This window comes from Crinia signifera, chromosome 5 (genome assembly GCF_055691185.1).
Source record: "Crinia signifera chromosome 5, ASM5569118v1, whole genome shotgun sequence".
NCBI classification, from domain to species: domain Eukaryota; kingdom Metazoa; phylum Chordata; class Amphibia; order Anura; family Myobatrachidae; genus Crinia; species Crinia signifera.
The window spans coordinates 170017206-171054490 of NC_139221.1; the positions used below are offsets into that span (position 1 = coordinate 170017206).

General features: G+C 44.1%; 3 protein-coding genes, 1 long non-coding RNA gene and 1 pseudogene across 10 annotated transcripts in view; 4 read left to right on the forward strand and 1 right to left on the reverse strand.

The window, feature by feature from the left end:
* MOCOS (molybdenum cofactor sulfurase) overlaps positions 1-257404 on the forward strand; it is a 571628-nt gene extending 314224 nt beyond the window's left edge. The window contains exons 7-15 of one of the 3 annotated variants that reach the window (XM_083188287.1): positions 98172-98288; positions 115793-116197; positions 139603-139765; positions 187732-187807; positions 212560-212681; positions 226681-226786; positions 241671-241809; positions 249589-249693; positions 256005-257404. In XM_083188287.1, the coding sequence (XP_083044413.1) occupies positions 98172-98288; positions 115793-116197; positions 139603-139765; positions 187732-187807; positions 212560-212681; positions 226681-226786; positions 241671-241809; positions 249589-249693; positions 256005-256145 (1374 nt within the window). In that variant the 3' untranslated portion in view covers positions 256146-257404. The remainder of the gene's footprint in view (positions 1-98171; positions 98289-115792; positions 116198-139602; positions 139766-187731; positions 187808-212559; positions 212682-226680; positions 226787-241670; positions 241810-249588; positions 249694-256004) is intronic. The other 2 variants (XM_083188289.1, XM_083188288.1) reach the window with 2 other exon arrangements.
* A 25561-nt stretch (positions 257405-282965) lies between these two features.
* LOC146079599 (uncharacterized) lies at positions 282966-300109 on the forward strand. Its single transcript, XR_014474636.1, has 4 exons — positions 282966-283245; positions 296777-296970; positions 298152-298323; positions 299528-300109. It is a non-coding gene; the product is annotated as an uncharacterized LOC146079599 (long non-coding RNA).
* Positions 300110-447726: 147617 nt separating this feature from the next.
* On the forward strand, positions 447727-972262 carry PTPN3 (protein tyrosine phosphatase non-receptor type 3). 5 transcript variants are annotated; one of them, XM_083188290.1, is made up of 27 exons: positions 447728-448329; positions 536668-536819; positions 598912-599019; positions 599531-599573; positions 638354-638429; positions 646712-646756; positions 648494-648546; positions 678653-678773; positions 681349-681436; positions 685779-685867; positions 705483-705546; positions 734568-734737; positions 742272-742406; positions 754596-754772; positions 764347-764370; positions 778187-778382; positions 833386-833463; positions 833597-833653; positions 851650-851806; positions 863589-863746; positions 894647-894737; positions 901705-901766; positions 908780-908926; positions 923657-923785; positions 938993-939138; positions 964931-965066; positions 971511-972262. In XM_083188290.1, exons 2-27 carry the CDS (start codon positions 536682-536684, stop codon positions 971586-971588), a joined length of 2766 nt encoding a protein of 921 aa, XP_083044416.1. In that variant the 5' UTR covers positions 447728-448329; positions 536668-536681; the 3' UTR covers positions 971589-972262. The 5 variants fall into 5 exon arrangements, with proteins under 5 accessions (XP_083044418.1, XP_083044416.1, XP_083044417.1 ...); XM_083188291.1 differs by having other exon boundaries at positions 734667-734737; XM_083188292.1 differs by lacking the exon at positions 964931-965066 and having other exon boundaries at positions 447727-448329.
* On the forward strand, positions 577732-577850 carry LOC146005983 (5S ribosomal RNA; annotated as a pseudogene).
* Positions 972263-1013079: 40817 nt separating the features above from the next.
* Positions 1013080-1017934, reverse strand: LOC146080717 (uncharacterized). The gene is made up of 8 exons (XM_083188295.1): positions 1017514-1017934; positions 1015876-1015942; positions 1015697-1015796; positions 1015372-1015497; positions 1015020-1015127; positions 1014617-1014835; positions 1014381-1014419; positions 1013080-1014163 (listed from the first exon to the last, which is right to left on the reverse strand). The coding sequence occupies exons 2-8, from the start codon at positions 1015879-1015881 to the stop codon at positions 1013109-1013111; spliced, it is 1653 nt and encodes a 550-aa protein (XP_083044421.1). The 5' UTR covers positions 1015882-1015942; positions 1017514-1017934; the 3' UTR covers positions 1013080-1013108.
* Positions 1017935-1037285: the final 19351 nt, after the last annotated feature.

Here is a 1037285-nt window from a genome sequence, read left to right on the forward strand (position 1 = left end):
TATGGCTGAAGCAGTTCAAACTGTGTGCAATTCAATACTGGTCTAAATCATGGACAGGTGTTTTTATGCTACTTATACTTAGTAGCGACTTATCTTTTACAAGAAAATCATATACATATTATCAAAATTAGGGCCATTTGAATAACTTCTTAGATATAAACTTATATTACTATGATGCTTAAAATAATTAGCTTAGTCAAACTTGTACATACTGTATAAAAGTTCTAATGATCTGGCAGACAGAACCAGATGCCCCTGAGTATAAAGCACACTCCAAGGCATTTTATCATTCAAATCAGGCGGGTGTACTGTTTTTAGTTTGAAAAATCCACCAGTCCTCCAGCTGCAATAATTTGTTGGATCTGTCTCCTCCTCTGAGTTTTAAAACAGGTGTATAATCAATGACTTGCTGACGTAGCTCGCCTACTGTATGTTTACACTCAGCAAAATGTCTTGCAACTGGTTGATCCAGCAGAATGGTACAGTGACTCTTGCAGAGATTATAGGTCTGCCTGGCGGTTTAATGCTGTTTTTATGCAATTTAGGAAATATTGGACACATGAGGTAGTCCGGTATAAGGGATGTTATCAATTTATTCTATAGATTGATGTCTGATAAACATTTTGATGGCTGGATTGGACGACTGAGGATTATATTTGGATGTACTTTGTGATATAAGAAATGCTTGTTGTTTATCAGGAATAGGATCTGGAGGGGAGTTCTGAAAATGCTCGCATAATCTCCATTTACGGGATAATTTATGGAGATCTATATCCCATTGGAGCTTGTTGAAATTTGTGGTCGTATATAAGAAAGTCCTTTCTTTTCAGGCTATCCACCCCTTTGCTGCAAAATTCGGGGTGTATCGCCCGATGGTGAAAATATTACGTATCCTGAACCCTTGTGGTATCATCTTCTCTCTGAAATAATCAGAGAGAGCGATACCATGTAATTGGAAGTCAGATTGCCTCTTTTTTAGGCTGAGAAGCTGGTGGTTAAGTCTTCCGCTCCCTCATTTTCTTCTTGGGGAGACAATTGGCCATTATTCTCACTCGCAAAGGCAAATTCCTTCTCAAATGTACAAAACCATGTGCACTGCAGGGGGGAGGCAGATCTAACATGTGCAGAGAGGAATTTGCCTGCGAGAGAACCAATATAGGGGCCAATTGCTCGCTGAATAGGACTCTGGCTGTGTCAGTTTCTGACAAGCTAAAACATTGAAATCGCCCATTTTTTGTAATTTCTTTTAGGGTAATCTATTCCAATCAGTGTAATCCTACGCAGAGCGCCTAAAAGGGCGCCTAAAAGGGCTGCCGCACCTGGTACTTTGTCAGAGTAGAGTACACAACCATGGAAGTTATTATCCAAAATGCTGCAACAATCCATCATTATGCTTACTGTGTGCTCATGGGTTTCTTTCGTCTGTGCTTGTCTGTTACTGTACCACCAACATCCTCTGTATTATGTGCATTGTTTTTTAATGTCTGTAAAGTGCGCTATATAAATTAAACTTACTTATTTTCTTACTAAAAGTGTGGCCCCTTGTTAACTGGACATTTACAAAGCCCTTGGTTTCATTGTCTTCGCTTCGATCCATGTTATTAATAATCAAGCTAGTTTGAACAATGCAGTAGTTGAAAAACTGGTGCAGTGGAGAAAGTGCTATAGCCAAAAAGTGCTTCAGTTTTTCATGTGCACAGATTTGTGCAGTGAAATAGTGACTAGTGCTTCAATGAATATATTTGAATAAAGTTCAAACACAATAAGAGGCATAAAAGTGAAAAAAGAAAACAGCATATGAAGTGCTGTAGTGTCCTTGAGTAAAGTGCTGATACTCTGTTCTTTTATGACTATCTTGTGTGTCTGTGTGTGTGTGTGTGGGGGGGGGGGGGGGGGGGGTGCCTTACCCCAGGCAGAATCCACATAGTGAGTTCCTGTAGATAGATTTTAAGTATAACTAGCATAAAAATTCCTGTCCATGATTTAGACCAGAAACAGTATTGAATTGTGAAGAGTTTAATCAGTTTCAGCCATACCAAGGTAACCAGTGTCATCACACTCCTGTGGGCAAGCCGGTGATAAAGCTGTGTGAAGTTTCAGTAATCGCTCCGACAGGATGCACACGGTGGAGGGTAAGTCACTTACTTTCTCTTACCCTGTTTAAGGTAGGAGTCCTATTGTATTTATTATGCATCTGCACCTTGGTAAAGGGGTTCTGTTGGCAGCGCCATCTTAACAGCAGAGTGGGCCCCTGGGCAAAGCAATGCACTGGGGCCCTTACCCATTCTCCACTCCTAGGGGTCGGGGGTGCTATCAGCAGCAGCTTTGATGTCCCACGGGTGGCAGGGGGTGCTCTATCTTCCGTTCAACATGTAGAACCTGGAGCAGTAACTTCTGCTAATTACTCCTTTACTGCACAGGTGGTGGGAGGGTGAACACCAACGTGTGGAAGGGGGCACTGAGCTGAATGAAGGGTCCCTTGTAAATGACTTCCAGGGAGGAAGGGGGTGTTTTATACGCAGGGGAGGGTTGAACAATGGAGTGGACTTAATATTCATAATTTTCTGGTGGAAGGGCAGCTTGTTTGACTGCAGATATCGCCATTATCTGGAAATAGATTTCTTAGCCTTCAATAGTATAAAAACCTAGAGTCCCAAATTTCACGAGGTGCTGGGAACTTGGGGATCAGAGATCAGGAGCCAGAGCAATCCATAGACAAAAACATAAAACTGTACACCAGACATTTGGAGCTGGAGCAGGGACTGGCTGCTGGAAGGCTGATATCTCTGGCTCTCGGCATGATAGAGACAAGCCGCTAGTGTCGACAGAAAGGGGAGAGTCCCAGCTATTGAAAAAATCTAAGTCGGAGAAAACCTGAGAAATATGACTGGGAATTACAATTAACAGTTCGGATGTGGACTGCTGCTTTGAAGTTGGATATCTCCAGTTCCCTATTGCCGATTTTCAAAATTCTGGAATCCCTGTAAAAAGGGGATCCTCAGCTATCAGAATAGTGCCATTATACAGCTGGGACCCATCTCTGGTCGCTGATGAAAATGGAAAACACTGAGCAATATGATTGCTGTGCAATATATTGCTAGCAATATATTGCCAGCGATCATATTGCTCAGTGTGTACACAGCTTATGACCCAGTCTGACCTTGGACCCCATTTGCCTTATCCTTTGGTACCTGCTTTGCCCGTTCTGATCTTGACCCGACTATCTGACCACGCTTCCATATTCACCCTTGTTAGTACTTATACCAACTCACAAGGGAAACCTGACCAGGGGGCTGCGACTGACGTGTTGGGCGCCGCAAAAGCCCATATCCGATTGGTGGGGTCACTGGCAGAAAACCGCTGGCACAGTTAGACTCCACGCCATTGCGTCAGGTCACACCAATTCCCGAGTTGTTAATCAGTACTACAGTTTGTGACAGGAACTAACTGTGCATTCAGATATCAGAAAACCCCAAGCAGAGTCCAAGTGTTTTTGCGGTTTCCAATGTCTAGGCCTTACCCTACCAATACTGCACGTTAACTACACTTGGCTTGTGGTAAAACAATTAATTCTGTTTTGGAAATGTTGAGTTTGAGGTAGCAAGGTGACATCCAAGATGAAATCGCAGAAAGGCATTCAGAGACACGGAGCAATGCTGATGGTGACAATTCAGGGGAGGATAGATAGATTTTGAATATCCTTTGTAAGTGTTTGGGAGGATCAACTCCAGTCAACGTGCTGACATTGAGATTAAGGATGTCACTGTAGAAGTACACCGGGATGAGTAGGATATTGGTATAACTGGCGCTAATGAGAATGTTGACTATGAGGATTGTGATAATGGGTATGTAAGTTGGTTTCATTTATTAGCACATTTTCTCCAACAGGACTCAGGGCCTTATTATGGTCGATGCGTAAATTTCCGAATTCTTTCGGATGGCGTTTTTTAGCCGCCTGCGCATGCGTGGGCAACGCTATGCGCATGTGCCACACACAGTCTCCATACTCGTTCTCACTAATACCGTACAGAAATGTGCACCGCATTCACTCGGGAAATATGGGCATAATATGGGCGTCATTCGGAACTACACAGGGGCGTAGTTTCAAAGTGGGCTAAATTGGGCGTAAACATGGGCGTACACGAGGGAGTGTACTAATTCTGGTAGGCGTGCATTCGGACAGAACACCGACTGCAAACGAACCAAAAGGCAGAAAATATGCAGTCTCCATAAGCAAGTATTGCTTTGCGGACACCACTCGGTCATGCGCTAGGCATTCGTATCGCCCAATTAGTACTGCCGCACCTGAACCAATGTAAATAGTTTAAAATATTTATCACTTGCAAAAGGTAAATACTGTATATAGATGTATGTTATTGTTGTGTGCACATCCTTGCAAGACACAAATGTAATATTATTGTACAGCAAATAACATTATCCAAAAATCAAAATACACACACACACACACTGTGTTTATAACTGTTGGTAAGTGAACTTTAGTATGTGTTAGTAATAGTTTTGCGGAAATGCACCGCATCGGTGCGTACGGCCAGCTTCCCGTCCGTTCTGATGCTGTAAGACCGTGCAGAATCTGTGTGTGACCACCGCACACGCAAGGTTTGGATGTAGTCCGTAAACACGCCCTCTTCTTAAAGAGTGAGTCCGTCCGAATGCGGAGGACCTGTGGGCGTTTCTTCTTACAATGTCCGCACAGCGTGGCGTGCGGTCCGCTCCGAAAGAATTCGGAAATTTACGCACCAACCAGAATAACCTCCTCAATGCTCTTTACAGACATGAAAACAATGCACATAATACATAGGATTTTGTTAGTACAGCAATAGGTAGGTTGCATAGACATAAGAGAAAACATTGGGGTTTATTCTAGTTCATTCTTTCTGACAAAATCCTTCTTAGATGGACAAAACCATGTGCACTGCAGGGGGGCAGATGTAACATGTGCAGAGAGAATTAGATTTGGGTGAGTTTTTTTGTTTCTGTGCAGGGAAAATACTGACTGCATGAATTTACACTGCAATATAGATCTCACTTTGAAGAAAAACCCCACCCAAATCTAATTCTCTCTGCACAAGTTACATCTGCCCCACCCGCAGTGCACATGGTTTTGTCCATCTAAGAAGGATTTTGGCAGAAAGAATGAACTAGAATAACCCCCATTGAGAGTAAGCAAAATGCAGGATTGGTGCAGGCAAATTTTGTAATAACTTCCACCAGTTGTGTATTTCACACTAACAAGGTAACAGGTGAGGCAGTAATCATGGGCGCACTTCGTAGGATTACCTTGGGTAGAATAGATTACTCCTAGAAGACACAACATTGGCGATTGCAGTGTAGAGTAAAGTAGATAGTAGTCAGTGGCATAACTAGAAATTTTGCTCCCCCCAGCCAGAAAAAATTATTACGCTCCCCCTCCACTCTTGGTAAAACAGGACTGTTTATTGGCAATTCGCCGCTCCAGTGCGAACAGTAAAATTATGCCCCCTCCAAATTAAAGAAAAACATACGAATTTATGAAGGACCTATAGCGTGCCCATTCCAAAAAGTCAATGCTTATTAGACAATATGCCACATGCTGTAATGCACATAACAGAATATGCCATACACTGTAATGTCTGTTACATATTATACCACAAACCATAATGACCATTACACATTATGCCCCATACCATAATGCCCATTACACATTATGCCTCATACTGTAATATCCATAACCCATTATGCCACACACAGTTATGCCAAATACACATTATGCAACAATGTAATGCCAATTACACATTATGCCACACACCGTAATACCCAGGGGCGGACCCAGAACAAAGTGACAGGGGGGGCACCATGACAGTGGGAGAGGTTATTTGTATGAGCTCCTGGAACAGTGGCCATGGCCTCACAATGGTGTTGTCTCAAATGGAATGATGTAGAGAGGTAGTGGACAGGGAAAAGGTAACAGGGAGAGGTAAAGAGTGATGTCTGAAAGAGGCAGAGTCCAACAGGAGAGAGAGGCAATTGGGGAGATAGTGACAGTCACACCGGGGAGAGGTAGAGGGTGATGTAATGGATAAAGGGGAGGGATAGTGGGAGATAGAGGGGCAGTGATTAACAGGGAGAGACAAACGGTGACAGTAAGAAGCAGTGGGTGACCTCCGGGTGAGAGTAAAAGAGGTAGTAAGTGGGTGATGCCAGGGGAAGGCAATGTGTGACAGGGTGGCAGGTAGAGGCATTGGATGACAGAAAAGAGAGGTGACAGAAAGAGATAGTGGGGAAGGAGTGGGGAGGGGAAGGAGTGGGGAAGAGGGGAAGGCGGGGAGGGAGAGAGGCGGAGATAAAGGAAGGGGACAGAGAGAGTGGGGTAGAGGGAAATGAAGAGGGAGAGACAAAGGAAGAGAGGATGGGAGGGAGAGATAGAGACTAAGGAGGGAGAGAGAGGAGGTGAGTGAGAAGGGGGAGAAAGAGAAGGGTGGAGGAATTGGTGGAGGAATTGGAGAGAGAGGAAGAGAGAGACGAAGAAGAGGGAGATAGGAGGAGAGAGTAATGAAGAGGAGGGAGAGATCAGGGGTAAAGGAAAGAAAGAAAAAGGAAAAGAGAGATGGAGCGGTGGATAGATAGAGAGAAGGAGCGATGGAGAGAGAAAGATGGAGTGATGTAACATTGCTGCAAGTGTGGTGTGAAGCAGCTTGTGAGGTAGAGGGCCATACTGCCACATCCTAAGCTGAGCTAGACCTCCCGACTTACCTCCAGCTGTCAGTTCCAGGCTGCTGCACAGCTGTGAGGGTCAGACCCCATCTCCCGGCTCCTGCTTCTAGATGTCAGCTTCCGGCTAGCGCAAGGTTCAAACCCCAGCTTCTGGCTCTTGCTTCTGGTTTCAGCTCCAGGCAGCTTTGAGGGTCAGGCTCCCGCCACTACCTGTCTGATCCTGGCTCCCACGAGTTTCAGACTCCAGCTCCCGGCTCTTGTTTCTGGTGTGAATCTCATAGTTGGCCTTTTCAAACTTTCAGGCTGTCTCATCTCCTGTTGTTCCTTCAGAGGGGTTTGGACGCAGGCTTGCATTTGGGTTCTCTCAAGGTACAGGTCTTGGCCCTGTTATTTTTTCTTCCAAAAATGGTTGGTGCTTCTTCCTGAAGTTCAGACCTTTTTCCAGGGGGTTCTCAGAGTCCAGCCGCCCTTTGTCCCTCCAACTCCTCCTTGGGATTTAGACTTGGTGTTGTCATTTCTACAATCCGATACGTTTGAGCCACTTGAAGAGGTGGACCTCAAGTTCCTGTGTTGGAAGACTGTTCTTCTTTTAGCATTGGCTTCGGCTCGCAGAGTGTCTGAGCTCAGTGCGTTGTCTTGTAAGCCTCCGAACCTCATTTTCCACGAGGACAGGGCTGAGTTGTGTACGCAATCTTCCTTCTTGGGTCGCCAGGTGGGGTGCCTCAGCCTCACAGCTGTGCAGGGTGGCCACTTGGTCATCATTGAACACGTTTGTTCGCTTCTACCAATTCAATACTTTTGCTTCTTCATCAGCGACAGTTGGTCGCTTAGTGTTACAGGATCCCCAGTGCTCTCCCTCCCGTGGCCTGGTCTTTGGAATCTCCCCGATGTGAACTCCAGTGGCCCCTGCTGCATGTCAGAGAAAAGAGGATTTTGGTACTTACCGGTAAATCCATTTCTCTGAGATAGGCAGGGGCCACTGGACACCCACCCAGCTTGTGGATCCAGCCCGTTGTGGTTGCTGTTTAGGTCTGACTTTGTTTTTAACTGACTGTGTTGTGGTTGTGTTATGCTTGTTCTTTTCTGTTACCTTCTCATCTAGTGGGCCAATTTCCTCACTGGGGGCTGATGGGTCTTAGAGGGGAGGAGCCGGACTCCCCTAAACAAATTAGGTAGTGCCTAGATCCCAGCATTCACAGCTCTAATACCCGATGTGAACTCCAGTGGCCCCTGCTGATCTCAGAGAAATGGATTTACCAGTAAGTACCAAAATCCTCTTATTAAACCTAGATAAACATATTGCACAGACTATATTAGTCCAAACAAAGCTTTTCTGAACCAATGGAACATCAGCACAATAAGTACAGTAGGTCTGAATCCAGAAGTATAGCCTGAATGCATGATGTCTATCTGGATGAGTTTTGACTGACAACCTTTTGACCATGTCAACCTTTTGATTGTTGACTCTTTGTGCATGTTCACCATTAGTTGTCGACCTTTTGATTGTAGACCTAGACACTGTAGATCTCAAAAACAAAAATATAACAGGAACCTTTTGATTATTTTCACAACCAGTAGGAGAGGATCCCAAGCATTATGTTCACATGCCCTCTATATTCGTAAATAACACTGTTATATTTTACAGTATTTCGTTAGCTGGCAAATAGTTAAGTCATTTAAATTGTGCTCAAAACGGAAAATTGGGACATTTGCAGGGGCAGCAATTTCCTTTGACAATTCTTTAAATCTTTTGACAGTTCCCAGAAATTAAGCCAAATGCTAGCTCTTGAATTTATCCCATTTAATCTCTTCTTAAAGCTCAATTTTCCAACATGTGCAAGTCACATAAGGGTATTAATATATGAAGATCTAAACGTTTTAAATCTTTAGAGGGACAGACTCTTCAAATTCTAAATCACAGAAGTATCATAACCATTCTGTGAAACCTGTCTTATGCAGGTACAGAAATTCTTTTAATATTGTATTCATGCCAATAACTTTACAAAATATTCTCTTACATACTGTACAGTAAGCCTACAATGATTTTAGAGCATTTTAAATAATTGGTACTTGTTTAGTTTCACGGCGGCCGATATATCGGATGCGATATCGGCCGATATATTGGCTGATCCGATGCAATGTTTTACCTGTTCATAACCCCACTATCCACTACGCATGGTGTTGATTTTATATAGTGCCCGAAGCGTGGTGAGCGGTCGCGGATAACGGCCGCCGTGAAAATAAACAAGTACCAAATAGTTTAAAAATTGAATATACAGTTTGAATATCCCTTATCCAGATACCTTTTATCTAATTTATTCTGAAAACCATAATTTCTAGAATGTACTTTTTTTTGCTAAAAGGGGACATCTGTGACAGCTCTACAAGGGACATGATATGTACCTGGCATTACATATGTGCAACAAAATTATTGCTGAGCATTTAAATTCAGTGGCTGAGATAGTACACATTCTTTGTTTCATGTTTTGAAACCTTGGACCTTATTCTGGGCCACACGGTGCCCTGCACATTTGCACGGGGACTGATGTTTTCTTAATGCACATGTGCATATGCTGGGTGCGAATGGGCATGGCAAACTGCAAGGGTGGGGGCCGTGGTGCGGCAGCGAGGCGACGCACCCATGGGATCGCCCACTATATGATGGATGTTCCCATGAAAACACTGGGCATTCCCATGGTAAGTCAGTAGTGACACAGCTGCTGGGGGTGGGCAGCTGACATCACTGGATGTTCCCAACACTGGGTGTTGCCCTGCTAATTCCGACATGTCGATACCTACATGGGGCAGGCAGCTGACATCACAGGACTTCAGCCCACCCCATTTTCGGCCATCTAGTCCAGGATAAAAGTAGGTATAGACTTTTATGCACGAATGGAGGAAAAATCATTTGATGGTCAATGAACATTGAATGCGTTTTCGTCCTGGTGGCCCAATCAAGGGGATTTATTACCATAAACATCCCCTTGCATGCTATTGAGGGGATTCGGGTGGGAGGGTAGTGGTGGGTGGTGTCAACCTGATCGCTTGGCTGAGAACATGCGCAGACTAGTCTGAATCAGGCCCTTTGTTTCATTTTGGAAAACTTGTTTCATGCACAAATAAAAAATATTTGTATGTTTTCCATGTGTTTGATGTGTTTGTACAATATTAATATGAGATACCTCAAAATACATCTTTGAACTATAAAAGTATTCCTGTTCCAAAGCATTTTCGATAATGGATAGTCAACATGTACTTCCAGCCTTAAATGGAAAATCTTAATAAATCATACTGCAGTTTGATAAATATATTATAATATAATATATTAATAATATTAATTTGCAACTAAACTTACTTGCATTATTTTATAGCTGTATGGTTTACACAATTTTCGACTTATATTTGCAGAAAATTATATTAAATTAGACAATTATATGTAAGTGAAATAGGGATGCATACGATTCTAACATGATATCAGAACAATGTGATTTTGAAGTTGTGCAACAGATTTTTTTAAATAGATGTTTTATTTTAATAACTTTAAAAATGTCACAAGGAAATACAATCACACAGCAATGTCACATATAAATGCAGTAAAATAATGTAATTTAGGTGAAAGGGCTATGTACCATATAAAAGATTCAAGATATGCACAATAATTCTTACATGAGTGGTTCTCATGAGCTGTATGAATTACTGTATATTGTCCATGTCAGTGGCGGATTTTGTTGGTTGTGGGCCCAGGTGCAAAAATATAACTTGGGCCCCCATCCTCCACCTCAACCCAAGTTCACAACATGCAACATGGCAGTGGGTGACAAGGAGAGGCAGAGGGTGACTGGAGAGGCAAAATGTGAGTGTGACAGGAAAAAACAGTGAGTGACAGGGGCTGCAATAGGCTGCACCTGCTGCACCAATGGTGGTTCCGCCTGTGATCCATGTTCATAGAGAAGTCCATTTGTTGACCTAATCTAATTCTGAAGGGGCTGTAACAGAACCTCGGCAAAACAGGACAGAATAGCTTCATTATTAATATGGTTAAGGAGTGATATCTGATTAACAGAGTATTTTATTTATTTATTAACAGTTTCTTATATAGCGCAGCATATTCTGTTGCACTTTACAAAAGGAGACAAACAGGGTATTTACAGACAGTCAAAAGGTAGGAGGGCCCTGCTCGCAAGCTTACAATCTATAGGGAAATAGGCATTGATACATAAGGATAGATACTGTATTCTTTAATACATCAATTCCACCAGAATGCAAGGTTCTGTGTCTGGTTCTGGAATTTGATAAGCTTGCCTGAAGAGATGAGTTTTCAGGGAACACTTATAGGCTTGGAGGAGTCTTATTGTGCTTAGGAGGGCATGCCACAGAGTGGGTGAAGCCCGAAGAAAGTCCTGCAATCGGGAATGGGAGCAAGTAATGAGTGTAGATGAGAGACACAGATCTTGGGAGGAGCGTAGAGGTCGGGTTGGAAGATAATTGGTACTTATTTCCTAGCACGGCACCCGTGATTTTGATTGTATTGATCGGGTCGGAAAAATCGCGTTGATTGCCCGCGATTTTGATTGTATTGATCGGGTCGGAAAAATCACGTCGATCGCATCGCATGCCAACCAAATCGCATGCTATGTGATTGACGCGTTCGACCCGATTTTTACATTGGAATCAATGTAAAATGGTACCTGAGACCTGATTTTACATTGATTTCAATGTAAAAAGCCCCAAAACCCCCTATTTTAATAGAAACCCCCCTCATGTTTTAAATGCCCCCCCAATGTTAACGTCACCCCACTATTGACGCCAACCCGAAGCGTGGCGAGCGCAGCGAGCCCGCGAAGGGCAGCGGTACGCGTCCTCCGACCTTTTCATACCCCCACTATCCACGTCGGCGTGGAGTTGATTTTATAAAGTGTGGCGAGCGGACGCGCATAACTTCACAGGTATACGCGTCCTCTCGCGGGGCTCGCTACGTTCGCCACGCTTCGGGCTCGGTGGCTCCCTGCGCTCGCCACACTTTATAAAATCAACTCCACGCCGACGTGGATAGTGGGGGTATGAAAAGGTCGGTGGATGTGTACCGCCGCCGCTCGCGGGCTCGCTGCGCGGGCTTGCTGCGCTCACCACGCTTCGGGTTCACGTCAATAGTGGGGTGGCATTAACCATACTTTACAACCATACTCAATGAGAAATGGGCCATATTGGCCCATTTCCCATTGTCCCCTATGTAAAATCGCGTTGATCGCATCGCGGCCCGCTGCCCATTATAATGGGCCGCGACCGACGCAATCAACCCAATTTTGACGTGAAAAATAATTTAACATTATTCTCTATGGGAAAATCGCGTTGATCGCGTCGGTCGCATCGCGGCCCATTATAATGGGCCGCGATCAACGCGATTTTCTCTTTCACCGGCAAATTAGCAGGTGATTGACAGAAAATTGGGTCCATCGCGTTGATTGTATGCCTTAAGTACCTTACACTTAAGGCATACAATCAATGAGACGGGCGCCGTGCTAGGAAATAAGTACCGATAATTTGAGATAAGAGACGATATGTATGTTGGTGTAGTTTGGTTTATGGCTTTGTAAGTAAAATAATTTTGTATTGAATACGGTAGAATACAGGTAACCAATGAAGTGACTGACAGAGTAGCTTTGCAGAAGATGAACATCTGGCTAGGGATATTAGCCTCGCAGCTGCATTCATGATGGACTGTAGTTGTGAGAGTTTGTATTGGGGAAGGCCAATAAGGAGACTATAGCAATAATCAATGTGTGAGATCATGAGAGCATGGATTAGAGATTTTGCAGTGTCTTGTGTAAGGTAAGGGCGAATTTTGAATATGTTTTTTAGGTGCATGTGGCATGATTTTAAAACAGATTGAATGTGGGGTACAAAGGAAAGTTCAGAGTCAAGGATAACACCTAGGCAGCGAGCTTGAGAGGTAGGAGTGATTGTCATATTCTCAACAGCAATAGAGATATCAGGTTGGCAACTACTATTTATTGGTGAAAATATAATTTATTCTGTTTTTGAAATATTAAGTTTGAGGTCGCGAGATGACATCCAGAATGAAACAGCAGAAAGGCATTCAGAGACACGGCTCAATACATATGGGGACAGGTCCGGGGAGGGTAGGTAGAGCTGAGCATCATCCGCATACAGATGATACTAAAATCCAAAAGAGCTGATTATTTTGCCAAGAGATGAGGAATAGATTGAGAAAAGCAGAGGACCTAAAACTGAACCCTGAGATACTCCAACTGAGAGAGGTAGCGAAGAAGAAGTAGAATCAGAGAAATTAACACTAAAGGAGTGGTTAGATAGGTAGGATGAGAACCAAGAGAGGGCTGTGTCTTTAAGACCTAGGGATTGTAGTGTTTGTATGAGAAGTGTGTGGTCAAAAGTGTCAAAAGCAGCAGTGCTGTCTCTGTGGAGTGTTGGGCATGAAAGCCTGACTGAAGCGGGTCCAGTAAATTGTGAGAGTTAAGAAAGTGTGTGAGGCGAGTTTAGGCAAGTCTTTCAAGTTTAGCCAAGAGTAGCCAAAAGTCCAGTCTGGTTGGGACTTGGTAACCCAAGATTTCGATCCTACAATTCAATAATATGATTCCTGAGCCCCACCTATGTAAATCAGAGTATATCTTTACTTGCCACATCTTTAACACAGAGGTGACTCAGTAGGATAAAACTTATGCAGTGTAATTGGGCATCTGTACCACCTACTCATTTGCTTTGCATTTCAAGAACCTCCAGGCTAGAAGAGCACACAGATGTAATTCAGAAAGATTTATCCCAATTGACACGTTCACTGCAGTGTGCAAGGTCACTATCCCAAGCTTCACAGAATGCCAGGCTCTGTGGAAGTGACCATGTTGCAGGATCTGATAAATACCAGAGATAACAAGCTAGGGCTATGTGGTGTGTGAACATATAGGGTGAGATTTAATGCCGCCCGAGTTCAGCGGCATTGCGAGATGTCCGCCGAACGCTGACATTTTTTTGAAGGGGAATTAACTTACAAGGCATGGTTTTGCCTTGTAAGTTAATTCCCCTTTTAAAAAAAGCATCCGAGTTCAGCAGACCGCTCGCACTGCCACTGAACTCGGGCGGCATTAAATCTTGCACACTGTTTTAAATGGGGTTAGTGGTTGCCTCCAGAGTCTGCCATGTACACACCAGGCAATTTTCCAATTTTGTGTATCCACAATATGTTGGTAATTTTATTTTCCAAATGCCTTTTGGAGTGCAGCTGCCAGGGGGAGTGATAAAGGGCTAGACAGGGGCTGAGGGACCTGCCATCCGCAGGTAACTGTACCTCAGCCGATGTTTTCAAGGCTACAGCTCCGTTGAATGTGAATCAGCCCCTGTCTAGCCCTTTATCACTCCCCCTGGCAGCTGCACCCCAAAAGGCATTTGGAATATAAAATACGACTCATATTCGTATTCTTAGTTAATTTCCCCCAATGTTGCATGCCTGGAAGTAAAACCAGTAATATTGGTCAGGAATTCCAGTAGATGTTTCAGTTCTGAGATGGGCCTGAACACCCCATTGTCCTAATTATATTTATTCTTATCACAGATGTCCTATATTGATAATAGCTGCCTCCCATAATGAGACCACCACCTGGCCAGATATAGCTAGAAGAAATAGACAATTAAAAAAAAAAATGTGGGTTAGTGGAATATCTCAGAAGAGATCCCTGCTTAAGTTGCAGTTTTCCATAGAAGTAGAGTGGGGCCTACTACTTGGCATACTGAACATTTCTGGCAGACTTATTATTCCTTTATCATCTCTAACAGACCTATATTGGGGAAAACAAATATTAGGTGCCCATACTATGCTAGATTTTGGAACTATACAGCCCACATGACTGTCTTAGCCTCATCCCATGCCATTACTCATGCTCATATCCTGTATCTTCTGATATGCGCTAGACACTGAAGATGGCTTTAGCTGACATGCATTGGAGAAATCACCTACTGATAACAAAAGCCTAGGTCTCTCACTGCATCTGCAAGTCTCCTCCCCCACAGGGAGTCGAGCGCATGGCACCCGACAGAGGACTTGTGATACTGCACGCTTTATGGCCACGCTGAAGTCCAAAGGCACTTTGGTTTCCTGGAAGCAAGAATAGTACACTGAGGGACACAGAAGGACAGGTAAGAGTGTACCGTGGCAAGGATGGGATGCTAGCCTCACACAACCCTGACCTATGCTTCTACCCAGCAACCCATAAACTATTTGCCACCGTTCCCAGCCTTTCACCTTCATCCACAGACTTTTCCCAGCCCCTGCTTGTGGAACTGTTGCACACAGGTGCTTCCCCATCCCCCTGGAATCACTGTGCACCAGTGCTTCCCCCATACCCAATCCCATTGGCAATGTGACCTACAGTATAAAACCCATTTCACTCCCACATATGTCTGTTTATTACATTATACTGTACATCCACATAGAGCACCACCCACCCAAATAGCACAGGTCTCAACCCCTTGTTTATATTGGATGAGGCAGTTGAACATAAGAACATATAAGTATATTATGTATGTCTGCGCATAGAAGATGGATAGGTATGTAACAAAAATAAAACAAATCTATACAATAACATGCACAGGAAAAGGGATACATCAGAAATAACCGTGATTGATACATAAGGTTGATTTGAGTAGGCTGAAAAATATAGAAACATTGTAATATAAGGGAGACAAATTAGTGCAGTCAATCTATGTGCATAACAGAGGCAGGCAAGACATGTTCGATGATAAAAAGATATATAGATACAGTAAATATGCATATAAACACATACATGGACACAAACAAACAAAGGGAAGAACATTAGGGCAAAAAGGGTAAAAGAAAGGGGGGAGAAAGTAGCAATATAAATTATTACAGAGATCAACAAGTCATCAGGAACTATGGGGCAGAAATTGACAATAGCAATCTATGAAGGAACCATTTGTATATGTAAAAGCACCCTTTTTTGGAACATGATGACTCCATTTTCTGTATTGATGAAACCAGTTTTATTAAGTTTTATATTAAGTTTATTCTACAAGCAACGAACAATAATCATACAATAGTAAATACTCAACTTTTGCACATGTAAGGGATATATAATTCCACACAGCTTATATGCTCATGTACTTGTCTCTTCCATCCTTCGTTCTATTGATATTTTATTTTCAATTTTGTAATTTTGATTTTGATTGAGGGAGGTGCACCCAGGAATATGTATACGACTAAAGAAAGCAAAGAAAAAGTATTCCTACAAGAGGCACTCTTTATAACATTTGACAATATTTTTCTTGGTGGTATTATTGTACTTGAAGCACTGTTTGGCAACAGTGTTGCCCCATATTTATAACAGTATCTCAAGTAAGTTAGTACATCCACTTTAATGTTTCACCAGTAAACATTTGGTTCTTTCTATGTTAGTACACCCAATTGTATTGATGTACTGTACCTTATAAGTCTGTTAGAATAATATCAAGTGGCTAAATGTATTAATTCACATTAATAGGTAGGTAACCTTGCGCTCAACCTCTATATGTGACACTGATGCATGTGGTTGGATATAATGAGAGAAGTGACACGTGATGTTCCTTTTGAAGGATTTATTGTGCTATACAAACATTAAACTAAAAAGCAATATGAGTCCGTTTGCACACACCCAGTGCTGCAAGGTGGTGTTGATGCACAGTGGTGGGTACAGGCTGAGATATTGCAGTGGTGGTGGTGGATGGGGGTATAAGGGTGACTCTGTGATATAGTCTCACAGAGTGAATGTTCCGGTCTGTAAAGTAAATGACAGTGTATCACCGGGAGGTTAGGGACACCAGCCCCCGGTGACATTTACACTCTCACCTTGACCTCATTCCACAGACTGTCATTTACTTTACCCACCGGAACAGTCACTCTGTGAGACTATATCACAGAGTCACCCCCATACCCCCATCCACCACCACCACTGCAATATCTCAGCCCGTACCCACCACTGTGCATCAACACCACCTTGCAGCACTGAGTGTGTGCAAACGGACTCATATTGCTTTTTAGTTTAATGTTTGTATAGCACAATAAATCCTTCAAAAGGAACATCACGTGTCACTTCTCTCATTATATCCAACCACATGCATCAGTGTCACATATAGAGGTTGAGCGCAAGGTTACCTACCTATTAATATTACCATTTAGGAGCCTGGACCACTCCAGCCTGGCAGCCCCCTCGCAACCATTGGTATCTAGCGAGAGCACTCCCTATTGGTTTAACTATTAATTCTCATTGCCACTATTAGATGTAATTGTCAGTCAAGATATAAAGACAGGCAGGAGGATTTGAATAGCCATATCTGACGGCTATAACAGGAACCTACATTAGCATGGAGAATACAAGCCACATTTAGCGGATATAAATGTGGCAATCATGTCTAACAGCTGTTACAGAGACCCGCAGTTCTAGGGAGACAATAGTGGTAAGGAGTTTGTTGCTTGCGCTCACTGGTGGGGGGGGGGGGGGGGTATACTTGATTCTGGTGCTGCAGGTTACGAGTGAGGAGACCTGCCTCACAGAAGAATAATATGTATAAGGTTTTTGAACCTGCGCTCTCAGGGTAAAAGTTGTATGGGGTAGATGCTCATATGTATGTATGAACCTATCTGGTTTTGGTGCCCCAAAAGAAGAGAAGGTTGGACTGTGGTCAGTGCAAAAAGGGGTCTTTATTGAAGGTTAAAAGTACAAGGTTGCTTCGGGTAGGCGTGAGGTGGGGGCTGATTCTGGGAGTCAGGCTTCCGTCAGCCTGTATCTCTGGGGTGGATGGGGCAAAGGGGTGAATGGGGATGGATAGAAAGCCAGTAACAGAATAAGTCACAGTCTGGGTCTGGTTGCGGCAGGTAGGTTTGCGCGGGAGGCTGGCGTCCCGTCCAACCCACGGTGCACACTTATCTGCTTCCTGGTCCCCCCGCTGTCCTCTTCGTTGGTAGTGTTCTGCAGAAGCTGGATCCTGCTTCTGTGTATCAACGGCACCTCTGGGCTTAGGTACTGTCGTGAGTGAGCGGTGTCGTGAAACCCTGCACACCTGCAAGCAAATACTTCCGCCGGGCACCGTGCGCTCAACTCTCCCTGTTGGGGAGGAGACTTGGGTAGGAGTTCTGTGTCTTTAATGCTCCAACGCGTGTCGGCCTCTTTAGCCTTCTTCAGGAAGTCCTGGGTCACTGTAGTGAAGGCTATTTATTGTAATAGTGGGCGTGTTGGTGTGAATCCTTTTCGGCCATTTTAGTTGCTGGTAACGGTTCTATATAGAGTGGTGCGGTGGCCATCTTTGATAAGGTATGGGCATACGGTCAGGTTCCCTTGATAATGGGTACATGCAACTTATTCTATCTGTGTGAAAACTTATGCAGCTTAAATAAACTGTTTCCGGGGGATGGTGACAGTATCAGGAAATGTTCTTTATTGGGTTTGGCTGGTGCTTAAGGTGGTTTTGTGTTTCGACTGCCTTTGGCACAGAACGAGGCTGAGTCGGCCATATTGGTTGTGGGCTATAATGGAAAGGTGCCCATAAATGTTTTTGGGATATGATTGTCTGGTTGTATGTGGGTTATTATGGGTTATTGTCTCTCTTGCTTATCTCTCTCTATGTCAATTGCAAAAAGTCTGCAGACAGTAGGTCATAGTAGTGAAGGTTGACTGGATCAGTCTCTTTAATTTAATGGGTGAATGCTAACCAATTAACCTCTTTCATGGTGAGTTTGTCATTATAGCAGGTTCTGTCTGTAGAAATAATTTCTTTTAAGCTGGTTATGATGGATTTTATTTCATTGCCAATGTTTAAACCATTTGGGTGCAGTGTCTTCATAGAAAACATCCATTTTAATTCTTCTTTATTTATCTTCCTGATGTAATTCCCTCCTCTCCAGTTTTTATCGACTAATTTTATTCCTAAAACCGTCAGATCTTTTGGATTTTTGCTGTGTGCGGCTCGAAAGTGTTTCGACAGATTGTGCATGTCTAAGCTTTTTTTTTTGATATTTCTGATATGCTCTCCTGTTCTAGTTTTTGGTGTTCTTATATATTGCAGGTTTCATGTACAGGTGGCTAGATATATTACTCCTGCGCTATTGCAGGATATGTGTTCTTTGATTTTAAATAACTCCTGCGTGACGTTTGACTGAAAATTATTGGCCTTTTTGGTTGTGGTTTTATGCATTTTACAATATACGTATGCTCCACAATGGAAGAAGCCTGCTGTTTGTGAGGTTAGGGTATTTGTCATTATATGATTGTGTGTAAGCTGTTGCTTCAAATCTGGTGCCTTTCTGTATATGATTCTGGGTCTGAGTGGAAGGATGTCTTTAAGGGCTTCGTCTTCTAGCAGTATATGCCAGTGTCTGTTTAGCAGGGCTATTTTTGTGCAGGCTCCAGCAGGAACTGAGGCCCTTATTCTAGTTCACTCTTTCTGACAAAATATTCCTCAGATGGACAAACCCATGTGCACTGCAGGTGAGGCAGGTGTTACTTGTGCAGAGATAATTAGATTTGGGTGGGGTTTTACACCTGCCACACCTGCAGTGCACATGGTTTTGTCCATCTGAGGAATATTTTGTCAGAAAGATGAACTAGAATAAGGGCCACAGTTCCTGCTGGAGCCTGCACAAAAATAGCCCTGCTGTTTAGGATTTTCTGAAATTTAGATGTGTCTTGGCTGTATTGTGTAATGAATGCTGTTTTGAACTGTTCACCGTTGGTTTGGTCTTTATTTCTGTATGTGAGTAAGGATTCTCTGTCTAAATTTGCGACCTCTTTATATGCCACTATGATGTTATCCTCTTTGTATCCTTTATCCTGAAACTGTGTACATAATTTGAGCCCCTGTGTTTCGAAATCTTTCAAGTTTGAGCAGTTCCTACGGATGCGTTTGAATTGGTTGAGTGGAATATTGTTAAGCCAATTGGGATGGTGGCCACTTGTTGACAGAATATAACTATCTACTGGTTTGTTACAAGTCTTGGTGCATATGGTGTTATTGTCAATAAAAATATTAAGGTCTAAGAAATTCACTTCTTGTTTGCTGTATTCTGTGTTAAAAATAAGATTGTTGATTGTTGTTGAGTTGATGAATGAATGTCTGTAGGCTATGCTCGTCTCCCTTCCAAATGAATAGAATATCGTCTATGTATCATCGACATAGGACTAGATTCTCCCCCAGCTCTTGCCTCCCCCAAATGTGATCATACTCCCACTTGCTCATAAGCAGGTTAGCATAGCTGGGGGCGAATCTGGTCCCCATGGCGGTCCCTTGAATCTGTCTGTAGTATGAGTTTCTGAACCAGAACTAGTTGTGTTTTAGAATGTAGTGTATGCATTTGATGATGAATACTGACTGTGATTGTGGCATGTCTGGGTCTGTGAAAAGAAAGTGTTCAACCGCTTCTATTCCTTGATCTTGTTGGATAACTGAGTATAGTGAAGTGATATCACTGGTGCATAGCCATAAGCCCTCTTCCCATTTAACTGTTTGTAGAACTTGGATAGTGGCCGTTGTATCCTTCAGATGAGATTTTTTTGAAGCTGACATGTGGCTGCAGGAAGATCTCGATGTATTGTGCCATATTGGATGTTAATGAGTTGATACCGAATATGATTGTGTTGTGCTTTTGTGAACCTTTGGAAGGTAGTATATTACAGGTATTACTGGGTTGAGGTTATCTAAGTGGTTGTGTTCTTTCTCTTTGAGGATTACTGCGTCTTTGCCTTCTTGTAGTAATTACCTTAATTTCTTCTGGTATATGTCTGTAGGGTTGTGTGTTAAGCGTTCATATGTGTCTGTATCTCTCAGAATTCTCATGGTTTCTTTAACATACTGTAGTCTTGTTTGTTAAGTAGCACTATGCCCCCCCCCCCCCCCCCCTTTATCTGCCGGTTTGGTCACTAGATCCCTGTTGTCTCTGAGTTCTATTGGAGTCAGTGATTCTAACTTTGTGAGATTGGGTCATGGTTTGTGTTTGTCTGGTTTGAGTTGTTCTAATTCATGAGTTACTAAAGTTTCAAAGGTGTCAATCAGGTGGTCTTTTATGTATTGAGGATAGAATTGTGATTTGGGACGGTATTGTGTGTGTTTGTAGGGGTCTGGTTAGGGTTCTTTTTCTTGGTACAGCTTTGTGATTATATTTCTGTAATGAAAGTTTCCTGATAAATTTACGAAAATCTATATATGTCTCAAACTTGATCAAACTTGCTGTGGGTGCGAATTTTAGCCCTTTGTTTAGTAAGGTTATGTGTCTGTTTTCTAGTGTTAAGTCGCTAAGGTTGAAGATTCCATTCTGGCTCGGTTCCTGTGTCCGTGCATTGTCCCTGTTTTGTTTCTGCTTTTGTTTACATGAACCACCTCCTCTAAACCCTCTTCTAGTGTTTCTAGGGAGACAATAGTAGCTGCATTCAGCGGTAGTCAGACAGCAATTAATATGCAATTTTTTATTACAGTGTCTGACAGTCCCCACAGGGACCTGCATTAGCAGGGAGAAGGTTTAAACCACAGTTAGCATCAGCTATATAGGAAATTATCTGTTTCTAAAAAAACTTGCCAAAATCTGCAGCACTAGCAGACTAACCACGTGTGTTGGCACTAGAAACCGGTCTGTAATAGAGACAGAACATCAGCCGCATAGCAGTGATACTGTAACACAGATATACTAAGAAACTATCTGTTACACCCTATAATTAATCTGGTGGCTGCAGTTGTAGAAAAAAACATTAATAATTTGTGTATACTACTGATAATACAGCTGGGTCTATTCGACAGTTGCACCTAATGGCGTAAATAGGGATTTGAACAACCTCTGTAATTTATTTTGAATACAGCAACTGTAATAGTATCAATCACTCTTTCTTATAATTACTATAAAAGCACCTCATGAGTAGATAGGCAATATATATAAAATACTGCCAATATTTGTAAATACACAATCCAACTTAATAAAATACCTTTTTTCCCCATATGTCTTAATATCTTGACTGACAATTACAGTACATCTAATAAAGGCAATGTGAAGTCCAGTAATGCTGTTAAGTCCAGTGGTACTGCCATTGAGTCTAGTACTGCAGTTGAGTCCAGTGGTACAGCCGACAGCCATATAAATCCAGTGACAGTCCAGTGGTACTGCCGTATAAGTACAGTACTGCCGTTAAGTCCAGTGGTTCAGCCGGTACCCATATAAGTCTAGTGACAGTCCTTTGGTACTGCTGTTAACTCCAGTGGTACTGCCATTAAGTCAAGTATGTGCCGATAAGTCCAGTGGTACTGCTGACATCCATATAAGTCCAGTGAAAGTCAGTGGTACTGCCGTATAAGTCCAATACTGCCATTGAGTCCATTAATGCCGTTTAGTCCAGTGGTACAGCTGACAGATGTATAAGTTCAGTGACAGTCCAGTGGTACTGCCGTTAAGACCAGTGGTACAGTCAATAGCCGTATAATTTCAGTGAAAGTCCAGTGCTATGGCTACTGCTGCCACTGCTGCTGTTGCTGCTGGGAGTTGTTTATCATCCCAGGGAGGAAGAAGTCAGAACCACTACTACTTTCACTAAGCAATTGACCGCCAACAGCCATATAAGTCCAGTGACAGTCCAGTGGTACTGCTGTTAAGCCCAGTGGTACTTGCATTGAGTCCAGTGCTGCCATTGAGTACAGTACTGCTGTTGAGTCCACTACTGCCATTGAGTCCAGTGGTACAGCCGACAGCCATAGAAGTCCAGTGACAGTCCAGTGGTACTGCTGTATAAGTATGGTACTGCCATTGAGTCCAGTACTACCGTTAAGGCCAGTGGTACAGCTGACAGCTGTATAAGTCCAGTGGTAATGTCGTCAAGTCCAGTGGCACAGTTGATAGCTGTATAAGTCCAGTGAAAGTCCAGTGGTACTGCCATTAAGTCCAGTACTGCCGTTAAGTCCTTTGGTACTGCTGTTAAATCCAGTGGTACAGCCAACAGACATATAAGTCCAGTGTTACTGCTGCTATGTCCAGTGCTGCCATTGAGCCCAGTACTGCTGTTGAGTCCACTACTGCCATTGAGTCAAGTGGTACAGTCGACAGCCATAAAAGTCTAGTGACAGTCCAGTGGTACTGCTGTATAAGTCCAGTACTGCCATTAAGCCCAATACTGCTGTTAAGTCCAGTAATACAGCTGACAGCTGTATAAGTTCAGTGACAGTCCAGTGGTACTGCCATTAAGACCAGTGGTACTGCCTTTAAGTCCAGTGCTTCCATTGAGTCCAGTACTGCCGTTAAGTCCAGTGGTACAGTCGATAGCCGTATAAGTACAGCAAAAGTCTAGTTGTACTGCCGTTAAGTCCAGCGGTACAGCTGACAGCCGTATAAGTCCAGTGGTACAGTTGATAGCCAAATAAGTCCAGTGAAAGTCCAGTGGTACTGCCATTAAGTCCAGTACTGCTGTTAAATCTTTTGGTACTTAATTCCAGTGGTACAGTCGACAGCCATATAAGTCCAGTGGTACTGTTGTTAAATCCAGTGGTACTGATGTTAAGTCCTGTGGTACTGATGACAGCTGTATAAGTCCAGTGGCACTGCCGTTAAGGCCATTGGTACTACCGTTAAGTAAAGTGTTAAAGCCGACAGCCATATAAGTCCAGTGACAGTTTAGGGATACAGCCATTAAGGGGTGCCGGACGGGTTCCCGTCAGTCGGGATCCCTACAGTCATTTACCCGATGTCGGGATCCCGACTGTCAAAACACCGACAGCTGGGTGCCCGATGGCCACCCGCTATTTTTCCACGTGGGGGTTCACGACTCCCATAGAGGGAGAATAGAATAGGTGTCTCGCGTAGCGAGCCACCGTGCCCGCAGCGTGGCGAGCGCAGCGAGCCCGCAAGGGGCTTTTTTGCGCTCGCCATGCGGTCTGACTCCGGGCAGTCGGGATCCCGACTGTCGGAGTCACATACCACACCCCCATTAAGTCCAGTGTTACTGCCATTAAGTCCTGGGGTATTGCCGTTAAGTCCAGTGGTAAAGCCGACAGTTGTATAAGTCCAGTGACAGTCCAGCGGTACTGCCGTTAAGTCCAGTGGTACTACTGTTAAGTCCAGTGGTACAGACATATAAATCCACTGACAGTCCAGTTTTGCTGCCATTAAGTCCAGTGGTACAGCCGTTAAGTCTAGTAGTATAGCCATATAAAACCAGTGACAGTCCAGTGGTACTGCTGGTTATTTAAGCCGTATAATTTTGTCAGGCTTTGCTGTGTGTGTGTGGTTCACTCCCCTGTGCCACATATAATAAATGATGCCAAAAAAAGTATTATTTTATTCCGTATAATTTTTTCAGGTTTTGCCCTATGTGTGTGGTTTAGGGGTAAACACTCCTGTGCCACATATAATTATAACTCCAGAAAGATAGTGGAGAACAAAAATTTGGGGATAAAATATTGAAAGAACAAGAACCACTTCTTCCTAGTGCTGAAGCTGCTGCCACTAGTCATGACATAGAACATGAAAAGCAATCAATGTTGTCTGCCAAGGACAATACCCAATATCATCGTAGAGGTCATGTAAAATCCAAAATGCCAATGTTCAGTAACGAAGAAAAATAAATAAATGTAAATCATTTGACGAGAAACGTAAGCTTGCCAATATGCCATTTTTACGATATGTAGTGACAAGGAACAGGCTCTGGCCTATGTTCATGATTAGTAGTTCAGCTTCACATGATGATCTAAGCCCCCCTCCTCCCCCTACTAGAAAATTTAAGAGAATTAAGCTGTCATCAAAAACACAGCAAACAACTGTGCCTTCTAAAAACATGGTATCACAAATTCCCAAGGAGAGTCCAAGGGTGTTGGTGGTTGTGATGACTGACCTTCCCATCACTGTAAGGGAAGCAGTGGCTCCTTCCACCATTTGCACACCTTCTTCAAGTGCTGGAAGTAGCACCTACAGTATGGTTCACTTTCTGATGATATTGGAATGAAAGATGTGACTGTTGAAGTATACCAGGATGAGGTAGAAATGGGTGTAGCTGGCGCTGAGGAGGAAGTTGATGAGGATTATTCTGATAGTGGTGTGGTTTGTTTAAATCAGCCACTGGGGAGTGGGGGTAGACAGGTGTTGTCCATGGGATGAAAAAGCCCATCTTCTTGCCTGGGCAGAAGACCTTTATATCCACCTCTTTGATCTGGAATTATTTTTATCTAAATTTGGACAACAATTGTATTGCCATATGTAGCTTATGTACTGCAATAAGCAGGGGTAAGGACGTTGGCCACCAATGGATATCCTCCCTTATACTGTACGTCACCTGATGAGCATTCATAATTCACTGTTTAGTTCAGAAACTGCGGCTAGGACCGTAAGTAGTCCAGTGACACCTAAATCCCTTTGTCCTTTTGTATCCAAGCACCTGAAAACCATGCCAGCAACTCTCTCCTTGTCAATTGCATCCAGATCAAAAGTAGTCCTGCAAGCCATGTCACCGGCATGACTGACTCCTCCTCTCCTATCCAGGATTCCTCTGAAGGATCCTGCAGTGCTATGCCTACTGCTGCTGATGCTGCTGGGAGTTGTTCATCATCCCAGGGAGGAAGAAGTCAGAACCACTACTACTTTCACTAAGCAATTGACTGCCAACAGTCCTTTGCAATGAAGATGCAATATGACAGAGGTCATCCTATGGCAAAGTGACTAACTGAGGCCTTGACAGCAATGTTGATGTTAGACGTGCATCCAGTATCCGCAATTAGTGTAGTGGGATTTTCACAATTGATGGAGGTATTGTGTCCCCGGTAGCAATTCCCATCTAGATTCCCATTCACTAGACAGATGATACCAAAAATGTAAAGAGACATCAGAAAAAGTGTCCTGAAAAATTCAGTTGTACCCACTGTCCACCTAACTACAGACATGTGGACGAGTGGAACAGGGCAGACTAATGACTATATGACTTTGACAGCCCACTGGTTAAATGGATAACCTTACAACAGCAGTGTCATTAGCAGCTAGGCTGTGTATCACCAGTTTCAGTAAGAGCCACACCTGCAAGAGCCTCCTAGAGAAACTGAATGAAATCATTGCCCAATGGCTTACCCCACTTAGACTCTCGTGGGGATTTGTTCTATCAGAAAAAGCTATGAATATTGTAAACGCATTAAGTCTGGGTGACATCCAGCACATCCCATGTTTTCCTCACACAATACTGTACATTTGTTGGTGCAGAATTCCTTAAAAACAACAGGGCCATGCAGGAGATGCTTTAGAGGGTCCGAAAAATTGAGGGCCATTTTCACTATTCAGCGACTGCGTGCTGAAGACTGGAACACCAGCAAAAACTCTTGAGCCTGCCCTGCTATCAGCTGAAGCAAGAGGTTGTAATGTGGTGGAACTCAACCCTCTATATGCTTCAGAGTATGGAGGAACCGTTCAAGCCTATACATCCACCTATGACAAAGGTGGGAGTATGCACCTGACTCAAGCACAGTGGAGAAGGATTTCTGTGTTGTGCAAGGTTCTCCAGCCCTTCCAACTTGCCACACATGAAGTCACTTCAGACAATGCCAGCATGAGTCATTATCCTCATCAGGCTTTTGCAGAAGCAGCTGGAGAAATTGAAGGAGGAGCTAAGATGGAGAGAGCCAGTGTGATTTGTGGATGAAGCCCTTCATTCGCTTTGTCAAGATCTTAGGGTGGTAAAAGTGTTGAAATAACAGAAGTACATTTTGGCCACTGTGCTCGACCCTCAGTTTAAAGCCTACGTAGTATCACTCTTTCCGTCAGACGCAAGCCTGCAGAAGTGCAAAGAACTGCTGGTGAAAAACATGTGAAGTGGAAAGTGACTTAGCAGCAGCTTCTCCTTAATTTTCTCCCACAACTGGGGCTGTTAGGGACCCCCAGTGACAGAGATGCCTTGACGTACGGCCTGGGGGCTTAGCCCTATATCTGCAGATATATGCAACCAAGATCTCTGTATTATCTGATTATTATATGTATATTTCTCATTCAGTGTGCAATTGGGATACAAACTGTTTTTTTCCTAACCAGATTTTCCCCTCCCTGTTGGCACCTGAATGATATTACCTCTGATTGAGCAGCTTGCCAATAAAAGTGTTGTGCTGTCAGGAAACGACCAAGATATCCTAAACAGCCCACTGGGCATGTCCAACATGGTGAATAAATGCTGAACTGAGTATTACAACTATTTGAGGTCTCACACACTGTGAAGTTTATTTGCAAGGAATATCTAATCACACACTATATATATAAGGGCATAAATAATGGCAAAAATAATAACCAATCCTTTTGCATTAACGCTGCCTGAAACCAACATAGGAGGTCAGCAAAAAATGCAATCATTTTGCAACATAGTGGATGGTAGCTAGTATATCGATACATTGTATGAAATTGAATACCATGTATTAAATAAACAATACAATGCATGTAACATAAGACACATGACAATGCATTGCAAATACTAATAAAACTAGCCTTAGTAACAATCTTAAAAAGCCCAGGGATTACAGCAATCAATCCCACAGAACGAAATAGGGGTTCTACAGACATTAAAGTACGAAAATTGTTAAAATACCAGTATCGGCATCCTGGTTTTAACCACAGTTTCTTTTTCTTTTTTGCACATCTTCACTATCGTCTTATTTGAGAGGATGTAAATTATACACCTCATTTTAATTCAAAGGATAAAAGTTAAATTTTAGAGATTGTGATATTATTCAGTTGGACATCTCCTATAATATACTCCAGAGTGCACCCCAAGAATCTCCAATCTTTCCTCTCTTTTCATAATTGTCTACTACTATTAGGAGAGGGGTTGCACCATATTCTTAAAAAATATATGAATCAGAGAAAGTATTCTCTTAAAAACTGAAAGTAATAAACAAGAAAATAGAAGTATATAAAAATAGGAAGACGAAAGTAAGAGCACCCTGTGTGGAATTAAAACCCTTTTCCCCAATTCACTTGAGATTGAGGGTTGTGTAGATTTGGGATTAGGTGGGAGGACAGAAATATCAGTGTGTAATGCCCGAAGTTTTCTGTTGCTGGCCCTGAGAATATCTACTAATAATATATCAGTCAAGTGTGGACTATAAGAACCAAAATGGAGAAAAAGGTGAAAAAGCAAAAGAGGTCCTCATTCTGATTGAGTCGGATGGCTGCGTGTTCGGTCGGACTGCCGATGTATTGTGTTTGCGCATGTGCAGAGGTGTTTCTGCGCATGTGCGAACGCCGCGCACATCCAAATACGGCATCAATTCCGTACAGAAATGATCGTTCAGAATAATCCGAGCAGGGGGTGGAGAGGGGCATGAAGGGCTGTTTGGGCTCATTACCATATGCGTTCCCATGAAAACGCTGGGCGTACGTATGGTAATCCGACCGTGACACACGTGTAGGGGGTGGACAACTGACATAGCCGGATGCCCGCCCATATCCCTTCTTTTGCATGGAGAAATGTCCAAGTGGTCTGGAGCAATCGGAGCTGTCTGACCACTCGGTCCATCATTCGATGGTCAGCGACCATCGGAGGATGGCGAAGGTTCCCACAGATGGTGGAGTTGTTCACATGAAACATCCACTTGCAGTCCATTCGCTTTGCGTCTTACCTCATTCAGACGGTGTGAGCGACCCCTATGCTAAAACAGGGTTAAGAACACCTGGTGGCCATCCAAAAATACGCATCTGTCTGAGTCAGTTAGAATAAGGACCAGAATGTTACTATAACCCCATATCCATTTTGGACTGTAGCATTAACGTAAAATGAAGAAATAGACCATACATAGAGCAGGGAGGTACGGTGAGGTAAATGGATGAGGTGTCGCTGGCAAGCACTAGAGTCAGATTTGCGCATAATATATGAGCACAGGTGTACATAATGGCATTATACACAAGTGCTGCAGTATATACTGCTGGAGATTCGCTGAATTTTATTAAGAGATAGCAGAAAAGGTAGCCAGGTGAGACACTGCCTTGCATCTCCTGTCCTTGCAGTTCCTGTTTTGCCTCTCCGTCCTCTGGCTCACACAAGGGGCAGGAAAACATACAGAGAAGGGAGGGGACAGGCAGGGGGACATACAGTCATTGCGGACAGAATGGTGGACATACTGTGAAGGAGGGTCAGGATGCGGGACATACAGTGAATGGAGGCAGTGATGGACATTCAAAGAAGGGGGGGCAGACTGTGGGACATAGAGTGAATGGGGCAGAGTAGGGGACATTATGAATGCGAGTGAATGGGGGCAAATTGGGGGACATACAGTGAAGGAGGGTCAGGCTTTGGACATACAGTGAATGGAGGGTCAGGCTTTGGGACATACAGTGAATGGAGGCAGTGATGGACATTCAGAGAAGGGGGGGACAGGGTTGGGAACATACAGTGAATGGTGGACATACAGTGAAGGAGGAGCAGGCTGGGCAACTTACATAGATAGATGGTCAGGCAGGGGAATATACAGTGCAGGGGGCAGAGTGGGGGACATACAGTGAATGGGGGCAGGCTGGAGGAAATACAGAGAAGGGGGGGCAGTCTAGGGAATATAGAGTGTAGGGGCAGGCTGGAGGACATAAAGTGAATAGGGGTAGAGTGGGGGACCATTCTGATGTGATTAATGATTCAAAGAATGTCAGGCATATATATAGACAGTGCAATTTGCACTAGACACTATGGCCATACAACATGTAACATAAGTCCTATATACTGTAGTATTAATAGTAGATGGTAGGTGGATTAGTAAAACTGTTGGAATCTTTCACATTAGTAGTCCATCTGTTAGTGGTCTTTAGTATAACTATTAGGATCGTTTTTTCAGTCCATAGGTTGATGGTCTTATTTCTCTACGAGGTTCATTTTAGAAGGTCATTGTTTTAGTTGATATTACAGTCCTCTTAAAACAACTTCATAAGGCATAACTTACTGTCTGACCAGACTTTGTAAGAGGTACCTGCACTTGTATATTGGACCGTCCTCTCCCAGCTGCTGGTGCTTATCCAACAAGGGTTCAGCTATCTCTGGAGTCCCTCTGACAGTGAATAGCTGTGTATTTCAGACAAGGTGTTCAAACAGGATGGTGCAGTTGTCCTGCCTGTGGTCGATTTCAGCAGCTTCCTCAGAACCAGTGGAGACCGCTTCTGTCCATGTAGCATCCATGTAAGATGAGAGAAAAAAAAAAAAGAAACAACCCTGGTCCATTCCAAACAGTGTGCACATTGTGCGGCTCCTCCTCCTGAATGCTGTTATTGGCCGCCTAGCAACTCCTGATTGGCCGCTAGGTGACCAATAGCGGCATTTGTAGGGAGGAGCCGCATTATGTAAACACAGACAGCTTGCGGCTTCTCCTCAGTTCGGAATGGATTGGGGTTCATTTTTATTTTTTCAATCTTACCTGGATGCTACATGGACAGAAGCGGACCAATCTACGCTGGAGGACCGTTGTAAGTATAATTTATTCCCATAGGTACCCTATGGATTTCTTCAGGACCACCAGCTGACAGATGGATGGATGGTGACTTACCTACGGGTTCAAGTTCAGTAAGTATCTGTATGAATGGGCACCGTGTGTATTAAAGTTTTATTTTTCAGGTGTGTCGGTGTGTTTGTTTTACTATTTGTATTGCTGTGGAGCTACTAATTATTTTTCTATTTTTTTTTTACACTGCAGCCTGCATGGATGTGACTGATCTGTGCAGGCTGCCTATACGAATTCGTATTTAGCGGCTGTATATACAGGCGCTAAACACAAATTTATACGCCATTGGAAAATACAAAGCAGTCGTATTTGACTGCAATGTAAATTCCCCTCCGAAATACGAATTTGCTTACGGCTATAACAGTCGTATTCATTCGTATTAAGAATACAAATAGGAAAAATCGTATTCGTATTCTTAGTAAATTTCCACCATATAGAGCTGAGCACAGTCTAGAATAATTAAATATACAAATTTCTGTCAAATAGTTCACTCACCTCCAGAGAGATTCTGCAAAAACAAATAATGATTTGTTGGAGGAAAGTGAACAAAAACTTTGCTAAAAAGGTATGTTACCTATTGAAATAAAAATGAATATGCGCCAGATGCATACCCTGCAACATCTGAAGAGCGAAAACCAGACAAATTCGGAAAGTTTCCTATACAAACAATGGGCAGTTAGAGACCCCAAAAAAGGAACAGACCATACAAAAATAGAACTGTACAGTAGCTTACAAAAAGATACAGTTGGAGGGTAAACAGATGTATCAAGCTTCAAAAGGTGATAAAACAAAGAGTTATAAACAACCATTCAATCAGTTCCTGTCATGTTACAGGCTGGGTTTGCAAATGACAGGTAGGAACTGATTGGCTGGTTGCAGGGCCGCCACCAGAAACAATTAGGCCCGGGACTGACAGAAATAGTGGGGCATGGGGAGTGGTGCGTGGGGAGTGGGGCCCGTCCCCCCCTTTGAAAAACCTAACATAACATAACATATATATATATATATATATGTGCCGATTCTGTGGGTGTTTGAGGGCCCGAGCACCCACGGAAATTGATGAGCACCCACCCGCCCGTGTCCCACTGCACTCCCCCTCCCTTGTCGCTGGCACAGGTACTGTGTGGGCATTTATGTACCTGCACTGTGGGGGCATTTATGTATTTGGCACTGTGGGGGCATTTAAGTATGTGGAACTCTGTTGCCATAATTTGAATATTGGAGACAACTGTGCTGCATAATATAAATCAGTATTATTCTGTGGCCACGCCCCTTTCCCATGAAGCCACTCCCCTATATTTTTGACTTGAGCACCCACCAGCAAAATCATAAATCGGCACATATATATATTTATATATAGAGAGAGAGAGAGAAGCGATATGCGTCCCGGCACTCTGCGGTCCCCACGGACTTGCGTGCTCCGGTGCCTTCCAGCAGGATTGGGTAACCTATCGATAGCGGCAGAAGTCAGGCGGCACTCGGAGGCTTGTTAGGTGTTATCAAGCGTGTTTATTGAACGACATCTACGTTTCGGGGCTCTTGTCCCCTTCGTCAGGATGAAAATTGTGAAACAAGTGCAAATAATTTATAAGAGAACTTATAAATTATTTGCACTTGTTTCACAATTTTCATCCTGACGAAGGGGACAAGAGCCCCGAAACGTAGATGTCGTTCAATAAACACGCTTGATTACACCTAACAAGCCTCCGAGTGCCGCCTGACTTCTGCCACTATATATATATATATATATATATATATATATATATATAGAAAAATTGGGATACCCCTTCAATGGGATTCAGTACTGAATCCCGGCGGTCGGGATCCCGGCGTTCAGAATCCCGACGCGGGAATCCCGACAGCCAAAATCCCGACAAGGGGGGGACGTGGATCGCCCCCCCTTGCGGGCTCGCTGCGCTTGCCACGCAGCGGGCCCGGTGCCTCGCTACGCTCGGCACACTAATTTATTCTCCCTCCAGGGGTGTCGTGGACACCCACGGAGGGAGAATGTGTCGGGATTTCGGTGGTCGGGATTCTGAATGACGGGATCCCGACCGCCGGATTTTAACTGCATCCCCTTCAATGCGCTAATACCGATATGTTTAGGCAGCAACTCAATTTGTCCCCCCTGTTAGTGGAGGAAAGAAAGAGAAATGGAAAAAGCGGAAAGAGAGTGCGCCACTAATATGAATCAACACCACCACAATCGCTGTAGTAATTACAGAGTCATATTATAATTTGGTAATTTTAACACAAAATCACATAAAAACAACTGATAAAAGATTTTGTCTTGTAATTCATCGAAATTTCACAAAAGACAGAAAACACCCTTGTGAAATCTTTTATCAGTTGTTTTTATGTGATTTTGTATTAAAATTACCAAATTATAATATGACTCTGTAATTACTACAGCGATTGTGGTGGTGTTGATTCATATTAGTGGGGCACTCTCTCTCCGCTTTTTCCATATATATATATATATATATATATATATATAGGGATGTGTGGACGCGGCACTCCAGTGTTGACTTGATGTGAAGAAATCACCCGGTGCCCTCCAAAGAGCAGACAGTGACACTGTCTGAATGTACGTACGGGATGTGGTGTGGCGGCACTCGGAATAAACAGGCTGAGACAACGATGTCACCAACGTTTCTGAGCTGTTGCAGCTCTTTTATCAAGGTGCAGAAGACAATTGCTTACAACAAAACATGTGAATAAATACCTTTCCTTGTCCCACGCCGTCCACGCCGGCTACCAGGCACGCTGTCGCCACTCAATGACGTCATCCCGCTCTAGCAGCCGGGTCTGGGAGGGGGAGAGGGCGGGCATACATAAATCTGTGCAATATTCTGTAATGATAAAAACATCAAATATCATAATAGTGCAATTAGCATCATCTAAAAAACATACACATACCTTGCCAAATACAATAGTAAAGTGCTCGTGCAAAAAATATATAGGAGCGTGTGCCGCATAAAAACAGTGTTAAAAATACGTGTGTCACTTCTAACATGTATATATGGTGTGTATAACTTGAACCCACAAGTAGACAGACTTACATACATCTATTCTATCTTATACTTTCCCACTTTTAGTTAATGGAATTTAATTTATAGGTGTGGGTTACACCATAGCAAAAAATGTAAAAAAGAATTATTTAAAACATTCATTCTGCTAATTGGTTACTGTTGCCGTGACATAAGGGCTCTTATGTATGTCACTAGTTAAAACTAATTTATTTGCTGCCACCCCTACTATCTGGGTGGTAAGTGTTTGACCAGTGATAAGTTATGCTGAATGGAGCTATCACAGTGGACACTTTTTATGGTGAGTCGACACACTTATAAACTTGAAACCCTGGCCCCAAGGGGACTTAATGAGCATGCAGGGTACTCATATTTCTTATGAAATCTGGGATATCCTAAATTGCAAAGTACGACTCATCCATTAAATTGACCGCCGACATGGAAGTGTGTCGACTCACCATAAAAAGTGTCCACTGTGATAGCTCCATTCAGCATAACTTATCACTGGTCAAACACTTACCACCCAGATAGTAGGGGTGGCAGCAAATAAATTAGTTTTAACTAGTGACATACATAAGAGCCCTTATGTCACGGCAACAGTAACCAATTAGCAGAATGAATGTTTTAAATAATTCTTTTTTACATTTTTTGCTATGGTGTAACCCACACCTATAAATTAAATTCCATTAACTAAAAGTGGGAAAGTATAAGATAGAATAGATGTATGTAAGTCTGTCTACTTGTGGGTTCAAGTTATACACACCATATATACATGTTAGAAGTGACACACGTATTTTTAACACTGTTTTTATGCGGCACACGCTCCTATATATTTTTTGCACGAGCACTTTACTATTGTATTTGGCAAGGTATGTGTATGTTTTTTAGATGATGCTAATTGCACTATTATGATATTTGATGTTTTTATCATTACAGAATATTGCACAGATTTATGTATGCCCGCCCTCTCCCCCGCCCAGACCCGGCTGCTAGAGCGGGATGACGTCATTGAGTGGCGACAGCGTGCCTGGTAGCCGGCGTGGACGGCGTGGGACAAGGAAAGGTATTTATTCACATGTTTTGTTGTAAGCAATTGTCTTCTGCACCTTGATAAAAGAGCTGCAACAGCTCAGAAACGTTGGTGACATCGTTGTCTCAGCCTGTTTATTCCGAGTGCCGCCACACCACATCCCGTATATATATATATATATATATATATATATAGACAGTTGGGTTCTCAGGTTGGCACTCTGGTTAAAGATAAAACTGTTCCGGTGCCAGGCACATAATGTGGTTAATAGAAAGCACTTACCCCCTCGCAGAAAGGATTGGAGCCGGCACACGGTAGTAGGTGAAGAAAAAAAGGGTTTATTGCAATTACATCATTGCACAAAGAGACAGCTGCCGACCTGACAGCCGTTTCAACTGCATGTGAGCAGTTTTCATCAGAGGTGAAGCACACTGCAGCAGAGCAAACATATATACCATAAAATTGCGCCAAAAAACATGTAAATGAGGTCAACCAGACCTCCACTGACCTGGCTCGTCATCTCCAATGAGTGACAGCTGGGAAGGCGGGGGAGGGGCTCTGTGATGCAACTGAATGGGAAACTCCAGAGCATAATCAGCCTAGATGCGGCTGTCTCTGGGGTTCCATGCGCATCATGTGTGCGATGCGGCTGCTGTCACTACTTGTACAGCTGAGCCGCTGGGCACTCATTGTTGCTGAAGGAGAGGGGAAGGGTGATGCTGCGGGCTAAGGGGAAGATCATAGATGCTGCGCTGGCGTTGTCATATCAAGTGGATAGTAGCGTATCATGTTGTGTCCATGTGTCAGGCTGGTTGACCCCAGGGTATAGCATAATACAGGGAAGCATGGATGTACAGTGTCAAACAAACGGCAGGGTCGTTAATTGTGCACATAGCCATGTGTTAAAGCAAAAAACACATATTGAAATAAACTGACGACACACAGCGGTGTCAACACCTCTATTGTATATAATGCCTCAAAACTGACGACATTGATGCACATAGCCATGTGTTAAAGCAAAAAACACATGTTGAAATAAACTGACGACACATAGCGGTGTCAACACCTCTATTGTATATATTGCCTCAAAACTGACGACACGCGGCGGTGTCAACACCTGTACCATAAATTGGGGAAAAAAGTACCGCAAATAACACATCAGCACAACATAGTAGGTAGAAAGGCGCACGGCAGCGCATACATCTGATCCCTGAGCACTCAGCGGTGCCCAGAGTTAGCAAGAACCATCACAGCAATACAGGAAAGACATATAAAATAAAATAAAGGGAATCATAAGTCACAGGAAACAACCCATTTTAAAGTCTTCATTGAGACCCAAGGGTGCAAGGCAGTTCAGTCTGAAAATCCACGAGAGCTCCCGCTGGAGTAACATCCTTTCCCTGTCCCCGCCATATTTGAGGGGAGGGATGTGGTCTAGTATAGTACATTTCAGATCCGTGACTTTATGGGATTTATTGAGAAAGTGTCTCGCAACAGGTAAGTTCTTCAAATCACTGTGTATCACATCTGGACTGGTACTCTTCTTTATGGACGATCTATGTTGGTTCAGCCTCTCTTTAAGCATGCGGGTGGTCTTGCCCACATAGACCAATTTGCAGGGACACTGCAGAGCATATATAACAAATTTGCTATTACAGTCCAGGCGGTATTTAATATTGAAGGTCTCCCCATCTGAGGGATTGGTGAATTTTGTCCCAGTAAGCAGGAACTGACAGTTCACACAGCTGCCACACTTGAACGTACCCTTCTTTAGTTTAAGCCAATTAAATTTGGACTATACGGTGGGGTTTGTGGCAGTCTTGACCAGCATATCCCTGAGGTTAGGGCCTCTACGATATGCAAATCTCGGGGGCAGGCTGAGCTCTTTTGATAATATGGGGTCACTGGCTACCAAGTGCCAGTGTTCATTAATTTTCTCTCGGATGTGTTTCGATGCCACTGTATATGTGCTGACAAAATTCAATCTGGGGGATTTATCTGTGGAAGCCGTGGCAGTATTGCAAAGCAAGTCCTCTCTGTTGAGTAGGGATACCCTCTCCATTGCTTCTTTGACCTCAGCGGCATGATAGCCCCTCTCCAGAAACTTGTTCTTCATAGTTTCCAAGGCTTGCTTCATAGTATCAGGGTCAGATGTGATGCGCACCACCCGTAGGAGTTGCGAGTAAGGCAGACCTCGCTTGAGTGGCTCAGGATGGAAGCTGGAGGCTAGTAGCAATGTGTTTTTGTCTGATTCTTTGGAATAAATCTTTGTACTGAGGTGTCCTTCATGCAGCATCACAGTGACATCTAGATAGTTGATGAGCTTTTGGCTGAGACTGGTGGTGAACCTAATGGTCCCGGGTATAGAATTCAGGTATTGGATGAAACTCAAGAGCTTCTCTTCACCCCCTGTCCAGATCAGGAACAGGTCGTCAATGTATCTCACATACATGACAATGTCTCCACTGTAGGCTGGGTTTCCGATTATGTGGTCCTCCTCATAGGCCGCCATGACCAGGTTGGCATAACTTGGTGCCATATTAGACCCCATGGCGGTCCCTTGGTGCGCATGGAACCCCAGAGACAGCCGCATCTAGGCTGATTATGCTCTGGAGTTTCCCATTCAGTTGCATCACAGAGCCCCTCCCCCGCCTTCCCAGCTGTCACTCATTGGAGATGACGAGCCAGGTCAGTGGAGGTCTGGTTGACCTCATTTACATGTTTTTTGGCGCAATTTTATGGTATATATGTTTGCTCTGCTGCAGTGTGCTTCACCTCTGATGAAAACTGCTCACATGCAGTTGAAACGGCTGTCAGGTCGGCAGCTGTCTCTTTGTGCAATGATGTAATTGCAATAAACCCTTTTTTTCTTCACCTACTACCGTGTGCCGGCTCCAATCCTTTCTGCGAGGGGGTAAGTGCTTTCTATTAACCACATTATGTGCCTGGCACCGGAACAGTTTTATCTTTAACCAGAGTGCCAACCTGAGAACCCAACTGTCTACATATCCACTTTAACGGGAGTGTGCACCTGTCTTATTTTCCTTTCTAAACCTATACAAGTGGACCAGAGGTTCTTCACACATTGCACTTGCTTGCGCAGATACTGTGTATCTGCTGGAACTCGTTGTTCTATCTTCAACACTGTCCTTTTACAAATGTCGCAAGCCGGTAATTGTGACACTGCGGGATTCTTACAATTCAGCACCACTGATGCTGCCAGGATACTCTTCACGGACACAGACGACCTGGCCTTTCACAAGGACACTCCAGAGGAAGTATATGGAGATTTGCTCAAACTAAGGAAACGTGAAGTGGAACTGTTGCTGCATGGACAGACTCTATCCCAGTATTATAAGGAGGCACTTATCCCCCGTGGTTTCAGGCTCTACAACCAGCCAACTTTGGGAAGGCACAATAATGATTTTTGTACCAAATGGTGCAATATACTAAATAAATGCTCCCAGGACCTGATGCTGCTTGTCATCGAACAGACTGGAATTGACCTGAACACTATCAAGACAGAGATTGCTGAAGTACTGAGTTCGGAGCCATATAGCATGCTCAAACGACCTGAGTGTGACCTGCTGCAGAAATTGGACAAAGAGATCGAATCCTTCAAAGATAACTTGCTGAAATTTAAGAAGCACAAGTACAAACAAGTCAAGCAAGACTACAAAGAGAGCAGAGTTTACCCCTGGTTTTCCAGGATTGAACCACGAAGGTTCCGACAGCAGCAACGCAGAGGCACAGGGCGAAGAGCCCCTACACACTATACAGATATTGACACGCAATCACAAACTTCGGCCAGTGATTCAGAAACAGCTGCTCCAGATCAACAGCCCCCTAACTACCTATCCCGAGGGGAAAGAAACAGAAGACCGCCAAAAAACCTCTATTACCCACCCGCAGAGGTGGGAGAAAGAGGCGGAAGAAGAAAACCCCCCAAATAGAGTGTGGCACAGTCGTCTTCAATTTGTCCAGCCATAACCTGTCCACAGCTGAATCCACGCTGCTTAACCGTGGTCTTTCCTTTGTCCCCACCCTCACGCAGGACTTATTCAAGTGGCAAGTCGACATGTTCCGCTTGGGCAGACAATTGCGCCTAAGGGATCATTTCTTAAAACACCCATCTCCCACTGAAGTGACTGACACGTCTGCACAGCGCAGACCAGCCCTCAAATGCAGGAGCTCTTTTGACCCACCTTCTCTCAACCCCACTATAAGCACATTTTCCAGGGTATTGAAAAGAGATACCAACTCATTTATTGGTAGGCAGAAAATCTCCTACCACAATATATCTAAAGAAGAGAAAATGGCCATCAAAACCCTGTCGGCTGATGCGGATCTAATAATCAGGCCAGCCGATAAAGGGGGAGGCATTGTACTGCTTAATCGAAGCTACTATGTTGCAGAAGCCACATCACAACTGTCAGACACAACCTGTTATGAACAGTTGGACTCTGACCCGACCTGGAAATTCAAGAAGCTCATTGATGGGATCATTCAGCTTGGCAAAGTGAATCTATTCATCAATGAAGAAACTGCCAGATTCCTGACTCAATCGCATCCTCGGATACCCTTCCTCTACACTCTCCCAAAGGTGCATAAGTCCCTCTCTACCCCACCGGGAAGGCCGATAATATCGGCGAGAGGGTCCTTATGCCAGCCTCTGTCCCAATTAGTGGACTTCTATTTACAACCAGTCGTGAAGGCCACCACAAGCTTCATTGCTGATACCAGTGACTTTCTCCGCAAGGTACAAGCACTCAACCATGTCCCTGAGGGGTCCTTGCTCGTGACACTAGATGTCACGAGCCTCTATACTAATATCCCCCATGCATTGGGGTTAGCAGCATGCCGACAAGCCATACTTAACAATGACAGATATGATGGGCCACCGGCTGAGTTTTTACTGCTCCTGATTGAAACTATCTTGACCAAGAACTATTTCCTTTTTGAGGGGCGTTTCTTCCTCCAGCGCCAAGGGACCGCCATGGGGTCTAATATGGCACCAAGTTATGCCAACCTGGTCATGGCGGCCTATGAGGAGGACCACATAATCGGAAACCCAGCCTACAGTGGAGACATTGTCATGTATGTGAGATACATTGACGACCTGTTCCTGATCTGGACAGGGGGTGAAGAGAAGCTCTTGAGTTTCATCCAATACCTGAATTCTATACCCGGGACCATTAGGTTCACCACCAGTCTCAGCCAAAAGCTCATCAACTATCTAGATGTCACTGTGATGCTGCATGAAGGACACCTCAGTACAAAGATTTATTCCAAAGAATCAGACAAAAACACATTGCTACTAGCCTCCAGCTTCCATCCTGAGCCACTCAAGCGAGGTCTGCCTTACTCGCAACTCCTACGGGTGGTGCGCATCACATCTGACCCTGATACTATGAAGCAAGCCTTGGAAACTATGAAGAACAAGTTTCTGGAGAGGGGCTATCATGCCGCTGAGGTCAAAGAAGCAATGGAGAGGGTATCCCTACTCAACAGAGAGGACTTGCTTTGCAATACTGCCACGGCTTCCACAGATAAATCCCCCAGATTGAATTTTGTCAGCACATATACAGTGGCATCGAAACACATCCGAGAGAAAATTAATGAACACTGGCACTTGGTAGCCAGTGACCCCATATTATCAAAAGAGCTCAGCCTGCCCCCGAGATTTGCATATCGTAGAGGCCCTAACCTCAGGGATATGCTGGTCAAGACTGCCACAAACCCCACCGTATATTCCAAATTTAATTGGCTTAAACTAAAGAAGGGTACGTTCAAGTGTGGCAGCTGTGTGAACTGTCAGTTCCTGCTTACTGGGACAAAATTCACCAATCCCTCAGATGGGGAGACCTTCAATATTAAATACCGCCTGGACTGTAATAGCAAATTTGTTATATATGCTCTGCAGTGTCCCTGCAAATTGGTCTATGTGGGCAAGACCACCCGCATGCTTAAAGAGAGGCTGAACCAACATAGATCGTCCATAAAGAAGAGTACCAGTCCAGATGTGATACACAGTGATTTGAAGAACTTACCTGTTGCGAGACACTTTCTCAATAAATCCCATAAAGTCACGGATCTGAAATGTACTATACTAGACCACATCCCTCCCCTCAAATATGGCGGGGACAGGGAAAGGATGTTACTCCAGCGGGAGCTCTCGTGGATTTTCAGACTGAACTGCCTTGCACCCTTGGGTCTCAATGAAGACTTTAAAATGGGTTGTTTCCTGTGACTTATGATTCCCTTTATTTTATTTTATATGTCTTTCCTGTATTGCTGTGATGGTTCTTGCTAACTCTGGGCACCGCTGAGTGCTCAGGGATCAGATGTATGCGCTGCCGTGCGCCTTTCTACCTACTATGTTGTGCTGATGTGTTATTTGCGGTACTTTTTTCCCCAATTTATGGTACAGGTGTTGACACCGCCGCGTGTCGTCAGTTTTGAGGCAATATATACAATAGAGGTGTTGACACCGCTATGTGTCGTCAGTTTATTTCAACATGTGTTTTTTGCTTTAACACATGGCTATGTGCATCAATGTCGTCAGTTTTGAGGCATTATATACAATAGAGGTGTTGACACCGCTGTGTGTCGTCAGTTTATTTCAATATGTGTTTTTTGCTTTAACACATGGCTATGTGCACAATTAACGACCCTGCCGTTTGTTTGACACTGTACATCCATGCTTCCCTGTATTATGCTATACCCTGGGGTCAACCAGCCTGACACATGGACACAACATGATACGCTACTATCCACTTGATATGACAACGCCAGCGCAGCATCTATGATCTTCCCCTTAGCCCGCAGCATCACCCTTCCCCTCTCCTTCAGCAACAATGAGTGCCCAGCGGCTCAGCTGTACAAGTAGTGACAGCAGCCGCATCGCACACATGATGCGCATGGAACCCCAGAGACAGCCGCATCTAGGCTGATTATGCTCTGGAGTTTCCCATTCAGTTGCATCACAGAGCCCCTCCCCCGCCTTCCCAGCTGTCACTCATTGGAGATGACGAGCCAGGTCAGTGGAGGTCTGGTTGACCTCATTTACATGTTTTTTGGCGCAATTTTATGGTATATATGTTTGCTCTGCTGCAGTGTGCTTCACCTCTGATGAAAACTGCTCACATGCAGTTGAAACGGCTGTCAGGTCGGCAGCTGTCTCTTTGTGCAATGATGTAATTGCAATAAACCCTTTTTTTCTTCACCTACTACCGTGTGCCGGCTCCAATCCTTTCTGCGAGGGGGTAAGTGCTTTCTATATATATATATATATACACACACACACACACAGGGCTTAAAGTGGTCATGCAGAGGTGGAGGAACTCATTTCTCTATGCCACCTAATTAACCCCCCTCCCCCCATTAGGCAGACAAAGGGTCAGTGGTAGGGTTTTTGGGATCCCCCTGCAAACTAGAATGCTTTTCTGTGAGAACTACTGTACAGTGCTAGGCCAATGTGGAGGTTAAAATGTTACACCTCAACATTAGAGGTGATGGAACTCAGTTCCACCCCGTTCCCCCTCACGTTAACCCCTGCACACACATATACACACATCCACACATATACCAGTTTACTTGCTATATATGAAATAAATACTGACATTACAAGCTGGTAATTAATTAAATTTTTTTACATAGAAAAAAAATCATTAACCTATCTGTGTTATTGCACGTCTTTGTGCACGGATGAAGAAGAGGGGGAGACCTGGAAAGCTGTCTCTCTCCTAAACATAAACAGCCTTATTACAACTGTAAAGTATAAACATTCTACCAAGGGTTGCACGTGGGAGACATCCTGTGACCTTCAGTGCTGTCACTCTTACTCCTAGCCTGTCGGGCTGAATTGCATCATGGGATTTGTAGTTTATATTTAACTGCTCATCATCTCAGCAATAAAATATGAACTACAATCCCCATATTACACTGTCCCTGCTTCTCTGCCTGCCTGGACAGGTTCCTCAGTCTTCTGACAACTGAATACCTTCCAACTTGTGGTGTAACAGTCAGGTCAGCCCTGCATGTGATACATGCTGCCACTCGGCCTCAGGGCCTATTTATGTCCGGGGCCCAGGACTTAAGTACCCCCAGACCCCCCCCCCCCCTCTTGGCGGCCCTGGCTGGTTGTTTGCCACTCTACATTGTATCACTTTTTGAAGTTTGAGACATCTGCCCTATATTTTTTTTAAGATAACAGATAATTGATAACCTGTTTACTCAGTTTGCTATAACCAACAACACTTAACTTTTTTGTTCAGACAAATAACCCAAAGTACAATCGTAAGTAAACTGCTCAAAAATGTAAAAAAATTTGCAAGTGCAAGTGAAATGCTGCCCAGTGCAAGGCTACGAATAGGTTAGCTTTATCAGCGATTAGCTCCAAATCTATTTGCAAGCCGCTAGCCATCAAATGATTTTTCCAATGTGTGCAATCTGTGCATAGGAAAGAATTACTCAGTGGCTGAGATAGAAACAGTCTGAGCTGTCACACGCCTTCCCGTAATCACCTGGGCATGCCTGCATTTTCCCTGACACTCACAGAAAACATCCATGACCCACAAACACTGGCTTCTTATCAATCAACTTGCATACAAGCACCGGAAAAAAAATGGTACTTCTTTACTTTCACGGCGCCAGCATGGCCATGGAAAGTAAAGAAGTACCAAAAAAAATTAGCAGGATTTTATCGCAGGATGGCCTCGCGCACGCATCTATTGACTGGCCTGTGATTTCACAGCCGTGCAATCATGTCCGAATTAGGCCCTCTGGGAAGAACCCCTGCATTTATTGAACAGTTTGCTGTATGCCTTCCCTTTACAATATGAGTGGTAAATAATGTCAATGTAACTTTACAATCTCACATATTTTATAATATTATCTGAATACGGTATGTTAAAAGTGTGTACATGGGGCATGCATTATGATCGTCAAAGCATTTGTCCCTTTACCTCAAAATTATGTTTTCCTTGGTAAACAAAATCAAATTTGATTCCACAAAGCTTTTACCGAGAATCTTGTGAGTAGAAAGAAATATTCTTGATATTGACCTGTCTTGCATTGAAACAGTTATACTAACCAGAATGCATTTCACTAATGTTCAGAGGAGAATATCCATTAATTGCATTAAATGTGATGACTCAGTGGAAGAAAATTTATAACAGCATATTTAATGGAAGCTCTGGCCAAATTCCCAACAGTTACCTTAAATTACAGTGGTGATTGCTTGCAATTGATTTAATATATTGACTTGGTAGTTAGGATTCAGGAAGCTTGGGTCAGCTGGTGAACATACAGCAAAGAATGCAAACATAATATCAAGAACAAAATCAAGAGGATTTGTCAAAATCTCCTCTATTATTTTCTTAGCAAAAATAAAAAACAGCACATTTGCTGGACTTCTGCTTCTGGCTGCCTATGTTGTGGTAGCAGGAGAAAGTAGCTCTGCTACCATGGCAGCCCAGACACCTGCTGACATGGCACCAAGCCTCTCCACGGCCCGCCCACCCCACGCTCCTTGAAGCGCTACTATAATGCCATGCCCAGCACAGCCGCAACAAGAAGGACAAGGAGTGCCAGACTCCAGGTCCCAAGATGGCATCGGATGCCAGCCCCCGTCGCGATGCTCCAGCCTCCCTAACTCCTGACTGACATGGCTCTTCTCCTCCTCAAGCCAGGTACCCAGGCCAGATGGCTCCCCAGACACCTCTCTCTCACTGCAACAGCTCCTGCCCCCATTGGATTCCCCTGTAACATATGGGGATATGGTACAGTAGCTGCTATAAGGGCTGCTATCAGTCCGCTGCTCAAAGAACAAACGGCTGACATTAATAGACAGATTGCCAATTTGCAGCAACTGGGAATTTGTTACTGAACAGACTGGGTGCCACCTTTGCTGATATAGTTGACCTCAAAATGTCTCTCCTTTCTGCTAATAAGGAAATTGACTCCCTGCATAACAAAGTTCAAGACCTTGAAAATAGGTCCATACGATGCAACCTTCATTTGATAGGATTGCCAGAATCCCTCGAAGGCCAGGAATGCTTCATGTATAGATGCAATGACCTTATAATAGAAAGAGCTCATCACCTAGGTTCCATTAGACCACAGGAGGGCGCCAGGCCACGGGCTGTGATTTTTAAGACACTAAGCTTTTTACATAAGGAACTCATATGGTCGGCCTCTCCGAAAAACCAAGAACTCGACTGGCAAGGTCACAAGATCCTGGTATTCCAGGATTACTCTGTGGAACTCTCAAAGGCCCACAAAAAATTTTCCCCATATGTTCCAAACTGATTCAGGAAGGTATCAAATTCGCTATGTTGTATCCTGCAGAACTCCAAATATATGAGGGTAACTCCTTTAAAGACTTCCTCTCCCACCGCGATGCGGAAGCCTACCTTAATGAGTCTACTTCCTCTCCGAAATTGATTCTAACCCCTGATCATTATTACTTCTGATGTCACCGTGGGTTCTATCTGTGACTGCTAAGTATCCTTCTTAGAAAGAAATCCAACTCTAGCTACTAAAAGATTACCTTTCAGTATTTTTTATTTTTAGTTGTTTCTGCTCTTCTATATTTGATTATCTATTGGTAATTTTCCTTTTCTGTATGTTTTATTATGTATGTTCCCTGTTTTACATGCATTTTCCAATTACTCTCTATGGGCCATGCTCTCCTAGTTGACCACAACTGTTATGGTCAATAATCCTTGCTTTATTTTCCCCTCCAGCTAACTCCACTGCCTTAGGCGGACTAGCTGTGAAATTTATGTATTGTATTTCATCTGTTTTGGCTCCCTGGTTTAGGAGCACCTCCTTTGTCTGATTTGTCACCATGAAAAAAACCTGTTTTCATCATGTGATAGGAAGTCCATGTTTCAATTGGAATATGGGTGGGATAAATTCCCCACAAAAACGCAAATGAATTTTCATGTATTTTAATAAACTTCATGTTGATATCATCTGTTTACAGGAAACTCACCTTACTCCAGCAGAAACTGCTAAACTAACATTCCCCAATGGCAGGTTTTGTCTTTGGCCTCCTTTAATTCAAAAGCCAGAGGGGTCACAGTTCTGAGCAGAAGAGGTGTCTCGGTATCAGCTGAAACACTACTTTCAGACCCAGTAGGTAGATATGTTCCCTGCCGCGTTACAATCACATAAACCCAATACTTAACATCTATGACCCCAACCTATACTCTAAAGCGTTTTTACTTAACATCATAAAATTACTTACACCATATTTACACTTACCCATCATTCTTTGTGTAGACTTTAATCTAATTTCTGACTCTAAGCTAGAAAGGCAATTTGACAAAATTCAAGGCCATTACCTACCTTGGTACCTGCCTTGGCATCTAAACTCCACTTACTTGATAGTAGGCGTGTTTTTCACCCTACGGAACGTGACTATACTTCCCTTTTGGCGACCACAGGAACCCTATCAAGAATAGACTATATTCTTGTATCCAATGACCTTTTTACCAAAATATCTTCCGATATTGAACCCATAACACTTTCTGATCATTCAGTTACAGATGGAGCTGGTCTCTTCATTGCTGGCTCTGCGCCAGCATCGGGTGAAGAGACGCCCCATCTGACTGAGACGCGCGTGCGTGTGAGACGTCAGGCGTCTCAGTTTCCCGTTGGTGGGGGACGGGAACCCTGTCCGTCTCCTCTTCAGGGAGATGGACAGGGTTAGGGGAGGGCGGTGAGGCGGCGGGGACCCGGGGCGACCCTCGGCGAGGCGAGCCCCGTTGTAAGGCGACGCGCGCGCATCTCATGTGCTCGTCCCCTTGAGGTGGCTGGCGGGGGATGGCGGATGGTGAATCTTCCGCCATCCCCTGCAAGAGCGAGGCCCGCTCCATCTGTATCTGCATATCTTTACACCTCACCCCTGAACAATACACCTTCATATCTTGGCATTGCCCATCATCCTTTACTACATCAGAATCCCTCAAAATGGCCATATTACAAGCTCCGTTGCCACGGTGTGCATGAGCATCTCGTGTACGCCAGCCCCTGCAATGAAGAGGCCGGCTCCATCTGTAGCCCAGTAATTTGCCCTAGATTAATCTGACCTGGCATTTAATTCCTGAAATACAAGAAGTCACCTTCCCCTGATACCAAATCAGCCTATCAACATGCAAAATCTACTTTCGAGGGTATATTTGTTAAATATGAATTATTATATACTTTCGTTTCAAATGCCAAATTTCACAACAAATCTAGCAGACTCTTATCTGACCTACTAAAAGGACATCAACCTCCCACCACGACCCCCCCCCCCCTTCGTCAACCTGATGACCCCTAATACTCAATTTGCCCACACTCAATATTTATGGCTCCCTGTACTCAGAACCCTCCTCAAATGAATCTATAGCCACACAATTTTGGAATGGTCTACCAATACCCCAGCTTATACCCTCCTCATCTACAGCTTTAGGTGAGGACATCTCCATTGGAGAAGTAATGTCCGCAATTGCTAACCTAGACAGGAAAAGCCCCAGTCCCTGACTGATTGACTCCAGAGTACTTTAAGTTGTTAGCACCCAAAATTGCCCAGACACTAGTGGCAGTTTACAATTCTATTTTAAATTATAATTCCCCCCTTTTCAATATGGCCACAATCAAGGTGCTCCCCAAGCACCTTTCAGATCCAGGCTCCTACCGCCCCATATCTTTGTTAGACATAGACTACAAGGTCCTCACAAAGATAATGGTTTAAAATTATTCCTGCCCTCCTTAATCCATGTTGACCAAATGGGTTTTGTTATGGGCAGAAACCCAGTCATCAACATCAGGAAGGTTTTGTCAGTGATACACCAATCCCAGGGTAGCACGTTGGGTGTCCCGGTAGCTTGATGCTGAAAAGGCGTTCCACATGGTCCACTGGGATAATTTGTCTTATGAGCTTCACTGATTCTCCTTTCCCCTCAAATTTATCTCTCTACTATGCACCCTTTATACAAATTGCACATCTAGAATATGTTGTAACAGCATAATGTCAGACCCATTCCCTATACTACGTGGCACTAGGTAGGGATGCCCTTTATCTCCCCTACTCTTTGCCTTGGCCCTCAAACCTCTTGCAATTGCCCTTTGACAATCCCCGGCTCACCAGGGTATCCTGACAGGCTCTATAGATTTATGTGTATCCCTATTTGCAGATGATATGTTACTGTTTCTAACTGCACCAGAACATTCACTACCAGCAGCATATCGTATTATACAACAATTCAGCACCTTCTGTGGATACAAGATAAATATTAACAAATCAGAACAAATGATGCTGAGGGGTCCACCTCCGCTCTTCCTTGGCAGGGACAATCTGAGCTCAATTAAATTACAAACTAACCAAATTAAATATTCCGGAGTGCAGATCCTACTACTATGGATAAGTTGTACTCTTGTAACTATGATGCCATCATAACCTCTTCAATCAAATCCATGGAAACATGTTAGGATTTTCCCTTGTCGATGTTGGGAAATAATTAAATCTATAATACTTCCCAGATTACTCTATATTATGCAGATGCTTCCCATCAAACTCTCCAATCGTGATATCCAGAGGTTGAACTCCCACATAACCAAATTTTAATGGAATGAAAAGAAAGCTAAAATAGCTTTCCACAAATTGCAACTCCCCAAAACTTTAGCACCCCTGACCTTTGCAGATTTTCCCTTGGTTGACTTTTGGAACTTGACACATATTCCACCTTTGAGATAGATTGTGCTAACTTTACCCCGTATTCCCCTGGAGCTTTACTCCATCGCCCCCAAATCCCACATCCCTACACATGTACTCCAGAGCAGATTATTTAGGGACACCTACACAGCTTGGTGGTCTGTTTCTTCTGCTCTCGCCGAGACCCCTGTATCTCTCTATGGCTCTCAATTACCTCATGTTCACCCCAGGCATGGAAAAACTAATCTTCCACCAACTTCTCAACAAAGGCCTCAAGTCCATCTCCCAGGTCTTTGACCCGGGAGGTCAACTCCGATCTATTTTTGATTTACATACCCAATTTGGCCTTCCCAATAACAGCTATTGGTACTTGTGTACTTTCACGGCTCTCATCGCATGCCATCGCATGCCATATGTAGTGGCATGCGATGCGATTTTACCGAGTTTTCATGCATTTTTGGTAAATGGTATCCGTGTCCCCTCGCGGGCTTCACAGGTGTCCGTGTCCCCTTGCGGGGCTCGCTGCGCTCGCCACGCTTCGGGCTCGGTGGCTCGCTGCGCTCGCCACACTTTCTATTCTCAACTCCACGCCGACGTGGATAGTGGGGGTATGAAAAGGTTGTAAGACGAGTACCGCCGCCCCTCGCGGGCTCGCTGCGATCACCACGCTTCATGTTGGCGTTAATAGGGGGGTGGTACAGTGTGAAAAATTACAAAGTTAGCTTAGATCCCATCCCTCTCCTTTTTGCAAATTTTGATACATGGTCCCTACCTTTCACCTGCTCTCATTTGATTCCTATCCTGACTTTAGTTGTCACTGTAACCAAAAAAGCTATCCTGAATGCATGGATAACAGCACACATCCCTACTATAACGCAGGGACGTGCAGTCAGGGGAGGCAGGGGAGGCAGTGCCTCCCCTGTCATTAATGATTAAAATAATACAAAGAAGATACTTATGACACATATTCTGTGTCATAAGTATTTTCTTTATATTAATTTAATCCTTGTCATTGTGGCATAATGTGTGGAAATGATTTTGGAGGCACCGAAAGCAGTGCCTCCAGCTGCCCCTTATAAAAAGCTGGAAGCCGGAGGTGGGCAGTGGGCGGGGAAAAGCAGAGGGCTGTAAAAGCCCATTTAAAAAACTAGTAAAAGCGGCACCTTTCCAATTGCCTCAGTGACAGGGTGCGCTTTCAGCCAATATGAAGACATGCCCCTGTCACTGAGGCCATCGAACAGCCCCCCGCCCCCTTCGCCGTCAGTGCCCACCCTGCACGGCACCCTCACACACCTTTAGCAGCCGGCGGCGGCAGCAGAAGCCTTGACCCATGTTGGAAGAGGGAACCCACCGGTAACAGCAGCCCGGGAGGGTCGGGGCGCGGGAGTCTTGTGCCCCGGAGGTGCCGGTCCAATAAACCTCTTTGCGGGCTGGTCCGGGCTGGCTTACAGGCAGGGGGCTGCTGCTCCGCGGCCGCTCGTGGAAACCGGAAGCTGCTCCGGCTAGCCGGGACTCTGGAGCAGCATTACAGCAGCAGAGCAGGGGAGAGCGGATCGGTGGACGGGCAAGCAGGGTAAGTAACTTCCGTCACAGTAACCCTGCTGACGCCCGGTCCCATCCGCTGTGGAACCGCTGTGGGGGGGGGGGGGGGGGGGGGGGGGGGGTTGCGGGTGCTGCAGCGAGAATGATCTCTGTGAGAGAGGTGGGTCGCCGGGTGCTGCAGTGAAAAGAGAGCCGCTGTAGATGGGAGGGAGTTGCTTCATGGATAAAGAAGCCACTCTTGGGGGTCAGAGTGTCAGTGTATGTATGTATGAATACGAGTGTCAGTGTATGTATGTATGTATGCATGTATGTATGAATACGAGTGTCAGTGTATGTATGAATGAGAGTGTCAGTATATGTATGTATGTATGTATGTATGTATGTATGAATATGAGTGTCAGTGTATGTATGTATGTATGTATGTATGAATGAGAGTGTCAGTATATGTATGTATGTATGAATGAGAGTGTCAGTGTATGTGTGTATGAATAAGAGCGTCAGTGTATGTGTGAATGAGAGCGTCAGTGTATGTATGTATGTATGAATGAGAGCGTCAGTGTATGTATGTATGAATGAGAGCATCAGTGTATGTATGTATGAATGAGAGCGTCAGTGTATGTATGTATGAATGAGAGCGTCAGTGTATGTATGTATGAATGAGAGCGTCAGTGTATGTATGTATGAATGAGAGCGTCAGTGTATGTCTGTATGAATGAGAGCGTCAGTGTATGTCTGTATGAATAAGAGCGTCAGTGTATGTCTGTATGAATAAGAGCGTCAGTGTATGTCTGTATGAATGAGAGCGTCAGTGTATGTATGTATGAATAAGAGCGTCAGTGTATGTATGCATGAATGAAAGCGTCAGTGTATGTATGAATGAGAGCGTCAGTGTATGTATGTATGAATGAGAGCGTCAGTGTATGTATGTATGTATGTATGAATGAGAGCGTCAGTGTATGTATGTATGTATGTATGTATGTATGAATGAGAGCGTCAGTGTATGTATGTATGTATGTATGTATGAATGAGAGCGTCAGTGTATGTATGAATAAGAGTGTCAGTCAGTGTATGTATGTATGTATGAATGAGCGTCAGTGTATGTATGTATGAATGAGAGCGTCAGTGTATGTATGTATGAATGAGTGTCAGTGTATGTATGAATGAGAGCGTCAGTGTATGTATGTATGAATGAGAGCGTCAGTGTATGTATGTATGAATGAGAGCGTCAGTGTATGTATGTATGAATGAGAGCGTCAGTGTATGTCTGTATGAATGAGAGCGTCAGTGTATGTCTGTATGAATAAGAGCGTCAGTGTATGTCTGTATGAATGAGAGCGTCAGTGTATGTATGTATGAATAAGAGCGTCAGTGTATGTATGCATGAATGAAAGTGTCAGTGTATGTATGAATGAGAGCGTCAGTGTATGTATGTATGAATGAGAGCGTCAGTGTATGTATGTATGAATGAGAGCGTCAGTGTATGTATGTATGTATGTATGTATGAATGAGAGCGTCAGTGTATGTATGTATGTATGTATGTATGTATGTATGAATGAGAGCGTCAGTGTATGTATGAATAAGAGTGTCAGTCAGTGTATGTATGTATGTATGAATGAGCGTCAGTGTATGCATGTATGAATGAGAGTGTCAGTGTATGTATGAATGAGAGCGTCAGTGTATGTATGTATGAATGAGAGCGTCAGTGTATGTATGTATGAATGAGAGCGTCAGTGTATGTATGTATGAATGTATGAATAAGAGCGTCAGTGTATGTATGTATGTATGAATGAGAGCGTCAGTGTATGTATGTATGAATGAGAGCGTCAGTGTATGTATGAATGAGAGCGTCAGTGTATGTATGAATAAGAGCGTCAGTGTATGTATGTATGAATAAGAGCGTCAGTGTATGTATGTATGAATGAGAGCGTCAGTGTATGTATGTATGAATGAGAGCGTCAGTGTATGTATGTATGTATGTATGAATAAGAGCGTCAGTGTATGTATGAATGAGTGTGTTTTTTTATGTAATGGGCATCACCATGTGTGGCATAATGTGTCATGGGTATTATGGTACAGTATGTGGCATATTGTGTCATGGGCATTACGGTGTGTCATAATGTTTAAGGGACATGCCTCTATTGTTATGTAGCCGGTCCATCAGCTGTGTGTAACCACACACCCTCATGACACTTGACTACGACCATTTTTGGTACCATGTAAGAAAAAATGTCTTCTTGCACCACTGCTTACAAACTAGTGCCTCACTAGCCACTGACCTCACCGCACGTCACTGCTATAACGGATGTGGAAGCTTTGCTCCTAAAGTACAGTATATGTATTATGACAGATATGACACATTCCATCACTCCAATGTCCCTTCCTCCCGTTTCTATTATATATGGGGTCCATTTATGAAAAGCCCCCTTGAAAGATGAAATATGCAAACTGTTTGAAGTACATATTGATGAATATTTACATTGTGTCTAAGTATTTCCTCCAGTATAATTGCTGCTTCCTCCCCCCCCCCCCCCCTTATCTTTTATATCCTTTTCCTCTACTATTTTTGGTTTGCAAAATTACTTAGAAACATAGAAACACAGGGTGAGATTTAATAGGATAAGAGATTCAGAAAGTGAGAGATTTGGTAAGAAATCTCCAGTTTTCTTAAAGCAGCAATCATTTACACTGCAAAATCACACTGGTTTTGCAGTGTAAATGATTGCCGCTTTAAAAAAACTGGAGATTTCTTACCAAATCTCTCACTTTCTGAATCTCTCATCCTATTAAATCTCACCCATAGAATTTGACGGCAGATAAGACCCATTTGGCCCATCTAGTCTGCCCCTTTTTTTATCTTTCAGGTAATCGTATCCCTTTTTAAAATGTATTTCTTTGTAAGTATATTCATATGCCTATCCCAAACATGTTTAAATTGTTCTACTGTCTTAGCCTCTACCACCTCTGATGGGAGGCTATTCCACTTATCCACTACCCGTTCTGTGAAGTAATTTTTTCTAACATTTCCCCTGAACCTACCTCCCTCCAGTCTCAGTGCATGTCCTTGTGTTCTATTACAGATGGAGCTGGCCTTAACTTTGCAGTGCTGGCATTTCTATTGCCAACCCCACCAGCGGACAGCTCCCTTCAGGGTCGCACGCATGAACGAGATGCTTGTGCGCCCCGTGGCAACGGACCTTGTCCCGGGTCCCCGCCGCCTCCCCCGGTGTCCCTCGCCACCCCCCTAACCCTGCCCGTCTCCCTGAAGTGAGAGATGCACAAGCTCGCCAGCGCAAGGGATCTGGCGAGCGCCGGCCAAAGATGAAACATGCTCAATCTGTACTTCTTTTCCTTTGAAGAAAATTTCCCTCCTGTACTATGTTAAAACCCTTGATATATTTGAAGATTTTTATCATGTCCACCCTTTTCCCTTCTCTGCTCCAAACTATACATGTTAAGATATTTTAGTCTTTCCAGGTAAGTTTTGTGATGTAGGCCATGCACCATTTTAGTTGCCCTTCTTTGTACAGTCTCTAATGTATTTAAATCCTTCTGAAGATATGGTCTCCAGAACTGGACACAGTATTACAGATGAGGCCGTACCAATGACCTATAAAGTGGCATTATTACTTCTTTTTTTCTGCTACTGATTCCTCTCCCTATGCAACCAAGCATCTGACTAGCCTTCCTCATTGCTTTGCTACATTGCTTTCCTGCCTTTATGTCACTTGAAATAGTGACTCCTAGATCCCTTTCCCCCTCAGTAGTTTACATTATAGTACCCTTGATACTATATTGAGCTTTTGGGTTTTTGAGTCCCAAGTGTACAATTTTGCATTTTTTAGCATTAAACTGTAGTTGCCATGCTCTTGACCAATTCTCAAGTTTACCTAGATCATCAGTCATTTGATTTACCCCTCATGGTGTGTCTACTCTGTTGCATATCTTTGTGTCATGTGCAAAAAGGCATACTTTCCCTTCAATACCATTTGCAATGTCACTAACAAAGATATTAAAGAGCACTGGTCCAAGTACAGATCCCTGGGGTACTCCACTGGTAACATGTCTCTCCATAGAATGCACTCCATTTACTACAACTGTCTGTTTCCTATCCTGCAACCAAGTTCTTATCCATTTAATTGTTTTATAATCCAATCCCACACTTTCAAGTTTATTTAGCAGTCTGCAATGTGGGACAGTGTCAAGAGTGCCTTACTAAAGTCTAGATATGCCATATCTACAGCCCCCCTTCATCAATTATTTTGGTCACGGAGTCAAAAAAGTCAATAAGATTTGTTTGGCATGATCTCCCTGCAGTAAAACCATGCTGTTTTGGATCCAGTAAATTGTTTAATTTAAGATATTCCACTATTCTTTCTTTTAATAGTGTTTCCATTAATTTCCCTACTACTGATGTAAGGATAACTGGTCTGTAGTTACTTGCTTCCGGTTTTGTGCAGTGGAACTACATTTGCTCTTTTCCAGTCCTCTGGAACTGCACCCGTATCTAGTGACTGGTTGAATAAATCTGTTAATGGCGCTACCAGCACATCTTTTAGTTCTTTTAATATCCTTGGATGCATTCCGTCTGGCCGCATTGATTTATCCACTTTCAGTCTTGAATGTTCTGTTAGAACTTTCTCCTTAGTAAATGTACTTCCATCTACCTTATTTTTATGAATGTCCTTGCAACTTAACTGTGGTCCCTTCCCTTCTTCTATAGTGAATACGGAGTAGATGATCTGCAATTGCCTTGTCTCCCTCCACCAAATTCTCAGTGTCTGTCCGAAGTCTTATTATTCCTCCATTTGATTTTCTCCTTTCACTTATATACTTAAAAAAGTTTTGCTTTCTTTATCTACTGACTGAGCCATTTTCTCCTCAGCTTGTGCCTTGGCATGCCTGATCACTTTCATAGCCTCTTTACATCTGGCAAGATACTCCTCTTTGTCGTTATTATTTGGAGTCTGCTTGTATGTCTTAACAGCCATCTTTTTTTCTTTTACACTAGTTGATACCTCTTTTGTAAACCACACTGGCTTCCTTTTCCTGGTGCTTTTCTTAACCGTTTTGATACATAGTCTGTTGCCTCTAGTATTGCACTTTTTATTTTTTTCCACCTCTCCTATGAATCGGTTAAACATCTCCCCATTTTTGCAGAGTCAGCCTTCCTAAAATCCAACACCTTAGTTTTTGTGTGACTGGAGTTGGATCCTGCCTTGATCCTAAATCATACTGATTGATGATCACTGGATCCTAGGTTCTCACCCGCATATATGTCTGATATCCTGTCACCATTTGTGAGTATTAAATCTAATACTGAGTCTTTGCAAGTAGGCTCCCTCACCAATTGCTTGAGAGATGCTCCCTGTAGGGAATTAAGAAAATTGCCAATTGTAGTTGATCTTGCAAAAGACTCCTCCCAATTCACATCAGGTAGATTAAAGTCTCCCATTATTATAACCTCTCCTTTTAAAGTGTCCTTTTCCACCATTTCTATGGTCACCCAAAGGGCCTTTATCTTCAATGTTTTGTATTAAAATAGCATTTATGCTTTTCTTTGCATACATTGCAACCCCTCCTCCGATTCTTCCCATTCTGTCCTTCCTAAATAAATTGTATTCTGGTATAGCTATGTCCCAGTCATGATTCTCATTACACCATGTCTCTGTAATAGCCACAATGTCTAGGTCATCCCTTGTCAGTATTGCAATTAGCTCAGGAATTTTGTCTCCTACGCTTCTAGCGTTTTCACACATAGCTTTAAAAATTTTGCCTGTGCATCTGTTATTCCTAGCCATGTTCAGAGAGTACAAAAATTCAAGTCTAAAGTTGAAATTACCTGTTTGATGATGTTGTTCAATGTCTGTTTTTTTGATTTGTTACTGAAAAGAAATCACTTTATCAGTTACAACACAGCAGCACGTCACTAATTCTAAAGATATAGTGAGTCTGTTCAGGTCAGGCTATACCTCAACACTAATGGCCAAATGGTCAAAGGAGATAATTTGCACTGTGTTTGAGTAGACACCAGGCAGCATGCAACACTAAACTATGCTTCACTGAACAACTTCCCCAAACAAGTTATAACAATTACAATCAATTCATGACATCAAAACTTTTAAAATCATACAAGAGTTTGCATAACACAGAAATGTAGAGAGCATACATTTGTCAAAGTTGGTCTGTAGGGTAAAGAGTGTTGATAGAGTGGTGTCCTTCAGTTTCACTTTGGTGTAACGCTGGTATAACGCTGCAGTTATGATTCAGTTTTTCCACTTTAAAATGGCCCACTTCAATACAGGGCCTCAGCCGTATGCAATGAGAATTAAAATACTCTAACAATGCATGGTACCCATTTCCCAAATATTGGAATCTACTCACTCAGTCCCCACCCCCTGCAATACATAGCAATAAAAATGGCTTACAGAAACAGTTCTGGCATTCCAGGATACTACAGTATATATCATTTAGAATAAAAAATAAATGCCTCACTACACACAGGCAAGGCACTGTTGTGAGTTACACAGATCAGATATTTGGTTGCTTTTTTACCTAGTCAGTTATATAAGATAATCCCACACAAAAAGTGTAATGCTCTGCAGTGAAGATATTTGCCACTCATTGGAATTGTCAGTATGCCGTTATTCTTCTGACGATGTTTATATTGTTTGGATATTCTTTACTACCCTTTTATCACTGCGTTTCATGAACATTGTTTGGTTTGCAAGAACTACTTTATACAATGTTGAACAACTGTACCTTGTGTTTGTTGAACCTGAATAAACATAAGCACATTGCTTAGGTTCAGTGGTTCATAAATCATTATGCTTGATGCTCACTTCAAATCTGATGGCAATGGAAAACCCCTCCAAAGAGAAGCACTGCAAAAATCATTATTTTCAGGCTTCTTTAGTGTAAAACGGAAGAAATGTTTAAGATGTTATAAAAAAATAGTTTGGGGGTCCCTCTGCAAAATATTAACCATTCTGTTACTGGAAAATAGAGGGACCCCTGGATTTCCAGTGACCAACACTGATCTCAACCAGTTGGAAGGTAATGTCATAGCAGGTAGACACACATAATGGGGTTCCCTCTGTTATAACATTAGGCTGTACCAAATTGTTTACCCCAGGCCTGGAATTCCTCAAGAAGGTGGGTTCTCTTCAAATAAGGTTTGGAGAGATCTCAACCACCTGGGCAATGCATAGGTGCTTTCGCTCACCTATGGGGAATTCCTCAGGCCTGGGATAAACCCTGTGGCAATCCCCTGCACCCTTTCTGGAAGTAGGTGCATGGTTTATGGTGTAAAGTAAGTAATATTGTTCTTTACAGTGAGACTACAAATCCCAGCAATCCTTTCTTGGCATGTCAGTACTTGGCAAACCACAATTGCCAGAACGCCCAGACAGTTTGGGCCCTCTGGACTTGTATCCCCACTGTAAGGAAATACACTACATACTCGTCTACTCCATGTAGATAGTACTGTAGGTCCCCTTTTTCATTAGTAATCCGGAATTATTATTTTTTTAAAAAGCACAGCCATCATAAACACACTGTACTTTAGGTACATTAAAGCATCCCAAGTGCCCTGCCATAGAAACCACCCATTGATTGGATGAGAGCACTCGGGCGCTAATCAGGCATAGGAAGCCACGTGGGAAATGAGATTTACTAAAGCCAAATGAAATGCAAAACTGACCACAAAACTATAACCAACCACTGTAGAATTCTGGAAAAACATTGGCACCAGTGGCATAAGTTTGAGAAAGTCATCCGGAGGCAAGATAAATGTTGGTGCCCCCTATAGAGATACACACACGTGGCCACTATAACCTATAAGATATACCATTTTACCATAGTCTCATACAAACTTACGGGTTAGAGTCAGGCTTGGAGGGGGTTCTAGGTTTAGACACCTGTTGAGGAACTTGGGGGGTAAAGTTAGGGATAGACTGCAGGGGGAGGTTAGGGTTATGCTGTGGGAAGGCCAGTTAGGGTTAGGCACCAAAAGGGGGGTTATGGTTAGGTTGTGGGGCAGGGGCTATATTTAGGCGGCAGGGATAGGGTCAGGCTGTGGGGTGGGAGAGTAAGCATATCAGAGAGGGATTATGGATAGGCTGTGGGGCAGGGGGCTAGATTTATGTGGCAGAGTATGGAGGTTAGGGTTAGGCTGTGGGGTGAGGAGGGTTAGGCTGCTAGAGGGGAGGGGTAAGGGTAGGTGGGTAGGGGAAGAGAATTATGCTACTTACAGAGGCCCTGTCAGTAATGGGATTGGTCCCTGAATAAATGCTCTAGCGTTCAGGGTCACTTGTGAGTGTGTCCACACACACTTCCCCTCCCCTCCCCCTGCAGGCTGCAGCAGCATCAGTAAACTTAAGAAGTGAGTGACTACTCACTATTGTTAGTGACAAGCAGCAGGGCTGACAGCTGCTGCTGCCTGGGTCAATGCTGTCATCTGTCAGAAACGTCCTCCTAAGAGAAGCGCCATAATGCTTCTCTTCATTGATGGCCTGTAACAAGTGGGAGACCTGGTGGCTGTAGTGTTGTAATCACGCTATGTAGAGCATGCAGACACCCTTGATTAGCAGGTCAAATAATTATTGACATGGCGCTGCGAGAGGGGAGTCAGATCGGCGGGCGCTGGGGTGTACCGAGCCCCCCTCCCCACCTGCACTTGATTGTATCAGGGGTGGAGTGAGAAATGCCTGCGGTTCAATTAGGAGGGAAGGAAAAGCACGGATACAGCTGCTGCTCCCTGCCTGTTGGGACCAGCGCTCCATGTAAACCCCGCAGATGCCATTGCACAGCCGCTGAAAGTCCAGAACTGCTCTGCGGTGCCTTTGTTCCAGTCAACTGCGCTGTGGATCGAAAATAAAGATCCGATCCACGGCGGGTGATGGGGGACCTTTCTCCTCTTAGCTTAACCCAGCCAGCTTCAGACAAAGGAGCAGAGCAGAAATACCCCCTTTAAGGCTTGGCACCCGGCGGCAGGAGCCTCCTTTGTCTCCCAGAGTTCCGCCACTGATGGACACGCCTGCATTCACATGTATTTGCCCAGCGCCAGAGCCGGCGCTACCCGCTCAGCGCAGCCTGCAAAGCAGGTAGGCGCCGGCCCTTAGAGGCGCTTCCTCCCCTCCTGCCGCACTGTAGCTGCCGATGCCTGCGCCTGTCAAAATATATGACAGGCAGCGGCACGTTTCACAAGCAGCCGGGCGTTGTGAGCACTCTTGGCTGCCCGCCCAGACCCGCACTCACCGCCCGATGTATCGATGGCCCGGTTCCGATGATTTTTCCCCCGCCGGGTGCCGGCAAATCAGCTGAGCTGTGCTCCCCTCTGCCCCTCTGACTCTCTACTCCCTGCTGCTGCTGCCGTGAGCTGAAGATACAGCTGCTGGCAGGCAGGGGGAGCACCTCTCAGACAGATGACGTCAGCCTGAGAGGGGAGAGAGACACCGAGGAGCAGCAGCGCTGTGGCCAAGAAGAAGCTTTCTAGAAGTAAGTGGGCTACTGTGGCTCTGGGGTGACCAGCACTAGTCTGTCACTACTGTGGGGATGATTCAGTATGATTCGGGGGGGGGGGGGGGGTGTTAGGGGTTTCTCTGGCTGCATTAGGACAGAGTCTGTAGACTCTGTGAGATACAGTGGGGAATACATTAAACTGCATGTGCCAGTACTACTGTAGGCTGTGCTGGAGGGGATTCTGTAAATATGTGAAATGCCTGTGACAACTCAGATCCCCCTCCAGCTCAAACCCCCATAGGCAGATTCTGTATATGTCTGACATGTCTGCCTATCGGAGGGGGGGGGGGGGGGAGGCTGTGCTGGAGGGGGGTGTGAATATGTGACATGTCTTGTCTGCCTTTGGGGTGGGGTACCATTTGGAAGCCCCCCTTTTAAAATCCTGCATTCTTCACTGCCGCTGCCTTACTCCTCTCGCCGCCCGCGCTGCTGAGTGACTCCTCTCCGGGTCATGGTGCCTGAAGGACCTTGCGATTGCCTTCCCTCTGTGAAGCTGGGCAGGGGAGGTCATGACCCCGTCGCTGTGCCCACACATGCGTGCAAGGGGAAGAACCGGTTATGGTTTTGAGAGCCTCTCACAGTCTAACAAAGGTGTGTGTCATTGTAAATAAAGGGGGCAATTATTCAGGGCCAGAACGGTGGGCCACTATAATGTTCACTGTGGCCTCCCCCCTACATGAGGAGAGAGGCACCATCTGTATTAACACAGACTTGGCAATGGCACTCACAGAAATAATTAGTATTAGGTGAGATAGAGAATTGTCTCTGAGTGTTTATTCATATGCTTAATTCTGTGAGTGCCACTGCCACCTCTGTGTTAATACAGTACATGTACAGTACAGTACAGTGCGCATGTGCAGGGCTTCTGTGCAGGTGCCTTCACCACCTACACAGTCAGCGTGATTCTCGCACAGGGGCGGTGGGCCATGGGTATGCCCAGCGTTTCATGGGCATCCCCATGCAAATGCTGGGCGTTCCCATGTAAATGCAGCCATGACGGAGTGTGACGCAAATATGTCAGTCTCCATTGATTTCTCCTGCTGCGGGACATGTGAAGGGATGTGTTTTCATAACACATCCCCTCGCATGGTTGCGAGGGGTTATGGCAGTGGGCGGGGGCATGTATTTGTCGGGGCGGTATGGGGCACTACTCTGGTCATTATGTGTAAGCTTCATTATATGTAAGCAGCATTATTGTGGCCATTATTTGCATTCCTCTGGTCTGGGCATAATGTGTAAGCAGTATTATTGTGGGCATTATGTGTAAGCAGTATTATTGTGGGCATTATGTGTAAGCAGTATTATTGTGGGCATTATGTGTACTTCATTACTCTGGGCATTATGTGTAAGCGGTATTATTGTGGGCATTATATGTAAGCAGTATTATTGTGGGCATTATGTGTAAGCAGTATTATTGTGGGCATTATGTGTAAGCAGTATTATTGTGGGCATTATGTGTAAGCAGTATTATTGTGGGCATTATGTGTAAGCAGTATTATTGTGGGCATTATGTGTACTTTATTACTCTGGGCATTATGTGTAAGCATTATTATTGTGGGCATTATATGTAAGCAGTATTATTGTGGGCATTATGTGTAAGCAGTATTATTGTGGGCATTATGTGTAAGCAGTATCATTATGGGCATTATGTGTAAGCAGTATTATTGTGGGCATTATGTGTACTTTATTACTCTGGGCATTATGTGTAAGCAGTATTATTGTGGGCATTATGTGTAAATAGTATTACTGAACTGACTTTTATTTCCACCGGTGTCTGCCTAAAAGGGCGGATGGGTGCTAAAGTCATGTGTTCCTATGGTCCAGAGCCGTTTCCACCCCTTCCCTCCCCACAATGAACGGCCTAGACAGTGTGTAACGCACTGCCAGGATCTGCACATGCACAAATATGCCCATACGCAGACCCCCAACCATTGGAATGGGGATGAATTCGGACCCCTCCAATCGTTAGAGAATCACCCCCTTTGTGTAGGCAGCACTACTATGAGCATTAGGTGTAACTTGTCTTACTCCGGAAATTAAGAATAGGCATTATGTGTAAGACCTATTACTGTGGGCATTATGTGTAAAAGGCACTACTACTATTACAATTTTATATAAAGGACACTACTGTGTGGCATAATGTGTATAAACGGTACAAATGCCTGAAGTAACATGAATAATGGACTCTACGGTATTTTGTAACGGGAATAAGGGAAACAGATGTGTGGTAGAATGTGAATCAGTGGCACTACATGTGAATAACATTGTGCTACTGTGTGGTGTAATTTTAGAACACATTCCTTGTGAAAACACAACTCCTTTTTTTGTGGCATGTACCTCTAGCATGTACTCTTTTATTAGGTATGGGAAGGCGCAAATTTAGAGTTTGCAGGGAGGCGCCGAACACCCTAGAACCGGCCCTGCCCAGCGCTTTCATGGATATGCCCAACATTTTTGTGGGCATGCCCATAAAGCGCTGGGTGGACCCCAGTGACCGCCCCCTTCATGCCCGTCATTTAGTGACGGGATCGACAAGTGAAAAACTCGCTGGAGGTGCTTGCTCCAGGGTTTGTAATTGCACTGACCCAACCATGTGGGAACAGGTCTGAATTGGCTCCATAGTCGAATCTGAACTGTGCACTTCCAAAGCACAAAAGGAATGCTTTTTCCATATAAAGTACAAGTACCGCCAATTTACATTCACCTGCACACAGATAGCACTACCCAAAGCTTCAACACTGAAATGTCCTTCCGAGTGAGAGTTTATATAATTTATAAAATAGCATTCAAATAGTAAAGAATAAAGTCATTGGTTACAGGCATGGATCTTTGTATACTCGACGTCAGACAGGACAGCAACTGTTCCTTTTGAGTGGCTGGATCTTGATAAACATCTGGGGGTCCCACCGTAGAGTATCTTGTCTTCAGTGTCCTTTGTTTCCTAGTATCATGGATTAGGCTGAAAAGTGAGTTTTAGGTAGAGGATTTTGTAAACATTTCATTTTAATTAAGAATTAATTAAGAATTCAATTCCTAGTAAATGGATGAGAAAATATTACATATACAACATTATGTATATGTAATATTCTCGCCAGATTCGGATCCATGAATCCCATATAAATTGCCAGGTCTGTGTTTCGGAACCATTTTATGGGATTTTTTTAAATACTGGAACCCACTGTGCATACTGTGACTTCTGGGCATACCCATAAACCAATGTGCATACTGTGACTGCTGGTCATATCCCCACTGTGACTGCTGTCCATAATCCACTATGTTTTAATGGTGCTGTGACTGTTGATCATTCTCCACTGCTTGTGAACGGTGCTGTAACTGCTGTCCATACCCCACCATTTGTAAAAAAAAAATAGTGTCTATCTCTGGCCGAGCTCTGGATCTGTTCCAAAACATCACCCTTTTCATGTTTTGTGTTTTAGATCTGGATATTTAAAAAACAATCAAACACAAAAACCGCTAAAATCGCAGAATTACGTTTTTTATTGCTCCTATGCTATTAACTTCAGTAACAGTGGAATAACTATAGAGGGTGCATGGGATACAACTTCTATGGGGCCCAGCTGCTTGGGGGGACCAAGGCTCCAGCAGTCTATCCCCTGCACCCTTTTGAATTATTATTATTTTCTGCAGTAATAGCATGCACCGCCAGCCACTGTAACGCCGAGTTTTCCTTCCTTGTAGTAAAGGCAGGGACCAGGTACAGATAAGCCCATTCGCGTAGACCACCACATTATAGAGGGCACTGCAGCAACTGGTGGTGCAGACTGGCAGCCTTTTCCTCCCCTGGCCTGGATGATGTGGAGCCCTTGGTGTAGATCCTGGCAGTGGAAACCGGGTGCATCGTACCCCTGCTGCTCGTTCTCCATTGCCGCTCCTCCTCATACACAGACCTGAACAAGTACTGGCTGGCCGGGGGAGGGGGTTGCGTGTGGTGGCTAAACAGTAGGGAGGGGTACAAAAGGATGTGCATAGCCCATGGACAGGTGCACGCACAGCAGCTAAGGCTCAAAAGGTCACTGGCTCTCTGCATTGCCAATTATGGCCAGCGCAGGAATGTGTGGATTTAAAGTGGAATGGGGGATATTGTACTGACCCCAAACATCCTGTTTATGTGTCTAATGTGTGTGTGGGGGAGGGGTGTCATTGGCACTGGATCTAGAGATGCAAGATTTTGCTATGGGGCCCGCAAGGGGATCAGCAGGTTTAATGATTTGTTAGACAAATTTGATGGTGATACTGTGGGGACCCCTAAAAGGTCTTATTCAGTGCCATTGCTTGTTGCTGAAGAGGAGGGAGAGTTCACAGACATCCCCTGGGATCAGGGTGGTGACTCTGAGGATTCCTCGGCCTCAGGGGTGGAGGATTTGATTACTGCTGTTAAACAGGCTTTGAACTTGTCTGTGGAGGATAAAACTCCTGCAAAAGGTGTTTTTAAAAGGCAGTGTAAGGAAACTGTTACCTTCCCGGCGGATAAAGGTTTACAGGATTTATTGAAAGGGGCTTGGAAAACCCCCGATAAAAGGCTGCAGATGCCTAAGAGATTTTTAAGTCTATACCCCATGCCTGAGGCTCATGCAGACCTCTGGGAAAAAGTTCTGGTGGTAGATGCTTCTGTGGCATGGCTTTCTAAAGCCACGGTGCTACCTGTCCAGGGGGGGGGGCAGCATTTAAGGACCCCGTAGACAAGAAGCTGGAAGGTAACCTCAAGGCAATATTTGAGGGGGTAGGCTACACTTTACGCCCTCTTATAGCATCAGCCTGGGTCTCTAAGGCCATGATTGTGTGGGCCAATGACCTGTGTACAATTTTACATGCTGATCCATGTGTGTTGCTGCTTGCTAAGAAGCTTAAAGCAGCTGCGGAATATGTGCTTGAGGCTGAGGAGGAAGCTCTTAAAATGGCTTCCAGGGTTTCCACAGTGTCCGTCAATGCCAGGAGAGTGCTTTGGCTTAAAGCCTGGGAGGCGGATAATGAATCAAAAAAGGCCTTAGAGGCATTAGCTTTTAAAGGAAAGCTGTTGTTTGGTTCAGAGCTGGAAGAAATTATTAAGCAGGCCACGGGAGGCAAAAGTACCTTCCTGCCGGCTCCTGCAGCTAAGCAGGCCTCAAGGTTTTCTGCATTTAGGCTGTCCTTTCGGCCCTCCCCTAGAGGGGGTGCGGCCTTTCGAGGACAGTCTTTTAGGGAAAGTTTCAGTCCTCCAGGGGCAAGACCCCAAAGTCAAAGTTCGGTTCCTTTCATAAGAAACCAAGCACCAAAGGAGAGGACAAGCCCTCTACATGACTACCTGGGGAATACCCCAGCGGTGGTCAAGGTGGGGGGGGGGGCATCTGAGATGGTTCAGGGCTGCGTGGGCATTGTTGGGCCGGGATTCCTGGGTGCTAAACATTGTATCCCAGGGTTACAGAATTCCCTTCAAAGGTCTTCCTCCGAGAAGATTCATTCCTACACCACTGCCAAAGGAGTCGCGGCTCCGTGTTGCTCTTTTGGCGTCGGCTCAATCTCTCTTAGAGAAAGGTGTGGTTATCCCGGTCCCTCAAGCGGAGTGGAAGAAAGGCTTTTATTCCACTCTCTTTTTGGTGCCCAAGCCAGACGAGTCTTTCAGACCAAACTTAAATCTAAAGTCCTTGAATCTCCATCTGTGGGTAGACCATTTCAAGATGGAATCTATACGGTCTGTGCTGCTAAGCCTGGACCAGGGAGAATTTTTGGCATCCATGGATGTCCAGGATGCATATCTTCATGTGCCAATCCATCCGGAACATCAGGCTCTCTTGAGGTTTGTGATAGGAGACCTGCATTTGCAATTCCAGGCGTTGCCTTTTGGTCTGGCCACAGCACCAAGGGTATTCACCAAAATAATGTCAGTAATGGCGGCGGCCCTCCGACTGAGGGGAATCACTGTGATTCCGTATTTGGACGACCTGCTGTTCAAAGCAGAGTCGGCGGAAAAGTTGCAGAGTCACTTGGCAGAAGCCATCAGGTTTTTGCAGGCTCCCGGTTGGTTTTTAAATTTTACAAAAGTCTCAGTTGGTGCTGTCACAGAGACTCCAGTTCCTGGGAGTTGTCCTGGATACCCATCTACATCGGGTATTCCTACCAGAGACAAAGGCCAGGGACCTGGCCTCCTTGGTGCGGGAGATCCTGGCGTCTCAGAGCCCATAGGTTTGGAGGTGTCTCAAACTGTTGGGGAAAATGGTGGCGACTTTCGAGACGCTACAGTTCGCCAGGTTCCACTCTCGAGTGTTCCAGTGGAACATCCTGACAGCTTGGTCAGGGAATACTCAGACCATGAAGTCAGAGCACATAGTGTTGTCTCCAGAAACACGGTCTTCCCTGCATTGGTGGATGGAGGTGGATTCCCTTCAGTGGGGTCAGTCTCTGCAGTCCTGGGACTGGCTGGTAGTCACTACCGACGCCAGTCTCAGGGGCTGGGGGGCAGTGGTTTTGGACCTGCGCCTCCAGGGCTTATGGACCTCGGAGGAGTCTGCCTTGCCGATCAATATCCTGGAACTGCGGGCTGTGTGCAAAGTGATATCTCGGGCAGGAGAAAGATTGCAGGGTCTTCCTTTAAGGATTCAGACGGACAACGCCACGGCTGTGGCGTACCTGAATCATCAGGCCATGTGGGAGGTTTCCCGGATCTTCTTGTGGGCGGAACAGAATGTTCCAGCGTTTTCAGCGATATTCATCCCGGGGGGTGGAGAATATCGAGGCCGATTTCCTGAGCAGGGAGGAGCTGCTAGAAGGGGAATGGAGCCTGAACCCACAGGTGTTTCATCAGATTACACTGAAGTGGGGAACTCCGAAGGTGTACCTGATGGCATTGAGGTTAAATCATCAGGTGCCCAGGTTCTATGCCAGGACAAGAGATCCACGAGCCGAAGCAATGGATGCAATGACTATTCCCTGGGAGTGGAATCTGTTTTATGCCTTTCCACCGTTTCCAATGCTGGCGAGAGTATTGAAAAGAATCCAGTCCCAAGGAATTCCGGTGATTCTAGTAGCCCCCGATTGGCCAAGGAGGTCCTGGTACTCGAGGCTTCAGAGATTGTCTGTGGACTCGTGGCGTCTACCTCTGAGGTCAGATCTGTTAAATCAAGGGCCGTTCTTACACATGGATTCAGCTCGGCTAAATTTGACGGCTTGGCTATTGAAACCGCCATCTTGAAGAACAAGGGTTTCTCGGAGGCTGTGGTTAACACCATGGTAAAAGCTAGGAAGTCAGTGTCTTCAGCAAACTATTATAGGGTCTGGAAGACCTATATTAGGTGGTGTGAAAGGCAGAAGTCGCATACATCGCGGTTTCGACTTTCAAAATTGTTGGAGTTTTTGCAGGATGGTTTTTCATCTGGGTTAAGCCTTCAATCACTCAAGGTACAGATATCGGCCTTGTCGATTTATTTCCAGAAAAGGATAGCTTTGCTACCGGAGGTGCAAACTTTCCTGCAAGGGGTTTCACGATTGAAACCTCCCTACAAGCAACCAGTGGCTCCATGGGATTTATTGCTGGTACTGGAGTGTCTTCAAAAGGCGCCCTTTGAGCCGCTGAGGTCGGCTGACCTTAAGTTCCTTACATGGAAGCTTGTATTTTTTTTGGCTGTTGCGTTAGCAAAGAGAGTATCAGAGTTGGGAGCGATGTCATGCAAGCCTCCTTTTTTTATTTTTCATGATGACAGGGCTGTTCTTCAAACAGTAACCCAATTTTTGCCAAAAGTAGTCTCTGCTTTTCATCTGAATCAGGAGATAGTTCTGTCTGTGTTTCCACCCCCCAGAGGGTTCAAGAAAAAGGGACAAATTGAGGAATTTGGATGTTGTGCGCGCCTTGCGCATTTATGTGGACAGAGTGAAGGGTGTCCTGACACTTTGCTAGTCTTGTATGATGTGCACAAGATTGGTTGGCCTGCCTCTAAGCAGACCATTGCTAGGTGGTTGCGTTCTGTCATTGCCTTTGCATATACTAAGGTTGGTAGGCCTGTGCCGGCCAGGATTAATGCGCATACCACCAGGTCGGTCGCCACCTCTTGGGCGGTTCGACATGGGACCACAGCTGAGCAGGTTTGCAGGGCCGCCACTTGGTCATCTGTTCACACTTTTGCCAAATTCTATAGGTTCCATGAGTTCGCGTCAGAGGACGCATCATTTGGGCGAGCAGTGATGAGAGCTGCAGACCTGAGCGTACCCACCCAAAGGACCGGCTCTGGAACGTCCCAATGTTGAGCTGTGTCACCAGGACCATTGAAAGAGAAAAAGTTTTTTTTGTAAGAACTTACCGTTCAAATCCCTTTCTCTGATATGGTCCTGGTGACACAGCGATCCCTCCCTTACGCTCAGTAAGTATGCCAATGTTCATGATGTTTCATGTTATATATGGTTGAAAAGTTATTTTTGAAATTGTGCATATAATATGTGCAGGAGTTTGCACTGAGTTAATGTATTCCAGTGGCTTTGAAAGATTGAACTGAGGAGTCTGGGATGCAGAAGGGAGGAGCCTACCCTCCAAAAGCTTTAGGATAGGTGCCTGGCTCCTACGGACCCTCCTACATCCCAATGTTGAGCTGTGTCACCAGGACCATATCAGAGAAAGGGATTTGAACGGTAAGATTGCCTCTTTGTGTAGGAAATTCAGGCATTTGAATATGATGGCTCTAGGTCTGCTCTTAGAGTCACCTTGCATCGGGTCCAATTTGTGAGCTCTCTATAGATTGTCATGTCAGAGCATGCTTCCTGGATGTGAAGCAATTCAGGGAGTGAGGTATTCAGGAAGGTATGCAGGGATGGCCCTTTGAGAGTTTCAGGGATGCCGAGTAGGCGTATATTATTTCAGATCTATTGATTTTCCAAATCGTCAAGTTTGTTTAATAATTGATATGTAGTTTTCTGGAGTGAATCAGATGTGGAATTTAATAAATGAGTATCCTGGAAGGCTTCTCCAAAATGCTGCTCATGGGTATTAACATTTTTAGTAATCTTCTTAATTTGGGATTTTATATCTTGTACAGCTTGTTGCATCTTTGCTGCGTGGGCATCCAATATAGGTTGTGTCTTGTATTTATTATTTATTTAGGTACTTGTTTAGTTTCACGGCGGTAGCACGAGACACTCTAGCTTGAATATTGGCAGCTTGCCAAACTGCCTTAAGCTGCGCTATCAGCATAGCGACTGTTTGAATTCTGCCAGCTGCTTACTTGTTTAGTTTCAGGGCGGCAGCGTGTGGACGCTCCAGCTATGAATTCTGGCAGCTTCCTAGCTGCTTAGTTCTTTAGTTTCAGGGCGGCAGCCCTTACCGCCTTACTTCTGTAATGTACAGTACATTATCAGCATGCAACGCTGACTCCTGTAAGGCAGCCCAGCACTGCTACTCCTAAGCTCTTGTGAAGCCTAGTGAGGGCCTTTCACACAGCACTTGTGCCCGCATGATATCCTCTCTCCTGTGGAGAGGGGATCATGAGGGCGCTGGCGGAGAGGAGCTCCATCTTTGATACGTAGGAGCGTCTCAGACGCTCCAGCAGGAATGCAATGATACACTATCATCTGTGTGCTGACAGGTCATTGTGGTGCCACAGTGACCTGTCAGCGTAGTGACTGACAGTGCGTCTGAATTTTGTGTCGACTGCTTAGACGCAAAATCGGCTACTGCTTGGACGCTGTATCGTCCAAGTAGTAGATGCAAAATTCAGTCGGGTATAGGGGTACATAGGGGTGCAGTGTGCAGAACACTATTAAACCTGTACACAATGACCGTAGTCGACGTAACAGCCGTCGACCTTGTTTATTCCACCATCCCCACCATCCTGAAGTGTGGCGCTCATTACACATGCGCATAGTGGGAACTACTAGTTCCCATCAGCCGCAGGGACTGCCCGGACGGCGGATGGACCCCACTGAACCACCAGCCTCGTGCCATGCATGATGGACCCCGCTGCCTCCCCCCTGCCCAGCATCCATCAGCCGCAGGGAGAGACCCGAAGTACCGTGCCCATGCCTGACTCCGCTGCCTCCCCAGCAATGCTGGAACCCCGCTGCCCGGATCCCCCATGTAGGTAAGTACCAGGGGAGGGGGGGCACAAGGCAGGTACCAGGGGAGGGGGGGTGTATATTACTGGTTAATTACCGTTTTGTACCTTTCACAACGGGTTCAATGTGAAAGGTCCAAAAACGGTAATTAACCAGTAATATACCGTTTACTACATGCATCTCATGGCATTGCAAAAACTATGCATGAGCAGGGCCGGTGCAAGGCACCTGAGCGCCCCAGGTGAGGGGTGTTGGGGGCGCCCCAGTGCCCTCCAGGGGGTGGGGGGCTGAGGGGTACCTGCTGCGCAACACTTTTATTGGCAAGCTGCTCAATCAGAGGTAATGTCATTCAGGTGCCAACAGGGAGGGGTAACTCTGGTTAGGAAAAAAACAGTTTGTATCCCAATTGCACACTGAATGAGAAATATACATATAATAATCAGATAATACAGAGATCTTGGTTGCATATATCTGCAGATATAGGGCTAAGCCCCCAGGCCGTACGTCAAGGCATCTCTGTCACTGGGGGTCCCTAACACTGGGTATGGGTCTGGGGTGTGGGCCATCTGGGTCATGGGCCATAGTCAGGGTACCTGCTGCGCCATCTGCCAGGAGCGGGCAGGGGTGTCCGTGCTGCGGGGTACCTGCGGTGCTGTGTATTAAGCTGTTGGCGGCGGCGGGGTCCCTGCAAATAACTAGCACTATCCGGCGGGCGTGCGGAAGCGCTTCTGATTTTGAAAACACTTGCCGCACTCTGATCAGCGTGCGGCAAGTGTTTTTTTAAACCCAGCAGCGCTTCCCGCACCGCCGCCCGATAGCGCTAGTTATTTGCTAATCACTGCAGGGACCCAGCCGCCGCCAGCTTAATACACAGCGCCGCAGGTACCCCTGCAGCACAGACACCTCTACCCGCTCCTGCGAGATGGCAGCACGGACACAGCGCCGCAGGTAGTGGTACCCCCCCGCAGCACAGACACCCCTGCCCGCTCCTGCCAGCACCTCCGCTCACCTCCATGCGGAGGGGGGCGAGGGGCGAACTGTCGTTTATGGGAACCTTAACTAGTGCCCCCATATCCTGTCACCTAAACCCTCGTCATGCAGCCTACCCTCCTCCTAAGTGCCTAAATCTAACTCAAATCCCCCCAGCCTAACCTTACCTTACCCTCCCCAGAGCCTAACTTTCAGTCCAGCGACTAGTGCCATCCTGGGCTGCACACTAGCCGGCCCCAGTTACTTACCAATTGGGATGTCAGTTGTCAGTTTTCTGGCTTCAGAATCCTGATCCTATTAGAGACCTGGCACTAGTCTTCTGAAGGCAGTGGGGAAGCTGGCATCAGTATAGTGAACACCAGTATGCTGTCTTAATTATTGCTGAGCAAGCATGTGGGTAGAGAAAGTGTTGAGTACAGCTTGGAATACCTGAATAAAGCAATGTGCCTTACCTTAATGCAGGGGTCTCCAACATCAGTCCTTTCCAGGTCACCTGGCAGATTATTCACTGACACATTTAAGAAGATCCTCATATGGAGCTAATTATTTCACTTGCAATTATGTGTGGAGACCTGTAAAATGTGAACTGATGAGAGTATTTGAGGACCAAGGTTGGGAAGCCTTAATGCACACCCCAAAATCCCAGAATGTCCTGTGATTGAATAAGCTACAGTATGCTCTTAACATGTGCTGCATATAATAAATGTATTTTTTTATTTTTATATTTGTATGTTCAGTATAAATTGAATGTATAAAATAATGTCAGTTTAAAATTAATTTGAAAGTAAATGATACTTATCACAGTGAATATATTTAATTAATAATGGAATTTTACAAACTCTAAACAATTCAAATTAGACAACCAGAACCTTTACTGACAAGTGAATACATGTTATCTAAAGTGTGGTGTGTTTCATTTGTTCTAAAGCTGTGTAATATAATTTTTCCTTATATATGTAAAAAGGGGTGTGGTATAGGGTTCCGACAGTCGGGATTTCGACTGTCATTATCCCGACGTCGGGATCCCGACTGGCCGGACTCAGACAGCATGGCGAGCGCAACAAAGCCCCTTGCGGGCACGGTGGTTTGCTATGCTCGCCACCTATTCTATTCTCCCTTTTTAGGAGTCATGGACCCCCACAAGGGAGAAAAGCCGGTGGCTGTCGGGAACCCGTCTGTCGTGTTTTAACAGTCGGGATCCCGACTGTCGGGACCCCGTCCGGCACCCTTCCTAAGATGACCAACTTTTTTAAAATGAAAAGGAGGACACAAATAAATTGAAGAAAAAAATATTGTAAATAAAAGAAACAAGGAGCAAACCTAAGTAGACTAGCAAGGTGGTCAGCGGCAGAATTAGACACTCGTAGGACCAGGTGCAAGGCTATGCTTTGGGCCCCCAGCAACCCATACCTCCCAGCTTCTAATCCATGGCAAGAGGGGACATCAACATGCGGCGCAGGCGCGTGCACGGAATTTGTGGGCTACATACCCAGTCAGTGAAAAATAAAAGCCAACCCCATTTTGTACCTCCCCATTTACTGTAAATCATTTTTACATATATCAGCACTGATATCTCTGCCCACCCCCAACCTTTCCCATTCTCTGCTTCTCCCATCTCTAATATGTTAACTGTGCCCTAAGCTGTCTCTTACCTCCTCCTTCGAGACAGGGCCTAAGCTTGTGTCTGGACTCAGAGCTGCAGGGTGCTGCTGCGAGCAGGCGGGTGTGCGCAGCAGCTCCCATGTGGCTATTATATATTATGGCCATGTTCAGTTCTTCTGCGCATGTGCAGAAACTACTGTTTGAGCCTGAGAAATGAACAGCACTGTGCGATCAGACAGGTCTGACCGTGGAAGCTGCCGCTGAAGCAATGTTATTAAGGGAAATAAAGGAAGACATACAGAAGGACACTTTTCTAAGGAGGACAAATCTTACAAAAGAAGTACTGTCCTCCCTAAAGGAGGATGGTTGGTCACATTAACCCCTTCCCGACATTTGACATATATATACGTCATGGCCGGGATGTACTTCCCGACACATGACGTATATATACGTCATGACTTTAAACTGTCCCCGCGTCTATAGACGCGGTGACAGTTTAAACATGTCTGCTGTCCCTGACAGCAGACATGTCCCTGCATGCCCAGGGGGGGGCGGCGATGCCTCCCCCCCGTCGGCGATCGCTGTGATTGGCTGTTCAATGTGAACAGCCAATCGCAGCGTTTTCCTGTGTTACCGGCGAATATGACGCTCGGTAACACAGGTGTCAATCACCGCCGGGTGTGAGGGGGCGTGAGGGGGTCACCGGTGATGACCACACCTCACCCCACCTCACCCCACCAATCACAGCCATGGCGCGTGATTTAAACTAACGGTGACTGCGCTGCAGACGCCATTCCGGTCTGGAATTGCGTGCAGAGCGGTCACCGTGCCAATCTGTTGTTATATACTGACCTGATCCTTGCCTGATACTTACCTGATCACCGCTGGTAGCGTGCTGCCAGCAGCTGGATGCTTCCTCGATCTTGTCACTTCCTGTGTGCTGCTGCTGCAGTGTCATAGAGTGACAGATAGTGAGATAGTGAGAGATAGTCAGAGATAGTCAGAGATAGTCAGAGATAGTGAGAGATAGTGACAGAGAGTGATAGAGAGTGCTATATTTTGTGTCTGCTGCCCCCCCTTTTGTGCTGATCAGTATATCTGTGCTGATCAGCAACTTTTTGGGGGTGCAGGGTTTTTTTTTTTACATATATACCTGTCAGTTGCACCAAAGCTTGTGCTGCCTGTGCAACTGACTGCTGCCCCCCCTTTTGTGCTGATCAGTATAAATTAACTGATCAGCAACTTTTTGGGGGTCCAGGGTTTTTTTTTTATATATACCCTGTCAGGTTGCACCCACAGTTGTGTGCCTGCTGCCCCTCACTGCTAATCAGTGTTGCATCACTGCATCACTGATCTGCAGTTTTTTTTTTTTGGAGAGTGCAGTGGGGTTTTGTTTTTACACCCACGTTGCTTTTGTGGGTGTCCTGTGGCCGCTGAGCGCTGATCAGTGACATACATCACTGAACAGCATTTTTGGCACAGGGTAGATATAATTTTTTTTCTGCAGTTTTTTTTAATTGTTTTTTTTTTTGGAGAGTGCTGTGGTTTATTTTTTTTAAATTGTTTTTACACCCACGTTGCTTTTGTGGGTGTCCTGTGGCCGCTGAGCGCTGATCAGTGACGTACATCACTGAACAGCATTTTTGGCACAGGGTAGATATAATTTTTTTTCTGCAGTTTTTTTAAATTGTTTTTTTTTTGGAGAGTGCTGTGGTTTATTTTTTTTAAATTGTTTTTACACCCACGTTGCTTTTGTGGGTGTCCTGTGGCCGCTGAATACTGATCAGTGACGTACATCACTGATCATCATTTTCGGCACAGGGTTGATATATTTTTTTTTTTTTTTTTTTGGATCAAATTCCTGTTGCCTTTGAGCGCTGTTCAGTGACGGACGTTACTGACCAACATCTGTGCTCAATTTTTGGCGCAGGACCTTTTTTTTTTTTTTTTAACCCCTTCAATTTTTTTTTTTTTTATTGGGATCAAATTCCTGTATAAAGTATTTTTTTTTCTGCACTACATACACACTACACACTACATACCCCCCGTGTTGAAATAAAGTTTGTACCCCCCTACACTATACACGTGTTGAAACATTACACTTACAGAAACACAAAAATAAAAATGGCATCCCAAATGTCATCCCAAATGTCATCCCAGTCATCCAGAAGAATGTATTCAGCGGAGGAGGCATATGCCATGCTTGCCTCTGACTCTGACACAGCCAGTGATGCAAGCGGGGAATTTGAAGGATTCGTCTTAACCTCATCTTCCTCCTCCAGTGATGAGGGACCCCCTCAAAGACGCCCCCGTAGAGCAGCTGAGACCCCCCCCCAAATGATTGATCCCGTATGAACCCCACCACCAGACAATTTTGAGCTCCAGGTTCCTGAGTTTTTGGCCACCCCAGGAATCCAATTTGATTCAACAGGTCTCAGAGAAATTGACTTTTTCAAATTATTTTTCTCTGATGATTTTATAAATTTAATGGTGGACCAAAGTAATTTATATGCCCAGCAGTTTATTGCTCAAAACCCCACGTCATCATTTGCTAGGTGGACCCCTGTAGATGCAGTAGAGATGATGACGTTTTGGGGTCTGGTGTTACATATGGGCATAGTAAAAAAGCCAGAAATTAGGCAATATTGGAGTACAGATGTTCTGTACAGCACCCCACTTTACCGTATGGCCATGACTCGGACTCGTTTTGGGACAATCCTTAAATTTTTGCATTACAACGATAATGCACAGTGCCAACCCAGAGATGATCCCACCTTTGACCGGCTATTCAAAGTCAGGCCGGTCATTGATCATTTCAGTGCCAAATTTGCAGAGATGTACATCCCTGAAAAATTTATTTGTATCGACGAGTCCCTTATACATTTTAAAGGAAGGGTTAAATTCCGCCAGTACCTTCCCAGTAAGAGTGCAAGGTATGGCATAAAAATGCATAAACTGTGTGAAAGCACCTCAGGGTACACCCACAGGTTTAGGGTATATGAAGGGAAGGATTCAAGAATTGAACCGCCAGAATGCCCCCCCTCCCTCGTAGGTGTTAGTGGAAAAATTGTCTGGGATTTAGTGCACCCCTTCCTGGATAAAGGTTATCACCTCTATGTGGATAACTTTTACACTAGCATCCCCCTGTTTAAGGCCCTTGGTTCAAGAGGTACAGCAGCTTGCGGTACTGTGCACAAGAACCAAAGAGGCCTCCCAAAAACGCACATTGCCCAAGTACTGAGAAGGGGTGAAAGCAGGGCACAATCCACCGAAAATATGTTGTTGATCAAATATAAGGACAAGAGGGATGTCCTTATACTGACAACAATTCACGGAGACAGTACCACCTCCGTCCCTGTACGAGGTACCAGTACCCACACCTCAAAACCTAATTGTATCCTAGATTACAATAAGTACATGGGCGGAGTGGATCTTTCAGATCAGGTACTGAAGCCGTACAGTCCCCTGCGGAAAACAAAAATCTGGTACAAGAAGCTGGCCGTGTATATCATCCAGATGGCACTGTATAACGCTTACGTGCTATTCCGTTCTACCACCCAGAGGGGGACATTTATGCACTTTCAAGAGGAAGTCATAAAGGGCCTAATATTTGGGAACCAGCAGGCAGAGGGCCCCAGTACTTCTAGTACTGGCCCCCGTATTGTACCAGGGCAGCATTTTCCCAACGAAATCCCCTCCACTGCAAAAAAGGGCAGGACACAAAAAAGGTGCAAAGTTTGCTATAAAAAGGGAATAAGAAAGGATACTATTTTCCACTGTGAAACTTGCCCCGACAAACCCGGCCTATGTATAAAGGAGTGTTTTAAAATATACCACACATCTATGGATTATTAGGTTCATCATTTCACTGTGCTTCGGGGGTCTTGCTAATGCCACATAGCACCCACCATTCATTCCACCACAATCTGAGCTGCAAAATCCAAAAATCACTCCTTCCCTTCTGAGTCCTGCCATGCACCCAACTGGTATTTTTTGGTCACATATGAGGCATTGCCATACTCGGGAGAAATTGGGGCATAGATTTTGGGGTGCTTTTTCTCCTTCATACCTTATGAAAATGAAACATTTTGAGCCAGAACTGCATTTTTGTGTAAAAAAATGTAATTTTTCATTTTCACAGCCCAGTTGTACCAAAATTGGTGAAACCCCTGGGGGTTTGAAATGTACACTATACCCCTAGATGAATTCCCTGAGGGGTGTAGTTTGCAAAATGGGGTCACTTGTGGGGGGGTTCCACTGTATTGGTGCTTCGGGGGTCTTGCTAATGCGACATAGCACCCACCAACATTCCACCAGAATCTGTGCTGCAAAATCCAAATATCACTCCTTCCCTTCTGAGTCCTGCCATGCACCCAAATGGTATTTTTTGGTCACATGTGAGGCATTGCCGTATTCGGGAGAAATTGGGGCACAGATTTTGGGGTGCTTTGTCTCCTTCATTCCTTGTGAAAATGAAAAATTTTGAGCCAGAACTGCATTTTTGTGTAAAAAATTTAATTTTTCATTTTCACTGCCCAGTTGTACCACAATTGGTGAAACCCCTGGGGGTTTGAAATGTACACTATACCCCTAGATGAATTCCCTGAGGGGTGTAGTTTGCAAAATGGGGTCACTTGTGGGGGGGTTCCACTGTATTGGTGCTTCGGGGGTCTTGCTAATGCGACATAGCACCCACCAACATTCCACCAGAATCTGTGCTGCAAAATCCAAATATCACTCCTTCACTTCTGAGTCCTGCCATGCACCCAAATGGTATTTTTTGGTCACATGTGAGGCATTGCCGTACTCTGGAGAAATTGGGGCACAGATTTTGGGGTGCTTTGTCTCCTTCATTCCTTGTGAAAATGAAAAATGTTGAGCCAGAACTGCATTTTTGTGTAAAAAAAATTATTTTTCATTTTCACTGCCCAGTTGTACCACAATTGGTGAAACCCCTGGGGGTTTGAAATGTACACTATACCCCTAGATGAATTCCCTGAGGGGTGTAGTTTGCAAAATGGGGTCACTTGTGGGGGGGTTCCTAACTTTTAGCATCTTATGGTGCCTAGAAACCTACATGGTGCCTAAAAAATAATCTCATAAAAAGGAGGCTCCAAAATCAAGTAGGTGCTCCTTCTATTATGAAGCCTGTGGTTTGGTCAACGTGCACACTAGGGCCACAAATAGGATATTTATAAAAACAAAAGAATTGGGATTTTTAGTCACATTTCTCTAGTAAAATCTACTGTGTTCCTTAGAAAAATGTATTAAAATTGCAAATCTGCAAAAAAAATGAAATTTTGAAATTTCACCTACACTTTGTTTTAATTCCTGTGAAACACCTAAAGGGTTAACAAACTTCCAAAATGCTGTTTTGAATACTGTGAGGGGTGCAGTTTTTGAAATGGCATCATTTATGGGGGTGTCTCACATACAAGTCCCTCAAAGTCACATCAGAACTGAACTGGTCCCTAAAAAAATCAGTGTTTGAAATTTTCTTGAAAATTTGAGAATTTGCTATTCATATTTTAAGCCTCCTAGTGTCCCAAAAAATTAAAAGGATGTTGAAATAATGATGGAAACATAAAGTAGACATATGGTCTATGTTAGTTATTAACTATTTTGAGTGGTATGATTATTTGTCTCACAAGCAGAAAATTTAACATTTTGAAAATTGCTAAATTTTCCATTTTTTTACGACATTTTGGTATTTTTCACAAAAAAACACAGACTGTATCGACCCAAATTTACCCCTAACTTGAAGTACAATGTGTCACGAGAAAACAATCTCAAAATCACTGGGATAAGTAAAAGCAAAAAAAAGTTATCCCCACTTAAGTGATACCTGTCAGATTTGAAAAAAAGGGCTCTGTCAGGAAGGCAAAAACAGGCTGCGGCAGGAAGGGGTTAATATTCCATAACTGCAATGAGATATTTACAGTAGTTGGTGATTTTGTTTTAATTAGACATGTATGCACTTTTCATATATGCTAACTACAGTAATTAATCACACATTTTGTTGTGATAAGAACAGATTTTAGTTAAAGTAAGGATTAGTGATGGCCCTTTTCAAAATATCTCTTTAAAAACACATTTGATCCATTTTTTTGGTCACTAGAAAGTGTTTTAGATTGATTTATGTGCTAACTTTCTGACATGCACATAACATTGTAAAAAAACAATGTACCTGACAAGACATTATACTGAATTTCATTTATTTGAGGTCTATTTTTTTTTTATTTTCACTCTTCCAATCATGGACAAAATAAGTCAACTTGGAGAGTGACAGATTCATCAAGTTCATTACTGTTTACTGAATCTCAAATGCAGGAAACAACACAGTTTTATTTGTGATGCCAAAAACTGTATTTAGATTCTGAGCAGAGACTTCATAACCAGATTAGAAAAAAACACACTGTAGCTGTGCAGAATATAATGGTACATTTTGGCAGTTTTTACTCGACACGGCAAGGAATTCGCAATTCTTTGCTGTGCCACTTCCCATTAGTTTTATGACAAGCTTGTTAAATATATCCACATCTTGACAAGTCTTTGAAAAAAGTTTTCAGACCTCAATATGTTTGTGTCCATCAAACAAATGATTTGCTTTTGATGCCTTTGTCATACTCTGAAATAATTTCTAAATACTGAGATGATATAATCTGTTGTGTGAAAACAAGTATCCATTGGTCTCCACTGTAGTCAGAAGTGGATTGGTCTTATACTTAACAAGGATGATTCTTGGCAGGCTGATGCACCCGTGAGCCAATTCTTTTTTTAAAAAGATGTGGCCCTGGCCAGAGTAGTGACCACACCCCCTCTTGTCTCCCACACAAACAACCTTTGCAGTTTAAGAAGCAGATTACCCAATTCTGCAAATACTCATCTAAGGTGGGCAACCAACTATTTCCATTGTGACATCTGTTAAAGGGTCAGGAGTAGGTTCTATCTGGGATGTAATAATTTCTGAGTTGTTTACAGGCTCCACTATATTTGTTATATTTGGGGAATTATGGTAATGAGTTGTTTGTTTGCTTGGAGGTTTTGCAGCCTGTGTTCAGTCTAAATTGGGGGGAGGTAGGGTATTATTTGAAATGTGGAAGTTTGTGGTTTTTCACAGCAGCTTAAGTCTGGGAGCTACTACAGTACAAAGCTTATTGAAATTACTTACATATAGATGTATTGATATATTAAGCATATTTTGGTGTTGGTTCTCCCTACATTTGAGGCCACTTCTAGAATTTTTTTCCAGGGCCACTTTTAGTTCTCAATCCACACCTGATTGTATCATTACACAACACCCCTCTAGTGTCTTTAGAGTCAATAGCATTGCAGGTCTTTATTATCAGTCCCCATTATAAGACATTATGGAATGATGGTGTGTGCATTAAGGCAGTGGCTCCATTGTAAGATAACCCCTCACTCCACAGAAACCATATTTCCCCATACCTTCAATACAAATAGAGTTCTCAGTGGCATTTTTGGAGCACAAAATGGGCATTTAACATACTGCTTTTTATTGCCTTGGGAAGATATAAATAAATAAGGGGTCTATTCACTAATGGGCCCCATACATCAGCAATCACAATTAATGGATTTCCAGATGCAGGGATTTTTTGGCCAGATAAATGGATTCTACAATCTATTTGACTTGCCCACACATTACAGATTTATTTCAGTGATCGGCAGATTTTTCCATCTTCATATCTGGAAATTGCCCCAATCGATTGTCATTTCAGCTGTTCATAATGTAAATAGATGAAGAAGACAAATTGGGAATGCCCACGCAGATAATACCAGATTATTAAGCATGTTTAAAAATCTGATTAGGCAATCGATTGGCGATACCTATTAATTTTTGATTGGGATTGCCAAAAGGAGAAGCCCACTCATCTAAAATTAATTGTGGCAATCATCTCCAGATCTCAGGATTGTCACAATTAATTGCTGATGTATGGGGCTTATAACCCTTGGACAGAGATAAAGTACCAGCCAATCAGTTCCTAACTGTCACAGCCTGTGTTTGAAAACTGACAGTTTGTCTCCTGCCAAGTTATCTGACTGAGGCTTAGTAAATAGACCCATAGGCATACTTGCCTACATTTGAAAACAATTTTCAGGGAGATTTTCGCTTATGTAGAATGAGAGGTGTGTCATGCTCCTCCCAAAGTGTGTGTCTATCTCCACCCATGGGCCTTTCACCACTAAGGGGCATGTCCTGCAGTGGCAGGTGAAAATTCTGGACCTGATTCAAAGGTGGATGTTGCTGCATTCCCTCTAACTCCTGCTGCTGGAATCACAGGAACGCTAATTTGCAAATGCTAGTTTCAGCCTTCCCCTCATGTACCAGTGTTCCCCACAATGTACAGTCCCTGAGATGCCCACTTTCTGTGCCCCTACATGCCGAAACCCCCATATGTAAAAGACAGAGAAAGGGAGTGTGTGTGAGTGGGCGGAATTCTCTAATAACCCCCGCCGCACATCGCAGGCATTTGCATTGTTAATTATTGCATATGCAGTAACATATGCGATTATTAACTCAAGGCTATGGCCGGCGATGTGTAGCGGGTTTCCCCCTCCCTCCCTGCACCCTTACTGGCTGTGAGGGCTCTGTTTCCTACCCCCTGCACCCGGAAGCTGTGCAGGGAGGAGAAGGTGACTGGTCCAGGCAGCACAGCAGGAGAGTGCCCGCACGCAGTTGAGGGGGATACAGTGCGGATCGGCGGGTTGTGCAGGGAGGCGTGGGATGTGAAGGGAAGCACATAGGCTGCCATTGGGTTATGCCATCTAGAACTGGCGTAACCCCACACAGTGAATCCCCAGCGGTGGGGCTTTGCTGCATATGAAAATGCGGTAAAAACCCCAAAAACTGCGTTTTTAAGGCATTTTTGTTTGAAGCATCTCGCCCTGTGTTTGAGAGAGATACAAAAAGAGATTGTAAAGTGTCAGGGAGAGAAATGTTTTGAGAGAGAAAGATTGTTTGGAAGAACAAGGGGGTGAGAGACCATGTGTGTGTGTGTGTGGGGGGGGGGGGGGGTTCAGGAGGAGAGACAGTTAAGGACAGAGTTTCAGGGAGAGAGTGTCAGAGGGAGAGGGAATGAGAGAGAGAGACCCCTTGCCAGAGAGACCATATCAGGGAGAATTTATCTGAGAGGGAGGAGAGAGAGAGTGTCGGGTAGAGAAAGAGGGAACGGATATGCGTAGGTGAGATACTACTAGATTACAGAACAGGGAGGGGTAGACAAACAGGGAAAGACATGGAGGGATGGGCACAGGACCGACAGAGCACCATGGGCATTATTCTGATCGGAGCGGCCAAACGTGCGTACGTTCACAATTACCGCACGCTAGCCGTACGCGGCCGTCAGGGTTAAGTCCACCCACAAATCAGCCGCTTGCGTACGGGCAGAAATACCGTAGAAGGGGAGTGGTGTACAAATGAGCGTACGGCAACGTACGCGGCCGGCCCAGCCCTTACACTCCGACAACTGGCGTACGACTGAGCGTACGGCGCCGTCTACGGCCGTCTCTCCTCCGTCTCCCCACCGACTTCTTGCGGAGATCTGAGCGTACGCCAGTTTGCACGGACGGGTCCCTATTGTTTTCAATGGAAAACTCAGCTTATGTCACCGCTCGTGAGAGTGAGCGTACGTCCGTGCACGCTGGCATACCCTTCACATATATGGACCTGCAAATCTTGCCTCTCAACTACTAATCTGACAATTGATTAATTAATCTATTTGTTATTCACTTATTGTTTTCTATTAACTCAATTGTCTACCTTAATAAAGACCTAATAAAACTACATTTTAACCCACATTACATGTATATTTGTTATGTTCTAATGTGGCATTTTAATCACTATCTATGTGTCCCCATATTGCTGTTACTTTTAAATCAAGTTATGTTGGTGTTTCTGTATATGTATTAAATTATGTACGTAATTACTTTTTCCAAAATGTGTAACATGTATACCTACCCTGATGTTATGTGTGATGTTTTAATCGAACAACATTAAACATTCATGCATTTTCACTATGTGTTATTTTACTCCAAAACACACACATTCACACATCAATCATTACCCCTCACCTCAAATTACAAGTATAACTTACAGTACACATCTGTATGTACCTACCCTTACACGCCCTCTAACATATTTATTATTAAAAACACAGGCAATTTCGAACTGTCATCAAACTTTTATTGGATACAAAAATAAAAAGGGGGGGGGATAAATAAAAAATTAAAGGCGGGCCTCCAGAAGGCCAAAAAGTAGCTGCAGGTAGACCAGGGTGACCATTATTTCCCGCATGAGGGCTGCCACCTCCTCCTGCTGCTGTTGAGTGTCTGTAATGAAGGGATAAAACAAAAAATTAATATACACAAATGTTTGTTGTATTTGTACATAATAAAAAGTTCAGAGTTATGTGTGAAGGCCACATACATTTAGAAACTACATTGAAGATGGGTCTGCTGTAAACACAGTACTAAAAAATAATATGTTAACACGCACATACTGTACATAGTAAATAACATTAATTCAATTACTCCTTCATCAATGAATGTATGCTGTATCCCAATTGGTACTTTGGTTTTGGGGGACTCTCCTCTAACCTCACAATTAGCCTGTGCTATTTAAGGGTTATGACATTGTTGTGGCTTAAGCACTCCTTACTATTTTAAATTTAGGACATTGCTGTACAAATTATAGGCCTACAGCTATGTTTGTAAAGCATGCATCCGCATGGCCTCACACACTATTACCAAAACAATCTCTACATTTAAGTTGTATAGAAAAAGGTTTTTAACACTGCGCTCTGCCTATGTGGTGTTTTAAGCTAAATTCAGGTGCTGCTTATCCCTAAGGGTATCCCTGTCCCTTATAGTTTGTAGTAGAAAAGATTGGAAAATGGGAAAGCGCTATCCTGTTGGTGTTTGAAAAAGAGCTGGGTGTTATGCAGGGAAGAATACAGTCAGGTAAATGAAGAGTGAATAAAATAAAATATTTATTGGTTAATTAATTAATGCTGTAATGAATTAGGATATTATGTGTGAGCCAGACTCAGTATATCCGACAGGGGGGGGGGGGCGGGGGGGGTTTTTGCTGCAGAGGATACTGGTCGACAGTACTGGGCAGTGTTGCAGTCTTGTTACCCTAGGGGTAATGGGTACCCTTGGTGGGTGTACGTGGTGTTTCTATACACCTATTAGGGGTCCCCAATTGTTGGGAATTTTCCTGCACAGGTGTCGCCCGGGGAGAGTTCCCAAATGGGTTTTCAGTAAGTCTGTGCTAGACCATTTTAGCTACCGTGGGTCCTGAGCCCAGGACCTACGGCCTCCCCTGACGATCTGTGTGGGAAGTGGGTGATATGAGTGTGGCAGTCTGGCTGGATGTAGTATGCAGAGAGGTGCCTCAAAGGCTTCAGGCGATTCCAGATGGAACCCCCTTACAATCACATAGGCAGATGACCTATGACCTCACTGCTTCTACGCTTGAAGCAAAATGTCCGTGGTGTGTCCTTACTGTGTACCGCTGGCGGCGTCCCGCATGTCAGCGTGTGTGCGCAGTAACTCACGGTTTTGCTGAACGTCTGTGGAGGATGGCTGCCTGGGTGCTTCTCCGTCCGGAGCGGGTCCCAGGGCTTTCCTCACTGTCTCTGTGTCTTCCGGGTCTCGAATATCGCGAGACTGCGGGTTTTCACTGCTGGTGCAGCGTCTGGTGTAACGGATGCTGCTGGATCTGTGGGGTAATGGTTAGAAAAGTTTGTGGTTGCTGTGCGGAAGTCCTGGTCCTATGCAAGCGACGCGTTTCAGCCTCTGAGGCTTTTTTCAGCATTAATTAATTAACCAATAAATATTTTATTTTATTCACTCTTCATTTACCTGACTGTATTCTTCCCTACATTTAAGTTGCACCAGTGGCAGATTAAGCCTTTGGGGGGCCCGGGGTACTTTAGAGCGGGGGGCCCCCTTGCACTTGTCATTACTGGCCGCACACTGCATGGGCGAATATTATACTGTCAAAACATAGAGTAAAGGCAGAATAAACTTGGTCAATGGTTACCTGCAGGGGATATATATATATATAGACAGGGGGTTGGCGGCACTCAGAATAATAATAGACACCATATATATATATATACACACACCACATGAAAAGCCTGTGTTTGTCCCTCTGCCCCTTACTCTGGAGGAGACCTCACAGTCCTAGTGCTGCCTCTGATTAAAAACCCTCCTATGACTAAGCTGCTGCTGCTGTTCTCCATGGACCTGAGAAGTATGTAATGAGCTCCACCAATCAGAGCTCAGCACAAACTTCTCAGCCTCTGTCCTCTGGTGCAAAGTGTCATGGGACTTAGTCAACTCCCAGAAATGCACTGCACACTTGTGCAATCAGTGTGCCTTGCCTCCCGATGCTCAGCACCATAAATCATTGTCACATTGGCAGATAGGTGAAGCTGCAGCACTACCCCACCCATGCACAAAACATTTAGCTAAAAAAAAAAAAACATAACTTAAACATTTTCTTTTTAAAAAAAAAAATGACAACCACAGGGGGCCCCTAGCTAGAGGGGGTCCCAGGGGCACTGACCCCTTGCGCCTCCATTATAATCTGGCCCTGTGTTGCACATCATGCTGGGAACTGGAGTTACCCAACACCTGGAGCCACATAACTACCACACCACTAATGTCGGATATCTCATTGGATGTACTGTTATGTCAATTATTCAAGGGGTGAGGCATGGCCACACTCAAAAAAACCACCAAGGGGAGCCTTGTTCCTGGAGAAGGACAGGACACACCTCATGGTCGGCCTGCAGTGATATGTTGCAACTAATGTTGATGTTGGATACACATATGTGGTTGTTGTGATTGTTTATGTGTAGAAATGTGTAGGTCAACATTAGACACATTATTTACTTACGGCTACTTGAGCCATCCTGGGCGCCGCTGGTTGGCTGTGGAGTGGTTGGGGGGGGCAGGAGCAAGGAGGATGGTCCTGGTGTTTGGACCGAGGTAGTGGGTGTGACTGGGGAGTGGAGAGGTTTGGGGGTGGGTGGTGGAGAGGTGTAGGGGGGTTGGAAATGGGGTGGGGAGGGGGGGGGGGTGGGGGTTGTGGAGGGGGTGGGGGTTGTGGAGGGGGTGGGGGTTGTGGAGGGGGGGGGTTGTGGAGGTTGGGGAGGGGGGGGGGTTGGGGAGGGGGGGGGTTGTGGAGGGGGTGGGGGTTGTGGAGGGGGAAGGGGATGGGGAAATGGTGTGGGTCCAAACTGCACCCTGGGTCTCCTCTTGTTCCTCCTCCTCTTCTTCCTCCTCCTCCTCTTCCTCCTCCTCCTCCTCCTCCTCTTCCTCCTCCTCCTCTTCCTCTTCCTCTTCTTCCTCCTCCTCCTCCTCGGCTGCCTGGTCCCGGGCTTGAATGCGTGCCCTTGCCCGTGCTGAAATGTTCATGTTGATGGCATAGAAATCGAAGATTGGGTTTCATAAAAAAGGGGGAAAGAAAAATTCACATTAGTCATGCTCATAACCTTCAAAATTATCATTGCTGTGAAATTTCAGACATTTATCATGCAAACTATTTGATATCCTACACCCAAAAACTGATCAACTACTTAAACCCCCCCTATACACCCCCTATACACCCATATACCCCCCATATACCCCCCCTATACACCCATATACCCCCCATATACACCCATATACACCCCATATACACCCCATATACCCCCCATATACACCCATATACACCCCATATACACCCATATACCCCCCATATACCCCCCATATACCCCCCATATACCCCCCATATACACCCCATATACACCCATATACCCCCCATATACCCCCCATATACACCCATATACCCCCCATATACACCCATATACCCCCCATATACCCCCCATATACCCCCCATATACACCCATATACACCCATATACACCCCCTATACACCCATATACACCCCCATACTCAGGAACATATTTATAAAAAGTACACAAAACATTGCTAAAAAACGCTGACATACTAGTAATCAAAACTTACATCGGGCAATATGGCGGCGAAGGCTGCTGAGTAAAACCGGCTGCCGCCGGCGCAGGTCGGACCAGCGCCGCTCAACCTGCCCCAGGCTTCTGCGGACGCCGGTTGTGGAAAATATCAGGCGGCGGGCAGCATTATACGCCCGCCGCTTGTCCGCATTAGAAACATATGGGCCCCTGGGCCCCAGGTGATGATCCATCACTTCCACCAGGGCCAAAAGCTCTGATGTCGAAAAGGGCCTAGCTCTTGTACAAGTCATATTGGCAATGGCGCAGTTATTAATTGCAGGTACATATATCACTTTTGGTGCTTGCTGATTGGTCGAAAACATTGTTTGTTTGGTATTAACTTTATTAATCCCTCTTACATTAACAAACTGGATGCGAATAGAAACTTACGCGGACCGTTCCGATATACACACACCACAACCAACAGCATGCATTCAATGAAGAGAGAAGTACTGTATTTACAGTGTGCGGAAAATAATAAACGCAACCCTCTACTTATAACTACGCTGCTTAAAGGGGGCACGATACACCGATATGCATGGGGAGGAGTACTGTATATACAGTAGGCGGAAAATAATACACGCAACCCTCTACTTATAACTAAACTGCCTAAAGGGACACAATGCAACATGTTGCTGTATGACAATTTCATACACATTACATATGTAAGGAAAGCATTATAACGTGATGTTTTGAAATGTGACTCACAAAGCATACACGAACTCCAACAGATACCAGCTGACAACACTCATCATTGGAATGACAGGTGCACACATTTCACGATGTAGCCCACAATGCTCCACAACCTGTGTATATACATATACGGGTGATTGATCAGGTGCATTGAGACCTGCGTAATTTAAGCGGCAATTATCGGCGGGAAATATCGGCGTAAATTTGCATCTACCTTGCGGGGAAAAATATACGCCCCCTTGTTCATGGCGGGAAATTAACATGTGCACCTGCAGTGCACATGGTTTTGTCCATCTAAGAAATATTTGGCCAGAAAGAGTGAACTAGAATAAGGGCCTCAGTTCCTGCTGGAGACTGCTGAAAAATTGCCCTGGTCTTTGTCCCCCTGATAATGTCATATGTGTGTACATATGTTACATGTATGTTTGGAGACTAATAGAAAGGTGTGTTTGTAGATAGTGCTACACTTCAATGTCACATGTGAACACAACCATGTCTAATAACCCACATTGATATATGAAACATGCACCATTGGTGTGATGTGAGGTTATGGGCACAGTTCTGCTCATGTGAAGTATGTGATGGGACAAGAGAAAGTGTGTTTTTGAAAGAGTTGTTGTAACATGTTCCATATGATGCTACTGAAACAAGAATGAGCAAACTGTGCACATGTAGCTGGTGAAAAACTACACATCCCAGTATGCCATTCCATAGTTAAATTACTCCATAATAACCACATTGTCAAGCTATGGTGAAATGTGTAGTTTCACACCAGGTGGAGGTGCCTAATTTGGCCATGGATGATGTCATTTCTGCATAGTGATGTATGTATGTGCATTTAGTGGCCTAATGAATGAGATGAGACACTGAAATGCCTCCTAATTGAGACATGAATGTGTGTGTGGGACACATATGGCAAAAAAACATAAGATCACCCACACTAGCAAATGTCACGTAGCTAGGGGTACCACCTAGTCCCTTTAATTCCGGACACATATTAATTACACAGGTTCTGTGGCTGGCTGACTTCAAGACTCCACTTCACCTAATTTTAAACTGCCACAGAACCTGTGTAAGTAACATGTGTCCGGAATTAAAGGGACTAGGTGGTAACCCTACACGTAGCACAGTGGTGCACATATCTCATGGTGATATTTGTATTTTTAAACTTGTAGGTGGACTGACTTCAAAAGTGCACTGAAGAAGAAGATGACTGACCGGTACAACCACAGCATGTCCACCGGGAGAGGTCCTATGCCTGACCATTTGGAGTATACCCCCCTGGAGCTGGACTCCTGTGACGTGATCGATGTGGCCGAGGTCAGGGGGATCTCCAATATGGACAGTGAGCTCCCGGCGGAGGTCTTTGCTGCTGCTTTTGATGGTAAGTCACAGTAATGCATTGTATTTAGAAAGATATTTTTGATTGCGTATGTGATGGTGACATTGTTTTCAATTCTTATCCTAGAAGAAGCAGAAACACAGTATGTACCGGCAGCATCTTCCTCTGCAGAGCCACAGGTGGAGCAAGTGGTCCAGCCTCCACCAACACGTCGCCCCCAGCCCCAGCCACAGGAAACATGGACTGAGAGCCTGTTGGTGACGCTGGACAGGATCGAGCAGCAAGGGGTGGATGCTGCGATCCGTCAGCAGCAGGTGGCGGATTTTCTGGCGGAGTGGAAGGCCACAAACCAGGTGCAGGTTGAGGCCTTGAACCGCATTAATGAAACTCTGGCGGCTGGCATGCTAAGCATTGGCCAACACCTCAGCCGCCAGAATGAACTTCTTGCGGAGCAGCTGTCCACCGCCAGGTCCCTAAGGGACAATCCCCCATCTGCTGCCCCACCCCAAGCTGCTCCCCAACCTTCCACCTCGGCTGACCCTCCTGTGTCGACTAGTGGAAGACGCCGCAAGGCAGCTGAGCCAAAGGCCCCTGTCCCCAAGGCCCCATCTAAAAGGGGCAAAAAAGGGCCCAAATGAGACCTGGTTCACTTCCTCTGTGGTTGGAGGCCAAAGGTTTAAATTGCACTGGACATCCGCTTCCTGAGTTGGCCATCGATCCATTTGCGTGCCATGGGCATGAAAGTTCGTATTTTGACCTCTACAAATGCAGGCTTTTTTTTTTGGGTGGTGTGTATCTTGCTTAGTATTCACCCTGGTTGTTGCAGTACGTATTCTGGTGTCCCCATTTCTTTCACCATTGCATTTGCAGGGTAACACATGTTTGGAGATATGCAACCTCTTGTTCTGGCTGTTTTATTATTTGTGTGTCTATTTTATTTGGTTATTTGATTTCTCACATTAAAGTGTCAAGCTGTGATGCTGAACAGCAAATAAATTTATTTTACAAATTAAATCTAAATTGTGGTATGTGTAATTTCTTGTGTGAAACAAATACTAGATTTATGTGTACTTACTGACCAGGGTATTTTTGAACATTTGTTGAAGTGTGGTCGAAGTTTCCCATGTGTAACCCTCTCCATGGCCATTCCCATGTTCCTATCCAACTTTTCCCTGCTAATTAGTTTGTGTCAGCACATGTGCAGAGCAACTTAATAGGTGAGAAAGCAGTTTGTGTGCAGGTGAGGTAGCTCCTACAGTAGTAGGTAAAAGCAGGTCCAGAACAATGCTTTCCTCATGGAGTGGGTGAGGCAGACAAACAAGGGTGAAAAGGTAAATTTGTGTAGGAATGCATATGTGTCCTCCCTAAAAAAAGATGTGTGAATGGGCCAAACATGATAAATTAGCTTGTGAACAAACATGCCTAACTTTTTAAATATATATGATTTGACAGTGTCATAAGCAGATGTAGGAATCCTTTGTTAGAGAAATGAGAGTGCAATAATGTGAATGGTGGCATCTTACATCCAGAGTGTAGTCAAATCCAAATCATAGCAGATGAGATAGTGGTACAGGTCATTATTTTGGGTACTATACAAAGATTGTGTGGAAAATAGTGGTCATGGGCTTCAAACATTGCTGAAACATCCTTTGTAGGTGTTAGATGTGGTTTATGTTATTGTATCCTAAATACAAAACCTATGTTAGTATTAGAGTGAACACGTTGACACATGTCGACTTGTGTAGATTGAGTGTGCTACTGCGTAAAGTCTATGAAAGCACGTAGTGGATGTGTCTGTTTAGCAAATACCTACCTTAGCGTATAAAAAGATTCTTACCTTAAATTAAACAAACCTTTAAATGTGGAGAAGTATAAAAACATAAGCTTCCAATGTGTTTGCGTGCTGTGTGTGTGGCTTGCAGGTAGTGAAATCATGCTTTGGACTTAATAGACTGCAGCATTGCTTATTACATTCAGGTGTATGTGTTTGAGTAGTAATCAGCGTAAATTAGCCAATTCAGGCGCACGCTGGCATGCGGTATCTGTAGGGGTGGTTTGAGCTGGCGGTTGGCGGCCGCCTGTTTGGTGTCCGAAATGAACGGTGCCTTAGTCGATCGTGCGGTAGTAGCACCGCTCATTTTTGGTGCACACCCCCGTGTACGCCCATATTTACGCCCATTTTCCCTCATTATTTCGGCCGCTCCCATCAACACGCCCCTATGCCGCCCCATTACCCGTACGCTCGCGTACAGGTTTTTTCGCACGTTGAGAGCCCGGCCGTAAGCGTTGTGGAGTGTTCGCGCCGGCGCATTAGCGTATCTGCACATGCGCAGATCATGAAAAACCCCGGGACGTACGCGTACGGCCCGGCCGCTCCAACCAGAATAAGGCCCCATGTGGGGGGCATAGATGGGCAGATAGACAAACATTACACAGAAAAACGTTATGACTTCCACGGCCTTTTACCTCTACAGCTGACAGTCACCCACAGACAGTTTCAATCTCCTGTCAAAAGAGCTACAAATTCTTCATACACAATTATGTGAAATTATTTACTGCTGAGACAAAAGTAACAGTTATCATTTGAAACTTCCAACTCTGTATACAATATATTAAATTGGTATTCCTCTTCAGAAGGTAAAATCTCCCAGCTTCCAAATAGTAGTCTTAATAAGATACATTCCAATCATGAATTGTCACAAATGTAAACTAGTGTTACTACAGAGGAGCTATTTAAAAAAAATTATAAACATGTGAAAAAATAAACATAAAAGAAGCAGTGTTACCATGAAATTAAAGTATTCTTTGCAGCCCAGCTCGGCCAGCATGCATCCCCGTGGTGACATTTGTATTGCTTTACTTACATTTACGCACCATCACTGCAGCTGTGGGTGGCCTCTGCTGATGACACTACCGCCAGGCTGCCCATCTCCCTGACGGTGATGGCAATGCTGCTTCCTGGCCGCCTGCCAACATACAGCACTGTACTTACAAATATCCCACTGAAAACCAGTGGCAGTCAGGATGCTGGTGATTAGAATTCCAGTACAGACATCCGATTGGAGGGAAGAACGTGGCACCTAGAAGCGTGGGTATGTACTGCTACATCTGAGAGGAATCTTTTAAAATTACTTCTATCCAAATGTAGATGAGCCCCAAAGCAGTTAGTAAGAGATACTATACTTGCTCAAGTGCTGGGAAATGGTGCTGATGATTTAATGTAAATGTATCTATCTCTCATTCCTTTTGCCCCCAAAATTGTAACAGTATTATGTGGGCTAGGTGAAATTAGGGAGATTGCTAGACTAATGAGGGAGAGAGGGAGATTGCTTTTATTTCAGGGAGTCTCCTGCAGAATGCAGGAGAGTAGGCAACTATGCTGTTAAGTAACCCTTGTTGTGCTGCTAATTATATAAGCTCAGTTCTGTGCAACTCCAGTAGTACTTTTTAATACACAGTCATGCGGCACCTGTAGTACCACAGTGACTTTATGCCTGCAGTCCTTTACAGTGTTTCCATTACATTATGCTGCTGGCATTTTATAGTGCCCCAGCTTGTGGGGTGCCACATTCATTCCCGCTGAAAGTTTGCTCGTCGGCGAGCATTCGGAACGGCAGTACTAAAGTCGCTTAATGCAAAAACTCATTTTTCTAACAAAATGGAAGTGACATTTCAATGAACGTTGCTAAAAACAACATATTAGCTTCATACTATTTTACAGGTTTACTAAGAGAGGCAACCATTTTTAAACAATTTTGTTAACATCTAATAAGCAGAAAGCCCTTTGTGCCTCCTTCCTTGTCTTCTTGATGCCTGCTGCAGCAGTAAGGTGGCATCCTCACCGCTTATCCTGTCATATTCAGTCAGTCCGGTGCCATTCTGGGAAGAGCCATATCATGGTATCAGCTACACTATTGGATGGTGGAGAGACACCAGACTCCAATGTAACTGAATCTAAGTCAGCAGGTTTAGGGTGTCCCAATCCTTCCACTGGGACCTTGTGGGTCACTCCTTCAGTGTCTCCTTCTTGGTCGGTGTCTGTAAATCAACCTGATTAAGTGGGCTGAATTGGAATTAGCGTCATCCATGCTAAGTCTACCCTGAGATTGGAACTCTTGAGGAAGTTGCTCTTCAACAGTTTCTTGCAGGTTCTCTTGCATATATCTACTCGATTCCCCCAAATTAGCTGTTATTTCCAGTAATGCATTCTGCTTTTGGGTATCAGGATACTGCTGTTTATGTTCATATGGTCTCTTATTGGCACTCTCTGCTAAATTTTCTGCTTGTGTGTGCTCCTCTCTACCTACACTGTATTGATAGTTTTGCTGGTAGTCACGTGGAGGACCTTTAGTATGTGCATAGTTCCAAACACTTGCGATTTGCTGCATACCTGCTGCCTTTGACCAGAGCACCGTCTGGATCTGTGAATTTTGTTACATAGAAACATAGAATTTGACGGCAGATAAGAACCATTTGGCCCATCTAGTCTGCCCCTTTTTTATCCTTCAGGTAATCTCAGCCCTTTTTGATCCTTATTTCTTTGTAAGGATATTCATATGCCTACGGCCTTGTTGCCTGTAAACCCTTTTCTCCATTGACGACATCGAATTCCACAATTTCTCCTTCTCCTAAACTACGATGGTATTTTTCTGGGGTTGTTTCTCTGGATGGCCGTATAATGAACAAAAAGATCTTGTTCGGTGTCCTCACAACTTTAGGATCGGTAACCACATTGTACGTGAAACCATATGACCTTTCCTGAAACTTTTCCTATGCAGACTGGAGCTTTCATGTCTAATAGGGGGTAAACTCATCTTCACCTATAGGGCCTTGCCTGCCACAGCAAGGCCACCATTCTTCCAAAATTGACCTTGCTCTTGCCTTCTCCGATGCTCAGCCTCTGTCCTCAGGGCACTGGAATTTAAATGATCTCCTCTGTTCTGGTTTCCATCTGGATTTTCCCGTGGCAAGTGCTGGTCAACTGAACATATTTTGCCTGCTAGTCCTGCGATCATTTCCTCCATTTGCCTCTTTAATGTCTTTAGCAAGTCAGTGGATGGAGTCTGACTGCTTTGGATCACCGTGCCTTTATTCCTCATTGATGTTTCCGGGCTGGGTGCCATGGCTCCCTGTGACTGAGGGTGTTCGTGAAATTTGGTCAATTCTGGGAACCCTTCCTCCCAATTTGCATTGGTGCCCATTACCATTATGGCAGCCTCTTTAAAACTCAGAAATGGCTGGCCCATTATTTGTCTTCTTAGTAGTTGTAGATGGGCTCAGACTTTCGCTCCTAAGGCTCCCTCAATGAGTTGGGTGACCAATGCTTCATCTGGATTCTTGACTTCTTCTTTGTCAACAGCCTGTATTGATTTTAGGGCTTCCGGTAGGCTTAGTGCATAATCCCGGAGAGTCTCGCCAGGCTGCTGTTTGCAGGCATAAAACTTTATTTTTAGTTCTGGGAGTGTTTGTGTTCCAAATGTGGTAGACAATTTTTTGAATACCTGTTCCACATCCTTTTTTGGTCAATTGGCCATGAGTTTACTTCCCTGAGAGCTGTCCCTTTTAGAAATAGAGGGGAGCCCCATTTTATTTTTCCCCTGTATTTCTGAAACTAGGACCAGCTCAATGAACCTGGGGCTGGTTATGCTGGGGAGGGGGGAACTTATGCTTTATTGACCAATGTAAAATGCACGCTGTGTTTACACTAAAGTCTTGATCTCCCGCCCTGTGTCCATCCCCCCTATATTATATATGTGATGTAATGCTGTATATACAGTACTCTTTTGAGCTGATTCCCCTCTCCCTCCTTGCTTTTCCAGCATTAGCATTGATTAGAGTCCCACTTTCAGTTGGAGGAACAGTCAATCTCCATTGCCCTCTTTCCCATCTACTAGAGTGGGCATACTGTTTGGGTCAATTTACCAAACAACAGAAAAAGGATAACTGACACTAGACAGCTATAGTAAAATGTGATTTTGCTTGTTATTTTTATATGTAGGTTTCTTCAATGTTTAAAATGCCTAATTTTTCTGTCAGTTATTGGGCTTCTGAATTAGCCCTAGTGTGTTTTATGACAGTAGGACTGCAGTTTCTAGTCAGACAGGAAATGGACTAGCATGTTTAAAATTTTATTTGCATGAAAAAAGTATTGACTCTAATATGCTTAGCAAGTATGCAGTAAACTGCAATAACATCTTCTAAATGTAATTTTGAAAACATAAACCCTAAACCTGAATACTAGCAGAAGTAATAAAGCGGTCTATTTACTAAGCCTTGGGGAGAGGTAAAATGAACTGAGCCAATCAGCTCGTATGTGTGTTTGAAAAATGACAATAAGGAGCTGATTGGCTATGCCTACTTTATTTCTCTCCAATGGTTAGTAAAAATATTCCACAGCCCTTTAACTAAGAAGTTTTAATAGAAAAGGTTATATGCCCCCCTGATATGGCTAGGTACAGGATTATACTTTTAAATGATCACATTCGTCATGAGTGGGTGTTCTGGGCCCCCAAAATATTTGCTGGGCCCTAGTACTAAGGGAGCATGTGTAACCGTTTAAGGACAAAGCTACACCATACTGTGATTACCAGGAACACTCTGAAGAAGTTTTAACAGTGTCGTAGATATGCCTCCTTGATGTACATTGTACTTGTTATTTCCTTCTTTTTGTTGCAACCATGAGAGAAAGCGAAACAATGGTCAAATAGAAGCAAATTGTGTACAGCAGATATTTCACAAATGCGGTACTCAAGGCACCCTAACAGTCCATGCTTTAAGTATATCCATGCTTGGTAACAGGTAACTTAATTGGTACCTCAGTCAATTTCATTAAAACATTTGAGCTGAGACATGGATACTGTATACTTAAAACCTGGACCATAAGGATGCCTTGAGGATTGTATTTGAGAAGATCTGGTGCACAATATACCATCATACAATAAAAATAACAATAACAATCATAATAATGATGAAGTTTAGTAGTAGTAGTAGTTTGTTTATTTATAAGGTGCCGCAAAGTGTCTGCAGCGCTGTACATAACAAACATAAAAACAAATTACAAGGTAACGTACAGGGTGTGTTGATAAAATACAGCATAAATAGGGGTATAGCTGGTAGAACTGAAATCAGCATCAATTCTGAAGTAGGTGTCGAAAATGTTGAGGAGACTGAAGATGAAGTAGAGGAAGGGAAGAGCAGGAGTGCTGGTGAGGTAAAGAGGTAGGGTGAGTACGTGAGGAAGGAGGACCCTACTCATAAGAGCTAACAGACTAAAAGGAGGTAGGTGGACGAACGAAAAACAATAAGATAAGTAGGAACGGATGGAGCAAATCTTGACCATCATAATTGCAAAATTGGCTCAGCTACCTATTTTTTTGGCAGCTGAGCTCATTACTTTTGAAACTTTACAGTAGGGATAAGCAGGTTTGGGTCCTAGAGATGGCTCTGACGAAGTACGTGACTACGAAATGCGTTGGCGCTTGGCCTGGCATTGCAGTCTGCCCACCTGATGTATCAGATGCACCAGCATTTTTGAGTGTAACCGCTCCAACCTAAAGTGTGTCTGAGACACAAATACTGTACCTTTGCTGTTTCCGTGCGGTTTTTGAACCGCCTATTGTGGTACGTCACCTTGAACTTGCTTTTACTTGGAAAAATTTGAAATAAAATCGTTTTATCTGTTATATATTGCACTATGGAGCGCTCTTATTCTTTCCTTTGGAATATATATATATATATATTACTGCAGGGCTGCCATGTGTGCCATATCAGTCCAGGGGTTCTGGCCAGTGTATAATAGAGTTTTGATTGATTCACATTAATCCCAATTGATAGTATTCATATATTATTTATTTCTATAGTTATCCCTTTTTGAATGTTTATTGGGGATGGTGCTCCCTGTCTCTAGTTGTATATCAACTTATCAAAACAAGAAAAGTGCACTCTAGAATTATTTTATAAGGCTCCACTGAATAATTTGACTATTTTTATGATTAAAAAATAACTTTTATTATATCTCCCATTAAACATATTTAATGTGAGACAATAATATATGAAAAGTCTGAAATAATTAAAAGAATGGGTACTTGTTTAGTTTCACGGTGGCAGCATGGCCGCACGCTATTTCCGGTGCGGGGCACCCTCTCGCTCAACACACTTTCTAAAATAAACTGTATGCCAACGTGGATAGTTCATACCCCCACTATCCACGTTGGCACGAAGTAGATTTTAGGTAGTGTGGCGAGCGTTGTGAGCCACCGAGCCCGCAGCATGGGCGAGCGCAGACCCGGAAGACACAGACCCGGAAGTAGTGCGTGGCCATGCTGTGAAACTAAACAAGTACCAAAGAATGAAATAAAGATATCAGGAATGTGTGAAAAAAAAGTTTTGAAACACATTCCTTATATCTTTATTTCTTTTAATTATTTAAAACTGCATATTGTATATGAAAAATGGCTGGGTGCACACCCCTACTTTATAGCTGTGGTTACTAAACGTGGTCCTCAAGAAAACCCCAATCATCCAGTTTTTTTTTATCCATGCTTAGATACAAGTGACTTAAGTAATACCTCGGTCAGTTTGGGAAATCACCAAAACCTGGATTGTTAGGATGCCCTGAGGACTGTGTTTGGGAGCCACTGCCCTATTGCTTAAAAATCCCCAGCATCTAAACCAGAGGTTATTTTGACCACATGTGATTCAGTCAATTTGATTTACCAATTTGTGCTGAGCCATGTATATACTTAAAATCTTGACTGTTCGGGTACCTTCAGGACCGCGTTTGAAAACGTTTGATCTAAACTGTCAGCCAATGTAGTCAATAAATCTGTATTTCTTCACTGGTAAAAGTCCGTGGACTGAAACATTATTTATTATTCATTATAGCTTGTGTCAACTATTCTCCTAGGTGCTTTACAACAGGTGTGTTGGTAACTAACTCGCTTTTAAAAGCAAAGTTGCTGTGAGCTTTAGATCAGATAGAGTACTGTACTTGGAGTCTATAATAATGTTATAGCTATGTACAGCTATGTACATGGTAAATATTTTGAGAAACAGAGTAAGTAACCTGCAGTAAAGTGGGGTCTCTTCCTTGGTGCTGCAGTCAGTTAATATGTATTGACCAATACATAAACTTAATCTCCCTGTGATTGATATATAAATATATACGATAAGGACGTGCAGCACTCCAAAGACGATAATCTGTTCAAAGTTTTCTTTATTAGCATACAAGGTTTCAATATCCAATCGATATTTTCATCAGGTATATATATATATATACACGTATAATAAACAGTGGAAGCCACTTGGGTATCAAAGGCATATAGACAGCAACATTGTTTGTTCAACATTTTGTTTTAAGCAACCCTTTTCAAGCACATACAGTACAAGCCAAAGAAAGTGACATGCCTTATATACTCAAAACAATGCTCTTTCAACTTTGGTATTCGGTCAGCCCTTTTGCTGTGACATCAGCTACAATGACACTGACCAGTCATAAGCCACTGGGGAGCAGCTGACTTCAGAGCAATAAAAAGAATGATATCAAAATATCAGTTGGGGCATTTGGTCGAGAGCTGGTTTGTCAAGGAGCAACTACAGAGAATGGGTAGCCACTCCCAATAACATGAAAAACAGCAGTAGGGTTGAGTACCTGTGCTAAATATATTCACAGAGTGCAGCAGGTCACATTAATAACCAATTTAAACCTTTGACTGCCAAAAGTCAAGTTTGAGATGCTCAAAATATCTGGTAAAAATGCCAGTGTTGCTCACATTTGTTATGTAAATTCAAATAAAAAAAGTTTGGAAACAATTCTCACACCTATTTTGACAATTTTAAAGGGTTCATACAACAATTATAAAAACATACAGTACATAATTTAGTATAGAAATAATATACGAATAAAATTAACTGTTGGTGTACTTAATAGCCCAAATGTATATTTTATGGTCACCCAATTGATCCAGTATTAGTAATCAAATGCTGTGTCCATTCCTATTAGGCCCCAGTATTGGGTATCCACTAAATCTGCAGCTCGTTGTTAAGCATTCCGATCCATCTTAGTATCTTGAATTGGCTTGTGGAGGTGGTGTTCCTCCCAGCAGGTTGCGGCATATAGTAGGAAGAGGGTCCTCTGGTGAAGATAAACCAGTTTTGAGGATGGCAGTGTCTGCTTGATGTAAAGTTCATAATGTATGGACAATCCCAAGGCTGGTTCGGTCACTGGCAAACGTAGAAGTAGTAGTCTTGGGTGATATGGGCTATGTGGCAACACCAGGAACACTTGCAATGAAGCTGACTAGAGACTGTAGGGGTTTGAGCAATGTTTTGGATATATAAGGTACAGTACAGTATGTCACTTGTTTTGGTTGTATGTTCCTGAAAACGTTGCATAAACTGATGTGTTTTTTATGCATGTTTTTAATAAACTTTTTTTGAATTTACAGGTTGAAAAAATGGCTAGTCTATATAATATTCACATTCGCACTGGCTGTTTTTGTAATTCCGGAGCCTGCCAGAAGCACTTGGGAATTAGCAGTACTGAAGTGAAAAATAACTTACAGGTTAGACAATTATCTTTGCATATATATCAATGTGTATGTTTGATGGTACAGTACTACTTTCTTTTTTACCTCTTTTTTGCTTAACTTGTCTTTCATGAAATGTTTACCATGGTAATATAAAGAGCAATTCATATCCAGTAAAATTAAATTTCAAAAATAATTTCCTAAATTTATCTAGTAATATTGACCAGTGTGATCTGTGCATTGTTCTGTCCAAAAAAAAGTGTAATTTTAAAGAAAGAAAACAAAACAGCTTGGGGTCCCCCCTGCTGAGCATAACCTCAAAAAGCCTTAGTTTCATAAAATCAGGGGACGAAATTACTAGGGGTCCCCCGGATTTTACAAAACCAGCACCAGGTTCAAGGGCCGGTCCTGGTTCCTAAAATACGGGGGACAAAATGAGTAGGGGTCCCCTGTATTTTAAGAACCAGCACCAGGCCCAGCAAGCCAGCAGGGTAATGCCACAGCCGGGGGGGGGGGGGAGCAAAGCCATAACCCCCTGCCCAGTCAGCATGGGCAGGGATCCTGGGGAAGTGCAGACCCCCCAATGAAGGGGACCCCCCTCCATAATTTACCTACCTATGCTGAAGCCCAGGGCTGTCCCTGGTGGCCCTGGGTGGTGACCACCGGGATGATAAATGTGTAAAAATAGAATAAACTATTGTGTATTGTTGTGGAACTACAAGTCCCAGCAAGCCTGCACTGCATGCAGGAACTTGGAGAACCACAACAATCTAAATAGTGAAATAAAACACAAACGCACAATAAATGTATAACTTTATTACATACATAGCCCATTAATACAGATACTTACCTACCTTGACATGTTGGTGGGTCTCCTCTGTCCGATGGTCCTGAAGAAAATCCAATATGTGTACCTGTGCAAGGAAACCATACTTACCAGGGTCCTCCGGTGTATATCGTGTCCTCTTCGGTCCAAGTAGCAACCAGGGATTTGGCAGAATAACAAATTGAACAGAGTGAATCCACGGACTAAGGGCATTATTCTGGTTGGTGCGTACATTTCCGTATACTTTCGGATGGCGTTTTTTAGCCGTCTGCGCATGCGTGGGGAATGCTATGCGCATGTGCCACGCATGGTCTACGTACTTGTACTCACTAATACCGTACAGAAATGTGCACCGCAATCACTCGGGAAATATGGGCGTATTATGGGCGTCATTCGGAATGACACAGGGGCGTACTTTCAAAGTGGGCTAAACTGGGTGGAAACATGGGCGGACATGGGGGAGTGCACTTATTTTGGTGGGCGTGCATTCGGACAGCACACCGAATGCACGCGAACAAAAAGGCAAGAAATATGCGGTGTCCATAAGCAAGTATTGCTTTGCGGACACCACTCAGTCATGCACTAGGCAATCGGAACGCCTTATCAGGACGGACGCACCTCAACCAATGTCAGCTGAACACAATACAATCACCTACTTTACTCATTACTTGTTAATTACACGCTTGTCACTGCTTCAATTGGAACCATTGCAGCTTAAATGGAACATTACTAAACACACACATATCGGCCTATACTTGCATGCTTTTTTTAATTTTGTATTTGTGAAGTATACTGCCTATATTAATGTATTTTACTGTGTTCTAAATACACTGCTCTTTTCGGAATCTTCCAAGGAGTAAACATACTTTGATTAATCAGTGCTATTTTACTTATTTACACATAGACCGTATGATACTCTGAACCCCATTTTCAACCAACTTAGACAGAGTGCAGCACCACTATCGAGATTACACTACACCGGCAACTGCCTATACAACTGTCAGCGCTCCGCGGCAGTAGCAGGGAAGCTCGGCTATTGCAGGGACAAATATGTCTCTGAAAAAAGATGTCAGGGGGGTTTCTGGGTACTTTGAACACCCCTGCGTGCACTAGTGACCCCCATTAACCTTAAACCAGCCTAATCAATACTGATTTTAAATGGGAGACACACTGCTGCATCCTCTCAAAGTACCCCCTCCCCCACCCAGCAACGCTCCCCTGGTCTCCCCCCTCCCCATCCGCCAACAGCAGCCTCCTAACTGCAGCCTGGCATATCTTCCCAAACCCAACCAAATAGAAAATTACCTTGCTTTCTCGTATGCGGAACACTGGCTGCCTGGGGGCTCACTGTGAGGAGGTGCTGAGTGACGGTGCTGTGGTGTGCCTCTAGCTCTGAGAGGCCACAGCACTGCAGCAGGAGAATGGGGGTGCGGGCAGGAGGACTGGTGCGCGCTGTGACGTTACAGCATTGTGCGCTCTGACACCTATAGGGGCAGGGTCGGGGGCTGACTTCAATGTAGCCCAGCCAGCACCTCTGCAGTGGCAACACCCGGCCACCGTGATCTCTTTGGCGCACGGGCTGGAGTTCGGCTGCAGCAGGCAAGTAATGCAGTCCTGACCGCCGCCGGCGAATCAATTTTCTGTGCAATCGTGCGCACACCTATGTGTATTTGTGATGCTGTAGCGCTGCCAGTCTCTTCAGCGCAGCACAGTGCAGTAGCGGGAGGAGGCAGGGTCACATGGTGACATAGGCTGAGTTGTGTCTCTGACCAGTGGTGTCCCTGGTTAATTTTTGTGGGTGGAGCTAAGTGTGCAACTTTCGGCCTCACGTTCCGCCGGCCTCCCGATAAACCTCTTTAATGGCCAATCCGCCCCTGCTGGTGCCCCCAGATAATCCATCCCAGGGAATGGATTTTGTGCGGAGAGGGAATGTTCAAGTTCTGACACAGTATGAAAATGAAGCTCTGGTAAAGCCTATCACAGAACAAGATCTTCAGTTAGCCATTGGTGGTCTTTCAAAGGGCAAAGCCCCCGGTCCTGACGGACTGAATGCAGACTATTATAAACTTCTGTCTCCACATTTGATAACTTACCTTCAAACGCTGTTTAACTCCATATTGTCTGGGGAATGTCCTTTTTTAGATTTTAATCAATCCATGATTATTATTCCTACCTAAACCTGGTGAAGATCCCACCTTAGTAATGTCATACAATCCAATCTCCCTGTTAAATCAAGATCTTAAATTGTTAACCACTATTATAGCACAACATTTACAGGCAGGGCTGCCAACAGAGGGGTGCTGTGGGTACAGCTGTCCCGGGCCCCGGTCTCTGGAAGGGCCCGGGCAGCTCATTTTGCCACCCCGACTGCCTCTGCTGTGCTGCCTGCTTCTTTAATGCTAGACACCGGTGGCCAATTAAAATGCTGCACCAGCTTTTGAGCCAATCAGATCTTGAGCCAATCAGAGCAGCTGCCGGTACACGAGCTCTGATTGTGAAGGGAGGGGGGGAGATGGGTGGGGGCCCAGACTGGAAATCAGTCCCAGGCCCCAAAATTCATAGTGGCAGCCCTGTTTACAGGTAACAAATATGTTGCACCCCTCCCAAACAGGTTTTGTAAAAGGGCACTCTCTGTACACAATATGCACCAGGTAAGTGGGTAAGATGTAATAGGATGAGATATTCAGAAAGTGAGAGATTTGGTAAGAAATCTCCATTTTTTTTTAAAAAGCGGCAATCATTTACACTGCAAATCAAAACTGGGGTTTCAGTGTAAATGATTTCTTACCAAATCTCTCACTTTCAGAATCTCTCATCCTATTATAGCTCACCCAGCCTGCCTTAACTCCCGGAGTAAAAATGGTCCTCATTAGCTGTGATGCAGATAAAGCCTTTGACCGCGTCTCCTGGTGTTGTACATGCAAAACTTTGGGGTAGGTTTTATTACATTATTTCACATGCTATTTTCCTCTAGGCTTTCCTAACGGTTAATGGTTTGAAAACCTCCTGCTTCTCCCTAGGTAGAGATACTGTACCTGGCAAGTGTGTCCCTTGTCCAGTTTATTGTTTGATTTGGCAATAGACCAGGGTTGCCGACCCTCCCGGAATTTCCGGGAGTCTCCCGAAAATCGGGTACCCCCTCCCGGCCCCCGGAAGGGTGGGCAACCCTCCCGGATTCAGGGGGGACCCCCGTATCGTGGCATTAAAATGCTGCAATCCTCGGGTCTCAGAGGAGGGGGCGGAGCTAAAACAGCACAATTGTGTCATTTTAGCTTAGTGCTTAGTGATGTCATGCATAAGCCCCACCCCCTGAGCGGCTGCTGAAACTCTCCTCTCCGGGCTTCTCCCGGAGAGGAGAATCTTAAAGTCGGCAACCCTGCAATAGACCCCTTAATAAGACTTTTTTGCTTCTGTGATTCCTGGCAGGGTATTGGTGTCAGCCCGACTGAATTGAAGGTGTCCACTTATGCTGATGACCTTCTTTTATCATTTTAAAATCCCCGCAAAGCCCTCCCGGACATTTTGAAATTGTTATCTGATGTTGAAAAGGTCTCCTAATTTATCACTCCAAGACTAAAGCACAAAAATGCTTTTCTTGGATGGGGCGATGACTTTTTTGTGGATGACCTCATCATTAATGTATTTGGGGCTTACCTTCCAAAACATCCAACGGCCCTGTATGAGGCCAATTTTCCCCCTATAATTAATCGTATAATGTAAAATATTGTACAAAATAATGTAAAAATGTATCTCTTTCCCCAGACAATTATATGCCATACAAATGTTATACAATATGTGAGGAACAAAAATAGCAGTGCTTGCAAATAAATAATTGGGATTGTCTGTTTTCTATAAAGAATAATAAAATATGTAATTAGCATATAAAACAGTAAATAAAAAAATATACTCTATAAATGAAAACAACATTAATAAATGTGGCTGTTTTTGAGGTACAGTATAAGGGGCAACCATAAGAGTGTGGCCAGTTCTTTAATTGATAGGAGGAGTATAAGATTTTTGGGGTCCAATGTCCAGTGTACTCATGATTGCATGGTGTTGAAATGGAGCAACCAATACCGCTGGAGGAAGATCTGTGGACTGGATGAAGTGGCCCCTTTGTTTAGGGTCCTCACAATGACACGGCCACTCTGAAGGTTTGATAGAGTATAGTAGCTGCTGGAGGATGACCTGTGGGCTTAATTGTGGGGTCCAAATGGAATTAATCACTGGTAGGTTGCCCTCCTGCACCTGACATACAATTGTTGGCCATTATGTTGAAAGAGTCAGATTTAAGCATCTTAAACAAGGCAATTAGTAAGTTTATATGGGCGGGGGATGTGTATTTCTCTGTTGAGATTATGTCAATCAAAAGATCTGGGCTTCTGGGCGGTGTTAATTTACTGTGCGCACGTAGTTTTTCTTTCGGCTAACTACCGATATGTGGTAGACTCGATCAATAACACCAATAATTATACTACGGTGGCGTTTGAGCAGGATTTTTGCCCTAACATTCCCCTTCCAATCATCCAATCTTCATCCAACCATCCAATTATTATTCCAATCATCCAATCTTCATTCAACCATCCAATTATTATTACAATCATCCAATCCTCATCCAATCATTCAAGCCTTCATCCAATCATCCAATTCTTCATCCAATCATCCAACCTTAAACCCGATCATCCAATTATTCAAAAAATCCTTCAATACTTCTTTCAATTGCCAAGCATCTTCGACTTCTTCAATAAAGTATTGTATATTATTGACTTTTATCACACCAGAAACTACAGTATTATTATTGTGCCATTATTTACAACCTGTACCGCAGTATCTTCATTACATAAGGTTTTACTTCATGCTTCACTCCCTTCTGTCGTTAATGCAACAACCTTATATTAAAGCACTCAGCCTCCGTTACACTCCAGCTGGTGCTTCACGAAATGTGACACTATCTATCTATCTGTCTGTCTATCCTACATTTACAGAATATATATGTCAGTGTGGCATATAAGGGGGAAATTTACTAAATTGGGGGTTCTATTTCAGAAGGGATGTTACTATGGGCAACTAATCAGATACTATCTATTATCTGCAAGAAGATGCTAAATAAATAAGAAGTAGATTCTGATGTGTAGACTATAGGCGGAATTCGGGGTACATAGAGAGGACCGGCGGTTGGGATGCCGTCAGAATACCGACGCCAGCATCCCAAAGGAGGAAATCCTGACAGGGGTCTGGTAAGCATATTACTCTCCTCATGCCCCCCCATATCCCTCCCTCCCCACAGCCTAAACCTAACCCTCCCCAACAGGCCATTATTAACTCACTTGGCACTCAAAGGGTTACGCAGCCAAATGTAATCTTAAGCTGTGTACACACGGGGCGATATTAAGCACATATCGCTGGCAATATGGTCGCTGAGCGACTATATTGTCATTGATTTGTATGTGCTGTGTGCGATATATCGCCAGGTGTGCACTCCCGTGTTTAACCCCTAATGGTCACTGGTCACAGGAGCATTCTTCTTCAACCAGCTATTTCCTCATACGGCTCCCCCAGCAGAGTCTCCTTTTCATCAGCGACCATATGTGGTCACTGATTAAAACAGGACAGGGAGCAATATATTGCACTGTGTGTACATAGCTTGATGTACATGTGAGCTACCCGGCAGTGGGGCAGGCTGGCCGCTGGCAGTAAGGCGGGGATGTGCCTCTGGCCATGAAGCAAGGATGTACCACTGGCAGTGAGGCGGGGATTTGTCGCTGGCAGTGAGGCGGGGATGTGCTGCTGACAGTGAGGTGGTAATGTGCCACTGGTAATGAGGCAGGGATGTGGCAGCACATAATAGGCTCTTCATAAATTTCAGCTCCAGACCCATGTGGACCTTAATCTGGCACTGGCACTACCCACTTAAGGAAGAGGGAGCCCGGCCAGCTACTGTACATTTCCTTATTAGCCATACTACTGCTGAATATTGCATGAAGTTATTGCAGGACTCCCGGACTGGTAGGATTATTGGGTGTGGTATGACTGCCCAACAATTGGGATCCTGACTGCCATTGACTCGACAGGTGGGTGAGCACAAAGAAGCCCCTTGCAGGCTCAGTGGCTTGCATCGCTCGCCACAGGTTCTGTTCTCCCTCTATGGAGGTCGTGGACCCCCAGAAGAGAGAATATCCCCTGTAAGTCGGGATCCCCCCTGTCGGAGCACCAGCAGTTGGTATGCCGATGTCGGTATACGACTGTCGGGATCCCAATTATTTGGCAATCATCTGACATTTAAAGATGATCATACAGTATGTATATTCTGCTGCATATAAAGCTGGCTACTAATGGGAATGTTGCTACAATCACATGTGGAAAGATAAAGGAATTTGATTTAAGTCATATTTATAGAATTTGACGGCAGATGAGAACCACTTGGCCCATCTAGTCTGCCCCTTTTTAAACTTGTTACCTCAAACCATATTTGATCCTGATTTTTTTATAAGGATATCAAGGTACTTATGTAATATCTGGACTCCCGTTTTTCTTATGAGACCGCGTCCCCTCGCGGGGCTCGCTGCGCTCACCACGCTTCGGGCACGGTGGCTCGCTGCGCTCGCCACACTATATAAAATCATCTCCATGCGTAGTTGGATAGTAGGGGTATGAAAAAATGGGGTGCATTTAACATGGGAGTCCAGATAATACATAAGTACCGATATGAATATGCCTATCCCAAGCATATTTAAATTGTTCTACTATATTTGCCTCTATCACCTCTGAAGGGAGGCTATTCCACTTATCTACTACTCTTTCTGTGAAGTAATTCTTCCTCAAATTTTCCCTGAATCTTCCTCCCTCTAGTTTCAGTGCATGTCCTCGTGTTCTGTTGCTCCTCTTCCTGTGAAGAATGTCTCCCACCTGTACCTTGTTAAAACCATTGATCAGTGGTTAAAGTGGGGGGAACGGGGTGCAACTGAGTTCCACCCAGTGGCAAACGCAGGATTTTCAGAAGGGGGTTTCCAGAGGGGCGGAGCAAAGCACGGAGATGGACACTTAGGTGACGCAGCATATGCCGGGTCAGTTAGAGTATTATAGATTTATAGATGGACCAAATGTATATAAATAATAATAATAAATATATACATATACAGGGGCGTCAACAGCAGTGTAGACCCCTGCGCATAGCAATGTATTGGGGCACCTACCGATCCTCCAACGGTAGGGGTGGGGGAAGCTTTGATGTCCCCCAGGTGGTAGGGGGTATTATATCAACCGCTCAGCATGTAGGGCTTGGATCAGTGATTTCCACTAATTACACCTTTACTGCACAGATGGGGGGTGATGGGGTGAGAGAAGGGGGCATTGGGATGAATGAAGGGGCCCTGATACATAATTTCCAGGGTGGTAGAGGATGTTTAATATGCAGAGGAGGGGTGTATAATGGAGTGGGCTTATTATTCATCATTTTCTGGTGGGAGGACAGCTTGCTTGACTGCAGATATCTCCAGTTCTCGGAAATAGATTTCTTAGATTTTAATGGAATTAAAAACAAGAGAATCCCACCTACCACATGGTATTGGGGACTAGGGGATCAGATTTCAGGAGGCAGAGCAATCTGCCAACGAGTATATAAAACTACATACCAGGTGTGTGGAGCTGGAGCAGTAACCAGCTACTTGAAGTCTGATATCTCTGGTTCGGGGCTCAGTAGAGACAAGCTGCTAGTGTCCATCAAAAAAGAAGAGTCCCAGCTTTTGGAATATATCCTCAGCAAAACTCTAAGTCAGACAGAACCTGAAATATCTGACTGGGAATGCAATTAACAGGCTTGGATGGGGACCACTGATTTGAAGTCAGATATCTTCGGTTTCCAAGGTCCGATTTTTAAAATTCTTATACCCATGGAAAGAGGAGACCCTCAGCTTTCAGCCTAGGGCCCTTGGACTCCTGGGGGGGTTTCTGGGTACTCAGAAACCCCCCCTGCGTGCGCTACTGCCACCACCTGAAATAGTAGGGTGAAGTCAGTTCCACCTCCATCCCAGCTCTGCATAGTAATTTCCACAGAAAAGCCTGTCCCAGATGCTTATTGCATGGTGTATGTGACATCCTCACCGCTGAAGTGAAGAATAAAGGAGAGGAAGTTACTGGAGGGACAGAGATCAATATGTGCAAGGTAAAAGGGTATGTGAAATTCTTATTGCGCAAAGAGAGAAAGCAGCAGTTCAAGGTGAGAGCTCAGAGGAAACACCAGACCTCCAATAGAGACTGAATATAAGAAAATAGGGATGCCCTCCACCTCAGAACAGCGCTACAAAATGAGTATTACTCCCCTGTTCATAAACACGTATATGGGTTGGATCTCTTATGTTTTTTGTCGCTGGATATGAAAGACAAAAAACTAGAAAGAGCTCCGCTCTCATGTAATACTGATATGTAAATCAATACTATACAAGCATACAGGTGATAAACATCGGATATAAGTTGATGCTGTGATCGGGGGGGGGGGGGGGGGGTACCCCCACTCAGAACACTTACAGTATTTGGAAATAATAAAGCACATCAATATCAAACCAATGGAAATCCTTATTCTAAAGAGGTATTCAAATAAAATCGGGGGTTCCCCCTTTCCAAGTACTCACTCTTTTGTAATTTGAATGAAGCATATCATATGGGGTGCTCAACCTTCTTATTCTGTATAATGACACCAGAACTCCGCCAGAATAAAAGTAGAGTGGATCCTTTATTCAAAATAAATTATATAAAAACATACAGGAGCTAGGTAACTCATCTCAGGTTAACCGGCACTCCAGAGGTCCAGATGGCAAGTGTACAACGGGGCCCCGTTTGTGGTCCCTCTGGTTGTTGTCAGGTCGTCCAGATGAGGTTAGCTGCTCCTATAGAGGTCACTACCAACGTGTTTCAATCTATGGATAAGATCTTTTTCAAGGTACCTGTGACCTCTATCTATCAGGTTTAAATAGCCCTCCTAATGTCTGAATTCCCGACACCTGCGGGATAATTGGGCTTTTGTATACTATATACATTTTCCTATTGTTCCCCTTAACTTCTTATTAGAATGCAGCCTCTGTTTCTCCCGGAGATGCTGTGTCCCACCAGACGCTTCCTCCCCCTCCCGGAGGTGGCGTGTGTGACATCAAAGTTCCATTTCTTCTATTCAGCGGCCATCTTGGTATACCTTATCTCCATTCATTAGTATGTGGCGCAGCCATCTTACTCCTCCATATTAGTCTCTCCTTATGTATATATGTCTTCTTCTCTGTATTTTCTCAGCGTGTATATCCTAAAATGAAAATAACTATATAGCAGCACCAATAGCAGCAAATCAGATGTCAATAAAAGGTACTAATAAAATTTTACTAATAAAATTTAAAATTAAAACCCAGTGAGAAGTTAAAAACAGAAAAGTGCAATGTGCAATGAAGAGTGGATCTTAAGATTATAGGAACCATTTGATTTTCGAAATCCTGATTCAATCCTTTTGGTTCTAATGTATTAAGTTTGAAGATAAGTTACATTTCTTTCTTCGCCAACTGTTTCTGTATATAGCATACAGAAACCAACCGACTCTTCTTCGTTGTACACTTGCCATCTGGACCTCTGGAGTGCCGGTTAGCCTGAGATGAGTTACCTAGCTCATGTATGTTTTTTTAAATAATTTATTTTGAATAAAGGATCCACTCTACTTTTATTCTGGCGGAGTTCTGGTGTCATTATACAGAATAAGAAGGTTGAGCACCCCATATGATATGTTTCATTCAAATCACAAAAGAGTGAGTACTTGGAAAGGGGGAACACCCAATTTTATTTAAATACCTCTTCAATTTCCATTGTTTTGATATCGATGTGCTTTATTTTTTCCAAATAGTGTGAGTGTTCTGAGAGGGGGACACAGCATCAACTTATATCCGATGTTTATCACCTGTATGGTTGTATAGTATTGATTTACATATCAGTATTACACGAGGGCGGAGCTCTTTCTTGTTTTTTGTCTTTCATATCCATCGACAATAACCATGAGATTAAACCCAGATACGTGTTTATGAACAGGGGAGTAATACTCTTTTTGTAGTGCTGTTCTGAGGTGGAGGGCATCCCTATTTACTTATATAGAGATCAATATGTGTATAAAGGGCATTTACTGTGGACATTTTGTGGAAGAGTACTACTGCTGTGGGCATTATGTGTATAAGCAATACTACTGTGGGTATTATGTATAAGCGACACTACTGTGTGGCATACATGTACAATGAGTAGGGTAACTTGAATAAGATGCACAACTGTGTGTCATAATGTGAATAAGAGGCACTTATTTATGGTGTAATGTGAATCAGGGTCACTACATTCAGTGTAATGTGAATATGATTGTTCTTCTGTATGGCATCATTTGAATTTCATAGTTTGCATGTGGTTCCAAAAACTACAGTATATAGATTTTAAGCTTGTGAGCAGGACCCTCCTACCTCTATGTTAGTTTGTTACTACCCAGTTTGTTGTAGCACTATTTCCAATTGTAAAGCACAATGGAATATGCTGTGCTATATAGTAAACTGTAAATAAATAACTAAAACTCTGGCACTGGCTTGGGCTCCGCATAATTCGGGGAGATTGGGAGGGGAGGGGGTTCGGTGGCAGGAAAATTAATTCCACCATCTCTCCAGGACCACTTAAAGCCCTGCCCTTGATATATTTGAAAGTTTATATCATGCCCCCCCTTTCCCTTCTCTGCTCTAAAGTATACATATTAACATAATTTCGTCTTTCCTGGTACGTTTTGTGATGTAGGCCATGCACCTATTCACTGTTATACTGTACCTTATTACTAAGAGTGCTAAAGTACTGACTTTATTCAGGGTCCTAAAATTATCAACACACCCCACGATATCAGTTTATTCGCAGATAAAATTTTAGTCTGTTTGCTAAGGCCTAATGTCTCCCTCAATTGCACTAAGTAGTAGATATTTTCTCTGAGACTTTTCTATAAACTGAACACTATTAAAGTGGAGGCCCTTCCATTTAATATTCCAGAGGCCCTCTTTGGCAGGTTTAGAGCTTCCTATATATATGCCTAGCCATATTGCTCACTTTACTATTTGAAAATGTAGCTCACCAGAGAGAAAAATATTATTGATTATAAGGATTGCATGCTGTATGAAGTATTTTGGTTGGGAAGTAGGGTTACCACCCGTCCGGGATTACTCTGGACAGTCCGGTAATCAAGCCCGGTGTCCGGAGTCTGGACGGGTGGTGTTCCCGGACTATACAATGTCCGGTAAACGAACAACAGGAGGGAGATGCGCTGTTGCCAGGAGGGAGAGGCGGTGCTTGTGTAACATGTGATTGGAGGAGCTCGGCACATGCTGATTAGAAGAGCCCCGATTGGAGGAGTATACTACAACACTCTCCTTTGATCACTAAAATACCACAGAGGATTTCATAGCATGGCGTTCTCTGTGAGTATACCATCTGACTCCTCTGTCTCTTTGGCTCCTGCCTCTCCCTGCATTCTCTCTCTCTCTCTCTCTGCACATCATCTGTCCCACCCCCTCTCTGCCCAGTATCTGCCTCCCTCTCCCTGCCCAGCATCTGTCCTATCCCCCCTCCTGCCCACCATCTATCCCCCTTTCCCTGCCTAGTATCTGCCTCATCTAGCTGACCCTCATCTGTGCTACCCCTCCCTGTCCAGTATCTGCCTTCCTCTCCCTGCCAAGCATCTGTCCCCCTTCTCACTGCCCAGCACCTCTCCCCCTCTCTCTGACCAGCATCTTAACCCCTCCCTGCCCATCATCTGTCCCCCTCTCTCTGCCCATCATGTGTCCTCAGTTACAATCCCGGCAGTCAGAATCCCGACGATCATAATCCCGACCGCCGAAATCCCGACACTTTCTTCCTCTATAGGTGTCCACGACACCCACAGAGGGAGAATAAATTAGTGTGCCGAGCGTAGCGCGACACCAGGCCCGCTGCATGGTGAGAGCAGCGACAGCGACCGCCGGGATTCAGTACCAATCCTGCTGGGACTGTGGTTCCGATGTCTTAGCCCCCAAATACGAAGGGCTACAACATTGGATAATATGAATCTAGAGAATATGGCAGTAGGGGGATCAGTAGTATATGGATGATATTCGTCAATTTCCCCTTATAATTTTATAAACACTTTGGTGTTAATTGAACAATGTCCATCCATTTACCCTGAATTCCTATAAAAGTTCTCTTGCACCACCTGAGCCCAGATTTTTCAAGGCAGTTTAATCTACATTGTTACCCTGTATAAACTGTTTTCCCTTTCATTTGAGGTAGCATTGCCTTCCCTAGTATTATCATTGAAGTAGATCGCTAGCCTAGTTATGAATTTGAAGTTATGCTGTGTACACACGGGGGCGATAGGGGCTATAATCGCTGGGAATATGGTCGCAGTGATAAATCGCCGGGGGCGCGCTCCCTTTTTCTGCCCCATTGTAATCGCTGGTCGCAGGAGCTTGCTCCTGCGACCAGCTAATTACCTCTGCGGCTCCCCCAGCAGAGGTTCCTTTTCATCAGCGACCATTTCTGGTCGCTGATGAAAAGGAGACACTGAGCAATATATTGCTCAGCAATATATATCCCCCCGTGTGTACACACCTTTAAATTCATGATTTAGGGTTATTTTTTTTTCAGTGGCCGATTTTTTTCTGATTAAGGTTTTGTCTCTTTTGCTAATCTTTAAGTAAATTTTGTGGTGCCCTCACAAGACTTTTAAAAGTATTGGCAATTATGACTTAACTTAAATAGGAATGCCTAGAAGGTTATATTCAGCACATGCTTTTATATCTCCTGTTGCATCAATTACTCAGATGTTCATAAAATGTATTCATAGAATGTATTTTATTCTGGACAGGGATCATTGAGTTCCTCTTCTAATATTTTTGGAGGAAATGCAGGAGTGTGGGTGTATTCTTTCATATATTATGGTCATGCCCATGTATCCAGACACTCTGGTCAACAGTGCATAGGTCTACGGTTCATGAGGGGAAATTTTTCATTGTGTAGGTGTAGGGTGTTCTTTTTTCAACAAATTGATGATTTCTAAAAAATAAAATATAATTGCAAAAAAAAACTTTGTTAGTGTCTTTTATTGATACGTGAAAATGTAAACGGTGCAGATGTGTAGAAAGATGTTGGGAGTACCCCTACTTATGGTAGGTTAAGACATCTTCAAGCTTATAAAGGTTTCTTTTAAATTAAGGAAGCCAACCAATCCTCAAGTGTGGGGTTCAGTTGGCAGGGTCGGTGCTCCCAATATGAAAAAGTGGAAAATGAAGAGAAAAAATCCAATGTGTAAATATAGTCCTATATTAAGCAACGTGTGGTAAATCGTGATCTGAGGAAGGTAAGTGAATACTGCAATCCACGGCATACCTCACTCACCAAGTTAGGTATGGTAAAAAAAACACATCAAGGTATCTTTACATAACAAGTGACACAATAGTGATTGTACCCCAACTCACAGACCTATCTGCCTTTGAAAAATATTCTCTTTTTCCATTTTTACTTTTCTGTTTTGAAGATGTAACACCTTTTGGAGATATATATTTTGGGCGGCATCTTACACCAGCTGCAATCACTGTATAAATGTTGTTGTATAACTCTGGTCAACAGTATTCACCATAGTTAGTAAGATGATTGAGGTGTCCATAACCATAGACCCATTCACAGCTCTTTTCCACTTCTATCAGGGGAAACGTTCCAAGGTGGGGGAGGGATGGGCACAATATCTTTAATAAAATTCTAGTTGCTACTAAGGCTGCCATTGCCCAACTTTGTTGCACAAGAGAAAAGTTAGGCACTCTATTTTAATCGTAATGTCAAGATATCTCCCTTGGGGTCAGCGATAACATTAACAACGTTTCATGGGGATGACTACTCCACATGTTTTAGCCATGCCCACTCCACATGCTTTTTTGAAGGAATGCCAAGCGTATATCTTGTTTATAGAGATACATGCAAAATTTCCTCTGTTTAGCTGGTGAATTAAATTCACTAATCTTACATGAGTCTAATTTTAGATTAAAAAGATCATCTGATACGAGTGTGTACCATTGCTCACCTGCATGAGAGATAATGGGGGAACACAAAGGGAGAGAGACATACCTTAGGGAGACATAAACCATATATACAAAATAACACCACACTTATTTGAGCATCGCCATTATACATGATGCAGTGCAGAATTAAGACAGTGGCAAGAAAGGCAATGTTCAACTGTCGGTATAGTAGGAAGAAAAGGAAAAAGAGAATAGGCATGGACATACTGTAGGTTAGAAAGATAGAAGAACAAGAGTATGAAGAAAGTGTAGAAAACCAGAAAACAATGGAACAGGGCATGCAGACAGGGCATGCCAGACTGTTTAAACAGTGAAGGAAAAAATCACAATACTAAAACATTATTAGTGGAAGTTTAAATTAAACTATATGGAATTACGTTAGCACGTGTAGGAATACAGATCAGTAAGTAAATCAACATATGAATCCAAATAAAGAAAATAGAAGACACTGACTAAAGTCATGGGAAAGTGACAAAGTCATGGGGGAGCAATCATCACATTGCTGAGTGGGGGTACATTAGGAGAGTTGTTTATATTAGGGGCATAAAGAAGATACAATAGTCCCATGTAGGTAGTAATATAGGATAATACTTGTAAAGAGTTAAAAGCCACTTCACGCATTAGAGAGCAAAAGAGGGTATGGTGCCAGTTGCACTTGACATTAATTATATTTATATGGACCCCCCAAATACTGATATATTCTTGGATTATGCTATTGTGATGTGATGCACCTAATGTAGTTAAAAAATAACTTTTAATGAGATTTGAATAAAAACTGCAAAATATATCTAAAACACAGAACATATAGTAATAGTTTGGAATAGGACAATTAAGATGTTTAAAAGTAAGGTGGCAAGCAAGCAGCACACTGTATATTACTTATATGTATAAATAAAGATTTGACAATTACCAGCGTCTTTATTTAAATAAATAACATTTGTTTGCGTTTTTCTTGTGCATATATTTAGTGTTTTTGACATTATTCACTTAATTTCATATGACTATTGTATTGGAGTCCCACTCTCTGGATCCTTTCTATAACTAAGAGCCTTATTCTAGTTCACTCTTTCTGACAAAATACTTCTTAGATGGACAAAACCATGTGCACTTCAGGTGGGGCAGATGTAAAATGTGAAGAGAGAATTAGATTTGGTTGAGTTATTTTGTTTCTGTGCAGGGAAAATACTGGCTGCTTTATTTTTACACTGCAATATAGATCTCACTTTGAAGTTAAACCCCACCCATATCTAATTCTCTCTGCACAAGTAACATCTGCCTCACCTGCTGCAGTGCACATGTTTTTGTCCATCTAGGAAGGATTTTGTCAGAAAGAGTGAACTAGAATAAGGCCCTAAATCACAGCAGTCTTGTTTAATTTCCAATATGGATGGAAGTGTGTTTAAAAAAAAATTTTTTAATGGGAGTCCCTTCTGGGACTCAGGAAGTTCCACCACATATATATTATTCCATCTGGACCTGTTCTTGATATCATTTAAGTTTGCTCCATATCTGATAGTCATCAGTTTGTAGGCCTTTGACGTGTCTTCAATTTCAAGTGTGGCATAGCCCACAGAGTTATATACTTGATTCACCCTCTGTGTGAGCTCTTTCATCTGAAATGTGATGTCAGCCACCATCTGAGAGAGCAGGGGCGCCATAGTGGACTTAATAGCATGAACTACCTCTCCATAGGAGTCCGCAGTGTCCGGGGCATGGTGTATTGAACCCTTTTGTCTTGGCAACGGCCTTCTTGGAGGCAGGGGTGAATGGGTCTGCATCTTGGTCAGATGCCATGTTGGACCCTGGGTGGTGTTTTCCTGGTGAAACGCGGGTATGCTAGGAGATGCTGCCGGGGTGAGGAAGTGATCCATCACAGACAGGAGGCAGGTGAGCGGTGGGGAGTGCTAATGTGGAGTCTGTAAGCTGGTTCAGCTGGGCACTGTCTGGTGGATCTCCGGAGTCTACTTCTTCACTTCATGCAGCCGAAACAACATTTAATACATTATTGAATATTGCCCCCATTTGGTCCCAGCTTAAACATTTTCTGTCCCACTTTAATTAATAAGAGCTAATCATTTTATATTTATCATCTGATTATTCTTGTGTGGGAAACTGTTATCCTATTTTTCAAACATTGATATAATGCAAGCTGTTTGATCTTTATTGCAAGATATGTTCTCTGTACCTTCCTTGTGATATGCTTGTTCATATGTATGCACTGTTTAAAGGAAAATAATAATACCCTTTCTGCAACAACAAAAAAGGTACTTATGTTAACTCTTTGAGTGCCAATGTCTCTGTGAGAGATGCGCAAAAATATTCCCTAAATATGCCAACATCTCTGTGAGAGATGTGCAAAATATTGTCTAAAAATGCCAGCGCCACTCACATTTGTTATATTAATTCAAATAAAAATGGAGTGTAAAAATAGATGATATTTCGTATATACAGTAAGGTAAACATGACAGGTCATTATGATGAATAAAATGTTTGCTTGGCAAATTCACACCAATTTTGACAAATTCACTTGGCACTCAAAGGGTTAATTAAACTTAATTATGTATATCTATCCAACAGACTATAACAATAAATTAACAAATATTTTCTTTCTTTTCATTACACAGGCTGGACACATCTGTGGAGACAATATGGATATGATTAATGGGCGTCCTACTGGCTCTGTGAGAATATCATTTGGCTTTATGTCTACTTTTGAAGATGCTCAAGTATTTTTACAGTTTATAGTAGACACTTTCATAAAAAGGTCATCACAGAGCAATGTGCACATTGATATCGATAATTTTTCAAGAATCAGTGTCTCACCTAGAAACAATGAGGAGAAAACCAATGTTTTGAATCGGAAAATTACAGCCGATACACCTGTCACACAGAACCATGTATTTTCTAGTTTTTCTACCATGGAAAGTTCTTGTTCATGCAAAGGGAGAGGCACTATGACAACTCATGACAAGTCAATCACACTCAGTCATATCTACCTTTATCCCATTAAATCATGCGCAGCCTTCCAGGTGAGACATTTTTATTACAACTTTAAGGTCCTAATTTTCAATATTTATAATTAAAAGCTTGTAATTTCTAACTATATTCCACAAGCTTTGTAATTTATACTGTTTTATAAGTGTGTGTTGATATTGCTATTGACAGTCCACAATCTCTGCAGGCTTCCAAACTCCTCTCTCTAACCTCCTCTTTCGGCCTCTCCCAGTGGACCGACTCCTCTACTCATGAGGAAGGCCACTGCCTTGACCTTGTTTTCACCAGGTTGTGCTCAGTCTCTGATTTTACTAACACTCCCTTCCCTTTCTCTGATCACAATCTCATTACCCTCTCACTCTCCTCCATTACCCCAAGCTCACTGACACAGAAATCATGCAAGCCTACTTTAACCCGTAGAAATACTAATGCTATTCATTTACCACAACCCTCCACCTCTCTACAATAACAGCTCTCTCTAATTCCTACACTTAGATCTCCTGACTCTGGCCCTTATTCTGATTGGTGCGGTAATATCCGCGTGCGTTCGTGCCGCCGATGTTTTGTGTCTGCGCATGTGCAGAGGCGTCTTTGCGCATGTGCGAACGGAACGCACGGCAACATTCCGCATGAAATGTGTACACTACGAACAGGGGGTGGAGAGGGGTGTGAAGGGCTGTTTGGGCTCATTACCATATGTTTACACCCTGCGTTTCATGGGTGTTCCCATGCAAACGCTGGGCGTACGTATGGTAATGCGGCCGTGACGCACGTGTAGGGGGTGGACATATGACATTGCCGGATGTCAGCTGCCCGCCCAGATCCCTGTTTTTGCATGGAGAAATGCCCGTGTGGTCTGAGGTTGCAGGAGCTGGCAGACCACTCGGCCCTGCATTCGATGTTCTGCGACCATTGAATGATGGGGAAGGTTCCCTGAGATGGAGGAGGTGTATTCATGAGAAATACACGTGCGGTCCGTTCGGACAGCTTCTTACCGCGTACGGACGGAGTTGGCGATCCGTATGGAGGGCGGGTTTAGGACGCACGGGGCTGGCCGCATATTCGGATCCGGCCGCACCGATCAGAATAAGGGCCTCTGTTGTTTCCCACCTGTACCAGACTCTTGAAACAGCCCTTGATGAAGTGGCTCCAGCTACCCATTACACCCCCCACAGGCTTAGATGCTAGCCGTGGCACACCAAAATAATAAAACAACTACGAACTCAGTCATGTAAAATAGAACACCAATGGCGTAAATCTCGTAATTTGACTGATTTCCTACCACTCCTACTGCAATGCTTGGGACACTGTCAAACAAACATACTTCCAATCGCTCATCTGTTCTCATGCCACCAACCCTAAGCAGCTTTTTAACACATTTAAGTCTCCTCTGTACCCTCCCTCCTCTGTACCCTACCTCAAGTGCACAAGAACTTGCTTTCAATTTTGAGGACAAGATTGATAACATCCAAGGTGAAATGGTATGCTCTTCCACAACCTTGGTCATGCCCTTTGGGTTGAGTAATGCACCTGGAGTGTTCCAATTTAAATATTTTGAGATGTGCTGTATAAGTACTTAGTCGTATAAGTACATCCTCATCTTCTCCCAAGACCTCCAGTCCCACTGACAGCAAGTTCGAGAAGTTCTGCAATGTCTTCGCCAGAACCATTTGTATGGGGAACTTTCGAAATGTGTCTTTGAGGTTCCATCCATGCCCTTCATAGGGTACATCATTTTGGGTACAGATATTTGTATGGATCCAGAGAAGCTTAAAGCCATTGAGTCCTGGTCAGTACTGAATACCCTGAAAGCCATCCAGCAGTTCCTCGGATTTGCCAATTATTACCGGAAATTCATAAAGGGCTTTTCCACCTTGATTACTCCCATCTCCAATCTCACTCACAAGATGGCAGACCCTACCAACTGGTCAGAAGAGGCCCTGGCTTTCCAGAAGATGAAAGACACCTTCATTACTACTCCTTTTTTTCTCTCATTTCAATTTCAAGCATCAGTTCTGACCAGGCTCACAAAATGTTAAAGCTGATGCTCTATCTTGTTAAATGGGTCCAGATGAAGAATCTTCCAATTCAGCCCCACATCCCATCCTCAATCCGATTGTCTTTACCTCTACTCAAGTCTCTCCAGTTCCACCTCCTGGGAAAATGTTTGTAACTCCCGATCTCCGTTCCAGTCTCCTCTCTTGGGCGCATACATCCAAGTTCAATGGACATCCTGGTGTCCAAAACACTTATAACTTCCGGTCTCAAAATTACTGGTGGCCTAATATGAAGGCAGCTGTACAATAATTTATTGCTGCCTGCAGCATAAAACATCACATCAGGCTCCCACTGGGCAGTTAAGACCTTTGTCCATTCCTAATTGCCCATGGTCTCATTTATCTTCTTTATTTCTGAGCTACCACCATCCGATGGTTACAATACCATTTGGGTAGTGGTAGATAGATTCACGAAGAAGGCCAATTTCATCCCTCTCTGAGGTCTACCGTCAGTTCCTCAGTTGGCTCAAGTCTTCCTTAAAGATATTTTGTGTCTCCATGGTCTACCCAGAGAAATTATATCTGACTGCAGAGACCAATTTGTGGCAAGGTTCTGAAAAGCTCTCTGTTCTGCACTACAGGTTAAGCTGAAATTCTCATCTGCATTTCTTCCTTATTGCTACTACATTACCTATGCGCCAGTCCCTTGGTACCATCTCTGAGATTATTGATTCCTCGAATATCAGATATAATGGTAGTTCTATGACAGAACTCAATTCTTTTAGTATCCTAGGCTGTATTTCATCCGGGCCAGGAGATTTGTTACTATTTCGGTTCTGTAATCTATTATTGACTATTTCCTCACTCAAACATAAAGTTTGGGAGCAATCAAGAGCCGAGCATTTAATCTGTGGGAAATCTTCTGAAGATTCTTCCATTGTAAATACCAAAGAAAAAAAATTGATTGAATAATTCCACTTTTCCTTCTATTACCTTCTATTACCCTGCTTATTTTTTAGTGGGCCAATATTTTCCTTCCTTAACCATTTCCTGTTTATATAACTGTAGAATTTTGGGGGATTAGATTTGCTATCTGTGGCTATTTTACGTTCAATCTCTAATTTAGCCATCTTGATTGTATTGTTCTTTTATGTACCCAAGGAATACATTTATTAGTGCCCTCCAGCAGTTTTTTTTAAGTTTGCCACATTTCAGTAGTATCCATACCTCTAAATAACTCCTTCCAGTTTGTACAGTATATTTATTTTTATTTATTTATTTACAGTTTTGTATATAGCACAGCAGATTCCGTTGCACTTTACAATAGTAGACAAACTGGGTAACAACAGATAGACTTGGAAGTAGGAGGGCCCTGCTGCAAGCTTACAATCTATAGGGCTATAGGAGGGAAACACAAGGGCAGGCACCAGTAATAGAATAGCAGTCCAACCAAGTTGCAAGTCCAGAAGAAAAGCTATATAATACATAAGTGCTTCAGAGGGTTGTGCGTGCACAACTTAACTTTGATATATTTTAAGGACTACTCAAACTTACCGTTTGCTTTTCTGAAATGTAAGGACCTAGTTGCTCCAATATAATAATAATTATCTTTGTTAAAGTTTCAATCAAATGTGATCATACTGTGATCACTGTTCCCCTTATGGTTATGTTTGTAAGAATGCCCCCATCACTGTTGGATTGCTGGTAGGTTCATTTGATAGGTGATGGCCTATTATTGATGTTATCAATAAGATTGGATAGGGCTTTTTATTTTCCCGTCCAAATCATAAACAGGTCATCTATATATCTACTGAACACGAGAATCTTACTGGAGATCTTATGCTGATTGAAAAACATTTCTTGCACTGTTTATCTATCTCCCTGGCAACGGACAGGGCTGAGAAAAGGGCATGCTGGGACATATACAAAGTTGGTCACATGATCCGGGATAAAATTGGATAGCCCATGATACAGGGCATCACTTCCGGAAGGTATTCCAGCCAACCCGAGATCCAGCGTGTAGAATGCAGGACGGACTTCCGGGCTGGCAGATTCATATGAATAGGCCGTCATACCAACCCAGAACTTCCGGGTGACACGATCAGACCGCAGGCCGCAAAATACGATCAAGGAAGTAGTAACACACTATTAAGTGAGTCTATGAATGTGGTGCCCTGGGGAGAAAATAGCCCCAGACTATGCTAAGAAATAAACACCACATAAAGAGGTATTTTGTTCCTATGCAGTGTCATGTGATGAAAACATAGAAGTCATGTGACTGGGAGTGTAATAAAAAAGAAGTACATCATGTATTTATTTTATGAATTTTAAGTCTGCTTTCCATTATATGTCACATATAAGTGTATAATAAATAAAAGTAATGTTATTTTTTAAAATATGGTGTATATTCACACAGCGTGCATAGTAATAGTCAACAGCTGACTATTGGTATCTGGTATAAATAGATGGACCAAACTAAGGGGACAACACCTTTGCAAAAGCTGGGAACCCCAGGGGCAAATGCAGGATTTTCAGAAGGGGGTTCCAGAGAGTGGCGGAACAAAGCACGGAGATGGACACTTAGATGACCCAGTATATGCCGGGTCAGTTAAAGTATTATAGATATATACAGTAGGAGCACATCTCATCTATCTTGCTTAGGCCATGGTTTAGGATGGCTAGCCATGGCTATCCTATTGTTCTCAGCTGCAATAGAATACATAGAACAATAGAGTAGGGGATTAGCAGAGTAATCCAATTACTCGCTTAATCCTATTATAGAGAAAGATGGCAGTGGCTCCCACTGTATATGTATATATATATATATATATATATATATATTAATAATAATGAATATGAATATATATATATATATATATATATATATATATATATATATATATATATATATATATATATATATATATATATATATATATATATATATATATATATATATATATATATATATATATATATATGCACATTTTGGCTATCTTGATCCAGAGAAAACGTGTGACTAAAACCTGCTCATTCTTCTGACCAGGGGTCCATCAAACAGTGGAAGTCCCCGGCCAAATACCTGTCAATTTGGATACAAAGTGCCACGAAGTTGGAGGTAGGCTCACAACAACAGCCACTCCCTCGGTGGGCACACAGGAGATCACATTGCCGTATCACAAGGACTCCAAATTTACTGGGACCATCGCATTGTGCACAGTGCAGGACATACTCATATCCCCAATTGGGGTTCATCTATCCACGTGAGATCTGATAATTCAGCCATTGATTTATCCTATAATTTTAAACCCACACAATGACACATGTGTTATAATTCATGCTCAAGTGTTTACCTTTGCAATGTCCTATATGTAATATTTTTTTTAAATATTACATTGTCTACTTTTTATCACATTGATTCACTCATTAATTAGAGCGCTGCTAAACTCTTGTGTGTTTTTTGTTTGATATTCTCTGTGGGACCTGACCAGCCCACCTAGCAGCCACTCCCAATTAAGCAAACCGCTCTAATTAAGCGCTCCTAGGGGACAGCAATTATTGCTGACCCCTTAGTGTTTTCCACGTCTAAGAGCAACAATGATGTTTTTGGACTCAATTTCTACTTGCAATGGTGGAGCAATGTCCTAAGGCCATGGCCACTATTTTGCACACAATCTGTTTTTTTTTCCCAAGAACATACATTATGCACTTTCATATCTGCTATGAACTGTATGTAGCACACTCTGTATGTAATATGCCACCAAGCACATTATTGCAATCACATATCTCTAACAAAAGATCCCAACATCTGCCTATTACACTCTAAAGTCTTATTTTGAACAATATTAGAACATGTTTGCATGTGGCGTACGCTTAGATATATGGAAGGTGTCGGTGGGAAAACGGACGAGATCCATCCGTGCACTGTGGCGTACGCTCTGATATACACCAGGTATCGGTGGCTAAGAGGGAGATCAGTCCGTACACGGTGGCGTACGCTCAAGTGAACGCCACTCCCCATTGTCGGTGTTTGTGACCATCCGTGGGCGGCTGTTCTGTGGGCTGACTTATGCTCACCGTGAGCGTACGGGAAACGTACGGTGTGACGGACCATACGTACGTTTCACCATACCAAACAGATAACCCCCTAAGTGTGACTTCAATGGGTACCTGACATTCTGGAACCTTTTAGCTACCAAAGGACTGTCTGGCACTTTCCTTCAAAGGTTTTTGCAGGTTTTCATGGTAGACTTGGACCTCTCTCCTACCCTCCTGTCAAACTTGTAATTGACTGGTCCCACTTCCTCTATGATCTCATAAGGGCCTCACCATTGATCATACATCTTATTATCTGTAGTAGGCACAAGTACTAGCACCTTGCCTCCCAGTTTAAAGGACCAATTGACTGTCATAACTCTGCTTCTGATGCTGCTTAGCCCTTTCCATGTTTGTTCAGGAGTTGCTTAATCTGCCTTATATGGCCATACAAGCTGATCGAGCTCAAAGGGACTAAACCTGGTAGAGGGTCGGGGAACCTCTCTGACTGCAAACATTAAATAGTGTAATAGCCAATACCAGTCTTGTTTTTCTTGATACACTGCTCTCTTTATCATTTGTTTAAGGGTCTGGTTAAACTTTCTACCAGGCCATCTGTTTGCGGGTGGTAGACTAAGGTGGTAATCCTATCTGCTTTTAACAATCAGCATACATTTTTCATAAGCTTGGAAACTAACAAAGTACTTTGGTCTGTTAAGACCCCTTTTGGTGGGGATGTAGTCATTTGGTCTACAGCATGATGGTCGATAGTCATTATGTCGACACCATTAGGTCGACATGGGTCTAGGTCGACATGGGAAAGGTTTACGTGGTTCTAGGTCAACAGGTCATTAGTTCGACAGGTCATTAGTTCGACCTGAAGTTCAGCTTGAACTGCAAGCTGCACATAGCCGGAAGGAAGCCACAGAAGGGAGGGGACTTTCTGAACAAAACAGTTAGTGATAGGCTAGATGAATTCATTGTCTAATAAGAAATCCTCAGATTGGGCATCTGAGGTACAAAAGCCAGTTCCAGAGCATCATTCTTTACACTCCTTGACAAAGACCTCAGCAGAGGTTGAAACGCATTGGAGGAAGCCGGGCCACATGCTGGTTACAGGGTGGACATCTGGTATCATCTGGAAATCGAGGGAGGTTGGCCTGGGACCTGCCGAGATTACCCATTGGACCATAAGAGAGTAAAGAGAGCTGCCTAAAGCAAAGTTCTCTACCACTAAGGGTAATTGCCCACCTTATACCCTGTATGGTACCCGGTGTTTTATGTTTTATGTATATTGCGTGTTTTTGAATAAATTACTACACTATATTGGAATTCTACTGTGCTCTATCCCCAGTTGCAACCCCGGGTAAAATACCTCGGAGAGCATGCCAACATACAGTAGGACGAGCAACCAAAGGAAATATGACGGGGAGAGGATTGATTTCAGAATCCTGTCCATTCTCCTTTCTGACCGTATACCCTAGAGGTGGAGAAGAGGAGACATTACCTTCAAATAGGGATGTATTATCATAATTACTCACTATTTGTTGTCGCTTGGTGGAGGGATCACACCCGTTTTGTGTATTTTTTACACATGGGGCCTTATTCTAGTTCACTCTTAGAGGCAAATTCCTTCTTAGCTGGACAAAACCATGTGCACTGCAGGTGGGGCAGATGTAACATGTGCAGAGAGAATGAGATTTGGGTGGGGTCTTACTTCAAAGTGAGATCTATATTACAGTGTAAAAATAAAGCAGTCAGTATTTAACCTGCACAGAAACAAAATAACTCACCCAAATCTAATTCTCTCTGCACATGTTACATCAGCCCCCCTGCAGTGCACATGGTTTTGTCCAGCTAAGAAGGAATTTGCCTCTAAGAGTGAACTAGAATAAGGCCCATAATCTTTTCCATTAGTTCGATAGTGTCTAGGTCGACAGTCAAAAGTTCAATATGGGGTTTTTCACTGTTTTTTGAGCCGATATATGTCAACAGGCAGTTGCTAAAAGTAGAAAGGATTACCACTTCAGTGTTCCACACACAAACAGATGGCATGTGTCACAAACCGTGATGCCTGGTCACGTCTACGTCCCTTACCTTCGCGCTGGTCTGCCCTGCACCGCAGACCCACTGCCTGTGTCACCTCTGGCCATGGATCATGGCGCAATGTCCCCTGTGCCCCCTTGGGGCTTGCACGTTGACCCTTGCCGGTTCCATGCCAGGTCCATGCTGCATCAGTGCCACGAAACTTGTGGTCAGCTGATAGATTGGGCCAACCATGCTGTCTGCTAGCCTGAACTCTGACCTGTACCAGAATCAAAGTACAGTATTCTCAGGTCCTTCCTGGTTCTGATTGATGCGGCTTGCAGTTAATCATGGACAGGCAAGGGGGGTATAAGTCAGAGTTCTGGCCTTGTCTCCCTAGGCTCCAGGCTACCCAGTGCTCCAGAGTTACCAACTTCAGTGTCCTGCTGCTGATCTGGCTAACCTTTTACCTGACAGTCACTCCTGCTTATCCATTTCTGTGGTAGAGTGTGCCCAGCCATCCTCAGAAGAGTTACGATGGCCCTGGCTAGCTATCCCTACTAGCTCCCAGGCTAGTCACCCATATTGGCTCACAGGTCAACCTACTGTTATTTGCTCCATGTCAGAGACTATTTCCATCATTGTCCTGGCCGTTAGCAGCCACTGTCGACATCCAAGTCGACCACCAACTACTGTGCTTATCAGAGACTTATACCACGTGTCTTTAACTGCCAACAACTACTAACGACTCCGAGGCCTTCAACAGTCATCTCCATCTCCCAGGTTGTTGACAACTCCTAATGGCTCCCAGGCCATCAACAGTCATCTCTGACTCCCAGGCCTTCTACTGTCACCCCCAGCTTCCAGGCTATTGCTACTTATCCATCATCTCAAGGCTACCTGTTCCTTAGTCCTGTCTCCAAGTCCCGTATCCTTAGTACCAGCCAGCTCAATACCAGAGTACCAGGACAGGGTGCCACGACCTGTTCCTGGTCTCTGCCAACACTCTGGACCATTTGTTCCATGGTATCCCAGTGCATGATGACTACACCATACATCAAGCCACCCTCCTTCTAGGTCCCTGTGCCCTCCACTGGTCTGTCACAGTTGAGAACACAACAGACCCTGGTGCTGACCGTTTGTTCAAGGCGGATGGACTTGGCTCACAATCCAGGTGTGGGACCACCAGTTCTCCAAGAGGTCACTGCCCAAATGGAGACCTAAGAAGCCACTCAGCAATGGGTTATAAAGTATATCCAGGAGGTATCCACCCGATTGGATACTCTACAACATTCACTGACATCCCCTGTGTCGATGGCTCATAATGTTCCTGCATCACCTGCTGTCACTTCCTGTTCCCATCTCCAGCTCCCAGTACAGCACAACAAGTTATGTCTTTATTATGCAGCATTTCATTGATTCCTGTCCGGAGCGTTTGGTTAGGTCAACTTGCAAAATCTACTCCAACTACCTACCTTGTCCTTCCAATGTTTTTCATGCCCAAGCTGGCCTCCGGTGAGTAAATTCCCTAGCAGTCAGGGTCAGCTGGGAACTTTATGTCCCAAGATCTCGTCACCAATTACCCTGGTTCCCATGTCTCCACATTTGTATCTTACAGCAGTGGATGGCAGCAAGATTCCTGGCAGTGAGGTTCACTTCCGCACTGAACATGTCTCTTTTAAAGTGGGTACATTACACCAGGACTAGATGGAGTTCCTTGTGATTCCCAAGGCATCCTATGACATTGTGTCAGGCCTGTTCGGGCTCTGGCTCCATAACCCCCATATTAACTGGTCAACTCTACAGTTGGAGCAATGGAGTCCATATTGTCATCAGCACTGCATCACTCCTGTGGTCTCAGTGCGCTCAGCTACAGCCAAGTCACTGCCTCGCTTACCTGAAGTCTACAGTGAATTTAGGGATGTGTTCAGAGCTGCCAACACTCTGCCACCACACCATGAGTGAAATTGTCCCATTGATTTACTACCTGGGAAGGTTCCTCCAAAAGGTTGAATGTATTCTCTCTTTGTCCCAGAGACATTAGCATATATCCAAGAAAATCTTCAAAAAGGATTCATCTGGCTTTCAACTTCCCATGCTGGCACAGGATTCTTTTTGAGAAGAAAAAGGATGGCGGTCGCAGACATTGTATTGATTACAGAGGTCTGAACATGACAGTCAAAAACAGTTATCCACACCCGCTAATCAAGGAGCTGTTTCACCAAGTTAAAGGTGCCAAGGTCCTCTCCAAGTTAGACCTTTGTGGGCCCTATAACCTCATAAGAATTCATAAAGTGGAAGACTGTGTTCAATACAAGAGATGGTCACTATAAATACTTAGTGATGCCGTTTGGCCTCTGCAATGCTTCTGCAGTATTACAGCAATTCATTACCGAGATCTTATTATTATTATACAAATTCCTGGACAACATCCTGATTTTTTCCAGTGACATAGAAACCCATTGCTCCCAAGTGAAGGAAGTTCTTTCTCGGCTCAGACAGAACAAGCTCTATGGCAAACTCTACAAATACATCTTTGAAGTTTCTTCAGTTTCCTTCCTGTGGTACATAATTTCTGGGTCTGAGCTCTGCATGGATCCTGAGAAGCTAGAAGCAATTACTGGGTGGTCACAACCCACTACTCTTAAAGCAGTTTAATGCTTCATTGGCTTTGCCAATTACTATTGGAAATTCATCCGAGGTTTTCCACACTGATTGCTCCTATTATTGCTCTTACCTGTAAAGGAGCTAACCTGGCCGTGTGGTCAGACGAAGCTGCACCCACATTCCAGCTTCTTGAACAATCTTTATTCTCAGCCCCCATTCTCCTATAACCAGACATCAATCAGCCATTATTTCTGGAGGTAGATGCCTCAAGTATAGGTGTGGGAGCTGTGCTGTCTCAACTCTCCAGAGATGAGAAACTACGCCCTTGCGAATTCTTCTCTCATAGATTCCTCTCAGCAGAAAGGAATTATTCCATTGGGGACCAAGAGCTGCTGTCCATAAAATTGGCACTCGAAGAATGGAGGTACCTCCTAGAAGGTGCAAAGTTTCCTGTAACAACCTTCACAGACCATAAATATTTGCTGTATCTCCAGTCTCCTCAGTGCCTAAATCCTCACCAGGCTTGGTGGTCTCTTTTCTTTTCAAGTTTCTCTTTCAAAATCATGTACCATCCAGGCTCCCAAAATGTGAAAGATGATGCTTGATCACGTTCCATGGAGGAAGATCAAGTCCCTCAGGAGAGTCATCCTGTCATTAGTCCAACAGCATTTGCAACTACCAATGTGACTCCAGCACCTCTTCCTGGCAAAACCTTTGTACATCCCAAGCTTCACCAGGGATTGCTGTCTAGGGCTCATAAGTTCTTGTTCTCCGGGCATACTGGTTCCCAAAATACCCTTGAAATCTTGAAGAGGTCCTATTGGTGGCCGCAAATTAGAAAAGTTTCAATGAATTTGTCTCATGTCAGTCTCCTGCTGGGCCACTCTAACCCTTGTCAGTTCCCAAGCGTCAGTGGATGCACATCTCTATGGACTTCATTTTTGAGTTGCCTAAGTCTCAAGATTACAACACAATCTGGGTAGTAGTGGACTGATTCTCAAAAATGCCCCACTTCATACCACTCTCTGGGTTCCCGTCTGCTCCCAGATTGGCCAAAATCTTTGTGCAGAACATCTTCAAAAGCCATGGTTTGCCTACAGAAATCTTTCCCGAGTACAGTTTGTGGCACATTTCTGGAGGGCTTTATGTTCTGATCTTCAAGTAAAACTAAAGTTTTCTTCAGCTTATCACCTGCAATCCAATGGCCAGACCATAAGGGTAAACCAGGATCTAGAGCAGTGGTTCCGAAACTGTATGTCGTGGCACCCTGGGGTTCCTTGCTGGAGTGTCCTGAGTTTGTGGTCCTGGACCAATTAAAAATTGTTATGGTCACTGTTATAGACACAACTAGTGCTTGTGGCTACCAATCATAAAATATGTGTGCAAATAGAAGCACAGCCATCTACACCTCTACAAAACTAACTTAATTTTATATTTATTTTATAATTTTTGTTTTACTTAGGGGGGCTGCAAAATAATTCTGATACTCTAGGTTGCCATGATTTAAAAAAGTTTGGAAACCACTGATCTAGAGACATTAATTCGAATGTACAGTATGTTTCATCCTTCCAAGATGACTGGGCTCGACCCCTCACTTGGGTGGAATACAGTACGCAGACAACTTCAGGTACCATTCCTCCACAGGGTGCTCTCCCATCGACATCATTTATGGTCACCATCCACATCCTCCCAGCTTTGAGGCATTACCTGCAACTGAAGTTCCCTCAGCCACTGCAGTTCTGAGTCATTTTTCCCAGGTTTGGAGAAAAGTTAATCTTGCCTTAAAAAAGGCCTCTGAACAGTATAAATTCTCTGCAGACCGTAGAAGATGTGCTGTTCCTGTTCTCAACCCATGAGATAGAATATGGCTGTCCACACATAACCTCCGTTGACGTGTTCCATCAATGAAGTTTGTTCCTAGATTAATAGGGCCAAATCCTGTGGAATAAAGAATTAATCCTGTTGCATACAAACTTAAATTTCCAACCTATTTGAGAATTTCCAACTCTTTCCATGTCTCTCTTTTTTTACGGCCTTTGATACTTAATCAGTTGCAGACATCTTCTATTGTACTTCCCAAGATTCATACTCACTGTTAAATTGAATTTGAAGTCAGTTGGATTCTCGTCATAAATGTGGTCGTTTTCATTACATAGAAAAGATACGGTCCTGAGGAGAGAAGTTGGAGGGATAATGCGGAAGAAGTCCATGCCCCTTACCTGATAGATAAATTACATCAGGAAAATCCTTCCAAACCCAAAGGGTGTTCTGTGCCCACCCTAAAAGGGGGGGTATTGCCACAAACCGCAGTGTGTGGTCACACCTGTGCCAGAACCAAGGTATTCTCAGGTCCTTCCTGGTTCTGATTGATGCTGTGGCTTGCAGCCAATCACTGACAGGCAAGGGGGATATAAGTTAGGGTTCTGTCCTTGCCTCCCTGCCTTGAACAATTGCTCATTCTTTTCCCTGAGTTCTTGCTCCAGGGTTAGAAGTTCCTAGGCTCCAGACTACCCATTGCCTCCAGCATTACCAACTCCAGTGTCCTGCTGCTGATGGTTATCTGGCTAACCCTGTACCTGCCAGTCACTCCTGCTTATCTATCTCTGTGGTAGAGTGTGCCCAGCCATCCCCAGAAGTTATCCGCTGGCCCTGGCTAGCTATCCCTGCTAGCTCCCAGGCTAGTCACCCATATTGGCTCCCATGCCAACCTCCTGTTATTTGCTTCATGTCAGAGACTATTTCCATCATTGTGCTTCAACATCCAAGTTGACCACCAAATACTGTGCTTATCAGAGACTTATACCACTAGTGTCCTGAACGGTCGACAACTTCTAATGGCTCCCAGGCTGTTAACATTGATCTCCGGCTCCCAGTCCTTTGACAATTATTAATGGCTCCCAGGCCATCAACAATCATCTCTGGCTCCCAGGCCATCAACAACTCCTAATGGCTCCCAGGCCATCAACAGTCATCCATGGCTTCCAGGTCATTGCTACTTATCCATCATCTCAAAACTGCCTTTTCCTTAGTCCTGTCTCCAAGTCCCGTATCCTCAGTACCAGCCAGCTCAGTACCAGCCTGCCAAAGGACCAGGGCAGGGGACCACAACCAGGTGTTGCTAAGTTCCTTGTGGGGCTCCCTGGTGAACATCACCGGTGAGTTAGACTCTGCGCCCCTGTTCCTGGTCTACGCCAAAACTCTGGTCTGGCTGTTCCCTGGTAACCTAGAGCATGACTACACCAAACATCAAACCACCTTCCTTTCAGTTGCCTGAACCCTCCTTTGGTCCACCACAGTCACAGCCAGGAACACAACAGACCACGGTGCTGACAGCCTGGTAGAAAGGTTTAATCAATCCCTTAAGCAAATGATTAAGAGGGCAGTGTCACAAGAAAAATAAGATTGGGATCTGCTCATTCCTTACTTGAATTTTGCAGTCAAGAGGTACCCTAATCCTCTACAGGGCTGAGGACCTTTGAGCTCCTCTATGGGAGACAGCTCAGAGGAACTCTTGCTCTCTTAAAAGAAGGGTTGTAGGAATATCTGTGCCAGTACTCTAACGTCATTCAGTTTTTGGTGCAGTTATACGCTATCTAATACATGTGAACGAACACGTGGAAAGGGCCCAACATTGCTCTCATGTGCAGAGGTGTTGTCGCTGCCATAAAATACTAGTATGCCCATTCGATGCAGAAGCTTTTAAAGCTAGTGTACCTTCTGTGTTTGTGCATGTGTAAGAAAGATGTAGTTTCACTCTCTGACAGCAGATGGCAGTGTTTTGGAACATTGATTCCTCTTTGGCCTCTATTTATGTTGTTGCATCTAGTTTTCCACCATAGTGAGTGTGTGTGTGCACAGTGCCAGATTAAGGTTCACATGGGAATTGCGCTGAAATTTAGGAAGGGTCTATTTGTTGTAGTAGTATTATTTAGATAGGTCACTACATAGACACTATGAAGGTAGACATACATTAAGTTGACCACTAAAGGTTGATAGGGATTAGATCGACACATGAAATTGGTTGACATGGTTAGGTCGGCAGGGTTTAAAGGTCGACACAAGCATGAGGTCGACAATGGGAAGGTCAACAGTGAAAACATCGACATGAGTTTTTCACGTTTATTTTCCCAAAACATGCAGTATTCCATACCCTACCATCCATTAGATCTTAGAGAGAATATAATAGTGTGCCGGAAGCGTGGTGTACACTGATACAGTATCCATGTTGACTTATATTGAAATTTGAGACAAAAAACGTTAAAGACTCATGTCGACACTTGGACTGTTGACCTAATGCTTGTGTTGACCTTCCAACCCTGTCAACCTATTTCATGTGTTGACCTAAGCCATGTTGACCTTTAGAGGCTGACCTAATGTATGTTGACCTTCATAGTGTCGACCCTATGCCTCATACCTGTGTGATCAGTACCGTAGTGGTGACATACTATGAATATCACAGCACTAAAGATTGCACATACACTTATAAAATTTGGGCTGATTTTGCCTGATCCTATCGGATTGGACAGAGTAATCCACTCAAATAGGATGTTTGACTTCCCCTCAGACCCGTGCACATTTGATCGCTAGTAGTGGCATTTGCCGTATTAAGAAATATTTTTAAAAGACTGGCCCGGACGCTGATTGGCTGAGAGAATTCTCTCAACCAATCAGATGGGAGCCAGCTGATTGGCTGAGAGTATTCTCTCAGCCAATAACTAACTGTCTAGCTCTGACCCCGCTGCCTGGACCCCTGCCAAGTGAACCCTGCTGGTGCCTGGACTCCATTGACTGAACCCCGCCACTGCCATTTACCTGAGAATTTTTTACATGTAATAAATCACTTACGATTTATTGCATATGAAAATGGCACATCAAGTGCCAAATCGTATGCAAGCCTATAGGGGGGCTGCTGGGGGATCTCAAGGGCATATTGGTCCTTAGTCTAACTAATGTATGGAAGTCTTAACACCCCACACTGCATCACTATCCTACCTTCCAACACTATATTTTTGCATTATATCCTTGCACTACCTTCCCACACTACAGATGGAGCGCCTCTCATTGTTTCCACCAACTCGCCATGGCAAAGGTTTTGGTGATCCACTTTTCTTCTTGGGCTCCTGTGCGCCAAGGTGCATGGATGCTCGCCATGCAACACAAATTGCCACTGCTGGGTGGTTAATGCTCCACCAATCTAGTGGCGGATTGATATACCAATGGAATCCTGCCATTCGCCAAGTGGACTGTACTTACATGTACAGTACGACAGTATACAGTACATATGAGATGCTCGTGCATCTCATCTCCGTGAACATAGCTGTGGCTCCAAAAAACAAAAATAAATATACACTTCGGCGCTACTCCATAAGGTTTTAACCATGTGTCTTGGTTCACTGTCAAAATTTTCCTGGTTTTGCAACGTCTTAAGGGCACCTACTGACCTTAAAAAAGGTCCCTATGTGCCCGTAGAGGTTTCTTTTATCCTTGCCAGGAAAGCTGGTACTCGCAGCAGGTAGCAAAATAGGTGGATTACTGACCTTATAGAAAGGCCCTATGTTCACATAAAGGTATCTCTGTCCTATTGGTCGCACAACAGGTCTGTATCAGCTTCACTCCACATGTAATCACTGGGAAACACACTCACCTCAAAATGAGGCCCTATGTTCATGGAAAGGTATCTTTAGTATATCCACATCCGAAAATCCCCTTGTAATAATGCTCGGATATCGCCGTAGCAGGGAAAGAGTTTTATTCCAGGACGTATACAATAAAACATACAAAAAAATCCAATTAAAAATACACACAGTCTCAGGTGAGCCCAAAGTCACTCACTCCCTGTATCCGGATACTAGGAGGAGTCAGACCAGATGTAAAAATGGTAAAGGGTCTCACCTATGCTGTGGGTTCAGTCCTCTCACCAACGCGTTTCGGGCTTTAAGGTTAGCCCTTTTTCAAGGTGTGAGGAGTGTTGTAGTACCAGGGTATTTATACCCTCTAGGCAGTAAAATACAATGAGACATCTAAAAAACCCGGCCTGAAGTAGTGATTCCCCTTTCCGGTATTCACCTACATACCTCTCTAATACAACTTCATAACCTCTCTATCTACCTAAACATATACACCGCTACAGTCATATATGATGGTGACACACATCAGGAGAAAATTACAGTATATTACAGAGAAATGCATAATGTCCGTATGTATAGCAGTCCGGTGGTACCGGTTTTCTATGTCACTTCATATCTTGTTCAGTCGATCAGCTGATCTGGGAGGCTCGTTCTTGCGGAAGTGCGTCATTGCGCTTCCGTTTTAGACATCCTCCGTCGTTGCCTGCTTACTTGGAACGCGTATTTCCTGGTTTGCGTTCCAAAGTAGCGGGCGCCATTTTGTGTGTGGCTTTAACTCCAGCGTTTGGTGTATATTCTTGTCTTTATTCTCCACGCCATATTGGAGATTTGCTCAGCGGGATCAGCGCACCATACAAACAACATATAAAACAGAATATTAGTATTATGCATTTATTATCCTATTTTCAAACGAAAGGATTATTTAGACTTGGACATAGTCAATATATATGTCTGTATCGTTAATATACATACGTTTTAAAAAGGTGAATATCAAAAATATATATAAATATATACGAAAATGGGGTCTTAAAAAATTCATTTATATAATAAAAGTAGAAATGAATGAAAATATTTAAAAATGTTTAAAAATACTTAAAAAATTCATTGGAGTAAGAAAAATAATAAGAACACCCATACAAAGCTCATAGAAAAGTACATAAAAATACACATGTACCTATAAAAGCATGTACAAAATCTATAAGAAACACTTCAGTTCGAACCCGATATTTAAACCACGGGGCTCAATGGTTTTGTGTGAGAATATCTTTTTCATTTCCAAACATGCTAATCTCTTTTCTTTGTCATTGGCCCTCCAATTATCTTTAACAACGTTAATGCCACAAAAAGATATTAGATGTTTGATTTCCATATTATGTGTTCGTTTGAAGTGGGCCGAGACATTATGTGTCTCCATCCCCTGCAGCTTTTCTGAACAGTAAAAAGAAAAAACAGACATTGAACAACATCATCAAACAGGTACTTTCAACTTTAGACTTCGATTTTGTACTGTCTGAACATGGCTAGGAATAACAGATGCACAGGCAAATTTTTTAAAACTATGTATGCAAACGCTAGAAGCATAAGAGACAAAATTCCTGATCTAATTGCAATAATGACAAGGGATGACCTAGACATATCACAGAGACATGGTGTAATGAGAACCATGGCTGGGACATAGCTATACCAGGATACAATTTATTTAGGAAGGACAGAATGGGAAGAATCGGAGGAGGGGTAGCAATGTATGTAAAGAAAAGCATAAATGCTACTTTAATACAAAACATTGAAGAAAAAACTGAGGCCCTTTGGGTGACCATAGAAATAGGGGAGAAGGGTAATCTATAGGCCACCAGGCCAGGGGCAGGATTTGGACAGGAGCCTATTGCTTGATGTCACTAAAATGGCTTTAAAGGGAGAAGTCATAATCATGGGAGTCTTTAATCTACCTGATGTGAATTGAGAGGAGTCTTTTGCAAGATCATCTACAAGTGGCAAATTTCTAAATTCCATACAGGGAGCATCTCTCAAGCAATTGGTGAGGGAGCCTACTCGCAAAGACTCAATATTAGATTTAATACTCACAAATGGTGACAGGATATCAGACATATATGTGGGTGAGAACCTGGAATCCAGTGATCATCAAGCAGTATGGTTTAGTATCAAGGCAGGGTCCAACTCCAGTCACACAAAAACGAAGGTGTTGGATTTTAGGAAGGCTGACTAGGCAAATATGGGGAGATGTTTAAGTGATTCATTAGCGGTTTGGAGGAACTTGAAAGGAGTGCAGGAGAGGTGGAAAAAACTAAAAAGTGCAATACTAAAGGCAACGGACCTTTGTATCAAAAGGGTTAAGAAAAGTACCAGGAAAGGAAGCCAGTGTGGTTTACTAAAGAGGTATCAACTAGTGTAAAAGCAAAAAAGATAGCTTTTAGGACATACAAGCAGACTCAAAATAATAACGACAATGAAGTGTATCTTGCGAGTCGCAAAGAGGCGAAGACAGTGATCAGGCATGCCAAGGCACAAGCTGAGGAGAAAATGGCTCAGTCAGTAGATAAAGGTAACAAAACTTTTTTAAGTATATAAGTGAAAGGAGAAAATCAAATGGAGGAATAATAAGCGGACAGACACTGAGAATTTGGTGGAGGGAGACAAGGCAATTGTAGATCATCTAAATAATTACTTTTGCTACATATTCACTATAGAAGGAGAAGGGAAGGGACCACAGTTAAGTTGCAAGGACATTCATAAAAATAAGATAGATGGAAGTACTGTACATTTACTAAGGAGAAAGTCCTAACAGAACTTTCAAGACTTAAAGTGGATAAATCAATGGGGCCAGACGGAGTGCATCCAAGGATACTAAAATATCTAAAAGATGTGTTGGTAACGCCATTAACAGATTTATTCAACCAGTCACTAGATACAGGTGCAGTTCCAGAAGACTGGAGAAGAGTAAATGTAGTTCCACTGCACAAAAGCGGAAGCAAAGAAGAAGCAAGTAACTACAGACCAGTGAGTCTTACATCAGTAGTAGGGAAATGAATGGAAACACTATTAAAAGAAAGAATAGTGGAATATATTAAATTAAACAACTTACAGGATCCAAAACAGCATGGTTTTCCTGCAGGTAGATCATGCCAAACAAGTCTCATGGACTTTTTTGACTCCGTGACCAAAATACTAGATGAAGGGGGGCTGTAGATGTGGCATATCTAGACTTTAGTAAGGCATTTGGGATTGGATTGAAAAACAATTAAATGGATAAGAACCTGGTTGCAGGATAGGAAACAGGCAGTTGTAGTAAATGTAGTGCATTCTATGGATGGACATGTTACCAGTGGAGTACCCCAGGGATCTGTACTTGGACCAGTGCTCTTTATTATCTTTGTTAGTGACATTGCAAATGGTATTGAAGGGAAAGTATGCCTTTTTGCAGATGACACAAAGATATGCAACAGAGTAGACACACCAGGAGGGGTAAATCAAATGACTGACGATCTAAGTAAACTTGAGAACTGGTCAAGAGCATGGCAGTTTAATGCTGAAAAATGCAAAATGATGCACTTGGGACTCAAAAACCCAAAGGCTCAATATAGTATCAAGGGTACTATAATGGAATCTACTGAGGAGGAAAGAGATCTAGGAGTCACTATTTCAAGTGACTTAAAGGCAGGAAAGCAATGTAGCAAAGTAATGAGGAAGGCTAGTCAGATACTTGGTTGCATAGGGAGAGGAATCAGTAGCAGAAAAAAAGACATAATAATGCCACTTTATAGGTCACTGGTACGGCCTCATCTGGAATACTGTGTCCAGTTCTGGAGACCATATTTTCAGAAGGATATAAATACATTGGAGAGTGTACAAAGAAGGGCAACTAAAATGGTGCATGGCCTACATCACAAAACTTACCTGGATAGACTAAAAGATCTTAACATGTATAGTTTGGAGCAGAGAAGGGAAAGGGGGGACATGATAGATATCTTCAAATATATCAAGGGTTTTAACATAGTACAGGAGGGAAATTTTCTTCAAAGGAAAAGAAGTAATAAAACACGAGGACATGCACTGAAACATAGAATGGGAGGTAGGTTCAGGGGAAATGTTAGAAAGAATTACTTCACAGAAAGGGTAGTGGATAAGTGGAATAGCCTCCCATCAGAAGTGGTAGAGGCTAAGACAGTAGAACAATTTAAACATGCTTGGGATAGGCATATGAATATCCTTACAAAGAAATAAGGATTAAAAAGGGTTGAGATTACTTGAAGCGTAAAAAAAGGGGCAGACTAAATGGGCCAAATGGTTCTTATCTGCCGTCAAATTCTATGTTTCTATGTTTCACTTCAAGTACACGCAATACAGTTTCTTCCGCTAAAGCTGGCAAGCACACATTTCACCCATGCGCAGTGATTATATTAAAAAGTGACAACTGGTGGATGATCACTGTTATTGCATTCATCCGGTAACACCACTGCCAATTGCCAAGCTTTGAAATGTATTGTGACGCCTTGCACTGTGGTCCGCAATGGCATGCTGGCAGTACAATTACCATAGGTGGGCTGAATGAGAGGCGCTACATCTGTATATCACTTCAATACACTGCATTTCCCTCATATCTACCTCCCTTAAGTACTACCTTACATTACATCTCCACACAATACCTCCCCAACTGCCTACCGACACATTATATAACTGAACTACATATTGCACTCCAAACTCCCCAAACTGCATGCAGCTAACAAGCCCCTGCACAGGTTGAGGGGCAGGACAGAAGTTCAGTGCTGCACAGGAGACATTAAATGTCAGCAAGTATGATCAGTGGAGTGAGGTGGCAGCACACAGGATGAGGGGGCAAGCACCCAGAGGTAAGGGTAAAAAGGCAGCTCGTGTGTCTCCGGTAGGCACACTGTCTTCCAGCCTGTGCCAGCTCTACATAGAATTATACATACCCTCCAACATTTTAGGGCAGAAATCAGTACACATACTGAAAGGGTGCGTGGCCGTGGATAAAGGGGGCGTGGTCATGCCCCCTTTCCAAATGTATACTGCTCATTTTTTCAGAAATATGTATTCAAAATGCAGGAGAAGAGGGAGGAGCCAAGCCATGTTGGAGGGTATACAGGTAACAGAGCCCTGGGGGGCCCCCGGTCCAGCACCTGATGCAGCTCATGTCTCATGGTGGCTCGGTGGGCTGCTGGCATATTAAATAAGTATATTTAATATACGGTACTTATGTAGTAGCCGGGTGCAAATAGCTTAGCGGGTGATTCTGCGTAAGAAAATCGCATTGCATCGTATCGCATGCGATCGCATTGCACCGCAGTGTGAGGCCATTGACTTTGATATACATTTGTATGAGATGCAATGAGATTTAGGCACCCCCCCCACTATCCACGCCACCCCAAAGCGTGGCGAGCGCAGTGAGCCCCGCGCAGGGTGGCGGAATGTGTCCTCCCGACCTTTTGATACCCCCACTATACACGTCGGCGTGGAGTTGATTTTATATAGTGTGGCGAGCGCATCGAGCAACTAAGCCCGAAGCGTGGCGAGAGGATGTGGATTACCTTACACGTATTTCGCGTCCACTCGCCACGGTTCGGGCTCGGTGGGTTGCTGCACTCACCACACTATATATAATCAACTCCACGCCGACGTTGTCTCAAAGCATGCCCTTAAAAAAAACTACCCTTGATCCTAACACACTCTAACACTACCATTCTATATATCCTACATTTTGCCTCTAGACTCCTTGAGCACAATGTATAAAACCACCTTACTGCCTTTCTTCCCTCCCACTCCTTGCTTTATCCAGTCCAGTCTGGCTTCTGTTATCTCCACTCCATGCAATGATCTTCATGCTGCCAAATCTAAGGGCTCTACTCTGTTGACCACTCTCTGTTGACACTGTTGACCACTCTCTCCTTCTCCAAATCCTTTGCTCCATTTGTCTGCTTGATACTGCTATCTTCTGGCTATCTTCCTACTGTACCTTTGACAGCTCCTTCTCTGTCTCGTCTTATGACTCCACCTCTCCTGCGCTGATAGTACATGTCCCCTAAGTTCTGTTGTTGATCTTCTACTTTACTCACTCTATACATCCTCTCTGGGTGAGCTAATTTGCTCGTTTGACTTCCAATATCACCTCTATGCTGATGATACTCAAAGCTATCTCTCCTCTCCTGTTCTCTCTCCCTCTCTCCACACTCATATTTCCAACTGTCTCTCTGCTATCTCTTCTTGGATGTCCCAGTGCTTTCCTAAACTTAACATATCTAAGACTGAGATGATTATCTTCCCACCCTCCCGCATAACCTCACCTCCCACATTTCACTATCTATTGATAGAACAAATATATCCTCTAGCACAGTGTTTTTCAACCACTGTGCCGTGGCACACTAGTGTGCCTTCAGCTGTTCTCAAGTGTGTCCCCAGATCTAGAGATGCTCAAACCATTTTACACCCACCACCAGTTCAACTGTTATTTACTGGTCTCTTCTTTTCATGTAAAGGGCCAATGTATATTATTTTTGTTACCTGTGGGGACCAGTGTGATTGTTTTTTATATGGGGGCCAATAGGTTTTTTTTTTCCTGTGGGGTCCAATTTGTTTTGCCCTGTGGGGATCTAATGGTGTGCCTTGGCAATTTTAGAATCTTATTTAGTGTGCTGCAAGGTGAAAAGGTTGAAAATCACTGCTCTAGCATCCAAGTACGCTGCCTTGGCATTTTTCATGACTCCTCCCTCTCCTTTAAAACACACATCAACACCTCTCACAGACCTGTCATTTCTACCTCAAAAATATTTCCAGTATCAGACCCTTCCTCACCCAGGAAGCTGTGAAGACCCTCATCCACTCGCTAGGCATCTCCAGATTGGAGTACTGTAATCTTCTCCTTTCAGGCCTTCCTGGCTAACTCCTCTCTCCACTCCAATAGTTAATACTTTGATATTCTCAGTTCGACTCAATAATGAAGCCTATGGGTGCAAGTAAAGTAGTCCACAAGAAATCTAAAAGGGAGATTCACTTCAATCTGGAAAGGATTTGTGCCCTATGATACTATGCTACTATTCTATTTTTTATCCACTACTGTTTTTATTTAATTGAATCATACTACATTTTAGTTTTCAATATTCCATTATCTCTTTTCAGGTCACCCAGTGGCCTGTGGCAGAACAAGGACTACTTTTTGATCGTAATTGGATGATCGTGAATGAAAATGGAGTTTGCCTGAGTCAAAAGCAAGAACCCCGATTGTGTCTTATTCATCCTTCAATAGATCTGACATATAACATTCTGATAATTCAAGCTAAAGGTATTAATATAAACTACAGCTTACATTAACTTGCATTTTATCATAACAGTTCCTAAAAATACATGCTGAGCCAGGTCACTGCTTTCGATTACAGACATTCCTCACTTAACGACCAGGTTCCGTTCCTATGACCCGGTCGTTAAGCGAATTGGTTGTTAAACGAACCTATATAAAACCCCTTAAGCAGTGGAGGTTTTTACCTATGGGCTGCAGGGCTGCAGCCCCCCAGGTAAAATCCGCCACTGTCTCTGCCTAAAGTGAAGCCAGATGCAGTCTGCGAGACTGCACTGGCTTCACTGTGACTGGCAGTGATTTCCTACTCAAGGCATCCCATCAGGAGGTGTTCCCTCCCTCCGGGATGCCTCTTTCTGTGCAAATGCTCGGCAGCCCCCAAAAAAGGTTCTGCGCATGTGCAGTATCGCGGACAATACTGCGCATGAGCTGGAACACAAGAACCTGATCAATTATTCGGGGGCTGCTGCAAAGGCAGCCCCCGGAGGCTTGGGTCAGCGCATGCGCAGTATGTATGACGTTACTGTGCATACGCTAGCCCTGTGCAGGGACAGCGGTGCGCACAGTGTCCGGGGATGGCGGCAGTGACCAGGGACGGCAGAGGGGGGGGGGGGGCGCATTGCGGCATCCCTCCCCCTCCATAATGGTAAGAACCGCCACTGCTTTTAAAACTTCTGAGACGCGGGTCGCTAAACAGGCAGGGCAGGTAGTAACTGCGAGAGGGTAAGTGGGCAGGTCGTAAATCAGAGCAGGCGGGGTCATACGTCCAAGGAGTCACAGCACGGACGCTAAACGAAGGCCCAGGTCATAAGTCCGGGTGGTCGGTAAACAGGTAAGTGAGGAATGTCTGTATAACAAAACAGATCATATTTCTTGGGGTAAAGCCACAATTAAAGTGCCAATATAAAGGCAGATTAAGTAGCAGTAGGCTGTTCAGTTTCCAATACTGTAAATAGGCCATCCAATCAGAAGTTAGCACATGAATCTCTGATACCTTGTGCTTAGCATCATATGGGATTGACTCAGTAGTGTTTGAGACCTACAGTGACATCCCTTGCTGTTCTTTACGGCTTTTCGGCACCCTAAGCAAAACTTTAATGTACTGAACCCCTCTCCAACCCTACACTGCCACCAATACCCACTTTACAGCCCCTTAAGTGACAGTGTGGTAGTGGCATGCATGGCTGACAGGCAGGTGACATAAGTAAAAGTCAATTTCCACTTACTTTTATTTGCAAAGCCAGGAGCAACTGTTAAATTTCTCCGGCAGAAGCGGCATGCAAGGGGATGTGTGTTTGTTATATGGTAGCAAGGGGACTCGGCGGGAAGGGCTCTCTGGAACTCGGTAAGCTGTGATCATTGCAGCTTGCAAAGTCAACCAGAATCAGACCCTATGGGTGACATTTATTAGAGATCGATGTTGGGTTTTTGGCGATTTTTCTCGAGTTCGCATAATTAATGAGAAGTGAAAATCAGCAAAAAATGCGGTATTTGACGCGAAATCGCACTTTCTGAAAGTGTGAATTTTTTTTATCTCCGGAACTCGCATCCAGATTTTTTCCCATTGAAAAATATACAATTCGCATATCTAATGAGATGCAAATTTGGAAATTGCCCAAAAAAATGGTAAAAAAAAAAAAACATGCACAGATCATTGAGATGTACGGCGAAATACGGGGGACCCCTATGCTGTTTTTTTTCCCCCGTATTTTTGGAACCAGGTCCGGCTCAATGAGCCCGGGGCTGGTTATGTACAGGAGGGGGGACCTCACGCCATTTTTTTTTTTTAATCACAAAATCGCACATTTTACCAAAATCGCACCTTTTCATGACTAAAAAAAAAAATCGCACTTTTTCATGTCTAAAATTGCCCTATATCGCACTTTTCATGCCGGAATACTCACCTTATTAAATATGCGAATTCGCTGCAAAAATGTGATATAAAAAACGGCGATATAGGGCGATTTGAGAAAAAAATCGCATTTTCTCAAAAACGGTAAACCCACTAAATCTCACCCTATATCTTTTGTGTGTCAATAAAAAAATTCCATTTTAAAAATGACAATTTATTTTTTATTTTTATAAACACTTAAAACAAGGGGCAAGATAAAATTTTATAAAGTGTGACTTTTCTAAATCGCTGCAAATCGCACCATATCGCACTTTTTTAAATTGCATTTTTCCCGAGAATTCGCATATTTAATAAAATGTGAATTCTCTGGTAAAAAATGTGATATGGTGCCCCATGGATTGTACTGGACATGGGGACCGATCTTCAATCAAGTCAGGTGAGTTTGAATGTATGGGCTCTGTATGTAATAAAGTTTTACTGTAAGTGTGTGTGTGTTTTTTTTTTAACTATTTTTACTGCTGAGGGACTACTAGTCCCAGTGGCCCTTTATTGCCCCGCATGCTGGAACTTGTCCCTGCATGCGGTGCTGGCTTGCTGGGATTTGTAGTGACAAAGCAATACACAATAGTTTTTCCTTTTTTTACACTTTAATTAGCATTGAGGACAGCCCCAGGCTTTAGCATGGGCAGGTATGTTCTGGAGGGGTGGGACCCCATTTATTGGGGGGTCCCCACTTCCCCAGGACCCCTGCCTATCCTGAAGAGTCACAGGGAGAATGCTTCGGCTGAAGGGACTTGTATGAAAAGTCTCCCCCCCAGCTGTGACATTACCCTGCTGCCTGTCTGCTGCCTGTTGCTGGTTCTTGAAATATGGGGGGCCATATTTTGGGAACCAAGACCAGCCCTTGAGCCTGGTGCTGGTTTTATAAAATCAAGGGAAACAGAACTTGTTTATCACTGTGTTTTTATAAAACCAGGGCCGTTGTTTTTTTTATATTAGAACCATACACAGATCACAATGAACCTGGTCTATATAACACAGTTGCTTGTATTACTCTTGAAACACTCCTTTTCTTTGTTTCATATCTGAACATCGGGTTCTATCTAACAGGACCCTTCAGAGGTGCTGCTCTTAATACATTGAGCTCAGACTGGGGACCTCTTTTCTATTAGAGATCACAATGAACATGGTCTATATGTTTTGCGATTTGAAGTAACCTTTACTAAAAATCACATCCCATTAAATTACCGATTTGTATACTTTTTAATGGGAAAACATCTGGATTTGATTTTTAGTGTTACTAAAAATCACACCTTTAAAATGTGCAAATTCACTGCAAAAAGTGCAATATTTTCCCGCAAATCACACCCTGTAAAATGTGCGATTTGCGGGAAAAGTGCAATATCGGACGATTTTGGCGATATTTTTGCCAAATTTGGTAAATCACACCCTATTAAATCTCACCCATGGTGTCTAAATGATTTTCCACATAATGGCTCACAGTAGTATTATATTTGGTACTTGTGTATTAGCACGGCACCCACTTTCCCTATGTACGTTAACTTAGTGAAATCACATCGCATGCCATTATTGTATGGCATGTGATGCAATGCGATTTTACCCTTCGCGCCCTGTGATATTCCAGCCCCTTGGCACATCTGTCAGAATTTCACTCTAAGGTGATTTTGTGAGGAGATTAGACATGTATTATAGAGCTAGAGAGAGTTATAGTAGATTAAGAGCATTTTTCAGAGAATTTTGGTTCATTTATACTGATTCCTGAGCAATGGCAGCATCTGCATCTGTGAGCCTGTTCACCCTGCCGCAGAATGAGGAGGACGCCATCCGTTTCTTACAGGAGCGTCACCTGCTGCCAGGGACGGCGACGTGTAGTAATGGGCACCCGATGAGGATGTCTGTGAAGGAGTGCATGTGGAGGTGCCACATCAAGACATGTCGCCAAAAGGTGAGCCTGAGAGCGGCCCATTTCTTTCCAGGGTGCCGCTTGCCTTTTGTCAAGCTGGTGAGATTCATCTACGCATGGTCAGAGGAGATGACCTCTATTGACTTTTGACAGTGTGAGCTAAACCTGTCTAATAAGACAGTGGTCCACTACAATAACTGGATGCTGGAGGCATGTACAGTGGACTTGCTGGCACAGCGGCAGCGCCGTATTCAGGGCCCTGGACAGATCGTCGAGGTAGATGAAAGTCTCTTTGTCAAAAGGAAGAGTAATGTGGGCAGAGTGTTACCTCAGCAATGGGTGTTTGGGGGGATATCCCGCGAAACTGGACAGTGTTTTATAACTGCAGTACCACAACGGGATGCCAGCACCCTCATGTCCGCTATAAACACCGACATAGAGCCGGGGACCACCATATACAGTGATTGCTGGCGTGCTTACAGCATGGACGAATTGGAACGGGCAGGGTACCACCATGCCCGTGTTAATCACAAGTTTAATTTTGTGGAACCGGAAAGTGGGGTCCACACCCAAACAATTGAAAGACTTTGGGGTTCAGCTAAATGGAGGAACAAGCGGCAATGTGGGACAGCTCGCCACCATTTAGACTCATATCTAGAGTTTATTTGGAGAAAATGTTTGGCAGGAGATCACCCATTTGACAGAATCATGCATGCGCTGACTTTGCTCCCAAAAGCTGATTGACTTTTTAATTTATCTTATTGTTCCTATAATTGTTATTGAATCATATTTTTTTTTTTGCTATGAATTGTTATATGTTCTTGAATCATTATTTATTAACTAAATTTGACCAGTTACTCGTTAACACACATTGTACTGTGTCAGATGAATGATATTGCTTGTGTGAATGTGTCCATAACACACCACCATTATCCACGTTAGCCTAAAGCGTGGTGAGCGGCGGTGGAACGCGTCCTACGACCTTTTCATACCCCCACTATCCACGTCGGTGTGGAGTTGATTTTATATAGTGTGGCGAGCGCAGCAAGCCACCGAGCCCGAAGCGAGGGGACGCGTAATACATGTAACATAATACACGTCCCTTCGTGGGCCCGCGAGGGGACGCGTAATATATGGAACATAATTATGTTACATTTATTAACCATCCCCTCTTGGGGCCCGCTGCGCTCGCCACGCTTTGGGCTCGGTGGCTCGCTGCACTCGCCACACTATATAAAATCAACTGCGTGCCGACGTGGATAGTGGGGGTATGAAAAGGTCGAAGACCGCGTTCCGCCGCCGCTCGCCATGCTTCGGGATTACATGGATAGTGGGGTTGGGGGGGCCCCAAAAAATGACATTATGGGTGAGATTTAATAGGATGAGAGATTCAGAAAGTGAGAGATTTGGTAAGAAATCTCCAGGTTTTTTTAAAGCGGCAATCATTTGCATCAAAACTGGTTTTGCAGTGTAAATGATTTCCACTTTAAAAAACTGGAGATTTCTCACAAAATCTCTCACTTTCTGAATTACTCATCCTATTACATCTCACCCTATATGTAATTTAATGGTATAGCACATTAATTGAAATGATTGTATGTGCTATCACAACATTAAAAAGATAGGGTGCGATAAAAAAATCGCATCCCATCGCATCACATGCCATACGATTTTTAATCGCACACCATCGCATCGCATGCCATAAAAATGGCATGCAATGCGATGGGATGCGATTTTTTATTGCACCCTATCTTTTTAATGGATTCACTGACACAGAGCAGTGAATACATTATATAGGAAAATCGCATCGCATCCCATCGCATCGCTTGCCATACAATTATGGCATGCGATGCGATTTCACTACCGTAGTGGGCGCCATGCTAATACACAAGTTCCTTATATTTTTGTATAATTCTTCCATAATTGGATTGCAACAATAACGAAAGGGAAATGAAAGTAAACCAAATGTAATACCACTGTGAACTATTCTGTGGAATCATCTAGACAACCATGTTTTAGGTGTTTATAAAAAAAAATAATTTTTTTAGTGTGACACTCCTCGCACCTTTGATTTTTCACCAAATCCTGCTGTTTCTCCGCCGTTCTCTACATTCTCTATCCAGAAGGCACCCAGGTACTAATTTACCATTTGTGGAAGATTGCCAGGCTGTACAGGAACTTTCCCTCCTCACTTGGGAAACTAATCAACTCTTTTGGATTTCAGTATCATCTGTACGCTGATGATACTAAAATCTATGTTTCCTCCTCGTAATTGTCACCATCATTATTGCTACGTGCCTCTGAATGTCATCTTGGATGTCATCTCGCCACCTCAAACTCAACATTTCCAAACCAGAATTAATTATATTCCCACCAGCCAAGAGTAGTTACCTGATATCTCTATCACTGTTGAGAACACAACAATTAATCCTACTCCACAAGCTTGTTGCCTAGCTGCCTCGATTCTGAACTGTCCTTCATTCCTCACATTAAATCTGTCTCTAAATCATGTTACATGCATCTAAAAAATGTATCTAAGACACAAGACACTGCAAAAACTCTAATCCATGCACTCATTATATCACGCATTTACTATTACAATAGCCTCCTTACCGGTCTTCCTAAGAAAAGACTCTCACCACTACAATCCATTTTGAATGCAGCTGCGAGGCTGATCTTCCTGGCTAGACGTTCATCGTCTGCTGATCCGCTCTGCCAGTCCCATTGGTTGCCTGTATATTGCCGCATTCAATATACAATACTTCTACTTACATACAAAGCCATTACTCTGACTACACCGACATATCTCTTCACTTATCTCAAAATATATCCCCACCCAACCTCTCCGCTCTGCACAAGATCTGCATCTCTCATCCACACTCATTACTTGCTCCCACTTGCACTTGCAGGATTTTTGTCAGGCAGCACACACTTTATGGAATGCCCTTCCACTAGGGTGGCCAATCCTGGGATCGGCGGGATTTCCAATTACGATTTCCAATTACGGGATTTCGGGATTAGACTGCGCATGCGCGCAGTCTAATGCCGGGCAGCATCTGAACATCGCTCAGATGCTGCCCGACTTCTCCCGGCAGCACTGCGCAGCGTGACGAGTTCTAAAAGTTCTCCAAAAGTCCGGCACTCCACGCTTTGTGAAGTAATGGCCCAGGTGCCTTCCTTAGTGGTATAAGCCACTATACACTGAAGCAAATGAGAGGCGTCACTCCGGGACTTGGTGAAAGAAAAAACAAACTTTACTGGTGCATATGGCCAACGCCGTTTCGGGCTATCGCCCTTCGTCAGATACAACACTTAACAACTTGTGCAATCAAATAACAGTGTATTTATAAAAAAAAACTTACAGTGAGATGACCCATGCTGCCGCTCCATCCCCCGTCCGACTGCCGGTGACTGCTGCTGACAGCTTCCGGGTAACCCTGGAAGTGACCTCCTCAGACTCTGGGCTGTAGAGGATGCAGGGCTATGGGAAAATAGTGCAAAACAATTAGAAAGTGCATAATTATATAAACAGTGCAAAATCGTATGGCTTATTTCCTATAAAAACAAGCAGCATGTGTTGAGTATTAAAAAATGAGCATGTTACAACGTGTTTAAAAATCACTTGCACTATTTTCATTATTACTATTTCTAACCGACCACTAGATGGCATTGTGGTCTGGTTTTGCTGAACAGAGCTGTTACTGTATACCTCTTTACTTTAAAGAGTTAATATATTGCGGTGCAGTGTGAATCTGCTACATTATATTGTTGCTTTTTATATATAGGTCACTTTTTATACCGGATTGCTTTTACTGAACCTTTTTTTTTTTTTTTCACCAAGTCCCAGAGTGACGCCTCTCATTTGCTTATATATATATATATATATATATATATATATATATATATATATATATATATATATATATATATATATATATATATATATATATATATATATATATATATATATATATATATATACACACACATACAGAGTACCACAACACTCGCCATCCCTGCGAATGGGGTGCAAACAGCACTCGCCATTCCCAGGTTGGGGTGAAAGTGGCCTGTGACCACATGCTTTAATAAATACAAATACAGGGACTCAACACTCTCCATAATGAACTAACTCACCTTAGTATACAATTAATCAAATAAATAATGGGGTTTTAGTTCATGAATTGATCAATGCATTTAAGCTTGCAGCCCATCGCCAAGGGACCCCATTTCACTGCAAGTCCTACACTAGCATTTGTTTCTCAAGAGCCTGCCAACTGCTGACACATCATAGCTAAAGTGGACATGTGTTTTTTCCTGGTTTAAAGCTCACCTGCCAAGTGCCTTATGGCTTTTAAAGATGAGGCAGTCACCTAACACAACACCTGACTTAGAATTAAAGGGGCAGCTGTAACAGGTTACAGATAAATTAGCTCATCTGGGGTGAAAGAGAAAGCTATGATCACAGTAACAAGGGTTAATAAAAATTAACCCACAAATATACACACATACAGAGTACCACAACACTCGCCATCCCTGCGAATGGGGTGCAAACAGCACTCGCCATTCCCAGGTTGGGGTGAAAGTGGCCTGTGACCACATGCTTTAATAAATACAAATACAGGGACTCAACACTCTCCATAATGAACTAACTCACCTTAGTATACAATTAATCAAATAAATAATGGGGTTTTAGTTCATGAATTGATCAATGCATTTAAGCTTGCAGCCCATCGCCAAGGGACCCCATTTCACTGCAAGTCCTACACTAGCATTTGTTTCTCAAGAGCCTGCCAACTGCTGACACATCATAGCTAAAGTGGACATGTGTTTTTTCCTGGTTTAAAGCTCACCTGCCAAGTGCCTTATGGCTTTTAAAGATGAGGCAGTCACCTAACACAACACCTGACTTAGAATTAAAGGGGCAGCTGTAACAGGTTACAGATAAATTAGCTCATCTGGGGTGAAAGAGAAAGCTATGATCACAGTAACAAGGGTTAATAAAAATTAACCCACAAATATACACACATACAGAGTACCACAACACTCGCCATCCCTGCGAATGGGGTGCAAACAGCACTCGCCATTCCCAGGTTGGGGTGAAAGTGGCCTGTGACCACATGCTTTAATAAATACAATTACAGGGACTCAACACTCTCCATAATGAACTAACTCACCTTAGTATACAATTAATCAAATAAATAATGGGGTTTTAGTTCATGAATTGATCAATGCATTTAAGCTTGCAGCCCATCGCCAAGGGACCCCATTTCACTGCAAGTCCTACACTAGCATTTGTTTCTCAAGAGCCTGCCAACTGCTGACACATCATAGCTAAAGTGGACATGTGTTTTTTCCTGGTTTAAAGCTCACCTGCCAAGTGCCTTATGGCTTTTAAAGATGAGGCAGTCACCTAACACAACACCTGACTTAGAATAAAAGGGGCAGCTGTAACAGGTTACAGATAAATTAGCTCATCTGGGGTGAAAGAGAAAGCTATGATCACAGTAACAAGGGTTAATAAAAATTAACCCACAAATATACACACATACAGAGTACCACAACACTCGCCATCCCTGCGAATGGGGTGCAAACAGCACTCGCCATTCCCAGGTTGGGGTGAAAGTGGCCTGTGACCACATGCTTTAATAAATACAAATACAGGGACTCAACACTCTCCATAATGAACTAACTCACCTTAGTATACAATTAATCAAATAAATAATGGGGTTTTAGTTCATGAATTGATCAATGCATTTAAGCTTGCAGCCCATCGCCAAGGGACCCCATTTCACTGCAAGTCCTACACTAGCATTTGTTTCTCAAGAGCCTGCCAACTGCTGACACATCATAGCTAAAGTGGACATGTGTTTTTTCCTGGTTTAAAGCTCACCTGCCAAGTGCCTTATGGCTTTTAAAGATGAGGCAGTCACCTAACACAACACCTGACTTAGAATTAAAGGGGCAGCTGTAACAGGTTACAGATAAATTAGCTCATCTGGGGTGAAAGAGAAAGCTATGATCACAGTAACAAGGGTTAATAAAAATTAACCCACAAATATACACACATACAGAGTACCACAACACTCGCCATCCCTGCGAATGGGGTGCAAACAGCACTCGCCATTCCCAGGTTGGGGTGAAAGTGGCCTGTGACCACATGCTTTAATAAATACAAATACAGGGACTCAACACTCTCCATAATGAACTAACTCACCTTAGTATACAATTAATCAAATAAATAATGGGGTTTTAGTTCATGAATTGATCAATGCATTTAAGCTTGCAGCCCATCGCCAAGGGACCCCATTTCACTGCAAGTCCTACACTAGCATTTGTTTCTCAAGAGCCTGCCAACTGCTGACACATCATAGCTAAAGTGGACATGTGTTTTTTCCTGGTTTAAAGCTCACCTGCCAAGTGCCTTATGGCTTTTAAAGATGAGGCAGTCACCTAACACAACACCTGACTTAGAATTAAAGGGGCAGCTGTAACAGGTTACAGATAAATTAGCTCATCTGGGGTGAAAGAGAAAGCTATGATCACAGTAACAAGGGTTAATAAAAATTAACCCACAAATATACACACATACAGAGTACCACAACACTCGCCATCCCTGCGAATGGGGTGCAAACAGCACTCGCCATTCCCAGGTTGGGGTGAAAGTGGCCTGTGACCACATGCTTTAATAAATACAAATACAGGGACTCAACACTCTCCATAATGAACTAACTCACCTTAGTATACAATTAATCAAATAAATAATGGGGTTTTAGTTCATGAATTGATCAATGCATTTAAGCTTGCAGCCCATCGCCAAGGGACCCCATTTCACTGCAAGTCCTACACTAGCATTTGTTTCTCAAGAGCCTGCCAACTGCTGACACATCATAGCTAAAGTGGACATGTGTTTTTTCCTGGTTTAAAGCTCACCTGCCAAGTGCCTTATGGCTTTTAAAGATGAGGCAGTCACCTAACACAACACCTGACTTAGAATTAAAGGGGCAGCTGTAACAGGTTACAGATAAATTAGCTCATCTGGGGTGAAAGAGAAAGCTATGATCACAGTAACAAGGGTTAATAAAAATTAACCCACAAATATACACACATACAGAGTACCACAACACTCGCCATCCCTGCGAATGGGGTGCAAACAGCACTCGCCATTCCCAGGTTGGGGTGAAAGTGGCCTGTGACCACATGCTTTAATAAATACAAATACAGGGACTCAACACTCTCCATAATGAACTAACTCACCTTAGTATACAATTAATCAAATAAATAATGGGGTTTTAGTTCATGAATTGATCAATGCATTTAAGCTTGCAGCCCATCGCCAAGGGACCCCATTTCACTGCAAGTCCTACACTAGCATTTGTTTCTCAAGAGCCTGCCAACTGCTGACACATCATAGCTAAAGTGGACATGTGTTTTTTCCTGGTTTAAAGCTCACCTGCCAAGTGCCTTATGGCTTTTAAAGATGAGGCAGTCACCTAACACAACACCTGACTTAGAATTAAAGGGGCAGCTGTAACAGGTTACAGATAAATTAGCTCATCTGGGGTGAAAGAGAAAGCTATGATCACAGTAACAAGGGTTAATAAAAATTAACCCACAAATATACACACATACAGAGTACCACAACACTCGCCATCCCTGCGAATGGGGTGCAAACAGCACTCGCCATTCCCAGGTTGGGGTGAAAGTGGCCTGTGACCACATGCTTTAATAAATACAAATACAGGGACTCAACACTCTCCATAATGAACTAACTCACCTTAGTATACAATTAATCAAATAAATAATGGGGTTTTAGTTCATGAATTGATCAATGCATTTAAGCTTGCAGCCCATCGCCAAGGGACCCCATTTCACTGCAAGTCCTACACTAGCATTTGTTTCTCAAGAGCCTGCCAACTGCTGACACATCATAGCTAAAGTGGACATGTGTTTTTTCCTGGTTTAAAGCTCACCTGCCAAGTGCCTTATGGCTTTTAAAGATGAGGCAGTCACCTAACACAACACCTGACTTAGAATTAAAGGGGCAGCTGTAACAGGTTACAGATAAATTAGCTCATCTGGGGTGAAAGAGAAAGCTATGATCACAGTAACAAGGGTTAATAAAAATTAACCCACAAATATACACACATACAGAGTACCACAACACTCGCCATCCCTGCGAATGGGGTGCAAACAGCACTCGCCATTCCCAGGTTGGGGTGAAAGTGGCCTGTGACCACATGCTTTAATAAATACAAATACAGGGACTCAACACTCTCCATAATGAACTAACTCACCTTAGTATACAATTAATCAAATAAATAATGTGGTTTTAGTTCATGAATTGATCAATGCATTTAAGCTTGCAGCCCATCGCCAAGGGATCCCATTTCACTGCAAGTCCTACACTAGCATTTGTTTCTCAAGAGCCTGCCAACTGCTGACACATCATAGCTAAAGTGGACATGTGTTTTTTCCTGGTTTAAAGCTCACCTGCCAAGTGCCTTATGGCTTTTAAAGATGAGGCAGTCACCTAACACAACACCTGACTTAGAATTAAAGGGGCAGCTGTAACAGGTTACAGATAAATTAGCTCATCTGGGGTGAAAGAGAAAGCTATGATCACAGTAACAAGGGTTAATAAAAATTAACCCACAAATATACACACATACAGAGTACCACAACACTCGCCATTCCCTGCGAATGGGGTGCAAACAGCACTCGCCATTCCCAGGTTGGGGTGAAAGTGGCCTGTGACCACATGCTTTAATAAATACAAATACAGGGACTCAACACTCTCCATAATGAACTAACTCACCTTAGTATACAATTAATCAAATAAATAATGGGGTTTTAGTTCATGAATTGATCAATGCATTTAAGCTTGCAGCCCATCGCCAAGGGACCCCATTTCACTGCAAGTCCTACACTAGCATTTGTTTCTCAAGAGCCTGCCAACTGCTGACACATCATAGCTAAAGTGGACATGTGTTTTTTCCTGGTTTAAAGCTCACCTGCCAAGTGCCTTATGGCTTTTAAAGATGAGGCAGTCACCTAACACAACACCTGACTTAGAATTAAAGGGGCAGCTGTAACAGGTTACAGATAAATTAGCTCATCTGGGGTGAAAGAGAAAGCTATGATCACAGTAACAAGGGTTAATAAAAATTAACCCACAAATATACACACATACAGAGTACCACAACACTCGCCATCCCTGCGAATGGGGTGCAAACAGCACTCGCCATTCCCAGGTTGGGGTGAAAGTGGCCTGTGACCACATGCTTTAATAAATACAAATACAGGGACTCAACACTCTCCATAATGAACTAACTCACCTTAGTATACAATTAATCAAATAAATAATGGGGTTTTAGTTCATGAATTGATCAATGCATTTAAGCTTGCAGCCCATCGCCAAGGGACCCCATTTCACTGCAAGTCCTACACTAGCATTTGTTTCTCAAGAGCCTGCCAACTGCTGACACATCATAGCTAAAGTGGACATGTGTTTTTTTCCTGGTTTAAAGCTCACCTGCCAAGTGCCTTATGGCTTTTAAAGATGAGGCAGTCACCTAACACAACACCTGACTTAGAATTAAAGGGGCAGCTGTAACAGGTTACAGATAAATTAGCTCATCTGGGGTGAAAGAGAAAGCTATGATCACAGTAACAAGGGTTAATAAAAATTAACCCACAAATATACACACATACAGAGTACCACAACACTCGCCATCCCTGCGAATGGGGTGCAAACAGCACTCGCCATTCCCAGGTTGGGGTGAAAGTGGCCTGTGACCACATGCTTTAATAAATACAAATACAGGGACTCAACACTCTCCATAATGAACTAACTCACCTTAGTATACAATTAATCAAATAAATAATGGGGTTTTAGTTCATGAATTGATCAATGCATTTAAGCTTGCAGCCCATCGCCAAGGGACCCCATTTCACTGCAAGTCCTACACTAGCATTTGTTTCTCAAGAGCCTGCCAACTGCTGACACATCATAGCTAAAGTGGACATGTGTTTTTTCCTGGTTTAAAGCTCACCTGCCAAGTGCCTTATGGCTTTTAAAGATGAGGCAGTCACCTAACACAACACCTGACTTAGAATTAAAGGGGCAGCTGTAACAGGTTACAGATAAATTAGCTCATCTGGGGTGAAAGAGAAAGCTATGATCACAGTAACAAGGGTTAATAAAAATTAACCCACAAATATACACACATACAGAGTACCACAACACTCGCCATCCCTGCGAATGGGGTGCAAACAGCACTCGCCATTCCCAGGTTGGGGTGAAAGTGGCCTGTGACCACATGCTTTAATAAATACAAATACAGGGACTCAACACTCTCCATAATGAACTAACTCACCTTAGTATACAATTAATCAAATAAATAATGGGGTTTTAGTTCATGAATTGATCAATGCATTTAAGCTTGCAGCCCATCGCCAAGGGACCCCATTTCACTGCAAGTCCTACACTAGCATTTGTTTCTCAAGAGCCTGCCAACTGCTGACACATCATAGCTAAAGTGGACATGTGTTTTTTCCTGGTTTAAAGCTCACCTGCCAAGTGCCTTATGGCTTTTAAAGATGAGGCAGTCACCTAACACAACACCTGACTTAGAATTAAAGGGGCAGCTGTAACAGGTTACAGATAAATTAGCTCATCTGGGGTGAAAGAGAAAGCTATGATCACAGTAACAAGGGTTAATAAAAATTAACCCACAAATATACACACATACAGAGTACCACAACACTCGCCATCCCTGCGAATGGGGTGCAAACAGCACTCGCCATTCCCAGGTTGGGGTGAAAGTGGCCTGTGACCACATGCTTTAATAAATACAAATACAGGGACTCAACACTCTCCATAATGAACTAACTCACCTTAGTATACAATTAATCAAATAAATAATGGGGTTTTAGTTCATGAATTGATCAATGCATTTAAGCTTGCAGCCCATCGCCAAGGGACCCCATTTCACTGCAAGTCCTACACTAGCATTTGTTTCTCAAGAGCCTGCCAACTGCTGACACATCATAGCTAAAGTGGACATGTGTTTTTTCCTGGTTTAAAGCTCACCTGCCAAGTGCCTTATGGCTTTTAAAGATGAGGCAGTCACCTAACACAACACCTGACTTAGAATTAAAGGGGCAGCTGTAACAGGTTACAGATAAATTAGCTCATCTGGGGTGAAAGAGAAAGCTATGATCACAGTAACAAGGGTTAATAAAAATTAACCCACAAATATACACACATACAGAGTACCACAACACTCGCCATCCCTGCGAATGGGGTGCAAACAGCACTCGCCATTCCCAGGTTGGGGTGAAAGTGGCCTGTGACCACATGCTTTAATAAATACAAATACAGGGACTCAACACTCTCCATAATGAACTAACTCACCTTAGTATACAATTAATCAAATAAATAATGGGGTTTTAGTTCATGAATTGATCAATGCATTTAAGCTTGCAGCCCATCGCCAAGGGACCCCATTTCACTGCAAGTCCTACACTAGCATTTGTTTCTCAAGAGCCTGCCAACTGCTGACACATCATAGCTAAAGTGGACATGTGTTTTTTCCTGGTTTAAAGCTCACCTGCCAAGTGCCTTATGGCTTTTAAAGATGAGGCAGTCACCTAACACAACACCTGACTTAGAATTAAAGGGGCAGCTGTAACAGGTTACAGATAAATTAGCTCATCTGGGGTGAAAGAGAAAGCTATGATCACAGTAACAAGGGTTAATAAAAATTAACCCACAAATATACACACATACAGAGTACCACAACACTCGCCATCCCTGCGAATGGGGTGCAAACAGCACTCGCCATTCCCAGGTTGGGGTGAAAGTGGCCTGTGACCACATGCTTTAATAAATACAAATACAGGGACTCAACACTCTCCATAATGAACTAACTCACCTTAGTATACAATTAATCAAATAAATAATGGGGTTTTAGTTCATGAATTGATCAATGCATTTAAGCTTGCAGCCCATCGCCAAGGGACCCCATTTCACTGCAAGTCCTACACTAGCATTTGTTTCTCAAGAGCCTGCCAACTGCTGACACATCATAGCTAAAGTGGACATGTGTTTTTTCCTGGTTTAAAGCTCACCTGCCAAGTGCCTTATGGCTTTTAAAGATGAGGCAGTCACCTAACACAACACCTGACTTAGAATTAAAGGGGCAGCTGTAACAGGTTACAGATAAATTAGCTCATCTGGGGTGAAAGAGAAAGCTATGATCACAGTAACAAGGGTTAATAAAAATTAACCCACAAATATACACACATACAGAGTACCACAACACTCGCCATCCCTGCGAATGGGGTGCAAACAGCACTCGCCATTCCCAGGTTGGGGTGAAAGTGGCCTGTGACCACATGCTTTAATAAATACAAATACAGGGACTCAACACTCTCCATAATGAACTAACTCACCTTAGTATACAATTAATCAAATAAATAATGGGGTTTTAGTTCATGAATTGATCAATGCATTTAAGCTTGCAGCCCATCGCCAAGGGACCCCATTTCACTGCAAGTCCTACACTAGCATTTGTTTCTCAAGAGCCTGCCAACTGCTGACACATCATAGCTAAAGTGGACATGTGTTTTTTCCTGGTTTAAAGCTCACCTGCCAAGTGCCTTATGGCTTTTAAAGATGAGGCAGTCACCTAACACAACACCTGACTTAGAATTAAAGGGGCAGCTGTAACAGGTTACAGATAAATTAGCTCATCTGGGGTGAAAGAGAAAGCTATGATCACAGTAACAAGGGTTAATAAAAATTAACCCACAAATATACACACATACAGAGTACCACAACACTCGCCATCCCTGCGAATGGGGTGCAAACAGCACTCGCCATTCCCAGGTTGGGGTGAAAGTGGCCTGTGACCACATGCTTTAATAAATACAAATACAGGGACTCAACACTCTCCATAATGAACTAACTCACCTTAGTATACAATTAATCAAATAAATAATGGGGTTTTAGTTCATGAATTGATCAATGCATTTAAGCTTGCAGCCCATCGCCAAGGGACCCCATTTCACTGCAAGTCCTACACTAGCATTTGTTTCTCAAGAGCCTGCCAACTGCTGACACATCATAGCTAAAGTGGACATGTGTTTTTTCCTGGTTTAAAGCTCACCTGCCAAGTGCCTTATGGCTTTTAAAGATGAGGCAGTCACCTAACACAACACCTGACTTAGAATTAAAGGGGCAGCTGTAACAGGTTACAGATAAATTTGCTCATCTGGGGTGAAAGAGAAAGCTATGATCACAGTAACAAGGGTTAATAAAAATTAACCCACAAATATACACACATACAGAGTACCACAACACTCGCCATCCCTGCGAATGGGGTGCAAACAGCACTCGCCATTCCCAGGTTGGGGTGAAAGTGGCCTGTGACCACATGCTTTAATAAATACAAATACAGGGACTCAACACTCTCCATAATGAACTAACTCACCTTAGTATACAATTAATCAAATAAATAATGGGGTTTTAGTTCATGAATTGATCAATGCATTTAAGCTTGCAGCCCATCGCCAAGGGACCCCATTTCACTGCAAGTCCTACACTAGCATTTGTTTCTCAAGAGCCTGCCAACTGCTGACACATCATAGCTAAAGTGGACATGTGTTTTTTCCTGGTTTAAAGCTCACCTGCCAAGTGCCTTATGGCTTTTAAAGATGAGGCAGTCACCTAACACAACACCTGACTTAGAATTAAAGGGGCAGCTGTAACAGGTTACAGATAAATTAGCTCATCTGGGGTGAAAGAGAAAGCTATGATCACAGTAACAAGGGTTAATAAAAATTAACCCACAAATATACACACATACAGAGTACCACAACACTCGCCATCCCTGCGAATGGGGTGCAAACAGCACTCGCCATTCCCAGGTTGGGGTGAAAGTGGCCTGTGACCACATGCTTTAATAAATACAAATACAGGGACTCAACACTCTCCATAATGAACTAACTCACCTTAGTATACAATTAATCAAATAAATAATGGGGTTTTAGTTCATGAATTGATCAATGCATTTAAGCTTGCAGCCCATCGCCAAGGGACCCCATTTCACTGCAAGTCCTACACTAGCATTTGTTTCTCAAGAGCCTGCCAACTGCTGACACATCATAGCTAAAGTGGACATGTGTTTTTTCCTGGTTTAAAGCTCACCTGCCAAGTGCCTTATGGCTTTTAAAGATGAGGCAGTCACCTAACACAACACCTGACTTAGAATTAAAGGGGCAGCTGTAACAGGTTACAGATAAATTAGCTCATCTGGGGTGAAAGAGAAAGCTATGATCACAGTAACAAGGGTTAATAAAAATTAACCCACAAATATACACACATACAGAGTACCACAACACTCGCCATCCCTGCGAATGGGGTGCAAACAGCACTCGCCATTCCCAGGTTGGGGTGAAAGTGGCCTGTGACCACATGCTTTAATAAATACAAATACAGGGACTCAACACTCTCCATAATGAACTAACTCACCTTAGTATACAATTAATCAAATAAATAATGGGGTTTTAGTTCATGAATTGATCAATGCATTTAAGCTTGCAGCCCATCGCCAAGGGACCCCATTTCACTGCAAGTCCTACACTAGCATTTGTTTCTCAAGAGCCTGCCAACTGCTGACACATCATAGCTAAAGTGGACATGTGTTTTTTCCTGGTTTAAAGCTCACCTGCCAAGTGCCTTATGGCTTTTAAAGATGAGGCAGTCACCTAACACAACACCTGACTTAGAATTAAAGGGGCAGCTGTAACAGGTTACAGATAAATTAGCTCATCTGGGGTGAAAGAGAAAGCTATGATCACAGTAACAAGGGTTAATAAAAATTAACCCACAAATATACATACATACAGAGTACCACAACACTCGCCATCCCTGCGAATGGGGTGCAAACAGCACTCGCCATTCCCAGGTTGGGGTGAAAGTGGCCTGTGACCACATGCTTTAATAAATACAAATACAGGGACTCAACACTCTCCATAATGAACTAACTCACCTTAGTATACAATTAATCAAATAAATAATGGGGTTTTAGTTCATGAATTGATCAATGCATTTAAGCTTGCAGCCCATCGCCAAGGGACCCCATTTCACTGCAAGTCCTACACTAGCATTTGTTTCTCAAGAGCCTGCCAACTGCTGACACATCATAGCTAAAGTGGACATGTGTTTTTTCCTGGTTTAAAGCTCACCTGCCAAGTGCCTTATGGCTTTTAAAGATGAGGCAGTCACCTAACACAACACCTGACTTAGAATTAAAGGGGCAGCTGTAACAGGTTACAGATAAATTAGCTCATCTGGGGTGAAAGAGAAAGCTATGATCACAGTAACAAGGGTTAATAAAAATGAACCCACAAATATACACACATACAGAGTACCACAACACTCGCCATCCCTGCGAATGGGGTGCAAACAGCACTCGCCATTCCCAGGTTGGGGTGAAAGTGGCCTGTGACCACATGCTTTAATAAATACAAATACAGGGACTCAACACTCTCCATAATGAACTAACTCACCTTAGTATACAATTAATCAAATAAATAATGGGGTTTTAGTTCATGAATTGATCAATGCATTTAAGCTTGCAGCCCATCGCCAAGGGACCCCATTTCACTGCAAGTCCTACACTAGCATTTGTTTCTCAAGAGCCTGCCAACTGCTGACACATCATAGCTAAAGTGGACATGTGTTTTTTCCTGGTTTAAAGCTCACCTGCCAAGTGCCTTATGGCTTTTAAAGATGAGGCAGTCACCTAACACAACACCTGACTTAGAATTAAAGGGGCAGCTGTAACAGGTTACAGATAAATTAGCTCATCTGGGGTGAAAGAGAAAGCTATGATCACAGTAACAAGGGTTAATAAAAATTAACCCACAAATATACACACATACAGAGTACCACAACACTCGCCATCCCTGCGAATGGGGTGCAAACAGCACTCGCCATTCCCAGGTTGGGGTGAAAGTGGCCTGTGACCACATGCTTTAATAAATACAAATACAGGGACTCAACACTCTCCATAATGAACTAACTCACCTTAGTATACAATTAATCAAATAAATAATGGGGTTTTAGTTCATGAATTGATCAATGCATTTAAGCTTGCAGCCCATCGCCAAGGGATCCCATTTCACTGCAAGTCCTACACTAGCATTTGTGTCTCAAGAGCCTGCCAACTGCTGACACATCATAGCTAAAGTGGACATGTGTTTTTTCCTGGTTTAAAGCTCACCTGCCAAGTGCCTTATGGCTTTTAAAGATGAGGCAGTCACCTAACACAACACCTGACTTAGAATTAAAGGGGCAGCTGTAACAGGTTACAGATAAATTAGCTCATCTGGGGTGAAAGAGAAAGCTATGATCACAGTAACAAGGGTTAATAAAAATTAACCCACAAATATACACACATACAGAGTACCACAACACTCGCCATCCCTGCGAATGGGGTGCAAACAGCACTCGCCATTCCCAGGTTGGGGTGAAAGTGGCCTGTGACCACATGCTTTAATAAATACAAATACAGGGACTCAACACTCTCCATAATGAACTAACTCACCTTAGTATACAATTAATCAAATAAATAATGGGGTTTTAGTTCATGAATTGATCAATGCATTTAAGCTTGCAGCCCATCGCCAAGGGACCCCATTTCACTGCAAGTCCTACACTAGCATTTGTTTCTCAAGAGCCTGCCAACTGCTGACACATCATAGCTAAAGTGGACATGTGTTTTTTCCTGGTTTAAAGCTCACCTGCCAAGTGCCTTATGGCTTTTAAAGATGAGGCAGTCACCTAACACAACACCTGACTTAGAATTAAAGGGGCAGCTGTAACAGGTTACAGATAAATTAGCTCATCTGGGGTGAAAGAGAAAGCTATGATCACAGTAACAAGGGTTAATAAAAATTAACCCACAAATATACACACATACAGAGTACCACAACACTCGCCATCCCTGCGAATGGGGTGCAAACAGCACTCGCCATTCCCAGGTTGGGGTGAAAGTGGCCTGTGACCACATGCTTTAATAAATACAAATACAGGGACTCAACACTCTCCATAATGAACTAACTCACCTTAGTATACAATTAATCAAATAAATAATGGGGTTTTAGTTCATGAATTGATCAATGCATTTAAGCTTGCAGCCCATCGCCAAGGGACCCCATTTCACTGCAAGTCCTACACTAGCATTTGTTTCTCAAGAGCCTGCCAACTGCTGACACATCATAGCTAAAGTGGACATGTGTTTTTTCCTGGTTTAAAGCTCACCTGCCAAGTGCCTTATGGCTTTTAAAGATGAGGCAGTCACCTAACACAACACCTGACTTAGAATTAAAGGGGCAGCTGTAACAGGTTACAGATAAATTAGCTCATCTGGGGTGAAAGAGAAAGCTATGATCACAGTAACAAGGGTTAATAAAAATTAACCCACAAATATACACACATACAGAGTACCACAACACTCGCCATCCCTGCGAATGGGGTGCAAACAGCACTCGCCATTCCCAGGTTGGGGTGAAAGTGGCCTGTGACCACATGCTTTAATAAATACAAATACAGGGACTCAACACTCTCCATAATGAACTAACTCACCTTAGTATACAATTAATCAAATAAATAATGGGGTTTTAGTTCATGAATTGATCAATGCATTTAAGCTTGCAGCCCATCGCCAAGGGACCCCATTTCACTGCAAGTCCTACACTAGCATTTGTTTCTCAAGAGCCTGCCAACTGCTGACACATCATAGCTAAAGTGGACATGTGTTTTTTCCTGGTTTAAAGCTCACCTGCCAAGTGCCTTATGGCTTTTAAAGATGAGGCAGTCACCTAACACAACACCTGACTTAGAATTAAAGGGGCAGCTGTAACAGGTTACAGATAAATTAGCTCATCTGGGGTGAAAGAGAAAGCTATGATCACAGTAACAAGGGTTAATAAAAATTAACCCACAAATATACACACATACAGAGTACCACAACACTCGCCATCCCTGCGAATGGGGTGCAAACAGCACTCGCCATTCCCAGGTTGGGGTGAAAGTGGCCTGTGACCACATGCTTTAATAAATACAAATACAGGGACTCAACACTCTCCATAATGAACTAACTCACCTTAGTATACAATTAATCAAATAAATAATGGGGTTTTAGTTCATGAATTGATCAATGCATTTAAGCTTGCAGCCCATCGCCAAGGGACCCCATTTCACTGCAAGTCCTACACTAGCATTTGTTTCTCAAGAGCCTGCCAACTGCTGACACATCATAGCTAAAGTGGACATGTGTTTTTTTCCTGGTTTAAAGCTCACCTGCCAAGTGCCTTATGGCTTTTAAAGATGAGGCAGTCACCTAACACAACACCTGACTTAGAATTAAAGGGGCAGCTGTAACAGGTTACAGATAAATTAGCTCATCTGGGGTGAAAGAGAAAGCTATGATCACAGTAACAAGGGTTAATAAAAATTAACCCACAAATATACACACATACAGAGTACCACAACACTCGCCATCCCTGCGAATGGGGTGCAAACAGCACTCGCCATTCCCAGGTTGGGGTGAAAGTGGCCTGTGACCACATGCTTTAATAAATACAAATACAGGGACTCAACACTCTCCATAATGAACTAACTCACCTTAGTATACAATTAATCAAATAAATAATGGGGTTTTAGTTCATGAATTGATCAATGCATTTAAGCTTGCAGCCCATCGCCAAGGGACCCCATTTCACTGCAAGTCCTACACTAGCATTTGTTTCTCAAGAGCCTGCCAACTGCTGACACATCATAGCTAAAGTGGACATGTGTTTTTTCCTGGTTTAAAGCTCACCTGCCAAGTGCCTTATGGCTTTTAAAGATGAGGCAGTCACCTAACACAACACCTGACTTAGAATTAAAGGGGCAGCTGTAACAGGTTACAGATAAATTAGCTCATCTGGGGTGAAAGAGAAAGCTATGATCACAGTAACAAGGGTTAATAAAAATTAACCCACAAATATACACACATACAGAGTACCACAACACTCGCCATCCCTGCGAATGGGGTGCAAACAGCACTCGCCATTCCCAGGTTGGGGTGAAAGTGGCCTGTGACCACATGCTTTAATAAATACAAATACAGGGACTCAACACTCTCCATAATGAACTAACTCACCTTAGTATACAATTAATCAAATAAATAATGGGGTTTTAGTTCATGAATTGATCAATGCATTTAAGCTTGCAGCCCATCGCCAAGGGACCCCATTTCACTGCAAGTCCTACACTAGCATTTGTTTCTCAAGAGCCTGCCAACTGCTGACACATCATAGCTAAAGTGGACATGTGTTTTTTCCTGGTTTAAAGCTCACCTGCCAAGTGCCTTATGGCTTTTAAAGATGAGGCAGTCACCTAACACAACACCTGACTTAGAATTAAAGGGGCAGCTGTAACAGGTTACAGATAAATTAGCTCATCTGGGGTGAAAGAGAAAGCTATGATCACAGTAACAAGGGTTAATAAAAATTAACCCACAAATATACACACATACAGAGTACCACAACACTCGCCATCCCTGCGAATGGGGTGCAAACAGCACTCGCCATTCCCAGGTTGGGGTGAAAGTGGCCTGTGACCACATGCTTTAATAAATACAAATACAGGGACTCAACACTCTCCATAATGAACTAACTCACCTTAGTATACAATTAATCAAATAAATAATGGGGTTTTAGTTCATGAATTGATCAATGCATTTAAGCTTGCAGCCCATCGCCAAGGGACCCCATTTCACTGCAAGTCCTACACTAGCATTTGTTTCTCAAGAGCCTGCCAACTGCTGACACATCATAGCTAAAGTGGACATGTGTTTTTTCCTGGTTTAAAGCTCACCTGCCAAGTGCCTTATGGCTTTTAAAGATGAGGCAGTCACCTAACACAACACCTGACTTAGAATTAAAGGGGCAGCTGTAACAGGTTACAGATAAATTAGCTCATCTGGGGTGAAAGAGAAAGCTATGATCACAGTAACAAGGGTTAATAAAAATTAACCCACAAATATACACACATACAGAGTACCACAACACTCGCCATCCCTGCGAATGGGGTGCAAACAGCACTCGCCATTCCCAGGTTGGGGTGAAAGTGGCCTGTGACCACATGCTTTAATAAATACAAATACAGGGACTCAACACTCTCCATAATGAACTAACTCACCTTAGTATACAATTAATCAAATAAATAATGGGGTTTTAGTTCATGAATTGATCAATGCATTTAAGCTTGCAGCCCATCGCCAAGGGACCCCATTTCACTGCAAGTCCTACACTAGCATTTGTTTCTCAAGAGCCTGCCAACTGCTGACACATCATAGCTAAAGTGGACATGTGTTTTTTCCTGGTTTAAAGCTCACCTGCCAAGTGCCTTATGGCTTTTAAAGATGAGGCAGTCACCTAACACAACACCTGACTTAGAATTAAAGGGGCAGCTGTAACAGGTTACAGATAAATTAGCTCATCTGGGGTGAAAGAGAAAGCTATGATCACAGTAACAAGGGTTAATAAAAATTAACCCACAAATATACACACATACAGAGTACCACAACACTCGCCATCCCTGCGAATGGGGTGCAAACAGCACTCGCCATTCCCAGGTTGGGGTGAAAGTGGCCTGTGACCACATGCTTTAATAAATACAAATACAGGGACTCAACACTCTCCATAATGAACTAACTCACCTTAGTATACAATTAATCAAATAAATAATGGGGTTTTAGTTCATGAATTGATCAATGCATTTAAGCTTGCAGCCCATCGCCAAGGGACCCCATTTCACTGCAAGTCCTACACTAGCATTTGTTTCTCAAGAGCCTGCCAACTGCTGACACATCATAGCTAAAGTGGACATGTGTTTTTTCCTGGTTTAAAGCTCACCTGCCAAGTGCCTTATGGCTTTTAAAGATGAGGCAGTCACCTAACACAACACCTGACTTAGAATTAAAGGGGCAGCTGTAACAGGTTACAGATAAATTAGCTCATCTGGGGTGAAAGAGAAAGCTATGATCACAGTAACAAGGGTTAATAAAAATTAACCCACAAATATACACACATACAGAGTACCACAACACTCGCCATCCCTGCGAATGGGGTGCAAACAGCACTCGCCATTCCCAGGTTGGGGTGAAAGTGGCCTGTGACCACATGCTTTAATAAATACAAATACAGGGACTCAACACTCTCCATAATGAACTAACTCACCTTAGTATACAATTAATCAAATAAATAATGGGGTTTTAGTTCATGAATTGATCAAAGCATTTAAGCTTGCAGCCCATCGCCAAGGGACCCCATTTCACTGCAAGTCCTACACTAGCATTTGTTTCTCAAGAGCCTGCCAACTGCTGACACATCATAGCTAAAGTGGACATGTGTTTTTTCCTGGTTTAAAGCTCACCTGCCAAGTGCCTTATGGCTTTTAAAGATGAGGCAGTCACCTAACACAACACCTGACTTAGAATTAAAGGGGCAGCTGTAACAGGTTACAGATAAATTAGCTCATCTGGGGTGAAAGAGAAAGCTATGATCACAGTAACAAGGGTTAATAAAAATTAACCCACAAATATACACACATACAGAGTACCACAACACTCGCCATCCCTGCGAATGGGGTGCAAACAGCACTCGCCATTCCCAGGTTGGGGTGAAAGTGGCCTGTGACCACATGCTTTAATAAATACAAATACAGGGACTCAACACTCTCCATAATGAACTAACTCACCTTAGTATACAATTAATCAAATAAATAATGGGGTTTTAGTTCATGAATTGATCAATGCATTTAAGCTTGCAGCCCATCGCCAAGGGACCCCATTTCACTGCAAGTCCTACACTAGCATTTGTTTCTCAAGAGCCTGCCAACTGCTGACACATCATAGCTAAAGTGAAAGAAGGTGAAAGAAAAAACAAACTTTACTGGTGCATATGGCCAACGCCGTTTCGGGCTATCGCCCTTCGTCAGATACAACACTTAACAACTTGTGCAATCAAATAACAGTGTATTTATAATAAAACTTACAGTGAGATGACCCATGCTGCCGCTCCATCCCCCGTCCGACTGCCGGTGACTGCTGCTGACAGCTTCCGGGTAACCCTGGAAGTGACCTCCTCAGACTCTGGGCTGTAGAGGATGCAGGGCTATGGGAAAATAGTGCAAAACAATTAGAAAGTGCATAATTATATAAACAGTGCAAAATCGTATGGCTTATTTCCTATAAAAACAAGCAGCATGTGTTGAGTATTAAAAAATGAGCATGTTACAACGTGTTTAAAAATCACTTGCACTATTTTCATTATTACTATTTCTAACCGACCACTAGATGGCATTGTGGTCTGGTTTTGCTGAACAGAGCTGTTACTGTATACCTCTTTACTTTAAAGATTTAATATATTGCGGTGCAGTGTGAATCTGCTACATTATATTGTTGCTTTTTATATATAGGTCACTTTTTATACCGGATTGCTTTTACTGAACCTTTTTTTTTTTCTTTCACCAAGTCCCAGAGTGACGCCTCTCATTTGCTTCACTATATATATATATATATATATATATATATATATATATATATAGATAGATATGGTACTTGTTTCCTAGCACGGCGCCCACGATTTTCATCTTATACCATTGTTTTGATCGCATCGCTTCGCATGCGATGCGATCAGACCCAATTTTTACATTGTACAGGCACCCTGATGGGGGATTACTATATTAAATGCACCCCCATTTTTAACGCCACCCCCACAATGAACACCAACCCGAAGCGTGGCGAGCGGCGGCGGTACGCGTCCTCTGACCTTTTCATACCCCCACTATCCACGTCGACGTGGAGTTGCTTTTATATTGTGTGGCGAGCGCAGCGAGCCACCGAGCCTGAAGCGTGGCGAGCGGACGCGGATTACTTCACATGTATTCCGCGTCCGCTCGCCACGCTTCGGGCTTGCCACACTATATAAAATCAACTCCACGCGACGTGGATGGTGGGGGTATGAAAAGGTCAGAAGACGCGTACCGCCGCCCTCACGGGCTCGGGGAGGTCAGGACCTGGGGAGTGGGGACCCGCCAAAAAAGGGGTCCCTCCCTCCAGGCTATTCCCTGCCCAGACTGAAACCCAGGGTTGTACCCAGTGCCCCTGGACAGTGGGCACTGGGATGATATTATTGTGTAAAAAATAGAAGTATAAAGGGTCCACTGGGTCTTGTAGTTCTACAACTTAACCAATAGTGAAATAAATAACACATACACCGTAGACAATAAAAGTTTAATACACCTATAATAGGCACATTTGAAGGGGAAAATTAGATCCGCACCAACTCCAGTGCCACCAGGCTTTTCAGGGAGACAAGGAGCCCAACACCTCCAGAACAGACTAACAAGTGACCCCTAGCCGGGTCTATACAGGAAGGTAGTGAAGTAGGAAGTAGTGATGCAGTATCCTACCAAACTACCGTAAATGCAGCAATGCATAAAGGTGTTAACCCCTTCATGACAGAGCCAGTTTGTGCCTTCATGACAGAGCCCTTTTTTTCAAATCTGACATGTCTCACTTAAGTGGGGATAACTTTTTTTTGCTTTTACTTATCCCAGTGATTTTGAGATTGTTTTCTCGTGACACATTGTACTTCAAGTTAGTGGTAAATTTGGGTCGATACAGTCTGTGTTTTGTTGTGAAAAATACCAAAATATCGTGAAAAAATGGAAAATTTAGCAATTTGCAAAATGTTAAATTTTCTGCTTGTGAGACAAATAATCATACCACTCAAAATAGTTAATAACTAACATAGACCATATGTATACTTGGTACTTATGTAGTAACTGGGCTGCCGATTTTGAAATCGGGTCCATCGCATCGCATCGCACCCGACCATATCGCATGCGATGCGATGCGATGCGATGCGATGGACCCGATTTTTCCATAGGATTCAATGTTAAAATGGACTGAGTCCATTTTAACATAGAATTCAATGGGAAAAGGGGTCCTTTTCATACCCCTACTATCCAAGTGGGCATGGAGTTGGACATAAACCTGTGGCGAGCGTAGCGAGCCACCGAGCCCGAAGCGTGGCGAGCGTAGCGAGCCCCGCGAGGGGACACAGAATACCCTCCACTCGCGGGGCTCGCTTCGCTCGCCACGCTTCGGGCTCGGTGGCTCGCTACGCTCGCCACAGGTTTATATCCAACTCCATGCCCACTTGGAAAGTAGGGGTATGAAAAGGACCCCTTTTTCCCATTGAATTCCATGTTAAAATGGACTCAGTCCATTTTAACATTGAATCCTATGGAAAAATCGGGTCATCGCATCGCATCGCATCGCATGGTCGTATGCGATGCGATGCGATATCGCATCGCATCGCATCTGATTGTATGCCTTAACTTAAGGCATACAATCAAAAAATCGGCAGCCCAGATACTACATAAGTACCGTATACTTTATGTTTCCATCATTATTTCAACTTCCTTTTAATTTTTTTGGACACTAGGAGGCTTACAATATGAATAGCAAATTCTCAAATTTTCAAGAAAATTTCAAACACTGATTTTTTTAGGGACCAGTTCAGTTCTGATGTGACTTTGAGGGACTTGTATGTGAGACACCCCCATAAATGATGCCATTTCAAAAACTGCACCCCTCACAGTATTCAAAACAGCATTTTGGAAGTTTGTTAACCCTTTAGGTGTTTCACAGGAATTAAAACAAAGTGTAGGTGAAATTTCAAAATTTCTTTTTTTTTGCAGAGTTTCAATTTTAATACATTTTTCTAACGAATACAGTATATTTTACTAGAGAAATGTGACTAAAAATTGATTCCCCCAATTCTTTTGTTTTCAAAAATATCCTATATGTGGCCCTAGTGTGCACGTTGACCAAACCACAGGCTTCATAATAGAAGGAGCACCTACTTGATTTTGGAGCCTCCTTTTTATGAGATTTTTTTTTAGGCACCATGTAGGTTTCTAGGCACCATAAGTGCTAAAAGTTAGGAACCTCCCCCACAAGTCACCCCATTTTGCAATCTACACCCCTCAGGGAATTCATCTAGGGGTATAGTGTACATTTCAAACCCCCAGGGGTTTCACCAATTTTGGTACAACTGGGATGTGAAAATGGAAAATTACATTTTTTTACACAAACATGCAGTTCTGGCTCAAAATTTTTCATTTTCACAAGGAATGAAGGAGACAAAGCACCCCAAAATCTGTGCCCCAATTTCTCCCGAGTACGGCAATGCCTCACATGTGACCAAAAAATACCAGTTGGGTGCATGGCAGGACTCAGAAGGGAAGGAGTGTTTTTGGGATTTTGCAGCACAGATTTTGGTGGAATGAATGGTGGGTGCTATGTTGCACCAATACAGTGGAACCCCACCACAAGTCACCCCATTTTGCAAAGTACACCCCTCAGGGAATTCATCTAGGGGTATAGTGTACATTTCAAACCCCCAGGGGTTTCACCAATTTTGATACAACTGGGCAGTGAAAATGAAAAATTAAATTTTTTTACACAAAAATGCAGTTCTGGCTCAAAATTTTTCATTTTCACAAGGAATGAAGGAGACAAAGCACCCCAAAGTCTGTGCCCCAATTTCTCCCGAGTACGGCAATGCCTCACATGTGACCAAAAAATACCAGTTGGGCGCATGGCAGGACTCAGAAGGGAAGGAGTGATTTTTGGATTTTGCAGCACAGATTTTGGTGGAATGAATGGTGGGTGCTATGTTGCATTAGCAAGACTCCCAAAGCACCAATACAGTGGAACCCCCCCACAAGTCACCCCATTTTGCAAAGTACACCCCTCAGGGAATTCATCTAGGGGTATAGTGTACATTTCAAACCCCCAGGGGTTTCACCAATTGTGGTACAACTGGGCTGTGAAAATGAAAAATTACATTTTTTTACACAAACATGCACTTCTGGCTCAAAATATTTCATTTTCACAAGGAATGAAGGAGACAAAGCACCCCAAAATCTGTGCCCCCATTTCTCCCGAGTACGGCAATGCCTCACATGTGACCAAAAAATACCAGTTGGGCGCATGGCAGGACTCAGAAGGGAAGGAGTGATTTTTGGATTTTGCAGCACAGATTTTGGTGGAATGAATGGTGGGTGCTATGTTGCATTAGCAAGACTCCCAAAGCACCAATACAGTGGAACCCCCCCACAAGTCACCCCATTTTGCAAAGTACACCCCTCAGGGAATTCATCTAGGGGTATAGTGTACATTTCAAACCCCCAGGGGTTTCACCAATTGTGGTACAACTGGGCTGTGAAAATGAAAAATTACATTTTTTTACACAAACATGCACTTCTGGCTCAAAATTTTTCATTTTCACAAGGAATGAAGGAGACAAAGCACCCCAAAGTCTGTGCCCCAATTTCTCCCGAGTACGGCAATGCCTCACATGTGACCAAAAAATACCAGTTGGGCGCATGGCAGGACTCAGAAGGGAAGGAGTGATTTTTGGATTTTGCAGCACAGATTTTGGTGGAATGAATGGTGGGTGCTATGTTGCATTAGCAAGACTCCCAAAGCACCAATACAGTGGAACCCCCCCCCACAAGTCACCCCATTTTGCAAAGTACACCCCTCAGGGAATTCATCTAGGGGTATAGTGTACATTTCAAACCCCCAGGGGTTTCACCAATTGTGGTACAACTGGGCTGTGAAAATGAAAAATTACATTTTTTTACACAAACATGTACTTCTGGCTCAAAATATTTCATTTTCACAAGGAATGAAGGAGACAAAGCACCCCAAAATCTGTGCCCCCATTTCTCCCGAGTACGGCAATGCCTCACATGTGACCAAAAAATACCAGTTGGGCGCATGGCAGGACTCAGAAGGGAAGGAGTGATTTTTGGATTTTGCAGCACAGATTTTGGTGGAATGAATGGTGGGTGCTATGTTGCATTAGCAAGACTCCCAAAGCACCAATACAGTGGAACCCCCCCACAAGTCACCCCATTTTGCAAAGTACACCCCTCAGGGAATTCATCTAGGGGTATAGTGTACATTTCAAACCCCCAGGGGTTTCACCAATTGTGGTACAACTGGGCTGTGAAAATGAAAAATTACATTTTTTTACACAAACATGCACTTCTGGCTCAAAATTTTTCATTTTCACAAGGAATGAAGGAGACAAAGCACCCCAAAATCTGTGCCCCAATTTCTCCCGAGTACGGCAATGCCTCACATGTGACCAAAAAATACCAGTTGGGTGCATGGCAGGACTCAGAAGGGAAGGAGTGATTTTTGGATTTTGCAGCACAGATTTTGGTGGAATGAATGGTGGGTGCTATGTTGCATTAGCAAGACTCCCAAAGCACCAATACAGTGGAACCCCCCCCACAAGTCACCCCATTTTGCAAAGTACACCCCTCAGGGAATTCATCTAGGGGTATAGTGTACATTTCAAACCCCCAGGGGTTTCACCAATTGTGGTACAACTGGGCTGTGAAAATGAAAAATTAAATTTTTTTACACAAACATGCACTTCTGGCTCAAAATTTTTCATTTTCACAAGGAATGAAGGAGACAAAGCACCCCAAAGTCTGTGCCCCAATTTCTCCCGAGTACGGCAATGCCTCACATGTGACCAAAAAATACCAGTTGGGTGCATGGCAGGACTCAGAAGGGAAGGAGTTATTTTTGGATTTTGCAGCACAGATTTTGGTGGAATGAATGGTGGGTGCTATGTTGCATTACCAATACAGTGGAAACCCCCCACAAGTGACCCCATTTTGCAAACTACACCCCTCAGGGAATTCATCTAGGGGTATAGTGTACATTTCAAACCCCCAGGGGTTTCACCAATTTTGATACAACTGGGCAGTGCAAATGAAAAATTACATTTTTTTACACAAAAATGCAGTTCTGGCTCAAAATTTTTCATTTTCACAAGGAATGAAGGAGACAAAGCACCCCAAAATCTGTGCCCCCATTTCTCCAGAGTACGGCAATGCCTCACATGTGACCAAAAAATACCAGTTGGGTGCATGGCAGGACTCAGAAGGGAAGGAGTGATTTTTGGATTTTGCAGCACAGATTCTGGTGGAATGAATGGTGGGTGCTATGTGGCATTAGCAAGACCCCCGAAGCACGGTGAAATGATGAACCTAATAATCCATAGATGTGTGGTATATTTTGAAACACTCCTTTATACATAGGCCGGGTTTGTCGGGGCAAGTTTCACAGTGGAAAATAGTTTCCTTTCTTATTCCCTTTTTATAGCAAACTTTGCACCTTTTTTGTGTCCTGCCCTTTCTTGCAGTGGAGGGGATTTCGTTGGGAAAATGCTGCCCTGGTACAATACTGGGGCCAGTACTAGAAGTACTGGGGCCCTCTGCCTGCTGGTTCCCAAATATTAGGCCCTTTATGACTTCCTCTTGAAAGTGTATAAATGTCCCCCTCTGGCCGGTAGAACGGAATAGCACGTAAGCGTTATACAGTGCCATCTGGATGATATACACGGCCAGCTTCTTGTACCAGATATTTGTTTTCCGCAGGGCACTGTACGGCTTCAGTACCTGATCTGAAAGATCCACTCCGCCCATGTACTTATTGTAATCAAGGATACAATTTGGTTTTGAGGTGTGGGTACTGGTACCTCGTACAGGGATGGAGGTGGTACTGCCTCCATGAATTGTTGTCAGTATAAGGACATCCCTCTTGTCCTTATATTTGACCAACAACATATTTTCGGTGCATATTCCCCTGCTTTCACCCCTTCTTAGTACTTGGGCAATGTGCGTTTTGGGGAGGCCTCTTTGGTTCTTGCGCACAGTACCGCAAGCTGCTGTACCTCTTGAACCAAGGGCCTTAAACAGGGGGATGCTGGTGTAAAAGTTATCCACATAGAGGTGATAACCCTTATCCAGGAAGGGGTGCATTAAATCCCAGAAAATTTTTCCACTAACACCTACGAGGGAGGGGGGGCATTCTGGCGGTTCAATTCTTGAATCCTTCCCTTCATATACCCTAAACTTGTGGGTGTACCCTGTGGTGCTTTCACACAGCTTATACATTTTTATGCCATACCTTGCCCTCTTACTGGGAAGGTACTGGCGGAATTTAACCCTTCCTTTAAAATGTATAAGGGACTCGTCGATACTAATACATTTATCAGGGATGTATAGCTCTGCAAATTTGGCACTGAAATGATCAATGACCGGCCTGACTTTGAATAGCCTGTCAAAGGTGGGATCATCTCTGGGTGGGCACTGTGCATTATCGGTGTAATGTATAAATTTATGGATCGTCTCAAATCGAGCCCGGGGCATGGCCATACGGTAAAATGGGGTGCTGTACAGAACATCTGTACTCCAATATTGCCTAATTTGTGGCTTTTTTACTATGCCCATATGAAACACCAGACCCCAAAACGTCATCATCTCTACTGCATCTACAGGGGTCCACCTAGCAAATGATGACGTGGGGTTTTGAGCAATAAACTGCTGGGCATATAAATTAGTTTGGTCCACCATTAAATTTATAAAATCATCAGAGAAAAATAATTTGAAAAAGTCAATTTCTCTGAGACCTGTGGAATCAAATTGGATTCCTGGCATGGCCAAAAACTCAGGAACTTGGGGCTCAAAATTGTCTGGTGGTGGGGTCCATACGAGATCAATTATTGGGGGGGGGGTCTCAGCTGATCTACAGGGGCGTCTTTGAGGGGGTCCCTCATCACCAGAGGAGGAAGAGGAGCTTAAACGAATCCTTCAAATTCCCCGCTTGCCTCACTGGCTGTGTCAGAGTCAGAGGCAAGCATGGCATATGCCTCCTCCACTGAATACATTCTTCTGGATGACTGGGATGACCTTTGGGATGACATTTGGGATGACATTTGGGATGACATTTTTATTTTTGTGTCACTGGTAGTGAAATGTTTCAACACGTGTATAGTGTAGGGGGGGGTACAAACTTTATTTCAACCCGGGGGGTATGTAGTGTGTAGTGTGTATGTAGTGCAGAAAAAAAAAATACTTTATACAAAAAAAAAAAAAAATTGAAGGGGTTAAAAAAAAAAAAAATAGATCAACCCTGTGCCGAAAAAGCTGATCAGTGATGTACGTCACTGATCAGCGCACAGTGGCCACAGGACACCCACAAAATCACAGTGTGTGTAAAAAAAAAATTAAAAAAAGACCCCACAGCACCCACAAAAAAAAAAGGTGATCAGTGATGCGACACTGATTACCAGTGAGGGGCAGCAGGTGCACAACCTTTGGTGCAACTGACAGTGCAACTGGCAGCAACTGACAGGTATATATAAAAAAAAAAAACCTCTGCACCCCCAAAAAGTTGCTGATCACCTCAGATATAGTGATCAGCACAAAAGGCGGGGGCAGCAGACACAAAATTTAGCACTCTCTATCACTCTCTGTCACTATCTCTCTCTATCTCTCTATCTCTCACTATCTATCACTCTATGACACTGCAGCAGCAGCACTGACAGTTATTTATGTGAAAAATAACCCCTGCACCCCCAAAAAGTTGCTGGGGGTGCACAAAAGGGGGGCAGCAGACACAAAATATAGCAGTCTCTATCACTCTCTGTCACTATCTCTCTCTATCTCTCTATCTCTCTATCTCTCACTATCTATCACTATGACACTGCAGCAGCAGCACTGACAGGTATATATATATATAAAAAAACCTGCGCCCCCAAAAAGTTGCTGATCAGTTAATTTATACTGATCAGCACAAAAGGGGGGGCAGCAGTCAGTTATATAAAAAATATATAGCACAATCTGTCACTATCTCTCTCTCTCTATCTCTCTCTATCTCTCTCTATCTCTCTCTATCTCTCTATCTATAACTCTATTACACTGCAGCAGCACAAAATATAGCACTCTCTGTCACTAGGCCTCTCTATCTCTCTCTCTCTATCTCTCTCTCTCTAACTCGATGACACTGCAGCAGCACAACACAGCACAACACAGCACAGGATGTCACAATATGAAGCAAGATCCCAAGCAGTGATCAGGTAAGTATTGAGCAAGGTTCTGGTCAGTATATGGCGGCAGCTGGGCACGGTGACCGCACTGCACGCTATTCCAGACCGGAATGGCGTCTGCAGTGCAGTCACCGTTAGTTTAAACCCCCCTCCATGGCTGTGATTGGTCCGTCGGTCCGACGAACCAATCACGGCCTTTGGGGGCGGGCGGGGTGAGGTGGGGTGACACCAGTGTCACCCTTACACCCCGCGGTGATTGGTGCTGTACTTTACAGCACCAATCACCTCCGATCGCGTGTCACCGGCGAACGTTATTCGCCGGTGACACAGAAAACGCTGTGAATGGCTGTTCACACTGAACAGCCAATCACAGCGATCGCCGATGGGGGGCGGCATCGCAGCCCCCCCTCTGTCACTGCGTCTCTAGACGCAGTGACAGTTTGAAGTCATGACGTATATATACGTCATGTGTCGGGAAGTACTTCCCGGCCATGACGTATATATACGTCAAATGTCGTGAAGGGGTTAAATATGTACTCAATACTTTTAGAGCTAGATCCATTGATGCAGCAATGCAAACATATGTTAATAATAATCAGAGAAAACTAACTATGTTGTGCTAATGATAACTTGGAAGTGTGAAAGAGGGACCATATAACTACACAGATATACACTGCATACAGTAAAAGACAACAGAGAAAATGCCTAAGATGGTAAAGAGCACTTATCTCTGTTCTGGCAGGGTCTGGGGGGAGCCAGGACCAAGAAGCAGGACTTGAACTGGACCCTCACCATCAGGGCCAGCTGTGGACACTGCCCATTCCTGCAGCCTTCGGCCATCCCCACAACATGTCCCTGAAGATATAATTTATGAACTGCTGGAACACAGCAGGTGCATTGCACAGCCCAAATGACATCAACAGATATTTGTAATGGGTATTAAATGCTGTCTACCATTCGTCCCTGTGACGGATGCGGATCAGATTGTATTGTCCTTGCAAGTCAAATTTGGTGAATACTGTGGCTCCCTTGACTTTGTCAAAACGTTCTGTGATGAGTGGAATAGGATTTCTTAAGGTGATGTCATTCAATCCCTGGTAGTTGATACAAGGTCTGAATGAACCATCTTTCTTTTTCACAAAGAAGAATCCGGCTCCAGCTGGGGATGTTGAAGGTCTACTGAACCCCTTTTGTAAACATTCTTGGATGTACCTAGACATAGCCTTAGTCTCTGGAAGAGAGAGGGGATAGATACGACCTCTGGGAGGAGTCTTCCTGGGAATGAGCTTGATGGGACAGTCCCAATGCCGATGAGGAGGCAGAGTGTCAACACCTCCTTTACTGAAGACATCTGAAAAAGAAAGATAATGAGGTAGCAAAGAGAACCATCTTGAGGACGAGTTACTTGCGGCAAACAAGAAGACTAAGAAATAGTTCAAAGTTGGCTTTCCTAAAATTTTATATTAGGTGGTCCTGTACAGTACAGAAGTTGATGTCTAGTAAGAACATGTGGTCACTGTTTCCTAGAAATTCTATTACTTTGGTATTTGAAACTAAATGTATATTATTTGTTAACACTAAATCCAAAGGCATTACGAGTCGGTGCTTTAACTGATTCTGTGATAAACTAAACCTTGAGTAAGTTTAGGAACCCTCTGCTTTTAGCTGATGTACTGGTTTCATTAGTCCAGTTAATGTCTGGAAAATTTAAATCCCCAATAATTAATACTTGTCCTATATCTGCTGAAATTTTAAATATGGTCTAAAAGTAGTGCCTCATCCCTTTCATTAAAGTTAGCTGTAACATACTCCCATTAAAAGTTTATTTGGTACTTGTGTATTATCACGGCTCCCATCTCATCCCATCTCATTGCATACCATAAGGCTTAAGATGGTATGCAATGAGATGAGATGTGCTGCGATGGGACCCGATCTTATACAATTTAAAATTGTATACCATTGTATATGGCATACAATGAGATGAGATGAGATGAGATTTTAAATTGTATAAGCACACTAATGGGTGCTTTCAAAGTCAATTGGCCCCCCTATAAGATTTTTAATTGTATAAGCACCCTAATGGGTCCGACGAACCAATCACGGCCTTTGGGGGCGGGCGGGGTGAGGTGGGGTGACACCAGTGTCACCCTTACACCCCGCGGTGATTGGTGCTGTACTTTACAGCACCAATCACCTCCGATCGCGTGTCACCGGCGAACGTTATTCGCCGGTGACACAGAAAACGCTGTGAATGGCTGTTCACACTGAACAGCCAATCACAGCGATCGCCGACGGGGGGGCGGCATCGCAGCCCCCCCTGGGCATGCAGGGACATGTCTGCTGTCAGGGACAGCAGACATCGTCCCTCTGTCACTGCGTCTCTAGACGCAGTGACAGTTTGAAGTCATGACGTATATATACGTCATGTGTCGGGAAGTACTTCCCGGCCATGACGTATATATACGTCAAATGTCGTGAAGGGGTTAAATATGTACTCAATACTTTTAGAGCTAGATCCATTGATGCAGCAATGCAAACATATGTTAATAATAATCAGAGAAAACTAACTATGTTGTGCTAATGATAACTTGGAAGTGTGAAAGAGGGACCATATAACTACACAGATATACACTGCATACAGTAAAAGACAACAGAGAAAATGCCTAAGATGGTAAAGAGCACTTATCTCTGTTCTGGCAGGGTCTGGGGGGAGCCAGGACCAAGAAGCAGGACTTGAACTGGACCCTCACCATCAGGGCCAGCTGTGGACACTGCCCATTCCTGCAGCCTTCGGCCATCCCCACAACATGTCCCTGAAGATATAATTTATGAACTGCTGGAACACAGCAGGTGCATTGCACAGCCCAAATGACATCAACAGATATTTGTAATGGGTATTAAATGCTGTCTACCATTCGTCCCTGTGACGGATGCGGATCAGATTGTATTGTCCTTGCAAGTCAAATTTGGTGAATACTGTGGCTCCCTTGACTTTGTCAAAACGTTCTGTGATGAGTGGAATAGGATTTCTTAAGGTGATGTCATTCAATCCCTGGTAGTTGATACAAGGTCTGAATGAACCATCTTTCTTTTTCACAAAGAAGAATCCGGCTCCAGCTGGGGATGTTGAAGGTCTACTGAACCCCTTTTGTAAACATTCTTGGATGTACCTAGACATAGCCTTAGTCTCTGGAAGAGAGAGGGGATAGATACGACCTCTGGGAGGAGTCTTCCTGGGAATGAGCTTGATGGGACAGTCCCAATGCCGATGAGGAGGCAGAGTGTCAACACCTCCTTTACTGAAGACATCTGAAAAAGAAAGATAATGAGGTAGCAAAGAGAACCATCTTGAGGACGAGTTACTTGCGGCAAACAAGAAGACTAAGAAATAGTTCAAAGTTGGCTTTCCTAAAATTTTATTTTAGGTGGTCCTGTACAGTACAGAAGTTGATGTCTAGTAAGAACATGTGGTCACTGTTTCCTAGAAATTCTATTACTTTGGTATTTGAAACTAAATGTATATTATTTGTTAACACTAAATCCAAAGGCATTACGAGTCGGTGCTTTAACTGATTCTGTGATAAACTAAACCTTGAGTAAGTTTAGGAACCCTCTGCTTTTAGCTGATGTACTGGTTTCATTAGTCCAGTTAATGTCTGGAAAATTTAAATCCCCAATAATTAATACTTGTCCTATATCTGCTGAAATTTTAAATATGGTCTAAAAGTAGTGCCTCATCCCTTTCATTAAAGTTAGCTGTAACATACTCCCATTAAAAGTTTATTTGGTACTTGTGTATTATCACGGCTCCCATCTCATCCCATCTCATTGCATACCATAAAGGTGCCCACAGACGCTACAATTGTACGGTGCTATGCGTTTTTGTCTGTACAATGGTTCTATACAATTTTTCTTCCAGCTTGCTATGAGATGTGCACTTGGTAGCATGCGATGCGATGTGATGAACCCATGTTTGTAATGTTAAATTTCAGATGTAGTCTAAAAAGTACGTGCAGCACGTACTTTTTTAGACATACAATTTTAGACATACAGCATCGCACAAGCCCATAATCACCATCCAATAATTGTACATAAGATGCAATTTGTGCTTAAAAAGTACAAAACGCATTCGATAATTGTAGCGTCTGTGGGCACCTTAAGGCTTAAGATGGTATGCAATGAGATGAGATGTGCTGCGATGGGACCCGATCTTATACAATTTAAAATTGTATACCATTGTATATGGCATACAATGAGATGAGATGAGATGAGATTTTAAATTGTATAAGCACACTAATGGGTGCTTTCAAAGTCAATTGGCCCCCCTATAAGATTTTTAATTGTATAAGCACCCTAATGGGTGCTTACAATGTTAAATGCACCCCCACGCCACCCCCACTATCAATGCCATCCCGAAGCGTGGCAAGCGCAGCGAGCCCGCGAGGGGCGGCGGTACGCGTCCTCCGACCTTTTCATACCCCCACTATCCATGTCGGTGTGGAGTTGATTTTATATAGTGTGGCGAGCCCGAAGCGTGGCGAGCGGACACGTAATACATGTAAAGTATTTCAATTGTATAAGATCCCATAAGATGGAAATCGTGGGAGCCGTGATAATACACAAGTACCGTTTATTTATATTCAGTTATCACTGCCCACACTGCCTCTGTATTATCTTCAGTTATCCCTGAGCTAATTTCCTTCCCACATGGTTTTAGGTTTGTTCTTACATAAAGGCACAAACCTCCACCCCTTCTATTTTCCCTGTCTTTTCTGAAAAGGGTGTATCCTTCCATGTTTGTAGCCCAATCATGTTACTCGTTGCACTATGTTTCTGTTATATCATAATCATACCTTGCGTTCACGGTTTCTAGTTCCCCAATTTTGCCTGCCAAGCTTCTTGCATTGGCCAGTAAGCATTTCAGTTTACTTTGTTTCTTTTCCACTTTCAAAGTTTGTTTATGTTCTGATGTTCTACTGATTTCTTACTATATATAGTTTTTCTCCCTGACCCCCCTTCTCCAACCTCTATTCTCTTGCTTTCCTGCTCCTCACTACTCTGTCTTTCAAGCCCATAGTTTCTTTCTGTATCCCCCCCATGTCTAGTTTAAAGACTCCTCCAACCTTCTAACCATCCTGCCTCCCAGCACTGCCGCTGCATTTCCATTTAGGTGCAATCAGTCATTGCTGTATAGATGGCCCCTGTTTGAAAAGTCCGACCAGTGCTCTAGGAACCCGAACCCCTCTTTCCTACTCCATCCCTTTAGCCATGCATTAAGCTCCATAAGTTCCCTCTGTCTCCCTTGACTAGCGCGACACAGGTAATATTTCTAAGAAAATTAGCTTGAATATCCTTGACATTAACTTATGTCCTAGATCCCTGAAATAATTTTTAAGGACACCCCACCTGCCACTAACTCTGTCATTTGTGCCAACATGCACCATGACCGCAGAATCTTTCCCAGCCCCACTCAGTATTCTGTCCACCTGGTCAGCGATTTGCCATACCCGAGCACCCATAAGACAACTGACCGTACAGTGATCATGGTCCTGGTAGAAGATTGCCCTGTCTGTTTTACAGATTAGAGAATCCCCTACCGCCACAATCCGTCTTGTTGTCTCGGATTTCCTTGCCCCTACTAAGCCTGATGTGCCAGTCCTCTGGTTGCTAGAGGAGTCCACAGTAGTTTTGTCCCATCTGGGGAATCTACTGGGATTAGTTAACTCAGCACTGGCCTGCCTCTTCCTCCCCTATTACCCCTCCTGACCCAGCTGCTGGCTCACCCACCTCATCTACTGCTAATACCCCCTGATCCTACAAAGTTTCCACTGTGCGGCAAAAGCTTTTGTCTAATTTGGCAATGTCCCTCAGGTTTGCTTTAGATCAGACATCTGGGCTTCCAAAGCAACCATCTCTACGCACACTTCACACAGTTGTATTCATCCCGAATCTTCTGATCCAAGTGCGCATACATCTGGCAAGAAAGGATTGAGATCGCTGAGGGTCAGCAATCTCACTCATAGTCATTTTAGGGTGAAAACCTCTAAAGTTCTAAAAACAATCTATTTAGATATTTAAAGGTAAATTAAGGGGCAGAGAATCTGCCTGAGCTGCTATATTCTATACAAGCAACTACACCAAAATAAATAAAAAAAAAGATAAGACACAAGGAAGAAGGAAGAAGGTACCTGGGCCACTAGCAAAGATAAAAGAGCAGAAAACAAAAACAGAACAAAAACAGAAACAGCAGGGACTGACATCACTTGCAACCTGGATTGACCCCTTCCTGGATTTAACTCCCTCTTTGATGTAACTCCACACTTTACTATGACACTTTAACCAATGGAGGTTGAATTTGCAAGCTTACTGTACCTCCTTCAGTAATATACTGCTCTGCCCTCCTTTAGCTGCACATATGAGTAATGAACCAGACCCACTCTCCCTCCTGCTGTGATATATTGCTCAGGCTACTAACTACACACCATACGTTAGAAACAAGCAAGCAATGTGTAAAAAATATTTAATTTCTCAAAAAAACAACAACAATGTTATACAGTACAAACTCAAAATGGACAGAGAAAAAGGGGGAATAGAGGATTTCTAAATGAAGTAATAAATGAAGTACACACATCATGATGTTAGGTCTGGAGAAAATTGGGATAATTACCCGGGATGCAGTATTACCAATACTCTGACCTGGGATGTGTGTACAGTATATCAGATATTCAGAGGCCCTCCCACCACACCAACATTTTCTGACTCCTAAAGGGCCAGATGCTGTAAGCTTGAAAAGTGATAAAACAGAGAGTGATAAAGGACCAGCCAATCACCTCCTAACTGCCATTTAACATGCTGTATTTGAAAAAGGACAGGTAGGAGCTGATACTGGGGTAGATTTATGAAGCAGTGATAAGGGAGGAGAAGTGATACAGTGCCTGGTAATTCATGACCGGCCAATCAGCTCCTATTTAAACCCAGCCTGTAACGTAACAGTCAGAAGCTGATTGGCCAGTGATAAAGTACAAGGCACTTTATAACTTCTCCTCCCTTATCACTGCTTCATAAATCTACCCCTAAATGGTGGTTTGTCAGTCTCCTTTTTATCACTTTTCAAGGCTTAGTGCATCTTGCCCAAAGCCTTTTGCAAGGAAGTGCTGTGACAGCCCAGCTGACCATATTTATGCTTGAGGAGAACCCTCTGATTTTTGCAGTGGTAAAATATTTGAGTGATTGTAGTGTGTATTACAGTTTTATTTTCTACAGAGTGTGTGTCATTTATTTTACTATTGAACCCAGTGGGCCCTTTAATGCCCTGCATGCTGGGGCTTGTGGTTCTCCATGTGCCGGGCTGCCATCAGAAATTGTGGGGCCTGGAACTGTCAAAATAGGCAGCCTCTCCACTCCGCACACACCACCTACTGTTACACAAATATTTTAGTCAGATATTTTGCCTGACCCCGCTAGTAGGCGCCTTTCGGACAGTGCCATCAATTTAACAAACATTAACAAAAAATGATTAACAAACAAACTAAATGAGGGGAGAGGTGTAAGAAAGTCTGGTTATTTATTTATCGAAAAGTATACGTTATTTTGCGAACTGGCTGCGCCATTGTTTGACGCTACTCAATGGTTAATAAGTAAATATGTCCAGAAATATGATCAATGAATAATATTTATGTAAGTACAGTAGATGAATAAAACAGCATTAAAGATTACACATTATATGGTAAACAATATAACAGTCATTACCATTGAATACCAGCATCCTTAATACAGATGTTTACGTTACAATGTGGTTTTGTATGTACTTTATGTGTTTGTACAGGGCTGGAGGTGTGGCTAGTCCGCAACATGTAAGAACCTGGTGTTGGCCATCTTAGATTAGACAATACACAGCCCACTTTGTCTTCCATCAAGGCCTACCCTCATGGTTACAGGAAAGAATCCCTATCATACTGACCTTCCATACAATGCTATTTCCTCCCACAATACAACACTCCATGATAACATTGAACTGGCTACACATTCAATCATTTGTCCACAACATTACATTAACTTACCACTAACCGGCATCATGCTTTACATCACAACCCTATTACAATACTGCATTCAACCCTCATGTTCAGCAACCCTGTTAAACTTACAATATATATATATATATATATATATATATATATATATATATATATATATTATATATATATATATATATATATATATATATATATATATATATATATAATTTGAATCTTTGGGCTATGCTGTATTCTCAAAATAATGCACCTAAATGGTAGTATACACTTCAAGGCCTTGCTATACCAAAATCCATCACATGGCTAGAGGGCCTTGCTAAATCTAGGCTCAAACACATGGCCGTACACAAAGGAATCCATTTATATTATAGTTTTAACCACACGGCACATCACAGATTTAGTCACATGGAATAAAAGAAAGATACTATTCCTAGAATCACCATGCTTTCCTAATAACCATTTTAAGATCATGCTGGGTTCAATCTATCACTAAAACAGCATGTAACCATCACCAAGACTTATCATGCTAAACATTCTGCCATAATTTAGAAACTGCTGCTGCATATAACTAAACTATATTGGAGTAATACAGTTATCGTTCATGACACAGATCTTGCTAACTCATTGGAACAAAAAAGATTATGCCTCAGGCCAAGCACATGGCACTGTGCTAGATAAAAGCTATATCTATAGAATCACTGGACAATTCATTCACAGACTAGTTCATGCAATGCACCAAGCTGCATTTCCTCTCACTATCCGGCCACCGCTATTAAAACATACCATGCTAACAATCCGAGGAATACCATATTCCTGACAATCTGGAGTCTTAAGGATCACAATTCACTACAGATACAGTATCATTTAAGTACATTCCAATCACAGACACAAACCTTCACCCTTGCTGCAATATCTGCTTAACTAAACATTAATATGTGATGTTAACTATGCTCCTTCCGTTTATCTATTTTCCAAGCCATGAGTCCTGTTTACCAAATTATAGTATAAAACCTAGTATAGATACTTAACACACCCATCCTGAAGAGTCCATCCATATTGGGTGTTCAGTGTTGTCATTCCAACAGCTGGGCTAGCAAGAGCTGAGCAACTACCTTGTGTTTTTAAGCGCGCCGCTATAACACTCCCTGGTTCGCCTCATTAGCGAGGCGAAGTAGAAGGGGACACAGACAAGATCTACTAAGATCTTGCCGCCGAAGCAGGGGAGCGCTAACTCCCCCCTCCGGCGATGTCCCCTCCAGATGACAGCGCGTCAGTTAACATTGACGCGCTGTCTCCTTCCCCCCGGCTGGCTGGACTGCGCATGCGCAGGATCTCGCTACTCACGCGAGATCCCAGCGCAGCTCAGCGCCAGCAGCAGGGACAGTGCTGTCCCTGCTGTAGGTATAGGGCATCGCCGCCTGCAGCTGTCGAAGTCGACAGCTGCAGGCGGCGGAACGGTCAGCGATGCTGACCGTTCATAAATCAGGCAGGAGGCTGGGGCGCAGCACGAAATATCGTAGCTGCGCTATGCCTCCTGCCCCACAGCGCCGCACGTTAGACACCCGCTCGGCGGGTGTCATAGATCAGGGGAAGCGCTATCCCCTGCCATAACGCACGGGGATAGCGCATATTCCCCTGATCGCGGGGTCATAAATCTACCCCTTTGTGTGTTGTAGAAGTGGGAGGGAAAGTTACATACTGTCCAATTGTCTTTGTAGCACCATTCTCCTAAAACAGGTTTCTATAGCCACACCCCTTTCCACTATATCTGAGGTCCTGTGGTTAATTTGCTAATAACTAATAATCATTATAAAATGTGTCTGCAATGTGATATGAAATTCTAATAACTGTCATCTGATAGCTAATCATAAGCAGATCGTTTAGAGACTAAACATCGATGGTATGAGAAATATTTTTATCGGAAACTTATATAAGGAATCCTACTTTAAGTCCCTCATCCTTTCCCAATCATCCTATCCCCGCAGGCTCTTTGCCACCTTCAACTCCTTGCTCTCCCCCACTCCTCCAGCTCTTCCGTCCTCCATCGTAGCGGCTGATTTTGCTACCTACTTTTCAACCAAAATCTCCTCTCTCAGGACTGCCATCACTGCTGCCATGACCTCACCCTCTCCCTGCTCTCCTCCTACATCTCCACTCCCCTCCTTCCAACCCCTGTCCTCATTTTACCCCACCACTGCCGCTGAAGTCCACTCTATCCTTCAATCCGCTTCTCCCTCCACCTGCCCGCTCGATCCTATCCATTCCAATATTATCCGTCGTCTCAGTCCGTCAGTCTGCTCTCACCTGGCTCACCTCTTTAGTCTTTCCCTATCCTCTGGGATCTTCCCTTCCTCCTTCAAACACGCTCTTGTCTCCCCAATTCTCAAAAAAACTAATCTGGACCCCAACTCTCCATCCAACTACAGGCCCATCTCCCTCCTCCCTTTTGCCTCCAAGCTCCTAGAACGCCTGACCTATAATCGTCTCCTAAGCCACCTTACTGCCAACTCCATTCTAGACCCCCTCCAATCTGGGTTCCGCCCTTTACATTCCACTGAAACTGCCCTGACCAAAGTCACTAACGATCTACTATCGGCTAAATCCAAAGGCCTCTTCTCTATCCTCATCCAGCTTGATCTGTCGGCTGCCTTTGACACTGTTGACCACCCTCTCCTGCTCAACACCCTCCGCTCCTTTGGCATGACTGGCACGGTCTTCTCCTGGTTCACCTCATACCTCTCCGATCGCTCCTTCTCCGTCTCCACTCCGAGCTCCTCCTACCCCGCAGCCAGTCGGTGTTCCCCAAGGGTCAGTCCTTGGCCCTCTCCTCTTCTCCCTCTACACCACCTCTCTGGGCACCCTCATCAGCTCCTATGGTTTTCATTACCACCTTTATGCTGATGATACCCTAATCTATCTCTGCTCCCCCGACCTATCCCCATCACTCCTGTCCAAGGTCTCCGAATGCCTCACGGCCATCTCAGCCTGGATGACCCAACGCTTCCTGAAACTAAACATGGCTAAAACTGAACTTCTAATCTTCCATCCCCCGAACATCCCCTCTTCTCCCACTATCTCCATCAGCATTGGTGAAACAGAGATCACCTCCACCGACCAAACGCGCTGCCTCGGTGTCATCATTGACTCCTCCCTCTCTTTCACCCTTCACATTCGTGCTCTCTCACAGTCTTGCCGCTTTCACCTACGCAACATCTCACGCATCAGACCATTCCTCTCCATTGACGCAACCAAAATTCTCATTCACTCTCTTGTCATCTCCCGCCTTGACTACTGCAACATCCTTCTCTCTGGGATACCTCTCACCCGCCTCGCACCTCTCCAATCCATTCTTAACGCTGCTGCTAGGCTCATCTTCCTCTAACTCCGCCTCCCCCTCTGTCTATCTCTTCACTGGCTCCCCATTCCCTTCCGAGTTCTCTTTAAACTCCTCACCACCACCTACAAGGCTCTCTCCTCCTCCTCCACCGCTCCTTACCTCTCTTCACTGATCTCTATCCACACTCCCTCCCGTCCTCTTCGCTCCATCGCTGACCACCGACTGACCTCTCACCTAATCACCTCCTTCCACTCCCATGTCCAAGTCTTCTCTCGCGCTGCCCCCCTGCACTGGAAGAACCTCCCACCACCCATCAGGCTTTCTGATTCCCTTACCTCCTTCAAGCGCTCCCTCAAAACCCACTTTTTTCGACTAGCCTATCCCGCCTCCTAACCTCTTTTGATCCTCCTATCCTGCCTCCGTTTCCATCTGTTCCTACTTTCCTATTGTTTTTCGTTCGTCCACACACCTCCTTTTAGTATGTTAACTCTTATGAGTAGGGTCCTCCATCCTCACGTACTCACTGTACCTCTTTACCTCACCTGTGCTCCTGTCCTGTTCTTCCCTTCCTCTACTTCATCCTCAGTCAATTTTGACACCTACTTCTGAACTGATGCTGATTTTAGTTCTATCAGCTATACCCCTATTTATACTGTATTTTTCAACACACCCTGTATGTTACCTTATAATTTGTTTTTTTGTTTGCTATGTACGGCGCTGCGTACACTTTGTGGCGCCTTATAAATAAACGTACTACTACTACTATATAGTGTTCAGAGGATTCTAAAAATATGGAATTAATAAGATACATGCTTCCTGTGTGTATCTGAATTTGACAGGTGGTATGGCGTACCTGCAACATATACATTAAAGGTACGTCATACCACACCTGCACTGTCACACAAAATCAGCAGTCAATATTATTACAGCCTGCTCAGAGAACCAGCCCCGGACCCCTTCTGCCAATCTTTCACTGCTGTTATACAAGTACCTTTCAACATTGGCCTTCTTGTCAGTGTTGCAGTCTAACGCTGCTCACTGCACCTCAGGCTGGCAGGTCTTCTGCTATCTTCATTGATGCGGTGAACTTTATAATACAGCAAGGATAAGGAACCTTCGGCCCTCCATTACATATTAAGCTGCACACCATAATGCCCATTACATATTACGCTGCACACCATAATGCCCATTACATATTACGCCGCACTGTAATGCCCATTACATATAATACCACACATGATAATGCCCATTACATATTATAAAGCACACCAGAATGCCCCTTACATATTATACAGCACACCGTAATGCCCATTACATATTATGCAACACAACATAATGGTTGCCAGTGGTTTCATGCTTGTTGCCATGGGGCAAGGGGAGTAAATGCTCATTGCCATGGGGGAGTTACATGATCATTGCCATGGGGGAGTAAATGCAATTACACAAAAGGTGGAGGTACTTAGCGCAGTCATTTGATGTTAGTCAATCTACCCCTATACAGTATGTTTTAAAAATGTTAAACTCTTTTTAATTCTGATCTTAAAACATATTTTCAAATACACAAAAATATTACGGGACATTGTCAAACCAAATTTAAAGATTTATGTGCAATCTAAAACTAGAAAATCCAATTCCAATTCCTGAAAAGTACTCCAAATGTTTTTATAAACTTACTTTTGTTAAACATTAGCCTTTTTCCTACAAATGTGCATACTGTATACAGTACAGTGTATTTATGTCTCTTTCTGTTTATAGGCATGTCTCCTATAGAAATACCATTGAATGATGAGAGCAACGTCACAGTTTGTCTAAACAAAGTCTGTGGAGATAGGTAAGTGTACTGGTGAATCTGAATATGTAACGTATGGAACAGTGACAAAACTCCATCTGCTGTAGTCTATCATTTTACCTGATGAAGTGTTGCATACTACTGATTGAACATCTGATGTTCCTATCCAATAGATCTTTTAAGAAATGGGACTTTTAAAGAATTTTTCTAGAAACATAATAGGAACAAATGGGTTTTAATTAATAAGATGGGAGTTCTATTGAAGATGAGATGTTGTAGTCAGGGCTGCCATTGGTGGGGTGCTATGGGGACAACTGTCTAGGGCCCATCGTCCGTACGGCCACCCCACCCCCCTCACTAACAGCTGTGGGTCATCCCATAACCCTAGGTAAAATGTCATACTGAGCCCTTCAGGTGAAAAGGTGTGAACACAGCATCTTGCAAGTTCCACAGCCACCAAATTTAACAATTTGGGTAGGGTATTAGAGTTAAGCTAGGATGTCTTTCTACCAAAGTGAAAGGAATTAGGCGCCAAATATAAGGTGCTTCTGGCAACTATTATTAAGCAGCAGCTTGAGGTGAGGGTATAGTCAAGCCCTTTAGACTAATCAACACATATACAAAATCTAATGCAGCGCTATAATAAGAATTGTAAATGAGTGGGACTGTAGATATTAATAAAATGTATAACAATTTAATAACAATTGCAATACTGGATATAAAACATTATATATATATATATATATATATATATATATATATATATATATATATATATATATATATATGTCCAGGAGAGATCCGGCACTCCCACTGTAGACCAATACTTGCTCCGGTGCCTTCCCAGGGGGGATACCCCAAATATACAGCACAGCAGCTCACCAAGACGCAGGGGCGTCACTCGGAGACTTCAGAAGTGATTTCTTTATTCAGCAAAGCATGAACAATCCAACAATTGTTTCAAGCCTACAATCCCTGAGGACGAGCTTGTAGGCTCGAAACAATTGTTGGATTGTTCATGCTTTGCTGAATAAAGAAATCACTTCTGAAGTCTCCGAGTGACGCCCCTGCTTCTTGGTGAGCTGCTGTGCTGTGTGTGTATATATATATATATATATATATATATATATATATATATATATATATATATACATATATATTAAAAGTACATTACATAAATCCTTTATAGTCCATTATGAAGAATCACTTTGTAATTGGGGAGTATTGCACCTTAGGGAAAAAAAATCTTGTCCTCAATATTGAGGAGTCCTCATAAACTGGTACTTATTTCTGCCAAATGTATAGTATGAGTCTCACCAATGGGAGTGTATGAAGTCCAATGAAGGCAATGAGTCCAAGTGTCCTCACAATTATACGTTTTCCAGTGCTTTATGGAGAATTTCTTCTTGGTATTTTGCAGTTTGATGCCTTATGGTATCCACTCCATGTGGATTTGAAATGAATGCCAGTTGTTAGCTTTAATCAATTAGCTTTAATTTATTGCTTTTGAATTGTGCAAACCAATTTCTTCCCAGCATCGTTGTATGCATAAGGACTGAGTTATCTATGTCTTTAATATGTCTTTAATATATCTATGCTGCTGTTGTGTTATTTGTATTGTATATGTATCTGGTCATGGAATTATCACTGACAGCATCGTGGTCTCCCTGGTAATGGGAGCTTCATGATGACATCATGTGAGAGCGTTCTGGCCGGGAGCGTGGTCCCGCATCCGGAAGTGCTCCCTGCACAGAGGGTGAGGTGTCCTATTTAAGGTCTGTTTGTTTTATATTTGTTGTAAGCCTGTTCGTTTTCAAATAGAGAAAAACAAGCTAATGTAGGGGTCCTGACACAGACAAAATGAGCAAAGAGCAAGTGGGCGCAGATAATAATTTGTACATACATATAATAATAGAATAGAATAGGATGAGGGAAAAAGTACGGACTCCTTTCGCCTATATTAATCAAATATAATTGCCTAAAGGTGCCATCCAGGCAACTAAGACAACAGGGGGTATAGGAGCACAGTAGTACAGTAATAGTATTTAAAAATGTAGTGCAACCCCATAGTTTAGTAGAAATAAACAATAAATTGCCGTCTGCCAGGAACTCTATACTAAAACACAAAATAAACCTACTTAATACTAACAAAGTAAATTCCCCAAAAGCCCCAAAACAAACCTCCCCATAGCCCCCACCCTGTATAACCTACCCCCAATTTAGGCATACCTGGAGCCCATACCCACTAATCCCTATCCCACTAACTACACTTACTAAGTCTAAATCTACCCATACCTACCCTTATATAAACTAACCCTCCCCCCCCCACCCCAAATGATGAAAGACAGGATATTTAAAAAAAGTATATAGCGAGGGCTATAAACATACTGTATGACAATAGTATCAGCTATACTAGGTCAGCGCATCCCCTTAAATATGGTAGTATACCACATTTGGCAATGAGTATATATAAAGACAGGAAGGATAACTCAAATTGTAATTCTGTACATAGTATTTATGCAGGGTATAGAAACCTAAAATAAAAAGGAAAACAATAAAAGATATAGACAATATCTTACATAGTTACATAGTAGGTAAGGCTGAAAAAAGACTTGCGTCCATCTAGTTCAACCTGGTATAGATATCCATTGCTGATTTGGTTGGTTCTGGTATTTTACAGACAAATTATATTTCTTATTTGTACCCATGGATGTTTTTCTCCAGTAAATGTTTGTCCAACTTTGCCTTGAACGCATTTAATGAGCCAGCCGTTACCACCTCTCTGGGAAGAGAGTTCCAGAGTTTGACTGTTCTGACCGTAAAGAAATTCTTTCTACTAGCTGAATGAAATCTTTTTTCTTCTAATCTATACTCATGCCCTCGCGTCCTAGATTCCTTTCTAGTAGAAAATAGGGTGTGTGACAGTTCCTTATATTGGCCCTTGATATACTTGTACATGTTGAGCATGTCCCCCCTTAAACGTCTCTTTTCTAATGTAAATAGTCCCAAATTGCTTAATCTCTCCCCGTAGCTTAAATTCTCCATTCCCCTAATAAGCTTTGTTGCTCGCCTTTGGACTTTTTCTAATTCTATGATGTCCTTTTTATAGTGTGGGGCCCAGAACTGTACTCCGTACTCTAGGTGAGGTCTCACCAATGCTTTATATAGTGGCATAATTACCCTTGAGTCCCTAGTTTCCATTCCCCTCTTAATACATGCCAGAATTTTGTTGGCCTTTTTTGTAGCTACATTACAATGGGCACTACATCCTAGATTGCTGTCTATTTGGACTCCTAGATCCTTTTCAAGTATGGAATTACCCAGTTCCTCTCCGCTAAGGTTGTAACTTGCACACTGGTTGTGTCTCCCAAGGTGCATAACCTTACATTTATCTACATTGAACCTCATCTTCCATTTTTTTGCCCACTCATCTAGAATTGCAAGATCATTTTGAAGCATGGTGACATCTTCTGGTGATTTGATGACTTTGCTAAGTTTTGTATCGTCCGCAAAGATGGATACATTGCTGAGTAACCCTATCCCAATATCGTTAATAAAAATGTTAAACAAAATGGGCCCCAAAACCGAACCCTGGGGCACGCCACTTAGTACCGGTATTATATCTGATACGGCACCATTCACAACCACTCTTTGTTCTCTATTACATAGCCAATTCCCTACCCATCTGCAGATATTTTCACCCAATCCTAGGTTCTCCATTTTATTAATCAATCTCTTGTGTGGGACAGTATCAAATGCTTTAGCAAAATCTAGGAAAATCACATCTACAGCATTTCCATTATCGAGGTTTTTGCTAACCTCTTCATAGAACCCTAGTAGATTAGTTTGGCATGAACGATTTTTCACGAACCCATGTTGGTTAGTACTGAGTAGAAGGTGATGATCTAAATATTCCTGGATACCATCCCTTAAAAATCCTTCAAATAGTTTACCCACAATTGATGTTAAACTAACGGGTCTGTAATTAGCGGGATCTTCCTTTTTTCCTTTTTTGAATATTGGCACTACCTCTGCTATTCTCCAATCTTTTGGTACTATACCTGACGATAGTGACTTGCTAAAGATATAATGTAGGGGGGTAGCTAGTTCATCCCTTAATTCCATTAATACCCTCGGATGAATCCCATCTGGCCCTGGTGACTTATTTGTTTTGAGTTTGCTTAGCCTCAGTATTAATTCTTTCGGCGTGAAATCCACAATGAGATCTGGCTTATTTGTCCCGTTTGTGGTAAATGTTCGTTCCACAGTCTGCTCTCCCTTAGTAAATACTGATGAGAAGAACTCATTTAACAGTTTTGCTTTTCCCTTGTCCTCAGTAACACTTTTTCCACTAGTATCAGTTAATGGGCCTATGTTTTCCTTAATTAAACGTTTACTATTTATGTATTTAAAAAATTTCTTTGGGTTGTTTTTGCTTTCAGTGGCTATGCACTCTTCATATAATATTTTAGCTGCTTTGATTACCCCTTTACAAGTTTTGTTTGATTCTTTGTATTTTGCGAATGCCTCCTCATTCAAGTTATTTTTATAGAATTTAAAGGCTCTGGTTTTATTGTTGATAGCTGACCTTACTTCTTTGTCCAACCATGGTGGCTTTTTTTTGTTGAATTTACCTTTAGTTACTTTAGGAATGTATTCAATAGTTAGTGAATCAAGCACCTTTTTTAGAGTATCCCACATTTCCTCTGCATTTTTTCCCTCCATAACCGTTTCCCACCCAATTCCTGTTAGGGCTTCCCTAAATAATTCAAAGTTCGCTTTTCTGAAGTTTAGTATTTTTGCAGTTCCTTTTTGATGTAATTTACTGAAGTTGATTTCCAGTGAAACCATATTGTGATCACTATTCCCTAATTGTTCAATTACTTTTGTGTTTGAAACTAAGTCTGTGTTATTTGTTAATACTAAGTCCAAGAGCGCCTCATCACGAGTTGGAGTTTCTACCGTTTGTGTAATAAACTGGTCTTTAAGTAAGCTTAAGAACCCATTGCTTCTTGCTGATTTACCTGTTTCGTTTTCCCAATCAATGTCGGGTAAATTAAAATCCCCCATAATTAATACCTGACCCTGATTTGATGCTTGTTTGATTTGGTTTAAAAGAAGAGACTCTTCCCTTTCATTTATATTTGGTGGTCTATAGCATACCCCTATTATAAATTTGTTTTTTGGTTTCTTATTATTGTCGGTTATCTCTGCCCACACTGTCTCCGAGTTGTCGTCTTCCAGGTCTGTGCTCATATTTTTCTCACATGATGTTAAGTTATTATTTACATATAGGCACACACCCCCGCCCCTTCTATTTTCCCTGTCTTTCCTGTAGAGTGTATATCCCTCCATGTTTAATGCCCAGTCATGCGACTCATTACACCATGTTTCTGTAATACCAATGATGTCGTAGTCATCCCTACTGATCACCGTTTCAAGCTCCCCGATTTTACTCACTAAGCTTCTTGCATTAGCCAGTAAGCATTTTAATTTATGTTTATTTTTAGATATGGCTCTAATATTGTGATTAGTTTCACCCCAGGACCCATTTGAATTCTTTACTAGCTTCCTCTTTCCCCTCTCCCCTTCAATAGACTCTCTACAGGCCTCCCCACCATGCACACTGCCTGCCCTCTCCATAGTTCCGGGAATTCTTCCTCTGTCATTCCCTCCTTCCCGTATACTAAGATCATCTGTACCTAAGAACTGTAATGGGGTAACGTGACTGTTACAACATAACATTTTATTACATGACATTCCTGATGCACCCTGAGAGTTACCCCCGATTATACCCTTGTTATGTCCCAGGACTTTATCTATGTCTCCGTCCCCCCCCCCATCTCCTTCCCCCATATGATTCCTGATCCCAGTCCGGCTTCTCTCCCTGATGGTCCCATAATGTCTTGCTGCCCCCACCCCCCCGTCGCCTAGTTTAAAATCTCCTCCAACCCTCTAACCATCCTTCCCCCCAGCACCGCAGCCCCCTCCTCGTTCAGGTGCAATCCATCACGGCAAAAAAGATGGCGCCTGACCGAGAAGTCCGCCCAGTGTTCCATGAACACGAATCCCTCTTTCCTACACCAATCCTTAAGCCACACATTTACCTCCCTGATCTCCCTCTGCCTCCCTGAGCTAGCGCGTGGCACTGGTAATATTTCCGAGAAAATTACCCTAGATGTCCTCGCCTTTAATTTCTTACCTAATTCCCTATACTCTTTCTTGAGGACATCCCACCTACCATTGACTTTGTCGTTGGTGCCGATGTGCACCAAGACCGCCGGGTTGCTCCCAGCCCCTCCCAACAATCTGTCGACTCGGTCCGCGATGTGCCGTACCCGAGCACCCGGAAAGGAAACAGACCGTGCGGCGATCGCGGTCCCGATAGCAGATTGCCCTGTCTGTTCTCCTAATGATGGAATCCCCTACCACCACTATCTGCCTTGGTACCTCACTAACTGTCATCCCGTTTGAGCTAGAGGGACCTCTCCTCTGGTTGCTAGAGGGAGCCGTCTCCTCCAGCTCCGTCATTTCGTCTCTATCCTCCCCCGAAACTTCGTCCAACCGGGCAAATTTGTTCGGGTGTGATAGATCCGAGATGTCGTTCCTGTCCCTCCTGTCCCTCTTGCTTCCCCTTCTAACCGTGACCCAGCTGGCTACCTGATCCTCCTCTTCTACCAGTGACCCCATCTGCAACTCCTCCACCGTTCTATTAAGGCTTTGCTCAAGATTGGAAATATCCCTCAGTCGCTGAACGGTCCGCTCTAGATCAGTGACCTGGGCTTCCAGGGCGGACGTTCGCTCACATCTCGTGCAGATGTATTCGCACTGGGACTCTTGCTCCAGGTGCGCATACATCTTGCACAACATGCACTGAGTGAGATTCTCAATCAGGGCCCCACCCATTTTATCTACCTCCCTGCGACTAACCCCCTAGTATACAGTAGAGAGTTAAATTACAATGCAATTACACACTACAAGTTAATTTTTATCAAAATATAAGAAAGTTGATACTTATCTGTTCCTGCAGCTGTGTCACTCTCCTGGTGTCCTCACACCTGTATCTGTCCGCTTCCTCTGTAATTTCTTCCAGTTGCACGTTTTCCTCAGTGGCCCACTCTCAGATCATGCAGCACACTATCTGCACTTTGTGGATCCTTTAACAGGTCAGGCACCTGGGCTTCAAGCAAGAAGAAAGAAGAAAAAAACAAAACAAACAGAAGGGACCGAAGCCTCTTGCAACCTGGTTTAACCCCTTCCTGGATGTAACTCCTTCTTGGATATAACTCTGCACTTATTTAAAAATGGCACTTAGAATAAAAATGGCAGTTCAAAATTCACAAGTTCATTACATTCACTTGCCCCCTGCTGTTCTTATACTGCTGCTACTAATCAGCTACCCACCTGAGCAGATAACCACTCCCACCTTCAGCAAAAGTCTGAGCAAAAAATAAAATAAAAAAAAACACAGTTTAAACACACAAAATATACAATCCCCTCAGGTTAATCCCACAAATCACCTACTAAACACACCACTCCTTCTTGGATATAACTCTGCACTTATTTAAAAATGGCACTTAGAATAAAAATGGCAGTTCAAAATTCACAAGTTCATTACATTCACTTGCCCCCTGCTGTTCTTATACTGCTGCTACTAATCAGCTACCCACCTGAGCAGATAACCACTCCCACCTTCAGCAAAAGTCTGAGCAGATAACCACTCCCACCTTCAGCAAAAGTCACTCCTTCTTGGATATAACTCTGCACTTATTTAAAAATGGCACTTAGAATAAAAATGGCAGTTCAAAATTCACAAGTTCATTACATTCACTTGCCCCCTGCTGTTCTTATACTGCTGCTACTAATCAGCTACCCACCTGAGCAGATAACCACTCCCACCTTCAGCAAAAGTCTGAGCAAAAAATAAAATAAAAAAAAACACAGTTTAAACACACAAAATATACAATCCCCTCAGGTTAATCCCACAAATCACCTACTAAACACACCACTCCTTCTTGGATATAACTCTGCACTTATTTAAAAATGGCACTTAGAATAAAAATGGCAGTTCAAAATTCACAAGTTCATTACATTCACTTGCCCCCTGCTGTTCTTATACTGCTGCTACTAATCAGCTACCCACCTGAGCAGATAACCACTCCCACCTTCAGCAAAAGTCTGAGCAGATAACCACTCCCACCTTCAGCAAAAGTCACTCCTTCTTGGATATAACTCTGCACTTATTTAAAAATGGCACTTAGAATAAAAATGGCAGTTCAAAATTCACAAGTTCATTCTTCAAAATTCACATTTAGGAATTTAGGATTAAAGTACCATTTTAGCCATTAATCCGGCCAGCTCTCTGCTCCCTGAAGAAGCATGAGGAGCCTAATAAACTTATCCCCAGACAAAAGAAGAGAACAACTGAAATAAGCAAGTGACATTATATGAATATAAGTAAACAAGTTCCAGGCTCTCATCACGCTTATTTGTAGCAAAAATGGAGATTGAGGAGAAGCAGCGACACAATCAATGTTTGCGGGTGTATTGCAGCAAATATTCTGGATTTGGGATAAGTCCACATCCAAATCAGAATCTGGCTCAAAAACAGACACTAGGCACGGATATATCTCCCTTATCACATTATCACATTAATCAGGATTAATGGAAGAGGATGGGATACCCTCCTGAATCTCATCCAAATGAAGAAGTAGTCTGGTAGATGAAGCATATATGCAGGATAAGATGTGCAGAAGAGTCCATAGTCATATATGGGAGACTAAGCGAAGCAAGTGGTAGCAGTATAATTAGCACAAAGTAGGTTGGTGGCAGCTAGCACACCACCAACAGCATAAGGAACAGCAGTAGATCAGCATGGAATCCAGAATATCATTATATGGTAGAAGCTAGTATTCACAGCGGGTCCCAGCTAGATAATGACAGATGAGCATGAACACCACAGCCCAGGGCACACGTAGGCAAGATGGCGACAGCACTCTCTGTGCAGATCGCGGTAGCACGCCCCGAGAGAGACTGCTTTCCGCTCTCACCATCACTTATCACCTCAACCCACTGAGGCACCCATTAGAGAGGCATCAGAGCAGCATACCAGCAGTACAGCAGGAGACCAGCAGTATCCGGGTCCCAGTACACACCAGGAGTCACCAGACAGCCATGGCACGAAGCTTCGGAAGATCTGGGATGTCAGCAGAGGATTGCAGGGGAAGCAGCTGCTGATCCTAGGCAAGGAGCCGCACTCACCACCGTAGCCGGGAATAGAGCACTGCAGGAGGAAGGTGGCAGCGTCAGAGGCGTCTCTGGTGCTTATTATGCCGACGCAGCAGAGTAGGACCAGGTCAGAGCTTTAGAGTGGGGAGAAGCAGAAGATGGCGCCCGTGATCGGATGGAGAGGGAGCACGGAGCTCAGCAGGCACAAACAGCCATCCAAGCTCCCACAGGCTGTCTGCGGGAGCCGCGGCCAGCACAGGAGAATCTGAGAGACTCTGGAAGGTGGCAAGTTAAGGATGGTGCCCCAATGGACCCTGGGGCAGGATAATAAATCAGGATTTAAGCAGAGCTCTCACCCCCCAGCGGCCGCTCGCTTGCCAGGTCAAGCCAGACCCCATTTAAAATAATTTTACTTAATAAATCTGCACATGTATATTGGGTTTTAAAATGAACAGCTTGCCATAGCACAATCCCAGCAAAACATCAGAAGCGTGGAGTTGACATACGGACCACCGCTCAGTCAGCAGCAGTGTGTGATCAGTGTCTGGAATGCTGGCCGCCACTCTCCGGGGGACACTGATGGGTGAACAGGACCATGGAGGGATGTCAACACGTCACAATGAAAAGGCACACCCAACGTGTTTTGTCACAGAATAGGACTTCATCGCGGGGTCCTATTCTGGTATGAAACGCGTTGGGAATACGTCTTCAACCTGATGTTTTGACCTCCATCCATGGTCCAGTTCACCCATCAGCATCTTGAGGCAAGTGGCTGCCAGTGAGCTGCTCACACACCGTGGCTGAGCTGTGGTCCGTATGTCCATGTTTCTGATGTTTTGCTGTGATTGTGCTATGGCAAGCTTTTAATTTTAAACCCCAATGTATGTGTGCTGAAATAATTTTACATTTGTATGCTCACTGGTGCAATTCTCTCCATTTCATTTTTGCAAGCATACTATTTGGATTTGTGGTTGGATCCGTAAGAGAATAAAATATTATTTTAGCCTGTGTTACATTTAGGCACATAAAATTACCTTGCACTGTTACATAGTTAACTTGCATCCATCGAGTTAAACCTAGGTTTTAATAGCTTATCCCTTGTTGTATATTATGTTCTGAAAGTTTTTAAAGACAGATTATGATTCTTATTTGTACCCTTGGATGTTTTAACCAATAAATGTTTGTCCAACCTTATTTTAAACATATTTATGTGTCTGCCGACACCACTCCAGGAAGAGAGTTCCACAGTTTGATTGCTCTGACCGTAAAGAATTTTTTTCTTCTAAGGGAACGAGATATTATTTCTTCTAATCTAAACTCATGCCCTCATGTCCTAGATTCCTTTCTTGCAGTAAAAAGGGTACTTGACAGTTCCTTATATTGGCCCCTGATATATTTGTACTAGAGATGTGTGGGCTCGGATTCCCCAGATCCAAGCCCGCACGGACGTCATCAATCAGAGCCCGGATCCGAGCTGCTGGGGCTTGTCGCTGGGGCTGTATGTTGGGGCCTTTCTCCCTCAGTGCTGCTGTTGTGTACTCTGTCCTCTCTGCTTAGGGTGGGATCACCCTAGCAAGGACAGCTCTGTTAAAAACTGAAGTTATATTCTGCTGTGTGTACTACTGTCTCCTCTGTGCTGGGGCTTACCTCTGGTGCTATACATATATATAGTCCACTGGTGCTGCTAGTGCCTGCACTGCATAGAGGCTGCCAGTAACACTACCTCCCTACCTACCTACGTACCTACTGAGTATATTTTTTGTACTCAGTCCACTGGTGCCACTGCTAGTGATACTGCCTACCTAGGCTATTATATTTAATTAATAATACCTGCAGTGCTGTAATAAATTCCAGGCTGCTGGTGCCCTGCCAACCAGTACCTACTGCAATATAATATCATTCTGCTGGTGCCTAGTATTGCCGTATCTACCTGTCTGGTGCCTAGTACTGTTGTATCTACCTGTCTGGTGCCTAGTACTGCCATATCTACCTGTCTGGTGCCTAGTACTGCCGTATCTACCTGTCTGGTGCCTAGTACTGCCGTAAAGTATACCTGCATGTAAAGTATTACGCGTCCCCTCGCGGGGCTCGCTGCGCTCACCACGCTTCGGGCTCGGTGGTTAGCTGCGCTCGCCACACTATATAGAATCAACTCCACGCAGACATGGATAGTGGGGGTATGAAAAGGTCGGAGGACGCGTACCGCCGCCCCTCGCGGGCTCGCTGCGCTCGCTACGCTTCGGGTTGGCGTTGATAGTGGGGGTGGGGTGGGGGTGCATTTAACATTGTAAGCACCCATTAGGGTGCTTATACAATTAAAAATCTTATAGGGGGGCCAATTGACCTTGAAAGCACCCATTAGTGTGCTTATACAATTTAAAATCTCATCTCATCGTATGCCATTGTATGCCATATACAATGGTATACAATTTTAAATTGTATAAGATCCCATAAGATGGAAATCATGATAATACACAAGTACCATATATTAAACAAGGTGGGTCCCAATATTTAACCTTGTGGGACTCCACTTTGGACTTACCCCAGCTCGAATGTATGCCATTTACCACCACTCTCTGTCCGCGATTGTGCAACCAGTTTTTAATCCTATAACAAGTTTTATCTCCTAACCCTACATTACCTAGTTTTTTCTTTTTAAATCAAATATTTTTATTGGGCTTTTCTTTCAAGTTAAATGTAAAACATCTACATGATTAACCGTACAATAAAGAAAATAAACATAAAATGAAAACCTAAGAAAATAAAAAAAATAAAACTTCAACATTATTTGTGTGTTGCATTTTTCCACCTGAAAGATATATATTAGCATATGTGTACATATGTATTGACCGCTTAGTATTAGTCTTCAGTGCTCCCAAGTGGTTCGCAGAGTGTTATCAAAGAGAGAAATAGGTGAGGTCTAGATGAACAGTCGGGCAGATTCTGGGCGCAAACATTAATCAAACATTACTAGATGCATAATCGCTTCCAGTGGGTTATGAGCATGGGTCTTGTATGTACAGCGCAGATGTTTGCCATAGACTCCAGACTTTATTAAATTTCCCCAAACAGTTTCTTTTTTCTTTTTGTGTACATAAAGCGTTCATGGGATACAGTGGTGTTAACCAGCGCCACCCACATGCCATGAGATGGAGGGGAAGAGCCCATCCAAGCTTTAGCAATACAAACACGGGCCAGGGTAAAGAGGGTATTAACATAACTCCTGTGGTACTTAGGGAGCAGTTCCTCCAGTTCCAAACCAAAGACACAGATGCGAGGGCCAGCAAGTGGGACCTGCACACCCGTGTCCCGGACACTAGCCAACACAGTTTCCCAAAAAGAATGTACCCGTGGGTACTGCCACAGCAGATGCCAGAAGTCAGCATCCTGGCTCCGACACTTAGGACAAGCGTCAGATCCGGCGCCACCCATCCGCACCAGCCTATAAACAGTCCAATAAACTCGGTGCAGGATATACAGCTGAATCTGTTGGAACCTAGCAAATGCCGTGGCCCCCCTAGGGGAGCTCAGCATATGAGACCAGTCCTCGTCCTCAATGGGCCCTATATCCACCACCCACCGAGCTCGCAGAGCATTCAGCTGGTCCACACCAGAAAAGGTGAGGAGAGGAGAGTACAGAGCAGAAACCCTTCTCCGATCCGGGAGTCCACAGGCATGTTCCCCCTCCATTGTGCACCTATTGCATCTACATTACCTAGTTTTATTAATAACCTTTTATGAGGCACCGTGTCAAAAGCTTTAACGAAATCAAGAAGTATTACATCAACAGATTTTCTTAAGTCCAGCCCCCTAATGACTTTCTCATAGAAGCTAATAAAATTAGTTTGACATGATCTATTTTTGACAAACCCATGCTTAGCCTTACTTTTCTCTTATTATTCCTTCTAATATTTTCCCAACCATGGATGTAAGGCTATACTGTAATTTTCAGGGTTAGTTTTTACCTCTAAATAATTCCTTCCAGTTTATATCCTTTAAGGAGTTACCAAAGTTTGCTTTGGGTAAATAAAAGAACACATGTCAAAAGGAAACTCATTTGTGGCTTAACGACAAATTTGAAATAACTAAAAAAAGGAAGGCATTCAAAGCTTTTAAACAAGATGGGACACCCAAATCATTTGCTGCATATAAAGAATGTAATAAGAAATGTAAAAATACAATCAAGATGGCTAAATTAGAGACTGAAAGTAAAGCTATCAAATCTAATCCCAAAAAAATCTACAGTTATATAAACGGGAAATGGTTAAGTAAGGAAAATATTGGCCCACTAAAAAATAAGCAGTGTACCCTGATAATAGAAGGAAAAGAGAAAGCGGAATTATTCTATTAATTTGTTGCTTCAGTATTTACAAGGGAAGGATCAAAATATCTCCCACAGATTATTTGCTTGGCTCCCAAACTGTATGTTTGAGGGTCAAAAATAGATTACAGAAACTAAATAGTATCAAATCTCCTGGCCTGGATGAAATACTCCCTAGGATGCTAAAAAAATCGAGTTCTATTATAGCACTACCATTATATCTGATATTCCAATAATCAATAAACTCAGGAACAGTACTAAGGAACTGGCGCATAGCTAAAGTAGTACCAATATGGATGAAAGGTGGCAAAGCTAACCCTGAAAATTATAGACTGGTCAGCCTTACACTTCTGATGAAGGTTTTATACCGATACGAGTTAAGTGTGGTTTTCACCTGAACTGGATTTCCTCTGGGCGAACCGGCCCTCCATACGGGGCTCACAGTAGTGACTGGTCCGGACCCTGTGCTGCTGTGGTTACCCTGCATCTCCATCATTGGTTGCTGCTTTGCCAAAGAAATCCTATTCATGTCTATTTTTTCGTCCAAATTGTAAGTGCAACTTTTATATTAAAATACTTTGTTTACCACCATTTTGTGCTCCAATTGTATTTCATATACACCGTGGAGAGTGTGAGGACGTCATCTGAAACCATCACCACCCCCGATCCACCTACTACAAAGACGGACTGATTGATGGTGACTGTATAATTTTACCTTTCACATTTGGTGTGAAAAGTGTATGGGAACAGCATAGGCGCTGGACACACAAACATCTTTTCTTCCACTTCTACTGTATTTGAGTGTATTTGGATGTCACTCATTGTAATGTGTGTTAAGCTGCATTTGTTTTATTAAGCGCACAGAACCCAGAAACACCACTCCACTCTGTTACATCCATTGTGAGGAAAATATTAGAAAGAATAATAAGACATAGTATCCAAAATTTCTTAGAACAGGAGAAGGTGATAAGTAAGGCTCAGCATGAGTTCGCCAAAAATAGATCATGTCAGACTATTTTAATTAGCTTCTATGAGGAAGTCAGTAGGGGGATGGATTTGGGGAATTCTGTTCATGACACGGTGCCTCATAAAACGTTATTAATGAAACTAGGTAATTTAGGGTTAGGAGATACAATTTGTAATTGGATTAAAAACTGGTTGCACAATCAGTGACAGAGAGTAATGGTAAACGGCATACATTCCAGCTGGGGTAAGTTCCAAAATGGAGTCCCGCAAGTTTGAATAATGGGACCCACCTTGTTTAATATATTTACAAATGATATAGGAAGTGACATAGGCCCTTATTCTGATTCGGTCGGTACGGCCCGCGTGCGGCCGTACCGCCGATGTTTGGACTCTGCACATGCGCAGAGGTCAATCTGCGCATGTGCAGCCCCCTTCGCCGCAGACGTATTTCGTCCGCCGCAAAGGGGGCGTATAGGGGCGTGAGAGGCTTCATGCCCTCATTTCCCTATGTGTACGCCCCGCGTTTCATGGGCGTTCCCATGCAAACGCGGGGCGTATGCATGGTAATGAGGGCATGACGCCCTCATTACCATGACATGGGGGCGGAAAGCTGACGTCGCCGGATGTCAGCTTTCAGCCCCCATACAAGCTACCACACGGACGATTGTCCGTGTGGTCTCAGCTTGCGGGAGCTGCCGCGGCGTGCGGCCCTGCCTTCGATGGTCGACGACCATCGAATGCAGGGGGCAGCTCCCACCATGGTGGAGGCGTACGCCTCCACCATTTTTGTGCGGATCGCCAGCCGTCCGTGTACGGATGGCCGTGGCGATCCGTCTGGTGGGCGGCCCTTGGTTTGTGCGGCCGGAGCCCCGTGTGCGGCTCTGACCGCACCAACCAGAATAAGGGCCTAAGTGAGTAATTGCAATATTTGCGGATGACACAAATTTGAGTAAGGAAATTAACTCAGGAAAGGATGTGGATACACTACAAAATGATGTAATTAAACTAGAAAGGTGGGCTGAAAGGGGGAAATGCAATTTAACGTTGATAAAAGTAATTTATTATGATAACAAAAAACGAACAAGCTACTTATAGGCTAAATGGAGTTATTATATGGAATTCTACTGTAGAGAAGGACGTGTAGATCATCATAGATGAAAAATTGGGTAATAGGGCACACTGCTTAAGTGCAGCAGCAAAAGCAAACTGGACCTTGGCATGCATTAAATGGGGAATGGATTTGATGGAAACCAATGTGATAGTGCCTTTTTACATGGCATTGGTGAGACCACACTTGGAATACTGTGTTCAGTTCTGGGCACCACATCTTAAAAAGGACATAAATAAATTGGTTTCAAGGGGAAAGGGGGGAAGTGGGATGAATCCGCACAGGCAAGTGCTATAGCACCTGTTTGAACCCCAACTGAGACAGTCTGGCTGTAAAACTCAAAGGGGGTGCAGCCAAAGACAATATACGTTACAATAAAGAAAAGGACAGGGAAGAATGTCTTTTTTTTTTTGGCGCACAGAGATAAGTTAAGAAAAGTATATGTGTATTTAAAACTTCAATATTTTTAATAAGTAATATTTAAAACTGTCCAATAGGTGAAGTATCTGTTTATTTGAAATAAAGTTTTTTAAGAAAAATTCTTTCAATAGTTGTCACTGTCCTTTGTATCTTTTGTTGGGAGAATTTTGTTGTAGTTGGCCTTAATTATCTGCCAACTGTTAGAATTCAGTTCTATATGATAATGTAAACCTACTTTGTACTTTATTCATGATGCAATCACATTTGCAGATTTAATTCTGTATTGCTTAATGAGTATAGTTTGCTACTGTTTATAATTGATCATTTAACTTGATGATCTGTAGCTTAACTTTATTTGTGCAATATATCCCCTAATTGCCACTTTTTATATTATTAGGCTCGATTATCGGGCCAGCAGCTAAAGTGGGGTTCTATGTATCTGCATGGTGAGGTTTACATAATATATCAGTAATTCTGCTACTATTTATATGTAATAGACTTCTTCAATTCCTCAGCCTGTTGCCGGAATTCTGTATGATAAAGGAATACCACCAAATACCATACAATCTGCGTGCTCCCAATAGGATGCTAGGAAAAGAGCATATTTTCGTTTTTACCTCCTTAGTAAATTAAATAGATGGTGATGTGATACGCCGGTTTAAATTCCGTCAATCTCATTTATCATGTATCACAGTATTTATCACACAGTAGATGTTTACTCCTAGCAGGTGATTGTAATGGGGTAACCAATGTGTAGTATGGTATAATGATTCCACTGCGTACTGACACTTATTCAGTATTAAATGGTACGCAGGGATTTATAGGTTCATCTTGCAGTTGATATTACCGATTATTACACAGTAGCAGACAATCAAGGTGGGCTTAATATATGTTACAATATTGGCTCCACTGACACCAGTATTGCCAGCTTTTATTATTGCCAATATTACACAGAAAGCCACATACACATTGAACTTTATGTACAACTGAATCCTTTGTGGGTAGTTTAATAGTTCTGCTGCCTATCTATGGGATTCTTTATCCAACAGTATGTATAGGCTTTATGTACGTATTTTATGACTGTAGCTTGCGGCTGGTATTGCCGATAGTGTGGTATGGTGGTTCCACTGCGCACCGCCAATTATTATTGCTGCCAATATTATTCGGTACTTGTGTAGTTTCACAGCGCCGGAAGTGCAGAGGCTCGCGTGCCGCTCTAGCTATGAAACTTGGCAGCCTGCCAGGTAGCGTAGCGCTGCACGTGCCAAATGTAATGAAGTGTATCGTGTAAAAAAACAGACAAACGGGGCTTATAAATCGCACACCCCGGCACATCGCACACCCCGGCACACCGCTGGTGTTCCCAATGTAGACGCTAACTTATTTAGCGTCTCAATTCACACTCCCGGCACTTCGGCTTAGACGCGCGCGGACAGCGTTACGTAGTCAATCAGGGAGCTACGCAGTTTGCGTAGTCAGTCAGTCAGTCAGCAGTAGCCCTGTATGAGACAGAGGTGAATGTGTTCCTGAATCAGCCTCACTATCCACGCCCACCCGAAGCGTGGCGAGCGCCGGCGGTACGCATCCTACGACCTTTTCATACCCCCACTATCCACGTCGGCGTGGAGTTGAGAATAGATTAGCGTGACGAGTGGACGCGGATACCTTCACAGCTATCCGCGTCCCCTCGCGGGCTTCACAGGAGTCCGCTCGCCACGCACCGAGCCCGAAGCGTGGCGAGCGGACGCTGACACCTGTGAAGCCCGCGAGGGGACGCGGATAGCTGTGAAGGTATCCGCGTGCGCTCGCCACGCTTCGGTCTCGCCACACTAATCTATTCTCAACTCCACGCCGACGTGGATAGTGGGGGTATGAAAAGGTCGTAGGACGCGTACCGCTGTGCTCGCCACGCTTCGGGTGGGTGTGGATAGTGGGATTTACACGGTCCACAGCTGTGGCGTCCACTAGTGGCACTGAGGGTGGGTTTCAATAGTGTTCACCTAGGGCCACCTAAATTTAGATGCTTTTGCATCTAAATTTAGATGTACCCCTTCACCTAAGTAAATCCAGACGCATTTGCGTCTGGGTTTACAAGCCCCAACACCTTTGCGGCTTGCAAGGCGCCTGTATTCTAACGCTTCAGCGTCTGAATCCAGGCTTTCCGGCTTCTTAGCGGCTATCTATGCGACTCGAGATTCAGACGCGTACAGTTTAGAAGCCCCGGCATCGCTGTGCCGGGGTGTCCACTTTAACATACCCCCGTTGTCAGCGCTGCCCAGGCGCTGCCTATTTCACTGTGGAACTACAAGTGCCACAGTGACAGTGACCTCTCAGCGCCTGGGCAGCGCGCTGCTGCTGCCCGGCGCTACGCTGTCAATACAGCTATACGCTGTTTACGTAGCTGTCAATACAGCTAGAGCGGCGCGAGCACACTCTGTCTGACCTAGAGTGGCACGCGCACGGTTAATCAGAGCCTCTGGTAGGCTGCCAAGTTTCATAGCTAGAGCGGCACGCGAGCCTCTGCACCGTGAAACTACACAAGTACCTATTATTCTATAGCAGTCAATCAAGTTAGACTTTGTATGTATCAAAGCACTGGCTCCACTGTGTATTGCTGCTATGGATTATTAGTGGGCACGTGGGGGCTTATAACTGTAGTTTGACATCTGTGTTGCCGGCTTTTATTATTGCCGATATTACACAGAAAGCCACAAATACATCAGGCTTTATGTACAATTGAATCCTTTGTGGGTAGTTTGATAGTTCTGCTGCATACCCATAGGGTTCTGTACCACCAACTATTGCCAGAATTTTTCTTAAAAAACTTTAGGTACTTGTGTACTAGCACGGAATCCATCGCATCACAGACCATAAGGCATGTGATGGTATGCGATGCGATTTTGCGAGATGGCAGCCGATGTTATACAATTTTAAATTGTATACAATCGAATTGTATGGCATTGTATGCCATTCTTTCGCATATACAATGGTATGCGATTTAAAATTGTATAAGCACCCTAATGGGTTTTTCCATGTTAAAAGTGGCCCACATAAGTTAATTAAATGTGTCGGGTGCTTACTATGTTAAAAGCACCCCCAACGGCACCCCCACTATCAACGCCAACCCGAAGCGTGGCGAGCGCAGCGAGCACACGAGGGGCGGCTGTATGCGTCCTATGACATTTTCATACCCCCACTATCCACGTCGGCGTGGAGTTGATTTTATAATGCGTTTGCCACCGAGCCCGAAGCGTGGCGAGCACAGCGAGCCCCGTGAGGGGACGCGGAGTACACGTAAAGTAATACGCGTCCCCTCGCGGGGCTCGCTGTGCTCGCCACACTTTGGGCTCGGTGGCTCGCTGCACTCGCCACACTATATAGAATCAACTCCACGCTGACGTGGATAGTGGGGGTATGAAAAGGTCGTAGTACGCCTACCGCCGCCCCTCGCGGGCTCGCTGTGCTCGCCACGCTTTGGGTTGGCATTTATAGTGGGGGTGGCGTGGGGGTCCATTTAACATTGTAAGCCCCCATTAGGGTGCTTATACAATTAAACATCGCAATGCGATTTTAAATTGTATAAGCCCCCTAATACAATTTAAAATCGCATTGCAGTGCATCGGGTGTATGCCATTCGGTGGCATGCAATGCGATTATATGTCGTGCGACCTAATATCATGGGCGCCGTGCTAGTACACAAGTACCAAACTTTATTTCAAATAAACATAGATACTTCACTTATTGGACAGTTTTAAATATTACTTATTAAAAATATGGAAGTTTTAAATACACATATACTTTTCTTAACTTATCTCTGTGCGCCAAAAAAAGACATTCTTCCCTGTCCTTTTCTTCATAAATAAATTGGAACAGATACAGAGAAGGGCGACTAAGCTAGTAAAAGGACACGAATCACTAGAATACAAATATAGGTTAACCAGGCTGAATAGGTTTTCACTAGAGAAACAGAGGTTGAGAGGTGATATGATTAGTATGTTCAAATACAGGATTAGGAATCATATGGAACTGGGAGATTATTTGTTCACTAACAGGCCTATACTTAGGACACGTGGGCATGTACTGAGGCTAGATGAAAAAAAATTCCATAGTGAATGTAATGCTAACTGTATATCCAAACCCGAGCAATGCCGTGTACCCCAGCTAATTAATATCTATGTATCTATATATATTTATATATATATCTATATATATATCTATATAGATATATATAGATATATATATAGATATATATCACTCTCAGTAGCATGGCACTAATCAAGCTACTGGGTCAATATTTCCTGGCACGGGTGCACGCTCTTGGAACACAGAAAGACACATTGTGAAAAAAGTGTAACTCTAGGATTTTTAAGGTGAGAAAAAACTTTATGTAGTCTACGTTGTTTCGGGTCCTAGACCCGACTTCTGGACACACAAAGATATAATACAATAAGTGCGCAATATATACTTACAAACTCTGTGCTCCGGATCTGGAATTGATGCGCCCATTCAGTAGTCCGGATGGGCGTGCAGGGAACATAGCAACATACAAATAAAAAAGTGAAATATAAAAATAAATCAAGTGATATACAAATAGTCTAACATGTGGATAGTGCCTGCAAATATATATAACAATCTTATATAGTAAAGTGCTATCCCCACCATGGCCCTAACTGTGCGGAGTTTGTATATTCTCCCCGTACTTGCGTGGGTTTCCTCCGGGTACTCCGGTTTCCTCCCACAATCCAAAAATATACTGGTAGGCTAATTGGATCCAAACAAAATTAACCCTAGAATGAATGCGTGTACATGTGGTAGGGAATATAGATTGTAAGCTCCACTGGGGCAGGGACTGATGTGAATGTTCAAATATTCTCTCTGTAAAGCGCTGCGGAATCTGTGTGCGCTATATAAGAAACTGCTAATAAATAAATAAATAAGTGCATAAAAAAAATCAAAAAGTGCACATACTGTATATGACCACAAGATGTCACTATTACGCTATCTTGTGGAAAGTGTAAAAGTAAAAATGTTTTAAAAAGTTCTAAAAAAATATACATATCTAGGAACTGTTACTTGATCAAGTGTTTACTGTATATTAAATATTGTTTTTACATAATGAGTATTCTTCAATAAATATTTTTTAAACTTAAGTGTGTTTTCTGAATTATTTTCTAGTTTTATTCCTTGATGTTAGAACTGAATCAGGACCATGACATTAACCAGCCAAATCAAAATATGCCATTCTCTGCTATTAGAGATACAGTATCATAAAAAACAATTCAGGTTGAGTGACTTATTGTGATCTCCTGGGTTCACTCTGTTTAATGTAAAAATCCATTTGCTTTCAGCTCGCAACAATTGTTTGTCTCAATCTCATCTGTGGATCCAAGGCAGAATGAAATCAATCATTTGGTACCTCATTTTGGACATGTCATGGCCATTGCCTGTTCACTGGTACCCACCACCAATGCAGCTCGAATGCCCACTCTACAGATGGAGCCGGCCTTGTCCTTGCTGTGGATGGCATTTCTAACGACATCCGCGCCGGCGGCCGGCTCCCGCCAGGGAGACGCACGCGTGTCCCAGTCTCTATCGCCGGCGCCGCCAGCGCAAGGGATCTGGCGAGTGCCGGGGATAGAAGAGGCCAGCTCCATCTGTATGCTGTACCATTCTCTCCTTTTATACTCTTTCTCTCCCCCCTCTCCCTACCTCACAATGTCTATCTTTTCCAGTATCTCCCCCTTTCTCTTCCTGACACTTTCTTTCACTTTATCTCTTTTTCTCTCTCCCTGACATGCTCTCTCACTCCCTGCCTCTCCCTGTTTCTCTTCCTGCACCCTCTCTCTCTCTCATTTTCTCTCTCCCTGACACACCCTCACTCTCCTTCTCTCTTTCACTCTATTTCTCTCCCTGACACCATCTATCTCTCTCATTCTCTCTCATTCTCTCCGCTGTGGTGGGGAGGCGCTGAGAGACTGTGGGCGCTGATCTGCGGGGCTATGGTTACAACTTGCGTCTGTGGCCGGGAGTGGGGCATATCGGCAGCACCGCTCCCCCTAGCCCTCCCACCCAAGTAAACTAACACACCCCCCTTACCCCTCTGCATGTCGCCGCCCCCATTCAGGGTCCCGCATCGCAGATCTTGTCCTGGCTCCGTCTCCTCCTGCAGTTCTAATGAAAAATAACTATCAGAAAATGGCTGCCCCCATACAGTAGACAGGTTTTTGGGATGCGCTGCTGTTAGGGGGCAGCCATTTTGTGATGGTCATTATAGAACTGCAGGAGGAGACGGAGCTGGGAGAAGATCTGCGCTGCGGGACCCTGAATGCGGCGGCATGCGGAGGGGTAAGGGGGGTGTTTAACTTCACTTGGGAAGGTGGGTGGAACGGTTAGGGGGAGGGGGGCAGCGCTGCCGATATCGGCGGGGGGGGGGGGGGGCGGGGCGCACAAATCCTAGTTACGCCACTGGACAGATGACATGAGGTGCAGGTAGGGAGACCTGAAGGCAAGAATTGAGCATGGCAGGGATGGTAAGGACATGAGGCAGCCGGTAGAGACAGTGGACAAACAGAGTAGTTAGTTAACTTAAATGTGTACCTAGCATAAGAGGCATTTTAGTCCACAATGGTGGGAGAGGGAGCCATTTCAAGAGTGTCCTATGGGGCCAACAAAGTACTAGTTACCCCCCTAGGTATACATGAAAGTATTTGCTCTTAAAATAGATGGCATATTTGTCACTAGAAGCTTTCTTTCTGTTAGTTTAACTATATTACAAAAGCAGATAAAAAGTAAAACTGTTAAAAAAGTTTTTAACACTAATTCTAAATATGTATTAATTCCACTGATTTTCTTCACTACCTTAATGTAAAACTTACACTACACTAGAGAACTATCGCAGCTAGGCCGGAGGATGAAAGTAAAAATGAAAATGACCAGTATTACCTATTATGGGTATGGGTCATAGTTTCCACTGTCATTAGGTTGACAGTCACTAGGTTGACACGTGAAGTAAGTTGACATGCATTTGGTCGACATGAAAAAGGTTGTCATGAGTTTTTCATGTTTTTTGTGTCTATGTCGACTTAAGTCATAGTTGGCTACCCTTCTGCAGTGCATTCTGCAAAAAACTCCCAGATATAGCAGCAATCTCCCTCTCTCCTTGATTAGTTTAGCAATCTCCCTTATTTACCCTAGCCCGCATTATGTAGCTGTTACAAAAGTAGGCAAGTATGACTTAAGTTGACATGAACTTCATATAAGTGTACAGTGTTCCTCACTCTGGCCCTTATTCTGGTTGGTGCGGTCGAGCCGCATATGCGGCTCCGACCGCACCAGACGAATCCCCGCCCACCATACGGTTCGCCACGGCCGTCCGTACACGGACGGCTGGCGAACCGCACGAAAATGGTGGAGGCGTACGCCTCCACCATGCTGGGAGCTGCCCCCTGCATTCGATGGTCGACGACCATCGAAGGCAGGACCGCACGCCGCGGCAGCTCCCGCAAGCTGAGACCACACGGACAATCGTCCGTGTGGTAGCTTGTATGGGGGCTGAAAGCTGACATCCGGCGACGTCAGCTTTCCGCCCCCATGAGTGGCGTCATGCCCTCATTACCATGCGTACGCCCCGCGTTTGCATGGGAACGCCCATGAAACGCGGGGCGTACACATAGGGAAATGAGGGGATGAAGCCCCTCACGCCCCTATACGCCCCCTTTGCGGCGTCTAAATTTTTAACACGGAGAATTCCCCTGCACATGCGCAGAGTGACCTCTGCGCATGTGCAGAGAGAAAACATCGGCGGTACGGCCGCACGCGGGCCGTACCGAGCCGATTAGAATAAGGGCCTCTATGCCCACTTGGATAGTAAAGTTTGAAAAACCACCTTTAAAAAAAAACCATGAGAAATCTATGTCAACCTTTTCTATGTTGACCTAATGAACATGTCGACCTTATGCATGTCAACCTTATGACTGTCAACCTATAGTGGCCGACCTAATGACTGTCGACATAATGCTTGTAGACCTTATGACCGCATCCAACCTATTATATAGCTAGCAGACCAAATCGTTGTATTGTTCTTTAAGAAATGTGCTAAAACAATCTTAGTTAAAATCTAAATATTTATGAATTGTATAATGAGAATTATATTCCGGTATTATAAAATGTCTCATAAAAAATGGGTGTGTATTATTAGGTCAACAGTTAATAGGTCAATCGTTATTATTGACACTTGAAAAAGGTTGACATACTGTAGTCTAGGTCAACATTTCCAAAAGGGCAAAACAAGAAAAAGTTTGACACACGCAATTTACCGAAACACAAGTTTTTTGCGTTTCTGTGTCTGTCAACATCTGTCGATATAGACAACCGTATTAGTGTACCACATCTCCTCGCATAGTTCGCTGCATATGCCATGCTGCACTTGACTCACTATTATATTCTCCCTCTATGCCTAATTGAATTGTGAAGAAAGAACACGGTTTAAAAGAAAAATCATGAAAAACTTATGTCAACCTTTTCATGTGTCAACCATTAGTGTGCTCTTGGTGACATTTTGTCAATGTTGACCATTTTCATGTGTCGACCTATTTCCTGCTGACCAATAGTCAACCAAGACTGTTGAACTAGACACTGTTGACCTATCAACTGGAAACAAAGAAAAATATACCAAGTGTATCTGAAAAAGCTATTAAAAATATTCAATACAGTAAATTGTTCTGTTTTTAAAAGTGTTGTTATTCTCTATAGAGTTCACACATATGATTGTGGGGAAGATATAGCAGAATGGATGTCTCATTTTCTTGCTCGCAAATGTCGATTAATAAGGCAGTCATCAAGTTTAAATCGATATGCAAGTCCAAAGAAAAAAGGTACGTCATCATCATGTGCTCAGTGATAAAAAAATATAATCCTTAACAAAAGTGCTTGCTATGCTACAGCGGGATGCAGTTAAAATCCCGGCGGTCGGGATCCCGGCGTTCAGAATCCCGACGCCGGAATCCCGACCGCCGAAATCCCGACACTTTCTCCCTCAGTGGGTGTCCACGACACCCCTGGAGGGAGAATAAATTAGCGTGGCGAGCGCAGCGAGCCCGCAAGGGGGGGGGGCGATCCACGTCCCCCCCCTTGTCGGGATTCCGGCGTCGGGATTTTGAACGCCGGGATCCCGAACGCCGGGATTTCATACTGAATCCGCTACAGCTATTGGGTGAAACGTAATAGCATGAGAGATTCAGAAAGTGAGAGATTTGGTAAGAAATCTCCAGGTTTTTTTAAAGCGGCAATCACTTATACTACAAAATCAAACTGTTTTTGCAGTGTAAATGATTGCCACTTTAAAAAAACTGGAAATTTCTTACCAAATCTCTCACTTTCTGAATCTCTCCTCCTATTAAATTGCACCCATTATGTTTACTTCTGTTTTCAAATGACATGAGAGTAATGTTTTATCTTTTCAGCATTGTTTACCAATTCACTCAGTATTGATGTGTAAAGAATTACATTTGTTTCTGGGTTTCACTAGAGAATATCAGCAGACAATAAAAGTGTGCCTGATGCATTTTGTAAGTGGCTCTAGAAATGGATAATTAAAAAATGTTTTAGCAAAACAAAAATATCTGCACGTCAGACATTACATGGTATAAAAGTGTCTAGCTGTTTTGGTTTTTTAATAGAAGAAAACCTCAGCTACATTCTACTGTAAACTGTATCTAACAAACTACAGCAGCAAAGCATGGGATTTATTAGTTGGTAGAGAAATTCTGTGAGGGGAAGGGGCTGCACCAATAGTCCAATCAGCAAATCAAATCAGCAAATACAATTAGTGTATTCAAACAAACGTTTACACACACAGCGACTTTCTGAGTGATTTCAATAAATATAAATAATAATAATGAATAATTAATAATAATAAATCGCTCAGAAAATGGGTGTATATCGCTGTGTGTGTGTAGAACACACAGTGACTGAAAAGCATGTCCCCGCTGGTCTGTATCTGCCCACGATTCAGAACTGCCGGGTCAGATAATTTCAGTGCAGTTGCTCAGAAGGTCCTGCACATCTCCTGCATGTGTGGCGCAGGCAGATGAGCATGGCCTTCTGAGCGATTAGTAGCCCCCTAAAGCCGCCGGAGATGCTCCCCCTGTAGCCACCGTAGATGTCCCCCCCCCCCCCCCCCTGTAGCTGCCGGATATGTCCCCCCTGTAGCCACGGAGATATCCTCCCTGTAGCCGCCAGAGATGTTCCCCCTTGTAGCCACCGGAGATGTTCCCCCCTGTAGCCACCGGAGATGTTCCCCCCTGTAGCCACCGGAGATGTTCCCCCCTGTAGCCACCGGAGATGTTCCCCCCTGTAGCCGCCGGAGATGTTCCCCCCTGTAGCTGCCGGAGATGTTCCCCCCTGTAGCCACCGGAGATTCCCACCTGAAGCAGCCGAGATGTTCTCCCTGAGGCCGCCGGAGATCTGTCCCCTGAGGCCACTGGAGATCTGTCCCTTGAGGCTGACAGAGATCTGTCCCCTGAGGCCGCCAGAGATCTGTCACTCTGCAGCCGCCGAAGATCTGTCCCCTGAAGATGCTAGAGATGCTGCTCTGCCGGAGATCTGTCACTCTGCAGCCACTACAGATCTGTTCCCTGAAGCCGCCGGAGATGCTGTGCTGAAGCTTCCAGAGATCAGTCAGTGAAAGCTGCGGGAGTCAGTGGCAAACGCAGGATTTTCAGAAGGGGGTTTCCAGAGGGGCGGAGCAAAGCACGGAGATGGACACTTAGGTGACCCAGTATATGCCGGGTCAGTTAAAGTATTATAGATAGACCAAATGTATATAAATAATAATAATAATAAAAAAAATATATATATATATATATATACATACATACATACATATACATACATACAGGTGGCGTCAACAGCAGTGTAGACCCCTGGGCATAGCAATGTATTGGGGCCCCTACCGATCCTCCAGCGGTAGGGGTGGGGGAAACTTTGATGTCCCGCGGGTGATAGGGGGTATTATATCAACCGCTCAGCATGTAGGGCCTGGATCAGTAATTTCCACTAATTACCCCTTTACTGCACAGATGGTGGGAAATGGGGTGGGAGAAGGGGGCATTGGGCTGAATGAAGGGGCCCTGATACATAACTTCTAGGGGGGTAGAGGATGTTTAATATGCAGAGGAGGGGTGTATATTGGGCTTATTATTCATAATTTTCTGGTGGGAGGACAGCTTGCTTGACTGCAGATATCTCCAGTTCCCGGAAATAGATTTCTTAGATTTTAAAGGAATTAAAAACTACAGAATCCCACCTACCAAATGGTATTGGGGACTAGGGGATCAGAGATCAGGAGGCAGAGCTATCTGCCAACGAGTATATAAAACTACATACCAGGTGTGTGTAGCTGGAGCAGTAACCAGCTGCTGGAAGGCTGATATCTCTGGTTTTGGGAATAGTAAAGACAAGCTACTAGTGTCCCTCAAAGGGGAAGAGTCCCAGCTTTTGGAATATACCCTCAGCCAAACTCCAAGTCTGACAGAACCTGAAATATCTGACTGGGAAGAGCAATTAACAGGCTTGGATGGGGACCACTGCTTTGAAGTCAGATATCTCCGGTTCCCAAGGGCCGATTTTTAAAATTCTTGTACCCATGGAAAGAGGGGAGCCTCAGCTTTCAGCCTAGGGCCCATAGACTCCTGGGGGGGTTTCTGGGTACTCAGAAACCCCCCCTGCGTGCGCTACTGGGAGTGACGGGACATGCTGTCGAAGACTCCGGACTTGGTAAGTATATAATTTTACACTATGGCCCCAACGTTCAATAGGGTTTTTTTTTTTTGGGGGGGGACACGCTTTATAATACTGTATATATGTTTTTTGGGGGGAGACACGCTGTATCACCAATGTTTATAGATCTCACATTGAAGTAAAACCGCACCCAAATCTAATTATCTCTGCGCACATCATCCTCTCCGCTGAGCTCCGACCTCAGGCTGACAGGTACCCCCCTCCCCTCAGCAGCCGCAGGGACCCCCCTCCTCCCAGCACCCGAGGACAGCACTCCCCATCTACCCCCTATATATATATAATATTTTTATAAATATAATATATATATTTATATAAATATAATATATATATATTTATATAAATATAATATATATAGATAATATTTAAGGCAGGGCTGACCCAGGTTCAATGTAAATGGTGCAGACCCAGGTCCGACCCAGGTCAAAGTGCTGTGTAAATGGGGTATAAAGCAGGGTCAGACCCTGGATACTCCAGCGTTCAAAGACCAGGGTCCGACCAGGGTTTTGGGTGTAAAGGGGTATAGGAAGGAATTTGTCAGAAAGAGTGAACTAGAATAAGGCCCTATATCACTAATGTTTATTTGTTTTAGGGGGGGGGGGGACTCGCTGTATCACCAACGTTTATATGTTTTTTTGGAAGGGTGGGGAGATACACTATATCACTAACGTATTTTTTTAGGGGGGGAGGGGTGACACGCTATATCACCGTTTATATGTTTTTTGGGGAGAGGCATGCTGAATAACCAACGTTTGTTTGTTTTTTGGGAGGGTGGGGAGATACACTATATCACTAACGTTTATTTGTTATGGGGGGGGAAGACACACCGTATCAACAAAGTTTATATGTTTTTTGGAATGTTGCGGAGATATTGGTGATATAGTGTATCTCCCCACCCCGCATAAAAACAAATAAATGTTAGTGATACAGCATGTCTCCCCCCAAAAAAACACTGGTGATATAGTGTATTTGTTTTTTTGGGGGGGGGAGACACGCTGTATCACCAACGTTTATATATTTTTTTGGGGGGGGGAAGGAACCTATTTTACACTGACTGCCAATGTTAATTTATGTAAAACCACTGGTCACCAATGATTTTACTATCCACCATCAGCCTGGCACCCACTATCTACCATCAGCCTGGTGCCAGGGACAGCCTCAGGCTTCAGCCCGGACCAGTGGTGCCCTGGAGGGGGGGACCCCGGTACTTATGTAGTATCTGGGCGCCCAATTTAGAAATCGGGTCGGATCGGGCACATCGCATCGCATGCGACCATCGGATGCGATGACCCGATTTTTCCATAGGAATCAATGTTAAAATGGACTGAGTCCATTTTAACATGGAATTCAATGGGAAAAAGGGGTCCTTTTCATACCCCTACTATCCAAGTGGGCATGGAGTTGGATATAAACCTGTGGCGAGCCACCGAGCCCGAAGCGTGGCGAGCGGACTCAGAATACCGTCCCCTCGCGGGGCTCGCTTCGCTCGCCACGCTTCGGGCTCGGTGGCTCGCTACGCTCGCCACAGGTTTATATCCAACTCCATGCCCACTTGGATAGTAGGGGTATGAAAAGGACCCTTTTTTCCCATTGAATTCCATGTTAAAATGGACTCAGTCCATTTTAACTTTGATTCCTATGGAAAAATCGGGTCATCGCATCCGATGGTCGCATGCGATGCGATGCGATATCGCATCGCATCTGATTGTATGCCTTAACTTAAGGCATACAATCAAAAAATCGGGCGCCCAGATACTACATAAGTACCGGGACCCCTTTATTGGGCCGGACCCCACTCCCCCAGGGACCCAGGCTGGGCTGACCTGCCACCGAGGTAACGCTTTGGCCGCAATTTACTCAACGTCAGGATCCCGACTGTCAAAACACTGACACCCGGGTTCCCGAAGGCCACCTGCTATTTTCCCTTGTGGGGGTCCACGACTCCCATAGAGGGAGAATAGAATAGGTGGCGAGCGCAGCGAGCCCGCAAGGGGCTTTGGTGTGCTCACCACGCCAGTCGGGATCCCGATGTCGGGCTAATGACTGCCAGGATCCCGACTGTTGGACCCCTATTCCACACCCCTTATATAATAAGTGTCCCTGATGACTGTTTGAGCCTGGTGCTGGTTTCCAAATTACAGGGGACCCCTATTTCTTTTGTCCCCCATATGTTGGAAACCAGGACTGGTCCAAGAAAATATTCCCCTAATATCACCTAAACACTTTCTGTGATAGATTTGAAATCTCTCATTTTGAATCTCTGGCACAAGTCTCTCTGTGTGCTCATTATGGGCCAGATGTATCAAGCTTCAAAAAGTGATAAAATGGAAAGTGATAAACAGCCAGCCAATCAACTCTTACCTGCCATGTTACGGCCTGGGTTTGAAGAATGACATGTACAGATGGAGCTGGTCCCAGCTTTGCAGGGGATGGCGGAAGAATCACCAGCCGCCATCCCCCACCAGCCGCCATCTGATCTGCGAAAGGGGACATGAGATGCGCGCACGTCCCCTTCCGACGGCACTTCCCCCGGGTGACTGCTGTCAAGCCGGCGGGGACCCGGGGGAAGTGCCGTCGGAAGGGGACGTGCGCGCATCTCATGTCCCCTTTCGCAGATCAGATGGCGGCTGGCGGGGGATGGCGGCTGGTGGGGGATGGCGCCCGGAAACTGAGACGCGCGTGCGTGTGAGACGCACGCACGTCTCAGTCAGATGGAGCGCCTTGCCACTGGCGGATTGCCAGCGGAGACAATCTGACGATTTGTCAGCAAGAGGGAGGCTGGCTCCATCTGTAGGAGCTGATTGGCTGGTTATTTATCATTCTTCACGTTATCACTTTTTGAAGCTTGATACATCTGGCCCATCTGAGAGATACAGTTTAAGGGAAATCTCTCATACTGAATATTCCGTTTCTCTGGCACAAATCTCTCCATGTGTAGGGCCCTTTATGGGTGCGCCCAAGCCCCATTGCAAAAATTGCGTTCAGTATGCACACACAAACAAACATTTTAAAGTATTAACAGACTTGTGTGTGCATTTGAGTCCCCTAGGCAAATCTTTTGGTACTTGTGTATTAGCAGGGCACCCAATTAACATAGAAAAGCAGGCATAGTGAAATCGCATCACATGGCACGTTTTCGTGCCGTGCGATGCAGTGCGATGCAGTGCAGTGCGATGTGATCTCAGTAGTTAATATGGTACTTGTATATTAGCACGGCACCCGTTACGCAGTTAGCGAAGCAGCGCTGTCAGAATCAGCGTAGTGCTGCGTAGATAGCGTAGTCAGTCAGAAGTAAAATAGTGTTCCCGCTCCCTGTCAGATTCAGTCAGAGTTGGAGGAGAAGTGACTGCGTAATGGCTGCAGAACCTGTCACAATGTTCACCTTGCCGCAGACAGAGGAGGAGGCAGTGGTGTTCTTCCAGCAGCACCATTTGCTGCCAGTGACACAAACTTGTGTTAATGGCCACCCAATGCGCTTAAGTATTAAGGAGTGCAAGTAGCGCTGCCATATCAAAACGTGTCAGAAGAAGGTGAGCCTCCATGGGGCACATTGGTTCCCGGGTTGCCGTTTACCTTTCCTGACACTGATATGGTTGATTTATTCATGGACGGAGGAGCTCACAAGTATCAGTTTCTGTGAGCGACAACTGAAGTTGTCAAATAAAACAATGGTGCTATACAACAACCTGATGCGGGAGGCCTGCACCATGGACCTTTCGCAACACTTTGAGCTTGGTGGCTCGCTGCGCTCGCCACACTTTATAAAATCATCTCCACGCCGACGTGGATAGTGGGGCTATGATAAGGTCGGGAGGATGCGTTATGCGTCCGCTCGCCACACTTCGGGGTGACATGGATAGTGGGGGTATCTAAATCCCTTTGCATCACATAGACATGTACACTGGGGGTGTTGTGCTAAATCGCATTGCGTGCAAAATTGCATGCGATTTTGCGTGTGATGCGATGCGATCGGCGGTCAGGGTGCAGTGAATAAATTAACTAGTGAGATTGCATTGCATCACATCGCACAGCACAAAAACGTGCCATGCGATGCGATGCTATTTCACTACGCAGAATAGCCCACTAAGTACTAAGCTTAGTGGGCGTCCTGGAAATACACAAGTACCAATCTTATAATAAAAATAGTAACCAACATGTTACAGCAATTATCCCATAGCCAATCCAGCATAGGCATAATTGATAGCAAGGGATCACTCCTAGCATTGACATACAGGGGGAAATTTACTAAAGGAAATTTGTAAAAAAAATAGGTGTATTTGTATCCAGAAATACACTTATTTTTGACATTTACTATCCTGAAAATACGGCAATTCGTATTCGTATTGATGTGCTATTAATACCAATACGAATTGACGTATTATCGGCATAGTAAATGTAAAAAATAACGGTATTTCTGGATACAAATACACCTATTTATTACAAATTTCCTTTAGTAAATTTCCTCCACAGTATGAGCAAGGGTAGCTATCACCAGTTGTCATAGGCCAGTGGATATGTGTTCTTCTCTCCATGTTTGGAGACCTGGGTTGATTCTCTAAGTGGGAATGTTTTTAGTCTAGCATTCATACATTTATACATACTACTTTACTGTGTACAGTACTGTATGTTAAATAGACATTTTCTCAGAAAATGCTCTTGCATAGGTTATGCATGTACAGTGTAAGGCCACTTCTGTACGTGAGTCTCATTTTGTTATTTAAAACACATAGGGGCTATGCGTAGGGTAGAGCGAGCATACAGTCACCATACTGTCCGTATCAGGCCAGACTTGAGCAACGAGCGGGTTAAAAATATGGTTTCACGTCTATGGCGTGAGCAACAGCATGGGTTTTACATGTCAGGGGAATGCTGAAGGTGCATCTCATTACGCTAGTTAAAACACTTATGGGGGGGGCGGGATCTTAGCATGCACACCCGATTTACATGAGGTGCTATCATGCTAGGACTTGTAATTCTGCAAAGAAAACCACATGGTGCAGATGCACACTCCATATAATTAATCAAATCAATCAATAATAGAGGTTCTAACCTGCTCCTCCCCCAGCCTCTCTTCCGAGCTGCTTCCTTCCTGTGCTAGCAGTGAAGTAGCTCCCCGTCTGTCCTCCTCCTCCTCTGTGTCTCCAAACTGCAGCGTTCACCATGAGGGGTATTCATTGGCCAAGAAATATTTGCCCACCAACCAGCTTCACGGTGACCTCATTTCTGGTGGGTCCTTAATACTAGGTTTGAATCTGGGGCGTGGAACCCCAAAAAGGCCAGCATAAGCCAGTCACCCCACGGCAGCACACAAGTGACAAACTAAGCTATAAAAGTGTGTTACTAAGAAAGAAGCAGGAGCTAGATGTTAAAAAGTGTAGTGATAGACATACTTGCCTACTTTTGGAAACTGGTTTCAGGGAGATTCCATCCCTCACAACTTGTGCATGGTGAAAATCAGGACCTGCCGCACCTGAGGATGGTGGTGGGGCTACAAAGAAGAAGGGTGTGGTCTTCCTTAAAGTGGGCATTGCCCAGTGTAGCAACACCCATTTTCATCATTTTTCCATGGTTGCTGGTCACTAACAGGCTTTGCTGGCTGGTGGCTCTTGTGCTGACCACAGTCAGCGGTGCTTGGCAGGTCTATTAGTATTCTGGGGGTATTAGGAGGGCTATGTGGGGCATTAGGGTGACTGGTGGCTAAAAGAGGAGCCTCCTGAAAAATCGGGGAGTGTCGGCAAGCCTACTAATAAACCACATACACACACAGAGGGGTCACTACCAGCCTAAACACACATAGGGATCACTACCAGCCTACACACACATAGGGGTCACTAGCAGCCTACACACACACAGGTCACTACCAGCCTAAACACACACACAGGGGTTACTACCAGCCCACACACACACAAGTCACTACCAGCCTAAACACACACACATATACACACACACACACACACACATATAGGGTTCACTACCAGCCTACACACACACACAGGTCACTACCAGCCTAAACACACACACAGTGGTCACTACCAGCCTAAACACACACAGGTCACTACCAGCCTACACACACACACATAGGGTTCACTACCAGCCTACACACACACAGCTCACTACCAGCCTAAACACACACACAGGGGTCACTACCAGCCTACACACACACAGGTCACTACCAGCCTACACACACACATATGGGTCACTACCAGCCCACACACACACACACACACAAGGGTCACTACCAGTCTACACAGACACATGTCACTACCAGCCTAAACACACACACACATAGGGGTCATTACCAGCCTACACACACACACAGTTCACTACCAGCCTAAACACACACACAGGGGTGACTACCAGCCTACACACACATAGGTCACTACCAGCCTAAACACACACACACATAGGGGTCACTACCAGCCTACACACACACACAGGTCACTACCAGCCTACACACACAGGGGTCACTATCAGCCTACACACACACACAGGTCACTACCAGCCTACACACACACACACACACACACACAGGGGTCACTACCACATACCTCCCAACATGACCCTCTCCAGGAGGGACACACTGCTCTGTTCCTGGACTTTCCTCTTAATGTATGATTGCCTTTCTTATTAGTAAACCTGTTCAACATGATGGCAATCATACATTAAAAGAAAGGTCCAGAAGCAGAGTAGTTTGTCCCTCCTGGCATGGGTCATGTTGGGAGGTATGCTACCAGCATACACATACACAGGGGTCACTACCAGCCTACACACACACAGGGGTCACTACAAGCCTACACACACAGGGGTCAATACCAGCCCACACACACACCGGGGTCACTATCAGCCTACACACACATACACAGGGGTCACTACCAACCTACATACATACACATACACACAGGGGTCACTACCAGCCTACACACACAGGGGTCACTACCAGCCTACACACACACACACAGGGGTCACTACCAGCCTACATACACATACATACACACACACAAACACAACTGGGGCAGTGCCAGCTCTAATAGATACACCCAGGTGGTCACCTACAAACACTACCAGCCGACACACACACACACACGGGTCACTAGCAGCCTACACACACATACACAGAGGTCACTAGCAGCCTACACATGCACACACACAGGGGTCACTACCAGCCTACATACACATACATACACACACAAACACAAAGGGACCAGCTCTAATAGATACACCCAGGGGGTCACCTACAAACATACATTGGTTGGAGTCAGTGTCACGCTACATACTGTATGCACACACACAAAAAAACATCACACTGCTGCCTACACACACAGTACCAGCCAGGAGCTGCTGAGGCAGCCAGAAATACATGCACTAACCTGCTCCTCCCCAAGCCTCTCCTCCAAGCTGCTTCCTTCCTGTGCTAGCAGTGTAGTAGCTCCCCGTCACTCCTCCTCCTCCTCTGTGTCTCCAAACTGCAGCGTTCACCATGAGGGGTGTCCTGAAGACTTCACAGCTGCTGCTGCTGCTGGAAAGTCTCCCTGGTGGAGGCTCTTCTTGGCGGCAGGCAGCTCTCACAAACTATGCAAGTATGCATGCTAGGCCAAGCTCCGCCCCCCATCGCGCTGTGCAGTCCGGATTATCAGACTGGGTTTTGAAATTCTGGGGAATTGGGGGGGCATCGGGGGACTGGGAGCATCGGCAAGCATGGTGCTAGAAAGTATAATATTAGTGAAAATAAATAGTGCTAAATAAATGTTAGGGTGTGACCTCTTTTCTGGTGGGTCCCTTATACTAAGTTTGAATCTGGGGTGCGGAACCCCAAAAAGGCCAGCATAAGCCAGTCACCCCAGGGCAGCACACAAATGAAAAACTAAGATATGAAAGTGTGTTAATAAGAAAGAAGCAGGAGCTAGAGGTTAAAAAGTGTAGTGCTAGGAAGTATAATATTAGTGAAAATAAATAGTGCTAAATAAATGTTAGGGTGTGCCACCCCGAAAGCAACTCGGTTACACCAACCCAAGGGGAGCGGCGCCCCAAATCCATGGAGATGGATTTTACAGTATTTCCTATTTGCATATTAAGTAGCACAAACACCTTTTTATTGTACTGTGCTGTAATGGCCACAGCTTTGTTATCTTTATAAGTATAACGGGAAGAGATAAAAGAGATGAAAGCTCCTCTCTAAATTCCTGGATGCCAAAACACTGTGCTTAAGTTAGAATCTCCATAAAGTTTTTCCTATTTAAGTACTACAGTAAGTAGGTCCTCCCTAAGCTGCTGGATGCCAAAACACTGTGCTTAGCATCTCCATACAGTTTTTCCTATCTGAGTATTAAGTAGCACTTTGGGGCCGATTCTGGTTCAAATGGAGTGAACCGAATTTAGCCCCTACCCTGATGGTTTGGGTTTGCAGTCCCTTATGCACATGTGCAAACCCCCACTATGAACAGCCTCTGTGATTTACACTGTCGCCAGACCATTCACAGAGGGGAGGGAGGGATGGGGGTGGTGGTGGTGCAGGGACATGGGAACGTACAGCTGGGTGTTTCCATGAGTACATGGGCAGGCCTATGCCTGCTGGAGGCGGGCAGTTGATGTCACATGATATCAGCCGCCCGCCCTGTCTTTGTCCCAGGCGCCTTCAAATACAAGTCAGTCTTAACTGACTTATATTTGTGAAGGAAGAAGAAATCATTTGATGGTCATTCGATACTATCGGCTCCCAGGCCACACCATACGTTCCCAGACTTATCATACCATAGGCTTTCAGACCACGCCATGGTTCCCAGACCGTCTCTACTACCAGCTCTCAGGCCACACCATCAAGTTCCAGACCAAAATCCTACCATCTGCTCCCTCGCCGATAGTTCTACCATCGGATCTGATTCATTGTATAATCTCTCCCGGCTCCCAGGCCGAAGGACTCCTTTATAGATTCCCAGACCGAGAGACATAAACATTGGTACCTTAAGAGAGTGCTTTTCATTGGGTTCCAGATCAACATACCTCTCTGGCTCCAGACCCATCCCTCGGTATTCAAGCTACCAGTCCCCATCAATTCTCAGACCAATAGTCTCACCATCAATTGTCAAGACCTCCAGTGTATCCAGTATCTTAGTCCCCAGTCAGCTGTGTTCAGACCAGGGCATGTGCCCCATGCCCTGGTCTGAAAACAGCTGACTGTGAGTGCATGTGGGGTCCCCTACAATTGTCTGTCCAGCTTGAAGGGGATTCTGGCTTCCTCTGGAGCCAGGCTGCCATCACCGAACTGTGGGTAGGTGACTGTAAGTAATCCTGTGCTCAGGTGGATCAGCCAGGTGCTCATATCCCTGTTGCACAGCTGGTGCACCCAAACCTGGACAGTGGTGAGTGTAGAGGACTGTACCTGTGTTTCAATCATTGCAGCATCCGTGCCTTTGTCAGCAGTCCCTGTGTTTTTTAACTAGTGCAATGAGATGCACCTTCAGCATTCCCCTCAGACATGTAAAACCTATGCCTTTGCTCGCTCCATAGATGTGGACTTCCACAAAACCTGTGCCCTATTATAGAGTGGGAAAGATTCCATTTTGGCTCCTACTGTAGTTTGGATACCCCTTTTTATACATGACAGTATTCTAGTTATACTTCCTGAGATGCATAACCTTACTAAATATATATCAAACCTCATTTTGCATTTATTTGCCCACTAATCTAATTTATTTAAATCCATCTGTAGCATGGAGACATCCTCAACCGTTCTAATCACCCTACACAGTTTTGTGTTGTTCACAAAGATGGGTATTCTGCTTAAAATTCCATCCTCTATGTCAGTGTTTTTCAACCACTGTGCCGTGGCACACTAGTGTGCCTTGAGTTGTACTCAAGTGAGCCCAAACCAGTTTACAGCCACCACCAGTTCAACTGTTATTTACTGGTCTCTTCATTTAAAGGGCCAATGTATTTTATTTTTGTTATTGTACATATTTTGTTATTTTTGTTTTGTACAAGCTGCTGGCACTTGTAGTTCTCCTGTATAAAGCAATGTTAGGTATGTCAGATTTAACCCTATCAGGCCGGCGTCCACTGGCCACGGACAACGGTGACAGCCCTGGGCTTCAGCCCTGGACGGGTGAAGCCTGGGGGGGGGGACCCCTTTATTGGGGTGGTCCCCACTCCTCCAGGTACCCCGTTTAAGGCTGACCAGCCACGGTGCTCATGTTTCGGCAGGGGGACCTTATATAAAAAGTGTCCCCCGGCTGTGGCATGACACCGCGGGCTGTTGGAGCCCGGTGCTGGTTTCAAAATACGGGGGACCCCCAGATTTTTTGTCCCCCGTATTTTTGGAACCAGGACCGGTCCAAGAGTCCGGGGCTGGTTTCAGAAATACGGAGGACCCCTATGCTTTTTGTCCCCCGTATTTTTGGAACCAGGTCCGGCTCAATGAGTCAATGGTTATGCTCAGGAGGGGGGACCTCACGCCGTTTTTTTTTTTATGAACACAAAATCGCACATTTACTCAAATTCGCACATTTTCATGCGTAAAATTCGCACATTATCGCACTTTTCATTCCAGAATACGCACCTCATTAAATATGAAAATTCGCTGCAAAAATGCTATATTAAAAAAGTGCGATAATGGGCGATTTGGAAAGTGCGATAAAATCGCATCCTATTAAATGTCACCCATAATCGCATGAATTCTTCACTGAATGAACGCAGACTTACTTGCATAGCAGTCACCACTATACAGTATTTATCAGAATCACCCACACTAGCTGATTGTTGGCACACTTGACACGTGAAAGGGTCTCACCAGATTCAGTCAAGGTATGCAAAGGTATTTGTGTGTCCCATAAAGCCTTTACACACTAGCAAAGGGGGTACCAAGAGATCCATTGTTTCTTGGAATATGCATTAATGTCTGGACCATACCTTGCAATATGATAAGATAACTCTGACAACACAGTATCTCACTGTGAGCTTTTGCAAGACATGTACTGTATAATTTCTAACTTGAGCAACAATTGCATTAAGCATTTAGGAAAAGATAACCATTCTTCTCTTCATGTAACATTTTCCCTTTCAATAATGTATATTTCTTCTCAGAATTTGCAGATGCATCTTCGTCCTCACTCTCTCTAGTCAATGAAGCCCAGTATCTTCTTGTAAACACAGCGAGTATTTATGAACTAAGTCAACAAATTCCATTAAGGTGAGATGGTTATACAGTATATATATATATATATATATATATATATATACACAGTATGTTTTCATAAATGTAGTGGTTGTGTACTGTGACTGAACACCTACAGTACTCTAGGACACAACCATAGTTCTGATATCATGACTGGGATTTAAGAAAGCTGAGTTATGTCCGATTGTGTGAAATGTTTGAATTTTACACAAAAATCAGCCATTTTACAAAGTCAGGCATTGCAAAAGTATCTGAGTTCACTAAAAGTCGAAGTTTTCAGATACGAATACAAGTGGCCAGTAAAAAGTCAGATCAAGATGTTTTGCTCATGTTAAACATACAACTCGGCCAATGTAATGGGAGCTGAATTTGAAAGTCAGACACAAAACAGCTCTATAAAGTCGGACATATTTTGTTTGGGTGAGTTTTAATCACTTATACTGTAACTACGCAATGACACCACATTTGTAACCATGGGTTAAAGTGGGACGGAACGGGGTGGAACTGAGTTCCACCTCCACCACAGTCATGCACAATAATTTCCAACAGAAAATCCTGTCCCAGTGGCTCCCTTTTCTCCCATGTCATATGTGATGTCATTCCATCCTCACTGCTGAAGTGAAGAAAAGAGTAAATAAAGCTGCTGGAGGGACAGGGACAGATATGAGTAACTGGTACTACTGCTGATTGGAAATGTGTATAATCAATACTACTGTGGGTATTATGTGTAAGCAACACTACTGTGTGGCATACATGTATAAGGAGTACTACTGTTTAGCGTAACATGAATATGTAGCGCTAGTGTGTGTCATAAAATGTGAATAAGGGGCACTACTATGTGGTGTAATATGAATCCGGGCCACTACATTAGGGGCCTTATTCTGATCGGAGCGGCCAAACGTGCGTACGTTCACAATTACCGCACGCTAGCCGTACGCGGCCGTTAGGGTTAAGTCCACCCACAAATCGGCCGCTTGCGTACGGGCAGAAATAACGTAGAAGGGGAGTGGTGTACAAATGAGCGTACGGCAACGTACGCGGCCGGCCCAGCCCTTCGGCCCAGCCCTTACACTCCGTCGACTAGCGTACGACTGAGCGTACGGCGCCGTCTACGGCCGTCTTTCCTCCGTCTCCCCACCGCCTTCTTGCGGCGATCTGAGCGTACGCCAGCTTGCACGGACGGGTCCCTATTGTTTTCAATGGAAAACTCAGCTTATGTCACCGCTCGTGAGAGTGAGCGTACGTCCGTGCACGCTGGCATACCCTTCACATATATGGACCTGCAAATCTTGCCTCTCAACTACTAATCTGACAATTGATTAATTAATCTATTTGTTATTCACTTATTGTTTTCTATTAACTCAATTGTCTACCTTAATAAAGACCTAATAAAACTACATTTTAAACCACATTACATGTATATTTGTTATGTTCTAATGTGGCATTTTAATCACTATCTATGTGTCCCCATATTGCTGTTACTTTTAAATCAAGTTATGTTGGTGTTTCTGTATATGTACTAAATTATGTCCATAATTAGTTTGTCCAAAATGTGTAACATGTATACCTACCCTGATGTTATGTGTGATGTTTTAATCGAAAAACATTAAACATTCATGCATTTTCACTATGTGTTATTTTACTCCAAAACACACACATTTACACATCAATCATTACCCCTCACCTCAAATTACTAATATAACTTACATTACACATCTGTATGTACCTACCCTTACAAGCCCTCTAACATATTTATTATTAAAAACACAGGCAATTTATAATACAATATCAACTTTTATTTATTACAAACATAATAAGGGGGGGGGGGATAAAAAAAAATTAAATGCGGGCCTCCAGTAGGCCAAAAAGAAGTTTAAAATAAAAAAGGGTCAGGAAGATCTCCCGAATAAGGGCTGCCACCTCCTCCTGCTGCTGTTCAGTGTCTGTAGTGAAGGGATAAAAAAAAAAATTAATATATAACATAAACAAATGTTTGTTGTATTTGTACATAATAAAAAGTTGTGAGTTATGTGTGAAGGGCACATACATTTTTAAACTACATTGAAGATGGGTCTGCTGTAAACACAGTACTAAAAAAAAATATGTTAACACACACATACTGTCCATAGTAAATAACATTAATTCAATTACTCCTTCATCAATGAATGTATGCTGTATCCCAATTGGTACTTTGTTTTTGGGGGACTGTCCTCTAACCTCACAATTAGCCTGTGCTATTTAAGGGTTATGACATTGTTGTGGCTTAAGCACTCCTTACTATTTTAAATTTAGGACATTGCTGTACAAATTATAGGCCTACAGCTATGTTTGTAAAGCATGCATCCGCATGGCCTCACACACTATTACCAAAACAATCTCGACATTTAAGTTGCACCAGTGGCAGATTAAGCCTTTGGGGGGCCCGGGGTACTTTAGAGCGGGGGGCCCCCTTGCACTTGTCATTACTGGCCGCACACTGCATGGCCGAATATTATACTGTCAAAACATAGAGTAAAGGCAGAATAAACTTGGTCAATGGTTACCTGCAGGGGATATATATATATATATATATATATATATATATATATATATATATATATATATATATATATATATATATATATATATAGACAGGGGGTTGGCGGCACTCGGAATAATAATAGACACCATATATATATATATATATACACACACCACATGAAAAGCCTGTGTTTGTCCCTCTGCCCCTTACTCTGGAGGAGACCTCACAGTCCTAGTGCTGCCTCTGATTAAAAACCCTCCTATGACTAAGCTGCTGCTGCTGTTCTCCATGGACCTGAGAAGTATGTAATGAGCTCCACCAATCAGAGCTCAGCACAAACTTCTCAGCCTCTGTCCTCTGGTGCAAAGTGTCATGGGACTTAGTCAACTCCCAGAAAAGCACTGCACACTTGTGCAATCAGTGTGCCTTGCCTCCCGATGCTCAGCACCATAAATCATTGTCACATTGGCAGATAGGTGAAGCTGCAGCACTACCCCACCCATGCACAAAACATTTAGCAAAAAAAAAAAACATAACTTAAACATTGTCTTTTTTTTAAAAAAAAATGACAACTACAGGGGGCCCATAGCTAGAGGGGGTCCCAGGGGCACTGACCCCTTGCGCCTCCATTATAATCTGGCCCTGTGTTGCACATCATGCTGGGAACTGGAGTTACCCAACACCTGGAGCCACATAACTACCACACCACTAATGTCGGATATCTCATTGGATGTACTGTTATGTCAATTATTCAAGGGGTGAGGCATGGCCACACTCAAAAAAACCACCAAGGGGACCCTTGTTCCTGGAGAAGGACAGGACACACCTCATGGTCGCCCTGCAGTGATATGTTGCAACTAATGTTGATGTTGGATACACATATGTGGTTGTTGTGATTGTTTATGTGTAGAAATGTGTAGGTCAACATTAGACACATTATTTACTTACGGCTACTTGAGCCATCCTGGGCGCCGCTGGTTGGCTGTGGAGTGGTTGGGGAAGGCAGGAGCAAGGAGGATGGTCCTGGTCTTTGGCCCGAGGTACTGGGTGTTACTGGGGAGTGGAGAGGTTTGGGGGTGGGTGGTGGAGAGGTGTAGGGGGGTTGGAAATGGGGTGGGGAGGGGGGGGGGGGGTGGGGGTTGTGGAGGGGGGGGGGGGTTGTGGAGGGGGGGGGTTGTGGAGGGGGTGGGGGTTGTGGAGGGGGTGGGGGATGGGGAAATTGTGTGGGTGAAAACTGCACCCTGGGTCTCCTCTTCTTCCTCCTCCTCTTCTTCCTCCTCCTCCTCTTCCTCCTCCTCCTCTTCCTCCTCCTCTTTCTTCTCCTCCTCCTCCTCCTCTTCCTCTTCTTCCTCCTCCTCTTCCTCCTCCTCCTCTTCCTCTTCTTCCTCCTCCTCTTCCTCCTCCTCCTCTTCCTCCTCCTCCTCGGCTGCCTGGTCCCGGGCTGCCTGGTCCCGGGCTGCCTGCTCCCGGGCTTCAATGCGTGCCCTTGCCCGTGCTGAAATGTTCATGTTGATGGCATAGAAATCGAAGATTGGGTTTCATAAAAAAGGGGGAAAGAAAAATTCACATTAGTCATGCTCATAACCTTCAAAATTATCATTGCTGTGAAATTTCAGACATTTATCATGCAAACTATTTGATATCCTACACCCAAAAACTGATCAACTACTTAAACCCCCCCTATACACCCCCATATACACCCCATATACACCCATATACACCCCCATATACACCCCCTATACACCCATATACACCCCCATATACACCCCCTATACACCCATATACACCCCCATATACACCCATATACACCCCCATATACACCCCCATATACACCCCCTATACACCCATATACACCCCCATATACACCCCCTATACACCCATATACACCCCCATATACACCCATATACACCCCCTATACACCCATATACACCCCCATATACACCCATATACACCCCCATATACACCCCCTATACACCCATATACACCCCCATATACACCCATATACACCCCCTATACACCCATATACACCCCCATATACACCCATATACACCCCCTATACACCCCATATACACCCCATATACACCCCCATACTCAGGAACATATTTATAAAAAGTACACCAAACATTGCTAAAAAACGCTGACATACTAGTAATCAAAACTTACATCGGGCAATATGGCGGCGAAGGCTGCTGAGTAGAACCGGCTGCCGCCGGCGCAGGTCGGACCAGCGCCGCTCAACCTGGCCCAGGCTTCTGCGGACGCCGGTTGTTGAAAATATCAGGCGGCGGGCAGCATTATACGCCCGCCGCTTGTCCGCATTAGATACATATGGGCCCCTGGGCCCCAGGTGACGATCCATCACTTCCACCAGGGCCAAAAGCTCACATGTAGAAAAGGGCCTGGCTCTTGTAGAAGTCATATTGGCAATGGCGCAGTTATTAATTGCAGGTACATATATCACTTTTGGTGCTTGCTGATTGGTCGAAAAAATTGTTTGTTTGGTATTAACTTTATTAATCCCTCTTATATTAACAAACTGGATGCGAATAGAAACTTACGCGGACCGTTCCGATATACACACCACAACCAACAGCATGCATTCAATGAAGAGAGAAGTACTGTATTTACAGTGTGCGGAAAATAATACACGCACCCCGTCTACTCCTAACTACGCTGCTTAAAGGGGGCTCAATACACCAATTGCCATGAAGAGAAGTACTGTATATATATAGTAAGCGGAAATTAATACACGCAACCGTCTACTTATAACTACGCTGCTTAAAGGGGGCACGATACAGCGATATGCATGGGGAGGAGTACTGTATATACAGTAGGCGGAAAATGATACACGCAACACTCTACTTATAACTACGCTGCCTAAAGGGCCACAATGCAACATGTTGCTGTATGACAATTTCATACACATTACATATGTAAGGAAAGCATTATAACGTGATGTTTTGAAATGTGACTCACAAAGCATACACGAACTCCAACAGATACCAGCTGACAACACTCATCATTGGAATGACAGGTGCACACATTTCACGATGTAGCCCACAATGCTCCACAACCTGTGTAGATACATATACGGGTGATTGATCAGGTGCATTGAGACCTGCGTAATTTAAGCGGCAATTATCGGCGGGAAATATCGGCGTAAATTTGCATCTACCTTGCGGGGAAAAATATACGCCCCCTTGTTCGTGGCGGGAGATTAACATATAAATATTCAGTCAGATGCAGGCCACAATTGCTGCAAACATGTCTGACTCTGACGATTCAGCAGCAGAGGACGCTCTGCAGAGAGCACAAGCCGAATCCATGCTTCAAGCATTACAGAAGAGGGAAGAGGAGCGGAGAAGGAGGGCCCAAGAGAGGAGTCGCCTGCAAGATCAAGCGGGCCCCTCAGTAACAGGCCCTGGTGAACCTCCACCAGCTCCACAAGGGCCAAGCAGCCAGCCAGAACAAGAGGTTGCATCTCTCCAAACAGGTGTGACCCAGCAGGTGCATGGTGAGAGAGCTGGGGCCACCAGAAAACGTGCTGCAACATCTAGGGTGATGACTGAGCAGGATACCACCACCAGAAGGAGAAACCCTGCATTTGTAGAGGCCGAAATGCGAATTCTCGTGCCCAGGGCACGCGAATGGATTGAATTGGCAACCAGGAAGCCAGGTGCCAGTGCAAGGAGAAACCTTTGGGACAAGATCACAGAGGAAGTGAACCAGGTGTCACCAGTGGTCAGAACTTGGGACGCGGTGAAGAAAAGGTTAGTGTGTTTGTCAGGGCAATTTGTTCAGCAGTCTCCAGCAGGAACTGAGGCCCTTATTCTAGTTCACTCTTTCTGGCCAAATATTTCTTAGATGGACAAAACCATGTGCACTGCAGGTGAGGCAGGTGTTACTTGTGCAGAGATAATCAGATTTGGGTGGGGTTTTACACCTGCCTCACCTGCAGTGCACATGGTTTGGTCCATCAAAGAAATATTTGGCCACACATGGCACAAAAGATCACCCACACTAGGAAATGTCACGTAGCTAGGGGTACCACCTAGTCCCTTTAATTCCGGACACATATTAATTACACAGGTTCTGTGGCTGGCTGACTTCAAGACTCCACTTCACCTAATTTTAAACTGCCACAGAACCTGTGTAAGTAACATGTGTCCAGAATTAAAGGGACTAGGTGGTAACCCTACACGTAGCACAGTGGTGCACATATCTCATGGTGATATTTGTATTTTTAAACTTGTAGGTGGACTGACTTCAAAAGTGCCCTGAAGAGGAAGATGACTGACCGGTACAACCACAGCATGTCCACCGGGAGCGGTCCTATGCCTGACCATTTGGAGTTTACCCCCCTGGAGCTGGACTCCTGTGACGTGATCGATGTGGGGGAGATCAGGGGGATCTCCAATATGGACAGTGAGCTCCCGGTGGAGGTCTTTGCTGCTGCTTTTGATGGTAAGTCACAGTAATGCATTGTATTTAGAAAGATATTTTTTATTGCGTATGTGATGGTGACATTGTTTTCAATTCTTATCCTAGCAGAAGCAGAAAGTCAGGATGTACCGGCAGCATCGGCCTCTGCAGAGCCACAGGTGGAGCAGGTGGTCCAGCCTCCACCAAGACGTCGCCCCCAGCCCCAGCCTCAGGAGACATTGAGTGAGAGCCTGTTGGTGACGCTGGAGAGGATCGAGCAGCAAGGGGTGGATGCTGCGATCCGTCAGCAGCAGGTGGCGGATTTTCTGGCGGAGTGGAAGGCCACAAACCAGCTGCAGGTTGAGGCGTTGAACCGCATTAATGAAACTCTGGCGGCTGGCATGCTAAGCATTGGCCAACACCTCAGCCGCCAGAATGAACTTATTGCGGAGCAGCTGTCCACCGCCAGGTCCCTAAGGGACAATCCCCCATCTGCTGCCCCACCCCAAGCTGCTCCCCAACCTTCCACCTCGGCTGACCCTCCTGTGGCGACTAGGGGAAGACGCCGAAAGCCAGCTGACCCAAAGGCCCCTGTCCCCAAGGCCCCATCTAAAAGGGGCAAAAAAGGGCCCAAATGAGACCTGGGTCACTTCCTCTGTGGTTGGAGGCCAAAGGTTTAAATTGCACTGGACATCCGCTTCCTGAGTTGCCCATCGATCCATTTGCGTGCCATGGGCATGAAAGTTCGTATTTTGACCTCTACAAATGCAGGTTTTTTTTTTTGGTGGTGTGTATCTTGCTTAGTAGTCACCCTGGTTGTTGCAGTACGTATTCTGGTGTCCCCATTTCTTTCACCATTGCATTTGCAGGGTAACACATGTTTGGAGATATGCAACCTCTTGTTCTGGCTGTTTTATTATTTGTGTGTATATATTTTTTTTTTTTTTTGATTTCTCACATTAAAGTGTCAAGCTGTGATGCTGAACAGCAAATAAATTAATTTTACAAATTAAATCTAAATGGTGGTATGTGTCATTTCTTGTGTGAAACAAATACTAGATTTATGTGTACTTACTGACCAGGGTATTTTTGAACATTTGTTGAAGTGTGGTGGAAGTTTCCCATGTGTAACCCTCTCCATGGCCATTCCCATGTTCCTATCCAACTTTTCCCTGCTAATTAGTTTGTGTCAGCACATGTGCAGAGCAACTTAATAGGTGAGAAAGCAGTTTGTGTGCAGGTGAGGTAGCTCCTACAGTAGTAGGTAAAAGCAGGTCCAGAACAATGCTTTCCTCATGGAGTGGGTGAGGCAGACAAACAAGGGTGAAAAGGTACATTTGTGTAGGAATTCATATGTGTCCTCCCTAAAAAAAGATGTGTGAATGGGCCAAACATGATAAATTAGCTTGTGAACAAACATGCATAACTTTTAAAATATATATGATTTGACAGTGTCATAAGCAGATGTAGGAATCCTTTGTTAGAGAGATGAGAGTGCAATAATGTGATTGGTGGCATCTTACATCCAGAGTGTAGTGAAATCCAAATCATAGCAGATGAGATAGTGGTACAGGTCATAATTTGGGGTACTATACAAAGATTGTGTTGAAAATAGTGGTCATGTGCTTCAAACATTGCAGAAACATCGTTTGTAGGTGTTAGATGTGGTTTATGTTATTGTATCCTAAATACAAAACCTATGTTAGTATTAGAGTGAACACGTTGACACATGTCGACTTGTGTAGATTGAGTGTGCTACTGCGTAAAGTCTATGAAAGCAGGTAGTGAATGTGTCTGTTTATCAAATACCTACCTTAGCGTATAAAAAGATTCTTACCTTAAATTAAACAAACCTTTAAATGTGGAGAAGTATAGAAACATAAGCTTCCAATGTGTTTGCGTGCTGCATGTGTGGCTTGCAGGCAGTGAAATCATGGTTGGGAGTTAATAGACTGCAGCATTGCTTATTACATTCAGGTGTATGTGTTTGAGTACTAATCAGCGTTAATTAGCCAACTCAGGCGCACGCTGGCAAGCGGTATCTGTAGGAGTGGTTTTAGCTGTCGGTTGGCGGCCGCCTGTTTGGTGTCCGAAACGAACGGTGCCTTAGTCGATCGTGCGGTAGTAGCACCGCTCATTTCTGGTGCACACCCCCGTGTACGCCCATATTTACGCCCATTTTCCCTCATTATTTCGGCCGCTCCCATCAACACGCCCCTATGCCGCCCCATTACCCGTACGCTCGCGTACAGGTTTTTTCGCACGTTGAGACACCGGCCGTAAGCGTTGTGGAGTGCTCGCGCCGGCGCATTAGCGTATCTGCACATGCGCAGATCGTAAAAAAAACCGGGACGTACGCGTACGGCCCGGACGCTCCAACCAGAATAAGGCCCATGGTGTAATGTGGATATAATTGTGCTACTGTTTGGCATAATTTTAATTGGATGTACTATTGTGAGACCTCAGAATCTTTATAAAGTATGGTAGGTAGCGCACAAATTTTGTAGTTTGCAGGGGTGCCAAAAACCCTGGCACTGGCCCCGGCTCCACCTAATGGGGGATGGGGGGCAGTAGCAGGAGAAATGAGTTCTACCACCTCTCCAGGACCACTTTACGCCCTGTTTGTAATCAATAAACTATTGTAAAAATTATTTCTAACCTTAAAAATGAAAAAGATTTATTTTATATTGTATATGTAATTTTTTTCCCTGTTAAATTAATTGTATGTTGTATCATAATCATTAATCATTATTGTTATTATTATTATTATGCTTTATATAAAATGTAAAATTAGATTAAACTATGTTTAACAAGCATTTTTAATACAGGTTGAGTATCCCTTATCCGAAATGCTCGGGACCACGAGCATTCCGGATAGGGGATTTTTTCGGTTTTTAGAATAATTTTTTTTAGGCTTACTTACCTGTCCCCTGATGGTGTCCGGTGGTCCCTCGGCGTCCACGCAGTCCCCGGGCGTCCACAGCAAGACTGCGGCATCTTCTCTGGGTCTCCAGCGGTCCCAGGAATGCATTGCGCGGGTGTGCGCGCGCACCGGTGACGTCACCGGCGCGCGTGCACACTCGCGCAATGCATTCCTGGGACCGCTGGAGGCCCTGGAGAAGATGCCGGAGGCCTGCTGTGGACGCCCTGGGACTTGGTAAGTATGAAAAGAGGGTTAGGGGGGTAAAAAAAAAAATTTGAATTATTCCAAAAACCACGGTTTTTGGAATAATTCGGATAATGGATACACGGATACGGGATACTCAACCTGTACTAACATTTTGTTATAGACTTTTCCTAGTTTATCTATTGCTTAGTTTTGTTTTTTTTTTACAAATTTGGCTGGAACTTTCAATAGGTCAATTTGCAAATGCCTCTCATCTTACTAATAAAATTACTTTAAAATTAAACAAATAATTACAGGGAAAACAGCAATATTTTGGAGCAGTTATCTGCTGTTCCACTCTAATGGCCTGGTTCAGACCTGATTGCTATTGTGCAAGGTTGCAAATGAGTGTGAGAAGATAGCATTCACCCAGACAGAAAGAAACCCACACCATATAAATAAATAAATAAGAGAATAGCAAGACTATTGAAAATTACTATCCACTCATACACAATTCAAGAAACATCAAATGGTATTTCCAGTCTCTTTAAATGTGAGTAGCGCTGACAAAAATCCACAAATCCACAACTGAGACAGGCTGGTCAAGGCCGGTGCTAGTGCTACAGACTGTCCTTTAAACCACATGGGCACGTCTGCTTTTTTCTGACACTCTCATTAAACAGCAGTTTACCATTGCCAAATGCCAGCTTCGGGCGAAATGTAATAGGGTGCGATTTTTAGACATGTGCGATTTTTGGTCAAAAACGGCCGAAATCGCACATTTTCCGAAAATCGCACATTTAATAGGTTGAAAATCGCGGTAAAAAAATCGCACTTTTTACCGCGAAATCGCACTTTTAGAAGTGCGATTTTTAGTCACATTTCAAATCGCATCCAGATGTTTTCCCATTATAAAGTATACAACTCGCAAATGTAATAGGGTGCGATTTTTGGTAAATGTTACCAAAAATCGCAAAAAAAATAGACCAGGTTCTGACAGGCGAATTTCACAGAACCATGCACAGATCATTGAGATCTGTGCATGGTCCTGTTAATAAAAATGTGTAAAAGTGTTTTTATTTAAAAAAAACGGCGTGGGGTCCCCCCTCCTAAGCATAACCAGCCCCGGGCTCATTGAGCCGGACCTGGTTCCAAAAATACGGGGGGACAAAAAGCATAGGGGTCCCCCGTATTTCTGAAACCAGCCCCGGACTCTTGGACCGGTCCTGGTTCCAAAAATACGGGGGACAAAAAATCTGGGGGTCCCCCGTATTTTGAAACCAGCACCGGGCTCCAACAGCCCACGGTGTCATGCCACAGCCGGGGGACACTTTTTCTACAAGGTCCCCCGGCCAAAACATGAGCACCGTGGCTGGTCAGCCTTGGACGGGGTACCTGGAGGAGTGGGGACCCCCCCAATAAAGGGGTCCCCCCCCCCCAGGCTTCACCCGTCCAGGGCTGAAGCCCGGGGCTGTCACTGGCGTCCGTGGCCAGTGGACACCGGCCTGATAGGGTTAAATCGATCATACGTTACATTGCTTTATACCGGAGAACTACAAGTGCTAGCAGACCTCCCCCGCATGCTGGGACTTGGAGAACCACAAGTCCCAGCATGCGGGGCATTAATGGGCCCGCTGGGACTTGTAGTCCACCTGTAAAAAGAATGTTTATAAAAAACACACACAGAGAGAAGTAAAAGTTTATTACACACACACACCTCACTTTTACACCAGCGTTACTTACCATTCCTGGATCCAGCGCTGGTCTGGCTGCTTCACAGCCGGCTCCCCCCCCGCACTGACAGGCAGCGGGGAGAACCGGCTTTCTCCGTTGCCTCTAACAGCTTCTGTAGCGCTGTTCCAGCGCTACAGAGGCTGAGAGCGCGATTGGCCGATACATCTCCATGGAGACGCATAGCTCAGTCCTGATTGGCTGAGCTATGCGTCTCCATGGAGACGCATAGCTCAGCCAAACGCGCTCTCAGCCTCTGTAGCACTGAGTCCCCCAGACCGGGACTTAGCCCCGCCTACCAGCCAATGATGGTCCAGCATGGGGGTTTTCCCGGACCATCATTGGCTGGTAGGCGGGGCTAAGTCCCGGTCTGGGGGCGGAGCCCCAGATGTAAACAGAACACCGGAGGACGGTGATCGTGGGGAAAATGCTGCAGGGCTCCCGGGGAAGCGCTGAAGACGTCTGTGGTGAGTATGATTTCTCTCCACAGCCTCCCCTCTGGATTCTACTGGACAAGGGGACCGAAGCTTCGTGTCAACATAGGTGAGTATTGATGAATGGGCTTGGTGTGTATTAAAGTTGTACTGTCAGTGTGTGTGTGTTTTTATTTAACTATTTGTAGTACTGTGGGACTACTAGTCCCAGCGGGCCCTTTATTGCCCCACATGCTGGGACTTGTGGTTCTCCAAGTCCCTGCATGTGGTGCAGGCTTGCTGGGACTCATAGTTCCACAGCAATACACAATAGGATTGTATCTATTTTTTACACCATTAATCAGCTCGATGCCCACAGCCCAGGGACATCGAGGACAGCCCCGGGCTTCAGCATGGGCAGGTAAGTTCTGGAGGGGGGGGACCCCTTCTTTGGGGGGGTCCCCACTCCCCCAGGGCCCCTGCCCATGCTGACCAGTCAGAGGGCTGAATGCTTTGGCCGGGGGGACTTGTATAAAAAGTCTCCCCCCGGCTGTGGCATTACCCTGCTGGCTGGTTGGGCCCGGTGCTGGTTCTTGAAATACGGGGGACCCCCAGTCATTTTGTCCCCCGTATTTTGGGAACCAGGACCGGCCCTTGAGCCTGGTGCTGGTTTTATAAAATCATGGAAACCCCAACTTGATTGTTCCTTTGATTTTATGAAACCAGGACCGGCTCTTTCAGCCCGGGGCTGGTTATGCTCAGGAGGGGGGACCCCACGCCGTTTTTTTTTTAAAAAAAATTTTTTTTTTTTTTTTACCCAAACTCGCATATATGAAAATGCGCACATTTTCATGACTGAAAATGCGCACATTTTCATGACTGAAAATCGTCCGAAATCGCGGCAAATCACATTTTTTGCCGCTAATTCGCATCTCATTACATATGCGAATTCGCGGCAATAAACGCGATTTTTAAAGGTGCGATTTCTGGCGAGTTTGGAACTCGTCCAAAAATCGCACCCTATTACATTTCGCCCTTCCTGTCTGTTGAGCTCCAATCACATTACGTTTACTTTCCATCCACATTTTCTGTCACTATGCTGAGTCATTCAATCAGTGATCACCTCTGAATCATGTACTGTAATTTACTCATTATTTAATTAGTCTGCATACTCTATCTTCACCTTTATATTCATATACATATTCAGACATCCTACATCAGCATTATCTTTGGAATACCTACTTTGCAAAAGATTGCACTATGGTGATTATAATTTGACCACTGAGTGTATGTATTAATACATATATTTTTGAATATCAACATACATGAACCCTTTTAGTGCCAGAATCTCTGTGAAAGATGTGCAAAATATCCACGTCGCTCACATTTGTTATATAACTTCAAATAAAAAATGTTGTGTAAAGAAAGATTATGGGTAACATTTAATGGTTTACTATTTTTAGGCACTTTACAAAATCGCACCATATGGCACTTTTTAAATTCGCATTTATTGCCTGAATTCTAATATTTAATGAGATGTGAATTTGCAGCAAAAAGGTGCGATATGGTACAATTTTTAGTCATAAAAATCTGTGATTTTTAGTAATGTAAATGTGCAATTTTGAGGACATGTGCAATTTTGTGTAAAAAAAATGGCTTCGGGTCCCCCCTACTGAGCATATCCAGCCCAGGCTAAAAGAGCTGGTCCTGGTTTCATGAAATCATGGGCCAAAACAAATAGGGGTCCCCTTGATTTCATAAAAAGAGCACCAGGCTCATGGGCTGGTCCTGGATTCCAAAATATGGGGGACAAATTGAGTATGGGTCCCCCATATTTCAAGAACCACCATCGGGCCCAACCAGCCAGCAGGGTAATGCCACAGCCAGGGAGAGACTTTTTATACAAGTCTCCCTGGTCAGCATGGGCATGGATCCTGGGGAAGTGGGGACCCCCCAAATTAAGATACTTAAGATAAGTTGATAGTAGTATTTTGGTCCACTTGTCCAGAAGAATCCATTTGGGGTACCTGTTGAAAGAAAACACTCACCAGCTACCTTCTGTACTTCTCCAGGACCCCTGCAATGCTGTACCCACAAGTCGTTCTTCGGTTTACATCTCGGGCTCTGCCCCCAGACCTGGAGTTAGGCACACCCACCAGCCATTTCCCCGATCATGATTGGCTGGTGGGCGGGCCTAACTCCCGGGAATGGGAAAACATCTGGATGCGAATTGAAATGTTACAAAAAAATCTCCAGGTTAGAATGTGCGAATTCCAAGCAAAAAGTGTGATTTTTTTTTCCCTACAAATCGCAACCTATACTATGTGCGATTTTTGGAAAAAGTGCGAAAATTGATTTTTTTTTTTTGCAATAAAATCGAAAAAAAGTGATTGGAGTGTGCACCAGCGATAAATCGCCGGGTGCGCACTCATGTTTTCAGCCCCTGAATGGTAGCTGGCCAGAGGAGCATGCTCCTCCGACCAGCGACTTCCACTGCCTCTTCTCCCGGCCGTGTGACATTTTCATCTGCGACCATCACTGGTCGCAGATAAAAATGGGACACTGAGCAATATGATTTCTGAGCAATATATTGCTAGCAATATATTGCCAGCGATCATATTGCCCTGTGTGTACGCACCTTAACTTTGATGAAAAATTGTATATATTTTTTATATTTATTACTGTTGTATATTACCCTTGTTATAGAGAGGAGACAGACCAGACTGAAGGATTGCATATTGATCAGCTGACCCAAAGCTTTCGAGCCAACCTGGTCATTGACGGCAAAATACCTTTTCAAGAAGAGGAGTGGGCTGAACTTTTCATCGGATGTTTGCACTTTAAGGTACATCATTCATAATTTTCTATCTTTTTTTCCTTTACTATTTGGTATTTATAGGACTCAATCCTGTCCAAAACAGTTACTGTATCAGTAAACTTGTTGTAAGAGACAACTACATATAATTTTCTAATATTCATGTACAGTAATTCTCTGTATGCATAAAAGTGGCATAATGGTAACCATTATGGTAACCCCCCCTCCATACATTAGGTCCAGTAGCACCTCTCTCAAACAAGGAAGCAGCCATATTTAAAGGGCCATTTTGGCTGCTTACATGTGGATGGACAGACCTCAAGGAACCTTGCTAGCGCCACAGGGTCTCCGGCCCAGTGGCGCTAGCAACCCACCACCACTGCTTTGACTGCGCTGATATAGTTGCACCATCATATGCATATTATGCATATGAAGCTGTATCATAATATGATTCTAGTGCTATACACGCAGAAAGTTTCCAGTTTAATGTTGTATACTAATCATGTAAGGATTGTGTGGACTTTCATTAGCAAATCTTCACATTATGTCATTCAACAGGATGTTCTAGAGTTGATAGACTATGCTGATCTTTTAAATTGTAATACCATTAAGATACGTCTAATCACCTACCACCTTTGTTTCCATAAGACTTTTTCTCCTACAGTATGTGCTTCTTCTGGTCATGAAGTATAAAGTTATAGAACAGTTATATCGCATGACAAACGACAATGGTTTATTAGTACAAGCCACCCTATTGGTGTGAGCTATGGTTGCTGCAGACAAAAAAAAATTATTGAACACCTTAAGAAAGCTTTAATTAAACAGCATTACCCCCTCAGAATTGTGGAGCAAGTAATTACTGATATGCCAAATAATTAGATATCCACATCCCTGGATGCCAAATGTAAATTTTGGCAGACTACACTACGGGCGGCGTACACACAGCCAGTATATATGTGAGGAGGCATATACACAGGATATTGTTGAGGGGGATATAGTGTATACACAAGATATTGTGAGGGGGTATACAGAATATTGGGGAGGTAGTATATACAGTGTATTGGGATATATATTAATTGGAACATTCATTACTGCTATAAAATGTACATACTAACTTTAAAAGTTGCATCTCTGGTAGAAGCCTGGAGAGGAGATTCAATGCTGCATGTCAGGTGGCGGGAACAAGGCTGCCATCACAAAGCAGCACCCTCAATCCACACAAACACCACGATTCGCGGGTCCGCAGAGTGTTTACAGGGCTAAAATACCGCAAAATTATGTGGTTCGTGTCAATTTAGTCCAGCCCCCTCCCCTTTGGGGTGCTTGCAGGAGACTTGCCACCTTCCCAAGGGAGCTGGGAGGGGGATCTGATTTTCCAGAGCCTCCCGGCCATTCCAGGTATGTAGGCAAGTCTGTATAAATATTCCTTTTAACATTTAATAAAGAGGTCGTTCGTATATGTATGGCCAACGATATGAACATGCCCACCAACTTTGTGGTCACCTCAGTCGTACTGGTCCTTAACACTCTGGTGTTCACATCTGGGGTGCAGGACACCCCCAAAACAGTCCAGCCAAACCCTCCCCCAGGATATCACATAAATAAAGTATAACCGTGAAGTGTAAGAGTGTAAGGTATCATAGAATGTAGGTAGAAGAAATCAACTAGTAGTGTTAAGGGGTGTCCCAAAAGTAAAAAAAAAAATGTGACAAATACATAGATAAAAGGTATAAAAAAGAGAAAAATGTGTAAATCTGTGTGTGAGACCACAGCATCCAAACATCCACCCCAAGAAAAATTGACATTAAGTATAATAGGACTTAGGGCCTTATTTTGGCTCATTCTTTCTGACAAAATCCTTCTTAGATGGGCAAAACCATGTGCACTGCAGGTGGGGCAGATGTAACATGTGCAGAGAGAATTAGATTTGGGTGGGGTTTTACTTCAAAGTGAGATCTATATTGCAGTGTAAAAATAAAGCAGTCAGTATTTTCCCTGCACAGAAACAAAATTACTCACCCAAATCTAATAAGGCCCTTAGTTAAGATTATGTATTATTCAGTACTGTGCAATAAGGGCTTCCTCCCTGCTTAAAAACCATTTGAGTGTGGTGGGGTAGGGGTGACAGTCTAGAAAGAAGCAATTTCAGACTTGTAAATATACACTAGCTATATAGGAAACAGGGTTTTAGACTGCCCACCCTGACTGTAATGAGAGGTGCTACAGTACCTTGCTGAACTTTATATTTGCAAAACAGGGGTGGTTTAGGGTGCACTATGCACTCATTACCACTATCATAAATATTAGAGATGTGTATGTCCGCATTGCCCAGATCCGGGCGCCCCGAATCTTTTATTGTCGATATATCAATGATCTCCTAATACTGTGGAAAGGAGACAAGGAGGAACTCAGTAACATCATTGATGAGCATAACAAAAATAGCCACCCAGTTAAATTAACCTACAACATCAGTGACACCACCATCCAATATCTGGATGTCCAAATCACTTTGGATCAAGGCGCAATCAAGACATCATTATACTCTAAACCATCGGATCGGAACAACTTGTTGCATTACCAGAGCTGCCACCCTATACCACTCAAAAGTGGTTTACCGTTCTCCCAATTCATCCGAGTTAGGAGAATAACATCTGATACTTCACTTGCTGAGCAACAAATGGTAGAAATGACGCTCAAATTCCTTGAGAGGGGCTACTCCTTGGATTCACTCTTAAAAGCTTGCTCCAAGGCCAATAGTTGCAGTAGAGTGGACCTGCTGATGAAAAAGAAAGATACCCAGAACCAAGCCATGATTCCATGGGTCAACCGGTACAGCACAGCCAGTAAAGGCATTAATGACATTTCCAAACGGCTCTGGCCCATAGTCCAAACTCACCCAGATCTGAAACTCAGAGATACCAAACTCATGTCAAGCTGCCAACGAGGACAAAATCTCTGGGACATTCTTGTGAAAACTAACATAACTAGCTTGGGCCAGAGTAGTGTGATCACTACCACCAACAGGGGCTGTATTAAATGCCTATGCACAACCTGTCAGTTCCTACTTCCCGGTAATCATTTTTCACACCCACTTTCTGTAAAAAAATTTTTATCCATCATACATTCACATGCAACTCCAAATACGTTATTTACCAACTTATATGCCCCTGTGGCAAATCATATGTCTGAAAAACCGAACGTATGTTTAAGGAGCGAATGGCAGCCCACCAATCGGTTATTCGAGCAGATACAGAAAGGAGACAGCGAACAACCGGTCGCACTGAACTTTTTCCAAAATAAACACAGCCTGAACTCTCTCCGGTACAATATAGGTGGGGGTGACAGATCCACCAAACTTATGCAATTGGAATATAATGTGTGTGTGTAATGGCCAAAAAGCTTCTTTTAGATTTTAGGTATTAGAGACCACGCCCATTCGTAAATTGGCCATGCCCATGTATGTGACCACACCCACTTTTCCGGGAGCGAGCGCGCATTATGATTGTGGAGGGGGATATCTCCATGAATCGATAATGAGTCAGGTGGCAACCCTAGCCATACTGTAGGTCATGTTCTCCTTTGAAAGACTGCATTACTACAAATCAGAGGGTTCCACTCAGTGGCAAAACTAGGGCACAGCAGCCCTAGCAGTGGCAGGGGAAGAGCAGGCACCACCAGGGCGCAGGGTCACGGCGCTCTCAGAGGCTGTGCTTGGCAGCAGCCAGTAAGTAAGGTTTATTATTAGCAGACATCTCTCTCCTGCTGTCTGTGTAAGGATGCTCAGTGACCCGCTCCATGAACCATCCCATGGGGCACGTCACTGAGTGTCCTCACAAAGACAGCGGGAGAGCTCCCCATCCACCCTGCCTACCACTCCCCCTTCCACCCTGGCTGCCGATTCCCCTAATGCCATGGCCGCCTCTCCCCCTTCCGCCGTCCTCACACCCGGGATGCTCTCCACCCGGGCCCTGACAGATCAAAACAGTGCAGGTACTGTTCAGGATGTACCTGTGCTGTCAGCACGTGGGGGCTGTTTGTCGGCACCCAGGGGAGGCAGAATTTTTGGTTCTTGTGTAATATCTGGGCGCCCGATTTTTGATCGGGTCGGAAAAATCACGTCGATCGCATCGCATCGTGACCAAATCGCATGCGATGTGATCCACGCGATTTTCCATAGGATTCAATGTTATAATGGTCCTGTTCATTTCCCCACTATCCAAGTGGGCATAGAGTCGATTTTATATAGCGTGGCGAGCACAGCGAGTCACCAAGCCTGAAGCATTGCGAGCGAACAGGGAATACATTTTAAGTAATCCGCATCCCCACTCTTCGGGCTCGGTGGCTCAGTGCGCTCGCCACACTATATAAAATCAACTCTATGCCCACTTGGATAGTGGGGAAATGAACAGGACCATTTTAAAATTGAATCCTATGGCAAATCGCGTCCATGCGATTTTGTCATGATGCAATGCGATCGACACAATTTTACCGGAAAATCGCATCCATCGCATCTGATTGTATGCCTTAAGTTAAGGCATACAATCAATCGCATCAGGCGCCCAGATATTACACAAGTACCGAATTTTTTAGGACGGGGGGAGCTGCTTTTCTCGTTACGATGCTGGTCTTACTGGAGATTTCTCAGACTCCCCTGCAACCAACTCAAAGTCTGAGTATAGGGATAACGGAGCCCAATTCACCATGAATCATAGAAGTGCAAAACAAATTGCTATTAGCCATAATGTAATTGCAGTTTGAATAAAAGGAGGGGCAGTGGTTGGGCAGCAATATGGTGTTAGGAGGGCTCGTTCAAGACAATTATGGCTTTCCAGGTAATTTTCGATGGTGGTTCAGAGTAGCTGCTCGATGTCACATGCAGCTACTACCAGCCAAAAAAATGGTGGTGCTGTGTCTGGCTGTGGAGGCAGGGTGTTACCCTAGAAATACCATTTCTGTGATGTGATCACATTACAGGGAGGGACTCTGCATGCTGTGCAGCCTTGCCCAGTACTGAGCAGTACCAGCATGCAGAGACACCAGTTGTGCTTTATTAGCAAAACTGCAAATTAGCAAAACTGAATTAAGCCCAATGTTTGGTTTTTGACACCTCTGATAACCAGAGGTCATGGGTTTGATTCCTATCTGTGCAAAGTTTGTGCATTCTACTTGCTATATAAATAACTGGAAATAAATAAAATAAAACAACTCACCTACTGTACACAGATTTCAAAATGAAATATTTTGCTGCCATCTTGGTGCGCAAATCCATGTGCAAATGTAAACTTGTGGTATCATAAAAATATCTTTGATCTTTTGTTGGGGCGTAAATGACCTTTCATGAGTTTAACCCCTTCAGTGGCGGGGTTTTTATTTCCATGTCACCTCTCCCAGTGCGGGTTTTTAAATGATGAGTCGATCATGAAAATTCATCTTACAATAATTTATTTAACAATACAATAAGTAGTTTTCAGAATATTTTGCCATGAAAGCAGACTATTTAAGCAAAATCACAAAAACACATTCTAATACTTTCTTTTGGTATGATAGTTTTCAAAGCAGCCTTCTGGATGTAAAGAGATGTTCCCACACAGCTTACATTCCCATCTCGTTTCTTTTCTTCAGGGACAAACTCTGCACACATTTTATTTTCTTTTGGCCATAATTCAGCTGGATGCTTTGTATTGCACACACTGCAGGCTGTGGTAATCAGTGGTGTAGCTAGGTGCCGCGGTGCCCGAACCAAGGGCATGTTTTGCGGCACATTGATTCTAACCCCCGGTGCGCGGTGCATGCAGTGGTGAGTTTTGTGCGGCATCTAGTGCCCTGCTCCCACTCCCAATGGAGGGGGACCCACAACCCATGCTATATTATTTAAAAAAAAAACCGAAAACAACACCGGGCACAGCATTAAGCAGGCGAGCAGGGCGGGAGAGCCGGCAGCAGAGAGCACAGCTCCGGCGCCAGGAGACATTCTGGCGTCTGGAGCTTGTGCTCCACCGGCTCCACCCTAGCTACGCCTCTGTTGGTAATGATACAATTTAGCTACAGTGCTCTATAATTTCAGCTGTAGTAAAGGTGCACATGGAGCAATACTGTTAAAAGCCACAAGATGGCATAATAAGCTCATTTATGAAGTCTCCTGACAATGAACTCAGTAAGGAGTTCAGTGAAAAATACAGCACTGAGAACTTCCGGGTTTGCCAAGATCAGCTTATCTACACAGCCCGGAAATTTAACGTGAGTACCACTGAAGTGGTTAAAGGAATCACATGGTTAGTAAAAGGGCACACAAAATAATAAGTGTAAACCATGGTTATCAAGGGCAGAACTACCGCCGGTGCAGACAGTGCAGTGCAGCTGGGCCCAAGGGGTGAAAGGGGCCTGGTGCCGCCGTATGCCCAGCATGCCAAAGTTATATATTTTTTAAAATTTTTAAATGTGCGACCCTATGCACGTCTGCGGATGGCAGGGGGTATGCGGCCGGGCAGGAGAGAGGAGGCAGGAGGGGCCGGCAGGGTGGCAGGTGCATGTCTGACAGACATGGATGCAGAGGCAGCGGCAGCAGCGCCCTGTACCTCTGCATCCATTCCGTCCGGGTGGTGATTGCTGGTCTCATTCGTTAGCCACAGCAACAGGCAGCCAATAGCAAGGCTGCCTTTTGCTGCCCTCAGTCTAAATGGGTGTACACATGGAGAACTTTTAACAGGAGATTTTGACTAGATAGACAAAATCTCCTAGAAGGTTAGACAAAATCTCCCTATTTTTCTCCTGCTTAGTTTTGAAAATTTTGAGTAGATCAAAATCGCTTAGTCAAAATCTCCAGTAGATCTAGCCAAAATCTCTCCCAAAATTGCTTAGTCAAAATTGTCCATTAGTCAAAATCTCCCCGTGTGTACACCCCTTCAGAGTCAGACAGGAAGTGAATTCCTGTCTGCTCTGAGGCTGAGTGAGCATGGAGGACTCGAGGAGGAGCTATAAGAAAAGTAGCAATGGCAGCCGCTGCCAGAGGTAAGTTACTTTAATGGGGGGCCTCTGCTGACACACCTCAAATTATAGGGGTCAGGGGGCACAAAAACAAATTCAAATATAACGGGGGGTGCATACATTTCCTAAAAATATGATGGGACCAATACATACACTTGAGATGAAAATTGCACAAAAAACAAAAAAAATAAATTATATAACGGGGCACCAACCCTAATCCCCCTATGCCCAGCCAAACTCTAACCATACACCCCCTCCCCTGCAGCTCAGCTCTAACTACACACCCCCACCCCTGAAGCCAAACCTTAATTATACACCCTACCCCTATCTATACACTCCCCCACAGCCCAACCATTCACTACCCACCTGCCGCCTAACTCTACCTATCCCTACAGCCTAAACCTAACCATATACTCCCCTCCACAGCCTAACCATACACCCCGCAGCCTATAACACTAACCATACACACACCCTGCAGCCTATAACACTAACCATACACACAAACACACACATAACGCAGAATATAACCCTAACCATAGACACACACACCCAGCAGCCTATAACCCTAATCACACACACCCTGCAGCCTGTAACCCTAGCCATACACCTGTAACCCTAACCACACACTGCAGCCCATATTTGGCGCACACTGTTCCAATTTTGAGTGGTGGGAGGCAAAGCAAATTTTTGCACCTGGGCCCACAACATGCTAGTTCTTCATGTGATGGTTATCCTCTGATTTTTATTAAAAACATTTCTAATCTTACTTATTTTGCATATTATTTATTAAATTGTTCTTTAATTAGGATATATTATTCTTTTTAGATGTCACACAAATGCACCAGATGTCAAATAATATGTATTAATCAAAAAACGGGTGAAAAAAGGAGAGAAATACTTCAAACCCTGGCCTCCAGCAGAGAAGGAAAGGTTAGTATAGAATTACAAACAATATAACAAATCATATTCACATAAAACTTTTAGGCATATTCAGTACACAGCTTGTTTACAGGGCCGGCGCCACCACTAGGCAGCTTTAGGCAATCGCCTATGGGCCAATCGCCTATGAGTCCATCTCCAATGGCTTAGTAGCGGGTCAGGTCAGCGAGCCTGAAGTGTGGCTAACGGACGCGGAATACATGTAAAGTAATCCATGTCCCCTCGCCAAGCTTCGGGCTCGTATTCCGCGTCTGCTCGCCACACTATGGGCTCGGTGGCTCGCTGCGCTTGCTAAACTATCTAAAATCAACTCCACGCCAACGTGGATAGTGGTGGTATGAAAAGGTCGGTATGGCGTGGAGGTTACATCTCATTGTAAGCACCCATCAGTGGCGTAACTACTATAAGGCAGCCCCAGCTGCCACTTGGGGGAACAAGCGGCAGCAGTGTCTGTGTGGGCGCCGGCACCCGCTGGACGCACTGACATGCTGCTGCCTGCCGCTGCCCACTGACTGAGCACCGGAGGCGAGTAAGCAGCAGCGCAGGTGTGGCCATGGCAGAGACGACAAATCCCCCCCACTGCCTCAATTGACTGTACACAGATCCGGCTATTGGCTACTGTGTACAGGATGGGAGGGCGGATGGGCATGCTAGGGCGGCCTGGGATGCATCAGAGCTAAGGGAAGCAGCATTGTCTGCTGGTCTCTCTTCGTCTCTCCTGCTTCAGCTTCTCCGTTATGCGTGTGACAGACGGGGGGGGGGGGGGGGAGCACCACAAACTTTTTTGCAGGGGGGAGCAAAATTTATAGTTACGCCACTGGCACCCATCACATCTCATGGCATGCATCGCATGCCGCAATATTCCAGGGGGATGCGATGCAATGAGATTTTTAGGAGCCCATACAATGGAAATTGTGGGCGCCGTTCTAGGAAACAAGTACCACAGCCTGGCCCGCGCAGTCTGAATCTGATGTTAGTGGGAGATACAAATGATCTATTCCAGAGGAAATGCAAGTATATTAACTGAACCTCTGCCGGAATTCCCTCTATCGGGCTGGCACCTCACTTGCTGTTCATCCATTTGTAACATACCGTATTTGCCGGCGTATAAGATGACTTTTTTCCCCTGAAAAACATGCCTCCAAGGGGGGGGGGGGGGGGGGGTCATCTTATACAACGGGTGCAATTCGTTGGGATAGACATAGCTGCCCCATGGGTACACTTTTATACATTTTGCGACTCTCTCCTCACCCCCCCCCCCTTATTATGCATACCTTGATACTCCCTATCCAAATCTCTTACCAGGTCATATAAGAGACCTGGCAGTGCTGCAGTTGACCCCCCTGCCTAAGCCGCCTGTCACATTCAGCAGTGACGTCGGCGGCAGGCTGGGGGATGTTCACGGCGGCTCGGGGGGACTCGGGAGTGCTCAGGCACCCGAGTCCTCTCGAGCCGCCGTGAACATCCCCCAGCCTGCCGCTGACGTCACTGCTGAATGTGACAGGCGGCTTAGGCAGCGGGGACAGCGGCAGCAGGGAAACTCTGGCGTACTAACGCCGGAGCGGAAGTGAGGGGGGCTTACAACTTTATGTGGTGGGTTTCGCTGGGGCAGGACAAACCTGCCCTGATAGGTTTTCCTGCCCCAGCAAAACCCACCACTCAAGGGGTATAAGAAGGGGGGGGGGGGGGCGAGGAGAGAGTCGCAAAATGTATAAAAGTATACCCCTGGGGCAGCTAATGTCTATAATACTGGTACTATCCATAATATGGATTCAAGGGCGGACCAGACTGCTGCTAGTGACATGGATACAGGGAGGGCAGACAGGGAGCAGGGACCAATCCAGTCAAAACCCTATCAACCCTACCAACCAGTAAAAAGTAAGACATATGATGCAAGTTTTAAACTTAAAGTTGTAAACTTTGCCATGGAACATAATAATTGTGCTGCTGCAAGACAATATGGAGTAACAGAAAAGATGGTTCGGGACTGGAAATCAAATGAAAAAGCATTAAAGAGCAGAGGCGTAGCGAGGGCGGTGCCGGTGGAGCACAAGCTCCAGGCGCAGGAAGCTATCTTGGCGCCGGAGCCGTGCCGGCACCGCCATCTCGCCCGCCCGCTGAAGTACTGCCACTACTAACCCGCCCGCCGGCTCTCCCGCAAGCTCCCCCGCCGTGTTCGTCGAGATGTGCACGGTGGCGCTGCTATTTAAAAGTCACATCTCCCGCTGGACCACGCTAGCCAATAGGCGCTTGCGGTCCAGCAACCAAACAACTGGTGGCTGCTGGACCGCGAGCGCCTATTGGCTAGCGCGGTCCAGCGGGAGATGTGACTTTTAAATAGCAGAACCGTGCACATCTCGACGAACACGGGGGGAGCTTGCGGGAGAGCCGGCGGGGGGGAGACTTGAGCGGGCACATCTCGCCGAACACAGAGGGGAGGAGCCGGGACTCGGGATCGGGCAGGCGGATTGCACCGCTGCTTTGCCGGGTGGGGTGGGGGCGCACACTGTACACTACTCCCTGCTCTGCGCGATCACGTTCCCATCCCTGCTCTGCACGATCACACCGACCCACCCACCCTGCTCTGCACTATCCCACCCACCCTGCTCTGCACTGCCCTATCCCACCCTGCTCTGCGCTATCAGACCCACCCACCCACCCTGCTCTGCGCTATCAGACCCACCCACCCACCCTGCTCTGCGCTATCAGACCCACCCACCCACCCACCCTGCTCTGCGCTATCAGACACACCCACCCACCCTGCTCTGCGCTATCAGACCCACCCACCCACCCTGCTCTGCGCTATCAGAACCACCCACCCACCCTGCTCTGCGCTATCAGACCCACCCACCCACCCTGCTCTGCGCTATCAGACCCACCCACCCACCCACCCTGCTCTGCGCTATCAGACCCACCCACCCTGCTCTGCGCTATCAGACCCACCCACCCACCCACCCTGCTCTGCGCTATCAGACCCACCCACCCACCCTGCTCTGCGCTATCAGACCCACCCACCCACCCTGCTCTGCGCTATCAGACCCACCCACCCACCCACCCTGCTCTGCACTATCAGACCCCCCACCCACCCACCCTGCTCTGCGCTATCAGACCCGATCCACCCACCCACCCTGCTCTGCGCTATCAGACCCACCCACCCACCCTGCTCTGCGCTATCAGACCCACCCACCCACCCTGCTCTGCGCTATCAGACCCACCCACCCTGCTCTGCGCTATCAGACCCACCCACCCTGCTCTGCGCTATCAGACCCACCCACCCTGCTCTGCGCTATCAGAAACCAACCAACCCACCCTGCTCTGCGCTATCACACCCACCCACCCACCCTGCTCTGCACTATCACACCCACCCACCCACCCTGCTCTGCACTATCACTCCCACCCTCCCTGCTCTGCACTATCACTCCCACCCTCCTTCCTCTGCACTATCACTCCCACCCTCCCCTCCACTATCAATTACTCACACCTACCCTCCCTGCGAGCAATTTCAGTCCCCCTTGGCATTGAGCATGAAGCCCCTGGCATTGAGCATGTAGGTAAGTGCCACTTATGTGTTAAATTTGTAATGGGCATTACAGTTTGTTAAATAGTATGCGATGGGCATTGCGGTGTGTTAGTATGCGATGGGCATTGCAGTGTGTTAGTATGCGATGGGCATTGCAGTGTGTTAGTATGCGATGGGCATTACGGTGTGTTAGAATGTGACAAGCATTATGGTGTGTTCTATAGTATGCAATGGGCATCATGTGTGGCCTTATGTGTAATTGGCATTATGGCATTTGGCTTTATGTGTAATTGGTATTACAAAGTTTGCTAAAATGTGCAATGAGCATTACGGTGTGTGGTATAATGTTGGGCCATGCCCACTTTTCACTGCGCAGGAGCCTCACCTACTACAAATTGGGGGGCGCGAAACATGCCCTTGCTCCGGGCGCCATGGCACCTAGCTACACCACTGTTAAAAAGTATGCCAAGGGGTTAAGTGTGCATTAAGGGTGTGCGGAAGAGGGGGTAGTCTTATACGGCGAGTATATAACAAACTCTATATTTTGAGTGGAAAGGTTGGGGGTCATCTTATACGCCCAGTAGTCTTATACGTCGGCAAATATGGTATATATATATATATATGTGTGTGTGTGTGTGTGTAATGTGTGTCTATAATATACAGTATATACAGTGGAGTAGCACATCCAAAACTGCTGTAATACATATACAGCAGTGTTTTTCAACCACTGTGCCGTGGCACACTAGTGTGCCTTGAGCTGCTCCCAAGTGTGCCCCCAGATCTAGAGATGCCCAAACCCATTTACAGCCACCACCAGTTCAACTGTTATTTACTGGTCTCTTCTTTTCATGTAAAGGGCCAATGTATTTTATTTTTTTTACCTGTGGGGATCAGTGTGCTTGTTTTAATGTGGGGGCCAATAGGTTTGTTTTTTTCCTGTGGGGGCCAATAGGTTTTGACCTGTGGGATTACATGGTGTGCCTTGGAATTTTAAAATGTTATTTAGTGTGCCGCAAGGTAAAAAGGTTGAAAATCACTGATATACAGTATACACCAATTAGTCCTGGCACTAATTGAAGCAGTATGAAAGGGGTATGACAGGAAGACAGCCTTTGGGGGTGGAAACCTGCACTTTTCTGGTTGTATGGTGTATGTGCACAAACAGCGCTGCCACTCACTGAGTGTTAACCAGTAATTTAAAAGGAAAAAGTGCACAGTGCAGTATATTATGATTACAAAAAGTTTTTTTGTAAAACGAAATTATTAAAAACACTCCAGAGTTCAAACTGTGTCGTCAGATGTCATCAAATTGGCCTATTTTCCATAGGACAGAAAGTACAAATGGGAACGTGGTATGACTTCTGCGCCTTCAGTGTATTAATAATCCATCTTAGTAAAATATATGCGCGTACCCTCAAATGAGCGGTGAATTCTCATATAGTGATATCCTTTATTCAGACGATCTCCTTCCCTCGCCTTCTCTCCTGTAGGTGTGTTTCAAAGGAGCGTTCCAAACATAGAGAGAGTCGAAGGAGGAGTGTATTATTACAGGTGATGAATATGTGATTTAATTTAAGTAAAATTTATAGGTGCTTGTGCATAGGGAATATTAATTGGTGAACAACGCCACCTTGTGGTATGTATAAATCAATGCACGTGAAGTCACCTCGTGAAAAAAAGGAAAAATTAAAAGAAACAAGGTTTAGAAAGGTATATTCAGGCCAGAGGCGGAACTACCATTGGTGCAGCAGGTGCATTGCACCAGGGCCCTGAAGACTAAGGGGCCCACTGCTACCACCCACTGCTGTGCTCCATATTGTTAACTTGGATTGGAGTTGAGGAGCTGGGCCCAAATTATATTTTTGCACCTGGGCCAAATAACCACAAGTTCCGACACTGATTCAGGCGACTTACACTTGGAGCATATATATCCAGGTATTGTTTCAACGAGTGGCGTCCAGAACCCTTAAAACCAAAAAAATCTCCCGGAACGGGAAGAATTCATATCGTGATATTGTTTATATAAACAATAAAACATTTATTCAGAACAACAATGTACATCAATTAAAAAGGTATGCATACAAAAAAAAACAATGTAAAAATTGGACCCATACATTGGCAAAAAGATATAGCTCTTATCTGATTTATGATGCCAGTGGGGGATGGAGAGGTATTCTACCCAACCGGTTTCGTCCCTTTTGATCCTTATAGTGGGACTTCCTCAGGGGTTAGAGACTCTAAGGGTCTCTAAGGGTTCTGGACTCCACTCGTTAAATCAACACCTGGATATATATGCTCCAAGTGTGAGTCGCCTGAATATACCTTTCTAAACCTTGTTTCTTTTAATTTTTCCTTTTTTTCACGAGGTGACTTCCACGTGCATTGATTTATACATACCACAAGGTGGCGTTGTTCACCAATTAATATTCCCTATGCACAAGCACCTATAAATTTTACTTAAATTAAGTCACATATTCATCACCTGTACACTCCTCCTTCGACTCTCTCTATGTTTGGAACGCTCCTTTGAGACACACCTACAGGAGAGAAGGCGAGGGAAGGAGATCGTCTGAATAAAGGATATCACTTTTCTGGTTGTGTTTAAAAAAGTACAGGCATGCCCAGGGAGGGAGCAGTAGGCAGATTTTTTGCCCAGAGTGCCAACAAACCTTGCACCGGCCCTGCTTGTTTATGTTGTCGAGAGTACAGAGCACATTTCCTGTATATCTGTAGATACCTCATGTTTCAATGTTGCCATAATTTATTTTACTTTTATTTCCAGACTACTTTTGGGATGTACCTCCAGAATTCACAATGTTCATCATACCCATCTTTGCTTACAGTGGGCAATGAAGTGTCCTTTACATTTAAAGAGACCATACAGAGCACTGCACTGAAGGAGGGAGAAATCTTGAAGAACTAATGATACACAGTTCACACCAATTCAGTACAATAATATATATATATATCCTGATGAAAATGGTAGAACCCCATTGAAACACTGGCTACCAAGAGGCTGGTTTCTGTGTCTAATTTTACCTGAGTGTCGCCGCATATTGTTGGTTTGCATGAACTTTATTCTTCTTTAAATCGGATGGCAACGGGGACAGTTATATGCTTTTAGTGAGTGCCTGCACACGCATTGGTTTATATATATATATATATATATATATATATATATATATATATATATATATATATATATATATACACACAGTATATATTAAGTTATGCTGAATGGAAAATAAAATAATCACAGTAATGCATTTTTAACAAAGAGAAATTATGTGTTTTTGCAGATTGTTAATTTGGGTTTACTGATAATTTTGTGTAAAGTATGTAAGAAAATGTCAACAGATCATTCATACACACATAATGCCTTGTTTAAATTGTCAGTTCTCTGTGCTGCATTTAATGTTCCCTCTTTCCTATTAAACCACATTTCTTAACCAATTTTTCAGAGAGCTTGATTGCTCTATATAATGTACTATCGGTGTAAAAGTATTAATACTTGCAGCGGGGAAAATATGGAAATGCCAATATAAATTAACTCCTTGGGGTGGTGGACTACTATATGTAAAAGAAGTAGCTTTTTCTGTTGTTGTTTTTTTGTTTGTTTTTTTTGCATTATGTGGATGAATGTAAGCCCTCACAAGCAAGGCCCTCTTCCCTCAAATGCTTTTCCTTCTCTAACTTTAAACATCCCCAATGGCACCAAGCCTGGTGGTTTTCTACCACCCTGATACTTATCTTAGTGTTGTCTGATGATGCAGCACTGTTTATGTGACCTGTACTTGTCTTTTATTGTCTTCACCTGTAGGTCATTGTTTCCTGTTTTGATAACGTGTTTATTTACTCTGTAAATGGGTGCTGTGGATCCCTTGTGGTACCATTTAAATAAAGCATAATAATAATGTGTCCTCATACAGCTTGCGTCTACATGCCTTATAGTATAAAATGCTCGGCACAACTGAGAAGCGCATATCATTTTCTTTAAATTCTTTACATTTTGTGTCTTATATAATTTACAGAATAAGCATAAAGCCACACAAAGTATACTAGAGATGCCATTCTGTGACATTAATCACTGAGGAAATCATGACAGTGATCTGTTGTCGACCCTTTACCTATAGGACAATTGTGAAATATATGTTGCTTATTTATTATTAAACAATAAATAAATATATGTGCTTCAACCAATCTGTGCTGCTTCTGTGTGTCCATCACATATTTCTCTTATGCAACTTCCCCAGTGACATTATTTTCCTTACTAAAACATTTTGTCATCTTACATTCGTACATTCTCTTCCAACAAAAGAAAAAAAATAAGTGTCAATATTTAGTGTTGTATTAATATTATAATTTCATGGGGAGCGTGGCCTGGCAGCCATAATGGATAGTAGGGTGGAGTGAAAAAATTGAAATTGAGAAATTCAAAATCGTCTAGTGTGGAAAAGTTGTGACATGACCTGAATAAGAAACATGCAAAAGAATTTTGATCTGAGTCAACATCTTCTGTTCTGGCAAGAGACCTAAAGTTTCACTTTTTAGGTGAAAATAAGGAAACCTATGAAGATGCTCCGTTCTAGTTTGCTTAGTTTTCCGCATCCCCTCACGAGGCTCGCTACGCTCGCAACGCTTCGGGCTTGTAACTATAGTGGGCACCCAACTAACATATAAGTACCAAATTATGTCAGGAAGTCTTAGGGCAGTATTCAATTAGGCTGATTCGCCATGTTTTAAGGCGATTTTGTACTATTTTCGTGCTGTAAGGCGATTTTTTTTTACTAAAACGGTGAATCACCCTATTCAATGACCAGATGGCAATACATTTCAAGGTTTTTATCGCCATGATTCACCGAGTAGCAATCGCTATCTTTTTATGGTGAACTTTACATTTGGTGTAAAAAAATCTGGAATTTTATTCTGAGGAGGGGCATGCTATTTTTATTCATGTGCTGTAAGCACATGAATATATATTTAATTAAAAAAATGTATATATATATATTTTTTTTTACACAGAGCAGCCAGCAGGGGGCCGGGAGGCGAGCCGCTCATTAGATATTCATATATTCACTGCACCCGATCATTACATATGCACGATCGGATGTAGTGAATAACCGGTCCCCTGTTGGCTATCCCGGGGGGCAGCCTGTGCTGCCTTGCTCCCGGGGAGCCCACCTCCCCCCCCACAAACGTTCTGGGTCAGGCAGGGAGACTTCCATCTCCCTGCCTGCCGCCGTCCTCAGGCTCCCTGCGGCATTGCCGCAGGAGTTAAAATTTGCCGGTCAGGGGCAGTGAGCCCCTGACTCGTTGAATACTGGAGCCGGTGAGGCTCTGGAACGCGGCAGGCAGTGGCGAATGTGCAGCGAATCCTAAACAGGATTCACTGCACATCGTCAAAATTCTCATCGAATACTGCCCTTAGAGTGGTTCATTAATATACTTTAGTAAAAAACAGTACGAGCTTGTCCTAGTGCAAAGTGACTGACTTTGGCGGTAGAAAAAATCCCTGATAATTGACCCATTTTTATGGTCACAATAGTGAATATTGTGTGTTTTCTCCTGAACTTTTTTTTTTTTTTGTAGAGGATGCTTTGTAATTGAAGTGACCAAGTAAAAAAATTGGAGCAAAAAATCAGGGTAAATCCCTTTTGTTTGCCCTTAATAGAATAATGCACACCTGTGTCTTCTAATGTTCCACAAACTCTTTACTGAATGCTAAAAACAGTGCATTACAGTAAACAGTGCATTACACTCTGTTCTTTAGGTGCAGTAGTTAAAACACTTCTGTTTATTGTCTTTACTTGTGGCAGTTTATTTTAAACATGAATTGGTCTGAAAAACAGTTCTGCATCTCCTATGCTGGAAACATGATTGGGCTGCATTACAGAATATAATTATGTCAAAGATAAGCCAATATATTAACAGTTAAATATGTTAAAGTGTATTATGATGTAATAAACAAATACATCTAATGTATTACTTTTTACTATGCTAAAGTATATTAATGAACCACTCTAAGACATCCTGACATAATTCTAACTAGATCAGAGCATCTTCATAGGTTTCGTTATTTTCACCTAAAAAGTGAAACTTTAGGCCTCTTGCCAGAACAGAAGATGTTGACTCAGATCAAAATGCTTTTGCACGTTCTTATTCAGGTCAAGTCACAACTTTTCCACACTAGCCGATTTTGACTCTCCGCCCTAATGGATAGACATGCCCCGAGTGTGCTCCCCCGAGTGCAGGGTTTTCAGTGCCCAATTTTTGCTACTAGCTATACCACACTCCATCTACATCTGTTTAGGTAGGGGACCTTACCGCTTCCCTGGGACAGTGACCAGTGACAGTTTCCGATTGGGGCCCACCTGCCACCCTGAAGCCGTGACCTCTGTTTCAGAACCCATCCGCAGCTGACTTCCGGAGAACCATATTGGATCCCGGCCTCGGCAATATCCTGCAGGCTGCACAGTGACAGTAAGACAACAGGTAGCTCTCCACTACACTATACAACTCTGTACAGTTTTCCAAAACTACCAACAGGTCTCAACCGTTCATGCTTTTCCACTCGGTGAGATCCCAACCCCTTCCACCTTGCCCAATCTTGTATCTAGAAATACACCTATTTTTCCACATTAGTATTTTTGGGATTTACTATCCCCAAAATACGGCAATTTGTATTTGTATTGATGGGACATTCGTATTTGTATTTACAAATATGAATGAATACACCATCAAAAGAATACGACAGGAATCACCATTCAAAAGAATGGTGAATTCTAATTTACTAATTAGCGGTAAATGTCCGCAATTGCCGGTCAAATACGCCAGGAAAATACACTTCATTTTCCTGGCGTATTTGGCTTTAGCCTGCAAGGATCAGTGAGATCCGTGCAGGCTTCAGTGTGTAAAAAAGAGATAAATATATATATTTTTTAAATGGTGTGGGGTCCCCCCCATGGCCGTAACCAGCACCAGGCTCAAAGAACCGGGCCTGGTTTTAAAAAATCAGGGAAACACTCGCGTAGGGCTTCGCTGATTTTTTAAAACCAGCCCCAGGATCAGGCCTGGTTCCCAAATTACGGGGGACAAAATGAATAGGGATCCCCCATATTTTAAAAACAGCCCCAGGCCCAACCGGCCAGCAGGGTAATCCCACAGCTGGGGGACACTTATTATATAAGGTCCTGCATCCAAAACAATAACCCTACCAACCATTCAGTATGGGCAGGTTTTCTGGGGGAGTAGGGACCCCCAACGAAGGGGTCCCCTCCCTCTAGAACTTACCTACCCAGGCAGAACCCTGGTGCTGTCCCCGGTACCCATTTTGCTGTGGAACTATGAGTCCCAGCAAGCCTGGAATGCATACTGGGACTTGGAGAACCAGAAGTCCTGCGCCCAAACATCTGCGCACTCATACAGTTACTAGGCAGATTCATATCTAGAGTGGGGTCGGGCTGCCGCCGCTGGATCGTCTGAGATGCTCCCACGTAACACTAAGATGGAGCGCCTCTCCACCGGCGCTATCATGATGCCCTCTCGGGCACAAGTGCTGTGTGAGAGGCGTTCACTTGACAGGAGGTTAGGGGTAGCAGCGCTGGCCTGCCACGGAGAACTCAGCGAACTAAATAAGTAGCTGGCGCCCTGAAACTAAATAAGTAGTCCAAGTAACCTGATAATGTAAGGCGGCTAGGCAGCTGGCAAGCTGCCAGAATTCAAACAGTCGCTACACTAGTAGCGCAGCTTAAGCCAGTCTGGCGGTTTGGCAAGCTGCCAATATTCAAGCTAGAGCGTCTCGCGCTGCCGCCGTGAAACTAAACAAGTACCATACTTTCAATTAATTATATATGCCTGGAAAAGGCAGGGCGCTGGCATAGAATAAATGAAGGGAGGGTACTTGTTTCCTAGCAGGGTGCCCAGTAAGCAAATATCTTAGTGTGCTATTCTGCATAGGAAAATCGCGTACCGTCTATAGTGCTGTGCAATGCGTGTGATGTGATGCGATGTCCATGTTAACTGCACAGGAGTGCTTATACAATGAAATATCGCACCAAATGCGATACGATACAATATTTCATTGTACAAGCACCCATGCCATGAGATGTGATGGGTGCTTACAATGAGATGTGATGGGTGCTTACAATTGTAAGCACCTGCACCTACACCATTGTTTAGCGTCAACCCCAGTATCCAGGTCTGGCTGGCAACTTTTAGCCCAGGGGGCAAGTCCAGAGCACTGGCCCATAAACCCCCCCCCCCCCCAGGAAAAATAAAATATTGCCGCAAGTGGGCAGAGAATAAGAGGGCGGGGGCTGAGTTACGATCGCAATGCGTGATCAGCCAAAAAAAAAATCAAACATTTGCTCCATCAGAGGTGAGGTGGGTGGCGGCTGCTAAGGGCTGGGAACCCCCCCCCCCTCCCCCTGTATAATAATAATAATAACAAGACACCACAGGGTGCTCCCTTTGCATAATACCAAGACACCGCAGGCTGCTCCTCCTGCATAATAACAGGACACCACAGGCTGCTCCCCCTGCATAACATCAGGACACCACAGGCTGCTCCCCCTGCATATTAACAAGAGGACACCACAGGATGTATATGGCAGACATATTATATAACCACTCTCAGCAACACACAGGATGGAGCCGCACTCTTCCTCTGCGGAGTGTTACACAGCACCCAGACTCAAAGCAACAGCAACCCCCCAACCACTCCTGGGCCTGCCTCCCCAGCACAGTCCCCGCTCTCCACCAGTCCCCGCTCTCCTGTCCACAGCCTTACCTATCGCTATCAGCCTCCTCCGCATCCAGCACTGGCTAGGGACAGCCCCTTTGCGGTGGCTGTCCGGCTGCTTCATTCCACCCCAGTCACCTCCTCCTCGCCGGCTCCCGCTTCTCTGCCTTTTCCTGCGCCCGCCCCGACTCTTCCCTAAACCCCACTCGTCAGACACAGGGGTGGACAGAGTCAATGTCATGTGCACTGAGGACATGTCCTCAGTGCCGGGGGCCGGCGGCCATTTTCTTATAGCCGCGGCCATGTTGTGGCAGCCGTGGCCAGCGCAGGACGGCTGGAGGAGGAGGTAAACAATGTGCAGGATCACCAGATGGTGATCCAGCACGTCGGCCCGCAGCTAGTAATTGGTAAAGCGGCCCGGGGGGCACATGGCACCCTGCCCCCCGGCCCAGCCCGCCTCTGCCAGTATCCATGCCACCCCGAAGCATGGCGAGCGGCTGCGGAACGCGTCCTCCGACCTTTTTTATACCCCCACTATCCATGTCGGCGTGGAGTTGATCTTAGGTAGTGTGGCGAGCAGAGCAAACCACCAAGCCGAAGCGTGGAGAGCGCAGCGACCCCCATGAGGGGACATGGAATACATGTAAAGTAATCTGCGTCCCATCGCGGGGCGCACTACACTCGGCACGCTTCGGGCTCGGTGGCTCGCTGCGCTCGCCACACCATCTTAAATCAACTCTACGCCGACAAGGATTGTGGGGGTATGAAAAGGTCGGAGGACTCGTTCTGCCGCCGCCGCTCACCACACTTCGGGATGGCGTGGATACTGGGGTTGACGCTAAACAATGGCGTAGGTGCAGGTGCTTACAATTGTAAGCACCCATCACATCACATACTATGCACACATCACATAGCATCACATCTCATTGTAAGCATCCATCAAATCTCATGGCATGGGTGCTTGTACAGTGAAATATCGCATCGCATCTCACACATCGCAAGGTAAAAACGTACCATGTGATGCGATGCGATTTCACGTTTGCGTACGTAAGAAATCTGAGCGCCCTGCTAGGAAACAAGTACCGGAGGGAGATATATTGGCGGGTGCCCTCCAAAGGTGCACCAGCAGGATGCCGATGTCCTAAGATACTTTCAGGGTGAGGTGGCACTCGAGTCATAAAAAAAATACTGAAAGCCGAAACTTAATATACAACATTTCAGCACCTTTTATGTGGTCACCTAAGTTTACCACACCATATACCCCTTTTACAAATCATGCAACACAATATTAACCCCCTTATACTGTACTTGCCTCTTACACATTATGCCACATGGAATGAGCCAAAATTCACACCAACTGAGCCAAAATTCACACTATGGCACACGGATTAAGGCAAAATTCACATTTTGCCACATGGATTGAGCCAAAAAATACACACTATACCAAACAGATTGAGCAATAATGCACAATATGCTTCATAAACAGGGGCTTTGCACATCAAAGGCACACATTAAAAATTTACACCATAATACCCATTATTTATTTATTTATGTATTTACAGTTTCTTATATAGCGCAGCAGATTCCATTGTGCTTTACAATAGTAGACAGTGATAAAACAAACTGGGTAACAACAGACAGACTTGGAGGTAGGAGAGCCCTGCTGCAAGCTTACAATCTATACCCATTACATGTTAAGCCACACACCATAATGTCTATTAAAAATGTTGCTACATAAGTGCTGCTTACCTACATGCTCATTGCCAGGGGTTCCATGCTCGTTGCCATGTGGGGGTTACATGCTCATTGCCAAGGGGGAATACATGCTCGTGGTAACTGGGGGACAGCTGCTTCCGGGCACAAATGACAGCCATTGACAGCTGGGCAGAGAGCAGGGGGTTGCCCGGCTGTATTCAGAGCACTGCAGGTCCCAGCTATTTGAAATAATAACCCTTTCACACCAGAAAATGCAGGGACTTACCTAGGAATATGGTCCCATGATCATGCTGGGACATTCTGAGGCTGGCCCCTTTTACGCCAGCCTAGTCCCTGCATTTTCTGGTGTGAGGGGGAGAGAAAACAACCCCCTCCTTTAACAGCCAGCTATATCTTTGGAACCAATTGACCCATTTACATGTGGGTTTCAAATTATTTTGGTCCCGTGAAACTGTGCCATTTGGTTCCAGAGAAATCTGTCCTCAAACAACATGAACAGCCATGAAATTACATTTTTTAAGAAATTAAAAAATTGGTTTACCCGCAATATCTTGAGAACCAATAAATCCATATAGACCAGATTGAAGGCCCAGCGATTTGGGTTCGACTGAGATTAATCTCGAGCTTCTGTGATGCTCAGGCCCGCCACTAGAAATGTTGGGGCCCGGGACTGACCTTAAGTCAGGGTCCCCAGCAGCACAGCACCACCCCTTGCCCGCACCCACGTGAATCCAGCCCCCATTACTAACCAGCATCCAGCAGCAGCGGCGGCGGCATCGCCGTCTCCCTCCTTCACAGTTTGGAGCACACACTGCACAGTGCAGCCTGCAGAGCGCCAAACCCCTCTGTGTCCTAGGCTCGATGCTCTGCAGGCTGCTATTGTGTGTGTCTGGCTGGGTTTTGCCGGGTGGGGGAGGCCCGGAGGAAGGGTGCGGGGATGGGGGGGGGGGGGGGGGGCGATCAATTATTTATGGACAAAACCAGTGCTGGTGGCTGCCAATCATAAAATATGTGTACAATCAGAAGCAAATCCTGCCCTTTAACACATAACTGAACCTAAGAAGCACATATAAACACAATCTACTTAATTTAAAATATATTTTTCTGGGCCTAGGGGTGCCGTGGAAAAATTCTGATATTCTAGGGTGCCGTGATTCGAAAAAGATTGGGAACCCCTGGTCTAATCAATGTATCCTCGTTTTTAGCCTGGAGTAGTTGCTTGTATATCCTTGAAACCCTTTTGACCTTACCACATACATAACATACCACAAACTTTGGTGATTCAACATTAAATTGTGATTCTAATGCACTTCTCAATTGCAAATATATAAAGAGGTACATTAGCGGGAGAAAGAATACTACCAGTAGTTGATTCAATGATTTTATTATATTGTTTGAATATAGCTGACTCAATGCAATAATACTATATGGAGCCCATGCCTTGGCTACTTGGAGACTTTTTATTGCTTAGAAATTGTGTGTGTCATCTAATTGGTAGTCTACTTCTAACTCATGGAATAGCATAAGTTTATTCTCTTCTTTCCAAATTTGGACTGCTTGAGCTGTCAGGGGGAGATCCTTTCTAATAATATGACCCTTCAATATTTCCGGTAATGGGGTAATCCCAGTTTCACCATATGCAACCAATTCCCTTCATTATTATTATTATTGGCACTACTCACCCAATCATATGATGGAGCTGGAGGAAACACTGGGCGAATGGCATGTGCCAGCTGGCTGGCTGGGCATAGGGGCAGTGGTTACCTGGCTGATGATGGCGGTTGCTGTTCAGGCTCTGCTCCGGCCTGTGCAGGGCATTGAGGTGGTTGTGGCAGGCAGGAAGCGTGGGCTGCGCCGGCTGCTGCTGGGGGTAAGGCTGCAGCAGAGGGAATGAGTGCCCGTGTTGGACCACCAGCCAGGTGATGCCAAAGCCTGGCTGGCAACAAAGGGAGTCTGGAGAGGAGCTGGACATCTGGGCTCTGGCTGCTGCTAGGAAGCTTCGGGGATGCGAGGAAGGCCGCAGGCCTGACAGGCGCGGCCCGCAGCTCTGACAGGCGCACGCTGTCTCAGGCTGCCTGGCTGAAATGGCGCAGAGGAGGAAGGACCCTGGTGAGTCGCCGTGACACGCTGTCACACGGCACACCTGAGGACTGGCCACGGCACACTGGTTGAAAAACGGTGCACTAGGGTGTCGAGAGATTCATACACCCAGATACTTAAAAGTATCCACCCATTTAAGTGGTGTATCCACTTTGAGGATCCCTGGATCTCCGGATCTTATTGAGAAGATATCTGTTTTGTTTTGATTAACCCTAAATCCACAGTAGTTGGAGAGTGATAAACAGACCGCCAATCAGCTCCTACCTGCCATGTTACAGGCTGGGTTTGAAGAATAACAGGTAGGAGCTGATTGGCTGGCTCTTCATCATTCTCCATTTTATCACTTTTGAAGCTTGATACATCTGGCCCTATTTCTTTTTTTATACCATAGGGGCAGCCTTGATACCATTAGATAAAAACATTAGAACATCTTCAGCATATAAAGCCACTACATCTGAGCCAGTACCTACCATAAGTCCACTTATAGTCCACCTGGATGGTTGCGTAGAATACATGCCAATGGCTCTATTGCTATTGCAAATAAATTAGGTTAGAAGGGGCATCCCTGCCTTGTTCCCCTAAAAAGGAGGCTGGGAGGCCCTCCCATATTTGGCCATTCTAGTGATAGGAGCATCATATAGCAATTGGACCGACTTGATGAATCTTGGTCCTATTCCAAACTGTCTCATCACTTCCCAGAGGTAAGGCCACTTAACAGCGATTTTTTTAAATTCAATCTTTAATTTTATTTTTCCAGTTTTAATATAGCATATCAAAAATTAATGGTGTGGCAGCATCTTCTCAAGACTTCTTTACACAGTAACATATCATATCAGGGTTGTCCACAGCTATATTTTCTATGCTGTGGGCGTTTTTTTACATACATACATCTTTATTTTTTTATTTATTGAGGTGCTGCGCCCCCTGCTATGCCCTCCTTGTTGAAAAGGGTGATATCCAAATAGAAGAAACGCATGCTATTTGTGACTAGTCCCCTCATATCTTAAATACCTTAAATTTCTAAAGTATTAATGTGTTAGTTTATTAAACTCACCATCGGGTATCCCCAGGCCAACACTTTATAATTAACACACTGAACCGTAACTTAAACCTTAACTTAACTATCTTAACCTAAAATAAAGACATGGACACAAAGTGCTGGCGTTTCAAAAGAATGTCAAATTTATTTTGACAATTAAACTATGTGACTATAAAAGTTGGTGGCACTAAAGAACGGTCACTAGAGGAAAAGTGGGATTACAGATCACTACACATACACACCATCGCTGGTGATCACTCTCCCTGGTCATCCACCCAGGCGGGCGGCGTGGCCATCCCCCGTGCAGAAGCATGGCCCATGACAATCAATGTCAAGGGAGAGCGCACCCCACTATCTACACACACACACAGAGTTCTTAAAGGATTACCGTTCTTTACCGCCACAGCTTGGCCCTAAGCCGCAGCACCGCCACCACCTAACAAAACGCTCAGCACTGTGTACCCAACCAAGCAAAAACATCGCCCAAAAACAGAGCCACGCACTCCGGGCTCAGATGAACGCCATCACTCCTATACAGCTAGGGTCGCTGAAAGCTGATGGCTTCATGGCGAATGACGCCCCCGCCATTGGTCAGCAGGTACCTCTCAACTGCAGTGTTCACTTTCTTCCGCGAACGCTCCAGGCAGGGGCAAGATCTAGCGTTCCTCCATACAATCCTAGATATCATGGAGGACCACACCAACCTACACGTCGGCAAACTTTTGGCAATGATGTCTAGGTCCCAGATCATCACAGAGTGTAGCTCCAGGGCTGATCCCCATCCTAGGTTATTCCCACCTAAGTGGAATATAATGACCTCCGGAACCCCAAACATCCGCTAGGCTCGAAGCAGCTGAGCCTGCAGTCCACTCCACAACATTCCCCTCACACCCAGCCACCTAACCTCCCCAGCCTGTGGAAACACGCATATATCAGAGGCGAGGTTCGCCTGCGAGGCCCAATAAATAAAGGAATGGCCCATCATCCACACAGACTTTACATCCTGTCGACCTGAAATATGCATATAGGAGGTTAGTTAGCTGTCGACATCATTACACACTTCAATTAGACACTAACGAAGTTAGCAAGAGAGATGAGAGGAAAAACCGTGACCGACCAGCTCTTGAGGCACAAAACAAAAACGCCTGGAGTAAACTAACAGGTACGCCATGCCAGATTGTGATTGAAACCAAATTGTGCCCCCGGGCGAATGTGAAAAAACACCTCAAGGCCCCCACTGGAAGTTGGCGAGTTCTTATGCTCCAGTCGGCCATGGTGAAAAGTGACAGATAAAGTCGGCCAAATGTTCCTGCGGAATGCTGCCGAGCGCCATCGACCCAGAGCCTGAATCTTTGCATCGGAGCGGCATTCCGCAGCCGGCGACGTAGCAGCCCCAATCCGAAAGGAATGCAACCCAAATTCCTTCAGATTGAGAGCCGTGGCCTCCAGTGCCCATCCCAAAATGTGGAAAACTGATACTTGGTGAGCGGTGACCCATCCTCATGCATCAGCCATGCACCAGGTAGATCCGGGCGTACCTGAGCGAAGGCCGTAACCAGCGCCACTGGACACACCCCGTCCACCGCGCACGGGAGCAATGACAGCCACCGCCCCCTATCAGCCTGGTCTGTCTTGGAGCGACGCAGGTGACATAGCACCGAGTCCACTTGGACCACCAGAACATCCACGGCCAGCGGTGAGGGCGTCCATTTTGACAGCGCCACCAGCTCCCCTATCCTGAAGGCACTATGATAAGCCATCGCATACGCCGTCCGGAACAAAAGGATGGCATAGAGAGGCCAGCAAATGTCCCCCAGGCTGCCCAGCAGTGCTGGAAGCAACGACAAATCAATCGGACGCCTGCAGTCTGGGAGCACCGGTGAGGCCCTCCGCCACCCACGCAATGCCCTGGACACCAAGAATGACCGGGACGGGTCCACCCTACCCTGCAAGGAGGAGAAAAAAGACACCCCTGCAAGCGTTCTACGCACTGAGGCGACAGAACGACCTAAGGAGTACAAACTCCAAACAAAGGCCACCATGACCGCATCAGGTGTCTTACCTGCTTGAGGGGCGGACAGCCGAAACTGTTCCCACTCATGCTATCCTGCTTGATAGCAATGCAGCGTCCTGGGCGATAGCCCACATGGCTAGCCCCGTCATTCCGGCCTGATCATCTGCCAAATATAAGAGGGACAAAGCTCACCAACAAGGGAACCCTCGGGCGCCAAGGCTCGGAACTTAGTCCAATCGGCCCTGGACAATGCGTCTGCCACGGAGTTCTCCACTCCGGGAACATGTTTTACCACAAACTGCACATTGAGCAGCAGGCATTTCAAAACCAGTCGAACCACTGGGAGGGAGGCTGAACCCTGCCGGTTGACCGCGTGCACTACCCCCAGGTTGTCGCACCAGAAAATAATGCTAGAATCGCGTAGCCTGTCCCCCCAAAGCTCCAGAGCCACGACGATGGGGAACAACTCGAGGAGCAACACATTTTTGGTGAGGCCCTCCGTCACCCACTCCATGGGCCACGGTGCGGTGCACCATGACCCATGCAAGAAGGCTCCGAACCCCCCCCCCCCCCGCGCGCAGCATCGGTAAATAGTTGCAACTGCGCATTGCTGCAGGGAGGCGCTGGTCATATAAGGACCCCATTAAATTGCTCTAAAAAGTAGAGCCATATGCGCAGGTCCCTCTTCAGTTCAGCGGAGAGCCGGACATAATGAAGGGGGTGTCTGATGCCCGCCATGGACCTCTCGAGTTTTCTGCAGAACACTCGCCCTATGGGTAAAACCCTGCAAGCAAAATGCAGCAAACCTAGCAGTGACTGGAGCTGGCGCAATTGGAGTTTTCCTGTGGTGAGTGCCAGCGAGACAGCCCCCCTTAGCCGTGACAGCTTGTCGAGGGGCAGCCGGCAGCATCCCGCCACTGTATCTATCTCAATGCCTAAGAAGGATAGGCACGATACCGGCCCCTCCGTCCACCGCCATGGGAACTCCCAAATGCAGAAACAGGTCCTGCATGTATGACAGCACGGACCCGCAGCGCTGGGAATCCGCGGGACACACGCACATCCAAATAGTGGGCCACCCCGTCTTCCCCAGAGCCCGTCACCACGCACCAATGCAGAAAGCTGCTAAAGCATTCAAAATAGTCACACGAAATCGAGCAGCCCATAGGCAAGCACCTGTCCACATAGAAGCCAGTGGGAAGGTGAAAGCCCATGAACCGTAACAATTTTAGGTGGAGGGGAAGCAAGCGAAATGCCGACTTGATGTCGACCTTCGCCAGCAGCGCTCCATGGCCGTGCCCGCGCACTATCGCCAAAGCCTGTTCAAAAGACTGGTACTGCACGCGACACAATTCTTCTGGAATAGCGTCGTTAACCGAGCTACCTGGAGGGTGGGACAAGTGTTTGATAAGCCTAAACTTGCCCGTGGCTTTTTTGGGAACCACCCCTACTGGTGAAAGCACCAGGTCTTCTATAGGAGGGGACGGAAAAGGGCCCGCCATCCTACCCATGCTCACCTCCTTGGAGACTTTTTCTAAAACAACACTGGGCAACTGAAGGGCAGATTTTAAATTATGGGGGGCCACTGTGGACATCTCACCGCCTATGGGGAGGGGGAAACCCACGTGAGATCCTGCCTCCAAAAATTCCGCCTCCCCCCTACTCGAGTACTTGCTCAGCCCTCCGGCCAAGCGATCGACCCGAACAGAAGAAGGGGAATTACTGAGGGTTCCCCCCGGCTGCTTGCACCTGGGGGCACCTCCTTGCTTCCCTTTTCTGCATTCCTTAAATCAATGGTTGCCCCAGCATTTTTAGCATGCATGCTTAAATTTACAACTAGCCCCCAGGGAGCAGCCGGCTCCGTTGAAAGCGAAGCAATACCCGGCAGGGTGCCCTCCCGCGAAAGGGGCCTGTGGACTTGCGCGAGCAGGGGCAATGGCTGGTGTAACGACCGGAGCAGCGGAGGGCTTTTGTCCCATCCATATTTCCACGTCCTTACACCCGAAATCCATGATGGCGGAACCCAACTGCTTATGTCTCATCATAGGATCGCCAGGAGGAGTCGCCCTCCAAGAGGAACATCCCATGAATCATCTGCATGTAGCGCACCATGTTCATGTGTTCCTGTGGTCTTTTTTCTAAGTAACAAGTCGCAAACATAAACATACCCTTCTGCCACCAGTGGTAGGTGCAGTAGGCCTCCTCCCCAATACCCCCTCGCCGCTTGGCTTCACAATACTCTTTCTCAGCCTGAGCAGTCATAGCGAAGATGTTGACGTACTTCCCCTCCTTAATCCTGTCCTGAACGCTGCGCCTTAAACCCCTAAGAACCGCCGTGTTTTCCCAGTGAACCACCTGCCCCTTGGGGAATAAAGGGGACCCCGAACTACCGCTGGAGCTGGAGTGCCGATGCCGTCTATGGGATCTCCTCCCGCCTCCCTCCCCGGACGTCCTAGAATTGGTCCAGCTGGAAGAGTAGGAAGTGTGCGCAGCCCTACGCCTGCACCGCTTGCGCTTAGCCAGTGACCCACCTGAAGTGCCTTCCACCGGCACGAGGCTCATCTCCGCAAGTGCAACCACTGTCCCCACCGGGGGATTTCCGGATGAGGTGACATCCAATGATGTGGGAGGAGGGGCACCACCGGGAGGGGCGGAAGCTCCGACCGGCCCCGTGCGTGGCCCGGCCGTCCACACGCTTGCCGGGGGCACACTAGAGGAAGTCACCTGGGAAGAGGCTGGTGTCCCGGGCGGGGCAGAGGGAGTAAGACTGGGGGTGATCAGATATGGGAGTCCCTGATGCCCCACTACCAACCCTGCGCTGTGGTACCAGTCTAGATCATCTAAGCCACTGGCGTCTGGCCTGGCGCCGAGGGGACATGGCCACAGAGGACTGTGGACTAAAGGGGGTGGCTAGGGGCCCAGCCAAGCCTGGGCTCCCGCTTGTGGCCTGAGAAACTCTAGGTCCTACCCCTCTGCCCCTAAGTCGACCGCTAGGCGGCCTGGCAACATTAGAGGGGAGTGTCACAGCAGTTTGAACCCCCAGCCCATCACCCCTCCCCCGGAGTACCCTAGTAGCTAAGACAGGTATGCCAGAAGGCCGCCCCAGCCCAGGAGGGTGATAGGCCCGGCCTGTGCCCCCAACAACCTGGCTATACAGCAGAGGGTGGCCAGTGCGGAGGGGCCTGCAGCATCTTACAGCAAAGTCCGCAATCCGGGCCTACACGGCGGGGCCGCGTCACTGAGCTGGCTGGGATGCGGGTCGCGGCCGGGTATGACGAGTCCAGCAACCGGGCGGGCAAGAAATTCTGGCTGGGCGCGGCATAGTTAGAAACAGAGAGAGAGAGAGCTAAAAGAAGAGGGAGAGAAGTAGGTTAAAGATAGAATAGGAAAATACAAATATGATTTGCACTACGTTGCTGCACAGCAGCACTTGCCTGTTCAGAGGCTTCGCAGGACAGAGGAAGCTCACTAGTAGCGTGTGACCTTTCCTATCCTGCCTAAATCCCTCCCCCTGCACTGAAAGGCCTTGTGCCCATCCTCATTATCATGTCACCTGACTTAGCTACAAAGCGCAGCCTGCAGGAAACCCTAGGTGGTTTATGTTCCCTCTTATGCTTAGTCAGTATTCGTGCTTCTTTATCTTATTCGAACAATGTTTTTTGTGCAATTGCTCCTTAGAGCTGTGAGCTTAACATATTCTTTTACTGTGCTAATATATTTTTCTTTTTAATTACAAGAAATAAATAAATTTTTAGTTTATATTTGAGGAGTGTCCATTTATGCATATTATACTTATTTACTTATATAAATCTAAGAAGACTCAGTGACCTTATATTAATAAATGTGTACATGAGTGCTATTGTCCTAAATTAGTGATGCGTGTTTGACCCCTCATTCTTATTGCTTACACAGGGGCTCACAGTCCTGGGCCCAGCACCCCAATTACATGTTTGCATACAAAGACAGAATGCTAGTGCCATGCATACCACCGCCACTCCCTAAGGTTACCCTGGTCCACACTCTTTTTGACAATTTAACGTTATGCCCGTGAACAGTACTTTTTTTTACTGCTATGTTCCTTACTAGGAACTAATCGATTGGTTTCCATATTTATCATCCATCTTTCCCAGATCTTGTGGAATTTCTGAACCGTTCCCCTGGCCAAGTGCACATATTTCTCATGTTTCTTGGTTGTATTTACCAGGCTTTTCCATGTAGCTAGCTTTGGGCCTTCCTTTGCCATCCATTTTCATGCAATACATATCTTTGCCAAGGAGCATATTCTAATAAGGAATAGTCTAGCAGTGCTATCTAAGGGTAAATCATTTACTATAGCTAAAATGCATGTAACCCTTTTTTTACCCCACAACAAAGACGAAATCAGACCCTCTCTTACGCAAAATATTCTCTGGGGCAAATAAAGAGGAGAATGCTGTATTATATATAGGATTTTAGGTTGGATAATCATTTTTACAAGGTTAACTCAGCCTGTCAAGGATAAAGGTAACCTGATTTTAGACTTAATATATTCAATCTGGGGTGTTAAGTTAAGGGCTTCAAATTTCAATGTGTCCCTGGATACCCATATTCCCAGGTATTTAACTTTATCTTCCCATTTCATAGTGCATTCGGTGCCACCGGGCAGGCGCCCCTTAAGGGAAATATATACGATTTACTCCAATTGATCCTGAGGCCGATCCTGAGGCTGAACTCCATTAGCATATCTAGCATGGCCGTGAAGAGTTCCCTGTACATCTCCTTGTCTTTTAGGCATTTACGCCAGCTTTCCTGGACTACAAGCCATGCAGTTTTATTATCTACAGTCCTGTCACTCAATATTTTTGTTCTAATTCACTACATCTTATCTACAGTTCCTGTTCCTCTCATCTGTGGGACGTTTTCAGCCCCACTATTTCTTTTATCAATGATCCTCTCAAATAGGCTTTAAATACCCCCCATATATTTTCCACCGACTCTGTACCTCTATTGATCTCAAAAAAGTATTGGCATGAGGATTCTAATTTGTCCCCTGGGCCCAAAAGAGTAAAACAAAAAGCATTCAGTTTGCATAAGGTAAAGCCCTTTTTTCCCCAGCATCCACTATAAATTCTAGAGGCGAGTGATCAGAGATACCCCTAGCCCTATAGTTTATGCTCTGAATTCTAGGGAGCCAGTCCTCTGTTACTAGTGCTAGATCGATTCTTGAGAATGAATCGTGAGAGCTCGAGAAGCATGAAAATTTTGGTCTCCAGGGTACCGTTCTCTCAACTATTTTGTTTACACCAAAGACACAACCCTAATCATCCCCAATATAATCAATCAGCCTCCACCCTTAAAAAGATTCTCCACAGACATTGGCACATTTTACAGCAGGACCCTGATCTAAACACCCACATTCAGGACAAGCCCAAAATAGTAACTTTGTTTCCCACCTACCCACCCTGCCAACCCCCCCCCCCCCCCACATATTCACCGCTGCACAGAACACCTAGACCGGTAGACTGGACTCAGTGCAAGCCCACCCCTACTTGATACCTGGAGACCCCATCATCCCCCACCTGTCTCCCAGTATCACACTGGAGGGAGAGTCATATCAGACCATAGACACACAGTGCAGCGGTACTCTCCCCTCTCTCCCCCCACAGCACCAGCACTGTCAGAATATTTTGGTTGCAGAACAGTTTATACCTATACACTGTGTCCAATACCAATAAATTCTTTGTGCTTCACCCACTCATATCTGCATTTTTCTTACCGCCGACATAACACACCATCCCACTTATTTGGGGACACATTTATAGAGCTAGTGCGCTGGTCATTATCTATCTATTTATCCTGATTAGGGGGTTACCAAACCCTTATTACTTCCTCAAGTACAGGAAGCGACAATTACAATTACAAAACCATGAAAGAAGAAAGGAAAAAAAAACCCACAATACATATGTTAATACTGGTACTGTACTTTAAACCATTTCTTGGCTTCTGGGCCAATTTTAAGGGTTATCCGGCCCTTATTTCTGCCTAGAGCTCATTGTTTGCCCTGCCGGTAAGTTATAGTCTAGCCACTCTGCCACCTCTTTTGGGGTGAGGAAGAACTTTGCATTGCCCTAATGTATGATGCGCAATTTGGACGGGAAGAGCACAGTGTATTGTAGCGTCTCTTGATGTATCAAGCTTCTCTTGATGGGAAAAACTTGTGCTCTTTCCCTCTGCACTCCGATTGCATAGTCGGGAAATATAGATACCCGTACATTGGGCCTTATTCAGGTCTGAGCTCAGTACAGATTTGTTTGGAAAATAGGCAAAACCATGTGCACTGCAGGTGGGGCAAATGTAACATGTAGATTTAGATTTGTTTCAGTTATTTTGTTTCTGTTCAGGGTAAATACTGGCTGCATTATTTTGACACTGCAATTTAGATTTCATTTTCAGCACACCCCACCCAAATTTAACCCTCTCTGCACAGGTTTCATCTGCTCCACCTGCAGTGCACATGGTTTTGAGAAATTTTCCAAAAATGTTGTACTGAGCTCAGATATGAATAAGGCCCATTGTTCCACTGCAGTGGTCCTTTAAGTCTAGTCAGTTTAAGAATGTTATTCCGATCCAGGTAGTGTAACAATTTCGCAATGCATGTATGGGGCAGTGCGCCTAGAGGGGATGGCCTCAAAGGCACTCGATGTGCCCTTTCTACGGTGAAATATTTAGAGAATGACTCTTGGCCGTATACTTCAATTAGTCATTTTTGAAGAAGTAATTCTGGGTCAGATCCTTCTACCTTTTTCCGGCTGCCCCACAAATCTAAATTATTTCTCCATATCAGTCATTTTATCATTAATTGATTTACATTGGATAGCCATGTCCTTCACTTTCCCTGCCGAAGGGGTGATAGTATCTTCTAATTTTGGGGTGCACTTCTCCACCTCATTCACACTTTCCTTCACCCGTTGCACAGACTGACGTATCACATCTAAGTCCTCCTGTACCTTTTCGATTTTACTGCGAGGGCATCAAGGACTTTTTGTATGGATAAGTTAATCTGCTCAGTAGGTTCTGCCTCTGGAGGGGTATTAGAGGGAGTTTTCTCCTCTCTGGGGGTGGATGTCAGTGTAACTGGTGCTCTGGCGAATTTTGCAAGGCGGTTTGCGGCCACTGCATTTCGTGTTTTACCCATTGTTATTTTGATAGACAACTGCACTTAGTTAACAGAAGGGGAGGAGAAAAGGCACAAGGAGGAAAAAAACAAGGTGGTGAGGGCGAGAGGGGCAAGAACGAGAAAGGGGGTAAAATTTCCCTTACCCTTATACTACTCTATTCCCCTATAACTCCAAGTTTTAACTCAGGGCTGGAGTAGCTGAAATCAGCAACAAGTCTCGTACAATGTTTATTCCCCCCTCTTTTTCTCCTTTTTTTCCTTTTCTTTCTCTTCCACCTTTTAAATTACTCCTTCTCTCCTCCAACTCTACTGTTGTCAGATCTGGCCCAGTTCCCAGTGAAGTATATTAATGTTTTTATTAAATGCCTCTATTTCCACCTTGTCCCAGCCAGTCCAGCAAGAATCACCTGCAGTTTTTAGAAGTAAAAGTCACTAGGGACAGGGTACTCACTCTGGATAAAAGGTCCCGTTTGTACCCCACTGCCCCTGCATGCCTGAACTTCTACCTCAAGATGCTTCCCTGAGTAGTACTCAGGGTACTCCCCTTTCCAGACTGGGGGCTTTATGCCGCTGTGCCCAGTCAGCTCCCGCCTCCGACACTATGGGGACAGAACTCTTGCAGTCTGCCTGGTCTGGGCAAAGGTGGGGATTCCTCTCCTGAAGACACGCCACTAGAAGACTTCACTGCGGCATCAACTGCGGCAGTTTCCCCGGCTTTCTCTCTACTGCCACAGCTCTCTCCAGGCCTCTGGTCCTCATCTGTGTGCCACGCCGCCTGCGTGTCCCGGCTTGCTGAAGTCCACACCCAGGGGTCACAAAGGCGCCGCTCTCGACAGCTTCACCCCTGCACACCGGCGTTCACCCGCAGGGGGCACTGAATCACCACAACGCTCTGTCCCTGCACGCCGGCTCCCACTTCAGAAAGACCTCAGAGACGCTTCTCCACTCAATTCGGCTACTGGCTGGTAAGGCTTCACTTCCACTGGGGGGGATTTTTAAGGATCATCCAGTCCCATGAGATGGAGCAGGAGAGACGCCAACACATGACCTACTCCTTGCTCTTCGTAGCCACACCCCTTGGGAAAGTATTTTTTTATCAATATTGATACACCTCTTGATGTTGAAGTGAATGGGGCATGTTATATCCATTCCATACATGTTTTTTTCAAGGAAATAAGCTTATTGCCCGCTAAATGCATTTCAACCAAACATATTACATCAGCTTTATGTTGTTTTAGTTGTTGCATCACCATTGATCTCTTAGTTCTATAATTTATGCCCATGTTATTCCAAGTCATAACTACCACTATTTCACATACCTATTTTTTTTCTATACAGCCATCATTTTACAGATGTAGTGCCGCTCATTCATCCTACTTATGGCGGTTGTACCACCAGCCTGCCATATTGGACTATGGCGCAAGGCGTCGCAATACATTTTAAAAGCTTGGTAAATCACAGTGGCATGGTGCATGGCTTACATCACAAAACATAAGTACCAAGAAAGACTAAAAGATCTTAACATGTAGAGTTTGGAGCAGAGAAGGGAAAGGGGGGACATGATAGAAATCTTCAAATACTGTATATCAAGGGTTTTAACATAGTACAGGAGGGAAAAAATTTTCAAAGGAAAAGAAGTAATAGAACACGAGGGCATGCACTGAAACTGGAGGGAAGTAGGTTCAGGGGAAATGTTAGAAAGTATTACTTCACAGAAAGGGTAATGGATAAGTGGAATAGCCTCCCATCAGAGGTGGTAGAGGCAAATACAGTAGAACAATTTAAACATGCTTGGGATAGGCATATGAATATCCTTACAAAGAAATAAGGATTCAAAAGGGTTGAGATTACCTGAAGGGTAAAAAAAGGGGCAGACAAGTGGTTCTTATCTGCTGTCAAATTCTATGTTTCTATGAATCTGGGCGGAAACTTTGGCTGCTTCTAGGTGTGTAGGCAAGTCGATAAGTTTGCCACTCTGCATGTTGTACATTCAAGTGCAGTATGCCTTAGTTTCATTATTAAAGGGTACAGTACTTGTTTTTTTTTTCAACACTTTTACAGTAGGTTAGTTCAAATTTCTTTTTTTTCAGAACACCCAGTGGTGCCCATCTACTACCATCTCCCAAAAGTACACAAATCACTTTTAGCACCCCCTGATAGACCTATTATTTCGGGCATTAATTCTTTGACTTCCAATCTTTCTTTTTTTGTTGATTCCTTTCTCCAGCCTAGTGTTTCCACCCTCAGGTCACACATTAAGGACACCACCTCCTTCCTAAAACTAATAAGGGAGGTTGTGTGGAAAGACTCCTACAACTTCCTTACCCTCGACGTCACAGGCCTGTATTCCAACATCCCACATGGCCTGGGATGTCGAGCCATTGAAAAACGATTAGAAAATGATGGTGATCTGGGGGTGGAGCTCAGACTGTTTCTTCTCAACTGCATCACTTTCATCCTAGAGCACAATTCTTTTTTGTTCCAGAACACTCACTATTTACAGGTGAAGGGTACCGCCATGGGGACCAGATTCACGCCCAGCTATGCCAACCTCTATATGGGAGAGGTGGAAGACCACCACATATGGGGTGGCGGCTGTGGCGCAAGTCTGGTACTCTATGGGTGGTACATTGATGATCTTTTTATGATTTGGGATGGGGATGCACAATCAGCACTTGATTTTGTTCAGACACTCAACAATAATTCATATAATTTACAGTTCACACACACCTTTCACCCCACTGAGATCTCTTTCCTGGATGTGGCCCTCTCCATAAAAGATAACAAAATTGTAACAAAAAACTATATAAAAGATGTGGGTGGCCAAGCCTATCTCCACTTTCAAAGCGGACACCATCTCCCTTGGAAGAAGAGTATTCCCAAGGGTCAATTAATCCACATCAGAAGAAACTGCTCCTCACTTTCTGACTTTGAGTCCCAAGCGGACAAGATGATGACCTCTTTTAAGAATAGAGGTTATCCAGATGCCCTAGTTACTAAAGCATTCCAGTAGGTCGTTAGCTTAGATCGGGACTCCCTTTAGGTCTTGAAAAAACATCAAAAGAGAAAAATCCAGATCTAAATACTGAGAATAGGAAAATGGCCTACATAGGCACATTCAACAGCCATCATTCCGAAGTTAAGAACATAATTCGAAAAAACTACAACATATTACTTCTAGATCCATTGTTAACAGGTGTGCTACCTAATAAACCCAACTTTGTTTTCAAGAAAAAACGTTCTCTCAAAAATATTTTGGCCCCCAGTTTTTTGGCCACCGACACCACCCCCTCACCTCTAACTTACTGGTTACCCCCAAAATTGGCAGGATTCTATAGATGTGGAGGTTCGAGATGCATAACATGCACACGTATAAAAAAAAAATCAAAAACTACACAAATAATGGTAGAAAACAAATTGCATTCGATTAGAAATGTTATCAATTGCAACACCACTTACATTATTTATGTTCTGTCCTGGGAGTGCGGACTCAAGTACGTGGGCCGCACGACCAGGAAACTTCGCATCAGATTCTTAGAGCATCGCCGCAATATTGAGAACTGCTTAACATCACACAGTGTTTCCAGACATTTTTTTGAGAAGCACAATGCGGATCCCCGGAGTTTGGAAATAATTGGAGTAGAACACATTAAAAACACCAACAGAGGGGGAGATAGGTTTAGCAGGTTGTGCAAACAAGAGGATTTTTGGATGCACCTGCTGAATACTATTCACCCAGAGAGCCTCAATGAAATGGTGGAATTGAACTCTGTTATTTAAAATAGCATAATTCAAATATATCAATTCCACCAACGGACCATCATCCTATTCTCTACTCTTAGATAACAAATCGTTTATGCATGTATGCTTATCTATCATCTATTTTGCCCCATATTAGTTAACCTTCCAGATCCTCAATTTTTGTTTACAACTTTTTCTATATATACATATATATATATATATATATATATATTATAAGGGCACGGTCGTGCCCTTATATTAAGGCTGAATCCAACGAACGGATTTTTCCCATAGGGAACTTTTCGGATGGGGGCATGGTGTTTGAGGGACTGCACCTCAAAAATGACTGGACGTACTGAGCTGAAATTTGGCACGTACGCGTAGAATCGTCAACCGGTGCTGCGTGCCAAATTTCAGGGCGAAATATTAAAAAATGACCAATTGGGAGCGATCTAAACTTCCAACTGTCAGTTTTTTTCTGACACTCCAGAAATGACAACTTGTCACCCATGTTAGTCTATGAGTGTTTTTTTGGGAAGGCATAACTCAGGGTAGAGGAACAATTGAGACTTGGGGTTTGTTTTATTAGGTAGATATTGTCCCAGTGGAGTGCCTTTTGGGGTTGAGGATTTTCAGATAGGTACAGTTTTTTTATAATTTAGTGAAACATGCCCCATTATAGAGATAGGAGCTCCAACTTGTTGCGCATGCGCAGTACATAGTTGCCAGCAGCAGGGGGAGTACACAGACAGGCAATCAATACGTTGTGCGCTCGAGACAGGAGCAGTAAAGTTTTCCCGCCCAATAGGACTTGATATAAGGGGCGCAGAGGAGGTCGTGCAGAGTGCAGACAGAGCAAGGTCTGCTGAGGAGAGAAGTGGGCGCAGGAGCGGCGCTGCGCTGCGTAAGTAAGTACCTCAGGCTCACACAGCGTGGGTTACCGGTGCCTGTGTGTGGGGGCAGTGGCGTCCCTACCCAGGTGCGGGGGGTGCGGGCCGCACCGGGTGTCACCAGTCTCTAGGGTGACACCCAGTGCTCTGAGTCTCGGGCCCCGGCTTAGTCAGTCACTCTCAGTGACAGACAGCCAGGGCAGCGAGCGGCGCATAGACCGGGAGGGGGGAGGGAGCCGGGACTACAAGTCCCAGCACTCTAGCAGCAGCACCTGACCCGGGCCGCACAGCGCAGTGCACACACACAGTGGGGGGAGAGGGGGGCGGGTCGGCATAGCATGATGCGCACTGCGCATCATGCTATGCCGACCCGCCCCGCTCTCCCCCTGTTGTGTGTGCGGTGCGGTGCGCCGGGCGAATTGCGAGGGGCGGCTGGCGGCGGCGTAGAGCGGGTGCCTCACTCCTACTGTGTGGGGATTGCCACCCCAGGGGACGGAGGGAGGCACCTTGTTTGGGCGCGCACAGCGCAGCAGGACCACTGACACTGAAGGGGGGAGAGGGCGGGCGCGAGCGGCGCATAGACCGGGAGGGGGGAGGGAGCCGGGACTACAAGTCCCAGCATTCTCAGCACCAGCACGTCTATCTAGCAGCAGCACCTGACCCGGGCCGCGTGTGTGTGTCCTCACTGTCCCCGTGTGTGTGTCCTCACTGTCCCTGTGTGTGTATCCATGTGTGTGCGTGCCCCTCACTGTCCCCATGTGTGTGCGTGCCCCTCACTGTCCCCATGTGTGTGCGTGCCCCTCACTGTCCCCATGTGTGTGCGTGCCCCTCACTGTCCCCATGTGTGTGCGTGCCCCTCACTGTCCCCATGTGTGTGCGTGCCCCTCACTGTCCCCATGTGTGTGCGTGCCCCTCACCGTCCCCATGTGTGTGCGTGCCCCTCACTGTCCCCATGTGTGTGCGTGCCCCTCACTGTCCCCATGTGTGTGCGTGCCCCTCACTGTCCCGTGTGCGTGCCCCTCACTGTCCCGTGTGCGTGCCCCTCACTGTCCCGTGTGCGTGCCCCTCACTGTCCCGTGTGCGTGCCCCTCACTGTCCCGTGTGCGTGCCCCTCACTGTCCCGTGTGCGTGCCCCTCACTGTCCCGTGTGTGTGCCCCTCACTGTCCCGTGTGCGTGCCCCTCACTGTCCCGTGTGCGTGCCCCTCACTGTCCCGTGTGCGTGCCCCTCACTGTCCGGTGTGTGTGTGCCCCTCACTGTCCGGTGTGTGTGCGTGTCCCCCTCACTGTCCCGATGTGTGTGCGTGTCCCCCTCACTGTCCCGATGTGTGTGCGTGTCCCCCTCACTGTCCCGATGTGTGTGCGTGTCCCCCTCACTGTCCCGATGTGTGTGCGTGTCCCCCTCACTGTCCCGATGTGTGTGCGTGTCCCCCTCACTGTCCCGATGTGTGTGCGTGTCCCCCTCACTGTCCCGATGTGTGTGCGTGTCCCCCTCACTGTCCCGATGTGTGTGTGTGTGTCCGTCCCCTCACTGTCCCTGTGTGTGTGTGTGTGTGTGTGTGTGTGTGTCCCAGTGCACCCATGTGTACGTTGTCCCCCCCCCAGTGCACCCGTGTGTACGTTGTCCCCCCCCCCCAGTGCACCCGTGTGTACGTTGTCCCCCCCCAGTGCACCCGTGTGTACGTTGTCCCCCCCCCAGTGCACCCGTGTGTACGTTGTCCCCCCCCCCAGTGCACCCGTGTGTACGTTGTCCCTCCTCCCAGTGCACCCGTGTGTACGTTGTCCCTCCCCCCAGTGCACCCGTGTGTACGTTGTCCCCCCCCCAGTGCCCCCGTGTGTACGTTGTGCCCCCGTGTGTACGCTTATGAGTAATGTGCAGGTACTCTCCGTGCGGGACAGAAAGGGTTACACAGTATGTCTGCGTCCCAGAGCTCCTGGTATATGTATAATATATATGTTTGTCAGTGTACCCCTTGTATATGTACAATATATATATGTTTGTGTCATTGTGTCCCTGCTATGTATGAGTGCATGGGTTTGTCTGTGTACCCCTGGCATGTATGTGGGTGTCTGTGTACCCCTGGCATGTATGTGGGTGTGTCTGTGTACCCCTGGCATGTATGTGGGTGTGTCTGTGTGCCCCTGGTGTGTATATGTGCGTGGGTGTCCCCCCCCCCGTTTGTACCCTGTGTCCCCCCCCCCCGTGTACGCTGTGTGTCCCCCCGTGTGTACGCTGTGCCCCCCTCCTATGTGTGCGCTGTGCCCCCCTCCTATGTGTGCGCTGTGCCCCCTCCTATGTGTACGCTGTACGCCCCCCCCCCCTTGTGTGTATGCTGTGTCCCCCTTTCTTCATTGTCTCTACTTCTGCACAGGACACGTGTGCTGCTCTGTGCCGTTCCAGTCCCGGCGCTGGCTGCTGGAGGAGAGCAGAAGAGGAGAACCGTGCGGTGTCAGCAGCAGAAGGTTATGAAGCTCAGGAGAGTGCACTGAAGAGCGGAGGAGGGGAAAGAAGACTGACTGCAGGGAACCTGGAAGCAGAGGTCCGGACAGGATGAATGAAGAGTTGCGGAGAGGTGAATCATCCAGAGTGTCCCCCAAAAGCAGCCTCCTTTGAAGCACAGTGGGCCAGGTTAGTAGCTACTACATACACCCTAACCATACACCTCCCCCCGCTGTGCCCCTCCCCGTGTGTACGATTTGCCCCCACCCCCCCTGTGTGTATGCTGTGCCCCCCCTGTGTGTATGCTGTGCCCCCCCTGTGTGTATGCTGTGCCCCCCCTGTGTGTATGCTGTCCCCCCCCCAGTGCACCCGTGTGTAGTACGTTGTCCCCCCCCCCAGTGCACCCGTGTGTAGTACGTTGCCCCCCCCCAGTGCACCCGTGTGTACGTTTCCCCCCCCAGTGCACCCGTGTGTACGTTGTCTCCCCCCCCCAGTGCACCCATGTGTACGTTGTCCCCCCCCCCCCGTGCACCCGTGTGTACGTTGTCCCCCCCCCAGTGCACCCGTGTGTACGTTGTCCCCCCCCCCCAGTGCACCCGTGTGTACGTTGTCCCCCCCCCCCAGTGCACCCGTGTGTACGTTGTCCCCCCCCCCCCAGTGCACCCATGTGTACGTCGTCCCCCCCCCAGTTCACCCGTGTGTACGTTGTCCACCCCCCCAGTTCACCCGTGTGTACGTTGTCCACCCCCCCAGTTCACCCGTGTGTACGTTGTCCCCCCCCCAGTGCACCCGTGTGTACGTTGTCCCCCCCCAGTGCACCCGTGTGTACGTTGTCCCCCCCCCAGTGCACCCGTGTGTACGTTGTCCCCCCCCCAGTGCACCCGTGTGTACGTTGTCCCCCCCCCAGTGCACCCGTGTGTACGTTGTCCCCCCCCCAGTGCACCCGTGTGTACGTTGTCCCCCCCCAGTGCACCCGTGTGTACGTTGTCCCCCCCCAGTGCACCCGTGTGTACGTTGTCCCCCCCCAGTGCACCCGTGTGTACGTTGTCCCCCCCCAGTGCACCCGTGTGTACGTTGTCCCCCCCCAGTGCACCCGTGTGTACGTTGTCCCCCCCAGTGCACCCGTGTGTACGTTGTCCCCCCCCCCAGTGCACCCGTGTGTACGTTGTCCCCCCCCCAGTGCACCCGTGTGTACGTTGTCCCCCCCCCCAGTGCACCCGTGTGTACGTTGTCCCCCCCCCCCCAGTGCACCCGTGTGTACGTTGTCCCCCCCCCCCAGTGCACCCGTGTGTACGTTGTCCCCCCCCCCAGTGCACCCGTGTGTACGTTGTCCCCCCCCAGTGCACCCGTGTGTACGTTGTCCCCCCCCAGTGCACCCGTGTGTACGTTGTCCCCCCCCAGTGCACCCGTGTGTACGTTGTCCCCCCCCCCCCCCAGTGCACCCGTGTGTACGTTGTCCCCCCCCCCAGTGCACCCGTGTGTACGTTGTCCCCCCCCCCAGTGCACCCGTGTGTACGTTGCCCCCCCCCCGCACCCGTGTGTACGTTGTCCCCCCCCAGTGCACCCGTGTGTACGTTGTCCACCCCCCCAGTGCACCCGTGTGTACGTTGTCCACCCCCCCAGTGCACCCGTGTGTACGTTGTCCCCCCCCAGTGCACCCGTGTGTACGTTGTCCCCCCCCAGTGCACCCGTGTGTACGTTGTCCCCCCCCCCAGTGCACCCGTGTGTACGTTGTCCCCCCCCCCCAGTGCACCCGTGTGTACGTTGTCCCCCGCCCCAGTGCACCCGTGTGTACGTTGTCCCCCGCCCCAGTGCACCCGTGTGTACGTTGTCCCCCCCCCCCAGTGCACCCGTGTGTACGTTGTCCCCCCCCCCGTGCACCCGTGTACGTTGTCCCCCCCCCCCCGTGCACCCGTGTGAACGTTGTCCCCGTCCCCCCAGTGCACCCGTGTGCACGTTGTCCCCGTCCCCCCAGTGCACCCGTGTGCACGTTGTCCCCGTCCCCCCAGTGCACCCGTGTGCACGTTGTCCCCGTCCCCCCAGTGCACCCGTGTGCACGTTGTCCCCGTCCCCCCAGTGCACCCGTGTGCACGTTGTCCCCGTCCCCCCAGTGCACCCGTGTGCACGTTGTCCCCGTCCCCCAGTGCACCCGTGTGCACGTTGTCCCCGTCCCCCCAGTGCACCCGTGTGCACGTTGTCCCCGTCCCCCCAGGGCACCCGTGTGCACGTTGTCCCCGTCCCCCCAGGGCACCCGTGTGCACGTTGTCCCCGTCCCCCCAGGGCACCCGTGTGCACGTTGTCCCCGTCCCCCCAGGGCACCCGTGTGCACGTTGTCCCCGTCCCCCCAGGGCACCCGTGTGCACGTTGTCCCCGTCCCCCCAGGGCACCCGTGTGCACGTTGTCCCCGTCCCCCCAGGGCACCCGTGTGCACGTTGTCCCCGTCCCCCCAGTGCACCCGTGTGCACGTTGTCCCCGTCCCCCCAGTGCACCCGTGTGCACGTTGTCCCCGTCCCCCCAGTGCACCCGTGTGCACGTTGTCCCCGTCCCCCCAGTGCACCCGTGTGCACGTTGTCCCCGTCCCCCCAGTGCACCCGTGTGCACGTTGTCCCCGTCCCCCCAGTGCACCCGTGTGCACGTTGTCCCCGTCCCCCCAGTGCACCCGTGTGCACGTTGTCCCCGTCCCCCCAGTGCACCCGTGTGCACGTTGTCCCCGTCCCCCCAGTGCACCCGTGTGTACGTTGTCCCCCCCCCTCCAGTGCACCCGTGTGTACGTTGTCCCCCCCCCCCAGTGCACCCGTGTGTATGTTGTCCCCCCCCAGTGCACCCGTGTGTACGTTGTCCCCCCCCAGTGCACCCGTGTGTACGTTGTCCCCCCCAGTGCACCCGTGTGTACGTTGTCCCCCCCCAGTGCACCCGTGTGTACGTTGTCCCCCCCCAGTGCACCCGTGTGTACGTTGTCCCCCCCCAGTGCACCCGTGTGTACGTTGTCCCCCCCCAGTGCACCCGTGTGTACGTTGTCCCCCCCCAGTGCACCCGTGTGTACGTTGTCCCCCCCCAGTGCACCCGTGTGTACGTTGTCCCCCCCCAGTGCACCCGTGTGTACGTTGTCCCTCCCCAGTGCACCCGTGTGTACGTTGTCCCCCCCCAGTGCACCCGTGTGTACGTTGTCCCCCCCCAGTGCACCCGTGTGTACGTTGTCCCCCCCCCAGTGCACCCGTGTGTACGTTGTCCCCCCCCAGTGCACCCGTGTGTACGTTGTCCCCCCCCAGTGCACCCGTGTGTACGTTGTCCCCCCCCAGTGCACCCGTGTGTACGTTGTCCCCCCCCAGTGCACCCGTGTGTACGTTGTCCCCCCCCAGTGCACCCGTGTGTACGTTGTCCCCCCCCCAGTGCACCCGTGTGTACGTTGTCCCCCCCCAGTGCACCCGTGTGTACGTTGTCCCCCCCCAGTGCACCCGTGTGTACGTTGTCCCCCCCCCCCAGTGCACCCGTGTGTACGTTGTCCCCCCCCAGTGCACCCGTGTGTACGTTGTCCCCCCCCAGTGCACCCGTGTGTACGTTGTCCCCCCCCCCCAGTGCACCCGTGTGTACGTTGTCCCCCCCCCCCAGTGCACCCGTGTGTACGTTGTCCCCCCCCCCAGTGCACCCGTGTGTACGTTGTCTCCCCCCCCCAGTGCACCCGTGTGTACGTTGTCTCCCCCCCCAGTGCACCCGTGTGTACGTTGTCCCCCCCCCCAGTGCACCCGTGTGTACGTTGTCCCCCCCCAGTGCACCCGTGTGTACGTTGTCCCCCCCCCCAGTGCACCCGTGTGTACGTTGTCCCCCCCCCCAGTGCACCCGTGTGTACGTTGTCCCCCCCCCAGTGCACCCGTGTGTACGTTGTCCCCCCCCCAGTGCACCCGTGTGTACGTTGTCCCCCCCCCCAGTGCACCCGTGTGTACGTTGTCCCCCCCCAGTGCACCCGTGTGTACGTTGTCCCCCCCCCAGTGCACCCGTGTGAATGATGTCCCCCCCCCCAGTGCACCCGTGTGAATGATGTCCCCCCCCCCCAGTGCACCCGTGTGTACGTTGTCCCCCCCCCAGTGCACCCGTGTGTACGTTGTCCCCCCCCCAGTGCACCCGTGTGAATGATGTCCCCCCCCCCCAGTGCACCCGTGTGTACGTTGTCCCCCCCCCAGTGCACCCGTGTGTACGTTGTCCCCCCCCCAGTGCACCCGTGTGTACGTTGTCCCCCCCCCAGTGCACCCGTGTGAATGATGTCCCCCCCCCCCAGTGCACCCGTGTGTACGTTGTCCCCCCCCCAGTGCACCCGTGTGTACGTTGTCCCCCCCCCAGTGCACCCGTGTGAATGATGTCCCCCCCCCAGTGCACCCGTGTGAATGATGTCCCCCCCCCCAGTGCACCCGTGTGTACGTTGTCCCCCCCCCAGTGCACCCGTGTGTACGTTGTCCCCCCCCAGTGCACCCGTGTGTACGTTGTCCCCCCCCCCCAGTGCACCCGTGTGTACGTTGTCCCCCCCCAGTGCACCCGTGTGTACGTTGTCCCCCCCCCAGTGCACCCGTGTGTACGTTGTCCCCCCCCCAGTGCACCCGTGTGTACGTTGTCCCCCCCCCCAGTGCACCCGTGTGTACGTTGTCCCCCCCCCCAGTGCACCCGTGTGTACGTTGTCCCCCCCCCAGTGCACCCGTGTGTACGTTGTCCCCCCCCCCAGTGCACCCGTGTGTACGTTGTCCCCCCCCCCCAGTGCACCCGTGTGAATGATGTCCCCCCCCCCCCCAGTGCACCCGTGTGTACGTTGTCCCCCCCACCCCCAGTGCACCCGTGTGTACGTTGTCCCCCCACCCCCAGTGCACCCGTGTGTACGTTGTCCCCCCCACCCCCAGTGCACCCGTGTGTACGTTGTCCCCCCACCCCCAGTGCACCCGTGTGTACGTTGTCCCCCCCACCCCCAGTGCACCCGTGTGTACGTTGTCCCCCCCCAGTGCACCCGTGTGTACGTTGTCCCCCCCCAGTGCACCCGTGTGTACGTTGTCCCCCCCCAGTGCACCCGTGTGTACGTTGTCCCCCCCCAGTGCACCCGTGTGTACTGTTGTCCCCCCCCAGTGCACCCGTGTGTACGTTGTCCCCCCCCAGTGCACCCGTGTGTACGTTGTCCCCCCCCAGTGCACCCGTGTGTACGTTGTCCCCCCCCCAGTGCACCCGTGTGTACGTTGTCCCCCCCCCCAGTGCACCCGTGTGTACGTTGTCCCCCCCCCAGTGCACCCGTGTGTACGTTGTCCCCCCCCCAGTGCACCCGTGTGTACGTTGTCCCCCCCCCCCAGTGCACCCGTGTGTACGTTGTCCCCCCCCCCAGTGCACCCGTGTGTACGTTGTCCCCCCCCCCCCCCCAGTGCACCCGTGTGTACGTTGTCCCCCCCCCCCAGTGCACCCGTGTGTACGTTGTCCCCCCCCCCCCCAGTGCACCCGTGTGTACGTTGTCCCCCCCCCAGTGCACCCGTGTGTACGTTGTCCCCCCCCCCAGTGCACCCGTGTGTACGTTGTCCCCCCCCCCCCAGTGCACCCGTGTGTACGTTGTCCCCCCCCCCCCCCCCAGTGCACCCGTGTGTACGTTGTCCCCCCCCCAGTGCACCCGTGTGTACGTTGTCCCCCCCCCCCCCCCAGTGCACCCGTGTGTACGTTGTCCCCCCCCAGTGCACCCGTGTGTACGTTGCTCCCCCCCCCCAGTGCACCCGTGTGTACGTTGCCCCCCCCACCCCCAGTGCACCCGTGTGTACGTTGTCCCCCCCACCCCCAGTGCACCCGTGTGTACGTTGTCCCCCCCACCCCCAGTGCACCCGTGTGTACGTTGTCCCCCCCACCCCCAGTGCACCCGTGTGTACGTTGTCCCCCCCACCCCCAGTGCACCCGTGTGTACGTTGTCCCCCCCACCCCCAGTGCACCCGTGTGTACGTTGTCCCCCCCACCCCCAGTGCACCCGTGTGTACGTTGTCCCCCCCACCCCCAGTGCACCCGTGTGTACGTTGTCCCCCCCACCCCCAGTGCACCCGTGTGTACGTTGTCCCCCCCACCCCCAGTGCACCCGTGTGTACGTTGTCCCCCCCACCCCCAGTGCACCCGTGTGTACGTTGTCCCCCCCACCCCCAGTGCACCCGTGTGTACGTTGTCCCCCCACCCCCAGTGCACCCGTGTGTACGTTGTCCCCCCCACCCCCAGTGCACCCGTGTGTACGTTGTCCCCCCCACCCCCAGTGCACCCGTGTGTACGTTGTCCCCCCACCCCCAGTGCACCCGTGTGTACGTTGTCCCCCCCACCCCCAGTGCACCCGTGTGTACGTTGTCCCCCCCACCCCCAGTGCACCCGTGTGTACGTTGTCCCCCCCACCCCCAGTGCACCCGTGTGTACGTTGTCCCCCCCACCCCCAGTGCACCCGTGTGTACGTTGTCCCCCCCACCCCCAGTGCACCCGTGTGTACGTTGTTCGTCCCCCCCCGTGCACCCGTGTGCACGTTGTCTGTCCCCCCCCAGTGCACCCGTGTGTACGTAGTGCACCCGTGTGTACGTTGTCCCCCCCCCCAGTGCATGTTGTCCCCCCCCCCCCGTGCACCCGTGTGTACGTAGTGCACCCGTGTGTACGTTGTCCCCCCCCCAGTGCACCCGTGTGTACGTTGTCCCCCCCCCCCCAGTGCACCCGTGTGTACGTTGTCCCCCCCCCCAGTGCACCCGTGTGTACGTGTGCACCCGTGTGTACGTTGTCCCCCCCCCCAGTGCACCCGTGTGTACGTTCCGTGCACCCGTGTGTACGTAGTGCACCCGTGTGTACGTTGTCCCCCCCCAGTGCACCCGTGTGTACGTTGTCCCCCCCCCCCCGTGCACCCGTGTGTACGTTGTCCCCCCCCCAGTGCACCCGTGTGTACGTAGTGCACCCGTGTGTACGTTGTCCCCCCCCCCCAGTGCACCCGTGTGTACGTTGTCCCCCCCCCCCCGTGCACCCGTGTGTACGTAGTGCACCCGTGTGTACGTTGTCCCCCCCCAGTGCACCCGTGTGTACGTTGTCCCCCCCCCCCCAGTGCACCCGTGTGTACGTTGTCCCCCCCAGTGCACCCGTGTGTACGTTGTCCCCCCCCCCCAGTGCACCCGTGTGTACGTTGTCCCCCCCCCCCCAGTGCACCCGTGTGTACGTTGTCGTCCCCCCCCAGTGCACCCGTGTGTACGTTGTCCCCCCCCCCAGTGCACCCGTGTGTACGTTGTCCCCCCCCCAGTGCACCCGTGTGTACGTAGTGCACCCGTGTGTACGTTGTCCCCCCCCAGTGCACCCGTGTGTACGTTGTCCCCCCCCCCCCGTGCACCCGTGTGTACGTAGTGCACCCGTGTGTACGTTGTCCCCCCCCAGTGCACCCGTGTGTACGTTGTCCCCCCCCCCCAGTGCACCCGTGTGTACGTTGTCCCCCCCCCCAGTGCACCCGTGTGTACGTTGTCCCCCCCCCCAGTGCACCCGTGTGTACGTTGTCCCCCCCCCCCCCAGTGCACCCGTGTGTACGTTGTCCCCCCCCCCCAGTGCACCCGTGTGTACGTTGTCGTCCCCCCCCAGTGCACCCGTGTGTACGTTGTCCCCCCCCCAGTGCACCCGTGTGTACGTTGTCCCCCCCCCCCAGTGCACCCGTGTGTACGTTGTCCCCCCCCCAGTGCACCCGTGTGTACGTTGTCCCCCCCCCCAGTGCACCCGTGTGTACGTTGTCCCCCCCCAGTGCACCCGTGTGTACGTTGTCCCCCCCCCCCAGTGCACCCGTGTGTACGTTGTCCCCCCCCCCCAGTGCACCCGTGTGTACGTTGCCCCCCCCAGTGCACCCGTGTGTACGTTGCCCCCCCACCCCCAGTGCACCCGTGTGTACGTTGTCCCCCCCACCCCCAGTGCACCCGTGTGTACGTTGTCCCCCCCACCCCCAGTGCACCCGTGTGTACGTTGTCCCCCCCACCCCCAGTGCACCCGTGTGTACGTTGTCCCCCCCACCCCCCAGTGCACCCGTGTGTACGTTGTCCCCCCCCCCAGTGCACCCGTGTGTATGTTGTCCCCCCCCCCCAGTGCACCCGTGTGTACGTTGTCCCCCCCCAGTGCACCCGTGTGTACGTTGTCCCCCCCCAGTGCACCCGTGTGTACGTTGCCCCCCCCCCAGTGCACCCGTGTGTACTTTCCCCCCCCCACCCCCAGTGCACCCGTGTGTACGTTGTCCCCCCCACCCCCAGTGCACCCGTGTGTACGTTGTCCCCCCCACCCCCAGTGCACCCGTGTGTACGTTGTCCCCCCCACCCCCAGTGCACCCGTGTGTACGTTGTCCCCCCACCCCCAGTGCACCCGTGTGTACGTTGTCCCCCCCACCCCCAGTGCACCCGTGTGTACGTTGTCCCCCCCACCCCCAGTGCACCCGTGTGTACGTTGTCCCCCCACCCCCAGTGCACCCGTGTGTACGTTGTCCCCCCCACCCCCAGTGCACCCGTGTGTACGTTGTCCCCCCCACCCCCAGTGCACCCGTGTGTACGTTGTCCCCCCCACCCCCAGTGCACCCGTGTGTACGTTGTCCCCCCCACCCCCAGTGCACCCGTGTGTATGTTGTCCCCCCCACCCCCAGTGCACCCGTGTGTACGTTGTCCCCCCCACCCCCAGTGCACCCGTGTGTACGTTGTCCCCCCCACCCCCAGTGCACCCGTGTGTACGTTGTCCCCCCCACCCCCAGTGCACCCGTGTGTACGTTGTCCCCCCCCCCCCAGTGCACCCGTGTGTACGTTGTCCCCCCCCCCCCAGTGCACCCGTGTGTACGTTGTTCGTCCCCCCCCGTGCACCCGTGTGCACGTTGTCTGTCCCCCCCAGTGCACCCGTGTGTACGTAGTGCACCCGTGTGTACGTTGTCCCCCCCCCAGTGCACCCGTGTGTACGTTGTCCCCCCCCCCCGTGCACCCGTGTGTACGTAGTGCACCCGTGTGTACGTTGTCCCCCCCCAGTGCACCCGTGTGTACGTTGTCCCCCCCCCAGTGCACCCGTGTGTACGTTGTCCCCCCCCCCAGTGCACCCGTGTGTACGTTGTCCCCCCCCCCAGTGCACCCGTGTGTACGTTGTCCCCCCCCCCCCCAGTGCACCCATGTGTACGTTGTCGTCCCCCCCCAGTGCACCCGTGTGTACGTTGTCCCCCCCCCAGTGCACCCGTGTGTACGTTGTCCCCCCCCCCAGTGTACCCGTGTGTACGTTGTCCCCCCCCCCCCAGTGTACCCGTGTGTACGTTGTCCCCCCCCCCCAGTGCACCCGTGTGTACGTTGTCCCCCCCCCAGTGCACCCGTGTGTACGTTGTCCCCCCCCAGTGCACCCGTGTGTACGTTGTCCCCCCCCCCCAGTGCACCCGTGTGTACGTTGTCCCCCCCCCCCCCAGTGCACCCGTGTGTACGTTGCCCCCCCCCCCCAGTGCACCCGTGTGTACTTTCCCCCCCCCACCCCCAGTGCACCCGTGTGTACGTTGTCCCCCCACCCCCAGTGCACCCGTGTGTACGTTGTCCCCCCCACCCCCAGTGCACCCGTGTGTACGTTGTCCCCCCACCCCCAGTGCACCCGTGTGTACGTTGTCCCCCCCACCCCCAGTGCACCCGTGTGTACGTTGTCCCCCCCACCCCCAGTGCACCCGTGTGTACGTTGTCCCCCCCACCCCCAGTGCACCCGTGTGTACGTTGTCCCCCCCACCCCCAGTGCACCCGTGTGTACGTTGTCCCCCCCACCCCCAGTGCACCCGTGTGTACGTTGTCCCCCCCACCCCCAGTGCACCCGTGTGTACGTTGTCCCCCCCACCCCCAGTGCACCCGTGTGTACGTTGTCCCCCCCACCCCCAGTGCACCCGTGTGTACGTTGTCCCCCCCCCCCAGTGCACCCGTGTGTACGTTGTTAGTCCCCCCCCGTGCACCCGTGTGCACGTTGTCTGTCCCCCCCCAGTGCACCCGTGTGTACGTAGTGCACCCGTGTGTACGTTGTTCCCCCCCCCCCCAGTGCACCCGTGTGTACGTTGTTCCCCCCCCCCCAGTGCACCCGTGTGTACGTAGTGCACCCGTGTGTACGTTGTCCCCCCCCAGTGCACCCGTGTGCACGTTGTCCCCCCCCCCCCCCCAGTGCACCCGTGTGCACGTTGTCCCCGTCCCCCCAGTGCACCCGTGTGCACGTTGTCCCCGTCCCCCCAGTGCACCCGTGTGCACGTTGTCCCCGTCCCCCCAGTGCACCCGTGTGCACGTTGTCCCCCCCCCCCCAGTGCACCCGTGTGCACGTTGTCCCCGTCCCCCCAGTGCACCCGTGTGCACGTTGTCCCCGTCCCCCCAGTGCACCCGTGTGCACGTTGTCCCGTCCCCCCAGTGCACCCGTGTGCACGTTGTCCCCGTCCCCCCAGTGCACCCGTGTGCACGTTGTCCCCGTCCCCCCAGTGCACCCGTGTGTACGTTGTCCCCCCCCTCCAGTGCACCCGTGTGTACGTTGTCCCCCCCCTCCAGTGCACCCGTGTGTACGTTGTCCCCCCCCCAGTGCACCCGTGTGTACGTTGTCCCCCCCCCCAGTGCACCCGTGTGTACGTTGTCCCCCCCCAGTGCACCCGTGTGTACGTTGCCCCCCCCCCCCAGTGCACCCGTGTGTACGTTGCCCCCCCCCCCCCAGTGCACCCGTGTGTACGTTGTCACCCCCAGTGCATCCGTGTGTACGTTGTCCCCCCCCAGTGCACTAGTGTGTACGTTGTCCCCCCCCCAGTGCACTAGTGTGTACGTTGTCCCCCCCCAGTGCACCCGTGTGTACGTTGTCCCCCCCAGTGCACCCGTGTGTACGTTGTCCCCCCCAGTGCACCCGTGTGTACGTTGTCCCCCCCCAGTGCACCCGTGTGTACGTTGTCCCCCCCCAGTGCACCCGTGTGTACGTTGTCCCCCCCCAGTGCACCCGTGTGTACGTTGTCCCCCCCCAGTGCACCCGTGTGTACGTTGTCCCCCCCCAGTGCACCCGTGTGTACGTTGTCCCCCCCCAGTGCACCCGTGTGTACGTTGTCCCCCCCCCAGTGCACCCGTGTGTACGTTGTCCCCCCCCCAGTGCACCCGTGTGTACGTTGTCCCCCCCCCAGTGCACCCGTGTGTACGTTGTCCCCCCCCCCAGTGCACCCGTGTGTACGTTGTCCCCCCCCCCAGTGCACCCGTGTGTACGTTGTCCCCCCCCAGTGCACCCGTGTGTACGTTGTCCCCCCCCCCAGTGCACCCGTGTGTACGTTGTCCCCCCCCAGTGCACCCGTGTGTACGTTGTCCCCCCCCCAGTGCACCCGTGTGTACGTTGTCCCCCCCCCAGTGCACCCGTGTGTACGTTGTCCCCCCCCCCAGTGCACCCGTGTGTACGTTGTCCCCCCCCCAGTGCACCCGTGTGTACGTTGTCCCCCCCCCAGTGCACCCGTGTGTACGTTGTCCCCCCCCCAGTGCACCCGTGTGTACGTTGTCCCCCCCCAGTGCACCCGTGTGAATGATGTCCCCCCCCCCAGTGCACCCGTGTGAATGATGTCCCCCCCCCCAGTGCACCCGTGTGTACGTTGTCCCCCCCCAGTGCACCCGTGTGTACGTTGTCCCCCCTCCAGTGCACCCGTGTGTACGTTGTCCCCCCCCTCCAGTGCACCCGTGTGTACGTTGTCCCCCCCCCCCCCAGTGCACCCGTGTGTACGTTGTCCCCCCCCCCCAGTGCACCCGTGTGTACGTTGTCCCCCCCCAGTGCACCCGTGTGTACGTTGTCCCCCCCCCAGTGCACCCGTGTGTACGTTGTCCCCCCCCCCAGTGCACCCGTGTGTACGTTGTCCCCCCCCCAGTGCACCCGTGTGTACGTTGTCCCCCCCCCAGTGCACCCGTGTGTACGTGTCCCCCCCCAGTGCACCCGTGTGTACGTTGTCCCCCACCCAGTGCACCCGTGTGTACGTTGTCCCCCCACCCCCAGTGCACCCGTGTGTACGTTGTCCCCCCCACCCCCAGTGCACCCGTGTGTACGTTGTCCCCCCCACCCCCAGTGCACCCGTGTGTACGTTGTCCCCCCCACCCCCAGTGCACCCGTGTGTACGTTGTCCCCCCCACCCCCAGTGCACCCGTGTGTACGTTGTCCCCCCCACCCCCAGTGCACCCGTGTGTACGTTGTCCCCCCCACCCCCAGTGCACCCGTGTGTACGTTGTCCCCCCACCCCCAGTGCACCCGTGTGTACGTTGTCCCCCCCACCCCCAGTGCACCCGTGTGTACGTTGTCCCCCCACCCCCAGTGCACCCGTGTGTACGTTGTCCCCCCCCAGTGCACCCGTGTGTTTGTTGTCCCCCCCCAGTGCACCCGTGTGTTTGTTGTCCCCCCCCAGTGCACCTGTGTGTTTGTTGTCCCCCCCCAGTGCACCCGTGTGTACGTTGTCCCCCCCCAGTGCACCCGTGTGTACGTTGTCCCCCCCAGTGCACCCGTGTGTACGTTGTCCCCCCCAGTGCACCCGTGTGTACGTTGTCCCCCCCAGTGCACCCGTGTGTACGTTGTCCCCCCCAGTGCACCCGTGTGTACGTTGTCCCCCCCAGTGCACCCGTGTGTACGTTGTCCCCCCCCCCAGTGTACCAGTGTGTACGTTGTCCCCCCCCCCCCCAGTGTACCCGTGTGTACGTTGTCCCCCCCCCCCAGTGCACCCGTGTGTACGTTGTCCCCCCCCCCAGTGCACCCGTGTGTACGTTGTCCCCCCCCAGTGCACCCGTGTGTACGTTGTCCCCGTCCCCCCCAGTGCACCCGTGTGTACGTTGTCCCCGTCCCCCCCCCAGTGCACCCGTGTGTATGTTGTTCCCCCCCCCCAGTGCACCCGTGTGTATGTTGTCCCCCCCCCCCCAGTGCACCCGTGTGTATGTTGTCCCCCCCCCCCAGTGCACCCGTGTGTACGTTGTCCCCCCCCCCCCAGTGCACCCGTGTGTACGTTGTCCCCCCCCCCCAGTGCACCCGTGTGTACGTTGTCCCCCCCCCCCCCCAGTGCACCCGTGTGTACGTTGTGCCCCCGTGTGTACGTTGTGCCCCCGTGTGTACGCTTATGAGTAATGCGCAGGTACTCTCCGTGCGGGAGGTGAGGGACAGAAAGGGTTACACAGTATGTCTGCGTCCCTGAGCTCCTGGTATATGTATAATATACATGTTTGTCAGTGTACCCCTTGTATATGTACAATATATATATGATTGTGTCCCTGCTATGTATGAGTGCATGGGTTTGTCTGGGTACCCCTGGCATGTATGTGGGTGTCTGGGTACCCCTGGCATGTATGTGGGTGTCTGTGTACCCCTGGCATGTATGTGGGTGTGTCTGTGTACCCCTGGCATGTATGTGGGTGTGTCTGTGTACCCCTGGCATGTATGTGGGTGTGTCTGTGTGCCCCTGGTACGTATATGTGCGTGGGTTTCCCCCCTACCACCGTTTGTACCCTGTGTCCCCCCCCATGTGTATGCTGTGTGCCCCCCGTCTGTACGCTGTGCCCCCCTCCTATGTGTACGCTGTGCCCCCCTCCTATGTGTACGCTGTGCCCCCCTCCTATGTGTACGCTGTGCCCCCCTCCTATGTGTACGCTGTGCCTCACCCCCTTGTGTGTGTACGCTGTGCCCCCCCCCTGCGTGTACGCTGTACGCCCCCCCCCCCCTTGTGTGTACGCTGTGTCCCCCTTTCTTCATTGTCTCTACTTCTGCACAGGACACGTGTGCTGCTCTGTGCCGTTCCAGTCCCGGCGCTGGCTGCTGGAGGAGAGCAGAAGAGGAGAACCGTGCGGTGCCTGCAGCAGAAGGTTATGAAGCTCAGAGTGCACTGAAGAGCGAAGGAGGGGAAAGAAGACTGCAGGGAACCTGGAAGCAGAGGTCCGGACAGAATGAATGAGGAGTTGCAGAGAGGTGAATCATCCAGAGTGTCCCCCAAAAGCCCCCCCTGTGTGTATGCTGTGCCCCCCCTGTGTGTATGCTGTGCCCCCCCTGTGTGTATGCTGTGCCCCCCCTGTGTGTATGCTGTGCCCCCCCCTGTGTGTATGCTGTGCCCCCCCTGTGTGTATGTGCACTGAAGAGCGAAGGAGGGGAAAGAAGGCTGCAGGGAACCTGGAAGCAGAGGTCCGGACAGGATGAATGAAGAGTTGCAGAGAGGTGAATCATCCAGAGTGTCCCCCAAAAGCAGCCTCCTTTGAAGCACAGTGGGCCAGGTTAGTAGCTACTACATACACCCTAACCGTACACCTCCCTCCCCCCACTGTGCCCCTCCCCGTGTGTATGATTTGCCCCCCCCAGTGTGTATGCTGTGCCCCCACCCCCCCTGTGTGTATGCTGTGCCCCCACCCCCCTGTGTGTATGCTGTGCCCCCACCCCCCCTGTGTGTATGCTGTGCCCCCCCTGTGTGTATGCTGTGCCCCCCCTGTGTGTATGCTGTGCCCCCCCTGTGTGTACGCTGTGCCTCCCCCCCTGTGTGTACGCTGTGCCTCCCCCCCTGTGTGTACGCTGTGCCTCCCCCCCCTGTGTGTACGCTGTGCCTCCCCCCCTGTGTGTACGCTGTGCCTCCCCCCCTGTGTGTACGCTGTGCTCCCCCCCTGTGTGTACGCTGTGCCCCCCCCTGTGTGTACGCTGTGCCTCCCCCCCTGTGTGTACGCTGTGCCTACCCCCCCTGTGTGTATGCTGTGCCTCTCCCCCTGTGTGTATGCTGTGCCTCCCCCCCTGTGTGTACGCTGTGCCTCCCCCCCCCTGTGTGTACGCTGTGCCTCCCCCCCCCCTGTGTGTACGCTGTGCCTCCCCCCCCCCTGTGTGTACGCTGTGCCTCCCCCCCCTGTGTGTACGCTGTGCCTCCCCCCCTGTGTGTATGCTGTGCCTCCCCCCCTGTGTGTATGCTGTGCCTCCCCCCCCCTGTGTGTACGCTGTGCCTCCCCCCCCCCCCTGTGTGTACGCTGTGCCTCCCCCCCCCCTGTGTGTACGCTGTGCCTCCCCCCCCCCCTGTGTGTACGCTGTGCCTCCCCCCCCTGTGTGTACGCCGTGCCTCCCCCCCCCTGTGTGTACGCTGTGCCCCACCTTTCTTCATTGTCTCTACTTCTGCACAGGACATGTCAGCCTGCTCTGTGCCGTTCCGGTGCTGGAGGGGAGCCGCGTGATGCCAGCAGCAGAAGGTTAGGAAGCTCAGGAGAGTGCACTGAAGAGCGGAGGAGGGGGAAGAAGGCTGCAGGGAACCTGGAACCAGAGGTCCGGACAGGATGAATGAAGAGTTGCAGAGAGGTGAGTGTCTCCCAAAAGCAGCCTTCTTTGAAGCACAGTGGGCAAGGTTAGCAGCTACTACATACACTCCCCCCCCCCCCCTGTGTGCAAACTGTGCCCTCCCCCCCCCCCGTGTGCACACTCCCCCCCCCCCCTTTGTGCATGCTGTGCCCTCTTCCCCATCCCCGTGTGCCCGCTGTGCCCTCTCCCCCATTCCCGTGTGCCCGCTGTGCACTCTCCCCCATCCCCGTGTGCCCGCTGTGCCCTCTTCCCCATCCCCGTGTGCACGCTGTGCCCTCTCCCCCATCCCCGTGTGTACGCTGTGCCCTCTCCCCCATCCCCGTGTGTACGCTGTGCCCTCTCCCCCATCCCCGTGTGTACGCTGTGCCCTCTCCCCCATCCCCGTGTGTACGCTGTGCCCTCTCCCCCATCCCCGTGTGTACGCTGTGCCTCCCCCCGTGTGTACGCTGTGGCCCCCCGCCCCCCTGTGTGTCAGGAGCCGCAAGCTGGCCAATAGCGTCTTTCGGGGGAGGAGCAGCACGGTGTCAACACAGGCACCGTGCAGCTCCTCTGACAGTACGGCTTGTTCGGAACATTTTTGGGTACTTGTGTATTTTGGCATCGCATACCATAACGCATGCGATGGTATGCGATGTGATTTCGTGCGATAGCATACAATTTTCAAATTGTATGCCATTGTACATGGCATACAATGCCATACGATGCGATGCGATTAAACATTGTATAAGCACCCTAATGGGTGCTTATACAATGTTAAGCACCCTAATGGGTGCTTACAATGTTAAATGCACCCCCACGCCACCCTCCCACTCTAAACGTGAACCCGAAGCGTGGCGAGCGCAGCGGTACTCATCCTACGACCTTTTCATACCCCCATATTCCACGTCGGCGTGGAGTTGAGAATAGAAAGCCGCGCGAGGGACGCGGACACCTGTGAAGCCCGCCAGGGGACACAGATACCTGTGAAGGTATCCCGTCCGCTCGCCACGCTTCGGGTTCACGTTTATAGTGGGGGGGTGGCGTGGGGGGTGCATTTAACATTGTAAGCACCCTTTAGGGTGCTTATATGATTTTTCATCGCATAGGGGGTCAAAATCGCATCACATGCCATCGGGTACATGGCATGCGATGCGTTCATCGCATGATGCTGAAATCGGGCGCCGCCAAAATACACAAGTACCCATTTTTGTTTTTGTTTTGCCAGGTTCCCCATGACTACTGCAGGAAAGAAGAGGACCAAATGTACACCGGTTTAGACCCGTGAGTATAATTTCCTTCCACAGGTCCCCTATGGATTGCTTCGGACCAGGACACCGGACCAGGACCGAGGGCTACCTACATGCTCAAGATAGGTAAGTATCAGTATGTATGGGCTCCATGTGTATTAAAGTTTTATTTTTCTTATGTGTCAGTGTGCTTTTATTTAACTATTGGTTTTGTTGTGGAACTAAGAACTAAGAGTTCCAGCAAGCCCATTAATGGGCCGCATGCTGGGACTTGTGGTTCTCCAAGTCCCAGTATGTAGTGCATTCTTGCTGGGACTCATAGTTCCACAGCAGAACCCAATGGTTTTGTCTATCTTTTACAAAAATATCAGCCAGGATGCCGGACCAGGACAACGGACCAGGACCGAGGGCTACCTACGGGCTCAAGATAGGTAAGTATCAGTATGAATGGGCTCCATGTGTATTAAAATTTTATTTTTCTTATGTGTCAGTGTGCTTTTATTTAACTATTGGTTTTGTTGTGGAACTAAGAGTTCCAGCAAGCCCATTAATGGGCCGCATGCTCGGACTTGTGGTTCTCCAAGTCCCAGTATGCAGTCCAGGCTTGCAGGGACTCATAGTTCCACAGCAAACCCAATGGTTTAATCTATTTCTTTACACTTTATCAGCCCGGTACCCACAGCCCAGGGGTACCGGGGACAGCCCCAGGCTTCAGCCTGACCAGGTATGTCCTGGAGGGGGGGGACCCTTTTATTGGGGGGGGTCCCCACTTCCCCAGGACCCCTGCCCAGGCTGACCGATCAGAGGGATGAATGCTTTGGCCGGGGGGACTTGTATAAAAAGTCCCCCCCTGGCTGTGGCATTACCCTGCTGGCTGGTTGGGCCTGGGGCTTGTTCTTAAAATACGGGGGACCCCTATTCATTTTGTCCCCCGTATTTTGGGAACCTGACCTGGCCCTGGAGCCTGAGGCTGGTTTTAAAAAATACAGCGGAGCTCTGTGCAAATTGTTCCAATTTTTTTTAGAACCAGCCCTGGCTCTTTGAGTCTCGTGCTGGTTACGGCTGTGGGGGGACCCCATGCCATTTTTTTTATTTATTTAAAAAAAAAATTGTACACACTGCAGCCTGCGAGGGGACGCGGATTACTTTACGTGTATTGCGAGCACAGCGATTGCTGCAAGGGGACGCGGAATACATGTAAAGTAATCAGCGTCCCCTAGCAGGGCTCGCTACACTCGCCACGCTTCGGGCTTTGGCACTTGCTGTGCTCGCCACACTATATAAAATCAACTCCATGCTTAGTGGATAGTGGAGTAATGAACAGGTCAGAAATTGCATCAAATAGGATGCAATATCTCATGCAATATCTCCCGCCATGAAACTAAACAAGTACCAAAAACATTTTCAATATATTAAGCCACAAACAGTAATGTCCCCTGCACCATATGCCCCACACTGCAATGCCCGTGATACACTCTGCCCTACAGTAAAGCTTTTACACACTGGGTGTCATGTTCATTGCCAGGGGTTTCATGCTCTTGGACAGGTGTCATACTCATTGCCAGGGGTTTGTAATACTTGTATCCAGGGGTAATGCTCGTTGCCAGGGGTGTGTTATTGTTAAACATTTAAATAAATCCAATGTTCTTACAGGGAAATTTTAGATTTCTGAATTTAAAAAATAAATTGAAAAAAAGCTATGAAATTCCATAGACAAAAAACCTTACGGTTTCACATGTCCCATTAAGGCTTCTTACACATGATCTGGCATTTCTGAAACCTGTTGTAACTCTTCCACTCAAACGCCAAAAAGCAATGAAATTACGATCATTAAGGCTGGCGCCTTAATGGACGTGTTCCTTGCGCAATACAGATATGGTACGCCATCACAGCCTGTGGGTAAGTGCAGATTCAGCACTCTCACAGAGTGAGATTGCTGTCACTCACACAATGGTGGAGCTGCTAATTCACAGATTTGTGTGCTCATTGGAATACACACATGCAGTCTATGCAACTGAAGGTCTGAGCAGTAAACAGAGCCGAGAGGATGGGGTAAAAGTGGTGTTGATTGGGGGAGGAGACAGTGTGGTGCGGATGGTAAGCAATAGAAATGCGTAGATGGTAGGAAGGCTAAGCAGCACTGATGGGGGGACTAACAAAGCAGATGGGTGGAAAAGAGTGGCACAGATTGGGGAAGGTAAGACAGAGTGATTTGATTGGGTGGGAAACAGAGAAGCAGTTGGAGGAAAGACAGCACTGATGGGGGAGGGGGTTCGGAGCAAAGGGGATAAAGGGAAAATAGAGCAGCACAGATGGAGGGAAACTGTGTCATGGATGAGGCGGGCAGAGCAGCATGGATGGAGGGGGAGACAGAGTATCACTAATAGAGGGGAAGCCAGTGGCACAGATAGAAGAAAACAATGGCATATTTGTGGAAAGACAGGGCAGCACAGATGGGGAAAGACACATTGATGCAGATGAGGCAATACACACAGCAGTAGGTATCGGGGAAGACAGAACAGCATGAAGGTGTATAGGAGAAGAAAGTGTAGATGCATAGTAGTTGGGAGTATTATAGTTTTTGCAATTATGAAAGATGTTTTTGGTAACTGCATGTGAATGCTAAATTAAATGGATATATGTAGTGGGTGTGAAAGATGTTGGACCCTCAGTGGGATAGTTCTAGTAATTGTGTTTATTCTAGCACCCGTTATCTTTTAAAACCTATGCAGTTCCTCTACCCTGTCTGGGGTGTTGCTGTCTGCTGTAGTGTTTCTAGCAAAGGTCTGGTTTGCAGGGCTGATATACAGACCACACTGTGCTAGAAGCACTACAGCAGACAGCTACACCCCAGGCAGGGAAGAGGAACTGCATGGGTTTTCAAAGATGGCGGGTGCTAGAATGAACACTATAGTAACTCGGAGGTACAGTATAGACAGTTTTAGATGATTGCGGATAATTACAGTATTAGGATGAGTGCGCCACATAACTGATCAGACCTTCAGTTGCATAGACTGCATGTGTGTATTCCAATGAGCACACAAATCTGTGAATTAGCAGCTCCACCATTGTGTGAGTGACAGCAATCTCACTCTGTGAGAGTGCTGAATCTGCACTTACCCACAGGCTGTGATGGCGTACCATATCTGTATTGCGCAAGGAACACGTCCATTAAGGCGCCAGCCTTAATGATCGTAATTTCATTGCTTTTTGGCGTTTGAGTGGAAGAGTTACAACAGGTTTCAGAAATGCCAGATCATGTGTAAGAAGCCTTAATGGGACATGTGAAACCGTAAGGTTTTTTGTCTATGGAATATATATATATATATATATATATATATATATATATATATATACAATGCATCTGATTCCCCGGTAAAATTAACTTATGTACTGAGCAAAGAGTCGGTACAGTATCTTGATGTTGACATCAGCATCCAAGCCGGGACCATTGTGACTACCCTATACACCAAACCAACAGACAGGAATAACACCCTTTTGGCCAACAGCTTCCACCCCACCCCCCTTAAAAAAGGACTCCCTTTTTCACAGATGCTGCGGGCTCGCCGCATCTGTAGCAAACAAGAAGATCTCACAGATTCTCTCACTAAAATGTGTAGCAAATTTGCGGAGAGGGGTTACTTAATCAGTGAATTAGAAGCCACCAAAAAGAGGGTCCTTAACATGACCAGGGAGGAGGCCTTGGCCCCCAGAACCAAAGAACGCCAAATGGATGATAAAATCATTTGGGTTAACAAATTTAATCCAGCCAGCCAACAAATCAAAAAGGTGGTGAATTCCCACTGGCCCATTTTGACATCAGACACCAGCCTTCCAGTGCTGTCCAATAAAAGGGTCATGAATTCATACACACGAGGGAAGAATTTGAAGGACTATTTGGTGCGCAATGATGTTACATTCCCCCTTCCCAAAGCCCCCACCTTTTTGGGTACCCCCAAATTAGGGTGCTACAGGTGCTGTGGTTGCATCACCTGTGGCCACATGATTCCTGGGGACTCGTTCCATCACCCCTATTCAGGGAAAAAGTTTAAAATTAAACACAGAGTGGGATGCAGCACCAAATTTGTCACCTATTTAATCAGTTGTCCCTGTGGTCTTCACTATGTGGGGAAGACTGACCGCACGTTTAAGGAGAGGGCCACAGCCCACCGTTCGGCCACTAAAGCCGCCATTGCATCGGGCCATAGCGATCAACCGGTCGCTAGGCACTTTGCAGAAGCCCGGCACAATTTGAATACCCTAAGGTACCGCATTATTGATCATGTCCCCCCACTATCCAGAGGGGGGGACAGATCTTTGCGGCTCCTGCAGCTGGAAAGCCGCTGGATACATAGGCTGGACACCCTGGCACCCAGGGGTCTAAACGAACAGGCTGGCTTATCCCATTTTTTGTAAAGGTTATTCTATTTTCACACAGGTAGCATTCCATATTAGCCATCTCTATTCCCATGGCATTCCCCATGGTGACATGTCAGGTTTCAGTAGGCATCTAGATAGTTTCTCTAGAGAGAATGATGCCCTACAGTCACAGGTTTCATATAATGGTTCCGTTTCCACTCCCGTGGATAGAATTGTTCAGACTTGTCAGTTGATTTTTAATTGCTTGTTTCATGTAATGTTTGTACTGTGTCACTGTGCAGTTTTTCATGTTTTTTATGTCGTATTATCAGAAGCACTGTCACTTTAAATGCGCCGCCATATTGGCTACGCTAGTAGCAAGTTGGCCACGCTCTTTCATCACTAGATTGTGTTTATAGAACACTCTTATTACAGCACAGCACTAGTACAATTAATAGACTGTTTACTGTCTATATATTTTATGCATTTTTCTTTGTTTTCTTTTTCAATAGATGTGGTATCCGCCCCTCGGGCTCCCGGCCGGGACGCAACTCGCGTGACGTCATCGTTAGACGCCGGAGACGCTGGACCGTGCCGTGAGCTCCGACAGGACCGGATCAGGTATTTAAACTGTTGATTTTGCACTTGTACACTTGTTTGAAGTTTTTGTGAACACCTTGATAAAGAGGCAACCAGCCTCGAAACGTTGGTGAAGTTATCCGCCTGGTGTGGTTTCTTTTTTCTTGCGAGTGCCGCCGCAACCCCTCCCTGTGCATATATATGTATATAGATGCCTGTATCCATTCTTGGTCGAGATACCTCCAGTTATGGAAAGGTATCAGTACCATTGATACCATTTAATTAGGGTATGTCTTTTCTCGCATACTTTATTATATTTCACATTGATTAGGTAGATGTATGCAGTTCATCATAGTTCCATGTTTACCTGTATGAATTCCGCACTGTACTATTACACCACTAGGGGTCAGTCTAAATGAGCCAGTCATACTAAAGCTAAGCGTTATGATTGATTAGCAACACGAAGCCAGTGGAGCAAAACACACATTCACTTTTTATTTATGCATCAAAATAATGATCGCCATTGCTCCCCCTCTATAGAACCAATAACAGATGCAGACCTAAACAGTATGGACTTGTTAATACGCCGATTATAGTATCTCTTATATCCTTGTTAACTGACATTATTTGTAAACAGAGAGCCGGTCCATGTCTGCGCTGGTGACGCTAATCCGGAAGTACCTGCCCCCCACACGCCAGAATACTCTGGCGAGCTCTAGACGCCAGCCAGACTCAGGACCCAGAAGTGCCGATGACGTTACTGTTGCTCCGCTTGGACTCTCTGGACTCTCCTGGTCAAATCCACCCCTATGGTTTGGTGAGAAATATTGATTTTATTTGTAAATTTGATTTTAACACCAATACATTTCTGGCCATACAGTATGTTCTTTTAGAATACATAATAATAAAAATTTGTGATAGATCTAACCAATCTGATTTTTATTATATATTTAGCCCTGCTCAAAACCTTGTTCTTCCTTCATGAACACTAGTACGTCTACACGGCTCTACATGGGAGTGGCACGGATGCTAATGCGTCTCATTGTTTTGTTCAAAAGGTGCTTGGATGCATCTGTGTGTGGTACAGTATGCCTGAGTTCGATGTTCGATGCAGTACACACTGTAAAAGGAGCTATTTTTTTTTTCAAGACATTATGGGGAAATTTACTAAGATGAATTCGTAAAAAAAGTCATATTCGTACATGAAAACCCGTGTTTTTTTTGTCTTATTCATATTTTTATAATTTAATAAGTTGTAAAAACGTATATTCGTATAAGGCGTAATGCCGTATTAATGACGTAATAATGTTGTATTCGTATTTATAAATACGAATACGAATGTCTACAATGGGACACATGTTTTAAGTTTCAAATTAGTTCACAGACAATTATAATAACAAATGTGTGCCTTATAAAAAAGGAAATAAGCACCTAAACACACTTCCCAGCTTCTAACATGGCAGACTTTGTAATGTATGACAGTCTATCAGTGTGGGCTTTCAGACAGCTGATGTCCTGTCAGTGGCAACAAAGAAGACTCCGCTGTCATGAAACTGAGCATGATCAGCAGGTACAGCAGGTATCCCAGAGGCTGCATAGGCCTCGTTTATTTAGAAAGCGTTTGTGCTTAGATGCATTGCCGGATGATGTGATTATACATATGTTCAGGGGAGCCGAGAGAGGGGGGGAGCAGGTACTAATTACCCGGGCCCAGGCTTGCTGAAGGGGCCCCGCAGGGGCCCTGGTTCGACCCCTTCCTTCCCCCTCCGTCCCTCCCGGGTATCAACAGTAGCACACACTTCTACAGCCTGTGCTGTGCTGACAGCAGGCTCAGCATGAGTGTCTCACTGACAGCGTGAGAGGTCATGCTGAGCCTGCTGTCAGCACAGCACATGCTGTAGGTGTGTGCTGCGTCTGAGATTACAGTTTTTAGAGTTTTCTTTTACCCACCTCTAAACATTTTGGGGGTGTGGCCTAAGTGTGGGAGGTTCCCACACTTAGGCCACACCCCCAAAATTTTACCGGGGCCCGGCATTCCTCTCGGCTGCCCTGCATATGTTCCGGTTTAATCGTAACAACATTCTCCATCTGTATGATCTCATGAGACTGGAGCTCGATCCTGTGACAGGACCAGAGGCGTAGGGAGGGCGGAGCCACCGGAGCTCATGCTGCGGGCGCAGATTGGCTGAATGGCGCCGCCGGCCCGCCCCCCCTCCGCAAATGATGCCTGCCCTGCACTACAAGTGTCATGCCGCCGGGCAGTGTGCGCAGCGCCGGCTGCTGCCCTGCCCGGCTCCTACTCTGCCCTGCTCGCCCGGTCCCTGCCGCCAAGCGTCACAGGCGGTAGGGCCAGGGGCGGGCTGACAGTGACACTCCGACCTATGACCTCCTCTCTGTCTGAATTGCTGCTGCTGCTCTGTCCGGCTTCCGAGCAGCGCAGCGTAGCTGCACACTACAGACTCCTCCCACTCACCGAGTCACCTGTCTCTGACTGCCTCCCTCCTCCCAGGCTACAGCAGCGCCATCAGCCATCCCAAGCGCTGGCTGTAGCCTGGAGGATTAGAAGAAGGTGTGTTGCTGCCGCCCGCCCGTGCCTCTTTAACAAACATCCCATTATTCAAGGTACCTTTTTTTTGTGGTGGATTCGTGTGTGGGGGGGGGGGGGGGTTTGGGTTGTTTGTAGGGGCTGGGGGGGGGGGGGTTGGGTTGTTTGTAGGGGCTTGGGGGGGGGTTGGGTTGTTTGTAGGGGCTGGGGGAGAGTGAATCTCTCTGGCTTCTGTTGCTGCCCTGGCCTACTGTGCTGTATATATCTTTATATGTATATTTATTTACAGCTGTCAGCATGTTATATAGCGCAGCAGATTCCGTTACAGTGTTTTATATAGCGCAGCAGATTCCGTTACAGTGTCTTATATAGCGCAGCAGATTCCGTTACAGTGTCTTATATAGCGCAGCAGATTCCGTTACAGTGTCTTATATAGCGCAGCAGATTCCATTACAGTGTCTTATATAGCGCAGCAGATTCCGTCACCGTGTCTTATATAGCGCAGCAGATTCCATCACAGTGTCTTATATAGCGCAGCAGATTCCGTTACAGTGTCTTATATAGCGTAGCAGATTCCGTTACAGTGTCTTATATAGCGCAGCAGATTCCGTTACAGCGTCTTATATAGCGCAGCAGATTCCGTTACAGCGTCTTATATAGCGCAGCAGATTCCGTCACAGCGTCTTATATAGCGCAGCAGATTCATTCACAGTGTCTTATATAGCGCAGCAAATTCCGTTACAGCGTATTATATAGCGCAGCAGATTCCGTTACAGCGTATTATATAGCGCAGCAGATTCCGTTACAGTGTTTTATATAGCGCAGCAGATTCCGTTACAGTGTCTTATATAGCGCAGCAGATTCCGTTACAGTGTCTTATATAGCGCAGCAGATTCCGTCACAGCATCTTATATAGCGCAGCAGATTCCTTCACAGTGTCTTATATAGCGCAGCAGATTCCGTTACAGCGTATTATATAGCGCAGCAGATTCCGTTACAGCGTATTATATAGTGCAGCAGATTCCGTTACAGTGTTTTTTAAGTTTTTTCTTTTCAAATGTGACATGCCAACACATGTTAGCCACGCCCCCAATTCATTACCGGGGGGGGCGCGAAATATGCCATTGCTCCGGGCACCATGGCGCCTAGCTACACCGCTGGACAGGACGCTCATGCGCTGTCTCAGGCTTGCACAAACTGTTGGCTGTGTTGTACTTTCTGGCATCCGTCAGTTTTCAACACATAACTGGCAGAGGCAGAGCCGGCCTTAGGCATAGGCAAACTAGGCAATTGCCTAGGGCATTTGGAACGCCTAGGGGCATCAGCAGCTTCTGCTGATTAAAATGATATGCAGCATGCCTATATTCTGTGTGTGAGTGAGGCTGTATCTGCATATGAAATAGTGTATTCATGGAAATCACTGTAACATAGCATTCCGTATGCAGGTACAGCCACAGTTGCACACAGACTATATTCATGCCACATACTGTATCATTTTAATCATCAGAAGCTCCGTGTGTGTCCTGGTCACATAACAATGCAAATAAGACAAATTTTCAGCAAAAAAATGTACCCAACTTTAGCAGAACTGGCCAGGAGCTTCATGGCTTATTGAGGCAAGATGTATGATGAAATATCTGTATCCAAGCCTAGGCAGAGGTCACAGTGTTAGCGGCTGTGCGAGTGCTGTCTGTGGGTGGGTTGGTTGTGCAATAGTGTTTGGCATATGTGTAAGGGGCATTATGTGTGTCCTGTATAAATTCATTAATAATGTGCGACATATGTGTAACAGGCATTATGTGTATCATGTGTATAAGGGCATTAATAATGTGCAACATATGTGTAATGGGCATTATGTGTGTCATGTGTATAAGGGCATTAATAATGTGCAACATATGTGTAAGGGGTATTATGTGTGTCATGTGTATGAAGGGCATTAATAAAGGTTGGCATAATGTGTAAGGGGCATTATGGTTATAAGGACATTAATAATGTGTGTCATGTGTAAGGGGCATTACTGTGTGGTATTATCAGGGGTGTCGAGAGAAAGGGGTAGGGGGTACAAATTACCCAGGGCAAAGTCTGATGGAAGGGCCCAGTGGGGGCCCCTGGGCCCCCTCCCCTTAAGTGTCAGCAGCAGCTGCAGCTCTTCTCCTCTGCCCAGCACATACTGCTTTGTGCTGGGTTGCAGTGTAGCCATGGAGGTGCTTAAAATACAATATTTTCTCAGGATTCTTTTCTAAGGGTATAATGTGAATAATGTGAGGAGTAATGTACATAAGGTAAAGTGGTAGTACTGTGTGATGTAACGTGAATAAGGGACACCATTGCATGATATAATGTGAATAAAGTTGCACTACTGTGTGGCATAATTTGAATTGGGGTACTATTGTGTGGCCATGCCCATTCCCAGCAAGAACACACCCCTGTTTCGGCTGCGCACCGAATGTTTGCACTGTTTTATTTAAAATATTGCGGGTAGGAGCACCAAAATAATGACTGCTATGATGAGGGTTGATGGTGCTGGGAAAGGGGAGCAGGGTCGGAGGCGGAACTAGTGGCAGTGCTAGGGGGCACCAGCCAAAATCTTACCTAGGGCGTCATTTAGGCTAAGGCCGGCTCTGGGCAGAGGCATTGGCATATCTCAGGCCACACTGTCCAGGTACCTGATCCAGGTGCTTCAAGCCCTTGAGCCACATATAGATGCCTCAATCTGCTTCCCAAGCCAGGAGACAGAGTGGCATGATGTTAGGGTAGCATTCCATCGCATTGCAAGCATTCCCAATGTGCTTGGTGCAATTGACTGCACCCACATTCCGCTGAAACCACCTCGAGATACTGCCCATTCCTATTATAACCATCATGGAAGCACAAGTACCAACGTGCAGGTGGTCTGTGATGCCAATCTTAAGATCATGAGTGTGTTTGCAGGCTACCCTGGCTCATGTCATGACTCCTACATCCGCAGCCAGTCAGTCCTCTTTGATGAGTTTCAAGACGGATTAATGCCAGAGGGCTGGCTACTGGGTAAGTGTATAATGGTGTGTAGAGTTCAATCTGTGATACTTAGGGAAATTATTGCAGCCATGTCTCTCTTTCTCTCTCTCTATTTGTGTGTGTATGTATATATTGATATATATTATGTGATGGATGGCTGTATCTACAGTACATTTCTCTCTGTTTTTGTTCAATCCTGCATGTTTACATTACTTATATATGCTTAAGAAGATGCAAATCCAAAATAATTGTATATAATGTAATGCATATGTGTCTAAATGTGTGTCCTTTTTAAAACATGTATTGAAATGTTTTTGGGCGGGATGTATTAAAATACATTGCCAGCCTTCGCCACCGCAATGCCAGTGCATATATACTAACATATGCGGCTGGCATCGCGGTGCGGTGACAGAGGGCCCCCCCCCGCGCTACCTGTACTGTGGTGTGCGGGGGGGGGGGTCTCTGTCACCTCCCTGCCGCCTGCTTCTCCCCTCATGCCGGGGACAGCTAAGCAGGCTGTCGCTGGTGCCTCCTTCTCCCACATGCAGCCGGAAGGACATCCGGCTGCATTGCTAGGGGGAGGAGGGGTTTACCTTCCAGGGTCCAGGAGGACCTTTCAGGAAGGTAAGGCCAAGGGAGGGGGAGAGGGGGGTTTGCAAGGTGGCCGGCAGCGAAAAGAAGGCCATAGGCTTCTATAGTGTATCACCACCTAAAGGTGGCGATACCCTGCCCAGCGATCGGTGCGGCCAGGTTTTAGTAAATATGAAAATGTGGTAAAACGGGTGGTTTTCCGCATTTTCATTTTAATACATCTCGCCCTTCATGTTTGGCCCTTTAATGTTTTACAGGTGATAAGGGGTTCCCCTGTTTATCCTGGCTCCTGACTCCACTGTCTGCCCCCATTTCTGATGCAGATAATAGTTTTCAGCGTGTGCATAAGGCCACCAGATGTCTGATAGAAAGATGCTTTGGCGTATTAAAATCTCGCTTTCGGTGCCTAGATAAGTCTGGTGGCTTGTTGTTGTACAGCCCCGAAAAGGTGTCAAAAATTGTGATGGCTTGCTGTTGTCTTCACAACCTCTGTCTGGATCAACAACTACCAGACATTGAGGATGGAGAAGACAGCGAGGCTGCATTGGAGAATGAAACATCTGGCGATAGATGGAGTTCAGCGTTTTGGCGGCAAATTCGCAATGAACTCATACAGGCATCCTTTAGTGGTGAGTAACTACGTCATATGGGCAACATTTACTCCATGCTATATGCACATTGTAGTGCTAAATGTGATTGTACCTCCTACTCTTACAAAGTGCCTTCACATGTCTACCATTATGATTATCCTGAACAAGTTGTTTATAGATTCTGTGAAATAACAATTGTCTAATTGATAAAATGTATTTTAGGATGGTTTTAATGTAACTAACATATGTTTTTTAACCTCACACCCACATACCAATAAATGTTATTGTGGTAAATCCAGTATAATTATGATAATCTCTGTATGTAGGCTGATTGTGTGCGTATACAACACACAAATGTGGATGGTGCTTGTGTTCCTGGATTGGTACCTGGATTACACCTGCTGTGTTGTATTTTGCCAGTAAGTATTGGTTTGAAATAATGCTGTTATTTGAGATGTCTAAATGCTGTTGTTATGTGTTGGTTTCGTAAGCAAACTTGTGTTTTGTAGGTTTAACACAGGAAAAAAAACATCATATGGTAGTACAGGTTGAGTATTCCTTATACAAAATGCTCGGGACCAGGAGAATTTTGGATAACGGATTATTCTGTATTTCGGAATATTTTAATATTTCAATGATGTATCTTGAGGTATCTTGCATTTATGTTGTACATATACATCAAACACATGAAATAAACACAAATATATTTTATTTGTGCATAAAACAAGGTTTCAAAACATGAAACAAAGTTTGTGTACAATCTCAGGCACTGAATTTAAATGCCAAGCAATCATTGTCTTGCACATATATAGTGCCAGTTACATATCATGTCCTCAGTAGTGCTGTTACAGGTGTCCCCAGTAGTGGCAGTTACATATCATGTCCTCAGTAGTGCTGTTACAGATGTCCCCAGTAGTGGCAGTTACATATCATTCCCTCAGTAGTGCTGTTACAGATGTCCCCAGTAAGTTTTTAGCAAAAAAATATTTTTTGGTTCACTTTCTGGAATGTATGGTTTTTTGGAATAATTCGGATAATGGATATTCGGATACGGGATACTCAACCTGTATTGGGATTTACACCTACATCTCTTTCTCCCCTGCAACCTGATGGGGTGCTTGGAACACAGCTATGTGGATGTGTTCTGTGCTGTTGCTGCCATGCCCGATGTGTGTCTCACACCTCCTTTCCTTCATTTTTACTGTGTGTCTAAAATCATCTGTGTTAATTCTGGCCTTACTATATGTGAAAGGGTGAACTAATGTGGTACAGGATTGTTCCTTACAATGTTGGCATGCTATGCTAATTGATGTTGTTGTAAACCCTCACAGGCATACTTACTATTGTATTGTTTGTGATTAACACCTACCTCTCTTTCTCCCCTGCAGCCTGATGGGGTGATTGGAACACAGCTATGGAGCTTGCTTCTGAAGTCCTGGTTTGGCTGGATTGCGCCTCCTGTGGCTTCATTGTGAACTAAGTGATTACAGTTACAGTATGTTTTGCAATATGTGGTCAGGGCCAGCGGAACCCGCTCAGCGAGGGATGCAAAGCAGGGAGGCGCCCTGCTCCCTTCTCCTATCGGCTGCCTCTGAGACACTGTTGCGGCGTCAGCAACATGAAACACCCACCTGCACGCGGGGAAGGGTGAGCTGAGCTGAACGTCGGAGGAGGCAGAGGAAAGCTCCGGAGTTACTGCTAACTGCAGTACTTGCAGGAGCCACTAGATGCCCCCATCTCAGTGTGGAGCTCTGCACAAGAGAGATGGCCCGGGAGCCTACAGAGGAGCTGGCTGTGTGAGTTTGTTTTTATTTGTCTGTGCCTGTCTATATCTCTCTCTCTCTGTTTTTATCTATCTATCAATTTATTAATCTATCTATTAATCTGTTACCTGTGTCTCTATCTGCTATCTATCTATCTATCTATCTATCTATCTATCTATCTATATATCATCTTTCTCTCTCTCTCTCTGTCTAAAATCTATCTCTGAAGAGGGTTCTGGGTTGCTGGAGCCGCACAGGATGTGTCACCCCTGAGTTAAGCTGGAGAGCTAAAGTTTGGGGTGGATTTTTTCAGGTAAACCAAACTACCAATTTTATTTCACAGGTTGGTGTAAAGACACCTAACAGAGTTATTATTTAATGGTGCTTGGTGGTGCTCCCAGAGCTAGAGATAAACATAAATTTACACAAAGGGGACAGAAAGCTTTTTTTTTGGGGCACTCTTAGGTGGTTATTGGTGGGGTTCTTTAGTGAAATATATTTTTTGTAATGAGTTTAATTTAAATCGTAATTTTTAATTTTTTTAGAGTTAAAATAAGGTCTCAAAGTACAAACAAACAGTTATAGACTAAAGTACACACAGATTTTTTTTTACAGACAATACCATTTGCAATAGAGTCACATATATAGAAAAAAGTTCCTTAGTGAGCTAGATTGCTTGGAGAACCTACAAACAATTCCAAAAAATATATATATATATATATATATATATATATATATATATATATACAAAAAAGATTTTTGTATAGGAGAGGATCAAACAGCCCCCACAAAAAGTGGGCGGTCTTACAGAATCTCTTCTAAAATTCAAATATCCTTGTTGTTATAGTCACATATATATGTATGTATCAATAAAAAAGGTTCCCTAGTGGGCTGAGTTGCTTTGAGAACCTAGGAAGATATTATTCAAAGAGAAATATATCATTTATAATAGAATTTTTCTCAACTAAAAAATAAAAATTTACGTTTTAAATTAAACTCATATTACCCAAAAAATTATTTCACTAAAGAACCCCACCAAAGGGCGTGTACGTGAGGGGAGGAGAGCGTCAGCTTCCCAGCGTCTGTACCCTTCCCGCTGCTCTCTGACCCCCGCCTCGCCGCACAGAATGAGCGCTGAACGCTGAGCGTTGAATGCTGACAAGCCGCAAGTTGATCCAGCGAGACGGCAGGTTACCTGTGTGTGACAGCCTGCAGATACCCTCCGGACCTCCAGATAGCAGTCCGCAGTCGGAGTGCCGCGAAATCTCTATAGCGGCAGCATCATCCTACTCCTGCACGCGGGTGCCGGCAGACGAGTGTGCCAGATTGACAGCTGGACCTCAGGTGACACCCGGCAGCCAGCAGTCTGCAGCCGCCAACCCCTGAGAACGGTGCAGCGGCTGGATAGAGGAGAAGGCGCCTTCCTGCTCCACGCCGACGCTGGGTGCCAGTTGGACCGGAGTGATATCTTGACTCCATGCGGGAAGACACGGTGCAAGCAGCAATCTGGGTGGAAGTCCTAGAGACCAGCCGGGTTATCTAGGAACAGAAACGTGTGCTGAACCCCGCTGAGACAGGATCAAACACAGACGGAGGAAATAATACAGCTAATAATCTCACCCCCTCTCCCTCATTTGGAGGTAGTAGAGGTGCCGCTCCCCGAAAGAAAGCTGTGGTGGTTTGGAGGGCTCGGCCACCCTGGGGTAAGACTGTTCTGATTTTCTTTGTGTTTGCTGAATACAAAAAAAAAAAAAAAAGAGGATACAGTATATGACACTTGCAGTAGTGAAGAGCTGATATTTTTGGAGCCTATACTGTTGTGAAAAACACTATATTATTGGGAAAGCTTGTTCCGATAATTGATCAGTAGTACCGCAATCTTTACCCAGGGGCAGTGCCGGATATAACTGGCAAGCCGGCAGTTAAGGAGCATGGGGAAAACGGGGGCAACAGCGGCGGCAAAGCTGGAAAAATTTGCCCGCACACAGCCACAGAATGTAGGCAATTCAAATCCTAATACCCCACAAACTACCCCAGTAAAAGCAGGGGGAGCGCCTATACAGAGTGAAGTGACTTTACAGCAAGTACTGAATGCGGTCAGCACATGTGAAGCACGGCTGTCCGGTCAAAGTGATAAATTACAGTCAGACATTACCCTGTTAAGAGACGATGCCCAAAAAATACGTGACAGGGTACTGGAGGTAGAAAACCGTATCTCAAGTTTAGAGGACACTATGGTCCCTATGCAAAAGCAGTTACAGAGTGCCTCGGGTCAAATCAGTGATTTGCAAAGTAAGGTCACTGATATGGAAGGGAGGCTACGCAGAAGTAATCTGCGAATTATAGGCCTTGAGGAACGAGTGGAAGGGAAAGAACCTGAAAAGTTTATTGAAGGCTGGCTTATTCAAGTATTTGGGAAAGAGTCTCTCACTCCATTTTTTACAGTAGAGCGTGCCCATCGAGTTCCATCTAAACCCCCTATCCCGGGAGGCCCACCACGTACTATGCTGGTTAAACTTCTTCATTATCAAGACCGGGACATTCTGTTAAAACTGGCGAGATACAGTGAGAAGATGAGTTTTAATGGACAGAAAGTATCGTTCTTCCCTGATCTCCCGTATATAATTCAGAAGGAAAGGTCGAGATTCAAGGAGGTCAAGGAGAGGCTAAGAGAACTGAATATAAAATATGCCATGATGTATCCGGTTAAACTCCGTGTTCTTTATGAAAACGAGACTAAGGTTTTCCTTTCACCAGAAGACGTAGCAGACTGGCTGAATAGGGCTCACCCGGGCCGCACGCAGTTACTTGCTAGATGAGTGGCAAAGTTAAAATATGCGACTGCTAAAAAATAAGAGTTGGGATGTGCGGTGGGGGGGGGGGGGGAATGTTTATTCTGTCAATGAGCATGCCTGAAAAAAAAAAAAAAAAAAGAAGGATAATTTTAGTGGTAGAGTGTAAGGGCCCCAAGACTGGGTAGAGAGATAATGGGTTAAAGTTTGGTAAGGGATAATTCAGGTATGCCTAAGGGGATAGGTTATACAGGGAGGGGGGAGGAGGGATGGGTTGATGTATTAATTGTTTGTTATGTGATGTTAGTTGTATATAAACACTGCAATGCTTGGCCTGTATGGATACTAAAAAGGGAGGTTGATCACCACTATATTGAGGTAGAAAAAGAGAAAACTGGTAATGGTTAACATATTGACCTGGAATGTGAGAGGAATAAATGAGAAAATAAAGAGGGCGCTGGTGTTAAACCAATGTAGACACTTGGCCGCAGACATAATATGTCTGCAAGAAACTCATCTATATGGGGATAAGATTATGGCAATTAAGAGGCCTTGGATTGAAAAATCCTACCATTCCCAGTTTTCTCCATCTTCCAGGGGGGTATCGATAATAATTAAGAAAGGTATTGGTTTTGAGTGTATTTCGTCAAAAATTGACACCCAGGGGAGATTTGTATTCTTGGATATGTATATAGCGACAAATAGATTCTGTATAATGGCAGTATATGTACCTCCTCCTTTCTCTTTCGAAGTCCTTAGAAAGGCTGTGGAATTCGCAGCAGAAAGGCCTACAGCTCATGTAATATGTTTGGGGGATTTCAATACAGTTATAGACCCTAGGCAAGATAGATTACAGATGAACTTAAGTAAGGGCAGACAGAGTGGGGGAATAGCGGATTTTGTGAGACAGATGGGATGGTGTGACATTTGGAGAGAAAGACATCCTAATGTTCAGCAGTTTACCTGTTATTCGGTCCCATATAATTCCTTTTCAAGGATCGACATGATCTTGGTATCACCTGAATTAACAAACCAGGTAAAAAAAATAGAACATGCTGCAAGGGGTATATCAGATCACTCCCCAGTACTTATGCAAATGGAGTCGGACCTTGAAAAGGGATTTACATATTGGAGGTTTGATCCAAGCTGGCTACCCAGATTTAAAAACAGCCAGGCACTGGGAGGGGAAATAGAAGGATTTTTTGCACAAAATAATAACTCAGCTAGTGACATCATAGTGTGGGAAACATTCAAAGCCTTTTTTAGGGGAATTCTTATGAAAGAGATTGCCGGGGAAAAAAAAGAATGTCGAGTAATTGCAAATGCACTGGAATCCGGAATGATTAGGGCTGAACAGAGGTATCTGACGGATAGAGGAGAGACAGCAAAAGAAATATGGTTAAAAGAGCAGCAAAAATGGTTAGAGCATCTACAGATTATGGCCAGTTATAGAGTTTTAAAAAGTTCCCATCAGTTATATATGAATGGTGATAAGTCAGGCAAATTTCTATCATATTTAGCCAAGGCAGATAACTCTTCAGGGATTATTACTAGAATCTACACTGAAAATGGGCAGATAGTAACATCTAATTCTGATATAACTGAAACATTTGTGAAGCACTATAAGGAGGTATATAGATCTAAAATAGAAGTACAGACACAGGCCTTAAAAAATTTCCTAAAACAGCCCCAATTACCACAGCTACCGGCTGAAAGCAGAAAACTCTTAGATGAAACTTTTACCCAGGAAGAAGTAGATGAGGCCCTCCGGAGCTTGCCCCAGGGATTGACGGAATTCCAAGGGAAGCGTATACCTTCTTTGGGAAGGATATGGCTGGACATATGCTCCAGTCATTTAGGGGGATGGAATTAGAAGGTAGGTTGGCCCACTCAATGACTGAGGCAGTTATAAACGTCATTCCTAAGGAGGGAAAGGATCCCCTGAAGGTTGATTCATATAGACCCATTTCTTTAATTTCAGTAGATGCCAAAGTATATGCCAAAGTAATGGCAAATAGGTTGAGTAAAGTAATACACCATGTTGTGCATCCGGACCAAACTGGTTTTATGGGGGGTAAATCTACGTCAATTAATATCCAAAGAGTTTTTGCATATCTACAATGGGCGGGGGTAGTCAAGAGAAAAGTTGGAGTGGCAGCCTTTGATGCCAACAAGGCATTTGACTCAGTGGAGTGGCCATTCTTGAGGCAGCTGCTGGAAATGTTTGGATTTGGATCTAACTTTATAAAAAGAGTATTTCTGTTATATCAGTCACCCACAGCAAGGATAAAAATAAATGGATATATATCCGAGCCCTTTAGTCTCTCCCGGGGAACCAGGCAGGGGTGTCCACTGTCACCGCAATTATTTGCGCTGGCAGTGGAGCCCCTTGCCTGTAAATTAAGGGAGATTTTGGATCATGGGAGGAGACCAGAGGCCTTCAACCTGGTAGCGCTTTATGCAGATGATCTGTTGGTGGGGTTGTCAGATTACCAAAATGACCTAGATATGGTTCTTGAAGTTATAAACACATATGGTCAGTATTCTGGATTAACAACTAACCTTAATAAATCCCAACTCCTGATTACCGGAGAAGGGATTAACCTATTAAATATGCCTCCCCAATATCCACCTAGGGTTGAGAAGTTTAAATACCTAGGTATATATGTGACCGAAGATCCAGAGAAATATGTGGATAATAACTTGGAACCAATAATAAAAGAGGTTAAAATAAAATGTAAAAATTGGTCAAGGCTGCCACTAACGGTGATGGGGAGGGTCAATATGGTCAAGATGGTCATCCTGCCCAAGTTACTGTATGTGCTTCGCCACGCTCCATGTTATATTAAGCAAGGGGTATTTAATAAGATTCACAGTATCATATCAACATTTGTGTGGAATAATAGAATGCCACGGGTAAAGATGGCCACCTTGACCAGACCAAGAGAGAAAGGGGGAATGGCCCTGCCTGACTTCAGGATCTATTATGGCGCAGCACAACTAGCCCAATTAAAGGGATGGATAAATCAACAAGAATGCTCCCCGGAACTCCTTAGACTCCTTGAATGTGTTGCCCCTGGGCATACACCTCTACAAGTTTTGTTGACGAGGGATGGATCCAGAAGTCGGGTACCAATTGTAAAACAGGCAAAAAAAATATGGCAATGGGCCAGTAAGATAATGGGAGTGGAGGGTATAGATCCAGACACATATATATTTTCGGGGAAACATTGTGAAAACATTAAAAAACATCAAGGGGTACGACTCTGGAGTCAATATGGTGTGGACTCAATTGGACAACTATATGTAAATAATCATCTTAAAACCTATGCACAGATGCAGGGAGAATATAATCTTCAGAAAAATATGTTCTTCAGATTCCTTCAATTGAGGAGTGTACTCTCATTATATGAAAAAGAGCAGGGGTTTCACATAACAGATTCACGGGTTAAGATTTTTCTGAAAGAATTAAAAAATGAAAAAGTGGCCTCAAGATGCTATAAGTACCTCTTAGAGGGGATACAAGAGGAGGGGTTGGAGGTGCTTAGGAATAAATGGGAAAAGGAGGTACCAGGTATAGATGCAGAAACATGGAGAATTGCGTTGAAATCCCCGGTGGTAGCAACAAACTCAGCCAGAATACAGCAAATTCAGTACAATATACTGCATAGAACATATATGACTCCTGAAAGAATTAGTAAATTCTCACCAAATGACACAAAAAAATGCCCAAAATGTAAGGTTGCTGTAGGAAGTTTTTTTCATTTAATATGGGAATGTGAACATATTCGTAAATACTGGCAAGAAGTTGAACAAATAATGGAGGCAAGTGGGATTCCGGTCCAAAATGCATCTCCACATGCATATTTATTAGGGGTATGGAATAAGGATCAGATGACATACGGGCAAAGACAATTGGCAATTTATATGAGCTCAATTGCAAAAGTAATCATAGCACGCACATGGATGGCTAAGACAAGACCTGAAGTTAGAAATTGGATTAATTTAGTAAATGTCACTTATGAGCATGAAAGATATGTTAGTATTACACGGAAAACTACAAAAAAGTTCTTTGAGATATGGGAAGGGTGGTACAAGACAAAGCACTATAAAAAAGAAAAACATAACACATATGTAAATGTATATTGATTGTTTGATTGATAAAAATAATATATATGACAAATGGATCACGTTTATAATTAATATATAATTGTTTGATTGACACAAAAAAAAAAATCTATATGACAAATGGATCACGTTTATAATAAAAAAAAAAAAAAAAAGTAAGAAGATATGAGATTTATCGATAGAGGTGTATAATCACTGTAAAAAATAGTCACGATAAGTAACAAGTAATTATTGTATTCACTATTGAAAGTACTCGGTTTCTAACTCTGGTGTAATGATTGAAATAAGGATACTGATAATTAAGAATAACAGATAGTGTGGAAAGCCCGTGCAATCTCCTTCTAGCCCTGGTGATATAAATTAAGATTATATGTGGTTATGCCAAAGTGGCAGTAATACACTTCAGAAAGGTTAGAGCAATGCACTGAAATATGAATCTGGAATGTTGTTGATTAAAATGGTGGTGGTGATCAAGGATCCTAATGGTATAAGAGCTGATAGAGTATAAAAAAAACAGAGGGGCCAAGTATTGCAGGTGTTAATGTATGTATTTGTAAATGTATTTGTATTGTAAAGTATCATTATGTAAGGCAATGTACAAAGTTGTCTATGTTGTGAAATTTTTATGGGGGGGGGGGGGGGGGGGGATTGAATAAAGATTATTTAAAAAAAAAACAAAAAAAAACCCACCAATAACCACCTTAGAGTGCCCCAAAAAAGAGCTTTCTGTCCCCTTCGTATAAAATCTATCTCTGTCTGTCTGTCTGTTTATTTATCTAGCTATCTTATGAACCCCCTCATATGCCGCCCATACACAATGCGATGTGCACCACATACCTCCCAACATGACCCTCTCCAGGAGGGACACAATGCTCTGCTCCAGGACTTCCCTCTTAATGTATGATTGCCATCACCAGTGTTGAACAGATTAATTGATGAGAAAGGTGTTTCAGCACAGGTGATGATCATACATTACCAGGGAAGTCCAGGAGAAGAGTAATGTGTCCCTCCTGGAGAGGGTCATGTTGGGAGGTATGGCACCATGCATTTTAAACTAGATTGCATTGCATCTATTTCAAAACACATACGATGGGCTCAGAGCCGGCCCTAGCCTAAATTATGCCCTAGGCAAGATTTTGACTGTTGCCCCCTAGCACCGCCACTAGTTCCGTCTCTGACCCTGCTCCCCTTTCCCAGCATCATCAACCCTCATCATTGCAGTCATCATTTTGGTGCTCCTACCCGCAATATTTTAAATAGAACAAGCGCACCCATTCGGTGCGGAGCCCAAACAGGGGTGTGTTCTTGCTGGGAAGGGGCATGGCCACACAATAGTACCCCCAATTCAAATTATGCCACACAGTAGTGCAAATTTATTCACATTATATCATGCGATGGTGTCCCTTAATCACGTTACATCACACAGTAGTACCACTTTACCTTATGTACATTACTCCTCATATTATTCACATTATACCCTTCGAAAAAAATCCTGAGAAAATATTGTATTTTAAGCACCTCCATGGCCACACTGCAACCCAGCATAAAACAGTGTGTGCTGGATAGAGGAGAAGAGCTGCAGCTGCTGCTGTCACTTAAGGGGACGGGGCCCGGGGCCCCCACTGGGCCCTTTCATCAGACTTTGGCCTGGGTAATTTGTACCCCCTATCCCATTCTCTAGGCACCCCTGATAATACCACACAGTAATGCCCCTTACACATGACACACATTATTAATGTCCTTATAACCATAATGCCCCTTACACATTATGCCAACCTTTATTAATGCCCTTCATACACATAATGACACAAATAATGGCCCTTACACATGTCACACATTATTAATGCCCTTATACACATGACACACATTATGCCCCTTACACATGTCACACATTATTAATGCATTTATACATGACACACATAATGCCCCTTACACATACGCCGAACACTATTGCACAACCCACCCACCCACCAGCAGACAGGACTCGCACAGCTGCTAACAGCCTCACTCACACACATAAAAAAGGCATGCTGCATATCATTTTAATCAGCAGAAGCTGCTGATGCCCCTAGGCATTCCAAATGCCCTAGGCAATTGCCTAGTTGGCCTATGCCTAAGGCCGGCTCTGGATGGGCTCTTGCATTTTGAACTAGATGTGATGCAATCTAGTTCAAAAAGTATCTGCAGCACATACTTCATGTGCTGTGCCATGTGATGTATGCGGGAACACGCATCTCATCGCACCACCCCGTCGCACCGCGTATGGGTGGCAATAGTGCTCAGTTATTTATAAAAAGGGGAAAACAGCAAGGTTATGTAAACAATGATATTGGTGGTGATAAGACCTGTGCTGCACTGCTGCCTGGATGCTTAAAATATACTCACATACATGTACAGTATATCTTAAGTAACTGAAATAAAACAGAAATATACAGTATAGTGCAATACAGTAAAGTAAAAAAGTGGAATGGTGAATACTATTCCAATCACCCCTAGCTGGGTGATTACAAAAGTATTGCAGGAGGGCGCAAATTTTTTGTTTGTAGGAAGGTGCCAGACACCCTAGCACCGGCCCTGTATGTGGTGCCATACTGTATTCCTTTTAGAAGTATGTGTTTGTTATATGTATATGTGGATATTTGTGGTGATAGTATGCACTAATGTATTTTTCCTTTGTGTAGGATTTCTATTGTCTGAATACAGTGTTGATGTTTCCTTTTCATGCTCAGGACTGGACATGCTGATAATTTCTATTCTCCATAATTTTTTGTATTTTGTGTGTGTGTGTGTGTAGGTAAACACATACATTGAAGAATTAAGGGCGGGATGTTGTAAAATTCGCCGCCCCCCTTCACTGGACATCGCATTATTAATAACGGCATATGTTGTAACATATGCTGTTATTAACGCAAGGGACAGCTCTTGCGATAAGAGCTGTCCCTTGTGATGCGGTGCCGGCACTGGACTTCCGGGTCTGTGACCCGGGAGTCCATCTGCGCATGTGCAGACCCCGGCGCCGGCCGCAGGGCACGCTGGGAGGGATCCGTGACGGATCCCTCAAACAGCGCTGCGGTAAGAAGCCCATAGGCTTCTGCAGGGAATCGACAGCTTTTGCTGGCAATTCCCTCCGCAGCGCTGTCTCTGCGGAGGGACAGTACAGCATACAGAAATGCGGTAAAAACCCCGATAACTGGGTTTTTACCGCATTTCTGTGATAGAGAATCTCCCCCTATATGTGTTGTGGAAACAAAATGTGTATCTCTTTAAGTGTAATAAACTAGTTGTGCTAATGTTTCGTGGTGTGATCTCTTAAATTTTTGGTTAATAACAAGACAGAAGTTTGGTCACCAAAATGTTTTACTGGTGGCAACAAAATGCAAATAACATTATTATGTTTAAACACATAGGCATTATGATTTTTTTCCACATTTAGTAGGCGTGGACCCCTTCACATTGCTGTTATCTTTTGATTTTTGTAGGGTAGACCAGCGTGGTGGTGAAGGGATTGGTGTTGATTGAGGTGTAGCACTACTTTCTTGTGATGCTGTGCTGTCTCTGGCCGCCATTATATTCCGCTCCCTGAAGGAGACTGAAATGTCTTCTAAAAAGCAGCTCTGTGTTGCGTGCTGTTGGCACAACGACTCCATTAGTGACACCATTCAATTCTGAAATTGAAGCTGCTCCACGCAACTTTCTGCCAAACACTTATTCAGTGTCCTGCTTTCTTTATACAGCAGGGACACTGTTTCAGATATGCGGAATGTTTGTTTCTTTGCATGTAACCTTTGGCCCTCCAGCTGATGTAAAACTACACATTGCAGCATGCCTTCCCATTATTTCAAGATTTGAACAATGTAAACATATGACCATTCTGGATGGGCAATGCAGTTACAGGGTTATTTAATCCAAATCCATGTTTTCTATGATGCTTCATTATACATAATTGAGTTAAGTGTGGTTGCCCATAGTAAAATCCCCTGCAAAATGTTTACCCCTACTTACTAAACACACCACACAGTCTATTTCGTAAAAAAAAATAATAATGTAAAAGCACACAAACTTATTGATTGGGCAACCAGCACTTTGACACTCATGTTGGGAACCATGCTGTGCTGCAGGGGTTGTTGATGTGACATGGTTTATTTGCATTTTGTTTTTGGTTAGAATTGCAGTATGTGCACTAAACATTTTTTACTTTAATGATTGCAAAACTAAATTAGTAATCTCATAGAAGCACAAGGAAAACAGCACATGCTGCACAAATGCCGGAGCATCTATCCCTCCTGCAATATACCACTCAAGCCATGAGCCAAAAAAGGGCTAAAACAGCACTCACACAGTTGCATCTAAATTTATGTGGTTTCACATGTTCAATTTCCAATAAGAATTTATGAACACTAATTTTGCAAATAAAAGTTGTTTACATGTAAACAATAACTACACTAAATGGCAATAATGTTTTATGCAGTCTCCAACGAATGGCTCTATCCTGGAGGAATAGCATGCTGTTTCTGGACTTTCCGATTAATGTTTGATTGCTGACATCTGAATCACAGAGGAGGTTTGAGAACAACGGTGTATAGAAACAGGTGACAAACATTAATTTGGAGGGAAGGTTAGGAGCAGATCAATGGGTATATGCTGGAGAGTGAGATATTGTGAGGTTATTATCTGGAACATGCCCTGCGTACAATAAACATTCCTCCCAACATTGCACACTACGCAAGGAACATAATGGTCTGATCCTGCACTTCCCTATTAATGTTTGATTTCCATCACCTTTGCTGAAGCTCCAAGATCAGCAATTAATCTGTTGCAAACAGGTGATGGGAATCATACATAAGATGGAGTAGAGCATTGTGTCCCTCCTGGAGAGCGCAATGTTGGGAGGTATGCAATAAATAGCACCATTATTTATATTGTTACCTTTGTGGGGTTGTGTTTGATGTGTCATTTGGCGTGCTGGGGTCAGAACAGGTGGCCGGATATTCATGGGCCCAAGTGGTGCTGGAGAATGTGGTGCACATGCGGGTGCTAAATATAAAAAAATGTATAAAACATTAAAGATAGACACATAAATTTTAGGGACACATTTCACACTTTACCAGCCAGATTTTAAAATTAGCAATTTACCTGTGTGAAGGTCACCAACATCACTCTCACGAGGGGCCACCGATACAGTTGCCGATGGTAGGGTTACCACCTTGCCCCTTTAATTCTGGACACATATTAATTACACAGGTTCTGTGGCTGGCTGACTTCAAGACTCCATTTCACCTGGTTTTAAACTTCCACAGAACCTGTGTAATTAATATGTGTCCGGAATTAAAGGGAAAAGGTGGCAACCCTAGCCGATGGTCTGGATTTCTCGCTACGCTCGCCACGCTTCGGGCATGGTGGATCGCTGCGCTCGCCACACTATATAAAATCAACTCCATGCGTAGTTGGATAGTAGGGGTATGAAAAAATGGGGTGCATTTAACATGGGAGCCCAGATAATACATAAGTACCCTGATTTTTTTTTAAAAAAAAGCATAAAAACGGCTAAAATCGAATAATTATTTTTTTTTGCTCCTACGCTATATTAACCTCAATAACATTAATTTCCACTCATTTCCAGTCTATTCTGAACACCTCACACCTCACAATATTGTTTTTAAGGAAAAAGGTTGCACCGAGGTAGCTGGATAACTATGCTAAGCCACACAAGTGTGCAGCACAAACACGTGGCTCATGTTAAGCCCCGTACACATGGGGGCGTTAGGGGCTGAAATCGCTGGGAATATGGTCGCAGGCGACCATATTGCCAGTGATGGGAGTGTGCCCCGGTGATAAATCGCTGGGTGCGCGCTCCCGTTTTCAGCCCCATTCTAATCGCTGGTCGCAGGAGCCTGCTTCTGCGACCAGCTGATTACCTCTGTGACACCGCCAGCAGAGGTTCCCTTTCATCAGCGACCATCTCTGCTCGCTGATGAAAAGGAGACACTGGGCAATATATTGCTCAGCAATGTATTGCGAGCATTATATTGCTGAGCAATATATCTCCCCCGTGTGTACGGGGCGTAAGAGTGACACTGCAGTGGCAGACAGGATGGCAGTTTAAAAAACTAGGCCCCAAAAAGACCCCTATCTGCTTGATCGTGCACTGTTTACCATGTGCAGCCAAGGAGCAGTGGGCATTTCGTGCAGCACAGAGTTTGTCTGCAAGTGTGTAACTGTTTTGATCAGTTTAACATCCAACAAGACCCCTATCTGGCTTGATTGTGTGATTATGATTATTATTAATTAATGTAATCTGATTGTTTCATTTTTTGATTATTATTCATTTATTAGCAGTCGTCTGTTAAATCATTGCCTAATGGGTGGAGGGGAGGGGGCTAATCAATTTTAAGGTGGTAGATGGAAGAGTTCCTCCACCTCTCTAGGACCCCTGGGTTGTATCGCTTTTCAGCAACCGGTGTCTTACATGTACGGGTAAGCAGCCAACAAGACCCCTATCTGGTATGTGAGGGCTATCTGGCTGCTACTTCTCTCACTCAATTGATTGCTAGGGTGGATTCAGCTATCTGGCTCGCTAGGCGGGTGTTTCCTTTCCTCCCTCACCGCTTCACATGCGTCAGGTGCAGCCCCGCTCCTCTGCCTATGTCATAGGTGGCCGTGTAGGCTTCAATGGCCTTTTGCTGCTCCTCCATCCTCTGCAGCATATAGAGTGTGGAGTTCCAGCGCGTCACCACCTCTGGTTTAAGCTGATGGCAGGGCAGGTTGAGGAGTTTTTGCTGTTGCTCCAGCCTTCAGCAGGCAGTGGCACACGTCAGTGCACCAGCAGCATGGAATTATTTTTTACAGTTCCACGCAGCACTGCAGGACAGGTATTATTTTTTAATTAAATTATATATAGCAGCTTAGTATGTACTAGGTAGGTACACTTAGGCAGTAGTACTGCCAGTGGCAACAGTGGACTGAGTAAATAATACTTGCAGCCTCTATTCAGTGCAGGCAGCACCAGTGGACTATATATAATTAAATTAATTAAATATTAATATAGCAGCCTAGTAGGTAGATAAACTACTAGGTAGGTAGGCAGTAGCACTGCCTGTGGCCACCACAAAAGGTAGTTACAGCAGTAGCAGACTACTAAATGCACCAGCAGAATTTATAATAATTAATTTTATTATTAGGTACTGCTTGGCACTCAGTGGCACACGTCAATGCACCAGCAGCATGGAATTATTTTTTACAGTTCCACGCAGCACTGCAGGACAGGTATTATTTTTTAATTAAATTATATATAGAAGCCTAGTATGGAAGGTAGTAGTAGGTAGGTACACTTAGGCAGTAGCACTGCCAGTGGCCTGAGTAAATAATACTGACAGCCTCTATTCAGTGCAGGTGTGGTGCACCGGAAAGATCGGCCAGTATCCCTCTGTATTACCTTGATACTGGAGCTGGACAGACGTCTTCTTTCTTCTTGGCGGCTGAGACAATAAACAGGCTGAGGGTATGCTTCAAGGGTGTTTATTAACCGGAATACCTGTAGTCTGAGGTAGGTAACCAACTTACTTGTCACAGGTAAAACACTCACAACAATGTAACAGCATATATTTGGCAAACATAAACAATGTCAGTATCGCCCCAAATAAAGTGCGTATGCAACCGGGCACTTGCTAACAGTTAGGTAAACCCGTACAATTATACTCCAATACTTCGGGTAGACTCCGTTACTTCATAAAAGGTCCTCTCGCCGTGACTGATTCACATTAGCGCTGTTATGTTACGTGCAAGCGGCACAGATGCTATTTCATGTGGGCAAACCCAAACCTACGCTCGGATGGGAATCAGCCAGACAACTTGAGGAATATTCTAACACTTCTCTCGCTAAAAGTCACGAGAATACGCAGCGCAATTGCACTTCAAGATACCTTGCAATCTAAATCACGTTAACATTAACACCACATAAATAGTGCAGACAATATAAATCACTTCAACATTAAACCCACAACAGTGTCACGTGACTGGGTACCCAATGTGTGTGTCCTTAACCACTGCCTCTAAGGCAGACCCGTGCACGGGGTTTGGCAATGAGATACGTTGGAGGCCTCTAGTGGTCCGGTACAATAAGAGGGGCGTGCAGCAACGGTCCTTTATGGTGGCCAAGGGTATAGCTTGAAGGAATATTATTTAGATCAAAGGAATTAAATAATCTGGCGTCCTTTATTAGAATAGTGAAGCAGTCTCTAGTTACGACACAAGGTGGCGCTGTAGGCTTAATAGTCTCCTGAGCTGGAACCACAATCAACTTTTCAGCAAGTTTACTCCACAGTGCAGGAGCTGTCAACAAGGGTGCGTTGGGGTCTCACTGCGGGGTCGGCTTGTCCATAAATTTTGGACAATGCTATAAAAAACAAGTTAACACTGCCAGATGTGAAGAAAAGCTTGCTGAGACCGTACCCCATTACTCCAGTATTCTATATAATACCTAAACTGCACAAGAACTCACTGAGGCCCCCTGGTAGGCCATTCATCTCTGCCAGGGGGTCACTGTGCGAACCAGTGGCGAGATATGTAGATGCATTCATGCAAAAATGTGTGCAGAATACCAGCACATATCTCAAAGACACCACTGCACTGCTGATCAAGCTACAGGCATTGGGGGAAATTCCCAATGACACGTTCTTAGTGGGAATTGATGTAACAAGTTTATATATTTGTATCCCGTATGAACAGGGGCTTCAGGCGGCGGGAGAACTCATGGCACACAATACACACTATGATGGCCCGGATCCAGATTTCCTCATACAATTGTTGAAATTTACATTAACACACAATATTTTCTTGTATGATGGGAAATACTATAACCAACTGTCTGGGTGTGCCATGGGCACTCCTTCTGCTCCGGTATACGCAAATGCATATATGTATCAGATCGAGAGTAGAGTGTTTTTGCAGAACCCAATATTTGTACAGTATGCATTATTCTACTATAGGTACATTGATGACCTGATACCATTCTGGACCAGACCAAGGGAGGCTCTTGTAGAGCTATTGGAGCAACATAATCAGTCCTCAAGTCCTGTAAAGCTGACCTACACTATCAGCATGACCCAGCTGGACTTCCTTGATGTCCGTATAACAAAAGATGGTCAAAAGATCAGCACCCAACTCTTCACCAAACCCATTGATCGCAACATGATGTTGCAATTCTGAAGTTTTCATCCTAGAGCTACAACAGCAAGTCTCCCCTACTCGCAATTTATACGGGGTTGTAGGGTGAATAGTAACCCAAAGAGCAGGGATGCACAACTGGAAAGCATGGTAGGCAAATTCCTTGAAAGGGGATACCCTTATAAACTGCTAAAGGAGGCCAAACAAAAAGCTATTAACATAGCCAGGCAGGAATTGTTAAAGAACAAACAAAAAATGCCAACAGCTCCAGTAATACTTTTACCTGGGTTAAACACTTCTCTGACAAAAGTCCTGCAATAGTCAAGAAAGAGAGGGGATTGGTTAGAGATCTGCACACAAACAAAGGGGGGGGGAATTTTACCCTATTGAATCAGGGTATTTGCCGCTATATTAAATTAAGCTAGCGGGGGTGCTATCCTACCGACTCAATACAATAGTTGCAAAAACGAAGAGAGAGAGAGAAAAGTAGTCGTAGCGGATGCACACCATATTCCTTTTTAGGTTAGTTATTGTCTTATTGAATTATTATTCAGGTTTTTATGTCTTAAGTGGGGAATCCTTTAAATCTTTATTATTGTTGGTATTCAGGATACACCCACTGTGGTTTGCGAAATACAAGAAGTTAAAATTGACATACAACATACAGTATACATACATTTAGTGACAAAAGATGAGAATGGGTGCCAAATAGGTTTTTTAAAATATAGGTAGACCAGGTTGTAGAGTATGGTGCCTGTTATGGGCTTGGGATTTATATCACCGGGATATACACAGTGTGGTATGTTTCAGTCCCTTATAGGTATGTGTGACTCACGTAGTGCCTGTTATTGGCTTTTAAATCTCACATCATACTCAAGTGCTGTGTATATCTCTGCTAGACCCCTATTAACCACTTGTTATTGGATATTACTCTGAGTTATATGGAGATCTATGAGATGCACAGATGACCTCATGCATTCATATAGTTCCTGATGTGTCACCGTGGTGGAATAGTGTTTATGTTGATTTTGTTACACATATATGTTGTGCTAGTGTGGTTATTTGGGATGGGCAATAGCCTCTATCCCAGTTTCAACACTAAGCCTGTATTTTAATTTTTATTCAGGTTTGGCTTTCCACATGTGTTGGCAGTGCACATTCCTATATTACATGCACTGTATTCATTAAATAGTGTGTTGTTTGTCATTTACTCAGAGATATTAAGTATTACAATGTTGCCAGAGCGGGTGGACTGCTGCTATAATCTTAGCATCCACTGGTTGTTTTCTGGCTATAATGTGCAGTATAGTACTGACACCTACTGGTGTGATAGCAGACTGCCTCACTATGCACACTGAGTACTTGGTAATACTTATAACAAGGTGGGGTCATGAGGCACAAGCTTCAAAGTATTAACAGCATATCGAGGACATATTTCCTACTCCATACATTTACAGCCCTATGTCTAGCTCTATAAACACAGGTTAGGACACGTGTTTCGTACTAGCAGCTTCTTCAAGCTAACCAGAGGGTGATCTTCCCCATTCCATATTTATTTATTCAGCCCGCCAATCAGTGCGGGCAATTCGGGTCATGATTGGGATTTGGCCAATAGGTATCGGGATGGTGTAGCAGTGATTCAGGCTTGTTTCCACCCTTTCTCTGACGTCATCACGGTGGTCACGTGATCTGCGTCGCGTGTCACGTGACATGTTCTGAGCCAATGAGATCTCATCGGCATCGTGGATCCGGAAGTTTGCTTCCCGGAGTTAAGCCCTGCATTGAGCATATAGTATAACAGTCAGATTTCTTATGTTAAGAAATACATTTTATTCTGATTGGAGTTGCCCGTGCTTGCTTCGAGGGGCTAATCGGTCACTTGGTCATACATCTACTAAGTGTTGGGATCTTAGGTATCCAATATTTTGTGCTCCTCATATTTGTGTTATAAATTATGGTGGTTCTGGGTTGAAACCCCGTTATCTGCATGGTTTATAACCCTGATCCAAATTGGGATCATTATGTAATATGGGTATACATTCTCCCGGGATGTCTTGGTTATATTGCAATAAAAGTGTATCTGCTCTGTATAATTGTTTGTTGCAAATAAATGATTAACAATACTATGTGTCTTGTCCTTGATTTGAATATTAAGTGGTGATGAGTGTACAAATAACACACAAACGTGGCAAAACAAAATAAAAAGGTGAGTAAGAATAATTGTTCAAGGTGAATGAGTGTAGGCACAATGTGATTTGAAAATTGTTGGGGTGGATGATTTATTAGAAAATATCATTAATGGGGTGTAGATGGTGATGTGAGATTGAATTAAATAAAATTCGATACTGCTGGTGGTGTGGTGTGTGTCATCACTTTGTTGATAAAGAGGTGTAAGAGGTGAATGGATTTACTGTATATTAGGGGTGGCCAATGTGAGAAGAGGGAGATGTAAGATAGAATCGTTGTTCTTTACAAATATGGATTATATGGAGCCATGTTAGATATTGGATATATTCAATATGACATCTGCATGGGATTGTTACAGTTACCATAGTGGGTTTATTAGTTTCTCATACTGGTGAGATGGTTGGTATGGGTAGTCGTATATGAGATTTTCATTCATTTTTTTTTTTAAATGATTTTTATTAAGTTTTTAAAACTTTGCACATCGCATGACAGAAAAGAAGACACGAACAGAAAAAATAAAATATACATAAAAGACAACATATAGCATGTACTAACATTTCATTACATTATTATTGTCTAACATTACAGATATTACAGATTAGACAATATAGGTGGTCAGGTCAGGTGGAGTTGTTATACCTTGGGACACGGTCAAGTTCCCTGTGTGGTGTTAGGTTTAGGGTGAGGTAGATCAATGCCTTTATCATAGGTATTTATACTAAATTAACATACCAGGCCTCAATGGCTTGATAAGATATGGGGTTATAATATCGCAGTATACTGTTGTCTCAATTGCCTTACCTATTAGGTAGTTACTTAACTAATTAAGTGTATATTGTGTGTGAACTATTTATCTTACTTGTGTAGTGTATATCAACCTAATGTATATTTATTGTTGAGAGTAATACTGATCCTGTTACATTATGTGAATAAAAAAAAAATAAAGAGTTAAGAGTTTATGGTGTGTGTTGATCATTAAGTCAACTTATTATTATATGTTACTTTGTGTAAAATACGGTGTTTATAGTGTAATGTTGTTCATAAAAAATCATTTGTTTACTGTGTTCCTAGTGTGCCAATAAGGTGAAACTTTCCATCTATTCCATATTGTGTCATGTTTACTAAGTGTGTTTCTACCAATAGATAAGTACTTTTCTTGCTCAGCTGTGTAGTTAGCCAATGCTATCCATTCTTCGATCACTGGACCGGTTTTCGCCATCCAGTATCTAGAGATGAGTACCTTGGCCAATGAGCATAGACATATTACATACATTTTTAAACCCCATTCAATTACGCTTGTGTCAAATATATTTAACAGACAGCAATTCCGTGTCAGTAATTCTCTCTTTACCCCCGTATTAACCATTATACATATCACTTTATCCCAGAATTCGGACACGGGTTTACATTCCCAGAGCAGATGGAAAAATGTTCCTGGGAATTCCTTGCACCTCCTACAGTTTATAGAGGACACTGCCCCACACTTGATCATTCTCGAAGGAGACATGTACGCTCTATGCAGTATGAATAGTTGTATTTGTTGCACTCTCAGTGCGTTTGTAGCTTTGGTAACCATTGATAGGGCGGATTGCCAATCCTCCTCTGTTAACGAACCCATGTTTTCCTCCCACTTGACCCTCAGTTCTGTTAAGTAATCACATGGGGCCTCTCTTTATTGTTTTATATATCCTAGATACCTTTTTCCTATTTCCTGATTTGATTATTTTCTTAATCGGGGATTCTTCAAAATTTGGGGGTGAATTAACAAAGTGATGGTTGTATACACTTCTTAATTGCAAATAGCGGAAGAAGTAGGCCTTTGGAAGACCAAATTCAATCTGCAATTGTATAAATGACTTAAACTGGGCATCCAGATAAAGCTGACTGATACAATTAACCTGGAATGGACCCCATATCTCGCTAAGTTGTAGCTCTTTTAGATCTCCTAGCATCCAGTTATCCTCAATAGGGTGTTGTGGATCTATCTTTTTAAAGCCAATTGCTTTATTCGCTTCATTTCATACCTTAATTGCCTGGATTACCAAAGGAGGGTCTTTCCAAACCATATGGCCCTGTAGTAGTCTACTAATTGGGCTAACACCAGGAGTGGATATATTTACGAGCTCTTTTACCATTTTACTTCCTTGATCGTCTTACATCCAGTCTCTCATTTGAGACAGTTGGGCAGCCAGGTAGTAAGTTCTAAATTCAGGTAAGCCCATCCCTCCTTGATCTCTATCTTTCACAAGTACGTTAAAACGAATCTTAGATCTGGAGTTGTTCCAGATAAATGATGTTATAATACTGTTGATCTTCCTAAAAAGAGAGCGCGGGAGGTATATTGGGGATTGCTGCCTTACGTATAGCATTTTTGGAAGTATAATCATTTTTACAAGGTTGACCCGCCCCATCGTTGTCAGGGGGAGTCTACTCCATGTCTTACATTTTGTCTCTAAATATTTAATTAAGGGTTGTATATTTAAGGAGATAAATTCTTTTGGATCGTTAGAAATCCAGATGCCCAAGTATTTAAATTTCGTTACCCATTTTAAAAACATAGGATTGGGGAGAGGAGAGGTACCAACTTGGTTTACCAAGAGGATATGCGACTTATTCCAGTTTATCTTAACGCCCGAAACATCACCAAATTGATCTATCAAGTCCAAGGCCCTTGGTAAACCAAGCTGGTAGTCAGATAGATATATAAGAAGATCGTCTGCATAGAGGGAGATTACATCAGTATCTACTCCTACTTTGAAACCCTGGGTGCTTAGTTGTTTTCTTAAATGGCAGGTCAATCGCTCTATTGCCTGAGCGAATAGTGCAGGGGATAATGGACACCCCTGCCTAGTTCCCCTATTCAAGGAGACGGGAGGGGATATCCATCCATTGACCGAGACCCGGGCAGTTGGTTCAGTGTACAGTAATTGTATCCACTTGATGTATTTCGGGCCAAAGCCCATTGTCTCAAGAACTATCCATAGATATGACCATTCGACTACGTCAAAAGCTTTTGTTGCGTCTAAAGAGACTACAGCTGGTCTAGTTTTTAGATCTTTAGGGGTCTGCAAGTGGCTTTGTAATTTACGAAGATTTAATGAAGCGGTTTTTCCCGGCATAAACCCGCTTTGGTCCAGGTGGACAATTTTTGATATATATTTATTTAAACGGGTTGCAAGAATTTTCGCCAATATCTTGGCCTTAACATTTATTACGGATATAGGCCTATATGAATTAACTTTACTGTCTTCCTTGTCCTGCTTCAGGATAAGACTTATTCTTGCCTCTACCATAGATGGAGGGAGTTTGTTCTCCTCAAAGCAGGAGAGGAATGTCTCTACCAGTAATGGGGCAAAAAGATCTATATACTTTTTGTAGATTTCAACTGGAATTCCATCGAGCCCAGAGGATTTTCCACTTGGCAGATCCATGATTGCCCTCCTCACCTCCTCAAGACTCAATGGAGCTTCCAAATCTTGTACATCCTGATTATTGAGGACTGGGATTGTAATTTTGGAAATATATTCCCTTATATCGGTCAGGCTCATATTTAATCTAGAGGTATATAGGGAGGCAAAATTATGTGCAAATTCTTGCCCTATCTCTGATGTCATGTATATCCGTGTTCCATCCTCTCTTTCAATACTTTTAATATTGCTAGAAGGGGATTCAACCTGGGCAAGGTATGCAAGATATTTGCCTGATCTATCAGAATATTGATAGTTCCTTTGTGTGTTGAAGGCCATTGCTTTTATATTCTGCAGCCGTAGTGCCTCCAACCATTCCCCCTGAGCCTCGAGCCATTTAAGTCTAGAGGGTTCACTACCATCTGTTAAGTATTTTATCTCTTGCATTGTACTTTCCTTTTCTAGATCCTGTATAACTTTCCTATTTTCCTTTTTTATTTCATCCGTACTCTTTTTTAGGGCTCCCCTAACAAAGGACTTAAATGCATCCCACATGTTTGCCCATGATGTTGAGCCCCTATTTATGCTCCAAAATTCCTCCCACTGAGAAGAGATCTTCTCCTCCTGCCCCAATGATTGTAGCCAGTTAATATTAAATTTCCAGAACCCGTGGCCCTTATCTCTTGTTTCTATTAGTTCCAATTCCATAGGCGAATGGTCAGAAATTCCCCTCGATTTATATTCGATAGTTTTTACCTGGGGGACCATATCTCTGGATACAAAGGTTAAATCAATTCAGGAGAAAACCTGATAGCTAGGCGAGTAACAGGAATATTGGCAATTGGTTGGGTTTCGATCTCTCCAAATATCTACCCATCCCATATCTGTTATAAAGTTGGGAAAACTACTATTGCCCTTCTTTTTATCTAGTGGTGCAGATCTCCATCTGTCTAGTTGCGGGTCAATTATATTGTTAAAATCACCCATACAAATTGTGGGGATTTGTGGGTGCGTCGATACCAATTCGGCCGCTTTTACCAAAATTTCAAAACTAAAGGGTGGGGGGATATATATAAACATCAATAGCATATGACTGTTATTTATCATACAATCAAGAAAAATGTAGCGCCCTCCGGGGTCCAAATATGCCCTATTACAAGCAAATAACAAGGATTTCCTAATCAAAACTGAGATTCCCCGGGAGGACGAGGTAAATGGTGCATGGTAGGTCTTCGCTATCCATGATTTTTTTAGCGCTAATAATTTACCACCAATCAGGTGTGTTTCAAGCATACACATAATATCAGCTTAAGATTTCCTTAATTGATCCATAACCAAGGAACGTTTGATTTTATTGTTTATGCCACGGACGTTCCATGTTATAATTTTCACCATATATTCATGGATGCGTCTGTATATACCATGCACCTATATAACCTCTACCTAGGTTCACACCCTGATTTATCACTGGACCTTCCCACTTTCCCCTTACCCTTGCCTGTACCTGTACTTGACTGACCATACATACAATACATAAAACAAATAGTACAAATAGTACAAAAAGCACAATACCCACACATAACCTTCCCTCCCCCCTCCCTGTATACCATCTACATATTGGCATACTTAAGGTTGTCCCCCACCCCGGGAATATAAAAAAAAAAAAGAAGAGAAAAAAGAAGAAGAAAAAAAAAAACTCCGTCTCCTCGGGGCTATAAAAAAGAACCCTTGACCACCATTGTGTGGGGGAGCTCTCCGGTTTCATTGATATTTTTTTCTTTTTTCTTTTTATTTTCTTTATTTTTATTAGCTGCTGGTAGCCAGCTGTTGATGGGCAGGTTTCAGTTTATCCAGCCATTTTGCTGCGTCCTCCGGAGTGGCAAAAAACTGAGTCTCTCCATTGTCTACAACTCTAAGCTTTGATGGAAAAATCATTGAGTATTTCATACTGCAGTCCCGCAATCTTCTTTTTACTTCTGTAAATTTTGCTCGGTCTTGTTGTACCTCAAGAGCTAGATCTGGAAATACTGAGATTTTATGTCCATTCATTTCCAGATGGCCTTTTGTTCGCGTTAATCTGAGTATTGAATCTCTATCTTGGAAGTTCAAGAACTTAACTATGAGAGTACGGGGGGGGGGGGGGGCACCAGGTGGTAGCGGTCTAAAGGGAATACGGTGCGCCCTCTCCACGGCAAATTGTGATGAAAAGGATGTTTTTCCAAAAACATCTACCATCCATTTTTCAACAAATTTAGTTGCTTCTGCCCCCTCCTCGCGTTCAGGTAGTCCAATAAATCGCAAATTATTTCTGCGTAGCCTTCCTTCGACGTCGATCATTTTGGCCCTCATTTCGGATACCTGTTGGGAAAGTTTATTTATTTTGGTAGAACAATTAGTGTTTGCGTCCTCCAACAAGGAGATGCGATTTTCTGTTTCTTGAATTCTCTCATTAGTATGTTTAAGATCCGTTTGTATTGATGTTATCTGTATTTGTACTCCATCGATTTTATCAGTAAGGCGCTGTTCGCTACTGGTTATTGCCTCAAGGACTTGCTGCAGTGTTATTTCCGAGGAGCCTTGGGAGCTGACAGCTTTCGATGGTGTGGTATGTGGCGTCGTGTTTGGCGTCTGCGGTAGATTGGCTTGTGCTCGTACAAAGCGCTCCAATTTAGCAGCTGCTGCGGCATTAGTTGTTTTGCCCATTTTTAGCTAGTGTATTTACTGTCGATTGACAATAATATATTCCTCTGTATTAGATTGGACGTATTTGCCTCACATCGGTCGTTAGGTGTTGACTATAATGTCCTGTGAGTCCCCTGCACCTGAACCAACACTCCTCTAAGTTTACTGTCTCAGCATAAATCAGGAAGTGTTACACCTATTTGCAGCCAGTAGCAGCCAATGATTTATATGGTGATTTCCCTGTGCATGAGCGGTGTTCCTATGAGGTCCACAATAGCTGTGTTTTATTTATTTATTTTTTCTTTATTATTATCCCCCCCTCCTTTTTTTTTCTTTATTATTATTCCCCCCCCCCTTTTTTTTTTCCCTTTAGGGCAATAAAGAGAGGATAAGGGATAGTAAAAATCACCTCAAGTGTCCAAGCAGCAAGAAGAATACCAATGTCCTCAGATAATATCCTCAGAGGAGAGCATTGCAGTGCCTTTTACTGGTTATACATTGCCATTGCAAACATTTTTATTCCAGTCTATTAAATAAGGCTCTCACCTTCTCTGAACGCTGCCGTATGTGCCACTCACCAATCTCCCCGGCTGTCAGTACTCCCAGGCTGTAGGGTTGCGCGACGCTGGAGTCCACAGTGCACCGCTGCTATAGCAGGTCCCACTCCAGCCTCTTAGGTTGTTCGGGGCTAACATCAATGGGGGTGTGTGGAAATCACCGGCTGGCCGCTCTCCTCGAGGTCTGCTTGTGCCGCTATCTTTACGGGTAAGGTAATTTTTCAGGCAGCAGACTGCTGTCGCTGTTGCTGGTAACCTTGATGGAGACTTGATAACCTCCCGCTGTGCGATGCCAGCTGCCGCTGGGTTACTGCCGGGCGACAGATAATGCTGCGGCTCCCAGAGCACGGAGGTAGCGCTGCGGCTTCTGGTCAGTCTATCTTCTCTGCTGCCTCGACGCCACTATTCCCCCGAGCCGGGCAAACGGGACTCGCGTCACTCCCGACCCCGGAAGAAATCAGCAATTCCGGGTCAAAAACCCCCTCTACCGCTGGCTAATATTGAACGGATGTTTAGCCGGAGAGCTCTCACTCACTCCTCACTCCTTCACCACCGTGGTCACGCCCCCAGGCCTTTCTCTGACGTCATCACGGTGGTCACGTGATCTGCGTCGCGTGTCACGTGACATGTTCTGAGCCAATGAGATCTCATCGGCATCGTGGATCCGGAAGTTTGCTTCCCGGAGTTAAGCCCTGCATTGAGCATATAGTATAACAGTCAGATTTCTTATGTTAAGAAATACATTTTATTCTGATTGGAGTTGCCCGTGCTTGCTTCGAGGGGCTAATCGGTCACTTGGTCATACATCTACTAAGTGTTGGGATCTTAGGTATCCAATATTTTGTGCTCCTCATATTTGTGTTATAAATTATGGTGGTTCTGGGTTGAAACCCCGTTATCTGCATGGTTTATAACCCTGATCCAAATTGGGATCATTATGTAATATGGGTATACATTCTCCCGGGATATCTTGGTTATATTGCAATAAAAGTGTATCTGCTCTGTATAATTGTTTGTTGCAAATAAATGATTAACAATACTATGTGTCTTGTCCTTGATTTGAATATTAAGTGGTGATGAGTGTACAAATAACACACAAACGTGGCAAAACAAAATAAAAAGGTGAGTAAGAATAATTGTTCAAGGTGAATGAGTGTAGGCACAATGTGATTTGAAAATTGTTGGGGTGGATGATTTATTAGAAAATATCATTAATGGGGTGTAGATGGTGATGTGAGATTGAATTAAATAAGATTCGATACTGCTGGTGGTATGTGGTGTGTGTCATCACTTTGTTGATAAAGAGGTGTAAGAGGTGAATGGATTTACTGTATATTAGGGGTGGCCAATGTGAGAAGAGGGAGATGTAAGATAGAATCGTTGTTCTTTACAAATATGGATTATATGGAGCCATGTTAGATATTGGATATATTCAATATGACATCTGCATGGGATTGTTACAGTTACCATAGTGGATTTATTAGTTTCTCATACTGGTGAGATGGTTGGTATGGGTAGTCGTATATGAGATTTTCATTCATACAGTAATTTTAGTAGGTTTAGTAATTTCCCATTCTGATAATTCGTACATATATTCATGTCTCATATAGACTAGGTTTGGATGTCTCTAAGGTCCAGGTAAATTTAGGTAAGTATTTGCGACTTGAGTTTTTAAATAAACCTTCAACTGGAATGGGAAAAGATTGATGTTTTTGATTCATGTCCCTATGCCAGGGTCTAGGATATCGTGTGTTGTTTGCTGGTCCTTAGTATTGGTTATTGTATAAGGTAGATATTCAATATGTATCCCAAGCAGTTGTTGTGAATGTGCTTTTTGTGTCTCACAGCCTTCCTTTCTTGTTATGAAAGGGTATATGGGCCTGGCATATGGGTACATGAATCCCTCCGGTTGAGGGGGTTTATTAATTATTTTCGCTATGAAGGTGTAGGTGTTCCTATCTTAGGAAAATGAAAAAGAGAAAAAGAGGGGGACGGAAAGTAAGAAAGGAGAGGGATATTGGGGACTGCTCTATTCTACAGAAAGGGTGTGTAACTGTTGTATTCATTTAAACCCTGAGGTTGTAAGCAGGCCATAAGGAAGATTACTTTTGTTTCAGCTTTAAGTAATTCCTTATCCAAGTCACCTCCCCTAATCCCCATCCAGATATGTCTCATGCCGAAAACTTTGAGGCCCATGGGATCATTTCCATGATATTCCCAGAAATGTCTGACTACCAGCGTTAGCCTCTTGAATTTGGCCATGTCCTTTACTGCATTCCGGATTGAGCAGATATGCTCTAGTATCCGTACCTTTAATGGTCATTTGGTCTTACCCACGTATATCTTGTCACATGGACATTGTAAGAGGTAAATTACCCCTATGATGGTACATGTGATCAGTTAATTGATTTTCCATATTCTTCCGAATTTATCGGTGTAGGATTGCTTGGGTATCATGTAGTTACAGGCCTTGCATCGTCCGCATTTCATGGATCCTTGTTTGGTGGTATACTTCTGCGGTGGTTCAGTTAGGAGGCTGTGTACCAATCGATCTCCAATGTTTTTGGCCCGTCGCCAGCTGACTTGGACTGTGGGGGGAACGATTTCTTTCAGATCATTATCTGTTTGTAGAATAGCCCCGTGTTTTTGTAGTATCTGCCGTACCTCTCTCCAATGGTTATTGTAGGTCACAATAAAGCGTATGGGCTCCTCTTTGGTCTCTCGTCTTTTGGGGGTGAGTAGGGATTCACGGGATATTTTTTCAATGGATTTCCGTGACTTTCTGATAAGGTTTCTACTGTACCCTCTTTCTGTGAGGCGTTGAGACAGTTCTTGTTCTCTCTTTTTAAAGGTATTGGAGTCAGAGCAGTGTTGCATTTAGTTCTTATCATCTCCCCTTTGGGGATGGCTCTGATGGTGCTAGGCAGATGTGCACTATTGGCATGTAAAACACTGTTGGTTGCTGTTACTTTTCTGTACATGTCGGTATAGATCCTACCCCTTGTGTCAATTTCGATTGTTAGGTCAAGAAAATGGATCTGTTGCTGGCTGGCCTCATATGTTAGTTTCAAGTTGAGTTTGTTATTGTTTAATAACGAAATAAACTTGTCCAATTCTCTTCTATCTCCCTCCCATAAAAACAGGATATCATCAATATATCGTAGGAATAATGGAATCCTGTCGGTATATGTGGCAAGGGATTCGTGGAAGACCATCTCTCTTTCCCACCACCCCAGGTACAGGTTGGCAAATGTCGGGGCACATGCCATCCCCATAGCGGTGCCCCACACCTGAAGGTAGTGGGAGTTGTTACAAACGAAGTCATTTTTAGTTAAAATGAATGTGATAGAGTCAATCAGGAAGTCGGTGAAGTCATGGTTAGCTTCCATATTCAGAAAGTATTTTGTGGCGTTGATGCCATTTTGGTGGCTGATGCTGGTATATAAGCTTTCGACATTACACGACACTAGCCAGGTGTCTTTATTGGCTGTTAGATGTTCCAGTTTATTTAATACGTCCATCGTGTCGCGTAAGTAAGATGGTAATGCTGTCACATGATTTCTGAGATGCTGATCAACAAAGATACTTAGTTTTTCGGTCAGACCGTCCTTTCCCGATACTATTGGTCTACCCGGGGGGACCTTGGGGTTTTTGTGTATCTTAGGGAGTAGGCAGATGGTTGGAGTTTTGGGATTTTCCACTTGTAAGAATTGGAAATCATTTGTGGATATGATTTTGTTGTTACAGTATGTGCGGATCCAATTAGTTTGTTATATTGCCGTAGGTAATCTGTACTCGGACTGAAGATAAGTTTTCTGTAACAGGTAGTGTCACCTAGTTGTTTTTCTAATTCCTGAATGTACAGATTGCGTGGCCATAATAATACATTCCCTCCTTTATCTGAAGGTTTTACTATAGTATCATGCCATGTGGCGATATCCTTCAGAGCTTTGTGTTCTTCTGCATTGATATTATTTGCAGTTTTATGTTTTTGTATGAGGAGTTTGTTGAATTCCTGTGATACCAAGGTTTGGAAAACCATTACTTGTGGGCAGATCTTCGGATCTGGGGAGAAGGCAGATTTCTTTTTTATTTTTGATTTGTCAAATGGTTCTGGTTTCTGGGGGAAGAGGTTTGGTGGTGTTGGTTCGGGAGGGTCATCTTGGTCATCTAACGCCAGCTCCATTACCATCTGAATGGCTGTTTGTTCTTCCACATCGAAGACCTCGACTCCATCCTGGTTAGGTGGGTTTGCTACTATATTGCCAGAATTGGGGGGTTGATTTGAATTGGCCTCTTTCTGTAGCTTTTGTTGTGCGAAGAACTTCTTCAGCAAGATCTTGCGGGTAAAGAGGTTTAAATCCTTCTCAATGTCAAACCTGTCTATTGAGGGGGAGGGTGAGAAGGAGAGACCACGTTTTAAGATTGATTCCTCACTGGTGGTTAGAATTCTCTCCGTTAGGTTGATTATTTTGAGGGAGGTTGGTGAGTCTGGGTCGGAGTTCGGGTTGTAAGGGATTATTCCCTGAATCTCCTCCGCTCCCTTGTTTCTTCTCTCCATTCTGGAGCTGCTCTCTTTCTCCTTCCTCCGCCCCTGGCCCCTCCTGATCTTTCTCCAGGGTCTCTGCCTGGATGGCGGCCTGCCCCTAAAAAATTAAGGCGTGAAATTCTATCATTGATGGTGTCATTATCTGAGGAGTCAGGTTCGGATGTCGTGTAACTGGAGGTGTTACCTTTTCTATTTGGAGGATGTTGTGGTCTGCTCATTCTGTTATTCCATTTGAAAAAAATTTTGGTTTGAAAATCAGCTTTGTCTCGCTGAAATTTTCTCTTTTTCCTCTCTATAATTTCTAGTTCGTAGTTTTCAATTTCCTTTTTATACTTTTCATAGCGAGTTTGAAATTGATCTAATGTTTCAAAGGGTCTAAATTTTTCTCCTAATTCTGAGATTTCTTCTGACAGTTTAGTGAGTATGATTTCATCATGTCTTATAAGAATTTTTATGAGATCTTTTGAACATTGTAGGAGTGTCATTTCCCATTCATTTTTCAGTGTGTCATTTGCCAGGTCAAAGGCCGGAAAGACTTTGGGCCTTAGGCCTCTTGGGACCAAATTACTTTTCAAAAAATTGTCAAAGGTCGTTGTATTCCAAATCATCTTACTTTGCTTCATCCGACCAATTGGGAGATGAGCCCCCCATCTTTTCGGACGTATCAGAGAAGATGGAGTCCATGTCACTCCTAATTTTCTCTCTCCTGCTTTCAAGATCTTTGGCCAAGCTGAAGGTGGTCATGGTGAGAGATTTTTACTGGTTTGTCTTTATTAAGGTAATAGTTTGAGGTGTCTCATTCATTGAGTTTTGGTGCTAGATATCAAGAGTCTGCGTCAGCAGTAAACGATAGGTTTAGGGAGGGGATTGGTTAGAGATCTGCACACAAACAAAGGGGGGGAAATTTTACCCTATTGAATCAGGGTATTTGCCGCTATATTAAATTCAGCTAGCGGGGGTGCTATCCTACCGACTTAATACAATAGTTGCAAAAAAGTCAAGAAAGCAAGGGATATGTGGTCAATAGTTGCCACAGACCCCCAGATACCAAGCTTGCAGAACACCAGACTACAAAATTTGTCAGAGGTAGAAGTATAGGTGATAGAGTGGTGAAGACAGATATTTCCAAGCTGCAGTCCAAACCCACACATTTTATGTCTCGCAAAGGAGGATGTCACAGGTGTACCGGTTGTGTCACCTGTAGCTACATGACAACAGGGGCAGTCTTCCGACATCCCCACACGGGAAAGGCTTTTGATATCAAACCAGTGTTAACATGCATGTCAAAATATGTCATCTATTTATTGACATGCCCTTGCGGGCTGAATTATGTCGGGAAGACAGTATGCACTATAAAAGAACGAATGGCAAACCACAGGACTGCCATTCGTGCAGGTTTAGAGAAAGGCCACAGTGAGCAAACTGTGGCCAGACACTTTTTGGAAGCCAGGCATGGGGTGGCGAATTTACGCTTCCAATTGATTGATCAAGCTCCCGACTCATTGCGAAGGGGAGATAGAGGCAAGCGCCTTTTACAGATAGAGAGTCGGTGGATCCACACACTGGGTACATTGAAACCAGGCGGGCTAAATGAGACCATGAACTTGGGCAGTTTTTTATAGAATCCTCTATTTAGTGGAAAACACAATATACGCATATAAAACTCTATAAGTAAGTTGTTATTGATATTACACACTGTTGTTGCACTTTTTGGACTGTATTTTATATATATATATATATATATATATATATATATATATATATATATAGTGCTCGAAGTGGAAATTTGAAAGTGGGGGTATGGAAAAATAAAGGACTTATATATGCACGCGCCGAAGGCGCACGCGCACTCCGGGAAAGGGGATGTGGCCACTAAAAAAGGGGGTGTGTCTTTAAGTGTAGCGTACCACACCACATACCCCTTATACACCACACTACTAGGACCCCTTATACTATCTAATACTAGTGCCCTTAACACAGTGGTTCCCAACCCTGGTCCTCAAGTACCCCCAACAGTGCACGTATTCCAGATCATCCAGCAGGTGCACTCATTATTCAGACACATTTTAAAATATCCACAGGTGGAGCTATTTATTTTGCCTGTGATTCTGTGTGGAGACCTGGAACACGTGCACTGTTGGGGGTACTTGAGGACCAGGGTTGGGAACCACTGCCTTAACACATTGTGCCACACGGTATGAGCCAAAACTCAAGGACAGCAAGGACAAAGGGACAGATAGAGTGACAGCAGACAGAGAGTGACAGCAGGGACACAGTAAGAGCCACATATGTATGTTGAGCGTCACTGTGTGTGGCAAATGTATAATGGGCATCAGTAGTGTGCTTCCCACAATGCACAAAATAGTGCCCCTTACACAATTCCATTTACAAATAATGCCCCCAAAAGTGCCACTTCCATTATCTCCACTGCTGCTGTGGGGAGCTGATGCTGCTGATGAAGATGGAAGAGCACAGCACAAAGCATGCACCTGCTCCCCTCTTGGCGGACATTTCAAATGTGCTCCCACCCTCAGCCAATCAGAACTTGTGGTCTGACAGCCGCAGTTAGCAATTGACTGCCTGACTGTTCACTCCGATTGGCTCATGAGCCGGTGCAATAATTTAAATGTCAGCCGAGAGGGGAGCATGAGTGTGTTCTGCGCTGCGCTCTCCTCCTCTCCCTGTCTCTCAGCTCATCATCAGTAGTTCAGCTGCTAGCAGCCAGTGGTGGGTAAGCTGGCTGCCAGATATTGTGCCCACAGTGCAAATGCACTGTGGGCAAGGCACCACTGGCACACCGATAGTTACGTCCCTGTGTGGGACACAGATCAGGCTGCTTCTGCCTCCACCCATACACATTATTATGTTTTTCACTAGTGTTTAATGACAGGGGGCATGTGTTGGTGTTGGTGCACTGCCCTCCCCCTAAAACAACCACTGTCTGCCAAGATAATGATCTTTCTTTTACTTACCATGTACTTGGTCTTCTTTCTTCTACTTCTGTCTTTCTTCTCTTTTCTTCTCCTTCTGGGCGAGATGTATTAAACTGAAAATGTGGTAAAACCCCGGTTTTACCGCATTTTCCGATGTATCAAAACCCGGCCGCACCGATACCGCATTGTAGGGTATTGCCACTTTTGGGTGGCGATATCCTATAGAAGCCTATGGGCTTTTCGCTGCCCTCCACCTCCGACGCAAACCCGCCGCCTCGCCGACCCCCACTCTGGCTTACCTTCCTGAAGGGTCCTCCTGGACCCCGGAAGGTAAACCCCTCCTCCCCCTAGTGAAGCAGCCGGACATCCTTCCGGCTGCAGGGGGGAGGAGGAGGCGCCGGGGACAGCCTGCTTAGCTGTCCCCGGCGTGAGGAGCACACCAGAGTACAGGTATCGCGGGGAGGCCTCCGTCACCGCACCGCAATGCCAGCCGTATATGTTAGTGCATATGCGCTGGCATCGCGGCGGGGGGTCCGCGAAGGGCGGCGATGTATTTTAATACATCTCACCCTCTGTCTTTTGCCCTGTATGCTCCTCACTGAATGAAGATGTCATGCCCGTCATTAAATTAGAAAGGAGCAGGCAGGACTGACTGGACTGGCCCTTTGGCGCTTCTCTGGCTTGGCACATCTCCTCCTCACACCCCCCTCCCTACCCGGCAGAGGGGAGTGCTTCTCTGGCCTCCCCCTCTCCTGTCCCCGTGCTTACTGCGTCCTGTCAGCTCATGCCCATGTTTTCCACCGCTGCGATGCTCCTGGCCACAGTAATCAGACAACCTATCTGATCACTGTGGCCAGGAGCAGGGCGGCAGGCGGAATTCCAGTCGGCACAATAACTTCCCTCCCAGTCCTCCTGGCAGTACACTGCTCTCCCCGTCTGTCAGCATGCCCCACATAGCCAGGCAACTCTTAATGACCGGCAGTGGTGTACCTATAAATTTTGCTCCCCCAAGCCAAAATTGTTTCAGGCGCCCCTGCCCTATAATGCCCTTTACACCACACACCATAATGCCACTTGCACTATACGCCACATGCCGTATTGCCATTTACACTCAGTAGGTGCCATTTGTTAGAAAGCAGCGCTCCGCGTCTGTCTCCATGCCCCTGGTTAGTGAGCAGCCTACAGACTGCTTTGTCCCTCTGCAGCCACTGTAGTTAGAGTGTCACCCTGAGTGACAGCTTGCATAGCGAATTGCAGGGCAGAGTCCCCTGACCCTGCAGGCAGCGTTTTCCTCTCCTAGTCAGGAAGTGACAGTGAGTGCCATAGCGTGTGTGTCCCGATCTCCATGCTGGTTTGCAGCTCCACGTGCACCGGAGCGTGTAATATCCATCCAGCGCAGCGGAAGCGTTACTGGGAGAGATACCGCCAGCGTAAACCAGTCATTGCCATTAACCCTGCATAAGCTGAACGGATCAGATAAGTAACACCTGTGACTGTGATTCCTGCATCAGTTATATTGCATGTGAAGTTAACCACTGAAGTACCGTTGTACACTGCAAGCTTATCACTTGAATAAATCTTAAGCTGGTTCCATCTTCTAAGTGTGTCGTCTAACAACCACACAGCACGATCATACAAGATACTCTGCCAATAGGTTATGGGCCCAGCACGTCACGTGCGCGAAGATTAAACCCCTAAAGACCAAGTGCTAGCGCAGAACATAAAAGAACACAAAGGAATTATTTCTGAATTGACATTTGTGAAAGAGTTGACGAGAATGCACAGCACAGGGCATAGCATGAACTTTCCTAAACTCAAAGGCTCAGAGAATTACACTACATGGAAGTTCGCTATGGAAATGCAGCTTAAAAGGGAGAAACTATGGAAGGTCACAAAAGCCCCAGGAGATAGTCCAAACCCAGAAGAGGTAGACAGGGCCATCGGCACGATAGGCCTGGCTGTGGAGCAGCATGTTTATTCTACAATCTGTGGAAAAGAGTCCGCTAAGGACATGTGGACAACCCTGCAAGGTGCTTATGAGAATAAAGGCCTGATGAGAAGGATAAGCTTGAGACGCACACTATATGGAACAAAATGTAATGCATGCAAGGACATGAATGATTACATCGATAAAATATTATCGATAGCTCAGCAATTGGCATGTGTAGGAGCAAAAGTGGATGAGGAAGAAGTGGCGATGGTAATGCTGCAGAACTTGACAGAAGAATTTGACTTCCTAGTTGTCGCACTAGAGTCGAATGAAACCAAGCTTACAACAGAAGTTGTGAGGGCTAAGCTACTTCAGTTCCAAGAAAGAATCCACAAGGACGCCATAGCTGAGGGTTCTGCCTTAGTAGCAAAGGGTGCAAAACCCAAGAAATGCACATTAAAATGTTATGTGTGCCACAAAGTAGGGCACAAGGCTTCAGAATGCAGGATAAGGAACACTAGTGGTACACACAAGCGATATGACAAGAAGAACGAGTCAGCACTGAATGTAGCAGACAAGCCAAGAAGGGATTGCTGGTACATGGACTCGGGAGCCTCTAGACACTTCAGCTGCAACAAGAACTGGTTAAATTCTTTAACACAGTGTACACCCACAACAGTTACAGGGATTGGTGAAAAGGTCCTTACTGCATCAAGTGTTGGGACAATCACAGTGAGACTAAGAATTGAGGGACAGACAGTAGTCACAGATATCCAAGATGTCCTGTACGTGCCAGAATTGGGAAGTAACCTCATCGCTATCAGCGTACTCAAGGCAAAAGGCTACAGAGTCCAGTTTGCAAAGGGCAGGTGTATGGTGCAAAATGAAAGAGGGACTGTAATTGCTTCAGCAACCCGATGCAACCAACTATAGACACAGATGAATGCGTAGCTTTGGCAGCCTCTAGTGAAAGCGAGTCAATGGAACTCTGGCACAGACGTTTGGGACACTTAGGATTTGACAATGTCCAGAAATTAGCTGATGGGATGGCAACAGGGATAACAGTGAAAGACACCAAAAGACCTGTGTGCGAGAGTTGCATAAAAGGCAAGCAAACCTGCAACCCATTTCCCAAGTCAGCAGGTAGAGCAGAATCACAGTTAGCTCTGGTGCACACAGATGTGTGCGGACCAATGGAAGAGGAGTCAACCAGTGGTTACAAGTACTTCATGACTCTCATCGATGATGCCACAAGGATGACACATGTATACTTCATAAAGAAGAAAAGTGAAGTGGTCAAGAAAATTGTGGAGTACAAGAACCTAGTGGAAACTCAGACGGGCCTAAAGCTAAAAGCCCTGAGATCCGACAATGGGGGAGAGTACGAAAATGAAGAACTAACTGACTTTCTCAGAAAACATTTCAAAGGAAAAAAGTGTTGTGGTTGGTAGAGCGCAATAAATCAGGTTTTAGTGCAGCCCACTTCAATATAATGTGGGGGTACACCACCCCCAAAGATGAGATTCTGAACAAATGGGTTATATGGAGTATGGCGCACTACACCTGAAAGATGTTACTACACACAAATCCAATTTTTTAACAGGATTTATTAAAATACAATGTACACATAAAAGCAAAAAATATGGGGGAAAAGAAAAGAAAAATACAACACTGATGCAATGCTCCTATGGAAACGTGAATTCACTCTGGTCTCAGATGTAATATAACAGTCTGGCAATGAATGGATATCTCACCATATGGATGCACTGCGGTGGGCTATACTTAAGATGGAACCAGTCTGCGGCATCACCGCAGTGAGCTTACGTCCAAATGCCTCCAGAGTCCAAATAAAGTGCTTTGTGCGTCTAAAATAAAGTGCAATTGCAGTAAAGTGTCTGGTGCCAAGGTGCTTCAATCAAAAAGTGCAGTGGCTTGTAGTCATCAGCAACGCGTTTCGAGGACTTCAGTAATGTCCTCTTTCTCAAGCTGGGTATGATTGGTATGAGCCCAGGAGCTGTTTTTATACCTACTTTCTGGGCTAAAACTGGCTCAGTAGCCAGTGGCGGATTCAGGGGGGGGGCACCTGGGCACGTGCCCCCCCCTGTCATTTCATTTTGTAGCTGAGGACCTGGGCTTTCCAACGAGCCCAGCCCCGTGTCTCTAGCCCCCCGGGAACCAAAGATATCGCCTGGCAAAGCTGTAACGTTTTTTCCCCATAGGATAATATGGGACCCGGCAATTCCAACCCCCACCTAGTTCCGAAGGCTGCCAGTTCCCTCCCTGGCATCACAGAAGCTTTTGGTTGATCTTATTCAATTCCAAATTGCGGGGCCTTCAATATGATATCAGGCTGGTTCATATCGGTCAATCGGTTCTAGAGATATTGCATGTAAACCGATTTTTTTATTTTTGAAATGTAATTTCATGGCTGTTCGTGTTCTTTGATGGCAGATTACTCTGGAACCAAACGTTTCAGTTTCACTGGACCAAAATCATTCAAAGCCCACTCAAATCAATATGATACTTGTCTCATGTAAATGGGTCAGTTGGTTCCGAAGATATAGCCGGTTAAATGAGATAACTGGTTAAAGAGGGGGAGGGGTGGTTTTCTCTCCCCCTCACACCAGAAAATGCAGAGACAAGGCTGGTGTAAAGGGGGCCAACCTGGGAATGCATTTTCTGGTATGAAAGGGGTATTATTTCAACGAACCGGGACCTGCAGTGCTCTGAATACAGCCAGGCTCTGCCACTATTAGTAGCTATCACTTCTGCCTGGCGGCGGCTGTCCCCCATTTACCGCGAGCATGTATTCTCCCTTGGCAATGAGCATGTAATCCCACATGGCAACGAGCATGGAACCTCTGGCAATGAGCATGGAACCCTTGGCAATGAGCATGTAGATAAGCAGCACTTATGTAGCAATTTTTAATAGGCATTATGGTGTTTGGCATAATACATAATGGACATAATGGCATGTAACTTAACGTGTAATGGACATTATGGTGTAAATGTTTAATGCGCGCCTTTGATGGACAATGTCCCTGTTTATGAAGCGTATTGGGAATTTTGGCTTAATCTGTGTGGCATTATGTGAATTCTGGCTCAATGCATGTGGCATTATGTGAATTTTGGCTCAATCCATGTGGCATTATGTGAATTTTGGCTCAATCCATGTGGCATTATGTGAATTTTGGCTCAATCCGTGTGGCATTTTTTAAATTTGGCTCAATCTGTGTGGCATTATGTGAATTTTGACACAATCCATGTGGCATTATGTGAATTTTGGCTCAATCCATTTGGCATTATGTGAATTTTTGCTCAATCCATGTGTTATTATGTGAATTTTAGCTCAATCCATGTGGCATTATGTGAATTTTGTCTCAATCCATGTGGCATTATGTGAATTTTGGCTCATTCCATTTGGCATCATGTGTAGGGGCAAGTATAGTGGGGTCTAGTATTTTGTTGCATAATGTGTAGAAGTTGTATATAGTGTTGTACACTACACTCAAGGACATGCCCCTTGTTGAGTGGCCACACCCCCTTTTCCAGAGCTGCATCCTTCACTTTTGTCGCCATGGTGGGCCTGCATACTTTAAATGCCAGGGCCTATTTTTAATCCCATTCCCACCCTCTCTCTGCCGCTCTCTTAGCATGTACACTGGCATTACTAACACCGCCCCTCCCCCACCTAAACCCTCTTTTATCATGGTGCCCCCCCTGTCATTTTATCCTGGATCCGCCCCTGTCAGTAGCCAATCATTGTTCTGCGATTTTCGCGGGCCGGAAGTGCCGTGCATTCCACACGGCACTTCCTGTTTGCGTTCCAAATCGCGTCATGTCACTTCCGCTTCCGGTTTTAGTTATTTGAGCAGCGATCTTGAATGCTCGTTTTTTTCCTTAGAAAGCTCATTGAATACATGAAAACATCTTGACTATTTCTCAGGGACACCATGGTTATTCATTTGTAGCCGGGACTTGCTCAGCTTTCACTCTGGGATTCCGATGTAATTTTTTCGGCCAACTTTAGTCAGGGCAAACTTGCTGGCAAATTTTCTCTTTTATTCTCAGCCCAATTCTTTATATGGATATTCATTTCAGGGGGGACTGACATTCCTCTTACCGTCTATACCGTACTTTGTATTCCGGTAATGTCCATCCCTAATTCCCGGGACTGCCAGCCCCCCTGATTTCATACAAAAGTATAGATGATCCATGGATATAGAAAAAGGGAGAAAAAAGGCAAGATATAAATTAAATTGGTACATATAATGTTTAAAAAGCAGTATTTTAAAAGACAATATGTTAAAAGAAGTAATTCATAGACAATGATAAAAATTAATCTTCTAAAAACCATTTTAACTCAAAGTCTGCATTGTGACCAATGGGAGCAAGGGTATTTAAAAGAAAAATCCATTTCATTTCGTTCTGGGCCAATTTGATTTCTAGGTCTCTATTTTTCCAATTGTTTACAACTTGTTGTATACCTAGAAATCTTTTTATGGCCCCTTCACATTTTTAAAGTTTTTTTGCAAAATGTTCCGAAAGTGGATCGCTCCTTCTCCGTCTCCACTCCGAGCTCCTCCTCTCCTACTACCCCGCAGCCAGTCAGTGTTCCCCAAGGGTCAGTCCTTGGCCCTCTCCTCTTCTCCCTCTACACCACCTCTCTGGGCACCCTCATCAGCTCCTATGGTTTTCATTACCACCTTTATGCTGATGTTACCCTAATCTATCTCTCCTCCCCCGACTTATCCCCATCACTCCTGTCCAAGGTCTCCGAATGCCTCACGGCCATCTCAGCCTGGATGACCCAACGCTTCCTGAAACTAAACATGGCTAAAACTGAACTTCTAATCTTCCATCCCCCGAACATCCCCTCTTCTCCCACTATCTTCATCAGCATTGGTGAAACCGAGATCACCTCCACCGACCAAACGCGCTGCCTCGGTGTCATTATTGACTCCTCCCTCTCTTTCACCCCCCACATTCGTGCTCTCTCACAGTCTTGCCGCTTTCACCTACGCAACATCTCATGCATCAGACCATTCCTCTCCACTTACGCGACCAAAATTCTCATTCACTCTCTTGTCATCTCCCGCCTTGACTACTGCAACATCCTTCTTTCTGGGCTACCTCTCACCCGCCTCGCACCTCTCCAATCCATTCTTAACGCTGCTGCTAGGCTCATCTTCCTCTCCCGCCGCTCTATCTCCGCCTTCCCCCTCTGTCTATCTCTTTACTGGCTCCCCATTCCTTTCCGAGTTCTCTTTAAACTCCTCACCACCACCTACAAGGCTCTTTCCTCCTCCACAGCTCCCTACCTCTCTTCACTGATCTCTATCCACACTCCCTCCCGTCCTCTTCGCTCCATCACTGACCGCCGACTGACCTCTCACCTAATCACCTCCTCCCACTCCCGTGTCCAAGACTTCTCTCGCGCTGCCCCCCTGCACTGGAACAACCTCCCGCCACCCATCAGGCTATCTGATTCCCTTACCTCCTTCAAGCGCTCCCTCAAAACCCACTTTTTTTGACTAGCCTATCCCTACTCCTAACCTCTTTTGATCCTCCTATCCTGCCTCCGTTCCCCTCCGTTCCTACTTATCCTATTGTATTTCGTTCGTTCGTCCACCCACCTATTTTTAGTATGTTAACTCTTATGAGTAGGGTCCTCCTTCCTCATGTACTCACCCTACCTCATTACCTCACCTGTGCTCCTGTCCTGTTCTTCCCTTCCTCTACTTCATCTTCAGTCTCCTCGACAATTTCCACACCTACTTCTGAACTGATGCTGATTTTAGTTCTACCAGCTATACCCCTATTTATACTGTATTTTTCAAAACACCCTGTACGTTACCTTGTAATTTGTTTTTTTTTTGTTTGCTATGTACGGCGCTGAGGACACTTTGCGGCGCCTTATAAATAAACGTACTACTACTACTTTTCGTACATTATATACGCGCTCCGCTGACCTGAGTTTAAGGTTTCTAGTCGTTTTTCCAATGTAAATGAGATTACATTCACACTCTAAAAGGTATATGACGTTGCGTGAGTGGCAAGTTATAAATTGATTGATTTTGTGTTGGGCTTCATTAACTTCAAAGGATGTAGTTTTTCTTTCGTACGGATTTTTACTAGTAATTTTGCACATAAGGCATGATCCACACCTATGATATCCTTTATTCCTCTCACTGCCCCCTTGTTTATCTGGTAGGGCACTTTTTACAAGAAGATTTTTCAGGGAAGGTGCCCTTCTATATATGAACCTTGGTTTTTGGGGCATTACTGTCCCCAAAATTGGATCATCTAGAAGAATTCGCCAGTTTTTTTTTTAAATGGTTTCAACTTGTCTATGGTGAGAACCGTATTGGGAAAAAAATGCCCATTCAGTCATTTTAGGTTCTCCTTCAATTTTTTCTTTGGGTTTGAGTAGATCTGTTCTATTCATATTTTGTACTTTTGTTTTGGATACTTCCAAAATTTCTTTTGTGTACCATTTTTGTAAAAATCTTTGGTCTATTTCTGAATATTGTTCCCCCAAAACTTCTTGTTGGGTACAATTTCTCTTTAGACGCATGTATTGGCCCAAGGGAATATTCTCAAGCCACCTCTGGTGATGTTCACTGTTCATTTGTAAAAATGAATTGGAATCGGTGTCTTTTCTGTGGGTTTTAGTCTGTATACTCCCCATTTGGACATATATATTTAAGTCCAAAAAGACCAACAAATTTTTATTGATATTGAAGGTTAAATTAATATTAAAATCATTTGTATTTAATACCTCACAGAACTCATTTAAAATCTCGCCCTCACCTCGCCATATAAAAAAGATATCATCTATGAACCGCCACCATGATACCAGGTCCGCCCCTGAGGCCAGTCTACCGTCAACTGCACCAGCCTCCCAGAATGCCATAAAAAGATTGGCATAACTTGGGGCAAACCTGGTACCCATGGCGGTTCCTTTGATCTGTAGATAATAACTACCGTTAAAATAGAAATAATTATTTTTTTAAATGAATAAAATAGATTCAATTAAAAAATCCTGAAGGTCTTTAGTGTATTCGCTTAGGTTTAAAAAGTACTGTACCGCCTCCTGACCTTTATTACAATCTATAATAGTGTACAGTGTACTCACATCAGAACTAATTAAAAAACAATCCTCATCCCAAGTAACTGTTTCCAATTTTCGTAGAACATCTCCGGTGTCTTTCAAGTGCGACCGAGTTTTTGCAACTAGCGGTTGGAGATAGAAATCAACCAGGGCGGACAGATTTGGTGTAATACTGCCTGTTCCTGTAATTATGGGTTGCCCCGGGGGTTTAGTGAGGTGTTTATGTATTTTTGGGAGTACATATATTGTAGGGGTGGAGGGGTTAGTTAAATTTATAAAATCAAATTCCTCCTTTGATAGGAGACCTTTTTCCAAAGCTCTTGTGCTTAGGTCTTTAAGACCTTTTACCACTGTGGACGTTGGATAATTTCCAAACTTTTTATATGTCATGGTGTCACTTAGTTGCCTGTTTATTTCTGCAATGTAATCACCTTTGTTTAAAATCACCACTCCACCCCCTTTATCAGCAGGCTTTATAACAATTTGATCATTCTTTTTTAAAGTTTCTATAGCTTGCCATTCTTTTTTGCTTATATTTTTCTTTTTGAGGTTTCTACCTTCCTTAGTTCTTTTGAGACTATCGAGTTAAAACAATCAATACTTCCTCCTTTTACATGTTTGGGGTAAAATTTGGACTTTCGTCTTAAAGTAGTTGTGTTTTTGGTTCTTTCTTCTTCTGGACTCTGATCATCATTTGTGTCCTCTTTGGATAGGAAGAATTTTTTCAAACTTACTTTTCTCACAAATTTTTGGAGGTCCACGAATAACTCAAACTGATTAGCTTTTGCTGTTGGTGCAAACTTAAGACCCTTTTTAAGGATTTTTGTTTCTTCCTCTGTGAGAACCGTATCAATGAGGTTGAATATTTTTCCTGTCTCATTGTCTGTATTAACTGGAGCGATAGTGGATTCTGTTGTTTGTTTTTTTACTCTGTTTGGGATGGGGTTTCCCCCCTCTCTTGCCTCTTTTAGTTTTTCTATTGTGAACTATTCTCTCCTTGGGGTTTGGTGGTCCCTCCACAAAAAAGATCTATTAGCAGGTCTGGGATTTTGCATCTGAGTTTCATTTCTTAAAACGTCAAATCTATTTCTTACTGGTAAGTATTCTCTCCTGTTTTCAGATTGATTACTTCTTTGGGGTGTTATTATTGTAATAAGAGGCCGGTTCCACCTCTGGGGTGTATGGGGTGGACCAATTTTGAACGGTCTCTTATTTTGAGTCCAAACTGGATCTCTTTCTGCCCTCTCGAGTTTTTCTTCCATTTTTTGTTCTGGTTTCTGGGAGTTTTTGGTATGGGAGTGGAAATGGGCAGGGGTTCATTAATGGTCTCTCCTTTGTTTTTCATTTGTTCTAGATCCCTTTGGAATTTTTTATTTTTTCTAACCTGTAACTCTCTGGTGTTTTTTTCTAATTTGGACAGAATTTCTTTTTCCCTTTTTATACTTCTTCAGTATTTGCATGGGGTTCTAGTATTCTTTTTAGACGGTCTATCTCTTTGTTAGTGTCAATAAGGTCTTTTTGACGTTCTTTTATTATTAATTCAGTAAGGGCCTTGGAGCAACTATGAATGATTTTGTCCCATTCACCAAGGAAATCTTCCCTGGTTGATTTGAAGGATGGTGTTTTTTTCCAATTTCAAACCCTTTGGGACCAAATCATTACTTATATATTGCTCCAAAGCCGTGACCTCCCACCAAAGACGATTTTCTTTTAGGAATATTTTTTCCAAATTTTTCAATATTGTGAAGGTATCACCCTCATTAGTGACGGTATTGCTACTGCCATCTATAGTAAATATATCTCTCAAGTTACCTCTATTTTCTCTAAAGGAGAACATCTTTGCTTCTCAAATAACCACAACTTGGTGTAAAACAAAATGTTTCAAAGGAAAAAAGTGTTGTGGTTGGTAGAGCGTAATAAATCAGGTTTTAGTGCAGCCCACTCCAATATAATGTGGGGGTACACCACCCTCAAAGATGAGATTCTCAGAAAACATGGCATAAAGCATCAGCTGACAATGGCCTACACGCCTGAGCAGAATGGCGTAAGTGAAAGGGCGAACCGAACAATTGTCGAAAGAGTACGAGCAATGGTAAACGATTCTGGCCTGGAGAAGAGTTTTTGGGCAGAAGCTGTATCCACTGCAGTATACCTGAAAAACAGAACACCTACAGTGGCCGTGAAGGGAAAGACCCCCTTAGAGGCCTGGTCTGGGAAGAAGCCAGACATCAGTCATCTCCGTGTCTTTGGAAGCAGAGCTTATGCGCATATACCAAAGGAGAAGAGGAAGAAACTTGATCCAAAATCAAGACAGTGCATACTGCTAGGCTATTGTTAAGAGAGCAAAGGGAACAGGCTCTGGGATGCAGAGAACAGACGTCTTCTGAAATCAAGAGATGTGATATTTCAAGAGACAGCATCACCCACAAAAGCAAAAGAGCAGGAAAAGCAAGTACTAGTAGAGGTGTACGAAATAGAAAGCGTGCCTGAAACGGAGCATACAGAGGAGGGAAGCGAACCAACAAACAGGGCTTCCGTAAGAAGCAACAAGGGCGTACCAGCCAGAAGGTATGATGAAGAGTATGCGAACATTGCTTTCAGTGAACCTCAGAGTATTCGAGAAGCGAAAATGTGCAGTGATTGGGCGAAATGGAAATCTGCAATAGACACAGAGCTATCAGCACTGAAAGAGAACAAAACTTGGACCATAGTAGATAGGCCAAGCAAGAAGTTAAATTCGGACGGAGAAGTCGCCCGTTATAAAGCCCGCCTTGTTGCTAAGGGATACACTCAGAGATCCGGAATTGACTATGGAGAGATATACTCAACAGTTGCAAGGTATAACACTCTTAGATTAGTAATTGCAGTCGCCACATTACATAACTTACTGCTATACCAACTGGATTTCGACTCAGCGTTCCTAAATGGAGAACTGGCTGAAGAAATCTACATGGAATCGCCAGATCATTACAATGAGGATGAGCTTCAGACAGAGAAGGTGTGTCTTCTGAAGAAATCGATATACGGCCTAAAACAGAGTGGTCGTTGCTGGTACATAAAATTGGATGCAGCACTACTTGAAATGAATTTTGTTAGATCAGAGACTGACCACTGCCTCTATCACAAAACTCTGGGAGAAAAGTTGTTCATCATAGCAGTCTATGTGGATGATATACTTATAGCAGGTCACGAAGATCACATTGCAGGTGTGAGGGATCAACTAAAACAAAGGTTTAAGTTGAAAGACCTAGGCCTAGCCAATCATTTGTTGGGAATGATAATTGTTCAAGACTTGCAAAAGGGAACAGTCACAGTCGACCAACAAATGTACATCAAGGCAACAATTTCGAAGTATGGGATGGCAGACTCCAAGTCAGTAAATACACCAATTGACAAAAGTATCAAGATGACAAAAGGTATGTCACCAACCACACAAGAAGAGGTAGAGGAAATGCAAGATGTTCCTTACAAGAACGAAGTCTTATGTATGCAAGTATTGGAACCCGCCCAGACATCACTCATGCAGTCAGTCGGGTGAGCCAATTTGCAGTGAATCCTGGAAGGCAACACTGGATCGCAGTGAAGAGGATTCTAAGATACCTAAAAGGGACAAGTTCCTTGAAACTAAAATTCACAAAGACAAGCAACTCAAACTTAAAAGTCTTCTGTGATGCTGACTGGGGAGACTATCAGCATCGCATGTGATAACAGGGGAGCAATAGATCTTTCCTGTAGCACCAAGCACCATGGACGGTCAAAACACATCTCGATTAGACACCACTTCATCAGAGAACAAGTGGAGAGCAAGTCCATCCATGTCGAATACATTGCAAGCGAAGAGAATGTCGCTGACATGCTTACAAAAGGACTGTTGACAAACTTGCTTATTAAGTTTGTGAAGGACTGTGGACTTGTTTAAACCCAAAATGTTGATTTGAAGTTTTTGATGTTTTGAGTGTCTTTCTCTCTAACCATATTTTTCGGTTACAGGTATAACAAAGGACAAAGTATTGTATTATGTTCTTTTATGTAGCCGAAGACAGCCTTGAGTGAGGGGGGGTGTTAGAAAGCAGCGCTCCGCGTCTGTCTCCATGCCCCTGGTTAGTGAGCAGCCTACAGACTGCTTTGTCCCTCTGCAGCCACTGTAGTTAGAGTGTCACCCTGAGTGACAGCTTGCATAGCGAATTGCAGGGCAGAGTCCCCTGACCCTGCAGGCAGCGTTTTCCTCTCCTAGTCAGGAAGTGACAGTGAGTGCCATAGCATGTTTGTCCCGATCTCCATGCTGGTTTGCAGCTCCACGTGCACCGGAGCGTGTAATAGCAAGTCCTGCTGTATTCCCCGTTACCAGCGCATGTCTTACAGAGAGAGATCCATCCAGCGCAGCGGAAGCGTTACTGGGAGAGATACCGCCAGCGTAAATCAGTCATTGCCATTAACCCTGCATAAGCTGAACGGATCAGATAAGTAACACCTGTGACTGTGATTCCTGCATCAGTTATATTGCATGTGAAGTTAACCACTGAAGTACCATTGTACACTGCAAGCTTATCACTTGAATAAATCTTAAGCTGGTTCCATCTTCTAAGTGTGTCGTCTAACAACCACACAGCACGATCATACAAGATACTCTGCCATTACCATTTACATACAGAATGCCCCCCAATAGGGCCATTTACATAGAAAATATCGCCCAGTAGAGAAGGGGTGAGAGACGGTGTCAGAATTAAAGAGAGGAGGAAAGAGGGAAGAGATAAGGGGGTGAGAGAGAGAGTGTCAGGGAAGAGAGAAATAGAGGGTAAGAGAGGGTGCATAAGGAGAGAGTAATCAGGAGAGGAGTGCAGTAGATAGATGTGAAGAGAGAGTGAGCAGCAATGGGGAACCTGTGTAGGAGGGGAGTGCAGCAGATAAGGAGAGGAGAGAGATACCAAGACATTGAAATAAAGAAGTCACTGCAAACAGAGCCTACCTGATATGTGACTGCTGTGGCTCTGCTGGTCTGTGGTGCTGGACATACAACTGCAACAGGGAGAGGAAGCCAGGAGGGAGGAATGCAGATGTCAGGCTGTCTGCAGGGTAGAGATCCAGTGTGCACCTCTCTATACTGTGGGGGCCAAGTGCCGGTAATTGGATCGGGAGTGGTGTCACCCGTGGTCGGCCGGGCAGATCTGGAGCGGAGATCCGGCCGAGCTCGTCAGCGCACGCTTGTTACCTGGAGTGCTCTTGGGCGTGGTGTAGTGCTCCCGCAGATCTTCTGGAGCTCCGGCGCTGGTATGGATGGAGTGCAGCACACCAACAGAAGTTGGCGGTGACTCAGTGCGCCCTCCGCATGTCTCCCACTGGCGAGGTGGACCTTGTGGCAGGGTACTGACCAGAGGCGTAACTATGATTTTTGCGCCCCCCCGCCGGACATTTTGGGCGCCCCCCCCTCTGAAATATTAACCCCCTCCTTACCCGTCCCCATTGCCACCGGCGCTTCTGCCTCTAACCCGACACGCAGATCTGTGTCGGGTGACGGGTGGTCCCCGGCTGCAGTGCTAATATAATAACAGACACTCAGAAAATGGCTGCCCCCATACAGCATTATGGGGGCAGCCATTTTCCGAGTGTCTCTTATTGTATTAGCACTGCAGCCGGAGCCGGGGACCGCCCGTCACCCGACACAGATCTGCGTGTCGGGTTAGAGGCAGCGGCGCCGGCGGCAATGGGGTAAGGAGGGGGAGGGCAGGAGTCGGGAGCCGGGACCAGGTGGTAACTATAGTCCCGCAGACCCCCCAGGCGCCCACACCTGCCTAGCGCCTCCCCGCCACCGCTGGGGCTGCGGGACTATAGTTACGCCACTGGTACTGGCGGCACAGAAGGTAGTAGGCCGTAACCTGCAGGGTCAGGGAGTACCTGACCCCCGGCTCCGCAGCACTATCTAACCCAGTGCGTCATTATAGTTACGCCACTGATGGCCGGGTGTTTGAGCGGGGATTGAGAGGAGCCAGAAGGGGGATGACGGGAGTGACGGAGGAAGTTCCCATGAGCGGAGAGAGACAGCTCCCCTGAGCCGCAGCGCTGAGTAGACAGGGGAGCCAAGAAAAAAAAATCAGTACTAAAAGAAAGTGCCGTTATCCCATACCGGCATATACCGGGCCACTTCGAGCACTGTATAGATATATATATAATGTATATACACACACACATATACATTTAAAGGTTGGTTGGAACCGGCACTCAATCCCTTATTACTTGTAGTTGCCCTGGTGCCTTCCTCAATTACTCCAATCCAGGAGGAGGGTAGATAGTGATGTGAAGAGGCGGCACTCTTAGGTCTTTGAAGAAATGTTTCAGGTGAGAAACACCATAACTTATATCAACGTTTCAGTTTTATAATAAACTTTCGTCAGGATACAAAGAATACAATGTGCTGTACAGACTTATATACCAAGCAGGGCCGTCTTTTCGTATGGGCTTAATGGGCACTTGCTCAGGGGCCCCAGGTGTATAAGGAACATATGCTGATAGCTGAGGGTCCCCTTTTTCCAGGGATACCAGAATTTTGAAAATCGGCCTTGGGGAACTGGAGATATCCAACTTCAAAACAGCAGTCCATATCGGACCTGTTAATTGTAATTCCCAGTCATATTTCTCAGGTTCTCTCTGACTTAGAGTTTTTCTGAGAATATGGGGGACATTTACCAAAATGGATTCGTATAATAAAAGTGTAAAAATTCGTATTCGTAGGCGTATTGTCGTGAAATTCTGGCGTATTCTTGAATTCGTAATTTATGAAGTAAAAAAATCGTAGTATCGTGGAAATTATCTTGGCGTGAACTTGTGATATTGAGGTCGTATTTGTATATCAAAATACGACTACGCATGTGTACGAAAAGTCTACACCATCGATAGAATACGAATGATTTTTGCATGGGCTAGGCGTGTTTTCATCATGTACTAAAAATTCGTATTCGTGAAGTTGTAGAATCGGATTCGTACAAAAATTCGTGAAATAAAATACACACCCTCCTTGACAAGGTCTATTTTAAAGTGTATTTCACCGGCTTCAATGGAACACATGTGTTATCATTTGAAAAACACATCACACACCTTAGAAATCACACGTGTGCCTTATGAAAGCCAAACATCCACACACAAAAAAAAATTAAACACAAACAACACAAAACACACTCCTACTCCTTCCCTCAAACAAACACACACACACAAACACACACAAATATCGACTATAGGACAAAAAAAAACCTAATGGGACAAACTTTGAAAAGGACAAGACAAACAATAGCACAAGACAACTTTCAGAACAATACACACTCAGAAATCACTTTTAACAAACTCACCAAAAATCACCAAACAACTCACCACTGCACCTCTCTCCTACACACTCCAAACTACACCCACAACAAGTTTTGGCGCCTCCACGACTTATATATGGGTGTGAGAGCCCTCACCAGTGTAAAAGAGATACACCAATCACACTTGTAGTTTCATTTTCGTAGTGAGCCATGTGGTTGAATATACGAAAATTCGTATTTCATTTCACGACAAATTCGTGAAATAACGGGCTTTTCAGACAAAAATCTCTACGACATTCGTATTTCACCTACGAATCTACGACACTACGAAAACATGCGTAAACCAACATACGAATGCCTACACCATCGGAAAATACGAATTTTAAAAATACGACTTTGTAGTAACTTACACTCCGGAACACGACTTTTTCAAGATCACTACCATTCGTACACATTCGTATTTCCTTCTAATACAAATACGAATACGAATTTTTAGGGAATCCATTTTGGTAAATTTCCCCCTATATTCCAAAAGCTGGGACTCTTCCCTTTCTGTCGACACTAGCGGCTTGTCTCTATTGGCTGACAGCCGCAAAGGCGACCTCCTCTAGACATTTGTAAATAATACTCTCAATATTCAATATCAGTCAGAGTTATTGTATATAGGCATTAGGAACAATTTAGATTAGATAGGAACTCTAACAATTTGAATTGAATTACAGCTTTATTCCAATTAAGCCACCACAGGAAGTGATGTCATAACTAGTCCCTATATATACCTGGGCCAGCAGATAGAGCCTAACATTCCCACTGAACCTTTTCACTGGCACACATCTCCAAAAGTGTAAGTCATCTTGCTATGGTTTTTTGAAAATGTGCTGAACTTTGCATTTGTTAGAACACGCTCTGAAGGAATAATGACCTAGATGGTATATGTTTATAGTGGTGAAATTGATATGGGAGTTGGGATAAAATGATAAAAGTATAACATCTTGCAACCCTGAACATAATATTAGCCTGAATGGAACCTACATCTATAATCTATATGCAAAGATCTAAGAATATATTTGTATATCTATTTTTTACCAGACAGTGATAACCACATTCCGATCAATATAAGACTGTGTACTGGCTGCACCTTTCCTCGAGTATATATTGGTATGTATACCAATTTAATCATTGTTTCTTTGTTGTTTTGTTGGAGTAGGAGCTAGTATGGGAAACACTTCCTTAATGGGTCATCTTATACTGGAAAACAAACTTTAATTGAATAGCAGTAATTTGATCATTGAGTTCAACCAATTGTGGGGAAGACTCAGCACATAAGGTCAAAGACCATGAATCTAGAACCTATTTAAAGTAAACTATTAAGCAGATTCAGATGTTCTGACACAGAGTTAAATATTGCTAGCTGATTAAAAATAATTAATTCCCAACAGATCCAGGGTGGCCTCTGCATGAGGGTGTCCACCAGATGAGTTAATCGGACCAGTCCGAAACAACATACCGAGTGTATATACAACTGACCCTATACCAGTAGGTATATATTTTTGTGAATTGATATACAAAATAGTTTTCCACACCTCTGGCCTGAACTAAGAAATTTAATTTAAATATCACCTAACAGAACCATCACTATAAGGGGAACATTTTTTGGATGGATTAGCAGGGATAATACCCTAGAACCCTTAAACCTTAAGGTAAAAGTTCAAGTTCAAAAATAAACCTCAGCCCCAGAAGGGGGTCCGATTGCAATATCATGCTCACTATATTTTTATTTGTATATATGCCCACAGCTATCCAATCATATATATGCGGACTAAAAAGTTATCTGTACTGATTGAAACATTGTGAAAAAGCCCTAAAGCTACAATGTAAGTGTCTTTCTGGTGTAATCACCCCAATGAGAATGATAAAACTTGTAAAGAGTCCTTCCCATAAGGAATTCTCTACCCTAGAGCCAATTATATTGAGTGATCTCTAAAAAATGGCACATCTTTTCCACCAGGCACCTCTGAACGTTAAAGGACTTAGTGCTTAACGTCTTGCCGGAGTTATCCTATTCAAGAAAACTGTGGAAATTGTATCTATGCTTCTTGGTATGTCAATGGTTCAAATTATCTTCAAACCTCATGGAAACCTGAATTTTTCCTTTTTTCCTTTTTTCTTTCGTTCTTCTTCTTATCACCTGTTCTTCCATCTTCCCGTAATGTAACAAATTGTCAATCGATATATTTTGACAATTTTGGCCAATTAAATGTTAATTTAATAATATCTTTAAAAGTAAAGTCCTTTTTATGTTGTTATAGAAGTAATAGATGTATGAATTGTTATGTATATTTTTAAAATAAGAATATATGTATGTTTATGTTTATAGCGAACCCCTGATGAAGTCCCGTGTAGGGACGAAACGCGTTGGAATCGTCTATTTGCTGTTATGAATTATACCACTGAACTTTTTATGGTCTGAAACAACCACTACTGTTGTGTGGAACAAGAGACATTTTAATAAATTTGTATGAATTTTGGACTTTTATTGTTTTGAAATCTGAGTAAAGGCTATACAGACCCAATTACTAAAGGTCTCAATAAGGGGCGCCAACTTACAACTGCCATCCATATATATATATATATATATATATATATATATATATATATATATATATATATAAGAAAATAGCCAGCACTCCTTTGCTTGAATGGATGCATGGTGCACCAGGTGCCCTCCTCAGCTCAACTTCACATCAGGGGTGGCATACATACACTTCCTTTAGGCGGCACTCTGATGTCTTTTAGAAGAATTTAAGACCACACAGGTTTCATCATCAAGATCTTTGGAGATTTATTCTCGTCATCCTGATGTGGTCTTAAATTCTTCTAAAAGACATCAGAGTGCCGCCTAAAAGAAGTGTGTGTGTATATATATATATATATATATATATATATATCTATATATATATATATATATATATATATATATATATATAGAGCAACAGTCTGGCCCGGAACACCTCCTACTAAAGCAGCTGTCTGGGTGCTTTCACACAAGTTAGATACAATGTACGGTTTCCAGTGCGGCACTCCAAGAATACTCCAGTTCAGTTAGTAAGCTTCAACCATTTATTGGAAGCTTTCAACGGCAACGTTTCAATGCCACGACGGGCATTGTCATCGGGCCTGATTATTCTTGGAGTGCCGCACTGGAAACCGTACATTATATATATATATATATCCCAATGTAAGTTTCACACTCTCCTCTGAATAGATGTCAACTGCCGGGGTGTCAGCTCAAGTGTTCCAGAGATGTCCCACTATCATGCACATTGCACTTTATGTTGAATTGCTGAAGATGGATTTAAAAGGTTGTTATCCATTCATAAGAAGACCAGTGAGCAGGGGTTAAAGTGAGGGGGAATGAGGTGGGACTGAGTTCCACCACCTCTAATGGTAGATGGAACTGAGTTCCACCTATACCACAGCCCTGAACAGTAATTCCAACAGAAAAGCCTGTCCCAGCGGTTTCTTCTTCTGGCACGGCGTATATAATGTAAAGTGAAGGTGAACAACTGTGGACATTATGGGCGAAATTTAATAGGGGTCGTTTTTTTTTGTTTTGTTTTTTAAAATGACCGTTGAATTTTTCCCGCTATTTCGCACATTATAAAGGTGCGATTTTTAGTTAAACTAAAAATCACATCCAGATGTTTTCCCATTAAAAAGTATACAAATCGTCTATTTAATGGGTTGCGAGTTTTAGTAAAGGTTACTAAAACTCGCAAAATAAATAGACCAGGTTCTGACTGGCGAATTTGTCAGAAACATGCACAGATCATTGAGATCTGTGCATGGTTCTGGTGTAAAAAAAGAGTTATAACCAAAAAGTGAAAAAAAAACTGCGTGGGGTCCCCCCTCCAGAGCATAACCAGCCCCGGGCTCAAAGAGCCAGTCCTGGTTTCATAAAATCACGGGGCAGAACAAATAGAGTTCCCCAGGATTCTACAAAACCAGCACCAGGCTTAAGGGCCGGTCCTGGTTCCCAAAATACGGGTGACAAAATGAGTAGGGGTCCCCCGTATTTCAAGAACCAGCACCGGGCCCAACCAGCCAGCAGGGTAATGTCACAGCCGGGGGAGACTTTTTTATACATGGCATCTGGCGGCGGCCATCTTCTTGGTTGCTACAGCCTATGCTACACGGCTCCAAAGTGTGAGGTCACACGCGCAGCCAATCACCGCTCAGCTCTACCCTTAAAGTCTGACTAGCCGGGCCAGACCGGCAGTCAGTGCAATGATGTCTACCCGCTGACATCATTGGTCACTCCTGGCTATCCCTGTAGTATCCACTACAGCTCTCCTTCGCATCCTGGTGAAAGTCTTCGCTGATATCCCTGCTGATCATCCACTGCTCCACCATATCATCACAGAACCCTCTGCCGTCTATTAGGATAGGACAAGGTTAACCCCCCAAAGGGTGTCATCTTCTTCCTTTATTCCTGACGGTTATTATCCGTGGTCGCATCCCTGGTCCTGCAGCTACGATCTCACTCAGCACATATTCAACTGGACTTCATCTTCTTCTCTTTCATCCAATCATCCAATCCTTCATCCAATCATCCAATCCTTCATCCAATCATTCAACCATCCAATTCTTCATCCAATCATCCAATCTTTCTTCAATCATCCAATCATTCAACTTCCCAATCATCTTCAAGCTCTCCAATAAGTACTGTTTATTATTGCCTTCTTTCAGTTTATCAATATCACAACACTTTTGTTGGTAAGCTGCTCAATCAGAGGTGTGTCACTCAGGTGCCAAAAGGGAGGGGTAATTCTGTCTAGGAAAAAAAACATGTTGTATTGTTTAACCCTTACTGATTTTCATTTGTGTGCTGCCCTGGAGTACTCAGCCTGGGTCGGCATGCTGGGGGCCCACACACCAGACCCATACCCAGTATTAGGGACCCCCAGTGACAGAGATGCCTTGATGTACAGCCTGGGGGCTTAGCCCTATATCTGCAGTTATATGCAACCAAGATCTATGTATTATATGATTAATATGTAGTTATTTTCTCACTCAGTGTGCAATTGGGATACAACATGTTTTTTTTTTCCTAGACAGAATTACTTCTCCCTTTTGGCACCTGAGTGGCACACCTCTGATTGAGCAGCTTACCAACAAAAGTGTTGTGCAGTTGAGAGAGGCATAGATGGGTCAGCATTAGGAGGGATTACTGACTCCTGATTGCCATTGGAGAAGCCAGGGGTATCTCCAGGTAAGCTGGCTCTCAGATGTTATATGCCATTATCATGTGGCCTTACACTGGGCTATTAAGCCCAGACATATGTTTCTGCTTATGGGGTGGGTTTGGGAGTGTGGTGCCCCCTGTGTTGGTAGGGCTAGTCTGCTCCAGGTTGGCACACCCTAACACTTTATTAACTCTTATTTTTCCTATCACATTGCATATATTTTGATTTTAATCACACCTTCACTTCCCTATATAGCACTTATGTGCTTCTTATTAACCCTTACTAATTTTCATTTGTGTGCTGCCCTGGAGTACTCAGCCTGTGTCGGCATGCTGGGGGCCCACACACCAGACCCATACCCAGTATTAGGGTCTCCCAGTGACAGAGATGCCTTGACGTACGGCCTGTGGGCTTAGCCCTATATCTGCAGATATATGCAACCAAGATCTCTGTATCATCTGATTAATATGTAGTTATTTTCTCACTCAGTGTGCAATTGGGATACAACATTTTTTTTTTCCTAGACAGAATTACCCCTCCCTTTTGGCACCTGAGCGACACACCTCTGATTGAGCAGCTTACCAACAAAAGTGTTGTGCAGTTGAGAGAGGCATAGATGGGTCAGCATTAGGAGGGATTGCTGACTCCTGAGTGCCATTGGAGAAGCCAGGGGTATCTCCAGGTAAGCTGGCTCTCAGATGTTATACAGATGGGGCAGGTCCCATCTTGGCAGGGGATGGCGCTGGCGTCGCCAGCCGCCATCCCCCGCCAGCGCTATGGCGATGGTGAGAAGGGGAAGCGCGCGCACGAGAGGCGCGTGCGTCCCCTTCCGACGGCGCTTCCATCCATTCCCCCGGGTCCCCGCCGGCTTGCCGGCGGTAACCCGGGGTCCCCGCCGCCTGCCCCCATTTATTTATATATGCAAAGTCTATCTAATTTATTCATGTCGCACGCAACCAATAAGCGAATGTCCAGATTTATAATCAATGAATATTATTTATGAATGTAAGCAGATGAAACTGTATCATGGATTACAAAATATAACAATACAGGTATTATAATTAATAACGATTATTTACTCCAGCATCCTTAAATAAAGCTAACCTCAGTGATGTATATATATGAATGTGAATACAGAGCTGGGGGGGGCGTGGCTATGAGGCAGCCGCCATTTTATAATAACTAATTGTCGGCCATCTTAGCCAGAGCACATGTTGGTCTGCCGCATGGCATTCCGCCATCTTAGATTCCTCCACATGGCACACAAAGGAACCTTAACAATCTACAGGCTCAAACAGCTGCCTGGCAATCACACATAAACTGCCTGTACTTTCATAATTTCTATCCACAACATTTACTCCAAATTACCTCTAACCTGCATCATGCGATACTCACAATCCTGAATATAACTTGCACATTCATCAAACACACTATCCCTGCAGCATACACTATTTGAATATCATTAAGCTACAATGTACTTCTCTGTACAGAACACCTAACTGGCACTATACACTTCCAGGCCTAGCTATGCCATAATCACATTACATGCCATTACACACACACCATCCGAGCATCATGCTAACAACACTTGTTACATATAAGTTGGTTTTATCCGCTTGTTTATCTAGATATTCTCACTGGATATTACACAAAGCATTCACACTTTTCAATAGAAACAGCTCAGGGTTACTCCATTCTGGGACGCAGACACACACACTATTAAGCACAAATGCTGGAATCCATACATGCTCACTTTAGCCTTACACATGCGTTCAAATACATGCGTCCCTTTGAGCAAACACACACACTTTAATACAAAGAATCCAGACAATAGTGGACTACTCTCACAGCACATGTTTCTTACAGTTACATCCGATTATCTAGATACTCTAGCCAGTCAATATACTTTAAAAGCCTTTCCGCAACCACACTTGGACACACAGTGGCTAGTTTAAATATCCAGACACATAGCAGACAAAAGGAATCTATTTACACTCCTTGCATACAAAAGATCCAGGAACTAGGCCCTTGCTTTGCCACATGGCAGCAGCAGGCTTAGGCCTCACTTTGTCCACATGTAAACGTACACGGCTATATCTACCAATTTAAGCATGTCTATCCTTATTCTACCAACCGCTGCTATACGTAGCCACCGTGAAACACATCATACTACTCATACAATGAAATACAACATTCCTGGCTATGTATTATTGAAGCTAGAATACATCTTTCCTATATCTCACATGTAGCTCTCTGCATCATATTTCTCCTAAACATCCAGTCCATTAATCATATCCTAGTCCTGGCGCACAATTCAGTTTGATGATACATATTTACTTATCACGTCCAAATCCATATGTAATGGAAGGAACCTCCCGGCGAGGCCAGACCCATCCTCTCTGCATCGAGTTCGGACCACAACTAACTGTGTGGTTTTCTCTTTCTTTCCAAGAGAACTCTCAGGGGAGGGGAGAATCCATTCATTCACCTGGTATCACTAGCCTATAGACACGCCCCTTTGTTTGCTGTATCCTGTATGGTTCACTGGTGTTTGGGAATGTTAATGACTTCATCTCTAATGCTGGTTTTTCTGTGACTACTCTACTGTGAACTTATAACTTGTTATAACATATGAGTGCAACATGATATGAAATTCTAATAACTGTGATCTGACAGCCAATATAATTCTACACATTTAGAGACTAAACATGACAGTATGGGATGAAATGTGTAAGTTGATATGCAATATTTCCTGGCTTATGGGATAAAATGATTATGTATCCCTGACTATATTAATGTTATGGGCATGGTTATAATTATAATTATGGAAATTATATGCTGGGAAAAATTAGGCATTGACAGTCGTCCCTTTGACAGTATATAAAACTGTCACATTAAAATTAATAATGCATAATTTCCGCATTAATTTTCATAATTCATAAATTTCAACATTTTTTATAAAAATATTTTTCATTGATAAAAAAAAGGAATTTTGAAGGGTGGAACTTATGTGTATATGTAGAAAGAAGGGGATGTATCATTTTTGCACAATGGCTTAATCCTAGATTAATAATAAATGGGGGAGTGCATTTACTTAACGCCGGCATGTCCAGACCATGACCTCACAATAGTTGTAGGGCCACAGCCCTGACATACACGACTGAATGATACATTTGGGGAATGTATGTGTGGGTGTAGTGTTCCTGCATAGGTGTTGTGTTACCTACCGCAGGATGTACAGGGGTGAACACTTTCATATGTCCTACAAAGGATGCTGGGAAAACATGGATGAACAACATAACAAAAAAAAAACAATTTAACAGAGTATTATAAAGATTTCCTGAAAGAGTGGAGAACAGTCATTTCTCCTAGTGCAGTTAGTGGACTAAAAACCTGGCTAGACCTCCCAGGATAAAAACCGTCTAACGCACTTTTGGGTCATTCCTAGTGTCTCTTGACATTAAAACTAAGGGCTAAAAAGTCTCTAGTGGGTCTTCTGCTCATCACGACGTGGGTCGTCTAGGGGTCATCATTCTCTTGGTCGGCTTGTGTATTTCGTCGGCTCTTGGGGCTTTCTAGCTGGGTTCCTGTCCAGTCATCTGTCGGTATCCAAGTCGTCATCTCGAGGACCATCATCTGTCTACGGCTGGGCTTGTCTTTTCTTATCCATTGCATCTGTAGGAAAAAGAAGTATCAATATCTTTGCATTTCCACCTATTTTCCCAACCATTCTTGGCTTCTTGTATTCCATCCGATCCACTTGTAGACTTCCGATAGTTCTGTTGTCGACTTGTTTCCCTGCAGAGACATAAACAGAAAGAACTTCCCAAGCGTTAAAAGTATCCCGCCTCCCACATCTGCGAAGCTTCTACACTCTAGAGTGCTACAGTTTAACCCTCGCCTTACTGTCTCTTGACACTAGGTGGCGCTCTAATTTATTTAAGGGTATTTCTACCCTGTACTACCAAACCTCTTTCAATTTAACCTCTATACCACTCCATATATTACAAATACAGTTGTCTGAGCCAAATAATCTGTGTTCTTCTTCGGAAAAATGTGACTAGAGGAAGTCTGAGATATTCAGCTTCAATATTCGATATTTAATTTCTCATTTTTCCTCTTCTCTGTCCAATCACTAGGGACTATCAGTTACTTGACGTCTGGACCTAACACTATCAATATCTTGAGATTTTTAAATCTCATTAAAAAACACTGTAATATATCTCGTTGTCTAGGGGATGAAACTTTTCAAAGTGTTAGGTCCATACGCTCTCCATGCAATTAGGAGCAATAGAGGTTTCCAAATCCAATGCGTCACATTTGACCGGGTCCAATCACAGCTCTTTCCGGCTTAACTAAACAACAAACAGAAAAACAAATCTTTAGACACCTTACACGACATATGTCTGATTCTGCGAACCATCAAAACAAACAATGACAATCAAACAAACAAAAGAGAGTACGTATAGACTAACTTCCATTTCTCCTTACTTGATTCCTAAGAACCTGGACTGACAATTACATCACATACAAGTCACCACTAGGTGGCTATTAACTTTTAACCACTTCCCGATATCTTATGTGTTTTACATACATATGTGTCATGGGAACTATATGTCATGTAATGAACAAGCATGTTTCAAAAACAAATTTCCCAATACGTCATCCCTGGTACCTAGGGCGGATCGTATGCAGTACTCCTTTGAATAGAACATGTTATCTTGTTCTCTACCTTTCCTCGTGTTCTATACCTGTATGTCTTACCATAGTCTAAACCTTCATGTGTTCGCTGTAATATTGTGTTCTACTCTTAAGTCTTTAATCTACTTGTTAAAAAGGGGAGAAAGAAAGTTTAGGAGTTTTGCTAGTTACCGTTCTTCATTTGTGCGACATCTCTGCTTCTCTATACCTACAGCAGTTATTAACCTGGGGATGTAATTAACTTCGAATACAATTTGGCATTCTCAATTTATCTTGTTACCTTAATACTTATTACCTGAGTCAGTGTGAAACCAGTATACCTACTTCTCCAGCTGTGTCAATTTGGCATCGACCGTACTGTCTCTTACCACTTGGGAAAAACAGCATCCTCTCTGGCTGTTTGACTCCGCCTTACATTCAACTTATCTTGTCTCGGAGACGACAGCTGTCTGGAATATTACGTCAACACTTACTAATCCTTAACAAGGAGTTGACACAGGGTATAGGTTAGTTAGTTTCACAATTACATCAGACACTTTAGAATAACTGGTCTCATTATATACGAATGGGGGGGTATTGCTATTCTGCATTAACAGTCCAATTGCATCTGTACCATCACTTTCCTATTGCCATTTTCCTATACTACAGTTTTAAACAATCACTATGCCTCTTCTTACCTCGCGTTGATGAGAGCAGACATATTTTCAATTCTTATTGTGTAATTCATCCGGTTCGAAGCTGCCAGTACCTGGAAATTCTAACTTGCTGCCTTGTGTATTCTTTTCCATTTCTTTTGGTAAACAACTGCTCGTTCACTGTGCTCCAACACATTATGGAAGCCGCCGACCCTTTGGGTCGACTAGATTCCTCCCTAACTGACTCGGTATCACAGCGTGACCCGTTATTACCCATAATTACAGGAATAAACGTTCACAGCTAGTAGATACCGGTGGGTTATTACTTGTCTGAGAGCTCCCCAACCACTCACTTCTCCACACAATGGCACTATTCCGCAATCAAGCGTGAAGCCCACTATGCGAGGTAATGTTACTCAATCACCAAGCTCTCAACTAGCCACGCACGTCTAGTTGACCTACAAGGTGCAGCCTAATTTTTCCAGGGTACAACAAACTTGTTTTCCTGTACCCCCAAAAACTGGATTTTCTAAATCAGCTAATCGGATCGCTGGGTTCCGATGTAGCTTCTTGTACCCTCCTAGTGGATCAAAATAGGTAGTTCCACTGAAGGGGCAGTTCCTATAGGCACGTCGCCACGTGCACCCTTGTCCTACACTGGACTGTCCTACACTGGACTACACTGCGCTTGAGTCGTGCCGTCACACACCCGTTCGCCTCAGTTTTGTTTCACACTGGGCGCTATACACCTTGGTCTTATGCTTAAACTTGAAATATTTCTGTACAGAAAATCTTCCTAGGCTGGTAGCTCTTCTACTGGATGTCACACGAGTGTTCCCTTGACTATCAATGGGAATTTAATCAATACTATTTGAATTTCTTGAATTTTAAACAATAATAAAAGAATCCTGTTTGTAACTCAACAGGAGTCTTACTCAATTTATGAATTGTAATTATCACTCAATTAAGTATCACTACCCATCCTTGGGCATTTACCTGTACAGCGTACCTAGGCAATCACACGCGCCAGCACATGTGTCCATCACGCAAACAGTGTCTCACTGAGCGGCAGACGTTGACACCCATGTGCCCGAGTCCCGCCTTCTTTTGCATACTTCGCAAACATATTTGTACTTCTACTTAACTTAACTATTCAAGAAATCCAAACAGCACACTCTTTCTATAACATTTGTGGTTAGCAAGAATATGGCACTATGAATTTAACACCTCTTACAATACTGTAGATATCTCACATTCACAGGGGAAAACCAATGCAATTTTACTCTTAACAGGTACAAATTCCACACAGTACAATACCTCTTACCAATTTTCATGCACTTATGCATTTGGGGTAACAGATCACAACAGAGAAAAAAAAGAAATATTCTGTCTATTGAGCCTATTCAAAACTACAGTTGCTGCTGAGAGAGTATAAATGAGCCATCCCTATTCAAATTCTACCTTTGGCTATGGTTGTAAGTCTATTGTCTCAACACCTTAATTTACATCTAAATACCCTCTGGCTGGTACTTTTAAAGTTAACAAATCTTTCTTTGCTGTGTTATATGCTTAGGGGAAATCTGTCTTTTAGCCTGGAATAAAAAAAAAAAAATGTTATATATCATATTTGGTAACAATTAGTTTCAGTTTCAAATTTAATACTTTAGAGTAACATTCAAATTTCATACTGCTTGGAATTTGTTGATTTTAACTGTACCTGATTTTTTTCTATTGACTGGTATTTTATCTCTCTCTACTTTTATCTCTCTAAAGTTAAAATACTTATGACTCAATCCTATCAATTATGGGAATGAAAGTTTACCATTAAACACTCTTAGCACTGTACACTTTAACACTGGCAATGCTTTCCACCTTGCCTACTATTCTCATTACCATATGTTGAAAGGTATACTAAAATAAAATAAATTTATTTAGTAGAAATAGCATTTTTACCCAGAGTTCTTTGCAACATACAACTATACAATGGCTTTCTCAGGTTGAGATGGTCTGCAGTAAAATACCTGCAATTTATGGCTATACATTATTCCTTTATAATCCGCTTCTGCGGCAATTATAAAAGATGTGCATTTATTTAAAATTTGCACTGCTTATAAAACAATTCAAATTTAAAAAAAACAATTCAACCTGACTCAGCCCTTGTTAATCATATATGACTATTATTTAAAAGATAAACATCAAAAAGGGATAACATCGCATGTGAGAAACCAAATTATTATGACATATATACTTATAGAATCGCATCTTGGTATTTAAATATAAATAAATGTTTTTCCCTTTGTCCCAAAGTTCAAATTAGTATCTTACAGATTATGCATATGCAGGCCTGGACTATCAGCATTAGAAAAAAAACAAAACAAAACCGAAAAATTTAAAATAATTATTTCTATTCTATATGTGATCCCTCCCTTGCTGATTGGCTCAAATCTGCATAATATTGCATATCTTTAAGTATATAATATCCCGGACGAGCCCCCATCTATGGAAGTCCATTTATTTATATATGCAAAGTCTATCTAATTTATTCATGTCGCACGCAACCAATAAGCGAATGTCCAGATTTATAATCAATGAATATTATTTATGAATGTAAGCAGATGAAACTGTATCATGGATTACAAAATATAACAATTCAGGTATTATAATTAATAACGATTATTTACTCCAGCATCCTTAAATAAAGCTAACCTCAGTGATGTATATATATGAATGTGAATACAGAGCTGGGGGGGGCGTGGCTATGAGGCAGCCGCCATTTTATAATAACTAATTGTCGGCCATCTTAGCCAGAGCACATGTTGGTCTGCCGCATGGCATTCCGCCATCTTAGATTCCTCCACATGGCACACAAAGGAACCTTAACAATCTACAGGCTCAAACAGCTGCCTGTCAATCACACATAAACTGCCTGTACTTTCATAATTTCTATCCACAACATTTACTCCAAATTACCTCTAACCTGCATCATGCGATACTCACAATCCTGAATATAACTTGCACATTCATCAAACACACTATCCCTGCAGCATACACTATTTGAATATCATTAAGCTACAATGTACTTCTCTGTACAGAACACCTAACTGGCACTATACACTTCCAGGCCTAGCTATGCCATAATCACATTACATGCCATTACACACACACCATCCGAGCATCATGCTAACAACACTTGTTACATATAAGTTGGTTTTATCCGCTTGTTTATCTAGATATTCTCACTGGATATTACACAAAGCATTCACACTTTTCAATAGAAACAGCTCAGGGTTACTCCATTCTGGGACGCAGACACACACACTATTAAGCACAAATGCTGGAATCCATACATGCTCACTTTAGCCTTACACATGCGTTCAAATACATGCGTCCCGTTGAGCAAACACACACACTTTAATACAAAGAATCCAGACAATAGTGGACTACTCTCACAGCACATGTTTCTTACAGTTACATCCGATTATCTAGATACTCTAGCCAGTCAATATACTTTAAAAGCCTTTCCGCAACCACACTTGGACACACAGTGGCTAGTTTAAATATCCAGACACATAGCAGACAAAAGGAATCTATTTACACTCCTTGCATACAAAAGATCCAGGAACTAGGCCCTTGCTTTGCCACATGGCAGCAGCAGGCTTAGGCCTCACTTTGTCCACATGTAAACGTACACGGCTATATCTACCAATTTAAGCATGTCTATCCTTATTCTACCAACCGCTGCTATACGTAGCCACCGTGAAACACATCATACTACTCATACAATGAAATACAACATTCCTGGCTATGTATTATTGAAGCTAGAATACATCTTTCCTATATCTCACACGTAGCTCTCTGCATCATATTTCTCCTAAACATCCAGTCCATTAATCATATCCTAGTCCTGGCGCACAATTCAGTTTGATGATACATATTTACTTATCACGTCCAAATCCATATGTAATGGAAGGAACCTCCCGGCGAGGCCAGACCCATCCTTTCTGCGTCGAGTTCGGACCACAACTAACTGTGTGGTTTTCTCTTTCTTTCCAAGAGAACTCTCAGGGGAGGGGAGAATCCATTCATTCACCTGGTATCACTAGCCTATAGACACGCCCCTCTGTTTGCTGTATCCTGTATGGTTCACTGGTGTTTGGGAATGTTAATGACTTCATCTCTAATGCTGGTTTTTCTGTGACTACTCTACTGTGAACTTATAACTTGTTATAACATATGAGTGCAACATGATATGAAATTCTAATAACTGTCATCTGACAGCTATTATAATTCTACTCATTTAGAGACTAAACATGGCATTATGGGATGAAATGTGTAACTTGATATGCAATATCTCCTGGTTTATGGGATAAAAGATTATTTATCCCTGACTATATTAATGTTATGGGCATGGTTATAATTATAATTATGGAAATTATATGCTGGGAAAAATTAGGCATTGACAAGACGGACAGGGTTTCCGTCGCGCTGGCGACGGAGACTGAGACGCGCGTGCGCATGAGACGCACGCGCGTCTCAGTGTATTCGCTGGCGCGGCTGCTGCGGGTCGCCAGCGCGGACGTTCTGGCGACCCGCCAGCCAGGATGGGACCTGACCCATCTGTATGCCATTATCATGTGGCCTTACACTGAGCTATTAAGCCCAGACATATGTTACTGCTTATGGGATGGGTTTGGGAGTGTGGTGCCCCCTGTGTTGGTAGGGCTGGTCTGCTCCAGGTTGGCACACCCTAACACTTTATTAACTCTTATTTTTCCTATCACATTGTATATATTTTGATTTTTATCACACCTTCACTTCCCTATATAGCATTTATGTGCTTCTTATTAACCCTTACTAATTTTCATTTGTGTGCTGCCCTGGAGTACTCAGCCTGTGTCGGCATGCTGGGGGCCCACACCCCAGACCCATACCCAGTATTAGGGACCCCCAGGCCTGGGGGCTTAGCCCTATATCTGCAGATATATGCAACAAAGATCTCTGTATTATCTGTTTATCAATATCTACAGTTATTCTTTATGCCATCATTCATTCAGGTTTAATTTTATCCAATTGCTTCACTCCAATCTGTCGTTCATGCAACAGCCATACATTAAAGCACCCAGCCTCCGTTACACTCCAGCTGGTGCTTCACGAAACGTGACAGTTTGTACTGACTCCATGGATCCAGCATCGGGACAGGAGCGAGGAGCTGCTCCAGTTCAACAACTGGCGGCCTGCCTGGATCAACAGGAGGCCCCTCAGGAGCAAGTCATTCATGCCCTCCAAGGTCTGTCCAAAAGACTGGATACAATTCATGCTACACTGCAAAAGGGCCAAGGGTCAACAACCACACTGGCGCAACCGCCTAGACCCATATCTCCAACGACAGGAATCACAGCTCATCTTCAGCTTCCTACTCCAACTAAATTTGATGGCAATCCAAAAAATTGTAGAGGCTTTATTAATCAATGTGAAATTCACTTCGAACTTCAATCCTCATATTTCTCTACTGACCGTACCAAAGTGGCTTACGTAATATCTCTCCTCTCCAGTTCTGCTCTCAATTGGGCATCTCCCCTGTGGGGAAAAAGCAGATCCACTCCTAGCTGACCTCTCGTTTCATTTCCACCTTCAAAATCATCTTCGATGAACCAGGCCTACTCAGCTCAGCTGCAACTGAGATCCTTCACTTACGTCAAGGTTCTAGAACAGTAGGACAGTATCTAATACAATTCAAGATATTGGCAGCTGAATTGGCCTGGAATGAGGAAGCCTTTCGGTACTTTCGGTATTATCACGGCGCCCATTGCATCACATACCATAAGGCATACGATGGTATGCAATTTTAAAATTGTACGACATTGTATATGGCATACAATGCCATACAATGTGATGGGATGCGCTTAAAAATTGTATAAGCACGCTAATGGGTGCTTACAATGTTAAATGCACCCTAATGTGTGCTTACAATGTTAAATGCACCCCCACGCCACCCCCCACTGTAAACGTGAACCGGAAGCGTGGGGAGCGCAGCGAGCCCGCGAGGGGCGGCGGTATGCGTCCTACGACCTTTTCATACCTCCACTATCCACGTCGGCATGGAGTTGATTTTATAAAGTGTGGCGAGCGCAATGAGCCACCGAGCCCGAAGCGTGGCGAGCGCAGCAAGTCCTGCAAGGAGACGCGCATAACTTCACAGATATACGCCTTCCCTCGCTGCGCTCGCCACGCTTCGGTCTCGGAGGCACACTGCGCTCGCCACACTATATAAAATCAACTCCACGCCAACGTGGATAATGGGGGTATGAAAAGGTCGTAGGACGCGTACCGCTGCCCCTCGCGGGCTCGCTGCGCACGCCACGCTTCGGGTTCACGTTTACAGCACCCATTAGGGTGCTTATACAATTTTTAATCGAATAGGGGTCTAAAATCGCATCGCATGCCATCGGGTGTATGGCATGCGATGCGATCAAAAATCGGGCGACTAATTATCGTGGGCGCCGTGCTAGTACACAAGTACCAGCCTTTCTTGCGGCCTTTATGAATGGGCTCTCTGACAAAATCAAGGATGAGATTTGCCTTCCAGATTAGAGGACCTGATCTCTCTTTGCACAAAAATTGATCTAAGACTCAGAGAGAGAACTCAAGAAAGGAATCGAACGACTCCCAGTTCATCTTTTCATGTTTCTAAACCTCCACCACCACCAGCGGAGGAACCTATGCAGGTTAACCGCTTCAAATTGACCCCAGATGAACGCAAACGTCGTCACAATGAACGTCTCTGTCTCTACTGTGCCGATCCCCAGCACTCTGTAGATTCTTGTCCAAAGAAACCAGGAAACGTCAGAACCTAACATGTAAGAGAGAGGGCAGGTTAGGGGTTGTTATCACCTCTCCAAAAAATAAAAACTGTATTCTTCAAGTATCGTTGCAAGTCAAACATCAGTTCAGACAATTGCCGGCTCTCCTAGATTCTGGAGCAGCAGAAAGTTTCAGCACCACTGATGTTGTCAAGCGTTAGCATCTACCTACCACCCCTCTCCAGCGTCTTGTTTATCTTACCGCTGTAGACAGAAGCCGTATACTAGGTGAGACTGTTACTCTGCAAACTCAACCACTAACTTTACAAGTCTGACTGCTACTGTCACGACCACCATGTCTGCCACTCACGCCTCCCATGCAATGGCTGCCCCTGGGGTTCCTAACAGGGTAGTTCAGACTCTGGCACTCACCTCCGCTATCAGTCCCCTTGTTCCTGGGTTGCGTGATGTCACGCTGTCATCTCATGGTGACAGTGGTAGCGTGCGCTCCGGTGACATGCTGGGCCTGGACAGCGTGGGGCCTGAGTTGCCATAGTGTTCTGTGTCCTGTCTGGGCCTGGCTGGACACACTGGCTGGTACATGCTGCACACTTCCTGCTTCAGAAACCTGTCGCCCCCCCCCCCCCCTGGCGGCGGCCATCTTGTTGGTTTCTCCAATCAGGCTGCACTGCCAATTTCCATACAACCAATCACAGTGCAGCTCTCCCTTCAAATACTGACTTGCTGGGCCAAACCAGCAGTCAGTACAATGATGTCCTTATGCTAGGCATCTGACTCTCCTTGCTGCTGGTAGCGCTGCTACTTCTAGTTCCAAAGACTCTATCCGGTATCCTGCTACACCCGGTATCCTGCTTCAACCATCACATCGCAGACCCCCGCTGCCGCCTTAATGGACCGGACAAGGTTAGCCCCCCAAAGGGGTCATCCTTTCTCCAGCCTGACGGTTATTACTCTGCGATCCCTCCTGGTTACAGCTATTAGGGTTGTCAGCACACCCTTCCCGGATTCTTCCAATCATCCAACCATCCAACCATCCAATCATCCAATCTTTCATTCAATCATCCATATCGGCAATCCAATCATCCAATTCTTCAAGTTTTCATTTATTTCTTCAAACCTTCAAGTCAAGTCATCTCTTCATCCCAATCACCTGCAAGCTCTACAATAAGTATTGCATATCATTGACTTTGTTTACTCATTATCTACAGTATTATCCTGTGCCATTCCTCATCTTCTGTATCATCGTATCTTTATTAAAACTGGTTTTTCTTTTATCCAATTGCTGTCCTCCCTTTTGTTGCCTATGCAAAAACCATATATCAAAGCACCTAGCCTCCGTTTCACTCCCACTGGTGCTACCGGAAACGTGACAGTTTGTACTGACTCCATGGACCCAGCATCAGTTAAGGAGCGAGGCGCTCCCATTCAACAGCTAGTGGCTCGTCTGGATCAACAGGAAGCCGCACAGGAGAACATTTTCCATGCCCTCCAAGACCTGTCAAAAAGACTGGACAATATCCAAACCACCTTGAATCAAGGGTCAACTCCTACATTGGCGCCATCGCCTAGACCCGTAGCTTCAACGACAGGAGTCACTGCTCATCTACAGCTTCCTACCCCAACCAAATTTGATGGCAATTCAAAAAACTGTAGAGGCTTCATAAATCAGTGTGAAATTCACTTCGAACTACAATCTTCTACTTCCCTACAGACCGCACCAAAGTTGCTTATGTGATATCACTACTTACCGGCTCTGCCCTCAATTGGGCATCTCCCTTATGGGAGAAGGCAGATCCACTGCTGTCGGACTATGCTCGGTTCATTAGCACCTTCAAAATCATCTTCGATGAGCCAGGTCGAATTAGTTTGGCTGCCACTGAAATATTACACCTACGTCAAGGTTCCAGGACAGTGGGTCAATACTTAATCCAATTTAAAATCCTGGCTGCTGAGCTAGCATGGAACAAGGAGGCCTTCCTTGTGGCTTTCCTAAATGGTCTCGCCAATAAAATTAAAGACAAACTGGCGGCTAGAGACTTGCCTTCCAAATTGGAAGATCTAATCTCCTTGTGCACTAAGATCGATCTAAGACTCAGAGAGAGGCATCAAGAGAGGAGCCGAGTATCTCCCAGTCTGTCTACCCGTATCCAAATCTCCATAATTTGCGACGGAGGAACCCATGCAAGTCAACCGTTTCAAGTTGTCCTCAGCCGAACGAAGACGTCGGCATGAAGAACACCTCTGTCTCTATTGTGCTAATCCTCAGCATTCTGTGGATTCTTGTCCAAAGAGGCCAGGAAATGCCAGCACCTAACCTGTAAGGGAGAGGGCAGGTTAGGGGTTTTATTACTTTTCCAAATACTAAAGACTGTATTCTCCAAGTGTCACTACAAGTCAAACATCAGTTCCGACAGTTATCAGCACTCCTCGATTCAGGAGCAGCAGAAAGTTTCATCACTGCTGAAGTTGTTAAACGTTGGCAACTACCTACTGTTCCCCTTCAGCGTCCAGTATATCTAACTGCTTTAAATGGGAGTCGTATATTAGGAGAGACTGTTACCCTTCAAACCCAACCTTTAACTCTGCAAGTCGGCCTGTTGCATGTAGGGAAAATACAGTTCTTTGTCATACCCGAGTCCTCCTACCCAATTGTTTTGGGTCTCCCCTGGTTGCGTGCCCATAATCCCAGTATCAATTGGGTCACATCCCAGGTCCTAGCGTGGGGTGCATCCTGCACCAAGTCCTGTCTCAAATCGGTGACGCCCTCACGTCAAGTCTCCCTTCAAATTCCAAAAGGGTTACCTACCTCATATCAAGACTTCGCTGATGTATTCTCCAAAAAAGCTAGGATTGTCCCATTGAGTTACTGCCAGGCAAGAATCCTCCACGAGGCCGTATGTATCCCTAGTCCTTACTAGAAGCACAGGCAATGTCTGAATACATAAAGGAAAACCTAGCCAAAGGGTTTATTCGTCCTTCATCTTCTCCTGCTGGAGCTGGGCTTTTCTTTGTTAAAAAGAAAGATGGAGGGTTACGGCCTTGTATTGACTACCGTGGCCTAAATGAAATCACCACTGAAATCCACTACCACTCATTACAGAACTTTTCGATCGAATTAAGGGAGTGACCATCTTCACTAAATTAGATCTGCGTGGAGCCTACAACTTAATCCGCATTCGTGAGGGAGATGAATGGAAAACTGATTTTAATACCAGAGATGGACACTATGAGTATCTTGTTATGCCTTTTGAATTGAGTAATGCCCCAGCAGTTTTTCAGTCCTACATGAATGAACTTTTCCGAGATCTTCTGTATAAGCATGTTGTGGTCTACCTCGACGATATTCTCATATTTGCCAGTAATCGTCAGGAGCATCAGGAACTTGTTCGAGAGGTACTGTCACGCCTTAGAAAAAATCTTATTTTTTGTAAATTGGAGAAATGTATTTTCGAGACATCGTCCATACCCTTTCTCGGGTATATTGTGTCAGGCTCCGGTCTAGAAATGGATCCAGCCAAAGTAGAGGCCATTCAGTCATGGCCTCAACCTCACACTCTCAGAGGGGTCCAAAGGTTACTCGGATTCGCTAATTACTATAGAAAATTCATCAAAGGATTTTCTATAATTGTTGCTTCCATCACTGCGCTCACTCATAAAAGGTGCCAAACCCTCCAACTGGGATCCTGAAGCTTCCAAAGCCTTTACCATCCTCAAGAGAAAATTCATCACAGCGCCAGTTCTGGCTCAACCAGACGCCACATTACCCTTTACATTAGAGGTCGTCGCCTCTGCCATCGGTGTAGGAGCTGTACTCTCCCAGGCAAAAGGTGACGGACAATTACATCCCTGTGGGTTTTTCTCTAAAAGGTTCTCCCCGGCTGAACAGAATTATGCCATAGGAGATCAGGAACTGTTGGCCATCAAGATGGCACTAGAAGAGTGGCGTTATTTACTAGAGGGGGCAGCTCATGTCATTAATGTTATTACTGATCACAAAAATTTGCTTTATTTAAAAAAATGCGCAATTTCTCAACCCTCGGCAGGCCAGATGGGCATTGTTTTTTGCCAGATTTAACTACAAATTATCTTTTTCTCCAGGAGCAAAGAACCGTAAAGCACCGTAAAGCAGATGCTCATTCTAGGTCATGGGAGACAGACGAGGAGTCCAGATCCTTTGAGGGAAGTCCAATTCTGGATCCTCGTGCCTTCGCTACAACCACAGTGCAAGTATCTGTGCCTCCAGGTAAAACCTTTGTTAGACCTAATTCAAGGAGTCAAGTTCTGCGGTGGGCCCACGACTCTAAATTCTCCGGGCATCCAGGGGTTCAAAAGACCTATGAATTCTTGTCGCGGAAGTATTGGTGGCCTGCTTTGAAAAAAAATGTACAAGACTATATTGCGTCCTGTCCTCATTGTGCTCAACATAAATCTTCAAATCTAGTGCCAGTAGGTCCATTGAGGCCACTCCCAATTCCACGGGGACTCATTTGTCAATGGACTTTATCATGGATCTGATGGTTATAACACCATATGGGTTGTTATTGATCGATTTTCAAAGATGGCGCATTTCATACCTCAGAAGGGATTACCTTCAGCCCCAAAACTAGCAAAGTCCATGGACTACCCGAGGAGATCGTGTCTGATCGAGGGGTACAGTTTGTTGCTAAATTCTGGCGAGCATTGTATAAAGTCCTTAAAATTCAGCTCAACTTTAGTACAGCCTACCATCCACAATCTAATGGCCAAACAGAGAGAGTCAATCAGGATGTAGAGACATTCTTACACTTACATGTGTCCTCTTCCCAGGATGACTGGGTCGAGGTTTTGCCATGGGCTGAATTTGGCCATAATAATAAGTATCATTCATCTGCTGCTTTCACTCCTTTCTTTATTAACTATGGCTTCCATCCCAAGGTTCCTGATTTCCAGCGGCTCCCGTCGACATCTGTGCCAGCTGTAAACTTAACTCTTCAGCAACTTTGTCATCACTGGAGGAAAGTCAGGAAATCCTTGGTCAGTGCCTCACAAAGGTACAAGAGATTTGCCGATAGAAAGTGAAGAGCAGTTCCTATCCTGAAAGTAGGTGATAAGGTATGGCTGTACACACTAAATCTTCGCCTTCGGGTCCCTTCAATGCACCTCGGTTTATCGGTCCTTTCCCGATCACACAGATCATCAACCCGGTTGCCTACAAATTAAAACAGCCTCATTATTTAAGGGTTCCCAATTTGTTTCATATCTCTCTCTCTCTCAAACCATTAATTCTAAATAAATATCATGCTGGTCTTCCCAAATCTCCCAAAGTCTTTACTCACAGGGGCGTGGAATACGAAGTGGCTCGCATCCTGGACTCTCGTATAAGGTACAAAAGACTACAGTACCTGGTGGACTGGAAAGGCTATGGCCCAGAAGAGAGGTCTTGGACCAATGCCACAGAGGTATTGTACATGCACACAGATTAATCAAAATCTTTAACAAGAAATGTCCAGCTAAGCCTAAGGAGTGTCCTGGGGAGGGATGCTGTCACGACCACCATGTCTGCCACTCACGCCTCCCATGCCATGGCTGCCCCTGGGGTTCCTAACAGGGTAGTTCAGACTCTGGCACTCACCTCCGCTATTAGTCCCCTTGTTGCTGGGTTGCGTGATGTCACGCTGTCATCTCATGGTGACAGTGGTAGCATGCGCACCGGTGACATGCGGGGCCTGGACGGCGTGGGGCCTAAGTTGCCATAGTGTTCTGTGTCCTGTCTGGGCTTGGCTGGACACGCTGGCTGGTGCATGCTGCACACTTCCTGCTTCATGTCTGCGTATATACAGGAAAACCTAGCCAAAGGGTTTATCGGCCCCTCTTCCTCTCCTGCTGGAGCCGGCTTCTTTTTTGTCAGGAAAAAGGATGGAGGGTTATGACCGTGCATCGATTATTGAGGGTTAAAACGGAATTACCATCAAAAACCGTTACCCATTGCCACTCATCACAGAACTTTTTGACAGGATCAAAGGGGCTACCATCTTCTCAAAATTTGTTCTCTGAGGAGCTTACAACCTTATTCGCATTCGTGAAGGAGACGAATAGAAGACCGCTTTTAATACCAGAGATGGACATTATGAATACCTTACAAAGGATGTATTAGTGGCCACCTGCGCCCACCAGGAATTGCCGTTAGAAGAACCACAAAATTGGGCTACCAAACCCAAGACGTATATGTAACACAGCAGACGTGGATCTCCACAGCGCTATTCACAGGATAAATTCACAAATGAAGAGTATCGTCTGCACAGGTATGCAGGACACCAGGAAAAAAGGGGAAAATCTCTATGTTAGAGGATCTCTCAAGATTTTCTTCAAATTCACAGGGTGACTCCCCAACACAACTCACCTAGTCAGACAAGGAGATTTTCTCATAAAGGTATCTTTAACTTCTCAAATCTGTAACATTCATATGGACATAAACTCACCCAGGGGAAAATCCCTATGGTCATCAAAAGGTTTCTTTATTATAAACTTCACTGGAACACGTACAGTTTATCAAACAAGGTCCAATTTATTGTTAAAAATGGCGGCACCACAACTTTCACAACCGCAAAGCCAGTCTTCTCACCCAGAATGAGACACTAGAATGACGGTAGGTCCAAATGATGGTATCCAGGACAGGAAAGATGTGGGTCCCCAAGTAGCAAGTCTTCTCAACACCTATGTTAGGGTATCTGTTAGTTGCCTAGTAATCTCTTCCTGATACTTAGTGGTGTCCATAACCACTATGCTGCCCCCCTTGTCAGCCGGCTTTATAGTGATTAGCTTATTCTCCTTCAAGCTTTTAACCGCCTCCCTCTCTTTTTTCGAGAAATTGGAGTTCTTAATGGACTTCAGCTTAAGTTTGTCCAGATCCTCTTTTACTAAGCATACAAAGGCCTCTACAAAGCAGCCCTTCTTGTGTTGGGGGAAAAATGTGGATTTTTTCTTAAACACAGATCCCACTGGATTAATCTCTATCAGTTCTGTGGTGTTATCCTTCTCAAAAAATCTTTTTAGGGAAAGTTTCCTCACCAGTTTCTGTAGGTCAATATATACCTCGAAAGCATCCACATTATTTGTTGGTGAGAATTTTAATCCTTTCTCCAGGACACTCTGTTCATATTGGTTCAATTGATATGAGCTTAAATTAAATATAGTGGTCCGTCATTCCAGTGTCTCATTCCGGGTGAGAAGACTGGCTTTGCGGTTGTGAAAGTTGTGGTGCCGCCATTTTTAACAATAAATTGGACCTTGTTTGATGAACTGTACGTGTTCCAGTGAAGTTTATAATAAAGAAACCTTTTGATGACCCTAGGGATTTTCCCCTGGGTGAGTTTATGTCCATATGAATGTTACAGATTTGAGAAGTTAAAGATACCTTTATGAGAAAATCTCCTAGTCTGACTAGGTGAGTTGTGTTGGGGAGTCACCCTGTGAATTTGAAGAAAATCTTGAGAGGTCCTCTAACATAGAGATTTTCCCCTTTTTTCCTGGTGTCCTGGATACCTGTGCGGACGATACTCTTCATTTGTGAATTTATTCTGTGAATAGCGCTGTGGAGATCCACGCCTACTGTGTTACATTATGAATACCTTGTTATGCCTTTCGGCCTGAGTAATGCACCAGCGGTTTTTCAATCTTACATGAATTAACTTTTTTGTGATCTTCTGTACAAACATGTTGTGGTCTACCTCGACGATATCCTGATATTTGCCAAAAAAGTTGTCAGAGAAGTGCTCTCTCACCTCAGAAAGAATCTCCTTTTCTGCAAATTAGAAAAGTGCGTTTTTGAGGTCTCATCCATACCCTTCTTAGGGTACATTGTATCTGGCTCCGGTCTGGAAATGGATCCAACTAAATTTGAAGCAATCCAGACGTGGCCTCGTCCTCTCACCCTCCGAGGGGTCCAAAGATTCCTCAGATTTACAAATTACTACAGAAAGTTCATCAAAGGCTTTTCTACTATTGTAGCTCCAATAACCGCCCTTACTCGCAAAGGTGCCAAGCCCTCCAAATGGGATCTCGAGGCTTCTAATGCCTTTACACTGCTCAAAGAAAAGTTCATTTCAGCACCAGTTCTGGCTCAACCAGATGTTAGCTTACCCTTTACCCTAGAAGTCGACGCCTCTGCTATTGGCGTGGGGGCTGTGCTTTCCCAGACTAATACTGACGGACAGTTGCATCCATGTGGTTTCTTCTCTAAGAAACTTTCCCAGGCTGAACAGAACTACGCTATAGGGGACCAAGAACTGTTAGCTATCAAAATGGCCTTGGAGGAGTGGTGGTATCTACTCGAGGGGGCAGTCCATGTTATTAATATCATTACTGATCATAAAAATTTGCTTTATTTGAAAAATGCTCAGTGTCTAAATCCTCGACAAGCCAGATGGGCGTTGTTCTTTTCTAGATTTAATTTTAAATTGTCTTTTTCTCCTGGAGAAAAAAAATCGAAAGGCAGATGCTCTGTCTAGGTCATGGGAGACTGAGGAGGAGTCTAAATCCTATGAAGGAAGTCCAATTATTGATCCTCTCGCTTTTGCTGCAACAACTGTCAGTTCCTCCAGGTAAAACCTTTGATAAACCTAGTGCAAGGAAACAAATTCTGTGGTAAATGTATTGTATATGTTATTTTATATTGCAAATTAAATTGAATAAAAAGAATTAAGAAAAAAAAAGGAAGCAAATTCTGCATTGGGCCCATGATTCCAAATTCTCGGTCATCCAGGGATTCAGAAGACCTATGAATTCCTTTCTCGAAGATACTGGTGGTCTGCTCTGAAGAAAGATGTTCAGGAATATATTGCTTCCTGTACTCATTGTGCTCAACATAAGTCCTCCAATTTAGCACCAGTAGGTCCATTGATGCCACTTTCTATTCCACAGGGTCCTTGGACACACTTATCGATGGACTTTATTACCGACCTTCCATCATCTGATGGATATACCACCATATGGGTCGTCATAGACCGATTTTCTAAAATGGCTCATTTCATTCCGCTTCGGGGGTTACCTTCAGCTCCGAAGTTAGCAAACCTGTTTATCAAAGAGATCTTCAGAACCCACGGGCTACCTGAGGAAATCGTCTCAGATCGAGGGGTACAGTTCGTCGCAAAATTCTGGCGAGCATTATGCAAAGTACTCAAAGTTCAACTCAACTTCAGTACAGCCTACCATCCGCAATCTAACGGCGAAACGGAGAGAGTCAATCAGGATGTAGAGACTTTTTTTTACGTTAGCATGTTTATTCCTCCCAGGATGACTGGGTCGAGGTGTTGCCATGGGCCGAATTTGGTCATAACAACCAGTGCCATTCATCTTCTTCTTCTACACCTTTCTTTATTAATTATGGCTTCCATCCTAGGGTTCCTGACTTCCAGCGGCTACCTTCAACATCTGTACCAGCGGTAGCATTAACTCTCCAGCAGCTTCGTCAACATTGGAGGAAAGTCAGGAAATCATTGGCCAAAGCTTCACAGAAATATAAGAAATTTGCTGATAGAAGGAAAAGAGCTGTTCCCACATTGAGAGTGGGTGACAAGGTATGGCTGTCCACTCGTAACCTTCGTCTTCGTGTACCATCGATGAAATTTGCACCTCGTTTTATCGATCCTTTCCCAATAATACAGATCATCAATCCAGTTGCCTATAAGTTAAAATTACCACATTACTTAAGGATTCCAAATTAATTTCATATCTCATTGCTTAAACCTTTAGTGCTAAACAAGTTTCAGGCTGCTCTTCCTAAATCTCCCAAAGTTTTTACTCACAGGGGCGTTGAATATGAAGTGGCCTGAATTCTGGACTCTCGTATTAGGTACAAGCGCCTACAGTACTTGATCGACTAGAAAGGCTATGGGCCTGAAGAGAAGTCCTGGACCAATGCTTCTGAGGTACACGCTCCTAAAATGAAGCGAGATTTTCATAGGAAATTTCCTACCAAGCCCAAAGAGTGTCCTGGGGCCACTCGTAAAGGAGGGGGTGCTGTCACGACCACCAGGTCAGCTACCCTAGCTCTCTGTGTTGTCCCAAGTCCCAAGCCCACAGACCTCTGACAGGTTAACTCCTGCCCTGGCGCTCACCTCCAGTGCTGATTCCCATGCTGGGTCCCGTCGCCTTGTCACCACCAGGTGACAGTGGTGGCGTGCAGTCTCAGGTCTGGGCGGCGTGAGGCATGAGCCGCCATGATGGGTCAGCGTCAGGTCAGGCCTCTGGCTGGACACGCTGGCTGCAGCGCCTCCGTGCACAAACACCACCGGCTGGTTTCTGTCACCGCATCTGGCGGCGGCCATCTTTTGGGATCCTTCAGCCTATGCTGCACGGCTCTTTCAGTGAGGTCATATACTCGGCCAATCATCATGCAGCTCACCCTTCAAATACTGACTTGCCGGGCAAGACCGGCAGTCAGTACAATGATGTCCAACCGCACACATCATTGATCACTCCTGGCTATCTGTAGTTCCCACTACAGTCCTTGCGCTTCTGGTGAAGTCTTCTCCAATCTCCTGCTGATCGTTTTACTGCTACCATATCATCACGGAACCCGCTGCCGCCTATACGGATAGGACAAGGTTAACCCCCCAAAGGGGTAATATCTTTTTCTTCATTCCTGACGGTTATTCTCTGTGGTCATCCCTGGTCCTGCAGCTACGATCCTACTCAGCACAGATTCATCTGGACTTCATCTTTCCAATCCTTCATCCAATCATCCAATCCTTCAATCCAATTATCCAATCCTTCATCCAATCGTCCAATCCTTCAACCAATCATCCAATCCTTCATCCAATCATCCAATCCTTCTATTCTTCATCCAATCCTTCTTTCAATCACCCAATCATCCAATCTTGCAGCCTTTCAATTATTCAATTTATCAATCATCTCCAAAGCTCTTCAATAAGCATTGTATATTATTGACTTTACTATTTATCAGAATCTACAGTTTATCATTGTGTCATAATTCATTTCCTGTACCGCAGTATCTTTATTAAATAAGGTTTTCTTTTATCCGATTGCTTCACTCCCTTCTGTCGTTCATGCAACAGCCCTACATCAAAGCATCCAGCCTCCGTTACACTCCAGCTGGTGCTTCACGAAACGTGACAGTATGACATCCGATCTGATCCGATGCGCGGTCCTGTGTGCATCGGATTGGAGTCGAAGGTCGAACGGACTGCATGTAATATAAATCTTATGCAGCCATCAAGCATAGTTTTGGGCCATGTCTGCTTGTCCCTGAAGACAGGGAAGCACATACAAAACCGTTTTGTTTGTTTGCTGCAATATCTGCACATTATCATTATGTCTTTGCTACATGACCTGAAGAAAAGACCATAGGAGTCTTGACCAACGTTGTCAGCCACTACGAGTGTTTAGTTAATACTATGCACTAAATACAAATGATCTTCTAAACAAGTCAGACGAGTGCCGCCTATCAATCTCACTGTTTCATCAAATAACAGTGGGAGCCATATTTTGAGAGTGCGGCTTACTGTTTTCATTTATTTGAAAATCGTTCATATATATATTATTGGTTATTCTCCTGACGAAAATCGGATTGATTGAAATGTTGAGAACAGTTTGCTGTCTCTGTGTCGTTTTTTGGAAGTGCTGAGAGTGCCACTTTACGCATCTACTATATATATATATATATATATATATATATATATATATATATATATATATATATATATATATATATATATATATATATATATATATATATATATATATATATATATATATATATATATATATATATATATCATACCTCCCAACATGACCCATGCCAGGAGGGACAAATTACTCTGCTTCTGGACTTTTTTTCTTAATGTATGATTGCCATCACCACAGGTTTATTAATAAGAAAGGTGTTTCTCCACAGGTGATGGCAATAATTAATTAAGAGGAAAGTGCAGGAGCAGAGCATTGTGTCCCTCCTGGAGAGGGTCATGTTGGGAGGTATATATATATATATATATATATATATATATATATATATATATATATATATATGGTTTGGAGGGCAGCACGTCCCAAAAGTCAAAGTATAACTTGCCCCGGTGCCAAGCCACAACGTTACCGCAGTAACCTGAATACAGTGCAAGACAGGCGGCACCCAGAGTCTGTTCAAAATGAAGTATGACAACGCTGTTGTTTGCAGTGATCAAACGTTTTCGATGCTATTTATTGCATCTTCATCAGGATCCTGATGAAGATGCAATAAATAGCATCGAAAACGTTTGATCACTGCAAACAACAGCGTTGTCATACTTCATTTTGAACAGACTCTGGGTGCCGCCTGTCTTGCACTATATATATATATATATATATAGACATTGGATGGGCTCTGCACACACTAAATTAACTGATAATAAATAGTGGAGATTTGGTTCATGAATTGATCAATGCATTTAAGCCTGCAGCCCCCGTCAAGGGACCCCACTGTTCTGCAGGTCCTACCACTATCGCTGAAAATGGCTGCAATACACATAGCTATCACATCAATGTTTGATACCAGGCATGCTATCAGGTCTGAAGCTCACAGCAGACTTTGCTTTTATAGGTGAGCAGCTACCAACACACCTGTCACTAATCATCTAGGGAAATGGCTAACACAAGCTATGGAATCTTAGTTAAAAACAGGGTGCATGAGAGAATGTGACCACAATAAGACTAATTAAAAAATTAATCTAATAAACAATATATACACTTAACATCGGCACTCACCTTTCCTAGTTTTGGGGTGCCCTATGGCTTGTGACCACATTGTTTAAACAGACATTGGATGGGCTCTGCACACACTAAATTAACTGATAATAAATAGTGGAGATTTGGTTCATGAATTGATCAATGCATTTAAGCCTGCAGCCCCCGTCAAGGGACCCCACTGTTCTGCAGGTCCTACCACTATCGCTGAAAATGGCTGCAATACACATAGCTATCACATCAATGTTTGATACCAGGCATGCTATCAGGTCTGAAGCTCACAGCAGACTTTGCTTTTATAGGTGAGCAGCTACCAACACACCTGTCACTAATCATCTAGGGAAATGGCTAACACAAGCTATAGAATCTTAGTTAAAAACAGGGTGCATGAGAGAATGTGACCACAATAAGACTAATTAAAAAATTAATCTAATAAACAATATATACACTTAACATCGGCACTCACCTTTCCTAGTTTTGGGGTGCCCTATGGCTTGTGACCACATTGTTTAAACAGACATTGGATGGGCTCTGCACACACTAAATTAACTGATAATAAATAGTGGAGATTTGGTTCATGAATTGATCAATGCATTTAAGCCTGCAGCCCCCGTCAAGGGACCCCACTGTTCTGCAGGTCCTACCACTATCGCTGAAAATGGCTGCAATACACATAGCTATCACATCAATGTTTGATACCAGGCATGCTATCAGGTCTGAAGCTCACAGCAGACTTTGCTTTTATAGGTGAGCAGCTACCAACACACCTGTCACTAATCATCTAGGGAAATGGCTAACACAAGCTATGGAATCTTAGTTAAAAACAGGGTGCATGAGAGAATGTGACCACAATAAGACTAATTAAAAAATTAATCTAATAAACAATATATACACTTAACATCGGCACTCACCTTTCCTAGTTTTGGGGTGCCCTATGGCTTGTGACCACATTGTTTAAACAGACATTGGATGGGCTCTGCACACACTAAATTAACTGATAATAAATAGTGGAGATTTGGTTCATGAATTGATCAATGCATTTAAGCCTGCAGCCCCCTGCAGCCATTTTCAGCGATAGTGGTAGGACCTGCAGAACAGTGGGGTCCCTTGACGGGGGCTGCAGGCTTAAATGCATTGATCAATTCATGAACCAAATCTCCACTATTTATTATCAGTTAATTTAGTGTGTGCAGAGCCCATCCAATGTCTGTTTAAACAATGTGGTCACAAGCCATAGGGCACCCCAAAACTAGGAAAGGTGAGTGCCGATGTTAAGTGTATATATTGTTTATTAGATTAATTTTTTAATTAGTCTTATTGTGGTCACATTCTCTCATGCACCCTGTTTTTAACTAAGATTCCATAGCTTGTGTTAGCCATTTCCCTAGATGATTAGTGACAGGTGTGTTGGTAGCTGCTCACCTATAAAAGCAAAGTCTGCTGTGAGCTTCAGACCTGATAGCATGCCTGGTATCAAACATTGATGTGATAGCTACAGTATGTGTATTGCAGCCATTTTCAGCGATAGTGGTAGGACCTGCAGAACAGTGGGGTCCCTTGACGGGGGCTGCAGGCTTAAATGCATTGATCAATTCATGAACCAAATCTCCACTATTTATTATCAGTTAATTTAGTGTGTGCAGAGCCCATCCAATGTCTGTTTAAACAATGTGGTCACAAGCCATAGGGCACCCCAAAACTAGGAAAGGTGAGTGCCGATGTTAAGTGTATATATTGTTTATTAGATTAATTTTTTAATTAGTCTTATTGTGGTCACATTCTCTCATGCACCCTGTTTTTAACTAAGATTCCATAGCTTGTGTTAGCCATTTCCCTAGATGATTAGTGACAGGTGTGTTGGTAGCTGCTCACCTATAAAAGCAAAGTCTGCTGTGAGCTTCAGACCTGATAGCATGCCTGGTATCAAACATTGATGTGATAGCTATGTGTATTGCAGCCATTTTCAGCGATAGTGGTAGGACCTGCAGAACAGTGGGGTCCCTTGACGGGGGCTGCAGGCTTAAATGCATTGATCAATTCATGAACCAAATCTCCACTATTTATTATCAGTTAATTTAGTGTGTGCAGAGCCCATCCAATGTCTGTTTAAACAATGTGGTCACAAGCCATAGGGCACCCCAAAACTAGGAAAGGTGAGTGCCGATGTTAAGTGTATATATTGTTTATTAGATTAATTTTTTAATTAGTCTTATTGTGGTCACATTCTCTCATGCACCCTGTTTTTAACTAAGATTCCATAGCTTGTGTTAGCCATTTCCCTAGATGATTAGTGACAGGTGTGTTGGTAGCTGCTCACCTATAAAAGCAAAGTCTGCTGTGAGCTTCAGACCTGATAGCATGCCTGGTATCAAACATTGATGTGATAGCTATGTGTATTGCAGCCATTTTCAGCGATAGTGGTAGGACCTGCAGAACAGTGGGGTCCCTTGACGGGGGCTGCAGGCTTAAATGCATTGATCAATTCATGAACCAAATCTCCACTATTTATTATCAGTTAATTTAGTGTGTGCAGAGCCCATCCAATGTCTGTTTAAACAATGTGGTCACAAGCCATAGGGCACCCCAAAACTAGGAAAGGTGAGTGCCGATGTTAAGTGTATATATTGTTTATTAGATTAATTTTTTAATTAGTCTTATTGTGGTCACATTCTCTCATGCACCCTGTTTTTAACTAAGATTCCATAGCTTGTGTTAGCCATTTCCCTAGATGATTAGTGACAGGTGTGTTGGTAGCTGCTCACCTATAAAAGCAAAGTCTGCTGTGAGCTTCAGACCTGATAGCATGCCTGGTATCAAACATTGATGTGATAGCTATGTGTATTGCAGCCATTTTCAGCGATAGTGGTAGGACCTGCAGAACAGTGGGGTCCCTTGACGGGGGCTGCAGGCTTAAATGCATTGATCAATTCATGAACCAAATCTCCACTATTTATTATCAGTTAATTTAGTGTGTGCAGAGCCCATCCAATGTCTGTTTAAACAATGTGGTCACAAGCCATAGGGCACCCCAAAACTAGGAAAGGTGAGTGCCGATGTTAAGTGTATATATTGTTTATTAGATTAATTTTTTAATTAGTCTTATTGTGGTCACATTCTCTCATGCACCCTGTTTTAAACTAAGATTCCATAGCTTGTGTTAGCCATTTCCCTAGATGATTAGTGACAGGTGTGTTGGTAGCTGCTCACCTATAAAAGCAAAGTCTGCTGTGAGCTTCAGACCTGATAGCATGCCTGGTATCAAACATTGATGTGATAGCTATGTGTATTGCAGCCATTTTCAGCGATAGTGGTAGGACCTGCAGAACAGTGGGGTCCCTTGACGGGGGCTGCAGGCTTAAATGCATTGATCAATTCATGAACCAAATCTCCACTATTTATTATCAGTTAATTTAGTGTGTGCAGAGCCCATCCAATGTCTGTTTAAACAATGTGGTCACAAGCCATAGGGCACCCCAAAACTAGGAAAGGTGAGTGTCGATGTTAAGTGTATATATTGTTTATTAGATTAATTTTTTAATTAGTCTTATTGTGGTCACATTCTCTCATGCACCCTGTTTTTAACTAAGATTCCATAGCTTGTGTTAGCCATTTCCCTAGATGATTAGTGACAGGTGTGTTGGTAGCTGCTCACCTATAAAAGCAAAGTCTGCTGTGAGCTTCAGACCTGATAGCATGCCTGGTATCAAACATTGATGTGATAGCTATGTGTATTGCAGCCATTTTCAGCGATAGTGGTAGGACCTGCAGAACAGTGGGGTCCCTTGACGGGGGCTGCAGGCTTAAATGCATTGATCAATTCATGAACCAAATCTCCACTATTTATTATCAGTTAATTTAGTGTGTGCAGAGCCCATCCAATGTCTGTTTAAACAATGTGGTCACAAGCCATAGGGCACCCCAAAACTAGGAAAGGTGAGTGCCGATGTTAAGTGTATATATTGTTTATTAGATTAATTTTTTAATTAGTCTTATTGTGGTCACATTCTCTCATGCACCCTGTTTTTAACTAAGATTCCATAGCTTGTGTTAGCCATTTCCCTAGATGATTAGTGACAGGTGTGTTGGTAGCTGCTCACCTATAAAAGCAAAGTCTGCTGTGAGCTTCAGACCTGATAGCATGCCTGGTATCAAACATTGATGTGATAGCTATGTGTATTGCAGCCATTTTCAGCGATAGTGGTAGGACCTGCAGAACAGTGGGGTCCCTTGACGGGGGCTGCAGGCTTAAATGCATTGATCAATTCATGAACCAAATCTCCACTATTTATTATCAGTTAATTTAGTGTGTGCAGAGCCCATCCAATGTCTGTTTAAACAATGTGGTCACAAGCCATAGGGCACCCCAAAACTAGGAAAGGTGAGTGCCGATGTTAAGTGTAGTATATATATACACAGGTATATATATATATATATATATATATATATATATATATATATATATATATATATATATATACATACACACAAAATGCTGGCACTCACATTCACTCACATTCCCATATTCTCACATATTTAAAAATGCTTTTAGTAATCCACTCCTACATTTCGGGTTTCACCGTATAATCAGATCAACAGAGTTTATGTGCACAAACAATTTATATGCAAGCAGGGCCCTCCTACCTTTTGACTGTCTGTAAATGTCTTGTTTGTTGTATCGCTGTCTCCTTTTGTAAAGCGCAACAGGATATGCTGCGCTATATAAGAAACTGTTAATAAATAAATAAAATAATGAGACCAACAATATATATTGATTAATTACCTGATTAGATTACGCTAGTGGTGTGCGTTGGATGACACCCACCACTGGTTGATTACCTGATGACAGGTAAAATCCAAAACATAGTGGTGGATTAATAAAAGCATTTTTAATTTTTTTACAAGAAGGGGTAGATTTATTAAACTCGGTGAAGTGATAAAGTGTCTGGTTTTTCTTACCGGCCAATCACTTCACCGAGCTTAATAAATTTACAGTGTATTTCCATGTAATGTACACTGAATTTGTATATTTTCTGCATTTTGCACGTGTTACTTTAACTATAAAAACTAAGCCATAAACCCATGCAACTTTTTTTAGTCTTCATGCATAAACACTAAAGCTTGGTGGTGGGATTATCTGCTAGGGGGGCACCAACAAAAATCTTGCCTAGGGCATCAAATTGATTAGGGCCAGCTCTGCCTGCGGCAGATGGGAACTAGTAGCTCTAGTTCCCATGTTCTCTAGATGACTTCCTATTCGCCGAATGGACCCCACAGCACACTGCATGATCCCCACTGCCTGGACCTCTGTGAGCTGACAAGTACCAGGGGAGGGGAAGTGGGCATACAAGTACAAGGGGAGGGGGGGGGGGCAGGCATACAAGTACCAGGGGAGGGTGGAGCGAGCATACAAGCTTACAAGTATCAGGGGAGGGGGGGAGGGGTCATACAAGCTGGCAAGTACCAGGGGAGGGGGGGTATATTACTGGATTACCGTTTTGTACCTTTCACAATGGGATAAATGTGAAAGGTACAGAAAAAAACGGTAATTAACCAGTAATATACCATTTACAACATGCAGTGTGAAAGGGTCTTTATGGCTCAGACCCGTTTTAAATCCTGCTTTACAAATACCAGGTCTTTACCCATTTCTGCAGTGTGAAAGCAGCTTTCGTTAGGTGGATCCACCAATAATCAGCTTTCAGTATTGTTAGTAAATGACCTTCTTTAGTATGGGGGGGGGGGGGTGTCAGCATTGTACAGTAGGCTGTAAAGAATGGATTCCAATGGTGTAGTGGAGCAGTCTGGTTGGTTCACTTGCCAGAGATGGTGATGGCAATATAGGGTGTCACAGCAACAGCAATTCTGACTGAGCACTGGTTATGGGTATATATACCCTACATAATTTAAATATCATGCACACCTGAATAACTAAATCAGCTTTACTAATTGTATTCTATATTCCAAAATATCCATGAAAACACAGGTTTAATAGCTTACCTGCATATCCGATCGCACCATCTTATTCTGCGAACGTGTCCCGTCTAATCCTATACCTAGAAGTGTCCACTTCACCGGAAGCAACTTATCCACTTACATTGCTATGGAATGCACCGCTATACAAAGATATACACTAATCTAGGTACAGGGGCCAAATACTAATAGTAAAGAACAAAAGGTACTTGTGTAGTTTCACGGCGCCACCTTACTCTACGGTGTCAGCGTAGGCCAATGGCAGCCTAGTGTAACCAGCTTAGTGTCAACCTTGCGATGGAATGTGCATGTTGAACAAAAATGGTGTGCCACTGGTTTATCTGAAGTTTTCTTGTCGAAAGCTTCTTGAATGGAGTATCTGTTTGGCCATTCTTTCACATAACATCCTCTTTGTCAACCAGATATAATACAGGCCACAAGGGCAGACAAATACATTTTGATTTTTGATTGGCAAGTTAGCCTAAAGCAAATCGGTATCCCCTGGATAGTGTGTGGGTGTGCGAAGGTGGAACCCACAATCATTGAACGACAGGTCATACAATCAGTGCAACGGAAGGACCCCTTACGTGCTGTAGACATCCAATTGTCACCGGGTTTTACAGGCTTTCATTGTGGGCCTCATTAGGAGTTGCTTCAAATTTGGACCTCTTTTAAAAGAAACCAGAGGGGGGACTTTACTAACAGAATTTAGTGCAGGGTCCCTTGTAATTATTGGCCAATGCCGTTTGACCGATCCCTGCAACCTATGAGAGGCTGTATTGAAGGTTGTAGTGTAGAATAAAATGGAGCCCATGTGGTATTATCACTAAATCAAAGTCTCGCTTTGGCCATACATCAGTCCACCACTGATTTGTCATAGCCACAATCAATAAATCTCTGGTTCATCTCCACTATTTGTGTTTCAGCAGATTCTCCACTGGAATTATTCCGGAGGACCCGTAAAAATTGAGAAATGGGCAAGCCCTCCTTCAACTTCTCAGAATGATGGCTGGTAGCGAAAAGAAGAGTATTTCTGTCAGTGTCCTTCCGATATAATTTGTAGCCTAATCCACAGTTAGCTCTAAGGACTGTAATGTCCAGAAAGTTCATTTCATTGTGATCAACATGTGAAGTGAATCTTATTGGAGTGAGTGGACGCGTCGCTTCCGGTGACGTGGACACTTCCGGGTATAGGAATAGACGCACGGGTTTGCAGCACAAGATGGTGCGAACGGGTATGCAGGTGAGCCTATGTGTGATGCCGCAAGCCTTACATGCCATGCCTTATATGTAGGGGTGCTCTATGTTCGGTTTTTTTTGGTTGGCACGGTGATTACCTGAGGGGAGCTAATATGGCAGTGCATTCCACAGTGGTGGAATGCACACTGGCTAGGTACTTATAGCTGATTTAGAGTTTAAGCCATAGTCGTATTTGTCACATTAGTCAGTTTGATCTATCTGAGCACTTTTGTACTCTATAATTGACATTATAAATATTTTTTTAGTGAATTTTGTGTTTTATTAACCTGATAAATAACACTATTCTTTGATTGGCTATACCATTTGACTTCCTGCGCCTGCTGGTATATATATAGCAGCCCTTGGGCCAGTATGAGTTATGTCTCTGTTGGAGTAGGATCTCATTTGCTTATGGCCTGATGTCCTGATAAAGGTCTGAGATGCAGAACGAAATGTTGACAAATATCTACTGTCATGATGTTATAATACATTTGTAATTTTTTTCTATAGAAAATGGTGAGTGCCCTTCCTCAGTTTCTATTTTTTTAATTTTTATTAACTTGGAGTAGAACACAATCCGGATGTATACCTGTGAATTGTGTGCAGATTATATATATATATATATATATATATATATATATATATATATATATATATATATTCGTGCAGGGAGACGCACACACTTCAATTTGAATAGTGGGAGTGCCCGGTCTATATAATATAAAGACTTATACCAGTGGTCAGAGACCAATGATAAGACCAGCACATCCAGTAACAACCAGTTCAAATAGGAATGCAACACATATTTAATGTGAAATAACAAAAGTATATAAGGCCAATATACTCATCACGGGCAGCAGTGGATCTGACATGGATATTTAGGCAGCATGGATCACACAAGTAACAGCAGCGTCCGTGAATCAACCACCAATAACCCTGACGGGCCGTTTCGGCGCTAGGGCGCCTTTCTCAAAGGGTATCAATTGATGTAGACTCAATAAGACCTTAAATAGGGAGTAAATTAGTGCATACTCACATCCAGACGCGCGCCTTGGACGCCATCCCCGCTGGCGCGTCCCCCCCCCCGCATCATCCACTTCCGTCCGGTTCCCTATGCTAGCCGGAACTTCCTATCGGGCATAGGAACCAAAAGACAGGTTACAGGAGTGCGGGGAACCGGAAGACGTCCGCACAGCACCGGATGTTGTCATCCCGGCGTCAGCGTTGGCATGGAGACGCGTTGTTTCCATCCCTGTCACACAGAAAGATACATCAAATTCAAATAATATCAACAACATAAATAAACAAAAACGGATGGTTGCTGTATGCGTAGTGTGTACGTGTGGGGGATAAATTTGTAACAGGAGTATGCGATAATGACACTGAAGGTGTCAATCCCCAGTCATCACGTCATCATCAACACATACAGGTTCCATCAATAACTAAACAAGGACATTTCAAAAATCTTGTTTAAGGATACTACAGCGTTGGCCTTTGATCAAGATAGCCCGGGGGAAGTGTATTCGGACTTATTGAAGTTGCGAAAACGACTTGTTGAGCTTGAGCTCCATGGACTCACGTTGTCCCAGTATTACAAAGAAAATTTAATCCCCAGGGGGTTCAGGGTTAGGAACCAGCCAACGCTGGGTCGATCAAATAAGGATTTTTGCACCCAATGGTGCCAAATCCTTAACCAGTGCAGTAGAGATCTTATGGTCCTTGTGATACAACAGGTTAATCAAGATATAATTGCTGTGCAACAAGAAATTAACCTGTGTGAACAAAATGGTGATGCATGTTTAAGAGCATATACTGGAGGGGAGTGGCTTACTAAACTTGAGGATGCAGTGTTAAAATTCAAAACTGAATTATTGGTTTTCAAGAAAACCAAATATAAGAGAGTCAAAGATGACTACAAGGAGTTGAGGGTGTACCCCTGGACAACGGGCCAAACCGCCAGACGTACCTGGAGGGGTGACTCTGGTGGTAGGAGACGTGGGGAAGTAGAATTTACGGATGTAGACTCTTCCCAAAGTGAGGCGGAACAGTCATCTAGAGGTGCAGCGGCTTCTTTTTTAGGAGAGGGCACCTCCACACGGAACAGGCGAAGGGGAAAAAACTTTGCAGGCGGGGCGGGATCAAGCACAGAAAGGCAGAAAAATCGGAGGGGGGCAAGGAATTAATGGTGTTTAATTTGTCTCAGTATCAACTCACACAGGCCGAATTGAGTGTGTTGAACAGAGGTCTCACCTTTGTTCCCACATTCAAACAGAGGGCCTTTGACTGTGAGACTGAGCTGTATAGGTTTCATAGACAGCTGAGGCTTAAAGATCATTTTTCGAGACAGACTAATAGTTGTGATCCCATTCCTATTGTCAACCCCTTCAAGGTACGGTCATCTTTTGACCCCCCATGTAACAATCCATCTATTGATACCTTCATGAGGTTGGTGCGCAATGATGTAATACCATTCATGAAAAAAACACATATTCAGCGATCCAATCTCACGAGGGAAGAATCAGAGGCGTTGCGCTCTCTGCGTGAGAATAAAGATATCATTATCCGCCCCGCCGACAAAGGCGGGGGGATAGTGGTATTGGATTACACTGAATATGTGGGTGAAGTCATGCGCCAACTCATGGATAGTACCTGCTATAAAAAGTTGCGATTTGACCCCACAGCCAATTACAAGGTAGAGATTGACTCCATCATTGGTTTGGGGCTTACCAATGGGTGGATAGATGAGGGGACCGCGGATTTCCTTACTCAGGAGTTTCCGCGGATACCCCTCATCTATGTTTTGCCCAAAATACATAAGAGTATGGTGTCTCCACCTGGGAGACCCATAATCTCTTCAATTGGGTCTTTATGTCAACCCATCTCCCAGTATGTAGATTTTTATCTGCAATCCGTTGTCCAGAATACCCCGTACTGGTTACGGGACACAACTCACTTCCTAAATAAGCTCTCTGAGTTTGGTGAGCCGCTCCCTAACAGCATGCTGGTGACCATGGATGTCACCAGCTTATATACCAACATTGGCCATGTGGAGGGGGTTGAGGCGATACGTAGGACCATCTGTGCAAGTCCTCACTACTCGGGTCCAGTTATTGAATTTTTGATTTTGCTGATTGAAGTTATTTTACATAAGAATTACTTTTTGTTTGACAATAGCTTTTATTTACAACTTAAAGGGACTGCGATGGGGTCAAACATGGCCCCATCGTATGCTAACCTATTTATGTATGATTTCGAAAGCAAATTCATTATGTCTGATGTTAAGTTTTCTCAGTTCATTTCTATGTACGTTAGATATATAGACGATTTGTTTTTTGTTTGGACGGGTAGTGGGGACTTGCTGGATGAGTTTGTGTCATTACTCAATTCCCTCCCAGGCTCCATCCGCTTCACCCACACATATAGTCGAGAATCTATTGATTTTCTCGACGTATCAGTGTCGATTGTGGATGGACATTTTTGCACGAGACTTTTCAAAAAATCCACTGATAAGAATAGCCTATTATTGGCGTCTAGTTTCCACCCCCAACCACTTAAGACTGGACTCCCGTATGCCCAGCTTTTGCGAGCTGTGCGAATCACCTCGGAGAGAGAGGAACTCATAGGGGTACTGGAAAATATGGGCAAGTGCTTTCTCGATAGAGGTTATGGCCTTAAAGAGGTAAATGAGGCTAAAACTAAGTGTCTCACACTAAACAGGTCTGACCTTTTGAAACCAGCGACCAGAAAGGAAGATAAAATGGAAAGGATGGTTTTTTGCAATACATATTCCGTTGCATCATGGAAAGTAAGAGCTTCCATATTGACACACTGGCACATCCTTAGTACAGATCCGGTATTGGGAGAAGTATGTAGAAGACCACCCCTGTTTTGCTATAAACGGAGCCAAAATATCAAACAAAAAATCGTTTACTCAGACATTAGTCCCAGAGTGGACAGAGCAAACACTTGGCTGAGCAGCAGGAAAGGATCGTACAAATGTTCCGGATGCGTCAACTGCAAATTTATAATCACAGGCAGTAGCTGGCATGATAAAATAACAGGCCAAACATATGAGTTAAAACATCGTATGGACTGTGATACGAACTATGTTGTGTACATAGTGGTTTGTCCTTGCCACAAAGTATATGTGGGGAAAACCGTCCGATCCTTGAAAGAGAGGATTGGAGTTCACCGTTCTTCAGTGAAAAAAGCTCTGACTAAAATCGAGAGTACTACTCCTCCGGTCGCTAGGCATTATGCCACTTGTGGTCACCGAATGAATGAGTTCAGATTTATGCCACTGGACCATATCCCACCACTGCGGAGAGGTGGGGACCGGCATAAGAGATTGCTCCAGCGCGAGAGCCAGTGGATCTATAGTTTGAAATCGCTCGCTCCCTCAGGCCTTAATGAGGAATTTAACATGTCCATGTTCATTTAATCATTTGTGGGTGAGATCAGGATGGAGCCTGTACTCGGTCTTGTTGACCGACTGGCCAGTTACATGCATCAACTAGATGTAGTGAATCACCTGGTGTGAATATAGGTCTTTTGTAAGTTTCCTTTCTGTATATTTAGTTATTGATGGAACCTGTATGTGTTGATGATGACGTGATGACTGGGGATTGACACCTTCAGTGTCATTATCGCATACTCCTGTTACAAATTTATCCCCCACACGTACACACTACGCATACAGCAACCATCCGTTTTTGTTTATTTATGTTGTTGATATTATTTGAATTTGATGTATCTTTCTGTGTGACAGGGATGGAAACAACGCGTCTCCATGCCAACGCTGACGCCGGGATGACAACATCCGGTGCTGTGCGGACGTCTTCTGGTTCCCCGCACTCCTGTAACCTGTCTTTTGGTTCCTATGCCCGATAGGAAGTTCCGGCTAGCATAGGGAACCGGACGGAAGTGGATGATGCGGGGGGGGGACGCGCCAGCGGGGATGGCGTCCAAGGCGCGCGTCTGGATGTGAGTATGCACTAATTTACTCCCTATTTAAGGTCTTATTGAGTCTACATCAATTGATACCCTTTGAGAAAGGCGCCCTAGCGCCGAAACGGCCCGTCAGGGTTATTGGTGGTTGATTCACGGACGCTGCTGTTACTTGTGTGATCCATGCTGCCTAAATATCCATGTCAGATCCACTGCTGCCCGTGATGAGTATATTGGCCTTATATACTTTTGTTATTTCACATTAAATATGTGTTGCATTCCTATTTGAACTGGTTGTTACTGGATGTGCTGGTCTTATCATTGGTCTCTGACCACTGGTATAAGTCTATATATATATATATATATATATATATATATATATATATATATATATATATATATATATATATATATATATATATATATATATATATATATATATATATATATATATAGGAGTAGGCAAAGAAGCAGACAGCGGCACTCTGGGAATTTTCAAAAACGTATATTAGTTCAAAAATAGCATACCTGCTTTTTTTGCACTAATATACGTTTTTGAAAATTCCCAGAGTGCCGCTGTCTGCTTCTTTGCCTACTCCTGCACAAATGTTCCAGAAGGCACCTGGGTCCCTGACCAGCTGGGGGAGTGCCAGGTCAACACACACCTTGCTATATATATATATATATATATATATATATAAAACCCACTTGTGGTATGGCGCCTAAATTATATTTATATAAAGTCCATAAAATATGATGATCCAATATAGAATGAAGTGAAACTCTTGTTATCTTCCAGAAATTGTTTTATTGTTCCTCAAATAATCACAGAAAACAGGTAAAGCACTCCCAACGCATTTCGTCTAGCAAGACTTCATCAGGGGAACATAGTATAAGTCTAAAAATACATAAGTACTGAGTTTTAATACAATGCAATAAAAAATATACAAAAACTTTTCATAAAAATATATTTCACATACAAAGGCTTCACTTATAAGGTTAAAAGGTTTTCCAGAAAAACCTTTACCGAGAAGAAGTAAAAAAAAGAGAACAAAAGATGGTGATGATGAAAAAGACAAGAAAAGTGTGTATAATGGAAGTGAAAAATTTATTTTAATTGAGGTAAGTGTACCTTCAGGAAATCTAAAAAGTGCCTTCAAACATATATGTGTGGTCTATATATATATATATATATATATATATATTTTTTTTTTTATATATATATATATATATATTATAATACATACCGTTCTTAGTGTGTTTTATTTATTAACACAGAGATTTAAAGATATTTGAAAGGTGTTTTGATCACCCAAGTGCATGGAACCTAAAAATATGTACATATATGAATTAGAAAATGTGTTAATAATATAAGTTTTAGAACAAAGGGAAGTGTAATAAGTATCCTACCATTAAAATATTTGAAGACTACTTGTCTTCCCCAGTGGTATGATATCCAACAATATCCTAAAATGAGGTATTCACATGAGTAAATATTTGTACTTTTTTACACATAGTTGTGACTTCATATAAACACATTAACACATACCCAAGAAAAGGTGTAGTGATCTCTTCTCGGAAATTAAGCTGGAATTACTGTCTACAATTATAATATCACAGTATTAATTAAAAGTATATACAAAATATATATATATATATATATATATATATATATATATAAAAAAGAAACATTTGTACTTTTTCTTTAAGAACAAACCTATAGCATTTAGTCCTACAGGTACAAAATCCTGGAGCATCATTATCAATTATCTCTCTCTGGAAAGTCCTACTTCAACTGGGGAAGGTGGCTGAATGAAGGATTGACCTGGAGGGATATATACAGTGGGTGGTTGATGACCTCACTTCCTCTAAAAATTGATTGGCTAGCTGCTTAAAAAGCAAATTAATAAAAAATTTAAAATTATACGGTCCAAGACAATTGTTAATTCTCGATACATCCTTATTATTATTCAGTATCAGAGATCTAAGCTGTTCCTAACTAACTATATAACTCTGTGAACCATGTTAATGACCAATGTACCCATAATCCATCAGGTTTACCCATGATTCAATGTGCGAGGTGGGTATACATTTACGCTATGAAATCACCACGGCAGAAACTAATGAAGTTATACAAATGAGCTCCGTGGATGTAGGGGAGGCCGGGGAACCTCCTCCTATGTTCCGATTTTCCGCCTAACTTCCCCGATCGTAGATCTCAGGGGCGTGCGGTGTATGTATCATCCCGCCGTGGAGACGGCCGCTGGCTTCCGGCTTGAGTTCCAGGCAAGCCGGATGTGAAGTCCATCTAGTGGCCATTTTGCAGACCACTTCGTGTGACTGTTCTTTCTGGTCCGGATGGGTGCTATCTTTCGGCTTGCGTTCCACCCAAGCCGGAAATGCGGTTCAATCTGCCGCCATTTTAGATTGAGGAACGGAATTAGCATTCTATGGGTGCTGAGGTGCGTTCCACCTGGTCTTTTTAGCTACAATATTGGCTTTATTTATGGTATAATGTGTGATAAAGGCTTTAAAAGGCCTAATCAGGGGCATCTCCCCGGATAATGAGGAGTATTCAAAAATAATAATAATAACTCTCATTCGTACCTGTAGTACTTTACAAGTTATTACTATTACATAACTTCATACAAAATTACATATATAATATAGCATCCAATTATTAAACAATAATGATTCAATCTAAATTAGCACAACATCCATTTATTTAACACTAATAATTCTAAATTAGCACAGAAAAAATATTTTAACGTGGACGAAATATTAGGAAACAAGAGGGTCTACTTAAAGGTCATGAATGGGCTATTGTTATTCTAATCTGAATTTATAAGAAGGCTGTCATTTCTATGGTCTCATTCAGACCATTTGGAATCAAGGAGTTTAATGAATAGATCCAAAATGATTCTCTCCTAGTGAGCCTTAAATCCCTATCGCCTCCTCTCAGTTCTTGTTTTACAAGGTATAAGGCAACAAAAGTTAGGCCTTTTACATCGGAATTATGTACTTTTTGAAAATGGCGGGGAACACTATGATTTTGTACTTTGTTTTTAATGTTTCGCATGTGTTCCTGAATCCTCAATTTGAGATTCCTCTTGGTTTTTCCTATATAAATCAGGTTACAGCTACACCTCAGCAAATACACTATATGTGTGGACTCACAAGTGACTACATCTGTACAACTTGGAAGTTACTTGAAGTTAGATTTGACCCAATTGTCAATGTGTTTACAGCATATACATTTGTTACAGGGGTAAATCCCATTGCGTTTTCCAAGGAACTGTTGCTTAGATGGCACAGTAGGTCCTGGTAGGGATTTAAGTTTGCTGGGTGCCAACATATTTTTCAAATTGTTGGCCCTTTTGAAGATCACTGGTGGTTTCCCGGGTAAATGAGGACCCAGAATAGGGTCCTTAAGCAAGAGATGCCAATGTGCATCTAAGCATTTTCTTATTTTGACATGCTCTTGATTGTATGTTGTTATAAATGGTTTATGTTCCGAGAAGATTGTTGATGAAGTTCTTACTTTATCAGCTAACAAAGATTCCCTTTGCCGGGTCGATGCCCTGAGTCGGTCCTTTTCAATTTGAGCCTTGTCATAGCCTTTTTCTAGAAATTTGGTTAGTAATAAGTGGGATTGTTCCCAATACGAGTCTAATGTGCTACAATTTTTTCTTAAGCGTAGAAATTGGGAATATGGCACTGACATCTTCCATTGATTGAGGTGACAGCTATCCACCGGGATGTAGCTGTTGGCATCCGTTGGTTTAGAGAATGTTTTCGTGATGATGTTACCTTCATTGTTTGCTGTTAGGATCAAATCAAGGTAGTCAATTTCAATTTCATTCTGTTTATAGGTGAATTTAAGATTAAACTCGTTGTCCTGGATTTCTTCCATGAATCGATCTGCGCTGGTTTTATCCCCATTCCAGATTAGAATGAGGTCGTCTATGTATCGTTTGTAATAGACAATTTCTAGACGTTTGAAGCCCCTGTCTTGATATAAGAACTCTTCCTTCCAACTGTTCATATATATATTAGCGTAGGAAGGTGCGACTTTGGTCCCCATTGCAGTTCTGCAGCGCTGCAGATAATGGTGACCTTCAAATTCGAAATAATTGTGGTCAAGTATAAATTCTATTCCGTCCAGGATAAACTTACTCTCCACCTCTGTTATTTGATCGTCTTTCTTTAAGACATCGTTGACTGCTCTTAAGCCATTCTTATGTGGAATGCAGGTATATAAGGCTTGAACGTCAATAGTCAACCATCTGAAAGAATCTTGCCAATGTAGATCTTTTAACTCCCTCAAGAGTTGGGTAGAATCTTTCAAGTGGGAACGTTGACTCTTGATGTATCCTTGTAGCTTCAGGTCCAAGTAGTGTGACAAATAGGAAGAAAGGGTATTGACCCCCGCCACAATAGGTCTTCCCGGGGGTTCTTCTTTGTTTTTGTGGACTTTAGGGAGGTGGTAAAACACCGGAATTTTAGGGTTTGCTATATAGATGTATAAGAATTCTTCCTTACAAATTGCCTTATTAGAGTTAGCATTTTTCAGTAAATTCAGTAATTGGTTGTTGTAATTCGACGTGGGGTCACCTTCTAATCTTACATACGTCACCTCATCTCCGATCAATTTTTGAGCTTCGTTAATGTATTTGGTTTTGTCCTGTAAGACCACTGCGCTCCCTTTGTTGGCCATCTTAATAATGATATTGTCATTGTTTTTATTTTATTTATTTATTTTTTATATAATTTTTATTGAAATTTTTTTTATACATATAAAAAACTACAAACATCATTTCACACATATAAAAAGAGAATCACGTTTCTATGAGAAATAGCAAATTCATTTACAGGGGTTTTCAGAGCCTATCCCCATCACCCGAGGATGGATTTATTCATCTATTTCCAATATTCAGTATAACAATTCACATACTGTAACATCAAATTCTCACAACATTTAACACTTAAGGCACCAAGACACCCGGTCTATTTTAACTCTCAACAACCCTCTCTCTAGTTTGCACTTGTACTTCACCCGTATTAGATCGATATCCCGCCATGGAAAGGTATAGAAATTGCTTAGTTTTCCCAGACCCTGTTATTTGCAGATGTTATTTCCCGACCCTGTTATTTGCACAATTATAAGCTTTTACATCCTATTATACGTCTTTCCTTGTTCTTATAACATAGGGAACCACGAGCACTTATCTCAATAAAGTTACATTGTCATACATTATCTATGTTATTATCCATCTTCTCTTCTTTCCTTTTCCCACCCCCCCCCCAACATCTACTACCCTACTTTTCTTCCTTTCTATCACCCTTGCTTACTATGTACAATGTTCTTTCTCTTTCTCAGAAGGGGCTTGTTCCATTGACCTCCACCTCCATACTATACCATGATGTCATTGATACCGTCTCTCTAATTAAATCTCTTGTCAGAGGGGATAATTTTTTTACATGACGTAACCAGATATCGAAAAAGGTCTTAGTCTTTTTATCTTTATCTGTGACCATCTCTATCCAATCCATTTGGTAAAGATATGAAATTCTCGGTTTTAGTAAAGTAATTGTGAGTGTGTTGGCAGCTGTCCATTGTGAGAGGATCGTCTTGCGTGTCGCTGCTGCTATTTTAGTTATAAGCTTCCGTTGCCCTTGCGACAGTCTATTCTGTGTGTTAGTTGAGTTTATATCCCATATGGCCCATTCTGGTGTGAGCTCTATTTTAATATTATAACTGTTTTGTATATATGCGACTACTGTCCTCCAGTATCTTTGCACTTCTGGACAGTCATACATGCAGTGATACAAATCTGCCCTCGGAGATGAACATTTGAAACAATTTGAGTCTATTGATGTTCCAATTTTTTGGATGTGTAATAAGCCCTATGCAATAACTTGTATTGCATTTCCATATATGATGCCGTCGCTAGATTTTTGTTTATTCTGACAAACGCTGTTAATATCGTTTGAAGAGTGAGCCCGGGGAGGTCTATGCTCCATTTTGCCATCCCTGTCTGTATGTCATCCACCTGAGCCTGTCTTTTAATTTGCGTGTACAATAAGGAGGTAGTAATTCCCTTACTTATCGCCTGGCGTGTCGCCATTTCCAAGCCCCCTCGTCATTGTTCTTTAATTGTTTAAGAGCTTGCTTCTCTTGTGGATCCAAGTTGCTAAAATTTTGTTTGTTGGGTTTGATTTTTCTGAAATCGTCCTTCACAGACTCAAAGAAGATGTCTATGTGGCTACCTCTCGACTCTATTGGGTAATACTTGGAGGGTGGCTTAAGAGCAGTCAACGATGTCTTAAAGAAAGACGATCAAATAACAGAGGTGGAGAGTAACTTTATCCTGGATGGAATAGCATTTATACTTGACCACAATTATTTCGAATTTGAAGGTCACTATTATCTGCAGCGCTGCGGAACTGCAATGGGGACCAAAGTCGCACCTTCCTACGCTAATATATATATGAACAGTTGGGAGGAAGAGTTCTTATATCAAGACAGGGGCTTCAAACGCTAGAAATTGTCTATTACAAACGATACATAGATGACCTCATTCTAATCTGGAATGGGGATAAGACCAGCGCAGATCAATTCATGGAAGAAATCCAGGACAACAAATTTAATCTTAAATTCACCTATAAACAGAATGAAATTGAAATTGACTACCTTGATTTGATCCTAACAGCAAACAATGAAGGTAACATCATCACGAAAACATTCTCTAAACCAACGGATGCCAACAGCTACATCCCGGTGGATAGCTGTCACCTCAATCAATGGAAGATGTCAGTGCCATATTCCCAATTTCTACGCTTAAGAAAAAATTGTAGCACATTAGACTCGTATTGGGAACAATCCCACTTATTACTAACCAAACTTCTAGAAAAAGGCTATGACAAGGCTCAAATTGAAAAGGACCGATTCAGGGCATCGACCCGGCAAAGGGAATCTTTGTTAGCTGATAAAGTAAGAACTTCATCAACAATCTTCGCGGAACATAAACCATTTATAACAACATACAATCAAGAGCATGTCAAAATAAGAAAATGCTTAGATGCACATTGGCATCTCTTGCTTAAGGACCCTATTCTGGGTCCTCATTTACCCGGGAAACCACCATATGTTGGCACCCAGCAAACTTAAATCCCTACCAGGACCTACTGTGCCATCTAAGCAACAGTTCCTTGGAAAACGCAATGGGATTTACCTCTGTAACAAATGTATATGCTGTAAACACATTGACAGAGGGTTGTACACTTGGGTCAAATCTAACTTCAAGAAACTTCCAAGTTGTACAGATGTAGTCACTTGTGAGTCCACGCATATAGTGTATTTGCTGAGGTGTAGCTGTAACCTGATTTATATAGGAAAAACCAAGAGGAATCTCAAATTGAGAATTCAGGAACACATGCGAAACATTAAAAACAAAGTACAAAATCACAGTGTTCCCTGCCATTTTCAAAATGTATATAATTCCGATGTAAAAGACCTAACTTTTGTTGCCTTATACCTTGTAAAACAAGAACTGAGAGGAGGCGATATGGATTTAAGGCTCACTAGGAGAGAATCATTTTGGATCTATTCATTAAACTCCTTGATTCCAAATGGTCTGAATGAGACCATAGAAATGACAGCCTTCTTATAAATTCAGATTAGAATAACAATAGCCCATTCATGACCTTTAAGTAGACCCTCTTGTTTCCTAATATTTCGTCCACGTTAAAATATTTTTTCTGTGCTAATTTAGAATTATTAGTGTTCAATAAATGGATGTTGTGCTAATTTAGATTGAATCATTATTGTTCAATAATTGGATGTTATATTATATATGTAATTTTGTATGAAGTTATGTAATAGGAATAACTTGTAAAGTACTACAGATACGAATGAGAGTTATTATTATTATTTTTAATACTCCTCATTATCCGGGGAGATGCCCCTGATTAGGCCATTTAAAGCTTTTATCACACATTATATCATAGATAAAGCCAATATTGTAGCTAAAAAGACCAGGTGGAAAGCACCTCAGCACCCATGGAATGCTAATTCCGTTCCTCAATCTAAAATGGCGGCAGATTGAACCGCATTTCCGGCTTGGGTGGAACGCAAGCCGAAAGATTGCACCCATCCGGACCAGAAAGAACAGTCACACGAAGCGGTCTGCAAAATGGCCACTAGATGGACCGCACATCCGGCTTGCCTGGAACGCAAGCCGGAAGCCAGCGTCCGTCTCCACGGCGGGATGATACATACACCGCACGCCCCTCAGATCTACGATCGGGGAAGTTAGGCGGAAAATCAGAACATAGGAGGAGGTTCCCCAGCCTCCCCTACATCCACGGAGCTCATTTGTATAACTTCATTAGTTTCTGCCGTGGTGATTTCATAGCGTAAATGTATACCCACCTCGCACATTGAATCATGGGTAAACCTGATGGATTATGGGTACATTGATCATTAACATGGTTCACAGAGTTATATAGTTAGTTAGGAACAGCTTAGATCTCTGATACTGAATAATAATAAGGATGTATCGAGAATTAACAATAGTCTTGGACTGTATAATTTAAATTTTTTATTAATTTGCTTTTTAAGCAGCTAGCTAATCAATTTTTAGAGGAAGTGAGGTCATCAACCACCCACTATATATATCCCTTCAGGTCAATCCTTCATTCAGCCACCTTCCCCAGTTGAAGTAGGACTTTCCAGAGAGAGGTAATTGATAATGATGCTCCAGGATTTTGTACCTGTAGGACTAAATGCTATAGGTTTGTTCTTAAAGAAAAAGTACAAATGTTTCTTTATATATATATATATATATATATATATATATATATATATATATGTATATATATATATATATGTATATTTTTTGTATATACTTTTAATTAATACTGTGATATTATAATTGTAGACAGTAATTCCAGCTTAATTTCTGAGGAAAGATCACTACACCTTTTCTTGGGTATGTGTTAATGTGTTTATATGAAGTCACAACTATGTGTAAAAAAGTACAAATATTTACTTATTTACTCATTTTATGATATTGTTGGATATCATACCACTGGGGAAGACAAATAGTCTTCAAGTATTTTAATGGTAGGATACTTATTACACTTCCCTTTGTTCTAAAACTTATATTATTAACACGTTTTCTAAATTCATATATGTACATATTTTTAGGTTCCATGCACTTGGGTGATCAAAACACCTTTCAAATATTTTTAAATCTCTGTGTTAATAAATAAAACACACTAAGAACGGTATGTATTATAATATATATATAAAAAAAATATATATATATATATATAGACCACACATATATGTTTGAAGGCACTTTTTCCTGAAGGTACACTTACCTCAATTAAAATAAATTTTTCACTTCCATTATACACACTTTTCTTGTCTTTTTCATCATCACCATCTTTTGTTCTCTTTTTTCTACTTCTTCTTGGTAAAGGTTTTTCTTGAAAACCTTTTAACCTTATAAGTGAAGCCTTTGTATGTGAAATATATTTTTATGAAAAAAAGTTTTTGTATATGTTTTATTGCATTGTATTAAAACTCAGTACTTATGTATTTTTAGACTTATACTATGTTCCCCTGATGAAGTTTTGCTAGACGAAATGCGTTGGGAGTGCTTTACCTGTTTCCTGTGATTATTTGAGGAACAATAAAACAATTTCTGGAAGATAACAAGAGTTTCACTTCATTCTATATTGGATCATTATATTTTATGGACTTTATATAAATATAATTTAGGCGCCATACCACAAGTGGGTGTTTGACTGTTGTGTTCGTCCCTTAGCCCTCTAGGGACATTGTGGTAAGGCAGCCAACCACGAAAGGCCTTCTTTTATATAGCGCGATTGGATTATTGGTCTGTCCCATGAGATCCAAAAAAGCTTACGACAACACTGGCCAATAGTGGTGACTGACCGAGCATTAAAACTTCAGGAACATGGCCCACCAATGATGGCCTACAGACGCGGCCCCAACCTGAAACAGATGTTGATGCGGCCCACAGTTAGCCCACAAAGCGAAACCAATGCCACCTGGCTGCTCAGCCAGAAACCCGGGTGCTACAAGTGCAGTGGGTGCACTACTTGTAGTGCCATGCTCACAGGTTTATCCTTTCCCCACCCTCAAACGGGCAAACAAGTGCCCATTAAATATCACCTACACTGTCGGTTGGATCACGTAATCTACATGCTCACATGCCCCTATGGTTTGGCCTACATCGGGATGACCAGTAGATGCTTCCGTGAACGGATGGCCAACCATAGGAGAAGCATCAGAGTGGCACTTGACAGTGGAAAAACTGATCAACCGGTACCCCGCCATTTCCTGCAGCATGGACATCAGGTCCCTACCCTTCGATGTCACCTAATTGACTGGGTCCCACAGCCTAAACGTGGTGGCGACAGGATTTTGCTCCTCAAAAAAGTGGAAGCTCGGTGGATTTATAAATTGGGAACTCTAGCACCCCGGGGTCTCAACGAGACTAACTCTTTTTCCATTTTTTTACGGTGACCATTACTTAATGGTCTATGCTTAACTGAGACTTCTCCATGCGGGCACACTGGTGCTCTCCATTTCCGCTAGGGGACACTGGACTAGTGTATTTGTATTTGTGACTTGTTTTGGATTATGAGTTTCGGCACTGATCTGCTTACACTGGTTGTCTCTCAGTGCACTGACCAGTAGAGACTGTTGATATTGACTGGTGTCACTGTAACTGGTTGTTATAGTGCATGGTCAACTGCCCCTTCTTGCCTCTGATTTAATGTCTTTTGCCTGTTCGTTTGGTTTTGTATGTCTCATATTGAATTCACGGAAGACTGGGGTCCTCTGTGAACATGTCGGCAGACCACAGCGGGTCATGTCACAAATACACCTTTTCTTGGTGTTAAGACATTAGATACTTGATGTACTCATGACTATTTGGTTTGCTAAATGCCTACACGCCACCAGGATATTGGACATTGATGTTTGGTCCATTGTTACCAGGTATCCACCGCCGCAGTGAAGTAACTGTGGCAATCACCTTGTTATTGAACCAAATTAGTTTTAGAATTTAAAATAGAAATAATAATAAAAATAAAAAAATAAAAATATAAATAAAAATAATATAGATTAAAATAATAATATAAATAAAAACGTAAAAAAAATAAAAATAAAAATAATAATAATACAAATATAAGTATCGTTATGTTCAATTAAAGGTGCAGCATTCTTTTTATACATGAATGGCATTGAATACTCCTGTCTATATTTAGGTATTTAGTGCGATATGTTGTGATGTGCCTGCTATACTACATTGTCACATTGGTCTGGTGTCACAGTGAAGTGGCACCCCGCATTTGCAAGTGTCTTGGTAGTGTTTGCATCCCCATACAAGTGTGGGCTAGAACACACTTTATATGTATTTATGTGCACATGTTGATGTTTGATGTTTTTTGTGTTTGTGCATGTCAACACAAGGGCGGGACTTGCAGGGTCTGGTGCGCGCCGGGCGACACTCAAATTGGTCTCCAGCCCCGGTGGATACCAATATATAATGTTGTTATGTTGTCTCACAACAGGGGCGGTCCCTACTGAGGGCGCCGTCCCCGACTGACCAATCGTCTTATAATTGTATCAGCCGTTCCCTCAGCTTGACAGCGGAACCCGGAAGTAGCGGGTGCCGCGTCACATGCGTTCCACTGGCCGGAAGCCGCGTCAGCGTGCGTTCTATGGCCATGAACGCAAAGCGCAGATTGGCGCTGAATAGTGATTAGTTGCTGGGTATATATAGCGGGCGCTGGGGGGATGCAGGTTGTGGCCCTGATCCTGTGGATATCCCCTGTTGGCTTCTCTTTGAACTTGGTGACCACCTTTATTTGTTGCAGGACTTGACAGACTCCTTGACAAAGGTCACGGTTAGTGACCGAAACGTTGGAGCATATAGCTCAGGATTGTGCTTATCATTTTTGCTGGTTTTTGATTTATCAGAAGTTTTTTCCTGATCTTTATTTATTTACTTAGTGGAGAGTGCTTTTGTCTCACCGCAGAGTGAGACTTTTTGTCTATACATTTTGGTTACAGGCTAAGAACCTGTATTCCATTAAGGCACCCCACCCATTGACTGTTTGATGCAAGTGCGAGTGCAGGCTTTGTGGATCTGTATATATATATATATATATATATATATATATATATATATATATATATATATATATATATATATATATATATATATATATATATATATATATATATATATATATATATATATATATATATATATATATATATCTATATATCCACTTTTGATAAAATCGTTTGTCTTTGAAAAAAATGACTGGAGTGCCTTTTCTATTGGAAGGATTGTATGGACTATCTAAAGTGCACCCAGCCTAGTTGAGACTGTGACCAGAGTGCCGGCAAACAGTGAGTTGTGTATATATATATATATATATATATACACACATACAGAGTACCACAACACTCGCCATCCCTGAGAATGGGGTGCAAACAGCACTCGCCATTCCCAGGTTGGGGTGAAAGTGGCCTGTGACCACATGCTCTAATAAATACAGATACAGGAACTCAACACTCTCCATAATGAACTAACTCACCTTAGTATACAATTAATCAAATAAATAATGGGGTTTTAGTTCATGAATTGATCAATGCATTTAAGCTTGCAGCCCATCGCCAAGGGACCCCATTTCACTGCAAGTCCTACACTAGCATTTGTTTCTCAAGAGCCTGCCAACTGCCGACACATCATAGCTAAAGTGGACATGTGTTTTTTTTCTGGTTTAAAGCTCACCTGCCAAGTGCCTTATGGCTTTTCAAGATGAGGCAGTCACCTAACACAACACCTGACTTAGAATTAAAGGGGCAGCTGTAACAGGTTACAGATAAATTAGCTCATCTGGGGTGAAAGAGAAAGCTATGATCACAGTAACAAAGGTTAATAAAAATTAACCCACATATATACACACATACAGAGTACCACAACACTCGCCATCCCTGAGAATGGGGTGCAAACAGCACTCGCCATTCCCAGGTTGGGGTGAAAGTGGCCTGTGACCACATGCTCTAATAAATACAGATACAGGAACTCAACACTCTCCATAATGAACTAACTCACCTTAGTATACAATTAATCAAATAAATAATGGGGTTTTAGTTCATGAATTGATCAATGCATTTAAGCTTGCAGCCCATCGCCAAGGGACCCCATTTCACTGCAAGTCCTACACTAGCATTTGTTTCTCAAGAGCCTGCCAACTGCCGACACATCATAGCTAAAGTGGACATGTGTTTTTTTTCTGGTTTAAAGCTCACCTGCCAAGTGCCTTATGGCTTTTCAAGATGAGGCAGTCACCTAACACAACACCTGACTTAGAATTAAAGGGGCAGCTGTAACAGGTTACAGATAAATTAGCTCATCTGGGGTGAAAGAGAAAGCTATGATCACAGTAACAAAGGTTAATAAAAATTAACCCACATATATACACACATACAGAGTACCACAACACTCGCCATCCCTGAGAATGGGGTGCAAACAGCACTCGCCATTCCCAGGTTGGGGTGAAAGTGGCCTGTGACCACATGCTCTAATAAATACAGATACAGGAACTCAACACTCTCCATAATGAACTAACTCACCTTAGTATACAATTAATCAAATAAATAATGGGGTTTTAGTTCATGAATTGATCAATGCATTTAAGCTTGCAGCCCATCGCCAAGGGACCCCATTTCACTGCAAGTCCTACACTAGCATTTGTTTCTCAAGAGCCTGCCAACTGCCGACACATCATAGCTAAAGTGGACATGTGTTTTTTTTCTGGTTTAAAGCTCACCTGCCAAGTGCCTTATGGCTTTTCAAGATGAGGCAGTCACCTAACACAACACCTGACTTAGAATTAAAGGGGCAGCTGTAACAGGTTACAGATAAATTAGCTCATCTGGGGTGAAAGAGAAAGCTATGATCACAGTAACAAAGGTTAATAAAAATTAACCCACATATATACACACATACAGAGTACCACAACACTCGCCATCCCTGAGAATGGGGTGCAAACAGCACTCGCCATTCCCAGGTTGGGGTGAAAGTGGCCTGTGACCACATGCTCTAATAAATACAGATACAGGAACTCAACACTCTCCATAATGAACTAACTCACCTTAGTATACAATTAATCAAATAAATAATGGGGTTTTAGTTCATGAATTGATCAATGCATTTAAGCTTGCAGCCCATCGCCAAGGGACCCCATTTCACTGCAAGTCCTACACTAGCATTTGTTTCTCAAGAGCCTGCCAACTGCCGACACATCATAGCTAAAGTGGACATGTGTTTTTTTTCTGGTTTAAAGCTCACCTGCCAAGTGCCTTATGGCTTTTCAAGATGAGGCAGTAACCTAACACAACACCTGACTTAGAATTAAAGGGGCAGCTGTAACAGGTTACAGATAAATTAGCTCATCTGGGGTGAAAGAGAAAGCTATGATCACAGTAACAAAGGTTAATAAAAATTAACCCACATATATACACACATACAGAGTACCACAACACTCGCCATCCCTGAGAATGGGGTGCAAACAGCACTCGCCATTCCCAGGTTGGGGTGAAAGTGGCCTGTGACCACATGCTCTAATAAATACAGATACAGGAACTCAACACTCTCCATAATGAACTAACTCACCTTAGTATACAATTAATCAAATAAATAATGGGGTTTTAGTTCATGAATTGATCAATGCATTTAAGCTTGCAGCCCATCGCCAAGGGACCCCATTTCACTGCAAGTCCTACACTAGCATTTGTTTCTCAAGAGCCTGCCAACTGCCGACACATCATAGCTAAAGTGGACATGTGTTTTTTTTCTGGTTTAAAGCTCACCTGCCAAGTGCCTTATGGCTTTTCAAGATGAGGCAGTCACCTAACACAACACCTGACTTAGAATTAAAGGGGCAGCTGTAACAGGTTACAGATAAATTAGCTCATCTGGGGTGAAAGAGAAAGCTATGATCACAGTAACAAAGGTTAATAAAAATTAACCCACATATATACACACATACAGAGTACCACAACACTCGCCATCCCTGAGAATGGGGTGCAAACAGCACTCGCCATTCCCAGGTTGGGGTGAAAGTGGCCTGTGACCACATGCTCTAATAAATACAGATACAGGAACTCAACACTCTCCATAATGAACTAACTCACCTTAGTATACAATTAATCAAATAAATAATGGGGTTTTAGTTCATGAATTGATCAATGCATTTAAGCTTGCAGCCCATCGCCAAGGGACCCCATTTCACTGCAAGTCCTACACTAGCATTTGTTTCTCAAGAGCCTGCCAACTGCCGACACATCATAGCTAAAGTGGACATGTGTTTTTTTTCTGGTTTAAAGCTCACCTGCCAAGTGCCTTATGGCTTTTCAAGATGAGGCAGTCACCTAACACAACACCTGACTTAGAATTAAAGGGGCAGCTGTAACAGGTTACAGATAAATTAGCTCATCTGGGGTGAAAGAGAAAGCTATGATCACAGTAACAAAGGTTAATAAAAATTAACCCACATATATACACACATACAGAGTACCACAACACTCGCCATCCCTGAGAATGGGGTGCAAACAGCACTCGCCATTCCCAGGTTGGGGTGAAAGTGGCCTGTGACCACATGCTCTAATAAATACAGATACAGGAACGCAACACTCTCCATAATGAACTAACTCACCTTAGTATACAATTAATCAAATAAATAATGGGGTTTTAGTTCATGAATTGATCAATGCATTTAAGCTTGCAGCCCATCGCCAAGGGACCCCATTTCACTGCAAGTCCTACACTAGCATTTGTTTCTCAAGAGCCTGCCAACTGCCGACACATCATAGCTAAAGTGGACATGTGTTTTTTTTCTGGTTTAAAGCTCACCTGCCAAGTGCCTTATGGCTTTTCAAGATGAGGCAGTCACCTAACACAACACCTGACTTAGAATTAAAGGGGCAGCTGTAACAGGTTACAGATAAATTAGCTCATCTGGGGTGAAAGAGAAAGCTATGATCACAGTAACAAAGGTTAATAAAAATTAACCCACATATATACACACATACAGAGTACCACAACACTCGCCATCCCTGAGAATGGGGTGCAAACAGCACTCGCCATTCCCAGGTTGGGGTGAAAGTGGCCTGTGACCACATGCTCTAATAAATACAGATACAGGAACTCAACACTCTCCATAATGAACTAACTCACCTTAGTATACAATTAATCAAATAAATAATGGGGTTTTAGTTCATGAATTGATCAATGCATTTAAGCTTGCAGCCCATCACCAAGGGACCCCATTTCACTGCAAGTCCTACACTAGCATTTGTTTCTCAAGAGCCTGCCAACTGCCGACACATCATAGCTAAAGTGGACATGTGTTTTTTTTCTGGTTTAAAGCTCACCTGCCAAGTGCCTTATGGCTTTTCAAGATGAGGCAGTCACCTAACACAACACCTGACTTAGAATTAAAGGGGCAGCTGTAACAGGTTACAGATAAATTAGCTCATCTGGGGTGAAAGAGAAAGCTATGATCACAGTAACAAAGGTTAATAAAAATTAACCCACATATATACACACATACAGAGTACCACAACACTCGCCATCCCTGAGAATGGGGTGCAAACAGCACTCGCCATTCCCAGGTTGGGGTGAAAGTGGCCTGTGACCACATGCTCTAATAAATACAGATACAGGAACTCAACACTCTCCATAATGAACTAACTCACCTTAGTATACAATTAATCAAATAAATAATGGGGTTTTAGTTCATGAATTGATCAATGCATTTAAGCTTGCAGCCCATCGCCAAGGGACCCCATTTCACTGCAAGTCCTACACTAGCATTTGTTTCTCAAGAGCCTGCCAACTGCCGACACATCATAGCTAAAGTGGACATGTGTTTTTTTTCTGGTTTAAAGCTCACCTGCCAAGTGCCTTATGGCTTTTCAAGATGAGGCAGTCACCTAACACAACACCTGACTTAGAATTAAAGGGGCAGCTGTAACAGGTTACAGATAAATTAGCTCATCTGGGGTGAAAGAGAAAGCTATGATCACAGTAACAAAGGTTAATAAAAATTAACCCACATATATACACACATACAGAGTACCACAACACTCGCCATCCCTGAGAATGGGGTGCAAACAGCACTCGCCATTCCCAGGTTGGGGTGAAAGTGGCCTGTGACCACATGCTCTAATAAATACAGATACAGGAACTCAACACTCTCCATAATGAACTAACTCACCTTAGTATACAATTAATCAAATAAATAATGGGGTTTTAGTTCATGAATTGATCAATGCATTTAAGCTTGCAGCCCATCGCCAAGGGACCCCATTTCACTGCAAGTCCTACACTAGCATTTGTTTCTCAAGAGCCTGCCAACTGCCGACACATCATAGCTAAAGTGGACATGTGTTTTTTTTCTGGTTTAAAGCTCACCTGCCAAGTGCCTTATGGCTTTTCAAGATGAGGCAGTCACCTAACACAACACCTGACTTAGAATTAAAGGGGCAGCTGTAACAGGTTACAGATAAATTAGCTCATCTGGGGTGAAAGAGAAAGCTATGATCACAGTAACAAAGGTTAATAAAAATTAACCCACATATATACACACATACAGAGTACCACAACACTCGCCATCCCTGAGAATGGGGTGCAAACAGCACTCGCCATTCCCAGGTTGGGGTGAAAGTGGCCTGTGACCACATGCTCTAATAAATACAGATACAGGAACTCAACACTCTCCATAATGAACTAACTCACCTTAGTATACAATTAATCAAATAAATAATGGGGTTTTAGTTCATGAATTGATCAATGCATTTAAGCTTGCAGCCCATCGCCAAGGGACCCCATTTCACTGCAAGTCCTACACTAGCATTTGTTTCTCAAGAGCCTGCCAACTGCCGACACATCATAGCTAAAGTGGACATGTGTTTTTTTTCTGGTTTAAAGCTCACCTGCCAAGTGCCTTATGGCTTTTCAAGATGAGGCAGTCACCTAACACAACACCTGACTTAGAATTAAAGGGGCAGCTGTAACAGGTTACAGATAAATTAGCTCATCTGGGGTGAAAGAGAAAGCTATGATCACAGTAACAAAGGTTAATAAAAATTAACCCACATATATACACACATACAGAGTACCACAACACTCGCCATCCCTGAGAATGGGGTGCAAACAGCACTCGCCATTCCCAGGTTGGGGTGAAAGTGGCCTGTGACCACATGCTCTAATAAATACAGATACAGGAACTCAACACTCTCCATAATGAACTAACTCACCTTAGTATACAATTAATCAAATAAATAATGGGGTTTTAGTTCATGAATTGATCAATGCATTTAAGCTTGCAGCCCATCGCCAAGGGACCCCATTTCACTGCAAGTCCTACACTAGCATTTGTTTCTCAAGAGCCTGCCAACTGCCGACACATCATAGCTAAAGTGGACATGTGTTTTTTTTCTGGTTTAAAGCTCACCTGCCAAGTGCCTTATGGCTTTTCAAGATGAGGCAGTCACCTAACACAACACCTGACTTAGAATTAAAGGGGCAGCTGTAACAGGTTACAGATAAATTAGCTCATCTGGGGTGAAAGAGAAAGCTATGATCACAGTAACAAAGGTTAATAAAAATTAACCCACATATATACACACATACAGAGTACCACAACACTCGCCATCCCTGAGAATGGGGTGCAAACAGCACTCGCCATTCCCAGGTTGGGGTGAAAGTGGCCTGTGACCACATGCTCTAATAAATACAGATACAGGAACTCAACACTCTCCATAATGAACTAACTCACCTTAGTATACAATTAATCAAATAAATAATGGGGTTTTAGTTCATGAATTGATCAATGCATTTAAGCTTGCAGCCCATCGCCAAGGGACCCCATTTCACTGCAAGTCCTACACTAGCATTTGTTTCTCAAGAGCCTGCCAACTGCCGACACATCATAGCTAAAGTGGACATGTGTTTTTTTTCTGGTTTAAAGCTCACCTGCCAAGTGCCTTATGGCTTTTCAAGATGAGGCAGTCACCTAACACAACACCTGACTTAGAATTAAAGGGGCAGCTGTAACAGGTTACAGATAAATTAGCTCATCTGGGGTGAAAGAGAAAGCTATGATCACAGTAACAAAGGTTAATAAAAATTAACCCACATATATACACACATACAGAGTACCACAACACTCGCCATCCCTGAGAATGGGGTGCAAACAGCACTCGCCATTCCCAGGTTGGGGTGAAAGTGGCCTGTGACCACATGCTCTAATAAATACAGATACAGGAACTCAACACTCTCCATAATGAACTAACTCACCTTAGTATACAATTAATCAAATAAATAATGGGGTTTTAGTTCATGAATTGATCAATGCATTTAAGCTTGCAGCCCATCGCCAAGGGACCCCATTTCACTGCAAGTCCTACACTAGCATTTGTTTCTCAAGAGCCTGCCAACTGCCGACACATCATAGCTAAAGCGGACATGTGTTTTTTTTCTGGTTTAAAGCTCACCTGCCAAGTGCCTTATGGCTTTTCAAGATGAGGCAGTCACCTAACACAACACCTGACTTAGAATTAAAGGGGCAGCTGTAACAGGTTACAGATAAATTAGCTCATCTGGGGTGAAAGAGAAAGCTATGATCACAGTAACAAAGGTTAATAAAAATTAACCCACATATATACACACATACAGAGTACCACAACACTCGCCATCCCTGAGAATGGGGTGCAAACAGCACTCGCCATTCCCAGGTTGGGGTGAAAGTGGCCTGTGACCACATGCTCTAATAAATACAGATACAGGAACTCAACACTCTCCATAATGAACTAACTCACCTTAGTATACAATTAATCAAATAAATAATGGGGTTTTAGTTCATGAATTGATCAATGCATTTAAGCTTGCAGCCCATCGCCAAGGGACCCCATTTCACTGCAAGTCCTACACTAGCATTTGTTTCTCAAGAGCCTGCCAACTGCCGACACATCATAGCTAAAGTGGACATGTGTTTTTTTTCTGGTTTAAAGCTCACCTGCCAAGTGCCTTATGGCTTTTCAAGATGAGGCAGTCACCTAACACAACACCTGACTTAGAATTAAAGGGGCAGCTGTAACAGGTTACAGATAAATTAGCTCATCTGGGGTGAAAGAGAAAGCTATGATCACAGTAACAAAGGTTAATAAAAATTAACCCACATATATACACACATACAGAGTACCACAACACTCGCCATCCCTGAGAATGGGGTGCAAACAGCACTCGCCATTCCCCATAAAACACATGTCCACTTTAGCTATGATGTGTCGGCAGTTGGCAGGCTCTTGAGAAACAAATGCTAGTGTAGGACTTGCAGTGAAATGGGGTCCCTTGGCGATGGGCTGCAAGCTTAAATGCATTGATCAATTCATGAACTAAAACCCCATTATTTATTTGATTAATTGTATACTAAGGTGAGTTAGTTCATTATGAAGAGTGTTGAGTTCCTGTATCTGTATATATATATATATATATATATATATATTTAAAGAAAGTTTGCAGAACCCGGCGATCTGTGCTTAGTTATATGAAAATTGGACAAACTTGACTATGTCAAAAAAAGATAGGAATTTATTACAATGAATGAGGGGATATGGGGTACACAGCAATCAATAAAAAATGAATGAAACTAGCACATAAAAGTATATAAAATGAGTATAAGTTATAATAAGAGCAGTGATATTGACGAGAGATAAAAACAAATAAGAGAAAATTCCTTAGGAATAAAAAACTTTTTTAGAATAAAAAAAGAGTATTTCAAAATAGCTTTAGTATAAAGGAAAAATAGCTTAACTGAGGGATGAGGATAAGGACTCAAAAGCTGCCCGACATGTTTCGTCTTACAAGACTTCCTCAGGGGGTGTGGACAAACTGGTTAGGAGCAGGTATATATCTCTAAGGCAGGCTGACATCACTTCCTGTAGTTAGGTCTAACTAACTACAGGACCTAACTACAGGAAGTGATGTCAGCCTGCCTTAGAGATATATACCTGCTCCTAACCAGTTTGTCCACACCCCCTGAGGAAGTCTTGTAAGACGAAACATGTCGGGCAGCTTTTGAGTCCTTATCCTCATCCCTCAGTTAAGCTATTTTTCCTTTATACTAAAGCTATTTTGAAATACTCTTTTTTTATTCTAAAAAAGTTTTTTATTCCTAAGGAATTTTCTCTTATTTGTTTTTATCTCTCGTCAATACCACTGCTCTTATTATAACTTATACTCATTTTATATACTTTTATGTGCTAGTTTCATTCATTTTTTATTGATTGCTGTGTACCCCATATCCCCTCATTCATTGTAATAAATTCCTATCTTTTTTTGACATAGTCAAGTTTGTCCAATTTTCATATAACTAAGCACAGATCGCCGGGTTCTGCAAACTTTCTTTAAATATCCTTCTTTCTATAGAGACGGCCCACCACCGTCCCTCAGGTTGGACCCGTGCAGATACCCATTGTTAGTGGGGGGTGCTTTTTTACTTTAAAGGGACCATATAACTACTCTTTAAATTACTCTCTGTATATCATATCTTGGCGCTGAACTCCCTCTCTTTTGTGTATCTATATATATATATATATATATATATATATATATATATATATATATATATATATATATATATATATAGGGTGAACAGCCGCGGCACTGGGGACTTAATTCAATAACGGAAACAAACAGCCATGCTCATTTCATAATTGACGTTTCAGCCTTTACTACAGGCTTTTTTCAAAATAGCTTACATGAATAAACATTGTGTACTCACCTCTTATATGCAGTGCAGCATCACCCCGGCGTCCAGGGACAGCGTACACTTCCGGGCGCTCATCTCAGACGCCCCTCTGTGACGTCACTCCCAGTCCGACGGTTGCCACAGCAACCGCTTGTGTTGTAAACTGATGAAGTGAACAATAAAGTTTTATTGAAAAAAAATGTCATGCATTGTGTGTTACGTGTATAGAAGGTGTAAGTATATAGCGAAACCTAAAACCAGTGTCTTAATTGCCTCTAAACTATGCCTGCTGTCTCTGTGAACCTTAAGTGACACTGCAAAACAAAAGAATGTGAGAAAAACATGATAATTCATAGGGCATAGAATGGCATATCAATCACATCTAGTGTTATAACATGAAATACGTTACATGATGACTACCTAACTAATTTATGCACACACTAAACAGAATTTTTTTATATCTATATTTCTAATGACTGTGATGTTATCTGAATAAATAATAATAATAAGTGAACTAAATAAATGTTGTCCTATTTTTGCCTATACTTATGGTGGGCAAATAACTAAAGTGGAGGTAATCTGTCACCTGCAACTCCAGGACCTGGATATCTTATCTCAATGCTGTAATCTATAAAACAAATTACCCATCTGAACCGCTAATGGAAGGGTACCCATTATCTAAAGGAAACAATGGAGGCCCAACTGTTCGTTGAGCCCCTTTGGTGCCAAGGTGTCCAGTTTGAAAATCCACCTTGTTTCTAGCTGGAGGAGTTTCCTCCCACGGTTACCCCCTCTGGGTAATGGGGGAACCTGATCAATGATCATGCATCTAATGGAGGCTAAAGGGTGTCGTGCTTTTGCGAAATGCCGCGCAAGCGGTTGATCGCTTGTGCCTTTCTGTAATGCCGCTCGTATGGCCGACTGATGGAGGGCCATACGTTTCCTGAACTGTCGTTCAGTCTTGCCCACATATATGAGGGAGCATGGACAAAAAATAATGTACACAACAAAACTGGACGTGCATGTTAAATAATGTTTGATGGGGAATCTCTTTCCTGTGTAAGGGTGCACCACTGTTGCTCCAGCCTGCATAGCATTGCAAGTGGTGCAATGTGGGCACCTGAAACATCCCTTTTTGTTGACTGTAAGGAATGTGGTTTTACTGGTTTTGCCCCAATTACTGATGTCCGTTCTCACCAGGTGGTCCTTTAAGTTTTTCCCCCGCCTATATGCCGGCATCAAACTACTTTTCTGTAAGTTTAACCCCGGGTCACTGGTTATTATTGGGCAAAATTTTTTTGCAGTTTTAACTCTTGTTGCGGACTGATGTGAGAAGAGGTTAATCCAGACAAGTTTATCTGCCTGATTTTTGGATGGAACTTGCGGTGATAACAGTTCCTGTCTGGTTTTAGTTAAGGCTTTTTGGCATTGTTTATCAAGATCTTTCTGTCTGTATCCCCTCTCTTTAAATTTACCCATCATAGACTTTAACTCCTTTTTGGCTACTTCTGGGTCACTAACAATCCGCAAAACGCGGAGAAATTGGCTGTAGGGTAGTGACTGCTTGCAGTGTACTGGGTGGGCACTGGATGCCAACAACAAATTGTTACGGTCCGTGGGTTTCCTGTAGATATTAGTTGTGATACCCGATGGACTCAAGGAGATTGTGACATCCAAATAATCAATGGATTGGGTCTCAATGGAATACGTAAATTTAATCGGGTGTGGCGTACCATTATGGGTATCAATTCATTCTTTGAAGCACCCTTCTGATCCCGCCCAAAATAACAAAATATCGTCGATATATCGAAAATATCGTACGATATTTTTACTAATGATGCCATCGCTGAAAAACAAATCATTTTCTACTTCAAACATGTAGGTATTGGCCAGCGATGGGGCCACATTCGACCCCATCGCTACCCCCGATGTTTGAAGATAGTAGGCATTATCAAAGTAGAAATAATTTTTACCCAGAACCATTTCAAGTAGTTCTAAGAAGAATGTGGGGTCAGGGCCACTGTACTGAATGTTGTTAGTGATCAATCTCCGCATTGCTTGTATCCCCGCCTGGTGCGGGATGCATGTATATAAATTGCAAACATCGATGGTAATCAACAAGCAATCGGTTGGCAACTGACTCATATCATTCAATGCTGTTAATAGGGACGTAGTGTCCTTAAGAAAGGTGGGCTTAGATTGAATAATCGGTTGAACAAAGCCGAGGCGGGGGAAAAACTTAAAGGACCACCTGGTGAGAACGGACATCAGTAATTGGGGCAAAACCAGTAAAACCACATTCCTTACAGTCAACAAAAAGGGATGTTTCAGGTGCCCACATTGCACCACTTGCAATGCTATGCAGGCTGGAGCAACAGTGGTGCACCCTTACACAGGAAAGAGATTCCCCATCAAACATTATTTAACATGCACGCCCAGTTTTGTTGTGTACATTATTTTTTGTCCATGCTCCCTCATATATGTGGGCAAGACTGAACGACAGTTCAGGGAACGTATGGCCCTCCATCGGTCGGCCATACGAGCGGCATTACAGAAGGGCACAAGCGATCAACCGCTTGCGCGGCATTTCGCAAAAGCACGACACCCTTTAGCCTCCATTAGATGCATGATCATTGATCAGGTTCCCCCATTACCCAGAGGGGGTAACCGTGGGAGGAAACTCCTCCAGCTAGAAACAAGGTGGATTTTCAAACTGGACACCTTGGCACCAAAGGGGCTCAACGAACAGTTGGGCCTCCATTGTTTCCTTTAGATAATGGGTACCCTTCCATTAGCGGTTCAGATGGGTAATTTGTTTTATAGATTACAGCATTGAGATAAGATATCCAGGTCCTGGAGTTGCAGGTGACAGATTACCTCCACTTTAGTTATTTGCCCACCATAAGTATAGGCAAAAATAGGACAACATTTATTTAGTTCACTTATTATTATTATTTATTCAGATAACATCACAGTCATTAGAAATATAGATATAAAAAAATTCTGTTTAGTGTGTGCATAAATTAGTTAGGTAGTCATCATGTAACGTATTTCATGTTATAACACTAGATGTGATTGATATGCCATTCTATGCCCTATGAATTATCATGTTTTTCTCACATTCTTTTGCTTTGCAGTGTCACTTAAGGTTCACAGAGACAGCGGGCATAGTTTAGAGGCAATTAAGACACTGGTTTTAGGTTTCGCTATATACTTACACCTTCTATACACGTAACACACAATGCATGACATTTTTTTTTCAATAAAACTTTATTGTTCACTTCATCAGTTTACAACACAAGCGGTTGCTGTGGCAACTGTCGGACTGGGAGTGACGTCACAGAGGGGCGTCTGAGATGAGCGCCCGGAAGTGTACGCTGTCCCTGGACGCCGGGGTGATGCTGCACTGCATATAAGAGGTGAGTACACAATGTTTATTCATGTAAGCTATTTTGAAAAAAGCCTGTAGTAAAGGCTGAAACGTCAGTTATGAAATGAGCATGGCTGTTTGTTTCCGTTATTGAATTAAGTCCCCAGTGCCGCAGCTGTTCACCCTATATATTGGACCTTGCACAGCAGGTCATTACCGAGGGCACGGGGCCCATGAAGCCTGTCAGGAGCTGAGTGCCGGCATCCCGTTCGTTTATATATATATATATATATATATATAGAGAGAGAGAGAGAGAGAGAGAGAGAGAGAGAGATAAAGAGAGAGAGAGAGAGGCAGAGTCTGAACTCCTGTGAATCAAACCAATATGGTCGCTCCCATGTTGGACACACAAACGATGTTTAGTGTGCATGTGGAAAGGCCTGAGGCCTGTAACAAAGAAAAGGCCCTGTGCTGGGAGTTTGTGAGTAACAGGCCGCAGGCTGTGTTCAGAGGTGCCCGGTGATTATATTGCTAGAGATGCTGACTGTGCACACCCGGCGCCAGAAGGCCAACGGGACGCCGCAGCGCTGACCTGGATGACAGTCTCTCAGCAAGTCTGGCCATCCACCTAGAACCTCAGTATGTCTCAAACCCTGAGTTGTGGCAGCGGGGTTGGTTGACTTGCAAGGATGCGGGCAGCTTCTGGGGGACTCAAATTCACAGCCTTGCAAGTTAAACAGAATAAGAGCCCTTCGCACAACCTTGTTGGTGTAGAAGGTTACTTCCCCAAAATGTGGAAAACATGATGTTCCTCAAAATTAAATAGAAATTTCACCAGGAAGGCCTGTACTAGCAATTACCTAAACAAAGTACAGAGGGGACGTTTTAATAGTTTGTTGTGGCATAGACAGCATCTCTCCACATGAGAGTAATGTGGAGGAACCAGATCAGGTTTTGGTGCAGTAGCAGTAGTAGATTTCCTGATAAAAGTGTTTCCAGGGCAGAAAGCAAATGTTCTTGATGGTAGATTAGCTGCCCTAGGGATAGGCTGAGGCAGGGGCGGATTGGCCCACCGGGAAACTGGGCCGTTTCCCGGTGGGCCGGCACATTTTAGAGTCATAGCGGCCGCCCACCCTCCCTGGCTGGGCCGCGGCCCACCAAACCGCCATCTCCGCGGTTACCGGCCGCGGCCGCAGCAAAATGCCCTGATTAAACATGGCCGCGGCTGGGGCCGAAGTTGAAATGGCCGCGGGAGGGCTGGTGCGCATGTGCGGCCGCACACAGCACCTCCCGCGGTGCTTACGGCCCGATTGACACACTTCCGGCTTTCACAGCGCCCCCCTCCTCCCCGCCAGCGGAGCTCTGAAGCTGCGCAGAAATGTATGTGAGCGGCTGCAGGGAGAGAGAAGTGCGGATTCTTCATTAATGTCCACAGCTAATCTGCTTTCATTGCCGCTTTGAGTAGAGCGGCAATGAAAGCAGACACAGCTGTGGACAGTACTGAAGAATCTGCACTTCAGGGCGATGGTTACTGTTGGGGATGAGAAGCAGCGGTCGGGTGCCGGGCTCGGGGAATCAGCAGCCAGAGGAGCCGGGTGACAAGCAGAGCAGGCAGGGATCGAGTGTGTTCCTCACTTGATTTGTATGCCTGGGGGCTCCACTCTACACTCTCCCTGCACAGGCTGCTGCTGCTGCGTACTGCTGAACTTCCTGTGTCAGAAGAATGAAGCTCCAGTTCTATAAAGGTGGTGGTTGAGGGCATGATTCATCGGGGTACTGACAGGTAATGCACTTCCACTGTACAGTGTGTTTGTCACTGTGTGTGCATGTTAGTTTGCCCTCCCCTGCCCATTTCAATGACAGCAGCTGTAATGGGGTGCTTTCAGCCAGGACCCTGACACTGCAAAATGGCACCTAGCTGCTCTGAGATTACCATCCCTGGCTCCACTGCCCCAATGTACACCATAAATCTCCTCTCTCCTTGTCACGATCCGAGCTGTCAGACAGACTTTCTTACCGGCTAAGTGCCTCCGCAGGTTCAGCTTGCGGTCCAGACGTCATCTCTGCCGGCCTCCTGTCTCCCAGTGACAGTCCCCAGTGCATGGCAATCCACCTGTCCGCCGCCATTGCTCCCAGTATCCAGCATGGTGTGCACAAACACACTTTCCCGCCATAGCAGACATGGGGGCTGCCATGTTCTTCCCAGTCACATGTCTGTGCTGTCCAATCCTGTTGGTTCTGATCTCCCTGTCATACTTCCTCGGCCAATCCTGGCCACCCAGTGGGGATAAGTATGCTGGGAGCTCTCAGAACCATTGCTAGTGCTTCAGTTGTCTCCAGTGTATGGTCAGCTGTCCTTGTCTCCGTGCAAGTGTATTTCTCTGCTGGTGTTGTCTTCCATGCTGCAGTGTGTTCCAGGTTGTTCCATCTCCTGTGAAGTCCAGGTTATTCCATCGCCTGTGATCCTGCCTCGTCAGCCCAGCGACCAAGCCTAGCTCCGGGACTCTGGTCCTTCCGATGCTCCAGCATCATCCACCATCGATGTTTCATCGCTAGTCCGATATTCCGGATCTCCTGCTTCCGTCCGTCATTCCGGACCCACAGTCATCTCCCGTCCGTCATTCCGGACCCACAGTCTCCTTCCATATCCGATACCCGAATCCGATGTTCCCACATCATCATCGATAGTCCGATATTCCGGATCTCCAAGCCAAGCTTCCGTCCGTCATTCCGGACCCACAGTCAAGCTCCAGTCTTCCGTCCGTCATTCCGGACCCACAGTCTTCACATCCGATGTTCCACCATCGATCCCACATATCATCACCTCTGTAAAGTATTGCAATCTGCATGAACTCTGTCCTTTCTCCTGCATACTTTACTGTCTGTTTATATTACAACCATCTGCAAATAAACTCCGGTTGTATTTTACCTCTGACTGCTTATTGGCTCTGGGTGCACTGTCGCGCACTCCATGCGCAAGGGTCCTCTCCAACCTTCCCGGTTCAGGTACTGGTCCAGGTCCCCACCAGAGGTCTCAGTCTCGTCGACTAAGCCCCCTGGTGTGACACTCCTGCTCTTCCACCCACCCACTCTTCCTCCTCTCTCCTGCGCTCCCACTATTCCTCCTCTCTCCTGCGCTCCCACTATTCCTCCTCTCTCCTGCGCTCCCACTATTCCTCCTCTCTCCTGCGCTCCCACTATTCCTCCTCTCTCCTGCTCTCCCACTATTCCTCCTCTCTCCTGCTCTTCCACCCACTCTTCCTCCTCTCTCCTGCTCTACCATCCACCCACTATTCCTTCTCTCTCCTCTTATTTCTCCCACTATTTCTCCTCTCCTTTCTTCCACTAATCCTCCTCTCTACGGCTCTCCCACCTTTGCGATAACATTGGGACTACACCCATACTCCCGTATCTAGCCACACTAGTAACCATGCTCCCCCAATTACAGTGCCCCCCCTGTCATTTTTATCTGGATCATGCATTAGAGTACAGTAGTCAAAGAAGGAGGGGGCAGTTCAGACTGGAGGAGAAAAGGGGAGGCCATCCTTTAAGGCAGTGGTTCCCAACCCTGGTCCTCAAGTACCCCCAACTGTGCACGTTTTCCAGGTCTCCACACAGAATCACAGGTGACATAATTAGCTCCACCTGCAGATCTTTTAAAATGTGTCTGAATAATGAGTGCACCTGCTGGGTGACCTGGAAAATGTGCACTGTTGGGGGTACTTGAAGACCAGGGCTGGGAACCACTGCTTTAAGGGACAGTTTCTGCAGGGCAGGCATGCCACCTGCATTTCCTCTGCCACAGTGCAGCCCACCTTCCCATATAATCTGCTTGATCCCTTCCCCCATCCCAGAGCTGTCATATGCTTTGATACAGGCAGAATGGGGCTCTGGGCATGGCCAGCGGTGAGATGATGTGTCTGTAACCAACTGCGTCTCCATGCTTTGTGAGTTATATTTCAGCTAACAGTATAGGTTCAGCAGGCAGAAGCTGGGTTCCCGGGGGATGTGGGCTACAGGCAGGGCAGGGCTTGACAATTTTTTTTTAAATCTAGGAGCCAGAACGAAAGTGTAGGAGCCAGACAAACTAAAAATACGGGTAGTCTGCGCCGAAGGCGTGGAAAAAATTTACAACACACTGCCTTTTACACGTCACACACCCATTACATGTTATTCCATATGCCATAATGCCCATTACACATTATGCCACACACCATAATGCTGATTACACATTCTACAAAACACCGGCATGCCCATTGCACATTAAACCACACTGTAATACCCATTACATATAATACCAAACGCTGTAATGCTTAGTACATATGTCACATAAGTGCCGCTTACCTACATGCACATTGCTACGGGTTGCATGCTTTATGCCAGGGGGTAACATGCCCTTTGCCAGGGGTAACAAGCCATTTGCATGCTGGAACCCGGGTTTGTCCAGCAGCAAGAAGCAGAGGGGGCTCAGCACATGGTGCCCTAGAGAGCAGAGGTGTGGCTGTGGCTGCCTGTTTGAGATGGGGCTCTACCAATTTGTATAGCTAAACTATGTTTTTAGGAGCAACAAGCAGGATAATTATTGGTCCTCCATAATCAATTGAATTGCTCCATTGGGTGCCCAGTCATGTGATGCATAAATAAAAATTGAATTGCCTGCAGTGACAGAGGGGTGAGGGATAGGCAGCATAACATTGAGAACTACAGCGCCCAGGTAATTGTCTTACCATTTTTTACTGCTTTCGTCTATGAGATTGTGCCTGGACTTGCTGAGGAAATTAAAAGGGCAGTGGGTAGGTAGGGGCGAGACTGGATAGGCTGGGTGGGAGATGATACTGCGGTAATTATAGGTGTCACTGGACTGGAGAAGGAGCAGGCACCAAGATGGGAACACTGACCGGCTGTGGTTACATGCGTGCCTGACCTCGGCACAGTCAGCTTTGGCTGCTGGGGGCCTCTAGTCTGTCTGTTAGAAGCTAGCTGTGCCGCTACCCTAGCAAAATTTATTTCCCTGGTGGTCTGGTGTGTCGTTCGGCAGCTGCGTCGTATGGCCGTCCCCAGCCTATGACATCCATCTGAGCTGTGAGGACAGGAGGCGGGGCCTCTCTCCAGCTCTGCCTCTAGTACAAATGGCTTTGATAATGGGCAACGTTGTGAATGTGCTCATTGGCGCTAACTCGTAAAGAGCGCTTAACTTGAGACCAGAGAGAGACTGAGCTGGGTGCGCCGTTAGTTAAATACAAAACAGCGGACACCCGGCAAACAATAAACCGCTGGACCGCTAGGGCATTTAGTGCAAACGTGATCATGCTGACAGACCTAGGCATAACTGACAAAGTGGCACTAGGCACCCTGCCCCTCCAGCCCAGGCCGCCACTGGACGCAGGGAAGGAAGGTCAGAAGTCTCACTCTCAGGCCGCCCTGCAGTGATTGGTTGGGGCGGCGGCGCTGGGGATTTTTATTGGCTGCTGCAGGACCAGAGGTATTTTAGAAATGTGTTGTACTGCCGCCGTCTCTGCGATCATGGGGGTCGGGGACCGCGCTGCGCTGGCCTGACAGGAGGTGGAGATGGGTGGCCGGGCTGCCGACAGCCAGATTCTGCTTCCTCCCTCCCTGCAAAAAATCTGGTCACCAGGAAGCAGAATCTGGTCGCCGTGGCGACCTGGCGCCCGGTATTTGTCGAGCCCTGAGGCAGGGTCAGGGCACAGCATGCTGCAGACTTTGGCCACTGAGCTGGAGGGAGTGGAGACGGCGAAAAAATCGCTTTCCTGCACAAGATGTAATGTCACTGTAGTGTAGCATTTAAAGTGTAGTGATAAAGTGCTGCATATTGAGGGAATGTACTGTAGTGTAGAGGAGTGGGGGCAATGTACTGTAATGTAGTGATTTATTTCAGTGTAGAGATATAGGGCCTGATTCTGGTTGTCTTAGACTTGCGGAGTCAGTTCCTAGACCTGGGCGGGCGGCTGACGTCCTGTGGTGGGAGGCAGGTTGGTGGCGGCCTAAAACATATGTTTGCACCTGGGCCTACTAGACATTAGTTCCGGCACTGAGTGCTGTGTAGGGAGATCGGTGCTGCTGCTGTGATCTGTGCGGTGCTGGTAGGTAAGGGTTGCTGTGCAGGAAGAAGGGTTATGGGTTAGGGGTGCTGACATGCTGAGAGAGGTGTTGGTTGCTGTGTTGTGCTGGAACAGGGGTGGTGAGTGTGGCGAGATGACATACAGGGATGGGTGCTCTGCTGTGATCTGTGCTGTGCTTGAAGAGGGGTTTTAAATGAGGGGTGCTGTGCTGGGTGAGGGGTGATGGATGCTACATAGTAAGGGGAGAGTCTGGGGTCCTGTGTTGTGAGGGTAGACTATGCCGTATAGAATGCCTTCTGTGGTAGGGCTGTAAGGGACTTTACCCTAACATCCCCCCGTCATTTAGGTGCTTATTTTTTTTAAATCTAGTTTAAGCTGGGAGCTGACACCAGAGACGGGAGCCGGGGTCTGAACCTTGCGGGAGCCAGAAGCAGACTGCTAGAGACGGGAGCCTGACCCTCAAAGCTGCTTGAAGCTGACACCAGAAACAAGAGCCAGGAGCTGAGGTATGAACCTTGCACTAGCCGGAAGCTGACATCTAGAAGCAGGAGCCTCGAGATGGGATCTGACCCTTGCAGCTGCCGGGAGCTGGCAACCAGAAGCCGGAGCCGTGCAGCAGCCTGGAGCTGACAGCTGGAGGTAAGTCGGTGGGTCTAGCGCAGCTTAGGATGTGGCAGTATGGCCCTCTACCTCACAAGCTGCTTCACACCACACTTGCACCAATGTTACATAACTCCCTCTTTCTCTCTCTCTGACTCTCCCTTTCTATCTCTATCCACCCCTCCGTCACTCTTTTCCTTTCTCTCCCTTCCTTTACACCTGATTTCTCCCTCCTCTATTTATCTCTCCTCTCCTTCTCTCCCTTCTCTCTCTTTCTCTTTCTCCCTCTCCTCCTCCCCCTTCTCTCTCTCCATCCTTAGCCTCTCTATCTCCCTCCATCTCATCCTCTCTTCCTTTGTCTCTCCTTCTCCATTTCCCTCCACCCCTCTCTTTCTATCCCCCTCCTTTCTCCCCCCCTCTTACCCTTCTCTCCCTACCCATTCCCCTCTACCCCCCTCCACCCTTCCCCTCTTACCCCCTTCCCTTCTTCCCCCCCCCCCCCCCCGTCCCCTCTTTCCCCCCTCCTCCTTCCCCACTATCTTTTTCTGTCACCTCTCTCTCCTGTCAGCCAATGCCTCTACCTGCCATCCTCTGTCACACATTGCCTTCTCCTGGCATCATCCACTTACTACCTCTTTTACTCTCTCCCTGGGGTCACCCACTGCTTCTCTCTATCACCCTTTGTCTCTCTCTGAAAAAACCACTGCCACTCTATCTCCCATTATCCGTCCCCATCGTCCACTACATCACCCTCTACCTTTCCCCAGTGTGACTGTCACTATCTCCCCATTTCCCTCTCTCCTGTTGGTCTCTGGCTTTTTTAGACATCACTCTTTGCCTCTTCCTGTTACCTTTTCACTGTCACCCACTGCCTCTCTACATCATTCCCTTTGAGACCACGCTATTGTAAGGCCATGGCCACTATTTCATTTTTTTTACTGTTTGCACTGGGAGCCGAATTGCCAAGAAACAGTCCAATTGTTTTTGGCTGGAGGATCAAAATTTCTAGTTATGCCACTGAAACCCCCCCCCACACACAGCCTAACCCTAACCATACTCGCACCCCTGCGGCCTAACCTTAACCCTACTCATATCCCTCACAGGCCTTACCCTAACTAAAAAAAACACACAAACACAGCCTAACCATACACCCCCTGCAGCCTAAACCTACTTCTACACACAACTCAGCCTAACCCTAATAATAATTCCCTGCAGCCTAGCTATAACCATACAAATACCCCATTGCATATCTCTAACCCAGAAAACTAGCTAAATGCCTGGGGGCATGCACCCTAAGCCTAGACTCGGCTCAGCTTCACCCCTGTTTCCCACTATTGCTCCCCGCCTGTCCCCTTATCCACACTACTACTAATCCATCCTGCCCCTGCTTCCCACTACTGCTCCTAGCCTGTCCCCTGTGGGGGGCAAATTTATTATTTTTTCCATATTGGGGGTCAGGTATGTTTTTTTTTTCCTGCTGGTGCAAATGTGTTTGTATTTTCCTGTGGGGTCAGTCCATATATTTGGGGCACGGCCATGTACCAGGGCAGTGTAACTGCATTAACATATAGCTGCAGATGCAACTGCAGAAAAAGTTGCAAGAAAGGCCGCAACTGCATGCAACCTGGAATTCTACCCTATAAGTAGACACCGCCCCCTTTCACAGACCCCACCCCCTCAGCAGACTCCACCCCCATTAGGACTGCTGCCATACATTTTCCAGGCTGGTTTTCCATCCCAATCCGCCCCTGGGCTGAGGTGTGGGCTATGGTACACCAGTCTGTTTATGCTGTGATTGCTGCTGTCTGTAACTACGCTTGCCTATGGAATTCATCTAGTATGCTGTGACCTGATTTATAAAATATAGATCAAAATCTTCATTTGAAGATCCTTGTCACAATTGGTGGAGAATGCGAGCAAAACTCAGCCGGACTACATACAGCCGAGGTCCAGTAGGTCAGTTACCTGTGGTTTAAATGGGCAAGTTTTTTTCTTTCTCTTCTCTGGTTACATATGGGCCCATATTCTGGTTCAATTGCAAAGGTAAATTCCTTCTCAAATGTACAAAGCCATGGGCACTGCAGGTGGGGCAGATGTAACATATGCAGAGAGAATTAGATTTGGGTGAGTTATTTTGTTTCTGTGCAGGGAAAATGCTGACTGCTTTATTTTTACACTGCAACATGGATCTCCAGCTGTTTTTGAACTACACATCCCAGCATGCCCTTCATCAGTTTTAGCATGGCCAAATAGTTAAACTGTAGCAGGGCATGCTGGGATGTGTAGTTCAACAGCAGCTGGAGTGTTAATGTAGCTCTATAGGCACACAGGTTTACCGCCAACGCTGAGAAATATGCCATGATATGGTGGAAGCGAAGTATTTGGGGTACAATATGGGCAGAGGACAGGTTAAAACTCAGCCTAGTAATGTAGAATCAGTCCTCCCCTGGTCTAAATGTAAGTAACAACTTTGTTTTAAATTTCCTCACTAGAACGGCTCCACTAACCAATATAATAAAAAGCAGTTCCTAAACAATGTAATGTGGTCTACACTAGTGGAAACTGCTTGGCAGGATTTAAGACAAGCTTTGTGTACCGAGCCTGTCTTGCAAGCTCATTACTTTATTATAACTATTAGGGTTACAAACGGATGCCTCTGGGACTGGGTTAGGAGCGGTACTTTCCCAAGAGGTTGATGGAGAGGAGAAGCATACAAACAAGGAGGTGAATTCTTATGTGACCAGTTGGTTTTTTAACCTTACAGCCATTTAAGCTTTAGGTGAGGCATTAGGGAAGCAGCACCTCTATGCCGAAGTCCTTTCCAGGAGGTTTGTAGGTCCCAATCCTCCAAGGAACCCTATGGTGATGCTATGCGAGGAGGAAGAAGGCAAGGTGGGTGACCTCTGGAAAATGGCGGAGGGCTGTGTACCTAGGATGGTGACACAAGTAGAGGTGGGTGAGGCAGAGAGCTTGCCTGAAAATGTAGTAGCTTAACAAGGGTGGTTGAAGCTAAGGGGGGAGGAGTGTCACAGAGATTGCCAGCATCTATCTGTCATGAATCTGCTTATTCCAGCTTACATGACTTGTGATTCTGCTTTTTCTAAGTCTGAATCAGTTCTGTCTACATTCATGCTGCCAGTCAGTCTATGCATTGCTGTTTTCTTGATTGTGCACCAGAGTAGAATCCAGTCTGAAGCTGAAATCACCTGTAACTCCTTGCTGTCCTGTTCCCTGTTGCTCACCTGTTAAATTCAGACTGAAGTCTTCTAGATTCATGCCTCAGTTTGCAGATTGCCCTCTGTCCTTTGCTCCAATCAATGCAAGGCAGGGGGGGGGGGATAAATATCGTGCTCACAGACCCAGAAACTGCCTTCAGCAACTTGCCTTCCAGCTGCATGTGCTGGATGCACCACGCTGTTCAAACTTGCGTCCTGGAGTCCCTGCGTGAGTCTTCAGTATTCAGCACCCAGAGGCTCTGCTTGTCCGTCTGGTCAAGCGTACCCGGTCCACAAATAGTCCTACTCCTGCTCCGCTTCCTGCTCCTCTAGTTCCTGTGTTTATCCTCGGTATTCTTCAGTTACCTGTTATATGCCAAGTGGGCCATCCTTAGTTGCTGTTTTCTTCAGTTATCTGTTATATGCCAAGGCGGCCATTTCAGGGGGGGGGGGGGGGTTGATGAATCGGAGGATGATGACAACATCTTGAGTCAGTTTGTGCAGAGAGCGATTTGCCTCTTTTTTCGTGGGGGCCCAGACAAACCAATCATTTCAGCCACAAGATTTAGCAGCACCCCTAAACTGATACTGCATATAGGGCACCCCTGGAATTACAGCAGATAGGGCACACCTTGAATTATGGCAGACAGGGCAACCCTGTACACCACTCATGTCCCTTTAACGTTGCTGTTATGAAATAAATATATAATTTTCCTTTATTATTATTATTATTTTTTTTATTTACAAGGCACCACAAGTGTTTTGCAACGCTGTACAAAGGAACAGTACAGGGAGACAAAACTTAACATTACAGTAAATAAATAACAGAAATACTGCAGATTACAGGTAAAATGAATGCCACAGGTCAATACACATTACAGCTTAAATGTAAGTAGTGAGGATTTGATACGTACTACTAGGGGCTGGTAGTCGAAGATGGACACTGAGTGTTGGAGTATGGGAGAGCTGTGAGTGAAATGTAAAGAGAAGAGGGCTTAGACGACAGGAGGGAAGAGGGTACAGTAGTGTTTAGTATTCTTCAGAGAATAAAATAATATTGCTAATTTAAATATAAATTTTCTCCTATCTTAAACTAATTTTGAAGCCTATATTGCAGTTTTTGTCTAGAGTTAAAACTATAGCTGAGTGCACAGTGTGTGCCTGCGACCATCATGTAGTGTCGATACACAATTAGTCATATGATGAATTGTGTGGTTGCATAGTCCAGAAGGTGCACTGTACCAGATGGGATGATGCAACAATGATGCTGTTTGGTTATATTACATATGTAACAATATTATGAGCAGTATTCAATGATGATTCTCAGCATGTGCAGTGAATTCTGTTTAGGATTCGCTGCACATTCGCCGTGTTCCGGAGGGCTGGAGCATTCGCTGGTAGCCCTCCCTGTCACCCTATTCAACGCCGCAGGGGCTCGCTGCCCCTGATGGCGAATTTCAACCCCTGCTGTGAAAGCCGCAGGGAGCCGGCAGCAGGCAGGGAGATGGAAGTCTCCCTGCCTGCGCCAGAATGTGTGTGGGGGAAGGAGGGCTCTCGGGGACACGGGCAGCAGCAGCTGGCAGGGGACGCGGGTAGGGAGCCGCTGCACTGCTCCCGCTCATGCATTTGTAATGAGCGGGAGCAGTGTGAAGTGTATATATGAATATGTAATGAGCAGCTCCCGGCCCCCTGCTGGCTGTTATGTGTAAAAAAAAAAAAAATTATTAATTAATTTATTTACAGTTTCTTATATAGCGCAGCAGATTCCGTTGCGCTTTACAATAGTAGTCAGTTATAAAAAAAACTGGGTAACAACAGACAGACGTAGGAGAGCCCTGCTGCAAGCTTACAATCTATAGGGACATAGGAGGGAAACACAAGGACAGGCACCAGTAATAGCCATAGGCAAATCTAGGGGGTGGTCCAGGGGTAGCCCATTTTGTAGCTGAGGGATGGGGCTTTCCAATGAGCCCAGACCCGTGTCTCCAGTCCCCTGGGAACCGGAGATACTGCCAGGCAAAGCTGGAACGTTTTCCCTATAGGATAACATGGGACCCGCTAATTCCGACCCCCACCCAGTTCAACGGCTGCCAGTTCCCCCTTCGGCATCACTGAAGCTTGAGGTTGATCTCAGTCGCACCCAAATCGCTGGGCCTTCAATCTGATACCAGGCTGGATCCATATGGGTTAATTGGTTCCAGGGATATTAAGGTTAAACCGTTTTTTTTTTCATTTCTTAAATGTAATTTAATGACATGTTTATGTTCTTTGAGGACAGATTTCTCTGGAACCAAACAGCCCAGTTTCACGGGACCAAAATCATTCGAAGCCAACTCAAAAGTTCTTCAATATGATACTGGTCTCATGTAAATGGGTCATTTGGTTCCGAAGATAGAGCTGGTTGGTTAAAGGGGGTAGGGAGAGGGGAGTGGTTGTCTCTCCCCCTCACACCAGAAAATGCAGGGACTAGGCTGGTGTATAAGAGGTCAGCCTGGGAATGTCCCAGCATGATCCTGAGACAATATACCCGGGTAAATCCCTGCAATTTCTGTTGTGAAAGGGGTATTATTTCAAACAGCCGTGACCTGTAGTGCTCTGAATACAGCCGGGCAGCCCCCTGCTCTCTGCCCAGCTGTCAATGACTGTTACCCAAGCAGCTTCCGCTCCAATTCTTCTCCCCGCTTTCACCTCAGCCCGCCCCCCCTTTAATCATGTGGTGCCGGCGCCTGGCGTGCTCCCCCGACATCACGCACAACAACAGCATGCACAATATTTCAAATGTCCACTCGGCTAGAGGGGACACTAGGAGGGGAATGGGAGCGTGCTCTGCGCTGCGCTCTGCTCCTCTTCCCATAGATGCAGCTGCACCGCTCTCCATCTCTCCCTGCAGCAGCAGCGAAGGCTCATATAAAAAGTTACAGTAAGTGGCACTTTTGGGGGCATTGCTAAAGGGATGCTACAAGTGGTGGTATGTGGGGGCATTACGCATAATGTGTGGCTTAATGTGTAAGGGGCATGATGGTGTGCAGCATCATGTGGAAGGGGCATTGGGGCAGATGTATTAATCTGCCTATAACGTTTGGCGAATAACGATTCCCGCTTCTCCAGCATAACGTGGAGAAGCGGGCAAACATTATAGGCAGATGTATTAACCCCATCCCAGCTGATAAGGAGAGCCGTTATCCCCAGCGTGAACGGCTCTCCTTATCGTCTCCCTCGCCACCCCACACATGCGCACTCGCTGTCCCCCCCCCCTGGCCGGCTTTCTGGGCATGCGCGAGATCTCGCTAAAACTGCATGATCTCCAGCGCAGCCCAAGCCAGACGCAGGGCTAGCGTTGTCCCCACAGTGGGGGATAGGACAACCCTAGCCCTGAGCTGGCGAAGCGGCCAGGGCGAATTGACGCCTTGAAGGCTGTTAATACATCGCCCCGGCCGTTAATCCCTGGGGGGGATTGCAGGGGACAGCCTCGCCGAGCGTAACTCGGCGGGCTGTCACTAGCGCACGTTAGGTGCGCTAGTAATACATTGGAGGAATCGTAATCCCCCCCAGTTAACCTGCGTTAAGTGCATTTTTGCACTTAACGCTGGTTGATACATCTGCCCCATTATGTGTGCAGCATCATGTGTAATGGGTACTATGGTGCGCGGCATCATGTGTAATGGGTACTATAATGTGCGGCATCATGTGTAATGGGTACTATGGTGCCATCAAGCAAGAACCCCCTAGCAAGGAGCACGGAGGTAAGCAGTACTTATGTGGCAAATATGTAATGGGCATTACGGTTTGTTATATAGTATCTAATGGGCATCATGATGTGTGGCACAATGTGTAATGGGCATTATGGTGTGTGGCCTTATGTGTAATTGGCATTAAGGCGTGTGGCTTTATGTGTAATGGGTATTACGGAGTTTGCTAAAATGTGTAATGGGCATTACTGTGTATGGTCTAAAGCAGTGGTCTCCAACCTTTTTTGGGTCGGGAGCTACTCGCGATGAAATAAACCACCCAAAGAGCTACTAAAGTTAAAATTTGTAAAAAATCTGCATAATATACAAAAAAATGCCCTTTACACATAATGCCACAAACCGTAATGCCCCTGACACTTTATGCCACACACTGCAATGCCCCAGACACAATATGCCACACACTGCAATGTCCAATATGTCACAAACATACCTCCCAACACTGGAGGCAGAGGAGAAGAGACATCTGCGCGCCAAAAATTAGAGGGTTCAGCTACTACCGTGGAACTCCTGCGAGGCTACATCCCCCATTTTTTTCCGCTATGGGGGCATGGTCAGCTCTCTAAGAGCTATAGCCACACGGGGTGCGGCCATGGAAAATGGGGGTGTGATACACATATGCCCTCAATAGTGCAGTGCCAGATACACATGACCCCAATACTGCAGTCCGTGATACCCATTATAACTATGCCCCGCACCTTGATGCTCCATTATACAAATGCCCCACACCGTGATGCACCATTATACATATGCCACACCGTGATGCTCCATTATGCATATGCCACAATGTGAAGCTCCATTATACAAATGCCCCACAGCGTGATGCTCCATTATACATATGCCACACACACACACGATGCCCATTATACATATGCCAAACAACATGATACTCCAGTAAACATAGACCACACCGTGATGCTCCATTATACAAATGCCCCACACCGTGATGCACCATTATACATATGCCTCACCGTGATGCTCCATTAATCATATGCCACACACCGTGATGCCGATTATGCCTATGACCCATAATGTGAAGCTCCTTTATACATATGCCCCACACCTTGATGCTCATTAAACATATGCGACACAAATGATGCCCATTACACATATGCCCCACACCTTGATGCTCATTAATTAATAATCATCAAGGTATGTGGGGCATATGCCACACACACACGATGCCACACACATGATGCCCATTATACAAATGCCCCACAGCGTTAAGCTCATTATTAATGAGCATCAAGGTGTGGGGCATTTGTATAATGGGCATCATGTGTGTGGCATCATGTGTGTGGCATATGCCCCACACACCTTGATGATTATTAATTAATGAGCATCAAGGTGTGGGGAATATGTTTAATGGGCATCATTTGTGTGGCATATGTTTAATGACTCATTAAACATTTGCCACACACATGATGCCCATTATACCTCAAGCAGTGAAAACGGAATGCAGGCTGGAGTCACCCCTAATGTATGTGCTTTGCACACACACAGTTTTAAAACAAAAATGTACCTAACGCAGGAGTTGAGCAGAGGCTGTGGTGCAGGAGATGAGCAGAGGCTGTGGCATCAATAAGAAAGTGCAGCATTTTGCGCAAATTCAATACGCTGGGGACATCAGGAGGTCACTGCCGCCAAGTGAGGAATGCGGCATGAAGTCACTTTCTGACCTCCTGCCGCCAAACGAGGAAGCGCTACGCGGCAGGAGGTCACTGCCACCAAGTCAGGTCCAGTTAAGTCACTTTCTGACCTCCTTCCGCCAAGCAAGGAACCGCTACGCGGCAGGAGGTCACTAACAGCCCAGAAACAGGCCGAGCTACTGGAAAACACCCGGCGAGCTACACGTCGCTCGCGAGCGCTGGTCTAAAGTGTAATACCACACCCCTTTTTGTGATGCCACGCCTCCTTCCCATGAGGCCACACCCCCTTTTGCCACGCGGCTACGCCGCGCAAAGGTCCCCCTACTGTTATGTCTAGATCTGGGATCAGCCATTACCATAATTCTAGATTCGCCTATGGTAATAGCATAGCAGTCCCACCAAGTTACAAACGAGAAGGGAAGCCATATAATACATAAGTGCCTCAGAGGGTTATGCGTGTAGAACTTAAATACGATAGGCTTGCCTATCACAGCACTAAAATAGCACACAATCGTCGTAGAACATGGCAAATCAGCATCATTGAATACTGCCCATTGTGTCATTGTATTGACTCACCACGAGATAGGTGGGTTGTGTATCCAGCGTAAGGTTCTGCTGGCAAAACTGAAAGATGTGATCATATTCATAGCTCTCTAGGAGAGAAAGTTACTAAAGGTTTGAATTTTTGGGGGTAAATTTCCCCCTAGGAGAGTTTGTTGCTCCTTGCAAGATGGCAAAGACATCATCATCATCTGAATGTGTACCAAAATGGTCCCTTATTGCCTGCATACAATTGATATCTATTAAAATAACCAGGATCCTTATATAAACTGGTGCATGGGCACCAGTTTATATAAGCAACTGCAGAGGAGGACTTTCAAATAGGCAACCTAGGTGCCTGCCTGCAGGTCCCAAGGGGCCCCATATAGATATCCAGGTCATTCAAAATGTTCCCAGACATAACATGGACCTGCCCACTCTCCCAAAGTCCCTTTGATGTACTTTGATCGGATAAAAAAACAGTTTGGACACACAAAATACTGTGGCCCTTATTTTGGTTCACTTGCAGAGGCTAATTCCTTCTCAAATGGACAAAACCTTGTGCACTGCAGGTGGAGCAGATGTAACATGTGCAGAGAGAATTAGTTTTGGGTGAGTTATTTTGTTTCTGTACAGAGAAAATACTGACTGCTTTATTTTTACACTGCAATATAGATCTCACTTTGAAGTAAAACCCCACCCAAATCTAATTCTCTCTGTACCTGTTATATCTGCCCCCCTGCAGTGCAAATGGGCCCTTATTCTAGTTGAATCGGACGGATGCGTTTTTCGGACAGGAACCGAGTGTTCTTAGCCCCGCCTACCGCATGGATCGCTCACACCGTCCAAATGCGGAAAGACGCTGACTGAACGGACCGCAAGTGGATGTTTCCTGGGAACACCTTCTCCATCTGTGGGAACCTCCCTCATCCTACGATGGTCGCCGACCATCGAATGATGGACCGAGTGGTAAGGCAGCACCGAGTGCTCCAGACCACAAGGACATTTTTCCGAATGAAAGCAGGAATATGCCCACCCCCCACATGTGCGTCACGTCCGCATTACCATACGTACGCCCAGCGTTTTCATGGGAACGCCAATGAAATGCGGGTTGTATGCATATGTTAATGAGCCTAAGCAGCCCTTCACGCCCCTTTTCACCGCATTCGGAGTTATCCGACTCAATCAGAATAAGGAGCATGGTTTTTTTATTTGAGAAGGAATTTGCCTCTGCAAGTGAACCAAAATAAGGGCCTGTATATTTGAGCAAAAAGTCTACTTTAAAGCTGTGTACTCACGGGGTGATATATCACCGAGCGATATATCACTCAGTATCCCGTTTGCATCAGAGACCAGAGATGGTCACTGATGAAAAAGAAACTGCCGGGGGAGCCTGGCAGTGGAAATCAGCTGGCCGCAGGAGCATGTTCCTGCGACCAGCAATCACTACAGGGAAAAAATCGGAGCGCGCACACGGCGATATATCGCCGGTGCACACTATATCGCTGAGCGACCATATTGCCCGCGATATTAGCAAAAAATCGCCCCCATGTGTACACACCATAGGTGTCATGCAGGTATGTGTGTCAGCGAGGTGTAGTAAATTATGTGTGCTAAACTACATCGCTCAGCACGGGGCTTTATTACATAGTGGCCCTGTGTGTGTGGGGGGCTTAAGGATAGTTAATAAATCTGTTCTACAGTATATAGTGGTTTTAGAATGTTACCATAAACATAAATAAATAACAATGTGAATGTTTAAAATATTTGTTTACAAGTCTATAAATTGAATACAATCAGTGGCATAACAATAGCGCCGCTACGCCACTGAATACAATAATAATAATAATAATAATAATAATAATAGATATAAGGTCTGATAATTAATGATGGAGAGTAGGGATATATGTAAGTACATAAGTACCAGAGCTTCACATTCCTGATATTGGTAAATCTGGCAACATCACATCTCCCAAAGAAACCTATGGGGATGCAGCTGCCTCCGGAATAAAGGTATGAGAGATCAATTCATACATTTAGAGGGGACGACGACTATACAAATAATAGGGTATGGGTACATGACCCCGGAATGCGGGGGGTGTCCTGTCTTGGGGAGCTGCCTGTGACAGCTGTCACCAGGGAGAGGAGAAGGGTGTGAATAAAACCTACCTGTATGGTCCGGGCATGTAGCACACGGGGAGGCTGTAATCTCCCTTTCCCCATGTCCTTGGTTAAAGGTATCACAGGCAACCCCCGGATAACAAACACACCCCTCAGACCAGACACTACAAGCTCTGGAATGCAGAGTTTGATGTCCGGTCCTGCGTTCTGGGGTCTTAGTCCCCAAATAATATTTGCGTTGAACACCCAAAAAGTGTGCTTTCTGGGAATTAGCCCAAATATTGAATGATAAATGAGCCCCATAACCACGGAAGGTAATGCACTCCAACATCTTGCCACATATCAACTTTATGAGGTATCTTTGGTTTTACTAGACTGATTTATTTTTTTTGTAATTTATATTTACTATGTTACATATATGGTAATTTACTGTGTACATTTTGTTTATTTAGCTCCCAGCAATGATGGATGCCTGTATTTAGCACAAAGGTCTCCGATACTCTGGAAGAAAGCAGCAGAACATCTCCTGGCACTCCTTTCTCTGCAACACATCCATTCCTACTCAGATGCTTGTTGGGCAGGAGAATGAGGCTGGAGGAGTGGAATACATAGACAGTTGCTCTATTTGCATTTGGAAGCAATGTGATTGTCTCTAAGGAGGACTCAGCTGATGTCACACACAGAGGAGGACTGAGAAAGAGAAAACAGAAGCCATCACACACGATTTGGGGGAGATTTTTGTGAATATTATTTTGTATGCAATGCCTGCTGTTCTGTGTTGATCAATTGTAATAAAATCTACATACTTAGGCACTGTGAGAGGTGGAGCTTTGCTGCTGGTGTGAAATGTGTGGACTCACAGGAGCAGGAGGTGAAAGGGGGAGGTAGAGAAGGACGACGAGGAGGAGGCTGCTGCTGCTGCTGGGAAGTGGGACAGTGTGTGCAGTAGCAGTAGTATTAGGAATCTGCTTCCTGGAATCAGCAGAACAGCACCACCTGCCTTCCTTTGTCAGGAGATTCCGTGGCCCCCCTGAAAAGTAGATCCACTATTTCTGCACTCTGTGTCTGTGAGGTGTTACTGGAGTGGAGGGCAGGACTAGCCGGAGTGTGAGGGGTACAGCACCGGAGGAGGATCCGATTCTGGATGGTGCAGGTAAATGACTGCAGTGGGGAGTGCCGGCGCTGTTACTCATTGCTGCAGGAAGCAGGCAGCAGCCTGAGCCAGACTGTGTGTCCCGGCTAGCAATTTGTACATGCTCTCATCACGTCAGGGGTTTGCGAGCTTTCTTCTGATAACTGTAGTTTGCTATTAGCGATCTGTGTACTCTATCTCCACCTCTGTCAGCAAAATGAGCAGGTTATATTGTATATCACCCAATCTGAACTTTGAGAGAGATGAAAGCTAGAAAGTCACACATGACTGTAAAGTACATGGGAAAGAAGGCATCGGCTTGTGTAATAATGCAGTAGTGTGGAGTACAATGTGCACCTCCGTAAAGGAGATCATTTATTTATGATCTTAACTTAATGCAAAGAGTTCACAAATCCCACAATACACGGGGGTAGGAGTAAAAGGCCAGGATTGGCCCAGGCTAGTTTAAGTAATGTGACAGGTAGGCAATGTGCAGGCCTGGCAGGTCTCAGCACATTACATCTGGAATAATAACAAGGAAGTGGTTAGTAATCTAAGCATGGCTTCAGTTAATCTCATTCCCGACGTAGATCACCACCACTACTTCAACTGTCCTCAGCACATCTCTTTTATCCTTTCTTCTTGGTTAAACATACTTTCTGAAGTTTCTTTTAACAAAGATTAGTATGTCAGACCGTAACATTCATAATTCTATAATTTAACCTGAATTTGCAAGCTATTACCGATCTAGTCTCTACCATTACCTAATGTATTATGGGAGGGGTACGGTCATTGGGACACTATTAGGTTGACATGCAGGAAGGTCAACAGGGTTATTAGGTCGACATGGGGAAGGTTGACAGTCAAAAGGTCGACATGGGTTTTTTCTCCTCCCCCTTTTTTTTTTTTTTTTGTGCCGACAGGTGGTATTTTCATGCCCTACCATCCACTAGGGTGCTGTGGGAGAATAAAATAGTGTGCCGAGCATAGCGGTGCTACACTTTAGTGTGTATGTTGATTGTGTCGACATTCGCGTGAAAAAAACCCCAAACATGTTTACTTTTTCAATGTCGACCTTACCCATGTCTACCACACCCATGTCGACCTTCACTCATGTCGACCTAGTGGTGTCGACTTAATGCTTGTTGATCTACTTCCTGGTGACCTAATGATCCATACCCGTATTATGTGTCTTGTAAGAATTATTATAATATGCTAGACAAATTTGCGGAAGAGCATTTTTATACCTACATAAATTGCACCATGTACCCCTTTTACACCTCAGTCTCAACCCAATGGGGAGACCATACTTTTGGACCGCAGTATCCTGCGGCCAGCCCGGAAGTTAGCCTCCGCTACTGTCTCATTTACTATGCAGACAGCAGCAGAGCCTGGGTGGAGGTGAGTGGATGACTGTGTGCAGCATCCATTCACCCCACAGAATGAGACTGGGGGCAGCCATGCAGCTTTCCTGGGTGCTGGCTTTGCCCCAGCATGTTGGTTGCTATCGTTGGTGGTCCCTGCTGGTGTATTTCCTGGAGCTTTGCGATGTCCGCTTCAAGTGCTGGATCAGGGCCCACAGCGTCACCTGTTCAGCATTATGCTGGGGGGACACCGGTGTAAAAGGGGACAACTGCCGGATCCTCTGGTGTAAAAGTGGTATGAGATTGCAGCCATGGGTGGTAGTGTTAAGATGGTCATACAATTATGCAATTGGGTAATCAATCACACAAAAAGCATACAAATCGCATGTGACAGCATGTACGATGCGCATGCAACGTTGCCGCCTGGGAAGGTCAGGTGCTGCTCAAGGGTGGATTACGGGTGACTTCTCCGCTCAGAGAAGTCGTCCTAGTGCCTTTAGAGCAGGCATTCCCAACCACGGTCCTCAAGGCACACCAACAGTGCAGGTTTTAAGCCCCGTACACACGGGGGATATATATTGCTCAGTTTCTCCTTTTCATCAGCGACCAGAGATGGAGCCGGGGGAGCCGCAGAGGTAATCAGCTGGTCGCAGGAGCAAGCTCCTGCGACCAGCGATTATAATGGGGCTGAAAACGGGAGCGCGCATTTATCGCCGGGGCACACTCCCATCACTGGCAATGTGGTCGCCAGCGACCATATTCCCACCGATTTCAGCCCCTATCGCCCCCATGTGTACACAGCTTTAGTGATATCCAGGCTTCAGCACAGATGGTTTAATCAAAAGCCCTCAGATACTAATTAAGTCACCTGTGCTCAAGCCTGGATATCTAGAAAACCTGCATTGTTGGTGTGCCTTGAGGACCGTGGTTGGGAATGCCTGCTTTAGAGCTTAGATTTCTGTATCACCGTCTTTTCACATAAAACTCTGTAACTGGAAATAGTAAACTGTGTCTCCATTTTCAAGTTTATACAAGTTTCCTCATAATGGACTTAGCCCTTTAACTTAAGTGGGCGGGTTTGGGTATGCTAACATAGTGTACGCGGTTGGCTCTGCACAGAGCTTTCCTCAACACAGTTTTTTTTCTGCAATGCTACAACTACAGTAACATCAATATTTACCCTGAGCCTGAGGAGTTTCTTAGTGTTATGTGTATGAAAGGGGGAAGGGAGCTGCCACTGGAATTATCCAATTTCAGTGATCCAGTAAATGGTTTCAATTTTAAGTGTGTGTGTGTGTGTGTGTGTGTGTGTGTGTGTGTGTGTGTGTGTAATAATACATGTAATTTTTATGTACTGTAGGTGTACGTTTTTTTTATTCTGGGTGCTCGGTTGTACTGTACACAGTCCAGTTGTGGTCTGTGTACTTACTATTTAGCAAAGGCATGGGTTAATGAATATGCTGTGTTGAATAAATTCTGCATATAGTGACACACTTTAAAAAAAAAAAAAAAACACACTCTGTAATTGAAACCTTCTCTATCACATGCCCGATATTGTCATTTGGCACGTCCTTATTCTACCGGTAATTATCGTCGGACCCTATTTGCCAGAACATTTTACCTTAAGACCAGATGGTTTTGCTTTTTGCTTTTTGAGTGGTGCAGTTCACTGGAAATTGTTGCAGAAGGCCGACCATTCCATCCTTTACTGAAACTTCAAAAATAATTTTCCAAACACCATGCACGTTCCTGGATAGCATACTGTGGTATATCGGTTGGAACTCAACGTCTACTGTCAGACCTGATTGTCTTTGCAGCTCCCTGAGAGGGGTCACACGCGATTAGGCACTCCATGTGCCAAGTTTTGCATGTGATAAATTTCATGCAATTTATCACATGCAGCTCCCAGGGAGCTGGGGGACGGCAGCAGGCGGGGGATGTTTTTTGACCCGAATGTCAACATGGACACAGTTTCCAGTGCACCGCATCGCTCGCTTTGGGCACGCTATTATATTCACCCACCACACCCTATTGGATGGTAGGGCATGAAATAATGCCTGTCGGCTCAAAAAACAGTAAAAAACCCCATGTCTACCTTGTGACTGGGTTATAAATTAAGCTCAAACTTCTGTTGTTAATAGAACTGTATGGCAGCGTTATGATACATGGGCTCTGAATGAAGTGGAACGCACAATCCAAAATGGCGTCCATTTGGAACGCACTTCCGGCTTGTCAGTGATGTTAGTCCCGGACACGCAGAGAGAACAGCGTGTATGGGACACAGGAGATCAGAACATGCTGGCCACATTCAGAAGGTGGCCATCGGCTCCACTACCACTAACTATTACTATTTAAATTATATGAGGCACGGGGTATAAAATTCCCATTAAAACACCTAATATACGTTAATTGTGAAACGGGTTAGTGAGGTGCATTATGGGTAAACCCATAGAATTATGGGTAGACCCATGATACACTCGATTAAATCAGATTTAAACCCATTTTATGGCCCCATATTTATCTATCTATCTATCTATTCTATCCTATAACCTATTTTTATTTGTATTGCAAAACCACCCATGGTAATGTAATCCTTACCTCCAATGGTACTTCTGGTTTCTTCAGAGAAGGCCAGCAGAATGAAGTCTGTTTGGGCCGGATCTATATTTATAGGGGGTGAGGAGTAACACTTCCTCCTCAATTCTATTGGCTTACCTCAATACTGCTCTTTTAATGTGCTTTTCCCTAAATTATCCGGGCTATTCCCTTACATAAAAGGTGGATGGATAGAGATTATATATATATATATATATATATATATATCTATATCACATTTAGAATATACCTTTATTACCGGATGAATGACCTTATCCGCATTATAGGTATGTTATATATATAAAACCTTTTTTTTAATAATGTTGAAAATAATATGTCTTCATGACAGAAATAATTTAGGATTAAATATTTTTAACAATAAATTTAGGTTCAATATTAGCCCCATAACAGAGGAGGCTAACCGAAACACCTGAACTGCAAATTTTATAGATCACTATGGTCACTATAAAGATATAAATGGATAATTAGAAAATATTTTTTCCTCTACCTCCCCATGGCAGCTGAACTATGGGATTTTCCCCCTCATTAGGTAGATCTGGAAAGGAAAAAAAGACACAACACTGCCCCTATATAAGGACCGCCCCTACTAAGGCTCAGTGTCTTTTTTTCCTTTCCAGGTAGAGGAGGCTTACCCTGAGACTGCTGCAGCCTTCCCCACTGCCTAGTGCAGCTAGGGGTTTAGGCAATTAGAGGCTACCCGCTACCTAGTGTAGTAGGGACACCTGTCTGGCAAACCCCTCTGCCCAGTGCAGTTGTGGGAATATGGATAAAAAAAAAAACAGGATGTACCTTGTCAAGCTGGGGCTCTGCTCAGAGCAACTGGTAGCCGGCACTTAATCCCCGGACGTCACACTCCCTCCTATCCGGACCATGCTCCCTCCTGCCGGGGCTCCTGAGTCAGGAGGCGCTACTACAGCTTCAAACGGCCGGGGGCGATGTCAGACGCGGCGTCTGATGTCATCACGCTGGGCTCATGTTGGCGCGCGTGCCCGGGGGCGCGGTATGGCGTCTGACGTCATCAGGAGGCGCGAGGCTGGGCGCGCCGCCTCTGACAGCACAGGGGAGGACGCCAGCACTTAAAATGGCGGCGCAGCTTGACAGAAACGCTGCTGAGATCCCTGAGCCAGACGGATACCGGGTAAGACTCCACTATGCAGCGCTGCTGCTGGAGTGATATTCATTTATTGTTATACCCAGTACATTCCCAATTAGAGTATTTGTGCTGACAGTGACGATAGGAAGCAGCAAGCAAAATCAGGGTAAGCCAGGAAGAAAATGTTAGTAAAGTGCATGGTAAATGTTTTAGTTTCTGAGTGGGGTTATTGTTCCTTGCAGGTCAGAGTCAAGTAAAGAGAAGCTTGAAAAAGCAGAAGCACAAAAAATTGCATGTGGCTAAATGCTCTGCGTGTGATGCACCTCTGCCAGAAAAATGGAAAAGTGCAGTGTGTGAAAATTGCAAAAAAAAAACGATTATGAGGCCAGATCAAATGGTGGACTTGGTCGCTATGCTTAAGACATCCTTAGCGGATACCTTCGTTACAAAGGAGGACCTGAAGATGGTGTCACATAAAAGGCCTAGAGACACACTATCTGATGACTCTGACCCAGGGGAAGGTCCTGCCACTGACTTGCATGAGGAAGTGGAAGAAGGGGAAGTAACCCAGGAGAAAGCGGAGCTGGACTTTAATCCAGATCTCCTTAACAACCTTCTCATCCTGATAAATAAATCACTCAGCATTGAGGATCCTCAGGAAGAAGGAAAATTACAGGACCTCCTTTTTAAGGATAAAAAGAAAAAACCTAAATCATTCCCTCTATCTAAACCCCTACAGGACATAGTAGAGGAGGAGTGGGCTAGCCCAGATAAAAAAATAGCCGTACCACTTAGAGTCAACAAGATGTACCCATTTGACACGGAGCAGGTGAAAAAGTGGGAGGTGGCTCCCAAGGTAGACTCCGCCATCGCCAGATTATCGAGGAAAACTACTTTGCCCCTAGAAGACGCCAATGTGTTTAAGGACGCGATGGAAAGAAAGATGGAAATGAGCCTGCGTAAGCAGCACATCACATCTGGTGCCTCTATAAAAGCCTCCTCGGCAATAGCGGTGACCTCGAGAGTGCTGAGGTCCTGGTGCCAGGACCTAGAGTCCGACTTACTGGACGGTGTAAAGAGGTCAGAACTCCTCAAAATAATTCAGAACGTGCAAGTTGCCGTTGAGTTCATATGTGATGCATCCCTGGATGCGGTTAGGCTGGCGGCCAGAACAAATGCAAGCACCACTGTTACCAGGAGAGCATTGTGGCTGAAACCATGGTCGGCGGATGCCCAATCTAAAAACAAACTGGTATCACTCCCGTTCCAGGGTGATTACCTGTTCGGGAAGAATCTAGATGATATCATTTCTCTTTCAATGGTCCTGGTGACACAGCTTCACATTGGGATGTAGGAGGGTCCGCAGGAGCCAGGCACCTATCCTAAAGCTTTTGGAGGGTAGGCTCCTCCCCTACTGCATCCCAGATTCCTCAGTTCGTGTTAGGTGCCCACTGGAGTGGGTGCTATTCTAAAGGGCTGCTGGAGCAGCCGAAGGAGTAGAGTTAGTTAGGGTTTTTATTATTTTATTAACTTCTACACTAGCTAGGTAGGCACAGTGTGAGGATTCTCATTAGTGAATCCTCACACTGCTAGCGCAGCAGGAGCTGACAGAAACGAGTCCTGTCAGCTCACTGTGCACGAGGGAGACGCTGTCTGGCCTCCCTGTGCAGCGCTTACAGCTTCTTTTAAGAAGCTGCCTGGGCTCCGGAGCGCTCTGAAACCGGCTTCACGCTAGGTGGGGATCATGGGGGACAGGCGCTCCGTGATGGCGGCGGCCATTTTCTGCGGAGCTTACACACTGAGCTCCTATACTGAGAGGACAGCAGTGTTGTTACAGGCATGTTCCGAGTGGTCCCCAGCTGAGGGGGAGATACTGGAACGAGGAGATCCTACAATGGGAGCGGCTGTCTGGGGGTAGTTGGCGCCAAAAGTCACAGACCCCGCAGCAGCAGGGACTTGGTCCCTTCCCTCACTCTGTTTTTGGCGCCATTCAGAACGCTTGCAGCGGAGCTGAGCTGGCTTACTGATCCTGACAGAGTGATTGGATTTCCTGGGCTTCGCTTTCCCCATTCTGAAGACTACAGAAAGCTAAGTGGCTGAGTACACTGTATATAATGTATGTACATTTAATGCTGTGACTGTGTTATTGAGAACATCATGTCTGAGCAACAGTCTGTGGTTTTGGGGGAGGGAGCCTTTAATGCAATGAGCGCTTGCAGTGGTTGTACACTGAAATTGTCCCTAAGGGGGGCTTTTGTATTTTATGCGCTGCTGTGAAACCCATGGGGAGTGAACCCCAGAGGGTAGTGCATCGGACCTTGCGAGGGCTGAGTCCCTGAGACAGGTCGGAAAAATGCTTTGGTGCATTACTGGACAGGCAGAGTGATGGCTGGTAATTTCCCTAGACCAGGGCCATTCTCTCAGCAGTCCGGCCAGCTCTTTGCCTCGGACCCAGACAGATCCTGACTTATACAAGTCATGCAGGATACTGCTATGGGAATCAGCAGGTTTAAATTACTTGTTTGACAAGCTTTATGGTTACTCTGGGGGGACCCCTAAAAGGTCTGATTCAGTGCCATTATTAGCTGCTGATGAGGAGGGAGAGTACACAGACATACCCTGGGTTCAGGGTGATGTTTCTGAAGAGTCCTCACCCTCAGGGGTGGAGGATTTGATTACTGCTGTAAACAGGCATTGAATTTGTCTGTGAAGTAAAAAACTCCTGCTAAGGTTGTTTTTAAGAGACAGCGTGAGGGAAATGATATCTCTCTGCAGACAAGGGTTTACAAGATTTATTGGAAAACCCCTGATATCTCTCTGCAGACAAGGGTTTACAAGATTTATTGGAAAACCCCTGACAAAAGGCTTTAGATGCCAAAATAGATGGTTAAGCCTGTATCCCATGCCTGAGGATCATGCAGACCTCTGGGAGAAAGTTCCAGTGGTAGAGGCTTCTGTGGTATACTTGTCAAAAACCAACTGTGCTACCAGTGCAAGCCTTCAAGCAAGCAAGTCCTCTGATTGGCTTCAGTCTGGGTCTCTAAGGCCAGGATTGGTGGGTCAGTGACCTGTGCTCTAGTTGACATACTGTCTTTTGTGTGTTGTTACTAGGCAGAGAAGTATAATGCTGCTGCAGAAATGTGATGCAGGCTGAGCAGGAAGCTCTCAAAATGGCTGCCAGAGTTTCCTCAGTGTTTGGAATGCCAGGAGAGTGCTCTGGCTTATAGCTTGGAAGGCAGATAACAAGTCTAAAAAGGCTTAGAGGCATTTGCTTTTAAAGGAAAGCTGTTATTGGTTTACAACTGGAAGAGATTAATAAGCAGGCCACAGGTGGAAAAAAGCACTTTCCTGCCTACTCCTGCAGCCAAAGCAGACATCAAGGTTTTCTGCTTTCAGGCCATCCTTTCGGCCCTCCCCTAGAGGAGGTGCGTCCTTTTGAGGACAGTCTTTTAAGGGATAGTCTCAGTCCTCCAGGGGCAAGGCCCCAAAGTCAAAATTTGGTTCTTTTTATAAGAAACCATAGGAGAGGAAAAATCCTCCGCATACTGCCAGGGGTTTTGCCCGGCGGTGTTTAAGGAGGGGGGACGTCTGTCACTGTTCAGAGACGCAGGGGCACTGTTAAGACCGGAACGCTTGGGTTAGAAATATAACCCAGGGTTAAAAGATTCCCTTCAAAGTTCTTCCACCGAGAAGGTTCATTCCTACACCACTGCCAAAGGAGGCTCGGCTCCGTACAGCTCTCTTGGGAGCGGCTCATTCTCTTTTAGAGAAGGGGGTGGTAGTCCCGGTCCCCAGAGCGGAGGGAAAAAAGGCTTTTATTTCACTCTGTTTTTGGTGCCCAAACCAGACGGGTCTTTCAGCTGATCCTAAACTTAAAGGCATTAATAGCTTTTTGTGGGTAGACCATTTCAAAATAGAGTCTCTACGGTCTGTGCTGCTAAGCCGGGACCAGGGAGAATTTTTAGCGTCCATGAAGGTCCAGGACGCATACTTGCAGGTTCCTATCCACCCGGAACTATTGGGGTGTGCAATAGGAGACCTTCTCCTGTAATTACAGGCGTTGCCTTTTGGTCTGGCCACAGCGTCAAGGGTATTCACCAAATAATGTCAGAAATGGCGGATGTGCTTCGACTGACGGAAATCATGGTTATTCCATTTTTGGACGACCTGCGGTTTAAAGCGGAGTCAGCAGACAAGTGAAGAGTCACTTGGCAGAAACCATCAGGTTTTGCAGATTCACGGCTGGCTTTTAAATTTACAAAAATCTCAATCGGTGCCGTCACAGAGACTCCAATTCTTGGGGATTGGTCTGGATACCCAGTTGCATTGGGTGTTTCTACCAGAGGCATAGGCCAGGGATCTGGCTGCCTTGGTACAGGAGATCCTAGGGTCTCAGAGCACAGCAGTATGGGGGTGACTCAAACTGCTGGGGAAGATGATGGCGTCTTTCGAGACGTTACAGTTCACCAGGTTCCACTCTAGAGTGTCCCAGCGGACAGGGAACTCTCAGACCATGAGGTCAGAACAAATGGTTACACCCACAAAGAAAGAAGTATCTTGTAGGGCGCACTGAGAATCAAAATATTTATTATAAAATATAACTTTTAATAGTTCCTATAAAAAGTCTCTTAATCAGATGGAGACCACATGACCTTGTCTCAGAGTGAAATATTTAAAAGATAGAACAATGTGATAAGAATTGAAAAAATGTGAAAGAATTAAAATGAGAAGAAAAGAATGAACGTATGTGTGTCAGTTATTTATATATTTCTTGGCTTAAATTGCCTTTATAATAAATTTCTGCTTGCTGCTGTTATTATGTTACAGCTGAGCAAACAGTAATGTTGCCACCAGGGTTTATTCAATTATATATTCAATGAGGGAGCACTGTATCATATGGCAGTGTTAATTTTTCCTCATATGAGCAATGTTCTCTGCTGCTCGGTAATATGTGGTTTTTCTGATTTTTTCTCCCAACTGAGTAGTGATTTTATACACAAACACAGTCTAGAGGTGCGTGGGGATGGAACTGTGCTAATAGGCAGCCTGTCACGGCAGCCGATAGCGGTATATGTATGCGGTTACGCCGGGAGCACATTCTAAAAGCTACCCAGAACCTGCACCACTATATATTCTGTGACCGTAATAGCGGCAAACTCTGCTATGTCGGGAGCACACTCTTAGTGCTACCCGAGATAAACTGACAGGCAGCGGCGCAGCATATTGTGTGCGACCGCACAAACAGATAACAGACTGATATTGTCGGGAGCACACATATTGTGCTACCCGCAAATAAACAGACAGGCGGATGCGACCGCTTATTACTGTATGACACCTATAATTGACACTGCTTCACTGTGAAACAGCGCTTAGCGCTCCCTACCTTGGCACATTTAATTGCCATAACCCCCACAATGTTGGGGTGAATAAAGGGAATTGTGTGCACGAACACACAGTGAATAATACCCCAAAGTGAATATAAGTGTTTAATAAAACAGTAATTACTGCTCAATATATGTGAATTGTTTGTATGTACATAAAAAAAGACATTAAATGCTGCATGTCCAATCGAGGCATGTTTAATTACAACTGAGTATATGTGAAACATTTAATCTAACATATCTGTCACGGCATTTCCCGGCGGTAACCCGCTTAGTACCGGGATTGAGGAGAGGTGGGGAATATTATAAGGGGTGCTAACATAAATCACCCTAGGACCAAGAAGTACTATCTAATTATCAGTTCGTCTATAATTGTCACACACCTATATAACCATTTTTAACCCAGCGAGGACATCGCTTAATTTTTGGGTAACAGAGATCCTATTGATATAAATAGGTTACATTGCATTAATTTAACTCCATCTTAAGGAGAGGTGTGACAATAAAAACGTATGGTCCAACTGCACCCGGTCTGGCGGTAAATCCGCTTAAATACAGAAACAGGGACATGCAGAATAAAGAATAAATATTGAAGGGACATATCCTTGATAATTCGATCTATAAAGTTCCATCCCCACGCACCTCTAGACTGTGTTTGTGTATAAAATCACTACTCAGTTGGGAGAAAAAATCAGAAAAACCACATATTACCGAGCAGCAGAGAACATTGCTCATATGAGGAAAAATTAACACTGCCATATGATACAGTGCTCCCTCATTGAATATATAATTGAATAAACCCTGGTGGCAACATTACTGTTTGCTCAGCTGTAACATAATAACAGCAGCAAGCAGAAATTTATTATAAAGGCAATTTAAGCCAAGAAATATATAAATAACTGACACACATACGTTCATTCTTTTCTTCTCATTTTAATTCTTTCACATTTTTTCAATTCTTATCACATTGTTCTATCTTTTAAATATTTCACTCTGAGACAAGGTCATGTGGTCTCCATCTGATTAAGAGACTTTTTATAGGAACTATTAAAAGTTATATTTTATAATAAATATTTTGATTCTCAGTGCGCCCTACAAGATACTTCTTTCTTTGTGGGTGTATAGGTTTAACTTTAAGTAGTGGGTGGCACCCCCCGGACCAGTTTAGTGGAAGATTGGATCTCCACTAAATCTTAGAAAATAACTGGGGGAGGAGAATCCAAACAAAAAGATACTGGTGCGGGAATTCCTTCTTTTGTGTTTTCAGAACAAATGGTGTTGTTTTCAGAAACTCGATCCTTCCTAAAATGGTGGATGGAGGTGGATTCCCTTCGGGGGAGTCGGTCCCTGCAGTCCTGGAGCTGGGTGGTAGTCACTACCGACGCCAGTCTCAGAGGCTGAGGGGCAGTTGTCGTGGACCTGCGTCTGCAGGGCTTGTGGACTTTAGAGCAGAAAGACTGATACTTTACAGTCTGCCTTACTGATCAACATCTTGGAACTGAGGGCTGTGTGGAAGAGGTTTTCTCTGGCGGGAGAAAAGATTACAAGAGCTCCCTTTTAGGCATTCAGACCGACAACGTCACAGCTGTGGCGTATCTGAATCACCAGGGAGGCACACACAGCAATCTGGCCATGTGGGAAGTGTCCCGAATCTTCTTGTGGGCGGAACAGAATGTTCTAGCATTATCAGCAATCTTCATACCAGGAGTGGAGAATATAGAGGCCGACTTCCTGAGCAGGGAGAAACTGATGGAAGGAAAATGGAGGCTGAATCCACAAGTATTCCACTAGATTACAATAAGGGGGAAACCCCGGATAGGGACCTGAAGGCATACAGGTTCATCCATCAGGTACCCAGGTTGTATGACAGGACGTGGGATCCACTGGCAGAAGCAGTGGATGCCATGACTATCCCCTGGGAGGGGAATCTTCTTTATGATTTAACGCCAGTTCCAATGCTGGCAAGAGAGTTGAAAACAATACAGGCCCAGACAATTCCAGTAATTTTAGTGGCCCCAGATTGGCCAGGGAGATCCTGGTACTCGAGGCTTCAGAGATTCTCTGTGGACTCGTGGCGTCTACATCTGAGGTCAGACCTTCTAAAACAAGCACCGTTCAACCAGCTGGATTCAGCTCGATTAATTTTGACGGTCTGGCTGTTGAAAATGCCATTTTGAGGAATATAGGATTCTCAAAGGCGGTGGTTAACGCAATGAGGAAAGCCAGAAAGTCAGTGTCTTCTGTAAATTATTTTGGGGCCTGGAAGACCTATATTTGGTGGTGTGTAAGACAGAGATCACGCACATCGAGATTTAAAATGGCTAAATTGTTGGAGTTTTTTACAGGAGGGCCTTTCCTCTGGGTTAGGCCTTCAGTCACTCATATCTCGACCGTGTCAATTTTTCTTTCCAAAGAAGGATTGCGTTAGAACCAGAAGTACAGACCTTCCTGCAGGGGGTTTATCTATTGAAACCTCCCTACAACCAACCAGTAGCGCCAGGGGAATTATCTCTGGTTCTGGAGTACCTTAAAGAGGCGCCTTTTGAGCCGTTAAGGTCGGTTGACCTTAGTTTCCTTTCAGGGAAGCTGGTATTTTTGTTGGCGGTGGCGTCAAGAAAAAAAAAAAAAAAAAAAAAAAAAATATATCGGAGTTGATTGCTTTGTTCTTCAAGTCTTCCTCCCTTATATGTCACGATGATAGGGCTGCCTTTCGGACAGTACCCCTAGATTTTTACCAAAAGTAGTCTCTGCTTTTCATCTAAATCAGGAGATTGTTCTGCCTGTGTTTCAACCCTCAGAGGGTTGTTAGGAAAAGGGACAAATTAAGGAATTTGGATGTTGTGCGCGTCTTGCGCGTTTATGTGGACAGAGTTAAGAGTGTCAGAAAGACTGATACTTTACTGGTTTGTATGACATACACAAACTTAGTTGGCCTGCTTCTAAGCAGACCATTGCTAGGTGGTTGCGCTCTGTTATTGCGTTTGCATATACTAAAGTTGGTAGGCCTGTACCGGCCAGGATTAATGCGCATACCACCAGGTCGGTTGCCACCTCTTGGGCGGTTCGACATGGGGCAACAGCTGAGCAGGTTTGCAGGGCTGCCACTTGGTCTTCTGTTCATACTTTTGCCAAATTCGATAGGTTCCGTGAGTTCGCGTCGGTGGACGCATCATTCGGGCAAGCAGTGATGAAAACTGCAGACCTGAGCGTACCCACCCAAAAGGACCGGCTCTGGAACGTCCCAATGTGAAGCTGTGTCACCAGGACCATTGAAAGAGAAAAAGGGATTTTTGTAAGAACTTACCGTTCGAATCCCTTTCTCTGATATGGTCCTGGTGACACAGCGATCCCTCCCTTACGCTCAGTAAGTATGCCAGTGTTCATGATGTTTCATGTTATAATTGGTTGAAAAGTTAAATTTAAAATTGTGCATATAATATGTGCAGGTGTTTGTACTGAGTTAATGTATTCCAGTGGCTTTGAAAGATTGAACTGAGGAATCTGGGATGCAGTAGGGGAGGAGCCTACCCTCCAAAAGCTTTAGGATAGGTGCCTGGCTCCTGCGGACCCTCCTACATCCCAATGTGAAGCTGTGTCACCAGGACCATATCAGAGAAAGGGATTCGAACGGTAAGTTCTTACAAAAATCCCTTTATCGAAAACCACGGGGGGGAAAGTCGGTGTGGCTTCCTCAGGACAGAGGCTTTAAGAAGACGCCTAACAGATCTCAGAAATTCCAGTCCCAAGACTTCAAGGAGGCGAGGACATATAGACCGGGCAGAGGATACAGAAGGCCCTGGTCTGGAGGAAGAAGTTCCTTTCGTGGCCAAAGGGGCAGAGACGGAAGGTTCGGATTCCGGCAAGCACAATGACGCCAAGGAGAAGGTCGGGGGCAGGCTGAAGAAGTTCCACTCAGTCTGGGCCCGATCTACAAAGGACAGATGGGTGACGGAGGTCATATCGTCAGGGTACAAAATAGAATTTGTACGGAACCCTGGAGTATGGCTGGAAGATTCACCTATACCGAAAAACAAAGAAGAAAGACTGGCTTTAAAATAAAGTCTACAAGACATGATAACACAAGGAGTCGTGGTGGCGGTCCCCAAAGGACAAGAGATGACAGGATGGCAATCAAGGTTTTTTGTAGTCAAGAAGCAATCAGGAGGATTCAGAATCATACTGGACCTGAGAAGGCTGAATGTATATGTAGCAGCAAAAAAATTCAGGATGGAGTCCCTCAGGACAATACTCCCGGACATAAAAAGAAACGCTTTTTTGACTACAATAGACCTGAAAGATGCCTACCTGCACATACCAATTTACTCAGAGCACCAAAAATTCCTAAGATTTCGAATATCAGGCGTAACCTATCAATTCACTGCACTGCCGTTCGGCCTGTCAACCTCGCCAAGGACGTTCACCAAGGTCCTGGTTGTGCTCGTGGCAAAACTCAGAGAGGAAGGCATAACAGTCTGGGCGTATCTAGACGACTTGCTAGTAATGGCACGGTCAGAGGAGCAAGCTCTAAGACACACGGGCAGGGTAATGGAGTTTCTCCAAGAACATGGCTGGATTATAAATCTAAAGAAAAGTCAGCTTCAACCCACAACAGCAGTAAAGTACCTGGGAGTCATCATAGACTCGAGAACAATGAAAGCAGTGCTGACTCAGGAAAGAATAGCAAAGCTATGGCAAGAAATAGATTACTTCTTGACAAGAAGAGTAGTCCGGTCAGCAGACTGCTTAAGACTATTGGGCCTCATGTCAGTCATGTCAGACACTATAAATTGGGCAAGGCTTCATACAAGAAGCATACAGAACTGTTTTCTGTCCCAATGGGATGGGGACAGCAAGAAAACAACACAAAGGATTCTCTTATCGAAAAGAGCCAAACAATACCTGCTCTGGTGGGTGACAAAAGGAAGATTAGGACAAGGAAAGTCCTTCACCACAGGGGAACAGGTGCTGGTGACGACCGACGCCAGCATGTCAGGCTGGGGGGCAGTATACCAAGGAGCAGCAGCCCAAGGAGAATGGACAAGACAGGAAGGAATGTTTCACTCAAATATCAGGGAGATGAACGCAGTGAAGGAAGCGTGTCTACATTTTCAATCCCGCCTGTACCAGAGAGATGTAGTAATCAGAACAGACAACCTGGTGGTGGTGGCATACCTCAACAAACAGGGAGGTACAAAAAGCAGATCAATGATGACAGCAGCGGCACGAGTGCTGAACTGGGCGGAAGTCTGGACGAAAAGTCTCTCAGCAGTATTCATTGCGGGACAAAGGAACCAGTGCGCAGACGCCCTAAGCAGGAGGCAGTTAAAGCCAGGGGAGTGGGAATTATCCCAAGAAATATTCGAGGAGATAGCACAGATGTGGGGCAACCCAAGAATAGACCTTATGGCAACCAGAGACAACAGGAAAGTGACTAAGTTCATTTCCAGGCACAGGGAAAAGGAGTCCTGGGGGACAGACGCACTAACAAGCCAATGGGAACAAGGTCTGATGTATGCCTTTCCGCCATTCCCGGTCATTTCCAGATTATTGAACAAGATACAAGATACAGAGGGAGAAGGCAATGGTGATAGTCATTGTACCTACGTGGCCAAGAAGGGCTTGGTTCCAGAAACTGGTCAGGATGGCAGTAGCGGGGCCCTGGAGACTGCAAGACCGGGAAGACCTGTTGAGGCAGGGAAAATACGTGCAACAATAGCCCAGAAACTGGAACCTAGCGGCGTAGCTGCTGAAACCAGAACTCTGGTAAATCAAGGTTTCTCCTCAAAAGTAGTAAGAACGCTTCTAAAGGCTAGAAAGAGTTCAACCTCAGGTACATATTACAGAATCTGGAGAACATATATACAATTCTGTAAAACTCAGGAAAAGAATCATAAAGCCATACCAACGGTGCTAGACTTCCTGCAATCAGGCCTAGACAAGAAACTATCAGTTAGTACATTAAAAGTCCAGGTATCCGCGCTTGGGGCTATACTAGACAAGAAAATTGCAGAGGATAAATATGTGCAAAGGTTCATACAAGCATCCAAAAGGATAAGACCAACGTTCCGTAGCCCGACTACACCCTGGGACCTTAATCTTGTGCTAAACGCCCTAACAGAGAGTCCCTTCGAGCCTCTTGAGGAGGTACCAGTCAAGTGGCTAACAGCTAAGGTGGCATTCCTGGTGGTGGTAACATCTACAAGGAGAGTGTCGGAGCTACAAGCCCTGTGGGCAGAAGAGCCATTTCTGAACTTTTATGAAAACAAGGTTGTCCTAAGGACAAATCCTCACTTCTTGCCCAAGGTGGTATCCTCCTTTCACATCAACCAGGAGATAGTGCTACCGTCTTTCTGCGCAAAACCAGTAAACGAGAAAGAACAAAGGTTCCACAAACTCGATGTTAAAAAGCACTAACTATCTACCTACAAAGAGTAGGGGACTGGAGGAAGACAAAAAGGCTCTTCGTGGTGACAGAAGGCAAGAACAAGGGTCTCGGAGCCTCAAAAGCAACCATCGCTAGATGGATCAAAACATGCATAGCGGAGGCATATAAAATGAGCAATAAGGAAGTACCACAAAGCTTAAAGGCTCACTCTACTAGAGCAGTAGGATCTTCCTGGGCTAGGAAAGGGGCAGCGTCCCTGAAAGAATTATGCAAAGCAGCCTGTTGGGCCTCAGCACATACCTTTTCCAGACATTATAGCTTGGATATCGAGTCCTCCAGTGATGCAAAACTGGGCAGGAAGATACTAAGCGCAGTAATCTAAGGATTACGCGAAGCTCCCCTCTTAAAGGGAAAGAACGTTAATTAAAGTGGACTTACATGTAGGTGATTACAACCTGTATCCTCCTAAGAGGTATTTATTCTTTCTTATATTATGGTCCCACCCAAAAAAAATTCTTTTATACTGCTATGGTATTACCCATAGTTCAGCTGCCATGGGGAGGTAGAGGAAAGTACGGATTCTTACCGGTTAATACGCTTTCTACTCCACCATTGCAGCATTATTCCCTCCCTTGGGATATTTGAAGCAATATAAGTACGTTATGTTATGTTAAAAGTGTATACTCGCTGATAATTAAGACACTGAGCCTCAGTAGGGGCGGTCCTTATATAGGGGCAGTGTTGTGTCTTTTTTTCCTTTCCAGATCTACCTAATGAGGGGGAAAACCCCATAGTTCAGCTGCCATGGTGGAGTAGAGGAAAGCGTATTAACCGGTAAGAATCCGTACTTTCTCACAGGCAGTACACTGCTATTCTATTAAAATCACATGATACAAAATGGATGTGTTAGATAAATAGGTATGTATTACTGGAGAATATCACTGTTATAATTTGTAATGAACCACAATATGATTCATTGAATGAATCTCTAAACCTTTAAGGGCCTACCACGTCCCATGTAAAAAGTTATTGGAGACATTTCCACAAAAAGAAGCTATCAACTTTATTCACAGCCATAATCACAACCGAAATGTATATTAAATAGGAATACCATAATATAAATAAAAAGTAATTAATTATCACAAATTAGCAATTCAATTATTTCGTCTTCTTTCTTGTCACCATCGATCCACCATCTTGTTCTTGTTCTCTTTCATAAGTCCTTTTTCTCTTTCATTGGTCCTTTTTATCCTTTAATTTTAATGATTTCTCTGATGTGTAGAGATAAAGTTTTATCATGTAATGTACATTGAAACAATTTTTATGCTTGTAGATTATTATGTTCCCCTGATGGAAGTCGCATCCAGATGGTTTTCCCCATTGAAAAATATACAATTCGCATTTTTAATGAGATGCGAATTTGGAAATCGCCCAAAAAAATGGTCTAAACTAAAAAAAAAAAATAGACCTGATCCTGACTGGCGATTTTGTCAGAAACATGGCCATTTTGTCAGAACCATGCACAGATCATTGTGATCTGTGTATGGTTCTTTGGTAAAATATGTTTAAAAAAAAAAAAAAAAATTGGCGTGAGGTCCCTCCTCCTGTACATAACCAGCCCCGGGCTCATTGAGCCGGAACTGGTTCCAAAAATATGGGGGACAAAAAGCGTAGGGGTCCCCCGTATTTCTGAAACCAGCCCCGGACTCTTGGACCGGTCCTGGTTCCAAAAATACGGGGGACAAAAAATCTGGGGGTCCCCCGTATTTTGAAACCAGCACCGGGCTCCAACAGCCCGCAGTGTCATGCCACAGCCGGGGGACACTTTTTACACAAGGTCCCCCAGCTGTACCATGAGCACCGTGGCTGGTCAGCCTTGGACAGGGTACCTGGAGGAGTGGGGACCCCCCCAATAAAGGGGTCCCCCCCCAGGCTTCACCCGTCCAGGGCTGAAGCCCGGGGCTGTCACCGGCGTCCCTGGCCATTGGACGCCGGCCTGATATGGTTAAATTCACATTCCTAACATTGCTTAATACAGGAGAACTACAAGTGCCAGCAGACCTCCCCCGCAGGCTGGGACTTGGAGAACCACAAGTCCCAGCATGCGGGGCATTAATGGGCCCGCTGGGACTTGTAGTCCACCTGTAAAAAGAATGTTAAAATAAAACACACACACAGAAAAGTAAAACTTTATTACATACACATCCACACACCTCACTTTTACACCCACATTCTTACCGATCCAGGATCCAGCGCTGGTCTCTCTGCAGCAGAGCCGGACAGCCCGCACTGACAGCGGGCTGAACCGGCTTTCTCCGATGCAGCTAACAGCTTCTGTCGCGCTGTCCCAGCGCGACACTGGCTGTGAGCGTGATTAGGCGATGCGTCTCCATGGAGACGCATAGCTCAGCCCTGATTGGCTGAGCTATGCGTCTCCATGGAGACACATAAGCCGGAGACACTCTCAGCCTCTGTTGCGCTGGAACAACGCGACAGAAGCTGTTAGCTGTATCGGAGAAAGCCGGTTCAGCCCGCTGTCAGTGCGGGCTGTCCGGCTCTGCTGCAGAGAGACCAGCGCTGGATCCTGGATCGGTAAGAATGTGGGTGTAAAAGTGAGGTGTGTGGATGTGTATGAAGTCCGTAGCTGTCCTCACGGCAAGCTTTCTACTTTTAACCCTATTTATGTCAGCAGTTATATAAGTAAAATTTGTTAAATTTATTGCTGATTGGTGCGCTTCATTCTTCTCTTTTCTACAAGCATACCCCATTTTGGATTCGTGGTTGGATCCTTGTATTGGAGCTACACACATTTATGGGACATTCGGACCATTCCTGATTATAAGACTGTTGGACTTTTTGCGCTGGGTATTTTCTCTCATATATATATATATATATATATATATATATATATATATATATATAGTCCATATTACTGGCACTCACATTTAAATGTTAAATCGCTGGGGTGACATTCCAAATGTAGTGAGACTTGCTAGAAGGTCGCTACTGCATGCAGTGTGAATAGATGGAGTCACTCACCAGTCTTGCAATCAAACAGTTGATTGCAAGACTGGTGAGTGACTCCATCTATTCACACTATATATATATATATATACACGCTGGCACTCAGCTTCAGTGGAAAACTTATTGCCCGGTGCCTTCAGTATAAGGGCAGACAATGCTGTCCCATGTAGATAATGGTTGGAGGCTGCGTCACTCAGAACTGGTCCAATAACAAACAACTCATAGCCAGACAAAGGTAAAGTTGACGTTTCAGCCCTTAGGCTTTTATCAAAACAGCTTACATATATTGCAATAAGATGTTTACAATTATCTAGTATTTTTCTTTTTATCTACTCACCCAACTTCTCACCCTCTCTTCCCATATCCCCTCCCACTTCCTCCCTTGTGTATATGACAAAGGCTAATGGGCCCTACACACGGTGAGGTTTGTGCCACAGATTCATAATGGGAGATTCAGCATGGGAGATTTCAAAATCTCTAACAGAAAGTGTTTTGACGACTTCAGGGGAATAAAAAAAGTCTTCAAATTTAATTAATGGGTTGGAATAAAGCCTGGGGGAGTGACATCTTCTTTGTCTATTTGTCGGTGTCCATGCCAACATGGATAGTGGGGGTCTGAGCGTACTAACTATAGTGGGCGCCCAACTAACATATAAGTACCAAAAAAAACTTTAAAAGAAAATCAAGTCTATATAATATGTGGTTAATGAGTGAAAATACAATTTTAACTTTTAATGTAGTGATAGATTTTTTTTTTATTTGTTAACTGGCTGTCAACCCTGAATGAAACTTCCTAAAAGTAAATTGCTTATTTTACCACAAATCCCAATGGGTCACTTTTTTTATGTGTAATCGTAAAACATCTGTATCTGTGTAAGTATATAAATATATTATTTTAACTACTAATGACCACTCCAACAATGGTTTATTGGCTATGTCGTGCTCAGTGTTCTTGTTTTTCAGTGTTCGGTGTCATTCAGTCATTATCTTGACAACTAACGACACAAAAGTCGTGAAATCAGCGCTGGGTCAGATGTATGCATCCGATGGTGTCTCTCCTAGAATAGTCATGAATTATTCCAAGCAGAATTTTTATTATATCCAATATATTTGTATCCAATGTATACTCCAATTAAGCAATAAAAATAGGATTCAGAATGTATACAGTCAATAACCGAAAAAAAGTAAATAAAGATAAAACATAAGCCCTGTACACACACTTTGATTTTTTTTAATTCGATTTTGCTTATAGAAATGGTTTTTAGGACACTTTCGATCTGTATTCGATTCGATGCGCGCTCACGTTTTCTCAAAATCGAATAGAAAAATCTACTGTGCAGCCAAGGAAATCTCGATCCAGTAAATCAGACACTGTGCCTACATTGTAAAATCGAATCGAATGCAAAAGTACAGATCTAATGCCAAATCGAATTGGATGATCTAATAGAATATCAAATCTAACATCAAATCTAAGCGTGTGTACAGGGCTATAGCCAGAATCCCTTTAGATGTATGGATTTTCTTGAAGGAGCTGTGATGTAGAGGCCGTAGGTTCTTGGTCCCTTCAAGAACAGCCGTACATTTTCCACTGATGATCTATACGGAGACAGTTGTTCTACATTGATCTCATTGAGGAGAGGGTATAGCATGAAGCGTGCAGCAGTCTCCACACCACACCAGTGGTACACGGACACCGCTTCGGTATTTATCACAGGAGTGGAAGTAATTTGCCAGAGTTTGTCCCAGTCTCCTTGCTACGGCAACTTCCCGTAGTCCTGACTGGTCAGTGAGGTGACCAGTGTCCCCCATTTGGTACTTGCACCCTTGCCAGGCTAATTAGGATTAAGGAAAGGAGGGATTCTCCTTATTCATCTGAGATTTAGAACTTTTACAAACAGTAAGCGTTCTGGCTATGTTTTATTCTTTACTTTATATTGAATATTTTCTTCTTCAGGGTCCCTGGGTCCCACAGGGTTAACATTGGGGTTGTAGGCGGATCCGGAGGACGACGGGGAACCAATTCTCCATAGCTTTAGGCTTCCCATCATGCCTGGCTCCTCTCCCCTATAACCCCGCCTCCATGCTAGGACAGTCAGTTTTTTGTTGGTGCACCAGTACTTTTTCTCCTTGGATTGCCTGCAAGCAATCCCAAGCTTTTTACTTTTTGTGTTTTACTTTTTAAAATTTCTACACTGAGTGTGTAGTGCTGGTAGTCATGGCGACTACAGTGCTACCGACCCATCACCCCTGCCGGAGTCCATTACTTCCTGTCACCATGTGGGGCGTACACAGGCAGAGTGGACGGAAGAAGGGTCCAGTGCACCACACCTCCCAGGATAGCGTGGCCATACAGTGGGAGGGTAAGCTTTCTCTGAGACCGCATCAATCGCTGGCAGTGTACTGGGTGAAAGCAGGTCACAGTGCTGGCAGCAGGGATTCCACTAGCTAACCAGGGTAAGGGAGTGCAGGCTAGAGGCAGTTCTCCTGAGAGGGAAGCTGTCATTCATTTTAAAATAGACTCCATTATACCGGTGGGGGAAGTCCAGCTCAGGGCGAGGCTGTGCCCCCTCCCCCCAGCTATAGGCAACAGTTCACCTCACTGCGGCGTGCCTATTACCGTTAGTTACCCACTACCTGTGGAGGATTGCAAGTTACGGGAAAACCCACCACCAGTGGACTCCCATGTGACTCGACTGGTTAAACCAGGCATTTCCAACCATGGTCCTCAAGGCACACCAACAGTGCAGGTTTTAGTGATATCCAGGCTTTAGCACAGGTGACATATAATTAGTACCTGAGTGATTCTGATTAGTCCATCTGTGCTGAAGCCTGGATATCACTAAAACATGCACTGTTGGTGTGCCTTGAGGACCATGGTTGGGAATGCCTGGGTTAAACCCTCAGTACTCCAGTATATCCAGATGCATACTTTGGCTACCCTCCTGTTAGGTGGACATAGAGGTGTTGCCCTTTTGCGGTGGATGTCCTCTTTGGGAAAGAGCTAAACAAAATAATCTCCTCCCTGGCTGCAGCTAAGTTGGCATATCTTCTGTCGGCTTCTACCGCTACTAGGCTGAAGGTTACTATATTTCGTCCTTTTCGCCCCTCAGGAAAAAGTAAGGGACAGGTGTTTGGCAGACAGGCAGGACAAGCCAAGTCAGTCAAACCCAAGACCATACAACCCTTGCCAACTAGACAGGCAACTCCTAAGCCTGACAAGCCCACAGCCTGATGGTGTGGACCTCCCTCTGGGGGATCCCATGGTGGGGGCCAACTTCTCTACTTCACAGAGGAATGGCTCAGGTTGACATCCGATGCCTGGGTGAGAGAAGTGGTGACTCATGGTTCTGCTTTGTCCTACAAAGGATGCCCCCCTCAACAGGTTTTTCTGACAAACCAGCTGAAAGATCCAAACAAGAGGGCCTGCCTGCAACAGGAAGTAGACTCCCTGCTACAGTCCAGAGTGATTGTACCAGTACCACAAAACAGCAAGGTCAAGGGTATTATATAACCCTATTTTTCGTACTTAAACCAATCAGATCTTTCAGACCAATACTAACCCTAAAATCACAAAACAAGTTTGTGAAGGTGTCAAAATTCCGGATGGAGACGCTAAGGTCCATTGTATTGGCAATGGAACAGGGGGACTACATGGTATCCCTGGACATTCAGGATGCATACATGCATATCCCATACATGCTCAGTTGTCACAAACCTGGGTGTTTGTTCTTCCATTCTCCAGTTTCTATAAGGTATTTCAGTGTATTCTGCCTGGATTCATTCAGTTCTGCACCTAGGCTGCAATCACTGTGTGTGTGTTGAACTATGGTAAGCTCTCCTTAATTACACACCTGTGAGACTTCTGTAGCCCAGGTTCTGACAGCTGTAACCCATTAGCTCCCTGCTTGCAGTAGTTATCATTTCTCAATCTGAATTCTCATGGAATTCCTCTCTAAGTAATTATTACAACCTTGGTGCAGCCCTTGATAAACCTCTGCAAATCAACACTTAGTATCTGTATCTGAAAGCCAGACAGACCTCCCTGATTCATAGTTGCCAGTTACCGGTACCCAGTGGCAGTTACCTGCATCCACTACCAGTTACCAGTATCCTGTGGTAGGTACCTGCATCCACTACCAGTTACCAGTATCCTGTGGCTGTTACCTGCATCTAGTGGCAGTTACCTGCATCCACTACCAGTTACCAGTATCATGTGGCAGTTACCTGCATCCATTGCCACTTACCAGCACCCAGTGACAGTTACCTGCATCCGTTACCTGTTTCTTGCATCCGTTACCTGCATCCGGCACCTGTGCTCCACCTGATTCTAGCACCAGTGCACCTTCTGTTGTCCGGTCCAGTATTCCTGGTCAATCATTCCGGCCTCCAGTCTTATCCTGTATCCAGCCAGTTCAGTGATTTCCAGTATCCGATCCGGTACAGTTCTATCTATATCTTGTCTCACACATAGAATGCTAATAACCTGTATAATTCATACAACAATACATCCATCATTCTGCTTCCAATACCAACTCCCTGGTGATCCAGTGGTCAGGATACGGCTCTCTCTGCTGAAGCCCGGGTTCGATTCCCGGTCAGGGATTGATCTCTATCTCTTTGCCTGTTTCCACCCTCTCGCACAGACTTCACACACACGCCGGGTTCACAAACTCATAGTCATGACATCAGTCTCACCAACGAACCTGCGGTTTGCCAAACTACCTCAACACAATCAGTTCTAGGCCCTCCCATTCGTGTTGGCCATGGCACCAAGGATTTTCATGAAGGTTATGGCAGTCATGACAGCCTCCCTAAGACTTCAGGGAGTCCAGAGTCCTCCCATATCTGGACGATCTATAGATTTTAGCCAGCTCACCTGAGACACTGTTAAAACACCTTCAACTGACAAAAGATTTCATACACATTCACGGATGGCTTAAAAATTGGAAGAAATCTCTGGTTCTATCCAGGCAGATGTTGCACTTGGGAGCTCTGTTATGCTGCGTTCTCATTGCCGCCCCTGCAAAATCCCGGGTTTTTCTTGCCGGATTTTGGGGGGGGCACAGAGCTTGTCAACTCAACAGACCCCCTTCACACTGCACCTCAGACCCAGGAATTTCCCGTGTCTACCCCTTTCACACTGCTTTCCATGGTTTGCCTTCCAACAAGTGTGTGGAATGTAATAGCAGCTTTGATTGGGTGTTGGGAAATTTGTACAAATTGCTGTGATAGGCTGTTTAAAAGCAGCTTTTATTGGCTGGCTAAAGATGATGTCACATATCACATGATTACATCCCCCAATGAGCTCGTTTTTGTGTGAAAAACCCGGGTCTGTGCTGTTCACACTGCCATACACCCGTGCATTACCCAGGAAAAACCCTGCAAAAAACCCGGGTGTAATTCCAGGGGCATAACACCTGGGAATTTCACAAAGACCCTTTCACACTGAGACAGGACACAGGAATTTTCAGCTTGCCCCGGGAAACACCCGGGTTTTTGTGGCAGTGAGAACGGGGTATTGGACTCCAAAGTTCAGAAGATTATACTCCCTCTGGAAAAGAGCCAGCAGCTGTAGACCAAGATTCAAAACTTCCTTCACCTCCAGAGAGTTACAATTCACCAGGCCATGCAGATTCTGGGCCTGTTGGTTTCGACATCGGACATCGTAGAACGGGCGCAATTTCACAGGGAAGGCCACTGCCTGCGATGTGAGAGACCTCCCGTCTCACATGCAGTGTGCCTCCATGACCGGGCTGCTGGTGCATCTGTACCGGGGATCCACTGAGGCTGCATGCAGTTAGAGTTTCGGGTCCACGGTCTCATCCACACATCTGGGGCTACAGTAAGGGCGCTCAACCCGGGCAGTTGAAAGCTGGAAGGGGCAGCGCTAAATCCGAGCACTTCATAAACTGGGTCCCAAATTCTCTAACTGTGCGGTGCCATTACTACACATGGCATTCCTCCCAGCGCTGACCTGCACAGATCCACATGTTCCCCATGCATCCAGCTCTCATTACATCTCAGGAGGAGGCATTGAGTACTATTACAGTATATTGCTGGTGGCGAATATTTGTAAGGGTTTTCAATTCAGGCATTGTGTGGAACTCCTCTTTCCCTATTGTCCTAAAGTTATATATGATAATAACTGGAAAGGACTTTATTATCAAAGGGGTCACAAAAGCTGCTTAATTGTAGGCAATGAAGGGAACAGTTTACTGTTATCGTCTCTCCTCTTTCATATCCCAAGCTATATCACTCTGTTATCTACCATGTCCTCGCTATCTACTACAGACGCTGTCTGTCTTCCCAAATCCCTGCTCTCTGTCTGCTTTTTACTAATCTACCCTCTCACCTCTGGTCCTCATGGCTGTTAATCTCTCAACTTCACTTTCTCCGACTGCTCCTCCCCCCTCCCATCCCATACCTATCCTGATCCCTCGCCCCCCCACCCTCCCAAGGACCCCCCCCTCACTTCTGCAATCCCAAAAACCTTATCCACATAAACAACCCGCCCCTCTCTTTCCTGTGCCATATGGAACGCCAAATCCATCTGCAACTAACTCCCTGCCATCCATGACCTTTTCATCGCTAGCACATTCCACCTCCTTGCTATCACTGAGACCTGGCTCTCCACCTCTGATTCTGTCTCTCCAGCTGCTCTCTCCCACGGTGGCCTCTTTCTCTCACACCCCCAGGCCTGACGGTCGCCAAGGTGGCAGGGTGGGTTTTCTCCTCTTAGCCTCCTGCACCTACAGTGTCATTCACCCTGAACCCTCTCTCCTCTTCTCTTCCTTTGAGTCTCACTCCATCCGATTCATACCACCCCTACCACAGGGCCGGTCAACACCGGTCCTCCAGATGTTGATGAACTACACATCCCAGCATGCCTTGCATCAGTTTCAGCATGGCTACATAGCAAAACTAATGCAAAGCATCCTGGGATGTGTAGTTCATCAACATCTGGATGGCCGGTGTTGCCCAGCCCTGCCCTACCACTTCCGCGTCACTGCAATCTACCGTCCCCCATGCCCTATCTCCCAATTTCTTGACAACTTCGCCGCCTGGCTTCCCCACTTCCTCTCCTCTCTGACCTACCTTTCTGTCATTCTTGGTGACTTTAATATCCCCTTGGATAACCCCGCAGATCCTGGCACCTCCAAACTCCTCTCTCTCTGCTCCTCTCTTGGCCTATCTCAGTGGACTACCTCTCCCACCCACATCCAAGGACACTCCCTCGATCTAGTCTTCTCCCGCTCTTGTTCCCTTACTGACTACACTATCTCGGCTTTTCCTCTTTCTGACCATCACCTCATCTCCTTATCCCTCACTGCTTCCCCCTCTCCCACCCCCTCCCAAGCACATTGTCTCGCGGCATAACGTCAACACACTTGACATTGCTGCCTTCTCGGACACGCTGTGTCCTCTTCTCGCCCCAATCACCGCCATGTCCTGCCCGAACCTCACTGCCGCCCTCTATAATGATACCCTATATTCGGCATTGGACTCTGCCTGCCCTCCCTCCTCTATCCCCCTTCAATGCTCCAACCCCCAACCGTGGCACTTGCCTATCACCCGATTCCTTAAAAAGTGCTCTTTCACTGCTGAGCGCTTCTGGATGAAATCACGCTCCCTCGCGGATTATCTCCATTTTAAATTCATTCTTTCCTCCTTCAGCTCTGCCCTTGCTCTGGCTAAGGAATCCTACTTTAAGTCCCTCATCCTTTCCCAATCATCCAACCCCTGCAGGCTCTTCGCCACCTTCGACTCCTTGCTCCTCCTCCAGCTCTTCCGTCCTCCATTGTAGCCGCTGATTTTGCTACCTACTTTTCAACCAAAATCTCCTCTCTCAGGACTGCCATTACTGCTGCCATGACCTCACCCTCTCCCTCCTCCCCTCCAACATCTCCATTCCCCTCCTTCCCACACCTGTCCTCATTTTACCCCACCACTGCTGCTGAAGTCCATTCAATCCGCTTCTCCCTCCACCAGCCCGCTCGATCCTATCGCCTCAGTCCGTCGGTCTGCTTTCACCTGGCTTACCTCTTCAATCTTTCCCTATCCTCTGGGATCTTCCCCTTCTCCTTCAAACACGCTCTTGTCTCCCCAGTTCTCAAAAAAACAAATGTGGACCCCAACTCTCCGTCCAACTACAGGCCCATCTCCCTCCTCCCTTTTTCCTCCAAGCTCCTAGAACGTCTGGCCTATAATCGTCTCCTAAGCCACCTTACTACTAACTCCATTCTAGACCCCCTCCAATCTGGGTTCCGCCCTTTACATTCCACTGACACTGCCCTGACCAAAGTCACTAACTACTATCGGCTAAATCCAAAGACCTGTTCTCTATCCTCATCCAGCTTGATCTGTCGGCTGCCTTTGACACTGTTGACCACCCTCTCCTGCTCAACACCATCCACTCCTTTGGCATCACTGGCACAGTCTTCTCCTGGTTCACTGCATAGCTCTCCGATCGCTTCTTCTCTGTCTCCACTCCTCCTCCTCCTCCTACTACCCCGCAGCCAGTTGGTGTTCCCCAAGGGTCATTCCTTGGCCCTCTCCTCTTCTCCCTCTACGCCACCTCTCTGGGCACACTCATCAGCTCCTACGGTTTTCATTACCACCTTTATGCTGATGATACCATAATCTATCTCTCCTCCCCCGACCTATCCCTATCACTCCTGTCCAAGGTCTCCAAATGCCCCATGGCCATCTCAGCCTGGATGACCCAACGCTTCCTGAAACTAAACATGGCTAAAACTGGACTTCTAATCTTCCATCCCCCAAACATCCCCTCTTCTCCCACTATCTCCATCAGCATTGGTGAAACCGAGATCACCTCCACCGACCAAACGCGCTGCCTCGGTGTCATCATTGACTCCTCCCTCTCTTTCATCCTCCACATTCGTGCTCTCACAATCTTGCCGCTTTCACCTCCGCAACATCTCACGCATCAGACCATTCCTCTCCACTGACGCGACCAAAATTCTCATTCACTCTTGTCATTTTCCGCCTTGACTACTGCAACATCCTTCTCTCCATGCTACCTCTCGCCCGCCTCGCCCCTCTCCAATCCATTCTTAACACCGCTGCTAGGCTCATCTTTCCTCTCCCGCCGCTCTACCTCTACCTCCCCCTCAATCTCTTCACTGGCTCCCCATTCCTTTCCGAGTTCTCTTTCAACTCCTCACCACCACTTACAAAGCTCTCTCCTCCTCCACCATTCCTTACCTCTCTTCACTGATCTCTATCCACACTCCCTCACCTCCTCATCGCTTCGCCGCCTGACCTCTCACATAATCACCTCCTCCCACTCCCGTGTCCAAGACTTCTCTCGCGCTGCCCCCCTGCACTGGAACAACCTCCCGTCACTCATCAGGCTTTCTGTTTCCCTTACCTCCTTCAAGCGCTCCCTCAAAACCCACTTCTTCCGACTAGCCTATCCCTCCTCCTCCTAACCTCTTTCGCTCCTCCTATCCTGCCTACCCTACCCCTCCATCCGTTCCCTTCCGTTGCTACTTATCCTATTGTTTTTCGTTCATCCACCCACCTCCTTAGTCTGTTAACTCTTATGAGTAGGGCCCTCCTTTCTCACGTACTCACCCTAACTCTTTACCTCTCCAGCGCTCCTGCCCTGTTCTTCCCTTCCTCTACTTCATCTTCAGTCTCCTCGACAATTTCGACACCTATTTTAGAACTGATGCAGATTTTAGTTCTACCAGCTATACCCCTATTTATGCTGTGTTTTATCAACACACCCTGTACGTTACCTTGTAATTTTTTTTTTGTTTGCTATGTACGGCGCTGCAGACACTTTTTGTGGCGCCTTATAAATAAACGTACTACTACCCAGCACACTCCTGTGTGAAACCTGGTGCATGGAAACTGATGAGCCTTCTGGGTAGACTACTGCTACAGGTGTGGATTCTATGGTCTATGTCAGCAGAATTTGCACTTTCCCATAGGGATAGGGGGCCCCTGCAGAACCTATTTTCTGCAGCTGGTTCACTGGAACCAGCATTGGCTAGAGCCTTAGTTCGGTCTGTGGACGCATTGGTACACTCTGTTGCTTTGGTGTCACAGGCTCCCACTACATCAACCCTCCCCTTACTAAGAAGAGGTGTACGCCTACGTTATTGCAGTTCAATGTCTCGGGTGTGGATAAACTCTTTTGTTTAGAAGCAGTTAAGTTCATACCGAACTCTGATTCGGTCCATCCTCCTGGATGATGATCCAGATGATAGCGCTTCAATTCCCTGCACACTTATTCTAGCAATATGGATACCTAGACGTCGGCTCTAGTTTTCATTTTCAGCAGATGCACCAAGCCTGCTATGAATTTCCCTGTTTCACATGAATTCAGGAAATCTCTGTTAGCCGCAAGGCAGTTTCCTGATATCCAAGAGGTTTCTGTGGTTATATCCCTTTCCTCAGGAGTCCTGTACCAAATGGAAAACGCCACCCCAGCTGAGTCGATGTTGATGTAAAAAGACAACTGTAGGTACCATGCGATATCTCTTTATGGGAAGCACCTGACCACAGACTGGATTCTACATTGAAATCTATTTACACTACATGTGGGTTCTCATCTGCTCTGCCCTGGTGGGTGTCTGGGTCAACAAGGCCATGGAAAAAAGGGTTGGAGGATATCGCTAAGGGTCTTGTTGATGAAAGTCCTAGATCAGAATTGCATCCCATGGCAGAATATATTAGAGAATCTGCTGATTACTTTGGAGAAGTTTCTAGGGACATAGCTTGCCTAGTCTTCAGATTTCCTATCTCACCAATTTCAACTATAAGCACCTTGGTGGCTTCGCTGTTGGCAGACAGGAGCAGAAATTAAGAGCAGTGCAGTCCCTTGCATATGCTGGAGAAATTCTCTTTGGACCTGAGCTAGACAGGCTCATCTCAAAGGCAACATAGGCAAATCCACCTTTCTGCCCTCAGCTGCTCCGATCCCAAAGAGCTCTTTCTTGAGGCTGTACTTTTGATCCTTTCAACAGTCTTCTAGATTCAGAGGTAAAACCAGAGAATCTTTTCAAGAGGTAGAGCTAAAGCTTCTTCCTCTTCATCTACTCCAGCGGCCGCATCCCATTGTCAGGACGCCAAGCCTACTGACAAGACAATGGCATGACTGGCTTCCGGCCTACCTGGGGCCGTTTGCTGGATTGCCGTGACAGATGAGTTTTTTCAGTTGCAGAGATGATTGGGTTTGGATAATCATTTCTCAGGAATACATTCTGCAGTTCAATTCCAACTGCCCAACTGTTTCTTTACTACAGGACTGCCAAGCTTGGCATCCAAAAAGACGATTATCCTTACCTGCCACGAGTTGTTAGAGTTGGCCGTCATACAAGTTCCTGTTACACAATGCGGACAAGGATTTTATTAAAATCGGTACATCATATACAAAATCTGAAGTCCTTGAACCCTCATCATTCGCTGGACATAAAGGACACATATCTGCACATACCTATTTGGAGCCACACCTGAGTTTTCTGTGCTTTAGAATTCTAGACTTTCAATATTAGTTCAGGGCTCTCCCTTTTGGACTATCTTCAGCCCCTAGGGTCTTCAAAAAGATTATGGTATGATGTGGGTTGCACTTCTAACATATATAAATTCTTGATCAACCATAACTGGATAATAAACTTCCATAAATCCATGCTGCAGCCATCTCAGATACTGTTGTTCCTGTAGTTGCTTCTGGAAACTGGAACAAATATTTTTTCTCCCAATGGACAAAATTAAATCCATCTCCTGTGGGGTAGATCTATCAGAGTTCAGTTGGAGTGGCTGTGGCATATATTAATCACCAGGGGGGAACTCTTTGTCTTGTAGCGATGCGAATGGTGTGCCCGATCATACTCTGGGCAGAGCATTATGCAGCAGGACTAATCAGGAGTGATCTCCATTCCTGAGATGCAAAAATTTGGAGTCGGATTACCTCAGCTGCCAGGATCTCCGTCCATGAGAATGGGTGTTCCATCCTGTAATTTTTATGGCAATTGAATCAGCGATGGGGAGTTCCCCAAATCAACATGATGGCATCCAGACTGAACCACAAGCTCCCGCTTTGTTGTTTCTTGCAAAGGAACCATGGCGCATTCCACAGTGCAACGATCTGATGCAATAAGGACTGTTTTTTTTTTTTTTTTACCCAGACTTACCACATTTTTAAAGCTACGTGGTATTCCATGGTCAGTAACCATGTTAAGGGTGTGAAAACCATTTACTTCAGCACATAACTACATGATCTGGAAATCTTATGTCATGGTGTAAAACGCATAAGGGTCGATCCTATTAACCCCGAAGGGTGCGAGTTGCCATTCGGGAGCAGTTTTCATGCTGAAAACGGCACTCAAATTAACCCAACTCGCACCCTTCGCAAAGCCGAATTGGCTGAAATTTGCTCACACACATGAACTTTTCAGCGAATTCGGCCTGCCATAAAGTGCATCCGGTGTAGTGATGATTCTCACTTAGCGAATCATCCGCACACATCGGGGTTAATAGGATCAACCCCATAGACTTCCTACAACTGTATTCAGTCTGTACCGCTTTTTACGTTTTCTGACCAATTTATAGCAAGTATTATATAGATAGCACTATACTGTAGCTGAGCAAAAAGCTTAGAAGTTGTTAGTAGCATGCATCTGATTGTATTATGCAAGATGGTGTTCGCATTAAACATGGAAGGAGAGTTCTTTCTAGAGGCAAAACTAGATGGTTAGTTCTGCCAAGCAAATCAGGCTTCTGATATTATTGGGGCTTGTTGATAGATTTTGCAAAGTCAAGCATTTTAATTGCTGAAGCAGTTTTTATATAAATGCAATTTGGAATATATTTACCAATCCTTTTAAGATGATCATTTTTCTTGCCCACCAAAAGGAAATCGCAGATAGCTGTAGATGAATCTGACAGGCAAAAGGGTTCCTGACTCCCGGCTTGTAGGTTAGCACTCCTTTTCCATATCTGGGTCCGCCCACAGTCGGCACATCCAGCAGGAACAAATCTGGTACCAAAGCTACAAACTCAGTTGGATATCTTGCCCAACTCACCCAGCCCATTGTGGTTCCTTGGTTATGAGAGTTAATTTTCAGAAAGTAATCTGGACTGCTGAGTGAAACTTTAAAATATTTGTCTAGATCAGAAGTCCGTTTGTTTGGCTAATGGCTGGAAAATGGTACAATGGTTCCTTGCTTGTTCTGCTAAATTAAGTTGAGAATTTGGTCAGGATCAATGCTGAGAAATACAGGCTGGTACTTATCATGCGTATCATGCTTTCTGATTAGTTCCAAATTTATTCTGCAGCCGGGTGTTCTAATTTAAATTTAACCTAATATAGATCACATGATTTAGAAAAAAAAAATCATTGATTTAAATAACATTTCATGGACTCGCGTTAATATAATATTTTTTTAATTGCAGAAGAAAATTAAGTAGCTCTTAAGTTGCCAGATAAAAATATCCACATTCAAATACCATTCTACCAACACTAGTAAAGTTCCAAGCAAAAGCAACCCCTTCTAATGACCTCTTTTTGATAACGATGTCGTGTCAACAGTAGATTGGAGGAAAATGCCCATTGGTTCAGAAACTGTAGCTGTAAATTTAAATCTCATGGTAGCATAAGAGCAATTGCTAACAGCTGCAGCATCATCCGCTTGGGTACTGTTAAAGCATGGTGATACCTTGAAGTAATTTAAATACAATAAATTTAAATTATTGTTTTTCTTGGTTTATTTGGTTACTTGGTATTTTTTTTTTTTTATAAAAGTCCATTTATATTTAAATTATTTTTAAATCCGTAATTTTTTTAACATCCTTTTCTATTCAAAACATACAGCCAAAGTACAATTTTCAGCATAAAGATAAACAAGGAGTCCATAAACAATGTCCCTCATTCTACTTCAGTTTCTGGAGAATTCGAATATGCACATGTGCAGGGCCTTTGACTTGCATAGCTGGTGTCCATATGGGGGTGGGATGGAGGCAGGCAGGGTGTGTTCTCCTGCGAACAAAAACAATGGGTGCGTAAATTAAAATGCTGTGCACCCCCATGCGAACATCCAGGGGCAGGCAGCTGATGTCACAGGTCATCAGCTCCGACACGTATTGTACAATATTAAACCAAACTTAGGTAGAAGACATAGTTACTAGATAGATAATAGACAATGTCTAGGTTGACCACTAATGGTCAACAGTGACTAGGTAGACACCTTAGAATGGTCAACATACCCTAGGATGACATTGACAGAAGGTAGACGAGGTTAAGGTCAACATGAATTTTAGCATTTTTGGGGGTGTTGATGTCAACATGGACACCATAAAAGTGTACAGCGTCCTCTTGCATAGCTCAGTACTCTTGTCATGCTATGAGCTCAGAACTCAGAAATCACTTTTTCTCTTTGACCCATCCTGGTGACACAGCTCAACCATGGCATGTAGGAGGGTCTGCAGGAGCCAGGCACCTACTGTAAAGATTTGAGACAGGCAGTCTCCTCCCTTCTGCATCCCACCATTCCTCAGTTTGTTTTAGGTGCCCACCGGAGTGGGTGCTATGCTGAAGGGCTGCTGAAGCAGCCATGTTTTAGAGTAGCTAGGGGTTTGTTTTTTTATTAATATATTCTCCTAGTTAGTGCAGGACGCAGTGTGAGTCTTCCAGGGGAAGTTTCCTCACACTGACAGCGCAGCAGAGGCTGACAGAAGCGCCTGGTCTCTCAGCACAGTGCTTGGTCCTCCGCACCGAGAGTTTGCAGCTGGGCACTTCCAAGTGGTCCCCATTGTAGGGGAGACACTGGAAGACAGAAGAAACACATGGTAGGAGCGGCTTACAGGGGGAGGGCGCCAAAAACAGTTTCCCTCCCCGCTGAAGCAGGGACTTAGTCCCTTCCTTAACTCTGCTCTGGCACCTTTTTTTCTCACACTGTGCAGAGCTGGAAGGAGATTTTCTATCTGCAGAGAGAGTGACAGTTTCTTCTGAGGCAGCGCTTTCCACGGGACCACAGAGGGTCCATTACAGTGGCAGACAGCTAAGTAACACAGTTGTATTGCTTTGTACAAACGCCTGACTTATTGCACTGTGTATGTTTATCATGACAGAAAGGGGTAATGCTGCTGTGCTTGGGGAGGGAGCGTCTGCCATGTTAATTAACTGCAAGTTTTGCGTGGTAAAATTAACTGCTAAACAGGTGGACCATGGGTATTTGTGCCCTGCATATGAATCTGTGCCCAGTGTGGTGCAAGCCCAGAGGGCTGAGCAACCTGAGCCTGCGTGGGCAGCTGCTCTGGGAAGGTCTGTTTCTGCCTTGATACAGGCTCTAAATAGACAGAGGATAGACGGTTAGATCTCCTAGGCCATTTTCATCCCCACAACCTTCTATTCCTCTTTCTCAGGGGGACCCTGCATTGTTACAGGCTATGCAAGACTGTACAGTGTTTGCACAAAATGAATACCTTTATGGAACAGTTTGCTAAGGATCCTGATAAAAGACTCCCAAAAGGTTTTTGAGCTTGTATCCTATGCCGGAGGAGCATGTGAAATTGTGGGAAAAGATTCCACTTGTGGATGCCACTGTGGCCAGGCTGTCTAAGACTACAGCTTTACCTGTGCAAGGGAATGCTGCATTCATTGACCCCGTGGATAAGAAATTGGAGGGTTGTTTGAAAGCAGTTTTGAAGGATTTGGTTTTACTTTAAGGCCTATCATTGCATCAGCCTGGGTCTTTAAGGCTATGATGGTTTGGGCGAACAACTTGACTTCACTGCTTCAGTCTGATTCTGAAGAATCTGCCTTGGCAGAAAAGCTAAAGGCTGCGGTTGAATATGCTTGTGAGGCTGGAGAAGAGGGAGTTAAGATGGCTTCAAAAGTGTCGGCCATTTCAGTGACGGCCAAGAGGGCCTTATAGCTTAAGGTTTGGGAAGCTGATAACAAGTCCAAGAAGTCTATTAAAGCACTGGCTTTTAAGGGGGATTTGCTTTTTGGCTCAACTAGAATCCCTTTATAATACAGGCCACAGGTGGGAAGAGCACTTTTCTTCCACAACTGCTGCAAAAAAGGGAAATTCAAGGTTTGCTGCTTTCGCTCGTCCTTTCATCCCTCCTTTAGGGGGGTACTTCCACCAGAGGGCAGTCTGGTAGAGGAAGATTTCCATCAGGAAATGGAAAGGCTCCCAAATCCCATTTTGGTGCCTTTGCAAGAAAGCAGGTTGCCAAGGGGGCAGGATAAGCCCTCCTCATGGTTTGGAGGCTCCCCATTCTTGGAACTGAGTGGTGGGTGGCCTCCTGCTATACCGTGACGTTTGGGATGTAGCTGCCCAGGATCCTTGGGTTCTCAGTGTTGTTACTCAAGGATACAGGATAAGTCTCAAGGGAGTTCCTCCAAAGTGATATCTTCCTACACCTTTGCCAAAGGAGGTGCACATGAGAAATGCCCTCCTGCATCCCATGGTTGAGCTGTGTCACCAGGATAGATTTAGAGAAAGTGATTTGAACAGTAAGTTCTTACAAAAAAAATTTTTAAAGTGAAAAAACTCATGTCAATCTTATTCATGATGACATGTCAACCTTAAGTTTCTGTCGACCTTCTGTCAATGTTGACCATTCATACTGTAGGTGTCAACCTAGTCACTGTCAACTATTAGTGGTCAACCTAGTGACTGTCATCCTAGAAATTGTTGACTGTCGGCATAAAGTGCTTTACCCACGCAGTCAGGATTACCTCTGGAGTTATAGGCACACACTGGAAAGCTCTTTGTGGTACATCTTGTTTACACAGGTTGAGTATCCCTTATCCAAAATGCTCAGGACCAGGAGAATTTTGGATAACGGATTATTCCGTATTTTGGAATATTTTAAGATTTCAATTATGTATTTTGAAGTATCTTGCATTTATGTTGTATAAACACATCAACCACCTGAAATACACACAAATATATTTTATTTGTTAAAAAAACAAGGTTCCAAAACATGAAACCGAATTTGGGTACAATCTCAGATACTGACACATATTCAGTGCCAGTTACATATCTTGTCCCCAGTAGTGCTGTTACAAATGTACAAAAGTAAGTTTTTATCGAAAATTTTTTTTTTCACTTTCTGGAATGTATGGTTTCAGATAAGGGATACTCAACCTGTATAATGAAACTGGAATTGATCATAATACAAATTTAGGGGGGTATTCAATCTAGGATCATTGCTGTCGATCCCTGTCGTCAGCCGTGATCCTGGCACGTTTGCGGTCAGCCTAACAGCTGAACGACAGGTGGGATTCAATGTGCCGCCTGCCGATCGGTGCAAAGGGTGCTTTTCCGCGAAAACTGACATGAACCTGCATCAATGCTGTCGCTAAAGACAGCATTGAATAGGGAGCCAAAATAGCGGCGGCACATTGAATACCCCCTTAATTTGAACAAGCTAGCTGTATATGAGCAGAAATCACTGCATGCTCCATCTCTCCCCTTCATATCAACTGCAGATCTCCTCCATCATACAGGAACAAACAAGTACAATATTTATCACAGATACTAAATACATACATGACAGCTCCACCTGCTGTCCCTCCAGTGTTATTGCATATCAAGTCTCGGGGAAATTTACTAAGATGTGAGAGCCACAGGTTGGCCAGGCCTGTTCTGGAGGGTGCTAAATAAAAAAGAAATAGATTCTGATTGGTTTTCCATAGCAACATCACATGTGAAGTAGAATTCACATCTTAGTAAATTTCCCCCTCAATCTTTTGTAATATGTCATCAGGGCCCGCATACCAAAGAGCCTGAAACGATTTAATTTTATGTCCCTTAAGATTATAAAGTAGTGTACAAAGTTTGAAGTCAATTAGTTCTAAAGTTATAGTGGAACATCAATACACACACACACACACACACACACACACACACACACACACACACACACACACACACACACAGGCAAATAAACATTCAATTATACTTATGTAGATGTTTCTTTAATGGTGTAGTGCTCTCTAATTGGTTAACTCTTTGATTAGAGACACATAATATATTCCTATTTAGTTAAACATTTGACAGAAGTAACATTTTTTCTCTGTCACATTCTGAAAACCCTTATGTGTTGTTGGACTTAGGCAAGGTATGTCTCATCAGGTAATGCTGGTGAGGAAACACATTCTTTCCATGCTAAAGCATTGTGTTTGCCAAGTTCTACTGCTTTGGGGTTAAATACTGGATAGTTGGAGCTTTCTGCTATGAGCTGTGCTAAGCCTGTCTTGTGTAAACAAAATAAAGTATGTAGCTCTGACATGTAGACACTTGAACTTTTACTTAAAATTGCATTGCAATGTATTAAGATCACTAGGTACATGCAAGCGACTGCATAATGAAGCCAAGACTGTTGGTTTGTCTAAATAGAGGTGCATACTGTTTTTTTAATGCCAGTATAGCCGTTTTCAAAATTATTGGCTACAAATCACAGAATGTATAGGCCCATAAAGGCCATCATTCTCACTCAATCTGATCAACCATGATAAGGTAATGGTAATTTATGAATTTGGTTTTGCTAAATATTTCATCTGTCTCGTCTATTGTAATCTTTGGATTGCACAATTGATTAGACTGGCGCCCTAATAGAGATATGCTTTATTTTTTTTATTCGATTTTGATTATAGAAGCAAAATCGAATAGAAAATGGAATGGGCATTGAATGGTTTTTCTGCATTCGATGCAGATTCAATCCCAATGTGCGCTCCCGTGTAGTATATAAATCGAATAGAAAAATGGCAGCCAAGACACTATAATGCAAATGTATTGTGTTCACTACAGCATTTGATCCATAGAAACATAGAGGTGCAGCATTTGTGTGGCCTGTGGCAATGAAGATGCTGGGAGCCGCAGAAGTTTCCAAGCGGCAGACAGGCGGGTGGCTGAAGAGAGTGGTGGACATCCTTTTGCTCAGTTCTGTCACTATGATGAAAACAGTTTTAAGAGGATTGCTGCATTAGGAATATTTAATAATGGAGTAGTGCAGCAGCTTGCTAGTTACTGGCGTCCTGTATATAAAAAACCAAACACAGGATTTTTGATCATAGTAGGCCAGCCTCCTGTTCGCAGCAGCCCCCGGAGGCTTAATCAGGTTCCCGTGTCCGGCGCTTGTGCAGTATCATCCGCTTTACTGTACTTGCACAGAACCTGTTTTGGGGGCTGCCACATATTTTCGCACAGAGAGGCATCCCAGATTGAGGAAGAGCCTCCCAATGGGACTGCCTTGAGTGACTGGCAGGTCGGACTTCCAATAGGAAGTCACTGCCAGTCACATTGAAGCCAGAGCAGTCTCACAGACTGCATCTGTCTTCACTTAGGCAGAGACAGTGGTGGATTTTACTTGGTGGGGCTGCAGCCCTACAGCCCATAGGTAAAAACCGCAACTGATTGTGTTGAAGTTTCTTTTCAACTTGGAGACATGAGGCAGCCCATGAAGGCTTGGGCCAGCGCATGAGCAGTTTTTATGAAGTTACTGCGCATGCGCTGGCCCCATGCAGGGGAGCGCGGTTGTGGAAGCAGCAGTGAAATCGGAGGGGGGCCCCGCATTGCGGCACCTCCCCTCCACCAAAAGGATAAGAGTCGCCACTGGACACAATCATGATTGTTAGCAGGTGTTTCTGATGTATGGCCACCTTTACAGCTGTATCACAGTTCAAAATTCGGTACTTGTGTACTTTCACGGCTCCCATCGCATGCCATATGTAGTGGCATGCGATGCGATTTTAGCATGTTTTTATGCATTTTTGAGAAAATCGCATGCGATCGCATGAGATCGCATGCGATCTGATGCGATGCAATGTCATTTTTCACTGAAATTATGGACGTTAGTTGAAATCATGTAAAATGCACCCCAAATGTCATTTTTCACACTGTACCACCCCACTATCAACGCCAACCCGAAGCGTGGCGAGCGCAGCGAGCCCGCGAGGGGCGGCGTTACGCGTCCTACGACCTTGGAGTTGAGTGTAGAAAGTGTGGCGAGTGCAGCGAGCCACTGAGCCCGAAGCGTGGCGAGCGCAGCGGATACCTTCACAGGTATCAGTGTCCCCTAGCAGGCTTCACAGGTATCCGTGTCCCCAAGCAGGCTTCACAGGTATCCGTGTCCCCTCGTGGGCTTCACAGGTATCCGTGTCCCCTCGCGGACTTCACAGGTATCCGTGTCCCCTCGTGGAGCTCGCTGCGCTCGCCACGCTTCGTGCTCGGTGGCTCGCTACGCTCGCCACACTTTCTATTCTCAACTCCACACCGACGTGGATAGTGGGGGTATGAAAAGGTCGTAGGACGCGTACCGCCGCCCCCCGCGGGCTCGCTGCGCTCGCCACGCTTCGGGTTGGCGTTGATAGTGGGGGTGGTACAGTGTGAAAAATGACATCTGGGGTGCATTTTACATGATTTCACCTCATGTCCATAATTTCAGTGAAAAATGACATTGCATCACATCAAATCGCATGCGATCATACCCCCACTATCCACGTCGGCGTGGAGTTGAGAATAGAAAGTGTGACGAGCACAGCGAGCCACTGAGCCCGAAGCGTGGCGAGCGCAGCGGATACCTTCACAGGTATCCGTGTCCCCTCGCAGGCTTCACAGGTATCCCTGTCCCCTCGCGGGGCTCACTGCGCTCGCCACGCTTCGGGCTCGCTGCGCTCGCCACACTTTCTATTCTCAACTCCACACCGACGTGGATAGTGGGGGTATGAAAAGGTCGTAGGACGCGTACCGCCGCCCCTCGAGGGCTCGCTGCGCTCGCCACACTTCGGGTTGGCGTTGATAATGGGGGTGGTACAGTGTGAAAAATTACATCTGGGGTGCATTTTACATGATTTCAACTCATGTCCATAATTTCAGTGAAAAATTACATTGCATCACATCAGATCGCATGCGATCTCATGCGATCGCATGCGATGCGATGCGATTTTTCCCTGTACGATGCACATCCTCAAGTAGAGGAGCCACACCTACTGCCAGTGATCTCCATCTGGCAAAGTTTGTCAGGATTTGGAATGTCAGTTGGTGTAGCTAATCTATTTGAATTTTGTATTACACTGCAGCCACACCTCTGGAGCTGCCAGTGATTATAGTATGTCCACATGATTAGTGGTTTTTGTTGTCGTGAATGGAGAATAAAATTCAAGACATTTTATTACAGAATCTAAATGCAGCCAATGTCCTTTCTGTATATTCAGATACAAATTCCCAGTACATTACAAGTTTGATGCTGGCATTTTGCAATGATAAAAATACATGTTTATTCTGATTACAGTAACAAGATTGAAGAAGAGGGTCCAGTGAAATGTGTAACAAAGTTTTGGCAGCTCACCATATGATCTAGACATGTTTATATTAGTGTCATACTATGAATCCGAAATAATCTATGTTGAAGAAGCTGTACTATTCAAATGGGGGGAACCTGCACCATAAAGGACATTGTTTGCTCTGCACAATTGATGTCAAATAGAGGGATCTTTTAGATTTGGCCACAATCATCTATGTACATGCGTTGCCAAATCTGATGGCGAGATGGGCAGAGCATCCAGACAGAGAAATTGGATTCATTTAAGCCAATAGATACAACCCTTTTATTGATCACTAAAGATGTTTAACTCACAACAACTTTAACACATATAGTAAAGAACATATTGAGCACTATTTCTGAATAATTGCACTTAACACTAAATCATTGGACCCAGAAATTCCATTCTTTCGTACCACCAGCATTCACAATAATTTTTTTTCCCATCTCCCAAAATTCATTGGAACATATTTTAACATTATCCCAAGAAAATTTCAAACTTGCTGACATGAAAGGCTACACATACATGCACAGTGGGCCTTATTCAGATCTGAGCTCAGTACACATTTGTTTGGAAAATGGGCAAAACCATGTGCACTACAGGTGGGGCAGATGTAACATGTGCAGAGAGAGTTAGATTTATGTGAGTTATTTTTTTTCTGTGCAGGGTAAATACTGGCTGCTTTATTTTTACACTGCAATTTAGATTTCAGTTTCAGCACACCCCACCCAAATCTAACTCTCTTTGCACAGGTTACATCTGCCCCACCTGCAGTGCACATGGTTTTGCCCATTTTCCAAACAAATGTGTACTGAGCTCAGATCTGAATAAGGCCCTGTATGTTCTCATACATCTTTGCTGCAGTCACGCCAATCAACCCTCCATTTGCATGCTTGAAAATATTCTAGCACCACATTGCTCTTTTTTTGCTTAGTTTTTCCAAAAATGCATTGTGGCTAGTATGAACAAGGAACAAGTAATTTTAATTTTGTATGTTCTACTTAATCTTTGTGCAACAGAGTCTCTAAATGTGTATAAGATTTGCTAGAATTTAGCTAGCAGACGCAACTTTTTCCAATAGAAATTCTGTTTTTCTCTGTATACACTATGTAGGGAAGTTTGGTGGTATCCGTGCGCACTACTTGAACTGAGATGTTACTAGCAGCCCTCTGTTGGCCAAAAAGAGCAAATACACCCACTCTTAATTGTAACAGTTTTGGAAGGAATAGGTCAACAGAGGCGGCGCATGTAACAAAACAGTGGATATGAGATGAAAAATCTGGACCCACAATCGGGATAAAAATTACCAGAATAAACAATTTTATTTATGAAAAACAATCAATTTTCACAGAAAAGCGCAAGTGCAGAATGAAGCAATTGAATGCATAAAAACAGGAGGCAATCTGGATCTTTATCTCACCATTCCAGGGTGGTGCGGTGGGCTAGGTGCTATAGATGGTGAATTCCCGGGTAGCAGAATATGCGCACCACCGCACAGACTTGGATGGGGATAAAGCGTGATGGTCTCAAAGTCCTCCCTCAGCGTGATGGCATCCTCATAACATGTTTCGAAAACTTGTTCCTTCTTCAGATGTGGATACCAACACACTGAACGTTTAGGGTTTTATACCCTTTCAATCAAATGAAATGACCGGCATATGTGGAACACTTCCGTGTTCTCCATTGCCCGGAAATGACATATCGCTCTTTGGGCGGAAGTAATGGTGCGCTTCTCTGAATACAGTCCTCAGATTGATCCGGCCGGACCGGAAAATCTCTGCCGGAAGTGACGTTTGCGCTTCATCTCTTCTAAGCTTGCGTTCCAAACTCCGGCTTTAAGTTTCGCTTCTAAACGGATCTTTGCAAGTTTTTCTTACTCATTTCTTTTCAATGTTCACTTTGTGATTAGTTTATAGTCTTTTCTCCCCGCTATCTTGTGCGGACGTAACAGCTCTTTTTCTCCAGTTCAGAGACGCCATCTTGGAAATTAGCATTCCAGTAGGGGAGTCCATCACTTATGTGGCCATGTGACATCTGGGAGTCCTCCATATAGATATGCAAAGTGAAATAGATGAAAACAAGCAAGAATTAATACACAATTAAAAATGAACACTTTAAAATGATACTTAAAAATATTGTTACTTAAAAATAATGCATTAGTGAAGGATGAAATCTCAATCTAAAAACCATTTGAGCTCAAAATCTATATTGAGCCCATGGGGAGTTAATGTATCAATATTAAAAATCCATCTCATCTCACTTTGAGATAAAAACATTTCCACATTCCGATCTTTCCAATTATTTTTCACTACTTGGATCCCCATAAATCTTTTGATATGTCTTACATTGCTATCATGCTTATTTTTGAAATGTTCCGATACTGAATGACTCATGAGGCCTTTTTTGATATTATACTGTATATATGCTCGGAAAGTCGAACCTTAAGGTTTCTGGAGGTCTTTCCTACATATATCAGGCCGCATGTGCACTCAAGGAAATAAACAAAATTTCTAGTGTGACAAGTGATAAAGTCTTTAATTTTATATGTTTTCCCTTTTATTTCAAATTCAGTGTATTTTTTTTCAATATTGGGTTTCGTGGTTGGTTTTGCACATGGTGCATTCTCCACATCTGTGGAAACCCACATTTCTGATGCTGGGTGGTTTTTCCGTGAGTGCACTTTTTAAAAATTTATTTTTGAGGTTGTTGGCTCTCCTATAAATGAAAGTCGGTTTTGTAGGAATGATATCCCCTATAACAGGGTCATCTTTTAAAATCCTCCAGTTTTTTTGTATGTTTTCTAATTTTCTGTGGTGGCTTCCGTACTGACTGATGAAAGACCATTCCTTTTTTGAATTTTGCGAGCTATTTTTTTTTTCTATAAGCAAAGAGCTCCTAGCTCTAGCTCCTCCAGGGCTTTTTCTAAAGTTTGTTCTTGATAGCCTTTCTGTTTAAAACGGTCTTTCATATCTACAATCTCTTTTTGGAGAATGGCTGGATCTGCACAATTTCTTTTAAATTGTCCCAGAGGGATATTTTCCAGCCATCTCCTATGATGCTCACTTTGGATGTCAATATATGAGTTTGAGTCTGTGGGCTTTTTTTTGTAGGTCTGTGCAAATAGCATTTTCTTAAATATATACGTTCAGATCTAAAAAGTTAATTTTATCTGGACTAATAGTAAAAGTAAGATTAATATTAAAATCATTTATGTTAAGACCTCCACAGAAATCATCCAAATTGGTCCGATTACCTTCCCTGATAAAAAAATATATCATCAATGAACCGCCACCAGCATACCAGGTTCACCCCATTTTTCCTATGTACAGCAATGGTACTCATCTCCCAGTAAGCCATGAATAAATTAGCATAGCTTGGGGCGAACCTGGTACCCATGGCGGTTCCTCTGATCTGAAATAAAAAACACCATTAAAATAAAAAGAATTATTAGTTAAAATGAATTTGATGCTTTCCAATAAAAATTATTTTAACCTTGGAGAGTATTCACTTTTGTCTAAAAAACCATGATATGGCCTGAAGACCTTTTTCATTTTCTATAATAGTGTAAAGGGTACTAACATCAGCAGTTACCAGATAAAAATTAGAATCCCATTTACATGTCTCCAACTTTCTCAGCACATCTCCTGTGTCTTTTAAATGAGATAATGTTTTGGTAACCAATGGTTGGAGATGGAAATCTATTATTTCTGAAAGATTGGAAGTTAAACTGTTGGTTCCGGTAATTATTGGCCTTCCAGGAGGATTGGTAAGGTGCTTGTGCATTTTGGGGAGTATATAAATAGTGGGAGTTGAAGGTGCTTCCATATTTATGTATTCCATTTCTGTTTTAGTAATGCTGCCATTTTCCATGGCTTTTTTGTTAGCTCATATAAAGCTTTCATCATATTCTGGGTGGGATCACTCCTGAGCTTTTTATAGGTTGTTTGGTCTTCCAATTGACGGTTTACTTATTTACTTTTTGAAGAGATTCTATAGCTAGTTTTTCCTTTTTTGTGATTATTTTTTTTACTGCTGGTTATCTTTTTAATTTCCTTGGTTATAATTTAATTAAAACTATCTATGTTATTTCCTTTGATGTGCTTGGGGTAAAATTTAGATCTTTTTTTGAATTTGGGATTCTGAACGATAACCTCCTCTATCTCTGGACTCTCCAATTCCTCAGTTTTTTTTTTTTTTTTTTTGTTTGTTTTTTATAGTGATTTTCCTTACAAATTTTTGTAGGTCTACATATATATCAAAAGGGTTAACATTAGAGGTAGGGGCAAATTTTGAGCCCTTTTGAAGCACCTTTATTTCTGCTTATGTGAGGACAGACACGATCACATACAATATACAGTGTGTCAGCAGAGTCCCATTATGTTGTGAGCAAGATGCATTTTTGGCAAAGAAAAATGCATGACAATATTAGTTACATGGCACTTGACGGCTCTGTCACGCTGCGCATCTTGTACTGCATGGTGTATTGGTGCTAGATGTACACATGTATGAAGACGCTTCTGTATGTTATTGCTATCTATGACAGTTGGTGGCTCCCATTTATGCTAATATCCATTTCTCTTACATTCATATGGGATACATTGAGTCGTTCAAGATGATGGGGAAAAGAGGGTATCCGCAGGAGACAGGCACATACTAAAACTTTATACTGGGTGTACTGGCTCCTCCCCTCTGACTCCCCTCCCATCCAGCCAGTTTAAGAAAATGTGCCTCAGGAGAAGCACACAGCAGGAAGAGCTCCAGAGAGTTTTTCTACAGTTTTATTTTCTTTATTATTTTGGGACTGCTGTTTTGGACTTAACAGCAGTCCTGCATCGTTGGAGACTAGGGGAAGGGTACAGCTGCAGGCCATTCATGGTACCGAGCTGTCCCTGCAACAGGACCACCGTCCTGCGTGGGTGATGTTACCACGGGCATTGCGCTGCAGCGCGCACACCCCTTACATGCCGCGCACCCCTAGTCCAGTCTGAAAACGTTGTGTGGTGAGTATAACCCCGGGGTCCCCTGCCGTGGGGTACCCAGGTTACTGTGCAACAAGATGGCGGCGGCAACGGCGGTGTGCCCTGCACAGGGACCGCGAAGCCCCCTGCCCACACTGGGACGGGTACTGCTCCTGAACATGCAAGGACAGTTTACCAATGGTATTTGACATTTTACATGTCGGTCCCAGTATAAATACATAGGTAAGCTCCAACGTCATTACGCTGGGCGGAGCTTACCCAGAGCGGGACCAGAGCTCTGCAAAAGGGCGCCAAAGGGAACCAAAACCTACTTCCTGCTTCTTTCCTGGCTTTCCTGGCTGCTGGAATCGCCATTATTCTGCTCCAGCGTTGTGGGAGAAAGGGAATCTGCAGCAGCGACAGAATCAGGTTTCAGCGCTTGTGTTCCTTGGGGTGTGGTATGGGACTCCGACAGTCGGGATCCCGACAGTCATTATCCCGACGTCGGGATCCCGACTGACCGGAGTCAGACAGCATGGCGAGCGCAAAAAAGCCCCTTGTGGGCTCGCTGCGCTCGCCACGCTGCGGGCACGGTGGCTTGCTACGCGAGCCACCTATTCTATTCTCCCTCTATGGGGGTCGTGGACCCCCACGAGGGAAAATAGCGGTTGTCCGTCGGGCACCTGGCTGTCGGCATTATGACAGTTAGGATCCCGACGTCGGGTAAATGACTGTCGGGATCCCGTCCGGCACCCCTTCCTTGTGCACTTGCCTGCATACATCTTAAAGTACTGTTTAATTGTACTGTGTTACCAGCTCTTACAATAGAGAGCTAAGGTTGTGGTGTATTGGTCCCCTCCATTATTCCCTGCACACTACCCCACTGGCTTGTTAAGCTATTGACTTATACGGATAGTACTGCACATAGTGATTATCTGTGTCTTATTCACACTGCCTATATCCACTGTGATTGATCTGTGTGTGTGTGGGAAGTTCTTTTGTCACAATGGTGAGAAAGCTTACTTGCATGGTGTGCAGTGACAAGTTTATACCTGCTTCCTCCTCACAAGTTACTTTTGGGCCCTGCATGTCACCCCAGAGTAGCAGCAAACAAGCACACAGGACAGCTCACATGAGCCAGCTGGGCGGCAGGGATTAAATCCATGCTGGAAACTGTCTACACAGTTAGCTACCACTACAGCACAAACCCAGAGGGTGCAGAGAGAGCTTGTGATCTTATCTGCTAGAGTTGATATAATAAATCCTATTCCTGGGTTGTCTCATAAGAGAGGTGCACCCTCCCAAACTCCCGAGTCTGGTGCAGAGGAGGGAGAGAAGGATGGTGAGGAGAATGACAGTACTTCTCAGTCATTACTCCAAGGCACTGAGCCATTAATCATGGCAAACAGGGAGGTGCTGGATCTTCCTTTAGCTGAATCCTCTGAGGGGGATTCTATCTTTGCCACTCAGAAGAAACAGCAGGTTGTTTTCCCTGAGCAGACTGACTTGGAGAATACTTTCAAGTCAGCATGGAAAAACCCAGAGATGCGGTTTAAGGTCTGTAAAAGATTTAAATCCACCTTTCCATTTGAACCGACAAGGAGGAAAGTGTGGGAAGAGCCACCTGCGGTGGACTCCTCAGTGTCCGGGTTAGCAAAAAAGATGGTGCTCTCGGTCCCGGGGTCTTCCTCTCTGAAAGATGCCACAGACAGGAAGGTTGAAAACACCCTTAAGTCCATTTTCACTGCTAGTGGGGCTGGCCAACGTCCAGTGTTAGCGAGCTGTTATATGGCAAAGTCTATATTCACGTGGGCCTCCCAACTTCAGGAAGGCTTATTGGGTGATATGACAGTGGCGCAAGTGTCTGAGAAATTATACCACATTCAGGACACAGCTAAAGTTTTGTGTGAGGCGCAAAAGGATTTAGGAGCCATTAACGGCCGTAACTCCGCTATGGCGGTGTCAAGTTGCAGGTCCCTCTGGCTCCGGCAGTGGGTGGCTGACACTGACTCCAAATGCAGCGTGGAAAACCTTCCCTTCATTGGTGTACAGTTGTTTGGCAGCGATTTGGATGATTTGATTTCAAAAGCCAGGGGTGGTTCAAATGCAAATAGAGGCTCCCGTGGTAAGTTCAGGAAGCCATCTTCTTCGACCGCCACGGAGTGGGCGTCTGGGGCAGCTGCAGGTAAACCCGCAGCATGACGGTGGGGCTCCACCACTAGCTCCGGTTGAGGTGGGGGCCAGACTGGCATTCTTCGGCCACGTTTGGGATCTCTCGTGCCTAAACTCTTAGGTATGGGGTCTTATTTTGCATGGCTACAGGCTGGAGTTTGCAAAACAACCACCCTACAGGTTTTTTCAAATCAGGCCTGCCAGCGTCACCAGTAGATCAACTGGTATTGCAGCAAGCAATCCAAAAGTTGGTGCTGGCCAATGTAATAACCCCGGTCCCTCCCCTGGAAAGGGGGCTGGGTTATTACTCAAGTCTGTTTGTAGTCCCAAAACCGGACGGCTCAGTCCGCCCTATTCTGAATTTAAAATCCCTGAATCCATTTTTGACTGTAACCAAGTTCAAGATGGAATCCTTGCAGGCCGTCATAGCGGCACTGGAGGAAGGGGAGTTATTTCGGACTGTCATCAGCCCGCGCATATTTACCAAGGTGATGGTGGAGATGATGATTGTTCTCAGGAAACAAGGGATCTGTGTCATACCGTACTTGGACGACCTGCTTGTGAAAGCTCGGTCGGCAGAGGCTTTACGGGTGGCATTGCAGATTACCATGCAGACCCTCTTGGACCAAGGATGGGTCCTGATTATGTCAGTCATCTCTGATTCCATCCCAGAGACTCCTGTTCCTGGAGATGGTGTTGGACACGGTTCTCATGAAAGTGTTTCTTCCAGAAGAAAAGATTGCTGCCATTCAGCAGCTTGTGTCAGCCCTGCTGGTAAGTCCCCAGGTCTTGGTGCATCAGTGCATTGTATTGCTCGGGAAGATGGTAGCCTCCTTCGAGGCACTACAATTTGGGAGATTTCACAGCAGGTTCTTCCAACCTTCCAATCTTCGACGTCCTGAGCAAATGGTCCGGCTCACATCTTCACATGCAGTGGAAGATTGTGTTGTCTCCTCAGACAAGATTGTCACTCCAATGGTGGCTCCACTCACCCAACCTGCTTGCAGGGCAGAGAATTGGCATCCAGAATTGCGTTCTGGTTACCACCGATGCAAGCCTCCTTGAATGGGGGGCTGTAACGAAGGGGCTATTCTTCCAAGGCAAGTGGACCTTCTGGGAATCGAAGCTTCACATCAACAACCTGGAGTTGCGTGCAGTCTATTATGCGCTACTGGAGGCAGCCCCTCTTCTGATCGGTCAGGCGGTCCGCATTCAATCGGACAATGCCACTACGGTTACGTTCCTAAACCGACAGGGCGTAACCAGGGCCAGGTCCTGCATGCGAGAAGCAACAAATATTTTGTCTTGGGCAGAGGGACATGTTCAGGCCCTTTCTGCCATTTTCATTCACGGGGTGGACAATTGGGAGGCGGATTTCCTCAGTCGCCACGAGCTCCACCCCGGGGAATGGAGTCTGCAGCACCAGGTGTTCAATGCTCTGGTGGCTCGCTGGGGGACCCAACAGGCAGATGTGATGGCATCAAGACACAATTGGAAGGTGTCCAGATACTTCTCCAGGGTGAGAGACCCACAAGCGGAGGGAGTGGACGCCCTATCGATACATTGGGTGTTCATCCTGGTGTACATCTTCCCGCCGATCCCATTGGTGGGTCGGGTGCTAAGGAAGATAAGAACGGATGGAGTCGAGGCCATTCTAGTGGCTCTGGACTGGCCAAGAAGGACTTGGTACCCCGATCTTCTAAACCTGCAAGTGGACTATACGTGGCGTCTCCCTCTGCGAAGAGACCTGCTCATGCAAGGTCTGTGCGTCTTCCAGGCCTTAGAGCAGCTTCGTTTGACGGCCTGGAGGTTGAGTGGCAAGTCCTAACGGAGAAAGGGTTTCACACATCTGTCATTACCACCATGACAAGTGCCAGGAAACCGGTCACGGCATTGCATTACCACCATATTTGGAGAAAATATGTGGGATGGTGTGAGCAATGGAAATTTGCTCCGGCTGAGTTCAGACTGGAAAGGTTCCTCAGATTTCTACAGTCTGGTTTGAATCTGGACCTACGTTTAGGCTCCTTAAAGGTACATGTCTCAGCCCTGTCTGTATTTTTCCAGAAGAAGCTGGCAAATATCCTGGAAATACAAACGTTCCTTCAAGGCGTTTTGCATATACAACCTCCATTTGTGGCCCCTACTCCACCGTAGGACTTGGATGTCGTTCTGGGGTTTTTGCGGTCGTCCTGGTTCGAATCGTTGGAGGAGATAGATTTGAAACACCTTAGGTGGAAGACGGTGGTGTTGTTAGCCCTAGCCTCGGCTAGGCGGGTCTCTGAATTGGGGGCGTTAACCTGCAAGAGCCCATACTTGATCTTCTACGAGGATAGAGCAGAATTACGCACTAATCCACGGTTCCTTCCAAAAGTGGTGTCGGCATTCCACTTGAACCAGCCTATTGTGGTTCCTGCTAGTGGCCCTCAGTCTGAGGTTCCGGCATCTTTGGATGTGGTAAGGGTTCTCTGCGTGTATGCCCGGAGAACGGCAAGGATTCGTAAGAAAGAAGGAGATTGCCAAACACGCTTCACCTCCCCACTACAGTCTGGAACCTGTAAATCCACCTGCTTGCACCCACGTTTGCTGCTCGCTCCCTGCCGAATCATCTCTAGCGGCCAGCCGGCTTTTGCCGACCGCGTTAGCGTGTGTAGCTTGAGCCGCACCTTTGACATCATTATGTGACTGTGGCAAGGGGACTATTCTTTCTGATTTGAGGTATTGCCGGTGTATGAGTTTACATAAAAACATTCCCTGATTACAATCAAGTGGGCATACTTATCACCGCATTTGGTTAATCCCGCTATCTTGTTTAAACAAACTAAGGCTTTGAGAACTGCCTATCCTATAACCAACATATTTTGTTACCAATTCCTCCCTTTTCTCGGAGAGACTTTATCTTTCAATGAGCTTTCACAATATATATATATATATATATATATATATATATATATATATATATATATATATATATAATCAAATATTTCCACAAGTAATGGTACCACTCCGGAGCTGGTTATAACAGATCAATATCATCTGTTTTTCAAATTAGATATTGAGGAGCTGTTTTTATTTTCATTGTTATGTTCTGTATGCATGATTAAGTCTATATGCAGTCATGTTTTTATAAATCATATTCTCTATTGATTGAATTAAGCTAATAAATATATATAGTTTTTTTTTATTTACTTTTTATTGAAGATATACATATAGAAAAAACACATACAGACATTATTTCATACATATAAAAAATTCAGATTCTGGGAGCAGTACAATATCGAGTACAGCGTTATTCATGATCCGTCCCCTTCCTTGAGGATGGCTATATTTCGCTATTCCCAGTTCTCATCTACTAAGTCAGTTTTTATCACATTTTTATAACATTGAACACTTACAACACACAAATACAACAACACATAAACGCCCAGTCTGGATTTACCTCTTTATCACAATCTCTCTACTTTCTTTCATGCAATTTGCTTATACTATCTTGGTGTCAGGAATTTTACATGGGTCCGATCTCTATATATATAAATTGCCCTTGCTGGACAGCTATCTTCGCCTATCTTCTGGTTGGGGATTTCTGGAATTCCTTACTCTAGTGATTACAATCTTTCTTTTTTAAAATTTTTCTATTTTGTGCATCTTATTTTATATTTATAAATACATTGCTAAGACACTAAGAGAAAGAAAAAAAAAAAAGGAAGAGAGAATATTCAGAAAATAAAAATTAATATCCACATTATCCCTTCAGTGCTCGTGCTATTCTTGCTTTACTTTTTTTTATTTTTTTAGTCCTATCGGTCTATCCACCGACTCCAAATTTTTTTAAATTTATACAATGTGTTTCTACAAAGATATATACATTTCTTGTGCTCACTCGTGTATTCCATCAGTGCTTTCCATCCTTCATAATCAGGACCAGTGTCCGCCAGCCAGGTCCTTGCAATCATCACCTTAGCCAGGGCACAGGCATTATTAACAAAGTCCCTATCCTCCTTTTGGACCCCCAAATTGCTCCTATTCAGCAGGCAACATCTATTTGTTAAGTACCTTCTATTGATACCCATATCTACCAGCATTTGTATCACCTTCTCCCAAAAGGCCTGGATTTTGGGGCAGTCCCAGATCAAATGATAACATGAGCTGGGTGACAATTGGCATTTCGGGCATTTATCAGATGACCTGGCTCCGAATTTTAATAATCTTGGTGTTGTTAGATATGCCCTGTGGAGCACAAACATCTGCACCTGCTGCACTCTAACCGAATTTGTAGCTCTTGGGACAGCCGCCAATGCCATAGACCATTCCTCGGAGTCTATTGACCCTATATCATTCTCCCATTTCTCCCGCAATGCTCTTAATTCTTGTATCTCCCCCTGATCTGCTAGTAGTAACTGATTATACATAACCGAAATTAATTTATGTTTCTTATCTGACTTAAGTACCGTTTTAAATGTGGGTGATCCAAACCTCGGGGGCCTGTCCTTGAAATATGCTGCCAGGGCATTTCTCAATTGGAGATACCTAAAAAAAATGGGTACTCTTTACCTAGAACGGCGCCCGCGATTAGAATCGCGGGCGTCGGGGGTAAAAAATCGCGGTCATCGCGGGCATCGCGGGTAAATCGCGGGTACATAAAAATCGTGTACCCGCGATGACCGCGATTTTCCCATAGGGAACAATGTTAAAAAGCCTGATTGACCGCGATTTTACTTTAAAATGCCTCAATACCCGCGATTTTCACATAGGAATCAATGTTAAATGGGCTACAGAGCCCAAATAGGCAGAATTAACCCTTAAATGTCACCCCAATTTTTGTACGCCACCCCACGATCCACGCCAACCCGAAGCGTGGCGAGCGCAGCGGTACGCGTCCTCCGACCTTTTCATGCCCTACTATCCACGTCGGCGTGGAGTTGAGAATAGAATAGTGTGGCGAGCGCAGCGAGCCACCGAGCCCGAAGCGTGGCGAGCGCAGCGAGCCCCGCGAGGGGACGCGGATACCTTCACAGTTATACGCGTCCCCTCGCGGGCTTCACAGGTATCCGTGGCGAAAAGCGGACACCTGTGAAGCCCGCGAGGGGACGCGTTTACCTGTGAAGGTATCCGCGTCCCCTCGCGGGGCTCGCTGCGCTCGCCACGCTTCGGGCTCGGTGGCTCGCTACGCTCGCCACACTATTCTATTCTCAACTCCACGCCGACGTGGATAGTAGGGCATGAAAAGGTCGGAGGACGCGTACCGCCGCCCCTCGCGGGCTCGCTGCGCTCGCCACGCTTCGGGTTGGCGTGGATCGTGGGGTGGCGTACAAAAATTGGGGGGACATTTAAGGGTTAATTGTGCCTATTTGGGCTCTGTAGCCCATTTAACATTGATTCCTATGGGAAAATCGCGGGCATTGAGGCATTGAATGCAAAATCGCGGTCAATCAGGCTTTTTAACATTGTTCCCTATGGGAAAATCGCGGTGATCGCGGGCATCGCGTCGCGGCCGTTTATGTACTGCCCGCGATGCCGCGATCACCGCGATGGGCGCCGTTCTAGGTAAAGAGTACCAAAAAATGCTTAGTAGGTACCGAGAATTCCGTCTGGATCTGACTAAAGGATTTGAGTATCTCCCACTCATATACCTGACTCATAGCTATCAGCCCATATGGTTCCCATACTTTAGCAACTTGGAGATGTTTTATCCCTTTTAAGACCACCGGGTCATTTAAGGGATGTTCGTCATCTAGCTCCGAGAACCCCGTCCACTTGTTTACCTCTCGCCATATCTTAACAGCTTGTACCACTATAGGTGTATCTTTACTACTTATTTGACCCCTTACTAGTTTCTGCAACGGGGTAATACCTCTTTCGGTCTGGGAGATTAACTTCTCTATCCCCTCATTCTGAGCCTCCGGTTTGACCCAATCTGCCAATAATAAAATCTGGCTTGCCATATAGTACAGTTTAAAATTGGGTAATGCTAACCCCCCTTTATCTCTTTTTTTGTGTTAGATATTGTAACCTTACTTTAAGGTGCATACACACTGTACAATTTTTTTGACCAATTTGGTTGAAAAGACATTTCCATTGAACCCAGTGTCCTGGACGAAAGATGTTGACAAAAGATATTGTCAACAAACAAACGATGAATGATGATGCGCATACCCGCCAGTTGTTCATCAAGATTGTTCGTCAACTGTGCATGCAGCTCAATTTGTATATCTTTTAAAAAGAGCCTATAAACTGTAGCTAGATCTTTCTTCTTTCGTCTGTCGTCAATATTTTTCGTCAACATCTTTAGTCCAGAACAATGGGTTCAATGGAAATGTCTTTCAACCAAATTGGTCAAAAAAATTGTACAGTGTGTATGCACCCTTAGCACGGGAGTTGTTCCATATAAAGGCTGTGAGCATACTATTTATTTTTCTAAAGAACCCATCATGTACGTATTTGGGTGAATGTTGCAATGTATAAAGGAACTTCGGGAGCACAATAATTTTTATCAGATTCGCTCTGCCAGAGACTGTCAGTGGTAGTTTTGCCCACACTTTGATTTTCTTCGCTAAGTAGGACACTAGGGGATCAAGATTTAATTCCTTATATTCCCCCGGGTTCATTTCAGTGGGGTGTCCACTATGGGGGATCCCGAGTCCTTTGATCTTATTGAGAAAATATTTGATTTGCTCCAATTCACTTTAAATCCTGAGTGATCTCCGAATCTCTTAATCTCCCTCATTACCAGTGGTGCTGCTTTGTTCCCGTTGGCCAAAAAGATTAATAGATCGTCGGCATAAAGGGCCACAACATCCTCTCTTTTACCCATCCTCAGACCCTCTATTCCTGGATGTTGCCGTAACATGCAAGCTATTGGCTCGATTGCTAAGGCAAATAAATATATATAGTTTTAATTATAATATTCCAGTTGTGTGGCGCTCTCTTTTACAGTTACAGAGTACTATATATATATATATGCACATTTGACTAATTGCTCTGTACTAATTGCCTCTGTCAATTGTTGAATGTTATGGTTGGGTGTGCTGGATGAATCTCACCAGATTAAATTTTACACATATTCCTCTCATATTGGTTCTTCTCCTTAGGCACAGTTTTCTATTAACTGGCTAGATGGGAGGGGAATCAGAGGGGAGGAGCCAGTACACCCAGTGTAAAGTTTTAGTATGTGCCTGTCTCCTGTGGATACCCCCTTTACCCACTAGACCCTCTTTTCCCCATCATCTTGAACGACTCCCTGTATCCCATATGAACTCAGAGAAAATGATTTACCGGTAGGTATTAAAATCCTATTTTTTCACTGGCCTGAAAACCCGGTAATGTAAATGACTACAGTGAAAAAAGCGGGTCTAGTGACTGTTGTTTTTTTACCGGGACACAAACAGGGTTTTCAGAGGGTAAAACACTGGTATTGAACTGCTGCTGCCCACCCGCTGCTGCCCAATAGCCATTACCTGCCAGCCACTGACTGCCCGCTTGCTGGTGTCCACCTACTATTGACTGCACGTCATTGACCACCCGCCTGGTGTATATATTATTAGCTTGTTTAGCCCAGCACTCATATGTATACAATAGCTTTCCTGGGTGCCTTCTGGAGAAATGGTGGATATGAGATGGTGAATAGTGTTTTTATATCAATCTAACGTTTCGGGGCACGAGAACATTTTCAAGGTGTACATAAAACAAAGTCCTATAATAATAGGTCCTAACTTAAATACAAAAAGCAGGAGGTGGGCTGGAGATGTCGTTAGTGGTTTGCGCTCAGGCTTCTTCTGGGTAGCCGGACTTCCGGTGACGTGTAGACTCTGATGTGCATTGTATCTCGGTTGCCTTGCAACCAGCTGTCAGAGTCTAGCTCTGGCATCGGAGCCTGTGCTGCAGCCGCGAAGGGGAAAATAAACAGTGAAAATGATTGGGTTACAGTGCAATCTCTTGCTGTGAACAAATTAAATAAATATGTGGAAAAATACATAATATATCTTCATACAAAAGTATAGATCGGGCTATAAATAATTGTTAAAAATTTAAATGAATACATTAAGCTCATCTTGAAGTGGAATACATGCAAACATCAGTGGACAGGGTTTCACGGTGGCAGCCTATGCTAAGTTGTCAGTGTAGCCCAACGGCTGCCTAGCGTACTCAGCGTAGTTTGCGTAGTGTCTCCGTCAGGCAGCATAGTCACAGTACTGTCCCTGCGAGCTGCAGCTCTGTCCCCGGCATCCCTGGCAAGCCTAGTGAGAGCCTCTCACACAGCGCCGGTAACTGCCAGATCGCCTGCGCTTGCATGTTCCCGGCGTATAGGCGATCATGTGGGTGCTGGCGTAGAGGTGCTCCATCTGCCTGAGACGCACCAGCGTCTCAGACACTGGTGCATCTCAGTAATTCTTGTGGCAGGGTATGGCAACCCTGCCTGTGTCTGCTTCAGGGAGATGGGGATAGGGGTTCAGTAGCACATGTGTCTTGTGTACAAAGGGGGGTGCGTCTCATGCACAATAAAGGATGCATTTTCCTAGTGCTCCAAGTTACATACTGGCAAATGCCTCCTTTTCAAACCCCCACTATCCACGCCAGCCCGAAGTGTGGTGAGCGCACGCGTCCTCCCGACCTGTTCATACCCCATTATCCACGTCGGCATGGAGTTGATTTTATAAAGTGTGGTGAGCGCAGTGGATTACTTGACGTGTATTCCGCGGGCTCAGCATGCTTCAGGCATGGTAGTTTGCTGCGCTCGCCTCACTTTATAAAATCATCTCCACGCCGACGTGGATAGTGGGGTATAAACAGGTCGGGAGGACGCGTAACGTGGGGTTTGCTACACTTTGGGCTGGCGTGGATAGTGGGGGTGTTGAAAGAAAACATTCACACCTGGCATATCCTACATCTGAAACAGTAATGACGACATGTGTTAACTGGCAACTGGATTTTAGTGAAGAAGAAAAAACAATGAACAATGTTCAATAATAGCAACTAACAAGTCCAAGAAACTATAAAAACAGTCATTCTTAACTTTCTGCATTCCCTACAAACGCAGCTGATGTTGACGCAGCTGCATCAACATTTCTGTCGGATGATTTGTCGGCCGTTGGGACCAGAGTTAGTGCATGTAAAATGCGCAAGAAAGCGTTCTCTGCACCAAGGGTTTTGCGCCAAATAACCTCCTGCAGGTAGGAGTCAATGTATTGACGCGCAGTGCCCCTCTGTCTCTTGTTCCTCCACTTGCATGAGCCCCAGAGCCTTTCAATATTTTGGTTATAAACCCCAGTGTCTGGGTCCAAAAAATTGTAGCGGTGGTTGACGCGCACATGATGGTACCCCACCTGCTCAATTGTTGTGTGTTGTACGCGCGCCAACAGTCTGAGTATATGGTGGTACCTGGTTCAATATGCATCTGGATGGCAGACATCAGGGTGCTATCATCACGGCTGGCCACTGGTGTTACAAAACATTCACCTGTCTTACGGGATATGCCACCAAAGAGCCACTGCTGAGGCAGGACGCGTCCAACATGATTTGTGCACTGGACAAATAAATTTTCATCCACCTCAACAATTTTGCCAGGTCTGCCAATCTGGCGTTGGGGCTGCGACACGAAATCGAGGATACACGCCTCAGGTTGTTATAAATCACAGCAGTTTTTTTGGAAATCATCAGGTGGTGCTCACAAAATGTTATGCTTGTCAGCTCCTCTGCCCATGAAAATATGAAGTGCACAAGGGTCATAAATGTCAGGTGACATTCGTGAAACCATTGTGCGGAGACTGACCTTCTTGCCACAGCTCTTATGTGGCAGCACCACATCCTTTACATTAAGCCTCATAGAATGCCAGTTGACACAGGGCTGTGTCTCTGGCAGCAAGTGGTGGCGTTGTAAAAACTCCTCCATCTGTTGCAGGTTAATGGTTAATGCTTCAGGAGCCATAACTGACACAATGTGGTGGTGACCGAATGCTGACTGACTACACTAACTGCGTAACGCTGATTGACTACACTAACTACGTAAGCTTCGGCTAGCTGTGAATATACTGACTATGCTGATTACACACTAACTGATTACGCTAACTATGTAAGCTTCGGCTAGCTGTGAATATACTGACTATGCTGGTTACACAGTAACTGATTACGCTAACTATGTAAGCTCTGGCTAGCCGCGCTGTGGTACGCTGATTCTGACAGGGACGCTGACTTCGATGACTACTCTGGCCTCGCGGTGGCACTACGCTGATTCTGACAGGGACACTACGCTGACTACGTAACTGCCACCGTGAAACTACACAAGTACCATGGATAGTATCACACAAAGCAGCATTTTTTACTATGGATGCTCGTCTACCTCAGTGCTGAAATGTCACAATATTTAAATTAATATATTAAAGGAAGTCTCTCATTGAGACAGTTAGGTTTACAGGTGTTCATAATATATATCCATTTGGTCTCTCTACGCAATAGGTTCCCGCTCAGTTGCCACCTCTTATTGATTACGGTATATGGTCTATAATGATGTGTTTCAGGTCAGTTAATTTGTGACCTTTTTCTGCAAAATGTGGGTTGGTGTGAGCTTTTACCTGTCAACACTGCTTTGATGGCCGACTGGTGAAGACCCATCCTTTCCTGTACTGTGCGGGTGGTATGTTAGATATGTTGTTGATGTTTCAGCCCCACAAGGCTTTTATCAAGACATAAAATGCAGGCAATTGGACAGCACACAGGATCAAGGCTGAGTCCAGTTGCCTGCATTTTATGTCTTGACAAAGGCCCGGTGGGGCTGAAACGTCTACACTATGATGCTTTTGGTGATTGTATTACACTTTTTTTTATAGATTTCTTTGGTGAGAGCCCTCATTGGATATAATATCCAACCTTGTATATTGTATGTTTGGGACAGATTCATGTCATTTTAGTGGAGCTCCCCTATACTGACTTGTCACTGGATGTGGGTGCGGATTATCATCAACTGTCTATAGATAGATTTTATACAGCGTGGTTGGGAGACTGTGGCACTTGAAAGTAATTACACAGCAGGCAAATGTAGCGGAACATCTACCTGCTGTGTGATTACTTTTGATTGCCGCCACCCCCAACCACGCTGTATATTGTTCCCAGCTTCACAGCTGCTGACTTCGGAGGGCACCGAGTTGTCTACATCTCCCCTAGTTGAAGTTCCCTGTATATTTTGAGTACCACCCCAGGAAACCCTATACTGTGTATATGTGTTTGTATATGTATGTGTATACATACTGTATAGAAAGTCTCACAGCCAAGTGTAGATACAACGTTTCGATATTTAATCGTCTTCAGGTACAACCTGACCCATGAACAAACAGTGTTATTTATACATACTGTGCTCACCTCGTGCTGAGAGGTCTGGAAAGGTGGTGACGTCATCAGTGGCAGACACTGCTGTCGATTGTGACGTACTCAATGTGAAAAAACAAATCACCAAACGAAAAAAATGCCTTGTCGTGCTACTAAATAAGGTACATATATACAATCAAACATACATGAGCAACAACACACTGCTCGCACCCATGGTTAGGGTGAGGATGCCCGAATAGCGGCAAAAATGGTGAACAAAATGAAATGGTAACTAGATAATAGAATAACAAGTACATGCTTAAACATAATTGAAGCATATTGGTAAATTGACTAATTGAATAACAAGTACATGCTTATACATAATTGAAGCATAATGGTACTGAAAAAAAAGAACTCTATATCACAGATGAGTACGCATATCTGGAGAAAAAGAACATCGCGCGTATGGAGGGATAAAGGACCGCACCGTCTGATTGGAGGCGCAAGCTGTGGTCAATTGGAGCAATTTACAGAAAACAATTAAGCGACAAATATTCATTGAGCCCCCGTGGGAATACGGTGTCAAGTCTGTGAATCCAGCAAGCTTCTAAACGAAGCAATCTATTCGCTCTATCTCCCCCACGTTTATCATCTGGTATCATATCAATCATTTTGTAGCGAAGTGAGGTCAAACTGTGTTTGTGAAGTGCAAAGTGTGTGGCAACAGGTTGTTCCACTTTATTGCCTTCAAGTGCCTTCTTGATGGCACTGCGGTGCTGTGCCATGCGCTCTTTGAACTGGCAGACCGTTTTGCCAATATAATAAAGACCGCACGGACAGCGTAAGAGGTATACAACGAATTTGCTGGAACAATTGAGTACATGTTTTATTTTATAAATTTTGCCTGAATGTGGATGGGCAAAGGTTACACCTGTTTCCAGGTATGAGCATGTGACACAGCCAAGGCATCGATAGTTGCCTGTTTTTTTAGTCATGAAATGTGCGTCTGTGACAGATTTAGTGGCTACATCAGTGCATGTCAGTGCATCAGTGCATACTAGCATGTCACTGATGTTCCGACCTCGTCGGTAGCAGGGTAGTAAGGATTTGTTGGCGAGGCTGCTAAGGTTGCGGTCTGCTTGTATGACAGGCCACGTTCTTTTGCCAATATTGACTAGAGACTTGCTGGCCGTGGTAAAAGTGTTAACCCAAATGAGGGATTGTGACACTTTGTTCTGCTTGGCAATGGCTCTGCTGGGATCTATGGAAGACAATGCCTTTTGTTTGGCTTGCTCCAATAAACTGGGTTTGTAACCCTTCTGCATAAATCTGTAGCGCATAATTTCCAACTGTTTATCACGATCAGAGGGATCACTGCAGATTCTACTCACTCTCAAAAATTGGGAGTAAGGGAGGCCATTAACTAGTGAGCGTGGGTGGTGACTTGAAGAATGCAGTAGATTGTTGCAATCTGTCGGCTTAGTGTAAACCGATGTTGCAAGAGTGTTGCTATTCTTAATGATTTTAACATCAAGGAAGTGGATTTCGCTTTCCTGGACATCATAAGTAAACTTGATGTCTGGATCTTTGGAGTTCGCTTGTTGCATCATCTCAACAAAGCTGCTTTTGGTACCCTCCCATAACAATAGCACATCGTCTATATTATCTCTTGTGAGTGCCGCCTCCTGCATGTATATATATATATGTATGTACCGGCACCTATGTATATATATATGTATGCAGGCACCCACCCTGTTGCCGCCACCTCTCCTCTCAGTCCCCGCAGAGTTCCTGGGCCCTGTGCTATGAAAACAGGCGCCGGGACTGGCGCATGCGGCCAGTTTCTATGGGCTGCTTCGGCAACAGCCCATAGAAGGGAGTCATGGTCCCGGCGCCTGTATTATAACAAATATCAGGCACAGGGACCGGCGTCTGCGCAGTACCGATGCAGTAAGAACCGCCACTGATTCTTACTGTACAGCAGTAGTGCAGATAGGTGCCTTGGAGCCCCGAGTAAGGGCATATTTTGCACCCCCTCTCCCGATTTTTAGTAGGCAATGCAAATAGGGGGCGCGACCTAATAAAAAGGAGACATGGCATCACAAATGGGGTGTGGCATTACACTTTATACCACACACCGTAATGCCCATTGCACATTTTAGCGAACCTGTTTTATTACCGCGCTAGTCTGAATGGTGTAACCAGTAAAAAAGAAATATACAGATGTATCTGGTCTCATCTTTGCAGGGGCTGGCAAAATCGTTACCAAGGGGGACTGAAATTGCTTGTTGCCAAGGATAGGGTGAACTCCTGCTGCAGCCCACTCTGACAACCGGACAGAGAGAGCGGTGCGCTGCCCGGCTGTATAGTTAAAGCAGGTCTGTCTTCTGCTCAGGGCCGGGTTAAGGTATGTGGGGGCCTATGTGGGGGCCCTGGACAACAAATTTGTGGGGACCCCTATCCCCCTTGACAGCTGTCACACACACACAAAGCATCAAATCCACACCCCCCTCCACCAACACAAACACACAGCACCCCGACACCTGTCACACATGCACAGCACCTTCCCTTCCCTGTCACTCATGCACAGCACTCTCCATGTCACACACAGACTCGCACCCCCTCTACCACCTGATCTAACACTTCTGTCACATACACACACAGCACCCCCTCTCACACACAGCACCAAACCCACACCCCCCCACCCTGGCTACTGCTACCTCTTTCACAACCAGCATCTCAGTGGTGGGAAGCTCGGGTAACCCTCTGGATTGTTGCACTTGAAAGGTTGGGTCACAATGACACTCCGCCAATCAGTGTCCTCTCCAGTGGCAGCTCTAGAAATGTGGCGCCCGCTATATCGAGCCACACTATGTGGATGCTGCACTGCTGTTCCAGGCTAGCAGCAGCAGGAAGTGCCCACCAGCTGTAGTAGTGCCACATCTGATTTCCTGTACAACAGTGCAAGGGCTGATACTTTCGACAGCCCCACCAGCCGCCAGCTCGCGTCAAGGGGGCACGCGTGCACGAGATTCTTGCATGCCTTGTGGCAATGGAGCTTCACCCAGTTCCCCGCCGCCGGTCCCCCTTGCCGCCCCCCGCCCCACTAACCCTGCCTTCTTCCTGAAGTGGAGATGGGCAGGATGCCGCTGCTCCGCCGATGGAGGGTTGGGACACACGCGGTTCCCAGTTCAGTGTAGCCCCTGTCCGCTCACCAGAGAGGAGGCTCTGGCGAGCCCCGGCCAAAGATGACAGGGGCTACATCTGTACCTTGCTTAAGTCTGAATGGTGTAACCAGTAAAAAAAAAAAAAAAAATGAAATGAAAGTAATTTTTATTGAGTTTTACATAAGAAAACCAAATAAAACCATAAACAATAAAAAATTATTAGCAGCTAGAGGCATATACAAGGCAGCTTAATATACAGATGTAGCTGGCCTCATCTTTTCAGGGGCTGGTGAAATTATCACCCGCTCCCACTAGGACTATCATTCGCCCTGTGGCAATGGAGCTCCCCACCACCGTCCGCCCCTTCCCCTGCCGGTCCCCATCGCCTCCCGACCCCCCCCCCAACCCTGCCTGTCTCCCCCGAAGCGGAGACGGCCAGAAACCCACTGCCCAGCCGCCGATAGACTGTGACGCGCGTGCGTTTAATGGAGTCTCTGTCCGCTGGTGCTTGCCAGAGGGGGCGTTCTGGTGGGAGCCGAGCAAAAATGACAGGGGCTCCATCTGTACGTTAAGTATATGAAGGGCAGAAGATCTATACAATTGGTAGGATATATACAGTATATTGCAAGCATAGCAACCATCACAGTAGCACAAGAGTATTAGCTTATTTACCCGAAGGCTCCATTCGGGTTCCTCACTCTGGAGGCAAAACGGAGTGCAAATACTACAATAATCTTCACAGAATTAGATAAACTATACTTATCCAAATAATTTTAAGCTTATTAAATATATTTGAAATGTAGTGCAGCAATGACAGATCAAATACTATATGTATACCCAGCTACCAAAAAAAAAAAAAAAAAAAATTATCAAATCCTGAAACAAACCTACCACATAACCCCCCACCCTGTACAACTCACCCCAAACTTAGGCGTACTTGGATCCCATAAAATAAACCTACCCCTATTCCACTAACTACACTACTCGACCAAAGAGAATAATATAACATATAATGGTACTCTTTACCTAGAACGGCGCCCGCGATTGGCATCGCGGGCGTCGGAGGTAAAAAATTGCGGGCATCGCGGTCATTGTATGCACATAAAAAAACGGGTGCGACGTGATGCCCGCGATGCCCGCGATTTTCCCATAGGGATCAATGTTAAAAGTCAGATTGGACGCGATTTTAGTGTTAAATGCCTCAATGCCCGCGATTTTTACATAGGAAACAATGTTAAATGGGCCACAGAGCCCTAATAGTCCCCCTGAAGTCTTAAATGGCCCCCACAATTTTTAACGCCACCCCACGATCAACGTGAACCCGAAGCGTGGCGAGCGCAGCGGTACGCGTCCTCCGACCTTTTCAAACCCCCACTATCCGCGTCGGCGTGGAGTTGAGAATAGAATAGTGTGGCGAGCGGACGCGGATACCTTCACAGGTAAACGCGTCCCTTCGCGGGCTTCACAGGTAAACGCGTCGCCATGGACACCTAGAAAGCCTGCGAGGGGACGCGTATAACTGTGAAGGTATCCGCGTCCCCTCGCGGGGCACGCTGCGCTCGCCACGCTTTGGGCTCGGTGGCTCGCTGCGCTCGCCACACTATTCTATTCTCAACTCCACGCCGACGTGGATAGTGGGGGTATGAAAAGGTCGGAGGACGCGTACCGCCGCCCCTCGCGGGCTCGCTGCGCTCGCCACGCTTCGGGTTCACGTTGATCGTGGGGTGGCGTTAACAATTGTGGTGGCCATTTCAGACTTTAGGGTGACTATTTGGGCTCTGTGGCCCATTTAACATGGTTTCCTATGGAAAAATCGCGGGCATTGAGGCATTGATCACTAAAATCGCGTCCAATCTGATTTTTAACATTGATCCCTATGGGAAATCGCGGGCATCGCATCGCACCCGTTTTTTAGTGCATACGATGGTCGCGAGGGGCGCCGTTCTAGGTAAAGAGTACCCATATAATAAACCAGGGCAAGAAACTAATGACCATTAGCTAGGCTGAGCCCGGCTCTCCCACCAGCAACAGACGGAGCAGGTCTCCTACATACAAATTATTTAGAAGCACATTCTAAGGAATTGGAGAGGATTTTCCTCAGAAATTAAAACAGAGAACATTAGTCTGGCCAAATTTCCACATGTTGACAGAATATGAATATAATACCAGTCCTGCCCAAAAACATTCCAGGGTGTACAGTAGAACTTTTGACGTGACCAAAAAAACAATTGCTGGAGTTTCAGGTTGTCTAACATACGCATGGGAAGGATAGTTGGGGAGACCACGGTGTCATCACTGCATCCAGACATGAAGTAACAGTAATGTCATCATTTGTGAAGAGCCAATGGAAGGATCAAGTACAGAATGTACATACTCTCAGGATTTAGAGAAGGAGTAGGGTTGCAGCCAATAGATATAACAACCTTATCACCATCATCACGTTCCTTGCGCTTACAAGAGGAGGATACAGTAGTGTATCCAAATAGACAACTTCAGAATTTGCAGAAATTGTAGGTTTACAGGAGAAAGGCTCAACAACCATATTCCTATTGGCACCTGTCACACAGAGGTTGGAGGGATCAAAGGCAGTCATTTGTACTGTATAACTGTAGGAGTTGCACAAATCACAGTAGTAATTAAAATAGGTTCAAAGCCTTCCACACCTTCAACACATTCCTTAGGGGTACATGAGGTGGAAATCAAATCTAACTGCACAGAAGAGGGAGGTAGAGGTTTATAGTAAATATGTGCAATAGTTGCAACAACTGCGTCACATGGCACATTGTGATAGTGGTAAAGGGAATCCAGGTGTAATTCGACAAATTTCTGAAGAAGTCTTTGAGTTGAGGCATGCAAAGCCTAAGGATTCGCTGGGTAAAAGTGTCCATTGTACAAGGTATGATCACTGAATAAAATACAACTCAGTAGGAGGAATCCAACTAACCGAGGCAGAGGTGTTCAACTACAAAATCGCGGTGACTAGCACAACGCCAAAGTTATAGGAAGGGGCAGTTGGTCGTGAGTACACTACAGGCAGCAAACACCAACATAGAAAAAGCAGGATATTTGAGAGGAGCAGTCCAACATTCAGCACCAGGATATCTGCACTGTACTCTGCACAGAGACACCACAGGAGTGCCAAAAAAAGGCCACAGCACACTCCAGCCAGAAGCCAAGGAGACAGCCGGGAGGGACCAGTCGATAGCGATACAACCAGGTACAGTAAAGGACCCCAGGCAGTTGAGAGGGACCACCCGGTACAGTGGTCAGCAGCAGCTGTCACAGCCTGCAGCACCATGCCAGGGACTCCCGCTATGGAGACTGCCGGGTCACAGGAGGATAGGTACAGGAGGGGAATCTCAGCCAGGCTGCCACAAAAGGTGTAGGAGACATAATCCAATCTCCGTAACCACTCCAGGACCGCTACTTACAGTAAAAGGATGGGTTAAAAAGGATTTTGGGTAGGAGAGCTGGCAGTAACCAGTAAATTTACTCCTGTGTTGCCCCTTGAACTCTGTGATTGCTGTTTGAGGCTTCTTTGAGGAGGAGGACATACTGATGCAACCGCTGCATCTACTTTAGGGATGCCACACCATTTAAAAAATTCTTCATTGTAAATAGGGTACATACGGTTGTTTCTTATGAAACTACCAACATTTTTGTCAGTGTTTAGCCACTCTAAGCAAAATGTCTTACCACCTTATGAACAGGGAAACATCTGCCTTTTCTCAATCTGTCTTCAAATAATCATATTCAGACTTCAAAGACTCCTTAAAATATAAGGGCTTATATAGATTTTTCAAAATTAATTATACTAAATCCAACTTAAACAAATGACTGTCTTCAACTAATTCTCCAGATTCTGCACTTGAAAATAAACCCTCCTCTTCAGAAAGAAAACCTTGTGATCCAACATCCAAATCACCATCAAGACTCGTTTGGGATCTAGACAACTTATTAGCAAACAACTCCTCTTTGGAAACAAAGGTCTTTTTTATCCAACTCATTAAATCACTTAATTGATTTTATACACTCAGGGCTGACTAAGTATCCACACATAAAACTTCCGCACAACTTCCCACAAAAGATTTGTTGCAAGACGGGCAGAGTTTAGAAACACGTTTCTTTTTGCACATCTTTTTTGGTGCAGAAGGCACACTAAAAAGAGAAGAAAAGCCCTAACTCACTAACAGTTCTTAAAAAAGAAAGGGAAAAAAATACCAGTCCTCTATGAGGACCTACCTAGGCAGTGATAATGTAGCTTTTTGAGAGGCCTCCTCTGTGTCAGCACTTCAGTGCACAGCAAAAAAAAAAAACCTCTCCAACAAGTTCTAAATCTCCCACCTGGAATACACAATAACAGCAGATGCAGCCAGAGAGAGGGCAGCGCTTGCCTTTAATCTGCAGCATCCAGTTCCCAGACGAAACTGCCCAACAGGAAGTGCATCAGTGGAGAGCAAAGACGCCACTGTAGAACATAGCATCCACCCGCCATGCTAGGCAGCCCCAGAAGCTCCCAGCTAATGTGAAAGCCAAAGAGGGGAATAGGACCACCGCATAATGCTGATGAAGCAGAATGTCTGCATGCAGACCCGCAGCGCTCTATTGCTGTAGGCCAGTGGTGTCAAATTCATGGCCCTCCAGCTGTTCTGGAACTACACATCCCAGCATTCCCTGCCACATATTTTATATAATGGATTGCTAAAACTGCAGCAGGGTATGCTGGGACGTGTAGTTTTACAATGGCTGGAGGGCCATGAGTTTGACACCACTGACTGGTCCACCATCGCTGACTGCCTCAGATCATTTCCATGCCGCCAGTCCAGACAAAATATAAGGGGTAAGGCACAGTCAGCTGGGCCCCATGCTACCCATGAAAAATGTCAGCATAACCAGCCTACCGCAGCAGGTAAAACAATAAACACCTACACTATATGACTTCGCTTAGGAGACAAGAAAAAGACTAGATAGCACGGGAAGGAGAAGACTTAGGGCAGTATTCAATGTGAAATATTCTCCGCGCATGGCGAGAGATTTTTTCTCTCGCCATGCACTCACCCTGTTCCGGAGGGCTCGCTGCCACTCCTGCTCCCACTATTCAATGTGGTTAAGACTCGCCGCCACTCGCGGCGAGTCTTAACCCCTGCAGCGGACGAGCGTCCGCGGCAGGGAGCTGGCAGGGAGCCGGGGGACGGTGGCAACCAGGGAGATTAAAGTCTCCCTGGCTGCCCCAGAACATATGTGGAGGGGAGGTGGACTCCCCGGGACCCATGCAGCACAGGCTGCCCCCCCCCTATAGCCAGCGGGGGACCCAGTATTCACTGCACCACGTGCATATGTAATGATTGGATGCAGTGAATATATGAATATCTAATGAGCGGCTCGAGAGCTCCGGCCCCTTGCTGGCTGCTGTGTGTAAAAAAAAAAAAAAAAAAAAAATTTAAATTAAATATATATTCATGTGCTATAAGCACATGAATAAAAGTAACATGCCCCTTCACAGAAAAAAAATCCTGATTTTTTTACACCAAAACTAAAAAAAAAACCTTTTAGTTTAAAAGTTCACATTCCAGTTCTCCATGAAAAGATGGGGAATTGCTACACGGAGAGACACGGCATAAATCACTTTAAAAGACGGCAAAAATATCACATTGAATAGGGTGGTTCACTTTTGGAGAGCAAAATGCTCCTTCCAACGCGAAAACAGCACAAACTCGCCATAAAACAAGGCAAATTTTTCTCATTGAATACTGGCCTTAGAGGAAGGAGAAAGAGGAGGAGGATCCTAGGGGTTAACCCATTGTAAAGGCTGTCATGAAGTATTCAGAAGAAAAGGCATTATCGGAAGTATAATCCACTGTTTTTAACATAAGCATTAATAGACTGAACTCATTATACCCTTGCCTCCTGCAGGTACTGGCATTCATTACTCATTTCCAAATATACAGCAACAAAAATACAAAGGTTTTTTTGATCCGTATTGGACTTGTCACCCCTATGACACCTTAAATGGTGGATTATGGGTTGAAAATTATAGTACTAACCAACTTCACATACTTTTTTGGATGTGAAAATTATACTTCCTTTATTATTCAGTGTTTAGTGGTGCTCCCTGAGTCAGAGAAATGCACTATTTTTGCAAGGAGGAAACTCATTTGCTGGGGCACTCGTTATTTAATTTTAGGGTCCGTAACTATATTGTGATGTACTGCTCCCGTGACATGACATTAAAATATAACTTTTATTTTTATAAATTAAAAAATTAGTAAGGTGAGTTTCAAGTATTATCTAAAACACACAAACAAACATGACACTTAAGAGACAGATAACCATCCATTTGGACAACTGTAATTTTCCAATCATATTTATTTGAAGTTAATTTATGGCTGAAGTTGCACCAGAACCTCAATTTGGGAATGAGAATGACTTAATTATAAGTTCAATATAAATACCTTGGACATAAAAATTCCTTACTTTCCAGCATCAATTTAAGTCAGATTTCGTGAAAACCTCGTCAGACACAGCAAATATCCTATTTGGCCATCATGTAAATTTGGCCATCATGTAAATAAAATTCAGCATTTTCTCAATCAAATCAAATTTGAAGGATTTCCTGATATGGTTATCTATTACATGGCTATGTTGTTCATTCCTCTGTAATTGAGCAAATATAAGATTGATTTGCTCATTTGAATCACCACGTCCCACTAGTATCAAAACACATAGATTAAATTGTTATTTTTGTAACATAATATTCTAACAGTATTCAAGAACCTCACAGACTGTTATTAGCTGGGACTATGGTATCTTTAGCACAACTTGATAACATTTTTAGCAGTATTGTGATCTGAGCAGTACATTTTATAGATATTTGTAGAGGAAGTTCACTTGTTCTTCCAACATTAGCACTATAACATAAATGTATGCAATACCGACTGGTCTTTAGAAGAAGAAAAAGGTAAAAGCAGACTTTTCTGCTGTCCCTGTTTGGCTAAGATACCTTGTTGTCACATGACATTGCAAGGAATAATGCCACAATTTGGGGATGAGGGAGAGAGTATACTTTATATGAGAGGAAAGAGATGAAGAAAGTGAATTTTCCAATATTGTTTAGCCACTCCATACATTAGGTTTGTTGATTCCACTTTAAGGTTTGTTAAAGGCTGCCTGAAGTGAGAAAATACAAGACAGGTAGGATTTAGAAAAAGCATTTTTATATCGTCCCTATTTGGGCAGCTCACGACTCCTTGTTATCATAGGACATTGCAAGGGATCGTGATACAATTTGGGGATGAGAGAAAATTTGAAATGGAGAAAAATATATCTAAAGGAAGGGAGAGGGGTATCTTTTAAACAAAATATACCTAATACTTATTGTGCACAATATACTACATTCGTTCCATCAATATATAAGATGGTGGCACTCTTGGCATTAAACAGTGTCAATATAATTTGCTCAATTTTTTCAAGTTTTGCATCCATGCTGCGGGAAAACCTGCCCATTGTGATGTCCAGTGGGCCAAACAAGTTCATTTAGACCCTGGATTGCCAACCGACGGGTAGCTCACCGGTGTATTTGTGGTAGCTTGCTTGTTTGCAGCAGGTTACTCCACGTCCAGTGGCACTATTGGGGGCATACAGTATGTGTATCTGGCACTATTGGGGCATACCTGCACTATATCGGAGGCATATGTGTATCTGGCACTATTGGGGCATACCTGCACTAAATCGGAGGCATATGTGTATCTGGCACTATTGGGGCATATGTGTATCTGCCACTATAAATATATATATATATATATTTTTTTTTTTTTTTTTTTTTTTTACACATTCGCCAGCAGGGAGCTGGAGCCGGGAGCCGTTCATTAGATATTCATATATTCATATATTAATTTAACTCTTGTCCCGGCTTGTTACATGCGGGACCAGAGAAGCGGCTCCCTACCCCTGTCCAGTGCCAGCATTCCCGGGGGGCAGCCTCTGCTGCCTGTGCCCCGGTAGGCCTCCCCCACAAATTCTGGGGCAGGCAGGGAGGCTTATGTCTCCCTGCCTGCCTCCGTCCCCCGGCTTAAAATTCACCAGCAGGGGCAGCGAGCCTCTGCTGCATTGAATAGGGTGACAGGGAGGGCTGGCAGCGAATGCTGAAGCCCTCCTGAACCCTGCGAATGTGCAGCGAATCCTGAACAGGATTCGTTGCACATGGAGAATAAAAACATTGAAGACTCCCCTATATGTCAAGATTATTCGCTACATTGTGTACCTACTGTCATCTCGTCCCATTTGGATTACAATATTTGTTTGAGTTTAATAGTGCTGTATTTTTTCATTCTATTTATATCCTTACTGACTTCAATGGTTTTTATTTTCGCTATCCACTTTCTGTTTTAGAACACACACGTTTTCAGTATGTATTCAGTACGTATTAAAGCTATGCTGGTGTAACTGGTTGAGAGCTACATAATGTTTTATTACTCAACATTTTTTTAATTTAATTTTAAAATCATTTAAATCTCTTCATGCTGTTTTTAGAAAATATGTGTGTGGAAGTTTATTGTCTGTGGAATATCTTTGTCAATCAAATAAAGCTTGTTGCGCATTTTGGGTCATTAACGACCTGCCCCCTTGTCTGTGCATGTACAGTCAAGTGAGCACATTGTTAAGAGGGCCATGCTTCAGAATGTCCCCACCGTTGATGCCCTGCCAGCATCAGCAAGTGTGTGTACACTTGTGGATCCCAGCAACTTGTTCTGCAGCCACCTATTGGTGGTGCAGCAAATTGGCAAGTATGTATGTGCCTTTAGACCTATGTCTGCATATTGCATTGTGTTACATTTTCTTTTTGCTGGAAAACCTGAAGGATGTGTTGTCATCCATTCTATTATGCTGCTTTCCCACTGCAGACCCGTTTTAAGTACTGGTATTTTTAAACGGTATTTAAAACGGTATTAGCATTCCCACTGCAGCAGATTACCGTTTTAAATACCGTTTAAGTGCTATTCCCATCGCAGTGAACCGTTTAAAAAAGAGTGCCTGTCTTTCATAACCTCCCTCCCTCCCCTGGTACCTACCCTGCACCCACCCCCTCCCCTGGCACTTACCTGCGTGGGGGATCCGGGCAGCGGGGTCCGGCATCATGGCATGGGCACAGCACTTCAGGTCCCTCCCTGTGGCTGGTGATGGATGCAGGGCAGTGGGGAGGCAGCGGGGTGGGATCCGGGCAGTCCCTGGGGCTGATGGTAACTAGTAGTTCCCACTATGCGCATGTGTATTGAGCGCTGTGCATATAAATGAGCCACTCATTACATATGCGCATATGTAATGAGCGGCTAATTTATATGCACAGCGCTCAATACACATGCGCATAGTGGGAACTACTAGTTAACATCAGCCCCAGGGACTGCCCGGATCCCAAATGTACCCCACCCCACTGCCCTGCATCCATCACCAGCCACAGGGAGGGACCTGAAGTGCTGTGCCCATGCCATGATGCCGGACCCCGCTGCCCGGATCCCCCATGCAGGTAAGTGCCAGGGGAGGGGGTGGGTTTCACCCTTCCAGGAAAGGTACCAGGGGAGGGGGAATTAGTATGGGATTTTTAAATACCGTTTAAGAGGCATTCCCACTGCCTTAAAAACGGTATTTAAACGTGTAGGACTCTGTTTTTAAAACGGGTTGAAATACCGGTTAATTTTAACCGATATTTCAACTCTGGCGCTTTCCCACTGCAGCCTTAAATGGTAAATTGTGGGGAAAAAACGGCAATATACCGTTTAAAAACTGCAGTGGGAAAGGGGCAAGAATGTGTGTGTTTTTTTTTTTTATTTCTTATTGTGCTCAGGCCAGGGGTATCAGGTGTTTTTTATTTCTTTACTAATTAGTTTTGTACTTTATTCACATGATTGTGTTGGATGATCTGTTTCCTTTATAACACATAACTCTGTTCAAGTATGTTAAAAAATAGAAACTTACTTGAAGAAACATAGGGTGAAATTTAATAGGATGAGAGATTCAGAAAGTGAGAGATTTGGTAAGAAATCTCCATTTTTTTTTAAAGTGGCAATCATTTACATGGCAAAACCAGTTTGATTTTGCAGTAAATGATTGCCGTTTTAAAAAACTGGATATTTCTTACCAAATCTCGCACTTTCAAAATCTTTTATTCTATTAAATTTCACTCAAAGATTTTGACCACAAATCAGAACCACTTTGGCCTTTCTGGTCTGCCCTAAATTGCTTGGGTTCCATTCATCTATTTAAAAAAAAACAAAGCTGTGTAAATAGTCTGCAAGTTACAGGCTGTGATTGACTTTTATATGCGTCTGCCCAGGACAATCATTTCAATTACAAATCCAAGTTGGTTGATTGCAGCTTTAAAAATTAGGTGCCAGCATAAACAAAGGGTAATTCAGACCTGATCGCACAGCTACGAATGTACAGTGGCCACGATCAGGGAGACACCACCCCGCTAGAGTGAAATCCCACCATGCGAATTAAAATGCACACAGTGCGAATGGATGAATATGCCATGCTAAAAATTCTCAGCCGAGTGAATGTGTCCAAAACCTTACGTTACAGAATCACAGGCTAAGAGTATTTGGAGACTTATCCATCGGCTGCGATGAAAACAGGCATACCTGGCCTGTTGCTTATGTCACACATACCCTATCCCTAAAATGCTTAGGCATGCCTGGATTTTCCCGGACACTGCCAGCTTTTCTGGCGCGCCTAGCATTTATCTTGGCACTCTCATGAAATGGCCAGTTACCACCCACAGACACCTACTTCCTGTCAATAACATTGCAAATGGCTTGCAAATTGTAAAAGTAGCAGGATTTCCTTGCTGGAAGGCATCGCATATGTGCATTGTGGCCCACATGCATGCATAGTCTATCAATAATCACACATTGTGCAAATTTGCGGCTGTGCGAACAGGTATGATTTGGCCACAAAGTCCTGCACACCTGAAACTTGCAGGCTATTAAATTTCACTCCATATTGGAATGCAAATCATACTGTACATTGTGGTCAAGGCACTATCTGTATAGTGTTTGCATGTTTTTCTCATGTGTGGTTTCCAATGTCCTAACATACAAAAACCATACTTGACTACTTCTAAAAAGTAGTTTCAGGGAGATTATAGAACGCATTGTAAAATATCTCGCAGAGCTCCGTTGAGGGGGCGTATCACATTATAAGCAAGGGGCCTGTCTATCTACACCCATGGGTGTGTCTACTGTCACTCAGGGGTGTGTCCTGCTGTGGAAGGTAAAAACTAAAGTACAAAGCATAGTACTGGCTACACACTGATAGCTCAGCTACATTACACAGCAGGGCTACTCCCTGACATCACAGCTACGTTACAGAGTATGACTGACATAACATACCAGGGCTGTTATCACATTGACATAACACAGGAGGGCTACATACTGACATTACAGAGCAGAGCATAATACTGACATCAACACTACATGATTATACACATAGAGTACAGGTATATGCGATATATATATATATTTGATGACATGGGGTGAATTGATGCTTGGGTTAGGGCCACATGCTGTGTCCCTTCCCACAATACTACCATCCTCCCTTTAAATCCCCGTCCCTGCTCATTCTGGACTTTCCCATGCACAGTCCATATTGTGAGAGGAGGCGGCTTTGTGGAATTCTAGAGCTGTGGATCAAATTTGCAGGGCAATGGGGGATTCAGGCTAGAAGCAGGAGCCTCCCACAAAATGCAGGAGGGTAGGCAGGTCTGCCCCCCATATTACACAGCACATTTCACACAACACCATAGTACATTATACACAGCCCTGTCCATATTACAACCAGTACCAAAGTACATTATACACAGCCCCCCATATTACAGTACACGCAGCACATTGCATTATACACAGCCCCCCCCCCCCATCTAACACCTAGTACATGCCCATTGCATACAAAACCATTACAAACCCATACAAAACCCCATCTAACACCCAGCACACACAGCACATTGCACAGAATACCATAGCACAATATAAAAAATGCCCCACACTTCGGTTGCCACCTCTCCCGGATTTCTGGGATTCTCACGAATTTGGTGGCAACCCTCAAGGAGGCTTTTCCAGTCTCCCAGATTCTGGGATTCTCCCCGAATCCGGGTGTCTGAAAAAGCCACCAGCCCTCTATTGCCGCCTCTCCTCTGCCCCCAGTGTCCAGCCGCTACAGAATGCACCGCTGCGCCTGCCAGGCCTGCCTCCACAGCCTGACAGATGCGCTCGCATGATGATGATGTCATCATCTCGCGAGTATTTGCCCTGCAGCCCGCCTCTCGCCCAGCGCTGATCTGGTGATCCCAGACTCCCAGCCTGCCCTGCCTCCACTGCTGGTGTGCCTACTGCTCTGCCGCCACGTGTGAGACGACTGTGGTGGTGACCGTGTGACTTGAGCCTCTCTGCCTGCTGCTGCAGCCCGGCCTGCCAGCAGACACTTAAACCCTGCAAATATTAGGTGAATAAAGTTCAGCAATATATATATATATATATATATATATATAGCTTAAGTATGTGTGTGTATGTATATCTATGTAATGGAGAATCAAACAAGGAGAACTGATGGTTTCTAAGTAGGAAAGGAGCGCATAATGATAGACATACAGTACAGCATATTGATAGAGGCAACCATTATACTCAAATAGAACTATTGTTGTTATATAAAGCTCAGCACTATTTTTGTAAAAAGCATCCATATGAAATGCTCTCATTGAGCCCTTTGGGGGCAATAACATCTAGTTTGGCAATCCACCTGCTCTCACATTGGATCAGCTTCAAACCTCTATTACCACCCCTAATAGAGGGGGGTATGGTGTCAATCATTCGATATCTCAAAGAGTTGAGAGGATGATTAAAGGCCGCAAAATGACAAGCAACTGGTTGCTTGTTGCTCCCTTTCTCAATGGCATGTCTGACGGCGGATCTGTGGGCTGCCATTCTATCTTTGAATCTACACTCCATTTTGCCGATATAGACCAAGCCAAACGGGCAAATGATTTGGTATATCACGAAGGTAGATTCACAACTAAGGCGATGTTTGATGCAATATTTAAATCCTGTATGGAGGTGGTAGAACGTGTCTCCAGCCAGTAGAAACTGACATGCTACACACCCACAGCGAATGCAGCCACCTCGATCTGATGGAAGAAATGTCTTCACAATTTTGGGTACTTTTAATTGCGCCATATCAGTTTTGACCAGCCATGATCTAAGGTTCCTCCCTTTAGAATAACAGGGCATTAGTCAAGAATTGACTAGCCCTAATATGCTATCTGAATTGATAAGCGGCCAGTGACTTTTAGCAATTTTTTGTACAGTTGCAGATTCTGTGTGATATCTGTTGACCCATGGGAATACAGGGTCTTGCTGAGTTTTCTGTTTTGCACACCCAGGTGCCAATAGAATATTACAATCTAGGGATAGTGCTCTGTTTTTTGCCTCTGTTAGAGATTTCAAAGAATAGCCTCTATCCAGCAATTTCTTTACAAAGTTGTCTATCTGTGATGCAGCATTAGCCTGATCACTATTGATGCTTATTATTCGCACCATCTGGGAGTAAGGAAGCCTCTTAATTAACGCAGCTGGATGACAACTGCTCGCTTTCAATAATACATTACGATCAGTAGGTTTTGTGAACACAGCTGTTGCTAGATGATTTTCAACGATGGTTACAATTACATCTAGAAAGTTCATCTCTTTCTGACTCATCGAGTAAGTGAATCTAATGGGCCCTCCAGCTGCATGATACTCATGCATAGCCTCCTCAAAACCTTCTTTTGACCCTCGCCATATCACAAACAGGTCGTCGATATATCGACCCAGCATTCCTATGTTTTGTGACATCCTGTTATTGGAACAAAATGCCAAGTCCTCAACGAGGAACATAACTATATTGGCATAACACGGAGCTGCGCTACAACCCATCACGCAGCCCTGTGTTTGCAAGAAAAACTTGTCATCATACAGAATCAAATTATTGTACAATATTAATTCCAAGAATTCAAGGATGACATCGATCTGGGCTACTGGGAACACTTGCTTCTTGTGGAGAAAGATGCGCACTGCCACAGGTCCGTACTTGTGGGGGATGGACGTGTACAAACTTACAACGTCCACTCCCGCGAGCGGCGGCATCAAAGGATAAGTCCTTAATCTTTGATAGGAATTGTCCTGTATCCAACAGGAAACTGCTTTCCTGGATAATTAACGGTTGTAGGATAGAGTCCAGAAAAACTGCCACTGGTTGGAAGAGGGAGCTGCGAGTGGCTATGATTGGACGCCCCGGAGGTTTCTCACTGATTTTAGGTATTGTATAAAAGAGTGGGACCAGTGGGAATTCTGGTACCAAGGTGTTGATCCACTCTTCTTCTATGAGATCCATGGTGACTGCTTTTTCTCAAAAGATTAATCAGCTTCTTCTTACAGCTTGGTGTTGGAACATGGGGCAGAGGCTGATACACCTCTGTCATTTAGTTGAGTTTCAGCTTCCAACCTATAGTCCTGGACTTCCTGAAGGACAATGCCTCCTCCCTTGTCCGCTGGCCTGATGGTGATTTTCTTATTCTCTGATAGAGATTTGAGGACTTCTCTCTCCAACGGTGTTAAGTTGGGATGATGCGCCTGAGGAGGCTGCATACTGGTAGATACCTCTTGATCAATCATGCGCATATATGTTTTTATACTGGAGTTGTTTGACAGCGGATCAAGTAGAAGCGGGTGCAAATTTCTTCAATTTATCAGGGAGAGGCAGCATAGTAGTATCCTGACCGTCTCCTGACCGTCTGCGATCTTGTATAGAAATATTCATTTAATTTTAACTTGCGGTGTAATGCATTTTTCTCTATGTTCCATTGAAAGGGGTTGAACTTTCAATGGAACATTTGAAAGTCCCTTACTTTGTACTTGAACTTTGTGAGTCCCTTACTCATGAGCTGATGCTCACTTATTGACCGTTCGTATGATGACAGAGTATAAATTGGGTTTATTTTGGCCTCGGTGGTCGACCGGCCCTTCCTCTGCCTCTTGTTTTTTCCGCTGCGCCTCGTGTACTTGCGTTGGCGCTGGCTATGTGGGCGCGTGTGGACACCCCTTAAGGGGACGCTGATGTGCCTCTGCGTTCCTGTTCTGCCTATATATCTATCTATCTATATAGATATATATATAGATAGTAGGTGTGAGATACCGCACTCAATAGACTCCTTGTTCAACGCGGCGGTGCTTCACTTTTAAAGGCAACTGAGTCCCATATATAGCAATACTTGGAGAAGCAGGCACTCACCATAGGCAGCTTTCAGAGGTTGAAACAAAATTTATTCAGTCATAGCTGTGGTCGACGTTTCGGTCCTCAACAGGGACCTTTGTCAAGACAACAATATCCAAAGGACTGGAGGCACACTGCCTGGTGTTTTTTTTAAAATCAATCACGATGTAGAAATGGGGCAAAAGTAGGATGATGAGTAGAGAGGGGAATTTGTCTGTCCTCTCAAAGCAGTATCTCTCTCCTATCCAGCCACTCCAATGCAGACATTGGAGTGGCTGGATAGGAGAGAGATACTGCTTTGAGAGGACAGACGAATTCCCCTCTCTACTCATCATCCTACTTTTTCCCCATTTCTACATCGTGATTGATTTAAAAAAAAAAACATTTTTTAGTCGGTTCAAGAATTAAAGAAGAACCTTTCTTTTTAAGTTGAAGCTTATTTCTACCGAGTCATTTTTTGTTATACCTCTGATGAAGTCATAATTGACGAAACGCGTTGGGTTATTGGAATGATGGAAAATATGACTACATACGAATGAAATTTTGCTGAAAACGTCTGTTGTTCATTTTAATAAATTGTATGAAATTACAAAAAAGTGTCTGTTATACACCTGTCTATTGGTGGTGGTGGTGACACAAACTAAGGCGCACTCTATATATATATATATATATATATATATATATATATATATATATATATATGTATATATATTATAGTCAGGGTAGAGAAGCGTCACTCCCAGGGCTTGTAGAGTAATAATATGCAGGCAAGGAAGTCTAATCTAAATAATTTCGGTTTTTAGAAACCGTTTTCAAGATTTACAGTGCTTAGTGAAAAACATCTGTGACTTGATGCTAATACTGGGATGCACATTGTGAGTAGCTGTGGTTGCATACATAGAACATATTACGGTACTCTTTACCTAGCACGGCGCCCATCGCGGCCATCGCATACACTAAAAAACGGGTGCGACGCGATGCCCGCGATTTCCCATAGGGAACAATGTTAAAAGTGTGATTGGACGCGATTTTACTGTTCAATGCCTCAATGCCCACGATTTTTCCATAGGAAACAATGTTAAATGGGCCACAGAGCCCAAATAGTCCCCCTGAAGTCTGAAATGGCCCCCACAATTGTTAACGCCACCCCACGATCAACGTGAACCCGAAGCGTGGCGAGGGGCGGCGGTACGCGTCCTCCGACCTTTTCATACCCCCACTATCCACGTCGGCGTGGAGTTGAGAATAGAATAGTGTGGCGAGCGCAGCGAGCCACCGAGCCCGAAGCGTGGCGAGCGCAGCGAGCCCCGCGGATACCTTCACAGGTAAACGCGTCCCTTCGCGGGCTTCACAGGTATCCGCGTCCGCTCGCCACGCTTTGGGCTCGGTCGCTCGCTGCGCTCGCCACACTATTCTATTCTCAACTCCACGCCGACGTGGATAGTGGGGGTATGAAAAGGTCGGAGGACGCGTACCGCCGCCCCTCGCGGGCTCGCTGCGCTCGCCACGCTTCGGGTTCACGTTGATCGTGGGGTGGCGTTAACAATTGAGGGGGCCATTTCAGACTTCAGGGGGACTATTAGGGCTCTGTGGCCCATTTAACATTGTTTCCTATGGAAAAATCTTGGGCATTGAACACTAAAATCGCGTCCAATCACACTTTTAACATTGATCCCTATGGGAAATCGCGGGCATCGCGTTGCACCCGTTTTTTTTGTGCATGCGATGCCCGCGATTTTTTACCCCCCATGACCGCGATGGACATCGTGGGCGCCGTGCTAGGTAAAGAGTACCCATATTACTGTACGTGCAGAATCTACAGTACATCAGAGTGCGGCCTCCCCAATGTACATTGTTATACATTTGAGTCTGAAACCACTATATTGACATGTCTGTGACACTCCTATAACACACTAACCATAGGTGCCGATTTTGTGGGTGCTCAAGGGCCCGAGCACCCACGGAAATTGATGAGCACCCACGGACCCAAGTCCCGCTGCTGGGCCGCTGTATTAACTTGCTACTTTGCGGCTGCAGCACCCGCATCGCTGGACCCGCCGCCTGGGAAACAGTATGCTGGGATGGTGGGAAGAGTGTATTCCATCCGCAGAGTAATAGGTGGATGTGAGGCAGGCCAGCCTGTGTGTGCTCTGTGCACTGACAGAGTAGATCAGCTGTGGCAATTCCACCCATGTCCCACCGCACTCCCCCTCTCTAAGGTAATGTGGGGATATTTATGTATTTGGCACTGTGGGGGCATTTACTGTATGTATTTGGCACTGTGGGGGCATTTATGTATTTGGCACTGTGGGGGCATTTATGTATTTGGCACTGTGGGGGCATTTATGTATTTGGCACTGTGGGGGCATTTATGTATATGGCACTGCTATCATAATTTGAATATTGGAGACAACTGTACTGCGTAATATGAATTGGTATTGTTTTGTGGCCATGCCCCTTCCCCATGAAGACACTCCTATATTTTTGGCTTGAGCACCCACCAGCAAAATCATTAATCGGCACCTATGCACCAATCATATGGAATATGCATGTTTTGCCATTTTCCAGCCACCACCCAGGAATGCCCAATAAGTTACAGAGCCCAGGCAGCTTAAATGGCCTGTGACTGTAGCTTAATCAATCTTTGATTTTGGGATATAGACCTATATTAGGCTACATAATTTCGACAATTTATGTGAACATTGGTATTGCATATACATCTGAAAAGCAACCACATTATCTGTATTGAGGTTCAGATAGGTAAATAAAAACTCAGGAAACCTATATAGCTTGGGTAACACAGCTCTGAAAGAAATTTATCTCAAATATATACAGTGAATTGAAAAAAAAATGTATACAGGTTGAGTATCCCTTATCCGAAATGCTGGGGACCACGAGTATTTCGGATAAGGGATTTTTATGGTTTTGGGAATATTTTTGGGTCCCCCGGCGTCCACGGGAGCCTTCAGGATCTTCTTCAGTGGTCCCAGGGGTGCATTGCGCGAGTTTGCATGCACGGCGGTAACGTCACCGGCGCGCCTGCACACTTGCGCAATGCACCCCTGGTACCGGAGATGCCACTGAAGAAGATCCAGAAGCCTGCTGTGGATGCTGGGGGATGTGGTAAGTATCAAAAAAGGGGCGGGCGGGGGGGGGGGGGGGGGCGGGGGGGTTACGGACAAAAAAACTCCCAAAATATTCTGAAAAAACACGGTTTTTGGAATATTTCAGTTTTTGGATATTCGTATACAAGATACTCAACCTGTATTACATAGTGACTTGTTATTTCTTTTTGTTGTAAAACATACTGTAGTACTGATTTTTTTTTTAATTCGTTTTGTAGAAGTAAATAGAAACTGCATAATTCAATATAGTTTTATTACTGTAGTCACCTGGACATATTTCAGTTATACTTGGAATTATTAGCAGACATATGATATTGTGTGGTTACCACACCCTAATTAAATCATAGTCCAGTATGTTTGCTATGCATGAGTAAGAAATGACAGGTGAATGTTACAGCTGATAAAACCACACTAAAGCAGTGGGCATAGGCCCGGACTGTAAGGCGTGGAATCTAGTTATTTAAGTAAGTAGTTTATTGCTTATAGTCATGTGACTGTGGATTGCTAGATATATGTTGTATGTTTCATTGCTGTGTTTTTTTTCCTGTAGGTTGCTAATTTATACTCTTCTTCGCATAGAATTTTATCTTGAATAACCTGTTTCTCAGCAAGTTATATGACAGGTTTATCCACTATACTGTAACATGCTTTTTTGCCATGTGTTGTTTGTACTCTGAGTAAGCATGTTATAAATTGTGAATAACATGATTCTGTGACAGTTGTGACTTCTTTCAGCCATTATATAAATAAAAATTATACCACATACAATCTTAAATTGTACTGTCATTGTTTTGACTTTGTTGAGATATAGTTTATGCACTGTTGGAGCCTATATATATGACAACTATTTTACATGGATATTTGCGAGCGCAGCGAGGGGATGCGGTGCACTTGAAACTGTGTCCATGTCGACTGTGTTGACATTCAGGTAAAAAAACTGTGAAAACCCCCATGTCGACCTTTTGACTGTCGACCTAGACATTGTCCAACTAATGACCTGTCCAACTAATGACTTTTTGACCTAGAACCATGTCAACCTTTTGCCATGTCGACCTAGACCCATGTCGACCTAATGGTGTTGACCTAATGACTGTCGACCATCAGCTGTAGAACAAATGATCCCAACCCCCTGGGTCGGACCCGGGATTTTAATTTTAATACCAGGACCGATCCTTTCACACTAATCCCGAATCTCCCATTATACACAGGCTGAACCTAGTTGAACCCTTCTTATAACCTCGGTTGAATTTCCTGGCTGGTTGTCCCAGGTTATTCATTGGATGCTTTCACACTGTACCTTGACCCAGATTGACCCGGCAATAACATGGGGACCTGAAAAAGTTAAAACTTATTAATTTTGAAAAGTTGTCCAATATGTATATGCAGTGCTGTTTCTATTTCTTCATTGTTGCTCTTGTTTTATTTCTACAAAAATTAATTCAGTATGGAGGCACTTGCAGAGAAAAAGACAGTAGCTCTACAGCTGTAATGCTTTTGATTTCTGCATGTAGAAGTATGATTCATTTTAAATTACTACAGAAGGAGAGCAAAAACAGATGCAATTAACAGCACAACTCCAACTGGGTGAGGGTTCAGTGTTACATTTTCTTACACTTGTAGTGCAATTTTGAATTAAAACACACGAACTGAAACCTGATGCATTAGACGGCAGAATAAGTAAAGTTCTATTGCATTGTAGGTAAATATACCTTCAGAGTTGTGTGTTAACAGTTACAGTTAAAGCTTGTCCTTCACATTATGTTGTATGAAGAAATCTGACATTGAATTGAACCATACACTTTCAGTTCAAAGGACATGAATCTGATGTGGTTGGTTTTGCAGGCATAAGGAAACAGCTGTGTCATAAGGAAATATACTGTACCATAAACAATGAATTCTGCTTCTGATAATGGAGAAACTGGGCCTGACATCCCTACGAAATGGGCAACATTTTATTTATTTATTTTATTTTACAACAAAGAATACAAAGCAAATGACAAGACTTAAAAAAAAAAAAAAGGATAAAGCATTACTAATCTAATGGGGTCCTGAGATCAGTTGTGACAATCCTCCATTCTGGAGACAATTGTCACAATTAAATATTAATGTGTGGGCCCTGCCTTGTGGCGATTGATCACTGAATCAGATTTTGAAACATGTTTAAAAATCTTGATTTATCATTTTAAATTTGTGGGTGTCCTTGTCTGTTAGGGCCATTTCACACACACCAGTTTTGACCAGACAGCAAAAGTTACCCTGGCATTTTGCCTGACAGTTGTGCTTTTCACATGCACCAGCTCCGTGAACCGCCGGTGCAGTGTATATTTTGGGGTGTGCATTACCTTGATGTCAGGTTGGGGGCGGGGGAGATCTGAAACAACACACAAAAACTAATGTTTGAATGGCCCCCATCTCCCCATCCCCCACACTGTCCTGTTAGGATGGTCTGGACATGGCACGGCAGCCGGGCAAGTCAGTGGATATTCCCGGCTGTAACGCGGCGGCCGGGCCGTGTCCATGCAGTGTGAGAGGAAACACTAGCTTCAGTATATTACTACATTTTACACTCGGCAAACAAAACTCAGTTTCTTTGTCGGCCGGTCAAAACCGGTGTGTGTGCTGATAAAACATACTAGGATTTGGGCAAAACCTCTTGCAGAGGAAGGAGAAAACCATCGTTTGTAGCATGGTCACTGCTCATCCTGGCTGTGAGACTCCACTGGTTTCGCTGTGACTGGTAATGATTCCTATTGAAAGTCCTACCTGCCAGTCACCCGCAGTGAGGCTGTCCCATTGGCAGGTGTTCCCTCCCTTCGGGACTGCCAGTCTGGGCTGCAATAAGCAGAGTATAGGAGATAGGTATCTGCGCACTATGGGTCAGTAATAAGTGTGTGCACTAGCTGCCGCAATTGTGTGACTAGACTTGTATGGGTTGAAATTAATACTACTAGAAGTGCTGTGTTCTTAGTGGGGTGGACAGTCTAGTAGATTAGAGAATTGGTACCCTTCTATTCTGTGTCCTGCAGGAAGCCATTCCCTGCCTTACCATGCCCCAAACGGCTTCTATGGGCTGCAGACGGTGTAGTTCTTAGAAGCCGAGTGTTTGTGCAGTAGCACTTACTATATATATTGCGCAGGTGTCTGGACCTGGTGGATGTCTTATCTCCGGGCAGGGGGGAGAGAAGCGGCAGACCAGCCCCCTGCTAATCATTACTAGTACTCGCCACATGTTAAAATGCCAAACCCTCCAGGTACAGTAAGTACAGTTCCTGAGAGCACCAAAGCTGGTTAAAAATTGCTTTATACACCAAGGTGTCAGAAAGTATCTACATATGTCTGTCATCAACATTGTGCAGTAGGATTGAGAAGTGTTTAAATTCCCCCGACAGTTAAACAATTGTAATTTCAAGTAGTATGTACAATTTTAAAATACTACTGGTTATTTATAGATTTTATTTTGGCATTTACCATTTTGCTCCTACCCACTATCTTATATCACGTTGGCACCCCTTGAATCCATTCCCCTTTTAATGCATGCCAATGTCCGGTTTGCTTTTGCTGCTGCACTTGAGCATTACAAACATTGCAACCTTGCTTACAGGTCTGAATTAAGTCCAAAGTACCATAGTACATATGCATATTGGTGAAAAAATCAAAAAGCAGTGTTGAGTGCTTGAGGCCTCTTCCCTTCTGCACACTAGGAATATGCTGCAACAAATGTATATTTTTAAAAATAAAAAAGTATATTTTACTGTGTAACATTGGTGTGTGCCAAAGTATTAAAGTAAAACTTACTGTTAGAATCTAACTGTGGAGTCTCCGTTGGTTGCTTCGGTTGAGGGTCAGCAGTAGCTTTAGGTGAGGATTACTTTCCAGGCGCTGATAATGGTCGATTCACTGAAAGCGCTGGGAACACTGGACTCACTGATGAACGTTGCGACTGAAATGACATATTCAGGATATTATCTGACATTGCGCAGAAATCCATGTCACAACTGACTGAGGCATCAATATCAATGGGTAGTGCTGCAGCATTTTCAGTTCACTCACTTGCTGCACTGCTGGTAAAACAGCTAGATGATGACCAAATTAGCCAGGGCTGCGTTCCCAAAGATGATGTTGCACTGCTCATAAAATGGCCAGTCCTTAGAGGCACCGCTAATCTTCCTCCGGTTTAGATCATGCACCTTGGAGTACTGCTTAGGGCAGGGGTTCCCAATCTTTTTTAAATCACGGCACCCTAGGAGTATCAGAATTTTTTCACGGCACCCCTAGGCCAATAAAAAATAATTAAATGCGCTTATATGCGATTCTTAGGGTCAGTTATGTGGTAAAGGGCAGGATTTGCTTCTGTTTGTACACATTTTATGATTGGCAGCTGCCAGCACTGGTTTTGCTCATAAATAATTAACCATTAATAATTTGAGTTGGTCCCGGACCACCAACCCAGGGCACCCCTGCATGTGTCCCAAGGCACCCCAGGGAGCCACGGCACACAGTTTGGGAACCACTGGCTTAGGGAGTGCTTTTAGTTTGTTCACAACCTGTTTCTGGGTTTTATGGATGCCACGACAGAAAGTATTTTGGATATGTTGTAATATACTTTTGAATCCTTGACTGTTCCAGACACTTTGTTTTTTATTTCCTCCTCCCCTCTAACAGCCAACAGCTCCAGCAGCTCCTTATCCCTCCAATGTCTCATCTCCTCTCTGCAGCATTAAATAGACATCTCATGTCACCTGATCTCATTCCCCAATCTGCTTGATTTTTCATATCCTGTGTGAAAAACCTGGGTCGCACTTGTTCACACTGGCGGATAGCCATGTACTTGCCAGGAATAACCCTGCAAAAAACCCATGTGTAATTCCCGGGGCATTAGACCCGGAAATTTCAGTCACACCCACTTACACTGAGACATGAAACCTGAAATTACCGCTTGCTCATGAAAAATCCCAGGTTTTTGCGGCAGTGAGAACGGGGTATACATTTTTGTCAGTCACCATGTCATTATTAACCTTGTCAAGGTTCACATTGTCGACCGCAGCAGACTGACATTTATTAAATCTCTGAATACTATTATCATGTAGTGTTAAAGATGGGTTACTAATGCCATTCAGTGTGCTAAAGGAAACAATGCATTTTTTTCTTCTTACCCCAAATCACCCCTCCCTTTTATGCACCTTAATGGTATTCATGGGTGGATTCAGGGGGGGGGGGGGGGGCACCTGGGCACGTACCCCCCTGTAATTTCAGACATAGTTCATTTTGTAGCTGAGGCCCGGGGCTTTCCAACGAGCCCGGCCCCGCATCGCTAGCCCCTGGGAACCGGAGATATCGCCTGGCAAAACTGGAACATTTTCCCCATAGATAACATGGGACCCATTAATTCCGACCCCCACTCGGTTCCAACGGCTGCAAGTTCCCCCAGGCATCATAGAAGCTCGTGGTCGAGGCTGTTCCATATGGGTCAATTGGTTCCGGAGATATTGCGGGTAAACCGATTTTTTTATTTCTGAAATGGAATTTCATGGCTGTTCATGTTATTTAAGGGCAGATTACTCTGGAACCAAATGGACCATTTTCACAGGACCAAAATCATTACAAGCCCACTCAAAAGTTCTTCAATATGATACTCTTCTCATGTAAATGGGTGAGTTGGTTCCGAAGATACAGTATAGCCAGCTAAACGAGATAGCCGGTTAAAGGGGGTAGGGGTGGTTTTCTCTCCCCCTCACACCAGAAAATGCAGGGACTGGGCTGGTGTAAAAGGGTCCAACCCAGGAATGTCCCTGAATGATCCTGGGACCATATTCTCACGTAAGTCCCTGCATTTTCTGGTGTGAACGGGGTATTATTTCAAATAGCCGGGACCTGCAGTTCTCTGAATACAGCCGGGCAGCTTCCCGCTCTCTGCCCAGCTGTCAATGGCTGTCGCTTCTGCCTGGCAGTTGCTGTCCCCCAGTTACCGTAAGCATGTATTCCATCTTGGCAATGAGCATGTAATCCCACATGGCAGCAAGCATGGAACCCTTGGCAATGAGCATGTAGGTAAACAGCACTTATGTAGCATCATTTTGAATAGGCATTATGGTGTCTGGCATAATACGTAATGGACATTATGATTTGTGACTTAACATTTAATGTGCATTATGGTGTAATTTTAATGCGCGCCTTCGCCGTGCAATTTCCCTGTTTATGAAGCATATTGTGAATTTTGGCTAAATCTGTGTGGCATTATGCGAATTGTGGCTCAATCCATGTAGCATTACAGTATGTGAATTTTGGCACAATCCATGTGGCATTATGTGCATTTTGGCTCATTCCATTTGGCATTATGTGTAAGGGGCAAGTATAATGGGGTCTAGTATTTTGTTGCATAATGTGTAGAAGTTTTATATGGTGTGTTACACTACACTCAAAGGCACGCTCACTTTTCAGTGGCCACACCCCCTTTACTTCCTTTTATTTTGTCGCCATGGTGGGCCTGTGTACTTTAAACACCAGGGCCTATTTTTAATCCGCCCCTGGTGGTATTACTAAACTGAGTGTCTTCCAGTATATAAATGGCTGTTGTGAGAGGCAGCAAGGAGCCTGCATTAAGAGTATGTGCAGGTCCTTATATGCCACATGGAGCATTATGTGGTTACTCCAAGGTAGGTAGCTCTTAGTTTGGATATATTTAAGTAAGGATAAATTATCATGTGGCTCTTTGCTGGTTAATCTGGCCTGGATGGCTCCAGTGTGGACATGGGGAATGTCGACAGTCAAAAGGTAGACATGGGGTTTTTAAAAAAAAAATTGTCCCAAATTTCTACACAGTCGACATGGACACTGAAACATAGCACCGCATCCCTCCGCATGGCTCGCTGCGCTCGGGCATGGCGCCTCTTAGCATACTATTTTATTCTCCCACCTTTACCTTTTTTCATACACCCTAACCATGCAAGAAAGGTGTTTGCTTAACTTATGCATAAACCGTACTTATGTAAATGCCATTGATTTCAAGATACTTGGCTTATCTTCTACATGCATGAATAGAATAGTTTTTCAGCATTATTTCTCATTAAACTTGTTAGTTCCACTTTTTTGATTGACATATAAACACTTATGAACATGAAAAGTGTGCTCTTCAACATTTTGCAAAGTAAGTTTACAATTTTGTTCTTTAACCTTTATAGGAACCGTGTTAGTTATGAACTCCCGGCTGCGTGCTTTGGGTGGAAGGATCAATAACATTCGGGCAGCTGAAATTCCGAAGGAAAAAAATAGGTCGGAGATAGTTTGCAATGTCCGTTTCTTGGATGGCTCCCAGCAGTGCTTCAGAGTTAATGTAAGTATCATGAACAGTGATGAACACTGTGTATAACATATGAAAGTGACTTTATGTACCCTATCATTCTACCAAATGTCTTGAAAATCTGAGCTGGTCGAGTTGGAAGTTGTGATGATTTGGCATGCAATGAGCTGCAACAAAATACCTCATCAGCAAAGTTAACTGCAGTGATCCTTATTATTGTGTTTTTTTTACTTTGATAAAATGACAACCAGGATGGAAATCTAGCCTAGTAAATATCTGGTAGCAGCCCTAACATACCCTCCAACATGACCCATTGCATTCGGTACACAATGCTCTGCTCCTGGACTTCCCTCTTAGTGTATAATTGCCATCAACTGTGTGGAACTAGGTAATTGTGTACCAAATGCATTGTTTACCAGAGCATTGTGTACCAAATGGAAGGGGTCATGTTGGAGGGTATGCCCTAATAGGCGATGTGATCATAGGCAAAACTGGAGGTTGATCTGCGAGTGCACTGGCCCACCTTTTTACCTAAAGTCATTGCTGCAGCTACTGCCGCTGCACTTCCAAGGGAGCACTGGCTTCTCCTCAGTCTCGTGCAGCTCCCCACCATTTCAAATGCATCCACGACTTGTGAGCCGGTCAGAGCTTGCGTACCGGCAGCTGCAGTGATTGCCTACCTGGCCACAAGCTCAAATTGGCTCACAAGCTTGCACCAAATTTTAAATGGCAGCCAGAGGAGTAGCAGAAGCCTGTGATTGGCAGAGGCGTGGGGCAGTGAATGTCATTGAGGCACTGCAGGAGGTGTTATGTATGTACAGCAGGGGGCATTATGTATAAGTGGCACTATAGGGGTATAAACAGCAATGCAGGAGGCATTATTCATGTACTGTATGTGGCACTGCAGGGGGCATTATGCATGTATGCCACACTGCAGGTAGTGTTATGCATGTATGTGGCAGGGGGTATTATGCATTTGATGCATGATGTGTAATAATCTTTATGGTGTAGGGCATGTGTGCGTCCATCAAAGCCCTTGCTTAACACTGTACTACCCGCTATTCCTGGACACCGCCCGCCATTCCAGGATGCCGCCAGCCACTCTGGCTGTTGACCGTCAACCCCATAGTGCCTTCTGTGTCTCTGATATTGGTGTGTTAATGTCAGGGGATTAAAAATTTACAATTTAAAAAAAATTAGGACAAAATAGTACACTGATCTTCATGTGTTGGCCAATTTATGAAGTATAATGTAATATTCTCCTCCAAGGAAGGCCACATCCCATGATGTGAGGCCGCAGCTTTTTTGCATTGGCATGCACAATTAATTCCTTTAAAAATTCTGAAATTTGGAACGAAGACCATCCAGAAGCAACTTTCTAGTTTCGTCTATTGATGTGATACTCCTTCTCAACCTTCCTTGTGTCTTTTCTGCAGTGGAATTTATGCTAACGCTGCTACAAAACTGGGGGAAGCGGTCATCTATTAGAATGAACTTAGGTCTACAGTCATTAGGTCGACCCCACTAGGTCGACTGGCAGGAAAGTCGACCTGACTTAAGGTCGACATGGGCCAAGGTCGACATGACTTAAGGTCGAATTCGCATAAAGGTCGACATGAGGAAGGTCGACTGGTCATAAGGTCGACATGGGTTTTTCACTGTTTTTTGAGCCGACATGTGCCGACAGGCGGTATTTCATGCCCTACCATCCACTAGGGCGTGGTGGGAGAATAAAATAGTGTGCCGAGCTGTGTCCATGTCGACTGTGTCGACATTCGGATAAAAAAAAACAGTGAAAAACCCATGTCGACCTTGACCAGTCGACCTTCCTCATGTCAACCTTTATACAAATTCGACCTTAAGTCATGTCGACCTTGGCCCATGTCGACCTTAAGTCAGGTCGACCTTCCTGCCAGTCGACCTAGTGGGGTCGACCTAATGACTATAGACCTAAGTTCATTCTGACAGATGTACCGATTCCAAAACTGGCATGTTAACAGAAATGTTGAATTTATCTTTGGGCCTACTCCCTTTGTGTATTGTTAACATTGTGTCTTTTTCCCTTGCTGTGACTATTTTGGTCACGTTTAATTAACCTCTAATGGTGATCATAGTTCTTTTAAGTTCCCCTATAGGGATTCAATGTGGGGTAGTCTGCAGATCTCCATCTTTTTAAATTATTTTGTGAAGTTTTCTTGGCTACAAATCTATGTTACTGTTTTTTTTGCATGCTTATTTCCCTATTGCTATAGTGCACTATCCCCTTTACCCCTCCTCTTTCCTGACCCTTTGTCCCTGAAACAGGACCAATATGTATCATTTTCAGTTTTACTATTTTTGTATATCTTTTTGTAATACTCACAGATTTGTTGCGTTATTTGAGATCTGCCAGCTGCTTTCATGTATGCTATTCTCAATGATTGATCTAAAGATCTATTCCTGGAATGCATATATATCTCAATCTTTACTTGATTAGCCAGGGGTATTTGTCACAGCGGTACTTGTCACACACATATAACTGGGCATAGAGCTTCAGGTGTGACTGAGGTTCCTATAAGTAGCTGCTCCATGGCTAGTGAGGAACACCAGCAGGCAGAATCCCCAGTACTGTGTTCATGCACTGCATGCGCAGCGGGGCTGTCTGACCAGGAGATACAGGATGGCCTGTGCAATGATTGCCACATTCCTGATACCCCCTCTGTAACCCCACAATTGCAGCCTCCCCCCTGGGATCACTTCATGCAGCTTCTTCGTACGCTGGTAGACAACATGTCACCACACCACCTCCACCTGCACCTATTACACAGGTAGTTCTCCCGTGGGTTAATTGCTTGTCAGAAACCATGCAGTCTTGGACACAGTCACTTTCAGATCAAAAAGCCTCTAAGTCTGGGGCACATGGCTGAAAGAGCCCCAAAAAGCAACCATCATTTCAATCCACCATAGTGACTGATTCTACTGACTCCTCGGATGAGGATGCTGATAGTAACGATTCTGACAACTCAGATGGTGAGCCCGATATGGGGACGTAACGGAAAGGGTGGTGAATGTTACCAACCTTGTAACAGCCTTTAGGGAGGTTCTTCTCTCTGAAGAGGAGGAACCAACTCCGGTGGCACAAAAGTTTGATGTGTTTAATTTCCGAAAAGTGATCAGGGCAGAGCTCCCACACTCAGACCACCTCATGCGAGTTATAGTGTGTACACACGGTTAGATTTGGCTTCTGATGTTCCCGATATAGGGAACATCGGAAGCCAAATCGCATGCTTTTTTTAGGGCTTCCAAGCCCGATGCGCGCTCCCATCGGCAGCCAGATAGAGAGGGCAGGCAACACTATATAATGCAGATCTGCACTATATATTGTAAATTGTGCCCCTCTGTCATGCCGTGAGATGCGAGTCCCGATGCGATCTGATCGCATTGGAACTCGCATCTCACGGCAGTATCTGCTGTGTGTACACACCCTTAGAACGGATGTTTGAAAAAGTTTCCGTTTCCTAAGAGGATGACTACCAGATACCCTCCCTTACTCTATTGGAAAACCCACCTCCGGTGGATTCCCATGTTACCCGCCTAATTAAACCCTCAGTGTTACTGGTAGTGTCTACCGTGTCTCTTAAAAATGTCACATATAGTTGTCTGGAACAGTGCTTAAAAGCAATATTCGTTCTAGCAGGATCGGTTAATAGACCTACAATTGCCTCATCCTGGGCTTTAAGAGCAATGCAGGAATAGCTGAAGGTAATTGAGGCTGAACTGCCTGTGGATGCTTCAGAGGATTGTGCACAGTGTTTAGCACAGGTGCACCAGGCTGTGGCTTATGTTTCAGAAGCCACGATTGACCCGGGTCAGTTATCAGCTAAAGTCTTGGCTGTGTCTATTCTGACTAGACATATACTCTGGTTGCGCTCATGGAAGGTTGATACAGAATCCAAGAGAAGAGGAGGAGGTGTTACCCTTCGCAGTCTTGTTTGGAGAGGAATTAAATAAGATAGTGCCTTCATTGGCGGCTGCCAAGACAGCAGGTCTCCTGTTGCCCTCTACCTCTACTCATCCTAAAGCTTTTTTGCCCTTTTGTCCCACAGGGAAGGATAAGGGACAGGGGTTTGGTAGACAAGCAAGACAGGCAAAGTCAACCAAACCTAAAGCCAGACAGCCCTGAGCTGCCTGACAGGCCGCTCCCAAAACTGACAAACCCGCTGCATGATAAGGCTGGCCTCCCTCTGGGGGATACCAGAGTGGGGGGCCGACTTCTCCTCTTCCCAGAAGAATGGCTTGAGATGTTTTTGGATGCCTGGGTCAGAGAAGTTGTGTCCCATGGGTACACCTGTCCTTCAAGGGACGCCCCCTGACTCCTGTTTCTATCAATGACCCCACCAAAAGACTTATTAAAAAGGTTCTGTTTATACAAAGGTGATGGATGCCTTACTTTAATCCAGGGTAATTGTACCGGTGCCTACCCTCCAAGGAGGCCAGGGGTATTATTCAACCCTATTTTTGGTTCCAAAACCATAATAAGTTGCAAAATATATATTTTTTACTTTTAAATATAACAGTCTCCATTGTTTCTGATTATTTGAACTCATCCATGGCATAGGATAAATTATTATATTAAAACAGCGCAGTCTCCCATTCCTATTGGAATCAAGTGGTTCCAAAACCAAACAGAACATTAATGCCTATCCTGAATCTGAAGTCATTGAACAAGTCTGTGAAAGTGACGAAATTCTGCATGGAAACTCTCAAGTCCATTGTGTTAGCAATGGAACCAGGGAACTACATGGTGTCTTTAGACATTCAAGATGCTTGTCCATTGCTTTGTCTCACCAGAAGTTCCTGCAGTTTGCAATCTTGCTGAATCACTACCAGTTCTTGGCTCTCCCATTCGGGTTAGCCACTGCACCCAGAGTTTTTACAAAAGTCATGGCTGTCAGGACGGCGTCCTCGAGACGACACGGTGTAAGAGTACTTCCATATCTGGATGACTTCTTGATTCTGGCAGCTTCGCCAGAAACTTTATTGACACATCTTCAGTTGACGAAAAACGTTCCTACAGTCCCACAGTTGGCTAATCAACTGGAAAAAAATCAGCTCTGGTACCCTACAGGCAGATGATTTACCTGGGAGCTCTTCTGGATTCAGATGCTCAAAGGCTGATTCTTCCTCTTGAAAAAGTCCAGCAGGTACAGGCCAACGTTCGGGCTTTTCTTTACCTGCAAAGAGTTTTCATACATCAGGCCATGAGAATTCTAGGTCTGATGTTATCCACATTCGATATGGTGGAATGGGCACAGTTCCACTGTTGCCCTCTACAGAGACTAGTCCTGGCCAGATGGAACGTTGTGGCATACATACCTAATCGGGCTGACAATGCTGGATACATATTGGCTTTAATAAACACTATATTTTTTTATCATGTAACTGGCTTGTGATATTTGAGTGCTCTTCAATATATATATACAGATGTAGCGCCGCTCATCCAGCGCTGAAGCTCGCCAGACCACCCCCACTGGCAAGCGGACGCTACATCTGGCATCCCAGTTTCCCGTCGGCGCGGGACGGGAACCCTACCCGTCTCCGCTTCAGGGAGACTGGCAGGCTTAGGGGGTGGAGCGGGAATGTGGGAGAACATGGCAGGGCGAGGCGGCGGGGGGAGCTCCGTTGTAAGGCGAAAGGGGATGCACGTCCCCTTCCGAAGGCTGGCAGGGGGGAATCCACCGCCAGCCCCTGCAAAGATGAGCTGCACTACATATATATATATATATATATATATATATATATATATATATAATGTGTGTGTGTGTATATATATATATATATATATATATATGTATATATAGCAGTACGGATGGTGTAATGGTTAGCATTACTGCATCACAACGCTGACGTCATGGGTTCGATTTCCACTATGGCTCTAACTGTGCAGAGTTTGTATATTCTCCCTGTACTTGCATGGGTTTTCTCCGGGTACTTCAGTTTCCTCCCACATTCCAAAAATATACTGGTAGGTTATTTGGCTCCTAACAAAATTAAACCTTGAATGTCTGTGTGTGCGTGCGTGCGTGTGTGTGTGTACATGTGGTAGGGAATATAAGCTCCACTGGAGCAGGGACTGATGTGAATGTTCAAATACTGTACTCTCTGTAAAGCGCTGCGGAATATGTGTGTGCTATATAAGAAACTGTTAATAAATAAATAAATGATAAATAAATATATATATATATATATATATATATATATATATATATACAGTCCCAAATTGACCGGCACTCTATTGTATAGGCAGCAGGAACTGGTGCTCATCCAAACAATGAAGTTTACAGTATCCCAAACGGATGTCACTCAGCAAATAAAGCAGACAAAGAAGATAGTATCTTTAGCCAACGTTTCAGGGCTTTGGCCCTTTTATCAAGACTTGATAAAAGGGCCAAAGCCCTGAAACGTTGGCTAAAGATACTATCTTCTTTGTCTGCTTTATCTGCTGAGTGACATCCGTTTGGGATACTATATATATATATATATATATATATATATATTTGGAAAAAAACCTTAGTAGCTGCCGATCGGCAACAAGGGGGCATGTCCACGTAAATGGCCTTGGATTGTCGAAATCCGTCCGTGATCACGACAATTCATGGCTGTTCTTGGCAAAAGTGTCCGACAGCTTTTGAAGTGGGGCCCGTTCTATCAGCCTCTTCAATTATGTTGACCTGCCTCATCAATGCTGCCGTCCGTATTTCCATTTTTGGAACTAGCGGCAGAAATTGAATCCCCCCCCTAAACCTGTAGTAGCGGTGCATCGAAGACATAAGGCTTAAAAAATGAAAAGAGGCCTATTGGTGAGAATATTTCCAAATTTGGAGTAAAAGTGCCTAATTTGTAAGATTTTTTTTTATAAAGTGTTATGTTTGGAAATACAAACAATTAGGTACAGTATATACACTCTGCATAACATCCACATAGATCACACAAGGATATATCGATAATCCTTCAAATAATGGCAGTGTTGGCCTCTCTGAAGAGATGGCTCCAGCAAAACAAGAATCATAAAGACGTTTATATGAAGGGTTATTTTTATACACAACATTCTTGTATTAGAGTCAGAATCACTTTATTGGCCATGTATACTCTCGTATACTAGGATTTTTTTGTGGATAGCAATAATATAAAATACTGATTTTGAAATAATATAGGACTAGACAAAGACATTAGACAATAGACAGAACGGGAAGAGGCAGGAAAGGAAGGGAGGGGTGGAATGGGAAGGGAGATCTTAAGCATTAAATGTTAACATCGATGTATACACAGTGCAAAAACCTTCACAGTAACAAAATAGTTTGCCTATGGTTTGGTATCCTGAGTATCATTGAATAGATAGTCGACAGTGGAATCCAAACCATTCCTGGAGGATCAATGGTCAAAGTATTATCAAATGCAGTTCAAATATGTGATTTAGTATGAACATGAAGAGTATTGATAAACAATGTCCATTTCTAATATAAAAGCGAGTTAGAGAATGTAAGTCTAATCGTGCATACCTTCTTTCAAAGTACTATATCTGAGAGTAGTTGCAGTGTAGACTTTTTTTTGTACAGTGAATCAAGATACATTTCCGCACTACCGTTACATCTGCTGAATTTATTTATCAGCCGAGCTGAGAAATTAAGTCCCATGTATGCTGCTGTGTCAGGAGAGAAGTCAATATTAAACATTTGATTAATATAGTTGCTGACCTTGTTCCAGAACCTTTTTTATTTGTAACAGTCCCACATACAATGCGGAAAATTTGCCATATTTCAGGCAATGTCCTTTTTCCTCCAGGACCATGTGTTTTCTCCGGTGTGGGGTAATATAAGGCTCTGTGTAATGTACGCAAGTAAACTTCTTGAAGGTAAGCAGATTTTAAAGAAGCAAAGAGTATAAAGACATAAAATATCACCCTTAGTATTGAGAGATGGTATGTCTTCTTACCATTTAGACAATAAAAGTTTCCAATGTGGACCATCGGATGTAGTAGTTCGTAAAAGTAATGCATATAGATAATTCACCTTATATGGTTTTGTTGCATATAACACAAAAGCTTATCTATAGTTTTTTGCGATAATATAACAGGAGTATTGGAATCAGGTTTCATAAATTTTAGACAAGGTCAAATAGTGTCTCATTTGTAAATACATATACATATGGAATTGGGGTAATGTGTTACATTGTGATCAATCGTTAAACGATAATAAGAATCCTCCCGGTTCGAAAATGTTGCTGTAGGAATCTAATCCCTTTTCTTTCCATTTTATAAACATCGGGTTTGTCAAGGATGGAGGAAATGAGGGGTTTCCCAATGAAGCAGGCATGTCCAAACTGTGGCCCTCCAGCTGTTGTAATACTACACCTCCCAGCATGCCTTGCCATAGTTTTAGCATCCCGTAATGGCAAAACTGTGGCAAGGCAGACTTGTACAGTTTCACAACAGCTGGAGGAACATAGTTTGCATACCATAAATGGATAAATTGTGATACATAGGAATTTTCGTTAATTGTTTATTTTTATCCAAATGTCATATGTTTCTTTAAATAATATATGTAATATGTGTAGTTAAATATTCAAAGGTATATTTGCTTTTTTAGTCTGAATTATAGCCACTGGGGCATATGGAAAGAAAATTGTCTGATCTAAAAGATTGTCAATATATATATGGAATTTTTTAGGATCCATTCACTAATGTATCTAAAGAAAATAAGTTTGCAGGACTGGACAACCCAGTTCTCTGTCTGCTTTGAGGGTTTTAAGCTTAATTCTAGCTATTTCCTGATACATTTAGAAAATAAAGAATCTAGTTTTTTAATATCTCTTTTATGAAGGGCTATCGAGAGCATCTGCATGTAATAACATATTTTTGTAAATATAATGGATTGAATAATTGCTATACTGCTGAAAATGTTACCAAGAGTCCATTTTAGTTATAATTTGTGATATAATAGCTGATAAATTGAATGCATAAATTTGGGATTTATTAGAGCTAAATTGAATCCCTAAATATTTAAAGAGAAGGGCTAATATCGAATATGATACTAAAGAATGCTAAAGGATGGGTCTGCTTTTCCTAATAATAATATTTCTGATTTTTTCAAGTTAACCTTGTGACCCGACAAGTCTCTGAACTTGCCAATAAGATGCAACAGAGCCAGGAGGGAATGGAAAGGGTTGGAAAGAAATATTAGGGTATTATCTGCAAATAATGCGATTTTCCTCCGTACCAATTTTGATACCTTTTTATAAGAGGAGATGACCTTACCACTATTGCAAGTGGTTCTATTGCGATTGCAAATAGAAGGGGCGATAAGGGGCACCCCTGTCAGGTCCCTCTACCTAGTTGGAAAGGAGAGGAAAGTATGCCGTTACATGATATAGAAGATAAAGGAAAGGAATATACTGTACAGTACAAATTAGATTTATAAATTGAGGAGGAAAGCCAATATTAGACTGTTCTAAATTAGGCCAGAGCACCATATCAAAAGCTTTCTCCGGGTCTATTGTCTGCACCATATTGGGTGCCACGTCAGACGCATAGTCAGTAATAGAATTTTGGATAGCAGCAAGCACTTCAGTGCCCAACCGCTACATGGGGGGTTGTCAATTTGGCTGCTCGGCGGGGGCTATATGCAGCAGGGGGGTCTGTGCTGTCTGAGAGGTACCTCAGCCAATCAGCGTGTGGCAAGTGTTTTCAAACCCAAAAGCGCTTCCCGTGCCGCCACCCGGCAGATGATGATGGGTGGCAGCACTTCACTATGGCTGGGCGGAAGAGCAGGCAGCTCCCTCTCTTCTGGCCGGACGGCGGCACCGATGGGGCTCTGTAAGTTGGTGGGGGCGCCGCAGGTACCCCTCAGACCGTGCGGACCCCCCTGCTGCATATAGCCCCCCCCCCATGGATAGCACCACAGGGACCCCTCTGACCACGTTAGCGCCGCAGGTAACCCTCAGACCTCACAGTTTCACCTCCGCTCACCTCCATCCTGGGGGAGGGGGACCTGCTCCGAATTGCCACCCTCCAGTGGCCGGTGCCCTAGGCAAATGCCTAAAGCTGCCTAGTGGTGGCGCTGGCCCTGGCTGCAAGAACTCATCTAACATTCACCACCGAGTGCCATCCCAAAGTGAAATCCAGTTTGGTCTTTCTGTATTATACACGGCAGTACAGGCTTCAGTCTCTTTGCTATCATTTTTCTAAATAATGTATAATCTACATTCAGTAGAAAAATTGTCCTGTACGACCATGGTAAGTTTAAATTCTAACTGGCTTTGGGAAGCACCTTGATGATAGCATCTGAGAAATGATCCAGCAATACTCCATTAGTAAGTATAGCATTAAACAAGGCGCTAATGGTTCTGCAATATGTTTGGCCATTGTTTTATAGAACTGATTCATAAAGCCATCTGGGCCCGCTCCTTTGGCTAATTTTGGTTGTCCTATGGCCCAAGAGATTTCATTAGTAGTGATTGGGTTTATTAGAGTTGTAAGAAATGCTTTGGGTACCTGTGGCATTTGCAAAGAATCCCAATAAGTATGGGAGGGAGTTGAGGGGGGGTCAGGAAGAAGGGTTGAAATATCCACTGGCTCATTCAGAGATGGACGGGTTGGTGAATACAAGGTTCCATAATTAGCCTTCAAGATGGCAGCTATTTGTGAATTAGAAGTAGTTGGAGATTCATCTGCTTGAAGTAGAGGTTATACAACAACGTAATGAGTTTACCTACTTTATTTCCAAATTTATAAAACTTGGAATTCACATTGAATAAATATTTATCTCCTTGTAATTGAAGTTATTCATTATATTGGGTTTTATCCGATTGGTAAAGGGCCCTATTTTTAATCATTTTGGTGTTAGTTAAATAATTGGAAAGATTCAGTTAAGAATGACTGTAGATCCCTATACGCAATGGATTGTAGTTTCTTAAGTATCGAGACATATGGAATGACCATGCATCAAAGAACAGCCTTCGCTGCTTGCCTGAAAATTACTGGGTTTTCCTGTTCATACTATATTTCATATTATCAGATCGATAATGGTTCCAATGCTGTTGGATGGCATCACGCAAGCCTTGAGACTGAGAGTTCATGGCCTGCACCCATAGCAGCCACTGTTATTCATGATCTTTGTGGGTTTTATGTGTTCACCAGATCAGTGCTCCGGGTTTTGGCTGATCCATCTTGCCTTGTTTCCATGCATAACTTCGTCTTTGGGTATGGTTGCCTCCTAAGCCACTGGGTATATAGGTATGCTCCAAGTAATCAACCCTGCCAGTTATATTCCTGTGATACTCTTTAGTATATTTCTTGTTCCTAATGATTCTCAGAGTCCAGCCGGACTCCTGTATGAGATTATTCTGAGTTCAGTGTATTCCAGCATGTGTATCTAAGACCTCAGTACAGCAGCTGTATGCTAGATTGCCTTTGGTCTGTGAGATCCTGCCTGTGTCAGAGAACCATTGAATCTTTTCTGTGTCTAGCTTTTGTCAGTACCAGTGGCTTCCCCACACATTGTGGTGGAAGGCACCCCTTTCATTACTATCTGTCATTGGTATTCTCACCAGCTGGAGCCATAGATTTTGTCCGACGACAGAGTCACAGAGGCGGTTAGGGCGCAGGCCAAACTGCATGCTATTTTTCATGTTTGTGTTTCTTTTTTGGGTACTTGTTTCCTAGCACGGCCACAATCGCGGGCATCGCGGGTAATTTTTAGTGGCCTGCGATGCGACCGACGCGATGGCCGCGATCTCCCATTGAAATGCATTGAAAAAAGTCAAAATCACGTCGGTCGCATCGCAGGCGCCTAAAAAAGGCTTAAATGGTCCAGACGCGATGCCCGCGATTTCCCATAGGGAACAATGTTAAATGGGCCAGAAACCCCCCAAAACACCCCTGAACAGTGAAATGGCCCCCACAAATTAGTTAACGCCACCCCACGATCAACGTGAACCCGAAGCGTGGCGAGCGGCGACGGTACGCGTCCTCCGACCTTTTTTATACCCCCACTATCCACGTCGGCGTGGAGTTGAGAATAGAATAGTGTGGCGAGCGCAGCGAGCCACCGAGTCCGAAGCGTGGCGAGCGGACGCGGATACCTTCACAGGTAAACGCGTCCCTTCGCGGGCTTCACAGGTATCCGCGTCCCCTCGCGGGGCTCACTGCGCTCGCCACACTATTCTATTCTCAACTCCACGCCGACGTGGATAGTGGGTGTATGAAAAGGTCAGAGGACGCGTACCGCCGCCCCTCGCGGGCTCGCGGCGCTCGCCACGCTTCGGGTTCACGTTGATCGTGGGGTGGAGTTAACTAATTTTGGGGGGCCATTTCACTGTTCAGGGGTGTTTTTGGGGGTTTCTGGCCCATTTAACATTGTTCCCTATGATGATTTGGGTAAATTGAGGCATTTAACATTGTTCCCTATGGGAAATCGCGGCCATCGCATCGCATGCAATTTTTTTTGGCCGCATGCGATGCGACCGACGCAATTTTTTTACGGTGTGGCCGTGCTAGGAAACAAGTACCCTTTTTTGTTTTTCTAACAGCAGATGCTGGAGATATTGGTATAGCCCTGCTATGTAGCAAACCTATCCGCAATATCTTGGTTAAAGTTACTGTTTGGCTTATTGGGATGGATTCACATTACAGCGGTAAAGTCCGCAAATCCTGTGTTCAGTCCTATTCTAGTCCATGTTCCTGTGCAGAGCCTAATTTATCTTTCGGTTGTCTAGACAGTTTTTTCTCTTTTTAGTACCCTGTCACCACAAAAGACCAGGTGGCATCCGAGTACAGGGTGGAGCTAGTCTGCCCTGGAAAGGCGGCTTAGTGGCGAAGTCTAAGACCTGCACAAGTACCAGCTGACTCGGGGTATAGTAATACAATCAGGGTCAGGCTCAGGTGCTGCTGTGGCTTCACCACCTCGGCCACAGAAGCACAATTCAGGCTGTAATCAATATCGTGCAGAATCAGAGCAAGGGTTCACCCCAGATTATCATAACATGAGAAAGGTGATGGGAATCTCCATATAGGTTTTGCCTTTTCTTTATCCTGTAAAACTATAGAGATAGATATTAATCCATGATCTGATGGTATCGAAAAAACATTGGTTGTTGAAAAATGTTTAGCAGAATAATGGTTCAGCGATCAATATATAATCTATTCTGGACCAGGTTTTAGGGGTACTTGTTTCCTAGCACGGCGCCCCCGATTTTGATCGAAGTGCATCTTATGCAAAATGCAATTTTTAATTGTACAAGTACCCTAATAGGTGCTTACAATGTTAAATGCACCCCCATTGTCAATGCCACCCTCACTATCAACGCCAACCCGAAGCATGGCGAGCGCAGCAATGGGCGGCGGTACGCGTCCTCTGACCTTTTCATAATCCCCACTTTCCACGTCGGTGTGGAGTTGATTTTATAGGGTGGCGAGCACAGCGAGCCACTGAGCCTAAAGCGTGGCGAGCCCTGCGAGGGGACACGGATTACTTTACATGTATTCCGCGTGCGCTCGCCATGTATTTACATGTATTCGCGTGCGTATTCCACCGAGCTCGGTGGCTCGCTGCGCTCGCCACACTATCTAAATTCAACTCTGTGCCGACGTGTATAGTGGTGGTTTGAAAAGGTCAGAGGACGCTTACCGCCGCTGCGCTCGCCACGCTTCGGGTTGGCATTGATAGTGGGGTTGGCGTTGACAATGGGGGTGCATTTAACATTGTAAGCACCCATCATGGTGATTGTACAATTAAAAATTGCATCGCATCCCATGCCATTTGCTGGCATGCGATGCTATGCAATATTTCATTGTACAAGCACTCCTGTTAATTTAATGGGAAGATCGCATCGCATGCCACTAAATACGATATGCAATGGGCGCCGTGCTATGAAACAAGTACCGTTTTAGGAGACACTGAAAGATACGTAAAGTCCCTATCCACAGGGTAAAGAGTTCTCCATGTCTCTATTAGGTTAAGAGATTTGGTAAGGTAGGGAAGTCCTATTTTTGGGAGTGGGGAGATATATTTTGGGGGTGGGGAGCAATCCATAAAAGGAGAAGAGATTAAATTCAAGTCACCACATAATATTAATGAAATGGGGTTGTAGTAATGTAGTTTCACTAATAGTTGGGTAAAGAAGGATTTTTAATACTGAGTGGGAGCATATACATTACACAGAGTCATTGAGACTCCATTAATAGTAAGACATAGTATCATATATCTGCTGGCAGGGTCAGCACTCACTAAGGATATCTGAATATCAAGGAGTGTTTTAGCCACAACTCTGCAAGATTTTGAGTTGTATGATGCTGAGCTCAGCACCATCCAATGCAGCATTTTTAGCATCTAACTGGTAGCAAGTGGGACTCCTGCAGACAGATTAGGTCTATATTTTGTTTATTTAATTAGGTCAGGAGTTTTCGTCTTTAGGCCGGTGTATGAATACCAGTTATATTTTAAGAACCTATAGTAATCGACATTGTAAAATAAGTGAGTCATCTACAACAGCCTGATATATCTCAAAGAAAGAAGTAAAGTAACAATCTGAATCTGGGTAAATTGGGGAAAAGACGAGTCTTTAGAAATATCATTTAAGTATAGAATATTTTGGTCTCTTCATAGGTAAAATGATGATTTGTGCATTCCTGGAGAGATGTCTGAATTGGGATATGGTCACTAGGTCCACAGCATTTAGATGACATGCAGGAAGGTCAACATGGGTTAGGTCGACATATGCATTAGGTCGATATGGGAAAGGTTGACAGTCAAAAGGTCGACATGGGTTTTTTTCATTTATTTTTGAGCCGACATGTGCTGACAGGTGATATTTCATGCCCTACCATCCACTAGGACGTGTTGCGAGAAAAAAATAGTGTGCCGACTGTAGCGAGGTACCGTGCCTGAAGCATGGCGGTACGTTTCTTTCGACTGTGTAGAAATTCAGGACAAAAAACGTGAAAAACCCCATATCAATCTTTTGACTGTCAACCTTCCCCATGTCAACCTAACACATTTTCTGCTGCGCTTTACAGAGAATATTTGAACATTCACATCAGTCCTTGCCCCAGTGGAGCGTACAATCTATATTCCCTACCACATGTACATGCACAGACATTCTAGGGTTAATTTTTTGGGAACTAATTAGCCTACCAGTATATTTTTGGATTGTGGGAGGAAACAGGAGTACCCGGAGGAAACCCACGCAAGTACGGGGAGAATATACAAACTCCGCACACCACTCCATGGTGGCAATCAAACCCATGACCTCAGTGCTGTGAGGCAGTAATGCTAACCATTACAACACTCGTTCTCCACCACTACATTCTGCCATACCTACATTCATGTTGACCTAATGCTTGTCGACCATCATGCTGCCGACCCAATTATCCATACCCTCTGGATTATGGAAAAGAGGAATAACTGGGAAAGGGCTATGACCCTAAATTTGTTTGCATAGTTCCAAACAGATAAGGAGCGAGAGACAATTGGATGGGATCACGGCCTAACAGCTACTTGATCGCAGGATCCAAAGAAGAGAAGAAATCGGTGAGTTGCCCAACTCAAGCGTACGTGCATCCAGATTACACCTTTGAACACAACCTGACAATTGAACGTCTACATTTTTTATTAAAGATCCTTTGAAATCGGAGACACCAAGGTCTTCACTGTGTGTCGGGTGTTGCAATAACACTAAACTGATCCCGGGGTGCTTATTTTCCCAAATGAAGCATGATGTATTATAGTTTAAAGATTTGAATACATGAGTAGGAATATACTGTAGATGGGAAGAGTTTGAAAAAGATAGAGGAGCCGAGGAAGTACATTCATTTTCAGAGTTTACTGCGATCCAAGAAATAAAATGATTTGACAAGGAGAGTAAATCAGATTTAATCTGATCTAATATTCAGTGAATATTGGCTTGAAATAACTGATGATGGCGGTCTGTTAAATTTATCACCTAAATATTTAAATTTTTGTTTGCGCCATTTGAAGGGAAAGGTAGATTACAATGTGATTTTAGATGGGCCTGAGATATAACAATATATCAGTTTTATAAGCATTGATTTTTATCTGGAATGCATAGAGTAAACGTAAATTACAGTGAGGAGAGGACGTAAAAATTGAATTGGGTTTCCCAAAGACATCAGAACATCATCAGCAAGGTCATTTTATGCTTGGATGGACCAACTTTGCCACCAGTAATATATGCATTTTTATGAAACCTTGGTGCCAGATTTTTACAACTAGAGCAAAGATTCAGTTTGATAATGGGCATCCCTGTCTGGTACCATTAGCAATTCCAAGATGAAGAGGTGAGACAATTAATGATTCACCATCTTATAGGTAGCCATAAAAGGGAGTATAGAATGAGTGTTATGTGGCTGGAACAGGTCCAGTTGGTTAATAGCCTGGCAACTGCATGTTGTACCATCTGCAAGCAGTGCAATTCTTTTGCTGGTTGACCAAGGTAGAGGGCAGTGCAGTAGTCTAGGTGAGATGATACAAATGCATGAATGACTTGTATAATCTTTTTTTATTATATTTTGAAAGATTTACATTATACAATCTCTTTTAAGCTGCTATTATAGTTTCCATTTTGATGAAGTGGCTGAATGTTGTAAATAAGCTTACTCACATTTTGTGTTTAACACTTTGAGGCCAAGCATGTGCTTTTTATGTTCTACTTTTATATGCTTACATTTACTTAATTCAAAACAAATGTATTAATATTGAGATATTAGTAATAGGTTCACATAGTCAAAAGACCCAAACCTATTAAAGGAAAATGACACCACCAAATATTTTTTGTTCTGGAGAAAAAGGTAAGACATTTGTAAAAAAATAAAATAATATCTGACTTGGTTAACCCCTTCCCGACATTTGACGTATATATACGTCATGGCCGGGAAGTACTTCCCGACACATGACGTATATATACGTCATGACTTCAAACTGTCACCCCGTCTCGAGACGAGGTGGCAGAGGGACAATGTCTGCTGTCCCTGACAGCAGACATCCTCCCTCATTGCCCAGGGGGGGCAGCGATGCCTCCCGTCTTGGGCGATCGCTGCTATTGGCTGTTAAAAAGTGAATAGCCAAAAGTAGCGTTGAAATGCATTGAGTGTAAAATTTAGACTCTGCTGCCCCCTAGCGTCCAAAAAAAATAAAGGCGGTTTAACCCCTTCCTGACACAGCCAGTTTTTGCCTTCCTGACAGAGCCCTTTTTTTCAAATCTGACATGTATCACTTAAGTGGGGATAACTTTTTTTTGCTTTTACTTATCCCAGTGATTTTGAGATTGTTTTCTCGTGACACATTGTACTTCAAATTAGTGGTAAATTTGGGTCGATACAGTCTGTGTTTTTTTGTGAAAAATACCAAAATGTCGTAAAAAAATTGAAAATTTAGCAATTTGCAAAATGTTAAATTTTCTGCTTGTGAGACAAATAATCATACCACTCAAAATAGTTAATAACTAACATAGACCATATGTCTACTTTATGTTTCCATCATTATTTCAACTTCCTTTTAATTTTTTGGACACTAGGAGGCTTACAATATGAATAGCAAATTCTCAAATTTTCAAGAAAATTTCAAACACTGATTTTTTTAGGGACCAGTTCAGTTCTGATGTGACTTTGAGGGACTTGTATGTGAGACACCCCCATAAATGATGCCATTTCAAAAACTGCACCCCTCACAGTATTCAAAACAGCATTTTGGAAGTTTGTTAACCCTTTAGGTGTTTCACAGGAATTAAAACAAAGTGTAGGTGAAATTTCAAAATTTCATTTTTTTTGCAGATTTGCAATTTTAATACATTTTTCTTAGGAACACAGTAGATTTTACTAGAGAAATGTGACTAAAAATTGATTCCCCCAATTCTTTTGTTTTCATAAATATCCTATATGTGGCCCTAGTGTGCACGTTGACCAAACCACAGGCTTCATAATAGAAGGAGCACCTACTTGATTTTGGAGCCTCCTTTTTATGAGATTATTTTTTAGGCACCATGTAGGTTTCTAGGCACCATAAGATGCTAAAATTTAGGAACCCCCCCACAAGTGACCCCATTTTGCAAACTACACCCCTCAGGGAATTCATCTAGGGGTATAGTGTACATTTCAAACCCCCAGGGGTTGCACCAATTGTGGTACAACTGGGCAATGAAAATGAAAAATTAAATTTTTTACACAAAAATGCAGTTCTCGCTCAAAATTTTTCATTTTCACAAGGAATGAAGGAGACAAAGCACCCCAAAATCTGTGCCCCAATTTCTCCCGAGTACGGCAATGCCTCACATGTGACCCAAAAATACCATTTGGGTGCATGGCAGGACTCAGAAGGGAAGGAGTGATTTTTGGATTTTGCAGCTCAGATTCTGGTGGAATGTTGGTGGGTGCTATGTCGCATTAGCAAGACCCCCCAAGCACCAATACAGTGGAACCCCCCCACAAGTGACCCCATTTTGCAAACTACACCCCTCAGGGAATTCATCTAGGGGTATAGTGTACATTTCAAACCCCCAGGGGTTTCACCAATTTTGATACAACTGGGCTGTGCAAATGAAAAATTACATTTTTTACACAAAAATGCAGTTCTGGCTCAAAAATTTTCATTTTCACAAGGAATGAAGGAGACAAAGCACCCCAAAATCTGTGCCCCAATTTCTCCCGAGTACGGCAATGCCTCACATGTGACCAAAAAATACCATTTGGGTGCATGGCAGGACTCAGAAGGGAAGGAGTGATTTTTGGATTTTGCAGCTCAGATTCTGGTGGAATGTTAGTGGGTGCTATGTCGCATTAGCAAGACCCCCCAAGCACCAATACAGTGGAACCCCCCCACAAGTGACCCCATTTTGCAAACTACACCCCTCAGGGAATTCATCTAGGGGTATAGTGTACATTTCAAACCCCCAGGGGTTTCACCAATTTTGATACAACTGGGCTGTGCAAATGAAAAATTACATTTTTTACACAAAAATGCAGTTCTGGCTCAAAATTTTTCATTTTCACAAGGAATGAAGGAGACAAAGCACCCCAAAATCTGTGCCCCAATTTCTCCCGAGTACGGCAATGCCTCACATGTGACCAAAAAATACCATTTGGGTGCATGGCAGGACTCAGAAGGGAAGGAGTGATTTTTGGATTTTGCAGCTCAGATTCTGGTGGAATGTTGGTGGGTGCTATGTCGCATTAGCAAGACCCCCCAAGCACCAATACAGTGGAACCCCCCCACAAGTGACCCCATTTTGCAAACTACACCCCTCAGGGAATTCATCTAGGGGTATAGTGTACATTTCAAACCCCCAGGGGTTTCACCAATTTTGATACAACTGGGCTGTGCAAATGAAAAATTACATTTTTTACACAAAAATGCAGTTCTGGCTCAAAAATTTTCATTTTCACAAGGAATGAAGGAGACAAAGCACCCCAAAATCTGTGCCCCAATTTCTCCCGAGTACGGCAATGCCTCACATGTGACCCAAAAATACCATTTGGGTGCATGGCAGGACTCAGAAGGGAAGGAGTGATTTTTGGATTTTGCAGCTCAGATTCTGGTGGAATGTTGGTGGGTGCTATGTCGCATTAGCAAGACCCCCCAAGCACCAATACAGTGGAACCCCCCCACAAGTGACCCCATTTTGCAAACTACACCCCTCAGGGAATTCATCTAGGGGTATAGTGTACATTTCAAACCCCCAGGGGTTTCACCAATTTTGATACAACTGGGCTGTGCAAATGAAAAATTACATTTTTTACACAAAAATGCAGTTCTGGCTCAAAATTTTTCATTTTCACAAGGAATGAAGGAGACAAAGCACCCCAAAATCTGTGCCCCAATTTCTCCCGAGTACGGCAATGCCTCACATGTGACCAAAAAATACCATTTGGGTGCATGGCAGGACTCAGAAGGGAAGGAATGATTTTTGGATTTTGCAGCTCAGATTCTGGTGGAATGTTGGTGGGTGCTATGTCGCATTAGCAAGACCCCCCAAGCACCAATACAGTGGAACCCCCCCACAAGTGACCCCATTTTGCAAACTACACCCCTCAGGGAATTCATCTAGGGGTATAGTGTACATTTCAAACCCCCAGGGGTTTCACCAATTGTGGTACAACTGGGCAGTGAAAATGAAAAATTATATTTTTTACACATAAAATGCAGTTCTGGCTCAAAATTTTTCATTTTCCCAAGGAAGGAAGGAAGGAGACAAAGCACCCCAAAATCTGTGCCCCAATTTCTCCCGAGTACGGCAATGCCTCATGTGTGACCAAAAAGTGGCAGGACTCAGAAGGGAAGGAGTGATATTTGGATTTTGCAGCACAGATTTTGGTGGAATGTTGGTGGGTGCTATGTCGCATTAGCAAGACCCCCAAAGCACCAATACAGTGGAACCCCCCCCACAAGTGACCCCATTTTGCAAACTACACCCCTCAGGGAATTCATCTAGGGGTATAGTGTACATTTCAAACCCCCAGGGGTTTCACCAATTTTTATACAACTGGGCAGTGAAAATGAAAAATTACATTTTTTTACACAAAAATGCAGTTCTTGCTCAAAATTTTTCATTTTCACAAGGAATGAAGGAGACAAAGCACCCCAAAATCTGTGCCCCAATTTCTCCCGAGTACGGCAATGCCTCACATGTGACCAAAAAATACCATTTGGGTGCATGGCAGGACTCAGAAGGGAAGGAGTGATTTTTGGATTTTGCAGCTCAGATTCTGGTGGAATGTTGGTGGGTGCTATGTCGCATTAGCAAGACCCCCCAAGCACCAATACAGTGGAACCCCCCCACAAGTGACCCCATTTTGCAAACTACACCCCTCAGGGAATTCATCTAGGGGTATAGTGTACATTTCAAACCCCCAGGGGTTTCACCAATTGTGGTACAACTGGGCAGTGAAAATGAAAAATTATATTTTTTACACATAAAATGCAGTTCTGGCTCAAAATTTTTCATTTTCCCAAGGAAGGAAGGAAGGAGACAAAGCACCCCAAAATCTGTGCCCCAATTTCTCCCGAGTACGGCAATGCCTCATGTGTGACCAAAAAGTGGCAGGACTCAGAAGGGAAGGAGTGATATTTGGATTTTGCAGCACAGATTCTGGTGGAATGTTGGTGGGTGCTATGTCGCATTAGCAAGACCCCCAAAGCACCAATACAGTGGAACCCCCCCACAAGTGACCCCATTTTGCAAACTACACCCCTCAGGGAATTCATCTAGGGGTATAGTGTACATTTCAAACCCCCAGGGGTTTCACCAATTTTGATACAACTGGGCAGTGAAAATGAAAAATTACATTTTTTTACACAAAAATGCAGTTCTTGCTCAAAATTTTTCATTTTCAGAAGGTATGAAGGAGAAAAAGCACCCCAAAATCTGTGCCCCAATTTCTCCCGAGTATGGCAATGCCTCATATGTGACCAAAAAATACCAGTTGGGTGCATGGCAGGACTCAGAAGGGAAGGAGTGATTTTTGGATTTTGCAGCTCAGATTCTGGTGAAATGAATGGTGGGTGCTATGTGGCATTAGCAAGACCCCCGAAGCACGGTGAAATGATGAACCTAATAATCCATAGATGTGTGGTATATTTTAAAACACTCCTTTATACATAGGCCGGGTTTGTCAGTGGAAAATAGTTTCCTTTCTTATTCCCTTTTTATAGCAAACTTTGCACCTTTTTTGTGTCCTGCCCTTTCTTGCAGTGGAGGGGATTTCGTTAGGAAAATGCTGCCCTGGTACAATACGGGGGCCAGTACTAGAAGTACCGGGGCCCTCTGCCTGCTGGTTCCCAAATATTAGGCCCTTTATGACTTCCTCTTGAAAGTGCATAAATGTCCCCCTCTGGCTGGTAGAACGGAATAGCACGTAAGCGTTATACAGTGCCATCTGGATGATATACACGGCCAGCTTCTTGTACCAGATTTTTGTTTTCCGCAGGGCACTGTACGGCTTCAGTACCTGATCTGAAAGATCCTCTCCGCCCATGTACCTATTGTAATCTAGGATACAATTAGGTTTTGAGGTGTGGGTACTGGTACCTCGTACAGGGATGGAGGTGGTACTGTCTCCATGAATTGTTGTCAGTATAAGGACATCCCTCTTGTCCTTATATTTGACCAACAACATATTTTCGGTGCATATTCCCCTGCTTTCACCCCTTCTCATTACTTGGGCAATGTGCGTTTTTGGGAGGCCTCTTTGGTTCTTACGCACAGTACCGCAAGCTGCTGTACCTCTTGAACCAAGGGCCTTAAACAGGGGGATGCTAGTGTAAAAGTTATCCACATAGAGGTGATAACCTTTATCCAGGAAGGGGTGCACTAAATCCCAGACAATTTTTCCACTAACACCTACGAGGGAGGGGGGGCATTCTGGCGGTTCAATTCTTGAATCCTTCCCTTCATATACCCTAAACCTGTGGGTGTACCCTGAGGTGCTTTCACACAGCTTATACATTTTTATGCCATACCTTGCCCTCTTACTGGGAAGGTACTGGCGGAATTTAACCCTTCCTTTAAAATGTATAAGGGACTCGTCAATACAAATAAATTTTTCAGGGATGTACATCTCTGCAAATTTGGCACTGAAATGATCAATGACCGGCCTGACTTTGAATAGCCGGTCAAAGGTGGGATCATCTCTGGGTGGGCACAGTGTATTATCGGTGTAATGTAAAAATGTAAGGATTATCTCAAAACGAGTCCGGGTCATGGCCATACGGTAAAGTGGGGTGCTGTACAGAACATCTGTACTCCAATATTGCCTAATTTCTGGCTTTTTTACTATGCCCATATGAAACACCAGACCCCAAAACATCATCATCTCTACTGCATCTACAGGGGTCCACCTAGCAAATGATGACGTGGGGTTTTGAGCAATAAACTGCTGGGCATATAAATTAGTTTGGTCTACCATTAAATTTATAAAATCATCAGAGAAAAATAATTTGAAAAAGTCAATTTCTCTGAGACCTGTGGAATCAAATTGGATTCCTGGGATGGCCAAAAACTCAGGAACCTGGGGCTCAAAATTGTCTGGTGGTGGGGTCCATACGGGATCAATCATTTGGGGGGGGGGGTCTCAGCTGCTCTACGGGGGCGTCTTTGAGGGGGTCCCTCATCAGCAGAGGAGGAAGAGGTGCTTAAGGCGAATCCTTCAAATTCCCCGCTTGCATCACTGGCTGTGTCAGAGTCAGTCAGAGGCAAGCATGGCATATGCCTCCTCCGCTGAATACATTCTTCTGGATGACTGGGATGACATTTGGGTTGCCATTTTTATTTACAAACTTTATTTCAACACGGGGGGTATGTAGTGTGTAGTGTGTATGTAGTGCAGAAAAAAAAATACTTTATACAGGAATTTGATCCCAATAATAAAAAAAAAAATTGAAGGGGTTAAAAAAAAAAAAAAAAAGGTCCTGCGCCAAAAATTGAGCACAGATGTTGGTCAGTAACGTCCGTCACTGAACAGCGCTCAAAGGCAACAGGACACCCACAAAAACAACGTGGGTGTAAAAACAAAAAAAAACAATTTAAAAAAAACTGCAGAAAAAAAATATCAACCTGTGCCAAAAATGCTGTTCAGTGATTGTACGTCACTGATCAGCGGCCACAGGACACCCACAAAAGCAACGTGGGTGTAAAAACAATTTAAAAAAATTTTCCACAGCACTCTCCAAAAAAAAAACAATTTAAAAAAACTGCAGAAAAAAAAATGATATCAACCCTGTGCCAAAAATGCTGTTCAGTGATTGTACGTCACTGATTAGCGCTCAGCGGCCACAGGACACCCACACAAGCAACGTGGGTGTAAAAACAAAACCCCACTGCACTCTCAAAAAAAAAAACCTGCAGATCAGTGATGCAGTGATGCAACACTGATTAGCAGTGAGGGGCAGCAGACACACAACCTGACAGGGTATATATATATATATTAAAAAAAACCTGGACCCCCAAAAAGTTGCTGATTAATTAATTTAAACTGACCAGCACAAAAGGGGGGGCAGCAGGGGGGGCAGCAGTCAGTTGCACACGCAGCACAACCTTTGGTGCAACTGACAGGTATATATATATATAAAAAAAAAAACCCTGGACCCCCAAAAAGTTGCTGATCAGTTAATTAATCAGCACAATCAGCACAAAAGGGGGGGCAGCAGGGGGGGGGGGGGCAGCAGTCAGTTGCACAGGCAGCACAACCTTTGCTGCAACTGACAGGTATATATATATAAAAAAAACCTCTGCACCCCCAAAAAGTTGCTGATCACCTCAGATATAGTGATCAGCACAAAAGGGGGTGCAGCAGACACAAAATATAGCACTCTCTATCACTCTCTATCACTCTCTGTCACTATCTGTCCCTATCTCTCACGATCTGTGACTCTATGACACTGCAGCAGCAGCACACACAGAAGTCACAAGATCCAGGAAGTATCCAGCTGCTGGCAGCACGCTACCAGCGGTGATCAGCGGTGATCAGGTAAGTTTCAGGCAAGGATCAGGTATGTATCACGACAGATTGGCACGGTGACCGCTCTGCACGCAATTCCAGGCCGGAATGGCGTCTGCAGTGCAGTCACCGTTAGTTTAAATCACGCGCCTTGGCTGTGATTGGTCCGTGGGTCCCACGGACCAATCACAGCCTTGGGGGCAGGTGGGGTGAGGTGTCGTCGTCACCGATGACCCTCTCATGCCCCCTGACGCCCGGCGGTGATTGACACCTGTGTTACCCAGCGTCTGATTCGCCGCTAACACAGGAAAACGCTGTGAATGGCTGTTCACACTGAACAGCCAATCACAGCGATCGCCGACGGGGGGGGCGGCATCGCAGCCCCCCCTGGGCATGCAGGGACATGTCTGCTGTCAGGGACAGCAGACATCGTCCCTCTGTCCCCGCGTCTATAGACGCGGGGACAGTTTAAAGTCATGACGTATATATACGTCATGTGTCGGGAAGTACATCCTGGCCATGACGTATATATACGTCAAATGTCGGGAAGGGGTTAAATAATGATTTAAAAATAAAGAATAGATATGGTCTTTGTTAGTTATTAACTATTTTGAGTGATATGATTATTTGTCTCACAAGCAGAAAATGGAACATTTTGCAAATAGCAAAATGTTCCATTTTTTCACGACACTTTGGTATTTCCCCCCCCCCCCCAAAAAAAACTGTATCGACCAAATTTCACCACTAATTTAAAGTACAATGTGTCACGGGAAAACAATCTCAAAATCACTGGGATAAGTAAAAGCAAAAAAAAAGTTATACCCACTTAAGTGATACATGTCAGATTTGAAAAAAAATGGCTCTGTCAGGAAGGCAAAAACTGGCTGCGTCAGGAAGGGGTTAAAATGAGTTTTGTTTATTCTATATGACAGAGGTTCCCAAATGCGGTACTCAAGGCACTCCAAGAGTCCAGGTCTTAAGTATATCCATGTCTCTTGACTGGGTACTAATTATTTCACCGATGGACAAACATGGATAAAGTTAAAATCTGGACGGTTGTGGTGCCTTGAGGACCGCATTTTGGAATCTGCTGTATTATCATTTGGTCACTAGCTTATTCTATGAATGTCAAATCTCCGTTAATTGGCTTGGATCAATAAATAGTTGTTTTTTTACTAAAAATATAATAATTCATTAGCGTTGCTAGTTTACATTTCAACATATTCTAAAACCTTTAAAAAAATTATTGCTATAGCAATGGGGAGAGATGCTGCATCAAAGCATCATTGAGCATAACTCCAACTCTGGTTCAGTCTGTGCAGGAGGTTACTTCCATAAATAAAATAAAAAAAAACATAAAAACCACAAAAAACATCTGTATGTTTGTTTATGGAAACAAATGCTTTTATTAGCAGATGAGGGACTGTGGTCTCTAATCTAGTTTATATACTTATCACATCAGAGTGAATGAAAAGATAAATATGTATGAAGCATGGTGGAGGTGTTGTTTATTTCTAGGTTAATATCTAGGTTACAAAACAGACTTTCTTACCCCTTAAGTGTCTTGTCAAGTCTGGATATAATCAGCACTTTGTGCGACTTGATACTCAGAGATTAGATGAATGTTGGAAGGCCGGCATGTACATTGTGTATGCAGTGCAGCATCCCTGCAGTCACCCGTCGCCGCTTACATGCCGGCCTTCCAACATTCATCTCATCTCTGAGTATCAAGTCTCATATGCCATAGGCTTGGGATTTAGCTCATTTATCCTGCCTATGGTCACATTGTCCACCTATCAATGATGACATTATGTGCTAAATTAAAATGAATGTGTGATCTATATGAAGATAGGCCACAAAGCCAATCACACAACACTTATGAATTATTCTATATAATCTTTTGCCATTTATTTTAAGAAGGTCTATATAAAAGTTATGTTTTAAACTAATTTCACATATCACATTTTAAGAGTGCGCCCACAAAGCGGGTTTTTGTCTTTTTTGCATCTTTGCAAAACAAACCCCCTACTCAGTTCTTCTTTGGGTATTGTCACCAGACAATAGCATTTCTGTTGAAAATGTATCTGCTTTTATAACTACTTCAAAAGTATTTTGCAAAATTGGGGTTAATTTTACTTGGAAACTTTTATAAAATTCATTCACAAAGCCATCTGGTCCCGGTGCTTTGTGTTGTTTTAATGTTTTAATTGCTTCTGTTATTTCTTGATGTGTTAGTGGTTTATGCAAGTTTCCTATCTGTTCTTGTTCTAGCTTTGGGAGATCATATGTATTTAAGAAGGTATCTATGTCTTTTCCTATTTGTTGAAAGGTATCCTCATCTTCTTGAAGATTATATAGGTTTTTATAATATTCCGTGAATATATTAGAGATTTCCCATGGATTGGTTATTTTATTTTATAGAATAAAAGTTGGTACACTGTGCTCACCTTGTTAGTGTTGGATCTAATGTTCGCAGGCACTACTAATACTCTTAAGGGTATCCCAAACCCTTTTGGAATAACAGAATGGGTGAAGGAGTATTTAATAAATAGATTTAAGGGTACTTGTGTATTATCACGGCGCCCACGATATTAAGTCGTACGACATATAATCGCATCGCATGCCATACACCCAATGCGATACAATGCCATACAATGCGATGGTATACAATTTAAAATTGTATAACATTGCATGCCATCGTGTAACATCGCATCGCATTCCATCGTATGCCTTCTAGTCTGCAATGCGATGGGTGCCGTGCTAGTACACAAGTACCGATTTAAGTAAATACTATATTTCTTATTCTCTGTATTGCACTACACTTACCAATCATTCAAAAATAGCAAGGCAGCACATACTCCTTCACCCATTCTATTTTATTTTTGTGTATATTATATAATTCTTTAATCTCCTTTTAACTTATTTTACCTTTCATTATCCAAGCTAAGAGTATTGATGCTTTATTCTCTTCTGAATAAAATGTCTGAAGCTGTTGCATATTTCTTTTTAATAGTTTTATTTTAGTTTCTATATCTTCCTTTAATTTACTCAGTATCTTATCATCTCTAGGGTTCTTTTTATGTTCTCCTTCTAAATCTTTTTATCTGATTCTGTACTTCTATCTGATTTTTTTCCTCTTCTATTTTTAATGTAGTACTGTATTGATTTGAATAATATTCCCTCTAAGAACTGCCTTGAGAATGCACCAAAAATTAATTTGGTTAGTTTCTTTAGGGCAGTTATTCCTATAGAACTCTTCCAGAGCTCCTTCTATTTGTAACTTTACATCTGTTTTCTGAAGTAAATATTTAGGTAATGTCCATATTCTATGTATAGGCCATATAGCCATTAGCGGTGTGTAATCTGACAGCAAAATCTCTGCTTTTCCAATTCGTTGAAGGACTAGTCTATCTGAGAGTATTAAATCAATTCTTGAATATGTTTTATATACATTACAGAAAAAGGTGTAATCTCATACCGACAGATTTTTTTACCCTCAGAAAATCTTAGATCCCCTCTTCTGCCAGTAATGTTTTCATTTTTTCTATAGATCTATGACTGTTTGCAATGTTTTTAATTGAGTAATGCTTGTTTTATACCTATATGGGTCTAATGTGACATTAAAATGTGTGACATTAAAATCGCAGAGAATAATTACAGTTGTTTTTTTAACCTTGCGTAATTCTTTCAATACTGTACCTTCTTAATAAATTTTTCTTGTGTACTATTAGGGGCATATACTGTATTGTTACTAAGGTGATTTATTGACCTCTCAACACCCCATTTTTACCAGTGGGTTTAAATTTGAGGAGACCGAGATGGGTGGATTCCCAGAAAAGTACTTAAACAAATCATTAAAATATGAATTTATTAAAAAGTATTCTTATCAGCGGTTATTATCAGTAAAATTTCCAATACAGTATACACATCAGCAAACTCAGGAGCCCCGCCCTCTGTGACAAGAGGCTGAGTTGGTTTCAATTCTTCCTGGCACTTCTGCAGTCAGTGTTTCATCCAAGAATGAGGCTGCTTTAGCTCTGACAGAGTCCTAACCATATAGTCCAGGGAACACCCGAGCACGCTGTTTCATCAGTGCAAAGTTCAGACTGTAACATTATAATAAATGCACCTCAACTATGAATGTATTGTCCCAGGATTAAGACAAGGTTGAAAAACACTTGTCTACTGGTAGTAGTGACCTTTGTCTGTTGGGAGAAACATATATTAGAAACTAAAATAGTCTAAATCAGCTTAAGGGAATATTATATGTATATACAGGTTGAGTATCCCTTATCCAAAATGCTCGGGACCAGGAGAATTTTGGATAACTAATTATTCCGTATTTCGGAATATTTTAATATTTCAATTATGTATTTTGCATTTATGTTGTACATGTACTGTACATCAAACACATGAAATAAGCACAAATATATTTTATTTGTGCATAAAACAAGGTTTCAAAACATGAAACAAAGTTTGTGTACAATCTCAGGCACTGAATTTAAATGCCAAGCAATCATTGTCTTGCACATATATAGAGCCAGTTACATATCATTCCCTCAGTAGTGCTGTTACAGATGTCCCCAGTAAGTTTTTAGTTTTTAAAAAATGTTGTTCACTTTCTGGAATGTATGGTTTTCGTAATAATTAACGGATATTCGGATACGGGTTACTCAACCTGTATATATATGTATATATATATATATATGTTTATGCATTCCCTTCTTGTCCTACCACCATTTATAGTCATATGACAAACACCAACTATTTATCTAAACTATTTATCTAAATCTAAAGATTCTGGGCGAAATGTAATAGGGTGTGATTTGTTAGACATGTGCGATTTTTGGTCAAAAACGGCCGAAATCGCACATTTTCCGAAAATCGCACATTTAATAGGTTGAAAATCGCGGTAAAAAATCGCACTTTTTACCGCGAAATCGCACTTTTCTAAGTGCGATTTTTAGTCACATTTCAATTCGCATCCAGATGTTTTCCCATTATAAAGTATACAACTCGCAAATGTAATAGGGTGCGATTTTTGGTCAATGTTACCAAAAATCGCAAAAAAAATAGACCAGGTTCTGACAGGCGATTTTGACAGAACCATGCACAGATCATTGAGATCTGTGCATGGTTCTGTTAATAAAAATGTGTAAAAGTGTTTTTATAAAAAAAAAATGGCGTGGGGTCCCCCCTCCTAAGCATAACCAGCCCCGGGCTCATTGAGCCGGACCTGGTTCCAAAAATACGGGGGGACAAAAAGCATAGGGGTCCCCCGTATTTCTGAAACCAGCCCCGGACTCTTGGACCGGTCCTGGTTCCAAAAATACGGGGGACAAAAAATCTGGGGTCCCCCGTATTTTGAAACCAGCACCGGGCTCCAACAGCCCGCGGTGTCATGCCACAGCCGGGGGACACTTTTTATACAAGGTCCCCCGGCCAAAACATGAGCACCGTGGCTGGTCAGCCTTGGACGGGGTACCTGGAGGAGTGGGGACCCCCCCAATAAAGGGGTCCCCCCCCCCCAGGCTTCACCCGTCCAGGGCTGAAGCCCGGGGCTGTCACCGGCGTCCGTGGCCAGTGGACGCCGGCCTGATAGGGTTAAATTCATCATACATATCATTACATTGCTTTTTACCGGCGAACTACAAGTGCCAGCAGACCTCCCCCGCATGGTGGGACTTGGAGAACCACAAGTCCCAGCATGCGGGGCATTAATGGGCCCGCTGGGACTTGTAGTCCACCTGTAAAAAGAATGTTTATAAAAAACACACACACAGAGAAGTACAAGTTTATTACACACACACACCTCAATTTTACACAGCGTTACTTACCATTCCTGGATCCAGCGCTGGTCTGGCTGCTTTACAGCCGGCTCCCCCCGAACTGACAGGCAGCGGGGAGAAGCGGCTGTCTCCGTCGCTTCTAACAGCCTCTGTAGCGCTGTCCGAGTGCTACAGAGGCTGAGAGCGTGATTGGCTGAGCTACAGTATGCGTCTCCATGGAGACGCATAGCTCAGCCAATCAGGACTGAGCTATGCGTCTCCATGGAGACGCATACTGTAGCTCAGCCAATCACGCTCTCAGCCTCTGTAGCACTCGGACAGCGCTACAGAGGCTGTTAGAAGCGACGGAGACAGCCGCTTCTCCCCGCTGCCTGTCAGTTCGGGGGGAGCCGGCTGTAAAGCAGCCAGACCAGCGCTGGATCCAGGAATGGTAAGTAACGCTGTGTAAAATTGAGGTGTGTGTGTGTGTAATAAACTTGTACTTCTCTGTGTGTGTGTTTTTTATAAACATTCTTTTTACAGGTGGACTACAAGTCCCAGCGGGCCCATTAATGCCCCGCATGCTGGGACTTGTGGTTCTCCAAGTCCCAGCATGCGGGGGAGGTCTGCTGGCACTTGTAGTTCGCCGGTAAAAAGCAATGTAATGATATGTATGATGAATTTAACCCTATCAGGCCGGCGTCCACTGGCCACGGACGCCGGTGACAGCCCCGGGCTTCAGCCCTGGACGGGTGAAGCCTGGGGGGGGGGGACCCCTTTATTGGGGGGGTCCCCACTCCTCCAGGTACCCCGTCCAAGGCTGACCAGCCACGGTGCTCATGTTTTGGCCGGGGGACCTTGTATAAAAAGTGTCCCCCGGCTGTGGCATGACACCGCGGGCTGTTGGAGCCCGGTGCTGGTTTCAAAATACGGGGGACCCCCAGATTTTTTGTCCCCCGTATTTTTGGAACCAGGACCGGTCCAAGAGACCGGGGCTGGTTTCAGAAATACGGGGGACCCCTATGCTTTTTGTTCCCCCGTATTTTTGGAACCAGGTCCGGCTCAATGAGCCCGGGGCTGGTTATGCTTAGGAGGGGGGACCCCACGCCGTTTTTTTTTTTACTTTTTTTTTTTTTGCACAAAAGCGCATTTATAAAAATGCGCACATTTTCATGACTGAAAATGCGCACATTTTCATGACTAAAAATCGCGGCAAATCGCGGCAAATCGCATTTTTTTGCCGCTAATTCGCATCTCATTACATATGCGAATTCGCGGCAAAAAACGCGATTTTTAAAGGTGCGATTTGGTGCGATTTTTTTTTAGTCTAAAAAATCGCACCCTATTAAATTTCGCCCTCTATTTTATACCAAAGCAATAATACATATATACAATAATACATATATACATTATACATAGTATATTCCTACCAAGTTAAATTACAACCCTTTCTGACATAGAATAGATTTTTCAGTATAAAACCTGACGTAGAATGATTAACTACTGTGTCAGCATGGGTATGTATACTGAAGCTTGTTTAAATGAAACTAGTGCAAAAACTAAACAACCTGAGATCACTCACATCAGACTAATAAAATATACTGTATATATTTATTATTTTCATCAGTCTACAATTTGCGATTTTTATTTACAAATCGATATATTTTTATTTATCAAAATTGCTACTCCTCTTTTCTTACTTACTGTAGCACACTTGAAATATATATTTTTGGATAATTATGGTCCCATAGTTTTGGTGGATTTATTTTTGAAAAGTGTGTCACTTGTATTGCTGCTATATCTATCGTTTGTGAGTGTAAATAAGGAAGCAGGCTTCTCCTCTTCTGTAGGACATTTAGTCCCTTTATATATTAATGGATAGTAATTTTATTATTTATTTGTTCATATATTTTGATGTCCCAATCTTTCTCTTTTCCATTATCTACTACAATATTCATACAGTAGCTCCCATAAATTGTCTGTTTAGCATGGTCCTGGAACAACATACTATACATTAAACAGCAGATACACAGTATAACTAGCTCTATAATAATATCTTCATTTTTATCTATACCCTGAGACTTTCTTTAAAAAATTAGGGGGTAGTGTTAGATTTACCCATCACCTATTTTCTTTATTATAAACCATTGCTTCTATTTTCCAGGATGTAATAAACTCTAAATTTCTAAATTTAAAGAGAGGTAGTTGCTTAATCTTAATCTCAGTAAGGGAGTAGTTTATAGTTAAACTTACTATTATTTTATCATGTCCCCTTATCTCCCTCCACGTCTCATTTTTTTTCTTTTTCCTTCCCTCCCTTCTCTACCCCTCCCTTTGTATCTATTCATTCTCCACCTCCCCCCCCCCCCCCCGCAGGAAGCCCCCCTTCCCACAGGAAACACCCCTTCTTACTCACCTGCGTATATTAGGATGATTTAACCGTACCTATATTCTAAACTTGATCAATTCTTGTATACTTAATTTCTATTTTTAACGTGAAATATCTACATCAGTGATCTCAGTTACAGTGTAAATACAGTTACAACATTTTCATAACAATATCGATTAATCTGTGTTCTGTGCAGAGAGAAAGAAGAGAAAAAAATTATTATTTCAAATTCTCAGAGGTACATGGATCATTACATATTATGCATCTTGTTCTTATTTTACACAGGGAATTTCTGTGTCAGCCACAGAAACTATAATCACTTCTACAAATGTATTCTTATTTTGGACCATTCAGTTTGGATTGGCTGTGGTTCTTCTGCTATCTTATCTGATTGTTATATTTTCCATAATTAAAGGATTGCCAACCTCTCTTCTTATACGTTTGTCACTGTTCAAATCTCTCTTTTATAGTTAACAATTTCACTGTAAGTCCCAGTTAAAGTATATGGAACTTTAGCTTGTCTCAGGGCATTTGTAATTTTAACCAGGGACCTTCTTTTCATCAGGGTTTGCGCTGATAAGTCGTTAAAGAACTGTAATGGTCCCAGATTTTACATCACTGCTTTTTCTCTGATAGCTCTTTGTGAATAATGCAATTTCAGTTTTACCACTGTGGGTGCCTCTTCAGGTGCTCTTTTTATAATCTCTTTATTTATTCAAAAGGAAAGAGCTGGGCAGACACACAAAAAAATCAGAAAACAATTGTCATACAGCTCACAATTTTTAGGAACAATATATATAATGAAAAAAGTAAAAAAATGGAAAAGACTAAATCAAAGAAAAAGATGGGAGAGGTGGGAGGGTCACAATCAAAGGGTCTCTGCCTGTGTGTTTGCACAAAGGAGAGGCCCTTATTCAAAACCTTATTCTATGCTTCACTTATGTATTGTCTGTTTTTTCATGTAATTAACAAGCGTAACAGTATTTGTTTATATACATAGATTGCGTCCATAAGCAGGATGTTGATGAGATCCGTGTTTACTGTATCACTATGGTAACGCTTGATACGGTGACGCATTTCCGGGACCTGGGAACCTTCGAGCTGTCCCCCTGCAAACTGTCCGGCACATTGGTTCCGCCTTGCTGTAACTTCCGGCTTGGTGGCGCCGTGTATACGGTGGGATGCGGTGGATTGCTGGAGGTCCTGTGGCGGGAATGACGGCACTGATTGCACCAGGTGAGATGACCCCCTAGGGGCCTATTTATACAGCATGGCTTGTTTAGACAGGTTGGTCACCCCTCTTGAAAAAGGTGCTTAGGCACCGAAACGGCCGTCGAGGAGACGCTGCCTATACTATGACGCAGGAATGCTAAGTATAACTAATTATGCCTGTTGGGTGTTGATTCTGACATGACCATGATTGGTCCTTTTTGCTGTCTATGGACAATAAACATGTATTACATTTTTGCGTATATGGACTGGTGCTGGTTTATCCCATTCAGTGGGAACTGTGAGCGTATTTAAATTGGACCTGGCACGGTCATCTGTACCCAAGTGAAGCTGGTGCGATATTCTACACTACCTATATATATATATATATATATATATATATATATATATATATATATATATATATATATATATATATATAGTTAGTGAGGCTGGAAAAGAAGGAGGGAAAGGTGATTTCCTATTTCTGGCTAGATTTTGCCACTGTATATGGGAGAATAATCCCCAAAATAGTACAAATAGGTAAAGAAATGGTGGAAAGCTCAGTAATTTAGATCAATTAGGTATTACAAAAATCAATCAATTTTATTATACTTTCTGTTTCATCCATCCTTGACCTTGGGATGTAGGAGGGTCCGCCAGGAGCCAGGAACCTATGCTAACATCTTTGAGATGCAGGCTCCTCCCTTCTACATCCAAGCATTCCTCAGTTTAATTTTATGTGCCCACCAGAGTAGGTGCCATGCGGTCAGCAGCCGTTTGTAGAGTTTGTAGGGTTTATTTTTTATTATTATTCACCTTAGTTAGTGCAGGTTTACAGTGGGAAACTTCTTACAGAAGTTTCTTTCCATTGAAAGCGCAACAGAGGCTGACAGAAGCGCGTCCTGTCAGCTCTCTGTGTGCGGAGAAGACGCTGTCTGTGCTCTCTGCACAATGCTCTGACTCCCTCTTTTGGGGGTCTCCTGGGAGTTTCCTGATCTGGCTCCCCAGCTAGGGGGATCTTAGGAGATGGACTCCACCGCGATGGTGCAGCCATTTTGATGGGTTTACAGGCAGAAATCCTATTTTAGGAGATGAAGCCTGTGACAGGAGCCCAGCGTGGCTTGGCGCTTCCAAGTGGTCCCTGAACAGTGGGGAGTCACTGGAAGAGAGCGGAAACATTTGCTGTGAGGCTGTAAGGGGGAGGGCACCAGAGATGTGTCTCCCCGCTGAAGCAGGGACTTAGTCTGTTCCCAACTCTGGTCTGGCGCTCTTTTCTCCACATCTGTGTGGATTTGGAAGGAGGATTTTTCATCAACAGGCAGAGATACAGTTTCCTCTAAGCAAGGCTTCCCCTGGTGACCGCTGAGGTCCTTACAGCAGACAAGTACTCTGATACAGTATTCTGTGCAAACGCCTGACATTGTGCACTGTGTGTTTATCATGACAGAAAGGTGTAGCACTACTGTAGTGGGGGAGGGAGCGGCTGCCTTGTTAATAGACTGCAGATTTTGAGGGGTCAAATGAACAGCTGAACAGAATGACCATGGGGATTTATGACCCGCTTGTGAATCTGTGCCTTTTGGTGCCCAAGCCCAGAGGTCTAAACAACCTGAGTCTGCGTGGACGGCTGCACTGGGGATATCTGTGACTTCACTTGTACAAGTGTTAAATAGGCAAAGGGGTGAGCTGGCTAGGTCACCTAGACCATTTTCTTCCCCTCAGCCATGAGGGGTTCCATTACCCCTTCCCAGGGGGACCCAACGTTACTGCAGGCCATGCAGGATGCTGCACATAGTGTTCATAAAATTAATTCTTTCATGGAGCAATTTATTAAGGTCCCTGATTCATTTTCCCCTAGACACCCTTTATCGACCCTTCCTCTCCTTAATTTAGATTCTGCGGAAGACGGTGAGTGTGCTGACATGGTTTGTGACCAGAGAGAGGAGTTTAAGGCTTTTAAACTGGGTATTGAGGATTTAATCTTACCTGTTATGCAGACATTAAAACTTGCAGAGGATGACAAACTACAGCACCTAGGAGTGTTCAATAAATGGCGCAGAGATGTGGTTACTTTTCCCTCAGGTTAAATTATGGGAAAAGGTCCCGCTGGTGGATGCCCCAGTGGCCAGACTGTCAAAAGCTACGGTGTTGCCTGTCCAAGGGGGTTGGGGGTGTGGCGGCGCTTTTAAGGACCCTGTTGACAAAAAATGGAAGGCTGCCTAAAGGCGATGTTTGAAGGGTGGGATTTACCCTCCGCCCAGTTATTGCTTCGGCCTGGGTGTCCAAGGCTATGATTCGCTGGGCTGATTCTTTATGCTCTCAACTTCAACCTGATACAGAGGCTTTTGTTTTAGCAGAGAAGCTAAAATGTGCAGCTGAGTACATTTGTGAGGCTGGAGAAGAGGGCTTTAAGATGGCCTCCAAGGTGTTGGCCACGTCTTTAACAGCCAGGAGAGCTTTGTGGCTAAAAGCATGGGAGGCTGACAGTGACTCCAAGAAGTCTTTGGAAGCTTTGGTGTTTAAAGGTGAGCTTCTTTTTGGATCTGAATTAGAGTGTATAATTAAGCAAGCCACGGGGTAAAAGAGTACCTTTCTCCCCACCCCAGCGGCTAAACAGGCAAGCTCTAAGTTTGGGATTTTTCGTTCCTCCTTTTGTCCCTCTTTTCGAGGTGGTATGACCAACAGAGGACAATCGGCTAGAGGCAAGTTCCCCTCCACTAAAGGTAGGGTGCCTAGATCCCATTTTGGTGCCTTTGCAAAGAAACCATCTTCCAAAGGTGAGGAGAAACCTTCTGCATGACGGGTTGGAGACTCCCTGTTCTGGGAGCAGAGAGGGGGTCGCCTACTACAGTTCTGGGACACATGGGTACTCTCCACTCAGAACAATTGGGTTTAGGATGTGGTTTCCCAGGGCTACAGAATAAGTCTCAGAGGAGCATCTCCCTTTTGAGGGCGGTAACTTCTCTTCTGGAAAAGGGTGTGGTTATTCCAGTACCACGGGAAGAAAGGAAGAAAGGTTTTTATTTCATTCTTTTCTTGGTTCCCAAACCAGATGGGTCTTTCAGACCTATTCTGAATCTGAATTCCTTAAACCTACATTTATGGGTGGATCATTTCAAAATGGAATCAGTAAGGTCGGTCCTCCTAAGCATGGAACCAGGAGAATTTTTAGCTTCGGTGGACATCCAATATGCGTATCAATATGCGTATCTACACATGCCTATATGCATAGATCATCAGTCTTTGCTGCGTTTCGCGATAGGCGAGATGCATCCACAGTTCCAGGCTCTCCCTTTTGGGTTGGCCATGGCACCGAGAGTATTCACAAAAGTGATGGCCATTATGGCAGCAGCTCTCCGGTTGAAAGGAATTGTCATAATTCCTTAATTGGATGACCTGCTGTTCATGGCAGAGCAGTTGCTGTGACAAAAAATTTCCTACGGGATCATGGGTGGATTTTGAATCGCCTTGCAGTCTCACTTGATTTCCACTCAGAGACTGCAGTTTCTGGATGTGGTTCTGGACACTCATTTACATCAAGTCTTTCTTCCAGAATCAAAAGCCAGAGACATTCAATTATTAGTACTCAAAATTCTTAAATTCTTCAGTCACAGAAACCATCAGTATGGAAGTGCATGAAGCTTCTGGGCAAAATGGTAGCAACTTTCGAAACCCTACAGTTTGCAATGTTTCATTCTCGGACTTTCCAATGGAACATCCTTTCCTCTTGGTTGGGAAACCCGAAGTCTATGAAAAAGGAGACCTTGGTCCTGTCTCGGGAAGCAAGAGAGTCACTGCTTTGGTGGATGGATCTGGAGACTCTACAACTGGGTCGCTCTCTTCAAGCTTGGCTTGAAGAGAGCGACAATGCCAGTCTCAGGGGGTGGGAAGCAGTCACAAATCAACTCAGGCTGCAGGGTTTGTGGACCAGCGAGGAATCGGTTTTGCCGATCAATGTTCTGGAACTGCGGGCTGTCTGGAAGACTTTTCAACAGGCAGGGAATCTGCTGAAAGGATTGCCCATTCGGATTCAGTCGCACAATGCCACGGCAGTGGCATACCTCAGCCATCAGGGAGGCACGCACAGCAGGATGGCAATGCTCGAGGTTGCTCAGATTTTCCAGTGGGCAGAATTAAATGTCCCAGCTCTGTCGGCTGTCTTCATTTTGGGGATCCGAAATGTGGAAGCAGATTTCCTCAGCATATCGGCTCTTCTGGAGGGAGAATGGGTCTTACACACGGAAGTATTCCAGAAAATTGTAGATCTCTGGGGACTCCCGGAGGTGGACCTTTTGGCCTTATTCCCAAGTTTTTGCTCCCGATCCAGGGATCCGAAGGCATGGGTGGTGGATGCCATGACAATTCCGTGGGTTTCATTTTGCCTGGCTTTTGAGACCGCCTTGTTAAAGAAGAAGGGGTTTCCAGATTCTGTGATTAAGACCATGCTCAGTGCTCGCAAGCCTGTTTCAGCGGCAAATTATCATAGAGTGTGGAAGATATATATCAGATGGTGTGAGAGACAAAAGGTACACACATCTAGATTTAAAGTTAGTAGACTTCTGGACTTTCTTTAAGATGGCTTTTCAGGAGGTTTGAGTCTTCATTTATTGAAGGTTCAGTTATCAGCCTTGTCTATTTTTTTCCAATAGAGAGTGGCATTATTACCAGAAGTACAGACTTTTCTACAGAGAGTTATACGTCTGAAACCTCCAGACAGCCGGTGGCTCCTTGGGATCTCTTATTGGTGTTGTCTGTGCTTCAGAAACCTCCTTTTTAACCCTTAAGGTCGGCTGACCAGAAATTCCTTTCTTGGAAGTTGGCTTTTATTATGGCAATTGCGTCAGCAAGAAGTGTCTGAATTGGGGACCTTTTCTTTTATTTCATGAGGATAGGGCCGTCTTGAGGCTGGTTCCAAAATTTTTACTGAAGGTTGTTTCGGGGTTCCATTTGAACCAGGAAATCATTATTCCAGTGTTTCATCCTCCGGAGGACGATAGAAATAGGGACAAACTAAAAAAAAAATGGATGTGGTTCGCGCATTGCGCATTTATTTAGACAGAGTGAAGGATTTTAGAAAATCTGACTTTTGTTTGTACTTTATGATGTACATAAGAGAGGATGGCCAGCTCATTGGCCAGGTCATTGATTTTGCTTTCACTAAAGCCGGCAGACCGATTCCCTCTAGGATCAATGCACATAACCACCAGGTCGGTTGGGTCCTCTTTGGCTGTGCATCACGGGGCTACAGCAGAGCAGTTATGCAGGGCTGCCACCTGGTCCTCCGTTCATACCTTTACCAAATTTTACAGGTTCCATGAGTTTGCATCAGAGGACACTTCATTTGGCTGAGCAGTGATGAGGACTGCAAACCTGAGCATACCCTCCCAAAGAACTGGCTCTTGAACATCCCAAGTCATGCTGTGTCACCAGGATGGACGAAAGAGAAAAGTGGATTTTTGTTAAAATTTACCATTCAAACCCCTTTCTCTGAGTCCATCCTGGTGACACGCTCAGTAAGTGATACTGCATTCATGTGTTGTCATGTTATATAGTTATGATTTGTTTGTGCATATTCATGTGTTGGGCGTTGTACTGTGTAATGTATTTTAGTATGCTCTCGAAGTTGAACTGAGGAATGTTGGGATGGAGAAGGGAGGAGCCTGCCTCTCAAAGATGTTAGCATAGGTGCCTGGCTCCTGGCGGAACCCTCCTACCTCCCAAGGTCAAGCTGTGTCACCAGGATGGACTCAGAGAAAGGGGTTCGAACGGTAAGTTCTTACAAAAAATCCCCTTTTTTCTCAATATGAAAATAGTACATTTCTAGAAGCAAGTGTATTATACAATAAAACAAATAAAATTATTAATATATAAATCTACATAAAAGGACAAGAAAGGTTTTATACTTATTGGCGTGGAGTCCCACTTGTTCTTATTAGGCTCCCATAAATACAGAATATTTGGTTCCCTGGTATGGATACGTACTTGGTGGTGTGTAGCTTGGGGGGTCAATAAATCTTGCAGGATTGTTGGTACCGCTGGAGGGTAATTGCAGTCCTCGGTCACAGAGGCATCCTCACGATATTGCGATCCTTTTATCCAGAAATTAGGCAGGTGTCCCAATAAATAAATTTTTGGAAAGAGTATTATGGGGAAGCAGATGGGTAAATCCGAGATAATCTATCTGCCATTTTTTTTATACAGGTTGATATTGAACTCTTAGCAATTCCCTCCCTCACCTCCTCCCAAACTGAAGCATCTGGAGATCTCTTTCCCACTCCTGCTCCTGCCGGGTCTGCAAAAGAGCAGTGGGTTTTATCAGTATTGCATATATATAAGGAAGATTGTACCCTTTGCCTTGAGATTTAGTCAGGCACATGCGCTCAAAGGAGGTGGGAGCCATCAGAGACCTGGAGTGGGGAAGCGAAACAAGAAAGTGGCGGATCTGAAGATACTCCAAAAAATGGGAGGGGGGGGGGTCAATAAAGGAAATTTGCCCTTGATGTCATCCAGTGAGGCCCATGTCCCCTGAATGCTTAAGTCAGACGCTAGTTTAATGCAGGTGGAAAGGCTGGGTTATCCCATAGGGGAGTGAGAGGGGGAGAGGAAGTCAGTTTAAATTTATGGGAGAAATTGTCCCAGAGTGAGAGGGAGAGTTTAAGGGATGGAAGTAGGTAAACTTGGAAAAGTCTGGATGGTTTATCCAGAGGATCAACCTCTTTCTTCAATGATACACTGTTGCTAACTATTAACTGTTGCCAAATCACTGTCAATTTAATCCTAAATGCAGTACTATCAAATCTATGCCTAATTGTTTCTAATCAAATGGTGGACACACACTGTGACTCAAAGTACATCAACCACCAGGGTGCTACCAAGTAATCACCCATCTTCTAGGATATTGTATCCAATCTTGTTCCACTTTGTTACCTGCTGCCAGCACTTGAATTCCTAAGTGTATGCTCACTATTCCAGGGTCACCGGTGGGAGATATTCATACATCATTTTTTCTGCCCCAAATTTTTGGGTTAAACATCCATTGTTAATGGTGATCTTTAGCAGTTAACCTGAGCTGTTGGGTCGTGACACAACTCGTAACCAGTATACCACCATACCTCACTGGATTGCCTAAACCCGTCTCGAACTTGGAAGCCAAGCAGTGAAGGGCCAGGGCAGTATCCAGGTGGGTGACCCCTGGAGAAGTCCAGGTGTGGTATTACATCTAGTTATCCCAGTCAACAGACTGACAGCACAGGAGCCGCCTACTGCTTGATTCCAGAATTCTTGCCAATATAGGCAGTAATTGTCTCATTTTACAGATTAGAGCTACCCAGTAACGTGGGGTCACTGAAACCCCAATCTGTTTAACAGTTGGGGACAACTAACTCATTTTTGCCACCTTTGGTCACTCTGGTCACTATACCTCTGATGACTACATGCAACAAATGATAAATTATATGTGTGGTTAACTTTTTAAAAAAATTGATATATGATATAATATTTATTACTCAATAGTACCACACAACAAAACCTGTACATGCAGAACAATGTTTACTGTATCCATGCGTTATGCCGCCCGATTTTAACAAGTTCACAATAAAAGTTATGTTTTAAAATTAATAAACATCATATTTTCTAAGAGTGCGCCCAAAAAGCGTTTGCTTTTCTTTGTTTTGCATCTTGCAAATACAAAACAAACCCACCCTCAGTTATTGCTACTGAACGCTGGGCGCACCACCAACCATACAACCACCAGTATCTATGACCATGTGGTTTCTATGTTGGTTATAATAAATTGGCTTAGACAAAAAATTCAATAATTGTTCCAGCTGTGCGGGCCCATCCCCACTTTTTCCTTGGTTTATGTAGTCCCCAGAGGGAAGTTGGAGAAAGGGCTCCCTAGCATGGGTCTCTAGGTCTATCAAGGCCATTGACCCCAAAGGAGAATAGGAGGCAACTACTTGGCTGAGTTGACTGGCTAGGTAGTAAAGTTTCACATCGGGAAAACCTTGGCCGCCCAGGGACCTAGGAAGTTTAAGGATGTTTAGAGCTAACCTAGGGGGTTTATTGTTCCAAACAAACTTAGAGAGGCTTGGATATCTCTGAGCACAGTATCTGGTACTTTAGTTGGGAGTGTTTGAAAAAGATAAAGAAGTTATGAATAGCAACAGTCCTACACAGGCAGGTGATTATAGGCAGGACAAAACCTATGGCCTCAGCTGGTGCCATGAGAATACCAATGGCAGATATTAATAAAAGGAGCAACTTCCTCCACAATGAACTGGGCACAGACAAGATCTCACAGACTGGATGCAATGGTTCTCTGACACAGACTGAATCTCACTGGATACATGGCAGGTAATCTAGGACACAGCTGGATATAAGGCCTAGATCCACAGGCTGGATTACCCAACTCCCCCCCACCCCCTGGAGCGACTCAGGGCTGCTACATGACCCACCTCCCCCCCCCCCCCCCCCCCCCCTGGAATGTCATGGCGACCCGCGCCCCATCACCCGGCAAGCCCGTCGCCACATCGCACGGCACTACCCCCCCCCCCCACATGGAGCATCACAGTGAGCGCCAGGGGACCCCCACCCATGGAGCGGCTGACAGTATCTTTAGTATCCTTTTAATGTTATTTCTTAAGTTTGCCTGCGTAATATGAATGTGTTTTTCTACTGTATATGCAATATTGAAGTCATGTTTTCAATGTTAAATGATGCAGAAATACAATTCATTGACATTCAAAATAAACATCAACTAAATTGGCACTTTGACTTTTTCTATCTTATTTACATCTGCTTTGGTTTGAAAATGTTCAAGCTCTTGATTTTATTTAAGCAGTCTGTCAGCTGGTCAAAAAAATAATAAACCTGAATAATTCATTTTTTTATTTTTTTTTAAATAAGTTTTACATAATTTTCATGTTTTGAATTAAAATTGTTTATGTTGAAATAACATTATGTTCCTTGAATAAATAAATATGGAATTAGGCTTTATATTATGCTTTAAAAGGGATGCATTCTTTTTGTAGGAATCTGACAAATTTACTTTGAAACACCAGCAAGGCTATCTTGGGGCATTATGGGAATGCACGCAATGATCATATCAAATTCTCTTGAACCATGTTTGCATTTACAGTACTGTTAAAAGTATACATGGTACTTGTGTAGTTTCACAGCGGCAGTGCTGTCCGAATCAGCAAAGTGTTCCTGCAACTAGCATAGTTAGCGCAGTCAGCATCCCTGTCAGAATTAGCGTAGTGTTCCCACGGCCCCTGTCAGAATCAGCGTAGTGTTCCCGCGGCCAGCGTAGTTATTGTAGTCAGCGTCCCTGTCTGTATAAGCATTGTGTTCCTGCAGCCAGCGTAGTGAGTATGGGGGAAATTTACTAAAGGAAATTTGTAAAAAAAATAGGTGTATTTGTATCCAGAAATACACTTATTTTTGACATTTACTATCCCGAAAATACGGCAATTCGTATTCGTGTTGATGTGCTATCAATACGAATACGAATTGCCGTATTTTCGGGATAGTAAATGTCAAAAATAAGTGTATTTCTGGATACAAATACACCTATTTTTTACACATTTCCTTTAGTAAATTTCCCCCTATGTGTGTGGCTAGCTGGAGCTTTCATAGTTAGCGTAGTAAGTCAGCGTTACGCAGTTAGCGTGTAGTCAGCATAGTAGTATGTTTTCTTTAAACACCGCCACTATCCACGTCAGCCTGAAGCTTAGCGAGCCCCGCGAGGGGAAGCATTACGCGTCCTCCCAACCTGTTCATACCCCCATTTCTTTATAAAGTGTGGAAAGCGCAGCGATCCACCAAGCCCAAAGTGTGGCGATCACAGCAAATTAGTTGACGTGTATTCCGTGTCCCCTCGCGGGGCTTGCTGCACTTGCTTCGGGCTCGGTGGCTCGCTGCACTCAACACACTTTATAAAATCAACTCCACGCTGATGTAGATAGCGGGGGTATGAACAAGTTGGGAGGACGCGTAACGCGTCCGCTCCCCACGCTTCAGGCTGGAATGAATAGTGGGGGTTTCAAAAGGAGGCATTAGCCAGTATGTAACTTGGAGCATTGGCAAATGCGTCCTTTATTGTGCATGAGACACACTTGCACCTGCACCCCCCCTTTGTGCACGAGATGCATGTGCTACCGAACTCCTAAGCCCATCTCCCTGAAGCAGACACGGGCAGGATTGCCGTACCCTGCCACAAGAATCACTAAGACGCACAAGCATCTGAGACGCTTGTTCGTCTCAGGCAGATGGAGCACCTCTCTGCTGGTGCCCGCATGATCGCCTCTCCGCCAGCGTCTGCCAGCGCAGGGGATGTGGAAGTTACCGGCGCTGTGTGAGAGGCGCTCACTAGGCTTGCCAGGGATGCCGGGGACAGAGCTGCAGCTTGCAGGAACAGTTCGGTGACTACGCAGGGCTGCCACGGGGACACTATGCTAGGCAGCCGTTCGGCTACGCTGACAACGTAGCTTAGGCTATTCTGAAAATGTAGCATTACCTGCCGCTGTGAAACTACACAAGTACCATATATATATAATATATATATATATATATATATATATATATATATATATATAAGGATAGTGGAAGGTCTGGCACTCTGCAGGTTAAGTCAGCAACAACCACGGTGCCCGTATGATCTTCCTCAGGACTATGTACAGCAACAGATACAGCACTTGTTGGATTTTCAATGCGGCATATAGACAAACTGGACTCACACCAGTATTGAGCTTTCGGATATTTTAATCCTTCATCAGAACAAATACAGATGAAAATGATCTTACCTATATACCCAAGTGAAGGTCCGTCTCCCTGCAATGCCGGAGCGGGCGTCTGACGTCACACCTACTTCCGGCTGCGGCAGGATGTAGACGCTACTACCCGTCCGGCCGTTGCTATGGGGATCCAGAAAAACAATAACATTAGTGTACAATCATGAAACAGAAAACAGCCAAAAACTGCAATATAATACCATTATGCTGCACAATCAGTTCAATACACTGAGGAGAGAAATAGCATATATACACAATACTTATGAACACCTGAAAAAAACACAATGTTAGTAGCTAATATTTACATATTATTAGACATCACACAGATTACTTTCTTATATAGAAACATGACAACTGGCTACGGTTGAAGAGTTGATCACATTAAAGTCCCCCTAAGGCAGAAGGTGGGGGGGGGGGAATACAACTACAGAAAACAGCTCAAGGGGAGAGTTTCATTTAATCCATTTGGATACACAGAGTTGAGTCTGTGTATCCAACGGGACTCGAGGCGCAGCAGCTCTCTGTCCCTGTCACCCCCACGGTTGGATACTGCTATATGGTCAATCATCTTGTAGCGAATGGTAGTCAGTGGATGCCTAAAGTTCTTAAAGTGCCGTGCAACGGGCTGATCACACGGTTTGCCTTCTAGCGCCAGTTTAATACTTTATCGATGCGCTGTCATTCTTTCTTTGAAGGTTCTCGTGGTCTTTCCCACGTATAGTAACCCGCATGGGCATTTTATAATGTAGACAATATATCTACTGCTGCATGAAAAAACTTGTTTGATTCTAAATATTTTTCCAGAGTGGGGATGCGTGAAAGTGTTTCCCACTTCCAGGAAACCACAGGTTACACACCCTGTGCACCTGTAGTTTCCTGGCTTCCTACTAAGGAAGTGGCTCGGCTGATCCACCTTAAGTTTACTCAGGTCTGTCTTTACAACCATGTCCCTAACATTTTTACCACGCTGATAGCAAGGCATTATTCTAGTATTGTTAAGAGACTTTAATGCTGGGTCCCCACTGATAACTGGCCAGTGCCCTCATGATGGTATCACTGGCTGTGGAGAACGTATTTATGTATGGGATTCGATCTTTGTCTCCCTCCAAGCATTCTTTTTGCTGCAATGTCTCCGATCTAGTTAGTTTAAGGACCTTTTGTTCTGCTTGTTGTAGCAGACCCATTTCATAGCCACGTTGTCGAAATTTGTTGATCATCATATCCATTTGGACAATGGCACCATCCCGGCTGCTGCAAACTCGATATGCTCTCAACAGCTGAGAGAATGGCAGTCCTCGCTTGAGGGTCAGTGGGTGATGACTACGTATTGCGATCTGTGTCCTTGTGGTATAGGGAAGTTGTACGAATCCCATCTTGGTGCCTTATAAGCACATCTAAGTAATGGATATGCTCCTTACTGTAGGAAAAAGTGAACTTTATATCCTCATCCATCTGGTTATCATCCGCTAAGACTTTCTCCAACACTTCTTGAGAGCCAGTCCATATTAAAACAATGTAATCGATATAACTTATTATTATTATTATAATTTTATTTATAAGGCGCCACAAGTGTTTCGCAGCGCCGTACAAAGGAACAATACAGGGAGACAAAACTTGGCATAACATTGAATAAATAACAAAAATACAGTACAAATAAAGAGCACCACAGTTCAATACACATTACAGCTTAAATGTAAGTAGTGAGGACCCAATCAACATACAACTAGAGGCTTGAGGCCAATGATGGAGATGAGTATGAAGATGGTCACTGAGTGTTGGAGTAAAGGAGAGCTGTGAGTGAAATGTGAAGAGAAGTGGGCTTTGACAACAGGAGGGAAGAGGGCCCTACTCGGAGGAGCTTACAATCTAGTAGGAAGGGGAGACAGACAGATTACAAGAGGTGCAAGCGAGGGGGTGGTGGTTAGATAGCAGGATGTAAACAGGCAAGGGGTCGGAGAACCAGCTGGTTTATGCAGTGGAAGGGTACGCTTTAATGAATAGGTGAGTTTTCAGTGCCCGTTTGAAGCTTTGCAAGGTCGGGGAGAGTCTAATGGAGCGAGGGAGTGCGTTCCACTGAAGGGGTGCAGCACGGGCAAAGTCCTGTACTCTAGCATGGGAAGCAGTGATCAGGGTGGAGGAGAGACGGCAGTCGTCAGCTGACCGTAGAGGGCGGGAGGGTGTATGAATGGAGATGAGGTTAGAGATATATGGAGCAATGGAATTAGAGATGGCCCTGTATGTGAGTGTGAGGTGTTTGAAGAGGATTCTGTAGGGGAATGGAAGCCAGTGCAGATTTTGTTGAAGGGGAGTAGCAGAGTTAGAGCGGCGGGAGAGGAAGATAAGCCTGGCTGCAGCATTGAGGACAGATTGGAGAGGAGCTAGTTGGGATTGAGCGAGGCCAGTGAGAAGAGCATTACAGTAGTCAAGCCGTGAGATGACTAATGAGTGGATGATCAGCTTAGTTGCACTCTGTGAGAGAAAGGGCCTGATGCGAGCAATGTTGCGTAACTGGAACCGGCAAGAATGGGCCAGGGCTTGGATGTGGGGTGCAAAGGAGAGGGAGGAGTCAAGAGTGACACCCAGGCAGCGGAAAATGGGGGAACAGGGGAGATGATGGTGTTGTTAACAGTGATAGAGATATTAGTAGGGGGCATAGCTCTGGGTAGGGGAAAGATAATAAGTTCGGTTTTGTCCATATTCAGCTTCAGAAATCGCTCAGACATCCAGGTAGAGATGGCAGCGAGGCAGTTGGAAACTTGAGAGAAAACAGTGGGGGACAGATCAGGAGAGGAGAGGTAGATTTGGGTGTCATCTGCATAGAGGTGATATTGGAAGCCAAAGGAGTTAATGAGTGCACCCAGAGAGGAGGTGTACAGAGAGAACAGAATGGGGCCAAGGACGGAACCCTGAGGGACCCCGACAGGAAGGATAGAAGGTGGTGAGGTAGAGCCAGAGGCAGAGACTGAGAAGGAACGGTTGAAGAGGTAAGAGGAAAACCAGTTGAAGACTGTGCCAGAGAGGCCAATGTTTTGGAGTGTGTGGAGGAGGAGAGGGTGATCCACAGTGTCAAAGGCAGCAGATAGGTCCAAAAGGATAAGCAGGGAGAAGTGACCCTTGGATTTGGCTGACAGCAGGTCATTGGTGACTTTCACTAGGGCAGTCTCAGTGGAGTGAAGTGGGCGAAAGCCAGATTGAAGGGGATCTAGGATGGAGTGGTCAGACAGGTAGCTGGTGAGACGCCTGTAAACCAGCCGTTCTAGTATTTTAGAGGCAAATGGGAGAAGAGAGATAGGGCGGTAGCTTGTGGGAGATAACGGGTCCAGGTTAGGTTTTTTAAGAATAGGCGAGACCAGAGCGTGTTTGAAGGGTGAGGGAAAGATGCCAGTAGAAAGAGATAGGTTAAAGAGGTGAGCAAGGTGGGAGCAGCCAGTGGGGGAGAGGGAACTGAGGAGACGGGAGGGGAGAGGGTCCAAGGGACAGGTAGAGGGGGGAGAGGATGAGATGAGGGAGCGGACTTCCTCAGCTGTAGTAGGGCAGGAGGATGACAGAGTGGGGTAGTTGGTAGGGGAGGATGATTGGGGTGGGTGGGCAGCAGAGGGGGTATGGAAGGAGATATCATGTCGGATTACCTCAATTTTAGAGAGGAAGAAGGAGGCAAAGTCAGTGGCAGTGAGGGATGAAGGGAGGAGGGGTGGTGCAGGGCGAAGTAGAGTGTTGAAAGTATCAAAGAGACGTCGGGATTGGAGGAATGGGAAGAGATGAGAGATTTGAAGAAAGATTGTTTGGTATAGGAGAGAGCAGCGCTGTAGGAGGAGAGAATAAACTTGAAATGGAGGAAGTCTTCCACAGAGTGAGATTTCCTCCAGAGGCGTTCAGCAGAGCGTGCACATTTTTGCAAGAATCTAGTTATTTTGTTGTGCCAGGGTTGTGGTTTAGAGCGTCGAAGGGGAACAGTGTGGAGGGGGGCTACAGAGTCGAGAGCAGAGGTGAGAGAAGAGTAATAGAAAGAGGCAGCCTGGTTGGGGCAAGTCATGGTTGAGAGAGGAGAGAGGAAAGTCTCCAGGGAAGACAGGACAGTGGGGTCAAGAGATCCGAGGTTACGTCTGGTGACTGTGGGTCTGGGCAATGAGGGGAGAGGGGAGGATGAGAGGGTGAAAGAGAGCAGATTGTGGTCAGAGAGTGGGAAGGAAGAATTAGAGAAATCAGAGAGATTACAATGGTGGGTGAAGACTAGGTCAAGGGAGTGTCCGAGATTATGAGTGGGGGTGGAGGTCCATTGAGAAAGTCCAAAGGAGGTGGTAAGGTCAAGAAGGTTAGAGGAGGCAGCATTATTGATGTCAATAGTAATGTTAAAGTCACCGAGGATGATAGAGGGGAGGTCAGAGGCAAGAAAGTGTGGAAGCCACGCAGCAAAGTTATCAAGGAAAGGGGAGCAGGGGCCAGGGGGGCGGTAGATTACAGCCACAAGGAGGTGAATGGGGTAGAAGAGGCGGATAGTGTGTACCTCAAAGGTGGAGAATGTGAGGGAGGGCTCAGGTGGGATGGCGCGGAAGGTGCAGTTGGGGGAGAGGAGGATGCCCACTCCTCCACCCTGGCGGCCATCCGGTCTAACCGAGTGTGTGAAGGAGAGGCCTCCATAAGAGAGGGCAGCAGGGGAGGTAGTGTCAGATGCGGACAGCCAGGTTTCAGTGATGGCAAGAAGGTTAAAAAAGTGGGAGATAAAGAGGTCGTGGATAGTTGGGAGCTTGTTGCAGACTGATCTAGCATTCCAGAGAGCACAGGAGAAAGGAAGGGAGGGGACAGGTGAGATAGTAATTAGGTTGTGTGGGTTGTGGGTGCGTGTGAAAGGTGTGGAAGTTGAGAGGGGGTGAGACCTGACAGCAAGGACTGGTATGGGACTGGATCTAGGAGCCATATTTCTGTGTAAAGTTGGTCAGAGTAGTGATATAGAGTGAGATTGGAGTGGCCTAGAATGAGCAGTGAGAAGGTGGTGTACTGGAAGTGTGGAGAGCCTACAGGAAGTATAGTTAATGTATAAGTGAGACAGAGGCAGTGTGTGACAGCATTTAGTTCAGCATGGAGATCAGTGTCCAGGTTGTGCAGACTGAAGGTGATGATGATGCAGGTAACTCACTGCAGTATGTTGATTGCTGGGGTTGCAGATGGAGGATGAAGTGTTCTTTGTCCTCCTGTTTCCCTCCTGTTCATCTCCTGTATATTTCCTATGTTATATTACTATAGTCTGCATACTTTACACTAGAATACTTCACATCTAGAAGACTACACAGCCAAAGGCCTAACAGCCTAACAGAATTTAGTAGTCATAGGGAGCAAAAAGTGGAGAGAGATACAATTTGCAGCAGATTAAAGCCCATACCTAACAGAATTTAGTAGTCATAGGGAGCAAAATGTGGAGAGAGATACAATTTGCAGCAGATTAAAGCCCATACCTAACAGAATTTAGTAGTCATAGGGAGCAAAAAGTGGAGAGAGATACAATTTGCAGCAGATTAAAGCCCATACCTAACAGAATTTAGTAGTCATAGGGAGCAAAAAGTGGAGAGAGATACAATTTGCAGCAGATTAAAGCCCATACCTGGGAAGAGAGAGAGAAGAATGGGTCACATCTCCTGTATATCTCCTATGTTATATTACTATAGTCTGCATACTTTACACTAGAATACTTCACATCTAGAAAACTACACAGCCAAAGGCCTAACAGCCTAGCATATAGTGAATAAATAGCAGTACAGGTCCTAGTGATCCCCACCCCCTAACTCCACCCACACCTAATTGATTTATCAAGGTGTGATCAAAGACAGACCACTGCCCCCGCTAATACACAGACATTTCTTGTTTACTATATATTCCAAAGGGAATAATAAAAACAAAGGTTTGTGGAATTGTCAATACCTAACAGAATTTAGTAGTCATAGGGAGCAAAAAGTGGAGAGAGATACAATTTGTAGCAGATTAAAGCCCATACCTAACAGAATTTAGTAGTCATAGGGAGCAAAAAGTGGAGAGAGATACAATTTGCAGCAGATTAAAGCCCATACCTAACAGAATTTAGTAGTCATAGGGAGCAAAAAGTGGAGAGAGATACAATTTGCAGCAGATTAAAGCCCATACCTAACAGAATTTAGTAGTCATAGGGAGCAAAAAGTGGAGAGAGATACAATTTGCAGCAGATTAAAGCCCATACCTAACAGAATTTAGTAGTCATAGGGAGCAAAAAGTGGAGAGAGATACAATTTGCAGCAGATTAAAGCCCATACCTAACAGAATTTAGTAGTCATAGGGAGCAAAAAGTGGAGAGAGATACAATTTGCAGCAGATTAAAGCCCATACCTGGGAAGAGAGAGAGAAGAATGGGTCACATCTCCTGTATATCTCCTATGTTATATTACTATAGTCTGCATACTTTACACAAAGAAATAAACATATATGCACTGAGGTTTCCGGGTTCATAAAGAAAATGTCTCTTTCCACTTGAAACATATAGCAGTTGGCATACGTGGGGGCCACACAAGACCCCATAGCACAGCCTTTCAGTTGGATAAAGTACTGGCTATTGAAAGTGAAATAGTTTCGGGTTAGGGTGAGTTCCAGGAGCTTCAGATACAGCGTAGGGTCAGGGCCTTCATAACACGGACTGGTGGTAATTAGCCTACGCACCGCTTCTAGCCCCTTCACATGGGGAATATTAGTATATAGACTAATAACATCAAGGGTACATAGTACCGATGTCGATGCGATGGTGCCTAGGTCTTGAAGTTTTAAAATGAGGCTTGTCGTGTCCTTTAGGTATGTCCCTTGACTTTGGACCACCGGCTGCAAGAAGTGGTCTAGGTACTTGGAGATATTATAATACAACGACCCCCGCGCCTAAATTATCGGGCGCCTGGGTGAACATTTAGCGTTCTTATGCAGCTTCGGCAAAGTATATAAAAGCGATACCCTTGGGTGATCTACTTTTAGGGCATCCACACACTTACGTGTGATCTGGCCACTAATGCAAGCTTCCTCCAAGATCTGATCGCTCTCCCTCTTGAAGGTGTTGGTTGGGTCCACATCCAATTTACGATATACTGCACTGTCTTCAAGCTGTTTATAAATGTCCGTCTTGTAATATTCCACATCAAGCACCACAATCCCGCCCCCCTTATCAGCGGGGCGGATCACAATGTCATTATAACTCCCTAAGTTCTTTAGGGCTTGCTGCTGGTCAACTGGAAGGTTACTATGTATCTTTTGCCTACCCTTAGGGATCAGATCTTTATCCCTAATTTGGGCATCCATAAGCCGACTAAAGCACTATATATATATATTATCCCGTTGAATCTAAGGGGCCGTATGTAGAACTATTCTCAGATCTTGTTAAAAAAGATTTTGAGAATTTGCGGTTAAAGAAAAATCAACATCAAAATAACCTTACTAGAAAAGAATCTGAAGCACTGAAAAAATTATCTGGTGACACTGACATTGTTATTAAGAGTGCGGATAAGGGGGGCGGGGTCGTGATCATGGATAGGGAGTATTATGTGTCTGAAGCCCATAATCTTTTGGGTGACCCTAAATCCTATCGAAAATTGGATGCCGACCCCACCCCCCTCTTCATAAAAAGCCTTGAGAATCTCCTCAAAACTGGTATGGAGTCTAAGGTCCTAACGATAGAGGAATATAGATATATGTATAATCCAACACCAAACCTGGCTACGTTTTACCACCTCCCGAAGATCCATAAAGGATTAGACCGTCCTCCTGGTCGTCCAATTGTGGCGGGAGTGGGTTCCCTGACTTCTAGGGTCTCTGAATATGTGGATGCGGTACTCAAACCCTATGTACCTAAGTTGAGAACTTATGTCAGAGACTCCACCCACATGCTACAATTAATTAAAAATGTTAATTGGGAATCTGGCTATAACTGGGCCAGTATTGACGTTCAGTCTTTGTATACAGCCATCCCACATGAAGGTGGTTTGTCTGCAGTTGAATCAGTTTTATCCAGGGACCCTTTGATCTCATCTACAGCAAAGGAATTTGTATGTGACTGCCTTAATTTTGTTTTAAAACATAATTATTTTGAGTTTTTGGGGGACTGGTACTTGCAGCTGTGGGGCACAGCGATGGGCACGATTTGTGCCCCCAGCTTGGCTAACCTATATATGGGGGAGTGGGAAACCCATCTGTTGAACGGTGAATTGGCAGAAAATATCGTTTTTTTCCATCGTTATATCGACGATATTTTGCTAATATGGAGGGGGGACGAAGTCTCCTTTAAGAAGTTCATGGAGGCTATTAACATAAACACCTTCAATCTTACATTCACCTCCAATTTTCAACCCATCAAGATCGAATATTTAGATCTTATTCTAAGTGTTGAGAATTTCCCACTGGTACCCCACATAGAAACATGCACATTTTTTAAAAGTGTAGACAGTAACAGCTACCTTGACTACGAAAGCTGTCACTCTAAACCCTGGAGGAACAATATCCCTTACTCCCAATTCCTGCGTTTACGCAGGAATTGTTCTGACATTGATACTTTTGACCAACAATCTCAGATCTATTCAGATAGGTTTAGAGAAAGGGGTTATCCCCAACAATTGGTTGATACTGCTTTAGTGAGAGCCAGATCTTCTGTGAGAGATGAGATCCTTGAATATAAAAGTAAGGACCAAATGGATATAAAAAATTCTGAATGCTTGTTCATCACTAAATATAATGATGAGGAGCGCCGTATTGTTAATGTGCTAAAAAAGAACTGGCATATCCTTAAACGCGACCCCGTGCTGGGTACCCACCTTGGAGATGCCCCCAAAGTGGTATATACCAGAGCAAAGACCATCAAAGCTATTGTCTCTAAGAGTCAACTTGAGACAGTGCAACCACCTGGATTGGCGGGTTCAAATACATTTTTGGATCTAAAAGGGTGCTTTCCGTGTGGGAGATGCAAAATTTGTCCATTAATTGATAGAGGGTTTTCTTTTTACTCTAGTCAAAACAAGATTTTTAATATGAAACAATTTGTAAATTGTAATTCCACTTATGTGGTGTATCTTTTAATTTGTCCGTGCGGGCTCCGATATATCGGAAAAACTAAGAGAAACTTAAAAACCCGTATATTGGAACATACCCGTAATATTAAACACGGCATTTTAAATCATAGTGTTTCACGACATTTTAAACATTTTCATAATTGCGATGTAACAGGTCTGAAATGGAAGGGAATAGAGATTGTTACCCCAAATAAACGTGGAGGTGACAGGGACAGAGCGCTTCTAAGAAGAGAGACGTTCTGGATCCTTACATTAAATACCCTTACCCCGTTCGGCTTGAATGAAGGGTATGAAATAACCCCCTTCATAAATCGCTAATTATATTCTCATGTTTTACCTATATTGCTGCTAATATTTTTATCTTATGATATATATTTTTTAATTGTGGTGTATGTCATTTTTTGAAAATAGTTTTATATACTGCTGCTTTTTATATTTTCTTTTTTGTATAAATTCTGTCTTATTTTATATGAAATTGTTATCTGTGGTACCGGTCGGGTACATGTCAGCGCTGTAGATATAATCTGTGACATGTTCACTGTGTTTGCACTGCCTGCATAGCTCAATAATCCACCCAGTGTGCGACTGGCTATAAATAATTGGTTCAATGGCTAATAACATCACCTGTTGCACTCCTTATAGCTACATGGAGGCGCACACAGTTAAATTGTTAGCGCTTCAATATAATTGTTTATTTGCGCATTTCCATATATCTACTTGGTCCTACGGGACAGTTATATACTTTTTTGAAAAAACTTATGTTTGTTTAAAGTTTAAAATTTTTTTTTAACTATCCATATAGGGTTCCATGTGGAACTATCACTGCGGGCTTGCCTTAGACAGCCGCACTGATTGTACACTTAACAGGTGCGTAGTAGCGCCTTTGCGCCCTGATTGGTGGATCAGTGTGTTAAATACGGAGAGCTGTCAGTCACAAGCCACGCCCTTTGACGAAGTTGCATTACGAAACGCGTTAACAAATAGGGCGGGGCTTGTGACGACATCTCTTACCCTGTACAGCTCCCCCACCGCGTCTGTTCCTGTGTGGTTGTCCCGGCACGCTGCTTGTCCCAGCGGGAGGTCGTGGTCTCCAGCAGAGCCCCGGATCAGCGGTAGGAGGTTGCCTGGCATTTCATGTATTGAATCTTGTGGTACCCAGCCCACAGCAGTGTTCTTCTTGGTACGAGTCCATTTGTTGCCTAACCTGGATGTATTTTTACTATTAAAACGTCTGTGTGATACACTATGGAGCGCCCCTCCTGTTCTTTATTTTAACAGATTACCTTTGCTTCTCCCGTGAGTCCTGGGAGTATTGGAGGTGGCTGCATCCAATTTATGGATCAAGTGTCATCAGCTACAACTATCAAATCTATTGGCTGATTTTCCTATTGCTGGTGTGGTCTTTAGCCTTACCCTGCGCCGTATATCCACCCATCTTTTCTTCCATATATATATATATATATATATATATATATATATATATATATATATATATATATACACAGAGGATAATACCCAGGCGCAAAGGTACTTCTCAATTGGTAGTCCACAACCTCGATGTGTGCAGCTCTTACAAAGGACCGGACCCAGGTCCCCGTCACAGAAACTCAAAAAAGAAATAGAAAGAGCGCACCAGTGAGTCATAGAGATAACAATTCTTTACTTGAAATAAATGCTCACATACATCAGGTTAAGGGATAAACAGCTTGCCAGCACAAAAGGGGTGATGATAGCACACGGATCACTGATAGTACATCCAAACGAACGTCCAGCGCCCGATGCCGCACTTCAGTCCTTCTTCCGCCGCTTCAATCTCCCAGAACACTAGGGCGTCACTCCGTCCTCTCCGTTAGCCACGCCCAACGCGTTTCGTCAATGGACTAATTCTGACAGGGACGCTGACTGCGCTAACTATGCTAGCTCGTTTGGATGTACTATCAGTGATCCGTGTGCTATCATCACCCCGTTTGTGCTAGCAAGCTGTTTATCCCTTAACCTGATGTATGTGAGCATTTACTTCAAGTAAAGAATTGTTCTCTCTATGACTCACTGGTGCGCTTTTTCCATTTCTTTTTTGAATATATATATATATAATTTATTTATTTATTTACATTTTCTTATATAGCGCAATCATATTCTGCAGCGCTTTACAGAGAACAGTTGAACATTCAGTTCCTGCCCCAGTGGAGCTTCCAATCTATGTTCCCTACCACATGAACACACCGACATTCTACAGTTAATTTTTGTTAGGAGCCAATTAACCTACCAGTATATTTTTGGATTTTGGGAGGAAACCGGAGCACCCGGAGGAAACCCACACAAGTACGGGGAGAATATACAAACTCCGCAGATAGAGCCATGGTGGGAGTCGATCCCAGGACCTCAGTGCTGTGAGGCAGTAATGCTAAACACAGGGGCGGATTGGGATTTAAAAGCAGCCCGGGAAAAGTATGGTAGCAGCCCTAATAGGGGCGGGGTCTTTTGAGTGGGTGGAGTCTGTTGAGGGGGGGGGGAATTACTCCTCATTATGCCTGTTTTTGAGTTGGACACAACTGCGGCCTTCCTTGCATCTTTGCTGCATTTGCATCTGCACTTTTTTGTGTCCGAGTCAGACCTCTATATACCCACCACTACATTACTGTCCGCGCTATACCCACCACTACATTACTGACCTCTTTATACCCACCACTACACTACTGACCCTTCTATACCCACCACTACACTACTGACCCCTCTATACCCATCACTACACTACTGACCCCTCTATACCCACCACTACACTACTGACTCCTCTATACCCACCACTACATTACTCACACCTCTATACCCACCACTACATCACTGACCCCTCTATACCCATCACTGCATTACTGACCCCCCTATATCCACCACTACATTACTGACACCTCTCTACCCACCACTACATCACTGACCCCTCTATACCCATCACTGCATTACTGACCCCTTTATATCCACCACTACATTACTGACCCCTCTATACCCATCACTACATCACTGACCCCTCTATTCCCGTCACTGAATTACTGACCCCCCTATAGCTATCACTACATTACTGACCCCTCTATACCCACCACTACACTGCTGACCCCTCTATACCCACCACTACACTACTGACCCTTCTATACCCACCACTATACTACTGACCCCTCTATACACACGACTACATTACTGACCCCTCTATACCCGCCACTTCATTACTGACCCCTCTATACCCGCCACTACATTACTGACCTCCCTATACCCACCACTACATTACTGACCCCACTATAACCATCACTACATTACTGACCTCCCTATACCATTTACTACATTACTGACCCCTCTATACCCACCACTACATTACTGACCCCTCTATATCCATCACTACATTACTGACCCCTCTATATCCATCACTACATTACTGACGTCCCTATACCATTTACTACATTACTGAACCCCGTATACCCACCACTACATTACTGACCCCTTTATATCCACCACTACATTACTGACCCCTCTATACCCATCCTTACATCACTGACCCCTCTATACCCACCACTACACTACTGACCCTTCTATACCCACCACTATACTTCTGACCCCTCTATACCCACGACTACATTACTGACCCCTCTATACCCACCACTTCATTACTGACCCCTCTATACCCGCCACTACATTACTGACCTCCCTATACCCACCACTACATTACTGACCCCACTATACCCATCACTACATTACTGACCTCCCTATACCATTTACTTCATTACTGACCTCTTTATACCCACCACTACACTACTGACCCCTCTATACCCACCACTACATTACTGACCCCTCTATATCCATCACTACATTACTGACCACCCTATACCATTTACTACATTACTGACCTCTTTATACCCACCACTACACTACTGACCCCTCTATACCCACCACTACATTACTGACCCCTCTATATCCATCACTACATTACTGACCACCCTATACCATTTACTACATTACTGAACCCCGTATACCCACCACTACATTACTGACCCCTCTATATCCACCACTACATTACTGACCCCTCTATACCCGCCACTACATTACTGACCCCTCTATATCCATCACTACATTACTGACACCTTTATACAGTACCTGCCACTACATTACTGACCCCTCTATATCCATCACTACATTACTGACACCTCTATACCTACCACTACATTACTGACCTCCCTATACCATTTACTACATTACTGACCCCTCTATACCAACCACTACACTACTGACCCCTTTATACCCTACTGACCCTTCTATACCCACCACTATACTACTGACCACTCTATATCCACCACTACATTACGGACCTCTCTTTACCCACCACTATACTACTGACCCCTGTATACCCACCACTACGTCGCTGACCCCTCTTTACCCACCACTACTTCACTAACCCCTCTATACCATACACTACATCCCTGACCTCTCTATACCCTACACTACACTACTGACCCCTCTATACCCACCAAGACATCTCTGATCCTTCTATACCATACACTACATCCCTGACCCATGCTGTGAATACAGTGTCAACCTAAAGTTGATGAAGGTTAGTTTTAGAGGGGATGTTAGGGTTTAGGCTGTGGAAGGGGAGATTAGGTTTAAGTGTAGGTTAGGTTTATGGAAGGGAAGCTGATATTAAGCAAAAACAGGAGAGGGTTAGGGTAAGGCTGGCAGTTAGGATTAGGCTATAGGAGGTGATGGGAAGGTTAGGCTGCGGGAGAGGAAGGTTTAGCTGCAGGAAGGGATGGATAGGTGTAGGCTGCCGGAGGGGACAGTTAGGATTAGGCTATGTGAGGTGATGGTAAGGTTAGGCTACGAGAGGGGAGGGTTAGGGCTAAACTACTGGAGGGGAGGGTTAGGGCTAAGCTACTGGAGGGGAAGGTTAGGGTGTGGGAGGGAGTTAGGCTGCTGGACAGGAGGTTAGGATTAGGCTGCTGAAGGGGAGGGATAGACTGTGGGAAGGGAGGGTTTGGGCTACTCTATGGGAGGGTTAGGCAGTGGAGGGGGAAGTCTGGATTAGGCTATGGGAGGGCAAGGTTTGGGTTAGGCGAGAGTTAGGCTGTGAGAGGGAGATAGCTGGGGTTTAGATTATAGCAGGGGAGGGTTAGGGTTAGCTGTAGACCCAGCCTCCTCTCCCTCTACCCCCTGTAGTTCAGCCTGCCTCTTGTACTCTTTCTTCCCTGCTCCCCGGTGCAGTCACAGGTAATGTCTCCCTGGACAGCCAGTCACCTCTTAATCACCCTCCCTGCTGAGGCCACAGTGCAGGGATGCTTCCCAGCAGCATAGCCATCACCCCCACCACCACTCACCTTAACTGTAGCTTGTGGCCTGTGTTCAGAGGAGGCAGTAGTCTGAGGCGTGAGTTCCCGTGATGGTCCCTGGGAATGTACAGTGTCCCTGTAGCTGGCGGTGATGTGCTGTTGGTTCTGTCTACGGGGAGAAGATGCCTCCATGCTCCTCAAGGTGGTGGAGCTCTTGCAGTAGAAAATAAAAAGCAATGCTTGAAAACTGACAGACCTCCACTGCACTGGCAGCACACATACATACACACTGACAGCTAGGGTTGCCACCTCACTCATCAACGATTCTTGGAGATTTCGATCCCTTATACTAATGCAAGCGCCTCAGGCACGCGCGCTCCTGGAAAAATGGGTGTGGCCTCATAAAATGGGAGTGGTCTATTTAAAAAGTGGGCGAATTAGTCCTGGGGGACCCTAGTGTGCTGGAGTACATCTACATACACACATATATATATAGATAGATAGATATCTATATACACTGCAAATTATCTTTGTATGAAAATGATCTGTCAACCGCTGGAAGTATCAGCGATGGATTGGAAGACCATTAAATTGGTGTGTGTGTGTGTGAGGGGGGGGGGGGGGGGAAATCGCTTTGTATTTTTTCTGGCGATGTCTGGGCCCCATTACACGTGACATAGACGTAACTTCTTACAGATGTTTATGTGACAGATGTGACTCCTTCATTACTAAATGGAATTCTGCCCACTCATACAGTCATCTACAAGCGGTGTAAATAATCTCTGTGTATCAGTAAGTGCCTTCATCCTCCCTTAATTGTGCAGTGAGTGTAGTGACACAGTGAATGTAGTAACAGAGTTCTAATACACTGAGCAAAGTCCATATAAGTCATATCAATGGGAAGACCCAGGGGACATATAGTGCATAAGAGGTCAATGGATTTGGTAAAGCTGCATGCAGGGACAGGAGATCATGCATTGCAGCTTAGCAGGTACAGGAACTGTGCTGCAAAAGTGATGCTCAGCTGCCCCCTGAACACTACAGTACAGTATACCAGAACACCGCATCAGGTCCCCCCGGCTGTGTGTTACCAGTGCTGCGTTCTATCCTCCAGGGAGCCTCCTGCCATTCCCGCGTCCTCAGTGCTGGGGACATCGCAGCTATTAATCCCGCTGCCTGCAGTCTGTGGGTGAGTGCCGCCCACCAGGCAGATCCCGGGGCTGGGCAGTGACGTAGACAGGCTGCGCAGAATGAGGGCTGTGACTCCTCCGGAGCCCGTGCCCCCCGCCATCTTGCCAGTGACTTTCTGGGACATAAAAAAACTACATAATAGTATGTAGACATGCACTCGCTGACTAAATCCATGTACTCTGGATAAAACATGTACAGTATGACGTATGAGATTTTTCCGAGACTGGAAAAGCCTCCTTGAGGGTTGCCACCCAAAACGGGAGAATACTGGAAATCCGGGAGAGGTGGCAACCCTAATGACAGCACACATACATACATACATACATACATACATACACACTGACAACACACATACACACATACATACAAACATACATACTGGCAGCACACATGCATGCACACTGGCAGCACACATACATGCACACTGGCAGCACACATACATGCACACTGGCAGCACACATACATGCACACTGGCAGCACACATACATGCACACTGGCAGCACACAAACATGCACACAGGCAGCACACAAACATGCACACAGGCAGCACACAATCATGCACACAAACTACATAAAATACACAATACATAAACACACAGCATACATACACACACACAGCATACTTTCATATACACAACATATAGCATAAAACACACTGCATACATACAAACACAGCATTCAAATACACACACAAAGAAAATACATGCATGACTACATACAAACATACACAATACACACATAGGAATCACACTTACAGACCACAAGCTGAAGATGAGAGCAATATGCCCTCCGGAGTTTACTAGAGCATAGAGGAAGTGGGCGGAGCTTCTGCTGGAAACTGCTACCTCTACAACCTCTGAAATGCTGCTGCAGGTCCCGGCTCCTGGCTGGGGGACGCTGCATCATAGACTGAGCAGGGAAGCTGATAGCTCGCCACAATGGCCATTGGTCATGCCCTGCCAGCAAGATTAGGGGACACAGCTTCTGCTTTGCCCATAGCAGCGGAACGCAAAACCCGGAAGCACGGCTGCTGGCCAGCCTCAGCCTGCCCTGCAGGCAGTACAAGCAGGCCGCGCAGAAGAGGCTTGGACCAGCCCACCGGGAAATGACCCGGTATCCCGGAGTCCCAATCCGCCCCTGGCTAACCATTACACCATCTGTAGTATATATCAAATGACGAATAGAACATATTAAATCAGCATTTTTAATTTATGTTTACAATGCTGTACACCAGATAATTTGTAAGATATTAGAATTAAACTAATCTGGTATGATATTAGAATTAAACTGCACATTAGACTTTCCATAATACTGTAGTTTTGTGATTACTAAGTACTGTGATTAACACATATACTAAATATAAGACAACCCCATTGCAGAAAACTTTAATTTCCATATATATTAATCACAATATTATATTTTTCATTGGCAATTGGATTCAATAAAATTTCATTCCATATTGTGGCGAATTAGGATTGAATTTCCAGGGCTAGTTATTAAAAACTTTGCCTTAACAGGGAGTGATAGTTTTTTATTTTCATGAAATGGTGGATAACTTTGCAGCAAAGTAACAGACATAGCTTTTTAATCCTCTTGCATGCGCACCCATGAGACCATGGATGTGCCCTGTTCTATGCCAAACAAGGGAGGAGCATGGAGGCTGCTGGGAAGGGAGATCCCACTTTCATAGGTTTGCAGCTAACACCATCTGAAAGTAGCTAAATCTGGGAAAAATATTGGGGTTTGCAGTCTGCCAAGTAATGCTAACAATGGCAATATTTTTATATCCTTGCTCAGTTGCTGTGGCACTCAAACACTTTACCTAAGAATCCTCCGTCTAATGTAAACTGATTGATGTGTGTTTTCCTTGTACAAATTATTACTTATAAACTTTTCTCAAAAATAACCAACTTTATTTTGTTCCTAGAAACAAGACACTGGCCAAACGCTGCTGGACTTGGTCTTCGATCACTTGAGTTTAAAAGAGAGGGAATATTTTGGATTACAGCAAAATGAAGATTCAATAGATTTGCATGTGAGTGATTTTAAGTATAAATGTTAAATTTATTTTAGTTAACTTTAATGGGGCATACACACAGTGCAATGTTTGCTTAACTTTCCTTATGATTTTGACTCAATAGTAAAAACTCGTAAAGAAAATTAGCCAAAATTGGAGTGTTAAGGGGCTTGTGATACCGATGCATTGCCCCGTGAGGTTTTTAACTTTATGGTTAATGCTTATAGGGAGATGTTCTCTAACTCAATCAGCCTCTAACTGGCTGTGTTCTATTAAAAAGTAGGTTAGTTAGCTGCCCACTTATGGAGGCCATTGGATGACTCACATTGTGCTCTCTTTCTACAAAAAATTCCTTGGATTTTGATCTGTCATTAAGCAGTACCCAATTTTGTAAAATTGATAACCTATTAGCACCATCATACTTTTTACCTACACCTTTACTGTGCATTGTCTATAACTTATTAATAAATGCATATGTGTTCATTACTAATATAAACCTGTAATGATTTGACTGTGTTTTATGTTGCAGAGATGGCTTGAATCCAGCAAACCAATTCGAAAACAACTGAAAGGTATATCTGACAGAGCTCTACAATATTAAAAGTATTATTTGCTGAACCTCTTTGTCTAATTTTAAAGCTGTGTACACATTGGTGCATATCGGGAAGTGTGTATGTGGTTGGAGGAGCAGTTTTAGGACTAGATCATGCAGTGGAAGGGTATGCTTTGATGAATAGGTGGGTTTTCAGTGCCCATTTGAAGCTTTGCAATATTGGGGAGAGTCTATTGGATATGTCATCGTTTCAATGTATACTAAGCTTAAATTTAATGGCTAGATAAACTTTTATATCGATCTAGCCCTAACAACACCTTAAAATACAGGTTATAGAAAATGTTTTTAGCATGCAGCCCTCCAGTATCCTGCTGCCATGAAACTACACATGAAACTGTGGCATTGCATGCTGGCTTGTACAGTTACAGAAACGCTGTAGGGTCACATGTTAAAGGGATGCGGTCATTTGGTCTACAGCATTATGGTAGACAGTCATTAGGTCGACATGGTAAAATTCGACATGGGTCTAGGTCGACATAGGAAAAGGTCGACATTGTTCTAGATCGACAGGTCATTAGTTCGACAGGTCATAAATTCGACAGTCAAAATGTCAACATGGGGTTTTCCACTGTTTTTTGAGCTGACATTTGCCGACAGGCGTTATTTCATGCCCTACCATCCACTAGGGTGTGATGGGAGAATAAAATAGTGTGCCGAGCGCAGCGAGGCACCATGCCCGATGCATCGCAAGCGCAGCGAGCGATGCGAGGGGATGTGGTGCACTTTAAATGGTGTCCATGACATTCAGGTAAAAAACAGTGAAAAACCCCATGTTGATCTTTTCCCTGTCGACATAGACATTGTCGAACTAATGACCTGTCGAACTAATGACCTTTCGACCTAGAACCATGTCGACCTAGGCCCATGTCGACCTAATGACTGTCGACCATCATGCTGTAGACCAGGGGAGTCAAACTCAAATTCATCGGGGGCCGCATCAGCAGTTTGGTCACCCTCAAAGGGCCGGTTGTATCTGTAGGTCCCCCTGACACCACAGACTGCTCCCCCTGTATAATATAATAAAAGTAATGCCATGACACATAAATGATTATACAGGAGGAGCAGCCTGTGGTGTCATGGCATTATTATTATTATACACGGGGACACCTCAGGAAACAGCAGATATATATTTTTATTGCGAGTGTGATCCTCATCCTCACTTACTGTTTCTCCGTCTGTCCTGCAGCTGCTGCGGCTTCCAGCTTTTCTTCACTGCTTGCTGCGGCCACACTGTCCCCGACTCCCGTTCCAGCTACCCTGCCTGCTCCTACTTCTCTACAGATGCATGGGCGGGCGGCGTCATCGTCATGACGTCCCCACCCAGTGTCTGTCACTGCTGGGCATCAGAGGCAACAGGCGCCCGGGCCCTCCTCCACGTAGCCGTGGAGGCCGGCGGCCATGTTTCTGTAGCCGCATACATATGTGCCTACAGGAACATGGCCGCCGACAGTGGAGGAACAGGTAAGGCGGCCGCGGACGTGGACGCGGCCCGCAGCACTCCTGTTTTAGACACACTGCCCCTGCGTGCTATCTCCTCGCGCGGGCCACATGACGAGGTCTGGTGGGCCGGATTTGGCCCGCGGGCCTTGTGTTTGACACCCGTGCTGTAGACCATATGATCCCAACCCATGTTAAATGCCCATGTCATACTCTCAACTGACTTTTATAGTAGTCATTTACAATAAGTAATATTGGGGCAGATGTATTAAGCCTTAACAAGAGATAAATGCAAGGGTGATAAAGAGAGAGAAAGAGAGAAACGTCCAGCCAATCAGCTCCTTAATGACTTTTTTCAAACACAGCCTGTAACATGGCAGTTTGCAGGTGATTGGCTGGACGTTTATCTCTCCTTATCACCCTTGGATTTATCTCTTGTTAAGGCTTAATACATCTGCCCCAGTATTTGAAAGTGGAAGTGTTTAGGAGCAACAAGAACTCATCCACAAAGTTGAAGACCATGTCAAATCTTGAAATGCCAATGGCATTAATGTAAACACAAAAACTGTGTGGCAGGACTTTAATGGAATGAGGGGTAGATTTATAAAGCTCGGTGAAGTGATAAAGTCTCTGTTTTTTCTCACTGGCCAATCAGCCCCTATCTGTCATTTTTCAAACCAAGCCTGTAACTTCACAGTTAAGAGCTGATTGGCCGGTGATAAAAACCAGACACTTTATCACTTTACCGAGCTTAATAAATCTTCCCCTAAGTTTCCATGGTGGAGCAGCTGCATGCCAGCCTCTCATCAATTCCAATGCCAGGCTTCGGATTGAGTGGTGTAATGCACACTGACACTGAACTGTGGAGCAGTGGAAATATGTTCTGTGGATTGATGAATCATGCTTCTGTGTTTGGCAGTCAGGTGGGTTAGATTGGGTTTGGCAGATGCTGGGGCAATGTTATATGATTGACTGCATTATTCCAACTGTTAAGTTTGAAGGATGAAGAGTGGCATGGGGTGGTTTTTCAGGGTTTTGACTATGCCCCTTATCTCCAGTGATGGGCATTCTTAATGCTCCAGCATGCCTAGACATTTTGAACAATGCTATACTTCTAGAAAGCACTTTTCTATTCTATGACTGTGCCCCAGTGCACAAAGCAAAAACTATGTTGACTTGGTTTGATGAGTTTGGTGTGGAGGAACTTGACTCTTTCACACAAAGCCCTCACCACACTCCTATCAAGCTCCTTTAGGATGAACTAGAACAGAGATTGCAAGCCAGGCCTTCCCATCTAATATCATTGTCTTACTTTATAAAAGCTCTACAGAATGAATAGGCACAAATTTCCACAGAAACACTGTAGAATCTTGTGGAAAGCCTTTGAAAAGAATGGAAACTATTAGAGCCACAAAAAGGGAATCAACGCTATATTAAAATGATATGTAAATTAATACACTGTCATTACAGTCCCTGTTGGTGTAATGGTCAGGCGTCTGAATACTTTTATTTAGAACTGGCCCTGAGTGACAGAGCTGGGGGGCGCTCACCAAGAGTGCAATTTTCTGCAACTGCTTGTTATTAGGGGTAGTTAGTCCCGTAGAGAAAAATACAGAGAAAACGAGTGTAGCATCGCACAGCTTTGAGAGTAAATGAAAAATAGTTTCAGATTGGATGATCTTAAATCCGATAAATTTATTACACTTAATATAATTTAAAAGATGCATATATCATAAAAATAATAATAATAAAACATACATGAACACCCCAAGGTGTGTCAAGGATCACCGGAGAGTCCGTTCCTATTATACCTCTGGGAAGAAGATATTTTTGGTTATAGATAGTTACCACCCTTTTTGAGGGTACAGGAGTCCTCCAACAGTCCTTAATTGTTTAGCAGGTATCAGCTGCAGTAGTTGTATTGCAGTGGTGAAGTTCCTCAATAAACAGGAAGAAAAAAGGACTGTTGTTTAGGGAACGCACTTGGACAAAAAAAATAATCACATAAAATTTAACTTTTAATGAGTTATATTGTTAAAAGGTCCCATTATATAACATGGTGGGAAGCCGCAGTGAATTTAAAGAGGTTAAAATCATACGCACAAACATATACACACAGATGGTGTTTAGGTGATAAAGAATTGAGGAAAAAGTGATCCTAAAAAGATCTTGACTGGAGAATGTCAGTTTTATTTATTAAGCAGATTTTCAATGTGTGGAGAAAATAATTTATTTATTGTCTAGAGGATGTTGTTATTTTATAAATACCTCTGACAATAAAAATTCTTGTGTTTGGTACCCAAAATGTGTTTTTACTATTAGGTCACTGATACTTTGGTTGACTCTCAGCTAATCCGCTAAAGAGTCATGGGCACTTTAAATGCATGAGGCCCAAGGCTAGATGTATATTGGTCCCCTATGTTATGTTCAAAAAATATTCCCAGACAGACACAGTCACCTATAATTGGTACCGTGGTTGTCAGGTAGGTATTTAACAGATATGATGCAGACAGTTCCGGCTTTATACCTAATTAGATATTAGGTCAGCTGGGATACTGTCTGTTATTTACAAAAAGAGAGCATACCATTAAGTTGCTTCCTGATCAGTATTTTGTATTCAGGAAAAAGGATTGCTGATTGCTATGTTCAAATATTGGTAATTGAATACAGTCACCTAAATTGGGGACTGGGTGGTCTTAACAATTCTGGCAATAGTTGCCTCTATTGCTGCCACCTATCAATTATTATATGAGAAGATCTGGGAAAAACCTTGCTTAGTACAAGTTTGAATACTTTTGCAGGCAAGGGTGCCCTCTGCTGCTCATATCAGGAACATAGCATGAGAATCCTTAGTAATCAGTGTAACACATAGGGAAATTCTAAATAACTAAACACATTTGAAAGATATTTCTGCTAACTGACATTTCAGTCTAGATCTAACCAACACATGTTTTACTGCTCTACGCAGCTTTCTCAAGGCCAACCAGGGTGTCCTTTGCAGGAAATATTTATTGATATCAGGCCACCAATCAGATACGTTATTCTTGGTCATGTGGTATTGTATTACATCAGACTTTTGCATTCCCCTGATTGATATCACTGTTAGCCTATCTTAGGCTTTCTTTAGTGCAAGGGGGGGTGGTCATGTTCCTCTGAGTATCGCTGATTGCTCAGAGTGTATGTCATTCATTTGGGACTCGCTTTCCCATAATGCAGGGCAGCGCGTCACATGATCGACAGATTCTGCCCATAATCCTCTCTGTTGCGTCATGTGGTCACTGTTATTTGGGCTTGGTCACGTGGGCGGTCACCTGACCCCTTGTCTGTTTACATCAGGTGGTATGTGTGGACCTATTACTGGCCTTCCTTTACTCAAACCCGGAAGTGTGGAGCAAAACTGAGGGATAGCCCCGGCCCTGCATTGAGCATATCATATAACCTGTCTGATTATTTGACATTGGATTACTTTATCATTTGTTACGTTCAGATTTTCCTTTTAGGTACGTCATGTTCATATTTTATATATGAAGTCTGTTGTTTATTGTGAATTATTTCATATTAAAAACTTCCAATTTGGTGCAGTTGTTATTCATTATCCATATTTCGATTATAAATATAGTGGATTCTTATCATATCTATTTCTATGGATTTTTCAGTGTATTGGACCATATTTTCAGACAGATATATACTGGTTCATTCTATTTAAAACAGTCTTATAGTCATGAGGGATTGTGTGGTGGGATCAATTTTTTTTCCCCTGAATAAACTTTGGATATTTCAGTCTCACTGGACCGTTTGAAGGATCATAGGGGTTGTTAAAAATGTATTATTGCATGATAGGATGAGATGAGTGGTATATATATATCAATGCAGATAGGTAATTTATTGGGACATATTAGTATCATATTAATTCAAGTTCTCACTGGACTGTTTAGGGGGTCATGTGGGTTATTAAGAATTGATTATTACGTGATAAACGGATGGAAGGTGTATATATACCTATGTGTAAATAATTAGGTCAATTGTTAGGACATATTAGTGTCATATTAATTTAGGAGATAGTGGAGATAGTGATTTACTATATAGGTGGGGTTATGAGGGAAGTGAAAATATGAAATACAATAGGTCACTACATTACTGTGACCAAATGGTGTTGAGGGTATAGTTGATCAGAGCAAGTCTCAATCCAAATATAGTAAATATTTGGAAGGATGTGTTAATCCATTTATTGGATATAATGTGAGGATAAAGTGATTTGTGACAAACTGGTGATGATGAATGATGGAGGAACACTGTCCTCAAGGTGTTAAAAATTGGTGCTCAAAAATAAATATAAACAAGTGTGGAAAGGGAAACGGTATAATTCTTTGATTTTCTTCATTGAATTGATGTGATTTCTAGAAAGGAAGCGATTTCCTATAATATTATGTTTAGTATGGAAGAATCATTTTATCATTTCTAATGAATTTCAATGTTAAACGGTAAGTATCTTTTTTGTAGTGAGAATTGAAGGTAAGTATCTAGACTTGTTGTTAAATACAGTATAGATTGAACACAGGTATCTGAATCTGATATTGAAGTTCTGTATGGTTCCTTTGAGCCTAGGGTGAAGGAAGGTACGTATCTAGGTTTATTATTAAATGCAGTAATCAATTGAACATGGGTGTCTGAGCCTGAAGTAAAGGAAAGTAAGTATCTAGGTATCTAGGCTTGTTATCAAATAGAACATAGGTGTCTGAGCCTGTTGTTGAGGTCCTGTGTAGTTCAATTGGGCCTGGGGTGGCGAAACCTGGGAATTTTCACAGAAAAGAGAGGAAGGGGCTTTGGAAAGTAAGGTTGAATATTATTATGCTTATCCTTTCTATCGATCGTGAGTATAGAGCAGAATTGGGCCTATTATAATTGGCCTACTATATTTCAAGTAACTCTCCAATGAGATAACTAAGGTGTCTGAAGGTGGAGAGGATAATAATAGATATACATATGACATCCTTGTCACTGATAATTGACGCAAAGACAGGATTAAATTTTTGTATTCAATTTTTGCTTGGCTGTAGGTATATCACAGAGGGAATTCCCTTTAATATGACATAGTACATGTCCTCATTAAAATCATGGTTGGCCTGATAGTAGAGGATTGTGAGGTTATTAATCTCTGGAATATAATGAAAAACAACGGAACATAGGTATCCCTCAAATGGCTTGATGTTCACAAAAATGAAGTGTAGCTATTGGCCTCATTTAGTCCTTTCGGGAAGAGACTATCCAAGAGGAAGATCATTTTGGTCTCAAATTGGAGGAGTTTTTTATCTAAATCTCCTCCTCGTATTCCCAGTTTGATATGCTTGATGCCAGATGCTTTCAAGCCAGCAGGATCTCCATTATGATATTTAAGAAAATGCTTCGCTACTGTGGTTAGTGTTTTAAATCTCAGTGAGTCCCTCTGTGCATTGCGTATCGTTCCTACGTGTTCTAAAATACGAACTTTTAGAGGTCTCGACGTCTTTCCCACATAAATCATGCCACATGGGCATTCGAGATGGTATACAGTGCCGATCGTTGTGCAGGTAATCAGGCTTTGAATTTTCCATTGTTTGTTGTATTTATCTACAAAGGATTCTCGTGGGACCATGTATTTGCACGCTTTACAATGTCCACAACTCCTAGAGCCTTTTTTGAAAGCTCTTGGATCATTGGGTTTGGAGAGATGACTCTGAACTAGATTGTCTTTTATTGTTCTGGATCTTCTCCAACTTGTTGATACTTTTGTTGGTAAAATAGCATGAAGATCTTGGTCCATTCTCAGGACATTCCAATGCTTCTGGAGGATGCTGTTGATTTCCTTCCAGTGTGCATTGAATGTCCCGACAAATCTGACAGTTTCTTGCCTCTTTTTTCTTTGTTTAGGTTGGAGGAGACTTTCTCTGGGGATTGCTTCTACTTCTTTAGTCGCACGTCCTATTAGTCTATTACTGTATCCTCGTTTCCTAAACCGGTCTTGCATTTCTTTTTCCCTGATTTGATACACATCAGGGTTTGAGCAGTTTCTTTTTACTCTCATGAGTTCACCCTTGGGTATTGCTCTGACCGTAGAGGGTAGGTGTGAGCTGTCAGAGTGGAGTAGACTATTGGTCGCGGTCTTTTTTCGGTAGAGATCGGTTGATACAGTGCCTTCATCATCAATTCTGATGGTCAGATCCAAGAAATTGATTTCTCTCTGGCTCATCTCTGAAGTTAATTTCAGATCCATGTCATTGGTGTTTAGGATCTGAAGAAACTCTTTAAGGGTCTTCTGCTCCCCTTCCCACAAAAACAGAATGTCATCAATATATCTGAAGTATATAAGAATATTATCAGTATATTTTTCCATGGTTTCTGTGAAGATGATTTCCTTCTCCCACCACCCCAGGTAGAGGTTAGCATAGCTAGGGGCACAAGCTGTCCCTCGTACCTGGAGGGAGTGGGATTCGTTGCACACGAAAAAATTCCTGGTCAGAATGAATTCCAGGAGTTCTAATAAATATTCATTAAAGTCAGTGTGCACTCCCTTATCCAGAAAAAACTTTGTTGCCTGTACACCTCTTTGATGGTTTATGCTGGTGTACAGGCTTTCTACATCACATGACACCAGCCAGACTCCAGGATTGACTGTCATGTTTTGGAGTTTATTTAATACGTCCATGGTGTCACGTGTGTAGGATGGTAGGGCAGTTACGTGTGTTCTGAGATATTGGTCCACATATATACTTGCCCTTTCTGTCAGGCTTCCCATTCCTGACAGTATGGGTCTGCCTGGGGGCTTTCTTTCATTTTTGTGGACCTTTGGGAGCAAATACATAGTAGGAGTCACAGGTTTGTCCACTTTCAGGAAATCATAGTCTTTCTTGCAGATGACATTGTTATTGCGGGCTGTTTGTATGATGATGTTATATTGTGCGGTAAAAGTATGGCTGGGATTGAAAACCAATTTCTTGTAACATTTGGTGTCACTTAATTGTTTATTGAGTTCTTCAATATACATTTCCCTAGGCCATAATACTATATAGCCTTTGTCAGACTGTTTCACTATAACATCATCCCATTTGGATATTTCTTGCAGAGCCAGTCTCTCCTTTTTATTTATATTCTCTTTATGATGTTTCTTCGTTTTAAGGAGAGTGTCAAGATCTTTGGATACTAATTCTTGGTATATTTGCACTGCTGGGCATATTTGATTGTCAGGGAAGAAGAGGGATTTTTTCCTGATTTTTGTTGCATCATAGGGTGCTGGGGGTATTGAGGATGAAAAGGTTTCTTCATTTTCTTCATTTTGTAATTCTTCTAAAATCTGTAGGGCGGCAAGATCTTGATTATCCAGACTATTTTCATTGTCATTAGATCTTTCCGGTCTATCTTGGCTAGATTTGCTGAAAAATTTCTTAAGTAGGATCTTTCTTGAGAAGAGCTGTAGGTCCTTTTCCAGATTAAATCTGTCAAAGTCAGATGTTAATGAAAATGACAGACCTCTGCTCAGGATATTTTCCTGTTCCGTTGTTAATTCCTTATTTGCCAGATTGATAATCCGTAGTGAATCACTGTCCTCCCCAGACTTCCCATGTATGATGTTATTTACTCTCGAAATCTCCTCCTCTCTCTCTGTTCCCCTCTCCAATCCAGGGCTTCTCTTTTTCTTCTTCGATCTCCCCTTCCCCCTCCTGATCTTTCTCCGGGGTCTAGGTTTAGTTCTCTCCGATCCTGGCCTAAAAAAACCTTCTTGTAACTTTTCCTCAAAGATGAGGTTTCTGAAGTGTCCCCCTCCGAGGATTCCATATCCGATGTACTGAAATCTAGGGTATTAGTTCTTTTTCTGGTTTGTGATTTTTAACAACCCCTATGATCCTTCAAACGGTCCAGTGAGTCTGAAATATCCAAAGTTTATTCAGGGGAAAAAAAATTGATCCCACCACACAATCCCTCATGACTATAAGACTGTTTTAAATAGAATGAACCAGTATATATCTGTCTGAAAATATGGTCCAATACACTGAAAAATCCATAGAAATAGATATGATAAGAATCCACTATATTTATAATCGAAATATGGATAATGAATAACAACTGCACCAAATTGGAAGTTTTTAATATGAAATAATTCACAATAAACAACAGACTTCATATATAAAATATGAACATGACGTACCTAAAAGGAAAATCTGAACGTAACAAATGATAAAGTAATCCAATGTCAAATAATCAGACAGGTTATATGATATGCTCAATGCAGGGCCGGGGCTATCCCTCAGTTTTGCTCCACACTTCCGGGTTTGAGTAAAGGAAGGCCAGTAATAGGTCCACACATACCACCTGATGTAAACAGACAAGGGGTCAGGTGACCGCCCACGTGACCAAGCCCAAATAACAGTGACCACATGACGCAACAGAGAGGATTATGGGCAGAATCTGTCGATCATGTGACGCGCTGCCCTGCATTATGGGAAAGCGAGTCCCAAATGAATGACATACACTCTGAACAATCAGCGATACTCAGAGGAACATGACCACCCCCCCTTGCACTAAAGAAAGCCTAAGATAGGCTAACAGTGATATCAATCAGGGGAATGCAAAGGTCTGATGTAATACAATACCACATGACCAAGAATAACGTATCTGATTGGTGGCCTGATATCAATAAATATTTCCTGCAAAGGACACCCTGGTTGGCCTTGAGAAAGCTGCGTAGAGCAGTAAAACATGTGTTGGTTAGATCTAGACTGAAATGTCAGTTAGCAGAAATATCTTTCAAATGTGTTTAGTTATTTAGAATTTCCCTATGTGTTACACTGATTACTAAGGATTCTCATGCTATGTTCCTGATATGAGCAGCAGAGGACACCCTTGCCTGCAAAAGTATTCAAACTTGTACTAAGCAAGGTTTTTCCCAGATCTGCTCATATAATAATTGATAGGTGGCAGCAATAGAGGCAACTATTGCCAGAATTGTTAAGACCACCCAGTCCCCAATTTAGGTGACTGTATTCAATTACCAATATTTGAACATAGCAATCAGCAATCCTTTTTCCTGAATACAAAATACTGATCAGGAAGCAACTTAATGGTATGCTCTCTTTTTGTAAATAACAGACAGTATCCCAGCTGACCTAATATCTAATTAGGTATAAAGCCGGAACTGTCTGCATCATATCTGTTAAATACCTACCTGACAACCACGGTACCAATTATAGGTGACTGTGTCTGTCTGGGAATATTTTTTGAACATAACATAGGGGACCAATATACATCTACCCCTGGGCCTCATGCATTTAAAGTGCCCATGACTCTTTAGCGGATTAGCTGAGAGTCAACCAAAGTATCAGTGACCTAATAGTAAAAACACATTTTGGGTACCAAACACAAGAATTTTTATTGTCAGAGGTATTTATAAAATAACAACATCCTCTAGACAATAAATAAATTATTTTCTCCACACATTGAAAATCTGCTTAATAAATAAAACTGACATTCTCCAGTCAAGATCTTTTTAGGATCACTTTTTCCTCAATTCTTTATCACCTAAACACCATCTGTGTGTATATGTTTGTGCGTATGATTTTAACCTCTTTAAATTCACTGCGGCTTCCCACCATGTTATATAATGGGACCTTTTAACAATATAACTCATTAAAAGTTAAATTTTATGTGATTATTTTTTTTGTCCAAGTGCGTTCCCTAAACAACAGTCCTTTTTTCTTCCTGTTTATTGCCTAACTATCACTGTTTGGGAACTGCACCCCCGCGAACCGATCCAATGTGGGGATTTGATCTGCGGATCATATACATTTAAATTCTCTTAGAGTGCAGACATACCACCAGCTCCACAAAGGAGCAAACCCGTATCCAGTGGTGAAGTTCCTTTAAGGATTTTTGGAAGGGTCCCAGAGGTTGGTTTGGACTTCTATCCGGTATAGGTATGCACATGGGGTTGTCCAAACAGCCTTCTGATGCGTTTAGCCACTCCAGGTGGCTTTGATAAGATCGGATTTAAGATCATCCAATCTGAAACTATTTTTCATTTACTCTCAATGCTGTGCGCTGCTACACTTGTTTTCTCTGTCTGAATACTTTTGTCACATACTGTTTAGTCTATAACTTTGACCTCATTTAAAGTTGTGATGGACAGGTTTGTATCTCCAAGATCCGAGACCCCCTGAGTTCGGCTCAAGTTTTCCCGCAAAACTCTGATCACAGATTGAGGCAAAACGTCATTCCTCTTGAGGTACTGTTTCGGATGACACCTGAAAGGTGCACAGAATTGAAATATTCACCCCAAGCACATGAACACACACAGAGAAAGAATTGTAATACGTCTCTTTGTAGTAGTCAATCCTAGTAATCATCTTCATACACTTATTGCAGATGGTCAGTCATCAGTGGTCCTCAATTGGACATCAAATAACATGCAGAAAAAAACATAGAGAGGACACAGCCAATGTGTAGTAAATTTCTTTAGCCGCATAGGATGTTATTCTATTATATGGTAGATGATTTCAAAATGCAGTGTACCCCACTTACATGGAATAGTGAGAGGAGAAAGCTCATAAAGGTATCTTTATCTTTAATGGTCAGCATACCAAAACTCACACTGCAATGCAGAGATCGACATATACTGTATAAAGGTATATTTTACATAGACAACATGATGCGTACCCAGCACTCACACGTTAAGGTTGATTTATCTTCCCATAAAGTTATCTTTGCATAATATAGTGCTGTGATGTTCTAAGCAATCTTTAATCACATCAAGGTTACTTTAATTAATCCCAGCTGATCGTGATAACCAAATGATTTAAAAAAAAAACCTTGTTTTACTATTTATTTTCCAACAAGAATTCTCAGCAAGGAGACCAGAGCAAAAATCCATAAAAAAACAAAGCAAAAACATTAATCAAAATAAAAACATCTTAAAAATATCCACAAGAATGAAAAGCAAAAACATATATATATATATATATAAAAAACAAACAGACATATAAAGCAAAGCTTAAGTCTATGTAGACTACTCACACCCCCCACATTGACATGTTTTGGACTCAAGAACCTTTTATCAAAATGTGTTAGTGGTGTGAGGAGCTCTATATTTCTGCATGTCACTTGATGTCCAATTAAGGACCACTGATGACTGACTATCTGCATTAAGTGTATGAAGACTATCATGAGGATTGATATTGTTTAATTCACTCTACTACAAGAGGACATACTGTATTACAAATCTTTCTTTATGTGTTTAGGTGCTTAGGGTGAATACTCCATCTCAACCTCTTCTCCAAGTTGACATTCCTCTCTCAGATTATCGGATATATTTGGATTCCATATAAGTCTCCGTTGATCAGCACCATCTTCATTCCAGCATGGACATTTGCATTTGTGTCTGGCTGAGGGAGGGTGATGTGTGGTGGGTGCTGCTGCAGGGTGACTGTGTGCAGCTATGTTGTTTTGTGCTGCCATAAGTCCCGTGGCGCTGCTTTATATAGGTGCGGTGTTGCTTCTGTAGATAAATCCAGACGGGGGTGCCATGTCTACTGTAATTCCAGGGGTGCCCTGTCTGCTATAATTACAGGGTCGCTTTACCAAAAAATAAGTTCCAATGAATACACAGTGTAGTAAGATCCAGGTCAAAGGGTGCTGGTAAGTGTTGTGGCTGAAATGATTGGTTTGTTTGGGATCCACAAAAAAGAGGCAATCAATCTCTATCTGCACAAACTCTCTTCAGAGGCAGGTTGTCTTCTTCATCCTATGAAATGGCAGCTTCTTTTAAACATAACTGCAGTGTTTTACCAATGTTCTACCAAAGTATCCCAGTATCACAGCAGCTGGGGCAGCATCTCTCTGCCTGTCTCCGCTTCAGGGAGACAGGCAGGGGTCGGGGCGGCAAGGGGGACCCGCTGCAATGGCGGGGGAGGCAGCGGGGACCTGGGGCAAACTCCGTTGTCACGGGGCGCGCAGCGTCTCGTGCGCTTGCGCCACTGGTGGGATCCAGCTGCTGGCGGGGGCTGTCGATACTTTCACCAGCCCCTACAAAACTGAAGGAAGCTTCATCTGTAGGAGGATGGAGAGCCCAACAAATCTGTTGCTCAACTCTGTGGATTGCAATGAGCGTCCCGGGATGAATGCGCCTGTAGAATAGTAGGCAGGCGGGTGGCTTCTCAGCTGCTGCCTTGAAAAAGTTTCTGGTCACCATAGAAATGAAATGCGTCAACGACGTCACTTCCGCCTCACGTTTGCAATCTCCGTGGTCCCGGTCCTCTCACTATCAGCTGGTCTGCCATACCTCTCGATACAGGAGCCGCCTCTGCCTGGCCGCAGCCGTGCACCACAGCTCAGCGGCAAAGGTAACTCGCCTATACTCCCCCAAGCACATCTACTCTGGGACTCCCACTGCAGCTTAGCGGTCTGAGAAGCTGCCTGCCTACTATTCTACAGGCGCATAGGACGCCGGTCACAGTTTCCTCGTGGCCTCCTACCGTTACCTGCGCCTGCTGACAGCTTCTGCCGGAGCCACTGAGGACATCACATGCCACCCCGTCTGCGAACATCGAGACAGACGAGAGATGGCGGTGGCTCCTGGCGCATCAGGAAGCACTGACAAAGCTGTGTGAAGCAGCAGTGCTCAGGCTGTGGACAGGCAGACAGGAGAGGACAGAGGAAGTGAGTAATAGAGGCGGAGGTGAGACGCCAAACACCACACATATCAGCTGCCTCTGTCTCCTGGTGCCTTGCTTCCCTAGCGAGTTTCGCCCCCCCTTCCCGCGCTAGTGAAGCCGTGGAACAAAGGACAGTAGGGAGATATGAGGCATTGGAAATTCCAGGCACCAGACTGACTATTTGTGGTGCAGATATTGTCAAAGAAGCAGCAGAATTAGAAAACTGTTTAGCTGTGGGCATTTTCTAGAGGCTTTATATACCACGGAGAGAGATCATCATTGGCACCTGACCATAAAGGCCTAACAGCGGGTGGCAAAGTGAAACCCAAACTACTGTGGGCAGCAGTCCAAAAATATTGCAGGAGGAAGATAGATCAGACCGTCTCTGCCTCTACAGCAATATCCAAGCTTTTCTGACAATAGCAATATAGAAGATACAGGCTGGGTGAGTGCCAGATTCTTGCAGCATATATCTCTAATATAAAGGAGCAGTGCTTGTCATACAGTAAGTAGATAATTTGATGCAGACACTTGAGATCTGATTTGATTACTGACCTGAATGTCACCATTTGAAGGAGCAGGATAAGCTACATATATAATATTTTCCTGAGAAGCCTTATCAATTGTAAACTTATTTAGAGAGGATCAGTAAACTCCCCTGGGACAGAACCTACAGTTATACCACACTGGATAGGTCCAATCTCATCTGGAAGTTAAGCAGTGTTTGTTAAACCTAACAAATATGTTTATATAATATTTTAGGAGTGGTAAAGCGGGCACATCTAAAGGCCCATACACACTGGGTGATTTTGAGCTGAAAGCCGCTCAAAACAGCCTGTTTGAGCGGCTTTCAGCTCAAAGCCGCCCAGTGTGTATGCCCCAGCGATGAGCGGTGAGTGCTACTGAGTGCTCCTGCATCATCGCTGGGAAAGCCGCTCATCTGCTTGTAATACCAGCAGATGAGTGGCGTTGAGGACAGCTTTGCATAGCTCTGCGCTATGCAACGCCGTCCTCCCCCCTCCGTCGGCGCAGGGCAGGGGCAAAGCCGCTCAGTGTGTATGCACTGAGCGGCTTTCCCCGCAGCGGTGATTGGCCTCATCGCTGTCCATACACGCTCGGCATAGGCGCCCAGTGTATATGGACCTTTACAAAGGAAAATATACAAAACATCTATTGTCATATGCTGCTAGCCCACCTGCCTCCCCGGTTAATCTTGCTGGCTATAAAGACGCAGACTCCTCTATCTATAATGCAAGAGTGGCCATTACGGCGCAAGAAATATCTGCTCTTCTGTCACCTTTGCTAGATGAAAAACTAGCCGGTCTCAATGAAGCAATTGAATCTGCAGTTGCACAGCTCCGGGAGTATGGTCCTAGATTCACAGAAGCTGAACAGAGAATATCCAATCTGGACGATGAGCTGTCAGCAGCTAAGATTATTATTGCCCCACAGGTGACTGCAATGTCAACTATATAGGATAAATTAGAAGAGTTGGAAAATTGGGATCAGAGAAGTAATCTATGCCTTGTCTGTGTCGATAAAACAAAGAGAATTGATGGACATCTCAAAATGGCTCCTGCGTGAGCTACACTGTATACCAGAATCTGGAGCCATGTTGATCGAGAGAGTACTTCGTATCGGCCTTGAAAAACAGCAGAAAAATCGCAGACCCCACCCAGTAATCTTTAAATTCCTGAATTATCAAGACAAAACCCTGGTCCTGGATGCATATGGGAAAATGGGGAATTACAACTGCTCCTATTTCAAGATTTTTCGATTCAGGCAGCAACAAAGTGAAAGGAGTTCTCTACAATCTGCAAATTCATTTTTGAAAAAGGCATTAAATTCGCCCTTCTATACCCAGCGAAATTACGGGTTTTTCATGATGGTAAAATGCATTTATTTGAAACAGCAGCATCAGCCCAAAGCTCTATCTTCAAAGGACCTGCATCTGCACATAAGGACGGGGACTGAAAAGAACAACTGACTGCAAGCATAACACTTGTAAAGTTAGACACGATGATAATATTTTTCTATGTTTTGGCTAACACTTATTTTAGAAGTTAATTCACTTAAAGTCACAGGAGCACATTTAAAACAAGATGTGCAATTGATATACTCACTAGTTAGGTTCTATGAACAAAGAGAGTGGCCGGAGGGGTTATTATACTGGGTTCAAGGGAAAAGAAAGCAAAAGAGTTGTAAAAGCACCCAATACTTATTAGGTTATGGTTTATTTAAATGGCCAAATAATCATCAAACACTTAAGACAAGGTCCCCACTCGCTGGGATGGGGCATGTCAAAATTATGGTTTTATTTACTATTATGGTTTTGAAAATTGGTATAGGATAAATATGTCCACATCTTTTAGTAATACACCTATTACTCGCACATGTATAAAATTTGTTACAAAAAAAAGGAGAAAAGTCTCCAACAACACCTAAACATCTTAAACCTGATGTAGCAGTTTTGCAGGAAATACACTGGAAGGATGGTGACCCAAATAGTTTTAGAGACCTGGTTCACAGATTATTTTGCCTCATATTTTTTAGCCAAGAAAAGGAGGATTATGATTATTATAAATTAATCTTTAAATTATGAAGTAATGGATAAAATACAGGATCCAGAGGGCAGATATCTGTTTATTAAAATAAAAATATAAGGAGAAGTATTTACAATAGTTACGATATATGTTCCCACTGGATTTAATACTGTTTTCTTTACTGATTTATTCGTAAAATTGCAAGAATGGGCAGAAGGCCAAATAATACTAGGGGGAGATTTTAACACAACAGCAATATTTAGATAAATCTTATAATACTACTGGAGGCACACCACCACCAGCTTTGCATATGTTGATCTTGCTCTTTAGAATTGTTGGACCCATGGAGATACCAGCACCCAATTGAAAGAGAATATACTTTCTATTCACATTCACACCAGTCAACTCAAATAGATTATTGTCTTATATCAACTACAGTAGATTAATGTCAAGATTAATGTCAAGAGTGAATCGTTCTAAAATAAAGCCAATGGCAATTTCAAACCATGCCCCCTCATGGTTTGAATTATTGCTGATATCTCCTGTTACTCAATCCTATAATTGGAGATTTCCATCATATTTGTCGGATTCACCGGATTTTCGCTCAGCACTGCAGCAATACTTGCTATAAATAATAATAATAAATTATATGTAGGATAACGCCCAGAACTTAGACAATATAAACCTGTTCTGGGCCACATCCAGACCAGTAATTTGTGGTCAAATAATAGCATACGCAGCAGCTAAAAGAAAAATCTTGCATAACCGATATACAGAACTTAGCGCAGCAGTCTCCTCATCTTATGCTGCGATGCTGAGCAATAATAACCAGGAATCTCCTCACTATTTTTGGAAACTAAAGCGATATATGATAATATATGTACAGAAAAAGCCCAATATTATCTAGACTTCCAAAAACAAATATTTTCAGTGGGGAAACAAAGCAGCGAAACTACTGGCGACAATAGTTAGAGGACGACGTCCAATAACTAGAATTCTGAACATTGAGTCAGAAAAGGGGCATCTAAATAGGAATATACTGTAGCAGACATTGCAGATTATTTTTTTTAAATATTATACAAAGTTATATTCTTCAATTCCAGATCACCCTGTTCTAGGGATGAAATATTTGAGAAAAACTAAACTCCCTACACTGACACAGTCAGAAGGTGATGCACTAACATATCCTGTCACAGAATTAGAACTTAAGTTACTAATAAAGAACTTATCTAATGGCAAATCACCGGGTCCACGTGGACTAAGTGCAGAATATTATAAGATACTATAGCCAGATCTAACAAAACATTTACTTACTATATTTAACTCGATCCTTTCGGGTAATGTTCCGCCGGCAGGGTTTAACCAAGCTAGAATAATAGTATTATTAAAACAAGGAAAGGACCCAAATCAAGTAACTTCGTACAGGCACATCTCATTGTTAAACCAAGATTTAAAGATTCTAACTACGATCATAGCCCAAAGATTACAATTGATACTACCAAAATTATTCCACCCCTCTCAAATGGGTTTTGTCTGGGGCAGATCATCAGTACATAATATCCGCCAGGTAGTGGCAGCTTTGGCACAGTTGCAGCTCATGATGGAGGGTAAATCCTTGCTAGTGAGCTGCGACGCTGACAAAGCTTTTGATCGAGTATCATGGACACATCTAATGAGGGTATTTCATATGCAGAAGTTGGGGGAAGGATTCATTACCTTTTTTCAGAATCTGTATGTCCTACAGATGGCCTTTTTAACAATAAATGTGCTAAATACCTCCTGTTTTAATTTGACTCTTGGCACCCGGCAGGGATAGCAGATATCTCCTTTATTATTTAATTTAGCAATAGACCCACTCATTAGAAGATTTAATCTAGAACAAGAGTGGCAGGGTATACAATTTGGGCCGACAGAATTGAAGGTATAAGCATATGCAGATGACCTTCTATATTTTGACAATCCTCAGGAGGCTTTCCCTAACTTGCTTCAAATGTTGACAGATTATGAGTGCATCTCAGGGTTTACAATTAATAAATTAAAAACTAAAGCACTGGCACTTCATATAGGTGCGAGATTAGGATGGCCGTATAAATTCCCATTCTTATGGATAGAAAAATCCAACACTTATCTTGTCTGGCTATAACAGCAAATCCAGCGGATCTCTTTTTCCGCTAATTACCCCCTTTAATACATGTAACAATTGTATCAATTCTTCTCTCTGAGCAAAAGCTTTCATAATCCTTTTCTACAGAAAGCTCTCACTCCTGATGTGCATAAAATATATGTGTTTAGGATATAATGATTGACAATCTATGCAGATTACTAACGCTACTAAATTAATTGTCTCTTTCTAGCAGTAAAATATATCTCTGCTAATTTTCAGTTGGTATACAAAAAATGTTAATAAATAGATTTACCCTATTTATATTATTTGTATAAGTATTTTATTATTATTATTTTTTATGACACCGGACGCACTTTATTAGATTATTATGTATTTATTTGAACAAATTAATTGATTAATTACAAGGATCACTCCTGCCTTTAAATGGCATCATTAATGGAACTCACAATCCGTCTTGAAAAAGTTTCTGGTCACCATAGAAATGAAATGCGTTGACGACGTCACTTCCGCCTCACGTTTGCAATCTCCGTGGTCCCAGTCCTCTCACTATCAGCTGGTCTGCCGCGCCTCTCGATACGGGAGCCACCTCTGCCTGGCAGCAGCCGTGCACCACAGCTCAGCGGCAAAGGTGCCTGCCTGCCTATACTCCCCCAGGCGCATCTACCCCGGGACTACCACTGCGGCTTAGCAGTCTGAGAAGCCACCTGCCTGCTTACTATTCTACAGGAGTATTCATCCCGGGACACTCATTGCAAACCACAGCATTGAGCCGCAGATTTTTTGGCTCCCCGTCCTCCTACATCAACAACAATTTGAGGGTGAGCAAAAACCTTTACCATAACATGCTGTTTTGACTGCACCACTGCCTAACAAACTGCTTCATGCGTTTACAGCTTGCACGCTAATTGGCTTTGTGTATGCTAACGGCTTCTTTCACTCCATTAACTTGCTTGGCTTTCCAATCTGCCACCTCCCACCAGTGACTGGAGTTAACCCCCAACTAACCGCATTTCCCTGACATACGGAGTTCCTTTTGCAAACATTTTATTTCATAATATTGTTGTTTTTATATTTTATTTGTTATCTATACATTTTTAGATGAATTGTTCATGGTATTTATAATGCTTTTTGAAATGATTAAATAATATTATGTCAATTTATATATAAAATGTAGTAATTTATAGTGTGTCCAGTGTACATTTGTTTAGTGGTGTCCTCTGAGCGCTACATTCATTTAGCAGCGCATGGTGTCTAAACCCCAGACCATCTCTCTTTACTCTAGTGTGAGTTCTAGCAAACTCACTAAAACACCTGGAGCAGCAGTGGATAGTGACATCTTAATTAACTTTACAATTTTTTCCACTAAAGTGCCAGAATCTGTAGTCTGGATGGTGGGTTTTTTAACTACCTACATTCTACATATCCCCCTTCTGCTCCTATGTAAGTCTATATCAAAATGGAGAGAGACAAAGTATATTGCACATAAGACATTTATTTATTTATGCAGTCCTATGCCTAAGCCGGGGGCTTGGTCAGTGTGGCAGCGGAACAGCAAGCCTGGCTCCACAGTACTGGCAGTGACTCGACTTCCGGATTTCAGAACCGCGAGATCCTGTCGCCTGGTGTCACGTTCTCTGCTGGGTCTGTGCGATCAACTTCCGGCCGGGAGGAGACTTGCTCTGGTCTGCTGGTGTGTGTCGTGGGATGTTGGTTCCAACGCGTTTCAGCACTACCTAAAGATTTCTACACCCTGAGAAAAAACTTTTAAAGTTTGAAACGTGTTGGTGTTTGAGAACTTTTTAACGGTGACCCCCGCTTTCTCCATCTGTGTTTGCCATCTGTGGACGGACTGGACCCTGCTCCTTTATTCCGGGTGAGGGAGGAGGAATCAGTTAGTAAGAGTGGGAGGTCTACCTTTTAAAAGAATAAACCTGTTTTTCTACCATTGGAGTGACTACATGTGGTCTGTTGGATACACAATAAAGATACCTTTTGATAAAAATAGGGATCATTCCCTAGGTGAGTTTCTGTTCATGTGTTTTATACAGAGCACCATTAAAGATACCTTTATGTGAACGTCTCCTAGCAAGGCTAGGTGAGTCGGTTTTGGGGTTCAATGTGTAGAAGTGGAAAAGTACTCCATATTGTGCTAACCTAGAGAATTTCTTTCTTTTCCCCACGGTTGGAGATTTGTGTTTGGAACATTCCCCCTTGAACCAAGGGAGACTAATCAGATCCAGGAATTAGGGCTGTGAGAATCCATTCTGTTTGTATACTGGCTGTATTTGCGTGTGTTTGGTATCCCACTTTGTTGGTTCCTCTAGCAGCAAATTCTGTATGACTGCAGGTGGCCACTATCATCTTCTTTATTGTTAGTAGAGTGGTCTGTTCACTTAGGTGTTATTACTTGTTGTGGTGGATCGATTGGCAGATGTGTATGCCAGTCTAATTGTCAAATGGTTAACTTTATCAATCGTGGTTAAAGCTGCTTGATTTAGTGAGAGGTCACACACACTGACCCATGTCAACTACCAAACTAAACTAAACTCAAATCCATTTAACAGGATGAAAAACGAACCAAATCATATAAAATAATAAAATAAAAAGATAAGTAAATAAAATAAAATGAAGTAAAGCAAAACAAACACAAACCAAAACGGAGACAGGACAACCAAAATGAACCCAAAGCTAGAGTTCCAGATTAGGATTAACTCACTGAAATGAATGAATGAAAGACAAACCAAGACAAGACAAGACAAAGTTAAAACAAACATAAATCACAGATTACAACTAAAAACTAAAACTAAAGCTAAAACTGGACAATTCTGAGTATGGGAACCTGTCCTGAACTGGAACTGAACAGGAAAACGGGAGTTAACATGGGTCTATATGATGGGTTTCCTTCGTGTAATGTCCTCCGCGGGCTATATAGGACCAGACCATGCATACAGAATGCAAATCCTTGACAAAGGCATGTAGTGCCAAACCGAGTTGGAACCAACACTACATGACACACACCAGCTGACCAGAGCAAGTCTCTTCCCAGCCGGGAGTTGAGCCCACAGAGCCAGCAGAGGACGTGACGCCAAGCGACAGGATCTCGTGGTTCTGAAACCCAGAAGTTGTGTCACTGCCAGTACTGTGGAGCCAGGCTTGTTGTTCCACTGCCACACCGACCAAGCCCCGGCTGGAAGCACACAGCACCCGCTTCATCGCACGGAGGACCGGAGGGACAGCACCATCCACACAGGTTAGAGGTGCACTGCGGAGGGGACAGGACGCCAGCCCCCACACCACCAATCTGTGTCCATTCACCAACTCTGTCCACCACCAACGTGACTTTACCTGTTCCCCACCACATACCCCGGACTTGAGGTCACCTTAAGGTGGCCCAACATCCCCACCCCACCACTCACCAACCAGCGCATTGCAATATTTATATGTGCACCTGCACCTCACTGTGATTACAAGTTCACATAGGACTGCATAAATAAATAAATGTCTTATGTGCAATATACTTTGTCTCTCTTCATTTTGATATAGACTTAAATAGGAGCCAGGACTAACAGGCACAGGTTTACTTGTGTAACCACACCTTTTTTCTCTCCACTTTATCAAAATATGTAATTTACATTAGGAACAGCAGGGACCTTCAGAATCACAACAACCCTTTCCCACCGCCCTCTCTCCACCGCACCCCCATCCCAACCCACCCACTCAAATCTACCCCCCCCCCCCATTTCCCCCCACTTCAAATACCCCACTTTGCGCAATTCACCCTGTGATAGCTCAACAAGCAACCAGGTTCATGGACAGAACCCAGAATTTGCCGCACCGCACCATATATGAGTAGAGCACAATACAAACCCAACCTTCACAATACTACTATTGTCCAAAAAGTATTGCTGCAGATACTTGCTATACGTACAAAAACACTAGTACTGTAGCACCATCCGATGGGAATCCTGGACCTCAGGAACACTCGCATAGATAGGGCTAGAGACACCTTTTCCAGATTTGACCACACAGCGGATACACTCACCAGGAGACAGGAGATACAGAAAAACATCTTCAAACTAGAAAAACTCTTAAACAAAGAGTCCAAGTTATGGTGGGATACTTTTGCACTACAGTGGTAAATAGACCAGAACACAATTTCCGAAAGGATTAGAAATTAAGAAAATACCCACGTGCAACCAAGATAACCAGACATTCATGAACAAGTGGAACACAATTCTCAAAGGGAGCTCCTCCAAGTTAATAAAACTCCTGATAGAACAACACGAGAGTGACTTAGAGAAACTATATTCAGAAATCAACCGGGTACACAAAACTCTTTAACCTCACATCCTGGAAGGGGAATACAAAGACATAGAAACTATCTCACAGACATTACTAATTAAAGGTGAAAACCTCATAATTGCAAATAAAAAGTCCAAGTTCCTAAGGGACAAATGGGGAATTAAAGCCGCAAACACAAACAGGAACAAGATCCCCAGAACACCACCAAGCACAAAACTACGGCACACACCTAAACTAACTAAAGGACCCGTTATGAGCTCAGTCAATAACAAGAAAGTGTACAGACACCCAACCAACAATATTGAATTGACATATCAGCAATACATGAAAGTAGTACACACCGAAACATCCAATAACATTGAATTAGGGAGGAAGACAACTTTGAAGAATCATGTGTATCGGAGAGAGATTCTTCCTTCTTGATACACGGCACAGAACAATTAAACTATGCTGAGACAGCAAAACAATCACTAGGGAGAGGCTGCATCACGCAACTAAGAGGAGACACAATAGAAACAATGAACCAAGTAGAAACAGACAGACACACATCAGAACCAAAAAACAAGGGAGACAGCACAGAGACCCCAAAACATACAGAGGGAGGCGGACACACACTAGAGATACCACACAGAGACAAACAAAAGGACAACCAATGGGACATCAATTTTTTATATCTTTTATAATGCAGACACCCACAAAAGCAACTTCGCAGAAAAGAAAGATGGCAGAATTAGAAGAGGATGTAGGGGAGGCCAGAAAGACAAGACCCACAAACACAATGAAAAAGGTACAGAACAGAGAATCAAAATGGCATCTTTAATATCAGCAAAACAACACTGAACAAACCAGTGATCTCAGCTCTTCAGAAAGGACTGAAGTTTGCTCCTAACCATAGACTCAACAAACGTGAGACATATCTAGATATCAAATCTTTCACTTGAAAACTGACACTAAAGAAGTATTTCACCAAAGACAAAGTCCAGTACATACCCAAAACAGACGGGAACACTTACAGATACACAGACCTCAAAAACCATCCACATTCAACCCAACATACATACAGTAAGAGGACATCACTAAAGCGGAGACGGAGGCACTAATAGAAATCAGGGACAATAAGAACATCACAATAAAGCCTGCAGACAAGGGGAAGGCCTAGTCCTCCTAGACATAGACCAGTACATTAAATAATCCTTCAGACTGGTAGGTGACACCTATTAGACACTAAAATTTAACCCCACCACCAAATACAAAGAAGAGCTTCAAAAACATTTAAATGAAGGCCTCAGTCTAGGCATACTGAACAAGAAAGAGTTCAGTTACATCAACCCCACGAATCCAGTAATACAGTTTTTTTACCAACTACCCAAAATCCACAAAGACACAGCCCACCAGGCAAGCCCATAATATCAGACATTGACTCCATTTCATCCACTCTCTCCCGTTACATCGACTATTTCCTACAGAAGCACTTCAGTACCCAGAAATCATTCCTAAGGGACACAACCCACACATTACAAACACATTCGGACATCCAATGAAGGGAAGTCATGTGGCTAGCCACAAGTGATGTGACCTCCCTCTACACCGTCATAGATCACACACAGGGAATAGAAGCAGCCAAATTATTTTTACAATCTCAGACACCACTATACCACAGGCCCACACCCAATTCATTCTAGACTCAATTAAATACATACTAGAACACAACTATACCTGGTTCAATAAACAATATTACTTACAGGTAACAGGAACAGCGATGGGGACGAGGTTTGCTCCAAGTTATGCCAACCTCTTCATGAGTAAGTGGGAAGAGGAGAACATATGATGGGGGGGGGGATGACTTTGGAGCAAACCTCGTCCTCTGGCGCAGATACATTGATGACGTGCTCATCATTTGGGAGGGAGCAAAGACCTCACTAAAGGACTTCACTAAACACATAAATTCCATTAAATTCCAATAACCGTAACCTGAGATTAACCACACAATACAGTCAATCAAAAGTAGAATTTCTAGACCTAGAGATTTACATAAATGATGACAAGTTAGCCACCAGGACATTTCACAAACCGTTCGATGTAAATAGCTATATTTTATTCACAAGCAGCCATCATCCAAATTGGATTAATAACATCCCTCTGGGACATTTCACAACAATCAGGCACACTGCTCAACATTAGAGGAATACCGCAATCAGGGACAAAAATTAAAACAAATTCAAAGAGAAAAGTTATGACACCAAAATAGTGGACAAGGCATACAAGAAAGTAATGTCAACAAACAGAGACCTATTAATAGAAGACAAAAACTCCGTAACCACCTCTGTATAATGACTCAGCCAATCAAATGAGACACATACTGTAATCAACAAGCATTGGCACATACAGTATTGTTACAAGATGACACGCTGGCGGAAGTACTGACTGACAGACCTAAAATAGTCTACAGAATAGCACCTGACCTCAAAAAAGAACTGGTACATAACCACATACCACCCACAAACAGTATACAAACAAAATTAGATGGGACGACACGGACACCAGGTTTCCACTACTGCGGCACATGTGTAGGCTGCAAACCCACAGACAGAAAAGGGAAAAAGAAAATAATAGAAATAACATCCAACACCACGGGACCGACACACAAGATAAGACAGGAGATCACATGCCACACGAAAGTGGTGGTATACGTAATCTCATGCCCATGCAGCAAACAGTATGTAGGGAGGACAGTCAGACCATTGAAAACTAGAATGTATGAGGACATCCGTGACATAAGGATAGGCATTGAGCAACACAGCCTGTCACAACATTTCAGGGAGACACACAACAGAGGACGTGAAGCCGGATGACAGGATCTCACGTTTCTGAAACCCGGAAGTTGCATCACTGCCAGTACTGTGGAGCCGGGTTTGCTGTTCGGCCACCACACCAACCAAGCCCCGGCTGGAAGCACACAGCACCTGCTTCATCGCACGGAGGACCGGAGGGACAGCACCATCCACACAGGTTAGAGGTGTACTGCGGAGGGGCCAGCCCCCCGCACCACCAAACTGTGTCCATCTACCTACTCAGTGACTTTGCCTGCAATGTCAGGCTCACCCTGATCACCACTAATGTGACTTTACTTGTTCCGCACCACATACCCCAGACTTGCGGTCACCTCAGGGTGGCCCTACATCCCCACCCCACCACCCACCCACCAGCGTATTTCAATATTTATATGTGCACCTGCACCTAACTGTGATTATAAGTTCACATAGGACTGCATAAATAAATAAATGTCTTATGTGCAATATACTTTGTCTCTCTCCATTTTGATATAGACTTACATAGGAGCAGGACCAACAGGCGCAGGTTTACTTGTGTAACCACACCTTATCTCTCTCCACTTTATCAAATTATGTAATTTACATTAGGAACAGCAGGGACCTTCAGCATCACACCACCACCCCCCCCCCCCCTCTCTCCACCCCACCCCCATCCCAGCACACCCACCCAACTGTACTTCCCATTTCCCCCCACTTCAAATATCCCACTTTGCACAAGTGCGCAATTCACCCTGTAATAGCTCAACAAACAACTGGGTTCGTGGACAGAACCCAGTATTTGCCACACCACCCCACACCATATTTGAGTAGAGCGCAATACAAACCCAACCTTCACATCTCTCATCCTATATGGATACAGGGGGTGGGTTTTGTCAATAGCACAAGAATACTGTAGTATCTCTAGTACCCCTTCATATATTCATTTATTGTAAGGTGTTTATCACCAAGATAGGAGTGTGCTACCTTTGGACATGAAAATTGAGACAATTTACAAAGAAGAAAGATATGTCCTTGTGTGGGTGCACCATAGAAATATAAAATTGAACTTTTATTATGTCATCTCTAAAATGCTGCAAATTTTTTTTAAAAACAACAATCGACATACAAGGGTGGAGTTCACACATCTAAAACTAAGGTGGCAGGCAGGTGTTGCTAACAGTCGTTTTGTAGTGTAATAAACATTTTTGTGTGTCAATTTATTCCACAGTGTGTGGCTACCTGACTGTGCAGCAATCGTGATTCTACAGATCTCGACAATTGCTGCTATAAGACTTTTAAATAAGGTGCTGTATAGAAGTGGGTCATAAAGCCTCTTCTAACTCCTTTATGCCTCTGGCTCGCTACAACAAAAAATAGTCATGAAAATATATCCATATTCTGAGACACTAATGCAGTATAGTGACTATCACACTTCCCTCTGAAGTGAGTTAGGGTGTCCACTGCGTACATGCAGATAGGAATCTCAACCCTGAGAGGGCACTTGGTGAATGATATCTGCTCCCTCAGTGTGCTATATGGTCTGGCACACATATTATATGATACTGAGCACAGTTGTAGACGAGTCTAAGCCCTTACAAAGGCTCGAGAGACATCACACTGTTAGGACACACAATCAAAATGCATTGGTATGAAAAATAAAGAAAAGAGAAACAATCTGCCAGCTCACCGCTGGCCGGCATGTGCTTCACAGATTAGCTTCCTCAGGGCCAAAACAAGGAAGACAATCCACCTCCTCTATACCTGCCCACTCAAGCAACCCTTCCCCACAAAAAAACCAAGTCACCATCCCCTGAAACTGATTGAGAGGATGAATTGGATGAACTGATCACACTGCAAAAAATGCTACAGTTGCTCTCAGAGCTAAAAAAAAGACATTACTACCGAATTTTCATCTACAATATATGAAATAAAAAAAAGAGGTTGAGGAGCTGGGAGATAGAACAGACCAAATAGAAAATAAAATTACAGAGATGGTAAAATCTCATAATGAACTCTTAAAAAAAAAAAAAAAAATGCCCAAGAAGAACTGAGAAACTTGAGAGATAAAACAGCGAATCTGGAAGATCAATTGATGAGAGGAAACCTCAAGATAAGAGGGATAGCCGAGGATATACCAGCAAAAGATCTTGATAAGCAAGTTTTTCAAAAATTACTCCCAGACACACCGGCCTCAAAAATATTGATAGATCTAATCCACAGACTACCTAAAACTAAGAAAGCACCCTAAGATGCTCCCAGATATGTGATCATGAAAATTCACTACCCCCAAATAAATGATCAAAATATGAGAGCAACAAGAGATAAGGCAATGAAAGAGGTTTTGGGTTCATGGCAGTTGTATAACGATCTAAGTTGAAACTATGATGAAAAGGAGAGCTTTAGCTAAATTTACAACAGCATTAAGAGACGCAGGGATCGAATATAAATGGGGGTTCCCAGTGAAATGAATTATCCATCACCAAGAATCCTTTAAAATTGTAGGATCAGAAAAAGGACTTGAGCTATTAAATGAATGGGGAATTGGAAACCCAGAAAGAAGAGGAGAGACCCCTCAGCCAATCCGGGAGGACTGGATCCGAGTGGGACAGTAAAAGCAAGTTTATGTTAAAGTCTGGACTGAGGGAACAGAACCCCCACTTTTACCCTACTTAAGGGAAGAACTTGAAATGGGATAGCTCCCTATACCCTAAGCTGCACTCCCCCCCCCATCTCCGCCTTTTCCCCTTTTTCTTTTTTATATTTTTTCTTTTCCTGTTTTCCCTCTTCCCCCCTCCATCTTCTGGAATACCCTATTGTCCCTTCTAAAGGGGACAAGCTATAATCTAAAGGAGACAACAAGGTTAGATGGCCAAAAGAGACATATTTAGAGAGAGGAATTTATGCTTTGGTATCTAGGGAAGGACCACTGTTGGACATCTTAATACCTCCCAAACATATATCGATATATCGTTACAATGCACTGGGGTTTTAAATATATATATTTTTTTTTTTAAAGGAAAGGGGAAAAAAAAGAAAGGGAAAGGAAAAAATATATATTTTCTCACACTTTTCATGGTCCCCAGAATACCTTTTCAACTATATATCGATATATCGATATAATGCACTTGACTTTAAGTTGGGTGTGTTTAAAGTTCACACTGTACACTGTCACCAACTAAATAAAATTAAAAGAGTAGGGATATACCATGTGAAGATCAAAGGAGAGAGAAGCATATACTATAGCATAAGAAATTAGACCATAAAAGAGGGAAAGATATTAAATTGGTATATATCATATAAAACTGTGTTAGCCGACGCATTATTAGTATTTTTGCCGACACTTGAGACATGGTAACTCCAGCACAAAGTGACCACAAAGATGTCAGTTGGACACATCACCCACTTCCTAAATACTTTGTGGGTTTGCCCCCTCCTTTTTTTTGGAAGAGGGACATCCACAAAATAAATTATAAAGAAATAAGGTACTTGTTTCCTATCTGGGCGCCCGTCGTGGTGATCGCGGGTACATTTATGTGTACCCGCGACGCGACCGACGCGATGACCGCGATTTCCCATTGAAACCCATGTTAAACATGGAAATCGTGTCGGTCGCGTCGCGGGTACACATAAATGTACCCGCGATCACCACGACGCGATGCTCCCGATTTCCCATAGGAATCAATGTTAAAAGGCGCGATGGACCCGATTTTACTGTTAAATGGCTCAATGTACCCGATTTGGCCATAGGAATCAATGTTAAATGGGCCACAGAGCCCATTAACCCTTAAATGTCCCCCCCAATTTTTAACGCCACCCCACGATCCACGCCAACCCGAAGCGTGGCGAGCGCAGCGAGCCCGCGAGGGGCGGCGGTACGCGTCCTCCGACCTTTTCATGCCCTACTATCCACGTCGGCGTGGAGTGAGAATATAATAGTGTGGCGAGCGCAGCGAGCCACCGAGCCCGAAGCGTGGCGAGGGGACGCGGATACCTTCACAGTTATACGCGTCCCCTCGCGGGCTTCACAGGTGTCCGTGGCGACGCCGACACCTGTGAAGCCCGCGAGGGGACGCGTCTACCTGTGAAGGTATCCGCGTCCCCTCGCGGGGCTCGCTGCGCTCGCCACGCTTCGGGCTCGGTGGCTCGCTGCGCTCGCCACACTATTATATTCTCACTCCACGCCTACGTGGATAGTAGGGCATGAAAAGGTCGGAGGACGCGTACCGCCGCCCCTCGCGGGCTCGCTGCGCTCGCCACGCTTCGGGTTGGCGTGGATCGTGGGGTGGCGTTAAAAATTGGGGGGGACATTTAAGGGTTAATGGGCTCTGTGGCCCATTTAACATTGATTCCTATGGCCAAATCGGGTCCATTGAGCCATTTAACAGTAAAATCGCGGTCAATCAGCCTTTTTTAACATTGTTCCCTATGTAAAAATCGCGGTCATCGCGGTCATCGCGGGCATCCCGATTTACCCGCGATGCCCGCGATGACCGCGATTTTTACCCCCGATGACCGCGATTTCAATCGTGGGCGCCCAGATAGGAAACAAGTACCAGAAATAAAAATGTTATATTAGTAATAAGAGATATATGGGAAGAAAGGGAGGGGGGGGGAGCACTATGGAGCACTATGAATATTTGTGAATATCATTAAATATCGATAGTTATATTTGAATATTTTTGGACACAATACACAGTATTTGAAATGTATTGGGTTTACGTTTTATAATATCACGAAACATATAGAAATGTAAGGAAATGATTTACGGGTCTATTAAGATATGTTTAAAAGAGGAGGAAAATTAATGTAAATGTTTAAACCAAACTCCAATACGGAGAAGTAGAGTGTTCTTTCATGTGGTACATAGAAATATACTAACTGGCGCTCTGATGAATGTGTTAGCACTGAAACTGAATTGGTATTAAGACAGATATGCTAAAAGAGTGCTGACAGATTACTTCGGAAACACCAAAGTATATGTGTGTGTATGGGTCTTAAGGTTACTCTGTCACTATTTAATAACATCTTTCTCGATTACAAAACTTCAATGACCTACTGTTATAAAACCAGCAATAAAATATAGTTAGCATTCCAGCAGTAGGCAAGCTATTGTTAAAGGAAGGCATGGTCACTTTTATGAATTCCTAGCATGCCTATAATCTCTACAGTGTATAGCAGCAATTATTGGAAATACCAAAGTGCAAGTGCTGGAAATAAAAATAAGGTGGTTGTTGGGGTAAGGGGGGACCAGAGGGAGAGCTCTGGGGAGGGGACGGGAGGGGAGGCAGGGAGGGGAAACAGTAGTAAAATACATTATGGAATGAACAAGATAAACATTTTTGAAATATAGGTGTATGGTTGGGGAACCACTACCCCCCGTAAAGGAAAACAAAAAGGTCTTGATGGATAGAGACCAAAAAGGCTCTAAAAATAACGAGAGAGCACAAAGGATGAGTTTGTGTAAGTGAAGTTGTAAATGTGATATGTATCAGAACTTAGAATGTGTATTGAAATGTCAGTTAAAAAGGGAATTCAGGACTAGAAATGGGAAGAAGGCTGGAAAACCTAGATACGGAGGCCAAAAGGAAGATACTGAAAACAAAAATAAGATAAATAACTATGGTTAAAATACTGACAGTCAATGCAAAAGGCTTGAATTCACCTCAAAAAAGGAAGAGTCCTACAATATCTATATACACATGGAATAGAGGTGGCAGCAATACAAGAGACCCATTTTTCAAGGACTAAAGCGCCTAAAATGGGAGACCATAATTATACAAAGGCCTACTTTGCTAGCAATATCTATAAAAAAAGGGGGGTAGCAATCCTCTTTAAAAAAAATCAATAAAATTCAAATTGGAAACCCAAATTGTAGATAAACAAGGCAGGTACATTATATTGAATGGGACACTGGAGGACCAAGAAGTAACATTTATAGTAATATACGCACCGAGCTTGGCCCAGGACATTTTTTTAAAGAGTGTGTTAAAGAAATTAAAACAAATTACAAAAAAAACAATAATCATGTTGGGAGACTTGAATGCTACAGTACATTAGATCCACAGATGAATAAATCGACAATAAAAAACATTAAAAACCAGCAAACCCTGGTAAAATTCTCACAAAAAATGTCTACCATTATTATTGAAGTAGGACTATATGATGCCTGGAGGGTGAAAAACCCAACTTTGAGGGATTATACTTTTTTTCTAATGTACATAGAACATACTCAAGAATTGATTTAGTACTAACAGATAAAAATACATTACAACAAATTAAAAAAGCAGAGATCTTACCAAAAACTTGGTCCGATCACGCTCCAGTCATGGTCATTTGGGATATCAAAAGCAGGGTAACTAAACATAAAACCTGGACGATACCAAATTACCTGCTGAAAAGACCTGATATAAAACAACAAATAGAAGAAACCATAGAGCAATTTTGTAATACTAACACCCCAGAAGAAACAAACCAGATACATTTCTGGTGTACTCTGAAGGCGGTGTTAAGAGGTAAAATTATCCAAATAAACTCCAAAGAGAGGAAATAGGAACAGGGCAAACAAAGACAGTTACAAGATCAAGTAAAAAATTTGGAAGAAATACACAAAACTAATCCAAAAAATGACAAAATATTGGGAAAACTGAACAAGCAAAGGGTAGAAATAGAAAATAAAAGCATAATTCAAATAAAAAGAAATACAGATGGAGCCGGGCTTGTCTTTGCAGGGGATGGCGGCAGAATCGCCAGCCGCCATCCCCCACCAGCTGCCATCTGTATCTGCTAAAGGGGACGCGTGTGCTCGTCCCCTTCTGACGGTACTTCCCCCGGGTCCCCGCAGGCTTGTCGGCGGTCACCCGGGGTCCCCACCGCCTCCTCGCACCCCCCCTAACCCTGTCCATCTCCCTGAAGCAGAGACGGACAGGGTTCCCGTCGCCCCGCCGCCCGGAAACTGAGATGCGCGTGGGATACACGCGCGTCTCAGTCAGATGGAGCGCCGGGCTGCTGGCGGATCGCCAGCAAGAGGGAGCCCGGCTCCATCTGTATGGTAAAATTCCAACAGAAACTATATTGTGAGAGCAATAAAGCAACTAAACTGCTAGCAAACAAAATAAAAGGGAGACAGGTAAGAAAACAAGTAAAAGAAATCTACAATAAAAATGGGGTGAAAATAACAAATCCACTAGAAATAACAAATGTGTTCGCCGAATACTATAAAAGATTATATAACCTCAAAATGGATAAAAAAACGACCCAACCAACAGAGGGAGAAATAAATAGATTTTTGGCAAGAATTAAACTACCAAAATTAGATATAGATTAGATAACAAAATTAAATAAATCAAGAAATGCGAGAAGCAATTAAAACTCTAAAATTAAATAAAGTGGTAGGACCGGATGGATATAGTAATGAATTTTACAAACTATTTCAGAAACAACTAGGACTGATTTTAATATCCACATTTGAAGATGCAATAAAAAAGGAAGAAAAAAAAGCAGAAATGTTAGAGGCTAGGCTAGTCACAATCCTCAAAGAAGGTAAAGACCCAAAACATTTTCAAAATTACAGGCCAATAGCCCTATTAAATACAGATATAAAAAGATATGATAAAATTATAGCAAACCAATTAAAACAATACTTACCAAACCTGATCAATCTTGACCAAGTGGGATTTGTTAAAGATAGGCAGGGGACAGAAAACGTAAGAAGAGCAATAGACGTGATGGAATATCATATAAAAAAGAGAAACCCCTTATGGTGATGTCACTAGACACACAAAAAGCCTTCAATAGGGGCTATATGGAAGAGGTCTTTAAAAAATTTGGGATGATGGGGAAAATTCTGAAAGCAGTAATGGCACTATACTCGACCCCAGAAGCACACATATTGTGCAATTCCTGATATCTCCCAAATTTACCATCACCAATGGGACGTGTCAAGGCTGCCCATTATCACCAATCATATTTGTCTTGTCGATAGAGCCCTTTGCGGAAAGAATACGAGATACCCATTTAATAGAAGCCCCTAAGATTAATAAGAAACAACATAAGACATTGCAGGTAAATGCTATATAGAGATATATCTAATTTGGATACCAGCAAATATGAGAGAAATAACTAAAGATACCCCAAAAGCGATTAAAGACACACTCAAAGTCTGGGACCTGTTTCTGAATACACATGAGAAAATTAAAACACCTTTAAAATACAGCATATGGAAATAAAAACAGTAACAAAATGTATTCCAGATCTTTGAGTAGATACATGGATCACTAGAGGGATAAAAACCTTAGAAAACCTAATTGGGGAAGATGGAGAAATCCCTAACACAGCCCCCTGACAGCTCTGGGGGCTCTCCCTCTGTCCCCCACAGCCCTCCTTTACCCCCACAGTGTCCGGCGCAGGCAGGGAGGCTTCCATCCCCCTGCCTGCTGCCGTCCCCCAGCTCCCCGGCGGCATTCGCCGGGGGTGTTAAAATTCGCCACCAGGGGCAGAGAGCCCCTGAGGCATTGAATAGGGAGAACGGGTGGCTGCCCGGCGAATCTTCCTACAGGGAGAATTGGGGAGAAAGTGCAGCGAATCCTACACAGTATTCGCTGCAGCTCCCCAGAGCAAGCATTGAATACCTGCCATATTGTAGGTAATGTAGTGTAAATTTTTATGTGCTGTATGTGTATATGTAGACATGTATGCTATATGACCATGTCTGATGTATGTTTTTTGAAAACTGAAAAATAAATATAAAAAAAAAAAGAAAAGAAAATCCAGTTGCCGGAGAAAAGAAAGAAGGAGATGTTGACATGTCACGTTCCGTAGTGTTCACTCTAGAAATGCGGGCAGGCAGGGTGCCGCTGCCTGGGGGCAGCGCAAGGGGGGCAGACCGGGCCCGCCGACGTCACAATTGTGGGTGGTCCTGGGCTGCCGATGTCACAAAAGGGGCATGCCTGGGCCATGACGTCATTAAAGGGGGCTGACCCGGGCCTGCCAAAGTTGCCGTGCTGCCGGGGAAGCGACGGGAATCGCCGTCTAAGGCGGCACTGCACTTCCCCGTGCACACAGTTGGGGCAGGCACTAGGCTGTTTTAGCGGGGCACTGCTAAAACAGCCTAGCGGGAACACTACGTTCCGCTTGAGCCGACAATTTTCTCACCAAATGCTCTTTGAATCTCTGCAGATTTGTGTCCATCGGAAACAAAGACACATGCTTAATCCTGGGATTAAGTATGTTGACCAAAATATAGTTATCTGATTTCAACTGATTGACCACCCTTTTTCGGGCTACTGAAAGCATCTCTTACACGCCCCTATAATTTTTCAAAAAAATTATGCACCACTGTCAAATTAATTGTGTGGGCAAAACATGGGACTTGGAATTTGCCCAGATTTAATGCTCTCACAACACTAATGTGAATGTGCAAATATTCTTTTTAAAGAGCTGCAGAATATGTGTGCAATATACTAAATAACTGGTAATGAATAAAAACAAATAAATATCACATATTCCCAGTAGAGTCCAAGTGGGGTAAGCCATTGTACAATGATGTCACTTTCTTTTTCTTTTAAATAAACTTTTTATTAAGGATTGAGCGTTTTTACAATTTCTTACACATTGTCATCAAGGCATTACATTCGACAAACATTGAACGGGTAGCAGTTTTACTTGTATAAAAAGGAGGATAATCACATATTTTTCTCTAATCTCCTTGCTGTAGTATAAGAGAGGAAAATAAGACAAATTACAGAATATAAAAGGGAAGATCAATATTAGCTCGGGTGGACGCGGTCTCACTTTCTTTTTCTAATGCGGGGTACACACCAGGACGACCCGCTCACGATGCACATCGTGAGCAGGTCATCAGTGTTTCTTCCGACCCACTCACAATGACACGGGGGGCACGACCCGCTCACGGTGCACATCCGATCTGATGGCGACCCGCACCCAGGAGTATGGTTGTTTCCAGATCCTACCTGCTGCAGGTAGGATCTGAATAACGACCGACCCGCAGGACCTCGCATCGGATCGGTATCGGACCACATCAGGACAGAAAAGAGCCCAATCACCACAAAATCTACATTGGATCTAGATTGATGGGATCGGACCCTTGTCGTCCTGGTGTGTACCCAGCATAAGAGATTCTCAGTTTCTCCTCTTACTGAAACTGGTGATACCCAGCATAGCCTGCCTAGGAATGAGTTGGTGTTTGTGAGATGCTGCTGCTGTTGGGGGTGGGCCATGACAATCATGTAGTACTTAGTGTGTCCTGTTCCACTTGTTCATATGTCGGTGGTTAAGTATACAGTGGTTAGAACAGCATGTCTGAGTGAGGATCTGGGGATTTCTTGTCTAATGAAGTGGTATCCAGAGCTGGGACACAGTACGTCAGTTAACTGTGTAAATACTACTGCACTATGGCAGATATTGTACGCACATTTAACACAGCATAATTGTTATGGCCAGCATAATATGCTTTGCAACTTGTGACTGCTGTCATACTTCATCTTCCTTGTTCCATGCAAATAGTATAATTTTTAAGATAGAATGAACTTGATGGACTGATATGTTTAACAACCTCACAAACTATGTCACTATGAGTCAGTCATGTGTAACACTGTAATTAGAGTAGTGTTTATGAGGTAAAATCCCGGCCAATTGGAAAGGGGGGCAACCCTCCTGCATTTCTCTCAATCTCCTGGGAACCTCCCCCCGGCGGGGGGGGGGGGGGGGGGGTCCGCAGGTCAAATGAGGGTCCACAGGTCAAATTTCAATGCCTGAAATACAGGCATTGCCCTGCGGGGGGCGGGGCTAAAATTCCGTGATCACGCTGGACATGCCCACAATAGTACAGCCCATCTATGGCTCTGCCCCCGGACCACCCCCTTTCCCCTCCCGGTGATGGCCCCACCTCCCTGCTACAGTGAGCTGGCTGTCTTCTCCCGGAGAGGGTAGCAAAAAAGTCGACAGTGTGTATATATTAATGACCAGGGCAGTGGAGAAGATGCTTAGAAAGCTGTGTGTCCTAACTGTCAATCATCCAGTGTGAGGTGGTGTGATTGCCAGTGGGCGGGGCTTGAGCCTGGTGGCAGTTTTTCTAAGGAAGCAGACCTCTGGGCTGCCTGAGGGATCACTGGCAGTAGAGCTATGCTGTAAATGTAGTGGCAGCCAAGAGCTGGAGAAGAGATGCCAGTAAAGGGCAGTGAGGAGGTAAGGAAAGTGTCAGAAGAAGGCAGAGACTAAAAAGCCTGTCGGATAGGGATGCCAATCCCGGGGCATTTTTTTCAATTCGGAATTCGGGATTGAAAAATGCCCAATCCCGGGATTGGCTTCCCTAAAGCAAAAACCCACCCCGGCCGCCCGCATATTTACTTACAGGTGCAGTGCAGCTGGGCGGATGCAGCCTGGGCGTGTAGGTGGGATGATGCAGCCTGGGCGGGTGAACGTCGGGCGATGGTCTGAGAAGAGGCGAATCTTGCAGGCAGCCTCGGTGGGTGGGCGTCGCGAGGCGGCTGTTGTGACTTGTGTGGCCTGCGCAGCGTGACCTCTGATGTCGTCACGCTGCGCAGAGCCGCACTGCCCGGGCAGCGTCTGAGCACCAGCTTCAGCACTAGTAGTAGGAAGTGATTCCTGATCTTTCAATTGTTTGTACTTCATTTCTATAAACAGGATGCAGTCAAAATCCCGAATGGGTCATAATACCGACAAGGACAAAATCCTGACATTTAAAATCCTGACAAGGACAAAATCCTGACATTTAAAATACAGACAAGGACAAAATACCGACATTTAAAATCCCGACAAGGTAAAAATACCGACATATAGAATATATAGGTGAAACAGTCAACATGACTTTGTGTCCACAGGTCGCGAGGTCGACATGGTTTCTTTCACTGTTTTTTTGACCCGAAATGTGCCGACAGGTGGTATTTCATGCCCTACCATCAACTAGGGCGTGGTGGAAGAACAAAATAGTGTGCCGAGCACAGCGAGGCACCGTGCCCAAAGCATTGCGAGCGAAGCAAGCGATGCGAGGGGCTGCGGTTCACTTCCAACTGTGTCCATGTCGACCATGTCGACATTCTGGTCAAAAACACTGAAAAAACACATGTCGACCTCGCGACCTGTCGACACAAATTCATGTTGACTGTTTCACCTATACATTCTATATGTCGCTATTTTGACCTTGTTGGGATTTTAAATGTCAGGTTTTTGACCTTGTCAGGATTTTGTCCTTGTCGGTATTATGACCCATTCGGGATTTTGACCCTGTCGGGATTTTGACCATCGGGATTTCATACCGAATCCCTATGAACACACTTGACTGTTTTGGCAGACTTAGCAGAACCCCATAACTAATGTGGCGGAAATACTGTAGCAGCACCTCTTGATACGGCAAAAAGGTCTTCCCTGGACTGATACAGACAGCAGACATAGCACTTCTTTTTTGTGGGGGCCCAAATGAACCAATCAATTCAGCCACAATTGTGGAAGACCCTGTCTGAAATTATCTAAAGCTGACATCCTGTCTGCCACAGCAGTGCCAAGTGTTTGGGCCGCCCACTTGTGTTGCTTAGCTAACTCATTCAACTACAGTACATTGGTGCAACCTTTTATCCTAAAAACAATATTGGGAGTTGTGAGGTGTTCAGAATGACATTGAGGTTAATAATACTGTAGGAACAAAATAAAAATACTGTATGTGATTTTGCTGTTTTTATGTTGTTTTTTTACAATACAAACTCAAAACCAAAACACGAAAGTAGATCCAGATCCAAAACACAAAACCCGAATAGTATGCTGTGCACATTTCTAATTTAAAGGTTTTTGTTTTGTTTAAATTTGTAATATAGGTTTACCATGCTACCTTCTCTTCAGAGTGAGATTTTTTATACCAGACCCGAACACATTGCAACAGGATCAAACAAGGTAATTCATTTTCATTATTATTATTATATTATTATTATTATTAGTATTATTATTATTATTTGATTTCTATGAGTTTGCTTTGCTATTGTTATTATTATTTTTTCTTCATTGCTATTACTGTTATTATTTGTATTACAGGTATTAAGATTCTTTAGCTGACCCTATTTTCAAGTGGGTAACAATTGGTGCTTTGCATGTTTTTTGAATGTTTACAACTTATGCTTTAGAACAGAATTTACTATCAGGGGTGTCAGAGCAAATGAGAAAAATGAAATGTTATGGTAAGGCAAAGAACATGCAACAAAATTTGGTACTTGTTTCCTATCACGGCCACAATCGCGGGCATCGTGTACCTTAAAGTTAAGGTACACGATGCCCGCGATGGACCTGATTTCCTTTGAAATCAGGTCCATTTTGCCGTCAAAGGCAAAATCGCGGGCATCGCGTCGGTCGCGTCCATTAACATTGCCCCAGACGCGACCGACGCGATGCCCGCGATTTCCCCATAGGCTTCAATGTTAAAATAATTTTTAACATTGAAATCGGGAGCATCGCGTCGGTCTTGTGCCATTATAATGTCACAAGATGAGATGGACTTGATTAAGTCCATCTCACATAGGAAACAATGTGAAATGGGCCAATATGACCCATTTCACATTGTATATGGCCCTGTCGTCACCCCACGATTGACGCAAACCCGAAGCGTGGCGAGCGGCGGCGGTGCGCGTCCTCCGACCTTTTCATTCCCCTACTATCCACGTCGGCGTGGAGTTGAGAATATAAAGTGTGGCGAGCGCAGCGAGCCACCGAGCCCAAAGCGTGGCGAGCGGACGCGTATACCTGTGAAGTTATACGCGGGGCTCGCTGCGCTCGCCATGCTTCGGGCTCGGTGGCTCGCTGCGCTCGCCACACTTTATATTCTCAACTCCACACCGACGTGGATAGTAGGGGTATGAAAAGGTCGGAGGACGCGCACCGCCGCCACGCTTTGGGTTTGCGTCAATCGTAGGGTGGCACTGAGGGGGTCAAATTGGGGGTCTGGGTAATATTTTACATTGAAGGCAATGTAAAATAGGGTCCCAGGGACCCTATTCACATTTGATTCAATGTAAAAATCGCGTCGGTCGCATCGCATGAGATTTGGTCGCATGCAATGCGACTGACGCAATTTTTTCCGACACGACCACCCCGATGCTAATCGGTGTGGCCGTGCTAGGAAACAAGTACCCAAAATTCTCATGGTCTAGCTACCACCCCATCATGCCATATGTTGTGGCTTAGCGACAAGCAGCACATTTACGCTATGGAAAAAATCTTGTGACACCTCAGCTTCAAGCCAGCAGCACATTTATGCTTTTATCATCTTTATTTTAACCAGCAACACATTTAATGTATTTTTAACACCTTGTGACACATTTATGCAGGGCTGTGTACCCGGGCGGATGACACCAGTAGAGGTGAGCAGGGCAAGAGCTCACCTGAAAATTCAGTAGCTTCCCCAGAGTAGGGGGAGTAGTGTGGCAGAGACAGCATATCTTCACATGAGAATAATGTGGAGGATCCAGACCAGGTTTTGAAGCAGTAGCAGAAGCAAGGTTGCATAATAAGCAACACCTGTGACCTCCTGATATAAGTGTTTCCAGGGCTAAGGGTAAATGCTCTTCATTCATGGTGGATTAGCTGGAGCATGTGTCTTCAAACTGTGCCCCTCCAGATGTTGTGAAACTACAAATCCCAGCATGCCTTGCCACAGTTTTAACACTCCCTTATAGCAAAACTGTGGCAATGCATGCTGGGATTTGTAGTTTCACAACATCTGGAGGGCCGCAGTTTGAGGACCCATGAGCTGGAGCATTAGTGCTGTGATTACCTCGTTGCTGCTGCCTGTAACTATGCTTGCCGGTGTAATTGATCTTGTATGCTGTGACCTGCTTTACAAAATAAAGATCAAAGACTTAATTTGAATCCCTAGTTATGTAATCCTATTCACAGTGTATGTATGTATGTATGTATGTATATACACATATATATATATATATATATATATATATATATATACACCAACAATAGTGTCCTCAGCGCCCTTACTTAATAATGTCCCTCAAACATTAATGTATGAAAAAATCAATATTTTTAAAATAATAACAATACAGTTGTAATAGTTCTTTTTGTGAGAAGTTTTTTCTCTTTTTATTTTCAGTACAAATGACCAATACCCAACGCGTTTCGTCTCGTTAGAGACTTCTTCAGGGGTTCATGATCTTAAAAATAAATATACAGGGTGTGTTAGGCCCTTCTGGGTCCACAAGCATGAATACCGAGAATTGAATAAGGACCATGGTTGGGGTCCCAAAAAATGACACCTCACAAGATGATTGGTGTGATAGGAGCCTTCTTATAATATTAAAATGATGATAAGTTGCTTTATCTATTCCGATGTCATTGACATTCACAGTATATAGATATTCTTGAACCTATTAGGGCAAAATTCTTCTCTTATCCCAATGTATTATTTCCAATAGTACAGGATTCAATTCCATGTGCCTGTGGGAGATGTGTGCTCATTGGGATCCAAACTGCAAGTGAAGCCCCAAAACGTAGTCTTATCTGCACATGGATTAAATATCCTAAATTTTTCACCTCTACCAAGTATCCGAGTGCCGCTTATTGTCCTGTATGTATGTATGTATATATATATATATATATATATATATACCAGATGAAAAGCCTGATTGTCCCTATGTACCTAACTCTGTAGGAGACCGCACAGGCTCAGTGCTGCCTCCGATTAAAAACCCTCCCATGGCCGCTGCTTCTGCTATCCTCATGGGCCTGAGAAGCATGTGATGAGCTCCACCAATCAGAGCTCAGCACAAGTTTCTAAGGCTCTGACCTCCTAGTCTCATGGGACTTGGTCAACCTCAGTAATGCACGCACACTTGTGCAGTCAGTGTGCTTTGGCTCCCAATGCTCACCATTAATTATTGTCACATTGGTGAAGCTGCAGCACTACGCCACTCCTATGCACAAAACATTTAGCTATAAAAAAGATTTCTAACAAAAATACAATCCAACCTAGATAGAGGGGGACCCATGAATACTGACCCCCTGTGCCTCCCATTTAATCTGGCCCTGCTCATATATCTGCTGCCGCCATGCCAAGTCCTGTTAGATTTCACCAGCGTTGGGCGGATTTTTGCATTTCTTTTGTTGAAAATTTCTGAGCAATCTCACTAGATTGCTTATAAAATGCCCTTACATCGCTATTTATGTAGGGACCAGAGTGATAGCAATGAGACCTGCTCTATTAGCTCCTGTGATCTTTATTTGTGTGGTAATACTAGTGATCTTGATCATGTATGGGTCATAGAGTTGACTGTATTTAGTTCAACTAACATTGAGTGGACCACTGAAGGTTGACAGGGCTTAGATTAACACCTGAAATAGACATGGACACAGTCTAAGTGAACCCTCTCCGCTCACATGGTTTACTGTGCTCGCCATGCTTTGGGCACGTTGACTCGCTGCACTCGGTACACTCTTTTATTCTCCCACCAAGCTGCAGTGGATAGAAGGGTATTAAATACCGCCTGTTGGAACATGATGGCTCAAATGATCTAATGACCCTCTTGATCTTAATAAGTCAGAAATATAAATGACAGTGTATCAATCTAGAGTATTTTATTGGTCACATTGCCAATACATTAGATGAAATCTGTAAACTGTATAGGTACCAGGACACTGGTTGATGCAAGATGTGTGTGTGAAGGGTCTTCTGCACAATGGCTCTTATTCAGGTTGATTTGGTCAGGTGCGAATTTTCATGGGGACCAATGTTTTGTGTATGCGCATGCGCAGCAGCATTTCTGCGCATGTGTATACACTTGGAGCGTGCAAACTGGGTGCAAAATCTGTTCACCGAGTGCACGATCCCTGCCTTTTATAGCGAAGTTGGAGAGGGGTGTGGGTTGCTGGCCTGGGTCAGTATATGTGAACGGCCAGCATTTCATGGGTGTTCCCATGAAAATGATTGGCGTACACATGCTAATGCATTCGTGAGGCACATGTGGCGGGGCGGACAATTGCCCAATTCCCTGTAATTCGACACACATATGTACAAGTAGTATGGACCACCCTTACATTTGTGACACCATCGAAAGATGGTGAAGGGTCCCACTGGCATGCAAATGGATGTTTATGTAAAACACCCATTTGCATGCTGGGCGAATTAACCCGGTTTGCAAAGGGGGGCGGACGTACCACCATTCGCAGGGCGGCTTCTGGTGCGAATTCGAGGCCGAGCGAGTCAATCAGATTAAGGACCAATGTGCAATAGTCCAGCAACACTGAGTTTCCGCAAAGGCAGAGTGGATGTCAGTCACGTAAACTCAGGAGGTGGTGTGCAGATGGTAAAACCAGTCTGTGTTGGTGTTACAGGGTGGTGGCACAGGAGGCTGGCATCCTGTCCTCCCATGGTACACCCTTTGTCTGTAGTTACAAAAAGTGTTGCTTATTCTGTCAACCGTGCTTTCCTTCTGATCCCAGGTAATGATGTGCACACTTGTGCAACTGCCTGGATCCGCATTATCACAGCAGGCCCGTGACTTCCAGGAGGAGCTGTATCATGAGATCTCGCTCCCTCTGAGTCACATTCACCACGTGGGAAACTGGCCTTCTGGTGAATACAAGAACTCCTACCACCAGGAGCCATTACCTGCAGGTGCCTGTCCAGTGAGAGCAATCGCATATGCATGCTTTGGCCAACATCTACCCTGAGGGGTTTTGTTGTCAGTGGTTGTATATTAGCTATATACCATTTACTCAAAAACATGAAGTATTGTAGGAGACTGTGAGAGCAAGGCAATGGGAACCTGTGGAAGCAAGGCAGTGGGAGTTTTAATATGGGAGCGAGATAATGGGAGTAGGAAAAAGTGAGCGAATGAGACACTGGAGAGAAAACTTAGGGAAAAATAGCCTATTTTCTTTTTCTGTGTGTTCTCTTTAGAAGACTAGCCCATTAGGTAAATTACAGGAATATTTGGTACATGCCATGAAAAGGATGTGCCAGTGTGTACAGAGGAAAGATTAATTGACCAATGTCCTCAACAACTGAAATCTTTAGAATGAAGTAGTCGTTGACCAGTGCTTATGAACAACCACCTTCTCCAAATATATCTGCAGATTCAGTGATCTTCAGATATACTTTATCTTTATGTGTGTTCCCAGCCTATTCACAAGAGGATGTGACTAGGATGCACTTGGTGACTGTGCTGATTAGTTTGATACTGTATGTGACGCTTGTATGTATGTATGTACTGTATGTGTGCAACTGTGTCTGTATTATGATTATGTCTACTTGTCAGATCTTATTTAAGGATGCAATGCATTTGCTTAATTTCAAAGGTACTGCTTGCAATTTATACACCTGAAATTGTTGGCCACTCTTATATTTAATATTTCAATGTTTTTATTAGGATGTACCGTATTTCTAGTGAATTAAAGGTGGCTATATACTACTGCGATTTCTCACAGCAGTGTATGGCCATCCATTTCCCCTTGAACTGCCTGGGTCCTTCTGTATGTGCGTATCACATGCGATCCTTCTACATGTGATGTATCACAATCGATCCTGCTTCCCTGCTGCCAAAGGGGAGTCGAGTCAGTAGGTCCGACCTCTGACGTCATGGGACTGTGCATCGGATTGGATGGCTAATGCATCTGATTTTGCCACTTTTCACCCAATTTTTTAGCACGATCCTTGGAATCTGGTGAAAACTGGGCAAATTTGACTAATGTATGAGGGCATTTACATTATTTTGATGAATGTTTATTTTATGAAAAGCCAATTTTTATAATGGAAAAAAAAGATTTTATTTTGTTTTCCCTCTATTTGTAATGTAAAAACAAGCTATCCCATTTCTATTGCTAGGCAACTGGAAAGCCATGTAACATCTGCCATAGTGGATTCTAGTCCTTGTGGTCACCATAGTAGCCTAATCCAGCGTGGATGGATTGGCTGATGGTCCAGGATGCTTCCCTGCTCAAATAAGCAGTCACTCAGTTGGAGATTCTTTGAGACATCAGATGAGTGCTGAGGATGTAAAAGACAGGGAAGCTAAGCTTCCCTGCTGGTTCATTCTCTGGTTCATTCTCTTTATACAGTGACCTGTCCAGCAATTTTTCTTGAGGTCATTCTCAGATTATGTTGCCAATGTCAAGCATTCTGCTTCTCACCAGATAGTGTTCATTCTAGCACCCGCTATCTTTGAAAACCCACGCAGTTCCTCTTCCCTGCCTTGGGTTTCACTGTCTGCTGTAGTGCTTCTAGCACAGTGTGGACTGTATATCAGCACTGACATGCAAACTAGACCTGTGCTAGAAACACCACAGCAGACATCGACACCCCAGGTGGGGAAGTGGAACTGCGTGGGTTTTCAAAGATAGCGGGTGCTAGAATGAACATTAACCAGATATTTAGGGGTACATTTAGGAAGATTAGCGTTCTATTAAAGATATGATGTTGCCCAAAGCAACTATCAAATTCTACTTAATTATTTAGCACCTTCTAGAATATAAATATAATGAGTAGTTTCTATGGGCAACATCCCATCTAGGGTTACCACCTCATCCCTTTATTTCCAGACACACATTAATTACACAGGTTCTGTGGCTGGCTGACTTCAAGACTCCATTTCATTTAGTTTTAAATTGCCACAGAACCTGTGTAATTAATGTGTATCTGGAATTAAAGGGATGAGGTGGTAACCCTAATCCCATCTTCGATAAAAACTCCCATGTGAAGGACTTTATCTTTAAGACGACATACCCACTTGCGGGGTGCTGACGTCGGCAAGTGCATACAATGTCAGTTGCCAATGTCAGTGGGGAAGGGAGAGTTGATGGTGATGTGACTGGGAAGCAAGTTTTTATCTGAACATGTAGAACGAGGGAGGGGGTCATTACCGATGTGTGGGATATTCAGTGTACACACTACTAGATATATATATAGTAAAATACATCACTCAATAGGATCCTTCTGAGAGATTACTTTTACTACTGTATATTGCCTAGTGTGTATGAGGCTTTAGTCTGCACTTTGCTCCGTCCTCTGCCTGTTTCACTTTCTGTTGGTTTAGTTTCTTGGTTGCTTTATTTTTCCAGTCTCTTGGTCTTGGTCCGAGCTACTGCAGTCCATATTCTGTGTCAGTCAGTATCCAGGTCTCTCCCTTTCCTCAATTCAGCCCACTACTTTGCTCGCCTAGTTCCACACTGACTCCTTGTTCATGCAATAAGTCCTGGCAACATCATAGAACTTACTTCACCCAGGAAAAGCATATTTTGTAGGTGAAGCCCTTTATAGTTCTTACACAAACTGTAGACGGCGCAAATGGACACACTAGGTAATCAATTTTGTTAAAAATTCATATGTATTTATTTGAACAATTTATAATATTTAAGAAAGAGCACCGGACGGTGAGACCAAACATAATAGCAATAACATAAATATAAAAAAACACGTAAATTAATAGCACAACTACAGTTTTCTAATTCCTCGGGCTAACACCAATCACTCACTGAGTGTCTCTTAGCAGCAATCTTAAATAGCCTTTGGTGTAGGTAGAAAGAAAAGCTGTGTAGCTGTTGGCTTGGTTAAGCATACATAGGGTTAAACATTCATTTCTGCTCAGCAGGGGTTAGTGACATTTTTTTTTAGCAAACTGCTTTTAGCATGAGGAACGGTTCCAATCTGCACTTGTTAGCATCAGAGAAACATTGCATATATTATGCTTGTTCTTAACTTAACCAGAGGAATTAGATAACTGTAGTTGTGCTATTAATTTGAGTGTTTTTTATATTTATGTTATTGCTGTTTTATGTTTGGTCTCACCGGCCGGTGCTCTTTCTTAAATATTATAAATTGTTAAAATAAATACATATGGATTTTTAACAAAATTGATTACCTAGTGTGTCCATTTGCGCCGTCTACAGTTCAATAGTAGCTAGAAATATAATTTAGTTCCTCTTTTGATACAGGTAATTGCATTTATTTAAATGATCCAAACATAATACCATTTATGTATAGTTATACTTTATTTATATTTGGCTTAGTAATGGCTCCATGTCTGGAGGTAAAAAAAATAAATGTATAATATATAACTAATTGATTTACAATGCAATCTTTTTTTTTCTTTACCTAAACACAAGTTATACTATTAGTTAAGGCTAGTAATCTTTATTTAGTTGTATTGTGTTAAAATAAATAACTTTTTTGTGTTTTTCAGGCACTTATATTTCTTGCAATTAAAAAATGACATTTTAGAGGGAAGGTAAGACATGTTACTTATTGCAGTACAGTTTGAATACAGTAGTTCTTATTTTGTAATTTGTCGACCCTTTACTTGTGCATTATTTTTCATGCACATATTTCCGCTTACTCCCGCTAAGACATTGGGAGCAAAACTTCAGTTTTTCGCTATTTTTGTTAATATTATTTTTTTTATTGAGATATCCTATTCGATAGATATGTAAAAACACATTATAAGGATTAGGCTTTGCCTGCCGCAGGCTGAATGAATAGGCCCCAGTGATCATGGATAATTGGATATCATCCTGTGTTTATAAGTTACAGTATACAGATGGAACTGGCCTCTTCTATCCCCGGCGCTCACCAGATCCCTTGCGCTGGCGGCGCCGGCGATATTGACTGGGACGCGCGTGCGTCTCACGCGCACGTGCGTCCCAGAATCGCGGCAGATGGGCAGCGTCTCCCAGCCCGTCTCCGCTTCGGGGAGACGCTGCCCAGTTCGGAGGGGGGGGGGGGGTCTAGTGGCGAGGGGGATCAGTGGAGACGGCGGGGGAGGCATCGGTGACCACCGCCGAGCTCCGTTGCAACAGGGCACGCAGGCGTCTCATGCGAGCGCCCCCTGGCGGGAGCCGGCCGCTGGCGTGGATGGCGCCATCCACAGCAAGGACAAGGCCGGCTCCATCTGTATATAAAAGATTAATGCATTCTTGTTTAGACTTGGGTCCTACCACTTTCATAATGTTAACCACCCCTAGATTGGTTAGCTCGGAGTTGGAATCCCACTGGAAGTGTGTACTTCAATAAGAAAGAGTATCATTTTATCTGAATAATACTCAATATGGGACAGTGCTTTCACACAGTTAGTGCTAGTGAAACTGCTTTCAAGGATGCAATCAGTGGCCAAAGCATGAACTGTAAATGGGTCCCGGCCACTCACATACTCTGGAATGTTGGCAGTATGGCTTAGGGGGCACTGTAACATTCCTTTCAGATGGAGATCTGAACACGCGTGCTATAGATCCTTCACATATACAGATCTGCAAACATTAGGTTTGCGTACATCTCTGAATCTGACTGAAAGAAAGAACATCAATGGTGAACCGATGTTTGGTTGTATTGCAAAATCTGGCTTCTCAGCAGTGTAAATCCATGGATTTAGTATGCATAACTAAGAGAAAAAAAACACTTGATGAGAGTCCTGTTATGCTTGTTATTTATGTATGTTACATATGCATGTTATATTGTTACAATGACTTTTTTTTTTAAAGGGGGGTATTCAGTGTTTCCCCTTATTTCCAATCCACAAAGATATTGGGATTTAAGTATTCAATCCTGGCCGTTTTCAGCCAGGATCCACGGCTGCAGACTCGGCTCTTTGAAAAGCCAAATCTGCATTTGCAGAAACGGGTGCTAAATTTTTGAATTAGCATCTGTTTCCATGTTTATGACTATTGGAAAAAAAGTTAAAAACATTGAATAGAGGGAATGAGAATCTATTGTGTAAGAAAATGGCTGCAGTTTCTCCATATTTTCGCAGGTCGGCAACATTGAATTGCTTTTTTCCAGTTTTTCAACTTGTGTTAATTTTTTTTTAAACCTATTTATATAATGAAATTAAATACATTTTGGGTTGTTTACGCTGCTGCATAACATGCTGTTTTTTTGCTTAGCAATAATTTGCCACTGTGTCTGTTTTGCACTAACCTTATGCTTATGTACATATTGCACATAATATTTAATCTTCTGCATCCTGTTTTAGGATAGACTGCCCAATGAATTCAGCTGTTGTTCTTGCGTCATATGCTGTACAATGTAAGTCATTTTCCTGCTAATATGTTATACAGTACAGTGCTGATCTGTTGTTTTATTTCTCTACATTATTACCTGCCATCAGACTACTCTGCTCTTACTTTCCCTGTAGGAAAGTATAAAAGCTTAGGAAGAAAACTTTATTTTTGTATATATACATATATATATATATATATATATATATATATATATATATATATATATATACGCCAAAGGGGATAGACCGCACTCACACTATAAAGAAACAACTTGGGGGTGTTCAGCAAAGAGGTTAATATGTGTCACCATATGCCTCAAACATAGTCCAGGTTCCCAAAACACTTCCGTGTCAGGGATGTGAACACTCTCCTCTGAAATAACACTTCAAATGTTGGTATCCATAGAAAAAGGTTTTTAATCCAATAGTTTAACTTGCATCATGCCCCATGATGCAAGTTAAACTATTGGATTAAAAACCTTTTTCTATGGATACCAACATTTGAAGTGTTATTTCAGAGGAGAGTGTTCACATCCCTGACACGGAAGTGTTTTGGGAACCTGGACTATATATATATATATATATATATATATATATATATATATATATATATATATATATATATATATATGAATAACGGCGGCACTCACAGGACTTCACAGGAAAGTGAGTTTGCAATGAGTTCTTGATAAAGGTCCGAGGGACCGAAACGTTGAACCTGAACCCCATAGTGGTCTGACTGTTTTTTTCCTGTGAAGTCCTGTGAGTGCCGCCGTTATTCCTCTATACCTATCTGCGTAGATCTCTGCACCGTGGACTGCACCGTGGACGGCACCTGGGCAAGTAACTGTCCCCATAACAGTGGAGTGCCGGCCTGCTCTTTCGTATATACATATATATATATATATATATATATATATATATATATATATATATAGTCCAAATGGATAATGGCACTCGCTATAAACACAATCCTGGTCCTGTTGCCCTCCGCAATTAGGAGCACTCGGTCCCCACAAATAGACAATGTCCGGCGGCACTCAGGAACTTGAAAGAAGGACACAGCCTCAGGCGCTCTTAAGCCAACGTTTCAATAAGTTTATCTTATTTTCATCAGGGCATGAAAATAAGATAAACTTATTGAAACGTTGGCTTAAGAGCGCCTGAGGCTGTGTCCTTCTTTCAAGTTCCTGAGTGCCGCCGGACATTGTCTATATATATATATATATATATATATATATATATACATATATATATATATATATAGTGTTCACTCTAGGATTTTTTTGGGGCAGGGTGCTGACCACCGGGCAGGGCATATGTTTCAATTGGGAGGGCACATTTGACATAAAAAAAAAAAAAAAAATATTTGGGACACTGCGCCACGATTACACCCATTACACATTGTTACACTCCATGCCAATCACACATTACACCACACACCGTAAGTCACTTTACACTATACACCACAACGTAATGCACCTTACACTATAGGCCTCACACCGTAATACCACTATATGCCTCCAGCTGCTGTAGTACAAACCAGGTGGTGATACTCCAGCACACTCACGGGTACAAACTAACTCCACAATATGTCATGGCCAGTTAATTAACTAATGATAAAAGTGCTGTGCAGTAGCAGTGGTGCCGCTACTGCTTTTCCTTGTTGGTGTATACAGTGGCAGATCCTGGGGAGCAGGAACAGGATGATCACCCCTTTATAACTTTTCCCAATGGAGTGTTGCCATGGCCCATGCTGAAAGCTGCTCCATCACTGGGTTGTTATACTCTGCCGCAAAACGGGATGAGTGCTATAATGTACAATAACCTGATTGTGATTCCCTTCTCTCCCTTCCCCTGGATTCACCACTGGGTGTAGCTTAGATCATTTTTTAAGAATGAGAGATTTGGCATAAAAAAGGGGGCACAATCTTACTTATCAACACAATTAAGGACATAAGAAAAAAAAAAACTTGGCTCAGTAGATATTATATTCTTTATTATTGACTTTTTTATTTGTAAGGTGACAAAGTTTCCGCAGCACCATATAAGTATCTGTACAACTACAAGTCCCAGCACATGTACTCTGACTAGCCTGACATTAGTCAGGGAACATGCACATTATTGACATCTGCAGCCACCTCACCCCAAATATATAGGGGGAACCAGACATTTGCACCAATGTGGGAGAGCATTTCATCACCAGCCCTACAGACAATTCCACCTCCATTAATTGCATTGCTTACTAGAACACAATGGTCTAGAGATGGCTAGTGAATCGTTGTCTCGACCCAGTGACTCGAATCATTAAGCTGACTACATGATTCGAGCCGCTCACTGTTGGATGAGTCGAGACAGCAGCAGCAGCATTAGTGCAGACAGAGACAGCAGTCCCTCCCGAGTCTGAACTCCCTTTGCCTCAGAACACTAAATACACACAGTGCACTAAGCCGCCGCCCAGCCGCAACCTGAGCCCACACATCATGCTGGGCTTGCAGGCGTTGCTGGCAGTGGACTGGCTGGCTATATATGACACCACTGTGCTCTGGCAACAAGTACTATAGTAGTACTTACTCACACTGTGCGGCTACCCCGGTGTCCGGGCACTAGACGGGGCAGGGGAGCCTGGGAGAGTGGAGATAATTTTATTGTTGATGAAACATGTCAGTCAATGACACGGGGGCAGGGCTGAGCAGTGAGCTGAGCTATTATTGGCCAGCAAACCTGGGTAACTTCCAGTGGGGAGGCAGGGACATTAGCTCTAAGCTTAAATCACGACTCATAATGAGTCGTGCAGGGCTGCTGTGCCCTGGACGAATCCCTGAGCCTGCAGTGAGAGTTGAGACAGTTCTCACTGTGTGCAGGCTCAGTTATTCAGTAGTGATCATTACGACTCGCTGATGGATCAGAATCAGCAGCAGCTTCTGCGATACACTGCGCTCAGCTAAGTCAGTGTGACAGTGGCAGACCCCCTGCAGGCTAATAGGGGATGATTATTTTTATATATATATATATATATATTTATTTGTAAATCCAAGCCCATCAGAATATTAAAATAAAAATTGTAAATTACATAGTAATTACATAACACTGAATCTATGTTGGTATATTATTAACATTCATTGCCTAAGCAGCTGCCTGCCTCTGCCAGATAAACTGCACAATCACTATTAAAGCTGGATACTAACCAGCAGCAAAGGACTGAGCCTCTGCAACTCCCTAATGTGTTGTGAGCCGTGCACTGTCTCTCTGTGCCTGCAATTCCAAATGAGTTGTGAACCCAGCAGCCACTCTTACTTCCTGTCTTCCAGAGCACACTGAGTGACTGAGCCTCTGCAACTCCCTGAGTGTTCTGTGAGCAGTGCACTGTCTCCCTGTGCCTGCAATTCCATATGAGTCGTGACTCGAGTGTCGAGTCACTGACTCAACACACTTCACTGAGCTGAGCCGTGTGTCTCAACTCATTTCAACGAATCTTCTTTCCCATGACTACAATGGTCCTGTCATGAACCCCGGTTCTCGCACTGCTCGCATGCGCCCCTTACCGGCACGCTGGGGTAGTGTCCTCCGTAGGTCGGCTGCCGGCACAGTCGGCAATCCCTGGCGTGATGTCTTTTGCTTCCAAGTCGCCCCTGCGTCACTGTGAGCTCCAGGTGTATTCCCTGATCAAGCTGCGGGTCACATGATCCAGGTAAGCTCCAACTCACTTCCTGGTCTGTGTGCTGCTGCTGCGGCTAATTCCATCACCTGCGTCTGATTCCCTAATCACCTGGAGGGATAAAAACCCAGCTCACAGTCTCCTCCTTGTCTTGAACAACTCGTCAGTTTACCTGTGAGTTCTCCAGCGTTAAGCTCCTGTCAAGACTCCCCACATGCTCCAGAGGTCCGGTTTCCTGAGTCCGCTGTCACCTGTGTTACTCTCAGCGTCCTGGTCATTCCACTCCTGCCAGAAGTCTCCACGTGTTTCCATCTGCCGTGTGATCCTGTCTTCTCGTGCAGCCCAGGTTACTCTCTCAGTGTCCGGTTATCCGTGGGTTTCCTACCCGTCTCCCCTCGGCTCTCAGGCCGCTCCAGCGATCCCCAGTGATCTCAAGTACCGGCTCCCTAGCCGCTCCAGCGATCCCCAGTGATCTCAAGTACCGGCTCCCTAGCCGCTCCAGCGATCCCCAGTGATCTCAAGTCCCGGCTCCTTAGCCGCTCCAGCGATCCCCAGTGATCTCAAGTATCGGCTCCCTAAGCCGCCCCAGTGTCACCAGTGTCTCCAGTGTCTCCAGCGCCCCCCTGTGTTACCCTCGTGTCATCCTCGGCTTCCAGGCCGCATCTCTCATCTCTCAAGTACCCTCTGTGTTGCTGTATAGCATTCAGTGCCATCGACCACCATCGATGGTTTAAGTACCCTGTTTAAAGACTCTTGTGCCTCAACTCTGCCAAAGCCACAGGGGAACCTGGGCAGAGGGCCGCGACCTGGTCGGCAGTTGCAGCGAAGTCCATATCCCCTTGCGGGGGTCCCTGGTGAATACCACTGTCGGCTTAGACCCCGCGCCTCTGCTTTAGGTCTCAGCCAATCCTCTGTGTCCCCGGCAGTTCATCTCCCTCCTGTCTCCGTGCATGAGCTCCAGCTACCTCAAGCCTCCTCGCTAGTCCCTGGTATTTACAAGCCAGCAAACCAAAAAGGCTTGCAACGGCAGCCAATAACAGAACTTCTGTCATGCATGGCAGCCCTGTATGCCCCTCTGAGCTGAGCAGGGATTGGCTGAGCCCTCTTGCTGTGTGACCATGTGAGGTGCTGTAGGTAGGGGCCAGGCTGAATCTCCAGGGCACTCTACTGACCCACTGGAGGAAAGGAGCCCTGTGGCTATGCTGGCTGATGTCTGTGATGGGGCAGGGCAGGCTGCTCCCGCCTATCATAGCAGCAGCTTCCCGGCAGCGGTGCTCCCCGCAGACACTGCCATCTCCCCCAAGCCGCCAGGTCCCACCATTAGGGTACCTGTAATAAGCACCGGCGGAAGTGGGTGCCTGTCACAAATGGCAATGGCAGCGGGTCCCGTCATTAGCGCCGGCTGCCGCGGGTCCCGACTCCCTACATTAATGTCAGTGACAGTGGACCCTGTCATCACCTTGGCAGCAGGGGTGCCTGTCATTAGTGCTGGCGGCAGCGCCAGCGGAAGTAGTAGATACAAGGACAGCCTATGTAATAGGAAATGACAGTGGGGGAGGGAAGCGGACTGCTGGAAGGGCACACACGGCCACGCTGTTCTGAGTTGAGCAGCATGTCAGCTCTTTCAGCTGCGCTGACAGGCCATTCAACTCCTTGGCTGAGAACAGCATATCAGCTTTTCCAGCCAAACCCTCTACCCGGCGGAAGGGCGCACAATAAAATCAATTTAAAGGGCAAAGCGGATTTTCAAGTTTAAGAAACTGGCAGGGCGCGGCGCCCTGCAAAACAAAGCTAGCGTGAACACTATATATAATTTTTTTAGCCAGGCGCCCAATTTGCATACGTACTCTTACTTAGGGAAATCGCATTGCATCGCATTGCATCTCATGTGCTTTTTTTTTTTTTATAACATTTTATTGAAAAGTTCAAAATAGTTTAACATAATGTAGAACACATGTATGACAGTTACAACCCAGAATAACAGAATGCACACAGAACATCTTTCCTCCTCCCCAAAAAAGAAATAAAATAAAATATTAAAAGAGTAATAAAAGAGTATATTGACATAACGCCTATATTAGTAATATTGGTACAGTACTTGTTTCCTAGCACGGCGCCCGTCGTGGTACATCGCATGCCTTAAGTTAAGGTACTTAAGGCATACGATGGACCCGATTTTCTGTCTTTAACTGGCTCAATTGCCGGTAAAAGTGAAAATCCCGTTGATCGCGTCCATCGCGGCCCCTAATAAGGGGCCGCGATGCGACCGACGCGATCAACGTGATTTCCCCATAGGGAACAATGTTTAAGTGAAAATCAGGTTGATCGCGTCCGTGCGATACGATCAACCCGATTTGACATAGGTGACAATGTGAAAAGGGGCCAATATGGCCCATTTCACATTGAATATGTGTGAAAAGCATGGTTAATGCCCCCCCCCCCCCCCCCAATTTTAACGCCACCCCGCTATTGCTGCCAACCCGAAGCGTAGCGAGTGGTGGCAGTACGCATCCTCCGACCTTTTCATACCCCTACTATCCACATCGGCGTGGAGTAGAGAATAGAAAGTGTGGCGAGCCGACGCGGGTACCTGTGAAGCCTGCGAGGGGATGCGATACCTGTGTTTTTATTGCGCATATTTTAAGGTCTAGTAAAGATTTATCGTTTGGAGATCACTATGAAAGATCACTAACGCCATGATGGCACAAGTCCTACAATGACTGCGCAATTGTTTCTCACTAGGTGTTAGAGGACAGATTGTGGTCCTTGAGACTTGAATGTTGGTCTTATGCATTAATGAATCAACCTTTTGAGCCATTACTAGAAATTCCTCTCAAATTCCTGATTTGGAAGATTATACTTTTAGTAGCAATTATGTCCACGAGTAGAGTATGTGAATTCTAGGCTTGTGAATGGAAGAACCATACTTCAACCTATTGCTGTATATAGTAGGGATGCAGTCAATTTCCTGGCGGTCGGAATCCCGGCGTTCAGAATCCCGACTGCCGAAATCCCAAAACTTTCTCCCTCCGTGGGTGTCCACGACACGCATAGAGGGAGAATAAATTAGCGTGCCTAGCGTAGGGAGGCATCGTGCCTGCTGCGTGGTGAGCGCAGCAAGCCCGCAAGGGGGGGGGGGGGGGCGCTCCATGTCCCCCCCATGTCGGGATTTCGGCGTTCGGGATTTTGAATGCCGGGATTCCATACCGAATCCATAAAGTGGTACCTAGGACACATCATAATTTTCTACCCTAGTTGATCACTGCTTTCCATGTGAATCTATTGCTCAACAACAGTTATCTTTGTTTACCCAAACCACAGGAAACCCAGTTATGGTTAGGGTACAATATTCTGCAATATTCTGAATCCAGTGAATGGTTATATTTGTATTTCAATTCAACTTGCTGTATTTAAAAGCTATACAGATGTTCTATGATATTTCCTGTGCAGATGGTGTAAGGCAGTACGGATGGTGTAATGGTTAGCATTACTGCCTCACAGCACTGAGGTCATGGGTTCGATTCCCATCATGGCTCTAACTGTGCAGAGTTTGTATATTCTCTCCGTACTTGCGTGGGTTTCCCCGGGCACTCCGGTTTCCTCCCACAATCCAAAAATATACTGGTAGGTTAATTGGCTCCCAACAAAAATTAACTCTAGAATGTCTGTGTGTGCGTGTACATGTGGTAGGGAATATAGATTGTAAGCTTCACTGGGGCAAGGACTGAGGTGAATGTTCAAATATCCTCTGTAAAGCGCTGTGGAATATGTATGCGCTATATAAGAAACTGCTAATAAATAAATAACATGGGCTTGAATAATCTCTTATATATTTAGCCAGATCTGTCACTCAACCCCTGTGGAGAACGTTCCTGTGTAGAACAGTTTCACTTTCATGTGTCTAACGTTCCACCCCCTTGACATCACCTCCCCCCGCCCAGCCAGGGCTACAGTACACGCCCACCATCCACCATTACTCCACAGCCACCATCCACCATTACTCCTGCACATCCCTACCCTCTGCCAGGACCCCCGCGACCCCCCTCCCGCGATTCGCGGGACCCCCCGTGACCCCCCCTCCCGCGATTCGCTGGACCCCCCGTGACCCCCCCTCCCGCGAATCGCGGGACCCCCGCGACCCCCCCTCCCGCGATTTGCGGAACCCCCGTGACCCCCCCTCCCGCCATTCGCAGGACCCCGCACCCCCCCTCCCGCCATTCGCGGGACCCCCGCTTTCCACCCTCCCGCAAGTCGCGGAACCCCCGCGACCCCCCCCTCCCGCGATTTGCGGGACTCCCGCGATTCGCGGGGCCCCCGCGACCCCCCTCCCGCGATTCGCGGGACCCCCGCTAAGAAAGTCCATTTATCTATATAAGCAAAGTCTATCTAATTTATTCATGTCGCACGCAACCAATAAGCGAATGTCCAGATTTATAATCAATGAATATTATTTATAAGTGTAACCAGATGAAACTGTATCATGGATAATAAATATAACAATACAGGTATTATACTTAATAACGATTATTACTCCAGCATCCTTAAATAAAGCTAACCTCAGTGATATATATATATGTGAATGTGAATACAGCGCGGGAGGGGGCGTGGCTATGGTGCAGCAGCCATTTTATAATAACTAATTGTCGGCCATCTTAGCCAGAGCACATGTTGGTCTGCCGCATGGCATTCCGCCATCTTGGATTCCTCCACATGGCACACAAAGGAACCTTAACAATCTACAGGCTCATACAGCTGCCTGGCAATCACACATAAACTGCCTGTACTTTCATATATTTCTGTCCACAACATTTACTCCAAATTACCTCTAACCTGCATCATGCGATATTCACAATCCTGAATATAACTTGCACATTCATCAAACACACTAAACGAGCATCATGCTAACAACACTTGTTACATATAAGTTGGTTTTATCCGCCAGTTTATCTAGATATTCTCACTGGATATTACACAAAGCATTCACACTCTTCAATAGAAACAGCTCATTCATGCTCACGCATAGCCTTACACATGCTTTCAAATACATGCTTCCCTTTGAGCAAACACACTCACTTGCATACAAAGAGTCCATACAATATACTACAGAACTCCTCTACAACCACACTAGGACACACATGGGCCAGTCCAAACACCAATGTTAACCGTTTACCTACACAAAGGACACACTGCAGGCCGGGGCCTGAGCATATGTCTACAATTGATTCCAGGCCTCATTCTGCTTACATAGTAATAGCATCCACCATGCTCAAATCAGTTTAATCACTACAGCTTATCCTTTCAAATACCAATCTATATGTTTATCCATAATCTACCAACCGCTGCTATATGTAGCTATTGTGAAACACAATACAATCCATGATGATATCACATGGCTGAGCACATGGCACACAGCTGATAGGCCTACACTTTGTCCACATGTAAACGTACACAGCTATCTCTACCAATTTAAGCATATCCTTGCTCACAAATCATAACAGCTACACATACCCATATGTATATCAGATTCCAATCCTCACTTTATCTCTTACAGTCACGTTTCACATACCTTCCAATCATTTGACCTTCTCAGACCTTCAACACTCCATACCTGAACCATACTCTCATGAATAAGCTCTATCCCTTATCAATATTCCGAGCCATGCCTGATACACAGTAAATAAACATTTGATACTTATCCCTCAACATGTCCTGGCGAATTCAGTCCCATAACTCCTTCCGTTTGCTGCTAAAAACACACTAAACTATTTGATTCTCTCTTGCTTTCAAGAGAACTCTCGGGGAGGGGAGAATCCATTCATTCACATTTGTTTACGGTATCCTGTGACTGGCTCAGGTGAATCCCTTTGTCTTTCCAGAGACCATTCATCACACTCTATCAATAGCCTACAGACACGCCCCTCTGTTACTGTACCTTAATCTAGTGTGAATTTATAATTTGTTATAACATATGAGTGTAACATGATATAGAATTCTAATAACTGTCATCTGACAGCCAATATAATTCTACACATTTAGAGACTAAACATGACATTATGGGATGAAATGTGTAACTTGATATGCAATATTTCCTGGCTTATGGGATAAAATGATTATGTATCCCTGACTATATTAATGTTATGGGCATGGTTATAATTATAATTATGGAAATTATATGCTGGGAAAAATTAGGCATTGACACCGCGACCACCCCGGTATCCGGACTATTGTTAGACAGCACTTACATCGACAGCCATTACATCGACACCATTAGTTCGACACCTCAATAGGTCGACATGGTTTTAGGTCGACATACCATTAGGTAGACATGTCATTATGTCGACAGCTCATTAGGTCGACAGCTCATTAGGTCGACAGCTCATTAGGTCGACATGTTTTTAGGTCGACACTGCCATTAGGTCGACAGTGTCTATGTCGACAGTCAAAAGGTCGACATGGGTTTTTTCACTGTTTATTGAGCCGACATGTGCCGACAGGCGGTATTTCATGCCCTACGATCCACTAGGGTGTGGTGGGAGAATAAAATAGTGTGCCGAGCGCAGCGAGGCACCGTGCCCGAAGCATAGCGAGCGGCTGCGGTACACTTCAAACTGTGTCCATGTCGACTGTGTCGACATTTCGGCCAAAAAACAGTGAAAAAACCCATGTCGACCTTTTGACTGTCGACATAGACTCTGTCGACCTAATGGCAGTGTCGACCTAAAAACATGTCGACCTAATGAGCTGTCGACCTAATGAGCTGTCGACCTAATGAGCTGTCGACATAATGGCATGTCGACCTAATGGTATGTCGACCTAAAACCATGTCGACCTATTGAGCTGTCGAACTAATGGTGTCGATGTAATGGCTGTCGATGTAAGTGCTGTCTAATATCCATCCCAGACTCGACCACCCCCTCCCGCGATTCGCTGGACCTCCGCGACCACCCCCTCCCGCGAAACGCGGGACCCCCGCGACCCTCCCGCAAATCGCGGGACCCCAGCGACCCCTCCCTCCCGCGAGCCCCCTCCCGCGATTCGCAGGACCCCTGCATCCTCCCGCGATTCGCGGGACCCCTGCGACCCCCCCTCCCGGCATTAAAAGGGCCCCCCGCGACCCCCCCTCCCGCGATTCACGGCACCCCCCCCCTACTGTGATTTGCGACTCCCCTCCCGCAATTCGCGCCGCCCCCTCCTGCGATTCTCGGAACCCCCCGTAGCGCCCCCCTCCCGCGATTTGCGGGCCCCCTCGGCACTTCTCGCGATTTGCGACCGCCCCCTAATTCACACATTCGGGGACCCCACCTCCAGCGATTCATGCCCCCCTCACGCAATTCACGGCACCCCCCACACCCCCCTTCCTGCGATTCGCAACCCCCCACGACCCCCCCTTCCGCGATTCACGAAACCCCCCCGTAGCGCCCCCCTCCCGCGATTTGCGGGCCCCCTCGGCACCTCTCGCGATTTGCGACCGCCCCGTAATTCACACATTCGGGGACCCCCCCTCCCGTGATTCATGCCCCCCTCACGCAATTCACGGCACCCCCCATACCCCCCTTCCTGCGATTCGGAACCCCCCACGACCCCCCCTCCCGCGATTCATGCCCCCTCCCGCGATTCACGGACCCCCGCACCACCCCCCTGCGCCCACCCTCCCTTGATTCACGCCCCCCTCATGCAATTCACGGCAACCCCCCACACCCCCCCTCCTGCGATTCGCAGCCCCCCCACGACCCCCGCCTCCTGCGATTCATGACCCCTCCCGTGATTCACGGACCCCCGCACCACCCCCCCTTGACTCACGGCACCCCACGCGCCCCTCCTGCAATTCACGGACCTCCGCAACCCCCCCTCCCGCAATTCTCTAACCCCGACAACCCCCCTCCCGTAATTTGCGGACCCCCCTTCCCACGATTCAAGCCCCCCCGCGCCCCCGCCCACGATTTGCGGACCCCCGCCCCCTCCCGCTAACCGCGGATCTCCACACACCACCCACCCTCCCGCAATTTGCAGACCCCCCAGACCCCCTTCCGGCAATTCCACCCCCCAGCGGACCACCGCGGCCTCCGCTCCCGCATTTCACGTACCCCCGTGACAATGGGGGATCCTGTACCACCACAAGCAGGTACCGCCCCTAGGTGGGAAATCCGGCCCTGGCTGCCGCACTGCAGGTTTCCCCACGGTCCTCTGCACCAGTGCCACAACTTTTATCAATGTCTTGCCCACATACCACTACTATACAGCCTCCTGCTCTCATGCACGCTCACTCCCTCCCAGTGGGAGGAGACGCTCACCCACTGCTGGGAGCTGCATACTGTCCCCCACCCTCCTCCAGTTCTAGGGATGCCCATCGACCATCAATGATTTTCAAATAATCGATGGTTTATGGCCGATGTTGAATACTTTTGCCATCAATGTGGGAGGACACTGCCCTGCCTCCTGTTCTCCTGCCCCGTAACTTCCGCCAGTGGAGACCCGCTCACCCTGTGTTGCCCACATTCCCCTATCATGCTTTACCGCCCAGCCTCCTGCTCTCATGCACCCTAACTCCCACCCAGTCGGAGGAGACACTGACTCCTGTATTTCTGTGCTGCCATGCTGGACCCTCACCCACTGGCAGAAGCTGCACAGTGTCCACCACCCTCTTTAGTCCCCCGTATGCCCACACACCCCTATCACTACCCAGCTTCCTGCTCTCCTGAACCGTAACTTCCACCACTGGGTAATCGCTGACGCTGTGTTGCCCACATACCCCTATCATGCCTCATATCCCAGCCTCCTGCTCTCATGCACCCTAACTCCCACCCAGTAGGAGGAGACACTGACTCAGGGCCACCGTCCGGTACTCCTGTGCTGCCACGCTGGACCCTCACCCACTGCCAGAAGCTGCAATACAGGGCATCTTTCATACAATTCTAACCATATTTCTCACAATACAAATGTTCACAAAGTTTAGGGGCGTAGCCCCTTACGCCGGTGTGAAGAGCGCCCGTAGGTGCGCGATGAATCACCTAGTATATATTAATTATTATTTAGACAGATGGTTATCATAATCAATACATGATTTGATTATTTTAAATCGAGAGTCTGTATAATATGAGCAATTTACAAATATAATTAATTGTTTCACTATCCTCATACTGTCCCTGTGAATTTAACTCCAGGGGACATCAACCTCACAACTTCATCTGTGGTTTGCTTCAATTTATGATCAGAGACAGTAGCAGTAAGTTTCCTTAGAAACTGAAGACTTATCTTTGCACCTCTTAAGGGGTGTACACATGGGGCGATTCTTCTATACGATTTTGACTACATCGTCAAAATTGTTTAGAATGTTGCCTGAATTGCCCTGTGTGTACAAAGTGGGCAATAGCGACACACAGCCCTGCAGCGTCGCTGTCACCCAGCCAAATAGACACTGCAGGCAAGAATATTTTGACTAGACACTGCAGTGTCTATTTAAATGTACACGCGGTCTGATACTGGGGATGGCAGCTGGTTTATCTCTGGCAGCGACATCGCGATTTTGACTAAGCAAATTTCTTAGTAAAATTTTCCCAGCTAGTGTCCCATGTGTACACCCATTTACTCTTTCTGTACTCTCTCATTCAGCCAATCTGTAATTACTGCCTCTGCAATGCAGCAGTGACAGGTAATAGGACTTGACAAGCTGACAAGTAGAAGTACACTAGAAACTGCCACTTTCCTTTTCATTTACACTGAGCAAGATACAACCACACTGTAATTCCTGTGCCCAGTCTTGTCCGATCTTGGAAGCGAAACAAAAACAGGCCTGGTCAGTATCTTGCTGAGAAACTGCTTGGGAATAGTGCAGTATAATTAAATGTGTAAACAGTACGAGCAATCTGGCAGCTCTCAAGTCTTGTACTATATTTATAGACCCATACATACTTCATATTTCCCTTGAGCTGATCATGAAAGATATTGTGCATACACACTGAATGATTTTACGAATGACATGAAAGACAAACAATATTGGCACCAGTCTTCTGAAACACTTCAGTGACTGGACATTTAAATAATGCGCTGGTGTGAAACCCGGAAATTTAAATAATGGGATGGGTGGCCTTGAGTACTGCAGGGAATAATCAAGCCATGTACAGTATATGTACATTATATTTTACAAGCTGCCGCGAAAGTATAGCCTACCTATATGGCAACATGTAAAATACAGCGTACATGTAGGCTATATTTTACACGCTGCAATACATGTATACTATACATTGGTGGGATTTGGGTGTTTGGGTGCATGCATTCTACAAACATACCGTATATACTCAAGTATAAGCCGACCCGAATATAAGCCGAGGCACCTCATTTTACAACAAAAAACTGGGAAAACTCATTGACTCAAGTGGGACCCTCACTCGAGTATAAGCCGAGGGGGGGCTTTTTCAGCATACAAAGTGGTCTGAAAAAGTAGGCTTATACTCGAGTACATATGGTATACATGCTATATTGACATGCATACGTTTACAAACCTACATGGTACAAACATTGGTGAGCATGGGTACCATGCATGGTAATAACATGCATGGTACACATTGGTGGCTGGGGTTGCATGCATGCATGGTACAAACATGCATACATGCTAGTAACATCTTTGATCAGTGTGGAGGGCGCATTAAGGCCCATACACACAGAAAGGGCTTTATGAACAATATTGTGATATCGTCCAGTGTGTACGCTGTGCATCCTTAACGATGCCCACTCCCAGGTGCTGTTATCGAACCCCTCCCTCATCCAAGCATGCTCAACCAAGGGAGGAATTGTCAATGACAGCCATGCTGCAGCATGATCGTTGTTACCCTGCCAAGTTGACCCTCCTCATGTGCGGCATCAGCAAGTGTGTATGCACTTGCCGATGCCAGTCCCCCCTGCTTGGCCCCACCACTGCCAAACTGTGGAGGCAGTGGGCGGGGGGGGGGGGGGGGGGGCGGTTACAGGCCATTATCGTTCATATTGTTAGGCACAGTGTAAACGATGCATAATGATGTGCCTAAAGGTTTTTAATGATATTTGATTGATTGAGCTGCCTGTTTTGCAGATTGCTACGCTTGTTTACGAGTGGCAGCATGCATCGTTAATGAAATTAGGCATAAACACTACAAGCCATTGTAGCCATTGAGGTCCCTTTCTGAGTGATATTAAGGCCAATGTCTTCTAGTGTGTATGGTCCTTTAGAATCTCTCTACTCCCTTTTTAATTGACAGTAATTATCAAACAACCTTTAATCTAAGATTGTTTTCATCTGCTTCAGGAATACTTTCCCTGTGCTATAGGAATACTTTCCCTGTGTATCAGTTTTTCTGAATTTTACAATGTTAATTATTGTGGATTTGATTCCAAAATGAATGATCCAGGATAATTTTGCCTGTGTAAACTAATTATCAATCATGTTACTGCTAATGAATGTGTTTAACATTGTTAAAGTATATCCTTGCTGTCTTTATTTTAATTAAAGCTTGAATAAAAGTAACATTTTAAAATACTATTTTTTTCTGATTATCATACCAAGAGGGCCCCAACAAAGCAATTTTGTCCTTTGTGCATCTCTGGACTTGTAAGATATAGTTTCACCAACTAAATTGGGGCGCACCACCAACTGTGAGCCATACCTTCCATTGAATTTACGGCATTTATTTTGGTCAACACATGCACATTTGATTTTACCATTAGGTTTGTGCAGTCTGATCTCTGTACTGTAACTCTCCAAATCGACAGTAAGACTTTCAGGAAGCCCTGGCCACAGGTCTCAATATAAGGAGCTGCCTGGGGCAGTGCAATAATGCATTCATCGTGCCAAATGAATGCTCTCTCAGGTCAGGGATGTCTCCAGCACCAGTTCCGATCTCTCCTAATGGTGGAACACATCTGGGAGTGGAAAAAAGGGTGGCCCAGCATACCCAGGGAGAGGAGTTCATTTCAGCCTGCATCTGGAGCAGGGCATAAGGCTACCCTTCCAGGCTATGGCGCTCTGTACGATGGCCAATGTCTTGAGGCCCCTCTGCCTTTGTTATTGACAATGTTCTGATATGTCAGAGTCAAAAGTGAATTGATACTTTCCTTTTTCAGTTTATATTAACTGTGTTGATTTGAGTACAGCAAATTAAACCATTATCCAAAATTATTGGCATATACAGTATGGTTCAAATATTCACAAAAGAGATAACTTATTTTGATTCATTTTTAATTAACAATACATGCACGTCTTCTCTAATTATTGTGTTCAATGTTGTAACCATTAAGCAAAGTTTACAAGGTTTTTTTTTTATCCCTATACAATTGCTAAAAATGTAATTGTCTCAATGATTAATATGATGAGGGGGAAGGATACAACAGAAGGAGGAACAGACAAATATATCCATAAAAAGCAATAAAACAAGTAAACGTCATTCACACACACAAAGGAACACATGTTAGATAACAGAATATTTAAAGGCATCTGAAGGTGTACACATGGGACTCGGTCTCTGCGATTTGGACTGAGCCCCATGTGTAACAAAGATGTAGATAGCCGTCAGACAGCTAACTACAGTACATACTGCCTTTTACAGCTTAAGTACTGCAAGCCTAAAGACATGAGATGATGGGCATTGAGTAAAGATGACCAAGATACAGTAATTAGGCAGAGAGAAAGTAAAGGGAGCGATTTTTGCTAGTGAGCGACTTTAACTAAGCGATTTTGATTAAGCGATTTGACTCGATACAGCAGCGATTTTGACTAAGCGATTTTGACTATGCTAGAATTAACATACTTGGTAGGTATACATTGCAGATCGCCTAGTGAATATCTCCCTCAGCAGTGAATAGCAGCCAACGATCTAGTCAAAATATTCTTCCCTGGCAACTTTTTTTTACTAAGCGATATTATAGGGAGATTTGTCTAACCTTGACAGAGATCTTTACTAACCTTCTAACATAGGCGAATCTAGAATTATGGTAATGGGTGGTCCCAGATCTAGACATAACAGAAGGGGGACCTTTGCGCGGCGTAGCCGCGCTGCAAAAAGGGGGCGTGGTCTCATGGGAAGGAGGCGTGGCATCACAAAAAGGGGTGTGGTATTACACTTTAGACCATACACAGTAATGCCGATTACACATATTAGCAAACTCCATAATACCCATTACACATAAAGCCACACGCCATAATGCCAATTACACATAAGGCCACACACCATAATGCCCATTACACATTGTGCCACACATCATGATGCCCATTACATACTATATAACAAACCGTAATGCCCATTACATATTTGCCACATAAGTGCTTCTTACCTACGTGCTCATTGCTAGGGGGTTCTTGCTTGATGGCACACCATAGTACCCATTACACAGGATGCCGCACACCATAGTACCCATTACACATGATGCCGCACACCATAGTACCCATTACACATGATGCCACGCACCATAGTACCCATTACACATGATGCCGCGCACCATAGTACCATTACACATGATGCTGCACACATAATGTCCCTTACACATGATGCTGCACACATAATGCCCCTTACACATGATGCTGCACACCGTAATGCCCCTTACACATTAAGCCACACATTATGCGTAATGCCCCCACATACCGCCACTTGTAGACTCCCTTAAGCAATGCCCCCAAAAGTGCCACTTACTGTAAATTTTTATATGAGCCTTTGCTGCTGCAGGGAGAGATGGAGAGCGGTGCAGCTGCTTCTATGGGGAGAGGAGTAGAGCGCAGCGCAGAGCACGCTCCCACTCCCCTCCTGGTGTCCCCTCTAGCCGAGGGGACATTTGAAATATTGTGCGCGCTGTTGTTGTGCGTGATGTCGGGAGAGCACACTGGGCGCCGGCACCATATGATTAAAGGGGGGGCGGACTGAGGTGAAAGCGGGGAGAAGAATTGGAGCAGAAGCTGCAGGGGTGACAGTCAATGACAGCTGGGCAGAGAGCAGGGGGCTGCCCGGCTGTATTCAGAGCACTGCAGGTCACGGCTGTTTGAAAGAATACCCCTTTCACAACAGAAAATGCAGGGACATTCCCAGGCTGACCCCTTATACACCAGCCTAGTCCCTGCATTTTCTGGTGTGAGGGGTAGAGACAACCACTCCCCTCTCCCTACCCCCCTTTAACCAACCAGCTATATCTTCGGAACCAACTGACCCATTTACATGAGACCAGTATCATATTGAAGAACTTTTGAGTTGGCTTCGAATGATTTTGGTCCTGTGAAACTGGGCTGTTTGGTTCCAGAGAAATCTGCCCTCAAAGAACATAAACACTCATGAAATTACATTTAAGAAATGAAAAAAAACGGTTTAACCTCAATATCCCTGGAACCAATTAACCCATATGGATCCAGCCTGGTATCAGATTGAAGGCCCAGCGATTTGGGTTCGACTAGATCAACCTCGAGCTTCAGTGATGCCGAAGGGGGGGAACTGGCAGCCGTTGAACTGGGTGGGGGTCGGAATTAGCGGGTCCCATGTTATTCTATAGTAAAAACGTTCCAGCTTTGCCTGGCCATATATCCGGTTCCCAGGGGGCTAGAGACACGGGGCTGGGCTCGTTGGAAAGCCCTGACCCTCAGCTACAAAATGGGCTAATGGGTGGTCCTGTGCACCCCCGGACCACCCCCTAGATTCGCCTATGCCTTCTAAGCAATTTTGACTATGTAGTCCCCAAATCAGACATCAGCACATCGTCCTCTGATTCCGCTGCAGCATCTCATGAGATTAAAACCAGAAACAAAATTTAATGCTTTGCGCTGCTGTAAAGTTATGTGGTCAATATCTGCCAATTAAAAATGATGAAGCCGGACACACTGTATATTATAACCTTTTATAAAAGATAGCAAATATATAATGACAATTTACACGAAAAATACATAATACATACAATAAAATAAAATAAATTGTAGAGCTCTTAATAGCGCTTTAAATTTAAGAGTATTTATTTATTTATTTATTTATTAACAGTTTCTTATATAGCGCATACATATTCCGCAGCGCTTTACAGAGCATAGTTATAATCAAAAACACATAACAAATTACAGTACAAGACAGTTTAGGACAAGCACATGGTTAATATGGATAGTTGCATCAGGGGACAGGACACTGAAGCAATCATCAGGGTGGCAGAGTTTTATATATTCTAAGAAAGGCACATGAGGAGAGAGGGCCCTGCTCGTGAGAGCTTACATTCTAAAGGGGAGGGATAGACAGACAGGGGTGACACAAAAGGTAAAGAAGTAAACAGTAGGTAAGGATAAGCGATGGTCAGGTTTTATGCAGGAGGGTGGGAAGATGACAGCTTAGTCTTTGATATTTTAAGTTTAAAAAAGCGCTGGGTCATCCAAGAGTAGACAGCAGAGAGACAGTTAGAGATATGAGTGAGGATAGAGGGAGAGAGATCAGGAGAGGAGAGGTAGATTTCACTGTTATCAGCATATATGTGATAGTGGAAGTTGAGTGAGCACATAAGCTCACCCAGAGAGGATGTATAGAGAAAGAGGACACCTACTATCAATGGAAGAGCAGGAGAGGGGAGGTCATTAGAGGTACAGCTGGTCATTTTCCAAACTGACAGTGCAAGTACAAGCTTTAACAGTGATAGTAAAAGTTGTTTGCAAATGTAAAATGCTGATGTTATGGTTGAATTGCCAGATTAAGCAGCCAGGAGTAGTATGTTGTGTGAATGAATTTAACTCACTCAAAGCAGACTTTGGTTTTCTCCGTTGTTGTTTTGTCCAAGAGTTGTTTTGTCCAAGAGTAGCACTTAAAGGTATGGAGTCTCCAGTGGCAGATTAAATGTACCAATGTATGGTAAGATTTCTTTATAATAGCAGTGGAATAAGCTGTTGAAGTCTCTGTGTTATAATTTTTTATGAATTTTTTTGTTATTTTAGGATCTGTTGTCATTTTTTTTAGTAAATGTGAATAAATATTTTAACAGTGAATAACTTAATTCTCTGTAGTTGCGCAGTTCTATCTTTTTTTTTTTTTTGAGTTTGGGATATTGAGCTACCCCAGTTAGAACCACAGCAATCAACAGGAATTTGGTATTTATAATTGAGTTTGGTCATATGTATATATATAATATATCTTTTGTATCAGTCTTATTCATGTTACACTGCATATTGTACCCCTGATTCATATTACACTGCATAGAAGTGTCCCTTATTTATGTTATGACACACAGTAGTGCCCATTATTCATATTACAGCACACAGTAATTACTTATTGTACATGTTATGCCACAAAGTAGTTTACCTTATATACAATGCGCTCAAAATTGCACTTATACACATGTCCCACAATTTTACACAATTCCCACAGTTGTATTATTAATTATTTATTAACCATTTCTTATATAGCGTGCACATATTCTGCAGCGCTTAACAGAGAATGGAGTCATAAAAAAATTACTTTTAATTTATTATTATTAATAATCCCATGATTAGCTTAAGTGGGAATGCAGCGAAAGGTAGAGGTTAAAACATTAGACGTACTGACATATACACACAATGTGCTCAGAAAGACAAGAAATAAGGTGCTTTAAAAAATGACACTTGAATCCTGTCTAAAAATATGTTCGCTGGGTGATAGCCAGAGATGTGGTTATTGTCGTCAGAAAAATATATATGTACCCCTGTTCAATGGTTTTTTAATCTCTAATGTGAAAGATACTGATTTCACTCAAACTTTCTGTGACTATGCTGCCACCTACTGGTGGGTCAATGGTGTTATGATGGTTTCTCAGGGACTTATCTCACTATGGTCCTCTGAAAAACTATCCTTTAGCGCCACCTAGTGGTGGTTTAAAGATATTACTCTGGACTTAATATAGTGTGATGGTCCTTTGAGTTTTATTGAAGTCACAGGGAAGGGAAATTATGGAGTTAAATCAGGTATAGAACAAATGAAAAAGGAAAAAAACCATGTAACATTGAAAGGTATCAGTTATATGGGGTTTTTCCTGATCATAATATACGTGCTTGGGTGGGTATGGAGTGCTGTAAACCGGGATTGAAATTATCCCCTTGTGGTTTTATAGAACAGTCCAAACACATTTATAAGGCATTTGCTACCTACTTCATCTAGGATGTTATCTGTCAACACCTAGGTGGTCTGATAGCGCCCTATTGAACCAACATCAATTTTACATACATTATTAGGCTAGCAAACATATTTAGACAGGTATTACAGCCGACACTAGTGTTTCGCTGACTCTAGTTCAGCTTTTTCACATCAGTCCCAGCCCCAGTGGAGCTTACAATCTATATTCCCTACTACATTTACACGCACACACAGACATTCTAGGGTTAATTTTGTTGGGAGCCAATTGACCTATCAGTATATTTTTATATATATTTTTATATCAGTATATTTTTATATATATTTTTATATGGCCCAAGTAGTAGTTCCCCTTACACATAAAGCCCACAGCAGTAGTGCCCCAAATACAAAATTACCAAAATAGTAGTGCTGCTAAATACACAGAGGGCGAGATATACTAAGAAGGCTGATGGCTTGATGGCTGATCCCATGTATGAATGGGTACAACCGGGATCGGCCAAAAATATGAATGGTGAAAACCGCACATTCAATAAGCTGCCGTATCATTCATTTTTATTGCCGATAATTACCATAGAAATTCAGCCCTATGAATTATAGTAAATAAGCACACCACCATGAAAATCATGGCCATGTTCTATCGATAGTGTATTCATTTGTAAACCCAAATTCGGCTGACCTTGCTATATATGACCAAATGCCATATTTGGCATCTCCCCAATAGTTATCTCCCCCATAATGCCCAAAGTATTAGGGCTGCTTATACACATAATCCTTACATTACATAATACACATTTCCTTCTGAAGAAACCGCAATATTCCTACAGCGGAGAAAAGCGTCATGGACCTTATCCAAGCACATATCTCTTACCTATCACCCACCCGGAATGCCTACCACCTTTCAATTAACAGCTGCCACCTCTCATCAGCCGTACATCGCCGGCTCATACTACCTGTCTGACCATTCCTGGAGCCACACTCGGCGTTCCTGTAGTCCACCTCAGGTTATTGCAGCTCGCTCCCTGCCTAATCACCAACAGCGGCCTGCCGGCTTATCGCTGACCACTGAGGGGGTTAGCTAGAGCAGCACTCGCTATACCATCTTACAGCTGCCGCAGGAATTGGACTTGTCTTCAAAGAGGTATTGCCGCTGTATATATGAGCAGTACGGATGGTGTAATGGTTAGCATTGCTGCCTTACAGCACTGAGGTCATGGGTTCTAACTGTGCAGAGTTTGTATATTCTCCCCGTACTTGGGTTTCCTCCAGGTACTCTGGTTTCCGCCCACAATCCAAAAATGTACTGGTAGGCTAATTGGCTCCCAAACAGTTTAACCCTACAATGTCTGTGTGTGCTTGTACATGTGGTAGGGAACTGATGTGAATGTTCAACTATACTCTGTAAAGCGCGCGGAATATGTATGCGCTTTATAAGAAACTGTTAATAAATAATAATAATAATATATTAAAGGGCTAAGGATCACTCACCTTATTACGTCAGGTGGGCCAATCACTACCCCACCCGGTATTTATACCTGTTTCTCCAGATTATGGTATTCACAAGAACTGCCCATTTACAATTACGTTTTTTTTATCATACAACCGGAATAATTGATATATTCCTTTTACTATACATCTCAGAGACTTCATCTATTGACTAATTAACTAATTTCCTCCGAGAACGTGGTACCACTCTGGAGTTGGTCTAGCAAATTAACATCAATTGCTATACTAAGGAGCTGATATGCTGCACTGCTAATTTCAGCTTTTATGTATTTTGTTTTTATGTCTTTATTTTTAATGACTTGATTTATAGTAAATAAATGTACTTATTTTATCCCCATATTCTCCATATGTGTGGCGCTCTCTCTTACATTTATATATAACTTTAAGATATACATGTGAATACGAGTTATTACTCAGAATAGTTTAATGTATACTACCCATTTGTCTTCTGTAGCAATCCCCAGATTTGCTTTTGGGAGCAGCCTATTTACCCTGATAATCTAACACACATTGCTATATTGTGTGTATATACAACAGTGGAGCTTTGAGAACACTATCGCGCCTGATTGTTTTTTTGCTATTTTTATACACATAATGCCCACAGAAAAAGTGCCCCTTACACATGATGCCCACAGTAGTAGTAGTGCCCAAAATAAACACGATGACCACAGTAGTTTACCTTTTACACATCTCTGCCTGTCTCTCTAGGAGCTCCTTGCCCTGTGTCACTCCAAAAGCTTTCATTCGTCCAGGTGGTGTTTACCTGTTTTCTAGGCTACAGACATACTGAAGATGCAGCCTAGCGAACAGGTCTGAACCAGGCCCTATGATGTTATCTTGATTCCTGTGGGAGAAAGTGCGTTATATAAATACAGCTTACTTTGAAAACCAACCATAAACAGTAATTTACTTATTTAAAAATGTACTTAATTTATTTAATTAACTTACTTACTCATTTTGAGATTTGCAAACTTGTGTCACATACAGTACTGTAAACTAGTAGTCAATCTGACCAGAAAGCCAAGAGTCTTCTCTTTCATATGGTACTGATCTCGAATATCTAGGATACCAACCCGCTTGGTGCTTGAGTCTAGCCTGCTAAGGACAGTACGGTGACTGTTTTGCTAGCTCTATCCCCATAACCCATATGTGTTCTAAATAGCGTAATGAGACACACGTACAGAATAACCTATGCAATATCATTTTCTGTGAAAAAAAATGTCTTTCACATACAATACTGTGCATTAAATTAGTATCTATGAATGCTAGACTAAAAACATAGAGAACAAAAAAAAACATTGTCACTTAAAGCAGTGGTTCCCAACCTGGGGTACTAGTACCCCTGGGGGTACTCTGCATACCAGTTGGGGGTACTTGAAAATAATATTGGCAATGGCGGAAGATGAAAAAAAGTATTTTGATGGCAGAAGACCCATTGCCATGGAGAAGAACCATGTTTTGTCACTTACGGTTCTGTCTTCAGCGTCATCAGTGTCTCCTTGTGCTTTTGTCTGACTAGCAATCCACTCCCATGCTGCCCTCAGCAATCATCTGCCCTGCACTGACACAGGTGGAGGAAGCAGCGACATTAATCCTACAGGTTTAATTGGGAACCCTGGAGACAATACACAACCAGCAGCCAGACATGGAAGGGCACGATTCCTATCCGCTACTCCTTAATATAAGGATACGCATAAGGATACACATACCGCTCACTTCCACTCCACTCATAAGTTCTGTCTATATTTCATATTGAGAGGAGGGGTACTCATCAATGAAAAGCCTAATCAAGGGGTACGGGAGAGAAAAAAGGTTGGGAACCACTGACTTAGAGAATCAAACCCCGGTCTCCAAGCATGGAGTGTGGCATACTTATCAATTAGGCTACAACACCTGGTAATAGCGACCTCTGCTCATGAGTCTATGTAAAGAGTGATCTTATGCCATCAGTTATGCTTACTGTATGCTGCATTGGCTACAGGAACTGCAGGATGCTATGTTTATGAAATAAATTGCCTAGGGGACCCGGACGCTCCACCTGACCACTGTACTGTACAGATGTAGCGGGATTCATCTTTACAGGTGATGGCGATGTCCCCTTCCGACGGTGCTGCCCTCGGTTGCCTGGTGCCCACAGCGGGCGACCGCCCCCCCCCCCCCCCCCGCAGTGCCTCGGGTCCCCCCCAGCCCCCTCGAGCGGGAGGCAGACAGTATTGCGTCCGCCTCGTCGCCCGGATACTGAGACTGAGAAGCACGCGCGTCTCAGTCAGATAGAGGCACCGTGTTGCTGGCGGATCGCCAGCAGCATGCTGCTGGCGGTTCGCCAGCAACAACGAGGCCAGATTAATCTGTATATCAATCCACCGCCAGATTAGTGGAGCATTATCCACCCAGCAGTGGCAAGGTGTATTGCATGCATATTATTTTTGTATAATCTGTTTTTATTGAAATTTAAAGGAAATAACAGAGGTAACAGACTGAAGCGATTTCGCTCAGAGAGAACATATGCATTGCCAACATGTCTCGACGCAGCGAGACAACCAGTGTCAAATAATGGGTGATATATTGGCTACTACAAATAGAGTCCTCGCGGGTCTGTAAACTGATTCAACATAAAACAATCAAAATGAGGTTAAAAAATCAGATGAGGGTAGGGAGAGAGAAGGAAGGAAAGGAGGGAGAAGAAGAAGGATGGGAGCTGACCCTTCTCGAGGTTGGGGAGACAGATAGAGGCGATTGAAAATTAAAATAGTCTGGGGCCATACTAAGCTAAGCTGCTTAAGAAATAGAGTCTTTGTATGTCGGAGAGGTCTTATATTGTAACCATGGGAGCCATGCTGCTGCATACTTCCTCCATGTTCATGTAATAGTCGATTTTGGCAAACCAGGATTTACGTGTGGGAGATGTTGTGGATTTCCACAGGACTGGTATTGTAGCTATTGTACCTTCTAGGAACAGGGGCGGGCAGCGCGCCACTGCACGGGCGCAGCGTCAAGGGGGCGGACCCGGCCCGCCGACGTCACTGTTCCAGGCGGTCCCATGCCGCTGACGTCACATAAGGGTCATGCCCGGTCCGCGCCGTGATGAAAAGGGGCAGGCCCGGCCGTCGTCGTCAAGAAAAGGGGTGGGCCCGGCCGCCGTTGTCACTGAAGGGGGCGGGCCCGGCCGCACCGAAGGCTCTCCACTGCCGGGGAAACACCGGGCACCACTATATACTGTGGCGCCGAGCTTCCCCGGTATCACCATAAGAGGAGGAGGCCGGCTGTTTTAGCGGGGCGCTGCCAGAGGGGCAGGGCACATTTTGCCCTTTAAAAATCGTGCAGGGCGTAGTGCCCCGCTAAAACAGCCTAACGGGAACACTAGTAGCTATAGCAGCATTACCTATATGTCTAAGCAATGATGATTTATATGAGGAGAGCGAGATGGAGGAGAGGTTTAGCAACCAAAAGGTGGGGGTGGTGGGGAGGGGGATATGGAGTATGTCTTGTGAAGTTTTAATAACGTCAGTCCAGTAGGGTGCAATGAGTGGGAAATCCCACCATATGTGTAGGAGAGTTCCAGTTGCTTTCTTGCATCTCCAGCAATTTGCCAAGATGTTAGGGTTCATGATGTGTAAAATAGATGGATATCTGTACCAGCGCATGTATATTTTGTACTGGGTCTCTCTAGTTTGGATACAGATAGAGCTTCTGTGGGCCTTTAAGAAAATAGATTCCCATTGTTTCTCAGAGATAGTTCAACCTAGGTCTCGTTCCCAAGCTCGGGTGAATGTTGAAGATGTGTCAGTGTTGGAGTTTTGGAGAAGTTTATATAGCACTGACATTGTATGGGTGAGGTCACATGTGTCTACGCAAAGTCTCTCAAATGAGGACCGTTCACGGGATGCTAATGGAAGTCTAGCGCTCGTTTGCAAAAAATGTCTGACTTGAAGGATGTCCCTGGAAGGGATCTCCCATTTACTTTGAATGTCAGAGAACGATCATACTCTTGAGGGGGTAGTCAGTTGACCTACTCTAAAAAGTCCCTCTAGTGCCCATTGGGAAAAATAGGGAATATTCATGCCTGGTTGGAAACTGAGTTGTATAGAAAGGAGGTCAGTGGGCCAAATTCGGAGGATATGTGGTGTCTGCGGCTTAAAAGTTTCCATGAAGCAAGGGTGGAGGGGATAGTCAGGTGTGTGGGAGGCAGTTTAGGAAGGTCCGGAGCCAGGGAAGTATCTCGGGGTATTTTTGTACGCATACGCCTTCAAGTTCCACCCACTGCTTGTTACTCCGACTCCTAGTCCAGTCTACTACTCTGTTTAAATGTACAGCGTAATAATAGTTTTTAATATCTCGCAATTGGAACCCACCTCAATGGATTGTCGTAGTGAGGATGTCTCTTTTAATTCTGGGTCTTTTACAGAGCCAAATAAATTGCTGGGTTAAAGTTTGTATAGTTCTGAACCATACATCTGGGACGGAAATTGGTAAGGTCTGAAGTACAGTATATAGAGCAGCTTTGGAAGGGAGTTCATTTTAGTGACATTAATTCTCCCCAGCCAAGATAGATGTTTTGCAAAAAAAGGATTTGATCTGTCTTCCACTGGCGCTGACAATCATAGGATAATACATTCCTATATAATGGAATGCGATCCTCTTCTCCAAATATGGGAATGCAAATGTGTGGAAATAAATACCATACGTTCTTCAGAGGAGACAATGGATTCTCTTCTCCGTATAGCTTAAGGCAATCCAAAATATGGGGATTCTCCACTTAGTAGGTTGGACTTCCAAATATTTCTCCCTAGCAAGATGTATGGACATCAAATATGACCCAAAACAAAGATGATTGGGGAATATATAGTGTAAAATCATTTATTGTAAATACATGACATTAAAACTGGCATTGGGCCTTGGTATGATTTCTTATTGGAGTGGCGAGCTTTTTGCCAAGGTTGGTCATGTGCAGATCGTTGGAGGGGGAGTAGGTCGGGTTGCGTGAACTCCCAGTTGGGGATATCCAGATTTGGAAGGCCCAGAGCTGTGCAGAATGAAGGAAGGTCGGAGAAGGACTTCAAGTGGTGTAGTTTCCCAGCAGAGGATACTTGTAGATTAAAGTGGAAACCCCATTTATATTTTAATTGGCGTTTACAGAGTTCTGCAGTCAGTGGCCTTAGTGCCTTCCATTGTTGGAGGGTGTGCTCGGACAGATCTTGGTAGACTTGGACATTTGAGCCGTTGAAGTCCACTCCTTCTAGCTGACATACCTTTCGTACAATATCCTCCTTTTGTGAGTAGTAATGTAAACGACATATTACATCCCATGGATGATCAGATGGAGAGCCTCTAGGTCTGAGTGCACTGTGTGCTCTATCCAGAAGTATGGACTCATAGGGGTCATTTCCCAATATCTCATTGAATATCTTGGTGAGGGCATCCGTGAGGTTGTCCTGGGCAACGTCCTCAGGCAGTCCCCTCTGTTGTTGAGATCTGTCAGGCGCAGTTGGAGTGAGCAAATCTCTGCTGTCTGGGCAGTAAGAGTTTCTGAAAGGGAGTTGCAGAATGTGTCTGTCACATCTTGACGGGATTCCATGGAGGTCATACGATGAGAGAGTTGGGATATGTCTTGCTAGACGGCAATTATTTCCTGTTGGATGTGTCCTGGATATCTCGCTTTGTAGGGAAAGTCTTTATGTAAGATAGGACCTCTCTCAGTTCTGAGATCTCTTTTGCCAGCAGAGAAGCCTGAATTTTAGTTAGAGATGCCAATGGTGAAGGTAGGAGGGATGAGGAAGGGCTGGACACTGGTGAGTCATCAGCTTGCTGGGAGGGGGTAGGAAATGGTCTCATATCTGTCTGGGACATGTTTTCTTTGGGAAGAGACCTTTCTGAGGAGCTTTCTTGTTTTTGACCATAGTTAGCACAAGAGATGATATAGGAAGAAGCTCGGGTCTGGGATGTTAGTATCATAATCCGTTCATATCAGGGCAGCTTGTCACTTTGAGCGGTGACTCCCAGGGACCTGGCTTTAGGAAAACATCATCAGTAGGAAGGTAGCATAGTTAGAGATAATCTTCCACTACCCCATCCAGGGCGCAGGGTCTGCGCACACGGTTCAGTATTAGCAGTTCCCTGAGCACTGCTTTTAGGTGTAGGGTAGATAGGGTGTGTTATACATCTTCAGACAACAGATGATATGTCAAAGGCAGTAATTGTTATTTGGGCTAGAGGGCAGTCTATTATAGCAATTGAGAGCACCTTTTGTATAAAGTGTGCCTTCACCAAGGAAAAGTGATTGCTTTATTAGATGCAATACTGGCTGTTAGGGTGATTTTCACTGGACCCTGTAGTTGATTGAGTTGGGCAAGTGTCCAGCACATTGGAGGGGGATCCACAGCAGCTTTACTGTGTCACAGTTTCCTAAGTGATGGCGTTTAGCACCCTGCAGGGAAGCTGCTGGGGCAGAGGGACACAGGAGTACTGCTTCCCATGCAGGAGGTGGGAGACTGCAGGGTCCAGTCAAACTGCAGAAAGCCCCCACCTTCCTGTCTCTCCCCAGGGTCCCCGGCTGGGCTGGTCTCAGGCCCCAAGATAGACTGGTGTGGGGTCCCCTGGCAAAAAGAGGGCAGCTGCCGGCGCCCAAATACCCCAGGCCATCCACCCGATCTACGAACAGGTGCCAGAGGGAGCGCAAGATGGCGGGCGTCAGATTTACCAGGGGTCTTGTGGTGAGGAGGTCAGCTCCCGGCATCCGGTATCTGCAGACACAGCAGACTAATTACTCCGTTGGCGGCGGAGAGCAGGTCAGTGCCGGTTCGTGGGCAGCGCCGCAGGAGGGTCGCCTTGATGTCCGTCTGGGTGTGAATTGAGGCCCCGGCTTGTGGGAGTGAGACAGGCCACAATCCGCAGAGAGGCCTAGCGCCTCTCCCATTTCCGCTGGCACTGCCTCAGTTGATGGAGGGTGCGCTGAGAGCTCATTGGGCGCTAGTTGAGTGGTGTTGGTGTGGCTCTGGGGCAGGTTTTGCCTAGGGATTAGGGAGCTCTGGTGTAGCACGTCTGACTTCAATGCCCGCCAGGCCACGCCCCGACCTGCAGGCATATTGTTTGGTGTGCCTCAACATCTCTCCGTATGTCTGTGCACACTACAAAAGTGGACCGCAACAATCCTTGCTTTGTCTCACTGGAATGATGAGCATGGCTTCAACTGTATGGATTATTTATCTATTACAAGGATGTGATTTAATAAGTTGTACTTTGCTGCATATTATATTAGCACTACATAACTAGAGATAACAAAAATGACTAATGTATACCACCAAAGGAAGGAATATTTATCTATGTGCTTATTTTGGTTGAGAGATGCATCTACAGTATGACAAATCTCCATCACTTTACATTAAAAAAAAAAGTGCTAAAGTCCTGTAGTAATATGCAGTTGATTTGGTAAAGTCTGCCCTCAGAAGTTTAAAGGCAGGAGATTTTGACTAGTCAAAATCTCCTAGAAGGTTAGCCAAAATCTCCCTATTTTCCTGCTGCTTCTAGCAGAAATTGGTTAGCATAGATTGGCTGTGCAGGCAAGGAAATTTTGACTAGATCATAGACTATCATTGCTTAGACAAAATCGATTAGCCAAAATCTCCAGTGCATCTAGCCAAAATCTCTTTCAAAATTGCATAGTCAAAATTGTCCATTAGCCAAAATCTCTCTGTGTGTACACTCCTTAACATTTGTCTTAATTTGTCACATATTTTAAGAGCTTCGAGAACCTTTGATTGATATTTTAATGGCATTTAACCATTGTTTGCCCTTAAATAATTAATGTGGTTTGTCATTTTATATCTGCCCAATACTGAATTACATTATTTTTCATAATTTGTTTTCTTATTCATAGTTTCTTTTTTTATCGCATAGCTGAGTTTGGTGATTACAATTCTTCAGTACATCTACAAGGCCACCTATCAAATAAAACTTTTGTTCCTCGTCAAGATAATGATTTTTTAAGCAAAGTTGAATCTCTCCACAATCAACACAGGTAATCATTATCTTTGTTTCTTTGGACCTTTGGTGGTTGTGCTCTGTCTAACTGTTTATCAGGATTATATGTTTATTATGTAATCCTGTACATAGTGTGGGGTAACTGGTATTCACTAAGCAATAGATACAGTATGAAAGAGCTTCAACTTTTTAAAGAGGGAGGTACCTCTTTTATAAAATGGGAGCCTATTAATTTATATGTAGCCATGTTGGGAAGATTTTCCGCCATTATTTTTCTGTAGTACATTTGGTTAATGTCTGGTGATCAATAAAATAACTATTATATGAATAAGACAAATACATTTAAGTTTGCCTGAACTGCCCCCCTTCTCTTGGCAAGTGGCTCAAAAACAATTTCAATGGTATATAATATGTTTACTTAAGCTTCCACCACATCATGCAGCTTAATGGAAAGAGTAGTTGCTGCACATGCCCAGTGTGCAATAAGTGCACTAGACTATAAAGTACATTAGTGATCAGGGACCTTTCCATGAGGTGATGTGTGCTTAGAAGTGCAGTACTGGTTATATGATGTTTGTGTATCCATTTATTATGGTATGGTTAACTTTTCCTGACCACTTAAATTGTTTATTTGTTTTATTTTATTATTTGTTATTATTATTTAAATGTTTGATAGCCTAAACTATAGAAAATCTAGTGTTAAATATTGATAGGGCTATTTCACACACTCCGGCTCCTGCCGGGCGGCTAAATCCCGCACGGCCAAAAGCCGTGCACAGTAGTTGTCGATGGACACTATTGTGTCCATTTATAAGGGACGGCCACGGCCCGGCCGCCAGGTTGCAGCCGGATCCCACCACTGGAAGAATAGAATAGAATAGAATCAACTTTATTGGCCATGTATGCTTGCGCATACTAGGAATTTTTTGTGGATTTACAGTGCAGCATCAAGCAGGGATGATGGGGGGGGGGGGGGGGCAGGGGGAGAAGGCATTACATACATTACAATAAAACATTACATGTGGGGAACACATACCCACCGAGGTGCACAGCGCCTAGGCAGCCATCAGCGGCGCCACTGGTCGCCGAAACAGCCAGGTAGGTAACAATACAAGCAGAGACAGTACAGTTATCACACAGGGAACATATTTGGCTGAGCTGCACAGCTCCTAGGCAGCCATCAGCGGCGCCATCTTGATCATGCTGCTCAGAGGCAGCAGTAAAAATATTTGTATTTATGTAGCACTTTTCTTCCAAAGCTGGCACACCCTGCCAGCTTGTTGCTGGCGGGGTGTGCAACCAGCGAATGTACAGCATACAGGCTTTGCATACAGTGGGGGCAGAGGTATATGATGATGATCATGGTAAAGAAACAGTAAAACAAAGAGTAATACATAGCTTTCCTAAGAGGCTGAGATAGATGGTATCTTGGGAAAAGCAAAAATAAAACATGGCAGTGTTTCGGTTTATGTCCAAATCCAGTCCAAACTCCAGTTCTAACTCATTGCTTGCTTTCGATGACTTGCTTCCGATGATGCCAGGCAAGCCTTGGCCAGGCTTCTCCAAATGTCCCATTTTAAAGGAAAGTTTGGGTCAGCTGGTACAGGGGGAGGGGTTGGTGTTTGCACACATTGCTCAGCTTATCTGATTAAAGGTGGGAGGGTATCCATTGTAAACTTCTTAGTGCGGCACGGCTTCCTGGCCATGCGGGATCTCGCCGTCTGGCAGGAGCCGGGGTGTGTGAAATAGCCCATACTGTATTCCATAATGTATCCATTGTATAAAAAGTGGACATTAATTTCCGGGGTTCTACCCTTGCACCAAACTCCACCACTTGCTGGAATGTTCCGCGGAGTGGGAGATTGTGGACTGCATTTGGAACTTCTGCCCTCTAGAAATCCGGTGTTTGTCACTGATCATGGGTAATTCCCTCTTCCAAACAAGTGTGCATCCAACTTTGTAGGTGGTGGGGCTGGAGATTTAGAGGAACTTTAACTCACTCTACCAACCGCTTTAAACATTTTTTTATTTTTGTCAAAGGTGATGTTGAGCACTGGGTGTGCTGATGTCACTTCCCAATGTGATCTGAAAATTGGGTCTTTTTGCCCTTTACTGCAAAGTTCAAGTGGGGATCGTACTACGCAGTCTTGCTGTATACCCAGAGGACTGCTCAACCTCCAAAGTTCATTTTGTACTCTAGGACTAAAAGTTATTGCCATAAAACATAACATCATTTTATCTTAACATAGAGCAAAAGCGATGAACCCTGGTTGGGTTTCCTCCTTGCTATTCTGATGATAGCAGCAGTCTATGGGATACTAAATTATAGTTGTATGCCTGCCTGAGCTTGAGCCTACCTATTTTGTTTTTAGTTTAGTTAGTTATTTTCTCTTTGTACCGCTTTTGAAATATTTTCTAATTGTCCCATTAGTGTCTATAATCCCAGGGTGGTAGTGAGATCTGCCTTGGGTAATAATATTTTTCCTTTTTGATTGTTAAAGGTACAGTATATGTAAAAAAATAAGATTGATAGTATATTTTCATTGTATATGATTACAAATTGTACATACAGTAAATCCTGCAAGCACCAAATCTCACATATTCCTTTTTAGTGGTCTTGGACAAACGGAAGCAGAGTCATGCTACATTAACATTGCAAGGACACTGGAGTTCTATGGAGTTGAAATGCACAGTGGTAGAGTATGTTTGATCTATATGTACTTATTAGTAGAAAATGTATTCTTTGTATATACAGTACAGTATGTGTAAGAATATATGTGGAGGTGCCTCCTGGCAGTTTAAGGTAGAGATCAGCATTGAATCAAACAGCGACACTCCACAGGTTAATTGCAATCAAAAGTGTATTTGGGAAACCAACTTTTTGGGGTGATTGAGCCCCTTTATCAAGGTGCACCTTGAAAAAGGGGCTCAATCACCCCGAAACATTGGTTTCCCAAATACACTTTTGTTTGCAATTAACCTGTGAAGTGACGCTGTTAGATTCAATGCTGATCTCTATAGATTTATCAAACATGATATCGGGGTGCGTTAGACTTTAAAGTACAATACCACCCAACAATACAATACAGAACTCTTACAAATACAATATAAGACACTCTTCATGTCTCCAAAGTCTGCATAGGTTCAGCATATTGTAAGGTGCAAGATCCATTTGATGAGATAGCTATTTATTTTAGAAAAATACCCAATGCGTCTGAACGATTTTCAGGGGCATAGCTAAGGGGTGGTACAGAAAGGGAAAGAGGGGACTGTAAGTATAATTTTTATATATATATATATATATATATATATATATATATATATTATATATATATATATATAGATATATATATATATATATATATATATATATATATATATATATATAAACATACCAAAGTAAGGATCTTTATAATTAGATCCGGACAATGAAAGAATGTTCTTTATGGTACATATAGTGACAGATAAAATATCTGAAAATTGATATACATACATAAGTCCTTAATTGGAGGAGTGAGCAAGCAGATAAGTAATCCAGGAATGGTTATAGCGCACAAAAATATTTTACCTACAAATTTATGCTGGTAAGGAGAAAGAAAAGGAATAAGACCAAGTTTATAGTGGTCACGATAGGACCTTCTTAATAGTGGCGCACCGAGCACAAAATCAGGACCTATTTAAAAAATATATGTATATGTAGGTATCCCTATTTTACCTAGTAAGGACATACTTTGAGAAATACAAAACTCATATACACTACAGACAATATATAAGTAAATATAATTATAAAGAACTTAATAAAGATACATAATATAATATACATTACAGCATATGTTCACCTTAACAGGCTCCACTTACCACAGTGCAGTATACAGCAGTCTTCTCATCCACAGATAGAGAGTGAATGAGAGGCATAGGGGCTACTGTAGGTATGTATAGTAAGTTAGGCTATGATGTACTCCCTGTTTGGTAAAAGTTTCCAAACTGGTATTTGCAGAGCTTGAAAATATATATCAGCTCTGTGTATGTGGTCCTCAATATGCATTTTAAAGAGAGAGGGTGGTGGGGAATAAATAAGAGTTGTTAATACAGATTTATTCCCTGGTGGAATGCACACCGAAGTTTCGTGTGTTACACCTGTGTTCACTGCCCACCAGATAAACCACTGGGTGCCTACGGAAAATACCATCTCTCCACTGGCCAATCGCTCTTGTGGAACACAAGACAGGCTTCCATGCGCTCCACTGTAGTCATGGTTACCGGTCTAAGGGGAAACTAAGGCCTCAAATCTATTAAACACTAATATTTATAGGCAAATTTCTAAAGGAAGGATTATTTAGAGAGAGATTTAAAATGCACCATTTAGAGAAATATATTTATAGGGAGTATACATATTATATTAGCACATAATGATATTATAATATACTAGCACTTACCCTAATTTTGGTAGAAGCAGAAAACGACCCACACTCAGCTTTGGCGGATAAACGAAAAAAAAAATGTATATTTAGGAGGTTAGATGTGATTTGACACAGTCATAAGAGCAACTTACCCCCCTCCTTCAGGGGGTTCAAGGGGTTCCCCCTCCTGAGGATCCCTGCTTTGAAGTGTGCAGCTATTACAGGCCCCCTTGGGCGGTGTGTGCCGAATTAGTAGTAATCAGTTGATGTAAAAATAATATTGGGTACTTGTTTCCTAGCACGGCCACAACGATCATAATCGCGGTCATCGGGGGTAAAATCGGGGCCATCGCGGGCAATCGGGTGCGATGGGCCAGACGCGATGCCTGCGATTTCCCCATAGAGAACAATGTTAAATGCCTCAATTTACCCGCGATGACCCCGATTTCCCATAGGAAACAATGTGAAATGGATCAATTTACCCAAATTATCATAGGGAACAATGGTAAATGGGCCAAAAAGCACCCCTGAACATTAAAATGTCCCCCCAAAAGTACTAGACGCCACCCCGCGATCAACGTGAACCCGAAGCGTGGCGAGCGCAGCGGTACGCGTCCTCCGACCTTTTCATACCCCCACTATCCACGTCGGCGTGGAGTTGAGAATAGAATAGTGTGGCGAGCGCAGCGAGCCACCGAGCCCGAAGCGTGGCGAGCGCACGCGGATACCTTCACAGTTATACGCGTCCCCTCGCGGGCTTCCCAGGTGTCCATGGCGACGCGGACACCTGTGAAGCCCGCGAAGGGACGCATTTACCTGTGAAGGTATCCGCGTCCCCTTGCGGGGCTCGCTGCGCTCGCCACACTATTCTATTCTCAACTCCACGCCGACGTGGATAGTGGTGGTATGAAAAGGTCGGAGGACGCGTACCGCCGCCCCTCGCAGGCTCGCTGCGCTCACCACGCTTCGGGTTCACGTTGATCGCGGGGTGGCGTAAACTACTTTTGGGGGTACATTTCACTGGTCAGGGTTTTTTTTGGGGGGTTTCTGGCCCATTTACCATTCTTCCCTATGATGATTTGGGTAAATTGACCCATTTAACATTGTTCCCTATGGGGAAATCGCGGCCATCGCGGGTGGACCATTTAAGCATTTTTAGGCGCACACGACGCGACCGACCCGATTTTTCACTGTTTTCAATGCATTTCAATGGAAAAATCGGGGGCATCGCGTCGGTCGCGTCGCAGGCCACTAAAATTACCCCCGATGGCCAAGATTTGTGGCCGTGCTAGGAAACAAGTACCTAATATTGTATAGAAGTACTACAAGTCACAGTAACCTTGTCCTGCATGCCAAAACTGGAGAACAACAAATACCAGCATACGGGTCATTAAGGGTCCACTCGTAAATACTGTATAGTTCCCTTATAAAAGGGATACATGGTGTTGCTGGGTCAAATCCTTACTTCCCTATCCTGGCAATGATCTGTTCTTTTCTTCATGGCATCTAAGGGAATGCAAAATAATAAAAAAAATGAATTACCCAAACCAGCTGTGTCTAGGTGAAAAAAATTGTAACATTTTAATCATTTCTAATTTAACATCCAACCCTTACAACCTTTTTTTTTTCTGTTAAGTATAGCCATAAACTGGTTGTAGAGGTAATATTTTACCCACAAAAATACATAAATGAGATTATGCCCGAGCTATGCATACAAAAACTGTGAGAAATTATAAGTAGAAAACATCTGAGGGTTTTTATCGGGATACGTTCACTAGGTCTACAAGCATTCGGTCGATATCACTAGGTTGACATGACTGAAGATCGACATGCAGGATGGTCGACATGGGGAAGGTCGACAATCAAAAGTTGACATGGGGGTTTTCACCTTTTTTTGAGCCGATGTGCCGACAGGCGGTATTTCATGGTATTTTAGGGCGAGGTGGGAGAATAAAATAGTGTGTCCGAAGCATGGGGAGCGCAGTACTACCTTTTAGTGTACCTGTCGACTATGTCCAAATCTGGGACAAAAAAAGTGAAACTTTTGACTGTCGATCTTTCCCATGTCGACCTAATGCTTGTGTCGACCTAATAACCCTGTCGACCTAACCCATGTAGAACTTCAGTCATGTCGACCTTCCTGCAAATTGACTTTCAGTCATGTTGACAATCATGCATTTCAACCTAGTGGTGTCGACCTAATGCTTGTCGACCTAGTTCCTGTCTATCCTATGATCCATACCCTTTTTATTAGATGACATAATTTTATTATATAAGCCTGTTCTCTAGAACATTTAGGAAATCTCTATATAAGCTCCCTTATATAGTATGTTTCTAATCCATGCATAAAATGGTTTTTCATCTAGATGTCAAAGTTGATGGTGTTATTAGTTTAATTTTCTATTAACAAGCAACTTGATTTTTTTTAATATGATAATTGGTGGTTGTCTCCCCAAAACCACTCCCACTGCAGTGATAGGACAAACTGCTGTACAGAGAGAGGAAGACCATTGTGCATGGAAGAGTAATTAATTATAGCAGGAGGGTGGGAATATCTCCAGGTCACTTTACTACTAAGAAATAAAATAAACCAACATCTGAACTAATCTTAACGTTCTGTTAAAAACCTAATGTCTTTCTAGGACCTCCATAACTTAGAACTACTAATTGGAATTGCTTCAGCAGGCATAGCCGTTTACAGAAAACAAATATGCACCAGTTTCTATCCGTGGTAAGTGCAAACTTATTAGCATCACAGATTTACTATCCTCAGATTCACAGATCATACATTTACAAATTCTCTTTAAAACTATTTCAGTGCTTAATGTTATAATAATGTTGCATTTATGGGCTCACAGCGCTGAGGTCATGGGTTCGATTCCCACCATGGCCCTAACTGTGCGGAGTTTGTATATTCTCCTGTACTTGCGTGGGTTTCCTCTGGGTACTCAGATTTCCTCCCACAATCCGAAAATATACTGGTAGGTTAATTGGCTTTCAAAGAAATTAACCCTTGATTGTGTGTGCGTGTACATGTGTTAGGGAATATAGATTGTAAGCTCCACTGGGGCAGGGACTGATGTGAATATTCAAATATCCTCTGTAAAGTGCTGCGGAATATGTGTACGCTAAATAAGAAACTGTTAATAAATAATAATTAAATAATTTATTTGTATTAGATGTGTCATTCTCAAGCTACAGTACTGTATAATCCTCTTTTAACTGGTTTTAAAATTCAGAGTTAAATACTAAGCTTTAACAACAGTTTATGTAAAACATTTAGTCAATACCTCCTAATATTAGCATTTTGTTGATTTTAGTCAATTATGGTTAATTTTGAAGTTCCTATATGACCTATGCAAAATAGTGGTGCTGAATCTGGCCATGTACTATATACTAAACATCCGTGCATTTGCAGCATTATCATTAGTATCTTTATTCACATCCACCCCATTGCAGGATGCAAAATATATATATATATATCTGTATGCTGTGTTCCAGCGAGGAAGCCAGCATACAGATGTTTTCTCTGCCAGCGTTAGTTGCAACATAATGCAACTAGGACATATCAGGAGACTGCTCTGATTAATTTGATATTAGACACTTGTATATTTTTTGTGAAGGGAACTGTATATGAACACAACAGAACTGTCAGGACTCGGGTAGTTTGTGTTCCTAGCTGTGACCTTGGTGGGCCAGTGGAGGGTGCTGCAAGCAGGAACTTGGGGTTTCTAGGTAACTGGACACAAGGGCACAGCTGGAACAAGGTATTGGCTAGTACCAGGAGCAGAGGCACAGGGTCTAGCCCGCCGGTGGTCTTCGCCAGGAAACTCTGCAAGGGGCTTTGGTCTTTGCTGAACTCGACGAGCATGTCGTGGCCCTCTGTCCTGGTCAACTGATCCCAACTGTGCATGACTGAATATATTTTCCCACAGGGAATGAGTGTTGCAGGTAGGTGATGCTGGTAATAGTCAGTCTAGGTATCAATGGTTTGACTACCGATGGTACAGCCTCAGAGCCGGCAGTAGAGTCTGGTACTAGTACACTGGGGCTTGAGGTATTGGCAGCTCATATGACACTGGGCACTGTAGAGACAGCTAGGTGGGGAGTTGACGTGACTCTGATCAGAGGCACAGAGTCTAACCCCACCAATGGTTTTCACCAGGGACCCCTGTAAATAGATATGGACAGAGTCCCCTCATCTAACTGTGCTATCACTGTGGGATGAGTATTGATAGATCATCAATGGTTTGTGAACCGATGGTTTATAGTATCGACCTGGAAACCGATGGTCTGTAATACTGGACTGGGAAGCCACTGATACCGGCGAGGAGTTGGGGAAACTCGTCATTACATTCATCCTATACTTTTTTGAACAGAAGGTTTCTCACTGGTACCTTGATCTGCACAAAGGAAAGCTAAAGGGAAAAATCCCCCCAACCTGCAGGACACTGTCTGCGATATCTGCACTAAAATCCAAATGTGGTGAATGCCATCTAAATAGGTCCAAGTAAATCTGTCTGGCCAGACGACACAAAAAGTAATAGATTGGTTGCCAATCATTTTTTTCATTTTTGTTCTCTTTTTTAGATTCTTAATTATTTTTTAGTTTTAAAAAATAAACAAACAAACAAACTGACTTCTTTTACACCAAATGGGAATACACATTTTCTTTAAAAGAAGGAACAAAAGGATTACTAACTTCTTCTTCCAGGCACTATAACAGCACTAAAGCTACTAACCAAACTAACAATTATGGTTTTGTCTATTATGTTTGTTATCTGATTTATTTATGGTTATTGTTGCTTTTTTAATAAATACCAATACTGTATATTAAGGTTATTCTCCAGCACAGTTTTTGTATGTCTGTTTGTCTATGTCAGATTTCCATCATCTGTGCTATCATTTTGGCATGAGTATTGATACAACAGCGATGGTTTGGGAATCTATGGTTTATAGTATCGACCTGGAAACCAATAAGTTGTAGTATCGACCTGGGAACCAATAAGTTGTAGTATTGAAGAAATAACAGATTCGATAAGTGTGCTACTATCTGCTACTGGTACTGGGGTTGTCAAGCCCCAAAGGAGTAGGGACAAAAGCAAGTAGATGTACCAGCGCATGGACCATGAATTTAAGGTACAGCTTTTCTGAATATTAATAAATATATTGTACAAGATACCGTTCTACTATATAGTTTTTTTCTCTCAGCCTGCACTGGTACACCTACTTGCTTTTGTTGAAGTTGTAGTATTGGCCTGGGAGCCGAGGGTCTGTGTCGGCCTGTGAGCCAAGGGTCTGTGTTCGCCTGGGAGCCGAGGGTCTGTGTCGGCCTGGGAGCCGAGGGCCTGTGTCGGCCTGGGAGCCGAGGGTCTGTGTCGGCCTGGGATCCGAAGGTCTGTGTCGGCCTGGGAGCCGAGGGTCTGTGTCGGCTTGGGAGCTGAGGGTCCTGTGCTGCTCTCTGGTAGATGAATGTACTAAGGATGCTGGAGATGGTATTAGCAGAAACAGTAGCAGATGGTAACAGACCAGGTAAGGCAGCAGCAGCAGCAGGAGAAGGCTCTCTGTAGACAGATAACCTGGAGCCTAGTAATCAGCCTCTGAGATTTCTCTCAAGAGGAAGACAATTGTTCAAGGTTATTTGGAATGCTAGAAGCCTTGCTTATATCCTCCTTGCTTGCATGTGATTGACTGCAAGCTGCACCATCAAATCAACCATGAAGTACCTGTGTACAATTTGATCATGTGACCTATGCTGGAGTCGGGAATCATCTGGGGGTCTACAACATGGAGGAGCCCAGTATGCAGACAACCCAAGTAGCCTGTGATTACTACATCAATCAGGAATCCTCGCAGGTTTTAAATCAGCCAGTAATGTGATAATGCTGCAGCAGCAGCATGGATTCAAGCAAGCCTGGTAACACTTGGAAACTGAGAAACAAACATGAACTAAGACAGGTTCGTGACAAGAAATCTGCAGCTGCTGGTTCATTTAACTTCACATGTAGATTCAGAGACACAGGGGTAGATTTATTAACAGTGACATTTTGTTCCTTAAGTATCAGGAACCGCTTCACCACAGTATCATGGCGAAGAGGGTTCTTTAATTGGCTGAATGTATTATTCCTGCTGCATCTGATATGGGAGTGCGTTAACTTACCCACCCCTGGGGATACGTGTCCTCCCATATTGGATGTGTGATGTATCTCCAGCCTTCTTACACTCTGCGGGGCTTGCTGGTCTTCGTTGTCCTGAAATTAAAATAGTACATGCGCCAGGTAATGTTTGATTGGGATGCTGGGAAGACCAGCTAGCGCCGCAGAGCATTAGAAGGCTGGAGACCCGCATATTAGAGTTACTATATAAATAATACATTAGTTACTATTTAAATATTATCTGCGCCGATGTGGCACATGCCCCATATCGTCGTTGCCCTGGGTCCCGTATTGCCATAGAGTGCGGGGATAGGGCATATTCCCCTGATCGACCTACCCCTCAGTCACACACAAATATAGAAGTTTCATCTATCATATATCAGCAGTCTCCTTATGTGTCCTAATCACATTGTGTTGAAACTAAAACACAGTTTCTGCAAAAAAGATTTAAGGTGGCCATACACATGCAGATTTATCTGCAGATCTGTCTGGTTGGAACAAAAACATGGTTATGGATGAGAGCAAATGACAGTTGACCATTTGCTTGGAAATGCTGGAAAACTGACAAACTGTTACTCATCCATAACCATGTTTTTGTTCCAACCAGCCAGATCTGAAGATAAATCTTACTAGTGTATGGGCACCATTAGAGTCTTGTAGGACAGCATGTCACAAGGGATGCTGTTTGGCACAACTTTAGTAAAAATGTATGAGGAGACATCTTTATGAGCCCATAACTATATGCATTCACAAAGTCTTCATCTAGTTACTGCCCATTTTCCGTATAGTGTGTGGACAAAGCAATCCTTATCTGTATGCATATACCTGATCTGGCACATACCAGTGAGAGTCAATTTCTATGGCGCATGGGAAGTACCCAGATATCTGCCCACATTTCCGCTTGCATTGCACCAAAAAGAAGTCACAATTTACTACAGCTCACATACATGTTTTTAATCCTAGCACAGAAGTACTTCTAAATTTAAACCTCTTCATAAAGATACAGTACATTGGATCAACATGGTGTGGTGTGGTGTGGTCTTTTTCACTATGCTATAAAGGGTGCCTTCCTGAGTATGCTCAAGGTAATCTCCCCTATTCAAAATGGTTGGGACCAGAAGTACATTAGTTTGCAGTTGTATTTTTCCAAATTTTGGAATGTTTGCATACCGTAATGAAATATATTGTAGATGGGAAAAATCTAAAAATAATTTTGTTCCTGGAAACAGTATGTGTACATAATTTATGTTTTGATAAACACCTTATCTTATACATTTATTTCATTTGCAAATAAATTTACAGGTGAAGTGAACATGTGATAATTTTACAAAGGATTTAACACAAAAAAATTCTCGCAAACTTCTGAGCAGGTGCAAGGTTTGCAAATACCCTCTTTAGATGTTAAAATGTTGGGACTTTGTTCAGAACCACAGGGACACCCTTCCTAATGATTATTTGGCCAATTAGAATTGTTTAATTAGCATAACTTGGCAAAACTTGATATGACATTTAGGTGATAAAAATTTGCAAAATGCAGGAAAGTTAATTGATGCAATAGAGATGTACGGGGTGCTATACTATATTTTTAATTTTTTCACTGTTAGTAAAAAAAAATGCTTATAACAGCTATTTGACACAATTTAAAAACCCCAAATACTTTTATTATATCCGCTAATAGACTTCTATAGGGACATTTCTTAAAATCAAATTGGCACAAATTAGATGGAATGGGTACAAATGCCTGAATTTACTAAATTGAACATTTAGGCAAAATGTAATAGTGTGTTGTTTGTCTATATTTTTTAATGACGTGCGATTTTCGGTCAAAAATAGCCCAATTTGCACGGTTTCCGAAAATCAGATATGTAATAGGATGCAGGTTGCGGTAAAAATTACACATTTTGACCTGACGATTTTTTGTAACACTTTAATTTGCAACCAGATGTTTTCTCATTATAAAGTATACAACTGACAAATGTAATAGGTTGCGATTGTTGGTAAACATTACCAATAATTGCAAAACAAACAGACCAAGTTCAGGCTGGCGATTTTGACAGAACCATGCACAGATCGGTGAAACCAGCCCTGGTCTCTTGGACTAGCCATGGTTCCAAAAATAGGGGGGGGGGGGGGCAAGAAACTGGGGGTCTCCTATATTTTGGAACCAGCACCGGGCTCTAACAGCCAGGAGTGTTATGCCACAGCCGAGGGACACTTTTATACAAGGTTCCCCGGCCGTACCATGAGAACCGGGGCTGGTCAGTCCATGGAGATGCATACAGCGAATCAGGGCTGAGCTGCTTCCACCACAGCATTCTTCACTGTCAGGGAGACCTGGCTCGGTACGCAGTCGATTAGGGATGAGCTGAAACAGAGGATCATCGCTGGAGTGATGAAAGTTAATGTATATTGTTCAACTGTTAAAAAAACCCACAATGTTTCTCTATCATCCATAAGCGATACGGGGGGGTCCAAAGGAGCCAGTGCACACAAAAATATTCAACAGAGTTTGCTGGCTTCTCCCCCCTATGCCCCCACCCACAGCTCAGTTTAGAAAAATGAGCCCCCAGGAGGGGATGCACACTCTGGAGCTCCAAAGATTTTTCTTCAGTTTATTTTGTTTATTTGGGCATGCTGTTTACACGTCAAGTTATCCATGTCCCCTTGCAGGACTCGCTGTGCTTGTCATGCTTCGGGTGCAGTGGCTCGCTGCGCTCGCCACACTTTATACAATCAACACCACGCTGGCGCTCGCCACGCTTTGGGCTGGCGTGGATAGTGGGGGTTTGAAAAGGAGCCATTTGCCAGTATGTAACATGGAGCACTGGCAAATGCGTCCTTTATTGTGCATGAGACGCACTTGCACCCGCACCCCCATTTGTGCACGAGACAGACGTGCTACGGAACCCCTAACCCCGTCTCCCTGAAGCGGACAAAGGCAGGGTTGCTGTACCCTGCTGCAAGAATTACTGAGACGTTTGTACATCTCAGGTGGATGGAACACCTTTCCGCCGGCGCAGGGGATCTGGCGGTTACCAGCGCTGTGTGAGAGGCGCTCACTAGGCTTGCTAGGGACACCAGGGACATAGCTGCCTGACGGGACACTACGCTAACTACGCAGGGCTGCCAAATATGAATTAGAACACTTCAGAAATTTACCATCATTTGGTATGAGGAAATTAGTCTGTTGAAGGTAATAATTTGAGTTTGCAGAAGCCTACATGGATCATTCAGATCCATGCATTGCTTATGTATGTAAAAGTAAAAATTATAGTGAAACTCTTAAGTATAATTTGGCCTGAGCTCTATGAGCCGGGGCTGTTCCCTAAAAGGTTCAGCCCTGGCCCTTGAGTGCCTGAGGCCACTCCCCCAGTGACCACAGGCAGTGCTGACTAGTTGGGGGTAATGTCGCGGCCGCAGGGATATATGTAATAGTGTCCTTTGGCTGTGGCATTACTTTACTGATTAGTGGAACCCTGCTGATTAAAAAAAAAAATATGAGAAACTCCAACCTCTTTTGTCCCCTATATTTTTTGACCCACGACCAGCAGAAGAGCCCAGTGCTGGTTCTTTAAATACAGGGAAATCCTACTGAAATATTTTCCATGTATTGTGGGAATCAGCCCCTTCTCAAAATGGTCAGGGCTGGTTATGCTTAGGAGGGGGGACCCCAATTGTTTTTTTCTTTATATTTTTGGTACTTGTGTATTATCAGTGCGCAACATAGTTGGCGTAGTTAGAGCTACGTAGTCAGCATCAGCCATCATAGTCATAGTATGGCAGCCTAGCAAGCGTAGTGTAAAGTAACGGGTAAAGCTGCTGGCGTCCACAGGGTCGGGTGCGCTGGCAGACGCCGGAACAGCATCGGAAGATGCGCTTCACATACAGCGCCAGGAACGGCCAGATCCCCAACCCTGGTGGACACCGTCAGAGAGGCGATCTATGTTAGTTGAATGTCGGAGCGTCTCATACGCACAAGTGTCCCAGACACACTGCGGCTGTGGACGTAAACCCAGTGAGACGGACAGGGTTAGGGAGTGTGGCGCACGTGTGTTCTGACTGACTACGCTGACTGCGTAAGCATTCTGACTGACTATGCTGACTGCGTAAAGCTCGTGCTGAAGGGACACTATGCTGAATAGGACAGTACGTAAACTCAGAAATATAGCCACAGTCACAGTCACTTCACCTTCACCTCTGACTGACTACGCTGACTGCGTAAGCGTTCTGACTGACTACGTGAACTACTTAACGGGTTCCATGAACTGCCGCCGCCGTGCTGAAGGGAAACTAAACTGAACAGGACAATACGTAAACTACTTAATTGGCGCCGTGCTAATACACAAGTACCAATTTTTATTGGACCTTTTAGAGAGGCCGAGATTAGGGATGAGACTATTTAACACTCTTAAAGGCATATTGGGCAATGGATGTGTGAGTAAGGGAATCTTTATTTTAGTAGTGTCCTAAACTTTAAGAGTACTGTAGCTGTGATGGTAGGTAAAAGCTGCAACCTACCCAGTTGCATTGTCTGTTTAACCCATAGTAGGTCCTTTGGGGAAAATCCAGTGCAGCTGTCATGTTCATTTACAGGCCAGCCAGCTGTGCGGGGCTCTCTGGACCATTCCTGCATCTGAGCTAGTATACATGCCTCACTATATTGGTCAAGATCTGGGAAGGATAAACATCCCCTACGTTTAGATAGTGTCATAAGTGATATGTCATTTAGATAGTGTCATAAGCTATCCTTGTTGGATGATTCTTCCATACATAGCTAGTTAATAGAACCTGGTATTTCACTATATAATGGCGAGGGATAATATATGGAATAGTACGGAAAAGATACATAAGTTTTGGGAGTATCATTTTAAATGCTGCCAACCTACCTAACCAGGAGACATCACATGTTACCATGATTTGGTAAGGGTAAAATGGTTTTAAATCATTATATGCCAATTCTCCAACTTAGAGTTGGGAGGAATATGGAAACAAGGAAGCAGGGGGTTGGGAGCCGCACAAGGTAATGCCCACCTGGTGTGAATTGGGTCAAGAAAGACCCCTTTCACCACTCCGGTGGGATTCGGCCTGCGTTGCCTAAAACCAACTTTTGTTAGACCTTGTGTCCCTAAATGGGGTAAGTGGTCTTTGTGTGTTGGCGGTGCTCCCCTGAGTCCGATTATATGCACTAGGAGGGAGAGAGGAAAGTGGACTATTTTTGTGGGGCACTCTTTGTATTATGATTCTGATTTAAAACTTAACTTTTATTTTAATTAATTAAGATAGGGCGGACATACATTGGCAGACAAAACAAAACCAAACAGAGGGACAAACAACATTAATTCTGCAGTGAGCTTTATAATATGCTGTACAGATTTTTTAGAAATTCAGTTCCAACAGGAATTCAATTTATAACATTAATTCTGCAGTGAGCTTTTATAATATGCTGTACAGATTTTTTAGAAATTCAGTTCCAACAGGAATTCAATTTATAACATTAATTCTGCAGTGAGCTTTTATAATATGCTGTACAGCATATTATAAAAGCTCACTGCAGAATTAATGTTATAAATTGAATTCCTGTTGGACTGAATTTCTAAAAAATCTGTACAGCATATTATAAAAGCTCACTGTAGAATTAATGTTGTTTGTCCCTCTGTTTGGTTTTGCTTTGTCTGCCAATGTATGTCCGCCCTATCTTAATTAAAATTAAAAGTTAAGTTTTAAATCAGAATCATAATACAAAGAGTGCCTCACAAAAAGAGTCCACTTTCCTCTCTCCCTCCTAGGAATATGGAAACGTAAATATGGAATAGAGGTAGTCATCCAATGATAGGGAAATATGGATTTCAAAGTAGATGTCAATGTGTCTGTTAGATTAATAGGCAAGGCATCTGTTTTTGTTGTATTCACCTTATAAAACAATACCTTGCTATATTTATCTAAGATAGTATGTATCTTTGGTAAGGAAAGGAGAGGGTCTGACACAAAAAGTAGTATGTTGTCGGCAAAAAGACATAGTTTAGTAATACTTTGTCCAATCCGTAAACCAGAGAAAGCATGATCAGATCTTATTTTATTGGCTATCGGTTCAATGGGCAAAGCAAATATGAGAGGGGAAAGGGGACATCCCTGTCAGTTTCCGTTAGTTAGACAAAAAAACAATTATTAAAAACCCTGTACAGAAGTTGGGGAAGTTTACACTGCTCTCATGGGTTGTGAAAGACCCTAGCAAAGGGGGGACTGCATAAGGCCATGATAGAGGTAAAAATATGTTCTGATAGTCCAAATTTATTTCAAAACTGCACTCATATATAGCCAATTTAATCTGTCAAATGCTTTCTCTGAGTCCAGAAAAAGCAACATAAAATCAGTTTCTAGGGTCTTATTACTATATAACACATCAAATACTCTTCGGGTATTATCTGAAGCCTGTCTGCCGGAAACCAACCCCACTTGATCTGTATGATCAGTGATGGGAGCAGAGGAGCGAAATTTAATACTATAAACTTAGCATATATCTTCACATCTCCATTGAGGAGTGCTTTAGGTCTATAATTGGTGCTCAGTGCTGTATCTTTCCCTGGTTTCTGGAGTGTCACTATTTGGAATTCTAACATTTCTGGGAAATGCGCCTGAGTCAGAGATTGAACTATAAAGTTCAAGTAATTCTAGGGACAAAAGTTCATTAAATGTTGAGTAAAAATCATTAATAAATCCATCTGGTCACGGTGCTTTCCCTTTTGAAAGAGATTTAACCACCCCCTTTCCTTGAGTTAACGTCCTTGGAGAGTTCAGATTTATTAATTGATCTGAAGACACAGATGGAAGATGAAGATGGGATAAAAAGGACTCTTATTAATTGAGTAGAGGGGGGGGGGGGGGCTTTAGGATAGAAGGCTAGATTATACAGTTGCGAATAAAATGTGGCACATTGTTGAGCTATCTTAGCTGGGTCGATTGTGTTTATAGAAGTCTGAATATGTTTAATTCTATGTCTAGCTTGTTGTGTCCTAAGTATATGAGCCAGCATTTGTCCTGCTCTATTACCCATTAAATAGAACCACTGCCGTTTCTCATTGATCATTGCCTGAGTTCATGCTGCTGAATGTTTTTGGAGATGACTTCTAGCAGCTGACAGCTCTTTACAAATTTCCCTTGATGGGCATGTGTGGTTACGTGTTTCCAATCCTTTAATTATGGCTTCTAAATCAGTTTGTTTCTGTAAATATTGATGTTTATAGCAAGCTGTACAAAGAATTTTATGTCCAAGAGGGACACAGAAAGGCAGAACCATAAAGGTTTTTTGGGGCACGCTTTAGTAAATAATTCTATAAATGAAATAGTTGTAATATTAAAATATAACTTTTATTACACTGGTTAAAATAAAGGCGTCAAAGAACAATTAATTCGTCACTTAGGAAATAACAACGATATCAACGTACATGTGAAATCACAGGTATGATGTATGTAAATATCTGGCGAAAATGATTGGATATCCGGGGACCAACCCCAAAAAACACCCTAGTCAATTATATTACATATAACGATTGACTTATCATGTATTGGGTGAGTATGGATACGTCGTCTTAAATTGTAAGGTGCAGAAGATGCTGAAAAAAGGAGACAATAGAAAAAGGAAAATGGAAAATGACCTCATGAAAACCAGATGCGACTTTGACCAATTAACTATACAGCACCGAATATTCCCTACTGGTCCCCCAGTAGGTACTGATCCGGCCTTTCACTGCTTAGCTGCTGAGATCGGACGGGATCAGGCGGCACAGTGAGGTATGATCGTATCCGTAATCGGTTTTGAGGCAGGTGGCTGACACATAGGACTATAGAGCACTTCTGCTTTCCAGAGGGTCAAACAGGTCGCCTCCCTGTTGACATAGGTGACATTGCAGGGGGGGACTGGTGGCCCAGATGGATGAGAGAGTGATAGATATAAGAGATTGAAGTTCAAGTGGTTAATGCGATACACCGACCCTTCTGCTAGCCTACCATCATGATGTACATAGGATGGAGGTTGAGAGTGATAATCTGTGTACGCTTCCCACAGAGAGAGAGTCACTGGAGAAAAATAAAGTGAATGTACCCCCGTACTGGTGTCTCATTTGTGTCAGTATTGCAGGTGACTGACCAACTGTATAGACAAGGGGTTAAGGTATTGCTTTGAAATAGACAATGGAAACAAAATTCAATAGGAATCAATGTGACCCTGTCACCTCCCTGATAGTAATAGCCAAACGTTTTTCAAATGTTTTAAATAACTTAGAATTTAAATATAAATTTATGTTGCAGATAAGCAAACAAATAGGCACACAAGGTATCAAAATTATGTATCAGATGTACTAGGAACCCAGATGACACTTAGTGGAAGATGCTCTAAGATAGTTTAAACGTTTCTATAGCGTAACTACCTAAGGCTAATGAGAGCACAAATTGATACAGAGTATAAATTTACTGTGAGTGACAATACTAAGTCGGGTTTGAACGTACCGTCAAGCTGCTGTACACACGCTGGGTTTGCAGTGAAAGCACAAAATGATACAGAATACACGTTTACTGTGCGTGACAATACTAGGTCGGATTTGTAGGTACAGCCAGGCTGCTGTACACACGCTGGGTTTAAATACAGAGATACCTGTTAGCGCTATCCGAGCGCTGATGTGCAGATGTGAGTGATCGGCAATTATTGGAGGTGAGGCTGACGGGAGTCGATAAGATGCGCCGGCACCGGTGTTTGGACGGAGGTAGGGACAAGAGGCTTAGTCCGGACAATGAGCTAGATGTGCAGCCGGCATAAGGAGAGGATCAGCATGGTGAGTCGGCACCGATGTCCGTAGGACGCAGGTCAGGAGACCGCTCCGTGCGGTCCGCTGTTGGTTACTGGTGACCGGCGTGGTTGAATGACGTCAGGGGGGTTGGTCCCGGGACCAACCCCCCTGACCACACCTCCGTCCAAACACCGGTGCCGGCGCATCTTATCGACTCCCGTCAGCCTCACCTCCAATAATTGCCGATCACTCACATCTGCACATCAGCGCTCGGATAGCGCTAACAGGTATCTCTGTATTTAAACCCAGCGTGTGTACAGCAGCCTGGCTGTACCTACAAATCCGACCTAGTATTGTCACGCACAGTAAACGTGTATTCTGTATCATTTTGTGCTTTCACTGCAAACCCAGCGTGTGTACAGCAGCTTGACGGTACGTTCAAACCCGACTTAGTATTGTCACTCACAGTAAATTTATACTCTGTATCAATTTGTGCTCTCATTAGCCTTAGGTAGTTACGCTATAGAAACGTTTAAACTATCTTAGAGCATCTTCCACTAAGTGTCATCTGGGTTCCTAGTACATCTGATACATAATTTTGATACCTTGTGTGCCTATTTGTTTGCTTATCTGCAACATAAATTTATATTTAAATTCTAAGTTATTTAAAACATTTGAAAAACGTTTGGCTATTACTATCAGGGAGGTGACAGGGTCACATTGATTCCTATTGAATTTTGTTTCCATTGTCTATTTCAAAGCAATACCTTAACCCCTTGTCTATACAGTTGGTCAGTCACCTGCAATACTGACACAAATGAGACACCAGTACGGGGGTACATTCACTTTATTTTTCTCCAGTGACTCTCTCTCTGTGGGAAGCGTACACAGATTATCACTCTCAACCTCCATCCTATGTACATCATGATGGTAGGCTAGCAGAAGGGTCGGTGTATCGCATTAACCACTTGAACTTCAATCTCTTATATCTATCACTCTCTCATCCATCTGGGCCACCAGTCCCCCCCTGCAATGTCACCTATGTCAACAGGGAGGCGACCTGTTTGACCCTCTGGAAAGCAGAAGTGCTCTATAGTCCTATGTGTCAGCCACCTGCCTCAAAACCGATTACGGATACGATCATACCTCACTGTGCCGCCTGATCCCGTCCGATCTCAGCAGCTAAGCAGTGAAAGGCCGGATCAGTACCTACTGGGGGACCAGTAGGGAATATTCGGTGCTGTATAGTTAATTGGTCAAAGTCGCATCTGGTTTTCATGAGGTCATTTTCCATTTTCCTTTTTCTATTGTCTCCTTTTTTCAGCATCTTCTGCACCTTACAATTTAAGACGACGTATCCATACTCACCCAATACATGATAAGTCAATCGTTATATGTAATATAATTGACTAGGGTGTTTTTTGGGGTTGGTCCCCGGATATCCAATCATTTTCGCCAGATATTTACATACATCATACCTGTGATTTCACATGTACGTTGATATCGTTGTTATTTCCTAAGTGACGAATTAATTGTTCTTTGACGCCTTTATTTTAACCAGTGTAATAAAAGTTATATTTTAATATTACAACTATTTCATTTATAGAATTATTTACTAAAGCGTGCCCCAAAAAACCTTTATGGTTCTGCCTTTCTGTGTCCCTCTTGGACATAAAATTCTTTGTACAGCTTATCCTGCTGAACGTATTTGGGAGCACCACCAACCCAAAACACGGGCTATTTCATACCTTGATTAGCCTTATGTTGGTCTATTTGATGTTATTTTGATTCATCACCACCATTTAAAGCTTGTGACAAACCCCCTCCTTCCAAAAAAATGTTTATAGCAAGCACCAGCTTGTATAGCCCCTCACAGTACAACGGCTTTAAAAGCACACCAATATGTTGTTGTGGATGTGTCCGTCAGAAGGTTTGAGGCAAAATATGAAATTATTAAAAAGGGGATAACTGTTAGCCTTACGGCCTAACGTTAAAGGGTGCCTAATAGGGTGGTTTTGTCAAGCTGCTCCTACTAGGGGGTGTCAAACCCCTAAGAATAGTACAATTGGAGAAGGGGTGGGTAGAGCGCTACAACAAAGTAATCTATTAACTGTAACCAATTACTTTGTTGTAGCGCTCTACCCACCCCTTTCCCAAATGTGGAATGTGACCGTTGTAAAGACCAGTTATCGGTTAATAAAAAATCGAGTATTGTGGACTTTGAAAAAAAAACCTGTATATCCATGTCCTGTGGTATACATTGCTCTCCAAACGTCACATAGATCAAATTCCTCCATCAACAATCGGAAAGCTCCTTTAGGAGCGGAAATGGGACTTCTAGACTTATCTATATTGGAGTCAGCCACCAAATTAAAATCTCCCATCATAATAAGCGCAGCTTTTTAAGAAAGGACACTTGTTTAGAATTAGGAGCATACACAGAAACCAAGGTAACCCATTTAGTGTCTATTTGACCTACTAAGATCACATAGCGACCACCTTTATCTTCTAATGACGAGTGTAAGGTAAAAGGGTATGGAGGCATGAAATAAAATGGCTACTTCATTCCTTTTAAAAGGGCCATTGGAAAAATAGCTATTCAGATATCTACGATCCCGAAGCACAGGCGGAAAACTAGAATGAAAATGCTTCTCCTGTAGCATCACTATATCTGCCTTGTGCCTATGGAAAGCAGTGCCATTCTAAGTTTATTAGGGGAATTCAACCCCTTAACATTTAATTAATATACCTGCACCATCATTCAGTATTACTGGGTATGCATATGTATAATATTTTCTAAAACCATTTATTCTCACCCATGGTAAGTGTTATAAGGTTTTGTGTAAATAAACTCGTACAATCCCCTGGTAAAGGAAGGAAATAACAAAAATGACCCATTACTATGGGTCAGCATCGTTGCTGTAGGGAAACTTAAAAATACAGTAACTTTGTGGGTTTGGGGGCTGGCAATGAGCTCACCACCCATGTCCAGTAAAAAAATTAGACAGGTAGAGAAAAATATCAGTTCTTACATATATAATGCACTATTCAGTAGAGCCGTAACTTTAAAGTAGACACCCCTTAAAGGGAAAAACATACATAGACATAAAAAGACTTGAAGATCTAAAGATATAGAAATAGCTAATGTATTTGTTGCGCTCTATAGGATACCAGGAAGGAGGCATTAGAGATTACTCTCCTCCGTTTTCAATATGGCCATGCGTTCCATTATAGTAATGGACGTGCGTTCCACCGCCGCCAGCCACCGCATCTATCCTTTAGAGCTGTAAAACATGGCCTTGCGTTCCACCTCGTTAATGGCCGTGCATTTCACACCCCACAACACACGTAACTGGAACTCTAATCTCCGTATAACCTAATATCCCTGGCTATATTGCCATTTAATGGGGACGAGTCTGGGGCTGCACACTTCCCCTTTTCATACAGGTTGTGCAGCAGCGATATAAGTATGACCATATTTAGATTTCCAGGTTAAATTTTACATGCTGTATTGGTGTTATGTCTTTTATAAAGTATGTACATATTTTTCATAGTAACATGAGATGCATTTTTATAGATGTATATCACACATATATCTTGAGATGTGAGATGTTTATGTTTGTTAAGGCAATTTGCTGATTACTGTTGATGTTGAACACGCCCCTCAATCAGGTAATCTGTACCTGAGGGTATATAAACCCCTAGAGGAGTAGGAGTGGCACCACCTTGAAAAAGACTGTCCTAAGGTTGAAACGCGTTGGAAGGTGCCACTATTATCTGAAGAGTATCTGTTACCGGGTTGCCCTGCATGCCAGCAAATTGTGAGTGAGCTTCCCGGGTTTCCATCTGGCCACTTTTAGGTTCTCTGGCTGTGTATTACATCTGGCACCGGTGTTTTATGTGATTTTATAATAAAAGAAAAACCTTTTTTACTGAATGAAATTGGACTGAGAGACGTTTATTTAAAGAAAGCTTGATGCGAGTACCACCATCTCTTTACACGTAAGGGCCAAGTAAGCATTGTTGATCACATTGATACAGAATGATTCTGGAAAAAGAAACCTTTATACCTGGGGTACTAACCCTTTTTCATGTAAGCAGAGTGTAAGCATTCTGAATATCCGTTGATGCACAAGGTTAACGAAGATCCACCAACTCCACACTTGTAATATAGAAGAAAGTGTCCAGTCCTTATGGTCCCATGGGATTCCCATACTTACAGAGACTGTGTGTGTTTGGGACTACTACACTATATTTGTTTTTGTTTTCCATTCTATTTGCATGTGATCGTATGAAATAACTGTGGATAAGAAGTTGTCCGAGATCGACAACGAGTAAAATATATCCTATTTGTGTATTATTGGTGATCAATACCAACAGTAGAGCGCTGCCCTCCTAAAATCCTTTTTGTATATAAAAAGACTTGAAGATGTAAAGATATAGAAATAGCTAATGTCCTATTATTAGAGATGGGACCTAAATATATGAAAAGCCTGGAATATATTTAATATAAAATTAATCAACATATAGGCATATAATCTACTACTAATACTACTACTACTACTCTTCAACCAGGCTATACACTCTTCCAAAATAGATATTATACAGTAGGCCCCTAATAGGTCCCATTAGGGACCGCCAAAAAAGAGAAAAGAACAGAGAAAAAAAATATCCGACAGTGTGTAGGACACAGCAAATGTCAGGCCATAGACATCCACTTAGGTATCTCTGTGCGGGAAAAGAAAAAATGTAAACAACTTAATATACCTCCTTATTGAGCCTTTCAAGTTATAGACCTCTCCCCCTGTGAGAAGGGTAGTTTATTCAGTGAATTTGGGATTTTAACAGAGATATCCCCTTCGGCCAAGAGCTTTATACCTGCTGCTAGATCAGAGATCACATATGATGAACTCTCATAAGTTGTGATGAGCTTAACCAGGAAGACCCACTTACTGTATATCGAATCTCCTGATCCCATAAAGCTGCAGTTACAGAGGCTAAATGTCTCCTTTTAGATATAGTAGCCGCTGAGAGATCTGGGAGCAGCTATAATCCCCCCAAGGTATCCGAGGGGCCCATGTTGTGGACTGTTTGGAGTATACAATCTTTTGTAGTGAAAGTTGTACCCATGTCAGTGTACCCCGTGGTAGGGACCTTGAGACGCTCTTAGGTCTGGGTAAGCAGTGTACTCTATCCAAGAGGAGTTCTCTATCTTCCATAGAATATTACGGAAGAGAGACATAACATAGTCCTTGAGCTCTGAATTTGAGATGGAATCTGGAATACCTTCAATCTTTGTGTTATTCCTTCTAGAGCTGGCATGTCCAACGTTGGCCCTCCAGATGTTTTGAAACTACACATCCCAGCATGCTTTGCAATAGTTTTAGTATTCATTCTCTAATAGTAAAACTGTGGCAAAGCATGCTGAGATGTGTAGTTTCACAACATCTGGAGGGCCAACGTTGGACATGCCTGTTCTAGAGCGATCTTCCATATCCATCATTTTAGTTGCCAATACATATTGCTTTTGTTGCTGGCGATCCTGAGCCGTCTTTATTTCACTATGAGACTTGTTAAACTCATCCTCTTTTTTTCCAATTGATCATCTTAGGATCCCAATGCAGAAACCTCTACCTTAACTTCACAAAGTAGTAGTAAGGACTTGCGTAAGCTCAGTTTTGAACACGTCAAGACCTGGCATAAAGTTTTGACCGTAAGAGGTGCCACAGAGTCGAGATCTACCCCTGTGCCCGCCAGTATAGAGAAGCCCTGGGATGTCGTCAGTGTAGGTGCCAATGTTACAGACATATTTAGCTGGCTCAAAGAGTATGTGTTTCATTGGCAAGCGGAAGTATGGGGTGGTGTCTTTTGGCTTGTGGGCACCATACTGGGCCAATAGAAGAATACTCTTACACAGATATTGAGTACTGAAAGCCAACAGACAATGAATATAGAACTGATTATTAAATCTCTTTGTTAATTGCGTGAAGTACTATATATTTAAGTATTGATAGAAATGGACATGGGTGTTTGTAGAACTATTTAATTAGTCACATTATATCCAGCAAACTGAAGTGGAATCTGTGGAGTTGTTGTTATAGTGGTAACTCCCATAAGGCAGAGTCAGCGTTGTGACAATTTATAAGTGTTATGGTCAGATTTTGTGTTTATAGTTAACTATTTCTTGTGTAAACACCACTTTTTCACCCTTTGGGGGGAAAAACCTTTTAGCCCCCGACTTCAAAATGGGGGCCGGACCTCTGTCTATTCCCCTTCCAATACTTCCACGCCAGCAATTCTACTGGGCTACAGCCTTATTATCTGCTAGTCGGGTTCCTTGGTCTCCGAGAGACAGCAACAGTCTTATCCGCAGTGTAGTGTCCACAGTCCAAAAATAATATTTCACAGTATGAACAGCACCCCTGCTTTCCCTCGCTTTTCTGCAGCCAGGATGGCCGCCATCCGCTTCCTTCTCTCTTCCTCCTCGGTATAAAAAAAAGGCTCTGGTATCTCTGTCCCCAACAGGAGTCCCGCTTGCAGGTGGCCACTAAGAAAGAGAGTGGCTGCACTGTCCTGCGGCAGCTCAAGCTGCAGGTCCCGGTCCAGCACATGGGTGACACATGGGGATGACACACTGCAGGTCCCGACCCAGCAAGAGTGAGACACACGGGGATGATGCGCCGGCCGCAACCTACAGAGGTGAGCGGCTAGAGCAGCGCATGGAAAAAAGCTTGAGCTGGAGCTCCTGTGTCCTCTATCCACCTCGGTTGCCGGTTAGGCCACACCCCCATCTTGACAGATTTTTTTTAAACTTTACAATGCCATAATATGGAAACAGCATGAGATATTAAAATAAAATGTTGTATTTTTCTTATACTAAATATATTCTTCCATATACCAAATGTTAACAAAATCTGTTCTGTTGAGGTAAAATGAGTGCATTGATTTGACACGGAATGACCCAGGGGTTGGAAGGGGAGGGAGAGGCCTGCATTTCCAGAAATAAGGCTGTGTCACCCAAATTTCTTGAATAGGCGAACAGGTATGTTTGTCACCATGCCGACTTCCAGGCCTCATATTTCACTGCAGCTTTTCAGCTGGTCAGCTATGTGATTGCGATGTTGGATACCAGCTTGCAACATCATTGCAGTGCTGGAATAGCAACAACATACAGGAGATTGCTCTTCTACTGAAATGTCTCCTGCATGCTCCTACTGGAGATCGGATGAAAATACAATTCTGCTTGCATGCAGCATGGCATTTGCGTCCATCCTCAAATCAGGTCTTATATCCACAGATAAAAACTCCCAAAAGTGCTTTTGATTTGTTTAAATGATTTCCAATGTGACTATAGGCGATTACCAATGCTTACCTCTTTCTACAGGTTTAATTATTTTTATTTCCCATCTAGGGTAAACATTCTGAAAATCTCTTTCAAAAGAAAAAAGTTTTTCATTCAGCAACGCCAGAAACATGTAAGTAATATTAAAGCTCCCAACATACAGGTCTAGAGATGATGTGACAAGACCCACTGTATTAGCATATGGTACAGAATAGTGCTTTGAATCAGCATGGGTTATAACTTTTTTTTTGTGGACATTGCCAAATACAGTTTTCCCAGTAAAAATATTATATGATGGGGACTCGATAAAGTGATAGATAGCAGTTGATGGACTAATTGCAGGCATCTTCGGGTTATCTAATAAATTCAGAGATGACTAAACTGCAGCAATTTCAACTGTTTTTCCCTTATAACTGATTGCTGCCTTAAATTATTGTCAAATTAAAGCTATGTACACACAGTGCAATTTGGCTATATAGCCGAAATGGATAGCAAATTTGTGCAAATTGAACCGTGTTTTGCTGCATTCAGTCCAGGGGCGGGCTGGGCCGGGGGGGGGGGGGGGGGCAGGGTGCCATGTGCCCCCCGGGCTGCTTCATCCAATAGTGCTGTGGGCCGGTGGAGGCACATCTTTAGGCTGGCTATAGCGATCGGAACACATAGCTCTGATCACATAGTTCACCTGCAGAATCAGAAGCTGCCTGTGGCATCAGTGAGGGCAGCGGGGAGATTTAAAGATGACCGCCGGAGGCTGAGCAGGGCTGCTACACATGAGCAGTAGTCCCTTTTCCCATGGGCCTTTGTTCCCAGTAGCTGTCGTCGGGGGTCCTGACTCCTGCTTCACTCCAATCTGCTTCCTAAAAGACGTGCAGACGGGAGGAAGGAACTAACATCTCCTCAGCTCACAACCCTGCCCTTTGACTTCGGCTCCTCAGTCCTGCTTTTTGGTCTTTCTGCTTTCACCAAGTAAGTCCCCCGCGCACTCAGTGAGTGAATGCACCGTTATAGGCAGCTGTCCTTGCAGTCATCTTTCCCCAGTGTCTCTTACACCACCCTGTGGCTGCCACCCCTCCTCATAGCCCCTGACCTTCAAGTGTCCCTGTCCCTGCACAACCTGGCAGATGCCACCCCTCCTCCTAGCCCCTGTCCTTTTAGTGTCTCAACTCCATGTGCCTTCCAGTCCTGCCTTGTGGCAGTTGCTCCTTCTCTTATTCTCTGCCCTTTGAGTGTCTCTGTCCCCCTAATGTGTCTCCCTGCACAACCTGTAGCTGCCACCCCTCCTCATTATCCCTGTTTTTATGTGACTCTCACCCCTCTGTGTCTCCCTGCTCTCCCCTGTAGCTGCTACCCCTCCTGATTATCCCTGTTGTTCTGTAGCCCTCACACCCCATGTTTCTTACCACACTGCCTGGCAGATGTTACCCCACCACATGGTCCCAGTCTCCGCTCCTCATTGCCCTCCTTGTCCCTCTATTTTTTTCCTGTGAAGAAGGGGTAGTGTAACTTTTTTTTTCTTATGGTGCCAATGTGTTTATTTTCGTGTTAAACTTATGTGCATTATTTTTTAATCCCCGTGGGGGCAATTGTGCCTTTTTTTCCCCATTGAGACTAATGCGGTGCAGTGTAAAGTGAATAAGGAGCAATAGAGGGGTGTTATGTGAATAAGAGAAATTATTGTTTGATATGTGAATAAAATTGCATTACTGTGTAGAGTAATTTGATTTGCAAACTGTTGTATGGCCGAACACCTTTTTTACCCGCACATCTTCGGAGCGCACCATCCCTATTTAAAATTTGGAGGGTGAGGGCACCAATGCACTAGCTGGGATTTCTACAGTTGAGGGGTAAGGTGTGCTGCTGGTTGCCCAAGTGATCTATGCTCCTGGGAGAGGGGTGCTGGGTTACAGTTAGAACTAATGTCTGTGATAGGTGGCACCAGCCAAACTCTTGCCAATGGCATCAGTTTGGTTAGGGCTGGCTCTGCGGGCTGCCTTAAATACTAACAATGGTCCTGGTGGTCCAGTGTATTGCCCTGATGCAGCCACGGCTGCATTCTGAGTCTCTGACTGTTTGCGGCAGTCATGTGATTCATCAACATCCCTCTGTGTCCTGCAGGGCTACAGAAGCTCTGCAGGTTCAAAATGAGCTAGAAAGCAAACTGATATGGCCGTGCTGCCGCACATAGGCGCCGTATCATAGTCAGAGAATCTTGCTTGTGTGCGGCTGTCGTGCTCCGCTCAGTGAGTGACAGCATGCATAACAAGCCTTACAGGGTGTCCACTTCTGCAGCATAACTTATTATTAACATGGCCCCCCTGCTGCTAGGGGCCGTTGACATCCAGAACCACCCCCTTTTTAGTACCTACAGGCTACATTTCCAATTAATAAATACTCCCCCAAGATTTTTATTCATACATATTTTTAAAACGAAAAACCTCCATTTAATGATGTGCCTCTGGGCCAGTGCTCTGGACTTGCCCCCCAGGCTAAAAGTTGCCAGCCAGCCCCTGATCCAGTCCAAAGTAGAAATAGACTGTGCAGCACAGTCTATTTCTACTATCTTGGAACAAGGCTATGCTGCTCAATGCAGCATGGCAACTGCACACCATCCCTCCCTCCCTGCCTGCCAGCCAATGCCAGCACACAGCTGGGTCTGATGGCTGCCAATATTGAATCTATATCAGCGGCCACTGCATTCGCCCATGTGTACCCCCTTAGGGGCACACACACAGAGCGATTTTGTGCTCTTTTCTAAGCATTCTGTATAGATTGTTTAGGAAGTAATCACAGATCTCTCCGTTTGTATACCCCAAGCGATTATGTTATCACCTGCTAACTAAGTCAGTGCATGCAGTCAAAAATCTAGTCAAATTGCTTAGCAGTGAATGCAAATCTCTTTGTGTAAACAGAATGGTGGATAGATGGTTAATTTGCATTCTGAACCATTACCCTGTATTTTTTTGCTTAACAAACCTACTTAGAAAATAGCTTAGCACACATCTCTACATGTGTATTATGGTGGAGTAAAAAAGTTGAAATTGAGATATTCAAAATCGGTTAGTGTGAAAAAGTTGTGACTTGACCTGAATAAGAATTGTGCAAAATTGTTTTGCTCTAAGTCAATATCTTCTGTCTAGGCAAGACACCTAAAGTTTTGCTTTGTAGATGAAAATAACGAAACGAATGAGGAAGCTCCAATCTAGTTAAAATTATGTCAGGACGCCTTAGAGTGGTTCATTAATATACTTTAGCATGAAAAAAAAAAATAACGAGCTTGTCCTATTGCAAAGTTTCTGACTTTGGTAGGAGAAAAAAGTCTCTGATAACTGACCCGTTTTCAAAGTCACAATCGTGAATACTGTATTGTGTGTTTTCACCCGAAGGTGTTTTTTTTTTTTAGAGAGAGGATACTCTGTGATTGAAGTGACCAAAAAAACTTGGGGCAAAAAATCAGGGTAAATCCCTTTTATTTGCCCTTAATAGAAAAGTGCACCTCTGTGTCTTCTAATGTCCAACTCTTTACTGAATGCTACAGTAAGTTCAGTAAACAATGCATTACTCTCTGTTATTAGGTACAGTATTTTATACACTTCTGTTTATTGTCTTTAATTGTGGTTGTTTATTTAAACATGAATTGGTCTGAAAAACAGTTTTGCATTACTTATGCTGGGAGCATGTGCCAGAAGAGCAAGGTGGGCAATTTGGCACTGGGGGAGAGATACTCATGTGAATGCAAGAGTATTACAGGTCTACTGAGAAGCTGGAGCCGCCAATGAGAAATGGTAAGAGACCCCTATTCAATAGGGGTTGAATAATTACTCCCCCTCCCCTCCCCCGTTAGGCAGAGATCGGGCAAGTGGTAGGGTTTTTGGCATCCCCCTGCAAACTAGAATGCTTTTCAGTGAGAATTGTGGGTACTTGTGTAGTTTCATGGCGCCATGCTACTTCCGGGTTCTACGCTCGCCACGAAATATGTCAAAAAAAGTAACTTAACTCCATGCCAACATGGTTAGTTCATACCCCCACTATCCATGTTGGCATGGAGTTGATTTTAAATAGCGTGGCGAGCGTAGCGAGCCACCGAGCCCGCAGCGTGGGCAAGCAAAGCTTGTGCATGGCCAATGTGTTAAAATGTTCGCCTCACCATTAGTGGTGGTGGAACTCGGTTCAACCCCAGTCCCCCTGACTTCCGCTGCGTATGTGGTCCTTCGACCTGGGAGCTCACTCGCACAAACAACACTAGGACATAATAAAGGCTTCCACTACTGTGGGAGATGTACAGGTTGTAATAATATGAGCAAAAAAAAACACAAAACATTTACAATCATGGACTTCCACCACCAAGGGACAGACGTTCAAAACAACAGATATATTGTGAACATATAGGTATCATTTACATCCTGAGATTCCCCTGCGGGCTAGAATACATAGGTAGAACAACACGCCCCCTCAAAAAGAGAATCTATGAACACACCAGGAACATCTGTATTGGCTATGAAAATCACAGCGTCTCCCTACACTACAAAAATGCACACAATAGCAATCCCAAAGATCTTTTTCATGGCCATAGAAATTCCCAAGAGAAACTGGAGAGGGGGTAACACCTAGACACACTAAACAAAATGGAACTCTTCTGGATTTTTACACTCAAAATACTGGCACCCAGAGGGTTAAACATCATTTTCCACAATGGATACCTGGGTTAGCTTTTTAAAATTACACTATCTCAAACTGACAATTATTCAACCAACACACCGGACCTACCATATTAACACTCCTTTATGCTTATAATGTCATACAATGACCACTGGCAACCTAAACATTCTTTCTTAAATACTTCTTTTAAATACATTTGCTCTAGTGGATAGTTCCCTAGAGGGGGACACCAACATCCATGAAACATCATCTATACTTAGACAACAATGTCCACCATATATACAGCACTGTTAACTTTCAACTCACACAACCAGGCAATACAGACTGTTTATTCAGGTGATTTACACATTTAACTCATTATACCAAACACACCCCCTGGACCAATCAGAGACGGACTCTACACCAGGACACGCCCCACAAGCATAAATCCCGGTCCAAGGACTTGCACCCATATCCTTGAAAAAGGCCCCTTAGGCTGAAACGTGTTGTGAGATATCACCCCACCATAACAGAACACTTCAAGCATCTCATTCCCAGGCAAAGTCACCTCCGCAGCGAGTTTAGAGCATTTGCACTCCGGTGACGTCACTCCGGGGAAAGACGCGGTCTTGTGAGACCCAATACCCGGAAGTCGCGTCCCAGCTAGAGCTTGTGGAGCCAGGCACACACTCTTTCACCGGCAGAAGGACACTGCAGTTGCAGTGCTCCTGAACAATGCCGCCGGCCACACCACCGAATACAGGAGATTAGGAGAGGCAAATCCACCCTTTTTTTCAGGTTAGCAACTGGACTAATTGGAGCCAGCTGCACCACGACACAGATAGTGTAAGAGGCTAGGTAGCGGGACGTCGCCCCTAGCCTGAACACACCTCCAGAAATTGACTTTGTACATTTATTGTTACACTGTCATGCTAAACTACCCTTCTTGCAACTTCTTGAATAAATGAATAATAATAAGACAAGAGTCTCTGGTATATGGCAATAAACACAATAACAGTATTTGCACTGAAAGTAGTAAACAAGATGACAGTCTTTGTAAAAGAAGATAATCAGGATTGCAGTCCTTTGTATAAACAATGATTTAGACACTTGAGTTAAATTACATAGAATACCTGAAGATTGGATCCTTGGAAGATTGGATGCTTGGATGATTGATGACTGAACGAAGTGAAGATTGGATGATTGAAGATTGGAAGATTGAAGATTGGACGATTGGGGATTGAATTATTGGATGATTGAGAATTGGATGATTGGAAGATTGAGGATTGGATGATTGGAGATTGGATGATTGGAGATTGGACAGCAGGGTCTGAAGATGAGCCAAGGGATTTCCAGGAAGGAAGATGATTGATGTGTGTGGTTCAACGGAGACTGCAGCAATGGAATCAGAGACCAGCAGGGTATGAAGAGAAGCCAAGGGATTTCCAGGAAGGAAGGCAACTGATGTGTGTGGCTCACCTGAGACTGTAGCAATGGAATCAGAGGCCAGCAGGGACAACCAGCTGGAGAGTGCAGTGCATAGGCATTAGGATGGACAGGAATTTCCCCTTGCTTGCAGGCTAAGGAAACAAGTTGTACTGACACAGATGGAACTAGGCAGCTCCCCTTTATACCAAGGGAAGGACTGCCATAGGCCAACTGGACAGAATTGGAGGAGATGCCCTAACCTGGCCAACACTGCTTTTGCCCTCAAGCAAGATGGCGGCACCGTACTCCAGTGCCGGCCTCCTGACAGCCAGACTGCCACACCTCTGTTAGAATCCATGCTTGCTGCTCACAGCTGCACAAGACCACCACTGCCTACCTGACCAGGACCCCAGCGGTCACACGCCAGCAGTTGGCAGGCATGGACTGGTGAGTACTGTACCCAATGTGCTAAGCCACGGCGGCGCGTGGCATATATTTATATTTATATAAATATATATATGTATAACTAGGACCGGCACTCCTCTGTATCCACTTACGTTATATCATCCGGTGCATTCACAAAGTAATTGTAATTGCAGGTAGGGGTGCGGCACTCACGGCAGAGTAAGAATATATAAGAATATACTGTACACCAGTTTAGTAAGCAATGTTTCCATGTCTTTACTGTGACATTTTCATCAGGCAACAAGAAAGAAAGCATACAAACATACCTTTATACACCAGTGCTCAGACGCCGCCATCTGCGTTCCAGATCCCCGGGGCGCATGTGGATTGAGGTCATCCCTCAGGGTCACAGGACCTGATGCTGTGTGCCACCATCACCATAACAACTGTAAACAATCAGGGCATTGTCATAACAAACATGTACAAACTACAAACTTCTTAAAAGCCGTCTGTATCGTTACACTGGAATTAAAGGCATATCGTATATATCCATCTACATCAGGGGCGGGGAACCTTTTTTGTGCCAAGGGCCAATTGTATGGTGGAAAAATACTTCGGCGGCCATATGTAAAAATATCTCTTACCGCCGGGTGAGTAGGAGGGACACTCAGACTGGCTACGGGGGCCGCATACGGCCCCTGGGCCTGAGATTCCCCACCTCTGGTCTACATCATTAGAAGACTGCAGTATAAATGTAAAAGATATGTGTGTCCGATGTGACACAGTAGAGAAAGATACAGTCTCAATCATGGTGTACTCAGGAATAAGAGTGCTGGAAAAGACGAACAAGCATAAAAGGCTGGAAGATCACAACATCTATATAAGTCCTATTACATATAACAGGTAATTTACGAGTCATGCATGTAATCCCAAGATGTTCATTAAGGCCCTTGGGAGCAATAGTGTCAAGGCGGTGAATCCACCGTGTCTCGCACTGTAGTAATTTAAGACCTCTGTTGCCACCCCTTATATTGGGTGGCACATGGTCAATCATGCGATATTTCAGTGATGGTAATGTGTGTCTCGTGGCAACAAAATGTTTAGGGACAGGAAGCTCATTTTTAACCCCTATCAAGGGCTAAACGGATTGAGGACATACGAGCTGTCATCCGCTCCTTAAAAGTCCTCTCCGTTTTTCCAATATATGTAAGCCCACATGGGCATATGAGCTGATTGACAACGAATTTTGATTTGCAGCTTAATGTATGTCTAATTTTGAACTTCGCTCCTAAATGTGGATGATAAAATTTGTTGCCAGGAATCATGAAACAGCATACAGTGCAGGTGCACCTAATACATCCTCTGATAGCTGGTTTAGGAGACCTATAGTTGATGATATCTGCTCTCACCAGCAAATCACGCATGTTTGGTCCACGAAAATAGCAAGGCATTAGCCTAGTATCAGAGATATTAATTTCCCTGTCTAATTGTACTATAGGCCTTCATTTTTGAGAAATGTTATTAATGGTGTTACTGGCCGTGTAGTATTTAGTAACCCAGGTGATGTAAGTATTTGCGGACTCCCTGGTTTTGCTAATGAGAAGTTGTTCCCTTGGGACTAACATAGCTCTAGTTTTAGAGGCCTCCAGGTCCTTTTTCTTATAACCCCTTTGTAGGAACTTTTAAATCAAAGTATTAATTTGGGACTCTGCCTCCAGTGGATCAGACACTATCCGTTTTATTCTTATCATTTGTGAATAAGGGAGTCCCTGTATAAGTTTACCGGGGTGACAGCTAGAATGGTTTAACACGTTATTGCGATCAGTCTCCTTCTGAAAAAGGGAGGTACTGATTCTACCATTTTCAAGTCGATTGGCTACATCAAGAAAATGAATCAGACTTGTCACAAGTTATGGTAAATTTAACAGGACTAGCACTTTTGTTATGGTTATCAATGTGTTTGATGAATGGGGTAACCGGACCTCTCCAAACAATGAGGAGGTCATCAATGTATCTAAAAAACAGGGCTATATTAGCTGCTATATCACTATGTTCAAAAAAGATCTGTTGTTCAGAATAAAACATAAAGATATTGGCATAAGCCGGTGCTGCATTCGATCCCATTGAACAACCATTGGTTTGTAACCAGTACTTCCCATCATGTATAAAACAATTGTGAGACAAAATAAATTTGAATAATGTAAGTATGAAGGAGATTTCAGGTCCCTGATAATCCTCCTGTAATACCAGGAAGTGTTCCAAAGATCTAATTCCATCCACATATGGAATGATTGTGTCACGCTCTTAGAAGCACTAGCTGTAGTGTAATGGAGGCTGGGTGCTTTAATATAAGGATGTTGCATCCACGACAGAAGGGAGTGAAACAATAGAATAAAATGAAATTGGTTTAATAAAGATATTGCAAACAAGTGATACTGATGGCACAAATGATATACTGTAGATTATGCAAATATAAAAGTAAATTGTCCAATAAGTTATTGCAGAATATGATGATGCTTGATACTTGAAAGAGTATTGTAATATTGCTTGAAGAATTGAAGAATAAATGGAGAAGTAGGGAGTTGATCGGATGCTTGAAATATTGGATGTTGGAATGAAGATTGAAGAAACAATTGGAAGATTGGATGGTTTATTGGAAATTTGGAAGATTGGTTGAACGATTCGATGATTGGTTGAAAGATTGGATGATTGGTTTGGAGGATTGGATGATTGGTTGAATGATTGGGAGATTGAATGATTGGTTGAAAGATTGGATGATTGGTTGAAGGTTTGGAAGATTGATTGGAGGATTGAAGGATTGATTGATTGGTTGAAAGATTGGATGATTGGTTGAAGGATTGGAGGATTGATTTGGAGGATTGAATGATTGGTTGAAAGATTGGATGATTGGTTGAAGGATTGGATGATGAATATAAATGAAGAATATAAAATATAAAAGAAAGAAGACTGTCCTTGCTGGATTGGATTGTGGCTGCAATCAGAGGTAACCTTTGGATATAACCATCGGGAATGATGAGCAAGATAATACCCCTTTGGGGGGCTAACCTTGCTGAATCCGCATTGGTGGCAGTGGACAAATGTACCCCACCAGGACCAGGGACATTTTTGTAATAATGTTGAAGTGTCCAGCAAGTTTCTGCAATGCTTCCGGATGAATGTTTGTAGTATAGCGTCCAAATATACTGCTGAAGGTTGAAATAATGAGTCTCTTGCTGCGACGATAGGTCTTCCTGATGGATTTATGTACTTTAGGGATAATTTATATGACTGGGGTGACTGGATAAGGGGGTATCAATGCAATCATCAGTTCTTGATCAATATATTTATCATGTAAAGCTATGTTCAAGATGTTTTTCAGCTCCGCACAATATTCACTTGTAAGATCCTTGGTAATATATATATATATATATATATATATATATATATATATATATATATATATATATACCTATATATACCTATATATACATACATACGTCCAGCAAGCCGGTGACACTCTGATGAGCAATAATGTAAACGACACCAAGGTCTCAGTCAACGTTTCAGGGATCCCTTTTATCAAGACATGAATACTGTTGTACAATACAGGTTTATATAACACGACATACTTACAAACATGTGCACCCCTCACCAAACACGCTCCATCCTGGAGTCAGGTGACGCCATCTGCGCCGACGTCCTGGCATCACAGGGGGCGTGCTCTCACCAGCATCTACGGAGATGCCATAGAGATGAGGGTGTATTCAAGAAGCCTGTCCTCACTGTCTGTTGTTTGTGCCGCCGGCTGATCGCAGGCCAGACTGTACCATACAGGATGGGGACCAATTTAATGGAGGCAACCTTAAGACTGTGAATAAATAAAGAAACATACATAGTAAATCCATGTTGGACAGATAGAACGGTCTCTGACTTAGTGCCTACTATTAAGCTGGGGACTGTAAGGCTCATTGGCGAGTGCTACAGTAAAGCAGCAACACTGATCGCTAAGGCTCTCACAAACTGTGCCGAGTGACTTAAACCTAATATTAAATGGCTGTAAACTGTCATGGCTGGAGATGAAATAATAAACGGACAATAGAGACTATATTAAAGAAATAATGAACGAATCACCACTACATTAAAGAAAGGTAGTGAATGACAATAATTCATTTAATCCGAAAGGATGGATCTGCAGTGAGATTTTTCCTCTGTCGCCTCCTCTCCGATTCGGTGGTACCCAATCAATCATTTTATATTTAATGTTTGAGATGGAATGATGATGGTCTCTGTAATGCCTGGCGACCGGCTGGTCAATCGGTTTTCCTTCTAATGCTGCCCGTATGTGTGAGCGGTGTAATGCTATTCTTTCTTTCAGCTGTCTGGTCGTCTTTCTTATATATAGCAATCTGCAGGGGCACCGGATCTGATATACTACATATCGGCTGGTGCAAGTTAGGGGGTACTTGATTTTAAAGATTTTGCCTGATGCGGGATGTCTGAAGGTATCTCCAATTTCCATAGTAATGCAGGTAGCGCAGCCTGTGCACCGATAGTTCCTGGGTTTACGGGTCAAGAAACAACAGACAGTGAGGACAGGCTTCATGGATACTCTATGGCCATCTCTATGGCAACTGTAGACGCTGGTGAGAGCACGCCCCCCTGTGATGCCAGGCCATCGGCACTGATGCACAGAGATGACGTCACCTGACTCCAGGACGGAGCGTGTTTGGTGAGGGGTGCACATGTTTGTAAGTATGTCGTGTTATATAAACCTGTATTGTACAACATTATTCATGTCTTGATAAAAGGGACCAGATCCCTGAAACGTTGACTGATACCTTGGTGTCGTTTACATTATTTATTACATTATTTACCCGCTTACTGGACGTATATATCTATTGTTTGGATGAGGCACCTGTACCGCTGTTTACTATCAGGAGTGCCGGTATTTGGGGTGTATATATATATATATATATATATATATATATATATATATAAACCAATCAAGTATTATAGGTGCGCTCAAACCATGCAGTCCTCAGCACTCCGTGCTAATATCTCTCTTAGAAAAAAAAAATCTCTGAAAAACTTTGCATCCAGGACATCCACACTTGGTCAAAAGTAATAGACCGTCGCTCCCCAATGTATTAACCTGTGTCCCAACGGTATTAGATGTCTGCAAAAAAAGGAAAACAGAGGGGGCACCTCATAGTGTAATAATTTTCTTTAATATACTTTAAAAACAAGAATCACAAAAATTGTCCCAGAGGATAATACTTGTACCGAATATTTCATCTGCTGTGGGCTAGAATACCACAAGGTTTTTATATCAACCATGGCACCGTATGTAGGCTTTCCTCACACCACACAAGCCGTCCTCCACGAACAGCGCTGTGCACCGGGAACACTCTCCGCCATACAGGCAGCCAGAAGACATGGCCGGGCAGGATCACAATTGCATCACGCAGCCACGCCCCAAACGCATTTCGTCATTCAGACTTCGTCAGTGGGCCCACTTTCCTAGCGATGATGCAGGAGCGGGCATCATTGCTAGTATGCAATCTCTGGGCCACACACACTAGGCAATTTTTAGCTGAAAATCACTCAAAACGGCTGCTTTGACAGATTTTCAGCTGAAAATCATGAAATGTGTATGGGCCTTTACTGACACAAAAATTGCTTAGTACAAACGGGGTGAATCTTACAGGCGTTTTTGTTTGACTAGATCATAAAAATCACCTAGAAGGTTAGCTATAATCGTCCCATGTGTACACAGCAGGTGATAGTGATGTGTGGCCTTGCAGTGTCACTATAGCCAGGCCAATTAGACTGTGCAGGCAAGACATTTTTGTTTTGATGTATTTGCTATATTTGTGTATTTGGTCATGGATCCCGGTGCTGCAAGATGTAGTTAGCCCTCTCTGACTTTACTACATCTTGATTAGACGTGAGGCTCAGTCCAAATTGCCAGGACTGTCTCGTGTGTACACCCCTTTAGCTATTGCCCACAGGCACATTGTGAGCTTTTGGCTAAACTTCTAGGCTAGTTATCATAATCACCTGCCAAAATAACACCATGTGTACACCCATTTAGTCTTTTAGTGCTATTGTTTATAACTGCAACACACTTTTGGGCCCCACACACAGGACAACATTCAGGCATTTTCTGAGCGATTTTAATAAATCATTTAGAAAATGCCTGAAAATGCATGTAAATCATTGTGTGTATAGACGACACAGCAATATAAATCTGCCCAAGATTCAGAAAAGCTCGGTCAGATAACTAAGAGCAGTCACTCAGAAGCTCCTGCTCATCTCCCATATGTGTGGCCCGGGCAGATGAGCAGCGCCTTCTGAGCAGGCAATGCGGCACCCTCCACCCCCTCACCCACCCACCCGCGGCACATCTGACCTCCCCCACCCGCGGAACACCTGACCCCCCCCTCCCCCACTCGCAGCACTTCTTGAAAAAATAATATTCAAATTTTTTTAAAACCTTCATTTGTGTTTTTATTTTAATATTTTCATTACAGGGGGGGGGGGGTATAGGTACTGGGAGGCCTTTAATGTACCACATGCTGGTACCCGTGGTTTTCCCAAGTACCAGCATGTGGGGCAGCTATCAACCCTGCACCGACCGCCAAGGGGAGGAGGGGATTGCCCTGGGCTTCAGCCCAGGCCTCGGGTGCCCTGGAGAGGGGGGACCCCTTTATTTGGGTTGTCCCCACCTTCCCAAAAACTCCAGGCCCAGGCTAACTAGTTAGGGAGGGTAATGCTTTGGCCATGGGATGCTGTCAAGCGTGTCCTCTGGCTATGGCATTACACCCCCTGCTAGTAGAGCCTGGGGATGGTCCACAAAATACTGGGGACCCCTACTCATTTTGTCTCCCATATTTTGGGAACCAGGCCTGGCTCAAGAGCCCAGTGCTCATTTCTTGAATTTAGGGGGGACATTATTTAATTTTTTTCCCCTGGTATTCAAGAAACTAGGACTAGCTCAGAGAGCCCGGGGCTGGTCATGCTCGTGGGGGGACCTATGCCATTTTTTTACATTATTTTTGTTTCTATTATAGACTAAGAAGATCAGGGCTGCCATCAGAAAGTATGGGGCCGGGACTGTCAAAAAAGGCAGTGCCCCCCTATATGTATGTATGTATGTGTGTGGTGTGTGTGTGTGTGTGTGTGTGTGTGTGTGTGTGTGTGTGTGTGAAGGGAATAGGTGGAAATGGAAGAGGGAGGGTGAGAGAGGATGAAAAGGGGAAATTGGTGAGTGTGTAACAAAGAGTGAGAAACAGAAGAGAGACAGGTGAAATTGAGAGAGAGAGAGGAGCAGCAGACATCAGCCTGAACAAGAATATATATATATATATATATATATATATATATATATAGACAGAGATAGAAGATCCGGCACTCCAATCGCATTAGTAATGCAGCTCGCTCCGGTGCCTTCCCAGAACCAATATGTGCATCAGATAGGAGACAGGCAAGGGCGTCACTCGGAGACTTGTTTCTTGCAGAAAAAACTTACCCTGAGGATGAGCGACACGCTCGAAACACTGGTGTCGGTTTCACCCATGCAATAAAGCTAAGTTTTTTCTGCAAGAAACAAGTCTCCGAGTGACGCCCTTGCCTGTCTCCTATATATATATATATATATATATATATATATATATATATATAAGTACTCACTGTGTTGAAGGGCTGACAGGGAGATCCTTGCTGCAGAAAAAAAAAAACGACATGTCCCAGCAGCCCCTGCTGTCCGAGACCAGAGAAGAGTCTGGCTCACACCACAGGGACAGAATGGACACACCACAGGGACAGAAATCAGGGGCAGAGATAGCGGGTAAGGAGCTATTTAATATTTATAGTTGTAGGACCAAGTCTGGGCCCCCTTCTCTGTCAGGGCCCGAGACTCCAGACCCCACAGACCCCCCCCCCCCCCCCTGTCTGCAGACCTGAAGAAGATGACACTCCCCTTTATTCCAACCCATTATTAAAATTTGAAGACTTTTTTTTTATTCCCCTAAAGTCGCCTAAATCTTTGAAATTTCTCATGCTGAATCTCCCATTATGAGTTTCACAAAGCTGTTTATAAACATGTTTCTCAAACTTGGTCCTCAGGACACCAAACAGTTCTTCAGTTCTCCTGTGGATCTTTAAAATGCACCCCTGCTAGTTAGTATGGAAAATGTGAATTGTTAGTTTTTCTAAGGACTTGGTTTATATAATTGCAGCAGGGCCGGCCTTAGGCATAGGCACACTAGGCAATTGCCTAGGGCATTTGGAATTCCTAGGGGCATCAGCAGCTTCTGCTGATTAAAATGATATGCAGCATGCCTATATTCTGTGTGAGTGAGGCTGTATCTGCATATGAAATAGTGTATTCATGGAAATCACTGTAACATAGCATTCCGTATGCAGGTACAGCCACAGTCGCACACAAAATATAGGCATGCCGCATATCATTTTAATCATCGGAAGCTCCTTGTGTGTGCTGGTCATAACAATGCAAATAAGACGAATTTTCAGCAAAAAAGGCACCCAACGTTAGCAGAAGGGCCAGGAGCTGCATGGCCTATTGAGACAAGATGTATGAGGAAACATCTGAATCCAAGCAGAGGCAGAGGTCACAGTATTAGCGGCTGTGCGGTCTGCGGGTGGGTTGGTTGTGCAATAGTGTTCGGCATATGTGTAAGGGGCATTATGTGTGTCATGTATAAATGCATTAATAATGTGCGACATATGTGTAACAAGCATTATGTGTGTCATGTGTATAAGGGCATTAATAATGTGCGACATGTGTAATGGGCATTTTGTGTGTCATGTGTATAAGGGCATTAATAATGTGAAACATATGTGTAAGGGGCATTATGTGTGTCATGTGTATGAAGGGCATTAATAAAGGTTGGCATAATGTGTAAGGGGCATTACGGTTATAAGGACATAAATAATGTGTGTCATGTGTAAGGGGCATTACTGTGTGGTATTATCAGGGGTGCCGAGAGAAAGGGGTAGGGGGTACAAATTACCCAGGCCAAAGCCTGATGGGAGGGCCCAGTGGGGGCCCTGGGCCCCCTCCCCTTAAGTGACAGCAGCAGCTGCAGCTCTTCTCCTCTGCCCAGCACACACTGCTTTGTGCTGGGTTGCAGTGTGGCCATGGAGGTGGTTAAAATACAATATTTTCTCAGGATTTTTTTCTAAGGGTATAATTTGATGAGTAATGTATATAAGGTAAAGTGGTACTACAATGTGATGTAACATGAATAAGGGACACTCTCACATGATATAATGTGAATAAAGTTGCACTACTGTGTGGCATAATTTGAATTTGGGGTAAAATTGTGTGGCCATGCCCCTTCCCAGCAAGAACGCACCCCTATTTGGGCTGCGCACCAAATGTGTGCACTGTTTCTATTTAAAATATTGCAGGTAGGAGCACCAAAATGATGACTGCTATGATGAGGGTTGATGGTGCTGGGAAAGGGGAGCAGTGTCAGAGGCGGAACTAGTGGCGGTGCTAGGGGGCACCAGCCAAAATCTTGCCTAGGGCATCATTTAGGCTAGGGCCGGCTCTGAATTGCAGTGTGTTGTACACTTGTAGTCCAACACAAATAATGTAAGCAAATTGACCTAGTGCACATACTTAAGCTTTCACTTTATCATTGATTACAGCATTTGTAACCATTGACTCTATTTTGCAAAAGCCCCATACACACCGGACTCATAGTTTGTATACTCCATTTATCTGACGGTAGTTAACAATGGTTATGCTGCAGCCACATGAATGTTCAAAGCATGATAATGCAAGCACAATACTTTAAGCACTGATAGTACTTGTTGAGCAAAGGTTAGTTTGATACAATAAATAATCATAGTCTCTGATAGGATACTTAATAATAAAACTACTGTAGGATGGTAAATAATGTTAAAAACAATTGTGTCTGGGTTTTGCGTGTGCTCTAAATAGCTGTAAAATAGCTGACTTGGCTTAACTGTTTACGACTGTTGGGTTGTCTTCTTGATATTACTGGGGTGTTGTATGGCATCCAGTCAGTCTGTATTCTGACAGTCAGTATACAAACATTGGAATTCCAATCGCTGGTACTCATAGGCGTGCACAGCCCATTTTATTAGTAGGTGCACAATTGGAGGGGCATTTCTATCACCGCCCACTGGGCGTGTCTATCACCACCCACTGGGCGTGTCTATCACCGCCCACTGGGCGTGTCTATCACCGAGCTAGCTTTGGCGTACTAACCCAGGAGGGGAGAGGAGGTGAGCTAGGGGAGGTGAGGGGGGGGGAGGGGAGGTGAGGGGGGGAGGTGAGAGGAGGTGAGCGGAAGCATCCTAATATCTGTGGTGTGTTTTGCTGGGGCAGGACAAACCTGCCCTAGTAGGTTTGTCCTGCCCCAGCAAAGCCGACATCTCAGGGGGTTAATTGCTAATTTTTCACGTATGACTAAAAACCTAACCTAGCTTGCTTCCTCCTAGGAGGAACACTGCAGGCAGCCAGGTCACTCACGCTGGCTGGCTCCTATTCGTGGTGGTGGTGGATCATCATTCACTGCCTCTGCTGCCAGCCCAGGTCGCGTGCTGCTGCTGCTGGGCTTGCTCTCTCAGGCAGCAGGAGGACGGCGGGAGCGCGGGCAGTAGGTCGGGAGCGCGGGCAGGAGGACGGGTCTGCGGTGCGACAGCACCACGTCTGTATGTGATGTTTATAGAGGCGGGGCCGGGGGCTAATGTGAACGGAGCTCACTGAGATGCTCAGCCCACGTCCCGGCCAGCGCTTCCAGGCTGGAGATCGGCAGCGGGCGGCGGCGGCAGGCAAGTAACTGTCCTGACCACCGCTGGCTAACTGTGCTACATTTTGCGTGCAATCGCGTGGGGGGTGCCATTAGGAGGTGCCTGTGCACCCCCGGCACCCCCCGTGCGCACGCCTATGCTGGTACTCCGACAGGGTGGCAAATTCAATGAAGCCTCTTGCAGGCTCGGTGAGTTCACCACGCTGCGGGCTTCGTAGCTGGCTGTGCTCACCCAAGTTGCATTCTCCTTCTATGGGAGTCGTGGACCCCCACGAGAGAGTATAGCCCCTGTCAGTTGGGATTCCGACTGTCAGGCATTTAATCAGTTGGGATTCCAATGTCGGTGCAGTGACTGTCGGGCCATCATTCCACACCCATATTACTGTAAAAAAGAATGCATGAGTGTGTGAGGTTAGAGCTATATACAGGATACTGATCACATATAGAAATGTAATGTGGTCCTTATTACACTTAGGGCTATATGTACAAAGCCTTAGAGAGAGATAGTGGACTGAGAAAAAGAACCAGCCAGCCAGCTACTACTACTACTACTATGCTAATAACTACTATGTTATTGGCTGTGTTTAAAAAAATTGCAGATAGTTGGTTGGTTCTTTATCTCTCACCACAGTGGTCGAAGTGAAAATTTTGAAAGGGGGTATGAAAAAATTGAAGGCTGCAATTTTGGGTGTGCCTTATGTGTGCACACCCTGGACAATGGGTTTGTCCACACCATATACCCTATATACACATTATGCACCACAATAGTAGAATCCCTTTTACTTTCTAGCTCTAATGACCCTTAAGGTGCCCATACACGGTCCGTTTAACGGATCCGTTCGGCACTTAATTACAGTAGCACGCATCGCATCGGATCGCATCCCTAGTGCATGCCTTGTGCATGCACTGTGATCCGATGCGATGTGTACCTAGTACAAAAAGTATGTGCAGCACATACTTTTTGTACCGTACTATGTGATGCGCGGGAGCGCGCATCGCATAGTACTAAACGGAGCTGGAGAAAACGGACCGTGTATGGGTTGCATTACACAGAATGAATCAATATTCATATTATGCCACACAGAATGAGCCAAAATACACATTACGCCACACAGTATTAGCCAAAATTCAGGGACAGAGATGGTGACAGCAGGGACAAAGGGTCAGCATGGACATAGGGACAAAGAGAGTGACAGCAGGGACATAGGGACAGCAGCAGCACAGACATAGGAACATAAAGAGTGAAAGTATGGACAGAGAGAGTGACAGTGGGGACAGGCAGAGTGAAATCAGAGACATAGTGGCAGAGTGAGGGACAGCTGAGACAGAATAAGGACCAGCAGGGAGAGGGAGAGTGATGACAAGGACAGAGAATGAGATGACAGGTAGGGTGACAGCTGGAACATAGGGACAGGAAGCGACAACAGAGATAGGCAGAGTGACAGCAGGGACAGACAGGCGGGAGAGAGAGGCAGGAAACAAGAAGAAAAAGGTGTACGCCGCACTATCTATTACATTTAATAGTAAGTGACAACAATTTAAATAAAAAAAAATATTGACAACAGATAAAAAATGAATGCGGTACTTGTGTAGTTTCATGGCGCTGCCGCGCGCGCACACTCTGTCTCAGAAACTTGGCAGCCTGCCAGAAGCTCTGTTTAACTGTGCACGTGCCGCTCTAGCTCTGTTTAACTGCGCGCGCCGCTCTAGCTGTAAGCTATGTTATCGGCGTAGCGCCGGGCAGCAGCAGCAGCGCGCTGCCCAGGCGCTGACAGGTCACTGTGGTACTTGTAGTTCCACAGTGAAATAGGCAGTCTTGCGCACCGCTGACAACGGGGGCATGTGAAGTGGACACCCCGGCACACCGCTGTCGTGTCAGGGCTTCTAAACTACACAGCCCGGCACACCGCTATCAAAGGGGGTGTCCCCCATGTAGATGCTAAATTTTAGGCGCAAAACCGTCTGAATCCACACTGCCTGCAAGCAGGAGAGAGTCTGGATTTAGATGCTAAAGAGTCTGAATCCAGGCTCCCTGCAAGCCACTAAGAAGGGGGGGGTCTGGATTTAGGCGCTAAAGCGTCTGAATCCAGGCTCCCTGCAAGCCGCTAAGAAGCGGGGTTTCTGGATTTAGACGCTAAAGCATCTGAATCTAGGCTCTCTAAAAGCCGCTAAGGTGGTGGGGCATCTAAATTTAGATGCTAAAGCGTCTGGATTTAGTTGGGTGTAGGGGTACATCTAAATTTAGACGCTAAAGCATCTAAATTTATTTGGGTCTAGGGGTACAACCTGTCCACAATGACACTAGTCGACGCAACAGCTGTCTACCTTGTAAATTCCACTATCCACGCCAACCCGAAGCATGGCGAGCGCAGCGGTACGCGTCCTACGACCTTTTCATACCCCCACTATCCACGTCGGCGTGAGGTTGATTTTATAAAGTGTGGCGAGCGCAGCGAGCCACCGAGCCCGAAGCGGATACCTTCACAGGTATCCGCGTCCCCTCGCAGGCTTCACAGGTATCCGCGTCCCCTCGCGGGGCTCGCTGCACTCGCCACGCTTCGGGCTCGGTGGCTCGCTGCGCTCGCCACACTTTATAAAATCAACTCCACGCCGACGTGGATAGTGGGGGTATGAAAAGGTCGTAGGACGCGTACCGCCGCCCCTCGCGGGGCTCGCTACGCTTCGGGTTGGCATGGATAGTGGTGCTGTTTCAGGAACACATTCACACCTGCACACTCATACACCTGAGACAGTAATGACGACATTTTTGGTAACTGTTAACTGGTTTTTAGTTCAAATTTAACTGAGAACTGAGGATAAAAATGATTCAAGAACAGTAGCTAATCACCGTTAAGAACAGTCCAATATTAGGGAAAAAGTCATAATTGGTGAGAGGAACAGGAAGGAGCTGCTGCGTCATCACCACCACCACTTGCAGAGTCGGCCGGCTCGGCGCTGTCATCATCCTTCTCGAGCAGGGGGAGCAGGGTCAGAGCATGAAGGATGCGTTGGAAGGGGTCCTGGGTGCCTAAACTCTGCCTCCACATGAATTCCTGGAGGTAGGAGTCCAGGTGATGGCGTGCGGTCCCCCTTTGGCGCTTATTGCGCCACTTACAGCTGCCCCACAGGTGCTCAATGTTTTGGGTGTGCACCCCAGTGTCCAGGTCCACAAAATTATACCTGTGGTTGACCTTCCCATGCAGGTAACCGGCCTGCTCGAGCTGCTGGGTGTTGTACGCCCTCCAACAGTCTGTGTACACGGTGGTGCCCGGTTCAACATGGGCCTCAATGGCAGCCATCAGGGTGGCCGCATCCCGCCGCTCCACCGCAGTCATGAAGCACTGCCCGGTCTCCCTCGAGATGCCCCCGAACACCCACTGCTGGGGCAGGAGCCTTCCCACATTGCTCTTCCTCTTCACATAGAGGCTCTCGTCCACCTCCACGATGTGACCCGGGCCTCCGATCCGCTGCTGAGGCTGCTCCAGCAGGTCCACCGTGCAGGCCTCCCTCATGAGGTTATTGTACTGACCGCTGTTTTTTGCGAGATGTTGAGCTGGCGGTCGCAAAACTTTATGCTGGTCAGCTCTTCCGCCCAGCAATAGATGAACCGGATCAGGGTCACGAAGCTGAGGTGAGACCCCCGATACCACTGCGCGGACCTCACGCTCACCTTCTTCCGGCAGCTGCGAATGTGACAGCGCCACATGCGCTCTTTGTCTCTCAGCCTCATGGGGTGGCCATTGGGGCAGGTCTAGGTCTGCGGCAGGAGCTGGTGGGCCTGCAGGAAAGCCACCGCCTCCTCCTGCGGCAGACTTAACAGAGTCAAACGCTCCATCGCCATAGTCAGGTTCGCCACTGCCATTATACACCTCCGTCTCTCACACAGTGCTACTAGTGCGTAGCGCTCTGACTGACTATGTTACGCTGTCCGCACGGTGCTGTCCGCGCAGGGCTGTGCGCGCGAAGTGCCGGGAATGTGACTTCAATGTTAGCGTCTACTTTTGGGACACCCCCTTTGATAGCGGTGTGCTGGGGTGTGTAGTTTAGAAGCCCCGTTTGTGTCCTGTTTACACGCTACATTTCATTACATTATAGCTAGAGTGGCACGTGCAGCGCTAAGTTACATTACATTACATTATAGCTAGAGTGGCACGCGAGCCTCTGGCAAGCTGCCAAGTTTCTGAGACAGAGTGTGCGCGCGGCGGCGCCGTGAAACTACACAAGTACCATGAATGCTGCTAAATATAAATGCCTGAGAGGGAATTGATATTGTGGGCCAGTCCATACGGTACCGTAATTGCCTCTGTTAGGTGAGCTCCATTCCTATGATGCCTCTTATCAGGGTCCTGTGATGGATCCAATATGATGGTAAGTCCGATATAACCACGTGTTACTTCACTTCATAGATGCTTCTTGGGTGGAAATTCACATATGGGATCGCACTCCCCAGCAGGTGTGTGAAAAAGAATCCACTTGTTTGAACTGCAAGCCACCCATTTGGGGCTAGGTGGAGCAGTGTCAAAGTTTTGCAGTAAGTGTGGTAAAGAGGCTGGTCCAGTCTCAAGGTGAATCTCAGAGGTATAGTGTGGTAAAGGTACTTTGCAACAGGCTCCCTCTCATCCACCAATGCGTTTCACCAGTATAGTGGCTTCATCAAGGTGTAGAGAGGCATTGTGGCTATTGGGTTTATATACCTGTATAATTATACTAAGGAGCAGCTTAATTGGCACTGTGTTACACATCATTAATACACAAATATCATAAAATGCTCATAGAATCGAGGGATCGCATGAGCAGATGAAAATAAACATGTATAGTAATAAAAGAATACAGCAGGGTATGATTACCTTACCTTAGGCTATGATCAGTGTCGTCGATGCGGACAAAGAGTGAGAGGTGGCGTGTAGGGTGGTAGAGGATGTAGGGAGAAAGGAGGGGTGCAGGGTGGAAGAAGATGCAGGGTCATTGGGGGGTGCAGAGGGAGAGGATGGCAGGCAGAAGAGCAAAGCTCCGGGGCAGGGAGAAGAACCGGGCTCCCGCAGTGTTGGAAGGCAAGAGAGCCAGGGGCAGCAGGGAGACAAGCCAGGCTCCAGCGAGTGAAGACAAGAAAGGGGAACCACCAGTAATGCTATAGCTGCTGTATCGGGAGGGTGTAAGGCTCCCAAATATTCAATGGAGAAAGAGAAAAAGCTATGATACAGCGCTGGGGTTTTCCTGAAAAGAATTTATTACAATGTATATTCAATGAATAAAAAAATGAATAAAAATAGCACACATAATACAATAAACATGAGAATTCGCAATTGATATAAAATCAAAGATATTAAAAAGGGATGATTAAGATTTTTCCAGCTAACATTCAAGTTTGTGGAGAATTAACTTTTGTAACCGAATCAACACCAGAATATAGTTACCATGCGGTTTGAATATCCTTGTTTGAAGGTGGTGAGTATCAAAGTCCCGGAAAATTACCCAGCTATAGGATTCCCAAAGTTCACACGATGAAAAGATGAAGCCGTTCTTAAGGTATGGCGATACCTAGCTAAGGCCCTTATTCTGATCGGTGCGGAAATTCCCGCATGCGGACGGACCGCCGATGTTGATCGTCTGCGCATGTGCAGAGGTCACTCTGCGCATGTGCAGGCGATTTCGCCGCACGGATTCTTTATACGCCGCACAGGGGGCGTAGAGGGGCGTGAGGGGCTACTTAGCCTCATTACCCTATGCATACGCCCCGCGTTTCATGGGCGTTCCCATGCAAACGCGGGGCGTATGCATGGTAATGAGGCCGTGACGCGTGGGTACGGGGCGGGCATCTGACATCGCCGGATGTCAGCTGCCCGCCCCCATACATGATTTCACACGGACAAGTGTCCGTGTGGTCTTGTGTTGCGGGACCTGGTGGAGCGTGCGGCCCTGCATTCGATGTTCGGCGACCATCGAATGCAGGGGCTGCTCCCAAGACGGAGGAGGCGTATCCCCGTCCAATTTCATGCGGATCGCCACATATCCGCGTACGGACGGCAGGTGGCGATCCGTATGGAAGGCGGGGATTCGCCTGCACGGTCGTGGCCGCATATTCTGATCGGGCCGCACCGATCAGAATAAGGGCCTAAGTAACTGCAGAATGTGGCTCAGTGTGGAGATCCAAGATGGAGGAATATGGACTGGTCCGGATAAAGTTGAATAAGGATTTCCAAAGATTTGTAGCTGGAGCTGGTGTGCGATGGTATACTCTCCAATGTTAGACTGCACGTTGAGCCAATAAGCAGTTTTGATTCCAGTCTAACATTGGAGAGTATACCATCTCACAACAGCTCCAGCTACAAATCTTTGGAAATCATTATTCAACTTTATCCGGACCAGTCTGTAGAGTTTTATTTTAGGGGTCATATATCTCTCTTTATCCCAATAATGGTTATTGAGATTGAAATATTATATAAAATATATTTATTATATCTTGGATTGATATAATAACATATATATTTGACATCTGCAATTATATTCTAATAGACCTTACAATACAATATGCAGAGTACTTGTCATAATTTGATTCCCCAAATATGAGAGTTCGAGACTTGTAATTTTAGCTCCAATTGGAGGATTTTATTTATAGGCAAAACAAACCATTACAGAATACATTAACACAGTAATTGATGTATATGCTATTATATATATATTTATATACGCCTCCTTGCTTATATTACATAAAACAACATTAAACAATTGACAGACAGACTGCTACAATATTGACATAAATTATACCTATACCCATAAACGAACATTCATAACTACCATATTTACTGTTAGTCTCTCACTCCAGCCCATCGCTTCGTTCCGTTCTCTCTCCTGCTCGTGTCTCACATCTCTCCTCCTGACTCACTGAATAGGTTTCTTGCTGACTGTCCGTGTGTGTCTGTGTGCGAATGTGAGTGAATGTCTACTCTATCTCTCTCCTTATATCACAAATACATGAATTGAAGTTCCCTGTTCTCATGACGTTATTGAATTTATGGATGCTAATGGTGACAGGGTCTCCTGCTTGTCTGGACGCTAGTGGTAATCTCCATTGCGAGATTTCCTGTTTCTGGTCTCTCCCTGTGCATCAATCTATTTTACACTCCTGTTGTCAAAATACACAATAGTGTCCTGTCTGTCCTGCAATGTAACTTGGATGATCTACTAGCAGTCTACATTGTCCAGAAAGGAAACCAGATGGCTGGAGTCTGGCCCATAGTGTCTATATAATATTGCTTAATTAATAAATATAAATATATCTGGGGAGGGTAACAACACTCTATCTGCTTAATAGTATGCCTTAGACATTTTGTCTCCTAAATGAATTCAGTTGCATTTGATATGTTACAAAGTGGTCATTCATATTATTTAGTAAACCCAAAAGCTATACTACGATGTCTAAACATTAAACTCTGATGTCCTAATTATTAAGCTATTCCTACTTTTATATATACACATACATAATATATGCTATGGTTAAAATCACATTACATTAATGATGGTATAAAACAATATCTATATGCCTATATGGTAACAGTCCCCCGCTTGTGACCATGAGAAATTATTTTGATTGGTCACACAGTAAATTACCATACTTGCTTCATATATATTTCCAAACTTATCTTTTTCAAACTATCCTAAACATAAATTAACCATTGGTATGAAATATCCTTCATTTAATTAACCTATTTTACCATATAATAACTAAATTTGACCAGGACAGAAGGTTTTTATATTCAGTATTCATGAGGAAAATATTTTCATTGCTACAGACAGTTATATGCCACGCCACAGCTTGCCTTGTCGATCTTGTTTGGTCGATGAGTGAGGACACTTTCCTTGTACTGTTGCTCACAGTGATTTCCTGGCTGAGGGCTGTCACTTGTGTGGGTTGCAGTTCTTGGAGACACTTTACATTTGCAGTATGGTGGACGTAGAAGTAGAATTCTTCTTCGAGGCTGTTGACTTGCTTGGCATGTTGCTTTACATGTATAGAGGGAATGTGTGTGGCCCTTGGAGTGCTGTGGTCTTGATAAATTTCTTCACCACAGTTCTGAAAAACACAGGGCCTTTGATAACCCTCATTGATGCAGTCCTTAGCGAGTTTGCTTTGTATGTCCTTTACGATTATCGCTGTGATCGTGACAAGTGTCCTTGTGCGTTCTTTAAGATTATCGCGCTGCAATCATGATAAGTGTCCATGTCTCTCTTTAACCCCAACCTCGTTGTGTTGAATAAAACAGTTTGTGACGTTGAATACAGCAGTTGAAACTTTAACCAAGTATTTTTCCTTTACTTGTTGATAAGAACATTTATCTTCAGGCATTGGCAGGTAAATGTCTGGGGTAGATTCTAAAGGATCCACTCCGTTTATACTAAATTTCCTCACTGAATAATAATTTACCATTCAGTCTCTGATCTCTTACCTACCTTCCTATATACTATGTTATCGTAAACTAAAATAACCATACACCAGCTAAATCCTATAACTAACAATAATATTTTGATTTGACATACCTATGACAACATCCTATCAATACCTATTTTGATTTAACGTATCTATGACAACATCCTATCAATACAACAAATTACCCTTATTTTGCTTCAAACAAATATTAAATATCTGTTAAGAATGGGTTTGTCTATATCGAATTTCATCCAGTGTGTGTGATATGCAGCCATGTGCATATACAATAACTACAATATTCCATCTATGCTATTATTCATTCTCTTAGACTTGGTTAAGTCTGTATTAAGAGATTGGTCCATCTCAACAACTAACAAAACGTTTTTCTTTTCCAATTTGATGTAAGGCATACCATTCTTTGTCTGATATTTAAATTAGTTTGAAGCTTTTTAAGAAGGAAGCGTATATATAATCAGCATATACTCATAAGAAGAATATGAAGAAAAAATAAAATATTTACAAGGTATATACAGTGACATAAGAATGAAGATCATATGTGTGAATTGATCGGCGATTAAAAAAATGCATGTACAAAAGGATTCTGCATACTTGGTGGTGAGAATGATGCACACTGTAAATGGCATGTGCATGTGTCACAGTGTCCTGACAAACAAACAAACAATGATTGCGGTAGTGAGGGGGTTAATGAACTTCTCCTGAAGAAGAGAAAAGGGGATTTTGTCCATGTGTCCAGAAAACAAATAATAGTTGCTGTAGTTAAACCTTTTCCTTCTCTGAAGGACTGAAGAAAGAAAAAGAAACTAATAAAAAAAAAAGTCCTTTGATTTTTGTCCATGTGACAGTTTTTGGATTCTCCTTAGATGACAAACACAAGCTGTGCAAGGTACTGGCTCTTTGCATAATTGCAGCAATAAAAGGTTTAGTAGAGGTTGTTGTTGCGACTTGGGGCTTTCTTTAAAACTTTGCGTCCATTAGTATTGAAGCTGCTGTGTAGAACTTGTAACCTAAAATTGAAACAAAAAGAAATACAATTACTATTATTGCTATTTACAAACTGGTGTGACAATGCTGCTATATCTTTTGTGCTATCTACTGGTCCAACATTGCTGGCCATGTTTTCTGGTTTGTACCATTTCTCTCCTCTATGTAAACTTTGCTGCAGGTTACATTTAATCTGGATCTTGTATCCATTTAAACATGTGGCAGTTCCTTACACCACCCAATAACTAGATTTAATCTATAAAGTAAATGAACAATACTCCCTGTTGTCATTGCCATGATGCATCTTTTCTCAATTTGCTTTTGGTGGTCCTGCGAGTTTCTTCAGTCTGGAAACTTGGAGCTTCTGAAAAATATACTTGTGGGGCGAGAAACTGGTTAGGCTGTGCCAAATATGCTTGGTATGACTCGGGACTTCATGTTTGACCAAACCTAAAATAAAATGGTTAGGACTCCAGGACATATAAACATTCTCATCCTGGTGATGCTTTTTAGCATTCCTGTACTTCTGTGTGGTGTTCACAGATTGACACTCTGCATGTGGTCTCTCTAAGAGACTGTGGACATTTGCTCCACCACTAGATGTCTCTAACTGCTGTGTGGGGGTTACAGAGATAGTGGAACCTTTTGTGTGATCATGCATGCTCAAATTCATGCCATTGCTCAGCTCAGACATATTTGTGGCTGAATACATTTGCTCATTTAATTCTGTGACAACTTTACCTACAATTGGAGTGTGTGTATACAAGGTTATTGCCAGTTCCCTTTTCCCTGAGGGCAACACAAGTTTCTTTGTCACAATAGGGACTATGAGAGTGGATTCTGCAGAATCACTCTCCTTCTCATTGTACTGATCTCCCCCCTTAATCAAAACAGTGCAGGGGATATCTCTCATTGCTCCTGCCTTATTTGCAGTAATGTGCGCTTTGAGGATAGGTACATTGTGCACAGTATTACGTTCTCTCTCTATTACAGGGCCCTTATTAGCATCTGTGACCATTTCAGACTTTGTAGTCTGTTTGTGAATGAGCACCTCATGCTATGGTTAAAATCACATTACATTAATGATGGTATAAAACAATATCTATATGCCTATATGGTAACAAGTCCATATTCCTCCATCTTGGATCTCCACACTGAGCCACATTCTGCAGTTACTAAACTAGGTATCGCCATACCTTAAGAACAGCTGCATCTTTTTATCGTGTGAACTTTGGGAATCCTATAACTGGGTAATTTTCCGGGACTTTGATACTCACCACCTTCAAACAAGGATATTCATACCGCATGGTAACTATATTCTGGTGTTGATTCGGTTACAAAAGTTAATTCTCCACAAACTTGAATGTTAGCTGAAAAAATCTTAATGATCCCTTTTTAATATCTTTGATTTTATATCAATTGAGAATTCTCATGTTTATTGTATTATGTGTGCTATTTTTATTCATTTTTTTATTCATTGAATATACATTATAATAAATTCTTTTCAGGAAAACCTCAGCGCTGTATCATAGCTTTTTCTTTTTCTCCAGTGAGTGAAGAGACAAGAGCCAGGACATCCTGCTGTGCACTTTTTTTTTATTAAAAAAATACTTCTCGTCAGTAGAAACAAAGTGTTGGTATGCTATACTGCTGCATACCCGGCCAACTTCGACCACTGCTCACCCTTTTATATCTTTCAAAGGTTTAGTACATAGCCCTATTAGCATGTTATAAAAGGTAGTTAACATGCTTTAATGACATATAATAAATGGACAATTATGTTGAAACTTTTCAATACAGATGGAGCGCCCCTCATTTAGCACCAGACCTCTCCAGATTCCCTCTGCTGTCGGAGAGGCACTCCATCTGACGAAGTGCGAGTGTCTCACATGCACGTGTATCCCCGTCTCTCAGTGGCAGGGAGCGGATCTCCTGACCGTCTCCGCTTCAGGGAGATGGGCAAGGTTTGGGGGGCTGTGGGCACCGATGGGGAGGTGGTGAAAGGCGGTGGGGGGCTATGACGGAATGGGGCATGCTAGAAAATGCCCCTACATCATTCCATCCATTGGGGCATAGCAAAAGCGATGCATGACTCCACACATTGCTATCGTGGAGAACACTGGCTCTGATTTCTGATAAGTGCTGTGTGCTGAGCAATCTGAGCATTCTGAGTGATTTAACATCAATCAGAATGCTCATCACTACATGTGTTGGCCCCATTACAGTTAGGGGGGAGGGTAAGGGTAAAGGTTACAGTGCTTACCAAAAGATTGACAGTTGTTTTGCCGCTGTCTGCATTTTCGCCATTTGCGTTCTGAGTATCAGGCTTTCATACCCAACCCTATTAACATTCTTAGTTAAACAACAGTTTAGATTTAAAATGCTGTGATGTCTTTTCTGTCAAGGTGACCAAATTATATATAATTTATATATACTGTAACTCTGTTGCAGAATGAATGTAGAGACCAGATTATCACCTTCAATATGTTGAACTATCGTGCATGTAAAATCCTTTGGAAATCGTGTGTGGAACATCATACTTTTTTTCAGACAAAGAGATCACTACCTCATGAAAATAAATTGTCTAATTACTGGACTCTGGGTACAATAAGCCATGCCAAGTAAGTATGTTCTTTCTCCTGTTAAACTTTATTTTATATTTTTAATTCAAATGTAAAGTGTACTGGGAGAAAAGTGTTATATAAATAACATGTGACTGGTGATATAGGGTGCAGTGGAATTACAGAGGGCCTTGCATTTGAGTGAGGAGTTTGAAGAGGATTCCATAGGGAATTGGAGCCAGGGTGGAGTCATGGGTGACCCCCAAGCACTGAGTTAGGGCACATGGGAAATAATGCTGTTGTCAATAGTGATAGAGATTGGTGGGTGGATACACTGTTAGGAAGGAAGATGGGGAGTTTATATTTTTCCATGCTAGCTTCAGAGAGTGTTCAGACATCTAGGATGATATGGTGGAGGGTCAGCTGGATACCTGAGAGAGGACAGAATGAGAGTAGTCAAGTGAAGAGAGGTATAGTTGTGTGTAATGAGCATATAGGGGGTATTGGAGGCCAGGTGATTTAAGGATTCCTCCTAGGGAAGAAGTATACAGGGAGAAGAGCAGCATCCAAAGATGGAATCCTGTGGAATGCCAACAGGAAGGATGACAGGGAGGTGGAGCTCAGACATTGAAGGAGCTTCTGGTGAGGTAGGTGAACTAGAATTAGGGCCTGTGGGTAGAAAGAATGACACATTCATGGTCATTTGGTGTAATATAAGCATGGATGTATGTACATGGGTGATTATAGAATTGCTCAGATGACTTTTGGCTGATTGTGGTAAATTGACTAATATGGGAGTTCTATTGAAGGTGGGATGTTGCCCATAGCAACCAATCAGATTCTATCTATCTATTATCTTCTAGAAGGTGCTAAATAAATAAGAAGTAGAAAATGATTGGTTTCTATGGGCAACATCCCATCTTCAACAGAACTCCCATCTTAGTAAATTTGTCTCTTTGGATTTATCACTAAGTAGATTCTACCCACGGATTCACTCGTGTATTTTATAGTTAATGCAATTCCCATTGTTACTGTATAGCCTCCATGTGACCAATATTTGTTATTTTGGCTTATTATTTGGAGTGCAAACATAAAGGGGATGTGTTTAGCATGCTGGCAGTCAGAATTTAGTCCTCTGCATCATGACCGATGAATACAAAACTGGAGGTGCTGATTCCCAAATCTCGACAGCCGCTATCCTGGTCATAAGTAGACCGTGATCTTTTATTTTTACGCTGTGGGGTTGGGGTTGTTTTTTTACATGGGGGGGGACTTAGAGGGTAAGTATACTGTACTAATCCAACCCCCTTCCGAGATTCAATTCCCTGGAATGCTGTCTGGGAGGTCTCGTGTACAGATGTGACCACATATATCTAGTACTTGTTGCACCATGCCATGACCCATATATGCCTTGATACATTAGAACAGAAAAGTTGCTCACTGTTACCAAGTCACACAAAGCTCAAGCATTATGGGGGTTATTCTGGTCTGTTTGCAAGAACCGTCTGTTCGCAAGGGGACTGATGTTTTGTGCATGTGCATGCATCCACGTCGAACACACTGTTCTCTGGGTGCATGCACCCAAGGCTGCATACAGGAGGCGTGGGCCGGCGGCAGATAGTTACACCCATGGGATCGCCCAGCATTTCTTGAGAACTCCCATGAAAACGCTGGGTATTCCCGTGGACGTCGCCCAGTGACGTGGTGTGGGCAGATGACATCAGCAGATGTCAGCTGCCCGCCCACTTCCTTCTGAATGCCCACGCACATCTAAAGTTACCTCAGAGTAACCTTAGATGTGTATGACTGTGAGTGCCTTCCACATCATTCGATGGTCGTCGACCATCGAATGATGTGGGTGTTCTCCACAGCCTGTGAATGGATGTTAATGTTAAACATCAACTCGCAGCCCCCCCTCGCTGCCACACTGCAAGGGGCGGGTGGCACGGCATTCGCAGGGTGGCATCTGGTGGACTCACAAGGCTGCAAATTTACACTTTCCATGTGTACTGTGACTTGTAGCACAAAGAGGATGTGTTTCGTTGAAAAATAGTGATTGATAGCAAATCCAGGCACAAAGGGGGAAATTTACTAATATGGAAAACTTAAAAATTTGTATTTGTATTCTTACTACGACTGCATACGGCTGTTTCAGCCGTATGCAAAGTCGTGTTCCGGAGGGGAATTTACAAAGCAGTCATATACGACTGCTTTGTAACCCTCCGATGTCATAGTAATTTGTATTAACGGCCGTATATACAGCCGCTAATACGAATTCCTACAGGCAGTCTGCATGGATCAGTCAGATCCATGCAGGCTGCAAGGTGTAAATTTTTTTTTAAAAATAAATACATTTTTTTTAAAAAAACAACATGGGGTCCCCCCCACAGCTGTAACCAGCACCAGGCTGAAAGGGCCGGGGCTGGTAATAAAAAATCAGGATACCCGACAAATAGGGGTTCTCCGATTTTTTACAACCAGCTCCAGGTCCGGGGCTGGTTCCCAAAATACGAGGAGACAAAATGACTAGGGGTCCCCCGTATTTTAAGAACCAGCCCCAGGCCAAACCAGCCAGCAGGGTAATGTCACATCCGGGGGACACTTATTATATAAGTTCCCCTTGCCAAAACATCACCCTACTGACCAGTCAGCCTGGCCAGGGGCCCTGGGGGAGCCCCCCCCCCCCCCCTCCAGGACTTACCTGACCAGGCTGAAGCTTGGTGCTGTTCCCGGTGGCCCTGGAGCGGTGGCCACCAGGCTGATTGAGTGTAAAAAAATAGAATAAAAAACTATTGTTTTTAACTGTGGAACTATGAGTCCCAGCAAGCCTCCCCCGCAAGCTGGGACTTGGAGAACCACAAGTCCCAGCCTGCGGGGCATTAAAGGGCCCTCTGGCACTTGTAGTTACACAGTAAAAAAATTGTGAAATAAACACACACTGACACACAATAAAAATAAAACTTTAATACATCCAAAGCCCATACATCCCAGCTTGCGGGGGAGGCTTGCTGGGACTCATAGTTCCACAGCCAAAAACAATAGTTTTTTATTCTATTTTTTTACACTCAATCAGCCCGGTCGCCACCGCTCCAGGGCCACCGGGGACAGCACCAGGCTTCAGCCTGGTCAGGTAAGTCCTGGAGGGGGGGGGGACCCCTTTATTGGGGGGGTCCCCACTCCCCCAGGGACCCTGGCCAGGCTGACTGGTCAGTAAGGTGATATTTTGGCTGCGGGAACTTATATAATAAGTGTTCACCGGCTGGGACATTACCCTGCTGGCTGGTTTGGCCTGGGGCTGGTACTTAAAATACGGGGACCCCTAGTCATTTTGTCCCCCATATTTTGGGAACCAGCCTCGGACCTGGAGCCTGGGGCTTGTTGTAAAAAATCGGGGAACTCCTACTTGCCGGGTTTCCTGATTTTTTATTACCGGCCCCAGCTCCTTCAGCCTGGTGCTGGTTACAGCTTTGGGGGGGACCCCATGCTGATTTTTTTTATTTATTTATTTAATTTTATATGTTTTAATCACTAAAGCCTGCACGGATCTGATTGATTAAAGCCAAATACGACAGGAAAATAAAGTGTATTTTCCTGCCGTATATTCGCGGCCGTTTCACGACAATTAGCAGCTGTATTTTCAATATGGCTGCTTTGTAAATCAGGATTTACCATTCTTTTGAATAGTGATTCCTGTCGTATTCTAACGATGGTGTATGCATTCGTATTTGTAAATACAATTACGAATGTCCCATCAATATGAATACGAATATTTGTATTTTTGGCATAGTAAATGCCAAAAATATGAATACACCCAAAAAAAATAGTATTTTCCTAGGAAAATACGATTTTTTTCTACGAATTCATATTAGTAAATGTCCCCCAAAGTGTATCGAAGCAACAGCGTAACAAGGATAGATTTAGTCCAAAAAGCACATCCAAAAAATACAGGCTCACAGCTTATACTTATCCATAAAGAAATCCCAAAACACCTTGGGCCTTCAGTGCCTAAAGTGTTTGATTATATTAATGTGACAGGAGCCCCTTGAACTATTAGATACCAGCGTAACTGGATCGGACGACGGCTGTACACTTGGGAGTCTTCACGGCCCTTTCTGCTGATGAGGACGCACCTGTGGCAGGGGATGGAACACCCGGGAGAGAACCCACCAAACAAAAAAAACACAAAACAACCACAGCTGGCAGCAACTGATATTTATTAAATGGGAAAATAATGCACAGTTGCTGCGCTTTTCTCAATGAAAAATAATAACATCACACTTACAGTAATGACTGCACAAATGAATGAATAAATATCCCTGTAAAACAAACTAGGAACCAATGACCACCTCAGTCTGTATCAAAGGTCAGACTGCCTTGGTCATGAGCAATTCTACCTACGGTACCGTAACACTAACTTGTACCCTAAATGGCAATTGGGCCTCAAGTAACAATCAGCACAAACGACACAGTAAAACAAAGACAAAACAAATCACTTCACAAATTGTCATTGTAGTGAAAGAACACTATACTACTTCCATGAAAGTGTCCACAAGATGGCGTCATGCACTCTTATATGGGCAGATTACCCTACAGTCCAGGATAAGGATACTGTCCCGGAGTCTAACTAAAGGTCCCACGGCGGTAACTCCTCAGGATAACTGGTAGGCCTACCTTAGTGTGCACACTATCAGGGAAGGCTTGGTACAGATTAACAATCCCTTAACAGGGTACAGGCGAATTCCCGTTTCCTGGGGCAATTCCCTGCTAGGTGGGCCACAAGCGACTGCAAGGGATGGCCCTGCTGCAGCGATACTCTTGGCAATGGGGGTGGTAACCCAGCAAGGGCTGGTAGGGGCAATGGGGTCAAAGTGGTACTCCTTTCCAATTGCAAAATGGGGGGAACACAGGTGACCCTGGTGGCCCGGGGTTGGAAGGGGCACTGGAGGCCAGTTACACTTTGGGGTAAATGCGGCTAGGGGTGGCAGAGACACTGGGTGACCAGGGCAGAGAGTCAAATACCTGTGGGGCTGCTGCCGCTGCCGGCTCCTGCCAGTCACGATCCTCTGCTGGGCTGTCAATCACCCTGGAAGGGCAGTGGTGTTCCTGAAGTCCGATGGGTCCCTTCCTCTGCAGGGGGGCACGCTAGTGTGGGCGCTGCATTAGCAGCGTTGCCACACTCAGCCGCGCCGCACTCGCCCTGCACTGGTCCCTCTGCAGGATCCGCTGTGGTCCCCCGCGCTGCTGCCTGATGTCTCCCTTCCCTGGGCGGGCGTCATCCGCCGGCGTCTTCCTCCTTCTGAGGCGCCCGCTGTCAATCACCGTTGTGCAAGCGGCGGTGACGGGCGGTGCACTGTGCGGGTCCCTCTCGCTTTCTCACGCGCCTGCCGGGACACACTCTGCTGGGCTGCTTCAGTCTTCAGTGCCCGGTTCAGCTGCTTCCGCCCTCCTCGGCTCCCGGGATGCTGGCGGCAGGCTTCACCCCGCTCCGGACACCTCACAGCTTCTTCTCTCTTCACGGGTCTCTTCAGTGAACGCCCGCTGCGCACCACTCTGCAAGCAGGTCAGTCTTCACCCACTTCTTCCTTCCGCACGCTGGGTCCTTCTTCCTCTTCTTCAGCGCCCCACGTGCGCCCACCTCAGCCTTAAATTACCTTCTCCTCACCCCTGACCTCCCTTTCCGCACCACTGGGCTAGCCAATCCCTGCGAGGCCAGACTCCCTTCACGTGCAAGGGAGCTGGGTGCACATTGGGGTTTAGATTAACCCTTCCTGTACCTGCCAGGGGAGAAGGGTTATACAGGTAGCCTATGCCACCAGTGTCAATCTCCCTATAGGTTGGTGGGTGCAGGGCTACAAACAGGGCACTGCTACAGTGGGGTGCCACATTAACAGATAAACAGAATACAGCAGTGGAAAAGTACATACAGTTCTCACAGAATGGCACACAGACTACAACAGAGCAGTAACTTGTTGACATAATAGCAGTCAAAAACCAAAACAGTGTCTCAATAAAGACCCCTTACACTTGTTCAACTTATTGTTCAACAATTTGGACCTGATTGACTCGAGATTTATCCTATGTGCAGGAGGATCAATCTCTTTCAATCTCTTGGTTATACCCAATGGCACAGGATTGTGGATTGTGTCCTACACATCAGGCACATAAGATTTTGTCAGACAGGCACATCAGATTTTGTCAGATAAATTGACTCAATCCACCTGAATTGGGTCAAATCTCACAAAATCTCACAAGTGTAAGGGGCCCTTACATTCACACAGTGGTAGATGAAACTGATCTGTCACCTGAAAGGTTCATAGTGCAACACTTCTATTTATTACCTTGAGAGAGAGAGAGACTTGACAATACCGTATAACCTATACCAATATATGTGTGTACCATTACCAAACCTCTGTCTCCTCCACTTCTGGATCTTAACTGAGACACTCCAACCTGGGAAAAGGAATAACAATTAAGAGAGAGAGAGAGTCCATGTTTGTGATGGCCTCGATATTTTCCAGATCTAGTCGTTACTTGTCCTCCTAAAATAGGCACTTGTGATTTGGTTCTGACAACTCGACTTTCTCCTCGTTTCCACTTTCTTTTGGATCAACAGCCCTGTTGCAGTGAGAGGTGTGTACCCAGGTATCCCTCTCAGCGACTTTATCGTAAGTGGCACTGGTCAGTAATACCTGATATGGTCCTTCCCAACTATCAACAAGACAACTGGAAGGGGAAAGGGGCAGTATGTCACGGTAGTGGTGCACCACTACCGTGACATACTGCCCCTTTCCCCTTCCAGTTATCTCTAACCTTTGTCCCAGTGGTAGCACACCCCCTAGCATTACGCAAAAGATTCATGCATACAGCTAATGGGGGGTCTCTCTTAATTACGCTGTAAGAATTGAGATATTCATCCTGTGCGGTTTGACCCACCCACATTTCCTATCAACAAGACAACCTGATCGTAAGAATTTTCTGATCATCACAAAATCACCAGGTTCATTATCAAGACAATTACTCCGTGGCATTTCAGGGGCTTACCGTTTTAGACCTATCTGCTGTAGCCTCAGTTGTTTCGATAGATTTAGCTTTCATTCAGGTCCCATCGCAAAATTTTGGTGGATTCCAGTTTCTCATCTGATTTAGTAGCACACACACTTTCATGGTTATAAGACAAATGGGTAAGCTTGTCCCTGATAAATTATTTAGGATAGTTCATTGTAACTTCAGAATATTTGACAGTGTTTATATAATTGTAAATTCTCATCTCCTCTGGAAACCTCTCCAATATATAATTGTTGTAGTAATAGAGTATAAGTTCACTTTTACTACAACAATTATATATTGGAGAGGTCTCTTGGTTGCAAGGATCAATAGTTTTTGTGCCAACTTGGCAGGCTCAACAATCGCAAACTATTCATACAAGTTCTATTTTCAAAGTTTCCCTCATATATTTACAGTATATGCTTTTTTGTTCTTAGGAGATCATTTTAATAAAAAAATAAACTCTTATCAATTCTTTGGTAATGATACTTCATTAATTGCATGATTGCTAAAATAATGATCATTTATTTTTTTATGATGATTGTTTTAGGTCTGCTAGTAGTCAGCTTTGCAGAAAAGTAATTGGTGGCATGGTTTGGAACACAGATTTACGAAGATCTATGTCAGCAGATAACCTTGAAACAAAAAGCCTTCCTTCTCGATCTCCTCCTATTACACCAAATTGGTAAGTAAACTACTTTACTTACGCTAAATGTTAAGTACTCTTATCACCTTACATTTTAAAATCTATCAAGAAAGAGCAATAAAAAAACACCTGTTGTTATTATTGTATGATTTGTGATTTGTAGTTTGCTATGGCATTCTTTCAAAATTTCTGCTATAACAACATGTTTTGCAGAGCAAGTACACTATGACTGTTATACAATTAGCAGCTTTAAACAACAGCTGAAAATTAGCATGCAGGGGGATATCTTGTTATATATATATATATATATATATATATATATATATATATATATATATATATATATATATAATAGCCTAGATACTGGCACTTACAGGGGATTTGTTTTAAGCTGCCTCAGAAAGGTGAAACCAGGGGCGGATTGGGGACTAAAAGTGGCCCTGGAAAATTTCTGAAAGTGGCCTCATGTGGGCGGCAACAAATCAATAAAGGGCGGAGCCAACATAACAGTAGTTGGGGTTATTACATCACTATACTTAGATACATTGTTGACAGGCAAAACTAATGCCACACACCGTAATGTTCATCACACAACATGTCAGGGCTTTACAAATTATCGTAAAATAGGGACAACAGGGATAGTGCGCGCCGCAGTTGTGGGCCCAGGTTCAACAATATGGTTTGGGCCCCCCCAAACACACACAAAAAACCCACATTGTGGCTTTTTGCTTTGTTTACTTCAAATTTAAAGCCCATTACACACTGTAGTGCCCATTACACATTCACACACTGTAATGCCCATTACACATTCACACACGTGATGCCCATTGCACATTATACCGCACACCGTAGTGTCCATTCCATATGATGCCGCACACCATAATGCCCATGACATATTATGCTGCACACAGTAATGCCCATTACACATTGTTACACACTGTAATGCAAATTAAACATTATACCGCACACCGTAGTGTCCATTCCATATTATGCAGCACACCATAATGCCTATGACATATTATGGTACACACCATAATGCCCATTATACATTAGCCCTCTGACGAAGTACGGTGTACGAAACGCGTTCGGACATGGCCTGGCGTTTGCTGTCTTGCCCGCTGACCACGAGTGTAACCGCTCCAACCTTTCTGTGTGGATACACAGATTCTCATGCTGTAAAAGTGCGGTGGTTTAACCACCCACTCTGGTACGTTACACGATATTTGTTATATATATATATATATATATATATATATATATATATATATATATATATATATATATATATAGACAGTAGTACTACAAGTACACAGTTACACATGGCAGAATCGGTTATTATCACTGTTACACAGCTGACTGTCCTTGCTGGGGTGATCCCACCATAAGCAGAGAGGAGGACAGATTACACAGCAGCACTGAGGGAGACAGGCCCCAGCAGACAGCCCCAGCGAAAAATTCAGTTCAAGCCCCAGCAGCAGCACCAACACACCCTCTCCCAACACGCTCCTAGACTGGAGTGAAGATGGCGGGCGCGGGAGCCGCTATTTAAAGCCTCGTGAAATCTGGTGCCGGGCGATTACGTTTTGCCCGTGAGCCCAGAGCCGATTCAGGTGGGAAGCTGATCGGAACCGAGCTCGGATTGATGACGTTCGTGGGGGCTCGGATCTCCGGAATCCGAGTCCGCACATCTCTAGTATTTGTTTGTTATATTGCTTTAAATTAATTTTTATTTTTGTATTTTCACTAATCTTTTCTTTATAATATGAATGTATTTAATTTGCAATATTTTATAAATATATGTAATTTATGACCAGTCATTACAAATTATAGAAATTGGAGGTTTTTAAATTACCTTTTTGTGTGGATTAATTCATGACAGCAAGGAGGAATGATCACCAATAAATAAGTGCAGAAAACATATTTTTTTCCATTTCTATAGTTCCTCGTGAGAGGACTGTTATTGACAGACATTCACAGGTCTATCCAGCCATCTGCTGCTCCATATATATATATATATATATATATATATATATATATATATATATATATATATATATAATTATAGATTCTATATTTATAATATTATCCTTTATTTATATTTTTTTTATATTGAGCACCTAATTTAAAAAAAAAAAATTGTTTGGTTTATTATACGGAAATAACCAAAATATTATAAAAAAAAAAAAAAAAAACTAAACAACAGAAATATATCTAAAAAAATTAAAATAAAACATAATATTAATATGCCAAAAGATAAGCTTCATATCAAGCTGTACTATAGCAAACCTATAAATCACTAATAGAAACACAAGTACTCATAAATCCCAATACAATCTATAAGAGGCTATTCCATTTAATTGTATCATTGAGACCACCAGGTGTGATGGTCCCCAACCTCATAATCCACTGGGTCTCCTTGCACAACAAAAAAAAATTCAAACAGAGATATCTTAGCACTTATACATACTAATACTTCCCTTTGGGTGGGTTATTTTTTTCAAGAATGGGTCCTCTGGTGTTTATAGGTCCAATTCTTTATAAGTAAATCCTCGTATTTGCGAATTCCCGTTTTGGATATGGAAAAAGAATACATAAAACAATGTTTTAGGAATAATCCAAAACACCTGTGATAAATGTGGGATCTTGATCTCTTTTTCACCCGTGTGATTGGGCCTATAGGGCTTGTGCTGATGGACCCTTCACCGGTATATGAGGGTTTCGTACCCGACTCACATAAATGGTGGGTAAAAAACACCTATCAAGGTATCTTTATATGGAATAATTCCCAGACAGTATCTATACAGGCCAGGTGGTAGGAATGAGGTGCATACCCCAACTCACTCAGCAAGGTGTTAGTATGTTCCCATCAAGGTATCTTTAAGGAGACCAGAACGATGGAATTTCCACAAGACACTTTATTTACATGGATCCTCCAACAACAGGATACACCATAAAACAAACAATAAAAAGGTAGTGAGGACCACAAGCGGCTCCAGACATTTCGAGGTAAGGCAGATGTTGAAATACAAAGTCTACAACCTGGAGTGGTGTCCGGACTCACATCCCAGGTCTCTTTGACTTTGGGCCGTATTCTCCAATCTGGATCCAGGTGTTGTCCTCCTTCTCTGCTCCCCTACGTGTTTCGACCCTACCTGGGTCTTTATCAAGGTGTGCAGAGTGTTCTTGGTAGTGAGTTTATATACCCACTAGACAGGAAGTACATTTCCTTCCTGTTTCCTGTCATGCATTATTGCTAACAAATAAAATACAATTTCTACATTGTGTCTTCACTTATATATGTTTTTACATTTGGGAGCCGTTTGTATGAACGTAAAGAAAATACATTCTACTCACTTTAATAATGTATATGGTCCGTGCACGCCGGTTAACGGCGTGCGTTCCATTTAGATGGCACTTCCACGTTTCACTCGCCGGATTTCCGATGAGCCTGATATAACTGAGATGAATGTCTTGTGGAGCGCAAACCAGGAAGTTCTTGCGCTCCACATGCCGTCTCTCCCTAGGAGCCGGAAGCAGGAAAATGCAAGCAGCACGGCGCTGAGTCTTGAAACGCAAGACCCGGAAGTCCCTGCGTTTCATCTGCTCCCATCCGCAGCGGTCCTATCAACAGACCAAAACTTGCTCTATTGGAACGTAATTATGCATTCCACAATGACGATAAAGTGCATAATGCTTAGTTCCACAATAATAATAAAGTGCATGATGCTTAACCCCTTACCGCCGCAGCCTGTTTTTGCCTTCCTGACAGAGCCCTTTTTTTCAAATCTGACATGTATCACTTAAGTGGGGATAACTTTTTTTTGCTTTTACTTATCCCAGTGATTTTGAGATTGTTTTCTCGTGACACATTGTACTTCAAGTTAGTGGTAAATTTTGGTCGATACAGTCTGTGTTTTTTTGTGAAAAATACCAAAATGTCGTAAAAAAATTGAAAATTTTGCAATTTGCAAAATGTTACATTTTCGGCTTGTGAGACAAATAATCATACCACTCAAAATAGTTAATAACTAACATAGACCATATGTCTACTTTATGTTTCCATCATTATTTCAACCTCCTTTTAATTTTTTTGGACACTAGGAGGCTTAAAATATGAATAGCAAATTCTCAAATTTTGAAGAAAATTTCAAACACTGATTTTTTTAGGGACCAGTTCAGTTCTGATGTGACTTTGAGGGACTTGTATGTGAGACACCCCCATAAATGATGCCATTTCAAAAACTGCACCCCTCACAGTATTCAAAACAGGATTTTGGAAGTTTGTTAACCCTTTAGGTGTTTCACAGGAATTTAAACAAAGTGTAGGTGAAATTTCAAAATTTCATTTTTTTTGCAGATTTTCAATTTGAATACATTACAGTAGATTTTACTAGAGAAATGTGACTAACAATTAATTACCCCAATTCATTTGTTTTCATAAATATCCTATATGTGGCCCTAGTGTGCACGTTGACCAAACCACAGGCTTCATAATAGAAGGAGCACCTACTTGATTTTGGAGCCTCCTTTTTATGAGATTATTTTTTAGGCACCATGTAGGTTTCTCGGCACCATAAAATGCTAAAAGTTAGGAACCCCCCCACAAGTGACCCCATTTTGCAAACTACACCCCTCAGGGAATTCATCTAGGGGTATAGTGTACATTTCAAACCCCCAGGGGTTTCACCAATTTTGGTACAACTGGGCTGTGAAAATGAAAAATTACATTTTTTTACACAAAAATGCAGTTCTGGCTCAAAATTTTTCATTTTCACACGGAATGAAGGAGACAAAGCACCCCAAAATCTGTGCCGTAATTTCTCCCGAGTACGGCAATGCCTCATATGTGACCAAAAAATACCATTTGGGTGCATGGCAGGACTCAGAAGGGAAGGAGTGATATTTGGATTTTGCAGCACATATTCTGGTGGAATGAATGGTGGGTGCTATGTCGCATTAGCAAGACCCCCGAAGCACCAATACAGTGGAACCCCCCCACAAGTGACCCCATTTTGCAAACTACACCCCTCAGGGAATTCATCTAGGGGTATAGTGTACATTTCAAACCCCCAGGGGTTTCACCAATTGTGGTACAACTGGGCTGTGAAAATGAAAAATTACATTTTTTACACAAAAATGCAGTTCTGACTCAAAATTTTTCATTTTCACAAGGAATGAAGGAGACAAAGCACCCCAAAATCTGTGCCCCAATTTCTCCCGAGTACGGCAATGCCTTATATGTGACCAAAAAATACCATTTGGGTGCATGGCAGGACTCGGAAGGGAAGGAGTGATATTTGGATTTTGCAGCACAGATTCTGGTGGAATGAATGGTGGGTGCTATGTCGCATTAGCAAGACACCCGAAGCACGGTGAAATGATGAACCTAATAATCCATAGATGTGTGGTATATTTTAAAACACTCCTTCATACATAGGCCGGGTTTATCGGGGCAAGTTTCACAGTGGAAAATAGTTTGCTTTCTTATTCCCTTTTTATAGCAAACTTTGCACCTTTTTTGTGTCCTGCCCTTTTTTCCAGTGGAGGGGATTTCGTTAGGAAAATGCTGCCCTGATACAATACGGGGGCCAGTACTAGAAGTACTGGGGCCAGTACTAGAAGTACTGGGGCCCTCTGCCTGCTGGTTCCCAAATATTAGGCCCTTTATGACTTCCTCTTGAAAGTGCATAAATGTCCCCGTCTGGCTGGTAGAACGGAATAGTACGTAAACGTTATACAGTGCCATCTGGATGATATACACGGCCAGCTTCTTATACCAGATTTTTGTTTTCCGCAGGGCACTGTACGGCTTCAGTACCTGATCTGAAAGATCCACTCCGCCCATGTACTTATTGTAATCAAGGATACAAATAGGTTTTGAGGTGTGGGTACTGGTACCTCGTACAGGGACGGAGGTGGTACTGTCTCCGTGAATTGTTGTCAGTATAAGGACATCCCTCTTGTCCTTATATTTGACCAACAACATATTTTCGGTGGATTGTGCCCTGCTTTCACCCTTTCTCAGTAATTGGGCAACATGCGTTTTTGGGAGGCCTCTTTGGTTCTTGCGCACAGTACCGCAAGCTGCTGTACCTCTTGAACCAAGGGCCTTAAACAGGGGGATGCTGGTGTAAAAGTTATCCACATAGAGGTGATAACCCTTATCCAGGAAGGGGTGCACTAAATCCCAGACAATCTTTCCACTAACACCTACGAGGGAAGGGGGGCATTCTGGCGGTTCAATTCTTGTGTCCTTCCCTTCATATACCCTAAACCTGTGGGTGTACCCTGAGGTACTTTCGCACAGCTTATACATTTTTATGCCATACCTTGCCCTCTTATTGGGAAGGTACTGGCGGAATTTAACCCTTCCTTTAAAATGTATAAGTGACTCGTCTACACAAATGAATTTTTGGGGGATGTACATCTCAGCAAATTTGGCGCTGAAATGATCAATGACCGGCCTGACTTTAAATAGCCGGTCAAAGGTGGGATCATCTCTGGGTGGGCACTGTGCATTATCGTTGTAATGCAAACATTTAAGGATCATCTCAAAACGAGTCCGGGTCATGGCCATACGATGAAGTGGGGTGCTGTACAGAACATCTGTACTCCAATATTGCCTAATTTCTGGCTTTTTAACTATGCCCATATGTAACACCAGACCCCAAAACGTCATCATCTCTACTGCATCTACAGGGGTCCACCTAGCAAATGATGACGTGGGGTTTTGGGCAATAAACTGCTGGGCATATAAATTACTTTGGTCCACCATTAAATTTATAAAATCATCAGAGAAAAAGACTTTGAAAAAGTCAATTTCTTTGAGGCCTGTACTATCGAATTGGATTCCTGGGTTGGCCAAAAACTCAGGAACCTGGGGCTCAAAATTGTCTGGTGGTGGGGTCCATACGAGATCAATCATTGGGGGGGGGTCTCAGCTGCTCTACGGGGGCGTCTTTGAGGGGGTCCCTCATCACTAGAGGAGGAAGAGGAGCTTAAGAAAAATGTCAATTCATCGCTTACTTCACTGGCTGTGTCAGTGTCAGAGGCAAGAAGGGCATATGCCTCCTCCGCTGAAAAAAGTCTTTGCGATGATTGGGACATTTTTATTATTTTTAAGTGTAGTGTTTCAGCACGTGTATAGTGAAGGGGGGGTACAAACTTTATTTCAACACGGGGGGTATGTAGTGTGTATGTAGTGCTTTAACACGTGTAAGTGTAAGAAAAAAAAAAAGGTCCTGCGTCAAAAATTGAGCACAGATGTTGGTCAGTAACGTCCGTCACTGATCAGCGCTCAGCGGGCACAGGACACCCACAAAAGCACCGTGGGTGTAAAAACAATTTAAAAAAAAAAGCCCACAGCACTCTCCAAAAAAAAAGAATTAAAAAAAACTGCTGAAAAAAAATTATATCAACCCTGTGCCAAAAATGCTGTTCAGTGATGTACGTCACAGGACACCCACAAAAGCACCGTGGGTGTAAAAACAATTTAAAAAAAAAGCCCACAGCACTCTCCAAAAAAAAAAAAAAATTAAAAAAACTGCTGAAAAAAAATTATATCAACCCTGTGCCAAAAATGCTGTTCAGTGATGTACGTCACTGATCAGCGCTCAGCGGCCACAGGACACCCACAAAAGCACCGTGGGTGTAAAAACAATTTAAAAAAAAGCCCACAGCACTCTCCAAAAAAATAAAAATAAAAAAAACTGCTGAAAAAAAATTATATCAACCCTGTGCCAAAAATGCTGTTCAGTGATGTACGTCACTGATCAGCGCTCAGCGGCCACAGGACACCCACAAAATCACAGTGGGTGTAAAAAAAATTAAAAAATAAACCCCCACAACACCCTCAAAAAAAAAAAAAAAAAACTGCTGATCAGTGATGCGACACTGATTAGCAGTGAGGGGCAGCAGGCACACAACTGTGGGTGCAACCTGACAGGGTATATATAAAAAAAAAAAAACCTGCACCCCAAAAAAGGTGCTGATCACTTAGTTTATAGTGATCAGCACAAAAGGGGGGCAGCAGGGGGCAGCAGATACAAAATTATAGCACACAATTTAAATCTCTGACACAATGACACTGCTGCAGCAGCAGCAGCACAAGGAAGTCACACCAGGAGCTGGCAGCACGGATGCCACCAACGCTGATCAGGTCAGTATAGGGCACAGATGGGCACGGAGACCGCTCTGCACGCTGTTCCTGACCAGAATGGCGGATGCAGGGCTGTCTCCGTTATTTCATCTGAGGTGAAATGGCTGTGATTGGTCCGTCGGTCCGACGGACCAATCACAGCCTTTTGGGGGCAGGTGGGGTGACACCAGTGTCACCCTTACACCCTGTGGTGATTGGTGCTGTACTTTACAGCACCAATCACCACCGATCCCTGTGTCACCGGCGAACGTTATTCGCCGGTACACAGAAAACGCTGTAATTGTCTGTTCACATTTGAACAGCCAATCACAGCGATCGCCAAAGGGCGGGGGCATCGCTGCCCCCCCTGGGCAATGAGGGAAGATGTCTGCTGTCAGGGACAGCAGACATCGTCCCTCTGTCACCGCGTCTCTAGACGCGGTGACAGTTAAATGGCATGACGTACATTTATGCCATGTGTCCGGAAGTACATCCCGACCATGACGTAAATGTACGTCAAATGTCGGGAAGGGGTTAATTACTCCCAAATATAACGTCATATATGTACATATAAAACCATTACACATTTTCCATATAAAAAGTTAATTCTAAAACGTCAAACCTAAAACATCATCATACATCATAAAACATGTTAAAAACCATTTCAAGGGATCATATCAAAATACAAAATTGCAAAAATACAAAAATTGAATAAAAATAGGTGACAAGATGTGCAGAAATATTAGGTAGTTGAACTAGCATTTGGTCGATCCACAAGAAGCTGAAACGAAAGAGAAGATGGAATTGACCACAACATATATGATCCTTTACAATACTTACAGGAACCATTTCAATTCGAAATCACTATTGTGTCCACTAGTGGACAAGGTTTTAAAGTCAAAGATACACTGCTTCTCTAATTTAGCTAACCTGCTTGCAATGTCCTTATCTCTAAGGTCCACAGTAACTGTTTTCAGCCCAAAGAAACCTTTTAGATGAGATGGTGAGCAATTATGTTTCTCTTTAAAGTGGTCTGATAGGGCATGGGTTTCTACCCCTTTCTTAATATTTCTTATGTGTTCTGCGATGCGGGTTTTTAACGGTCTTAAAGTGCGTCCAATGTAAAATTTCTCACATGAGCACTTCACAGTGTAGATCACATTTTGACATGTGATAAAATTGGTGATCTTTGCGATTTTTCCATTGATGTTTACTTCAGTGGTTTTGCTTTTTTCACTCTGAATCTGTCTACAGGGAAGACAGAGACCACATCTATAAAAACCAATGGACCGTATACTCCCAGGGCGACCCTCCGGTTTTAACCTGCTTGAAGTAAGCTTGGATTTTAAATTCGGTGCTTTTTTATATATACAAACCGGTTTATCCGGGATTATATTTTTGAGTACCGGATCTTTTTTTAGAATCGACCAGTGTTTGTTAATGGTCTTCTCTATTTCCCTGTACTTACAGTTGTAACCAGTCACAAAAGCAAATTCAAACTTTTTCCCTTCTTTGTTTTTAGTTTTTGGGTTTGGTTGGAATAGAGTCTTACGGTCCATTTCTTTAATGTTTTGTGTGGCCATATCTAGCTGGTCTTTTTCATAACCACATGCTTGGAATCTTTCCTGCATTTCATCGGCTTGGGTATCAAAAATCTCAGGCTCTGTACAATTTCTTTTTAACCTTTTCAATTGCCCACTTGGAATTGACTTAAGCCAATTTTTATGATGGCAACTACTGGCCTGTATGTATGAGCCAGAGTCCGTGGGTTTGGTAAAGTTTTTCATATGTAGCATGTTCTGTTTGATATAAACAGTAATATCTAGAAAGTTAATGGTTATTTTACTTTTCTCATAGTTCAAAACAATATTCTTGTCATTATTATTTAAAAAGGGACAGAAACAGTCAAGTTCGATCTCTTCACCACACCAAATAAAAAAATGTCGTCAATGGGTCTCCTTGATCAATATCACCCCATGGGGAGGAGGGGGGGACCTGGTCAATAATAAAGTATCTCAAGGAGTCTAGAGGATGTCCAGGCTCCCTGAAATGTTGTGGTACCAGCTGGTTCACATCTTTACCCTTCAACATAGAATTATTGGCAGACCTACAGTATTATTTCCTTGATTTTACATATAGTTTGGCCCACATATACCAAACCACACGGACACATGATGATATACACAATGTGTAGGTTATCAAGATAGCACTGTTCTTATGTCATACTGTTTGGCACAGTGGGGATGTTGGAAAGACCAACATATAACCATGTACTGTACTTACATGTTACACAACTATAGCAGCCTGGTGGCTTAACATACATATTGGACCATTGTGTCCCTACTAGTGATGCCCACATGGATCAACCTGTCCTTCAGGTTCCTTCCTCTCGTATAGGCCAACAGAGGCCTAACATTTTTGAAACAGGATAACTGCTTATCCATAATGACAATAGGCCATAGGGCCTTAGATGCATGTTGTACAATGGGGCTAGACAAAGAAAACTCAGTAACCCATAGGTTTCTATCACTGATCCTTTATTTTTGGGGGTCCACAATAAACCAGGATCCATACCAAGAACCATAGGTGTGCGCACATTGAGTGTTAGGGGTGCACAGGCAGCCCTTAATGCTGTGCCCACCCTTATGAACACCTCCCTGCCACTAGTAATACCAGCAATACCTTTTACCAAATATTTTTTTGCTTTTTAGAACTGTATTCCATTAAAAAAATCATTCAACAATCAATTATGTGTCCTTTGCATTGTTTGCATTGTTAATTGTACTGGACCATTGTCATATCACTACATACCTGTGTCATCCATATATGTTTTTTACTTTATTTGCATATACTGTCACACAGAGTTATTAGAAGATTAAAACTGAAATAGGCAGGAGATTACGGTGTGGCTGAGATGTTTTATATTGCAGCAAGTACCAATAGATGATGGTAGACATGGCTGATTGGCGGTGTTAGAAACACCCACTGGGCAGTATTAGACATGCCCAATAGGAGGTGCTAGACACACCCTTTGACAGTGCACCCCCTAATAAAAGTTGCTGTGCACGCCTATGCCAAGAACCCTGTTGTTTTTTTTTTTTTTTTGAGAAACAAGGATCTGGTAGTCATAACCCTCAGTAACACATTTTTGGATCATCTTATGCAATACTTCAGGGATAAGATCCCTATTGTGCCACCCAGAGCATTTGGGAAAGTGGTAACCCACTGAATTATTGGGGGTTATGGCTAAAGGCTCTGAGCAATGTATTCCTGTCAGTACTCTTGGTGTACAATGTTGTAGTAAATTTACCCTCCTAGATCTCAATTGCTACACCCAAGAAATTCACTTTTACCTCATTGTGGCTGTATGTAAACTTAATATACAGACTGCAAGCATTAATATGTGTCATCAAGGACAGAAACCTCTCCTCACTGGCCATCCATATCAGGAACACATCATCTATGTATCAAAAATACAACATGATGTGCCCTCGAGTGTCCGGGTTGCGAAACAACAGGTCCAGTTCCTAAACAAACATGTATATGTTTGCATACAAGTGGGCTACGGATGAGCCCATAGCACACCCCTATAGTTGAACATAAGCCCCATCAAAGATAAAATAATTTGTCAGGGCAAAGCCGGATATCTGTAGAAATGAGCATCGGCCAGACAAGCCATTTAGGTTTGAGACTATGGTGTATATGTTGTGATATATGATGACATATTCTAGGAAGCGGAACACATAGTTCCTATCCCATGATACCGACAACTATGGCACAGAAAGCTCTGTGGAGCCACAGGCATGTGAAAAGGCACCTTTGTCTCTGCACTCGGAAGCATCAGTAGCAGGACATCAGCAGTGCTAAGAGCTCATCTCATCTCAGGGGGATTTCTGGGCTCCCAGAAAACCTCCTGCGTGTGCCACTGGCAAAAGTGAACAGCGTAACATGTTCGTGAAATGCTGCTTTAGGTGGCATATGTTTCCGGAGATTAAGGGACACCAAATTGGTCAGGGAGGGCCCTGTAATATTGTATTCTGAAATGTGTGCATATGGCTAAATAGCTTTTTGTTTGTGTGGACTTTCTATAGGCGGAGCCCTAGGATGCGTCATGTTATTAGGAAACCTCAGCATTCTTCTGCTGACAACCTCGTCAATGAAATGACTTATGTAACTGAGACAGAAGATGTGTTTTACACTTACAAAGGCTCCCCAACTTCAAAAGACAGTGATTCAGAGTTCTTTCAGAACCGCAGTCCAAGGAGTAGGTATGTGAATAAAATATTCTTGGCCATACAGATGTTTTCATTTTGCAAAATGTGTTATTTTTTGACTCTTTGATGTTGGTACAATATGTAGTATTATACGTTAACCAGCATTTTATGAGCTGAATGCAAAATATCGTTTTAAATATATTGATAAATAGTAGAGTAAGTTAAATTTGATGATTAATAGACCATAATATACTTCACAGAAATTAATGATTAGAATTACTGCCTTAGATTACCGAGGTTCAACATGGACCATATTTATATTTATTAGGTGTCTTGAATGTTCTTTCCATGCTTGTGTGGGTTTCTTTGTGTGTGGTGTGATGGCCTGACAGTTGGAATTCCAACAGTCAGTATACCAACATCAGAATCCCAATTGCCGGTACTTTGACATGGCGGTAAGTGTATAAAAGCTCCTTTCAGATTTGCTGCGCTATATTCTCCCTCTATGTTGGGCATTTGAACATTCGAGATTCCAATTCTGTATAGTGACTGCCAGAATCCTGACTGTCGGGCCATCATCCGACACTTGTTTATTTTTGGTTGTCTGATTTCTAGCCATAGTAAAATATTGTATATAGGTAAACTGACAAAATAAATGTAACCCTAGTGTGTGTACTGTACATGTTGCATGATCTTGATATATTTAGCTCCACTGGTACCAGGACTGATGTGAATATGTATATTTCTTCTTTGGGTTCCATGGTCCCACAGGGTGACATCGGGGTTGGAAGCGGTTCAGAGTACTGTGGTAACAATCAGCGAAGCTTTCAGATTTTCCAGGATGCATGGCTCATTTCTCATATAACCCTGCCTCCATGTCTAGCTCATCAGGTTTTTGTTTGTGCCAGCAGGAAGCTGGAGCATCTTTATTTTCAGCAGGGATTGCCTCAGGCAATCCCAAATAAGTTTTTTTTTTTTTACACTGTGCAGCGTTACCGCTGCTGGGCTGCCTTTGCTGTCAGTCACACTGATGACCGTGCGGTAGCTCAGTCCCCCTGCCGGCACCAAAACTCCCCCACGACCCTGGTCAAGAGGGGTATGAGGTAGATGTGGAGCCGGGGCCTAGCACCACCGGACACAAGAAAAACCGTGAACGGGGCACAGGGCCAGGTCAGGTAAGGCTCTCAGAGTCTCTGAGTCAGAAGAGTTAGAGGTTTATCCTCTTTAGTCACATACTGCTGTGTTATCACTCTAGGTTTTCCTATGTAGGCTATACCTATTGTAAACATTACCCCACTTTGTATGTTTTTAACATGACTGCTAAATGGGGAGTGCAGTCAGACAGAGTCTCCCTTGCTCTTATCATGTAAGGCTTGTGCTACAGGCCTGTCTGAGCAGGATGTTATCCAGTAGGGGTTATGTGTCAATTGCTTTATCCTCCTGGTCAGTCCTCTGCCCAGGTGGTTGTACAGGAGCCTCCTTGGGCAGCCTTTCAGCAGCTTCTGGGCACCATAGTGGATCACCTTCAGCCCCCTGAAACGGCTGTACAGGCTCCTCCACCATGGATAGATACCTTGACGACCACGGTGCAAACCCTTGCACAGATATCGGTGGCTATGCAGAAGTTACTGCCAGCCTCATCTGTTAGAAAATAGTTACCTAGTGTTACTGCCCCATTACTCCCATTGTTAGATGATGACCCTATGGGAGATGAGGATGATGATAATGGGGATGAAGATGATAACAATGCTGGGAGTTGCGGGGATCCCTCTCTACCAGAGTCAGGGACACCTGTAGTACAAACAGATATGGCAGATGTTCCAGCACTTATTGACACAATACTGATAGTACTCTTATCGGACTCTGATGAACCTAAGCCGGTGGCAAAAGTCCAGAGATGTTTTTTAAAAATTTTTTTTACCAAAGCCCAATTTTCACATTCGGACCACTTAATGGAGATCCATATTGACTAATGGGAGGCTTTGGGCAAGATATCTTCTATTTCTAATAGAGTTCTAGCCAGGTCCCCCTTGCCACCAGAGGATTTCAAATTGTGGAAAGCTCCTCCCCCGGTAGATTCCTATGTTACACGACTGGTTAAACCATCTGTCCTCCCTATTACCAAAGGATCTTCTCTAAAGGATCTTACGGATAGGCACTCTCTTAAAGTTTTTTCCCTCACATGAGCGGTCCAAAGATCTACTGTGGGCCGCAAAGGCTATTCTACCATTGATGCATCGGAAGATGCAAGACTATGCATGTCTCATAGTAAGCAGGCTGCAATATATATAATGGAGGCATTATCTGATGCTGGAGTCCTAGCAGCAGTGACATCTGCAAACTGTTACACTCACCAGGGAGCGTTGATGAACCCTAGCAGGGTCTTCCTGGGGAATGCCTGGAGTGTATAGGAAAAGGTGGAAGGGAAGGACCACTATGGATTTTGGACAGCAGATCTTCAGCCGAGGGGCCTCTGGACGTCTTCTGGGTAGCCACCCAGGACACCCAGGCCAAAGTCCACAGAGCACACAAGCGAGCCATCTTGCCAATAACAGCTCTTTTCTCATATGACAGTATACATCTACCAGTACTTGTATGCCACCTGTTCTTACGTCGGCAAGTGGCAGTGTAGACTTAACCCCAAGGGCCCCGGGCAGCTACTGGTAGGGAGCAGCAAGCATGGAACTACACTGTCTACAGAAAACTAACCTAAAACTAAACAACAGGACTGAGAGACAAGAAGGGGTACAAGAAGCAAGGACTGAGCTACATAAACTCTGACAAGGAAGGTGCAATGACTAATAACAAGGATTAATACAAATACAGAGTATCAAGACATGGACAAACAGTGATAACTAAAGTATATAGATACACTGAATAGTGTGGCCTAACGCCACGGCCTAAACACAGGCCCTCACTGGGAAGCAGTCTCCAAGCACTTCTATAACCGGCGTTGGAGCAGCCCAAATTAATCCCTTATAAAGGCTGCTTCCTGTGTGTCCACCCCTGATTAGTAACAGAGAGCAGTTGCATGCTGCTACAGGTGTACTAGCTAATTACATGTTGCTATCTGGCTTCCCCGTTGCCTAGGCAACCACTGGGGGAGAGCTGCTGCTGGCAGGGAGAGACGCGCTGAGCGTTTAGCAACTGTTGCCGTGATGTCGTTCAGGACCGGCAGTGATGCGTCGTCCCGGCTACTTAGCAACGGCCGGGACCAGCGCATAAGGACCACAACCATGGCACCATCAGCGCATAAGGACCACAACCATGGCACTGACTCCAGAGTTTTGGATATCTCTCCAGTGGTGGCTACAAATGCATCACCTGAACCAGGGATGTCCTTTCTGGTTTACAGATTGGATTCTCCTCACTAAAGATGCCAGCTTATGAGACTGGGGACCGGTAGTAGAATCCTGGTCCTTGCAAGATGTATGGTCCAATCCAGAAACACATCTGTCCGTCAATGTTATGGAGCTTTGGGCATTGTACAACACTCTTGTTCGCTCACAGGATCTTCGGTACAAGTCAGGTCAGACAATGCCACAGCAGTGGCATACATAAACATTAGGTGGCACGCACAGTGCAGTAGCCATGCGAGAGGTGTCCAAAAACCTAACTTGGGTGGAACAGGTGTTCGTACCAGGAATTCTAAACTGGGAAGCGGACTTTCTAAGTTGGCAACACATTCATCTGGGGGAGTGGTCACTCCACCCAGAAGTCTTCTCCCTCTTGGTGAGCCTTTGGGGCCTTCTAGGCATGGATCTCATGGTATCCCATCGCAACAACAAAACGTTAGTGTATGGGTCGGGTCCAGGGATCCTCAAGCCAGCTCCATGGAAGTTTCATCTTCTGTGTGTTTTTCTATGATACCCAGAGTAATTCTGAAATTCAAAGAAGAAGGCGGGGATCTCATTCTGATAACCCCCACCTGACCTCGACATCATTGGTACCTAGCCATAGGCTGCCACTACAACCGGACCTGCTCAGTCAGGGTCCTTATCTACACCCAGTTCTTCAGCACCTGTCTTTGACGGCATGATGCTGATGCCATACTAAAAGAGAAAGGGTTTTCTACTAAAGCGATCCAAACAATGATCAAAGCAGATAAACCCACATTGGCAAGGATTTATTACAGGATCTGGCACACTTATTTCTCTTGGTGTGCATCCCGTAAGTATGACACAAAAGTGTTCAAAACTGCAGAGAGGTTTAGATATAGGTTAAAGGTTAACCTCGCTTAGGGTGCATATCTCGGCTCTATCCATCTGGTTTCAAAGGAAGATTGCTTCTCTTCCAGATATACATACTTTCATCCAGGGTGTTATACAGTAGGAGCAAGTTTCATCTTGCTATTCTATTGTTCTCAGCTGCAATACAATACGTATTGCAGCTGAGAACAATAGAATAGCCATGGCTAGCCATGGGCAAAGGAGCAAAGATGAAACTTGCTCCTACTGTATGTATTCAACCATCATATGTTCTTCCAAGACACCATGGGACTTTTCTCTGGTGTTACAGGCTCTTGTCAAACCTCCTTTCGAACCACTTTGTTCTGTAGAATGTAAGTGGCTCAAGACTGTGAGCCACAGGGTGGTAACCGTGAACGGTTACAAAAAAAACTTGAATCTAGGTGGATTGCCCGACTAAATACCATCAATCCTGAAGGACTGAATGAGTATAATCATCTGAATATATTCCTACAATAGGAACATTAACCTTGAGTTTCTAATTGACCTGAGAATTAGCCACTGATCATGTACTTTTTTGCTTTTTTCTTGTGTTTTTTTTCTGGATGCGAGTGTGGATCCCTTCTGCTACAGTATATATATATATAGATATATATATATATATCTATATATATATATATATATATATATATAGATATATATATATATATCTATATATATATATATATATATATATATATATATAGATATATATATATATATATATATATATATATATAGATAGATAGATACGTATATATATCGTAGGAGAAATGGACACTTACCAAGGTCAAGTTTTCAACTTTGAGTTTATTGCATAAGGACAGGAGATATTGTTTTATCCTATTGAAATTCCATATAACTTTTATGAGGTTAGAATAAAAGAGAATTGTGCCTGCGCTGGCTGCTTCCAAATAATTGTATCAGACGTTCGTATCAAAACATTCACATAAATAAAATCACACTAAATCTATAATGACTGAGAGTCCTTTGTTGAAGGTATTATCTCACTGGGATAGCAATAATTGCAAGTACTAGCTGAGAATGATAAAGTGCTGTAAAGTTTATATTACCATCCTGGTCGGTCTGGAAGATATTTGTATGCCAGATTTGGGATCACAGTCCTGAATTGGGCCCTATGACGGGCGGGGGTATGGCACTCCCCTCAGGTGGTAATGTCCTTTGGAGACTGGGATTAGGGATCATGCAGATATCCCAAAAGCTGGAACTCCAGTTATTTCCAGGGAGGACTTCTGAAGATGGTAGATGGCTGTGTCCCTTTAAGCAGCAACAGATTTCAAACGACCAAATTTTGGATGCGTCCCATTCAGAGGAATATGGGGTCTCAGGCACCGGGTCTCAGCAGCACAATAGGGGTGTATTTAGCAAGGCTCAACGCGTTTCCCCGGATGTGACCTCCGGCTTCTTCAGGAGCGAGTATATCAGTGTGAGTTCTCAGCTCACTATTTATACCTAAGGACTGATTGTCCATGACATACACCTGAGTGTGATAACCATATAAAAAACTTTAAAAAGCATGAGAAACGTCTCTAATTATAAAAAAAACCTTTTATATTGAGATGGAGGCAGCCAGGATGGTAATATAAACTTTACAGCACTTTATCATTCTCAGCTAGTACTTGCAATTATCGCTATCCCAGTGAGATAATACCTTCAACAAAGGACTCTCAGTCATTATAGATTTAGTGTGATTTTATTTATGTGAATGTTTTTTAATAAATTGTTTAATTTTTGAGAAACGTCTGATACAATTATTTGGAAGCAGCCAGCGCAGGCACAATTCTCTTTTATTCTTATACTGTACCATTAGGGCCTGACCGCAATGTGCCAGCCGCTGTTGATTTGCGCACCACACATCTTTCTCCATTTGTCTAGTTTTATGAGGTTAGCACTTCACAGCAAATTTGTGTTTAACCCTGGTGGCCTGTGGAACGCATATACCGCTTCCATGTGTCCGGACTCAGGCACTGTGTTTTTTAAGTGTTCCCTTTATTTTTTTGAGCAGTGTGTATATATATATATATACTGATACATATATATATATATATATATATATGTATCAGTATGACATGGACTGGCACTCACTCGCTCCAACTGTAGTTGCACGGCTCCAGTGCCTACCGTGTGTATGTACAGATAGCTTCAGAAATCCGCGGCACTTGTTGTTCTGCACCTTGAAAATGGGGTTTATGTACCCCGAATCATTGGTTATCTGTTACTGCATTTGTTTTGTTGGATACAATTTTTTTTTGTTATTTCATAAAGTCTCAGAGTGCCGCTGATTTCTGAAGCTGTATATCTATATCTATCTATCCAACTATCTATCTATCTATCTATCTATCTATCTATCTATCTATCTATCTATGACACTTATACCCCTACAATGCACTAAGGAACAAGGGTTGGGGGCAGAGGCATAGGGAGGGCGAAGCCAGTGGAGCAAACGCTCTTGGCACTAAACGGGTGCAGGGCACCGTCCCCCCCCCCCCCTCCGCAAATGAGCCGGGAGTCTTGGACTCACCTGTCTCAGTCTGTCCTCTGACCCCTCCATATCTGTTGCAGCCTACCCTCTGACCCCTCCCTACCTGTTGCAGATTGCCCTCTGACCCCTCCTTACCTTTTGCATCCTGCCCTCTGACCCTTCCCGGCTCTCTGAATCCCCCCACCCCTAACTGTCACAGCATGCGCTCTGCCCTACCTTTCACAACCTGCCCTGTGCTTACTACCTGTTCCAGCCTGCCCTCTTCCATATACCCAGCCAGGACTGGCTCCAGGGAGATTCCAATAGATCCGCCGTATGAGGGCGCCCCATCACAGAGTTGCAGATGTTGTCTTCAATTGACAGAATGGAAGCTCCAGTAACTATTGGTGCGGGGGTGTGGTTTTTATTTATATCCAGGGGGGGGATAATGTACCTTATTTTATTGTATTTGTGTGTGTGTGTTTGGGGGGGGGGGGGGCAATGAATATGAATATAAGAAGCAATATATTCTTGTTTTTTTCTTCAGAGGACCTTTTTTTTTTTGATGGTCCAATGTGTTTTTATACTTTGCCTGCGAGGAACAATGGGCCTGATATTAGACAATTTTGCAAAACTAGTTCAGTTTAATGGGGTGTGTGTGGGGTGCAGCATAGATGCATCTGTACCATTTTTGGGGTAGCGGCATAACGTCACATGCAGCCACTGTGAGACAAAAATTACAGCAATGTGCCTGCCTTCACAGCCAGGCTGCAAATGCAGGAGACTACCCTTAATGCCTGGATCTGCAATGCGACCGACATTGAAGGGAAGAACTTTGGGCATTATGGTTTGTTATATAGTATGTAATGGGCATCATGGTGTGGTATATAGTGTGTAATGGGCATCACGGTATGTTATATAGTATGTAATGGGCATCACAGTGTGTTATATAGTATGTAATGGGCATAATTATGTGTAATTGGCATTACGGCATGTGGCTTTATGTGTAATGGGTATTACAAAGTTTGCTAATATGTGCAATGGGCTTTACGGTGTGTGGTATAATGTTAGTCTGCGCCCCCTTTTCGCCACGCAAGAGCCCTGCCTACTACAAATGGGGATGAGCATGCCCTTGCTCCGGGCACCGTGGGCACTAGCTACACTACTGGTTTGGCGGAGGGGATTGTAGCATCTACATGATCCCTCCTGTTAGTGAGGGATGTGGAGGTAAGATAGAAGGCACAATGGTGAAATCTAGAAAAACCACCCAAGACAATAGGACACACACCCAAAAACAGTACAACACACACAAACACACAGAACACACACACACTTAAACATTGCACACAAAAAAAATAATGTATCATAGTTGCTAAATCTCAGGAGTGCAGGTGAAATTCATCAACACACACAAGCTATCAAGTCCGGAGCAGTGTGTTTCAAACAACAACTCCACAGCAGATTTAATTGCGGTCATTGAGTATCAATGCAAACATTTTGACATTATGGTGGAGGTTTTAACAAATTACAATTTTGGGCCTTTGGCACAGCATAAAATAAAATTTTACAGCAATTTTGGAAAATAAAAAAACCCTAAGGTTTTGACGGGCAAGTCAGCTAGTAAAATAATATAAGAACCACTTAATAATAAAATGGACACAATGGTTTAATATTGATATTCACAATAAAAATGCAATAATAGATGAATCAAAGAATTAATAGTTCTGTAACATCAGTAGTAGTACAATGCAGAATTTATGGCAATTGTCCTTGTTCACATCGATAACCATAATAGAAGTTTTAAAGCAGTTGACGCTGTTCACATTAAAACTCAACATTTTTCGTGTTGCGACTTCATCAGGGGCATGTCTGGGTGGTATAAGAAAAGGGCTATCAATCTATATGATATACAGAATTTAAATAAAATATATACCCATTCTGTACAATTAATATACATAATGAATTCAGGAATTGCTGAGGTAAATGGTGGTACTGTATGACTCGACTTAAAAATGTATATATCCAAAATAGGGTCCTTAACATCTATAGAAACAAATGTACAGATGGAGTCGGGGTTATCTTTGCAGGGGATGGCGGCAGAATCGCCCCCGCCAGCCGCCATATGCTCTGCGAAAGGGGACGCGCGCACACGAGATGCGCGCGTCTTAGTCAGATGGACGCCGGGCTGCTGGCGGATCGCCAGCGGAGACAGTCTGGCAATTCGCCAGCAAGAGGGAGCCTGGCTCCATCTGTAAGTACGCATAAGGAATGGAACAAGCCAAATTCAGAAGTATGAATGATTGTAAATAATAAGCCGATCATATAGAACTCTATGGCCATATTCGGCAGAGTTCTATCAATGGTGTATTCATGCGTACAGCCAAATTTGGCTGAAGTTGCCATTCATAAAAACGGCCAAATTCAGCCAAATTTGGTTGATTGTAAATTTGCTAGGCACCGAGTCCTGACCGTATTTAACATTGAATGGAAAATTAATGCATTCATACATATTTGATCTTAGTATATTTCCACAATATGGTTGACAAATTCCATGAGTGGGCTGTCTTTCCTAAACTGTAGTCTGGACGAGGAGAAAGAACAGTGTTTAGCTGTTTTTAATGGTTTGGCCATAGCTCTTAGAATACCTCAGTGAAGGGATATTTAAAATTACAGTGTAGAGAAGTGTAAAAAAAACTTTTATGGAAGGCTCTTGGCTATTCCATCACGACTATGCCCATTAGATAAAGTGAGATCCATTTAAAAAATGTTTTGCCAAGTTTTGTGTGAAATAACATGACTTAAGTTGCACAGAGCTGCGTAAATATGGAGAGTCAAGTGGTCACATACTTATGGCAATGCTGTGTGTGCATGCATGTGGATTACAATACTAATGTTAATTCTCTTTTACTTTTTTTTCTAGGTCATCTGATCAAGACTCTCCAAAGTAGGTGGCAAAATCTCACTTTATTATTTCATTTTTATAGGTTATATGGTAGCAGGCATATTGTATAGAAATACATCAGGAAGAGATCTAAATGAAACTTTTATAAAAATATATATATATTTACACTGCCAAGACTAAGCATAATTGTAATGCTGCTGCTGTGTGGGGTGAGGGAAGGGTGGATGTTGGAGCCATATTTCAAAAACTTTCTGTGTATTCAGGCACAGATTTCTATACCCCAGCAGAGTAGATCTAAATAAACGTACTCAGATGGGGATAACAGTGGTCTTCATGACCAATGCTGATTTGATGCAACACATAAATCTGCAATGCTAGCATGGACCATATTTTCTTCTTCAAATGCCTCCTGTGGCATACGTATATTACTTGTACAGTGTTTGCAGCATTGTCTCTGTGATCATGCAAAACAGTACAAGTATGAATGAGGTACTTAGGGATAGTTTTTTGGTGCTGCTAATTAGCAAATTTTGTGGCATGATAGATATGGCTATTTGGCGTAATTGAGTATATGTTTGTGGATACATCTGTACTTCTTGTTTTTGTCTGTGCTGTGATCTAAGTGGTGTTTTTGTCCTCCTTTTTTACATGGGATACTTCTTCTCTTTTCAACCCCCTTTCACATGCTTCTTCTTTTAAAGAAAAATAAAATACCTCAGATGTGTGCAAAATGACTGGTTTAATGTATGACATCTGTGGTTGGTTGTAAAGTTAGTAAAAGGTTTGGCAAATCTTTTGAATTCACTTGGGATTCAAGTCTGTCTATCTCAGGTTCAACCATCTTGAAACCAGTGGGGCGCTCCATAGTGCATATATCACATGTATCAAAGGTTTATTTAATTTAAAATACACTCTCATGTGAGGTATAAAATCATGTACCAAGTCTGGTGGTTGACACAACGGCAGCGATCACAGCATAAGATAGAGAACTGTACACCGCAGTTCTGTTGGAGTGGCTACACTCACATCCAAGATCGACGCTAGGCCACGCACTACGCATTTCATCACCGAGAATTCGTCAGAGGGCTGGCCTAGCGTCGGTCAGAATCCTCTATATACCTCGGCCGCCTCTTTGCACAGCTGGTATATTAACCTTAACTTTGCTGTTTGTTAAACATTGGCACCGGGCATATTGTAATAATTCACATGAAATTTCAAAGTACTTAGCCAAGCATATAAACATATCTGATCTTAAATGATATATGAGAACAATGAAAATATAAAATATATTATAAAAGACACCGCATTAATTGTAAGCAGTGGAAAACAGTGCATTGTATAAATACTGCTACTTTCTCTTAAAGGAACACAACATAATATAATCTCTTTAGGATGAGGGAAATTCTAAAATAATACCATTTAAAATATTACTATTAAACATGAAAACATGTCACCACATATATGTAAAAATTATATAAAAAAAAACACGATACTCTGTAGAGCAAAAGAATTTGAAAATGAAAAAGTGAAAAAAAAAAAAAAATGATGGACTTTACTACCAACACAGGGTTGCCGACTTTATAATTCTCCTCTTCGGGAGAAGCCCGGAGAGGAGAGTTCCAGCAGTCGCTCAGGGGGAGGGGCTTAAGTGTGACGTCACTAAGCCCCACCCCCATGATGACAAACTGCCGAATTCACGGATCTCCGTGGAGGGGCGGGGCTAAAATGACGCGATTGTGTCATTTTAGCTCTGCCCCCTCCTCTGAGACCTGAGGATTTCGGCATTTTAATGCCGCGATCCGGGGCGCAGGGGGGGTCCCCCTGAATCCGGGAGGGTTGCCCACCCTTCCGGGGGGCCGGGAGGGGGTCCCGATTTTCGGGAGACTCCCGGCCATTCCGGGAGAGTCGGCAACCCTGTACCAACATAACTCTCAGAAAAATAGCCAATAATGGAAAATGCATGTACAACTTATCCCAAGAATGGGGTCATTTCTTCTTCTTCTTCATTTAAACATCTTTGGATTAAGGTGTTCATAGGTACAATCCAGAAAGATTCCCTCTTAGATAAAAGAACATCCCTGTTCCCCTTCCATATATCTAACGTCACATGCTCTAATCCAAAAAAATCTAATTTTCTTTGGGTCACTGTTCTGGCCAATCTTAAAATGCTGTGGGACACTGTGGTCAATGGCGTAACTAGATACATGTGGGCCCCATAGCAAAAGTTTGTAAGGGCCCATATTTATCACCTAATGTTTAAAAATGTATACAGCATATGATACTTTGACAGGCAAAGCGGGCCCCATAGCAGCGGCACCCCCTGCACCTATGGTAGTTACGCCCTTGACTGTGGTTTTCCACACAGTTTTTGAAGTTTCTATAATGCTCTAAAATTTTTATTTTCAGTGACCTTTTCGTTTTTCCTATATAAAACTTTCCACATCCAACAAGTAAACAACATATGTCGTATTACAATTATTAAACCCCTTTACTAGTCTCTCTTTACTATCTACATATTTAAATGTTTTAGTACTATTTAAACCACGTATGCACATCTTGCATTCTCCGCATGTGAAATATCCATTCGTTTAAAAAACAAAAATATCTTTCCTAATGTCTATTAGAGACTAGCTGACGGTTTGTTTTTCAAAGTTAAGGATCTTGTAATATATATATATATATATATATAGGATCTTGGCAAAAAGGCGTCACTCTGAGTCTTGGTAGAAATTCAAAAGTGCTTTATTGCGTTGTAACCGACACCAGTGTTTCGAGCTCAAGGCTCGTCCTCAGGGTTCAACTCACAATGAACAAATGACAGTGTAATATACCCCACAAAGATTCAAATTACATTATACTTACCTGGATCAGGTGTGACACCAGCGTGTGCCGCAGATAGTCGGAACGCTCCTGTGCCTCTGCGTTCTCCCGGGTGACGTCATCACGGTGCGTCCCCGCCTATGGAACGCACGCCGGCAACATAAGCTCTCACGACTTCCGCATACTGACCCGCATGCGTCATCCTGAACCAGGTGAATTCTAAGGGCACAATAAATAAATAAATGCGCCGTTGTAAGTGACAGTGCTTATACGATCATATGCATCAAAAAATATCATACACATGAATAACACATTAAAATAGTGAAACATATATAAATACATATATGAAAAAAACATACATACAAAAAAAGACAATTAAAAAGAGTAACCCAATTCTCAGTCAGTGTATGAATATATCGTCATATAAATTAGTAATATAATTACAGCGCCTACTATGGGCCTGTTAGCAACCTTACATGCATATGAAGCAATACTGACAAATACTTTGAAAATATGGGTATAACACCATGGGAGCAGCGGAAAATCATAATAATCTGGCAAATATCCATTACCCTTTCTAGTATGACATAAAATCAACATCATAATGTAAACTCCATACCATCTGTAATGATACAGACCAACCTGTGCTGCATGGATTTACAAAAAACTCTGCAATCCATGTTGCTCGTTAAGTCCCCTAGGGGCAATCGTGTCCAAAACATGAATCCATCTTGCCTCAGCCTGAAGGAGCTTTTTACCTCTGTTGCCCCCTCTGTAATGTGAGGGCACATGGTCTATAATCTTAGATCTCAAACTGGCTATTCCATGACCCATCTGGACACAGTGACGGGCCACGGGCTGGTCACTGTTCCCACTAGCCAATGCCTGTCTGATGGCATGGCGATGGTTCGCCATCCTCTCTTTAAACTGACATTCTGTCTTGCCCACGTAATAAAGACCACATAGACAAGACAGAATGTAAACCACGAATTTAGTAGAGCACGTGACCGCAAATCTGATGGGAATTTTGCGGCCAGTGTGGGGGTGGTTGATGTATTTTCCCACTAACAAAGATCCACAAGTAGTGCATCCTACACATTTATAACATTCTGCTGGACATGTCAAAAAATGAGTGGGTGCTGATTTTTTTGTGAGCTCGCTGATATCCAATTTAACCAGGAGATCATTCAGGTTTTTCCCTCGTTTGTAGGCTGGCATGATCTGCAACTTGTTTAAACCTACTAATTCTTTGTCCGTAGTAATGAGGGACCACTGCTGTTTGACTCTCCTAGTCACTTCCTGACTATCTTTAGCAAATTGATTGACCCAAGGAATTTTAGATTTAATTTGTTCTGTCCTATCAGGTGGATTTAAGGCTATGTCCCTTGGGATCTGCAAAACTTTTTGTTTGATTTTAGTCAGGGAGCTACGTCTGTAACCTCTCTCTTCAAATTTATCCTGCATTAAATCTAGCTGTTTAGAAGTCTCATCAGGGTCACTGGTAATGCGACGAACTCTTAACATCTGCGAGAAGGGTAAACCCTCCCGCAGGGGTAATGGATGGCAACTTTCGTGGCGTAAAAGTGTATTTCTGTCAGTTTCCTTCACGAAGATGGAAGTAGAAATTTTATTGTTATTTAACACAATTTTGACATCCAAGAAGTTCACTACGCTATCACTGTTAGCGAAAGTGAACTTGACTGGACTGGCCGATTGGTTGTGTGTCTCGAACAAATTAGTGAGGGACTGTGTGGACCCTTGCCAAAAAATCAAAAGGTCATCAATATAACGAAGGTACAAAATTACTTTATCACTCTCTGGTCCATGATGAAATAAGGAATCATTGAATCATCATGGACCAGAGAGTGATAAAGTAATTTTGTACCTTCGTTATATTGATGACCTTTTGATTTTTTTATGTTGCCGGTGTGCGTTCCACAGGCGGGGACGCACCGTGATGACGTCACCCGGGAGAACGCAGAGGCACAGGAGCGTTCCGACTATCTGCGGCACACGCTGGTGTCACACCTGATCCAGGTAAGTATAATGTAATTTTGTAAGCGCGGGAATCTTTGTGGGGTATATTACACTGTCATTTGTTCATTGTGAGTTGAACCCTGAGGACGAGCCTTGAGCTCGAAACACTGGTGTCGGTTACAACGCAATAAAGCACTTTTGAATTTCTACCAAGACTCCGAGTGACGCCTTTTTGCCAAGATCCTGCATTTGGTCCACACACCTGGGAAGGCACCGGAGCAAGTTGCGGAGTTGTACATATTGGTGGAGTGCCGGACTCACCTCCCTGTCTATATATATATATATATATATATATATATATATATATATATATATATATATATATATATATATATATATATAAAGAGTTTATCGGAGAGCGCTGAATTATGTACCACCTAGTCACTTCAGTACAGTATAGAACACCGGTAAAATATATGACAACAATTGATTATTGTCCCTTTCCCGAATGAAGCGTGGAAACTGTTCAAGGTAAAAAGTTCTTAATTGAAACCCAACGCGTTTCGTCAGAACGACTTCTTCAGGGGTATGACAGAATGACTTTAAGTGTATGGTTTGAACAACGTTTTAGAATTCATACAGGATAATGGTAAAATCCGTGGAAGGTAAGTGAAAGCCAAACTGGCTAGATGATTAGATGTCGATGAAAAAATCCGTGAATATCAAAGTTTTTGAGAAGTCCCCAATCGTGTTGATTCAGGGGGAGCTGTCTTTTATTTAATATGTACCCGGTCCTTAAACATTAAGGCACTATAGGAAGATTTAATCGGAAGATGATTTAATCGGAAGGGTCCGTTTAGCTGGGTGCAAATAGGTGTGGTCCTAAGTTGTAGGGTTCACCATACCAATAAGGTGGACAGGATAGGTATAGGCTACACCGGCCTTAAGTATTAAGGAGAAACAACGATCATCGGGAGTAGGACTCACAGAATCTAAAAAATCTTAAAAGTAGGTAAAATTTATTTCCCAGTACCAATGGAAAATCGGAAAGTGACTTGATTTTGAGATGTCACTTCACAAATAAGTCACCACAGTGTAGCAATTTTCAGCAGCTCCTTCACTGGCCCGCCAAAAAACCTTTATTACCCACCCGGCGGGGTGGGAGGAAGAGGAAAAAGAAAACCACAGAAATAAAAAGTGGGACAGTAGTATTTAACCTCTCTAAACACACCCTCACAGAGGCAGAGTCCTCACTCCTCAACCGTGGGCTCTCATTTGTGCCAACGCTTACACAGAACTGGCAAATTGATATGTACCGCAGTACTTGTGTATTTTGGCGGCGCCCATCGCATCGCATACCATAACGCATACGATGGTATGCGATGCGACGCGATATCGTACGATAGAGCACGATGGCATACAATTTTGAAATTGTATGCCATTGTACATGGCATACAATGCCATACGATGCAATGCGATTAAACATTGTATAAGCACCCTAATGGGTGCTTATACAATGTTAAGCACCCAAATGGGTGCTTACAATGTTAAATGCACCCCCACGCCACCCCCCCCCCACTATAAACGTGAACCCGAAGCGTGGCGAGCGCAGCGGTACGCGTCCTACGACCTTTTCATACCCCCACTATCCACGTCGGCGTGGAGTTGAGAATAGAATAGTGTGGCGAGCGCAGCAAGCCACCGAGCCCGAAGCATGGCGAGCGCAGCGGGACGCGGATACCTGTGAAGCCCGTGAAGGGCCGCGTTTACCTGTGAAGGTATCCGCGTCCCCTCGCGGGGCTCGCTGCGCTCGCCACGCTTCGGGCTCGGTGGCTCGCTGCGCTCGCCACACTATTCTATTCTCAACTCCACGCCGACGTGGATAGTGGGGGTATGAAAAGGTCGTAGGACGCGTACCGCCGCCCCACGCGGGCTCGCTGCGCTCGCCACGCTTCGGGTTCACGTTTATAGTGGGGGGGTGGCGTGGGGGTGTATTTAACATTGTAAGCACCCATTTGGGTGCTCAAAAGCACGCTTTAGGGTGCTTATACGATTTTTGGTCGTATAGGGGCTCAAAATCGCGTTGCATCGCATCGTATGCCATCGGGTGCATGGCATGCGATGCGATCTGGGTACTCTTTACTTAGAAGGGCGCCCATCTCGGGCATCTCGGGGATTGAATGCACTAAAAAATCGGGTGAGATCAATCGACGAGATGCCCGAGATTTCCCATAGGGAACAATGTTAAATGTCTCAATTGACCCAATTTTCCTGTTCAATGCCTCAATTGACCCGATTTTTCCATAGGAAACAATGTTAAATGGGACACAGAGGCCAAATAGGCACCCTGAAGTGAATAATGGCCACCCGAATTGTTAACGCCACCCCACGATCAACGTCAACCCGATGCGTGGCGAGCGCAGCGAGCCCGCGAGGGGCGGCGGTACGCGTCCTACGACCTTTTCATACCCCCACTATCCACGTCGGCGTGGAGTTGAGAATAGAAAGTGTGGCGAGCGCAGCGAGCCACCGAGCCCGAAGCGTGGCGAGCGCAGCGAGCCCCGCGAGGGGACGCGGATACCTTCACATGTATCCGCGTCCCCTCGCGGGCTTCACAGCTGTCCGCGTACCCTCGCGGGGCTCGCTGCGCTCGCCACGCTTCGGGCTCGGTGGCTCGCTGCGCTCGCCACACTTTCTATTCTCAACTCCATGCCGACGTGGATAGTGGGGGTATGGAAAGGTCGTAGGACGCGTACCGCCGCCCCTCGCGGGCTCGCTGCGCTCGCCACGCATCGGGTTGACGTTGATCGTGGGGTGGCGTTAACAATTCGGGTGGCCATTATACACTTCAGGGTGCCTATTTGGCCTCTGTGGCCCATTTAACATTGTTTCCTATGGAAAAATCGGGTCAATTGAGGCATTGAACAGGAAAATTGGGTCAATTGAGACATTTAACATTGTTCCCTATGGGAAATCTCGGGCATCTCGTCGATTGATCTCACCCGATTTTTTAGTGCATTCAATCCCCGAGATGCCCGAGATTTTTTACTAACGATGCCCACGATCAAAATCGTGGGCGCCCTTCTAAGTAAAGAGTACCGCGATCTGTTCGTCGTACGACGGACATCGGGGGCGCCGCCAAAATACACAAGTACCTGTACCGCCTAGGCAGGCAACTTCGCCTGAGGGACCACTTCATCAAACACCCAATCACCAAGGAAGGTGATAACCTCACTGCACAGCGTAAACCACCACTGAGAAGCAAGAGCACTTTTGACCCTCCATCCACCAATCCTTCAATCAGCACCTTTAGCAGGGTCCTGAAAAGGGATACCAACCCTTTCATTGAGAGACAAAAGATATCTTTTCATAACATATCTAAGGATGAAAAACAGGCGATTAAGACACTCTCGGATGATATGGACCTTATAATCAGACCAGCAGATAAGGGGGAGGTATAGTCCTGCTCAACAAGGCATACTACGTAGCAGAAGCTATGTCACAGCTTTCAGACACAACCTGCTATGAGCAACTGGAAGCAGACCCCACGTGGAGATATAAACAACATATTGACCAGATCATACTGCTTGGCAAAACCAACAGCTATATCAGTGAGGAGACAGCCAAATTTCTCTCACAACCGCACCCGTGGACACCGTGCCTCTATACCCTCCCCAAGATCCACAAGTCGCTGTCTGCCCCGCCGGGAAGGCCAATCATCTCAGCAAGGGGATCCCTCTGCCAGCCACTATCACAACTGGTGGACTTCTATCTTCAACCAGTTGTGAAGAAAACCAAGAGCTTCATAGCAGATACCAGCGACTTCTTACGGAAGATACAGACATTCCAACAGGTCCCAGAGGGGGCGTTACTTGTGACACTTGATGTCACAAGTCTCTATACGAACATCCCACACTCATTAGGGCTATCAGCATGCCGTGAGGCCCTACACAACAGCAGCGTCTATGAATATGTGTCCCTGTTGAATATGTGTTGACTCTCATGGAAACCATCTTAACTAAGAATTATTTCCTATTTGAGGGCAGATTCTTCCTACAGCACCAGGGTACCGCCATGGGATCCAACATGGCATCGGCTTATGCGAATCTTGTCATAGCGGCATACGAGGAGGCACACATACTGTATGTGGGAATGTTCTGTATAGTGATGACATCGCATTATATGTCCGCTATATTGATGATCTGTTTTTAATTTGGACAGGGGGTGAGGAGAGACTATTGAAATTCTTTGATGAGCTCAATGCAATACCTGGCACCATCAGGTTCACTATTAATTTTAGTGAAAAATTCATCAACTATTTAGATGTAACGGTGATGATTGAAATGGGACATCTGTCTACCAAAATCTACACTAAAGAATCGGACAAAAACACCCTGCTTGCGGCATCCAGCTTTCATCCGGAGCCTCTGAAACGTGGGCTACCGTACTCCCAGCTGCTAAGAGTAATCAGGATTACATCAGACCCTGTAACTACTAAAATAGCTATTGACACAATGAAAGAAAAAATTCTCGAAAGAGGTTATGACAGACACGAGGTGGAGATGGCCATTAAGAAAGTGATGGAACTCAATAGGGACAACCTCCTCCAACCTAAAAGTGCAGACATGACAGTGGGTGACAACAGATTAAACTTTGTGAGTACGTATACAGTGGCTTTCAGACACATTCGTGACAAGATGAATGAACACTGGCACCTTTTGACCAGTGACCCAATACTCTCCAAAGAAATCACAGCACCTCCAAGGTTTGCATATCGCAGAGGCCCAAACTTGAGGGACCTACTTGTAAAGACGAAGCCTAATCCGAACATTACTTCCAAACACACCTGGCTAAAACTGAAAAAAGGCACATTCAAATGTGGGGCGTGTGTAAATTGCCAATTCCTGCTGACAGGCTCAAGATTCACCAATCCCCTCAATGGTGAAACCTTCAATATCAAATACCACCTTGACTGTAATAGTAGATTCATCATATATGCCCTACAGTGCCCATGCCACATGTTGTATGTGGGTAAGACTACCTGCACCTTTAAAGAAAGATTCAACCAACATCGGTCTTCGATGTTAGTAATCTCAGCCTGCGCACTCTATTGATTCCAGCAGAGAAACGATAAATACGATAAACACCATCCAGAGTGACCTAAAGAACCTGCCTGTCACAAGACACTTTATGGAACTACAACACAGAATCATTGATTTGAAATGTACTATACTGGACCATGTTCCACCCTTGAAATATGGTGGCGACAGGGAGAGAATCCTCCTACAGAGGGAACTCTCATGGATCTTCAGGTTAAAATATCTAGCCCCACAGGGCTTAAATGAAGATTTTAAAATGGGTGTCTTCCTATAGACAACCATTTTGCTTTGAACATATGTATGTGTTCTATGGCAGGTCTGTACATATTTTCGACACCGCCGTGTGTCCAGAGAAACATATACCAAATGCATGCCGCCGTGCATGAATGTTTTGCCTGAGGCACCTCCGTATGTCCAGGTGCTTATATGTGATGGCATGCGGCCGTGCATGTTCTTGCCACCAGTTACTGACTGATCTGATTCTCTCTACTGTGTCTGCCTCTTGCACCGCTGTGTGCATAAATGTACTTTTTCTATGCTCTTACAGAAGCTATATTGTTTAACCGCCACATAATTGCAGAATCTGTCCGTTATTACCCATAGTCGACAAGGCTGTGTGTAGACTGGGAGGACCTTGTTGATATAAAATGACTGCTAGACCAAGCGGTGATTCTGCTGGCTTATATATTTAAAAGGCTGTGTTACTGTAGGCTTCTGAATATGCTAGATATTGCCTGTGTAGACCGCTACAGATATGTCAGTGTTGACACTTCACAGTGTTTACTTTCTTTGTGCATTTTTTATGCAGTTTTTATGCATTTATTGTAAGGACTATCAGACCCCCAATGTAATCACTACACATGTACCCAGCATCTGCAGAAATTCTCACACATGATCCAGTGATGCCCGTGACTGTTGTATATGCTCACGGCATCAGTTCACTGACTCCCTCATTGACGTTATCTGCTAGATGCCCCGAATGCATGTACACCACTCACACACTGCCCTTTGATTACCGTGCGTGATGTTTTCTCCAGCAACGCGGCTGTACGCATACTGACAGCCGCTATGAAGCCCGTCACTGTACGTAGGACACCCCCGGTGCCAGCCCAGCTCTGACGCGCCGGGGAAGCCCTGATGAGTCACCATGGAGCCGCACCCCCATCCTAGCCTCCCGCTGTCACTCACTGTAAGTGATGCTAGTGGGGCGTCATTGGAGGTCTGACTGGCCTCTCTCTCATGTTTTTGGAGCAATATTGTGCTATTTAAACGGCTCTCCTGTATACTGCTTCACCTCTGATGAAAACTACTATGAAGTAGTTGAAACAGCTGTCAGGAAACAGCTGTCTGTTTGTGCAAGTGATGTATGTGCAATAAACCAACTTTTCTTCACCTACAAAGTCCGTGTGCCGGTTCCATCCTCACTCTCACAAGAAGGGGGGTAAGTGCTCTTATATATATATATATATATATATATATATATATATATATATATATATATATATATATATTGGGAAAAGAGGGTGGTACAAGCGCCGAGTGAATTCTCCCGATCAAGAATATTTCTGTCCTCTTGATCACACGATGTGTAAGTTCTCCCCCTTTATACACCAATCCTCTCTTTCTTCTAAGAGTGGCAGCTCCTCTCCTATTGGTTCCTGTTCCAGGGAACCTTTATGCAGAAATCTAGGAAAAAAAAGGTGAGAAGGGCGCCTTCTGGTGTAGTAGGTTTAGGTTTAATGTAGATCCCTTCACCTTTAGTGAGTGATCACCCCAATAGTGTACAAGTGTACCGTTGTTAGTGGATTCCAACCACTTTTAATGAGCGTGTTTACAGGTATATAGCATCCAGGACTTGGGTATCTCTTATCCCCACGGACTTTTCTCTCAGATCTCTAGGACAAGCTGAGCCTGGGTCTGAGCGGAGAAAGCTGCTGGGTGATCCTCCCAGGAAGAGGAAGACTGCTCACGAGCAGTCTTCCTCTTCCTGGGAGGATCACCCAGCAGCTTTCTCCGCTCAGACCCAGGCTCAGCTTGTCCTTTGGGCATCAGTGACTCTCTGGTTGGACCACCATGCTGATATTCTGCCACTATTTTTGGTAATATGTATCACTTGAACGATATGCTGAATTCGCATCATGCTTGGTGTGTCCCTCCTTTGGACTTTATTCTATATTGAACTTTTTTCTACATTAAATATTTTGTTACATTTGCTATGGATGTGCTGGCTTCATATTTTTTATATATATATATATATATATATATATATATATATATATATGGCAGACAATATACAAAGTGCGCCCTCCTAAAATATATCCACCACCAATAGAACAAATGGTGACAATGTGGTCACAATACAACAGATTTAATATATAAAATGGATAAAATATAATAATAAAGCAAATTTTTCATCTGTGTGGAGTCAAGGTTTCTATAACGGTCAACATGCACAAAACCCAACGCGTTTCGTCGTTAAAACGACTTCCTCAGGGGTAACCGTCTAGGTGGTGGAAATAGATATAATTATTAACACTTACTAGAGACTGAATAATTACATAGGTCTGTACTGAAAGTTATTTTATAGATACTTTGTATATTGTCTGCCATTTTCCCCTTTCTCCCCCACTAACAGGGGGGACTTACTTAGTTGCTGCCCATACTCTTCTTATAGCGCATTGAAAGGGTATTTTCTACATATATATATATATATATATATATATATATATATATATATATATATATATATATATATATATATATATATATATATATATATATATATATAAGGGCTCAGTCATGTCCTTATATTATGGCTGAATCGAACAAACTGAGTTTTCCCATAGGGAACTTTTCAGATGGGGGCATGGTGTTTGAGGGACTACACCTCAAAAGTGACTGGACGTACTGAGCTGAAATTTGGCAAGGACGTCAACCGCTGCTGCATGCCAAGTTTCAGGGCAAAATATAAAAAATGAGCAATTGGGAGCAATCTAAACTTCCAACTGTCAGTTTTTTTCTACCACTTCAGAAGTGGCTTTTTGACACCTTTTATAATGAAAGTATATGAGGGGAATTTTGGGTAGGCATAACTCAGGGTAGAGGAAGACTTAAGACTTGGGGTTTGTTTTATTAGATATATATATTGGTTTTTTTTGTGCCTTTTGGAGTTATGGTTTTCCAGATAATTTTTTTTTTTTTTTTAGTGAAACATGCCCCATTATAAAGATAGGGCTTTTCAACTTGTTGCGCCTGCGCAGTGGCCACCAGCAGGGGGTGTACACAGCAAGGCTTCACTTGGGTGTACCAACATGGCTGACATGCTATCTATGAGCTCCGGTCCTACTCTCACGCAAGTAACTTTTACTGGTATGCTTGTATCACCAGCCGATCGCATTCCCCACCTGCTAGTGTCCGCTGTCCGATGGAGTGGAGTTGTGGAGCCGGGGACGGTGTACACTGTCCCTGTGGGTTACGGCCTTCCACCCACAGCACATCGGGACCCCCAGTTTTTTGGTATGTGTCTGTGGAGAGAGGAAACAAGGAAAAACTGATTGTCATCCTCTACCATCTCTGATTACCCACTGCCTCCCCATCGCATTAGCGGTCACTTCACTTGTTTTGTGACTTTGCAATGCTACTGTGTCTGCTGACCATACATGCCATTCTGCAGTAACTTGCTGGGGTCCTGTAATATTTTTTTTATTGTCTTACAAGGTCCCAGAGAAAAATAGTTTGAGAACACCTGCACTACATGTACATTGTAAATATATAGCCTGTATCTTGCTCACGGTTCCCTTAGATTAATTTACTCTCAATATTTGTGCAGCGAATCAGAGGGCACTTTGAGACATTCAGTAGGTTTAAAGAGTAGTTTACTCAAACATAAATGTTTAAAGGACTGCCTCCCCAACATCAGGATACATATACACATATAATAAGTATTTTTGTTTTTCTTTTAGGAACTTATTGGAACGCAGTCCAAACGAAAATAGTTTACCCCAACAAGGTTCATATCCTAGTTCTCCCTGTGGGTTGTCAAGTCACTCTTCTTTATCTCATCCACTTGAGGGTGTGGATAAGAAGTTTCTAGAAACCTATGATACCGTCAAGAAAGGAAACTCAACAGACGATTCCAACCAGTACTACTGTGATAAGGTATTTGGAGATCTTTGAGTCACAAAATTATTGGAACTATATTGTGTATGTGGTATGTGTGTGTATATATCTATATATATATAGAAGACCTTGAGGACAGCACTCCGTTAAGTGCAATAAAAGGGTGCCTTCTGACCTAGAGATCCCGTGAGGACATCCAGCATACAAATGTTCCACCGGCGGCACTCCCAAATAATGGACACACGATCAAAAGCATAGCTTTGCAACGTTTCGATGTCTCTTTATTTACATCGTCATCAGGCAGATACAAACAATAAAACAGCAAGGTTCACCTTATATCCCCTCCCCAAACACAATCACAGGTGAGTTGAGAACGCAATCAAGGATCAGACGCCTAGCGACTGACGTCAGAGGCCGTGATGCGTTCCCATGGTAACATATAAACATACATAAAAAACATTACAAAAAGTTAAAATGCAGAAAAGTACATGTCACATATAATAATGATACTTTTTATAACAGATCATTTAAGCTCAATAATTACAAACAAAATATTATAGAAAATATTATAGAAAAGCATGAAGACCCACGTACTCATTGAGGCCGCGTGGGGCTAGTGTATTTAACCTGTGAATCCATCTGGATTCACAGCGTAATAATCTAAGTGAGCGGTCACCACCGCGTATGTCAGCGGGAATGTGGTCGATCAAGCAGTACCTTAAAGTAGCCAGGCTATGTCCGGCTTGCAGAAAATGTCTAGAGACCGGTTGATCACTCTGCCCGGTGGTCAAAGCTGTACGGATGGAATAGCGGTGTGCTGCCATGCACTCCCGCAACGTACGGTCGGTTTTGCCGACATAACTAAGACCACACGGACACGTGATCATGTAGACAACGTGTGTCGTCGTGCATGTCAACCGGTAGTTGATGGTATATTTTTTACCGCTGTGGGGATGTCTGAATGTGTCACCAGTGACCAATGAGCGACAGGTTATACAGTTAAGACACCTAAAACAACCATTTTTAGCATATAAAAACTGACCAGTTTTAACACCAGATGTTTTGGCGGAGATGTCAGTCTTCATTACCCAGTCACGCACATTTTTCCCTCTAGTGTAGCTGGGCATAATGTTCTTATGGGCTAGTTTTAAATCAGGATCAGACCTTACAATTGGCCAAAGTTTTTTGCAGGTATTGCGGATCCCCCCACTAGCAACATTAAAATGGTTGATCCAAGGGAGCTTGTTGTCACAGGATTTTTTGGGTCTACTTTTAAGCAATTCACTACGGGGGGTAGCTAAAGCTTTAGAACGAGCTGCATCCAAAACTTGCTTGCTGTAACCTCTTTGAGAAAACTTTTCACTGAGTAACCCAATCTGAATGACAGCTTCCTCTCGTGTACTGCAAATCCTGCTAGCACGCAGGAATTGCGAGTATGGTAGACCCTCTTTGAGGGGCTTTGGATGGAAGCTTGCAGAATGTAAAATGGTATTTCTATCAGAGGGTTTTTGAAAAAGAGTAGTTTGAATTATACCATCCACCAACTGAACAGCGACATCCAAAAAATTGACCACATTGTGATCAATGGTGTATGACAATTTCAAAGGGCTCTCTGAACAATTATGCATGTTGATAAATGAGATAAACTGCTCACGTGACCCTGTCCATATAATGAACAGGTCATCTATATATCTGACAAAAAATTTAATTTTATCAGATACTTCACGGTCAGAGAAAAAGATGGTTTGTTCAGTCTCCATCATGTATGGGGGCATCATCCCACTGGGGACCCCATCGCACACCCAGACATCTGCAGAAAGAATTGCCCGTCAAAAAGAAAATAATTGCAAGTAAGGATAAGCTCCAATAACTCACAAATAAAAGGAACACTCGGGCCATTGTATAATGGGTTATCCAATAATAAATCATGGACCGCCCCTATACCAGCCCGGTTGGGAATAACAGTATAGAGGCTGCCTACATCTATACTGCACAACCAACTGTCACAAGGAATGTCATTTATGGCATTGAGTTTGTTCAAAAAGGATGTCGTGTCAATTAGGTGATGGTTATAATTTACAATGCATGGCTGTAATAAAGTATCAATATAAGTAGCACAAGGTTGAAACAGTGAACCCCGGGCGGCTATAATTGGCCGACCCGGGGGCTGTGACAAACTCTTGTGCATCTTGGGGAGCGTATACAATAGCGGGACCAAGGGGCAACGTGGAATTAATGCATCCGCCAGTTTTTTATCAATAATGCCCTCCAAAACAGCATAAGAAATTGTATCCTGCAACAACAATTTAAACCTGTCAGTGGGATCATGATCGAGTTTACTGTACACATTGATATCAGACAATTGACGGTAAATCTCTTCTTTGTATGCAGATAGATCCTGTACAACGATAGCCCCGCCTTTATCAGCGGGGCGTATCGTTATATCAGCAAAAGAAGCAAGAGATTTTAAAGCACTGTATTCACCAGCAGGTAAATTACTCATGGACCGCCCCTTAGGTAACTTAGAAATCACATCATTGGTAACCTGGGTATCAAGCATGCGGGAAAACGTTTTTATTGAAACATTATTAGAAACAGGCTCAAAGGTTGATTTACGCTGTAACTTACGTAATTGAGGCGGAATAGTTTGAGTATTCACAACAGCAGAATCGTTACTCTTTTTAGCAAAGTGTTCATGCAGTCTAAGTTGGCGGTTAAGTCTATATTTCTCCACTTCCCAGTTAAAGGCATTAAACTGGCATGTTGGAACAAAAGACAACCCACGACTTAAAACGCTACTTTCTTCCACTTTGAGCTCACGTTTTGACAGGTTAATTATTGTTGTTTCTTGGGCACCGGGGGTTTGGAGTTTTTGCCCCGACCTCGTCCGGTGCTTTTGGCCACCACGCCTGGTGTATTTTCTCCAGGATCTTGGTGCTGCCTCCGGGTGCGCACACCTAAAGGGACCGAAGTTGTAGAACGGTCAGAGTCGCTGGTGGAAGGCGCATCAGACCCAGGACGGTGTCGTCTGTCATTGCCGTGAGTATGGAACCGTGCGCGGCCAGCGGGAGGGGGTCTTTGATCGCCTCGCCCTCCATGTACCCACATATAGACCCGGTTCAATTCATAGTCCTGCAGAACTTTGGTCAGTTTTTGCTTCGTAAAAGCCAGAAGTTCCTGTTTATAAGTGTTGATTTGAGTCTGTAATTTAGTACACCAGTCTTGTGAGGTGTCGCTTACAAACGTGTCCTTATGCAGAGTTTCAAAGGTTGTTAGTTTCTCACGGGTTAGCTTCAATTCACGACCCGCCTCCTCGATGACTAAAAGCATAAGGTCGTAACTGCATTTGTTTAACACTGATATCCAACGCTTACAGAAGCTACTGTTAAAACGACCAATCGTAGGGCAATTGTGTACTCGGAAGCCTCTAGGGATGATTTTGCGTTTGTAGTAGTCGCTTAACGTCACTCCATGCAGATGGAAATCAACCTCACGCTGCTTAAGACGAACCCAGTCACGGTAACACAGTTCAAGTGATTTGGGTTCATCCTGTAATAAATCACCAAATAAGATGTTGTCCGCCTCTGATTCCGAGAATGACAGGGCACAACCTTGAGTGATCTTAGCCATGTTGCCATAATCAAACATAGCATCGTCCATGACCACTGTACCTTCTGCCATGTTAAAAGGAGATCCACTCCAAGCCCAGGTAAGTCTCTGGGGAAGGAAGCCAAGATGAATGGACAAAATCTGTCGGGTGCACAAGTCTTCCGAGTACACAATTGTCCTACGATTGGTCGTTTCAACAGTAGCTTCTGTAAGCGTTGGATATCAGTGTTAAACAAATGCAGTTACGACCTTATGCTTTTAGTCATCAAGGAGGCGGGTCGTGAATTGAAGCTAACCCGTGAGAAACTAACAACCTTTGAAACTCTGCATAAGGACACGTTTGTAAGCGACACCTCACAAGACTGGTGTACTAAATGACAGACTCAAATCAACACTTATAAACAGGAACTGCTGGCTTTTAAGAAGCAAAAACTGACCAAAGTTCTGCAGGACTATGAATTGAACCGGGTCTATATGTGGGTACATGGAGGGCGAGGCGATCAAAGACCCCCTCCCGCTGGCCGCGCACGGTTCTGTACTCACCGCAATGACAGATGACACCGTCCTGGGTCTGATGTGCCTTCCACCAGCGACTCTGACCGTTCTACAACTTCGGTCCCTTTAGGTGTGCGCACCCGGAGGCAGCACCAAGATCCTGGAGAAAATACACCAGGCGTGGTGGCCAAAAGCACCGGACGAGGTCGGGGCAAAAACTCCAAACCCCCGGTGCCCAAGAAACAACAATAATTAACCTGTCAAAACGTGAGCTCAAAGTGGAAGAAAGTAGCGTTTTAAGTCGTGGGTTGTCTTTTGTTCCAACATGCCAGTTTAATGCCTTTAACTGGGAAGTGGAGAAATATAGAATAAACCGCCAACTTAGACTGCATGAACACTTTGCTAAAAAGAGTAACGATTCTGCTGTTGTGAATACTCAAACTATTCCGCCTCAATTACGTAAGTTACAGCGTAAATCAACCTTTGAGCCTGTTTCTAATAATGTTTCAATAAAAACTTTTTCCCGCATGCTTGATACCCAGGTTACCAATGATGTGATTTCTAAGTTACCTAAGGGGCGGTCCATGAGTAATTTACCTGCTGGTGAATACAGTGCTTTAAAATCTCTTGCTTCTTTTGCTGATATAACGATATGCCCCGCTGATAAAGGCGGGGCTATCGTTGTACAGGATCTATCTGCATATAAAGAAGAGATTTACCGTCAATTGTCTGATATCAATGTGTACAGTAAACTCGATCATGATCCCACTGACAGGTTTAAATTGTTGTTGCAGGATAAAATTTCTTATACTGTTTTGGAGGGCATTATTGATAAAAAACTGGCGGATGCATTAATTCCACGTTGCCCCTTGGTCCCGCTACTGTATACGCTCCCCAAGGTGCACAAGAGTTTGTCACAGCCCCCGGGTCGGCCAATTATAGCCGCCCAGGGTTCACTGTTTCAACCTTGTGCTACTTATATTGATACTTTATTACAGCCATGCATTGTAAATTATAACCATCACCTAATTGACACGACATCCTTTTTGAACAAACTCAATGCCATAAATGACATTCCTTGTGACAGTTGGTTGTGCAGTATAGATGTAGGCATAGTCTATACTGTTATTCCCAACCGGGCTGGTATAGGGGCGGTCCATGATTTATTATTGGATAACCCATTATACAATGGCCCGAGTGTTCCTTTTATTTGTGAGTTATTGGAGCTTATCCTTACTTGCAATTATTTTCTTTTTGACGGGCAATTCTTTCTGCAGATGTCTGGGTGTGCGATGGGGTCCCCAGTGGCCCCATCGTACGCTAACTCATACATGATGCAGACTGAACAAACCATCTTTTTCTCTGACTGTGAAGTATCTGATAAAATTACATTTTTTGTCAGATATATAGATGACCTGTTCATTATATGGACAGGGTCACGTGAGCAGTTTATCTCATTTATCAACATGCATAATTGTTCAGAGAGCCCTTTGAAATTGTCATACACCATTGATCACAATGTGGTAAATTTTTTGGATGTCGCTGTTCAGTTGGTGGATGGTATAATTCAAACTACTCTTTTTCAAAAACCCTCTGATAGAAATACCATTTTACATTCTGCAAGCTTCCATCCAAAGCCCCTCAAAGAGGGTCTACCATACCCGCAATTCCTGCGTGCTAGCAGGATTTGCAGTACACGAGAGGAAGCTGTCATTCAGATTGGGTTACTCAGTGAAAAGTTTTCTCAAAGAGGTTACAGCGAGCAAGTTTTGGATGCAGCTCGTTCTAAAGCTTTAGCTACCCCCCGTAGTGAATTGCTTAAAAGTAGACCCAAAAAATCCTGTGACACCAAGCTCCCTTGGATCAACCATTTTAATGTTGCTAGTGGGGGGATCCGCAATACCTGCAAAAAACTTTGGCCAATTGTAAGGTCTGATCCTGATTTAAAACTAGCCCATAAGAACACTAGAGGGAAAAATGTGCGTGACTGGGTAATGAAGACTGACATCTCCGCCAAAACATCTGGTGTTAAAACAGGTCAGTTTTTATATGCTAAAAATGGTTGTTTTAGGTGTCTTAACTGTATAACCTGTCGCTCATTGGTCACTGGTGACACATTCAGACATCCCCACAGCGGTAAAAAATATACCATCAACTACCGGTTGACATGCACGACGACACACATTGTCTACATGATCACCTGTCCGTGTGGTCTTAGTTATGTCGGCAAAACCGACCGTACGTTGCGGGAGCGCATGGCAGCACACCGCTATTCCATCCGTACAGCTTTGACCACCGGGCAGAGTGATCAACCGGTCTCTAGACATTTTCTGCAAGCCGGACATAGCCTGGCTACTTTAAGGTACTGCTTGATCGACCACATTCCCGCTGACATACGCGGTGGTGACCGCTCACTTAGATTATTATGCTGTGAATCCAGATGGATTCACAGGTTAAATACACTAGCCCCATGCGGCCTCAATGAGTACCTGGGTCTTCATGCTTTTCTATAATATTTTCTATAATATTTTGTTTGTAATTATTGAGCTTAAATGATCTGTTATAAAAAGTATCATTATTATATGTGACATGTACTTTTCTGCATTTTAACTTTTTGTAATGTTTTTTATGTATGTTTATATGTTACCATGGGAACGCATCATGGCCTCTGACGTCAGTCGCTAGGCGTCTGATCCTTGATTGCGTTCTCAACTCACCTGTGATTGTGTTTGGGGAGGGGATATAAGGTGAACCTTGCTGTTTTATTGTTTGTATCTGCCTGATGACGATGTGAATAAAGAGACATCGAAACGTTGCAAAGCTATGCTTTTGATCGTGTGTCCATTATTTGGGAGTGCCGCCGGTGGAACATTTATATATATATATATATATATATATATATATATATAGATATATATATAGATATATATATATATATATATATTGCGGTGTAATGTCCGGCACTCCCTGCAATACCTTGTTTCTCAGGATGCAGTTTAAATCCGGGCTGTCGGGATCCCGGCATTCAAAATCCCGACGCCGGAATCCCGAACACCGAAATCCTGACACTTTCTCCCCCGTGGGTGTCCACGACACCCTTGGAGGGAGAATAAATTAGTGTGCCGAGCGTAGCGATGCACCGGGCCCGATGTGTGGCGAGCGTAGCGAGCCCGCAAGGGGGGGCGATCCACGTCCCCCCCCCTTGTCGGGATTTCGGCGTTCGGGATTCCGGCGTCGGGATTTTGAACGCCGGGATCCCGACTGCTGGCTTTTCATGCCGAATCCTGTTTCTCTGCCTGGGTGCCCTCCTCCGTGGATGGCTCCACCAGATATGTGCAAATAAATTATAGGCATCACTCCGGGCCTTATACACAAAACTGTGATAAACTTTACTGTGATACGGTCAATGCCGTTACGGGCATCTGCCTGTCATCAGGACCAACACAAACAATAAGTGAAACAGTGAAATACATTTAAATAGTGACTTACAATCAGGGGACCCTCTGTGGTGCTCCATCCTCCGTCCGGGGCTGCTGATGACAACTTCTGGTATGAACCGGGAAGTGACCTGCCAGAACACTGGGCGGGGAGGCTGCACCCCCTGGGGGGAAAAAGTGCAATAACTGTAAATTCAGTTCAAAGTCATCAATTAAGTTATGTAAAGCATGCTGTGAATACATAACATACATGTGCAATGAGTCAAATATGAAAAATGTAGACAAATAAAAAACATATATAAAAGCAGTTTTTCCCCATACAAATACTCAAGTTGGCCACAAGATGGCAGTGTGGTCATGTTCATTTGTCAGCCTGCTGTGCATTACAGTGAATGTCACCTGCATTTTTGAACATGCTATTCATATTAAACTATATGTTATTACCAAAAAATCTCAATGATTATTTTTTGTGTTACAATTCAATGCAGTATGTTAGCTTTATCAGGAATGTGCATGGTTGCAGCAAATAAAAAAAAATTAATTAACCCATCCTGCAATCTAGCAGGTATCTGTATAGGCCCTCCCAGTCAATCCCTGTACTGGGAGGTCCTATCCAGATACGTGCTATCTATATATTTATTTATTTACTAGCTGACCCGCCCGGCGTTGCCCGGGAAAACCTTGGGGTTTCTTTATTTCCAAAATTGCTGAAAAATGTCATCTTACAGTATGCTGTGACAAAGACCTAAGATTGTAATTTGTTATAGATTCCACCATAATGTTAGAATGTGTTTGCATTGATACTCAATGATGGCAATGAAATCAGGTGTGGTGTTGTTGTTTGAAACACAACGCTCCTGAGTTGAAAACTTGTATGTGTTGATGAATTCCACATCCACTCCTGAGATTTAGCACCCACATCCACATCCACTCCTGACATTTAGCACCTACCTTCTGAGGGTCAGAAATCGGTACAAAATCAGAAAGGGACATGTCCACACCTCAATTTCTATACTTTCAATGGTACAGTTTCTAGGGTGTGTAATTACAGGCGCTGAGTGCGTGGGGTTCCGGGTGGGCGTTACTTACCGTGCCATAATTAATTAAAAATTCACTGCTCCCTGCCACTCCCCTCACCGAACCTGCCTGCAGCAGTCTCTGAGGTCTGGGGATCTGTAAAGCACATGCACCGAGCATCTCTACCAAACAGTGGGGCAGCCCCTGAGTGTGGGAGCAGGTCCGCGGGCCTGGCCAAATGATGTCATGACGCGATGCACACTATCCGCACCACTGTAATGCACCACTGGGAATGGGTGCAATGGGCCAAATTCTTCCCTACACCCACCGGGCCAATCCACTGATCCAGCCATCACAATCATCAATGGATGCATTGATAAGGTTTGGAGTTTAAGAAGTTGAAGAATAAGACTGAGAAAAAGAATTGCCATGTTACAAAGTGTACAATTTACTCAATAAATCGTGAAAAAATGTAAGTGTACATAGAAGTACAATCAAGAAATGAAAGTAGGATTAAAAAATAAGTTCTGATTCAAACTGATAATTGTTTGGATGGGTTGGGTTGTGAAACAAATCTATAGGTGAGGGTATGGATATTGTGGGCATAATTGGTGTTTGTTACACCTACAGGGGGCCCTCAATTGATGGGATTTTCACTACAGTGTCACGGTCACAGTGTCACCATAGGGGGATTCCCAACTGGGGTCCAGGTGGTCTTTTGGGATGCTTTACAATCCTGTGGGTCTTTTCTCCTTGAGCTTACAGTCTCCCTTAATGATAGTCAATCACTGAGGGAGACTGTAGGCTCCAGGAGAAGAGACCAACAGGATTGTAAAGGGGTCCCTAAAAGACCACCTGAACCCCAATTGGAAATCCCCCTACGGTGACACTGTAGTGAGAATTTCTCATCAACTGGGGACCCCCTGTAGGTGTACCAAACACCAATTATGCCCACAATATCCATACCCCCTCCACCTATAGATTTGTTTCGCAACCCACCACCATCCAAATAATTATCAGTTTGAATCAGAATTAATTTTTTAGTCCTACTTTCATTTCTTGATTGTACTGTACTTCTATGTACACATATTTTTTTCACGATTTATTGAGTAAATTGTACACTATAATGTGACAAATCTTCATCTCAGTCTTATTTTTCAACTTCTTACACTCATAACATTCAAACAAATGCATGCAGCGCTCATGCCCATCGACCAAACATTATCTATGAACCAAAAGAGTCTGAGAAACCCTTAAGGCAGAGCTGTGCCTGATATCCAACTGACTTACAGGGTGAGTGCAGTGTACCCACTTTGTATTGATCAATGGGTGCATTGGCCAGGACAAAGATTTCTCAGTGCAACTGGCCGGGGAGCGCAGTGACAGGCTGGAGGACTGGAGAGACGGATATGGGGAACAAAGTAGAAACGGTACATTAGGTACAGTTTTTATTTGCCGGTACAGACGGTTAAATAAACGGCAAATTATTTTTTATGTGTTCTGTGTGCTTGTGTGTGTTGTACTGTTTTTGTGTGTGTGTTGTAGTGTATGTGGTTGTGTGTGTTGTATTGTATGTATCTGTCCAATGCGTAAGTGTGTGAGGTGTGCTATGTGTATACAGTATGTGTTTGTTGTGTCTTTGTGTATCTGTGCAATGTTTAAGTGTGTGTTTTGTGTGTCGTACTGTTTTTTGGGTGTGTGTGGTGAATGTGTGTGTGTGTTGTGCTGTTAGAGGTATGTTATGTGTGTGTGTTGTGTGTATCTGCCCTATGTGTAAGTGCGTAAGGTGTGCTATGTATAAATCTGTGTGTGTGTAGTGTGCTGTGTGTATCTGTGCAATGTTTAAGTGTGTGTTTTGTGTATTGTACTGTTTTTGGGTGTGTGTTGTAGTGAATGTGGGTGTGTGTTGTACTGTGAGTGTTGTGTGTATCTGCCAAATGTGTAAGTTTGTGATCTGTGATACGTATATATGTGTGTGTAGTGTGCTTTGCGTATCCTGGCAATGTTTAAGTGTGTGTGTTCTGTGTGTTTGTGTTGTACTGTTTTTGGGTGTGTGTTGTAGTGTGTATGTATTTGTATTGTACTGCATGTGGTGTGTTGTGTGTGTGTGTGTGTATATCTGTCCAATGTGTAAGTGTGTGAGGTGCTCTACGTATAAATGTGTGTGTTGTGTGCTATGTGTGCGTATGTGGTGTACTGTGTGTGTGCATGTACAATGTGTATGTGTGTGTGTTGTGTGGTCTATGTATATCCTCAATTATTTCCTAATTGTTAAAAGCCTTCACCATAATGTTAGAATGTGTCATTCATACTCAATGACAGCAATGAAATCAGGTGTGGAGTTGTTCCTTTGCAAACGGTTTCCCAGATCATCTATCTTTTCCCCAGAACATCAATAAAGGTAAATTACAACTTGGTGTTTTTTAAATTTCTAAGTGAAATTTCCCAAAAACGGCTTCGAGGTGCACACTACCGGGTCCAGAGGTATCTTGTTGCTGAATTTGGTGTCTCTGAGTGCCACGGTGTGTCCGCAATGCGCCGGACACGCACACACACACACACGCACACAGATTCTTCAACTTATTATATAGATTTACAGTTTCTTATATAGCGCAGCAGGTTCATGTATATACTGTATATCTATATATAGATAGATATATATCTATATATACTTTCAAATGCTATACTGTATATCTATATATAGATAGATATATATCTATATATACTTTCAAATGCTTTTAAAAAAAGCAGGGGCACTCAGCAATTTGTAGTCAGCATAATTTATTAGGAGTCATAAGATTCTGGTCGATGTTTCAACCCTTTAGGGGCCTTTGTCAAGACATTAAATGTAACATCATCATAGGCACAGCAAGCAGGAGATGTAGTACTGACACATGCTTCATGCTGCCTATATATACACCACTGATTACACCAATTACTCTGAAACACATATCTAAGTGCTTTTTTATGTTGTAATATCATCTACAGTGGATACAGGAGGTGGATCAAGTAATAAACTTCATGGTAATATAGTACACAAAGTGAAAACTTACTTTATTTCAGCCCAAATTCATAAACTCTGAGTCTGGACTTCCGGTCTGTGACCCGCATCAGCAGCTGTATGCGTTCCAACAGCTTCTCATGATGAGGTACCTAAGAATTAAACAGACATCTGGTTGGTGGTACGCATCATGCGTTCCACTCATATCCGGATGTATATAATCAGTGCTGGAGCTCATGTGCGTTCCAGTAGCTCATAGTCCTGGAGCGCACGGCGCACTATCTAGGTCACACAGCCGCATATTACCCAAGTCTCCCTCAAGTTACTACTTCTTAACATGTCATTAAAATTAATTATTTAAAGTGCTTCGTGCATGGTTATTCAATGTGCAATATATGCAGCATAGAAAGGAAACTTAACACAACAAATACTATAAGAACAGTGGCGGATTCAGGGGGGGGGGGGCACCCGGGCACGTGCCGCCCTGTCATTTATTTTGTATCTGAGGACCAGGGCTTTCCAACGAGCCCAGCCCCATGTCTCTAGCCCCCCGGGAACCGGAGATATCACCTGGCAAACCTGTAACGTTTTTTCCCCATAGGATAATATGGGACCCGTCAATTCCGACCCCCACCTGGTTCCAACGGCTGCCAGTTCCCGCCCTGGCATCACAGAAGCTTGTGGTTGATTTCATTCAATTCCAAATCGCTGGACCTTCAATATGATATCAGGCTGGTCCAAATTGGTCAATCGGTTCCAGAGATATTGCGTGTAAACTGATTTTTTTTTATTTTTGAAATGTAATTTCATGGCTGTTCATGTTCTTTGAGGGCAGATTACTCTGGAACCAAACGTTCCAGTTTCTCTGCACCAAAATCATTCAAAGCCCACTCAAAAGTTCTTCAATATAATACTTGTCTCAAGTAAATGGGTCAGTTGTTTCCGAAGATATAGCCGGTTAAATGAGGAGGGAGGGGTGGTTTTCTCTCCCCCTCACACCAGAAAATGCAGGGACTAGGCTGGTGTAAAAGGGGCCAACCTGGGAATGCATTTTCTGGTGTGAAAGGGGTATTATTTCAAATAGCCGGGACCTGCAGTGCTCTGAATACAGCCAGGCTCTGCCACTGTCAGTGGCTATCACTTCTGCCTGGCGGCGGCTGTCCCCCATTTACCACGAGCATGTATTCCCCCTTGGCAATGAGCATGTAATCCCACATGGCAACGAGCATGGAACCTCTGGCAATGAGCATGGAACCCTTGGCAATGAGCATGTAGAGAAGCAGCACTTATGTAGCATAATTTTTAACAGGCATTATGGTGTTTGGCATAACACATAATGGACATAATGGCGTGTAACTTAACGTGTAATGGACATTATGGTGTAAATGTTTAATGCGAGCCTTTGGTGGACAATGCCCCTGTTTATGAAGTGTATTGTGAATTTTGGCTTAATCTGTGTGGCATTATGTGAATTCTGGCTCAATCCATGTGGCATTATGTGAATTTTGGCTCAATCCATGTGGCATTATGGGAATTTTGGCTCAATCCGTGTGGCATTATGGGAATTTTTTTCCCAATCCGTGTGGCATTATGTGAATTTTGGCTCAATCCGTGTGGCATTATGTGAATTTTGGCTCAATCCATGTGGCATTATGTGAATTTTGGCTCAATCCGTATGGCATTTTATGCATTTGGCTCAATCCGTGTGGCATTATGTGAATTTTGACACAATCCATTTGGAATTATGTGAAATTTGGCTCAATCCGTGTGTGTTATTATGTAAATTTTGGCTCAATCCATGTGGCATTATGTGAATTTTGACACAATCCATGTGGCATTATGTGAAATTTGGCTCAATCCGTGTGTGTTACTATGTAAATTTTGACTCAATCCATGTGTCATTATTTGAATTTTGGCTCAATCCATGTGGCATTATGTGAATTTTGGCTCAATCCATGTGGCATTATGTCAATTTTGGCTCATTCCATTTGGCATCATGTGTAAGGGGCAAGTATAATGGGGTCTAGTATTTTGTTGCATAATGTGTAGAAGTTGTATATGGTGTTGACACGCCCCCTATTGAGTGGCCACACACCCTTTTCCGGAGCGCGCCTTTGGCAACTACATCCTTCACTTGTCGCCATGGTGGGCCTGCGTACTTTAAATGCCAGGGCCTATTTTTAATTCCATTCCCACCCTCTCCTGCCGCTCTCTTAGCATGTACACTGGCACCACTAACACCGCCCCTCCCCCACCCAAACCCTTTTTTATCATGATGCCCCCCCTGTCATTTTATCCTGGATCCGCCCCTGTATAAGCATGATATTGGTGGGTCATATAGAATCCACCATGGATCAGAAACAAAAAAATAAAAAAAAGGGACAAAAATTAATTAATCAAAATAGACCAGTGGCTATATTCTAACCGGCTATACTGCCGTATCAATTGCTCATATCATATTAAATCGCAGTGTAGGCATCAAAATATATGTTATCTACTGCAGGAATATACCTACATGATTATATTCATTTAACCCTTTTGAAGTCATAGTATTTAAACGAGCAATCCATCTGGATTCCAACTTTTTAAGTTGGATTTCACGATTTCATCCTCTCGGGTTTTTCGGCACGTAGTCTATCAGCATACACCTTAGTGCAGAGACCTGATGGCCAGATTGAAAAAAAAATGTCTTGCAACAGGTTTATCTGAGCTGCCCATTGTATATGCAGCCCTAATTGATGTCCTGTGGTTGGCCATACGTTCTTTAAAACATCTGGTAGTAAGACCCGTGCAGTAGAGTCCGCATGGGCATACAAGGATTTATATCACGAAGTCCATAGCACAGAACAACTTTTTTGTAATCCTTATTTTTTGTCCACTGTGGGGGTGCGGGAAGGTATTCCCAGTCATCATTGATCAACATGTCGTGCATGTTGCACATTTGAAACACCCCTTCTTGCCATCAGTTAGCCATGTGGATGTATTCAGTTTAGGATGCATCATAGGCCGCATCAGCATCTGCCGGATATTTGGTCCGCGTCTATAGGCATCCATCGGTGGACCTATTTGGTCTAAAGATAAGGCAGGATCTGAACTCACGATCGTCCAGAGTTTCTTGTACACCAATTTTACTGCCCTTGAGTTATGATCATATGTGCTAACATGCACCATTCTGTTGTTGTTTTCAACCGTTTTTGCCAATTTACCATTTTTGGATGCGTTGTATTTCCTTTTTGCTTTTTCAAGGCAACACTCCACACTGACTGGCGAGTACCCCCTATTCAAGAAGTGCATCCGCATCTCTTCTATTTGGACATCTGCATTAGTACCGGAGGTATTATTTCTTAATACCCGGAGGAACTGTGTTATGGGTATGTTCTCCTTCAACGGTACAGGGTGCTGTCTCCTTGAGTGCAAGAAAGTATTACGATCTGTCTCTTTTTTGTATAATGTGGACCCCAGTTTTGCTCCATCCTTGTATATCCTGACGTCAAGGAACGCAATTGAGTGGAATTCAATTTTAAAAGTGAATTAAACTGGCTCATTTAGTTCATTTAGATACTTAACCATCTCTTCAAACTCTAATTCAGTACCAGACCATAAAATAAATACATCATTGATAAATCTGTAATACCGTTGCAGAGCGAAGCCAAATCTGGGATAAATATGGGTCATCTCGTATGCCGCCATATACAGGTTGGCATACGAGGGCGCTATATTTGAACCCATAGCGGTTCCATTCTTTTGTTCAAAGAACTCCGCCCTATACATAAAGTAATTTTTTATCAAAATCAGGGACACCAAGTTTAGGAGAAACTCAATCGGGGTTTTTTTATGGCCTGCATGTATCATCCATTGTACATAGCCACACTCCAGAGGGTAGTTCCTCCATTCCCAAGATTTTCTCCAGAAAATCACTGGTGTCTCTCAAATAACTTGAAACCTGTTTAACAAGTGGCTGCAAGTACTGATCCACATAGATCGCAAGCGGCTGAAGGACCGACCCCATTGCGGATATTATAGGCCGCCCAGGTGGATCCTCCAGCCGTTTGAGGATTTTAGGCAGCATGTAAATAATTGGTACAATAGGAAAGTCCACAGTAAGATATAAGAACGTCTTTTTGTCTATCCAACTGGCATTTAATCCCATGGTCAGGAGATCATCTACAAGTTTTTTTGTCGCTGTAGTTGGATTTTGTCTTAAGTGGGCATATGTCTGTACATCCTCAAGCTGCCTCATTACTTCAGAGTTGTATTGGGCCCAATCCTGTAAAACAATAGCCCCGCCCTTATCGGCGGGGCGGATGACTTTACTGGTGTTGTTCTTTAGAGATATGAGAGCCTGTCTTTCAGAGATTGTTAGATTTGCTACCTGCTATCTATATATTTACAGTTTCTTATATAGCGCAGCCGGTTCATGTATATACTGTATATCTATATATAGATAGATATATATCTATATATAGATATATATATAGCCATTGGAGCAGCACACCCCCTGTCAAACGAATATTTTAAGGGTGCCCAGCCAGATGCCAGTATCCCGGCAGCAAATACAACCTTCCACAGGGCGGCACTTCCCAATAAATCACTAAGACAACGGTCTTATTAATGACGTTTCGAGGACTTTAATTTCCTCCTCTGATGAAGAGGAAATTAAAGTCCTCGAAACGTCATTAATAAGACCGTTGTCTTAGTGATTTATTGGGAAGTGCCGCCCTGTAGAAGGTTATATATAGATATAGATATATATATACATATATATATCTATATAGATATATCTATATCTATATATCTATATCTATATATATAGATATATATAGATATATATATATATCCCCAAGATTCCAAATCGCGCTAATAGCCTGTTTAACACACTTAGTTAATAGATATCAGGCAGCCTCACCACTATGCTCCCTGAGGGGTAGGGAACAAACAGACCACAACACTTTTACCCAATAGTGGTATGGCGCCAACAATTATAATGTAAATGTCCAAATAACACAATCGTATCCAATGAAGCACATAAGAGGAATCTCCCAGCACTTATTTATTGGTCTTCAGAGAATTATCTGAGTAAAATCAACGAGTAGACAGTTTCCAACGCGTTTCTTCTCACAGAGACTTCATCAGGGAAAACATAAATCTACAAATATAAAACTTTGTATCAATATACAATTGCATAATCTATAAGGTATTTTTTTCCACATATAGTGAGAGTAAAAAGTTTTTATTTTTTTATTTTTTTATACAACTGGTCCATAAAAAATGAAGAAGAACAAGAAGAAAGAGAACGAGGTGGTAGAGTGGTGGTGAACATGAAGAAAGAAGAAAGTGTATTTATTTTCACAAGTGATATTTAAGGGTTCTATACCTTTTTGTGTAAGATTAAAGCGACTGGGTGAAGTGATTAACTCCTTATTTTTCTCCAGTGCCTCTATCTGTTTAAGGCTTGATATATCCTTAAAAAACATATATAGGGGTTTCAATTTTCAAGATCCATCTGAATATATTATAATAGTGATGATTTTGCTGTGATACATACCTAATTAATATGTCCAATTCTTACTGTGCAATTAAAAAGATGGCAATATAATGCCTGTGGAAAAACATTTATTAATTTTAATCTTTATTTCATGATTTTACTTTAATTTTTAATTTCTTTTATACAAAAAAACATTATTTAGATCACATACCTAAAAGATTAATGGATAAAAATAATCCAGTTGGCCTCCTCTCCCGCAAATTATTTTTACCTAAATTAAAAAATTATGCATGATTTGATATTAGGTTTGCGTATACTTTTAAAAATATATTCTTAAAAAATATATAGGTATAATAACCATGAATCTACTATTTTATTTCTAGTTACATACCTATAATGTGAATGGTAGGTCAATCATCCAGGGTATGGTAAAAAAAACTAAATGAATTAAAATATATAACAATCAATTTGTTGTCCAGCAAGTTTTCTAATTGATCATTAAGAAAGTTAATAATGGGTCTTACCTCCAATGCTGCATCTGGTCTCTCCAGAGAAGGCCAGCAGAATGAAGGTTATATGGGCCGGTTCTATATTTATAGGGAATGAGGAGTGACATCACTTCCTCATTCTTGCTATTGGTTAATACTTAAAATAAATATAATTCAATATTTATAATGTATTTTTTTTTTTTTTCTATGATTGTCTGATGTACCGGACTATTAGGGGCTATAATTAAAAAAAATCTATTTATCTAATTGTCCCTTAATCGGAGCTAAGATCCTCATTTTCATATATAGTAGTTCTCAAATTATGATTATACCTTAGTTTGGATTATCTACAATCACAGATTTTGTTTAATAGTCTATACCCTTATGGAAAAGGGTGTAGAAAAATTATTTTGGACATAGTATGGAAATATCGTAATGTTTGGTAATTTATACTCTTATGAAAAAGAATATAGAGAAATCATTATGGACACAATACAGAAATATCATAACATATAAGTTTTACATATAAAAAATGTTTTTATATAAAATTATTATTATTTTTTTTTTCCCCTTCCTTTCTTACAAAAAAAAAATATATATATATATACATACTTAATGAGTGGAATTTTAAGCATCCATCTGATGTTAATTCATACAGACATATTGATTTTATACAGTATACAAAAAAGAGTTTCATACAGTGTACAAGAAGAGTTTTATCATTATTCATCGTAGTAGTATTCAATATAAGGGTTTTTATAGTAGTATTTTAGTATATTATTTAAGGCTTTTCCCCTCAATCCTAGGTCTATGCCATGAAGTGTGCTCTTCAAAGAAATGCTGTCATCTCTATGTTTTCATTTAGGCCATTAGGAATCTGTGAATTAAGGGAGAAGATCCAATATGACTCTCTCCTTGCTAGAGTCTGGTCCCTGTTCCCTCCACGGTTATCAATTTTTATATGTTCCAAGGCAATAAATGTTAGTTTACTTGGATCTGAATTGTGTTTCTTCAGGAAGTGGCGCGGAACACTATGATTTTGTATTTTATTCTTGATGTTTCTTTTTTTTTTTTTTTATTGCGTTTTTATTTAATTTTCCATATAAAACACGACAATACACATAGTTACATTTCGGTACCTACATAGTACAGAGGTTACACAGTTCATGAATTAAAAAAACAATACCTCATGTATCAAAACACAAAACAAACATAGACAAGTTCACAGCGCAACTCCCAAAAACTCCCACCAGAAGGACCACTCAGCTTTGTCCATGACAGTTTCCCCTGGCCTATTACACGCAGCCCCTTCTCCACCCCCCGATCCATTCTCAGCTCAGATAGCCCCTACCAGGCCCACCAGTCCTACTTATTGGGCTCCTTCACTTGTTATATACAGTACTCCACAGTTAACTTTAAAACCTACTGTCTATAAGCCCAGCCCTATGCTTTGGGTAATATACCATATTAGACCCATAAAGTCCCTCAGTCCGGAGAGGAAAAAACCTAAATACCTTATTGTATACAAAACAAAAGAAGAGAAAAAAAAAAAACCCATCAAAATTGTTAAACTATCTATTGATTTGTAATCAAAAATTTCTAAGTGTATCATAATGTGTCAAGAACATCTCCATGTGCATATACTACCTACATCAATTTTCACTAGAGTCTCCTCTAGCACTAATATGCAACCATTTCACATCTCGTGCCTACTATAAGGATATCTAATAGGATGACATAGTGAAGAAAAAAAAAAAAAAATTAAAACCTATTTATTTGTAAATTTATTAAACCTCGTTCTGTGTAAGAGAGGAAATCTCCTCATACGTGCAGCTACACCTATATTATCTAATTATTTAAATTTGATCGAAAAAACCAGTGCTTATACATTCAACCTCTCACTGTTATTGACTCTATGGTCAGCTGACCTATTCCAATATCCCCAGATGCCCAGGTACTTAGTACTCGAGCCCCGGGATGCATACACAAATTTCTCATGTTCACTAGTCTGGTTAACTAAATTAACCCATTCTCCGTGGAGCGGTCCCAAAGGGGACATCCACCTACGTGCGATTATTACTTTCGCTAGGGCCGCTAGGTTCTTTGCCATCTGCTTCATTTCCCGGGGGATTGTCCCTTCCGCCCATATCCCAAGGACCAAATTCAGTTTATTTAAGGCAATTCGTGGGACACCAATCAAGACCAGAGTTTTAATTATTTCATCCCAAAACCTACTAACCAACTTGCAGCTCCACAACAAATGGTCGAGAGTGGCATCCCCTTCTCCACATTTCGGACAGCTATCAGACCCACCCCCAGCAAATTTTTTCAATCTGGCAGGCGTTACATAAGTCCTGTGTAGAATGTTAAATTGGACCTGTTGAGTCTGCATTAAGTTTGTTGCTTGTCGTGGGCCATCCAAGGCCACCCTCCAGCCTTTTTTATCTAACTGGGGGATGTCCTTGGTCCATTTTTCCCGTAAAGTCCCTAATTCTTCTGATTGAGCAAATGAATGTAGAAAATGATACATTTTAGACAAGCGCTTACCCTTCGCTAGTTGTTTAATGAAGGTTTTGCACGGAGCCTCCACCACCTCCCACCTGGTGGACTTGCCCCCTACAGTCATAGCACTCCTTACTTGAAGATATCTAAAAAAAACTGCCTTAGGAATACTAAATTCTGCCTGCAGCTGGGAAAATGATTTCAACACCCCTTCCTGGCACCATTGGCCTAATGTATTAACCCCATAGGTATTCCACACTAACCCTCCTTGTTGTTCCTTGAGGTCCCCCATGCCTGTTAGCGAAAGGATTGGAGTGTCCGGATCGAGACCAACTGCTTTTGTTAATTTACAAGACCATCTCTAGATTTTAACCGCTTGGCTAATTATAGGAGGAAGGTCCCGCCGGCGCCCCCTCACAAACAGTCTCTGGAGAGGTGTATAATCTGGATCCACACACTCCACAAGACTTCGCAACTCAGCTGAGTCTTCTCCTGGCCTTACCCAAGCACATATTTGAACCATCTGAGCGGCCATGTAATATAATTTAAAATCCGGAAGGGCCATTCCCCCTTTATCTCTATCCCGACTCATAACATCCATTTTTACTCTAGGCATTTTATCCCGCCAGATAAATGAGGAAACTATGCTCTTGATCTTCCTAAAGTGCTCATCCCCAATAAAAACTGGGGAATGTTGCACTATATACAAAAATTTAGGCAGTAATGCCATTTTAACCAGATTAACCCGCCCAATTTGAGATATCTGGAGTCTGGACCAACTGCAGCATTTAGATTTTAATACACTAATAAAAGGAATTATATTTTGGGATATAAAATCTCCTGAGTTTCTGGTAAAAGAAATACCCAAATACCTGAATTTTTCCACCCTCTTTAGTTGTCCTTCGGGTACTGGGCTCAGCCCACCCTCAGTTCCCAACTGGATATAGTTAGATTTATCCCAGTTCATTGTAAGGCCGGAATATCCCCCGAACTCTTGTATGAGTTGTATTACCACAGATAGGTCCCCAGGGGTCGATAGACCGACCAGCAAATCATCTGCATATAGCGAAACTAAGTTCCTACTAGGACCCCTACCCCCGTTCTCTCCCCCCAGGGCTGATCTCAATGCACACGCCAGAGGCTCCACCACCACTGCAAACAGCAGAGGGGATAGAGGACATCCCTGGCGCGTCCCTCTGGAGAGAGAGAAAGAGGGGGATGTAAACCCATTGATGGTCACTCTAGCCCTTGGATTTTGATATAACAGTGAGACCCGTTTTATAAACATCTCCCCAAACCCAAAGGCCTGCAGAGCCCTCCACAAGAAAGGCCATTCGACTGAGTCGAATGCCTTGTTCGCGTCAAAAGACGCGAGCACTGCATCCGACCCCCTCAACTCCTCATTCTGAAGGTAAGTATATGCTCTTCGGAGATTAATCATGGTCGACTTCCCTTCCATGAAGCCCGTTTGATCGGGATGGACCACCTGACCTACTACTCTCTGAAGTCTAGTTGCCAATATTTTAGCATATATCTTTGCATCTGACGTTATTAATGATATCGGCCTATACGAGTCAACTCGTGTCAGATCTTTGCCACTTTTGGGGATCATAATAATTGCAGCCTCTGTCATAGACTGAGGTATACACTCCTCTTTTTCCATACATTGAAAAACCCTCAGCAACTGAGGACCCAGTTTCCCAATATACTTCTGGTACACCTCCCCGAGGAGGCCATCAAGGCCAGGGGCTTTACCCCCTGGAAAGGAGTTGATCGCAACGATCACTTCTTCCACTGTCAGGGGGGCCTCCAGTATATCTCTTGAGGAGGACAGCAGATTTGGAAGTTCCAGCCCTGCCAGGTACTGACAAATTTCCTCATTACTGCGACTTAATTTAGACCTATATACCTCTTCAAAATGTGTAGAGAATAGTTCTGATATTTTAGGGGTATTGGTCACCTCTTGACCTGATTCTAACCTAATCATGGATATAATGTTAGATGGACTCTCTTGTTTCATAATATGTGCCAGAAATTTCCCAGTCCGATCCGATTCAGCGTACCACCTGTTTGACCCTGAGGTAAGCCGACGGCAGGTTACCTCCTGAAGATACTCCACCCACTCCTTTTGGGCAGCCTGCCACAGCGACCTTGCTGAATCTGTCTTATTGGACAGGAAGGTGTTTTCAAGACTAATCATTTTATCTTCTAATTCACTTGCCCTCTTTCTACTAGAAAGTTTCAGGAAGGCTATCTTTTTAATAAACACCCCCCTCAAATACGCCTTAAAGGCGTCCCACACAACAAGATTTGCAGAGGACCCATCATTTCCTTCAAAGAATTCATCTATCATTTTCTCCATCACCACCTGTTCCCCCATTTGCTGCAGCCAGTATGCCTGCAGTTTCCAGTATCTGAACCCTGTCTGGGTCTCTAGGTCCATCTCCATAGTGACCGGAGAATGATCTGAAATCCCCCGTGCCCTATAATCTACATGCCTAATTTTTGTAAGGGCCTTCTCAGAGACCAGAATCATATCGATCCTTGAGAACACTCTATGGGATGAAGAATAGCAGGAAAACTGCTGACGGTCTGGGTTCCTGATTCTCCAGGGATCCTTCCACCCTATCTCCTCTATAAACTCATAAAATGTATTACTTTCCCTAGGTCTTTCTTTCTCAGGCCTGTTCCATCTATCAAGGTGGGGCTGAAGTACCTTATTAAAATCCCCCAAACAGATTACTATATTATCCGGAAAGGATGCTGCAAATTCCACCGCCATTCTCACCACATCGTATGAGAACGGGGGTGGGATATATACTATGAGGATACAAAAATGTACATGGTCAATTGCACACTCCAAAAAAATATATCTTCCCCCGGTGTCGATCTTCACGGAGCCCACATCAAAAACCACCGATTTTCTGACTAACAAGGCAACCCCCCGAGAGGAAGAAGAGAAAGGGGCATGGAAGCTGTGACCTATCCAAGGACGTTTTAAAGAGCCCAAACGCTCTTTAGGCAGGTGGGTCTCTTGCAAGCAAATGATGTCAGAGTCCAAACTCCTGCACTGTTTCAAGACCAAAGCTCTTTTTACCCTACAGTTCAGACCTCTGACATTCCAGGTCAAGAATTTAACCATTTATTCTGCACAAGAGATCCACCTATATCCCACATTCTCTAACATAAACAACAATTTGACCAATTGAGCCAAAAAGCAAATTTTACCAATGGGCCACATTCTTTGACATATATACAGTGGACCAGCATTTGGTTCATATTTCATAGGCTGCCTGCAACTTAGCCAATTTTCTAGGCCCTTCAGGTGCCAATATGTGGATCGATCTATACTAAATTTTGCTGTGAACAAACATACACAAATACATAGACAAACATAAACACACATCCCTCCCCACCCCCCTCCCCCACCCTGTATAACCAATTCCCATGGCATACCTGTATACCTACCCCCCCTCCACAGAAATCACTCTTTTAAGCTATCTCCAGCTAGAGTAGCCTCCTAGGGCAATCAACTAATGGCCACCAAAGAGGTCTACCCCCGCCCTCCCCCATGCAGCCCCGCCACCCTCCACAGAATTTTAATAATCTAACTTCAGATCCCCCTCGTTATTTACCTACAGACTTATATCACGAGCTCAACTTGCTCCTAGCACTACCAGAGCAGTTGTCCAAATATCCTGTAGGGTTCACCACATAGAAGAGAGAAAACTGAATTTAACAAATGCACAATGTTTCCACAACAAAAACAGGACACTTCATTTATAGATTTTAGCTCAATGCCACCTGTTTCCTGCCCGGATAAGTGGCATCAAGCCATCTTGCCGCCTCACCAGGAGTGAAAAAAAATTTCGTAGCCCCATCCGCTATCACTCTCAGTTTAGACGGATAGAGCATGGAATATTTTAATTCCAACTCTCTAAGGCGACCTTTAATGTCCTTAAATTTTGCACGGTCCTTCTGGACATCTAAGGGAAAGTCCGGGAATGCCGAAATCCTCCTACCATTGTAGGTAAAATCCCCCTTTTCCCTGGCCAGCCGCAGCACACTGTCCCGGTCCCTATAATTTAGGAACTTCGCTATCAATGTACGGGATGGACCTCCCGGGGGGGGAGGCCGGCCTGGGATACGGTGAGCTCTCTCTATAGCAAATTGAGCAGAAAAGGCCTTGTTGCCACACATCTGGAATAACCACTCCTCCAGGAACTTTTCAGGGGCATTACCCTCTACGCGTTCCTCGAAACCGATGAAACGGATATTATTCCGTCTAAGTCTACCTTCCATGTCGGACATTTTTTTACAAATATCGGACATTTCATCACTGACGGATTTAACCTGAATCTGTAAAGGGCCCACAATGTCCTCCACTGTAGATATGCGGTTCTCGGCCTCAGTCATTCTCTCACGAATTTTTTGAGCATCATTCCTGAGGAGTGTGATATCGGACTGAACTTTATTTATTTGTTCAAGTAGACGAGTTTCACAGGTGTTAATAGCCTCAAGGACTTGTTGTAGTGTTACCTCTGGGGGAGGTGGATTTTTGCTCTCCTTCGTAGGGGTAGAGAGAGGGGTACTAGTCTGGGAACTGCTGCCTGCTTGAGAACGGGCAAACTTCTCCAATCTGTCCGCCCCCGTGTTTTGGCCTGTTTTACCCATAATGCACAATTCAGCTACAAGTAGCCCCTCCGGCGCAGAGTTACAAAGTTACACACTCAATTTATAGGTTTCTGGATATTAATATACTTGGCCCAGACTTAATGAACCATATTTACACAGGGCTTAATGTCATGTGCTGGTACTTTACCAGGTATCGTCAGAAGTCACCTAAAGATTAAATTCAACGGCAGGTAGACCCTCCGGCCCCACATTTACACAGTCTCGTACTTAATCTGTAGATTTCTAGACTTGGTATACTTGGCCCAGCTTGCACCATATGATACTGTGCTCGATGTCCCAAACTGCTAACAGGAATCCTCAGGGCACACCAAGCAGTAGATTGACCCTTCTGGCTGCACAGTCTTTATAAACAAGACACGTTGAGTAGGTTATACCCACTGGGACTCACCCACCGCCACCAGATCTTCGTCCACAGATAGGTCACGCAGCAGGGGTCTCCGTTCAATCCCCACAGTTTTCGGGAAACAGTCCTCTGGGTATGGGATCCAGCCCAATAGCCCGTCTCTCACACGGACCTGGTACACTTTCTTGTGTAGCCTCAGATGGACACCAGGGGACCCCTCCACAGCAGCCGGCCACCACCTTGCTTCAATTTTCCTCCCAGGTGCTGCGTCTCTCACCCGCAGCTAACCGGGGCCGTATAGAGCACTTTTAAGCTGGAGGTGCTATATTGTAGCCGTCGGGTACCCCCCTGGAGACACTTATGGAGGCAGTCCCTTGTAGCCGGGCGCCGAGGGTTCTCCCGCCCGCAGCGGCTCTCACCCGCCGCACCACGGGATTCCAGGCGGCGTCTGACGTCACAGACCTGCGCCCGCTCCACGGACAGGCACTGCCAGAGACGGGATCCGTAAGGAGTGAGGACCTCAGCTAGCAGACCCGCCTCCAAACGCCGTCTCTCACCCGGCCGGACAGACGCTCCGGAGCTCAGATACTATATGCCAGACGGGACCACAAGCAGGTACTCTCGGCAGGTTCTCTTCTCTCGGCTTAGCCCGTTAAACCATTGGAAGCAGGATCTTTTTAGCAGCGGCGTGCACGGGGGAGCTCAGACGCACACCCTCACTCTCGTCCTGCCGTGGCCACGCCCTCCATTCTTGATGTTTCTTAAGTGTTCTTGAATTCTTAGTTTTAGATTTCTCTTTGTCTTCCCTACATAGATGAGATTACAGCTGCATTTTAGCATGTATATAATGTAGGTGGAATCACAAGTCACTATATCTTTAAGTTGTGGTAGCCAGGAGAAGTTGGATTTTAACCATCCGTAGTTTTTTCTCTCGATGTGTTTGCAACAAATGCATCTGTTACATGGAAAAATTCCCGTGCGTTTTTCCAAGAAGTTAGATTCAATGGTCTGGGCAGGAGTTCCCTTGAGTTTACTTGGTGCCAGCATATTCTTCAAGTTGTTTGCTCTTTTGAAGACTATAGGTGGTTTCCTTGGTAATTGGGGGCCTAAGATAGCCAACATCTATATGGGCAATTGGGAAAATGAATATATATATATTCAGAAGAAAACTTTAAACATTCTGAAATAGTTTATTACAAACGGTATATCGATGACCTAATCCTAATTTGGAATGGGAACAGCACGGGAGTGACAAACTTTGTAGAAGGTATCCAAATTAACCAATTTAACCTTAAGTTTACCTTTAAACAGAATGAAAAGCAGATCGACTACCTGAATGTCGTATTCACAGCTGAAACCGATGGGAACATCTCCTCAAAAACATTCTTTAAACCAACAGATGCAAACGGGTTTATACCAACCGATAGCTGTCATCTAACCAGATGGAAGACATCAGTCCCCTACTCCCAATTCCTAAGATTGCGGAAGAACTGCAGCACCTTGGAAGGGTATTGGGATCAATCAAATACATTAGTCAACAAATTCCTGGAAAAGGGCTATGAAAGGAATCAAATAGAGCAAGATCAAAAGAGAGCCTCACAACTACAAAGAGATCTACTCCTGGAGAAGAAAACCAAGGGTGTCTCAACTCAATTTTCAAATATAAGACCTTTTGTAACGAAATACAGTCAAGAACACCACAAAATCAGGAAATGTTTGGACTCACATTGGCATCTGCTACTAAAGGACCCTATCTTAGGCCCCCAATTACCAAGGAAACCACCTATAGTCTTCAAAAGAGCAAACAACTTGAAGAACATGCTGGCACCAAGTAAACTCAAGGGAACTCCTGCCCAGACCATTGAATCTAACTTCTTGGAAAAACGCACGGGAATTTTTCCATGTAACAGATGCATTTGTTGCAAACACATCGAGAGAAAAAACTACGGATGGCTAAAATCCAACTTCTCCTGGCTACCACAACTTAAAGATATAGTGACTTGTGATTCCACCTACATTATATACATGCTAAAATGCAGCTGTAATCTCATCTATGTAGGGAAGACAAAGAGAAATCTAAAACTAAGAATTCAAGAACACTTAAGAAACATCAAGAATAAAATACAAAATCATAGTGTTCCGCGCCACTTCCTGAAGAAACACAATTCAGATCCAAGTAAACTAACATTTATAGCCTTGGAACATATAAAAATTGATAACCGTGGAGGGGACAGGGACCAGACTCTAGCAAGGAGAGAATCATATTGGATCTTCTCCCTTAATTCACAGATTCCTAATGGCCTAAATGAAAACATAGAGATGACAGCATTTCTTTGAAGAGCACACTTCATGGCATAGACCTAGGATTGAGGGGAAAAGCCTTAAATAATATACTAAAATACTACTATAAAAACCCTTATATTGAATACTACTACGATGAATAATGATAAAACTCTTCTTGTACACTGTATGAAACTCTTTTTTGTATACTGTATAAAATCAATATGTCTGTATGAATTAACATCAGATGGATGCTTAAAATTCCACTCATTAAGTATGTGTATATATATATATATATATATATATATATATATATATATTTTATGTAAGAAAGGAAGGGGGGGAAAAAAAAAAAATAATTTTATATAAAAACATTTTTTATATGTAAAACTTATATGTTATGATATTTCTGTATTGTGTCCATAATGATTTCTCTATATAAATTTCGGTACTCTTTACTTAGAAGGGCGCCCATCTCGGGCTTTGAATGCACTAAAAAATCAGGTGCGATGCGACAGACGAGATGCCCGAGATTTCCCATAGGGAACAATGTTAAATGTCTCAATTGACCCGATTTTCCTGTTCAATGCCTCAATTGACCCAATTTTTCCATAGGAAACAATGTTAAATGGGCCACAGAGGCCAAATAGGCACCCTGAAGTGAATAATGGCCACCCGAATTGTTAACGCCACCCCACGATCAACGTCAACCCGAAGCGTGGCGAGCGGCGGCGGTACGCGTCCTACGACCTTTTCATACCCCCACTATCCACGTCGGGGTGGAGTTGAGAATAGAAAGTGTGGCGAGCGCAGCGAGCCACCGAGCCCGAAGCGTGGCGAGCGCAGCGAGGATACCTTCACAGGTATCCGCATCCCCTCGCGGGCTTTACAGCTGTCCGCGTACCCTCGCTGCGCTCGCCACACTTTCTATTCTCAGCTCCACGCCGACGTGGATAGTGGGGGTATGAAAAGGTCGTAGGACGCGTACCGCCACCCCTCGCGGGCTCGCTGCGCTCGCCACGCATCGGGTTGACGTTGATCGTGGGGTGGCGTTAACAATTCGGGTGGCCATTATACACTTCAGGGTGCCTATTTGGCCTCTGTGGCCCATTTAACATTGTTTCCTATGGAAAAATCGGGTCAATTGAGGCATTGAACAGGAAAATTGGGTCAATTGAGACATTTAACATTGTTCCCTATGGGAAATCTCGGGCATCTCGTCGGTTGATCGCACCCGATTTTTTAGTGCATTCAATGCCCGAGATGCCCGAGATTTTTTACTAACGATGCCCACGATCAAAATCGTGGGCGCCCTTCTAAGTAAAGAGTACCTAAATTTCTCTATATTCTTTTTCATAAGAGTATAAATTACCAAACATTACGATATTTCCATACTATGTCCAAAATAATTTTTCTACACCCTTTTCCATAAGGGTATAGACTATTAAACAAAATCTGTGATTGTAGATAATCCAAACTCAGGTATAATCATAATTTGAGAACTACTATATATGAAAATGAGGATTTTAGCTCCGATTAAGGGACAATTAGATAAATAGATTTTTTTTTAATTATAGCCCCTAATAGTCCGGTACATCAGACAATCATAGAAAGAAAAGAAAAAAAAAACAAACATCACTATTATAATATCTTCAGATGGATCTTGAAAATTGAAACCCCTATATATGTTTTTTAAGGATATATCAAGCCTTAAACAGATAGAGGCACTGGAGAAAAATAAGGAGTTAATCACTTCACCAGTCGCTTTAATCTTACACAAAAAGGTATAGAACCCTTAAATATCACTTGTGAAAATAAATACACTTTCTTCTTTCTTCATGTTCACCAGCACTCTACCACCTCGTTCTCTTTCTTCTTGTTCTTCTTCATTTTTTATGGACCAGTTGTATAAAAAAATATAAACTTTTTACTCTCACTATATGTGGAAAAAAATACCTTATAGATTATGCAATTGTATATTGATACAAAGTTTTATATTTGTAGATTTATGTTTTCCCTGATGAAGTCTCTGTGAGACGAAACGCGTTGGAAACTGTCTACTCATTGATTTTACTCAGATAATTCTCTGAAGACCAATAAATAAGTGCTGGAAGATTCCTCTTATGTGCTTCATTGGATACGATTGTGTTATTTGGACAGATATATATATATATATATATATATATAGACAAATCACAATAGAGGGCACTCACAAGGTTTTCAAGCTGCACGGCGGCAGACTGGCAATAAATATCACATCGCCCTTTATCAAGACATAAAAAAAGGTGTACAGTACTTACATTTATAGGTGCAAACAAGGTCAGTCAAACTGTGCTCCCACCACCTGTGCTGCTCCCCTGGCCCGGGGTTGATGACATCACCGGCGCACCTGCACCCGTGTGTGCAGTGTCACCAGGGAGCGTGTGTCCTCTCTGTGAGCGGGTAACCAAGGTAACCCTGTAAACAATAATAAAAACCGGGTGATAGTCCAACCACCTAATACCGTGTAGAAAGAGTCCAGAGACCACAGAGGAGCTAAACATAGAACAGAGAGATGCGGCTGAAAGGAGCTGTTCAAGGTCCTAGCTGCCGGCGCCCCGTAACTGGGAAAGAGTGCTGATGTCAAAATGTGTATTGAACCTGCAAACAGTGCGCAAAGAAAAGCCGTGCAAGTGCCGGTGAAACGAAAAACGGTGTTGTGCAAAGCTTGCGTGTGTCAGTAGAAAAGGGTGTCGACTATGTGTCTGCGCTGCTACTATCAGTGCTAACATCAGATGTCCGTGTGTGTGGCTAAGTTTATGGCTATAATGTGTGTCCTATTGTGCGTGCTAAGTGGTGAGGTGTGCGGTGCTGTACAAAATGCTGAGGAAACATGAAAAAAATAAAAAACACTGGTAAATCAAGACAATACATCGGATCTCCCGTGGGCAATAGCCATAGCAGGGAAAGTTCATGCGAATATACAGTCACAGGTATAGTAGCGGCAGAGAGTCATGGAATCCAATGGCTAATTATAAGTTCCAGGAAAGCACAGTGCCTGGACCAAGGAAAGTCAGAAATATGGTAATGTTTGTAGAGCAACATTTGCTCACATCAATGTCAATACATCTGGCAACAATGCCACAGATCTATGCTTTGGTAGGGTGCCAAGTCACATCAGAGAAAACATGACATGGGTAGCATTTCGTTCAGGCCATGGGGCTGGAGGGTTCCTAGGGAATGTATCCATTTCGCCTCCAATCTTAGGAGGGCTCTTCCTCTGTCCCCACCACGCAGATTAGGGGGAACGCAGTCAATCATTTTGTAACGTAAGCTAGGTAGAGTGTGTTTGTGGGCTTTCCAGTGCCTAGCAACCGGCTGGTCAGACCCCTTGTCACTCAAGGCAGCCCTGATGCTGGACTTGTGCAGGGCCATTCCTTCTTTGAACTGGCGTTTTCCCTACATACATGTGTCCGCAGGGACATTTAATATAATACACAACGTAGCTACTGCTACATGTCAAAGCGTGCCTGATAGGTATTTTCACTCCCGTTCTGGGATGTAGGAAAAAATCACCAGTTTCTAAACCGCTGCACGTAACACATTTCAGGCAATGATAATTGCCATTCTTCCTTTTAAGGAAGGTGGTTGGGGCAGTGTCCTTTAGCTTGGATACATCATTATGTACCACAACGTCTTTAATGTTTTTACTCCGTTTATAGGCAGGCATGATTTTGGAGTCTTTTAATTGCTTAAGGTTCGGGTCTGAAGTGATTAGCGGCCAGATCCTTCTGGCAGCTTTCATCAATTCTGTGCTGGAAGTTGAGTAGCACTGTGTCCATAATATACGGTCAGACCGTGGGTCCTTCTCTTGTCTGTTGAGCAGACTGGCTCTATCCAGTGCCAGCACTTTTGATTTAGTATTAAGTAGCAATTTTCTGGGGTATCCCCTTACAGCAAATTTTTTTGTCATTTCTGTAATCTCCAATTCTGCTGCCTCCAGCTCTGAACATATATATATATATATATCTATAAATATAGTGAAACAGAGAAATACATATAAATACAGTATCTCTCTCTCTCTCTCTCTCTCTCTCTATATATATATATATATATATATATATAAACCAAAATACCACCAATAGGCAGGAAAGAACACTCTGAACATCTCGCTGCATCATTGCTGACCCCTTTTTTTCATTCCTTGACAAAGGTCACTGTGGATGACCGAAACGTTGGAGGATAATGGATCTGTGAAACAGGTTATATTTTTGTTGAATCTTTATTTCATTTGAAAACAACTAGGAGCAGTTTCAGTTGTTTTTTGTGGCGAGTGTTCTTTCCTGCCTATTGGTGGTTTTTTGGTTTATGTATGGACACAGGTACGCCTGTGGTCCTTAAAGAACACCCCATTGTTGCCAAGACTTTAACTGTGCGAGTGCAGGCTTTTTGTGGATCTATAGATATATATATATATATATGTAAACCCAGCAGAAGGATGTCACTCAGAGACAAACAACTCTCAGCAATAATGACCCAGAAACAGTTTTCAAGGCCAACGTTTCAGGGAGCTATCCCTTTTATTAAGACCTGAAAAACTATTGCATACATAGACATATATATGGGAAAAGACAAGACTTACAATTGCGTGCACCCAGCACCGGCCATGCATCCCGTCCAGGGTCCGGTGACGTCACACACGCGCAACTGTACTGACTGCCGGACAACCCCCGGGGGGCATGGCTAACACCCGATGCTTCTGTTGCCATGTGAACCAAGCAAGCCTGTACTGCTGCGGCTTTTACCTACCCACTGGGAGATGTCCATGGTGCCGTCTAAGTCACACTGACGGCCGGACTCCTTCCGTGGGTACAAATAAGCATAATCCTATGGCAACCACATCTGTGAGAAAAGAGTGAAAAAAAAGGTGGTTAAAAGTAGGAAGGGAGCAGATGCATACATCATGTAAAAAGCATGGGATGGAGAGAAAGCAACATTTACAACATGTTAATTAGATAAGCAAATACCGCCGTACTAACTCTCTGTTGTCAAGTAATGTTAAACAGCACATAAGTGCAATGAGTCTTGTGGAACTGTAGCTGGCCACTCAACCAATAAGTATTGGAGCATGTGTCAGAGATATTATAAAAAAGATAATAAAAAAGATGTGTAGGCACGTGATTCACTGTACTACGATATTTCAAAGTATCTGGACCATTACCTGCAGCCACTCATACAAATGCATCCTAGATTCTTAAAGGATACGACAGCATTCTTGCTTAAATTACAGACCTGGTCCTCACTGCAACAACAGGCACTCTTGTGTACAATCGATGTATCTAGTCTGTACACTAGTATTCCCCATATGGCAGGAATCCAAGCTATTAAACGGCTCCTTACTAACAACATCCAGTACACAGGTCCGGATCTATCATTCTTTATGCATTTGCTTGAACTGACACTTACAAGAAATTATTTTCTTTTTAATGGAGAGATATACATTCAAAGCTCAGGGTGTGCGATGGGATCTTGCGTAGCCCCGAGCTTTGCTAATGTGTACATGTTTGAAGTGGAGAACAACTTCTTTTTCACAGATCCTTCAATCGCATCGAAGATTGTAGGATACACACGCTATATAGATGACGTTTTTCTGTTATGGTCAGGGACACAGGAAGAGTTTGTCACGATCATCAATAACATCAATATCATGGACTGCCCAATAAGTTAACCTATGAATGCAGTTATAGCACTGTACACTATTTGGATGTGGAAATCACACAGGACTTGAGGGGCATACTATCCAGTTCCATGTTTTACAAGCCGACTGACAGAAATACACTTCTTCAAGGCAATAGTCATCATCCGGAGTCATTAAAAAAGTCTTAACCTTACTCACAGTTCCTACGAGTCAGACGGATCTGTAGCAACCCTGAGGATACCAATAAGCAAATGGAGATTATGTTGTTGAAATTCTTAAAACGTGGGTACAACTATAAATCATTGGTCCAAGCTAGAGCCAAAGCCCTAGCCATACCCAGACAGCAAGCACTGACAGCCAAAAGGAATCAAGCTGTGAAACAATCAATTGTATGGACTCAAGAGTTCACTACCACCAGCTCTCTGCTTATGCAAAAAGCCAAAGTGATATGGCCCATTGTGGCACAAGATCCGGTGTTACCAGCCTTAAAAGATACCAGGATTCTTCCTTCATACGGTAGAAGTAAGAACATAAAAAATGTGGTAGTCCACAATGATGTCACTGACATGTAAGTGAGTAGACCTAGCCATTTTCTCACTCGCAAACCAGGCAACTACAGGTGCACAGGCTGCATGACGTGCAGTACCATGGAAACTGGGGAGGTGTTTAGCCATCCACATACAGGCAAACAATATAAAATTAAATTTCCCCTGACATGCACAAGCCGGTTCGTTGTATACCAAATAAAATGCCCATGTGGCTTGCTCTATATAGGGAAGTGCCCTCTTCTTTGCTTCTCTTTATTATTTGGAATACATTCCTTGGAGTGAGCACCACCATGGTGTCTCTGCTGCCATAGGTGCGGAACTATTGGATACCACTGCTGTGGTGACTATGTTATTTTACCCTGAAACCCATGCTTAAACTTCATGCTATCAGTTGCAATCCCAGTGTTTGTATGAATCACTTTCCATGAAGTAAAAACTATCTTTTTGAAATCTGGAGTGCTGCCTATATATCCGATTTGGGTATTAAGTTTCTTTATTATCTACATGGCTGGCACCCGCCTATGGCTCTATAAAAATCTTCATTGAGTGCGTATCCCTCCAAGTTTTCCTATATATATAGATATATATATATATATATCTATATATATATAGATATATATATATATATATATATATATATATATAGATATATATATACGTCCAGACGGCGGCACTCACCAATAACTTCTCACAGAGGCAGTAAGTTGTTTTATCAACGTTTCGAACCTTTTATTTGCGGTTCTTCATCAGGATACAAATTCACAATGCATACAAAACAATATTTATACACACCCCAATCCCCCCTACACCAATCACCAACCTTCAATTTTGGCGCCATTCAGCCGTCCACGGTCACAGCGTGATTCGCGCACACACTGCGCATCATCACGTCTGCGCCGGTCCGGCGTCATGACGTCAAAAGCATTACACGTTGCCGCGGCAACAGTACTAGCGTCGCTACTGGTTACCATAGCTGCTGAACTACGCGTTTACCTGCGGCCGCTGCGAGGACGTGATTAGTTCAAAGCAGCATCACCACGTCCCTTCACAGCCGGCCCCCAGTTCAACCGTAGTGCGCTCATGTTGTCATGGCGACGCTGTACACAGAAAATATTACCATCATATGAAGGTATATAGTGCTCATATAAAAACAATAAAAAAAGAAATAAATATATACAAAAAACTAAGCAACATAGGAAAACATATAACCCAGCAAAATGTAATGAAAAAATAAAATAAAAAATATAAAAAACAGCACTAAATATTGTGGAGACATCAAAGACATTAATATGATGCAGATATTAGCATAGTGCAACACAATCTCGACTCAAGGTGCATAAGAGAAGTTTAAACCAATCAACTGTCTGGTTAGAGAAAATTTACAGGAAGCAATGCAACCCCTTAAATTCATTTAGACCTCGAGGGGCTAGTGTGCCCAAACGTTGGATCCACTGCGCCTCACACTGCAACAGCTTTTTAGACCTGTCACCCCTGCGAACAGATGCAGGGACATGGTCTATAATGGTGTACTTGAGCATGGGAATAGTGTGGCGGGCCTCAGCAAAATGCCTCGCCACCGGCTGATCACTAGTACCCTTCTCTAGAGCCAATTTGATGGAGTAGCGGTGAGTAGCCATCCGCTCCCTCAAAGTTGTTAAGCAACTATGGCCTCTGGTGCAGATGGATCCTGCCTTGGGCTTATCAGGTACCCGAATTATGCCCTGTTACACTCGTGGGAGGAGTGTACGGGACATAGTGATGAAGACTGATATTGCCAAATTACAACAAAGTGGCAGTGAACAATTTCTATCTGCTAGACCTGGTTGCTTTAGGTGCTTGAACTGCACTACCTGTAGATCTCTGAACATTGGAGATTCCTTCTGCCACCCTTCTAGTGGTAGGCGTTTTTTCTTACGCCACAGGGTGACATGTACAACTAAGTACATTGTGTACATGATCACATGTCCATGCTCACTTAATTATATTGGGAAAACTGAGCGCACTTTGAGGGAGCAGATGGCTACTCACCGCTACTCCATCAAATTGGCTCTAGAGAAGGGTACTAGTGATCAGCCGGTGGCGAGGCATTTTGCTGAGGCCCGCCACACTATTCCCATGCTCAAGTACACCATTATAGACCATGTCCCTGCATCTGTTCGCAGGGGTGACAGGTCTAAAAAGCTGTTGCAGTGTGAGGCGCAGTGGATCCAACGTTTGGGCACACTAGCCCCTCGAGGTCTAAATGAATTTAAGGGGTTGCATTGCTTCCTGTAAATTTTCTCTAACCAGACAGTTGATTGGTTTAAACTTCTCTTATGCACCTTGAGTCGAGATTGTGTTGCACTATGCTAATATCTGCATCATATTAATGTCTTTGATGTCTCCACAATATTTAGTGCTGTTTTTTATATTTTTTATTTTATTTTTTCATTACATTTTGCTGGGTTATATGTTTTCCTATGTTGCTTAGTTTTTTGTATATATTTATTTCTTTTTTTATTGTTTTTATATGAGCACTATATACCTTCATATGATGGTAATATTTTCTGTGTACAGCGTCGCCATGACAACATGAGCGCACTACGGTTGAACTGGGGGCCGGCTGTGAAGGGACGTGGTGATGCTGCTTTGAACTAATCACGTCCTCGCAGCGGCCGCAGGTAAACGCGTAGTTCAGCAGCTATGGTAACCAGTAGCGACGCTAGTACTGTTGCCGCGGCAACGTGTAATGCTTTTGACGTCATGACGCCGGACCGGCGCAGACGTGATGATGCGCAGTGTGTGCGCGAATCACGCTGTGACCGTGGACGGCTGAATGGCGCCAAAATTGAAGGTTGGTGATTGGTGTAGGGGGGATTGGGGTGTGTATAAATATTGTTTTGTATGCATTGTGAATTTGTATCCTGATGAAGAACCGCAAATAAAAGGTTCGAAACGTTGATAAAACAACTTACTGCCTCTGTGAGAAGTTATTGGTGAGTGCCGCCGTCTGGACGTATGTAGCAAACCTTGGAAGGTTTTTGGATGGCACCCCCTCTCTTTGTGAGCTGTTGAGGAAGTGCTGCTCAAATCTGGGACTATAGATATATATATATATATCTATATATATATATATATCTATATATATATATATATATATATATATATATATAGATATATATATATAGATATATATATATACCCCATCCAGCAAATAATGGCACTCCATAAGCAATTTAGAAATGTGCAAAAAATGAATTGTATTACATGTCATTGTCATGACATGTAATTCAATTCGTTTTTTTGCACATTTCTGAATTGCTTCTGGAGTGCCATTATTTGCTGGATGGGGTATTGTTTTCTGTTTGGGCACTGGAGCTAGTTGTTCATCTGTGACAGTTGTCTACGTTTCGGATCCTGACGAAGGGGTCACGTACCCCGAAACGTAGACAATAAATGTTTCACCTGCATTAATGTGTTTATGAGTCCCTGAGTGCCGCCAGCAATAGAGGATGATATATATATATATATATATATATATATATATATATATTACATATATATATAGGGGAACTCTCCGTCTTGTCTGCACCAACACACGCAGGGGTTAAGTGATCTGAAACTGTGTTCTGATTGAAGCCAAAACTAATTTATTTTATAACATGAATATGGATTAATGCATGCTGTGTAATGTTAATATGTGTCACTATGCACTGTGATTGGTCACTTTTGGGCCTTTTTCTAGTTCCCTCTGACAAAATCCTTCTTAGATGGACAAAACCATGTGCACTTCAGGGGGGCAGATGTTACTTGTGCAGAGAGAGTTAGATTTGGGTGGGGTTTTACTTCAAAGTGAGATCTATATTGCAGTGTAAAAATAAAGCAGTCAGTATTTACCCTGCACAGAAACAAAATAACTCACCCAAATCTAATTCTCTCTGCACATTTTACATCTGCCCCCTACAGTGCACATGGTTTTGTCCATCTAAGAAGGATTTTGTCAGAAAGATTGAACTAGAATAAGGCCCTATGTGCTGTGTAATGTGAATATGTGTCTCAATCATCCCTGTGCGCAGCTCTTGCCACTGGGCTCCCTTAAAGAATAGTCCTCTAAATATGTCACTGCTCCAATCCCACAGCCTAACCACCCTCTCTAAGGCCCTTATTCTGGTTGGTGCGGTAATATCCGCGTGCGTTCATGCCGCCGATGTTTTGTGTCTGCGCATGTGCAGAGGCGTCTCTGCGCATGTGCGAACGGAACGCATGTCCAAATTCCGCATGAAATGTGTACACTACGAACAGGGGGTGGAGAGGGGCGTGAAGGGCTATATGGGCTCATTACCATATGCATACGCCCCGCGTTTCATGGGCGTTCCCATGCAAAAGCTGGGCATACGTATGGTAATGCGGCCGTGACGCACGTGTAGGGGGCGGACATATGACATCGCCGGATGTCAGCTGCCCGCCCCGATCCCTGCTTTTGCACGGAAAAATGTCTGTGTGGTCTGAGGTTGCGGGAGCTGGTGGAACACTCGGTCCTGCATTCGATGGTCTGCGACCATCGAATGATGGGGGAGGTTCCCTGAGATGGAGGAGGCGTATTCCATGAAAAATACACGTGCGGTCCGTTCGGCCAGCTTCTTACTGCGTACGGACGGAGTTGGCGATCCGTATGGAAGGCGGGGTTTCGCACGCACGGTCCTGGCCGCATATTCGGATCCGGCCGCACCAACCAGAATAAGGGCCTAAGTGCTTAAACCTTTTTAACCTTGCCTTTTCTGGGAGAAGGATTTTAAATCAGAGGTGGGCGTTCCAGCATTGGCAGTATAGTCGCAAGAACGGACAGTATATCGATCGAACATGCTATTAAAATCAATATTTTAATAGCCCAGTGGATAGGAAGATAATTACACTGTATGCGTTACTATTTAAAACCATGCAACTCATTACCCCTAGCAACCCTGTTGTTCTTCCTTAGATATAACAATTATGGTCCCACTTACTCCACCACGTGCAACTCGGACGCACGTGCGATTGAGTCTCTCAATGAGATCCCACAGTAATAATATATCAATATGGACAGTAATACACCAGTGATACACTAAATATATTGGTCAGTAGCTTAATGGATAAAGCTGTATGCTGACGCGGCGTCGGAGACACAATTTCCCTTGATAAAGAAATAATGCAATCAACCACAGGTTATAATAAGATCACGGCTCTGACCCAGTGTCTGCATGTGTATTCAAGTCCAAAGCGGACGCAGGTGATTAAAAGGGAAACACACAAATTCACTATAAAAGGGCACAATACAACGTATACATGAAGAAACAATATTACAATAAGTATGCAAATGCAGGCACAGCTAACACAGGCAATTAGCACGAAATAAGGAATATAAATTACCGTCAAGGGAAGCAGATACCACGGCCGGATACAAATCCCAGGATCATCTGGATAGATCACATATGCTCTTGGATCACACGCTTGGGCCTTTTAAAGCAAAGGGATGTGGGGTCAGGTTGAATGATCATTGGGTACAAGAAAGGGGCCTGGGCAACTCTTCATTGGCTCTCAGCTTCACGGGGACGTCTTCCTGTAAATGGGAATCTCGTCAGACCACTCTGGATTATTTGATGTTGTTCATGGGGTGAAGCCATTGTTTCTCAAGCACACTGATTCATCATACAACATAAACTAGGTATCAGTAAGGTCATATATAGTGACCGTTGCACTATACTGACATTTGCGACTGACGGCAACTGAAACAAGTTAAATCAAAACAACATTTGGGGTTTATTCAGGGAGTTTCACGCTAACAGAAAGAGACAAAAAGGGAACATATCTTTAAGATTTTAACCATTAATGTTTCACGTCTGGCCCTGGTAGTTAATATGACGCTAGTGGCGCCATGGAATTGCGCAGTTGTAATACTTTAATGGCGTAGAGCTGCAATATCGACTTCCACAGTCCGTCCTTTGACAGTCAAATAAAACTGTCACATTTCACAATATCTGGAGACACATACAAATAATTCATAACTCTAATATATTGAGTTACATAATTAAACATAAAAGGGGAATAAACCATTGTGCGCTATGTCCAATCCTGGATTATGGATAAATGGGGAACACATTTACCTAACAATTTACATTTATTTACATTTTCCAGATAGGGTGTATCTAAGGAGAAAGAAAGGAGGAGTCATAGAGACACTATAACACTATTAAGATAAAAATGAAAAGAAATAGAGAAAAAAAATTTAAAGGCAGGAGATATATAATAATAAGAGTAAGAGAACAAAGCAGACATGCATTTCTAAGTATGGTATCCCTCTACTGAATAACGGTTTCTATTTGGGGATTGTATTCGAGTCATGGGTCTTTCGTTGGGTCACTTGTCCTTATACTCATTGTCTCAATGTGTCTTTTTCTGTCCCATGTTACCCACCACATACATTTAAATAACAGGCCGAATAATATGATGACACCCCCTATGCAGAACAGTAATTTCCCTATATTGGCTATGATGCCCTGGGCCCATTCTAGCCCAGAGAACCAGTGTATCAGGTTCAACCAGGAAGTCCATTTGCTAATCTGTTCTCCTACTTCCCCCAGACTTGCATTATGTTGCTTCCTAAATTCCCATTTCAGCTGGAGTATTTCATCCATTTTGTGGTCAATGACCTCCTCGGGGTCTTCGGTGTTATTAGTTAACTATGTGCAACATTTGACCCCATATTGAGTGGCGAGAGTTAAACAGTAACCTCCGGTTATCGCTGTTAGGTAATTTAATACCATTCTATGCTGGACTAGCTCTTGTTTGTATGCCTGTAGCTCTTTTCCTGTGTATCGGAATGTGTCATCATATATTTCGGTTATGTTATCTTTTAGGTTAGCCAAAGCTTGGATGTATTTGAAATGTATCACTCCCCTGGCTGTATGGGTGATATCTAATGCAAGGAGGATCTGATAGCCAAAGGTTTCGTGGACCAGATCTAAGGCCAGAGGTTCTTTCCTGACACTCAGATCTCTTTTATGGAGCTGTTTGTAATGGGTGTGAATATAAGGAGAAGGTGTGAATTTTTATCATGGAGTCATGGGTAGGAGTCGTAACTTCAGGCAATACTCTGCCCAAATAACATAGTCCAATGTGGTTCGTTGAAAGCCACTTGTACGCTCGTCTGCCACAAATGAAATAAACATCGTCTGGAAGGAAATAGGGTACAGAGAATTTCATAATTTTATCACACACTATCCACATGAACATTCCTATTCCCTCCTACTCCCAACCTGACTAGTACACGTATCTGGCTGCAGAACTTCGGCACAATATTCTGTATGTACTCTACCAGCCATAACCTTCTTTTGTTTTACAGTGAAGATGTATTTGTAATGTCTCCCACTTGCATGGATGTTTAACAGAGCCTCTTGATCAATTGGCTCTCCATCTGGGTGTTGTGAGTAAGCTATTGTCTGGTTTTACCAGGTTGCTTCCCACGTCCCCAGAGCTTTGGAACTGGTGAAGTTCCAACATATAAGAGACTTGTCTACCTGATATGGGTGTAGTCTAAGCGCAGGAGACCTGTTGTGTAAGTATTTCTTATGCAAAGGTCTTCCTTTACTCAGATTTTGTATCTCTGCCAGAGTCAGAGGATATGGGATTAGGCCCACTCTATCCGTTTCTGGGGTACTTGTGAACACACCCAACATTCTGTCTGATTCAAAACTTTTCCTACAAGCGAGTGGTACTCGCCCAAAGGATTGAGTTTCACCTCAGTCATCAGGTTGTGTTGACATGTATGGATACAAAGATCTTCCATCTGGTGGTATACACCCTCTGCAAACACAATAATCATCAGATGATAACCCATCACATTGCTTTTGTCCTGAATAGTTTACCGACTCCTTACCACCTCTAGGGTCGAACAAAACATCAGGCCTGCTCAGGGATCCTAACATGGCTTGATTATGATCTGCCACCCTACTATCAGAACTCCGCTTTTCCCCTTCCACCCTTTGTTGATCACACGGAACCTTGGGGAGAAATATGATGAGAAAACAGCAATAGAAAAAAATATACATCTTCTGCCTGCTGCTCCTTTTTTCAGGGGTTAATGAAGATAGTCTAGATAGTCTTTCCTTTGTTTTAGATCTCTCGGTCTTCCTGGAACAGGGCTTCTAATGATACTTCTTTGTCATTGGTTTGAGCCTCCACCACTTCCGGGTTATTTACCTTTTTGCAATGGGATGAGTGGATCCAAGTTTCCTTTTCCGCCACCTTTATGGATGTGGTGCTGGTTAGCAGTACTTGATATGGTCCTTCCCACCGATTTACCAAACAACCTGAACGTAAGAAATTTTGGATCATAACAAAATCCCCTGACTCAAGAAAATGACAGTTCTTAACAGGCAATTCGGGTATGAACAATGTCAGCTTCTTTTGTTGTGCTCTCAATTGCTGGTTCATCTTCATGATATATTGGACTGACTGTCCAATATGTTCATTATTGCATTTCAAATAGTCTTGTGGGTCTATCATAATGTGTGGGTGCCTTCCGAACAGTATCTCAAAGGGGGACAAGTTAAGCGGAGCTCTGGGAGTAGTTCTAATACTATACAGCACTATAGGCAATGCCTCAGGCTATAGCAACTCTGTTTCAGCCATAACCTTGCTCAATTTGTTCTTGCTAGTACCATTTGTTCTCTCCACCTTGGCGCTTGCCTGAGGTCGGTAGGGAGTATGAAGTTTACTATCAATCCCTAGAAGTTTACACATGACTTGAAAGATTTCACCTGTGAAGTGGGTGCCCCTATCACTTTCTATGATTTTTGGGATACCATACCTACACACAAATTCTTGGCATATTTTCTGTGCAGTAAACGATGCAGTGTTTGAAGCGGCTGGGAAAGCCTCTACCCAATTTGAAAATACATCAACACATACCAACACATATTTCAAATTCCTACAGGGTGGTAATTATATGAAGTAAATTTGTATCACCTGAAAAGGACCTTATGTAGGAGGCATGTGGGATGGCTCTGTAGGATCCGCCTTCCCAGTATTCTTCCTCAGGCATGTAAGGCATGACATTGCTGTCTTACCTGCCTGTGGAGAGAAACCTGGTGCACACCAGTAAGTATTTACTAGTTTCATACCTCCCAACTTCTGTGCTGATGAAATAGGGACACTCCCGCGCGAGCGTCCGGAAAGGGGGCGGGGCATATGCAAATGAGGGGGTGGCTTATGCTAATTAGCCGCAACCTCATTTTCATACGAGAATAGACGCTGTGCGCATGCGCACAGCGTCTATTCTATTAGATTAGGGGGGTCTCCCAACTGCCACCCCCCACAGCGGGACAATGCCTGCTGCGGGTGGGACAGGACCCGAAAATCGGGACTGTCCCGCTGTAATCGTGACAGTTGGGAGGTATGCAGTTTGCACATGCCTTCCCTACCAAGGTGAGTCAGGCCATGGGCTGCCTTTGCCAAGCCAGGGAAGTTTGTTCTGGGGGCCACTGGTTTCCCTTGTCCATCTCTCCATAACCCTGTTGGTTCTTGTCCACATCCCTTCGACTTCCAGACGGCTTTCTCCTGCAGGGAACACAAATCTTGCATCTCTATTAGTTTCTGGGTAGACACAGGTTGGAAAACACAGACATTTTTAGGGGGAGTCTCTTTTTTCGCAGGACACAAAGCCCACTTAGCCGCCTCATCAGCGCGGCCGTTACCAAGTGATACTGGGTCTTTACTTGAGGTGTGAGCTTTACACTTGATAATGGCCACCCTTTCCGGCAACTGAATGGCTGTGAGGAGTCTTTTTATATTCAACGCATGCGCCACTGGGGTACCAGAATTGTGTGCCACCCCAAATGCGTACCTAGAGTCTGTGTAGATATTGACTGCTTTCCCCTTTGCCAGTTCACATGCTCTGGTCAGTGCCACTAATTAGGCCGCTTGTGCTGAGTGAGGTGGTCCAAGGGGCTCAGCCTCCACTACACTTTCTCCATCTACTACAGCATAGCCAGTGCACAGTTCTCCCATCTCGATATCTCTATGGCAGCTGCCATCAGTGACAAAGGTTATGTCTACCTCCTCCAATGCATTGTCACTTATGTCAGGACGTGCTGTGAACGTCTGGTTCAAGTATGTCATGCAATTGTGCTCGTCTATGCTCCTGCTAAACTCCTCCTCGGCCTCCACTCCAACATCCACTCCCACCCTTTGTGCCTCAGAAGGCACACCAGGTGGGAATGTTGCCGGGTTTAGGGTGTTACATCTCCTTATTGTGATGTTCACTGGGGCCATCAGTGCAAGTTCCCATTTTGTGAACCTGGCTGATGAGACATGCCGAGTTTGAGCTGAGTTTAGGAGAACCGAAACTGCGTGAGGAGCATGGACAGTCAAATCATGGCCCAACACACATCCTCACAATTGGTGACGAGTAATGCTATGGCTGCTACACTATGTAAGCATGTAGGTAGCGCCCGAGCTACTGGGTCTAACTGTGCACTGTAGTACGCAATTGGCCGACTGGCATCCCCAAGTTTCTGTGTCAATACTCCTGCCGCACACCCAGCATATTCCGTTCCGTACAGATCAAATGATTTCTCATAATCTGGGACTCCGAATGCAGGGGCACTCATCAAACTGTCCTTTAGTCTTTCAAATGCCTGTTCAGATTCGTCTGTGTGGGAGACCCGTTCTGGTTTGTTTGATGAGACCATTTCCTGCAGGGGCAGTGCCAGAACAAAGAAACCAGGGATCCAGTTACGGCAATACCCACACATACCTAAGAAGGTACGAATTTGATGCTGAGTCTTTGGCAGTTTCATGTCTTGTATGGCTTTGACTCTGTCTTCAGTTATGTGTCTCAACCCTTGGGTTAGGCAGTGTCCCAAATACTTACCCCTACTCTTGCACAATTGTAGTTTGTCCTTTGACACCTTGTGACCGGTTTCCGCTAAGAAGACCAACAATTGCTTGGTATCTGTAATATGAAATACTGGAGGTTTCCAAGGCGCAAAAGAAACAGAAAAGCAGCTCAATATAACCAAAAAAACTTGTTCAACCAAAACAAGTAAGACAATAGTAGATAAAACAGGGGTAAGGATATATTCAAGCGCTGTCTGTATGTGTTTTCTTCACTTCTCCTGTCCTCGTGAGACGATATGCGGAAAAAGAAAAAAGAACACAATGTGTGGGACTGTATTTTTCTTTTCAAAACATTACAGGGGGAATGGAAGTAGAACGTACCACACTCACAAAGGGAGTGTGTATTTCAAATACGTAAAGGTATATTTTTTCGATGATAGTATAGCCTTCACCAAAACCACCCTGGTGTCCAATAGAATTAGATTGTGTATTTTAATAATTTTTAAATTTTGGCATTAAAAATAAATCTTTCAAGCTAAAGAAACCCAGATGTGCTTTGAAAATTCCTGCCAATTGTGAGTTATTTGTACGCTTGCCTTGAAAAGAAACCTTTATATGTATTGTAACACCTTGATCCTGTGAGTGAAAACGTACGCCCAATCTAATTCTATTGGACACCAGGGTGGTTTTGGTGTCCCCCCGGATCCATTTGCAGGCTGGAAGGACTGTAGACAATCGTGAAAGGCTTGGGAGAATATACTTGGGCTGTCAATAAAACCTTGGCGGAGGTGTGTCCAGGTGTATTGCACCCCTCTGTAAGTGAAAGCAAATAAAAGGGCACAATACAACTTATAAATGAAGAAACAGTATTACAATAAGTATGCAAGGCACAGCTAACACAGGCAATTAGCACGAAATAAGGAATATCAATTACCGTCAAGGGAAGCAGATACCACGGCCGGATACAAATCCCAGGATCCTGGGTATGTGTTCTGGATAGATCACATATGCTCTTGGATCACGCGCTTGGGCCTTTTAAAGCAAAGGGGTGTGGGGTCAGGTTGAATGATCATTGGGTACAAGAAAGGGGCCTGGGCAACTCTTCATTGGTTCTCAGCTTCACGGGGATGTCTTCCTGTAAATGGGAATCTCGTCAGACCATGCTGGATTCTTTGTCTTTGTTCTTGGGGTGAGGTGGAACAGGGAACTGGTATGATCTGGAATTATAGCCATTGTTTCTCAAGCACACTGATTCATCATACAACATAAACTAGGTATCAGTAAGGTCATATATATTGATTGTTTCACTATACTGACATTTGCGACTGTTGACGGCAACTGAAACAAGTTAAATCAAAACAACATTTGGGTTCATTCAGGGAGTTTCACGCCGACAGAAAGAGACAAAAAGGGAACATATCTTTAAGATTTTAACCATTAATGTTTCACGTCCGGCCCTGGTAGTTACGTTTAAGCTAATAAGACGCCATGGAATTGCGCAGTGGACGGTCATAATACTTTAATGGCATAGAGCTTCAATTTTGACTTCCACAGTGCATACACACTGCACTTTTGGGTACTTGTTTCCTATCTGGGCGCCCAGGTTTTCTACGTATGGCACCGTAATGAAATCGGATCGCATCGCATCGTACACATACACGATATTGAACGATGCGATGCGATGCGATCCGATTTCCCATAGGAAACAATGTGAAATCGCTCAATTTAGCCAAATTATCATAGGAACAATAGTAAATGGGCCAAAAACACCCCATAACATTGAAATGTCCCCCCAAAAGTAGTTGACGCCACCCCGCCATCAACGTGAACCCGAAGCGTGGCGAGCGCAGCGAGCCCACGAGGGGCGGCGGTACGCGTCCTCCGACCTTTTCATGCCCTACTATCCACTAGGGCGTGGAGTGAGAATAGAATAGTGTGGCGAGCGCAGCGAGCCACCGAGCCCGAAGCGTGGCGAGCGGACGCGGATACCTTCACAGTTATACGCGTCCCCTCGCGGGCTTCCCAGGTGTCCATGGCGACGCGGACACCTGGGAAGCCCGCAAAGGGAGGTATTTTTGGGGTTTCTGGCCCATTTACCATTCTTCCCTATGCTGATTTGGGTAAATTGATCCATTTAACATTGTTTCCTATGGGAAATCGAATCGGATCGCATCGCATCGTTCAATATCGTGTATGTGTACGATGCGATGCGATCAGATTTCTCTACGGAGAATAGCATGGTGCGCAATTAACTTAGCGGGCGCCCAGATAGGAAACAAGTACCCACTTTTGTTCCAATGTGGGCCCGTCCTGTCAGATGAATATTAAACAGCACTGAACCTTCGACCGTACAGTCGGGACAGCGTACACACCTATACAATCTGGACGGCCGTCCGTCCCAGAACGGAAGAACGGCCCGACGATTGTATAGCTGTGTACCCAGCTTTACTTGTTTGGAGTTTAAACATTTATTATATAAAAAACAACTGTACAGGTTATCTTGACACAGTGATATTTTATTCAGTTTGAATACAAAGAAGTTCTACCTACTACTAATGTTTAAACAATCCAAAAAACAAATAAAGTGCAATTGTAGAGGTCAAGTTGAAAATATAAAATGTAAGTTTTATTAAAGACTAATAAAATTGTAGGTTTTCACACAAAACAAAACCATAAAAAAGCAAAATATTCCTTAAAACAATGTCACGGTGCAGAGTGTAGAGGCATAATACTTAATAATACCACTTGAAATTGAATACATTATTAATCTAAACATGACAAGTCATTAATAAAACATATGTTTTATATTTTAAACTTGACCAGTGCAGTAGCCTTATTTATTTATTTATTTTTTCAAACGGTGCACCTTGCAATTACCCTTTTTCGGACTGTTTGGAGTTTGTTAAATTGGGAATGTTTTTTTTTCATATTCCATAGAAAGCTGTGGCAATTAAAGTGACTGCCACTGGTATCTCTAACATCTGCATTGATGCCCTCATATTAAATATCCCTGATGCTTACAGTATATAATGCAAATATTTTTGGTGGAATTGACCGCAAAGGTACATGAATGTTCTATAGAGATAGTAATTGCCTATTTGCAAACTCATGTCCATCCAGCTGTTATGGAACTACACATCCCAGCATGCCCTGCCACAGTTTTAACAATCCATGATATAAAATCTGCCGCAGGGCATGCTGGGTGTGTAGTACCACAACAGCTGTTGGCCTGTGTGTTTGACACTACTAACTTAAGGGAACATGTGTACAGATTTATATGAAGTGAGAGAGAAGTGGAGAAGTTGCCCATAGCAACCAATTAGCATATACCTGTAATTTTGCTAAATGTTCTTGATAAATGCTTCTTGACTTGTCCTCTTAACTCTTTAGAAAGCTTACTATATATCCCCCATAATAATAAAAACAATGTGCGCTCTTTCAACTTTACATACAGTAACAAATAGCTTATGTTTCAAAATGTTTGTGGATTATTCCCAATACATGTATTTGTGAATGCTGCAAAATTGCTTTTGGTATTGCATTTGCTAATCTATAGCGAGGTTTATGTATTTTCAATATAAGTAATACCCATGTCAATAGCTGATTCAGATACCAGCCATTTACTTTGTAACATAGTACGTAAGGTTGAGTAAAAATGTTAGTCCATTAAGTTTAACCTGTTTGAACTAACTCTTTGGAGTAAGTTCTAGAAGTGATATCCTCCCTAGGATTATATGCTTTGATTCTGTTTGGCTTAACTAGTGAGTTGTGTTGGCATTATTTTGCCCACTGCTCCCTTCCCTATACTATAGCATGTTGATTATAGACCTAAATGATATTCTCCATCAAGTTCTTGTCCAACCTTTTCTTAAAGGTATTTAGTGTATCTGTCATCACCACCTCAGCAATGTATCCATCTTTGCGGACAATACAAAACTGAGCAGAGTTATTAAATCCTCAGAAGATGTCACCACGCTTCAAAATAATCTTGACAATCTAGATGAGTGGGCAAAAAAATGGAAGATGAGGTTCAATATGGACAAATGCAAGGTCATGCACCTTGGGAGACATAACCAGTGTGCTAGTTATAACCTAAGTGGGGATGAATTGGGTAATTCAGTACTCGAAAAGGATCTAGGAGTCCAAATAGACAACAAACTGGGGTGTAGTGCTCAATGTTATATAGCAACAAAAAAGGTCAACAAAATTCTAGCATGTATTAAAAGGGGCATGGAAACTAGGGACTCAAAAGTAATTATGCCTCTGTACAAATCATTGGTTATACCTCACCTCGAATACAGAGTACAATTCTGGGCCCCACACTATTAAAAGGACATCATAGAATTAGAAAAAAATCCAAAGAAGAGCAACAAAGTTTATTAGGGGGATGGAGAAATTAAGCTACATGGAAAGATTAAGCAATCTACACCTAGGTAGAGCCTTGAAAAAGCCTGCAAGGGCGAAATGCGCATCGGCTATGTTCCTCTGTAAAATCCGATAATAGATGTAGCCAAATGTATTGTGTGTAATTGTTTATAGTCAGCCTTACCCTATTATGCCCCTTTCAGACCGCACTTTTAAAACGGTAAATTGCCTTTTTTTACCGTTTTAAAACGGTAATGTGTGCGGTCTGAAAGGTCCAGTCCCACTTAACCGGTTAGAAAATGCCGTTTTTTCTAACCGGTTAAAATGCAGGGTCCTACCCGTTTCTGAACCGGTATTTTAGCGCAAAAATCGGCTCAGAAACGGTATTTAGGACCCAGCCAATGAGCTGGGTCCTAAATTCAGCACAGTGAATACTTAATGAGCGCTCATTAAGTATTCACAGCACTGGAGCCCCCCCGCGCGTGTCGACACCCCCCGCGCGCGTGTCGACGCCCCCCGCGCGCGTGTCGACGCCCCCCGCACGTGTTGACGCCCCCCCCCGCGTGTCGACCCCCCCGCGCGTGTCGGCGCCCCCCCGTGTCGACTTACCCCGTGCCGGTATCTCCGTTGTGGTTCCCGGCACTGCAGCTCAGTATGCTCGGAAAGCACTTATGAAAAAAGTGTCTTTCAGAAAATGGCTGCCCCCCATACGGAAGACAGTTTTTTTAAACCGGGTTTCCTATGGGGCAGCCATTTTCTGGAAGACACTTTTTTCATAAGTGCTTTCCGAGCATACTGAGCTGCAGTCCACAACGGAGGTACCGGCACGGGGTAAGTCGACACGGGGGGGGGGCGCCGACACGCGGGGTGGGGTGGGGGGCGTCGACACGCGCGGGGGCGTCGACATGCGCGGGGGGGCGTCGACATGCTCTCGGTCGACACGCGAGGGGGGGGGGAGCTGCACGGAGGGGAGGGCTGAAGGCTGCACTGGCTTTGACCCTGTATTTGGAAAGTTTCCAAAAACGGGTCTGCCAGTGTCAAAAAATCGGCACTTAAACGGTAATATACCGTTTAAGTGCTGCGGTGTGAAAGGGGTTTTATCTGGCAGACCCGTTTTTGGAAACGTTTCCAAATACAGGGTCAAAGCCAGTTATGCGGTCTGAAAGCAGCATTACTTAGTGTGTGATCAGCTGCAGAGAGCCCGTGAAGCAGAGCGCACCAAACAAGCGCTGGTACACGCTGTCTATGATAGAGCAGACGCTGGACAGCGTGTTAACCCAGCCGGATAGCGCTACTTGTGCGCTCCGGCTGAGACTTATAACTCCACAATAATAGTGCGATATCCAATGTGCATACTGTTTTGTGAGAGGATAAATACAAATACTGCCCAGAAATACTGTAAGGTGCAGCCTCTTATACGCACATGAATGTAGGATTAAATACTAGTGATTGGATACACGCTGTCTGAAGTGAAGCAGACGCCTGACAGCATGCTAGTTAAGCCAGACAATGGTAAATGTATGCTCCAGCAAAGAAGTGACACCCCACCACTATAATAAGTATCTAGCATGCATACTATTAACTAATGTGGAGGATATATCCCCCGCTGAAAAGCACTAGTGTGCTGTGTGTGTTATGTACAATGAAAGCCTGTGACTTAACAATAGTGACTTATCTATATCATAAAGATTAAGTTGCTCAGAGTGAAAAACCTGTGATTGACTAAAACAGCAATCTGTCTATTATAGAGATCAAATCACACAGTGTGTATATAAAATATATGTCAGCACAATCTCTAACAGAGATTTAGTAGCAACAGAGTTGTGAATAATACTCCGGCAATAACACAATACATCATCACCTATCACTGTGCAACACAGTGCGGATACTATCTGATTTAAATCCTAAACGGTGCTTATATATGCACGACACAATCTCAAAATTGCACAGCGTGTACATATTGGTGACATATCAGACCCAAAGGGGAGGGTGATAGGCTTGGCGGCAAACACACCTCCTATCTGAGCTCTGATTTAATGCATGCATATAAAGCATGGGCCAGGAGCAGTCCAACTGCTTATGAAGAAAGTGTACCTTGTGATTTGTGCTATACACAGAAACAATTTATCATAATTGTGGCAACATCAAAAGCAAATTATATTGTTGCTGCACATTAATCATACACACTGGAAAGCACAAGAACAGGACTCTGAAGGGAACTTATCTTAGACCAATATAAGACTGACAAGAAAGATCAGCCAAAAAGTAACACAGGATACGATTGTACTTGAAATAAGACACTTTTATGCAACAATTACAAAATATCTTGGCTCTATATAACTACAAACAGAGAAATACAAACGTTGCAAATATAAAGTGTACATACTAGCACATTAGAGGATAAGCTCAGGGAGAGACCCATATTCATCAGAAGAATTGGGATCAGACCTGACATACACTCTTTTGTGAACAGAACAATATAGCTCTTATACACGAACACGTACACTTGGCACATCTAATTTGATAAGGCATCAAGAAAGCTTTTTTTCATTATAAATATAAACTGATAACAGAGACTAATTTTAATCTTTCAAATTTTCTTTTTCTCTATACCCACTATCTCTTTTTTTTTAAAGAAATTTTGCCATATTAATCCCTGCCACAGGGAATTAGACTATCAGGTCACACATAATTAATAAAATTATACATTAACAATTTAAGATGATGGCCTGTTAGCTATATAGTTGATTGTAATAATTTTATAAAATATACACTGTTAAGGTATTACACAATAGTGTTTTTAAGACTGTGTGGATGAGGAGTGCATCCCAACAAACTGATTTTCTTTTTTCTCTTCTTGCATTGTATGTATTAAAAGGGGCATAGAAACTAGGGACTCAAAAGTAATTATGCCTCTGTACAAATCATTGGTTAGACCTCACATCGAATACGAGTACAATTCTGGGCCCCACACTATTAAAAGGACATCATAGAATTAGAAAAAAATCCAAAGAAGAGCAACAACGCTTATTAGGGGGATGGAGAATTTAAGCTACAAGGAAAGATTAAGCAATTTGGGACACTAGAGAAGAGACATTTAGAGGGGACATTCTCAACATGTATAAATATATTAGGGGCCAATATTAGGAACTGTCAAACACCCTTTTTTTTTACTGCTAGAAACAAATCTAGGACGCAAGGGCACGAGTTTAGATTAGAAGAAAAATATATTTTGTTCATCTAGAAGAAAACATTTCTTTACAGTCAGAGCAGTCAAACTTTGGAACTCTCTTCCTGGAGAAGTGGTGTCAGCAGACACTAGAATTACGTTTAAAATAAGATTGGATAAACATTTATTGGTTAAAAACATCCATGGGTATGAATAAGTAACATAATCTGTCTTTAAAGTATCAGAACATACTATTCAACAAGGGATAAACTATTATAAACATAGGTTGAACTAGATGGACGCAAGTCTTTATCCAGCCTCACCTACTATGTAACCTCCTCTGGCAGTGACTTTCACACCTTTACTGCCCTCATTTAAAAAAAAACCTTTTCCTTCTGAGAGTACGAAACCTCCTTTCTTCCAGTCTAAGCAGATGCCCTTGTGTCCTGGTCACTGACCTTAACGTAAAGAAGGTGCCTGAAAATTCCTTGTATTGCCCCTTAATATATATATATATATATATATATATATATATATATATATATATATATATATATATATATATATATATATACATGTTAAGCATGTCACCTCTTAAGCATCTTTTTTTCAAACGTAAACATTCCTAGTTTGGCTAATCTGTCCTCGTAACACATTTTACCAATCCCTTTAATTAGCTTAGTTTCCCTTCGCAGAACCTTTTCCAGTTCTAAAATTTATGTTTTTTGTAATTTGGAGGCCAGAATTGTACCTGTCCTAGTGCCTTATAAAGTGGTATAATTACAATGTTGTCCCTTGCTTACATGCCCCTTTTTATACAGGCTAGTATACCTTTGGCCTTATTTACTGCTCCCTGGCACTTCATGCTGCACCCAAGTTTATTGTAAATTTGTACTCCTACTGTATGGGCGATATTCAATGAGCCTGATTCGCCATGTTTTTATGGCGAATTTGTGCTGTTTGGCGAATTTTTGACTAAAACGGTGAATCACCCTATTCAATGACCAGATGGCGAATACATTTGAAGGTTTTTTTCGCCATGATTCACCGAGTAGCAATCGCTATCTTTTTTATGGTGAAGTGGTATGTGAACTTTTAAAATAAAGTGTTTTGTTTTTTACATTTGGTGTAAAAAAATCAGGAATTTTATTCTGAGGAGGGGCATGCTATTTTTATTCATATGCCGTAAGCACATGAATATATATTTAATTAAAAAATTACACAGCAGCCAGCAGGGGGCGCCGGAGCCGAGCCGCTCATTAGATATTCATATATTCACTGCACCCGATCGTTACATATGCACGATCGGGTGTAGTGAATATACCCGGTCCCCTGCTGGCACCCCCGGGGGGCAGCCTGTGCTGCCTGGCACCCGGGGAGCCCACCTCCCCCCCACATACGCTCTGGGGCAGGCAGAGAGACTTCCATCTCCCTGCCTGCCGCCGTCCTCAGGCTCCCTGCGGCGTTCGCCGCAGGAGCTCATATTCGCCGGTCAGGGGCAGCGGGCCCCTGACTCATTGAATACCGGAGCCGGCGAGGCTCCGGAACGTGGCGAATGTGCAGCGAATCCTAAACAGGATTCGCTGCACCTCGCCGGTATTCACATTGAATACCGCCCTATGTCTTTTTTCCATTTCCAAATATACCTACCACTACCCCATTTAGATTGTAGCTGTCACACTGTATAGGTCTCCAAAGATGCAATACCTACATTTTAGCCACATTGAAATGCATCTTCTATTTACCTGTTCACTCCTCAAATCTGTCCAAGTCTCTCTGTAGCATGGATGAATCCGGACCCATCTTAATCACCTGGAACAATTTAGTATTGTCTTCGATGGTGGACACTTTGCTTAATAGTCCATCCTCAATATCATTTATACTGTAAATATGTTATTTATTTATTATTTATTAACAGTTTCTTATATAGCGCATACAAATTCCGTAGCGCTTTACAGAGCATAGTTATGAGCAAACACAAAACAAAATTACATTACAAGACAGTTTAGGACAAGTACATGGTTAATACAGATAGTTGCATCAGGGGACAGGACACTGAAGCAATTATCAGGGTGGCAGTGGTTTATAAATTCTAAGAAAGGCACATGAGGAGAGAGGACCCTGCCCGTGAGAGCTTACATTCTAAAGGTTAAATAGAAGTGGCCTAACCCTAAAGTACATCACTTAGTATAGGTATCCAATATTAAAAAGTCACTCTCTGTTCTCTGTATTTCTGTCAGTTTTTTACCTAAATACAAATTTTTATCCCTAGACCCAATTCCTCCATTTTGTGGATCAGCCACATTTTGTGGATCTTATAGCTGGGTAACACACTTGTAGATATATCTGCAGATCAATTAATCTGCAGATATATCTACAAATGGGTCAGGCAGCATGTTCTCCACACACGCTACCCAATCTCTGGAGTGACATCACTACTAGGTGGGCGAATCTGCATGCACCCACCATGAGCTATCAATTACCACTGGCTTTGGTGTGTGTGTGTGTATGGGCAGTCCACCCATAGCATGGTACTCATATAGTTCTTTAGATATATCAGCCATCGGCTGCATTGCAAAGCATCTGAAAGAAGCCTTCACAAACATTCCGCTGGTACACACTCGCCGATGGTCCATCAATATATATTGGCCATTCGATTGATAGCAATAAATCAAATTTTGCCTTGTAAACAATTAATTAATTTCAACAGTTTTCTTGAAAGTTTATATGAGTCCTCTCTAAATATTGAGACATATTGATCAGCTCACACTGACAATTATGAGTACATTTATTAAAGTGTCTAAAATTAATAAAGGTGATGTTGCCCATAGTAGCCAATCAGATTCTGTCTATCATGTCTCTATTGCATCCTACAAAATGATAATCGAAATCTGATTGATTGCTATGGGCAACCTCACCTCTTTTCATTAAGTAAATTTTTCCATTAAAATATAAAGAGTATTGGCATTTGTACTTTTGTACGTAAATGATGCATTTCACTGCTAAAGAACAGCATGTATTTGTATGTTGACATAAGTTATTAAATAACTAACCTATATTATTTGCCTGCACCATAGAATGAACTTTCCAATGGAGATTTGCTCTTAGTACGTATTACACCAGATGAAGATGGCAAATTTGGATTCAACCTAAAGGTATTTTGTTGTAGAGAAATTAAAACTACAAATTATTTAATAGGAATAGCTATTCTGAAAGATATTAGCAAACTGTGTAAAAGCCTGTTAAGATTGATATTGTGTGTTATAACTGCATTTTACACATTTTCAGGGTGGTGTTGACCAGAAAATGCAGTTGGTGGTGTCCAGAATTACAGCAGGATCACCTGTAAGTATAACAATCTGACACTTGGTGCAGATTAAGAAAGAGAAAATTCAATGTATTGCAGTAAGTGCTGACCAGTATCAGAAAACTGGTAGCTACTGTAGGTGTTAAACCAGTCCCCCTTATGGAACAAATAGTCTATAACATGAACCAGGTAAGGTAGCATCTATTTATGAAGACTGATTTCAACACTAACCAACTTCAACTTTAAAAGGCATATTTAATATCACTACAATTATAACATAATAAAAACATAATGAACTACAAAAAGAAAAAGCTTACACCCATAATATATCAAAAGTAAATGCAATATACACTATGTCATAAGTAAAATCCCCACAGTGTTTTTTAAGTTCCCTTTTTCCAAATTCAGCAAATATTTTGTAGATATGCAAAGAGATGGTGTCTGTCTATTTTGTACTGTATGTTTCAATTACATTTTATATATATATATATATATATATATATATATATATATATATATATACACACAATATTGTTTCCAGTGCACTCACGGTCAAAAGATCAACATAGGAGGTGCTCCCATCAGGCACATGTTACTCCAACATGGTCCAAATCCACATAATTTGAAATCAGGGCACTCACCAAGCAGCTATATTTTAAGTGCTTTTTTATTCCATCATGTTCATTTATAGTAAGCCGACGTTTCGGACCTGTTATCGGCCCTTAATCATGGAGTCATGTGTCCCACATAGAAGGCAACATGAGTTGCCTTCTATGTGGGACACAGGACTCCATGATTAAGGGCCTATAACAGGTCCGAAACGTCGGCTTACTATAAATGAACATGATGGAATAAAAAAGCACTTGAAATATTGCTGCTTGGTGAGTGCCCTGATTTCAAATTATGTATATATATATATATATATATATATATATATATATATATATATATATATATATATATATGGAGAATCTAGGAGGAAGAAAGGAAGCGCACCATAGTGCATGTATCAAAAGATATAAAAGTGTTTTATTCTTTAAAAGCCACGTACAGGTACAGGTCATAAATCACGTACTATTTGCAGCGGTTTCAGACAACCGCTGCTCACTTAGCATGAAACAGACACGGCGGTCTTTGTTGGAGTGGTTACACTCTTACTCACGATCGGCGCCAGGCCACGCCCCTACGCGTTTCGTCACGAAGTCTCCGTGACGAAACGCGTAGGGGCGTGGCCTGGCGCCGATTGTGAGTAAGAGTGTAACCACTCCAACAAAGACCGCCGTGTCTGTTTCATGCTAAGTGAGCCGCGGTTGTCTGAAACCGCTGCAAATGGTACGTGATTTATGACCTGTACCTGTACGTGGCTTTTAAAGAATAAAACACTTTTATATCTTTTGATGCACGCACTATGGAGCGCTTCCTTTCTTCCTCCTAGATTCTCCAAAGCTTTATTCACCAATCCAAGTGACTGTGGGGAGCTGCCGATCACAGAACAGTGGTCTGAGTGCATTTGATTATTACCACCTGGGACCAGAAGTTGTTCCTTATAGAAAAGGATTAAGGACTTGCGCACTATTGTTCTGTCTTTTTTGTGTCATATATATATATATATATATATATATCTAAAACAGGAATGAATGGAGTCACTCACCAGTCTTCAGATAAATCAAAGTGGGTTTAATCAGGCAGCATGGCAATGGCGGTGGGCATCAACGTTTCGGTCCGCCTCTGGGACCTTTTTCTTGATGAAACGTCGATGCCCACCGCCATTGCCATGCTGCCTGATTAAACCCACTTTGATTTATCTGAAGACTGGTGAGTGACTCCATTCATTCCTGTTATGTGAAGTAGTGACCTTCTAGCAAGCTCCCTACCTTGGAATGTCACCCCAGCAAGCTGTTTCTTTTGATGTGAGTGCCAGTACCATGGACTATATATATATATATATATATATATATATATATATATATATATATAAAATGTAGCAGAATGTAGCAGAAAGTAAACGCGGCACTCTCCAGACTTGTATAGCAGGAAAAGACAACTTTATTCCGACATGTTTCGGGGTGAATACCCCGACATCAGGGAGCAAAGTACAATTGACCACACATCAGATATAAAGACATTCACTTCACAAGACACACCTTCACCAACGAGGGAGCGGCACAACCCACAGTGCAATCATGCACGAACAGGTGTTATCCCAGCCAATGCACTACTACCACCGGTACGTCCAGCGGCACCTGTCTCCACTTAACACCAATTAAAAACACCCTCACAAAGAGGAATAATTTAAAGACATCCACATGCATTATAATATATCTCATTTACAATTATTGAGTATATTCACTTAACAAAGAAATGTAAAGCATGTACCATTAATCCTGTATAGTTGCAACAACAATGGCATATTGAAGGAGATTAATCATAGTTAATATGTCATAGAAAACCATCAATGTTAATACGTCATAAAAAATGTTAATACGTCATAAAAAAAACCCTTGGGGGACAATGTGTCTAGTTTCATAATCCATTGACTTTCAATGCATAGCAAAAGTCTACTTCTATCACCACCTCTTTTTAACGGAGGTAGGTGATCGATAAGTTTAATCCTTAAAGAAGTTGAGAGAGGCATAGATGGGTCAGCATTAGGAGGGATTGCTGACACCTGAGTGCCATTGGAGAAGCCAGGGGTATCTCCAGGTAAGCTGGCTCTCAGATGTTGTAAGCCATTATCATGTGGCCTTACACTGGGCTATTAGGCCCAAAAATTTGTTATTGTGCATGGGATGGGTTTGGGAGTGTGATTCCCTCTTTGTTGGTATGGCTGGTCTGCTCCAGGTTAGCACACCCTAACACTTTATTAACATTTATGTTTTTCCCTATCACATTGTATGTATTATTTTAACCACACCTTCACTTCCTTACATAGCACTTATGTGCTTCTTATTAACCCTTACTAATTTTCATTTGTGTGCTGCCCTGGAGTAGTCAGCCTGTGCCGGCATGTTGGGGGCCCACACCCCAGACCCATACCCAGTGTTAGGGACCCCCAGTGACAGAGATGCCTTGACGTACGGCCTGGGGGCTTAGCCCTATATCTGCAGATATATGCAACCAAGATCTCTGTATTATCTGATTATTATATGTATATTTCTCATTCAGTGTGCAATTGGGATACAAACTGTTTTTTTTTCCTAACCAGATTTACCCCTCCCTGTTGGCACCTGAATGACATTACCTCTGATTGAGCAGCTTGCCAATAAAAGTGTTGTGTAATCCTTAAAGAAGCCTTCGTGTGTCCAGCCTCAGCCCAGTGATGGGCTACAGGTTGGTCACTAGTCCCTGTGGCCAAGGCGGCCCGGATGGCAGCTCTATGATTTGCCATCTTTTCACGCACGGTGGTATCAGTCTTTCCTACATAAAGGAATCCACAGGGGCAAAAAATCACATACACAATAAATTTAGTAGTGCATGCGATGACATGTTGGATATAAAATTTCTTGCCACTGTACGGATGCACCACGTGATTACCCCGCAACAGAGAATTACACGTGGTGCACCCAATACAGCGGTAACAGCCATTGGGTTTAGACAAAAAGTGAGTGGACCTAGTTTTCTTTGTGAGTTCAGACACGTCCAATTTCACGAGATGGTCACGAAGGTTTAAACTTCGTGTATAGGCAGGCATCAATCGAACATCAGTGAGAGCTGGTAATTCCCTATCAGTGTTAATAACTGGCCAGTACCGTTTGACACCCCTAGTAATCTGTTCGCTACTGGTACTAAAATGATTAACCCAAGGTATCATCTTGGTTTTGGTGTCCCTTCTAGTCCTCCTATTCTTGATAAGACAGTCCTGTCTAGGGATAGCCAGTACTCTCTCTTTAGCCTTTAAAAAGTCCTTCAATAAATACCCCCTGGCAACAAAGCGTGAGATCATCTGGTCCAGTGCTGTTACAGTTGCTTCTTCCCCACTAGTGATGCGGCGGACCCTCAGCATCTGCGAGAATGGTAACCCACGTTGCAGAGGGTGGCAGCTGCTATGTAACAGTACTGAGTTACGGTCAGTCTCTTTAATATAGATGCTGGTATCCAAATGCCCATCAGTGATACTGATCAAAACATCTAAAAAATGGACAACCTCTGTACTGATAACATATGTAAATTGTACTACATGTCCTGACAGGTTGTGGTTATCAAGTGTCTCAACCATGTCCTGTCTAGGGCCTGACCAGATGAACAACAGGTCATCAATGAAGCGGACAAATAGACGCAATTTCCCCGTATCATATAGGGGGGGCAAATAAATCAGTTTCTAAGGCCCACATGAAGCTGTTGGCATACGATGGGGCCACATTCGACCTCATCGCACACCCCAACAGCTGAAGGTAGTACTGGTCATTCAAAATAAAATAATTTCTGGTAAGTACCAGCTTTAGTAGGGAGAGAAAAAATGGGAGGAGGGCCCTTTAAAGAGTGGGTTGTTTGTGATGAGTCTCTCCACAGCCGCCATCCCTGCGGTGTGTGGGATGCATGTGTAGAGGCTCACCACGTCAGCACTCACCAGGTAGGTATTAGAATAGTCAACCCCTATGTTCTGTAACCGCAACAACAGGTCATTCGTGTATTTCAAGTAGGTTGACATATTTTGTACACAAGGATTAAGTAAACAATCAAGATACACTGAAATTGGTTGAAATAGAGACCCCCTGGCAGAGATGATGGGTCTGCCAGGGGGGTCCACCAATCCTTTGTGTATCAGGTATTGGACAGTTAGACACCTGCAAAGATCACTAGATATCACACCTTCACTTAATGCTGAATTTAATAGAGCATCAAGCTCACGTTTGTAAATAAAGGTTGGGTCATGGTCCAACCTGGCTTACACATTGACATCATTAAGTTGACGTTGGCACTCAAAAACATATTTATCAGTCGACTGTATTACTACTGCACCCCCCTTATCCACTGAGCGGACCACAACATCACATCTTTTCTTTAAGTCCTTTAATGCAGATTGTTTATCAAGGGTAAGGTTAGAGTGTCCAGACCCCTGGTTAGACTCAGGAACAGATAGCAACATCCTTGAGAATGCCTTAACGGACGGGGAGGTGGAAGGGGGGTCAAAAGTAGACGGTTGGGCAAATTTACGTAATGAAGCTGGTACATCATAGGCATTGTCAGACCTCACATTAACACCAAAATGTTCCCTTAGTCTCAAGGATCGAGAGAAACGATAGGAATCAATGGTCCATTGTACAGGGTCATGACGGGCCGTGGGGACGAAGGTGAGGCCTTTGGCTAAGACAGACAATTAGGGTGCAGTCAGGGGGACACTAGAAAGATTAAAGACGAGTTGTTCATTTACCGTCTGGTTGTAGTGTGTCCTCTCCCTTTCACACTGCCGCCTGCGCCTTGTACTCCGGCGCTTCTTGGGGGACGTTGGGAAGAGACCACCACCCGATGCCGTCCACCTAAAGGGATTGGAGCAGTCGCAGGTTTACGTATCGCCTCGTCTCACTCTGGGATGTACTAGAGGCTTCATGCGATGCTCGGGTGGGTCGTTGTCCTCGGGTGCGTCGGGTTGCTTGTCTGTTATCACGCTGTCTCTGCGGATTTAGCCACCGGTAGACTGCATTTGTATCATAATCAGCTTGTACTTTGCGAGCCTTTTCTTTTTTGAATCGGATCAGGTCCTTAGTATACTGCTTAATGGTGGCATCCATTTTAGCCTGCCAATCATTGTCAAGATCAGTAAGCAGTGTAACTTTCTGGTTAGAGTCAAATTCAGATAGTTGAGCTTGTACTTTGGCCAACTCATGTGCCGATTCGTCAATAACCAATAATAGAAGGTCCATAGAACACTTGTTTAGGATTCCGATCAATTTCTTGCAAAAGGTAGCATTATGCCTACCAATAGTGGGGGTATTGTGAATCCCCGAGGGATTTGCTTTTGTCTATGGTAGTCCGATAATGTAATACCGTGATACAAAAAGTCTGTTTCCCAGTTTTTAAGCCGGTACCAGTCATTGTATATATCTGCACATTCAGGTGCAACAGCGACATCTTTTAATGATCTTGAGAAACGGATAGTCTCAGCTTTGGCATCTGAGAAGCTGAAGCAATCACCTGAATCCAGTTGAGCAAACAGTAATTCTTGATCACCGCCCTCAGCCATCGCTGCAGTAAAGACAGAGGTACTTTAGAGGTATTGGTGCACTTGTAGTATATGCCACAGATTACCTCGGAGGTTTGCGGTGGATGTCAGAAGGTAGTCTCGATGAATATCAGAAAAACAAGATTGGTGCCTTGGATAAGGATATGAGTGTCAGCCAATATCCACTATCTAGAAGCAAGTAAGTCCTGGCACTCTTACAATCCATTAGTCGATGGTGTAGAGCTCTGGCTCAGTGGGTTAAATAACCCTAAATAATGTAGCAGATAATAACCGTGGCACTCTCCAGACTTGTATAGCAGGAAAAGACAACTTTATTCCAACATGTTTCGGTTTGAATACCCTGTCATCAGGGAGCTTAGCTTGTTATCTGCTATGTCCTATATATACTACTGCACTTGCACTTTATTCTGTGTTAAACCTTGTCTGCAATTTGTCCTGACAACGGGGGTCCGGCCCCCGAAACGTTGACGCTTGTGAGACCACTTATGGAATAAATTTTGGTCCTTGTCTTCACCTGCATCTTGGAGTCCCTGAGTGCCCATTCATTTCCTGGTTATATTGTGGGCAGTACCATGTTGCTGCCTTCTGTCAGCTGGCACCGGGGAAAGATATCCACAAACAGCAGCTCATATTAGTCCTGAGTGACGGCCCTCTCTCTATGCTATATATATATATATATATATATATATATATATATTACAATAAAATAGAAGGGTCACCCAATAGTGCAGCATTGTCAAATATATTTTAATAAAGTTAAAACCACTACAATGTACGACATGCATACCATAGTAATCCTCAGTGGTCGACTGAATACCACTTGATGTTAAATATAATCCACACTGGCATACACAGCAATGAAGAGAAAGAACAGCTCAGTGCACTCACGGTCCCACAGCTCGTGCACCACCTGTATGATGGCACGACTTCAGCGCGCGGAACAGTTCTCTCACACACTGCACAGCACTCCGAGGCTTTTGAAAGGTGATGAACTCTGTGTTTATTTGCAACGTTTCGGAGCGCTAAGCTCCATCGTCAGGCATACAGTGAACAATTCATATGTGACACAAACCTCTATAAATACTTACAAAAGAAGATCCCCGGTGCAGGACGCCAGCACGTGTCTCCTGTCGGAAGGCGTTTGAGTGTGATGTCAGCGGGATGCCGGGTCTCCTCTGCAACTCTGTGATGCCTGGTATTGGCAAATCCTGCAGACGGGGACTGGTGCTGGTAACAAAGTAGTGCATAATGTGCATTTTAGTGAGGAATAAATAATGTAATAAATAAAGCAATATACTAAAAAAAAATTGGTTAAAAAGACATACTCACAGGGTGTTTTTTAGTATATTGCTTTATTTCTTACATTATCAGATGCTGCCAGCGCTTCCACAGATGCTGCGAGGGGAGAGCACACAAATAGAAATACATTACAAAAGGACACAGATAAAACAGTGAAGCAAATAACCTACATATACATAGAATAGCAAATACAGGCAGTGCTAAAAAGAGATACACATCATAGAAGAGAATTCCAATTGATCTTATTGTTAAGTCCTCGGGGTAAACAGTGTCCAGGCTATCCACCTGGACTCTAGCAATAGCAGGCATTTAGCCCTATTACAACCACGAGGGGAGTCCTGTACCTGATCGATCATAAAGTACTTAAGGGAAGAAAGAGGTTGGTCTTTGCTTTTAAAATGACGCACCACAGGTTGATCTATGTCACGTCCAGATAGTGACAGATCAATGGCTCACCTGTGGAGCCCCATTCATTCACGAAAAGTCCTAGTGGTTTAACCTACATAATAATATCCACAGGGACAGACGATGAAATAAATTACATAGGCTGTCTTACATGTCATGTAACATAACAAATGTAATACTCCCTCCCATTATGGGGGTGTCTAAAGATCTTGCAGGTGACCAGATACTTACATGTAACACAGTTATGGCAACTATAACAGCCCAGAGGCTTCACATAAATATTGGTTGCCTGAGGGCAATCCATGCCAGTAATGTCTGTCCTCATTAAACGGTCCTTATGGTTCTGACCTCTTCTAAAAGCGGCCACAGGATGTACTGTATGAAAGGTAGGTAAATAAGGGTCACCTTTAACAATGGGCCAGAGAGCTTTAGACGCATGGTGAAGGACTGGACTAGCTACAAAATAAGTAGATGTCCAAGACAGCATGTCAACATTACTCTTCTCTTTAGTCTTTAACAGTTCTGACCTATTCATAGACTTTACCTTGGACCTTTGTTTATACAATATTGCAGCATCATACCCACGAACCATGAATTTATGGATGAGGTGGTCCATATGATCAGAGATCTTAGACGGATCGTTAATCAGTCTGGCCACCCTCATCATTTGAGACATAGGAAGTCCTTTTTTCAAGGCGGGAGGATGATGGCTAGAGGCCATCAAAATGTATTCCTATCCACGTCCTTATAGTATACATCTGTAGAAATGCTATTGTCCATGATAGATACAGCTACATCAAGAATCTGAGCCTCAGTATAACTACAAGAAAAAGTATACTTTATGGCAGAATCCCCAGAATTGACAGATATATTAAGTATTAAAAAGAGATAAACGTGAGGGTGTTAAATAGAAATAAATGTCCAGCCATTCAGCTCTCAACTGTCATTATTCAAACAGCGTCTTTAACATGGCCAGAGCTGATTGGCTGGATGTTTATCACCCTTGTGTTTATCTATTTTTAACCCTTTCAGTGCCAAGTGAATTTGTCAGTGCCAATTGAAAATTACCAAACATTTTTATTCATCAAAAAGACCTATAATGTTTGCCTTATTTAGGAAATATAATACTTTTTTTTACACAACATGACGCTGGCATTTTTAGCAGAAATTGTGTGCATCTTTCACAGAGATGTTGACACTGAAAGAGTTAAGGCATAAAACATCTGACCCTAAGTACAGATGGAGCGCCTCTGATCCTTGGCTGGGGATCACAGCATAGACGTGCTTCATCTGACTGGGACGCGTGCGTCTCACGCGCACGCGCGTCCCAGTTTCAGGACAGCGCTGCTGTGGGGCCCTGCCCGTATCCACTTCAGGGAGATGGGCAGTGATAGGGGTGGCGAGGGGCACCGGGGGAGGCAGCGGGTGGCGGAGAAAGCTCTGTAGCCATGGGGCATGTGTAAGTGGCTCATGCACACGATAGAATCGCAAGCCCCTGCAAGGTAGAGGCCGGCTCCATCTGTGACTAAAGATTTTTTAATAAATCAAAATTCTGTATTGCAATCAAAATAATATTTATTCCCAAAAGTATATATACGGTACAGTTTCACACTTGTCTTCATACGACCAACTCTATTTGTTTAAACTACCTATTGCACTATACAGACTATGAGGTCCCTGTGATATCTTGGTGTTTATTGAGTAAGACACGAAACTGATCAGCTTAAAAGAAGTTTGAAAATTGAGATCGCCAACTAAAGTCCCATACACGCTGGGCGATTTTGAGCTGAAAGCCGCTCAAACTTGGTGTTTTGAGTGGCTTTAAGCTCAAAGCCACCCAGTGAGTACGGCCCAGCGGTGAGCTGTCGTGCACTTCCACATCATTTCTGGGAAAGCCATTCATCTGCTTTTATTACCAACAGAAAAACGCGATGCAAAGTACCCCCCCCCCCCTGCTCAGTGTGTATAAACTAAAAGGCTTTCCCCTCAGCGATGACAGCAGTGCCACCCACTATTTCTTATACATTTATGCAAGCTTACCATACATAAGACGTTAGTCCATCGAGTTCAACCTATTTGACTTGTAACTACTAACTTGAGTAAGTCATATCCATAGGATTCCCTTAGTGGCCAAAATGTATCCAGTTTTTATTTAAATGCATTAACAGTTTCTGTAACCACCCCCATCGGCAATGAGTTCCAGAATTTTACTGCTCTAATGGAGAATAATCCTCTACTTAATTCAGTATGGAATTTCTTTTCCTCGAGACTCAGTACATGCCTGTGTGTCCTAAGTTAGTAAACAAATCATCTCCCAGTTCCATATGATTCCCAATCCTGTATTTGAACATACTAATCATGTCACCTCCATTTCTCCAGTGAAAACATATATAGCCTGTTTAACCTATCCACACGTGTGGAGCTCCGTCCTTCCCTCCACGGAGCTCCACCATCCCCCAGCTTCTGGAGTGGCATGGTGCTGGTGAAGGAGAGCAGAGTGGTGGAGGCAAGGATGTAGGAAAGTGGAGGTGGCAAGGCTGGTGAAGTGAGCGCCAAGAGCCCCTGGATCAGGACGTATCGCAACCAGGCCGGAGTAGGGCAGCGCTGCACCCCCCCCCCCGGCAGCACAGCAGCGGGCACTGGCGTTGGACAACCTGAAGCGGGCAGCATGGCATTGCCCCCCCCGGCAGCACCATTGGCATGGGAGACCCCAGGGGACGAAGGATCCAGCCCTGAGAGACCCTGTGGCAGCACCACCATCCTGAGGGAACCCCCAGAGGAGGAAGTATGCTAGTGCTGAGAGCCCCTGAGGCAGCACCATCACCCGGGCGGACCCCCAGAGGGGGAGGAAAAAACAGGCACAGGACACAGGGACTCTGGCCTGCAGGCCCCACGACAGTCTGCACCAGCTCTGGAGCAGGACGGACCACCACTCTCCCCTGGCCCCCTGGACTCGCTCTCCACCCACCACCACCCTCCCATGCTGGCTCTCCCTCCAGTGAAGATGGCCTGTTGAGCCCATCTACTGTGAGCAGCATGAGCAAGATGGCGCCGCAAATGGCTGCCTAGAAACTGTGCTTGTCTCCCCTGTCTTGTGCACTGTACATCTGCACTGTCTCTGCTTATTGTTTACCTACCTGGCTGTTGCGGCAACCTGTGGAGCCGCTGATGGCTGCCTAGGCGCTGTGCAGCTCAGTGGGTATGTGTTCCCTGTGTGCTAACTATACCATCTTGCCTACATTGTTACCCATCTGGCTGTTGCGGCTACCTGTGGCACCACTGATGGCTGCCTATGTGCTGTACTGCCCAGCGAAATTTATGTTCCCTGGGTCTGTAACCCCCAGGGTACATCTAGCTCACACTTGTATGTGTTATGTATATCTGTACTGTCACTGCTTAACTGTACCTAACTGACTGTTGCACAGCAATCCAAACCAAATTCCTAGTATATGCAAGTATCCATGGCCAATTAAGTTGATTCTATTCTATCTTTGTATTCTAGTGGTTCGAAATCTTTTACTAGCCTTTTCGCCCTTTCCTGTACCTGTACCTATTCATTTATGTCCTTTTTAAGGTGTGATGCCCCGAATTGAACATAGTATTCCAAGTATGGTCTCATCAATGCCTTGTAAAGTGACACTATCACATTAGCATCCCTTGAATACATTCCCCTTTTAATGCATGCCAAGGTCCAGTTTGCTTTTACTGCTGCACTTGAGCAGTGCGCACTATTACCCAATTTTTCATCAAAACAAGGAGAATCTTTATATAAGCTTGATAAAGCTGTGAGCCAACACAGCGAAACGCGTTGGTATTTTACTGGACCCTATTTGGAGAGATACAATTCAAGTCTCACCAAGGAAATTGTTGACCACCTGCTTCATTTCTTCTGATCCTGTCCTAATACCTGCTCCATTGAGACCGTGAGAAGCCTACAAATCCTGAATGCCATTCCAACCAAAAGGACACCCCCGGCTGGCTATTATAACATCTCCTTTGCCAACGGGCGAACCTCCAAGGCATCAAGCAGGATATACCAACAAACGGCTACATCCACACGGACGCTCTCTAGACATTCTATGGACATAAGCCCCTGGATCAGTGCAGGTCCTATCAACATAATATTGGTGACTGTACTAACCTCTCCTAACAGGTCCACTGTTATTAATCTACTATATTAGTTTTTATTGTTCTTTTTATCTTTATATAATATATTTGTATATGTATGAAATTTTTTCATTAAATATTTACTAAATTGATGCAAGCACTTGAATTAGTACTTTTTCTGAGCGCCGATTCTCCTTGTTTTGTTGTTTCTCATTTTCCATTTTGGGAATTGACCATCCCCTGAATTGGCTGCTCTTTAAGGCATCATACTCATATAGAGGCGCTCTAATAGATTGACATAGGTCAGTCTTTTTTCAAAAATGTACCCAATTTTTTGTCTATGATGACCCCCAAGTCAGTGGCATAACTATGGAGGGTGCAGGAGATGCAATTGCTATTAGGCCTGGTGGCTTGGGGGACTCCAAGGCAATCCCCTGCACACTTTTGATTAATTTTCCCCCAGCTGTGCCTGCAGCCAGTGAACAGCACCAGGTGAATGCGCCGTGGAGAGGGAGGCGATGTGAGCAGGTCTGAGCAAACCCCAGCACTTGAGCACTGCAGCACCAGGAAACACTGCACTGGGCCGCAGAGGAGGCGTGGCATATGGGAGTAGGAAAGGCCGCACCAGGCAGAGGAAGACTCGGCACGCTGAGCTGAAGCAGGAGAGCCCAAGAGAGGAATTTGGAGACAGACATTGTGACAGTGAAAGGTAACCCTGCACTCTAAGCACAAATGAGAAGGATCCACGATTCCCTGCACAGCCTGCTTGGAATGAGAGGTACACACAGATAGATAGACCCACCCTTCTCCCCTGTACTTGGGGGAGGTGGGGGGGGGGGGAATTAGGAGGGACAAAGTCATTGCTGTCACAAGCTTTCAATCCCGTTTAATCCCTCCTCCCCTCCTCTAACCTCTCTGGCATCATCTACTCCCTCCCCCCTCTCATCCTCCACTCCCCCCTCATCCTCTACTTCCATCCCCCCTCTCTTTCACTACTTCCCCCCTTCCCGTCCTCTACTCCCCCCTCTCCTTTACCCACCGCTCTCCTTCACCCCTTCACTCTTTCTCTCTCTTTCCGCTGCCCACTCTCTCTTTGTTACCCCTCTCTCTCACTCCACCTCTGTCCTACCTTTCTCTTTATATCTCTTTTCTATCTCTCTCCTCCCCACCTCTTTTCCCACACTTCTCCCTCTCTCTTTTATCCCTCTCTGAAAGATTTAAACTGGCGCTGTCTATCTCACACTGCTTGTCTCTTCCCCTTCTCTCCCTGGCACACTCTCTCACTCTGTGTCTCTCCCATTTTCTCTTCCCGATACCCTCTCTCACTCCATCTTTCCCCCTTTCCTTGGCACCTTTTGTCTGCATGACACCATCTAACTCCCTGTCTATCTCTATTTCTCTCCATGGAACCACTCTCACTATCTGCCACCCTTTTTTACACTCTCTCTTTCTCCCCTCTTTCTCTTTCCCTCCTTCGACGTTTTCTCTCACTCCAGCTCGCATCTCTCTATGTCTTGCCCCTCCCACTTTCTCTCTTACACTCTTTTTCTATCATTAATTTTTATCCCATGAAGCCCCCCTCCCCCTTCTTTTCTTGACCACCCCTTTCTCTCTCTTACTTGCTACTCTCTCTGACACTCTTTGGGGTCGATTCCATTTTTTTGCCAATTCAAATAAGCACATTGCTAAGTCCAACTAGTAGATTTCTGCTTGCTCCCCAGGAGGGATGTGAACAAAAATGTGAAAAAACTATCTCAATAACTAGTGCGGCACAAACAGCATCGCAGCAGAGCACTTTAGTTGGACAATTCTGGAACTTGTGACTAAAAACACCAGTGAGTATGGGAATTCTCAGATTTAAGAGTGCACTGATTTGAATAGCCCCGGGAACTCGTTCCCATAGTTATTTACAGCATGCTGAATTACATAGAGCCATTTGTCACCATGGCCACCAATAGGGAGGTGCTGTGGGTACAGCTGTCCCAGGCCCTGGCTCTGGAAGGCCCCATTCACCTCATGTTTCCCACCCCCCGACTGCCTCCGCTGCCCTGCGCTCAGTGTGCTGAACCCAGGACACTGGTGGCCAATTAAAATGCTGTACTGGCTTTTGAGCAAATCAGAGCTTGCATACCAGCAGCCAATAAGAGCAGCTTTCAGTACGCAAGCTCTGATTGCCTCACCAGCCAGTGCTGCAGTTTAATTGGCCGCCGGCATCCTGAGTTGAAGAAGCCTGCGCTCTGGGATCTCCGTGCTGCAGCTGAGCAGAAGAGGAGATGGGGGGGGGGGGCAAAAACCATGTTACTGTAAGTCAATTGAGGAGGGGGGCCCAGGGCCCGGACTGGAAATGAGTCCTGGGCCCCAAAATTCCTGGCGGCTGCCCTGTTTGTCACTTTTCTGTCCCTCTTAGGAGAGGGGGCCCCTTTCAAGATTTTGCTATGGGGCCCACAAAGCACTGGTTACGCCCCTGACCCAAGTCCTTCTCTACAGCAGAATTCTCTATAATAGCCCCATTTAGCATTTAAGTAGCTTGTTCATTTTTGTTCCTATAATGAATTACTTTACCTTTATCAATGTTAAACTGCATTTTCCACCTTTCCACCCACCTTTCCAGTTGAATTAAGTCACTTTAATTAATTATTTCACTTTTACTCACTATGTCACTTCCTATATCATAAATTAATATAATAAACAAGGTGGGCCTCAATATTGAACCTTGCGGGACTCCACTTTGGACCACACTAACCCTTTAAATCTTGATGCTCATCAATTACATATGTTCTATGGGTATTTACTACTAGGTGAAATGTAGGCTTGAATCAAGCCAACCACAGAGCCTTTGTAATTCATAAATGTCCTGGTGTAATGGAATAATTACAAAGCCTACATTTATGTGCTCTCACCTAGGAACTTTTTTTCTATAAAGTTATGAAAACGAAAAAAGAAAAATAATAAATGTTACTTTTATTAATCAATTTTCAAAACCATTTTTGTAAGTGGTTGTTATTTATTCCAATTCACAGTGCATATTTTCCAGGTTTCCATATAGAATAATAATAATAATCATAATAATCATCATCATTATTATCATCATCTATGGAACTTTAACAATGTATCAGTCAGTAAAGGCCCATACACACTAGAAGATATGAAAGACAAAAGTTATTGGTGAACAATTTCCCTTGAACTGATCATGAAAGATATTGTGCATACACACTGAACAATATTATAGAAGATGAAAGATATTGGCTAAAATCGAGGGTGTGAGGTGACGATGGGCAAGAGGGGGTGAGGTGATGGCGGACAAGAAGGCGGTAGGGACATTGGTGATGAGGGGCAAGGTTGGGTGAGGTGAGGGTGCAAAAGGGGAGGAGGTGATGGGCGAAGAGGAGAGGCTAGGGAGAGAAGGCAGGTCCCTTTTTACCAGCATCATGGGCCTCCAGTTCACTAGGGCATGGCTCTCCTGTGGCTGGCTCTCTTGCTCCTTGGCGCCCCTGCGAGTCTCCATGTCTCCGGTGCCTCTGCAGTTGTGTTCTTCCCATTCGCTGCTGAAGTTGTCTCTTCCTGGAGCTGCTGCAGGTGTTCCCTGAAATTCTCCCTCAGCCCGGCGCTGTGTACAGCAGTAGCAATGCATGCACGTATTGCCCACGCCAGTTGGCAACAATAGTAGCGCTGCTTACACGTAACACCCTTGCCAGTTAACAGTTGCCGAGAGTATTTTAGACTCTTTCACACATAATTTACCTCATGCTGTGGCAGCTCATCCTCTACTTCCTTAAATTAGCCCTCTGTCCTGTGTAGCTCTGACCCTTCCTTCTGTTTAGCTCAGCCTCCTCTAGGATCCCTGTTTATCTGAGGCTGAGGACCAGAGTTGCCGCTGACCCCCGCAACTTTCCACATTGTTCCCATACCACAGTCCTGTCAGCTCAGGTGTTGGATTGGTGGGTTATCAATACAGCCCAGCCGCCCACCAACCCTGCTTTGCGAGCACACTGAGATATCTCATCGCACAAGTGAACGCAGCCGCTGGGACCTGTTTAATCCAGCACACACTCGGTCCGCTTACTGGTGACAGAGTCTGGAGGCAGACAGACGCTGCAAAGCGGCAGCAGACTCCGGACGCACTAAGTGGCTGATCTGCTGGTTAAACATCGCCAGTGACGGACTGATACCACCTACCAAAGCCAGTGAGTACTGCACCTGTGTCTGCTCTCACCCCCCCTTGTCCTGGACTCTGCTCACCACATGGAGTGCCACAAGTTGCCCTTACTGTACCCACATAGGGGCACACAAGTGTAATCATTACACATTCAACCATACTCAGTGGGAGTTATAATCAAACTCCCCTTGCCAACCGCTGGGACATTTTTGCTTATACCTGGGAGTGACAGCAAGTCATTTTAACCTCTGTGCAAATTACTCTGCATCCTTCGTGTCCACAGTGGTAACCAAGGCCTTCCACACCTAAGCGCTTAATGTTGTGGCAACTAATGTATCCACATTAATGTACAGTATTTTAAACATGCATGCATGTAATTGATTGTATTATTGTGCAATTGTTATTAGTGTGTTATTAAATTGTTATTTTGTGTGTGCAAACGTCGCCTAGTGGTTTTGTTTCTTGTTTTGTTCTACTTGAGGGCGCCATCCCTCCACCACAGGGCAGCCATTTGCTCACGGCACATTACAGTCAGTCCCTAGCGCTCATTTTTTGCTGTTGTACTGCCCCCTCTTCATCACAGTGGCAGCAGGAGGGGACCTTTATGTGCCGGGTCCACTTCCTGACATCCTGAGCCACAGGGGCAGCAGCAACAGGTGAAGTGACAGGAGCCTGGGAGGGTCTGGGCAGCAGCTGCAGGTCAGTATCGCTCATGTCACTTGTCACTGCCACACACTGAAAAATGTGCACAAGCAACAGGAGCAATATTGACCTGATTGAGCTGCATGTCCAGAATCAGGGCTTAAAGTGGTCATGCAGAGGTGGGGGAACTCATTTCTCTATGCCACCTAATTACCCCCCTCCCGTCCCCCCCATTAGTCAGAGACAGGGCCAGGGGTAGGGTTTTTGGCATCCCCCTGCAAACTAGAATACTTTTCTGTGAGAATTACTGTGCAGGGCCAATGTGGAGGTTAAAGTGTTCCACCTCCCCAGGGGCCTTATTCAGATCTGAGCTCAGTACAAATTTGTTTGGAAAATGGGCACTGCAGGTGGAACATGTATAGAGAGAGTTAGATTTGTGTGAGTTATTTTGTTTCTGTGCAGGGTAAATACTGGCTGGATTATTTTTACACTGCAATTTAGACTTTAGTTTCAGCACACCCCACCCAAATTGAACTCTCTTTGCACAAGTTACATCTGCTCCACCTGCAGTGCACATGGTTTTGCCCATTTTCCAAACAAATTTGTACTGAGCTCAGATCTGAATAAGACCCCATGAGAGGTGGTGAAACTCAGTTCCACCCCGCTCCCCCTCACTTTAATCCCTGTCCAGAAAACACAGATGCTCGTTAACTAATTACTGATTTATCGTTAATGAGGTTAGGCATACGCACTAGAATATATTGTCATCAATATGGACCAGAGGCCCCTTTCGAAACGATATTGATGCCAATATATTCTAGTTTATTTGGGCTTTAATGAAAACACCAGAAAGAAAATATAGAAAACATGCTCTTCAGACACACTATGACATTGCATCTTATGGAAATGTACAGAAGCAACAGGTGAAGTGACAGTGAAAGTGGCTGCGTACACAGATCATTCACATTTCAGACCTTACTCAAATTTTGCAGCAAACATACGGATGGTGCAAGTTTTGGTGATGGGTTAAATAGTGGTCACATATAACTATATTTGAGCACCATTTCTGGCCATACTCATATGGACACACAACAGTACACCAGGGAATGGCTTTTTAGTATACAGAATAATATCAAAATGTTCTAAGTAATACATTTCTAGAATTGCTGTATACCTATATTATATCTATAATTAAGAAATGTAACCTACAACTGAATTTCTTCTTTTTTTTTTTTTTTTTATAGGCAGATAACTGTACTCCTAAACTTTTGGAAGGTGATCACATTGTACTGATCAATGGTCGTGATATCTCGGAGCATACACACGATCAAGTGGTTATGTTTATTAAAGCCAGCAGAGAATCTCATACAGGGGAACTTGCCTTACTAGTTAGGCGGAAAGGTAACCTTTTGTTTTGAAAATGTAATCTAGACCATATTGAATATTATGACACTATTTATGCTACACTATTATGTGACTCTTGTAATGTTCATAGGTTAGTGAACTTATGTACAATTCAACAAAATTGTTTCTACCATAATTAAAAATGTCAGTGATCAAAATGCTAAGTATATGCAGTCTTTGGGTCTGCTATAAAATTAGATGGTTTTGGAATAAGGTGGTTTCATTTTTTAACAACATTTTTCATGTACATCTTGGCACTCTGGCTTGATTATGTTCACACTTTGCAAGTTAGGATCTAGGGAAGGAGAAGAAGTTGCTAATTCCTTAACTCACCATTATACTAACCCTAACCAAGAAACTAAATTCTCATTCACTAAACAGAAGAACGCTCTGCTCCCTCTGTTTCTGAAATACAGAAAAGACTCTTACAACTACTCCGTAGTATAGATGTTCCATCCTTCCTGACATAAACAGAGGAGTAAAATGGTTTTACATTAAATGGAGCCAATATATTGATAGTTTAGCTATCAACAGGTTCTTATATAGCGCACATATTCCGCAGCGCTTTACAGAGAATAGTTATGAGCAAAAACACATTCCGAATTACAGTACAAGACCATTTAGGACAAGTACATGGTAAATATGGATAGTTGTATGAGGGGACAGGACACTGAAGCAATTATCAGGGTGGCATAGGTTTATATATTCGAATAAAGGTACATGAGGAGAGAGAGCCCTGCTCGTGAGAGCTTACATATCTATAAATATTCAAATCCACAGACTGCTTTCTGGATAGACAGTTTGTCATCGACCTCATAAACCACTTATACTCATGAACCATAATCATCCTTTTAACACCCTTATTGCCTTACAACTTAATTATGATTATTATTATTATTATTATTATTATAATTGATTCATGTATTTATTTTACTTCATGCACTGCCTTAATTTTATGTATCCCCTATAATCACTTAGGCTAAGTAAACCCCCCCCCCCCCCCCCCCAATTATCATGTCCTTGTGGGTATTCCCATATGTTAAGGTTATTAGATAGTTTCAAAGTGCATGAGGTGCCTTACATAAAGTGAGTCGATATATCACAGCTTGAATTAGCTCAGTTATGAGCTACTTCATGAAAGAGAAATCTTTCACTTCAAGCCAGTTCATTCTTTATGACACAGTTATACAGGTTGAGTATCCCGTATCCAAAATGCTCGGGACCAGGAGAATTTTGGATAACGGATTATTCCGTATTTCGGAATATTTTAATATTTCAATTATGTATTTTGAAGTATCTTGCATTTATGCTGTATAAACACATAAAATACACACATATATATTTTATTACCACATAAAATACACACAAATATATTTTATTTGTTCAAAAAACAAGGTTTCAAAACATGAAACAAAATTTGTGTACTATCTCAGATATTGAATTTGAATGCCAAGCAATCATTTTCTTGCACATATATAGTGCCAGTTACATGTCATGTCACCAGTAGTGCTGTTACAAATGTCCCCAGTGAGTTTTTAGCAAAAAAAATATTTTTTTTTCACTTTCTGGAATGTGTGGTTTTCGGAATAATTCGGATAACAGATACTCGGATACGGGATACTCAACCTGTATTACTTGTTACATTGTTCTCACAACCCTTCTGTCTTGCTAAGTACCCTAGACTTGTTTCTTATGATCAGTCTGAATCTTACTGTATCTTAAGCAGAATTCCTGCTGATACTGTATGTAAGATCTAAAGAATTCTATAGAAAGATTTCCTGGGGAAAAAAAACAAATAATCCAGATAAACATCAACAAACAGGAATAATCATTTTGTGGGTAGAGAAAAGAGGGGTGGGGTTCTGGAAAAAGTGGCGCTGAACAGAAAAATATCTCTCTACTTATCTTTATATAGTGTATCCTTGGGTTGATGATGTTTTTCTTCTTTTTTTCTCTCTTTTTTTCTTTTTGTTGGAAATTCGTCTCCAAGGCAATGGAAGTATGAAAAAGATAAGATTTTGGGAAAAATAGAGCAAAATGATGATCTATCTTCTGACTGAGGGATTAATCAATAAAACATCCAGTGTTTAGCAAGGAGCGTACCTTACTTACACTGGTATGTTGTATAATACACATATAATGGTATCTTTTTTGGGTAATGGGTGCGTACCCGTACTCACGGTGTCTTGGGTGTTACCACTCTTCAAAAGGTTTCTTTTTTGGATATCCTTATTTGTGAAAGAATGGGTGCAATTCTTTTGTAATAAAAAGAATTTATTGTCATAAAAATACACCAAAATTAAAATATTTAAAAATGTGACTTTCACTCCTATAGTGTAATGAGGGAGGTAAGGAGATACGGTCCTGATCCGCGGGGTAGTACCGGTATACGCCCAGATGTCAAATAGTGGGATCTTACCTGTTCTCCAACCTTCACCTCAAACACTTTTCAGATAGAAAGGCACCCTCCTCCTGCCAACGCGTTTCGAGCTGTGGCTCTTTATCAAGGCATGGAGGTAGTGTCAGCAGAAATTATATTTATAGGCTTTCTACAAAATGGTTGAACTTCCTGTTCCTGTCCATTAATTAACTTTCTTTTTTATCTTTTCTTAATTTATAATACTTTATACCTGTTTGTTATAATTTACACATACATTACTATAATTTAATATCAGAAATGAAAAGTAAAATAGTTTTCTTGATTAAATATCGCCGTTTTTCCCGCCAAAAAGACGGGTAATGTGAGGGTGTCTGGGAAATGTAGTTCCCGGTAGAGAACTTAATCTTATAGTCTCTCTTCTGTCATGTGTTTAATATAGCGCTGGGGCTTGTCATCTCTATCTAACTCCGTGACCGGAAGTCCCTTTGTGCGGTATTATGGGAGTTGTAGTAGATGGATAGACATAAAGGCGGAAGTTCCGTCAGAAGCGCATCATTTCCCGATGGCCTTGTGGGGATTGTAATCAATCAGTCATGTAGAAGCGCATCGTTTCGTGCGGCATTGTGAGACGCCATTTCCGTTCTGTATTGCCGGAAGTCTTATCTGAAGTTCGTCTCTCCGGACGGCATTATGGGGATTGTAGTAGATCTTGTCATGGTTTTGTATGCTGTTGTTACGCTCCGTGCAGTATTTCCGGGAGTTGTGCGGAGATTAGCACAAAGGAATGCTGGGAATCGTAGTTTACCTTGTGGTACAGGATTAGTACATATTTTCAAGAATCTTTAAACCTAATATGTATTTAAACGTGTTATAATGATTTTTAATCGTCCGTTTTTCAGAGATATGTTTACTGGATTCTATTATCGTTATAAATTCTTTTCTTTTGCAAAAGAAAGAGACATCATCACAAATTTAAGCAAAGATGAGAACATAGTCATTAAACCCTGTGATAAGGGAGGGGGGATTGCCATCCTCAACAAGGAAGACTATGTACAAGAGGTCATGAAACAATTAGGCGACACAGAAACCTACAGTAAACTCAAGGGCGACCCTACCAACAAAATACAAAAAGAATATCTGAAATTCATTAAAAAACATCTAGACACTAAGGGAATTACCAAAGATGAATTCGAATATATAGATATTGAAAACCCGGTTACAGCTACCATTTATCTTCTACCCAAAATCCACAAAAGCCTGACTCAACCTCCCGGAAGACCAATTATAAGTGGAACCAATAACCTAACAGCGAATCTCTCTTCATTAGTAGACAGCATTCTCCAGCCAATGGTAACAAAAAATGCCTCACATTTGAAAGACACTGGGGACACACTAAACAAATTAAAGAACTTCCAATGGAACGAAAAGAGATTTCTTGCATCTGCGGACGTTACTTCGCTTTATACGTGCATTAAACACGATAAAGGTTTAGAAGCACTTAAATGGTCTCTAGATAAAACAGACCTTACCTTAGAAAGAAAGGAATTTACTCTGGATGCAGTGAGATTTATTTTGGAGAACAATTTCTTCTTCTTCAACGGCGACTTTTTCCTGCAACGTTCTGGTACAGCAATGGGCACAAAATTCGCCCCAAGCTACGCTAATCTTTTTATGAACTACTGGGAAGAAACACATATTTACCAGAATGTAGCTTGGGGCGAGAAGATAAAAAAATGGTATAGGTATATTGACGATATACTGATCCTATGGGAAGGCAACGAAACTGACTTAATTGAATTTTTGGACACCATAAACAATAATGACTTCAATATCAAATTAACAGCAACGGTCAGTCAAAAAGAGATCAACTTTTTAGATCTAAACATCTATGTCGACAATGATCAAATCAACACAAAGATTTATCAAAAGCCTACAGATACCAACACCTATATTTCAACAGATAGCCAACACCATGCAACATGGTTAAAAGGCGTGCCAAAAGGACAATTCCTTAGAGTTAAAAGGAACTGCAGCGATCAACAAGTTTGCAAACAACAGATGGTAGAAATGAAAAAGAACTTCATAGAAAAGGGATATAAAGACGAAAATCTTATTCCAATCATGGAAGAAGCAATGGAAAAAAATAGAGAAGATCTTTTAAAAGGGGGAAATAAAGACAAGAGAAAATTACAACACAATAATGAAAAAACAAAATGGTCTCTGTTCACAGGCTACGATACCCAATTCAAACAAATAGAAAAAATAATATCAAAAAATTGGCATTTACTAACCAGGGATCCTGTACTTAAAGAAATTATCCCCAAGAAACCATCCTTTATCTACAGAAAGTCGAAAAACCTTAAAAGTCATCTAGTTCGCAGTGCTCTTCCAATCACTACAAGGAACCTCAACAGATCGAAGGGTTTCTATAGATGCGGGATGTGTTTGGGTTGTAGAAATATAAAAGATCCAACATCCAAACACACAGAAGTCACAGTGAACAACATCAAGTTCAAAATTAAGGACTTCATCACGTGTGACACACAAAACGTAATCTACTTGATAGAATGCTCCTGTGGATTATGTTACATCGGTCGGACTACAAGGGCATTAAAAATAAGGTTGTCAGAACATTTACGAAACATTCGCAAAGGACTACAAACACACCATTTGTCCAATCATTTCAGATTGGTTCACAACTGTGGCCCAGATCATATCAAGAAATTCATTGGTTTGAGACATATAAAAAATAATTGGAGAGACAAGAACATTGAATCAAATCTAGCCAAATCAGAAATGAAACTTATTTTTGATTTAAAAACCTTAAAACCATCTGGTCTCAATAATGATTTTGAGTTGAAATGGTTCTTATAATTTGATGTCATTTTTATTTTATTTTTATTTTTTATTTTTATTTTAATTTTTTAATTTTTTATTTTTTTTATTTTTATTTTTATTTTTATTTCCATTTTATTTATTCATAAGCATATATTTTAAGCAATTTTATATATGTTAACTTTATAGTATCATTCACTAAAGTTTTTTCTCTTCCAGAGCATATTAAAACCAATAAAACGTGGATTCAAGAAAATAAACAAATGGATATACTATATATATATACAAGTTGCTACGGCAACCGTTTTGCAAAAGAAAAGAATTTATAACGATAATAGAATCCAGTAAACATATCTCTGAAAAACGGACGATTAAAAATCATTATAACACGTTTAAATACATATTAGGTTTAAAGATTCTTGAAAATATGTACTAATCCTGTACCACAAGGTAAACTACGATTCCCAGCATTCCTTTGTGCTAATCTCCGCACAACTCCCGGAAATACTGCACGGAGCGTAACAACAGCATACAAAACCATGACAAGATCTACTACAATCCCCATAATGCCGTCCGGAGAGACGAACTTCAGATAAGACTTCCGGCAATACAGAACGGAAATGGCGTCTCACAATGCCGCACGAAACGATGCGCTTCTACATGACTGATTGATTACAATCCCCACAAGGCCATCGGGAAATGATGCGCTTCTGACGGAACTTCCGCCTTTATGTCTATCCATCTACTACAACTCCCATAATACCGCACAAAGGGACTTCCGGTCACGGAGTTAGATAGAGATGACAAGCCCCAGCGCTATATTAAACACATGACAGAAGAGAGACTATAAGATTAAGTTCTCTACCGGGAACTACATTTCCCAGACACCCTCACATTACCCGTCTTTTTGGCGGGAAAAACGGCGATATTTAATCAAGAAAACTATTTTACTTTTCATTTCTGATATTAAATTATAGTAATGTATGTGTAAATTATAACAAACAGGTATAAAGTATTATAAATTAAGAAAAGATAAAAAAGAAAGTTAATTAATGGACAGGAACAGGAAGTTCAACCATTTTGTAGAAAGCCTATAAATATAATTTCTGCTGACACTACCTCCATGCCTTGATAAAGAGCCACAGCTCGAAACGCGTTGGCAGGAGGAGGGTGCCTTTCTATCTGAAAAGTGTTTGAGGTGAAGGTTGGAGAACAGGTAAGATCCCACTATTTGACATCTGGGCGTATACCGGTACTACCCCGCGGATCAGGACCGTATCTCCTTACCTCCCTCATTACACTATAGGAGTGAAAGTCACATTTTTAAATATTTTAATTTTGGTGTATTTTTATGACAATAAATTCTTTTTATTACAAAAGAATTGCACCCATTCTTTCACAAATAAGGATATCCAAAAAAGAAACCTTTTGAAGAGTGGTAACACCCAAGACACCGTGAGTACGGGTACGCACCCATTACCCAAAAAAGATACCATTATATGTGTATTATACAACATACCAGTGTAAGTAAGGTACGCTCCTTGCTAAACACTGGATGTTTTATTGATTAATCCCTCAGTCAGAAGATAGATCATCATTTTGCTCTATTTTTCCCAAAATCTTATCTTTTTCATACTTCCATTGCCTTGGAGACGAATTTCCAACAAAAAGAAAAAAAGAGAGAAAAAAAGAAGAAAAACATCATCAACCCAAGGATACACTATATAAAGATAAGTAGAGAGATATTTTTCTGTTCAGCGCCACTTTTTCCAGAACCCCACCCCTCTTTTCTCTACCCACATAATCATTGGATCAATAGGGATTGATCCACGGGTACTGGAAATACAGGCAGCAGAACTAAAGGAGCGCCACACTTATTTCCATTTTTTAGGAATAATCATTTAATATTGTTCCTAACACTACATATTGCAGTGTATCTAGAAGGGAGCATGTTAAGGAATAAAGCTAAGAATGGAGATAAAAAGCAGAATATATATATATATATATATATATGTTGCAGATAGGCACTCAAATGCTGGTGAGTATAAGTTGCTGCCGCGGTGCACTGTAAACAGTGGGAGTCCACTCAATATATCAAGCGAAGGGGGAAAGGCACTCTGCGGGCTTAGGTACATGCATTCAATAAATGACACTTAAGTCAATCATAGGTTTAAAGCATATATATATATATATATATATATATATATATATATATATATATATATATATATATATATATATATAGTGAAAAAATACTTAGAGCCCGGCGACTACAGTTAAAAATATATATGAATAGACTAAAGCTAAGCGATTCCACTCAATTCTTTTACTTTGATCATATCATGCATCTTATCTTATTTATAAATTATCTCTTAGTATTTTTATATGTTTTTAGCATATTTTTGTCACTTTTTAGCACTTCATTATACATTAAATTTCTCCCTATTTTTATGTATTGTTGAGGTATCCCCACCCCTATTGTTATTGATTGTATTATTCACCTGTAAAATAAATGTATCATTTTTTTAACACTAAGCCTATTCATATATATTTTTAAACTGTAGTTACCGGGCTCTAAGTATTTTTTCACAATAACTCCTCTCCAATAGAGACAGTACACCACTGTCTTTTTAGGACCTGAGCAGACACCCCTAACAAGAAGTAGGGGGAGTATTTTTTAGAATAGGCACCTAGCTCCTCTTTCTCCTGTTATATTACCTGGCACTGACCTTCCTTTCTCTTCTGTATATATATATATATATATATATATATATATATATATATATATATATATATACAGTCTTTGGTTGTTCGTCACTCTGTATAAAAGATGCAGCTGCGTACTGGTGCCTCCCTGGATGCTGGACAGTATAGACAAAATCCGGGGGACCTTGAAGGGGTTACCCCAGGAAAGGAGGTGGCACTCAGACGTCTTTTTTAGAAGATTTTTATGAGGGGTTGCAGATCAAAACATAGCTGTGGTAAACGTTTCAAGACTGCTGGAGTCTCGTCCTCTGGACGTGCGCTGAAAGTGCAAGGTGCAAGTGCAAGACACTCTGACGAAGTCCACGTGATGAAACGCGTAGGGTCGTGGCCTGGCACTGATCGTTCCTGGACGTGTGAGTGTAACCTCTCCTACCTGCCGCCTGATTTTATCTGCATGTGAAAGTTTACCACTTTCTATTCAAATAAAAACAATACTTGCACTATGGAGCGCTATATATATATATATATATATATATATATATATATATATATATATATATATATATATATATATATATATATATATGCAAACAAACGATTAGCTGTGGTGCGCTGACACCTGCAGGCAGTTTAACCCTTCACTGGGTTCTTCTGAAGTGATTGTCCCACACTCAGGTGTTTGGTACACTTGTCCTAGATTGTGGACAGCAGCTCCCCAATGCAGGTGCCCGATCCCAGGGCACAAGAACAAGCAATCTGGAACAAAAGAGCAAAGGGGGCGCCTATAGTGTAGTACCTTTTTAATTGTTTAAAAAAGACAGTTTAAACAGTCTGTTCAAAATAAATAGAGCATCCGTACCAGACAGTTCGTCAGGTGTGGACTTAAAACCACATGATTTAATACAAAATCCCACTGGCACATCAGCTACAAGAGCAAGCCCGCCGTCAGCAGATGGTAATTACAGACTCACGGAACCTCTCAGCGCGACACACCGCAGTGTCCAGCAGTGTCGGTACTTGCACGGGTCCCGGCAGCTTCTCCTTAGCCCGGTCAGTGGGGATAGTCTGGCGTCACTCTGGCCACGCCCCAACGCGTTTCGTCGTCAGACTTCGTCAGAGGGATGGCCACAGTGACGCTGACTCCCTCTCTTAACTCACGGTCAGCCAATCATTACTCGGGAATTAGCATGCATTTACATACATTGGATACGTCATAGTATATTCCTTCTCTCGAGAACGACCATGTTTTTTAACACAGCAATATCAATGCCGTTTTTAGTGACAGTGGAGAGGGAGATTTACATATTTATATTGTGTGCTTGTGTTGCGAAATTTTTGTACATGAGTTACACCTGTCGGTGTTTTTAATACTAAGTTATTTGTACAGGTTTTGGCCTCCGGTATTATCAGATTTTTTACCCGGCGGTCAGACATAAATTCATATTATTTATTAGCAAATTCTTTGGTTTTTGCGGGGCTTTTTATATACATATATATGAGACTTATATTGTGAGGAAAGTTTTTTAAGAAATTAGAGACTTTTTTTGTTTTCTTAAAGGGGCAGTACATAATACATTTTTGTGAAAAACTTTTTCAAAAATAGAGATGGTCAGGAGATTTTTTACAGAATTATTCTCAAGGGAGATAGGTTTCTAGGACTTCAAATTACAGGTTGTTCAAGAGGCAGGAATATACTTTACATGGAAGAAATACAGACAATCGGTACCATATCTTTTTTGTTATATTTTTTATATATTTTTTATTTTTTACTAGGCATCTTGGATAAACAGGGTTATCTCATAGTTTTCGTTTAAGCCTCTTGGAATCAGTGTATCTAGAGTTATGATCCAAAATGTCTCCCTTTTGGTCAATGTTTTCTCTCTGTCTCCTCCTCTTTTGTCAACCAAAATATGTTCAAGCCCCATAAATCTCAGGAGGCTTGGATCTCCATTATGGTACTGAGCAAAGTGGCGGGGTACGCTGTGGTTAGTAATTTTGTTTTTAATATTTCTTGTATGCTCAAGGATCCTGAGCTTCAGCGGTCTTTTTGTCTTACCTATATACTTATAGCCACAGGGGCATACAAGCATATAGACAATAAATGAAGATACACAATTAATAAAGCTTTTTAACTTATATTCTGTTGTTTCTTTTTGATCTTTAAACGTTTTGGACCCTTTTAGCATTAGAGGGCAGATCTTACACCCTCCACAGGGATAAGATCCCACAATTCCCCCAAACATCTTTGTTGTAGGATTTACATGTATTTTTTCCAGACAGCTTTTTGATATTATACTTTTTATATCCTTAGCTTTTTTATATATTATGTCTGGCTGTTCTGGTATGTGGCCTCCCAGTACCGGGTCCAATTTCAGGACATGCCAGTTTTTACATAATATTTTCTTTAGCTGTCTTTCAGTATCACTGTATTTTGTAACAAAAGGGCAGAAAAAAGCCCCCTCCGTTTTCTCCCCCCCGCTTGTTTTTGTATACAAGGAGATCAGATCTATTGGTCTGTCTAGCCCTTCCTTGGGCATCCAGAATATTGTTTACAGGGTAGCCTTTTTCCTTAAATCTGTTCTCATATATTTTTGATTGTTCTTCAAATTTATATATTATTATTATTATTATTAGGTACTTGTGTAATATCTGAGTGCCCGATTTTTTCATTGTATTACATCGCATCGCATGCAATATAGTGGCATACAATTCATGCGATGCGATTTTTCATTGTAAAAACCCGATTTTAAATTGTATAGTTACCCATGGGTGATTTCATACCGTCACTATCCAACTACGCATGGAGTTGAATTCATATAGTGTGGCGAGTGCAGCGAGCCCCGAGCCCGAAGCATGGCGAGCGGACGCAGAATACATGTAAAGTAATCCGCGTCCGCTCGCCACACTATATAAAATCAACTCCATGCATAGTTTGATAGTGGGGGTATAAAGTCACCAATGGGTGACTATACAATTAAAAATCGGGTCTTTACTATGAAAAATCGCATCGCATCGCATGCCTTAAGTAGTGGCATGCGATGAAGAAATTGGGCGCCCAGATAATACACAAGTACCTATTATTATTATTATTATTATTATTATTGGACTATCTTCATAAATTAATTTTCTTTTTCTTTATTAAAATGTTAAAGTATATATGTTTTAGTTTGCTGCTGCTTACCAGGGCTTGGGCACACACAGGTAGGAGGGCTGATTAGAAGGCACTGGCAGGAGCAGGGGGTTGCTAAATTAATATGGAGACGCTTGTGGCACAGAAGCATGTGAGGGCACACTGAGGGAGCATGTGGGGAATCAGGCTGCACGGGGGGCTTGGGGGGCAGGTCAGGGAGACACTGGGAGCAATAGGGTACATGTGGGGATACAGGCTGCGTGGGGGAGGCAGGTCAGGGAGACGCTGGGGGCAATAGGGTACATTTGGGGAATCAGTCTGCAGGGGGGGCAGGTCGAAGAGTGTACCTGCACACAGCCATTAATCCCTGCGCTTCTGTGGATTGAAAACTTCTCTAGTCACATGAGTGTGACGTCATCTGAGGACAGCGGGTCACATGGGGAGGACGTCATCAAAGATCCTTTTCGCTACGTGAGGGCTACAAGGAGCGGGGGGTTTTAGGGAATCTGGGGTGAGGACAGAGGGCGGTGTACGCAGGGAGCTGCTGACAGAGACAGTCCCTGTACAGCGTGGTAGTGATCTCGGGAGCCGCAGCTCGGTGACAGGTGAGCCGCATACGGCTTGCGAGCCACGGGCTGGCCACCCCTGGTTTATATTGTACTGTATATTTCCTTTTCCTTTAACTGCCTAACTGAAGATAACATGGAGTACATTTTTTTTTTCTATAGTTCAAAAGCCTGTTGGTGAAATAAAGTCAGAACATGAGACTGACTTCCAACATTTTCCACCAATAATTCTTCCTACGGAATATTGTGACACACTGCAAGGGTCAATGGAACAGCTTACTAAGGGACTTGAAACTGGCGTTGTCCTTATTCAGTTTGAGGTAATTTTTTTTTGCAATAATACATGTTTATTAAAAGAGCCAAACTGACATAAAAAATGCTATAAATTGCATGAGAATATAACACAAAGAAGTTAAAAACCAAAAATAGTCAAGAGTCAAAAGGCAAGCAATTAAGCAAGATTAGGAAGGGCCACATTGTGGAGCCTGTATAATGGAGACCAGATTCTATAAAACTTGTCCTCTGTGCTATTTGGTGGCTAGTGATGTGTTGCATTTTGGCCACAAACCAAAAACGATTGAGAAGTTCCTGATGAGCCGATTGTTTCCAGGATATAGCAATCTGGTATTTAGCCACACCGGATATGTGCAGTATCAATATAGTATCATTATGCTTGGATAGCAAACTGGGGCACACAGAAGCAATGCAGCTGGGGAGTGGAGAGGGCACTGTGGGACCCTAGAGTACATGTGTGAACCATTGACAAAAAATTGGCGATGTTAGGGCATGTCCACCAAATATTAAGAAAGGATCATACTTAATCACAGTGCCACCAGAAAAGATCAGTGCTAGTTGTTCTGGGGTGAAGTACCAACAGGTATACACTTTGTTAGTATTCTCCTTGATGGAGACAATAATAGAATATTTTGAGATGTTGAGAGTAGTGCCTGTATCTGATTCCCAGAAAAGTCAATCGTTCTCTAGGGTTGAGTGGTCCAGAGACATTCTATCATCGCAGGGTTCTGTAGAAATTTGGGGGGATGAAAGAGATGAGGCAACAAACTTGGAGGTACTGGTAAAAACAAGATTGTGAGAGAATGTTTCTCTCAACACATTTTGGTGAAATATTGTAGAGCAAACCCACAAAGAATGTGATGAAAGTGAGTTATACCTGCTGCTGACCAGGTGGAGGCCAGATGGTTAGAATTTTACAGGGAAAATGAGGGATGATGCCAGCAATAGTTTATTTTTAAATATCAGAGTACTTATCTATTTTTCCTTACCTTATTTATCTTAAATAAATATGGTGTCACCAACTTTCTGTAAACATTAATTCTTAATGATGCAGTGCAGTAGGAGGATGGTCAGAATGATCAGAGTTGTAGTTCTGCGTCAAACAGCCTCCCTCAGTGCGGCAGGTCGCGAGAGTCGGAGGATACACTGCATCTTATTTTTGATAGCCCTAATTTTCAAATGCCTCTTAGTCTGTCCTATGCATTTGAATCCGCATGTACACTTTAAACAATAAATTACATATGTGGTGAGGCAGCTCATCATTTGTTTTATTTTATGGAAAACCGTTGAGTCATTTACACATGCAGCATTGATTGCATCTCAAGAAACCAGTAGTATTGAGCCAAGAGTTTGTGAGGTTGCTCGAAATTGGTTTTAACATACTTGGTGGCAGAATCTCCTTAAGGTTTCGAGCTCTCTCAAAAATTACTTTAGGTCACTGAGGGAGGATATCTTTTAAATTGGGTCTAATTTTAGAATTTCCCAATGTTTGGTTTAAAAATTTTCATGCTGATTTTCTTCTGGATTTTTGTTTTTGTATATAAGAAGGTCCTCTCTATTTTGCTTCTTGGCCTTTTCTTTGGCTTGTTCCACCAAAGTTGTTGGAAAACCCCTCTGTACAAATCTAGATGATTAAGTTTCATGTTGTTATTTACCTTTATTTCTATTGCAATTTCGTCTAAGTCTGCAGATCTGTGAATAGCTTTTTAAGTGTCTGCTTTGATAGTGCAAGTAGTTATTTTTATCTACTTCTTTGATGTAGTTTTTAGTGCTGATGTTTCCATTGTCTGCCATTAAGACTAAGGGCTTTATTCTAGTTCACTCTTTCTGACAAAATCCTTCTTAGATGGACAAAACCATGTGCATTGCAGGGGGGTAGATGATACTTGTGCAGAGAGAATTAGATTTGGGTGAGTTATTTTGTTTCTGTGCGAGGTAAATACTGGCTGCTTTATTTTTACACTGCAATATAGATCTCACTTTGAAGTAAAACCCCACCCAAATCTAATTCTCTCTGCACAAGCAACATCTGCCCCCTGCAGTGCACATGGTTTTGTCCATCTAATAAGGAATTTGTCAGAAAGAGCGAACTAGAATAAGGCCCTAAGTCCAGGTACTCAATTTCTTTATCTTGGATATTGAAGGTAACATTGGCCCTTATTCAGATCGGTGCGGATATTCCCGCATTCTTACGGAGCGGTCCGCACACCACGGTGTTTTGCCGCATGCGGCCATCGTCCGTAGAAACGCCCACGTGTCCTCCGCATTCGGACGGACTCACTCTTTAAGAACAGGGCGTGTTTACGGACGACATACAAACCATGCGTGTGCGGGAGAAACACTCCGATTCTGCACGGTATTACAGAGTATTACAGAGTATGCTCGGAAATACCGCATCCGACCGGGAGCCAAGCGGTGCTACCGCCCGTAAGCGGAGTATTTACGCCAAACAACCCACTATTAAGTATCTTCTGCAATACATCACATGACCCACTTATTCAATTACCTATCCTCATAAAAAACTGCTTATTTTGAATTGGAATCAATTAGATGCCAATATATCCTTACAAGCATGCCTAACACATGCATTGCACACATTAACCCTTACAGCAATTTAAGTGCAATGGTTTGTATTAGACCCTGTGTAAAAGATTATAAACAATCTACACATATACTGTTTAATGTGCAAAGAAAACCAACAACTGTGAACTTGCATAAACAATTTATTAGAAAATACAATTAACATATAAAGAAAAAAAAAATCAAATCATAAATTAAATCAGGAGATCTCTGAGGTCCTGCAGGTCGGCTAGCAGGAGCCTCAAATGGTGCTCCGCCCGCAGGAGGGCCCCACGCACCCCCTCATCTGCCGGTGTGGTGTCATCTGTGGGCATGTCAAAGGGGCAAAAATTAGTCATGTTATTCATGCATACATTTCACATACTGCGACATAAATTGCACAAATGCTAGGTGACATGTGTGTGTATATATATATATATATATATATATATATAATAGAGGAAGAACCGGCACTCGCATCCAGCAAAGCCTCAGCAACCGGGGTGCCTTCCAAGTCCAGAGTATGGAGGATAATAGCGGGGAGTAGCGGAGGCACTCGGCGGATTTCACAGCAAATGAACAGCCCACACCAAGGGTCAGTAAATTTAAGCTTTCGGATTTATTTCAATCCTTCATCAGAAAAGTGCAAAATAAAATAACAGTGCTTACCTATATACCATCTTAGGATGCGTCTCTCCTCCCATAGCTCGCGCCGGGTTCAGCACGCTGACAGTGCTTCCGGTCACGCCGGGACTTCACAGTGCTTCCGGTCACGACGGAACACCTACGTTGCCGCCCGCCCACGTTGCTAGGGAGACAGAAGTACACAATAACAAATATTAAGTTCCGTGCATAATAACATACAGTTAAGTGCATTTAAAAAGCATGAATAACAGAGTATTAGTCTATCGGGATTTTCTATGCCACTATACATAAGTTCCATCTGTGGGAAAAAAATAATTATTTAAAGTACAATAAAGCCTGCTCATAATATCTTTTAAGAGGGACAGCGTACTTATACATTCTCAACTTAAGATATTACCAGTTAGTGAACCCTATAATTAATGTACAAACATTATATGAAATTTACAAAAAACAATTCAAGGGCAAATTCTCATTTAAGCCATATGGCTGTACTGAATTCAGTGTATGGATCCATTTTGTCTCCAAACGGAGTAACGCACGATCCCTATCCCCTCCCCTATTGGACTGGACAACCTGATCAATCATTTTATATCTGATTGTTGCCAGTGGATGTTTAAAAGCCTTAAAATGTCTGGCCACTGGTTGTTCACATGCCTTGCCCTCCAATGCCAACCTGATGTTTGATCTATGGGCATTCATTCTTTCTTTGAAGGTTCGGGTCGTTTTGCCCACATAGATAAGGCCACAAGGGCATCTTATCATGTAGACAATATACCGGCTTGTACATGTGAGACTTTGTTTGATGTTGTAAATTTTTCCTGACCGGGGATGGGAAAACGTGCTACCTATCTCCAGGAAACCACAGGTTGCACACCCGGTACACCGGTAGTTTCCTGGTTTTTTTCTCAAAAAATGACTGGGTTGAGTGATTTTTAATTTTGTTAGATCTGTCTTCACTACCAGGTCACGAATGCTTTTACCCCGCCTGAAGCAAGGCATGGGTTTAATCTTGGACAAGGATTTTAAATTGGGATCACCACTAACAATAGGCCAGAATTTTTTTACTGCTTGCATTATGTCCCCACTCGCTGTAGAGTAAGTGTTGACATAAGGTATTCTGTCCAAGTTCTTTCTTTCTTTGTTGGTTTTGATCAGGGAATCTGCTCTTGAAATCTTCAGGACTTTCTCCTTAGCTTGTTGTAGGAGTTTCTTATCGTATCCCCGAGTGATGAATTTCAAGATCATATTGTCCATCTGCTTAATGGCATCCTCCTTGTCACTGCAAATTCGATATGCCCTGAGGAGCTGTGAGAAGGGGAGACTTCTCTTCAATGCCTCAGGGTGATGGCTCTTAGCTTCTAGGAACGTGTTCCTGTCGGTTTTTTTGTGGAATAAGGATGTTTTCAATGTCCCATTCACATGGCTAATGCTTACGTCCAGGTAATTGATCTCTTTCGGACTGCAGCAGGATGTAAATTTGATGTCCTCATCCTGCAAATTGATGTCTTGTAACATTTTTTGAAGCAAGTCCTCTGGTCCCGTCCATAACAACAGGACATCATCGATGTATCGAAGATACAATTTGATGAAGCCCGATGTGGATGGGTTTGTGAAAAATAAATCTTGTTCCACCTGGAACATATAGCAATTAGCATAGGTAGGTGCTACACATGATCCCATGGCACAGCCTTTCTCTTGAAGGTAGTACTGTCCATCGAATGTAAAATAATTTCGAGTGAGGCATAACTCGAGCAGCTGCAGATAAAGCATAACATCTGGCCCCTCATAACTCGTGCTGGACATAATTAGCCTTCTAGTCGCCTCCAAACCCTTCGAGTGGGGTATATTCGTGTAAAGACTAATAACGTCCATAGTACACAATATCAGGGTTGTTGGTATATCTTTAAGATTCTGTAATTTCAGGATGAGGCTTGTAGTGTCCTTCAGGTATGTTTGTTGCCCTTGGACAACCGGCTGCAAGAAATGGTCCAGATACTTCGAGATGTTATAGTATAAAGATCCACGGGCCGAGATTATCGGACGGCCTGGTGGTCTAGCTGCATCTTTGTGTAACTTGGGCAATGTGTAGAGTAATGGTACTCTTGGATGTTCCACCCGTAACGAATCTGCACATTTTTGCGTGATTTGATTGTTGAAAACTGCATTCTCAAGGATCCCATCAATCTCTTTCTTGAAGCAGGCTGTAGGGTCTCCTTGGAGCTTACGGTAGACAGATTCATCTTTGAGCTGTTTGTAGATATCATGTTTATAAAAGTCCACATCCATAACGACTATCCCCCCGCCTTTGTCAGCGGGGCGGATGATGATATCATTGTAGTCTTGGAGATTTTTCAATGCCACTCTGTGTTCTTCAGACAGGTTATGGTGGCTGTTATGTGGGACTTTTTGCTCAATTGTCGCATTAATCAACCTGCTATAACATTTGATGGAAGTATTTTGTGATACTGGATCGAAAAATGAGGGTGCCTTGATTGGTTGCTTAGTAGCAAGTGGTACAGGGGGAGAGCTTTCAAAAAATTCTTTCAGACGTAGAGTGCGTTCAAATTTATATAGGTCAACCTTACTGTTGAAAACATCATGGAAGTTAGTTGGTACAAATGTCAGTCCATGGTTTAGTACGTCAATCTCCGCGTCTGTTAAAGCCCTGGACGAAATATTGAAGACTACGTTCTCTTGCCTTTGCCGCCTCTGATCACCCCTTTTGTATTGGCCCCCGCGGCGGGTTTGGCACCTTTTGGGCTGTCTGTGCGGGACCGGGTATTGACCCCTAAAGGGGGCTTTGTGTATTTTGCGCCCCTGGAGCTTGTTGATGGTTCCTGCTCTGTGGCTGATGAGCCCTCTGCACTAGAGGAATCCGTCTCCAGGTTTCTCCGGCCCCTGGGGTTATATCTCCTGCGGCTTCTTCCCACCTGTCTGCGTCCGCCAGCTGAATTTGTACTTATTGTGTACTTCTGTCTCCCTAGCAACGTGGGCGGGCGGCAACGTAGGTGTTCCGTCGTGACCGGAAGCACTGTGAAGTCCCGGCGTGACCGGAAGCACTGTCAGCGTGCTGAACCCGGCGCGAGCTATGGGAGGAGAGACGCATCCTAAGATGGTATATAGGTAAGCACTGTTATTTTATTTTGCACTTTTCTGATGAAGGATTGAAATAAATCCGAAAGCTTAAATTTACTGACCCTTGGTGTGGGCTGTTCATTTGCTGTGAAATCCGCCGAGTGCCTCCGCTACTCCCCGCTATTATCCTCCATACTCTGGACTTGGAAGGCACCCCGGTTGCTGAGGCTTTGCTGGATGCGAGTGCCGGTTCTTCCTCTATTATATTTCCCCGGTTCTGGGGTCCCCCGTTTGTGGTTACCTCCGGCTGTGGACTTATCAGGGCACCGCTAGTGATTGTGGCACACGGCCACATTCACCATTATTCTCTTCATCATCAGGAGACGTCTGGTACACGTTTTTCTCACTTAAGGACACTGGTCACTTTCACCACTTCCCAGTATGGAACCAGAAGTCATTGAGGGATTTAATCAAGTACACCTGCCAGAAGGAGACTTGCATTCATACTCGGATACAGATGTGGATCATATTTTATTCACTGAAAATCTTAAAACTACAGGGGGAGAATATTCCTCAGATCAAATCTTTGCCCAACTACTCCGTTTGAAAAAACGTGAGGTGGACTATTTTTTGCACGGAGTATCCCTATCGGATTATTTCCGTGACAGGAAAATTCCGCGGGGATTCAGAATCCGCAATATCCCCACGATAGGACGCCATAGCCCAGAATTCTGCGGCAAGTGGGCGGCCATATTAAATAAAGCCTCATTTGACCTAATATTATTGGTCATAGAGGAGGCAACACGCGAATTAAAGACCACAAGGACCAAAATTTCCCAGTTTGAAAGTGACCACCTGAAACCTCTTGCTGAGGATAAATCCCAGGATTGGATCAAGAAATTGGATGAGCAAATTGAGTCTTATCGCAGGGACTTAATTAAATTTAAAAGAGACAAAGTCCTTACTGTCAACAAAGATTATGCTGAGAATCGCGTGTATGAATGGGCAAATTCAGCTGGCGGACGCAGACAGGTGGGAAGAAGCCGCAGGAGATATAACCCCAGGGGCCGGAGAAACCTGGAGACGGATTCCTCTAGTGCAGAGGGCTCATCAGCCACAGAGCAGGAACCATCAACAAGCTCCAGGGGCGCAAAATACACAAAGCCCCCTTTAGGGGTCAATACCCGGTCCCGCACAGACAGCCCAAAAGGTGCCAAACCCGCCGCGGGGGCCAATACAAAAGGGGTGATCAGAGGCGGCAAAGGCAAGAGAACGTAGTCTTCAATATTTCGTCCAGGGCTTTAACAGACGCGGAGATTGACGTACTAAACCATGGACTGACATTTGTACCAACTAACTTCCATGATGTTTTCAACAGTAAGGTTGACCTATATAAATTTGAACGCACTCTACGTCTGAAAGAATTTTTTGAAAGCTCTCCCCCTGTACCACTTGCTACTAAGCAACCAATCAAGGCACCCTCATTTTTCGATCCAGTATCACAAAATACTTCCATCAAATGTTATAGCAGGTTGATTAATGCGACAATTGAGCAAAAAGTCCCACATAACAGCCACCATAACCTGTCTGAAGAACACAGAGTGGCATTGAAAAATCTCCAAGACTACAATGATATCATCATCCGCCCCGCTGACAAAGGCGGGGGGATAGTCGTTATGGATGTGGACTTTTATAAACATGATATCTACAAACAGCTCAAAGATGAATCTGTCTACCGTAAGCTCCAAGGAGACCCTACAGCCTGCTTCAAGAAAGAGATTGATGGGATCCTTGAGAATGCAGTTTTCAACAATCAAATCACGCAAAAATGTGCAGATTCGTTACGGGTGGAACATCCAAGAGTACCATTACTCTACACATTGCCCAAGTTACACAAAGATGCAGCTAGACCACCAGGCCGTCCGATAATCTCGGCCCGTGGATCTTTATACTATAACATCTCGAAGTATCTGGACCATTTCTTGCAGCCGGTTGTCCAAGGGCAACAAACATACCTGAAGGACACTACAAGCCTCATCCTGAAATTACAGAATCTTAAAGATATACCAACAACCCTGATATTGTGTACTATGGACGTTATTAGTCTTTACACGAATATACCCCACTCGAAGGGTTTGGAGGCGACTAGAAGGCTAATTATGTCCAGCACGAGTTATGAGGGGCCAGATGTTATGCTTTATCTGCAGCTGCTCGAGTTATGCCTCACTCGAAATTATTTTACATTCGATGGACAGTACTACCTTCAAGAGAAAGGCTGTGCCATGGGATCATGTGTAGCACCTACCTATGCTAATTGCTATATGTTCCAGGTGGAACAAGATTTATTTTTCACAAACCCATCCACATCGGGCTTCATCAAATTGTATCTTCGATACATCGATGATGTCCTGTTGTTATGGACGGGACCAGAGGACTTGCTTCAAAAAATGTTACAAGACATCAATTTGCAGGATGAGGACATCAAATTTACATCCTGCTGCAGTCCGAAAGAGATCAATTACCTGGACGTAAGCATTAGCCATGTGAATGGGACATTGAAAACATCCTTATTCCACAAAAAAACCGACAGGAACACGTTCCTAGAAGCTAAGAGCCATCACCCTGAGGCATTGAAGAGAAGTCTCCCCTTCTCACAGCTCCTCAGGGCATATCGAATTTGCAGTGACAAGGAGGATGCCATTAAGCAGATGGACAATATGATCTTGAAATTCATCACTCGGGGATACGATAAGAAACTCCTACAACAAGCTAAGGAGAAAGTCCTGAAGATTTCAAGAGCAGATTCCCTGATCAAAACCAACAAAGAAAGAAAGAACTTGGACAGAATACCTTATGTCAACACTTACTCTACAGCGAGTGGGGACATAATGCAAGCAGTAAAAAAATTCTGGCCTATTGTTAGTGGTGATCCCAATTTAAAATCCTTGTCCAAGATTAAACCCATGCCTTGCTTCAGGCGGGGTAAAAGCATTCGTGACCTGGTAGTGAAGACAGATCTAACAAAATTAAAAATCACTCAACCCAGTCATTTTTTGAGAAAAAAACCAGGAAACTACCGGTGTACCGGGTGTGCAACCTGTGGTTTCCTGGAGATAGGTAGCACGTTTTCCCATCCCCGGTCAGGAAAAATTTACAACATCAAACAAAGTCTCACATGTACAAGCCGGTATATTGTCTACATGATAAGATGCCCTTGTGGCCTTATCTATGTGGGCAAAACGACCCGAACCTTCAAAGAAAGAATGAATGCCCATAGATCAAACATCAGGTTGGCATTGGAGGGCAAGGCATGTGAACAACCAGTGGCCAGACATTTTAAGGCTTTTAAACATCCACTGGCAACAATCAGATATAAAATGATTGATCAGGTTGTCCAGTCCAATAGGGGAGGGGATAGGGATCGTGCGTTACTCCGTTTGGAGACAAAATGGATCCATACACTGAATTCAGTACAGCCATATGGCTTAAATGAGAATTTGCCCTTGAATTGTTTTTTGTAAATTTCATATAATGTTTGTACATTAATTATAGGGTTCACTAACTGGTAATATCTTAAGTTGAGAATGTATAAGTACGCTGTCCCTCTTAAAAGATATTATGAGCAGGCTTTATTGTACTTTAAATAATTATTTTTTTCCCACAGATGGAACTTATGTATAGTGGCATAGAAAATCCCGATAGACTAATACTCTGTTATTCATGCTTTTTAAATGCACTTAACTGTATGTTATTATGCACGGAACTTAATATTTGTTATTGTGTACTTCTGTCTCCCTAGCAACGTGGGCGGGCGGCAACGTAGGTGTTCCGTCGTGACCGGAAGCACTGTGAAGTCCCGGCGTGACCGGAAGCACTGTCAGCGTGCTGAACCCGGCGCGAGCTATGGGAGGAGAGACGCATCCTAAGATGGTATATAGGTAAGCACTGTTATTTTATTTTGCACTTTTCTGATGAAGGATTGAAATAAATCCGAAAGCTTAAATTTACTGACCCTTGGTGTGGGCTGTTCATTTGCTGTGAAATCCGCCGAGTGCCTCCGCTACTCCCTGCTATATATATATATATATATATATATATATCTATGTAGAGAGATAGAGACACACATAGATAAATAGATATGACACATACATATATACATACATGCAAACTTATTTACTACATACTGTCTTTTTTTGCCTCTACCCATTACTCTGCAGAAGACATAACAGTCATAGTGTTTCTTCTCAGTCACAACCCACCCATGACTAACCAATGACAAGCATGTCATGGCCTCCGTCAATAAGAACTTGTCACAATCTGCTCAGTCTAAGTTCAGTGATGGTTCGTGGCATGGGAGTTATGCAAATGTCAGGAATGCACAGTACACATCCTCAAAATCATAATTCTGTCTAAACCAACCTACAATTCTGTGAGGGCAAAAAAAAAATCTGAACTACAGGGGGTGTTTAGGTAGAGGAGGCTCCTGGGACACTGGCAACTTCTGACTCCATTCCAAGGTAGGCCGGGCCATACTCCATTTATAGCATACATCCTAGAGTTTATAAATAACATTCACCAACAATATAGATTCCACTATTTGATGGGTCATAATCTACGATTGCAGCAGGTGAATTTAATCCACAAATGATCCACTCATCCCTTTACTCCAGGATCCTGTTTAACTACAACGGTTATGTGGCAGTCAAAATGGAGCTCCAACCCATCCCACAAACCTGTGTAATTGAGAGGTGTCCTGGATGAAAGGGATGCCTTGGACACCCCATCTAACCCGTACCTGTATCTGTAGCTACCCACTTTGGGGTCTATAGGAATAGTATTGGAACAAAATTTTTAATCACCAGTGCTACATAACAAATACCAGTACAACTACTTCATGAATGATGCATTATGTAAACATACCGATCTGCTGGGACTCCGGGGCTTGGCACGCCTCCTCCCCCTCGGAATTGGAATCCTCTGGGGCAACCGTGGCCTCCTCAGCCCCCTCCTCCGCCAGCTCCTCTGCCACCATGACCACGTCCACCTCCTCCGCCACAAGCACCTCCTCCTCCACCTCCTCCTCCTCCTCCACCTCCTCCTCCACCACCACCACCTCCTCCTCCACCTCCTCCTCCGCCACCAACACCTCCTCCTCTGCCACCAACTCCTCTTCCACCTCCTCCACCACCACCTCCTCAGGCACCTCCTCCTCCTCCACCACCTCCTCCACCATCTCCTCCAACATTTCCTCCTCCTCCACTTCCTCCTCCTCCTCCACCCTTGCCGCCACCTCCTCCTCAGGGTCTTGGGCCTCCTCCTGGGCCAGGTCTGCCTCGGCCTCTTCACGGGCCTGTCGGGCTCGGGCTCGTGCTGTGTGGTAGAAAAAAAAATCATGGTCAATGTCGGGTCATTGGGGCACATGTATTAATCCATAACAAGACATACATGGAAGGGTGATAATGATGGCAAACGATGCAGGCAAGTAGCTCCTTACTGTTAATGGACTCAAAAATGTGACATTTAAATTATTATGTGATTGTTAGTAATTTGTTCAAACATTACAACCGTGGCATTTATCAATGTGTAACACATATTAGATCTGGCACATTGTATGCATCAGAATCCTCAATGCTATGTCATTACATATAAAAGCCACATGACTGCATGTTAACCAGGAAGAAGCACACATAACAGTCTATGGACTTTTAAACCCATGGACACCCACTTATCATGAGACACATGTTATTGTTTATATATGCTATGTTGTAAGTGCGAAATTTCATAGCTAAAATACTCACAATCAGCAATTTCGCCCCTGATTTGCTGCAAGAGCTGGGGCTGGCGCCTGCGGAGGTCCGACCACCGCCTCTCGAGCTGCCCGAGGGACCTCCGCACCCGAGTGCGGGCGTAAATACGGCGCCCTGCCGCAGCATAGGCCCTCCGCTTATGGCGGTTAGTGATAAAGGGCCCCGCACGGCCCAGCCTTGTCTCCATGACGGAGACCAGAACCCTCAGCTCCGCATGTGTAAAGGGGTCTGCCCTTCGTGTCTCCGCCATGTTAACAATGGCATCTATCAACCAATCAGGTGGTGGCATTGGTTGATCACAGTTATTTGTGTTAATAACTTTATTGTTCATCTTTACATGAACAGCGTCTCTGCGCCAACACAAATGGTGACAAATTCGCATGCCTTCAAAACAGTAGTGCTGATGTATGGCAATGAACAAATCTGATATATATAAAACACAGTGTGTATGCACTTAGCAAATCCAATGACGCCTCGCTCCGCCAAGCAACGCGTGCTATAGCTTAGCAACGCATAGCTGTAGTTAGCATTACTTACTCTATGCATCTATGTGTATGCGTACATTTATGTGTAAAAGACACATACACATACTTGCAGGTATCCTGAGACCAGCATTATACACCAGCCCTGCCTGCCTGCCTGCCTGCCTGCCTGGGTGCCTGCTCCTTGAAATGTTGAAACATGTGAATAAATTCAAATATCATATATATATATATATATATATATATCTGCAAACAAATCATACATCAACACAGGAAAAAATCCCCAACACATTAGAGAATAAATCAATGTACTCACCAGTCATCAGGGATAGTATCAACTACAATAATGAAGATATAACAAACACATAAGATCCCTTGTACAAGGTATAATAATTAGCACCTATATTGAACTTCCCCCAAAACTAAGCACATATGATAAATATCTCCTATTTCTTTGCCATTAGGAGGGCAGGCTGGCTAATTTTAGTTTTGTAACACTGACAACTAACACACTGTACTTATTTGAAGGGCTGATTTTGACTAAAATTGGTGTGTTCTGTCAACTCGATAACATGTACCTGAAGTATCTTTGCGCCACAGAGTCCCGCAGCTGGTATCCCCTCCGGCATTCAGGGGCGCGGGATGGGCGCATGGGCGGATCTTGCGGCTCAGATGGTACCTCCCACTCATCAAAGGGTATCTCACGCCGCACAGCAATGTTGTGGAAAAATATACACAGGCCCACGATCCTCGACACCATTTGAGGCGCATATTGTAAGTCACCACCAGTGCGGTGGAGCACTCTAAATCGACCTTTTAAAAGGCCAATTGAGCGCTCCACCACTTGCCTGGTGGCAACATGCGCCCGATTGAATGCCTCCTGTGGGCCCGGTGCTGGGTAGCTGTACGGCGTAAGTAGCCAGGGCGTACATGGGTAACCGGAGTCACCCAGAACCCACGCATCACGGCCTTCCAGCTCTTGGAGTCTTTGCCATATCCCGGTTTGTCGGATGACATGAGAGTCATGGGCACTTCCGGGAAACTTCGAGTTGAAGGCGAGAATTTCCATGGATGGGCCACATACCACCATCACGTTCAGTGAGTGGAACAATTTGCGGTTCCTATATATCTTCTCACTTCGAGATGGAGGCACAAATGGTACATGGGTGCCATCCACAGCCCCTATCACATTAGGGAAGCCAGCAATTTGATGGAAGGCCTGCTGGCTTCTGCGCAGGGTCTCGGTGGCAAATGTCATGGCCATGAAGTGCCCCTTGCGCCTGAACATGGCCGACGTCACACGCCTCAGGATTCGGCAGAAGGCCGGCTGAGATATTCCAGCAAGTACTGCCACTACTTGTTGGAATGATCCTGAGGCGCAGAAATGCAACACCGCCAGCAGCTGTGTGTGAGGCGGAATTGCTGTCGTGATCCCGTGTAGAGGTTCCAGATCGCTCTGAATTAAGGTGAGCAGATCCAGAATTACATGTGGCGGTAACCGGTACCTAGTAAGTACCTCATCATCGGGCATAGCAAACAGAGTCACCCGTGTGCGATAGATTCTAGCACGTCCTGGCCTCCTTGGCCGACGAGTGGGGAGAGCCGCAAGTGCCCTTAGCCTCCTCTCCATGTAGCGCATCATTGCTTCAGCAACCTATAAAGAAATGAACATAAATACTGATGCACCTATGCACATAATGGCCATATCCCACTACAAATAGATTTGTAGCCTTCAATACGTACAATAGATGGCCGCCCCGTGAAATCCCTCAGATCCATTTGACTCTATAATGATGACACAATAATATGAACTCAATACACACCGTCCAAAACACTCAGATAAAGGTGTCAGCATTTTTTGCCGACATCATGTACTATGAGACATTTCATCTATTGCTGGGACATGTTGTCCTGCAATAGATGAACCCACACAGGTTTAAGACCTGTGAGTGAAATAGTGAACATGTGACATGTTGCAATAATGCTACACGCACTTTGCTGGCCCAACAATCTGTAGTCAGTGAGGCAATGGTGCATACATTCATACACTTACATTGTTAATGGATATCATATCTACAAGGAGCATGGAAGAGCTTACCTTAGACCCTGACAAGTCCAGATCTGGAGACAAATGATTCTAGCAGCAAGTCACTATTTATAGGCCTCTCACATGTGTGGTCTATAACAGTAGAGATGAGTATTGCATGACTTGTGGCCTGGATTATCTAAGGGATTGGGCTACTTTTAGCTTGCAATCAAACGCCACAATACCACAGTAGTCATGAATCAAATGTCATGTCATGCTAGCAAATAGCATGTGTATTGTGCAATAGTCACAGGTGTATCAGAAGATTCTATGCAATGTTAGCATTGGTGCCCAGTATTTCATGTAGAACTTTCGCCAGGTTTTACACAATGGAATTTCCGCCACCGTATGCGGCGCGAAAAAACAGCGACGTACGCTCACGCACGGAACGCAGCTGCCGCTGATGTCCGCCAAACAGGATACACAAACAGTATATAAAGGTGTATTAGAAGGTGACCATGTTGTTGCTAACATGTCTGGATCACAACCAGAGGTGGACCCAGATCTGCAGCAACTATTTGACCAGATGGACTCCAGCACCACCTATGTGCCACTGCACATGCGGCCAGTGGGTAATGAGGAGGCTGCTGGCCCTTCTACAGCAGGGCAACCTGCACCTGACCATTCTACAGCAGGGCAACCTACACCTGGCCCTTCTGCAGCAGGCCAACCTGCAGCTGGCTCATATGCACCATCAGCAGAATTGATTGGAACACAACCGGGGACTTCACAAGGTAGTACCATGGCCAGCACTTCAAGTGCAGCGACACGTGACAGGGGGCGTGGCCAAGGACGTGGCAAGGGGAGAGCCAGGGCAACAGAGGAACCACCCAAAAAAAATAAGGCATATGAAGCACAGGAGCTTGCCATCCTGGTTCCCCGAGCACGTGATTGGATTGAGTGTCCATCGGAGAAGCTGACACACACACGCAGATGGAAGATTTGGGAACAGATAACGGCAGAGATTAATGAAGTAGCGCCACAAGTTCGTGAGACGGACCATGTGAAGAAGAGGCAAGTTGTTTTGTGATACATGTGCCCAGTAATAGCCAAGTAATGATTGAATTGATGCTTAGATGAATTTTGCAAATGGCCCGTGAGGTTGTTACGATACACATACATTATTGCCATGTTATTTCGGTGAGAGTTAGAGTAGGGTGATTGTGAATGTGTATTGTAACGGTGGATATCATAGTTGCATGTAATATTATCTTTTGGACATTAATCACATGTCGTAATATGTAGCACAGAGCAATGGCTGCAACAGCTAACATCTGGAGTGACATGTATTAATATGTCAACTTACATTGCAGGTGGCAGGACTTCAAAACCAACCTGAAGAGGAAGATGACCAAGCGGTGGGAACACAGCCAGACATCTGGGGCCGGGCCCATGCCATCAGGGCTAGAGCTCACCCCCCTGGAGTTGATGGCCGAGAGCTGTATATCAGTTGAGGAGATCAGGGGGGTGAGCACGATGGATAGCGAGGCCCCAGCTGAAGTGTTTGCGTCTTTTCTGGAAGGTAAATATTGGTCATGCCATAAACTTGTGCAAGTAATTATCTTAGAATGTCTCCTAATTGTGTTTATCTTTTTCCACAGACACCCCACCGCTTGGTGACGACTCTGCTCAGGAGGTGGAGGAGTCCGTGCCACCTGGCCCCAGTGGTAGGCCTGTGCAGCAGCAGCCATCGGCCCAAGCCGATTTGGCCGCCTTGGCCCAGATGCTTGGGGACATCAACCAGCAGGGAGACTTGGCATCAGAACGGATGCATAGGACCGAGGAGATCCTGGCGAGCTTGGTCAGCACCCAGCAGGCCATCGCTGCGAGCATGCAGGCCATGGCTGAGTCACATCAGGCCATGGCTGCAAGTGCTCAGGTGCTGGCCGAGCAAGCCACCCGCCAAAATGATCTCCTCCTCCACCATAATGAGCTTATGGTGGAGCTGGTTAAAAGCAACAGGGTCCTAATGTCATCCGTTTCTGGTGCATTACCACCGGCAACACTCCCTGCTGGCAGGAGGGGTAGACCAGCCAACCCCTCAACATCATCTGCTCCACCTGCCCCAGCATCTGGCCGTCCCCAAAGAGCTGCTGCACAGGCCAAGGAGCCTACCAAGGCCAAACGTGGTCGCAAATGAACTTGTGGCTGCATTAATCTCCACCGTTATGTGGTCCCAAATCTTCCATTGTGCTGTGTGTGTCAGCTTCTTGTGTCCAATCACGTGCTGAGGGTAACCAGATGAGCCCTTGCTTCATATGTCCTTTTTGGTTCCCCTGTTGCCCTCTTTTGCCTGCCATTACTGTCAGCTGTACGTGAAGTGATGGCCATGGTACTATCTTGTGAAGTCCCCGGTTGTGTTCCAAATGATTCTGCTGATGGTGCATATGAGCCAGCTGCAGGTTGGCCTGCTGCAGAAGGGCCAGGTGTAGGTTGCCCTGCTGTAGAATGGTCAGGTGCAGGTTGCCCTGCTGTAGAAGGGCCAGCAGCATCCTCATTTCCCACTGGCTGCATGTGCAGTGGCACATAGGAGGTGCTGGAGTCCATCTGTGTGCAATTATATTTGTTTTGTATTATTATTTATTTTGCTACATTCCTGCCATGTTGTTTCTTTTTTGGATTTTGTATTTTTTGGTCATTGCATCACAGTGGCATTGACTGTGACATGTATAGAAATAAATTTGTTTACTTTACCCAAAAATGTGTGGTTTCATGAGTACATGTCGAATACACATGTGTATTGCTAGTATTAATATTCTGTCATGTCCATTGTTAGCAGTTTTAAAGTGTCTGACAAGTACAGGATATGTGGGTGTTTAGTAAGGGTTCCTTGAAGCAGCAATGGTTTCAATTAAAGCACTGACAAGCGGCCTATTAGTGAGTAATGAGTAAAGGAGTAGATTCTATTGGGTTCAGGTGTTAATGGTTGTAGTCATTAGGCGGTACGTTCGCCTACCGCATGAACGAGTGGTGTCCGCAAAGCAATAGTACACTTGTGGACACCGCACATTTCTTCCCTTTTTGATCGCGTGCATTCGGAGTGCTATCCGAATGTACGCCCCCCAACATAAGTATACTCCCCCGTGTCCGCCCATGTTTCCGCCCCGTTTTGCCCACTTTGAAACTACGCCCATGTGACATTCCGCATGACGCCCATAATACGCCCATATTTCCCGACTGATTGCGGGGAACAGTTTTGTACGGGATTTGGCCGAACTGGTACGGAGTCAAGGCGTGGCACAAGCGCGTTGCGTTCTCCACGCATGCGCAGACGCCGAAAAGACGCGATCCGAAAGTATGCGGTAAAGTCCGCGTCAATCAGAATAAGGGCCATTGTTTCTTTCCCCTGGATCAGTACTCTGGGTTTTGCTGATCCGCCGTGCGTGGGTTTCATGCTCACCTTGGTCTTGGGTGTAGCTGCCTGCTAGGCCTCTGGGTGTTTAGGTATTCTCCCAGCATTGTGAACCTGCCGGTTATAGTTCTTAGTGGAGTTCTGTTTAAGTCTTTTCTGAGGTTTTTCAAAGTCCAGAGTATTCCAGCAAGCATTCCTCCCGGGTGTCCTGTGAAGTCCTGCCTGTGCCTGTGAACCATTGCTGCAGTCTGAGAAACTCTGTATGAACACAGACTCTGTCTGACAGAGATAAGTGCTGGTTCTTCCATTTTCAGTATTTCAGTTGATCCCTGTTAGAGTTTAGCTGTGTGGAGTTTATGTCCTCTCTTATTAGGGGTTTTGCCATCCAGCTTCACACAAGTTATATATTGTTTATTATTAACTACCTACATGCATTGTTGCATTTATGCCATTAGCCAGGACATACTGGGGGAAATTTACTAATATGAAAAACCTAGTTTTTTGTATTAGTATTTTCCCCACGACTGCATACGACTGTTTCAGTCGTATGCAAAGTCGTGTTCCGGAGGGGGATTTACAAAGCAGTCATATACGACTGCTTTGTAACCCTCCGATGTCGTAGTAATTCGTATTAGCTGGCCTTATATACGGCCGCTAATACAAATTAGTAGAGGCAGTCTGCACAGATCAGTCAGATCCGTGCAGGCTGCAAGGTGTAAAAAAAATAGAAAAATAAATTAATTAAAAAAAACAGCGTGGGGTCCCCCCCACAGCTGTAACCAGCACCAGGCTGAAAGAGCCGGGCCGGTAATTAAAAATCAGGGAACCCGACAAATAGGGGTTCCCCGATTTTTAACAACCAGCCCCAGGCTCCAGGTCCGGGGCTGGTTCCCAAAATATGGGGGACAAAATGACTAGGGGTCCCCCGTATTTTAAGAACCAGCCCCAGGCCAAACCAGCCAGCAGGGTAATGCCACAGCCGGGGGGAGACTTTTTATACAAGTCCCCCCGACCAAAGCATTAACCCTCTGACCAGTCAGCCTGGCCAGGGGCCCTGCGGGAGTGGGGACCCCCCAATAAAGGGGTTACCCCCTCCAGGACTTACCTGACCAGGCTGAATCCTGGTGCTGTCCCCGGTGGCCCTGTGCGGTGGCCACCGGGCTGATACTGGTGTAAAAAAATAGATGAATAAACTATTGTTTTAAACTGTGGAACTATGAGTCCCAGCAAGCCTCCCCCGCAAGCTGGGACTTGGAGAACCACAAGTCCCAGCCTGTGGGGCATTAAAGGGCCCGCTGGGTCTTGTAGTTCCACAGTAAAAAAAATAGTTCAATAAATACACACTGACACATGAAAAAAAAAAGTTTAATGCATACATTACACACATACTGATACTTACCTATCTTGATCCTGTAGGTAGGTCCCAGAGTCTTGATCCGGTGCCTTGTCCTGGTTCCGGATTCATGTCGCCATTCTTCAGCATGTCGATTTCCATGTCGGCGTCCGGTCCGGGGTCCGAAGAAATCCATGGTGGACCTGTGGAAGGAAATCCAACTCACCCAGGTCCTCCATGGAAGTTCTTCAGGCTTGATCCGATGTAGTCCAGGTTTTCTTGCATCTTCTTCAAGCTGCCGGCGACTCCGGCATCTCCCCACTGCGACTGTCAGAGGCACAGAGATCATTCCTGAATCTCAAGCCTGAAGAACTTCCATGGAGGACCTGGGTGAGTTGGATTTCCTTTCACAGGTCCACCATGGATTTCTACGGACCCCGGACCGGACGCCGACATGGAAATTGACATGCTGAAGAATGGCGACATGGATCCAGAACCAGGACAAGGCACCGGATCAAGACTCTGGGACCTACCGACGGGATCAAGATAGGTAAGTATCAGTATGTGTGTAATGTATTTATTAAACTTTTATTTTTCATGTGTCAGTGTGTATTTATTGAACTATTTTTTTTTACTGTGGAACTACAAGACCCAGCGGGCCTTTAATGCCCCGCAGGCTGGGACTTGTGGTTCTCCAAGTCCCAGTTTGTGGGGGAGGCTTGCTGGGACTCATAGTTCCACAGTTTAAAACAATAGTTTATTAATCTATTTTTTTACACCAGTATCAGCCCGGTGGCCACCGCCCAGGGCCACCGGGGACAGCACCAGGCTTCAGCCTGGTCAGGTAAGTCCTGGAGGGGGGGGGGGCTTTATTGGGGGGTCCCCACTCCCCCAGGGCCCCTGGCCAGGCTGACTGGTCAGAGGGTTAATGCTTTGGCCGGGGGGACTTGTATAAAAAGTCTCCCCCCCCCCCCGGCTGTGGCATTACCCTGCTGGCTGGTTTGGCCTGGGCCTGGTTCTTAAAATACGGGGGACCCCTAGTCATTTTGTCCCTGTTTTACACCAATTAGCAGCCGTATGATCAATACGGCTGCTTAGTAAATCAGGAACCACCATTCTTTTGAATGGTGATTCCTGTTGTATCCTATCGATGTGTAGACATTCGTATTTGTAAATACAAATACGAATGTCCCATCTTTAAGAATACGAATTGCTGTATTTTTGGGATAGTAAATCCCGAAAATACAAATGTGTAAAAAATAGGTGTATTTCTGCCTACGAATACACCTATTTTTTTACGAATTCATATTAGTAAATTTCCCCCACTGTGTTTACATCCTGCTGTGTCTCTGTAGTTATAAGTGTGGGTGTGTGGAATTATTTATTTTCATAACATCTTCTTGCTTTGTTGCATTCCTGAGAGTTTGCTCCCATATACTTCCACTCAACTCACTACCACTTCTTATAGAATGTACCACTGTCTGTCTGTTTGTTTTCACAGGTTTTAGTCAGTAATGATTTTGTCCATCTCTCAGTTTCGGTTGATGCATTGTCCTACATAAGACCTGGGGGCATCGGGGTTGGAGTGGGCCTAACTCACTCCTTTGGACGCGGCTGCTATAGGTGAAGTCTAGCACTGCATGCATCAATTGACCGCTGGGAAAGACAGATTCAGGTGTGGTGCATAGTCAGTAATGAATTGTGAGGTAGAAAATGGGGGGTATGAGTTAGGATGAGCCCATCAACAAAATTAGGAATTGCATTATGGAATGTAAATGGTCTAAGCACCCTAATAAAACATAAGAAAGTCACTCAACACTTTAAAAGAATAGGAGTAGATATGCTGTTCATCCAAGAAACACATTGGAAAATCAGGGAGGAGGGCACTTTAAAAAATAAATGCATAGGGGACTGTGTTGCAGCACCCTGCCACTCGAAGTCACGTGGAGTAGCGATTGTCTTAGCAAAACAATTAATGTATACAATTGAAGAAACCATAATAGACCCACAAGGGAGATACATAATGACAAAATTGTGAATACAAGACACAAAATACACACTTGTGAATATATACAGTGTGCATCAAATGATGCCCAAACCGTATTTTTTGCACAGATTACCAAGATAGTATTAAGTAGGGAAACCACAAATTTAGTAATTGGGGAGTGGGGGGGGGGGGGGGGCTTTAATGGGGTAGCAGACTTATATATGTATAGATCAGGATCAACAAAAACAAGAAAACCTCAATACGATCCAATGTTCAAATGATGGAGGAATTAGGGATAAGTGACCCATGGAGAATGACCCATAAGTCGGAGAGGGTATACACTTTCTATTCAGGGGCACACCACACATAATCACGAATAAATGACATACTTGTGGCAAATCACCTGATCCCCAAAATTGTGGCCAGTAAAATTTACACCATATTGATATCGGACCACACCATAGTCTCAGTATCAATACAACTACCCCAAAGTAGGGAGAAAGTAAGAATATGGAGGTTCTCAAGTTATTTGTACCAGTCAGATCAATTTAGTCAATTCTATGTGACAAATGGAGGGAATACATGGAAAATAATAGGGAGCACAAGGGTGATCTGATAATAATGTGGGAAGCCTCAAATGCAGTAATAAGAGGAGACATTATATTGTAGCATATACATCTAAACTAAGAAAAACGACGCAAGAAAAACTAAATTTACTAAAAAAATTCAATCTCCCACGGACATCAAAATTATTTTAATAATCCAACTGAAGATTTATTGGACGAATATCAGCAAGAAAGACAAATACTAGAAAGCTATCTATTGGCACAGGCTAAATTAAATACAGACTATATGAAAAAATAATTTCTTCAGATGGGGTAATAAAACTGGCTGCTTGCTAGCAAATATGTCCAAACCAGCAAGAAGCAGTGAGATGAGCGGAGATACTATAGGGTCAACATTAACCAAACCCCCAGAGATATTAATTACATTTGAAGAATACTTTGAGGAAATATATAAATCACAACAATCTGACCCAAGAGTAATAGAGATACAGAAGGAGGCTGACCCCCCAAAGATTATGCAAAATCACAAAGAACTGTTAAGGTCCATACACACTGGGCAACTATGCCCAGCATGTATGGACGCGGGGAAAGCAGCTCAGTGCATACACACTGAGCGACTTTCCGCCTGCCCGGCGCCGACGTGGAGCGCTATGCAAAGCCATCCTGAAAGCCGCTCATCTGCTGGTATAACCAGCAGATGAACGGCTTTCCTGGCGATGATGCCAGGTGTTTTGAGCGACTTTCAGCTCAAAGTCGCCCGGGGTATATATGCCGTTAGCAGCAGATATTAGTGAGAAGGATATTGTAACAACTATGGCTAAAATGGCGTTAGGGAAAGCACAGGACACTATGACAATAGAATATTACAAAATCTTACAAAAGGAAATTGTCCCGATTCTATTGAAAATATATTGTATACAGTAATTCATAGAGACACATGGTCTCTATGAATTATACAATATATTTTCAAAAGAATCGGGACCATTTCCTTTTGTCCATCATTTAACTCAGCACACACCATATTGATACCAATATCATGAAAAGATCATTTAGATCCCTCATCATATCGTCCAATAACCCTCCCTAATGTCCACTTTAAAATAATGGCAAAAATTATGGGAACAAGACTACAAAGTATTATAGCACCGCTACTGATGTAGCACCAATGGGCTTTGTAAGTGGCAGACAAGCACTGAGGGGAATTAGAACAGCCATCACATCATTAACATCGGCCACCCAACAAAATGAGAAATGGGTGAATATACTATTGAGCCTAGATGCACAAAAATCGTTTGATACGGTCTCATGGTATTACCTGGGGGAGACCTTCCGTAGGAGGGTATTCGGTATGGATTTTACAGAAGTAGTTACATTTTTTATGCAATGAATAATACAAGCCTAGCCAACGCTGAAGGGAATTTAAGTAGGACCACAATCTATCAAAATATCTGCTTTTGCAGACAACATACTTAGGGATCTGGGTTAAACTTTGAGAACTCCACAGCAATGACCCTTGAGATTAAATTTATTAAACACAAATGGGCTCAAGATATAAACCAAAAGTGGCCCAAAGGGGGAATAGTGTATCTGGGGGTCTACCTCCCGAAAGATATATCAATACTGCACTCAAATATTAATAACGCTATAAATCAATTAAGAAAGGAAACACATAGATGGAAACATCTACACCTATCATACATGAGCAGAATCTAACTATTAAGAATGATATCACTACCAAGTGATATACAGTATACCTCCTTCAAAATGTACCCCTTTTGCTGACACAGAAAGACACACTGGAAATAAACAAGTTTTTCTGCCACCTTATCTGGAAAGATAAGAAAGCAAGAATTAGCTTAATCAAGATGCAACAAAGGAGAAATAATGAAGGTTTTAACTTCCCCAATGTGACATGGTTACAACCAAGCGGCTGTACTAAGACACCTTAGATATTGGATACAGGGGTGCACACCGGTTATGAGAGGTGCGACCATGCGGAGATCTTTCAGTAGAACTGCATACAAAGTCAAAGTTGCCGGTGCACAAATCAAACTCCAAATTTAATGACTATTGCAATAAAATTGTGTATTTTTAGCGAGGTTCTTCGCTTATTTATGGCCATAAATAACGGCTTGCCCACCGCGTCTAGGTGACCTCATTAGTCGGGCAAGTCCCTAACATTTTGGGGATTACAAATCTAGGGCACAGGGCACCCCAAAACGATGCAGCCGAGTGACCCCAGGGCAACACAAGACTGAAAGAAATATATAGTGAAACAGAGTGAGGATAGGTTAGTGAGAGAAGCTGATAAAAATAGCAGGGGTAAGTAAGTGAGCGGTAAAAAAGGAGAGATAAAGTAGTGAGAGGTGAAGTAGTGAGGTAAAGGTGAGAAATGAATTACATTGAAATAAAACACACAATAGGGATGAAAGTCAATATGAAAATAAGTTTTAATTTGTGTTGCTTCTGAGGCCAAACAGCCACACCAGTCCAGGGGGGCCCACAACCCAGAAATGCACCCCCCCCCCCCATCTGATAATCCATTATACATTTGTGCAAGTCTCACCTTGCTCTGCATGCAGTCTAAGAAATGTCAGGAACCTAATTAAAACTAATATATAGGACAGGTGGGCGTGGGTGCTACCACCAGGCGCAGAAGGGGTCTCTGGCCTTCTATTGTGTATGTAAATACACGGCATTAGATATACAGGGGTGGGGTCCTGGGGTGCACACCAATTGAGAGGTGCGACCATGCGGAGACCTTTCAGTAGAACTGCATACAAAGTCAAAGTTGCCGGTGCACAAATCAAAATCCTGATTTTGGAAATCCTTTGATATAGGTTAAAGAGATATAACCAGTTGGGCAAAAACTTACCGCTCTATACCCACCGGCATCAAAATCAGATAAGCAAAAATCTATTTATGCTAATGTATGGGTCCACCTTCACGGTTTCCATTTTTTTTATGTATGTGTATTTTAAATAAATGTATTTTTATTTAATAATATAATATCACGCTATGAGTCTTTTCCGCGCTTGGAGACTTTTTTGGTTTTAAGGGTCCTGGATGATACCTGTTGGGAACACCTGGATATGCACAATCCGAGTGGTGTGAGTTCATTTTTAAAATATATTTAAATCTCTTCTTATCATTGTGTGCAATAATTTGTAATAGTGGTGCTGTTCACTTATCTATATTTTTCATGCACAAGCACATTAAGGGGGGTATGCAATGTGCTGCCACTATTTCCGACGTGGGAAATAGTGGCGGCTCCCTATTCAATGCTGTCATTAACGATAGCATTGATGCGGGATCACGGCAGAACGGGCCCAACTTCAGAAGCTGTTGGGCCCGTTCTGCCAATAACGGGCGTGGATTCTCGTGATCCGGGCCGCAGATCGACAATCCACCGCCGTTTTCGCGGCCACGCCCCCTTTGCGTCCATCGACAGGCGGGACATTGAATCCGGTCTTTATGCGGTCGATCTGACCGCAAATGAGCCAGGGCCAGGATCGTGGCTGTCGGCGGAGATCGACAGCCATGATCCCAGATTGGATACCCCCCTAAATGTATTTTTTTCGACACTGAGTCACATTGAAATCACCTTGGATTTATAATAATACACTCCTCCTGCTACTTTCCCTATGTCTGAGTGCTTTAATGAGACTTGATGGGAAAGGATGTAAAGGAAGGAAACCTATTAAGCGAAAAACATTGCTACTGTACTTGAGAGTTTTCTCTTTATTATTGGAATGCATATTTAAGAAACCAAAGGGTTGTCACATTTTTTTTTAACATTGATATATCATGATGTAATATGAAAGGTATTAAAAATGCACCTCTAATAATTTTGTATTATTCTGCATTTATCCACATTTTTTTTTAATACCCTTCATATTACATCAGCATGATATATCAATGTATTCTTAATATTGTTATGTTCATTCAGGAAAACTAAATATATATTTATATGTTAAAATGTATCATTATGTTCTTAAAGTGCAGTAAAAAAAACCTTATTTTCCATTTTTATACCCCCTTTTCTTGCTGCTGCTAGGGTTTAAAACTCCTCTCCTCTCGAGAAGCCCGGAGAGGAGTGAAAGGGGCTGGATGAGACTTTGATTTGGGGGCGGGGCGAGGCTGACGTCACCAAGCCCCGCTACCCATGACCGGCAGCCGCATTAATTTGCCGGTGCGTGGATGGGGGGAGAGTGGCGCAAAATGACGCGATTTGCGTCATTTAGTGCCACCCCCCTACCCGTGCACCCGTGGAATTCGGCAATTTATATCGCGGGGAAGGGGAGAGCAGGGGCTGTGGCTAAAATGCGGGAGACTTGCCCACCGTCCCAGTATGCATAAAAGATCAGAAGATTTAGCAAAAGATCCATAGGAACTCACATGGGATCTTAAGAGAAATCTTTGGTAAAAATGTGCGCTTGCCTGAAATCTTTTGTCCAGGACAAAAGAATTAAAGGCTAATTTATGTGCACATCTTATGATCGCAGATCTTTCTAGTGTGTGGGCACCTTAACTCTCCCTACATTAGAAACCACACCAGTGCTGTATAACCAGATGTGTTGTAAAAGCCAAAAAAGTGGTGAGGGCAGAGTTTCCACATTCTAAACACTTAATGAAGGTGATACATAAGTTTTATTTGGCAGCAGTGGCAGAACTCTGGGAGGCAATGGAGTCATCTGCCACCGGGCTCCTGTTCCCAAGGGGGCACCTCTCCTCCCCTGCTAAATTAGTTAACCGTCAATATGGCTTTCGTAGCTGAGTTCTGAAATATATGTGTATATTTATGCATATATATATACATCTTGCCTCCAGGCAACCAGGACAAATTTACCCCACTCTTTGACAGTGTCAAAAAGACTGCTCCCCTATTCCCTTTGATCAGTGTGAATAATGGGAACCCCCCCCCCCCCCTCAGTGGGTGCCGGACGGGTTCCCGACATTCGGGATCCCAACAGTCAAATCGCAGACAGCCGGGTGCCCGACAACCACCCACTATTTTCCCTCGTGGGGGTCCACGACCCCCATAGAGGGAGAATAGAATAGGTGGCTTGCGTAGCGAGCCACCGTGCCCGCAGCGTGGCGAGCGCAGCGAGCCCGCAAGGGGCTTTTTTGCGCTCACGATGCTGTCTGACTCCGGACAGTCGGGATAATGACTGTCGGGATCCTGACTGTCGGAGTCACATACCACACCCCCCTCAGTCGATGCACAAATTACACATATAGTGAATACATCTGCTGTACCTGTTGTGTCTTTTGCCTTCTTGAAGGAAGCTACTGACCAACCAATTAAGAATTGTGTGAAATCTGTTTTCTTCCTGAAGGTGCCCGTGCACGTTACAATAATTGTATATGTTTTGGTATTTGTGTGCGATATGTGATTTGAAGCTAGTTCAAGAAGTGTGTGCTGCACATACTTTTTGGGCAGTGCGTGGGAGCACGCACCGCTTTGCACCTGCAAGGCGCACCGTGTATGGGCTGAAAAATAGACCTACTATAGCAGGTTCTTGGCCGCGCAAAGGCGGCAGAAATCTGGCTAAAAGTGAATGACACTAAATTTCTTTAGGAAGTTGCAGATAAGTGCAACACATACCTACTGTACCTAAGGAGTGCAAGTGAAGAAGATGCTGGCATGGCAGCTAAGGCATTGATAGCTTCAATTATAGCAGGGAGTATTTTGTTGTTACGCTCTTGGTCAGCTCATCTAGAATCCAAGTTTTACCTTTTTAATGTATACATATTTTATTTAGAGATGAGTTGAACTGTCTGCTTTCAGCACACAATTGCTGCAGGCACCTGGTGGAAATAGTCTCCCAGAGGTATGCCTTTCAGGTGACATCCCCCACAGCAACGCTTCAATAAGGGCAGAGATGCTCACAAAAAAAGTGGTCTTGTCATAGCCCTAGTTCCCCTTTCTCAAATAGAAAACGCTATTATGCAACACTGTTTTTGAACCCAAACCAATAGGTCTTTTAGACACCCTACTGTCAATAGTCCTGGCTATGGAATCACTGTCACATGAGCAATTTCTAAAAATTTCATGAATAATCATTATAATCAGATGCAAGCACTGCCATGTAGATTTCTGACAGGTTTTTACCAAGGTCATGGCCGTAATGGTGGCGTACCTGCAAACAGGTATTCTTTTTTGGATGATCTGCTCATACTGGCACTCTCTCAGGAAGTGTTGCTCAGTCAGGTGTCTGTTAGAGTGCAGTTCTTTCAATGTCACAGGTGGCTGATAAATTGCACAAAGTCATCCTTGTCCCCAGCAGAAAATGCTTCATCTGGGAACGATGTTAGATTCTCACAAACAAAGGTGGTTTCTGCCATCGGACAGAAAGCACAAGCTAAGAACCAAAATACAGCTGTTACCCTGTTTAAAACTGTCAATATACATGACCAGGCAAGTTCTAAGACTCATAAAACTGGGTCGATTTTGCACAGATCCGGTCAAGTCCGCCCCATTTAGATCTCCAACTAGGTGCAGTTACACTGGATAACAGCCTTAGGAACTGTTGCCAAGCATCAGTCCTTGTTTGCGGGGAGTCACATCATTGTAGTCTCCTTCTCTGGCTGTAGAGACCAGCCAGATTTTGATATGTGCAGCACCTGTTTTTTATCCCAAGCCTCTACAAGACCACTGGGCCAGCATCCTGGGGGTTAATACATCATAGAGGGAGGTAAGCTCTCCCGCCTGCAGCATCTCTCCCCAGATCTGGGCACAACTCCTCTGGAACGCCACTCTGGCCAGCTCCTTCTGCACCCATCTACCACACAGACATGCTGGGCAGCCTTTGTTCTGTCTGCATCATGTGGGAATGCTGGGTATGGTCTTCTTGCACTCCCCTCCTGTCCCCCAGGATCAAATTGTGCAGTGCTAATCCTACCAGCCAGTACGGTCTGTGTAGTTGATACAGTACTCCAATTACTGTTTTCTGCATTGTGTGACATAATAAATATTTTGAACTGAGGTTAATATACAATGCTTGGATGCTTTTCTTGTTAAAAATGTTGTGTCTCTAACTAAGTAGTAGGTAGCACCTCCTTTCCTAAAGCAAGTGAAATTATCCCATTAAGTGCCCATACTAGAGGAGATAAGAGAGTCCCACCATAAATCTGAAGACTGGTGCAGGAATCATTTTTGTTCTGTATGGTTCAGATACTGTATGCTATAAAAGAGGGGGAAATGGAATATGAGTGGGTAGATTAATAAGTGTCTCTAGTAGGAAAACAGGTTGAGAGTAAGAATAGGAAGACATACAACAAGTACAGACAAAAAGTGGGAGTTCTATTTGGAAAATAATACAACAAAACTGTATTCAAAGTGAAATGTAGCTATGCTATCAGTGGAGAAGTGCTGATATGCTATTAAGTCTGGAGAAGTGATAAAATGGCGATAAAGTGAAAGGTGATAATGCACCAGCACCTGCCATGTTGTTACAATTTAGAGCTGATTGTTGGTGCATTATCACCTTCCACTTATCACTTCACCAGGCTTAACCCCTTGAGTGGTGGGTTTTGCTGGGGCAGGACAAATTTACCAGTTCAGGTTAGTCCTGCCCCAGCAAAACCCACCAAATAGTGTAGCCGCGCTCCCACCTGTCTGGGCACCCCCTCACCTCCGCTCCGGCGCTTGTACGCCAGGGCTCCTTTGCCGCTGCCCCAGCCACCAGTCACAACAGTGACCACAGGCGGCAGGCTTGGGGATGTTTGGGGCAGCTCAGGAGGACTCGGGCGCCTGAATTCTGGAGCGCTCAGGAGTTCAGGCGCCCTGAACATCCCGAGCCTGCTGCCTACTCCCTGCAAATAATGATGGTGGAGCAGAGAGATGAGGGAGCAATGGGAGGGAAGGGGAGAGCAGCCACTGGGAGGGTGCCCGGACAGGTGATGTGCCAGTGATGCACAGCTGCAGGCACCACTGGTGCACACCTTGATATTAGTGGTATTCCCAGAAATTTTCCGGGTTAGCCCGCTGCTGTAGCGCAGCTGAGCACAGAAAATTTTCGGGCATATCGTGGTTATTGGTTAAAACATCTGTCCCAGTATTCTTTGTTACAAAGATTCACTAAATCTCTGTTGGTATAGAAGAAATTATGGATCACCAAAAGGTCCATAGCTATTTATTTAAAAACAAACCCAGATTATATCAGCACATATTTTTTATTTTTTTTTGTTCCTGATCAAGTTCCATTGCTCCATTCCTTTCCTAAAACTTGATGTACCTTTAAAAATATCTATTAATTATTGTGAAGAGTAATAGTGGGTATACATAGTAAAATATGCACTATTTGTCTATTGCTTATAGAAGCAAAATCAAGTTGAATAGAAAATTGAATGGGCATCGAATTGTTTTTCTACATTCAATTTGATCCCAATACGCAAGCTCCCATGTAGTGTAAATCAAATAGATAAATAGTCTTGTCAGGCAAAATTATTCAGTACAGATCTGTACTATATAGTCAAATCGAATGTATTTTGCGTATCCTCTGATTCGATCCCAACTAACATATAAGTACCCCCCCCCCATGCAGCTTTCCTGTAATGTTGACCACATTACTGACATTAGATCTTCCTGCCTGCATTGTCTTTTTTTTTCCTTTAAGCTATTGGTGAATGGATTGCCATATCCATATCCATATCCTAACTAATTCTGCAGTATATGATGAACCCCTCATTATTTCATTTATAGCGTTGTCTCCTTTTCATTGCATCCAACATTTTTTTTCCCCTAAAGCAGCAGTATGTCTGGAAAGAATATATATTTAAAATGGGTATGGATCGTTAGGTTGACAGTCAACATGCAGTAGGTCAACACATGAACATGTTGACAGTCTAAAGGTTGACATGAAAAAGGTTGACATTTGTGTTTTTTTTGTTTATGTAGGTCAACATAGACACCACCCTACTGCCTGTAAACCAATAGTGGCTGACCTAATGACTGTGGACCTAACGACTGCATTAAAACTAGGCACATAAGCTCCTGTTTTACCTTCTGTTGCATCTGTCTGTCTTTCAGCAATTGTATCGGAAAAAGCCTGGCCTTGCTATTACTTGTGCGAAGACAGGTGAAAATATGGATAAAAACAGATATAAAGATGTTTTACCTTGTAAGTACATGTATTCTGTTTATCATGTATCTAATTTTAATTCATAATTTCAATATTGTTGCATTATGTTATTCTTAGCAACATTTGCCATGATTAAAAACATGCTAATATTTAGCTACTTGCACACATTTTGATCAGGACCGGCGACTCGTGGAACCCTTTGTCATCCATCAAAGTATTTTACTAACCCATCAGCCTGCCACTACAGGGAGATGTATAGCATTGTATAAAACAAGTGTATGTCAAATTTATTTTGGAGATGAAGACAACTGGATAGAAACTGAATGAAAGCGTACAATTGTTGGGAATGAGCAGCAGGAATGAAATTGTGGTTCTTGCTGTATTTGCACACGTGGAGTTTTCCTTGTAGTAGTTTTGAGCACATATGGGAATGCCTGTAAATTTTTGTTCTACTGGGTAATGAGTAAGTCAATATTGACCAGGACATTTTATTTATCCAATTTTAGACAAAAACAATGAACCCTTTGCATGGCAGAATGGTAAATATAGAGTCACCAAAGTCCAATAGTAAGGGAGGATGCAGCAACCTTTACAAATGGAGAAGCCTCCTGGATCCCAGGAGGTGAAAATCTAGACCGAGGTGGATGACAAGGCAAACTGCTTACTCAGACCGGCCCAGAATCACACAGCATGTCTAAATGCTGGATTGCGATGCAACATCAGGGAGAACAGAGTTTCGGGAGAGCCATCAGGTAAGATGAGATAGGTGAGTGTAGCAGCTGCTACACTCACCTCTCATCTTACCTGACAGCTCTCCCGACACAGGCCCTTATTCTAAATCGGACGGTACGGCCCGCGTGCGGCCGTACCGCCGATGTTTTTATTCTGCACATGCGCAGAGGTCAATCTGCGCATGTGCAGCCCCCTTCGCCGCAGACGGATTTCGTCCGCCGCAAAGGGGGCGTATAGGGGCGTGAGGGGCTTCATACCCTCATTTCCCTATGTGTACGCCCCGCGTTTCATGGGCGTTCCCATGCAAACGCGGGGCGTATGCATGGTAATGAGGGTATGACGCAACTCATGGGGGCGGAAAGCTGACGTCGCCGGATGTCAGCTCTCAGCCCCCATGCAAGCTATCACACGGACGATTGTCCGTGTGGTCTCAGCTTGCGGGAGCTGCTGTGGCGTGCGGACCTGCCTTCGATGGTCGACGACCATCGAATGCAGGGGGCAGCTCCCACCATGGTGGAGGCGTACGCCTCCACCATTTTTATGCGGATCGCCAGCCGTCCGTGTACGGACGGCCGTGGCGATCCGTCTCGTGGGCGGGGATTGGTTTGTGCGGCCGGAGCACCGTGTGCGGCTCCGGCCGCACCAACCAGAATAAGGGCCACAGTGTTCTCCCTGATGGTGCATCGCACGCCAGCGTTTAGACAGTGGGGTTTATTCTGTTTGGTACGGTGGGACCGTATTTCGGGCCGATCGTGTTTTTTTTAATCTGCGCATGCGTAGCTTTCGCAATGCGCATGTGCGGCGTCCTCACAACGCTCACGGACGGGTCTCTCCGTGCGAATAAACCTGTCCGCAATAGCAGGTCATTGTGGGCGTTTTTATGGGAGCGGCCGGAATAATGAGGAAAACTGGGCGTAAACATGGGCGTACACGGGGGTGTGCACACAAAATGCACGGTGCCACAACCGCCTCGATCGGCGAACGCGCCGTGCATTTTGGCACAAAAACAGGCGGACGCCAAAGAGTGCTCATGAGCACTCCTAGAGATACCGCATGAGAGCGGATGCCTGGGTCTGCTAATTAACGCTGATTACTACTCAAACACATACACCTGAATGTAATAAGCAATGCTGCAGGCTATTCAGTGAAAACCATTATTTCACTACCTGCAAGCCACACACATCCCTCACTTCAACATGTAAAGGTTTGTTTAATTTTAGGTAAGATTCATTCTAAGACCTGCTTATATATGTCAAGGTAGTTATTTTATAACCATCTACACCCATTCAGAAAGTGTTTTTGTATACTTTAAAAATCAGGACACTCAATTCACAGAGGTTGACATGTGTCAACTTTTTCACTGTAACACAAACATACCAGTTTTTAATTAGGAAAAAGCCACATAAACCACATCTAAGAGCAACAAGGATGTTTTTGGACTAAATTTCTATTTGCAATGGTGGAGCAATGTCCTAAGGCCATGGCCACTATTTTGCACACAATCTTTATATTTTTGTCCAACAACATACAGTACATTATGCAGTTTCATATCTGCTATGAATTTTATGTAGCACACACTGTGGCCCTTATTCTTATCGGCACGGTACGGCCCGCGTGCGGCCGTACCGCCGATGTTTGTGGTCTGCACATGCGCAGAGGTCATTCTGCGCATGTGCAGCCCCCTTCGCCGCAGACGGATTTCGTCCGCCGCAAAGGGGGCGGATAGGGGCGTGAGAGGCATCATGCCCTCATTTCCCTATGTGTACGCCCCGCGTTTCATGGGCGTTCCCATGCAAACGCGGGGCGTATGCATGGTAATGAGGGCATGACGCCCTCATTACCATGACATGGGGGCGGAAAGCTGACGTCGCCGGATGTCAGCTTTCAGCCCCCATACAAGCTACCACACGGACGATTGTCCGTGTGGTCTTAGCTTGCGGGAGCTGCCGCGGCGTGCGGGCCTGCCTTCGATGGTCGTCGACCATCGAAGGCAGGGGGCAGCTCCCACCATGGTGGAGGCGTAGCCTCCACCATTTTTGAGCGGATCGCCAGCCGTCCGTGTATGGACGGCCGTGGCGATCCGTCTGGTGGGCGGCCCTTGGTTTGTGCGGTCGGAGCCCCGTGTGCGGCTCTGACCGCACCAACCAGAATAAGGGCCTGTATGTAAGATGCCACCAAGCACATTATTGCATTTACATATCTCTAACAAAGGATCCCAACATCTGCCTATCACACTCTAAAGTCTTATTTTGAACAATATTAGAACATGTTTGCATGTGGTGTATGCTCAAATATACGGAAGGTGACGGTGTGAAAACGAACGAGATTCGTCTGTGCACTTTGGCGTACGCTCTGATGTACGCCAGGTATCGGTGGCTAAGAGGGAAATCCGTCCGTACACGGTGGCGTACGCTCAAGTGTACGCCACTCCCCATTGTCAGTGTGATCCTAGGCCAGTCTGGCCGGTCTGACTAAGCAGTTTGCCTTGGTCAAAAGTTTCATGCCATGTGGTAACCAGCCCACACTGTTTTTAATTTGGTATGAGCAAGTATTTGCAGTATCCTGGCTTTTTTGCTGTTTTCATATATTAAATCCTTTTAATGCACCATGAAGTGCACCTTGTCATCCATCTCTGTCTATATATATATATAATCCCAGACAGGGTTGAAATGGGTGGTACGTGTGGATTTTGGTATGGTTGTGTTGGTTTGCTACTAAGCCATTCCCATACTGCACACCAGATTAATTAACTCCTGAGCTGGGAATTCAGGTGCAGTTCTGGAGTTGATTAATAGGGGAAGCTGCCTGTGGCCAGTGTGGGTATTGTGGGCCTTATTCTAGTTCACTTTGACAAAATCCTTCTTAGATGGACAAAACCAGGTGCACTGCAGGTGGGGCAGATGTTACTTGTGCAGAGAGAGTTAGATTTGGGTGGGGTTTTCCTTCAAAGTGAAATCTATATTGCAGTGTAAAAATAAGGCTGCACAGAAACAAAATAACACTCCCAAATCTAATTCTCTCTGCACACATTACATCTGCCCCACCTGCAGTGCACATGGTTTTTTCCATTCAAGAAGGATTTTGTCAGAAATAGTGAACTAGAATAAGGCCCTGTGTGTGTTGAAGAAAACAAGCCAGAGAGCTGTGGCTGCCAGTGTCTGTCTGGGACCTGCTAATACAGTGACTGCCTTGGTCTATGCCTGCCTGTTCTGAAGCTGAAAAGCCGAGACTTTGTGTTCAAATTTAATGGAATAAGTTTACATATTGCTGCTGAAGAAACGCTGGTTTTGTTTTGGACTTAATGTGCTGCTGATAAGCCTACTATTAATTTGCTTATTAATAAAACTCTGTCTTGCTGCAACCTATTTTGTTTGAGCCTACCTGTCGGGGATGGTTGCATGCATGCGAGCTCCCATACACTGGCGCGTCCATCCCCGCCCCCCCCGGAGAAGGGGTGCCTCGGGGACAGGAGGACGAGGGAGGTGGAGACGGAGAGGGTGGAGGAGAGGACCCGACACAGGACACGGCGACTCTCCCCCCCCCCCCGGCCGGGACAGTGCATGGCCCCGGCATGACCACTGAGATGGTAACCTCCATTGGAGGAGGCAGACAGGAGAGATGAGGTCCCGGCTCAAGACGTGGCACAGGACTCAAAAAGAAGGGAAAAGAGTATGGTGGTGGTGGTCAACAGCTGCTGGCACTGGGTTATCAAACCCAAAATAATGGAAAGATAAATACAAGGAGTGTGCCAGCACTGGACTGTGGCAGCACTGGCTGTTCCAATAATTTAGACAAGATGGTTCTCAATAAAAATAGTAATTTAATAACATTAAGATAAAAAAGATAATATATATCTATCACAAGAATAAATGAAAATTGAGCAATATGATATAAAATATCACAGGAATGTTGGGCATTTTGTTGAGGTCTCCATGTTATATGGCTTAGTTAATTGGTGTAGATATGTATATATTACCATCCGTTGTTGTCTTTTGGTACGTTTTATATGTCCAGAGGTAGGTGACAGCAAATGTCCTTGGTTGCCCTATGGTTTCAAGGGCTCAAGCCTCCCTATTAGGCGTTTTCCTCCGTTTGAGCTGGAATAATTAGGAATAATGCAGGTATCCCAAGATAGAAGATCCAGACGGGTCAGGAGTAACAGGACGTCAGTGGGAGAGTGGACTGGTCACACTGGATGGATGGAGAGAGTAGGCAATGATTGAAAAAGCTCAATGAGTTTTTCCGGATGTTATGTGTCCGGCTTACTCAAGAGCAAGTGTGGACTGAGAGCCCAGGGCTCAGTATATATAGCAGTGGTTTAATTGCTCAATTAGGCTCACCTGTGTATTGATGCTCATATCAAACAGAATATATAAAAAGGATTAACAGAACCGTCTTATGGTTTATTTAATAAACTATCTAACAGTCTAGGAGGCAACATAGACTGTCAGTGAATGATTTTTACAGCACAAAATTAGAGGTACAGAATACAAGAAAATTATCGTTTTAAACTACGGATCATGTGACAATGGGCATTATTCAGATAAGCCAAAGCTTTTTTTAAACATTGTACGGGAACACTAGTGTCTTTATCTGTTAGAAAAAATTGTTTGCACAGTATTGCACTATGTTGTTCTCTGCTTCGTTCAATTATGGTACATGGAACTCTATATAAAAGGAGTCTTGATCTTATTGTGGACATCCCCTGTGAAGCCTTTAGGCTGGGATATCGCCAAATAACTTGGGTTAGAACCAGAAACGCATAAAGAGTGGTCAAAGAACCACCTCTCAAGGTACTACACCTGTTAGGGTGCTAGTCCTTGGTGATGGGTTGAAACCTTTTTTGAGGTTAATGCACTAGGAGGTGCCATTCTTATGTTTTATTACAGATCCATTATTTGAGGGACCTTGAGACGTCTCCTCGCTTGAAGAAAAGGCAGCCACCTGAGATGGGAAGGGGGTGTGCAATACCTGGACACTGTTAACATAAAGTACTCTTACCCATCAAAGGGATTAGAGCTATTACCACCACTATTCCGTGATATATATACATCCCCATATTTTATCAACACTCAAGTTACTTGTGTCCATACTTTTTGGGATAGTATTGGCTTTAGATACATTAAGCATGCATTTCTTCAGAAGTGAAAAGAGTTTGTCCCTTCATCCGAACAATTGTGTTTTCCAGGACCTCACTTTAGTACATGGGTCCTCAAACTGCGGCCCTCCAGATGTTGTGAAACTACAAATCCCATCATGCCTTGCCACAGTTTTAACACTCCCTTTTAGCAAAACTGTGGCAAGGCATGCTGGGATTTGTAGTTTCACAACATCTGGAGGGCCGCAGTTTGAGGACCCATGCTTTAGTACATTAAATACTAATGAACACACCACATCAAATAATGATTGGAGTTCTTCTGAGATGTTTGATATTGAAGTAGTTGTACTAGTGTCAGTTAAATGTGCCAGAAGGGTTGTAGAGTGACAAGTAATAAAGTACCAAAACCCTCTTTAAAGATCTTTAAAGATAAAAAAAGTGGTCCTAACAGCCCATTCCAACTTCTATGAGTGAATGGAAAATAGAAGAAAATGCATTCAACAGATCTGAGAGCGATCATTATTATACAGTATCTATCCAAAAAGGAATTACACCCGCTTTTGATTTTGACTGTAGCAAGGTTCGGTCATGCCGCTTACATACTGTCTATTTTCAAATCAATTAATTAAGAAGTCACCCATCCATACCAGAAACATGATCATAAAGTGCCAGAAATATTAAGTGCTCACTCTACTTGAGCAGTGGCCATCTCTGGAAAAGAGATGCCTCAGTGATAGTTTTGCAAGATGGCATGCTTGACTACAATCCATACATTCTCCAGTTTATATTAGTTCAATATAGTATACTCTACTGACTTTCTCTTTGATTTGATTAGTTCCCTACATAGCCACTTATATAAAGGTTTAATATGATGTATTTTGTTGTAAATTATGGATTACTATGATTGTTCTAAAACTGGAATACTGTATGTTTATCTGATTTTCCTTATTATTAAGTATTAATAGTTTACCTTGAGAATTTTTCAAATTTCTTAATGCTGCATTTATTTTTCTATGCAGCTTAATTGGATAGATGATATCTGTCTTGTATATTCTTATTAATTGTTTAATTCTTGAAAGACCTGATAAATGGTCTACATTTCATACAAACGTCATCTTGTGACCAGCAGCATGTCTAGAAAATCATTATTATTATTTTTTTACATTTGATCTGTAGATGATGCAACCCGAGTACTTTTACATGGAAGTGACGACTACATTAATGCAAGCTATGTGAATGTAAGTAAATTAAAGTGCTTGTAAAATGATCCTAAAGGTTTTAAAATATCTGCAAATATAATTCATTTTCATATGTTTCAGTGAAAAATAAATGGCTTCATAAAATATACTTTTGCTGTTTTTTGTTAAATAAATATATTTTACCTGTTGGAAGCATACGGTATATCACATATCACTGTTATAAAGCATGCAATACTCAAGGCGTTTTTTACTACTTTTTATTACTAGAGAAACAGTGATAAAATGCTACTGTAGTCACCTTCCTGGGGTTTTACATCTCTAGGTGTGTGTTGATGGAGGAGAGAGCGTGTCTCAAATCACCCACTGTATAGAGGTTAGATAGCAAGATAGGGGTATTTGCTTTCCGTGTCTCCCACACTTGATTCCCTGGTAGTAAAATACAATTGCATGGACCCAGGAAATGTGTTTTTTAGAGGATGAGTGTACCCTGGAAAGTGTTAAGTGTTATTGACCAACACCTGAAACATCATGTCTACTTACTTGCCTCCAATGTGCAGGACACTTGCAATGTCCTTACCAAAATCCATGACATTCATCTGGAATAAGACACATCACTAGTAACACTCAATGTCGAAGCTCTGTATACTAGTATTAATCATGATCCTGGAATTGCAGCAGTCAGATATTTTCTTCAGGCAGAAGGAATGGATGACTTTAAGGTGTTTTTAATTACTCTCCTCAATTTTCTCCTACATTAAATTCTTCCTTCAAATCCAGGGAATAGCTATGGGCGCACTACATATGCATATATGTTCCTTGGATGGTGGGAGCAAGAATGGGTTTTCACTGAAATCAATGAACAATACACCACACAGATAATATCTTCAGTCTGTTACATTGATTATATTTTTCTAATCTAGCAAGGCACCCAAATGGATCTCCTTGAGTTTATTCAAATTCTAAACTGCAATGAACTGAATCTCAATCTAACACATACTATCAGTAGAGATCTGATTACTTTTCTTAACCTCTACATCAATCGGGCAGAAGACAACACAATTCAAACTAAATTGTACAGAAAAGAAACCCCCACAAACAGTTTGTTACACAAAGATAGTATAGCAGATATTTACTGAGGGCTCAACTGTAATGTATGTACAATATGCACAGAGTGAAAGTTTAGTAGTTAACAATAATTATGGTGTTTATATCTAATCAATTAATAATATAAAGTCACTAGTATTTGTTGCAAAGAATTTATTGTTTGATGCAGTATATATTTCATGTGATGAACTTCAGGTAGATTGGCGTATTAGCACTCTTCGGGACCCTTAGGGGGCATTAGGATTTTTTTTAAGGATCCCTATGACACATAGGTCCCTCGATTGGGACCTATGTTCCCAAACAGGTGACTGCAGCCATCTGTATTGGGTCAATGAGGTTTAAATAAACCACATAGCTTAAAGGGTTAATGTGGGGATAGAAAAGTGCTTGGAGGGATCAAATACAACAATATAAGTCTTTGTCCAGGTTAGTGTCTCAAACCAGGGTTTAATACTCCAAAATGCAGTTTATAAGCAAGTTTCAGCAGTCAGCGGCGTCCCAATGAGTCATGCTGCTTACCCCTTTGATTTCCATAGTGCAGTGGTGATGGCCAAGTCCTGACTAAATGCTGCATGACCAGCCTGGCTCCACAGAGACTGTGGGCGCATTCACTTCCAGATTGCTGCTCTTGCAAGAGCTGAGCACTCACAGCTCCTGTGCGCTTGACTCCAGGCAGGGAGGAGGCTGTGCTCTGATGGGGGGGGGGGGATTTTTGAGGCCCGCCCATTGTTCATGCAACAGTCGGTGGTCCTTGCTGTGTTAATCATAATTTGGAGGAGGGGGCTGGGGATTCATAATAGAAACATTCCCAAACTGTAGTGTTTCTCAATACACTGGCAAATTTTTTGAAGGGGTTTCCAAATGTAATCCAATATTTCCCAATCTGCAGCACATTGGAATAAGAACAGGAGTCTTGGGGAAGTTAACAACCCTGAAAATTGGTCTTTTTAGACACTGGATACTGTATGACATACAGTATTAATTTTTAACAGTACAGATGGTCTATAGTATAAGCTGTATCAAACGTATTTAGATAAGTGGTCAGGAAAAGGTTGAACATATCATAAATACACAAACATAATAGAACTAGTACTGCACTTTCTAAACTCACAATCTTCCACTTCATGGTAAAGCTCCTGTCTCTGCCTCCTGGCAGCTACTCCTTGAGTCCACCCCAAGGTGGCGCCTTGAGTCCTGCTGGAGAAAGTGCGCTATATAAATTCTACTTACTTACTTACTTACTTACTTACTCTCTTGCCCAGTGCAATATTTGATGTCTCAGATCCACACGTACAGTAAATGTGGTAGAAGAAGCTGGTAAACTAGGCATTTGCAGCAGCTCTGCAATGTCCCTTAAACTAGTCAGTTTCAACAGCCCTAGCGCTAGTAGCAGATACAATGGTTATCCAATTTAAAATAAGAACATTAACATAGTCTAACATTCAATGTAGACCATTTTTTTATAAAACAAATTAGAATTAATTTAAACCAGACTGTTTGAATTGCAAAAAGATTCCAAAAATTGCATTTGGATGGCAAAGGGTCAAGGCATTTGCCTAGAGGAGGGGGGTTTCAAGGCAACCAGAAACCCCCCCCCCCCCCCCCTTCATTTGCCTATGCAATAGTTTGAAAAAAATGTTCATTATGTTATGATAAAATCTATGATTAAGTGTAATAAAGACAAATGGCTGTTGTAGTAATTAGTATTAAGCAGTATTTATTGTAAAGTGAATGTAAGTGTTCGGTATAGATATATGTTGCATCCTCATGATTGATAGTAGCTTTCACTGATTTATCTGCACATATTTGGGGGGGGGGGGGGCATTTGATTTTTAATATATATATATATATATATATATATTCTATGCAGAAAAGGAAGAAGAATGATCTATAATATGAGAAACAAAGGTTTGTTAGTCACACTAGGCATGATGTGTACAATTTATATATCTTAGGTTTTACACAATTGTGTGATCACTAACACGGGGTGTGCTACCAATAGACATAATTTGGACATAACAAGAAAAAAAGGGGGAGAAAGTCTATTCTTAGTGCACCAGAAGAAAATGTCTAAAATATAACCTTTTATATTTGTTTAAAAGGTGACATATAAAACCAAAAGACATATGACAACAAGAAAGTGTTTTAAAATGAGGATAAGGCTTCTCACGTAGTAGGACCCCAGTGTCACTGATTCCCTATTCTGATTGGAGTAATTATATATCAGTGGACAAGTCTTTTGTCAAGGTAGGCAGTAGCAGCAAAAGTAATCAGATGTTGTTAATGAGTGAGTCTTAAGGGTGTTAGCGTCAGCAACAGAAATCTTGGGGCCCAGACCGGTGCTCCAGTGATTGTCTTTGTTATTGGTGTTATTCTCTCCAAAAAGGGTACCTGATTCTTCCGTCCATCTATCCCTTCTGCTCCCAAGGTCTTTACTTAAACTAAAGTTACATCATTTTTGATGGGGGTCTGATATCTGTGTTCTAATGGTCTCAGCTATCGATTTGGTGATACTATTCTAGTTACGTTGGTGGTATAGATTCTGTTATGTGCTGGGTCAGCATCGAGTGGTGTGACCATTCTAAATAATTATTGGAAAATAAAGAGTTGTGGATGGCAAGACTGTCAGTCAGAAGGGAATTTAAGCATATATATTCCCCTACTGGCTTAGGGTGCTGTCTACTGATTTAAATATATAGTATACAATAAGAAGGAAAGAAAGAAATCTGTTTAGTTGGACGCACTCCTCATCCACATAGTTTTCAATGACTTAAAAACAAAGTTGTATCGTACCCAGAGGTGTATTCTTTATTAAATTATTACAAATACGGTAACTCTATAGCTAGCAGGCCATCAAATTTATTTATATTTTATAATTTTATTAATTTTACATGACCTGGTAGTCTAATTCCCTGTGACAGGGATTAATGTGGCGAAAATTAAAAAAAGAATGATAGATAGAGAAAAAGAACATTTGAAAGATTAAAATTGGTCTCTGTGGTACTCTTTACCTAGCACGGTGCCCATCGCGGGCATCGCGGCCATCGCATGCACTAAAAAACGGGTGCGACGCAATGCCCGCGATTTCCCATAGGGAACAATGTTAAAAGTGTGATTGGACGCGATTTTAGTGTTCAATGCCTCAATGCCCGCGATTTTTCCATAGGAAACAATGTTAAATGGGCCACGGAGCCCAAATAGTCCCCCTGAAGTCTGAAATGGCCCCCACAATTGTTAACGCCACCCAACGATCAACGTGAACCCGAAGCGTGGCGAGGGGCGGCGGTACGCGTCCTCCGACCTTTTCATACCCCCACTATCCACGTCGGCGTGGAGTTGAGAACAGAATAGTGTGGCGAGCGCAGCGAGCCACTGAGCCCGAAGCGTGGCGAGGGCAGTGGATACCTTCACAGGTAAACGCGTCCCTTCACGGGCTTCACAGGTATCCGCGTCCCCTCGCGGGGCTCGCTGCGCTCGCCACGCTTCGGGCTCGGTGGCTTGCTGCGCTCGCCTCACTATTCTATTCTCAACTCCACGCCGACGTGGATAGTGGGGGTATGAAAAGGTCGGAGGACGCGTACCGCCGCCCCTCGCGGGCTCGCTGCGCTCGCCACGCTTCGGGTTCACGTTGATCGTGGGGTGGCGTTAACAATTGTGGGGGCCATTTCAGACTTCAGGGGACTATTAGGGCTCTGTGGCCCATTTAACATTGTTTCCTATGGAAAAATTGCGGGCATTGAGGCATTGAACACTAAAATCGCGTCCAATCACACTTTTAACATTGATCCCTATGGGAAATCGCGGGCATCGCGTCACACCCGTTTTTTTAGTGCATGCGATGCCCGCGATTTTTTACCCCCGATGACCGCGATGGACATCGTGGGCGCCGTTCTAGGTAAAGAGTACCATCTCTGTAAACAGTTTACCGCCGCCCGCCCTTCAGCCCGCCAGGATCTCCCCCCTCCAGCCGGCCACCGCTGAAGCCCCGCCGCTCAAGCCGCCCACACTAAGTAAGTAACATATTTGCTGAGCACCTGGCAATGGCTACACTGACAACGTAGCCTAAGGTACGTTGTCAGCGTGGCATAGCCAGGCGCCCTGCTAATACATAAGTACCGATATTGCTCCCGGCTTCATCAATTTTCAGTCCAGTCTCAATCCGACTTGACACCAGCACAGTGACTGCCCTCTCCCCAGAGCGCAACACCTCCTTCTTTTCATCCGCAACACCCAGTTTACAGTTATTGTTCCTGACCTAACAACTTTCCAGTCGAATTCCAACTGGAACCAGCAGACACTTGCCCATTGACTGCCCCAATCCCAGAGCACCAGCACTACCCTCTTGTTGTTTCTACCTTGGGATGATGTCAACGATGGATGACTGGGGATTGGTTTGGAAGAAGCATGTGGGTGGATCCAAGATGGCGGCGCCTACAGCAGCGACTGGTGCCCACACCAGCGACATGTGCCCACGTGGACGGGCCTAAATCCTGCACTGAAGTGGAGAGCCAGCACCTGCCATAGGACTAAGCCGCATCGGCTGGAATGTTATTGTGGGGAACGTTGGCCGCACGTCTCTGGCTCTGATTAGGAAGGGGAGTGCTTTGGACAGATAAAAGATGACAGTCTGTGCGCAAGCTTGGTGAAGCATCTGAATGGCAGATAAGTACCTCTCAAACCTTAAATCATGACAATAATCTCCTGCCTATTTCAGTTTAGTCTTCTATGTAACAGTACAGATGGAGCACCTCTCAGCCAACGCCAGGGCTCGCCAGATTGCCCCACTGGCAAGATGGTGCTCCATCTGACTGGGACGTGAGAGCATCCCAGTTACCGGGTGGCAGGGGCTGTGAACCCAGCCTGTCTCTGCTTCAGGGAGACGGGCGGGGTTAGGGGGGAGCAGGGAGGTAAATTTGTGTGTATATGTATGATGCAGGTATGTAGTGATATGACAATGGTCTAGAACAGTGGTAGCCAACCCTAGCCCTCAAGAGCTACCAACAGTTCACATTTTACAGACAACCTAGCTGCTGCACAGCTGCACTCATTAATCACTGACACATTTTAAAAGATACATATATAGAGTGGCGAGCGAAGCGAGCCACCGAGCCCGAAGCGTGGAGAGCGCAGCTAGCCATGCGTGGGGACGCGGAATACATGTGACGTTATCCACATCCGCTGGCCACGCTTCGGGCTCGGTGGCTCGCAACACTATATATGCGATCGAAACAATATAAGATTAAAATCGTGGGCGCCGTGCTAGGAAACAAGTACCGGTGATTATTTTAATTTAATACAGTTCTAAAAAGCAAAAGTCTTTGGTAAAAGGTATGGCTGGTATTGCTGCAGGCAGGGAGGTGTTCATAAGGTTGTGTGGGCACAGCATTAGGAGTGCCTGTGCATGCCTATGCTCTTAATGCAAATCTAAACAAGGAAAATATACACCATTCTAAGGGTCACAGGTGCCGATTCTGTAGGTGCTCAAGGGTCCGAGCACCCCCGGAAATTGATGAGCACCCACGGGCCCGAGTCGCGCTGCTGGGCCGCCATATTAACTTACTAATTTGCAGCTGCAGCACCCGCATCGCCGGCCCTGCTGCCTGGCAAACAGTATGTCGGGAAGATTTTGTGGCCATGCCCCTTCCCTTTGAAGTCACTCCCTTATATTTTTGGCTTGAGCACCCAACACCAAAAACATAAATCGGCACCTATGCTAAGGGTCATATTTAAACATTGAATTATATTACATTGCAATGCTTGTTAACCAGTCTTTTATTTTATTTTTTTGTAATGGCTGCGCAAGATTGTCATTTTTAGTTTTTTCTAGAAAAATTACCCATAGCAAAATCATAACTGTCACTACTCAGAAGTGCATTGAAAATGACTGAAACTGAGGTCTGTTGTAATGGTTTACATTTTAGTTCTGTATTTGTCTTTCTTATTTACAGATGGAGATTCCGTCCTCTAATATAGTAAACAAATATATTGCTACTCAAGGACCCCTACCTCATACATGTGCTCATTTCTGGCAAATGGTTTGGGACAACAGATTATCACTTTTAATCATGTTAACAACATTAACAGAAAGAGGAAAGGTATGTTATTTTTCAGTTGATACTGTTCATTTTAAATGCCTTTGTTTCGACGTAACTTAATATTCAAAGCCTTTCACAAATTACCTCTATCACAATTAAATGACTATGCCATCCAACTGTCATCAAAACCTCATTACACAGCCACCGCTGCATCAATCCACAACCTTAATCGCTAGTGTCATTCAAAAATATTACTAACGGTGGTCGTGCTCTAAAGTACGTACATTTCTGCCTCGCTGACAGCAAGACATATCCACCCTCACTGCCAGCACTGCTTCGTTGTCAGTGGCACATCTCTGTTTACTGACAGCAGAGTATCTCTGCCTCACTGACTGCAGCACATCTCTGCCTCACTGACTGCAGCACATCTCTGCCTCACTGACTGCAGCACATCTCTGCCTCACTGACTGCAGCGCATCTCTGCCTCACTGACTGCAGCGCATCTCTGCCTCACTGACTGCAGCGCATCTCTGCCTCACTGCTGGACATACACATTTTTTACAGAAAATAGATGTTAAATTACTGCATAACTAGGTCCTGACATCAATCCTTACCAAAGATGACTGGTGCAATAATTATATCCCTTATAAAATAGTTCCTGTTACAAAATTAGTTGTAAGATCGATATACCACTCTTGGATGAAATCCACAGTCCCTGGTGATTGGTGACCACTATTGGTTGACAGGAAAAGTGTAGACATGCACTAGAGTGACATTGAAAAAGGTCCAAAGAAGCAATAGCATGCACAAGCATGAAAAGGTTTACATGAGTTTACAATTTTATTTTAACCGACTTCTTCACACTTTATGATCCAGGTTAACTACTATTGAGAATGATAAAGAGTGGCAAGCGGACTGAGGCACCTTGCCAGAAGCATGGCGAGTAAGTGTCACACTTATTGGGGGTCCATGTCAAAATAGAAACACAAAAAAAACACGTTGAAATGTGCCGTGTCGATCATTTCAGCGGCTAACTTTTGCTTGCGTCGACCTTTTGTCAATGCATTGACCTTTTATCACATGTCGACCTTTTCACTGTCGAACAATAGTGGTTGACCTAATGACATTCGACCTAAGCCCACTCTATTTTACAGTCCACGCTTGGTAGAACGAACTTGGCCTTTGGCATCATGTACGGTGGAGCTTGAATAAGAATAACAATGATTAGAAAAGTTGCTTTTGCATAATAAACATATTTGTTTATTGCATCTAATCTGGTTTAACTGACTTCTGGTTCCGGCATGGAGGAGTAGACAGTGTCTCCTCATAGCTCCGACACCTGCTCCAGCTCTGATCATCTGCACGCTGTCGACAACCATCAGAGCCCAGTCCCGCTCCCCCTGGAGATTGGCTACGGGCATGGAGAAATATTTAGAACCCCACATGGCTGCTAAGCAGGCTCCCAATCAGCTGCCACAGCGCCAAGACAAACGGCGTGTGGAACAAAACATGACGCAGAGTTCGGACAACACCCCAGGGACTCCAGCAGCAAAGGAGTTGGTCATTGACCAGACTGAAGGGAGAGAATCCGCTGCTTATACAGTGATCTCTCTGCACAATTATGATGACCTGATATCCCATATAACAGACAGGCTCACTAGGGCAGAGACACAGATCAGCTTAAATCTGGATAACATAAATTCCTTACAACAATCGGTAAAGACACTGAAAGGAGATAATAAACGTCTGGCTGACAGATTAGAAAATGTAGAAAATAGAACAAGGAGGAATAATCTCAGAATAACGGGGATCCCAGAATCCATCAAGGGGTCAGAGCTTGACCATTTTTTCGTAATACCATACCACAATTATTACATATAGAATCTTTCTGTTCAGATATGGTGGTCGAGTGCGTGCACAGACTTGGCACCTCTTAAAACCGCAAGAACATTCTCAATTTCCTCCATAAGCAAATAATTTGGAATGCTTCTAGGAAAATTACTCGTATCAAATGGAAAGAACACACCATTCAAATCTTTCAAAATTTTTCTAATGAAGTGACCAAAGCCAGACGCTCCTTTATTACTGTTTGCTCTGCAATGGTGACATTTGAATGTAAATTTACATGTTTTTCCCAGCATGTTTAATAATCATCACAACATCTGGGTCACATGACTTTTTTAATCCTAAAGAAGCAGAATAATTTCTTCAAAAAAAATTGCCTCATTAAGAATCAGGCCGACAATACTGATATTGCTGATCAAGTGGCAGGCTGATATGCAATTTTAACAACGGTGTTGACTATTGGTGAATAGATATGTCTTTTACTGGGACCTGAAGTAGAGATGGTCTAAAATGTGGTTTTTGTGTTGTTGTGTTTGTTTAATATTTAAATTTTTATTGATAAATAAGAGCTGGAGAGGTGGCTAGGCGTCGCTATTATTTTTTTGTTTTTTTCATTGAACTAGTTCTACAAATTTCCTGTAGTGTGCAAAATATCTGCACATGCCAGGACACATCGGAAGTCTGTTTATTGTTAATATAGCTGTACATTATTTTAAGTTTCCTTTATCCCCTGTCTGTGTGTTAAGTGGTACCCTAATGTCTCACCCTTTCCAACATAGTGTACAACCCTGACCACCTCTAGGTCAGACACTTGAATGAATAGATATAAGTATTGGGCACCATTCTCTCCAAGGACCCACCGTTTACTCTCTCATTAAACTATCCCTATAGTACGGAGTGGTGATCAGTGAAATTAATACTGACACCAGCTATACTGCTCCCGGAGTGGAGATTAGGGTACAATCTCTCACTTTCTTCATTTGAGACCAATTTGTGAGATTTCCTCCTTTGTGGCTGGCTCATTCTGTGGCCCCTATCGCTCTCATCTGCCATTTGACATCTTAGATTGATGGTAGACAGCAGACGAGGGGTCAGAGATATCCACCCATCTGTATCTATTGCCCTAATTTTCTGTGATTCTCTCATTTGTCTCAACACACCAGATCCTCCTGCAATACTTTTTAGCAACAGGGTGATCTGTGTTTTGGTTGGGCAAAAAGCAGAAGCACATCTTGGCTTCCTACTAAGGACACTGTGGTACTCTCATCCTTGGTTGAATACGGCCATACATCACTGGTCCGCCTGAATTCCATCCCGCACTCAGCAGCTAAGCAGTGAATGGTCTGGTTAGTACATCTTTGGGTGACCAATTGGGAATACCAGTTGCTGTAATTGGACCCGGACAGCAGATACACCTCTGTCCAATTGAGGTAGCTTTCTATTCTTACTTTATCATTTATTAACGGGAATTAATATTAGCAACAGCAGGGGACAAGTGTCAAGCATCCTTGATGTCTTTTGCTCCTTTGGAATGAAAAAAATGACTACTGCAATCAATGTGATTTATTTATTTCTGATTAATATTTAAAAAATGTCATTAATGGAGCAATATCCTATTCCGTCTTTGTCATTTTCTCCAATATCTTGTTGATTAACGCCAAATCTCTTGTGATTACTGATTTCAGTTTAAATTTGTTTATATCCTACGTACCTTCGTTTTAGCATTTAAATACTCAATAAACGTTATGTATTAAATTGTTTAAATTAATTCATTCAAGTGTGCCCCAAAAAGCCTTTGCTGTTCTTCCTTTCTTTTGTCACACAGTGACTTTGTTTTTTTCAGTTGCTAAGCTGAACATTTTTGGGAGCACCACCAACCAAACACCACACCACATTTGTTTTTTAGTGGTAATTATGTTGTTTCTGTTAGATTTTGTACGTGATTACTAATTCAATTTCATTCACCAGTGCCACTCCTGACCCATATTGTAAAAACACAATCAGGGTTTATAAAAGGGAGGCACTCTGTTTCAAATGTCTGAAGAGTGTTGGCGGCTATTCAGCAGTCGAAAGCTTTCTCCGCATCCAGGGGGACAAAAAATTTGGTCCTAACGCTGGACACGGAGAAGGCATTTGATATGGTATTATGGGCACACTTATTTAAGACATTGGAAAAATTTGGTTTTCCTTCCTTATTCATTGCAATAATTAGGACAATTTATACATCTCATAAATCTGCTATTACATTTAACAGACTCCTTTCAAATTTCTAATAACCAAGAAGAATATGCAGCGCTCAGTTAATGATCCAAACAATATAGTAAGTGAAAATGTAATAAAATAAAAACAAATTCAATAAGAAATACAGCATGAATGTACATGAGTAAAAATCATTGAGTCACTGAGACCTGATTATTTTGATGGTAAATAACCTGCTCTGTTCAATCAAACATCCAATATATTACCCAACTTGTAGGTCAATGGTACCCCTGGATCGAATGGTTGTCCAAGATGGACATTGGAGGTATCCTATGCAGATGTATGTGGGATCCTCTACAACGTGAAAGTACAAGAATGAACCAATAGGGTCCAAAGCCAAGGTGGTGGATGGGAGTGATATTGTAATCCAAGGTGTCAGCTGGAGGTGTCCCAGTCCAGTTGGGCCTAACTTGATGGAGGGGATCCTCTCTAAAGTGCATTCGTGCTTGGGGAAATAAAGTTCTCCAGATGGGGGATGAAAGGAATGGCAGGACCAGATGATTGTGCAGGAAGCTTGCAAAGTCTAGACGCAGGTCTCAGGGTTCACCGGGATTCCTTTAAAATTTCTTTCAGTTAGGTAGAGGAACTCATCAAGGGTGTCCTCTATCGCCGCTATTATTTGCAATAGCCATTGAGCCATTGGCGGTAGCAATAAGATCATCTCCTCTTATACATATACTATATAAAATTAGATCAGAAGAGTTAAACATTGCATTGTTTGCTGACAATACCCTGATTTTTTATTTAAAACCCCTTACACTCTATTCCAGCACTACTGCGTCTCATTGACTCATTTGGGAAGGTTTCAGGTTATTCTGCTATCCCAACAGAAATAAAGTCGCACATTTTATTCAAAGACATTTATTCAACCTGGTTGTCTATTAATACAATTAGGAACAGAGATCCTTGTATATCCCAATTTATTCCTTTATGGGGTAGCCTATCTTTCCCTCCCTCATTGACTAAATTGCAATTTAACGTGTGGAGAGATAAAGGTATAGACACATCAAATAAAGTTTTTGACCCAGGAGGGTCTATCTATACTTTTTCAGAGCTCACGCAAAGTTTTGGGCTGTCTCATACACACCAGTTCATGTACTTTCAGGTTAGACACTTTCTGACTTCAATAAAAGCGCCAAGTCCAAGGAGTAGCCACCCTATAATGCTATCTCAGGTTACATCAATAGACTTACTTTTTAAATTTTCTTTTAATGAAACAGTATAAGGTGAAATTATATATGCTCAATGGACAACATTACTCGATAAATGGGAAAAAGACATACCAAGCATAACATGCCTAGATGATATTACCGGACTTAACATCACTAAAAGCATTAAACTGTTTATTTACAAGAAGTGTATTTATGAACATTACACAGAGCATATATAACACCTCAAAGGTGTAAATATATGATACCAGAAGAGATGGGCCAATGCCGCAAATGTGGAGCAACCGTGGCTAACGTTCCTCACTGCATGTGGGATTGCTACAAAATCAAAAAATTCTGGAACAAAGTTACTGTTTTCCTATCAACCACATTCCACGTCCAGCTCTTCCCAGATCCTTTAGCATTTATGGGACTTTCTTTTCACATGTGGCCAATGGACACAATTAAAAAAACATTCCCTTTCACTGTTCATCACTATAATTACAGTGGCTAGAAAATGCATATTAATACACTGGACGGAGAAAACTGCACCACTGCTATCGATGGTCAAGCAAAAGTTGCTTCAAATCCTTTATTTCGAAAGAAAATATGCAAGAACAGATCTATCCTTTGGAGCTAGTAAATTTTATCAAAAATGGTCTACATTTATAGACACCCTTGAGTTAAGCGATAAAAATCATATTCTCTCCATATTTGAAAATGTTTTAGAAACAACACTTATGCAATGTTTTTAGTCTATTTCAGTATTAAAATAGATAGGAATGTAGTTTTACGATGTATAGCCAAATGTCTAAAAATGTATATGATCAAGGACTGTATGGAAATATACATGCTCCATATTATTGAGATATTCTTAATCCCACCCCTTTTCCCCCACCTTTTTTCACTCCTTCATTTATCATACCCTCTAGTCTCAGTCCATCGTCGATTTTATTTGTTATGTATGTAGGATATAAATAGATATATGTATTGTATCGTGTACAAGATATGCCACATAACACTGTTAATGGTTGACACATTTACCTACGTAAGTGAAAGATGTGTCATATTGTAGTTATATGCTCCAATTATTCTGGTAATTTCAGAACAATGTACATGTTACAATTTATGACCTGTTCGTATTGTAAGAAAATTCTTTCAATAAAAAGTATTTAAAAAAAAATAAAATCTGGTCTAACTATTCCTTATTAAAAATAACTTTTGCACTGTGGTGTATTTGGGGGGGGGAGATTATACAGGATTGAGGTGTGATCAGTGTGATTGCTTACCCCACCTGCAGACAGAAGATACTGCTTCACTAATACCCCTTTCAGACATATGACTCAGGAATGTCCCTGCTCAGAGCAGGGATATTTTCTTCTGCAAAAATCCCTAAGAAATTCCTGGTTTGGCCACTTTCAGACATAAAGGGGTACATTTACTAGGATCGAATGGGTACGAATGCAGCCATTCATATTAGTCAGATCCTTGCAGGCTTCTCATTGTAAAAATAAATACATAATTAAAAAACCTGACATGTGGTCCCCCGCCCAGCAATTGAGCCTAGTCCTGGTTGCAGAAATACAGGGGCAAAAAATCTGTGGTCCCCCTGTGTTTCTATAACCAGCACTAGGCTCATGGCACGGTGCTGGTTCCCAAAATACAGAGGACAAAATGAGTAGTATTTCAGCAACCAACAATGGACACAAACAGCTAGCAGGCTAATGCCACCGCCGGGGGACACTTTTTATATGAGAATCTCCGGTACTTATGTAATATCTGGGCTCCCGTTTTTCTTATGAGACCGCGTCCGCTCGCCACGCTTCGGGAACGGTGGCTCGCTGCGCTCGCCACTCTATATAAAATCAACTCCATGCGTAGTTGGATAGTAGAGGTAAGAAAAAATGGGGTGCATTTAACATGGGAGCCCAGATAATACATAAGTACCGAATCTCCTGCCAAAGCATTAACCTGTGGCTGATCAGCCCAGGACGGGACACTGGGGGAGTGAGGACCCCCCATAAAGGGCCCCCCCTTCCAGGGACCTCAGGGCTGAACCCGGTGCCCCTTGGCGGTGGGCACCGGGCTGATGGAATAAATGTGTAGGAATAATAAACATTAGGTTTTGTTGTGGAACTACAAGTCCCAGCAAGCCTCCCCCACATGAAGGGACATTGAGAACCACAAGTTTCAGCATGCAAGGCATTAATGGGCCCACTGCATCTTATAGTTCTGCGACAAAACCAATGTTCAAATAAATTCTACTCGCTAGCTCCTCCAGCATATACAGTATTGCATCCTGTTCGGTCCATAGTAGGCATCCACGAGTGAAAAAAATCCTGACCGAGGGTCCCAACACCATGTGAACTGATGGAGGCGCAAGTGTGTTTACACTTGTAGCTCTTTCCCCGAACTGAGAGATCTTCTGGTTAAATAATTTGCCGGTGCCTCCCCCAGCCATTAGGAGCAGGGTCCATGGGAGTTCCGCTGCTGATTGGCTATTCGCTGCTCCATAGAAGCTCATGTCAAATTTTAACATGGGCATTTAGGGGCGGTTCCCAGTTCGTATGGTGTCAGGACCCTCGTGGATGCCTTTGGACCAAAGAGGACGCAATCTACGCCAGAGGAGCTAGTGAGTATAATTTATTTTTACAGGTACCCTATGGATTCTACAGGGGAGAAGTGGACATGCCTATGGTGGACCCTATAGGTTAGTATGGATGGGGGATTGTAGTATGAATTAAAGTTTTATTTTTCTGGGTGTTTGTGTAACTTATTTGGACATTGGATTTTATGTAGAACTACAAAACTACAGGGCCCATAAATGCTCTGCATGCTGAGACATGTGGTCCGCCAAGTGGTTCTCTAAAGGTGCATACACACTGTACAATTATTTGACCAATTTTGGTGAAAGACATTTCCATTGAGCCCAGTGTCCTGGACGAAAGATATGGACGACAGACGAACGTCGAATGATGATGCACACACCTGCCTATTGTTCATCAAGATTGTACATCAACTGTGCATGCAGCTGAATTTGCATAGCTTTCAAAAAGAGCCTATAAACTGTAGCTAGATCTTTTGTCTATCGCCTGTCGTGAATATCTTTCGTCAACAGCTTTTGTTCAGGACACTGGGTTCAAGGGAAATGTCTTTTAATGAAATTGGTTAAAAAAATTGTACAGTGTGTATGCACCTTAAGTCCCTCCATGCAGGGAGGCTTGCTGGGACTTGTAGTTCCACAAAAACCATTGTTTGCACATTTATTCTATCAGCCTGGTGCTCCGGGAACAGCGCTGGGCTATAGCCTGAACCTGGTATGCCCTGGGTCCCCCAGCATATCAGCCCTGGTTTAACCCAGAGGTTAATGCTTTGGCCGGGGGACCTTGTATAAAAAGTGTCACCCAGCTGTGGCATTAGTACCAATAGGGGGGTCCCCTACTTGTTTTGTCCCCCGTATTTTGGGATCCAGGACTGAGCCATGAGCCTGGTGCTGGTTAAAGAAATACAGGGCTACCGCAGCTTTCCCCCTTGTATTTCTGCAACCAGGACTGGCTCAATGAGCCCGGGGCTAGTAATTGCTGGGTGGGGGGACAGCCCATCGTTGTTTTTTAATTATTTATTTATTTTACTGGCCAGCATTGCACATCCATAGGGTACCTGTGATAGATCTGTACGTATTTGGCTGTTGTTAATATGTTTGTACAGGGATCATCCATTTATGACCGACCTTAATAAATTAAGGTCATAGGTCATGCAGAGGTGGGTGCAGCCCCAAATGGACTGGGTTTGCTTTACAATCTTAAATCATTTAAATTTCATGTATCATATACCATACCAGTTCTACCTTTAAAACTATTTTTTTTTAAGAATAAAAGTTTTTTGTTCAAGTAGTAAACCATGTGTGACAGTCTTTGTTTTAACATATGTCTTGTAAACAAGGCTCTTCTAAGGCTCCCTCTAAAACACTTCCCTGCACTGTGTTCCTCTCATGTGTGGCATATGTTCCTCTTCAAATGAAACTGATGATATCAGCAGGATTCATGTGGCCCTTACTGGCCAAGTAAAAAATTCCCAGGTCATATCATACACACTTCACCCAGGTCAATTGAAGGTGTGGGAATCTGGGAACACAATCCTGGGTTGCTTGCATTTCAGACATAACAAATTCCGGGGTTGATTGCATAACCACAAACTTGAAGGCTTTTTAAAAAAAAATTGTCATGGTAAACATAAAAAAAAAAAAATCAGTTGGCTGCGATTTAATCCTAATAAAACAGACATCCATATGATAGGCCTTCAACATCAAAGTGTTACGGTTGCTGCCTGGGCGCTGGATGTAACTACCGGAGGCTGGAAGCTGGAGATCAGGCGTGAGCCCATAGCCGGGACCACTGGTTAGGACGGCCACAGCGAAACCTACACTGACTCTATTCAGTTCCCCGGGCAGATGACAAACCCCTGCGAACACTAGACTTCGCCTGTGGCCGCCGCGTTCGAAGGAGCGAGTTAGGCCCGCTCCAACCCCGATGCAGCTAGGTCTTAGGGATGGACAAAGGGTGAGCGATCGTCAGGGGGTTACTCAAGAGGATAATCTGACTAACGGGCCTAACTAAGTAAGATCCCCTATCTGCCGGCACCAGGCCAATGACGGGAGTGCGACCCAGTCGCAGGCACAAGAGATAGACTCGGGGAATCTCCAAACAATGGGTATAACACAGCACAGCGAATCCCCAAAGCAACCCAATACAGAATGGGGAGCCCTGCCTAACAAGGAAATGGAATGACGGGCAGAGGGTAACAGAGAAATGTACACTGGAACCACCAGAGAAATAGGCAGGCTAAGCCCACGGCGGGGCGAAGTCCAGAACCCCCAACTTAAACTACGGGCTGAGCAGGCCTGAAAACAAAAGAAATGGGCAAGCCGCCGAGTAAAAAGCGAGATAATACCAGGCTCCACTGGAGCACTTACGTGATCCACGGAAAGGAGGTAACAGTGGATCAGGGCCAGGTACGGAAGCAGAGCCGCAGACGTAATGGGACCCAGAATGAGACGAAGGAACTGGGAGCTGAGCTGCAGAGGATATATCCTGAGGACCAAACAGGAGACCGGAACCAGGGACCAGGTAGCATAGCTGAGAGCTGACAGAGAGTTCCCTGCACAGGAAGCAGGAACTAAACACTGGTAAAAGGAAGCTATCACTGGCAGAGTATTGCAGGAGAGCCTGCCCTATAAAGGGCTCAAGTGATTAATTACACCTGGTAGAGATCCAGGGAGCTCACAGGCTTGTGCTTAATGAGCTAATTACCTCACAGCCTTGTGAATAATTGCTCACAGAATATTGAGCTGATGTGGCACAGACCTGCCACTGGAGGCCACCAGTGAGTCAAATGCTGAACACAAACTGAACAGAAAACCAAAGCAGACTGAACCATAAATCCTGATTCCCAACACAAAGGACAAAATTGCAGCATAGCCAACCAACCGTACATGATATTGTTAACGATGACCATGATGATAACCATTGTTAACAATTATTTTTGTCCATATTGTTTAGTGCCTTTGCACTATATCGTTAAGGATGCAGACTCCCTCCAGTCATTATATCCATATCCTCCATTGCCTGTACATGTAGGACAATGGAGGATATCACTATGGAGAAAGCATGCACACGCTTCCCTCCCCCTGCCATCTGCCACTGCTGTTATAGGGAAGTGTGTATGCACTGGCCGAAGCCGGCACCTGCCGGATCTCTGTCGCTGCCGATATCACACTAGATACACTTCGTCTGAAGTGTATACAGCTTTACACTTAAGGATTAATAATTACACAACACTGATCAGAAACTTGGGTACTTATGTAGTATCTGGGCTGCCGATTTTCTGATTGTATGCCTTACCTTAAGGCATACAATCAGATGCGATGCGATTCGATGCGATTTTGTATAGGATTCAATGTTAACAAGGTCCTGTTCATTTCCCCACTATCCAAGTGGGCATAGAGTTGATTTTATAAAGCGTGGCGAGCGAGCCCGAAGTGTGGCGAGCGAAGCAGATTTCTTAAAAAGTATTCTGTGTCCCCTCGCGGGGCTCACTACACTCGCCACGCTTCGGGCATGGTGGCTCGCTACGCTTGCCACAGGTTTATATCCAACTCCATGCCCACTTGGATAGTGGGGAAAGGAAAAGGACCCTTTTTTCCCATTGAATTCTATGTTAAAATGGACTCAGACCATTTTAACATTGAATCCTATGGAAAAATCGGGACCATCGCATCGCATACAGTATTTGGTCGCATGCGATGCGATGCTACCGATCAGACCCGATTTCTAAATCGGACGCCAAGATACTACATAAGTACCGAAACTTGGTGTTGACTGGATAGTTGCTTCACATTTAAACATGATGTACCAGTCACAATCTAATTGTCATTCTTGCATCGGAGAACCATAGCTAGAATCATGCATTTAATTGATCTGCCAAAAGTCTACATGCTTTTGTATTGTCTTGATTAGACTACTGAAATCTACCTCTACCATGGTCTCTCAGCAAAAGAATTGGACCACTTACAGATGGTACAAAACACAGCTGCCAATCTGTTAACTAACCCCTCTAGTTCCTGCTACATAACACTCTTTACTTTCTCAACTAGCAGCCAGTAAGATGGCAACTCTTTTTTAAGATTGGCTTACAGTTTGTTAAAGGCATACATTTCCAAGGCACAAGGTACCTGAAGCATCTTCTGATTCCTACTGCACTTCTTGATTATTTTGATCTGTAGCTAAATAACTTAAAGCAGTACTTAGAATCTCCCATTACTATTGGGGTTTGGATTTTAGCCATATGGCTCTGATTTTTTTCGCAGCACGATCCGTGCAACTGGAACTCTTCAAAAACAGGCTCAAGACTTTTTTTTATTAAATCAAGCATTTCCTTAATATGCAATTAGTATCTCCATTCTCTCTATTTTATTAAATGCTTGGTACTTGTGGAGTATCACGGCTCCCACGATGTCCATCGCATGCTAAAAAATCGCATCGCATGCGATCAAATCGCATGCGATTTTGCACTGAAATGCATCCAAATGCATTGAAATGTGTAGCAAACATGTTAAATGCCCCCAAATGTCATTTTTCAGAGTGTACCACCCCCACTATCAACGCCAACCCGAAGCGTGGCGAGCGCAGTGAGCCCGCAAGGGGCGGCGGTATGCATCCTACGACCTTTTCATACCCCCACTATCCACGTCGGTGTGGAGTTGAGAATAGAAAGTGTGGCGAGCGCAGCGAGCCACCGAGCCCGAAGCGTGGCGAGCGGACGCGGATACCTTCACAGGTATACTGCGCTCGCCACACTATATAATATCAACTCCACGCCGACGTGAATAGTTGGGGTATGAAAAGGTCGGAGGACGCGTACCGCCGCCCCTCGCCGCGCTTCGGGTTAACGTTCATAGTGGGGGTGGCGTGGGAGGTGCATTTAACAATTTAAAATCGCATCGCATTGTATTGCATTGTATGCCATATACAATGATATACAAATTTAAATTGTATACCATCGGGTGCCAATCGTGTCGCATCGCATACCATCGCATGCCTTATGGTCTGCGATGCGATCGGCGCCGTGATAGTACACAAGTACCCAATTGATATTTTGTGGTTACTACAATAAGTACCAGCAGGCTCTTACCACATGCTGGTATTTGTGGTTCTCCAAGTACCAGCATGTGGGCCAGGCTTGCTGGCACCTGTAGTCAACCAGAGGTGCGGGGTATAGCCCAGGCCTGGATGAATATTTGTTTTGGCCATGGGACCCTGTCAAGTTTGTCCCCTGGCTGTGGCATTACCACCCTACAAGTGGAGCCTGATGCTTTTTCTTAAAATAGGGGGGAACCCCTACTTATTACAGTCAATTGAGATTTATGGTCACATTTAAGATTTGAAGATACAATCTTATCATAAGAAAATATTGGCTGATCACTGAAACAAATCTGTAATGTGTGGGCAAGTCAGATAGATTGGTGAAACAATTTATATGGAGAAAAATAATCATTACATGTGAAAATCAATTAATTGTGACATGGGCAAATTAAATGAACTCTTAATTATCTGTTTTGGCTACCAATTTGAGTGTGGGTGTGGCTGTGACAATGTGTATAACCAGGCTAAATTCAAATAAGATATGCAGTATGTTTGCATAAATTAGGTGAAAGCAGTCAGGCATAAGCAGATCTATAATTAGAGCAAGGTGTGCAATGCACCTAGACAACTGGGTCCATCACACACCCTTTACACATGTACTATCTATCATGAATTATGGGAAACAGGTGCTGTGGCAGTTAGCTCCATCTTACCAGTAATAAGTAAGAAAGATGGCAGTGCTCATTGAAAGCAAATATTCTGGTACTGTAAAAACAGAGGGGAGAATCGGTGCTCAGAAAAAATACTGTTTCAAGTGCTTGCATCAATTCAATAAAAATTATTGAATAAATAATAAATAAATTCATCCACATATAAAACAATAAACACAAGAAAAATAGAGCAGGTGGTCAGCACTTCATTAGGGGACTTGATGATAGTCTCTCTCCAAATAGTGTCCAGCAAACACCAACGCGTTTCGCTGTGTTGGCTCACAGCTTTATCAAGCTGTGATAAAGCTTGATAAAGCTGTGAGCCAACACAGTGAAATGCGTTGGTGTTTGCTGGACACTATTTGGAGAGAGACTATCATCAAGTTCCCTAATGAAGTGCTGACCACCTGCTCTATTCACATCTGATCCTGTTCTAAAGACCATTCCTTTGAAACCGTGCAGAGCCTAAAGAATCCTGATTGCCAAATCCAACTGGAAGGACATCCCGGGCTGGCTATAAAACATCATCTTTTGCCAACGGGCATACCTCCTAGGCAGTTACCAGGACATATCATCATACAGCCATAAATTACACGGACGCTCTCTGGACTTTTATGGACACAAGTTCTTGGATAAGTGCAGGTCCCATCAACACTATACGGGTGACTATACAAATACCCCAGCTCTCCCAATAGGTCCATTGCTATTCATTGTTTTTATATTTATATTTGTTATTTTTCTTGTGTTTATTGTATTATATGTGTATGCATTTATTTATTATTTATTAAATAATTTTTATTGAATTGATGCAAGCACTTGAAACAGTATTTTTTCTGAGCGCCGATTCTCCCCTCTGTTTTTGGTGTTCTATATTCTTATCTGGGGAATTGACCATCCCCTGAATCGGCTGCTCTTCAAGGGAATAGACTCGTATAAAAGCGCTCTAATAGATAGACCTAGGTCAGTCTTTTTTCCAATTCTATTCTGGTACTGTGCCAGAAAACTTTCAACACGTGCCAATTTCATAAACATCCCTAGGAAGATGGTCACTTAATTGTTGTCACAACTTTCCAATTTGATACATCATTAGTCACACTTTTTTTTTACTCACTTAAATGTGTTTATTATATGTAGCTATATTTCATCTACAGTATGTCAATTGCTTTTCAATGTTTTTTTTTTACTTAGACCAAGTGCCAACAGTATTGGCCTGATCCTCCTGATGTGATGGAGTATGGAAATTTCAGAGTAACCTGTAACTCAGAAGACTGTACAATTGCATATGTTTTCAGAGAAATGATAGTTACAAACATAGAGGTAAGAAATATCTGAATCTGGCATCTGGTACTTTGCTTGGTCTTACAGTGCAGTATCAGAATACGCTTTATTTGACCCGGAATACTTGCATATACTAGGAATTAGATTTGGATTGCTGTGCAACAGCCAGGAAGGTAACAAGTAACAGTACAGATATACAGTATATAACACGTACAGATATGTGCCCTGGGGAGGGTTAGGACATGGACATAAGACAGATATATTTGCTGAGATGCGCAGCACCTAGGCAGCCATCAGTGGCACCACTTCGTCACTGCAACAGGCAGATATGTAAAAACAAGTAAACGGTACAGAGACATGACAGGGGGACATGAGGTACATAAAAATGTTGGTTGTGTGACACAGATCAGCGGCACCATCTTGATCATTGCCACTCACAAGGCAGCAGTGGAAGGGCTCAACAGGTCATCACCCACAAGAGTCAGCCAGTGTGGATGGATCCTGAGAGGGCCAGTGTGTCAGGGGCCCTGGCTGGAGGAAGGGCCAACTTGTGCAGGGGGGAGAGTCAGTGGGGCCAGGTCTTGCTGGTGGCCACGGCTGTAGCACCACCTGTCGCCAGATGGAGCTCACCTCGCTCAGCACTCTGTCTCCCGCTCCGCCCCCCCCACAACCACCACGCTCACAGTGCTTTTCTTTTTCCACATTTTCCAAAATGGAATACTTTATTTCTTTCCCTCAGACTTCTACACACAAAAAATTATAAACTAATAAATCACATGTACATACTGTAAGTATTCACAGCTTTTGCCATGAATCTCAAAATTTAGATCTGGTACACACTGTTTTCACTGATCATCTTTGAGATGTTCCTACAGCTTAATTGGAGTCCACATGTGGTAAATTCAGTTGATTGGACATGCTTTGGAAAGGCACACACCTGTCTATATAAGGTTCCACACTTCAGTGCATGTCAGAGCACAAACCAAGCATGAAATCAAAGGAATTTTTTGTTTTGTAGACCTCTGAAACAGGATTATCTCGAGGCACAAATCTGGGGAAGGGTACATAAAAGTATCTGCTGCTTTGAAGGTCCCAATGAGAACAGTGGCCTCCTTCATCTGTAAATGGAAGTTCGCAACCATCAGGACATCCTAGAGCAGGCCGGTCATCTAAACTGAGCAATAAGGGGAGAAGGGACCTGATCAGGGAGGTAACCAAGTCATGGTCATGTCTGAGCTACATCATTCCTCTGTGGAGAGAGTCGTACCTTCCAAACGGTCAAAAAGAGTTCAATCAAATAAGTTTTGTCTCATGAGAGGAGAGAATTTTGTTTCTCATGGTCTGAAATCTGGGGAAGGGTACAGAAAAGTATCTGCTGCTTTGAAGGTCCCAATGAGAACAGTGGCCTCCTTCATCTGTAAATGGAAGTTCGCAACCATCAGGACATCCTAGAGCAGGCCGGTCATCTAAACTGAGCAATAAGGGGGGAAGGGACCTGGTCAGGGAGGTAACCAAGTCATGGTCATGTCTGAGCTACAGCATTCCTCTGTGGAGAGAGTCGAACCTTCCAAACGGTCAAAAAATAAGTTTTGTCTCATGAGACGAGAGAATTTTGTTTCTCATGGTCTGAGAGTCCTTCAGGTGCATTTTGGCAAACTCCAGGTAGGCTTCCATGTGCTTTTTACTAAGGATTTGCTTTTGTCTGGCTGTATTCTGGTTCACACGCAGTGCTGCATGTGATTTTAAGCCAGTGACCGCTCGCATTGCTGCCCACCCCTCTTCGCATGGCAAAAAAATTTCACGCATGGCTGCGTTTTGCATAAACATCGCTGACCATTGAATGATGTGGAACTTGAATACAAAACTACGACACTTAGGTGTCTTAGCTTTGCATACACCCAGTGCAAGGACAGGGCGGGCAGCTGACATCTGGTGGTGTCAGCTGCTCACCCCCGGCAGCCGTGTGACTGCCTCATTTCCATGGGAGCACCCATCGTTTTCATGGGAACACCCATGAACTGCTGGGTGTTCCCATGGGCGCGTCTATACGCTGCTGCCCCACGCTCCCACTCCTGGGTGCGAACGGGCATGGCGAACTGCATATGTGCAGAAAGGTGCATGCACAGTAGTCAAACTTCGCTCCCCTGCAAGTACACGTAGGGGAGCATTTAAACCAAAATCAGTCCCTGATTGTGTATGGTATCAATAAAATTGCATATGTAAACAGTATATTTAATATAAATCCACATACATAAGTATAAAAGTCCAAATTGCTTAGAGCGCTATGCTCAACCTCCTTAAATTGCAATGCCCCTTCAATGAATTTAGGGCAGTTTTTATAGCTCACTCTAGGCTCCATAGGGATCTTAAAAGCTGGCTCCCAACTACACCACTTTTGGGGAGGTTGAGCATAGCGCTCTAAACAATTTGGACTTACAGTATATACTTATGTATGTGGATTTGATGGTTTACCTACTGTATATCTACTATATATCAGTGGCGGCTCTGCTTCTTGCAGATGAGGAGGGCTACCGTGATGTGCTCCCCGCTGCTGGTCCCCTGCACAGGGCCAGCGCATGTTCAGTAACTTCATACATACTGCGCATACGCTGGCCCAAGCCTCCAGGGGCTGCCTTTGCAGCAGCCCCTGGAGGCTTCATCGGGTTCCAGAGTCCGGCACAGTGTCGTCCGCGATACTGCGCATGCACAGAAAATGTTTTGGGGGCTGCCCCACCTCATAGACTGCTTCTGGCTTCATAGGCAGATAACAGTGGCAGATTTTACCTGGGGGGGGGGGCTGCATCCCTGCAGCCCATAGGTAAAAACCACCACTGATCTATATTAATTATACTGTTTACATACACAAGTTTATTGATACATACACAATCAGTGTATTTTATATGAGTATAAACCCCTTGAGTGGTGTGTTTTTCTGGGGCAGGACAAACCTACCAGGCCAGAGAAACCCACAAGAGAACTTAGGGGAAGCTCCCCCGTCACTCACCTCACCCCCTGTTGCTCCCCGCCAGATTACTCCCCCCCCCCATTTCACCGGGGCTCCCCTTCTACTGCCCCCATCACCATTCACAGCAGTGACCAGGCAGCAGGTTCGGGGGGACTCGGGCCCCTGAACTCCTGAGCACTCCCGAGCAGCCTCGAACTTTCCTGAGTGGGACCTGCCTCTGGCGTTCTGCTCACTGCAATGGTTGCAGGGGCAGCTGCAGGGGAGCTCTGGCATATGATTGCCGGAGTGACAGTCGGGGGAGCGACAGTGGGGTGGGGGGGTGCCCCTCTAGGTGGGCATACCACCGAAGTGGTTAAACTTGAATATTTTTATTACTACCAAATTGTGCTCCTTTATATATACTGTTTTAAGTTTTTATTAAGTAATTATACAAATTAATATTGGGAGCATCAACTACAGTATATCTCAGAGTGTGTTTATTTACTTATATGTGAATATTTTTTAAGGTTTTGTGCCAGATCTAATTTTTATTATTGTGTACTTCTACACTAGCCTACGACACCTGGTGATAGTGGCCGGTGCCCTTGAGTCTATGTAAAGATCGATCCCATACCACCATTATGCATACAGTATGTTGCATCTGCATCTGCTCAGGCAGTCCGATAGTGGAGAAGGAACCAGTGGCGGAACAACCATGGGTGCAGGGGGTGCAGCTGCTATGGGGCCCGGCGGCTGGGGGGGCCCGATGGACAGCTAGCACTCCCCTGCACCGTGCACTGCTTAGGTTTTTTGTTTTTTTAGGGAGCCGCGGCCGCCTGTATTATGTTGAGCTGCTCGCCGGAGGGGAGAGAGCAGAATAAGGAGCCAGGCGGGGGAGGAAGGGACTGTCTGCCTAGTGCAGTCACGGCAGTGGTACTCAATACTACCGACGTTGATGGGCAGCCGAGGGATGAATCCCAGTAACGTGCGGTGGTGGCTGTGTCCACAGAGAAGCACAGCCACTCACCACGGCCGCCACCTCCCGCTCCCCTCCGGCTGCCGCCGATACCCTACCCTCCCTGCCACCTACAACCCTCACTCCCCTCCAGGCTCCTCATGCTCCAGTCCCCACTAGGAAACCATGGACACAGATACAAAGCTCCTAAGCTTCAGGAGACTTTTGCTACTTTTGCCCGTAGTACTATCTGTCTCTGCTCTGACAAGCAGATCTGGGACTGAATCTGACAACCAAACTTGTGGAGACAGCACAGGGGCATTTTGAATTTGCTGCTGTCAGTGAGTGAACTAATCACTGCTCACAGATCGGCAGTCGCTCATCCTGATTGGCTGCCTGTACGTGAGCTGTGATTTATTTCAAGAGAGCGGCACATTCAAAATGCTGCTGCGCTGGTTCTACAAAGTTTGGCTGCCAGCCAGATGGGTGTGGTATGACTCACCGACAGTCGGGATCCCGACAGTCATTATCCCGACGTCGGGATCCCGACTGCCTGGCCTCAGACAGCGTGGCCAGCACAACAAAGCCCCTTGTTGGCTCGCTGCGCTCGCCACGCTGCGGGCACGGTGGCGAGCTGCGCTCGCCACCTATTCTATTCTCCCTCTATGGGGGTCGTGGACCCCCACAAGGAAAAATAGCCGCCGGCCGTCAGTGTTTTAACAGTCGGGATCCCGACGTCCGGTTAATGACTTCGGGATCCCGACTGTCGGGACCCCGTCCGGCACCCAGCCAGACTCAGACCGCAATCTGCTTGAGTCAGAGCAGAGACAGACAGTCCTAGGGGTGGAAGTAGCACCGGTCTCCTGAAGCTCAGGAGCTTTGTATCTGGGTCACCAATCTCCTGCTGTGCCGCCTGGGGGTCTTTGGGCCTGAGACACCAGTCCCATTTGTCCACCTCCTGATGGTGGCCCTGCAGCAGCACGCACACCTGCCCCCTGTTGCATTATTAAATGCTGGTGTACAGGCCTCTCATACTCCCACTCATGTGAAGCAGAGAGGAGCCGCGGTGCTTGAGGAGCAGCGTGGGACAAAAAAAGAATTAACTCAGTAAGTTTGTAATTGTTGCCTAATGTGTAATGGGCTTTGTGGTATGTCCCTTAATGTGTAATGGGCTTTGCGGTGTATCTCATAATTTGTAATGGGCTTTGCTGTGCATCTCATAATGTGTAATGGGCTTTGCCGTGTGTCACATAATGTGTAATGGGCTTTGCGGTGCGTCCCATAATGTGTAATGGGCTTTGCGGTGCGTCCCATAATGTGTAATGGGCTTTGCGGTGTGTCCCATAATGTGTAATGGGCTTTGCAGTGTGTCCCATAATGTGTAATGGGCTTTGCGTTGTGTCCCATAATGTGTAATGGGCTTTGCGGTGTGTCCCATAATGTGTAATGGGCTTTGCGGTGTGTCACATAATGTGTAATAGGCTTTGCGGTGTGTCGCATAATGTGTAATGGGCTTTGCAGTGAGTCGCATAATGTGTAACGAGATTTGCGGTGTGTCTCATAATGGCCCTTATTCTGAATCGTGCGGTACGGCCCGCGTGCGGCCGTACCGCCGATGTTTTCAGTCTGCACATGCGCAGAGGTCAATCTGCGCATGTGCAGCCCAATTCGCCGCAGACGTAGTTCGTCCGCCGCAAAGGGGGCGTATAGGGGCGTGAGGGGCTTCATACCCTCATTTCCCTATGCATACGCCCCGCGTTTCATGGGCGTTCCCATTCAAACGCGGGGCGTATGCATGCTAATGAGGGTATGACGCCAGTGATGGGGGCGGAAAGCTGACGTCGCCGGATGTCAGCTCTCAGCCCCCATACAAGCTATCACACGGACGATTGTCCGTGTGGTCTCAGCTTGCGGGACCTGGTGGGGCGTGCGGCCCTGCCTTCGATGGTCGCCGACCATCGAATGCAGGGGGCAGCTCCCACCATGGTGGAGGCGTACGCCCCACCATTTTCTTGCGGATCGCCAGCCGTCCGTGTACGGACGGCCGTGGCGATCCGTATCGTGGGCGGGGATTGGTTTGTGCGGCCGGAGCACCGTGTGCGGCTCCGGCCGCACAGATCTGAATAAGGGCCAAAGTGTAATGGGCTTTGCCGTGTGTCACATAATGTGTAATGGGCTTTGCGGTGCGTCCCATAATGTGTAATGGGTTTTGCGGTGCGTCCCATAATGTGGAATGGGCTTTGCGGTGTGTCCCATAATGTGTAATGGGCTTTGCAGTGTGTCTCATAATGTGTAATGGGCTTTGCGGTGTGTCCCATAATGTGTAATGGGCTTTGCGTTGTGTCCCATAATGTGTAATGGGCTTTGCGGTGTGTCACATAATGTGTAATAGGCTTTGCAGTGTGTTGCATAATGTGTAATGGGCTTTGCAGTGAGTCGCATAATGTGTAACGAGCTTTGCGGTGTGTCTCATAATGTGTAATGGGCTTGCGGTGTGTCACATAGGGGGAAATTTACTAAAGGAAATTTGTAAAAAAATAGGTGTATTTGTATCCAGAAATACACTTATTTTTTACATTTACTATCCCGAATATACGGCAATTCGTAGTCGTATTGAGGTGCTATCAATACGAATACGAATGGCCGTATTTTCGGGATAGTAAATGTCAAAAATAAGTGTATTTCTGGATACAAATACACCTATTTTTTTTACAAATTTCCTTTAGTAAATTTCCCCCATAATGTGTAATGAGCTTTGCGGTGCGTCGCATAATGTGTAATGAGCTTTGCGGTGTGTCTCATAATGTGCAATGGGCTTTGCGGTGTGTCGCATAATTTGTGAGGGGCATTATCCTTTGAAGCGAGGCCACACACTTTTTTATAGACTGTGTCCATTCTTTATTTTAGAAAATATCTATTGGAGGGGCACATTTTTACTGTTCACACTAATGGTGGCCACACACGGCGGGATGCGCACTGGTAGAGACCTGAGTTAGGGGGGGCCCCATTATAAATTTTGCTATGGGGCCCACAAAGTTCTAGTTACGCCTCTGGAAGGAACTGAGAAGAGCTCCTGAAGAAGCAAAAATCCTTGGACACGGCCATGCAAAAGAGCTAAAAGGCTGCTACCACCAGGTGAAGGCCCAGATAAATAAAATATTAAAACAAAGGTTATTGTGTGGTTATTTTAATATTGCCTTTGCAGGGGGACTATAGCTAGCAGAAGGCCCTTATTGGCCCACATACTGGTAGTTGTGCTCCAAGGAAAAAAGCCTTATATGACCATCAATTCGTCCTTTATATAATACAGACTCCTGGGGCGACTGGGTGGTGTTTGTCCTCTCCATTAAGGCTTGTAGAAAACAATAGAGAACAAAAAAACATAATAGTGCAGATTGTCTTATATACAGAAATTTTAATAAAGATGGTGACTTACAATACAGTAGAATTGAAAAGCACATGAATCCCCTAGGCAAAACAGCACTCCTGGAATAATCTTCTAAAGTCCAATTCAGCTCCAGACCTAACATCTGACTGACCTCCAATAGATATGCTGATTGTATCAGTGTTAAGGTGGCCACACACTAGAACGATTAATCGTCCGATTTCATTGTTTTTGCTCGTTTGGACAATTAATCGTTCGATTTGTGTGTGCACATCGTTCAGTATTTTTTATACTTACCTTCCGATGCGCGTCCCCGTGTGTCTTCTGCGGCGTCGGCTCATCTTCCCTGCTGCAGGGAAGATATGCAAATCTTCTGACCAATTTCTGGTCATGTGTTAGGGGCGTGGCTTGGACGCGGCATGTAAAGCCGAAAGCTGTGTTCCCCCGGCAGCTGACAGCCCGACACGTGCCAGAGCCGGCGGGGACCGAGCAGGAGAAGCGTCAGGTGAAGCGGCGTGTGCCCCAGCGTGTGCCCCGACGTATGCACCAGCAAGAGAGGTAGCAGGGAAGGCAGTTGCGGGACCCGGTAGGAGACACAGCGGGGACTGAGCACAGGAGCACGGAGCACAGCAGGGCATATCTGGCGCACTGTGGGGGTCATATGTTTGGCATTGGGGGCATATCTGTGGCACTGGGGGGAATATCTGTGGCACTGTGGGGGCATATGTTTGGCACTGTGGGGGCATATCTGTGGCACTGGGGGCATATCTGTATATCTGTGGCACTGGGGGCATATGTGTGGCACTGTGGGGGCATATGTTTGGCACTGTGGGAACATATGTTTGGCACTGTGGGGGCATATGTTTGGCACTGGGGGGCATATGTTTGGCACTGTGGGGGCATATGTTTGGCACTGTGGGGGCATATGTTTGGCACTGTGGGGGCATATCTGTGGCACTGTGGGAGCATATCTGTGGCACTGTGGAGAGCTCCAGAAATGGACATTCTTGGACATCATACAAAGCAGGTTCATTGTGACAGAGCAGAATGTGCACTGAGCTGTCAATACCTTCTACATAGCCCAGCCCATTACCTTCTACATAGCCCAGCCCATTATTATAATTTTTCTGAAATCTTAAGCTAAATCTTTTGTCAAAATGTACTCTTTTGAACTAAATCTTTTGTGTTGGGCAGATGGGGAGTTCAAGGGAAATCTTAAGATAAATCTTAAGATCACAGATCTTTCTAGTGTGTGGGCACCTTTAGTGTTCCTGTGTCCTGTGTCCAGGGATACTGTAACATGGCCGCCATTATGCCATAGTTCCAGGACAGTATGGTCATATAAGGATTTTTCATCTAAATCAGTGGTCGAAGTGAGGCGTTATACGGCGGTATGTCATACCGCCACTTCTATCTGGGGAGAAAAAAAAAGCCCTCAGGACGCGCTCTGACACATCAGCAGCACGTCCTGTGCTGTCACTCATGTACAGGTCCGGGTTGAGCAGCGATTTGCTGTCACTCCCACCAGGGGAAGATTGGCCATTATAATCACCGAAAGATGATCATGTGGGGCTGGGGCTGGTGTAGTGAGCTGGCTCCGCCCACACAATTACATATGCCTTCAAGAGCGAGCAAGACTTCCCCTAGTGCCTCAGGTTACAGAGGCTGCGCTGCCTCCAACTGCGCCTCAGACTACTGTATGCAGCCAGCCAGCCACCAGCGGGGTACTGTGCGGCGCAGCGGCGCTGATACGCGGCCGGGACAGGGGCTCGGCAAGTAAATATGGAAAGGAGGTGGCGGGGCTGCTAAACGGGCTTGCTCTATGCAGCGGCCGGGTGGAGGAGGGGCCTCACAGGGCGTGCGCCCTGACCTCAGCCGCCTTGCCTCCTTATCTGTATGCATATTGTCACCGTGTGGCCCCACCTCTCCATAATAACACCCCCTGAGTTCCTGACTGTCCCCGCCGTTTATCAGCACCCCACTGCTGCCCCTAAGCCCCTCCTTCTCTTGCATATGTAATGTGCGACGGGGCGTCATGACGTCATGCGCACATGACCATATGCGCAAAATGTGCTTGGGCAGGACGGGGGCTCTCCAAACTGCATGGCTATATTGCTGTTGTAACTGGCAGGTGAGTGTAGCCAGGCATATGTCGGGACAGGTGACAGAGGACGGGTGGGGAGTGCTGATGTGCGACAGGAGGTGGGGGGGAAGTGATTTGTGACAGGAGATGGGGAGGTGATCTGTGAAGGAGTTGGTAGGTGGAGATGTGTGACAGAAGATGGGAGTATATGTGTGACAGGAGATGGGGGATGTGTGACAGGAGATGGGGGGATGTGTGACAGGAGATGGGGGTTCTGAGGAGGAAATGAGTGACAGGAGAGGGGGGGAGGTGATGTGTGACAGCAGGTGGGGTGGGAGATGTGGTGCAGGAGATGGGGGCAGATGTGTGACAGGAGATGGGGGGATGTGTGACATGAGATGGGGGTGCTGAGGAGGAGATGTGTGACATGAGAGGGGGGAGGTGGTGTGGGACAGCAGATGGGGGGGGGAGGAGATGTGGGACAGGAGATGGGGGTAGATGTGTGACAGGGGATGGGTGGAGGACATGTGTGACAGGAGATGGGGGGATGTGTGACAGGGGATGGGTGGAGGACATGTGTGACAGGAGATGGGGGGATGTGTGACAGGAGATGGGTGGAGGACATGTGTGACAGGAGATGGGGGGATGTGTGACATGAGATGGGGGAGGAGATGTGTGACAGGAGATGGGGGAGGAGATGTGGGGGAGAGCATTGCCCCTGTTATACAGCAATCAGCAGAAAATGGCTGAGCACCTGGCAGCCGAAGTCACGCCCTCTGCTTGCTCCTCTCCTGAATACAAAGTGTTGTGCTGTCTGCCGTTCAGTGCGCAGTGCTGGTGCAGTGCAGCAACAGAAGAGTACCAGTAACAGCAGTGGTAATTAACTGGTAAGTAAGTCAGCACTGCCACTGACTAAGTTGAATTATTGCTGTAGATTAGTTTGTGCCCTCTTATGCTTGTGCCCTCTTATGCTTCCACTGCCTGCTTCCTCCAGGGTTGCTTACCCTCCCGAATTGTCCGGGAGGGTCCCGGAAATAGGGTCCCCCTTCCAACCCCCCTCCTCCCCCCAGAAGGGAGTGCAAGTCTACTGCATTTAGCGTGGCCTTTCACATGGGCCTCTACACCCTCTCCCTCATATCGAGATTTGCGCCTCTTTCTGGAGGGGGTGCGGCTAAATGGCAAATTGCGTCATTTAGTACCACCCCCTCCTTGAAGAGCTGCATTTTCCGGGATGAGGGGTGGGGCTACATGACAGTAAGCCCGACCCCTGGAAAAGCTGCAGAGTCTTCTCTCCGGGCCTCTCCCAGAGTGGAGACTCTAAAGCAGGGCTGGCCAAAAGTTCGATCGCGATCTACTAGTCGATTATGTAGCTCCCGCCGGTAGATCGCGATCAAGTGCTCTGCCAGTACACCTTACCCACAACCGTAGATGTCAGATAAGTAACGCCAATGAGCCCAGCAGCGGCGCATAATTAAAATAAAGCTCGGCCACTAGCCAATACCAGTTGCAATTGATTTCAATCCGTGCCAGGGATCTAATCAGTGCATATTTGTGCATATTTGCAGTGTGTGCTTTTATGTTGATTTATGTTGATCAGAATGTGAATTTCAGGCTCATTCCCTGTGTCAGGATGTGAATTTTGGGCTCATTCCCTGTGTCAGGATGTGAATTTTGGGCTCATTCCCTGTGTCAGGATGTGAATTTTGGGCTCATTCCCTGTGTCAGGATGTGAATTTTGGGCTCATTCCCTGTGTCAGAATGTGAATATCAGGCTCATTCCGTGTGTCAGAATGTAAATTTGGGGCACATTCCATGCGGCATAATGTGTAAAGGACGTATTGCGTTTGGAGGGGTATGTTTTACACAGGGGGAGATGCCACTTTGCGTCACATCTTTCACGTGATATAATAATTGTTGTGGCGATTGGTACATCCACTCCGGCATTATGTAATTTAAAGGGCACCAATGGGTCGTAAGCCTCTTACTGAGTAAATGTTCTGCTGTATAGATGGAGCCTGCACTTCCCACTATTCTAGTCACATTACAGCTGAATTACCGGCTGCTTCTCCCTGCACTGCACAAAGTGGCTGATTCAGACCTGCTCGCCAGGCTGCATATATTCGATGCCTAGTGAGCAGGTTAATGAAGAATGCACATTCCCTGGCCACCCGAATTGCTTCACTACCATGCGAGCGTATGTGTATGCTTACACACCTGCTCGCATGCGGATGCAGAGAGGAAAATCATTAGATGGTTAGACAGACACTATTGATGTTTTAGTCTTGCCTGTCGCCGGTGTCTTTAAGTATAATGATGTAGTAATCCCGCCTACTGTTATGCTGGCTCCACACATTATTGATTTGTTGCTGCCTATGTGAGGCTACTTCCAGAAATTGTCCTGGGCCACTTTTAGTCCCCAATCTGCCCCTGCCAACATCCATCCACTAATTTGTACAGCGGTGAGAGTATCTCAATGTGTGCAGCTGAACCCCCAGTGACCCCCCTGATACCTCCAGTGTCAGTGCGGCAGTGTGAAGGTCCCCTGCCTTGTAGGACTTGCTTTGCGGCTCGCTGTGCCTCTGATCTGCAGTCTGCAGCAGAAAGCTTCTGTGAACTCGGCTGTGTAGACCGTGCTCCTCTGCCCTCCTCCTGTGCCGCTGGCTCCATCTTCAATCCCGGTGGCGGGTGAGTGTGTGCCTCATTGCATTACATCTTCTATGTCGCCCTTTTGGCATGGGCTGCATGGAGGCGGCAGCGCCATCTTGCCCATGTGATTTCCCAGCTTGGATGCCTGCAGTTGGTATCTGCTGTTAACGGCTCTCCATATACAGGATCCTCGCCTGGCATCTTTACAGCTTCGGTCCCTGACAGTTGTCCATTTACTTTGCATCTCTCCCTGACTGCTGACTTGGAGAGCCCATGGGGAGACCTTTACAACAGATCCATAACTGAGAGGTGCAGGGGGGACAGGGGGTATGGAGAGGTGCAATGGGGACAGTGAGGTGCAGGAGGGGGGGGGCAGAGGGACAGGAGGATGGAGAAGTGCAATGGGGACAGCGGGGGGCAGAGGGACAGTGGGTGCTCCACTTCAGTGACAGGACACAGACAGCAACCCAAGGAGCCCATAGATGAAGATCAGTGAGCTGGTGAGTAGCAATTGTACAATATGGCCACTTTCCACAAGGTTTTGTATTTAATACAATATTGTTTAGTGTTGCACTATCCTGTATTATAGAGGATCCATATTGAGGAAGTAAATTATAACACCTTTTTGCACCTACACATCCTGTAGTCCAGTGCTTGAGTACTAGATAGTATAAGGGGTCCTAATAGTGTGGTGTAGAATGTGTATAAGGGGTACACTACACTTAGACACGCCCCCTTTTCCAGTGGCCACACCCCCTTTTCCGGAGCGCGCGCGCCTTAGGCGCGCGCTTAACTGCACCTTTTATTTTGCCATACCCCCACTTTAAAATTTCCACTTCGAGCACTGATCTAAATATTAATATTGTGTTGGGAACACCAGAAGTGCTTCTCATTTATGTTCACTGTCTAGTGTGTGTGTGAGTGTATGTAGGATGTCATTCACTACATAAAGTGTTTAGCTGAATCTGGTTTTTAAAGCACATTATCACTGTTATTTTACTATACCCACCTAGGAATATAAGTTGAAGACTTTGCTTTACAATAAAAAAGATATATTGTCTCTCACACCACTGCTAAAGCATCAATGTGTTACTAAAGCATACTAATCTACATTTTGTATACTGCACATTACTCTATTAGAAGGAGCTTGATTAAACATCCATGTTTCCACCATAATGCTGCTGATTCGCCTCCAGCCTCCCAAGCACTATGGCATGACAGATGCAGCACACATCGCTAATGCAAGTTTACTTATTTCAGACCGCATTAGCACAAAACACAATTCTTCCTAGATATTTTTTTTACATATTAATCATTGTAACCACTGTTAACCTGTTACAGTTTTTCTGTTGCAATATAAAATGTTTAATACAGCTCAATCAGCTCCCTTTTATAACTTTTTTTTGGACCTCTACAGTATGTCTAATCAATCCCCCATTTATGAGGCAAAGCTGTCCTTTAGCACCATAGCACTGTAGACCTCTAAAAGCCCAGTTCACCTGTACTGGCCACTAGTCTGTGGAGAGGTAAGCCAGCATCTCCCAACATGGCTGCCAGCCTAAATGTAGGCACTCTCCCCAGAATCTAGAGGAGCAGTGCAATCCAAATCAAAATGGGAGTGCAAAATGGTTTGCATTAATGACTATCTTGTTAATGTTTATGGGTTAATTGGATTAGGCATAACTCTGTTGATGCTGTTGCAGTAGGTCTCGAAAAACTGTTTATTATTTATTACTTTATTTTCATCAATTTAAAATTTCCGCTAATCTAAAGGTGCCCATACATGGTGCCGTGCGATGCGACGCATGCTCCAATGGGCATCTCATCGCACAACACATAAAGTCTGTGCAGCTTTTGCTTTTTTGAACTAGCTTCGGATCGCATTGCACGCTAATCGCATGTGATTTGATCTAGTTCAAAATGCACAGAAATATTGTACCATGTATGGGCACCTTAACCAGACTACTTAGTTCATGCACAATCTGCTACTCCTGACTACTATAATCTTAGAAATGAATACATACCTGCCCTGTCTGATTTTGACATGAGCCCTGACCTATAAATTGTAAGTAATGGCTGTACTGTCACACCTATTACCAAAGCCCACAATATCCAACCTAGATGCACGATTATGGCCATCTTGAATAACAGAAATTTGGTAAGTATGCATGGATGGTTGGTAGATATTGAGTTACCAAATCTTTTGTACCCAAAAAGAGCATCATAAGACTGTTCACAAAGGACTTCCTATATTAGCCAAGCATCTGTGTTAACAATGTTATTAATTCAGCTACTATGCACATACAGTACATCACACACAACCCCTATCTAGGCACCTTTGAAGTCCATGATAAGCCTTATAGCCATAGGTTACCTGCAACCTGCAATGCCCAGGCCTAGATCAATGGGCATAAGAAATATATCCAAGGAAGAACAAAGTGCAAAATAAGGGAAGAAAACATTCACATAGCATGCATCACCTTATGAGTGGAAGAGCTATAACGCAACTAGTCAGCATCTTCCCACCACACTTGATGGATCAACATTACTGCCAGGGGTTACACTTATTGAAAGTAAGGAAGGGTCCCTCAGTAATGCACATGAGGCACCCATTTGGGACCCTGTCTTCTGAGTGCAAAATATACCGGAAGGGGGTTGTGCCTAGGCCATATGCAAGATTGTAGAGAACCTGTTAACTCTTGTTGGACTCAATCCCCCACCCAGCCCCAGCAAGAATGACTTGAAAGTTCCCCACAGTATCTCAAGGAGTTGTGTTAAGTGCAACTACATCAGAAATGCAGAAAAACTCCTGTGTCCAATCACATCCCCCATTCAAGGAACAACATGATTGTGGGCATTCAACAGCCCAGTACAAAATACAAGCTGCTAGTCTTCCTCTGCCAACATTGCTGCCCTTCGTGTGAACATCCCCACTCTTCATAATATGGCCACCAAAACCTGGAGGAGTAGAGCAAACCATCACATTGGGAGCACCTGCTTTCTTACCTACCTACCAAGATGGCCGCAATGATCTTAGGACACCAACCCCAGTGCCTAAATCTACTAATTATTTATACTTTGTATGAATCAGCATGATTTAAATAGCATAGCAGGATGAATTTAGCTATTTTTAATATAAAGTATCATATATGGGTATCCTAATGTATGTTTTCCTCTGGCTCACAAGTTGAAATGGCATTTTTATATATTTTTTTAATTTGTATTGTTTGCAGACTGGTGAGGAACTACCAATTTGTCATCTACAGTATGTTGCTTGGCCTGATCACGGAGTACCTGATGATTCATCTGATTTCCTGGAATTCGTACTTGGTGTAAGGCAAAGGAGAGAAGAGAATCAAGCAATCCTTGTACACTGCAGGTAATTGTATTGTACATACTGTACTTGTATAGAAAAATATAATATTTGTACAGATGTGTCACAAAAATGCATATACAGTTATTAGTAACCACCAGTAAAGATTCTGTACTCTTAAAATGACTACAGGTAGTTGACTTTCTGAGATTACAGATTTCTGTTATTGATACAATAGAACAGTGATGGCTAACCTTGACACTCCAGCTGTTGTTGAACTACACATCTCAGCATGCCCTGCTACAGTTTTACTATTTGGCCATTCTAAAACTGATGCACTGCATGCTGGGATGTGTATTTCAACAACAGCTGGAGTGTCAAGATTAGCCATCACTGCAATAGAGGATGGTTACTCATTCATGAGTGGGCTTACACCAGTACTCATAGGGTTTCTATCTCACAGTTAGTAACCGCCTGTTACTGACTTTCCCACTGATGGTTACATCATACACACTTTCAGGGCTTGCAGGCATAGGCAAATGCAGGGGGGGTTTCTGGTTGCCCTGAAACCCCCCTCCTCTTGACAAGTGCCTTCAATTATGATACAATAACAATGTTATATAATATCATTACTAGCGCTTGAGCCACATCATCCAGAGATCAGCTGGTGCACATGTCCAGTGGTAGCAGCGTCTTCTACCACATTTACTGTATATGTGGATCTGAGCCCTCAATCAGTGTACTGGACCAGAGACAGGAACCTTACCATGAGTAGGAGAATGTGAGCTTAGAAAGTGCAGTGCTGGTTCTAATAGTTTTGTGTATTTATTATGCTGTTTTTTTTTATTATTCTTTTTATTGGATTTTCATTTAGCATAGATTCATGCATATATTCAGAATATTTTCAATAAAGTGTACCAAAAAGAAAGAAGAATGTAGCTGCGCTTAAAAAATAAATTGAGGATTGGTTGAACTATCACAGTAATTTTATTAATATGTTAATACACTACTAAAATGGTTGTTTTGCAGCCATCAAACATGAATAAAAACAATGATAATAAATCACAGCTGTATATAATTATGTGGTTCCTCACCAACCAAAGAATTGGAGTGTCCTGGAGAGTCCTGTATTATGGGCCCATATCGGTGTTTATGAGTTCCCAAATGGTCATCCAGAGGGAGAATCACCTGTTGCAGATCTTGTGCTTGGAGTGGCCCAGAGTGGCACAAATAACCAACTCCTGCTGTAGGTTTCTTGTAGATGGTAAAGATGTATCTCAAGCTTCAATGGATGAAACAAACATTTGGAAAGGGGGAAATTCATGGTCCAGATGGAGAAGTCAGGACTGCAATCCAGAGACACTTGGTGGGGAGGCTGCAATACTCTTCTTACGCATTTCACTACGCCAGGTAGCTTTATCAAAGGATGTCATTGCAGTGCTGGTGCTGGCTTTATATACCCTAGCTACATGGGTCATGTGACCAATCAAACCTAATTAGGTCAACCAATCCAAAGAACTAAATAATAAAAATACGTTTAAGTAGGAGGCATAAAACTATAATAAATGGTCAAAATACACATATTAGGAAATTTGCACATTTTTATTCTAAATATACACAATTAAAAACAAGCATATATTATAATAAAGGTCGTAGCTTTGACCTTTACTTCCGGGTCAAGCTTTTCATATATATTAAATCCCACTTTATGGGTGAATAATAACAGTTGCTCATAGTATTTTGCAATCTCTCTTAAGTGTCACCATGGCTATCGGTACGCCCAACTAGATAGTAGCTTAAATTGGCGTTATTTGTAATAAGTTTGTATAGAGGGGCTCCCGGAGAGTGCCCAAGTGTTTCCGGGTCAAACACCGGAGTTCCAGAGTGTGTAGCAGTGGCTGCACGTCACATGCGCCGGAATACTTCCGGGTTAGCATGTCGAGACTGCTGGAGGATGCTAAGCGTCAGACCTACATAGTGGTGTCGGTCATATCCGGACTACAGAATGACGCTGTGTGTCAGGACTACAAAATGACGTTTGTTGTACAGGGCGGCGTCTCCACTTGTTCTTATCTAGGTGCCGCTACGTAGAGAACACCAGCGTCTCCTGTTTCCAGGACCACAACAGGGGGACAAATCGATCTAAGACAGGGAACCCCGAAAAGAAGACGAAGAAGTTCAGAGGGAAGAGAGGAGGAAAGAGGGAGGTACTTAAGAAACTTTAAGACAATTGGAAGACCCGAAATTCTATCTCAACCTTCCAAATGACCCCACAAATTTGTTTAAATCCCAGCTATTTTCCCTTTTGGATTCAGCTGCGGTGGAGGGGACCATATCCAGGGAGGAGCTTAAATTTATTTTTTTTGATCACCCTGTTTTGCCCATTTATTATCACCTCCCCAAAATACACAAGTCCATCGCATCACCACCTGGGAGACCTATTATTTCAGGTATCAATTCTTTAACCTCCAATCTTTCTTTCTTTGTTGATTACTTTCTCCAGCCTAGGGTAGCCACTCTCAGGTCACACATCAAAGACACCACCTCATTTCTAAATCTCATCCAAAATGTCACCTGGAAAGAGACCTACAATTTCCTTACGTTAGACGTCGCCAGAATGTATTCAAATATTCCTCATGGGCTGGGATGCAAGGTAATTGAAAATATTCTCAATAGAGATGGTGACCTGGGGTTGGAGCTCAGACAATTTCTACTTAACTGTATTTCTTTTATCTTAGAGCACAATTATTTTCTATTTCAGAACACACTTCTTACAGGTGATGGGTACCGCCATGGGGACCAGATTCGCGCCCAGTTACGCCAACCTTTACGTAGGCGAGGTGGAGGACAAATACATCTGGGGCAGTGACTGTGGCATGAGTCTGGTCCTCTATGGATGGTACATAGATGATCTTTTTATTATTTGGGATGGGGATGCACATTCGGCGCACGCTTTTGTTGAAACCTGAATACTAATGAGTATAATTTAAAATTCACATACACATTTCACCCCACAGAAATCTCCTTCCTGGATGTGGCCCTCTCCATAGTAAATAACCAAATAGTGTCAAAAAAATTCTTAAAAGAGGTAGGCAGTCAAGCCTACCTACATTTTCAAAGTGGACACTATCTCCCTTGGAAAATGAGCATTCCAAAGGGGCAGTTTGTCCGCTTGCGGAGAAACTGCTCTTCCCACACTGATTTCACAACTCAGGCACAAGATATGGCTACCTCCTTTAGAAATAGGGGGTATCCACAAAATCTGGTTAACAAAGCGCTGGAGGAAGTGTCCATCCTTGATAGAAACCTTCATCTGAAACCAAAGGAGAAATCAGATAACGAAAAAAAGAAGACTTCAGAACACACAAAAAGAGATATTTCGTTCATCGGCACTTTTAATAGCTGCCATGTAAAGATTAAAAACATCATTAAGAAAAACTACAGCATACTTCAACAGGATCCCTTACTAGTAGGCACTTTACCAATCAAACCCAATTTTATTTTTAGAAAAAAAACGTTCTCTTAAAAATCTATTAGCCCCCAGCCATTTAAAACCCAGCCCCCCTGCGCTATCTGAATCCTGGCTTTGCCCCCCACCAATAGGTTTTTTCAAATGTGGTAGACAAAAATGTATAACATGCTCCCACATTAAAAAGTCCAAAACATCACAAATAGAGGTTGGAGACAAATTTAGAACAATACGTAATTTCATTAATTTCAATACCACACATGTTGTGTATGTGCTTTCCTGTGGGTGCGGCCTCAAATATGTGGGCCGCATCACAAGAAAATTAAGGACAAGGTTCCTGGAACATCGACGGAACATAAAAACCCGTCTGGTGACACATAGTGTTTCTGGAACAACACAATTCAGATCCACGAAGTTTAGAAATTGTGGGAGTGGAACTGTGGCACCCCGCTCCACCCCTTTTATTCCTGTGCCCCCAGGGAGTTAACATTGCAGCCAATGCTGCCAGAACAGGTCCTTTCCCCTGTCAGCAGGGCTGTGAGGGGTTAACAGACTCAGCTAGTGTCCTAGCTCCCCTGCACGTGTGACAGGAAGCTGGGAGGTCAGAGGTGATCCCAGCAGCAGTGTGTGAGAGAGGACATGTGGAGAGAGGGAAAAAGCTTTGTGAAGAAGAGCTGCAACAACCACAGTGTCAGAGAGAAAAGGAGAGTGCTGCCTAAAGACAGGAGGAACAAGTGCACTGAGGCATGTGAAAGAAAGTTGAAGGAGGTTGCTGTCCCAAGTGTGAGGAGAAGGAAGAGAGAGAGAGAGCACACTGCAGCAACCAGCAGAGGGGCCAGACAGCATGCAGCAGTACACCCAGAGATTCATGTGGCAGAAGCCAGCAACACCCAAGGTACTGATTCAGTTCCCCTGAGACAGCATCTGCACCCCTTGTAAGGGGATATCAGGAAATAGAGACATCTCATAGACTCCCACTAAAAAGGCTAGTACCCTGCTGAGCCCTACAGACAGGACAAGGTCTGCCTAACCCCAGTAAAAGGATATAGAAGCAGGGTAGAGAAGTGCCTGCTAGATTCATCCTGTCCAGGACAGCTCTATATTGAGGCTACCCCTGCAGCCTGTTTTACAGTTACAAACAGGAGGTTACCCCTGAGCCGGGAATCTGCCTGCTCCTCAGTGAGGATTGTTTTTGTCATTCACCCTTCCCTGTGAATCATAAATAAGTGTGCACATTATCATAGGGACGTACCCTTAATATGTTTGAGTACTTGTCAACGAGGGACCATTGTTCAGAGACAGTGACTGGTTAACCGTGACCACGTATATTGAGTTACCATTAATGTGCATAAAGCGTTTAGATTGGCTACAGAGCCAGAGAGTTTTATAGTGTTTTCATAGCGTCAGTTGTAACTGTTAAAGTTGATACAGGATAGAATATTGAAGTGATAATTGTGTTATCTTATGCTTTACTGTGACTACCTGTTTATTGAGTATGTATTATGCCACTTGCAGCCTATTGAAATATTGCAGCAGCCAGTCCGTGTGTTAGCAAATAAATTACTGTTGCTGCTAACAGTAGTAGTATTCCTTTGTGGGTTCTCCATGGGTTGTGCCACCTCCTGCCTCAGGTTCTGGAAGAAGAAGCCGTGAAGATTCCTGAAGCCATCAACTCCAGAGTCAGGTACGCGTATCACACCACCCCGTGGCAGTGAGTCTGTCACAGAACATGTTAAACCAACCATGAGGGGGGGTGATAGATTTAATAAATTATGCAAACAAGAAGTTTTCTGGATGCACACATTAAATTCCATTCACCCCGATGGTTTAAATGAAATGGTCGAACTGAACTCAGTTATTTAATCTGCTTATTCCTTTATTAGTATTAATATGTCCACTTTAATATTTTATGTATTTATATATATGAATTGGTCCTTCCCTTCTTCTTTGCTCCAGATGGATAATATCCTGTACACCATAAAATGCAAAATATATCTTCTTTTTTATATGGTCTAATTATCCACTTCAATCAATATAAAATATACTCTTAAAATAAACATGAGAGAATTTCTAGAAGTCTATGGAACAACTCTAAATATTTAGCTCCGAGCATCTAGACGCCCTAAGGTTGCTAAGAAACAAGAAGATGCCGATTCCCATACATAGCGTCACCTAGACCTAGTTGCTGGGAAACTGGAGATGCTGGTGTTCTCTACGTAGCGGCACCTAGATAAGAACAAGTGGAGACGCCGCATTGTACAACAAACGTCATTTTGTAGTCCTGACGCACAGCGTCATTCTGTTTGACCGACACCACTATGTAGGTCTGACACTTAGCGTCCTCCTGCAGTCTCGACATGCTAACTCGGAAGTATTCAGGCGCATGTGACGTACAGCCACTGCTACACACTCTGGAACTCCAGTGTTTGACCCGGAAACACTTGGGGACTCTCCGGGAGCCCCTCTATACAAACCTATTACAAATAACGCCAATTTAAGCTACTATCTAGTTGGGCGTACCGATAGCTATGGTGACGCTTAAGAGAGATTGCAAAATACTACGAGCAACTGTTATTATTCACCTGGAAAGTGGGATTTAATATATATGAAAAGCTTGACCCGGAAGTAAAGTTCAAAGCTACGACCTTTATTATAATATATGCTTGTTTTTAATTGTGTATATTTATAATAAAAATGTACAAATTTCGTAATATGTGTATTTTGACCATTTATTATAGTTTTATGCCTCATACTTAAAAGTATTTTTATTATTTAGTTCTTTGGATTGTTTGACCTACTGTAATTAGGTTTGATTGGTCACATGACCCATGTAGCTAGGGTATATAAAGCCAGCACCAGCACTGTAATGACATCCTTTGATAAAGCTACCTACAGTAGTGAAACGCGTAAGGAGAGAATTGCAGCCTCCCCACCAAGTGTCTCTGGATTGCAGACCTGACTTCTCCATCTGGACCACGAATTTCCCCCTTTCCAAATTGGATACAAATGTTTGTTTCATCCATTGAAGGTTGAGATACATCTTTACCATCTACAAGAAACCTTGCAGCAGGAGTTGGTTATTTGTGCCACTCTGGGCCACTCCAAGCACAAGATCTGCAACAGGTTATTCTCCCTCTGGATGACCATTTGGGGAACTCATAAACACCGATATGGGTCCATAATACAGGACTCTCCAGGACACTCCAATTCTTTGGTTGGTGAAGAACCACATAATTATATACAGCTGTGATTTATTATCATTGTTTTTATTCATGTTTGCTGGCCGCAAAACAACCATTTTAGTAATATATTAACATATTAATAAAATTATTGTGATAGTTCAACCAATCCTCAATTAATTTTTTAAGCGCAGCTACATTCTTCTTTCTTTTTGGTACACTATACAGGACTGACAATCCTGTTCTAAGCAGCAGCTGGGTTAAAACCACCCCTGGTAAGTTTCTCCTTGTGAGAACTGGTCCTTACAGTTTTTTCTACTTTCAATAAAGTGTCTGGCGTACATACCTTAAACAATTATATCAGTAAGCAAGATACCCATCTAAACAACCAATGTATCCATTACACCATTCTTAAACAGTATATTATAGTATGTAACGAGGTCAGTAGTCAGACTTGAATAATAAACATAGCAATTTGTATATTCTTATTAATTAAACTAAACATCATCTAGAGGGGGGAATATATATAAGCACAAAGCAGGACAAGACAGACAAGTAGGGCGAAAAGAGAAGGGGGAAAAAGGGGAGGGGGGTGTGTGGGATGGGAGGTATTAACCAGTGAGGCCCAGATGAACATCATATTAGTCAAGGATACTTCCACACCAAGCGGTAAATTAACTTGTCGTAGAAGCGGTCACCGCGTCAGCTAGCAGGAACCATTCGGTGTGTCGAAATATCCTAAAAACATGAGTCTGAACGTCAGGGTCAAGGTTGTCAATGTATATTCCTTATTTTTTATAAAATGAAATAGCCCCCCTTTCCGGATTAGCGGAAACAGAAGCCGTTTTTCTATCATAGTATAAAATTTGTAACAATTAACTTTGGACTTCTGCTATAGACGGTGCTGTTGGGCATAACCAATGTGATAAAATTATCTTTTTTGCTACTGTTATAATGATCGTTAGTATAGGTATAAGCATAGAATTTCTTGTACCTAGATCCCATTCATTAAAGTTAACTAGTAGACAGGTCATATAATTCAGGGAGACCTGTAATCGGAGGGTACGATTGATGTAGTTAATCAGTTTGTTCCAATAACGTTTGATGAAACCACAGTCCCAGAAACAGTGAAGATATGAGGCCGAAGAAATATGACATTTAGGGCATTGTCCTGAATTGTTGGTAATGTGCATATCTTGCTGGGGATATGTAAGCCATTTGGATAGAGCAGAAATGTACTGTACTTCCTGTAATCAGGCAGAGCTGAGAATCTTCATAGTAGAGTCAAAATGGGAACTTCATACTTTGCTGGAAGGGAGCATGGGAAAGTGTACTTTCCTTTTGTTAAAAAGGTTATCCAATCTAGAATCTATTGTTACATCTATCAGAATTGTATACAAGAATTTAATGCGGTATGGTTGCTTTGTGCAGGAAACCAATAGCTCATGTATTGTTTTTAACGGGGGGAGGGGGGTTGTTGTATTGTGGGTGGTCCAGTAGGAGAAAGGAGGTAATGACGAAGTTGGAGGTACATGTAAAACTATTTGGATTGTAGCCCAAAGTCATCCTGTAATTTTTGAAAGGAGAGGATTGTGCCGCCTGGATCAAATACCTTTGAGGATGCAGTTATACCTTTCTCGTGCCAGAGTTTATAGTTAGAATCAGTGGTCGAAGTGGAAAATTTGAAGTGGGGGTATGGAAATTTTGAAGTGGGGGTATGGAAAAGTAAAGAGTGAATATAGTGCGCACCTTCGGACACCCCCCCAGTCCATCAACGTCCCCTGCCAGACTGCCCCGTTGTACAGGGGTATTACAAAAGCACAATATGTGCTGCTGAGTGATCAGAGAGCATCCTGAGGGTGAAAAAAAAACTTTTTTTTTTATCTTCAGATTAAAGTGGGGGTATGCCATACCCCCGTATACCGCCCCACTTCGACCACTGGTTAGAATTAGTGAGAGATGGGGGAAAAGCCGGGTTTCCCCAGATCGGAATAAATTTGATGGCTAAGGGGTTGCTGCGCACTGATTTGTTGACAAAAATGCAGGAAAAATATATATCATGGAATAGAGGATTGTTTTGAATCTTAGGGGGAATGTCTGATGCTTTCGACTGGAGGAGAGCACCTGGTGAGAAAGGGTGTAGTAATGCTTCATCTAGTTGTACATCTGTGAAAGAATTAGTGCCAATCAGCCAGTCAGCAATGCATATAAATTGTACTGCATGATTTTACAATGAAAAATCAGTAAGACCAAGTCCGCCTGTCCTTCTGGGGGCTGATAATTTTTTAAAAGCTAATTTTAGTCTTTTTCCCCACCAGAGGAAGGTGGAAATCAATTTGTTTAATTTGTTTACATCTATTTTGGTCAGACTAAGGGGTAACCTTTGCATCAAATAAAACATTTGGGGGAAGATTATGCTCTGTACGACTGCCACTCTGCCCAAGTAATGATAGAGGCAATTGCTGCCACCCTTCTAATAATGTAGCAATTTTTGTTATGACAGGGGTGTAATTTTTTGCATAAAAGTCCCCAAAATCCGCGGCAATCTTAATGCCTAAATATTTAATGTCGCTATTGGTGTTTACGAAGGAGAGAGATGTCATGTATAATTTTGTATTTGCATCCGTAGTGGGAAAGTAGAGTATTTCTGACTTTGTTAGATTGATACGGTATCCAGCAATTGTGCCGAATGAGGATATAAGGCACAGGACTTCTAGTATGGTGGAAGAGGGATCTAAGACAAATAATAACATATCATCTGCGAATAGGGAAATTCTGAGTTCCCTATTTCCAACTTTAATTCCTCTAAAAATGTCTGAATCTCTTAAGTGCAATAGCCAGTGGTTCTAAGGCCACAGCGAATAGGAAGGGGGATAGAGGGCATCACTGCCGCGTTCCCTTTTTTATTTCAAATGGGTTAGACACAACACCATTGCTCGCTACTATTGAAAGAGGAATATGATAAAAGCAGCTAAGGATCTGGATAAATTTGTCTGGAAAGCCAAATTTTCGGAGAGTAGCATACACATGAGACCACTCAATTAAATCAAATGCCTTCTCAGCATCCAATGATAAAATCAAATTAGAGGAAGAGAGGGGAGGCCAGAGACTGAGGCGTATACAGCAGCAAGTACCCGTCTTACATTTATTTCCGAGTGTCTACCCGTAATAAATCCAGTTTGGACGGGGTCGAAGATCTTGGGGAGAATATGTTTGAGACGTTCAGCTAGGATTTTGGTCAGTAATTTGTAATCTAGGTTAAGGAGTGATATAGATCTGTAGGACCCGGGTAAGAAGTGATCTCGCCCTGGTTTTGGGAGTACCTTTTGTATAGCTGAGTTAAAGTGTGAAGGGGGGAGATCTCTTTCAAGTATAGAGTTGAGTACTGAGACTAGTACAGGGCTAACTGGTGGAAGGAGTGATTTATAAAATTCACCACTAAGCCCGTCTGGGGCTGGTGCTTTTTCTTTCTTGAAATTTCTTATTGCAGCCTCTACTTCAGCTATTTGGATAGGAGCAGTTAGTGCAGTAGCGTTAGATTGAGAAATTTGGGGGCAAGGCAGGGTCTCCCAGAAGTCAGTGGGGAGTTCAGGAAGGGGATCCGAAGGAGAGCTGTTTGGGGGAGGACCGGAGTACAGATCTGAATAAAAGTTGCGTAGGACTTCAGTTATCTCAGAGTTAGAAGAAGTCTTTACGCCTGTCGATGTCTGAAGTGGATGTATAACCGCAGGGCGCCGAGTACCCTATTAGTAGGTTAGATAAAAGTTTCCCTACTTTGTTGCCAAATTTTTGGAATTTTAAATTCACTGAAAATAGGTGCATATAACTGTCAAAGTCATTTTTGGCTAGGATGTAAAATGTGTTTATTTGAATCTGTGGGGTGTGATTTATTTTGCTGAAAGGCTGATGTTAGAGTACTCTGTACTTTTAAAGAAGTAGAGGTATATTCATGTTTCATTTTGGAAACGTAGGAGATGATAGCACTTTTAAGAACTGATTTAGCTGCCATCCAGAATAGGGATGGGTCTGATTCTAGATGTTGGGCATTATTAGTGGAATAGTCTCTCCAGGTGTCGTTTAAATTTTGTAGAATTGGCCAGGTATGTGGGAAATCTCCACTGTGCAGTTTTGGGAGTTTTAAGAGGAGATTCCATCGAGAAGGAGACCAAAGGGTGGTAAGATAATACAATAGGAGCGATTTGGGCATCAATTATGGAAGCAAAAATCATATGTGAGGGTAAGACATAGTCAATTCTAGACATAGTGTTATGAGCTGCAGACAAGCAGGAGAATGTCTACGGGGTGTAGGGCTCTCCATGCATTAATTAACTGCAATCTTGACATGAAAGCAGGGATCACTAGTTTTGGGAGGGAATGTGAGGAGGAGGGGGATTCGATTTATCTAGTGAGGATGAAGAGACTAGATTGAAGTCTCGGCACACTATAAGGGAATTTGCCATTTTGGGTGAGAGTTTTGCAATAAGATGTTGGAAAAATCTTTTAGAGTATACGTTAGGGGCGTAGATGCTGCAAAGGGTAAATTTGCTGGTGCCAAATGTTAAAGTTAAAATAAGGTAGCGTCCTCTCGGATCTTTGATGACCTCTGTGACTTCATGGGGGATATTTTTTTGGATTAGGAGTACCACTCCTCTGGCTTTGGATGAATATGGAAGGAGTAGGTGTGACAATAAATATGGACGCCAAGGGATTTTAACAGAATTTATTTAACATAAAAAGTATTGAGAGATATAAAAAATATATAAAAACATTTAAAAAAAGAAACATAATGAAAGTTCTTCTTACCCCTAAGGGTATTTGGAGCCAGCAAGGATGGAATAAGACAGGATGCAGTCCGGAGTGTGCACCCTGCTTGTGGCTCCAAATACCTATGCACTGGGGCTGAGTCCTGGGTTAAGTTGTGGGACACCAGTCAGTTCCGACGCGTTTCGAGCATCTAAGTGCTCTTCTTCCTGCGCCCAGGAAGAAGAACACTTAGATGCTTGAAACGCGTCAGCAGTGAAGGGTAGTGTGCTAGTGTAGGCAGGGCCGGCGCTACCCGCTCAGCAAAGGATGCAAAGCAGGTAGGCGCCGGGCTGGAGAGGCGCCACTGTCCCTGCTCTGCATCCCCTGCTGTCTGCGTCTGCCGGCTGCTGCGCCTGGCTGTCACACTTGACGACAGGAAGCAGCGCCGAGGCACAGAGCTCCCTCCAGGCTCCTACCTGTCCTAAACATCAGATGAGAGGCCAGGTCAGCACTGCAGCACGCAGCAGCAGTAGTACTGTACGTGCGAAATGGGGCGGAGCTTCACGGACGGAGGGGGCGGGGCTACACAGAACAGAAGGGGCGGAGCTATGAGGGTGCAAGACTGAAGACACAGGATGAGGATGAGCAGCTGCCAGGAGAGTGTGAGTGTAATGCTACTAATGTCAGCAACTGGTGTCGGCACGTTCAATAGGCAGCACTACTAATGTCGGCAAATATTGTGGGCACTTGTATAGTCAGCGCTACTAATGTCGGCAACTATTGTGGGCACGTGTATAGTTAGCGCTACTAATGTCGGCAACTGGTGTGGGCACGTCTATAGGCAGCACTACTAATGTCGGCAACTATTGTGGGCACGTGTATAGTCAGCACTACTGATGTCGGTAACTGGTGTGGGCACGTCTATAGGCAGCACTACTAATGTTGGCAACTATTGTGGGCACGTGTATAGTCAGCGCTACTAATGTCGGCAACTATTGTGGGTACGTGTATAGTCAGCGCTACTAATGTCGGCAACTATAGTGGGTACGTGTATAGTCAGCGCTACTAATGTCAGCAACTGGTGTCGGCACGTTCAATAGGCAGCACTACTAATGTCGGCAACTATTGTGGGCACGTGTATAGTCAGCGCTACGAATGTCGGCAACTGGTGTGGGCACGTCTATAGGCAGCACTACTAATGTCGGCAACTATTGTGGGCACGTGTATAGTCAGCACTACTGATGTCGGTAACTGGTGTGGGCACGTCTATAGGCAGCACTACTAATGTTGGCAACTATTGTGGGCGCGTGTATAGTCAGCGCTACTAATGTCGGCAACTATTGTGGGTACGTGTATAGTCAACGCTACTAATGTGGGCAACTATTGTGGGTACGTGTATAGTCAGCGCTACTAATGTCGGCAACTATTGTGGGTACGTGTATAGTCAGCGCTACTAATGTCAGCAACTGGTGTCGGCACGTTCAATAGGCAGCACTACTAATGTCGGCAACTATTGTGGGCACGTGTATAGTCAGCGCTACGAATGTCGGCAACTGGTGTGGGCACGTCTATAGGCAGCACTACTAATGTCGGCAACTATTGTGGGCACGTGTATAGTCAGCACTACTGATGTCGGTAACTGGTGTGGGCACGTCTATAGGCTGCACTACTAATGTTGGCAACTATTGTGGGCGCGTGTATAGTCAGCGCTACTAATGTCGGCAACTATTGTGGGTACGTGTATAGTCAACGCTACTAATGTGGGCAACTATTGTGGGTACGTGTATAGTCAGCGCTACTAATGTCGGCAACTATTGTGGGTACGTGTATAGTCAGCGCTACTAATGTCAGCAACTGGTGTCGGCACGTTCAATAGGCAGCACTACTAATGTCGGCAACTATTGTGGGCACTTGTATAGTCAGCGCTACTAATGTCGGCAACTATTGTGGGCACGTGTATAGTCAGCGCTACTAATGTCGGCAACTGGTGTGGGCACGTCTATAGGCAGCACTACTAATGTCGGCAACTATTGTGGGCACGTGTATAGTCAGCACTACTGATGTCGGTAACTGGTGTGGGCACGTCTATAGGCAGCACTACTAATGTTGGCAACTATTGTGGGCACGTGTATACTCAGCGCTACTAATGTGGGCAACTATTGTGGGTACGTGTATAGTCAGCGCTACTAATGTGGGCAACTATTGTGGGTACGTGTATAGTCAGCGCTACTAATGTGGGCAACTATTGTGGGTACGTGTATAGTCAACGCTACTAATGTCGGCAACTATTGTGGGTACATGTATAGTCAGCGCTTCTAATGTGGGCAACTATTGTGGGTATGTGTATAGTCAGCGCTACTAATGTGGGCAACTATTGTGGGTACGTGTATAGTCAGCGCTACTTATGTGGGCAACTATTGTGGGTACATGTATAGTCAACGCTACTAATGTCGGCAACTATTGTGGGTACGTGTATAGTCATCGCTACTAATGTCGGCAACTATTGTGGGCACGTGTATAGTCAGCGCTACTAATGTCGGCAACTGGTGTGGGCACGTGTATAAGCAGCACGGTGTGTGGCATAATGTGTAATGGGCATTATGGTGTGCTGCATATTATGTAAGGGGCATCATGATGTGTGGCACAATGTATAATTTGCATTACTGTGTGTGGTATAATGTGTAATTGGCATTGAGGTGTGAAGCATAATGTGTTATGGGGATTACGGTGTAATTGGTACTTTTATGTGACCACGCCGCTTCCTCATGAAGCCATGCTCCTACATTTTTTAGCGCGCCTACGGCGCGAACTCTCCCTCTTTTTTAACTCATGGCACCAAAATTGTGCTACTATGTGGTGTAATTTGGAGTGAGAGTACTATTGTGTGCCCATTCCCCTTCCTTGTGAGATCACATGTTTTTTTTCGTTGTGCGCTGTCCCTTTGTAAAGCTTGGGTGGGCGCAAATTCATAGTTTGCAGGAGGGCGCCGAATCCCCTAGCACCGGCCCTGAGTGTAGGTCCCTTAACATTTTCAGGAATACCAACTACACAGAGGTTATTCCTGCTGAATCTGTTTTCGATGTCGTCAAGTTTGTTCCACACCTGATAGTTATCAGATGTGAGGGATTTGACAGACTGTTTAAGTTCATCTATGTCATGTGTTGCCACCCCCAACACATTTTCCGCTTGTGTGACTCTATTAGTGAGGGAAGTGAGTTGAGAGGTTATGTCTGCTACTGCTTGTTGGAGCAGGGGTGCCATGGTGGTCCTAATGGCATCAACTACCTCCCCATATGGGGTAGCAGGGGCCCTGCATACCTTGCCGCTGGTATTCGGATCAATTTCTGAGGCAGATTTCTTAAATGCAGGAGAGGCAGACTCCGACTCAGCGTCCGTCGCCATATTGGATGTAAAACGCTGTTTTTCTTGTTGCCCGGCGGGAGCTCCCGACTGCACGGCTGGGGTCATGAAGCGGTCCATTTGTGCCCGGGGGACGTGGTGGGTCTCAGGAGAGCAGGGAGCAGCAGTGTGGAGGCCAGTGGTGGCCGTGAAAAGACTCGCTGTGGTGGATGCCGGCGGAGCACAGCAAGCCGCGTCCTCACACCAAGTAAAACAGTGACAGTACAGATATATATCACACATGTACAGATATGCACTAAATGTGTCCTGATGAGGGACACGGACATGGGGAAAAATATTTACTGAGCTGTACAGCACCCATGCAGCCATTCAGCGGCACCACTTGGTGATTGCAACAGCCAGATAGGCAGAGGCGGGCTGGGCCGGGGGGCAGGGTGCAATGTGCTCCCCGGGCCACTTGGTTTCCTAGTGTCCTGGGCCGCCACTGTCAAATGTAAATAGGGCCCTGCCTGGTGGTCCAGTGTGCCGTTGCCGCCACCGCTTTTTCCAGTATACGTTCGTCAGCCCGCTTGTGGAAGGCGACGGCCTCTCCAAACATGGCCGCCGCCTTCAAGGAGACAGACGCTAGAGCTACTGTCATACCTCTAGCGTCTGTGTAGGTATAACAGCGCATCAAGCAATACCCGGAAGTGCGGATTCGGCGCTCTGTTTGAATGAAAGGAATCCCATCTGAAGCGTGGGTGCACGGGGCAGCGGGTAGGGGACACACAGCATTGAGAGAGAGGCGGGGAGGAGGAAGACAGAGGATCTTTTACTGTACATTCCAATAGGTACACTATCTACCCTATTCTGTTAATCCACTATCTACCCTGCCTGCGTGTGATGTGAGGATGGATGGATGGGAGGAGGAGGGGGGCACTATATAATCTGTGTGTCTGTATTCATGTATGTTGGTCTGTACAAGTATCTGACTATGTTTGTGTGACTGTATGAGTGTGAATGTATGTGTGTCTGTATGTATGTATAAGACATGTGTGTGTACTTTTGTGTAACTACATTTATATTGTATATATGTGTGACTGTGTATAATATGTGTTTTGTGTGTATGACACTGTGTATGTAATGGAGGTGGAACAACTGGCGGTGCAGCCGGTGTATTGCACCCTTTTGTTGCCATGGGCCCACGCCAGCCCACCTTCCCTGCAACCAGGGCCGCCAGTTTAGTAAAGCAGAGGGAGGCATTACGGTGTGTGGCATTATGTGTAATGAACATTACGGTGTGTGGCATTATGTGTAATGAATATTACGGTGTGTGGCATTATGTGTAATGAACATTACGGTGTGTGGCATTATGTGTAATGAACATTACGGTGTGGCATATGTAATGGGAATTACGGTGTGTGCCATTATGTGTAATGGGCATTATGGTGTGTGCCATTATAGGCATTACTTCAGCTTAATGGCACACCCCCTTTTGAATGACCACACCCCCTTTTCGGGCCAGTACTCTGTACTTGCCCCCTAGGCTAAAAGTTGCCAGCCAGCCCCTGCAGATAGGTAGCAAGTAAAAAGCAGTACAGATATAGATACATATTTTGGCTAGCGGCACAGATCCTAGGCAACCATCAGCAGCGCGATCTTAACATTGCTACTCACAGGCAGCAGAGGAGGGGCTCAAAAGGCCATCTCCCCTTCGCACCAACAGGAGTCAGCTTGGATGGATCCAGAGGCTGTCCTGATGAGGAGCTATGGGGGGGGGGGGGGCGGCTGCATTCCAGAGACCCTGGCTAAAGGGAGAGCCAGTGTGAGTGGTGGTGGTGGTGGTGGTGGTGGTGGGGAGGCTGGAGAAGCCCTTTCTGGTCTGATGGAGTAGCAGTACCAGCTCCCATGGGGGCCACCACAGGGGGCAGGGGGCAGGCGGGCTTCTGCAGTCGTGGAAACAAAACTTATTTATATACTTAATAACCATTAACTAAAAATACAATTGTATTCGTGTATATGTATATGAATACAAAGAGAGCGCCACACACCTGGATAGATTTATAGTGTGTACACATGGTCCGATTTCCTTTCCGATGTTGACGATATAGTCAACATCAGATCGGCATCGGATCGGAATCGGATGCAGATCGCAAGGGTTTTAACTCTTGCACTCCCGATCCCAATGCGCGTTCACGTATAGCAAGCCAGAAAGTCTTGGCTGCCTTGACTATATAGTGCAGATCTGCACTATATAGTCAAGATTGAATGCAAATCGGATGTGCCTTAAGATGCGATCCCGATCCGATCTGATCTGATCTTGGATCGCATCTTAAGGCACATCTGACCGTGTGTATACACCTTTAGGATAATAAACCGTTTTTACTGTAATTTATTTGTATAAAAATCAATAAACATAAAATATTATTCAGTAGAGCATCATTAGCTCCTGATAAAATATATAGAGCTTATAGATCAAATTAAACTGGACCACCTCCGGAATGATAAAGTACCTGTGGAATAGTTTATCTGACAAAAATGTCTTTAGGATGACGGCATGAATCAACTATATTTAGTCAGTACTCTGTAGTCACAGATAATAGTAGAAATTGATACTCATCCAACATTTGTAAAATCCATGATCATATATATATAAAGTATGTCACAACCACCATGTCTGCCACTCACGCCTCCCATGCCATGGCTGCCCCAGGGGTTCCTAATAGGGAAGTTAAGACTCTGGCACTCACCTCCGCTATCAATATCAACCATTGGTTGTATGAGTGATAGTACCTTTAATCTGCCCAGACTCTGGAACCTGTGGTAGCCAGTGGAGGATGTCTCTGGTGCGGCTCTAACTACAACCCGCACGGCGGTCGGCAATTAGCCGGTTGGCAGCCGTTGATGAATCGGCAGGGAGTGAGCCGCACTGACCTGTGGTGTTTATGCAGGTTTTCTCCTTATGCGGCTTTCCAAAGATTATACAGGTGGGAGCCTGTCAGCGATGTAAGGATGGGGCAGAGAGAAGACGGCCATCTCCAGAAGATGGTGAATAATCCGGCTGGTAGCAAATAACGTGGTCTGGGTCCTTAGAAAAAGCTTGACGTGTTTCTCCGCTGAAAGACTGTGTCGGTTTCTTCAGAAGCCGGGGGCAGGCGGGCTTCTGCAGTCTGCTAGAGGATAGCAGCCATAGCCTGCAGGCCGGAAATCCCTCATTGTCTCAACCGGGTGTCAAAGCCTGGTGACATGCTTGGGCCAGTGGATCACTGGGGGGAGGGAGTATCCTACTGGCCATTGGTGATCAGGTCATGCCGGGTCTGCCACCGATGCCGCCTGTCTCAGCCGGGAGGGTCATCACATCCTGCTCCGGAGAACACTCAGCAGTCCTCGGCGCTTATATCCTCATCCCCCATTTGTCTCCTCCGTCCTCCTCCACCATCAACCAACTAGGCTGTGCTTCTCCCTCCACATCTCTGCCGCGCTTTTCCTTCTCCTCCCGGGGCCAAGGATGGGAGCTTGGAGGTTGGAGTGCCACGTGCATGTTTCCCCGGCCCCTACTGGATGTGCAAATGTAAAAGTGGAGATTTTGCTGAAATTGACCAATCAACTCCTAAATTTCATTTCCTATGCTGTGCTAGACAGAGGTTTATTATTTGCAGTAAGTAACCTCTACTTTATCTCTCTCCTGAATCCCCATCATAGTCAGATAACCACCATCCAACAAGACAAACAATAACAAAATGCAAAGTGAATGAACAGAAGAAAAACCAAAATCAAATAAATATTTTGTGTGACCACTCTTTGCCTTCAAAAAAAATCAGAAATTTACATTTGTACACAGTTTTTGGATGAACTTGGGAAGGAGGTTGTTCCAATCAACTTTGAGAACTAACCACAAGTCTTCTATTCAGAGGTATTCACAGGTATTCCAGACAGACTCAATGATGAAATCAGGACTTTGTGGGGGCCATACAACAATCATTTGATTATTATTGTTATTATTATCATGTATATGGCTCCACAACAATACATAAATGAGTAAAACCAAGAAAGTAACAATACAGTACAAGGCATTTTAGGACAAGTACATAGTAAATAAATAGTTATATCTGAAGACAGGACACTGATGTAATTATCCGGGTGGCAGAGACCTAGGGATATGTGCCATTGAATGCAGTAATGAGTGAAAAAAAAAGAAAGAAATGTATATATATATATATATATATATATAGTATGTCACAACCACCATGTCTGCCACTCACGCCTCCCATGCCATGGCTGCCCCAGGGGTTCCTAATAAGACTCTGGCACTCACCTCCGCTATCTGTCCCCTTGTTCCTGGGTTACGTGATGTCGCGCTGTCATCTCATGGTGACAGTGGTAGCGTGCGCGCCGGTGACATCCGGGGTCTGGACGGCGTGGGGCCTGAGTTTCCATAGTGTTCTGTGTCCTGTCTGGGCCTGGCTGGACACGCTGACTGGTGCATACTGCACACTTCCTGCTTCGGAAACCTGTTGCCCTCCCCTGGCGGCGGCCATCTTGTTGGTTTCTCCAATCAGGCTGCACTGCCAATTTCCATACAACCAATCACAGTGCAGCTCTCCCTTCAAATACTGACTTGCTGGGCCAAACCAGCAGTCAGTACAATGATGTCCTTATGCTAGGCATCTGACTCTCCTTGCTGCTGGTAGCGCTGCTACTTCTATTTTCAGAGACTCTATCCAGTATCCTGCTACACCCGCTGTCTTCAACCATCACCTTGCAGACCCCTGCTGCCGCCTTAACGGACCGGACAAGGTTAGCCCCCCAAAGGGGTCATCCTTTCTCCAGCCTGACGGTTATTACTCTGCGATCCCTCCTGGCTACAGCTATTAGGGTTGTCAGCACACCCTTCCCGGATTCTTCCAATCATCCATTCTTCCAATCATCCAACCATCCAATCATCCAATATTTCATTCAATCATTCAGTCATCCAATTCAGCAATCCAATCATCCAATTCTTCAAGTTTTCATTTATTTCTTCAAACCTTCAAGTCAAGTCATCTCTTCATCCCAATCACCTGCAAGCTGTACAATAAGTATTGCATATCATTGACTTTGTTTACTCATTTTCTACAGTATTATCCTTGTGCCATTCCTCATCTTCTGTACCATCGTATCTTTATTAAAACTGTTTTTTCTTTTATCCAATTGCCATCCTCCCTTCTGTCGCCTATGTAAAAACCATATATCAAAGCACCTAGCCTCCGTTACACTCCAGCCGGTGCTACCGGAAACGTGACATAGTATACAATAGGCTGGCACTCGTCCTTTAAATGGAATTACCGCGGTGCAGGCAAGGTGAGTAATGTAGATAATGAGTAACCCGCACCCAGCGGATTTGGTGATTCAATGTGAATAATCACTCAGACGCCATTGGCTTCAGCAACCTTTTGGGGGTTTATTCCCATCCTCAGGCTTTTTACAAAAGAAATGCAGTGTACAGCTTACCTTAATACCTTCACCATTCGGTGAACCGCTTTCTACACGCCCTATGTCCACCTTCAACTTCCGGGAGTGTCTCTCACTCACTCCCTCAGCTGATCCCGATGATGTCAGGCAGAGTCAGCAGCAGCACCAAACTGTCTACAAACAAGACAGTATGTATATTTATATATATATATATATATATATAGAGTGAAAAAATCAGCGGCACTCGGAGACTGGAAAATCAGGTGAATGGATCTGGAATATTTATTCCATGTGCAGTAGAAAACGTTTCGGAGCTCGAGGGCTCCGTCGTCAGTTCAAAGTGCTTACTTTGAACTGACGACGGAGCCCTCGAGCTCCGAAACGTAGAAAACGTTTCGGAGCTCGAGGGCTCCGTCGTCAGTTCAAAGTGCTTACTTTGAACTGACGACGGAGCCCTCGAGCTCCGAAACGTTTTCTACTGCACATGGAATAAATATTCCAGATCCATTCACCTGATTTTCCAGTCTCCGAGTGCCGCTGATTTTTTCACTCTATATATACCCTGAGGATCCTTCCCCTCTGGCTAAGAGGGCACCGGAGCAAGTACCCACGGGCATCTACCTTTAAGACCTGAGTGCCCGCCTCTCTCTGGATTATATATATATATATATATATATATATATATATATATATATAACTGGAAGATGTCCGTCACTCCAAGGCTCAGATTAGTGTTAGTGGCACCAGGTGCCTTCCCTTGGAAGACAGGATAAATCCCCAATGTATATCGTGGTCATAGGGCGGCACTCCGGCAACTTGGAAATAACAGAGACAAACGCCTGCTTGGTTCAACGTTTTGAGATTTTTAATCTCTTCATCAGGATAAAAAGTGGACAAATGGAACACAATATATAGCCCCAACCCATGTGTTAGCTGATTTACTGGCTCCGCCCCAGGACACACCTGGGAGAGGTCAGTCACCAAAGCAGTGGTCATACTGTGCAGTAATATAGTAACAACTTTACTGCATCACAAGACAATCTAATACAGCCATACATAATATACCATATATAGCAGTGATAATGCTCTAATGCGTTTCGCCCTAGCAGAGGGCTTTTTCAAAGAGTGAAAGTTAGAGAAACCCCAGCAATCGACATCTCGATATCCAGCACACCAATCTGCTATATTCACTGTTAAATCCAGGCGCACAGGTGAGATTGCCTTATTCCAACCAGACGCCAATCAGTGCAGGTGGGAACAGCAGCGGCAGTGGAGAACTCCGGGGAGAGAGTCGGTAGGTGGCAACATCAATGAGAGAGACGCCGGCCACTGCACCTTCAACATCAGGCTCAGGCAAGGTGGGTTGAGCAGAGACCAGCCAGATCATCCACGGTCCAGCTCCCCACCCGCCCCCAAACCGGAGGGACACTCCAGCTCAGCAGCACCCCGAGGGCGAAGAAGCGCAGGTGAGAGACACGCTGACCCGGCGCTCACAATCAGCATTACTTACTACAGAGTTATAAAACAATGGATTGCTGCTGTCTATATATATATATATATATATATATATATATATATATACATATATCTGGAAAAGTGCCATAAGCTGCCCATACATGCTGCTATGAAGGCGTGCTTTCCGTGCTGTACTAGCACAGATCACATTGCATTGCATTGCCTGTGCATGCGTTGTGCATGCAATGCAATGCAATGTGATGAAACCTAAGTACAAAAAGTATGTGCAAGCACATACTTTTTGTACTTAGGTTTCATCACATTGCATCGCATTGCATGCACAACGCATGCACAGGCAATGCAATGCAATGTGATCCATGCTAGTACAGCACGGAAAGCACGCCTTCATAGCAGCATGTATGGGCAGCTTATGGCACTTTTCCAGATATATGTGTATATATATATATATATATATATATATATATATAGACAGCAGCAATCCATTGTTTTATAACTCTGTAGTAAGTAATGCTGATTGTGAGCGCCGGGTCAGCGTGTCTCTCACCTGCGCTTCTTCGCCCTCGGGGTGCTGCTGAGCTGGAGTGTCCCTCCGGTTTGGGGGCGGGTGGGGAGCACTTTAAATTTTAAAGTGGATTATACAAAATAAATTCCACCTATTTTATTCATATATACACTTTTTATGTATGCCAAGCTAATGTATTTTTTGTTAATGTTTGTTCTTTAGGTGGCCACCTAGAATTTATATATACTTGTATAATAATAAATGTGATATACCATCGGGTATCTTTAAAACCATATGTGTGAGTGCATTCATCCATGGTGCCTTTCATAAATCATTAATAGCACAGCTACTCAATTCTTTTCAGTTATTTTTTGTATTTGCGTCGTTAATTTGTCCATCCATCCTGCACTAGTGTCCAAACGAAGTGTGGGCAAATGTGACCCTTCAAATGTTGATATTTTAGCAGGGCCGGAGCTACCACTAGGCAGCATTAGGCAGCTGCCTAGGGCGCTGGCCGCTGGAGGGCGCACCTTATTTATCATTTAAATGAAGCAGCTATCATTAAAAAAACTTCCGCGATTACCTTGATTTCCGGAAGGCAGGAGGGGCACCTGCGGCTGCGGCGCTGTAATAGAACTGGTGCCTCAATTAGACACCAGCCGCCCGCCCAGCATTTTCAGAGTCAGCGCACAACATCGGCGCTGTGGAGCCTGCAGAACAAACAGGGAGCAGCGTCCCTGCCAGCAGCAGTGGCATTCCATTTACAGGAGGGGGGACCCGCGGTGCTGTACTGGCGTCTCAATCAGACACCAGCCGCCCGCCCATCATTCCCTCACAACGCCGCCCGCCCAGCCTTCTCAGAGTCAGCGCACAACATCGGCGCTGTGGAGCCTGCAGAACAAACAGGGAGCAGCGTCCCTGCCAGCAGCAGTAGCATTCCATCCAGCTGAGCAGTAAGACACGGCCCCCACACCAACAGTAAGCTAACTTTAGATGTAGAGATGTGGTCCTCACAGTAGTGTCCCGTGGCTGCCTTGGGGAGTGGGTTAAAATCGACGTGTCTATAATGAGTCTGCTTCCTGTATGTTTGTTCCATTACCCCTTCACCCCTCCATTGTCTATGGGTGCCCTCCCCTCATGGAATAAATAAATAATTGGGGGGGGGGGGGGGGGGCGGCTGGCAGAGGTTTTGCCTAGGGTGCCAAAGACCCTTGCACCGGCCCTGTATTTTAGACCGAATAGTGGTGAGTTCCTTCGTAACTTCCTCGACCACTGCTAACATTAGGTCAAAAGAACTTATGTTTAGGATGGATGTCCACGTTTTACAAAAGTGTATACTGTATCTCCCCAGGGTGGGAAATCCCCGAGGGATTTTCTTGTTGCTTATATAATCATATAAGGTCAATCCGTGATAGAAGTAGTCTATCTCTTTCCATTTTAAATTAAGCAGTTCATGGTGCAAATGTATATTTTCAACTGCCACATTGCTGGCTCCAATGTCTTCTTTAAACAGCAATTTCTTGTAGTCTGTGTCTGAAAAGCTGAACACTGCCTTATGGGTGAGCTCTACCCGAGAGTGAGCACTTGCAGCCAGAGAACGATGTGCCTTACAAACTGTCCATATCGATGTAACTGGGTGTATGCTTGCTGTCAGGTGAGTGGGTGTATTCCACACCTGTGCACTCACCAGTGTATGAGCGGACTTCTGTTTCCCAGAAAGGTCTGCTGTAATCAATAGCCACGGGTGCCTTCAAGATATTAAAGATTAACTCCTTAATTCAAATGTAGCATTTTGGAGAGCGGCACTCCAATTCTGGCAACTGGGACAATAAATGAAAACCTGTTGCCCTCCGTTTCCAGTCAGCAAATCCTTACTCACTCAGCAATAAAGTAAGACCAGAAGCCTGGATAAATCACCAACGTTTCTGAGCCTGTGCAGCTCATTTATCAAGGTGCAGAAGACAATGTGAAATACAAAATACACATACTTAAATACCTTTCCTTATATCATGCCATCCACGCCGAGCGTGCAGGCGCAGTTCAATGACGTCATCACTGCCATAGCAGCCGGGTAGGGGCGGGGGAAGAGGGCGGGCATACACAAATCTGCATAAATTAGTGTGTAACAAGTGACTACATTTAAGTGAATCTTCACTGTTGCAAAAATCATCACACTTTAAAAATTGTGACGGTGAACAAATGTAAGAGCATAATGTTATGCATTAAAAACGGTGCTTAAAACTGACGTGAAATAAAACAGGTAATGTGAATGATAATTATACTTATATGTGAATAGCTTTGCATTATAGGGTACAAGACCTTTTAAACATCAATATAAAGATAATAGGGGGTATTGGAGCGCTCTATGATAGGACTTTTGGTAAGAAAAAAGTGGAAATAAGAACAAAAATGAAAATAAATATAAATAAATAAAAATAAAAATAAATAAAACAATAAAATAGGAAAAATAAATATGAAGGTAAAGAAAATAAAATTGAATAACGAGTGGACACCTGTGGAGAAATAAATGGGTTAAGAATTGGGTATCCCAATGTTTACACTCTTTAGTGGAAATGTGTGGATTTGCCCGTGAACCTAGCTCACCCTATCTAATCAGCCGGCGGTGCAGCACGGAGGCTGCGATGTGTTGCCGCGGCTGAGTGTACCTTCTCCCGTATGGCAGCGGGGATGCAGCTGTCGGGTCCCGTTCTTCGCCGGCGTCCCGGCACGGCTTCCGATGTTCTTATTGCTGGCTGCAGGTGCTTCAGAAGGGGTGAGGCAGGTGGGCTCCAAATCTGCTCCAACGCGTTTCATGCCGCAAGGGCACTTTGTCAAGGATCAATATAAAGATGATGCAGTCATTAATAAATGTTTTTGAAATATCGATGGACAGGATATATGTTTGTGTGTTGGTTTTTACGTTCACTATTAGGTTCACATGTAAGTATAATTATCATTCACATTACCTGTTTTATTTCACGTCAGTTTTTAGCACCATTTTTAATGCATAACATTATGCTCTTACATTTGTTCACGGTCATGATTTTTAATATGTGATGATTTTTGCAACAGTGAAGATTCACTTAAATGTAGTCAAGTAAACAAATAAATAAATTCAACTTGTTTTATTTCTTGTTATTTCATTTTGGTTTGTGTGTTTCATTATTTCTTTCTAACCCCACAGTAAATCAGTTGTAGGGGCTTGGGCCTGATTAAATACAGCATGCAGTTTACCGAAAATTGCATATCATGATTTTGTGCCAGCACTTAAACGGCAGTTGTGTCACGACTGCAGTTTAAATAGCGATGGGGGCAGTGACAGGGCGGAGATTGGTGGGGATGTACCGATATGGGGACAGTGACACTTTGTTTTTAGGGTGCAGGTTGAGCTGTTCATGGGGGGGAACGACCATGGCGACCCCAAACATGGCTGGCCTGCATCCGGCTTCACAGCTAAGCTGTGGATTCAGTGATATGCTGGCACTTTGCAGGACCCGGCATGCAGGGCAAGCTTGCCCTGTGCTTGGCTTTTCAAAATTCCAACTCAGATACTCACTATTTTACTACCTTTACGATGGCGACCTGGCGGCAATAATGTGAGGTGCTTTAAACATATTATGCCAATGACCTTTACATAAAGCTTATATTAAAGATTTACTGCTTAAATTCCTATACATTAACATTCCCGATTCATTACAGTGCTGGTATAGGTCGTACTGGTGTCCTGATCACCATGGAAACAGCAATATGTCTGATTGAGCAAAACCAACCTGTTTATCCATTGGATATTGTAAGGCAAATGCGAGACCAGCGGGCTATGATGGTTCAGACTTCTGTAAGTAATAACAATATGTACATGTTGCATTCAGATAGGTCTATCATTATTGTACTGTATGTATTGAATTTTGTATTATCTTGACTTTTGATTGTGAAACTGTAGTAAGGTGTACTGTAATTTGAAAAGAAAGTCCCAAAGATACTGAAAGGTAGTTTCCAATAATGTACTAACATTTTTTTCTGTATGTAACTGTTGGTCAAAATGAGCAAACAACTAGGTGATTCATCGTAAGTGGCTCTGCCCCCTTAACCTGTGAATGCCTATATTGCATGAAATATGGTATGTATTGTATGGAGGATTCCCTGCATTGCTACATTAGTTGGTGGATGGTGTCCACAGGTGCTGCGAGTGTGAGAGTGGCAGGTGGGAGGGTGCAGCAGATGAGGCAGGTAGTCGAGCAGTGCTGCATATCTGGGAGGGCCAGGTGGAGGGGGGGGGGGCGCAGAGGTGGGAAGGGGTATGTACATTCTGCTGGTGGGTGAGGAGTGGGTGCTGTGATCTGTGGTGAAATGAGGGGGTGTGGAGGTGCCACCGGCACTGTGGGGGAGTGCGGGGGTGCTGCAGATGGGGTTGGCGGTCTGATGACACTGTGGGTGGGGGAGAAAAGTATGGGCAGCTGCCAGGGTTGGCATGGGTGGGGGAGAGTTAGGTGCGTGTGTGGGGTGTATGGGTGAGAAGATCTGCATGTCGCTGGTTTGTGGAAGGGCGACTGTGGATGGTGGAGCGGATATAGGGCAGCATTGGGTGGGGGTGGTGGAGGGGTGGATGCGGGGGTGCTGTGGGTGAGGAAGTGCTGTGGATTGGGGAGAGGTCGGTGTGCCGTGGGTGGGGTAGGTGTGGATGTGGCTGTACTACGGGATGGAGAGGGGAGGGTGCGGTGTTTACGCAGGTGGATGCGGGGGTGCTGCGGGTGGTAGAGGAGTGGGTGTGGTGGTGTCACAGGTGGGGGTGAGGTGGTACTACCCTCCTCACCTGCTAGCCACCCCCAGGGGACTGTGGGTTGTCACACCACTGGGGAGAGCTCTATCCTGTCTAGGCTTGTCACACATTGTTCCCATCATCCGCAAACTCCTCACAGGCCACCCTCTATCAGCGGCAGTTGCTGCTGCCGGGCATTTCACACTCCCAGTCCTCTTGGCCCCATCGGCCACTGTAATCCCCTGACATCACTGTTTGAGATGACACAGGCGCACTGACACCTGTGCCCCGAGCTGCGCTATGTGATGGTCATACATAGGAGTGGGGAGGAGGGGTGTCAGAATGTTTTTTGGCTGGTGGGGGTTAAAAAAAAATCTCAGTTTGGCGCCCCCCCTCCACATGATGTATTTTAAGGCAAAGGGATGGGTGTGTTAGACTACGTGAGGGGAAGTTAGGGTTAGGCTGCGTGAGTGTCAGGACTGCCATTTATGTCTTGTTTGGTCTGCAGTACCTCTGGTTACATAGAGGTGCTGCTGTTGTTATGTCCAGCTGGCAGTACCTCTGTGTGGCTAGACGTGCTGCTGTCATTGTTTGTTCTGCAGTGCCTCTGGTTTGCCAGAGGTGCTGCTGTTGTTATATTCACCTTGCAGTACCTCTGTGTGGCCAGAGGTGCTGCTGTCATTTCTTGGTCTGCAGTACCTTTGGGTGAAGGCCTTTGAAAAAGCTAACGCGAAATGCGCATTGGCATGCAGCTCACTCCACTATCTAAGGAGTGATGCTGTCCTTTCTCTCTTTCTTATTTAAAAAAAAAAAAAATTGCACTGTGTTACAATGGGATTACCCCAATAATAAGTATAGTGTGTTTTATTACCCTGTCTAGCCGCAAAATACTGGTTTTCTGACAGAAGCGACTCTTACTGAAATTGCTCTCACTGCATGTGGAGCCAATATTTTGGATATTGTGTACACTGGAATGAACTAAGGATGAATGAACTGGAATGAACTAACTGCTCGATACCACAATATTGTATTAATGTGTGAAGACAATTATGCGCTATGTGTCAATCTGCAGTATTGTAATATTCAATAGCCGCAAAATACTGTCACTCTGACAGAAGCGATTCTTATTGAAAACATTTGTACTGCATGTGGAGCCAATAAATTGGATAGTGTGTACACTGGAATGAACTAAGGTGCAATTACTAGCACCACTGCCCGACACCACAATATTGTATTGAAGACAATTATGCGCTATGTGTTAATCTGCAGGATTGTAATGTGTAATGTGGCATGTCCCGCAAAATAGCGCGATTTACACATAGGTTAAGATATGCATGTCAAAATAAATAAACACTAAACACGATCTCAATAAAGGCAACTGCATAAATATAGCTAACTGTGGCCATTAATGTACACCTATCTGCTGATCGCAACTATCTAATTTAAAATGAGGATGGCTCCACGCCATATGTGACCAATACACAATCGGATGGTGTGTACATGTAAGAAAGGTAATTTGTGTCATTTTGACAAGAATAGACACCAGCTATTGAATTAAGCATACTATCAGTGGTTTCAGTGATATCAGATTAGAACTGCTTACATCAGTATAGGCCGGGCATATTCCTGCCCCAATTAAATGGTTAGCATATAAGTGGATCTGGAGATGAGATCTGTAAAAACGCATTAGCGTGGATCATCAATCAAAGTGAGATCTGGGCCGGAGATGACCTCACAGTCTGTGACTGTTACTTATGGGCCAGTGCTCTGGACTTGCCCCCCATGCTAAAAATTGCCAGCCAGCTCCTGGAAGGGGATGGCCATTTTTCAAATGACAGGAGGAGGAGCACCGGGACTCAGTGCAGACAGGCACTGCGGGCATCAGAGATTCGTGGCGGCAATAGCTTCCGCAGACCCCGCGGTGCCCCAACTTCCCTAGCGCCTCCAACCAACAGTGGTTGGCTGCAGAGCTATTACTATGCCACTGTGTCTAATGGTTATTTATTATCAGCGATGGCCAGGGGTGGTGACACACAAACTGCAGAGTTTTTGAACACATTGAGGCTAACATGTATATGTGAATCACACACACCTGGTATTTTGACATGAATGACCATGTTGGATGCGGGAGAAAGGGAGAAACACCAAGTTTGCTGGTTTTACTAATAGATGTAAGTGTGATTATCATTGATTTGTCCCTTGTGGGATTCCATAATGGATTACACAGATATGAGCCATATCCGTAATCTAGACCTTATGGTGATTGATTTTTTTAAGGGTGCCCCAGACAGAATCAGTGTCCCTCTATCTCAGGAGCTGTTTGGATATATACTGATGTGTCTTGACAAAGGCCAGGATTGGTCCAAACATCATCCAGGACTGTTGTCCTCTTCTTTAAACTCGGTGATGTGTAAATAAAATGTACCTTTTCTTCAATTGGTGAGTGCCCTTAATGGACCAATTCAGGAAAATCAGCACTCTTAGATAGACATCTTACAGACAACGTTTAATTGCTTTTTATTGATTTATTTGCTATATTACCTGAAGAATTTGCTCAATAAAGAGCAATGAAACGTTGTCTGTAAGATGTCTATCTAAGAGTGCTGATTTTCCAAGCCGTTTGGAGTGCTACTCCCACCCCCAAGATTTGTATACTTTCTCCACTGGAGAGGGCACCCAGCGCAGCATCAGATCTAATAGGGAGAGCCGGTCCCCCCCCCCCATTTATATATATATATATATATAGGAAAACAAGCAGGCTGCGCTAGTCCTTAGTAAATCACTTCTTTCAAGTTTTTAGTACGGTGCAGCTCTCCTCCGAAATGACCGATTCCACGGTCCCAAGGTACATGCGAAGAAACAGGAGACAATCGCACAATGAGCGGTAAAATTCAATTCACTTTTATAAAATATATCATCTCACCCCCTGACGAAGTCCTATAAGCGACGAAACCGGTTGGGCGAGTTACTGCTGTGACGCATTGGTGGAGCCGGGAAATCGGACCAACGAGACGCTGGGAGCTCTGCGGCTACGGTGGTTTTGTGTGAGATGACGACCCGCTCTTTATTATGATATGCTGGCAAGCTGTTATCTTTAAACTTACATGTACGTGAGCTGATATATTTTATAAAAGTGAATTGAATTTTACCGCTCATTGTGCGCTTGTCTCCTGTTTCTTCGCATATATATATATATATATATATATATATACACAATCTAGGGAAGAAGCAGCACTCCAGCCATTAAACGAATTCGTGTTTTAATCAGTCACAGCAAACAACAGCTGTTGTTTGCTGTGACTGATTAAAACACGAATTCGTTTAATGGCTGGAGTGCTGCTTCTTCCCTAGATTGTGTATATAGCTGTCTTACAGCTGCTAGCGGGCACCCGCCGAGGAACTTTATAAGTGGAGTTGCCGGACCCCCCTTGTCCCGTATATATATATATATTTTTTTTTTTTGTTTACCAATCACGCATGTGGGTTCCTGCCTATTTAATGAATTCAAAGTTAAACAGCCCACACACAGAGCGAGGTGTCGGCTCTGTGTGCTGAGTGAGCTGACACTGATGACTAGCAAGATTGATAGACACTGTCCATCAATCTCCGCCAGTGATGCGCGGGGATGCGCATTGCTGTCGCTATAGCCCCTATGTAGGGGCATTTTCTGTGATTTTTCAAATTAAGCAAAGTCACTTAGAAAATGCCTTAATATGTGTGTAGGCCCTATTATTGTGTGTAGGCCATATTATTGTTTTTTTTTTTTTTTTTTTTTTTGAATAAACATTTTTATTGAAAGATTTTTTCATATTATACATGGAACTTCATATATTTTCTTATCTTACAAAGTATATATATAAATCCATAAGAAAAAGGTATAGAGGAAAGGGAAGCAGGGCTGGGTATCGTTACTGTTACATATATAGCGTTAAATCTACGTACATGATTTTATTTTATATTTATTTATTTAATACAGATCTATAGAGAGATTTTGACTTAGTATTTCCTAAAGATGTTCCTAGGAAGAAGGTCGGCCTATCTACTTTACTTCCATGTTTTCCCAGCTTCATTCTCTTCTATTTATTTTATTTACCATTACCTTGCAATTTTGTCATAGGCCGTATGAAAAGGGGGAGGCATCTTATGGCAACCATAGCCTCTCAAACTTTCAGACTTTTTTTTCTACAATACTAGCAATATGTTCCATGTGATACATATACCATAGCATTGCCAGAATTGCGTTCCTAGATGGAATTTTTTGAAGTTTCCAATGAGAGGCAATCTTAATCGCACTAAACATATACCATATGAGTTTTTGCGATGTTTTTGATATATTTGGTATCTCATGTGGTAATAACTAAAACATCGGACAAAAAGGAATACTTATCACAGTTATCTGTCTTATTAAACTGTATATACGGCCAGCTAATATGAATTAATACGACATCGGAGGGTTACAAAGATGTTGTATTTGACTGCTTTGTAAATCCCCCTCCGGAACACGACAAAGCATACGAGGTATGCTGTCGTGTTAATTCGTATTAAGAATACGAATGCAACTTTTTGCATTCGTATTCTTAGTAAATTTCCCCCATAATGTTATTATATCTTTTTTTGTATTTGAAAGCAATAAAAACATAAGTAAAAAAAATTGTATTGCCATTGTACGCTTACGTGGGGCATTTAAGCCATTTACATTTAATGTAATTATTTTTATAGTCATAATGTATTCTTATAAAGTTCAAAGCTGATCTGTAGTTCTTATCTGACGGCAGATAAGAACCACTTGGCCCATCTAGTCTGCCCCTTTTTTAAACATGTTACCTCAAACCATATTTGTAAGGATATCAATATGCCTATCCCAAACATGTTTAAATTGTACTACTGTACCTCTACCACCTCTGATGGGAGGCTATTCCACTTATCTACTACTCTTTCTGCGAAGTAATTCTTCCTCAAATTTCCCCTTAATCTTCCTCCCTCTAGTTTCAGTGCATGTCCTCGTGTTCTGTTGCTCCTCTTGTCTCAAACCTGTACCTTGTTAAAGCCCTTGATATATTTGAAAGTTTCTATCATGTCCCCCCTTTCCTTTCTTTGATCCAAAGTATACATATTAAGATATTATAGTCTTTCTTGGTATGTTTTGTGATGTAGGCCGTGCACCATTTTAGTTTACCTTCTTTGTACAGTCTCTAATGTATTTATATCCTTCTGGAGATATGGCCTCCAGAACTGTGCTCTAGATGAGGTTGTACCAATGACATATACAGTGACATTAATACTTCTTTCTTTCTACTGCTGATACCTCTCCCTATGCAACCAAACATCTGACTTGCCTTCTTCATTGCTTTGTTAAATGCACGATAGAGTGTAACATATAGCAACATTTTACCCAGGGGAAAGAAGAAAGATCAGAGGTGTCAAGAGGACACATGAGTAAGGCCCTATTATTGTATGTTTGAATCCTTAAGCAAAAAAATGAATTTCCTGCCCTTACAGTTAACATTGTTTTCTTGTTTTCAGAGTCAATACAAGTTTGTTTGTGAAGCCATTCTCCGTGTTTACAAAGATGGATTAGAGCAACCCTTGCATTACAGATGATATAGTATATATCAAAATCCATGGGGCTTCCACAAAATGTCTCCGAAAGATGAGCACATCAGTGGCACTTTAAATTTCTGTAAAAGAGTTTTAAATTATTAACATAAATAATATGTATATAATGTGTCATGTGTATGTGTCCTAATTGTGTATAGATCATTTTACAAAATTGAGTAACTACAGAAACAATATAAAATATGCTTTCATGAACGGAGTGTAACTTCCCAAATGCTTGAGTTAACTACTATTGACAATAGTCACTGTACTTTTAGAACTTGTGGTCCAAAGAAAAATAGAGTAGCCCAAGCACATTGTTTAAGGAACACTATATTTTTTACATTTTCATGATTTAAAAAGTGCCAAAACTAAGATGTCTTCTAGGAAAACACGCACTGACGTGCATAATGTATATTTGAAATGTTTAAACAAAAATGTAGTTTTATTCAAATCGCATTTGTAGCACAATTAATTGCATTCCATATGTTACTACTTCATCTGCTTTATATATATATATCTCTATATCTCTATATATATATATATATATATATATATATATATAGAAAAGGGGGGGTTTGTGTCCCTGTCCTGCGCCTGTAGGTGAGCAGCACTTCTCTAAAGGCTCCGCCGCTAATGGGAGTCTGATGTACAAGATAGAGAGAAGAAGGTGTAGAGGTGCGCTCAGAAGGTGATATCACCAATCCACAATTGTAAAAATACAAAATTTATTTCATACAATAAAATAAATTTACAATCTACACCTTTGTTCGGAATCATTATGAATTACTACGATCCACCAACAATCCTTGTAAACCTTTCATGATAAATGTACTTTTAACCATTTTATTGTATGAAATAAATTTTGTATTTTTACAATTGTGGATTGGTGATATCACCTTCTGAGCGCACCTCTACACCTTCTTCTCTCTCTCTATATATATATATATATATATATATAGAGATATATATATCTATATATATATCTATATATATATATATATATATATATATATATATATAGAGATATATATATATCTATATATATATATATATATATATATATATAGATATATATCCAGATATCTATAAATATATAGAGATATATATATTAGGGCGGAGTGAAAAAACTGAAATTGAGAAATTCAAAATCAGCTAGTGTGGAAAAGTTGTGACTTGACTTGAATAAGAAACGTGCAAAAGCATTTTGATCTGAGTCAACATCTTCTGTTCTGGCAAGAGGCCTGAAGTTTCACTTTTTTGGTGAAAATGACAAAAACTATGAAGATGCTCCGATCTAGTTAAAATTATGTCAGAATGTCTTAGAGTGGTTCATTAATATACTTTAGCATAGTAAAAGAGAGTACGAGATTGTCCTAGTGCAAAGTGACTGACTTTGGTGGGAGAAAAAATCCCTAATAATTGACCCATTTTCATGGTCACAATTGTGAATATTGTGTGTTTTCTCCTGAACGTGTTTATAATAGAATAAATGGAATTTCGGTGACACTGTGTGAAATATAACACTGCATAATAGCCCTTAATCAGACCTGATCCCAGTACAAATTTGTTCTCAAAATGGGCAAAACAAATGCTGCATTGCAGGTGGGGCAGATGTAACGTGCTGAGAGAGTTAAATTTGGGTGGGGTGTGTTGAAACTGAAATCTAAATTACAGTGTAAAAATAATGCAGCAGGTATTTACCTTGCACAGAAACAAAATAACTCACACAAATCTAAAGGTGGCCATACATCTACAGATCGATTGTCAGATTGGGCCGGTTGGAACAAACAGCTGGTAATATCTGAATGACAGTTTTTCAGCATTTCAAAGCAAATGGTCAACTGTCATTTGCTCTCATCTTTTACCAGGATTTTGTTCCAACCAGACAGATCGGACAATAAACCTGTAGATGTATGGCCACCTTAAATCTCTCTGCACATGTTACATCTGCCCCACCTGCAGTCCAGCATTTTTTTGCCCATTTTGAGAACCAATTTGTACTGCAATCAGGTCTGATTAAGGGCCATTATGCAGTGTTATATTTCACACAGTGTCACTGAAATACATGAAATACATGAATTTGGATTTATGCTGCTCTCTTTGCAGTGCATATACAAAGATCGATAATCCTGTGTATATAAATAAGAAATAACTGTTGCAGTCTGTTATTGAAAAACAGTAACTGTTACAATAAGTATTACAAGTAAGTGTAAACTGTCTAATGTATCATTTTACATATCACTTCTGTTTATTGACAGAAAAACAGTGTTGCATGCCCTATGCTGGAAACATGAATGGGCTGCATTACAGCATATAATTATGCCAAAGATAAGCCAATATATTAACTGTTAAATACATTGAAGTGTATTATGATGTAATAAATTGTAAGCTTGCAGCAGGGCCCTCTAACCCCCAAGTCTGTCTGTCTGTCATTACCCAGTTTGTTTTATCACTGTCTACTATTGTAAAGCGCAACGGAATCTGCTGAGCTATTTAAGAAACTGTAAATAAATAAATAAACAAATACATCTAATGTTTAGGGGGAAAAAAAACCAAGAACATTGATTCAAAAAATAACAGTTTAATCATTCTATGAGTGGTGTCCAGCAGTACATATATATCAATCACTGTGTTCATTTCTAGGCAGCAGGGCCGTCTTAACAGCAGTGTGGGCACCTGGGCAAAGCAATGCACTGGGGCCCTTACCCATTCTCCCCTCCTAGGGGTGGGGGGTGGTATCAGCAGCAGCTTTGATGTCCCACGGGTGGCAGGGGGTGCTCTATCTTCCATTCAACATGTAGGACCTGGAGCAGTAACTTCTGCTAATTACTCCTTTACTGCACGTGGTGGTGGGAGGGTGAACACTAACGTGTGGAAGGGGGCACTGAGCTGTATGAAGGGTCCCTTGTAAATGACTTCCAGGGAGGTAGGGGGTGTTTTATACACAGGGGATGGTTGGATAATGGAGTGGGCTTAATATTCGTCATTTTCCAGTGGAAGGGCTGCTTGTTTGACTGCAGATATCGCCATTATCTGGAAATAGATTTCTTAGCCTAGGATAAAAACCTAGAGTCCCAACTTTCAGGAGGTGCTGGGAACTTGGGTATCAGAGATCAGGAGCCAGAGCAATCCATTGACAAAAATATAAAACTACACCAGATGTTTGGAGCTGGAGCAGGGACTGGCTGCTTGAAGGCTGATATCTCTGGTTCTGGGCATGATAGAGACAAGCCGCTAGTGTCAGAGAGAACCTGAGAAATATGACTGGAAATTGTAATTAACAGGTCGGATGTGGACTGCTGCTTTGAAGTTGGATATCTGCAGTTCCCCAGGGCCAATTTTCAAAATTCTGGTATCCCTGGAAAAAGGGGATCCTCAGCTATCAACATAGAGCCCTTATACGCCTGGGGCCCCTGGGCAAGTGCCCATTAAGCCCATACAAAAAGACGGCCCTGCTAGGCAGGATTGATCAGCAATACTTATTACAGCATAATGCACTTTAATGTATTTAACTGTTAATATATTGGCTTATCTTTGGCATAATTATATGCTGTAATGCAGCTGCAGGTGGGGAAGATGTAACATGTGCAGAGGGAGTTAATGTGGCCATACATCTACAGATTTATTGTCCGATCTGTCTGTTTGGAACAAAATACTGGTAATGGATGAGAGCACTTTGCTTTGAAATGCTGGAAAACTGCCAAAAACTGTCATTCAGATATTACCAGGTATTTGTGCCAACCAGCCAGATCTGACAATCGATCTGTAGATGTATGGCCACCTTTAGATTTGTGTTGAGTTATTTTGTTTCTGTGCAGGGTAAATACCTGCTGCATTATTTTTACACTGCAATTTAGATTTCAGTTTCAACACACCCCACCCAAATTTAACTCTCTCAGCACGTTACATCTGCCCCACCTGCAATGCAGCATTTGTTTTGCCCATTTTGAGAACAAATTTGTACTGCGATCAGATCTGATTAAGGGCTATTATGCAGTGTTATATTTCACACAGTGTCACTGAAATTCCATTTACAGTATTTGTGCTTCTTCTATTATAAACACGTTCAGGAGAAAACACACAATATTCACAATTGTGACCATGAAAATGGGTCAATTATTAGGGATTTTTTCTCCCGCCAGTCAGTCACTTTGCACTAGGACAAGCTCGTACTATTTTTTACTATGCTAAAGTATATTAATGAACCACTCTAAGACATCCTGACATAATTATAACTAGATCGGAGCATCTTCATAGGTTTCATTATTTTCACCTAAAAAGTGAAATTTTAGGCCTCTTGCCAGAACAGAAGATGTTGACTCAGATCAAAATGCTTTTGCACGTTTCTTATTCAGGTCAAGTCACAACTTTCCCACACTAGCCGATTTTGAATTTCTCAATTTCAGTTTTTTCTCTCCGCCCTAATATATATACATATCTATATATATCAGAGTATTTCTCAACAGATTCACCAGCCTTTTGCAATGTTACCGCCCACGGAGAGTTGTGATATCATCACTGGCGTGGCAGCGGCAGTGAGTTTGAAATTATGCCTTCATCGCATATATATATATATATATACATCGTAGGTCTGGCACTCCTAGTGATACAAACGATAGCCCGGGTGCCTTCACAGGGTGAATAACATACAGCTTCTATGGTGCGGCACTCCTGGTATAAATCACGATACTGACCAAACGGATATCACAACGTTTCAGTTCTTTACTGAACTTTTTTCAAGTGTACCCTTGAAAAAAGTTCAGTAAAGAACTGAAACGTTGTGATATCCGTTTGGTCAGTATCGTGATTTATACCAGGAGTGCCGCACCATAGAAGCTGTATATATATATATATATATATATATATATATATATATAGACTGCTTTGTGCCGGGCACACCTCCAACAGGTAGTTGCTTGTCGGGTGCCTTCGTCAATAATGCATGTAGACGGGAGAAGGACGCAGCACTCCAGAGCAGCACTCCAGACGATTTCTCAAAACAGCAAAAACTTTATTGTGCTCAGCAACGTTTCAATACAAATGTGTATTATCTTCAGGCTCATATATATATATAGAAGCAAGGGTGGGATGGCGGCACTCAGCAAAAGGAAACTCACACCACAAAGGGTTAACAACGTTTCTGAGCCCCTTGGCTCTTTTATCGAGGTGTAGGAAGAACGTTCTTCCTACACCTTGATAGAAGAGCCAAGGGGCTCAGAAACGTTGGTAACCCTTTGTAGTGTGAGTTTCTTTGTGCCGAGTGCTGCCATCCCACCCTTGCTTCTATATTAGAGCAGTTTGTGTGCACAACAGAGGGCACCGGATTGCAGCATTATTTCAGCGATTTTATATATATATATATATATATATATATATATATATATATATATATATATATATATATATATATATATATATATATATATATGAGAAAGTGTTGCAGACCGACTCTCCATTTAAATTGAAATGGTATTTACCTGGGTGCCCGCCTCTGGAAATGCAGTTTAATGAGAAAAGCAAACCGTACAGTACCCGGGTTTTTAGGCAGCACTCCCACGGGTTTCGAAGAATAACCACAAGAAGATTGGTATATGGAATCAACGTTTCAATTACCCACAGGCAATTTTTGTCAGGATCCTGCCGAAAATTGCCTGTGGGTAATTGAAACGTTGATTCCATATACCAGTCTTCTTGTGGTTATTCTTCGAAATCCGTGGGAGTGCTGCCTTAAAACCTGGGTACTATATATATGATGACAACTGGCTGATGCCCAGTTGAAACGGCTGTCGGGACAGCCTGTGTTGCTTTCACTTGCACATGGAATAAACTACGTCTTTTTCTTCATCTAAAAACGTCTGAGTGCTGGTCTTCATCCTTCCACGGGGGGGGGTAAGTGTACTATATATATATATATATATATATATATATATATATATATATATATATATATATATATATATATATATATATATATATATATATATGGAAAACGGCAAGAATACAGACAGCAGCACTCGGCAGGATTTTGTGAAAAGTCAGAAAGGTTTAGTAATATTCCAACGTTTCGGGGATACAAACCACCCCTTTATCAAGGTGTTTATATACCTAACTCACTGGGCTACTCTACATTTGCAAACAGCAATTCTGAAAGAAAATATTAGTCATACTGTAGTTGCATTTACTGTATATTGTTTTAAAATAAAAATCACAATAAAAGTCTATTAATTCATATAGAAATGAAAGTTAATTTACAAGATTTACCATAATGTGCCCTAATAATACATTTTTAGTTGTGTAAGTGTGCCTATTTACCCTGGTTCTACATACTTAGCAGTGTATCCATATACCATTGTGTTGTTTTTGTTTTTTACAGCCGCTGGCAACGCATTCCATTGTTAATGTTAATAAAATTATAGTTTTTCAAAAGAGTAACATATCAATTCAAATCTTTAGGACCACATATTTAATAACCTTTAGAATACTGTTCATTTCAGGCTCATTTAAGTGTTACCATATGTTAGAGCATAGTCAGACATATAGTTCTATTTGTGTGTATCTTATATTTATACTAGTTAAAAGCCTGTCAAACATAGGTGTGCGCAGCCCATTTTGTTAGGGGGTTCACCATTGAAGGGGCGTGTCCATCACTGCCTACTGAATGTGTCTATCACTGCACACTGGGCATCAATGCAAACTAAATAGGTGACTTATATATGTATATGGGCTTTTGCATGAATCATCCCCCCACACAAACTAGAAATAGGGACAGTGCATGCCATTGGGACTTTGCCAGGCTGGGGAGGGGATACATGCTTTTACCCAGGGAATTCCTAACAGCATGCTGTGCTCCTCTGATGCTGTGTCTGGTTTCCAACCCATAGCAGGCCATACACACATTCTGTTGGTTGTGGCCCCTATAAAAGTGGGGCTGCCGCCTTGTAGAAGACAGACACTAGAGGTCCAGCAGATCTCTAGTGTCTGTTTCCTCCAAGTCGGCGCCCATTTTTGGTAGAGCCACCGCCAATATAATATGCGTGTGGCCTGCAGTGGGCTGGAGGCCACACACGTCGACAGCAGCGAGGGGTTGTGGGTGTGTTGGACATTAGGGGGTGCCTGGGCACACCCAGAACCCCCCTGTGCATGCCTACGCTGTCAAAATGATGGCTTCTGCAATGTACTTTTACTTTGAGCTGTGTCAATTTTGCTCCTACCGCCAATCTCTGTCTTCACAGCTCCCACTCTCCATCTCCAGAAAGTTTGAAACAAATAAGTGTCCCTGCAAAATTAGCTTTCACTTTTTGTTATGACATCTTTTAACACTCTAAGGAGTAGTTTGTGGTACTTCACCTCATAGAGCTGAGGAGTAGTTAGCCTATTATATACACTTTTATATACACCCATTACATTACTATTTGTGGACCTATATATACTGTATATGTGTGTATATATATTTATATATATATATATATATATATATACATATATACACACACATAACTACTGGGAATATAAAATCAACTTTTCTCATTGAAAGTACTGCATATAACAATTGTCTACTGACCGCTTCTGTGCATCTTTTAAAAGATGCCCGTTTTCCAGCCATAAACCAGGGATAATCTTGTAAATGCATTCTTCGTATCTTGTATCTCATTCAAATGTCTTGGCAAGCACTTATAGTGTGTACACGCGGGGCGATATGGCTTCCGATGTTGCCGATATGGTGAACATCAGAAGCCATATCGCATGCAGATCGCATGCTTTTTTAGGGTTTGCGAGCCCGATGCGCTGCTGATGCGCGCTCCCGTGTGAGCGCAAATCAGCAGTGAAATAGAGAGGGCAGCCAAGACTATATAGTGCAGATCTGCACTATATAGTCTAAATTGTCCCTCTGCATGCATGCCATGCGATGCGAGTCCCGATAGGATCTGATCGTATCGGGACTCGCATCTCACGGCATATCCTGCCGTGTGTACACACCTTTATTGTATAATGATGTTTTTTTATTGTTTGTTTTGTTTTGTGTGTACAGTATGTATAAGCATAACATTCTGCAACTGCAGGTCAGCACCATCATCATCTGGATGTGCAGATATGATTCCTGTTAAATCAGTCACAAGTACACAAAAATTAGCACATTGATTAAATTAATGAAAGGTTGTGTAATAAAACTTTAATAATTGTTTTTTCTAATATACAAATTAGTCAAGCTATAGTAAAAACACAGATGGCACAATGGGCCTTATTCGAGTTCACTCTTTCAGATAAAATCCTTCTTAGATGGACAAAACCATGTGCACTGCAGGGGGGCAGATGTAACTTGTGCAGATAGAAATAGATTTGGTGATTTTTTGGTGATTCTTTGCAGGGTAAATACTGGCTGCTTTATTTTAACACTGCACTATAGATCTCACTTTGAAGTAAAACCCCACCCAAATCTAATTAGATCTGCACAAGTTACATCTGCCCCCCTGCAGTGCACATGGTTTTGTCCATCTAAGAAGGATTTTATCTGAAAGAGTGAACTCGAATAAGGCCCAATGTCTCGTTTTTCATATACTGTATGCTTATTAATTGCAAAATTATTTAAATGATCAATTGTGATTTGAGTCTTCAGTATATTTGACCTGATTCAGTGACCTTGACAATGATGCCCTGATTCTCGAGTATGCTGGTGGCATGAGGATAGAAGAATTCTACTCCATGACTCATTTTCATGTATGGTTAAATCTATCTATAATGTTTTGTAAAATTTCCATAGTATGTCTTGTTTTGTGATACACAATATCCACTATTGTGCCACTCAACATTTCACAAAGAATTGATTTAATCTGCTTGCGTGATACTTGATCATTGGCTGAGATGTTGCTTACTGTACTAGATGATATAAAAGTTTCAGTCTACTGTTCTCAAGATCAAAGAAGAATTTTCACACGTTATAATGTGCATATAAACATGAAACATATTTATTTATATGGAACATTTAGCAAATGGGCCTGATTTTGAATATGTATTTTGAGCATGTTACCAAACTACAGATACACTGTTTACAAATTTGTTTTAAAAAGTCCTTTGTACAGTATAAAGACATAGATAAATATGGATAAGTATGCACACGCAATACAATATTCTGTAGGAGTTTTGTATAACAAAATAATTGTTAAATAATTTTAATGTATTTTTAATGAATAACTCAAGTGTCCTTAACAAACTCAAGTGTCCTTAAATCTCTGATACTGTGTCTTAGTGAATAATTAGTAATTTACTTTACATTCTAGACATGAATTTCAAATATTGATCATATTTTTATGTGTTACTATAGTCATATACTTTTAGTTTCTTTAGATATTGCTTCAAAAGTGTAATTCATTAAAGCAAAATATATGTGATGAAACGGTCAAAATAAGCAACAGGAACGCCGAAGTCTAAGAATTGAATAAGTTGAAGTCTAAGAATAAATATAAATAATGTAACAATTTAGTTTTGCTAGTGGTTTTAGATGTAAAGTAGTTTTGAAATTGGGAATAGCATCTTGGAAAACATCAGGGACATGCAGTGAGGTAAATGGCTAGTAGTAAAAAGCAGTGGCGTAATTATGGAGGGTATAGGGGTTGCAACTGCTTTGGGGCCCGGGGCTTGGAGGTGGTCGAGGGCCCAGTAGACTGTCACGTCCTGCTGCAGGGGGACGTCAGCGCAGCGGGGCGTACCTGTGTGGGCACTCTGGAGGTGCTCCACTGGTGGAGGTGTGGGGTGCTGGTCCTGTGTGGCTGGGCAGCCTCCCGGTGTGCAGGCGAGATCTGCGCTGTCTGAAGCTGGGAGTTGCTCTCTGAGGGCCAGACTCCCGCTGCACCATCTTGGTTATGGGCAAACAGCGGATGGATGGGAACCACCCTAAAGGGTATTTAGGAGGAAGGCCTGGTACAGGAAGTTGCCAGTGCAACATCTCCACAGTCTAGTACTGTACCACTAGTACTCTGTGTCTTGATTAAGGTTCTGGATTTCTGGAATTACCAATCGGTTCAGTTGCCAGTTCCTGCCGAGGTCCTGCCTGCCAGAATATTAGAGCCTGCCTATATTCCTCACTCCGGGTGGTCCTCCAAGTCTCCGGATTTCGGTAAAACCCACCGGCAAGTGTCTACCCTCGCGTAAGCGACGCCGACAAGCTAGCGGGTGAACTCTCTCCTTCTGTCGCAGTTCTTCCAGTAATAAACCTATTCATGCAACAGTCGATCATTCGCCCAGCACGTTTGTTATACCGAAGTCGAAACACCCCTGAAGTTCCTGTGCCAGTTCCGGGTCCACAAATTGCACCAAGCGTGGCACAGACAATCCCCTGCACACTTTTGAATAAATATACTTTCAAAAAATTGATCATGCAGCATTGGCTCCGAGTTTGGAACTGGCAGGAAAGGAGGCAGAATACATACAGGGTTGGCACTCGGCAGTGCCGCAGCTGCCTTCTCTGTTTTTTATTTGCCGGGGCTTGTGCCGCAGAGCCAGCGGTGTACCCAGAAGGAGAAGGTGTGTCGAGGCCCATCCAGTAGGCGGACACAGAAAAAGATAAATGTTCCAGCGACTCCTGGAACATTTGCATCAACTGCTGAACAGGTAGAGGGAATCGGGCGACGCCAGATTCAATAGCAGCGGCCCAATGTATTACATGCTGCATATATTAAAGAAAGTGAAATATACCTCCACCAGCGCCAGGAAGAAAATATACTTTCCTTATAATTACCAGTATGTTACATTCACATGCACCATCAGTTCTCTAATACTCCAGGCAGTATGTAAGCTGTTTCACATGCAAGACAACATGAAATTTCATAGTGCATTACAGTTTATTGACAAATCACACATCACACAGTTTTTTAAAATGAATAACACATTTTAGATAAAAATAGGTAACATCAAAAGCACATACACATAAAAACTGGCGAGTGCAGGGAGGAAAAGCCCCATATTGTAGTCCCCACAATATCTTTTCTCCCAGAATACCTCTGACCATGTACAATAATATATGATGATGTTTGTCCTGCTTTCAGCATACTGTATATGACTGGTGGAGGTGATTATTAACAGGTTTGCTAAAATAATTATTAATATAATAATAATTGTTAATAATCACATTGATTACAACATTATTATGCCTTAGCATGATTAGACAGCCATTATGAGCAACAAAACACGCACAACTCTGCATTTAGATGGATAGGACTATTACGGATACCAAATATTATATTGTAATGACATTTATATTTGTTATGGTGTTTAAGCTTCTACAAAGCCTTACATCATTAGCTATAATGTCCTTTAAATATTTGTATTATCGTATTGCTTTGAAATGTGCCATATTCCCTAGCAGTGGCTAGCATTGCAGGAAATTGGCATACAGGTGCATAAAACAGGATTTAAAAGGTAGCCAAAATAATTGCAGACATGGGTAGATAGGGTCTTTCTCATGAGAGAGCTTGTTTATTAGGCTAATGATCAGAATCGGAATCAGCTTTATTGGCCAGGTATACTTGTGTGTACTAGGAATTTAATTTGGATTGCTGTGCAACAGTCAGGGTGGAAACAAGTAAAACCGTGGCAGTAAAGATATATATCACACATACAGTAGATACTGTATGCACTAAATGTATCCAGATGAGGGACATGAGCATGGGGAACATATATTTACTGAGCTGTACAGTACCCAGGCAGCCATTCAGCAGTGCCACTTGGTGATTTAAACAGCCATATAAGTAGACAGTAAAACATGAATACCATTCAGAGTATAGACCTTGACATGGCTGAGGGTTGAGATACTTTTGGTCATGCCCCTTTTGCCTGGAAGCCCCTAAACCCATTGAAATAGCATTGGGGGTTTAAATTCGTTAGGCCCCGCCCCTTTTGGTCCAGAAGCCCAGAATACCATTCAGAGTATAGACCTTGACATGGCTGAGGGTTGAGATACTTTTGGCCACGCCCCTTTTGCCTAGAAGCCCCTAAACCCATTGAAATAGCATTGGGGGTTTAAATTCGTTAGGCCCCGCCCCTTTGGGTCCAGAAGCCCAGAAAACCATTCAGAGTATAGACCATGACATGGCTGAGGGTTGAGATACTTTTGGCCACGCCCCTTTTGCCTAGAAGCCCCTAAACCCATTGAAATAGCATTGGGGGTTTAAATTCGTTAGGCCCCGCCCCTTTGGGTCCAGAAGCCCATAAAACCATTCAGAGTATAGACCATGACATGGCTGAGGGTTGAGATACTTTTGGCCACGCCCCTTTTGCCTAGAAGCCCCTAAACCCATTGAAATAGCATTGGGGGTTTAAATTCGTTAGGCCCCGCCCCTTTGGGTCCAGAAGCCCATAAAACCATTCAGAGTATAGACCATGACATGGCTGAGGGTTGAGATACTTTTGGCCACGCCCCTTTTGCCTAGAAGCCCCTAAACCCATTGAAATAGCATTACAGGTTTAAATTCGTTAGGCCCCGCCCCTTTGGGTCCAGAAGCCCAGAATACCATTCAGAGTATAGACCTTGACATGGCTGAGGGTTGAGATACTTTTGGCCACGCCCCTTTTGCCTAGAAGCCCCTAAACCCATTGAAATAGCATTGGGGGTTTAAATTCGTTAGGCCCCGCCCCTTTGGGTCCAGAAGCCCAGAATACCATTCAGAGTATAGACCATGACATGGCTGAGGGTTGAGATACTTTTGGCCACGCCCCTTTTGCCTAGAAGCCCCTAAACCCATTGAAATACCATTGGGGGTTTAAATTCGTTAGGCCCCGCCCCTTTGGGTCCAGATGCCCAGAATACCATTCAGAGTATAGACCATGATATGGCTGAGGGTTGAGATACTTTTGGCCACGCCCCTTTTGCCTGGAAGCCCCTAAACCCATTGAAATAGCATTGGGGTTTAAATTCGTTAGGCCCCGCCCCTTTGGGTCCAGAAGCCCAGAATACCATTCATAGTATAGGCCATGACATGGCTGAGGGTTGAGATACTTTTGGCCACGCCCCTTTTGCCTAGAAGCCCCTAAACCCATTGAATTAGCATTGGGGGTTTAAATTCGTTAGGCCCCGCCCCTTTGGGTCCAGAAGCCCAGAATACCATTCATAGTATAGGCCATGACATGGCTGAGGGTTGAGATACTTTTGGCCACGCCCCTTTTGCCTAGAAGCCCCTAAACCCATTGAAATAGCATTGGGGGGGTTAAATTCGTTAGACCCCGCCCCTTTGGGTCCAGAAGCCCAGAATACCATTCATAGTATAGGCCATGACATGGCTGAGGGTTGAGATACTTTTTGGCCACGCCCCTTTTGACTAGAAGCCCCTAAACCCATTGAAATAGCATTGGGGGTTTAAATTCGTTAGGCCCCGCCCCTTTGGGTCCAGAAGCCCAGAATACCATTCATAGTATAGGCCATGACATGGCTCAGGGTTGAGATACTTTTGGCCACGCCCCTTTTGCCTAGAAGCCCCTAAACCCATTGAAATAGCATTGGGGGTTTAAATTCGTTAGGCCCCGCCCCTTTGGGTCCAGAAGCCCAGAATACCATTCATAGTATAGGCCATGACATGGCTGAGGGTTGAGATACTTTTGGCCACGCCCCTTTTGCCTAGAAGCCCCTAAACCCATTGAAATAGCATTGGGGGGTTTAAATTCGTTAGGCCCCGCCCCTTTGGGTCCAGAAGCCCAGAATACCATTCATACTATAGGCCATGACATGGCTGAGGGTTGAGATACTTTTGGCCACGCCCCTTTTGCCTAGAAGCCCCTAAACCCATTGAAATAGCATTGGGGGTTTAAATTCGTTAGGCCCCGCCCCTTTGGGTCCAGAAGCCCATAATGCCATTCATAGTATAGGCCATGACATGGCTGAGGGTTGAGATACTTTTGGCCACGCCCATTTTGCCTAGAAGCCCCTAAACCCATTGAAATAGCATTAGGGGTTTAAATTCGTTAGGCCCCGCCCCTTTGGGTCCAGAAGCCAAGAATACCATTCATAGTATTGTCCATGACATGGATGAGGGTTGAGATACTTTTGGCCACGCCCCTTTTGCCTAGAAGCCCCTAAACCCATTGAAATAGCATTGGGGGGTTTAAATTCGTTAGGCCCCACCCCTTTGGGTCCAGAAGCCCAGAATACCATTCATAGTATAGGCCATGACATGGTTGAGGGTTGATATACTTTTGGCCACGCCCCTTTTGCCTAGAAGCCCCTAAGCCCATTGAAATAGCATTGGGGGTTTAAATTCGTTAGGCCCCGCCCCTTTGGGTTTAGAAGCCCAGAATACCATTCAGAGTATAGGCCATGACATGGCTGAGGGTTGACATACTTTTGGCCACGCCCCTTTTTCCTAGAAGCCCCTAAACCCATTGAAATAGCATTGGGGGTTTAAATTCGTTAGGCCCCGCCCCTTTGGGTCCAGAAGCCCAGAATGCCATTCAAAGTATAGGCCATGACATGGCTGAGGGTTGAGATACTTTTGGCCACGCCCCTTTTGCCTAGAAGCCCCTAAACCCATTGAAATAGCATTGGGGGTTTAAATTCGTTAGGCCCCGCCCCTTTGGGTCCAGAAGCCCATAATGCCATTCATAGTATAGGCCATGACATGGCTGAGGGTTGAGATACTTTTGGCCACGCCCATTTTGCCTAGAAGCCCCTAAACCCATTGAAATAGCTTTGGGGGTTTAAATTCGTTAGGCCCCGCCCCTTTGGGTCCAGAAGCCAAGAATACCATTCATAGTATTGGCCATGACATGGATGAGGGTTGAGATACTTTTGGCCACGCCCCTTTTGCCTAGAAGCCCCTAAACCCATTGAAATAGCAATGGGGGGTTTAAATTCGTTAGGCCCCACCCCTTTGGGTCCAGAAGCCCAGAATACCATTCATAGTATAGGCCATGACATGGCTGAGGGTTGATATACTTTTGGCCACGCCCCTTTTGCCTAGAAGCCCCTAAGCCCATTAAAATAGCATTGGGGGTTTAAATTCGTTAGGCCCCGCCCCTTTGGGTTTAGAAGCCCAGAATACCATTCAGAGTATAGGCCATGACATGGCTGAGGGTTGAGATACTTTTGGCCACGCCCCTTTTGCCTAGAAGCCCCTAAACCCATTGAAATAGCATTGGGGGTTTAAATTCGTTAGGCCCCGCCCCTTTGGGTCCAGAAGCCCATAAAACCATTCAGAGTATAGACCATGACATGGCTGAGGGTTGAGATACTTTTGGCCACGCCCCTTTTAACTAGAAGCCCCTAAACCCATTGAAATAGCATTAGAGGTTTAAATTCGTTAGGCCCCGCCCCTTTGGGTCCAGAAGCCCAGAATACCATTCAGAGTATAGACCATGACAAGACTGGGGGTTGAGATACTTTTGGCCACGCCCCTTTTGCCTGGAAGCCCCTAAACCCATTGAAATAGCATTGGGGGTTTAAATTCGTTAGGCCCCGCCCCTTTGGGTCCAGAAGCCCAGAATACCATTCAGAGTATAGACCTTGACATGGCTGAGGGTTGAGATACTTTTGGCCACGCCCCTTTTGCATAGAAGACCCTAAACCCATTGAAATAGCATTGGGGGTTTAAATTCGTTAGGCCCCGCCCCTTTGGGTCCAGAAGCCCAGAATACCATTCATAGTATAGACCAGGACATGGCTGAGGGTTGAGATACTTTTGGCCACGCCCCTTTTGCCTAGAAGCCCCTAAACCCATTGAAATAGCATTGGGGGTTTAAATTCGTTAGGCCCCGTCCCTTTGGATCCAGAAGCCCAGAATACCATTCAGAGTATAGACCATGACATGGCTGAGGGTTGAGATACTTTTGGCCACGCCCCTTTTGCCTAGAAGCCCCTAAACCCATTGAAATACCATTGGGGGTTTAAATTCGTTAGGCCCCGCCCCTTTGGGTCCAGATGCCCAGAATACCATTCAGAGTATAGACCATGATATGGCTGAGGGTTGAGATACTTTTGGCCACGCCCCTTTTGCCTGGAAGCCCCTAAACCCATTGAAATAGCATTGGGGGATAAATTCGTGAGGCCCCGCCCCTTTGGGTCCAGAATCCTAGAATACCATTCAGAGTATAGACCATGACATGGCTGAGGGTTGAGATACTTTTTGACCACGCCCCTTTTGCCTAGAAGCCCCTAAACCCATTGAAATTGCATTGGGGGATAAATTCGTTAGGCCCCGCCCCTTTGGGTCCAGAAGCCCAGAATACCATTCAGAGTATAGACCTTGACATGGCTGAGGGTTGAGATACTTTTGGCCACGCCCCTTTTGCATAGAAGACCCTAAACCCATTGAAATAGCATTGGGGGTTTAAATTCGTTAGGCCCCGCCCCTTTGGGTCCAGAAGCCCAGAATACCATTCAGAGTATAGACCATGACATGGCTGAGGGTTGAGATACTTTTGGCCACGCCCCTTTTGCCTAGAAGCCCCTAAACCCATTGAAATACCATTGGGGGTTTAAATTCGTTAGGCCCCGCCCCTTTGGGTCCAGAAGCCCAGAATACCATTCATAGTATAGGCCATGACATGGCTCAGGGTTGAGATACTTTTGGCCACGCCCCTTTTGCCTAAAAGCCCCTAAACCCATTGAAATAGCATTGGGGGTTTAAATTCGTTAGGCCCCGCCCCTTTGGGTCCAGAAGCCCAGAATACCATTCATAGTATAGGCCATGACATGGCTGAGGGTTGAGATACTTTTGGCCACGCCCCTTTTGCCTAGAAGCCCCTAAACCCATTGAAATAGCATTGGGGGGTTTAAAATCGTTAGGCCCCGCCCCTTTGGGTCCAGAAGCCCAGAATACCATTCATAGTATAGGCCATGACATGGCTGAGGGTTGAGATACTTTTGGCCACGCCCCTTTTGCCTAGAAGCCCCTAAACCCATTGAAATAGCATTGGGGGTTTAAATTCGTTAGGCCCCGCCCCTTTGGGTCCAGAAGCCCATAATGCCATTCATAGTATAGGACATGACATGGCTGAGGGTTGAGATACTTTTGGCCACGCCCATTTTGCCTAGAAGCCCCTAAACCCATTGAAATAGCATTAGGGGTTTAAATTCGTTAGGCCCCGCCCCTTTGGGTCCAGAAGCCAAGAATACCATTCATAGTATTGTCCATGACATGGATGAGGGTTGAGATACTTTTGGCCACGCCCCTTTTGCCTAGAAGCCCCTAAACCCATTGAAATAGCATTGGGGGGTTTAAATTCGTTAGGCCCCACCCCTTTGGGTCCAGAAGCCCAGAATACCATTCATAGTATAGGCCATGACATGGTTGAGGGTTGATATACTTTTGGCCACGCCCCTTTTGCCTAGAAGCCCCTAAGCCCATTGAAATAGCATTGGGGGTTTAAATTCGTTAGGCCCCGCCCCTTTGGGTTTAGAAGCCCAGAATACCATTCAGAGTATAGGCCATGACATGGCTGAGGGTTGACATACTTTTGGCCACGCCCCTTTTTCCTAGAAGCCCCTAAACCCATTGAAATAGCATTGGGGGTTTAAATTCGTTAGGCCCCGCCCCTTTGGGTCCAGAAGCCCAGAATGCCATTCAAAGTATAGGCCATGACATGGCTGAGGGTTGAGATACTTTTGGCCACGCCCCTTTTGCCTAGAAGCCCCTAAACCCATTGAAATAGCATTGGGGGTTTAAATTCGTTAGGCCCCGCCCCTTTGGGTCCAGAAGCCCATAAAACCATTCAGAGTATAGACCATGACATGGCTGAGGGTTGAGATACTTTTGGCCACGCCCCTTTTAACTAGAAGCCCCTAAACCCATTGAAATAGCATTAGAGGTTTAAATTCGTTAGGCCCCGCACCTTTGGGTCCAGAAGCCCAGAATACCATTCAGAGTATAGACCATGACAAGACTGGGGGTTGAGATACTTTTGGCCACGCCCCTTTTGCCTGGAAGCCCCTAAACCCATTGAAATAGCATTGGGGGTTTAAATTCGTTAGGCCCCGCCCCTTTGGGTCCAGAAGCCCAGAATACCATTCAGAGTATAGACCTTGACATGGCTGAGGGTTGAGATACTTTTGGCCACGTCCCTTTTGCATAGAAGACCCTAAACCCATTGAAATAGCATTGGGGGTTTAAATTCGTTAGGCCCCGCCCCTTTGGGTCCAGAAGCCCAGAATACCATTCATAGTATAGACCAGGACATGGCTGAGGGTTGAGATACTTTTGGCCACGCCCCTTTTGCCTAGAAGCCCCTAAACCCATTGAAATAGCATTGGGGGTTTAAATTCGTTAGGCCCCGTCCCTTTGGATCCAGAAGCCCAGAATACCATTCAGAGTATAGACCATGACATGGCTGAGGGTTGAGATACTTTTGGCCACGCCCCTTTTGCCTAGAAGCCCCTAAACCCATTGAAATACCATTGGGGGTTTAAATTCGTTAGGCCCCGCCCCTTTGGGTCCAGATGCCCAGAATACCATTCAGAGTATAGACCATGATATGGCTGAGGGTTGAGATACTTTTTGCCACGCCCCTTTTGCCTGGAAGCCCCTCAACCCATTGAAATAGCATTGGGGGATAAATTCGTTAGGCCCCGCCCCTTTGGGTCCAGAATCCTAGAATACCATTCAGAGTATAGACCATGACATTGCTGAGGGTTGAGATACTTTTTGACCACGCCCCTTTTGCCTAGAAGCCCCTAAACTCATTGAAATAGCATTGGGGTTTAAATTCGTTAGGCCCCGCCCCTTTGGGTCCAGAAGCCCAGAATACCATTCATAGTATAGGCCATGACATGGCTGAGGGTTGAGATACTTTTGGCCACGCCCCTTTTGCCTAGAAGCCCCTAAACCCATTGAATTAGCATTGGGGGTTTAAATTCGTTAGGCCCCGCCCCTTTGGGTCCAGAAGCCCAGAATACCATTCATAGTATAGGCCATGACATGGCTGAGGGTTGAGATACTTTTGGCCACGCCCCTTTTGCCTAGAAGCCCCTAAACCCATTGAAATAGCATTGGGGGTTTAAATTCGTTAGGCCTCGCCCCTTTGGGTCCAGAAGCCCAGAATACCATTCATAGTATAGGCCATGACATGGCTGAGGGTTGAGATACTTTTGGCCACGCCCCTTTTGCCTAGAAGCCCCTAAACCCATTGAAATAGCATTGGGGGTTTAAATTCGTTAGGCCCCGCCCCTTTGGGTCCAGAAGCCCAGAATGCCATTCAAAGTATAGGCCATGACATGGCTGAGGGTTGAGATACTTTTGGCCACGCCCCTTTTGCCTAGAAGCCCCTAAACCCATTGAAATAGCATTGGGGGTTTAAATTCGTTAGGCCCCGCCCCTTTGGGTCCAGAAGCCCATAAAACCATTCAGAGTATAGACCATGACATGGCTGAGGGTTGAGATACTTTTGGCCACGCCCCTTTTAACTAGAAGCCCCTAAACCCATTGAAATAGCATTAGAGGTTTAAATTCGTTAGGCCCCGCACCTTTGGGTCCAGAAGCCCAGAATACCATTCAGAGTATAGACCATGACAAGACTGGGGGTTGAGATACTTTTGGCCACGCCCCTTTTGCCTGGAAGCCCCTAAACCCATTGAAATAGCATTGGGGGTTTAAATTCGTTAGGCCCCGCCCCTTTGGGTCCAGAAGCCCAGAATACCATTCAGAGTATAGACCTTGACATGGCTGAGGGTTGAGATACTTTTGGCCACGTCCCTTTTGCATAGAAGACCCTAAACCCATTGAAATAGCATTGGGGGTTTAAATTCGTTAGGCCCCGCCCCTTTGGGTCCAGAAGCCCAGAATACCATTCATAGTATAGACCAGGACATGGCTGAGGGTTGAGATACTTTTGGCCACGCCCCTTTTGCCTAGAAGCCCCTAAACCCATTGAAATAGCATTGGGGGTTTAAATTCGTTAGGCCCCGTCCCTTTGGGTCCAGATGCCCAGAATACCATTCAGAGTATAGACCATGATATGGCTGAGGGTTGAGATACTTTTGGCCACGCCCCTTTTGCCTGGAAGCCCCTAAACCCATTGAAATAGCATTGGGGGATAAATTCGTTAGGCCCCGCCCCTTTGGGTCCAGAATCCTAGAATACCATTCAGAGTATAGACCATGACATTGCTGAGGGTTGAGATACTTTTTGACCACGCCCCTTTTGCCTAGAAGCCCCTAAACTCATTGAAATAGCATTGGGGTTTAAATTCGTTAGGCCCCGCCCCTTTGGGTCCAGAAGCCCAGAATACCATTCATAGTATAGGCCATGACATGGCTGAGGGTTGAGATACTTTTGGCCACGCCCCTTTTGCCTAGAAGCCCCTAAACCCACTGAATTAGCGTTGGGGGTTTAAATTCGTTAGGCCCCGCCCCTTTGGGTCCAGAAGCCCAGAATACCATTCATAGTATAGGCCATGACATGGCTGAGGGTTGAGATACTTTTGGCCACGCCCCTTTTGCCTAGAAGCCCCTAAACCCATTGAAATAGCATTGGGGGTTTAAATTCGTTAGGCCTCGCCCCTTTGGGTCCAGAAGCCCAGAATACCATTCATAGTATAGGCCATGACATGGCTGAGGGTTGAGATACTTTTGGCCACGCCCCTTTTGCCTAGAAGCCCCTAAACCCATTGAAATAGCATTGGGGGTTTAAATTCGTTAGGCCCCGCCCCTTTGGGTACAGAAGCTCAGAATACCATTCAGAGTATAGACCATGTCATGGCTGAGGGTTGAGATACTTTTGGCCACGCCCCTTTTGCATAGAAGACCCTAAACCCATTGAAATAGCATTGGGGGTTTAAATTCGTTAGGCCCCGCCCCTTTGGGTCCAGAAGCCCAGAATACCATTCATAGTATAGACCAGGACATGGCTGAGGGTTGAGATACTTTTGGCCACGCCCCTTTTGCCTAGAAGCCCCTAAACCCATTGAAATAGCATTGGGGGTTTAAATTCGTTAGGCCCCGTCCCTTTGGATCCAGAAGCCCAGAATACCATTCAGAGTATAGACCATGACATGGCTGAGGGTTGAGATACTTTTGGCCACGCCCCTTTTGCCTAGAAGCCCCTAAACCCATTGAAATACCATTGGGGGTTTAAATTCGTTAGGCCCCGCCCCTTTGGGTCCAGATGCCCAGAATACCATTCAGAGTATAGACCATGATATGGCTGAGGGTTGAGATACTTTTGGCCACGCCCCTTTTGCCTGGAAGCCCCTAAACCCATTGAAATAGCATTGGGGGATAAATTCGTTAGGCCCCGCCCCTTTGGGTCCAGAATCCTAGAATACCATTCAGAGTATAGACCATGACATGGCTGAGGGTTGAGATACTTTTTGACCACGCCCCTTTTGCCTAGAAGCCCCTAAACCCATTGAAATAGCATTGGGGTTTAAATTCGTTAGGCCCCGCCCCTTTGGGTCCAGAAGCCCAGAATACCATTCATAGTATAGGCCATGACATGGCTGAGGGTTGAGATACTTTTGGCCACGCCCCTTTTGCCTAGAAGCCCCTAAACCCATTGAATTAGCATTGGGGGTTTAAATTCGTTAGGCCCCGCCCCTTTGGGTCCAGAAGCCCATAAAACCATTCAGAGTATAGACCATGACATGGCTGAGGGTTGAGATACTTTTGGCCACGCCCCTTTTGCCTAGAAGCCCCTAAACCCATTGAAATAGCATTAGAGGTTTAAATTCGTTAGGCCCCGCCCCTTTGGGTCCAGAAGACCAGAATACCATTCAGAGTATAGACCATGACAAGACTGGGGGTTGAGATACTTTTGGCCACGCCCCTTTTGCCTGGAAGCCCCTAAACCCATTGAAATAGCATTGGGGGTTTAAATTCGTTAGGCCCCGCCCCTTTGGGTCCAGAAGCCCAGAATACCATTCAGAGTATAGACCTTGACATGGCTGAGGGTTGAGATACTTTTGGCCACGCCCCTTTTGCCTAGAAGACCCTAAACCCATTGAAATAGCATTGGGGGTTTAAATTCGTTAGGCCCCGCCCCTTTGGGTCCAGAAGCCCAGAATACCATTCATAGTATAGACCAGGACATGGCTGAGGGTTGAGATACTTTTGGCCACGCCCCTTTTGCCTGGAAGCCCCTAAACCCATTGAAATAGCATTGGGGGATAAATTCGTTAGGCCCCGCCCCTTTGGGTCCAGAATCCTAGAATACCATTCAGAGTATAGACCATGGGCGGTATTCAATGTCCTGAATCGCTGGTTACAGTGATTCAGATTTAACATTCGCCTGCCAATCGCCGGTTTTTAGCAGTGAATCGCCATGCATGGGGATTCGTGGGGAGTCGCCAAGTCACCCTATTCAACGTGGCTGAGGATCGCCGGCCCTAACGGCGATTCTCAGCCATACCGGCGTTTCCCTACACAGCCTCATTAATGTAGTCAGTTGTTTAAAAAATCGCAGATAAATGCTAGAAACAAGCAAATTACCCTGGACAAACGCTTCCCATACAGCAGACGGCAAACGCTGGGAAATCTGGTCAAAGGGCAAACGAAGGAGTGAGGTGGGGAGGAGAATCATGGGTAAGTGAGGTGCACCATGGGTAAGAACAGTGCTTTGTGGGAGAAAAAAAAATACCTGAAAAAATTAAATATATATTTGTATAGCACTTCTACGACCATGACATCACACAAGGGCAGCAAATAATAATACATTAGACTTGCATAGTTAAATAGAGCACTTAAAACCAATTATTTGACATGTTCCTAAAAAAGTTCACCATAAAAAGATGACGAGGGGCACTCGGAGAGGAACGGCGATATGAAAGAAGAAAAAGGAATCGCCAACTTCACATTGAATACACTTTTGGCGATTCCCCTCAACTACCGTCGATTCCCCATGAAAAATCCTATACACAAAAAACGGCGATTTGTACAGGAAAACATTTGGCGATTGCAGCTTCATTCACCGGTCGTCAACGGCGATTCTAGCTCATTGAATACGGTGATTCGCATTTGGAGCTCCAAAAATCACCGTCAGCCACGAAAAAACCCCGGAATCGCCATAAAACTTGGCGATTCCGGCTCATTGAATACCGCCCCATGACATGGCTGAGGGTTGAGATACTTTTTGACCACGCCCCTTTTGCCTAGAAGCCCCTAAACCCATTGAAATAGCATTGGGGTTTAAATTCGTTAGGCCCCGCACCTTTGGGTCCAGAAGCTCAGAATACCATTCATAGTATAGGCCATGACATGGCTGAGGGTTGAGATACTTTTGGCCACGCCCCTTTTGCCTAGAAGCCCCTAAACCCATTGAATTAGCATTGGGGGTTTAAATTCGTTAGGCCCCGCCCCTTTGGGTCCAGAAGCCCAGAATACCATTCATAGTATAGGCCATGACATGGCTGAGGGTTGAGATACTTTTGGCCACGCCCCTTTTGCCTAGAAGCCCCTAAACCCATTGAAATAGCATTAGAGGTTTAAATTCGTTAGGCCCCGCCCCTTTGGGTCCAGAAGCCCAGAATACCATTCAGAGTATAGACCATGACAAGACTGGGGGTTGAGATACTTTTGGCCACGCCCCTTTTGCCTGGAAGCCCCTAAGCCCATTGAAATAGCATTGGGGGTTTAAATTCGTTAGGCCCCGCCCCTTTGGGTTTAGAAGCCCAGAATACCATTCAGAGTATAGGCCATGACATGGTTGAGGGTTGACATACTTTTGGCCACGCCCCTTTTTCCTAGAAGCCCCTAAACCCATTGAAATAGCATTGGGGGTTTAAATTCGTTAGGCCCCGCCCCTTTGGGTCCAGAAGCCCAGAATGCCATTCAAAGTATAGGCCATGACATGGCTGAGGGTTGAGATACTTTTGGCCACGCCCCTTTTGCCTAGAAGCCCCTAAACCCATTGAAATAGCATTGGGGGTTTAAATTCGTTAGGCCCCGACCCTTTGGGTCCAGAAGCCCATAAAACCATTCAGAGTATAGACCATGACATGGCTGAGGGTTCAGATACTTTTGGCCACGCCCCTTTTAACTAGAAGCCCCTAAACCCATTGAAATAGCATTAGAGGTTTAAATTCGTTAGGCCCCGCCCCTTTGGGTCCAGAAGCCCAGAATACCATTCAGAGTATAGACCATGACAAGACTGGGGGTTGAGATACTTTTGGCCACGCCCCTTTTGCCTGGAAGCCCCTAAACCCATTGAAATAGCATTGGGGGTTTAAATTCGTTAGGCCCCGCCCCTTTGGGTCCAGAAGCCCAGAATACCATTCAGAGTATAGACCTTGACATGGCTGAGGGTTGAGATACTTTTGGCCACGCCCCTTTTGCATAGAAGACCCTAAACCCATTGAAATAGCATTGGGGGTTTAAATTCGTTAGGCCCCGCCCCTTTGGGTCCAGAAGCCCAGAATACCATTCATAGTATAGACCAGGACATGGCTGAGGGTTGAGATACTTTTGGCCACGCCCCTTTTGCCTAGAAGCCCCTAAACCCATTGAAATAGCATTGGGGGTTTAAATTCGTTAGGCCCCGTCCCTTTGGATCCAGAAGCCCAGAATACCATTCAGAGTATAGACCATGACATGGCTGAGGGTTGAGATACTTTTGGCCACGCCCCTTTTGCCTAGAAGCCCCTAAACCCATTGAAATACCATTGGGGGTTTAAATTCGTTAGGCCCCGCCCCTTTGGGTCCAGATGCCCAGAATACCATTCAGAGTATAGACCATGATATGGCTGAGGGTTGAGATACTTTTGGCCACGCCCCTTTTGCCTGGAAGCCCCTAAACCCATTGAAATAGCATTGGGGGATAAATTCGTTAGGCCCCGCCCCTTTGGGTCCAGAATCCTAGAATACCATTCAGAGTATAGACCATGACATGGCTGAGGGTTGAGATACTTTTTGACCACGCCCCTTTTGCCTAGAAGCCCCTAAACCCATTGAAATAGCATTGGGGTTTAAATTCGTTAGGCCCCGCCCCTTTGGGTCCAGAAGCCCAGAATACCATTCATAGTATAGGCCATGACATGGCTGAGGGTTGAGATACTTTTGGCCACGCCCCTTTTGCCTAGAAGCCCCTAAACCCATTGAATTAGCATTGGGGGTTTAAATTCGTTAGGCCCCGCCCCTTTGGGTCCAGAAGCCCATAAAACCATTCAGAGTATAGACCATGACATGGCTGAGGGTTGAGATACTTTTGGCCACGCCCCTTTTGCCTAGAAGCCCCTAAACCCATTGAAATAGCATTAGAGGTTTAAATTCGTTAGGCCCCGCCCCTTTGGGTCCAGAAGACCAGAATACCATTCAGAGTATAGACCATGACAAGACTGGGGGTTGAGATACTTTTGGCCACGCCCCTTTTGCCTGGAAGCCCCTAAACCCATTGAAATAGCATTGGGGGTTTAAATTCGTTAGGCCCCGCCCCTTTGGGTCCAGAAGCCCAGAATACCATTCAGAGTATAGACCTTGACATGGCTGAGGGTTGAGATACTTTTGGCCACGCCCCTTTTGCCTAGAAGACCCTAAACCCATTGAAATAGCATTGGGGGTTTAAATTCGTTAGGCCCCGCCCCTTTGGGTCCAGAAGCCCAGAATACCATTCATAGTATAGACCAGGACATGGCTGAGGGTTGAGATACTTTTGGCCACGCCCCTTTTGCCTGGAAGCCCCTAAACCCATTGAAATAGCATTGGGGGATAAATTCGTTAGGCCCCGCCCCTTTGGGTCCAGAATCCTAGAATACCATTCAGAGTATAGACCATGGGCGGTATTCAATGTCCTGAATCGCTGGTTACAGTGATTCAGATTTAACATTCGCCTGCCAATCGCCGGTTTTTAGCAGTGAATCGCCATGCATGGGGATTCGTGGGGAGTCGCCAAGTCACCCTATTCAACGTGGCTGAGGATCGCCGGCCCTAACGGCGATTCTCAGCCATACCGGCGTTTCCCTACACAGCCTCATTAATGTAGTCAGTTGTTTAAAAAATCGCAGATAAATGCTAGAAACAAGCAAATTACCCTGGACAAACGCTTCCCATACAGCAGACGGCAAACGCTGGGAAATCTGGTCAAAGGGCAAACGAAGGAGTGAGGTGGGGAGGAGAATCATGGGTAAGTGAGGTGCACCATGGGTAAGAACAGTGCTTTGTGGGAGAAAAAAAAATACCTGAAAAAATTAAATATATATTTGTATAGCACTTCTACGACCATGACATCACACAAGGGCAGCAAATAATAATACATTAGACTTGCATAGTTAAATAGAGCACTTAAAACCAATTATTTGACATGTTCCTAAAAAAGTTCACCATAAAAAGATGACGAGGGGCACTCGGAGAGGAACGGCGATATGAAAGAAGAAAAAGGAATCGCCAACTTCACATTGAATACACTTTTGGCGATTCCCCTCAACTACCGTCGATTCCCCATGAAAAATCCTATACACAAAAAACGGCGATTTGTACAGGAAAACATTTGGCGATTGCAGCTTCATTCACCGGTCGTCAACGGCGATTCTAGCTCATTGAATACGGTGATTCGCATTTGGAGCTCCAAAAATCACCGTCAGCCACGAAAAAACCCCGGAATCGCCATAAAACTTGGCGATTCCGGCTCATTGAATACCGCCCCATGACATGGCTGAGGGTTGAGATACTTTTTGACCACGCCCCTTTTGCCTAGAAGCCCCTAAACCCATTGAAATAGCATTGGGGTTTAAATTCGTTAGGCCCCGCACCTTTGGGTCCAGAAGCTCAGAATACCATTCATAGTATAGGCCATGACATGGCTGAGGGTTGAGATACTTTTGGCCACGCCCCTTTTGCCTAGAAGCCCCTAAACCCATTGAATTAGCATTGGGGGTTTAAATTCGTTAGGCCCCGCCCCTTTGGGTCCAGAAGCCCAGAATACCATTCATAGTATAGGCCATGACATGGCTGAGGGTTGAGATACTTTTGGCCACGCCCCTTTTGCCTAGAAGCCCCTAAACCCATTGAAATAGCATTAGAGGTTTAAATTCGTTAGGCCCCGCCCCTTTGGGTCCAGAAGCCCAGAATACCATTCAGAGTATAGACCATGACAAGACTGGGGGTTGAGATACTTTTGGCCACGCCCCTTTTGCCTGGAAGCCCCTAAGCCCATTGAAATAGCATTGGGGGTTTAAATTCGTTAGGCCCCGCCCCTTTGGGTTTAGAAGCCCAGAATACCATTCAGAGTATAGGCCATGACATGGTTGAGGGTTGACATACTTTTGGCCACGCCCCTTTTTCCTAGAAGCCCCTAAACCCATTGAAATAGCATTGGGGGTTTAAATTCGTTAGGCCCCGCCCCTTTGGGTCCAGAAGCCCAGAATGCCATTCAAAGTATAGGCCATGACATGGCTGAGGGTTGAGATACTTTTGGCCACGCCCCTTTTGCCTAGAAGCCCCTAAACCCATTGAAATAGCATTGGGGGTTTAAATTCGTTAGGCCCCGACCCTTTGGGTCCAGAAGCCCATAAAACCATTCAGAGTATAGACCATGACATGGCTGAGGGTTCAGATACTTTTGGCCACGCCCCTTTTAACTAGAAGCCCCTAAACCCATTGAAATAGCATTAGAGGTTTAAATTCGTTAGGCCCCGCCCCTTTGGGTCCAGAAGCCCAGAATACCATTCAGAGTATAGACCATGACAAGACTGGGGGTTGAGATACTTTTGGCCACGCCCCTTTTGCCTGGAAGCCCCTAAACCCATTGAAATAGCATTGGGGGTTTAAATTCGTTAGGCCCCGCCCCTTTGGGTCCAGAAGCCCAGAATACCATTCAGAGTATAGACCTTGACATGGCTGAGGGTTGAGATACTTTTGGCCACGCCCCTTTTGCATAGAAGACCCTAAACCCATTGAAATAGCATTGGGGGTTTAAATTCGTTAGGCCCCGCCCCTTTGGGTCCAGAAGCCCAGAATACCATTCATAGTATAGACCAGGACATGGCTGAGGGTTGAGATACTTTTGGCCACGCCCCTTTTGCCTAGAAGCCCCTAAACCCATTGAAATAGCATTGGGGGTTTAAATTCGTTAGGCCCCGTCCCTTTGGATCCAGAAGCCCAGAATACCATTCAGAGTATAGACCATGACATGGCTGAGGGTTGAGATACTTTTGGCCACGCCCCTTTTGCCTAGAAGCCCCTAAACCCATTGAAATACCATTGGGGGTTTAAATTCGTTAGGCCCCGCCCCTTTGGGTCCAGATGCCCAGAATACCATTCAGAGTATAGACCATGATATGGCTGAGGGTTGAGATACTTTTGGCCACGCCCCTTTTGCCTGGAAGCCCCTAAACCCATTGAAATAGCATTGGGGGATAAATTCGTTAGGCCCCGCCCCTTTGGGTCCAGAATCCTAGAATACCATTCAGAGTATAGACCATGACATGGCTGAGGGTTGAGATACTTTTTGACCACGCCCCTTTTGCCTAGAAGCCCCTAAACCCATTGAAATAGCATTGGGGTTTAAATTCGTTAGGCCCCGCCCCTTTGGGTCCAGAAGCCCAGAATACCATTCATAGTATAGGCCATGACATGGCTGAGGGTTGAGATACTTTTGGCCACGCCCCTTTTGCCTAGAAGCCCCTAAACCCATTGAATTAGCATTGGGGGTTTAAATTCGTTAGGCCCCGCCCCTTTGGGTCCAGAAGCCCATAAAACCATTCAGAGTATAGACCATGACATGGCTGAGGGTTGAGATACTTTTGGCCACGCCCCTTTTGCCTAGAAGCCCCTAAACCCATTGAAATAGCATTAGAGGTTTAAATTCGTTAGGCCCCGCCCCTTTGGGTCCAGAAGACCAGAATACCATTCAGAGTATAGACCATGACAAGACTGGGGGTTGAGATACTTTTGGCCACGCCCCTTTTGCCTGGAAGCCCCTAAACCCATTGAAATAGCATTGGGGGTTTAAATTCGTTAGGCCCCGCCCCTTTGGGTCCAGAAGCCCAGAATACCATTCAGAGTATAGACCTTGACATGGCTGAGGGTTGAGATACTTTTGGCCACGCCCCTTTTGCATAGAAGACCCTAAACCCATTGAAATAGCATTGGGGGTTTAAATTCGTTAGGCCCCGCCCCTTTGGGTCCAGAAGCCCAGAATACCATTCATAGTATAGACCAGGACATGGCTGAGGGTTGAGATACTTTTGGCCACGCCCCTTTTGCCTGGAAGCCCCTAAACCCATTGAAATAGCATTGGGGGATAAATTCGTTAGGCCCCGCCCCTTTGGGTCCAGAATCCTAGAATACCATTCAGAGTATAGACCATGACATGGCTGAGGGTTGAGATACTTTTTGACCACGCCCCTTTTGCCTAGAAGCCCCTAAACCCATTGAAATAGCATTGGGGTTTAAATTCGTTAGGCCCCGCCCCTTTGGGTCCAGAAGCCCAGAATACCATTCATAGTATAGGCCATGACATGGCTGGGGGTTGAGATACTTTTGGCCACGCCCCTTTTGCCTAGAAGCCCCTAAACCCATTGAATTAGCATTGGGGGTTTAAATTCGTTAGGCCCCGCCCCTTTGGGTCCAGAAGCCCAGAATACCATTCATAGTATAGGCCATGACATGGCTGAGGGTTGAGATACTTTTGGCCACGCCCCTTTTGCCTAGAAGCCCCTAAACCCATTGAAATAGCATTAGAGGTTTAAATTAGTTAGGCCCCGCCCCTTTGGGTCCAGAAGCCCAGAATACCATTCAGAGTATAGACCATGACAAGACTGGTGGTTGAGATACTTTTGGCCACGCCCCTTTTGCCTGGAAGCCCCTAAGCCCATTGAAATAGCATTGGGGGTTTAAATTCGTTAGGCCCCGCCCCTTTGGGTTTAGAAGCCCAGAATACCATTCAGAGTATAGGCCATGACATGGTTGAGGGTTGATATACTTTTGGCCACGCCCCTTTTGCCTAGAAGCCCCTAAGCCCATTGAAATAGCATTGGGGGTTTAAATTCGTTAGGCCCCGCCCCTTTGGGTTTAGAAGCCCAGAATACCATTCAGAGTATAGGCCATGACATGGCTGAGGGTTGACATACTTTTGGCCACGCCCCTTTTTCCTAGAAGCCCCTAAACCCATTGAAATAGCATTGGGGGTTTAAATTCGTTAGGCCCCGCCCCTTTGGGTCCAGAAGCCCAGAATGCCATTCAAAGTATAGGCCATGACATGGCTGAGGGTTGAGATACTTTTGGCCACGCCCCTTTTGCCTAGAAGCCCCTAAACCCATTGAAATAGCATTGGGGGTTTAAATTCGTTAGGCCCCGCCCCTTTGGGTCCAGAAGCCCATAATGCCATTCATAGTATAGGCCATGACATGGCTGAGGGTTGAGATACTTTTGGCCACGCCCATTTTGCCTAGAAGCCCCTAAACCCATTGAAATAGCTTTGGGGGTTTAAATTTGTTAGGCCCCGCCCCTTTGGGTCCAGAAGCCAAGAATACCATTCATAGTATTGGCCATGACATGGATGAGGGTTGAGATACTTTTGGCCACGCCCCTTTTGCCTAGAAGCCCCTAAACCCATTGAAATAGCATTGGGGGGTTTAAATACGTTAGGCCTCACCCCTTTGGGTCCAGAAGCCCAGAATACCATTCATAGTATAGGCCATGACATGGCTGAGGGTTGATATACTTTTGGCCACGCCCCTTTTGCCTAGAAGCCCCTAAGCCCATTGAAATAGCATTGGGGGTTTAAATTCGTTAGGCCCCGCCCCTTTGGGTTTAGAAGCCCAGAATACCATTCAGAGTATAGGCCATGACATGGCTGAGGGTTGACATACTTTTGGCCACGCCCCTTTTTCCTAGAAGCCCCTAAGTAGATAAGGCACACTTTTTCTTCAAACTAATTGGTTTTGACAGGTCCACGCCCCTTTTATACAGTTTGTCCACGCCCCCATTTATACCAATTTGATATCAAACTTGATAAGCTCGTATCACGTTTGATATGAAAGTGGTATAAATAATATTAACCCCCGTATTAAAATATAATTGGTTTGATACTGTAACTTCATACACTGATATTGGTTATGTGAAATAACACATATATAAAGTACGCTTAATGTTATCTTAATCAGCTGGTAGAATTTCTAAACATAATGCTAAAAAAGTTGTTAGAAAAATATGGTATACAACAGATATATAATTCGTAGAACTGTAGATCTTGTTTTATATCAAATTTGATTTGTGTAGGATGTCGCGCAACGCCGATCATCAAAACAGCCGGCTGAAAGCCTGGTATTATAACGTATTAAAGCCGGGGAGTTTTTGCGGCTTTGATAAATATTATAAAGCTTTGAAAAATAAATTTAAAAGATCCGATGTGAGAAAATGGTTACAAGAGCAAGACGCGTACACATTGCACAAACCGGCTAGAAAAAACTATAAAAGGAATATGATATGCGTATCGGATATAAATCAACAGTGGCAATGTGATTTGGTATCGCTCATAGATCTGGCAAAGCACAACGACGGCGTAAAATATATACTAACCGTCATCGATATATTCAGTAAGAGGGCCTGGGCTGAAAGTCTGACTGCTAAGAGCGCGACGACTGTCGCTAAGGCTTTTGAAAAATTATTCCAACAGGGGGACGTACCGCGGAAACTACAAACCGATAATGGTAAAGAGTTTCTAAACAAAGTCCTAAAAAAGTTGTTAGAAAAATACGGTATACAACATTTCACAACCAATAATGATGTGAAAGCAGCCGTTATAGAGCGCTTCAATAGGACTTTAAAAACACGAATGTGGCGATATTTCACGGCGAATAATACATACCGATATATAGACGTTTTACAAGCGTTCATTACCAGTTATAATAACACATACCATAGAACGATTAAGCGGGCGCCGAATGAGGTGGATGGCTCTAATGCGCTGGATGTCTTCAAGACGATATATGGCGATTACTTTAGAAGTAAGAAAACAAAGGCTTGTTTAGCGGTCGGGGACCACGTTCGTATCTCAAAATATAAGGATATATTTCAGAAAGGTTACGAACAGAGTTTTTCTGAGGAAATATTTGTAATACGCGGCGTGAACACTAAAGGACTTAAGCCGCTTTACACGTTGGAGGATCTCTACGGGGAGGCTATAACGGGGAGTTTTTACCCCGAAGAACTTCAAAGTATACCGAAAAACTATAATAGGGTTTACAAAGTGGAGAAGATTTTAAAAAATAAGACGGTTAGAGGGAGGAAACACGTATTAGTCAAGTGGCGTGGATACCCCACAAAATTTAACAGTTGGGTCGCTGCATCGGAGATAAAAGATATATAAACAAAGAGGAAGATGGATGACAAACCCTTCTACATAACATTGCCGAGTAACGCCTCAGCCGATACATTTCCACAAAATAAGATTTCTGACTATACCACAAAGTTAGCAAGGCCTATAGACTTAAGTGGAGATTGGGAAGTAGCTCTTACAGAAATACAATACCCACACACCTGGAATACAATCGATGTGCGTGATTGTGTGTTGAAAATAACAAAGTGGGATGGGACGAGCGGTACAGCAACGAGGGTTTGCGTTAAACCGGGGTTTTATGAAACCATCGGGGCGTTACTGTTTTCTTTCAACGCTGAAATTGACCGACATAAACTGGATGGTTTAAAACTATTGTACGACCCGCTTGAACGAGAGATAATCATCGACAACAAGGCGATGTACAACATCACAGCCGGTCCTAAATTGTCGAGAATACTGGGGTTATACCCGAAAACTAAGTTTTTAAAACCGTGCGCCGACATCAACGGCGGGCAATATACGCTCTTCGTGTACACAGATATTATCGAACATCAGAGGGTCGGTGATAGTTATGTTCCGTTGTTGCGCACCGTTGAAATAAAGGGCCGTAACAACGAGATGATCACTATACGGTATGAGAAGCCCGATTATGTTCCGTTGTGCAAGACGCATTTTGACACTATAGCCATAGAGATAAAGAATGATCAGAACGAAAACATGTCATTCAAGTTTGGGAAAGCGAACGTGAAACTACATTTCAGACGACGCAAATCCGAATTTTATTAAAGACAATGGTGGCCGTTAAAAATTATGGTGACCCGGGGCTCTACGCGCAATATTATAAAACACAGGCCGGTAATGGATTACCCGGTTTTCACGGCAGCGCGTATATGTACGGGTGCGGTTTAGGTGGAATTTTTCGAAGCCTGTTCAGAAAAGCGGTACCGCTTTTCCGAAGAGGGCTGGCGATAGCAAAGCCCCACGTGAAGAATGCAGCACGCAACATCGCGAAAGACGTCATCGGACAAGCCACAGCGGCGGTTGTGAGCAAAATACACGACGCAAATCAAGCGAAGCAAGATGGATCAGGTTTAATCTATGCCAGGAAAGGGGCGGCTAAAAATAAACGGAAGCGGGCAATACGACTTCCGACATGGTGCAGACCCCTTTTAAACAAAAAACGGAGCAGACGCGGCTTAATTAAAAAAAGGAAACCGAAGCGAAGGGTCGGTGATATTTTTTAAGCATGTCTTTCATACACAATGAATCCATGGAATGCGCAAAATCTGAACTTGACCTTTTTGACGTACCACCGACGCAGACCAGCGTAGAGAAAAGCCTCTACGTCGAAGTTCAACCTTTGGCGGCATTATCCGAGACCGCGCCGCTTGAATTCTACATAGCGGCCAGCGGGGAACACTACTACGATCTGAACAACACGTTGCTGTACGTGACCTGCAAGATCGTACGGCCTGATAACACTGCTATACCTCAAGACGCCAAGGTCGCTCTTATTAATTACCCCATAGCAACTTTATTTAGCCAGGTTGATGTCACTTTGGGCGATAGGCTCATATCGCAGTCCAATAATCTTTACGCTTATAGGGCCTACATAGAGACCATACTGAATTATAGCTCAGATGCGTTATCCACAAAACACACAACTGGATTATTCTACAAAGATGTGGCTGGAGAACACAACACAAGAACCCTGGATGGCGTAAACACAGGGTTTATAAAAAGGGCAAGAACAACGGCACAAAGTCGAACGGTTGAATTATTGGGGCCGCTACACTGTGACCTTTTTCATCAACATAAACTAATATTGAACGCCGTGGACTTGAAGATAAAACTCATCAGAAACAAAGATGCTTTCTGCTTAATGTCTGCTGAAGCGGAGCCCTTTAAAATTCAGATTGTTGCAGCGTCCCTGTTTGTGAAAAGGGTTCAGGTCTCACCCGCAGTCCGGATTGGACACGCCCAGGCCTTACTGACCACCAACGCCAAATATGCGATCGATAGAGTGGGCATGAAGATCTATAGCATACCGACGGGGAGTCGCGTATTTAATTTAGAAAATCTGTTTTTAGGACAGGTGCCAAAAACCGTTATAGCCGCTTTTGTAGATAATGAAGCGTTTTCAGGAGCCTATGACAAAAACCCTCTACGGTTTGAACATAAAAATGTAAACTTCGCATCCCTATACCTGGATGGAACACCGCATCCGGCCAAACCATTTCAACCAGACTTTGAACACGGTAACGCGGTTCGCGAGTATATGTCGCTCATTCAGATCACAAATAAGCAGAAATCAGATTCGGGTATACTAATTGACCGTGAAGAGTACCTCAACGGCTACACACTATTTGCTTTTGATCTGTCGCCTGAACAGGAATGCGCGGAGCATCTGTCTCTAATCAGAACCGGAAATCTACGAGCTGAATTCCGGTTTGCAGGAGCACTAGACCGGACAGTCAACATAATAATATACGCATTATTTGATAATATCATCGAGATCAACCAGCGGCGCGATGTGTTGTATGATTATCTATAAATGAAATAAATAATTTTTATATTTATCGTATATTTACCAATATTCATCACCCCATCAGCGATATGAACACATTACAGATAAATTGTATACTGTACGCTAATCCGGTGACGCGCCTGTTTTTTAAAGGGACCTACCCGTGTGATATGCTTCCGAACGGTAAACTATCGCAATACCCCTGCGCGTTTGTAATCAACACACACACCAGCGCCCAACCGGGGGAGCATTGGTTGGCCGTTTATTTTAACAACCAGCGCGAGTGTTACTTTTTGGACTCTTACGGTTTAGAACCTGACAATCCCCTATTCCCAAAGGCCATAATAAATTTTTTAAACTCAAATTCAAAAAGAATTTACCACCAAAATAAGCAGTTGCAAGGTTTTAACAGTACCGTTTGTGGGCAATATTGTATATACTTTATATTTTTCATGTGTAAAAATTACAAATATACAGATGTGTTGGGCCGTTTTAGTTTTGATACAAAACGTAATGATCGCTATGTATCAAACTTTGTAAGACGTCTCCCTAGAAGTCATTGTTTGAGTCGATATACGGGTAACTGTATACAGTCCTGTGTCACCAGTAACCAACATGTGTTTGATAAAAATAATGTGTAATACAAAATTGTTTGTGTAACTTGTAACTAATGTTGTGATTGAAATGCTGCATGTACATTGCTTATGGTTACTTTCTATTAAAAAATCTTGCTTATTGAACTTTATATCGTGTGATTGCATATTTTTGCAGACAAACTGGTTAGAATCAAAGAACAAAACAACATTTTATAAATCATAACCATATTTTATTGGTACAGACAATATGTATTTACAGCAAAATAATCACGAATAACACGATAAACTTTACAGTTAAAACAATACACTAAATACATGATACATTACAAATTAAACGTCATCGTACAAATTAAACGCACAAAAATACATCGTATAAAAACATTATAAATTAGTTATATGTTAAAGGTTCAACCACTGCGAATCCTGAAACAGATTTACGGATCTTTTCCTCGGTAGTAAGTATCCGTGGGGCGTTGTTAACCCGGGGGAATTTAAAACATTTATACGACTTTTTTTAATGTTGTGTATTGGGGAGGCTATATTTACATTGCCAATTTCATCATCGTAGATTTCAGCTTTTAAGCGATCTAACTGTAATCTGTTTGATGCATTACCAACTACAGTGGACGGGATATTCAACTCAGCCATAGCGCGCATAAATTCAATCCATCCGTTAGGCATTTTATGACTCGTCACGCTGTGATTTTGCGTGATACCCCTTATCAAGTCTAACACATTGGATCCTGGCACTGTGACGCCTTTATACATAAACACACCCTTGCGGTCCCAATTCGCAATGTCTTTAGAGCGAACCATTTTACTCATTAGTATTTCACAGTTCTTTTTATACCGCGCATTAACACTGTTCAAGACATCGTGGTAAACAGCGTCGGTAGCGTCGTCTTGTGTAGGGTTAGTTGTATCCTCAACAGCATTTGCACCGGGTGATAAAAGCGTTAAAGTTGACATTTCTCTATCAGTTTGTTTACTCAACACCAGGTATCTCTGTAACACAGCTGTGTAGCGTTTTGCCTTTTCATACTCTGATAAAGCATTATTATGTAGTATACTTATGATCTCAGCATCTAGGCCTTGCGTGGCTGTTTTGCGTATATCATCGTTGTTTGGTTTGTTGTTTAAACGGTCTATCTGTTGCTGGGGGACCAGATACATTTTCTCAGCGTATTCCATCACCGATTAGACAGTAGTCCGGTAATTAATGGAATGGCAAATCCTAGCAACGATCCGATAAACCCACCCGACTGTTTCACCAACCTCTTCTTTTTCCCAATGGCGCATTTCTTATTACAAAGCGATTTTATAAGGGACCTCTTCTTTTTAAGGTAGTTCAACTGGCGCTGTGACAGGGGTATTTTACCTTTAAGCGTATTGAGAGCAATCTCACATATGGCTGTCACCAAATCGTTTGAAGCGTTGGATAATATAGCGTTTCTTTGGGCCGGTTTGGCTTTAATGAGGGTTTTTAAAAGGCCCCAATTACGCCTTATCCTGGTCGACATGTTCACAGCTGTTAGAAGCGGTAATGAATGACTATAGGATGCGCGGTTATAGCTATTTAGAACCCCGCTTCTTAACAACATAAGCTACTGGTGTGTCGGGGGGAAATAAACCGCTTCGTAAACGATAATCATCAAGGGCATTGTTTCTTAAATCAACCAGTAAATAACCGTATGGAGGCTCCGTAGCGGACTCATAGGCTTCAAGAAAAAAACGATATTTTGATGGGTACATTTGTCTAGCCAGAATGCTAACCTGCATTTTATCCCTGGGGTTTTTAAACAGGACCATATATTTTGTGTTTAAATGTATAGTCCTGCTCTTTCTACCTTGACAAAATATGTTTTGCACAAGGTACATGACACTGAGATTACGATGGTGCACATACTTTGTGAACGCTTTCTCAACCTCAGAATTATTACTCGCTGCATCCATCAAGTCATCTATCACCGTTAAATTAATCTTATCAGGGGGAAAAAGCTGGTCGTCGCTAAATGACTCGGGCAAACCCTCTATAAAACGCATACCAGGGTGAGCACTCAGAAGTTGGTCATATATCGGTTGCCAACAGGTGTAAAACCAAACAATATTATCAGGTACATGCGTCATATGTGTGGATGCGTGTTGTATTAGTGTTTTCACAAAATAACTTTTCCCCGAATTGGAGGGTCCGGCTAAAATACAGGAGAAGGGGTGTTGAAAACGGATATCCATCTTAATAACCAAATGGTAGGGTTGTAAAATTATCCGTGAGGTTACGTTTAGTGTAAACGCACTTTTGCGTTTTCTGCAGCATACGGGTTTCAATCTGCCAGTACTTTTTCACACGTACTATACCGGGCTGCCTGGTCACAATTTTTTTCTGATCCTCGCCTTTGGGGTTTAAAGGATAATCTAAGACCAGTTCTTTCAGACTGTCAAAGTTAACGTGCTGCTCATTACAAACATTCAACGTTATACCTTTGACCTTGAGGCTCGTCTTGCCGTTGCTTAGTCTATAGCCGTATGACTTGGGGCCGGCTGAAACAAACTCTGTTATATGCGTACCAGATGGTAGTTCGCTGGTCAACTCCCCTAGATAATCGCCTAATGGCGGATTCCAGTCACCGGGCCTGCTGACAAAAATTACAGAATCTGTATCGTGATACAGACATCTATCTTGTAATCTATCCAATAGGTTGTACAACTCGACGCGGGCGTGCGCTGTGGTAAATGCTGCTATAAATATATTTGTTGTTGAAGACCTGGTATAATGGTCTTTGGCGTATTTCCAGTTGACCATAACAGTTTCTGAGTCTATGAAGTCTAAAGCAGACACCTCATAGTGTGGTTGAAAGGCATATTCAAAAAGCTTATCAGGATCTGTCACTAGACAAGTATTGGGCATGTTGCTACGTTGACCAAATTTACCCCATAATGAGTTTAAAAACAATTTAGAAATTTGTCTTTTGGCGGGGTTGACATTTATGTGTTCGTGTCTTAAAGCTATGCCCTCATTTTTTTGATACGCGTCTATGTACTCTTGTTGTTTCACAGAGTCTGTACACCAATCGGGGTAACCAGAAGCCTCCTGTTTATCTCTGAGGTGTGTTTTAATGTAACCTGAAAACAGATCATCAGATCTCTCATCAAAATGCCACACCTCATAGATTTTACACACTTTGTACCCCTTTTCTATAGCAAGATTTATCTCCACTGTGCACCATGTACCGGTTAGGGCGCGGTTTTCTGAGTCATGAACACACGGCTCACACTGTCCAGATTCGGCGCATGTGCGGCACAGCGGAAACATTAACTTACCATTCATTTTAACCGGTAAAACTGGAAAGAAAAGGCCTCGCGGAGGATTAATTTTTAATTTAACAAAACCGAAATACTTTGTGACATCATCAAAGTCCTTATAAATGATGCGTGGGTGACGTATAGGATATGTTTTGGTCTTGTTGACAAATGGGTATAGGCTAGTAAAGTCAAAATAGTGTATTTTTTCATCGCACTCTGTCTTGTGATAAAGTTTTATGGCGTTAGTGCGGCCGCCATAAAGACCATCACGAGGATCCAAGGGTTCAGGGATTTCCAAACCTTTCAGAAAAACCTGAAGCTCCTCATCAGTCTCCCTCATTTTCTTCCACTCACAACCCCACATCTCCCTTATCTGAAATCCACACCGTTTAAGGTATTGTATCCTTAACTGTGTCTTGTGCCGCAGTTGACCGTAGGTTGTTTTAGTCAGATTGTTTTCATCATCGGTTTTGTAACAGTTGTCACAACCGTGATAAAAACACCCCTGGAATTCAAAAGCTGTTGGCACGCCGTTAATCACGGCGTAACCATCCAGACTGTATCTACCGACTTTCTTCTCACCACCTTGTAAAGCGTGTCTTATACTCACACCTTCTTTGTGTTCTATGTACATTAACCACTGTATGGCTGGTGTTGAGTAACGCTTCTGGGTCTTGTGATAGTTATCACCCGGTACAAGAGCCAATGTGTTTGCCTGTAAATATTTACAACGATACATAGCCATACAAACCGACGCTAAAGTCGTCAGTTGGAATGGATCAACGTGACGTTTAACGACTACATCTTTTTTCTCTGCCGCTATTACAAACTCCTGTTCTGTCATGGCTATAACGGCTGATCTGAAAGCTGCGCACCCTTTTTGCAATATTCTGACATCCTCTTTACAATATCGTATTAATTCTTTTTGAAAATTAAACGCCTTGTGTTTGTTTTTTTCGTACCACTCTGTAACATCAGCGGCCTCCTCAGGCATCATGTGTTGTAGGCCAAAATATTCTATTGAGGGCATGACCCCTATGTAATTTTGGTTATCGGCTGTGTTAAAAAAATGCGGGAAATGACCTTTAACGCCATCAAATCCCATGGCCTTTGGAAATCTGCTCAATTTCATGGGGAGAAAATTGAGAGAGTCTATAAACCTGATCTTCAGATCTTTTATTGTGATACACATTATGTTTCCGCCATTAGAGATGAGGGATACTGTATACCGCTCTTTGATGATCTTGTTCAATACAAAATACGAATCATACCGCCCAGCGTTATGGGCTATGAATGTGTAATGCGCAAATTTTGGTTTCATGAACGTCTTTACAAAATCATCGATACAACCTTTGCCCTTAAACTCCCAGGATTTCTCACCCATTAATGTGAGAGCGTAACAGTAGTTTGGTATATGTATACCTGTCTCCTGCATGCATTCGAAATCAAAAAATATGTATTTGGTGGTGGGTTCTTCCGCTTTGATGGGCTGTATGTAACACAAATGATCCGCAAACCCATCAACATATGCCTTGCAAGTAGAGCACTTTAGCCCCTGACACTCATGAGACCTGCGACGGTAGAGACAACACCTGTCGCAATAAACATGTTCAAGACAGGATATTTTGCGATCTAAAGCTAAGGATTTGTGCTCCTCTAAACATTCACGCGATCTGCAAAACACCCTACAAACCGAACATCTTAATGCGGAAGCCCCATCATCAGCGCACGCTTGTCTGTGACAAGCCTTACAAAAGAAAAGACAATCGTGGCTATTTTTGCGCTCATAAGTTCGATTACATAAGGAACAGAAAAATCTCGATCCGAGAAATGCGCAGATATTAATCAGTCCATAATAGTGTGAATCGTGATATAATACATACAGGGTATCACCGTAGCGCGTATCTGAAGAATAGTAATGCCAAGAACGATTATTATGATATAATATTGTAATTTTTGTTTTTAAGTGTTTTTCAAAAACAACAACGTCGGTAAAGCTGACTGCTTTATCGATCGGTAGGTTCAAATCCTTATGAATTTGAAGCGCCCGATCGTGTATTTCAGCGTCTGTGGCATTACCTTTATCCAGAAGTTTGCAGATCGATGCCGCAAAGCACAAATAATTGTGCGTATTGTTGAAATCGTACAGGTGTCTTCTGCGCCTTTCTATAATTAAGCTGTATGGAATGCGTCTAAGGCCGCGACCAGTTAGGGCCCCACCCGCTCTATTTCTAAAAACAGTGATCACAAACCTTAAACCCGTGCCTAATAAGAATTCCGCGTTACTTTGAAGAGTGTTTGTAATTTGATTCAAGAAACTGACAGCGTCTAATGATTCTTGCGGCTTTCGGTGTGAGTAGATGGCGTTGTGTAAACCACCCCCCTCCAATCTTAACTGTACACGATCATTAGGGTCAACACCAACCATGAATTCATCAATCATAACCTGTATAGCGTTGTGTACGGCTTCAACACCCTCTGCAAATGATGTAACTCTTTCCAAATTAACAAATTGAAAATGATTATGATACTCAATAGCTCTGAAATTAGGATGGTGTCGCTCATACCTGTTAACAGCTTCTAAGTACACATCTCGCCGACCTTCACCATTACCGGGTGGCGCACCCCCATCTATGTCATTATGCATGGGCGTTGCGGGGTGTTCAACATTGTCAGGTGACGCAGCGTCACCCGGTAATGGTTGGTCCGGTGATTTGTCAGCCTGTGCACCTGGGGTTGGGGTTGTGCATCGCCCCCTGTGTTGTTTACGCTTTCTCAGCCTGTATATGCATTTTAAAGCCTGTTTTATTTTCGAACGGCGAAATAAGTGTGAGATTTTGCACGGTACATTTGCTTTAATTCTTGGGACTTTTTTACACACATGTAAATTACGTTTCAATCCATAACCCACCATGCCTAGTCACGGATCCGTTTCAATTATCTCTGCAAAATGATACATGTTCGCTTTAATAAAATCCCTAGTCCTCACGGTCTCTGCTATATGGTTTGATGTTACATTCATGTACATTTCTACAAGTTCTTTAATGATCTCTGGCTTCTTTTTTGAACCATAAAGCTCATCTTTTATACGGTTCAACATGGTATTGACATTTCTACGCATGTACCCTATATGCTCACGCATCCTCCCCATGACCGCGTAGTATTGTATTTCCGCATCTTGTCCTAATTGTTCCACATTCTGACCCCCATCAACTATGTCTGTCGATACCACGGTCGGCGGGGCATCCACACCGCCCGATGCGGTTGCCTCGCCGACCGTGGTAAAAACACTGGGCAGTTTTGTGTAATCATCACCCATTACTTTATCAGGGATTCCGGCTACAGATGTTACAACCTCATCATCATTCTGTGGTGTATCTGAGACTGACTCTTCACTAGGGGTGATAAAAAATGTTTGACCATTTAAGTCCTCATCATTAGCGGATAATGTATCTGCAGGCGTGTTACTGACCACGCTTTGCGTTTCTGTAGTATGATGTTCCTGCGTGTCTGAAATTACGATGACATCATCATCCGTCAGCGGCGTGTATCTCTCTCTTGACAGTCGTAAAGTTTTACGAGTCTTCACAGTCTTTGTATTACCGGCAATGTCAATGTCGGATTCGGTAGGTGTTGCAGGTGTTGTAAATGCGTGCGGGTAATCCACATTACTCACGGTTGGCACTGTTTGTAATGCAATTCTTTTTCTCACGGGTCTACCTTCCGAATATTTCAATCTTCTTTTAAGGTCTGATAAATCGGCCTTGTTTTCTTGACCGACTCGACTTTTTGTAATTCTCCGCTTGCTTGGCTTGAAATCATCGCGCTCGGTGGCCATGATCTCGGCCCTTGATACATCTTCTTGAAGTTGTGGGTCGATCACCGTTTTAGCTGATTCACCCCCATCCATTTCAGCATTGAGTGGTTGAGCAACCCCGGCCGCTGCTATCATTTTTGCGAATCGTCGCGGATCCGCTGTAAATAAAAAATAACAACGTTTTAGTTACACATTCGCGGACACTAAGACAACCGCTTTATAACACCTTCAGACCCACCTCCCAAAACACCCACCCCATCCATGTCGGTTTGCATCTACACAGTCTGTTTAACACCTGTGGTTTCCATTTGTAAAGAACAATGATGAACGCGGTCCTATATAAGAAACTAAATAAATAAACATTACATCACACACCTGAATATTTGCCAGATCTTTCCATCGGCGTGGTTCCTACTGTAATAAAAATCACACCGTTTTAGTTACACATACGCGGCCACAAAGACAGTCGCTTTATAACAACTTCAGACCTCCCAACCCCCACCTTCCTTGTCGGTTTTCATCTACACAGTCTGTTTAATACCTGTGGTTTCCATTTGTAAAGAACAGTGGTAAATGTTGTGCTATATAAGAAACCAAATAAATAAACATACACGGGTATTTGTCAAAGGTTTGCGCCGGCATGGTTCCTTTAAACAATGACCAGAAAGCTTGATCGCTGATCTGTGTTCTTTTTGCTTCTTTAGCCAATGTGCTGTTGGGTTGTTTGGCGTTTGATCCAACACTCGATGTCGGTTCTCTGTATCCGGATGGTCCCGCTTCACACGTATCGGCCCTAGGTACCGTAGGTTCATACCGGCTAGCTATGTCATCTGTAATACATATATTATCAATTAACGACACATTCGCCGACTTGAGAAAAAAAAAAAAAAAAACGTCATTTAAGTCATGATAACAACAACTCCTGTGGACACTATTCATGATTTTGCGACGATATGTAACATTTAACACAAAAACACATTATAAAAACATCACCAGCCAATCGTCAAAATTCACCTTGTATAGCCGGGGTCTGGTATAGCTGTTTATAGTGTTTTGCCGATGGTAAATTCCAGAGATCATCCATTATGTGTTCTGCATCAGATTTCGACATAATCGGCGATACTAGCAGAGAACAAATAACACATTAATATCACAGGCTGTATAAAAATGAATATAACAGGATATATATATATATATATATGAGTGAGAACGTGAGAGTTCGCGCGAGATAGCGTGAGAGAGAGAGAGAGAGAGAGAGAGAGAGAGAGAGAGAGAGAGAGACATATTTTTGGAAATAATAATATATCACATTTTTTTTTAACATACATCACATTTTTTTTTTTTTTGACGGCTTATGATCACCTACATTTTTGTGATTCGGACAAATCAGAGTATGCTGCGTATGGGTTTTCGAATGTCGTCAGATCCGGCCCGACTGTGAAATCCGAACCATATGATCCAACTTCAGATGCGTCATTTGTGACATCTGAAACTGATTTATGGGATTAACAATTTAATAAAAAATAATATATACATAAAAAATAAAATAAAAATTAACACAACAATTTTGTAGAACGAAAAATACAATCAACACGTGTAACATTAATACCAATAGGGCGCTTGATAATTAACACCAACAGAGTAACATTTATAACCACCAACAACCATGTGTCTTTGATCTGTAAACTTACACGTATTTGTCTGCTCATTTGACGGCTGTTGAAAGCTGGGTAAATCTTGAAAGTCTCTGAGACTTATTTTATTTGCATTAATGGTTTTGTATTCCTTTCTCTGTAATAAATAATAATAATAAGTTGAAATAACAATACAATAAGCTATTGTTAAACTATTGTAAATATCATATACACACCTGCATGTTGGCGTTTTGTTGATAGCTTAAGTTCAAAGGTGTTTTCTGCAACAACCACTAGATGACACTGTTGATAATAAAAGATAACACGATAAGTTTCCATAACGAAATTTGCGTGCACAAAATCACATAAAACTATTAACGCTCTCACAAAGACCTGATCTATGAATACCTCCTGACATTGTATTCTATAGTTCAGCCAATAAAAATTAATTACAGGTGATCCGACAAAGCTACTGCCGCACCCCATCATATCCATGCGTGGTCAGCAGACCGCACATCACAAGCCGCCAGTATGCCAGCATGCACACACACAATACATTACAATACAATGAATGCCGCAGCAAACTATATTTTAAGGTTGTTTAAAAGCGTACTAAACACTCCCACCATGACGCTAAATAATACATTTTAAATCGCTATATACAACACACTAATCACAGAACTACACATACAAATGGCCGGTTATCAACTACAAACACCCGCATGCATTGCCATTGTATTAACAACTCCTAATAACAAAATTGAGGCCAGTCATGCCGGGTTTTGTAATTCCACAACATACTAAACCAGCGTAAGTCTCTATACAGCCTAGGCCGCCCTTAATAACTAGCATACAGCACCAAACTATATTTTAAGATTGTTTAAAAGCGTACTAAACACTCCCAACATGCCGCTAAATAATACATTTTAAATCGCTATATACAACACACTAATCACAGAACTACACATACAAATGGCCGGTTATCAACTACAAACACCCGCATGCATTGCCATTGTATTAACAACACCTAATAACAAAATTGAGGCCAGCCATGCCGGGGTTTGTAATTCCACAACATACTAAACCAGCGTAAGTCTCTATACAGCCTAGGCCGCCCTTAATAACTAGCATACAGCACCAAACTATATTTTAAGATTGTTTAAAAGCGTACTAAACACTCCCAACATGCCGCTAAATAATACATTTTAAATCGCTATATACAACACACTAATCACAGAACTACACATACAAATGGCCGGTTATCAACTACAAACACCCCGCATGCATTGCCATTGTATTAACAACTCCTAATAACAAAATTGAGGCCAGCCATGCCGGGGTTTGTAATTCCACAATATACTAAACCAGCGTAAGTCTCTATACAGCCTAGGCCGCCCTTAATAACTAGCATACAGCACCAAACTATATTTTAAGATTGTTTAAAAGAGTACTAAACACTCCCACCATGTCGCTAAATAATACATTTTTAAATCGCTATATACAACACACTAATCACAGAACTACACATACAAATGGCCGGTTATCAACTACAAACACCCGCATGCATTGCCTTTGTATTAACAACTCCTAATAACAAAATTGAGGCCAGCCATGCCGGGGTTTGTAATTCCACAACATACTAAACCAGCGTAAGTCTCTATACAGCCCAGGCCCCCCTTAATAACTAGCATACAGCACCAAAGTATATTTTAAGATTGTTTAAAAGCGTACTAAACACTCCCACAATGCCGCTAAATAATACATTTTGCTATGTATATTATAAAATATTAAAACTATGCTATTTAGAAATATTGTGTATATATATATATATATATATATATATTTATTTATTTAGAAAATTAAATTAGACTTACCCCTGTTCTGGAACAAAACTTCAAGTCAAAACTTCAAGTTCTCTGTCTTGAATAGTGTGTGTGTGTGAAGACCTTCAACCTCAATGTGTGGCAGATGCCTGGTAGTTGTCTGGTCTCATGGAGAACATATTTATATGTTTCAGTCAGTTAACACATCTGTGTTGCATTTGTCTCATTTGAATATTCATGAGTTGTGTTCCAAAGTTAAAGACTGTCATAACAAATATATAGCATATTACCCGAAACACAGCTGTTTTCAGGATATATTGCTTGATAAAATAAAACCAAAAATGTGATGTATAAAATACTTATCCTTATTATTAAATAGATGACAGATATGTTTCAACATCAACAGACTACATAAGATCTATATATACATGTGTATGCTTTTTAATTTAAAATATATACTACGTTGACGGCACAGCTGTGATTGTATATTGAATATTAGTGACGTGGTTGTGGTAGACATTATTATTTTTTTTTTTTTTTATTTCTAAAATATATTTTTGATTTAAATTAATATAGCATATTAACCATATTTTATTCATCACATAATATAATGATACCATCACATTACACACACACATATATATATATATATATATATATACTGTATATAGCTATATATATATATATAAGTTAATTCTGTATATAGCTATATATATATATATATATAAGTTAATTCTGTAGTCTCTAGCTCCGTCTGGAACTTGATTGCAACTGCAATACATTGCCACTAGATGCCACTCATGCTCTGTTGCAAAGATTTCATGGCCTTTCTTTGTTCTGTCTAACCTAATTAAACGGTTATCCGTGTGAAAATGTTTTTTTCAGAGGTATGTGCTTTCTAATGAATATAATTGTTACCAGCCCTGCTGTGCTGTCTACGCTAATTGCGTCATACGTAAATGTCAACGTCTTCAAAGACTATGGAATCCGGTGTTTAAAATCACTTTTGAAAATTACAATCATCCGTCATATCTGATGTCTTTCTAAAAGTAACACTATACTTCTCACGCTGTGTGTCTTTAAATTTAAATGCCTACAACATGTCAGGCCCCAGACTGAATGGCTCTGTATCTTTAAATGCATAACATATGTATACCCAGACCTCTTTGTTATGTACGCGGATATTTCATTTATTTTAAAAGCAAGAAGGACCTTAGATGCTTTATCGTGTTGGGATATAACTTTTTATTTTTATTTTATTTATTTTTGATACACGTTTGGTCAGCCACATCGTTGTAGCGCTTTTGGCTCGTTCTAAGGTAAGTGTTATTATAGTTGGTAATGAACTGCCTGTGTTATTCACTGTGAAAGATCTATGAGCTATACCAAATCACATTGCCCTTTTAAATTTATTTTTCAAAGCTTTATAATGTTTATCAAATCCGACTCCCCGGCTTTAATACGTTATAATAACTGGCTTTCAGCCGGCTGTTTTGATGATCGGCGTTGCGCGACATCCTACACAAATCAAATTTGATATAAAACAAGATCTACAGTTCTACGAATTATATATCTGTTGTATACCATATTTTTCTAACAACTTTTTTAGCATTATGTTTAGAAATTCTACCAGCTGATTAAGATAACATTAAGCGTACTTTATATATGTGTTATTTCACATAACCAATATCAGTGTATGAAGTTACAGTATCAAACCAATTATATTTTAATACGGGGGTTAATATTATTTATACCACTTTCATATCAAACGTGATACGAGCTTATCAAGTTTGATATCAAATTGGTATAAATGGGGGCGTGGACAAACTGTATAAAAGGGGCGTGGACCTGTCAAAACCAATTAGTTTGAAGAAAAAGTGTGCCTTATCTACTCCCCTAAACCCATTGAAATAGCATTGGGGGTTTAAATTCGTTAGGCCCCGCCCCTTTGGGTCCAGAAGCCCAGAATACCATTCATAGTATAGACCAGGACATGGCTGAGGGTTGAGATACTTTTGGCCACGCCCCTTTTGCCTGGAAGCCCCTAAACCCATTGAAATAGCATTGGGGGATAAATTCGTTAGGCCCCGCCCCTTTGGGTCCAGAATCCTAGAATACCATTCAGAGTATAGACCATGACATGGCTGAGGGTTGAGATACTTTTTGACCACGCCCCTTTTGCCTAGAAGCCCCTAAACCCATTGAAATAGCATTGGGGTTTAAATTCGTTAGGCCCCGCCCCTTTGGGTCCAGAAGCCCAGAATACCATTCATAGTATAGGCCATGACATGGCTGGGGGTTGAGATACTTTTGGCCACGCCCCTTTTGCCTAGAAGCCCCTAAACCCATTGAATTAGCATTGGGGGTTTAAATTCGTTAGGCCCCGCCCCTTTGGGTCCAGAAGCCCAGAATACCATTCATAGTATAGGCCATGACATGGCTGAGGGTTGAGATACTTTTGGCCACGCCCCTTTTGCCTAGAAGCCCCTAAACCCATTGAAATAGCATTAGAGGTTTAAATTAGTTAGGCCCCGCCCCTTTGGGTCCAGAAGCCCAGAATACCATTCAGAGTATAGACCATGACAAGACTGGTGGTTGAGATACTTTTGGCCACACCCCTTTTGCCTGGAAGCCCCTAAGCCCATTGAAATAGCATTGGGGGTTTAAATTCGTTAGGCCCCGCCCCTTTGGGTTTAGAAGCCCAGAATACCATTCAGAGTATAGGCCATGACATGGTTGAGGGTTGATATACTTTTGGCCACGCCCCTTTTGCCTAGAAGCCCCTAAGCCCATTGAAATAGCATTGGGGGTTTAAATTCGTTAGGCCCCGCCCCTTTGGGTTTAGAAGCCCAGAATACCATTCAGAGTATAGGCCATGACATGGCTGAGGGTTGACATACTTTTGGCCACGCCCCTTTTTCCTAGAAGCCCCTAAACCCATTGAAATAGCATTGGGGGTTTAAATTCGTTAGGCCCCGCCCCTTTGGGTCCAGAAGCCCAGAATGCCATTCAAAGTATAGGCCATGACATGGCTGAGGGTTGAGATACTTTTGGCCACGCCCCTTTTGCCTAGAAGCCCCTAAACCCATTGAAATAGCATTGGGGGTTTAAATTCGTTAGGCCCCGCCCCTTTGGGTCCAGAAGCCCATAATGCCATTCATAGTATAGGCCATGACATGGCTGAGGGTTGAGATACTTTTGGCCACGCCCATTTTGCCTAGAAGCCCCTAAACCCATTGAAATAGCTTTGGGGGTTTAAATTTGTTAGGCCCCGCCCCTTTGGGTCCAGAAGCCAAGAATACCATTCATAGTATTGGCCATGACATGGATGAGGGTTGAGATACTTTTGGCCACGCCCCTTTTGCCTAGAAGCCCCTAAACCCATTGAAATAGCATTGGGGGGTTTAAATACGTTAGGCCTCACCCCTTTGGGTCCAGAAGCCCAGAATACCATTCATAGTATAGGCCATGACATGGCTGAGGGTTGATATACTTTTGGCCACGCCCCTTTTGCCTAGAAGCCCCTAAGCCCATTGAAATAGCATTGGGGGTTTAAATTCGTTAGGCCCCGCCCCTTTGGGTTTAGAAGCCCAGAATACCATTCAGAGTATAGGCCATGACATGGCTGAGGGTTGACATACTTTTGGCCACGCCCCTTTTTCCTAGAAGCCCCTAAACCCATTGAAATAGCATTGGGGGTTTAAATTCGTTAGGCCCCGCCCCTTTGGGTCCAGAAGCCCAGAATGCCATTCAAAGTATAGGCCATGACATGGCTGAGGGTTGAGATACTTTTGGCCACGCCCCTTTTGCCTAGAAGCCCCTAAACCCATTGAAATAGCATTGGGGGTTTAAATTCGTTAGGCCCCGCCCCTTTGGGTCCAGAAGCCCATAAAACCATTCAGAGTATAGACCATGACATGGCTGAGGGTTGAGATACTTTTGGCCACGCCCCTTTTAACTAGAAGCCCCTAAACCCATTGAAATAGCATTAGAGGTTTAAATTCGTTAGGCCCCGCACCTTTGGGTCCAGAAGCCCAGAATACCATTCAGAGTATAGACCATGACAAGACTGGGGGTTGAGATACTTTTGGCCACGCCCCTTTTGCCTGGAAGCCCCTAAACCCATTGAAATAGCATTGGGGGTTTAAATTCGTTAGGCCCCGCCCCTTTGGGTCCAGAAGCCCAGAATACCATTCAGAGTATAGACCTTGACATGGCTGAGGGTTGAGATACTTTTGGCCACGTCCCTTTTGCATAGAAGACCCTAAACCCATTGAAATAGCATTGGGGGTTTAAATTCGTTAGGCCCCGCCCCTTTGGGTCCAGAAGCCCAGAATACCATTCATAGTATAGACCAGGACATGGCTGAGGGTTGAGATACTTTTGGCCACGCCCCTTTTGCCTAGAAGCCCCTAAACCCATTGAAATAGCATTGGGGGTTTAAATTCGTTAGGCCCCGTCCCTTTGGATCCAGAAGCCCAGAATACCATTCAGAGTATAGACCATGACATGGCTGAGGGTTGAGATACTTTTGGCCACGCCCCTTTTGCCTAGAAGCCCCTAAACCCATTGAAATACCATTGGGGGTTTAAATTCGTTAGGCCCCGCCCCTTTGGGTCCAGATGCCCAGAATACCATTCAGAGTATAGACCATGATATGGCTGAGGGTTGACATACTTTTGGCCACGCCCCTTTTGCCTGGAAGCCCCTAAACCCATTGAAATAGCATTGGGGGATAAATTCGTTAGGCCCCGCCCCTTTGGGTCCAGAATCCTAGAATACCATTCAGAGTATAGACCATGACATTGCTGAGGGTTGAGATACTTTTTGACCACGCCCCTTTTGCCTAGAAGCCCCTAAACTCATTGAAATAGCATTGGGGTTTAAATTCGTTAGGCCCCGCCCCTTTGGGTCCAGAAGCCCAGAATACCATTCATAGTATAGGCCATGACATGGCTGAGGGTTGAGATACTTTTGGCCACGCCCCTTTTGCCTAGAAGCCCCTAAACCCACTGAATTAGCATTGGGGGTTTAAATTCGTTAGGCCCCGCCCCTTTGGGTCCAGAAGCCCAGAATACCATTCATAGTATAGGCCATGACATGGCTGAGGGTTGAGATACTTTTGGCCACGCCCCTTTTGCCTAGAAGCCCCTAAACCCATTGAAATAGCATTGGGGGTTTAAATTCGTTAGGCCCCGTCCCTTTGGATCCAGAAGCCCAGAATACCATTCAGAGTATAGACCATGACATGGCTGAGGGTTGAGATACTTTTGGCCACGCCCCTTTTGCCTAGAAGCCCCTAAACCCATTGAAATACCATTGGGGGTTTAAATTCGTTAGGCCCCGCCCCTTTGGGTCCAGATGCCCAGAATACCATTCAGAGTATAGACCATGATATGGCTGAGGGTTGAGATACTTTTGGCCACGCCCCTTTTGCCTGGAAGCCCCTAAACCCATTGAAATAGCATTGGGGGATAAATTCGTTAGGCCCCGCCCCTTTGGGTCCAGAATCCTAGAATACCATTCAGAGTATAGACCATGACATGGCTGAGGGTTGAGATACTTTTTGACCACGCCCCTTTTGCCTAGAAGCCCCTAAACCCATTGAAATAGCATTGGGGTTTAAATTCGTTAGGCCCCGCCCCTTTGGGTCCAGAAGCCCAGAATACCATTCATAGTATAGGCCATGACATGGCTGAGGGTTGAGATACTTTTGGCCACGCCCCTTTTGCCTAGAAGCCCCTAAACCCATTGAAATAGCATTGGGGGTTTAAATTCGTTAGGCCCCGCCCCTTTGGGTCCAGAAGCCCAGAATACCATTCATAGTATAGACCAGGACATGGCTGAGGGTTGAGATACTTTTGGCCACGCCCCTTTTGCCTGGAAGCCCCTAAACCCATTGAAATAGCATTGGGGGATAAATTCGTTAGGCCCCGCCCCTTTGGGTCCAGAATCCTAGAATACCATTCAGAGTATAGACCATGACATGGCTGAGGGTTGAGATACTTTTTGACCACGCCCCTTTTGCCTAGAAGCCCCTAAACCCATTGAAATAGCATTGGGGTTTAAATTCGTTAGGCCCCGCCCCTTTGGGTCCAGAAGCCCAGAATACCATTCATAGTATAGGCCATGACATGGCTGGGGGTTGAGATACTTTTGGCCACGCCCCTTTTGCCTAGAAGCCCCTAAACCCATTGAATTAGCATTGGGGGTTTAAATTCGTTAGGCCCCGCCCCTTTGGGTCCAGAAGCCCAGAATACCATTCATAGTATAGGCCATGACATGGCTGAGGGTTGAGATACTTTTGGCCACGCCCCTTTTGCCTAGAAGCCCCTAAACCCATTGAAATAGCATTAGAGGTTTAAATTAGTTAGGCCCCGCCCCTTTGGGTCCAGAAGCCCAGAATACCATTCAGAGTATAGACCATGACAAGACTGGTGGTTGAGATACTTTTGGCCACGCCCCTTTTGCCTGGAAGCCCCTAAGCCCATTGAAATAGCATTGGGGGTTTAAATTCGTTAGGCCCCGCCCCTTTGGGTTTAGAAGCCCAGAATACCATTCAGAGTATAGGCCATGACATGGTTGAGGGTTGATATACTTTTGGCCACGCCCCTTTTGCCTAGAAGCCCCTAAGCCCATTGAAATAGCATTGGGGGTTTAAATTCGTTAGGCCCCGCCCCTTTGGGTTTAGAAGCCCAGAATACCATTCAGAGTATAGGCCATGACATGGCTGAGGGTTGACATACTTTTGGCCACGCCCCTTTTTCCTAGAAGCCCCTAAACCCATTGAAATAGCATTGGGGGTTTAAATTCGTTAGGCCCCGCCCCTTTGGGTCCAGAAGCCCAGAATGCCATTCAAAGTATAGGCCATGACATGGCTGAGGGTTGAGATACTTTTGGCCACGCCCCTTTTGCCTAGAAGCCCCTAAACCCATTGAAATAGCATTGGGGGTTTAAATTCGTTAGGCCCCGCCCCTTTGGGTCCAGAAGCCCATAATGCCATTCATAGTATAGGCCATGACATGGCTGAGGGTTGAGATACTTTTGGCCACGCCCATTTTGCCTAGAAGCCCCTAAACCCATTGAAATAGCTTTGGGGGTTTAAATTTGTTAGGCCCCGCCCCTTTGGGTCCAGAAGCCAAGAATACCATTCATAGTATTGGCCATGACATGGATGAGGGTTGAGATACTTTTGGCCACGCCCCTTTTGCCTAGAAGCCCCTAAACCCATTGAAATAGCATTGGGGGGTTTAAATACGTTAGGCCTCACCCCTTTGGGTCCAGAAGCCCAGAATACCATTCATAGTATAGGCCATGACATGGCTGAGGGTTGATATACTTTTGGCCACGCCCCTTTTGCCTAGAAGCCCCTAAGCCCATTGAAATAGCATTGGGGGTTTAAATTCGTTAGGCCCCGCCCCTTTGGGTTTAGAAGCCCAGAATACCATTCAGAGTATAGGCCATGACATGGCTGAGGGTTGACATACTTTTGGCCACGCCCCTTTTTCCTAGAAGCCCCTAAACCCATTGAAATAGCATTGGGGGTTTAAATTCGTTAGGCCCCGCCCCTTTGGGTCCAGAAGCCCAGAATGCCATTCAAAGTATAGGCCATGACATGGCTGAGGGTTGAGATACTTTTGGCCACGCCCCTTTTGCCTAGAAGCCCCTAAACCCATTGAAATAGCATTGGGGGTTTAAATTCGTTAGGCCCCGCCCCTTTGGGTCCAGAAGCCCATAAAACCATTCAGAGTATAGACCATGACATGGCTGAGGGTTGAGATACTTTTGGCCACGCCCCTTTTAACTAGAAGCCCCTAAACCCATTGAAATAGCATTAGAGGTTTAAATTCGTTAGGCCCCGCACCTTTGGGTCCAGAAGCCCAGAATACCATTCAGAGTATAGACCATGACAAGACTGGGGGTTGAGATACTTTTGGCCACGCCCCTTTTGCCTGGAAGCCCCTAAACCCATTGAAATAGCATTGGGGGTTTAAATTCGTTAGGCCCCGCCCCTTTGGGTCCAGAAGTCTAGAATACCATTCAGAGTATAGACCTTGACATGGCTGAGGGTTGAGATACTTTTGGCCACGTCCCTTTTGCATAGAAGACCCTAAACCCATTGAAATAGCATTGGGGGTTTAAATTCGTTAGGCCCCGCCCCTTTGGGTCCAGAAGCCCAGAATACCATTCATAGTATAGACCAGGACATGGCTGAGGGTTGAGATACTTTTGGCCACGCCCCTTTTGCCTAGAAGCCCCTAAACCCATTGAAATAGCATTGGGGGTTTAAATTCGTTAGGCCCCGTCCCTTTGGATCCAGAAGCCCAGAATACCATTCAGAGTATAGACCATGACATGGCTGAGGGTTGAGATACTTTTGGCCACGCCCCTTTTGCCTAGAAGCCCCTAAACCCATTGAAATACCATTGGGGGTTTAAATTCGTTAGGCCCCGCCCCTTTGGGTCCAGATGCCCAGAATACCATTCAGAGTATAGACCATGATATGGCTGAGGGTTGAGATACTTTTGGCCACGCCCCTTTTGCCTGGAAGCCCCTAAACCCATTGAAATAGCATTGGGGGATAAATTCGTTAGGCCCCGCCCCTTTGGGTCCAGAATCCTAGAATACCATTCAGAGTATAGACCATGACATTGCTGAGGGTTGAGATACTTTTTGACCACGCCCCTTTTGCCTAGAAGCCCCTAAACTCATTGAAATAGCATTGGGGTTTAAATTCGTTAGGCCCCGCCCCTTTGGGTCCAGAAGCCCAGAATACCATTCATAGTATAGGCCATGACATGGCTGAGGGTTGAGATACTTTTGGCCACGCCCCTTTTGCCTAGAAGCCCCTAAACCCACTGAATTAGCATTGGGGGTTTAAATTCGTTAGGCCCCGCCCCTTTGGGTCCAGAAGCCCAGAATACCATTCATAGTATAGGCCATGACATGGCTGAGGGTTGAGATACTTTTGGCCACGCCCCTTTTGCCTAGAAGCCCCTAAACCCATTGAAATAGCATTGGGGGTTTAAATTCGTTAGGCCTCGCCCCTTTGGGTCCAGAAGCCCAGAATACCATTCATAGTATAGGCCATGACATGGCTGAGGGTTGAGATACTTTTGGCCACGCCCCTTTTGCCTAGAAGCCCCTAAACCCATTGAATTAGCATTGGGGGTTTAAATTCGTTAGGCCCCGCCCCTTTGGGTCCAGAAGCCCAGAATACCATTCATAGTATAGGCCATGACATGGCTGAGGGTTGAGATACTTTTGGCCACGCCCCTTTTGCCTAGAAGCCCCTAAACCCATTGAAATAGCATTGGGGGTTTAAATTCGTTAGGCCTCGCCCCTTTGGGTCCAGAAGCCCAGAATACCATTCATAGTATAGGCCATGACATGGCTGAGGGTTGAGATACTTTTGGCCACGCCCCTTTTGCCTAGAAGCCCCTAAACCCATTGAAATAGCATTGGGGGTTTAAATTCGTTAGGCCCCGCCCCTTTGGGTACAGAAGCTCAGAATACCATTCAGAGTATAGACCATGTCATGGCTGGGGGTTGAGATACTTTTGGCCACGCCCCTTTTGCATAGAAGACCCTAAACCCATTGAAATAGCATTGGGGGTTTAAATTCGTTAGGCCCCGCCCCTTTGGGTCCAGAAGCCCAGAATACCATTCATAGTATAGACCAGGACATGGCTGAGGGTTGAGATACTTTTGGCCACGCCCCTTTTGCCTAGAAGCCCCTAAACCCATTGAAATAGCATTGGGGGTTTAAATTCGTTAGGCCCCGTCCCTTTGGATCCAGAAGCCCAGAATACCATTCAGAGTATAGACCATGACATGGCTGAGGGTTGAGATACTTTTGGCCACGCCCCTTTTGCCTAGAAGCCCCTAAACCCATTGAAATACCATTGGGGGTTTAAATTCGTTAGGCCCCGCCCCTTTGGGTCCAGATGCCCAGAATACCATTCAGAGTATAGACCATGATATGGCTGAGGGTTGAGATACTTTTGGCCACGCCCCTTTTGCCTGGAAGCCCCTAAACCCATTGAAATAGCATTGGGGGATAAATTCGTTAGGCCCCGCCCCTTTGGGTCCAGAATCCTAGAATACCATTCAGAGTATAGACCATGACATGGCTGAGGGTTGAGATACTTTTTGACCACGCCCCTTTTGCCTAGAAGCCCCTAAACCCATTGAAATAGCATTGGGGTTTAAATTCGTTAGGCCCCGCCCCTTTGGGTCCAGAAGCCCAGAATACCATTCATAGTATAGGCCATGACATGGCTGAGGGTTGAGATACTTTTGGCCACGCCCCTTTTGCCTAGAAGCCCCTAAACCCATTGAATTAGCATTGGGGGTTTAAATTCGTTAGGCCCCGCCCCTTTGGGTCCAGAAGCCCATAAAACCATTCAGAGTATAGACCATGACATGGCTGAGGGTTGAGATACTTTTGGCCACGCCCCTTTTGCCTAGAAGCCCCTAAACCCATTGAAATAGCATTAGAGGTTTAAATTCGTTAGGCCCCGCCCCTTTGGGTCCAGAAGACCAGAATACCATTCAGAGTATAGACCATGACAAGACTGGGGGTTGAGATACTTTTGGCCACGCCCCTTTTGCCTGGAAGCCCCTAAACCCATTGAAATAGCATTGGGGGTTTAAATTCGTTAGGCCCCGCCCCTTTGGGTCCAGAAGCCCAGAATACCATTCAGAGTATAGACCTTGACATGGCTGAGGGTTGAGATACTTTTGGCCACGCCCCTTTTGCATAGAAGACCCTAAACCCATTGAAATAGCATTGGGGGTTTAAATTCGTTAGGCCCCGCCCCTTTGGGTCCAGAAGCCCAGAATACCATTCATAGTATAGACCAGGACATGGCTGAGGGTTGAGATACTTTTGGCCACGCCCCTTTTGCCTGGAAGCCCCTAAACCCATTGAAATAGCATTGGGGGATAAATTCGTTAGGCCCCACCCCTTTGGGTCCAGAATCCTAGAATACCATTCAGAGTATAGACCATGACATGGCTGAGGGTTGAGATACTTTTTGACCACGCCCCTTTTGCCTAGAAGCCCCTAAACCCATTGAAATAGCATTGGGGTTTAAATTCGTTAGGCCCCGCCCCTTTGGGTCCAGAAGCCCAGAATACCATTCATAGTATAGGCCATGACATGGCTGAGGGTTGAGATACTTTTGGCCATGCCCCTTTTGCCTAGAAGCCCCTAAACCCATTGAAATAGCATTAGAGGTTTAAATTCGTTAGGCCCCGCCCCTTTGGGTCCAGAAGCCCAGAATACCATTCAGAGTATAGACCATGACAAGACTGGGGGTTGAGATACTTTTGGCCACGCCCCTTTTGCCTGGAAGCCCCTAAGCCCATTGAAATAGCATTGGGGGTTTAAATTCGTTAGGCCCCGCCCCTTTGGGTTTAGAAGCCCAGAATACCATTCAGAGTATAGGCCATGACATGGCTGAGGGTTGACATACTTTTGGCCACGCCCCTTTTTCCTAGAAGCCCCTAAACCCATTGAAATAGCATTGGGGGTTTAAATTCGTTAGGCCCCGCCCCTTTGGGTCCAGAAGCCCAGAATGCCATTCAAAGTATAGGCCATGACATGGCTGAGGGTTGAGATACTTTTGGCCACGCCCCTTTTGCCTAGAAGCCCCTAAACCCATTGAAATAGCATTGGGGGTTTAAATTCGTTAGGCCCCGCCCCTTTGGGTCCAGAAGCCCAGAATACCATTTAGAGTATAGACCATGACAAGACTGGGGGTTGAGATACTTTTGGCCACGCCCCTTTTGCCTGGAAGCCCCTAAACCCATTGAAATAGCATTGGGGGTTTAAATTCGTTAGGCCCCGCCCCTTTGGGTCCAGAAGCCCAGAATACCATTCAGAGTATAGACCTTGACATGGCTGAGGGTTGAGATACTTTTGGCCACGCCCCTTTTGCATAGAAGACCCTAAACCCATTGAAATAGCATTGGGGGTTTAAATTCGTTAGGCCCCGCCCCTTTGGGTCCAGAAGCCCAGAATACCATTCATAGTATAGACCAGGACATGGCTGAGGGTTGAGATACTTTTGGCCACGCCCCTTTTGCCTAGAAGCCCCTAAACCCATTGAAATAGCATTGGGGGTTTAAATTCGTTAGGCCCCGTCCCTTTGGATCCAGAAGCCCAGAATACCATTCAGAGTATAGACCATGACAAGACTGGGGGTTGAGATACTTTTGGCCACGCCCCTTTTGCCTGGAAGCCCCTAAACCCATTGAAATAGCATTGGGGGTTTAAATTCGTTAGGCCCCGCCCCTTTGGGTACAGAAGCTCAGAATACCATTCAGAGTATAGACCATGTCATGGCTGGGGGTTGAGATACTTTTGGCCACGCCCCTTTTGCATAGAAGACCCTAAACCCATTGAAATAGCATTAGAGGTTTAAATTCGTTAGGCCCCGCCCCTTTGGGTCCAGAAGCCCAGAATACCATTTAGAGTATAGACCATGACAAGACTGGGGGTTGAGATACTTTTGGCCACGCCCCTTTTGCCTGGAAGCCCCTAAACCCATTGAAATAGCATTGGGGGTTTAAATTCGTTAGGCCCCGCCCCTTTGGGTCCAGAAGCCCAGAATACCATTCAGAGTATAGACCTTGACATGGCTGAGGGTTGAGATACTTTTGGCCACGCCCCTTTTGCCTAGAAGCCCCTAAACCCATTGAAATAGCATTGGGGGTTTAAATTCGTTAGGCCTCGCCCCTTTGGGTCCAGAAGCCCAGAATACCATTCATAGTATAGGCCATGACATGGCTGAGGGTTGAGATACTTTTGGCCACGCCCCTTTTGCCTAGAAGCCCCTAAACCCATTGAAATAGCATTGGGGGTTTAAATTCGTTAGGCCCCGCCCCTTTGGGTACAGAAGCTCAGAATACCATTCAGAGTATAGACCATGTCATGGCTGAGGGTTGAGATACTTTTGGCCACGCCCCTTTTGCATAGAAGACCCTAAACCCATTGAAATAGCATTGGGGGTTTAAATTCGTTAGGCCCCGCCCCTTTGGGTCCAGAAGCCCAGAATACCATTCATAGTATAGACCAGGACATGGCTGAGGGTTGAGATACTTTTGGCCACGCCCCTTTTGCCTAGAAGCCCCTAAACCCATTGAAATAGCATTGGGGGTTTAAATTCGTTAGGCCCCGTCCCTTTGGATCCAGAAGCCCAGAATACCATTCAGAGTATAGACCATGACATGGCTGAGGGTTGAGATACTTTTGGCCACGCCCCTTTTGCCTAGAAGCCCCTAAACCCATTGAAATACCATTGGGGGTTTAAATTCGTTAGGCCCCGCCCCTTTGGGTCCAGATGCCCAGAATACCATTCAGAGTATAGACCATGATATGGCTGAGGGTTGAGATACTTTTGGCCACGCCCCTTTTGCCTGGAAGCCCCTAAACCCATTGAAATAGCATTGGGGGATAAATTCGTTAGGCCCCGCCCCTTTGGGTCCAGAATCCTAGAATACCATTCAGAGTATAGACCATGACATGGCTGAGGGTTGAGATACTTTTTGACCACGCCCCTTTTGCCTAGAAGCCCCTAAACCCATTGAAATAGCATTGGGGTTTAAATTCGTTAGGCCCCGCCCCTTTGGGTCCAGAAGCCCAGAATACCATTCATAGTATAGGCCATGACATGGCTGAGGGTTGAGATACTTTTGGCCACGCCCCTTTTGCCTAGAAGCCCCTAAACCCATTGAATTAGCATTGGGGGTTTAAATTCGTTAGGCCCCGCCCCTTTGGGTCCAGAAGCCCATAAAACCATTCAGAGTATAGACCATGACATGGCTGAGGGTTGAGATACTTTTGGCCACGCCCCTTTTGCCTAGAAGCCCCTAAACCCATTGAAATAGCATTAGAGGTTTAAATTCGTTAGGCCCCGCCCCTTTGGGTCCAGAAGACCAGAATACCATTCAGAGTATAGACCATGACAAGACTGGGGGTTGAGATACTTTTGGCCACGCCCCTTTTGCCTGGAAGCCCCTAAACCCATTGAAATAGCATTGGGGGTTTAAATTCGTTAGGCCCCGCCCCTTTGGGTCCAGAAGCCCAGAATACCATTCAGAGTATAGACCTTGACATGGCTGAGGGTTGAGATACTTTTGGCCACGCCCCTTTTGCCTAGAAGACCCTAAACCCATTGAAATAGCATTGGGGGTTTAAATTCGTTAGGCCCCGCCCCTTTGGGTCCAGAAGCCCAGAATACCATTCATAGTATAGACCAGGACATGGCTGAGGGTTGAGATACTTTTGGCCACGCCCCTTTTGCCTGGAAGCCCCTAAACCCATTGAAATAGCATTGGGGGATAAATTCGTTAGGCCCCGCCCCTTTGGGTCCAGAATCCTAGAATACCATTCAGAGTATAGACCATGGGCGGTATTCAATGTCCTGAATCGCTGGTTACAGTGATTCAGATTTAACATTCGCCTGCCAATCGCCGGTTTTTAGCAGTGAATCGCCATGCATGGGGATTCGTGGGGAGTCGCCAAGTCACCCTATTCAACGTGGCTGAGGATCGCCGGCCCTAACGGCGATTCTCAGCCATACCGGCGTTTCCCTACACAGCCTCATTAATGTAGTCAGTTGTTTAAAAAATCGCAGATAAATGCTAGAAACAAGCAAATTACCCTGGACAAACGCTTCCCATACAGCAGACGGCAAACGCTGGGAAATCTGGTCAAAGGGCAAACGAAGGAGTGAGGTGGGGAGGAGAATCATGGGTAAGTGAGGTGCACCATGGGTAAGAACAGTGCTTTGTGGGAGAAAAAAAAATACCTGAAAAAATTAAATATATATTTGTATAGCACTTCTACGACCATGACATCACACAAGGGCAGCAAATAATAATACATTAGACTTGCATAGTTAAATAGAGCACTTAAAACCAATTATTTGACATGTTCCTAAAAAAGTTCACCATAAAAAGATGACGAGGGGCACTCGGAGAGGAACGGCGATATGAAAGAAGAAAAAGGAATCGCCAACTTCACATTGAATACACTTTTGGCGATTCCCCTCAACTACCGTCGATTCCCCATGAAAAATCCTATACACAAAAAACGGCGATTTGTACAGGAAAACATTTGGCGATTGCAGCTTCATTCACCGGTCGTCAACGGCGATTCTAGCTCATTGAATACGGTGATTCGCATTTGGAGCTCCAAAAATCACCGTCAGCCACGAAAAAACCCCGGAATCGCCATAAAACTTGGCGATTCCGGCTCATTGAATACCGCCCCATGACATGGCTGAGGGTTGAGATACTTTTTGACCACGCCCCTTTTGCCTAGAAGCCCCTAAACCCATTGAAATAGCATTGGGGTTTAAATTCGTTAGGCCCCGCACCTTTGGGTCCAGAAGCTCAGAATACCATTCATAGTATAGGCCATGACATGGCTGAGGGTTGAGATACTTTTGGCCACGCCCCTTTTGCCTAGAAGCCCCTAAACCCATTGAATTAGCATTGGGGGTTTAAATTCGTTAGGCCCCGCCCCTTTGGGTCCAGAAGCCCAGAATACCATTCATAGTATAGGCCATGACATGGCTGAGGGTTGAGATACTTTTGGCCACGCCCCTTTTGCCTAGAAGCCCCTAAACCCATTGAAATAGCATTAGAGGTTTAAATTCGTTAGGCCCCGCCCCTTTGGGTCCAGAAGCCCAGAATACCATTCAGAGTATAGACCATGACAAGACTGGGGGTTGAGATACTTTTGGCCACGCCCCTTTTGCCTGGAAGCCCCTAAGCCCATTGAAATAGCATTGGGGGTTTAAATTCGTTAGGCCCCGCCCCTTTGGGTTTAGAAGCCCAGAATACCATTCAGAGTATAGGCCATGACATGGTTGAGGGTTGACATACTTTTGGCCACGCCCCTTTTTCCTAGAAGCCCCTAAACCCATTGAAATAGCATTGGGGGTTTAAATTCGTTAGGCCCCGCCCCTTTGGGTCCAGAAGCCCAGAATGCCATTCAAAGTATAGGCCATGACATGGCTGAGGGTTGAGATACTTTTGGCCACGCCCCTTTTGCCTAGAAGCCCCTAAACCCATTGAAATAGCATTGGGGGTTTAAATTCGTTAGGCCCCGACCCTTTGGGTCCAGAAGCCCATAAAACCATTCAGAGTATAGACCATGACATGGCTGAGGGTTCAGATACTTTTGGCCACGCCCCTTTTAACTAGAAGCCCCTAAACCCATTGAAATAGCATTAGAGGTTTAAATTCGTTAGGCCCCGCCCCTTTGGGTCCAGAAGCCCAGAATACCATTCAGAGTATAGACCATGACAAGACTGGGGGTTGAGATACTTTTGGCCACGCCCCTTTTGCCTGGAAGCCCCTAAACCCATTGAAATAGCATTGGGGGTTTAAATTCGTTAGGCCCCGCCCCTTTGGGTCCAGAAGCCCAGAATACCATTCAGAGTATAGACCTTGACATGGCTGAGGGTTGAGATACTTTTGGCCACGCCCCTTTTGCATAGAAGACCCTAAACCCATTGAAATAGCATTGGGGGTTTAAATTCGTTAGGCCCCGCCCCTTTGGGTCCAGAAGCCCAGAATACCATTCATAGTATAGACCAGGACATGGCTGAGGGTTGAGATACTTTTGGCCACGCCCCTTTTGCCTAGAAGCCCCTAAACCCATTGAAATAGCATTGGGGGTTTAAATTCGTTAGGCCCCGTCCCTTTGGATCCAGAAGCCCAGAATACCATTCAGAGTATAGACCATGACATGGCTGAGGGTTGAGATACTTTTGGCCACGCCCCTTTTGCCTAGAAGCCCCTAAACCCATTGAAATACCATTGGGGGTTTAAATTCGTTAGGCCCCGCCCCTTTGGGTCCAGATGCCCAGAATACCATTCAGAGTATAGACCATGATATGGCTGAGGGTTGAGATACTTTTGGCCACGCCCCTTTTGCCTGGAAGCCCCTAAACCCATTGAAATAGCATTGGGGGATAAATTCGTTAGGCCCCGCCCCTTTGGGTCCAGAATCCTAGAATACCATTCAGAGTATAGACCATGACATGGCTGAGGGTTGAGATACTTTTTGACCACGCCCCTTTTGCCTAGAAGCCCCTAAACCCATTGAAATAGCATTGGGGTTTAAATTCGTTAGGCCCCGCCCCTTTGGGTCCAGAAGCCCAGAATACCATTCATAGTATAGGCCATGACATGGCTGAGGGTTGAGATACTTTTGGCCACGCCCCTTTTGCCTAGAAGCCCCTAAACCCATTGAATTAGCATTGGGGGTTTAAATTCGTTAGGCCCCGCCCCTTTGGGTCCAGAAGCCCATAAAACCATTCAGAGTATAGACCATGACATGGCTGAGGGTTGAGATACTTTTGGCCACGCCCCTTTTGCCTAGAAGCCCCTAAACCCATTGAAATAGCATTAGAGGTTTAAATTCGTTAGGCCCCGCCCCTTTGGGTCCAGAAGACCAGAATACCATTCAGAGTATAGACCATGACAAGACTGGGGGTTGAGATACTTTTGGCCACGCCCCTTTTGCCTGGAAGCCCCTAAACCCATTGAAATAGCATTGGGGGTTTAAATTCGTTAGGCCCCGCCCCTTTGGGTCCAGAAGCCCAGAATACCATTCAGAGTATAGACCTTGACATGGCTGAGGGTTGAGATACTTTTGGCCACGCCCCTTTTGCATAGAAGACCCTAAACCCATTGAAATAGCATTGGGGGTTTAAATTCGTTAGGCCCCGCCCCTTTGGGTCCAGAAGCCCAGAATACCATTCATAGTATAGACCAGGACATGGCTGAGGGTTGAGATACTTTTGGCCACGCCCCTTTTGCCTGGAAGCCCCTAAACCCATTGAAATAGCATTGGGGGATAAATTCGTTAGGCCCCGCCCCTTTGGGTCCAGAATCCTAGAATACCATTCAGAGTATAGACCATGACATGGCTGAGGGTTGAGATACTTTTTGACCACGCCCCTTTTGCCTAGAAGCCCCTAAACCCATTGAAATAGCATTGGGGTTTAAATTCGTTAGGCCCCGCCCCTTTGGGTCCAGAAGCCCAGAATACCATTCATAGTATAGGCCATGACATGGCTGGGGGTTGAGATACTTTTGGCCACGCCCCTTTTGCCTAGAAGCCCCTAAACCCATTGAATTAGCATTGGGGGTTTAAATTCGTTAGGCCCCGCCCCTTTGGGTCCAGAAGCCCAGAATACCATTCATAGTATAGGCCATGACATGGCTGAGGGTTGAGATACTTTTGGCCACGCCCCTTTTGCCTAGAAGCCCCTAAACCCATTGAAATAGCATTAGAGGTTTAAATTAGTTAGGCCCCGCCCCTTTGGGTCCAGAAGCCCAGAATACCATTCAGAGTATAGACCATGACAAGACTGGTGGTTGAGATACTTTTGGCCACGCCCCTTTTGCCTGGAAGCCCCTAAGCCCATTGAAATAGCATTGGGGGTTTAAATTCGTTAGGCCCCGCCCCTTTGGGTTTAGAAGCCCAGAATACCATTCAGAGTATAGGCCATGACATGGTTGAGGGTTGATATACTTTTGGCCACGCCCCTTTTGCCTAGAAGCCCCTAAGCCCATTGAAATAGCATTGGGGGTTTAAATTCGTTAGGCCCCGCCCCTTTGGGTTTAGAAGCCCAGAATACCATTCAGAGTATAGGCCATGACATGGCTGAGGGTTGACATACTTTTGGCCACGCCCCTTTTTCCTAGAAGCCCCTAAACCCATTGAAATAGCATTGGGGGTTTAAATTCGTTAGGCCCCGCCCCTTTGGGTCCAGAAGCCCAGAATGCCATTCAAAGTATAGGCCATGACATGGCTGAGGGTTGAGATACTTTTGGCCACGCCCCTTTTGCCTAGAAGCCCCTAAACCCATTGAAATAGCATTGGGGGTTTAAATTCGTTAGGCCCCGCCCCTTTGGGTCCAGAAGCCCATAATGCCATTCATAGTATAGGCCATGACATGGCTGAGGGTTGAGATACTTTTGGCCACGCCCATTTTGCCTAGAAGCCCCTAAACCCATTGAAATAGCTTTGGGGGTTTAAATTTGTTAGGCCCCGCCCCTTTGGGTCCAGAAGCCAAGAATACCATTCATAGTATTGGCCATGACATGGATGAGGGTTGAGATACTTTTGGCCACGCCCCTTTTGCCTAGAAGCCCCTAAACCCATTGAAATAGCATTGGGGGGTTTAAATACGTTAGGCCTCACCCCTTTGGGTCCAGAAGCCCAGAATACCATTCATAGTATAGGCCATGACATGGCTGAGGGTTGATATACTTTTGGCCACGCCCCTTTTGCCTAGAAGCCCCTAAGCCCATTGAAATAGCATTGGGGGTTTAAATTCGTTAGGCCCCGCCCCTTTGGGTTTAGAAGCCCAGAATACCATTCAGAGTATAGGCCATGACATGGCTGAGGGTTGACATACTTTTGGCCACGCCCCTTTTTCCTAGAAGCCCCTAAACCCATTGAAATAGCATTGGGGTTTAAATTCGTTAGGCCCCGCCCCTTTGGGTCCAGAAGCCCAGAATACCATTCATAGTATAGACCAGGACATGGCTGAGGGTTGAGATACTTTTGGCCACGCCCCTTTTGCCTGGAAGCCCCTAAACCCATTGAAATAGCATTGGGGGATAAATTCGTTAGGCCCCGCCCCTTTGGGTCCAGAATCCTAGAATACCATTCAGAGTATAGACCATGACATGGCTGAGGGTTGAGATACTTTTTGACCACGCCCCTTTTGCCTAGAAGCCCCTAAACCCATTGAAATAGCATTGGGGTTTAAATTCGTTAGGCCCCA

What these genes read in the sequence shown, in the direction of transcription:
- PTPN3 (XM_083188290.1), top strand. Translation starts at nt 536,682, where the DNA reads ATGAACTCCCGGCTGCGTGCTTTGGGTGGAAGGATCAATAACATTCGG. An exon ending in TCTCTCCACAATCAACACAG is followed by an intron (nt 678,774 to 681,348) that starts GTAATCATTATC and finishes ATTCCTTTTTAG; the next exon opens with TGGTCTTGGACAAACGGAAG. An exon ending in TTCAGCAACGCCAGAAACAT is followed by an intron (nt 705,547 to 734,567) that starts GTAAGTAATATT and finishes ACTCTGTTGCAG; the next exon opens with AATGAATGTAGAGACCAGAT.
- LOC146080717 (XM_083188295.1), bottom strand. An exon ending in TTTGTCCGAATCACAAAAAT is followed by an intron (nt 1,015,128 to 1,015,371) that starts GTAGGTGATCAT and finishes GTTCTCTGCTAG; the next exon opens with TATCGCCGATTATGTCGAAA. An exon ending in AACCTTTGACAAATACCCGT is followed by an intron (nt 1,014,420 to 1,014,616) that starts GTATGTTTATTT and finishes TTTTTATTACAG; the next exon opens with TAGGAACCACGCCGATGGAA.